The 1,139,007-nt window shown below is 34.7% G+C and overlaps 32 protein-coding genes, 2 long non-coding RNA genes and 2 pseudogenes across 59 annotated transcripts; 15 read left to right on the forward strand and 21 right to left on the reverse strand.

Annotated features, from left to right (window-relative positions):
* Positions 1 to 19,793: 19,793 nt before the first annotated feature.
* LOC123682569 (potassium/sodium hyperpolarization-activated cyclic nucleotide-gated channel 1-like) lies at positions 19,794 to 54,241 on the forward strand. Its single transcript, XM_045621277.1, has 7 exons — positions 19,794 to 20,193; positions 22,417 to 22,638; positions 24,854 to 25,022; positions 37,350 to 37,641; positions 41,027 to 41,232; positions 51,074 to 51,283; positions 53,937 to 54,241. The coding sequence occupies exons 1-7, from the start codon at positions 19,889 to 19,891 to the stop codon at positions 54,168 to 54,170; spliced, it is 1,638 nt and encodes a 545-aa protein (XP_045477233.1). The 5' UTR covers positions 19,794 to 19,888; the 3' UTR covers positions 54,171 to 54,241.
* Positions 44,250 to 48,015, reverse strand: LOC123682571. The gene is made up of 2 exons (XR_006747832.1): positions 47,542 to 48,015; positions 44,250 to 45,291 (listed from the first exon to the last, which is right to left on the reverse strand). It is a non-coding gene; the product is annotated as an uncharacterized LOC123682571 (long non-coding RNA).
* Positions 54,242 to 135,821: 81,580 nt separating the features above from the next.
* On the reverse strand, positions 135,822 to 202,776 carry LOC123682572 (glutathione hydrolase 1 proenzyme-like). Of its 4 annotated transcripts, none has more exons than XM_045621283.1 (11): positions 202,619 to 202,776; positions 190,295 to 190,379; positions 175,503 to 175,724; positions 144,728 to 144,948; positions 142,041 to 142,227; positions 141,332 to 141,529; positions 141,027 to 141,276; positions 139,877 to 140,067; positions 139,377 to 139,617; positions 137,137 to 137,250; positions 135,822 to 136,394 (listed from the first exon to the last, which is right to left on the reverse strand). In XM_045621283.1, exons 2-11 carry the CDS (start codon positions 190,345 to 190,347, stop codon positions 136,245 to 136,247), a joined length of 1,827 nt encoding a protein of 608 aa, XP_045477239.1. In that variant the 5' UTR covers positions 190,348 to 190,379; positions 202,619 to 202,776; the 3' UTR covers positions 135,822 to 136,244. The 4 variants fall into 4 exon arrangements, with proteins under 4 accessions (XP_045477239.1, XP_045477238.1, XP_045477237.1 ...); XM_045621282.1 differs by lacking the exon at positions 202,619 to 202,776 and adding an exon at positions 194,891 to 195,151; XM_045621281.1 differs by lacking the exons at positions 190,295 to 190,379; positions 202,619 to 202,776 and adding an exon at positions 185,488 to 185,879.
* Positions 202,777 to 206,119: 3,343 nt separating this feature from the next.
* On the reverse strand, positions 206,120 to 592,369 carry LOC123682573. The gene is made up of 7 exons (XM_045621284.1): positions 592,011 to 592,369; positions 516,438 to 516,481; positions 335,605 to 335,637; positions 258,109 to 258,320; positions 230,044 to 230,301; positions 211,432 to 211,641; positions 206,120 to 208,742 (listed from the first exon to the last, which is right to left on the reverse strand). Exons 4-7 carry the CDS (start codon positions 258,205 to 258,207, stop codon positions 207,408 to 207,410), a joined length of 1,902 nt encoding a protein of 633 aa, XP_045477240.1. The 5' UTR covers positions 258,208 to 258,320; positions 335,605 to 335,637; positions 516,438 to 516,481; positions 592,011 to 592,369; the 3' UTR covers positions 206,120 to 207,407.
* Positions 293,386 to 358,140, forward strand: LOC123682574. The gene is made up of 9 exons (XM_045621285.1): positions 293,386 to 293,761; positions 296,585 to 296,682; positions 303,830 to 304,015; positions 307,161 to 307,275; positions 315,239 to 315,299; positions 331,170 to 331,302; positions 352,362 to 352,644; positions 352,701 to 352,861; positions 357,932 to 358,140. Exons 1-9 carry the CDS (start codon positions 293,663 to 293,665, stop codon positions 358,131 to 358,133), a joined length of 1,338 nt encoding a protein of 445 aa, XP_045477241.1. The 5' UTR covers positions 293,386 to 293,662; the 3' UTR covers positions 358,134 to 358,140.
* LOC123682576 (procathepsin L-like) lies at positions 360,311 to 372,895 on the reverse strand. Its single transcript, XM_045621286.1, has 4 exons — positions 372,832 to 372,895; positions 372,621 to 372,748; positions 368,974 to 369,315; positions 360,311 to 360,904 (listed from the first exon to the last, which is right to left on the reverse strand). The coding sequence occupies exons 1-4, from the start codon at positions 372,878 to 372,880 to the stop codon at positions 360,341 to 360,343; spliced, it is 1,083 nt and encodes a 360-aa protein (XP_045477242.1). The 5' UTR covers positions 372,881 to 372,895; the 3' UTR covers positions 360,311 to 360,340.
* Positions 378,366 to 382,066, reverse strand: LOC123682578 (procathepsin L-like). 2 transcript variants are annotated; one of them, XM_045621288.1, is made up of 4 exons: positions 381,915 to 382,066; positions 381,732 to 381,855; positions 379,503 to 379,841; positions 378,366 to 379,016 (listed from the first exon to the last, which is right to left on the reverse strand). In XM_045621288.1, exons 2-4 carry the CDS (start codon positions 381,822 to 381,824, stop codon positions 378,459 to 378,461), a joined length of 990 nt encoding a protein of 329 aa, XP_045477244.1. In that variant the 5' UTR covers positions 381,825 to 381,855; positions 381,915 to 382,066; the 3' UTR covers positions 378,366 to 378,458. The 2 variants fall into 2 exon arrangements, with proteins under 2 accessions (XP_045477244.1, XP_045477245.1); XM_045621289.1 differs by having other exon boundaries at positions 381,732 to 381,871; positions 381,915 to 381,966.
* Positions 386,863 to 388,133, reverse strand: LOC123682579 (procathepsin L-like). The gene is made up of 3 exons (XM_045621290.1): positions 387,973 to 388,133; positions 387,562 to 387,897; positions 386,863 to 387,475 (listed from the first exon to the last, which is right to left on the reverse strand). The coding sequence occupies exons 1-3, from the start codon at positions 388,066 to 388,068 to the stop codon at positions 386,921 to 386,923; spliced, it is 987 nt and encodes a 328-aa protein (XP_045477246.1). The 5' UTR covers positions 388,069 to 388,133; the 3' UTR covers positions 386,863 to 386,920.
* On the reverse strand, positions 414,706 to 427,256 carry LOC123682580 (procathepsin L-like). Of its 3 annotated transcripts, none has more exons than XM_045621292.1 (3): positions 427,076 to 427,256; positions 417,779 to 418,117; positions 414,706 to 415,309 (listed from the first exon to the last, which is right to left on the reverse strand). In XM_045621292.1, the coding sequence occupies exons 1-3, from the start codon at positions 427,166 to 427,168 to the stop codon at positions 414,755 to 414,757; spliced, it is 987 nt and encodes a 328-aa protein (XP_045477248.1). In that variant the 5' UTR covers positions 427,169 to 427,256; the 3' UTR covers positions 414,706 to 414,754. The 3 variants fall into 3 exon arrangements, with proteins under 3 accessions (XP_045477248.1, XP_045477247.1, XP_045477249.1); XM_045621291.1 differs by lacking the exon at positions 427,076 to 427,256 and adding an exon at positions 418,242 to 418,407; XM_045621293.1 differs by lacking the exons at positions 414,706 to 415,309; positions 417,779 to 418,117 and adding exons at positions 422,092 to 422,695; positions 426,577 to 426,912 and having other exon boundaries at positions 427,076 to 427,242.
* LOC123682582 (procathepsin L-like) lies at positions 434,112 to 451,515 on the reverse strand. 2 transcript variants are annotated; one of them, XM_045621295.1, is made up of 4 exons: positions 451,304 to 451,515; positions 448,050 to 448,385; positions 444,981 to 445,550; positions 434,112 to 434,152 (listed from the first exon to the last, which is right to left on the reverse strand). In XM_045621295.1, exons 1-3 carry the CDS (start codon positions 451,385 to 451,387, stop codon positions 445,011 to 445,013), a joined length of 960 nt encoding a protein of 319 aa, XP_045477251.1. In that variant the 5' UTR covers positions 451,388 to 451,515; the 3' UTR covers positions 434,112 to 434,152; positions 444,981 to 445,010. The 2 variants fall into 2 exon arrangements, with proteins under 2 accessions (XP_045477251.1, XP_045477250.1); XM_045621294.1 differs by lacking the exon at positions 434,112 to 434,152 and having other exon boundaries at positions 444,934 to 445,550.
* On the reverse strand, positions 436,954 to 439,462 carry LOC123682577 (procathepsin L-like). The gene is made up of 3 exons (XM_045621287.1): positions 439,303 to 439,462; positions 438,857 to 439,192; positions 436,954 to 437,571 (listed from the first exon to the last, which is right to left on the reverse strand). Exons 1-3 carry the CDS (start codon positions 439,408 to 439,410, stop codon positions 437,017 to 437,019), a joined length of 999 nt encoding a protein of 332 aa, XP_045477243.1. The 5' UTR covers positions 439,411 to 439,462; the 3' UTR covers positions 436,954 to 437,016.
* On the reverse strand, positions 477,693 to 478,133 carry LOC123682583 (annotated as a pseudogene).
* Positions 569,966 to 574,090, forward strand: LOC123682403 (ATPase family protein 2 homolog). Its single transcript, XM_045621002.1, has 4 exons — positions 569,966 to 570,010; positions 570,125 to 570,413; positions 572,504 to 573,043; positions 573,134 to 574,090. The coding sequence occupies exons 1-4, from the start codon at positions 569,966 to 569,968 to the stop codon at positions 573,346 to 573,348; spliced, it is 1,089 nt and encodes a 362-aa protein (XP_045476958.1). The 3' UTR covers positions 573,349 to 574,090.
* LOC123682405 (putative cell division cycle ATPase) lies at positions 578,812 to 586,967 on the reverse strand. The gene is made up of 4 exons (XM_045621005.1): positions 586,807 to 586,967; positions 580,030 to 580,240; positions 579,740 to 579,930; positions 578,812 to 579,473 (listed from the first exon to the last, which is right to left on the reverse strand). Exons 1-4 carry the CDS (start codon positions 586,965 to 586,967, stop codon positions 579,032 to 579,034), a joined length of 1,005 nt encoding a protein of 334 aa, XP_045476961.1. The 3' UTR covers positions 578,812 to 579,031.
* An 8,336-nt stretch (positions 592,370 to 600,705) lies between the features above and the next one.
* On the reverse strand, positions 600,706 to 661,620 carry LOC123682584. Its single transcript, XM_045621297.1, has 10 exons — positions 661,518 to 661,620; positions 661,284 to 661,460; positions 651,082 to 651,235; positions 650,819 to 651,018; positions 647,341 to 647,597; positions 621,692 to 621,945; positions 620,155 to 620,289; positions 617,073 to 617,280; positions 602,962 to 603,136; positions 600,706 to 600,911 (listed from the first exon to the last, which is right to left on the reverse strand). Exons 1-10 carry the CDS (start codon positions 661,552 to 661,554, stop codon positions 600,883 to 600,885), a joined length of 1,626 nt encoding a protein of 541 aa, XP_045477253.1. The 5' UTR covers positions 661,555 to 661,620; the 3' UTR covers positions 600,706 to 600,882.
* Positions 624,441 to 630,710, forward strand: LOC123682585 (ervatamin-B-like). The gene is made up of 3 exons (XM_045621298.1): positions 624,441 to 624,617; positions 626,367 to 626,705; positions 630,096 to 630,710. Exons 1-3 carry the CDS (start codon positions 624,522 to 624,524, stop codon positions 630,657 to 630,659), a joined length of 999 nt encoding a protein of 332 aa, XP_045477254.1. The 5' UTR covers positions 624,441 to 624,521; the 3' UTR covers positions 630,660 to 630,710.
* On the forward strand, positions 634,077 to 642,447 carry LOC123682586 (procathepsin L-like). Its single transcript, XM_045621299.1, has 3 exons — positions 634,077 to 634,244; positions 636,961 to 637,296; positions 641,474 to 642,447. The coding sequence occupies exons 1-3, from the start codon at positions 634,158 to 634,160 to the stop codon at positions 642,032 to 642,034; spliced, it is 984 nt and encodes a 327-aa protein (XP_045477255.1). The 5' UTR covers positions 634,077 to 634,157; the 3' UTR covers positions 642,035 to 642,447.
* A 73,945-nt stretch (positions 661,621 to 735,565) lies between the features above and the next one.
* LOC123682410 (E3 ubiquitin-protein ligase trul-1-like) lies at positions 735,566 to 743,716 on the reverse strand. The gene is made up of 2 exons (XM_045621009.1): positions 743,712 to 743,716; positions 735,566 to 735,998 (listed from the first exon to the last, which is right to left on the reverse strand). The coding sequence occupies exons 1-2, from the start codon at positions 743,714 to 743,716 to the stop codon at positions 735,566 to 735,568; spliced, it is 438 nt and encodes a 145-aa protein (XP_045476965.1).
* On the forward strand, positions 743,492 to 748,299 carry LOC123682587 (tudor domain-containing protein 5-like). Its single transcript, XM_045621300.1, has 3 exons — positions 743,492 to 744,304; positions 744,680 to 745,013; positions 746,669 to 748,299. The coding sequence occupies exons 1-3, from the start codon at positions 744,237 to 744,239 to the stop codon at positions 747,680 to 747,682; spliced, it is 1,416 nt and encodes a 471-aa protein (XP_045477256.1). The 5' UTR covers positions 743,492 to 744,236; the 3' UTR covers positions 747,683 to 748,299.
* An 8,548-nt stretch (positions 748,300 to 756,847) lies between these two features.
* LOC123682588 lies at positions 756,848 to 758,490 on the reverse strand. Its single transcript, XR_006747834.1, has 2 exons — positions 758,220 to 758,490; positions 756,848 to 757,057 (listed from the first exon to the last, which is right to left on the reverse strand). It is a non-coding gene; the product is annotated as an uncharacterized LOC123682588 (long non-coding RNA).
* Positions 758,491 to 758,740: 250 nt separating this feature from the next.
* LOC123682411 lies at positions 758,741 to 762,553 on the forward strand. Its single transcript, XM_045621010.1, has 4 exons — positions 758,741 to 759,361; positions 759,645 to 759,929; positions 761,157 to 761,759; positions 762,386 to 762,553. The coding sequence occupies exons 1-4, from the start codon at positions 758,741 to 758,743 to the stop codon at positions 762,551 to 762,553; spliced, it is 1,677 nt and encodes a 558-aa protein (XP_045476966.1).
* Positions 762,554 to 766,895: 4,342 nt separating this feature from the next.
* Positions 766,896 to 910,853, reverse strand: LOC123682589. 6 transcript variants are annotated; one of them, XM_045621301.1, is made up of 8 exons: positions 910,705 to 910,853; positions 880,752 to 881,065; positions 820,785 to 820,814; positions 800,482 to 800,562; positions 773,804 to 777,765; positions 769,387 to 771,398; positions 767,505 to 767,606; positions 766,896 to 767,357 (listed from the first exon to the last, which is right to left on the reverse strand). In XM_045621301.1, the coding sequence occupies exons 1-8, from the start codon at positions 910,765 to 910,767 to the stop codon at positions 767,289 to 767,291; spliced, it is 6,633 nt and encodes a 2,210-aa protein (XP_045477257.1). In that variant the 5' UTR covers positions 910,768 to 910,853; the 3' UTR covers positions 766,896 to 767,288. The 6 variants fall into 6 exon arrangements, with proteins under 6 accessions (XP_045477257.1, XP_045477258.1, XP_045477262.1 ...); XM_045621302.1 differs by lacking the exon at positions 910,705 to 910,853 and adding an exon at positions 905,368 to 905,559; XM_045621306.1 differs by lacking the exon at positions 910,705 to 910,853 and adding an exon at positions 899,526 to 899,552.
* Positions 818,353 to 818,929, reverse strand: LOC123682592 (annotated as a pseudogene).
* On the forward strand, positions 862,306 to 863,025 carry LOC123682593 (peptidyl-prolyl cis-trans isomerase-like). Its single transcript, XM_045621312.1, has one exon. The coding sequence runs from the start codon at positions 862,383 to 862,385 to the stop codon at positions 862,890 to 862,892; it is 510 nt and encodes a 169-aa protein (XP_045477268.1). The 5' UTR covers positions 862,306 to 862,382; the 3' UTR covers positions 862,893 to 863,025.
* Positions 910,854 to 913,299: 2,446 nt separating the features above from the next.
* Positions 913,300 to 915,105, reverse strand: LOC123682591 (developmentally-regulated GTP-binding protein 2). Its single transcript, XM_045621311.1, has 6 exons — positions 914,826 to 915,105; positions 914,615 to 914,772; positions 914,376 to 914,538; positions 914,171 to 914,322; positions 913,851 to 914,116; positions 913,300 to 913,664 (listed from the first exon to the last, which is right to left on the reverse strand). Exons 1-6 carry the CDS (start codon positions 914,887 to 914,889, stop codon positions 913,376 to 913,378), a joined length of 1,092 nt encoding a protein of 363 aa, XP_045477267.1. The 5' UTR covers positions 914,890 to 915,105; the 3' UTR covers positions 913,300 to 913,375.
* Positions 915,106 to 915,164: 59 nt separating this feature from the next.
* On the forward strand, positions 915,165 to 929,286 carry LOC123682590 (eukaryotic translation initiation factor 3 subunit B). Of its 2 annotated transcripts, none has more exons than XM_045621308.1 (10): positions 915,165 to 915,325; positions 915,684 to 915,851; positions 918,463 to 918,657; positions 918,712 to 919,016; positions 920,980 to 921,209; positions 923,722 to 923,938; positions 924,002 to 924,238; positions 926,418 to 926,799; positions 928,658 to 928,960; positions 929,024 to 929,286. In XM_045621308.1, exons 2-10 carry the CDS (start codon positions 915,719 to 915,721, stop codon positions 929,116 to 929,118), a joined length of 2,097 nt encoding a protein of 698 aa, XP_045477264.1. In that variant the 5' UTR covers positions 915,165 to 915,325; positions 915,684 to 915,718; the 3' UTR covers positions 929,119 to 929,286. The 2 variants fall into 2 exon arrangements, with proteins under 2 accessions (XP_045477264.1, XP_045477266.1); XM_045621310.1 differs by lacking the exon at positions 915,165 to 915,325 and adding an exon at positions 915,479 to 915,584.
* Positions 929,287 to 961,163: 31,877 nt separating this feature from the next.
* On the forward strand, positions 961,164 to 1,040,881 carry LOC123682594 (protein piccolo-like). Of its 8 annotated transcripts, none has more exons than XM_045621316.1 (12): positions 961,164 to 961,307; positions 1,017,291 to 1,017,380; positions 1,026,465 to 1,026,713; positions 1,026,769 to 1,027,059; positions 1,027,116 to 1,027,318; positions 1,030,119 to 1,030,395; positions 1,030,917 to 1,031,287; positions 1,033,679 to 1,033,896; positions 1,034,528 to 1,034,677; positions 1,036,592 to 1,036,651; positions 1,037,552 to 1,037,692; positions 1,037,849 to 1,040,881. In XM_045621316.1, the coding sequence occupies exons 3-12, from the start codon at positions 1,026,471 to 1,026,473 to the stop codon at positions 1,040,812 to 1,040,814; spliced, it is 4,920 nt and encodes a 1,639-aa protein (XP_045477272.1). In that variant the 5' UTR covers positions 961,164 to 961,307; positions 1,017,291 to 1,017,380; positions 1,026,465 to 1,026,470; the 3' UTR covers positions 1,040,815 to 1,040,881. The 8 variants fall into 8 exon arrangements, with proteins under 8 accessions (XP_045477272.1, XP_045477274.1, XP_045477276.1 ...); XM_045621318.1 differs by lacking the exon at positions 961,164 to 961,307 and adding an exon at positions 1,011,379 to 1,011,494 and having other exon boundaries at positions 1,033,682 to 1,033,896; XM_045621320.1 differs by lacking the exons at positions 961,164 to 961,307; positions 1,034,528 to 1,034,677 and adding exons at positions 1,011,379 to 1,011,494; positions 1,035,795 to 1,035,923 and having other exon boundaries at positions 1,033,682 to 1,033,896.
* On the forward strand, positions 988,102 to 994,668 carry LOC123682595. The gene is made up of 3 exons (XM_045621322.1): positions 988,102 to 989,287; positions 989,350 to 989,545; positions 994,497 to 994,668. Exons 1-3 carry the CDS (start codon positions 988,279 to 988,281, stop codon positions 994,555 to 994,557), a joined length of 1,266 nt encoding a protein of 421 aa, XP_045477278.1. The 5' UTR covers positions 988,102 to 988,278; the 3' UTR covers positions 994,558 to 994,668.
* Positions 1,002,109 to 1,002,426, reverse strand: LOC123682414. Its single transcript, XM_045621015.1, has one exon. The coding sequence runs from the start codon at positions 1,002,424 to 1,002,426 to the stop codon at positions 1,002,109 to 1,002,111; it is 318 nt and encodes a 105-aa protein (XP_045476971.1).
* A 3,525-nt stretch (positions 1,040,882 to 1,044,406) lies between the features above and the next one.
* On the forward strand, positions 1,044,407 to 1,046,759 carry LOC123682597 (protein ANTAGONIST OF LIKE HETEROCHROMATIN PROTEIN 1-like). Its single transcript, XM_045621323.1, has 2 exons — positions 1,044,407 to 1,044,889; positions 1,045,876 to 1,046,759. Exons 1-2 carry the CDS (start codon positions 1,044,594 to 1,044,596, stop codon positions 1,046,498 to 1,046,500), a joined length of 921 nt encoding a protein of 306 aa, XP_045477279.1. The 5' UTR covers positions 1,044,407 to 1,044,593; the 3' UTR covers positions 1,046,501 to 1,046,759.
* Positions 1,046,760 to 1,048,244: 1,485 nt separating this feature from the next.
* Positions 1,048,245 to 1,072,302, reverse strand: LOC123682598 (mediator of RNA polymerase II transcription subunit 1). Of its 2 annotated transcripts, none has more exons than XM_045621324.1 (16): positions 1,072,140 to 1,072,302; positions 1,071,943 to 1,072,079; positions 1,071,751 to 1,071,884; positions 1,071,107 to 1,071,688; positions 1,070,824 to 1,071,055; positions 1,069,001 to 1,069,181; positions 1,066,323 to 1,066,904; positions 1,064,669 to 1,064,864; positions 1,064,292 to 1,064,527; positions 1,064,005 to 1,064,231; positions 1,063,685 to 1,063,949; positions 1,058,935 to 1,059,252; positions 1,056,931 to 1,057,236; positions 1,054,391 to 1,054,830; positions 1,051,394 to 1,051,655; positions 1,048,245 to 1,048,678 (listed from the first exon to the last, which is right to left on the reverse strand). In XM_045621324.1, exons 1-16 carry the CDS (start codon positions 1,072,156 to 1,072,158, stop codon positions 1,048,365 to 1,048,367), a joined length of 4,431 nt encoding a protein of 1,476 aa, XP_045477280.1. In that variant the 5' UTR covers positions 1,072,159 to 1,072,302; the 3' UTR covers positions 1,048,245 to 1,048,364. The 2 variants fall into 2 exon arrangements, with proteins under 2 accessions (XP_045477280.1, XP_045477281.1); XM_045621325.1 differs by having other exon boundaries at positions 1,048,245 to 1,049,009.
* Positions 1,072,303 to 1,088,143: 15,841 nt separating this feature from the next.
* On the forward strand, positions 1,088,144 to 1,093,998 carry LOC123682599 (keratin-associated protein 19-2-like). Its single transcript, XM_045621327.1, has 3 exons — positions 1,088,144 to 1,088,296; positions 1,092,186 to 1,092,447; positions 1,093,640 to 1,093,998. Exons 1-3 carry the CDS (start codon positions 1,088,285 to 1,088,287, stop codon positions 1,093,927 to 1,093,929), a joined length of 564 nt encoding a protein of 187 aa, XP_045477283.1. The 5' UTR covers positions 1,088,144 to 1,088,284; the 3' UTR covers positions 1,093,930 to 1,093,998.
* Positions 1,093,999 to 1,100,049: 6,051 nt separating this feature from the next.
* Positions 1,100,050 to 1,113,717, forward strand: LOC123682600. 3 transcript variants are annotated; one of them, XM_045621329.1, is made up of 6 exons: positions 1,100,052 to 1,100,236; positions 1,105,331 to 1,105,562; positions 1,105,615 to 1,105,902; positions 1,107,508 to 1,107,711; positions 1,110,059 to 1,110,310; positions 1,113,424 to 1,113,717. In XM_045621329.1, the coding sequence occupies exons 1-6, from the start codon at positions 1,100,222 to 1,100,224 to the stop codon at positions 1,113,489 to 1,113,491; spliced, it is 1,059 nt and encodes a 352-aa protein (XP_045477285.1). In that variant the 5' UTR covers positions 1,100,052 to 1,100,221; the 3' UTR covers positions 1,113,492 to 1,113,717. The 3 variants fall into 3 exon arrangements, with proteins under 3 accessions (XP_045477284.1, XP_045477286.1, XP_045477285.1); XM_045621328.1 differs by lacking the exon at positions 1,113,424 to 1,113,717 and having other exon boundaries at positions 1,100,050 to 1,100,236; positions 1,110,059 to 1,110,547; XM_045621330.1 differs by lacking the exons at positions 1,107,508 to 1,107,711; positions 1,113,424 to 1,113,717 and having other exon boundaries at positions 1,100,051 to 1,100,236; positions 1,110,059 to 1,110,547.
* Positions 1,113,718 to 1,115,148: 1,431 nt separating this feature from the next.
* On the reverse strand, positions 1,115,149 to 1,128,500 carry LOC123682417. The gene is made up of 7 exons (XM_045621017.1): positions 1,128,343 to 1,128,500; positions 1,128,070 to 1,128,280; positions 1,122,121 to 1,122,258; positions 1,120,916 to 1,122,049; positions 1,119,529 to 1,119,870; positions 1,117,260 to 1,117,670; positions 1,115,149 to 1,117,205 (listed from the first exon to the last, which is right to left on the reverse strand). Exons 1-7 carry the CDS (start codon positions 1,128,343 to 1,128,345, stop codon positions 1,115,149 to 1,115,151), a joined length of 4,296 nt encoding a protein of 1,431 aa, XP_045476973.1. The 5' UTR covers positions 1,128,346 to 1,128,500.
* A 365-nt stretch (positions 1,128,501 to 1,128,865) lies between these two features.
* On the reverse strand, positions 1,128,866 to 1,130,066 carry LOC123682601 (ADP-ribose pyrophosphatase, mitochondrial). The gene is made up of 4 exons (XM_045621331.1): positions 1,129,758 to 1,130,066; positions 1,129,467 to 1,129,698; positions 1,129,266 to 1,129,414; positions 1,128,866 to 1,129,203 (listed from the first exon to the last, which is right to left on the reverse strand). The coding sequence occupies exons 1-4, from the start codon at positions 1,129,945 to 1,129,947 to the stop codon at positions 1,128,917 to 1,128,919; spliced, it is 858 nt and encodes a 285-aa protein (XP_045477287.1). The 5' UTR covers positions 1,129,948 to 1,130,066; the 3' UTR covers positions 1,128,866 to 1,128,916.
* Positions 1,130,067 to 1,130,170: 104 nt separating this feature from the next.
* Positions 1,130,171 to 1,135,112, forward strand: LOC123682602. 3 transcript variants are annotated; one of them, XR_006747835.1, is made up of 6 exons: positions 1,130,171 to 1,130,437; positions 1,130,900 to 1,131,036; positions 1,131,641 to 1,131,873; positions 1,131,932 to 1,132,287; positions 1,132,348 to 1,132,430; positions 1,134,107 to 1,134,517. XR_006747835.1 is itself a non-coding variant. In XM_045621332.1 (5 exons), exons 1-4 carry the CDS (start codon positions 1,130,363 to 1,130,365, stop codon positions 1,132,279 to 1,132,281), a joined length of 795 nt encoding a protein of 264 aa, XP_045477288.1. In that variant the 5' UTR covers positions 1,130,172 to 1,130,362; the 3' UTR covers positions 1,132,282 to 1,132,287; positions 1,134,845 to 1,135,112. The 3 variants fall into 3 exon arrangements, 1 of the variants encoding a protein (XP_045477288.1); XR_006747836.1 differs by having other exon boundaries at positions 1,134,172 to 1,134,517; XM_045621332.1 differs by lacking the exons at positions 1,132,348 to 1,132,430; positions 1,134,107 to 1,134,517 and adding an exon at positions 1,134,845 to 1,135,112 and having other exon boundaries at positions 1,130,172 to 1,130,437.
* The last annotated feature ends 3,895 nt before the right edge of the window (positions 1,135,113 to 1,139,007 follow it).

Raw genomic sequence — 1,139,007 nt, forward strand, 5'->3', positions numbered from 1 at the left:
TGCAATGAAAATGTATATGCTTTTAATAATCATAGTTTGACAACTTATGAAATATCTGACAGTTTTGTAAAAACATTGGAAAGATTTATATTATGGGCAGAGATTGTAGTCTGTTTTTGGCATAAACAGAAGTTGTATTATCTGTAAATATTTCAGAGACAAAGATCAGTGTCTTAAATCCCACCATGCAAATTTTCGGCACAATATTCTGATTTGTTTTCCATAAACGCCTAATAGGTCATTGCAGTGAATCGCCCTGTATGTATCTTCCCCAGATTCCTAAAATTTAAAGTCGTTAGTCAAAACAAAGTTCATCGTAAATTATCTCAAAAACCCATGTTCCGGCAGAGATACGGTCGATTTTTCGCCTTTCATCGGGCTTCGACCTCGACGTTACCACGTCCTAAAGCCCATCATTCACCACCAGACCCCCCGCCGATAATCTAGTTACTCGGCACATTATCCCAACTAGGTTACAAGCGCGGACTCGAACATGTGCATCCATGTAAATCGACTTTCCTCATGAATATTCCCAACAAAGTCGCATCGAACGCAGACAAAAAAAATTCAATCAACAATCTGGCCTGTCGTATACTCCTACGCGCGGTGGCCGTACATCAACCGCGCACGGTACTCCTGGACTTTTAAGGTAACAGAAACCTATAAAGGCGAATGCAAATACGTCGAGAGTGTACGGTAGGATATGACATCAAACTTCAATATGAAATTTATGCGAGGCGGACTGACGTAATGTAATACCGTTCTGCTGATTTTATTTCTGCAGAGGATGGTTGGGTGACAACGTCTAGCTGATATTTCTAGACAATCGAAGAGTGCATCTTTGAATGCGAAGCGGAAGAAATGTGAATACGTTTATTCAGACCACGATTATATTAAGTAGAGGGTTTTTTTCAAACGTATAAAAAAACGTCATATTTTGACTGACAAGATCATCAAGAAGTTTTACATTTTTTACCTACGCCATTTCCTTCTGAAATTCGAGGCTTTATTGTAAGAAACTTGTTATACATTTATGATTCAAAGTAATGTCTATCGCTGGCTACTACTTTCTCCCATCTTTTCGGCAGCGTACGAATCTGCAATTTGCAATTTGTTACTTCTCAAATGACCGGTAAGTGCTGGTCAGCGAGGCCGTGTGCGACTGATCAAAACAAGTGATATTCCGAGGGAACAACACTTCGGGAATACGGCGAATAACGTTCCCAAGTATGTCTTGAACACTTTCCTACCAATGCTGTAAAATCACTATATCATGTCTCGGCTCAAACGCATTTATGGCGTTCGATAACGATCGCTTGTGATTGTTTCAGTCGGTTTTAATAAGTCATAATACACTACGCCGAGCTGATCAAACCAAATACTGAGCATGACCTTGGAACCGTGAATATTTGGTTTGGCTGTCGCCGGGATATTCCCATGATTTTCTGCGCTTGGGATTATCGTAATGAACCCATTTTTGGTCTCCAGTCACAATGGGATGCAGAAATCCTTTCCGTCTTTGCCTTGCAAGCAGATGTTCACGAGTAAACAAACGCCGTTCAACATCTCTCGCATCAACTCGTACGGCACCCAATTTCCTTGTTTCTGAAATATTCCTATGAGTTATGACTTTCAGGCTTTTTGAAATGGCTTGTTGCATCACTCCTAATGATCCTGCCAATTCTTGTAGCGTTCGACACGAGTCTTAATCAAGTAATGCCTCTAATTCTGTCTCTTCAATAAAATTATCTCTTCCACTGGTCTTTGACGTCAAAATCACTGTTCTTGAAGCATTGAAATCACTCTCGGCACGGTTTTCGCTAATAGTGGCCTCACCATAGGTATTTGATAGTATTCGATGAGCCTTTGCCGCAGTTTCTTCATATTGAAGCAGAAAATTAATATACTTTCTTCTCTGTCGAAGAGAAAAGTGTAATTAGCAATGATAACAACACTCACCGGCAAAAGATGAATTCCTTGGCATCGAAACAAACTCCAGAAAATTTTTCCAGAAATTACAAATTTCGGAAATGCAGCTAGTCAAATCCAATAAGTCATGAACGTATTGGATTTGACTAGCTGAATTTCGAAAATTTGTAATTTTAATCTGAATTGTTGACTTTCAATTTTAAAATTTGAGACCTAGAAATTTAGATGTGACTCTGGTTATTATGTTTCTGCCTGACTTTGCACTGTTAGGATCAGATTGATTTGCCCTGAAGATGGCCATGTGAATGGTGACTTTCTACCCGAAAATTAATTCTTTTTCAATCATTGTTGGTAAGAAATTATCAACAGTCACTTTCTCGTGTGCAATTATAAAAAAGCAGCTATGAATACGTGACTATATTTGTAGCGAAACAAGCAAACTCATATTTATCTCTGAAAATCAATTTTTCACGACCCATAGCTGCAAAATCGGAAAAGAGATGTACCAGCCCTAAATCGATGCAAATTGAGATATTTATACGTATCATCAAGAAATTAATGAATGTCTTCCTCTAGTCAAAGATCGACCTGCCTTGCCGTTTTGAACAAATGTATTCAATTCGTCCACAAATGCTTCGTTTTAAGAGGGAACACCACCTCGTGGTTGCTCAGAAACGAAATCAGAGATCTTTCTTCCAACAAATCGCTCAATTTTATTGGGTTTTCACATATTTCCTCTTACAAAAATCTACATGGAAGAATGTGAATATTTTTAATTTGCGAATGAAAAAAAAATGACTATTCGTTTTTCGCAAAGAAATTGATGATATGTAGTTTGACATAGCACTGAAATACAATTTTTCAAAATATTCGTGAAAAAAACTACAAAAAATCATCACAAAAGAGGTTAAAGTATAATTTCTTGAAAGTCGTCGTATAGTGCCGCCCTCTGCTTATTTGCTTCGAGAAAAGAAAGAAAATGAAGTGAATATGTGTACAACTTAGTACACCGTATAATAATAATAATAATAATAATCTTTATTGGTCCCTCTAGACACCTAAGTGTATGGGACAAGTCAAATACAATTATATATATATATACATTTCAATTTACATCAACTATATTGGGACAATCCTGGTGAAATAAAGTTTGGTCATCGCAGGAGCGTCAAAAAGGGGAATTAATGAATACCAAATTTTGACTGATAAGCGAAAAACCAAGTAATAGTAATCCCTCTTAAAAAAGCCACCCCGTATACATTTCATTAACGACAAGACAACATACACCTTTCAATCCATTCTCCTTTACAGTTTCCTATCAAGTATCAAGCGCCCATTGCGGGAGTGAATGCTTTTGTCATTTTCCTCATCCATTATATACAGCAATTTAAATTCGTGTAAAAATCAAGATGTACTGTTTCCAGTAAATTAAACCCGATTATAGAAATGCAATTTCCTATCTCCTTTTAAGATTGTACAGTTAATAATCTTACTTTCTTCGTAAGCCGACCGTAGTTCCTCAATCAAGTTGAGTTATTGTCTTCGAGAAGTGTTGTTCAAATTGGATTTTTCTCTTTTGACCGTTTACCCAATAACAGTATGACGATAAGCTGTGGACTTAAGATCTATGTAAATACATCGCAAGCAAAATCAATATTGGGTTTGACCAGAATAAAATGCGAGAGCTATTCATTTACTTGTTTTCTTAGCGAAATGTCACATATATGTTTCTAACGTTTCTCACAATTGATTGAAGATTATTTAATTATTTTCTTGTTTTCAGGGATTGACTACCTGAGTATGGAAATAAAAATGGAAATGAATATCCAACACTTCAATTTCAAATTACAAATGAAATATCAACAATTTCATATATATTCATGACATCGAAATGGATCATTCATTATTCCTTTACTGTACAGGGTGGGCAAATTTCGATGTTTTAGCACTACAACTTTTAAACTAGAGGAGATAGACAAAATCTGATATCCCATTCTCGATCTCTTTTTCTGAGAAACTAACAAGGGTAGTATTCATTTTTGGCCACCTTCTTTTGTTTTCAAGTTATAAGCGAAAATTGGAAAAATGGCGATATCGAAAAACATTTATATCTCCGCTAATACTGATGATATACCTCTTAAATTAAAACATTATACAGGCACTTTTTTACGTAGAATCCGGTGGCGTGCTTTTTTTTTCAAAAGGGTCTTTAATTACGAAGCTACAACCCAAAATTATGTTTTTCAAACGGAAACACTAAATTTCTGTGCCATTTTTTGAAAGCATAGTTTTTCTTGATTCCAAATATATATAACATCGTATGGTTTGTATTGATATAAATAATAGAAAATGGTCGAAAACCTTTTTTTATCTAAGAGTCCCAATATTGCTATGGTTTCAACTGTTGATGACCACAGAAAAATTGAGCTTTCTATAACAAGAACAGTGTCCTTCCGTTAATCTGATTATTTCTGTTTTTCAATAATTTCTACCAAATTCGAATCTAGATATGTTTTATAAATTTTTCATCTGAAAATTGATTTGGAAATATCGAAAAGATCCACCAGATCGAATGTTTCAATCGAAAGTGTTGCAATGAGATGGATGTATCAGAAGATTATTTTCATAGGTCTCCAGAATGAATACGCACCATTTTAAATAGAATATGAAACAAAGCTTTGTAATTAAAAACCCTTTTGAAAATACTAGCACGCCACTGGATTCTACGTAAAAAAGTGCCTGTATAATGTTTTAATTTCGGTCTCTAGCATCAGTATTAGCGGAGATATAAAATTTTTTCGATATCCTCATTTTTCCAATTTTCGCTTATAACTCGAAAACAAAAGAAGGTGGTCAAAAATGAATACTACCCTTGTCAGTTTCTCAGAAAAAGAGACCGAGAATAGGGTATCAGATTTTGTCTGTCATCTCAGGTTTAAAAGTTATAGTGCTAAAATATCGAAATTTGCCCACCCTGTACAGGTGGACCAAACTGGACAATTTCGAATGGGAAGTCCTTTTTCTATACCAGATAGACGAAAACTGATGTCCATGCCTGAGGGCCAATTTCCATGAGAAACTCATTGGCGAAGACCTCAACTGCAAAGCTATCACCGTTACATATTAACAATTTCTTCTTCGAAAATGTTTATTTTCGAAATGTTCAAAAATTTTCTTTAAAAATATTCTTTTAGAAATATTCTTTTCGAATTTTCCGCAAACTGATATTTCATGAGATTTTTTTTGAAATGAGACACCCCGTATATTTCTACATATTTCGATAGAGCAGAAAATAACCATTCAAAATATAGAATACTTGATGTTTTTCTGAAGTCATGTTCGAAGTCCTAACAGGTGGCCGGCTAAGTCGTCTGACCTAACGTCTATGGACTTAAACATTTGGGAAAGATTAAAAAATAAAATCTTCCTCATAGGCTTCCTTAATGCATGGATCAGATTCAGGCGACCTAGCCGACCACCTGTTGGGACCTTTTTCGAAGCGACCCATGTGAATATTTTGCCATGGCCGCCCAGATCCCCCGATCTTTCGCCCATAGAGCATGTTTAGGATATCATGGGTAGAAGGCTTGGAAATTTACCCCTGCCTCCTCGGACTTTGGCGGCTCTGAGACATGAAGTACAGGTAGCTTGGGGTGGTATCCCTCAAAAAGAAATTGAGCATCTTATTGCATCAATGCGTTGGGGAGTGTATAGATGGTCGCCGTGTTCAAACACATTATTAACAAAGGACCCCGCAGTTTTATATGGGAAATGGCTTTCCGTGAATTTGGCTGAATTGATGTCATTTACATATGATATGTGATTTGTTTCTCACAAATCTCGATAATCTGACAATGGGGTGCCAAGACATTATCCTCAGAATGTCTCGAAATTGATGATAGCATCTCACAGACAAACAAATCCGTGAAAATGTCTGCAGTTTTGATACAATATAGTACTATCCGGGTAGAATATAGAAGTCCAAGTGTTGGCAGCAAACTATGAATGGAACTTCCGATTTTTCGGAAATTTAATGTTCTTGCTGATAGTCAGCATGGTTTCATGAAAGATAGAAGTACCGAGACTGCTATATTTGAGTTGCTAAATTCTGTTCTTTTGGCACTTGAGAGTAATGAAGTTCCATTGGCTTTGATGTTCGATTTGACCAAGGCTTTTGATTCCATCGAGCATAGAACCTTATTGGCTAGACTGGAGTTATGTGGGATTAGGGATATCTCTTTGAAATTTGTTGAGAGCTACCTAAGCAGTCGACGTCAGAGGGTTGCCCTCGCTCTAGATGGTGCAGTCCACTTCTCTGGGGAACGATCTCTTACTAGGGGCGTTCCTCAGGGAAGTGTACTGGGCCCTTTGCTTTTTATTGTTTTTGTGAATTCCCTTTGTAATATTAAGACCTCTGCTAATTGTAAATCGATTCTTTATGCTGATGACAGCAATTTTTGATTATATCAGGTGATGTCGAGTCCTGTAGCAGGGCTGGAATGGATACGGTTTTGTCTATTGATAGATGGTGTAATGAAAGTGGTCTTATTCTAAATCATGGCAAGACTCAAGGTATTTTTTTTTATGACAGCCAGTCGGTGAAGAACTATTCTCCTTTTTTGTGTCATGGTAACGGTCAAATTAAATTAGAGGATTCTGTTAATTTTCTGGGAGTTGCTCTAGATAAACACCTGCGGTGGGATCATCAGGTGTCTAAGTTGGGAAAGTCTCTCAACTCTTCGGCGTACTTGATTTTCATGATCAGGGACAAGTTGGAGAGTGCTGTGGTGAGAGCTCTCTACTTTGCTAGTTTCCAGTCTGTGCTAGCATATGGAATTATTTTTTGGGGCAGTTCGTCTGGTGCCGATGAAATTTTTCTCATCCAGAAAAGAGTGATGAGAATAATGAATAGGTTGGGCTTTCGTGAGTCCTGTCGCGGAGTTTTCAGATCCAATGGAATCCAAACCGTCTTTGGTCTTTACATTTATCGCCTATTTATCTTCCTTAAGTTACGGAAAAACTATTTTTTGCAATATGTCAATAAAAATAACACTCGACAGGTTTATCCTTTCCTTCTTCCTATTCACAGTACTACTAGGTTTGAAAGGGGACCACTTTATATGGCCATGCGTTTATTTAATTTGCTTCCTAAGCAAATACAGGTTGTTGAAGATATAACCTTGTTTAGAAGGCGCATTTACAATTTTATTTTGGGTTGTGAACCTTATTCAGTTGATGAGTTTATTTCATTTTGTAGAAAATAAGCTCTTTTATGACTTGTCTCTATTTTATTCGTTTGCATTGATTTTGATGTTGTGAATAATTTTTGAGATTAATAAATATTATTGTTATTGTTATTGTTATTGTTAACCCACGAATTCTTGAAAATACTATTTTTTTAAATGAACTTTTTGAACTTCACACATACGAATGAATATTATCTAATAATATGATCGTTGGCATAATGAATCAGTAGATCAATCAAAAACAATATAATAATGAGAGCAACATTCATATTATTACATAGTATTCATTCGTTTGTGTGAAGTTCAAAAAGTTCATTAAAAAAAATAGTATTTTCAAGAATTCGTGGGTTAATATCGGAAGTTCCATTCATAGTTTGCTGCCAACACTTGGACTTCTATATTCTACCCGGATAGTACTATATTGTATCAAAACTGCAGATATTTTCACGGATTCGTTTGTCTGTGAGATGCTATCATCAATTTCAAGACATTCTGAGGCAAATGTCTTGGCACCCCATTGTCATATTATCGAGATTTGTGAGAAACAAATCACATATCATATGTAAATGACATCAATAGTGATCACAATTGTTATCCCTGAGGATATATGATTATGATTTTCCCATTTTCCCCCATTACAGCTCGCGGTGCCTGGTTATGAACATTTTGGCTAACATATTTGATATTATTGGACATCAGATATATGAGGATTCAGTTATTATGGTCCCTCTTAAAAAAATCTCACAATATGTCGTTTCTCGGTCATGTGAATTATTCTAGCGCCATCTTGTGGCATGAAAAGATGTATGGAAGATCTTGGATTTTTTATCTCATTTCATAGCCAGTGTATAAAATTATCGATGGCGGTGCCTAATATAACCAAGGAAGATCATTTCTCAGTCGGGTTCTGGCCGCCGAACATCCAAATTCCATCCCAACCAGAAATGAGAGCTCCCCGATTGATGAGCAAAAACCCCGAAAATTGCAAAAAATCCATATTCAAAGCTCCATATCTCGAAAACTGTCCATTGTTGAGCTTTGTGGCTTGGGACACTTCTGATCAGTTTATCAAGATCTACAACATATCAAAAATTCAGCCAAATTCACGGAAAGCCATTTCCCATATAAAACGTGCGGGGTCCTTTATTGAAAAAAATGGTTAACCCTTTTTTCTCCAGATTTCTATCATTCACTCCTTGCTAACCTATCTATGATTTATCAGAAGAAAAATTAACATTTAAACAGCTTCTTCTGGGTGTTGCAGTTTCTTCGACAGTTAGTATACATATCGAGTGATATAATACTAACATTTTGTGATCAAATTAGAAATAACAAAAGCTATATTTCATAGCAGTCGTGGAGAAAACAACATTCTCATACAAAGACAAATGATCTTTCCAAGAGGGGATATCTCTCGAGAAGAGATCAATGAGAGACCATAAACGATAATAACGATTTATTACAGTTCTACAGATAGCACAGTAATACAATTATGCCTCATTTATTATAACAAACCGATTGAAACTTCTGAAAATGGCGGCGATAGAATACCGATTCCATTGTTATCTGAATACTCCAACCCGTATGGAATAATAAATTTAATTAGCATGTGTGCCAACTTAACGCCATATGTTTATGGCGCAAATTGGAGAAAATTACCGCATTCGGTTCAGTTATGTAAAAAACCGCCTTGTTTAGTGTTGATAATCTGTAATTGTGAGGAGGTTCCATACAATTTCAATCAATGTTCTTGATTTATCACGAAATTGCTTCATGCTTTTGGATAGAAAAATTGCTTGGCTATTTGGCATGAGTGATTATGAGTATAACTGTTTGGTCGTTTCGGATTATATGCATATTAATATGCTATAATAGGCTAGATGGTATTAATGAAGAATTGTAATAGGGTTTCCCAGTAAGAGGCATCAGTCTATTTTGAAGCTTTTGAAATTTGACAAGTAAAAACTACGCATTTGCTAAAAATGAATGAATTAGTGGTGCAGTTTGGTGCAGTATTTGGCTTGGTGGTGTCATTGGACCTTACTTATTCGAAAATAAGGCTAGTGAATAGATTGTAATACCGAGATATGATTTTTTATGGTCAGTATTGGAAGATGTTGATGTGAACGAAAAGATCTTGTGATTTTACACCTTCAGCCTTTTTTTTCTGGTGCCACGTGAAAGATAAGGTCTATGTGAATGATCCACAACAGATTCAATACCTTAAAGAAGGAATTCTTGAAGTCATGGAATGATTCATGAAAAGGATATGGTGCTGCAACCGTAGCCGTGGCGGTCATTAGGCTGATATTGCTTTCCATCATTTATGAAATACTCTTTATAATGAAATGAACATTCATTGATTTTTCTCAAACTATACACTTTATTCATCAACAAAATTAAATCACTCATTTGTAAACTCTTCACTGATGTTCTTAGTGAATCATATCACTCTCAATAACATTTCATTCAATAAGTCCTGTGTCTAACTAGTAAAAACATAATTCGACTTTATTCGTCAATTTAGTCACTTTCGAGATTGATACATGTGCTCCTCTAACTTTTCAGTACCTTCAATGTACAGGATGGGCAAATTTCGATGTTTTAGCACTACAACTTTTAAACAAGAAGCGATAGACAAAGTCTGATACCTCATTCTCGTTCTCTTTTTCTGTGAAATTAACTAGACTAGTATTCATTCTTGACCACCTTCTTTTGTTTTCGAGTTATAAGAGAAAATGGGAAAATGGCCATAAGGAAAAATTTATATCTCCACTAATACGGAAGATAGAGCTCTGAAATTGAATATAATACAGGCACTTTTTCACGTAGAATCCAGTGGCGTGCTTGTATTTTCAACAAATTTTTATTTTTAATGAAGCTGTGGCCCAAAGTTATGTTTTTTCAAATAGGAACACTGAATTTCTGTGCCATTTTTAGAAAGCTTAATTTTTTCTGATTTCGAAAATATATATCATCGTATGGTATATAATAATAATAAGTTTATTCACCAAAAAAATGTTTTACATAGATAACAAAAGAATAGTTGAGATGTAAATAAACATTGAAATCCCACTAAAACTAAAGTTGGGCGTGGGTTTTGCACAGTTAAATTTACAGTATTTCTTATATATTATGTATATGATATCTACAATACTTGACATTTAACCTATTTTAGATACAACTACGAGAAAAAAAATCTAACAACAAACAAAATTTTTAAATAATTTGTGGATTTACATAATCGAGTTGACATTTTATATATTGATCCATACGATAGAACAACAACATAAACATCGAAAAAAGTCTGTTAGTCGATCAGAGATCGAAATAGATCTCTATTCAAGTTAAGCACGTAGTTTTTTAATTTTTTTTTCAACATGTAACGAGAGTTTATATTTATTATATTTATTTTTTGTTCAGAGGGCAGAAAATTGAAAATTTTTGGAATGAGGTAAGATATATTTCGTTGTCCGATTTTTGTACTACTCAGAGATGTTTTTACGTGATGTTCTTTTTTTTGCCTAGTGAAATGTTCATGATCAATATTATTCAATAAATATTTGTTTTTGTGTATATGTGTAAGTATGTTATAAAGAAATGTTTGTCTTACATCGCATATTTTTGCTAGTGAAAAAAGTAAATTGCTAGGGAAGGTTGGTTCTTTTCCATACATAATTTTCAGAATTCGTTTCTGTATCGTTTCTAACTTTCTTAAGTGAGCAGCAGCAACCCCTCCCCAGCTCAATATGGCATATTGAATACGAGATTCCACCAGAGCAAAGTAAATGATTCTCAACTGGTGAATGTTATATATATATCTATATAAATAATAGAAAATGGTCAAAAAGCCTTTTTTTTATTTGAGAGTCACGATATTTCTTTTTCTGGTTTCAACTGTTGATGAGCACAGAAAAATTGAGCTTTCTATAACAAGAGCAATGTCCTTCCATCAATCTGATTATTTCTATGTTTCAACCAATTTCCACAAATACAGAAATTTAGTGTTCCCATTTGAAGAAACTTTGAGCCATAGCTTTCCAATTAAAAACTCTTTTGAAAAGACCAGCACGCCACTGGATTCTACCTGAAGAAGTACCTGTATGATGTTTTAAATTGAGTTTTAGCAATTTTTGCTTATAACTCGAAAACAAATCTTGTTAGTTTCTCAGAAAAGGAGAATGATAATGGGATATCAGATTTCGGCTATATCCTCTGGTTTTAAAGGTCTAGAGCTAAAACATCAAAATTAGCCCACCCTGTACAAAGGTTTGTTTTTGTTTTTGAAATGGGCTTCAACCACCGCGATCAATTCTTCTGTAGAGCTAAATTTCTTTTCCTGAAATAGTCTTTTGAGGTCGGTAAAAAGCTAGTAAACGACAAAAAAAATTACAAATCTAATAGTAGAAAATATAAGAGATGAAGGAGTATGCTTTCAATCCACAATTACAACTATTAAAACAAAGTTGTGTAGAGAAATTTTTGTAAAATTTGGAAATATTAAGGGATATAATCTTGTAGAGGTGATTAGAAAATATCTTCAAATTATACTTTACGATTGTGACTATCCGCGATTCTTTGTTGGATATAGAACAGGAAAATGCAACAAGCTAGCTATTAGTATAAATATCACAGGTATTCCAAGTCTTATTGCCAAGTTACTCCATTTGCCCTATCCAAAGCAGATGATAGGGCAATGTTTTCGGCGGTCTTCAAACTCTCTTTCGGCTGATTCTGGAGCTGATATTTTAACCGTGAAAACACATGGTGGATAGATTTCTAATTCGGTTGCTGAAGGCGGTATTGTTACTTCTAGTGAAAATAAAAAGATAAAGGTTATGATAATTCTAGGTGCCAACAAAAATGTCTTCCTGACTGTGAGAGATATTACCTTAACATCTAAAGATTCTGAAGATATCAATCCAACAAGATTCAAGAGGACGTTTACACTGACAACATATCTAGGAATATGTTAGACATGTCTACATCTGGCATTAATTTATTTAACTGTAAGGATTTGTTTTTCAATGTTTTCAAAAAATGAGTTTCAATTTAATCGTGTGATAAACAACATATCAAGAAGCCTCGAAGACAATAGATATTGTACTGCAGTATTCCTGAATTAATCGCAAGCGTTCGACAAGGTTTGAAATTGAAAAGTCTTCTTCCTCAGCTATACTATTTAGTTGAATGTGCCAAGGCCTCAAATATCCAAATAATAGAGACTTCAATCCAAAATACTTCGATCGTTAACAGATGCAACATGGTAAGTTTTCAAATAGACCAAACATAATGATTTGAGAATCCCCTTTATTAATGTAGAAATATCAACAAAATCTGGAAGGGAATGAAAACAGCATCATATACCAACTAGCAGAAAACCCGTTCAACAGAAGGATACTACAGAAAACTTGACCAATTGATGTTTTGTGAATAACAAGTGTCAATATGTTTGATAACTTCTACATGTCATTTTAAATTCATCACATTTACTTATTCCTTGTGAAGAGTAGATTCTAAATTTCAATAATGGAATAAAAAAAATTAAATTATATTCCGGATTTTTTTTTCAATTGTCTACTATTAGTTTGATTTAATTGGATATCATTAACATACTATAGCGGTAATGAATCGAAAAAGTACTAACTACTACTAACGAAGGTCATAATAGTTGTATACAGGGTGGCCACTTTTTCAATGGGATTGTATTGGTAACTTTTAAACCATAAGAGTTAGAAGGTCGGTCAAATGAAGAAAAAGTTGCATGCATAGAAGCATTATCAAGCAGTTCAAACAAATCGAGATTATCAGGGCCGGTTATTGAGATATCATAAAAAAAGTAAATTCTGTCATTTTGATTTTTCTTTTTTTCCTACTTTATTTAAAATATTATCAAAAAATGTTACAAGAATTTTTTATTCGACAGTAAATTGTTCTCAATTTGACGTAATCAGATTTCGTATCCAACGTTTCGTGCTCTCTGGGCCACCCTCAACCTCATTTTTTTCAATACGGACCTGTATATTTTATGACACTTTTCGAAATAACTTTTAACGCTGAATTCAACGATATATCATACAATGTCATTCAAAGTTGATTTTCAGGTGATTTTGACACTTATCCAAATTTCTTTGGGTCGGATCTGTATTACATTTCGGTACCTTTAGTTTAATTAACAACAAGCAATACATTTCGATGAGAAAATCAACTTACTCATCTCGAACTAAATGGAACATATCAGAATCAAATCAAGAAACAAGTAATAATTACTTACATATTTCAATTCATAATAATTAAACGAATTATCATTTAATGAAAGAAAAATCGAATGATTATTCGAAAGTAAATGAAAATGAATGAAGTAAGTGTTCGAAATGTCCACCATTTTGTAAAATGCACTTAACAGTTCTGGAACCCATACTTCTTATACATTTGCTTATTTGGATAAGGGTCAAAATCACCTGAAAATCAACTTTGAATGACATTGTATGATATATCGTTGAATTCAGCGTTAAAAGTTATTTCGAAAAGTGTCATAAAATATGCAGGTCCGTATTGAGAATAATGAGGTTGAGGGTGGCCCAGAGAGCACGAAAGGTTGGATACGAAATCTGATTACGTCAAATTGAGAACAATTTACTGTCTAATGAAAAATTCTTGTAACATTTTTTGATAATATTTGAAATAAAGTGAGAAAAAAAGAAAAATCAAAATGACAGAATTTACTTTTCTTATGATATATCAATAACCGTCCTTGATAATCTCGATTTGTTTGAACTGCTTGATAATGCTTCTATGCATGCAACTTTTTCTCCATTTGACCGACCTTCTAACTCTTATGGTTTAAAAGTTACCAATACAATCCCATTGAAAAAGTGGCCACTCTGTAGATATAATATTTGACTTTCAAACCCTCCCAAAATACAGTCAACTGTTTCGATCTCGTCCATTCAATAATGAAATGTTGCATTCGAAGTCATAAACTAAGTGATTTTCAATTTCTCAAAAACCATTAGTTGAAAGAAAAATCGATAGAGTCCCGTAGAAAAGTTCACGTTCGGCGTTAAAGCTCATCATCCACCTTTTTCACCTCAGAAGCACACAATAGGCTAGGCACTGCATTATTTATACTAGTCCGAGACAACGCGTGAACATGCAGAAAATTATTCTGGTGGCCCTTATACGGCTGGTTGAACACACACTACGAATCTGGAGCACGTAGAAAAAGTATACACGTCCTGTATATATTTGAATTCCTGTTAGTCAGGAATTCCACTTTTTACTCCTACTAAATTCACACCCAATCTAACATTGAACTTTTTGAGTTCTAGCCATCATTCCTTATGAGAAATTTGTACTGCCGAATAAGGTCAGATCTTCTTAGTATGATTTTTTACTTGATGCTGGGTTATTTTCATTGAACATTGCATTATTGATCGCTTTTCCTCATGAATTTGACTTTAATGTGGAGTGATTGATAGTAGCGCTGCTTTTGTGATAGGAATAATACGAGGGATGTCTTGAGATATAGAAGTGCCAGTAAAATTTGACATTTTTATCACGAGTGTTATTTTCGTTGTTAAATATATTTGAATGTTTTATTTTGCGCTTTTTATTATCCACTGCTGATTTTCTCCACTAGGTCCAATTGTTTGATGAATGACGATGATACAAAAAAAATCAATGGCTGTGCTATATGCTTCTTCGTCCTTCGCTCCTAAAATAAGTCCTCTATATTACGCTGTTTTGGTCTTGTAAAATTATCTATTGTACAGCGTTTTTCAATAATAGGTTTCATTGTGATATTGAAAAAAAAATAGTATACTTTAAGAGAAATCAATGGATGTTGATTGATAATAATAATAATGAATGTCTTCATTTCACTCGAATTTCGAGGGGAAGTTCAACCGAATGTGCCCTACCACTTAACCCTTGTAGTCTACAAAAGATACATTTGAACATAAACGTAATAAAGTAAACAAAAATGAAAGTATATAATAACGGAATTAAAAGAATTTATAAAAATATTTATATAAGCGAACACATTCGCACTTTCACTCAAAAAATTATACTGATGATGCATCGAGGAGATTAGCTCTGATCTAGAACCTATTTTGATTTAACATTTTGAGCTCATTAGGAACACCATTGTGAAGTCTGTAGATATAGTAATTAAAACTTTTCTATTTCATTGTAAAGAAGAAGGTATACAATTAATGATGAAAAACGATAAAAGCCAAATAGTTCTAAGGTATGTTTAATGTTTGACTTCATTATACTGGGTTATCCATGTTGTCAGGACTTCACAGACCTGTGACATCCACCACAGCTACGGTTGCAGCACCATATTCATTTATGAATTCTTCCATATCCTTTTCGCACTATTGCAGTAGAACATTCGCTAAGTACGTTCATCTCTTTTGAATGTGTTTAATTTTTTTTAATAGGTAAAAGTGTGAGAAATACTTGTAGCTAAACTTTCACTTAATGAAGACGATTAATTATTATTATTATATAAAATTATTTACCCCGACTTTTGCCTATACGCGTAGGATTTCTCCTCGCCGTCGGCTTCTCACTCCTCGCAAAGAGGAACATTCACTCAATCCCAGATATTTAAAACATCAGAAGGGTAGAGCTCGGTCGTGTCCGGTCCTTTTGGTCCCCCTGGTTCTCGTCGAACTTCTTATTCTATTACACGCGATCCTTGGACCTGTCCTTCGCTTCCTAGGAATTTTCTCACCGTCCTTATAGTACCTAACAGAACAGCTTTTTGCATTATATTACATATATACTCACTAAGTCCTAGTTGCTTGATATTTCTCTTGAGATTGTTGGGTACTATTTCTGTTGTTGAGATGATATTTGGAATAGTTCTCGTTGATATCATTCCCCATTGGCGCTTTATCTGAAATTCGATGTCCCTATATTTATAAATTTTTTCGACCTCTTTTTGACGCATGTTGTTGTTATTTGGTATTGCTACGTTGATGAGTATTGCTGCCTTTTGATGTTTATCAACTAGCAATATATCTGGCCTGTAGTGAGGGATTGTTTTACCAGTCAACACTGTACGATCCCAGTACAGTTTATAGCGTTCGTTTTCCAGGATGGTTTCCGGTCGGTACTTGTAGTATGTCACTTTTTCAGAATGAATTAGTGTTAATTTAGTTGCCATTTCTTGGTGTAGTATCTTTCCTACTGCATCGTGTCTCTCTTTATATTCATTTCCTGCAAACATTTGACATCCTCCCGTGATATGTTGGATTGTCTCATTCGTTGGACACCCATAACGGCATCGATCGGCAGTAATAGTTCGATCCTTTATGATATGCTTGCAGTAGTTTCTTATTGAGATCACTTAATCTTGGATGGCTAAAAGAAATCCTTCCGTTTCTGGATACATCGCACCTGATGTGAGCCAATAGTTCGACGCTTCAATGTTGACATGATCCTGGTTCACCTCGTTGAAATGTCGTCCATGTAGGGGCTTTTCTCTCCATCTTTGCAGTTTTTCTTGGATTGTCTGGTGGTTGTATGACAATTGCTCCTTGTGCAGTTGTAAAGGTGTTGATTCGTCTGCTTCACACAGTACTTTGCAGATCTCTGACATGCCTGATTTGTCTTTGAAGTATGTTCGTAGGCATTCAATTTGCCCATGGGCAAGTTCCATGATGTCTAGCAGACCTTTGCCTCCTTCATTCCTCGGCAGTATCGTCCTCTCAATGCTACTTTTCGGATGGTGCTTGTGTGCTTTCGTCATCAAGGTTCTCATTTTGCGTTGCAGGTTTTCTTTATCTGTTTTGGTCCATGGAATGATACCGAAAGAGTATGTAAGAATTGAACATGCATTTGTATTGATAGCTCTCGTCATGTTCTTGCTGTTGAGGTTTGTTTTTAAAATTTTGTTGATTCTTCTAATGAACTCAGTTGTCAAGTCTTCTTATTATTATTATTATTATTATTTCAACGACCTAAACGGCGAAGATACTACGTTCCTGGTGATCGACCGGCTTGAGTTTTCGTGTTAACTGAACTTTAAAAACCTTGAGTACTGAGTCTTGTCCGATTGTGGAATACCTTATTTCCAATATCGACAAACTTGGGTTTTCGGCAACACTTCGAGCGACAGTAGCATTATTTTCGATTGTTCTTGTGCTACATACACGATTTAGATTCTTCATACTGTTAGCTTGTCGCAACAGCCAAAATTTGATCCATGTAAATACTTTTCCAAATTTTTCACAAGGTGATTTCGTTGAGAACAGAAAAAAGATATATTTTTTTGATCTTCAAGATGACGATCACATTATTTCAGTTCAAATTACTATTCACTTATTGAAAATCCGTTAGAAATTATTCAGCCCTTGATGAAGTGGGTAATATTATTCTTGATAAAATTTATTCATTATGCATTTAACAACTTCTGGTTGAATCCATACTTATTTCAAATGCCGCTTCTCCACATGTTGATTTAACGATCAAAAAATATAATTATTCTCATATAGCCGCGAAGTTAATCTTTTCAATATTTAAATTGAGATATAAATCTCAATTTTCGATTATCATAAAAGATTTTATATCCAGTAGCCATTAGTCATTGATGTTGTTAACTGTTTTTTCAGCTCTATCCTATTACGGTACAAACTAACGTAAAAAAAATGGTGTGAAATTTTGAACATCAGATTATGAAATGGTGAAAAGTTTAAGAGGTATTATGTTCATTGAATGACATTAACATTCATTAATTAGTTAATTCTAAATGTGATGAGACATTCAGTTACATGAATTTATGATCAGAGCTTCGCCGATCTACCGATCGGTCATAATTATAAATTATACCACGCCCTTATAAAAAAAAATTGTGTGCGCAATAAAAAGTGAAGAATAAAACACAAAAGAAAAAGGATATTTTTTAGTTTGTTCAAACCAATTGTAACGGTGTTTTTAATAGAACTTTTATCGTGGTGATTTGCTCGATCAAATCATTTATTTGTTTTTATTGTTTTCACGGAAGTTTTGGGGTTTTCTAACAAATTTTCTTCTTATAATTTTTCAATACTGATTATTTGATCGAATTGAAATTTTGCACGAAGCTTAATATTGTATGTTCAAACCCAAAATCTCAACTCCATTTTGTGGCCACGAAAATATAAGTTAATTTTTTTAATTTTCTTCTAAAATTGTCTATGTTTCCCGTTCGTCATCATCTAGATTATCAGTGAAGCTTATACACCTCTCTCTGATTTCGCTATTTTGGATCATAGAAACTAGAGGATTGGGGCTAAGATGCATAGAATCCCTGGTGTGTTTACTGATCCGATTTTGTTTCAGACTTTTTGAGAGACCCACCTGTTGCTTTGGTGTCCTGCTTCACCAGAGTTGTATAAGGTGGCGCTCTTCAAATTTTTCGAATTCCCGCTATCTGCCAGGTGCCGTTTGAAAAGGAAATACTGATTTTAGACACTGCAAACATTCACAATAAATTGCAATTCAGTTCATATCGAATTTTTATCAAATGAATGGAATATAATGACAGACCATAGAATATAAAATATTATTGTTCTATACTCAAAGTTCACGACAAGAGCGTAGAAATGGGGGGATACTGGGGGTAATTACACGGTGTTCCTAAATTGGAGATACAAATGAAAATGACAGATTTCCGGATCATTTTAAGAAAAAAAGTTCTGTAATATGAGTCCCCAAACATTTTGTTTTGAGATACATGTGTTAAAGTTTAAGTTTTTTCTCGAATAACCTTCCCTTCACAAGATATTTAATTTGAATTGGCCGGCCCGTTTAAAGTTTTCACCATGTGATATGCTCATTTTGAATGCAAATCTACAGGGTGATATTTTTTTGGAAGGATGCCTGCTTCCTTCCTCCAAAACTATATTTTGGTGAATGGCTGTTAGTTTAGAAAAATGTGGAAAAAACTCTGATCCAGTACTACACTTTTTGGTTTGTTATAGTTTTGTCGTATCTGCTATCGATTTCGAGAAAAAATCTCTAGTAATCCTCAGGAAAATCCAAATTATTATAAAGATCTTGCTAGTAAGCTCTAATGAATGCCTTATTATAAGTTTTGGTATTTATTTACTCAATCTGTAGCGAATATTAAAAAATATTTGATAAATTGTACGACACACTAGAAACAATCTGTTTATTGAAAGGAAAGCGTTTGTGTGCTCATATTCATGAAACTTTTTTTTCTCAAAATTATTCAAGTGATTTCTCATTTTCCTTCGTAACTCTAATTTGGGAACACCCAGTATAAGGTAAGAACAACCGAATTAGTAACAACAAAAATTATTTCGAGTAATTTAGTTCAAACTTCATTATCAAACTTTTGTTTTCTAACATTACAGATATGAATAGAAGTTGTCGTCAAAAATTTTTTTTTCGATTATCCCCCCCCAAAAAAAAAGATCTACGCCTTTGTTTCACGAGAGTCGAGAATTGAGAGAAATGTCAAATGCAAACGATGTATGCGCCATCTGAAACAGACCGCGATCCCTTGAAATCAAGTAGGTATAAATCTGAAAAATCTCCCGTTTTGTCTGAAAGTTTTACAGGTATAAATAGACACACCAGGTTTTCTATGCATCTCAATTGGGGCAAATCAGTCAGCCATGTAAAAACTCGACTTTATCAAATGTCAAACATAAGTCACCTTAACGCTTTCACGTGTTCCCTAGAAGTAAAGCAAGATGATAACTAGACAAAAAGTTCGTGCTGGTAGAGTAGCGAAAGATCGAAATGTTAGAATTGCCAGGGATTATCGGCCAATCGACAATCATGACTGCGCTTTGCCCTTGGCCGAAGATTATTTGTCCATGTACCTAAATGATGGATATTTCGTTCTTTTGAGAAGAAAATTGAAGCAACTATTTTTGATTTCCGAAAAACTCACCAGGACTAAGTTGGTATTTAGGTCCACTTTGAGAATTGGAATGGAGAAACAGAGACATCTGCGTTATTTTTATTGGACCATTCATCCATTCAGCAGTTTCAGGTGAAATATGAAATAATACTAATTTACTTTTTAATAAGATGACCAAAAGGCCTTTCGAACTTACTGTAGGTCACTCATATTAACATGATCACTGAATCGATGAGAAAATAGTATATTCTAAAACAAGTTGCAGAATGGGCTCCTATTCCAACACGAATGCGAAAAAGTGTTGGAATTACCTTCTGCAACGAGTATTAGACGATATTTTCTCTATTTCAGTCAAGCTTTGTAAAATATTGCCGAAATTCAATCAAAATTCAAATTATACATCCTAGTGACTTTTGTATTGTATCTTGGCAGTTGGTGTGACTGTAACGAAAATTGACAGATTACGCAATTTGAATTTGTATCGTACGTATCGAATTCAAATAATTTGAAATTACTCATTGAATTCATGAATTATGTTTGAAGAAATCGATTTAACACCCCCAAAATTAAGAGAAATTGAGAACAATGCTGCAAATCATTTCACTAAATTATACATTATATCAACATTTATTGACGTTTGTTGAAATTATGATAGGATTGAAAGGCAGTTGAGACAACCACAAAACGAAAAATATAACTGAAAACGATGCTGTATGTGCCCCAGGCATTTTATCGAATATCTCAATTTTTCTTTTTTGCCAATGATGCTCATACCTAATTCATTTGAAACATTGAAGTAGAAAGAGATCTGGTACTGGTAAAGTAAGTTGGATGAAAAAAGACTCAAATTCGAGCCTGGTACTTTCATCTCCAATTACCAGATATTATGTATTATGCGGTGGAGTAATAAACATAGATAGAGGGAGCATATGTCATTTTAAGTGAGCAAATTTTGTCCCCAACATGAACTATCAAATTCAATATGAAGTGCGCGAAAATGAAATCATATCAGTGATACGAAATTTCACTCATTTCGCGAGTTTCTCCACTAAGAACGGACTTCTTATGTCCCATAGTGAATCAAGGTTTCATATCAACTCAAAATATTTTGAGATGAATATCTAAATATATCAGAAATTCAGAAAACAAACTTCAAGCACGCCAAACGACGTGAAACAATGGTAGACCCTAGGAAAGCAAAAGTTGCCAAACCTTGGATTTCAGCAAGTAGATACAAAAAAAAATGAATATTCTACATACTATAAATTCGACAATTAAGAAAATTTGCATACTTAATTGAGAATCACTCAAAGAAATATATTTCATTCAATATAATATATGTACAGGGTGGGCAAATTTCGATGTTTTAGCACTACAACTTTTAAACCAGAGAAGAAAGACAAAATCTGATACCCGTTTCTTGGTCCTTTTTTCTGAGAAACTAACAAGGGCAGTATTCATTTTCGGCCATCTTCTTTTGTTTTTGAGTTATAAGCTAAAATTGAAAAAATGGCGATATCGAAAAATATTTATATCTCCGCTAATACTGATGATAGAGCCCTGAAATTAATACATCATACAGGCACTTTTTTACGTAGAATCCAGTGGCGTGCTCGTCTTTTCAAAAGGGTTTTTAACTACGACACTATGACCCAAAGTTATGTTTTTTCAAATGGGTACACTAGATTTCTGTGCCATTTTTTGAAAGCTCAATATATTCTGATTTCAAAAGTATATAACATCGTATGATTTGTACCAATATAAATAATAGAAAATGGTCAAAAACCCTTATTCATCTAAGAGTCTCAATATTTCTATGGTTTCAACTGTTGATGAACACAGAAAAATTGAGCTTCCTATAACAAGAGTAGTGTCCTTCCATCAATCTGATTATTTATATGTTTTTTACTAATTTCTACAAAATTTGAATAATATACATTCATAATAATATAGTGAAATTGTGGATTTGAAAATATATCACAATTCGACAATGTAATCTAACCATGTTGGGGATATGTAAAAATTGCGTATAGTCCCTGTATTTATGTTTATTACTCTATGATTGTTGTCAACTTGGCTGACGATTTTCCGTGTCCAAATTATGAAAGATACCCTTTGTTTTAACGCTACTACTGGTTAAAAGTTATAGTTGGATTTGGGCGAAAGTCGAAAGACCGTAGTTGACAGCTAAGTTCATATTGGCATATAAATTTTGTTGACTAGGGTTGTAAGTTCTCGCTGTATACATGCTTGTTGCTTGGACTTGTTCTTATTGAAAAAGAAATAAATCGAGCTCTCATGGGTAAATCATAATGATAAAAGTAAAAAATTCCTAGAATTGCACGTTTTTTTCAGATTTTACTGGGAGATTTTTATGGCTTTCATATTTTTAACAACAATGATTTACATGCCTTTGTACGGTATCAATGTCTTGAATCCAATGAAAAGAAGCTGGAGCAATACCTATTATCATCTTTTGAATGGAGTATGCATAATTGATATGGTAATCAATTGTTTTACTGGTTATCACGATAAGAATAAGGAGATAGTGGTGCTGAATTTGAAGCTAGTTCTAAGGTATGTTTAATGTTTGACTTCATTATACTGTGTTATCCGTGTAGTGTTCCAGACTTCATAGCCCTGTGGCATATATCAAACAGATCTGTCATTCAAAGCTTTATTAGTTTAGTTGAAGGCAAGGGCGTAGATCTCTTTTTTTCTTAGGGGGGTAATCGAAAAAAGTTTCTTGATGACATTGTTTACTCTATAATGTGAGAAAAAGAGGTTTGATAACGAAGTTTGAACCAAAATACTCTAAATATTTTTTTATTACCAATTCGATTGTTCTTATACTGGGTGTTCCTGAATTGGAATTACGAAGGAAAATGGAAGATTCCTTGGATAATTTCAAAAATAAAATGGCCCATAAACATAAGCCCGCAAACGCTTTGTTTTCGAGATACAGGGTGTTTCTTGTAGTCCTACTGCTTTTTTGTGATGCTTAACCAGTTTGTCGAATCTTTATTAATTTTCGCTACAGAGTTGGTAAATAAATACCAAATCTTATAATTCATGTATTTATCAAGGCGGGCGTTCAGTTCAAAGAATCCTTAAAAAGAATAAGTATCATGCCTACCACATTCAGCTGCACCAGGCGCCTACAGATAGTGATTTTGAAAACCGTCTGAATTTCTGTCACTGGGCAAGTTTTCAAATTGAACAGAACCCTACATTTTTTGAATTTGTTTTATTCAGTAATGAAGCAACCTTCCACAATTCCGGAGCTGTCAATAGGCACAATTTTCACTATTACTCTTTAGAAAATCCAAGAGTTATAAGGGAAATAGACAATCAACAACAAATGAATGTCTGGGGTGCAGTAATCGGCAATCATGCGATAGGCCCACATTTTTTCGAAGGAAATTTAGATAGAGCTGCATATTTGAATTTCATTCCGAACATTCTTCCCGGAATATTAGCAGTGTTACCTACGGAAATACGAAATGAGATATGGTTTCAGCATGATGGAGCACCCGTCCATTATTCTTTTTCTGTGAGGGATTTACTGGACCAACAGTTTCCAAATAGATGGATTGGTAGGGGCGGACCGACAAGATGGCCTGCTAGATCACCAGATCTCACCAAAATGGATTTTTTTTTTGGGGGAAACATAAAGGGAAACTTGTATGATGAAGTTCCAACAACAGCTTCCAATATGCGAGAGAGAATTGTGACTGCTTTCCGAAGCATTACTCCAGCCATGCTGATGAGGGTTAGTGGGTCATTCAACGATCGGATCGCTTTGTGTTCCAGAGAAGGCGGACGACACTTTGAAAATCTCTTAGATCATTAACACAATTTTTCTTTGTCTTTTTCAACGCCCGTTTGTTTTTATATCCAATATTTGAATAACATTTTCCGTTCTGATTTCCTTTTTTCGTGCCTGCAGGACGCAGGAGTGAAAATAGCCCTTTGATTACTTCTGAAAAAATGTAAGGTTTCAAACTGTGTACATCATCATGAAAAGAAATACAGGGTGATATATTTAAAAAACTCGAGAAGAAACAATTTTAAATTATTCATATTTGGACATTGATAACGGACACCCTGTATAAGAGAAGTTGATCATTTAGGAATGATGACCAGGCAAATTCTTAAGTTGAAAGAAATTCTGATCAAATTCATATTTCTAGCGCTTCTTAAAATCGGAAAGGGCTTTTACCGAACTTTTGTTTCGTCGAAAATTTTTTTCTGAATAAGATCCGTACCGTAAGATCCCTAATATTTTGCGTCATGAATAGAGGTATTGAAGAGCATTGAAAATATGCAAAAATATAAGGGGTGTTCCTTTTAAAAAATAACTCATTTGCTCGCTGGAAAGAAATTTAGCGCCAATGAAGAAATAATCGCCCAAACTGAGGCCTACTTTTAAACGACAAATCGTAGTACAAAAATGGTATCGACAAGTTGGAGGATCGCTATAATCGCTGTATCGCCCTCGAAAGCCACTATGTTGAATAATAAAATCGAATTTTGCCAAAAAAAATGTGTTTTACTACCGGGGATTTTCAATTGGCCTGTAATTCAAATCAAGGGAAAAATAATGGGGTCAAGCGATATACTTCATGAGAATCACGAACTTTGAAGTTGAAGTAATCCTATCTGAAACAATTCTTCTTCAGAAAAACAATTGTTTTCGATCGGTAAAACATTCTTACCGTTGTTGGTACACAATATACTATTACACGCATCAATATATTCTCACGAAACTGAACTGAGCGTTTCATTTCAGGCATTACTTTTTCGGCTATTTCATTTTTGATTTCATTGCCACCCTGCCATTGACGCATATCATTGCATTAGCCGGAAGATCATTCCATCAATGGTATTGGACCATTAATCGTTATGTGAGAGTGGTCAGACTTTTTACAGCAATCAAGTATCTGGATAACCTGATGGATGTAAGTTTCTATTATTGTTTCCTTAGAATTTTAAGCTTTTTCGTATGTGATATCATAAGGACATCTAATTTTTCCGAAAAAAATTAAAAAATAGAAGTTGGGAATACGATTGACTGAACTGAACTGACACTACGTGAAAATTAAAATTATTAGGCCTGATAGATTTGTAACGGGTGTTTTTTTTCGAGGTATATAACTTTAAGTTGGCATTACTGTTCAAGATGGCGACCGATTCAACAGCTGTCAAGTGATTTATTCTCAGTTTGGTTTGGCAGACTCACGCCTGAACAATGCTTGCAAATAGTGCAATTTCATTTCGAAAATAATGGTTCTGTGCGGAATACGTATCGCGCACTACGTCCATTTTATTTTGTTTAGCGATGAAGCGCACTTCTGGTTGAATGGCTACGTCAACAAAACAAAACTGCCGCATTTGGAGTGAAGCTAATCCTCAAATGCATGTCGAAACACCGTTACAACCAGAAAAACTGACTGTTTGGTGTGCTTTATGGGCTGGTGGAATCATTGGTCCGTACTTCTTCAAAAACGATGATGGCCAGAACGTTACAGTCAATGGTGATCGGTATAGAGCCATGATTACTAACTTTTTCATTCCTGAATTGAACAACCATGATGTCCAGGAGCTGTGGTTCCAACAATACGGCGCAACATGTCACAAAGCTCGTGTCACAATCGATTTATTGAAAGACACGTTTGGTGACCGCCTAATTTTACGTTTTGGATCTGTGAATTGGCCTCCAAGATCTTGTGATTAAACACCGCTAGACTACTTTCTGCGAGGCTATGTAAAGTCATTGGTCTATGCGGATAAGCCACAAACCCTTGACTATTGGAAGACAACATTCGCCGTGTAATTGCCGATATACGGCCACAAATGTTGGAAAAAGTCATCGAAAATTGGACGTCCAGATTAGACTACATCCGAGCCAGCCGTGGCGGTCATATGCCAGAAATCATATTAAAAATGTAATGCCATAAGATTATCTTGCGGATAAATAAAATTCATGTCAATCGAATAATCCATCGTTATTTTATTGCAATTTAAAGTTCTATAGTTCTAAAAAAAACATCCTTTACATAAAACCTCTTTCTGCAAAACATATCATTCCAATTTATTTTTCAAAAATTATTTTTTAAATTACTTAATTTCGGCTGTACAAATCGGCAACAGCTCCTAGTAGGATAGCGTCTATATGAACAACGAACACTAGTATATTATTTGCTCTTTGTCAAGATAACCAAATATTTTATTTTGTTTCGATTTTCATTTCAAGTTTATGCTCTTCTTTCCCTTTTCCTTGGCTCCTACCCTAAGCTAATGTAGTTATTTTTGTTCATCTAATCAGCAAAATCGATTTTATGTCTTTTTCTATACATTTATAATCTACCGTCCATGTTGCCTTGTGAACCAATACAAACGAATTACTTCAAATTTTAAATATGTATCTATTTGTTTCATTTAGGAAATTGACATTTTTTATTGTCATATAGAAGGTTTGAATATGACATTTTAACGATATTCCATAAAAAATACGCATTGTCACAAATGTTGTATGCCTTGAACAAAGAGGCAAATAAAAAGGATATAAATGGTATAAATATGCTTCTCAAATGAACCACTGAGAACTTAACTGTGGTACGGGTACCTAATCTGTAAGAACTCTTTTAGGGACCTGATAATATCTATAGCGGCATTCACAATGTCACGTTATTAAATAAGTGGTAACAAAATTTTCTATAGGCGTTGATCCAATATGAAGGAGTATCGTTTATCATTCATAATCCCGAAATAGGTGTCAAAATAATTACAGGAAAATGATTGATAGACCTCTGGATCAAATCTCAAGAGGGAACAATACTAATTGAATATGTTCATTCTGAGAATCAACGGAATGGCAATTGTAACCAATGCTTGATGTGAAAAATGAAATTCAAATGGTTCATCATCAATCATTCCCAATTCGAATAACAATGACTTCAAGCTCTTGAGGATAGTGTTGAGAATAAAGCCTCAATTGAATGATATATACATGTTGTGTATTTGCAATGAAACAACTCGGTTGAATTGAACGATTGGATGATACTTGAAATCACTTTTAACTTTAGCTGGTTTTATTTTTTCCCGTCTAGAGGTCACTGATGTGTCTTGGAATGATATTTTCCCAGAATCAATTACAGGAAAAATTATTGCCGTCAAGAAACTCCACGTATCCCTTGGTCATGGGAATTCAGTTGATTTTACGTATATTCGTCCTAAGTTCAATACAGTAAATATTTGTTATCCTACAAAAATGACTTGAAGAAGTTGTTCTGCAGGTATACCTGATGGTTTTATGATATTAACTGTGTCATAAAAGGGTATAATCGATAAAACAGGCAGATTTTGAAAATATTCAATATTTTGCATTTCACCAGAAATCAAGAATATCTAACTAGAGAAACAAAATTTGGGTACGGTTTAAAGCCAAGATCTACAGAGGTAAAAGGTAAAATTATGAAATCTGGAAAAAACAAATTGGCAACGTGAAAATCGAAATTCTAGTATTGATAAAAGGTATCAAACTTGAAAACAAACAACACGAGTATACCTACTGGAGAAATGTGAAAACAAAGAATGTAAACAAAATGTTCCTAAACATAATCAACGTTAGTAGATCGGTCAGTATATTTGAGAAGAACGGGAAGACAAAAAAAAAAGATGAATGGACAAAAAATGCACAGAATAAGAAGATGAATTCTAGTCTAAGTATATATAAAACCGCTTGCACATATACGTCAAACTTTAAACGTAAAATCACAGCCCAAACGGGACCATCTAGAGCAAAAATGACAAGAATAAGACCCCCCTCAAAATCGTCTGGAGATCCCGGGAAAAATCCCAAACCTTCGATTCTCCCCGCGGTTTTCGAGTATACGGGGTGTTTCGGATCATTTTGACATTTCAAGTCCCATATTTCTGTGGTATCTGTGGACAATTTGGCTGTCAGTGTCATGTTAATAATAAATATTCCATTTCGATATATGAAAGTTCTTGAAAAAGTTTGCAGTTTCCAAAATTGTTATTCAATATTTAAATAAATGCCGACAGATAAAATGCAAAGTCTACGGCGAATCAAAAATTCGATAGATATTTGTCAAAATTTGGAAATGAACATTTATATCATCGAATGCATTTTCCTCAATTCAGGTTTGTTTGAAGGGTTTGTATTATTTGGAATTAATTGGATGAATGTTACTTTATTTCAGGAATTTTTCGTTTATTTTCCACAATCTATAAAACTACATTTCCTTTCGTGAGAATTTGAATTTATTGCGACAGAAGATGGAACTACCAAAGAGAACAGAAGCTTCATTCATCAATTCAGTCTTGGATTGGAGTAAAAGTTATGCTACTATGAAACAGTATTAAACAGATAGAAAGACTCCTTATAGATAATTCACAATTGGCTTTATTACTGGAAAAAAAAGAGCCAAGTTAGTCAGATAACAGTCAAAAGTTTCCATGAGTTTTTTGAATATCTAAAATATACACTTTTACGACAGAGGAGTGCAAAAATATAAGTGACCCCGTTTTTGAAGAATTTGAGTGCAGTGCTGTTGAATTTATAATGAATAAGTCAACTCTTTCATACTAATAATTTCAACTATATACCTATACCCTGTTATATTATATTCCGCTCAACTGAAACATGTATTAATAAGCCTTGGAAATTAGAGACTCTCAAACTTATCACCTGATTTCTCAAAAAGGTTTCACCAAGATAAGATATTGTAGGTAATTGCTTATGAGGTAACATAGGCCATGGGTATTTGAAAGGCAAGTCTATTCATTATGTCTCTTTTTAGTTGGTTTATTATAGCTATACTGAATATTTCTAAAAATAACATTCACTTTAGATGTGAATTAATTAAATTTGGACTTATGCATCATATCATATATGACTATGAAATTGAGAAAGACATATTTTTCTAAATTCCATTATAAGTCTTTCGAATAGTACTTTGAAGATATTGATTTCAATGACGTATGGAATATATCAGTTGAAATACTAGTCAAAATGTTACGACAGAAATAAATTTTGAAGGATCATTCAGTATATGAAGAATTTAACATGGCAGTCACTTTCGAAATTGGTATCAATTTTCCAGCAATTCAATGAAGGTGAAATACTTTAAAAAGCAACTATTTATTGAAAATTTCCATGTCATGAATGAATGATCAAATTTTTATAAAAATGTTGATACCTACCTATTTGTTCACTAAAGTTTCCAATCTTTTAATCGTTATAGGAATAGGTGCTATATGGCCATTTCAAAAATGCTATCCTACTGATTTATTCATTGCTTTTCATTTTGGTAAGAATTAAATTATTCATTGATTCAGATCCAAAGTTAACATTTGAAAAAATCAAGTCAATGTAGTTATTGACCCATATGGGTCAATAGTATTGGCCGATACAATTTTAGTACCGATTTCAAATACTCAGTTCCTTTTGACTGAAGTAAAAATTGAACAATTATCTTTGTATCTTGAAATGAATTTTGCACTTTTCCAGTGTTCAACAATGAGATCATTATTGAATTGACTCAAGAAATTAACAGAGTATGCTATATCAGGACTAGTTAATACTGCTGAAGATATTAATAAACCTATTAATTTCTTATATGGTTCATCATTACAACTCTCTTTTGTTGAATCAAAATTCAATTTAGTTTTCACATGTTCACAATCAGACATGTTGAATTATTGCAATACATATTTGAAGAATATAATCGATAGCTTTACTACCTTTTCCATAATTTCTAGTAATATTCATCCCTAATCATTTTTTAGCTTCCCCTAATTTCTTTATCATAAAATTTTCTATCAGAAAATTCATTCAGAATTAACATTAGTTAAAACAAAAAAGTCATTCATGTACAATGCAACAATAGTAAGCCAGTTATTTTTTGATTTATGTAAATACTATGATCAATTGTTGATCTTTTGAAACTTTTATCTATCAAAATTTTATTTACTATATAGGACATAAATTGCCCTGTTTAATTCACTTCTGAGTAAAACCCAGAGCCACAAGTCTCGTTCTATAACATAGCATCAATACAATCTTCAGATACTAAAAAACTCCTTAGTTCGTCAGGAATTTCCAATAGGTCCTTCAAATTGTTCAATTATATTGTATTTCTTCACAAAATATGGAATAGAAGAATAATTTGCTGCTCAACTGAAAAATGTATTGATAAACCTTGGAAATGAGGGACTTCTTATAACCTGATTTCTCAGATATGGGTATCCGAAAGGTAGATCTATTATTCATTCTGCCTCTTTTCAGTTTGTTTATTACAGCTATACTGAATATTCCTAAAACAACATTTCACTGTAGGTCTTTTCATAGATCTTATCGAATGATTATGTAAATTCAATATTTGTCAAAACTGAAAATAAACATTGAATGCAGTTTCTTTATTTCAGGTAGTATTTCTATTGACTGATAATAACTCTCACATTTTGATTATGCATTTTTCCCAAATTTTTTAAATAAGAAAGAAATTGCCATTTCTAGAGAAATGAGAATTTCAGATTTCAAAATGTCTCATTTCTCCAAAAATGACTAATTACTACTTCAAATATATACACCCTATATAATAGTTGATCAAATATTGTGTATTTCTTTACAAATTAGTTAATAATTTGAAGCTTTAATCTCAATTTTCAGACTTGAATTGGTCCAACATCTCTAGATATTTCTAATTGATATTCCACAAATAAAAATCCTGTATAATTATCCATCCAAATCCTGTATAATAATCCATCTTCTGAAAAGAAAAACAGGTGAATGTTTACTATATAGAATTAATTTTGATAATGATTCAAAAGTGATGAAATTTTGCTTACTTTCTAATTTTGGGTATTAGATCACGAATCCGGTGACATAAATTCCTCAATCCTGCTGGTTTTTTTTTTTTTAATTTGTAAAATTGGCTTGATGAAGGTGAGGTTATCCACATTAATAGCTAGTTTTCTTGTATTTTATCAACTGATTCTCGTTAGAAATGATTAATTAATCACATTTCAAGCTTTTCCCTAAAAAAAAAATGGCTTTTTCTCGTCAAAAACTACTATTTTATTCATTGTTTACATCCGGTGGCGGCAATTATGTTCAATACGTAACGTCTGTCAAATGCCAAATAATCTGCAACGTTGCCAGTATGCCCAGATCTTCTTGATGGGATCGGTCTTTACTTGGTAGAAATTCATATTAATAAATTGTTTGAGATTATGACGTATTATAAAACTGTATGGAAACTCATAACATGACAAGTTTACAGGGTGGCCACTTTTTTAATGGGATTGTATTGGTAACTTTTAAACCATAAGAGTTAGAAAGTCGGTCAAATGGAAAAAAAGTTGCATGCATAGAAGCATTATTATTGAGATAAAAGAAAAGTAAATTATGTCATTTTGATTTTTCTTTTTTTCCCCCTTTATTTCAAATATCATCAAAAAATGTCACAGGAGTTTTTTATTCGACAGTAAATTATCCTCAATTTGACGTAATCAGATTTCGTTTCCAACGTTTCGTACTCTCTGGGACACCCTCAACCTCAATTTTTTCAATACGGACCTGCATATTTTATGACATTTTTCGAAATAACTTTTAACGCTGAATTCAACGATATATCATTCAAAGTAGATTTTCAGGTGATTTTGACCCTTATCCAATTTTCTTTGGGTCGGATCTGTATTACCTTTATTCAGTTTAATTGGCAACATGCAATATGCAATAAATTTCGATAAGAAAGTCAACTTACCCATCTTGAACTAAATGGAACATATTAGAATCAAAGCAAGAAACCAGTATACTGGTTTCTTGGTTCTTCTTTTATAATAATCATTTAAATATTTCAATTCATAATAATTAAACGAAAGTATCATTTAACGAAAGAAAAATCAGATGATTATTCGAAAGTAAATGAAAATTAATGAAGTAAGTGTTTGAAATGTCCACCATTTTGTAAAATAGGTACACTTTACGGTTCTGGAACCCATACTTCTTATACATTTGCTTGTTTGGTCTCCTTGAATACCTTTCGAAACATTCTCAATTTTCTCGCGAGGTATCACTATTGTTGTATTTGTCATTTGTTCCGTTGAAACAAATTACAGAATCGAACTTTATTTTGAGATCATTACGATATAATTTGTGCAAGGCTTGGTATTCAAATTTGAAATCATTGTATTCGCGTCTGTTGACTATTTTATTAACAGCAGTTTTTGAAAAATTCCATTCACTGGCCACAGTTCTCGATTTTTTTCTGGGTTCGATTGAATTTGGGTCAGAACATTGATATCGTTAATAAACTTATTTTTTCTTACATACACACCATTAAATTTGGATGAGGGTCAAAATCATCTGAAAATCAACTTTGAATGACATTGTGTGATATATCGTTGAATTCAGCGTTAAAAGTTATTTCGAAAAATGTCATAAAATATGCAGGTCCGTATTGAAAAAAATGAGGTTGAGGGTGTCCCAGAGAGTTCGAAACGCTGGATACGAAATCTGAATACGTCAAATTGAGGATAATTTACTGTCGAATAAAAAATTCATGTAACATTTTTTGATAATATTTTAAATAAAGTGGGAAAAAAAGAAAAATCAAAATGACATAATTTACTTTTTTTATGATATCTCAATAACCGGCCCTGATAATCTCGATTTGTTTGAACTGCTTTATAATGCTTCTATGCATGCAATTTTTTCTGCATTTGACCGACCTTCTAACTCTTATGGCTTAAAAGCTACCAATACAAACCCATTAAAAAAGTGGCCACCCTGTAGACTTGTCTTGTTTGGTTTCCGAAATAGTTATTTAGTAATCTTCCATTCAACTCTTTCTTAGTACCTATCCTCTCAATTAATTTTTACTTTAATCTTTAATAACAGTAATTAATGATTTTTCAATACTTTCAATCGGTTTGTCAATCAGAAATGCTTGACTGTGTAGAAATAGCGTATAAAGTTCTAATAAAGAGTCAAAAAAAATCGGTTACAGCTTTTAAGGCCTTTTTTTCAGCTAAGAAATTTTTTTTCAATGGCACCCATAGCTTCAGCAAGCGTTCAATAGCTAGAACTAGTGAAAGCCATCGAATTCTAGAATAAGAAAGAACATTGCTGTAAGTTGTTTCTGCATACTCACGAAAACCTTTCATATCGAAAAATATTTGAAAATTTTAAGACCAATAGAATGCACAGAAATTAAAATCATATCGGCGGAAGTGGAAGCAGTATTGTGAAGTCTATGCGCTGGACAACCGATAGTTTCATTGTCGAATTAAAAAAAAACTCGCCTTTATTTTACTTCGAAGTAAGTACCGCACTGACAGCGAAAATATTTTATATGGAAATATTAAGGTACTCTAAGGATTCAATATAAAATAAAGTGATTGCATAAGACTATTTTTTTGAACAATTTTAATAATTTTATTTTCAATCCTTCGGTTTCTGAAAAATAATGTTTGAGCAACGGAAACAGCATTTCAGATTTATGATTACTGGAATCCGTTGAGATTCCATGAAAACAAATTTTGTCTCACCTACACTATATAAGGAAATATGAATCTCATAACGGTCAAATTACTGACCGGGACAATTGAATAACTAACCGGGACACGGGGACTCAATGGTCCAAACCGGGACATGTCCCGGCGTACCGGGACGTATGGCAGCTAATCGTGAATAACTTTATGATGCAGATACAAATCGACTAACATGTCGATGGCGTTATGTTCACAAATACCTAAACTTATTGTGTGACATCTACGTTATATTTATTTCTACTACCACTTACCGTTACAGCCATCTATTGCAAAACGGCGCGCCGTTGCCGCGGCGGAAGCAAAGTTGTACGCCTTATATAAATATTCATATGAATATCTAAATATAAATATTTTTGAGAGGTTAGGCTTGATATCGGTGTAATATGGGATTTGGTCCCATAGAAAAACTCGAAGCCCAAAATGGCGAACCCCCTCAAAATTTAAGGCTAGGACCGCCCTTGATTTGTCATCATGAAAAGTTAGGATTTGCATCAAATATTTTCATGTGAGCAAGGGCGAAACGGTATATTCTAGGAAAAAAATCATATAGAATTCCAACCTAGAACCAGCATAGTATACCGAGTGAATCGTCTGAAATCAGCTAACGATACAAGGTTTCGGAAAAAAAGCTTTTATTTTCTAGCCGGATACCCAGTGAAGGATCTACCGGCATAGTGACGGGGTCCAAGGGGCGGAGCCCCTTCGGCGAGCAGAGCGAGTTATGAGATAAAATGAAATTATATTGTTTCTATCATTATTTTTCGTCGGCAAAGGGTTTTGAAAGAAGAGGTTTTATTTTGATAATAAAAAAAAGTATTTATATTTCAAGAGAAATCAATGTTTTATTTCATTGTAGAGACGAATGCCATTAATAATGGATAACGATATTTACTAAGAAACCACCAAGGCTACGGTTGCAGCAGCATATCTTTTTCAAGAAATTTTCCATGACCAATTCGCACTTTTGGGGCTGTATGTCATCGATAACTTCCCGAATTTCAGCTTCAAGGTCTTGTTTTTATTATATCGCATTGTCATGGATCTTATAGTTCACGTGACGCCAAAGAAAACAGTCTGAAGGTGTTAAATCTAAAGATCTCGGTGGCCAATAGTGATCACTTCTTTGAGAAATAACAGGGCCACGAAACTCTTTTCGGAAAATTGCGATTGTTTCATTTCTTGTGTGACTCGTAACGCCGCCTTGTTGGAAAAAAGACCTTCACATTTCTGACCATAAAAAATCATCACTAAAGATGATTTTTCGACGAAAATAGGGATCATTTTCATGCATTTCAAGAACGCAATCAGCGAAGATACGACGTTGTTGGTGATCGACCAGCTCTTGTTCTTGCCTCAATAGTGAAGACCGACGAGGATTCGACAAACCTGAGTTTTCGTCAACAGCACTCTATTCTCAGTTGTTCTTGAGCGACGCAAACGGTTTAGATTCTTCACATCACTAATTTGTCCCAACAGCTCAATATTCCCAATTGTCCCAAGTGTCTCAACACTTGGGACAATTGGGTATATATAATCAGAGCCTCAAATGCATTAATTCTGCTTATTAACGTAGACTCCAAAGTGAAAATGGGCTCATCACTGAAAATGTTTTCTCGAGAAAATCCATATCATTTTTATGCAATTCAAGGACCCAATCATTGAAGATACGTGTTGCTGGTAATCGACCGACTTGAGGTTTTGTGTTAACTGATTTTTAAAAGCCTTAGGAGGGGTTTATACCACGTGACTTCCTCGTGATCTGCCAAAGTTCAACTGCTCCTGTCTCTTCAGCGATTTTGAGATTTCACCACTTTTCAAGTCGAGTAAAGCAATTTCAAGCGTTCCTCTGATTTACCGTCTTTTCTACTACATGCAAGAATTCAAAATACGTTTTTAACTTTTTATTTCTAATTTCATGAAAACCGCATTTTCAGTTTTCGATAAAACTTTTTGTATATTATTGTTATGTCAAAATTCATTGAAAAAATGAATGTTTGTTAGAAGAGTAATGTCATGCATATATTTATTTTTCAAAAAAAAAAAAAATTAATTCCTTTTTTTATTTCGAAAAAAATTATAAAAAAGTACTTCCAATGACGAACTTTTTAAAATGAATAATAGTGAAAACCTAATATAAATCGATGTTGTTTAGCGTAAAAGAAAGCGTACTAATTTTAGAATTTATACCGACAGCTAAAATTTTGTCACCATTTTCACTGTCACCCATGTCACTATTACTGACCGATAAGTTGCTTCACGACGACCCAAAGGTGATTTTGTTATGCGAACTGTGACTACAACATTTTCCTACAACATTTTCACCATTTTTGTAGTGAATTTAAACAATTTCATTGCGTTGTTGAAGCGTGTATCGTTCCATTTTTGATAACGGCGTAATTTTCACTTGTCCAATGCCAAAAGAAAGTTTTGACAGCTGCCCAGATAACGAGTTATCTCATTGGAGAACCTTTTATATTGTCTATTATCTGTCGAAATGAGATCTTATTGGATAACCCTTCACTTAATTAATTCCTTCATTTATTGATGTTCATTAAATGTCTAAATCTGAGTGATGATTCGGTCGTCAATTACTTGTAATAATTGTACCAGTGATGTCTCAGGAACTCAGGTTAGAGCTCCTATATGAAAAGTAAAGTGCCAACTGAAATACTTCAACACATATGCAGGTATTCACTTTGGGATAAAAAATTATTGAACCGCCTCGTATGAAGTTGAAAAAAAGGCACTCCAATCATTTACCTCATTAGCCACAGATAATCGTTCCGTTTTAAAATGAGACACACATAATTTGAAACTTGATTATCCTTCAAGTATCAACGAAGTGACACATCTCAACGCATTTAAGGGGTATATTTTCAGTTTACTTTCATCATAGTCCGGGAGCCAGTAACAGATATACATGACCAAGTTCCTCTCAAACGGTAATTAGTAGAATGCATCAGGTAATAGTAATAAAAAGCCTCGTGAACGTCAGCTGCGACTCTGCTGGGGGGATAGCAGCGGCAGCCCCCCAAACACGAAGAAAAAAAAAATTCAGTCATTTCCTCTCAACTGAAAATTTGTCAAATTGTAGCTAACCCAATATGTAGACGAAAAAATACAATCAGCTGGCTATAGCATGGTGGATTATACGTCAGCTGGTGCCTCAAACATGAAAAAAAATATTTTCAATGACAGCTCTGACAGCGACTCTGATAATGAATCAGAGAGTGCCACACTCGCGAGAAAAGGACTTTCGCCACATGTTGCACAATAATATTTAGGTACTTCCACTCTCTGATTCAGTATCAGAGTCGCTGTCAGAGCTGTCATTGAAAATTTAATTTTTTTTTCATGTTTGAGGCACCAGCTGACGTATAATAAACTATGCTATAGCCAGCTGATTGTATTTTTTCGTCTAGATATTGGATTAGCTACAATTTGACAAATTTTCAGTTGGGAGGAAGTGACTGAATGTATTTTTTTTTTCTGCGTGTTTGGGGGGCTGTCGCCGCTCTCCCCCCAACCGAGTCGTAGCTGACGTTCACGAGGCTTTTTATTACTATTATCTGATGCATCTCACCAAGTATCTTTCGAGAGGAAATAATCAACCAAATTTGCACCTGACTCCCGGACTATCACCGAACTGCTTCGCGATAAGTTGAAAAAAAAACCACTTCACCCATTAACTTCATTAACCACAGATAATCAAGTTGGAGAACCATAAGAGGATACTCCTAAACCGGTTGATGGTTTTCACCATCTTCATCGAATATGCGACCTATTTCGCCTTCCTGAGCAAATTGTGGATAGTGAGCGGCCTGTATTTGTGGTCTCTCAACTACAGCATCTTCGTGAAATTGATGTACTGCAGTCTGAGGACGGTGTTCCTCATCAAACCGCACCATTACGGCCTGGAGACCACCAGGATCTTTATCATATTTCATCAGTTCATTCTGTTGCATTGCGGTAATTTGATGAACGCTTTTCTTCTGGGTAAGATGACCTACTTAAGTATTCTAAGGAATTATATAGTTTAATGAATTCCGGATGACTCAGTGACTCAATTATTATAGAGGGTGTTTCAAAATTTAGTATCAAGATTTCAGAGGCTTATTTATCAGGTCAAAATGAGACTTTTTTCCGATAACTTCATACCTCTTTCAGTTTTCGAGATATTAAAAATTAATGTTTGAATAAAGTTTGTTCAGTTTCTTATTTTTGAGTAATGTTCAGGAAATATCAATGAAATGCAAAGAATTACAAAAAATGAGTTTAATTTCCTCTATGACGATCGCAGTAGAAATTACAGCAGACAAAAAATTTATGATCAAAATAATAATTCATTTCATAAGTTAGAATTCACCAACGGCGTACTACAAGAAGATGTATGGGGAAAAAAGGACTTGAGCCTCGGCTTGACTCCTGAAATAATATCTTTCTGTAGCTTGTTACAATCACTCGGCATACTGGAACACTGGATGATTTGAACTCTAAAACGTAACCTTTATTTCGAATGTGATCTTGATATCTCAAAAACTGAAAGATTTATAAAGAAAAAAACTGAAAAAATCTTGAAACTATAACGCTCTGTAGTTCGATGACGAAGCTTTAGCGGCAAATGTTTATGAGAAAAAAGTCCTATTTCCGACCTGAAAAATACGCTACTGAAATCTTGATACTGAATTACGAAACACCCTGCAAAATTGTTCCCCCAAAAAAATAAATTCATTCACACAGAAATTCTTTAATGATATGCTAATAAATAGGGTAAGTCAAAAATGTGTACCGAGATTTCTGGAGATCAAGATCATAGTACATTGAAAAATAAGTATAGTTTGATGGACAAACTTATGACCTGAAATACATATTAAGGGAGATATATCCTTTCAACCTGAATATCTGAATGATAATTTTCATAATAGGTGGATAGGACGACGCATAGACACCAATATTTCATGGCCCACTCATTCACCTGACCTTTAGAGCCCGTTCACATGACGAGCGGTTTACGCGCGGTTTGAAACCGCGCGTTTACAAGTACATGAATTTTCTTCGAAGCGTACACATGCCTCCGCGCGTTTTTATGGACCGCGCGTAGAGCGCGGTTCTAGAGCTTGCCCGTAGTAACCGCGCGTTGGCGCGCGGTTTGAGATCATAGGTTTCTAATGTAACCGTTCAGATGACCGCGCGGGCACGAACTGATAGATGCCAGAGACGTATTTACGTATTTTCCTTCGATCCGTTCGGTCAGAAATATTTCAAAATGGAACCGGACGCTCCTAAATTATTCATAGATGAAATTGAGAATTTTCCTGTAATATGCGACATGACAAGTAGTGTATATTCAGATAAAAACTCAAGGAGACGGGCTTGGGAAGAACTCGTCATCATATCCTGTGAAGGAGATGCTAATGAAGAAAAAAAATGTATTATGTGACCACATAAAAATGATAATAGCTCTTTATATAGAAATCATGAGATACACGTAGAACATATACAAATGAAGAGAAATAGTATCAAAATAACATTCACCTACCACTTAACAGCAGAAATCTACTATACTAAGTATATGGTTCTAATTATAATTATTCAACAATAAATTAAATATTATATTCTTAAATGGTTTATAATTATTTATTTCTTTGATTTCATTATTATTATTATTATTGTTAGGCACTCTATTGAGAAACTTTAAACAACTGTATTCTAGCTGCTATTTGTGTTGAATTTAATTTACTTTTTTTTTTTCTGTCGAGCCACGTGTCCTGCCCACTGCCATTTCAATTCTGCAACACGCGCTATAATATCTACGACTCTAGTTCTTTGTCGGATTTCTTCATTCCTTTTTCTGACTCTGAGACTGACATTGAGCATAGTTCTTTCCATCGCTCTCTGCATCACCCTCAGCTGGTTTGCGGTCTTCTTAGTTATTGCCATAGTTTCCAGGCCATATGTCGCTACCGGTAATATGCAGGCATCGAAAACTTTCCTTTTAAGGTTTATGGGATGTCGTTATTCCTGAATATATATTTCATCTTTCCAAAAGTCATCCAAGTTAGCCTGATTCTTCTTTTTATCTCTGCTGTTTGATTTTCTTTGCCGATTCTTATTGAGTGTCTTAAATATTATATATTCTTCTACATTTTCAAGTTGTGTGCCGTCAATGTTTATGTGTTCTGTGGTGTTGTTGATAAGTTTGGTCTTCGAAACATTAATTTTCAAAACGACTTTATTCAGAGCATCAATGAGTTGTTTTAACATCTCGCTCAATTCCTGCATGTTGCTACTTATTAGGACGATGTCATCGGCAAAACGAAGATGATTTAAGTAGGATCAGTTTTAATTGATGAATAATAAAAACTATTCGATCTATAATCTATCAAAACTTAAAAACGTTTAATTCTCACCTAAATCTGATACTGAATCCAGATTCAAATCAAAATGTAGAATTCAAACTGAATACGGGCCGTTACGGCAACGCGCGGTCACCGCTTGGCAACCGCGTTCCATGTGAACGGTATCCAATTATCCACCGCTCATTCAACCGCGCGTAGACCGCTTGTCATGTGAACGTGCTCTTATCCATTAAAAATTGGAAATGAATATTTCGAAAACGGTTCAATTTTTTAAATTTCGATAACAGTACCTTTTTCGTTTGATTTTCTTCGCTCCATCGAATGCTTCTATTTTTTCACCAAAACGAATACAACGAAAGAACACTTTGCAATGTAACCCTGATGAAGCCGCTTAGACGGCGAAACAATTGTCGTAAATTATTGAAAACTGTGGAAAGTAGTAAGTGTTTACAATTATTTTTTACCAAATCAATATGATTCTCCACCAAGTAAGGACTGAATCAATTAAAAACGAAAGAAGTTGTCCCAAAAAAATCATGATTAACCCTCTAAAAACACCCTTTATAATAATATCATAAATGTAGAAGTGTAATAAAAAAATTGATTTTAAAACATACATTATTTATGCACTGAATTTCAATCTGGTAGTATTCGCCGTTTAGAAGTTATGCGGAGAATTTTTTTTAATTTTATCAACTTTGGAAGGATACATCTGCCTTAATATGTATTATGGGCAATAAGTTTATTCATCAAACTATACTTATTTTTCAATGTACTGTCCCCCCCAGAAAGCTCGGTTCACATTTTAGACTCACCCTACATAATTTGATCTCTTGGTATTACTTTGTCGGGCGCATGTTTTTTGCTTGAAAGAAAAAAAATTTACTTGATGGACAAGCTGCCGAAAGTATCATTGTATGGCATGGTAAAACCAAAATGCAATGAATACTTTAAGTATTTCAATATTCAGATGATTATCCATTTCCTCATTCAAACTGTTCTTTCATTCCATCCTTCAATAGCTATGATATTGAGAATATACAACAGAACGAGTATGGTGTTAAGAAAACATGAACATTTGGCCAGGCAGGTGAAGGAATACGCTAAGTTCAAGGAGCTCCCCGAATTCATGGATGAAATTCTCCTGCAATATGTTGATTTCAAATTTGGCAGACGTATCTACGATGAAGATCTCATTCTCAGTACTTTGACGCCGCACATGAAAGATGTGAGTTGACATTTTCAAATTCAAATTTATTCATTCCAAAATACATTATTGATCCATAAATATGAACATAAGAACTCATTACTTAAGCAAGCTTGTATGTCATAAAGTCCTCAATACCTAAATTAACAGAAAAAAAGAAAACCCGACACATAATTTCCCTAGTTACACTTTTCTTTACATAGGATTTAAAATAGTTCCTACATTTGCATAGTGTGTTTTGTTCCAAATTTTTTAGAAGCTAATAAGGTATTTCGAAAGTCTGTTTATTATACATATACATTATATTGAATGCTCGTCCACAAATTGAACGCTCTATTATTTGGTCACCATGTCTATATTTTTAGAATTTTTAGCCGGTAATGTTCTCAAGTTATAAAATTCCACTCTCTGATGACGAATCCTTCCCCAAATTCGATTCTGTCCGTCCGATCATATAGCCGATAACTTTCGAACGGAAGTACCTAGTAACTTTCGATCCTTTTTTGAATCTTCTTCAGGGCTGCAAGAATATTTAATACTTAGTCTTGGAGAAGTGTACAAGTTTAAGTATAATACAATTTTAAACTTATCGATGTACAAAGTTAATCGAATGAAACACAACAACAAACAAGTTACATGTACACGGATTAGAGAAAGACTGACATTCAGGTGGAATTTGCCTTTATAATATTTTTTTTTGTTTATATCGTATTTCTATTAATATTTTTTTTTAATTTTAAATATATTTTCTATTATTAATTTAACATTTGTGGCTGCTAGTTAAATTCTTACCAATTTGGTCATGTGTAATAAGATACGCCGGTGGATGTTTAGTTTCATTAGCGCACAAATAGTTCGAATTTGTTTACGTGTTTTGTTGATTAATTCGGGTTGTATGTCTCCGTGGTCAGTCAATATGATACTGATAAACGGAGTTCTCGCGTCCTCGGTTATTGAATCTTGAATTAGTAGTGGCTTTTTTGTTAGGTTTGTCATGATGATACTTTTTTACACAATTTCTCTTAATAGACCGTTATAAATATTACTCAACCCTTGTATGTCTGATCTGACATTTACTGTTATATTAATTATAATGATTAATGACGTCATTACTCGAAAGTAATTCACCCTGTATATTAGATTATTATTTTAATATACGATAAATTAAAATAAAAAATCGACGTGTCACTTACCGTTTTTGTTTGGATTTTCGCTTCATGGGCGGCTTTGCTCAATTCCCAGGGGTTGGTTTCGGGGATTGGGGCTGGTCTGTATTTGGGTTTCGGGGCGGCTGTGGCTCTGGAGCTCTTGGCATTTTTCTTTTCAATTATTGACTTGTAAATTGGGCAATCTACACTGTTGGCCGGATGACTGCCGTGGCAATTTATACACTTTGCCACGGTTGTAATCGGCTTTGTACAGTGCATCCCATTTTGAGTGAGACTGCCAGGCTTCTCGCTTGTTATTTAAGATAGAGCCTTGCGGTTTTCACGTTCCTGTCCTACTTTTTCGTGAAACTCAAGTTGGTCTGATCAGATTTTGCATAACTGTTTTCGTTCAAGAGATACAGGGTGATTTTGGAAATTGATACTTTTCGGACCTCTCCTTTATCTCCGAAGTTATTAGAAATAATGCTGAGGTAAAAACTACGTCTGAATCAGAATTCTGCGTAGAATCCAGTGGCGTACTCAATATTTTTTTCGGGGTATGGTTCTGAAGATTCACCATAAACCTATATTTTTTTTAAAGGAACACCCTATATATCATTACTTCGTTGAATTCGTTATTTTTTTCCCTTCAAAATGATGTATGATACGATGTAGGTAGGATGTTCAAAAATGTCAAAAAAACACTAAAACATCAAATAATAATGATTTTTTGTTAATGAGCAATGGATTTCCCATATGAAAAAAGGATCAATTGAATAATTTTTATTTGTGATTTTTATTTATAGTAGAGTGACCAAACAAAGATAATACACTCATCACTAACATGAAAAACAAAACGTAGGTACCTACCTAATAGCAACAAATGAATAATACAAGAATTCATAAACATTGCATAATATCTTACAGATTAAACTGTTCAAATTGCTGTCCATTTTACCTAATACATATAATATATTATACTACAGTAAAAACTCAACAGTCCCGAAGAACTCAGTGCATCAACAGAGGCAGTTTTCCAGGAGTTACAAAACCGCCCTTTTATAATATCAAATGCACTCAGGCGTATTGAAAAGTTTTGTCAATTATGTATTAGGGGAAAATGGACAGCAATTTGAACAGTTTAATCTGTAAGATATTGTGCAATGTTTATGAATTTTTGTGTTATTTATTTGTTGCTATTAGGTAGGTACATACGTTTTGTTTTTCATGTTAGTGATGAGTGTATTATCTTACTATTTTATAAATAAAAATCACGAATGAAAATTATCCAATTGATTCTTTTTTATATATGAAATCCGTTGCCCATTAACAAAAAAATCATCATTACTTGATGTTTTAGTGTTTTTTTAACATTTCTGAACATCCTACCTACATAGTATCATATATCATTTTGAAGGGCAAAAAATAACGAATTCAACGAAGTAATGATATAAAGGGTGTTCCATTAAAGAAAATATATGTTGAATCTTCAAAACCATACCCCGAAAAAAAAATTGAGTACGCCACTGGATTCTACGCAGATTTCTGATTCAGACGTAGTTTTTACCTCAGCATTATTTCTAATAACTTCGGAGATAAAGGAGGTGTCCGAAAAGTATCAATTTCCAAAATCGCTCTGTACCTCTTGAACAGAAACAGTTATGCAAAATCTGATTAGAGCAACTTGAGTTTCACGAAAAAGTAGGACAGAAACGTGAAAACCGCAAGGCTCTATCTTAAATAACAAGGGAGAAACCTGGCTGTCTCACCCAAAATGGGATAATAATAATAATAATAATAATAATAATAATAAACTTTATTGATCCTTCCTGACATTAAACAAATGTATAGGACAAGTCATATAAAAATAGTATACAATTTCATAGAGAGAAAAAAAACAAAAAAAAAAACAGATTCAAAGAATGGAGTCCCTAAGGAACTCTCCAACACTATAGTAGCATCCTTTAATCAATAGCAACTTTACTTCTCGCTTGAAAGACCTTCCATTCATTGATTTCAACCTACTAGGCAAACGGTTGTACAATTTAATGCCCATAAAGCTCGGTGAGGACTCATATTTAGCTGTACGATGTTTGGGGAAGGCTATGGTATCAGTATGGCGTGTTTCATACCCATGAAAGTCAGAGCATCTCTTGTATTTACTGATGTTAAGGTGGATATAATTGAGGCAATTAAAAATGTAAAGTACAAATGTAATGCACAGTACAGTTCATTGTTAAATGCGACTCGGCGCATTTTAGGCATTTTTCCGCCCTGTGGCAATTGGCGGTGGCGTGGCCCCACAACTGACATCTGTGGCACTGTATAATCTCCTTTTTGGTGGTGTATCGATTCCACCTTATTTTGGTATAACTTACCACTTTAATGTGGTGTTGCAGTCTTTTCAAGGTGGTGACTGAATTATCGGTCACCACCATATATGCAGGGGATTGGGTCGCCTTCATCTTAAGTATTTGAATGACTGGTACTTTCTGACTGATTAGATCGTCTTTGATCTCTTCCAGTTCTATATCCTGTTCCAGTCCCCTTAGCGTTAATGTATGGGTTTTCATGTGCTTCGGGGTATACGTGTGAAATTTTATTATCTTTTCCTGATCCTTTATATTGTCGCTGTAAAATTGTGGATAGTGGTGTCGTTCACACTATATTTCATGTAGAAATTTCCATCTACTTCTGACTTTATTTCTTTCACCTTCCTCGCATAGTTGGTGAAAACCCCAGGTAGGACAATTGGAGGTGGTTTTTTATTTGGACTAGGTTCGTCTTCGTCTTTTGTATTTTCGGGTAGATAGTTGAAACTATTTTTATCTCGACATGTTGAAGTGTCTTTCTTTTTAGTCTTTGGATGGTTAAATTTGGGGTTTTCAATGTCAGTTGTTCTCAGGAATATTCCTTAAAATGGTCCTTTTAGCTAAAAATAAATTTGTTCCATCATTTTTATGGAATAAAATACTAAATAGAGAAGAGATTTGCCAGAAAAGATGCATTAGTGACAGTAAATGTCAGTCAGATCAGACATACAAGGGTTGGGTAATATTGATAACGGCCAAACGGCCTATTGAGAGAAATTAAGTAAAAAAGTATCATCATGGCAAACCAAACAAAAAAGCCTCTACTAATTCAAGATTCAATAACCGAGGACGCGAGAACTCCGCTTATCAGTATCATATTGACTGGACACGGAGACATACAACCCGAATTAATCAACAAAACACGTAACCAAAGTCGAACTATTTGTGCTCTAATGAAACTAAACATCCACCGTATCCTACTACACCTGACCAAATTGGTAAGAATTGGACTAGCACCTACAAATATTAAATTAATAATAGAAAATATATTTAAAATAAAAAAAAATAATAGAAATAAGATATAAACAAAAAAAATTATTATAATGGCAAATTCCACCTGAATGTCAGTCTCTCTCTAATCCGTGTATGTAACTTGGTTGTTGTTGTGTTTCATTCGATTAAGTTTGTACCGGGTTTTTCACCATAATTTGACCTCCCTTTAACTTTGTTACTAGAAGAGGTACAAAAAAATGTTTTCTACAAAAGTTTCACGAAATCGACTAGTGTTTTTTAAAATGATTTCACTAAACGAAATATATACAGAGTGGGCAACATATTGATAGCAACTTCATTATATCGAATGGAACACCCTGTATATTTTTCTATATTTAACTAGGTCTTTTTTCCTTGATTTTCAATATATAACATATATTTGGCCTATCTTTCTTATTCTGAGTACCACAGAGTTTCAAATTTTAAGGATCACCTCGCAAGCCAAGTAATCTGTTTTCAATTGGAAGGCTGCGATAATTTAGAATGCCCCTATTTGAGTTATCTCAACGATATATAACATACGTTTGTCATTGATTACAACTATTCATCGAATATGCACTAAACAGAAGCGGAAAAATTTGAAATATTTTACGCTTTATGAGGAGAACAATAAAAATAAGAAAGCTACAAGGAGAGAATATATGGAGTTGCATTCAAATGATTCAATTCCAATTTATAGTGAAGAACGTATGTCATATCGTTGCCAACGAGATAACTCAAAAAAGGGAATTTTGAGTTATCGCAGCCTTCCACTTGAAAACTGATTGCAAGGTGGTTCTTGAAATTTGAAACTCTGTGGTACAATAAGAGAGATAGGCCAAACATATGTTATATATTCGAAATCAGGGAAAAGAGAGCTAGTCAAATATAGAAAAACATACAGGGTTTTCCATTTGAAAAAATGAAGTTGCTATCAATATGTTGCCCACTCTATATATATTTCGTTTTGTGAAATCATTTTAAAAAACACAAGTCGATTTTGTGAAACTTTTGTAGGCATTATTTTTTTGTACCTCTTTTATTAACAAAGTTAAAGGGGGGGTCAAATTATAGTGAGAAAGCCGGTACATCGAAAAGTTTAAAATTGTATTATACATAAACTTGTACACTTCTCCAAGACTAAGTATTGAATATTCTTGCAGCCCTGAAGAAGATCCAAAAAAGAATCGAAAAAGTGTGTATAATTCACCCCACAGTCCTGAAGCCAAGAAAATATTCCCTCAATTAAACAGTAAGGACAAGACTGATATGATAAGATATTTTAGTCCGTCCTCTAAAAAGATAATTTCTTCATTTCTGGAATTAGTTGAAATTGAAGATGGCACTACAACTGCCATAGTTAATGGCATTTAAGAAGAACTGTCAGCACTGAGTATTGACCTTGAAAAAATTAATTGGAATCGGTACAGATAATGCTTCAGTTATGACTGGAATTAACCACGAAGTGCATGCATTGTTAAGAGAAGTAACTTGGAATGAAAAATTAGTGTTGGTCCGTTGCGTTTGTCTTTCACTATAGCTGGCTTTGTCGCATGTTGCAGAAGAAACTCTGCCACGGAATATAGAATTTCTTGTGAGGGGAAACTTGCACGTGGTTCAGCTATTCTTCGAACAGAAGACTTTTTTTTATAAGAAATTATATGATACCAAACATATCAACAATTTCACGTCCTTCGCAATGTATATAATAAACAAGAATAATGGGAAGTAGTTCAACCAGTGAATTATATATTATAAGTATATTCAGACTTCTTCACAGCTAGAATACAAGAATAGACCATTACAGAATCTTTGAAAAACTGTAGGTGGTGACTCACCCTTAGTTAATTGTTGTCGGCTAACGATGTGATATAACACTTTGAACACACAGTGTATATATAAAATTTTGTCGATCATTCACATTTAAAATAATAAATTACAACAGACATCACATTTAAAATAATAAAATGGAAAATTTACATGTCAAATGTCAATTTCAACTTATGAGCTGATGTATGATGAAACAAAAACAATAAGAATACAGATTGAATGCGAAACGAGGTACACATGTTCATGTTTTTCTTTATCTCGGCTGGCCTCTATTCAATCGGTACAAATTCAAAATATTGAAATAAACAGAACTCAAATTTTGGGTATCAGTTCTGTCATTTACAGTGGGTTTAATATTTATATATTTCAATTATTCCTATAGTTGTTAAAATTTTTTTATCATTTTTCATGAAATCAATTGAATAAAGACCTTCATTATTATAATAATATTATATACCATCCCACTGATGCACCTTTTATAGTAACTATCCTCATAGTCCATGTCCAATATTCGAGCATTTTCAAAATAAAATGAGTGTAATTCTTTTATTCTAATTTTTTGAATTTGTACAGATTGAAGAGAGGCCAGCCGATATAAAGAATAACATGAACATGTGTACCTTGTTTCGCATTCAATCTGTATTGTTATTGTTATTGTGTCATCATTCATCTGCTTATAAGTTGATTTTGACATTTGTCATGTAAATTTTCCATTTCATATTTTTAAAAGTGATGTCTTTTTTAATTTATTATTTTAATTGTAAATGCTTGACAAAATTTTATTTATACACTGTGTGTTCAGTGTTTTATATACCACATCGTTAGCTGACAACAATTAACTAACGGTGAGTCACCACCTAAAGTTTTTCAAAGATTCTGTAATGGTCTATTATTGTATTCTAGCTGTGAAGAAGTCTGAATATACAGACGAAACGTCGCTCAGTTGAAAAGTTGTTTGTCACTGGCTGTCCCACTTCCCATTATCCTTGTTTGTTATACCAAACGGTGGCTGTGATCCACTGTCGATTCCGCAGATGTGCAATACCAGATGAATGTCAATTGAACCTGCCATCGGCCGCATTCTGGATCAATGGATTGAATTAAAATTGCTGTTTGAAGTTGCCAGACGTGATGAACATTACTACACAGTAGAAATGCAGAATTACCCACAGAATCGTTTATACTTATTGTACTTAAGGCCTACCTTGCAAAAAGTTCAAGCTGTCAACAAATTGTTTGAAAGCCATAATGTTTATCCAATAGAACTCCATAGAGATTTGATAGATTTGGTTCAATCCATGAGTCGCCACATTGTCAAACCAACGGCAAAGGTGGATATTTTAAGGAAAAATTCAGAAAGGTTTTTAGACCTTTTAACGTCTTACATGGAATACGCTTTCGAAACCGATTTGATTGGATATAATCTCCAGCCAGATGTCGTTAGTAAGTTAAAGCAATGATGCATTAATTCAACCCTCGCATTTGTAATGGAATCGCGTTTAAAGTTGTCACTTAATTTTGAGCTCCTTGAAAAAATGTCGATGTTTTCGGTAGAAGAAACCATGAAAGTAATAAAACCATCAATTGTTGAAATTGCTGAAGAATTCAAAGTGGACGCACCAAGAATTTAAAAGCTTATTTATCAATGGAGAAACATTGTCCATATAAAATTCCTTATCTTCCACGGAGGAGTTCTGGAATGAGGTTATGGAATACCCTTTTGCTGAGTTTGGTCAGTTTGCTATATCCATTTTAACATTGCCATATTTCAATGTAGATATTGAACGCGTATTTAGCCAAATGAATTCAGCAAACTACGAAATCGACTTACGGTGACAACCCTCAATGCTATTTTATATGTGCGATTTGGTTTAAAGAGGGCAGGAAAATGTTGTCACTCATAGACAGTTCCTGACAATGTTTTGCGCTGCATCGGTACAAAAGAAAGTTATGCCTCTGATTTCGAACCATCGACGTCAACAGATTATGAAGTTTACATCTTATTGAATATAATGTAGTAGACATTTATAGTATTAGTTTCAGAATGTAAAATATTAAATAACGGACTAAATTACTGACTTTTCTTTTATAGGCCTATCAAACCCTTATAATATATCAATGTCCTGGATCTATATAAGGTGAAATTTTGAATAATCAAAGCTGACAATATCTCTTCCCGAATACTTTTATCTATTAGTATGAAATATAAAGGGTGGAAAAAAGACAGACGTCAAAAAGAAAAAAAACAGGTCCCTCATGTCATGGGCTATTCGAATCACCCCCACGTATGTTATGCGATTTTTCACGGTTTTCGAGTTATGATTTTTTTTATGAACTTTGAAAATTTTCGACTTGACTATCTTAAAAAAGATATAAAAAAAGTAAAAGACTTCTCTGTGAATTTTTTTTTGTAAATTAATTCGCATGAACTGCACTTTTGTACATAAAATAACCAGTTTCGTAACTTTGATAAAAATTATGGAAATTTTGATCTCAAGTGAAAAAGTTACGTGAATTGGATTATGATCTAACTTTTCGAATCGAAATTAAAAATGTAAAAGGGCATATTCACGGTTTCTTAGTATGCCTAAAAACTGCGCTCAACATCAGTCAGCTCTTAGAATCATTAATAAAAATTGGTACTTAACATTCTACTTTTGCTAGAATTTTTGCAAAATTTCCATAATTTTTATCAAAGTTACGAAACTGGTTATTTTATGTACAAAAGTGCAGTTCATGCGAATTAATTTACAAAAAAAAATTCACAGAGAAGTCTTTTACTTTTTTTATATCTTTTTCAAGATAGTCAAGTCGAAAATGCTCAAAGTTCATAAAAAAAATCATAACTCGAAAACCGTGAAAAATCGCATAACATACATGGGGGTGATTCGAATAGCCCATGACACGAGGGACCTGTTTTTTTCTTTTTGACGTTAATCTCTTGGCCACCCTGTATAGCTCAATGATTTACTTGCTAAAATTATACGACAGTGTTTTCCCTATAAATTGGGTTAATTTTTATTCAGCTTGTTTATAATAAATATACATATATATAATATATTCAACACTCAAGTTGAATAGAAATGTCTTCAATTTATGGTGAATTTAGTGAACTCAAACAGTGGGAATCTTATTGGACAGTACTGCCAGGAAGTTCGGAACGCGGGACTATCTATTCTGTGATGCTGGTCCTCCAAACCATGGAGGCCCATCCAAACTCAAACACTCGCGGAAGGTCAGAACCAGAGATAAATATTATAGATAAAGAGGTTATATCCTATATGACCTCCAAATTTGTGACCTGTATATCTATGCATATATAAATGAAAAAAATAGAAATTTAAATTAACTGATATATAGTAATTCATAGATGGAGAAGAAAAAACAGTGGAAATATATAGCTTTCTTTCTAGCATGTTTTAAAAAAATTGCATATTTCTAGCATTTTTTGAACGCTACACTGCCTGGAGGGCCGGTATTTTTGGGACCCAGGAATGGGGCAGAGAATGCTTTTATTTCATCAACTGAATATTGTTTCAGGAATTGTTCTTCTTGTACAGCCAGAAATTGGTCGAAAACGTGGAACTCTTCAAGGATATGCCCACTTCGGCAATCAAGAGAATTGCGGTGAGATTGAAGCCGGAAATACTACTGCCTAACGACGTCATTATACAGGCAGGCTATGAGGGTTCCAGCATGTATTTCATCACTGCCGGAATCGTGGCTGTATATACCATCAATGGAAAAGAGGTAAATGTTCAATAATCCATTATGTTGTGAAGTACCTACTCATGGGCTGTCTGCCAACTTGGATCTCTGCGGTAGATGAAATGACCGTAAAGAAAAATTTGAGAGGAGCACTTGCGTGAAGTAGGAAGCGTTTGTTTATATTCCCATTTATACTTAAAACCTATCCCAAGTGAAGGGTTGTTTTTTAGAGCTATAGAACATTAAATTTTTTAAATTTTATTTATCCGCAAGATAATCTTGTGGCACTACATTTTAAATATGATTTCTGGCATATGACCGCCACGGCTGGCTCGGATGTAGTCCAATCTGGACGTCCAATTTACGATGACTTTTTCCAACATTTGTGGCCGTATATCGGCAATAACACGGCGAATGTTGTCTTCCAAATGGTCAAGGGTTTGTGGCTTATCCGCATAGACCAATGACTTTACATAGCCCCACAGAAAGTAGTCTAGCGGTGTTAAATCACAAGATCTTGGAGGCCAATTCACAGGTCCAAAACGTGAAATTAGGCGGTCACCAAACGTGTCTTTCAATAAATCGATTGCGGCACGAGCTGTGTGACTGTTGCGCCGTCTTGTTGGAACCACAGCTCCTGGACATCATGGTTGTTCAATTCAGGAAAGAAAATGTTAGTAATCTATACCGATCACCATTGACTGTAACGTTCTGGCCATCATCGTTTTTGAAGAATTACGGACCAATGATTCCACCAGCCTATAAAGCGCACCAAACAGTCAGTTTTTCTGGATGTAACGGTGTTTCGACATAAACTTGAGGATTAGCTTCAATCCAAATGCGGCAGTTTTGTTTGTTGACGTAGCCATTCAACCAGAAGTGCGCTTCATCGCTAAACAAAATAAAATGGACGTAGTGCGCGATACGTATTCCGCACAGAACCATTATTTTCGAAATGAAATTGCACTATTTGCAAGCGTTGTTCAGGCGTGAGTCTATTCATGATGAATTGCCAAACCAAACTGAGAATAAATCACTTGACAGCTGTTAAATCGGTCGCCATCTTGAACAGTAATGCCAACTTAAAATTATATACCTAGGAAAAAAATACCCGATATTTCCTGAATAGTTGCGCAGAGCTACTATACCCAGAATTAATCATGGGGTGGAATCTATTGGAGGCTCACTTTTAATTCAACGATTTTCCATGAGGTTTTGCATCGTTTCGATCGAATTATAAAAGATAATAACCCGATTACATGTAATACATATAGGGTTTTTAAATAAAAGATTTCGTTAAGCCCTATTCTGTAACTTCAAATCGAATAGAAATGGTATGGATCGAATAGAAATGGTATGGATCGAATAGTATGCCATCAACGATGGTCTATCGAATTTCCAGAAATAACATAACCAGAAAATTTTACTCGCAAAAATGCGATTATTTCGTTGCTTATCTTCCAATTCATGCAATAAAATACCATTAATCTAGCCCAGTGTAATCCATTCACCGTAACAGTTACACCAGCCTCATATCAGAATAAGTAAGGTCCAATCATAACATCAGCTCAAAAACCGCACCAAACAGTGACAACATAGTCCTTTTCAAGAGTCATACATGTATGTAACTGGTGTTTTTTTTGAGGTATATAACTTTAAGTTGGCATTTCTGTTCAAGATGGCGACCGATTTAACAGTTGTCAAGTGATTTATTCACAGTTTGGTTTGGCAATTCATCATGAATAGACTCACGCCTGAACAACGCTTGCAAATAGTGCAATTTTATTTAGAAAATAATGGTTATGTGCGGAATACGTATCGCGCACTTTTGTTTAGCGATGAAGCGCACTTCTGGTTGAATGGCTATGTCAACGAACAAAACTGCCGCATTTGGAGTGAAGTTAATCCTCAAGTGTATATCGAAACACCGTTACATCCAGAAAATCTGACTGTTTGGTGCGCTTTATGAACTGGTGGAATCATTGGTCCGTACTTCTTCAAAAACGATGATGGCCAGAACATTACAGTCAATGGTGATCGGTATAGAGCCAGGATTAGTAACTTTTTCATTCCTGAATTGAACAACCATGATGTCCAGGAGCTGTGGTTCCAACAAGACGGCGCAACATGTCACACAGCTCGTGCTACAATCGATTTATTGAAAGACACGTTTGGTGACCGCCTAATTTCACGTTTTGGACCTGTGAATTGGCCTCCAAGATCTTGTGATTTAACACCGCTAGACTACGGATAAGCCACAAACCCTTGACCATTTGGAAGACAACATTCGCCGTGTTATTGCCGATATACGGCCACAAATGTTGGAAAAAGTCATCGTAAATTGGACGTCCAGATTGGACTACATCCGAGCCAGCCGTGGCGGTCATATGCCAGAAATCATATTTAAAACGTAATGCCACAAGATTATCTTGCGGATAAATAAAATTCATGTCAATCGAATAATCCATCGTTGTTTTATTGCAATTTAAAGTTCTATAGCTCTAAAAAAAACACCCATTACATATGTACTCTAACGCTTCTCTAATTTTTCAATCCTTTTTCTGTAGAAAGGTCTTCATCAAATCGAGATTTCTTTCCTCGGAGCATTAAAGACCATCAACCATTGGGTGCCATATCTAGATAAAAAGCTTGTTTGAAGAACTCTCTTGACTTCAATCATTTTTTGTGCTTTCAGGTATGTCATCTCACAGATGGTGCCAATTTCGGAGAGATAGCACTACTGATGAACGAAACAAGAACTGCAAGCATTGTAGCTGCTGATTTCTGTGAACTTTTCAAGTTGAATAGGAAAGATTTTCAAGAGGCAATCGAACCATTTCCAGAGCTTAAGGAGAGGATGGTCCAGATAGCTAGGGAAAGATATACAACGATTTTAGCTTTTCCGACTGAAGATAACAGTGAAAATTAAATTGCTTTTTATTCGATAGGAAATATGTTGTTGGTATTGAGTTAAATTAATTAAATAAATAATTTATTTTTTCTGTTCGTTTGTCAGGAAGCTCAATTCAATAATGGAATATATTGGTTTTGGTTTAATCCATAATCAGTATGAATACTTATGAACATAGATATATCCATAAATGAACCCTTTTCAAGATACTACATATATGATTGAGTTTCAAGTATTTTAGAATGTAGGTACTACAGATGATGTTATAAGTTTTTGCCTCCTTTTTTACTTCACACATAATTAAACAAGTTACAAAAATACGTCTTTTATTGAATATTTATTATTTTTGAATCAGTATATCAGTAATACTTGAGTATTATCATCTGTATCAGGTTGGTAATTGGTATTGATGAAAGTAAAGTTTTGATGCGTTTTCTCCTTTTGCATATTATGATCCAAATTTTGTATTTCTATATTGCTGAATATTGACTACATATTTATATTGAATGAGTAATTTGGAGTTGAAAAACAATGAGAATTTACCTTCTATCGAAACGATAAAATATCATTCAGAAAAACATCGTCTGCTGAGTTTTAGTTGACCGCAGTGCGATCCGTTACTAAAATAATTGAGATGTTCCATATTCACTCTATGTAAATAACAACTATTAAAATTGTAGTAGAATAGATATCTGAACTGAAGTATCTGAACCGAACAGCGAATATGATTAATGATTTCACTAATAGTGTGAACGTCTTCACTCATTCACTAATAAACTACAATATTCAATGACACGCTTTGATAAACCGTCTTCCTGTCACGAAAATTTGCCTTTTCTTTGATCTTGCCGCTAATTGGAGACATCCCTTTACTGATTAGACCGTATTGAAACATGTGTTTGCGAACGCCGAATGTGATTTATTATTGTGTGAATACTTTCAATTGTAATCATAGATCAATGAGAAATGATAAACATAAATTAAGCAAAGTACGAAAGAAAACTACCAACCGCTTTAGATGGCGCTAAGGCTAAAAGTCAAGTCAACACTTCTATTCAGGTTGTTGATTGAATAATTCGATGTTTAAAAAACACATTGGGCAGTGTTGGCGGTCATCTAGGGCGCCAAAATTCAGAAATGAGGATGTTATTCAGTCAGGAACCAAACAAAGGAATACAGACAAATTTAACATGAAAAACCATCGAACCATTAGGTATTGTCGTGAGTAATATCATAAAGGCATTGAATATTTCAGAAAAAAAAAACGAAAAAACACGTTGCTAAGTAATACTTATTTCAACAAAATCATGACTGCTGGTGACAACAAAAATCCTAGTCGAAGTCAAAAATTTTTGCACTTGCGCAAATGCAGGATACTCACAACAGATCACAGAAATTAATTACCTACAGTTTAAGAGCCCGTTCACATGACGAGCGGTCTACGCGCGGTTGAATGAGCGGTTGATAATTGGATACCGTTCACATGGAACGCGGTTGCCAAGCGGTGACCGCGCGTTGCCGTTACGGCCCGTATTCAGTTTGAATTCTACATTTTGGTTTGAATCTGGATTCAGTATCAGATTTAGGTGAAAATTAAACTTTTTTAAGTTTTGATAGGTAATTATAGATCGAATAGTTTCTATTATTCATCAATTAAAACTGATCCTACTTAAATCATCTTCGAATTTGCCGATGACATCGTCCTAATAACTAGCAACATGCAGGAATTGAGCGAGATGTTGAAACAACTTATTGATGCTCTGAAAAAAGTCGGTTTGAAAATTAATGTTTCGAAGACCAAACTTATCAATAACATCACAGAACACATAAACATTGACGGCACACAACTTGAAAATGTAGAAGAATATATATATTTAAGACACTCAATAAGAATCGGCAAAGAAAAACAAACAGCAGAGATAAAAAGAAGAATCAGGCTAACTTGGATGGCTTTTGGAAAGATGAAATATATATTCAGGAATAACGACATCCCAATAAACCTTAAAAGGAAAGTTTTCGATGCCTGCATATTACCGGTAGCGACATATGGCCTGGAAACTATGGCAATAACTAAAAAGACCGCAAACCAGCTGAGGGTGATGCAGAGAGCGATGGAAAGAACTATGCTCAATGTCAGTCTCAGAGACAGAAAAAGGAATGAAGAAATCCGACAAAGAACTAGAGTCGTAGATATTATAGCGCGTGTTGCAGAATTGAAATGGCAGTGGGCAGGACACGTGGCTCGACAGAAAAAAAAAAGTAAATTAAATTCAACACAAATAGCAGCTAGAATACAGTTGTTTAAAGTTTTTCAATAGACTGCCTAATGAAATCAAAGAAATAAATAATTATAAACCATTTAAGAATATAATATTTAATTTATTGTTGAATAATTATAATAAGAACCATATACTTAGTATAGTAGATTTCTGGTGTTAAGTGGTAAGTGAATGTTATTTTGATACTATTTCCCTTCATTTGTATTTGTTCTACGTGTATCTCATGATTTCTAAATAAAGAGCTATTATCATTTTTATGTGGTCACATAATAAATTTTTTTTCTTCATTAGCATCTCCTTCACAGGATATGATGACGAGTTCTTCCCAAGCCCGTCTCCTTGAGTTTTTATCCGAATAAACACTACTTGTCATGTCGCATATTACAGGAAAATTCTCAATTTCATCTATGAATAATTTAGGAGCGTCCGGTTCCATTTTGAAATATTTCTGACCGAACAGATCGAAGGAAAATACGTAAATACGTCTCTGGCATCTATCAGCTCGTGCCCGCGCGGTCATCTGAACGGTTACATTAGAAACCTATGATCTCAAACCGCGCGCCAACGCGCGGTTACTACGGGCAAGCTCTAGAACCGCGCTCTACGCGCGGTCCATAAAACCGCGCGGAGGCATGTGTACGCTTCGAAGAAAATTCATGTACTTGTAAACGCGCGGTTTCAAACCGCGCGGAAACCGCTCGTCATGTGAACGGGCTCTTAGAGATATAAAGGTGAGTTGATGTTTTTTGAAAGGATACCGTTTATTTTTCAATGCAATTTTTAGCAGCACATTTGTCGAAAAGCATTCCTTTACTGGTTTTTCAAAAATACCACCCGTTTCAAATATATTGGGTTTTTTTACTTTAATTTTGAAATATTCGGGATTGGACCGGGATAGGAGGAGGCGAGGGGCTGGTGAGATTTTTCGGTTGGCGAAGAACCGTATACAGTTTTTGCCATATTGATCGCCAACGTAGGTGGTCCGGATACGGTACATGAAAGAAGAAAAAGAAGATCTTCTATGAGTTTCGTATAAACCATAAAAATTACTGAAAAAAATATTCTCGAATTTTTCGAAACTAAAAAATATTCCGCTATAGTGAAATATTTGAAGGCGTCATTTTTCAGAAACGCCCAGTTACTCGAGAACAAATCGAGATAGCTATAATCTACTTTCTGATATATCATTATTTCAGAAAAAGAGCTCGGGGATACTTGAAGATTTTTTCTCTGAGTGTTACAGTTCTCGAGATGCTCTCAGTGAGCATCGAATTTGGGACACCCTGTACAGGTTTGATGTTGTTGTTTTTTTGGTAATGAACTTGCCCTGTGTCATCATCAGAATTCCTCTAAGAAATGCCTTCAATTTTATTTATTTTTTTGCATTCTGCAGAGTTGACTTCTGCCAGAAGTCAACTCTCCTAGTCACCCTAGTCCTCTGCTTAGGGCGGTAAATTGGGTTTCTGCCTATAGAGTAGCAGTTTTGCTAGCAGTGGCACTGAATTCGGTTTCGAAAAAGAAGCGAAATTCCTGAAAATGCGACTATCCCCGCCCTGTCATTTCCTGCGAGGTCATCTCAACTGTTTTCAATTAGCCTCCGCTGCTTCATCACGTTCCGAAGGGTTCCCCCAAGTCACAACTCACTTCCTCGTCCAAGAATAACCACTCAATTTCTATGCCAGCCATATTGCGCACGTCATTCGGTAATTAAAAACTACCGGGTACAGCTACGCGGAATCTGACGGACATGACTCCAACCGGCCATATGTTACCCATTGACAAACGATCGTGGTCGACTTAAAAGGAGTTCAAAGAGACGGTATTTGAAGAAATGGGATACATTTTTCCTTCTCAAATGACGATCCCGTAATTATCACCGCTTCCTTTTTACGCTCAGATACGACAAACCGCAATTTGCCACTGGAAAATAATCATAAGACGTCCGTGAAATGAGAGTGGACAGTTATAAATAGGTAATTTACAAGAAAACACGGGAAACTTGTTGCTGTTGACACATGAATCGAGCGCAAGAACTATTTTCTCGGTAGGCTAAGTACTGTTATTTGTCAGAGACGCTCGAAGAAAGGATTAACTATATGTGCCATTGTTTAGAAAGCTATTTCGCTGCTATGATTTCTTTATAATTGCGTTGTTTGAAGTTGAAGTCGATCGGAAGGTGCCTATTTGTACTGCTCCGTGGTTTATTATATGGGAAAATAATTTTATGTCTTGTGGAGCTATTTACTTGACGGAAGTCTGGATGTAATTCAGTCGGATTTCACTGTTTTGCCGTCTTCTCATTTACGCAACGCTAATAATTGGACAAATCGAATGTCAAATGAATTTTCCTGATTGTAAGGTTTTAGAGAATTTTTCACAATTTTTTGACATATTGATGGAAGTTTAGAATGTCTGCCATTACAATCCCAAGAATAATAGGACCAGTAGTTTAATTCCTAGAAGGACTAACAAGAAACGATTAGTTGATGCTTTTTTTGTTTGGCTCTTCTTGTGAAAAGAGAAAAAATTGGATGCCAGATATTTTTTGGTGAGCAAGGAGAATCCTCATAGACGAAATACTTTTGCGAAGGGTTGAACAGTGTGGGTTTTCGTGTTTGAAAGAACACGACCAACCGCACTAAATCTAACCTGCTATTTTAAAAGTTCCGGGCACTATTACACTTTTGAGTCTTTTCTGTTTGTGAATCTCTCACGATTTCTGCTTGTGGGTTTGGTTTATACTTATTCCTTCCATAGTAGAGTTTATTTTGATATTTGACTTTTACTCAATTTCCGCTGCTTCGTATGATCTTACTCGACCTTTGGCTCTTTCGTGATACATTTGCATCCTTATTACATCTTCGACAGGGTTGGAATCAATCAGTCGTTTCCACTAGAGCACCTAGGGAGATTTTGGTGCTGCATACGACAACCTGAAGCCAACACCCCTCCTGTTCTCACCTAATACGTTCGATGTTAAGCGTCCCCCAAAACAAAATCCTGGCTGCGCCATTGGTCGTTTCAGTTAATTATTTGGATGATGGCTTTCTTTTTCAAAAATCTTCTCGTTCTTTCTCTCCAGGAAATTTGGGGCAGGTCCCCATTCTGAGTCTTTGTGGATTTGTTGGTTTCTTACGAACCATGGCATAACTATTGCAACGCCTAAAAGTTTATTTTCTCTAACTTGTATCTTCTTGTTATGGATCTTGACTGCATGGCCTCATGTTAGTGATATAAATTGTGGTCTTACAAGTGAATTGCTTATTCTTAGTTCACTTTGGTATACTGGTTCATTTGGCTCTTTTCTCCTTCAAGTGGGTAGAGTCTACTCGTTGCTGAGTTTATCCACTGAGTATTATATAATAGGGTTTCTCCATGTAAGACTATTATTAAGTGTTACATCTAGATACTTGACTTCTTTTTATCATTCATATATAACTTTATCCTAGATTGAGTTGAACTCTAGTCTCTTTTCTGTAGTAGAACAGCCTATCTACTTTCGCTGCTCATTTAATCTTCCTCTTGTAGACTAGTTCATCGTGCTAAACTCTGTCGAAGGCTCTCTCAACATCTAAAAGCACTAGTTCTGTGGCTTGTTCATGTAGAAATCCTTCAGTATTATATTCATTTCGAAATCTTAGTAGTTGCAGTACTGTAAAATGATCTCTCCTAACAGGCCAATTGAAAAGTCCCCGGTCTACCATAGTAAAACACATATTTTGGCAAAATTCGATTTCATTATTTAACAAAGTTGCCTAAGAAAGCGATACAGGTTATAGCGATCTTCCAACTTTTCAATACCATTTCTGTAATACGATTTGTCTTTCGCTTCAAAATAGGCCTAAGTTTCGGCGATTACTTCTTCATTGGCGTGAAATTCATTTCCAGCGAGCATTCTTTTGAGGTCTGAGAACAGAAAAAAGTCGCTTGGGGCCAGATCTGGCGAATACGGTGGATGTAGAAGCAATTCGAAGCATGCAATTTTGCCATTATTTTCATTGATTTGTGACACAGAAATGACACAGAAATGGGGCCGTTTTTCAACAATTTCATCTTTTAAATGATCCAATAATGCTATAGATAAATCGCTGTTGATGGTCTGGCCCTTTTGGAGGTTAGCAATGAATAATATACCTTGCGCATCCCAGAATGCTGATGCCATAACCCTGCCAGATGACTGTTGTTTTTCCTCGCTTTGGACTCGGTTCTTCGTGTGTAGTCCACTGAGTAGACCGTCGATTGGACTCCGGGGTGAAATAATGGAGCCATGTTTCATCCATTGTCACAGATCGACGTAAAAATTCAGCTTTCTCATCTACAAATATTCGTGAATGATATGATGTACACGTTCAGATGATATCTTCACAATGTCTGCTATCTCGATCAACTTCACTTTACGGTCATTCAAAATTAGTTTGTGAACTTTTTTGATTTTTTCTGCGGAGACAGACTCTTTTGGGTGTCCACTGCGTTCGCCGTCTTCGATGCTCATTTCACCACGTTTAAACTTAGCATACTAATCAATCATGGTTGATTTTCCTGATGCAGACCCCGGAAACTCTTCATCAAGTCAAGATTTTGCTTCAACTTTTTTTTCCTTTCAAAAATCAATATTTTATCAGCGCACGAAATTCTTTTTTTTTATATCTTTTTTCAAATAAAAAAGTAGCTACATTCACAACTCAATTTCTCAAGAACTAATGGTTGGACTGCTCTCAAATTTTGACACGTATCGTTTGAAGCTTGGTACTAACTAAAAATCATATGTATTTAATACTAGCACCGCCATCTGTGCATGAGACCGGAGACTTTTCAATAGGCCTAATAAATCTGAATTGATTGGATGTTATCAGATTATGTAATGATTTGCTGGCAATAAACTCATACTAATTTTGTGGAAATTAATTAATTCATGTCATTCGACTATTACTTGCTTAATAGAGTTGAAAATACTCTACCCATAGGTGTGCAACTAGACATATTTCATGAGATGTTTCAATTAACGCATTCACTACGCGCATCATATATTTCTACTACCTATTAACTCTAGAATCATTTTCCTATGTCCGTATCGTTTTCTTCTATTAATAAAAAAAAAAAACGATGATTGATTATAGATATAAACCAGAGATGTAGAAAATTTTCTTCTTTTCAATTTAAAATAAGATGGGATTAATGAAGAAAAACAACAGAAGAAGAAACATAAGATACTTTTCTTCAATATTGATAATTATAACTCTAGACATAGTTTACATATTTTACCATTCATTGCCATATTTTGAAAGGTCTTTTCCATATTTTCATTTCTTAAAGAATAAACTGCACCAAGGTATCCACCCTGAACATAACAGGTCTATAAACAAATAATGAACACCACACAGATGCAACAAGAAAACCATCAAACTACCATTACCCGGGATATTCCCTCTTCATCACTCCCTGTTCCCATGTGAGAAAGCTTGCTCTGCCAGACAACCAGACATCTAAATGCTAAATTCAGCAAATTATGCAGAAAAGAACACCACGAACCGAGATATAGATCTGCAAACCAGCCTGTTTTATGTAACTGCGTAAAGGTAAAGTAATACTTGGCATACATTAGCAATTTATACGTGAATATTATAATTCTTCTTGCACGCAGCACAAACATGAACTGAGCAAACGTACTGGAAAATTGATATCCCTGCCGTATTATCGAAGGCGTTTAGAAGCTTATCCTTACAGTCGGAGTGTAGATGATAAATAAGGAGCTTGGAGGTGAGTTATTGGGTTTGAGTTTAAGCCCGTATACCCACGTGAAAATGATATACATAATCGTTTTTTTTTGTCAATTATGCCATAGGGGGTACTGCAGCTTAAGGAAGATTTGAGATCTTTGCATTTTATCAGTTGACAGCAAATTGAAAGGCATATGCAGGTAGTTTTAATATCGAATTCAATAACTTATTTACATTGACTCCTTTTTGTCATCGACCACCGCGAGAGCTTTAGACTGCATAAGCAACTTCGCCGCTGGGTACTCCTTACCCCCCTTACATCTTATGGGTTGTGGTCCTTATACAGTGACTATCAAGTAGTTCACGGCCAAGGAATTTAGGGAAATAAAAGAACGGGATGAAAATACGTATTCAATTTATTTCAACCCACTAAAAGAGTTTGAAGAAGATGATGATTTGTCTAATCGATTCTTAGGGTCGCTGGACACTTGGGTCGTTGAGACTTAGTCGCAGGTAGTTTTTCGCCGGTCGTGAACAGATGTGAAAATCTTTAATCTTCTTGTTGTCGGTGCAAGTTGCACGTATGTTGTAGATGTAGTTTCTCGTAGTCTGGTCTGAACTCAATTGAATTATTCGGAACTTGGAACTTCATTCTCTTTTGCAGTCAGGCTATTAGCCTTTTACTGCTCAATCCCAATATAATTCACCTCTGGTGAGCTATTTTGGTCTGCTCTAGCAGGTGGCAATATGCCACTTCAGAAGGTTTGTGTAAGTAATCATTACCCAATCTCTGTGCCAGAAAGGGTTTGGCTCTAATACACACTTCCTAGGGAAGTGCCATCATCGGTCTTTTGTGTTTCCTAGGGGCTTTTTCATCATAGTCGCAAGCCTTCCTTATAAGAGGGTTTGCGTGATTTTTCATTTTATTGAAGGTCTTCAAGCTCAGATCTATTAGATGGTCGTCTAGGAATGGTGAATTATTCTCCCTGAAATGCAGAGTTTTATGGGCATTCAGGCTGTTTTCCATTCGACCGTTCGCAACGCCTTTCTACGGATCCCTAAGATGTGTGGCTTTGATCATTCCAAGTTTTTATACCGAGTTCTTCGGTTTTAGGATTTTCGTTCTCGGACGGAATATTTTCGAGGGAATCGATAGATTCCCTACAATCTTTTTTATTTAAATCATAACGAGCGAAGTGGAATATTATTTATTATTATTATTATTGGCTTGATATATCACTTTTAGGACCATAAATTCCATAAATAAAAAAAAAGCTTTGAATAATACATTATTCTTCCCATTTTATTAGAAAAAAAAATTGATATTTCACTCGAGATATGTTAGAGACACTTGTGAAAACAATATTTTCTTCCCAGTTCTGTAGATGTCAAACAATAAGCTCAAGTATTTTTTAAATTAACAACATCGAAATATTAACCGATTTGTGTCTGCATCATAAAGTTATTCCTGATTAAGCATGTCAGCTTACAAGCCAAATTCTCGTCATTTGAGGCAGGTTTCAGTTTTCTGCTTTGATATCATGAAATCTACGGCTGAGGCTCATCGAATGCCCTCAAATACCTATGGTGAAAGAACGTACCGAGAGTGGTTTCAACGCTTCAAAAACGGTGAGTCGAGAACCAGCATGGCGAAGAATGTTTTCAAAGATGCAGAATTGGAGGCATTACTTAATCAAGACTCATGTCGATGCAACAACAATTGATATAATCATTAGAAGTGACGCAATAAGAATTGACAGAATCATTGAGAGTGACACAACAAGCCATAACAAAATGCCTGAAAGTAATGGGAATGATTCAGAAGCAATCAAATTGTGTACCGTACCAGTTGAAGCCGAGAGATGTTGAACGGTGTTTGTCTGCTTGTCAACAGCTGCTTGCAAGGCAAAAACAGAAGGGATGTCTGGATCGGATTGTGAGACGAAAAATGGGTTCATTACAATAATCCCGAGCGCAGAATATCATGGGGATATCTTGGCCATGTTTCCACCTCGACGGCCAAACCGAATATTCACGGTTTCAAGGTCATGATCAATATTTGGTGGGAACAGTTTGGCGTAGTGTATTATGAGTTGTTAAAACCGACTGAAACAATAACAGGCGACCGCTATCAAAAGCAATTAATGCATTTGAGCCGAGCATTGAAAGACAAAAGGCCGCAATACAACGAGAGACATGATTACAGCATGACAACGATCGATGCATGTTGCCAAAGTGGTCAATACATACTTGACAACGTTGCAATGAAACGAATGAAATAACCACCGTTTTCTCCAGACGTTACTTCCTTGGAATATCACTTGTTTCGATCAATGGCACACGGCTTGGCTGAACAACATTTCCGGTCTTATGAAGAAGTGAAAAATTGGATCGATTCGCGGGATTCATACGCTGTTCGAAAGATGGGAGAATGTAGTGGCCTGCGATGGACAATACTTTGAATCATAAAAGAATAACCGGTTTTTCATAATGAAGCTTCGAATTTCGGAAAAAACGACGGAAGCAAAGTTGTACTCTTATACATATAATAAAATACAAATAATTAAAATATACATTGGTAACATGGATCCAAATATTCTAGTTAATTATTCTTCTTCTTCTTCATATAAGTTGTTTTCCTCTGCATATTTGTCCCAATTCTGAAGAAATCGGAGTTTGAGGATATACTTTCTAAGATCATCCCCTGGAGTCTTCATAGAATTAAGTTGCTTCTCAAATATTTCAGCTAGATTAAATAATCTATCATTCCTCTTTTCAATATAAGCTTTAATTTGCCTTGTCAACTGAGATTCGTAAATCTCGTTATCAATGTTATTATTCTCCAGCACTTGAGACATTTCTAATGAATATTTCATGGACATTCTCACAACCGAACTTCACAACTACTTTTTGCAATATAAGGTATCGACAACGATGTTGGCCCTTTCGAAAACTAAATGTTACTAACAAATTTTAGCTCGACCTCAACTTAAGTATACTCTTCTTCTTCTTTTTCTTCTTCTTCTCTAACCACTTATATGTGATTTAATGGGTTTTAAGTATACTCGTAATATCTGAAAGTGCTTATAATAATAGGTATTTAATAAACACGTTCAATGAGTTTAAGGGAAAACGTTTCTCTGATTTCCTACCTGCTTCACGATCCATACTTAATGTAGTTGTTATTACCGTTGGAGGATTCACAATGATTATCCATTAAAAACCAATTATGATCATGATAACACTACTTGGGCTGAATGCAGAAAAACTTCAGATAACGAAATCAATATGAATAACGAAGTAAAGATTGAATAATGTGGTGAAGAAAAAAACTTTCAACTGTATTTACTAAATATTTATAAAAACTGTAAATCATTCCATGAAAAAAAATCCAAATGAACTCTGATATATTTTTCCCAATTTTGAAAAAATTATATTCTGAATAAATCTATTTAGATATATCAAAAATTGAAGTTATTCTAATAATTTAAAATTGATATTATATAACCGTTATCCATTTCTATATATTCATTTGAAATTTATGATTTTCAATAATAAAGTGTTGCAATCGTTTGAGGAAAAAATTAACGACCTGAAATTTCGACTTTTGAAATTTGTAGAATCAAGAAACCCAGCAAATTTCACACATGTCTTTATCATTTGCTTCTTTTTCGGTGAATGAGTATTCGATGAAAATATTATAATTATAAATTATTATAATCAGCCATTAATAATACACCAAATAATTTGACGACAGTAAAAACTATAAAAATAATATTACTTCCCTTGTGATTCAATAGAATAGAATAGAATAGAATAGAATAGAATAGAATAGAATAGAATAGAATAGAATAGAATAGAATAGAGTTTATTTAGTACAAATACAAAATAAACTACAGAAATAAAGCTGTGAGTTATTCACCCTAAGGTAACAACTGTGTACAGCATTCAAATTATTATTTATTCCCTATTTTACGGTAACAAAAAAACTTAAAAACTAGCAACTATACATAATAAATGATAAATAAGTTCCAACTCTAAGTTATCCATGTCTCAGCCGGTATAGGTACGTCTCTTCATCAGTTTTATTTCGTCTTCATCAGTTACTCTTCCTTTTCGGATCTTTCCCCCCTGTCGCTTCTAGCGTGTATTTTTTCTCCTCATCTTTTCTCCCCTATTTTTTTCTCTCTTTTTAAGTGGAATTTATAATCTTATGTATCTCAGTTCGGTCTTGTTCAATCAGCCATCTCTTTAGTTCTTTGTTGAATTTATTTTTATTATTAATTTCTTTTATTTCTTTTGGTACGATCGGGTATAGTCTTGCAGCTATATATTCACTACATCTCTGTCCAATTCTTTTTTCTGCTCTGGGTCTCTCATAATTTTCGTTATCGTCTCCAGCTCTCGTAGGGTATTTGTGTTTTTTTTGTATGATGGAAATTTTATTTTGTTTGATATGCGAGATAATCCTTTGAGCAAAAATTTGTCTTATATCTAATACTTAAGCTAAACTGTATATACTGTCACTAGAGAATGTAATTTTTTTTTTGTACATTACTTTGAGGATATTTTTTTGAAGAACATCAATGATTCTCTTGTGTGTGTCAAAAACACCTCCCCATCCTATTATACCATACGAAAGCTGTGGCTGCACCAGCGACTCATAGAGCATCTGTAGATGTTTTGGAGAATTAACATAATTCGTTATATACTTGAATCTATATAGGATACCTCTAAGTTTTCTCGAAACATACGTTATGTGTTCATCCCACTTCAAATGTTCATCGATGACTACGCCAAGATACCTTGTTGAATGTGTTTTCGCTACATATAACTGGTCATCGAAATTCAAGTCTCCTAAATCTGGAATTCCCTTTTTATTTGAGGCGAAGGTTATATATTTGGTCTTACTGATATTTATCGTAAGTTTATTCAATCTAAACCATTTTGTTAGAGTCTCAAATTCTTGGCATACTTGTTTTTTCAGATTCTTCCATGTAACATCCTGAAAAAGTATCATGGTATCGTCTGCGAAACCGATAATTTCACCTTTGTTATTTACCCTGAAGAGACTGTTTACAATATGAACAGGAGAGGCCCAAGAACTGTACCCTGTGGTACTCCGAAATTTATTTGATTACTTTCACTATATTTTCCATTTAGGTGAACAATTTGTATTCTATCTGATAGATAGCTTCGTAGCAGATTTAATACTTTGCCGCGGAAACCATAATTTTCAAGCTTTTCTAGTAGACGATCATGACAGACAGTATCAAAAGCTTTTGCAAGATCGACAACTACCGCCAAAGTTGGAATTTTACGGTCAATATTTTTATATATGATGTCTGTGACTTTTTTTATGGCATTTTCTGTCGACATGCCTTTTCGAAAACCAAACTGATTATCTGATATAATCTTATGTTTATTTATAAATGTCTCCATACGAACTTTAATCAACTTTTCGAGGATCTTTCCCAGATTTGAAACTAAAGTTATCGGTCTATAGTTCTGCATGCGACTCCTGTCTCCTCCTTTATAGAGTGGTTTCACTACTCCTACTTTTAATATTTCTGGAAAACAGGCTTTTTCGAAGCAGTTATTCATTATATAAGTGAGAGGATTAGATATCTCCTGCCGAATCTCCTTCAAATGTTCTGCGCGTATTCCGTCATATCCAGCTGATTTTTTCGATTTCAAACTATTAATAATTTTTTTTATTTCTTCAGAATCAGTTGGAAAAAGAAAAAAAGACTTATCAAAATGTTCACTCTCCTCTGTGAAGTCAGCAGGAGCAATTATTTCATTTGCATAACTTTCCCCTAGTCGACTATAATAGTCATTGAACAGATCGCACATTTCTTGTCCGCTCTCTATGATTTCGTCATCGTCATTTTTTATGTGTTTTATGTTTGTATCCGGTTTTTCGTAATTGGTAATCCTTTTCACACAGTCCCATAAAGCCTTGGAGTCTTTTTCATTATTTTTTATGCACTTTTCAAAAAAATGTGATTTGGCTTCTTTTATGAGCCTGTGTAATTTATTTTTTAATTTAGAATACTCGCTCTTCAGTTGTGAATTGTTTGGTTCTCTTTTAACCCTATTAAACAATTTTTGTTTTTCTTCTATCACTTTCATGATACTTGGAGTAACATAATCCTTTCTGATCTGATTTTTCTTTTTCGCGGTGATCACGCTTGTGCATTTATCTATATACTCTTTCAAGATATTGATAAAGTTTTCCATCATTTTATTGACATCATCACAACCGTAAACCGTATTCCATTCCTCATTAATCAAAATATTTCTTAGTTTGTCGTAATTAATATATTTTTTAATACGTTCTTTTCCAATATGATGTTCTTTTAGTTTTCTATTTGCATATAATAATACAGGATAATGGTCGGTAATAAGATTGCGAAATATGATGCCACTAACATTCAAATTTTCTGGATGCATAATACCTTTCACAAAAAAATGATCTAAGCAGGATCGGCTGTCTGGCCGTGTGACATCGTTAATAAGTGATATGAATCCATATGTACACAATATATTTTTATATTCTTCCACAAGAAATTCATGTGATAATAAATTTATATTTATATCACCACTAATAATATGATCGGAGCAATGTTTCTGTTTTTCTAGATAAAGTGTTAATTGCTTATTAAATTCCATGATAGGATAATGTGGCGACTTATATATCGCAGTGAGTTTTAAGTTTTTCTCTTGACTCTGAATATTCAATTCCAATGCTGTTATCTTTCCCAGTGTGATATTTTTGTGATCAAAAACAAAACCTTCTTTGACGTATACAATTATCCCATCGTTCTTGTTATATTTACCCTCACTGTAAACATGGGCGTACCCCCTCATCTTAAATAGTTTTGGATCCTCTACTTTGTATGTCTCAGTTAGTATAACAATGTCAAAATCTGCAGGAAACATTTCGAGTAACAATCTGAATTCATCGAAATTTTTTTGTATGCTCCGTATGTTCATCGTTATAATCTTCAATTCACCAATTAAATTCATCTTATCTAGTTCCCTCATACCATCAATGTTGATAGTTTGATAGTCTTCATTTTGATAGGTTCTGATGAAATCATCCATAATTCAAACTTTGACGAATACCCACAAAAAAAGGAAAGAAAAACTCCTATGTAAACCCCAAATACAATAATTTAGATTATATAATTCAATACACATATATTGTTTATTATTTGTATATACATATATGATATATATATATATATATATATATTTTTTTTTTTTTTTTTTTACATAATGAAATTTCACTTATCCAATGTTGACTTCTGCCGAAGTTTCATCCCACTCGCACCTTCCTTTGAAGGTGGTTTCTTCCTATGTAAAAATCTTTTCTTATGCGTTGCCAATTGTGGTGTCATCAACTTAGCCAAACGTTCTTTCACACTACTTGTAGCTACCCCAGAAGCTGAATAACATTGTATTTTTGTAAATTTATTATGTAATATGCAAACTCAATTTCAGGTGAGGTAACATTTTTTGCAATAATTATACCTATATGATCAATGCACTTAACTATTTTTGGATTTAATTTTCTCTATTCTCCCAATAAATATAAGCGAACAAATTATCGAGTAAAAGAAAATCAAACGAAGCACATGAATCCTGTGTTGTTTTTCTGAATTAGCACGCCTTCATGGTTTCAATGAAAATTACTAGGTAAAAGTAATAACGCCTACAAACTAAAACATAAATATTAGAACTTCAAGTTTATCAAACATGTGAATATAATAAAATACAAATAATTAAAATATACATTGGTAACATGGATCCAAATATTCTAGTTAATTATTCTTCTTCTTCTTCTTCATATAAGTTGTTTTCCTCTGCATATTTGTCCCAATTCTGAAGAAATCGGAGTTTGAGGAAATACTTTCTAAGATCATCCCCTGGAGTCTTTATAGAATTGAGTTGCTTCTCAAATATTTCAGCTAGATTAAATAATCTATCATTCCTCTTTTCAATATGAGCTTTAATTTGCCTTGTCAACTGAGATTCGTAAATCTCGTTATCAATGTTATTATTCTCCAGCACTTGCGACATTTCTAATGAATATTTCATGGACATTCTCACAACCGAGCTTCACAACTACTTTTTGCAATATAAGGTATCGACAACGATGTTGGCCCTTTCGAAAACTAAATGTTACTAACAAATTTTAGCTCGACCTCAACTTAAGTATACTTTTCTTCTTCTTTTTCTTCTTCTTCTCTAACCACTTATCTCTTATTTAATGGGTTTTAAGTATACTCGTAATATCTGAAAGTACTTATAATAATAGGTATTTAATAAACACGTTCAATGGATTTAATGGAAAACGTATCTCTGATTCCCTACAATACAATAACATTGTATGTTTGTAAATTTATTTATAATATGCAAACTCAATTTCAGGTGAGGTAACATTTTTTGCAATAATTATACCTATATGATCAATGCACTTAACTATTTTTGGATTTAATTTTCTCTATTCTCCCAATAAATATAAGCGAACAAATTATCCAATAAAAGAAAATCTAACGAAGCACATGAATCCTGTGTTGTTTTTTTGAATTAGCACGCCTTCATGATTTCAATGAAATTTATTAGGTAAAAGTAATTACGCCTACAAACTAAAACAAAAATATTAGAACTTCAAGTTCATTAAACATGTAAATATAATAAAATACAAATAATTAAAATATACATTGGTAACATGGATCCAAATATTCTAGTTAATTATTCTTCTTCTTCTTCATATAAGTTGTTTTCCTCTGCATATTTGTCCCAATTCTGAAGAAATCGGAGTTTGAGGATATACTTTCTAAAATCATCCCCTGGAGTCTTTATAGAATTAAGTTGCTTCTCAAATATTTCAGCTAGATTAAATAATCTATCATTCCTCTTTTCAATATAAGCTTTAATTTGCCTTGTCAACTGAGATTCGTAAATCTCGTTATCAATGTTATTATTCTCCAGCACTTGCGACATTTCTAATGAATATTTCAAGGACATTCTCACAACCGAGCTTCACAACTACTTTCTGCAATATAAGGTATCGATAACGATGTTGGCCCTTTCGAAAACTAAATGTTACTAACAAATTTTAGCTCGACCTCAACTTAAGTATACTCTTCTTCTTTTTCTCTAACCACTTATCAGTGATTTATTGGGTTTTAAGTATACTCGTAATATCTGAAAGTACTTATAATAATAGGTATTTAATAAACACGTTCAATGAGTTTAATGGAAAACGTATCTCTGATTTCCTACCTGCTTCACGATCCATACTTAATGTAGTTATTATTACCGCTGGAGGATTCACAATGATTATCCATTAAAGACCAATTATGATCATGATAACACTAATTGGGCAGAATGCAGAAAAATTTCAGATAACGAAATCAATATGAATAACGAAGTAAAGATTGAATAATGTGGTGAAGAAAAAAACTTTCAACTGTATATACTAAAAATTTATATAAACTGTAAATCATTCCATGAAAAAAAAACCAAATGAACTCTGATATATTTTTCCCAATTTTGAAAAAATTAAATTCTGAATAAATCTATTTAGATATATCAAAAATTGAAGTTATTCGAATAATTTAAAATCTAAGTATATATAAAACCGCTTGCACATATACGTCAAACTTTAAACGTAAAATCACAGCCCAAACGGGACCATCTAGAGCAAAAATGACAAGAATAAGACCCCCCTCAAAATCGTCTGGAGATCCCGGGAAAAATCCCAAACCTTCGATTCTCCCCGCGATTTTCGAGTATACGGGGTGTTTCGGATCATTTTGACATTTCAAGTCCCATATTTCTGTGGTATCTGTGGACAATTTGGCTGTCAGTGTCATGTTAATAATAAATATTCCATTTCGATATATGAAAGTTCTTGAAAAAGTTTGCAGTTTCCAAAATTGTTATTCAATATTTAAATAAATGCCGACAGATAAAATGCAAAGTCTTCGGCTAATCGAAAATTCGATAGATATTTGTCAAAATTTGGAAATGAACATTGATATCATCGAATGCATTTTCAGTTCAGGTTTGTTTTAAGTGTTTGTATAATTCAATTTATTTCAGGAATTTTTCGTTTATTTTCCACAAACTATAAAACTTCATTCTCTTTCGTGAGAATTTGAATCTATTGCGACAGAAGATGGAACTACAAAAGAGAACAGAAGCTTCATCTGATCATGTATTAAACAGATAGAAAAACTCCTTATAGATAATTCACAATTGGCTTTATTACTGGAAAAAGAGCCAAGTTAGTCAGATGACATTCAAAAATTTCCATGTGTTTTTGGAATATCTAAAATATACACTTTTACGACAGAAGAGTGCAAAAATATAAATGATCAATCCGTTTTTGAAGAATTTGAGTGCAGTGCTGTTGAATTTATAATGAATAAGTCAAATCGTTGTGAAATCTTCAATACGAATAATTTCAACTATATATACTAGGATATACATATAAAAGATCAGTTGAAATACTAGTCAAAATGTTACGACAGAAATAAAATTTAAAGGATCATTCAGTATATGAAGAATTCCAACATGGCAGTTACTTTTGAAATTGGTATCACTTTTCCAGCAATCCAATGTAGGTATAAAATACTTTAAAAAGTAACTATTCTTTAAAACTTTCCATTTCATGAATGAATGATTAAACTCGTATAAACATGTAGTTACCTATTTCACTAAAGTTTTCAATCGTTATAGGAATAGTGGCAGTCATTTCAAATACTGAACACATCTTCTGACTGAAGTAAAACTTGAACAATGATCTTTTTTTACTTGCATCTTGAAATGAATTTTGCACTTTTTCAGTGTTCAATAATGAGATAATTATTAAATTGACTCAAGAGATTAACAGAGTATGCTTTATCAGGATTAGTTAGTACTGCTAAAGATGTTAATAAACCTATTAATTTCTTATATGGTTCATCATTACAACTCTCTTTTGTTGAATCAAATTTCAATTAAGTTTTCAAAGGAGTTTTCATATGTCTACAATTGGACATGTTGAATTATTGCAATACATATTTGAAGAATATAAACAATTACTATACTACCTTTTTCATAATTTCTAGTGATATTCATCCCTAAACATTTTTAGCTTTCCCTAAATTCTTTATGATAAAATTATCACTTAAATTTTCTATCAGATATATTCATTCAGAATTAACATTCGTTAAAACAAAAAAGTCATCCACGTACAATGCAACAACAGTTAGCAAGTTATTTTTTGATTTTATGTAAATACAATGCTCAATTATTGATCTTTTTTAACTAATATCTGTCAAAATTTCATTTACTATATATATTGTCCTGTTCAATTTACTTCTGAGTAAAACCTAGAGCTACAAGCTTGCTCTATAACGTTACGAACCATCACGATTAAGCTTTAATTCAGCTGTCCTCCACTGAATCAGAATTATCTAGTGAAATTTCTATATCATCCCTTATCTATGATAACTACATCTCGACTGGTATTAATGAAATTGTTACCTGTATCCCTTTGATCATTCACCAGAACCCACAAAAATCATTTTTGTCCATATACCTTCAAGAAATATGCAACAGAAGAGTATGCAAAATTCATCGATACAATTTTCAGATTCTAAAACCGCCTTAGTTCTTCAGGAATGTCCAATTGGTCTTTGAATATTATAAATTATGGAAAATAACCTACTATTAACCAAATTTTTAGATTCCAAAAGGTGTCCTTCCTTGTATTCTAAATATATACACCCTATATAATTGTTGATCGAATATTGTATTTCTTAATAAATTATGAAATAGAAGAATAATTTGTTGCTCAACTGAAAAAAGTATTGATGAACCGAAATGAGGGACTTCTTATAACCTGATTTCTCAAAGATGTTACACCAAAATATGATATTATTACGATTGCTTGTAAGGCAACATTAGCCATGGGTTTTTGAAAGGTAGATCTATTCATTCTGCCCCTTTTCAGTTTATTATAGCTATACTGAATATTCCTAAAATAAAATTTCACTGTAGGTCTTTTCATAGATCTTATCGAATGATTATGTAAATTCAATATTTGTCAAAACTGAAAATAAACATTGAATGCAGTTTCTTTTTCAGGTAGTATTTCTATTGACTGATAATAACTCTCACATTTTGATTATGCATTTTTCCCAAATTTTTTAAAGAAGAAAGAAATTGCCATTTCTAGAGAAATGAGAATTTCAGATTTCAAAATGTCTAATTACTACTTCAAATATATATACACCCTATATAATTGTTGATCAAATATTGTGTATTTCTTTACAAATTAGTTAATAATTTGAAGCTTTAATCTCAATTGTCAGACTTGAATTGGTCCAACATCTCTAGATACTTCTAATTGATATTCGACAAATAAATATCCTGTATAATTATCCATCCAAACGAAAATAATCCATCTTCTGAAAAGAAAAACAATGTTTACTATATAGAATTAATTTTAATAATGATTCAAAAGTGATGAAATTTTGCAGACTTACTTATTTTGGGTCTTAGATCACGAATACGCTGTCATAAATTCCTTAATCCAGCTAGTTTTTTTTTTTTTAATTGTGAAATTGGCCTAATGAAGGTGAGGTTATCCACATTAATAGCTAGTTTTCTTGTATTTTATTAACTGATTCTCGTTAGAAATGATTAATTAATCACATTTCAAGCTTTCCCTGAAATAAAAATGCCTTTTTTTCGTCAAAATCGATGGTTTTATCGATTGTTTATATATGGCGGCGGCCATCATGTTTGATACGTATTACGTAACGTCTGTCCATAGACCTAATATATATTAGGTCTATGCGTCTGTCAGATGCGAAATAATCTGCAACGTTGCCTGTATGCCAGATCTTCTTGATGGGATCGGTTTTTTACTTGGTGGAAATTCATATTAATAGATTGTTTGAGATTATGACGTATTATAAAACTGTATGGAAACTCATAATTTTCGCACAGCTAAATTTGGCAAATTTATTTTCGAAATGAATAAATGGTAGTTCATATGGTGTTATTCTGGTTTTTTCGATATTGGCATCGGATTCAGTTTAGTCCTCCTGAACATATACAGGGACATTGATGTTGACGAGGACGCTGTGATTACAAGGTTTTCAAAGGGTTCACAGACCAAATTAGATTTTGTGTTATACTTGCCAATTGTCTTCTTTTTTTTTCATATGGAACAATAGATTTACTATTTTTTTTTTTTAATTTCTACCTGAATGGCTAAAACCGTGATAAGTAAATATATTATAATATAACAAATACATAAGCGTACAAATTTTTTACCGAAATTTGAGGCTTTATTGTAAAACACTGGTTATACATTTATGATTCGAAATATTGCCCATCGCTGGTCACTATACTTTCTCACATCTTTCGGGCAGCGTACGAATTGAGAAAACTGGTCATCTTTTGAAGCGATCCACGAATCGATCCAAGTTTTTAATTCTTCATAAGATAGGAAGTGCTGGTCAGCCAGGCTGTGTGCTATTGATCGAAAGAAGTGATAGTCCGGGGGAGCAACGTCTGGAGAATACGTCGGGTGGGGTAGGAATTCCCACTTCAACTTTTTCAAGTATATCTTGACTTTCGCAACATGGAGTCGAGCATTGTCATGCAGTAAAATCCATTGATCTACTCTCTCGTCGTATTGCGGCGGTTTGTCTCTCAATGCTCGACACAAACGCATTGCGCATAATACACTACGCCGAGCTGGTCCCACCAAATACTGAGCATGACCTTAGAAGCATGGCCGGGATATCCACATGATTTTATGTGCTTGGGATTATCGTAATGAACCCGTTTTTCGTCTCCAGTCCCAATCCGATGCAGAAATTCCTTCCGTCTTTGCCTCGAAAGCAGCTGTTCACAAACAAACAAACTCCGTTCAAACACCTCCCGGCTTCAACTCGTACGGCACCCACTTTTCTTGTTTCTGAATCATTCCTATGACTTTCGGGCGTTTTGAAATGGCTTGTAGTCCTAATGATCCTGTCAATTATTGTTGCGTTTGAAATGAGTCTTGATCAAGTATTGCCTCCAATTCTGCATCTTCAAAAACCTTCTCTCTTCCACCGCGATGCTGGTCTTCGACATCAAAATCACCATTCTTGAAGCGTTGAAACCACTCTCGGCACGTTCTTTCACTAATAGCGGCCTCACCATAGGTATTTGAGAGCATTCGATGAGCCTCAGCCGCAGATTTATTCATATTTCAGTAGAAAATTAAAACCTCCCTCAAATGACGAGAATTTGACTCGCAAGCTGACATGGTTAATCGTGAATAACTTTATGATGCAGACACAAATCAACTAACATGTCGATGGCGTTATGTTCACAAATAACTAAACTCATTGTATGACATCTACGATATATTTGTTTCGACTACCACTTACCGTTACAGCCAGCTATTGCAAAACGGCAGGAGCAAAGTTGTACGCCTAAATCTAAAATTTCGGAATATGACATTGTTCAGCTAAAATATTTTCGAAGTTCAGACGCTTCCGGTTATATAAGAATTAAAAAAAATTTTTTCAAAACAAATTTTTTTTCATTTTATGTCTCAGATATTATCGAGATTTCCATTCTCAATTACTCTTTGCTAAAATTATTGTGTTAGTCCTAATAGTTTTCAAAATATCAAGGAAAAACCGTAAAAAAGAGAGAATTCCTTTAGTCACAATTACCTGAATTATTTTTACTGTGAATATCCTATGCCTATTTCAATTCACTTTCTCAAACTAAAATGATGTTGGAACATCGTGCATATCTTGAATTTGAGAAATATCATCACAGGGTGCCAAAAATTGTGAACAAAATTTGATCATAACTTTCGATTTTCAAATCAGAACCCTATTTTTTTGTGTCCAAACGTGATTATGCTCTCAAATTCAATAATTCAAGAGTTATTTGAGATTTTATGAATTTATGTTATACGTAGGGTCAATTTTATTCGATCTGTTTCCAGACAGACTAGCAATAATACTCTATGACCATAGAAATTTAAATATCTAATTACTTTACATGTGACAGGTATTTTCATTATCAAAGCTTCACTAATTTGATTTCACGAATTGAATTTCCGATATTCAAATGACAAAATTCTGGATATACTTTTCTCTAATTATGTGGCAAATCAGTTTTTTCCGGCACATTTTGTGGAACAAAATAGACTGGAACGGATTTATCTATTATTTGTCAAATTTGTGATACAGAAAACTATTCTACCAAATAACATTTTTCAATGCAAAAATCACTAATAGATATTTATGGAAATTTCCGTCAATTTCAATAAAAAGGCAGTGAATTCGGGAACATAATGTTTAAAACTCGTACAGAAGGCTTATTCTACCACTCGGTCATTTTGAACTCTTGGAGGAATATCAATAAGTTCTGCACTTGTATTATAAATATCTAATTCCATATTCACGATGAATGCATTAGAATTATTGGTAGAACTCATCAAATTTTAAATCAGAAATTTCCACATCTTCTTGAAAGGATGTTGCATACTTCATGAATATCCATTATACTGGATGGAGTACCTACTTTGAAGAAAAAACCTCTACCTACCAAATGAAATAAAATCATGCAGGACTCCTGTGTGCCAATTCTATTCATATGAAAAAGCGGTAGCATACATTTTATGAATTCAGGAAAAAATCAGAGTGGTGATGAAAAGGGAGTAACAGAAAGTTTGAAACATCCTTCCGAATTATCTTCTCGTCAATTGGTGGTAAATGTGGATATTTCTGATTGAATGCTCGACAAGTTCTCGAAACAATTCTGTTGCATTCACCGTGGATATGGAATAGATCCAGAATTTCATTATTTGAATAACGGGGATTCATATCGTCAAATTATAATCTACTAGATTCAATAATCATTTTTGAACACTACCCTTATTTTTACCGTAGAATTCAACGAAATCACAAAAAAATAGGGTTCTGATTTGAAAATCAAAAGTTATGATCAAATTTTGTTCACAATTTTTGGCACAATATTTGAAACACCCTGTGATGATATTTTTCAAATTCAAGATATGCACGATATTCCAACATCATTCTAGTTTGTGAAAGTGAATTGAGTATACGCATAGGATATTCACAGTGAAAATAATTCACGTGATAGTGACTATGGAAATTCTCTCTTTTTTACGGTTTTTTCTTAATATTTTGAAAACTATGAGAACTAACGCAATAATTTCAGCAGAGAGTAATTGAGAATGGAAATCTTGATAATATCTGAGACATAAAATGAAAAAAAATATTTTTTTCGAAGAATTTTTTTTTAATTCTTGTATAACCGGAAGTGCCAGAACTTCTAAAATATTTTAGCTGAATAGGGCATCATGAACAATGTCATATTCTGAACTTTCAGATTTCAAATCGGCCCCGTTCTCCAGAAACGTCTAATAGGCCTTCGAACTTGAAACACCCTGTATAAATATTCATATAAATATCTAAATATAAATATTTTTGAGAGGTTAAGCTCGATATCGGTGTAATCTGGGATTTGGTACCATTGAAAAACTCGAAACCCTTAACGGCGAACCCCCTCAAACTTAAGGCTAGGACCGCCCTTGATTTGTCGTCATGGAAAGTTATTTGCATCAAATATTTTCATGTGAGCAAGGGCGAAATGGTATGTTCTAGGAAAGAAGTCATATAGAATTCTACCCTAGAATCAGCATAGGATACCGAGTGAATCGTCTAAAATCAGCTAACGATACAAGGTTTCCGAAAAAAATCTTTTATTTTCTAGAGGGATACCCAGTGAAGGATCTACCGGCATAGTGACGGGGTCCAAGGGGCGGAGCCCCTTCGGCGAGCAGAGCGAGTCTAAGTATATATAAAACCGCTTGCACATTTACGTCAAACTTTAAACGTAAAATCACAGCCCAAACGGGACCATCTAGAGCAAAAATGACAAGAATAAGACCCCCCTCAAAATCGTCTGGAGATCCCGGGAAAAATCCCAAACCTTCGATTCTCCCCGCGGTTTTTGAGTATACGGGGTGTTTCGGATCATTTTGACATTTCAAGTCCCATATTTCTGTGGTATCTGTGGACAATTTGGCTGTCAGTGTCATGTTAATAATAAATATTCCATTTCGATATATGAAAGTTCTTGAAAAAGTTTGCAGTTTCCAAAATTGTTATTCAATGTTTAAATAAATGCCGACAGATAAAATGCAAAGTCTTCGGTGAATCGAAAATTCGATAGATATTTGTCAAAATTTGGAAATGAACATTGATATCATCATCGAATGCATTTTCCTCAACTCAGGTTCGTTTGAAGGGTTTGTATTATTTGGAATTAATTGGATGAATGTTACTTTATTTCAGGAATTTTTCGTTCATTTTCCACAAACTATAAAATTACATTCTCTTTCGTGAGAATTTGAATCTATTGCGACAGAAGATGGAACTACAAAAGAGAACAGAAGCTTCATTTGATCATGTATTAAACAGATAGAAAAACTCCTTATAGATAATTCACAATTGCCTTTATTACTGGAAAAAGAGCCAAGTTAGTCAGATGACATTCAAAAATTTCCATGTGTTTTTTGAATATCTAAAATATACACTTTTACGACTGAAGAGTGCAAAAATATAAGTGACCTATCAGTTTTTGAAGAATTTGAGTGCAGTGCTGTTGAATTTATAATGAATAAGTCAAATCTTTCATACTAATAATTTCAACTATATATACCCTGTTATATTATTTTCCGCTCAACTGTAACATGTATTAATAAGCCTTGGAAATTAGAGACTCTCAAACTTATAACCTGATTTCTCAAAAAGGTTTCACCAAGATAAGATATTGTAGGTAATTGCTTATGAGGTAACATAGGCCATGGGTATTTGAAAGGCAAGTCTATTCATTATGTATCTTTTTAGTTGGTTTATTATAGCTATACTGAATATTTCTAAAAATAACATTCACTTTAGATGTGAATTAATTAAATTTGGACTTATGCATCATATCATATATGACTATGAAATTGAGAAAGACATATTCTTCTAAATTCCATTATAAGTCTTTCGAATAGTACTTTGAAGATATTGATTTCAATGACGTATGGAATATATCAGTTGAAATACTAGTCAAAATGTTACGACAGAAATAAATTTTGAAGGATCATTCAGTATATGAAGAATTTTCACATGGCAGTCACTTACGAAATTGGTATAAATTTTCCAGCAATTCAATGAAGGTATAAAATACTTTGAAAAGCAACTATTCATTGAAAATTTCCATGTCATGAATGAATGATCAAATTTGTATAAAAATGTAGATACCTACCTATTTGTTAACTAAAGTTTCCAATCTTTTAATCGTTATAGGAATAGGTGCTATATGGCCATTTCAAAAATGCTATCCTACTGATTTATTCATTGCTTTTCATTTTGGTAAAAATTAAATTATTCATTGATTCAGATCCAAAGTTAACATTTGTAAAAATCAAGTCAGTGTAGTTATTCGAACCCACTAATATGGGTCAATAGTATTGGCTGATACAATTTTAGTACCGATTTCAAATACTCAGTTCCTTTTGACTGAAGTAAAAATTGAACAATGATCTTTGTATCTTGAAATGAGTTTTGCGCTTTTCCAGTGAGAGGGGAGAGGTATACGCTGTTGCAAACCATTATACAGGGGAAAATACAGGGTAAAAGAAGTATAGGAAGAAGACGCATCTCCTGGTTGAACAACCTAAGGCAGTGGTACAACAGTAGCTCTGTTGAATTGTTCAGATCCGCAACTTCAAGGGTAAAAATCGCCATGATGATAGCCAACCTTCTTAAAGGAGACGGCACATAAAAAAGAAGAAAGTGTTCAACAATGAGATAATTATTAAATTGACTCAAGAAATTAACAGAGTATGCTATATCAGGACTAGTTAATACTGCTGAAGATATTAATAAACCTATTAATTTCTTATATGGTTCATCATTACAACTCTCTTTTGTTGAATCAAAATTCAATTTAGTTTTCACATGTTCACAATCAGACATGTTGAATTATTGCAATACATATTTGAAGAATATAATCGATAGCTTTACTACCTTTTCCATAATTTCTAGTAATATTCATCCCTAATCATTTTTTAGCTTCCCCTAATTTCTTTATCATAAAATTTTCTATCAGAAAATTCATTCAGAATTAACATTAGTTAAAACAAAAAAGTCATCCATGTACAATGCAACAATAGTAAGCCAGTTATTTTTTGATTTATGTAAATACAATGATCAATTGTTGATCTTTTGAAACTTTTATCTATCAAAATTTTATTTACTATATAGGACATAAATTGCCCTGTTTAATTCACTTCTGAGTAAAACCCAGAGCCACAAGTCTCGTTCTATAACATAGCATCAATACAATCTTCAGATACTAAAAAACTCCTTAGTTCGTCAGGAATTTCCAATAGATCCTTCAAATTGTTGCAATTATATTGTATTTCTTCACAAAATATGGAATAGAAGAATAATTTGCTGCTCAACTGAAAAATGTATTGATAAACCTTGGAAATGAGGGACTACTTATAACCTGATTTCTCAGATATGGGTATCCGAAAGGTAGATCTATTATTCATTCTGCCTCTTTTCAGTTTGTTTATTACAGCTATACTGAATATTCCTAAAAGAAAAATCTCACTGTAGGTCTTTTCATAGATCTTATAGAACGATTATGTAAATTCAATATTTGTCAAAACTGAAAATAAACATTGAATGCAATTTCTTTATTTCAGGTAGTATTTCTATTAATGAGTCAATTGAATAAATGTAACTTCATTTTAGGGCCCACAAGTAAATATCCAATGGAATGATAGCCCTTAAAATATATCTATTATTCATTTTGAATTGACTTACAAGAATATCAATATTTTCATCGGCAAGACATAAAACGACAAATTTTCTTTTAAAGTTGAAATTCAGAGAAAAATATGCTAATAATTGTCTATTGTAACTATTAAATAAACAAAAAAAAGGACCATAAAAAGGATTACAATTTAACTAACAAACATAAACTTTTTTTGTCAATTTTTCCCACCCAATCATCAATTAAATTTGGACTTATGCATCATACATGTCTCTATAAAGAAGAAATGTGCTAATTCAAAATCTTAATGTTGGGATTATATTATTATTCAATATTCTCTAAAAATTTTTTACAAACCTATAAGCATGAATAACTTTCTTGAAAGACTGACGCTCACATTTTGATTATTCATTTCTCCCAAATTCTTCAAAGAAAGAAATTGCCATTTCTGGAAAAATGAGATCTGAGAATTTGGTTGATATCGGTTATTTTTTATTCATTATTAAAGAATACAATATACGATTTATATTTCAACAAAATTTTAAGACATGCGTGTGACTGACAATTATGATCATAGAGAAATCTTTGTTTATGGTTATGACTGCGTTCGGCAAATCCACACTAGGGATGGGCAAAGGTCAGAAAACTATCGATATCTATATATTGCATCGATATTTTCTGACACTATCGAAATGTATCGAAATATGTAAGAGTAAAATATCGATATATATCGCTGTGATATTTTGGTGTGAGAAAATTCTGTGGATTTGAATAAAGTTTTTCTATCATAGAGGATAATAATAAGATTCAGATGACAAGTTTCAGTGGAAAACGACATATTTAGTAGTTTGCTTCCATTTTTATGGAGTATTTTGTCCTCCTGAACATTTATAGGGACATTGATGTTGAGGAGGACGCTGTGATTACAAGGTTTTCAAAGGGTTCAAAGTTTTGAAGACCAAATTAGATTTTGTGATGTAGTTGCCAATTGTCCTATTTTTTTCATATTAAAAAATTTTATTTTTTTTTAAATTTCTACCTGAATGGTTAAAACCCTGATAAGTAAATAATGGTATTATAATACAACAAATACATAAGGGTACAACTTTTTTCGCGAAATTCGAGGCTTTATTGTAAAAAACTGGTTATACATTTATAATTCAAAGTATTGCCCATCGCTGGTCACTACTTTCTCCCATCTTTCGGACAGCGTACGAATGGAAAAAATTGGTCATCTTTTGAAGCGATCCACGAATCGATTCAAGTTTTTACTTCTTCATAAGATCGGAAGTGTTGGTCAGCCAGGCTGTGTGCTATTAATTGAAACAAGTGATAGTCCGTGGGAGCAACGTCTGGAGAATACGTCGGGTAGGGTTGTGGGGTAGGAATTCCCATTTTAACGTTTCCAAGTATATCTTGACTACTTTCGCAACATGGGGTCGAGCATTGTCATGCAGTAAAATCAATTCATCTTCTCTCGTTGTATTGCGACGGTTTGTTTTTCAATGCTCGGTACAAACGCATTAATTGCGTTCGATAACGATCGCCTGTGATTCTTTCAGTCATAATACACTACGCCGAGCTGGTCCCACCAAATACTGAGCATGACCTTAGAACCGTGAATATTCGGTTTGGCCGTCGATGTGGAAGCATCAGGATATCCTCATGATTTTATGCGCTTGGGATTATCGTAATGAATCCATTTTTCGTCTCCAGTCCCAATCCGATGCAGAAACCCCTTCCGTCTTTGTCTTGCAAGCAGCTGTTCACAAGTAAATAAACGTCGTTCAAACACCTCGCGGCTTTAACTCGTACCGCACCCAATTTCCTTGTTTCTGAGTCATTCCTATGACTTTCAGGCGTTTTGAAATGGCTTTTAGTGTCACTCCTATTGATCCTACAATTATTGTTGCGTTTGACATGAGTCTTGATCAATTATTGCCTCCAATTCTGCATCTTCAAAAAACTTCTCTCTTTCACCGCGATGCTGGTCTTCGACATCAAAATCACCATTCTTGAAGCGTTGAAACCACTCATCTATTTCTTTATTTATTTAATCAAACGGAACAAGCCATTTTACTGATGTACCAGAAAATAACTAAACCTAGACATAAACAATATCGTTGGTACGTTCTTCCACCAATATCGTTCTCACTATATATTTTAGTAGAAAATTGAAACCTCCCGCAAATGACGAGAATTTGGCTCGTAAGCTAACATGGTTGATCGTGAATAACTTTATGATGCAGATACAAATCGACTAACATGTCAATGGTGTTATGTTCACAAATACCTAAACTTATTGTATGACATCTACGATATATTTATTTCTACTACCACTTACCGTTACAGCCATCTATTGCAAAACGGCGGACGCAAAGTTGTACGCCTTATATAAATATTCATATGAATATCTAAATATAAATATTTTTGAGAGGTAAGGCTTGATATCGGTATAATCTGGGATTTGGTCCCATAGAAATACTCGAAGCTCATAACGGCGAACCCCCTCAAAATTTAAGGCTAGGACCGCCCTTGATTTGTCGTCATGGAAAGTTATTTGCATCAAATATTTTCATGTGAGCAAGGGCCAAACGGTATGTTCTAGGAAAAAAAAATCATATAGAATTCCACCCTAGAATCAGCATAGTATACCGAGTGAATCGTCTGAAATCAGCTAACGATACAAGGTTTCCGAAAAAAATCTTTTATTTTCTAGAGGGATACCCAGTGAAGGATCTACCGGCATAGTGACGGGGTCCAAGGGGCGGAGCCCCTTCGGCGAGCAGAGCGAGTCGATATTATATAACCGTTATCCATTTCTATATATTCATTTGAAATGTATGATTTTCAATAATAAAGTGTTGCAATCGTTTGAGGAAAAAATTAACGACCTGAAATTTCGACTTTTGAAATTTGTAGAATCAAGAAACCCAGCAAATTTCACACATGTCTTCATCATTTGCTTCTTTTTCGGTGAATGAGTATTCGATGAAAATATTATAATTATAAATTATTATAATCTGCCATTAATAATACACCAAATAATTTGACGACAGTAAAAACTATAAAAATAAAATTACTTCCCTTGTGATTCAATAACATTGTATTTTTGTAAATTTATTATGTAATATGCAAACTCAATTTCAGGTGAGGTAACATTTTTTGCAATAATTATACCTATATGCTCAATGCACTTAACTATTTTTGGATTTAATTTTCTCTATTCTCCCAATATATATAAGCGAACAAATTATCGAATAAAAGAAAATCTAACTAAGCACATGAATCCTGTGTTGTTTTTTCTGAATAAGCACGCCTTCATGGTTTCAATGAAATTTATAAGGTTAAAAGTATTTACGCCTACAAACTAAAACAAAAATATTAGAACTTCAAGTTTATTAAACAAGTAAATATAATAAAATACAATTAATTAAAATATACATTGGTAACATGGATCCAAATATTCTGGTTAATTATTCTTCTTCTTCTTCTTCATATAAGTTGTTTTCCTCTGTATATTTGTCCCAATTCTGAAGAAATCGGAGTTTGAGGATATACTTTCTAAGATCATCCCCTGGAGTCTTTATAGAATTGAGTTGCTTCTCAAATATTTCAGCTAGATTAAATAATCTATCATTCCTCTTTTCAATATAAGCTTTAATTTGCCTTGTCAACTGAGATTCGTAAATCTCGTTATCAATGTTATTATTCTCCAGCACTTGCGACATTTCTAATGAATATTTCATGGACATTCTCACAACCGAGCTTCACAACTACTTTTTGCAATATAAGGTATCGACAACAATGTTGGCCCTTTCGAAAACTAAATGTTACTAACAAATTTTAGCTCGACCTCAACTTAAGTATACTATTCTTCTTTTTCTTCTTTTTCTCTTACCACTTATCAGTGATTTATTGGGTTTTAAGTATACTCGTAATATCTGAAAGTACTTATAATAATAGGTATTTAATAAACACGTTCAATGAGTTTAACGGAAAACGTATCTCCGATTCCCTACAATACAATAACATTGTATGTTTGTAAATTTATTTATAATATGCAAACTCAATTTCAGGTGAGGTAACATTTTTTGCATTAATTATACCTATATGATCAATGCACTTAACTAGTTTTGGATTTAATTTTCTCTATTCTCCCAATAAATATAAGCGAACAAATTATCGAGTAAAAGAAAATCTAACAAAGCTCATGAATCCTGTGTTGTTTTTCTGAATTAGCACGCCTTCATGATTTCAATGAAATTTATTAGGTGAAAGTAATTACGCCTACAAACTAAAACAAAAATATTACAACTTCAAGTTTATTGAACATGTAAATATAATAAAATACAAATGATTAAAATATACATTGGTAACATGGATCCAAATATTCTAGTTAATTATTCTTCTTCTTCATATAAGTTGTTTTCCTCTGCATATTTGTCCCAATTCTGAAGAAATCGGAGTTTGAGGATATACTTTCTTAGATCATCCCCTGGAGTCTTTATAGAATTAAGTTGCTTCTCAAATATTTCAGCTAGATTAAATAATCTATCATTCCTCTTTTCAATATAAGCTTTAATTTGCCTTGTCAACTGAGATTCGTAAATCTCGTTATCAATGTTATTATTCTCCAGCACTTGCGACATTTCTAATGAATATTTCATGGACATTCTCACAACCGAGCTTCACAACTACTTTTTGCAATATAAGGTATCGACAACGATGTTGGCCCTTTCGAAAACTAAATGTTACTAACAAATTTTAGCTCGACCTCAACTTAAGTATACTCTTCTTCTTTTTCTCTAACCACTTATCAGTGATTTATTGGGTTTTAAGTATACTCGTAATATCTGAAAGTACTTATAATAATAGGTGTTTGTGCAAGAAACAGTTATGAAGTTCGAGCGACCGCGAAGTATCATAGGATTGCGCTTAAACGATGTCAACACTGATGGCTCTGCCCAGAACGCAAGAGACATATGAAAAATATAGTTTGATTGATTGACTTCGCTAGTTCGCCCAAAAATTGTGCTTGACATTTCTAAATATTAATTGACTTTTCGCATTTTTTTTCTTGATTTTTTAACGCTTTTGAAATACCCGCTTTATTCATCGCTTTGTCTTTTCGCCTACGCCTTTGTTAGTGTTTTTTCTACACCGCTTTAAACCCTGAAAGTTGGAGCTGATAACCCGCACCAAGGGCCCTGTGAAGAGCTGGGATTTGTACCAGAGACCATTTGTTCTTCAACCTGAAGCCCCATTTGGTAAGTCATCATTGTTGACCGCAATTATTATTTGCATTATTATCAAATATTTCGCTGTCGCTCCAACTATCCAACTACAAACGCACGCAGATATACAGTCCATTTTTCTCTCAAACAATACTGAGCTATCGGACGTAACAATAGGTATTTAATAAACACGTTCAATGAGTTTAATGGAAAACGTTTCTCTGATTTCCTACCTGCTTCACGATCCATACTTAATGTAGTTGTTATTACCGTTGGAGGATTTACAATGATAATCCATTAAAAACCAATTATGATCATGATAACACTAATTGGGCAGAATGCAGAAAAACATCAGATAACGAAATCAATATGAATAACGAAGTGAAGATTGAATAATGTGGTGAAGAAAAAAACTTTCCACTGTAAATACTAAAAATTTATAAAAACTGTAAATCATTCCATGAAAAAAAATCCGAATGAACTCTGATATATTTTTCTCAATTTTGAAAAAATTATATTCTGAATAAATCTATTTAGATATATCAAGAATTGAAGTTATTCTAATAATTTAAAATCGATATTATATAACCGTTATCCATTTCTATATATTCATTTGAAATTTATGATTTTCAATAATAAAGTGTTGCAATCGTTTGAGGAAAAAATTAACGACCTGAAATTTCGACTTTTGAAATTTGTAGAATCAAGAAACCCAGCAAATTTCACACATGTCTTCATCATTTGCTTCTTTTTCGGTGAATGAGTATTCGATGAAAATATTATAATTATAAATTATTATAATCTGCCATTAATAATACACCAAATAATTTGACGACAGTAAAAACTATAAAAATAATATTACTTTCCTTGTGATTCAATAATATTGTATTTTTGTAAATTTATTATGTAATATGCAAACTCAATTTCAGGTGAGGTTACATTTTTTGCAATAATTATACCTATATGATCAATGCACTTAACTATTTTTGGATTTAATTTTCTCTATTCTCCCAATAAATATAAGCGAACAAATTATCGAGTAAAAGAAAATCTAACAAAGCTCATGAATCCTGTGTTGTTTTTCTGAATTAGCACGCCTTCATGGTTTCAATGAAAATTACTAGGTAAAAGTAATAACGCCTACAAACTAAAACAAAAATATTAGAACTTCAAGTTTATTAAACATGTAAATATAATAAAATACAAATAATTAAAATATACATTGGTAACATGGATCCAAATATTCTAGTTAATTATTTTTCTTCTTCTTCTTCTTCTTCATATAAGTTGTTTTCCTCTGCATATTTGTCCCAATTCTGAAGAAATCGGAGTTTGAGGATATACTTTCTAAGATCATCCCCTGGAGTCTTTATAGAATTAAGTTGCTTCTCAAATATTTCAGCTAGATTAAATAATCTATCATTCCTCTTTTCAATATAAGCTTTAATTTGCCTTGTCAACTGAGATTCGTAAATCTCGTTATCATTGTTATTATTCTCCAGCACTTGCGACATTTCTAATGAATATTTCATGGACATTCTCACAACCGAGCTTCACAACTACTTTTTGCAATATAAGGTATCGACAACGATGTTGGCCCTTTCGAAAACTAAATGTTACTAACAAATTTTAGCTCGACCTCAACTTAAGTATACTCTTCTTCTTCTTTTTTTTCTTCTCTAACCACTTATCAGTTATTTAATGGGTTTTAAGTATACTCGTAATATCTGAAAGTGCTTATAATAATAGGTATTTAATAAACACGTTCAATGAGTTTAATGGAAAACGTATCTCTGATTTCCTACCTGCTTCACGATCCATACTTAATGTAGTTGTTATTAGCGTTGGAGGATTCACAATGATTATCCATTAAAAACCAATTATGATCATGATAACACTAATTGGGCAGAATGCAGAAAAACTTCAGATAACGAAATCAATATGAGTAACGAAGTAAAGATTGAATAATGTGGTGAAGAAAAAAACTTTCAACTGTATATACTAAACATTTATAAAAACTGTAAATCATTCCATGAAAAAAAATCCGAATGAACTCTGATATATTTTTCTCAATTTCGAAAAAATTATATTCTGAATAAATCTATTTAGATATATCAAAAATTGAAGTTATTCTAATAATTTAAAATCGATATTATATAACCGTTATCCATTTCAATATATTCATTTGAAATTTATGATTTTCAATAATAAAGTGTTGCAATCGTTTGAGGAAAAAATTAACGACCTGAAATTTCGACTTTTGAAATTTGTAGAATCAAGAAACCCAGCAAATTTCACACATGTCTTCATCATTTGCTTCTTTTTCGGTGAATGAGTATTCGATGAAAATATTATAATTATAAATTATTATAATCAGCCATTTATAATACACTAAATAATTTGACGACTGTAAAAACTATAAAAATTATATTACTTCCCTTGTAAATTATCCAATAAAAGAAAATCTAACGAAGCACATGAATCCTGTGTTGTTTTTCTGAATTAGCATGCCTTCATGATTTCAATTAAATTTATTAGGTGAAAGTAATTACGCCTACAAACTAAAACAAAAATATTAGAACTTCAAGTTTATTAAACATGTAAATATAATAAAATACAAATAATTAAAATATACATTGGTAACATGGATCCAAATATTCTAGTTAATTATTCTTCTTCTTCTTCATATAAGTTGTTTTCCTCTGCATATTTGTCCCAATTCTGAAGAAATCGGAGTTTGAGGATATACTTTTTAAGATCATCCCCTGGAGTCTTTATAGAATTAAGTTGCTTCTCAAATATTTCAGCTAGATTAAATAATCTATCATTCCTCTTTTCAATATAAGCTTTAATCTGCCTTGTCAACTGAGATTCGTAAATCTCGTTATCAATGTTATTATTCTCCAGCACTTGCGACATTTCTAATGAATATTTCATGGACATTCTCACAACCGAGCTTCACAACTACTTTTTGCAATATAAGGTATCGACAACGATGTTGGCCCTTTCGAAAACTAAATGTTACTAACAAATTTTAGCTCGACCTCAACTCAAGTATACTCTTCTTCTTCTTCTCTAACCACTTATCAGTGATTTGTTGTAAGGGTTTTAAGTTAACTCGTAATATCTGAAAGTGCTTATAATAATAGGTATTTAATAAACACGTTCAATGAGTTTAATGGAAAACGTATCTCTGATTTCCTACCTGCTTCACGATCCATACTTAATGTAGTTGTTATTACCGTTGGAGGATTCACAATGATAATCCATTAAAAACCAATTATGATCATGATAACACTAATTGGGCAGAATGCAGAAAAACATCAGATAACGAAATCAATATGAATAACGAAGTAAAGATTGAATAATGTGGTGAAGAAAAAAACTTTCCACTGTATATACTAAAAATTTATAAATAGTGTATATCATTCCATGAAAAAAAATCCGAATGAACTCTGATATATTTTTCTCAATTTTGAAAAAATTATATTCTGAATAAATCTATTTAGATATATCAAGAATTGAAGTTATTCTAATAATTTAAAATCGATATTATATAACCGTTATCCATTTCTATATATTCATTTGAAATTCATGATTTTAAATAATAAAGTGTTGCAATCGTTTGAGGAAAAAATTAACGACCTGAAATTTCGACTTTTGAAATTTGTAGAATCAAGAAACCCAGCAAATTTCACACATGTCTTCATCATTTGCTTCTTTTTCGGTGAATGAGTATTCGATGAAAATATTATAATTATAAATTATTATAATCTGCCATTAATAATACACCAAATAATTTGACGACAGTAAAAACTATAAAAATAATTTTACTTCCCTTGTGATTCAATAATATTGTATTTTTGTAAATTTATTATGTAATATGCAAACTCAATTTCAGGTGAGGTAACATTTTTTGCAATAATTATACCTATATGATCAATGCACTTAACTATTTTTGGATTTAATTTTCTCTATTCTCCCAATAAATATAAGCGAACAAATTATCGAGTAAAAGAAAATCTAACAAAGCTCATGAATCCTGTGTTGTTTTTCTGAATTAGCACGCCTTCATGGTTTCAATGAAAATTACTAGGTAAAAGTAATAACGCCTTCAAACTAAAACAAAAATATTAGAACTTCAAGTTTATTAAACATGTAAATATAATAAAATACAAATAATTAAAATATACATTGGTAACATGGATCCAAATATTCTAGTTAATTATTCTTCTTCTTCTTCATATAAGTTGTTTTCCTCTGCATATTTGTCCCAATTCTGAAGAAATCGGAGTTTGAGGATATACTTTCTAAGATCATCCCCTGGAGTCTTTATAGAATTAAGTTGCTTCTCAAATATTTCAGCTAGATTAAATAATCTATCATTCCTCTTTTCAATATAAGCTTTAATTTGCCTTGTCAACTGAGATTCGTAAATCTCGTTATCATTGTTATTATTCTCCAGCACTTGCGACATTTCTAATGAATATTTCATGGACATTCTCACAAGCGAGCTTCACAACTACTTTTTGCAATATAAGGTATCGACAACGATGTTGGCCCTTTCGAAAACTAAATGTTACTAACAAATTTTAGCTCGACCTCAACTTAAGTATACTCTTCTTCTTCTTTTTTTTCTTCTCTAACCACTTATCAGTTATTTAATGGGTTTTAAGTATACTCGTAATATCTGAAAGTGCTTATAATAATAGGTATTTAATAAACACGTTCAATGAGTATTTGCTCTTTCTCAAAAGAATATATATATATAATGGAAAACGTATCTCTGATTTCCTACCTGCTTCACGATCCATACTTAATGTAGTTGTTATTAGCGTTGGAGGATTCACAATGATTATCCATTAAAAACCAATTATGATCATGATAACACTAATTGGGCAGAATGCAGAAAAACTTCAGATAACGAAATCAATATGAGTAACGAAGTAAAGATTGAATAATGTGGTGAAGAAAAAACTTTCAACTGTATATACTAAAAATTTATAAAAACTGTAAATCATTCCATGAAAAAAAATCCGAATGAACTCTGATATATTTTTCTCAATTTCGAAAAAATTATATTCTGAATAAATCTATTTAGATATATCAAAAATTGAAGTTATTCTAATAATTTAAAATCGATATTATATAACCGTTATCCATTTCAATATATTCATTTGAAATTTATGATTTTCAATAATAAAGTGTTGCAATCGTTTGAGGAAAAAATTAACGACCTGAAATTTCGACTTTTGAAATTTGTAGAATCAAGAAACCCAGCAAATTTCACACATGTCTTCATCATTTGCTTCTTTTTCGGTGAATGAGTATTCGATGAAAATATTATAATTATAAATTATTATAATCTGCCATTAATAATAAACCAAATAATTCGACGACAGTAAAAACTATAAAAATAGTATTACTTCCCTTGTAAATTATCCAATAAAAGAAAATCAAACGAAGCACATGAATCCTGTGTTGTTTTTCTGAATTAGCACGCCTTCATGATTTCAATTAAATTTATTAGGTAAAAGTAATTACGCCTACAAACTAAAACAAAAATATTAGAACTTCAAGTTTATAAAACATGTAAATATAATAAAATACAAATAATTAAAATATACATTGGTAACATGGATCCAAATATTCTAGTTAATTATTCTTCTTCTTTTTCATATAAGTTGTTTTCCTCTGCATATTTGTCCCAATTCTGAAGAAATCGGAGTTTGAGGATATACTTTCTTAGATCATCCCCTGGAGTCTTTATAGAATTAAGTTGCTTCTCAAATATTTCAGCTAGATTAAATAATCTATCATTCCTCTTTTCAATATAAGCTTTAATCTGCCTTGTCAACTGAGATTCGTAAATCTCGTTATCAATGTTATTATTCTCCAGCACTTGCGACATTTCTAATGAATATTTCATGGACATTCTCACAACCGAGCTTCACAACTACTTTTTGCAATATAAGGTATCGACAACGATGTTGGCCCTTTCGAAAACTAAATGTTACTAACAAATTTTAGCTCGACCTCAACTCGATTATACTCTTCTTCTTCTTTTTCTTCTTCTCTAACCACTTATCAGTGATTTGTTGTAAGGGTTTTAAGTATACTCGTAATATCTGAAAGTGCTTATAATAATAGGTATTTAATAAACACGTTCAATGAGTTTAATGGAAAACGTTTCTCTGATTTCCTACCTGCTTCACGATCCATACTTAATGTAGTTGTTATTACCGTTGGAGGATTCACAATGATAATCCATTAAAAATCAATTATGATCATGATAACACTAATTGGGCAGAATGCAGAAAAACATCAGATTACGAAATCAATATGAATAACGAAGTAAAGATTGAATAATGTGGTGAAGAAAAAAACTTTCCACTGTATATACTAAAAATTTATAAATAGTGTATATCATTCCATGAAAAAAAATCCGAATGAACTCTGATATATTTTTCTCAATTTTGAAAAAATTATATTCTGAATAAATCTATTTAGATATATCAAAAATTGAAGTTATTCTAATAATTTAAAATCGATATTATATAACCGTTATCCCTTTCTATATATTCATTTGAAATTTATGATTTTCAATGATAAAGTGTTGCAATCGTTTGAGGAAAAAATTAACGACCTGAAATTTCGACTTTTGAAATTTGTAGAATCAAGAAACCCAGCAAATTTCACACATGTCTTCATCATTTGCTTCTTTTTCGGTGAATGAGTATTCGATGAAAATATTATAATTATAAATTATTATAATCTGCCATTAATAATACACCAAATAATTTGACGACAGTAAAAACTATAAAAATAATTTTACTTCCCTTGTGATTCAATAATATTGTATTTTTGTAAATTTATTATGTAATATGCAAACTCAATTTCAGGTGAGGTAACATTTTTTGCAATAATTATACCTATATGATCAATGCACTTAACTATTTTTGGATTTAATTTTCTCTATTCTTCCAATAAATATAAGCGAACAAATTATCGAGTAAAAGAAAATCTAACAAAGCTCATGAATCCTGTGTTGTTTTTCTGAATTAGCACGCCTTCATGGTTTCAATGAAAATTACTAGGTAAAAGTTATAACGCCTACAAACGAAAACAAAAATATTAGAACTTCAAGTTTATTAAACATGTAAATATAAATACAAATAATTAAAATATACATTGGTAACATGGATCCAAATATTCTAGTTAATTATTCTTCTTCTTCTTCTTCTTCATATAAGTTGTTTTCCTCTGCATATTTGTCCCAATTCTGAAGAAATCGGAGTTTGAGGATATACTTTCTAAGATCATCCCCTGGAGTCTTTATAGAATTAAGTTGCTTCTCAAATATTTCAGCTAGATTAAATAATCTATCATTCCTCTTTTCAATATAAGCTTTAATTTGCCTTGTCAACTGAGATTCGTAAATCTCGTTATCAATGTTATTATTCTCCAGCACTTGCGACATTTCTAATGAATATTTCATGGACATTCTCACAACCGAGCTTCACAACTACTTTTTGCAATATAAGGTATCGACAACGATGTTGGCCCTTTCGAAAACTAAATGTTACTAACAAATTTTAGCTCGACCTCAACTTAAGTATACTCTTCTTCTTTTTCTTCTTTTTCTCTTACCACTTATCAGTGATTTATTGGGTTTTAAGTATACTCGTAATATCTGAAAGTACTTATAATAATAGGTATTTAATAAACACGTTCAATGAGTTTAACGGAAAACGTATCTCCGATTCCCTACAATACAATAACATTGTATGTTTGTAAATTTATTTATAATATGCAAACTCAATTTCAGGTGAGGTAACATTTTTTGCATTAATTATACCTATATGATCAATGCACTTAACTATTTTTGGATTTAATTTTCTCTATTCTCCCAATAAATATAAGCGAACAAATTATCGAGTAAAAGAAAATCTAACAAAGCTCATGAATCCTGTGTTGTTTTTCTGAATTAGCACGCCTTCATGATTTCAATGAAATTTATTAGGTGAAAGTAATTACGCCTACAAACTAAAACAAAAATATTAGAACTTCAAGTTTATTGAACATGTAAATATAATAAAATACAAATGATTAAAATATACATTGGTAACATGGATCCAAATATTCCAGTTAATTATTCTTCTTCTTCTTCATATAAGTTGTTTTCCTCTGCATATTTGTCCCAATTCTGAAGAAATCGGAGTTTGAGGATATACTTTCTTAGATCATCCCCTGGAGTCTTTATAGAATTAAGTTGCTTCTCAAATATTTCAGCTAGATTAAATAATCTATCATTCCTCTTTTCAATATAAGCTTTAATTTGCCTTGTCAACTGAGATTCGTAAATCTCGTTATCAATGTTATTATTCTCCAGCACTTGCGACATTTCTAATGAATATTTCATGGACATTCTCACAACCGAGCTTCACAACTACTTTTTGCAATATAAGGTATCGACAACGATGTTGGCCCTTTCGAAAACTAAATGTTACTAACAAATTTTAGCTCGACCTCAACTTAAGTATACTCTTCTTCTTTTTCTCTAACCACTTATCAGTGATTTATTGGGTTTTAAGTATACTCGTAATATCTGAAAGTACTTATAATAATAGGTGTTTGTGCAAGAAACAGTTATGAAGTTCGAGCGACCGCGAAGTATCATAGGATTGCGCTTAAACGATGTCAACACTGATGGCTCTGCCCAGAACGCAAGAGACATATGAAAAATATAGTTTGATTGATTGACTTCGCTAGTTCGCCCAAAAATTGTGCTTGACATTTCTAAATATTAATTGACTTTTCGCATTTTTTTTCTTGATTTTTTAACGCTTTTGAAATACCCGCTTTATTCATCGCTTTGTCTTTTCGCCTACGCCTTTGTTAGTGTTTTTTCTACACCGCTTTAAACCCTGAAAGTTGGAGCTGATAACCCGCACCAAGGGTCCTGTGAAGAGCTGGGATTTGTACCAGAGACCATTTGTTCTTCAACCTGAAGCCCCATTTGGTAAGTCATCATTGTTGACCGCAATTATTATTTGCATTATTATCAAATATTTCGCTGTCGCTCCAACTATCCAACTACAAACGCACGCAGATATACAGTCCATTTTTCTCTCAAACAATACTGAGCTATCGGACGTAACAATAGGTATTTAATAAACACGTTCAATGAGTTTAATGGAAAACGTTTCTCTGATTTCCTACCTGCTTCACGATCCATACTTAATGTAGTTGTTATTACCGTTGGAGGATTCACAATGATAATCCATTAAAAACCAATTATGATCATGATAACACTAATTGGGCAGAATGCAGAAAAACATCAGATAACGAAATCAATATGAATAACGAAGTGAAGATTGAATAATGTGGTGAAGAAAAAAACTTTCCACTGTAAATACTAAAAATTTATAAAAACTGTAAATCATTCCATGAAAAAAAATCCGAATGAACTCTGATATATTTTTCTCAATTTTGAAAAAATTATATTCTGAATAAATCTATTTAGATATATCAAGAATTGAAGTTATTCTAATAATTTAAAATCGATATTATATAACCGTTATCCATTTCAATATATTCATTTGAAATTTATGATTTTCAATAATAAAGTGTTGCAATCGTTTGAGGAAAAAATTAACGACCTGAAATTTCGACTTTTGAAATTTGTAGAATCAAGAAACCCATCAAATTTCACACATGTCTTCATCATTTGCTTCTTTTTCGGTGAATGAGTATTCGATGAAAATATTATAATTATAAATTATTATAATCTGCCATTAATAATACACCAAATAATTTGACGACAGTAAAAACTATAAAAATAATATTACTTCCCTTGTGATTCAATAATATTGTATTTTTGTAAATTTATTATGTAATATGCAAACTCAATTTCAGGTGAGGTAACTTTTTTTGCAATAATTATACCTATATGATCAATGCACTCAACTATTTTTGGATTTAATTTTCTCTATTCTCCCAATAAATATAAGCGAACAAATTATCGAGTAAAAGAAAATCTAACAAAGCTCATGAATCCTGTGTTGTTTTTCTGAATTAGCACGCCTTCATGGTTTCAATGAAAATTACTAGGTAAAAGTAATAACGCCTACAAACTAAAACATAAATATTAGAACTTCAAGTTTATCAAACATGTGAATATAATAAAATACAAATAATTAAAATATACATTGGTAACATGGATCCAAATATTCTAGTTAATTATTCTTCTTCTTCTTCTTCATATAAGTTGTTTTCCTCTGCATATTTGTCCCAATTCTGAAGAAATCGGAGTTTGAGGAAATACTTTCTAAGATCATCCCCTGGAGTCTTTATAGAATTGAGTTGCTTCTCAAATATTTCAGCTAGATTAAATAATCTATCATTCCTCTTTTCAATATAAGCTTTAATTTGCCTTGTCAACTGAGATTCGTAAATCTCGTTATCAATGTTATTATTCTCCAGCACTTGCGACATTTCTAATGAATATTTCATGGACATTCTCACAACCGAGCTTCACAACTACTTTTTGCAATATAAGGTATCGACAACGATGTTGGCCCTTTCGAAAACTAAATGTTACTAACAAATTTTAGCTCGACCTCAACTTAAGTATACTCTTCTTCTTTTTCTCTAACCACTTATCAGTGATTTATTGGGTTTTAAGTATAGGGTAAGTCAGGGAGAGTTGGCCACAGTTTTTTTAAATGCAATTTAAAAAATATATATTTACCACATATAAATTAAATATGTTTATAAAAGTGTTAGAATATCAATGCACAAATGAAAACAAGATTTAAAAAGCAGAAATATATTATCATTTCTATAAAAAAAAATAATAAAGACAACAGCAGCTTTTGGCCATCTATCCCCAACTGCCGGGGTGAGATGACCTCTGGATTCCGGTATAGATGGCCGCTGTTGTATCTTGTCAAACATTGTTATTTCTGCCACATTTTTGACACATATTTATAAAATTTGTACAATTTTCATGCAGCCATCGCATGCAAATTATACATTTTATCCAATCTTCCACCTTTCTGGTACAATTATATGTTTCTCCGCAACCAACGCAGTCAGCATCGCTATCTTCTGCAGTATCTTCGTCTTCATTATCCATTTCAACATCCACATCTGATTCTGAACTCGATGACACATTTTTCCTAATCGCATTTTTTTTTGGTGCAACTTTCTTTGTACGTTTAGTATTAGTAATTTTTTTGGTAGGTTTCTTTCTTTTAAGCGCCTTTGCTTTGACTTCAGCAATATTTTCTGGTGACGTTAATATTGCTGCTAATTGTTTGGTTCGTTTTCTCAAACTAGGAGTCACAACTGGGATAGGGTTGATTGACTGAAGTAACTTTCCTGGAGTTATGTCATCCTTATCTGGACATGATGATACCAGCGGCGCTGCAAGCGGAGGTGGAGTAACGCAACGTGAAGTAGATGGCAGAGGTTGGTTTTCCACATTTTGATATGCTCGGTCACATAGCACAGATTTAATTTTGGAGGTTCCTGGTTCCTCACAATTTGTTGATTCTTGAGTTACTTTTCCAAGGGGGCTTGCAGATGGGTGGCTAACTCTACCAAATGTGAGGGTTAGATGGCCATCTAGATTTTTACAATTCATCTTATGGTAACTGTATTATTTTTAGGTTAAAACACAACTTTAACAATCACTCTACGTAGCCTGTATCAAATTATCAATAATATATAATGCATCATACTTACATCGTACAATTCAATTCGGCCCGATAAAATTTCACAGATCACTTATAATTTAATTTGAAAATAACTTCCTGCAATCAAACAGCAGGCAAGTTCTGACACATTCGTTAGATTGTTTAGGTGATAGAAGTACCCTGTAACAGTGTTGTGGCGCCCCCTAGACATCGATAGCAATGTTATTGGTCCATGGCCAACTCACCCGGCCGGCCAACTCACCCTGAATTACCCTACTCGTAATATCTGAAAGTACTTATAATAATAGGTATTTAATAAACACGTTCAATGAGTTTAATGCAAAACGTATCTCTGATTTCCTACCTGTTTCACGATCCATACTTAATGTAGTTGTTATTACCGCTGGAGGATTCACAATGATTATCCATTAAAGACCAATTATGATCATGATAACACTAATTGGGCAGAATGCAGAAAAATTTCAGATAACGAAATCAATATGAATAACGAAGTAAAGATTGAATAATGTGGTGAAGAAAAAAACTTTCCACTGTAAATACTAAAAATTTATAAAAACTGTAAATCATTCCATGAAAAAAAATCCGAATGAACTCTGATATATTTTTCTCAATTTTGAAAAAATTATATTCTGAATAAATCTATTTAGATATATCAAAAATTGAAGTTATTCTAATAATTTAAAATCGATATTATATAACCGTTATCCCTTTCTATATATTCATTTGAAATTTATGATTTTCAATAATAAAGTGTTGCAATCGATTGAGGAAAAAATTAACGACCTGAAATTTCGACTTTTGAAATTTGTAGAATCAAGAAACCCAGCAAATTTCACACATGTCTTCATCATTTGCTTCTTTTTCGGTGAATGAGTATTCGATGAAAATATTATAATTATAAATTATTATAATCTGCCATTAATAATACACCAAATAATTTTACGACAGTAAAAACTATAAAAATAATATTACTTCCCTTGTGATTCAATAATATTGTATTTTTGTAAATTTATTATGTAATATGCAAACTCAATTTCAGGTGAGGTAACATTTTTTGCAATAATTATACTTATACGCTCAATGCATTTAACTATTTTTGGATTTAATTTTCTCTATTCTCCCAATAAATATAAGCGAACAAATTATTATTATTATGTAGTAACTAGAATTTGACCAATTTCATCATCAATGAGTCGACCTTATCGTTTAAGACACGGGCGTAGCCAGGTTTCAGTTTCGGGCGGGGTTTTAACACAAGTGCGTATATAGAACCGTTATTCTAGCTCAATCGATTGTTGAAAATTGTCGTATTTTTCTGTCTCTTCAAAAACTCACATATTGAGGTAGTTTTCTTCGATTTTATATGTTTTTGGTATGCTGAATGTGTCTGAGATTAGCACCACAATTTCATGACAAAAAATTGCAAGAAAAACTTGAAAAAAACAGTTTTTGGTGAATTTTTGCATATATTTTGCATTAGTTTTTCGTGAATGACCTTTCCATATACAAACAAAGTATACAAATTTCTCTCATAAAGGTTTTTCGTCCGATCAACCGTTCTTGCACAAACGATAGTTGAAAATTTTATCTGTCTCCACAGAAACCCACTTTTCCACTCCAAAACTTTATCATTCATGACTTGTCTTCTGCCTTAAACTATAAAGCTTCACTTCAGAAAAAAAAGCATTTGCAAAATCACTTTTTGAAATTTAGTTTATTTCTTTAAATCGATTCTCATGAATATATTTAGGAAATGAATACCGTCGTAGTATTTATACAACAGAGTACTCAAATCAAATTTTTGTTTAGAAAGTTTATATGCAAAAAACCGGCAAAAAATTAAAATTTTCACCTTTTATTCCTTTTTTTTTCAATGTTTTATCATTGAATTTTGGTGGTAAACCTCAGATTCGAATTCTGTATCCCAGAAACAAAAAATTAAATCGAAGAAATCAAAACTACCGCAACAACTGGGTTTTAGCAGAGATTTTCAACTATCGTTTGAGCCAGGCTTATCAGACAAAATACTTGATAGAAGAAAAAACCAAAACCCTATAACTTTCCCTTGAGGGGCACAAATTGACTGGTGTACGTAGAAATAATTCAATTCAGATTTCAGATTATATCTGAATGAATTGAACCCCACTTCCCCTCGCTACGCCCGTGGTTTTAGACCATTAAAAAAAAAACAATTTTAGACAAATAGTGTTGAAGTGATAGATTCGGGGAACCACCGCTCAAAAAAAGCCCTCACAGTCAGTATTATTTCATATAGTACAGAGTGAAGAGCAACATTTTCTCCCCTCCGTGAAGAAGTTTCAGCTTCTCTCACTCTAGCCATCTTCCATCTCGATTCTGAACAACTTTGCAACCGGGCGCTTGAATACTTCGTTACTAGTTCTGACACTCACTACTCGAACTCGTCCATCAGGGCCTGGATAAAGTGTCTCTACTCTTCCTAACTTCCACTGTCTTCTTGGACAATTTTCTTCAACAATGATGACTATGTCATTGATATTCAGCTGCTTTCCGTCATTATTCCATTTTGTTCTTTTAGTTAAACTAGGCAGGTATTCTTTGGTCCACCGTTTCCAAAAACAATCGACTATTTTCTTTGATTTGGCCCACTCTTTCCTGAAGTCTTTCATTTTTAAAAAATCAGTGATATAATTAGATGATCCTAGTGAAAAATGATTTGGGGTCAGGGACTCTAAATCATTTGGGTCTGTTGAAACTTTTGTCAATGGTCTCGTATTTATGATATTTTCACACTCGGCAAATATTGTCAGCATAAGTTCATCTTTAAGAACTTGTCCATTCAAAATGGTGTAGAATGCTTTTTTAACGGACTGCACCATGCGTTCCCAGATACCACCCATATGTGGTGACGCTGGTGGCAAAAATTTCCAGTCGATACCTTCCTGTGTGAAGGTGTCAGTGATTCTTTCCTGATCAATATCTCCGAGTGCTCTCTTCAGCTCTTCTGCTGCACCCCGAAAATTCGTTCCATTGTCGGAATATATCTCTTTCGGCTGTCCTCTTCTAGCTATCATTCTCCGAATAGCTAAAATAGCTGAATCTGTGGTGAGTGAATGCGCTACCTCGAGGTGGACAGCTCTTATAGTGAGGAAGGTAAAAATCACTCCCCATCTCTTCTCTCTTCGTCGTCCTATGGAAACCAATAACGGTCCAAAATAGTCCATTCCTGTGAACGTGAATGGTCGGATATTTGGTGTCAAACGTGCTATAGGAAGCTGTCCCATTTTTGGAATAATTGGTTTGGATTTCGTGATTCTGCATTTCTGACATCTCTTGAACGCCGACTTCACCGCACTTCTTCCATCAATTATCCAGAAGCGTTGCCTTACATCGTTTAAAACGGCTTCCACTCCTTGATGAGCGAAATTTTCATGATAATTTTGGAGGAATAGTCGCGTGAATTGGTGTTTTGTGGGGAGTATTATGAGTTGATTGGCAGAAATTGACATCTCAGGAGCTAGGTTTGTCCGTCCACTCAGGAGCAATATTCCTCTTTCGTCAAGGATTGGTGAGAGGTTTTTCAGACGACTTTTGCTTGACAATGGTTTTCCTTTGGCTATACATCTTATGTCTTCCCCAAAACTCTCCTGCTGGCACCGTTTGATCCAAAGGGTTTCAGATTTTTGAATCTCGGAAACTTCCAACTGCCTAAGAAAAACTTTGTTGCTTCTTCTCAGTCTGTCCAGAAGAATATCTACGAATCTCAACATCCAAGCTGTAACGCGTATCAACCGAGTCCATTTTGAAAATCGGTTGATGTCAGGCAGATATGATTCTTCTTCTGTAGTAACTGCTGTTATTTCAATTTCTTCATATGGAAGATCTTCCAAACTCACCATATTCTTCTTGGGCCATAAGATTTCGTCCAATTCATACAAGAAATCAGGACCTTTAAACCAACTTGCTTAGGTCGTCTTATTGCCGTCGTCTTCGTTGTAGGTTCTGGTGGCAATATCGGTCATAACTTGCATTTCATAAACGTCCCATTGTCGATTCGTATCCCCATCTCGCCATAAAAACCTCTGGGAGCTTTGGTCTTCCTTTCTTACCATAACTTGATGGAACATTTCTCTGACATCACTGCAGAATCCAATTTTCCTTTGTCGAAATTTAATCAATACCTCCACCAATGATTGTGGCAAGTCTGGGCCAGATAGTAAATTATCATTCAGACTGGTTCCGTTCGATTTTGAGGCGGCATCAAAATAGTTTTTGACATAAGTTTTTTTTGAAGTAGTTTGTCAATTCAATTGTGAAGAATATTTGTCGAATTAAAGTTAAAGTTGAACACAACTACAGACATTATTTGATAAAAAGACGACGTAACAGTCAGAACAAGCAAAACCTCCAGAACATTTTTGGTTACCTAATAGTCAATCAATTATGAATACGATTCTCCTTGCGAGAACGTTCAACTTGACCCACCCTAAAAGAATCCTATAACAACAATCACACCCGAATTTCACACTCGATTGCTCCACAGGACATCCTACATCCCAGCCCACAACGACCTTGATGAACACCATAACCCAAAATTACATAACACAGATCAGTGGGCAGCGACCGCAGCGTCTTAATCATTGATTGAATCGGAAACCCAATCGATTATATCAAAATTGCGACTCTCCAAAAACCATAAACTCAGATGCCATCATCATCGTCCGATGGCGTTTGAACTACATGAATAATTCATTTGGAATGATTGTGTTTTCAATGGAGGACCCCGTGATTGGCGGTTCCGTATTGAAATAGATTATACTTAAATGCGGTGTTGCCATGTTGCTTCATTGAAAATATCACAGATTATGCTAAAGATTCCCCCAAATCATGATATTTTTCGAAAAATCGCCCAAATCACTGAACATAATTTATTCTAATTATAATTAATTTAAGATGTTTATGAAGGGAAAATTTCGTTCATTTCTTGAAAATTAATATACCTATTGCCACAATATTGGAAAGAATTCAAAATATTTTTTAGTCTCAATAGGAAACACCACCACGTGAAGAAATTAGAGATATTTCTTCTAATAAATCACCAATTTTTATGGGGTTTTCACATAATTTCCTCAAACGAAGTGAATATTTTTAATTTGGTTTCTATTTGTTTTTCGCAAAAAAATTGATGTTATGTATTTTGTATTCGGTATTTGAAATGAATAGATCATAGATGTCGTACAATAAGCTTAAGTATTCGTAAACAAAACGACATCGAAATATAAGTCGATTTATGTCTGCATTATAAAGTTATTCAGCTTACGGACTAAATTCTCGTCATTCGCGGGAGGTTTCAATTTTCTGCTTTAATATGAATAAATCTGCGGCCGAGGCTCATCGAATGCATTTAATTTCGGTGCTGTACGAGTTGAAGCTGAAAGATGTTGAACGGCGGATGTTTGCTTGTGAATAGCTACTTGCAAGGCAAAGACGGAAGGGATTTCTGCATCGCATTGTGACTGGAGACGAAAAATAGGTTCATTACGATAATCCCAAGTGCAGAAAATAATGGGGATATCCAGGCCATGCTTCCACGTCGACGACCAAACCGAATATTCACGGTTGCAAGGTCATGCTCAGTATTTGGTGGGACCAGCTCGGCGTTGTGTATTATGAGTTGTTAACAACAACTGAAACAATTACGGGCGATGGTTATCGAATGCATTTAATGCGTTTGAATCGAGCATTGAAAGAAAAACGGCCGCAATGCAACGAGAAACATGAAGTTATTTTAACAGCATGACAATTGACAATGCTCGACCCCATGTTGCGAAGGTGATCAAAACATATTTGAAAACTTTGAAATGGGAAATTCTACCCCACCCGCCGTATTCTCCAGACGTTGCTTGGACTATCAGTTGTTTCGATCAATGGCACAAGGACTGGTAGACCAGCACTTCCGGTAGAAAATTGGATCGATTCATAGATCGCTTCAAAAGATGACCAGTTTTCTCAACGCGGAATTCGTCCACTGCCCGAAAGATGGGAGAGAGTAGTGGCCAGTGATGGAAAATTCTTTGAATCATAAATGTATAACCAGTTTTTTACAATAAAACCTCGAATTCCGGAAAAAACGGCGAAAGCAAAGTTGCACGCCTATGTACAAAACACTGATAAATTTTTAAAATATTCGTGAAAAAAACCTAGCAAAAATCATTACAAAAAGTCTCAATATTTTTATGGTTTCAACTGTTAATATGAGCACAGAAAAATAGAGCTTCCTATACCAAGAGCAGTTTCCTTTCATTAATCCCATTATTTCTATGCTTTTTACTAATTTCTACAAAATTCGAATCTAGCTATATTTATAAATTTTATATTTCAAAGTGGATTAGGAAATAGGAAAGTTGACTAAAGAAAATGCTCTTTCTACACTTCTCTCTTTCTGAAAAATGGAGATAGAAGAACTAAAGCAAGCTTGAATACTTGTCCAAACCTTGGCACTTCTAGAACGTTTTTATTTTGAGAATCCTCTATCCTTAATTCTTCAAGTTTTTTTTCTATAGTAATGATGAAAGGCCTTCCTCCCACTACTGTCAAGAAAATCATCGTGTGCGTTATACGTTGAGAGAAAGAGGAATGAAGAGGAAAAACGTTCGATTTGAAAGTTCTTCATAATTTTGTTCGAGACTTGCTTATTTCCATTAATGAATAGTCCTACCTAATGAAGTTAAGCGAACAATTTGACATAGAAATAATATTCTAAATTGGAATATTTCTGCCCCAAAAATCCTCTATGATAAAACAGAAACCTCCAAACAATACCCCTGAAATATTGTCCCTGAATTTTCCAAGCGTCCAATAATTCCCCAAATTTGGGGGAAATGCCCCAACATGGCAACCCTGCTCCAACATTAAACAACACTTAGATGGATTAATGGACGGTTCCGCATGGTCAGGGTGTCGATAATGACAGGCTAGATTCGATTCGCATTTTGAGAAGTTAATTATGCGGAAAATTAGACCACCTGCAAGACGGTGACCTTTGACTTGGGGGAATTGGATAGAACCGTAATTGAGGAATTGGATGAGTTCCGACAGTTGTTTCTTCCAGTGGCGTAATTAATGAAATGACGGTGGTTATTGGCAGCTGAAGAATTATTTCCGAGGGAGTTAGATATTTAATACAGGGGTAGAGGAACTTTAATTAAACTAAGAACTAAACTTTAATGCAATAATCTTTCATTCATTGTTAAATATTATAATATTGCTACTAAAACTGTTGAATTCTAAGATATAAGAAATACTTTTCCATTTTATTTTCATTTCCCATTCATAAAAAAACGCAATCAATGAATGTTAACTTCATTGTGAAGAGTAAGGTATGCCATTAACGATGGAAAAAGATATCAGCCAAATGGCCACCACGGCTACGAGTTCAGCACCATTTTCTTTTCGTGAAATCTTTCATCACTAATCCGCACATTTGTGGCTCTATGTCCTCGCTATATTCACGAATTCTATCTTTTAGGTGTTGAATCGATTGGGGAGCATTGATAAAGAACTCATCTTCCAAGTGGCAACAAAGAAATGAATCTGAAGATATTGAATCACAAGATCACGATGGTCAATTGTGACCTCTTCGAGAAATAAACACGCCCAGAAAACTATTCTTGTAAAATTGCGATTGCTTAGAATGAACTTGGCTCACATCAATATCTTCCAATTCCAGCAAAAAATCATTAATGATTTCTCGATAACACAATCCATTTACCGTACCAGTAGCATTAGCCTCATTTCCGAATGGGTAAGGTTCAATTACAACACCGGCCCAAAAACTGTACAGGGTGGGCAAATTTCGATGTTTTAGCACTACAACTTTTGAACCAGAGGAAATAGACAAAATCTGATACCCACTTCTCGATCCCTTTTTCTGAGAAACTAACAAGGGTAGTATTCATTTTTGGCCACCTTCTTTTGTTTTCGAGTTATAAGCGAAAATTGGAAAAATGGCGATATCTAAAAACATTTATATCTCCGCTAATACTGATGATAGAGCTCTGAAATTAAAACATTATACAGGCACTTTTTTACGTAGAATCCAGTGGCGTGCTCGTATTTTCAAAAGGGTTTGTAATTACGAAGCTATAACCCAAAGTTATGTTTTTTCAAATGGGAACACTAGATTTTTGTGCCATTTTCTGAAAGCTTAATTTTTCCTGATTTCAAAAATATATAACATCGTATGATTCGTATCGAAATAAATAACAGAAAATGGTCAAAAACCTTTTTTGACTTAAGAGTCTCAATATTTCTATGGTTTCAACTGTTGGTGAGCCTTTCTATAACAAGAGCAGTGTCCTTCCGTCAATCTGATTATTTCTATGCTTTTCACTTAGTTCTACAAAATTCGAATCTATATTTATTTTATACAAATAGTTTCGAAAAGATAAACGAACTTGGAAAAAGTTTCCTAGGTAGCTTGAACACAGTTTCAAATATTCATCTATTGAAATATCGAGAAGAGGTGTCGACTGTGCATTGTGCAATTGTTGTCATTATAAGGTTAAATATTATTTCTTGTTTGTCCCTTCGTAATTAAAATGTTGAGTTCAATCATATATGCATTGTTTCATATGCTGTTTAAAATGGATTGGTACTTGTGCGTATTGATTCTGGAGACCTATGTAAATAATCTCCTGATACATGCATCTCAATACAAATCTTTCGATTGAAAAATTCGATCTTGTGGTTTCTTCGTTATTTCCAAATCAATTTTTAGATAAAAAATTCATAAAACATATCTAGATTCGAATTTTGTAGAAATAAGTGAAAAGCATAGAAATAATCAGATTGACGGAAGGACACTGCTCTTGTTATAGAAAGCTCAATTTTTCTGTGTTCATCAACAGTTGAAACCATAGAAATATTGAGACTCTTAGGTGAAAAGAGGTTTTTGGCCATTTTCTATTATTTATATTGATCCGAATCATACGATATTATATATTTTTGAAATCAGGAAAAATCAAGCTTTCAGAAAATGACACAAAAATCTAGTGTTCCCATTTGAAAAAACATAACTTTGGGTCATAGCTTCGTAATTAAAAACTCTTTTGGAAATACGAGCACGCCACTGGATTCTACGTAAAAAAGTGCCTGTATAATGTTTTAATTTCAGAGCTCTATCATCAGTATTAGCGGAGATATAAATGTTTTTAGATATCGCCATTTTTCCAATTTTCGCTTATAACTCGAAAACAAAAGAAGGTGGCCAAAAATGAATACTACCCTTGTTAGTTTCTCAGAAAAAGGGATCGAGAAGTGGTGTACACACGTTGAGGATGGATATGCTTTTCAACAATCATTCTTTGATTTTCCAAGCCACAAATGGAACAATTCCACTTATTAACGTTAACGTAGCCTTCGAGGTGAAAATGGGCCTCATCACTGAAGATGATTTCTCGATTATTTTGATGCATTTCAATTACCAAATTAGGGAAAATACGACGTTGTTAGTGATAGACCGACTTGAGTTCATTTGTTATTATTATTATTCACTGAATCGGGGTCGGTGCGGCTCTGTTAGCTTTTTGAGAACTTCGACAAATTGATCTGTTATTCTTAAGCCCATCTATTCATACAAATCCAGGGAGGCAGTGGATGCTGTTAACGAAATAGACGATATCCCTAGGAGCCTTGGCTATTACTTCGTGAAAATCCAGAACTGACTTTCTCAAATGAGTGATTCTTAGGTCAGTGAGCCCCGGGCATTTGCATACTATGTGTTCGGCTGTTTCTACCTCCACAAAGCCTGCAGATCTGCTGACTTACCCATGCGGTATAGAAGGTAAAGTTTTACCATTGCCCGAAGCTCAGCTCGTGGTTGCTTCAAGAGTCTCTTGGTTTAGGTCGGTGAAAGCACCACAAATTTTTTGCCTGAACAAGACCCGGAGTGGTCCTCCAGAGGATTTTTCTATTGTCCTACTTCCCATTGTTGGACTTGGATAGTCTTCTCCAAGTCCACAGAAGGCCTCAGGAACAACAGGTGGAGTTTATTTGTTAACTGAACATTCAAATCTTTAAAAACTGAGTCTTTAAGCAAAATACGGTATAATGTCGTTTGTGGAATGAGTAATTAACAAGATCGACGAGGATTCGACATACCTGGGTTTTCGTCAACACTACTGGCTACATCGGCAACATTCTCAGTGGATCTTGAGCGTCCGGACACGGTTTCGAATATTCACATTACTTACTTTTTCTAAAAGTTCCATTTTTTTTCACCATTTCCACTGTTTCCGACCGAAAAGGTGTTTCACGACGATTCGAAAGTGCTGAGTTTTGCGAACTGTGTCGCAAGATATACAGGGTGTCTCATTTAGAAGTTTCCAACCTCAATAACTCAACAACGAATCAGAATTTGTGAAAACACTCAGACAGGTCGACTTTTGATGACAGAGGGACATGATCAAGGATACAAAGCTTGTTTCTACTAGCAACCCTCTGGAGAGGGTTGCAACCCCATCAGGAATTCGAATAGAGAAAGTGGGTATTTTTATAGCACAAATGTATGCATGGATTAAAATTTGTATGAACCCACAGTTCGTGTTCTATGAAGTGAATATATTCACAAAGTTACAGGGTGTTTTTTATGGAATTATGGTACCGATGAAACTAAATAAAATAGAGATTGATCGTATAATTTCTATTGAAAGACAAATATTTTTAACAAACAGTATTAAATAAAATTATCGTCTATTTTATGTGAATGTGAATAAAGGGTTCTCCAACTTTTTGGATTGGCAACAATTATTTCGTGGCGAATTACTTAAACTCATTAAGGTTTCTCCTGTGGTGGTTGAAGGTTCTAATTCTTGAAAAACCCTTATGTAGTATGTTTTCGCAAATTGAAAACAACTGTTAAAATATGCGAGTAAAACAGTCGAAGAACCACCGTCTATTCTATATACACAACTAATAATGGTTATACCATCCAATTAGCCGCAAATGGTGTGATCCTCGAAGGTCAAGCAGCAACCCATAAAAGCTAATTTCAGAATTTGAATTACAAGTCTCGAGCAGACCACGAGTATTTATTTGTAGAAAAAAAAATGGTTAACTATTATCCCAGAAACTACCGACCATCGTTCCAACTCCTCTCATTGCAATTCAGTGAACGCCGTATACGATTCCAATAAATCCTAAAAAAACATTTCATATATTCCTTGCGAAATGGGGCGAACCAAAAGAGCTCACTCGGTTCGCGATTACCTAAAATGGCACTTATATCTCTCTTGTTTATCAGATTTTCAGATTTTGAACAGACGCTGCGTAACAGAGTTTACGATCTGGTTCGAGGAGGTGGAACAAGACCAGGGTATGTGGATCAATAAATTTGGTACGAAAGTAAGCTCTGTTCACGGAGTCTGTTACATTTCAAATTCAGTCGTAAATACAGTAGCGTATCTGCTAGATGCTGGCTTGGAGATAATGCTGTAATTTACATTCAGTAATTTATATGTGGAAGGGATATCGATTCGATTGGAAGTTTGTCTATAAAAAGAGGAGAAGAATTAAAAATGATGTGAATTCGTTTAAGAGGTTGGAATACTTTTGGCTTGCTCGTTATTTCGCGAACGTGGTAATTTTATTTAGAATGACAATGTTCAGAGATTTGAAATTTCAGGATTGAGTATTAGGTTCAGATGTGAAGGCTGTTTTTTTTAGAGCTATAGACCTTTAAATTGCAATAAAACAACGATGGATTATTCGATTGACATGAATTTTATTTATCCGCAAAATAATCTTGTGGCATTACATTTTAAATATGATTTCTGGCATATGACCGCCACGGCTGGCTCGGATGTAGTCCAATCTGGACGTCCAATTTTCGATGACTCTTTCCAACAGTTGTGACCGTATATCGGCAATAACACGGCGAATGTTGTCTTCCAAATGGTCAAGGGTTTGAGGCTTATCCGCATAGACCAATGACTTTACATAGCCCCACAGAAAGAAGTCTAGCATTGTTAAATCACAAGATCTCGGAGGCCAATTCACAGGTCCAAAACGTGAAATTAGGCGGTCACCAAACGTGTCTTTCAAAAAATCGATTGTGGCACGAGCTGTGTGACATGTTGAGCCGTCCATGATATCATGGTTGTTCAATTCAGGAATGAAAAAGTTAGTAATCATGGCTCTATACCGATCACCATTGACTGTAACGTTCTGGCCATCATCGTTTTTGAAAAAGTATGGACCAATGTTTCCACCAGCCCAAAAAGCGCACCAAACAGTAAGTTTTTCTGGATGTAACGGTGTTTCGGCCTACACTTGAGGATTAGCTTCACTCCAAATGCGGCAGTTTTGTTTGTTAACGTAGCCATTCAACCAGAAGTGCGCTTCATCGCTAAACAAAATTCGCTCATGCAAATCGGGAACAACGGCAATCTCATTTTAGGCCAAACTGTACTATTTGCAAGCATTGTTCAGGCATGAGTCTATTCATGATGAATTGCCAAACCAAACTGAGAATAAATCACTTAACAGCTGTTAAATTGGTCGCCATCTTGAACAGTTATGCCAATTTAAAGTTGTAAACCTCGACAAAAACACCCGTTACTACCTCACTGGATTCCTTACTGGCATTGCCACCTCAGGAAGCACCTCATGACAATAAGTCCAGTAACAAACAACCGGTGAAGATTCGACAGGCAAGAGGAAGAAACTCCATATGACCTCGTTATGAAATACCTCACCATCGCTAACCAAAAAATGCTTTCTATTTATAGGACAGAGGAAATAACCTCCTTGAAGTCATCCCAGAAACAGGAGTTCATTAGAACTCCTGAACTGGAGGGCGAGCTGTAGACTAGAACGCCTAATGGCGAGAACAGTTCGGATTGGGGCACAGTAGACAATAAGGTTGATGCGTTGCAACCCCTCTCGCATCTAAATCATTACTCTTGCTATTCCGTATCCTATCGATAATGTTGCGTTGCCGATCTGGCAAGTTCTTCTAAGGCCTTCGATTCATACCTCTATGCCATAGCAAATAGAAAATTTAGGGTGAATATCGACAGTACCAGGTCAACGATTAGAGAAATAGAAGCCGGAGTTCACCAAGGATCGGTGATAGGACCGCTGCTGTTTAACATATATATGGCAGACATACCGAAAATGAATAGATGCAAGATAGCCCAGTTTGCAGATGACACTGCCATATACTATCACAGTAGAATGCGGAAAACAATCACTAGGCAGCTACAGATAGACCTAGATACACTGATGGAATACTTCAAGAAATGGAGATTCAAAGTGAACACATCGAAAACAGTTGCAATCTACTTCGGAGGAACAACAGTAAAGAAAGAGAGAGCAGGAAACGTCAAAATAGAAAACCAGACGATAGAATGGAAAAAGGTAGCAAAATATCTGGGAGTAATACTGGATGAAAGAATGCATTTTAACAAACAGATAGAAGAAAACAGAAAAAAGACAAGGCAATTGCACGGCAGATTGTACCCATTGCTCAACCCTAGAAGTACCTAAACTTTCTTTAGAAAACAAGCTGAAGATAATAAAAATAGTGCTAGTACGAAGCATTACGTATGCAGGAGTTACCTGGTACAATACGAAGGACAAAAATAATGATCAGTTGCAAAGTACACTAAATTCAGTAATAAGAACAGCGGTTTGCGCCCCATGGTATATAACTAACCAACAAATCAGAGAAGAACTGAAAATTCAAACTATTGAAGAAATAGTCAATAAACAAAGAAAGAAGACAATAAAGACGCTGAAAGAGCACGAGAATAAGGAATTAAGAAAGATAATACAAATTAAAGTAAGAAAGACCGATAAGAGGAAATACCTCTTTCAAAGAACTAAATAGAAGAAAAAAGTGACATGAAGTAGGGAGGAAAGACTCCTGATCAGACAACAGCAGAAAATAGGAGAAATGAAATTATAGGCGAAGGGAATGTAAATTCCGGACCTTAAACAAAAAGAAGATCTGAGCTCTATGCCATAGAGTTATTCCGGTTATTCTTGGGCGCCTCTTCAATTCTTTTTCAAATACATTATCAGAAATGTTATTCAACAACTATTAGGTCAAAGATGTGACAACATCATGATGAATTGCCCATTTGATCTCAAAATAAAGAGGAAGACTTGGCTGCCTAACAATATTCCAGTAATCGAATCAACTTTCATTTATTATTCCAACGTTCCCAATATAGAACAACAGAAGACCGATGAAGAAATTATGTAGGTATCTGCTTAGCATCGGCAATATTTTCCCCATTAAAATCTACGCCGCGCATGCAAGCAACATCAGAAGAAGATTCAAATAGGGACCACACACAAATAATTAATTCATGCATTGTTCGAAGAAACGCACTGATACGCGCAGATATGAATAAAATGGCCGACTGATGTTGCTCGCTGCAGGGAGTCGATTGCGAAAAGAAAGGTTCACTTGTCGGCGGCCAAGTTTTATTTATTTTTAATGAGGAAAAAACGCCACGGCGCTTTTGTTTGCGGTGAAAAAGGTTTCGCTTCGTAGGAATGAAGCGATTTGATCTGCTTCTTCGGGAGTGATTCAGATGGACGGAGATGAGTAGGTCGCCGATGAATATAAATTTAGCTTTGGGAGGATGAACTCCTACAATGAATAGTTTTTTAGAATGGTTTCAATAACTCAATGTAGAGTAGATATGTGGAAGCTTTATTTTTGGCTATATATAGACTTGAATGTATTGTAGAAAATAATATTTGAAAATAAGCTATGAAAAAATCAAAGTGCAAATCGAAGTATAACGCCAATAATTAATTTACATCATGAGATTTTTATTATCATCTAGATTTAGGTGTACAACTTTGCTTCTGCCGTCTTGCAATAAATGACTATAGCATAAGTGGTAGTCGAAATAAATAGCTCGTAGTGTCATACAATAAGCTTAAGTATTTGTTGACATAATGCCATCGTGCGTTATCATAAAGTTATTCTCGATTAAACATGTCAGCTATAAGAGCCGAATTCTCGTCATTTGCGGGATGTTTCCATTTTCTGTTACAATATGAAGAAATTCAGAGCTGAGGCTCATCGAATGCTCTCAAATACATATGGTGATGCCGCTATTAGTAAAGAACGTGAAGTGGTTTCAACGCTTCAAGAACGGTGATTTTGACATCGAATACCAGCATGGCGGTGGAAAAGAGAAGGTTTTCGAAGATGCCGAATTGGGGGCATTACTGATCAAGAATCGTGTCAAATGCAACAAGAATTGGCAGGATCATTGGGAGTGACGTTACAAGGCATTTCAAAACGCCTGAAAGTCATGGAAATGATCCAGAAAGAAGGAAATTAAATTAGGTACTGTACGAATTGAAGCCGAGAGATGTTGAACGGCGTTTGTTTGCTTGTGAACAGCTGCTTGAGAGGCAAAGTTGGAAGGGATGTCTGCATTGCATTGCGACTGGAGACAAAAAATGGATTCATTTAGAATTGTCTGAATGAATTCATTTTTTCTGCGCATGGGGATATTCCGGCCATGCTTCCACGTCGACGGCCAAACCGTAATCAGTATTTGGTGGGGCCAGCTCAAAGTATTGTATTATGAGTTGTTAAAACCGATTTAAACAATCACAGGCGGCTATCGTTGTTGAACGCAATTAATGCATTTGAGCCGGGCATTGGAAGAAGAACGGCCGCAATACAACGAGATTGAGACATGATAAAGTGTTTTACAGTATGACAATGCTCGACCCCATGCTGCGATAGTGGTACTTGGAAACGTTGAAATGGGAAGTTCTACCCCACCCGCCGTATTCTCCATCTATCACTTGTTTCGATCAATGGCACACGGCTTGGCTGGCGCGGGATTCGTACTGTCTGATGAGTAAAAGAGAATTATCCTTGCGATCGCGAAATATCATAAGCTTGCGCGTAAACAATGTCAACACTGATGTATCGGTCTATAACACAAGATACATATGGATTCAATATAGATTTGATGATTGATTCGTACCTAGTTCGCAATCATTGTGCTTGACTTTTTCTAATTTTTTATTGACTTTCCGCTTTATTTTCTTAAATTTTTACGCGTTTTAATCATCCGCATTATTAATCGTTTTTGTCTTTTCGCCTTCACATTTTGTTAGTATTTTTTCAACACTGCTTTCAAAACTAAAAAGGTGGAGCTGATGACCCGCACCAAGGGTCAAAGGTGTGAAGTGCTGGTATTTGTATCAGAGACGATTTGTTCATCAACCTGATGCAATTTTCACATTGTTATTTTACAACATTTTCCAATATTTCGCTGTCGATCCAATTTCATACGATCACAGATACAGTCCATTTTCTCTTAAATTTTAAAGAGCGAAAGATGGGAGAAAATAGTGACCAGCGATGGACAATACTTAGAATCATAAATGTGAAACCATATTTTCACAACAAAACCACGAATTTCGAAGAAAAACGGCAGAAGCAAAGTTATACACTTTCATGTTGATCGCCAGATTTGTGATAAATATGGGTGACCAATTATTAAAAAAATTAAGTTGATAAGTCAAGATGCAGATGGACAGTACTACAGTACATTTTGAATCTTCTAAGTACAATCTCTGCTTAAAAAAAGCTTTTATATCATATACATTTTATAATGTAAATTTTGTGTTTTTGTGTACCTATAGTACAAGCACAGAATAATATATTAGGTGTATTTAAAAGAAATCCATTATAATGCTGACAGATAGGATCGCGTTTCACTGGATGGATGAGATTTCGTACTACAAAACCTTATGTGACAGTTTTGTGATTAGTTGACTCAATTAGGTTTGAGCGCTCGTCAATATTGGCCACTATCAAAGAGAAAATAGGCTATATTTAACAGTTTTTCTTCGATAAAGGCGAAAATGCAAGCCAGGTGGCTGAAAATTTAAAAAGGGTTTTTCCGGTTTCGTTCCGGTCATTTCGATATCAAAGATTCACCATGCACTGGAAAGCCAATGGTCGATTGATGGGATTAGCAGGAAATTATCTACTATGAGCTGCTCCTCTACGGCACAATTGTTAACTCGGAAATGTATTGTCAACAATTGGACCGTCTGAAGTCAGAAATCGCCCAGAAGTGGCCAGCTTTGGCCAATAGGAGAGGAATTGTGTTCCATCAGGAAACTGCCAGGCCAGACACATCGATAGTGCGTCGTCAGAAGCTTCGGAAGCTTGATGGTAGGATTTATGCAGCCACTTTTTAGTCCGGACCTAGCACTAACTGAGTACCATCTGCTCCTGTTCATGGCGAACAATTTTGCTGGTGAAAAATTCGCTTCAACAGAGGCTTGTGAGAATCGACTGTCTGAATTTTTACCAATAGGGACGAGGGCTTCTATGAGAGGCATACTGATATCACTTTCAAGATGGCAACAATTTATCGAACAAAGCGGCGCATATTTGACCCAAATCGGATCATTCTATGGAAACTAAGGAAATCAAAGCTTTGTTTGTTTGTGCAAATATAATAGATTTTTTTTACTACACCCTATAATTGGCAATATTATTTTTCAGCATTTCCATGATTATTTATATTGTACAGATTTTGGTTGAATAATATGAATACTTACATTCTTCACTTAAGCCTATCCGGAAAGATGGTAGTCATTTACATAGGTATATTTGTGCTCTTCGGAAGCAGGGCCAAATCATCTATGTAATTTATCCAATGGCACCATTCACCAGATCTTTGGACACATCGTAAAGAGCAACATGACTTTGGCTAAGACAAATATTTCTAGGTTAATCATTGCGTCTGATGAAAGATTTTTCCTTTCGTTTTGAACCCATATTGTGATGGTGCAAAATAAAACTATTTTGCAATCTTGGACCATTCGTCATATTGAAATCTGAATGAAATTGATTTATTTTTATTTCTTCTTAGTGAACTCTCTCATTTGATATCCTTATCGTTATATTTTTCCTTATCATAGTAGGTAGTGTACTAGTGCACAAAAATAACTAGTTTTTTCTCGTCCGCCATACTTCTACCCTCATTCATTGAAAGCTGAGCTATGCTTCTGAGAGCTTTCTCCTTTTCGTTTTCCTTCAAATGGGCACTACCCATAATAATCACTGCACACCACAGAATCCTGAAAAATATACAATTTATTTCCATCTTTCACCATTCCATATTCCATGGTTTCCGTGTGGTGTGAATTTATGTAATCGCCTCCTGAATTCTTGTATCTAATGATGTGAGAATAATATAATCCTAGAATAAAAAAACTTTAAAGGAGAATGTCGACGTTCGATCAAACCATTCGGATTAACATCGATCTTAAGTGGTTTTGAGAAAGTCCTGTTCAACGACTAATGAGAGGTAGGTTCTTATCAGTCTGAGTTTGAATGGAATTAATTAATTCTGATGATTATAACATTGACATTTGTATTTTCGACGCACATATCTTTCTTGACAAAACTTTTGATGTCTAATGAAATGATTTTTCGAAGGGCATACTTATAAAAACACAGAAGTTGTTCTTCATCTGAAGAAGTAATTGTTTTTCACACTGGAGATAATAATCTAATGAAGTTGTAATAACTACATACACTTCAATCCACAAAAACTGCATAAGTATTCGACGAACGTTCCGACTGACTTATAACCGTTATCAAGATTGTAAGAATAAGAGTGTGGTTACTACAACACTTCATTAAAAACACTAACAATTTCACGTTACTGTTCATTATTTCGTTCTACTTCTCACAATAAATGAAGTCAGTGCCAATGAGAAGGCGTAACATGTTCTTACTGAGATCCAAATACCTACTTTGTATTGAAAAAAGTTCCAAAGGAACTTCTTTGAGCGATCCATCCCTGGAAGATTTCTCCAGAGCAAGTCTCTTTCGGTTACCTCCTCCTCTTTGATGCATTTTCCTATATAAAAGGAAGGTTGCAGCCAATAGAAGGCCTTCGTGTGCACTTCATTGAACTACTCATTCGTTTACTTTGATTCCCTAATCCAAATCACAAAATCATTTTCGGCTAACTACGAAGTGCTAAGACAACGATATGAACAAAATTTTTGAGGCATTGTAGATACGTAACTAGGTTGCCTCAAATCACTGCATATCCAATAAATAATCAAAATTCTTCATTCTGAATCTATTGAAACGTGAATGAAGTATTCAATTCCATTCATACTCTAAAATGTAAACCATGAAATTTCCAGGAAAGTTGGAATATTCAAAATACTCAGCATTGAGAATTACACCCCAAAATAAGTTTTTGATTTTCATGATCAAAATAGTTATTTATGATAAATGGCAAAAGGCCTCGAGTTCAACTAGTAGTAGAATGAGCATTATGTAGGAGTTTATACATTATTATTACTTGGTTATCATCCATTGTTATCTTATAAATAAGAAAATATTGGGAATATTGGACACAATTTTATTCTATTGTTTAATTTGTAACAACGCCGACGTTTCGAAACAGTTCGTTTCTTTTTCAAGACTAAAAAATAAATAAATATATAATAGAATAAAATTGTGTCCAATATTTTCTTATTTATTTTATACATTATGTTCTCTAATTTACGGAAATTTTATTGAATTGATGGAATATTTGCATCAATATCGTTTAGTAATTTTTGCATTGAAAAATGTGGTTTGACAGAGCAGTTTTCTGTATTTCAAATTTGACAGATAATTGATAAATCCGTGGTAGGAGAGTTCCGAGTACCAACATATAATAATAAAATGTAACCAAGGAATCTGTACGAATCTGCGATATTCTCGCACGATTCAGTTCTACAGGATGTGGCAGAATGAAAGGAGTAGCCACAGATTTAGAGAAATGACTTCTTTGTAGATGACTTGATCGAAAAAGCTCAGCGGCAATATAATTACTATATAAACATCAAGCTGTTTTTGTTATTACTTGTTCATTTGTTTTTTTTGGCAGTTGTCGTTCAAACTACGATAATAATAATAAAGATTATTTGAGAACTTCAACAAATAAACATGATTTATCACAGAGGTAATATATACTGACAGAGTATATTAACCTGTACGTGATACTAAATTAATTTTACATTCTAAAACTGTTTTGCAAAGAAAGGAAACAAAATTTATAAAATCTGAAAAAAGTAAAAGTGAAAAATTGGATGCTTCGAACCCAGATACTACCATAAACCAGCATATGAAAGGACTCGAAATAAAGGAAGTCCCATTCGGTAGTCCATGCCAATGCCAGGATTTTGTTGTCTCTAATCGGGTAAGTTGGTTTAATATCGTCATCATAGGGTATAATTTTCGGGTGAGTTCATTTTTTGTTTATCACGTTGCTAATGATAGATCTGGTTTCACCATTAAGCCACATTTTTAAACGTTTCTTGAATGGTCTAATACTTTTTATTTCTTTTAGGTGTTCAGGGATTATGTTGAAAATTTTTGGGGCCAAGTAGGCATGGCTCTGTTCAACACTTTCACTACATCTTGGTGCTTGGTAAGTATGATCATTTTTCCTGGTTTCGTAATCATGTTGAGGTATTTTTACAGGTATCTTACCCAACTTGATGTCCATAATGAGTTTCAGAGCATATAATTGCATTACATCGTGTTCTTCTGCCAATTCAAATAGTTATTGACTAGAAAAAGTACGATTTTTTTATATATAATTTTTAGTATCCATTTCTGAATTGTTTCTGATCCTCTCAAGTGGCTCTGATAAGCTCCACCCCATCCAACTATTCCATAACTAATTTGTGATGCCACCAGAGCCTGGTAAAATATCTTTAAATATTTGATGTCGTTTATCAAATTGCGTAAGAGTTCAAACTTGGATAGCAATCCTCTTATTTTATTAGTTAAATTTTTGATAGGTTTGTCCCATTTCAGCTGCTGGACTATTGTGACTCCTAGGTATTTAATTTCTTTTGTTTCAGCTACCGAAGTGTTGCCATCAATTAGAAGGGTTCCCATGTTCGGGAGGCCAGGAGAATAGGAGGGAAAAACCATGTACTTTGTTTTAACGGCATTATGGTGAGTTTATTGTTTTTGAACCACTTGCTTATTTCCGCAAAATCACTTTCGGCTTTTTGCTTCAGTCCTTCCCATGTGTCGGCCTGATACTGAAAAACTGCATCGTCAGCAAAACATAAAGCATCATTAGATTCCGTCAGTTTAAGTAATCCATTTATATAAATAAGAAAGAGGACCGGCCCAAGGACCGTTCCTTGTGGACCACCGTATGTAACAGTTTCCTCCGAGCTCCTAATCCCTCCAACTTCCACACACATCTGTTTCCTGTTTGACAAATAACTTTTTAGGATACCATATATTGGTCCTCTAAACCCGTATTTTGTTATCTTTTCAAGTAGACGGGTATGACAGACCGTGTCAAACGCTTTACACAAGTCCACAAATATACACAGTGAATGAATTTTTTTGTCTAGATTTTCATATAGTTTCCCGGTTAATTTTCTGATAGCATCTTCTGTAGATTTTCCTTTAATAAATCCGACTTGTTTTTCATCAATTATTTTATACTTTCTCAGGAAATCTACCATATGATGGCTGTTCACTCTTCGTTGAGGTTAAAAGTGAGCAAAAGAATTGGAGGTAAAGAGAAACTGTTCAAATCCCTGTTTAAATTGAACTTGTTAGACGAATCTTCCTGCACATTTCACGTCAATCATCTCGGTAGTATACTTCTGAACTTGGCATCGATGGCCTTTCTGTAAGGCGTTTTTTGCGTCTTGAGCAAATGAGCAATTGTTCCACAATTGCAGCCTGCAGATAACGCTCAGTTGTTAACGAGTGTAGCAGCTTATTTACGTTTTAAGGGCATTGTAAATCAGCAAAGTACTAGAATATTTGAATTGCCAACTTCCGAGAACGCCTCCAAAAAGTGCATTCTTCATCATGGGTACCACAAGACAGTTGTAATTTTGCACAATAGATCTCAAATGGTTTGGGAATATAAACCACTATCAGGCAATAATTTTTTTTCAAAGAAAACATTCGAAAAATGCAATAATTTGGCGTAAGATGCTTTTTAAAGTCCTTTTGTTCATGCACATTTCACATAATTTTTTATTATACAGTTCTATGGTCTGTAACGGCGCAATAGACGGATGAATGAACAAGCGCCCAAAAATTCTTGACAACAAGTCAGTGCTTCCCTCCTTTATTTTGAACCCCATCTCTTTTCCTGAACGGTATCTTGATGTTTGTTCTGTTCTTGAGCACCCGAGAGAAAGCTTGCACCACAAGTGACTGCACAGTTCCAAACGAAATTATAGATTTTTCATCTTACAACCATAGATTTTTATGAGGTTTTCACATTTCACAATTTTTTAAAACAATAACCTACTTTGTAGGATAACAATGTTTTTAATTTGGGAATAAAAAAAAGTGTTGAGTTTTCGTTTTGCGAAAGAATTGATGCTATAGTCAATGTACAGAGCACTGATATATTTTAAAAATATTCGTGAAAAAAAAAACATTCGAAAAATCATTACAAAAAAGTAAAACTGAAATTTTGTGAAAAAAATCAATCGTCGTAAAGTGCTGCCCTCCACTTACATGCTTCTAAATAAAGAAGATGAATTGAATGTACAACTTCGTACACCGGTGGAGATCCCTTTTAATCGTCTCATCTATATTGGGAATCGAAAGAACACAAAAAAATAGCCGATATTTCGATCACAAAATATTCGATTGATTGACATTTAGTTCAAATATATAAAATGATCACTCTTGTGCTTAGGACAAATATTAGGAGTACCGAATTATCAGTCAGCGATCTCTAAGGGCACAGTTATCAAATTTTTTTAAATTTATATCGAATGATTTCATTTATGTTCATTTTATTTTTCGATTCTATTTAACAATTAGTACTTTGCTAGCGTAAGGCAATTTTGATACCTTGTTTAATTGCATTAATTGTATAACGCAATTCTTGGATATGAAATCGTATATTTTACATTACCTATGATGAATAAGAAGACGATGTCTAAGATTGTTGGGAAAAGCAGATAATAAATCTTTTCATATCGTACCCCCATTCACACTTGGTATAATATGTTACACAGCAATGAAACGAAGGAATGATAACAGGGAATGGTCAGAGGAATAAAATTCTGTGCCAAATGTTTTAGCACTGTGTGATCTCGATGGTCAATTGTAATCACCTGTACGAGAAATAACACGACCAGACAACAATTCCTTCAAAATTACAATTGTTTCGTTGCTTGTGTGGCACGTAGCGCCGTTTTGTTGAAAATAAACGTTGATCATATCAATATATTCCTATTAAAATCACAAAAAATCATTAATCATAGCTCGATAAGTTAGGTCCACCACCAGTCCAAAAACCGCACCAAACAGTGGCAACTTGAAGATGGAGGCTTTTCAACAAAGCCTCAAATACTGCAATTCTGCTTATTAACATAGCCTCCATGGTGAAAATTGGCCACATACCTGAAGATGATTTTTCGATGAAAATCCGGGGAATATTCATGCACGGTTATTATTATTATTATTTCCAGGAGGACCCAATCAGCGAAGACACTACGTTGCTGGTGATCGACCGAATTGAGTTCTTGTGTTAACTGAACTTTGAAATCCTTAAGACCTAAGTCTTCATGAAAAATATTGACCCACTAGCTCCAAATATTTCACCAGTTTCACTATTGCCGATCAAGAATTAATTGAGGTAAAAATTTTTATAGTAAACTTGAACAATGAGTTGTTGAAGCATGCATTGTTCCATTTTTACTAATGGAGTTGTCAAATGTCAAAAGATGACAGCTTCCCGAATAGAGGGCTATTCAAAATGAAACGTGGAAAACCCTTTTTTATTATACAGCAAGATCTAATTTAGGCACGTAACGTTCACCGTTTAATCAAAGAAGCAGAAATCTGTTTGAAATATTTAATGTCCCCAATTTGTTAATTTTCTAAATTTCATCTAAGTGGTGTGAGTAAAACACGAAATGTTGAAATCCTAGTTATTTAATATCTTCATAATGTTTACCTATCAGGGTAGGGGAGCAAGCACATACTTGAAATAAAATAAAAATATACTCGTTTTGTTTATATTAAAATGAAGCCTTTCATTAGAAAACCCTTTGTTACACATTTGATCTGATCTGGTGATCTGATTAGAGCAAAGCAATAAAGTCAAGATGCCCAACAAATTCAAAGTGAAAAAAAACAAAACGGTAACGGCAAACAATCTGAAATTTTACATTGAAGAATCGCAGCAGGTTTCGATTTAATGAGTATTTATATTTGAATGAATCTGTTAAACTAAACAACTTTCCTTCAAGTCTTTCCATCTGTCCTCACCCTTAGTTGAGCGTATGGTTCTCAGACTGCGAAATAGATACGTCATGTAGCTGACCACTAACAACTTGTTTACACCACGCCAGGGTCTTCAGCAACGATATAATATTTCATTTGAATGGCATTTGAACGGCAGATAATCCCGCACTTCTGGCGTCTCGAAAAAATTCCGTTTTCTCAGTTGTTGGTAATGAATAGGTTGCGGTTCGCGGAGCGGCAAAAGAAAAGCGATTGTTATGGCTTTGCTCTGGTAACAATAAAGAATCCTAGACGTTTCTTCTGTTGACACACGTTTCGCCCGGAATGGATTTCATCCCGTGTCTGCAGTGTCTGCAGAAAAAGTTGATGCACCAATAGATGATGTTACCCTGCATTTCCCGGGATTGCATTTACGGACTTGAATGCTCGAGATGAAAAAGAAACGCGTCGAATGGAACCATTCAATCTGTAAATTATTCAATATTGAGATGAGTGAAAGGAATGCAAGCAAAAAAAGAAAACAAAGGAAGCTGAAGGGTTTAAAAAGTGCCTTTTTTAAAATCCCGTTATATGGCAGCTGTCACTTTTTAAGCTGTCATCTTTTGACATTTGATAAGTAAAAACTACAGCATTGCTTAAAACGGAACGATACACTTCAACCACGCATTGAAATTGACTACAAAAATTATAAAAATTTTGCAGTCACAGTTCGCAAAACTAAAGCTCTTTTAGGTTGTCAAGAAGCACCTTCTCGCCTCGGGCAGTATTAGTGAAACTCAAAGCTGATCAGCAACGCATCACAGACAGAAGAAGCAACGCGTCGAATGGAACCTTTCAATCTGCAAATTATTCAATATTTACTATTGACAGGAGTTGAAATGAATACAAGCGAAAAAAGCGAAAGGCTTTTCTGTTCATAAGCTACTTACAAAAGCGTGTTGAAGGATGAGAAAAAAAAGTTCTATAAAAATAAAAAGGAATTGTGTTGACTATTTCCCTTGTCTCAATTTCCACTAACCAAAAAGGCTCAATTTTGAATTACAATTAGTTTTTAGGTGGGAAAACTGCATGACAGCTCTCGTCAGCAGTTTTTTATAGTTTATTCACGGCAAAACTTGACAGCTGGGCTCGCCAAAAATAATAATACCTTTGATAACAAGAAATGCAAAGTAATAATTCTTCAACAAAAAGCATTGGTGCTAATATAATTAGCACGATTGTTGACACCCTCACTCATGCTTTTTGTTAGAATAATACTTCGCAACATGTTTTTTTGATTTCTTTCGGAAAAATTTGAAGCCCATATGATATTACTTGAGATAATACTCTTATACCTACAGAGGTTCCCAATTAGAGGTTTCATTTTAAATAGCTCCCTATCCTGGTCATCTGTCACTTTTGAAGCTGTCATTTTTTGACATTTGACAAGTAAAAACTACAGCATTGCTAAAAATGGCACGATATGCACTTCAACCACGCATTGAAATTGACTAGGAAAATGTTGAAAATTTTGTAGTCACAGTTCGCAAAACTAAAGCACTTTTGGATCTTCAAGAAGCGCGTTCTCGACCAGTATCAGTAGAACTGTTGGAAAACTTCGACAATTGGGACAAGTTGGACAAATAGATTTCATCCTGTGAATGAGTGTCTGCAGAAAAAGTTGATACACCAATAGATGAAGCTTGGATGTTACCCTATATTTCCCGGATGCATTTACGGACTTGAATGCTTGGGATGAAAAAGAAACGCGTCGAATGGAACCATTCAATCTGCAAATTATTCAATATTGAGATGGGTTGAAGGAATGCAAGCAAAAAAGAAAACACAGGAAAATGCAGGTAGGCCATTGTTGTTCACAAGCTGAAGGGTTTTACAATAAGAAGTTCAATTCTGAATATCCCGCTATCTGGGCAGCTGTCACTTTTTTAACTGTCATCTTATGAAATGATATGATACACGCTTCAACAACACATGAAATTGTTAAGATTCTCTACAAAAATGGTGAAAATTTTGCAGTCACAGTTGGCAAAACTAAAGCACTTTGGGTCGTAATGAAGCTTCTTCAGGGTGTCATAGCGAAACTGATAGAAAAATTCGAGCTGTTGGAGCAAGTTAGTGATGTGAACAAACGAAACCGTGTGCATCGCTCAAGCAGAACTGATAATGTAACTGCTGTAGTCAAAGTGTTGTCGTAAACCCAGGTCTGTCGATTAACATTACACCATATTTCACACAAATACCTAGGTCTTGATGCAACGTCGTATCTTTACAGATTGGGGTCCTTAAGATTTTTCGCATTCAACGAAAAACCATCTTCAATGATGAGTCCCATTTTCACCTCATAAGCAAAATTGTCAAATTTGGGGCTAGTGGTGTAATTTGACCTTCATTATTCGAAAATAAGGCTAGTAGAGCTTTTTTAGAGCTATAGAACTTTAACTTGCAATAAAACAACTATGGATTATTCGATTGACATGAATTTTATTTATCCGCAAGATAATCTTGTGGCATTACATTTTAAATATGATTTCTGGCATATGACCACCACGGCTGGCTCGGATGTAGTCCAATCTGGACGTCCAATTTTCGATTACTTTTTCCAACATTTGTGGCCGTACATCGGCAGAAACACGGAGAATGTTGTCTTCCAAATGGTCAAGGGTTTGTGGCTTATCTGCATACACCAATGATTTTACATAGCCCCACAGAAAGTAGTCTAGCGGTCTTAAATCACAAGATCTTGGAGGCCAATTCACAGATTCAAAACGTGAAATAAGGCGATCACCAAACGTGTCTTTCACTAAATCGATTGTGGCACGAGCTGTGTGACATGTTGCGCCGTCCTGTTGGAAACACAGCTCCTGGACATCATGGTTGTTCAGTTCAGGAATGAAAAAGTTAGTAATCATGGCTCTATACCGATCACCATTGACTGTAACGTTCTGGCCATCATCGTTTTTGAAGAAGTACGGACCAATGATTCCACCAGCCCATAAAGCGCACCAAACAGTCAGTTTTTTTGGATGTAACGGTGTTTCGACATACACTTGAGGATAAGCTTCACTCCAAATGCGGCAGTTTTGTTTGTTGACGTAGCCATTCAACCAGAAGTGCGCTTCATCGTTAAACAAAATAAAATGGACCATTATTTTCGAAATGAAATTGCACTATTTGCAAGCGTTGTTCAGGCGTGAGTCTATTCATGATGCATTGCCAAACCAAACTGAAGATAAATCACTTGACAGCTGTTAAATCGGTTGCCATCTTGAACAGTAATGCCAACTTAAAGTTATATACCTCGAAAAAAAAACACGCGTTACAAGTGTTACGGTGAATGGATTGCGCTACCAAACTCTGATGTCTGATCAATTAATTTTATGGACGGAATTGGAAAATATTGATGTGCAATACTTTTGACGATGTTTGTATTCATCCAGACTTAACTCTATGTTACGAAATTTTAACTTGCATTTTTTGAAGCTAAGTTGCTAGGTGTTAACGATAGAAAAAATGAGTTTGACACTGGTGTTGCCATATGTGCGCCAGACGCGGGACTTGATAAGTGAGGTTTATTGAATTCAAGCAATGAGATTCTTGAGTAATTTCATAAGGAGAAAAAGTAGTTGCCGTTGCCATCATTATCTCCAAACCTATCAGCCGTTTGAAATATTATAGGGAGAAGGTATATTACTTCATTAAGATCCATTTATCAACTCGTTAGAGTTTAATAAGATGAAGGCGCAAATATACAACCTCCAATTACTAAGTTTAGATATCACAGCACTTATAAATTACTACCCCATAAACAGTAAACAGTTATAGCATAATCCTAGTGAAGGAGGTAAGTCAAATATTCGGAAATAAAGGCTGAAGATAAAATAGATATTTCACAACTACCTCCGACATGTTATTCAGCAACCAGGCTATATCTGGCTTCATGAAATTTGAAGAATCGTTATCTTGCTGCTTGCATACTCAATCGAGTCGACTTGTTCGAAGCATCTCTCTGAGAATATTTCAAAAACTCCCGACATCCAAGATCACAAACAGTTTATTCGATCTGTACGTAAAAAGAGCAGTAGAGATGAAGTGGAGAATTTCACAAAAGATGTTTCTATGCTATGACAGTTGAATATAAAGAGAGTTCCGATGAAGAATGTGGCTTCAAGAAGTTTTCTGGGAATTTCATATCATGGTTTTGGAACAATACGATTCTTGCAGTGACGGTTCAACGATGAATTTTATGAATGTTGTTTTTGAGCGTGTGATGAGTGTTAATTCGAGGAATACAAGCCAAGCAGCAACTTTTTCAGGTCTTGTTGAGTTTCGTAGAGCAGTTACATAATTGTACGTCCATAATATGCAAGAAACTTGGGATGTTACGAGTGAACAACAAAATTATAATTAAATGAGCAGTTGGTATGTGGATACGACGTACCAAGTGTTTATTCAATTTTGTTAGTAGTTACGTTAAGTTAAAGCCACTGGTACTTAATATCTTATGAATACTTTCCGAGTATAGTGTCATAGATAGGTAATCAAAATATCAGCAGAATATGAAGTGTTTAGTTGATTTTGATATGAAGTTACTCGTACATGGAGTGTAAATAACTAGTAGGTACCTATTAAAAACAAAATTCTTCATGCAGAGGGAATTGTCATTAGAAAATTAATTGCAGATTGGATTTTTCTTGAGAATGTTATTCAATTTAAATGTTATAAATAGTGGATGAAAATTACGAGATAATATCAACTTTTGTTATCGTTTTATTTGAAAACTCAAAATAATGCGAGGAAGATTTTTTATTTATAGGCTTTTCAGTTTGCTAATATCTCATTTTCAAGAATATTCAATCTTGTAAACTTCGTATTTTTCCATGGAAACAAAAATTCAATTCGAAATGGACGAATTTGAATGTCATTTTTCCACAATTCGTGTTCGGATAATGGAATATACAAGGTGATTCACCGTCATAGCCTATATACATCTGAAAATAAGAATGTAGCGCCAAGGTGGGCAAATGTAGATCTATAAATATTGACATTGTCCGAATTGATCATTCCACGTTACGTGACGTTACCCTTCTATTATTACAGTTCCAACAAAGTACTACAAATACTAATGTATTGAATATTTTTAGGAATACTACAGAAAGTCACATGTACATTTTCTATTTATTCATTAAGAGATAACTCAATTTACATAAGATGTTTCCAAAAATGAACTTATATAACTATGCTACTTAAAATAACTAATCATATTGAAACCTATTTATCCAATTATATTATGGCTGGACTAATAAAAATTCAATTGAATAATTTCATAAAATGTGATAGAGAAGTATCATCAGTATGCCCTGAAATAAAAATATATAGAATTTCATAGTACATTTCCAAATATTTCTGAGTAATTTTACCAATATTGGGTAAAGGTACTTTAGGTTTGAAGTTTGAAGATTTCAAAACGAAAAATTCAGTATGAGTTTTTGATTGTCTAGTATGAACAACATTTGCTGCATACTGCTGTATCTCATTATTTTTAAATAATCTAATTCTTTCAAAACATTTTGGCATGGGTAGCATTTCATAAATGTATATTTGGCACAATACTTGTGAAATGCCAAAAAAAAGAGATAATGTCCCATATGTATTATATGTATCACATTTCAATTTGGTTAGTACTAAAACAATACGCTGATTGTTGAACGATGTGATCTTTGATCACTGTTAACAGATTGTACTGCATCTACTATTGTACCTAATAGTTTTATATTATTGAGACCAGTAAAACTGTTTAGAGCCCTATCTGTTGTTATCAGGCCACACAAAGAAGACACTTCAGGAGTATTCACTTACACTTCAAAATCCTTGAAAGTTTTAGACCCATTTTAATCAGGCTGACCCTGAAGAAGCTGTAATAGACCTTGTGCAACTTCGATTTCATCTTGGGAAGTAGTTTGTACAGGGTGGGCAAATTTCGATGTTTTAGCACTACAACTTTTGAACCAGAGGAGATAGACAAAATCTGATACCCACTTCTCGATCTCTTTTTCTGAGAAACTAACAAGGGTAGTATTCATTTTTGGCCACCTTCTTTTGTTTTCGCGTTATAAGCGAAAATTGGAAAAATGGCGATATCGAAAAACATTTATATCTCCGCTAATACTGATGATAGAGCTCTGAAATTAAAACATTATACAGGCACTTTTTTACGTAGAATCCAGTTGCGTGCTCGTATTTCCAAAAGGGTTTTTAATTACGAAGCTATGACCCAAAGTTATGTTTTTTCAAATGGGAACACTAGATTTTTGTGTCATTTTCTGAAAGCTTGATTTTTCTTGATTTCAAAAATATATAACATCGTATGATTCGGATCAATATAAATAATAGAAAATCGCCAAAAACCTCTTTTCACCTAAAAGTCTCAATATTTCTATGGTTTCAATTGTTGATGAACACAGAAAAATTGAGCTTTCTATAACAAGAGCAGTGTCCTTCCGTCAATCTGATTATTTCTATGCTTTTCACTTATTTCTACAAAATTCGATTCTAGATATGTTTCATAAATTTTTTTATCTAAAAATTGATTTGGAAATAACGGAGAAACCACAAGATCGAATTTTTCAATCGAAAGAGTTGTATTGAGATGCATGTATCAGGAGATTATTTACATAGGTCTCCAGAATCAATACGCACAAGTACCAATCCATTTTAAACAGCATATGAAACAATGCATATATGATTGAACTCAACATTTTAATTACGAAGGGACAAACAAGAAATAATATTTAACCTAATAATGACAACAATTGCACAATGCACAGTCGACACCTCTTCTCGATATTTCAATAGATGAATATTTGAAACTGTGTTCAAGCTACCTAGGAAACTTTTTCCAAGTTCGTTTATCTTTTCGAAACTATTTGTATAAAATAAATATAGATTCGAATTTTGTAGAAATAAGTGAAAGCATAGAAATAATCAGATTGACGGAAGGACACTGCTCTTGTTATAGAAAGGCTCATCAACAGTTGAAACCATAGAAATATTGAGACTCTTAAGTAAAAAAAGGTTTTTGACCATTTTCTGTTATCTATTTTGATACGAATCATACGATGTTATATATTTTTGAAATCAGGAAAAATTAAGCTTTCAGAAAATGGCACAAAAATCTAGTGTTTCCATTTGAAAAAACATAACTTTGGGTCATAGCTTCGTAATTAAAAACCCTTTTGAAAGTACGAGCACGCCACTGGATTCTACGTAAAAAAATGCCTGTATAATGTTTTAATTTCAGAGCTCTATCATCAGTATTAGCGGAGATATAAATGTTTTTCGATATCGTCATTTTTCCAATTTTCGCTTATAACTCGAAAACAAAAGAAGGTGGCCAAAAATGAATACTACCCTTGTTAGTTTCTCAGAAAAAGAGATCGAGAAGTGGGTATCAGATTTTGTCTATCTCCTCTGGTTCAAAAGTTGTAGTGCTAAAACATCGAAATTTGCCCACCCTGTACATACAGCAGGTATGATTTCTTCAAAATAGCATTCTCCAGCAACAAGTTTTCTTTGTTGATACTTCTTTGTCTCAATCTTTCAGATCTACTACTAGAACATTCAGGTTCTTCCTTTGTGGTAGAAGATCCAACATGAAGATTTCTGGAAGGCACAGCAGTTTTTTTCAAAAACTTTGTGTAGAACTGGAATATGTAAACGGTTTTCCCCATAAATATAACCCAAAATTGCATGTGTAATCCGTGCTTATCTCGATAAAATGCAGGGAACATGGGTACTCTCATATTTCTTGTCACTAGTTTACCGATTTTAAGTTTCAGTTGCCGAGCTTTTTGTCGATCCATCAGCACTTTACTCCCCAATTTTCCTTCCACCGAAACACGATATTTATCACCAGTTTGAGGGAAAGCATGGAAATTGATATTTGTTTTTTTTTTCTAAGGAAGAACACTGAAGAACTGAACTATAGCGATTCGAACGACTCATAACCATTAAAATGATTTAGAAATATAGATATTTGTAGAATATCACACAAACACAAAGCAGAATGCAAGAACTATGTCAAGATTTTCAGCTACTCTGATTGTCACCAGGTGGCGTAGCGCTTATGTTGATTTGCCATAAGAAGTTTATGGAAAACTAATCATAATTTTGCGCTGAGAATTTTGATGTTGTGAACCACAACATCACAATTTGATAACACTTTAAGTATTCATTTTACCCTACTATGGGTACCAGGGCACTGTGGGGTGGAAGGAAATGAGAGAGTGGACGAGCTTGCAAAAAGTGCATCAAGGTTAAGACCTGCTGGACCTGAGCCTTTCTGTGGGATAGGAAAAGACCAATACAAAGCTGCGGTCCAGCTATGGGAGTTGAACAGTAGGACAATCCACTGGACTAACACTCCTAGACTTGCTTAGGCAAAGAAATTCGTGAAGATTTCACCTACTTACACCAGAAAACTCCTGAAGCTGTCACGAGCGGAGCTTCGGGTGATGGTGGGACTGCTGACGGGGCACTGTCGGTACAAACATCATTTGTACCGTATGGGTAAGTCAGCAGACGAGATTTGCAGGCTCTGTGGATCGGAAGTAGAAACGACTGAACACTTGATATGCAAGTGTCCAGAGCTGGCTGGCCTAAGAACCATTCACATGGGCAAGCCGGTCCTGGATACCAGAGAGGTAATGGCCAAGGCCCCTAGGGAGGTTGTCAATTTTATTAACGTCGTTGACGACCTCCCTGGGTTTCTGTGAATGAGTAGGGAAGTGAACAAAAGATCTGCATGGTCGCAGTTCCCGGAAGGCTTCCCGAAGCAAAACGACCCCAGTTCAAATAATAATAATGATAAGTATTCATTTTAGGTATAGGGTTTTTCTAAGTTACCCTCAATATTTTTATACGTAGAATCGACTGAAATAATAAAAAATAGAGTTCTAATTTGAAAATCTTGAGTTTTGATGAATTTGAGTTGTCCAAGTTCATGACCTTCTGATAAACACCCTGTATATTTTTGTTCCAAACCTTACACAGTCTTATAATACTACATATTTGCACAATCGAAAAAGAAAAAAATGTTTTCGAAAAAAGTTTTTTCTGCTGAAAAATTCAAAGAAATGTGAGTCCTCATCGCCACCATCTTTTCATAAGAATCCCATTAACTCATAAATCCTTGAGTTTTTAACCAAGATATGGCATATCGCTGAAACTGTCATCAAATAAGGTGCAATAATATACTGGGTATGCTATTTGAAATAGGGAAGTAGTAGACAGTCTGTTTCCGGTATGACCGGAAGTTGTAGAGATCTGAAAATATTTTAGGGAGAAAGATTATTACCTAGAACCCCTCCTAAAACCCCAATATGCAAATTTCCAGTAAGAAATTATGATTAGTTTTCCATAAACGTCTAATAGACCATCGCTGTGAATCACTATGTATAATCTAAACGGTTGAATTTAGAGCGGTGATGCAATTTGATCCCCATCACGAATTCTACAACAAATAAAAAATTTGAGCAAATTCACCGAAATCCAATTTCCCTTTGATGCGGTGCGTCGTTCTTTCCATATCTGAAGCTATTCTTGGAAAAAAAATCGAATCGGGTCGAAACAAAACAACTCTTTTTTTCTTCAACATACTCGTTCTTCCAGAGACCCATCATCAAAGATAATGCACAAAAATAGATCGCGGAAGTCAACAATCGCAGCCCACTACGACCTGAGCAACGAATCGTGACTTGTCCAGACTTTCATCTAATGAAGGGTTCCGTATAAACAAAGCACCTCATTTTTCTCCAGGTAGATTGTATCGGATAGTTTTGATTTATTCTGTCATGACAGTCTTTGGGTACAGGAACGAATAGCGTCATCATCAATTATAATAACGGTTCACCAGATTGTATAGCATAAATCGTATAGCCAGATGAAATTAAAAGATCGGATATCAGTCTGTGCAGATCAGTATCTGGCCTGTTGTTCGGATATGATTACATCGCGATGACAGATTAAATGGACTGGTGAAGTTTTGAGACCCTCCGTTAATCTTAACAACTAAGATATTTTTGTCGGAATATGTGGTTACTTCGATTGATACCGGTAGAAATTGATAGCCACCGTATTATTTTCATTTCGAATGTTTGATTTATTGGATTCTGCGATGCTGCGACCGAAAATTAGAAGCATGGCGCAAATTCAGTCAAACATTGAGGATTGCACAAAAAAATGTTGAAAAATTGAGGTGAAACTGTTTCACTCCATCAACGACAATCAGATTCAGTATGATATTCAAATAATGATCATGGTCGAACTTAAGCTTAGTATTTCCTTCATTCAGCATATCAAGCAAAATATAAATCGGTTTTTTAACGTTCTCCGATGTCTTCCGATACCCAGTCTCCATTCGACAAGGTCCTTCCATTGGCCTTCTTCCAGCCCTCTTTCCTGCATTTCCTTATCGATACCTTTCCTCCAACTTTTCCTTGGTCTTCCTCTAATTCTTCTTCCCGCGGATTCCTATTCTAATACACTGCGCAAAAAAATTAACGCACATTCTGAAAATCTCAATTTTAATGAAAGTTTACTCTACATTGGCTTCATAACTTATTTTTTATGTTCTCTCGGGAAGGTTTTGAACGAAACAAGACACATTAAATGGAAGAAAAATTCAGGATTTCACCGAATCTTATGTGAAAAGAGAGAAAAAAACAATTTTCAAAATACTGGAATGCTGATAAGTCATTTGATACTTGGTATTTCCACCCCTTGCGTTAATTACAGTTTGGCAACGACGGTTCATACTCAAAAGGAGTGATCTTAAAATGTTCTGATCTAAGCCTACCCAGATTTCTCTGAGTTGGATTCCTAAGTCATTAAGAGCAGCTGGATGATTTTCTGAACTTCTCAGCCTTCTATTGAGGTTGTCCCAAACTTGCTCAATCGAATTGAGATCTGGACTTCTTGCTGGCCATTCCATTCGAGAGACTTCAACCTCTTCGAGGTACTCCTGAACGATGCGCGCACGATTGGGTCTGGCATTATCGTCCATAAAAATGAAATTTTCACCAATGTATGAGGCAAATGGCACTACATGCTCTTCAAGAATGTTCCTTATATACCTATCAGCATTCATAGCTCCATTATCAACGACCACTAGTTCTGTGCGAGCAGTCAAATATATTCCACCCATACCATAATCGATCCTCCCCGAAACCAGTTGTATTCAGGAAATTGCACTGAGCATATCTTTCATGTGTACGTCTGTATACAAGGGGACGTCGATCACAATGGTAGAGGCAGAATCTAGACTCATCTGTGAAGAGAACACTTTTCCAATCAGCCTCTTCCCAATGGATATGCTCTCTCGCAAAATCCAAACGCGCCCTTCGATGGGCTGGGGTAAGAGCTGGGCCTCTTGCCGCGACACGAGGCCTCAAATCATATTCTTTGAGGCGATTTCTTATTGTCTGAGTGCTAATTTGCACCCCATGAGTTTGGTCAAGCTGAATTTGAAGGAGGCGAGCGGTTGCAAACCGTTGTCTCAACGAAGAAACTGTCAAGTAACGTTCTTGAATGGCAGTTGTTACCTGTGGTCTACCCTGTCCTGGTCTTCGGACATTCATACCTGTCTCCCTGAATCGCTGCAACATTCTGGACACACTTGTATGGGAAACTCCAAACCTTTCTGCAATTCTTGTGTATGTCCACCCTTCGTCTCGCAAAACTACCGCTTGGTCACATTCCTCTTGGGTCAAATTGCGTGTTTCGCGTTGCATAGCGATCGAGTGTAGAAAATCAAACGAAAGAAAAACTATTGATCACTAGAATTGATCGAGAACAACTGATTTCAGAATGGAGGCAATACATTCAAAATCTGATAATCCCATATTTTTTTATTCCTGCTGGGAAAAAACATCAGTATTGAAGAAAAACGTCGAAAGTGGATAACATATGCATGCATAATTCTGATGAAAATAATTATCATTGAGAACACCTTCAGTTGTGGAATAAATTTGAGATTTCCATAATGTGCGTTAATTTTTTTGCGCATTGTATTTGTTTTGGGAGTCTTTCTGGTATCATTCTTTAGACGATTTACAAAAGCGTAAAGAAAGGTTGATTCGTTAAAACAAATTCAAAGATGTTGAATTTGTAATTCGCCATTTTGTCAGACTCAGAATGGCGGAAGCGCTGGGTCTCTGTATTTTCATATCCCGCAGGTATTCCTGTCTACGGCACTGCTTTCCAAACTTCTTCTGATAAATGAAGAGAGCTCTTTAGCTGAGTACAACGTCAAGGTATAGGCTCCAAGAAAGCATAAGTTCAATATCGAAGTAGTTTCACTTTGATAAGAGTCACTAGGACATTCCAAAGTAGGATTGGTATAAGACGAACGATGTAATGAAGATTTGTGTAAATTCTATGTCAGCATTTTCTTTTCATCGAATCTTCGGAGTATTTTGAAGATCCAATGTGGTTGTCCAGGGAAAGTAACAAACGCAAAAATAAAACTTCGAATTTTTCATTAGAGAGAGAAATTATTTTACATATTAACAGTAATAAAATCGTATAAATATATTTACATTAAAACAGCAATCTTCACATCAAAGCATTGTCTCATAAATGTAAGTAGTATTCGCAAAATAATACATTCGGTTCAAGGAATATAAATACTGAATTGGAACGAAGCTTTCGAAAGCATTCTGGAAACATTGAGCATGGGGGATATTCGAGAAATATTCCACTATAGCGTAAAGTTTCACGGAAGAGGTGAAGAATGAAGGAAGCTACAGAATAAATAGAAGAAGAAACAAAGTATTGGTTTGAAACGATGAGCATCAATAGGAAGATGGGGTTGTAACATTTAGCACAATACAAATTCAGTTAGAGTCTTTGGCTTCCCTCTTGCTAAGAAGGTATCGTTTTGGTTCAGTTCAAGCCGAAAACTTCTCCACCCTTCCTGTAATCTGCATTTGCCACAATTTGTTGAGCTGTCTTCAGAAGGGCGCAAATTATTGAAGACGAACCCAAGGTCCTTTCTGTTTTATGACCTATTTTCTCCAGTCCTTCCACGATTTGCTGTGAAGAAAATATATAAATTAATGTTGATTTTTAGATAGTGTTAATTTGAATGAGGAATGTACCAATAAGATTCAAAAATTCCCTAATGAGGGGTTTCCAGCAAGAGGTTTCATCTTGAATAGCTCGCTATTTGGGAAGCTGTCACAGTTGAACAATCATCTTTTTACATTTGACAAGTAAAAACTAAGTCATTGCTAAAAATGAAACGATGCACACATCAACAAAGGAAAGAAATTTATAATATTCCCTAAATATGCCATCAACATAACCATTGTCAAACAGAAGACTATTTCGTAGGAATCATAATCGAAATTAACCCAAGGAGACTGAGTCATTGAGGGAGAGTAGCGATATACCGGTTTTACCCTTGTTAGGTATCATCAGTACCTTATAACTCAACCCAAGATGACGAACAAACGAAATAGCAGGCACCTTATTGAATGCTGGCAGACGCAAAGCAGTATGATTGCGAAGTGCCACCCAGCGGACAAAAACCTAACTACTTACTCCACGGGTACCTCGAAAATGTAAATTCCCACGCCAACGAGGAAAATATTCTGCTTTTCAGCCTAAGCGACGTACAGCGCGAAATATAATAAATAATATAAAAATGGCTGACACCTGCACTTGGTAATGAATGAAGAAAATAAAAAAGAAAAAAAAAGTACAATTTCAAGTGTGTAATATCATACGAAGAAACCTTTTATTGGAAAACCCTCTACATATCAATAATTCTCACCTGTAACACTCCATAATCGTATTGCACAACCATTGGATACAACTGATGATAAAATCGAGGAGCGTCAACAGCTTCTTTCAGATTTTGTCCAAACCATAAGGTTCTCATGATGACCTTAAATAAAAAAAATGGTATCAAATAAAAGATTCAGTAAAAAAATTGAGAATAAGCACTATAGACAATTCAAAGTAATCACTTCAAAATGCTCCATTCAATTTATTTGTTTTTCAGAAACTTAATATGAAAAATATTGGAAATCTTTTAGGAATTTTGTGTAAATCTTCAAGACAATGTATCAATGATTAGGTACAAATTATTCATAATAAAAAACAAATAATTGAATGAAGATGAAAACTGTGGTAAATTTCTTAATTTTAGTATATTCTATTGTTTCTTCTCATTAAATCTATTTACATTTTTCATTCGAAGTTGCAATTTATCCTAAATTTGATGGATAAAGTGAAGAAGTAACACTGACTCCACAGAATTAACATTCTTACTATAATTATCATTGAGTAAATATAACAGTAAGGTATTTCTAATACACATCACAAGACGTTGAAAAATCGATCGATTACAACACTGAACTGATTAGAAACACTATGAACGGAAAATAAAATTTCCTTAAAAGCTTGAAATATTTGTAATTTAAACTTAATTCTGTTGATGTTCTCGTAGAATTTGGTGGATGATATGAATCAAAACACCAAATTCTACGAGAACATTGATTACATCCACATCAACAGAACTAAGTATAAAATACAAATATTTCAAGCTTCAAGGAAATTTTATTTTTCGGTGTTCTGATTCATATCATGTAGAAATGAAGATCTTGATGGGGGCAACAATGAGAGATCGACAGATCAGCAAGTCAATTAGAGAAAGGTTAAGTGAACAGGATGTTGTCAAGTGGAGTAGGCAAAGAAGAAAGGAATGAAGAGACTATGTTGATAGGATGGTGTCAGATAGAATTGCATACATCTGCAAACATGAACGATCCAATGCAAAAAAAAACCTGGACGCCTACTGAACAGATGGGGACAAATTTCGGTTTTCCTCATCTACTGAATAGATGCCAAGGTCTATTATTATTATTATTATTATTATTTGAACTGGGGTCGTTTTGGTTCGGTAAGCCTTCCGGGAACTGCGACCATGCAGATCTTTTGTTCACTACCCTACTTATCATAGAAACCCAGGGAGGTCCTCAACGACGTTAATAAAATTGACAAACCTCCTTAGGGGCCTTGGCCGTTACCTCTCTGGTATCCAGGACCGGCTTACCCATGTGAATGGTTCTTAGGCCAGCCAGCTCCGGACACTTGCATAACAAGTGTTCGGCTGTTTCTGCTTCCGATCCACAGAGCCTGCAAATCTCGTCTGCTGACTTTCCCATACGGTACAAATGATGTTTGTACCGACAGTGCCCAGTCAGCAGTCCCACCATCACCCGAAGCTCTGCTCGCGACAGCTTCAGGAGCTTTTTGGCGTAGGTAGGTGAAATCTCCACGAATTTCTTTGCCTGAGCATGTCTAGGAGTCTTAGTCCAGTGGATTGTCCTACTGTTCAACTCCCATAGCTGGACCGCAGCTTTGTTTTGGTCTTTTCCTATCCCACAGAAAGGCTCAGGTCCAGAAGGTCTTAACCTTGATGCACTTTTCGCGAGTTCATCCGCTCTTTCATTTCCTTCAACCCCACTGTGCCCTGGTACCCATAGTAGAGTCACCTTATTTCCTCTGGCCAGTAGCTTTATGGTGTTACGGCACTCCCAAGTCAGCAAAGACCCCTGATAATACGGTTCCAGGGATCTCAGCGTGGTTTGGCTGTCCGTGGTGATGTAGATATGCGCCCCCTCGAGGTTCATTTTGAGACACTCCTGAGCGCATACATAAACAGCCATTATCTCGGTCTGTAGAATTGAGGGCTCACGCCCCAGGGCTTTAGAGATCCTCAGTTTAGGTCCATATATCCCAATGCCGGTGCCCTTCTCTGTTTTTGATCCATCTGTGATGCCAAGATCTAGCAAACAGGGAGAATTCCCTAGCTAAAGTAGGAAGAAGAAGAAGATTCATATCATTTATTCGAGAAAATAAGAAATTGACTCAATCCGTCTCTTCCTGAATAAATGAATTGAAATTATTGGATTTTAATAAAATCTGAATATTTCAAATTCTGTATACATAAATGGAAATTTCTCATGAGCCCGAATCTTGAATTTAATAACTGTTCTCCAAATTTACCTCAGCTACAGAGCTGGTTATTTTGCTTCCTCCAGATGCTCCAATAACAAGCTTCACATTATTGTTCTTGTCCACAATTATTGATGGGCTCATAGATGAAAATGGTCTCTTTCCAGGTTGCAAATTATTGTTGGGCGATCCAGGCAATCCGAAATAATTCTTGAAAAATGGAAATGAGAAGTCATCCATAACGCTGTTGAGTATAATACCAGTCCTATTGGAAGTATAGCCACAACCAAAACTAAAAAAAAATATATCGGAGTTGAATAACTTTCTTCTCTATGTCTCTATGGAAATTCAAATATTACTCTTTGCCGTGTATTTACTACCAATGTTTCTTTGGTGAATATCGTGACTGCAGTTCGTCGTTCTTGATTTTAAATATATAGTAAAAAATAATATTTGTGTCTAATTATGATCGAATAGAATAACAGCTCATAAAATCATTATTTGAGTCTATACATTTCTGTAGTGTGTTTATACAACTCTATTTTACTCACTAAATATTCACAGAGCTAGTGACAGAAACTGCATCTCCCTCTTCTGATATGACAGAAATGTGAGCTGTTCCATGCTCCTCTTTGTTGTATATTACTCCACCATAATATTTTGGATCGTTATTGGTGCTGTTGTCAATTATTTTTTCGTATATATTCCTAGCATAAGCAGCGTTTGTCAGATTGTTTATGAGCTAAAAATAACACATCAATAAATTAGAAAATAAAAACCTTGAAATAGAATCTTTAAATAGAATTTTTTTCAAAACTATCATTTCCAATAACACACAATGAAAAAAAAACAGACTATTTTTGATGTGCTGATTTCTGAAACACCATCAAAATTTTCTGTCAGTTCTAGTTTTTGAGATACATTTTGGTTAACACTAGTCAAAATCTTCTCATACTGGGTTAACGTGCTCCGGTCAATCTCATGATTTAAAGGCAGTAGGTCAAGCAATTTGTGTTGTTTTGAAAATGATAAACTTCATTATTGGACAACAAAATGGATAACACAATATACTTGTTTTTTATTCCTTTGAGAGAGCCGAGTTGAATATAAAGCTTGGATTATCAAAAGTTGTCTTGATTCAAGGAAAACAAGCTTTGATCACTAGAAGAAGAATAATACTTCCGTATTTGCAATGAGGCAAATGATGGTTGAAGATTTCATCAGGACATTAAAACTAAAAATGATGGCTGACTACTGTTGAAGGTTTTTTAGCGATATGTAACTAATGCATGTAACTTTGTAATAAATTATTCAATCCATGTATTTCTGTCAATAAAGACTTGCATACATTTGTCTTTCTTAACGACAGTAGTAATAGTTATTAAGTTTAATATCCACAAAAGTAGCAAATCTCAGAAACTAGATCTAATAAACAAAATCTTACTAAATCTATTCTGGATTTTGCACCCTAAAATTAACCAGAATTAGTTGAAAAATCACACTTATAAATAAAGCTCAAAATATTTCTTTTTTGTGAAAAATTAACAATGTTGCAACGTACTTCAAATATGGTTATTATGAATGTCTATGACATTATGTAACTGTGATACATGAATTGGTGAATTAGCTTTACTTTTTACTTGTTTGTTTTGAAACATAATCAAGTTCCTACAAATTAGGATATACTTATAGTATACTCACTGAACTAATATTGACAAAATCCATATCAGCAAGTTCAGTCCTTTTAGCGTAGGCATACTTGAGAGCTTCTATGATACGATGATATGTGAGAATCGTACTGTCATCATTTTTTATATCATTTGCTGTAAAATTATAGTTATTCAGTATGCCTAATATGAAGCCAAGAAGTACACCAGATCCAGGTGGTTTGATTGAATAAAAGGTATCGTCATCCCTCAAGCGAATGCTAACTGGTTCCATCCACTCTGCCCTGAAGATAATTGGGATTAATTTCACGATTTTGAAAGGTTTATGTGTGAACTTACGTATAAGAAGAAAGATCTTCCTTGCTGACTATACCTCCTATAGCTTGAATGTCTTCTACTACTATCTGCGCCAGAGATCCGTTGTAGAAAGCTAATGGCCCCTCAGCTGCTAGTATCTTCAAAGTTTCGCAAAACTTCTTCGGTATAACTTTGTCACCTGCTTTCTTGAATTTTCCATCTTCAGTCATGAACCATTCCCTATAAATATGTTTCTTGAGTTTAATTTTCGAATCGAAATCATGTTGACAAAATTGGTGCCAAAGTTTTAAGGGGGTTGAAAAGGATGAATCTTTATCTAAATTCAAACGAATACTTTTAGGCCTTTTCTTGAAGAGTTGAAAGAATGACATTTTGTGAGCATGTTTTACCAATGGAGTTGTGCAAACCAAACGTGACAGCCACCTACTAAATTCTTGAGATTCCAGTTCATTAGAACTGTGGAACTTGAGAGCGAGCTGCAGACTACAAGTGACGAGAACAGCTCTGATAAGGGGCACAATAGACCATAAGATCATGGTAGAATGAAACTCCACGAGGAAGACTTTTTGAAATATGAGAATTAGCCATGGCGTAACCTGTACAGGAAGCCTTGACGTCTTAAGAGTGATATATCAAGTTCTCCACGCTTCTAGATAATACGGGAGAGTGGTTTTCCCTTCTGCTTGGCCTACTTTTTTCAAACCTGAGCAATAAATTCCAAAATATTTACCTAAGGTTCGTGTCATTCGTGATATCATTCAATCTTAGAGACATTTCTTGGTGTCTGCTCATCTGGTATCCTTTTTCACATAATGCAATAGACGGTTCGACAAGCTTTGCGAAAGGAAGACGCCCAAATCGCTTATGGGCTTCATGGTATCCCATCAATTCCCCTGGGATACCTATGGAAAGAGGACCTGAAATCAAAACGACATTGGGTCAATGATTTTAGAATTTTGTTCAAAACAACATCTGTGCATATATTGAGTTGGTAATCTCAATTTATTATTCATACTTAATTGTTATTATTTGAATTAATTTTAAAAAAACCGATAATTAAAGAGTAAAACAAATAATCGTTATGATAAGCAATCTGATATGTGAAATGGGATTGTTATGACTAGGCTGTTGACAATACCACTAATGATATTTTGGAGAGCTAAATCATTCTATGCTTCATCAATCGACTAAAAAAGAGGTTCCCATGAATATATTTGTCTTCTTTGTGTAGTCTTCAATTCATTTTTGCGCTCATTTTGTCCACATTTATTTACCTACTTTTCGGATTTCGGGCGGAGTGTGGTTTTGAATGATTAAATACATCTCAATACTGAAGAATTCAAGCTTAAAATTGATTCAATTCGTCCTTTCGATGCATACATCACAATTCTCACAAAGAATATGCTAGCGTAGATTCAGGGTCTGAATATCTTGGTTGAATTAGTTATCATAGTTAGGATATCGATAGTAAGGTATATGCTTATGTTATTCTGTTTCTTCAATAATTGATAAATATCTATTTGATATAACTGAAATCAAGAAATCAGTTCTATTATGGTGGAAGGAATGCTCATTCGAAAGTTCATTGAAGAGAAAAAAAATTGAAAAAGTTTCAATAGGCAGCTCAGAATGTATCTGTCAGATTCAACTGAAATTTAATAAGCATTTGAAAACTCACGATGAAGAGAGTTATACGAAAATTGAGCCGGATATACTTTTTTTGTCTAGAAATATAATTTCAACTGACAAAATGTCAAAAACCTACTTGAATAACTCATAACTTGTTTTACCTTTTACCTTGCATTTGAGAATACGACAGGTAATTGAAAGGAAAAATTCTCTGGTAATAATCACAGAGATAACAATCTTAACAGGCTAAGTCATGCTCTCTTACTCTTCTGTGAAATGAATATGCAACTCTTCATTTACAATAGAAATACCAATTTTCGAGAATTTAATTTTATCTTTGAGGCGATGGAGACTAAATTCTTTATGATAACTTCGAATTATAAAGGACAATTGCCCCTCCATAAGAAATAATAATGATAAGTTCTGATCTGATCTCAAAACATCTCTCCGGAAACGGTTCGATTTGATTCAAAGTTTTGTTCTTAGATGTCATAGATACAGTCATACAGTCGAGTTTTGAAAAATTTCATACCAAAAAGACAACTTTGCATGCCCTTCTTCCATCATTCGGTTCAGACGGTATACCTAATGGAAAAGGAGGAAAGTCTAAGCTTCAAAGAAACGGGTGTTTTTTTCGAGGTATATAACTTTAGGTTGGCATTACTATTCAAGATGGCAACCGATTTAACAGCTGTTAAGTGATTTATTCTCAGTTTGGTTTGGCAATTCATCATGAATAGACTCACGCCTGAACAACGCTCGCAAATAGTGTAATTTCATTTCGAAAATAATGGTTCTGTGCGGAATACGTACCGCGCATTACGTCCATTTCATTTTGTTTTGCGATGAAGCGCACTTCTGATTGAATGGCTACATCAACAAACAAAACTGCTACATTTGAAGTTAAGCTAATCCTCAAGTGTATGTCGAAACACCGTTACATCCAGAAAAACTGACTGTTTGGTGCGCTTCATGGTGGAATCATTGATCCGTGCTTCTTCAAAAACGATGATGGCCAGAACGTTACAGTCAATGGTGATCGGTATAGAGCCATGATTACTAACTTTTTCATTCTTGAATTGAACAACCATGATGTCCAGGAGCTGTGGTTCCAACAAGACGGCCCAACATGTCACACAGCTCGTGCCACAATCGATTTATTGAAAGATACGTTTGGTGACCGCCTAATTTCACGTTTTGGACCTGTGAATTGGCCTCCAAGAGCTTGTGATTTAACACCGCTAGACTACTTTCTGTAAAGTTATTGCCGATATACGGCCACAAATGTTGGAAAAAGTCATCGAAAATTGGACGTCCAGATTGGACTACATCCGAGCCAGCCGTAGCGGTCATATGCCAGAAATCATATTTGAAATGTAATGCCACAAGATTATCTTGCGGATCAATAAAATTCATGTCAATCGAATGATCCATCGTTGTTTTATCGCAATTTAAAGTTCTATAGCTCTAAAAAAAAACACCCTTTACATACATGCCTTCTCCTTTCCTCGAAAAAATGTAATAAATGACGATGTGTTGTTATCATACCTAATTTCTCATCGCATGTCACATACCTGAGAGTTTCGAATTTACATTTGTGTTCAAAAAAATTAAGATGTTGAAGCAAATATCAACAAATGGAATTCCGTGAAAATATAACAACAATATTAATTTTAAAGAGCAAGCAAAGCTTACTTTTCATACTTTTTTGATGGAACTTTCAAATTCAACCATCAAATTTGGACGACCAGAATTGAGACATTGACTTTGGATAATAAAAAAACTCACCATGTTTCGAAATGTTCGGACTAGATCTAAACATCTCAGGATCGGCTTTTAGAGGTGCTTTTTCCCTTGCATTCAGTGTATATGCCTTGTTTTCCTTCTTACTGTAAATAGTCATGAAAAATCCGCCCCCAACTCCCATGCTCTGCATCGTGTATATTCCATTACAAATCATAGTAGCTATTGTAGCATCTATAGCACTTCCTCCATCCTGGAGGATATTTCTGTAAAAATCGAAAATATTTCCTTGAATGGCAGTTCAGTAGATTTATTTGAAATTGAAATTAAATGCTTTTTTGCACGAAGTCAGCAAAAATATTGTTACACTCCTAACCATAACAATTACCTACTGAAAAAAAGTTTTAGAATTTTTCGAATATCTCGAACAGAAACCAAGATATACCAAAATATTTTAAACAGTCAATTTTCAGAAACCCCATCTCGAGAACGAATAATGCTTTCAGTTATCTTATTATTTCGAAAAAAGAGATCGGGGGTCCTTGAAGTTTTTTCTTTAAGTCTTATATTTCTCGAGATGCTTTTGATTGGCATCAAATTTGAGACAACCTGTACAGGTATTTCACTTAAAAGAAAGAATTGCAGTAAATTTTTCAATGAAAATACATAATTGGCGAGAACTGATTATTTTTGACACGTGCTCTCCTAGTTTATCGGTGTATTCATTAAACATTCAGTATACATTCATTCTAGTCGCTTGGCAAAGTCAAATAGTCGATATACAGAGTTCATATCGAATTCAGCAGACATAAACATAATGATTTATCGACAGGTAATGTCCTATCACTAATAATATTATTGTTTACCAAAAACAAATTTGAATCAAAACACTCAGCAATTTCAACATATGTTTCTATTTCAGATAAGCATAATCATTATGCAAATATATTCGTAAGAATTTGAAACTCATTCAGAATTCGATTATATTTGCGAATGTCAACAAAAATGAAGACGTAGATTGAAGCAAATTTGATTATCCCGATGATTTATAACTGTGCATTCATTTCAAAAACAATGGAATGAAATATTCTGAAAGCCAGTAAGACATTTTCATATAATGCTGAAGGCTTGCATGTATACAGATACCTGTAAATATGTCTACCGCAGTTATAGGTGAAGACTTAAATCAAAAGATTGGAAATATCTTTCTGTCAAGCTAAAAAATCGGAAATTATCTTATACTGATGAGACTATTTTCTAATATTCAATATTGATATTTCTCGAAGATATTTAATAAACGGTTTTTTAATATGTGGTTTCATTTTGACGCCGGTAAGGTTAGCTCCCGGCCGGCCAGCTCCACGGGCACCATTCATTCCCCCACGGTCAAACACACTTTCGTCATTTTCGATATTTGAATTGAATTTCTAGATGCGTGAATGTAATAAATTTAGGTTAATCTTATAGAAAAATGAAAGATCTAGCGAGTAGTAATTTTTCGTTTACATAAGCTACATCTAGGGATCAATTTCAGGATGGAATTGAAGAATTTCATGCCGGCCGAAGAGATTTTCGTGATTTTTATATTTTCCGAATGAGCGGCCAAAGATGAAATTTAGTCCATGGTATGAAGGATTGAAAAAGCCATAAATATTTAAATTTTCGTTCACATTGGTTAACCCTATGGCCCCAGCTCCACGACCTGAATAGTCTGATATCGTGCCGGCCGGATAGTTTTTCGTGTTTTTTATTTTCTTCGAATATGCGGCCAAAGATAAAATTTAGTCCATGGTATGAAGGATTGAAAAAGCCATAAATATTGTTTTTTTGGTTCATAGTGGGTAACTCTAAAGGCCCAGCTCCACGACTTGAATTGTATGATGTCATGCCGACCGGATAGTTTTTCGTGTTTTTCATGTTTTTCGAATGAGCGGCCAAAAATGAAATTTAGTCCATGTTATGAAGGATTGAAAAAGCCATAAATATTGAAATTTTCGTTCACATTGGGTACCTCTAAAGGCCCAGCTCCACGACTTGAATTGTATGATATCATGCCGGCCGGGTAGTTTTTCGTGTTTTTCATGTTTTTCGAATGAGCGGCCAAAGATGAAATTTAGTCCATGTTATGGAGGATTGAAAAAGCCATAAGTATTGAAATTTTCATTCACATTGGTTACCCCTAAGGCCCCAGCTCGACGACATGAATTGAATGATATCATGCCAGCCGGATAATTTTTCGTGTTTTTCATGATTTCGAATATGCGGCCAAAGATAAAATTTAGTCCATGGTATGAAGGATTGAAAAAGCCATAAATAATGGTTTTCTGGTTCACATTGGTTACCCCTAAGGCCCCAGCTCCACGACATGAATTGTGAGATATCATGCCGGCCAGATAGTTTTTCATGTTTTTCGAATAAGCGGCCAAAGATGAAATTTAGTCCATGTTATGAAGGATTGAAAAAGCAATAACTATTGAAATTTTCGTTCACATTGCTTATCCCTATTGCCCCAGCTCCACGATCTGAATAGTCTGATATCGTGCCGGCCGGATAGTTTTTCGTGTTTTTCATGTTCTTCGAATAAGCGGCCAAAAATAAAATTTAGTCCATGTTATGAAGGATTTAAAAAGCCATAAATACTGAAATTTTTATTCACTTCGGTTACCCCTAAGGGCCCAGCTCCACGACCTGAATAGTATGATATCGTGCCGGCAGGATAGTTTTTCGTGTTTTTCATGTTCTTCGAATAAGCGGCCAAAGATGAGATTCAGTCCATGTTATGAAGGATGGAAAAAGCCATAAATATTGAAATTTTCATTCACTTTGGTCACACCTAAGGGCCCAGCCCCACGACCTGAATACTATGATATCGTGCCGGCCGGATAGTTTTTCGTGTTTTTATGTTTTTCGAATATGCGGCCAAAGATAAAATTTAGTCCATGGTATGGAGGATTGAAAAAGCCATATATATTGTTTTTTTGGTTCACATTGGGTACCTCTAAAAGCCCAGCTCCACGACTTGAATTGTATGATATCATGCCGGTCGGATAGTTTTTCATGTTTTTCGAATAAGCGGCCAAAAATGAAATTTAGTCCATGTTATGAAGGATTGAAAAAGCCATAAATATTGTTTTTTTCGTTCACACTGGGTACCTCTAAATGCCCAGCTCCACGACTTGAATTGTATGATATCATGCCGGCCGGATAGTTTTTCGTGTTTTTCATGTTCTTCGAATAAGCGGCCAAAGATGAAATTTAGTCCATGTTATGTAGGATTGAAAAAGCCATAAATATTGAAATTTTCGTTCACATTGGTTATCTCTAAAGGCCCAGCTCCACGACTTGAATTGTATGCTATCATGCCGGTGGGATAGTTTATCGTGTTTTTCATGTTTTTCGAATGAGCGGCCAAAGATGAAATTTAGTCCATGTTATGGAGGATTGAAAAAGCCATAAGTATTGAAATTTTCTTTCACATTGGTTACCCCTAAGGCCCCAGCTCGACGACATGAATTGTATGATATCATGCCAGCCGGATAGTTTTTCGTGTTTTTCATTATTTCGAATATGCGGCCAAAGATAAAATTTAGTCCATGGTATGAAGGATTGAAAAAGCCATAAATAATGGTTTTCTGGTTCACATTGGTTACCCCTAAGGCCCCAGCTCCACGACATGAATTGTGAGATATCATGCCGGCCAGATAGTTTTTCATGTTTTTCGAATAAGCGGCCAAAGATGAAATTTAGTCCATGTTATGAAGGATTGAAAAAGCAATAACTATTGAAATTTTCGTTCACATTGCTTAACCCTATTGCCCCAGCTCCACGATCTGAATAGTCTGATATCGTGCCGGCCGGATAGTTTTTCGTGTTTTTCATGTTCTTCGAATAAGCGGCCAAAAATAAAATTTAGTCCATGTTATGAAGGATTTAAAAAGCCATAAATACTGAAATTTTTATTCACTTCGGTTACCCCTAAGGGCCCAGCTCCACGACCTGAATAGTATGATATCGTGCCGGCCGGATAGTTTTTCGTGTTTTTCATGTTCTTCGAATGAGCGGCCAAAGATGAGATTCAGTCCATGTTATGAAGGATAGAAAAAGCCATAAATATTGAAATTTTCATTCACTTTGGTCACCCCTAAGGGCCCAGCCCCACGACCTGAATACTATGATATCGTGCCGGCCGGATAGTTTTTCGTGTTTTTATGTTTTTCGAATATGCGGCCAAAGATAAAATTTAGTCCATGGTATGGAGGATTGAAAAAGCCATAAATATTGTTTTTTTGGTTCACATTGGTTACCCCTAAGGCCCCAGCTCCACGACATGAATTGTAAGATATCATACCGGCCGGATAGTTTTTCATGTTTTTCATCTATTTCGGAAGAGCGGCCAAAGATGAAATTCAGTCCATGTTATGGAGAATTGAAAAAGCCATAAGTATTGAAATTTTCATTCACATTGGTTACCCCTAAGGCCCCAGCTCCACGACATGAATTGTAAGATATCGTGCCGGCCGGATATTTTTCGTGTTTTTTATGTTCTTCGAATAAGCGGCCAAAGATGAAATTTAGTCCATGTTATGTAGGATTGAAAAAGCCATAAATATTGAAATTTTCGTTCACATTGGTTATCTCTAAAGGCCCAGCTCCACGACTTGAATTGTATGCTATCATGCCGGTGGGATAGTTTATCGTGTTTTTCATGTTTTTCGAATGAGCGGCCAAAGATGAAATTTAGTCCATGTTATGAAGGATTGAAAAAGCCATAAATATTGAAATTTTCGTTCACATTGGTTATCTCTAAAGGCCCAGCTCCACGACTTGAATTGTATGCTATCATGCCGGTGGGATAGTTTATCGTGTTTTTCATGTTTTTCGAATGAGCGGCCAAAGATGAAATTTAGTCCATGTTATGAAGGATTGAAAAAGCCATAAATATTGAAATTTTCATTCACTTTGGTTACCCCAAACGGCCCAGCTCCAAAACCTGAATAGTACGATATCGTGCCGGCCGGATAGTTTTTCGTGTTTTTTATTTTCTTCGAATATGCGGCCAAAGATAAAATTCAGTCCATGGTATGAAGGATTGAATAAGCCATAAATATTGTTTTTTTGGTTCACAGTGGGTACCTCTAAAGGACCAGCTCCACGACTTGAATTGTATGATAGTACCAATGTGAACGAAAATTTCAATAGTTATAGCTTTTTCAATCCTTCATAACATGGACTTAATTTCATCTTTGGCCGCTTATTCGAAAAACATGAAAAACTATCCGGCCGGCATGATATCTTACAATTCATATCGTGGAGCTGGGGCCTTAGGGGTAACCAATGTGAACCAAAAAAACAATATTTATGGCTTTTTCAATCCTTCATACCATGGACTGAATTTTATCTTTGGCCGCATATTCGAAAAACATGAAAAACACGAAAAACTATCCGGCCGGCATGACCATCATACAATTCAAGTCGTGGAGCTGGGCCTTTAGAGGTACCCAATGTGAACCAAAAAAACAATATTTACGGCTTTTTTAATCCTTCATACCTTGGACTAAATTTCATCCTTGGCCACTTATTTGAAGAACATAAAAAACACGAAATACTATCCGGCCGGCACGATATCAGACTATTCAGGTCGTGGAGCTGGGCCTTTAGAGATACCCAATGTGAACCAAAAAAACAATATTAATGGCTTTTTCAATCCTTCATAACATGGACTAAATTTCATCTTTGGCCGCTCATTCGAAAAACATGAAAAACACGAAAAACTATCCGGCCGGCATGACATCATATAATTCAAGTCGTGGAGCTGGGCCTTTAGAGGTTCCCAATGTGAACCAAAAAAACAATATTTTTGGCTTTTTCAATCCTTCATACCTTGGACTAAATTTCATCTTTGGCCGCTTATTTCAAGAACATAAAAAACACGAAAAACTATCCGGCCGACACGATATCATACTATTCAGGGCGTGGGGCTGGGGCCATAGGGTTAACCAATGTGAACGAAAATTTCAATAGTTATGACTTTTTCAATCCTTCATAACATGGACTAAATTTCATCTTTGGCCGCTTATTCGAAAAACATGAAAAACATGAAATACTATCCGGCCGGCACGATATCAGACTATTCAGGTCGTGGAGCTGGGCCTTTAGAGATACTCAATGTGAACCAAAAAAACAATATTAATGGCTTTTTCAATCCTGCATAACATGGACTAAATTTCATCTTTGGCCGCTCATTCGAAAAACATGAAAAACACGAAAAACTATCCGGCCGGCATGACATCATATAATTCAAGTCGTGGAGCTGGGCCTTTAGAGGTTCCCAATGTGAACCAAAAAAACAATATTTTTGGCTTTTTCAATCCTTCATACCTTGGACTAAATTTCATCTTTGGCCGCTTATTTCAAGAACATAAAAAACACGAAAAACTATTCGGCCGACACGATATCATACTATTCAGGGCGTGGGGCTGGGGCCATAGGGTTAACCAATGTGAACGAAAATTTCAGTAGTTATGGCTCTTTCAATCCTTCATAACATGGACTTAATTTCATTTTTGGCCGCTTATTCGAAAAACATGAAAAACTATCCGGCCGGCATGATATCTTACAATTCATGTCGTGGAGCTGGGGCCTTAGGGGTAACCAATGTGAACCAAAAAAACAATATTTATGGCTTTTTCAATCCTTCATACCATGGACTGAAAATTATCTTTGGCCGCATATTCGAAAAACATGAAAAACACGAAAAACTATCCGGCCGGCATGGCATCATACAATTCAAGTCGTGGAGCTGGGCCTTTAGAGATACCCAATGTGAACCAAAAAAACAATATTAATGGCTTTTTCAATCCTTCATAACATGGACTAAATTTCATCTTTGGCCGCTTATTCGAAAAACATGAAAAACTATCCGGCCGGCATGATATCATACAATTCATGTCGTTAAGCTGGGGCCTTAGGGGTAACCTATGTGAAAGAAAATTTCAATACTTAAGGCTTTTTCAATCCTTCATACAATAGACTTGATTTCATCTTTGGCCGCTCATTCGAAAAACATGAAAAACACGAAAAACTATCCGGCCGGCATGGCATCATACAATTCAAGTCGTGGAGCTGGGCCATTAGAGATACCCAATGTGAACCAAAAAAACAATATTAATGGCTTTTTCAATCCTTCATAACATGGACTTAATTTCATCTTTGACCGCTTATTCGAAAAACATGAAAAACTATCCGGCCGGCATGGCATCATACAATTCAAGTCGTGGAGCTGGGCCTTTAGAGATACCCAATGTGAACCAAAAAAACAATATTAATGGCTTTTTCAATCCTTCATAACATGGACTAAATTTCATCTTTGGCCGCTTATTCGAAAAACATGAAAAACTATCCGGCCGGCATGATATCATACAATTCATGTCGTTAAGCTGGGGCCTTAGGGGTAACCTATGTGAAAGAAAATTTCAATACTTAAGGCTTTTTCAATCCTTCATACAATGGACTTGATTTCATCTTTGGCCGCTCATTCGAAAAACATGAAAAACACGAAAAACTATCCGGCCGGCATGATACCATACAATTCATGTCGTGGAGCTGCGGCCTTAGGGGTAACCAATGAAAATGAAAATTTCAATACGTATGGCTTTTTCAATCCTTCATAACCTGGACTAAATGTCATCTTTGGCCGCTCATTCGAAAAACATGAAAAACACGAAAAACTATCCGGCTGGCACGATATCAGACTATTCAGGTCGTGGAGCTGGGCCATAGGGTTAACCAATAAGAATAAAAATTTCAATACTTATGGCTTTTTCAATCCTTCATACCATGGACTTGATTTCATCTTTGGCCGCTTATTCGAAAAACATGAAAAACACGAAAAACTATCCGGCCGGCATGGCATCATACAATTCAAGTCGTGGAGCTGGGCCATTAGAGATACCCAATGTGAACCAAAAAAACAATATTAATGGCTTTTTCAATCCTTCATAACATGGACTTAATTTCATCTTTGACCGCTTATTCGAAAAACATGAAAAACTATCCGGCCGGCATGGCATCATACAATTCAAGTCGTGGAGCTGGGCCTTTAGAGATACCCAATGTGAACCAAAAAAACAATATTAATGGCTTTTTCAATCCTTCATAACATGGACTAAATTTCATCTTTGGCCGCTTATTCGAAAAACATGAAAAACTATCCGGCCGGCATGATATCATACAATTCATGTCGTTAAGCTGGGGCCTTAGGGGTAACCTATGTGAAAGAAAATTTCAATACTTAAGGCTTTTTCAATCCTTCATACAATGGACTTGATTTCATCTTTGGCCGCTCATTCGAAAAACATGAAAAACACGAAAAACTATCCGGCCGGCATGATACCATACAATTCATGTCGTGGAGCTGCGGCCTTAGGGGTAACCAATGAAAATGAAAATTTCAATACGTATGGCTTTTTCAATCCTTCATAACCTGGACTAAATGTCATCTTTGGCCGCTCATTCGAAAAACATGAAAAACACGAAAAACTATCCGGCTGGCACGATATCAGACTATTCAGGTCGTGGAGCTGGGCCATAGGGTTAACCAATAGAATAAAAATTTCAATACTTATGGCTTTTTCAATCCTTCATACCATGGACTTGATTTCATCTTTGGCCGCTTATTCGAAAAACATGAAAAACTATCCGGCCGGCATGATATCATACAATTCATGTCGTTAAGCTGGGGCCTTAGGGGTAACCTATGTGAAAGAAAATTTCAATACTTAAGGCTTTTTCAATCCTTCATACAATGGACTTGATTTCATCTTTGGCCGCTCATTCGAAAAACATGAAAAACACGAAAAACTATCCGGCCGGCATGATACCATACAATTCATGTCGTGGAGCTGCGGCCTTAGGGGTAACCAATGAAAATGAAAATTTCAATACGTATGGCTTTTTCAATCCTTCATAACCTGGACTAAATGTCATCTTTGGCCGCTTATTCGAAAAACATGAAAAACACGAAAAACTATCCGGCTGGCACGATATCAGACTATTCAGGTCGTGGAGCTGGGCCATAGGGTTAACCAATAAGAATAAAAATTTCAATACTTATGGCTTTTTCAATCCTTCATACCATGGACTTGATTTCATCTTTGGCCGCTTATTCGAAAAACATGAAAAACACGAAAAACTATCCGGCCGGCATGGCATCATACAATTCAAGTCGTGGAGCTGGGCCATTAGAGATACCCAATGTGAACCAAAAAAACAATATTAATGGCTTTTTCAATCCTTCATAACATGGACTTAATTTCATCTTTGACCGCTTATTCGAAAAACATGAAAAACTATCCGGCCGGCATGGCATCATACAATTCAAGTCGTGGAGCTGGGCCTTTAGAGATACCCAATGTGAACCAAAAAAACAATATTAATGGCTTTTTCAATCCTTCATAACATGGACTAAATTTCATCTTTGGCCGCTTATTCGAAAAACATGAAAAACTATCCGGCCGGCATGATATCATACAATTCATGTCGTTAAGCTGGGGCCTTAGGGGTAACCTATGTGAAAGAAAATTTCAATACTTAAGGCTTTTTCAATCCTTCATACAATGGACTTGATTTCATCTTTGGCCGCTCATTCGAAAAACATGAAAAACACGAAAAACTATCCGGCCGGCATGATACCATACAATTCATGTCGTGGAGCTGCGGCCTTAGGGGTAACCAATGAAAATGAAAATTTCAATACGTATGGCTTTTTCAATCCTTCATAACCTGGACTAAATGTCATCTTTGGCCGCTCATTCGAAAAACATGAAAAACACGAAAAACTATCCGGCTGGCACGATATCAGACTATTCAGGTCGTGGAGCTGGGCCATAGGGTTAACCAATAAGAATAAAAATTTCAATACTTATGGCTTTTTCAATCCTTCATACCATGGACTTGATTTCATCTTTGGCCGCTTATTCGAAAAACATGAAAAACACGAAAAACTATCCGGCCGGCATGATATCATTCAATTCATGTCGTGGAGCTGGGGCCTTAGGGGTAACCAATGTGAATGAAAATTTCAATACTTATGGCTTTTTCAATCCTTCATAACATGGACTAAATTTCATCTTTGGCCGCTTATTCGAAAAACATGAAAAACACGAAAAACTATCCGGCTGGCATGATATCATACAATTCATGTCGTGGAGCTACGGCCTTAGGGGTGACCAATGAGAATGAAAATTTTAATACTTATGGCTTTTTCAATTCTTCATAACATGGACTAAATTTCATCTTTGGCCGCTCATTCGAAAAACATGAAAAACACGAAAAACTATCCGGCGGCGCGATATCATACTATTCAGGTCGTGGAGCTGGGGCCTTAGGGGTACCCAATGTGAACGAAAATTTCAATATTTATGGCTTTTACAATCCTTCATACCATGGACCAAATTTTATTTTTGGCCGCATATTCGAAGAACATAAAAAACACGAAAGACTATCCGGCAGGCACGATATCAGACTATTCAGGTCGTAGAGCTGGGGCCATAGGGTTAACCAATGCGAACGAAAATTTCAATATTTTTGGCTTTTTCAATCCTTCATACCATGGACTAAATTTCATTTTTGGCCGCTCATTCGGAAAATATAAAAATTATGAAAATCTCTTCGGCCGGCATGAAATTCTTCAATTCCATCCTGAAATTGATCCCTATATGTAGCTTATGTAAACGAAAAATTACTACTCGCTAGATCTTTCATTTCTCTATAAGATAAACCTCAATTTATTACATTCACGCATCTAGAAATTCAATTCAAATATCGAAAATGACAAAAGTGTGTTTGACCGTGGTGGAATGAATGGTGCCCGTGGAGCTGGCCGGCCGGGAGCTAACCTTACCGGCGTTTCATTTTGCCCGCTATCTGGGCATCTGTCACCTAAGAAGCTGTCATTTTTTGACATTTGACAAGTGAAAACAACGCCAATACTAAAAATGATAACATTGATGAAAAAGATATACTTTTCAACGGCGCAATGAAATTGTGAAAATTTGCTACAAAAATGTTTAAAATTTTGCAGTCACAGTTCGCAAAGCTAAAGCATGAAGCTCTTTCACGGACGACTATAGTGAAACTGGTCGAAAATATTGAGCTGTTGGGAGAAGTAAGTGATGTCAAAAATCGAAACCGTGTGCGTAGTGTTAACGAGAACCCAGGTTTGTCGATACCTCGTCGATCTTGGGATTTATAATTTTTTATGACCAGAATTGAAAAATATTGATGTGGAACTATAGAAATATGTATTGATGTGGACTAGAACAAACCAATAGAAATCTTGAAGGAAAACTTTCATGGCTGTGTTTTTCCTCGAAGAACCACCAATTCGCTACTGAGATCTTCAGCCTTTTTTCTATAGGACCATGAGAAAGATGAGGCCTATGCCAATAATGCCTCACAATCTATTCAAGACCTCAAAGATGGAATTCGTAAATGTTATTAATGTTGTTAATGGAAAATTTCATGTAAATGATATGGTGCTGTAGTCACAGCCCTAGCAGCCATTTGGTTGACATCATTATCCATATCCATCATTAATGGCATACAATTTACAATGAAATAAACATCCATTAACTTCTCTCGAAAATATACTCGCTTTTTTTCACATTAAAATGAAACTTTACTTTTACTAGGTAATGGACTTATTATCTCACAGTTCTGTGTTAAAAAAAAAATCATTTGAATTTTTCCACTTCTTCCACCTGCTAAGTGAGCTAAGAGTCTTCATCTTACCTTATCCATTCATTAGAGATTTTTTGTTTGTTTAATTTCAATGGAAATCAAACTATGCAGTATGGAAAAGCCAAATGGTTCATTATCTTGGTTTCTGTATTTATTTATTGAAACTCCCAAAACACTTTAAATTTAAAATTTGAATTGTTATTCTTTCTCGTGAAAATGCGAACCCAACCTTGAACCCCTTCCGAAAGATAGAAATAACATCCAATTTGTCAAATGGGAAGTAGATATGCGCTTGTGAAACATATGAAATTTCCATTTTATTGCAAAAATCAAAATCGAAAAAAAATTAATCAAGTGACAAAAGAAATTTGGGCAATATCCAAAATTCAAAATGCAGCAAAAAAATTATGAATGTTGATGAAGTTGAAGTTCAAATTGTTCACCGCGAACACATTGGCAACAACTTAACCGCGACTAAAATTCTTCCAACATTATTCAACATCTCAGAAGTGATATGATGTTGAAAAAAAATTTTCATTTGAGGTTTTAAAAAAAAAACCTCATATGAACATATGTCCTAAACTTCCTTCTGAGATACAATACCACTTCAGATAATTCAATGAAATTTGTCATACATGTACTATGAATCAAGAGGCATTTTTTAATGTATCAATTTTTTTAAATTTCCACCAGTGGCGTGCGTACCTAATTTGACCTGCCTATTTTGGCAGACATTGATTATAATTATAAGACTGATATTTAATATCCATCCACGCACATCTTGTAGACCTTATTTTTGTGACAATGAGATATTAACAGTAGCGGGTATCTACTTGTTTAATAGTTTACTTCATACTAAAAAAAATGAAAAAATCTCACTAAGTTATCAAGTTACCATTCTTACCCAACAAGGAGCGGTGATATCCTAGTAATTCCTGGGCACAGAACATCAAAATACGAACAATCTCCCAACTATCAGGGGGTTGTTCTGTTCAATCATTTACCAGTCTCTATAAGAAGTAGAAATATGTACTACTTCAAAAAATTAGTTAAGAATCTGTTACTGAATAAATGTTACTACTCAGTAAGAGAATATTTAGAGGATAATGACTTAAAACTATACGAGTAACAGTCAATTGCAAATATTGTTTAGTTTAATCTTTTTGAATTTTCTTTCTTTTGCTTTATTATGACCTGTCCTATACTTGTTTGTCTTAAAGGATCAATAAATGTTATCTGACTTTTGCCTATACGCGTAGGATTTCTCCTCGCCGTCGGCTTCTCACTCCTCGCTAAGAGGAACATTCACTCAATCCCAGATATTTAAAATATCAGAAGGGCAGAGCTCGGTCGTGTCCGGTCCTTGTGGTCCCCCTGGTTCTCGTCGAACTTCTGGTCCTCTCACACGTGATCCTTGGACCTGTCCTTCGCTTCCTAGGAATTTTCTCACCGTCCTTGCAGTACCTAAAAGAACAGCTTTTTGCATTAGATTACATATATACTCACTAAGTCCTAGTTGCTTGATATTTCTCTTGAGATTTTTGGGTACTATTCCTGTTGTTGAGATGATAATTGGAATAGTTCTCGTTGATATCATTCCCCACTGGCGCTTTATCTGAAATTCGAGGTCCCTATATTTTGAAATTTTTTCGACCTCTTTTTGACGCATGTTGTTGTTATTAGGTATTGCTACGTCGATGAGTATAGCTGCCTTTTGATGTTTATCAACTAGCAATATATCTGGCCTGTTGTGGGGGACTGTTTTATCAGTCAAAACTGTACGATCCCAGTACAGTTTATAGCGTTTGTTTTCCAGGATGGTCTCCGGTCGGTACTTGTAGTATGGTACTTTTTCAGATTGAATTAGTGTTAATTTAGTTGCCATTTCTTGGTGTAATATCTTCCCTACTGCATCGTGTCTCTCTTTATATTCATTTCCTGCAAACATCTGACATCCACCCGTGATATGTTGTATTGTCTCATTTGTTGGACACCCATATCGGCATCGATCGTCGGTAATAGTTCGATCCTTTATGATATGCCTGCAGTAATTTCTAGTTGAGATCACTTGATCTTGGATGGCTAAAAGAAAACCTTCTGTTTCTGGGTACATTGCACCTGATGTGAGCCAATAGTTCGACGCTTCAATGTCGACATGATCCTGGTTCACCTCGTTGAAATGTCTTCCATGCAGGGGCTTCTCTCTCCATCTATCCAGTTTTTCTTGGTTTGTCTGGTGGTTGTATGAAAATTGCTCCTTGTGAAGTTGTAAAGGTGTAGATTCGTCTGCTTCACACAGTATTTTGTAGAACTCTGATGTACTTGCTTGATCTCTGAAGTATTCCCGTAGGCTTTCTATCTGCCCACTAGCAAGTTCCATGATGTCCGTAAGACCCCTGCCTCCTTTATTTCTCGGCAGTGTAGTCCTCTCAATGCTGCTTTTCGGATGGTGCTTGTTTGCTTTTGTCATCAACGTTCTCATTTTACGTTGCAAGTTTTCGATGTCTGTTTTGCTCCATGGAACTATACCGAATGAGTATGTTAGAATTGAACATGCATATGTGTTGATGGCTCTCGTCATGTTCCTGCTGTTGAGGTTTGTTTTTAAGATTTTTTTGGTTCTCCTAATGAACTCAGTCGTTAAGTCTTGCTTCATTCTTTGGTGGTTGATTCGTCGATTCTGTTTCATTCCAAGATATTTATAAAGATCATCCGACTTCATTGATTCTATTTGCTGTCCATTTGCGAGAGTGATCGGTTCATCTTGTATTCTTCCTCTCACTACGCTGAGAGTACGACATTTGTCCAATCCGAATTCCATACCTACATCTTTCGAAAAATGTTCCACTAGTTTGACCATAATTTCTAGGTGGTTCTTATTGCCTGTTATCAGTTTCAAATCATCCATGTACAGCAAATGATTAAGGGTGGTGGTATTATTATTTCCTTTAATGTTGAAACCCTTTTCAGTAGCGTTTAGCTGTTTAGAGAGTGGGTTCAGCGCCAAGCAGAACCATAAAGGGCTCAAGGAGTCACCTTGGAAAATTCCCTTCTTAATTGGAATCAGTTTGGTTTTTATGTTTGCCGTGGATAGCTCGATGTTCGTTTTCCAATTGTCCATTGCAAGCTTTAGAAAATTGGTTATAATTGGATCGATCTTGTATATCTCCAAAATTTTCTTCAGCCAGCCATGTGGAAGTGAGTCGAAAGCCTTCTTATAATCAAAATAAGTCATGAAAAGGTTATTATTATTATTATTATTATTATTGATGGTACGCCACGGATTTTTCCTGAAATGAAAATTATTTTTGAAATTCCCATTTCTTACCAAAGTTGATCACTTGGTTTTTCAATCCGATGCACGGTTTTCGCTTAAAAAAATAAAAACCGTTTCTCTGCATGATCATAACAACATCGTTGATACATACTTGACAATATCACCATGCAGGGACATACGTAGATTTTATTTTTTTTATGAAACCCGTGCGTCAGACTGAAAAAAGTCAAGAGATCAAATTTGCTCATAATATAATACATATTTCATTTTTTTTTATTTTTCAAAAATTTACCACCCTGTATCTCAGAAGGTTTTGGACATAGGTTCATATAAAATTTTTTTCTTAAAATGGGCCCAAGAATCAACCCCATAAATATTGACATTCAATCAAAAACACCCTGTATAAGTAATAAATTAAGAATTATTCAACCAAAATTCTTCGTTATCAGAATACGAACATGAATGAAATGATACTCATATAATTTTTGAAGTTATGACAATTTTTCTGTGAATTTCTCAGATAGAATAAAATCTTTTGCACATAATTTAGCCGAATAAGTATAAGAATGTGGAAAAAATACTTTTCATTTCGGTATTTCACTGAAGACAATTCATATGCAATTTTGTTCCTTCTGTGGAAGTAATGTACACTGTCAGTGAAATCTTTTGCACATAATTTAGCCGTATAATATAAGAATGTGGAAAAAATACTTTTCATTTCGGTATTTCACTGAAGACAATTCATATGCAATTTTGTTCCTTCTGTGGAAGTAATGTACACTGTCAGTGAAATCTTTTGCACATAATTTAGCCGTATAATATAAGAATGTGGAAAAAATACTTTTCATTTCGGTATTTCACTGAAGACAATTCATATGCAATTTTGTTCCTTCTGTGGAAGTAATGTACACTTTCAGTGAAATCTTTTGCACATAATTTAGCCGTATAAGTATAAGAATGTGGAAAAAATACTTTTCATTTCGGTATTTCACTGAAGACAATTCATATGCAATTTTGTTCCTTCTGTGGAAGTAATGTACACTGTCAGTGAAATCTTTTGCACATAATTTAGCCGTATAATATAAGAATGTGGAAAAAATACTTTTCATTTCGGTATTTCACTGAAGACAATTCATATGCAATTTTGTTCCTTCTGTGGAAGTAATGTACACTTTCAGTGAAATCTTTTGCACATAATTTAGCCGTATAAGTATAAGAATGTGGAAAAAATACTTTTCATTTCGGTATTTCACTGAAGACAATTCATATGCAATTTTGTTCCTTCTGTGGAAGTAATGTACACTGTCAGTGAAATCTTTTGCACATAATTTAGCCGTATAAGTATAAGAATGTGGAAAAAATACTTTTCATTTCGGTATTTCACTGAAGACAATTCATATGCAATTTTGTTCCTTCTGTGGAAGTAATGTACACTGTCAGTGAAATCTTTTGCACATAATTTAGCCGTATAATATAAGAATGTGGAAAAAATACTTTTCATTTCGGTATTTCACTGAAGACAATTCATATGCAATTTTGTTCCTTCTGTGGAAGTAATGTACACTGTCAGTGAAATCTTTTGCACATAATTTAGCCGTATAATATAAGAATGTGGAAAAAATACTTTTCATTTCGGTATTTCACTGAAGACAATTCATATGCAATTTTGTTCCTTCTGTGGAAGTAATGTACACTTTCAGTGAAATCTTTTGCACATAATTTAGCCGTATAAGTATAAGAATGTGGAAAAAATACTTTTCATTTCGGTATTTCACTGAAGACAATTCATATGCAATTTTGTTCCTTCTGTGGAAGTAATGTACACTGTCAGTGAAATCTTTTGCACATAATTTAGCCGTATAATATAAGAATGTGGAAAAAATACTTTTCATTTCGGTATTTCACTGAAGACAATTCATATGCAATTTTGTTCCTTCTGTGGAAGTAATGTACACTGTCAGTGAAATCTTTTGCACATAATTTAGCCGTATAAGTATAAGAATGTGGAAAAAATACTTTTCATTTCGGTATTTCACTGAAGACAATTCATATGCAATTTTGTTCCTTCTGTGGAAGTAATGTACACTGTCAGTGAAATCTTTTGCACATAATTTAGCCGTATAAGTATAAGAATGTGGAAAAAATACTTTTCATTTCGGTATTTCACTGAAGACAATTCATATGCAATTTTGTTCCTTCTGTGGAAGTAATGTACACTGTCAGTGAAATCTTTTGCACATAATTTAGCCGTATAAGTATAAGAATGTGGAAAAAATACTTTTCATTTCGGTATTTCACTGAAGACAATTCATATGCAATTTTGTTCCTTCTGTGGAAGTAATGTACACTGTCAGTGAAATCTTTTGCACATAATTTAGCCGTATAAGTATAAGAATGTGGAAAAAATACTTTTCATTTCGGTATTTCACTGAAGACAATTCATATGCAATTTTGTTCATTCTGTGGAAGTAATGTACACTGTCAGTGAAATCTTTTGCACATAATTTAGCCGTATAAGTATAAGAATGTGGAAAAAATACTTTTCATTTCGGTATTTCACTGAAGACAATTCATATGCAATTTTGTTCCTTCTGTGGAAGTAATGTACACTGTCAGTGAAATCTTTTGCACATAATTTAGCCGTATAAGTATAAGAATGTGGAAAAAATACTTTTCATTTCGGTATTTCACTGAAGACAATTCATATGCAATTTTGTTCCTTCTGTGGAAGTAATGTACACTGTCAGTGAAATCCTTCATTGTACTCATTTAAAATATTAATCCATGTGCATTTCAGTGGATTATGCAGGGATAATGTTTTATTGCCATCACAAAATGAGATATTTATTTATTGAGGTGAGCCATTAATAAATGATGAATATTATATGATTTCACATCTGATATGATTACCATTTCATATGCCTATTATCCCCCTCAGAGTTTCTTTTTAACTCCACTATCCACTATTTTTACTCCTGATGTCTCGTCTCATGAAGAGTAGAAATTATTTCCGACAAATCAGGTTCATTAAACGTTCACTATAACATTACTTGACCAGCTATTTTTGGAAATCTGCACGTAAACTTTCCCTTCTGAATGATAATATCGTCTCATAAAATTCATATGGTAAAACGGTAATTGAAATGAGGACTTCTTCCATGTTTTCATTCATTCTGTTGTTGAGGAAGAACATTCAGATCTGATTTAGTTTGTCATTGAAGGTGAAAAACTCAATAACAAATATATAATAAACCCATGATTATTTGAATAAGATTTGCAATGACTTAGTATAATAAGGTTAAATCCTCGGAAACTGTTTTAGCTAATCAACATTAAAAAAGATTAACAGAAACATGAATTTTTCATGTGAAACCGAGTGGTGAATTAGAATTAATTTTGAAGGCATATAAGATGTATTTATTTACTACCGAAATGCTCTATAAACTTCCGGTTCAAGAATAATGAACTTTTGGATTCGTTACAAAAGAAGTATTCAATATTTCTTTGCTAATTATACAGCGTGTCAAAAAAGTAACGCTACAAAGCCATAATAATCCAGTGAATATGTGTTTACTCACAAGAAAGTTTTGAGATAGCTTTGATTTTTTCGAATTTATAAATTTTTTGGGGGCTGAATACGAAAAATAGTAATTTACGTAACAAGTCCGGAAAATAGGGTTTTTTTGGACGAATAGACAAAATTCCAGGACTCGCTTACGCTCGTCCTGGAAGTCTGTGAGTCCAAAAAAACCATTTTCGGGCGTGTTGCGTACAATATTTTTTCGGCAACCGTGTAGAATAACACTATCGCTGCTGCTTTCCATATTTTATTGCGATTGCGATCAAAAAACATGCAAATTTTTGACAACTAATTTCATATGAACTGTCAGCCGTTATCTCGGTTGCTATGGATTCTATGATTCTTTTCCGGCCTAGTCCGGGAAGTACGTACTTTCCGGACTAGGCCGGGAAATGCTACTTTCTCAGAGAAAAAGCGTCCGGCAAGTGAGCACTTCCCGGACGGTTGCCGAAAAATTTTTTTTTGGCGGTTTTATGCATATAACTCGAAAAATATCAATTTTTCGTGAATGATCTTACTATACAAAATGGAGTAGTTATGATTCTTTCGATTTTAAATGTTTTTAAAATTTCGTGCAGTAATATTGGAAAAAATGCAAAAAAGGTAAAAAACATTAAATTTTTTCGGTTATTTTTTTGATATAACTAAAATACTAAAATACAAAAACAAAGTAAATGAAATTTTCACCAAATGTTTCCAATAAGGCCCAAACAATAAGTGATTTCATCATTCTCTACAAAACCCAAATTTTCCACTCTCAAACTTTATTATTAATGCCATATCTTCTACTCAATAATTTCCTCTTTCAATACAAACTAAATAGGTTTGAACTATTAAGCAATAATTTTCTTAGAAAAAAATATTTTCAAAATTTAGTTAATTTCTTTATATTGATTTCTATGAATTTATTAAGGAAATAATAGCGTCGTAGCTTCTATACTATACATATATTACTCAAATTAAAACTTTGGTCTTTTACGAAAAATCAATATTTTTGTAGTAGGTAGTATGGAAAAAACCATCAAAAAATGTATTTTTTCACCTTTTATTGATTTTTTTTCAATGTTCCGTCATGAATTTTGGTGGCAAACCTCAGAATCAGAGTCAGCACCCCAAAAACATATATAATCGAAGTAATCAAAATTACACCAAATAATAAATAATAATTCTTGTACGAAGAATTATCAAGGAAAATCCTGACAGCATTCGATTTTATCTTGAAAATATTGAAAAGCAAGTTACGCTATGCAATTTTTGATTTGATATTTTTCAACACCTCACCCCTTACCCCACAAAATTTTGTTCAAATGGGAATATGTATATGGATTGTGATATGTCAAATGAAAGTCAGGGGTTTCACTAAAAGAAAAATTGGTTATGCCGTAATCTTCTTGAAACATTAGGAAAATTATCAATTTGTTATTGAAGAGTACTACAATCAGGGCACAATACATGGATTGTGATAAAGGTTCGAGAATTTTCCTTAAAATTCTCACCAGAATTTAAAATTTTTTTTGGCAAGCTGTATTGGTTCAGGTAGAGAAGAACCTGAGACCCTAATGAAAATGTTGAGAGATGAGCTGTTAGGATTTTTTTTGCTTATTTAGGTCATAGTAAAATAGTATGATTTCGAAAATATATCTGTGAAATTCTGTAATTCAATTTGACTCAGTTGTATGTAGGGATTGAATAGGTAGATACAAGCAGAAAATCGTAATTGTTCATTAAAATGAAAATTTCAAGAGATGAGTTGCAAAGTTGAGTTCTTCTTTCATTGAAGGTAGATATAATAAAATGAACTACTTAAATTCCAACATTTTCAAAATTAAATCTGCATTGAAGTTAATATTCTCAAAAATAAATATATATTATTTTGTCGTTCTTGAATGATACAATAAATGACCAATTCAAATTCACTTCAGTTGAAATATTATGTTTTATGGGTATTTCAAATATCAAGAAAAGAAACCTTTCCTTTTTCGTTGGAACAATTCAGTAATTATTCCCTAAAATGAAACATCATTTATTCTGTCCAATCTTAGATTTTAAACATACCACAAAAAATCAAAGGCAAGTCATCGAGAAGATCCAAAAATATATTAATGTGATATTTCATCCATGCTTGAGGCGATTCAACATCAACATCAATGCCAAAAAAATTTATGACAAAATATTTTATTGGTTTGAATCTTCTCATTGAAATTTGAAGTGTTTGAGCTGTGAAGTTCCCAATCAAGATCGTTTAAAAAAAAAATATATCAATGCCAGATCATAACAAATCCAAATTTCATCAGGCCAGCAGTGTTCTCTCAAAACTTCGAGTAATATTGCAATGGGGGAAGACACGTCTATCCCATTTTTCGATGAAAAAATCTGGTTATTATGTATTTGGATTATTATTGAAAAATTTCTTCATATTAAACGAAATGATGGCATCAATAAAAAGAAATTTGGAAACTCTGTAACAAATTTTATTAATCGAATCGTGAAAAAAATTGGGGAACAACCATTGACATGAGCCGTCAAATAAATCCAAAAATATATAATTCAGTAGATCAAATCTAATGACCTCAATTTGGCGTACTCCAGTTAGTTTCATACCAGAAATTCAATTCAATTTATTCAGGAGATTATTATTGATCATTGTTTACTCTAGACTGAGAAGTTATATTCGATTAATCGATTTGAAGTCATTGAAACCTTCCGTTGGTACGCAGTAATGACGCATTCTGTTTGAACACAAAGATAACCTTGAGTGTGTTTATAAATAAACCTGAATACAAAACAGATCTCACCTTCACTCCCAGCCGCTCATCGCTACAACCTTGAAAGAACAAATAAAACAACCATCTTATCACATACTAGATTTATTCAGGAGAATTAAATATAATCCGTTTGTTAAACAGATCAAGAAAATAAAAAGCGTAACTTAACAATCTAGAATAGATCGAGAGAAAAAAAAGCCATATGAACGATAAATTTAAACAGTCTTTGTAGAGACCCACCATGTTAAAACATATGATGCAGAGGCCATGTTGTTGAGGCCTAGGCTGTCCTTCAACGGCTTTGTAATCATATCACAGTCCTTTGACTTGCATTTCGAACCTCACGTCCTTATCACAAAAAATATCGAGTAGGTCTTACTGCTTCGTGGTCCTCTTGTTGTGCTCGGTGTTGACGAGCTTGGTGAGGAGTTTTCTGGAGTGTCCACTGGGATCAAAATGGTTGGTGTGGACGGCAGCCTCTTTCTTTGATCTTTGCTTACCGCTGTGGCCGCAGAACATCTCCTTGTCGTAGGCAAAGTTGTAATGTTCGTATTCGTCGAAATGGCTCTCAGACATCTTGACAGCACACTGGAATTCTCTCTCAATTTAGACAGACGATTTTCAACTGATGCACAGCGCACTTTTTGACTTACTAGTTGTAGCTTCGGTTTCTGTGTAAACACTGAAGGTGCGCATCGATCGGTGGTCCTATTTATACCGTGATGTCGACGCCGACTCGATAACGGTAACATTTTGCGCGTTTGCTAGAATTTTCAGGTCTGGTCCGATCAGAACCGGCTGATAAGACGGTTTTCTTATCGAACTGGACTTCTTTTCTTGTTTGGCACTTTGTTTTTTTTACTCGGATTAATAATTTATGGACCTGGCGATCTGTATTTTGAATGTATCTAAGTGAAATAAGGAGGCCATCCGATTTCAATAGTAATGTGTTCTACTGGAATTTTCTAGAAATTACTATCGATATCATCGACTTCTATGGAATTGGATCGATTTGGAAAGGAATAAATTGCAAAAAAATGATGTTGATTGATTTTCGATGTTCCATCTACAGGGTGGCCACTTTTTCAATGGGTTTGTATTGGTAACTTTTAAACCATATGAGTTAGGAGGTCGGTCACATGGATAAAAAGTTGCATTCATAGGAGCATTGTCAAGCAGTTTGAACAAATCGAGATTATCAGGGCCGGTTATTGAGATATCATAGGAAAAGTAAATTCTGTCATTTTGATTTTTCTTTTTTTCCCACTTTATTTCAAATATTATCAAAAAATGTAATAGGAATTTTTTATTCGACAGTAAATTGTTCTCAATTTGACGTAATCAGATTTCGTATCCAACGTTTCGTGCTCTCTGGGCCACCCTCAACCTCATTTTTTTCAATACGGACCTGCATATTTTATGACACTTTTCGAAACAACTTTTAACGCTGAATTCAACGATATAACATACAATGTCATTCAAAGTTGATTTTCAGGTGATTTTGACCCTTATCCAAATTTCTTTGGGTCCCTGACGGCCCTGATAATCTCGATTATCTCGATTTGTTCGAACTGCTTGATAATGCTTCTATGCATGCAACTTTTTCTCCATTTGACCGACCTTCTAACTCTTATGGTTTAAAAATTACCAATACAATCCCATTGAAAAAGTGGCCACCCTGTATAACGGGTGTTTTTTTTCGAGGTATATAACTTTAAGTTGGCATTACTATTCAAGATGGCGACCGATTTAACAGCTGTTAAATATTGGAAAAAGTCATCGAAAATTGGACGTCCAGATTGGACTACATCCGAGCCAGCCGTGGCGGTCATATGCCAGAAATCATATTTAAAATGTAATGCCACAAGATTATCTTGCGGATAAATAAAATTCATGCCAATCGAATGATCCATCGTTGTTTTATTACAATTTAAAGCTCTATTGCTCTAAAAAAACACCCTTTACTAGCTGACAAAGAAACTGCAACACCTAGAAGGAGCTATTTAAATTCTGAATTTTTTTGGTGAAACATAGATAGTATAGCAAGGAGTAAATGATTAAAATTTGGAGAAAAAACAAAGGATTTACAATTTTTTGTTAATAATGTGTTTGTCCACCGTAATTATCTATACACCCCCCAACAAGTTTCGGCATTGATGCAATAAAACGTTCTATTTCTTCTTGAGGGATACTATCCCAAGCTACCTGTATTTCATGTCTCAGAGCCGCTAAAGTCCGTGGGGGCTGGGGTAAATTTCCAAGCCTTCTACTTATGATGTCTCCACATGCTCTATGGGCGAAAGATCGGGGTAACTGAGCGTCCATGGCAAAAGATTCACATGGGTCACTACGACAAAGCTTAAGCTAACTCTGGCAACATGAGGTGGTGCATTACCTTGCTGAAATATTGGATTCTCGAGCCGGTTAAGGTAAGGGAGAACATATGGCTCCACTCTTTCTTGAAGGTAACGCAACGCTGTCATGTTACCTCAAATGAAGACTAAAGTTGACCCACTTGCATATGCAATAGCACCCCATACTATAATGCCTACTGTCCAGTGTACATGACGCTCAACATCAAACTGAGGTTCACGTCTTTCTCCCCGACAAAAAGACGACCTGATGCCATTCCGCATGTTAATGTTGACGTTCTTTACACCACTGTAATCGTTGCCGGCGATGCTCAACCGTCACGGGTAACACAAGATGGGGTCGATAATGCTGCAGTCCAAAAGACCTTATCCGGTGGTAAACCTGTTCTCCCAACTATTCATCAGCCATAGATCGAACTGTCGCAAATCGGTCTCTAATGGCCATAAGTCTTAGCAACCGATCTTAAACTTCATTTGTGCCCCTTCGACGTCCGGTGCCTATTCTTCTTCAATTTTGGGCATTATCAAACCTCGCTTGACAACATATAGGTTCTCATATAAGTAGTTGGATTTCTGTTTGTACTGTTAGCGTTTACTCTCAATGACAACCCCGCCTCCCGTAGACCAATAATTTGACCTCTTTCAAATTCACTAATTATTATTATTATTATTAAACATAGATTAAAGTTTAGGCAATGCCTATAAACTCACAGAAAAATATTATTCTTTTTAAAGAAGAGAACAAGGAAAAAGTGCTTGAAGAGCGAAATATGATACAGATGATCTGGAGAGAAAAAGAGAAAAAAAAAACGATGGATTATTCGATTGACATGAATTTTATTTATCCGCAAGATAATCTTGTGGCATTAGATTTTGAATATGATTTCTGGCATATGATCGCCACGGCTGGCTTGGATGTAGTCCAATCTGGACGTCCAATTTTCGATTACTTTTTCCAACATTTGTGGCCGTATATCGGCAATAACACGGCGAATGTTGTCTTCCAAATGGTCAAGGGTTTGTGGCTTATCCGCATAGACCAATGACTTTACATAGCCCCACAGAAAGTAGTCTAGCGGTGTTAAATCACAAGATCTTGGAGGCCAATTCACAGGTCCACCAAACGTGTCTTTCAATAAATCGATTGTGGCACGAGATGTGTGACATGTTGCGCCGTCTTGTTGGAACCACAGCTCCTGGACATCATGGTTGTTAAATTCAGGAATGAAAAGGTTAGTAATCATGGCTCTATACCGATCACCATTTACTGTAACGTTCTAGCCATCATCGTTTTTGAAGAAGTACGGACCAATGATTCCACCAGCCCATAAAGCGCACCAAACAGTCAGTTTCTGGATGTAACGGTGTTTCGACATACACTTGAGGATTAGCTTCACTCCAAATGCGGCAATTTTGTTTGTTGACGTAGCCATTCAACCAGAAGTGCGCTTCATCGCTAATGGACGTATTGCGCGATACGTATTCCGCACAGAACCATTATTTTCGGAATGAAATTGCAGTATTTGCAAGCGTTGTTTAGGCGTGAGTCTATTCATGATGAATTGCCAAACCAAACTGAGAATAAGTCACTCGACAACTGTTAAATCGGTCACCATCTTGAACAGTAATGCCTACTTGAAGTTATATACCTCGAAAAAAAACACCCGTTAGTTCGTCAACGAGGATTCCTTCTGCCAAAAACAAAATCCCGGCAATATTTTATCCTTGGTCATATGAATAACTTCAAAAAGGGTATATTTATCGAACAAAATAACATTCATCCTATTCTATTCTAAATCATTGATCAAATTGTTTTGGTTTTCCACTGTTATTATATTGCTTAGATACTCAATAAAGCAAATCAATTTTTTCCGATATCTTTTCGTATCAATTGAATGGATATTTTCGTTGGAGGTTATCATTTCAAAATATTTACTTTACAAATCGAACGTTATTCTTTATCGGGGGGCTAAACTGCTTAGTTTTGTTTTTTCTCGATTGAACATATGATCCCATGAAAATTGCGAATGTAGGTTTCGAATGAGGCATACAAGAGATATGATTGAAGTGTAAATAAAAATATATTTCTGTTCCTCTGAACTTATTTGTTTACTTATTTATTTATTATGGAGTATTCAAATTTGAATCAGGTGTAAATATTTTAAAATAGATTTAATGAGGAAAAGGATAATTTCATATTTAAAACACATTAGTTCTGGTTTAGTTACAGAGATTATCAACCAAGGGACGTCCTCTTCTAATTCGGTATAAGTATTCACCCTTTCTCTCAGTCTTACCAAAGTTTCAATAACTAACTAAGCGATTTTTCTAAATGATGTTGAGTTGTCGATAAAGTATTCCAATGTCCGTATCAATTTTATGACCAGCAATGAAATGCAATTCATCTAAGTGGCTGATTTCCAGCATACAATTTTCAAAAGAGCGATTGCTTTCGTTACTGTGTGGCATGTTATCAGAAAAATTCAACAGTTTTGACGGAGATGTACCTTAAACTTTTGCATAATTTTTAGTGGGGCTTTAATTTATAGGCGAAGTGTATTTCGCTGTACCCCAGGGGTCCACATCAGGACCTTCACTGTTCATGGTATATGTTAATGAATTTCCTGATTATGTGCCTGATGCTGAAACGACTTTGTTGATGACACTGCCATTGCAGTTGGGTCCTTTGTTATAATTGAGTTGGGCAGTACCTCTGAGAGGGCTAAGACTGCAGCCTTGGTGTGGATTACTGCGAAAAGACTCAGTATGAATGATGAAAAAACACAGCGATTGACTTTGAGCTTGAGAAATAGAAGTCAGGACGACAGGATTCTACGCTCACTTGGACGGCTCATTATGGATGAACTGATGCCCACCCTTAGCAAGAATATTTTTGCTTTGAGGATGTTATTGCAGTTTTGAAGACTGTTTATCATGCATTGATTGAGCCCAGGCTGAAATATAGTGTGCTTGGCGTTGGTATGGGAAAATTGTGCCCTACGTGAAGATATCTTTAGATTGTAGAGACGGGCACATCTGGTTAGTGGATGGTCTTGGGTGCAAGCAATCATTTAGGAAACTGAGTACCTATACTGACCTCTCCTTCTATTTTAATGTTAGAAAATTTATTACATGTTCATAACAATTATGAAAGATATCGCCTACAATCTGATATTCACGACTACAACACACGAACAATTCGATTATTTATAAGAAAAGCCTGTGGAGGTCACAGCAGAGTTCAGACTACTGTGCAGCTTCTCTTTATAATCACGGGTGTTTTTTTTCGAGGTATATAACTTCAAGTTGGCATTACTGTTCAAGATGGCGACCGATTTGACTGCTGTCAAGTGATTTATTCTCAGTTTCTTAGTTTGGCAATTCATCATGAATAGACTCACGCCTGAACAACGCTTGCAAATAGTGCAATTTTATTTCGAAAATAATGGTTCTGTGCGGAATACGTATCGCGCACTACGTCCATTTTATTTTGTTTAGCGATGAAGCGCACTTCTGATTGAATGGCTACATCAACAAATAAAACTGCCGCATTTGGAGTGGAGCTCATCCTCAAGTGTATGTCGAAACACCGTTACATCCAGAAAAACTGACTGTTTGGTGCGATTTATGGGCTGGTGGAATCATTGGTCCGTATTTCTTCAAAAACGATGATGGCCAGAACGTAACAGTCAATGGTGATCGGTATAGAGCCATGATTACTAACTTTTTCATTCCTGAATTGAACAACCATGATGTCCAGGAGCTGTGGTTCCAACAAGACGGCGCAACATGTCACACAGCTCGTGCCACGTTTGGTGACCGCCTAATTTCACGTTTTGGACCTGTGAATTGGCCTCCAAGATCTTGTGATTTAACACCGCTAGACTACTTTCTGCGGGGCTATGTAAAGTCATTGGTCCATGCGGATAAGCCACAAACCCTTGATCATTTGGAAGACAACATTCGCCGTGTTATTGCCGATATACAGCCACAAATGTTGGAAAAAGTCATCGAAAATTGGACGTCCAGATTGGACTACATCCGAGCCAGCCGTGGCGGTCATATGCCAAAAATCATATTTAAAATGTAATGCCACAAGATTATCTTACGGATAAATAAAATTCATGTCAATCGAATAATCCATCGTTGTTTTATTGGAATTTAAAGTTCTATAGCTCTAAAAAAAACACTCTATAGATTGCTTGGTTGGAAGAGAAGATTTTCAGGGGTTGAGTTCAAAGCAAGGTTGAAAGCGATTTTGTTGGATAATGGTTTTTATTCATTGGATGAATTTTATAATTTCAAGATGTTGCAGAATTGAACTATTTCATTTTTAAATGCTCTTGATTCTTCAACATATTATTAGGTTGATATATTTATTATTTTATTAATACATTATGTATTTGTTCTGTCAGATAAACTGTATACTTTGACTTGTGTAAGCGATTACTGTTGCATTGACACTAATAAATCTCTCTCTCTCAAAATTATTATATTTTATTTTCGATTGCCAAATTGAATTTCATATAAGTATTCCAAGGATTGCCCAGAAAAATATTTTTCAGCAAAAATATATCGGCTCCAAAAAGAAATAAATCAAAAATCTGGAAAAATTTTGAGGACTTCCAACAAATGGGGTGAATTTTACATAAGCTAAAACCAAATCTTCTCCTTTAACAGTTCCTGACTCATTGCCGTAATCATAATCATAATCCATAATGCAACAAATTTGTTCATTGTTGTCTGTACGTGACCAATGTCGAAAACACTATTTGCTGATATGGTTATTACTACTATCTATTCTAATAATGGAATTGTGAACCACGTGTCATTGTTTTGTTACGCTACTAAAACACAATGCCTGTGTATAGATGGTAAACTTCTTTATAAATTGGTTTGAAGTTTGTATATGAATAACTCGGGTTGGTTCCAATTATTTCATTATAATTTTTGAAGGCAAGAAGTTTTTGAGTTAGTGTCTTGTACTCTTTTCATTATATGAATAACCCGATATGAAATACAATTTACAAGTTGGATCGAACACTGATTTTTAGTACGTAATACCGGGTGGTCACAAATATAGTTCTCCAAGGTCGAAATTGGCATCTGAATGAACGAGCGATCAAAAATTACCTGACTTCACGTCAGTGCTTTCCTCATTTTCTTTAGATAATAATACAGGGTGTCCCGAATTCGATACTCACTCAAAGCATATCTAGAACTATAAGGCTGAGAGAAATAATTTCTCTCGATTTCTATTTTCGAAATAATACATATAAGATATTAGAAGCAGATCATATAGATATCTCGATTCGTTTTCGAGTTACAAAATAGTTTCTGTGTAATTACTGTTTTGAATATTTGGCCTTATCTTGGTTTCCCTACTAGATTTCTCAAAAATTTTAATACTTTTTTCTTTGATTTTAAGGTTTATATGATAGTCAAAACAGGTAATAGGCATAAATTAACGTTTAAGAGATATAGAGGAGAGTTGTCGTTTTTTAAAGGAACACTACATTTTTCAACAGTTTTTCAGCCACAGATTTGTCAAAAAGGATCCCGTTACCAGTTTTTCAAATATGTCATCTGTTCCAAATCTATTGAGTTTTTCAATTTCATTCTTGAAATGGGACACCGTTTATATAAATATTCTTCATTTCTTTTGATTTATTCATAGATTTTATTCATTTTTCGTCTATTGTATGATTGCAATCAACGAATATAAAAGGTGTCCAATTCAAAAACACCAACTCTCCTTTATATCTTTAAACCATAAATAAAGGGTGTTTATTTTAGAGCTATATAATTTTAAATTGTAATAAAACAACGATGGATTATTCGATTGACATGAATTCTATTTATTCGCAAGATAATCTTGTGGCATTACATTTTAAATATGATTTCTGGCATATGACCGCCACGGCTGGCTCGGATGTAGTCCAATCTGGACGTCCAATTTTCGATGACTTTTTCCAATATTTGTGGCCGTATATCGGCAATAACACGGCGAATGTTGTCTTCCAAATGGTCAAGGGTTTGTGGCTTATCTGCACAGACCTATGACTTTACATAGCCCCACAGAAAGTAGTCTAGCGGTGTTAAATCACAAGATCTTGGAGGCCAATTCACAGGTCCCAAACATGAAATTAGGCGGTCACCAAACGTGTCTTTCAATAAATCGATTGTAGCACGAGCTGTGTGACATGTTGCGCCGTCTTGTTGGAACTACAGCTCCTGGACATCATGGTTGTTCAATTCAGGAATGAAAAAGTTAGTAATCATGGCTCTATACCGATCACCATTGACTGTAACGTTCTGGCCATCATCGTTTTTGAAGAAGTACGGACCAATGATTCCACCAGCCCATAAAGCGCACCAAACAGTCAGTTTTTCTGGATGTAACGGTGTTTCGACATACACTTGAGGATTAGGTTCACTGCAAATGCGGCAGTTTTGTTTGTTAACGTAGCCATTCAACCAGAAGTGCGCTTCTTCGCTGATGGACGTAGTGCGCGATACGTATTCCGCACGAACCATTATTTTCGAAATAAAATTGCACTATTTGCAAGCGTTGTTCAGGCGTGAGTCTATTCATGATGAATTGGCAAACCAAACTGAGAATAAATCACTTAACAGCTTTTAAATCGGTCGCCATTTCGAACAGTAATGCCAACTTAAAGTTATATACCTCGAAGAAAAAAACACCCGTTATTACTGAAAAGAAAACGTTTTTGAATTTTTCGAAATTCTCGAACAGAAACCAAGATATAGCGAAATATTTGAAATACTTAGTCGTTTTTCAGAAACGCCCTGTAACTCGAAAACGAAGCAAAATGTTTACGATGTGATTTCTGATATCTTATTATTTCGAAACAAAAGATCGGAGGTCCTTGAAGTTTTAAGTCTCATAGTTTTCGAAATGCTTTCAGTGCAGAGCATCAAATTTGGGACAGTCTGTACATATACCTACATATAGGAATACCTTTCCTCTTCGATTAACTGGGAAATCATTGGATTGAGTGAGTTTTATACTTATTATTATTATTATTTTTCTTCAAACAATAATATTGATTATTTCTTGACTTACTTTCCAATCTCGGCACAGGGCGGTCCATCTGCACAAACTGCTGCCTTGGTAAAGGTATGCTGTCTGCTAGCTGAAGGTGGCAGTGGTTTATGGGGGTTAGGTGGTATTAAATCATTCTTTCCATCTTTCTTCTTGAAAGCCCCTAAAGAATAGGCGACGACAAAGCCGACCACTAATACCACTACAACTCCTGCAACGATGTATGATGTCCTTATTCTGGGTCTGAAATAAAGAATTTAATCAGATCATATCTCATTTTTTATTGTCGTATAAAAAAAAGCAGAGGGTTCAAGCCCCAACTCGACGAAGAAACTTTCTGGTTGCAACCGTATTTTCTTATTCTCACAGGGTTGAAATTTCTGAAAGAAGAAATCTAGAAGATTCGGTGCAGAAAATATTGAAATCAAGCTAATTTTTTCAGTTTACCTAGAATGAATTCATTTGAGTCTATGCAGCTTTCGTAACTCATTAATGAAAAGACAAAACTTCTAAAAGTAGTTAACTTTATACATATAAATCAAACTCACATAGGTAGGTATTAAAATAATTCATACAATTGCATATTTGAAAAATCAAATTATTAGATCCTAAACTGAATAGGAAAATAATGGCCAAAACTTCCTTATTAAATGTCACACCCTGAAAAACTATAGGTTCAGATGTAGAAGAACCTGATAAAGATAGTTCCGAAATGAATTTTAATGTTCAATAAGATAAAGAAATACTGGCCTCAAATAAAAAAGTTTTTAGTTATCATGCCTTTTGTAGTTGAATATTAAATATGGTCACTTCGTATAATCCAGAATTGAAATTTTCTTTTCTGTATATGAGTAGCCTTTACGTCTATTCGAGGAAATAGATTGGCTAACTGATTTCATAATTAATTACCAATTGGAAATATTCCATATTTTCCATTTTTAACCATGTTCTCGTAAGTGGTATTAAGTATAAAGTGATCTGAACAAAAATTGAGCTTATCATTCCATTTTTGAATTCGTCTACAGGTTGTCACTTTGAAAACAGTGTAACTTTAATATATATATTTGTTTTCTAACACCCTGCAAACATAAAGATAATTTGAAATTGTGCTTCGGATTACCCTTTACTCATTACAAAAAAAAAGGTTCTTAAAATATCTTAATTCACTCCCTTGAAATGAGATTCGCGTCTGTGTTTGGCTACCTGGTATATCAGTTAACGTTATCAACGCTTGATATAAAGGAAGAATTTGAAGTTTTTAAGACCCTTTTCAAAAAATGAGAAGAAATATTGGTGGACAACAGAAGAACGTTTTACTAAATAGTGGACAAAAGATCAAACAGGCAGTAATTACAAATATCTGGATTTGAGTACACACAGAGTAGAGACTATCTGAAAGACCATTTTGTCATTTTGTGAGGAATGTTGAAATCGGATACTAAAAATATGTTTCATTCTAAAAGAGGCTACAAAATATCCCCTACCCTCAGTAGACACGGAAGCAAAATTTTTCGATAATCGCTATGTTTCTGGATAAAAAGAGTGTTAAGTTCGCCCAAATAATGCAGCCTAATAATGAAATTATTCAATTTCGACACAAAAAGTGCATACCAATCATAACATATAATACATTTCTTGAAGCATCAAAGAAAGCACTTTTGATTATAGTTTATACTCACAAAAAGTGCCTGTGAAAAATAACAATCGATTTTGAATACAAAAACAAGCAGAAGAAAAAGCATTATAGAAAATGACAGGTTCCCACATTTCCACCCCAACTCAAAGAAAAAAAAGAAGTCTACAATATGCCATATATTGTATTTTAGCTCCAACAGTTCTTGAAATGCTCTCACTAAACAACGAACTCTCCAAATAGGTGTTAACAAATTCTGTTGAAATAGGAAAAGAATTGCAGAAATTAACTTTGGTACATGCTTTTGAGGACACATGGGTAAACGGACAGATAGTCAGTTTTGAAATTTCGAAATTCGGAACCAAACAAGATAATGAAGCTTCACCTACCTCTGTAGATTCAAATGCAAAACTTTTCGCATATCCCAACTAGCAAGTTTCATGTAAAATTTTGAAAGCAATATTGCTCTGACACAACATATTGGTTGAAGCCATTACATTCCAATACATTGTCTATTGAAATAAAAAAAATACTTGATGTGATATTGAAAGTAGGCTTTTTAGTTAATGAACATGACTAGTTAGTGGTGATTGATAGTTCTTAATTGAAACTAGGGTACCGAATCTATCAAACACGACTAGTGAAAGTGAATAGACATGAAATCAGATGATATTGAGGAGTAGAAATAAAATTCTTGGATGTTATTGTTCATTACATTATGTTGAATAAGTATATCTTTATGTTCAATATTCAACCGACGAGAATCAAAAGATATCACAGGGTTTAATTAGTTCTACACTATTATTCCAATGAACTACTAAATTCACTCACCTAAAATTTGACAATAATTTAGTCCAATAATAAATCGACAAAAGCTTCATTTGGAATACGAGAGGATTCAAAAAAATATGAGGACACTTGCGTCACTGGCACTTCTTTTTTCTGCTATCTATCACGACTGAAGAAGAACTAAAATGACCAAGAGGAAGACTTATCGCAGTAACTTGATAAAAGGTCCAAAATTGATTGTAGGAAATGACAAACCCAAAGGTAATCACTGCAAATACTTCGTTTGTCTAACAGTAATGAGATTTTCTAGACAAGAATTATCAAGAAGAATTTTGGTGGAATAGCGTATTGACTTTGTGGTACTTATTATGAAATATTTTGCAAAATTTGGTGATAATATGAAATTCAGAGTTTATCTTCTGAGAGAAGGTATCAGTTTTCTTAAGCACATGGGTAAGAATAACTATTTGAAGATAATAACAAGTATCTATACAATTTTTATTCAATACAAAATACACCGAGTCCGTAAAGTATGGAACAAAGTCATTTTAGTTAAACAGAGCGTTTTGAAAAATAATCTTGAAACACGTCGATTTTTATTTCAATTTACCGTATTTTAATTTAATAATCTAATATACAGGGTGAATTACTTTCGAGTAATGACGTCACCGTAATTTTTTTTAATGGAACACTCCCATTTTGTCTCAATTTTCCGATTACTCCAGCTGAGCTGATTCCAAAAATGTATAACATGTTGATTCCAATTGGTACAAAAATACAATTGTTTTGTGTGTGCTCATAAAGTAACGCGTAACATTCTTTATTAGTTAAATTAACAATATCATCAAAAATACTTATTGTCTAGCGGCAATTGGTTTGAATGTAACACCCTGTTGTTCGTTAAATTTTTGGATCAATAAAAATGTATAAAAATAAGAAATAATTTCTTTCATATTCTGTCTGCTAGACTACAAGTACCGAAATTGTTTGGAAACAGCTCATTTTTATTAATCTAAAAATGTAACAAACTACAGGGTGTTACATTCAAACCAATTGCCGCTAGACAATAAGTAATTTTTATAATATTGTTAATTTAACTAATAAATAATGTTAGGCGTTACTTGATGAGTACACACAAAACTTTTGTTTTTTTGTCCATCATGTAACAATTGGAATCAACATGTGATACATTTTTTAAATCAGCTCAGCTAGAATAATCGGGAAATTGAGACAAAATGGGGGTGTTCCATTTAAAAAAAATGACGATGACGTCATTACTCGAAAGTAATTCACCCTGTATATTAGATTATTATTTTAAAATGCGGTAAATTGAGATAAAAATCGACATGTTTCAGGATTATTTCTTGAAATGGTCTGTTTAGCTAAAAATGAATTTGTTCCATACTTTACGGACACATTGTCTATGTATACACACGAAATTTAAACTCGATCGGAATATAAAGTTGCGTAGAGTGTATTTCGTGAAGAACGTTATCGTTTGAGACTAATTCCGGTTTAAAATTCGAAATTTAAAAACATTCTTACGAAATATAGTGCGTTTAAAAAAACATTGATATGAAGTGTGCACTATTATGAAACGTCACCTAACGATCAACCAATAGCAAATTACAATCCGAGAATGCAGTAGGCTTTCTCACTCATTCCAGATATTTCAAAATACCAGAAGTATCTGGTTTTTCGACTAGTGATTCCGCCAATTTTTGCCTGTCGCATCCTAGAAATGTTCTCATCGTCCTTGATGAATCTCAATGAACGTACCGCTTTCTGGATTATAAAGGGTTTTTCAATAAGATTACGATACGATTTGAAATGGTTATAATGGCAACGCTGTACCTTAGTTTTTGACAATTCTCATTTGTTCAATAAATTTTAGAAATTGTTAACCTGTTTTATCATTTTATAATACTGAGAGAAATTTAAGAAGATATCATAGACGACATTTTTTTTAGTTCATCGACTTACTATTCGCTGTTTGGTAGACTAATTTGAGAGTGAAACTGGTACCAAGTACGGCTTGGTACTGGTATCTAACTTTGTATGGTGTGCAAAATATTCACATTCAAATTTGACTACACTTCGATCGACTTTTGATTTGATTAAGTGAAGAATATTTTTCATGAATTCTTCTCTGAGTATTCACGAATGAGAGCACCCAGAATGAACCAAACTACTGGATTGTCTCTGCCGAAATCTACAGAGCCATCTCTTGAGAACCCAAGACAGTAGCAACGCTTTCTTAACTCGCCATCTACTAGTCGAATAACTGGTCTACATCTAATTAAATCATTCCATAAAGATATCTTCTTTTAGACCCAGTGTGATTATGTATTTACCCATTCAATTGCAATCATAAGTAATGAAAAAGGCATACAAAAAGTACATCCAGAAAATGAACCATATGGAGACATTCTAACCTCATTTAACATTTTCTCCTCAAATTTGAAAAAACTTGAGATATACAAGGATCACGAAGAAAATTACACAATTCAAGAAACTCATTATTCTGAAATTCATCCTTGATTTCGTATCATCTTATCGTTCGTATGAAAATCAACTTTAACAATGAGAGATGACCCAAAAGATCAGTTTTGCATAAACGATAAGAATAAATTCAAATATTAGTTTTATCATATTTCCTCACTTAATATTGCAATTTTCACGCATGGAAAGCTACGTTCATACTAATTAAATCATAAAACATTGCGAAATTCAGTTGTTTATTTAGCTCCTGTTATGATTGTTCACTCACTCTGTAACATGCTCCTCAAGCAGCTGACAAACTTTCCTCGATCTTTGTTCCGAACGTTTTTTCACGAAACTCTTAATCTTGCATTTCCGTCTCTTGAGCACACTGGAAACAGGTGGCGTAAAAAGACATTTCATGTCAACCATTTTCGAAGGGAACTTTCATCTTAACGCGAAAATCTGGGAAACTCCATGCCAAATGACGATGTTTCTGTCAATCGAATCGATGCGGGCCTTCTGATTTTGCGCAGGACGCGTTGGGAAATCCTTCGGGAAAATACAGGACGAGTAGGAGGAAAATCCAGTGGTTTGAAACGCAGTAATGATGATTCCAAGAAAAATTTTATTTTTCAAGAGAAACTTAAGTTTCTAATCATTACATAACCACATAATATCCAAAAGATATTAAGAATAAGATAATTAAGAAAATGAGGTTTTTTTTACCTTTATAATTATATTTCATCGAAAACTCTTACAGCAAAATTTTAAATTTGTTTTGCGAAATAAAATGATTATTATGACCATGTTAAATAATTGCAATAATCCTCACATGATGTTTTAACGAATAAGATAGTCCTAACCGCAATTTAACTGCACCAATGAAGTTCTCACAAAATTAACGATAAATGATAAATGACAACTAACTTGTTGAAGGAAGTTATGTATGTTAGCGTATCGTTAATGTGTGTTAGGCAGTAGGCACCTATATCTATAATGTGAAGCATAAAAGAACTTATAGCACGTACTCAAAGATTATGAAGTAACAAAAAGCGCTGTTATTACAACATTCGAATACAGTTGTTGCTTCTCTTTTTCACAGACTTTCGGAACAATCCGAGTAGAAAATGAAGAAAGCACTGACTTGGAATCAGGAAATTTTGACCGCTCGTCATTCTTGAAGACTGTATGAGGATTGATACAGGGTGTTTCACTGGGAAACAAACACTTCACAGGTGCATAGATAGCACCAAGGCGGTTCTGGAGATACCCCATTTATTGGGTCCTACTGTCTTCGTAGCCGAGATACAGGGTGTTTTATGATTTTTGCCGTTTCTTTGTGAAGCCATATCAATCGAATCACGCGGTATATTTTCTTCATATTTGGCAAATATGTTCCTGATTGAGAGCCCAAACATATCATGCAATAACCGCCTTGAAAATCCAGGTCCGGATTAACAAAAAATTATGAATCGTTTGAATCCTCGAAACAACACCCTGTACATCGGAATTTCGCGCAGACAGTTTTACTGCACAATTTTTCAACGTAATAGTGAAGTTTTTAAGAACTTGGATACCTGAAAGTGGTTTGAAGTGACTTTCAACAATGAATTATCAAAAATATTGAATCCATAATTATTTCAAGATTACTTTGTAATTCATTTTTACATTGGTTTTCCTTTTCATAGCTGTAAACCATTTCAGTTTTTATTTTTGAGTTACTCTCTCAGTCTCTCGTCGTTTCTCATTACTGCACAAATTTTCAACGAAAACGTGAATTTTTTTAAGAATTTGTTTTTCTGGAAGTGATTTGAAGTAACTTTTAGTGATTAATCTATGAGTTAGTTATTGAGATCATAGTCCTCTTTTGTTTGAAGTCTATTGTTTCTTTGAGCAGAGCTTTTCACTATTGCGAATAATCATGAAATTTCTTATTCAATCAAGTAGGTTGACAACCATCACTTTGACAGAAAACCATTGTTGTTTAGAATGATTCAGATTAATTAATTATTTTATTATTATATTTTTTTGTTCATAATTGTTTCAAAATATACGATATGAACCTAATGCAACTCAATTCTCAATAAATAGAAACTCAAATAGTATAGAGCTATAAAAAGGAAAACCAATGTAAAAATGAATTACAAAGTAATCTTGAAATAATTATGGATTCAATATTTTTGAAAATTCATTATTAAAAGTCACTTCAAACCACTTTCCTGTATCCAAGTTCTTGAAAACTTCACTTTTACGTTGAAAATTTGTGCAGCAAAACTGTCTGCGCGAAAATTTGAAGTACACGTCTCAGTTTAGTTTTTAGTGATGTTTCCGAATATAAAAACAGATTTTCAAAATTCCGATGTACAGGGTGTTGTTTCGAGGATTCAAACGATTCATAATTTTTTGTTAACACGGACCTAGATTTTCAAGGCGGTTATTGCATAATACGTTTGGGCACTCAATTAGGAACATATTTGCCAAATAGGAAGAAAATATATCGGGTGGTTCGTTTGATATGGCCTCAGAAAGAAACGGTTAAAATTCATAAAACACCCTGTATCTCGGCTACGAAGACCGTAACACCCAATAAATGGGGTATCTCCAGAACCGCCTTGGTGCCACCTATGCTCCTGTGAAGTATTTCCGTTTCCCAATGAAACACCCTGTGTACAGCGTGCCAAAGAAGTAACGTTACGCGTCAATAATTCTTGTACAAAGAATTATTAAGGAGAATCCTCGCATCCGCATACTCTTTTGTATGTTGAACGTATCATCCGCTTAGTGACGATATTTCATTAATTGATGCAGCGTCTAATTTCAGCATCACCGCTTCGATGGGTGGCCGTGAGGTTATAACCTAAAATGCCAAAATCCATTGATGTCAGATCATTAAAACGTGACGGCTGAATCTTATCAGTACACTCTCAAATTACTCTTCTTCAACAAGTCCGTCAATATTTCGCAAGCAGTACGGTAAGTCCTACCTTAACCACGTAGTAAAACACAATATCTTTCAGCGAAGAAATAAAAAAAACTGGTTTATCAGCAGCTGATAACGTTCCCCATTCACCGCTACCTCGATATCTGCGTCTTCTTCGAAGAAAACAAATTCGCCAAACCGCATTGCATCCAAAAGAGTGATACGTTTTGGATGCATTTCTGTCTCATGAATCATTTGTGCATTTTCCAAATGCGGTAGTTCTTTCTGATAATGAAACCATCGTGTTGAAAATAGACCACATGACATGAAAATGATTTTGTACACGAAGAGCGAGTAATCGACATGATGTACTTCTTATAGTTCAAGGATCCAATTGAAGCCATTGTTAAATCGTGTAACATTTTAACGAATGGTTTCACAAAACATTGTTCGACCGACGAAGTCGTTAATTGTAATCTATAGTAGATCCAAAAATGGAGTGGATTTGAATGAAGCTATCGTGACCATCTCAATTCTCAACACTTTCGTAAAGGCTCGCTCCTTCGTCGCTCGTTTTCGAATTTCGGATTCGTGTTAGAATAGAAGCCCATTCTGCAACTTGTTTTAGAATATACTCCCTTTTTCAGTGTCGTAATGAGTTCATTACAGTTCTAAAAACAGTGCTGTAATGAACTCATGAACAGCATCGTTTTCAGTTATATTTTTCGTTTTGTGGTTGTCTATATGAAATTTCAACAAACGTCAATATAATTTGGATATAACGGGTGTTTTTTTTCGAGGTATATAACTTCAAGTTGGCATTACTATTCAAGATGGCGACCGATTCAACAGCTGTCAAGTGATTTATTCTCAGTTTGGTTTGGCAATTCATCATGAATAGACTCACGCCTGAACAATGCTTGCAAATAGTGCAATTTTATTTCGAAAATAATGGTTATGTGCGGAATACGTATCGCGCACTACGTCCATTAGCGATGAAGCGCGCTTTTGGTTGAATGGCTACGTCAACAAACAAAACTGCCACATTTGGAGTGAAGTTAATCCTCAAGTGTATGTCGAAACACTGTTACATCCAGAAAAACTGACTGTTTGGTGTGCGTTATGGGCTGTGGAATCATTGGTCCGTACTTCTTCAAAAACGTTGATGGCCAGAACGTTACAGTCAATGGTGATCGATATAGAGCCATGATTACTAACTTTTTCATTCCTGAATTGAACAACCATGATGTCCAGGAGCTGTGGTTCCAACAAGACGGCGCAACATGTCTCACAGCTCGTGCCACAATCGATTTATTGAAAGACACGTTTGGTGGCCGCCTAATTTCACGTTTTGGACCTGTGAATTGGCCTCCAAGATCTTGTGATTTAACACCGCTAGACTACTTTCTGTGGGGCTATGTAAAGTCATTGATCTATGCGGATAAGCCACAAATCCTTGACCATTTGGAAGACATTATTCGCCGTGTTATTGCCGATATACGGCCACAAATGTTGGAAAAAGTCATCGAAAATTGGAAGTCCAGATTGGACTACATCCGAGCCGGCCGTGGCGGTCATATGCCAGAAATCATATTTAAAATGTAATGCCACAAGATTATCTTGCGGATAAATAAAATTCATGTCAATCGAATAATCCATCGTTGTTTTATTGCAATTTAAAGTTCTATAGCTCTAAAAAAATCACCCTTTACATAGTAAAATGATTTGCAACATTATTCGCAATTTCTTTTAATTCTAGTGGTGTTAAATCGATTTCGTCAGACCTAATCCACGAATTCAATGAGTAATTGTAAATATTTTCAAAATTCGAAACCTACGATTCATTGTCAAATCCTGAGATCTGTCAAGATACAATACAAAAGTCACTAGGATATATAATCTGAATTTTTTATATAATTTCGACAATATTTCACAAAAACTTACTGAAATAGAAAAAATATCGTCTAATACTCGTTGCAGCAGGCAATTCCAACACTGTGGCTTTTCGAATTTTGCATTCGTGTTGGAATAGGAGCCCATTCTGCGACTTGTTTCAGAATATACTATTATTCTTGAATGAGGTGTTCCTACCAGGTTAATAAAATATGCAATTTTAAATTTGTTTGTAGGTACAATAACAACAATTCGTCCCTTTTCCATAAAATTTTCTATGAATTTACCTATTCCGATTTCTAACCATCGGCTGGGTTTCCCCCAGAAATGCATCTCTCCTCTCTTTTGCACAGCAAGTCGACATAATTCTATCCAAAGTAAAACCACACACTCTGCACTTTTAACACTTCTACACAATTCGCAACTGCTCCGATACCATGAATCAATGGTAACTAGAATTTTTCGAATCCAACCTAATCATTATGACACACCATCGCACATTAATTATTAGGGATATCCAACATCATCATGACTCTGGAATTTTTCAGATCTGTTTAGAATACGCGGTCTATAATTTTTTAATAGAAACTCAATGTCAGAAAGCCGAAATTAAATGAGGTATAATTAGAAATATCTAGAGTTTGGACTATGTGCTAATTTTCACACAGATGTCTTCTTGGTATTAAAGACGGTGATGAAATCCACAGGAAGAGTTATTTCGTTCTATTGTGTTTCGTACTAATGAGTATTGCGAAATGGATTCGAAAAAAAATTGGTGGAAAATGCATTAAAAATATATTAGTGGTCGTTTCGCAAATATGAATGATTTTTTGATTGGGCAAAGTTGGAAAGAATGAAAGTTTAATATTGAAACACGGATAAGCTATTCATGACAATGTAGTACTACCTACCAAAATTTGTTAATGAGAATATCACATTTAAGCAGATTTTTGACCTTTCATTCGTCCTCCTACAGATCAGTGAACTGATTCCAGTCTAAACACTGTTGTATCTGAACAAGAACAAATAATATGCATTGAAATATAACATGAAGTTTTTTCGAAACATAATATGTAACACATTTTCATAATCATCACACTTAATAACGGCTTGGAGAATTCATTTTCAGAATGTTAAAAAATATAAACATATTGCAATTCTAAGAATTGAAAATAATAATTTTATAGCTTCTTGAGAAGGACGATAATCATTATTCCCACTAAAATTAATCGAGGGCAAATTTAACTTATTATTGAATAAAATTCTTTCAAAAATTCGATTACTCGTTGCTCATCTCAAATCATTTTCAACAAATATAAATTTTATAAATCTCGCAAAGATGAAGAACGAAAATTTCTCCATAAAATGAACTAATAATAATCATTTTACTTTCCTTTGAAATCGACACGTCAGTAAAAAATCGGACCCCTTTACGGTTTATAAGTTTATTATCGCTTTCAAGATTACTACTTTTATTGCACTACGAGCTCGTCTTTGTCCGAGGTTCATTATTTTCCTTTATCTATCTGCTTTCTCGGCACCTTCCCTTCACACGATATTTAACTCGAATTGGCATAGATATTCCAAAGAAACTTTGGTTCAGTACTACACTTTTTGGTTTGTTGGAGTTTTGTCGTCCCATTAGTATTTATGAAGTCTTGTTCTCGGTTAACTTGACTGCTTATGATGCACTGTTCTGCTTTTTGAATGCTTGTCAGATCAAAATGTGAGATAGTAGATCAATTTAAGCCACGTATTAGTGATATTGGTTGATTTTTGGAACTTGTGTCAGCATGCATGAATTAGCCTAATGTTTTGTCCTTCCAAGTGTGTAGTCACCTATTTTTTCACTGCTTTTGCTTACGCATGTTTGTAGAGAGTTCATGTATTGATTTTGCCCTTGTGGGTTGATATAGGTACCACCTAGACTCCTCAGCCCAAGGAATCAGCCCCAAACTACTGGAAGTTGAAACACCAAACACCTCTAACACAGATTTTGGGTACATAGCATAATTGCTGAGCCCAGCTCCTTCTCTGGCCCACGCCATTGGGCTTGCTGCCAAGAGAGGGGTATTTTGAAGAAAGAAGAAGAAGAAGAAGAAGTTTTGTCGTATCTGTAATCGATTTCGATTAAAGATTCAAACAGCTCTCTATAGTAATTCTCAGGAAAATTAAAATTATTAAAAAGATGCTGTGATAAATAAATTAATTATAAATTTGGTACTTATTTACCAACTCTGTTGCGAAGATTAATTAACACTCAGATCTAAGAATTTAAAAAGCACTGATAATATTCACTGATGAAGATTCGATAAACTGGTTAAGCACCACAAAAAAGTAGGACTACAAGAAACACTCTGTATCTCAAAAACAAAGCATTTGCGAGCTCATGTTTATGGATCATTTAATTTTTAAAATCATTCGAAGATTCTCCTTCGTAACTCCAATTCAGGAACACACAGTATAAGATAAGAACAATTGAATTGGTATTAAAAAAAATATTTAGAGTTAATAGTCGAAATAATGTTTCAAACTTCGTTATCAAACCTCTTTTTCTCACATTATAGATATGAGTCAACAATATCGTCAAAAATTTTTTTCGATTACCCCAACCCCGCCCAAGAAAAAAAGATCTACGCCCTTGATTTTCAACGATATTTTCAACCGAAACGAACGCCAAATATTTTTTCAACATTTTCATTATCAAAATTTCAAAACCTTCAAAATCCCCTTTGAAACGTATTCGGCTGTTCTAAACAGCAAATCTAGCCTAGTTACGCCATAAACTAAAACAATTTTTTTACCACATTTATACTTAAACATGCAAAACCTCTAAAATCCCCTTGAAAAGTATTTCGGCTGCAGTGTTTCATGTCGGCCACTCGGTATACATATGTTCCTAAATTGGAGGTACAGATGAAAATGAAAGATTCCTGATGGCTTAATTTTAAAAATAAAAAATTCTCTAAACATCCGGTCGAAAACCATTTGTTTTTGAGGTACATGGTGTTTTTATGATGATTATACCAGTTTATCGAATATTCATGAATCATAACTACATATCGGGAAAAGAAGCACCAAAACTAATAATTAATTTATTTTTCATATTCCCCGAGGATTTCGAAGTAATTATATGAAAATTTTTACGAAATCGGTAGCAGCTACGATAAATCACCAAAAAACCAGTAATTTCAGTATTAGATTAGATACAGTTTCTTTTTACATTTTTTCAAACTTATAGAGATCCACCAAAAAAAAAATCTAAAAAAAAAAACGGATACTGTTTCAAAAAATAGACCACCCTGTGTATTTTCAATTTAAATTGGCACATCACGTGATTTAAGCTCTAAATAGGTATGCCAAATTTCGGATGAATGTCTAGTGTTTTGCAGATGCCGTGAGAAAAAACTTGAAGAAAAAATCAAACTGTAACACCCTGTATCTCAAAAACAAAGCTTTTGCGGGCCAATGATTTTTGTCCTTGAAATAATCCGAGAAATCCCTCAATTTCGTTTGTATCTCAATTCAGGAACACCCTGCATGTTGTAATTGCTGAAATGGCTTTTTGAAGAAAATTGCTGTTGATAAAAAGTGATATACGTATCTCTACCTATAGCGTAGAATGCGACATTTAGGTAAGTACTCGATTGTTTATGAATAAGAACCGAGATAAGAACCAATGAAGAAAACGGTATCAATAAGTCCATATAAATGTTTGTTTTTAAAACCGTTGATCGCATTTTCAAAATTATTGTTTTTACGCGATAAAAAAATACTATCGAAATCAGGCGTCCAATTTGGACTACACCAACCTTTGGTCTATACAGGGTATTCCACCATTAGAGCTAGATTCTTAAATTGTTTGGAAAAACATAGGCTGTACCAGAAAAGTGTAAATAACCCAACATATATGTTGTTTCTTATGGAACATCCTGTTTTTTATTGAATTTTCTGATTGCATTCAATGAATGGACCCAAGTTGGTTCGAAGCTTCATATATGATAAAAATTTATCATTATTATTTTGAGATCTTTAAATTTTCTATAAATTGGTGTGTTATTATGGAAATTTCAAATCTGAAATGAATTAATTTCAATGGGATTATAACGATAATAACGTTTGAATAATTCATCAATTAATTGTCTCATTTTGAACACCCAGAAGGGACACAATGATTATCAAAAAGTCAGTACTTGCCTTCGTTCTTTTAGTGTTCAGTTCTAAAAATTCATTTCCAAGTTATTAGTTTTTATTTTTAAAACCCACCAATTCATGGAAAATCGAACATGTTTAAAGCATAAGAACTTTGAACAAACTCGGGTGCATTTATTCCATGCAATTTGAAAATTCATTAAAAAACAGGATATTCCATAAGAAAAGATATGTCAGGTAATTTACAATTAAAAAAAAAATTCGAAAATTTCAGCGTTTAACCGTAATAGTGTGTCGCGTCAATAGTGGTACACTCTGTATATTAAGACTTAATCAATTCTACTGAGAAAACAAACAAAAATGATTTAAGTTAAAGTAATACATATGTATAAACAAAAAGGAAACAAAGGTCCTAATATTTGCTAATCTTTTTGTTATCTTTTATTCACTTCAACTTATAACTACATATTTTGTTTGTTTTCACTGTAGCCTTGATGAAGTCTTAAGATATAGATAAAAATATGGTGTAGTCCAAATTAGACGGCTGATTTCATAGGTCCTAACCCTATAATCGGAACAGAAAGTAATTCAGAATTGAATTAACAAATTAACAAAAGTGCAACTGACGAATGAATGAACGATCGTTCAAAAGTCTCTTGCTTCACGTATATGTGCTTTTCTCATTTATTATTTTACAAACTTTTGATTTCTATGATCGTAAAAAAAAATTGAATAAATAAAGCGAATGTTATACAAATCATTTCAACTGTTCACAATATATTATAAAATCAATGAACACATTGATGTTTTCAGCAAGTGTATTTGATATTTAGTTTATCTTCCATTTACCAGAAATATGAGATTTTCATCAATTAAATCGAAGGGATTTGATATTATAGTTGTACTACCTGTAGTACATAAGAAATAACATTTTGTACTCACAATCTTCTTCTTCCAACGCTCCCATCGACAATGTTCAAAGAAGTTATGGTCATTCTTAGCACCAACCACTATAGCCAAGAGAGAACTGAAATCAATAAAACAAATGTTATGGACAATTGCCTTAATTGGTTGATTAGGCATTCAACTACTCTTAGGATTAAGTCTGGAAGGTAAGAACGATAGATCAATGATGTATAGTCGGTCTATAAATGTCTGAAAAATAATCAAATTAGGAGAAATATTCCACGCATTTCTCTACAACAACTTTTACTGAAACTATCGGAATTTATCGTTGATGCTTCATCGGTAAGATAATATATTTTGAAAAATACATGTGTTAGAATTACTTACTTCAGGTTAGGTATAGAAAATCTCAGTCAAAATTATTTTTCTTTCGAATGAAAAATTATTTATCGATATATCATTCCATAATTTGAGGTAATATTTGAACACGTTATGAAAATTGTGAAAACGTTCAGAGCTTTAGATTTTTTCTTTCCTATGACTTTTCGAGATTCAGAGTGTCAAAGTTGGAGAAAGACATTTCTTCAAAGTATTTTTTCTCGTTGGAAAATATTTTGAATGAAACACTTTTGCGTGACAAATATTGCCCACCCATAAGGTAATAATTTTGGAATGTTTTTTAATGAAAATTGTTGTAAGATACGGGGTGAGCCAAATGTTATCCAAATTGGAATTTGATTAGCTCAAAATTCACCTTGAAATTAAAAAAAAACGTACTTGAAATTTTCTAATTTTTTGTCATTACTCTTAGTTTGAGTACACTATTATAATGTCAAACAGTATTGGCTTTGCTATGATCGGTTTTTGAGATACACAGGGTAATATATTAAGAAGGGCAACCATTATTACAAAAGTTGCCACAAAGTATACAATGAAAATTTAATATAGACCAACGGTACATGTTGGCGTTTAGTTATTATTTTGTCATCGTTTAATGAATGTATAGTGTGTCTCAAATTCGATGCTAACTGAGAGCATCTCAAGAACTGTAAAACTTAGAGTATAAATATAACGGGTGATTTTTTTCGAGGTATATAACTTTAAGTTAGCATTACTGTTCAAGATAGCGACCGATTTAACAGCTGTCAAGTGATTTATTCTCAGTTTGGTTTGGCAATTAATCATGAATAGACTCACGCGAGAACAACGCTTGCAAATAGTGCAATTTTATTTCGAAAATAATGGTTATGTGCGGAATACGTATCGCGTACTTCGTCCATTTTATTTTGTTTAGCGATGAAGCGCACTTCTGGTTCAATGGCTACGTTAACAAACAAAACTGCCGCATTTGGAGTGAAGCTTATCCTCAAGTGTATGTCGAAACACCGTTCCATCCAGAAAAACTGACTGTTTGGTGCGCTTTATGGGCTGGTGGAATCATTGGTCTGTACTTCTTCAAAAACGATGATGGCCAGAACGTTACAGTCAATGGTGATCGGTATAGAGCCATGATTACTAACTTTTTCATTCCTGAATTGAACAACCATGATGTCCAGGAGCTGTGGTTCCAACAAGACGGCGCAACATGTCTCACAGCTCGTGCCACAATCGATTTATTGAAAGACACGTTTGGTGACCGCCTAATTTCGCGTTTTGGACCTGTGAATTGGCCTCCAAGATCTTGTGATTCAACACCGCTAGACTACTTTCTGTGGGGCTATGTGAAGTCATTGGTCTATGCAGAGCCATCACAAACCCTTGACCATTTGGAAGACTACATTCGCCGTGTTATTGCCGATATACGGCCACAAATGTTGGAAAAAGTCATCGAAAATTGGACGTCGTGATTGGACTACATCCGAGTCAACCCTAGCAGTCATATGCCAGAAATCATATTTAAAATGTAATGCCACAAGATTATCTTGCGGATAAATAAAATTCATGTCAATCGAATTATCCATCGTTGTTTCATTGCAATTTAAAGTTCTATAGCTCTAAAAAAAATACCCTCTATTATTGATTAATGCGAAGAAGCTATTTATGATTAATTTTGGATTCAAACCCCATCACTACTTTTCATATTGATATTCATTATGTACCTTTCCAATATAAAACTAGAAAAAAGAAATAAAGACCATATTGTAACAGTTTTAGTATTTTCAATCGATATCGAATTTTACACATTTCGAAACCTTATCTGGGAATTCAGCGGAACTGTGTTTTTATTGAGCAAAATAATCGAAAACATGGAAATGATGAATAATAAAAAAGATCAAAAATTGCGAATGAGCAATTCGGGAGGTATTCGCATAAAACGTTGCCGAAAGCAATATTTCAATTGGTAAAATTTATTACATTTTCAGACTAGCCGACTGAAATTATTCGGTGGAATTGAATAAATTAACATATTGATTTCAATTGCATTTTCATGTTAAGCTGAGTGCATCTCGTTTTTTAATTCATATGAAACCGAAGATTCAATTTTAATAATAGTGTTGTTATAATCAATGGAATGAATATCCATCGAAGGACTTACATTCTCTCAAAAGATATATGTAATTCAAATTGCATAAATACGATTGTAAATCAATCAAATGAAAAAAATAATTTCATCGAAGAAAAGACAGAAAAATTTTTCGATAAATGAAATAGAAGTAAATATTCGCAAGTAATATCCTAGGGGAATCTGATTTCTAAGAAATAAATCGAAATAACACGTTGCTAAGTAATATTTGTTAGTGTCAACAAAAATCCGAGTCGAAGACGAAGATTTTGGACTTGTAAAAATGCTTTTTTTTTCAATATTACTTTGCATTGTGTTTTTTCGATTTTTTTCACAGGAAAAATTGAATTCCCGAAAATATTTGACGAGACTATTTCATGAGACCATAATTACTTGTTTTCAAAGTTATTGTAATTGTTCATGACAATTGTTGTCTAGTTTTGCTGTATATCTCAAAGTAATAGACATAGATAGAGGAAGCATATGTCATTTTCAGTAAGCAAATTTTGTCCCCGACATAAACTAGCAAATTTGACACATGAAGCGCGCGGAAATGAAAACATATCAGTGATACGATATTTCACTCAATTCGCGAGTTTCTCTACAAAGAACGCACTTCTTATGTCCCATAGTGAATCAACGTTCCATATCAACTCAAAATGTATAATGTAGAATAACTGAATATTTCAGAAATTCAGTAAACAAATTTCAAGCGCGCCAAAAGACGTGAAACAATGGAGAGCAATAGTTACCAAACCTTGGATTTCAGCAGGTAGATACAGAAAATAATAAATATTCGGCATACTATAAATTCGACATTTAGAAAAAATATTGGATTCGAAATATTCAATTTTTCATATTTAATGAGAATCAAGCAAATAAATATATTTCATTCAATATAATATACATTCATAACGATATAGTAAAATTGTGGATTTGAAAATATATCACAATCCGATAAAGTCATCTAAGCATGTTGGGGACAAGTAAAAATTGCGTATACTTCCTCTATCTATGTTTATTAGTCTATGCCGCAGATAAACTCGGAAAAACTGTTTATAGGTTTCCCTTCTGGAAACCATTTTCCCAGATTACATTTTCATGTTAAGCTGAGTTCATATAGTTTTTCAATTCATTCAAAACCAAAGTTAAGTCTAATGGAAGTATTTTTATGCAATATTCATCGAAGAACTTATTTTCTTTCCTAAGATAATATTTTATCAAATTGCATGGAATCGATTGTAAATTAATCAAATGAAAACATAATTCCATCGAAGAAACAAACAAAAACATTTTTGCATCTATAGATGCGTTTTCATGTTAAGTTGAGTGCAATTAGGTCTAGGTTAAGAGTGTTTTTATATTCAAGGGAATATTCATCGAAAAATTTATTTTCACCCTGTACCAATTGGAATCAACATGTGATACATTTTTGGAATCAGCTCAACTAGAGAAATCGGAAAATTGAGACAAAATGGGGGTGTCCCTTTTAAAAAAAAAGACGGTGACGTCATTACTCGAAAGTAATTCAACCTGTATATTAGATTATTATTTCAAAATATGGTAAATTAGAATAAAAAATCGACGTGTTCAGGATTATTTCTTAAAATGGTCTGTTTAGCTAAAAATGAATTTGTTCCATACTTTACGGACACAGTGTATATCAAATTACATGGAATCGATTTCATATTAATTGAATGAAAAATAGTTTAATCGAAGTAACAAACGAAAAAATTTTTTGCATCTCAGTTGTATTTTCATGTTATGTTGAGTGCAATTATTTTTTAAGTTTAGTTTTCAATGGAATATTTATCGAAGAATTCAATTTCTCTCCGAGAATATAATGCAAAATGCATAAATGCGATTGCAAATTGGCTGAATGCATATAGTTTTTCAATTCTTTCAAATGAAGTAAATATTTTATTCCAGATCTCCTGAGAATGCAGTTCGGCAATAAGCTTTTTAAACCTTGGTTATATTCAACAATGATGAATCAAACTGTCATTCTTCCGCGTGTAAATTATCGGCAACACACATAGATAAGGGAGCACCACACATGCGGATTCTAAGCCTACTTATCACTCAAAAAAAACCATCACTCATTCTCAAAAACACATAAAACTACTCACTGTTACGCTCCTTCAACAGCACCGATTCACAAATATTACATGTTGAAACTTCATGATCGAAATGAATCCACGTCGTGGTGTGTTAAAGGAAGGTACTACTTCTGGGCACACCTGCAAAGGTAGTGGTCAGACCACCACGTGGAGGAGAGATCAAGTACTTATTGAGAAAGATTAGATCACCAGTAAGTACACACATACAGCGATTACTTTGGGTGCAACACCGAGGTTCACTCCTTGTCTCTGATATTGAAGGATTGAAAATTATAATTGTTATTGTATGTTAAGAGCTTGTCCACAATTCTTTGGGGAATTTTTGTTACGCAATCGTACGTAGAGCACGCAGTTATGTAAGTGCCAGAAATGTGGGATTAATCCCCCCACATTGTAATGAGTAATTGTGAAGGTATCGAGTGTCCCATGTTCGTTGTCTTCAGTGAGAGGATCTGAGAATCCCTTTGAGCTGGAAATAAATGAATGAAACATTTTCGGGCTCGATTTTTGAGGGAATTGATTTGGTGAAAACCGCAAATAAATTCAACTGTTTTCAAGCTATAAAAGAAAATTGTAAAATGGCCTGAAATGAAAAGTTCTCATAACTTTTTCATTGTGTTTTTTTTTAATGTAAACCATAACAATTTCTATAACACATAGAATCGCTTTGTCTCTCTTTTCAAGAATATATAACATATATAAATTTCTCATCAAACTATCAAAATCAACGAAAGTCTCAGTTTCACACGGCAAATCAACGAAATGCCTATCTATAATAATCTGTGAATTGATTAATGTGTTGTTCTGTAAATGTGACCAAAATAAAAAATCTAATGATGTTAAATCCGAAGACCTCGGTTGCCTCTAAAAATTTTAATTATCTGAATTTCACAGATTATTGTAGAAAGGATTTGACGTGTATATCTGAAACTTCTGTTTTTTATAATTTGAAAAGAAATTTATACAGGGTGTTTCAGATTGAGTCGGCACCATTGCTAACTCCGTTATTATTGATGCTACGATGTCGCTTAAATGGGCAAACTAGTAGCATTTTTAGTGGTCTTCTCGATGCCGAAAACAAACAAAAAATTGACAGTCGCGTTGTCAAAATTTTTCATAAAATGATATTTTTTTTAATGGAACACCCTATATTTTTTCATGCATTTCGATTCGTAATAACAATCTCAACAACAAAGCTCATTTGACTTTTTTTCGAAAAGGCGAAAATAAGACAGTTGTATTGATAATTTGAAACACCCTGTATATCATGTTATATATTTTTGAAAAGGGAAAAAACGATTCTATTTGTTATTGAAATCATTATGGTTTACAATAAAAAAAGAAATTTTCTATTATAACTTCCAAAATAATGTCATAAACAAATAAATGATCACACCAATGAATTCTTCTGAAAAAAGTGCCTATAGGATTTTTTTCGGTTCATGTTGATAGCAGCAATAAGAAGATATGAGAACATTTTATTTCTCGCCATTTTCCAATTTTCTTTTATGAAGCTATAGATTGAAAACGGTTGAATTTATGTGGTTGCGGTGTTCACCAAATCCTCTCAAAAATCGTGCCATTGATTTTTCCTAGCTCAAAGGAATTCTGAGATTTACTCATTAGAAAACGCATATGGGACACCCGGTACATCCGGGGTTCTATTGGAAATATTCAGAATTGTGTTAATAAGAAATTTCCAAGAGGGGTTATACGATTAAAAAAAAAATGGCAACAATGTGTATTATTTTTTGACATTTCTTATGTCATTTGTATTAAGTAGGAAATGATATATCAACGAAAAGGTACACTAAAATTCACTGATCCCATTGAAAAATTTCTGCTCTTCACGAATATTTACATCAAATTCCTATACTCCACTATACAGGGTTTTTTTTTCTTTTTTAAGGGTGTTGAATCTCAGCTTGTGAAAAGTCCCATATTTTTAATACGGACCTGATTTTTTCAATTAGTTTACAGATCAATCGAAGGATCTAACGGAGTGAATTGTGCGTTCAAAATATCAATGAAATATATTGGGTGGTTCAAAAGTTATAAGGAATTGAAAATATTGGTGAATTCATAAACCACCCTGTATGTCGGCTATGAGAAAGATTAGACCTATCATATATAGGTTTTTTGGACTGGTCTAGGGCAGCTCTATCACAGGTTAGCGTATGTACATTTGGCAATGAAACACCCTGTAGGTAGAAGGAACGGAAAGTAAACATTTGTACTCGATCCCGAATACAAGAGAGATGGAAGTTTAGTCTCACCAATCACAATCGAGCTATATCCGATTGTGAAAGTCCTTTCTTCATAACTTCACAATGGCTAAATTATTAAACTGAGAAAAACATTGACCCTTTTGAAACACGAAAGAACTTTCATGAATAAATCACATTGCAAACTATTTTTGAACATCAATTGATAATTTCGAAATTAATGAAATTATATTACGCTACTGCTATAGTGTCCCATCAGACAAGGAGTGACAAATGGCATCAAAACGAATGCATCGGTTACAAAGCGATTTCCGTTCCCCTTATTAATGTTCTAAGCTTTCTCCTATTCTATAAGATAAAATCTATAAACTGTATATTACCAATTGTCATTTGAATTTTGTGAATCATTTTTTCAGAAGCACCAATAAGTATATTAAAATATTAGGTATGTAACAATCACTAATAACTCATAATAGCTCTGTAAAAATTATGTATGTTTCATTCATTATTGAACATAAGGAAAATATCATTTCAACCCCTACCCAATTTATGATGAACCAATATTCCAATTTGATGAAACATTCAAAATATCATATATCTATTTCCATTAACAATTAAAATATAACTGAACCATTATTATTATCCATATCGAAGTTATAAGATTTCTCCAAATACCCTCCAATTTATGGAAAATTGAATTATCTCAAAAACGCTATGTTTTAAACATAAGACTTATTCCATGCAATTAGAAAATTCGATAAAAACCGGGATGTTCCATAAGAAAATCCTAATGTGTTGTTTGGTCATTTAAACTTTTTTTGAACATCCTGTATATTTCCAAACAACTTGAGAATGTAACTCTAATAAAACCTCATTATACTGGGTCGAAAAAAATTTCAGCGCTCAACCGTAATAGAGCTTCACGTCAATGGTGGAACATCCTGTATATCTTCAGCTATACCGTGAGCTAAGTTTACCGAAAGAATCTCTCTCACAATTTGTTTACTATTTGAAACAATACATAAATCTTTCTATTTAGAAGTAGAAAATTTAGGAACTGTTCAATTGGTATCTGAAAATTTTAAGCTACCTTTCAAGTGTGGATATCAGATGAAGAAGCACACAAAAGCTCCTGACGTCACGTCAGTGCTGTCTTCGAATTTTTCTGTATTGCTTCCACGCAATTAATACCAATTGCCAGGAAAACAACCATTCAGTTGAATGAGATAATCGTCAAACGATTTTTCAAACCAACAAATTTGTCTGATGAGTATTACAGGGTGATGCAACAGTAAACAATAATCAACAATAATAGTGATTACGATGAATCCTTGATGAAAGAGTGCCAAGTAATTACACATGACGAATGACAAAGGTATCAGACATCATTTAGCATCATCTATCATTTAGTTGCAGTGCAAAATTAAATATTTATTTTCCAGCAATAATTAGGTATACCTAACTGTACAGGGTGAGACTTCAAGCCATTCAGTCATAAAGGATAATACATTTTGTGGTTCCAAAATGTGAATAAGTAAAACACAGTACCATTCAGAATATCGATCAAATTTTATTTATATATAATAATTGGACTTTGCCATCTATTAAATGTGCTTCCTGCGATCTTTTACAGGACTCGATCCTTGCGAGTCTTCTGTGTCTCCAGTCACATGGCGACGCAGAAATCCCTTCCGTCCTTGCCTTGCCAGCAGCTGTTCACAAGCAAACAAACGGCGTTCAACATATCTCGGCTTCAACTCGTACAGCAACCAATTTCCTTGATTCTGAATCATTCCCATGACTTTCGGGCGTTTTGAAATGGCTTGTTGTGTCACTTCCAAAATCTTGCCAATTCTCGTTGCGTTTGACAATAGCCTTGTTTGAGTAATGCATCCAATTCTGCATCTTCGAAAACCTTCTGTCTTCTACCGCCATGCTGGTCTTCGACGTCAAAATCACTGTTCTTGAAGCGTTGAAACCACTTAAACAGAAAGTAGTCTAGCGGTGTTAAATCACAAGATCTTGAAGGCCAATTCACAGGTCCAAAACGTGAAATTAGGCGGTCACCAAACGTGTCTTTCAATAAATCGATTGTGGCACGAGCTGTGTGACATGTTGCGCCGTCTTGTTGGAACCACAGCTCCTGGACATCATGATTGTTCAATTCAGAAATGAAAAAGTTAGTAATCATGGCTCTATACCGATCACCATTGACTGTAACGTTCTGGCCATCATCGTTTTTGAAGAAGTACGGACCAATAATGCCACCAGCCCATAAAGCGCTCCAAACAGTCAGTTTTTCTGGACGTAACTGTGTTTCGACATACAATTGAGGATTAGCTTCACTCCAAATGCGGCAGTTTTGTTTGTTGACGTAGCCATTTAACCAGAAGTGCGCTTCATCGCTGAACAAAATAAAATGGACGTAGTGCGCGATACGTATTCCGCACAGAACCATTATTGTCGAAATGAAATTGCACTATTTTCAAGCGTTGTTCAGGCGTGAGTCTATTCATGATGAATTGCCGAACTGAACTGAGAATAAATCACTTGACAACTATTAAATCGGTCGTCATCTTGAACAGAAATGCCAACTTAAAGTTATATACCTCGAAAAAAAACACCCGTTATATTCACGTTACTATTGAACAATATCAACGTTGAAATTATTGAAATAAAAAAAACTATTTTTATATTGTTTCGTTTTTTTTTTGATGTAATCAATTGTCCGATGGAGTATGATTAAAAAAAAAATTCATACAAGGTTATCTAGTAGGTACCTACATACATTGATTATCGAATGTGGGTATGAATAATTACATGAATCATTTCTCTCATTCGAAATTCTATATTGATTAAGTGACTAATATTGTTTACAGATACAATTAAATAGTTTGTGAATATCATTATTGATTTCATGAAAACTATTCCAGTGTAAAAAGTTCAATGAAAAAAATAAATAATAATCAAAAATAATTTGCTTAATTCAGTCCTGATGAATGTGTAGTTCCAAAATGAAAAATATCAAAGGGGCGCTTAGCGGTGTTTGAAAAAGAAATTTCCTCTCCATAGATTTTCGATGAAATATTGTTATATGATTCAAGCTAATTCGCTACAATGCTATGTCTTCAACTGAAGCAAGGCCTACCATCCCAAAATTTGTAGATTTTGATGAAACAAGATAGTAGTACACTACTACTGTAAGATTTAATTATTCAATCGTTTTGGAAGAATGCAAAGAAAGGATCAACACATTATTCGAAAAAGTATATTGGATATTTAGTACTACATAAAAAATGAGAAGTATAGCAGAATCGCAAATAAGTTTTTTCAACAGAGTATTCAATAAGGTTTAAACACGTGCATTTATTTGAAAAATAGGCGTTTCACAAGATATAACATGAAGAATATGATTTTCAATATTCAAGACTGAGTTACTGTGTATTAACTAGAACTGAATATTGGCCGTTATTCTAGACTCAATCCTTGAAATTGAAAATCTATTGAGAGGGGTGTGTATTGTTTCAACGCTAGAGACCATCTATTTATATCAATTTTCATGAAGAGTTCGTCATTATTTAGTGTTATTTTTTTGGAATGGAAAAAAAATTAGATCACTTTCTTATTGAAGAATAAATTAATGCATGATATAACTTTCTGAACAAATATTTATTTATTATGAATATCCACAAAAAAATATTAAACTGCCGGAAGCTGAGAATCCGGCTTCTATAAAATTAAAAATAAAGTCGTAAAAACGTATTGGAATTCCTGCATGTGAGCAAGAAATGGGTGTCTTTTTTCGAGGTCTATAACTTTAAGTTGGCATTACTGTTCACGATGGCAACCGATTTAACAGCTGTCAAGTGATTTATTCTCAGTTTGGTTTGGCAATTCATAATGAATAGACTCACGCCTGAACAAGGCTTGCAAATAGTGCTATTTTATTTCGAAAATAATGGTTCTATGCGGAATACGTATCGCGCACTACGTCCATTTTATTTTGTTTAGCGATGAAGCGCACTTCTGGTCGAATGGCTACGTCAACAAACAAAACTGCCGCATTTGGAGTTAAGCTAATCCTCAAGTTTATGTCGAAACACCGTTACATCCAGAAAAACTGACTGTTTGGTGCGCTTTATGGGCTGGTGGAATCATTGGTGCGTATTTCTTCAAAAACGAAGATGGCCAGAACATTACAGTCAATGGTGATCGGTATAGAGTCATGATTACTAACTTTTTCATTCCTGAATTGAACAACCATAATGTTTAGGAGCTGTGGTTCCAACAAGACGGCGCAACATGTCACACAACTCGTTCCACAATCGATTAATTCAAAGACACGTTTGGTGACCGCCTAATTTCACGTTTTGGACCTGTGAATTGGCCTCCAAGATCTTGTGATTTAACACCGCTAGACTACTTTCTGTGGGGCTATGTGAAATCATTGGTCTATGCGGATAAGCCACAAACCCTTGACCATTTGGAAGACAACATTCGCCGTGTTATTGCCGATATACGGCCACAAATGTTGGAAAAAGTCATCGAAAATTGGACGTCCAGATTGGACTACATCCGAGCCAGCCGTGACGGTCATATGCCAGAAATCATATTCAAAATGTAATGCCACAAGATTATCTTACGGATAAATAAAATTCATGTCAATCGAATATTCCATCCTTGTTTTATTGCAATTTAAAGTTCTATAGCTCTAAAAAAACACTCATTAGTAGAAAAGAAAGGTAAATTAGAGGCACTTTTGATTTTTGACATTTCCAAATTGCTGAGGGGAGAGGAGTAGGTAGATTTTGGCAGATCACGAGAATGTTAGGTGGTATAAGCGCCCCTTAAAAAATTCAAGAGTTATTATACCTGTTCTCAATACTAATTCAAACGATCCAAACTGTCCTGCATTTGCATTGGAAGCATGTATAAGTTATTCGTGAACAACATTAGTGACAATTTTGTCTGGAATATTTAAAATTCATGGATTATTGGACATTGTTTTAGACTTAATTCTTGACATTTTCTTGAAAATCTATGTAATCGAAAAAGCGTTCAAGAGTTATACTTAATTGTTTGAAGTTTCTGATGAAATGCTCAAAGCGCCCTGTATCTCATAAAAATAGACTTAGGACAATTTTCAAAACTGATTCAGATAATCCAGATCGTCCTGCAGTCGAATTGAAAGCATGTTCCTATATTTATTAATATGAAACACCTAATACAGTATAAGGAACAATTGCTAGATTGACTTTGAGTCCAGTTAACAGAAACAAAACAAGTAGGTACAAAAGAATGAGATTGGATGAAATATGTATATTTTTTTTATCACTAATTGAAAAACTCCTCACTAATAAAACTTTGTTAAGAAGCAGGCAATACATGAATATGAAAATTCATCTATATCGACTCATGAAAACAATATTCATTCTGTCAATGCAATTAGGTTAACTTCTAAAAAATAGTTCATTCCTTACAAGATAAATTTTTGAATTAGATTTGGACTTACATATATTAAACCTATTCTGCTAAATACATCCAGCACACACGATACAATATGGAATTTTTTGCACCAATATTCCCCAACATCTCTAATGGATCATTGCAAGTTTGAGGAGCATTAAACGTTGAACACAATAGATTTTATTGCACCTATAACCTTCGAAACACCAAAGAAAAATGCATAGCAATACCATTACGATATCGGCTGATTAGAGGTTACCTGGTCGAATTCGGTGAGATGTTCCACACCTCGCTATGATGGATTAGGAAGTTGTTATTTTATTAATTGCATGAAGAATCGGATATTGGTTGATTGATAGTTTTGCTTCCGAGTCTATCGAAGAAGCTTTGTGATCACTTTCGGTATTTAAAAAATTTCCGTCCAAAATATGCATTTTATACTATTCTGAACAAATTTGGTCATGTGTCAGTGTCTGTCAGTCGGTCTATTTGTCTGGAATCCATTAGACCAGCTTTAAATTTTAAATTTTAAATTTGTTAAAAACGAGTATGTTTGGACTACGTCGAAAGTGATTCAATAGCGATTAGCAATTGAATGCCTAATCTTTCCTGAACAGTACAATCTTTTCAATAAACAGTGCACAAATGTTCATACACCATCATAAAATTTCAGGACCTATCTGGTGTTCCACAAGTCTTCCAATAATAAAAATAATAATAACAGAGGCTCACAACAGGCCAGATAAACTGCTAGTCGATAAACATCAAAAGACAGCAATACACATCGACGTAGCAATACCAAATAACAACAACATGCGTCAAAAAGAGGTCGAAAAAATTTCAGAATATAGGGACCTCGAATTTCAGATAAAGCATCAGTGGGGAATGATGATATCAACGAAAACTATTCCAATTATCATCTCAACAACTGGAATAGTGACCAAAAATCTCAAGAAGAATATCAAGCAACTGGGACTTAGTGAGTATATATGTAATATAATGCAAAAAGCTGTTCTTTTAGGTACTGCAAGGACGGTGAGAAAATTACTAGGAAGTGAAGAAATCTTTTTATGACACATTTTGACTATAAGAAGGCCTTCGACTCTATTCCACATGGGTGGCTGACAAAAATTTTGGAAATATACAAGATCGATCCAATTACAATAAACTTTCTGAAGTATGCAATGTGCAACTGGAGAACGAATATCGAACTCTCTACGGCGAATATAACTACTAAAGAGATTCCAATAAAAAGGGGAATTTTCCATGGAGATTCATTGAGTCCCTTATGGTTCTGCTTGGCGCTGAACCCTCTTTCTAAACAACTGAATGCTACTGAAAAAGGTTTCAATGTCAAAGGAAATAGAAATACTATTGCACTCAATCATTTGCTATACATGGATGACCTAAAACTTATAACAGGCAACAAAAACCACTTGCAAATTATGGTCAAACTGGTGGAAAATTTTTCGAAAGACGTAGGGATGGAATTCGGACTGGACAAGTGTCGTACTATTAGCGTAGTGCGAGGAAAAACCCAAGATGAACCTATCGCTCTTTCCAATGGACAGGAGATAGAAGCAATGAAATCGGACGATCTTTATGAATTCCTAGGAATTAAACAAAACCGACGAATAAACCATCAAAAAATGAAGGAAGACTTAACAACTGAGTTCATTAGGAGAATCAACAAAATTTTGAAAACAAACCTCAACAGCAAGAACATGACGAGAGCTATCAATACATATGCATGTTCAATTGTAACATACTCTTTCGGTATAATTCCATGGAGCAAAACAGATATAGAAAAACTGCAACGCAAAATGAGAACCTTGATGACAAAAGCACACAAGCACCATCCGAAAAGTAGCATTGAGAGGACGACACTGCCGGGGAGTAAAGGAAGCAGAGGTCTGCTAGACATCATGGAACTTGCCCATGATCAAATTGAATGCCTACGAACATACTTCAAAGACTAATCAGGCACGTCAGAGATCTACAAAGTACTGTGAAGCAGACGATTCAACACCTTCACAACTGCACAAGGAGCAATTGTCATTCAACCACCAGACAATCCAAGAAAAACTGCAAAGATGGAGAGAAAAGCCCCTACATGGACGACATTTCAACGAGGTGAACCAGGATCGTGTCGACATTGAAGCGTCGAACTATTGGCTCACATCAGGTGCGATGTATCCAGAAACGGAAGGATTTCTTTTAGCCATCCAAGATCACGTGATCTCAACAAGAAATAACTGCAAGCATATCATAAAGGCTAGAACTATTACTGACGATCGATATGGGTGTCCAACGAATGAGACAATGCAACATATCACGGGAGGATGTCAAATGTTTGCAGGAAATGAATATAAAGAGAGACACGATGCAGTAGGAAAGATACTACACCAAGAAATGGCAACCAAATTAACACTAATTCATTCTGAAAAAGTGCCATACTACAAGTACCGACCGGAAACCATCCTGGAAAACGAACGCTATAAACTGTACTGGGATCGTACAGTTTTGATTGATAAATCAGTCCCTCACAACAGGCCAGATATACTGCTTGTTGATAAACATCAAAAGGCAGCAATACTCATCGACGTAGCAATACCAAATAACAACAACATGCATCAAAAAGAGGTCGAAAAAATTTCAAAATATAGTGACCTCGAATTTCAGATAAAAGAACACAAACTCCTTTCATTGGGCGTTGTATAGATTAATGTACCAACAAGAAAGAGAGAAGGAATAAAATGAAAGAGAAACACGCTGGCTAAATCTTCATGGGCTGGATTATTTAACTCCGATACTGCCTACGAACTATCTGGATCTTACCAAGAATGTGCTATACTTCTCCACTTACATCTTTACAGGTCATAGATGCCTCAGGAAGCACCTCATAAGAATGAGTTTAGTTGGAAACTCCGAATTACCTGGTGGCCGAATGCCTCGTCATCGCTAGCCAACGCAAAAAATGCTTTAGACAAGATACTTGTAGAAGTAACGAAGTAACCTGAACTGAGAAGCATCAAGCATGCCTAAGGAGGCGTGGTAAACAATACATTTATGGATAAATTTACTCATAGAGCTTGCTTATTAAAACGTCACCCTTGAAAATTCTTCAGTTTTGGGTTAAGTCTATAGAGTGACTTAATTATACATGTTAATTTTCAATTCATTCCTTATTTTGTGTTCTCATAAAATTGAGAATATATACCTACACATTATTTCTCAGAAAGTTTTTTCACAAATATGTATTTTCCTTCGAAATAAAGCGCTATTTTCTAGACCATTTTCAAGTGTGTAGTGAATGGGGCGAAAAAGACTTGAACCCTGAAATGGCATGTACGGAATAACGGAAAGTCATGAACAGAATAATGAAACAAATCTTCAATCTCTGAGGATTGATAACGAAGCTTTTTTCGACATTTGTTCATGGAAAAAAAACATTTTACCCAAAAAAACATGCCTTCAAACTAAACTCTTGATACTGAATTCTGAAATACCCTACTTAGGTTCTTAATTCAGGGTTAAAAAATATTAATGCTTTTATCGACATTTATTACCAAAATCACATAATTTGACACTTTTCGTTAATGATGACATCATAATAATTTGCACTATCGGCATCTATACTAAGTAGAGTGAATGAAACTTAAACATATTTACAACTAATTCTGACTAGAATTGATTCAAATCAATCAAAAGAGTATCATTCATGACATAATTCTAAGTGCTAATTGCCATAGAAATTAGATAGCTGTAGCCCTAAACATTCATATAATTGAATAAATTAATACTGATTTTCAGGATATGTTGCATATCGCGTCCATTTTGATTGTAATATTTTTACCCTGTAGACATTGGTATTTCAACTCTTCGACATTATGTTCTGGCTATATTTCAGAATATACAGGGTGACCAACAGAAAACCGTTAGTAATTACTGGCAGATAGCAGATCACATCAGCAGAATAGGAATATTTTAGAAGTTGTATTGTGGAGAATTTTGAAATTTCAAAACATTTTCCCTTCATTTCTAATTGACCACCCTGTATATTGCTACTAGAATAATTCTGAGATATTTCGTCAAATGTCTTCCAACAAACCAGTTCCAAATCATGGAATGTTATTCATCTTATAACTAGTACATATAAATACATATCTTTACTTCCAACAATAAATCTATAGTTTGCAGATATCAACGAGTGGAACAATTTTTTTTTTTAATTTTCTATACACAATAGTGGACAGAAATTCTACAGAGTAAATCAGCTCCTATTAATACAACCCATTTTGGATTTATATATCGACTAATTCAACCCATATTTATACATTCAAGAGAATAGAATAAATGCTTTCGAAATAATCAACAATATAATTTTTGAACCTAAGAAATATTAATTTCGGCTATGTTTCAATTTATCTCATTACAGGTTTTGGTCAAAAATATGAAGATTTGAATCTTGCTATATTTTGTGCAGATTGTCAGAACACAATTCAGTTTCTAATAATTTCGAAATCGAATTCAGACGAACGAAAAATATTAATTTTCTGATTCGATAAGAAAATATGTTTATCCACCTTGTGTTATAATTCAATTTATAACTATCTAATTCACTTGAAGAAACAAAAATTCAGAGATATGTCAGTGAAATATATTTCAGATTGATGTATCTGATGGGCAATATACGAGAATACTCAAAGATTCTATTTTCAAGTGTGTGTGTTTTAACATAAAACAAATATTTATATACAGAAAATAATGCGTATCACATTGACAAAATCACATAGAAGAATAATAATTTAAGTTGGCTTAATAATAATGACTAGTTAAAGTACAATTTCCTGCGTAACGTTCACTATAGTTTGTTTGAGAATTTTTTTTCTTCGATTTTCTTCTTTCACGTATTTCTTCTGGAGAGGCCATGATAGAAGTAGATGCTCTTCATTTGGTTCAGGATCGAAATCGCTCTTCCTGTTATCTAAAGACATGAAGAGTTTGCCACTAGAAGTATCTGATGCATCGGATGAGTCACTATCTCTACCTGAAGAATAGCTGTTGTTCAAGAGAGGCTTGGTGGTTTGGTTGAATTTAGCACCGTCGAACTCTGAGTCTTCGTATTTGGTTTTAATCTGTCTCCACTTCTTCTCCAACACGCTCGAAGAAGATGTGGAATAGATTCTATTTATATTACCTTTAGCAGGAGAGTGTGGAATAGATTTCTCACTCTCCTCCGAGAAAGCTCTGGTGATGAGGATTCTGGGAGATCTTTTCGGAGTTGCATCCAAGACATTTTTCATAACAGCTGCCTTTTTAACACTTCTCTCTGGTTCACCCACAGTGAAGATTTTTTGCAGCAAATAATGAGCAGTAGAAGATCGAGTATTGGTGGTGTTTTTGTTCAACTTGATGACAATTTCTTCCTCAGTTATGACAGAAACGGGATCAGTATCTAGAGGAATTTGGAGAGTATTACAGCTCAGTGTCTGTTTGATTTTGTCCGGAACTTCTTCGGTTGTTGAAAGATTCAAGCTTGAGTTCGAGTAAGGTCTCCATGCAATATCGGAAGCGATTCGTTTGATTTTCGCCTTTTTAGGACTTGTCATGTTGTTTTGGACATCCAGAAATGCCTCGGATAGCCTTCTTTGCAATGAAGGCTTCGAGAAGAACCCAAGAGGGGTTAATGATGGCCTTCGAGATCCACAAGTAGATGGCGTTCTCGCTTGTATTTCTTGGTTTACTTCGCTTTTGGTCTGTTTCTTTCTCAAGTAATTCTGGAATGTTTTACGCAGAGTTTTATTCTTGACTCCATACAAGAAACCGTTGATTGGTATCGATGTAACTAGAAGAACTGTTGCTGCTGTATATAGGTAAGGATGTAACTCGATCTTCTCTTTGGTTCTTGGCAGCGTCCCAGATAGTGCCTGCCACACGACAAGGACGTAATAAGGAAAATACAGAATCAAAAATGAACCCAGTAACTGGAAAACAGCGTGAATTGCACTCTTTCCTTTGAACTTTGGTGGACCTCCGGAGTTTGGAGCTGTTACTGTTGGAACGAAAAACGGATTTCTCTGGTGTGTGATCGTCACTTGAGCTGATAATGTGACTTCATAAATTGCGGATGCAATTCGATGCCTGTGGTAGCGGGCAATCATCAGAATCTGGAATGAAATATTTTTATTTTATTCTCTGTTTGAAAAACCAAGCATGCAAAATTAAATCAAAATGACAAAAATTGCTAGAAATTATTTTTCCACTAGGAACTCGAGAAGAACCTTGAGAAGAAAAAGTAATTAGTTCAAAATAGAAGATTGATATTTGGTTTCAATATTAAGAACTCAATTAATGAATTAGTAGATAGGTACATCATGATATACTTTATTGGAAAGCTTTTAAAGCATAGATAATGAGTTTGTGGGTTCTACGCGAAGAGTCATCATCATTGAAAATGCTTTGATTGTAAAAGTTTTCCAATAAAAGGTTTCATTCTGATTTTAATAATACCAAATAGGTACTTAAATTATAAAAAAAATCAATGGATATTTTTCATTGTAAAGAGGAATGTATGCTATTAATAAAGAAGAACGATATCAGCCAAGCCAAATGGTTTCAGCACCATTTCCTTATCATGAAATTTTCCATTACCAATTAGCACCAATTTGCGACTCTGTGTCCTCGATAATTTCACCAATTCCATCTTTAACTTTTTGAATCGTTCTGCCGCATTGGCATTGCCTTTATCTTTTCCGTGGCCTCAAAGAAAAAAGTCTAAAGGTATTAAATCACAAGATTTTTGGGGCCTATTGTGATCATCTCTTCGAGAAATGACACGACCAGAAAATTTTTCATGCAAAATTGCAATTGTTTCGTTGTTTGTGTGGCATATAGCATCGTCTCACAAAATAAAAACATTGAGACCCATATCTTTATGCAAAATACGGTTCTTTATTTGGACGAGAAATCAACAAACCTTGATTTTCGTCAACACTGCGGACTACAGCTTCAGTATTCTCAGTTGTTTTTAGAGACGCACACGGTTACAATTCTGCACATCACAAACTTGTCCAACAGCTCAAATTTTGCACCCAGATCTCCTTTTGCCAGCTAAGAAGATGCTTCACGACGACCAGAAGTATTTCAGTTCTGAGAACTTCAACTGCAAAATTCTCATCATATTTGCAGTGAACTTCGTTGCTTGGTTGAAGCGTATATCGTTTCATTTTTAGTAATGACATAGTTTTTACTTGAGAAATGTCAAAAGATGACAGTTTCAAAAGTGACAGCTGCCCAGACAGAGGGCTGAACAAAATTAAACCTTTTATTGGAAAACCCTATGTGGGTGTTAAAAATTTTTTTTTTTTATAATACCTACACTATAATTGTGGAAATCAATTTTAGAATAGAATAATGTTCTTTCCGATTAGTTTTGAAAAGCTTATGTGAAATTTAATATACATAGGCGTACAATTTTGCTTCCGCCGTCTTTTTCTTTATTGTTAAAAACTGGTTACACTTTTATGATTCAAATTATTGTTCATCGCTAGCCACTACTTTCTCCCACCTTTCGGACAACGTACGAATCTCGCAGTGAAAAAACTTTTGAAGCGATCCTCGAATCGATCCAATTTTTTACTTCTTCATAAGACCAGAAGTGCTGGTCAGCCAGGCCGTATGCCATTTATCGAAACAAGTGATAGTCCGAGGGAGCAATGTCTGAAGAATACGACGGGTGGAGTAGGACTTCCCATTTCAACGTTTTCAAGCACTTTCGAAGCATTGTCATGCTGTAAAATTCCTTTATCATGTCTCCCGGTGTATTGCGGCCGTTTATTTCTCAATGCTCGGATAAAACGCATTAATTGCGTTCGATAATGATCGCCTGAGATTGTTTCAGTCGGTTTTAACAACTCATAATACACTACGCCGAGCTGATCCTATCAAGTACTGAGCATGACCTTGAAACCGTGAATATTCTGTTTGGCGGTCGACGTGGAAGCATGGCTGGGATATACCCATGATTTTCTGCAATAGGGATTATCGTAATGAAGCCACTCTTCGTCTTCAGTCACAATACGATGCAGAAATACCTTTTGTCTTTGCCTTGCAACCAGCTGTCCACAAGCAAAACAAAGGCTTCTCAACATCTCTGGGCTTCAACTCGTACGGCACCCAATTTCCTTGTTTTTGAATTATTCGCATTTTGAAAGAGCTTGTTGCGACACTCCCAATGATGCTGCCAATTGTTGCATATGACACGAGTATTGATCAAGTAATGCCTCCAATTCTGTATCTTCGAAAACCTTCTCTCTTTCACCACCATTCTGGTCTTCGACGTCAAAATCACCGTTCTTGAAGCGTTGGAACCATTCTCGGCACGTTCTTTCACCAATAGGTATTTGAGAACATTCGTTGAGCCTCAGCTGCAGATTTTTCATATCAAAGCAGAAAAAAACTTCCCGCAAATGACGAGAATTTGGCTTGTAAGCTGAGATGTTTAATCGAGAATAACTTCATGATGCAGACACAAATCGACTAATATTTCGATGGCGTTATGTTCACACAAACCTAAGCTTATTGTATGACATCTACGATTTATTTATTTCGACTACCACTCATCGCTAGTGTCATCTATTGCAAAATGGCGGAAGCAAAATTGTAATATTTATAATGGCTCTTCTTCTTCATCATCCCTGTCAGTTTTGTCCGTCATTGGCGATCACAATTGAGAATGTTTCTCAATGATAAGTTTGAGTCAAAATTTTTAGGTATTCCGTTGAAATATAAAATGTGGAAATATACATTTTCGTGTGAAAATTATAATGTACAAACTGCGATTTCAATATGATTTACCTTCAAGTTGCAACAAATGATGAGCGTGGCAGGAATAATTAGAGTAAAGATCGTGTAAATGGCAGAATACATAAGAACACCTTTTTCGTATTTGTAACCTGAAGAGCATGTTGTTAGACCCTCGATGTAGCCGTAGGGAACAATTTCCAACAGTGGTGGAACACATAGGGCCAAAGATACCATCCAACCAGCGCTGAGTCCGAAAAACACCTGAAACATATTATTTGAATTGAAATCTAATGTCCAAGTTGGAAGTTGAAATATTCTAATGAAAAGACTGAAGTTTCAATAAATACTATAAGGGAGGTTCTGTGTTTTTATTAGAATATTATTAATATATTTAAAATATGAGATTATTGAATTCGATTTAATTGTTGAATTGAATTATGTGAAATACAAAATTGTTCATATCAAAAGTACAAACGTGAGTCCAAAAAACACAATTGCTTTGATTTGTCGTGCTAATTCTGACAAATCGAAACTATAAAAAATTTCAGACATTTCTATTTTTACTGAAAATACTTAGCACATGTAATTAATATTTATACTGAAAATACATAGCATGTGATGAATATTTCAACTAAGTACCTACTCAGAACGTGTGATAAAAATTTTTGAAATAAAAAAAAAGCCTACTGAGAATATTATAGAACTATGTAATAAGTTTCCATTTGAAAAAAAAATAGCTATACTGAGTGTCCACCATTGACGCGAAGCTCCATTACGGTTAAGAACTGAAATTTTCAAAATTTTTTCGATACAGTACATTAGGTTCCATTAGAGCTACATGTTTGTAATAACACAGGTGTACCAAAAAAGTATAAACGGCCAAACATGCGTTTTTTCTCATAGGCCAAAACTTTTCGTATTGAATTTTCAGATTGCTTGGAATAAACTAACCCCAAGTATATTCGAAGTTTCATATGCTTAAAAGTTAGCGTTTTTAGGATATTTCGATTTTTATAAATCGAAGGGTTCTTGTTAAAAACTGATAACTTCAAATTGAATGAATTTATTCGAACGATATTTTGTAAGTGCTACTAGAAAAAAGGAGGTAAGTACTGACATTTTTATAATCATTGATGGGAACATTTATTCCATCCAATCTGAAAATTAAAAGAAAACAGAATGTTTGGTCATTCACACTTTTTTGGACGCCTATTACCGAACAATTTAAAAATGTAATGGAGCCCAAACATATTCTTTCGGAAAAATTTTAGAAAATGTCAGCTATTAATCGTAATAGGTTGAACGCACTGAATATTTTAACTGAAGTATTTGAGGCGAACTGATAATTTCTATGTATTTGGAGAACAATTATCGAAAATTACAGCGATAATTGCATTGTAACGGGTGTTTTTTTTCGAGGCATATAACTTTATGCTGTTCAAGATGGCAACCGATTTAACAGCTGTCAAGTGATTTATTCTCAGTTTGGTTTGGCAATTCATCATGAATAGACTCACGCCTGAACAACGCTTAAAAATAGTGCAATTTTATTTCGAAAATAATGGTTCTGTGCGGAATACGTATCGCGCACTGGCACTACGTCCATTTTATTTTGTTTAGCGATGAAGCGCACTTCTGGTTGAATGGCTACGTCAACAAACAAAACTGCCGCATTTGGAGTGAAGCTAATCCTCAAGTGTATGTCGAAACACCGTTACATCCAGAAAAACTGACTGTTTGGTGCGCTTTATGGGCTGGTGGAATCATTGGTCCGTACTTCTTCAAAAACGATGATGTTCAGAACGTTACAGTCAATGGTGATCGCTGAAGAGCCATGATTACTAACTTTTTCATACATGAATTGAACGACCATGATGTCCAGGAGCTGTGGTTCCAACAAGACGGTGCAACATGTCACACAGCTCGTGCCACAATTGATTTATTGAAAGACACGTTTGGTCACCGCCTAATTTCACATTTTGGACCTGTGAATTGGCCTCCAAGATCTTGTGATTTAACACCGCTAGACTACTTTCTGTGGGGCTATGTAAAGTCATTGGTCTATGCGGATAAGCCACAAACCCTTGACTATTTGGAAGACAACATTCGCCGTGTTAATGCCGACATACAGCCACAAATGTTGGAAAAAGTCATCGAAAATTGGACGTCCAGATTGGACTACATCCGAGCCAGCCGTGGCGGTCATATGCCAGAAATGATATTCAAAATGTAATGCCACAAGATTATCTTGCGGATAAATAAAATTCATGTCAATCGAATAATCCATCGTTGTTTAATTGCTATTTAAAGTTCTATAGCTCTAAAAAAAAACACCCTTTAGGAAGCAAAATAGCCCAGCGATAATTGCACTGTTCATAGATGTATATGTAGATGCATAGTTTTTTTTTATGCTCTTTCTCCAAAAATGAAAATGAACTCATGCAGTTTTTATGACAACACGCTGTCATGCAAAATTATCGGTAATTTTGATGCATTTGTGCAATTACTTACGAAAATTTCCCTTCAATAAGTAATGTTTTCATATCGTAGCGATACCATCAATGATGATTTGATGAAAATAGATAATTATATTTGTTCAAAACACGAAAATGAAGGATAATATCAATGTGCGGTTTTCAGTTTCTTTCATTTCTTGTGAACAGAGCTCGGAAATATGCCATCAATTTTTCTCAATGTGCAGATTCTTCATTTTTTATTGAAAGAGAAGAAATAATTCAATTTTCACTGATTATTCTGATATAATATCTACCTAGACCGAGAAAAAAATGAAGGTAATAAGCTGGTTATCGCCGAAGAAAGGATCGATTTCCTTAATTGAAAATAATTACCCTTAATTGAAAATAATTTCCACTTAGAGGCTGCCTAAGTATAAAACCCTGAAAGCTCAATATCCAAACCCAATTAATTTCAATTTTATTTTATGCAATGTCTCTGCAGTCTTCTAGTGAACTTTTCTATTCGACTATTTCGAATACTTGATGGAATCGGTTTGAACCCGATGTTTTTTATATAAAGCAGATGCATATATGGTTTTTCAGTTTCAAACAAAGAATAAACTCAAGGGTTATCCAATAAGGGTTTCGTTTTGATATTAAAAAAAAATATTTTAAAATTGATGTTTATTTCATTGTAAAGAAGAGGGTATGCCATTGTGATGGAAAACGATATGTGCCAAATATTTGACTCCGCTACGGATACAGCACATAATAAGAGCTTGATGAAATTTTATCCAAGCATTTCAGCTTGTTATGCAACACATGAAACAACTGGTCAATTCCTTCATTCAAGATTGAAGATTCATGTATTTTTCTGATAACGTGTCTCTGACAAACGTTTTGAGGGTGAGGTATTCAAAAAGTACCTATTCAATATTGGATTACCTACTTCATATGTGAATATGAGAAATATAGGTACCTAGTTTTGTATTAAAGAATAAATAATTTATATCTGACTAATTGGTAAAGGAATCAGAATGTAAATCTGTTTGTACTAGTTGGGAGAATAACTTCTTAAATTCTTAATGAATCACAAATGTTTCGTTTTCCATGCAGCAAATATTATTGATAAATAAAATGAAGGTTTCTATTCCTTACTCATTTCTGGTTGAAGTTGGTCTTGCTCCCGATAGATACCGCCACGAGGGTCGCAAGTCTTTTGGGTCCTTTCATTGTTCAGAAATGAAATACATACTATCTTAGGAGTCATTATTCGTTAAAGCACTTTTTGAAAATTATCAGTTGATCGGAATTTTCGTTTATGTATACAGGGTGAGTAAAAAATGTGTACCAAGCTTTCTGGGGGTTATAGTACATTGAAAAAAAAGGGAGTTTGATGAATAAACTTATGTCCCAAAATGCATATTGAGGGAGATATATCCTTCAAAGTTGAAAAAATTAACGAAATTTCCACACATAACTTCTAAACGGTGAATACCACAAGATTCGTCACATTCGTACATAAATGGTAGATATGTTGTTAAAATACATTTTTTATATTACACTTCTACATATCTGCGATATTGTTATAAAGGGTGTGTTTAGAGGGTGAGTCATGATTTTTTTGGAACAACTTCTATAATTATCCATAATCTCGCGATGGATGAATCTCTCGACATCATGTGACTACAAAAACTCAAATACCTACACTGATCAACAATTGCTAGGGATCACTTATGAACTTCTCTTCATTTTTAATGGATTCGGTCCTTACTTGGCGGAAATTCATTATAAATAAAATAAAACGAATTAATTTCCACTATATTAATATAATATAGTGGAAATTAATTCGTTTTATTTTATTTCTCTTCATTTGTATTTTGTTCGAGTTATCTCGTGAATATCTGTACATTATATGTTCTTTAAGGAAAAGGTAAGATGTTTTGAGTTGATTATATCAAAGTCTTTCTCACTTCATCGGCTCTTGTTCACAAAATCGATTATTATCTGTAGGCTGTTACAGGTGAAGTGAAAAGCAATGTGGTATTTGTTATTAAATCTGTTTTTTTCTCTCGTTCAAACACATAAGGTGAAAATAATTGAAGAAATGAGAACAATACCAGCTTATCAGTCATGCCGAGAAGACGTTTGGCTCCTGTGCAACTGGACCAAATCATACGGTGGATACAGGAAGGTTTGTCCCAGCGAGAAGTGTCCCGGCGGTTGAATGTTTCGCAAAATGTCGTGAGTCAGGCTTGGAATAGGTTCATCCAAAACGACTCAGTAGCTTATGTTCATGGGGGAGGTCGGCAGGGCAGTACAACAGCTGCCCAAGATCGTCTTTTGATCCTCAATGTTAGGAGAAATCCCACTTACCCGGCGTCGCGGCTCAATAGATCACTGAGAGTTGCAACAGGAGTTATAATTTCGAACCAGACTGTAAGACGACGACTACATGTTCGTGGTTTGAGAGCACGTAGGAGGGTACAACAACCCTGTTTGAATAGGAAACACCGGGTTCATCGACGGCAATGGGCTGAGGAGCACCGCAATTGGACACTTGAAGATTGGAGCCTATGTTTATTTACGGATGAGTCTAGATTTCGTTTGGTCAACTCCGATGAACGTATTCTTGCTTGGAGGGAAAGAGGTCGAAGGTATGCAGAACAGTTTATGGTACCCACAACAGCTTTTGGCGGAGGTTCTATATGTGTATGGGGAGGCATTTGTTTGAACCAACGCACAGAGTTGGTTGTTCTGCAGAACACCACCATGACCAGTCAGAGATATCACGATATGATTATTGAACCCATAATTGTTCCGTTTGCGGCTGCCGTGGGCGAGAATTTCATTTTAATTGACGATAATGCCCGTCCACGCCGTAGTCGTCTGGTTAATGAAGCGTTAGAAACTCATGCTATTGATAGGATGGACTGACCAGCTCGCTCTCCAGACATGAATTGCATCGAACATGTCTGGTCTGAGATGTCTAGACAATTGTCAACCTTAGAACAACCGATCAATAACCTGGAGGACCTTTCTAACGCTTTACGGGATATTTGGACGAATTTGCCCCAAAATTTTATAAATCGTTTGATCGAAAGTATGCCTCGTAGGGTAGAATGCTGTAGACGAGCTCGTGGGGGACCAACTAGGTACTAGCTTAACCGAAACTTCAGCCTTCTTGTGGTTTCATCATAAAATTTTTATGTTATTCAAACACAGAATTTTGAGTGTTCCTAATAAAGTCTTTTTTTCTCTCCAACTTTCCATTTTTTCATTCTTTTCTCAAGTGAACCATATTATCAACTGAAAATACTCTGATATCTGACTAAATTTATAATCTTGGAGCGAATATTTCAGAAATAAATTTAGAACAAGTAAGTGATCCCTATCAATTGTTGAGCAGTGTATTTGGCTTTATCTTGGTTTCTGTTCGAGATATTCAGAAATCAAAAAAATTTCTCCTCATAACTTCTAAACACATTTTTAAGGGTATTTTAAGAGGATGAGTCATACTTTTTTTTAAGACAACTTCTATTGTTGTATTCTTATTGGTAAATAGAAGCATTTGATGGAGCGAAGAAAATTAAATGAAGAAGGTACCTACTATTATCCAAATTAGGTGAATACAAAAAATTGAACCGTTTTCGAAATACACTGCTCAACAATTGATAGGGATCACTTACTTGTTCTAAATTTATTTCTGAAATATTCGCTCCAAGATTATAAATTTAGTCAGATATCAGAGTATTTTCAGTTGACAATATGGTTCACTTGAGAAAAGAATGAAAAAATGGAAAGTTGGAGAGAAAAAAAGACTTTATTAGGAACACTCAAAATTCTGTGTTTGAATAACATAAAAATTTCATGATGAAACCACAAGAAGGCTGAAGTTTCGGTTAAGCTAGTACCTAGTTGGTCCCCCACGAGCTCGTCTCAAGCATTCTACCCTACGAGGCATACTTTCGATCAAACGCTTTATAAAATTTTGCGGCAAATTCGTCCAAATATCCCGTAAAGCGTTAGAAAGGTCCTCCAGGTTATTGATCGGTTGTTCTAAGGTTGACAATTGCCTAGACATCTCAGACCAGACATGTTCGATGCAATTCATGTCTGGAGAGCGAGCTGGCCAGTCCATCCTATCAATAGTATGAGTTTCTAGCGCTTCATTAACCAGACGACTACGGTGTGGACGGGCATTATCGTCAATTAAAATGAAATTCTCGCCCACGGCAGCTGCAAACGGAACAATTATGGGTTCAATAATCATATCGTGATATCTCTGGCTGGTCATGGTGGTGTTCTGCAGAACAACCAACTCTGTGCGTTGGTTCAAACGAATGCATCCCCATACACAATTAGAACCTCCGCCAAAAGCTGTTGTGGGTACCATAAACTGTTCTGCATACCTTCGACCTCTTTCCCTCCAAGCAAGAATACGTCCATCGGAGTTGACCAAACGAAATCTAGACTCATCGGCTCCAATCTTCAAGTGTCCAATTGCGGTGCTCCTCAGCCCATTGCCGTCGATGAACCCGGTGTACCCTATTCAATCGGGGATGTTGTACCCTCCTACGTGCTCTCAAACCACGAACATGTAGTCGTCGTCTTACAGTCTGGTTCGAAATTAGAACTCCTGTTGCAACTCTCAGTGATCTATTGAGCCGCGACGCCGGGTAAGTGGGATTTCTCCTAGCATTGAGGATCAAAAGACGATCTTGGGCAGCTGTTGTACTGCCGACCTCCCCCATGAACATAAGCTACTGAGTCGTTTTGGATGAACCTATTCCAAGCCCGACTCACGACACTTTGCGAAACATTCAACCGCCGGGACACTTCTCGCTGGGACAAACCTTCCTGTATCCACCGTATGATTTGGTCCAGTTGCACAGGAGCCAAACGTCTTCTCGGCATGACTGATGAGCTGATATTGTTCTCATTTCTTCAATTATTGTCACCTTATGTGTTTGAACGAGAGAAAAAACAGATTTAATAACAAATACCACATTGCTTTTCACTCCACCTGTAACAGCCTACAGATAATAATCGATTTTGTGAACAAGAGCCGATGAAGTGAGGAAGACTTTGATATAATCAACTCAAAAAACATCTTACTTTTTCCTTAGAGAACATATAATGTACAGATATTCACGAGATAACTTGAAAAAAATACAAATGAAGAGAAGTTCATAAGTGATCCCTAGCAATTGTTGATCAGTGTATATGTACTTTGAGTTCTCGAGATGCTTTCAGTTAGCATCGAATTTGGTACCTCCTATACAGAGTAAAGTATTGAGGTATGCTACCACAAAATGTCCATGGTCGTGATGAGCAAATGATTTTGTGAGGGTTAATGTGTCAAGGAATTTTATTATAGGATGTAAATGTTCAAACACCATCACATATACGATCCCAAGTGGAAATGAATCATTTCAATACATTGAAGCTTTCATACAGTTGAACACTTTTGAACCACCTGTTACTGAAATTCCCAGTTGAAGTTCTTTATACCAATTCAATGAAAGTCTGTTCGTCTTACGTGAATCTCATTTTCAATTAATTCTTTTCAATTGTCTTCGTATTTTCCGTGATGATTTAATCGAACCCTTCGCTTCTTACTGCATAATGAAGTGTAAGCAGGTCATTACAATATACAAATGAACGAACATTTCATTCAAATCCCTCTTTTACGATTTCATCTTCTCCTACAATGCTAAGAAAGCTTGTGAATCCTTTTGTTACGCGTCCCTTTTGTGAACTCCCTTACATCTCTCCCGATCCTCCCAAAAATGCCCAAGCAACTTTTCAGCAAGACAAATAAATCTTCGAATTTCAATCGAGTTTACTCCACTTGAACTTTAAATTATTCCATTTGAAAACGATAGTCTTCCAGTCGAAAACAAAATGACTTCTCATCTCCATTTGATGTGTTTTTAATGGGAACTTCGCAGGCGAATGTCGAATGGCCCTCTCTTCGTTTAATGAAATGAATTTTGCTAGACGAAAACCCTATTAAAGGCAAATAGGCATCCATCAGGTCGATGAATGTGAGCCGCTTGATGCTAATTGATGCCGACAATGGAGCGAGCTAGATTGATTTTCCCCAAACTCATCATCGGAATGGGTTTGAAAAGATGAAGACGAACAACGGGTAGTTTTTCATTGTTGGCAACACTTTGTGAACGAAGTGTTTCGCGGTTCCTTTGTTGTTCGATTTGGGGCCTATATTCGATGAATGAGAACACTGATAAGAGAAAATCGTCAACTGGGCCATGGAAGTTGGTTTACTAACGTAAAATTCATTATAAATATTGGTTAATATATGATATTAACTATAATAGCATAATAATTTATGGCTAACAAACAATTCTTTAATCCCGAAAAGAGTACCCCCTCGAGCGGGACTCGAACCAGCAACCTCTGAATCACAAGTCAAGCGCTCCACCACTAAGCCACCGAGAAAGTTGAAACTATGAAGTTCGCAAGGGATAGAGAAAGTTAATATTGGAAGAGAACTCATCGTCGATATTTTATTGACTTCAGTATGATTCCGGTTTATGATACTTGTGACCAACCGAATGAGATCCCTAACCCTTGCGAACTACATAGTTTGTGAGGGATAGTACTAAAATTTGATTCCGGGAGAAGCGGTTCCTTGTATGCAGTTGGAACTTTCAACTTCCTCGGTGGCTAAGTGGTGAAGCACTGGACTTTTCGTCACAATGTCTACAATTTTAGAATTTTTCCCTATACGTGAATATAGAATAAAAAAACATGAGTAAAGTATATATGTGAAGTCGTAAGCTTTTGAGCGCTTCATCATCATTTCTGATATATGAAGTTTTGCTTTAGTATCTCTTACATTTTTTACAAGAAACCCATGGCCAAACTGTGGCGTACCCTTACTGAACCTTAGAAGCCTTAAGACCTAAGTCTTTGAGCAGAATATGGTGTAACGTTGTTTGTGGTAGGCCGAATTCCCAAGATCAACGAGGAATCGAAAAAATTCTTGTCGACAATACAGGCTACAGCAGTATAATTCTCAGTTATTCTTGAGCGACGCACACTGTTCCGATTCTTCACATCACTAACTCGTCCCAACAGCTCAAATTTTTCCACCGGTTTAACTTTTGAAGGCCGAAAACGTGTTTTACGACGACCCAAAAGTGCTTCATTTTTGCGAATTGTGATTGCAAAATTTTCACCATTGTTGTAATGAATTCAAACAAGTTCAATGATTTTTAGGGATGACGTAAATTTAACTCGTGAAAGAAGAATGTTCAAAAGTGTCCAGATAGTGGACTATTCAAAATGAAACTTCTAATTGGAAAATACTTCACATATAATGTTTTCATCGAAATTTCTTTGATTTTTTCAAATAGAAGGAGTACTTTCGAATTTAGTTTTATCAGGGGAGCAGAATTTATTTCGTTGATTAAAAAATATATCGTATGTAATATCATAAGGGTATCTAATTTTTCCGAAAAAAATCGAAAAAAGAAGTTGCTGAGTTATATTTTAACCTCGATTTTAACTGAAAGTATGAGTGCTGGTGGCAACAAAAATTCTAGTCGAAGACGGGGATTTTAGCACTTGCGAATGCTTTTTCTTGAAAAATGTCATTTTGCATTGCGTTTTTTCGCTTTTTTTCACATGAAAAATTGAATGCCCGAATGGTATTTGTCAAGTCAAGACTGTTTCATGCGATCTTGTTTTCACAGGTATTGTAATTTTTGGTGATATCAGCAGTCAAGTATTGCCTCGGGTTAACTCGAAAAAAGTGATGACAGTTGCTGTCATACAGTTTTCCCATTTAGAATAGTATATTATTTCACAAGGAGGAGAAGTGTCACTTTTCATGGCGAGCTTATGTTTCCCCGCCGAACGGAGTGAGGCGGGGAATTTAAGCGAGCCATGAAAAGTCACTTCAACTCCGAATGAAATATGCTATTTTTTTTTTCAAACGTTTTGTAATTCATACAATCAAATTCTGAACAAAATCGTACGAGAATATATTAGATTTGCACAGCTCTCATGGTTACATTTTATTATTTTATGTTGGTGTTGGTACTACGAACTCTCCCGTCAGCCGTCACGGATTTATCTGTCACTTCATCGTTTATTTTCATTTCTGCTCAGAAGTCAAGTCGTGAACAATAACAAATACAATATCTACTCTACACTATAGTAATATCGAAATTCCTGGAACTTGCCTAAATAGAAATATATCAAGTAGATCCTGTGTTATCTCGAACTTATCTAATAGTATAGAAGAAGTTGTTTCATAAAATGGAAGGTAGAATCAAGCAAAATTATTACATCTCGTATGGCTACTATTTACATTTATTTTGCAGAATTCTTGAACTCTCTAGGGTGAAAAGATTCGAAAATACTATTATGTGCAATCCACACATAAGTATTTATATATTTAATAACTGCATTGGATATCCAAAAGGATTGAAATAACTAGAAATATTTTTGATGAAGAATATTGTTTACAATGTTTTCTTTACGGATAAGTTATCGTAAAGCATTGATGAAATATATTGTAACATAACTAACCTAACAATTTTAGCAGATATATCATTAGTGTTCAGAATAAATGATTGAGAGAATTATAATTCTCATCAACAATATTAATGCACTTATATTTTTGATTACTAAAGAAGAATTACTGCAATTGTGCTAATATATGATTTTATGAAAATAAATGAGATTTGTTTTGATATATTCTATTCATTCTATAATAATTTGAAGATTGAATGAACTCTCAGTCCATATTTTTGAAAGTACAATTATTGAAAACTTTGATTGTTACATTAGAATGCATAATATATCCCTGCATTGAATGATAATCCAGGTATGAAGTGGTTAGGTATGTAGTACCTTTGTCAATTGTATTTATAATGAGAACGTTCAAAATTTGACTACTCGATGCAAGAATATAGGTAGCCAAAATTTCAGCAATATCCAGTTTTTTCTGTGCTGCAGTTCTACATAACTTTCAGCAACAGAAGAGCTCTTCCATCCTCCATGTCATTTCAAGGATATTATATTTTCTCCTTTATTTAGCAGGTGAGAGGTAGATAATTATTTATTGTTATACTGCTCAACTCGATTCTTCTGAATGCACCAGAATATCTGATAATTAATATTATCTGCAATTTTGTCCCAAAATTATGATCATGTCCTGCCAAAATTCAGATAAGATAAAAAGATAAGATGTGATAATATTGAGGATGATATACATATCTTGACATCGAGGAATTCAAAAATTTTTCTGTCTTCAAATTCTAAAACCTCAGATTTTTTTGGAATATATTTTCTTGACAAAGATTCTAATAAAGGTTGTCATTTCGAATTATTCGATTTCGAAAATCAATATTATGTTATCGGTTGAGTACCTATACAACAATACAACGAATGGGTTTTCTCTTCCACAAATTTGACCACATTGAGCCATCAACTTTTGAACATAATTCTAACCATCCATTACTATATGGTTTCAATTTTCATAATGCCACATTAATCAATTGTACAATATAACTTTGGTCAATAAAAATGACGTTTGAATTAGAATTATTCATTCTTGTCCTTAGTAACCAATTAATCATTTCCTTAGCAACCACTTTTCCCTCCGCCGGCGCCGGAGGGAATAGTAATTTACGTAACAAGTCCGGAAAATAGGGTTTTTTTGGACGAATAGACAAAATTCCAGGACTCGCTTACGCTCGTCCTGGAAGTCTGTGAGTCCAAAATAGTAATTTACGTAACAAGTCCGGAAAATAGGGTTTTTTTGGACGAATAGACAAAATTCCAGGACGAGCGTAAGCGAGTCCTGGAAGTCTGTGAGTCCAAAAAAACCATTTTCGGGCGTGTTGCGTACAATATTTTTTCGACAACTATGTAAAATAACACTATCGCTGCTGTTTTCCATATTTTATTGCGATTGCGATAAAAAAACATGCAAATTTTTGACAACTAATTTCATATGAACTGTCAGCCGTTATCTCGGTTGCTATGGATTCTATGATTCTTTTCCGGCCTAGTCCGGGAAGTACGTACTTTCCGGACTAGGCCGGGAAATGCTACTTTCTCAGAGAAAGAGCGTCCGGGAAGTGAGCACTTCCCGGACGGTTGCCGAAAAAAGTATTTTTCCCTCCGGCGGAGGAAAAGTAGATGATCCTGTCAGTCGAGAAAAGACGTTGTTATTGTACGTTTGAAAAAAAAATATTTTTAATTCAAAATTGAGCGTTTGTGATTGATTGGAGGAAATCAAAACGAGGGGAATAGTCAACTAAATTGATGAGAACACTTAATTTTTTAGTTTTCGTGAAAAAAATCACTATTCACGGCCAAAACTATGATGCCATATAAATTTCTGACTCTTGAGTGAATTGATGGATGTATTTTGAACAGTTTTCGTGGTTTATGATTGAAAGTATAAGAATAGATTTTCTTTTATCTCTCACTAGATCCATATTGTTCTTTTATTGTTGGATACATCGTTTGAGGTATTTTTGGAAGTTTAATTTGTTTACAAATAAAAGTATAAAATCTGTTCACCACTCGTTCGTCTATTAAAGATAATTGTTATTATTGTGTGGTAGGTATTTTTAGCAGGAATCAATGATCTTTTTTAGCAATCGTTCTGGATATTCTAGTCATATAGTCATAGTGTTAACGGCTGACCGAATTTAATTTGAAGATGGTTTCGTTATCAAGTCCAAATCATTATAAATAAAAGGTTCAAAAAGAAAAATTTTTTTCTATAGACTGGTTTTGAAACTATAGAGACCCCTGAAAACTCTCATTTGCTAAACAATACAAAACGTTATCCTGGATAATCCTTAATCATCACTGTTCTGAGTATTCAAGATTGAAAAATGTTTGCCTATTGAACTTTTTGTTTCGAATGACTTGGAATATAATATATCACAAATTCAGCCAATAGGGATAATACATAATATAATAAAATCAAATGAATTTAGGTTTTCCACCTTAAATACCGTTTTTAAAATACTAAAATAGCATTTTCATTATGTTAATTTTCGAATTGAACTCAATAAAATTGATTTAAATTGTGTTAATTCTTATCGACTACGAATAGCACGGGACCGCGAACGCCAATCAGGCCAATTTGACGTCATAGCACTGAAACGTTTAGAACAAAGACAAACTAATCTCATCTAGAACTAGTATATCTATGGTTTAGAACGTCAGATGATATAATCAAACTAAGATGTCTAAAAACCTGGTGAATGGACTGATTAGATTTTGTTTTGCCAATTTTGAGAATATATCAGGTGTGTGAATAAGTCTTTCCCGTTTTTTGTAAGAGATGGCGCCACCAATACTGTGCGAGTATTTAATGGTTACATATGTCATAATCAAAGCTTATTCATCTGTCAACAATTCCACACTAACACATTAGTTGAAATTTTTTCGCATCATAAATTTTTGAAATCGTGAAAATGTCGAAATTTGAGCCGAGTCGACGTCATTTGCAGGAAGTTTCACTTTATTGGTTCAATTTGAAGAAATCTGCTGCCGAGGCGCATCGGTTGCTTCTGGAAGCTTATGGAGAAGGTTGTGTCGATGATTCAAGTGTTCGCGGATGGTTTCGACGCTTCAAAAGTGGCGATTTCGACGTGGAAGACAAGGAGCGTTCCGGGCGGCCGCAAATCTTTGAAGATCAAGAATTGGCGACTTTGCTTGATGAAGATTCGTGTCAAACGCAAGAAGAACTTGCTGAAGCATTGGGGTTGACCGAACAACCATTTCCAAGCGTTTGAAAGCCATAGGAATGATCCAAAAGCAAGGAAATTGGGTGCCGTACGAACTGAAGCTGAGAGACGTCGAACGGCGTTTTTTCACTTGCGAACAGCTGCTTCAGCGACATAAAAGAAAGGGTTTTCTGCATCGTATCGTGACTGGCGATGAAAAGTGGATCCGTTACGATAATCCGAAGCGAAGAAAATCATGGGGACTACCCGGCCATGCATCATCATCGACGGCCAAGCCAAATATTCATGGCGCCAAGCTCATGCTCTGTATAGGGTGGGACCAGCTAGGTGTGGTTTACTATGAGCTTCTGAAACCGAATGAAAGGATCACAGGCGAGGTCTATCGACGACAATTGATGCGTTTGAGCCGCGCACTGCGAGAAAAACGGCCACAATACTCCGACAGGCACGACAAAGTTATTTTGCAACATGACAATGCTCGCCCACATGTTGCACAGCCGGTGAAACATTACTTAGAAACGCTCAAATGGGAAGTCCTACCCCACCCGCCGTATAGTCCAGACATTGCTCCGTCTGATTACCATCTCTTCAGATCGATGACGCATGGCCTGGCTGACCAGCACTTCCATTCCTACGAGGAAGCCAAAAAATGGGTGGATGACAGGATAGAGGCCAAACCGGTCGAATTTTTTCGCAACGGGATTCGTATGTTGCCAGAAAGATGGGGAAAAGTTGTAGCTAGCGATGGCCAATACTTTCAATAATTCATTTGTAACCATTTTTTCACAATAAAGGCTCAAAATTTGAAAAAAAACGGGAAAGACTAATTCACACACCTGATAAGTTAAGTTTCGTTATGCCAACTGTAGGTAGCGCTATTAATAATTGATTTGTGACATTTTGTACCTATGTATCTTTCATTTTAGTTGAGACCTGTGTGAGGAATTCTTGATTTTTTTCTATATTTCAAATATTTGAATTAATTAAACGTGTTGTGTTTTGTTTCACGACTTTGCACGATCATACTCGATTACACCTCGTTTTTGATTGACCAGGATCGGGTTTCAATTAATGTATGACATTGCGGCGCCGCCACGAAATAAAACTAATATTCTCAATTTGTTCGATTGTCATTGCATTCAAAAATTGACGAGTGCATACACCATGTTTTTTGACATCTTAAATCAAACCGACTTGACTATCAATATTAGCTGATATTAATTCAGTTTGACAGATGGTTAGCACATGGTGACCATAGATGAACTAGTTAGTTTGTATATGGTGGTGATTCTATTATGCAGTGACGTCACCATAATACCGCGACAAAATGCATCGTTTCAGCGAGAATTTTGAAAACTTTTTTATTTACGTATTTTTTATTGGTACTTTCTATATTTTTCCATGAAAATATTTTTTTTTTCGTGTTCATATAGGGCTTATCTACAAATTGAAAGCAATTTCAAAATATAGGCAACATCCCTATTCGACAGGTTGCCAATTTCCCTAATAAAGTGTGCGGTATCCTTTTAAGTTTATGCAAAACAATTTTTTTTTTCGAATGAGTAATTATCCGCTTCATTTGATGTGGATATTCTATGAAAGAGGAGGAGATAATTAATCACGGTATATAACTGGCTGTGGAAAGTGACTGTCAATTGAGATAACATCTATTGGTTTGATAGTTGTCCAAGTAACGTGTGAATTTAAGCTTCTATATACTAATGATGTAAAATAACCACAATAAAATTTGTCAAGTTTGATGGAATCTGAAATTTATATAAATTCCAGATTTCATACTTTTGACTTACGATGCGATGGAGTCCCAATTTGATGCACTTTCAACATATAGGTAAGTATAACGCTACCAGCCAAAGTCATAATCAAATTTGCTTCAGTGAGTGGCCTACTAGACTGTATTAGGGACATTGATTATTGAAACTTTCATTACATATTATCATCTGAGTCTGGCATCCACGAGTTCTTTTTTATATACATTCATAACTAGCTGACCCGGCAAACTTCGTACCGCCCTATAATCAAGAAATATCTGTTACCTTTTCATCTGAATTAAGTTAATTTCTTCATTAAGTTCGAGCAACACAATGCAGGGCTTCATTTTTAAACTTAAATGCCTTGCAATATTGACAAACAACGTTCATTGGTCCAATAGCAACGATATGCAGTGTACTGTAGTCGATTTCTTTGTTATAATTAAATGCAGCTCTATAGGGGTTCAACGCAACACTTCTATTTTGTTGGTTCCGGTTCCATCGATTCCGTTCAACTTCATTCCGCGTTTCACGTTGCTCATCAGCTTGACTTGCTCTTGTATTTCTTTGACTTGCAGCATTAGGAGTTCTGCGACTTAAGTTTGTACGTCTAATTGCCGGCATTTTTAGAAACGAAAATTCAACTGAAAATAACTATAGTACCTATTTTTTGTGAAAGTATGAAAATGGTCAAATGGTCAAAACTTTCCAACACTATATTAATTTGACAAACGTTGTTGAACAAACACTTCAGAAAAAACACACACTACAAATTATCCTGTAGAAACCAATGTGAAGAATACACTAAGTGGTAAATGAATTATGTAGGTAAGTATCTTGTCATTATAACTCCGACCACAGACCAACTCAACCTTTGGTTATGTACACAGTCACAACTTTGTGGAATTTCTCCTAATTTTTCCACCTGTATTACATATAATTCACACTCGCATTCCTCCTTATGTCAACATACAATTTTTATTTTTTTCTCAAAGACTTGAACAACCACTTAACATCCATGCCCTAAACACACACTACAAAATATCCTGTAGAAACCAATGTGAAGAATACACTAAGAAATGATAAATGAATTACGTAGGTATCTTGTTATTATAACTCCGACCACAGACCAACCCCGACCAATATTCATTCATTCATTCTTTCTCGCTTGTTGGGCTCAACCTTTGGTTATGTACACAGTCACAACTTTGTGGAATTTCTCCTAATTTTCCCAGATATATTACATATAATTCACACTCGCATTTATCCTTATGTCAACATACAACGTTTATTTTTTCTCAAAGACTTGAACTAAACATCCATGCCCTCAACGGGATTCGAACCCGGACTTTCGATGCCTCAGTCGAGATCTCTGTCGACCACGCCACCGAGGCGGCTCTGACCGATGTATTTGCAAAGAGTATATAAACATTATAAACTACGTTTCTTTGTTTCAATGTCAACTACGTTTCTTTGTTTCAATGTCAACTACGTGAATTATGCAACTTTCGTAATTTTTTCTCAAATAAGAACCTTCTCCTAATAATAACAAATACAACAAAAAAAGAATTAGTGAAATCGGTCCAGCCATTCACGCGTGATGCCATGAAAAAGGGAAAAAGGGATTCATTTATATATATATATATATATGAAATTTTTTATTCTGTCATGACAAATTAAAAATAATTCTTACCAAAAAAATCGAAGTGTATAATTAACAAATAAAAAAAAGGGTTAATCGTAGAGGGTTGAAAAATTGAGAGTATAATCAGATTTTTTTTTTAAGTCGACAGAATAAAAAAAAATTTTTGCCAAAAAATTAAAGTTAAAAATAGGGGTTGATCGTAGAGGGGTGAAAATTGAGAGTAATATGAGATTTTTCATTTAAAGTCATGATAGAATAAAAAAAAATTTTTGCCAAAAAATTAAAGCTTATAATTAACAAATATAAAATGAGGGTTGAACGTAGGGGGGTGAAAAATTGAGAGTCATATGAGATTTTTCATTATAAGTCATGACAAAATAAAAAAAAATTCTTGCAGAAAAAATTAAACTTTTTAATTACCAAATAAAAAATAAGGGTTGATCGTAGAGGGGTGAAAATTTAGGGTTGCATGTATTTTTGTATTATATATCTAAAAAAAATAAAAACAAAAAATTTTGTCTGAAAAATAAAAAAAAAAAATTAAGGGGTGGACCACCCCTAACATTTAGGGGGATGAAAAATAGATGTTGTCCGATTCTCCCCCCTGTCTAATATCCTCGCTAAGGATCACGAAAATCGGTCAAGCCGTTTCGGAGGAGTTCGATTACGCACCTCGTGACAGAAGAATTTTATATATTACCAAATAAAAAATAAGGGTTGATCGTAGAGGGGTGAAAATTTAGGGTGGCATGTATTTTTGTATGATGTATCATAAAAAAATAAAAACAAAAAATTTTGTCTGAAAAATAAAAAAAAAATTAAGGGGTGGACCACCCTTAACATTTAGGGGGATGAAAAATAGATGTTGTCCGATTCTCCCCCCTGACTAATATCCTCGCTAAGGATCACGAAAATCGGTCGAGCCGTTTCGGAGGAGTTCGATTACGCACCCCGTGACAGAAGAATTTTAGATTATGATGAATAATTTGTGAATGCTTTTTGATATTTATGGGCAATATGAAAGGCGTAATCAGAAAACTTACTTTTTTTTTGCTCACGATATGTCCATAATGTAAGGGTGAAGCGATGGCGTAATATCTGTCGCAGTTAAGTCCACATATTGTCCAGACCACCAGAGGATGCAACAGGGTGAAGAAAAACCCATAAAATTTACAGAAAGGTCCTGAACTGATCCAGTTGTCGACTGTAAAGCTTGGCACGGAGAAAATGAGGAAGAGCAAACCCAACACGATGTTAAGTATACCCAAATGAAGTAGCAGTATGTGATTGATGGAAGAAATCTGAAATGAAAATATGTGGTTAAGAGAGTTATAAATATTATTTATTGATATTGACGTTAGAAGTATTACATACTCAATAATATTAATGATAACTCAAATTCGACACAACTTTAAGCTAGTAACTACAATGATTGTTGATGATTCCTGATTCATCATTCTCAATGATGAAACTTTCGAATCACCATAGAAAAAATATTTCCCCGAAATTCAAGTTGTCGGAAATTCATATAATATTTGAAATGTAACTTCAAGTGCTACTAATATTTTATGTTTATTTTTTCAATGGTTTCTATCCCGACTCTTTTGAACCTCTGTGAAAGCTCTGAGAAGATTAGAGCTTATACAGGTTAGGAGAACCAAATGGGTTCTGTGTAGGCTTTGTTACTGTGTCCCATCGCCACTTCTGGCAGAGAATTATAAATTTTGCAATTGAAATGTTAAAATTCACTACAAAATGATGGAAATTTTGCAGTCACAATTCACAGTCCTCGTGGAACACCTTCTTGACAGGCAATAGTGAACCAAGTGAAAAATTTTGAGCTATTAGAACAAGTTAGTGATGTGAAGAATCGAAAGTGTTTGTGTCACTAAAAAACAACAGCGAATACTGCTACTGCAGCCCGTAGTGTTGGCGAAAACCCAGGTTGTCGATTCCTATGTCGGTCTTGGGAATGAGGCATTTGACTAACAATATTACACCTTATTTTACATATAGACTTAGGTCTTGAGGCTTCTAACGTTCAGTTAACACAAAAACTAAAGTCGGTCGATCATAAACAACGTTGGGTCTTCGCTGATTGGGGTCTTGAAATGCAACAAAATGATCCGGGGTTTTATCGAAAAATTATTTTCAGTGATGAGACCCATTTTTACCTCAAAGACTACTGTACTAAGCAGAATTGTCGCATTTGTGTCTGGGAAAGTTCAAGAATGATTTTTGGAATGCCTCACCATCCTCAACTGTTTATCACTGTTCGGTGCGGTTTTTGGGCTGGTGGTGTAATGAAAATGAGGCTGCTGCACAAGTTACACTGAATGGATTGCGCTACCGAGCTTTTTCATGACCCGAATTGGAATATATTGATGTGGACAATGTTTATTTCCATCAAGACGTCGCTACGTGATAAACAAGCAACGAAACAATGTTGCAAGAGAAGTTTTCTGGCCGAGTTTTTTCTCGATGAGGTGATCACACCGAGATCTTGTGATTTAACACTTTTAGACTTTCATTTTTTGGGGCTACATTAAAAATGAGGCCTATCCCAATGCTTCACAATCCATTTAGGATCTTAAAGATGGAATTCGTGAAATCGAGGACATATAGCCACAAATGTACAAATTGATCATGGCGCCCATTTGTCTGATATTTCTCCATTATTGTTAATGGTATACCTTCCTCTTCACATTCACAATGAAATAAACATCAATTGATTTCTCTTGAAATATACTTGTTTCTTTTAATATCAAACTGAAACTTCCTATTGAAAAAACCTTTATAACCATGTAACATCCTCTACTCTAGATATAACAAAAAGACTTGATTATGGCACTCCAATCAACTATGAATAATATCCAATTTTATATTTCATCTAGATAATGGAAATTCTGTTGGAAGAACAAAGAATAAGCATATAAAATTCGCGAAACACCCTTACGTTTACCTAGTTCCGAAGACTAGAAACAAAAATAACGAGGTGATAATAAAATCATAAGCTTTTGTATCCTTTTTATCTTAAATATATGTTGTGACGTTAAAATAATTTCCTTCTTGTAAAGTATCATTTAATTTTTCACTCTCTGAATATTTAACAGAACCATTACAGGATTGAATAATGTTACACATTTTTACTCTTGCCAACTAAACGACCACATTCACATGGTTGGATATAACATAAATTCATAGTTCAAAATAGAAGAGAGCACGGCACTCGACTGGAAAATCCATAATGAAAATAAATGAATGTGAAAATGAGCAGCTGGGGACGAGAAAAAAAAGGTGAAAGCCACCGCATATGGCAGACTGGCTCTAGATATTTTCCTGTCTGGCTCTGAATATAACTTGGATGGAGGATTGACTAGACATAAAAAGGGAAATCCTCTTAAGTGACCCTTCAAGAATTTCCAGTGGTGTCAAATCCATACTCGGAAAAGTGAAAAGCTCAAGTCGAGAAGCAAAATGCCCACAAAAGGGGTTATTGAAAATAGACTGGGCACAGAGGCATTGGATATCGATTCAGTGGACGAAGTTTCTTTTTTTTTTAATGTTGGCTGAGTTTTATAATTTGTTCCTACATAGTTTTAGTCAGTTCATCTATATAGTTCGGCTAGCTATAAAAAAAAAATAAATGATATTCATTCCAACTCCATCCACCAACATTGTTGAATGAGTTTCTAAGCAAATCGGAATTTTCAAGGTCACTGTTTGTATTATGGAATATTTATAATCAATTATTCAAATTGGGAATTCCTATTCCTGTTCCCGCATAACCGACAAAGATTCGTTATGATAAACTAAACTAACATTAATATCATTTCATTCTACACATCTCTATCATTAAATGATTTTACACTTGATTGAATGATCAAACTATCATAAGACAATGGCGCAACCAGGATTTTGTTTTGGGGGAAAAGGTTGGCTGAACATCGAACGGATTAGTAGGCGACAGTGGGGAAGGGAGGGAGATTTTTTGGCTATAGGTTGTAAAAAAAATTAAAATGAAATATGAAAAATTCATTCTATAGTTCCGATATTGAACTGTAGATTGAAGTTAATACTGAAGATAATAAAAATGGATAATTTCAAATTCGTATTAAGTTTTCTTTCAGATCTTCCTAGGATATCTTCTAATACATTCTCAATATCGAATCCAAATAAATCAATGCGTATGGAAAGTAATACTTTCGAAACGCTAGGAAAATTATATTCGAATAATATTTTCTATAATCGGTTTTCTAATATGAGGTTTTATTTCGATTCTTGAAATTGAGTTCTTGTTAAAAAACGAGTATTTTGTGAAAGAAATCAGAAGAAATGGTATTATTGATGGAAAATGAAATCAGCCAAATGGTCTCCATGAATGAAAATCTCATGGACCGATTCACTCTTTGGCGGCTGTATGTCCTCGATAACTTCACGAATTCCACCTTTGAGGTCGTGGATCAATTGTTCAGTATTGGTATATAGACCTTATCTATCTCGTGAACCCAAAGAATGTCTGAAGATGTTAAATCTCAAAATCTTGGTGGCCAATTGTGATCTTCTTTTCGCACCCGGTATCTTTTGTCTTGCAAAATTGCTATTATTTCATTGCTTGTTTGGCACATAGGTGCCGTCTTATTGCAAATGAAGGTTGTCCCTTACAAGCTTTTCCTATTTCGGTGTGGGATTGGACAAACCTGGGTTCACGTTGACACTACGGACCACAGTAGCTATTTTCTCAGTTTTTTCATTTCTTAACATATGCAGAGTCACTATTGCCTGCCAGAAGGTGTTTTACAACGACCCAAAAGTGCTTTAGTTTTGCATTACTGCAGAATTTTCTCTATTTTTGTAGTAAATTTTAACAATTTCAATGCGATGTTGTATCGTATATTGTTCCATTTTTAGTAGAGAAGCAGTTTTTACTTTGAAAATGTTAAAAGATGACAGCTTCAAAAGTGACAGCTCTTTCGAAATGAAAACTTTCTTCAGAAAACCTTTCAGTTTGAAATCAAAGAAAGTAACGGGTGTTTTTTTTCGAGGTATATAACTTTAAGTTAGCATTACTGCTCAAGATGACAACCGATTTAACAGCTGTCATGTGATTCATTTTCAGTTTGGATCGGCAATTCATCACGAATAGATGCCTGAACAACGCTTGCAAATAGTGCAATTTCATTTCGAAAATAATGGTTCTGTGCGGAATACGTATCGCGCACTACGTCCATTTTATTTTGTTTAGCGATGAAGTGCACTTCTGGTTGAATGGCTACGTCAACAAACAAAACTGCCGCATTTGGAGTGAAGCTAATCCTCAAGTGTATGTGGAAACACCGTTACATCCAGAAAAACTGACTATTTGGTGCGCTTTACTTTTTACTTACTTTTTCATTCCTGAATTGAACAACCATGATGTCCAGGAGCTGTGCTTCCAACAAGACGGCGCAACATGTCGCACAGCTCGTGCCACAATCGCTTTATTGAAAGACCTCCGTTTGGTGACCTCCTAATTTCACGTTTTGGACCTGTGAATTGGCCTCCAAGGTCTTGTGATTTAACACGGCTAGACTACTTTCTGTGGGGCTATGTGAAGTCATTGGTCTATGCGGATAAGCCACAAACCCTTGACCATTTGGAAGACAACATTCGCCGTGTTATTGCCGATATACGGCCACAAATGTTGGAAAAAGTAATCGAAAATTGGACGTCCAAATTGGACTACATCCGAGCTAGCCAGGTGATATGCCAGAAATCATATTTAAAATAAAATGCAACAAGATTATCTTGTGGATAAATAAAATTCATGTCAATCGAATAATACATCATTGTTTTATTGCAATTTAAAGTTCTATAGCTCTAAAAAAAAACCCCTTATAAAAAAATTGTGTGTTGAGTATCCTTGAACTCTACGTGTAGGTAGTACACAGCGAATTAAACTACTTTACTTTTTTAAAAGCAATTTATAATGTGGTAACTTGCCGTGGAGCGACCCTTAATAGACGGAACAACAATAATTGAAAAATTATTATCAACCACTGATGAGAGAATATGTTACGACTGTGGTCGTTTCCCAATAATCAAGTTGACGAAATTATCCCCTCTGGGTGTTATAACTCTAACGGCACTGGAGATAATTCAAGCTGACGTTGCAATTGTGTTTTCTATTTTTGCAATTGGGAGGGCTGAACAAATCCCGATTGAAATTCAGTTTTTGTTTCGTGGAAAATTGTATGAATCGATGCGGATGCCGCCAGCCATATGGAAGTGCGAACAACAGCTGCTGCATTTTTTGCCGTCTTTTGTTGCATGATTAATCCCGGTCGATAGAAACGGCAAAATGACTTATCTGGTGCAGCAGAAATAGCCATTTGTGGCTCGATAAACGATAAATCTCAACTGCCCAGAAGAATGAACCCGGGGGATGCCATTTTGCTATTGAATTTATTGGATTATTATCCCCCAAATGGGAAAAATATAACACTCGGAAAAAGGCCGTAGATAAACGTCAAAAATTGGGTCTATGTACGAAGTAGGTTTCATTTTTATTGAGAGAAAAGGTGTGAGAGGTATTCATAATGGTGAATGCCATATGAAATCTATAATATAACAAAAAAATATGGGAGTCACGTAAAAAATATAAAAGTCAAATGTTCCAATAAAATGATATTCATGAACAATATAAAAAAGCACCCAAGTCTTCATATGAAAAGTTTGACATTCATCATCATACCATGCAAACCTGTTAAAGGCCCAGTATGTACCTAATTATGTCCTTATATTACAAAAAAACAAATGAAATGATTCCCAAAGCGGGCTACCTATGTAGGTAAATGTGATGTAATCAAAATTATTCAATTCTAAAGATTACTTGATTCATTACATTCTTACTACGGCGATCTGTTTTGAGGTTTGAGTTCCAGCTTCTTTTTTAGTGCCTCTTCTAGTGGAGATTGGCGACAACCTTGCCATGCGGGCATTTATTTCTGTTCAGTCTCTTATACTCTTTATTGTATACTCGTTTTCCCCTTATTTCGCCATTTATAATGAACTGGAGAAATTGATACCGATCAATTCTCAACACGTGTCCGAATAAGTTAGTTTTCCGCCTCTTATTAGATGTTGATACCTCTTTCTAACTGCATTCACATTGTTTGATTTTGTGCACTTATTCTAAGCACCGGCCTTTTAGAACCATGTTGGTTGTTATATTCTCGGTGTTTCCATGACCTTTGTATTCTTTGGATTTATCAATATTCCAAATTCTCGTCCGCCTTCTCAGATAAAATAGCATCTATCATCTCCTGTAAGGATTCCTCACTGTCTGTAAATAGGAACGTGTCGTCAGCATATCATGTTGTTCAGTATTCAGTGCTGCTTTGAAAATTTCCTCAGAGAATATATGTAACAGGACAGGTGAGAGAAGCAATCCTGCCTGACTCCTTTCTGAATTTCAACATGAACTTGTTCATGTTCGATTCTGTTTTGATATTTGCTAGCTAGTTACAATCGAGGTGTCTGATATGATGATTTCATTTGTTGTCCTATTTGGCTTCAGAAATTCTAATAGATTTGTGTGTTCCACTCGATCAATGCGAAATGTAGATTTACCGGCAACGCGCATCTATCGAGAATGCAGATCTATGGGCAATGTGGATCTATGGGTAATGTGGATCTATGGGCATTGTAGATCTATGGGCAATGTAAATATATGAGCTTTATTAATCTACCTACAGGGTAAATCTAGAGGCAATATTGATCTACCTACAAGGTAGATCTATGAGCAACATTGATCTAACGTTAGTTATAATAATAATAATAATAATAATAATAATAATGCCGTTATGGGTGTCCAACGAATGAGACAATCCAACATATCACGGGAGGATGTCAAATGTTTGCAGGAAATGAATATAAAGAGAGACACGATGCAGTAGGAAAGATTCTACACCAAGAAATGGCAACTAAATTAACACTAATTCATTCTGAAAAAGTGCCATACTACAAATACCGACCGGAAACCATCCTGGAAAACGAACGCTATAAACTGTACTGGGATCGTACAGTTTTGACTGATAAAACAGTCCCTCACAACAGGCCAGATATATTGCTAGTTGATAAACATCAAAAGGCAGCAATACTCATCGACGTAGCAATACCCAATAACAACAACATGCGTCAAAAAGAGGTCGAAAAAATTTCAAAATATAGGGACCTCGAATTTCAGATAAAGCGCCAGTGGGGAATGATATCAACGAGAACTATTCCAATTATCATCTCAACAACAGGAATAGTACCCAAAAATCTCAAGAGAAATATCAAGCAACTAGGTCTTAGTGAGTATATATGTAATATAATGCAAAAAGCTGTTCTTTTAGGTACTGCAAGGACGGTGAGAAAATTCCTAGGAAGCGAAGGACAGGTCCAAGGATCACGTGTGAGAGGACCGGAAGTTCGACGAGAACCAGGGGGACCACAACGACCGGACACGACCGAGCTCTGCCCTTCTGATATTTTAAATATCTGGGATTGAGTGAATGTTCCTCTTAGCGAGGAGTGAGAAGCCGACGGCGAGGAGAAATCCTACGCGTATAGGCAAAAGTCGGATAATAATATAATTTAAATGGGTAGCGGTAGGAAATCCCTAGCGATTCACCTATCAGAAGAGTTGAATCGACTCCTGCCCACCGCAGATTCCAGGAGCTCCCTGACCCGGGAAGCTGTAACCTGTCGAAGGGTCCCTGTCCAGGGTAACGGACGAAGCCGTGTGGAAAGCAGCTCAAGAATTCTCCCACCGTAGCTCCGCGGATCGTAAAAAGCGATCAAAGGCCGTCTCCCCCACGACACGGAGGAACCCATGAATGATGGTGAATTTAAGGAATCGAAATATAGAGCCGCTGCCTGAGGTTCGTCAGGGCGTGTCTGGAGCCGGCGCTGGACATGACAGTATGCGGGACGTCGGTGACAGAGTGCTAAGGAGACGGGCGTCTGTCGATCAAAATGCTACGCCTCCACAATCTCAACATTCTAGGAGAAGAATAACACGAGTTTCTCCGACTGCTGAAGGTGCTGTGCAGGATCCCCAACCAGCACTCACCCAAGCAGGTCTACCAAGAAGACGCATGAAATGGACAAGTTCGATAAATGAAACGATCATGCGCATATACTATGAAGTAACTAATATGGAAGAGGATAAAATAGGCTACCGGCAAAAGCTGTTTGCAGAATTCCACAGAAACTATCCCGAACTTCAAGTTTCTGAACAAAGAGTAGCCGACCAATACCGGGTCATATTGAGAAATAAACTTGTACCCGATGAGAGACTTAACACAATAAAAAATGAAGTCCAACTGAGGCTACAGAATAGGAACCCCACTAACAACGAAGTGACAATTGAAGAAAACTACGATTGTGCTGAAAACCAACACAACATCAATGCACAAATTAATACTGAGGAACAAAACAGCGGAGATTTGGCACTAGCAAGAGATGAGCAATGGCGGAATATACAAACTGCGACTATGGAAAACCGAGAAGAAAGTCGAAGAGATCTATTAGAGCAATTATCTGTTACAATGAATAGATATTTTATAGAATTCGAGGGTACTGATCCTCTTAAACGACCAATTCTTCCTAGACTGAAGACATCGAAAAAACTCTCACATATTCTGCACATAATGAACAAAGAGATAATTCCACCGTTTTTTTCGAATGACCAAAACGTAGAGTCATTGCATCTTATTACCTACTGTGCAGCCTCTACAATATCAGCAGTGCTCGGTGTGAAGCCAAAACCTAGAAGTGAGCAACCAGCACAGAAAAAACAGCATAACAAACCACATTGGCAAAATAGGCTAGAAGCAAAAGTACATAGCCTCCGACAAGATATAGGACGGTTAACACAATTTGAAAAAGGTTCTCCGTCGATAAAACTACAGAAAATAGTGGATGCAATTATGGATCGCCATAGGCGACATGCAAACTACGACGCCAACAATGAAAGTGCTCAAGAAACTCTAGATACACTCAAACAAAAATTAAGTGTATACTCTGAACGACTGAGAAGATACAATGAGAGCTATAAACGAAAACATGACAATATGATTTTTGAAAACTCCGAAAAGAACTTTTATAGAATGCTTAATGAACAAACGTCAACTAAATTAGTGAGTCCTCCAAGCGCCGAAGATATGGAGAGTTTTTGGACCGATCAACTGTCAACACCAACTCCTTTTAACTCCAAAGCGCATTGGATAAGAAGAGAGGAGAAATCATGTGAGACCATAGAAAATATGCCACATAGTGTAATAACGTCTGAAGAACTACAGGAAATATTGAAGAACACTCACAATTGGAAATCTCCAGGCCCAGATGGAATTCACAACTTCTGGTTGAAGAAGTTTTGGTGTCTGCACGGCAGGCTAGTCGAATACATAAATAACATAATACATAATCCAACAGAAATGCCAACATTTTTAACAACAGGTATCACTTACCTAATACCGAAGGATTTTCAAAACACTATGGATCCATCAAAATATAGACCTATAACATGCCTACCAACAATATACAAAATCATCACATCATGTTTAGCATCTCGTATCTACAAACATTGCGAGAAAAATAAAATAATAACAACACAGCAGAAAGGATGTTCCAAGAATGCACAAGGATCGAAGGAACAGCTGGTAATAGATTCCATCATATGCAACCAAGCCTTCAAGAAACATAGAAACCTTTTCATGACTTATTTTGATTATAAGAAGGCTTTCGACTCACTTCCACATGGCTGGCTGAAGAAAATTTTGGAGATATACAAGATCGATCCAATTATAACCAATTTTCTAAAGCTTGCAATGGACAATTGGAAAACGAACATCGAGCTTTCCACGGCAAACATAAAAACCAAACTGATTCCAATTAAGAGGGGAATTTTCCAAGGTGACTCCATGAGCCCTTTATGGTTCTGCTTGGCGCTGAACCCACTCTCTAAACAGCTAAACGCTACTGAAAAGGGTTTCAACATTAAAGGAAATAATAATACTACCACCCTCAATCATTTGCTGTACATGGATGATTTGAAACTGATAACAGGCAATAAGAACCACCTAGAAATTATGGTCAAACTAGTGGAACATTTTTCGAAAGATGTAGGTATGGAATTCGGTTTGGACAAATGTCGTACTCTCAGCGTAGTGAGAGGAAGAATACAAGATGAACCGATCACTCTCGCAAATGGACAGCAAATAGAAGCAATGAAGTTGGATGATCTTTATAAATATCTTGGAATGAAACAGAATCGACGAATCAACCACCAAAGAATGAAGGAAGACTTAACGACTGAGTTCATTAGGAGAACCAAAAAAATCTTAAAAACAAACCTCAACAGCAGGAACATGACGAGAGCCATCAACACATATGCATGTTCAATTCTAACATACTCATTCGGTATAGTTCCATGGAGCAAAACAGACATCGAAAACTTGCAACGTAAAATGAGAACGTTGATGACAAAAGCAAACAAGCACCATCCGAAAAGCAGCATTGAGAGGACTACACTGCCGAGAAATAAAGGAGGCAGGGGTCTTACGGACATCATGGAACTTGCTAGTGGGCAGATAGAAAGCCTACGGGAATACTTCAGAGATCAAGCAAGTACATCAGAGTTCTACAAAATACTGTGTGAAGCAGACGAATCAACACCTTTACAACTTCACAAGGAGCAATTTTCATACAACCACCAGACAAACCAAGAAAAATTGGATAGATGGAGAGAGAAGCCCCTGCATGGAAGACATTTCAACGAGGTGAACCAGGATTATGTCGACATTGAAGCGTCGAACTATTGGCTCACATCAGGTGCAATGTACCCAGAAACAGAGGGTTTTCTTTTAGCCATCCAAGATCAAGTGATCTCAACTAGAAATTACTGCAGGCATATCATAAAGGATCGAACTATTACCGACGATCGATGCCGATATGGGTGTCCAACAAATGAGACAATACAACATATCACGGGTGGATGTCAGATGTTTGCAGGAAATGAATATAAAGAGAGACACGATGCAGTAGGAAAGATATTACACCAAGAAATGGCAACTAAATTAACACTAATTCAATCTGAAAAAGTACCATACTACAAGTACCGACCGGAGACCATCCTGGAAAACGAACGCTATAAACTGTACTGGGATCGTACAGTTTTGACTGATAAAACAGTCCCTCACAACAGGCCAGATATATTGCTAGTTGATAATTGTCATATGACTTTCGTAGCGTAAACACGGGACGAACTAGCTCCGCTAAATATATTTGTACTATAAGATTGAGCCGCTGCTCTGGAAAAATTCTTCATAATTTGTTTCGATATCTTTTGTAAATCTTTTTTGGAATTGAACATGGGAGGAACAAGAAAAAACCCATCGAATGAGACACCGTCGGATCTTACTGAAAGAATGACTAAAATTGAAGCAAAACTACAGCAAGGTCTCGAAAAATTACGCAAGGACTATATCGACCACAATGCAACAGGATCATCTAGCCCATCAGTTTTTGAGGAAAAATTGAAAAGCTTCGAATATGAAATCAGAGCTGAAATAAAGGGGATGAATGAAAATATACTACTTATTCAATCAAAAGTGAGTAAAAATGAACGTAACATAAATAAGATCATGCATGGAAATAACAACAAGAAACTCTTATTTCGTGGAATTCCTGAAAATAATGGAAGATTAGACATCAAGGAAGATTTGTTAAGTATGATTCATAAAAATCTGGGCGTAAATATCGATAAAAACGAAATCGCCTCCTGTTATCGCCTGAAAAGAAAGAACAACAAACAAGAAGAGAACAGACCATCACCTTTGATAGTTGACTTCGTCACCCAGTGGCGGCGTGATGAAATATTCTATAATAAAAGTCGACTCAAAGGGAAAAATATAATGGTGTGTGAAATGCTGTCAACTGAAAATTATAGTCTCCTTCTGAAAGTGAGAGAGAAATTCAAGAACAAATCATGGACCGATCGAGGAAGAATTCTAGTCTTTCATAACAACCGAAAGATCCAGATCGCCGATGAAAAGCAGCTAGAAGAGTTGGTGAATTGAGGGCGGAGCGGTATCTATGTGAGCGTATACTTTTCGTTTTCTCTATTGCTCATATTTTATATTAGGTTTTTTTTTTTTTTTTTTTTTGTAAAGCTCTCTCTCATTTCTAATAACTAGTCATTCAAGTTTTCGATTAATTCTGATAAATTTCTTTTAGTAGCACTCAGTGAGAAATCTTTGTGCCTCTTTCTCTGAATTTTTCTTTTTTTTTGTTTTACTCATCACTCTTTTATGAGTGTTTACTTTAAATTCTTATAATACACTCTGCTAACTCTATTCCCGATGAAAACTGCTCAAAATTTAAGAATAGGTCACATTAATATTAGATCTCTTACTCCAAACCTTTCTGACTTCGATCAATTCGTGAACTCTGAGAATTTTGATTTTATTGGCATATCTGAAACATGGCTTAATGATAATTCATTAGACACGAATGTAGGGGTTTATGGATATCACGGTATTTTCCAGAACAGAAAAAGTAGGGGAGGAGGAGTTGGCTTATTCATTAAACAAGGTTATAAATTCACGCGGATGGAAAATGAACTAACAAGTAATGAACACTTCGAGCAAATATGGATTAAGGTTCAGATGGGCAAGAGTGAATTCATTCTGGGATGTATTTATAAACCCCCTCATTACAGACAATCTGATTTTCTAGTTGAATTTGACGACATCTTATCATCCTTTGTACCTCTTTGTGATAGAATATGCTGCGTTGGCGATTTCAATATAGACTACATGGATTCCCTATCGAAGGAAGTTATGGAGTTCAATTCTGTGTTGGAATCGGCGAATCTTTCTCAGATAGTTCCACACCCCACTAGAATAACTACACAAAGTAGCTCCTTAATAGATCTTATTATAATCTCTAATAACATTAAGATATTCGAATGTGACACTTTGCCATTCCAGTTCTCGGATCATGAATTTATTTATTGTGAGGTAGAAATACCTAGTATAACTAAAGCTATTAAATATAAAGAAATCAGGAACTGGAGTGATATTAATATCAGCCAATTTGAACAAGACCTAAAATCTATCCCATGGCGGAATATATATGACATGAATGATATAGATAGGAAGGTTGATTTTATAACTGAGAGTTTGAATATTTTATTGGATCTACATGCACCAAAAAGAACAGTAAGACTAACTAAACGTAACAGGCAACCTTGGTTGAAGAACGTCATTAATCTGATAAAAATGCGTAATAAAGCGCTTAGTGAATATAAAAAATGCCGTTCTGATACTAATAGAGCTTATTACAAATCACTTAGGAACTTAACATCATCAACAATCAAAAAAGAAAAAAAAGCATTTCTCGATAATAAATTTTCAACATCTAATAACTTCTGGCATGATTTGAAATACTATTGTGGTGACAGCGAGGATAATCTTAAAACTATTCCAGAAAACCTAAAAAAACCTGACGAAATCAATCAATATTTCATCTCCTCAATCCCTCAAACCACAAGAAACTTAGATCAAACAATTGCATATTATTCAAGTAACAAGAGAGAAAATTTGACTTCTGTACTGAAATTCGAGACTGTAACGGAAATTGAGATCCTCAAAATTATCAGCCAAATCAAATCCAAGGCATGCGGTTTAGATGAAATAGGAATGTATACTATCCATCTATGCTGTCCTTTCATCCTTCCTTATTTGACTCATACTATTAATTTCTGCATCACAAAATCTATATATCCAAAATCATGGAAGAAAGCCCTTCTAATTCCGAAACCTAAGGTGAACATGCCCAATGAGTATAAAGATCTCAGACCTATCAGCATTCTCCCATGCCTATCTAAAATCCTAGAGAAGGTAATTAATGGACAACTTCTAAACTACATAACCTCAAATAACATACTACCAGAAACGCAATCTGGATTTCGTAAGGATCACAGCTGCTCTACTGCGCTATCTGATATCGTAGATGATATAGTTCGAGCAGCCGACAATAACCAGTATACCATGCTGGTGTTGTTGGATTACACTCGAGCTTTTGATACTTTGGATCGTTCAGTATTGTTAGCAATGCTCCACTATAATAATAATAATAATAATAATAATAATAATAATAATAATATTTTTATTGATCTCAAAAATTATTCACAACATCAAAATCAATGCAAACGAATAAAATAGAGACAAGTCATAAAAGAGCTTATTTTCTACAAAATGAAATAAACTCATCAACTGAATAAGGTTCACAATCCAAAATAAAATTGTAAATGCGCCTTCTAAACAAGGATATATCTTCAACAACCTGTAATTGCTTAGGAAGCAAATTAAATAAACGCATGGCCATATAAAGTGGTCCCCTTTCAAACCTAGCAGTACTGTGAATAGGAAGAAGGAAAGGATGAACTTGCCGAGTATTATTTTTATTGACATATGGCAAAAAATAGCTTTTCCGTAACTTGAGAAAGATAAATAGGCGATAAATATAAAGACCAAAGACGGTTTGAATTCCATTGGATCTGAAAACTCCGCGACAGGACGAGGGCGCAGTCCAGTTCTTCAGAAGCTACTTTGAGGGAACATCACAGAGGGTAATAATCGATAACACCGTATCGCAGGATCTGATAACCACAACCGGCGTAATGCAGGGCTCAATCTTAGGCCCCGCTTTATATGCCATTTATACCTCAGGGCAAAACTGCTGCTTTAAAAAATCAAAACTACATTATTACGCTGACGATACTCAAGTATACTTGTCATTCAACAGGGAAAATGCTCATGACACATGTGAAACAATGAATCGCGAACTCGCTGAATTGAGCAAGTACTCATTGGATCACAATTTATTTCTAAACCCAGAGAAGTGTTGTGTTATGTTGTTCGGTCCAAGGAGTCATTTTCAAGATATCAAGAAAATGATAAAAATAAAAATAGGAGATAATTTGCTGAAAATAGAAGACGCCAAACGAAATCTAGGACTTACATTGGATTCAAATTTAAGGTTCGATAAACATGTTTCCAGTTGTATTCAACGTGCTCGGTATAAACTAAGAACGATATACAATAATCGCCATTTCATCCCGGAAAAATTGAAGAAACTATTATGCGATTCTCTTGTTCTATCAACCTTCAACTACGCCGATGTTGTCTATGGCAATTGCCTCACTAGTGCTCAGAGACTGAGAATTCAGAGGGTTCAGAATTCATGTCTGCGCTTCATTTATGGTATCCGAAAATACGAAAGAATATCGCATAAATTAAAAGAGATTAGTTGGCTCAATATGGATTATCGCCGTAAATATCACGCTGCATGTTTTTATCATAAAATCCTGGTAAATAAAGTACCTAAATATCTCTACCGAAAAATAATCTACAGAAGTCATGTACACAATATAAATGTACGAAGTAGAGGTTTAATAACACCACCGGCGCATAGGACGACTTTTTTCCAGAGGTGTTTCACATACAACATCGCTTCTGTGTACAATGCCCTTCCTTCTCAACTAAAAATATTGAACCTGCAAAAATTCAAGTCCAGTATTTTTTCTCATTACCAACTTGAGCAGAATCGAATTTGAAGGACTGAATTGTGTATTTAAATAGTCCTAACCAAATGAAAGAGAGAGAGAGAGAGAGAGAGAGTTATTGTAAATATTATATATGTATAAATTTTCTAATGTAATTAGACGTCTTAGGTTGTTTTATACCAATGAAATTTGTTATATTTTGTTCAGGTTGAGTTGAACAGAAGATGTACTTAGGTGCATCACTGGACTCCGCCTATTCTCACATTTTTGAGGTTATTTTTTTCTTTGTAAAATTATTTGTATTGATCTTGTTTTGTGGGAATAAAGTCAATTATTATTATTATTATTATTATTATAAACATCAAAAGGCAGCTATACTCATCGACGTAGCAATACCTAATAACAACAACTTGCGTTAAAAAGAGGTCGAAAAAAATTTCAAAATATAGGGACCTCGAATTTCAGATAAAGCGCCAGTGGGGAATGATATCAACGAGAACTATTCCAATTATCATCTCAACAACAGGAATAGTACCCAAAAATCTCAAGAGAAATATCAAGCAACTAGGGCTTAGTGAGTATATATGTAATGTAATGCAAAAAGCTGTTCTTTTAGGTACTGCAAGGACGGTGAGAAAATTCCTAGGAAGCGAAGGACAGGTCCAAGGATCGCGTGTGAGAGGACCAGAAGTACGACGACAACCAGGGGGACCACAAGGACCGGACACGACCGAGCTCTACCCTTCTGATATTTTAAATATCTGGGATTGAGTGAATGTTCCTCTTAGCGAGGAGTGAGAAGCCGACGGCGAGGATAAATCCTACGCGTATAGGCAAAAGTCGGATATAATAATAATAATGAACTTTATTTAGCACTCGGCTATTGAAAACAATACAAATATGATCCACTAACTTAATTAAATTCTTCATAAATATAACTCATTGAACATTTTTTGAATTCTCTATAATTATTACAATATTTGATCTTTTCAGGTAGATTATTGAAGATAACTAATCCCCTGCTAAATGTGGATTTATTTATTGAAATTCGTTGAAATGTACCCAGCGCTTAATACCACACTGTTTTTTCAAATGAAAATGCTCTTCATTATATCCTACTCATAATCTTCATAATATTCTAATTTCGAAATGTTCACTTGATATCATTTATCTGTGGTACTTTTTGACGTAGGCCACTTTATTCGACAAATAACATGAATATTATGGTATGAATTAAATATCAAATCGCAAAATGGTTCAGAGTTTTTCTTTATTGAAATATCGAATAGTTTTCGTGTCTTCTGCATATTTACGGATCTCTCTACAGGTAGTCTGTATCTTGTTGCACCTAAAACGAATAGTTGCTTCGCATTTTGAAAACCCAGCCACCTGGCTGGCAGGGAACTTTCCACGCATACAGTTTCAAAAGAATAAGATTGTCCAACTCTGCTCAATATCTTCTGATTATATCATTTAAAGATAAGCTAAATCAAAGAAATCATCAAAATATTTGGACACGTTCATATTGACAAAATGAATTGAAGACCACGTCACGGGCAAAGAAAGAAACAAAATCATATAACCAGAGATGATCATATATTTTTTCTCAATTCGAATAAATTGCTATTTCTATTATCCATACTCAAAATAAGTCCATGACAGTGGTTCATTGTCATTTCTAACTTCACAATATTTTCAGCGATTTTCTTATTTAGTATCATATACCTAAACAGTGGCGTACCCAAACATAAGCCTTGGAGGGGGGATAAAGGAAAAAAAATCAAATTTTCCTTGTTTTGAAGAAGTTTTCCAAAGAATTTTGCTAACTCATTATAATATTGTGATATATAAGGTTGTTACATATAATGGATATTCCTCCTGGGGGTATAAATCCCCCTTATCCCCCCCTAGGATACGCCACTGTATCTAAACTGAACTGAATTTCTAAAGTTTACAGAAACACAAATTTACTCTTTGCTGGGCTTCATCGAGAGTAGAGATTTTATTAGGGGCAATAAATACCAAGCAGGCGGTTCTTCAAATTGAATGGGTGTGTCAGGTACAAATCTACCAAAAATTTTCGGGTAGCTCCATCTAGCGGAATTGCAGTTTCAGCGCAAAGTAGTCTACAACCTTAAGGAGTTTTTTTCAGCTGAAACAATCTCATCAATATTTATCGCTCATAATGATCTCCTCAGATGTCTGCAAACTGTTTAAAATCGAACTGTATCTCACTTCAGTCATATTGAAATTATTAAAATAGTTTGCAGACATCTGAGCAGATCATATGAGCGACAAATATTGATAAGAATTTTTCAGCTTGAAATATCCAGTCATTTCGGTATGCTTGAGACAGTTCAGACTATGTTTCTGTTATTGCACGTGGTCTTCATTTCATTTTCTCAAAATGAATGTTTCCAAACATTATGATGATTTCTTTGATTTGGCGTATATTTTATCGATATTATTATTTTTGAGTGGTCTATTCGCGTGGAAATTCGTACCATTATTCAGAAAGGTTTTCAAAATATGAACTTTTTAGACCATAATATCTATGAAATTTGTCGATAAAAGTGGCCTACGTTGAAAAGTACCACAGATGAATGATGACAAATGGGTAGCTCGAAATCTGTATTTCTTGGAGATTATGAGTAGATTTTGAAAAAACAGCTCTAGAGTGAAAAATAATTTAAGCTTATGCGCTGAGTACTGTCAAAATTGAATCATTCTCCTAGCCTAAAATTTCCAAGACTTATCGACCGATCGAGCACTATTGACTCACCCTGTATATTCCGTTGAACAATTTAACCAATATATTAATGTTGTTTCTATCAATTATTTTATCAGCCATTAATTTAAAAAATCAATTTGCATATTTATTTGTAGAAGATGTTGGAATTCGCAACAAAACACATGTTCGTCCTAAACTGATGTAACCATAAGTTAATAAATTCAGTAATTCAGTATATATTTTTTTCATATTTGATTACCTTTTTATGAAATTGGTATGTATCGTATACAGTTTGATTTGTGATGATGGCAATGAATAAGAGATATTTCATACCTACGCAGTCCATTTTCTCCTAGAAGTCCTAAAAGAATTTATTTGAACAATTGTTTTCAATTTAATCGAATTTCACCGATGATTTTTCATATCACATTAACAAGTGTTAGTCGTTGGCGCATTCGAATTTAAAATAATGGTTGATCCGCAGCATCCGTTTGCTTTACTCAATCATCTTAAAGAAAAGAAAAAAGGAATTTTCGAGCGTTTTATAAAGTCGAAACTCAGCAGAAGAATCTGAAACCTGAATTCAATTGAAGTAGTTCATTCTTCATTCATTTGAATGCAGTAGAGCACGTGAGTAGTGGATGCCTTATAAATATTTGAAGCCTTGATTATAACATTTATTTTATTATTAATAATAATAATAGATATATAATCTGATGTCTTGGGTATTTGATCTGTAAAATATGATCCCTACAGATCAAATACCCAATACATCAGATTATATAAATTAATGGGATAAATAAGTTTCCACAATTAATAATACTATATGTTTATTCATCCGAAAAATGTACAAAAGAAAATACACTTAATAAATATATGCTGGAACAACATTAAAATAAAGAATGTCCATATACAGCAATAAGAGTCACTCAAATGGCAATGGAAAAGAAAAAAAAATTCTGGTGCTGAGGGAATATTCCCTAAAATCTGCGCACTAATTTTGCGAGTGCAGCATTGAGGCAGCCTCATGAGCAAGATACGACTTCAGGTCCATAGATGTTGGATACTGTTATATCTGATTGATTATATCTGCAATTTTAGCTCTATCAGTTCCTCTCAAATAGTTCTCAACATACTTGCTGAATAGTATGCAGGAGTTCAATGTACAAAATTTAGATCTCAGTTCATCCGTCAGCAGATTGAAAATGCGAGGCATGATGTAGGTATATGTACGCTGTCCGATAGTTTTTTTAGTTCTCTGCGTCCGAACTCTTTGGTCTTCTATTCCACGTGTTGTATATCTGTGATCGAGATATATCAACGAATCCTTGTGTTTAAAGCAATGCATGAGTAAGGTGTGGTAGTAAATCCCTCTCATGTCCAGAACTGTTGCTTCTAAAAAAATTTTATCCGTCGAGTACAATCTTTCCTTACGTGATATTATTTTCAGAAAGTAATTCTGTATTACCTGAAAGTTCTTCGAATGTGTATCATATAAGCCACCCCAAGCCAGCATACCATACTGGAGGCGGGATTCTATGAGTGCATGATATAATATTTTCAAGTATTTTATCTCCAATATCCGGCTAAGGGAGCGGAATCGATAGAGAAATCTTCCCAACGTACCAACAGTATTACGGGAGTGGACATCCCATCTGAGATAATGTTCGATATATATGCCCAGATACTTTATGGATGTAACTTGAGAAATCCTGAAGGTTGCGTCTTCATCACATATCAAGAGGTTATCAAAAGTTGATAGGCTATTTGTGTGCGAAGTGCAAACGGTAAGTATTTAGTTTTTTCTTCATTAATTGTCAAATATCTATATTCAAAAGCTTTCAACACATATTTCATGTCTCTTTCAACTTGCAATTTTAAATTCTCCCATTTTAGGTCTTTATAAAGAATGGCTGTATCATCTGCAAAACATATAATTTTTCCCATATTGTTAACTCTTAGGATGTCATTCATATAGAGTGTGAATAAAACCGGCCCCAGTACCGTGCCCTGCGGCACTCCACATTGAATGTTCAATATATCACTAAACACGCCATCAACTTGTTCCATCTGTGATCTGTTTTTTAAATAAGTACTGAAGAGCTGAAAGGGTGCACCAATATTCTCCAAGACGCTCAGCATCTCGTCATGGTTCACCTTGTCAAACGCCTTTGAGAGGTCCAAGAATACACACAGCGCCACCTCATCAGCGTCCAAGATCTTATAAATCATATCGGACAGGTACGAAACAGCATCTGCAGTAGATTTCCCCTCACGAAATCCAAACTGAGAAGTCGATATGATCTCATACCTATATTCTATAATTTGATTTCAGTTTTCTTTTCCCTTTAACTCTTATTGAAGAAATAAAAATTTTCTTCACCTAAAATACTCTTTATAAAAAAGCGTGGAATTTTTCACACTAAATACTAATTCACCAATTCCCAACCCCTCGCTGTCGCTATGTAAAAAACACCAAAATAAATAAAAATTACACCGGAACATCAAAATCAGAAAAAGAACATAAAGTTATAAATACACAATGGAACAGGAAACAGAGCGCTGACTTTTATTTTTGCCGGGGCGGCAGAAACGATAGAGCGGACCTTGAACTACTGTCAAATACCCTATTAAGAGGAATAACCACCACGTGGTTTTTAGCGTATCAATCAAATTTTGTTATCCATTCATTTTCCATTAAACGCTCCCACGATGACCAAACTTTGTAAGGTGTACGAAGTTGTACAGGGTGGGCAAAGAAGCGAGGTAAGCGGCTATATCTCAGGATCCACTCATCGTAGAGAATTGCGGTAAAAAATTTTACCACTAAAGTAAACAAAAGAAAACACTGGAAATTATTTTGAAGTTCATACCTCCACCGCTAGGGGGCGTAATAGCTATCGTCGAGTAGAAAAATGCATTTTACTCGAAAAATTTTCATATTAAGTTGGAAAAAAAATATCATCACTGTAAACCTTGGAAAATTCTCTATCTGTTTGAATTGTCACTTTCGATTTTGCGACATCAAATAAGGGTGGGGGAAAGATAGAAATCTGACTGACTGAAATGTCTGTAACTTCAGTTTGGCTCAACATTTTTGAGCAAATTAGATCTTATTTGAGAGACAACATCTTGTTGATTAAGGAAAAAATATACTCATGATGAATTTGATTCAGCTGCTTCCGATAGAAGGCGCTGAGTCAGAAGTTCATTGTTTTTTTCATTTTTCTCTGAAATTTCAAATGTAATGATAGGATTTTCTTAACAGAAACAAAAATTTCATTGAATTTGCATGAAAAAACCTGCAGGACGCAAAGCGATAATTTCAGGCGTTCTGAAGTTATGGCCGAAAGAAGATATTCTTCAACTGATGCACTGCAAAACCAAATTGAGTCTTCAAGTTCTAACAGAAACAGAAATTACATTTGAAATTTCAGAGAAAAATGAAAAAAACAATGAACTTCTGACTCAGCGCCTTCTATCGGAAGCAGCTGAATGAAATTCATCATGAGTATATTTTTTCCTTAATCAACAAGATGTTGTCTCTCAAATAAGATCTAATTTGCTCAAAAATGTTGAGCCAAACTGAAGTTACAGACATTTCAGTCAGTCAGATTTCTATCTTTCCCCCACCCTTATTTGATGTCGCAAAATCGAAAGTGACAATTCGAACAGATAGAGAATTTTACAAGGTTTACAGTGATGATATTTTTTTTCCAACTTAATATGAAAATTTTTCGAGTAAAATGCATTTTTCTACTCGACGATAGCTATTACGCCCCCTAGCGGTAGAGGTATGAACTTCAAAATAATTTCCAGTGTTTTCTTTTGTTTACTTTAGTGGTAAAATTTTTTACCGCAAGTCTCTACGATGAGTGGTTCCTGAGATATAGTCGCTTACCTCGCCTATTTGCCCACCCTGTAAATTCATATTTTTTATTTTTTGAAGCGACTATGTAGAGGGCCGCACTGTATGACAACTTTGTCAAAATTATGATTTTACCTCTTTTGTAATGATTTTTGATAGTTTTTTTCACGAATATTTCGAAAATAAATCAGTGCTTTCTACAAAGTACATATCTCCAATTTTTTCGCGAAAAACGAAAATTTATCAGAATTTCTGTTTTTTCTTTCGCAAATTGAAGATATTCAATTTCTTCCATGTAGAAAATTGTTTAAATAAATTATGCAAAAAGCCCCTCAAAAATCGATGATTCGTAAGAAGAAATATCTCCAATTTCGTTTTGAACTGAGCTACCACGTGATGGCGTTCCCTCTTAACGACAGTTGTGACTTGAAGAAGGCCGTAACCTATAGATCCTCCATTGGCTGCAAGCTCTTCCCCGCAGGATTCAATTTCGTTAAAATAAACACTAAAGATTTCACGGCAGCACTCATGGGGAAATATATCGCTGTTTCATGATCTCATTTCGTCTCCTCGCACATTTTGTCATGGTGTAAATGGGACCGAATCTTGCTTCCCCTGGCAACGCTATTTTACGATAGTTTGTGTGTACAAAAGGGGAAAAGGTAGGAGTTCTCCTTGACATCTAGGATGGGAAATTTTGTCGATTACACATTTGTCATTGTTTGAACGTCATTCATCATTTTTTTGTTTAGGAGGTGCTGAAAGTTTCAGGTGATATCTCGAGTGTGCTGTTGCGACATTCTTCGTTGAAACTATCTCAAACTGCTGTTTCAGACTTGATGCTAGAGATGACAGAGTAGTATAGATAGGGATTCATCAAGTCAAGTAGCTTGATATTTCAACCAACTAATTGCCTTGAAAATCCAGCTCGTGATTAATTACATACTTGAACTAGACTTGATTTTAGATATTTATTGCTTGACTTGATATCAAGCTACTTGATATTACTTGAGCTTGATATGTACGAGTCGTACGGCATATATTTCTGCAAACTGGTAGGCGTTTGGACAAAATAATCCACTTCGAAGGATAAATATGTGAGTTTGAGATCGATCTCCTAAGTTTATTCAAGAAATCTTATGTAAATCGAGAAAATGAAATGGCTTTATGTTACGAAATAGGCAAATTTCTGACTGAACCATCTGCTGACAGTTATGAATAGGTATATTTTCGAATAGTGGCAGAGGTAAGATACTGTTTCTCCAAATATGATTGAAATGGTCAAAGATTTTTTATCAACGCCAGCTTCATTAGTTTCTGTTGAAAAGCAATTTTCCTGAGCTGATCTGACTGTTACAAAAACCCGCAATAGGCGGAAAATCGATAAGATTCCTCATGTGACTATCTTGGATGGAAAATGATGTGATTAAATTGTGCTTGAAGGTTTCTCAATATAACAAAACTGTTTTTTTCCATATTTTGTTCTATATTGATTTTATTTGAGTTTCCATTTTGAAATAATTAATATTTTTCGTTCTTGTTTACAATACATGGTTTCAGAGGTAAGAGATCGACAGTAACCGCCATGCTGGAACTTCTGGAAGCTATTATAGATGCGTGTAATGGCAACAAAGTTCTACAGTTGGAATGTATAGATATCAGCAAAGCATTCGTTAGTGTTCGTCATGAGGTATGTACTTCTGAACAAGCTTAGTTATTACGGGATTCGCGGATAACAGGTCACTTGCTGGAATGGTTTAGTGTCCGGGATGGAAATGGTTCCCACCGGAGTCCCACAGGGATCTATACTTGGGCCTCTACTGTTCCTGATATACATCAACAATTTATTTAGCAATATACGAAGTGATCAAATCTAATACCTAATGATGCACTGGTGGAACTCAAGTCAAAAGACTCTCTTGAGGACGCTGAAATATGGTTCAGTGCTAATGGGTTGCAGTTCGAGTTGCAGTTCAATAAAGAGGAAACACAAAGCATTATATTCATCAGCGGCAATGGTGGAAATTCCTCATTAGTCTATCTGGGCCTGGAGTTCCAGGAGTCACTGAGGTGAAAGAATCATATCGATACCGTTTATGCGAGGTTGTCAACAACAATTGTCATAATCAGAAGGATGAAGCAGGTCTCAAACCTGGAAGTGGCAAAACTACCCTATTACTCTGGTTTTTACAGTATTGCAACCTACGGTATAATTATCTGGGACCACTTAATTGAATCCCGAAGAGTTTTTATAAAACAGAAAAGAACCCTGAGAACTATATTAGGCCTGAACAATAAAACAAATTGACGAGAACACTTCAAGAAGGAACGAATATTAACGATACCGCCATGTTTCATATTCAGTTGCTTGAAACGCGTGCACCAGAATGCGGCCAAATATGTTACCAACTCAGACTTTCATGAATACGACATCAGAGGAAAAAACAATATCGTTGTGCCATACAACCGAATAAAGAAGGCACAGCTAGGCCCCAACCACGTAGCGGTTAAATTATATAATAAATTGACGTTGGACATCAAGAGCTCCACACCAGCTGTCAATGCAGGAAAATTTAAAAAACTTCAGAAAACGATTTATAGCGTGGATGAATTCCTATCCGATTGACTGTGATTGTTATCTCGTTATTATTCGTTTGTTCGTTTTTATTAACTTGTGGATATTCAATTTATATATGGTTATTTATTTGTTGATATTTGATTTATATATGCTTGTATATTTGGTGATATTTCTCTGGTGAATGTTTTTACACATGTCGTGTAAATAGAACTGTTGACAAGCCATGTAATTCTTGATGGCATTTTTAATATTGAAACTGTGAATTATGTTTATTTTATGATACTTTTCATCTTCTTCTTCTACTTATTTTAAGCCGGTGGCTTGTATTTTCCAATTATTCATGCCTCTTGGGAGATTGACGTCCACGAGTCCTTCCACCGTTTAGGCGGTCTTCTCAGCGGTCGACGTGTTCCTGGATTTCCATCCCTTACTATTCTGGCAATTCTTTCTTCATCCATCCTTTCCACATGAGCATTCCAAAATCTTCTTCTATTGCGTCCCCATCAAACTATATCTGGAACTTCACACTCGTTGCGGATGTCTTCATTTCTCTTTTTATCTCGTCATGTGAAGCCTAGGATGTTTCTGAGCACTTTCATTTCAGTAGTTCGCAGTGCATTCTTCATCACCTTGGTGTCGGCTTTCGTTTCTATTGCGTACGTCATCATTGGTCTCACAATAGTTTTATATATTCTGGATTGAGAATCTTTCCGCATGTGTTTGTTGTTCCATACAATGTCTCTAAGAGCACCCGATATCCTTGCCGCCTTGTTTGTTTGGTCTTTAATTTCTCTGGTTCTGTCCTGATTAGCTGTTATTTGCACGCCCAAGTAAGCAACCGACATCACCTGTTCAATTGGTCGATCCTCCAACACAAGTTTACATCTTATTGGTTCTTTTGAAGCCACGATACTTCTCATTCAATGAAATTCGCCAAATATCATCGTTGAAATCATTAAAAATCTCTCTTATTTTCTCGATGACTGTAGAATTCTTTGTCGGTGTTTGAACAGATTTTCTTAAACGGCTTTCAAAACTCCCCGAATCAATTATATTGATGAGATGTGGAAGATGAGCACAACTCCAAACAATAAGGCGATCACGCTGCCACAAGGCTGCACATGTACTATTTCGGAAAATGAAAGTGAACAAATCAACACATACTACTCCATATGATGATCAACGTGCATACTAAGATCTATTCGAAAAAACAGGTAAGACTATAAATTGCCTGCTGGCCCTGCTCCCTAATAAATTTCTGGGAATATGGAAAAACTCTTGAATATCAAAAATATTCTAGCCTATTCCAGTGAGTTGGAATATACTTTATCCAAATAAAAACAAAATACAAATGAGTAAAAATGCTCATTTTATCAATCCACCTACAGAACGCACTGCTCTATGTGAAACATATAAGAAAGATAACACAGGCCAACAAAATGAAAAAAAAAATTTGGTGCCAGAAATCTAACATCTGATTTTAGATGTTTTTAATGTGCTGATTCCAAAAATGCCACCAGATTTTTTCTATCAGCTCTAGTTTTTGAGATACACGTTACAGGTTAAATGATATAAACGATCTTATAAGAGACCTGAATCTCTCAAAGGAATCCGCTGAATTACTTGCATCCAGATTAAAAAAAAAAAATCTACTTTGTCGAGGTACTAATATTACAATTTATCGTAAAAGAGATAAGAATCTGCTGCCTTTCTTCACTCAGGAAAATGACTTGGTATTCTGTAACAATATAAAAGGGCTCTTAGAAAAAATGGGTTTGCCTGAATACACTCCAGATGATTGGCGCCTTTTTATTGACAGTTCAAAACGTAGTTTAAAATGTGTTCTTCTACATAACGGTAACAAATATGGCTCGATTCCTATTGGTCATTCTACTACCATGAAGGAAGAATATGAAACAATAGCATTAGTTTTGAGAAAAATTAAATACGAAGAACATCAGTGGTCATTTTGTGTTGATTTAAAAATGGTTAACTTCCTCCTTGGACAGCAGAGTGGTTATACAAAATATCCTTGTTTTTTGTGCCTTTGGGACAGCAGAGCTAAAAATGAGCACTGGGTTAACAAAAATTGGCCTTCAAGAGATGTCATGATTCAAGGAATACAAAACGTGATCAACGAACCTTTGGTTTCAAGAGAAAAAATCTTACTTCCGCCCTTGCATATCAAGCTAGGCCTAATGAAGCAATTTGTGAAGGCCTTAAATTGAGATGGAAATTGTTTTGGGTATTTGTCACGTAAATTTCCTGGCATTAGCACGGAAAAACTAAAAGCTGGTATATTTGATGGTCCTCAAATAAGGCAACTTGTTAAAGATCCACAATTCACCACATCAATGAACGAGACTGAATCTAACGCTTGGAGTTCATTTGTTCAAGTAGTACAAAATTTTCTTGGCAATCATACAGCAGAGAATTACGTAGAATTAGTGGAAACTATGCTTTCAAATTTTAATATTCTCGGCTGTAACATGAGTATAAAAGTTCACTACCTCCACAGCCACCTAGATCGTTTTCCAGAAAACTTAGGTGATTGTAGTGAAGAACAGGGGGAAAGATTCCACCAGGATATTAAAACTAAGGAAGATCGTTATCAAGGACGATGGGATAGCCACATGATGGCGGACTACTGCTGGAGCCTTCAGCGAGACTGCCCTAGTAAACTCCATTCTAGAAAATCGTATAAAAGAAAATTTTTATGTGCTTAGTGACTAATATAATTATGTAAATTAAGTTTTTGCAATAAATACTTAAATCCATGTGTCTTTGTTTTTTTTAACTGTCAATAGTAATATTATATATTATAACAGTTATAAGAAAAATCTCAAAAACTAGATCTGATAGACAAAATCTGAGAACTTTTTTACATTCTGCATCCAAAAATTACTCAGGAACAGTTAAAGAATCGCAGGCACCAAAATGTGTGTTGGCCTGTGTAATAAATAATTGATGCTGCAGCCAATGAAAGTAACCAAATCGGCATGCGGTTGATATTGAACTACATTAGCCAATAGAAAAACTAAATCTACACATCTCGGTTCCAGAAACGAATGTCTAATCCAAATTCCTAATACCTTATACCGGAGTTTAATTGAAAGAACTGTTAGGTAATAAATCCCTGGCTTCTTGAACCTTTGTAGAGCACGCTCATGTAAGTACCTATATTACAAAACCATAAACTGTATCTATTTTAATACTGAAATAAATATTAAAATGAATGCAAGTATTCACATCCTTCTGCACAAAACATTGAATAAAATGCATCCAATCAATGACAACTCAGATAGATATGCTATAAAAATATGAATTCACTTACCTGTCGAGTAATTATTATAGCCACAACAACTAAGCCATTGAGAACGGGTCCTGTTATAGAGATCAAAGTGAGTGGGACAGTGAGAAATAAAGATAGCATTCCTGCATGGGATTTCCATTCACCTTACATCTTCTTCACAGGAACAATACATCATCGTTGATATGTATGTTGATTATTTTCAGTATATCACTATGGATTCGTCATCCAGACTCCTGAAACAAAAATGAAAAATGAAATTACATCGATATAATTTGGAAGCAATTTGGGATTTTAATTGTTCATTCGAACTTGAATTTGAATTTGGGTACAACACATTTTCCTTCGATAGTGACATTAATAGTAAATAATATATGACCATAAGGTGAATACAACATGATAGAATATAAGTTAATTAGTTGGTAGAGGTCAAGGGTAATGAAAATCAATTACATAGATGAAATTCTGCCGACGTTTCGATTATATTTGAGTCATCCTCGGGGTCTGAAAGAACAATAAAAATTGATGTTACATAACACTCTCGAAACAAGATGAACCTAATTGACTTATTGACAATTATCAACATCTTAAAACTCAAAAATAAACAACACACAAAAAATATATGATGAATAAAAAAGGTGACGTACATCCGAGCGTACATCATCAGTTGACTCTTATCGTCCACTTAGAAAACATGTAAAATGCTTTCATCTTCAAATCGTGAGTAGAAAAATACAAGAATAGGTATATATGTTGGAAATATGAGATAAACTAAAATTTGATCAAACATGAAAAACCCTTACCGCAGGATGCAACTACATATTATCAATTCATAGATTTAAATTGTCCTTATTTATAGGACATATACAAATTAAACTCGCTAAAATTGCAATTAAGCCATTTTCCTTGAGCCTAACTATTATTAGGTATATTGAAAAAAGCAGCATTGAAATATTCGATATTAGATCTTTTGTTGACAGATTTTTTATTATGTTTGACTGAAATCATTTCACATTTCCTGCATTAATCTCTTTTTGAAATGTTGGTAATGTCCTATTTCTGTTGTTTGTTAAAAATCGAAAGAGTAAAGCTTCCACTCACGAGGCGTTTTTTGAGCGTTTGGAAGCAGGCGTTCAAATGGCTTGCGTCCGAATGGTAGCTGGTCTACACTGACTATCATCCCATGCGTCCATCGAAACCTGCCACTCAAGAGGTTGTTCTATTGAGTACCCGGGTCGGATTTCAGATGGTCACAGACAGCTGGCAATTTATCAGGTACCGTCGGAACTTCGTAGCATACCAATTTCTTGTGCAAAATGAAAGAATTTTTGATAGGTTTCATCGAAAAATATAGGCAGAAAACCTGTCGATGGAAAATAAAAAGTTCAGCATACGCAAACAGGAATATCAAAAATAAAGCCTATGGGGAACTAGTAGAATATTCCAAATTGTTCTGAAGTTCTTTCCTTCAGAACAATTTTTTGTGAACCACTGGTAGTTGAGAAAAATGTAATTAGAAATTCTGATCCAGTACTATATTTTTTGGTTTGTTGTAGTTTTGTATTGTTCTTTCAGAGTCCCTATAAGGATTTAAATATAATCGAAAAGTCAGCAGAATTTCATCTAGTTGATTTACTACACCCTCGACCTCTACCAATTAACTTATAATCCTTAACTGAAAATTTTGGAAACATGATAAAATAATCATATTTTTAAAAAGTAATCTGAAACTAGATGTAAAGGATGTCGTTATTTCACTGTCGAATAACAAGTTCTAAATCTTTTATTCATTACGTCTTCAAAACCACAAGGACAAAGCTCAATAACTCAGTGACAACAGATCCGACCGAGTTGCAATTTCATGTTTGTATGAAGAGTTTTCTGATATTCCAATATAGGACAAAAAAGTGAAAACTCATGTTGCTCGACCAAACAGTAATTTTACTTTCAGTTTCAATGATGAATGAGTTTGTGAAAAGTTTTAGACCACAACGCGGTGGAGTTTTTTTCGATTTCCATATTCTAATTATTTCGGCGTATCCATTCAAACTTGACGGAGTAGGCTGATTAAAGGGTATTCTAATAAAAAGTTTCATTATAATAATGAAAAAAAAATGTAGAAAATAAACCGTACCTACAATAAATGTACCTATTATTGAGTATTTGAAGTAGTTCTTCTCAAATGCTATTTTTTTTAAATGTGTTAAAAAATGCTTTTTGTGCGTGAGATAGCGAAAACGAATATTTAATAATGAGGTAGAGAATAATACTGTAAATTTCAAACTTCCATTGATTTATTTTTATGTCACAAAATAACTCAACACATAAAAATTTTAAGACAAGGTGTCCCAAATTCGAGAACTTCAAGGAAAAAAAGGAAAAAACTTCAAGGACCCCTGATCTCTTCTTTTTTAAATAATGAAAAAACAGAAAGTAGATAATAGGTACCTTGATTTGTTCTCAAGTTACAAGGCGTTTCTGAAAAATGGCTATATCGAATATTTCGCTATATCTTGGTTTCTGTTAGAGATATTCGAAAAATTCCTAAACGTTTTTTTCAGTAATTTTTATGATTTATATGACACTCATAACAGATTATGAAATAGTTGTTTATTATTATTTTCTCTAATTAATTGCATTTGTTGTTGAAATTAATGAAATATCTCCATAAATATCATTTAGTGATTTTTGCATTGAAAAATGTTGGTTGGCAGAACTGATTTCTTCAAGGCAAATTGATGAATTGACAGATAAAGCCGTGACGAAAAGTTCGGAGTACCAACATATAATAATAAAAAATATCCATGAAAACTGTGCGTTTCTGATATATTCTCGCACGATTTTGATCTACAAGATGTGGAAGAATGAACGGAATAACCACAGAATTAGAGAAATTAATTACTGTTTCAGATATATAGAGGAAAGTTGGTTTTTCTTAAATGGGACACCCTATATTTTTCAACGCAGGTTTTTAGCCGCAGATTTGTGGAAATCATTCCGTTTTGAAAATGTCATCTGTTTCAAAGTTTTACCAAGGTTACCAAGGAACGAGTTTTCTATTGTCATAAAATTGTCTCGTCTTTTATCAAACTCCTAGGGATATAACTTGAGCTTATTTTTTTAATGTCAAAATGTGATATCTGGTAATTTCAACCTCAGAGTAATAAAAAATGTTTATTACTTCATGGTTTCAACTGAAAGCCAATCATTTGGGAATTCACTCATAACCCTGCATCCCCATCGATAATATCTTTTTTACATTGGAACTTCAAAATTTTACTCTAAATTTGTCATTATTGAAAGTTTGAAGTGCTTCGAGGTTTATTGAAAAATGAACACAAACTGATTCAATGCTATCACCGAAGAGATTATCGAACATTAGGGTAAATTGTTGAAAAAAATTATGTTCTTCAACTCGTTTTTCAAATTTTATCACATAATTTTTTGTTTTCATCACTCAAACTTGTTTATTTGAGGCAACTCGTTTTTCAAATTTTATCACATAATTTTTTGGTTTCTTCAACTTGTTTTTCAAATTTTATCAAATAATTTTCTTTTTTCATCACTCAAACTTGTTTATTTGAGGCAACTCGTTTTTCAAATTTTATCAAATATTTTTTTGTTTTCATCACTCAAACTTGTTTATTTGAGGCGAGAACATTCAAACAATCCAAATTTAGATAAAATCACTCGTCCAAACGAACTCGTGATTTTATCAATCGGTTTGTTTTCATAATTCACCAAATAAACAAGTTCTCGTGGAAAGGAAAAAAAAATTGATAAGATTTGAAGCACTCGCGGTAATACATTTGAGAAATACAAGTTGTGAAATTAATAATTATGTTCTTTAGTACCTTTCTATAAATCTATAATCATGATCTAAAATTTTCCAAGAAATTTGTTTGGCTCGCGTTTGGGTTATGTTTATTCTAAAACGTATACATCTTGAAACGGACCAAAAAAATATGTTAATAGTGAACGATTTACATCATTAGAGATAATTAATCGAGCTGAATATGGAGATTTTCGATCATTTGCATCATGATTCTACTGATGAAGATATTCTCCATAAGAGTTCCAATCTCATTTTCTTCAGTTAAGCCTTTCCTCATTAATTTTCAACGTAAACAGAATAAAGAAAAACGAGGTAAAATCACCGACATGTTTTCACAACGACAAACGCCCGTTTATCCTTGCTAATACGTTGCTGTGGCTTTCGTCCTTTGCCATTGTCTTTGTTGAGTTGGATATGAATCATGAAACTCCTATTACCATCAGGCTTTGTCCAAATGAGAAGTATGTAATTTGTTTTGCGAAGAGTTTTCGATGAAAAGGGTTCCTAAAATGAGAACAACCCACTCATTACATTCTTGATGAGTCTCTTTGAGACGAACACCATTTTTTCCTAATTTGCAATTTGCCGCAGGATTATCAAATTTCGACAACAGTGATACGTTGCGCGATTCGAACTGACAATGTGGATAAAGACCGTGAAACCCACGTTTGAATTAAGCATATTACGTTTTACCTACGAAAAGTCTCATAAATCAGAAAAACAATTCGAATTTCATTTGCTACTTCAGTGAAATGCAGAGCGATGAATGTTTTGTTAAAAGTTAAGCATTCAATTCTATATATTTTGCGGAATATTTTGTGTTCTAAAGGGTGATTTTTTTGGAGCTACAGAACTTTAAATTCCAATAAAACAACGATGGATTATTCGATTGACATGAATTTTATTCATCCGCAAGATAATCTTGTGGCATTACATTTTAAATATGATTTCTGGCATATGACCGCCACGGCTGGCTCGGATGTAGTCCAATCTGGACGTCCAATTTTCGATGACTTTTTCCAACATTTGTGGCCGTATATCGGCAATAACACGGCAAATGTTGTCTTCCAAATGGTGAAGGGTTTGTGGCTTATCCGCATAGACCAATGACTTTACATAGCCCCACAGAAAGTAGTCTAGCGGTGTTGAATCACAAGATCTTGGAGGCCAATTCACAGGTCCAGAACGTGAAAATAGGCGGTCACCAAACGTGTCTTTCAATAAATCGATTGTGGCACGAGCTGTGTGATATGTTGCGCCGTCTTGTTGGAACCACAGCTTCTGGACTTCATGGTTGTTCAATTCAGGAATGAAGAAGTTAGTAATCATGGCTCTATACCGATCACCATTGACTGTAACGTTCTGGCCATCATCGTTTTGAAGAAGTACGGACCAATGATTCCACCAGTCCATAAAGCGCACCAAACAGTCAGTTTTTCTGGATGTAACGGTGTTTCGACATACACTTGAGGATTAGCTTCACTCCAATTGCTGCAGTTTTGTTTGTTGACGTAGCCATTCAACCAGAAGTGCGCTTCATCGCTAAACAAAATAAAATCGACGTAGTGTGCGATACGTATTCCGCACAGAACCATTATTTTCGAAATAAAATTGCACTATTTGCAAGAGTTGTTCCGGCGGGAGTCTATTCATGATGAATTGCCAAACCAAACAGAGAATAAATCACTTGACAGCTGTTAAATCGGTCGCCATATTGAACAGTAATGCCAACTTAAAGTTACCTCGAAAAAAAACACCCGTTATAAGATGGTAGCTTAGTACTATTGTAGGTAGGGATTCATCAAACCAAGTAGCTTGACATTTTAACCAACTACTTGACTTGAAAATCAAACTCGTGAAAAATTACATACTTGAGCTTGACTTGCCTTGATTCTAGATATTTATTGCTTGACTTGATATCAAGCTACTTGATATTACTTGAGCTTGTTATGCACGCATCGCACGGCATATATTTCTGCAATCTCGTGAGCGCTTAGACTAAATAAGGAGATTCCTCGAGCGCCGAGAGACTGGAGCATTCGCCAGTAGAACTTTATTAGTAGTTTTCCCACATTTCTATAAAATCTTTCGATATATTTTGGTAGTTTCAGAATTATTTTTTCAAACTTGGCCAAAGTGGCCAAACAAGGATTTTTTATCAACGCCAGCATCTTCAGCTCCTGTTGAAAGACAATTTTTCAGAGCTGCTCTTACAGTTAGAAAAACTCGCAATAGGTTAGGCGGCAAATCTATAAGATGCCTTATGTGTCTTAGATCTTGGATGGAAAATTATGAAATCTAACAAAGCCTGAAGGTTTGTCAATATTAAGAAACTCCATTTTTTTATTATTTTTTATTTTGTTTTGATTCATAGTGATTCATTTTATGTTTCTATTTCAAAAAAGTTGATATTTTTGGTTTTTTTTATACAATAGGTTTAATAAATGAGAGGGTTTTTCGCGTTTTTAGCTCGATATGATTCAGGTACTTGATGAATGAATACTTGACTTGACTTGAGATTGAAATAGCCAAGTAGCTTGAAAATCAAGCCAAGCCGTGAATCCCTAATTGTAGGTGAACTTTCGAATAAGTTACAATTTTTCGTTTATAATACAACTACAAAAGTAATTTCTATTCTTCCACGAGTTCAAAATTCAAATTCAAGCCTTTTGTACGAGTATTATACATACATAATTCCTTTATTAATGGAATATTTCCATAAATGTCGTTCAGTGATTTTTGCATTAGAGAAGATTAGAAGGCTGAACTGTTAACTATATCACAAATTTCACAGATAAAATAGATGAGGTCGTGACAGGAGAGTTCCGAGAGCAAACATGTAATAATCACTCCCATTCTATAATTTCAAATCGAATAGAGATGTTATGCATCGAATAGAAATGTACCATTCGAATCGAAATCGTTTCAAATTGGTATTCTGTAACTCAAGTTATATCAATTACGAATTATATTTGGCGATAGAAGAATAAATGGATTCAAAATAACAAATTTGGACGCTATAGAAGTGAAACACTCAGATAACGACACGATTCGTTCATTTCTATTCGAGGTACAGAATATGGCTGATTGAAATGTAACAATGAAATTTATGCGCAACTGATATGTTTTGTTCTATAAGATGTGGTAGAATGAACATAATCACCACGGTTTGATCAAGCATACTTCTAATCAATATTTTACGCAGCGTGCCACAACACTTAGTAAGTGGTAGTGAGGGTTTAAAATGAAAAAAAGTTGAACAGAAAGCTATAAAATTTAAAACCTTTCTGATAACATCAAATATCATCACGAGAGAATTAAAAACAGAACCGCATTAAAAAAGAATACATAACACATAAGTCCTTTCGTTTGCTATTTTTTTGAAAGAAGTGTACCATTGAAAGTAAAAATTTAAATTATGTATTTTTGCATGACAATAACGATATTTCTCTAAAAAGTGTGAAAAATATAGGTTGTGAAGTCTGAAGGAATAAAACCAATAATCTGAGTACCTACTACCCTGAAAATATTGAAAGTTTCACTGCATATTAAGAGAAGATACACTATAATTATCACAAAATATTTATTCTCATTCTAGATCAAAATATTTTTTCATATAGGTATACATCATTGAATTCTTCGACAATGCTTCAACGTTATTATTCTGAACATTGAATTTAACAAGGCTGGTACGGAAATGGATTGTTATAATACATAATATGTAATAATGAGTAGGTTGTTGATGCAGCCGTCAATTCCCTTGGTTTTTCCCATTTGAAAAGGATTCTCCGAAATAGAAGAATACTGAAAGACCAGAGAAAGATAGCAGGGAATCGGATTGAATCAATAATTAATGAACTGAGAAAACAGAAAAGGAAATGTTTTTGTTGAGCTTGTTTTCTGGAGCTCAATTCAATGTGTAGATGACTTCAATATCAATGAATCGAGATCGAGAGAAAACTTCTTTTTCCATTTGCTTTTAATGAAAAATAAACTTCTGAATCTTTTGTACTTTTGAATGCTCGTTTAAAACATCGTTTTAAACTATATTCCAGGAAAGTATAGAAGTAATTATACAGGATGTTGAAGAACAAAGCTTCGATATTTTGGGATCTGATTATAGACTTCAAAATAAATAAAAAATCTCATTTAACCATAGGTCTACAGATGAGCCGTTTTGAAGATTTAAGCGATTCTCTTCTTTCAAATTCTATAAGAGCGCAACCAAATACTTTTTTCGATTTATTTTTCAGATGTATTTTCTACTGAACTTACAATTGAAATGTTTTTCAGTCAGTTCAATGACAAAATCCCTCACATTATACTCTTGCTGTTTGGGAATATTCAGATCAAACATTTTCCAGTAGATGGATAGGACGAGGAGGCCCAATGCCATGGCCTGCTAGATCTCCCGATTTTAATCCTTTTAACTTTTGTATTTGAGTTTATTTGAAAAGTATAGTGTATGCAACGTCAGTGAATAAAACTCCGAAGAGTTGCAACATCGGATTGAACTAATGTCAAACGATCTGAACACAACCAGGTCTTTTCAAAATAATTCATTTAAACGACGATGTACAGGATGGGCAAATAAGCGAGGTAAGCGGCTGTCTCTCAGGATCCACTCATCGAAGAGACTTGCGGTAAAAATTTTTACCACTAAAGTGTACAAAAAAACACACTGGAAATTGTTTTGAAGTTCATACCTCTACCGCTAGGGGCGTAATATCTATCGTCGAGTGAAAAAATGAATTTTACTGGAAAATGTTTCATATAAAGTCGAAGAAAGAATACCATCACTGTAATCCTTGGAAAATTCTCTTTCTTTTTGATTTGTCACTTTCGAATTTACGATATCAAATAAGGATAGGGGAAAGGGAGAAATCTGACTGATTAAAATGCCTGTAACTTCAGTTTGGCTCAACATTTTTGAGCAAATTAGATCTCGTTTGAGAGATAACATCTTGTTGATTGAGGAAAAAATATACTCATGATAAATTTGTCTTTGCTGCTTTTGATAGGGGGCGCTAAGTCAGAATTTCATTGTTTTGTCCAAAAGCGTTTCAGGCGTTCTGAAGTTGTGGCCGAAAGAAGATATTCTTCAACTGATGCACTGAAAAACCATTGTGTCTTTAAGTTCTGACAGAAACAGAAATCCATAGCTATAAAAAGGAAAACCAAAATGAAAATGAATTACAATGTTATGTTGAAATAATTATGGATTCAATATTTTTGATAATTCATTGTTAAAAGTCACTTCAAACCACTTTCAGGTATCCAAGTTCTCAAAAACTTCACTTTTACTTTAAATATTCGTGCAGTAAAACTGTCTGCGCGAAAATTTTAAGTACATGTCTCAGTTTAGTTTTTAGTAGTGTTTCCGAATAATAGAACAGATTTTCAAAATTCCGATGTACAGGGTGTTGTTTCGAGGATTCAAATTATTCATAATTTTCTGTTAACTCGGACCTGGATTTTCGAAGCAATAATTGCATGATACGTTTGGGCTCTCAATAAGGAATATATTTTCCAAATATGAAGAAAATATACCGGGTGGTTCGTTTGATATGGCCTCAGAAGGAAACGGGCAAAATTCATAAAACACCCTGTATCTCGGCTACGACGACAGTTAGACCATATAAATGGGGTATCTCCAGAATTGCATTGGTACCACCTATGCACAGGTCAAGTATTTTCGTTTCCCAATGAAACACCCTGTATAGTGGAGTAGACCATTTGTTTATTCATACCAAATATAATTCAATTGAATAACCACTGATTGTGAGTGTAGACTGTAAAATTTAGTCACATTTCCAGAAAGCCATTTTCTGAAATACAGATTGTCATTGATGAAAAAAAATTTCCCTCTAGCCTGAAGTGATTCGTTTAATTAAAATTCAGAATAAATTTCAATGGGAACAGATGTGTATTCATTTTCCAAATTCATCGTCCAAATTTTTCATTTGAATTGATATAGCTTAATTTCCATTTTAGTCTATTGCAGCCCCGCCAGTGTTCGAAAATGAATATTACTGAAGATGAATTCTACCGCATCCATTATAAGAGGCCGGCCAAGGAGCAAGCAACCTGATTGAATGCCTTCGGCGAATCGGTAGAAGAGAAACTTAATCCCATTTGTTTCCGATTCGAAATAGGCAGGAAAGAATGGTCTTTCGGTGAATCGAGAGTTTTGTTTTTCATTTCTTCCGAACAGAGAGAGCATTTTGGAATTACTTCCAAGGTTTCTGTTTTTTATCGAATTATTCGATATGATAGGATGTGGTTTTTCCCTAAGTAGTAGCTTTGTTTGAAAGCCTGGATGTTTGCATTTGCAGCCCACCAGCAATAAGTGCTCCGATACTATATAATTTTTGACGTAAACGACATTCGTACCTTCTACTGATGATAATGACAATAACTAGAGCGTGGAAACTTCGGTGAAGATAGTTAATGAGCCGAATCAGCCCAATAGTTTAAGATTTACAGGGTGTAGGATGAGTGGAAGGTCATAGACTAGTGGTGAATGCAGGTCATCCAGACTTTCCAGAAAAGTAGTAGTATTGTACAGTCCTAAGACTGTTAGTTTCTGAGATACAGGTCGACTCAAAGAAATCATCCTAAATGACCAAGCAGCAGCCTAACCGGTCAATTGAAAAGTCCCCGTTCTACTATAGTAAAACATTTTTTTTTGTCGAAATTGGATTTTGTTATTCAACATAGTTGCCTTCGAGGGCGATACAGCGATTAAAGTGATCTTCTATCATAACTTTTCAATACCATTTTTGTAGTACGATTTGTCTTTCGCTTCAAAATAGGCCTCAGTTTCGGCGATTACTTCTTCATTAGCTCTGAATTTCTTTCCAGGGAGCATTTTTTTGAGGTCTTAGAACAGGAAAAAGTCGCTGATGGCCAGATCTGGCATATACGGTGAATGCAGAAGCGATTGGAAGCCCAATTCACGCAATTTTGCCATTGTTTTCATTGATTTGTGACACGGCGCATTGTCTTGATGAAACGGCACCTTTTTTTTCTTCAAATGGGGCCGTTTTTTAACGATTTCATTTTTAAACGATCCCATAACGCTATATCATATTCGCTGTTGATGGTCTGGCCCTTTTGGAGGTAATCAATGAATATTATACCCTGAATACTGATGTCATAACCTTGTCAGTTGTGTTGTTCCCCGCTTTGGATTAGGTTCATCGTGGTAGTCCACTCAGCTGACTGTCGGAGAGACTCCGGAGTGAAATGATGGAGCCATGTTTCATCCATCGTCACATATCCACGCAAAAATTGAAGTTTATTGCACTTAACGAGCTTCAAACACTGCTCAATATCATTAACACTATGTTGATTTTGATCGATTGTGAGCTCGCGCGGCTTCCATTTTGCACACAGCTTTCTCATGTACAGGGTGGGCAAATAAGCGAGGTAAGCGGCTATATCTCAGGATCCACTCATCGTAGAGACTTGCGGTAAAAATTTTTACCACTAAAGTGTAAAAAAGAGAACACACTGGATATTGTTTTGAAGTTCATACTTCTACCGCTAGGGGGCGTAATAGCTACCGTCGAGTAGAAAAATGAATTTTACTCGAAAATGTTTCATATGAAATTGAACAAAAAATATCATCACTGTTATCCTTGAAAAATTCTCTATCTTTTTGAATTGTCACTTTTGATTTTACGACATCAAATAAGGGAGGGTGAAAGGGAGAAATCTGACTGATTGAAACGCCTGTAACTTCAGTTTGGCTCAACATTTTTGAGCAAATTAGATCTCTTCTGAAATATAGTAACTTGTTGATTGAGGACAAAAAATAGTCATGATACATTTGTTTTTGCTGCTTTCGATAGGGGGCGCTAAGTCAGAAGTTCATTGATTTGTTCATTTTACTGCGAAATGTAATGATAGGATTTTTTAACAGAAACAGAAATTCCATCAAATTTGCATGAAAACACATGAAGGTCGCAAAGCGATAATTTCATGCGTTCTGAAGTTAGCGGAGGTAAGCAGCTATATCTCAGGATCCACTCATCGTAGAGACTTGGGGTAAAAAATTTTACCACTGAAGTATTAAAATTTTTTACCCCAAGTCTCTACGATGAGTGGATCCTGAGATATAGCCGCTTACCTCCCTTATTTGCCCACCCTGTACAGATATTCGTAAATGATATGATGTACACGTTCAGAAGGTATCTTCACAATGTCTGCTACCTCGATCAACTTCACTTTACGGTCATTCAAAATTATATTGTGAACTTTTTTGATTTTTTTGTCGGTGACAGCATCTTTTGGGCGTTCACTGCGTTCGCCGTCTTCGGTGCTCATTTCACCACGTTTAAACTTAGAATACCAATCAATGATGGTTGATTTTCCTGGTGTAGACCACGGAAACTCTTCATCAAGCCAATATTTTGCTTCAACAATATTTTTTTCTCGTTTTCGAGATACAAGGTGTCGAAATTGGAAAAAGGCATTTCTTTGAAATTACATTTCTCGAAGGGAAACTTCTTGAATGAAACAATTATGCGCGACAAAAATTGCTACCCATGAAGAAATACTTTCAGACTGGTTTCTAATGAAAATTTTTGTTGGATATGGGGCGAATAAATCTGATATTATTCGTAATGAAATTCAATTTGGTTCATAATTCACCCTGTACCTAATGGTATAAGTCGTCCGTAGAATTTTCCAATTTTTTGTCATAAGTCTTAGTTCGAGTACACTATTATAATGTCGAACACATGGCTTCACTATGATCAGTTTTTGGGATACACAGGGTGAAATATCAAGAGGGGCGACCGTTATTACAAAAATTGTCTAAAAGTTGTATCGACGAAAATTTCATACAGAGTAATGATAGCAGACACATTGGCGTTCACTTATATTTATTCATTAATATTATTGTACAATGAAAAACATTGTTGTACAGAGTGTCCCAAATTCGATGCTCTCTGAGAGCTTCTCAAGAACTAAAAAACAAACAAAAAAATCCACCACAAGTGCAAATACATTTTTCGCCTAAGTATTGAGAATATGCTTATTTAAGCATTCAATGTAGTGCATTGATGTTGACTTGTTTTGTAAGTAATCGATGTACAGAGGGTATTCTATTAGATGTAACATCAAAAATGTGAATACCAAGTGTGGCAGTATTGTCAACAGTTTTGTTCGATAATTGTAAGTATTATATAAGCGTACATTTATATTTGAAATAATTGTACAAAAATCTTACCACATGTACATCAAAAAAATATTTTTACTACAACTGCTATGGAAAGTAGCGTATTCTTCATAGCATACCTACTCAACTTCAAAACTATGTATTGCTCACACTGTGAGAAATATTATTCCACACGGCACTCTGCCCACACCTCGCTTGGTAGACCAATGAAATTGGGCTTTTGAGTCGTTTCTATGGAAACGCAAAAAATTAGCACATACTTTCAACGAAGGCCATTTTGATTTGAATCAAGTCCATAACTTGAATTATTGAAATTTGTGCAGTTGTAGAAAGAGTATAGTGTGCAACATGTGGAGAAAGTCTTTTTCTCGCTCGTTTGTTTCCACACTCGCAAGAAAAGTTGGACTTTCCCCACTTGTTTCACAATATACTGTTTCCTACAACTGCACAAATTTCAATAATTCAAGTAATGGACTTGATTCAAATCAAAATGGCCTTCGTTGATAGTATGTGCTGCTAATTTATTGTGTTTCCATAGAAACGACTCAAAATAGTTTTGAAATTGAGTAAGCTATGAAGAATACGCTACTTTTCATAGAAGTTGTAGAAAAGTATAGTGTGCAACATGTGAAGAAAGTCCTTTTTCTTTTGGACTTTCCCTACTGGTTGCACAATATTCTATTTTTAAGACTTGTCCTGCAATAGTTATTATCAGATTGGACTGAACATTGTCCTCGACTCCATCCAATTTTCGTGAGAATCATTAGAAGCATTCAAGAGTTTTACAGTTGAAAGATTTCAAAGAAATGCATAAACTATTTGTTCTCAAAATTTCAGAATTCACAAGATCAACATATTTTTCAATAATTGAAAATTCATCTAAAGACCGCTCAACAGCTCCTATATCGTAATCAGTGCTTTCCTGATTTTTTTATTCAGTTCACATAATTTGAAACGTATGAATGTATATTTCAAAGGCAAAACAAATATAATAAAAAATTCTTAGCACGTCGAATTTTCAATTCAAACTATGCCCTGAGTAGATGAGATTATGTTGGAGATCATCATAGTCGTTTTTAATGTTGGAGGTGGTAGTCAACAAATGAAGATTACGTACCACCAAAACTCATTTCAATCACCTGCAAAAGCTCGTTTTCTGTGTTCCTTGTACTTCTTCGGGGAATTCTCGAGTGTCTTCAAGGAATTATCTCAATTTCCTCTGAGTGCTCTGAAATCTTAACGTGGTATCTTGCATTTTTCATGCGATAGTGGAATTCTGATAATTGCACGAGGCCAAAGAAAGGGCATTTACAATTCTCTCTCGTCTCTTTCAAACTCCTTGGTTGAGGTTTATCCATTAACGAATCCTACAGATTTGGATCAGATGCGATTCGTAATCCTGGATTTAACCAGAGAATTCAATTGAATTGAGACAGAGGGAGAGATTTTGTTTCCGATTTCTCACAATAAGAATAATACGCTTCACATGCGTCAAACTGGTATGTCTTTGAGATGAAAGCAACCGACCCAAAGCTCAGAAACTAGATGTTCTAATTCATATGAATCTTTCGGTATGAAGAAATATATTATTTATTCGTATAGGGTGTTTTTCGAGGTATATAACTTCAAGTTGGCATTACTGTTCAAGATGGCGACCGATTCAACAGCTGTCGAGTGATTTATTCTCAGTTTGGTTTGGCAATTCATCTTGAATAGATTCACGCCTGAACAACGCTTGCAAATAGTGCAATTTTATTTCGAAAATAATGGTTCTGTGCGAAATACGTATCGCGCACTACGTCCATTTTATTTTGTTTAGCGATGAAGCGCTCTTCTGGTTGAATGGCTACGTCAACAAACAAAACTGCCGCATTTGGAGTGAAGCTAATCCTCAAGTGTATGTCGAAACACAGTTACATCCAGAAATACTGACTGTTTGGTGCGCTTTATGGTGGAATAATTGGTCCGTACTTCTTCAAAAACGATGATGGCCAGAACATTACAGTCAATGGTGATCGGTATAGAGCTATGAATACTAACTTTTTAAATCCTGAATTGAACAATCATGATGTCCAGGAGCTGTGGTTCCAACAAGACGGCGCAACATGTCACACAGCTCGTGCCACAATCGATTTATTGAAAGACACGTTTGGTGACCGCCTAATTTCACGTTTTGGACCTGTGAATTGGTCTCCAAGATCTTGTGATTTAACACCGCTAGACTACTTTCTGTGGCGGATAAGCCACAAACCATTGACCATTTGGAAGACAACATTCGCCGTGTTATTGCCGATATACGGCCACAAATGTTAAAAAAAGTCATCGAAAATTGGACTACATCCGAGCCAGCCGTGGCGGTCATATGCCAGAAATCATATTCAAAATGTTATTCCACAAAAATATCTTGCGGATAAATAAAATTCATGTCAATCGAATAATCCATGGTTGTTTTATTGCAATTTAAAGTTCTATAGCTCTAAAAAAAAAACACCCTTAATATTAATGAATCTCACTCACCAACCCTGAAAATTGAGTTGACACAACTCACAAGAAGTGAGAAATTTATCCAAAAAGCGGAACTAAGATCACCACTCTACCAAAAATTTTTCAGTGGATTGGAAAACCTTGAAATATATCAACACGTTGAAAATGTTGTTTACGTTTTTTCAAACTATAACTTTCTCTTATAATACAAGCGATAAGTGAAAATTTATGTGAGTACACAAATACCAAACTATTCATAATATAGACGCAGGTTTGAGGTCATATGAAAGAAAAAGTATATCTACACTAGCTCAGACATATATTGCCACCAATGAATACGGTAATTCTATTGTTTAATAACTGGGAAAATGGTAAGTTATGAATTATTTGGAATGAAGCGATTGTTCAACTTTGAAGGAATCTTCGCTACCACTTTTGAAAATGTCGTCTTCTGACAAACTACACTTTTACTACACGCTTCAACAGGCAATGAAATTGTTAACATTCACTACAAAAATGGTGGTGTGGTTAGACCTTACATTATTCAAAAATGAGGCTAATGCAACTGTAATGGTGAATGGATTGCGCTACCGAGAAGATATTGATGTGGACGACGTTAATTTTCAATAAGACGGTGCTACGTGCCCTAAAACCAACGAAACAATTGCAATTTTGATGAAAAGGTTATATGGTGGTACAATTTGGTTGATGTCGTTTTGACGTTTTCCATCGTTAATTGCATACCTTCCTAGTCAGAATGAAAGAAACACTCATTAATTTCCTCAGGTAGTAGGTTCCCTAGGTACCTTCTCGTTTTTTTAATATCAAAATAAAACCTTTTATTGGAAAACTGTAGACGAATTTGATTTCGAATAATAACAGAAATGAGAATCCCCAAGATTTTCAATTCATACTCTCGAAATCAAGAAGGCCACTGGTCAGGACCTTTTGAGTGTACAAAATTAATGTAGAAAAATGCAATTAGTGGTTTAACGATCAATCAGAGTTTGCTATTGTACATTTTGTGTTGCTATCAATATTGCAACACTGACAACAAAGTTTGGACTGATGTAGGATGCAACTGCGTTTGAAGTTTGAGTGGTTTTGCGTAACAAATCCGAATTCTGTTTGAGAATGCATGATAGCCATAGCCCATATGAGGGTTAAACAAAGACTTGTTGAAAAGTACATTTGTTGTTTGCATAGATTGAAAGTCGTCGGAGATAACCATTGATTGGTCCACACCGTGACAAAATAACCAAACTTTATAATCGAGTATAAAATATTGATTGTAGTAGGTATATTATTATTTTTTACTTTATTGTTTATATTCTTGGCAACTCTGTATTTATTTTTTTAAGCTTCCCTTATTTCGACGAAAATCCTGAGAATGGTCATTATAAATACACTTCCCCAACAAATTAACGCACCACCAATAAGTATGCTAAAGCATAATATACTATTAATATTATATTTTATATTTATATATTTTTTTTACAGGTTTTTTTTCTTCTGAAGGTTAGTATATGAACCATTAACCGTATGCGCATAAAATTCATAAAATTTGTAACAGTTTCATTATAACATTACAATTGATCTTACAGTTTAGGCTTATCGTTTGTCAATATTTCCATTTTTGATTCACTTCTTTATCTTTCATATAATGGATTGAGACGGTTTCCACTTGATGGAAATTCATTTAAATAAAAATCAAATGTTATTTTATTTCCACCATCAAAAGTGGACATGGAATAACTGTCATTTTATTTCTTCATCTTTCTTTTTACTCGAGAAACACAATTGTATAGCATGACATGATTTTATTGAATTTAAGCAGCATTGTCAGCACGTAAGCAGCAGGGTCTAGCTGAGTAGGTAGAGTATTGTCAAATACAAATGCTTGGTGTTAGTGCTATAGTCCTTAAGTATTTTTCGCAAATTCTTTTATTAACTAATATGCAAGTAAAAACTAAATCCTACACGGGCTCTCTGCAGACCTCAAAAGAATGCTTGCAGAAAAAAATTTGGCGAAAAAGTGATTGTCGAGCTGAAGCCGATTTCGAAAAGACGAATTTTTCAACAAAAAAGGTTTTGAAAAGTTGAAGGAGCATTGGAACACATATTTCAAACTTGAAGGTGACTATGATACAGTCGAATTTCTGAGAGAAAAGTTCTTTTGATAACCACACCGCATCTATATCAATGACGTAAGCAATTAGAAATTCATATCATAAGTGGGAAAATTGAAAATAAGAATTCACCTGTTCTATGATATTTATCGAAATTCAAAGGACTTTCCAACAAGAGTTCATTTAATGGTCACCTTCGAAAGTGGTTTCACGCCTAAGTACGCCACTGCCTTTGGCCTGCATATTTCAGAATGTGGTCTGTCTGAAATATGCAGATGTCACATAAATATTTCGTGCACGGGGTATCAGTAATTAGACATATATTTCCCAATTCAACGAGGTAATTTGAATAGAAAAGGACTTTTTATATTATTTATGGCAAGTTACTATTTTCAGACGATCGAGATGTTTCATGTCGAATTCTCAAACGTCTAATAGGTCACGGTATGCCTTTTCCCTTTCTGGGTGGATGTTTATGGAATAATAAATCATTTGGCTTCCTTCCAATGGAGAAACTTTGGATATAGAATCGTAAACTTCTCAGCGGAAATGTTTAACCAAACTTTTTATTCGACACAAAGAACGCAGTTTTGGTATTGTCTCATTTTTTGTTAATCTTTACGAACTTAGGAGATGCAAAAAGTTTTAGAGTTCGAGGAAGTAGGTAGATTCAGCATTCGAAATTCATTCCAATGCAAAAACGATTCTACTATTCAATTATTACTTTGAAAGAAACTTAACAACATAAGAGTAAGAATTTTTCAATTTGGACATTTTTCCAATAATAAACATTCAAAATTACGTTTGCTATTCCTTCAATTATCGTAGTAGATCAGGACTAGAAGCAACTTTTATTTAGAAAAATACAGAATAACATTTAGTTGAAATAGCTTGTCTTATACTATTATTCTATTATATTTTGTCATTCATCGGCTTCATCACATAATATTCGTGTTGATTTATTATGGTTATCCATTTGTTATTTTTTTTATTATAGAACGTATTTTTAGAATATCATATTATTTTAGATATCACGTACAGATTATAATATTATTACATATTTCTGCGACGAATTTGCTTTTTTACTGAAATAAACTTTATTATTATTATAAAGGTAAGAAAATTAATCATAAGTTGCCGAAGTATGTGTATGAGAAATAAAAGAATGTAGGAGAAGTAAAATACAGGGTGTTTGCTAAAGTAGTCTCAAATTTCTAGACATGTTTCCTAGATTAAAATTCAGGTCTAGTTTTTCCACAACATTTTTTAGAATTTGCTAGATTTTTTTTCATAGATACGGACAAATTCTCACATTTCAATTTTTTCATTGCTTATTTTTAAATTGGACGGTCAGAATATTCGACAAATCGTCACCGCTGATAAAGGCCAATGATTAATTATTTCTGAACTCTCGTTTCCTGAACTGATCATTCGATAATTTCGTCATGCAATGTCTACACCACCGAGATAAAGCAAAACTTAATGAATGTGAACATGGAAGTTCTACTAATTAAATTATTCATTTTGGATTACCTTTGCCATACCCAAGAATATCGAGGTTGAGTTTGCAGTAGGTTCTGCATATTATAAACTTAGAGGAGGTGCACTTTCTCATACATATGTGATCACGCTAAAAGCTAGCAGCCAGCGTCTATTCAAAGAATTCAGGAATAAACTTTCATACTGAAAAATGATCTGTTTTTTGATCATCGATATATTGCTTTCTTCGTTAATGATAGAAGGAGTTTTTTTTTGAATTTCAATAATCCAAATAGAAATTTAAGACCATCTTCAGAACTATTGGAAGGTTATACATTCTTACCATTTTTTCATTCATTCATTCATTTTTGATATCCTTCAGTTGAAAGTCACAGTTTGATTATATCATTCTAAAATAATAATTATATTGTATAATTTTTAATGAGTGATATTTCCTTCTTATCAATGTACTGACAGCTGTTAATGAAGTTATGTGGTCAATTATGATTCCAACATCAACAGAAGAAGAATCCAATAATTAATCACAGTATGGAAACTAGTGACATGCCAATGTTTTCGAAGACTGAATATGCAACTATCGCCAAAATTATTGGACCCCCTTCATAAACTGTAAATTTTTTTTATTATTTATCATGGATGGTTTTTTTGTACATTTAATCTTTATTTCTTTCATACGTGCTAGACATATAGATAAAATTAAAAAAACAATTTCCTCTAATTTTACATACCAATGTTTTAAAAATGGTTCATATCGTTGTAGCGTGTTCAAGTGATTATTGAGTTTTTCTTCTCTGTAATTATGCCTGGCAATATATTATCTGTGTTCAATATCAAGAATAGTGGCTTTGCATGATGAGAGTCTGTCAAATCATCAAATACCGGATAGACTAAGGATTCCCGTACTTCAGTTATCCTAATAGTGCCAGGAAGCGAACAGCTGTTCACTGGAGACGTGGAACTGGGCGTCATAGGATAACTTATACAAGTGAAGATCGGTATCTAACAGGAGATGTACGTTGGAATCGAACCATAATAGTCTCAGTAGTCTCATTTAAGAAGAATGTTTTGTCGGTTAATTTCTAGTAACAAACTAGGGTGGAGACTTGCTACAGCCAATTTGCGATCCAAGAGACAATTAACAAGATCCAGGTTACATCCCAGACACATAGCAGCTCGTCTATAGTTGGCACAAGAACACATCAGAGGCTTGCTGTTGGGTCAATGGTGAAATGTTCTTTTTTCGAACGCAATCAGAATTGGTTTGGTTCGTGGTCGATGACACAGATTATTGAGAGGTTCAGGGCAAAACGAAAGAATACCTTTTGCCAGACAAGCCGTTTCATACCAAAGAGGATCAGTAATGTTTTGGGGAGGCATAATGCATTGTCATCGTAAGCAGCTTATTCCTATTCTAGACACTATGACAGGGGACAGATATGTTCGAAACATTATTGAACCCATGATTCATCCTCTCCAACATAAAATTGGAGCCAATTTCACTTTTATGGATGACAATGCTAGACACCATCGCACGAGAAGAGAACATAATGCCCTGGACATAGCAAATATTCAAAGATTACCTTGGCTACCAAATTCGCCAGACATGAATCCCATTGAACACGTGAGGGATTTTGTTGAACGAGCAACCTCCAGCAGAATTAATCTTCCTAGCACTTTCTAGGAACTCACACTTGTCGCCCAAGAAGAATTGAACAACATACCAAGGGATACCATCAACTCCCTCATTGTTTCCATGCACAGGCGCATTAACACTTTACTACGGAACAGGGGAGGATATAAGGAATATTAATGCATTTAGCTCCCACACTATAGTGGTTTTCTCTTTCATTTCAGTTTCTGCTAATCATTGTATTGAATATGCACTATTTTTCGTTTGTAATTTTTTTCTTGTTCAATTAAGATTAAATTCATCCATTGATTGCATAAGTTACATAATCCAATTGAATGTACTTTGTAATACTCTTCGTGACTCATATTAATATAGTGTCTCATTTCGACAAGCATAAGAGGGTCCAAGAATTTTCGCAATGTGTGTATAATTCATGATCAACAGATTCTTAAGATTGTCGAATTTGCTTATGAAAGCTGGAACTAATTGAAATTCTTGAATTTTGAGATTCACATATACCTAACATTTCAGGTTTCATCGGAAAACATACACTTTGTTATAAAATTCCAAACGCTAAAGAAAAGATCATTTTATGCAACCATCCCCTGAATATTAGAATAAAGCAAAATAATGCTATCAAAGTTTCCCATTGAATTATGATCATTCCACAAAAAATCTCGTTCTAGTCTTAAAATATACATCCCCTTTTACTCTATCAAAACTCAATCTAGCAACCGAACGTGCCATATAGCCGAAGGAGAAAAACGACCAAAATTCATTCCGTTCGGATATTTGGGGAGAGGAATGGTTTCTTCCACCAAAGCGCGTGTTGGCTTCTAGCGAAAATTGCTCTAGGCATAATAAAACGTTCATTTAGATTGAATGAAACCAAAGGCGCACCTTTTTTTTTTCTGCATGGTGGTTACATTTAATCGAAAGGATCACTGCTTGTATACAGGGTATCCCAAATTCGATATCGAGAATCTAGGAGTTAGAGAAAAAATCTTCAAGGCTCCCGATCTCTTTTTTGGAATAATGAGATATTAAAAAGCAGATCATAGATATCTTTAGTCGTTCTCGAGTGGTAGGTGTTTCTGAAAAATTATTGTTTCAAATATTTCGCTATATCTTGGTTTCTATTCGAGATATCCGAAAAATTCCGAAAAGTTTTTTCAGTAATTTTTATAGTTTTTACGATACTCATAATAGATTATAGAAATTAATTACCGGTATAAAGATCGGTATCTTCATACCGGTATACCTTTTAGAGATATAGAGCTAAGTTGGTGTTTCTTACAGGGGCAACCTTATATATTTCATCGTAGTTTTCTTGTCCGCAAATTAGTCGAAAAGCATTCCATAACCAGTTTTTCAAAAATGTTAATAAAATGAATCAAATCTCGAAATAAATTGAAAATATCTTTATAATGCATCTCAGAAATGGAGTCGAAAAACTCAATATCTTCGAAATGGATGACATTTCTGAAAAATATGCTTTTCGACAAATCTGCTGCTAAAAAACTGCGGTAAAAAATATAGGATGTTCCATTTAAAATTGAAATTTTACAAATATCTCAAATAGAAACCAAGATACGTATAGTGAAATATTTGAATTAAGTTGTCATTTTTCAGAAACAACTTTAACTCGAGAACGAATCAAGATATCTATGTTCTGCTTTTTGATATCTTATTATTCAGAAAAAAGAGATTGAGTCCCTGAAGATTATTTCTCTAAGTCGTTTTCAAGATGCTTTTAGTGATCACCGAATTTGAGACACCCTGTACCTATTCGAGGTGAAAAAGATGTATACTACAACAAATTTTAGATTTTGTGGAAAACCTATATCTTGCTGAATAGAAATGATTTGAATCGTTGGATAAACAATATCTTCAAGCGGTAAGAATACAAGCAAGTGAGAGACTTTTCAATTAATTAAGGAGTTCCAAATTGAATCTTTTCTGGCTTTTTTTGTTTTGATTTATGGGAATTTAGGTAATTCTCAAAACTAAGAGTACCTATTGGGGAATTTATCGAGACTAATTAGGGGTACACAGTTTAGTGTACACTTCATTATTCAATCTCAGCTTTCTCAATTTCTAGTTGCTTTATCAGACAAATCAAAATCAAATCAAATCAAATATATTTTCAACCAATGGTCTGTACAAAATTTCATAATTATAATAAACTAAATTAGATTAAAATTTTCATGGACAGGCGAGAATCACCTAGGCAATGCCTGTTTTGTGTCCTTCTCACCCGTCTGTAATGGAGTGAAAATAATAGTAAAGACCTGTGCAAAAAACAAATAGTACTCCTTAGTGCACCCAAAAACATAGTAAACGGGATCATGAACAGCGATGAGGAGGAGACGAACAACAATAACAACATTAAAGAAAAACAAAAATTCAAATGGGAAGGTGAAAATAACATGTTCAACGGCAAATGCATACACACCACGACTTCATCTAGTAAATATCAAAGTCAGAACCATACTCGCCTATATATTCCTTAATTTCTCTCTTGAATTCTTCGATCCTACTAACATTTTTTAATCGAATTGGCAGTAGATTATATAATTTTGGCCCATGAAAAAACACAAACCTGTGTGTATGGCTTTTATGGAAAAGCGGTAATATAAGCTGTGAACTTTCAGCAAATCTAGTTTTTACTGTTGGAGGAGCTGTGATATAATTTTTTCTATTCGAAAACATCCACACAAGACAATGATACGTATACAAACATCTCAAACTAAACAGCCCGGTTTCCGAGTACAACTGAAAAGTCGGAAATCGCCTATCCCTTCTTGGAACAATCCTGATCAAGGTGTTTTGGGCCACTTGTAAGTGATACAAACTGTTACGAAAAGCGCCCCCCCATACGATAATGCAATATCTAATTATAGATTCTGCTAGCGACTTATATACCAGAAGTAAATTATCGCGAGAAAGGATATCTCTGAGAGTATAAAACCTATACATTAAGAGTCTCATCCTCTTCAAAACAAACTCCGCCTGGCTGTCCCATCTCAAATGCTGGTCAATTATCAGACCCAAGTACTTAACAGTGGAAGTCTTCTCAATTGAATTACACTGATACAATGAATTGCGAGTGCAGGTGGATTCATGTATTTTTAAAGTACCTACAGGCTGATCACTTGATAGGAGAGAAAATGCAACATATCTAGTCTTATCCCACATTCAAGCTCAAAAGATTATTGCTCAACCAAATATGCAGCTTTCGAAGATCCTCTTCAGCAGCGCGATAAACACTCTGCCAGTCCCTTCCCGTGACACAAAGTACTGTGTCATCAGCATAGCACACGATACTTCCATTTAAATTTCTTATTCTAGCTATATCGTTTATATACACCAGAAATAAGATGGGACCTAAGATAGTCCCCTGGGGTACTCCAATGTCCACCACCGAAGCAGCACTCCGATCTCGACCAACTTTCACCCTTTGAGTTCTGTCACACAGGTAACTTCGCATAAGTTTCAAAGCATGTCCTCGAATGCTGCATTTGAACAATTTAGCCAATAAGATGTCATGAGATACAGTGTCAAACATCTAGTAAATTCAAGCAAGCATTGAATCTTAAACCTCAAGATCTAAAATCTACTTCGAAGAGAGAACTAGTGGAAAAGAAAAGGTTAATTCACGATAATGTGAGTTTGGCTGTAATACCAATGTGCACTTTACAATTCAGAAAGAATGAAATTCATTAAAGTACTCTGAAAAAATCCTAATTGACACGAGGATATTCAAGCATTCCAAAATTCAAACGCTGATCCAGATATCATTGCTTGAACAAAATAATTCAGATATGATAAAAATGATAATAACTGTAATAACCTTACAATTAAAAGTGAACAGGGTAAATAATCAAATCAATAAATGATAATAACAATAAAACCTTCATTTAATCCCTTGAGACATTACATGGTGTATAGGACAGGTAAAAATAAGATAACTAACTATCAGGCGCGGATCCACGGGGGGGGAACTGGGGGAACGTTCCCCCCCCCCAAATGGCCCGGGCACCTCTTGAATTTTGCCGACCCTCTTAGAATTTGACATACTAAGGCTCGAATAATTACAAGATCAGCGAAAATTTCACTTTCAATACATTTTGTGGAAAACCATGAACGGCAAAAAAATGACGTCCCAAAATGGCGGAGGTGTCTGGGGTCCACATTTTCAGTATTTTGAGTATCTAAAAGTTGCCCCTCCAAAAGTGGGGCCTGGATCCGTGCCTGACAACTATAGAGTCACATAAATAGAAATCGTTTTTAAAAGGAGTTTCTTGATTTCTTTTTCGAACAATTTCTAACTCAAGGACTTCATGAATAGCATTCGAATTCAAGGGTCCTATGTTTAGGTAATGGAAAATTTTGTGTATTTCTAGTTACACATTTATGATGACCTGATACTTTAATCCATTTGTCTTCATTTTCCTTTGCAAGCATTTAAAAATGTATATACAGGGTATGATTGAGATTCCATTCCCAATAAAGACTTGCTCACAAGATTCCAACGTAGATATGAATGCTTCAAAAAATCAGCATATAAAAATACATTCAACGGCAGCAGGATTCCGATCCAATCACCAGATTTAGCAGTGGTATGGTAATGAACAAAATTCGGATCAATAGGGATGGAATAGTAACAGAAATGAACTAATAATTGCTACGACACTCGAGCGCCCAGATCCGGAAATTGTCAAAACTCATTTCTTTTAAGTAAAGCGGGATGCAGAAAAGCTGAGTTGAAATGCCTTGCGATAATTCGCATTCAGTTCCATCACATGATATCGATGAATAGGAAGAAACTGGGACAATTTTCGAGCAAAAGTATAATGGAATTGAAAACGAAGAGGATTGGGATAAGTTTGATAATCCCATTGAAGTTGATGCAGATGAAAATTCGATCCGTGACGTCTAGATCGATATCCAACTCGCAATGCCTGGGCCATCGGGAACAAAGCGAAGAAGTTGCGCAAAATTTATCGAAATTTGGAATTACATGCGGATTAAGCCTACAGAGGACATCACAATAAAAAATCACAACGTTTTTTCAAATCGAAACGCATATTAAAGTATACTTTGCGACGCCCATACGCCAAAACTATTGATTTTACATGAATTGTAGGAAATATTCTCAGTTAAATGAATCACAGGGTGTTCCTAAAAGTAGAGAGGGTACTGAAGAAAATGCGATATTCCATGATTAATTTCAAGAATAATAAGTCCCATAAACATGGGCCCCAAAAAAGCTTTGTTTTCGAGATACTTGCTACTTTTTTGTGATCATTATACAGGGTGTTTCATTGGGAAACGAGAATACTTCACAGGTGTAAAGGTGGCACCAAGGCGGTTCTGGAGATACCCCATTTATTGGGTCTTACTGTCTTCGCAACCGAGATACGGGGTGTTTTATGAATATTGCCCGTTTCTTTCTGAGGCCATATGAAACGAACCACTCGGTATGTTTTCTTCATATTTAGCAAATATGTTCCTAATTGAGAGCCCAAACGTATCATGCAATAACCGCCTTGAAAATCCAGGTCCGGGTTAACAAAAAATTATGAATCGTTTGAATCCTCGTAACAACACCCTGTATATCGGAATTTTGAAAATCTATTTTGATATTCGGAAACACCACTAAAAACTAAACTGAGACGTGTACTTCGAATTTTCGCGCAGACAGTTTTACTTCACACATTTTCAACGTCAAAGTTAAGTTTTTAAGAACTTGGATACCTGAAAGTGGTTTGAAGTGACTTTTAACAATGAATTTTCAAAAATATTGAATCCATAATTATTTCAAGATTACTTTGTAATTCGTTTTCATATTGGTTTTCCTTTTTATAGCTGTATACCATTTCAGTTTTTATTTTTGAGTTACTCTCTCAGTCTCTCGTCGTTTCTCATTACTGCACAAATTTTCAACGAAAACGTGAATTTTTAAGGATTTGTTTTGGCTGGGAGTGGTTTAAAGTAACTTGAATCATTGTTACATATTGAAGAACAAGCACCGAAACTAATAAATAATTTATACATCATAGCTTTCTAATTGGGTTTTTATGACAATTTGAATTTTCCGGATGATTTTGAGAAAATTGTTTGAAATTTTTGCTGAAATTGGTAGCAAATAATACGAACTACAAATAAACCAACAATTTTAGTATTGGAGTAATGTTTCATTTCACTTTTTTTTCAAACTATCAGTGGTCCAGCAAAAAGATAGTGCTGGAGGGAAAAAGTGTACACTGTTCCAAAAAATATATCACCCTGTAGATTTCGAATCGAAATTAGCATATCATGTGATCTATAGGTCCGAATTTGAATAATTTTGTCGAATTTCAGTTAAATATCTTGTGGTTTGCAGATGATACGGAAAAAAATTGAAAAAGAAACAAATGTTAACACCCTGTATCTCAAAAACAAAGTGTTTGCAGGATCATGCAGGACCATTTGTTTCTCAAAATTATCGGGAAATCTTTCATTTTTATTTTTATCTCTAATTTAGAGCATCCTGTATATATCCATTTTTATTATGAATAGAGTGGGAAAGAAGATGAAACCAAAAGACTGATTTTTGTACCATTTTTCAAGTTGAAGACGCGAGCGGTAAAGATACGAGGTGGCAAAGTTGAAATTCGGAAAATACCGCAAAATATAAAATAATCAATTTTCAAATCTTCCGTGAAACTTTTCAAGTGCAACTACTAAATGACTGGGCAAAGAGGATACGAGCATTATTAATTTTATTCCACTCTCCCTCAGAAAGCGATGAAATTTGTACATCTCGCGAACTATGTAACTGCCTATTTTAAGCACTGTGCAACGTAAAACTATGCGATTCACTTTACCGTTAACAGAAAGCACGATCATCAACCAATAATGTAGCATTTGTAAAGTAAATCGCACGGCAAATAACCAATAAGATGAAGCCTTCAGTAGTTGCCACGGAAACGAATTAATAACAGCCCGCGAAGCCGATAACCTTTGACGTTTCGAAATTTTGTCGCAATTTGCCACCAGATTTTGGATTTGACTAAGTATGAGAAAGTTGTATTCACAAGTACCACGAAAGACCATTGTTACACTAATGCAGGTACATTTATATTAAGTATTGTGTCGACAATTTCATGCTTTTTATGGCCACAGTCCTATTTCTGTATTTTCAACGGTGTGACGTTCTTATAAAATCAGTTAATCAGACATTTCAATATGTAGTTGCTTCTGAACTTTTTGCATCATGTTATACTTTAGAGGGAACAAACTATAGCGAATTCAACTCACTCAGTATTCTGATAGTTACAGAGAGGTATAATAGAAGTCATTCCAGAAGAGCAAATATATAGTTTCGCCTGGAGAGTTCCTTGGATTAGGCCGTATGAACCAGCAAACAACCGAGACAACCGTTTGAAGTTGAGTATTTGTTTCAGTCTGAAATCTCTTCCATGAAGGGTTTGTTGGCACACTCGACGATGTTTCATTAGGCACGATCTCAGTTATCTTGAATTTTTATTAGTGGGATCTTCACTTCAAGTTGAATAAAAATTATTTTTTCCCAGAATAATCCATATTGTAGAAAAATAATTCGAGAATATAAATAATACTCTTCATTTCATCATGAATAGTATATTCATAATGAGAACAAATTGATAATAATAAAGGGATTATTCAGCTCAAACATAATTAAAATAATTTCAGCATTAATATCTGGAAGAGTTTCAATTCGAACGAAATGTAGGCGGCAAGCCTTCAGCTAAGGTAGTTCATCATTTCATGAATTAAATGATTTTCATAATCTGCAGCCGTACTGAAGCAACAGCAGATTCCAAATAGAAATAAAAACGATATGAAAAATTTTTCTTCATGAATTTCAAGTTCGTAAAAAATTGAAACAAGTTGTTAGAAATCTTTCTTCGTCTAAAAATCAGGTATAGAACCTTCAAAAATATTGAATAAACAATAACGAAGATAAAGTTGATAAGAACAAGAAATTAGCATCTCGTTTGACAAACCCGGTATAGGAAACAGAAATTTTCGATATTCACCTTGAATCATTCATAGTTCTGGTTTCGCGACTTACACTATGTTTTATATTGTTATTCTGTATCCGAGTTCAACATTTATGCCGATCGAATTAGAAGTTTTGAAATTAACGCAATACAATTTCGAACTGCCATATTTACGGAACCTACCGTCAGAATTTACCCAACTTAAATGCGGCATTCGGAATACGAACCTATCATGAAAATTTCTAGGTCTATCCGTTCGAAAACTATCGCTGGTAAGATTCGAATTCAAGGACGTGGTCGTCATCAGTGGGTCAGGACTTCATGTTCATTTTAGGTTTGAAATTCGTGACATTGCGATAAAATAATCGTGCGATCGGACTAACAGTCTTAAAGATTGGACTCTCAGAGAGTAGACGCTACTCTATGCCTTTAAGCCATTATCTTTTCGAACAATTATTGAGTTAGTTACTAGTTTTTTACTCCAAATTGTCTTGAATCGATAAAATATGTTTAACGTTTGTTGCGTCAAGTAAATTTCACGCAAACTTTACGGGCAGTTGAATATTCAGAGATACGCATTTAGGTCGAAAAACCAACCCCAGCAGGTACAGCGAGGGCTAAAAATGGAACAAGAGTATCCTTGGCGCCACATTGGCGCTACATATGGTCATCCTGAAGTCACATCTTAGGGCAAGGAATGAAGACGTAGACTAATCAGGGACTTGGATTGCGCTTTGGTATGCAAAATCCAAAGCGACACTCAACATCCTCAGGAAATCGGAGGTACCATATTCAGTACGCTCGTAGCTGTTACCTTGTAAACACATAACTAGTACAGCCAAATTCAATATATTAATTAAGAAATCCGGTGTTTCATTATCCCAATTTAATAGAATTACAGTTGATCGATTCAACCAAAAACAACGTTCTTGATATTTATGGTTCTATTGTGTTGACTGTTTAAAAGTCTTTAGTAAGAACGAAAAGTTTTTCTGTGACAGAAAGGCTGAAATATTCAATTCAGGGTGACCCAAAGCTCCCGCCGATTGCGATATCGCAGCGTCAGCTCCAAGCGTATGCCAAGCTTTGCTTTTCCGACTTGGTTGCTTGCTAGGTTGCTCACAGTCTCCTCACTCATATTGCTTCGTCTCCTCCTCTGAAATGTGTGGAAATGTGTATTCAATCTTTGTGAGCCCGAAGGATGGCGCCGAACACTGCTCAAGACACTACTTGGTATATAAACCCAACTCATCTCTGGCTGTATCACCAACATCCCAACAGATTAGTCAGAGACTCTCTGGACTACGATGAATCTTCCACCAGATACAAGCACCCAAAGCTTGCTTTTCAAATCGAGTCTTTTGAAGAGCGTCAGTGAATGGTGGACTGTATCATTCAATTTCCCCAAAAAGACCGTTCACCCATGTATCCTTTCTAAAGCTGGCTCGAAAGGTGACAGGCAATCCCAACCCCCACAATTTAACCCACTCAGACCGGGATGAAGGAGTCTATGACTAGTGCATATTCCAAATTATTATACGAAAGTGAATTTAACGTCTGTGAGATAAATATAAGAAAATAGTTTTACGGCATGCAGACAAATTTTCCAGAATTGAAAATTTGTCTGCATGCCGTAAAACTATTTTCTCCAAATTATTATGTTTAGTTCGACCTCTCACAAGGTAGTTCGTCCATGAGGATCCTCCCTGCTTTAACAAATAAAAAACTGGCTGTATCACATTGCTATACAAACTGCTTAAGGCCTGTTTCTCCCTTTCCATGGTTCAACTCGTAGCCTCTTACCTGCATTTTTCAAGTTAAGAGCCAAAGTTGACGGAGTACTGTTTTCATGAGGTGCACTTTAAGTTGGAGTCCCGCAAGTTTATTTACTGTCATGGTTAATATTTGAATTATATGTATCTAACATGCCGAACATGGACAAAATCTTCATGGCATTTTACGCTGACGATATCGCCATTCTTTCCAGATTGTGGTATCCCGAAATGGCAACGAAGTACCCGTAAAAAGCAATGGAGACTTCAATCGAGGTTCGTTGGATGGAGAATCGTACTTAGCCCTGAGAGGCTGTTCTCTTCAGATTCAAAAGAAAAGATCATATAGACATATCATAATGTTCGATAAGAAAATCGAATCGTATCTAGGAGTGATACTTGACAAGAAGCTTCATTGGAAACAATACCTCACATCAATTATGAAGAATGAAAAAAAAACAGCGGCATCGTTGCAGAAGCTTCACTATAGAAGTAGCAAAATGTATCTGTCCAGCAAGATTCTTCTGTACAAGTTCATCATTCCATCGGTTATGATTTACGCATGCCTTGGGAATACATCGTTCAAGTCCCATCTGTAGAGACTTCAAGTCGAGCAGAATACGATCCAAAGACGAGAAGTAAATGCACCTTTGTTCGTTCATCAGCTACGTACGGATACATGAACATCTGCAAATATCATTCCTAGATGAACATTCAATACAGCTTAGTAAGAGGACCTTCATCAAAGGGAAAAATGACGCAAAAGCTCTTATGAGGAAGACTTGTTGCGACTACGATGAACAAGCGACGATGATGCTTCCTTAGAAAGAGCGAATAGCACAGAGACTGTGTAATTAGTTAAGTAGTTACACAAATACACCTACTAAAGCAGAACTCATTACTCTACCAAAGGTGAATCATACTGAGATGAAGCAGTAAAAGGCTAACGACCTAACATCAAAGGAGATTGCTCTAAAGGCAAGAGCATGCTTTACTAAGGATGTTTGGATCCTTATGAATAAAGGACCTTGCAGAAGGTGCCATCAGTGATCCTGGAATAAAATACCACAATTCCCAGAAGAGAGAGCGTTATGGATGGTTGGGAGCTTCTCGCCTGAGTTTTTTAAATGAAAAACTCAATGAATCATTGAAATATTTCTGATTGGCCTCATTTTGTTAAAAAAGTATTAATTCATTTCAGGGAAAACTAAAATGATCGTTTTATTCACAAGTTTAAGAGGGTTTACCACCACGTGGATTTCCACGTATCAAGTCAAACATTAGGTAGGTACTCATTCGTTTCTCCTCTGGCGCTCCTGCGGTGACCAAATTTTCGAAGGTCTACATTTACTTCATCTTCTTTCAGTTTAAGAAGCATATAAGTAGCGGGCAACACTGTACAGGTTGGGCAAATAAGCGAGGTAAGCGTAGAAACTTGCGGTAAAAATTTTTACCACTAACGTATACACTGGAAATTGTTTTGAAGTTCATACCTCTACCGCCAGGGAGCGTAATAGCTGTAGTCGAGTAGAAAAATTAAGTTTATTCGAAAAGGTCTTATATCAAGTTGGAGAAAAAATATCATCACTGTAATCCTTGGAAAAATTCTGAAACTTTTTGAATTGTCACTTTCGTTTTTTCGACATGAAATAAGGGTAGGGGAAAGGGAAAAATTTGACTGATAGAAATGTCTGTAACTTCAGTTTGGCTCAACATCCTGAGATATAATCGCTTACCTCTTATGGGCTTATTATACAACGGTCGATTATTTTTTTCACATTATTATAGTTTTTCCTGTTTTGTAATGATTCTTTGTAGGTTTTTTCACGGATATATCAGTGCTTTGTAAATTGAACATATAATCAATTCTTCAGATCAATTCTTTAGATCAATTCAATTTGAGCTACTGAGAGTAAATGATTCCAAAAGTTCATTGATGTTATGACTACAAATTTTAAGAGAATATTGTAGTTTCAATTAGCCATTAAAGAGTAAATTATGTTCGACATCATAAGGAAAAAAATTAATAGTTGAAATATTCAGAGAGAGTATAATCGCTCACAGTTTCAACCGACGAAATACGTACAATGTAGCCGCTATTGGCAATATTTTTGCATATTACCAATACTGTTGGTGATGGTTCACATGTTTGAATCGTTAAACGAGATTAAAATGTTTTATGTCAGTTTTGTCGTTTGTGTTCATGGAAGCCTATGAACGAAACTGTGCATATTTGCACGTATCTCATTCGGAAAATCAGGAATTATCTTTGCGTAAATTGTGATGACATAATTGGCAACATTATTTACGTGAAACGTAATCATTTGTTATCGAGCGCTTGTTCCCCAAAAAGAGCTGTATCATTTCGTCGCGATGTTTCAATTTTGAGCCGGTCTCAAATTATGAGGTTCGTTGAAGAATCCGTAGTTTAATTCAATCCTGTCCTTCCGTCAACACGATAACTTGCAAATGGAACAATTTACAAAATGGAATTATTCTGGATAGGTTTCTATATTGAAGACTGTGGATCTTTATTAGACTAGAGGATTCGTAAATTTGGGCGTTTCAAAAAATTATTGGTTGATAATTTCGGAACTACGAATTCGACTTCAACGAAGTTTCGCGCTTCAATATGAATTAACAATATAAAACTCAATGATTTGTCTGAGGACATTTGAACATTGTACAGGGTGTCTGAATGTCGATACTCACTGAGAACATCTCAAGAGCTATGAGAGTTGAAGAAAAAATAACTCTAAAAAGAGCATTTTGAGTTATCGCAGCCTTCCACTTGAAAACTTATTACTGAGAATGCCAGGTTGTTCTTGAAATTTGAAACTCTGTGGAAATCAAAATAAGAGAGATAGACCAAACATATGTTATATATTCGAAATCAGGGGAAAAAGAGCTAGTCAAATATAGAAAAATGTACCGGATGTTCCATTCGATAAAATGAAGTTGCAATCAATATGTTGCCCATTCTGTATATATTTCGTTTTGTGAAATCATTTAAAAAAACACTAGTCGATTTCGTGAAACTTTTGTAAAAGACATTTTTATGGACCTCTTTTAATAACAAAGAAAAGGGGGGTCAAATTATGGTGAAAAACCTGGTACAACATAATTGAATTTATCAACCAATATTTAATTGATAGACGATTCAAATGGGAAGTAATAATTTTACAAATGGAGTTTTGAAGAAGTTCCTCTTTTTCATTGGTTTTAAATCAGGATACACATCTCATTACACATTCTGTGAATTTTATCGTATTCGGAGTGAAGAATAAACAATTTCATCTTTCAACAAAACTGTGTAGGTATATAATTTATTGCTTTCCAGTTGAATCGTTTTCAATTTAATCTTCGTTATAGAATTCGGCTATATATTACAAGATGCCGATAGATAAATTATCATATTTCAAAAGTTTTATGACATTTCATGGACATCTAAAAAAATGTGTCTCAATTACCATAGGGATAAAAATTAGCTTTTGATTAGGAAACCTTAAAATGTAGGGATAGATATTTGACATTTTGTCTCAAAGTAATTTTCTTTTAATACGTTTTATGATGTTTTTGAGAAAGCGCACTTTTTAATTTCAGTATGTCTCGTTGAAGTCCGAAATTTTTAACAACCTTGTATGATTTAAGATGTATTTCATTAAACGAACATGACAGGATATTAGTAATCCATACCCGATTTTTCAGCTTCCTAGGATTCCAACTAGAGAAGTGATGAATTTTTAATTGAAGCTGTTTAGCACAAAAAAGAAGTATATCCATCAATTAGCTGAGAACATGTTAGAAATGAAGACAAGAAGTAAATACATAAATAATCAAGAAGCTATGGCAAATCGAAAAAAGTAATGATACACACTATACATTGTGTTATATCTGAAATATTGAAGTTGTTAGTACTTTTTGATATAAGCGGCAACACTGATAATATTTTAGATTTATAAATCAGTGTTTCATACCCAAGAAACCAAAATTTGAATAAAATCGTACTTCTTCTTCTCCTTAAAAGTCCAGGTTACCACCGACCGTGGCCACCCTGTACAACAAAAAACGAAGTGACTGAACAGTTATGTTCCTGACTGAATAAAGCTGAAATCAAAAACAAAACAGCTGAAATCGGTCGTAGGATTTAAGAAAGAATGAACTTCAAACCTCGTTGAGATTTTGTCCGTTGTCTTAATTTTGCCGGTGTGTATATTTTCGAGAATCATTTTCGGACCGCAAAGTTCATTCACCTCCACTTCGAAAACGAACAGTACCGCAAATTTTTCCCTCGATAGATTTCAAAGATTTCAATCGTGCCAAAAAATACATACTCACTCTCTTCAGACAGACAACCAACCATGATATACACACCAACAAAAATTTTCACAATGAATTTTACCAAACGTGTATCTTACTCATCGTAGCCAACTTTACCAAATCAGCGGGATTTCTTCTTTCCGTTTCGAAATATTTCGAAACAGACATACGAGCTCGCTCTATTTCGGCAAGTTTTCGTCCGTCGAGATCTCCTGAGAAATTTCGGAAGCAGTCCATCTGAGACAAGGTGGCAGACCCGATGATATAACCAGAAAGAGAGAAAGGAGTTAAAAGAAATCTGTTGCGGTTCCGCTGAGAGCGAAACCGAATGCCTTATCTAGAATGAGGCAATATAATGATCGAAATCGCATTATAATTCATCAATTCCAAGGTCCACCACGCGTCCACATCAGAAATTGGTTCAAAAATTCACTGCAGCGTAATCACTGTCAGTTAATGTTGCTGTCTCGACGTATAACAAACTTTCGTTCATTACTTCTGCTACCTTACCTGCTTCATAAGTTGGTTATTCCAAGTCGATAAGACGTTGAAATTACCATTAGACTACGATAATACTTTGGATCGTCACGTTTTTGTTTATCTTATCTCAGATGTATTCACAGTGCTACTCACTTGAGTTGTAATAGGTCTGTGTTTGTTATTTGTGTGTCTGTATAGTGAAGGTGTAGTAATGATTTTGAGGAATATCAACTTTGTTGACGAACTCAATGATGAGTTAAGAGATTTAATAGACGAGATTACTCCTCATTTTGAAGAAAGTTTGACAAGGGTAAGTGTATTTCTCTAATTCTGTGGTTATTCCGTTCATTCTTCCACATCTTGTAAACAAAATCGTGCGAGAATATATCAGAAACGCACAGTTTTCATGGTTATATTTTATTATTCTATGTTGGTTATCCGAACTTTCCGCCACGGCTTTATCTGTCAATTCATCAATTTGCCTTAAAGAAATCAGTTCTGCCAACCAACATTTTTCAATGCAAAAATCACTAAAATATATTTATGGGAATATTTCATTAATTTCGATGAAAATGCAATGAATTAGAGAAAATAATGTATAATACTCGTACAGAAGGCTCATTCTACCACTCGTTCATTCCAAAACTCGCCACTTCGTGGCTCGTTTTTGAATTTTGAACTAGTGGGAGAATATCAATGCCTTCTGCACTTGTATTATAAAAAACTATTCTCTATTTCAGTATCGTAATGAGATCATTACAGTTCTAAAAGCAGTGCTGTAATGAACTCATTACAGCATCGTTATCAAGTTATATTTTTCGTTTTGTGGTTGTCTCTACTGCCTTCCAATCCTATCGAATTTCAACAAACGTCAATAACTGTCAACATAATGTATAATTTGGATATAGTGAAATGCTTTGCAGCATTTCAATGTGTGACGATTTTGTCACACATAATTCAGGAATTTAATGCGTAATTTTAAATTATTTGAAAATTCAAAACGTACGATTCAAATTCAAATTCCGTAATCTGTCAATTTTCGTAACAGTCACACCAACTGCCAAGATACAATACAAAAGTCGCTAGGATGTATAATTTGAATTTTTCATTGAATTTCGACAATATATCACAAAGCTTGACTGAACTAGAGAAAATATCGTCTAATACTTGTTGCAGAAGGCAATTCCAACACTCATGCGTTCCAAAACTCACTCCTTCGTCGCTTGTTTTCGAATTTCGCATTCGTGTTGGAATAGGAGCCCATTCTGCAACTTGTTTTAGAATATACTATTATATTTTGAAGATTTGAATACATTCACATGAAGAAGTGTCTTACTCTTTCATACATCAAAAATCACTTTGTTTTCAAAGTAGGCTTCAACCTCGGTAATTACTTCTTTATTAAAGAGCCACATTTCTTTCTCTGCAGCATCTGTGCTCCACCGTTGGAACAGAGTCTGAATAACTCTAATCAAGTTATTGCTTTGCTTGCACAGTATTTTTTCCCATGAAAATATAGCTTTCTATCAATACATAAAACTTGTTCTTGTAAACTTTTTAAACAACAACAAATGTAGCCTCACTCAACCTTCAATATCTTGCTTCAGTCTTAACTCCTTGTTTCGAATTAATTTGAAGCTTGGTACTAACCAGTTGTAAAGTATGAATTGCAAATATTTGACCAAAATTAATTAATTAAAAGATATAATAATGACGACCAGTTGAAGTAAATACCTACAACAAACGTTTTCATAATTGGGTTATGAGTTAACATTGTTATATTATTTCGGAAGCGAGAAGCGACCTACTTTGAACGTAATACTTTACATTTGACTGAATCATACATATTATATTTTGTTTATACTTGACCCATTGCCGGTATAAGCAATCACTGAGGAAGAATACATTGGTAAAATATTGTAATTGGTCTGAGAAATTCATGGGATTACCTCTACCGGTCATAAAATAAGCAAAACGTCGAGTCAGGAGTTTGAGAATATATTTCTCATGTGTTAAAGTTCATGGTGTTCTTGATATTTAAATTTAATTTAACTGGTCACTTGTCAATTCATACAGTGAAAAAACCTGTATGGATATATAACTAAGTAAATGACCACTTGAAATGTTAATGGCTTCAATATGAAATGGTTCTAAGGTACATTCCAAGTCTACGAAAAATGTGTTTTATATTATTTGATCAAAACTTGAAAGCTTTGTTTCTGGAGCATTATCAATCATATTTGGCTTTAGAATTTTCTTAGAATATTTCTACAGAAACTCAAGTATTCTAAAGCGATTGTCGTTTTTTATTTTTAATAGGTATTTGCTGTAAAAAAATCTTGGGTTCATTATTTCAATCTGTTGACAATCATTTAAGTCATTCGACTGAGACAGTCTTCCTCTTTTTATCCTTCATTTCATTTCTTTCATATTCCATGAAAACTACATTTAATAGTCATTCAAAACTCTATCTTAAAAATTATACATGGAGTTGGAGTATTATATAACACAAATGAACTCTTCAATGAGACAAGGCAACTTAAATTTGAACAACTGTATATATATATATATGAGTGCATTCTAAGACAAATAAAGAAAAACGTTGAACCTGTGCAGCATAACTATGTCACAAGATATGCTTCAAACCATTCTATCCCGATTCCCAGATTATATGGCACGCATTTACAGCACAGTTTTCTATATAATGGCGCCAAATTCTATGATAGTTTGCCCATCCAGTTTAAAGTTAATTGTAATCCTCGACAAAAAGGTTATAAAAATAGATTGAAAGTTTATATAATGGAAAATCCTGAGAGATTTGTGAGAGTATTGACTTGCTAGTATTTTCAACTATGACTCACTCTTTATGTGTTTTTTTTTTTATTTTGTTACTGTTATTATTAATGGTCTTCTCCTGTATACACGTTTGGCAATAATTTTCATTTTTAGGTCTGTCTTTTGCACGCGATAATTATTCATTCAAATGCAACAGATTGTGAATACATACAAGCTTTGCTTAGGTCATTCACAATCTTGTTATTTTATTTTCATATTCTATTTGATGAGATGAATAAATTATTATTATTATTATTATGATATACAAACATGATTGTATTTGTCATTTTTTTTTCAGGCCTTCAAGAATGATACATTATCATATCACCGGCAAGAAAGGAAGGACTGTATTCATACATTGGACAATGTTGTTCATAACATAGGAGAGACAATTATGTAAGTTTTACTTGATTCATTCATTTATTCATCAATGTAAAACACGTTCCAAAAAAGATCTACCTTTCAATATTGAAGCTGAAGCAAATCTACGAATGTATAGTGGGTATGAAATGCATCCTATACCTACGTGTCATTTTTGGAAACAAAGTGTTCTGGAGAAGTCGTGGAGCCGTTTTCCTTAGAACACAAGTCACACAATGCAGTTAACGATGGTCTTGTGGAATATATACAATTTTGTCATAAAATATAATTTCCCGCAATAAGGAAAACATTTATTGAAGAAAAAATAATCGTAGAAAATATCACCAAAAATCCAATCAAAAATTTCCTCATTTTCTTTGTATTGAAATGTCACCAGAATCTAATGGTTCGTTTCTCAGATAACAACTGGAAAATATTGAGAAGAAAATATGCTTTTAGTTTCAAAGTTAACACAAGAACTCAAGCCGATCGAAAACTAGAAATAAAACGTTGTATCTTCGCTGATTGAGTCCTTGAAGTGCAGCAATTTTCATCGAAAAGTCATCTTCAATGAGGAGGCCAATTTTCACTCCGAAGGCTACGTTAATAAACAGAATTTTAGCATTTGAAGTTCGGAAAATACATGAATGATTGGTGAAAAACCTCAACGTGTCACTGTTTGGTGCGGTTTTTGGACTGGTGGTGTGATTGAACCATACATATTCGAAAATGCGGTTGGTACAACTTTTACGGTGAATGGATTACGCTAACGAAATTTGATTAGTGTTTTTTATGGTAGGAATTGAAAGATATTGATGTGGACGACGTTTATTTTCAACAAGACGGTGCTACATATCACTCAAGCAACTAAACATTCGCCATTTTGCAAGAAAAGTTTCCTGTCCGTGTTCTCGATGAGATGTGCCTGATTAGCCATCGAGATTTTGGGACATAAAACCTACAGACTCTTTCTTTGGGGACTACGTGAAAAATATGGTCCATTCCAATGTTCCACAATCTTTCTAGACTAGATGGCATTCGTGAAAATAAGGAGGACCTATACCCGCAAATGTGCGAATTCGTTATAGAAATTTTCATGAAAAAGATATGGTGCTGCAACCGTAACCGTGGAAGCCATTTGTCTGATATTGTTTTCCATCGTCAATGACATATCTTCCTCTTCACAATTGAAGAAACATCCATTGATTTCTATTAAAATATATCGGATATTTTTTATATAAAAATTACATTTCTTGTTGGAGAACCCTTTATTAGCTATAATTTCCTTAAAGGTCTTACGAACGTTGAATAAAAAATGTGAAACAAAAACATTGAATAAGTCCTACATTCAGATCTAAAATATATTCGTTCAAATGATGTAATAATATGTAGAAAGTGCATAGAGACAGAGGAATCGACTCCGATACGCTTGATGATTGCATCAGCTGATACAATAATATAGTTGACACAATATAGTTCTCAGTACTATTCTCCCATTATCCGCTTTATAATCACGTGACAAGAGGCTCAACCTTCTCTATTCAATGTTGGAGTCAATGCTCTGCACTGCACTATCGACGCTTTGCTCTCAATATACAGGTTGTTTCTTGTGTGTCGTACTTTTTGTGATGCTTATATCAGTTTATCAAATATTTATTAATCTCCCTACAGATTGGGTAAATAAATACCAAAACTTATAATTAATGCATGCATTAGAGATTACTAGCTGGATCTTAATGATAATTTGGATTTTCCTGAGGATTACTAGAGTTTTTCCTCGAAATCGATAGCAGATACGACAAAACCATAACAAACCAAAAAGTGTAGTAGTGTGGACCAGAGTTTCTTTTTCTACATTTTTCTAAACTAACAGCCATTCATCAAAATATAGTTTTGGAGGAAGGAAGCAGGCATCCTTCCAGAAAAAAATATCGCCCTGTAGATTTGCATTCAAAATTAGCATATCACATGGTGAAAACTTTAAACTGGAATATCTATGGCCAATTCAAATTAAATATCTTGTGAAGGGAAGGTTATACGAGAAAAAAACTTAAACTTTAATACAAGTATCTCAAAACAAAATGTTTGGGGAATCATATTATAGGACTTTTTATCCTAAAATGATCCGGAAATCTGTCATTTTCATTTGTATCTCCAATTTAGGAACACCGTGTAATTACCCCCAGTATCCCCCCATTTCTACGCTCTTGTCGTGAACTTTGAGTTTAGAACAATAATATTTTAATTGACAATTTGATATGAAATGAATTGTAATTTATTGTGAATGTTAGCAGTGTCTGAAATCAGTATTTCCTTTTTGAACGGCACCAGGCAGATAGCGGGAATTCGAAAAATTTTGAAGAGCGCCACCTAACAGAACTCTGGTTAAGCTGAACACCAAAGCAACATGTGGATCTCTCAAAAAGTCTTAAACAAAATCGAATCATTGCACATACCAGGTATTCTATGCATCTTAATTAGAACCAAACATATGGATCTAATTATCTAGTCTAACATAAATTCTAACCAAATAAAATGTCGTTTTCTTGTCAGGGTGGAACGAACACATCCTCCAGTAACTCCAAAGCTCTTCACCTCCTCTCTTCCTCAATTCAACCCACATCAAACACACTCACAAGTTCATTCTCATGCTTCTGTTTTCAATGTTAAACAAGAAGTTGCAGCCGATTTCACTGAATGTATCCAATTAGTTTGTCGAGAGGACACTTTATCGTATGAGTGACAGCTCGAGTGGTTTTGTTTTCTTGCGTATCACTTTCTTATGTCCCGTTTTCCACTAGGATTCTGAATTATTCTGAACAAATATTACGGCTTCGTGGCAAGAAGGGATTGCAGATGTCTCAGTTCTTTTTCGTATGGAAATACCGAGATTCAGAAGGTCTGGATGAACAGATCGCATGGGAGTATTGATTGTTCTAGTTTATTCGAACTGGTAGGGACTAAAACGCTTGTTTTGAATTCGAAATGGGATATGGCAGGATTTAGGTTTATGTGTATACAAGTATGATAAATTTAAAAGCGGGGTCTTATTGTATAAGAAAAATATAAGGGGTAGACCTCAGCTGCATGTGGAAATCGTGGATTGTTCGATCGATGTATATTCATAATTCTTTACGAATGAAAATATCATTAGATGGAGAAATCGACTCTGGTTTTTTTTTTCGATGTCTCAATTGAATTTTCTATATTTACGATAGAGCTATCAAAACAAAATTCTCCAGGAATCCTCAAATTGTTTCTGCTTTATTACTCTTTTCAATAAAATTTAGTGTTTCAACCCATCACGTTGTGGAATTTTCAGAATTCAAATAGGTATCGAATAGGACAAATGCGTCTGTTCGTCGTCCAATGAAATTTTTGGAAACTATAAGTGTTATTTTCTTATTCGCATGAAATTGGATCATTGATCGAATCCTATACCGCTATATTGAGAAAATAAAGTCATTAATATTATTATTATATCCCAGCTCGAGAACACAAACATGGAATTCATATGCAAAGCAAAAAAGAATCAAATTATGAAAAATTAATAAAGACCCATAATTTCAATTTTGAGTTTATATTAATCAGTGAACATCGGATTTGGGACACCTTGCAAAATCTTAGTAATGAAAAATTAATATTATAATAGTTCTTTCAACAATTAATTGTCCCAAATTTGAAGTTCAGTGAGTGAATCTCTTTTTGACTTAGAGAAAAAGTCTTCCAGGACTCCCGATCTCTTTTGTCGAAGTAATAAGATATCAGAAAGCTGATCGTAGATATCTTCTCGAGTTCTCGTTCTCGAGTTAATGAATGCTTTAAATATTTCGCTATATCTAGGTTGAAAACTTTCTTTCAGTAATTTCATGGTTTATTTCAGATAGGATATAGAGTAGCGTTGGTGTTTTGTAATTGGGACTCCCTGATGTATATGATAACAATTATACAATGTACACCAATTGAATTAAACCTCGAAACAAAGGAAAAATATTTTAAATAAGGTATCCCATTTCAAGAAACAAGACAAAAAACTCAATATCTTCGAAATGGACGACATTTTTGAATAACCGGTATCAGGAGGCTTTTCCAAAAATCTGCTACTAAAGACCTGCAGAAGCTAATTTGTAAAACACCAACTCCTTTCTATATCTCTAAAATGGTTATTAATTTCTATGATCTGTAAAGATCATGTAAACCAAAAAAATTTCTGACCAAAAACGTTTTTCGAATATCTCGAACGGAACCCAAGAGTCTTATATTTTTGAGATACTTTCATTGAGCATCGAATTTGGGACACCCTGTACTGAATACAATATTACCCGTTGGTTTTGCATGTATGAATTATGAATATTATCCTCTGAATACCAACAGTTTTTGGTCCAGTGGTTGAATAATTCAGCAAGAAATACCGAGAAAAAGTATATTGTTTATTTCATAACAATTATTTTTTGATATCCTTGAGATGAAAGGAAATACTCGCATTAACCGTAGTGAAAAATTTTTAGTGTTTTTGTAGACAGGTATGCAACAATCTATACAGGGTGATTCATTGGTAAATACTAAGGGTAGATAGGGGACACGGAGGCGAGTAGGAATAACCTATTTTTGAAAGGTCTATTTCTCTTTATAATTAAGATTGTTTTATTGATTTTGTCAATTTCATCAATTACCCATAATTTTCGAAACACCCTAACCATTTCCATGATATTTGGTACGTTTATTTTCTGCCAACAACTACTTCATACAGACATATCACAACAGATTATTTTTTTCATGTCCCGCCTAGGAAAAATTGATGAATATGATTCAACTCAAAAAAAAACAACAATTATTGAACTAGTTCATGTATAAATTATGATATGGCAATACTTTGTGAAAGAATTCGTTCCAGTCTTTCCCCTGCGGTTATTGAGTCCTATAAAATAATTTCGCGTTTCAATAACTTTTATCGTAATACGTAATTGCAATATCGTTATGAGAATTGGCGTTTTCGAAACATTTCATTGGTAATTGTTAAAAATTGATTCAATTCGTGATTATATGACAGTGTTGTTAGAACTTGGACATCATTATTGAACTGTTGATTGGAAAAAGTAGATATTAATTAGAATATCGGTCACTAATGAGATTAATAATCAAGTATGGTAATTCAATAAGCATTGCGCGTTTGGGATAAATTGTAATTTTTATATGATTCTTTCAGATAATCACGTCTCGAAAATGTTTGATCTCAACCATTTTGTAGTTCCGAAAATAAACGTAAATAAAACATACTGTCATTTAGAATATCGATCAGATTTTATTTCAAATACAGGGTGATTACTTGCGATGGCCTAATAGACATTTATGGAAAAATAATCATAATTTTACGCTAAAAATTTGCATATTGGGGTTTGAGACAATGATCTTTCTCCCTAAAATATTTTCAGATCTCTAAAATATACGGTTATACTGGATACATACAACTATTTCCTTATTTCAAATGGCACACATTAGGTAGCTTTTCTGATGGCAATTTCAGCAGTATGCCATACCTTGGTTAAAAACTCAGTGATTCATGAGTAAATACTATTCTTATGGAAAAAAATGGTGGTGACGAGGACTTACATTATTTCAATATAAAAAGTTTTTTCGGAAAAAACCCTTTTTCATTTTCGATATTGCAACTATGTAGACGGTTGCGATTTGGACCAAAAATATACAGGGTGCTTACCAAAAGATCATGAACTGCTTGGACAACTCAAAGGAAAAAACCTTTTTCATTTTCGATATTGCAACTATATACACGGTTGCAATTTGTACCAAAAATATACAGGGTGCTTACCAAAATATCATGAACTACTTGGACAACTCAAAGAGAGGGGGTTACGTAAGCAAACTCTATACCTAGAATAAATACTTCAAGAGTTATCATTCTTATGATCTATCATTAATTACTACAACATAAAACTCGGATGACCTACATATAAACGTAAATAAAAAAATCTTTATTGTATACATGAACCAAAATAACAAATGTATAAGAGTACGTATCGAGGAAGAATTTTGAATGAGGAAAAAACGTAAGGTCTAACTACATATGTGGAGTAGTCTGTGCATTGAGTGATAAACGTATATGTTATTTGTTATATTATATGTTTATTAATCAGCGTCTGTGGAATCCAGGAAAACACAGAAACTAAAATTCGATGTTTCGATAATTAAATTTGACATTTCATGAATTTTAATCAATTGTTTGATAGGATTGCTGAGAAATCCATTGACCAATAAAATTTTTAATTACATATATTTGATAACAATTCATGAAATGTCAAATTTAGTTATCAAAACATTGAGTTTTAGTTTCTTTCTGTGTTTTCCGGAAGTCACAGACTATTCCACACAGTTCAAAATTACGGTTTTTGCTGATTTATTGTTCTTCCTCGATTACTCTCAAAGTATTCATTTTAAGGATAGGGTTCGCTTCAGTAACCCCCTCATTTCAAACGTAGAATTGACTGAAATGATAAAAAATATAGGTTTTAACTTGAAAATCTTGAATTTGAGTTGTCCGAGTTCATGATCTTTATATAAACAACCTGTACATTTGTCGTTTCAATGACAAACAGTCTCATAATAGGTACATAATTTTGCTGACTGTTTCCAAATCCTGTTCATATAGTCTTATTGATTTTTTTGAAACTAATCGGAGAGTCATTTTTCTGATCAATCAAAAACGTGAATTATGATAACACAGATTGATTTTTGAAAAATGTGAAAATGTGTTCCTCCATCTGAAATTTGGAGCCAGATGTTTCTATATTGCTTCGGAACCTTCTCCAAGTACATAGCATAATTGCTCATTTTTTATTAACGAACAATCTCAGCCTCCGTCGACAACTTCGGCATCTTTACGAAGTATTTTTGCAGGGCAACTAGTAATTTGCAACCTTCATAATAGTCCCCTCAAAATACACTACCACCATCCAATCTCCTCGTCAACATTGTTAACTAAAAACCCCCCAAGATTGACTTACTATCCCATCTTTATACAACGCCATCAGCGCCAAACCCATTCAACCTACACTGATGTTGTTCCCCAAAATTGCATCTCTTCTCATCGAACTGCACCGACTTAATCGAATCATAAAGCAGTATGAAGCCAGGGGCGGCAGTTGCACTAACAGTCTCTCATTTTCAGCGAGCTGCGTAAATTGCAGCTACCCTGGGTGCCAGACTTCAGGATAAATCAATTAAGGGCGCATTTGGGGATGCTGTGTTTGGACGTCAGTCTGAATTTGGGATCGCTGACGATCGAAGGCGACTACGAGGCCAACAATGCGAGACTGCAGGAGTTCCTACCTGTTGCACACGAGGGAAAAGCCACGTGAGTGTTTTCAGAGTTCCGGCACGTAAACGTTTGAAGTTTCGATGGAAATTTGAGGACGTTAAACGAGTTTGAATTGTGTTGTTAACGCCTCGTTGCTTTTCACTCAATCGTTATTTGATAAAAGTCATTTTAGGTTAGGTATCAGTTTTCGTTATTGTTTCAGTTGAGGGTACGTTATTTATTCGGATGATCATTTTAGTGTTTGTTTATAATTGGATTATTTTTGTTTCATAAGCACTTATGTCTTGCATACTCCGCAAGAAAAATGTAGTTAGACAACGTGAAAACCACTTTGGATAGATCAACTAAAAGTAGAATTAACATGTTGGTTTTGAATTATTTCAAAGGAATGATACGATTAGTTATCAAATTATACAGTTAGTTTTCATTTTCCCTATCATTCAACTGACAACTGAAACGAATTGGAATGAAACTGAGTTTTTGAAAGAATTTATTTAATTTTTGATTGATAGTACATAGTGGGCCACGGTTGATGGTGTCCTGCACTCATGAATAACGAAACATACGATTTCATTGAAAATTTTGTTGGGTAGGAACCACTGCGTAAAACATAGCTTCAATTAATTATTCATTCCATACTTCGAAGTCTAGAAAACTGAAATTTCGGATTACTAATATTCCGAGCATCATTAAGGTCCCTAATCATATACAGGTTTGTTCAGTGTCTCCTTTCAAATGGAATGACATTTCATAAGATGTATAGAAAGACAATAAATTTCCCTTCGGATGATATAAGATGTTCTTATATTTGAATTGTGAAGTTTCCTGATTAAAAGCAAGTTTTCATTCCACAAAAAATTAATAATATAATAATAATAAATTGCCTTTATACATTATACATTAGTTTAAGGTGTCCATGAAAGTTATAGAGTTCCAGATAAAATTAGGAACCACTGCGTAAAACATAATGTTATAGAGTTCAACAATGTGTCACAAGCAATGCCGACTCTCAAATTATCATAATTCACATGTTCTATAACATTTCAAGAATATTCAAAACAAATCTAGCTATCTTAATATTGTCATTCGAATGAAAACTTGCTTTTTATTAGGAAACCTCACAATTTAGGTATCTAATTTTAATTATTTGTTTTAGAATTAGATACCTGAATTGTAAGGTTTCCTAATAAAAAGCAAGTTTTCATCCGAATGACAGTATTATATATGTTATATCGTCTAAAACGAAATTTCATTTTTATACAATAGGTACATCTCTTGATATGCAGGTCATTCCATTTGAAAATATGCACTTTTTATTATTTTGTATGTCTCGTTTGAACAACCCTCGAAGATTAGGGACGTATTTTATTACACTTAAATTATACACGCAATATTGTTAATTTGAAACCAAAATTTCAGCTTTTCTGGCTTCAATGTACTGAAGTGATAAATGTTCAATCAAAACTATGTTTTGAGTTTTCCAAAAAAAAAAAATGTAATCAATCAATTGCTCAAAAATTGCTAGAGATAAGGAAAAAGAAGTTAATACATAAATAATCAAGAAGCTACGGCAGACCGGAAAGCATAATAATATACAGGGTGTTCTATTTGAAATATCGAAGTTGTTACTACTAATGGATAACAGTGGCAACACCGCTGTGCTAAAAATATTTTAGATCGATAGAGCTGTGGTTCCCACCAAAGAAACCAAATTGTCAATAAAATCGATTTGTTCTCCGTGAAAGACCAGGGTATCTTCGACCATGGCCCACCCTGTATACTGTCATAGACTTCCAAATACCTAAACTTCTTTTTGAAATATTGTATGGAAACTTCGCAAAAATTAGTTCTTATTGAGCTGGGTGTTCAACTTATCTTGGTAACCCCAATTCTCTCGAAAACGGCCGAATATTTTTTAATTCTGTTAACGGCGTTTTGTAGAAGTCAATGTTGACTAGAGATGTGCGTAAAAGGAAATTGGGCTTATCAAGATAAACAAATCACCTTGAAGTGGTCAATCGGATTCGTTCAAGAACTTAATGACTCAATATTCTTCACCCATCATTTTTAAAGGGTTTTTTCACACCGAAACTAATTTTAAACCAACCCTATATCAATTTGATTTTCTTAAAGGGTTGCCAACTCACTTAAGAAGATGATTGTTGATCCACCCAGGAATTCTACAAAATGTCCTCCCATCACAGAACAGAATCTACTCGTTTTCCGTAAATAATTATTTACGGAAAACGCGTGAAGAGCATTAACTGCTTAACTTCTTGAACGAATCCGATTGACCATCTCAGGGTGATTTAGCTACGCTTTATGTGGGCCGCCCTGTATAACAGACATCTCTAATAATTTTTCTCTATTTCAGTATCGTAATGAGGTCATTACAGTTCTATAAACAGTGCTGTAATGAACTCATTACAGCATCGTTTTCAGTTATATTTTTCGTTTTGTGGTTGTCTCTTCTGCCTTTCAATCCTATCATAATTTCATCAAGCAACAAAAATCAAAATAATGTATAATTTGGATTTAGTGAAATGATTTGCAGCATTGTTCTCAATTTCTCTTAATTCTGGTGGTGTTAAATCGATTTCGTCAGAGATAATTCATGAATTCAATGAGTAATTTCAAATTATTTAATTTCGATACGTACGATTTAAATTCAAATTGTAACAGTCAAACCAACTGCCAAGATACAATACAAAAGTCACTAGGATGTATAATTGGCATTTTCAATTGAATTTCGACAATATTTCACAAATCTTGACTGAAATAGAGAAAATATCGTCTAATACTCGTTGCAGAAGGCAATTCCAACACCCTTGCGTTCGAAAACTCGCTCCTTCATCGCTCGTTTTCGAACTCCGCATTCGTGTTGGAATAGGAGCCCATTCTGCAACTTGTTTTAGAATATACTATTATTTAGATGTACTGTAAAAAGTCTAGAGTGAATTTATCACCTTTTCTAAATGTAAAAACAATCTGAAAATATTCTCAAATTGACACATCCGAGGTAATTTTCCGTTGAGCAAATAAAGGCCAGCTTCCCAGCAATCAAACAAAAGCGAATTAAACGGAATAAAATTCTAAAATTGCCGGCAGCCCCCCCTCAAGGGCTGCCAAATGACAAGCCATGAGCTTCTATTAAAATCGTGATTGTTGGCTTCTCTTTCAGCATTACCTTCAATAACATGGCGGCAAAGGGCAGAGTGGGGCTATTCATTAACGATGATTCTTTGTTGCCAGAGAATTACGACATAGTTTACGAGACCAGAAAAGTCGATATAAGGGTAAGTAGTAATATGTCTCTGATGGCTCTTGAAGCGTGGAGTTCGATTAGGAGTTAAGTGCTTCGTTTTGGTCCTTTTGGAGGAATTACGTGGAAAATAGGGTTGAAAATGAGTTAGAGAAATATTGCTTTCGGCAGGACAAGGATATTTCGGGGTTCAGAGAGTTTCTGAAGTTTTATGACGCAGTTGATGATGGCAGATGAAGATAATAGTTCAATAATTCGATAAAAAATAAAACAAGATAAAACTGGCCTGATGGAAGAAATTGTTCTGGTAGTATAGTTTTTCAGAGTTATATTAGGTGTACAACTTTGCTGCCGCCATTTTGCAATGTATGGCTGCAGCGATAAGAGGTAGTCGAAATAAATAGATCGTAGATGTCATAAAATATAAGCTTAGGTATTTGTGAACATAACGCCATCGAAATATTAGTCGATTTGTGTCTGCTTTATAAATTTATCCTCGATTAAAAATGTCAGCTAAAAAGTCAAATTATTATCGTCATTTGCGGGGGGTTTTGATTTTCTGCTTTGATATGAAGCAATCTGCGGCTGAGGCTCATTGAATGCTATCAAATACCAATGGTGGGGTCACTTTTAGTGAAAGAACGTGCCGAGAGTGGTTTTAACGCTTCAACAACGGTGATTTTGACGTCGAAGACAAGCATGGCTGTGGGACAGAAAAGGTTTTCAAAGTGCTGAATTGGAGGCATTACATGAAAAAGACTTGTGTCAAATGCAACAAGAATTGGCAGAATCATTGGGAGTGAAGCAACAAGCCATTTCAAAAAGCCTGAAAGTCATGGAAATTATTCAGAAACAAAGAAATTGGGTGCCGTACGAGTTGAAGCCGAGAGATGTTGAATGGCGTTTGATTGCTTGTGAACAGCTGCTTTAAAGGCAAAGACAGTAGCGATTTCTGCATCTTATTGTGACTGGAGACCAAAAATGGGTTCATTACGATAATCCCAAGCGCAGAAAAGCATTGAGATATCCCGGCCATGTTTTCATGTTGACGGCCAAACCGAATATTCAAGGTTCCATGGTCATGCTCAGTATTTGGGGGACCAGCTCGGCCTAGTGTATTATTAGTTGTTAAAACCAACTGAAACAATCACAAACGATCGTTACCGAACGCAATTCATGCGTTTGAGTCGAGCACTGGAGGACAAACGCCGCAATACGAGAGACATGATAAAATTATTTTATAGCATGACAATAATGTTTGACCCCATGTCACGAAAGTGGTCAAGACATACTTAAAAACGTTGAAATTGGAAGTCATACCACATCCACCGTATTCTCCAGACGTTGCTTTTTCGGAAGATCGCTTGATTCTTGGTTCTATAAATGGTACACAGCCTGGCTGGCGAGCACTTCCGGTCTTATGTAAAGTGAAAAATTGAATCAATTCATGGATTGCTTCAAAAAATGACCAGGGATTCTTTTCTTACGCTGCCCGAAAGATGGGAGAAAGTAATAGCCAGTGATGGACAATACTTTGAATCATAAATATAGAGCCAGTTTTTTGCAAGAAAACCTCGAATTTCGGAAAAAAAACGGCGGAAGCAAAGCCTATGTTTAATATAATTCATAAGAGGTATATTCTCCCAATTAGTGCACAGGGTGTCCTAACATTACCGTGACCTTCAAGAATAATCCATCTTCTGTAGTAAAGATTCGTCCTTGCTTTCGAAATAGGCCTTGAAAATCACTTCTTCATCAGAGTCAAATTTCTTCTACTAGATAGCTCCAAACAATGTTCGGAATCTATTATGCGTTGTTGTTTTTGATTAGCGGTGGGCAAGCGCGGCACCAATGGGAATGGAGCCCCACCTTTAAAATCTCGATTCACAAGAAATAACACATTTTCATTTGCGAGCAAACTTATTGAATTATGTTACGAAATAAAAATAAATAAAGGACTATAATGTAGAGCATGTAGTGTTTTGTTCACGTATACTTAAATAAAAGAAGTTTTTCAAGCTCTATGACAAAATTTGACAGATGATAGCTGCGAAACTCAAACTTTCGATGATTTTTATAGTTTCATAAGAAATTTATATATCATATCATTGAATTTTGGAAAGGAAAAAAATCGATTTTATTCGTTATAGACATTTTCATTGTTTACAAACAAAACAAAAACACAAGTTTTTCATAACTTCAAAAGTAATTTCAACCAACAAAAATGGTTATACCAATGGATTCTACTGAAATGAGCGCCTCAAGAATGTTTTTGTTACATTTTCACAGCAACAGTAATAAAGAAATTATGCGAACTTTTCATTTCACGCAATTTTCCAATTTGTTTTCTTATCTCAAACACATTCGACACCAAATTTGGAACACCCAACACATCAGAATATATCTTGATGAAGATAATTTCTTTTTGAAAACTTTGCCACCCTGTATCTCAAAAGGAGTCTCTGCTGATTTGGGAGTGCCGTAACACCATAAAGCAACTGGCCAGAGGAAATAAAGTGACTCTACTATGGGTAACTGGGCACTGCGGGGTTGAAGGAGATGAAAAAGCTGATGAACTTTCAAAAAGTGCATCAAGGTTAACACCTGCTGGACCTGAGCCTTTCTGTGGGATAGGAAAAGACCAATATAAAGCTGCGGTCCAGCAATGTGAGTTGAACAAAAGGATAATTCACTGCACTAACACTTCTGGACTTGTTCAGGCAAAGAAATTCGTGACAATATCACCTACCTACGCCAAAAAGCTCTTGAAGCTGTCACGAGCCGAGCTTCGGGTGATGGTCAGACTTCTGACGGGACACTGTCGGTACAAACATCATTTGTACCGTATGGGAAAGTCAGTAGACGAGATTTGCAGGCTCTGTGATCGGAAACAGAAACAGCCGAACACTTGATATGCAAGTGTCCGGAGCTGGCTGGCCAAAGAACCATTCACATGGGTAAGCCTGTCCTGGATACCAGAGAGGTAACGGCCAAGGTCCCTAAGGAGGTTGTCAATTTTATTAACGTAATTGACGACCTCCCTGGGTTTCTATGAATGAGTAGGGTAGAGAACAAAAGATCTGCATGGTCGCAGTTCCCGGAAGGCTTACCGAACCAAAACGACCCCAGTTCAAATAATAATAATAGTAATCTCGAAAGTAAGCATGTTGACGACATACGTTCATATGGAGATTTCTTTTAAAATGGCTCCAAGAATCCCCCCTCAAATATAGGGTGTCCCGGGAAGAATGCGACAAACGAATACCATGATTTAAAGTCATCAAGGATGACCCGTATCAAGAGGTTTTAATCGCCTGATTGCCTTCGTTTGGGATATACAGGGTGATGTTCATCTTATGAGTGAAATTTCACCGTTGAATAACTCTTTAACTAATCGACCGAATAATTTCAAATCTTGAAATTTCGTCACCCTTTCCTATCGCCTTCCTTCAATATTTCTGAATTCGAGTAAATCAGATGGGGACTAGGAAAATTTCAGACTTTTCCTATTTTCGTGAATATTGGATCACCCTGTACGTGAACATTATGATTTTTTTCCGTTTTCGGAACCACAAAGAATCGATTCATTACAAAAATTCTAAATCTCGACTTGGCACGGTCATACAGGGTGATCAATAAACATTTCATTATGAGTGAAATTTTTTTAGTTCAATAACTCTTCAACAAATCCACCGAAAAATTTCAATTTTTGAAGTTTTGTCGCCCTTTACTATCGCCTTCCTTCAGTATTTCTAAAATTGAGTAAATCAGATCCGGACTAGGAAAATTTAAGACCTTTTCTATTTTCTTGAATATTGAATCACCCTGTATGTTGATATCATGATTTTTTTTCGTTTTCGTAATCACAAAGAATTAATTTTTGTTGAAAAAATTTTGTTAGTCCGGATCTGATTTATTCGATTTCAGAAATATTGAAGGAAGGCGATAGGAAAGGGTGACAAAACCTCAAAATTTTATTTGAACTGTAAAATTTCACTCATAAGATGAACATCACCCTGTATATCCCCAACGAAGGCACTCAGGTGATTGAAACATCTTGATACGGGTCCTCCATGATGACCTTAATTTATGGTATTCGTTGGTCGCATTTTTCCCGGGACACCCTGTATAAGCACATCGTTATGGAACACCTTAAATATACCTTCTAGAATCATAGGTCATCCTGAGGAAATTTAATAATACCTACACCCGATCTATTGCACTGATTACCTACCCAAGCAATTCTATCGAATTATCTCATCTCTCAGGTGTCCCATCTGATCTAATACCTCCGCTGTTCGCAAATTCGATCAACAAGATTCAACCCCTAATTACTTTAGTGTGTAACCAACACAGGCAACTACTTGAATTCATCCGAAATCCAATCGACGGGGCCCATAAGCTGTGGCTTGAAATGGTGTATTTCCTTTGCAAGGGAGCAGGGTGTGCGACTGCCTCAACTTCCACTATCAATATCGGTAATGGGTTTGTTCGGAACTTTGTCTCTCGATTCGGTGTGTTATCTATGCAAATGCGTCAGGATGCCAACGGCGCAAGCATCTAGAAATATGCATGCATATTCGCGAACGGCATGCTATCAGGTGTGGATATCTGAATTGGGTCGCTTCTGGATCAGTTGCTTCCATTTGATATCGTTGTATAGATTCATTTAGAATTTGGGTATTCCAGGGTGTGATATCAAGAGTTTGATTTGTGGAATCAACATGAAAATATGTTTTGAAGGAAGACTTAGGAAGAAAATGAAATGTTGAGATGATTATTATGCGGAGTTTTCGAATACGACGTATCTATCATTTTAATGTTGAAAGACGAGTATATAAAAAGAAATCAATGAATGATTATTTATTTGTAAATAGAAAGTTATGCCAATTATGATACAAGCCAAATGGTCGCCACGGCTACGGTTGCAGCTCCATATACTTCTAATGAAGTTTTCCATGATGATTTCCTACATTTGCGGCTGTATACCTTCGTTAACTTCACTCATTCTATCTTTAAGAGGTCTTGAATTGATTGTGGAGCTTTGTCAAAAGCCTTATCTTCCAAGTGGCAAATTTTAGATTGTTTTGTTGCTTGTTGGACACATAATGTCGTCTTGTTGGAAATAAACATCGTTTTTCTACATTCATGCAAAAAGCAAAACTTTATTGAACTATATTTAATGGAAAAAGAAGTTCTTTATTGCACTAGTGCAATAAAGTTTTTATTGCACTCATCTGTCATTCTTCTTCAACGTGCTGTCATCATGACGAACATAAACGTTTTAACCCACTACATATTTATCAAACGACACGGCGGATGGAAATCGTCGGAGTAGCGGAGGGATACGTAGAGGAATCACATGCAAACAAACTCAGTGCTGCAAAACAAATATTTCAGCCTGAAGGAAATAACGATGTCCAGTTACCAAGTACTAGTACGTTTACAGCAGTAACATATCAAGAAGTGGATTTAAAAAGTACTTCACTACGAAATATTCATATTGAAAATTGCACCAATTGTTCATTCACTTCCAACATTGAGGGTAAAAATAAAGTTTGAGTTAAATTGTTCGTAACGTATTAGTTCCTGTTTCAAAGCAAATCGATATTAATAATAAAGTATTCAAGTTGCACTTTTCATTTTCCAAAACCTAGTGCCGCACCTCAATAAATCATTTTTTGCTTTTTGCATGAACGTAGAAAAAATGTTGTATGCAACTCGTGCAAAAATTGTTGATTGCACTCGACGTGTTGTCCAACTCGGCCTAACGGACTCATCGGACAATTTCACGTCGAGTGCAATAAACATTCACTTTTTGCACTTGTTGCATAAATAACTATTACATAATTAACTTCCAACTCCGGCCATGAAAAATTATTAATCTTAGCTGGTAGTGCAATTCATTCACCGTAACAATCGCACCAGCCTCACCAAACAGGGACACGTTAAGATTGAGAGGCTCTTAATGCTTATAAACGTAGCCTCTGAGGTGAAAATGGTACCCATCACAGAAGATGTTTTCTCGATTACAATCCGGATCATTTTGATGCATTTCAAGGACTCACTCAGCGAAGATGTGACGTTGCTGGTGATCTATCGGCTTAGTTCTTTTTTAACTGAATCAAGATCTTTGAGAATCTTTAAGAGTGAACACTACCACGTGATTTGCTCAGTTCAAAACGAAATTAAAGATATTTCTTCTCATAATTTCCCGTTTTTCACACAAAAATTCATGATATAATATGTACTTTGTACAAAGCACTGATATATTTTTAAAATATTCGTGGAAGAAAAAACTAACAAAAATCATTGAAAAAGGGGTAGAATTCTTTTTTTCGTGAAAGTCAGCATACAGTGCTGCCATCTACTTATTTGCTTCGATAGAATCAAGAAGATGAAGTGAATGTACAACTTCAAAAACCGTACAAAGTTTGGTCATCGCAGGAGCGCCAGAAGGGAAATGAATGGCTACCAAAATTTGACCGATAAGCGAAAAACCACGTGGTCGTAGTCACTCTTAAGACCTAAGCTTGTATGCAAAATACGTTGATATGTGCTTTTTTGGAATGCCTAAGATGTCCAAGATCGACTAGGAATCGAAAAACCTGGGTGTTCCTCAACTCTACCAGCTAAAGCACCATTATTATCAGTTGTTCTTGAGTGACGCACACGGTTTTCACTATTGAATGCCGTACGAGAAGGTGCTTCAGGAAGACCCAAAAGTGCCTTAGTTTTGCTAAGTTTTCAAAGCTTTTTTACTGATTTTTAACAATTTCAGTGCGTTGTTGAAACGAATGTAGTTCCATTTTCAGTAATAGCATAGTTTTCACATGTTTCGACATGTGTAAACGTTAGATGTGCAGCTGCAGATGAGTATTTGTGTTAAATTATGACAGCTGCTCATCTAAAGTGCTATTCAAAATGAAACCTCTCATTGAAAAACCCTTTACTAGAATCAAGCGTAAATTTTAATGACAATATCATACTAAAACGAAGTCATTACATGGACGCTTATAAATGAACCTGTAAATGTAAATGATAAAACATAACGTTTATTGGGCATGGAAGGTTATCGAATTATTTCGACTTGTGTTGATCATTACTTGATATCAGTTAATAATACACATTATGTCTTAATTTCAATCTTTTTTTCATTATTTACATAACGCCTCTCGTCATCTTGTAACTTCTTTATAGGTTGTCAAACATATTGCTCGAAAATTATAATAATACTCTATCTATATCACCATGTGTTATTTCATGATATTATTTGATGATATTATCAATGGCGATAGTTGAGACTTTCGATGGTATACTATAAGACCGTTTTCGAGAGCTCGTTCACTGAACAGATCGCTCTATCCTTTCGTCACAAGTCTGTAATTTTCTAATTTTGAGCCAGAAGTGGTTTCAAACGATGAGGTTCAGCTCCACTTATGATGAATCCGTTCTCAAATCCGATTCTGTGCTCCCATCAGGCCGGACACAAACACTTTCAAACGAAAATACCTAGGAACTTGAACTATCAGGAAAATGCAAAAAAACAGTAGTCACTTCATAAGAGAGAAGCAAAAATTTACTACTCAACACTAAATACATAATAAACAGAAAATTCTATAAATATCTTATAAAGCATAATAAACAACTTTATTCATAATTGTTAAGGAGTTTTTTAAGAACTTTCACGATTCCTTTAAATATCAGTTCAATAGATTTGTAAGTTCACCGTTTGGGTCGACCCAAATTTCATTTCAAAACAAACCAAGAACAGAAACAAATGTGAATGTGAGTAAATTCCAGCGAAATCAGCAATATATACGTAACATTACTCCTACTCGTCCACCACGCTTCAGTTCAATTTTAATAATGTACTTTATGTGTTTACAATCTGGGAAAATGAATGAAATATTCATATGATGAAATGCAAGCCACCAGAATATTCATAACCGCCTTGAAATATTTGTGGGTTTTATTCAACCTTTGTTCAATTGCAGGTGCAATATCAAACAAACAATGCCAGATGTGTGGAGACGGAGATCTCAAGAAATAATGTAGGTATGTTTTGAATGTTTATTGGTATGTAGGTATTAAAGTCTGATGCATGAATATGAATTTTACGGAAACAGGAAATTTAATCCACTAATTCATCAAAAGGAAGAGCGCTCAATTCGAAAATTCCGTGGAAAAACATAAAAGAACATAAACTGAAAGATAATCATATCCTTTGATGCGTTAAGGAAGCAGAGATTTATTTGTTATTCTCAATATTCGCATCAATTAAGTTAGAAATTATTATCATAGTTTTTTGCAGTAAAATTATTTTTCATGTTATGATAGCATTACATGTGAAGGTTTTTACTACTGTATTATTAGCATTCATAGATTGTAGAAGTTTCTCTAATTTTGTCCCAAATCCGTTCATTCTGCCATACCTTGAAACGAAAGTATGTGAGAATATTTCAAATTCACACAGATCTCATGCTTATATTTGTTATTAAACAGGGTGTTCCATCCCAGACGAGCCACCTTGTATATTTCTTATCTCATAGTGATTGGAAAAATTTCCGGAAACAAGTCGAATGATTTTGTTTGGGAGACATCTCTTGACGCATATTTGAGGTTTGAACGAGCAACCTCCTAAGAGGGGACACTTCAATCCCTCAAAATTTAATATGGAAGAGGGGTTGAGAGTAGGGCTGGGAATCATGAATGAATGATTTGAATATTCGAATAATCATTGAATAATTATTCGAATAATTCCATTTTGCATTATTCGAATAATCATGAGTATTCACTGAATAATCAATGACTACTTTTCTATTCATGAATAATCAGTGAATAGTCGAGTATTCACTGAATAGTTGAATAATCAATGACTACTTTTCTATTCACGAATAATCAGTGAATAGTCGAGTATTCACTGAATAGTTGAATAATCAATGACTACTTTTCGATTCATGAATAATCAGTGAATAGTTGAGTATTCACTGATTATTCAGTGAATAGTTTTCTATTCAGTGAGTAGTTAGATATTTATGAAGTTACGAATGAAAGTTTGAATGATCACTTGACTCACTATTCAGGATTGATTGAAACAAAGTTTTGTGATTCACTACGGACAAATCGTTTTATTAATATTAAAATTACTGGAATTTACATAATATTGAAATTGATAGATACAATTGAATTAAAATTATTATTCATAATAGTATTAGAAAAAGATATTCAGCCAAAGAAAAATTAATAAAATTTGGATTTCATCAATAAAAAAATTTAAAAATGGAATATAAGATTCTAACATATGAATTTACCAATAAAGAGTTCTAATAATAATAGTATAAGATTCTACATTCGTAAATGTAACCTTGCCTTCCTATTCCGTATGCATTGACATTTCTAGACATTGCTCTATTTCAGTGGTCAAATATTGTTTTATGTATTCTGAATTGCGAACCGACGAATCTTTATATTCTTTTAAATCTATGGTCTTAAAATGTACACACATCGACTGAGACTGAAGTTACATCCTTCCCTAACAAAACTGAATCAGAAAACAAAGTTTTTTGAAAATTCCGTATAATTGATCAGTATGTGTATTCTTGAAGAATTCAATGTTCTCAGAATCCGCTCGATCATTCTTTTTGTACCTTTAGACCTGTAAAGGGTCTATGTAGAATGTAGATTGTATTGTCCCAGCGAAGGTTTTACTGCGTCTATTTAAGGATCTATTGTATTTTGTACGTTGTCATGTGATAAAAAAATCTCTGTATTTACCAAACGACAATTTGATTATAAAAACGAGACCGTACTAATTTGAATGACAATTTATTTGTTTGGATTCCGAACACTGACAGGAGAACCAAAAATGGCGTTGTGTGACGTCACACTAATAGAGCCTATATGGCGAGAGGCAAAACACCAAAACGATTATACCACGTCGCAAAGGGTATATTCACTCATCAAAACGCTCGGTTTATTGGTTCATTAAAACATGAGTTTAATCACTAAATATTGACTAAATATTCATTGAATAATCACTGAATAATCATTGAACAATCACTGAATAATCATTGAATAATCACTGAATAATGATTGAATAATCACTGAATAATCATTGAATAATCACTGAATAATCATTGAATAATCAACGAATAGTTGAATATTCATGACTCCTCATGAATAATCAAGCATGAATATTTGTTTGAATGAATTATTCGAATAATCGAATAAATTTATGGATGAATATTCGAATACAAAAAGGCGAAAAAGTCCCAGCCCTAGTTGAGAGATACTTCATTTGAAAGGTCTTGGAAGCTTCTTTGCAACGGTGTATGAAAAACGTCTTCTAATGTTAAAATACACACAATATAATTGGCTGTTTTTTGAAAAAATTATACGTTATATTTCAATTCATAAAAATTCAGAATATCAATAAATGGAAATGAGAAAGTGAAGAATGACAATTGGTAAGGGTAGTGTAGGGTGTACACCACCTTTCTACTAGGTTCTTCAATGCAGATTCATTTTGATTCTGTGCGGAAATGGTTTGATCTATTATTCCAAGAGGGAATACCACCACGTGGTATTTAGTTTCATTTCGAAACGAAATGACAGATTCATCATCTGACAACCACCGATTTTTATGAAGTTTTCACCTAATTGTAGAGTGATAATATGTATTTTGAATTGGCAAATGAAAAAAATATTTTGGTTATACTTCTCGTTTTTAGCAGAAGAATTTATGATATGTTCAATGTACCTGGTTTTTCACCCTAATTTGACCCCCTTCTAACTTTGGTACTGAAAGAGGTAGAAAAAATTTTTTCTACAAAAATTTAACGAAATCGACTAATGTTTTTCAAAATGATTTCACAAAATGAAATAAAGGGTGTTTTTTTGGAGCTATAGAATTTTAAATTACAATAAAACAACGATGGATTATTCGATTGACATGAATTTTATTTATCCGCAAGATAATTTTGTGGCATTACATTTTAAATATGATTTCTTGCAAATGACCGCCACGGCTGGCTCGGATGTAGTCCAATCTGGACTTCCAATTTTCGATGACTTTTTCCAACATTTGTGGCCGTATATCGGCAATAACACGGCGAATGTTGTCTTCCAAATGGTCAGGGGTTGTGGCTTATCCGCATAGACCAATGACTTCACATAGCCCCACAGAAAGTAGTTTAGCGGTGTTAAATCACAAGATCTTGGAGGCCAATTCACAAGTCCAAAACGTGAAATTAGGCGGTCACCAAACGTGTCTTTCAATAAATCTGTGTGACACGTTGCGCCGTCTTGTTGGAACCACAGCTCCTGGACATCATGGTTGTTCAATTCGGGAATGAAAAATTTAGTAATCATGGCTCTATACCGATCACCATTGACTGTAACGTTCTGGCCAATATCGTTTTTGAAGAAATAGGGACCAATGATTCCACCAGCCCATAAAGTGCACCAAACAGTCAGTTTTTCTGGATGTAACGGTGTTTCGATATACACTTGAGGATTAGCTTCACTCCAAATGCGGCAGTTTTGTTTGTTGACATAGTCATTCAACCAGAAGTGCGCTTCATCGCTAAACAAAATAAAATGGACGTAGTGCGCGATACGTATTCCGCACAGAACCATTATTTTCGAAATTAAATTTCACTATTTGCAAGCGTTGTTCAGGCGTGAGTCTATTCGTTATGAATTGCCAAACCAAACTGAGAATAAATCACTTGACAGCTGTTAAATCGGTCGCCATCTTGAACAGTTATGCCAACTTAAAGTTATATACCTCGAAAAAAAACACCCGTTATATTTGACTTTCTCTTTTTCCCCTGACTACGAATATATAACATATGTTTGGTCTATCTTTCTTATTCTGAGCACCACAGAGTTTCTCCGTCTTTGGTGAAGCTCTGGAGGTTTTTCAGTGGACAGTAATGCAAGTTCTTTTTTTTTCAATATACTCTGAAAGGTGAGTGAATAATATAATCACACATCTCAGAATCGCAGTTGAACGAATTTGTTGAAGAACTACAACTGCTAACAAGCTACCACTAGACAACAGGGAAAAATTAAAAAAAAAATGTTTTTTTCGACCTCAGAAATCTTTTGTTGAAAATGAAATACACTCATCTGCTCCAACTACTGTGGACTTGAAGCTGAAAACGAATTACTCGACAAATTCTCAACGTAAAACGATACTGGCGAAATGGGGGCGGGCAAACAGAGAGAACTGAGGCATTAAAACATAAAGCCCTTATTGCCACTCATAGAGGAGTACGAGAGGATCTAGGTTTCCACGGAAATCCGCCCTTTGAACGGAAATTTCCAACCAGAAATTTCCGACGTGAATAGTTCGACCGAAAAACGAAGATCCAGTGACCGTCCATCATACCTGAAGAGGGGCAAGTTCCGTATTAATGGAAACACGGTCTGCGGCTTAGTTTTTCTACTGGTGTTTTCAAAGGACGGTGTTACTGGCATGCGGGCTGTTGTGGAGAAGGACAATAAGCATTGATACGGTTTGTCTTTTGGGTCATTTTCAATGGACTAGTTTAGTGATGTTGATAATACTATATTTGACACGATAGAATTAAAATATAGAGCAAAACTGATAAATCAGTGAAAAAATTTTGAAAATCCATCAATAAATGACTGAGAAATAGATTATTTAAATTTACGTATTTTAGCGCGGAACGTCTTTGGTCTCCGACTCGTCTGTGACGTCACGCCACTTGCTACACCATAAATTACAATGATAACACCATAAATTATAATGATCTTCACACACATATGAAGTAGTTTTAGGTCCAATTAAGTCACGCCTCATTAATTTGCACCACTTCTTCCTTTGATTCATGTCATTTGGTACATGAAAAAACAATTTATTGGGGTTTTAATTGTCGTGCTTGCACACATATGCACAATACAATATTTGTAGGATTTTTTTTCATTTCAGCCATCGTGTAACGAACAAAACACGACACGAACGGCACAAGTGATTGTACACCAATGAATTCGTAAGCACTCTGCGAATACCAGTCGCCTCGTGTAAGTGGCGTGACGTCACACTGCGTACTATGGAATTATTCTTCCAAACGCAACTTTAAAATCCCATAACTTTTTCATTTCTAGAGATATTTCAATGATTCTTCCACATTTTTGTTTCATTTTACTTAAATTTTTAGAATTAATCCTTAACAAAAAAATGAAAACTAGTTGATTTATGAACCTTGTAACCTCTTCGTTACAACTCAAAATGCCCGAGAACAGTCGTTTGTTTGAGTCGTGGTTCAGATCCCTGAATCTACCAAATGGAAGGGACAAAAACCCAGGTCGATCAAACACCTCTTATAATTACATAAGTATTTCACAATCCGAATCTTTAAAATATCTGGTACCAGAAAAATTTACATACAATATTTATAAAATGAAAATATATACAAGTGAATCCGAAATTTATAATTGTATAAAAAAAGAATGAAATTTTCTAAGATCCTAAATTACTTTCCTGAAGAGGTAAAAGTCCTAGCTCTATACTGAGCCAATCTTCCTCCACCGAAGTTGATAAGAACTTAGGTCTGGCAGTTCTTCAATTGTAAGGAGAGTAAATAATTTGACTTGTAAGTTGACAATCGACAATGATGGGCTGTCTTTAGACGAAGAACTCTCAATGTAATTATCCAACTTTCAACGTTTATCAAGAACCAATCAGGAATTCGGCAAAGAAAATATACCAAAAAAAACTGAAAATCAGAGAACAGAAATTAATAAGAAGCCAAATTAAGGTGATGGCTTTTCTGTTTCTGAAACAACCAAAGTTTACATAAAAGATATTAATACTCATGTACTTATTTTATCGCTTGAACAAAATGACTGCCAAATGAGATAAGAAACTAAAAGGATGATCTCGAGGCAATCATATGTAGATTGTTTCAGAAAAGATTTCTTTCAAAAATGTAACAAACGAAAAATGTAAAAAATAATAGATACGAAAAACATCCTCTACATAAAAGTTTTGTGAAAATATTCATAAACTGAGTTATAACTTATTATGCTTCATTTAAGATAAAAATTCACGATAGTTAAAACGAAGTTACATTTAAACATCAATAATAGGTATTAAAAAATATTTGATTATAATAAATTATATTTAAATAAAGAATAAAAATTTTCATTTCACGTAAAATGATGAAATGTTAAAATGGCGGATGCATTCCTTTATCAAATTAAATCTGAATATCAAAAATTTTCATATATATTACGTATACAACAATCAAATAATGACGATAAGAAAAATATACAACTTACCCCTTTTTTCGGGGTTTTATGAATGAACTAGAGAAAAACAATTATAACTATTTTGCAGCGATAATTATCGATATATGTACGTTCGAAGAAACTAGAAAAGAAAATGATATCATAATTTCGAAGTATCGAGTACATATGCACGAAGATACGCATTGGCGTACGCCCAGATTTCCATCAACTGTCTGACTCAGTTGAATATATAAAATTTGAAATGTAGCACGCTACACACTCCTCATTCCCCCCAAAAAAAAAGGTCTTTGCTCACAATGAGCTTTTTTTTATCCACAAAGTTAACTGAACGAGAAAATGATGGGCGCCAGTGATCCAGGGATCACAAGGTATATCAAGGAAATTGACTTCATAGAGACATAGAACTGCATCTGAAAAGACACAAAAGACTTAGTTACTTCAAAACAACAAAACAGTTACACCAAAGATTTATGCAATGCACATTAGATACTGTATAACTGCACGTTGATTCGAACAGAGGTGGAAGCATATAATAAAGGCTGAAAAGTAATTATACTAGAGCAGAAAAGATAAAGATAATTGCAATGGCCAAGACTACTTTCCATTACAAGAAGATAATTGCTCGTAGTACAAAGAGAGATAAATAAGAGATAAAGATAAATGAGAGATAGAAATAAAGATAAGTGCCTTAAATGCTTCAATTTATAATTTTTGTCTCAATTCAATCAATTCAATCGAATACTGAAAAGGAAAGGATAAGAGGAAAGGAGGAATGAAAAACGGCATTTGTTATTCCAGGCGATACAAACCAATACCTAATACTAACAAAACACAAAACATTCAGGTCATTCGGATTGAACATCTGAGAAATCAGTAGGATCATCTCCTCTACTTAAATCGGGCTTAATGTCCTTGATATAGAAATTCCCGAGGTCTCTACCAGACAAATCAACGAGATTGTAGACAAGCGAAGATATCACCCTATTCACAATACAGGGGACAAACCTTAGAGAATTTGAATTGAACTTAGCGCAAATCTCCTTCAAATCTGTTAAACTTTCTTTATTGCCTTCAACATTTTCTTTAAAAGAAAAAGGATCAGACAAGACAGTGAAACCATGATCCGAGGATTCTTGGGAAAGCAAGCCTCTCAAAATTTTACGTTTGTCATCCACTGATGACAGGATCTCAATACCTTTAATCGCAATCTCATAAGCGAGTTCATTCTGTTTTAGATAATTTGGGTTGAGAGACATTTTCCACGATAGAAAATTCAAAGAAATAAGATAAGGTAGAAAGGAGAAATTGAAAACTTAGTAAGAAAAAACAAACAAAAATAAATCCCGACTGAAAAATCAGATATAATTGCCGAGAGATGATCCCAAAAATAATAACCTGAACTATCCGGATCGAGGATAATGATCAACCCCGAATAAACAGTCACCCCCACCAGGCAAACTGAGAGATCTAGTGATCGAATGGCCAAAAAGACCTTAACGGCCCCACGTTGGGCGCCAAAATTATGTGTAACCTCTTCGTTACAACTCAAAATGCCCGAGAACAGTCGTTTGTTTGAGTCGTGGTTCAGATCCCTGAATCTACCAAATGGAAGGGACAAAAACCCAGGTCGATCAAACACCTCTTATAATTACATAAGTATTTCACAATCCGAATCTTTAAAATATCTGGTACCAGAAAAATTTACATACAATATTTATAAAATGAAAATATATACAAGTGAATCCGAAATTTATAATTGTATAAAAAAAGAATGAAATTTTCTAAGATCCTAAATTACTTTCCTGAAGAGGTAAAAGTCCTAGCTCTATACTGAGCCAATCTTCCTCCACCGAAGTTGATAAGAACTTAGGTCTGGCAGTTCTTCAATTGTAAGGAGAGTAAATAATTTGACTTGTAAGTTGACAATCGACAATGATGGGCTGTCTTTAGACGAAGAACTCTCAATGTAATTATCCAACTTTCAACGTTTATCAAGAACCAATCAGGAATTCGGCAAAGAAAATATACCAAAAAAAACTGAAAATCAGAGAACAGAAATTAATAAGAAGCCAAATTAAGGTGATGGCTTTTCTGTTTCTGAAACAACCAAAGTTTACATAAAAGATATTAATACTCATGTACTTATTTTATCGCTTGAACAAAATGACTGCCAAATGAGATAAGAAACTAAAAGGATGATCTCGAGGCAATCATATGTAGATTGTTTCAGAAAAGATTTCTTTCAAAAATGTAACAAACGAAAAATGTAAAAAATAATAGATACGAAAAACATCCTCTACATAAAAGTTTTGTGAAAATATTCATAAACTGAGTTATAACTTATTATGCTTCATTTAAGATAAAAATTCACGATAGTTAAAACGAAGTTACATTTAAACATCAATAATAGGTATTAAAAAATATTTGATTATAATAAATTATATTTAAATAAAGAATAAAAATTTTCATTTCACGTAAAATGATGAAATGTTAAAATGGCGGATGCATTCCTTTATCAAATTAAATCTGAATATCAAAAATTTTCATATATATTACGTATACAACAATCAAATAATGACGATAAGAAAAATATACAACTTACCCCTTTTTTCAGGGTTTTATGAATGAACTAGAGAAAAACAATTATAACTATTTTGCAGCGATAATTATCGATATATGTACGTTCGAAGAAACTAGAAAAGAAAATGATATCATAATTTCGAAGTATCGAGTACATATGCACGAAGATACGCATTGGCGTACGCCCAGATTTCCATCAACTGTCTGACTCAGTTGAATATATAAAATTTGAAATGTAGCACGCTACACACTCCTCATTCCCCCCAAAAAAAAAGGTCTTTGCTCACAATGAGCTTTTTTTTATCCACAAAGTTAACTGAACGAGAAAATGATGGGCGCCAGTGATCCAGGGATCACAAGGTATATCAAGGAAATTGACTTCATAGAGACATAGAACTGCATCTGAAAAGACACAAAAGACTTAGTTACTTCAAAACAACAAAACAGTTACACCAAAGATTTATGCAATGCACATTAGATACTGTATAACTGCACGTTGATTCGAACAGAGGTGGAAGCATATAATAAAGGCTGAAAAGTAATTATACTAGAGCAGAAAAGATAAAGATAATTGCAATGGCCAAGACTACTTTCCATTACAAGAAGATAATTGCTCGTAGTACAAAGAGAGATAAATAAGAGATAAAGATAAATGAGAGATAGAAATAAAGATAAGTGCCTTAAATGCTTCAATTTATAATTTTTGTCTCAATTCAATCAATTCAATCGAATACTGAAAAGGAAAGGATAAGAGGAAAGGAGGAATGAAAAACGGCATTTGTTATTCCAGGCGATACAAACCAATACCTAATACTAACAAAACACAAAACATTCAGGTCATTCGGATTGAACATCTGAGAAATCAGTAGGATCATCTCCTCTACTTAAATCGGGCTTAATGTCCTTGATATAGAAATTCCCGAGGTCTCTACCAGACAAATCAACGAGATTGTAGACAAGCGAAGATATCACCCTATTCACAATACAGGGGACAAACCTTAGAGAATTTGAATTGAACTTAGCGCAAATCTCCTTCAAATCTGTTAAACTTTCTTTATTGCCTTCAACATTTTCTTTAAAAGAAAAAGGATCAGACAAGACAGTGAAACCATGATCCGAGGATTCTTGGGAAAGCAAGCCTCTCAAAATTTTACGTTTGTCATCCACTGATGACAGGATCTCAATACCTTTAATCGCAATCTCATAAGCGAGTTCATTCTGTTTTAGATAATTTGGGTTGAGAGACATTTTCCACGATAGAAAATTCAAAGAAATAAGATAAGGTAGAAAGGAGAAATTGAAAACTTAGTAAGAAAAAACAAACAAAAATAAATCCCGACTGAAAAATCAGATATAATTGCCGAGAGATGATCCCAAAAATAATAACCTGAACTATCCGGATCGAGGATAATGATCAACCCCGAATAAACAGTCACCCCCACCAGGCAAACTGAGAGATCTAGTGATCGAATGGCCAAAAAGACCTTAACGGCCCCACGTTGGGCGCCAAAATTATGTGTAACCTCTTCGTTACAACTCAAAATGCCCGAGAACAGTCGTTTGTTTGAGTCGTGGTTCAGATCCCTGAATCTACCAAATGGAAGGGACAAAAACCCAGGTCGATCAAACACCTCTTATAATTACATAAGTATTTCACAATCCGAATCTTTAAAATATCTGGTACCAGAAAAATTTACATACAATATTTATAAAATGAAAATATATACAAGTGAATCCGAAATTTATAATTGTATAAAAAAAGAATGAAATTTTCTAAGATCCTAAATTACTTTCCTGAAGAGGTAAAAGTCCTAGCTCTATACTGAGCCAATCTTCCTCCACCGAAGTTGATAAGAACTTAGGTCTGGCAGTTCTTCAATTGTAAGGAGAGTAAATAATTTGACTTGTAAGTTGACAATCGACAATGATGGGCTGTCTTTAGACGAAGAACTCTCAATGTAATTATCCAACTTTCAACGTTTATCAAGAACCAATCAGGAATTCGGCAAAGAAAATATACCAAAAAAAACTGAAAATCAGAGAACAGAAATTAATAAGAAGCCAAATTAAGGTGATGGCTTTTCTGTTTCTGAAACAACCAAAGTTTACATAAAAGATATTAATACTCATGTACTTATTTTATCGCTTGAACAAAATGACTGCCAAATGAGATAAGAAACTAAAAGGATGATCTCGAGGCAATCATATGTAGATTGTTTCAGAAAAGATTTCTTTCAAAAATGTAACAAACGAAAAATGTAAAAAATAATAGATACGAAAAACATCCTCTACATAAAAGTTTTGTGAAAATATTCATAAACTGAGTTATAACTTATTATGCTTCATTTAAGATAAAAATTCACGATAGTTAAAACGAAGTTACATTTAAACATCAATAATAGGTATTAAAAAATATTTGATTATAATAAATTATATTTAAATAAAGAATAAAAATTTTCATTTCACGTAAAATGATGAAATGTTAAAATGGCGGATGCATTCCTTTATCAAATTAAATCTGAATATCAAAAATTTTCATATATATTACGTATACAACAATCAAATAATGACGATAAGAAAAATATACAACTTACCCCTTTTTTCAGGGTTTTATGAATGAACTAGAGAAAAACAATTATAACTATTTTGCAGCGATAATTATCGATATATGTACGTTCGAAGAAACTAGAAAAGAAAATGATATCATAATTTCGAAGTATCGAGTACATATGCACGAAGATACGCATTGGCGTACGCCCAGATTTCCATCAACTGTCTGACTCAGTTGAATATATAAAATTTGAAATGTAGCACGCTACAACCTTTGAAACGATAAAGGGAAAACGTTAGATAGCCATATCAATGAATAAGCATTAAGAGGGAATGCCACCACGTGTCTTTCCGCATATCTTTCAAATATTAGGTATCCATTCGTTTCTCCTCTGATACTCCTGCGATGACCATACTTTGCACGGTGTACGGAGTTGTACAATCACTTTATCTTCTTTCTTTTTAAGAAACTTATAAGAACAGGGCCTAACTGTATGACGTTCAATTATTTTTTTTCACGAAATTAAAGTTTCACCTCTTTCGTTATGATTTTTTGTAGTTTTCTTTTTCACGAATATAAGAAAATATATCAGTGCTTTGTACCGGGTTTTTCTCCATAATTTGAATCCCCCTTTAACTTTGTTACTGAAAGAGGTACCTACAAATAGTAAAATGTGTCCTACAAAAGTTTCACGAAATCGACTAATGTTTCTTAAAATGATTTCACAAAATGAAATATATACACAATGGGCAACATATTGATTGCAACTTCTGAAAATGTCATTGACATGAATTTTTAAGAATATTTCCCCCCTGTCAAAAATTCTATGTAAATGGAATGACATTATCGAGAATTACAGCGATAATTGCATTGTAGGAAGCGAAATAGCACTGCGATAATTGTTCTGTTCATAGATGCATAGTTTCTATGAATCTCGGACAGTTCGAATCTATGGCATATATGGAATCTATGTCACTTTGACAAGTTCACAGTTTATTCGGGAAATATTCCCCCGAATTACACCCGTGCATCAAAATGACCGGATAATTTCGCATTCCAGCGTGTTTTCTTTGAAAAACTGCATTCGGTCATTTTCATTTTTGGAGAAAGAGCCCTCCACTTTCGGTGTCGGCTCGAGTCCTTGTCGCGTTTCGTAGATGTAATTTGTAATTTAATAAGCCACCCTGTATTTTTAACGGTTTTCGATATGCCTGTAGTGTCCCTCAAAAAAGTTCTAAGCCTGTATATTAGTCGTAGATGAAATATTGAATATGATGTCTCAAAGTTTGAATCGGAAGACTTTGTTCTCGAATTCCATATAGGATGACAAAATTTCGTATCCTCGTATCCTCAAATTCCTCAGATCAAATAATCCAATAATGAAGAAATTGTCGACAATCTGGTGAACCCCGAATTAACAAAATTCCAATCAAAAATTCAGTTATGGAAGGAATTCAGATTGGTTAATCAAAAAATGCACCATACTAATACTACCAACCATCAACTGTCGGAAACTTTGATGTTGGCGCTCCTGGCGTCCAGGATTATCCTAATTTTTTTTTCATTTATCAGCTTAATGAACTGTCTTCCAGCTGAAACGTGGATTGTTCGAATGGACGAAGTTTGCATAACTCATGGTAAGCTGACAATTTGCAAGAGTTGACATTAATTTAGGCTTTTGTCGGCAAGAGAGACTGCCTGAACGTTTCTAGGGACGATAGGAATGCGATTAAAATTGGAACTGTCGAAATTGAAAAGATGTCGGTGGTTTTCTCACATAAACGAATTCCTTGCTCTATCTTAAGGAACCAGATGATGTACCCAGTGACATTCAGTGGCGGATTTATAGATTTGTAGACTATTCAACTCTTGTCGCCTCTGAATTTTGTTTCACAATCATATACACTGCGCAAAAAAATTAACGCACATTATGGAAATCTCAAATTTATTCTACAACTGAAGGCCTATGATATGTGAAAGAAGAAGAAGAAGAACTGAAGGTGTTCTCAATGATAATTATTTTTATCAGAATTATGCATGCATATGTTATCCACTTTCAACGTTTTTCTTCAATACAGGTGTTTTTTTCCCAGCAGGAATAAAAAAAGATGACATTATCAGATTTTGAATGTATTGGCTCCATTCTGAAATCAGTTGTTCTCGATCAATTCTAGTGATCAATAGTATTTCTTTCGTTTGATTTTTTACACTCGATCGCTATGCAACGCGAAACACGCAATTTGACCCAAGAGGAATGAGCCCAAGCGGTAGTTTTGCGAGATGAAGGGTGGACATACACAGGAATTGCAGAAAGGTTTAGAGCTTCCCATACAAGTGTGTCCACAATGTTGCAGCGATTCAGGGAGACAGTTATGAATGTCCGAAGACCAGGACAGGGTAGACCACGGGTAACAACTGCCATTCAAGAACGTTACTTGAGAGTTTCTTTGTTGAGACAACGGTTAGCAACCGCTCGCCTCCTTTAAAATCAGCTTGAGCAAACTCATGGGGTGCAAATTAGCACTCAGAGAATATGATTTAAGGCCTCGTGTCGCGTCAAGAGGCCCAGCTCTTACCCCAGCTCATCGAAGGGCGCGTTTGGATTTTGCGAGAGAGCATATCCATTGGGAAGAGGTTCTCTTCACAGATAAGTCTAGATTCTGCCTCTACCATTGTGATCGACGTTCCCTTGTATACAGACGTCCACATGAAAGATATGCTCAGTGCAATTTCCTGAATACTTCTGGTTTCGGGGGAGGATCGATTATGGTATGGGGTGGAATATCTTTGACTGCTCGCACAGACCTAGTGGTCGTTGATAATGGAGCTATGAATGCTGATAGGTATATAAGGAACATTCTTGAAGAGCATGTAGTGCCATTTGCCCTATACATTGGTGAAAATTTCATTTTTATGGACAATAAGGCCAGACCCCATCGTGCGCGCATCGTTCTGGAGTACTTTGAAGAGGTTGAAGTCTCTCGAATGGAATGGCCAGCAAGAAGTCCAGATCTCAATCCGATTGTGCAGGTTTGGGACAACCTCAATAAAAGGCTTAGAAAATCACTTAGGAATTCAACTCAGAGAAATCTGGAAAGGATTAGATCAGAACATTTTAAGATCACTCATTTTGAGTATGAACCATCGTTGCCGAGCTGTAATTAACGCAAGGGGTGGAAATACCAAGTATTAAATCACTTATCAGCATTCCAGTATTTTGAAAATTGTTCATTTCTCTTCTTTCACATAAGATTCGGTGAAATCCTGAATTTTTCTTCCATTTAATGTGTCTTGTTTCGTTCAAAACCTTCCCGAGCGAACATAAAAAATAAGTTATAAAGTCAATGTAGTGTTAACTTTCATTAAAATTGATATTTTCAGAATGTGCGTTAATTTTTTCGCGCAGTGCATTTTTTCGAGTTGTATCGCGAAGGATATTATTGCCCAAAATGTGCGGTTGAGTCATCGAAAATTACCTCACAAGGATCGAGTCTTGTAAGAGATCACGAGGAGGATACTTAAATGATGTATTCCAAATATAAGTACAAGATATTATATTATATTGAAATTAAAATTTGATCGACATTCCAAATTAAAATGTTGCATAACCTTTTATATGTTGTAAAAGTTGTTGGAAAGTTGTACCAACTTTCTGAAGGATTATGTCATCAGAACCATAGAACTATTTCTTAAACCCCTTTATTCAGCTATTCTCATGATATTTTTCTCATAAATCTTATGGATATAAATTATGTGTCAATAAAATCATTTCACTACGGAATTTCCATATTTCCTCTCCATGAAAAGCTTTCCAATATTACAAACCCCTCGAGTGCATACACAATAGCATTCTCATGTTATTCAACCCTTGCCTTGGATATCCATTGTCATTTAAACTTCTCATCTTTGACGCTTAGTTATAATAACCAGTAAGGTCTCCGTTCATTTCCTCTCACACGTTTTCATATTTCAGAAGAAACTCTAGGAATATCAATGTGGAGTCAGTTCACACAAATTCTGACCGAAAATATTACCTCACAAGGATCGAGTCCTGTAAGAGATCACGCGGAGGATGTATTCCAAATATAATGACAAGCTATTACATCGAAATTAAAATTTGATCGACATTCTAAATTAAAATGTTGCATAACCTTTTATATGTAAAATGACCACTCGAAAGTTGTACCAACTTTCTGAAGGATTGTGACATCAGAACCATAGAACTATTTCTGAAACCTCTATAATCAGCTATTCTTATGATATTTTTCCCATAAATCTTATGGATATAAATGATGTGTCAATAAAATCATTTCACTACGGAATTTCCATATTTCCTCTCCATGAAAAGCTTTCCAATATTACAAACCCCTCGAGTGCATACACAATAGCATTCTCATGTTATTCAACCCTTGCCTTGGATATCCATTGTCATTTAAACTTCTCATCTTTGACGCTTAGTTATAATAACCAGTAAGGTCTCCGTTCATTTCCTCTCACACGTTTTCATATTTCAGAAGAAACTCTAGGAATATCAATGTGGAGTCAGTTGACACAAATCCTGACCGAATTACTAAACAGACAGCTGAGAAGAGTGCTTTCTGAATTCGCCCTCAGTGACCTTTTCAGGGACAAGATGGACAATTTCAGGCAAGTAGCATGGTGAAGGGAACTTGTAGAGAAATACTTAATCTCAGGAACTGCAAGAGATGCCACTTATTTCCAGATAGCGGAAATGAAACGTATTCGAGCGGATCTCAGTAGTGGCGTATCATGGTTTGATACATAATTTATGCGGATATAGGTACAGGGTGTCCAAAATTCGATGCTCACTGAGAGCATATCGAGAGCTATCAGATTTAGAGAAAAGATCTACAAGAACCCACGATATCATTTTTCAAGATAATAACATATTAGAAAGTGGATCATAGATATCTTGATTCGATCTCGAGTCACAGGGCGTTTCTGAAAAATAATTGTTGCAAATATTTCGCTATACCTTGCATTCTCTTCTAGATATTCGAAAAATTCTATAACGTTTTTTTCAGTAATTTTTATGGTTTATGTGATATTCATAACAGATATCGAGTTTTTCGACTTCATTATTTAAGAAAGGCACCTTACATACAAATATTTTTCATTTATTTTGTGTCTTTTGTTGAACAGATTTGTGAAATATTTAAGATTCTCATGCATATTTCTACTTTTCTGTCGAAATGTGAATCAGATCTGAGAATCTTATCTGAGATGTCCAACAAACGTATTTCTCTATTTGAGTATCGTAATGAGTTCATTACAGTTCTAAAAACAGTGCTGTAATGAACTCAATACAGCATTGTTTTTAGTTAAATTTTTCGTTTTGTGGTTGTCTACACTGACTTCCGATCCTATCAAACACACGTCAGTAGTCAGTATAATACAATTCGGATGAGGTAAAATGATTTGTAACATTATTCACAATTTCTCACAATTCAAGTGGTGTTTAATCGATTTCGTCACACATAATTCACGATATATGCGTAAATGTGAATAATTTCCAAATTCGAATCGTACGATTCAAATTCAATTTCCGTAATCTGTCAATTTTCGTAACAGTCACACCAACTGCCAAGATACAATACAAAAGTCAGATAGAAAGATGTATAATCTGAATTTTTCATTGAATTCCGACCATATTTCAGAAAACTGGACTGAAATAGAGAAAATATCGTCTAATACTCGTTGCAGAAGACAATTCGAAAACGTACGCATTCTTGTTGGAATAGGAGCCCATTCTGAAACTTGTTTTAAAATATATTTTTAACGGACTTAGCCCTTGTTGGAAATTCATAATGAACAAAATAAAACGAAGTGATATTCTTGAAAGAATATCGAGAGGACTGTTCAAAAAACATTTTTCTTTGAGGGATGTCCGATATCCTTTTTATTTGTTTTTTTTTAAAGAATAATTTCCACAATTATTTTAATTTTAACTACAATTATTTCACCAAAAGTTTGGCTTCTTCAATTAACATTTCGACTGATACACAAAAAAAGCTTGTAGACCAAATTATACCAAGTGTTCCTGAATTGGAGGTACAAACGAAAATGACAGATACATCTGATCATTTCGAGAAAAAAAACAAAAATAAAATAAAAATACATGATTACGTGAACGATTTGTTTTTTCTTTCCATAGCACCTGCTCTTCACAAGATCTTCACTCAAATTTGGCACATATATGCAATTCAAAGTTTTCGTCATGTTATATGCTAATCATCATCATAAAGCTATTCTCGTCCACTGCTGAAAGAAAACCTCCCTTAACTATTTAGAATGCAAATCTACAGGCTGATAATTTTTCTGGAGCAATTCCCCGCTTTTTTCCTTCCAAACTTTTTTTGGTGAACCATTGGTAGTTTAACAAAATGTAAAGAAAAACTTAGGTCCCTTGCAACACTTTGTGGTGTCTCGTAGTTGTCATATCTGCTACCGATCTCGAGAAAATAAAAACAAAAGTTGTGTTGAATAAATTGATTTCAACTTTTAGTACTTATTTACTCAACTTAATGCCAAGATTGATTGAGATTCGATACACTGGTTTAATCTTCTCAATAAAACTACAAGAATCATCCTGTATCTGGAAAACGAAGTTTTTACGAGCCTTTGTTTATAAGACTCTTTTTCCTTAAAATAATCCATGGATTATCTCATTTTTCCTTTGTACCTCTAGGTTCGGAACACCCTATATAGGTAATACAATTTTGAATTAAGACTAGAAGATCATGTCCTTTTTAGTATTCGGGCTTTTTCGATCAACGTTTAAATTTCTGTCAACTATATGTATAAGTTGGTCTAGAGCCTCTGTATTGTATTAGTGGAAATGTAACCTAAAGAAGCCACATTGGTGGCAAAAATATTGTTGTAAGCATCAAAACATTTATGAAAATGATTTTCCTTATATTTTCGTATACTGTAAAATGAGTGGATCAGAAGAGAATATTCAGTTTTTTGCCAAAACACTTATCTGAGAAATTGGAGTTAGAATTTTTGAAAAGTAAATTCAAAGACCTTCAAAATGTGAGGTTACTCCTATTCAAATTATTAGGGTTGTAATGCTTTCTTGTTGAGGGACTGAGGGTTGTGTTCTCAAGACTAAAAATTTAATTCAAAATCTGCCCTATACGACTATTAAGGTACTTGGGTAAATTTCGGATATCAATGAGAAATATCGAAGTGGCTTGCAGGGGCGGATCCAGGCGATGTCTGAGGGGGGGGCCATAGAAACTCACGGCTCATATCGATTAGCAAAATAGCGGAATTTTTGTTGGTATCTATCGAGACACGTGTTTTTTTATAGAAAGGTGTATTTTAGTATATCATATCAAATTCAGTTTTCAAAATTTTTGTTGTACAAAACACAAGTTCAAACAATTTCATGAATATATGTAGATTTATTTCATGAGAAAACTAATGGCACAAGAAAGTATGAGGTATAGAAAAAAATTAATATTTTGCATAGAAATCAACATTTCAATTACCACAGTTAGAATGATCCGATTCCGGTCGAATATGCGCCGTTTTTTTCTTTAACGTGTTGCTATTTTGAAGGTTTGTTTATGTCCCTCATAGAAGCCCTAGTCGCTATCCGCAAAAAATTGAGACATTCGAATTTCACGAGCCTTTGTTGAAACAAATTTTTCACCAGCAAAATTGTTTGGCATGGACAGCAAGAGAGGTAATCACTTGGGCCAGGTCCGGACTATAAGGTGGATGCATAAGAACCTCTGGCGAGTCACTATCGATGTGTGTGACCTTACGTTGTCCATATGGAACACAATTCCTCTCCTATTGGTTGCTTCTGGGCGATTGCTTCCTTCAGGTCCGGACTATAAGGTGGATGCATAAGAACCTCTGGCGAGTCACTATCGATGTGTGTGGCCTTACGTTGTCCCTATGGAACACAATTCCTCTCCTATTGGTTGCTTCTGGGCGATTGCTTCCTTCAGAAGGTCCAAATGTTGACAGTACAGTTCCGAGTCAATATTTGTGCCTTAGGGGAGCAGCTTATGTAGATAATTCCCTGCCAAACCCACCAAATACATAGCAAAACCTTCCTGACCGTTTCCGACAGCTCACCGCTTTTTTACTAGGACCGTTTTCGTTTGACGTTGTCGGAAGTCATCCACTTTTCATCACCAGCCACCAACCGTTTCCAAAATAGGGTTATTCTGTTGCGATTCAGCAGCGATTCGCAGATGGAAATTCGGTCCAAGAAGTTTTTTGCGGTAACTCGTTTGGTACCCATACATCTAGCTTCTTCTTGAGACCAGCCTTATGCAAATGGTTCCAGACGGTTTTTTGTGCAATCTTTAACTCTTGAGCAATGGAAACAGGACCAGAAAATGTCCATGATTTTGTCGATATTTTCGTCAATTGGTCTCCAGCGCGTGATGCATCTTTGGCATAGAAATTACCGGAACGGAATCGACGAAACCAAAATTGCGCTTAATTGGCTATTACGGTATCAAGACCAAAAACACTATTTAAATTTTCAGCCGCTTGGCTCGCATTTTCGCCTTTATCGAAGAAAAACTCAAATATAACGTATTTCTTCCTTGTTATTTTGTCCATCTTCAACGCGCGCTTGAACTAAACTGAGTAAACTAATCACAAAACTGTCGCAAAAGATAATGTGGTACGAAATCTCATCTTTCTAACGCCATGTAGTGGAACCCGATCGGAGCTATGCATTGGAAAAAATATTAAAAACTAAATAAGTGCATTTTCTTCGATGATTCAGGATACACTTTTATATTCATAAAGTCCGCGAGGGGGGGGCCATGGCCCCCATGGCCCCCCCCCTGGATCCGCCCCTGGTGGCTTGTCTCATTTGTGATTCTGTATTTAGGTATGATTAATGTATTGTGATTGACCAAGAAATTTATATTGTATCATATGTTGAATACTCACATTTTAATCGCAGATATCGGCTTTCATCATAAACTGTAACAAAAATTCAGTATTAGAAATTTATTAATCGAAAAACCACAGCTTAATAAAATTCAGAGTTTATATTGATATTCCCAATGACAAACTAGAAAGAAAAATCTCCATACTCATATCAGGAGTTTTCAGCAAAAACTCAAGTAGACTACACAACCTCTCTACACAAACTGAAATATCTAGTTGCCTCCCAAAAGAATCCAATTCTCAACGCTATACACCAACGAACTGACACCAAATCAGACTGTCATTTCCCAGAGGATTCGTCTTGTAGGTATACCAATTATCCTGTTAAGAGGAACCCAGAGCAACACATCCTGCTGACACGCAGGATATTAAAAGCTATTTCTAGACCATCGTTATCCTCCTTTCTGGGAATCATAGCAGAAGAAAAAGAGATTTTCTGTCTCGAAAAAGAAAAACGTCTCAGGATTCAACGCAGGGGCAGCATTATTCAAATCGAGTTCATCAAAGTGAACTGAGATTAATGAAATTCTCCCCTCTTTTCCTTCGATGAAACAAATTCCTGCCGAAGAATTAAATTTCGTCTCATGGTGTGTGCTGATTTGAGTGAAGCTATTGTAAACGTTTTCCTTTCAATTATATTGATGGGGAGAGGAATATTGGTTTCTGGCCTGTCTTGCCCTTTTGTGAGGTGAATTCTTTAATCTTGAACGAAAATAGTGATGGGGAAGAACGGTCTTGGTTCCAGTGAGGTTGTATCTGATTAGACTCTGGAGGTGGAAACATTTCAATGGAATTGTTTGATGCTTCATCGTCCAATGGATCTTTTTGTATCGAAGAATTTCATTTGTGGAGAACGTTTGAATGAATTTCATTATTGACAGGTAATTTTTGTGTTGTATGAAATCACTTTTCGATGGAATGACGTATTTTCAATTCAGATTCGAGAAATGCACTGATGAAAAGCCTTTGAGGGCTTGTTCAGGAATTTATACAGACTGCGTTTTTGACTTGTGAAGGGTGTTTTTTTTCGAGGTATATAACTTTAAGTTAGCATTACCGTTCAAGATGGCGACCGATTTAACAGCTGTCAAGTGATTTATACTCAGTTTGGTTTGGCAATTAATGATGAATAGAATCACGCCTGAAAAACGCTTGCAAATAGTGCAATTTCATTTCGAACATAATGGTTCTGTGCGGAATACGTATCACGCACTACGTCCATTATATCGTCGACAAAATCCTCCATCAGAGCAGTTAATTTGATTAACCATGCAACGTTTTCGCACCACGTTTACTCTTATCGATAACTCGCATCGCCAGAGACGCCGTACGGTGCGTACAGAAGAAGCTATTGCTGCTGTAGAGCGTAGCATTGAGGAAGACCCGAATGAGTCTATCCGCCATCGAGCACAGGAATTCGATCTGTGTCCATCCACTTTATGGGAGATTTTGCGGAAGGATCTTGGTTAGCGTGCTTACAAAATCCAACTCGTGCAAGAATTGAAGCCAACCGATCATCAAGTAAGGCGTAGATTCGTCGAATGGGCTCAAAATGAGATTGCCGTTGTTCCCGATTTTCATAAGCGAATTTTGTTTAGCGATGAAGCGCACTTCTAGTTGAATGACTACGTCAACAAACAAAACTGCCGCATTTGGAGTGAAGCAAATCCTCAAGTGTATGTCGAAACACCATTACATCCAGAAGAACTGACTGTTTGGTGCGCTTTATGAGTTCAAAAACGATGATGGCCAGAACGTTACAGTCAATGGTGATCGGTATAGAGACATGATTACTAACTTTTTCATTCCTGAATTGAACAACCATGATGTCCAGGAGCTGTGGTTCCAACAAGACGGCGCAAAATGTCACATAGCTCGTGCCACAATCGATTTATTGAAAGACACGTTTGGTGACCGCCTAATTTCACGTTTTGGATCTGTGAATTGGCCTCCAAGATCTTGTGATTTAACACCGCTAGACTACTTTTTGTGGGGTTATGTAAAGTCATTGGTCTATGCGAATAAGCCACAAACCCTTGACCATTTGGAAAACAACATTCGCCGTGTTATTGCCGATATACGGCCACAAATGTTGGAAAAAGTCATCGAAAATTGGACGTCCAGATTGGATTACATCCGAGTCAGCCATGGCGGTCATATGCCAGAAATCATATTTAAAATGTAATGCAAGTTTATCTTGCGGATAAATAAAATTCATATCAATCGAATAATCCATCGCTGTTTTATTGCAATTTAAAGTTCTATAGCTCTAAAAAAAACACCCTTTACATATATTTTAACAGTATCTAAATTCTTGAGGTCAAGAGGAATCATTGTTGCCTCCAAAAGATGAAAATATTTAGCCATTCTAATTTTCAGAATGAGCTATGCCACCCCTAGAAACCTGGAAGTTTTTCAAGCTTGAGATATACCATTTTTACCGCGAAAATGAGCTACTATAGTAGAAAAACCTCATTTTTCATCCCAATCGATGAAAGAAGTATTATTTTTAATACAATAAATGAGTTGAAATATTGAATATTCTTCTCTTAATTTCATTTCATTTTCGATTGTAATAAATAATAACGATTTCAGCTCGCAAACCAACATATTCTCTCAGGATTCATATGCAATAATTTATTTTCGTTATAACCCATTAACTTCTCATTTTGATATAAATAAATGAATGATATTTGTCTGTGAACGTTCATACTTCGAATTATGCCGAGTTGACAAACAGAGAGCATCATAGCAGAAAACTGTAGTGACAAAAAATGTCCTTGCCAAAGGATCTAATTTTTTGAATTTTTACGTATATTATTTTTCTTACTCGAAACGGAGCACGAGAAACTATAAAAATAATTTTATTTTCCAAAATGATCAAATATTTATAACAACTTCCTTTTAAGATTGGGTTCTTCAAATTACTGGTATTTGGTTGTTTTTTTGGCCTTAGAAATCTTCTCTTGAGATATATGTGTACCAGTCAAAGACCCTGTGCATATGTATATAAGAGATGACATCTTTCATGATGTCATTGTTGTGAGTTATTTCATCTATAATTGGGGTTTTTTCTTAAAATAAGGCTGAACATTCGAGTGACTATTTGACATATAACGAGCGTTCATTTAAATACGTGATCAAGAGTGCTGTGGAGAAATTATAGTTGATTTTCTGTGATTAAAAGTAGCGCTTAGCTTGTACCATATCACTAACATTTGTACATACTTAAAATCTGGGTTCAAATATGGTACAAGCTAAGCGCTACTTGTAACCACAGAAAATCAACTATATAATTTCTCCACAGCACTCACTTGACCACGAATTTTAATGAACGCTCGTTACATACCTACAAACTGAATTCATTCCCTTGAGTTTTCTATGGTTCTAGTGGCGGAACCAACAAAAATATTTGTAGACAGCTGGAAATTGTTATTGTTCATCATCATACAGAATTTTAATTCGGTTTGATCTGGTTATTTTTTCTTCTATATTCACCCTGTATTTTCTGTTATTCTGACTACGCGACCAACAAGATATTTTGCATCAAACCTGAAACTGTTATTTTTCATCTGATTTCAATATCTCAACTCGATCAGATCTATAGTGACGCCGTCATCATGAAATTCGGAATTATGATTGGAATTGTTATTCGAAATGACAATTTCCTTCTCGATCTTTCAAATGATTACCTCAATAGAATCTACAGTTATGAATTTAACAGGAAGACACAATATTGAAGATCCATATTCACGGAACCCCTAGTCGAATTATAACCATTTACGGAGATAACCTAGTCTGTAAAGATCCGAACCTACCTTAAAAATTTCAAGTTTCAAGGTCTTTCCGTTCGGAAGTGTATTCGTTTGCACGAACAGAATTGAATTTGTGTATGGAATAATCATCAGACACAAAATTCGAAAATTTCAGACCTTGTGACGAAATGATAGTTATATGTTCAGGGAATGAGATTTCAAAAAACGGATATATGAAGAATGTTATAACAAATGCCTACTCACTTGAATTACAGAAACATTCTCGAATTTTACTCTTCACTTTCCATATTAAAAAACCATAAAATACAAAATCTAATAGTTCCCACGACTTTGAACCTTTCAGAATACAAACAACTACTCTCTCACTTCAGTTGATAGGTCATTGTGAATTGACAAAACCAATATATTCCTAAAAATAACGAAATTTATGCAGAGGACGTAACCAATATTTCTAGTTTGTAACTTGATCTTGATTTCTGATTTACATTTCGTTCTTGAAATCTCACTTGAGTGAGAAAGCATATTTTTCACTGAAAATATGACTCTTTATTCAATATGGGCTTATAGAAGTTTTTAATGATAATATGACTATTATGAATAAGTGTGGTTTTATCTTTAATTTTATGGTACCGCCACAGCTAGGAAAAAGCCTAGGCATTTTACCTAAAGGTATATTGTGTGACGTTTGCTGGGTGTCAATGTATGGAAATGTATGATGTCATAATATCGGAAATAAGATTTTGGAAGATCTGTGAGGTGTGAATACGTGGATGATTTTGATAGAAAATTTCTATGATCCTTTGTCCCCAATTCGTTATCTTTGGAACTACAGAGTGTTGAAATTTCGAGTGAAAAGGTTTTATTCATCGTTTTAACAAATTCATAAATATTTCAAAAAATTTGATGAACAACCTACCAGACTCAATGTTCATTTTGATCCTGTGATATTCGAATTAGAAAATCTCGAGGAAAATCTTCAAGAAAAATATTATACACGCCACTTGTTTTCCTCGAAATAAAAACTATTTTTGATGTCTTCATTTAAAATTTGGGGGATTATTTTGAATACTTCAATATAGATTTTGAATACTTTAATATGGTTGGAATATTATAAAATAATGTTATTCCTTAAAATAATCATGAATGCACTCGTGAGCCTTTGGGCGCTTGTTCATCCATACCTACACCTTTTGCGTTACTGTAGATACCACATATTCCAATATATATTTCTGATTCCAAGGGAGCAAATGGTGCATGAATGAAGAACGGTTAAAAGCTACTGAATTCTCATCAATGAGCCTGCAAACGCTTTTTTTTCGAGATACAGGGTGTTTCTTGTATAGTCATACTTTTTAGTGATGCTTATATTTATAAGTTTATCGAATCTTTATTAATCTACGCTACAGAATTTGTTGATGAGTAGGTACCATAAGTTATAATTAATTTATTCATTACAGCTTACTAACTGGATTTTATAATAATTTGAATTTTTCTGAGGGTTACCAGAGAGCTGTTTGAATTTTTTTCGAAATCGATAGCAGATACGACAAAACTACAACAAACCAAAGCGTGTTGTGCTAGATCAGTTTTTTTTTTCACATTTTTCTATAGAATCAGTGCTTCACCAGAAAATAGTTCTGGTGGAAAGAAGCAGGTACCCTTCCAGAAAAATATCACCCTGTAGATTCGCATACAAAATAAGCATATCACAAGATGAAAACTTTAAATCGGAAGATCTATGCCAAGTTGAATATCTTGTGAAGGGAATGTGTTATGAGAAAAAAAACTTTAACACCGATATCTCAAAACCAAAGAGTTTGCACATTCATGTTATGGGACTTTTTCCTCAAAATGATCCGAGAAATCTGTCATTTTCATTTGTACACATTAGGAACACCGTTTAGATATAATCAATTCAAAACTGATATCTGCACAATTAAATTGAAATTTGAATGAATCATAGTAAATTGTATAAAAGGGCCAGACAATTTTTCGATGCTAATTAGTTCAGTACTTCGATAACTACAGTATTGAAATTTTGTGACGAGAATGAAACAAAAAACCGAAAACAACAAGTAAGTGCATACCGATTACGAATGCAAAAATTACAGATGGCAAATAAGGGGCGCAACCGACAAAGCGGATAGATAAAGGAAAATAATAAACCTCGGACATGGATGTGCTCGTAGTGCAGTAAAAGTTTATTATCTTGAAAGCGATAATAAACTCATAAACCGTAAAAGGGTACGATTTTGTACTCCGTGTCGATTTAAGAGAAAAGTAAAATGATTATTGGTTCTTTTTATAAAAAAATTTTCGTTTTTCGTCTTTGCGAGAATTCTGAAATTTTATATTTTGGAAATATTGGGGGCGGATAATTACCAACCATATCTACGACCTTGCTGGAAACATTGAAAATATTGCTAGCCTCCCCTTGAATTTGCGTACTAAGCATAAAATAATCACCAAATAAATGACTATGAACAAAAAAATAGTATATGAAAATATAATCGATGAAAAAAAATTTTCGAAAATGGGGGGCGCTGTCTAAGATATTGCCACAGGCGCAATAGTACCTAGATACGGCTCTGTTGATATGTGCTTTCATACAAGGGCATAATATTGCGAGCTGTGGGAAAATAACTATTGAAAGCAATTCATGATCGCGAATGTCCCTACAAAAACTACTGAAATATTTATCATCAATCGCGCAATAGGTATAAATGAAACAGTTAATTTGATACGAGAGAATTTCAATTTCATGCTCCGAATGTCGTTGAGACTGTTTCTGCCAGAACATAAGCGCAATATTAGACAACGCGGATATATTCAAATAGGCTTCTTGAATATTCATTCCGAATAACAATATTATGCTATATTCTCTTCTCGCCAACACGAAGTGATTAAATTGTACGGTGTTATTGAAGCACCAGTCAATTATAAACGTTTGAACTTGGCAGCATCGTTTCGGTAACATTCGCTTTATGAATTAATTCAATTTCCATGTAATCAATCAAACGGAATACGTTAAATTCATTATTGGATTCGGTGTCCGATTGTCAATTTGCAAATAACATTTATTTTCTCCACTGTATCTATCATTCAGTGTTTTCCTGAAGGGTGTTTTTTTTTAGAGCTATAGAACTTTAAATTGCAATAAAATAACGATGTATTATTCGATTGACATGTATTTTATTTATCCGCAAGATAATCTTGTGGCATTACATTTTAAATATGATTTCTGGCATATGACTGCCACGGCTGGCTCGGATGTAGTCCAATCTGGACGTCCAATTTCCGATGACTTTTTCCAACATTTGTGGCCGTATATCGGCAATAACACGACGAATGTTGTCTTCTAAATGGTCAAGGGTTTGTGGCTTATCCGCATAGACCAATGACTTTATATAGCCCCACAGAAAGTAGTCTAGCGGTGTTAAATCACAAGATCTTGAAGGCCAATTCACAGGTCCGAAACGTGAAATTAGGCGGTCACCAAACGTGTCTTTCAATAAATCGATTGTGGCACGAGCTGTGTGACATGTTGCGCCGTCTTGTTGGAACCACAGCTCTTGGACATCATGGTTGCTCAAATCAGGAATGAAAAAATTAGCAATCATGGCTCTATACCGATCACCATTGACTGTAACGTTCTGGCCATCATCGTTTTTGAAGAAGTACGGACCAATGATTCCACCAGCCCATAGGCTGGTGGACTCCTCATAGGCTGTCACTATTTGAAAGATCTTTTAGTTTTTCCATTTATAAATTTTATAACAGATATATTTGTAATTCATTTGTAGATTTGTCTGTGTCATCTTTCAGAGCTAAAGTCAGGGATGTAGTTTATAGGGATCAGTGCGGGCTCAGTAATCAGTAATTCTCTCTTTTTTTTTTTTTGACACATATGACTCACTTATAATTAAATTTTGAAATCAGAAAGTTATTGAAATTTTTTCTTTGTGTTATGTCACTTTTTTTTTTCTTTTTCAATCATTATTGTCTCGAGATGTATAAAGCTTTTTTTCATATATTTTTCGTCAGGGTTTGAGTGGAAGAGCAGGGGTGTATGGCTTCATCACCATCTGAACTCCGCCCTGTGATTGATTTTTTCTGATGTTTTTTTTTTTTTGGAATTGTAATATTTTTTATTCTCTTCAATAAAGGCATTATTATTATCCCGACTTTTGCCTATACGCGTAGGATTTATCCTCGCCGTCGGCTTCTCACTCCTCGCTAAGAGGAACATTCACTCAATCCCAGATATTTAAAATATCAGAAGGGTAGAGCTCGGTCGTGTCCGGTCCTTGTGGTCCCCCTGGTTGTCGTCGAACTTCTGGTCCTCTTACACGCGATCCTTGGACCTGTCCTTCGCTTCCTAGGAATTTTCTCACCGTCCTTGCAGTACCTAAAAGAACAGCTTTTTGCATTACATTACATATATACTCACTAAGCCCTAGTTGCTTGATATTTCTCTTGAGATTTTTGGGTACTATTCCTGTTGTTGAGATGATAATTGGAATAGTTCTCGTTGATATCATTCCCCACTGGCGCTTTATCTGAAATTCGAGGTCCCTATATTTTGAAATTTTTTCGACCTCTTTTTGACGCAAGTTGTTGTTATTAGGTATTGCTACGTCGATGAGTATAGCTGCCTTTTGATGTTTATCAACTAGCAATATATCTGGCCTGTTGTGAGGGACTGTTTTATCAGTCAAAACTGTACGATCCCAGTACAGTTTATAGCGTTCGTTTTCCAGGATGGTCTCCGGTCGGTACTTGTAGTATGGTACTTTTTCAGATTGAATTAGTGTTAATTTAGTTGCCATTTCTTGGTGTAATATCTTTCCTACTGCATCGTGTCTCTCTTTATATTCATTTCCTGCAAACATCTGACATCCACCCGTGATATGCTGTATTGTCTCATTTGTTGGACACCCATATCGGCATCGATCGTCGGTAATAGTTCGATCCTTTATGATATGCCTGCAGTAATTTCTAGTTGAGATCACTTGATCTTGGATGGCTAAAAGAAAACCCTCTGTTTCTGGGTACATTGCACCTGATGTGAGCCAATAGTTCGACGCTTCAATGTCGACATGATCCTGGTTCACCTCGTTGAAATGTCTTCCATGCAGGGGCTTCTCTCTCCATCTATCCAATTTTTCTTGGTTTGTCTGGTGGTTGTATGAAAATTGCTCCTTGTGAAGTTGTAAAGGTGTTGATTCGTCTGCTTCACACAGTATTTTGTAGAACTCTGATGTACTTGCTTGATCTCTGAAGTATTCCCGTAGGCTTTCTATCTGCCCACTAGCAAGTTCCATGATGTCCGTAAGACCCCTGCCTCCTTTATTTCTCGGCAGTGTAGTCCTCTCAATGCTGCTTTTCGGATGGTGCTTGTTTGCTTTTGTCATCAACGTTCTCATTTTACGTTGCAAGTTTTCGATGTCTGTTTTGCTCCATGGAACTATACCGAATGAGTATGTTAGAATTGAACATGCATATGTGTTGATGGCTCTCGTCATGTTCCTGCTGTTGAGGTTTGTTTTTAAGATTTTTTTGGTTCTCCTAATGAACTCAGTCGTTAAGTCTTGCTTCATTCTTTGGTGGTTGATTCGTCGATTCTGTTTCATTCCAAGATATTTATAAAGATCATCCAACTTCATTGCTTCTATTTGCTGTCCATTTGCGAGAGTGATCGGTTCATCTTGAATTCTTCCTCTCACTACGCTGAGAGTACGACATTTGTCCAAACCGAATTCCATACCTACATCTTTCGAAAAATGTTCCACTAGTTTGACCATAATTTCTAGGTGGTTCTTATTGCCTGTTATCAGTTTCAAATCATCCATGTACAGCAAATGATTGAGGGTGGTAGTATTATTATTTCCTTTGATGTTGAAACCCTTTTCAGTAGCGTTTAGCTGTTTAGAGAGTGGGTTCAGCGCCAAGCAGAACCATAAAGGGCTCATGGAGTCACCTTGGAAAATTCCCCTCTTAATTGGAATCAGTTTGGTTTTTATGTTTGCCGTGGAAAGCTCGATGTTCGTTTTCCAATTGTCCATTGCAAGCTTCAGAAAATTGGTTATAATTGGATCGATCTTGTATATATCCAAAATTTTCTTCAGCCAGCCATGTGGAAGTGAGTCGAAAGCCTTCTTATAATCAAAATAAGTCATGAAAAGGTTTCTATGTTTCTTGAAGGCTTGGTTGCATATGATTTATTTAAACGACTTTTGCCTATACGCGTAGGATTTCTCCTCGCCGTCGGCTTCTCACTCCTCGCTAAGAGGAACATTCACTCAATCCCAGATATTTAAAATATCAGAAGGGCAGAGCTCGGTCGTGTCCGGTCGTTGTGGTCCCCCTGGTTCTCGTCGAACTTCTGGTCCTCTCACACGTGATCCTTGGACCTGTCCTTCGCTTCCTAGGAATTTTCTCACCGTCCTTGCAGTACCTAAAAGAACAGCTTTTTGCATTATATTACATATATACTCACTAAGACCTAGTTGCTTGATATTTCTCTTGAGATTTTTGGGTACTATTCCTGTTGTTGAGATGATAATTGGAATAGTTCTCGTTGATATCATTCCCCACTGGCGCTTTATCTGAAATTCGAGGTCCCTATATTTTGAAATTTTTTCGACCTCTTTTTGACGCATGTTGTTGTTATTGGGTATTGCTACGTCGATGAGTATTGCTGCCTTTTGATGTTTATCAACTAGCAATATATCTGGCCTGTTGTGAGGGACTGTTTTATCAGTCAAAACTGTACGATCCCAGTACAGTTTATAGCGTTCGTTTTCCAGGATGGTTTCCGGTCGGTATTTGTAGTATGGCACTTTTTCAGAATGAATTAGTGTTAATTTAGTTGCCACTTCTTGGTGTAGAATCTTTCCTACTGCATCGTGTCTCTCTTTATATTCATTTCCTGCAAACATTTGACATCCTCCCGTGATATGTTGGATTGTCTCATTCGTTGGACACCCATAACGGCATCGATCGTCAGTAATAGTTCGATCCTTTATGATATGCTTGCAGTAATTTCTTGTTGAGATCATTTGATCTTGGATGGCTAAAAGAAATCCTTCCGTTTCTGGATACATCGCACCTGATGTGAGCCAATAGTTCGACGCTTCAATGTCGACATGATCCTGGTTCACCTCGTTGAAATGTCGTCCATGTAGGGGCTTTTCTCTCCATCTTTGCATTTTTTCTTGGATTGTCTGGTGGTTGTATGACAATTGCTCTTTGTGCAGTTGCAAAGGTGTTGATTCGTCTGCTTCACACAGTACTTTGTAGATCTCTGACGTGCCTGATTTGTCTTTGAAGTATGTTCGTAGGCATTCAATTTGACCATTGGCAAGTTCCATGATGTCTAGCAGACCTCTGCCTCCTTTATTCCTCGGCAGTGTCGTCCTCTCAATGCTACTTTTCGGATGGTGCTTGTGTGCTTTCGTCATCAAGGTTCTCATTTTGCGTTGCAGGTTTTCCATATCTGTTTTGCTCCATGGAATGATACCGAAAGAGTATGTGAGAATTGAACATGCATATGTGTTGATGGCTCTCGTCATGTTCTTGCTGTTGAGGTTTGTTTTTAAAATTTTGTTGATTCTCCTAATGAACTCAGTTGTTAAGTCTTCCTTCATTCTTTGATGGTTTATTCGTCGGTTTTGTTTCATTCCTAAGTATTTATAAAGATCGTCCGATTTCATTGCTTCTATCTCCTGTCCATTGGAGAGAGCTATCGGTTCATCTTGGATTTTTCCACGCACTACGCTAATCGTACGACACTTGTCCAATCCGAATTTCATCCCCACGTCTTTCGAAAAATTTTCCACTAGTTTGACCATAATTTGCAAGTGGTTTTTGTTGCCTGTTATAAGTTTTAGGTCATCCATGTATAGCAAATGATTGAGTGCAATGGTATTTCTATTTCCTTTGACATTGAAACCTTTTTCAGTAGCATTCAGTTGTTTAGAAAGGGGGTTCAGCGCCAAGCAGAACCATAAGGGACTCAATGAATCTCCTTGGAAAATTCCCCTCTTTATTGGAATCTCTTTAGTAGTTATGTTCGCCGTAGAGAGTTCGATATTCGTTCTCCAGTTGCACATTGCATACTTCAGAAAGTTTATTGTAATTGGATCGATCTTGTATATTTCCAAAATTTTTGTCAGCCACCCATGTGGAATAGAGTCGAAGGCCTTCTTATAGTCAAAATATGTCATAAAAAGATTTCTGTGTTTTTTGAAGGCTTGGTTACATATGATGGAATCTATGATCAGCAGTTCCTTCGATCCTAGGGCATTCTTGGAACATCCTTTCTGCTGTGCTGTCATTATGTTATTTGTCTCGCAATGCTTGTAGATACGAGATGCTATACATGATGTGATGATTTTATATATTGTTGGTAGACATGTAATGGGTCTGTATTTCGATGGATCCGCTGTGTGTTGCAGATCCTTCGGTAGGAAATAAGTGGTCCCTGTTGTTAGAAATTTGGGCATTTCCGTTGGATTCCTCATAACCTCATTTATGGTTTCAACTAGCCTGCCGTGTATACACCAAAATTTCTTCAACCAAAAGTTGTGGATTCCATCTGGGCCGGGTGATTTCCAATTGTGTGCGTTTTTCAATATTTCATGGAATTCTTCTATAGAAACTGCGTTATGCGGCATGTGTTCTATTGTCTCACAGGATTTCTCTTCACTTCTTATCCAATCAGCCTGGGAGTTGTAGGGGGTTGGTGAAGCCAGTTGATCTGTCCAAAAATTCTCAATATCCTCGACGATTGGATAACTTCCTGGTGTTGCTGACATATTGTTGTTTAACATTCTATAGAATTTTCTTTCGGAGTTTTCAAAAATCATATTATCCTGTTTTCTTCTATAGCTCTCATTGTATCTTCTGAGTCTTTCGGAGTACACACTAAGTTTTTGTTTCAGTGTGTCTAAAATTTGTTGAGCATTTTCATTGTTTGGATCATATGTTGTATGTTGCCGGTGACGATCCATCATTATATTCACCATTTTTTGTAATTTTCTAGACGGCGAACCTTTTGCAAATTGGGTGAGCCTCCCAATATCTTGGCGGATGCTGTGCACTTTATTTTCTAGTCTTTTTTGCCAATGTGGTTTATTTTGTTGTTTTTCTCTGGCTGGTTGCTGACTTTTAGGTTTTGGCTTCACACCTAGCACTGTTGCTATTGAAAATGCTGCACAATATATGATGAGGTGTAATGATTCGAGATCATGGTAGTCAGAAAGATACTTTGGTATAATCTCCTTGTTGGTCATGACCAGAAGATGAGATAGTTTCTTGGATGTCCTCAATCTTGGTAGAATCGGTCGTCTCAATGGATCTGTGCCCTCAAAATCTATAACGCATCTATTCATTGTGGCAGATAATCGCTCCAGTAGTTCTCTTTGGTCTTCTTCTGGATTTTCGACGGGTGCATCATATATATTCCGTCGTTGAGCATCACTTATTGCTATCACATCTGCGTTGTTTTGTTCCTCAGTGTTCATTTGTGCATTGATGTTCTGTTGGTTTTCAGCACATTCGTAGTTTTCTTCAATTGTCCTTTCGTTGTTAGTGAGGTCTCTATTCTGTAGCCTCAGTTGGACTTCATTTTTTATGGTGTTAAGTCTCTCATCGGGTACAAGTTTATTTCTCAATATGACCCGGTATTGGTCGGCTACTCTTTGCTCAGAAACTTGGAGTTCGGGATAGTTTCTTTCGAATTCTGCAAATAATTTTTGCCGGTAGCCTATTTTATCCTCTTCCATATTAGTCACTTCATAGTATATGCGCATGATCGTTTCATTTATCGAACTTGTCCATTTCATGCGTCTTCTTGGTAGACCTGCTTGGGTGAGTGCTGGTTGGGGATCCTGCGCAGCACCTTCAGCGGTCGGAGAAACTCGTGTTATTCTTCTCCTAGAATGTTGAGATTGTGGAGGCGTAGCATTTTGTTCGACAGACGCCCGTCTCCTAAGCACTCTGTCACCGACGTCCCGCATACTGTCATGTCCAGCGCCGGCTCCAGACACGCCCTGACGAACCTCAGGCAGCGGCTCTATATTCCTATTCCTCAAATTCACCATCATTCATGGGTTCCCCCGTGTCGTGGGGGAGACTGCCTTTGATCGCTTTTTACGATCCGCAGAGCTACGGTGGGAGAATTCTTGAGCTGCTTTCCACACGGCTTCGTCCGTTACCCTGGACAGGGACCCTTCGACAGGTTTCAGCTTCCCGGGTCAGGGAGCTCCTGGAATCTGCGGTGGGCAGGAGTCGATTCAACTCTCCTGATAGGTGAATCGCTAGGAATTCACCTACCGCTACCCTTATTATTATTATTATTATTATTATTATTATAAAGCGCACCAAAAAGTCAGTTTTTCTGGATGTATCGGTGTTTCGACATACACTTGAGGATTAGCTTCACTCCAAATGCGGCAGTTTTGTTTGTTGACGTAGACATTCAACCAGAAGTGTGCTTCATCACTAAACAAAATAAAATGGACGTAGTGCGCGATACGTACAGAACCATTATTTTCGAAATAAAATTGCACTATTTGCAAGCGTTGTTCAGGCGTGAGTCTATTCATGATGAATTGCCAAACCAAACTGAGAATAAATCACTTGACAGCTGTTAAATCGGTCTCCATCTTGAACAGTAATGCCAACTTAAAGTTATATACCTCGAAAAGAAAACACCCGTTATAAGAGTTTTAAATTTGAATACCCCGCTGTCTGGGCATCTATCACTTTCGAAGTTGTTTTTTGACATTTGAAAAGTAAAAACTACACCATCATTAAAACCAAAACGATACACTCAAACATAGCGCTGAAATCGTTAAAATTCACTAAGAAAGTTCGCAAAACAAAAGCACTTTTGGGTCGTTATGGAGCACCTTCTCGGTTGGCAATAGTGAAATATTTCAAAATGTTGGGACAAGGTCTTCACGTTCATTTTCAACAAGACGGCGCTACGGGACACAATAGCGAAAAAACAATCACAATTTTGCAAGAAAAAAAGATGTTACCAATTGGCCACCCAAATCTTGTGATTCGACACCTTTAGATATTTTTTGAGGCCAAGTGAAAGATAAGGACTATGCGAATGATCCACAATCAATCCACGACCTCTTAAAGATGGAATTCGTGAAGTTATCGAGGACATACAGCCACAAATGTGCTAATTGTTAAAATATGGTGTTGCAAACGTAGTCCTGATGGCCATTTTGCTGATGTCGTTTTCCATCGGTTATGGCAAACCTGCCTCTTTATAATGAACTTATTATCTATTGATTAAGAATAATGTATTGTGCAAGTTTTCTGACGAGTGTGGAAAACACAGCACACACAAAAGTAAGAAAGAGGTTTTTGTCCACTATAATTTTCATATGTTGCTATGTTGCTCACTATAATTTTCATACAAATGCATACTTTTGAATAATACATGTAATGTACCTGATTTAATTCAAAATGCCTTCATAGAACTATCTATGCATTTCTTGTGTTTCCATAGAAACGACTTTTGAAAAGCAGAATTTTATTGGTCTATTAAGCGGGGTGTGGGCAAAGTGCCATGAGTAATAATATTCCTCACAATATGGGCAATACATATTTTCGAAATTCAGTTAGCTATGAAGATTACGCCACTTTTCTTAGCAGTTGTAGGAAAAATTTCATCAATCATCGAAGAAGGTTGTTGGATTCATAAAAATAATTAGAGAGGTCTGCAATGATTTGAGTGAAAACATTTACCAGAAAGAGGTTTAGTTCTCTTTCGATAGATATTTGAAATACAAGTGCAGAAGGCATTGATATTCTTCCTTCTTCTTCTTTCACGTATTGTAGGCCTTAGGCCTGTATTTTTCAACTCTCAGTTCTCCTGAGAATTCTACCACGAGTTCAAAAATAACAATCGAGCCACGAAATGCCAGGCAAGTTCTTTAATGAACGAGTGTTAGAATGAACCTCTGACACTCGAACAAATAATCGAATATTATACATTATTTTCTCTATTTCAGTATCGTAATGAGTTCATTACAATTCTGAAAACAGTATTGTTTTCAGTTATATTTCAATATTTCGTTTTGTGATTGTTTATACTGACTTCCAATCTTATCAAATTCCAACAAAAGTCAATAATTGTCAATATAATATAATTTGGATGTAGTTGAATGATTTGCAACATTATTCGCAATTCCTCTTAATTCTGGTGGTGTTAAATCGATTTGGTCAGATATAATTCACGAATTTAATGCGTAATTGTAAATTATTTCAAAATTCGAAACGTTCAATTCATATTCAAATTCCTTAATCTGTCAATTTTCGTAACAGTCACACCAACTGCCATGATACAATATAAAAGTCACTAGGATATATAATCTGAATTCTTCATTGAATTTCGACAATATTTCACACAACTTGACTGAAATAGAAAAAAATATCGTCCAATACTCATTGCAGAAGGCAATTCCAACACTAATGCGTTTCAAAACTCGCTCCTTCGTTGCTCGTTTTCGAATTTCACATTCGTGTTGGAATAGGAGCCCATTCTGCAACTTGTTTGTGAGAATTTACTATTCTCTAATTCACTGAATCTTTAATGCAATTAACGGAATATTTCCATAAATATCATTTAGTGATTTTTGCATTGAAAAATGTTAGTTGGCTGAACTATTTTCTGTACCACAAATTTAACACATAATAGATAATTCTGTGACAGGAGAAGGAGAGTTCAGAGAACCAACTTACATAATAATGAGATGTGTAAAACTGAGATATTCCGCACAATTTTGTTTGACAAAGTAAGGCAGAATGAACGGGTGAATGCCATAGAATTAGCCAAAGACTCTAACATCAGACAATTTTCCTTGATTCAGGTGGATTTTCCGGAGAAAAAAAGTACCAAATGGGGAAAGAAAATAATTCATTAAAACAAAATTTTCAAAATAATTTTTTTTCCAGGGAGAGAGAGAAAGAACTGATTCTGAAATCCAACCGGTTGGCCGACTGCCTCTTGTGCTCCACCAAAGATTTCATCGTTCACAATGAAAACCGTGAAGTTTTCACCCCAAATTACGATGTAATATTCAGAGGCAAACCGACCAGCATCAATTTGGGCAACGTAAGGACCTCCCATGGTGATTTGAAGGATTTATCGACACTCAACCGAAATAAATCATGGAGTTGCTTCGGCAACGAAAAGGAAATGATCTTCTTTGGGTCTTTTTCTCTGAAAGAATTCAAAGTGAGTGCAGCGGTTAATTCTTCCGTTTTCATTTGACTTAACATTTCGCATTTCAGCATACTTTCAGACTTTACGAAGCTGAGTACGATTCAACCAAAGTTTCTGGAAGTATCAGTATGAGTGTATACAAAAATGATATATTTTTCAGAGTTAAGTTTCTGAAGAATGAGTTCACATGTGATTATATTATGGACGATATGAAATTACAAGAAATAAGGTGAGTGATAGGAGCGAATCTAGTTGAATAAGGTTTGTTTTACCACATAATATAAAGAGTTTCCCAACAAGAACTTTGTTTTTTAATATGGTTACTCAGGAACCACTTGACAATTCGAGAATATCGTTTTCTGACTTATCTATAGTAAAAGCTTGGGCAATTGTCACAATGAATTCTTTTTCACTCGAAAATAGCATTATATTAATAAAATTCACTGCGAGATGGATCTGTTAAAGTTACATTCCGTGAAATTTGGGATATTTTCGGTCATCATAAACGTCTTTCTGAGACCAATATAAAAAATTTGCTCAATCAATTTGAGTCAACACGCATGAAACATAATACACTAAAGGAATAAATTAAAGGATCAAAATAAAATTCGAAATTTTTAGCGATTTTTTAAATGGCTGTATTTTCGATAACAACCGTCGTATCTCAATTTGAAAAAAACCTTTTTGAAGCTTGAAGTTTAGAGATCTCATGATGACAAAATTTTTCAAGCAACGTGTACCACTCAATCCTAATGAATACAGTGTCTAAAATTTCTGCGAAATTTTTTCAGTATTTATCTTTGGCCTACATACTCGGAAATTTTGTTTCCATTTTATCAGTATATGGATGAGATAACTTGTTCATTCAGCTTCAATAGCCTGTTTTCAAAATTTCGATACGAGCATTTTTCTCTGAAATATTGAACTTTCAATTGAAAAGAACCTTTTTGTCTTCAACCATCAATATCTCACCAATCAATGTTTGCACAGAAAATTAAAGGGATGTTTTGAAATCTTGAATGAATTATCTACACGAAGTATGGTATTTTTGGAAAAAACTTTCTTCGTTCTCTACATTTGAATTTGAAAAAATTGATAAAAAAGGGCTTTTGAAGGATTTTTGAATAAGCAAGCGCTGAATTGAAAATATCAAAAAAACCATCAATGTTGAGCATGGTTTTACACTTCAATATCTCCACTAGAATCCCAGAGAATTTCAATTCAATCCATTGAGCGGTTTTTTTGTTTCATTCGATCCAATTTTCAAAAAATTGAAGGATAACGATTATCGATTCCAATGTTCATAATCTCCAACAAAATGAAGAAATCATATTTTTGAGTTTTTTTTTCTGCATTTTTCTCAATAACAGAAAAAAATTCTCAAGTCTGTCGGCCAAAAATAAAAACTGAAAAAATTTCGCAGTAATTTCAGACACTGTATTCATTAGGATTGAGCGGTACACGTTGCTTGAAAAATTTTTTCATCATGAGATCTCTCAACTATAAACTTCAAGCTTCAAAAAACTTTTTTCAAATTGAGATACGACGATTGTTAAAGAATATTTGAAAAGCCACTAAAAATTTTGAATTTTTTTTTGATACTTTAATTTATTCCACTAGTATATATTATACGCTTACGCTCGTCCTGGAAGTCTATGAATCCAAAAAAACCATTTTCGGGCGTGTTGCGTACAATATTTTTTCGGCAACCGTGTAGAATAACACTATCGCTGCTGCTTTCCATATTTTATTGCGATTGCGAGCAAAAAACATGCAAATTGTTGACAATTAATTTCATATGAACTGTCAGCCGTTTTCTCGGTTGCTATGGTAATGATCAACTGCATTTAATTAAAATATACCTACCAAGATTTTCATATTCACAATGACACAAACGACGTGATTCTTTTCCGGCCTAGTCCGGGAAGTACGTACTTTCTTGAATAGGCCGGGAAATGCTACTTTCTGTGAGCACTTCTCGGACGGTTGTCGAAAAAATTCATATTTTCCGAGTAATATGCAAAAAAACACCAAACAAAGAGTTTTCCACTTTTTTTCTGCATTTTTTTTCAATATTTCGTCACGAAATTTTGGTGGAAAACCTCAGATTCGAAATATAAAACTATATTTCGATTTTTGTTGAATATTTCAATTTTCCTTCAATTTTCGAAATTCGTACTTTGTGTGTGTAATTTTTTTTTTCAATTCTGTGAATCTTAACAAATAATTGATGAGCTAAATCTGCTTCCCCTTAAAATTTGTCGCCGTAGGCTTCAGCCTACTCAGCCTTCTGGTAAATCTGCCACTGTTCTTTATTATTATTATTTCATTTCGAGAATTAACGATGAAGGTTTTTTATCCATTCAAGACTAGTCTGTATATTTCCATCAATATACGTACTCAGAGAAAACTATCGAAACCAAACTGTTTCTCATAAATAAAACTCGAATTTCCACCTCGAATCCACCGTCAACAGCTCTCAACTCATCTTTCCTCACTGATTAAGCCCGGAACACCATCCTTGCTCCATCGTTATTGCTATCGTGTGAAGTTTCAGAACGGAAAACTAATTAACTCCGAAGCATCAAGGTATTATTCCTGTAATCCTCGTAGTATGTGATGGTCAAAATCGAATCGAACCGAAGCCATTAAACGCTTCCACGGTGGTTTGTGCTTCGGTTTTGGGCTATTAGGGGGTACATTCACTCGATCTGGTGTCCAATTATACGAAACTATTCAATACGTTTATTATAGATGGCGCCCCGTATCGATAATATCAAATCAAAGATTCTCGTCGTTTTTGTATGTTGATGAATGAGGAATGAAGTTTTTTTTTCATACAGGGCGGTTCACAATGGAGCCCTGTATTTGCGAGGCTTATAACTTTTGATAGGAGAGTCAGTTTTATTTTTATCTGAATTTGAAGTCTCGCTATAGAAAAAATTCTTGCACACGATGAAAATAGTAAAGGGTGTTTTTTTTGGAGCTATAGAACTTTGAATTGCAATAAAACAACGATGGATTATTCGATTGACATGAATTTCGCATAGGCCAATGACTTTACTTAGCCCCACAGAAAGTAGTCTAGCGGTGTTAAATCACAAGATCTTGGAGGCCAATTCACAGGTCCAAAACGTGGAATTAGGCGGTCACCAAACGTGTCTTTCCATAAATCTATTGTGGCACGAGCTGTGTGACATGTTGCGCCGTCTTGTTGGAACCACAGCTCCTGGACATCATGGTTGTTCAATTCAGGAAAGAAAAAGTTAGTAATCGTGGCTCTATACCGATCACCATTGACTGTAACGTTCTGGCCATCATCGTTTTTGAAGAAGTACAGACCAATGATTCCACCAGCCCATAAAGCGCACCAAACGGTCAGTTTTTCTGGATGTAACGGTGTTTCGACATACACTTGAGGATTAGCTTCACTCCAAATGAGGCAGTTTTGTTTGTTGACGTAGCCATTCAACCAGAAGTGCGCTTCATCGCTAAACAAAATAAAATGGACGTAGTGCGCGATACGTATTCCGCAAAGAACCATTATTTTCGAAATGGAATTGCACTATTTGCAAGCGTTGTTCAGGCGTGAGTCTATTCATGATGAATTGCCAAACCAAACTGAGAATAAATCACTTGACAGCTGTTGAATCGGTCGCCATCTTGAACAGAAATGCCAACTTAAAGTTATATACCTCGAAAAAAAAACACCCGTTATATTGTGCAACAAGTGGGGAAAGTCCAACTTTTCTCGCGAGTGTGGAAGTTTCAGCCTGAAAGGCGAGTGCCGCAAACACACGTGCGAGAAAAGGACTTTCTCCACATGTTGCACACTATACTTTTCCTACAACTGCACAAATTTCAATAATTCAATTAATGGACTTGATTCAAATCAAAATGGCCTTCGTTGACAGTATGTGCTAATTTATTGCGTTTCCATTGAAACGACTCAAAAGTCCAATTTAATTGGTCCACCAAGCGAGGTGTGGCAAAGTGTCGTGAAAAATAATATTTAATATTTCCCACAGTATGAGCAATACATAGTTTTGAAATTGAGTAAGCTATGAAGAATACGCTACTTTTCATTGCAGTTGTAGTAATAATCACATTATCTTCTCGAGCGCAATCAGCGTCTCGACACTAAAAGACACTCTCAATGATTAAGTACAATATTCATCGTCTTATACAGGGTGTGCAAATTCTACACTACAACTTTCAAATCAGAGGAGAAAGACAAAGTATGATACCCCATTCTCGTTCTCTTTTAATGAGAATTCAACAAGAGTATAGTATTCATTTTTGGCCAACTTCTTTTGTTTTCGAATTATAAGCGAAAATTAGAAAATGGAATTTCTTCTCCGCTAACACTGATGATAGATGTCTACAATTAAAACATTATGTATGCACTTTTTATTCATAGAATCCATTGGCGTGCTCATCTTTTCAGCAGGATTTTCAATTTCGAAGCTATGAAACAAAGTTGTGTTGTTTAAAACACTAGATTTCTGGGGCATTTTTTGAAAGCTTAATTTTTACTGATTTCAGAATGTACAACATCAGATGGTTCGCATCAATAAATTGAAAATGGTCAAAAACCTTTTCTCATCTAAAAGTGCCAATATTTCTAGGGTTTCAACTGTTGATGAGCATAGAAAAAAAAATAGAGCTTCCTATAACAAGAGCAGTCTCTCCATGAATCTAAATTTTTATTTGAGTTTTACTAATTTCTACAAAATTCAAATCTAGATATATTTCATAAATTGTTATATTTCAAAATGGATTCGGAAATAATGAGAAGATCCATATGATCGACTATTTCAATCGATTTTTATTGGTCTTTCAGAATGAGTACACACGAGTACCAATCAGATAGCGTATGTTATAACTCTGATATGATTAAACTCAACAATTCAATTAGGAAAGGAACGAGAAAATAATTTCTAAAACCTAATAGTGATAATACAAATCATACGATGTTATATATTTTTGAAATGATTAAAATTAAGCTTTCAACAAATGGCACAGAATGAAGAACATAATCCTGCTCAAACGACGAGAAAGTCACTGGATGTTACATGAACAAATGCCTCTATAATGTTTCAATTTCAGAAGTCTATCATCAGTAGATATTAGCGGAGGTATAACTTTTTTTCGATAATGCCATTTCTCCAAGTTATATTGCTGAATCATCGAAATTTGACCACCCTCAGAATAAATATTTTTTATTGTATGCCACTTTTACTTTGAACGCTTCTAAATAAATATATGATGAGAATATTAATGAAACAATTCTTTTCAGAGACATTGATGTGGACATTTCAGGATTGGCATCTTTGGGATGGTTATACCCTAGAATAGTATCATGGACGATAGCGAACTGTAGACGTCACGGGAAAGTAGTTTTGGAAAAATATATTAAGGAAGCATTCGACTATGCCATCGAGGAAATTAATCGAGAAAATGAATGCTCGAAAACGATGAAAGTAATAAATAATAAATGAATTGAAAGCAAATGTAGTTTTATTGTCCTAAACCACAAACATTTCGACCAGTCGATTCCATACGATTTAAAAAAAATCTAATTTGCATTCATGATTTTCATCACAAACATAAAATGTGAGGTTTAATCAAGAGTTGATTGAAAAGAGCTGATTTATCGATATTATTATACTTATGACTATGCCAGATGTATCTTGTCATGTTCTAGTAACTGGTAATGTTTTGGCTGATAGTCTTTCAAACTTCCCTGATAATTCTTTGTTATGAATATAATACATATATGAAAATGAATTCCTTTCAACTTTTGAAATAAAAATAAAAAAGCACCACTGCAATTTTCGTAAAGAGCTTCCTTCCGAAGGAAGTATTATTGTAATATTTCTAATTTCTACTGATCATTCAAACGTTCTGGCAACTCCGCACATTTTTATCCCTCCTCTATGGCAAATGTTTGGCTCTATTCTTCAACTCGAATAGAAATGAACGAATCGGATCGAAATCTGAGAAATCGGAATGTTTCATTTCTTTCGCGTAATTCTAATCGAGTTACAGAATACAAATTCAGGTGTATTTCCATTCGATCCATACCATCTCTATTCGATTTGAAGTTACAGAATAGGGCTGAATTACAGATCACGAGAATGTCACGTGGTGATATTCTATCTAAATGTGTTTTTGAGTATAATATTATGGTTTGTCTTCCGTTCCAATTAAGTCATCACTCCACAGCAATTCAATCTTGTAATACTATCATCTGTTGAGAAGTTTATAATGCATAACGTATATTTCAAAACGCTTCATCAAGATCAGATAAATAGTACACTGTGAGAAATCCATTTTTTTTATTATTAATGAAGCACTTATTTGGAGGTTATTTATTCACCAAGATTACAGCAGATTTATATTTAATATATTCATTAATAGTTAAATTATGCATTCAAAAAAGTTTATTAATAGAGAATAAAATATTTGTTTACAAGGTATTTAATAATATTTAATATATAACGAACATTTGCTATTTATTAATAAACTCTCACAAGACTTCAATAACAAATCCATTCAGAATATAGGATTTATTAATAATTAACAAACTAACATAATTCTAGCGATCCAATCTGTGAAAAAGTTTAAGGACACATCCCTCAAAGAGAAGCGCATCTCCTTGAAGGATCTGTCATGACAACCAAAATAATTATCTAAGAAATACGTTAACCATTACTGAATTGAAATTTTATTTTTATTCAGCATGGATACATACGACATATAAATAAGGTTTATTAATTATTACTCAATGATATATTAACCTCAACTATATTTATTTCCTTCAAATGGATATTTCTTCAGCATTATTAATATTAGTTATGCGTAAATAAATGTACTAATAAATGTTGATTATTGGTGGGATTTCAAATAAATCATTTATTTCCATGAAACTAATATTGGTTTGTCCATATGTCCAATAAATGATTTATTAACTATAATGCATTTTCGATTATATCAAATAAACACTTCTCTCAGTGTAGTTGAAATATTAAGATGAAGGGTATTTCACGTATGTTTCCAAATTAGTGTTTTTTAAAAAAATACACAATTTTGTGCACTTTTTATGAACAGTTGCAGAGAAAAGTTTTGTATAAATTTCGTGAATTTTTCTATATGAATATTTAAAAAAAGGACACAATATTTATGTACTTCTTACGAACAATTGTAGAAGAAATGTATATAAATTTTGTGTACTTTGCTTTTGAGTTCTATTCATAATTATTACTGCTTTAGCGAGGCATTCTCACCCCTTTGAGCATCCGGTTGTTTCATCCCGAAATTACTGATCAAATCACTAGTTTGGCAATCAGTACCCTGGCAAAATACACCATCTATCTCCATGTTGGTGATTCTACATAGAACGGTTTATATTCCAAGCGAGTACAATGTTCCTAGAGATGCGTAGCCCATGATGCCATCTTTCGGGCTAGCAAAGAGTTATTACACTGCTCAAAAGGAAAAGGAGAATTTGATTTCAATAAATGATCTTCAAATTGAACCATTGATTGAACTTTTTTTGAAATATTCCACACAGAATCGTTCCGTCTAAGTTTTTGGTTGGTACCAAAATCTCACATGTTGTCACATCATTCCATACTTACTGTAGATTACACCCATAAAATGAAAAGCCATAGAGTTGAAGTAAAAAATTTATTATTGAATACATCTAAACTAAAATAGGGAAGGTAGCCATAGTTGCTATTCCACATCTGTTATTCTTATTCCTCACTATCCTGAAATATCCTTGTTCTCCCCAATCAGACCCAAAAACATTCTTAACAATGTAGTAGTCGATTCCATTCTCTGTACCATAACCAATAGCCAGAGCAGTATGCAATATTTTGTTGCTATCGCAAGACTCGTCATCGAATATTCCAGACTTATATCCCATCAAGTTTACGGTGAAATCCATACCGACTGAGATTGGACCAATGTTTGCGATTGCCTTCTGGAGAGCCTCTTCTGAACCATTGGTAACTTTCATGTATGTTTTCAATTGGGCAACACTCTTGCTTCTGTCGAATCTGCAGTCGAATGTTTCATGACCTACAGGAGGGTAGTCTAATTCTGTCTCAATCCCGTATTTTTTGACGTAGTCGTAGCAGTTGGTAACAAGTCCACCAGAGCACCCTAGATTGCCTTGCTCTCGGGTGCAATCCACGAAGTTTTGAACACTGAGGTTGGCCGATATGCCCTTTGCAATTTTCAGTTGTCCTTCGATAGCTTCAGCCTGTAATAAATTAATATTAGTGTTTGTTTTTGATTTATCAAGAAAACACTGGGTTATGTAATGGTCATATTGAAATTTAGAATGGAGTTCCCAACTGATGTCTGCATTCAAAAATAATAGTTCTTTCAAAGAAAATTCTCTGGAAAACAATTATGTGGAGGGCAATATATAGGGAATACACAATTTATCAACTTAAATGCTTCATTGAAAATATCCAATCCTCAGAATTTACAGGTGTTTTCGTTTAATAGATATCGTATTTACGGCCGGACGGACAGAATTGAATTCAACATTGAATTTTTCATCAATGTGTCGAACCTTATCGTGTGAGACTATTCCTGGCTAAAAATTCAAAAATTGTAGACATTATGGCGAAATCATATAGCGATTTGTCGCAGAACGAGAATTCAAAAACACCTTGAGCGATAATAAATGATGAAAGATAGGCTTGCGTCAATTGAATATACCTATAGGTAGTTCGAAATGGTATTTCATTGAAGCAAATCTCACGGCCGGTTTCTGAAAAACCAATCAACGTAAAAATCAACAGCTGTCAATTCTATGGTCAAGTGTCTTTTGGGTTGCTGAAAGTAAGGTTAACTCCATTTATTTGAATATTATGCCAGTTAACATAGTGGATAACAAATGGATTTGACAATCGATGACAAGTTGAATTTTTTTTTTTGTTGAACAAAGATTTGATCAGTCTTTCAGAAACCAAGAGTCAGAGTAATAAACATAGATAGAGGAGGTATATGTCATTTTCAGTAAGCAAATTTTGTCCCCAACATGAACTACACTGCGCAAAAAAATTACCGCACATTATGGATATTTCAAATTTATTCTACAACCGAAGGTGTTCTCAATGATAATTAGTTTTATCAGAATTATGCATGCATATGTAATCCACTTTCAACGTTTTTCTGCAATACAGATGTTTTTTCCCAGCAGGAATAAAAAAAGATGAGATTATCAGATTTTGAATATATTGGCTCCATTCTGAAATCAGTTGTTCTCGATCAATTCTAGTGATCAATAGTTTTTCTTTCGTTTGATTTTCTACACTCGATCTCTATGCAACGCGAAACACGCAATTTAACCCAAGAGGAATGTGCCCAAGCGGTAGTTTTGCGAGAAGAAGGGTGGACATACACAAGAATTGCAGAAAGGTTTGGAGTTTCCCATACAAGTGTGTCCAGAATGTTGCAGCGATTCAGGGAGACAGGTATGAATGTTCGAAGACCAGGACAGGGTAGACCACGGGTAACAACTGACATTCAAGAACGTAACTTGAGAGTTTCTTCGTTGAGACAACGATTTGCAACCGCTCGCCTCCTTCAAAATCAGCTTGAGCAAACTCATGGGGTGCAAATTAGCACTCAGACAATAAGAAATCGCCTCAGAGAACATGATTTAAGGCCTCGTGTCGCGGCAAGAGGCCCAGCTCTTACCCCAGCCCATCGAAGGGCGCGTTTGGATTTTGCGAGAGAGCATATCCATTGGGAAGAGGCTGATTGGGAAAGAGTTCTCTTCACAGATGAGTCTAGATTCAGCCTCTAACATTGTGATCGACGTTCCCTTGTATACAGACGTCCACATGAAAGATATGCTCAGTGCAATTTCCTGAATACTACTGGTTTCGGGGGAGGATCGATTATGGTATGGGGTGGAATATCTTTGACTGCTCGCACAGACCTAGTGGTCGTTGATAATGAAGCTATGAATGCTGATAGGTATATAACGAACATTCTTGAAGAGCATGTAGTGCCATTTGCCCCATACAATGGTGGAAATTTCATTTTTATGGACGATAATGCCAGATCTCAATCCGATTGAGCAGTTTGGGACAACCTCAATAGAAGGCTGAGAAGTTCAGAAAATCATCCAGCTACTCTTGATGACTTAGGAATCCAACTCAGAGAAATCTGGGAAGGATTAGATCACAACATTTTAAGATCACTCATTTCGACTATGAACCGAAGTTGCCGAGCTGTAATTAACGCAAGGGGTGGATATATCAAGTAGTAAATCACTTATCAGCTTTCCAGTATTTTGAAAATTGTTTATTTCTCTTCTTTCACATAAGATTCGGTGAAATCCTGAATTTTTCTTCCATTTAATGTGTCTTGTTTCGTTCAACTTCCCGAGAGAACATAAAAAATAAGTTATAAAGTCAATATAGACTTAACTTAATCTCATTAGATTAAGAATGTGCGTTCATTTTTTGGGCAGTGTATTGAATTTGATATGAAGCGTGTTGAAATGAAAACATATCAGTGATACGATATTTCACTCAATTCGCGAGTTTCTTCACAAAGAACGCACTTCTCATGTCCAATAGTGAATCAACGTTTCATATCAACTAAAAATATATTGAGTTATATACCTAAATATATCAGTAATTCAGAAAACAAACTTCAAGCGCGACAAACAACGTGAAACAACGGATGACACTAGGACAGCTATAGTTGCCAAACCTTGGATTTCAGCTGATAGATACAGAAGAAAATGAATATTTTGCATACTATAAATTCGACAATTAGAAAAAATATCGGATTTCAAATATTCAAATTTGTATATTTAATGGAGAATCACTCAAATTGAGATATTTCATTCAATATAATATACATTCATAATGCTATAGTAAAACTGTGGATTTGAAAATATATCACAATCCCACAACGTAATCTAACCATGTAAGGTACATGTAAAAATTGCAAATTATACTTCCTCTATCTATGTTTATTACTCTATGAAGCAAATCAATGAGAACATTAGGTGGATACACCTAATGATCTAGATATTGTATAGATAAGTCAATGAGTGCGTAGAATATCGTAAAGGTCTGAATGTCAATATAATTTCAACGGTTTCTAATGATACGATTCTATTCAAATTGCGTTTATCAATCAATCGTTTGTCAATTCTATATTGGAATTGATAATTGAAGCTAATTGTTTCGAAAATAATATTAATTCGTGTTTGAGACAATTCAAGTCTTGCATGAACAGGTTATTTCCGTTTATAAATTAGAGATGTCAATCAAGTGACTTGAACTCTGAATCAATTCCCCCGTACTCTGTAAATAGAAAAAAAAAAGAAAACTTTTCCACTTCAAATAATGGAACAATTTAACAAAGACCAATTCGATTCTAAACTCATCTATTCGCCATCAGTAGCTTGTGAACATCATCAGAGGGTTGGAAATACCCTTGCGAGATTAACTCAAACACGACAGATAACGAACTTTGTGATACGAAAATTTGTGTAGGCTCGGGAGTGGAAACAGACAAAGAGGAGAATTCTAATCACATTTCGTCTTGAGTCTGTACATTCCTAATTATTAGATTGTCTTAGTGAAGGTTTGTAAAAGTTGGATGAAATTGGGTAGATTTCAGAGATGAGTACTCACTACTCATAGGATTGTATTGCTGATGTTTTCGTTCATATAAGAGTAAACTAAAACGTTTGTAAACATGACAAATTTTAAATTCGTTTGTCACAAGACAATAAGACATTATTTACTAGGTATGTACAAAAAATCAAGATGAAGTGCGAAGTGCTGAATCATTGACATCATCATTGTCAGTTTTTCTTAATTATTATTATTATAAGTTTATTGAGCAAAATTAAAACATTTTTCAGAGTACAGTATCTTATATCAAACATATTTGAGTACAATTCAACCTAAATATGGATACAAAGGTAAATCAATAAACTATTCTTTACCTCGAAGGTGCGTAGGCACCTTGTTTGAGGCATCTACATTGAAATTATTTGTTCTACTCTTCATGTACACAATATATATACACTCAAATATCTAATAGACTATATACACAACATTTTATTAACACCACATTACAAGGCATCAGGAGCCCAATATGCAATTAATCCGCTGTTGTGACCAAGGTTCCCCCCAACATTTCAGGTATGGACATACGAGTTCTTAATATCCAACAAATTCGTAACTTCTTGAGAACTTAAGTTTCATTTAATTTTAATTTAATGTATTATAATTTTATAATTTAATTTAATGTATATATTTTTTGAATATCTTTTGTTATTCTCGGACAAAGACTTCATTGATGCTATGTTTGATTGATTACAAAAGAACAATTCTTAATGGTATCGACAGCGAACGAAAAAAAGTTATGTGTCATATGTTCCTCATCCTTTGTTACTAAAGGGTGTTTTTTTTCGAGGTATATAACTTTAATGTGGCATTACTATTCAAGATAGCGACCAATTTAATAGCTGTTAAGTGATTTATTCTCAGTTTGGTTTGGCAATTGATCATGAGTAGCGATGAAGCGCACTTCTGGTTGAATGGCTACGTCAACAAACAAAACTGCCGCATTCAGAGTGTAGCTAATCCTCAAGTATGTCGAAACACCGTTACATCCAGAAAAACTGACTGTTTGGTGCGCTTTATGGGCTGGTGGAATCATTGGTCCGTACTTCTTCAAAAAAGATGATGGCCAGAACGTTACAGTCAATGGTGATCGGTATAGAGCCATGATTACTAACTTTTTCATTCCTGAATTGAACAACCATGATGTCCAGGAGCTGTGGTTCCAACAAGACGACGCAACATGTCACACAGCTCGTGCCACAATCGATTTATTGAAAGACACGTTTGGTGACCGCCTAATTTCCCGTTTTGGACCTGTGAATTGGCCTCCAAGATCTTGTGATTTAACACTGCTAGACTACTTTCTGTGGGGCTATGTAAAGTCATTGGTCTATGCGGATAAGCCACAAACCCTTGACCATTTGGAAGACAACATTCGCCGTGTAATAGCCGATATACGGTCACAAATGTTGGGAAAAGTCATCGAAAATTGGACGTCCAGATTGGACTACATCCGAGCCAGCCGTGGCGGTCATATGCCAGAAATCATATTTAAAATGTAATGCCACAAGATTATCTTGCGGATAAAACAAAATTAAAATAAAACACCCTTTATAATAACAATTCTTCAAGAATTAAGGAATATTTTGCATGTTTGAGAAACCCGAAAAATAACAAATCCATCTTTGGTTGCCAACCTAGAGATGAAGATCACAGATTTAACATCGATGACAACGTTGAACTCTTGCACCATTGTGAATTTGGTCCTAGACAGGACATTTTAAAAGAGGTGGAAATTTATGAATAAACTTTCTTTCTAAACTTTCCCTATTAATATGAGTAGTAACCAGTATCATACGTTGATGCTTACAAACAATTTCAAAGATACTTATAGACTTCTTAAATAATATAATTAATTGAGGTGTGATTTTGGTGTTGTTTTGTTTATCCCTTCTTAACCTTTCGCTCAACTAACTGCATTAAATATAATGTGAAATGTAAAACATCCGCACTTATAAAGAAAAAGATACAGAACAACTCCTTTGTGGTTAGATCTGTCGTTGGATGTTGTCATGTGATTGACACTTGACACTTTTCTTTCCGGAATAATCTATTGAGCTGAAGGATTGATTGGACTTGAATTTTGAAAATTCTAAATATTTGCTCGTTTTTATGAGATCCTGCATTTTGTTGACCAATTTCTTATATCTTACTGGATGACACTTGTTGTTTGTTATATGATTCGTGGGACCAATTTGTAAGTTAAATAAATAATTTTTTTTATGTCTCTTTACGTTAAGATCAATATGACGGATTAGTGTCACATGAGAACAGTTTTATCCAGGCAACTTACTGGTTTTCATTTTTGTTTTTATAGTTGTTTTGTATTTTAGATCTTATGGTTTTTGAAAATGGCGAATGCCAAATTTTGTTAACCCTAGATGAATAAAATGAAGGTTATACATTTTAGAAGAGTTTGAAGACTATTTTTTTTTCTTATTTTCTCTTCATTTGATATCTCTTCGACATGGGATTCTACGAAGTTATTTATAAAGATGTTGAGGCGGTAACTTACAACAACAGTCACCCAAAATGGTTCGAAATGAATTTTATGAATGAAAATTTTTAGATCGAAGTGAAAATTTATTTATCACAAATCCTCCGAAAGAGTAAAAATCAAAACTGCCAAGAGTGAATTAGGAAAACGATGGAAAAGCGCGAACTATTTCGAAATTCCGATCGTACGTAAAATTCATGGTTCAATTCGAATTATATTTTTCGTCCGTAGATCTACAAATTACCAAATTATGTATGCCTATTATTGCAGTACCTACTTACTACAAACTAGGGTTGAAGTTTCTAGAGCACTTAGTGTAAACGTTGCGTGTCAAGCTTTGGGGAATTCATTAACCTATCACCCACAGTCTCGAACAGGTGTATCAATATTTGCTTTTTACGTGGGAATTAACAGATACCTGCTTCCGGTGTTCAAATTTCGTTGTCTAGTAGGGGGGGGGGGAGATCTTAGAATCTCTCATAGCTAGAAAAATTGAGAGGTACATTCTCGGGGCTCAATTTTTGAAAGAATTAATTGGGTGAAAACTGCAAACTTACAAGTTCTACTGTTTCCAAGCTATACAAGAAAATTGGAAAATGGCATAAAATGAAAAGTTCTCATGACTTGTTCATTATTGTATTATGAATCTTAAACATTTTGGAGACACTTTTTCAGTAGAATCCATTGGTGTTATTATTTGTTTTTTATTGCAATCAGTTTTGAAGTAATAATACAAACTTGTATTTCTTAATGTAAACCACAAAGATTTCTATACCAAATAGAATTCTTTCTTTTCCTTTTCCAAAAACACACGACAAATCAACCACGTGCCTATCTATGATAATCTGTGATCTTCAGATAATTGAAATATTCGGTGGGCAACAAGGTCTACAGATAAAACACTGTTTCTTTTTTGTTGGTCACATTTAAAGAACAACATTTTTGAATTTGAAAATGTTGGAAAAATCTAACGGTGTTGAATCCGAAGACTTTGGTGGACATCTTATATTCTAATTATCTGAAGTTCACAGATAATCGCAGATGGGCCCTTGCTTGATTTGCCTTGTGAAACTAAAACTATTTATGATTTTCAAAGTTTGATAAAAAAATTATATACAGGGTTAGAAATATTAAGAGGGTCGTTACAGGAATATCAAAAACCGTTAAAACTACAGGGTGACTTAAATTACAAAAAAGTTGCGTAAACATATCCAAAATATCTCTAATGGTTCCCAAAATATCTCGAAAAAACTAAAAATCGATATTTTCTCTTTTTCTGTATAACTCATTTGTTTTTAGATATAACTTCACGAACTTCGGTTTGTAGCCATAGAGCAATATAAAGATTCTGAAAATATCTTCATATTTTTTCTGGTTTCCATTGTTTCATAGACGCAATAGTCAATTTTTCTCATTATCGACTCCTTATTGGTCCTCCTTATGGGGTGATAATGAAAAAATGAACACACTCTACATAGCATACAACTGGCAATGTCTGAAGATATTCTACTTAATTTAAGGAAATTCCAGTGATGGTTTCACAAAACAAACTGTTAACAAAGTTATTTGACCATTCTGGCTACTCACACTCTACAAAAATATCGAATCTAGCTCACAAATTTGAACTCTTTTTTTATTTTTTCGTTTAAGAGGTAAGCTACAGCCAGAATTGTCAACTAACTTTGTAGACAGTTGTTATGTGAAACCATCACTCAAGTTTCTTTGAATTATGTGGATAAATTTCTACAGACATTGACAGTTGTACGCTATGTGGAGGGTTGCTATAAGCATGATTATGTGATTATTAATAGGACGGTGCTTATCAAACAGGATTAAGTTTTCTTTAAAACTCAAGTGATGATTTCACATAACAACTGAAAAAAAAGTACCTGCAAAATGTTCTTCTTCCATTTAATTTAAAAATTCAATTAATGTTTGTTGCACCTGGAATAAAGAAGTGTTTTCCTTTCATTCTGTTTCCTATTTTCTCTTATAGCTTGAAAACATTTGGACTTGAAAGGTTGACGTTTCCACCAAATTAATTCTCTCAAAAATCGAGCTCAAAAATGTGCCATAATTTTTTTCAGATCAATGGAATTCTGAGATCCTCTCATACGACACCAAGTTTAAGACACCCTGAACATCTCATTGTTTACTTACCGCACTTATGGCGTAGCATGGAGCACATATGCCTTCATCTCGTACATGACTCACTGCTCCTTTCTCCCTCCAATCAACAGATTCCAATGGTATCGTAGATTCATCTCCCGTATACTCCCCTCCATCGAAATGTTCATCCTCGTATTTTAACAAGCCTTCTTGCACGTAAATATTGAATTCTTCAGGTGTTAAATCGGAGAATTTATTCACTCCTTTGGTATAAGTCACTTTACCTTCGTCGAATAGTTTGTTGTGCTCGTAGAAGTGTTCAAGATTTTTCCTGAACACCATCTGTCTTTTGTAAAACTGAACGTTTGATCTGTACGATTTTTCGTACTTCTCCTGAAACAGTTTCACAATGAGGTCGATCGTACATTTTTGATGAATCAGTGAAAAAAATTACTGAAGGTCAAGAGGGATTACCACCACGTAGCTTTCCCAATATCAGTCAGACATTAGGAACTCATTCATTTCCTATTTGACGCTCCTGCGATGACCAAACTTTGTACGGTGTACAAAGTTGTACATTCACTTCATCTTACCCTGTACTACAACTACAACAGAAATTGTAGTTGTACCTCTTTTGTAATAATTTTTGGTAGGCTTTTTCACACGAATATTTGAAAAAAAATATCAGTCCTTTGTACAAAGTACATATCAGTTTGATTACGAAAAATCATTGAAATTATTTTTTCCTTCGCGAATTAAAAAGATTTCCTTTCTTCTATGTAGACTATTGTTCAAGGAAATTTTGTGCAAACCTCATAGAAATCGGTGATTTGTAAAAAGAAATATATCTAATTGCGTTTTGAACTAAGCAGCCACGTGGTGGTGTTCCCTCTTAAAATAGAATAAAAGAAAACATATCATGCAAATAATATGAGCGACAAAGAAGCTCTATAAATACACGGTGGGTTAAAATAAAAGGTCGTTTTGGGTTTTAGCTTGAAATTTTTTATACTATAATGAAAGCTGAAGGGTTTCTCAATGAGAAATTTCATTTTGAAGACCTCACTTGAAAATACGGCATTACTATAAATGGAACGATACACGCTTCAACAAAGCAGTTGAAATTGTTAAAATTCATTACAAAACTGTTGCTGTTTGCAAAACTAAAGCACTTTTGAATCATTGTGAAGGTCCTTTTTGATCGGCAATAATGAAACTGAAAGAATAATTTGAACTGTTGGGACAAATTAATGATGTGAAGAATCGAAACCGTGTGAGTCGCTCAAGAACAACTGAGAATATTGCTGCTGTAAAGGACCTCTCGCTCACTTTTTTCGGAATAATAATATATCAGAATTTATATCGTAAATATTTTGCTTCATTCTCGATTTACAGGGTTTTCCTGAAAAATCACTGTTTCAAATATTGCAGTTTGGGTTAGGGTTAGGGTTAGAACTATTTAGCGGGACACTACGGGGACATCGAAAACCATTAGAAATACAAGGTGGCTTGGTGATAGGATTTCCTTAACAGAAACAAAAATTCCATCAAATTTGCATGAAAAAACCTAAAGGTCGCAAAGCGATAATTTCAGGCGTTCTGAAGTTATGGCCGAAAGAAAATATTCTTCAACTGATGCACTGCGAAAAACCAAATTGTGTCTTTAAGTTCTAAGAGAAACAGAAATCCCATCAAATTTGTATGAAAAAACCAAAAGATCGCAAAGCGATAGCTTCAGGTGTTCAAAAGTTATGGAGGAAAAAACGATATTCTTCAACTGATGCACCGAAAAACTAAATTGTGTCTTCTTTCGGCCATAACTCCAGAACGCCTGGAGCTATCGCTTTGCGACCTTTTGGTTTTTTCATACAAATTTGATGGGATTTCTGTTTCTCTTAGAACTTAAAGACACAATTTGGTTTTTCGCAGTGCATCAGTTGAAGAATATCTTCTTTCGGCCATAACTTCAGAACGCCTGAAATTATCGCTTTGCGACCTTTAGGTTTTTTCATGCAAATTTGATGGAATTTTTGTTTCTGTTAAGGAAATCCTATCATTACCTTTGAAATTTCGGAGTAAAATGAACAAAACAATGAACTTCTGACTTAGCGCCCCCTACCGAAAGCAGCAAAAATAAATTTATCATGGCTATATTTTGTCCTCAATCAACAAGATATTATCTTTCAGATGAGATCTAATTTGCTCAAAAATGTTGAGTCAAACTGAAGTTACAGGCATTTCAATCAGTCAGATTTCTCCCTTTCACCTACCCTTATTTGATGTCGTAAAATCGAAAGTGATAATTCAAAAAGATAGAGAATTTTTCAAGGATTTCAATGATGAAATTTTTTCTACAACTTCATATGAAACATTTTCGAGTAAAATTCATTTTTCTACTCGGCGGTAGCTATTACGCCCCCTAGAGGTAGAGTTATGAACTTCAAAACAATTTCCAGTGTGTTCTCTTTGTCACTTTAGTGGTAACATTTTTTACCGCAAGTCTCTGCGATGAGTGAATGGTGAGATATAGCCGCTTACCTCGCTTATTTGCCCACCCAGTACATTGACGATGCTACACATAGGTGTAGGTATTGAAGCAAATAAAGTATTAATAATAGTAATAATAATATCTATGATCTTCTTTCTGGTACCTTATTACTTCGAAAAAAGAGATCGGGGGGTCCTATAGTTCTCCAGATGTTTTCAGTGAGCATCGAATTTGGGACACCCTGTACACTAAGACATGACATGGGTATTTCAGGTTTTTTTCTACAATAATTTTCATAGAAGTTATAACCGAAAACTAGGTTCCAACTGGCCTCTCCTCATATTTCTATACACTGTGTCCGTAAAGTATGGAATGAATTAATTTTCAGGTAAACAAACCATTTCAAGAAATAATCCTGAAACACGTCGATTTTTTATTTTAATTTGCCGTAATTTAAAATAATGATCTTATATACAGGATTAATTACTTTCGAGTAATGACGTCATTTTTTTAAATGGAACACCCCCAATTTGTCTCAATTTTCCGATAACTACAGCTGAGCTGATTCCAAAAATGTATCACATGTTGATTCCAATTGGTACAGGGAGGACAAAAATATAATAATTTTGTGTGTACTCATAAAGTAACGCATAACAATCTTTATTAGTTAAATTAACAATATTATCAAAAATACTTATTGTCTAGCGGCAATTGGTTTGAATGTAACACCCTGTAGTTACATTTCAAGGTTAATAAAAATGAACTGTTTCCAAACATGTTTGCTACTTGTGGTCTAGCAGACAGAATATGAAAGAAATTATTTCTTATCAATTAAAAAAAAAACATAGTCGTCTACTTTTTTGTGAAATGTCATTATTTGTTCATTGCCGCTGGACAATGAGTATTTTTGATAATACATATTGTTAATTTAACAAATAAAGAATGTTATGCGTTACTTTATGAGCACACACATTTAAAAGAAAATGGCGGTGACGTCATTACTGTATATTAGATTATTATTTTAAAATACGGTAAATTAAAATCAAAAATCGACGTGTTTCAGTATAATTTCTTAAAATGGTCTGGTTAGCGGAAAATTAATTTGTTCCATACTTTACGGACACATTGTATAAAATAAAACGACTTGATTCTCGAGGAATGTCTTGTTTTTTCTGTTCTTCAATGAATATCAAAAGAATTAATTTCTCACCAGAAATTTGATCCATTCTCCATACACAACTTCGTCAGGTAGAAATGCCCACGTTGAAGCAACGCAAACAGTAAAAACCAACAACAACTTCATCTTGATTGTGATTGAAATGATTCGATTCTCGAATACTGAAACAAATTATTTATGGATAAATCAGTTTTTTCATATCCGCGACGGAGATTCTTCAAGATCGTCATCTGCAAGTACTCACCTGATAGGCTGATTTCAATGTTATAGCGCGGTTGATAAAAAAAAGACATCTATATATTCGAGATTTTGCACCTTATCTGAATTCATGTTTGAGCCGATGTTGGTATTCCGATGAAAAACAAGTACTCCAGGTGATTTTCGGGAATCTAGGAGGCAATGACTTGAAAACATTGAGGTCTTGTAGATTTGAGGGGTTATATCATGTCAGATTTTCAGATTTTTATATATAGGGTGATTTGATATTCCAGTTTAGAATCACATGTTCTTATGAAGCTCTTCATATTTTCAATAATATTCATGTTGAAATAAAATCAGAGTTTCGGACCTCCATATCTGCTTCAAACTCTGATATTTAATTTATATCCACCCTGTTGGGTAATTCGATTTTATTCGGTGTTTCTCCAAATGAAAAAAACATTTTGATGATCAGGAATTTAAATTTAGATAAAAAGTGAAGAAGAAATAGCTCCATACTGAACTTTAATTCAATAAAATTGTGTTTTTTTAGAGCTATAGAACTTTAAATTGCAATAAAACAACGATGGATTATTCGATTGACATGAATTTTATTTATCCGCAAGATAATCTTGTGGCATTACATTTTAAATATGATTTCTGGCATATGACCGCCACGGCTGGCTCGGATGTAGTCCAATCTGGACGTCAAGGGTTTGTGGCTTATCCGCATAGACCAATGACTTTACATAGCCCCACAGAAAGTAGTCTAGCGGTGTTAAATCACAAGATCTTTGAGGCCAATTCACAGGTCCAAAACGTGAAATTAGGCGGTCACCAAACGTGTCTTTCAATAAATCGATTGTGGCACGAGCTGTGTGACATGTTGCGCCATCTTGTTGGAACCACAGCTCCTGGACATCATGGGTTTTTCAATTCAGGAATGGAAAAGTTAGTAATCATGACTCTATACCGATCACCATTGACTGTAACGTTCTGGCCATCATCGTTTGTGAAGAAGTACGGACCAATGATTCCACCAGCCCATAAAGCGCACCAAACAGTCAGTTTTTTTGGATGTAACGGTGTTTCGACATACACTTGAGGATTAGCTTCACTCCAAATGTGGCAGTTTTGTTTGTTGACGTAGCCATTCAACCAGAAGTGCGCTTCATCGCTAAACAAAATAAAATGGACGTAGTGCGCGATACGTATTCCGCACAGAACCATTATTTTCGAAATGAAATTGCACTTTTTGCAAGCGTTGTTCAGGCTGTGAGTCTATTCATGATGAATTGCCAAACCAAACCGAGAATAAATCATTCGACAGCTGTTGAATCGGTCGCCATTTTGAACAGTAATGCCAACTTAAAGTTATATACCTCGACAAAAAACACCCGATAGTATATCCATATGGTCAACATACATGACAAACAAGTTAATATAGGAGTCTGATGGTTCTGGTTTCCAAGAACTCTTTTTGAAAATCTGACAAAAATGTAAATAGTAAATACCACTGTAACATCAGCCATATAACAAGATCCTAGTCCACCAAAATCTAAAAAAAATTTGCAATCCAATCCGTGGCACTTTATCCCAAGAAAGGAATCCCAAGAAGTTGTAATCGAAGACTAAAATTTACAATCTAAAGAAAACAATTATATTAGGGCACCCTGTATCACCTCACAAATGAGTGAATAAACTGAAAACACGACCCACTAGACAAAAAACATGTTCGAGCTACTTCGAAAAACGATAATGTGAAACAGTCAAGATGGAAAATATTGATTTAGGAGCGAAACTACAAGATTTTTCGTTTTTGTCTCCAGGCGATACACTTATCAAGAGTTGTAATCTTGAGGTCAGGATGGTTCATTTCAATTCATTTCAGTGATTCAGAGATTATAAGAGTATCATTATAATACAGTCTCACACGTCCATATTCGGACATAGGCCTCCTCCAAACTTTTCGAACCATATATATCCTGGACTAGGATTACTTGAACCTTGTTTTGAAGTGAAACGATAGGAAACAATTACCAATTATCAAATAGCCAAAAGGTATCTATTTATGCAGATCAAATAGCAAATAGGAGAAAAATATTTTTATGAATTAGTTTCATGTTATTTAAATGTCACTGAACATTTTGTTATAAAAAGTGAGAAATTATGTTTCATAAGGATAGCATAATCAAGTTTCTCTATTTCAGTATCGTAATGAGTTCATTACAGTTCTAAAAACAGTGCTGTAATGAACTCATTACAGCATCGTTTTCAGTTACATTTTTCGTTTTGTGGTTTTCTATACTGACTTACAATCCTATCATATTTCAACAAACGTCAATAATTGTCAATGAAATATAATTTGGAGATAGTGAAATGATTTTCAACATTATTTGCAATTTCTCTTAATTCTGGTGGTGTTAAATCGATTTCGTCAGACATAATTCACGAATTTAATGCGTAAATGTAAATTATTTCAAAATCGAAACGTACGATTCATATTCAAATTGCGTAATCTGTCAATATTCGTAACAGTCACACCAACAGCCAAAATACAATACGAAAGTCACTAGGATATATAATCTGAATTTTTCATTGAATTTCGGCAATATTCTACAAAACTTGACTGAAATAGAGAAAATATCGTCTAATACTCGTTGCAGAAGGCAATTCCAACACTCATGCGTTCCAAAACTCGCTCCTTCGTCGCTCGTTTTCGAATTTCGCATTCGTGTTGGAATAGGAGCCCATTCTGCAACTTGTTTTAGAATATACTATTCATTTTGAATAATAGTACTTCATTGATACAAAAAAATCTTTAATAAAAATATACTGTTCCTAATAAATTATACAGGGTGATTCCGGAAGAGATCATCAGATTTTAGAGAAGTTTACACTAGTCAAGAAAGTTTCGAAAGAATGTTTGGTTCACAGTTGGGGGCCTCAATTGATGCTGTACCGGGTTTTTCACCATAATTTGACCCCCCTTTTAACTTTGTTACTAGAAGAGGTACAAAAAAATGTTTTCCACAAAAGTTTCACGAAATCGACTAGTGTTTTTTAAAATGATTTCACAAAACGAAATATATACAGGGTGAGCAACATATTGATAGCAACTCCATTTTTTCAAACGGAACACCCTGTATATTTTTCTATATTTGACTAGTTCTTTTTCCCCTGATTTCGAATATATAACATATGTTTGGCCTATTTCTCTTATTGTTCTCTTATTGCTATCAATATGTTGCCCACTCTGTATATATTTGGTTTTGTGAAATCATTTTGAAAAACATTAGTCGATTTCATGAAACTTTTGTAGAAAACATTTTTTCGTACCTCTTTTAGTAACAAAGTTAAATGGGGGTCAAATTATGGTGAAAAACCCGGTACGTACTGGGTGATTTGTCCAATTCGACAGATTCTACTTGATTTATTAATTTTGGTATGGCTGATTTAATTTCGATGAACTTTTCGTAAGTAATTGCACAAGTGCATCAAAATTACCGATAACTTTGCATGACAGCGTGTTGTCATAAAAACTGCATGAGTTCATTTTCATTTTTGAAAAATGAAAATGACCGAATGCAGTTTTTCAAAGAAAACACGCTGGAATGCGAAATTATCCGGTAATTTTGATGCACGAGTGTAATTCGAGGGAATATTTCCCGAATAAACTGTTACATTACTTGTCAAACTGATTTAGAATGGAATTGCCATAGATTCGAACTGTGTAAGATGCATAGAAACTATGCATCTATGAACAGAACAATTACCGCAGTGCAGTTTCGCGTCCTACAATGCAATTATCGCTGTAATTTTCGATAATTGTTCTCCAGATACATAGAATTTTTGACAGGAGGGAAATATTCGCTGTAATTTTCGATAATTGTTCTCCAGATACATAGAATTTTTGACAGGAGGGAAATATTCGCTGTAATTTTCGATAATTGTTCTCCATATACATAGAATTTTTGACAGGAGGGAAATATTCAGTGTATACTTACAATATGAATAAGTGTGTATATTTAATAATTTCAACACTTTATTCAAAATGGATTGTTTTTGTGATATATCCAAATTAATTTTGCAGGTTAAAAAACTACGTTTTACATTGCATTTCCAAAATTCTCTATCCGTTTCAGATTCTACAATTTATTGTTAAGGTGTTTTCAATTCAATTTAATTTTTTTGGCATAACTCAGATTTTCTGGAAAAAATCGTATATCTGCATATTTCGCATTAGAGCATAATTGTGGAATTATGTAATAGGCATATCAAATTATTCATTCAATATTCATATTATTTTCTTTGATATGATATTAACCAAAGGTCTTCAGTTCATGTTTTTATTCACGTGGATTTATTTGAATAAGAATTTTGAATTTCAAAGAACTTTTTTAGAACTCAGTAAACAACAGCAACTTTGGACGATCATCTCTTTTCCTGGTTTCTCTGAATGAATGTCGATAATTATCGCAGCGAAATTTATATAATTCTTTTCCTCTATCATATATTCGTAAAACCCTCCAAAAAGGTTTTTTTTCGGTACTTTTTCTTTACTGAATTCCTAATTGGTGTTCCTGATAAAAGCTGAAAGTTTGTGTATTATATTGAGAGTCCTTCGTCAAAAAACAGCTAAACATCATTGTCAATTGTCAGCCAACAAGAAGCAGTTTTTAACCTACTTACAATTGAAGAATTGCCGTGGGTTCGTGCCCCTCGTTGGGCGCCAAAATTATGTGTAACCTCTTTGTTACAACTCAAAATGCCTGAGAACAGTCGTTTGTTTGAGTCGTGGTTCAGATCTCTGAATTCACCAAATTGAAAGGACAAAAACCCGAGTCGATCAAACACCTCTTATATTCACACAAGTATTTCACAATCTGAATCTTTAAAATATCTGGTACCAGAAAAATTGACATACAATAGAAAAATTATATAAGTGAATCCGAAATTTATAAATTTACAAGAATAAAGAATGTTATCATTCAAATTCATAAATTACTTCCCTGAAGAGATAATAGTCCTAGCTCTATACTGAGCCAATCTTCCCCCACCAAAGTTGATAAGAACGTGTGACAGTTCTTCAATTGTAAGGAGAGTAAATACTGCTTCTTGTTGGCTGACAATTGACAATGATGTTGGGCTGTTTTTTGACGGAGGACTCTCAATATAATACACAAACTTTCAGCGTTCATCAGGGACACCAATTAGGAATTCAGTAAAGGAAAAGTACCAAAAAAACCCTTTTTGGAGGGTTTTACGAATAAATAATAAAGGAAAAGAATTATATGAATTTCGCTGCGATAATTATCGACATTCATTCAAAGAAACCAGGAAAGAAATGATATAACAGTTTCACTGTATCGGGTACATATGCACGAAGATACGCATTGGCGTACGCCCAAATTTTCATCAACTGTCTTGTTTCGTTGAATGAATTAAATTTGAAATGTAGCTTGCTACAGTTTACACATACCAAAAAGTATATTGTGAACCTTTTCGAGGAGGATTTCCTCGAACATTTTTGAATGTTTTTCATTTGAAAAATGATGTCATAGGCTACCAAAAATAGTCCTGGGCTAACATTATTATATTTCAGTCTATATAATCATAATAAAAAAATAAGTTCAAATATAACACTAATTACAATTCAAAAGAGAGTTGCATTCACATCAGCGGATACACAGCCATTGTCGCAATACCACATCTATTGTTCTTATTCCTTACAATTTTGAAATAACCATGGTCTCCCCAATCCTCACCCCAAGAATTCTTCACCAGGTAGTATTCTATACCGTTATCAACACCATAACCAACAACAACAACATAATGGTTCAATTCGTATGTTGTACAGAATTTGTCATCCAATATGCCATAATCGTAGCCTTGCAATTCGAAAGTTGCGTCCATTGCAACTGAAACAGGACCCATAGTAGCCACAGCTATTTGAAGGTCCCGTTCGGACCCCTCTTCAATTTCTACATATCCTTTAATCTTGGTCACAACTTTAGTTTTGTCATAATAGCAATGTCCGTCGTCATCTTGGTATGGGTAGTCTTTTTCACTCTCAATCCCGTATTTTTCCACGTATTCGTATGCCGTCGAAACAAGGCCACCTTCACAACCATAATTACCTTGATTCCAGGAACAATCGACCAATTGTTTCTCGCTGAAGGGAATCAACTTGCCTTTAAAAATTTTGTAGTTGCTCTCCAAACTCCCAATCTGAAAGTAACGGGTGTGAAATGATGGATGCATTCGAAAATGAAGTAAATCGAATTGTTCAATCTCAGAAGTTTGAAATAAAATCCTACTATAGATATATTTGGGAATACGCTCTATTAGTGTTGTCGTCACACACCGCCATTTTAGTTCTCCTGTCAGTGTTCGGAATCCAAACAAACAAATTTTCATTCGAATTAGTACGTTGTCGTTGAAGAAATTGGCTTATTTTGATGAATAAGATTATTCGAGGAACGATTTTACTATTAATTGATAGACAGAAGGCACGAGATTAATGCCAGTAAGTCTGTTTTTACTTGAACAATTTTGGGTTTTGCGATACGTATGAGCATTAACTAATCTAACGCTATTCACCTCCGATAACAGCATGTTTCATTCTTTAGTATCATCAAAAATGTGAATTTTTTCCCAAACCTCTCAGCCTTACCAAAAGAATATTTTTCATGAATAACCATAATCTATACTCACAGCACTGAACGCATAACATGATCCACAGAGTCCTTGATCCTTGACTTTAGTTACTGCGCCCTTTTCCACCCAATTTACATACGATGGAATTGTGACATTCTTATCAGTTGCTACAAGAGATCTCTTATTTCTCCCACGTTTTCCCTTCATACCTCTGTTAACAAATTCCATGAATTCTTCTTTCGTCATATCGGTGAATTTATTAACACCCTTTTTATAAGACACTTCTCCTCGTTCGTATAAGACATTGTGTATTTCGTATTCTCTCAAATTTTCTTCGAATATAGCCATCCTTTTTTTGTATTCAACTACAGATCTGTAGGATTTATCGTATTTGCTCTGCAATAAATGTGTCTTGAATTATTTTACTCAAAGTACTGATTCACATGCATTTTCTTAATGAATGTATCGATGAAGTTCATTTGTATTTATTTTTTCTTCCAATTGAGCAAATGGAGGGCGTAATATAAATCGAATTTTATGCTAATAATTTTGTTATGAAGAGTAAGTTATACAGGGTGATTCACCGAGATGGCCTATTAGAAATTAGAACCTATATTTTTTATTATTTCAGTCGATACTACGTCCAAAAATAGTGGGGGTTACTTACGCAAACCCTATACCTAAAATGAATACTTTAAGAGTTATGAAGGAAGAACTTTAAATGAGGAAAAACCGCTATTTATAATTGTGTGGAGTAGTCTGCGATTTCCGAAAAAAACAGAAAGAAACTAAAATTCGATGTTTTCATAACTAAATTATCATAAGAATATCAAGAATTGTAATGAATTATTCGTAATTGAAAATTGTATTGGTTTATGGATTTCTCAACAATCCCAACGAAAATTTAATTAAAATTCATGAAATGTAAAATTCAGTTATCCAAACATCGAATTTTAGTTTCTTTCTGTGTTTTCCGGAAGTAACAGACAATTATTTACACAGTTATAGATAGCTGTTTTTCCTCATTTGAAGTTCTTCCCCGATAACTCTTGAAGTATTCGTTTTGGGTATAGGGTTTGCTTAAGTAACCCCAACTATTTTTGTACGTAGAATCGACTGAAATAATAAAAAATATAGGTTCTAATTTGAAAATCTTGAATTTTGATGAATTTGAGTTGTCCAAGTTCATGATTCTCTTATGAACACCCTGTACATTTTTGGTCCAAGCCGAAAACAGTCTTATAATACTACATATTTGCGGAATCGAAAAAGAAAATTTGTTCGAAAAAAGCTGCTGAAATATTCAAAAAAATGTGAGTCCTCATCGTCACCTTTTTTTTTTCATAAGAATCCCAATAACTTATGAACCGTTGAATTTTCACCCAAGGTATAGCATATTGTCGAAATTGTCATCAAAAAAGCTATCTAATGATGCAATAATATACTGGGTGTGCCATTTGAAATAAAGAAGTAGTAGTCTGTTTCCGGTATAACCGGAAGTTTTAGAGATCTGAAAATAATATAGAGAGAAAGATCATTGTCTCAAACCCCAATATGCAAAATTTCAGCTCAAAATTATGATTAGTTTTCCATAAACGTCTAATAGGCCATCCCGGTGAATCACCCTGTATATTGCAACACCACTTATTCAATACAATTTTAACATAAAAATATTTTGTGTGAAATTTAAGGATCATTATTCTGCTTCCAAAAATTTACTCATTTCAAAATAAATTCAAACCTAAGTAAATTTATAAAAAAAATAAGATACCTATACTACCGGGTGTTGAAAAACAAAGTTTCAATATTTTGGGAGCTGATTAAATACGTCTCTAAATAAGTAAGAAATTTCATATGAACATGTGTCTTAGAGATATGAGCGATTTTCAGTTTACAAATTAACTACTAGCGCAAACAAATACGATATTAGATTTATTTATTTTACATATATTTTTTTATATCTTTTAGATGTCTCGTTTACTTTTTACTTATTTTGTGCTCTAGAATTGGCTCCCATGTAAAATATTCAGTAACTCTTAAGGATTTGAAAAGGCTAAATAAACAGGGTAATTTTTTTAAATGAAGAAGTTTATTATATTCCGGGAAAGGGGAAAATCTGACAACATAATATCGGTCAGATATTAAGATCCTTATTCCTTGCACACCAAAATCTGTAGAAATCGTACTGTCTATATTCAAAACTCTTTCCATATAATCCCAATAATTGTAAAATAATTAACTCACAAAAATCTTGCATGGAATCACAAAGAAAAACTGTTACCTCACCTGAAATCTTCTCCATTCCAAACCAAGATTCTGTTCATTATAAACTTGACCAATATGGACAGCAGAAAGAAATAATACACAGAGTATATTCATCGTAGTTGAATTTTCAACACAAATACGATAACTAAAAAAAATGTTAACTAAATACAATCGAAAAAATTTGATATTGAAATATAAACTCACTTATTCTGAATATCAAATTTGACTCGAATCAAGAGGTCAAAATTTGCAATGAAATCGAATGCAACCACTGGCGTATTCTCATTTTACCAAAAATATATACCTAAATTCCATTTCTCACAGAGCGATTAGTGATAGGATAAAAATTAATATCATAATCTCATGATAAATAGAATGTATCATCGGACAAATCCGAATAACTTTTTTTTTAATCCCTATATCAATTATAACTTATTTGATATCTATTGTTGTTTTATTTTAGCCCGTTTGTTGATTTTTTCAAATGGGTTAGAGGGTCAATGTTGAGGGAATTACGGTACGAGGTGAACACCTAAAGCACTTTGACCTTATATGTGAGGAAAAACGACGGGTAAATTTGCTGATTTCTTGTTCATGTTGTTCTTCGAAAATATCTGAAGAAGTGAGAATGTTATGAAAACTGTTATGAATCCATTCAAAGGGTTTTGCAATAAGAGGTTTAATTTTGAACACCCCATTATCTGAGCAGCTGTCACTTTTGAAGCTGTCATTTTTTGACATTCGACAAGTGAAAGAACGCCATTACTAAAAATGTTAATAACAACTCAAAATTTTGATGCTGTAGCCCGTAATAAGTGCAACTGTTACGGTAAATGGACTGAGCTACCAAACTGAAAGGCCAATTGAAAAGTCCCCGGTCTACCATAGTAAAACAATTTTTTTTTCGGCGAAATTCGATTTTATTATTCAACATAGTTGCCTTCGAGGGCGGTACATCGATTATAGCGATCTTCCAACTTTTCGATACCATTTTTGTAGTACCGTTTGTCTTTCGCTTCAAAATAGGCCTCAGTTTTGGCGATTACTTCTTCATTAGCGCTAAATTTCTTTCCAGTGAGCATTCTTTTGAGGTCTGAAAACAGAAAAAAGTCGCCGAGGGCTAGATCTGACGAATACGGTGGATGCAGAGGCAATTCGAAGCCCAATTCATGCAATTGTGGCATTGTTTATGAAACACCTTTTTTCTTCAAATGGAGTCGTTTTTTAACGATTTCATCCCTTAAACGACCATCACTTTCAGTTATACAACTGCACAAATTTAAATTATTCAAATAATGTACCTAATTCAATTCAAAAGGGCCTTGACAGAATCTGTTCATTTCTCGCGTTTCCAAAGGAACGGCTTCTCAAAAGCCAAATTTCATTGATCTACCAAGCGAGGTGTGGGAAAAGTGTCGTGAGGAATGATATTTCTCACAATATGAGCAATACATAGTTATGAAATTGAGTAAGCTATGAAGAATATGCTACTTTCCATACAACATTTACAAATTGATAAATGTTTTTCTTTGAATGTGACCAAAGGGAAAAATCTAACGGTGTTGCATCCGGAAACCTTGGTGGCTAACTAATATTTTAATCGACTGAAATTCACAGATTGTCATTGATATGTACTCGGTTGATTTGCCGTATGAAACTGAACTACCACACCACAGATGCTGGTTTGAAAAGTAAACTTTTTGTATTTTAGTTTTTAGCTCAATGAATAGAGTTCATCTATCGGATTTAGAGGTTTTTTTAATAAAAAAATGAATTAAAACAATTTTATTTAATAATATCTATTATCACACAAACAAACCATCCTTCACAATTATTTTTTAGAGATATGTTCTTTTAAAGTTGTCCGCGACTTCGGTTTGCAACGTCCATTCTGAAGTCCGATTTTCAATTACGCGTCTGAGTATTTCTAGTGAAATTTGGGCAATAACACGAGTAATATAGGCCTCCAATGCCTCAATTGTCACCGGCTTATCCATATATACTCTAAACTTTATATAGCCCCATAGGAAAAAGTCAAGGGGTGTGATATCACACGATCTAGCAGGCCAATTCGTTGGTCCAAAGCGTGAGATTATCCGTTCGCCGAATCATTCTCGCAGCGAAGGCATGCATGCATGCGCTGTATGGAAAGTGGCGCCAACTTGTTGAAACCAAATTTCGTCGAGACCACGGGCTTCAGTTTCTGACATCAAAATTTCTGTTATCATTGCGCGTTAACGGTCACCATTCCCAATAACATTCCGGCCGGCCTCTGTTTTAAGGATTTATGGATCGATTATTCCGCACCAAACACTTGTTTTTTCTGGATTACAACGAAATTTTCCAATTTTCCAATTTATAGCTTAAAAACAGTTGAACTTCTAAGGGAAAAAATAGGGACGTTGCCTATATTTTGAAATTGATTTTAATTTGTAGATAAGCCCAATATAAACACGAAAAAAATTTTTCATGGAAAAATATAGAAAGTACCAATAAAAAATACGTAAATGAAAAAAGTTTTCAAAATTCCCGCTGAAACGCTCCATTCTGTCATGTTATTATTGAGACGTCAATGCATAAAAGAGTCACCACCATAGACAAACTAACTAGTATATCTAGTATATCACCACGTGATAACGGTCTGTCAAACTGAACTAATATCAACTGATATTGACAGTCGAGTCGGTTTGATTATATCACCTGACGTTCAAAACTATAGATAAACTAGTTCTAGATAAGATTAGTTTGTCTAGGTTCTAAACGTTTCAGTGCTATGACGTCAAATTGCCCTGATTGGCGTTCGCAGTCACGTGCTAGTTAATAAGAATTAAGACAATTTAAATCAATTTCATCAAATTGTCCGACGAGGCCGTTAGGCCGAGTTGGACAACACGTCGAGTGCAGTAAACAATTTTTACACGAGTTGCATACAACATTTTTTCTAAGTTCATGCAAAAAGCAAAAAATGATTTATTGAGGTGCGGCACTAGGTGTAGGAAAATGAAAAGCGCAACTTGAATACTTTATTATTAATATCGATTTGCATTGAAACAGGAACTAATACGTTACGAACAATTTAACTCAAACTTTATTTTTACCCTCAATGTTGAAAGTGAATGAACAATTGGTGCAATTTTCAATATGAATATTTCGAAGTAAAGTACTTTTTAAATCCACTTCTTGATTAGTTACTGCTGTAAACGTACTAGTACTTGGTAACTGTACATCGTTATTTCCTTCAGGCTGAAATATTTGTTTGTCATGATGACAGCACGTTGAAGTAGATAACAGATGAGTGCAATAAAAACTTTATTGCACTAGTGCAATAAAGAACTTCTTTTTCCACTAAATACATATAGTTCAATAAAGTTTTGCTTTCTGCATGAATGTAGAAAAATGCTATTTTAGTATTTTACAAACGGCCTCCAAAGTGGAAAACCTACATTCATTTGATTTTATTAAATGACGCAATATCCCTATTCTCTCAAAAATCGAGCCCCGAAATGTGCCATTTATTTTTTTAACTCGAAGTGATTCTGAGATCCCATCACTAGAGACTACGAATTTGGCACACCCGATATATATTTAGCAACTCCTATATAAAGGGTGTTTTTTTGAGCTATAGAACTTTAAATTGCAATAAAACAACGATGGATTATTCGATTGACATGAATTTTATTTATTCGCAAGATAATCTTGTGGCATTACATTTCAAATATGATTTCTGGCATATGACCGCCACGGCTGGCTCGGATGTAGTCTAATCTGGACGTCCAATTTTCGATGACTTTTTTCAACATTTGTGGCCGTATATCGGCAATAACACGGCGAATGTTGTCTTCCAAATGGTCAAGGGTTTGTGGCTTATCCGCATAGACCAATGACTTTACATAGCCCCACAGAAAGTAGTCTAGCGGTGTTAAATCACAAGATCTTGGAGGGGCCAATTCACAGGTCCAAAACGTGAAATTAGGCGGTCACCAAACGTGTCTTTCAATAAATCGATAGTGGCACGAGCTGTGTGACATGTTGTGCCGTCTTATTGTTGGAACCACAGCTCCTGGACATCATGGTTGTTCAATTCAGGAAAGAAAAAGTTAGTAATCATTTCTCTATACCGGTCACCATTGATTGTAACGTTCTGGCCATCATCGTTTTTGAAGAAGTACAGCGCACCAAACAGTCAATTTTTCTGGATGTAACGGTGTTTCGACATACACTTGAGGATTAGCTTCACTCCAAATGCGGCAGTTTTGTTTGTTGACGTGGCAATTCAACCAGAAGTGCGCTTCATCGCTAAACAAAATTAAATGGACGTAGTGCGCGATACGTATTCCGCACAGAACCATTATTTTCGAAATAAAATTGGACTATTTGCAAGCGTTGTTCAGGCGTGAGTCTATTCATTATGAATTGCCCAACAAAACTGAGAATAAATCGCTTGACAGCTGTTGAAACGGTTTCCATCTTGAACAGTAATGCCAACGTAAAGTTATATACTTCGAAAAAAACACCAGTTACATCTCCTATATAAGTACAACATCTGAGGATTTTGTACTTTGCGCTGGAACTACCCTTCAGAGGATCCCTATACTTTCATAATGTTGTGATGTTTATACACAAGCGACGAATTGAAGTTATTGAGTCATTAGACCACACCTACCAAATGAGACAAAAGATTCAATTCCATATACAGGTGAATATCCCAAGGATCAAAGAAAAGTGTTTGACAGAGAAGTCATATTTATTTATGTGGGAAATTGATTCCGGAATTTCTTAAGAGGGATATGCGGGTCTGTACTTTGTTCTATATGGGTATGAAATAGAATAGTCAATCTTGAGTTTTTTTGAGTTGATTGTATGTGATTATATTCAATTCAGCAGTTGAGTAAATGAATTTTTTAACTGTGATAGCTTGAACCCCATGCACAACTGTGTGTCTATGGGTGATTAATGTTTATATGCTGATTTTATATTTTTGTTACAACTTTTATTTATATGGTTTTCAATATGTATCTTGGCTTTGTATTTTTAAATTGAGCAAATAAGCTCATATCATATTATTATATGTATACATATATCTTGTGTATATTAACTTTGGCGCTTTGTTTGAATGATCTGTTATTTATATTTGGAATGAAAGATATGGAGGTCATGCAAAAATAATCATTTATTCACTAGAAATATCAATTCAGGGATAAATTAAATCATTAAAGAACAGGGTAGGTAGCCATGGTTGCGATACCGCAACGGTTATTCTTGTTTCTGACCAATCTGAAGTATCCTTTTTCTCCCCATGAGGCTCCCCAAGAGTTCTTGACGATGTAGTATTCCTTACCATTTTCTATTCCCATACCAACAAGAAGAACACCATGGTTCAAAGACTCGCTACTGCAGGAGCCGTCGTCCAAAATTCCAGAGTCGTACAATTGGAGTTCGAAAGAAGCATCAATAGCAACAGAAATTGGTCCTATCTGTGCAACAGCTTCCTGAAGAGCGGGCTCGGATCCAGAATCAATGTTGACGTAGTTCGACATTTTGGTGACAACTTTAGAGGGATCAGCATTGCAATCTCCATCGTATTCTTGGTAAGGGTAGTCAGACTCACTTTCGATTCCGTTTTGCATAACGTAGTCGAAGGCTGAAGTCATCAAACCACCGTTGCATCCCATGTTACCTTGATCCCAAGAGCAGTCCATCAAGTTCTGCTCACTGAGAGAAACCAAATTTCCTTTCAATCCCAATTGTCCTTCGATAGATCCAGTCTGTAAGGAGAGACCAAACGTTAATACCACAATTTAATTCATAAAGTTTAGGTTAGGTGAGGTTAGATAAGTTAACGATTACTCACCGAACTGAAAGCCCAGCAAGATCCACACTGTCCTTGATCTTTTACTCCTGTTACAACATTATTGGTTCTCCAGTCAATAGATTCAGGAACGACAAATCCTTTGGTTCTGTTGAAGGGAAGGCCAACCACAGTTGGTTTGTTCTTCAAACCTTTGTTTACATATTGAAGAAATTCGTCTTTTGTCCAGTCGGCGAATTGGTTGATGCCTTTGGTGTAGGTTGTTTTGCCTTCCTCGAAAAGGGCATTGTGTTGTTCGATTTGGTTCAGATTGTTTCTGAAGATTGCCAAACGTTTCCTTGCTTCTACAGGTGACCTGTAGGATTTTCCATAAGTGGCCTGAAATATTAAATCATTAAAAAATTATTAAGAACATCATTTATTTTCTATTGTTTTGAAAAAAATTTAGCTCACCTGAAATTCACTCCATTTCCTAAGGACTTCATCATCTTGGACCGCATTGGCGAAGACCACAGCGGCCAAGAAGAAAAATGCTACCAAAACTTTCATTGCTCTCAATTTCACTGTCTCAACTAGAAGTGAATGAATGCAGTTTCGAAAATTTTGAAACAATATATAGTCCAAGATATTGCATCATTCCTAATCAATCTGATGGAGATTAAGGATCTAAGTGTGAAAATAATGGAAAAACCTATATCTATCTGATACGAAAATATGGGATTTATGATTCTATTGTTAATTCATCGTGGTTAATGCTACTTTGTTGATAATCGTAAAAAATATTCATCGATATCTACTTCCTTGCTAATTGTCTCTTCAAAAATCAAATAAACGATATCCTCAGACAGTAGGATGAGTATTTAGAATAGTCATTGTTATGTAATTTATAGTTTTATTTCGAATGCAATGAGGTATAGTTTTTGTCAAGACAGTACCTAAGGTAAATGTACCAATTATATCGACACAATAGTTTGTTCGTGAGAATTACAAATAGTTTTCGAACACAAAGGCAATTTTTATGTAGTTGCAATATACATTTTTTTCAATCTGTAAACCTTCAGTTTCAATAAACGGAAAAAAATAATAATGAAATAGTTAAATCAATTTCAATTGAATGAATGAAAACGCAAACCAGATGTCCCAATGTTCGACACTTGAAAAAAATGAGTAACCAATCGCCGACATGTAAGAGGAACAATGTTCGACACTGTGCCAAATTGAATTTGGGTATACGTGATATATTTATATTCAATATTATGGATGAAACACTATAAAAACATTTTAATTTATAATATATATGGAACAGTAAATATAACAAAAAATATGAATTCTTGAATAAACTTAAAAACCAAAAATAAACTTTGTTGAAAAATCTTATAACACATCTTTACTCTGTCGTGAAGTCGTCTGGTTTCAGGTGCTGGTATCTCAAATTCCTTTCTGAGTCTGGCTGATCTCAAAAGTATTATAATCGGCATATATCTCATATTTTTTATAATATAAAAAACTTAGAAACTTATTTTTTCGAGCATTATTCAAGTTTGGGTCTGACTATCGTATTATACGACATAATCATGATGTCCAAATTTTTAAAATCCCTGCAATGTCTCATTACAAATCCCAAACTACGGTAAGCCTTTGCTGGTATACTCTCGATGTGACCCTTGAAGGAGATTGAGTTATAATACTCTATGCCCAAATCTTTGATTTCATCAACTCTTTTAAGTTCTTCTCCATCCATGTTGATCCATCTATATGTTGATGCTAACCTTAACTGGAAGTCACACTGTGAATATTTGGTACCAAAAGTTAACTCTCAAAGCTATGTTCTGAGACAGCTGAAAACTGTTCTAACGGAGAAACAACTGATTCAGGTATATCATGCTAATGTTGATTCAAGACTGAGATATGGTGTCTGTTTCTGGGGTTGGTCGACACTCTGTGAGGACGTATTTGTGGCCCAGAAGAGGTGTATACGTTCTATTGCAGGTACACCGAAAACTACTAGTTGCAAAGACTATTTTAGAAAGTTTAAAATTTTGACTGTTCCGTCGTTGTTTTTGTATGAAATGTGTTTGTATGTTTTTACAAATCCCGATAAATTTAGGAGGAACTGTGATGTTCACAATTTCAATACCAGATATAGCTCGAACTTGAGAACCAACGTTTGTATGTCTAAAGTTGCATTTCGATCTCCCCATAATTTAGGCCCTCTAATATTTAATAATTTGCCAGATAATATTAAAACTTGTCAATCACTAAATGAGTTCAAAATCAAGTTAAAATCTTTTTTTATTGAGAATTGTTTTTATCGTGTGGACGAATATTTAAAAATTTTAATATGATATGTTATCTTGTTTTTATTTTTTTTGTATAATTTAGTATTGATGATATAAGTTTGGATTTGACTATTCCTATACAATTGTAAAATTGTCTTTGGAAATAAATGAATTGAATTGAATTGAATTGTTGTATCGGTGCTGTAACATTTCCTTTCTTAGACGACACATTTCGATTTATTGAAGGGTAAATTATTTTTGACACTCCATTGGTAAACGCGATCGATAACAGATTGAAGATTCAAGCAATCTTGTGCAGTGTCAACTCTCCTATAGATCTTTAAGTCGTCTGCAAACATTAAACATCTGGAATAACTCATATCTTGTGGTAAGTATAAATAATTAATAAAGAACAACAGTGGTCCCAAGTTTGACCCTTGTGACACTCCTTAATAGGCATAAAATTTTCCAGATGAAACACCCCCGTACTTTACTCTGAATATTCTGTGTTTCAGATAAGATGCAAAAAACTTGAGGATACATGCGTCTGCTCCACATTTGCTCAATTTTTCCAGCAAGATGTTATGATTCACACTCTCGAAAGCCTTTCTTAAATCAGAGCAAACTATGTCTGATTGTGTTATATTTAGTTGTTTTGTTCCCGCAATTATACATACAATTTCTTTATATTCTAAAAAATCATCGACATTCAGCCATTTCCAGTTCTTACTACTTCATGTCATAGCTTTTATAGTATATGCTTGTTCGGATTTGTCTGAAACAAGGAAAAGCAGATATCAGGAAAATATCCAGAATTATATTCAATAATCACTAATCATGTAGTCACTTATTGATTAGTTTCCGAAAAAGGCTGATTTTCTTTCGCAATCTCTCCCTTATTTATGGTTTACTCCAAGTTTCTAATTATCTCTTTTCTTTCTCTGCTCTGTCTCTTTTTTCTCAATTTTTTTTCTGTGATATTCCTGCCAGCTTGAGGAAGATACAACTGAAGACTGATTTCTGAAGAAGGACAGAACGAAGCTATCTTGAAAGGAGAGGCTATATTTCCTTCTCCATTTTTCTTTATTGAAACATGATGATGGTCTACTTGTTCTCTACTGTTACTTGGTTTCTTTTTGTTTCATATTTGAAGAATGTTTCATTTGGTTCACTATATTCATCATTCTTCCAGAAGAGCTTCTTTTGTGATGGGAAACTCATATTTGGCTACGTGAATCATCCACTTCACATATAATGATTCTTCTTCCATTTTAGTACGGTTTTGGGACCTATTTTCTGTCTATTGAAACCCTTCCAGCACCTGGGGAAAGCTGCAAAAGTAGGCATTCAATTTTTAACAGTGGAAACATCTTTCTTCATGACTTCTTGCATATACAGAAGCATTCTGGCCGTTTCGGAAATGTGTTTGTGACAAAAATTAATTATTACCGTCACAGCAATGTTCTGATTATCGACATTCCTGAAAGAATGGTTCATTAAATCAGCAAACTTAATCATAACCGAATATCGATTGATTATGGGGAATAATGTATTAGGTATTAAGTCACTCAAATATCTTATTTAGCTCATTATTAAATTTGGCCTAGCTTTCGGTCATTCACATGGCCATCTTCAGGGCAAATTAATCTGAACCTAACAATGAAAAGTTAGGCAGAACCATAACAATGAGAGTCACCTTTCAATAAAATTTCCTGGTCATATAATCAAAATATAAAAAATAGGTATAATCCACAATAAAATTACATATCTTTAAAGTACCTTAAAAGTACTTTTAAGGTAATTGAATTGTGGATTATACTTATTTTTTATATTTTGATTATATGACCAGGAAATTTTATTGAAAGGTGACTCTCATCGTTATGGTTCTGCCTAACTTTTCATTGTTAGGTTCAGATTAATTTGCCCATGAAGAGTGACTTTATACCTAATACATTATTACTTTGATCAATTCATATATTTTTTCATTTATTCATTAGAATTCAGTAGAGCACGTTAATTGTTCATTGCATTCCACTTATCCTAAATCATCTATTGGATTGAAAAAAATATTATTAATTATACTTTTATACATTTTTTCCTTCCTAAAATACTTTTTACGAAAAAGTGTGGAGTTTTTCACACTGAATCTTTGAAAACAAATTCAACAAACCAACTTACACCCCAAACTCACCACCCCCCTCCCCCCTCGCTCTTTTTGTATCTTTGCCGAGGAGGTAGGACCCCGATTATCCAATATTAATTTTTAGCATTCTGCAGAGTAAGCTTCTGTTAGGGCGGCAAAATGAGTCTCTGCCTAAGACGGCAGTTTGGCTAGCGACGGCCCTGCAACTATGTAAGACTTCTTCTATACAGTTTTCTCTAGGTGACATCAAATTTGATCTTGGAGAGTTTAAGTTTCGTTACGGAAAATCGGAGTAATCGTGTACTTGGATATTTTCAAGATATGTTAGTGATAGTGAAACAACCTCTATCTCCACGATAAGTTAGTACTCAATGAAAGATAATTGCGTTATCTCAAGTTTTAAATATCATGCAATGTGAGTGGATATTGCAGAATCATGGTTTTTGAGATATTTTTCGAGTTTACCAGGAAATGATTCAGATATGGATTCAAAAATACATATTCTTTCAACATTGCACTTATATCTAGACAGTTCATACGATACAATTTATAGACACTTCAAACTAGGTACTTTAAGAATTAATTCAATTATTTTAAATTAATTCACTCATTTAATAAAGAGTTTTCCAATAGGAGGTATAAGAGATATTGAAAAGAAGGGTATACAGGGTGGCCACTTTTTAATGGGATTGTATTGGTAACTTTTAAACCATAAGAGTTAGAAGGTCGGTCAAATGGAGAAAAAGTTGCATGCATATAAGCATTATCAAGCAGTTCAAACAAATCGAGATTATCAGGGCCGGTTATTGAGATATCATAAGAAAAGTAAATTATGTCATTTTGATTTTTCTTTTTTTCCCACTTTATTTCGAATATTATTATTTTACAGGAATTTCTTATTCGACAGTAAATTATCCTTAATTTGACGTAATCGGATTTCGTATCCAACGTTTCGTATTCTCTGGGCCACCCTCAATCTCATTTTTTTCAATACGGACCTGCATATTTTATGACATTTTTCGAAATAACTTTTAACGCTGAATTCAACGATATATCATACAATGTCATTCAAAATTGATTTTCAGGTGATTTTGACCCTCATCCTAATTTAATGGTGTGTATGTAAGAAAAAACAAATCTATTAACGATATCAATGTTCTGACTCAAATTCAATCGACCCCAGAAAAAAAAAATCGAGAACTGTGGCCAGTGAATGGAATTTTTCAAAAACTGCTGTTAATAAAATAGTCAAGAGACGCGAATACAATGATTTTTAAATTGAATACCAAGCCTTGCAAAAATTATATCGTAATGATCTCAAAATAGATTTCGATTCTGTAATTTGTTTCAAGGGAACAAATGACAAATACAACAATATTGATACATCGCGAGAAAACCAGTATACTGGTTTCTTGCTTTGATTCTAATATGTTCCATTTAGTTCAAGATGGGTAAGTTGATTTTCTTATCGAAATTTATTGCATTTTGCATGTTGTTAATTAAACTAAATGAAGGTAATACAGATCCGACCCAAAGAAAATTGGATAAGGGTCAAAATCACCTGAAAATCTACTTTGAATGACATTGTGTGATATATCGTTGAATTCAGCGTTAAAAGTTATTTCGAAAAATGTCATAAAATATGCAGGTCCGTATTGAAAAAAATGAGGTTGAGGGTGACCCAGAGAGTACGAAACGTTGGATACGAAATCTGATTATGTCAAATTGAGGATAATTTACTGTCGAATAAAAAATTCCTGTAACATTTTTTGATAATATTTGCAATAAAGTGGAAAAAAAAGAAAAATCAAAATGACATAATTTTCTTTTCTTATGATATCTCAATAACCGGCCCTGATAATCTCGATTTGTTTGAACTGCTTGTCAATGCTTTTATGCATGCAACTTTTTCTCCATTTGACCGACCTTCTAACTCTTATGGTTTAAAAGTTACCAATACAATCCCATTAAAAAAGTGGCCAGCCTGTATGTTCAGAGGAAGCATTGAATGTTTATTTCAATGTGAAGAGAAGGAAGGAATACGATATTATCCAAATAGTAGCCATGGCTTCGGTTGCAGCACCATATCCCTTTCACGAAAATGTTCATGACTAATTCGCATATTAGAGGTTATACGTACTCGATAACATCACAAATTCCATCCTTAAGGTCTTGAATTGATTGTGAAGGATTGGAATAGATATTATCATTCACGTGGTCCCAAATTCATGATGAATTGCCAAACCAAATTGAGAATAAATCACTTGACAGCTACCAAATCGGTCGCTTTCTTGAACAGTAACGCCATTTTAGAGTTATATACCTCGAAAAGAAACACCAGATACAACATTGCTGGTGATCGAACGGCTTAAGTCCTTATCTTAACTGAACTTTTTAATCTTCAAGACGTAACTCTTCATGAAAAATTCGGTGGAATATCGTTTGAGGAATGTTTAATTCCAAAGATCCAAGAGGAATTGACAAACCTTAGTTTCGTCGATTCTACGGTCTACAGCGGCAATATTGACAGTTTTTCTTGAGCGACGCACACGTTTTCGATTCTTCACATGACTAACATGCCCTAACATTCTCAATTTTTTTTTACTATTGAGGCCGAAATGGCGACCCAAAAGTACTTTCTCAAAAGTGGACGGTCATCTCATCGAACAAAATTGATATTATTGATTGAATTTCTTAGAGAAAAATTTGCTACAACTGATGGAGAACATACATTTGACATCTATCTATATTCGGGTGGGTTCTCAGGGTTGCAATTAAATTGCTTTCCTTGGGATAATCTAGAGCCTATGCCCTATATAGAATAGTTTATTGATTGTTGACATGATTATTGAGTTCAGTTTATGTGTAACGTTATATATATATATATATATATATATATATATGTTAAATTGATTTGTATTATAAAAAACTTGTTGTATGTGAATAATTTGAAATTGCTTAATTTAATTCGAAATGAAAAATTGCTTGAACTATTTGTACAAAATTCGATTGAAAATGAGAAGTTATAGGTATACCAATCAGAAAGTTATCAAAAGTGTATTCTCATCTGAGATAGTTCAATCACTCTATATCTCCGAAAAAGAAATTGATTTCTCGCTTATCACTTGGTGAAACATGATTTCAATATCAGTTGCGAATTGTGAAACGTATAGTCAAGTGTCTTATGTCTTTTCTTTCATTATTATTTAAGTTTTTATGTGCAAGATAGATCCTGAACATCAGTAAACTATGAATGAACAGTTAAGGGACACTCAGTATATAAAAAAATATTATAGTATTGACAACAATGCATCTCAATATTGTAGATATCCAATGCCAGAAACAGAGATGAATTCCCATTCTTTCAGTCACTATAGCAGTTGCCGTAATTTGAATAAATTCCTTTTTAATATCGCCTTAAGGAAAGAGAAATACATGTAGAATTATTTGAAATGATTCATTCTACAATATCTTCGTTTTAAGTTAGTATTTTGAAGGAAACGAGAGTGAAATCTTCTTATATTTTCTTATGATATTATGGTATGATCCTAACTCGACTATGTTGATCCTTGTAACATTTGACGAAACGACGATACAATGCAACAGCGATTTTGAAATTTCAAATATAAATAGGATTTGAACGTGAAATTGTTATCATAAAAAATCAAACATATCAACAATTTTTAGAATAGAAATGAATAAAAAAAACGATGCTCAAAAACATTTGCCCCTTGAGTTTCACAATTAACGAGATGATCATAAAAGTACGACTCAATATTTGAAAACATCATTAGTGTTATCGAGCAACGTCGAATATTTTCATTCTTAGCTCTTCTATACTCTCAAACCTCCCATTTGGATGCATAATAATTTTTTGAGTTAAGTGCCCTTACCAATAAAAGTAAAGTGGAGTTGAATTGTATGTATATTGAGGTTTGAGACAATGATCTTTCTCCCTAGAATATTTTCAGACCTCTACAACTTTTAGTTATACCGGAAACAGACTATTACTTTTTTGATTCCACAAAAAACCGCAATTTCTAACTGAGTCGAGTAGTCTGTGACAGTGATGAGGATCCATAAACCAATAGAATTTTCAATTATGAATTATTAATAACAATTCATGAATTGTCTTATTTAGTTATAGAAACATCGAATTTTAGTTTCAAGTAAAAAATATAGGTTGTAATCTGAATTTATTTCTTTTTAATGAATATGAGTTTTCCAAGTTCTTGATGTTCTGATAAACACCTTGTTCATTTTTGGCCCAAACTGCAAACAGTCTTATAATACTACATATTGGCAGAATTGAAAATGGAAAAGGTTTTTTCGAAAAAAAAATTTCTGCATAAATATCTAACGTCGTAACCATTTTTTTTATGAGAATCTCATCAATCCATGAACCGTTGAGTTCATGCCCAAGTTATATCATATTTCTGAAATTGCCATCAAATATACTATCTGATAATGCAATAATATAATGGATGTGCCATTTGAAAAAAGAGAGTTCCGGTATAACCGGAAGTTGTAGAGGTCTGTAAATATTTTAGGGAAAATATTCACATTTTCAGAACAAAATTATGATGAGTATTTCATAAACATCTGATAGGCCATCCCGGTGAATAATCTTGTACCTATAATAATAATGATAATCTTCATTTGGAAAAAAACAATACTCTTCATCCTTGAAATAATAATTTTTTATTTCTTCTAATTAATATCAATGGGGGGTTATTTACCCTAAAACACCCATTAATATTGATTAGAAGGAATATAAAATTGTAAGTAACAACAACAAAAATATACAAAAAAAAAGATTTTGCATTTTCAGAGTGTTGGCAAACCCCCCACATGAGTCAACTCTGGTTACGCCAAGGTACCATAGTAAAATGCCGGAACGAAGATATCTCAATTGAACCTACGCATTCACCATTCTGTACCAAACAGTGTTTCCTTTTCTGGCTTAGTTAATTGATAGTTTTTCATAGAAAATAGTATATAACATTACTAGCAAGGTAAGAGGGTTTTTACTGGCGAATGGAGGATATAATTGACGAGCCGCAGGCGAGTCAGTTACCTCCTTGAGCCTGTAAAACCCGTTACCTCGCGTGTATTGTTTTATATTTTATTTGTTTCTCATTTGTAAAAAGGTTAGATAAATTCCAAAAAAAACTAAATAATTTGTCTCAAGTGTCGTAAGCTATCATAGACATAAGTCTATGTAAGCTATGGAAGCGTTGCCATGAACATGTCTGTTTATTTTTCTTTACATTTGTTTTGGCGAAAACGAGAATGAATGTACCAAAAGAAATTATTGAGGCAGCCAGTAGTGTAGCTTCAAGTTTATTACCTGCAAAATCAGCTTCAAGGTACGAGCGAGAATACGACGACTTCAAAAAGTGGCAAAACAAAAATAGTGTGATTGGGGTAACTGAAGATGTTTTGTTGGTCTACTTGAATCAACTATCAGCTAGATTCAGCCCTAATACTTTATGGGGGAAATGGTCTATGCTGAAAAGCTGCTTGGAAATGAAAGAAAATGCACCTGTTCGCAGGTTTGTTTTCCTTTGAAAATTTATTGAAAAATATGACGTTTAGTTGTCATTTGCAGATTTCAAAAGGTAATAGCGTTTCTGAAACGAAAAAATGAGCGTTATACGCCAAAAAAGGCCAAGGTATTAAGTAAAGAAGAGGCTGAACAATTTCTTTTACATGCTCCTGATGACCAGTGGTTGCTGGCGAAAATTGTAACAATATTTGGGATTTTTGGATGTTGTCGATGTGACATACCGACTTGGAAAGTGCATTTCCCTTAATGCTGGCCAGCACACTATTGGTGGTATCCCAAAGCAAATAGCGAAATATTTAGGTTTGAAAGACCCAGAGTTATACACCGGCCACTCTTTCCGCAGAACTGGAGCCACTATGGTTGCGGATTCGGGTGGAGATATTTTAGCACTAAGGCGTGCAGGAGGGTGGAAGAGCACCGAAATTGAAATGAGTTATGTAGATGATTCGGTCAACAAAAAAATCGAAATGTCTAGCAAATTATTTGGTTGTACGAAGAGTACAAATGTTCTGCAGTCGTCGAGTTCAGCAGTTTCTGAGTCAACAGATGGTTCATCATCATCAGTATCAACTTTCATCATCAAAAATCTGTGTTACTGGAAATAACAATTGTACCATGATTTTCAACATATATGACGATAAAACAAAATTTTCTAATGTAAATAATACAACTAACTTGTAAAAATTTTGCAAGTCAACTGTCAGTTTTACAAGTTAGTGACTTGATAAAATAAACTTTCTTGATTAATATTGTGTTTTTGGAAACTGACGTTTACAAATGAGAAACAAATAAACGTATATTTTGATTACAATGAAGCTGAAAGAGTGTGGAATTAATGTTTCAAAGCACTTGAATTGAATTTCCACTTCGTAGTCTAAAGCTCGCCCGCAGTTCCTGAGTTCTGATGAACTGTAGTATCTAGAATGGTTTCAAGGAGTTTTTTCCTCATCCACTCAGAATCTGCACTAATAGTTTTCTTCTAGACTTAATTTTTTTGTTCAGTTAGTTCTACAGTATTTTCAAAATGATAACTTTAGATGTGCAAATTAATCGCTAAATCACAAATCATTTTGTTTTTATGAAGTATCTTCTCTGATATTCAAGATTTACATTGTTCATCCATAATCGATATATTCTGAGAGTGTCTAAGCGGTTTAATCTCAATAAGTGGCAATAAATGATCTCTAGTGCTTTGGATGCACATATTCATATGATGATATAGATATGCTAATCTATGTAATCATTCACGATTTTTATTGTGCTTCTATGCATTTCTACTCTACCTAATATGCAAGAATTGAAAGCTGGATGAATATACACGCTAGTGTGTAGTTATTTTTTTCATAGCTCCTGAGAGTCGGAATATAAAACATGAAAATATAAAAACATGATTTTGCACGAGTAGAGAAAGCTTTATCGTCAATTCTGGGATGAAAACAATTTTTATTTGTAATTTTAAAATTTTCTCTGCCAAAATGCATTTCAGGTCATGTTGAATAATAAAACTAAGACTTCAGTCATCAAAAAATACATCAGGAGTCTACAAAACATGATGTGAAGTAGACGAATCAACATCTTCATAACTGCAGAAAGACCTTATTTCATGCCTCCACCTGATAAAACAAGAAAAACTTGGGAAGGAGTCTCTGCATAGAAGACATTTCAATGATTTGAACCAGGTTCGTGTCAACATTGAAGCGTCGAACTATAGGCTCACATCAGGTGGAATAAATGTAGGATCCAGTTATTGTTCCCTGTAAATAATTGAGATGGCCAACAGGATGCTTGGAGACCTATTAGTTTCTTCAAGTGTCGAGGGCATGACAGTTTCAATGAATTTACAGGGAATGAATTTTTATTGTACATATAATGTAGAAAGGATGCGTTATTCTTCGAGGTGTCGAAGATATGTCATGGAGTTGTAAATCTTGAAGAAATTTACTGGGGGGTTGGGAAAGTTCGAAGACAACAGGGTTGTACCAGATGTGTCACATCTGGGTATCAGGTTCTAGTCCTTCGAGAATATTCGATTTACAGGAATCCGCGAAGATCTTTGTGGGCGGTACGGGAAAGCTCTTATTGGACTAGGGGATGGTACTTTCCCTAAGGGTGTGGTCAAGCCGGAAGGAGAGAAGGATATTCAGAGGGGACGGTATAAGTTGCGGTCAGGGGACGAAGTAAGTTCGAGTTGAGAGACAGTTCAAGTTAAGTCGAAGACGAGTAAAGTTCAAGTTCGGTCTAAGTCGAAGTAAGAGTAAGTTAAGTCGGTCAACTTAAGACGTAAGACGAAAAGACGGTTCGCGGACAAGATTAAGACGAGTCGCGAACGAATCAAAGACGAGACGATCGAAACTTGTAATAAGACAAAGACGTGAAATATCGAAGACGACTCGAGTAATTAACATTAGAGTTAAAGACGAAATTCAGTACCGTAGTGAGAAACTTGTAATTAAGACATAATTAGTATCTTCTCAGTACCGAGTTTGTACGGTATAATTGTGACTTTGTAAATAATCAAAAAGAGTTTATTTATAACAAATCCAACGAAGTCACGGAGAAAAAGACGAAAGGCCAGGTAATCGAATCATACCTCTAGACGATCGATTAACCAAGCCTACATATATTAAGAAACAGAAGGATTTCTCTTAGCCATCTAAGATTAACTTATCTCAACGAGAAAATGCCGTAAACATAGCATAAAGGATCCGAATACCAGTGACGATCGATGATGTTACGGGTATCCAATAAACGAAGCGATCCAACATGATCCAATCAGATCTACAGACTGTTGGAGAGTGTTGTGCAACTAATTGTATGACAATTAACATCAATAAATGTCAATACAGGACTATTTCGCGTTTTGAATTTCCTATAACAGTTGACTATTCCATTGTAGGTAGAACCATTGAGAGAGCATTTGTTGTCAAGGAGTTGGGTATTTCATAGGACAATGAGTATTCTTTCAGACCTCAAGTCCGTGCCATTTCTGAGGCATCTCTGAGGACTTTGAGATATCTCCTGAGAAGCCTACAGTACCTCTATGTCGCTCTTGTGAGACCAATGTTGGAGTTCTCATCCGTCGTTTGGTCACTCTACACATCCGTGGACAGCCTTCTTTGTGGGAGAGTACAATGAGAGAGAATGATTTCAGTGATAACTATTCCAATTATAATCTCAACAACTGAAATAGTAACCAAAAATTTCAAGAGAAATATCAACTAACTTGGACTTAGTGAATATATATCTAGAATAATGCAAAAAACTGTTTTTTTTTCAGATACAGCAAGGATAATGACAAAATTTCTAGACGCGACTGACCAAAAGACCAGCGGAATCACGAGATGAGGACCAGAAAGACGACGAGGACCAGAGAGGCCACAAGGACCCGACACCACCAGCTCTTAAAATATATGGAATTGAATGATATTCCTTCTAGCGGGGAGTGGGAAAGTTGACTGTGGGGAGAGAATTCTATCCTAAGATGAAAGGCCAAAGTCGGAGATTCTAAAAATACACTTTATTTCAGGATATGTAGGCTTATTCATAAACGTCAAAACAAATACGAGAAATCATCAACTTAAATAATCATTCCATGAGTATGGTTCTTGGTCAACACTAAGTATTCCCTATCATAAAAATAATCTCCCTTAAAACTCTATAAAATTACTTAAACTCTTATTGCTATTAGGCAGCTTATTCATTATTTATCATTGGGAATTTTGGTGGATGAGCCTATACATTATTTTTATTAGTGTTTCACAATTGGTAGGTTTCTGAAGAATGATTTTGCTTCTTGTCTACCTTTTATTAGTCTGCCGGACTCTATACACAAACTTTTTCAAAAGCCTCAACTTCAAGTCTTATGCGATTTCACCTAATGGAATTTGGTATGGTATACTGATAAGTGATTGGGATGTAGATGGTATGATATATGATATTAACGTACAGGGTGATCCAATATTCACGAAATCAGAAAAAGTCTAAAATTTTCAGGAATATTGAAGGAAGGTGATAGTAAAGGCTGACAAAAGTTACTCAGGCGATGGAAATCTTTTGATTTGAGTCCTTCATGATGACCTTCATTCATGGTTTCAGTTTGTCGCATTCTTCCCGGAATACCCTGTATGTGATTGCTCCAGAAGCCCCGAAACTAAATGCATGGTTTCATTTTTCGGAGTAATTTAGAACAAATTCTCTACATCCAGGCTTAAGAGGTTTGAATTAATTTGCATGACAAATGTATGATAGAGGTTTGTGAGAACATATCTATTGAGGAATTGACAATAGTGGGAAAGAAGCCATAGTAGCAATTCCACAAGGGTTATTTCTGTTCATTGACAATCTAAAGTAACCAGCTTCTCCCCAAGAAAAGCCCCATGAATTTTTGACGATGAAGTAAGATTGTCCATTATCACTTCCATAACCAATAGCAAGAACACCGTGGTTCAAAGATTGACAGCTACAAGTGTAGTCATTGAGAATACCACTACTGTACCTCTGGAGTGCTGATGTGGCGTGAATGGCAACGAAAATTGGACCTACGGTAGCAATTGCCTGTTGGAGTGATGAAACACTTCCAGAAGGAATGTTCACGTAACCAAATATTGTAACGATGACTCTTGAAGGATTTGCTTTGCAGTTCTGGTTCATTGCTCTATAAGGATAAGTTTCTTCACGTTCAATTCCTTTGTCTCGGATGAACTTAAAGGCAGCTGTCATCAGTCCTCCATTACAACCCTTGTTACCATAGGAAGCTGAGCAATCGATAAGATTTTGTTCACTGAGGGATATTGTTACCCGTTTTTTGCCGAGTTGAGCTTCAATGGCACCAGTCTTGAAAATGAAAACATGAATTAAAAAATAATGGAGAATAATTCTAGCTGAATAATTCATAACTTAACATAGGAAGAAAATGAAGTGGAATGAGAATTATGATTAATCTATTTGAGAAAAAAAAAATGAAATTAATGTTGCATTATTGAGATGAAAGGAACATAACTTAATAACGTAGCTATATATCCAAAGTCCTGGCACAAATTTCTTTATAAAATTTCAACAAAACATGGTTTTATGATAAATTTTCAGAAATTAATCAATATAATGATGAAGTTGTGAATGAAACTCTGTCCATAGCTTCGCTATAAAGTCTTGCTATCCCACCAGTAGATATCACGTACCAAACTAAAACTTTATCAGCAAATTTGGCCTTTTGCTTGAATTTCACAATGTCTGGACAATTTTCGATATTGTCGGTGTAAAATAAGTTGTTTACTTTTTTTTATTTTTTTTTACAATTTCTGAATTACTCAGAGTAATAGTATTGCATATGGCACAGGATCGAGAAGCATTAGCAATGGTGATCGCCAACGTCGGACAAAACTGACAAGGCACATAAAGAAGAAGAATAGTATTGTACAATAACTGGGTAAAGTTCAACTTTCCACACGAGTGTGTAAGTTTGCACAAGGGGTGGTGTTCATGGGGACATTCGTTAAAATGAAAAATCATTGAATGACTCTTCTTTTCAAAGCCGAGTCGACATTTCGAATTTGCAAAAATTTTTTATACAGTTGAAATGTTTTCCAAAACTTTTGAGACAAATCTGCGTTATTTTACATTATGGTTCATTAAGTAACATTGCGCAGGTTTCTAGGGCAGGTTTTTCTTTACAAAACCATTTTTTTCGAGAAAAGTCAACTAGCTTCAACTTGATTGCCTTCATCAGCGCTTCAAAATAGAATAACTAGATCAACGATATAATTTTCACGTTAGAATAAGATACTATAAAACAAAAACTTCTTTCAAAAGTAGCAAAAACAGATAGATTCGTAAGCAAGTAAGGGAATAGATTCGATATTATTATTTCATAGAACGAATAGTAATCACAAAGTTGTCAGGAATTCGAAATGATAACTATTGCCTCCAAGAGATATTGTTGAAATACTGTGAGATCTGAGAGATTTGAGAATTCGGATATATCATAATGTCGAATCTGTTTCCTTTCTTATGCATTTATCAGATTATGTTATTTTCGAAATAAGTTCTGGTATCGACGATTTGAAAATGAGAATTGTATTGTAGTTCTTGTTTTTTCATTTCAAAACACTGATGAAGGCTTTAAAATAAAGGGTTTAAATTAGTTGGCCCTTTTTCGAAAAAAATTGTCTCGAAAAAAACGTAGGAACCTATACAACTCAATATGTGCACATAGATCTTTTCATCATTCATTCGTGATATTATGGTTTCGCACTTTGTCATATTCCAAAGAATATCCCATTAGTAAAGAACTGAGGCAAGCACTAACGTCCTTTCTTTTTAAGGTTCTTTGTTTGAAATAAATAACTAAAGATAAAATAAAGAGTAGTATGGTCTGAAGATTCATTTCCTTGTGAGGTCATATTGTACTTGATTTTCACAGGATTTTAGGAAAGTGGGTTATCCAACTAATGCCAACGTTTCGCGGATATATTTCCACTTCTTCACGGCTACAAGAGAGAAATTTACGAAGATCAAATAATGTACAATCATTTCTTCAGTTAACATTAAATTATCAATTTCTTAAACTGCTTCGAAACAAATTCTAAACACACATATACAATAAAAGACGATAAAAATATATTGATCTAAATACATACTAAAATTCATAGATTCGATTTTTTTATTTTTTTTCATTTATCTTATTATGGAATTGACTAGAACACTACCAATTAAGGCGTAAAACCTTACCAAAGTTGAAACTTATATTTTCCACATAAAATATCTCAACATGAGCTTGTTGAGCAAATTGAAACAGAAATAAACATCAATTAGGAGAATTTTGTTGTGATCTTCCATAAAGCGATCATCCTCTACAAAACAAATTGTCACCATCAATGAGAGTGTCAAACTGATGTGTTTACTTTATTCTTAAACCAGTTCAACTACAGGTCGAGTCAGCAATATATTGTTAGAATGTAGGAATCCTGATTCACGGTGTTAAATATATGTTTTTGAAAAGATTCAAAATGTTGTTGTATCTTAGGCTCAAATTTTGTGTGTCCGTTCGGTAATTAAACCTTAGTGAAATGATATACATTAAACTGAATGAAACTGTTAATTGCCGAACGGACACACAAAATTTTGAGCTTAATATACAACAACATTTTGAATCTTTTCAAAAACATATATTTAACACCGTGAATCAGGATTCCTACATTCTAATAATATATTGCTGACTCGACCTGTAGTTGAACTGGTTTAAGAATAAAGTAAACACATCAGTTTGACACTCTCATTGATGGTGACAATTTGTTTTGTGGAGGATGATCGCTTTATGGAAGATCACAACAAAATTCTCCTAATTGATGTTTATTTCTGTTTCAATTTGCTCAACAAGCTCATGTTGAGATATTTTATGTGGAAAATATAAGTTTCAACTTTGGTAAGGTTTTACGCCTTAATTGGTAGTGTTCTAGTCAATTCCATAATAAGATAAATGAAAAAAAATAAAAAAATCGAATCTATGAATTTTAGTATGTATTTAGATCAATATATTTTTATCGTCTTTTATTGTATATGTGTGTTTAGAATTTGTTTCGAAGCAGTTTAAGAAATTGATAATTTAATGTTAACTGAAGAAATGATTGTACATTATTTATTCTTCGTAAATTTCTCTCTTGTAGCCCTGAAGAAGTGGAAATATATCCGCGAAACGTTGGCATTAGTTGGATTTAGTTTTGGATAACCCACTTTCCTAAAATCCTGTGAAAATCAAGTATAATAAAGAGTAGTATTGTCCTGAGAAATTGAAAGAATAATCTCAAGTTTTTTTGTCTCTGATAAGAAAAATATAATTTAAAATCAAATCAGAAAAATGATCTCGATTCAAATGAAAGTCATAAATTTTAAAGACTATAAATAATTCAGAAAAATGAGAAATTTACAAACACTTATTTTATTAAATTTGTAACTTCATGCATTTTTTTACTTCATTTCTAGTCAGAACAAGATATGGAGGAGTATTGGATGAACGAAAAGGATTAAAATTCAATTCGTAACTAAATGAACTCACAGCACTAAAAGACCATCCTGAACTACAATTTCCTTGATCTTTAACAGGAGTTACAATTTGAATTGTCCTCCAGTCGACTGAATCAGGGTAGGAAAAGCTTTTGCTGGCATTGAAGATGTCACCATCAAGGACTGGTTTCTTGATCAAACCTTTGTTCACGTATTGCAGGAATTCTTCTTCTGTCCAGTCTGTAAACTGGTTGATGCCTTCAGTATAATTTGATTTTCCTTGATCGTAAAGGGCATTGTGTGCTTCAATTTTCTCTAAATTGTCTTTGAATATTGCCAAACGTTTACGGGCTTCACTTGGAGATTTGTAGGATTTGCGGAATACCACCTGATAATAATTTTACAGGTAAGTTGAATTAGTATTTTATTACAGATGCAAACAATTTTATGATACGAGGGCGGTTTGATAAGTCAGTGACTTTTTGTTTAAAACAATTTTTTTTTTCGACAAAAAAACATACTATTTTTCGACATAATCACCTTTTAGCCCGATATATTTAGTCCAGGGTTTTTCCAATATTTTTATTACCTCCAAATGAAGAGGCTCTCAAAATAGGCGTTTGTTCAGGTAATGACTTCTTCATTCAATTCAAATCTCTTACCGCCCAGCCATTTCTTGGAGGTTTGGAAACAGAAAATAGTCGCAAGGGGCTAAATCTAGAGAATAAGCTGGACGAGGTAGCAGTTCGTAGCGCAATTCGTGGATTTTGGCCATCGTGATCAGACAAGTGTGCACACGTGCATTGTCTTGATGGAACATCACTTTCTTCTTCGCCAAATGCGGCCGTTTGTGCATCAAATCAACGTCGAACCTGTTCAAAAGCTTTGAATAATATTCGCCGTTGATCGTTTTACCTTTCTCGAAGTAATCAATGTGAATGACACCGCGTGCATCCCAAAAAAAAACTGTGGCCATGACCTTGTTGGCTGACAGACTCTGTTTTGCCTTCTTTGGTCCACGTTCACCCCCTGCAACCCTCTGTTTCGATTGTTCTTTGGTCTCTGGAGTGTTGTGATGAATCCATGTTTCGTCCACAATAACAAAACGGCGCAAAAACTCCTTCGGATTACGGCTGAACATCGCTAAACACTCTTTTGAAGTGGTCACACGATTGCGCTTATGGTCGAGTGTGGGCAATCGCGGCTCCCATCTCGCCGAGAGTTTTTTCATGTCCAAATATCCGTGTGAAATACACTGCGCAAAAGAATTAAGGCACATTATGGAAATCTCAAATTTATTCTACAACTGAAGGTGTTCTCAATGATAATTATTTTTATCAGAATTATGCATGCATATAACAATAACAATAACAATAACAATAAATTTATTTCAGAAATCTTGTACATAGAATCTGGTACAAAGAAAAGAAATACGTCAGTTAAAGAAAACAAAATCAAATATTCTTACAAAAAAAATCGAATTCTCTCATAGAATAGGGTTCACATTTAATAATAAGTGATTGAATCTCTCTTTTGAATAATTTAGGTTCCATATTATGAAATTTTCTAGGTAACAAATTAAACCATTTCAAACATATATAAGGTACATTAGACTCCGTTATACTCAGATGATGAGAAGGGTATAGGAAATGTGAGCTTTGTCTTGTTCTATTGATGTTTTTAAAATTCACAAAATAACTTGGATTCTTACATACAAATAATAAACATCTATATATATATATATACCTCTAACAGTCATCAGTTTATTCGATCTGAAGACACCTCGACAAGATTCTCTGAAAGATAGACTGAACATTATTCTTAAAGCTTGTTTCTGTAAAACAAATAATTCTTGAATTCCATTGGTACCTCCCCAAATAATTATTCCATAATTTATTATGGATATGAAGTTCGAAAAATACAAATTTTTCAATATAGAGATATCAACCTGAGATTTCAATACTCTCAACGTGTAATTAGCAGATCTTAGACGATTTGAGATATGTTCAATGTGTTGACTCCACTTCAAACCTCTATCCAGCCACACACCCAAAAACTTTACACAGTTATTGACCGAGATTTCTGAACTTCCTACATTTATCTTCTCTGGAATGGTCAAATTTGATCTGTGGTGAAAAAAACACATTCCGTTTTTTCGACATTCAACTTTAGCCGGTTCTCAGTGGACCACAATTCCATTTTCTGCATTTCTCTGTTAGAATCGCATATAAGTTGTCCAACATTTTTTGATTTTATAATTTTATTGGTATCATCCACATACATATATAAATTTTGAGAGCTCATATCATTATCTGGTAGGTCATTGACATAGATCACAAATAGCAGAGGTCCCAGTATGCTACCCTGAGGAACCCCATCTCGTGATACTTCCTCGCACGATTCAATCACTTCTGCTTCTATCTCCAAAGCAACACGTTGTCTACGATTTTCCAAATAACTCTTGATCAGGAGCAGTTGATTGTCTCTGATACCATAGCTTTCTAATTTATCCAAGAGAATTTCGTGCTTGACGCAATCAAAGGCTTTGGACAGGTCAAGAAAAAGCCCACATGTTGTTTCACCTCTCTCAAAACCCCCCACAATGCTCTCCACAAGCTCAAACATAGCTGTCTCCGTACTTCTGTTCTTGATGAATCCATGTTGTGATGTGTTGAAAATTCCAAATTTACTGAAAAACTTGACCATTCTATCTGCCAACAATTTTTCGAAGATCTTAGAAAAAGTTGACAAGTGATTGATAGGTCTATAATTTATTATTTCTTCTTGGTTGCCTTTTTTGAATAAAGGTTTAATTATAGAAACTTTTAGAGCATCCGGAAAAATTCCCACTGTAAAAGATCGGTTGATGATATAGCATAATGGTTCAACAATTATACTTGCAGATCTTTGGATTAGATTAAGTGGAATGCCATCACATCCAAAAGCTTTTTTATTTCTGATTCTATATATTGTTTTCATTATTTCCTCTGATGATATCTCGAACATAAAGAAGGACTTAGAAAATCTTTTGATTTTCTTGGAATGTTGAATATGTTATCCACTTTCAACGTTTTTCTTCAATACAGATGTTTTTTCCCAGCAGGAATAAAAAAAGATGAGATTATCAGATTTTGAATGTATTGGCTCCATTCTGAAATCAGTTGTTCTCGATCAATTCTAGTGATCAATAGTTTTTCTTTCGTTTGATTCTCTACACTCGATCGCTATGCAACGCGAAACAAGCAATTTGACCCAAGAGGAATGTGCCCAAGCGGTAGTTTTGCTAGAAGAAGGGTGGACATACACAAGAATTGCAGAAAGGTTTGGAGTTTCCCATACAAGTGTGTCCAGAATGTTGCAGCGATTCAGGGAGACAGGTATGAATGTCCGAAGACCAGGACAGGGTAGACCACGGGTAACAACTGCCATTCAAGAACGTCACTTGAGAGTTTCTTCGTTGAGACAACGGTTTGCAACCGCTCGCCTCCTTCAAAATCAGCTTGAGCAAACTCATGGGGTGCAATTTAGCACTCAGACAATAAGAAATCGCCTCAGAGAATATTATTTAAGGCCTCGTGTCGCGGCAAGAGGCCCAGCTCTTACTCCAGCCCATCGAAGGGCGCGTTTGGATTTTGCGAGAGAGCCAATCCATTGGAAAGAGTATGATGTACCCGTTCAGTTGAGATACTTACAGTATTAGCCAACCCACGCACTTTCATTCTCCGATCGTCCAATATCATTTCATGGATTTTATCGACGATTTCCGGGGTGATCACTTCTTTTGGGCGACCTGAACGTTCGGCGTCACTAGTACTGGTACGACCAAAACGGAACTCTGTAAAACCCTGTTTCACCATTGAAATTGATGGTGCCGAGTCCCCGTAACATTTATCAAGTCTTTCCTCAGTTTCAGTGATCAATTTTTCACGTAAAAAGTAATGCTTAATCAGCAGACGGAATTCACTTTTTTCCATTTTCTAAAAATTCACGAGGTGGTCTGCTTTGAACGGCTATAAAATAGCATGCACGTCGTAACTTGCAGAAAATTAGAATGTTGTCCACTGATAGATCACAGATGATGAACACACTGTTGCATTGAAAGTAACTGCGCGGGAAATTCAAAAAGTCACGGACTTATCAAAACGCCCTCGTATATTATATGGATTGAGCAAGTTTAGTTTCAATATTGAACTCAAATCATTGAAAAATAGATTGATTTACTCGCGTAGAACTTACTCACCTGGTAATTTTCCCATTCTTGCCGAACTTCTTCGTCACTTATGGGCTATGGCGTTAACACAACCAATGAAAACAACATAAATAAGAGCTAAAACCTTCATTTCAGCTAATTTCATGGAGGCTAAAATAAAACTAGTTGAAAAAAGTGAGGGAATTTTCAAATTTGAGGTGATGTTTACCGATTTCACTCTATATAGGCTGCTGATGAATATAATGGATTATTTCTAGTTATTACTGGTACCTGTGTGCAAAATGAGTCTTGAGGTAGTTACGGACATCAAAATGACCGTAAAAGAGGTTATCAAGAAACTCTTATCTGATGAATATTTTATCAACTATGCAAATTAACGAAGGTGACATCAAACCTACTCAAATTGGAAGCACGCGTGAATGAACAAGATAAGGCTGGGCACACACGGGGAGCTTGAAGGAGTCAAGGTAAACTGTCTAGTGAGCTACAGGTAATCATAATCATAATCTTCATTAATCCTTCAGACTGAGAACATTCAATATAGGACAAGTCATTAAACAATTATATTATAGGTGGTACACAATTAATTAAATTCACTATCATTCAAGTAATCATTAACATGATAATAACATTTATCCAGTAATATATTTCTCACGCTTTTTTTTAATGCAGAAATATTTTTCAGCTCTCCAATGGAGTTTGGTAGCTTATTGTATAGCAATATACCGAAGTAAGCTGGATTCTGTTCACAAATACTGAAATTATGCCTAGGTATACAAAATTTCTCACAATGCCGTGTGTAATAGTTACGATAATCGCTATTCCTCTGAAATTTATCCAAATTAGATTTAACAAATACAAGAGTTTCCAAAATATAAATACAGGGTACTGTGAGCAATCTATACTCAATAAATATGTTCCTACATGGAGTATATCTTGCTATTATGCATACAGCTCGCTTTTGAAGTTTAAACACTCTTAAACAAAGAGAGAAACATCCCCAGAATATTATACCATATTTTATTCTGGAATAAAAATGAGAACAAAAATAGGTCATTAATATATTCGCTTTAGTTAATTCCCTTAATCTATACAAAGCATATCAAGCAGATGCCAAGCTATTACATACAGTACTAGTATGGCTTTCCCATCCCAAGTTGTTCTCCCCCAAGAATTTAGTTCCTGAAACCTGCCGTATACTTTTACTATTAATTTTTATCAGAAATGATTCCATGCTGAGTTAAGTTCGAGGGGTAAAGTTGATAAATACCGTTTTTTTATGTTTATGTACAATCTATTATCTTTCAACCAATTAACGAATCCATCTTACATTTTTTGTGCATACATTATGAGTTCTTCTTTATTTTTATGGCTACATAGGTAGCTGATATCATCGACAAACATTTCAATCGAATTTCTCTCATCTATATCTGGTAGGTCATTTACAAATAGTAAAAACAATAGGGGTCCCAATACAGAACCCTGAGGAACACCAAACTGTATATTTTTTTCTTTAGATCTTACACCATCTATCTCTACTACCTGGGCTCTGTTGGTCAAGTAGGATCTCAGCAAACTATTCACTTGCCCTCTTAATCCATAGGCTATCAATTTTTCGAGAAGCAATGCATGATTGACCAGGTCGAAAGCTTTACCCAAGTCCATGATTATTCCTAGAGTTTTCATGTTTTTACCTACACTGTCATATAGTTTGCTCAAAAAGTCGTGAATGGCTGTAGTTGTTGATCTATTTTTCAGGAATCCATGTTGCGCACTGTGAAGGATATTGTTACTAGTCAGGAATTAAATAATTTTATCGAAAAGAATTATTTCAACTACTATCTTAAATATGACGGACAGTAGAGCTATAGGTCTAAAATTTTCAACTTTTTCTGTATCTCCCTTTTCGTAGATTGGAACAATTTTCGCCAATTCAAGAATCTCCGGAAATACACCTCGATCCAACATCAAATTTATGAGGTATGCCAATGGGTGGGCAATCAAATCTGCGCATCTTTTCAAAACTTCCGTATTTATGCCATCCACTCCAACGCTATTCGAATTTTTCGGATTCTTCAGTACATCCCTGACCATTTTATCATCTACTGGCGTAAGAAACATTGAATGAGTCAACCTTGAGGGCAAATCACAATTAGTAGATTCCTACGTATGTCCAGGGTGGATAAATTTCGAACTTTTAGCACTACATCTTTCAAATCAGAGGAGATAGACAAAATAAGATACCCCATTCTCGTTCCCTTCTTCTGAGAAACTAACAAGAGTAGTATTCATTTTTGGCCATCTTCTTTTATTTTCGAGTTAAAAGCGAAAATTGGAAAAATGGCCATATCAAAAAAAAATTATAACTCCGTTAATACTGATGATAGAGCTCTGGAGTATAATCCAGTGGTGTTTAAAATTTTAACTTAAATATGTTAAAGTATTAGCTGTACAACTTTGCCTCAGGCGTTTTGCAATAGATGGCATTAACGGTAAGTGGTAGTCTAAATTAATAGATCGTAGATGTCATACAATAAGCTTAGGTATTTGTAAACATAACGCCATCATAAGTCGTTTTGTATCTGCATCATGAAGTTATTCTCGATGGAACATGTCAGCTTACGGGCCGAATTTTCGTAATTTGCAGAGGCTCATCGAATGCTCTCAAATACTTATGGTGAGCCCGCAATCAGTGAAAGAAAGTGCTGAGAGTGGTTTCAAAGCTTCAACAACGGTGATTTAGACCACGAAGACCAGCTTATCGGTGGAAGAGAGAAGGTTTTCGAAGATGCAGAACTGAAGGCATTACTTGATCAAGACTAGTGTCAAATGCAAGAAGAATTGGCAGGATCGTTTCGAGTGAAGCAACAAGCAATTTCAAAATGCCTGAAAGACATTGAAAAGATTCAGAAACAAGAATTGGGTGCCGTACAAGGTGAAGCCGAGAGATGTTGAACAGCGTTTGTTTGCTTGTGAACCGCTGATTGAGACGTGAAGGCGGAAAGGATTTCTGCATCCCAAGCGCAGAAAATCATGGGGATATCCCGGCCATGCTTCCACGTCGTCGATAGCCAAACCGCACATTCATGGTTCTAAGGACCTGCTCAGTATTTGTTGGGACCAGCTCGGCATTATGAGTTGAAGAAACCGACTGAAACAATCACAGTCGATCATTATCGAAAGTGATTAATGCGTTTGAGCCGAAAATTGAAAGACCAACGGCCGCAATACAACGAGAGACATGATGAAGTGATTTTACAGCATGACAATGCTCCACCTCATTTTGCGAAAGTGGTCAAGATATACTTGGAAACGATGAAAATTAAAAAAGAAAAAGAAGTACGATATCCAAGTGTGTAAAATATCATACGATATTAATTATCTATATATATTTTGTTGATACATTAACCAGATAGAGAATTAATATCGTATGATATTTTACACACTTGGATATCGTACTTCTTTTTCTTCTTGTATTTTGATCATTCATCACCCAGTGCAGGTGTTAGCCAATTATATATTATTTATTATACACTGCGCAAAAAAATTAACACACATTACGGAAATCTCAAATTTATTCTACAACTGAAGGTGTTCTCAATGATAATTATTTTTATCAGAATTATGCATGCATATTTTATCCACTTTCAATGTTTTTCTTCAATACAGATGTTTTTTTCCCAGCAGGAATAAAAAAAGATGAGATTATCAGATTTTGAATGTATTGGCTCCATTCTGAAATCAGTTGTTTTCAATTCTAGTGATCAATAGTTTTTCTTTCGTTTGATTTTCTATACTCGATCTCTATGCAACGCGAAACACGCAATTTAACCCAAGAGGAATGTGAACAAGCGGTAGTTTTGCGAGAAGGAGGGTGGACATACACAAGAATTGTAGAGAGGTTTGAAGTTTTCCATACAAGTGTGTCCAGAATGTTGCAGCAATTCAGGGAGACAGGTATGAATGTCCGAAGACCAGGACAGGGTAGACCACGGGTAACAACTGCCACTCAAGAACGTTACTTGAGAGTTTCTTTGTTGAGACAATGGTTTGCAACCGCTCGCCTTCTTCAAAATCAGCTTGAGCAAACTCATGGGGTGCAAATTAGCACTCAGACAATAAGAAATCGCCTCAGAGAATATGATACCTTGAAGAGGTCGAAGTCTCTCGACTGAAATGGCCAGCAAGAAGTCCAGATCTCAATCCGATTGAGAAGGTTTGGGACAACCTCAATAGAAGGCTGAGAAGTTCAGAAAATCATCCAGCTACTCTTAATGAATCCAATTCAGAGAAATCTGGGAAGGATTAGTTCAGAACATTTTAAGATCACTCATTTTGAGTATGAACCGTTGTTGCCGAGCTGTAATTAATGCAAGGGGTGGAAATACCAAGTATTACTAAATCACTTATCAGCATTCCAGTATTTTAAAAATTGATTATTTCTTTTCTTTCACATTTCACATAAGATTCGGTGAAATATATCCTGAATTTTTCTTCCATTTAATGTGTCTTGTTTCGTTCAAAACCTTCCCGAGAGAACATAAAAAATAAGTTATAAAGTTAATGTAGAGTTAACTTTCATTAAAATTGAGATTTTCAGAATGTGCGTTAATTTTTTTGCGCAGTGTACTTGGAAACGTTGCAATGGTAAGTATTACCTCACCCGAATGCCGTATTCTCCAGACGTTTCTCCCACGGAATATCACTTGTTTCGATCAATGGCACACAGCCTGGCTGACCAGCACTTCCGGTCTTATGAAGAAGTAAAAAATTGGATCGCTTCAGAAGATGACCAATTCTTTTCAATGCGGGATTTGTACGCTGCCGAAAGATGGAAAAAAGTGGTGGCCAACGATTGACATTTCTTTGAATCATAAATGTTCAACGAGTTCTTTACAATAAAGCCTCGACTTTCTGAAAAACGGAGGAAGCAAAGTTCTTGGCCTATGTACTATGGATATTGGGAGGTTTACGAAAACATCATCAATCAAGGTATAATTGACTTTAATATATAATGTACATTATCAAGAAATAACCTACAATACTGGGTAAGAAGCCATAGAGGAAATTCCACATGGGTTATTTCTGCTCGTTGACAACCTGAAGTAACCTCCTTCTCCCCAAGAAAAGCCCCATGAATTTTTGACGATGAAGTAAGATTGTCCGTTATCACTTCCATAACCAACAGCAAGAACTCCGTGGTTCAAAGAATAGCTGCTACAAGAGGTGTCGTAGAAGATACCACCCCGGTATCTCTGCAGGTTTGCTGTGGCGTCAATGGCAACAGAAATTGGACCCACGCTACCAATTGCCTGTCGAAGAGTTGAATCACTTCCAGACGAAAGGTTCACAAAGCTAGAAATTCTAGCGACGATTCTTGAAGGATCCGCTTGACAGAATTCGTCTATTGCTCTATAAGGATAGTTTTGTTCACTTTGAATTCCATGGTCTCGGACGTAATTGAAGGCAGCTGTCATTAGACCTCCATTACAACCCTTGTTACCATAGGAAGCTGAGCAATCGATAAGATTTTGTTCGCTCAGGGGTATCAGTTGACCTCTTCTTCCGAGTTGACCTTCAATGGCACCAGTCTAGAAAATAAGAAACTATATTCAAAAAATGAAGAATAATTGTAGCTGTATATATATAATTTATAACTCATCAAAGGAAGAAAACGATGTACATGGTGTTCCAAATTTGATGATCACTGAAAGCTTCTCGAGAACAATAGTACTTGATATTCAAAAAATTCTAAAATGTTTTTTTTCACTAAATTTTATGGTTTATATGATACTCATAACAGATCATAAAAATCATCGAATTTTGGACTACGTGTACAGAAATTTATGAATAAATTCATGAATTTTTAAGAAACTGAAATGTTTCGCAGAGAATAGTGACTACTCAACGATTATTGATTTTTGAATCTTATTGGCCAAATCTTGAGTTAGCATCAGAAAACCCCTTATTATTTCCCAAACAAGAAACCAAAACTTCCCCAATAGAGATTAGATATTATGGATGGTGAAATTAAGTTTTAGTATAATTCTCTCTTCTCTCGATCTTCCCTCAAGAATTAATATATACAGAGTGGCCACTTTTTTCATGGGATTGTATTGGGACCTTTTGAACCATAAGAGTTAAAAGGTCGGTCAAATGGAGAAAAAGTTGCATGCATAGAAGCATTGTCGAGCAGTTCAAACAAATCAAGATTATCAGGGCCGGTTATTGAGATATCATGAGAAAAGTAAATTCTGTCATTCTCATTTCTCTTTTTTTCCAACTTTATTTAAAATATTATCAAAAAATGTTACAGGAATTTATTATTCGACAGTAAATTATCCTCAATTTGACGTAATCAGATTTCGTGTCCAACGTTTCGTACTCTCTGGGCCACCCTCAACCTCATTTTTTTCAATACTGACCTGCATATTTTATGACACTTTTCAAACTAACTTCTATCGCTGAATTCAACGAGATATCATACAATGTCATTCAAAGTTGATTTTCAGATGATTTTGACCCTTATCCAAATTTCTTGGTGTGTATGTGAGAAAAAACAAGTCTATCAACGATATCAATATTCTGACCCAAATTCAATTGAACCCAGAAAAAAAATCGAGAACTGTGGCCAGTGAATGCAATTTATCAAGAACTGCTGTTAATGAAATAGTCAAGAGACGTGAATACAATGATTTTAAATTTGAATACCAAGCCTTGCAAAAATTATATCGTAATGATCCCAAAATAAAGTTCGATTCTGTAATTTGTTTGAACGGAACAAATGACAAATACAACAATAGTGATTCCTCGCGAGAAGATTGAGAATGTATTGGAAGGTATTCAAGGAGACAAAATAAGCAAATGTATAAGAAGTATGGGTTCCAGAACTATAAAGTGCATTTTACAAAATGTTGGACATTTCGAACACTTACTTCATTAATTTTCATTTACTTTCGAATAATCATTTGATTTCTCTTTCATTATATGATAGTTTGGTTTAATTATTATGAATTGAAATATGAAAATACTTATTACTGGTTTCTTGCTTTGATTCTAATATGTTCCATTTAGTTCAAGATGAGTAAATAGATTTTTTTATCGATATGTAGGTATGTTGTTAATTAGACTAAAGGTACCTAAATGTACGTAATACAGATCCTACCCAAAGAAAATTGGATGAGGGTCAAAATCACCGGAAAATCAACTTTGAATGACATTATATGATATGTCGTTGAATTCAGCGTTAAAACTTATTTCGAAAAGTGTCATAAAATATGCAGGTTCATTTTGAAAAAAATGAGGTTGAGGGTGGCCCAGAAAGTACGAAACGTTGAATACGAAATCTGATTATATCAAATTGGGAATAATTTACTGTCGAATAAAAAATTCCTGTAACAGTTTTTGATAATATTTGAAATAAAGTAGAAAAAAAACAAAAATCAAAATGACAGAATTCACTTTTCTTATGATATCTCAATAACCGGCCCTGATAATATCGATTTATTTGAACTGCTTGATAATTCTTCTATGAAAGCAACTTTTTCTCCATTTGACCGACCTTGTAACTCTTATGGTTTAAAAGTTACCAATACAATCCCATTGAAAAAGTGTCCATTCTGTATAATAAATGAGAAGAAAACTCACTGCTATACTGTAGGTAGGCTCTGAAGCTATTTTGGAGACTACCTAATTTACCCACATATTTCAAATTGATACAATACAAATTTGAAAAGTTCACGAAAAAGAGTATGGGAACACTATATCAGATTCTACTGAAGTTCTCTATTCAATTCATGAAAATCTCTTAAAATGTATTCCGAAAAATGATTTCGAATAAATAATAAATCTGTTGAATCGAAATAGAAGTTAACGAAACAATTGAATTTTACCGAATTCCTCAAATTTAATCCTATTAATCTTAATATACTCGGGTAAGTGAAAAATTACAAGTAAAATATTTTTTCCGGAGGTAACCTTTTAGAGATACAGTAGTAGAAATAAGGGGTAATAGATAATCAAAAAGCATAGTAAGTAAATTCGTGAAAATGTGAACTCACAGCACTAAAAGACCAACATGATCCACACTGTCCTTGATTTTTAACATCAGTAACAATTCCTGATGTCGTCCTCCAGTCGACTGCTCCAACGTTGGAGAAACTTTCGCTTTCATTGAAAATGTCACCAACAATGACTGGTTTGTTGAGCAAACCTTTGTTCACGTATTGCATGAATTCTTCTTCAGTCCAATCAGTGAATTGGTTGATGCCCTCAGTATGAGTGGATTTACCTTGTACGTAAAGGGCATTGTGTGCTTCAATTTTTTCTAAATTGTCTTTGAATACTTCTAAACGTTTACGGGCTTCAATTGGAGATCTGTAGGATTTTCCAAATTGCACCTGATAATTCGAAAAGAAACTTATTTCATTACATCATTCAACACCCCCAATCTATTATAGACTATAGAGTTTTATTATATAGAGTTCTGTCTCAAAATCCAACTAGAAGCAATGTAGTACTCACCTGGTAATTTTCCCATTCTTGCCGAACTTCTTCGTCAGTGATGGCGTTAACACAACCAATAACAACAACACAAATAAGAACTAAAACCCTCATTTCAGCTAATCTGATGAACGCTTAATGAAAACTGGATGAATAAGTTGGAAAATTTTCCAAATTTGTGTTGTTGTTTACCGATCTCACTTTATATAAGATTCTAAGGATCAGATTATGTTTTTCCAGTCAGAAAGATTCCATTGAGCACTAATGCGATTACTGTCGATATCTCAATTTTTTATTTTCAGAGCACGAAATTCTTGCTTTTTGAAATCGATAGCGACCAAAGGGTAACAATTTTTTAAAGTGTATCTCAGAATTGAATGGATGATAATGGCTGAAAAAAAGCACATCGGATCGACTGTATTGATTGCATTCATGATTTCGGAGAAATATTGGACATTTCGAAATAGTGGTGAATTCCATGGATTTCGGTTCAGTTCTATTTTTAGATCGAATCCTTTGTTCAGCTTGATGGGTAGACATCTTGATTACATGTTTAACTTGTTTGAAAATGGGTATGAAATGACAAACAAGTATAGAGATTGAAAAAACATATGGCGACTTTATAAGATTATTGAGTGATCATAAAGAATGGTTGTCAATCTTGGCGAAACTAACACTAAAGACGAGAGGGAATCAAATTCAGAATAATTTTTTCAAATTCAACCACCCTTGTTCAAAAAGAGTATCGCTTTCTCCGCGTTCAATGCAATTATCAAAATATTTAAAGTTGATATTTTTATGGGAATGCACCCAGAAGAATATGTATTCATTCGAGGTTTGCTTCCCAATGAAAGATTGAACCAAGTTGTTTATCTTCATTTGATTTCAAAATTACAATAAGAAAGAAATATGTTGAATGCTAAATAAAAGTCCATTTTCTCAGGACCTCCAAATAAAATCCAATTAAACGAAAATACATTCATAAAGTATTATGTATCTATTCTCAAAAATAACAATATCAAAATAGTTATTTGTCTTACTAGGCAGTAAAGTAGTAGATAGGAATTCAGACAAGGCAGTCAATCTACTTTGCTGCCGAATTGATCATATAGTTTTTCTTCGATTGTTTGTAATGCGATCTGTAGGATATTATTATTAGGATAAATTATTATCTTTCACTTTTCATTGATAGTGATAAATTAAAACTTAATTCGACAGAAATCGCAATTGTTGGAATGGTTGGTTGCTATGGAAATGTATGTCCATAATAATTATAGTTTGACAATTTATGGAATATCTGACAGTTTTCTGGAAAAATATCGGATATATTCATATTAGGGACAGTGATAGCGACGTAGAAGTAGTTACTCTTCCAGAAATAAGGGAGGTGGCAAAAAATATTGATTGTCAGAAAATGTCGAATGTTTTATTTGCATTGAGAATAATCATTTTGCTGCATAGGCAGGAAAAGTAATACTTTGCTGATTGATATGTGTCTGCAAAATTAATATTTGCTATCAATCGGAGAAAAAATCATTAACCCTCAACTGGTGACACTCAAATATGTAAGTAACGTTATTGCCGTTATTGGTAACATGGAGTCTGTGAAAGTCCGCCATTTATTCAGGTCGTTTTAACCAAAAAACCAAATTTTCTTACGGATCAAAATCGAAATATAGATAATTCAACATTGTATTGATATATTTCTTCAATAAAGGTGTTCGAAGAAAGTATAAAAAACATTCTCTTTGGGGAGTCCAAACTCGAAAGTTCTCAACAAAAAAGATACATAATTTGAGCAGTATACAGGTTGATTCATCGGTTAATGGGCGGAAGCTAAGGGTAGAAAGAGGACGCAGAGGCGAGTCTGAATAACCTATATTTGAAGGGTATATCTCTTCTTATAATCCAGAAAAAATTTGTTTTATTGATTTTGTCAATTTCTTCAATAACCCATAACATTCGAACCATCCTATATATTTTTGTGTTTGGTACGTTTACTCTCTGAAACTACTACATCATACAGACATAGCAACTGAATCTTTTTTCCAGGTCCGGCCTAGGAGAAATTCATAAATGAGATTCAACCTTAAAGAAAACACTCTGTATATCTAAAATTCTTGAATTTGATAGGATGCGATTAATACTCGATAAATCTAGAAGTACTAGGAAAAGTTCAGAAGTGTCACCCACAAATCAACTCGACAAATTCGAATATTCGTACCGCATCTAAGCCTGGATCCTACTAATTTATTATCGATTGATAATAAATCGGTACTACCGATTATCGAACTATCAATCGATAATACATTAGTAGGATCCAGGCTTAAATGCATTTGCCGCGTTGGTTTGTGGGAGCTTTCATAGGCTTAGGACATGAAATCGGTAGAATAGTTTGCGAATTTTGCGAAATTAAAGAATTTCATACAGATGTTCATTCAGCGATGAAGCACAATTTACCAGAGATGGTATTGATGTTTTAAAAAAATCACATGTCTGCGCCGAAACAAATTATTTTGCTACAAAGCAAGGCCGTTTTCAATACAGGTTTTCATTTAATGTTTGGTGTGATGTTTATAATAATAGATTATACGTGTTACCGCCAGGACCGGCACAAGCAATTTTAGCGCCTGAAGCAAAACATTTTTCGGAGCCCCTGCTGAAAAAGTATCAATAAACCAACCCCCCCCCCCCCCAACAAAAACCATTACCTGCTCGATGATAATTCGCCATTTTTGATTTCTCCAGTGATTTTGCTAATCGTTTCCTTTCTAAAGTCGTTTCCACTGGGATTCTTGTTTTTCGGACATTTTTACCTACAATGAATTCCTATATTTCTTCGACGCCGATGAACAATGCGTAAGTAATAAATCTGATTCTCACATTCACAAAACACTGCGTACGATCGATGAAAGATTACCTATCACACCACAAGATACAAAGGGCGGTAAGGCATGCAAAGCTTCGAAAACTAAATGGGATTAAAAACATATGTTCCGCTGAAAAAATTCAGCATTTATCAGTAATTAGTTTCGAATTCAGAATCATAGGAATTTTGCATATGTTGAATGTGTAAACAAATTACACGTAATTCGAAGTGTTGTTTTTCGTCTTTGTGATATACATTCCATCTCTCATTCAATAAGGGTAATAGGCAATGCTACTTATATTGGTTAGGTTGCCATGTGTTATTTATTGAACAGGCGACTTAGTAATGACGGTTTGGAGATTTTTATTGCAGGGAATGTTGATAAACGCAGCAAAGCGGACCAACTTCATGTTATTTTTAAGAATCAAGACTATATTTTTTTAGAGATATGAGAAGAAGGCCACAAACTGGGCTAAATTGCCGCCCATCGAAAAGAGGCGCCTGAAACAGTCGCTCCACTGTTTCACCCCTAACGCCGGACCTGGTTAGCGCCCTATTTGAGTCGTGAAGTTTATTTTGATTCTCTTCAAAATATTTCACCTGTTTTGCTTGATGCAGCTGTTGATTTCGGAGGCCTGCAAGGAATGTCGACTTCAATCCTATAAATTATTTTGTTTGAGGTTACAAAATCAGAAGTTAACTCGACACGAATAAACGATAGAAGCAACTTCTTCAGAGAATGGAGAACGTTTGCAACAAATTGTGAAAAAATCAATAAATGATAAAAAATCAATAACTAATCTGATCAAATGAGCATAGATATGTATTGAGCAGAATGGTTGCCATTTTGAGCAATTTTCGCTAATTTTTTATCTGCTTCGAAGGCTTTTAAATAGGGGTTTTTCATCAAGATATTATTTTTTTAAAACTCATTTTAATTGCTTTTTCAATTTTGTAGAAAAATATTATGTGTATGTAGGTGGTTCACGAAATCATCATCAATCAAGGGATAATTGGCTTTAATATACAATATAAAATATCACAAAATGAACTACAATACTGGATAAGAAGCCATAGTGGCAATTCCACATGGGTTACTTCTTTTCATGGACAATCTGAAGTAACCAGCTTCTCCCCAAGTAGAGCCCCATGAATTTTTGATGATGTAGTATGATTGTCCGTTAGCATTTCCATAACCAACAGCAAGAACTCCGTGGTTCAAAGACTGGCTGCTACAAGAGTTGTCATTGAAGATACCACTCCTGTACCTCTGCAGGTTTGCTGTGGCGTCAATGGCAACAGAAATTGGACCCACTCTAGCGATTGCCAACTGGAGATCTACAACATTTCCATATGCAATGTTTACAAACCTAGAGACTCTTGTAACGATTTTTGAAGGATTCGCTTGACACCGTTCGTTTCTTGCTCTATAGGGATAGTTTTGTTCACTTTCAATTCCATGGTCCCGGACGTAGTTGAAGGCAGATGTCATCAGTCCTCCATTACAACCCTTGTTACCATAGGCAGTGGAGCAATCGACAAGATTTTGTTCGCTGAGGGATGTCAGTTTACGTCTTCTGCCGAGTTGACCTTCAATGGCACCAGTCTAGAAAAAAAACTCGTTAATAAATTGATTTTGATTTCTTACATTAAGTTAAAATCAGAAAAACACTTTGTAAAGGTTGTCTTTTTAGAGGTATATAACTTTAAGTTGGCATTACCGTTCAAGATGGCGACCGATTCAACAGCTTTTGAGTGATTCATTTTCAGTTTGGTTTGGCAATTTATCATGAATAGACTCACGCCTGAACAACGCTTGCAAACAGTGCAATTTCATTTCGGAAATAATGGTTCTGTGCGGAATACGTATCGCGCACTACGTCCATTTTATCGTCGACAAAATCGTCCATCAGAGCAGTTAATTCGATTAACCATGGAACGTTTTCGCACCACGTTTACTCTTATTGATATATCGCATCCCCAGAGACGCCGTACGGTGCGTAAAGAAGAAGCTAATGCTGCTGTAGAGCGTAGCATTGAGGAAGACCCGAATGAGTCTATCCGCCATCGAGCACAGGAATTGGATCTGTGTCCATCCACTTCATGGAAGATTTTGCGGAAGGACCTTGGCTTGCGTGCTTACAAAATCCAACTCGTGCAAAAATTGAAGCCAAACGATCATCAAGTAAGGCGTAGATTCGTCGAATGGTGCGGAATACGTATCGCGCACTACGTCCATTTTATTTTGTTTAGCGATGAAGCGCACTTCTGGTTGAATCGCTACGTCAACAAACAGAACAGCCTCATTTGGAGTGAAGCTAATCCTCAAGTGTAGGTCGAAACACCGTTACATCCAGAAAAACTGACTGTTTGGTGCGCTTTATGGGCTGGTGGAATCATTGGTCCGTACTTCTTCAAAAACGATGATGGCCAGAACGTTACAGTCAATGGTGATCGGTATAGAGTCATGATTACAATTTTTTCCATTCCTGAATTGAACAATCATGATGTCCAGGAGCTGTAGTTCCAACAAGACGGCGCAACATGTCACACAGCTCGTGCCACAATCGATTTATTGAAAGAAACGTTTGGTGACCGCCTAATTTCACGTTTTGGACCTGTGAATTGGCCTCCAAGATCTTGTGATTTAACACCGCCAGACTACTTTCTGAGGGGCTATGTAAAGTCATTGGTCTATGCGGTTAAGCCACAAACCCTTGACCATTTTGAAGACAACATTTGCCGTGTTATTGCCGATATACGGCCACAAATGTTGGAAAAAGTCATCGAAAATTGGACGTCCAGATTGGACTACATCCTAGCAAGCCATGGCGGTCATATGCCAGAAATCATATTTAAAATGTAATGCCACAAGATTATCTTGAGGATAAATAACATTTATGTCAATCGAATAATCCATCGTTGTTTTATCGCAATTTAAAGTTCTATAGCTCTGAAGAAAAACACCCTTTACTTCCTGAACATAAAACTAAATATTCCTCAATAGCGATATGTTATGGTAAATTAGAGTACTCAGTATAGTTCTTAAACATGTCCGCGATTATTTGATCCGGAAAAAGTTTTCTCCATCAATCTATAATATAATAGATATAATACTTGAAGAGAGAACTCACTTCTACTGTTTATGAGCTGTGTAAACTATCTTGACAACATAAATCTGAAAAGGTCACGAAAAACAATATGCGAACATTTTTATGATATTACGGAAGTAAACCTCCCTCAAGATGACGGATGTTAAAAAACGACGTTTCAATATTTTATGAACTATTCAAAGACCTCAAAATAAGTTTCATATAAACATGTGCTCCGAATAAGTCGATTTGGAGATATGAGCGATTTTCGATTTTAATTTTCCGAGTTATTTTTGACTTCTAGTATGTAGTAGATGTAATAGAATAAGGCATTTTAAATTCTGAAATTATAATTCTTCCTCAACAACACAGTGGGAGTAATGACTCAAATCGGATGTAAAATACTCAATAAAAGTACGTGAATGTCATATAAAAATCGAATGTTTTCTGCTAGCAAAACTAATGAACCAACTGAAAATATTTTAATTGTGATTTCAGAAAACAAGCCATCTGAAAGATGAAAATGAATCGAATATAGTATTTTGTTGCGCTAGTAATTCATTTGAAAACAGAAAATCACTTATATCTCCAAATTAGGATTTTGAACTAATTTCAGGTTAGTAATAAGCTCCCAAAATATTAAAACTTTGTGTTTTAACATCCGGAATATTCGGAAACAATTTTGAATAAAGGATAAATCTAGCCGGTTCAAAGTGAAAGGGAAGAAATAAGAAAAAGCGTAATTTACTGTATATCTCAAATTTCTCCCTATTCATAAGAAAATATGATTCGAATATCAATTATGAATATTATCTGGTAAGTGAAAAATTACAAGTATAAAAAGTTTTCCTCCAGAAGTGACATCTTAGAGACTTAGTAGTAGAAATAAGGGAGTATACAGGATGGCCACTTTTTCAATGGGATTGTATTGGTAACTTTTAAACCATAAGAGTTAGGAGGTTGGTCAAATGGAGAAAAAGTTGCATGCATAGAAGCATTATCAAGCAGTTCGAACAAATCGAAATTATCAGGGCCGGTTATTGAGATATCATAAGAAAAGTAAATTCTGTCATTTTGTTTTTTTTTCCCACTTTATTTCGAATATTATCAGAAAATGTTACAGGAATTTTTTTATTCGGCAGTAAATTGTTCTCAATTTGACGAAATCAGATTTCGTATACAACGTTTCGTGCTCTCTGGGCCACCCTCAACCTCATTTTTTTCAATACGGACCTGTATATTTCATGACACTTTTCGAAATAACTTTTGACGCTGAATTCAACGATATATCATACAATGTCATTCAAAGTTGATTTTCAGATGATTTTGACCTTTATCCAATTTTCTTTGGGTCGGATCTGTAGTGAATGCAATTCATCAAAAACTGCTCTAAATAAAATAGTCAAGAGACGCGAATACAATGATTTTAAATTTGAATACCAAGACTTGCAAAACTTATTTCGTAATGATATCAAAATAAAGTTCGATTTTGTAATTTGTTTCAACGGAACAAATGACAAATCCAACAATAGTAATTTCTCGCGAGATTGAGAATGTATTGGAATGTATTCAAGAAGACAAAATAAGCAAATGTATAAGAAGTATGGTTTCCGGAACCGTTAAGTGCATTTTACAAAATGTTGGACATTTCGAACACTTACTTCATTCATATTCATTTACTTTCGAATAATCATTCGATTTTTCTTTCATTAAATGATAATTCGTTTAATTTTTATGAATTGAAATATGTAAATAATTATTACTTGTTTCTTGATTTGATTCTGATATGTTCCATTTAGTTCAAGATGAGTAAGATGATTTTCTCATCGAAATGTATTGCATGTTGTTAATTAAACTAAAGGTACCTAAATGTAATACAGATCCGACCCAAAGAAATTTGGATAAGGGTCAAAAATCACCTGAAAATCAACTTTGAATGACATTATATGATATATCGTTGAATTCAGCGTTAAAAGTTATTTCGAAAAGTGTCATAAAATATACAGGTTCTTATTGAAAAAAAATGAGGTTGAGGGTGGCCCAGAGAGCACGAAACGTTGGATACGAAATCTGATTACGTCAAATTGAGAACAATTTACTGTCGAATAAAAAATTCCTCTAACATTTTCTGATAATATTTGAAATAAAGTGGGAAATAATGAAAAATCAAAATGACAGAATTTACTTTTCTTATGATATCTCAATAACCGGCCCTGATAATCTCGATTCGTTTGAACTGCTTGATAATGCTTCTATGCATGCAACTTTTTCTCCATTTGACCGACCTTCTAACTCTTATAGTTTAGAAGTTACCAATACAATCCCATTGAAAAAGTGGCCACCCTGTAGATAAAAGAAAAGCGTAATAAGTCAATTCGTGAAAATGTGAACTCACAGCACTAAAAGACCAGCATGATCCACACTGTCCTTGATTCTTCACGGGAGTAACAACTCCAGCTGACCTCCAGTCGATTGCTCCAACGTTGGAGAAGCTTTCGCTTGCATTGAAGATGTCACCAACAACGACTGGTCTGTTGAGCAAACCTTTGTTCACGTATTGCATGAATTCTTCTTCAGTCCAATCAGTGAATTGGTTGATGCCTTCAGTATGAGTCGCCTTTCCTTGTTCGTAAAGGGCGTTGTGTGCTTCAATTTTTTCTAAGTTAACTTTGAATGCTGCCAAACGTTTACGTGCTTCAATTGGAGATCTGTAGGATTTTCCATATTGCACCTGATAATTCGAAAAGAAACTTATTTTGTTACTTCATTCCACTCACACAATTTTATCAATTATTAATTATAATTAATTATAGACTGAGCAATTTTCGTCTCAAAATTCAACTAGAATCGATGAAAAACAAATTCATTGTTTTAATTGCGTAGAACTTTCTCACCTGGTAATTTTTCCATTCTTGCTGAACTTCTTCGTCACTGATGGCGTTGACGAAACCAATCACCACAACACAAATAAGAGCTGAAACCTTCATTTCGGCTAATCTGATCAACGCTAAATGAAAACTAATTGTCTCAGTTGGACAAATTTCAAAATTTAGGGTGATGTTTACCGATTTCACGTTATAAAGGTTTCTAAGGATCAGATTAGGTTTTTTCAGTCAGAAAGATTTCATTTTCATTTGAGAAATGCGATTACTTGATAACTAAATTAATTTATTTTTAGACACGAATTTTTCTCTTTGTAATCGATAACGACCAAACTGTAAAATTCTTTGAAATATATCTCTGAAATGAATGGATGATAATGGATGAAAAAAACACTTCGATTTCATTCATGATTTCCGAGAATTATTGGGCATTTCGAAATAGTGGGTTATTCTGTGAATTCCATGAATTTCTGTACAGTTCTATTTTCAGATCAATTTCTTCGGTCATCTTGATAAGTCGATATCTTGATTACGACTTGGAGTCAATGTAGGTATTCATCTTTAGATTTCGATTTGGTTTAATAGGGAGTTATGCATTTCACTTTTCATTAAAAATTGAAATTAGATAAGGAATTTTACATCGATGCTTCTAAAGATAAATACGAAGTTGCATCCTTATTAAAAGAAAACTCAATAACTCAGTATCCTTCAAACTTCCACCTACCTGCAGCATTCATACTGGTGATCTATTCGCTATTTAAAAGTTCCTATTCATCACCGACGCCAGGCCAACATATAGCAATATTCACAGACTCACTATCATCAATTCAGTCGATATCCAACATCTATTCTAATAACCCACTAATACAAAAAATTCAGGTAAGATGTCATATACTCAAAACCAACAAAGACATCTCTGAGACCATCATTTAGATACCATCTCATGTAGGTATACTACCACTAATACAAAAAATTCAGGTAAGATGCCTATACTCAAAACCAACAAAGACATCTCTGTAACCATCATTTGGATATCATCTCATGTAGGCATAGAAGGAAATGAAGCTGCTGACCAATCCGCGAATCTAGCACGATCCTCTGATCTTTTACCTCAAACTTTCAGATGCACTCAGACCTAAAGCCGATAATAAAGTTGAAATCCCTTCAAGACTAGCAAAACAAATGGAGTTTCAGCAATAACAAGCTATATACAATCCAGTCTGAAATCGATTCCCCGATAAAAATCAGTCTCAATAGAAAAGACAAAATAGTAAAGAGGAGATTAAGAATAGCATACACCAGGCTGACACGCGGCTACTTGATGTCATCAGAAGAAATTCCTATATACAGGGTGGCCACTTTTTCAATGGGATTGTATTGGTAACTTTTAAACCATAAGAGTTAGGAGGTCGGTCAAATGGAGGAAAAGTTGCATGTATAGAAGCATTATCAAGCAGTTCAAACAAATCGAGATTATCAGGGCCGGTTTTCGAGATATCATAAGAAAAGTAAATTATATCATTTTGAGTTTTCTTTTTTTCCCACTTTATTTCAAATATTATAAAAAAATGTTACAGGAATTTTTTATTCGACAGTAAATTATTCTCAATTTGACGTAATCAGATTTCGTATCCAACGTTTCGTACTCTCTGGGCCACCTTCAACCTTATTTTTTTCAATACGGACCTGCATATTTTATGACATTTTTCGAAATAACTTTTAACGCTAAATTCAACGATATATCATACAATGTCATTCAAAGTTGATTTTCAGGAGATTTTGACCCTCATCCAAAATTAAAGGTGTGTATGTAAGAAAAAACAAGTATATTAACGATATTGGCATGTGTGTTAAGCCTTAGCTGTTATAGTCGCTGATAATATCGCTCTGAAGAATTTCTTATTTAAGAGGGATATAGCTGGCGAGAAAAATTTCCGAAACCGTGTGTATACAATTGCATAGGTATTTCTCCTCATTTTTTATTTAAGTAATATCATATATTGCATTGCTATGTTGTTCTGTGGAGGATTGATTTCGATTGAAATAAGTCAATAACAAATTAGTGATACTGTCGACTACCACATTAATATTATCGATAATCTGATAAGATAACGTCAGACTGGTGAGCGACATCCTAAAGGATCCCATACACCTCTCAGATGGCGCCATCAGGTGACTCCAACGATCTGGTCGCAGAGTTGAACAAATACAAAAAAGATGTGCTAATATCCATTATATTGCACAGAAAAGTGCCAGAGGGTGTGATTGTGTCACCACAGGTAAAATTAGTTGTTGATCGACTCGACATGGACACGAACAATAGAGCTTCCGGGGGATTCGATGAGATCGCATGTTCTGATCGATTTAACCATGACGGAATAATAAATATGAAAAATGATTTAAAAATCGCAGAGTTAAAAATTCAACATTTGCAGCAGCTTTCAACCAATATGGACTCTATGATAAAGGATAAAGATTTGATCATCTCATTACTTCAATCAAATTCGAAGAATAAAAATAACAGAAAGCAAGTTAACATGGAATATGATGTTGTCAAGTCAAACCCATCAGTGTCCGAGATCAAAAAAAGTTTATTGGCTCATACTTCTCGTGATGAGGAAGCCTCTACTGCTAATGAATTCACAGCAGTAGGAACATCAGGGACAAGTCCAGATACAGATCTAAATCGACCAACTCAGAGTGAAGCACATGGTGCGAAAGGCAATTCTTCCCAGTCAAAACGTAAGAGCAATATCTTATGGGGTGAAAATGATGACGATCATTCCTCAGCTGAGGGCGATGGAGGTTCATTTGCTGCCGTGGCCAGGAGGCTTTGGCTTTACGTGGGTAGAGTGCAGCCCCTTGTAACTGCAGTGCAAATCGAATCATACCTGAAAAATAAATTCAAGTGCCAAAACTTTGTGGTAACGCAGTTACCTACACATGAAAATGCGCTCAGTAGATCATTCAGAGTGGGTGCAGACATCTCACTGAAAAATGTCCTGATGGATCCTAAAGCCTGGCCAAAGGGTGTAGCAATAAAGCCATTTCGTTTCTTTCGAGACAGATCGAAAAAACAGCAAACCAAATAATAGAAGCACCAATATAATCCATCAACTGAAGATTTGTCATGTGAATGTCCAGAGTCTGGCAAACAAGTTGGGACGAATGGAAGTGTTTTCAAGAGAGACCAACTGTGATTTTATGTGCGTTACTGAGCACTGGTGTAGTAGCGTCAATGTTAATCTCATGAATGTTCCTAAGTACAATATCCTTGCAAATTACACAAGAGAAGATGGTAGCCATGGTGGTTCATTAATTTATGGTAGAGCAGATTTGAGACACAATGTGCGTTCAATCGACTGCAGCAAGTATGCACTAAGCTATGTGTGTGAGGTATGTGCTATAAAGGTTTCTTTAGAGAAGTTCAGTTACTGTGTGATCTGTGTGTATCGATCTCCGTCGGCTGACTTTGATGTCTTTCTAAGCAAGGCGTTTGAACTTTTGTCCTATTGTAGTAGAATAAGTAATTGTTTATTTTTTTGTGGAGACTTTAATGTTAAATACCTGGACAATGGTCCTCAGAAACTTAAATTGTTGGAATTGTTTAGGTCGTTTCAACTGGGGGTCACAAATGTAAGTCCTACCAGAGTGTTCTTTGATAAAGCAGGTGCAAAACATGAGCAAAAGCTCGATTATTTGGTTTCCAATGCCGATTTGATAACATCTTCTATTCTTCAGCCCAATCTAGGAGATCACCTTGCCCAACTCTGTATCTTCAGAGTTGAAACACCCCATAAGCCTCTGTTCACCTCAAAGAGGATCAAAAGATTTGACACTAAGTTGGTTCGGGAAGATGTCGCGGGTGATGCATTTGAGGGAATTTATGACCTAACCAATGTTGATGAAATTTATAATGAGATCTTGAATATTATTATGCGCGCTGTCGAGTCGAATAGTTTCTACAGAGTAATAAATTTGAAATCGAAAACATGGATCACAAATGATATAATAGAAAATAGTAAAAAACTTAAAAATTTATTTTGGCTTAGTAAGAATACATCCAATTTCCTCATCTCTGAGCAGTATAGACAGTTTAAAAGACAGCACAACTATCTAGTTACTAAAGCTAAAGCGGAATTCTTTCAGAGGAAAATTTCGGGCAGTTCGAATAAACAAAAAGCCATCTGGCAGATAGTCAATTCCGAGTTAGGACGAACAAAACGTAAGTCTGAAATATGTTTAACAATTAACGATGCTGTCACCAAAGATAATGTTAAGGTAGCAGGAGCTTTTGGTGTCCATTTTTCTAGTGTGGCACACACAGCTCTTGAGAATAGATTCGGTAGTAACTTGTCTCGGCATTGTACGGTTTCAAAGAGGACCATCTCCGAAAGTTTCTTTGTTACGTATGTAGATTCAAGCGAAATAATCGATATAATTAAGAAAATGAAATTAAAGAATAGCTCTGGTACGGACGGAATGACTATAAAATTGATTAAATCGTTGTCCGCTGAATTGGCTTCCCCCATTCAATTTCTGGCGAATCAGATGTTTGTGACTGGAATGTTTCCTACAGGGCTTAAGAGGGGGCTGCTGATCCCCATACTCAAAAAAGATAGCCCTCTCAATCTTGACAATTATAGACCAATAGTTTTATTGAATGTTATAGATAAGGTAGTTGAACGACTGTTATTCGATAGAATGATGTCCTTTGTTGGTAGAAATTCTGTCATTTCTGAGTCACAGCATGGATTTTGTGTTGGCAGGTCTACTGAGAGTGCGGCTGCGTCCTTGTTTGAGAAGGTTTATATTGAGCTCGATGTCGGTAATCACGTAGCTGTTCTCTTTTTCGACCTGTCAAAAGCATTTGACATAATTAATCATGACTTTTTAATCGATAAGCTATATGCCTGTGGCTTCAGGGGAAATATACTGAAACTGATAGGATCATATTTGAATGACAGGAAGATTTGTGTAAGAGTTGGCCGGTATGTTTCGGAGGACTTCGACATCGATACAGGTGTCCCCCAGGGGTCGGTGCTGGGACCACTTCTGTTTTTAATTTTCATAAATGAAGTACCAGAAATAATAAAAAGCGGCAAGGTCACCATGTTTGCTGATGATATAGCAGTTGTGGTCTCGGCGGCGTCGCCTGGGGAGCTAGAACTTAAGCTGAGAACTGTAATGGGTGACTTCGATGCATGGTGCAGCAGTAATAATATCATATTGAACCTAAGTAAGACCGTTTGCCTGAATTTTAAGACTAGCTATATTAGGGAGGTAGAGTTGGGGAGCATCCATACTGCATCTGAAACGAAGTTCTTGGGAGTCAAGACGGATGAGTTCTTAAACTGGAAGCACCACGTGAATGATGTGTGCATAAAAATTAACTCTGGTTTCTTTGCTATTCACACAATGAAATGGACATCAAAGAGAGATGTACTCATGTCAATGTAGTATGCATTGATATACAGTAATATGAGTTATTTAACTATACTGTGGGGCAATAGTGTGGACGCGAATAGGGTGTTCGTGGGACAGAAGCGCATAATACGCTTGATATTTGACCTCAAACAAACTGACTCGTGCAGACCATTTTTTAAAAGATATAATATTCTCCCATTCCCTTGCATATATATTTACAGAATTTTACTACATGTGAAAAATAATATATCTTCCATGAAAGTAAATTCCTTTTGGCATCCATACGAGACGAGAAATGCAAACAGACTCTTGTTGGAGGGACACAGGCTGTCCATGTATGAGAGGTCACCCACATATGCGGGAGTAAAAATGTTCAACCGACTCCCGACGGAAATTGTTGACCTTGATATTAGGAAGTTCAAAATAGCTGTCCGAAGGATCCTTATAGCTAAATGTTATTATTCCGTAGAAGAATTTATGTGTGATAGATTTTAATTTGATTTTATGTATGACTGACGTGTACATCTGTTCTTGTAAACAGCTTAAGTACAAATATATTTTATTACTATTACTACTATTACTACTATCAATGTTCTGACCCTAATTCAATTGAACCCAGAAATAAAATCGAGAACTGAGGCCAGTCAATGGAATTTTTCAAAAACTGCTCTTAATAAAATAGTCAAGAGACGCGAATACAATGATTTTAAATTTGAATACCAAGCCTTGCAAAAATTATATCGTAATGCTCTCAAAATAAATTTCGATTCTGTAAATTGTTTCAACGGAACAAATGACAAATACAACAATAGTGATACCTCGCGAGAAAATTGAGAATGTTTTGGAAGGTATTCAAGGAGACCAAACAAGCAAATGTATAAGAAGTATATGGGTTCCAGAACCGTAAAGTGCATTTTACAAAATGGTGGACATTTCGAACACTTACTTCATTCATTTTTATTTACTTTCGAATAATCATTTGATTTTCCTTTCATTAAATGATACTTTCGTTTAATTATTATGAATTGAAATATTTGAATGATTATTATAAAAGAAGAACCAAGAAACCAGTATACTGGTTTCTTGCTTTGATTCTAATATGTTCCATTTAGTTCAAGATGGGTAAGTTGATTTTCTTATCGAAATTTATTGCATATTGCATGTTGTTAATTAAACTAAATGAAGGTAATACAGATCCGACCCGAAGAAAATTGGATAAGGGTCAAAATCACCTGAAAATCTACTTTGAATGACATTGTATGATATATCGTTGAATTCAGCGTTAAAAGTTATTTCGAAAAATGTCATAAAATAGGCAGGTCCGTATTGAAAAAAATGAGGTTGAGGGTGGTCCAGAGAGTACGAAACGTTGGATACAAAATCTGATTACGTCAAATTGAGGATAATTTACTGTCAAATAAAAAATTCCTGTGACAGTTTTTGATGATATTTGAAATGAAGTGGGAAAAAAAGAAAAATCAAAATGACATAATTTACTTTTCTTATGATATCTCGAAAACCGGCCCTGATAATCTCGATTTGTTTGAACTGTTTGATAATGCTTCTATGCATGCAACTTTTTCTCCATTTGACCGACCTTCTAACTCTTATGGTTTAAAAGTTACCAATACAATCCCATTGAAAAAGTGGCCACCCTGTATAACTGTGGAGAAACTCGTTTAACTGTAAAAAAAAAACCTTCTATCTAGCTGATGAACTCCGTAGTCGAATCGGATTTGAAAAATTATAAAGGAAAACCTCAGCTCAGCAATACAAACAAATAAAATTTCTGGAAGAATGCCAATTGTACAATCATAATATATGATCAATGTTACGTCGTTTCCTTTTCTGTAAATACTCATATTTTGTAAACATTTTCACCTGTAATACAAAGATGAATAGAATATTTTATATACCATGTGTCAATGGCCAATTGTCGAAATATGTTAATTCAAATAAAAAAAAATAGTAAGTTTAAATATAAATAGCATAAAATTAAGAATACACTTTGTCTTAAGCTTATAAAAATAATTAACAAGTAGTTTGAAATACCTCACATCGGTAGGTAGGATCTCAGCCATAATGTGGTAGGTTTTCAATTCTTTAAGGAACATATAATACTTTAAATTTATTTTAACGGAAAATGGGAAGACATGCTGGAGAATGTTATTGAGTAAGTTACATAAGGAAAAATTACATCAATTTCTAGATCTGTCATGCCTTGTAACTTTTATGTACCTGAAAGAATTCTATTGATATTTGTTATCACAACTACTTTGTCGATTTTATTTGAATTTTCTGACAAAAGTCATAAGATCTTTGAGAATTTTCTAAACAAACACTTCATTTCCTCCTTGAAGACAACAAAATGCTTGAGGATATAAGGCCATGAAATTATTTTAGAAAATTTGATTGCTATAGATTGAAGGATATGTTATTTCGTCACGATTACAAAAGGGTGTTGAATTATAGTTTATTTGAATCCTGTTATATGCCAATTTCACCTTACCTCTTAAACTAAAACTTTTCGTCCTAACCACATGAAATGAAACAAATCAGTTGGTGAACAGAGAACTTGGAAAAGGGATGTTGCCTATATTTTGAAATTGCTTTTAATTTGTAGATGAGCCCTATATAAACACGACAGAAAATATTTTCATGGAAAAATATAGAAAGTACCAATAAAAAATAGGTAAATAAAAAAGTTTTCAAAATATCCGCTGAAACGATCCATTCTGTCAAGGTATTTTGGTGACGTCACTGCATAAAAGAGTCACCACCATAGACAAACTAACTAGTTTATCTATGATCACAACGTGCTAACGGTCTATCAAACTGAACTAATATCAGCTGATATTTACTGCGTTCGGTATATGCCCACCGGTGCGTAGCGTGCGGTGTAAAGTGTAAACGGTTGATAGGTCACGTGACCACGGAGCAATAGGTGCGTTCTTGATTTGCCGAACGCTGACGGAGCTAACGGAGCTGATATCGAAGAATTTTTGAATGTGTTTTGTGAAAAGAAAAAAAGCAATTTCGTCGATTGAAATTATTGGAGACGGCCAGACTAGATTTAATTTGTCTCCTCGTGATATCAGGATGTATTCTACATAATTGTGTTCATCTTGAAAGTGTTGAAAGGAGATAATCCTGAGGATATTGTTGATGAACCACTTAATGAAAAAGTTGGAAATTTCGTAGACATCGAAAATATGTATCATCAATCAGGGAACCAATTAGAAGAGAGTAAAAGGAATTTTATAATCTATTCTTTGAAAATGGATGAAAGATTTCTTCGCTGAGATACAATTATGTATTTCGTAAAATAAACCTTTATTTTTAATAATAATATTATTTAATAATAATATTTGTTTCCTAAATGCCTTCAACATATACAAACATAAAAAAAAACTCTAAATATATAAAGAGATTTTGTATAATAAGCTTATAATTCATGAATATTGTATTTCCAAAATTCTCAGATTCGTGCATGATGTTCAAAGACAACCAATGCATGTATCTATTTTCAAACCAATCCTTAATTTCTAATTTTAAGTTTCAAAGCTTAATACGATCTACCGGATTTCAAGAGAAAATTAATATAATCAAAAAAGGCATCAATTGTAATATTTGTAATGCCCGGTTTAGTCTCCTCTTTAAAAATAAATTTATTTCTTATTGTGAAGCCTGCAATTTTCATTTGTATTGTCCTGAATATAAAACTTATTTGTGTTCACTATAACCTCTTGAAATAAAAATTCCTATCCCACAGAATTTGGCGTACTTCTTTTCTTCATTTTTATGTTAATATTATTGTAATATATGGTCCACAGTTCGCACCCTTTTCTCCGTCTACCTAGGCGGTGCGAAAGGTTATGCACCGGTGCATTAGGTTGACATTTACCGAACGCAGAAAAGTGCAGACGTTGCGAAAGGTGTGATTTGCCGAACGCTTAGGGAGCTTACGGTGGGAATTGTGCGAACGGTGTGACATATACCGAACGCAGTAATTGACGGTCAAGTCGGTTTGACTATATCTGACGTTCTAAACCATAGACAAACTAATCATATCTATATATAGTTTATCTATGGTTTAGAACGTCAGATGATATAATCAAACCGACTTGACTGTCAATATCAGCTGGTATTAGATCAGTTTGACAGACCGTTAGCATGTGGTGATAATATCATAGATAAACTAGTTAGTTTGTCTATGGATGTGACTTTTTTATGCAGTGACATTACCATAATACCGTGACAGAATGGAGCGTTTCAGCGGGAATTTTCCATGAAAATTTTTTTTTCTTGTTCATTGTGAATTGTGAAGATAGCAAAACTAATTGAACTTCTTGAATACCGAATAATGAATTGAGAGCAAAATAACTGATTGATAATTTTTTCAATTAACGGATAACTTCAAATAATTGTTTGGAAGTAATTGTAGAAATGATAGAAAAACAAAGTTTCAAACTAAAACAGAATTTCCTTTAATACCTATACATACTTCCAATAAAAAATATCACAATCTATAACACAGGGAAGGAAGCCATTGAGGCAATTCCACATGGGTTATATGTATTCATTCCCAACCTAAAGTATCCAGCTTCTCCCCAATTGGCTCCCCATGAGTTTTTGACGATATAGTAAGTTTCTCCATTTTCAGTTCCATATCCAACAGCAAGAACACCGTGGTTCAAAGATTGACTGTTGCAAGAGTAGTCGTTAAAAACACCCCCGCTATAGCTTTGTAAAGCGTTTGTAGCATCAATGGCAACAGAAACTGGACCGATCTCAGTAATTGCCTGTTGGAGAGCTGCATCGCTTCCAGAAGCAACGTTCATATAGCTTGAAAGTTTAGTGACAATTCTTGAAGAATCGGCTTGGCAATATGCACCCATAGCTATATAAGGATAGTCTTGTTCACTTTGGATTCCATTTTGAATAACGTAGCTGAAAGCTGCAGTCATAAGTCCTCCATTGCAACCATAATTTCCATAGGAAGTTGAGCAATCGATCAGATTCTGTTCGCTGAGGGATGTTAGGTAGCCATTCCTTCCAAGTTGTCCTTCGATGGCTCCAGTCTGAAATATTGAAACATTACTAAACAACGTAATGAAGAATTTAAAAATATTCTTTATCTCCAATTGAATTATTCGAGCTCATTCTGTAACTTCAAATCGAATAGAGATAGTATGGATCGAATAGATATCGAATAGAAATTTTCGTTATCTCCTATTGAATTATTCGAACCCAATCTGTAACTTCAAATCGAATAGAGATGGTATAAATCGAATAGGTATCGAATTTAAATTTTCATTATCTTCAATTGAATTATTCAACCCTAAAAATCACAAATGAAAATTATCCAATTGATCCATTTTCCATATGGGAAATCCATTGCTCATTAACAAAAAATCATCATTATTTGATGTTTTAGTGTTTGTTTGACATTTCTGAACATCCTTCCTTCATCGTATCATACATCATTTTGAAGGGAAAACAATAACGAATTCAACGAAGTAATGATATATCGGGTGTTCCATTAAAAAAAATATAGGTTTGTGTTGAATCATCAAAATCATACCCCGAAAAAAAAATTGAGTACGCCACTGGATTCTACGCAGAATTCTGATTCAGATGTAGTTTTTACCTCAGCATTATTCCTAATAACTTCGGAGATAAAGGAGGGGTCCGAAAAGTATCAATTTCCAAAATCGCCCTGTATCTCTTGAACGGAAACAGTTATGCAAAATCTGATTAGACCAACTTGAGTTTCACAAAAAAGTAGGACAGGAACGTGAAAATTGCAAGGCTCTATCTTAAATAACAAGCGAGAAACCTGGCTGTCTCACCCAAAATGGGATGCACTGTACAAAGATCGATTATTTTTTTCACGAAATTATAGTTTTAGCCCTGTTGTAATGATTTTTGGTAGTTTTTTTTTTCACAAATATTTGAAACATGTATGAGTGCTTTGTACATTTTACATATTATCAATTCTCTTTCAAAAAACGAAAAGTTACCAATTTTTCTTTTCGTTAGCATATAACAAATATTTACTTTCCACAATTAGATTATTGTTTATGAAAATAATGTGAGAACCCCATAAAAATCGGTAATTCGTAAAAAGAAATTTCTCTAATTTCGTTTTTATCTGACCAGCCATGAGGTGTAGTTCACTCTCAAAATCTGGAAATGAGGATAATTTTTATTTATTAAATTTTTGGGTTCTACATGATCTCAAAACTTATATTGTGAAGATTTCTTGCCCATTTGTATAGATTTCGATAGGTTATATTGGAAAAATTGAATAAAAATGAAAAATTAATGATAAAAAAAATGTGAAGTTGTAAAAAGTTTACTCACAGCACTAAAAGACCAGCATGATCCACACTGTCCTTGATTTTTAACAGGAGTAACAACTCCAGCTGACCTCCAGTCGACTGATCCAACGTTGGAGAAGCTTTTGCTTGCATTGTAGATTTCACCAACAATGACAGGTTTGTTGAGCACACCTTTGTTCACGTATTGCATGAATTCTTCCTTAGTCCAATCAGTGAATTGGTTGATGCCTTTAGTGTACGTAGATTTTCCTTGTTCGAAAAGGGCATTGTGTACTTCAATTTCCTCTAAATTTTCTTTGAATATTGCCAAACGTTTACGGGCTTCAACTGGTGATCGGTACGATTTTCCAAATTCCACCTGATGATAAAAAAACAAATTATATTTTCATTTCATTCCTTATGAAGTATAAAATCAAAATACAAGTAGAAGGGAGAATAAATTGATTGTTTTAATTGAGTAGTACTCACCTGGTAACTTTCCCATTTTTGCAGAACTTCTTCGTCGCTGATGGCGTTAACACAACCAATCACAACTAAACAAATAAGAGCTAAAACCTTCATTATAGCTATCCACATAAACTCGGATGAAAAACGTAAAATTTTTCGAATTTGACGTGTTGTTTACTGAATTCGCTTTATATACCTACCAAAATAACGTTAAGGATTAGATTGAGTACTTCTCAGTTTATAAGATTTCATTATGATTCTAATTTTCGATAAGAAAATCATTTTATTATTAGATTAATTTTTTCGATAGGTTGGTCCTTATGTATAGATAATGAAAATATTTTGGATTGATTTCATTATCACTTTTCTTATTTTGCATAAAAGTATAGGTATGGATTCATTAATGTTCATAATTTCTTGTAGATCATCTTCAGATCTAGGGGAATTTTTCACCTCAATTCAGATTGCCGCTCAAAATGAGTACGTATTTTGAATAGAGATGAAGATAGGTTTAATATTATTTTCCTTCTAGGCCTATGTCAAACCTGTAAGAAGTTCAATCTTGTGCGAATGAAGAGAACTGTGTAGATTTTACATCCAATGGTATTTTATGCACCAATATATTAATTTTGAATGAAAAAACATAGTTACTTGAACAGAGTGATTCCCGGCGATGGCCTTCTACACGTTTATGAAAATTAATGATAATTTGGTGCTGAAAATTTGCATCTTTGGGTTTGAGACAGTTATCTTTCTGCCTTGAATAATTTCAGATAACTTCCGGTTATACCGGAAACATACTACTGCTTTCCCCATTTCGAATAACACACTTAGTATACCTATTATTGCATAGCTTATTATTTGATGACAATTTGAGCAATATGCCACAACTTAGTTGTAAACTCAAAGGTTCATAAGTCAAAGAGGTTAATATTAAAAAAAAAATTGACGATGAGGACATTTTTATGATTACTGCTTCAGAAAAAAACCTTTTTCATTTTCGATTTTGTCAATACGTAGTATTATAACACTTTTTTGCGGTTTGGTCAAAGATTTACAGGGAGTTTGTTTTTGAGACTTGGACAAATCGAATTCATCAGAACTCACGATTTTGGAATTACAACAAATATGTTTAATTCTTTAAGTCAACTCTACGTTGAAGAAAAGGGATGGTTACTTAAGCAAACCCTATGCTCAAAAGGATAGGGTAAGTATGAGGAGCCTATTGGAGGAATTTGAATGTATTGGCTCCATTCTGAAATCAGTTCTTCTCGATCAATTCTAGTGATCAATAGTTTTTCTTTCGTTTGATTTTCTACTCTCGATCGCTATGCAAAGCAAAACACGCAATTTGACCCAAGAGGAATGTGCCCAAGCGGTAGTTTTGCGAGAAGAAGGGTGGACAAACACAAGAATTGCAGAAAGGTTTTGAGTTTCCCATATAAGTGTGTCCAGAATGTTGCAGCGATTCAGGGAGACAGGTATGAATGTCCGAAGACCAGGACAGGGTAGATCACGGGTAACAATTGCCATTCAAGAACGTTACTTGAGAGTTTCTTCGTTGAGACAACGGTTTGCAACCGCTCGCCCCCTTCAAAATCCGCTTGAGCCAACTCATGGGGTGCAAATAAGCACTCAGACAATAAGAAATCGCCTCAGAGAATATGATTTAAGGCCTCGTGTCGCGGCAAGAGGCCCAGCTCTTACCCCAGCCCATCGAAGGACGCGTTTGGATTTTGCGAGAGAGCATATCCATTGGGAAGAAGCTGATTGGGAAAGAGTTCTCTTCACAGATGAATCTAGATTCTGCCTCTACCATTGTGATCGACGTTCCCTTGTATACAGACGTCCACAGGAAATATATGCTTAGTGCAATTTCCTGAGTACTAATGGTTTCGGGGGAGGATCGATTATGGTATGGGGTGGAATATCTTTGACTGCTCGCACAGAACTACTGGTCGTTGATAATGGAGCTATGAATGCTGATAGGTATAAAAGGAACATTCTTGAAGAGCATGTAGTGCCATTTGCCCCATATATTGGTGAAAATATCATTTTTATGGACGATAATGCCAGACCCCATCGTGCGCGCATCGTTCAGGAGTACCTTGAAGAGGTTGAAGTCTCTCGAATGGAATGGCCAGCAAGAAGTCCAGATCTCAATCCGATTAAGCAGGTTTGGGACAACCTCAGTAGAAGGCTGAGAATTTCAGAAAATCATCAAGCTACTCTTAATGACTTAGGAATCCAACTCAGAGAAATCTGGGAAGGAATAGATCAGAACATTTTAAGATCACTCATTTTGAGTATGAACCGTCGTTGCCGAGCTGTAATTAACGCAAGCGGTGGAAACACCAAGTATTAAATCACTTATCAGCATGACAGCGAGGGTAGGTTCGGTCAATCGGTATACAGTTGAAGGAATGGTTAATTAATACTCTCCAGACTAATCAAAGGGTATTTATTTCTTACTGCACACTGTACTGATCACAGATGAAAACTCACATGATGTAATTCAAGAATGTGAGCATCAAATGAATGAATTACAGACTACTACTGAATAAGATCATTACTATTTTATGTATCTAGCGACATGATATATATTTACTATTTATATTGTATATTCACAACAACCTTGCGAGTTGATAAATACAACACGATCGACAAGGGTAAACATAGTAAATATATTTATATTTTAAGATGGTGTTTGGTTATACGGACCTTGTCGTCTCAAGTATGAAAATATACAGGTTCTTCATACTGATACATACTACAGTATTTTGAAAATTGTTTATTTCTCTTCTTTCGCATAAGATTCGGTGAAATCCTGAATTTTTCTTCCATTTAATGTGTCTTGTTCTGTTCAAAACCTTCCCGAGACAACATAAAAAATAAGTTATAAAGTCAATGTAGAGTTAACTTTCATTAAAATTGAGATTTTCAGAATGTCCGTTAATTTTTTTGCGCAGTGTAATGTAATGTAATGAGGGCATTGAATTTTAATGAACGTTCCTGCCATCGAAGAAATTATCTAATGATGCTGTAATATACTAGGTGTGCTATTATATAATTCTGAATGCCAATTGTATCTCTTGAACTTCAACGCCCAGTATCTCGAAAACGAAGCTACTCCGGAAAAATGTTCGTAGGATTTCTTTTTCTTAAAACGAATCACCTTCCGAAGTTTCGTACCATAGTTAGGAATCACCCTGAAATTTTATCTCGGCATATATACAATTTTTCAATCTAATCGTTTTACCAATAATTTTCGAGGTCAAGAGCTGCCACTCTTCCTGAATAGGTCGTTGAGAACGCAAGCCCTAGACCCACTTCTGAATGAAGAGGACGAACGCCAATGCTGGAAAACTTGCACTCCAAACTCAGCCGCAACTGGAAAGGGTTTCAGCTTTACACTTGCTACCGCTGTCCTGTCCTGGACCTAGGATATCCCAATAAGCACGAAATCGTGGTCTGGCCTGGAGTCTCCACAGTTTATTTCGATGTTCTCTCGGGATACCCTGACCAACACTTCGAACAGTTTGTTTGGAAACGTTAATTGATCCAATTATTATTTTCATGTGATTATTTTTATTCAACCGACGCACATAGGTCAATTTTAACCATCTACGAGGCCAAAATTGGATTTTAAAAACTAACGATAATCATTTAAAACAAATTAACGTCGATTAGAAAACATTCCAGGTAATCCTAAATCACTTAACCTTTGTTGAAACATTAATAAAAAAAACAATAATAGAGCATAAAGAATTGAAAAAAAAAATTTCATTTTTTACCCTCTCGGAGATACAAGGTGAGTTAGGAGGAACTGAGCAGGTATTCTCTGATTTTGTTCCTGAATCTGTGATCATTAAGTTGTTTCAATTCAGATATAACATTGTACCGGGTTTTTCACCATAATTTGACCTCCCCTTTAACTTTGTAACTAAAAGAGGTACCTACAAAAAAATGTTTCTCACAAAAGTTTCACGGAATCAACTAGTGTTTTTTAAAATGATTTCACAAAACAAAATATATATAGAGTGAGCAACATATTGATAGCAACTTCATTTTTTCAAATGGAACACCCTGTATATTTCTCTATATTTATTTAGCTCTTTTTCCCCTGATTTCAAATATATAACATATGTTTGGCCTATCTCTCTTATTCTGAGTACCACAGAGTTTCAAATTTTAAGAACCACCTGGCATGCTCAGTAATCAGTTTCAAGTGGTAGGCTGCGATAACTAAAAATGTCCTTTTTTGAGTTATCTCGTTGGCAACGATATGACATATAGTCAAATTGCCAACGAGATAACTCAAAAAAGGGCATTTTAAAAACCACCTGGCTTACTCAGTAATCAGTTTTCAAGTGGTAGGCTGCGATAACTCAAAATGCTCTTTTTTGAGTTATCTCGTTAGCAATTTGACTATATGTCATATCGTTGCCAACGAGATAACTCAAAAAATGGCATTTTGAGTTATCGCAGCCTACCACTTGAAAACTGAATACTGAGCAAGCCAGGTGGTTCTTAAAATTCGAAACTCTGTGGTACTCAGAATAAGAGAGATAGGCCAAACATATGTCATATATTCGAAATCAGGGGAAAAAGATCTAGTCAAATATAGAAAAATATACAGGGTGTTCCATTTGAAAAAATGAAGTTGCAATCAATATGTTGCCCACTCTGTATATATTTCGTTTTGTGAAATCACTTTAAAAAACACTAGTCGATTTCGTAAAACTTTTGTAGAAAACATTTTTTTGTACCTCTTTTAGTAACAAAGTTAAAGGGGGGGTCAAATTATGGTGAAAAACCCGGTACAATTTACAGATGTTGTATCTAAAACTCCTTTGAAATGTTGAGGTTCTATGATGAAGATATGTAAGCAAATTTCTATACCTGATATTAACATTGTGAACATCAGCTTTGTATAATTGTATTGCAACTTATTGAAGAGATAAGGTGGTCTTCTCTTCACAACTATTTTATGAAAAGTACAGAGAGCATGATAGTTCAAACGAAGTCTCATAGGAAGCCAATTCAACTCTACCAGCTTATAAGATACATGTTCAAATTTTTTAATCCCGAAGATAAATCTTATACAGTTGTTCTGTACCCGTTGAATTCGACCAAGAGAGTCCTGGTCCAAGCAAAAGCTATACACAGGGGAGCAGTAATTGAACTTTGATAATACCAGACTCTCACACAGAAGTTTTTTAGTATGGATAGGTAAATACGATCTATGCGGATATAAGATTCTTAACGCTCCATAGGCTCTACCAACGGTATTCTCTACATGCTCGCGAAACCTCAGCGACTCATCCATAATCAACCCCAAATTACGTGCACTATCAACGAAAGTAACAATATCATTCGCAACCACGATTTTGAGATTATCCTTAACGAGTTGTCTACTGTTTTTGGAGCCGAATGCAAGAGCAAATGATTTTTTTGCGTTTAAAGACAGGCCATGTCTCCTAGCAATGTCCCATAACCGATGTAAATCCTCGTTGATTCGGATGGTTGCATTATTTAGCTCATCAGTGAAGAAATCGATGAAGAGCTGAAAGTCGTGTTTAAATTTCTTAAAACTAATCACAAGTGATATCTAGCCTAGCCATATTTTTTCCCAGAACAAAAAAACAAATACAGGTGAAAAAACTATAATTATTGTTCTATAAAATTCGATATATACATCAAGACATATTTCTATAAATAGAATTGATTTAGAGCCTAGGAAACGAAGCCAGCGTCGCTACTGCGCATTGGTTGTTTTTATTCCTAGCTAATCTAAAGTAACCTTTTTCTCCCCACTGTTCACCCCATGAGTTCTTAATGATGTAATAGTCCTTGTTGTCTTCTTTTCCATAACCAATAATGAGTACCCAGTGTTTCATGGAATCGTTTCTACATAGATCGTCATCTAGAATTCCTCCCTTATATCTTTGCAGTTTTTCTGTAGCATCTATGCCGACAGATACAGCTCCACCCACAGCTATAGCTTCTTGAAGGGCTTTTTCATCCCCTGATGGTATTTTGATGATTCCGGAAATTCTTATACCCGAATCACTGAACCTGCACGAACCTTCTGTACCGATGAAAGGATAAGAATAATCAGTCATAATCCCTGTTCTAGAGACATAATAGAAGGCTTGATCTACTGATCCTCCCCTGCATCCATAATTAGCTGCACAGTCTATAATATTCTGTTCGCTGAGGTTAAGGATATTACCTCTCATTCCTAATTGGCACTCTATGGCTCCAACCTGCAATGTTATTGAAAATTGGTGACTTGGTGAGTTAACACTTTTTGGAGAGAGCGTTTCGTGTGTTTGTGTGTATATAGACTTATAATGGGTGTTTTTTTTCGAGGTATATAACTTTAAGTTGGCATTACTGTTCAAGATGGCGACCGATTTAACAACTGTCAAGTGATTTATTCTCAGTTTGGTTTGGCAATTCATCATGAATGGACTCAGGCCTGAACAATGCTTGCAAATAGTGCAATTTCATTTCGAAGATAATGGTTCTGTGCGGAATACTTATCGCGCACTACGTCCATTTTATTTTGTTTAGCGATAAAGTGCACTTCTGGTTGAATGGCTGCGTCAACAAACAAAACTGCCGCATTTGGAGTGAAGCTAATCCTGAAGTGTATGTCGAAACACCGTTACATCCAGAAAAACTGACTGTTTGGTGCGCTTTATGGGCTGGTGGAATCATTGGTCCGTACTGCTTCAAAAACGATGATGGCCAGAACGTTACAGTCAATGGTGATCGGTATAGAGCCATGATTACTAACTTTTTCATTCCTGAAATGAACAACCATGATGTCCAGGAGCTGTGGTTCCAACAAGACGGCGCAACATGTCACACAGCTCGTGCCACAATCGATTTATTGAAAGACACGTTTGGTGACCGCCTAATTTCACGTTTTGGACCTGTGAATTGGCCTCCAAGATCTTGTGATTTAACACCGCTAGACTACTTTGTGTGGGGCTATGTAAAGTCATTGGTCTATGCGGATAAGCCACAAACCCTTGACCATTTGGAAGACAACATTCGCCGTGTTATTGCCGATATGGGGCTACAAATGTTGGAAAAAGTCATCGAAAATTGGACGTCCAGATTGGACTACACCCGAGCCAGCCGTGGCGGTCATATGCCAGAAATCATATTTAAAATGTAATGCCACAAGATTATTTTGCGGATAAATAAAATTCATGTCAATCGAATAATCCATCGTTGTTTTATTGCAATTCAAAGTTCTATAGCTCTAAAAAACACCCTTTATAAAACATTCCACCCGACTATTTTGGTATGTAGGTATGAGTTTTTTCAGAATACGTCCAGACAGATCGATTATTATACAGGGTGTTCCTTAATTGAAGATATAAAAAAGATGACAGATTCCTCGGATCAATTCAAGAAAAAAAATCCTGTGAATATAGGCCCACAAACGCTTTGCTTTCGAAGATACAGGGTATTAAAAAAACCAATGATTTGTTTTTCAAGTTTGGTTCAGATAGCACCTTCACTTCCCAAGATATTCAACTCGAATTCGACATACATATTCCATTTTTTGGTTTTTGGTTTTGGTAATTCTGTTGGATCTGCTACAGTTTTCTAGAAAAAAACTCTCTAGTAAACCTCAGAAAAATCCGAATTATTGTAACGATCCAGGTAGAAAGCTGTGATGAATAAATTAATTATATGTTTTGGTACTTATGTACCAAATCTATAGCTAAGATCAATAAAGTTTCGGTAAATCGTCCCAATCAATTCTGTAATCATCACAAAAAAGTAGGACTACAAAAACAGCCTGTAACTTTAAAACGAAGCGTTTGCTGGCCCATTGTAATTGGATCTTGCATTATCAAAATGATTCAAGAAATTTTTCATTCTCATAAATATTGGAATACAACAATAGCACATACTTCGTATTTTTCATTAATAACAACAAAAACATTAACATTTTGTAAAGTATAAATTGCAACCAAAACACATACAATGTAATTCAAAAAACGAAGAAACATTCGAAGCAAGTGTTCAAACTCATTTATTATCTTATTATTTCTCGGTTTTTCAAAACAAAAAATTTATCTACTTATCATATGTGACGTTTGTACAAATATGGGTGGAGGCTTTTCATTTTCAGAAGGATAAATAAATAACGTAAACGAAGGCACTGAATATTAATGTTTTTGTTGTTATTAACACAAACATAAACATTATTATTTTGTTTTTCCAAAACAAGAAGACACAAAATATAAATGTTTTCCTCGATAACAACCAAAACATTAATATTTTGTGTCTTCTTTCTTTTTATTTGTTTGTACAAACTTCACATAAGAGAAGTAGATGAATTTTTTTGTTTTAAAAAACCGAGATATAATAAGAAAATAAATAATTTTGAACACTTGCTTTAAATGTTTCTTCGTTTTTTGAATTTGTTGCAATTCACACTTCACATAATGTTGATGTTTCTGTTGTTATTAATGAAAAATACCAAGTATGTACTATCGTTGTATTCCAAATAGAATGACAATATACTGTGGGTGCCACTTGAAAATAAAAAGTTAGGGGTAGCTACCACAGGGCTGTCAAATGTAAGAACTTTTTTATAAATCAATGGAAAGGTACTTTGATGTTATTCAAAGCAAACTTTTCATTTTTTAAATATCTTGTAAAATGAGCTAGATATTGCCTGTATAAGATAACTTGGGACACCCCGTATTATATGAACTTCGAAGCTAAATACTCACAGCACTGAAAGCCCAGCTACCTCCACACATCTCCTGGTTCTTCACAGAAGTTATAGCGTATCGATCTCTCCAATCCACATGTTCGGGAATTTGAAAATCCTTGGATTTTTTGAAGTATTCTCCATAAATTTTATCTCCCATTGAGAATCCCTTGTTCAAGTAGTGGAAGAATTCTGTTGTATTCCAATCCGAAAATTGATTTACACCTTCCATGTGGCTAGACTTTCCTTTTTCAAATAGAACGTTGTTCTCTTCTATTTTTTTCAAGTTTTCTTTGAATATAGAATATCGCTGGTCTTTTTCACTAGCTGATTCATAATTTTTGTCGTATTTTTTCTAAAAAATTCGGCAATATTGGATGTTTGAACGCTGCCATAATTCATAAAATATATATTTATTATGGTAATGAGTATGAATTATTATAGTATATCCAAAGTCACTTGGAGGAAGCCTGCATATTTCAATTATACAAGGGTTGTCCAAGTTTTCAGAAATTCCTTTGGAGTTTATGAAAATATTGCTATCAATACTCTCAAATAAACCTAATGTTCCGATTTGTTTGATCTTATTGGCTGAATATTTCCCCTCGTATTCCCCTTTCCACTTTGAGAGCGTTTTTGGTTACACTCATTGGCTGCATCTATCACTTCTTAATTACTTTCCAATAGTTCGCATAGACCAGTGTGGTCCATAGGGGTATTATTGAAATGCATTTTTACGTAGTTTTAGTTCGTTGTGTGACTGATGCTTTTAATGATTTCGACTATGATGTTTGGCACAATTCTATGGCTTATGTAAAAAAAGATGAATATGTCGCAATCAAATCTATTCCTCTGTTTACTTTCAAAGTCGGAATTCATATATGACGGGTTCTGAAGAGAATGATTTCTCATCCTAAATATCTTCATTCCACTGAAGGAAGAATTGATTAAAATGAGAAAAACCAACAAAATTTTCATTACATTTTCTGATTTCAGCAATGTCATTACTGATTTGAGAAATCATGTAGAAAAGGCATATGATGCTGAGGCTCTTAGTACGTCAAATTAGCAGCTACGTAGCCGGATCGAAAAATCAATCAAGTATTTTATAGAAAATAGAAATATTTCACCATTTCCTGCCATCAGTCAGAACAGTTTTAATAATAGGTTACATATATCTTTGAATACTTATTTTGATTCTGAATACGAAAAATTTAAGAGTTATATACTACTATAATAATAATAAATAAAATATACTAATATAATAATATAATACTACAACTTCTAACTGAGAGGAGTAGTCTAGGACTCGGTCTATGACTTCCGGAAAACATAGAAACTAAAATCGAAGTTTGGATAACTAAATTTGACATTTCATGAAATGTCATTAATTATTCGTAATTGAAAATTTTATTGGTTTATGGATTTTCAACCATCTTAACGAAAAATTCATTACAATTCGTGAAATTTCAACTTTTTAGTTTCTTTTTATGTTTTCTGGAAGTCATAGACTACTCCATTCAATGAGAAATTGCAGTTTTCCTTAGTTCAAGTTCTTCCTCGATAACTCTTTAAGTATAGGATTTTCTTGAGACCCCTCTCTTTTTATATCTACGTAAATTTGACTGAATGAATAAAAAATAAAGACTTTTCCAAAAAACTTTTCATGAGATATCTATAGGAATCTCTTTAACTTATGAACCGTTGAGCTTATACTCAAGTATTGCCATATTGCTGAAATTATCATCAACCAAGCTATCTGATAATGCAATAATATACTGGGTGTGCCGTTTGAAATAAGAAAGTAGTAATCTGTTTCCAATATAAAAAGAAATTGTTTAAATTTTCAGCACAAAATTATTATTAGTTTTCCATAAACAATAGGCCATCGCGGTGAATCACCCTGTACATCATTATCATTTAGCCTTCTGCTTCCACTGAGGGTCATATATTTCGCCTTACAATAACGAAGAAATAAAATTCAATTCGGCAACGTAGCTGCTAATTTGACGTAGAAAATTCGATGTCATTCATGGATCTCAAGGTCATGCACCTATTCTACCCTAGTTTGTCTTATCTTCAGACAGAACATTTCCGAATTCATCTCAAACATTTTCGTGCTCTTATAATTCTATGCAACGATCAGTTCATCATCGTTGATAACGTTCCTTGATAGTATATTACAGGTCGAGAATAAAGAATAATCAAATTATAACACCGTAGAAATACATAGAATCATTTTTGATGTAACAGCAAAAGCTACTCACGTCACAAATTTTCTGAAAGAATCGACATCTGAGTCCCATACATACGCAAAAATATTATTTTCAACTCAAGGCAAGGGTTTGAAAAGCTTATGGTTTATGACTGTTTTGCAATTATCTCTGGCCAAGGGTTTTTATAGACTAGTTCAAGTGACTTTGGATATACTATACACAGACAAGAATTTTTGTTGTTGAAATATTGAATAATTCCAATTGGCTTATTCATAATTCATAAAAGGACATCTAATATGGTTTTGATTGAATGAGAAATACAAAAGAAGTAAGAAATAGATGAATTATTTTGACCCAAATTATGTACCTACTGCCCAGGTTTCAGAAGTGAGTTCAACATTCCCAAGATCTTTAATTCAGTAATTCAATATAAGTTTTTTGTTCAATCAGAAATGGGTATACTTACATTTCTGAAAAAATAAAATACAAACTTCTCTCAATAATGGTTAGAAGGTACATAAATATGAATGCATTTCCAGTTTTCATATCCATCTTGATTCATGATTATTATCTAATTCAGCGGAAAATTATGGAAATATTCAATTTGTTATTCAATGTCATCGCTTCTTGTTATTATTTTCAATCAATGAAAGTAATTATTGTAACATCCTTTGTTCTATTCATATTAAAAATTTTTTTTTCGTTATTTCAATCAAGCTTATCCAAAAAAATCAGAGAAAATAGTAGAAAAAACAAAATTTTCAAGTGATAATGATTAATGTTCTTGTAATTGATTCGATCTGATTCAAAACAATAACGAATGTCAATGATATCTAATTTAAGGTTGAATGTTTCCACAATTGAGTCTGAATTGAATGATAATCATAATACAAGACAACAGAAATATGCAAAATAAGCCAATTGAATAATAGATAAAGCTTTTCCCAGAACCTAGATCAGATAGACGAAATATTTTTAGAGTAGGGGATTAAGAAATATCTGTTGAAAACTCGTAGGTATCAAAAAGAGCATTCATTTGTTTACGTTTTAGACGTACCTGGTATTCCATCCATTCCTTTTCGACATCTTTTGCTTGAACACTGATTATAAATATGGTACAACAAAGTAAAATACTCTTCATATTTAATTAATGCGAATATAACCAATGATTGGCAATAGTTGAGCTACTTTGTATTTATATTTTCACACTACCGCACGATCAGTAATAAATATAGTTCGTATTTTATTTGTACCAAAAAGATTACATCGACTGGGTCGATGTTTGGTGACATAGCAATTTGCAATGTTTGTTTTTTAGATAAACCATGATGAATTGGAGAATCATATTTCGAAATCGGGTAACATAATTGCATTTGAATGTTCTGTGGTTATTTTTATTGTCCTCATTTTCATTTCCATTAGCTATTGATTGAAATTTTTTTTTACATAATTTGAAGATGGCATTCTACTGAATAAAGTCGAAAGAATATCATAAAACAACCCTATAAAGCAAGCATTGAAGCTGACTGAAAAGCTATAACTTCCGTTTGAAAAAATGTGATTATTGTAGGTTTCAATCATGATGTGTCTCACGTATCACTCTATTTATGCTTTGGAAACTGTGGAATTCTTTCTCTAATTTTGTTGCTTATCCATTCATTCTGCCACATTTTGTAGAACTACATCGTGCGAGAATATCTCAGATTCGCACAGATTTCATAGTAATATTTTATTATATTCTGTTGGTACTCAGAACTCTACTGCCACGAATTTATATATTATCTGCCAAGTTGTCATAGGAAGAACAGTTCTCCCAACCCCATTTTTCAATGCAAAAATCACTAAACAATATTTATGGAAATATTCCATTAATTTCAATAAAAACCAGTGGATTAAAAAGAACTCGTTTTTGAATTTTGAACTTGTGGGAGCATATCAATGCTTGTGAAGGGTGTTTTTTTAGAGCTATAGAACTTTAAATTGCAATAAAACAACGATGGATTATTCGATTGACATGAATTTAATTTATCCGCAAGATAATCTGGTGTCATTACATTTTAAATGTGATTTCTGGCATATGACCGCCACGGCTGGCTCGGATGTAGTCCAATCTGGACGTGCAATTTTCGATGACTTTTTCCAACATTTGTGGCCGTATATCGGCAATAACACGGCGAATGTTGTATTCCAAATGGTCAAGGGTTTGTGGCTTATCCGCATAGACCAATGACTTTACATAGCCCCACAGAAAGTAGTCTAGCGGTGTTGAATCACAAGATTTTGGAGGCCAATTCACAGGACCAAAACGTGAAATTAGGCGGTCACCAAACGTGTCTTTCAATAAATCGATTGTGGCACGAGCTGTGTGACATGTTGCGCCGTCTTGTTGGAACCACAGCTCCTGGACATCATGGTTGTTCAATTCAGGAATGAAATAGTTAGTAATCATGGCTCTTTACCGATCAACATTGACTGTAACGTTCTGGCCATCATCGTTTTCGAAGAAGTACGGACCAATGATTCCACCAGCCCATAAAGCGCACCGAACAGTCAGTTCTTCTGGATGTAACGGTGTTTCGACATACACTTGAGGATTAGCTTCACTCCAAATGCGGCAGGTTTGTTTGTTGACGTAGCCATTCAACCAGAAGTGCGCTTCATCGCTAAACAAAATTCGCTTATGAAAATCGGGAACAACGGCAATCTCATTTTGGGCCATTCGACGTATCTACGCCTCACTTGATGATCGTTTTATGAATTGCCGAACCAAACTGAGAATAAATCACTTGACAGCTGCTAAATCGGTCGCCATCTTGAACAGTAATGCCAACTTAAAGTTATATACCTCGAAAAAAAACACCCTTTATAATATAAAGCTCCATGGAAACAATGAGCTAGGCCTACAGAATTCAAAATAATCAAAGAAAAATATATAGAATAGAGACACATTCAAAAGGATATTACATTCCGAAGAATTGCTTCAAACAGATATGATTCTCGAAGACATCAACATCATATCGAAAAAAGAAAGCAATAAATCGAAAAGATTTCGATCAGATTCGAATTCAATAGCTCTCGTTCTGGAGATCAGTCTAGGTCTAAATTCTTCATTATCATACAATCGAAAACTCTCCAGATAAGACATTTGCGTCAAAATGTGATGAGACAATCAATTTCATTTGAGGTAAGTACTGCTAATATCGTCGCTTAAATTAGGAATCATCGATGAAATATTATCTGATAATGAAAGTATACACAGGAGATTGAATCCATAGGTCACTAACTCAAGTGGCCAAGCCTATAAATATCTTTTCAGTTGTTTTCGAAAGAAATCGTCGATATTAATCAAAACAAGTTTTAAATTTTATATGTTTTCACTTCCAAAAATATTGTGTTAACAATTTGGGGATAACATTGTTTGGAACTTCATTACAGTTTGGAACTTCAAGTTCATCATCAGACACTGAAGATTCTACGTAGTTTTCATAAGAATTCATGTATCATGAATACAGAAAACAGAACGGTGATAACAAAACTAAAATAAAAGCTATAAAATATCGTACAGATGGATAATACATTTACATTTTTTACATTTATGAAAAATGTGTGAAATTTCAGGAATTATTCGAATACGTTGAATATTATAGAATAACACAGTTCAGTTTGTTCATTTATAATTTCGAAACTAGTTCTAATAACTAGTTTTTGATGTTCGGTGGATTCTTAATATAATGCTCCTCAAGAATTAGGGATATCGCATTCAATCGTCTTGAAAAGTATGTAATCTTCGAGAAAATCACTCTAAAATAATTTAAAACTCAATAACAACTTGAATCGATCCAATGAAAATCAGTATGAGACATTTCCTCAATCTGGTCGCCTTTTTTCTGGAGTTTGGTTCTTTGCATATGCTTCATGAATGTTCTTATTTTGAAATGGAGTCAGTTTATCAACGGCTTCGATTTGAAACGAGTTTTCTGAAAATGCCAAGCCGTGAATTAACAAACGCTGAGGCTAATAGGGCTATCGGAATGCTACAGGGTGGCCTAACTCAGGTTGTTGTAGCGAAAAGGCTCCAAGTCAGCCAAAGTGTGATATCTCGATTTTGGAATAGGTTCAGGGAGACAGGTCCGTGTAGGAAAGACCAAGGCTTGGTGGACGACGAAAACAATACCTGCTCAGTTTCATCACCGTTTCGGTGAGAAGAAACCCTACATCTACGTGTAGAATGCTACGGAATCTCTTCAAAATGCAGATGGGGTCCAAGTTTCCATCGAAACCATCAGACGACGTTTGAGAGAGGTGATGGTTCTAGACGTCCATTAAGAGGAGTTCCATTAACACCTGACCATAAGCGTCAAAGACTGGAATGGACAAGGCAACATATCAATTGGAACGATCATTGGCGTAGTGTCCCTTTTACTGATGAATCCAGATATGGACGATTCTCAGATTCTCGAAGAATAAGGGTATGGACAATCCCACGCATACCCCGTAATCGTCGATATGTCCAAGAAGTCCATCTATTCCGAGGTGATAGTGTTATGGTATGGGCCGGGATATGTTTCAACGGGCGCACATATCTACACATTTGTCCTGGAAATATGACCGCCTTGCGCCTGGGAATATTGACCGCTTTGCGACCTTCAGGTTTTTTCATGCAAATTTGATGGAACTTCTGTATCTGTTAAGAAAATCCTATCATTATCGTCCAATTAGTCTGGTTCCGATTGTGGCAAAGGTGTGCGAGAAGATCATCTTGAGTGGTGTCCTTGAGTTTGCAATTGGCGGTAACCTTATTCCCGAATGTCAACACGGCTTCCTTCCTGGTAGATCAGTCATTACTAACCTCCTTGAATGCGTAAACTCTTGGTCTGAGTCCCTTGATAAAGGCTGTCCAGTCGACATTGTTTATCTGGATTTTTCTCGGGCATTTGACCGTGTACCACATGATCTTCTCTTACATAAACTCGAACATCTTGGGGTCCGCGGCCGCCTGCTTTCTTGGATTGAAGCATTTCTTACCGATCGAACCTTCCAGGTTCGAGTCGATAAATCTCTCTCTTCGGCGAGACCTGTTGGAAGTGGAGTTCCACAGGGTTCTGTTTTGGGTCCACTACTTTTTCTCCTCTACATCTCTGATTTACCCAAGATCTTCAACTCTCAGTGTTCCCAATTTGCCGACGATACCAAATTATTCGGTAACCCCAACGTGGCAGCTCATCTGATTCAGGAAGATATGGAGAAATTGAACCATTGGTGCCAGGAGTGGAGGTTGCCTCTGAACTACGAGAAGTGTGTTGTTCTGCACTTGGGTGCTCGCAATCCCCGTCGTCAGTACTATATAAACAACAACCCCATCGCTACTTGTAGTAGTCATGCTGACCTTGGTGTAATTGTGTCAGAGAATCTAAGCTGGTCCGACCACATTCTTCAGGCGGTAAACAAGGCCAAAAGAACTTTATTTATGGTTCAGAAAGCTTTTGGTAGATGTGATCCCTCCACCTGTGCTATCCTTTACAAACTCTACGTGAGACCCATACTGGAGTTTGCTGGCCCTGTGTGGAGTCCTTCATTGAGTAGAGACTCGGCATTGTTGGAGAGCGTCCAGCGTCGGGCAACTCGTTTGCCCTACGGCATCTTACGTCCCAGTTATGGTGAAAGACTGTCCATCATGAATCTGTCCACGTTTGATGACAGGAGGCTGCGTGGTGATCTCATCATTACTTTTCGTGCTCTTCACAACTTTTTTGGAGTTGACCTCAGTGGTCTCTTCAAGTTGAACCTGGACGACCGTCTGCGAGGTCACGCTTTCAAGCTGAGGAAGGAAAGTTTCAAGACATCCCAAAGACAGTTCTTCATCACAAACCGCGTGTTTACCGTTTGGAACTCTTTACCTTCATCGGTGGTGAACTCAGTTTCTGTGAACTCTTTTAAAAACAACTATGACACCTGGTTTCGTCGCGAGTGAGTGCTACTTGTGGAGCTGTGAATTGCTTTTTCTTTTGTAATGAATTTTTTTTTGGTTTCGGTGTATTTTTTCATATATTTCAATTTTTGTGAGTTTATAGGCTTGGCCTCAACTCTTTACCTTGTAATAATAATAATAATAATAATTACATTTGAAATTTCGGAGTAAAATGAACAAAACAATGAACTCCTGAAGTTACAGGCGTTTCAATCAGTCAGATTTCTACCTTTCACCTACCCTTATTTGATGTCGTAAAATCGAAAGTGACAATTCAAAAAGATAGAAAATTTTCCAAGGATTACAGTGATGATATTTCTTCTTCGACTTCATATGAAACATTTTCGAGTAAAATTCATTTTTCTACTCGACGGTAGCTATTACACCCCCTAGCGGTAGATGTATGAACTTCAAAATAATTTCCAGTGTGTTCTCTTTTACACTTTTGTGGTAAAATTTTTTACCGCAAGTCTCTACGATGAGTGGACCCTGAGATATAGCTCCTTACCTCGCTCATTTGCCCACCCTGTACATGATAGCTGATTACTGCTGATGGAGTTTAAAGGGGACTGTATAAAAAAACATTCAAAAATGCCGCGGAAAAGAAGCTTTCGAAGTGTTGAGTGACTATTTGATTTCTTCAAAGTCTTATTTTGTTTGTAAGTACGACATAAAATTGCATTTTGTGAAAAAAAAAATTTCGTATCTACTTTTGTTTACTACACTTACGGATTTGAGTTGAAATAATGTAACTTATATTTCTCTAAAATTGTATATCTTACAAATTTGAGCTCCTAGGTAAAAATGAATACGTTATTTGAATTCAAGACATCAAATTGATATGGAATCAGCTCAAAAAACCCCGACACCAAAACAGCTGTTCCCCGTTGATTATTGAATAAATTTTATTGATTTCTATAAATGAAATGTCAAATCTACTACTGCTGAGATCAGATGGGATTAGCTTCAAGCAATACCAGTACTCCGTAGGCATGCTTACAGCATGAGGAATTTGATATGTAGGATTCCATTCTATAGACAATACTGAGTGTCTGCAAGGAATAGCAATAATGATCCACACACTTACCTTCTCTCTGAAAACTCACAAATAGTGATGAAAACACTTCATGACATAATGAATTGGTTCTAATATTTTACGATATGTGAATGTGAATATTCCTTACTATTTTGAGCTATGATATAGCTTTGTTTCTTACCAATATTTTCATCGAATTAACTCTTTCTTGATTATCCATGCATGAAGATTATTCTTCGATGACAAGAAGAGAAGCAGAAATTCCTAATAAGTTTCTAGTCGTTCAAATGTCGTTGATAAGATTGAAGTAACAAATCCTCGACTCAGCTTTCGAAATCCATTACAACAGAACTTTTCGTAGAAAGTTGCCATATAAGCTCCCAACTCTCAAGAATATATCCCAGATAATCGGATTTTACTGTTCAGGGGACAATTGCTGTATTTCAGTCTGATCCATCTGTTGATCGTTAAGACGAGATAGTTTAGATGTTTTCTAATGGAAAGCGTAGAACTCTCACTTTTTCCTGTTTGAAAACGTGAATATGTTTAATTGAATATCATAACGAAAAAACACCAGATGATGTGTTCGCTAAAAACTCAAATATTTCGAATATTCAAAAATCGTAATTATAAAAAGCTGAAAACTCCTGAAGAGAATACATTTTCACCTCATCTTGATAGATGTGTTTTTCGGTCTCATTTACTTGGTAATTTCAATATGTCTAGGGTTGCCTCTGACGCTTTTCTGTGTCGATGATTTATGATTTATGAAATACTTCGGCTAAATCTATTTTCTCTGCACTTTTACACTATCATAACAGATGACATAAAATTGACGGATATTGAACGATATAAAATTTATACTGAAAGTTTCCACTATACCTATATAGAAATAGAGAAGCAATCTAAGTAAAATTTTTGTCCCCTACTGAAATACAGGGTCACCCACTTTAAATGATCCACTGAAATAACTCCTTGGGAGGAGCCTTGACCAAAATCTTTCAAATGAAAGATTCTTAGTCTTGAGGGGAACATCGAACGCAGACATTCAATGTGACCTTGGAGTCTGGTTTCAAGGTCAACTCAAAGTGAAGTAAATTTTTTGAACAAATGAAGCATTTTTCTGTGGATATATGAAGTGTTTCATGTTCAAGCTGGTAATGATAAAATACTCATTCCTCATAAAATAATTTATTTCTTGTTTTATATACGCAAATGGTTCGCTTTTTAACTTTTTTTCCAACCATACACATATGTTGACACCGCGATAATAAAATGCATGCCAAATTATGGTATTTTAGATTTTCTCTAGATTTTTTTTCGTATTCATTCATTTCTCCTCAGTATATTTTTTTTCGTTAGTTGATGCTTTTATCAACCTTCTGAAGCTTTGGACAGAGGTAAGAATTGTGCATTGGTAATAATGGAGAAACTTTTGAACATCAAAATATATGAAAAGAGCTAATCATTCTATTTTGGTTTGCATATTTCAATTGTAAAATTTATTTTTGCTTTGCTAATTGTCCCCATGAGTACCCACTTCTTCAAATAGGCTTAGTAGATTGTGTGTAGTAGATTTTCATCATAACCGTCAAACACTTATTTTACATATTTCCCCAACGATTCATTTCATGGTAAAAATGAGAAACACAAAACAAAGAAAATTGTATATTCCTCATTTGAAAAACTACTCAACTTTGAAATGACCTTGAAATAAAACTACAAGGTCACATTGAGCGTCCGCATTCGCGTCTTCATGTCTTGTCTTTCTGAGGACTATGAAACTTTCATTTGAAGCATGTTTTGATCCAGGTTCTTAGCTCTTTATATGGTGTTATTTCAGTGGAACTTTCAAACTAGGACTTTTCGAATGAGGATTTCATAATAGGAGTGAAAGAAAAAAAATCACTTGCCTTGCCATCCGAAAGGTAGGATTCCTTTTCCTTAACGCTGGTACATACCTGAAAACAAAGTGGATTGAGTTAAAAGAAAATCAATTGCAAAATGTACATTGTTCCGAAATATCTTCAATTTTGTTGCATTATTCCCAATGAAAACATTAGAAATTGTTCGATGGAAAAACATTTCAACACTCTCAAAATCTTTCGCAGCTTACGTTTTGGAATGTGTAGAACAACAATCGATTGAAAAAATATGTTTGTCCACCAGAGCGTTTCTCAGATGCTACAAAATTGGCTTTAACAAAATTTTGCTTCATCCCATTGATAATCATGGCTCGAGAAAATGATTCTTGAACTTTACGGATTTCGTAATGAATGATTCAGGGTTCGAATTTCGCCAATGAATATTCATTGAATGGTTTATATGGAAAAAGAAAATGATAAGACTTAATTCAAAATTTGTATTGTTTATATCTTGATAATGTTCTTCTTTCTTCAACAGTTTCAGGTAATGGCAGAGTTTTGTTATGATCTCGTCCATCTAATTATCGAAAACATTACTTTCGAAAAAATATTGCGAGAAGAATGTGAATAGAATTTCCAATACCGATTAAAATAAAGATATACGAACATGATATCAGTAGAAATGTAGAGAAACAACGAGGAATTTCATAAATTTGCCTCAATTATTGTTTATATTGTGAGATTGAAGATTCGAGGACATGGGAAATGTTATTTTTTTTATTATTATTTTTTCCAGGAAAGGTTCGACGTAGTCTACGATATAGAACAGACGTGTGTCAGCACTCAGGTGCCTTAATAATATTTCTCCACCACTGCTATGAAATATAGCTCTTTTTATTTCGAATTTCATGAAAATATGTTAGTATTCCATTACTTGATATCTTATAATAATTTTACACCACCTGGTTTTCTAGGCATGTTGACTGAATTTCATTTCATCACTTGTTATGGAATGAATATTATACGAAACTACATATATAGCATAGAGAATAAAATCTATCTGTGATCCAAATAGATTGTTATATTAATTGTAGTTTTTGAAACGTCTTATTATTCATTTTTGAATTATATGATTCAGTATTCAGCATTCAAGGGAACAAAAATGGATTCATCAACGATTTAGAGCTGGAATTTCAAAATATTCCAACTGAAATTATTGAATCTGCTCATAAAATAACCGAAAGTTTACTAAATCGGAGGATATATGTATTAGATATATGAAATGGAAGTATTATTATAAAATATGTTTTGACATTGGAGATATGTTTTTGAGTGTCTATTGTTGTTTCTGAACCAAAAAAACTTATTCTTTTCATTTGTCTTCAACAGTTGTGGAGAAAGTATAGTATTTTAATCTAATGTTCGTAATTCCGGAGTGAGCGGGAATATCTCAGTTTCACACTGATTGCAAGGTTATATTTCTTTATTTTGTGCTGGTACTCTATTATCTATCAAATTTGTGATACAAAAAATAGCTCTGTCATCCAACATTTCTGAATGGAAAAAACACTGAACGATATTTATGGAAATATTATTGCATTAATTTCAATGACAATTCAGTTAATCAGAGAAAATAATGTATAATACTTGACAGAAGCATTATAGTGACACTCGTTCAAAACTCGCCACTTCGTGACTCGTTTTTGAATTCTTGAAAGAGTATTATTATTATTCACTACAAGGTTTTTGGGCATAGCAGAATATTTTTTTTTGAATGCGAAATGCAAGTAAATGATAATAAAAAAGCGATATTTTATGGCTATCGTGGAAGGAAGAAGTTTTGTACCAGTTTTATCCAAAAGGATCAGTAATTAGTGCAGAGGTTGACGTATAAAACATAAGTAGATATTTCTATTTGTAAAGATAAGATCATGAGTTTCGTATTATTTTCTATAATTGTCGACTTATCGGTTGGATCAATTGTCATCAAAAACAGTTTTGAAATATCGAGTCAATCCCATTTGATGATGCTCTTTCTAGTATCTATCACGACAATCGATTTCGAGTACATCTCCAGTTTTTAGAACTTTTTATTTTGATAACTTGATTAAGTTTTTCGGAAAAGTAGAATGCACCATTCTATGAAATGCAAAGAACAATATGAACTAATAGAGTTCATCGATTTCGAAATAATCAAACATATACGTCGCAAATGAAAGGTGTATTGAACTTATTGTTTACCGCTGATGATGTTCATAACAATATCCCATTGAATATTGAATAATATAATTAATATTTAATGATTAACGTTCTTGCACGCTTGATCCAGATGAACAGAGGGCTATCATTTTGGTTAAATCTCAGTTATTTTCGAATTTTAGGCCGAGATTGGTCTCCAACGAATAGGTTCAACTCAATGATGAAGATAATTCCCGAAAAAAATGTGCAAGACACTTGAAGGTAGGACCAGGGTACATCGTAGTTCACAGTTAAGTTCGCTCTTGAGTGAAATTGTTAGGGAGTTATATTTAGGTAAATGGTGTTTTTTTAGAGCTATAGATCTTTAAATTGCAATAAAACAACGATGGATTATTCGATTGACATGAATTTCATTTATTCGCAAGATAATCTTGTGGCATTACATTTTAAATATGATTTCTGCCATATGACCGCCACGGCTGGCTCGGATGTAGTCCAATCTGGACGTCCAATTTGCGATAACTTTTTCCAACATTTGTGGCCGTATATCGGCAATAACACAGCGAATGTTGTCTTCCAAATGGTCAAGGGTTTGTGGCTTATCCGCATAGACCAATGACTTTACATAGCCCCACAGAAGTTAATCTAGCGGTGTTAAATCACAAGATCTTGGAGGCTCATACACAGGTCCAAAACGTGAAATTAGGTGGTCACCAAATGTGTATTCCAATAAATCGATTGTGGCACGAGCTGTGTGACATGTTGCGCCGTCTTTTTGGAACCACAGCTCCTAGACATCATGGTTGTTCATTTCAGGAATGAAAAAGTTAGTAATCATGGCTCTATGCCGATCACCATTGACTGTAACGTTCTGGCCATCATCGTTTTTGAAGAAGTACGGACGAATGTCAGTTTTTTCTGGATGTAACGGTGTTTCGACATACACTTGAAGATTAGATTCACTCCAAATGCGGCAGTTTTGTTTGTTGACGTAGCCATTCAACCAGAAGTGCGCTTCATCGCTAAACAAAATGAAACGGACGTAGTGCGCGATACGTATTTCGCACAGAACCATTATTTTCGAAAAAAAATTGCACTATTAGCAAGAGTTGTTCAGGCGTGAGTCTATTCATCATGAATTGCCAAACCAAACTGAGAATAAATCACTTGTCAGCTGTTGAATCGGTCGAACAGTGATGCCAACTTAAAGTTATATACCTCGAAAAAAACACCCGTTACTTCTTTACTACACTTACGAATTTGAGTTGATAGAATTTGACTTATAATTCCTCTAAAATTGTATATCTTAAAAATTTGAGCTCCAAGGTAAAAATGAATACGTTATTTGAAATCAGGATATCAAATTGATATAAAAAATCGATCGAATGAATGTGTTTCACTTCGTTGAAAGATTTTTTTACGATCTTATCGTGCGAACTGGAGCAGCACGATTCATAATCGACGACTACGTTCCTTTGATGGACAGACAGATTGGAAATATGAAAACTTAAAAATCGGGAAATGGGAATATTTATGGACTTCCACTAATTGATGGTATGCTGAGAGGAAAGATGGAAAGAATCTATTTTATGGACGCTGACATTTTTCACGATGCAGACATGAATACTGAATAAGATTTTCTATGCATTTACAAATTACAGCTTCTCTATGTACCTTGATATTTTTCATTCGGATCGTCTTTGAAATAGCACTAATTAAGGGGCCATTTTTCATATTTCATTTTCTCAGTTAGAAAGATAAGTAATTTCTCCGCTGTTAGGCATCCACTAATTCAGAATACTCTTGTGATTATACTTTTGCGCACTTTTTTGAAATGGAAAATTTCAATTTTATCTATAAAGGGAGATTTGTAATTTTATACATATTACAACAAAAAAAGGCCACTCATCGTATTGAACTTACAAACTGATGTTACAAAGAACCAAAACAATTGTAATGAAAAAAAAAAACACTGTACATTTTACACTATATATTATGTACATAACCATACAGAGTAAGTTAGTATGCAACGCCCCAATTATCACCTAAACATATATATACAGGTTTGGAAAATTCACTCGGAACCATGGGATTTAGCGTACAAATTTCCAAGTCGCTCTGGCTCCAATAGAACAGTTGAAGAATCGAAACATGTGTACGGTTTATTTGATATGACCTCGCACTCATGTTTCGATTCTTCCACTGTTCCATTAGAGCCAGAGCGACTTGGAGATTTTTACGCTAAATCCCATGGTTCCGAGTGAATTTTCCAAACCTGTATACATATTTCCAATTCTCGCTTATAACTTGAAAACAAAATAAGGTGGCAAATAATGAATACTATTCATGTAAGTGCCTAAAAAAAATAAAACGAGAATGGGGTATCAGATTTTGTCTATCTCCATTAATTTGAAAGTTGTAGTCATTGTAGTTGTAGACATGCTAGTGCATTGTAGCTCTTTGCTACCCTGTTAAGAAGAAATATTAATATTATTGTTTCACCACTGACTAACCTAATTAACAAATGTATTAGGTCGGACACTTCCCAATTCCCTTAAGGTGGCTAAAATTGTACCATTGTATAAGAAAGGAAATGAGTAATCCACTGAAAATTACCGTCCGATATCATTGCTGCCTGTTTTTTCAAAGATATTTGAAAAGGTTATCTATAATCAGCTTGTGCATTACTTTGAAACTAACAATTTACTCTTTAACAACCAATATGGATTCAGAAAGAATAGAAAGACCTGCGATGCCATAATACGTTTTGTGAAGTATACCTTGAAATGTTTTGAGGATGGTAAATTTTCTTTCTCTACATTTCTGGATCTCAGCAGGGCGTTTGACCTGGTGTCATCCTCGGTCCTATTGAAAAAGTTGTCTAAATATGGACTTGATAATGCTGCATTAAGACTAATTCGTAGTTATTTTGAGAAGTGTTCACTGGTGGGCAGTGGTCTCGGGAGAGCTAGGTTGAGCAGGAGTGCCTCAGGAGTCGACTCTGGGACCTTTTTTCTTTATAGTGTTTATTAATGATCCCTCACATTTCCTTGGGTCTTATGAACACATACTATGGGCGGATGACTCCAGTTTTACGGTGGGAGGTCGTGATATCCATCATACGGAGGAGTTGGCATTGAAGGTGGAAATGATGGCAGTGGAGTGGTTTCAAATGTAACATTGATAAGACCGAAAAAATGCTCTTCACTTTGAGGCATTCGGATCATGCAATTAGGGGCACCTCATTAAAGTTTCTGGGAGTTCATTTGGACCCAACCCTAACTTGGAGCACACATATCGAAGCAGTTGTTAAAAAATTAGTAAAGAACACATTTTTGCTGCGTAATTTGGTTGACTCTGTTTCAGTGAGGATTTTGAAAACTGTATATCACTCACTGATAGAAACACATATGAGATATTGTGTTGTGTTATGGGGAAATGGCTCTAGTTGTGAGAGAGTATTTAGAATACAGAGAAGAGCCATTATGTTGGTTGCAGGATTGGGCTACAGGGAAGACTGTAGGAGGGCATTCATTGCACTGAATGTGATGACTTTCCCATCGTTGTACATTTATGAATGCTTAATATATGCACATGAAAACCATGACAGTAAATTAAAAAATAGTGTTTTTCATTCTTACAATACTAGGAAAAAGGATGACATAAGACCTGAATCACATCGTTTAGAGAAGACAGGGCGGAGCGTAGAATGTATGGCCTACAAAATGTTCAATTTAATGCCTGGGCATGTGAGAGACAAGCCATCACCAGTTTTCAAAAATATAATTCGGAAATATCTGAAGAGAAAAGCGTTCTTCAGTGTGGCTGAGTTTCTGTCGGATGATTTTGAATGTTGAAATATTTCACATATTATAGTTATATATGACTCTATGTATATTTGTGTTTTGACCTGTGAAATACAACATGAAATGTAAGTTGTAACTAGCACCAAATAAATATTATTATTATTATTATTATTAAAACATCGAAATTTGCCCAACCCGTACACTGCGCCAGACCCCGTACAAAACATGAAATTCGAAGCATTTTGAGAACTATTCATTTTAGGCACAACATTTCTCAACAAAAAATTGAGATAACACACTAGAATATTCAAGAGCCTGAAAATTCAGGGCATTTGAATAAATGGGCACTTTTTAAAGGTCATTTTCAAAAAATTGCAGTATCTTTCGGACTACCTTCAGAGTGATTCGCAGAAGACTTGAAAACATTTCGGGAATCCAATAAAAAAAAATAAAAAATCGTTCAAATATCACGAACCATTGATTCACATAATTTCAACAAAATGTGACATATTTTCGATATTTTCAAAATAATTTGCAGTGATTCCTAATTGTTTCACTCAGGATTAAATTAGCTGTGAATTATTTGAACTTTACCAAACTCCGATAGAAGTGCGTTTTATGTATACTACCGTATACATTCAACAATTAATAATATTATACTCCATTATAAATGGTCCTATGACGAAGTGAGCAAAATCTCTAACATCCACGTTTGTGCCTTTTCTCTAATTTTCTTTCGAAACCACCTCACATAGAATTGATCTCCCCTGAAAACGGTTGATGATCGAAAGAGGTAGATAATAATTCAACCCTTTATGACAAAAACATATCCTGTCTGTACAAAGATATTCGTATTCACTTATACGGGCTGTATATATAGGAGGAGATATGCATGGGAACGTTACGTGAATATCTGAAATTCAAATTGGACCAGAAAGATTGAGAGCATCGGTTTTATGTAGATTATTCTCGATGTATGAAAACAGCAACGTTTCCCGCTAGAATGATGAATTTTTTAACGAGGGATGTTTGGGGGTGTATTACCAAAGCCGAAGGACGTTACGTGAATAATTTCCTGTTCATGTGCTTGAATTAAAGGGAAATCAATGGACGAAATGGAAATGACGCTTTTCACTGATGATTACGACCACTTTTTTTTGGATTCCTATTGACAGATCGATTCGATTTACTATAAATGTAAATATAACAAAAAAAAACCGTTTCATCAGAATCAATCTATTCTAATCTAACATCTCTTCAATATTTGCTGTGATATTATTTAAAATTATATGAATATACTGTTCAAAATCACTTATGATGAATCGACATGAAATAATACATAATAAAATAATATACAGGTGCAGGGCCGACGTTAGGGGTGAAACAGTGAAGTGACTGTTTCAGGCGCTTCTTTTCGAGGGGAGGCAATTGAGCCCAGTTTGTGGCCGCCTTTTCATGTTTCAAAATTAAAAAGTTTTGATTCTTAAGAACAACATGAGGTTAGTCCGCTCCGCTGCGTTTATCAACATTCTCTGCAATAAAAATCTCCAAAATTCCTACGATTTTGCATTCGAAACTAATAACTGTTAAATGCCAAATATTTTCAGCGGAATACATGTTTTCAATACCATTCAGTTTTCGAAGCTTTGCATGCCTTACCGCCCTTTGAATCTTGTATTGTGATAGTTAATCATTCCATTTGAAAAAACTCGAATTTTTCATAATTTTACGATGTCTCGTTGAAGTCTGTGATTTTGAACAACCTTGCATTATAAGGTACAATTTTTATTACACGTAAATAATACACTGGATATCGGTAATCCATACCCAAAATTTGAGTTTTCTAGGATTCCAAATACCAAAGTGATGTAGTGATAAATGTTTAATTGAAGCTATGTTTTGCACAATTATAGAAATAAATCAATCAATTACTAGAAAATCGCTAGAGATAAAGACAAGAAAGTTAATACACAAAAAATCAAGAGGCTATGGAAAAGCGAAAAAAGTAATATTCATAGGTGAATGGGCGAAAGCTAAGAGTAGATAACAGGGGCGGATCCAGACAATATTTGAAGGGGGGGCCATAGAAAGTCACGGCTCATATAGGTTAGCAAAATAGCGGAAATTTTTGTTGGTTCCTACTGGGTCAAGTGTTTTTTTTATAGGAAGATGGATTTTAGTAAATCATATCATATTCAGTTTCCAAAATTGTTGTAGGACAAAAACAAGGAAAAATTTCACATATTCCATAAATATATGTGAATTTATTTCATAAGGAAACCCAGGCGCAAGAAAGTATAAGGTGTAGTAAAAAAAAACCATTATTATTGCATGAAGAACAAGGCTTATATTACCATAGTTAACACAGTTGTGCTTTAGCTTTAGGTGAACAGCTCTTGGTAGATAATTCCCTGCCAATCTCACTAAACACACAGCAAAATTTTCTTGGCCGTTTCCGAAGGCTCACCGCGTTTCGACCACAACCGTTTTTGCTTGACGTTGTCATAAATGATCCACTTTTCTTCACCAGGTACCAAGAGTTTCGAAAATAGTGCGATTTTGTTGCGATTCTCCAGTGATTCGCAGTGGAAATTCGGTCCATGCGGTTTTTTGGTTAGCTCATGTGATATCCATACATCTAGCATCTTCTTGAGATCAGCATCATGCAAATAGTGTTCCAAACGGTTTATTGTGGACTCTTAAGCTCTTGAGCAATCGAAACAGGACTCGACAATATCCATGCTTTTATCGATATTAAAAAAATATATATATATATATATATATTTATAAATACTATTTACATTTTCAGCTGCCTGAATCTTTATCTAAGAAAAACTATAAAATATAATGTATTTTCTTTTTGCTAGTGTCCATCATTGTGGCGCGCTCGAACTTAACTGAGTCAACTCTTCACAAAACTGTCAGAATGTTTTTGTAGTGCGAAATCTCATCTTTTTACGCCATATAGTGCAACCCGATCGGACTTGTACAACAAGTTACAGATAACTAAAGCCATCTATTGAACAAATAATGAATTCCTTTTTAGTACACCTATCAAATTAAGACATAATTGAAATGAAATCAAATTTATAAAAATCAAATCAAATACATACATAAAACATAAACAAATGAAAAATCTATTGTTAATATCTATGATAAAATATTAAAAATTTAATAACAACTTCTAGTCTAGTATTTTTTTGACTATCGTATCTTTCAACTTTAATACTGCTGCAAATGGTTCTATGGATGGATGCCAATACATTCAACCTGTCTTCAACCATTCTAGTTCATATCCAATCTTTCACCCTTGTGATTGCCCACGCATATTTTTCGATTTTTCAGGATACATTTTTATATTTATAAGGTCCGCGAGGGGGGGAACCGAAAAAAATAAGATTCAACTCAACAAACTTCGGTTTTCGTCCACACTACGGGTTACAACAGTAATATGTATCGTTTCTTTGTCAGTAATGACGTCGTTTTTACTAGTCAAATGTCAAAAGATGACAAATCCCAAAGTGATAGCTGTCCAGATAGCAGGCTGTTCAAAATGAAACTTCTTATTGGAAAACCCTCAACAATAATCATTGTGTTCTTGCCAAACTTTCAGGAGGATATTTTCATCACAACGAAGGAATTTTTTCGATAAACGAGGGGCACAGGGTTTTTTATATGCTACGTATTTACATTGTTTTGAAGGATTCCAGAAACTGCTACCCAAACATTATAAACCAGAGAATAATGTAGCCATTCGAATATTCTTATTAGATGAATATCTCACGTTCAAAAGAAACTATTCACGATGAATTGAGGAAAACGTTTGATATGAAGTTTAACGGATATAAAAAATGAGAAATCGCAGAAACTGCGGAAAAGAGGTCAATGTTCTGGCATGTATAATCCAACACATTGTTTCCTATCAGAATACTTTGGCCGGCGTCCAAACATTAAGAGAAAAAAAATTAAATTAATTGTTCTAAAGTGATGCGAGTAAAAGCACAATCATATTATTGGCAACAACTTTCGAGGTCACTAAAAATAATGTCTGTATTTTCAGTGTAACGAGCACGTTCATCGTATGGCTGTCAAAATCGGATGAATGTTTTGATGTTTCGATACTTTGATTTTCAACCTCAATTTGCTGTGTAGAATCTATGCCAATGGTTATATCATTAGGTGGTCATTGCTGCTTAGTCATGAGTATTTTCCATCGATATTCATTTATATTGTTTTCGCTGTTTCGCAGGTTGTAAACAAATTGAGCGTTCTAAAAGTGTTCAGTGAGGAGGATGATTGTGAGAAAATATCAGGACAGGCTAGAATGATTTATTTCAAGAGCCTTTAATTTTCCACTAAATTTCTATTGAAACATGATTCGGATTGTCAAGTAAGAAGAGGGCCGTGAACGCTTTCAGTTTGAAGTTTTATCCATCGATCTCGAATGTAGTGAAATGACAAAGTGCAGAAAATAGATGTCTTCGAAAGAAACCTGTTTTCTCTATAAAATAATTCATTGATTTTTAGGGGTAAAATTAAGGAAGAACACATTTGTAACGGGTGTTTTTTTTCGAGGTATATAACTTTAAGTTGGCATTACTGTTCAAGATGGCGACCGATTGAACAGCTGTCAAGTGATTTATTCTCAGTTTGGTTTGGCAATTCATCGGGAGTAGATCACGCCTGAACAACGTTTGCAAATAGTGCAATTTTATTTCGAAAATAATGGTTCTGTGCGGAATACGTATCGCGCACTACGTCCATTTTATTTTGTTTAGCGATGAAGCGCACTTCTGGTTGAATGACTACGTCAATAAAAAAAACTGCCGCATTTGGAGTGAAGCTAATTCTCAAGTGTATGTCGAAACACCGTTACATCCAGAAAAACTGACTGTTTGGTGCGCTTTATGGGCTGGTGGAATCATTGGTCCGTACTTCTTCAAAAATGATGATGGCCAGAAAGTTACAGTCAATGGTGATCGGTATAGAGCCATGATTACTAACTTTTTCATTCCTGAATTGAACAACCATGATGTCCAGGAGCTGTGGTTCCAACAAGACGGCGCAACATGTCACACAGCTCGTGCCACAATCGATTTATTGAAAGACACGTTTGGTGACCGCCTGATTTCACGTTTTGGACCTGTGAATTGGCCTCCAAGATCTTGTGATTTAACACCGCTAGACTACTTTCTGTGGGGCTATGTAAAGTCATTGGTCTATGCGGATAAGCCACAAACCCTTGACCATTTGGAAGACAACATTCGCCGTGTTATTACCGATATACGGCCACAAATGTTGGAAAAAGTCATCGAAAATTGGACGTCCAGATTGGAATACATCAGAACCAGCCGTGGTAGTCATATGCCAGAAGTCATATTTGAAATGTAATGCCACAAGATTATCTTGCGGATAAATCAAATTCATGTCAATCGAATAATTCATCGTTGTTTTATTGCAATTTAAAGTTCTATAGCTTTAAAAACACCCTTTACCACTCCGAATATTTGATAATGGATTGTGATATACAGGATGGGCCACGGTCGATGGTACCCTTAGTACTTTTACGCAGTATTTTATTTGAATTTTATTGAAAATTTGGTTTCTTGGATAGAAACCACTGCTATATCGATCTAAAATATTTTTAGCAATGCGCTTTGGCCGCTTATAAAAAATACTAACAACTTTGTTATTTCAAATACAACACCCGGTATATTATTACTTTCGTTTGATTTCCGAAACATCTCGATTATTTGTATATTGACTTCTTGTTTCTTATGTCTAGCGGTTTTCGAGCAATTGATTGATTTTTGAAAGCTAAAATTTCGGGTATGGATTATTCCTCAGAGTAATAAACATTGACACAGGGAGTATATGTCATTTTCAGTAAGCAGATTTTGTCCTCAACTTGAAATATCAAATTTGACATAAGGCGCGCGGAAATGAGAACGATATTCGCGATACGATATTCCACTCAATTCGCGAGTTTCTCCACAAAGAACACACTTCTTATGTCACATAGTGAATAGACGTTTTATATTAACTCAAAATACATATATTGAAATAAATACCTAACTACACTGCGTAAAAAAATTAACGCACATTATGGAAACCTCAAATTTATTCTACAACTGAAGGTGTTCTCAATGATAATTATTTTTATCAGAATTATACATGCATATGTTATCCACTTTCAACGTTTTTCTTCAATACAGATGTTTTTTCCCAGCAGGAATAAAAAAAGATGAGATTTTCAGATTTTGAATGTATTGGCTCCATTCTGAAATCAATTCTAGTGATCAATAGTTTTTCTTTCGTTTGATTTCCTACACTCGATCGCTATGCAACGCGAAAGACGCAATTCGACCCAAGAGGAATGTGCCCAAGCGGTAGTTTTGCGAGAAGAAGGGTGGACATACACAAGAATTGCAGAAAGGTTTGGAGTTTCCCATACAAGTGCGTCCAGAATGTCGCAGCGATTCAGGGAGACAGGTATGAATGTCCGAAGACCAGGACAGGGTAGACCACGGATAACAACTGCCATTCAAGAACGTTACTTGAGAGTTTCTTCGTTGAGACAACAGTTTGCAACCGCTCGCCTCCTTCAAAATCAGCTTGAGCAAACTCATGGGGTTCAAATTAGCACTCAGACAACAAGAAATCGCCTAAGAGAATATGATTTAAGACCTCGTGTCGCGGCAAGAGGCCCATCTCCTACTCCAGCCCATCGAAGGGCGCGTTTGGATTTTGCGAGAGAGCATATCCATTTGGAAGAGGCTGATTGGGAGAGAGTTCTCTTCACAGATGAGTCTAGATTCTGCCTCTACCATTGTGATCGACGTTCCCTTGTATACAGACTTCCTCATGAAAGATATGCTCAGTCCAATTTCCTGAATACAACTGGTTTCGGGGGAGGATCGATTATGGTATGGGGTGGAATATCTTTGACTGCTCGCACAGACCTAGTGGTCGTTTATAATGGAGCTATGAATGCTGATAGGTATATAAGGAACATTCTTGGAGAGCATGTAGTGTCATTTGTCCCATACGTTAGTGGCATCGTTCAGGAGTACCTTGAAGAGGTTGAAGTCTTTCGAATGGAATGGCCAGCAAGAAGTCTAGATCTCAATCCGATTGAGCAGGTTTGGGACAACCTCAATAGAAGGCTGAGAAGTTCAGAAAATCATCCAGCTACTCTTAATGACTTAGGAATCCAACTCAGAGAAATCTGGGAAGGATTAGATCATAACATTTTAAGATCACTCATTTTGAGTATGAACCGTAGTTGCCGAGCGTTAAGCAAGGGGTGGAAATACCAAGTATTAAATCACTTATCAGCATTCCAGTATTTTGAAAATTGTTTATTTCTCTTCTTTTACATAAGATTCGGTGAAATCCTGAAATTTTCTTCCATTCAATGTGTCTTGTTTCATCCAAAACCTTCCCGAGAGAACATAAAAAATAAGTTATAAAGTCAATTTAGAGTTAACTTTCATTAAAATTGAGATTTTCAGAATGTGCGTTAATTTTTTTGCGCAGTGTATATCAGAAATTCAGAAAACAAACTTCGAGCGCGCCAAACGATGTGAAACAACGGATGACACTAGGAGAGCAAAAGTTGCCAAACCTTGGATTTCAGCAGGTAGATACAGAAAATAATAAATATTCTGTTTATTATAAATTCGACAATTAGGAAAAATATAGGATTGCAAATATTCAAATTTGCATATTTAATTGGGAATCCCTCAAATAAATATATTTCATTCAATATAATACCTATACATTCATAATGTTATAGTAAAATTATGGATTTGAAAATATATCACAATCCGACAACGTAATCTAACCATGTAGGGAACATGAAAAAATTGTTTATTCTTTCTCTATCTATGTTTATTACTCTATGCCTACTGACAATTATCTGACAAGTTTATTTAAGCTTGTTTCTAAGCATAATTTTTTGTTTGAAAAAAAAACACACATAAATCGAAAAATTAAACTTTTGACACAACTTTTTCCTTTAATACTCAAAATCAAACATATGTTTCTATAATGAGTTTTAGTTGAAATTGCATAATCACTCATATGCCAAAGTTTTTCGGTGAGCCAATAAATCACCTCGTATTTCACATTGGCCTCTTATGAATCACGTTACTGAAAATTCGCGAAAGCATCAGCAACCCATACTGCCAATAAAAATTCCATATCAATCTTCAGCTTCAAGAAAACAATAAAATCGATCGCCCTCTTCGCTTTTAAGCTCACACAATCGCGCCACGATTATTGGTACTGGACACTAAATATAACACCTTACGTAACCCCTATCGGTCAATCAATATACTACTCGTTCTCAATGAACTCACTGCCAATATATCCAGACGATTATTTTGCTAGGGTCTGCTGCTCTCAGATATAAGAGTACTTATCGATTCAATATACTCCCATGTCATTGCCAACAATAATTTATAGCACAGCTCGAAGTTTTCGCAGAAAGGACCCCGCACATTTAGTTAGGGAAATGGCTTTTCTCTAATTCTGTGGTTATTCCGTTCATTCTTCCACATCTTGTAGAACAAAATCTTGCGAGAATATATCAGAAACGCACAGTTTTCATGGTTATATTTTATTATTCTATGTTGGTACTCCGAACTCTCCGCCACTGCTTTATCTGTCAATTCATCAATTTGCCCTAAAGAAATCAGTTCTGCCAACCAACATTTTTCAATGCAAAAATCACTAAAATATATTTATGGAAATATTTCATTAATTTCAATGAAAATGCAATGAATTAGAGAAAATAATGTATAATACTCGTACAGAAAGCTCATTCTACCACTCGTTCATTCCAAAACTCGCCACTTCGTGGCTCGTTTTTGAATTTTGAACTCGTGGAAGAATATCAATGCCTTCTGCACTTGTATTATAAATAACTATTCTCTAATTCTGTGGTTATTCCGTTCATTCTTCCACATCTTGTAGAACAAAATCGTGCGAGAATATGTCAGAAACGCACAGTTTTCATGGTTATATTTTATTATTCTATGTTGGCACTCCGAACTTTCCGCTACGGCTTTATCTGTCAATTCATGAAATTGCCTTAAAGAAATCAGTTCTGCCAACCAACATTTTTCAATGCAAAAATCACTAAATTATATTTATGGAAATATTTCATTAATTTTAATGAAAACGCAATGAATTAGAGAAAATAATGTATAATAATACAGAAGGCTCATTCTACCACTCGTTCATTCCAAAACTCGCCACTTCGTGGCTCGTTTTTGAATTTTGAACTCGTGGCAGAATACCAATGCCTTCTGCACTTGTATTATAAATAACTATTCGCACATTTGGCTGATCAAATGTCCTCATTGCACCACCATTCATATTCAACCATTTAGGTTATATAGGATGCTAAAAATAACTGACAGACAATAACTGAACTCAAATATTCATTCCTGTTATAAAAGCATATGCTAGGAGTGATTTCACATGTTTTCTGAAACTCCTGTGTTCCAAAACCTTCAGCCTAAGAGGCAGATGATAGAAAAGTTTAGCTCCGCTGTATGACGGAGACTGCTTATTTGAACGATTCCTAGGAAAACAAAGAGTTTCTTTATGTCCGGTAAGATATTCAGAACATTTTAACATTGAATTAAAATTTGTATGTAAATATAGCAGGGATTTCAAGATGTATATGCAAGGTACAGTTAGAATTCTATAATTGATAAATACGGGTCTACAGGACTCCCTTGGTTTAAGATTGAAAATGAGTCGAATTATTCTTTTTTATACTATTCTTTTATATACAGTGGATCAAAAAAGGAGTCCTTAACTAATAATTTCTTCGAAGTAATTATATCGAATATTTCATTCCTGTCAAAAATTCTATGTATATGGAGAACAATTATCGAAAATTACAGCGAAAATTTTCCTCCTGTCAAAAATTCTATGTATATGGAGAACAATTATCTAAAATTACAGCGAAAATTTCCCTCCTGTCGAAAATTCTATGTATATGGAGAACAATTATCGTAAATTACAGCGAATATTTCCCTCCTGTCAAAAATTCTATGTATATTTAGAACAATTATCGAAAATTACAGCGAATATTTCCCTCCTGTCAAAAATTCTATGTATATGGAGAACAATTATCGAAAATTACAGCAATAATTGCATTGTAGGAAGCGAAACAGCACTGCGGTAATTGTTCTGTTCATAGATGCATAGTTTCTATGCATCTTACACAGCTCGAATCTATGGCAATTCCATTCTATATCAGTTTGACAAGAAATGTAACAGTTTATTCGGGAAATATTCCCCCGAATTACACTCGTGCATCAAAATGACCGGATAATTTCGCATTCCAGCGTATTTTCTTTGAAAAACTGCATTCGGTCATTTTCATTTTTGGAGAATAAGCAAGAGAGAATTTCCAATTTTCTCTTATAGCTTGAAAACAGTCTAGGTTGCGGTTTTCACCAAAAGAATTCTCTCACTAGACATAGAATTTGGGGCACCCGATACTTTAATCAACTGTATGAACAATCGATTCGATTTATATTTTAAAAAATTTTCTCTACAATGGCCATTTGAAATATTTATTTTTAGAACCCTATATAATTGAAACGGTTGAATTCTGAGCGGTGATGCAATGAAGACATTTGATCAGCATCAAGAGTTCTACAACATAATATAAAAGATTCGAGTGGATTCACCCAAAGACAGTTTCCCTTTGATGCGGTGCGTGGGTCTTTATTTGTTCGGCACGCAGAACCCAACTGAGAAATGGTCTCCCTTTGTTATATTAGGTATCAATAATTTTTCATACACTACTTCATACTGGCTATGAAATGGAATACACATTCTAAGATTTTCCATACTTTCAACATGATAAAGCTTGAATAGTTCACATTTTCGAGAAACGACATAATATGAATATCTTTGAAGAGACACCATAATAACTAAATTCGAATATAACATCTGATGTCCAATAATATCAACTATGTGTTCCAAAATGAGCTGTAATAGGGGAAAATACGAAAATCATTATCATATCATGAGATAATTGTGATCACAACTGATCATTTACATGGGATTTATTTTTAACAAATCACGAAAATGTGACAAAGGAATGCTAAGACATGTTCCTCAGAGGGGCTCGAATTGGATGATAGCATCAAAGTTCGAATGCAACATTCATTAAAAAATATAGTCTTTTCAAGAATGGACTAGTTTTCATTTTTTTGTTAAGGATCAATTCTAAAAATTTAAGTAAAATGAAACAAAAATGTGGACGAATCATTGAAATATCTCTAGAAATGAAAAAGTTATGGGACTTTGAAGTTGCGTTTGGAAGACTAATTTCATAGTACGTGTAAGTGTCGTGACGTCACACACTAGACGACTGGTATTCGCAGAGTGCTTACGAATTCATTGGTGTACAATCACTTGTGCCGTTCGTGTCGTGTTTTGTTCGTTACACGATGGCTGAAATAACTTACTATATGCATACATATAAATTACTTTTTTCTCTTTTTACTTTAACTTCTCACATAAATATGTTTTGCCATTGATAGACTTCAACAACCAGTACTCAACTACAAAATGTTTATGGAACGTTTTTTAAATGAATCATCGTTATAAGTTGAACCATGATGAAGCAAACTCAAAAGTAGATACTTACTTGAAAAGTTTAACTCCTTTTATTTCTGCACTGACATAAGATGGATTTGAAGAAAAAAACTCCATCACTGCGAATATATCTATTTTAGGCAAATTGTCACTTTGTCCTTTCACGAAGCTTTCTTCCATTATGGTGACATAAAAACAAAACTCGAGTTAAAACTACACTGTACACTGTACAACTACAAACGGCGCGAGAGCCTTGGCGCGGCTAAGTATTTAAACATAATTTATGGTGTAGCGATCACAGGCAAGAGCCGTGACGTCACAGACCAAAGTTGTTCCGCGCTAAAATACGTAAATTTAAATAATCTATTTCTCAGTCATTTATTGATGGATTTTCAAAATTTTTTCACTGATTTATCAGTTTTGCTCTATATTTTAATTCTATCGTGTCGAATATAGTATTATCAACATCACTAAACTAGTCCATTCGGGGTTAAATATCGAAAGATCCATTCATAGTTTGCTTCCACCAACTGGACTTCTCATTTCTACATGGAAAGTTTTATGAGGTACCAAAGATGCAGACATTTTCAAGGATTCTTTTGTCTTCGAGATGCTGTCATCCATTTCGAGCCATTCGGAGAAAAATATCGTAGAACCCCATTGATAGATTATTGTGATAAGTAACAAACAAATCACATATAATATGTGAATTATATCAATAGTAACCAATTGTTATCTCTGATGACGTATGATTATAATTTTCCCATTTTCCCCCATTTCAGCTCACTGAGTTTCGTTATAATAAACATCTTGAAAAACATATTTGATATTATTTTACATCAGATGCTATGTGGACGATGCTATATTGATGGCCGAGAGCGAAGATGATCTAAAACGATTAAGTTTCATGTTAAGTAATAACCATTTAGATTGATGATGAATACAGCATCTCTAGATTGATGATGCATACAACATAGTCCTGATGCGATGTCCCATAGCTTTGGCAGGCAGATTTCTATTAAATTTAGCTCTTACTGCTTCACTTGTTCCATGGGGCCTAGTTACTTTTCCCCATATGGCCCTTAGATTTCACACATTTGGGTTTACCGGGAACACAGGCTTTGTACACATAAACGCATTTTTTACCAACATAAAACCAACTTAGCTGAAGTTCCTTCTATTTTAAGGAGAGCAGTATTTTCGTGTTGATTCCTCCTTACGTTTGTAATCAGTAAAGATGTCTTTAGCTTATAATCTACCATGCCTCTTCTTGATTCTTCTATTTTTACTACTGCTGTTTTTTCTTCAGCAGAAGCTTTTTCAGCTTTTTTCTCTACTTTGGGCGTTTTGGCCATTTCGAATTAGCTAGTGACAGGTTAGAAAGGGATTACTACTCGTATACCGATTCGAAACAACTGCTGAAAAATACAAAATGATAATATCATTAGAAAACACTGAATCGATGGTCATCATTCTCAAAAGAAGCTATTAGATGCAAACTAGCCGTCAGTGACAAACCTGTTGACCAAACTATGCGATATAATTACTTAGGAGTATGAGAGTTGAAAATCTAAATCTCAGGAGTCTGGATGAATGAAAATAACAAGACATTAGTCTTAAAATGAGAAGGTATAAAAAGAAGAAGAAGAAAGACATCAGATATATTCGGATTCAGTTATAAAGGGTGTTTTTTTTAGAGCTATAGAACTTTAAATTGCAATAAAACAACGATGTATTATTCGATTGACATGAATTGTATTTATCCGCAAGATAATCTTGTGGCATTACATTTTAAATATGAGCTCTGGCATATGACCGCCACGGCTGGCTCGGATGTAGTCCAATCTGGACGTCCAATTTTCGATGACTTTTTTCAACATTTGTGACCGTATATCGGCAAAAACACGGCGAATGTTGTCTTCCAAATGGTCAAGGGTTTGTGGCTTATCCTCATAAACCAATGATTTTACATAGCCCCACTGAAAGTAGTCTAGCGGTGTTAAATCACAAGATCTTGGAGGTCAATTCACGGCTCCAAAACGTGAAATTAGGCGGTCACCAAACGTGTCATTCAATAAATCGATTGTGGCACGAGCTGTGTGACATTTTGCGTCGTCTTGTTGGAACCACAGCTCCTGGACATCATGGTTGTTCAATTCGGGAATGAAAAAGTTAGTAATCATGGTTCTATACCGATCACCATTGACTGTAACGTTCTGGCCATCATCGTTTTTAAGGAAGTACGGACGAATGATACCACCAGCCCATAAAGCGCACTAAACAGTCAGTTTTTCTGGATGTAACGGTGTTTCGACATACACTTGATGATTAGCTTCACTCCAAATGCGGCAGTTTTGTTTGTTGACGTAACCATTCAACCAGAAGTGCGCTTCATCGCCAAACAAAAAAAAAATGGACGTAGTGCGCGATACGTATTCCGCACAGAACCATTATTTTCGAAATAAAATTGCACTATTTGCAAGCGTTGTTCAGGCCTGAGTCTATTCATGATGAATTGCCAAACCAAACTGAGGATAAATCACTCGACAGCTTTTGAATCGATCGCCATCTTGAACAGTAATGCCAACTTTAAGTTATATACCTACCTCAAAAAAAAAAAAAACACTCGTTAATAGACATTCTTCCAAAAATACCAAATATGTCGTTTGATTTATTCTAGCGTTACCCTGCATCATGAAAATATGTATAGAAGATCTTGAAATATGTATCTGATTTCATAGCCAGTGAGGAGCAATGTATGATTGATGGTGGTGCCTAATATAACTGAGGAATACCATTCCACAGTTGGTTTCAGGGCGCCGAACTACCAAATTCCATACCAACCATTAATAATAAGAGTTCTCCTATTGATAAATACATACCGCAAAAAATGGGAAAATAGTTATTTATAATACAAGTGCAGAAGGCATTGATATTCTTCCACGAGTTCAAAATTCAAAAACGTGCCACGAAGTGACGAGTTTTTGAATGAACGAGTGGTAGAATGAGCCTTCTGTACGAGTATTATACATTATTTTCTCTAATTCATTGCATTTTTATTGAAATTAATAAAATATTTCCATAAATATCATTTGGTGATTCTTGCATTGAAGAATGTTGGTTGGCAGAACTGATTTCTTTAAAGCAAATTGATGAATTGACAGATAAAGCCGTGGCGGAAAGTTCGGAGTACCAACATATAATAATAAAATATAATCATGAAAACTGTGCGTTTCTGATATATTCCCGCACGATTTTGTTCTACAAGATGTGGAAGAATGAACGGAATAACCACAGAATTAGAGAAAACCTATTTTTAAAGCTCTATACCTCGAAAAATGTCCATTTTCGAGCTTTGTGGTTATTGACATTTTTCATCACTTCATCTGCAACGTACCAAAATTAGAGCCAAATTCAAGGAAAGCCATTTCCCTGACTAAATGTGCCTGGTCCTTCACTGAAAGTCAAATCCTCATAAAAAGCTTGTCTGTTCATATTGCAGCATCCCCTTCTTCGGGATTCTATTAGAGTTGGTTATTATCGGCGAATTTTGAAGGCAATAAGTGACTCGATATCGAAAAGTGGAAATTGCCTTCATCCGACAGATGGGGCGAAATGTTCGGTTTGGTGTTGGGAGCACGAGCAATTGAAATTTCCTCCTATAATTGTTTGATCGAGGTGGAAAAGAACGTGAACGGACACGTTAACTTGATAATTTAGAAGTGGCATTCAAAGTTGGAATTAAGAATTGACAACTACAAAATGTATTAGTCCAGATCCCATGATAGCCAGACTTCAATTATTCTCTGAATTACAAAATGTGTCGTAGTATACAGAGTGGGTATTAAGTATTGAACGCCTCATTCATCACGGAAACGAATCGCAAGATTTTTATAAATTTTGGTGTAAAAGGATCTTGTAATATAGCCGATATTATGGTGGTATTCATATTGTCAGATCATTATTTCTTTCCGGAAAAATAATTAACTTGGGTATGTCAAGTGAATCACCCTATTCAGATGATATAAAACGTTAATTCAGCTAAATTGTAAGGTTTCCTAATTAAATTTGCTTCTAATTAGGTAATCTCACAATTTAGGTTATATCGTCTGAAAGGAAATTCAATTTTTTTTATACATCTTATGATATGCAGGTCATTCTATTAGAAAAAACGCATTTCTTATCTTTTTATTATGTCTTGTTAAACCTTTAATTTTGAACAAAACTGTATGAATAAGGGAGTATTTTATTACACGTAAATGACACACGGGATATTGGTAATGGTAATGCATATCCAAAATTTTAGTTTTCCATGATTCCAAATGCCGAAGTGATGAATGTTAATTAAATTTATGTTTTGCACAAAAATAAAAGAAAATCGATTACTCGAAAACCGCTAGAGATAGGGATCAGAGAGTTGATACATTAATAATCATGAAGCTACGGCGAACCAAAAAAAGTAATAATATACATAGTGTTCTATTTGAAATATCAAAGTTGTGAGTCCCTTTTCATATAGGGTGTTTTTTTTCGAGGTATATAACTTTAAGTTGGCATTACTGTTCAAGATGGCGACCGATTCAACAGCTGTTAAGTGATTTATCCTCAGTTTGGTTTGGCAATTCATAACGAATAAATTCACGCCTAAACAACGCTCGCAAATAGTGCAATTTTATCAGGGCCCCCGCAAGGGTCATCAACGCCCGCGTGCCGAACATATTTTGGCGCCCCTTAAAGGGGGAGGTGGAGAAAAGCGCTGCTGGGTAATCGGCAACTGTCATTGCCTTAAGAACCTTATGCTGTCAGTTGTTACATAATACATTTTTTAAATTTTTCATTATTTCATTTTAGCATTCGACTTAAAGCGCATTATGTTTTAATTTTGTTATGAAACTATAGATGTTTCAAAACTTAAGATTTATTCTTCTATAAATTATTCATAAAGGCATAAACATTGCTCTTTCTCACGAGCAGCCACTAGTTTTCCAGCTTCAGTAAGTTTTTCCTCGAAAACATTATCATCTCTATAATTTTTGAAATTATCAACTTCTTCAAATAGTTTTGGCACACTTTAATGTCAATTGCTACACTTTGCATCATTTTGCTTGAAATATTAATCTGGAATGAAGCATCATACCAAATTATTATACTACAAATGAATTTAAAAGATTAAATATCAAATCAATTCAAAAGATTGAATATTTAATAAAAGAGAACTTGCTTTATGTCTAGTTTCTATGTTGAAAGTATCATTTTCTGCTATTTCTAAAAGACTATCACATATTTGAATAAAATAAAACTTTAACATCAATTCTACTTGACCATTTAGTATCACTTAGGGGTTTTAGATGTAACTGAGAATCATGCTTTTTTAAAACATTCAAATTTTTTGTGGATGAAGAGAAAAATATATAAAGTTCTTGTACAATATTAAAAAAGTCCAATGTTTCATTTGAAACCTTAGCAGCATCATTTTCAGTTAAATTTAAGCTGTGTGCTGCACATGGCGCAAAAAATGCCCTAGGATTAGCATCGAGTATGCGTTTTTGTAAACCAATATGTTTGTTTTATTATTGTTATCATTATATATTCGCGCATATTTGCCCCATTATCAGACTCTCGACCTCTCATGACTTTAATTTCTAAATTTGATTTCTTTTTGTATCTGGTAGCCTAAATAATGGGTCATTCTTAAAGAATTTGAATGTGAGTTTTGCACTCGACTAATGTGCTCTCTCATCACAGGATCAAAAGACAAAATCATCTCAGACAGTTTTGAGAAAGTTCCCATTATCATATTCAAAAAGTATTTTAGAAAAACCTTGGAAAAGTTCCTAACCATTTCATAAAATTCAATTCGATCACAACAAAAAACGGTTAAACAAAACACAATTATACACAAAATACAAATTTTTTCAATTTTTAGTTAGGTATTAAAGTATTTAAATTCTTGACTCTTAAACTTGGCGAAATAAAAAATCTATTATTTGGATTACGCCGCCTCTCGCTGTTATAGCGCAGCAAGCAGATTTTGGTAGTTTCAGGAATTCTCCGTAACTTGTAGTATCTTTCCTACAGATGGTGTCGAAAGTGAATTTCAGTAATTCCTCTAGCTAAAGGCTATTTCATACCGATTGCGACGTTCGGAAACTTGCATAAATTGCAAGAAAGAAGTTGGAAAAAAAATCTTTTCAAAAACCTTAGTTCTTTCGGTTCTTCATTCGATCTATAAGTGGTTTTGGCGCCCCTTTAGAGTGGCGTCCGCGTGCGGTGCACGCGTTGCACGCGCGGTTGCGGGGGCCCTGAATTTTATTTCGAAAATAATGGTTCTGTGCAGAATACGTATCGCGGACTACGTCCATTTTATTTTGTTTAGCGATGAAGCGCACTTCTGGTTGAATGGCTACGTCAACAAACAAAACTGCCGCATTTGGAGTGAAGCTAATCCTCAAGTGTATGTCGAAACACCGTTATATCCAGAAAAAACTGACTGTTTGGTGCGCTTTATGGGTTGGTGGAATCATTGGTCCGTACTTCTTCAAAAACGATGATGGTCAGAACGTTACAGTCAATGGTGATCGGTGTAGAGCCATGATTACTAACTTTTTCATTCCTTAATTTGTGCTCGTGCCACAATCGATTTATTGAAAGACACGTTTGGTGACCGCCTAATTTCACGTTTCGGACCTGTGAATTGGCCTCCAAAATGATCTTGTGATTTGACACCGCTAGACTACTTTCTGTGGGGCTATGTAAAGTAATTGGTCTATGCGGATAAGCCACAAAACCTTGACCATTTGGAAGACAACATTCGCCGTGTTATTGCCGATATACGGTCAGAAATGTTGGAAAAAGTCATCGAAAATTGGACGTCCAGATTGGACTACATCCGAGCCAGCCGTGGCGGTCATATGCCAGAAATCATATTTAAAATGTAATGCCACAAGATTATCTTGCGGATTAATAAAATTCATGTAAATCGAATAATCCATCGTTGTTTTATTGCAATTTAAAGTTCTATAGCTCTAAAAAAACACCCTTTAAAACCTCTTGTGGGAAAACCCTTGATACATATAAATGGAAGACATCCATAATGAATCAATCGATGGTGAGAAAGACAGATACGGCAATAAAAATATTCAGTTATAATATCACAAGAGCATAGACAATATTGGATTATATACCGATTCACAAGACGTAGTTCGCGAAACATCAAGAGAGCGCAGCACGAGTGGTGTTTCGCGAACTACGTCGAGTGAAGAGGTTCGTATAATCGAAATATATTGTCTATGCTCGAGTGGTATTCGTTACGATTATATAACGAATAATTTCTTTAACTATAACCAAAGCACTGCATTTCGATAATTCAATGACATTTCACTGAGCTTGACTTTTATTTTTTGGCGAACGTCCAAGAATGTTACTATGGAAGTGATCACAATACGGCAGGAGGCGAAACACCAAAAGATTATACCACGTCGTCAAGTAGTATATTCACTTATCAATACGTCATAACTAAGGGAAAGTTACGGATTCTATTGGTTCATCAGAACATGAGTTGTATAATCTAGACTAGACTAACAAATTACATAATAACTGTATGGCATTCCAAGAAAAATAATATACGTATTTCTCTCCACAACTTTCCCTTCTACTGAAGTATCTTCTATTTATCTGGTATATTATTATTCATAAGCATCCGATAGTTGTTTGATATGAAAAACTATAATAAAACTCCCGCTTCCAGTCATAAATAGGAATACCTATACAGACCTATGAATAGCAGTTCAGATCTTCTGGCACCATTTCATTTTATGCATCCAGTTATAACCCCGCATTGAAAAGTCGTGGGGTGTGAAAATAACCTGTAGTGGTGGAAGAATCAAGGATTCCATGCATGAAAACGCCACTCAAAATTTGAATCAGGGATATAGAACTACAAAATTTGAAATAATTGCGTTAGATGTACCGGGTTTTTCACCATAATTTGACCCCCCCTCCAACTTTGTTACTAAAAGAGGAACAAAAAAATGTTTTTTACGAAGGTTTCACGAAATCGACTAGTATTTTTTTAAATTATTCCACAAAACGAAATATATACTGGGTGGGCAACATATTGATTGCAACTTCATTTTTTCAAATGGAACACCCTGTATATTTCTTTTTATTTGACTAGCTCTTTTTCCCCTAATTTCGAATATATAACATATGTTTGGCCTATCTCTCTTATTCTGAGTACCGCAGCGTTTCAAATTTTAAGAACCACCTGGCAAGCTAAGTAATCAGTTTTTAAGTGGTAGGCTGCGATAACTCAAAATGCCCTTTTTTGAGTTATCTCGTTGGCAATGATATGACATACATTTTTCACTATAAATCGGAATTGGATGATTTGAATGCAACTCATATATTCTCTCCTTGTAGCTTTCTTATTTTTATTGTTCTTCGCCTAAAGTGAAAATATTTCAAATTTTTCCGCTTCTGTGTATTGCCTATTCGATGAATAGTTTCATTCAATGACAAACGTATGTCATAAATCGTTGCCCACGAGATAACTCAAAAAAGTGCATTTTGAATTATCGCAGCCTTCCACTTGAAAACTGATAACTTAACTTGCCAGGAGGTTCTTAAACTTTGAAACGCTGCGGTACTCAGAATAAGGGAGATAGGCCACACATATGTTATATATTCGAAATCAGGGGAAAAAGAGCTAGTCAAATATAGATAAATATACAGGGTGTTCCATTTGAAAAAATGAAGTTGCAATCAATATGTTGCCCACCCTGTATATATTTCGTTTTGTGAAATAATTTGAAAAAACACTAGTCGATTTCGTGAATTTTTTGTGGAAAACATTTTTTTTGTACCTCTTTCAGTAATAAAGTTTAAGGGGGGGTCAAATTATGGTGAAAAACCCGGTACATTTCATTTATTTAAGTTTGATTTTCAAATTTGATTTAACTTATTACTGAATTTTGAACAGTGTGTTATATGTATCGAGTTAGAACGAAATTATATCAATAGGTAATAGGTAAGAGCATACTTAAAAGAGAGAATTATCAAGATAATAAACAATGACAATTATTTCTCCTCAACTACATAACAGATATTATACATAAATATACATCACTTCTAATTCGTTATGTTAACAAAGGAAAATATTATATTAACATAAAAAGAGCTCTATAAAAACCTTATAAAAAGCTCTCACTGACTATTTGTCAGAGAAAATTGGTGGACTCAATAAGAAATGTTGTCATACTCAAGTACTACAACATTTTTGTCTGGCTTTTTTCATGGCTTGTGGATGCCATAATTTTACCTGATAATTGCTGATGGTGCAAAATCCTTTTGTTTTTGTTCGGAATTCTCCGGCTTATTTATACAATAACAATTTTCCGAATGAGCTTCAATCTCGGCAATAACTTATCCATTAGAACCATATGTATTTCCCTGGAGCATTCTTTTGAGGTCTGCAAAAAGCCAGTAATCTCTGGTGGTCAGATCTGTAGAGAGTAACTCTTTAACTCTACTTCGCTCAAGAACAACTGAGAATATTGGTACTGAAGCCCGCAGTGTAGACGAAAACCCAGGATTGTCAATTCCTAGTCAATATTGGCATTCCACAAACGGAATTGCATGAGGACTCGGGTCCTTAAATGCTCCTGAAGTTCTGTTAAAACAATAACTCAAGTCGGCCTGTCACCAGCAACCTGCCACATAAGCAACGAACAAATCGCAATTTTGCGAAAAAAGTTTACGGGCTCTCGGTGAGTTGATCACCTTTGGCCACCAAGATCTTGTGATTTAACACCTTTAGACTTTCATGAAAAGGATATGGCTCTGCAACAGTAGACGTGGAGGCCATTTGGCTGGATATCGCTTTCCATCGTTAAATATCGCTTTCACAATGAAATAAACATCTATTGATATCTGTTAAAATCACAATAAAAGATTTTTTTGTAATATCATAATGAAACCTTCAATTGAAAAACTCTTTTCTTACTATATGACGTTCCGTCGTCTTCAATGATGCATGAAATGGGTTCAAAAGTTCAGGATGCCAAATCATTACTTTCCTCATTTTTGTTATTTCTTATGAATTTTACGTAGTTATAGTTATTGACAATTTGAGTGATATCTTCTTCATTTTCAAAGAAGTACAGGCCAATCCCTCTACCATACCAAATCACACACCATACAGTAACTGTTTGTGGATGTAATGGTCTACCTCAGTTACATGAGGATTTTCAATGCCCTATATAGGACAATTTTGCTTCTATACATAGCCACCTAGTGAAAATGTCCTTCGTCGCTGAAGCAAATTCGATGCGAAAAATCGTCATCCAAACGTTGTTCAAGGACCCAATAGGCATATGGTCTCCGCATTCCATGATCAGCTGGCTTTAGTTCTTATGTCAACTGAACCTTATGATGATGGTGATGCAAATTTAGATAAAATATGCCATAGCGTGCCGTAAGATAGGCCCAAATGTTGTGCCAGCCGAGGAAAGTATCTATTTGGATCTTCTTCAACACTTACACTTACAGCAGCAATATTTTCGGTCGATCGTGTATTTCCAGCTCGAATCTTATTCGTTATTGATAGTAAAACTTCTGAAACGTGAATCATAATACTTATGAGCGTTTTGGTATTTCCATAAAAGATTCATAACTAGCCATTCACCCTAAAGAGAGACTTCAGAGTAAGCAGTTTTCATGGCATTCTTTAAATTTCTCAATTTCCATAAATAGGTTTCCTTACTCTGATAATTGTTGAATATGCTTTTATCATCTATGGTTTATTGAATTTGTCCTGAATTTTCAGCCGCGACTTCTAAGGGGTGTTTTTTTTAGAGCTATAGAACTTTGCAATAAAACAACGATGGATTATTCGATTGACATGAATTTTATTTATCCGCAAGATAATCTTGTGGCATTACATTTCAAATATGATTTCTTGGATACGACCGCCACGGCTGGCTCGGATGTAGTCCAATCTGGACGTCCAATTTTCGATGACTTTTTACAACATTTGTGACCGTATATCGGCAATAACACGGCGAATGTTGTCTTCCAAATGGTCAAGGGTTTGTGGCTTATCCGCATAGACCAATGACTTCACATAGCCCCACAGAAAGTAGTCTAGCGGTGTTAAATCACAAGATCTTGGAGGCCAATTCACAGGTCCAAAACGTGAAATTAGGCGGTCACCAAACGTGTCTTTCAATAAATTGATTGTGGCACGAGCTGTGTGACATGTTGCGCCGTCTTGTTGGAACCACAGCTCCTGGACATCATGATTGTTCAATTCAGGAATGAAAAAGTTAGTAATCATGGCTCTACACCGATAACCATTGACTGTAACGTTCTGGCCATCATCGTTTTTGAAGAAGTACGGACCAATGAGATTCCACCAGCCCATAAAGCGCACCAAACAGTCAGTTTTTCTGGATGTAACGGTGTTTCGACATACACTTGAGGATTAGCTTCACTCCAACTGCGGCAGTTTTATTTGTTGACGTAGCCATTCAACCAGAAGTGCGCTTCATTTTGTCGACGATAAAATGGACGTAGTGCGCGATACGTATTCCGCACAGAACCATTATTTTCGAAATAAAATTGCACATGCAACGCTTGCAAATGCAAGCGTTGTTCAGGAGTAGATCTATTCGTGATGAATTGCCAAACCAAACTGAGAATAAATCACTTGACAGCTGTTAAATCGTTCGCTATCTTGAACAGAAATGCCAACTCAAAGTTATATACCTCGAAAAAAAACACCCGTTATTTGAAAACGTTAAAAGATACTTAGTACCTACACATCAAGTTGAATGCAACTTTTCTGATGATAAAACCAAAATTGCAACCCTCCAGTTTCAACGTTCACGTCTTTAATATCTCTGAAGTTCAAACTCACGTCAATATTTTTCGTGTTTTCACCGGAAAAACTCGGATGAGATGACACGCTAACTTGAATTTTTGTGATCCAATTGAATCAACTGCAGCTTTTATAGGAGAGCTGATTTAGTTTGAACTCATTTGCATTAATTCAATATTCCTGAATGCTTCGTTATGTAATTTAAGGGTATGAAAATAATTCCAGGGAAACATTGGCGAACATTTTCGAAGTTTTTCAATCCTCAGACCTGTCATTAGTTCCAACCTGTTCCTTATTAAATCGACCAAAGTTATGATGGCGTGTATAAATATCTACATGTTCTCTACAGGGTGACTCATTTTAAAAGATGAAAAAATTTTTCAAATGAAAATTATCTTGGAGCGTATAAATGAGGGGATTACCCACTCAAGATTTCCAAAACAGACAATTTCAGGATTCTAGCAAAGACGAAGAACGAATATTTTACTTTTCTTTGAAATCCACACGGTTGTAAAAAATTGGACCCTTTTACGGTTGATGAGTATGTTATCGCTTTCAAGATGATTACGTTCATTGCACTACGAGCACGTATAAGTCCAAGTTTAATTATATTCCTTCATCTATCCGCTTTGTCGGCATCGCATCTTGTTTGGCCATATGCGATTTGGGCAGTAGTCATCGATATACACTAACCCGTTGTTTTCGGTTTTTTTCTTTCATTATCGTCACAAAATTTTAATAGTGTAGTTATCAAAGAAATGAAGTGAGTTATTCGCATCGAAAAATTGCTGTGCGGTACAATTCAATGTATTTCATTCAAAGTTCAATTTCAATTTCAATTTCTGTTTTGAATTGACTATACAGGGTGTTCTTAAATTGGGGTACAAATGAAAATGACAGATTCAACATAAATTCGGCAAGGATTTTCCAACTTGAAGATTTCATCATGTGATATATTGATTTTTAAAGCAAATCTTCATTTATATATTATATTTTTCTGGAAGAGTGCCCGCTTTTTTCTTCCAGAACTTTTTTTTTGGTGGTCCACTGGTATTTCAGAAAAATGTGAAAATAAACTCTGGTCCAGTACTACACTTTTTGGCTTGTTGTAGTTTGGTCGTATCTACTACTGATTTCGAGAAAAATATTTCAAACAACTCACTAGTAATACTCAGGAAAATCCCAATTATTATAAAGATCCAGTAAGTAAGCTGTGAAGAATAAATTAATTATAAGTTTTGGTATTTATCTACCCAGTTCGATAAATTGACGTAATTATCGCAAAAAAGTAGGACTGCAAGAAACATTTTGTATCTCGAAAACAAAGTGTTTGCAGGTCCATGTTTATGAGACTTTTTATTGTCAAAATTATTCAAGGAATCTCTCATTTCCTTTCGTATCTCCAATTAAGGAACACCCTGTATGGAGGTTAGAACAATCTAATGGCTTATCAAGAAAATGCTACTATTCCGAGTAATTTGCTTCAAACTTCGTTATCAAACCCCTTTTTCTCACATTGAAGATATGAGTAAACGTAATTTTTTTTGGTGGATCCACAAGGTCCATGCTCTTGAGTTTTATTTCAAGGTCATTTAAGGGTTAAGTGGATTTTTTAAATGGGGAATATACATTTTTCTTCAATGTATGATGCTCCCACACTAAATGCTATGAATTATTAAGTTTTACATTTCACTGTTTGCTGAACGAACAAGAATAATCAGTGATCACGTGTTTCAAATGGGGGTGGCAACCTCGGTAGCAGCGTTCTGCTATGCATTTATTTCTCGATTTATTTATGCCCAAATAGGTTGTCAATTTCCTTCTCGCTTCCAAATGTGTGTAATCCGTTAAGTGAATTCTCCAATTAGCGGTAAAATCAATAGGGGTTGAAATAAATGTTTCATCTCATGTGGGTTTTTTGATCCTAACAAAAAAGATCGCAGTTCACGTTCGAGCAGTCTCATTAATATTTATTATTGGTAGTTGAGTTTTTGTGGTTTTACCTAATTAGCGCAATCATAAATCAGAGTTGTTTTATTTCTAGCAAAAATGAGCTATGATATTAAATTTTCCTTTAAATACATATTCATACTGATGAAATTATTCCAAAATGTTTTTCCTTATTATTATGTGATGTTTAGGCTTCTGCTGGTTCCAGTTCGAAAATCAACTATGATGTCATATTTTCTTTTAATTTCAGATATTCGGAGTAAGGTTGAAATTAGTCCAGAGATTTTAACAAGTGATACATTTTTGGAATCAGCTCAGCTAGAGTAATCGGAAAATTGAGACAAAATAGGGGTGTTCCATTTGAAAAAAATGACGGTGACGTCATAACTCGAAATTATTTCACCCTGTATATTAGTTTATTATTTTGAAATACGGTTAATTAAAATAAAAAATCGACATGTTTCAGGATTATTTCTTAAAATGGTTTGTTTAGCTGAAAATGAATTTGTTCCATACTTTACGGACACAGTGTATCATGAGGCAGTGTGTTTACTATTTTGCGGGAACATTTGTCCATATCCATATCCATGAGAAAGCTCGATATGAGTGCCGTGCTCGCTCAATGCTAATGAAAGCAACAACGCATCGTCGATTACGAACGCTGTTTGAAGCTTTTTAAGAAGAATGAACATAATTTTTGGGTCGATATGAGACAGTGGATGGAGGATGGATTCATCACTACATTTCTGAGTCAAAGAGAGCACTCGCTTAGTGGAAAGCTATCAGTGGAAGTCATCCAAAGCAACGTTATTTGATCGATGGAGAGCAGAAATTAAAAAATACTAGAGACACAATTCTCCTTGTCACAAATCGATGGGAACAATGGTCAAATTGAAGATATTGCAATTCCACCTGCCTAACCACCCAGCTCATTCTCCAGATCTGCTCCCGGGTGATTACTGGCTTTTTAAAAATCTTAAAAAAAGTTCCACGGAAAGAAATTTTACTCTAATGAGAAAGCAAATTGTTGAGGTTGAAGCCTATTCCGAAATCAAAGACGAATCATTCTACACATAAGTTATTGAAAAGTTAGAGGAGTGTTGCAGAACATAAACACATCGTCAAAACTTTTATTTATTTATTCACTTATCTACATAAAAACTGTGGTAAATAAGATTTTTTGACCCATCAAACTTACATGGGGAGTCAAAATACAAAGTACAAAAATATGTATAACACAAATTGTTACATTTCTTACAAACACACGTTGAAAAACAACTACACATTGAACGGAATTCAGACTAGGTCATCATCGAGGAATTCTTTGGCACTATAATAGGCTTTCTCCATCAACATCCCTCTGAGTCTTCTCCTCATATGTTCCCTCTTAAGCGTTTTTAGGTTGGAAGTTAGCTTATTATATAATTTAATAGCTAAGTGATTTACGTTCACTTGAGCAGTTTTCACCCTGTGATATGGTATTTTGAAATTATCACGATTTCGTGTTTCATATTCATGATGACAGTTGTTGCTCTCTATTATTTCTTGATGGTCGAAAATAAATAGTATGCAGGCAAGTATAAAAATACTCGGCAAGGTAAAAATGCCTTCCCTCGGGAACAATTCCCTACAGCTTTGTCGCCAATGCACCCCGCACAGCACCTTCAAAGCGATCTTCTGCTTTCTGAATATCCTGGACTCTCAGAGGAATCGCCCCAAAAGAGCACTCCAAAATTGAGAGCACTATGGAAGTGTGCAAAATAAGTCAATCTTGCAGCTTCGGGTCCCGCGAGCTGCCTGATTCTCCTTATAGTATAAGTTGCTCTCGATAGTCTCGGAATCGGCATATCAACATGAAGTGAGAAGCTCAGATTGGGCATCAATGTGACACCAAGAAGTTTCAAGGAGCAACCGGAAGACGATGGCTTGGTCTCGAAGAGGAGCCTCTGGGATTTATCAATGTTCATCATCAAACCATGACTTTGCATCCGCCATTGTTTTCTCATCTTTTGACCGCAATTCCTGATCTTCCACTCCTGAATTCAAATTATTGGTCCCCCTATCAACTCTGAACGTGTTGAATGTAACATGACAATTTTTTGTGTGTGGATTCTTCACTATCTTATCACTTGAATGAAAATAATAAACCAGCAAAATATATTTTATTGTTTCTTGGGTATAAGGGTTGTTCTGCTATTTTTCATATAATTAGGCACCTTTCTGACGATCAGCATAGAGTTGGGCACCATTTTTTGTATTGAAATTTGTTGCAGATGACGAAGGATAATTCCATCTGGACCAGCTGCACTAGGCTTGAGTGTTGCAATGGTTGCAGCTATCTTCTCTTCAGTTATTGGTTGGTATAAGGTGATCTCATTTGGTTCTTGTGCTGAGATCCACCGATCTGGTAATGACGAGGAAGAAAAATTTTTTTCGTATTCTTCCTTTGTCTCTTCACTTGAAGGTCTTATGGAGGATATGGCAGGATCTACGTCATCTATTATTTCAGTGGCTAGCTGTTTTTTATTTTCATTCCATTTTCTCTGGGTGGCGCGGAACTGTGCTGCTCTTTTTTTCCGTCTTGTAGAGGGTAAGACTACTTCTGTGTTCAACGTGACTGTCGATCTTCGCCTAATTCCGTACCTTCCAGCTATCATATTCGCATATTGATCTAATGCGACATCTTTCTTTTCGCCAGAACATATTTCAGCGGCAGATCTTCTGTCCTCTTCTTCCACCAAAAGAGGGGCAATGTCTAAGATGCATTGCAATACCTGATATTGCACTACTGGACGGAAGTTTTCGGGTAGGGGTGGTGGTGCAATTAATTCCTCCTCAACAATTTCTGGGTCAGCCTCTTCAATAATAGCATCCAACTCTCTTCGAAGTGATTGTGCTGCTTCTTCAGCACGCTTCCTTTCCTCTATCTCTCTGTATTGCCGATGTCTAATCATTGCATTGGTCCATTCTGCTGTTCTCCTTCTTTTTCTAATCGCCTCTTCAGATCTTCCAGAAAGCCCACTGAGATAGGCCTTGATGTTATCGCCTATGTATTCATATTCAGCAGCAGTGAGCTCTCTAACTTCATCTTCGGTCCAAGGCTTTCTCTCAATGCTTGCCGCTGTTTCGAGCTCCTCATTATATGACAGGGGGTGAGCTTGTCGCACGTGCTGTCACATTTCCATGAAGATAGAGAAATTTCGTTGGCATAATGGGCACTTTCTACAGTACAGTCTTTGATGTTGCGACAGGGCTTTGGCGTTCGCATAGATCTTGTTATTGCGGCATATGCAAAGTAAACCCGCAGGGGGTTGGGGGGACGGTAACATCTGGAATAGTATGCAATACTCAAATGCTTTTGTATATGGGGTATCTCCGTCCTCTTCCTTACTCTTCTCTAAGAAGCGTGATCTCTCTCGTGCTTTGCTAGTTCCGTTCAGGGGATTAGTTTTTCTTTATTCACAAGTTGAATTCTTGTGAACGGGTGCTCAGGAAGGTTAGAGCGCTGATGCATCGTTGCAGAAATTGGGGTATACATGTATTTATGACAATTATTACTTTCACTACTCCCAAAACTGCCGTGTTCTGCTCTTTAATCCATATATCGGCCACCTCAGGGCGGCCAAATGAAGTAGATCCTACAATCTGTGCTGCTCTTTTTTTTCGTCTTGTAGAGGGTAAGGCTACTTCTGTGTTCAACGTGACTGTTGTTCTTCGCCTGATTCCGTATCTTCCAGCTATCATATTCGCATATTGATCTAATGCGACATTTTCGCCAGAACATATCTCCGCGGCAAATCTTCTGTCTTCTTCCACCAAAAGACAGGCAATGTCTAAGATGTATTACATTACCTGATCTTGCACTACTGGACAGAAGTTTTCGTATAGGGGTGGTGGTGCAATTAATTTCTCCTCAACAATGTCTGGGTCAGCCCGTGCCTCCTCAATAATAGCATCCAACTCTCTTCGAAGTGATTGTGCTGCTTCTTCAGCACGCTCCCTTTCCTCTATCTCTCTGTATTGCCGATGTCTAATCATTGCATTGGTCCATTCTGCTGTTCTCCTTTTTCTTCTAATCGCCTCTTCAGATCTTCCAGAAAGCCCACTGAGATAGGCCGTGATGTTATTGCCTGTGTATTCATTTTCAGTTGCAGTGAGCTCTCTAACTTCATCTTCGGTCCAAGGCTCTCGCGTTGCTTGCCGCTGTTTCGAGCTCCTCATTATATGACTGGGGGTGAGCTTGTCGCAAGTGCTGTCGCATTCCCATGTAGGTAGAGAAATTTCGTTGGCATAATGGGCACTTTCTACAGTACAGTCTTTGATGTTGCGACAGGGCTTTGACGTTCGCATAGATCTTGTTATTGCGGCATATGCAGAGTATACCCGCAGGGGGTTGGGGGACGGTAACATCTGGAATAGTATGCAATACTCAAATACTTTTATATATGGGATATCTCCGTCCTCTTCCCTACTCTTCTCTAAGAAGCGTGATCTCTCTCGTGCTTTGCTAGTTCCGTTCAGAGGATTAGTTTTTCTTTATCCACAAGTTGAATTCGAGTGAACGGGTGCTCAGGAAGGTTAGAGCGCTGATGCATCGTTGCAGAAATTGGGGTATACATGAATTTATGACCATTATTACTTTCACTACTCCCAAAACTGCCGTGTTCTGCTCTTGAATTCATATATCGATCATCACAGGGCGGCCAAATGAAGTAGATCCTACAATATCATCACCGCCATGAGGTCTATGCCCCAGCAATCTTATTCCACTTTGTCCGGTCAAAATCCGACCAGCCGTTCAGAAGTTATCCACGTTGGCATCTGCGCAGGCGCGCACAGTTCTCAAAAGAAAGCCTAAGGCTTCAGCTCTAAAATGACACCAACAGCACTCGGATCGGATCAGTGGTTCCCAAGTTATTCAAGATCTCGTGTGCGCAAGCGCAGTTGGAAAACTCCTTATGAGCGTTCTGCGGGATTTTTTGAGTATCAGCTAAGCCACCAACTCAAAAGGATATTGCTGAGAGTCTTTATATTGATAATACTCTGGTCCTCCACATTCGGATAATCAGTTGATTTTGGCCATGATGAGCTTTTTTATGATAGGGACGATGATGTAATGCACTTTTGGGATCCACCACACCAACGACGAAGGAAAAAGGCCATATATGGATAACGCCTGCGCAGTCACTTATGGCACACGTTGTTAGAAGTCGCCCTTAACTGGAATTTTGAAAATCGGCCGTCTGGTTCGGCAGTTATTGTCACTTTTGTTCTTGTTCATTTTCTACGAATGCTAGTGTATGTAGAGTGACAAAATTTCTGCGGGGTCAGTATATAAGTCGCGATGTTTTGAAATCGACTTGGAGATCGAAGAAACTTCGTATCAACAATATCAGTTCTCTCGTTTTTCAAGATTATTTTAACGAGGAATATGATCTGAATTGAAAAATATACCTGTGTTTTATTTCATATCTCTGCTTCTACTTGATCAATATTGATGAAACCAAATTTGATGGATAGGCGATGGATCACCGATAAAATGTGTTTCAATTGAGGACTCAATGGGTGAAGTGTGAGTTACATGGATCACTAGGCTGTGGACAAGGTATAGATTTATAAAATAAAGTTGATCTACTGGCTTACTATCATAGGGCTCAGAAGTCAGAGTGTCAGACATTTACATTTGCATCGACTAGGTTAAAATCAGCTTCAATACATCTTCCTTCATATTAGAAATACCAAAATCTTGCATGATTTTAATGATGACTTTAGAAATGCCAAAATGAAATGATATAAATCCTTGTTGCTTTTATCTTTGCATCGCTATGGCTCATGATACGAGCTTTTAAACTCGGCTAACGCCTTGTAACCTAGCAGACTGATATCAATCGCATAATAATTTCGTTAGGATTGAATGGACTAGTTTAGTGATGTTGATAATACTATATTTGACACGATAGAATTAAAATATAGAGCCAAACTGATAAATCAGTGAAATAATTTTGAAAATCCATCAATAAATGACTGAGAAATAGATTATTTAAATTTACGTATTTTAGCGCGGAACGTCTTTGGTCTGTGACGTCACGGCACTTGCCAGTGATCGCTACACCATAAATTACGTTCAAATACCTAGCCGCGCCAAGGCTCTCGCGCCGTTTGTAGTTGTACAGTGTAGTTTGAACTCGAGTTTTGTTTTTATGTCACCATTATGGAAGAAGGCTTCGTGAATGGACAAAGTGACAATTTGCCTAAAATAGATATATTCGCAGTGATGGAGTTTTTTCTTCAAATCCATCTTATGTCAGTGCAGAAATAAAAGGAGTTAAACTTCTCAAGTAAGTATCTACTTTTGAGTTTGCTTCATCATGGTTCAACTTATAACGATGATTTATTTAAAAAACGTTTCATAAACAGTTTGCAGTTGAGTACTGGTTGTTGAAGTCTATCAATGGCAAAACATATTTATGTGAGGAGTAAAAAGAGAAAAAAGTAATTTATATATATATATATGTATATAGTAAGTTATTTCAGCCATCGTGTAACGAACAAAACACGACACGAACGGTACAAGTGATTGTACACCAATGAATTCGTAAGCACTCTGCGAATACCAGTCGTCTAGTGTTTGACGTCACGACACTTACACGTACTATGAAATTATTCTTCCAAGCGCAAATTCAAAGTCCCATAACTTTTTCATTTCTGGAGATATTTCAATGATTCTTCCACATTTTTGTTTCATTTTACTTAATTTTTAGAATTAATCCTAACAAAAAAATGAAAACTAGTCCATTGAGGACTCAATGGGTGAAGTGTGAGTTATATGGATCAGTAGGCTGTGGACAAGGTACAGATCTATAAAGAAATGTAGATCTAATGGCTTATTATCATAGGGCCTAGAGTGTCAGACATTTACATTTGCATCGACTAGGTTGAAATCATTTTCAATACATTTTCCTTTATATTAGAAATACCAAAATCTTGCATGATTTTAATGATTTTTGAAATGCCAAAATGAAATGACATAAAATCATGTTGCTCTTATCTTCGCATCGCTATGGCTCATGATACGATAAAGGTTTGAAACTCGACTGACGCTTTGTAACCTAGCAGACTGTTATAAATGACATAATAATCTCGTAATGAGTGAATTGTGAGTAACATTGATCAGTAGACTGTGGGTAAGGTACAGATCTATAAAAAAGAGGATTTGCTGGCTTTCTAGTTCCAACTAGCCTATGGCTTCAAGAGCCAATCATTTCCATTTGTAACGACTAGGTGAAGATCAGATTCAACACATTTTCCTCCATCACATTTGACCATACTTTGTCAACATTTTGATTCCACAAAGTAAGTACGTTTAGGAGTATCCTATAATAATGGAATTCGTCAACTAAAATGTAGTCAACACCTGCTAAACGTGGCGCTTTGCCATTTTCACCGATTCCATAGTCAGCGGAAACACCGTGATAAAACACAAATACCTTTGATATTGCTTCGGCGTTGTTTGTCGTGTTATTTTCGTACTCGATAAATCTATCTCCGCTGATACATCGTAAGGATAGATCAGGAAAAGGTGCCAATAAAATTACCCATTTCCACGGAATGCTCGAGTGATTTAATTGTTTACGTTGGAGGTGATTTTCAAGGCAAAGATCGGCTCTTTCGGTTGATCGATGAAGTGCATCAAAGGATCAACTTTGAAATCTTGTGAGAAAATTAATTTGTTTAGAGAGGAATTTATCTCATAGAAAATGAAGAGTTCGAATTCAAAATTGCTTTCTCTTTGAAGTATAAAATGAGTCAGTAGCGCTTTGTTTTCAAAATATTATTATTGTCCGTTTGAAAGAACAACTGGACATATTATTTGTTTCATCTAGAAATAATTCAGAATTCAGATATAGGTATTTTTATTCGTCTATTATTAACAACCCACAAAATAAGTCCAAAGCAGTATGGAACGTAATTAGAGAGGTTACAAATAAAAAATTGAAAATTTCATAACAAGCCTCCTTCGGGATGTACAGATAGCGATTTCAGCATGCAACAAATGGTGGAGAAATTGTATAAATTTGTTGTGAATATCTTGTCCATAATGTCCATATCCTTTCGTGAAACAAATGTTGTTGAAGCATTGAATTATAATTCAGTTGAACGAGTTACTAATTCATTTTGTTTATTCGAGCTGCAAGAATCCGAATTACTGGCTATTCTTAAGCCGATGAAAAACAAAAATTCTTCGGGACACGATGGATTGCCCATGAATGTGATCAAGCATTCTCAAACCCTTTTGCTTCATAATAAATAGTATAATACTTTTATAGAGGGAAGTTTTCCTGATGCACTTAAGATATCGTTAATCAAACCATGTCACATAAAGGGAGATGTAGATGATCTTTCAAATTATAGACCCATCAGTTTGAATGATATAAAACTTTGCAAAAATTTTCGAAAAAGTTTGGTCGAATCGCCTTCTGAAGTTCTTTTGTCTTTTGTCAATTTAATGTTTTATCTACCAAACAACATGGTTTTATGCAAGGAAGGGATACGGAAAGCTCGAAAGATATGGTATCAGAGGGGTTGCATTTAAACTGATTCAAAACTATCTGAATAATAGGAAACAGATGGTTGTAATATACAACGGTTATAAAAATTTCATTTCATCTGAGAGAGTGATGATCATGGGTGTACCGCAGGGAACAGTAATGGGTCCACTTCTGTTTATATCAATTATCTTCCTAATGTATTTCAATCTTACAAGTCAATTGAGCACCCTAGGCGTGAAATAACAATAAGAGAAACCATGGATACAATCCTATTTGCCTTTGACACGAATGTTTTGATATCTTGCCCAAGTAACCTCACAGTTGAGAACAACCTTTCGATTGCTATGTCAGAGTTCGAGAACTGGTGTACAAATAATTCTCTGTTTCTAAATGCGAGTAAAACTAACGTAATGATTTTGTCGAATGTTCGATCTAACCTGACTTATCCAGATAACATTTTGTTCAATAGTGATGAAATTCAGGTTAGCTCACAGACTAAATTATTAGGAGTTACAATAAACAAACATCTGAATTGTGAAATGCACTGGGACTCCCTCATAACTAGGCTTAACTCAGTAATATACATGTTAAAGGTGGTTAGGAATCAAGTTGAGCTAGATTGTCTGAAAGCTATATACTTTGCGAACTTCCAATCTTTGCTCTCGTATGGAATAATTTCTTGAGGAGATAGAACTCAGGCTAAGCGAATGTTCATAGCACCGATACTAGGTATAAGGACAATGAATCAGATGGCATATAGATCATCATGTCGGAATATTTTCAAAAAATGTAATATTGTGACCACAATAGGTAAAACATAACGTATACTGTATACAGAATTTTGTTATTTTTTCGTAAAAATAGATTTTATTTTCTTAACTGTGTGAATATAAATACTACCAGGAGGATGTATGAGTACATTTATCCCCCTCATAAATTGTCAGCTACTGAATATAGTACATTTTATTGCAGTATTAAAATTTATAATCATCTTCTTAGAAGAATAAGAGATATTTCTGATTTTACTTGTTCAAGAAAACTGTTTACGGTTTCTTCAATTTCAATTGACTGTGAACCATATTCGATATTAGAATTTGAAATATATTGTAAAAATAAAATTTAGAATATGTTTTTTATGGGTAGAATATCTTCTTTTCTGTTGTTGTATTATTTAATTGTTTTTTTCCCTAATTATGACCTGTTTTCATTTTGTTATTTATAGCAATTTTGAGAATAAATATCTATCCATCTATCTATCTATTATTATCTAGTAATTTTTTTCATTTCACTTGAAACTGTCAATTTAGAATTGAGATTCTCGAATCTGTGAGAAGAGCCTTAATAAATAATGAAAAAGAGTGTTTCCGACGTACAAAAGGAATTCATGATCGAATCTTAGTTCAGAAAAAGACAGAAGGTTGAAGGCGAATGAAAATATTCTATATATTATATGAATGTCTTATACGGAATTCAGAATTGAGTATCCAAATGTTCCCATTGGTTACAAATGTTCTCAAAGCACCGGTGCGTCAGTGTTTTCCGTGAAACCGGCAGCATGGAAAGAAGGAGTGGAAGTGATCGACAAACAAAAAGGATACCAGACTTGATTAATATGTTCGAAGATATCAATGAAGAAGCTTGAAGAACTTCTGTCAGAGTTCTATCCCAATTAACTAGTGTCTCTGTTGATCCATGTCTCAAGATATTGAAACAAGACATCAATTTATTTCCATACCGATTAACCTGCTACCAAAAGGTTCTAGATATTGATAATCCTCGTAAAATGACTTTTGTCACTCGTTCCTAAATGAATTCAGTAATAACCTCGCCAACATTTTTTTTTTTTTAATTTTTTTGAGTAAGCCTGGTTTCATCTTTCTGGGTATGTCAACTCGCAAATAATAAGTATGTGAAGAAGTGAAAATCCAGAAAAATTCTTTATTTTCATTCTCCAAAATTTGGAGTTAGGTATGCTTTGAGTCGGGGGCAAATTATTTGCCCAATTTTCTTCAATGGAAGATTGGCAGCAGACCGCTATAGGAAAGAAATTCTAGTATCTTTTGTTAGTGAATTGAATTTTGTGGAATTGAATTGAATTGTTGGAATTGAAAGCTTATTCCAACAAGATGGTGCAAGAACACATATAGCTACAGAAACTTGAGCCTTTTTGAGGAATGTTATTCAGTTTGAACACTGAGCATGAATTTCCTCCACGGTCTTGCGACCTCACATCTTATCATTTTTTTTTGTGGCTTCATTCGAACATTCGAAAAACAGTATTTTTCAATTACAAATTCAATTTAGTCCAACTGAAGAACCGAATGATCGAAAAGGTTGAAGAAATTAACAATTCACCCCATATATTGGATAATGTTAATAAAACTGACAATCTCCTTAGGGGGCCTTGGCCGTTACCTTTCTGGTATCCAGGACCGGCTTACCCATGTGAATGGTTCTTAGGCCAGCCAGCTCCGGACACTTGCATACCAAGTGTTCGGCTGTTTCTGCTTCCGATCCACAGAGCCTGCAAATCTCATCTGCTAAATTTCCTATACAAATTATGTTTGTACCGACAGTGCCCCGTCAGCAGTCCCACCATCACCTGAAGCTCGGCTCGCGACAGCTTCAGGAGATTTTTGGCGTAGGTAGGTGAAATCGTCACGAATTTCTTTGCCTGAACAAGTCTAGGAGTGTTAGTCCAGTGGATTGTCCTGCTGTTCAACTCCCATAGCTGGACCGCAGCTTTATAATGGTTATTCCTAGCCCACAGAAAGGCTCAGGTCCAGCAGGTTTTAACCTTGATGTTCTTTTTCCTAGTTTATCAGCTTTTTCAATTCCTTCAACCCCACAATGCCCTGGTACCTATAGTAGAGTCGCCTTATTTCCTCTGGCCAGTTGCTTCATGGTGTTACGGCACTCCCAAGTCAGCAGAGACCCCTGGCAACACGATTCCAGGGATCTCAGCGTGGTTTGGCTGTCCGTGGTGATGTAGATATGCGCCCCCTTGAGGTTCATTTTGAGACACTGCTGAGCGCATACATAAACAGCCATTACAGCGGTCTGTAGAATCGGGGGCTCATTCTCAGGGCTTTCCTCAGTTTAGGTCCATATATCCTAATGCCGGTGCCTTTCTCTGTTTTTGATCCATTTGTGAACCATATGGATGACTTTTTGTCCAGACGATTTACGAGACTTGGATAATGTATTCAATGCCAACACAGATTTTCAGCAGCTCCTTTAATTCAAATTATGTTTTTTTTCTCTGATTGATAGCAAATAATGATTTTGCAGACACATATCAATCAGCAATGTATTACTTTTCCTGTCAAGGCAACAAATTAACTATTTTCCGGCCTAGGCAGCAATCAATATTTTTTGCCACCTTCCTTATTTCTGGAGGAGTAGGTAGTCGCTATCACTGTCCATAATATAAATATATCCGACGTTTTTCCAAAGACCTGCCAGATATTTCATAAGTTGTCAAACTATAATTATTATGGACATATAGGAATCAAACATACCAACAACTGCGATTTCTATCAAATTTCGTTTCAATTTTTCACCACAGGAAATAAAAAAATATTGTAAGAATTTTAATCCATTTGCGAATACAATATCGTACATCTATCATTATAAACAATCTAAGACAAAATTTTATGTTCAACTCGACAGAAGTAGATTTACTACTATGGCTGAATTCCTAATCTCGCTACGTTTATCGAAATACTCTGGCACCCTCTAAGTTACTTTGGATATTCTATACTTGTAAAATCAAAACACTACAAACCTGAAAAAACTCTGAGCTTCTGAAAGATCTCAGATTGCATCGAAATATACAATGATTTAGAAGGAACGGTGTGTGGCAATACTGACCTTTATCTGATAACATCACGAATTCTGAGAAAAAACATCCATCTCAATCGCTCATCCCATAGAATAATCTAATAAATCTTACTGAGACCTTTAACCGATCTATCACGTTCTTCAAGACCATTAGGAACGTTAACAGGAGACGATTTGTGTCATGTGATGTATCTTAGGTAGGTCGTTAGACATCGGCATCAGGTTGATGCTACATTCCCATCAAAATCCGACAGAACACGTGTAGGAAACCCTTTAATTTCTCTCGTATTACTACGTTGGGAAGGATCAACTCGATTCCCTCGGGAGACACATCCGACTATCCATCAAGAGGCAAAAGAGCACGGAAGTAATCTTGCGATTATTATTAATTCAAGGCGTTTTCATATTCTTCCGTCAGTATTTAACATTAAACACTGAGCATGTTTCATGAATATGGATATGTCAGAAAATGGAGAAAATACTTCAACATGTATTCTTAATGATTTCAAGGTATGAAAGCAATACAAACAATGCCGTGCATAACCCAGAAACCACCTGGTTTTGATCAACCACGAAAAACGCTAAACATTATCAAAACTCAACATGGCAGCTGTGCATAATATCTACAAAAATAAGGCAAGCAATCATATCCTCTCTGTACTTTATTCAATATTTCCAAGCTTTGCGTATTGTACTGTAGAGAGTTCATAAGTTTGCTCTGGACAGCAACTTGATATCTGACAGTCACTAAGGATTCTAAGAGAGACGTTCATTGATCATTAATTTCCTGGCCTGCGTCGATGTTTAGACTGGTATGTTGAAGAGTAATATTTTCGTTGTTATCATTTATCTGAATTTTACTGAAATATTCTATTGAATTTTTTCCGAATTAGAACATCTTGAGTTACGGTGAAGACTGCTGCTTTGGTCGATAGCATTTCTTACTTCTCTTAGTTTCCAGTACAGATGGGAAGGTCAGATTCAGAGACCTAACATGTGAGTAGTGGCGTCCCTCAAGGTTTGGTGCTTAGGCCACTACTTTTTCTACCTTATATTAAGCCAATTGAAAAGTCCCCGGTCAGATGTTCATATCAGGGCCGCCGCCAGGAGCGGCATACCGGACATTTTGCCGGGGCGCCAAAATGTAGGGGCGCAAAATCAGTTAATAAAACAAGACTTTTTGTACCTTCAAGATCTACATTGTCTCTTTACTTTATTTATTTATTTATTTATTTATTTATATACGGACAAGCCATTTTACATATTAACAAATGATCCATGAAAAAAACTCACAATCAAGTGAAAAAACAAAATTAATGAAAATTATTAAGTGATCTGAAATAATTCTTCAGTTGAAATAATGATACATTGAAAAGATCAACCTCCACCGAATCAGCAGCCCTCAATGCTCTATCGAGAGGATTGTTCATTCCGTAATTGGTTCTACTAAATTTTATATTGAATTGTTCCCAGGTCCTGAAATTCCTTTGAGGAACGTTTAAATTTATCCTTTGAAGAAGGAAAGGGCTGTCTATGAAATTATGCAGAATTTTGTATATAAGCATAATATCAAAATTATGTCTTCTGGCTTCAAGAGATATAAGGCATAATTTTTCTCGAATCTCATCATAACGGATAGCATCAGAGGTTAATCCCCATTTGTATCCTATCCACTTCAAAAATTTGTTCTGTACCCTCTCAACGGCCTGTATATGTATCGCATAATGAGGTGACCATACTATACATGAATATTCTAAGATGCTCCTCACATAAGCTATATAAATTGTTTTTATGGAGGAGACACTAAAGTCCTGCATATGTCTTTTGATGAAGCCAAGCATTCTAAAAGCTCTCGATGTAATATGATTTATGTGCTCTATGAAACTCAAACCAGCATCTAGCAACACTCCAAGATCCCTCACCGTGTTGACCGATTTCAATAGACACGAGTCTACTGAATAATCGAATAAGATCGTCGAATTAGTCCGAAAAAATCGCATAATATGACATTTATTCACATTAATCTCCAACTGATTATGTACACACCATTTAATAACGTCTTCTATATCTCTCTGAAGTAACAAGCAATCATTCAGGGATCTTATAAGACGAAAGAGTTTCATGTCATCTGCGAACAGTAGAAAGTGACAGAATCTTATGACACTTTTTATGTCATTGATGAAACACAAAAATAAAATTGGAGACAAGGGTGATCCTTGTGGGACTCCTGAACTAACTTCAATACCCCCGGACAGAGTATCAGAAATCTTTATGAACTGTGTCAACCCAATCAAACGATCTGAAATCCACTCGAGTAAGGGTGGTCGAAAGCCTAATGCTTTGAGTTTAATAATAAGTAGCCAGTGAGGCAACCTATCAAAAGCCTTAGCAAAGTCTGTATAGACTGCATCGACCTGTGATCTCTCGCTAAACGCTGATAGGATCAAGTCTGTGAAATATAACAGATTTGTTACTTTGATTTGACTTTAGTCTAGATTTGACTTTAGTCTAATAAATAGAGCGTGATTTCAAATAGAAAAAATACAATTCCATATGAAATTGAAAAGATGATTGAAAGGAATAACAGAGGTTTCTTTGAAGAAAATTCTTAAAAATTAAGCAGAGCAGGGCGGCAAAATTTTATTTTTCCGAGGCTCTGAAATGTCTGGTGGCGGCCCTGGCTCAGATGACGGTGCTGGTATTGAATCTTTATGATTTTTAGTTAGTACAAACCTTCAAACGATACGTGTCAAAATTTGACAGCAGTCCGTTCATTAGTTTGTGAGATATTGCGTTGTGAGTGTAGCTAATTTTGTTATTTGAAAAAAGGTGGGAAAAAAAGAATTTCGTGTGCTGATGAAATATTGCTTTTTGAAGGGAAAAATCACAGTTGGCTTGATGAAGAGTTTCCGGGGTCTTCACCAAGAAAATCAACCATCATTGATTGATATGCTAAGTTTAAACGTGGTGAAATGAGCACCGAAGACGGCGAACGCAGTGGACGCCCAAAAGAGGCTGTCACCGACGAAAAAATCGATAAATTTCACAAAATAATTTTGAATGGCCGTGAAGTAAAGTTGATCGAGATAGCAGATATTGTGAAGATATCATCTGAATCTGTAAATCATATCATTCACGAATATTTATACATGAAAAAGCTGTGAGCAAAATGGGTGCAGCGCGAGCTCACAATCGATCATAAACAACAACGTGTTAATGATTTTGAGCAGTGTTTGAAGCTGTTCAAGTGCAATAAACCTGAATTTCTGCATCGATATGGGACAATGGATGAAATATGGCTCCATCATTTCACTCCGGAGTCCAATTGACAGTCAGCTGAGTGGACTGCACACGATATACCGAATCCAAAGCGAAGAAAAACACAACACTCAGCTTGCAAGGTTAAAGCATCAGTATTCTGGGATGCGCATGGTATAATATTCCTCCAAAAGGGCCAGACCATCAATAGCGATTATGATATAGCGTTATTAGATCGTTTAAAGGATGAAATCGTCAAAAAACGAGCCCATTTGAAGAAAAAAATAGTGCTGTTTCATCAAGACAATGCGCCGTATCACAAATCAATGAAAACAATGGCAAAATTGCATGAACTGGGCTTCGAATTGCTTCTGCATCCACCGTATTCTCCAGATCTGGCCCCCAGCGACTTTTTCCTGTTCTCCGACCTCAAAAGAATGCTCACTGGAAATTTAGCGCCGATGAAGAAGTAATCGCCGAAACTGAGGTCTATTCTGAAGCGAAAGACAAATCGTACTACAAAAATTGAGGTTACATGTAAGAGTAGCTTCAAGCCAAATGTCGCCTTGTTGAATCTAATTGAAAAATAAAGTCGTTCAAAAAAAAAAAAAAAAATGGTATCGAAAAGTTGGAAGATCGCTAAAAATCGCCTCGAATGCAACTATATTGAATAATAAAATCGAATTTTGCCAAAAAAATATGTTTTTTCTGTGACGGGAAAAAAATTTGACATTTTATCTCTGTTGACAGGTAACAAAATATGACTTTTCACGAAATTACTTTTTTCCCCGGGAAAAAAGTGAGTACTTTTTTCCCGGATATATATTTATCTATATATAGATAAAAGGATAATAATTATTCGACCACACTGTTGATGGCTTTTGTTGTTGTATCAGTTCCGAAAAATAAGCCAATAACACTGTCTCCGAGAAAGAACTGCATGTCTTTTTCATTTTCCATTCCATAAATCTTGAATACGCGGTTTCGTAAATTTTCCGCGATTTAGCTGGCAATAATTTTCGTGACGCTACTTACGCTGCTTCTATCAACTCCGGTGGAGTCAGAGAAAACTCGCAATCAGACATTTTTCAACTTTATATTATTTAACAAAGTAACTATTAAACAATTATTACTGAGTTCGCAATTTTTCAAACAAATCACAAAATCAAATTGACAGATATTTGATTACTTTGAAGTTTCCCCTTAGCAACGCAGGTCTAATTACAGCTTACTAGTTTAAATATTCAAATTTCATAACGATAACATTCTGACTTTAATATATTGTAATAATATGTTCTTTCACTATTAAATTGTCGTTTTTCCTGTCACAGAAAAAAATAGTGTATTATACACGGGAAAAATATTAGATTTTAGCTCTCGGTTTTAACCGGTTTAACCTCGAGCTAAAATCTAATACTTTTTTCCCTTGTATAATAAATAACTATTAACTATGGTACACGGGTACTTTTCAATTGGCCTGTTATGCCTGGCAATCATGACATCCAGGGAAAAGTCTAGCAAGCTATTCAACTCAAAAGAATACATATGTAAACTGAAAAAAGCGTTTTAGAATTCTTCGAATATCTCGATGAGGAACACCCTGTAACCTGTAACTCGAGAACGCAGCCAAACTTTTATGATCTGATTGCTGAAATCTTATTATTACGAAAAAATAAAGCGGGGTCCTTGAAAACTTCATAGTTCCTAATATGCTCTCAATCAGCATCGAATTTGGGACACCCCGTTCATTCATTCGACATTGTGTAAAAAAAAATAAAAATTCAAGAATTCAACACTAGTTTTTCCCTATTTGAACCAATAAAAATGATGTTATAATAGTCTTACCAATATTAACTGCTCTCTGCTTCCACACAGCACCGCTCTGTATATAAGGATGTAAGAGAACAGGGTAAAGGATTGAAATGGAACAGAATGGGATTTATACAATGCAAACTGTCCTTCTAATGAACTGTAATCTTAATATATTTAATATGTCCGTGAATGAAACCAAAACCGTTATATTAAACACCGAAAACTTTATACTACCAAACTTAAACTTTTCTTTTCGATAACCATACATCTAATTGATAATCTAACAAAACATAAGTCTCGATATTTCTAGAATACGCGACGTTGTCGAAACTAAACATCATAATAACTTAAAAAGGGCTAAAACACTAGATTATCACATTTCTAGTATTGTGTAGTTGAACCTCCGGAAGTGTTTAACAAAGGGCAAAGAACGCCAAACAAAAAATGAAACTAAGTGATTGAAATTATATGCACCATAAATTTTTATCATTATACGAACTGCGAACATTCCGTTTTTTCGCACCCCTCCAATCTCCTTTCACACCACCCCATCTGTAAGGGATACCGACTTGGAGAGCACAACTTGTAATACGGTCTGAAAACCCTTTCAACGACGTAATGATCGGGGGGTATACAACAAGTTGCCGTTGTCAGTTTTCTCGTTAGCTCCCCACGTTCCCAGAAATTCTTCCGCCTCAGATGCCGATTCAATTATTACCGTCATTTCACTGGGAGCAATCTAATAAGCTTAGGTCAATAAGACCGCTCGCAGAAAACAGAAAATATCACGGTTTTCGTGCTCGATCGCCGTGTGTTATCCGATGGGATACCCTTTTCAAGTTTCTGGCTGACAAATCGCTTTTCTGCGAGCTTCTCCCCAATCTTCCTGTCGGGAAAAGGATTTTCTGATTGGAATATGATATTTCACCATATTTCCAACTTTACTATATTGCTGTGAGTTGTGGCCGAGGTGGAGCTGGGACACAGAAACGAAGCTTAAAAAAACATACCTGCTTTTCCTTAATTACATAAGCTCTCAACTTCTTAGAGATCTCACAACAAATGAGCGATGATAGAAAACATAACTTTGTCATGGTCATGAAGAATTCGCACATATTATGGGCCGTATTCATAAAACTAAAGTACATCCTTGGTAGAAGTATAAGGTTTTGAATTGAAGAAAAAAGTAAGAGTATAACCTTTTCCTTTTTTTCGTATTCATAATGATAACCTCATACTTGCAAGAATATCCTCCAAGGATAAGTAAATGGTTGTTTGGGACCTGTGAATTGGCCTCCAAGATATTGTGATTTAACACCGCTTACTTTCTGTGGGGCTATGTAAAGTCATTGGTCTATGCGGATAAGCCACAAACCCTTGACCATTTGGAAGACAACATTCGCCGTGTTATTGCCGATATACGGCCACAAATGTTGGAAAAGGTCATCGAAAATTGGACGTCCAGATTGGACTACATCCGAGCCAGCCGTGGCGGTCATATGCCAGAAATCATATTTAAAATGTAATGCCATAAGATTGTCTTGCGGATAAATAAAACTCATGTCAATCGAATAATCCATCGTTGTTTTATTGCAATTTAAAGTTCTATAGCTCTAAAAAAACACCCTTTACATTGGATTCCCGCTTTTTCAGCGCTCGTTCACTGAATATATCGCTCTATCATTTCGTCACAATGTCTGTACTTTTTGAATTTTCAACCGGGATTGGTTTCAAATGATTCTGTCCGACTCAATAATGACGAATCTATACTCAAATTCTATTCTGTCAGTCCATCCATTCGTAAACAGGATAACTGCCTCACAAAAAGAGCTATAATCTTGAAATTTGCAGGGTAGGTTCAGACTTGAAAATATAACTATGATAGCTTCAGAAGTAATAGCTGCTGACTATTTAAAATAAAACCTCCTATTGGAAAGCTCTTCACTATCATAGTTATAATGATACTGGATGTGATTTCTCGAATACATGTTTTATGAGACCATAGTTTGTCGAGCCGATCAAAATTTAAAAGAATTATCAAAGCATAAACATAAAAAGATATTCCAATTTCGAGAAATACTTTTTTTATTTGATTTTTCGATTTCTCCCCAAAAAGTCATTGTTTTCTCAAGCTCGAAGGATAAATGCAATATAAAAACGATTTTTGAACCAAATTTTATGGCAATATCCTTTTAATCTCTATTGAAGAGGGTGAAATATGCTTCAATTGTAATCAATACTAATGAGAATTATAAAATATTATTTTTTGCAAGTGTCTCATGTACACATAATGAAGGGATACATGTCTTTATGAATGTTTGAAGCTCGAATATTAACTGTCGAAGAACCAGAAGAAATATCAATTCTGGAGAATTGTTGAAATTTTTTTCGACAGTAGATATTAATATATCCCCCATTTCAGTATGGCGAAATCGAGAGATAGGCGTAATGATTTTTTATTGTCGTTTTCTATACTACACATTACCCAACGATGAATATATTTATATTGGAATTTTATTTCAATGAAAGAAAGATGAATATGGATCTTCAAGAGATTTTCATATAGAAAACGTGTAGTATTGAATACCATTCAATAGCTACGAGTCTCGCCAAATATTATTGACAAAAAATTCAATTACTGATATGTTACCCCATCGAATATTCTCATCGTTACGAAGCGGTATTAGAAGAATATTCTCATGATTTTTTCATATTCAATATCATTTTAATATATCGTGTATCAAGTATATAGGATCGACATATGAGAATATATAGCGTGCGAAAAAAGTATGTGGGATCCAAATTCTTAACACCCGACTTAATGATACGCTACTGACTTTACGAAACGAGAACTACACGATCGACCCTAAAAGGTTGGACCATGCAGATTTATCGATATAGGGAGACGTAAGGGGAAGAGGTACTTGAGACTTAAGGACTGAGGTACGATACAGATGAACGAGGGTGGAATTCGACGTAAGAGAGGAGACGAACATAGTTAGGATTCGACGTTACAGATTAGACGGGAAAGGTTAAAGAATTCGACGTGATAGACGCATAGAATTCGACGTAAAATAGTAGACGCAGCGAGTAAGATAATTCGACGTTAGATATAGACGGATCAACGCTAATAATTCGATAATTAGACTATTAACAGTTAGACGGAATAAAATAGCTTCGATAGACAATAGACGAAAGTTCAGTGGCTGTACATTCAATTGACGTTGAATTGTACATAGTGTAAATAAACAATAGTTAAGTTCCGGCGGCCTTTTATATAAACCCCTAGACAACGATATAAAAACCCTACAAGTATAAGAATTGTTAAGGAAAATTCTCGCACCCGTCGATTTTTAATTTCAAAAGCAATTTATTCTGTGCTTTTTTGAGTTTGATATTTCTCACATCGTACGCCCCGCATCCCTCTACTTAATTTTTTCAAATGGGAATATATGGATTGTGATACATCAAATTTATTATTTCAAGAATAAGAACCTGACACCAACCAAAAATTGTTGATTTTCTAATAATAAAATAACTTAACAAATTATTTTTTCAATCATACTGCTCAATGTACAATCGTCGTTCCATTTGATGTATCACCATCCATATATTCCTATTTGGAAAAACCATTAGAGGGATGTGGAGCGTAAATTCAAAAAAGCATAGAGAGACCTTCTTTCGAAATAATAAATTCATGGATACATAGATTTCCCCTCAATGATAATTAGTAAAAGAATAATGGTCTGATTGCAGTTACTCTGTAATCACAAATTGTAAATTATTTCCTAACTTTTTAATAAAAAAAGGCACAATCAATTCTGTTTTTAGCCACATGGCTGAAAAGGTAATCAAATTACCTTTCATTTGATGTATCACAATCCATATATTCCCATTTGACAAAATTAAGTAGAGGGTTGCGAGAAGTAGGAGGTGAGAAATAGTGAATTAAAAAAAGCACAGGATAAATTGTTTCCGAAAATAAAAATCGACGTGTGCGTGGATTTTCCTTAATAACCATGGTTTTCATCGATTGGTGACAAGAAGTATTGTCTTGGCGAAAGAGAATTTCTTTTATATTTGAGGACGTTTTTTCTTAATTTTTGCATTCAATCGATCCAATAACTTTATGTTATATTTTTCTGGGAGTTATTGAAATGAGTCGGACTCGGAAATCAGTATTATTGGTGTAACGAAAATATTATTCCACCAAATGGATATGAAAAGTGTGTAATATTTTGCTTTCAATATATCAAGAAGTCCGATAAAATTTACGCCATTCAAAAAACAAAAATCTATCTCCACTGAGCCATTGTCCCTTACATCACTCTGTATATCATTGAAATATAAGATACCTGCATGGCAGTTCTTATACAGGGTGATTCATAGGGATGACCTATTAGACGTCCATGAAAAACTCATCATGAATTTGTGCTGCAAATTTGAATGTTGGAGTTCGACTAGTTCGAGACCCTAAAATATTTTCAGATCTCTACAACTTCCGGTTATACCGGAAACATACTACTACTTCCTTATTTCAAATGGCACACCCAGTATATTATTGCATCATTAGATAGCTTTTTTGACGACAATATTAATAGTAAAGGGTGTTTTTTTAGAGCTATAGAACTTTGAATTGCAATAAAACAACGATGGATTATTCGATTGACATTAATTTTATTTATCGGCAAGATAATCTTGTGGCATTACATTTTAAATATGATTTCTGGCATATGACCGCCACGGCTGGCTCGGATGTAGTCCAATCTGGACGTCCAATTTTCGATGACTTTTTCCAACATTTGTGGCCGTATATTGGCAATAACACGGCGAATGTTGTCTTCCAAATGGTCAAGGGTTTGTGGCTTATCCGCATAGACTAATGACTTCACATAGCCCCACAGAAAGTAGTCTAGCGGTGTTAAATCACAAGATCTTGGAAGCCAATTCACAGGTCCAAAACGTGGAATTAGGCGGTCACCAAACGTGTCTTTCAATAAATCGATTGTGGCACGAGCTGTGTGGCATGTTGCGCCGTCTTGTTGGAACCACAGCTCCTGGATATCATGGTTGTTCAATTCAGGAATGAAAAAGTTAGTAATCATGGCTCTATACCGATCACCATTGACTGAAACGTTCTGGCCATAATCGTTTTTGAAGAAGTACGGACCAATGATTCCACCAGCCCATAAAGCGCACCAAACAGTCAGTTTTTCTGGATGTAACGGTGTTTCGACATATACTTGAGGATTAGCTTCACTCCAATGCAGCAGTTTTGTTTGTTGACATAGCCATTCAACCAGAAGTGCGCTTCATCGCTAATGGACTTAGTGCGCGAAACGTATTCCGCACAGAATCAATATTTTCGCAATGAAATTTGTATTTGTAAGCGTTGTTAAGGCGTGAGTGTATTCATGATGAATTGCCAAACCAAACTGAGAATAAATCACTTGACAGCTGTTAAATCGGTCGTCATCTTGAACAGAAATGCCAACTTAAAGTTATATACCTCGAAAGAAAACACCCTATAGTAGTGATCTGAAAATGTTTTAGGGAGAAAGATCATTGCCTCAAACCCCAATATGCAAATTGCCAACTAAAAATTATGATTAGTTTTCCATAAACGTCTATTAGGCCATCCCGGTGAATCACCGAATCACCCTGTAGATTAACGGTTCACAAAAAACTTCCTAAGAATTCGGACGAAAATTCAGTTTCTTTCTTCATCGAAGCAACCTTTCTTCCTGATTGCTTTTCCGTCTCAGGTGAGTCACGCTACTCCAACTGAAATATTCATGGAGCTGGTTATGAATTTGGAAGAACGCCAAACATATGAAATATCCAATAAACTCCCGATCATGCAACCTCGTTAAATACTCGTATACAATTCATCAAAGATTAAACATGAGATGAAAAGAAATAAACGATAAGACGTTTATAAATAAACAAACAACGGAACATCTTGTTTCTCAAATCTAACCGGTGTGCCGAAGCGTATAACGAGATGGTTTTTTTTCGGATTTTACGCATGAATTCCACTCAAGTATGCTATGAAAACAGATTGAAGTATTTTTTTAAGATTTGTCCCATTTGTACATTATGGTTCTCGTCTAATGTTACGTTGTGGTTTTCTTTGATTGCGGAGAAGGTCGGAGGAATTCTTTGATTAAGAACAAGGTCTTCTTGAGATTTTATTGTTTACATTTATTTTTACGAACAGGGCCGGCCCGAGTAAAAATCCAGCACCTGCTGCGATGATGACGCAGAACTTTCTTCTTCCGATGAGGAATCTTGCAATAATGCGTAAAAAATTAAATTCTAGTGAATGAAGAATACTGAAATGTTTTAATATAATATTACACTAAGTGATTTTGAATGAAATAAAACAGCAAAATAAAACAAATACATATAAGTATATTCTAAAACAAGTTGCAGAATGGGTTCCTATTCCAACAAGAATGCGAAATTCGAAAACGAGCAACGAAGGTGCATGAGTGTTGGAATTGCCTTCTGCAACGAGTATAGAAAGATATTTTCTCTATTTCAGTCAAGTTTTGTGAAATATTGTCGAAATTCAATGAAAAATTCAGATTATATACCCTAGTGACATTTGTATTGTATCTTGGCAGTTGGTGTGACTGTTACCAAAATTGACAGATCAAGAAATTAGGATATAAATCGTACGTATCGAATTTTGAAATAATTTACAATTACGCATTAAATTCGTGGATTATGTCTGACAATGTCGATTTAACACCACCAGAGAAATTGCGGTTAATGTTGCAAATCATTTCACCATATCCAAATTATTATTATTATATTGACAATTATTGACGTTTGTTGAAATTTGATAGGATTGGAAGTCAGTATAGACAACCACAAAACGAAAAATATAACTGAAAACAATGCTGTAATGAGTTTTAGAACTGAATGAACTCATTACGATGCAGAAATAGAGTAACATACATAAGTTATAGTATATAGTAAAGATGAAAAATGCAACTTCTATATAAATTGTCGAAGACATCTTAATAAAAAAACAGGGTGTTTTCTATGTGTATGAAGTTTTTAGTTGTACAGGGTTTTCAGTAAGATGTTTTATTTCGGATAGCCCGATACCAGGGCAGCTGTCACTTTTGACATTTGACAAGTTCCTCAACTTGTCAAGAAGATGAGGATGAATTGAATTGTTCTTCTCCTTATTGATGAAGCAATCGTTACTTTAACCTGATGATACACGACCAGACATTGCTCTTGTAGTTAGTGTAGTTTCAAGAAAACTCGAAAATCCTTCCATTTCTGACTGCTCGAGAGTGGAAAAGTTGTTCCGATATTTGTGCAAGCTCTTATCCCGCAACTATTCACAATGGCAATCTTATGTTTCAAATAACCCCACAGAAAGTAATCGAGAAGAGTTAGAATTGAATTAAAATTTTCTCAAAAATTCAATTTTCATTACTTATTTTTGCTGTTAAACGAATAGAATCACACTAAACATGTTCCGAGATTGTTACGTAATATTGTTTTGAATTTAATTCCTAGTTTCAAAAGAATCCACAGTTTGATCATGCATACCTTAAATCAATATTTTACGTAGCGTGTTACAACACTCAGTAGGTGATGAGGATTTTAGAATGAAGAAAAGTTGAACAGAAAAGAATAAAATTCAAAATTCCAGCCTTAACATCAAATACATATTTTCACGAAAGAACTTAATACAGGACAGTATTTTGAATAACTAATTTAAAATTTTTCGTTTGCTATTTTTTTGAAAAGTGTCTATTCAAATATTTAGTTGAATTCATCACAATGAATTGTGTAACTTAAAGAAAAAACCCATTAATCTGAGTACCTACTGCGCTGGAAATATTAAAATTTCATGAAATGTTTTGAAGGGTTGTATGAAGTAAAAAAAATAAAAAGAACATCTAATAACTGGATTCGGACAGCGCAGGACAGAAGCGAGTGGAATAAAATGGGAGAGACCTATGTCCAACAATGGAAGCAAAGGGTTATATGATGATGAAGATGATGATGAAGTAAACACACAAATTTTAATGAAATCGGACTGCTGGTTTCCAAGTTATGGATATCAGAAATTTAGACTCATTTTCATGAATCACCCTGTATCTCCAAAATTAATAGTCTTAGGATACACAACAAGCTACTTTTCTCGAAGGACAGGATCACCTTAATTAACCAGGACTATGGCCAACCACTCATGTCACACAATGTATCTTAAAAATATTCATGTCAGACACCTATACTATGCAGTGCCGCAGTTTCAAAATGAATTGCAACTTTGGCGGTACTCAAAAATTGATACCGGGTGATTCAATTGATCTTCAATTGAATCCTTTATGCAGTTTTCGAAGAAGATTGTAAATATGGCTCACCTTATTGGTTGAGGACTTCCATCATGCCAGGTGAACTTCCAAAACTGAAAAAAAAATGAATTGAACGAATTGATTCAATAATTTTTTTTTGTTTACGAAAAAATCGACTCATCAGGTTAAAAGCAATTGATGATTATTTCATAGCATCATTCTGATAAACACATGCCACATATGGACAAAACTATAAAAAATTCAGATAACACCATACGATCTAGATGAAACTATAAATATTGTTTCTCTTTTTCATAATCCCTAGCACGGTCAATAAAAAAGTATTGTGGTTATTATTACAGTTGATAGCATTTCCATCCCAGTCTATAATTTGTTATTTTCGGTTTTACAATCACCCGTAATTCATGAAATCTCGTTTTCAATATTGTGTAATAAATATTTTTGTTCGGTACTATTAAATAAAGTTTTTATTACGGATGTATCTGCCCTGGTAATATGACATTCGCTAATCACATTCACCTTTCAATCGTGAATATTATATTGAGTATCAAGAACGATAGGCGTATTTCAACGATCATAGACAATTGCTTAGCTCAGAAGATGAGCGAAGCTACATTTGTATATGATTTATAAGTTGAATAATTCATTTTGAATCATAATGAAAGGTTCAATGTTGAATATGTAAATTCAGAGGAAATACAGGGTGGCGAAGAGATTGACGTCAAAAAGAAAAAAAACCGGTTCCTCGTATCATGGGCAATTCGAATCACCCCCATGTTTTTCACGGTTTTTTCACGGAAAAATCTTTGAAGGTTAATTCTAGTAAAAGTAGATTGTTAAGTACCATTTTTTATTAACTTTTTCACTTGAGACCAATATTTCCATAATTTTTCATCGAAGTAACGAAGCTGGTTATTTTATATATAAAAGTACAGTTCATGGAGATTAGGTTACAAAAAAAAATTGACAGGAAAGTCTTCTACTTTTTTTTTATATCTTTTTCAAAATGATCAAGTCAAAAATTCTCAAAGTTCATACAAAAATTCATAACTCGAAAACCGTGAAAAATCGCATAACATACATGGGGGTGATTCGAATAGCCCCTGACTGAAAATTTAAATTTTTTTGGTTCAACATAGATAGTATCGCAAGGAGTAAATGATTGAAATTTGGAGAAAATAATCGTGAATTTTTTTTCATATAAACAATTTTCGTTGCTTAAATATTATTATTATTTATTAACGGCAGCAGTAGACGGTTTACAGCGATGAGTAGTCGTTTTTTTGCCAGTTTTTTATATTTTGCAATGAACCAGCTGTTCGAGAAGACCAAAGTCGATGTTTAGATGTTGTTAAAATGCCAAGAGCACATGTACGCAGAATTTATAGCTAGTTAAGTGAATTTGAAAGAGGTCGAATTATTGGTATACTCGAGGCGGTGTTGTCATTTCGAAAAAATATTTTATATAACAATCCTAGCATTCCTCGGCTTCAGGAAGTCTTTTTGTAGGATGTGTTCAACCATAATTCTTGCTACAAAGGAATAGTAATTGCTTAATTGGAGGTGGCAATCAAATGCGAGTTTTATTATTATCTTTGAGGACCAACCTCCAAGAAATTCTTTCTATATTGAAGTTGACAACTGAAGCAATAAATGATGCTGGGTTTTATATAATGAACGAAAATCTGTTGGAGACATAATGGTATTTCCATTGAAAAACTTTGTCTCAATTGTTGGTATCTTTGGGGGCCTTGGAGCTACAGCCCCCCTAGTTGCGCTAGTTGGCACGTACTTGAAAATGGAGATAGTGTCACTCAAACTGTCAATTCTCATCGCTATAGCCAAATCATAACAAATTTTTTTTTGTCTGAAATTATGATATGGAATTTTGGCTTCATTGCGAAAATATTCCCAGGACGCGTAAATTCTCGTTTTGGCAATGTGAATTAGTCGCCAATATCTTGTGATTTATCGCCATTGCATTTTTTCCTGAGGTTCGTTGTTAAATAATTTAGGCGTGGGTAAAATCCCTGACTGACATCTCTGGCGTAGCAATCTGTAAACAAAAATAGGTTTGAATTACAAAAGATACTGCGAGTACTCCAGAAAGCTCTATCCATCAAGAACACATTTCACACTGCCCCTCGAACTTCTATGACATTCTTTATTTTGCGAAATGTAACATCTATTGATTTCATGCCCAAATTGGAATTTCTATAATAAATGAAGGTGTATACTTAATTGCATTCAGATGAACTTTCAGAAAATTAAGAAGCCACAGAAATTACATCGCTGCACTTGTTCCTGAAAAAAATTTTATGAACAAGTGTCGAGTATGATTGTTTAAATTAACGAAATACTGAGAGAGTAGGAATAAGAATATTTATATAATGAAAAGTCACTTCTGCAATATGAGGTTAGTTGCATCTTCTAAGAATAGGTTAATTGCTCTGACTGAAACTGATTACAGCAGACTTCAACTGCAATGATGGTTGACCTAGTTCTAAGAACTCATATTTGTGCATTCGAAATGCTGTTTGATAGGGTAAAATATTTCTTGGATGCCTAATATCAATGTCATGAAGTGCTTAGAATTGAATCCATTTTTTAGGATATTTAGTAGAAGTTATCGAAAAATTGCCTTTAATTCATTATTGAATTCAATTCAATTTATTCATCCTAATAATTATTTTTAGTTGATGAGAGAGCTATGTTTCTGTGAGTGAGGAAGATAATAATAAAAACAATCATTTATTTTCAGAATTTGTCTAAATATCAAAGAGAGAATAGGACAACAATTCTCAATTCAAAAGAGAAAAAAAGAAAAAATTCTGAATGAACTCAACATGCAGTATTCCTTGAAATCTGTTATAGAGTAAGGTACACAATACATAATCGATAAAGAAGGGTTTTATTGAAAATTTTGAAGTCCAATATATTTCTTACTATTTAAGTGAAGATTTTCACCTACGTCAAGAAATAAATTAATATGAATATTTTCACTGGATTTCAGGCAAAGATCATTAAACTAGTAGACAGTTCAGAAAGATGTAATTTCGAAAATGTTCACTGGGAGAAATCCATATTTTTTATCAATAAAGCACTTATTTGGAGGTTACTTATTCACAACTATTACAGCAGATTTATATTTGATATATTCATCAATAGTTATTATGCATTCAAAAAAGTTTATTAATAGAGAATAAAATATTTGTTTACAAGGTATTTGATAATATTCAATATGTTTCGGTGATAAATAATTTATATCTATGAACTTACGTTATCCCCACAAATAACATAAATTCAGTGTCAACAAATTTTCAACTGGTAGTTAAAGAACATTTGCTATTTATGAATAAACTCTTACAAGAATTCAATAATTTATTCACTCAGAATATAGGATTTATTAATAATTAATAAACTTACATAATTCTAGTGATCCAATCTGTGGAAAAGTTTAAGGACACATCCCTCAAAGAGAAGCGCATCTCCTTGAAGGATCTGTCCTTGAACTTTTTCTTTGATTTGAATTTCCTTTTTAAATATAAAATCTGTGTTACTATGGGCTTATTGAACGCCGCTAAGCACATCTGTACTGAATTTTGGGTTTAGATCGTTTGTACCTGATTAGTTATTACTGATGTTGGCAGAAGAGTGGTTTAGAGTGAACAGATGAAATCAAGATGACTAGGGTTCGAACCCGGATACCTTCAATATGAATTCTGAAATATTACCTAGTTTGGCAAACGTTTTTACACACACCTTAACAATCGGATGATAGAAACAACCAAAATAATTATCTAAAAAATTCGTTAACCATTACTGAATTGAAATCTTATTTTTATTCAGCATGGATACATATTAGGTACATATAAATAAGGTTTATTAATTAATACTTGTGGCGGCTTCTCATGAAGCTCCACATAGCAACAATAAAACACAGCTTTCGGTGGCCTAGAGGCTAAGAGTGTAGACTCACTCACCGAGATGCGACAAGTTTCCGGGTTCGAGTCCCGGCGGCTCCCGATAATAATAAATTCCCCAAGAGTCTGTGACACGGCACACACAAATACACCAAAGTTACACTGATGAGTCCGGTGTGTGTGCCAGGGACGAAACGCATAAGTAGGCATATGTGAAATGCCACATTGGTGACCCCGAAGTGATGGCGGAAAGCTGCGGCGTTTGAGCGCAGAGGCGACTCACTGCCCCGCTCAGCGTTACGGCTACTGGGGTGTCCATCGGACACTAGAGCCGATGGCACGCCGAGCCTCGTGTTTCCGTCGTCACAGCACGCAAGCCCGACGTGATGGGAATGGCCCTCTTAGCGATGTGTCCTGGAAAGCAGAAAGGTTGATGCGTAGCTCCCATATATCTGCAATTTCCAACGAAACTCTAGACGCCCATTCCCATGACGTGCAATACGTGCTCCTTGGTCTGCCGCGGTATAGCGGACCTGAATAGGCGGCATTCACCGTCCGCACGATGCCGCGAGGTGCAGCTCTGATTAGGCGGCAATCACCCGGCTGCACCGATGACCACGTAACACGCATAAGTTTCGTTCCTCCGTCACTGGGGAGGGAGTCATGTGGCGGCTTCTCATAAAGCTCCACATAGCAACAATAAAACACAGCTTTCGGTGGCCTAGAGGCTAAGAATGTAGACTCACTAACCGAGATGCGACAAGTTTCCGGGTTCGAGTCCCGGCGGCTCCCGATAATAATAAATTCCCCAAGCGTCTGTGACACGGCACACACAAATACACCAAAGTCACACTGATGAGTCCGGTGTGTGTGCCATGGACGAAACGCATAAGTAGGCATATGTGAAATGCCACATACTCAATAATATATTAACCTCAACTATATTTATTTCCTTCAAATGAATATTTCTTCAGCATTATTAATATAAGTATGCGTAAATAAATAAATTGTAATAATAAATTATGATTATTGATAGGATTTCAAATAAATTATTTATTTCCATGAAACTAATATTTGTTCGTCCATATATCCAATAAATGATTTATAAACTATAATGTATTTTCGATAATATCAAATAAATACTTCTCTCAGTGTTCGCAGAAATATAATTATTGAAAGAATAAAATGATAAGAACGAATGAAATTCCAAAATAACCTTCGATGTAGTTCATGTTAGACGGAAAGATTTAGCTCCAATTTCAGGGAGACTCCAGAGATGTCAGAAAAGTTTAATGAAAATTTCGTCGAGGTGGCTCCTAATTTCATTTCTCAACTACGAAAACCTGAAAGAAGCTTCTGGAATATTATACATATTTCAGTTACAATCATCCGAAATTTCTCCTACTTAGGTAGTTTAACTTGAGGATTACCTTGAACATCTTCAGATTTTTAATTTAGGAGAAGGTGTTTCGTCTAAATTACTTATGCAACCTCTGTGCAAATGAAATTAATCGAAATCTCACGAAACTCTTACAATGCATCAAAAGATGTCAGAAACGTTTTCGTAGACAATTGTTCTTAGAATGCAAAAATGGGTTCGGTCTGAATAGTGAAGAACTACATTCTAAAAATGTTGGATAACACAAATTACTCATCATCCCATTATTTTTCTATGCATATGTATTTGGTTTTGGTGAGGTAAAATAGAGCACATATGTATGAATCTTTATTGCCAAAGACAGACTAAGATTTTGTGGTCATTAAAAGTTTATTATTTGTCCCATTTATTTTTTTTTATGTTGTTTAATTATAAGCAATCAAATAATTGTACGGTAATATGAATTCACATCAATGTGAATTTTTGTTGTTTTCTTGTGTGTTGAATCACAATTGTGATCATTTCTTCGAAAAATAACACGATCTTGGAAAATTGAGCTTGCGTGGCACGTAGCGCCGTCTTGTTGAAAATAAACGTCGTCCACATCAATATCTTCCAAATCCGGCCACAAAAAAATCATTAATCTTAGCTCGGTAGCGCAATTTATTCACCGTACCAATTACAAATAAACGTCGTCCACATCAATATCTTCCAAATCCGGCCACAAAAAAATCATTAATCTTAGCTCGGTAGCGCAATTTATTCACCGTACCAATTACAAATAAACGTCGTCCACATCAATATCTTCCAAATCCGGCCACAAAAAAATCATTAATCTTAGCTCGGTAGCGCAATTTATTCACCGTACCAATTACAAACAAACGTCGTCCACATCAATATCTTCCAAATCCGGCCACAAAAAAATCATTAATCTTAGCTCGGTAGCGCAATTTATTCACCGTACCAATTACATCTCATTTTCGAATAAGTAAGGTTCAATCACACCACCAGCGCAAAAACTTCACCAACGAGTGACACGTTGAGGATGGAGAGGCTTTTCAACAATCATTCTTAAATTTTCCGAGCCCCAAATGTGACAATTGTGCTCCGATGATCATCATCATCGATGAGTGCTTTTTTGGACATAATCAGATGTTTTCGATAACCTCATATTTCTGAAATCTGATGTTTATTGGTATAAAAATCCTCGTGAGCGATTTGAACTTCATTGCGTTAAAATGTCGTCGAGTATAGCCGAGCATTCCGAATACGTCGCGCTAAGTAATAAACTACAAATTTTATGACTTGGTGGAAATTTAATTAGTCACCGGAAACAATTTTTTACTTCGAGCTGAATACGTTTCTTCCGGAAACCACTGAGACCTGAGATTCATGCGATTCATGAAATTATTATTTCGTTGCAATCCTAACCTAACAATAATTACCGAATACTTGAGTTTCTATTCCTAATTTATTTGAAAATAGTTTTGAAGTTTGAAGTTTCATAAACTGTCTTTAATATGTATTTCGAATTTCAGAGTTATCTGATGCTCAAAATAAAAAAAAATCTGTACTGAAGGCAGAAAAGTACAAAGCTATATTAAAATCAATGAATTATCTCTGAAGGTTATTACAAACCCTTCTTTCTTATTCCTATAAAAGGGAATAAGCTCTCAAACATTCCAGTTTCTTTCAGTTCTAACAATAGTTTTGATTTCATCGACACGATAAAATCACGATACGATACAAGCACGAGGATCGTAAATTTAATAATCGTAAAAATGAACGAGAATTCCTCGTCGAGTACGAGTAGGTTCTGCTTAGGAATAACGAATTCAAACGAAGACTCTCCGCAACGAAGATAGGGTGCAGAGTATTCAGCGATGCGAATATTTTCATACTCGGATGATATCGAGGATTGTAAACATCGGTTAACCGAATATTTCTATACAAGAATGCCCATCACTTTTTGGTTACAAAAATCCGAATCGAAGACCTGCAAGAATATTTTTTTGAATATCAGATACTTTTAGTGTTTTTTCGATTTTTTCACAGAAAAAATGACATGCACGAATGGTATTTGATAAGACTATTTCATGAGACTGTAGTTACTTTTTATCAAAGGTATTGTAATTTCTAGTGACAAAAGCTGTCTCACAGTTTCTCTAGAAACAATTTGCAATTCGAAATTGAGCTTTTGTGAGCGGTGGAAATTAAGAAGAGGGAATAATTGAATAATTATCAAAAATACTTATTGTCTAGCGGCAATTGGTTTGAATGTAACACCCTGTAGTTTGTTACATTTTTAGATCAATAAAAATGTATATAATATATAAAATATAAGAATAATTTCTTTCATATTCTGTCTGCTATACCACAAGTACCAAACATGTTTGTAAACGGCGCATTTTTATTAATCTATAAATGCAACAAATTACACGGTGTTACATTCAAACCAATTGCCGCTAGACAATAAGTATTTTTGATAATATTGTTAATTCAGCTAATAAAGAATGTTACGCGTTACTTTATGAGCACGGACAACACTATTGTATTTTTGTCCACCCATTGGAATCAACATGTGATACATTTTTAGAATCAGCTCAGCTAGAGTAATCGGAAAATTGAGACAAAATGGGGTGTTCCATCAGAAAAAAATGACGGTGACGTCATTACTCGAAAGTAAATCACCCTGAATATTAGATTATTATTTTAAAATACGGTAAATTAAAATAAAAAATCGACGTGTTTCAGGATTATTTCTTAAAATGGTCTGTTTACCTAAAATTGAATTTGTTCCATACTTTACGGACACAGTGTAGATTAGAGTCACAAGAAAACAATTTTTCAAGGGGAACTTCTAAGAACTACATTAACATATTTAGGCGAGAGCCCAATCATTCATCATTCCTGAATCCTTTTCGAAGGAAGACATTCCCAAGAGCACCATTCGAAACCCACTCCTTCCAATTATGCTCCTAATGGCGACTATTCAATTTCCTCTCCAATTTGTTGGCCAATTTATGCCAGGTTTGTAACTTGAATTTCTGCCTAATCGAGTAATATCTTACCGGAATTGTGTTTATGCATCAGGTAACCCCGAGGGTTTCAATCAAGCTTACATATCGTATTTCCTATCAATGGATCTTCTCGAATTGTTCATATTTGAATACTTATGGTACGCATTACCAATGAGTATTCGAAAGACGTATCGTTTGACGATTAAATTTTTGATGGTGTAAATAAAAAAAATAGATATCGAACATCGAAACAGGCTTTGAAGCGGTTGTTCATTGTTTCGGTAAGAAAAAATTTCATTAATTTTATTGATAAATTGGCAGAATGAAAGCAGGCAAAAGGCACCCAAGGTTATTCTGTTGAAAAAAGAAAAAACAGGATTTGAGTAGAAATATATTCTGAATGTTACACACCGGCAAAATTAGGAGAAAGGGAAAAATCTCAACGAAGTTTGTAGTTTATTTTCTCTTTAACCCTTTGGCCGATTTCAACAGATATTTTTTCAAATTATAGCTTGATTCGTTGAAAACATAACTGTTCCGATGTCGTGCTCAGTTACTTCGTTTTTTGTTATGCAGGGTGATTCACCGGGATGGCCTATTAGGCCTTTATGGAAAATATAATGTCAGCAATATGCCATACCTTGAGTAAAAACACAAGGTTTATGAGTTGATGAGATTCTCATGAAGAAAATGGTGGCGACGAAACATTGAATTTTAGTTACTTTCTGTGTTGTCACAGACTACTCCATACAGTTAGATATTGCGGTTTTTCATCATTTTAAGTTTTTTCTCGATAATTTTTAAAGTATTCATTTTAGGTATAGGATTTGTTGAAGTACATCACTCTTTTTATACGTAAAATTGAATGGAATGAAAAATTATAGATTCTAAATTGGAAATCTTGGATTTGAATGATTTGACTTGTCTAAGTTCATGATCTTCTGATAAACCCCCTGTACATTTTTGTTCCAAACCGCAAACAGTCTTATAACACTACGTATTTGCAGAATAGGAAATGACAAAGGTTTTTCTGAAAAAAATTTAAACTGCAATAATATTTTAAAAATGTGAATTTTCGTCGCCACCATTTTTTTCATGAGAATCCCATTAACTCATGAACCCTTGAGTTTTACTCAAGGTATGGCATATTACTAAAAATTGTGATCAAAAAAGCTATCTAATGATGCAATAATATACTTAGTGTGCTATTCGAAATAGAGAAGTAGTAGTCTGTTTAAAAAGTTTTAAAGGTCTGAAAATATTTTAAGGAGAAAGATCATTCTCTCAAACCCCAACTTGCAAATTTTCAGAACAAAATTATTATTAGTTTTTCAAAAACGGCCATCACGGTCACTCACCGTGTATATAGGAGTGAACAAAAAAAATTAAAAGTAAGGTTTTATTTAGAATATCCTGTGGAGTGAATCGTTGACAGACGAAAGTGTTAAAGAATACTCGAATGTTGTCTCATCTTCCTGAACATTTCGTCTTTTTATTATTCATGATATCTTAATTTTGACTTAATTTTGAAATATTGAAGAAGAAGTACATTGTATCAATGAAAAAAAGTTAATGATTGACCTTTTTTGATACAATAAACACATTTTCTTCAGTGTACTCAAACCATCTAAATGCTGTTATTTCACTCAAAATTAAAGATATCGCAATTACTAAATTGAAGAAAATGTGTAGCATATTCTTGCTAAGATCCAGATATTTAAGTCGGAATGATCTAACCAAGGAAGATTTTACCAGATGTTTCAATTACGGTTTTTTCCCTTCTCCCGAAATTCTATCTTGTAAGTAAAGGGTGTTTTTTAGAGCTATAGAACTTTAAATTGCAATAAAACAACGATAGATTATTCGATTGACATGAATTTTACTGATCCGCAAGATAATCTTGTGGCATAACATTTTGAATATGATTTCTGGCATATGACCGCCACGACTGGCTCGGATGTAGTCCAATTTTCGATGACTTTTTCAAACATTTGTGGCCGTATATCGGCAATAACACGGCGAATGTTGTCTTCCAAATGGTCAAGGGTTTGTGGCTTATCCGCATAGACCAATGACTCTACATAGCCCTACAGAAAGTAGTCTAGCAGTGTTAAATCACAAGATCTTGGAGGCCAATTCATTCCAAAACGTGAAATTAGGCGGTCATCAAACGAGTCTTTCAATAAATCGATTGTGGCACGAGCTGTGTGACATGTTGCGCCGTCTTGTTGGAACCACAGCTCCTGGACATCATGGTTGTTCAATTCAGGAATGAAAAAGTTAGTAATCATGGCTCTATACCGATCACCATTGACTATAACTTTCTGGCCATTATCATTTTTGAAGAAGTACGGACCAATGATTCCACCAGCCCGTAAAGCGCACCAAACAGTCAGTTTTTCTGGATGTAACGGTGTTTCGACATACACTTGAGGATTAGCTTCACTCCAAATGCGACAGTTTTGTTTGTTGACGTAGCCATTCAACCAGAAGTGCGCTTCATCGCTAAACAAAATAAAATGTACGTAGTACGCGATACGTATTCCGCACAGAACCATTATTTTCGAAATAAAATTGCACTATTTGCAAGCGTTGTTCAGGCGTGAGTCTATTCATGATTTAGTGCCAAACTAAACTGAGAATGAATCACTCGTCAGCTGTTGAATCATCCATCTTGAATAGTAATGCCAACTTAAAGTTATATACCTCGAAAAAAAACACCCATTACATTTACTTATACCATAAAAATGTTCTGGGCCTATACCCTATACCATATCGATGATATGTGAGCTCAATGCTCTGAATGCAGACTGACTGTCAGGATGTATTGCTAGGTATATCAAATTTATGATAGTTTCTGATCTTTCGATTGCACGTATTTCTGCCTGGAAGACACTTGGACTCTACTGAGGGATATAGAGGATAATTCAATTGAAAAAAAAGGTTTCAAAAATGCTTGCAGGATATCCTCCTTTTTCTTCACAAAAAGTTGAATACCCTACAATGAAACATGAATCCATGTTAGCAATCTAAAATTCACGGAATCCTATCAGAATTGCCAATTTTATATTGGGTCGAATAAAAATGTTAATTGTGTTCATAATTTGTTATAATTCTGTTAATGCAACTTTTAAATAGTTATAAAAGTTATTTGTATAGTCACATTATTCTCGAGACCCATATAGTATTCACCTAAGGACATAATGTACTCTATAATAATAAACTGGAGTAACATAAAAAATTACTGCTTCCAATCGATGCACGTGTCTCGTCTTGAACTCACCGATATTTTCCCATATAAAATGAACTGCAGTACTTGATTGACCCATTTGTTCGTTCAATAACTATGCATCCGGCAGAGCGATATCAGTCCCATCTGATAGAATGTGGTTGAAAGGGACACGGAAGAATATAATGATGATCTGAGTACGTTTTCGCCTCATTTACATTCTATTTGAGGAGGGTTTCTGCTTGCACTTTACGTACGTTTCCGATAAATTGATGGAATATCTGAATACCTATTCGTGGTTTTCAAGACCAACATAATATCAATGGTCTTCTGAGTTTTATTGTGTGTAACATTATCATAGCAATTTTTTTATGGAAATGATGATTTATAATGGTACGTTCAACTTCGAATTCAAATCCGAAAAAATTAAATTTTGAAATATTTATTTACAGCGTGACTTAAACTATGAAATGAAATGTGGGAATTAGTGGAATTGGTATACACTGAATCGTATGTAGCAAAAATATCATTCATACCTATACAGGCTTAATAGTGCTCCAACGGTCGATAACTTTTGAAAACTTTTGCTAGAAGAATGATTCAAATTTTGACGGAATCGACAGCACTCAGCGTCAAGTGATTTATTCTCAGTTTGATTTGGCAATTCACCATGAATAGACTCACGCTTGAACAACGCTTGCAAATAGTGCAAAATGAGATTGCCGTTGTTCCCGATTTTCATAAGCGAATTTTGTTTAGCGATGAAGCGCACTTCTGGTTGAATGGCTACGTCAACAAACAAAACTGCCGCATTTGGAGTGAAGCTGATCCTCAAGTGTATGTCGAAACACCGTTACATCCAGAAAAACTGACTGTTTGGTGCGCTTTATGGGCCGGTGGAATCATTGGTCCGTACTTCTTCAAAAACGATGATGGCCAAAACGTTACAGTCAATGGTGATCGGTATAGAGTCATGATTACTAACTTTTTCATTCCTGAATTGAACAACCAATGATGTCCAGGAGATGTGGTTCCAACAAGACGGCGCAACATGTCACACAGCTCGTGCCACAATCGGCACAAAGTTTTTAGGCCTATATGTTGATGCTAACCTTAACTGGAAGTCACACTGTGAATATTTGGTACCAAAAGTTAACTCTCAAAGCTATGTTCTGAGACAGCTGAAAACTGTTCTAACGGAGAAACAACTGATTCAGGTATATCATGCTAATGTTGATGCAAGACTGAGATATGGTGTCTGTTTCTGGGGTTGGTCGACACTCTGTGAGGACGTATTTGTGGCCCAGAAGAGGTGTATACGTTCTATTGCAAGTACACCGAAAACTACTAGTTGCAAAGTCTATTTTAGAAAGTTTAAAATTTTGACTGTTCCGTCGTTGTTTTTGTATGAAATGTGTTTGTATGTTTTTACAAATCCCGATAAATTTAGGAGGAACTGTGATGTTCACAATTTCAATACCAGATATAGCTCGAACTTGAGAACCAACGTTTGTATGTCTAAAGTTGCATTTCGATCTCCCCATAATTTAGGCCCTCTAATATTCAATAATTTGCCAGATAATATTAAAACTTGTCAATCACTAAATGAGTTCAAAATCAAGTTGAAATCTTTTTTTATTGAGAATTGTTTTTATCGTGTGGACGAATATTTAAAAATTTTAATATGATATGTTATCTTGTTTTTATTTTTTTTGTATAATTTAGTATTGATGATATAAGTTTGGATTTGACTATTCCTATACAGTTGTAAAATTGTCTTTGGAAATAAATGAATTGAATTGAATTGAATATACGGCCACAAATGTTGGAAAAAGTCATCGTAAATTGGACGTCCAGATTGGACTACATTCGAGCCAGCCGTGGCGGTCATATGCCAGAAATCATATTTAAAATGTAATTCCACAAGATTATCTTGCGGATAAATTAAATTCATGTCAATCGAATAATCCATCGTTGTTTTATTGCAATTTGAAGTTCTATAGCTCTAAAAAAAACACCCTTTACAAATCTTCTTCTCTGTTTTATTGTTTGTAACATTATCATAGCAATTTTAGAATGGAAATGATGATTCATAATGGTACGTTCAACTTCGAATTCAAAACCGAAAAAATTAAATTTTGAAATATTTATTTACAGAATGACTTAAACGTATGAAATGAAATATGAGAATTAGTGGAATTGGTATACACTGAATCGTATGTAGCAAAAATATCATTCATACCTATACAGGCTTTATAGTGCTCCAACGGTCGATAACTTTTGGAAACTTTTGCTGGAAGAATGATTCAAATTTTGACGTAATCGACAGCACTCAGCGCATATAAAGGGTGTTTTTTTTCGAAGTAAATAACTTAAAGTTGGCATTACTGTTCAAGATGGCAACCGATTTAACCGCTGTTAAAAGATTTATTCTCAGTTTGGTTTGGCAATTTATCATGAATAGACTCACGCCAGAACAACGCTTGCAAATAGTGCAATTTTATTTCGAAAATAATGGTTCTGTGCGGAATACGTATCGCGCACAACGTCCATTTTATTTTGTTTAGCGATGAAGCGTACTTCTGGTTGAATGGCTACGTCAACAAACAAAACTGCCGTATTTGGAGTGAAGCTAATCCTCAAGTGTATGTCGAAACATCGTTACATCCAGAAAAACTGACTGTTTGATGCGCTTTATGGACTGATGGAATCATTGGTCCGTACTTCTTCCAAAAACGATGATGGCCAGAACGTTACAGTCAATGGTGATCGGTATAGAGCCATGTTAACTAACTTTTTCATTCCTGAATTGAACAACCATGTTATTGCCGATATACGGCCACAAATTTTGGAAAAAGTCAACGAAAATTGGACGTCCAGATTGGACTACATCCGAGCCAGCCGTGGCGTTCATATGCCAGAAATCATATTCAAAATGTAATGCCACAAGATCATCTTGCGGATGAATTAAATTCATGTCAATCGAATAATCCATCGTTGTTTTATTGCAATATAAAGTTCTATAGCTCTAAAAAAAACACCCTTTACTTCAATTATTTTTGACTCTACAGGCTGGTCCAAGAGTGGTGAATCACGATACTAGCCTGTTTTTTTTTTCAAATAGGAATGCTCTTTTCATATCATACTCATGATTTGGGAATGAAGCATTCCCATTTAAAAATATTGGATGGTAACGTGTTCCGCCACTTTCGCCCCAGCCTGTAGAGTAAAAAATAATTTAAGCATATGCGCTGAGTACTGTCGATTTCTTCAAATTTTAAAACATTCTCTACCCCAAAATTTTCAAGAGTTTTCGACGGATCGAATAATAATAGATGGCTACAGCCATCTATTGCAAAATGGCGGAAGTAAAGTAGTACACCTATAATTTTGGAAATGTTTCGTTTTTCGTAAAATAATTGATGATATGGTTTTCCTACAAAGCACTGATGTAGTTTAAATGCTACAAAATTACTTTATATTTGTCCGTATTCAAAGATCACGAGAATGCCACTTGGTGGTGTTCCCTCTTAAGAGAAAATGAATAAATATGTATATAAAACAAATCATGCAAACCTAGCAATGACACGTGAGATTTCCAACGACCGAAGTCGAAATAATTGAAACTTCGTTCTCTAGTTCATGCATAATTCCTCCAACAACCCATGGCAAAGTGTTCGTAGCTATTTCTGGAGTTCAAATATTGACGAGGTAATTACGCAGAAGTCTTTAAAGATTCTCTCTCGCCCTCATAAATATGACCGTGCCAGATGCGGCGCCTCAGGGGTCGATTCACGCTCCGAAGAAGTAGGTATTCCTCACGGCTATTAGGCTGCATTCGAACGGTAGATCACTTGCGTAACCGTCTTCAATTAAGCTGGAGTGATCACGTGCGCGTTGCCCGTTGAGATTTCGACGGACGTCAATCCTAGATTGTGTCATATCTGTCCTTGAAGAAACCTGTTATTATTCGTTTATGCCTGATTTCAACCCTTAAGCGATGACGTGGGATTTCACCCCTGTGGAGAGGGAGGAGGAGTTTCTCAGACTCCTTCAAAATATTTTTTTTTGTTCATGGTGACGACATCCAGAATTACGTCTGTCATTCATTTATCTGTGAATAATTAATTAATCAAATCTTTCAAGTGCTTGCAGAAAAACATTGTTCCAAACTCTTGCGAAAGTATCTTTTCCACAGTGAACTGCTTGTTGGAGCAGTTGGAAAGGGATTAATATACAGGGTGTACACTCAACTTCAAGGGGAGATTATACAAGTGATTGGTAACAAAAAATGTCATATAATACATGGTCAAAATGTTGGCGGTTATTTTTAAATTTAACATTTCTTAATTTCACGGAATTCATCACTTTTTTTATAAAACCAATTATATCTTATTCATTCCAGCATATTCATCGAATTTGATCATTAAATTTGCCTTAATATGAGAAGTCATGAGTGGCAAAAGAGTTTTACTGACGAGTGTGGTGAGGTGGTGACGGTGGTGTTGCATTTTCCCTATTTAAACCAATAAAAAATGATGTTATAATAATCTTAATATAAACTGCTCTCTGCCTCCACACAGCACCGCACTGTATAAGGATGTAAAGGAACAGGGTATAAGATAAGGATTAAAATGGAACAAAATGGGACTTATACAATGCAAACTGACCTTCTAATGAACTGTAATCCTAATATATTTGAAATGTCCGTTAATTAAACCAAAACCGTTATATTAAACACCGAAAACTTTATACTAACAACCTTCAACTTTTCTTTCCGACAACCGATACATCTCATTGCTAATCTGACAAAACATACGTCTCGATTTCCCAGAATCCGCGAAAACTTAACATTATAATAATTCAAAAAGGGCTGAAAGAGGTGGTAATTAAAAATATTCTGAAGAAAGCAAAATAAGTCTTATCTCTCCAATTGTTATATAAATGAAAAAATATAAATGAGAATACGTTTTCTTTACAGTAAAAACTTCTCCATTTTGCAGGCTTTGGACGACATATCAAGTTTAGTGCTAGCTACTCTCCTTCTGCTGTAATATCATGGCTAACGTGATGACAATGGAAAAGACGGAAATACTCGAACCTAAGTTTTTATGCAAAATACGGTATAATGTCGTTTATGGAATGTCTAATTTCCAAGATCGTCAAATCTGGATTTTCGTCAACACCAAGGACTACACCAGCAATACTTCAATTGTTCCAAGAACTCAAATTTAGTTACCAGTTTCACCATTTTAGTAGTAAATTTTAACAATTTCAATGCATTATTGAAGCGTGTTCCGTTCCATTTTTAGTGATGGCGTAGTTTTTACTCGTCAAATGTTCAAATATGACTGCTGCCCAGAAGCAGCTGTCACATTTCCAATAAGAGCTTTTAGTTTGAACAACCCGTTATCTGTAGCGAGTTATTCAAAAAAAGAAACTCTCATTGGAAAACCCTTTATACTGGAAAATATCTCAAGAGAGAAAAGAACAATAGTCAGAGGAATACAGCTAGAAAAGTTTCAAACAGACGATGTTATGAGGTGAAAAAGAGGGAGAAGGCAATGGAACCAGCACATTAGCAAAATGAATCCAGACAGGATGGCCAAGATTGCAAGAGACAAGATACCTCACGGAAGAAGACCATTGGGACGCCCAGATAAAGATGGCTGTTCATCCCAGGAAACGAATACATGAAAAATAAACCGGCATCGAGCCTTTTACAAGAGAAAGAAAAAAAAAGTCGAATCTTTCAGGCATGCTTTCAATATTCTTAGATATATGCTTTTTCATTTTCTCAAGGAAATTCTTCCAAAAATTCATAGATGAGTAGTTGACTGTTCCATTTGTTGAAGACAACGGCGTATAAATGGGGGGTACTGCCCCCCCAAGATTTTCAAGATATAAAATTTCAGAAGTCTCGCAAAGACGAAGAACGAAAATTTCTCCATAAAATGAACCTATAATAATCAATTTACTTTTCTTTAAAATCGACATGTCAGTAAAAAATCGGACCCCTTTACGGTTTATGAGTTTATTATCGCTTTCAACATGAATAATTTTATTGCACTATACGAGCTCGTCTTTGTCCGAGGTTTATTATTCTCCTCTATTTATCCGCTTTCTCGGTATCGCCCCTCATTTGCCAGCTGTGATTTTGGCATTCGTGGTATACATACACTTGTTTTCGGTTTTTGTATCATTCTCGTCAAAAAATTTCAATATGTAGTTATCAAAGAACCGAACTGAGTAATTCGCATCGAAAAATTTTTTGGGCTGTGTTGTACAACTTCAACTTCAAACTACACTTTATTTATGAAGACATCTATTTTGGATTGACTATATCTACAGGTTGATCCTACAATGGAGTTACAAATGAAAGTGACAGATTTCTCGGATCATTTCAAGAAAAAAAAGTCCTATAACATGAATCCGCTAACGCTTTGTTTTTGAGATACAGGTGTTTAAGTTCAAGTTTTTCTCTCATAGTATTTTCCCTTCACAAGATATTTAACTTTAATTGGCATAGATATTTCAATTTAAAGTTTGTATCTCGAAAACAAAGAGTTTGCGGGCTCATTTTTATGGGCCGTTGCATTTGTAAAATTATCCAAGGAATCTCTCATTTTCTTTCGTAACTCAAAATCAAGAACATCCGGTATAAGATAAGAACAATCGAATTGGTAATAAAAAGAAATTATTTCTAGTAATTTGGTTCAAACTTCGTTATCAAACTTGTTTTTCTCACATTATAAATATGAGTAAACAATGTCGTCAAAAATGTTTTTTTCCATAACCCCCCCCTAAGAAAAAAAAAAAGATCTACGCCCTTGGTTGACGATATACAACACTCACGAAATTTTGATGAACATTTTTTCCACCAAAATAGGAAATTTTGAGTGCTCGTTCTTCGAATAGATCGCTTACAATATTTGTAATTTACAAATTTCAAGCCAGGATAGTCCCAAACGATGATATTTGACTTATGACGAATCTCTCCTAAATTCTTTCCGGCTTAAAATTCTGAAATTACAATCATCGTGACTACATAATACAGCGATCTGTCCGGTGAACATAATCTTGTCTAGTCTGAATAGGTATTATGTTTCAATCTTTACATTACTATGAATTTATCGCTTCTTCCTATCTCAATTCCGTTTAAGAAAGTGTTGAAACCTTGAATAGAAATCGTATGAATGGTAAATGAGAATGGGAACCAAATTTCACATTTAAGAATAGAGGAAGTAAGAACAAACACATCTTGTTTTTATTCGCTCTTGAGTAACTAAAGGAAACTACATTCATATTTAAAGTAGTTGAGAAATATATGAATGAACCCATGCGGAACACATTAAAATTCTTCATTGTCTATAATATATGAATGTCAAAAAAAATTTGAATAATGAGTATTAAAATGTTTTTGTCTCTTTGTTATCCTAATCGGAAATATTTCAGTTAAAAGTATAAAAACACTCTTCTTACCGATTTAAAGGCTGATTATGATGTGAATTCGAACTCTTGACAAAAAAATCATTCAGTTATCTCTTACAAAAAGTAAACCCACATACAAGATGCGAGAATAGTCACTTTCGATATTCAGATCCATTATACGATTCTAAAAGATAATATAAAAGGTTTCAGAGAAATCCAGTGTCGAGTTACAATTTACGACCCAGAAACTTATGAAGACGCTCACCGCAGTGTTTCATACGACGATTAGTTTATCGCGGTTTATCAACTTAATTTTTGGGATTAAGCCTGTTATGACCAAATGGTATGGCCACAACCCAAATAGAGGGTGTTTTTTTTTAGAGCTATAGAACTTAAAATTGCAATAAAACAACGATGGATTATGCGATTGACATGAATTTTATTGATCCGCAAGATAATCTTGTGGCATTACATTTTAAATATGATTTCTGGCATATGACCGCCACAGCTGGCTCGGATGTGGTCCGATCTGGACGTCCAATTTTCGATGACTTTTTCCAACATTTGTGTCCGTATATCGGCAATAACACGGCGAATGTTGTCTTCCAAATGGTCAAGGGTTTGCGGCTTATCCGCATAGACTAATGACTGTACAGAGTTGAACCAGAGGAGATAGACAAAATCTGATACCCACTTCTCGATCTCTTTTTCTGAGAAACTAACAAGGGTAGTATTCATTTTAGGCCACCTTCTTTTGTTTTAGAGTTATAAGCGAAAATTGGAAAAATGGCGATATCGAAAAACATTTATATCTCCGCTAAAACTGATGATAGAGCTCTGAAATTAAAACATTATACAGGCACTTTTTTACGTCGATTCCAGTGGCGTGCTCGTATTTCCAAAAGGGTTTTTAATTACGAAGCTATGACCCAAAGTTATGTTTTTTCAAATAGGAACACTAGATTTTTGTGTCATTTTCTGAAAGCTTGATTTTTCCCGATTTCAAAAATATATAACATCGTATGATTCGGATCAATATCAATAATAGAAAATCGCCAAAAACCTCTTTTCACCTAAGAGTCTCAATATTTCTATGGTTTCAACTGTTGATGAACACAGAAAAATTGAGCTTTCTATAACAAAAGCAGTGTCCTTCCGTCAATCTGATTATTTCTATGCTTTTCACTTATTTCTACAAAATTCGAATCTAGATATGTTTTATAAATTTTTTTATCTAAAAATTGATTTGGAAATAACGGAGAAACCACAAGATCGAATTTTTCAATCGAAAGAGTTGTATTGAGATGCATGTATCAGGAGATTATTTACATAGGTCTCCAGAATCAATACGCACAAGTACCAATCCATTTTAAACAGCATATGAAACAATGCATATATGATTGAACTCAACATTTCAATTACGAAGGGACAAACAAGAAATAATATTTAACCTAATAATGACAACAATTGCACAATGCACAGTCGACACCTCTTCTCGATATTTCAATAGATGAATATTTGAAACTGTGTTCAAGCTACCTAGGAAACTTTTTCCAAGTTCGTTTATCTTTTCGAAACTATTTGTATAAAATAAATATAGATTCGAATTTTGTAGAAATAAGTGAAAAGCATAGAAATAATCAGATTGACGGAAGGACACTGCTCTTGTTATAGAAAGGCTCATCAACAGTTGAAACCATAGAAATATTGAGACTCTTAGGTAAAAAAAGGTTTTTAACCATTTTCTGTTATCTATTTTGATACGAATCATACGATGTTATATATTTTTGAAATCAGGAAAAATTAAGCTTTCAGAAAATGGCACAAAAATCTAGTGTTCCCATTTGAAAAAACATAACTTTGGGTCATAGCTTCGTAATTAAAAACCCTTTTGAAAATACGAGCACGCCACTGGATTCTACGTGAAAAAGTGTCTGTATAATGTTGTAATTTCAGAGCTCTATCATTAGTATTAGCGGAGATATAAATGTTTTTCGATATCGCCATTTTTCCAATTTTCGCTTATAACTCGAAAACAAAAGAAGGTGGCCTAAAATAAATACTACCCTTGTTAGTTTCTCAGAAAAAGAGATCGAGAAATGGTTATCAGATTTTGTCTATCTCCTCTGGTTCAAAAGTTGTAGTGCTAAAACATCGAAATTTGCCCACCCTGTACATAGCCCCACAGAAAGTAGTCTAGCGGTGTTAAATCACAAGATCTTGGAGGCCGATTCACAGGACCAAAACGTGAAATTAGGCGGTCACCAAGCGTGTCTTTCAATAAATCGATTTTAGCACGAGCTGTGTGACATGTTGCGCCGTCTTGTTGGAACCACAGCTCCTGGACATCATGGTTGTTCAATTCAGGAATGAAAAAGTTAGTAATCATGGCTCTATACCGATCACCATTGACTGTAACGTTCTGGCCATCATCGTTTTTGAAGAAGTACGGACCAATGATTCCACCAGCGAATAAAGCGCACCAAACAGTCAGTTTTTCTGGATGTAACGGTGTTTCGACATACACTTGAGGATTAGCTCCACTCCAAATGCGGCAGTTTTGTTTGTTGACGTAGCCATTCAACCAGAAGTGCGCTTCATCGCTAAACAAAATTCGCTTATGAAAATCGGGATACGTATTCCGCACAGAACCATTATCTTCGAAATAAAATTGCACTATTTGCAAGCGTTGTTCAGGCGTATGTCTATACATGATGAATTGCCAAACCAAACTGAGAATAAATCACTTGACAGCTGTTAAATCGGTCGCCATCTTGAACAGAAATGCTAACTTAAAGTTATATACCTCGAAAAAAAACACCCGTTATAATAAAGCTATCCTGGATGAACGATGTAAGAAACTGAAAAGGGGAGATTTGAGGCACTAGATATGGTGATAGAGATAATTGTGTGGATAATTGTCAATTTTACAGTGACTTAAGGAAAATAATAAAAGTTGTTTTGAAATAATAATACCTCCTTATAGTAACGGACTACAAGCAAAATCTAAGCGACAATAAACTGTACGATGTGTTACAGGACGTCCTTCGTTTCGATAACACTGAACTTGGACTCGAGATTCTCCTATTGCCATTAATTGAATATGGCTATCCTGGGTCTTATTTTTTGTTGTGGCCATTCATTCCCTCGTCTACGACATTCTTGACCTTCTCCAGACCATGCTGGATGAAACCTTCACGTAATCCAATAATGCGACCTCTATCGAATACACTCAATTGAATAATTCGATACATCTCACGTTGTGATAATCTAGGCATAATCGCAACCCAAAATGAAACGATGAATGAAAACCAAAGAATTACAAATAAACAATACCAAAATCATCTTAATACACCAGATAATTTCGATTCTAACTAAAAGTATGAGGACAAACTTTAAATGTCTACTAGATTGGTTTGAATGAAATTTTAATCAATAACAACCTTCAACTAGTTCAACATTTCCGCCAAGTTTTGTCAAAAAATTCCAACGCCTCCTCTTGGTACTGTATTTCTTATGTCACAGAGTATGCGTGAAAGGATATCGAGGGGACTAAGGTTGTTAGCACTTTGCTTGAGGGATGTTCGATATTCTTTTTTTATGTCACAGAGTATATTAATTCTGCAATATAAAAGCTTTAAACACGAACCGTTTTTTTTGTCAATGAGATTTATCAATGAAAACCAATTAAACTCACTCTCCTATTGTATTTAATTTATGTATGAAATATAACTTCTTCCGAATCTGCTCAAAGCAGTTAAGGCTTACAACCTCTATCCAGAACACGTTCATAATGCATCTACAAAGCAAGTAACAAACATTTCCACATTCACATGACGAATGTTCATCCAAGAGGATAAACGCGCCCTGTGATTTGCAAATAACTCCCGAGGTGCTCGTTCTGTGTGAAACAACCCTAACGGAATCCAGAATTCTATATCATCTGTTGAGGCTGCTCCAAATTAAGCTTCCCTACTAATGAGAAAATGTGATTGAAACTTTCTTCAGAAACTAGAGAAGATTCGAAGCGTTTGAATTTTTGTGAAGATTAATATGATATACACACATCATCAAAAGTCTTGGCCCCGCCTCGGGCCCCGCTAGGTTTCTCAAGAAATGAACAAACTATGTACTGGGAATGGGCTGAATATTTTCCTCTTTTTCAAATGCAATATATTTGATAGAACATCTTTGTTTGTTACCTACTTTTTTATTTATGCATGATGAGACATAATAGGTAAAAATTTGAATTTATCGATTATTGATTCTTGATTAATTATAGTTATTCCACAACTGCATCCAAATTCAATGGTTCGTATGGCCACCTCTTCTTTCAATCAACTGCCCAATACGTTTCCAGGTATATCGTTCCATTCTTGAAGGGCTAAATTCAATTCCTGAAAAGTTGAAGGTTGGATATTGCCATACGTGCCCAATTGGATTCATGCCTGGTGAGTTTGCTGGCCAGTTCATTCTCTGGATATGTTCCCTAGAAGAATGTTTTGAATCCTTCGTGTGCGGTGTGGTGGGGCGTTATCATCCTGATAAATGAAATTATGGCCAAATTCGTTGAGAACAGGAACAATGATTGGTTCAATGGTGTTTTTTACGTAGATGGTACCAATCATTATTCGATATAAGAAGGGTACCGCGACCGCACATTGATAGGAGGGGAGTTGCAAGATTTCTGACGATGTGTGAAGGTACGACGTCTCAGTTGAATACTTCAATCAAATAAAAAAAATATGATAATAAAATGAATAACGCGACTACATACCCTTGAGTACCTATATTACAATACATACTTCACATTACTACTTTTGTCCCTTTTAAAGGGTGTTTTTTTTAGAGCTATACAACTTTAAATTGCAATTAAACAACAATGGATTGTTCGATTGACATGTGAATTTCATTTATCTACAAGATAATCTTGTGGCATTACATTTTAAATATGATTTCTGGCATATGACCGCCACGGCTGGCTCGGATGTAGTCCAATCTGGACGTCCAATTTTCGATGACTTTTTCCAACATTTGTGGCCGTATATCGGCATTAACACGACTAATGTTGTCTTCCAAATGGTCAAGGGTTTGTGGCTTATCCGAATAGATCAATGACTTTACATAACCCCACAGAAAGTAGTCTAGCGGTGTTAAATCACGAGATCTTGGAGGCCAATTCACAGGTCCAAAACGTGGAATTAGGCGGTCACCAAACGTGTCTCTCAATGAATCGATTGTGGCACGAGCTGTGTGACATGTTGCGCCGTCTTGTTGGAACCACAGCTCCTGGACATCATGGTTGTTCAATTCAGGAATGAAAAAATTAGTAATCATGGCTCTATACCAATCACCATTGACTGTAACGTTCTGGTCATCATCGTTTTTGAAGAAGTACGGACCAATGATTCCACCAGCCCATAAAGCGCACCAGTCAGTTTTTCTGGATGAAACGGTGTTTCGACATACACTTGAGGATTAGCTTTACTCCAAATGCGGCAGTTTTGTTTGTTGACGTAGCCATTCAACCAGAAGTGCGCTCAGGCCCGGTCTGGTCAGGTCGGCAGGTCGGCGATCGCCGAGGGCCCCGGCCCAAGGGGGCCCCCAGCTGAACCAAACTAAACTAAACAAATTTTTGACAATATGTTTTTTTGACAATTTTATTTCATTTAAACGTTTTAAAATGAACAACGAATAGACATTATGGGCAAGGTTCTGTATTGATATTTTTGTCAAAATCTTTTATTTGAACAAGTTGATAAAAACAATTCTTCGATAAAACGCAATATAATTTTGAGAGGCTTCCACGATAGCATTATTCATAACGTTATGGTAGACTCTACCCAAGATACAGGAAGCACTTATACAGGGTGTCCCGTAAAGACCACGTCAAACCGAGGGAGAATGTGGATCAAAGGATAACCCACCTGCTATGACAAAATTCCCATTATAAAAGTCTTACCGTTTTCGAGATATTTTTTTTTGGGAAATAATGAATTTTTGCCCCTTTCAATAGTTTTGTCCTTACAATTTTACACCTTTCTGGTTAATTTTTTCAGTAAAATATTGCTGAAGAATGATTTTAACGTTTACATTAAAAACATCCTCCGAACATTTTAAAGGGGGGCTATGAGAAATATTTTTATTGGAAATTTTGGTAGTGGATTATTTTGTTCATGAAGTTTAGCCCATCGTAGTGGAACCAAAATGTACCGAGCTACTGCTGCACATTACGTCAATAAATTGTCTCATTAATAGTGATTTCAAAAAGGTATCACACAAGTCATTTGCTATTCAAAAAAAAAAGATATTGCTGTTTTTATCCAAATGGGTACGTTTCTGACAAAATCAAGTTTGTCAATTCTGTTAAGAAATCTTCGATGTTGCATTACTTAGTGAACAATGGCAATTGTTTACGTTCGGAAATATTACTCGCATAATTATTCATCTCAACGAAATTCAATTTTGCCGGCAAATTTTGCGAAAATATCATGCAGATCCAGATTTTTTTAATAAGATCATTTGGAGCGACGAGTCTTCCTGTACTAAGGATGAGTACATGAATCCCCACAATTTGCATAGCTGGAAATATCATAAATCCACACGAGGTGAGAGAAGATAGATCACAATATCGATTTATGGAAAACGGTAAGACTTTTATAATGGGAATTTTGTCATAGCAGGTGTGTTATCCTTTGATCTACATTCTCCCTCGGTTTGACGTGGTCTTTATGGGACACCCTTTATACCAATTGGCTATTTTCGTACGTTATGTCATTCGATGAAAAGATTATGAAAGGCTTCTAGAAATTACTGTAGTTGACGACTCGAGTGGTCCTGCATTGTAAAAACGTGTAACTCCAGAATTAACCAAGTACGGAATTCTGGAATCAAATATCGTTTCATGTTCATGCGATGGAAAAAATAACATGAAAGAGTATTATAACGGTTTACAGACTCACCTTAAAAAGCTAAATGAAAATATGACGTATCTATCACGTCTTGAACCTAGTAGCTGATTCAGCAGTAAAGTTACTAGAGACAGAAAACTTGTTTGGATTGGTGGAAGAATCTGCAGTTTTTCTGAGTTCATCTTACAAGCTACTGACAGTATGGTAGAAAGAACCAAAAAACAACATACAAACTTTATAGACTGCAAAAGTCTCTAAGGCTCTATTTTCGATAATTGATGAAAGTGTGTTGAAGAAAACTGCCAAAGATAAATAATTGACGTAAGTAAACCGTATTGAAAAAACATGATGGTCAGTTTGATTGTAAATCCAGACATATGGCCAGAAATTTGGCAAATCAATGATCAAAAATTTAAAACTCATTTATTTCATTCGTTCTACATTTGGTTCTTGCTATAACTCATGGTTCAAAATATTTGCAAACTAAAACATTGAACTACGCTGTTGCTTGGAATTCATTTCAATCACTGCTCAAACTTATTACTGAAAAAAGAAATGATAAACATTTTGAAGTTGTATACACAAAAATAAAAGAGTATGCACCAAGAGTCTGCTATTAATTGTAAATCGGAAGAATATCGGAAGAATCGGAATATTGATGTGGAAATAAAATTGCATTTCACGGAAAGAAGAATTTCAAAGAAAAAACGGATGTCTGGGAGAAATCAAAAGATGATTCTCCTAGAATATCAACAAAAATAATTACAAGTCAGTATTTTTCGATGTGTTAGAACCAGCATTGAAGGAAGTTTTTGTCCAAATAGAGGAATTTTAGAGGACCTGTCTTGGTTACACCCAAGAAAGTTCAATGAAATAAGCTTGAAGATATTCCAACTGTAGTCCCCTTGTATTTCAAACCTGCAAAGTTTGAAGAAGTTGATTATTAACATAAATAATTTGCAATCAGTTCAAAAGTTTCACGAAAATCGAAAATACTCAAGATGAACAAATCCCAGGCGAAATGTTAATAAACAAAGCAGAAGGAAATTTAGATTACTGTCAAATTGATTCAGAACCTTAATCAGAAGAAGCAACTTTTCGTGGTCTACGTAATGACAGTAAAGCAATTGTCAAGTGTTCGTCATGCGTATTTTCAGTTCTTTTTGATTTCTCTGGATCGGGCTTATTCATTCACTTGTATGTATCTTATAAATACGATATTTTGTATACAGGTTATACCTGTGAAAGAGTGTTTTTTGAGTTGAAAATAATCAAGAATCGTCTTAGGTCTAGTTCAAGCCAAAACCTTATTTCTATCCTAGTTTTTATGAATATGGAAAGAGATTTATTTTCTGACTTGGACAAATATGACATAATTAATGTCATGGGCAGGAGTTGTGAAGAACTTACCAAAGACTGAAAGGATAGTTAGTAAAATCATTAATTACTCAACTAGCACTGTGCTAAGAATTTTTTTTGTATTTATATTGTTAACAACAGTATTCATTTTGACCTACTTTATATAATGATTTATTTTATACTTTTATTTCATTATTATTTTAGGCCCTATTTTACTTTTTAGTATCAATATACCTAGTTGTTACCTTAAAGTTCAGTTTATAATTGTACATTTTTTTGTCTTGTGTTTTTCATTTTTATGTTAGTAGTTACGTCATTGGTCTCTCATTGAACTCTCATTCTACTTCAATTATAACCACTTTCAAGGAGTACTGAATGCATAATCTTGTTCTTTCAATTAGAGGTACAATAATAAATTAATCTAAATTTGCTGCTGGAGGCAGAATACTTTGAGATTCATTCAAACCTCAACAACCATAATTTAAAATTATTCAAGAGCACGTTTTGGCTGCCGTGATAGGTTCTCGTTTTATTTCCTGAAGGGGGCCCCAAATCAGCATGTAGCCGAGGGCCCCCAGTGGAGCCAGACCGGGCCTGAGTGCGCTTCATCGCTAAACAAAATAAAATGGACGTAGTGCGCGATACGTATTCCGCACAGAACCATTATTTTCGAAATGAAATTGTACTATTTGCAAGCGTTGTTCAGGCGTGAGTCTATTTATGATGAATTGCCAAACCAAACTGAGAATAAATCACTTGACAACTGTTAAATCGGTCGCCATCTCAAACAGTAATGTCAACTTAAAGTTATATACCTCGAAAAAATACACCCGTTATAACATCCTGTATAATTCTAATTGAAATTATAACTCGTAAATACGGAAACTAGATTTGAATGAGCATATTCCAACTATTTCTAAGATTAAGGAATTGATTATACTTATGAAATAATTCATCTGGTATATTCTTCCCAGCTCAAAAATATATCAGAAACATTAAAATCCGCTTCTGTTTATGACTGGATCTAAATCACATGTAAATCTCAGTCTTGCATGAATTTTTATGATCACAATCCAGCAGATCAGCATACTAACATGAATAAAGTCTAGTCAATTGTGAATGATATGAAAACCACTTCTCGTCTTCCAACTCTCAGATTCCTCTCGACTGAAAGGAAATTCCAAGTTTTTCTTGGCCTCCATTGAAGTATCGGGTTTGATGTTAACGGCATTACACTCGCTTATTTTCAAATATTTGAAAGATGCAAGTGGTCCAGGGCCCGCTCTAGTATCCGGCAAATCGGCTTGTTGCCGGGGCGGCAAATATTGGAGGGTGGCAATTTTTACTATTTCTCAGAAAACCGAATTGCTAGAAGAATTTATTGGATAAGTTTTTTTGAATGCAACAAATTTCACAGATGATTTTTTATATCAAATTAACTGTCATTCTTGCCGACGATGCTCAACCGTCAGAGGTAACACAAGATGGGGTCGATAATGTCCATAGGACCTTATCCGGCGGTAAACCATTCGGACAGTTACAGGATGGTCTTGTTCTCCTAACCACTCATCAGCCAAAGATCGAGTTGTCGCAAATCGGTCTCTAATGACCATAAGTCTTAGACGTCAATCTTGAACTTCATTTGTGCCCCTTCGACGTCCGGTGTCTACTCTTCTTCGATTTTGGGCATTATCAAACCACGCTTGACAACATCTCATAACAGTAGTTGGATTTCTGTTCGTGCGTACGTTTAGCGATTTCTCGGAATGACAACCCCGCCTCCCGTAGACCAATAATTCGACCTCTTTCAAATTCAGATAGCTGGCGATAAATTCCGCGTACACGTGCTCTAGGCATTTTAACATCTGAACATCGACTTTGGATCTCCTCGAACAGCTGGTTTGTTGTAAAATTTGTGAAACTTGTAAAAAAACGACTACAATATTTTAGTAAAAAAAATTGTTTGCATTTTTTCCTCCAAATTCAATCATTTACTCCTTGCTATACTATCTATGTTTTACCAAAAAAAATTAAAATTTAAATAGCTCCTTCTGGGTGTTGCAGTTTCTTTGACAGTTAGTATACGTTCAAGAAATGGAATTTTAATCTTTTCTGTCCAACAATTTTTATTAATTTCTTTAGTCGTTCATTAATTGATATTTCTATTCTAATTTAATTTGAATCCATGAAAAATAATTACACTTAATACATATCTTTAGTTTTTCAACCCGAACCTGCATGGGCGCCGACCAATATTTTTGCTGGGGCGGCAGAAACACTAAAGCGGGACCTGAAGTCATCAGAAACTAATGAATTCGAGCGACCTGAGGAAATATAAAATTTTATCGGGCTGCAGGGCTTCCACGAAACTCAGTCGAGAATTCTATACAAACCTAAATAGGCAAAAAATCCAAGATTTCATGGCATTGCTGCTTCGATATTCTTTTGAAAATAGTGTGCCATTCGAAATGAAGATTAAATTAATTATACCGAATTATATATTTTATGAATTTTTAAACTAACGGGTGTTTTTTTTCGAGGTATATAACTTTAAGTTGGCACTACTGATCAAGATGACGACCGATTTAACAGCTTTCAAGTGATTTCATTCAGTTTTTGGCAATTCATCATGAATAGACTCACGCCTGAACAACACTTGCAAATAGTGCAATTTTTTTTCTAAAATAATGGTTCTGTGCGGAAAACGTATCGCGCACTACGTCCATTTTATTTTGTTTAGCGATGAAGCGCACTTCTGGTTGAATGGCTACGTCAACAAACAAAACTGCCGCATTTGGAGTGAAGCTAATCCTCAAGTGTATGTCGAAACACCGTTACATCCAGAAAAACTCACTGTTTGGTGCGCTTTATGGGCTGGTGGAGTCATTGGTCCGTACTCCTTCAAAAACGATGATGGCCAGAACGTTACAGTCAATGGTGATCATTAAAGAGTTATGATTACTAACTTTTTCATTCCTGAATTGAACAACCATGACGTCCAGGAGCTGTGGTTCGAACAAGACGGCGCAACATGTCACACAGCTCGTGCTACAATCGATTCATTGAAAGACACGCTTCGTGACCGCCTAATTTCACATATAAATCAAATAATTTGACACCTTTGTGTCTAATCCTTCACAATAATATATCTATATGATATATTTAGTTTATTTTTGTCTTGGAATATATTCCAATTCTAAAAATGACAAATTTAATAAATTTAATAATCAACCAAACTTAAATTTATTAAATTTGTCATTTTTAGAATTGGAATATATTCCAAGACAAAAATAAACTAAATATATCATATAGATATATTATTGTGAAGGATTAGACACAAAGGTGTCAAATTATTTGATTTATATTAAATAGCCTTCAACAAGTAGACTCATTCAACTTTTATAGCCTAATTTCACGTTTTGGACCTGTGAATTGGCCTCCAAGATCTTGTGATTTAACACCGCTAGACTACTTTCTGTGGGGCTTTGTAAAGTCATTGGTCTATGCGGATAAGCCTCAAACCCTTGACCATTTGGAAGACAACATTCGCCGTGTTATTGCCGATATACGGCCACAAATGTTGGAAAAAGTCATCGAAAATTGGACGTCCAGATTGGACTACATCCGAGCCAGATGTGGCGGTCGTATGCCAGAAATCATATTTAAAATGTAATCCCACAAGATTATCTTGCGGATGAATAAAATTCATATCAATCGAATAATCCATCGTTGTTTTATTGCAATTTAAAGTTCTATAGCTCTAAAAAACCACCCTTTATTATACAGGGTGCTCCACCATTGACGATCTATTAAAGTTAAATGCTGAAATTTTTGAAACACACAGTATACAGGGTGTACTGAAAATGTAAATGACAAAACATTTGCTTTGCTTATGGAACACAATGTTTTTTATTGGACCCATGTTTGTTCAAAGTTTCATTTCCTTAAAACTTACTGTTTGGGGATCTCAATTTCCTAATATTCATTATTGATTTTTTTTGTTTGTTCAAATTTTTATTGGCCAAATTAAATCATTTTTTTTCAGTTGATATTCGAAATTTATCATTTTTAATATATTTTTTTCATTTATTTTGTTAAATCAGCGTTTTTTCTACGTTTACAGTTACCATTTTTGAGATATTTCTATTTTTCATAAATTTAAGGGTCTTTGGAAAAACCTCCGACTCCGAAAATAATGAATTTATTTTAATGAGATTTTGAAAGTGGATCTCAGAAGAACGGAGGCAAGTGTTGAATTTTTGATAATCATTGGGAACTCTACTGTAAGACTCATTCAAACGTTAATATCTGGCTTATTACAAATAGCATACTCTATATTTAATTTTTTTTATTAGGTAGCAAATTTTAGTTTCTTCGACATATTCTCTACCTAATGTGATCATGAAATATAGGGGGTGCCATTTGGAATAAGATCAATATTAACATTTGAGTGTATCATCAATCGTCCCATTTTGAACACCCACTAGAGTTCTTAATGATTATCAAAAATTCAGTATTTACCTCCATCCTTCAAGTATTCACAGAAATATTCATTGATTTCAAAGTTATGATTATTCTTCAAAGACCTTCAAATTCATAAAAAAAAACGTTTGTTTTAAGCATAAAAAAATTGAAAAAACTTGAATAAATTTTTTCCATGCAATCTCAAAATTCAATAAAATCAAGGTGTTCCATAAGAGAATACATATTTTTGGTTATTTTCACTTTTTTGGTAGGTACAAATTCAGAATGTAGCTTTAATGGAACCTAATGATGCTGTGTAGAAAAAAAATTCTAAATTGACAGCGTTTAACCGTAAGAAAGCGTCGCGGCAATTGAGGAACACTCTGTATATCACCGAACTGAATTTGATTTGTTTTCCTTCCCAATTTTGAATTTTCTGGTATTAATTTTAAAATGGTTTCCACCATTCCTTTGGAAATGACAGAAACTTCGTAACTTGTTTCCCTGATTTTGTAGATACGAAGTTAGCACCTAAAACTAAGATCTTAAAGCCTACTCAAAACTTTATTCGGGAGTTCTTATAACTTCTAGTCCGGTATCCAACTTCTATCAATGAAAGGAAGGAAATGAATTCATGTCACTTCAATCGCCTTTATGAATGATGTGGTCAGAATTCTGAAGAACATCAATGTTAAGTAAACTTGTCATTATAGCCCTACCCTTAGGGGTACATTCACATTTTTTATCTTCATTCATCTCTTAATGGTATGTTGGCTTCTATTACTCTGGAGTTTTGGAAACTTGGATAGGTTGCACATTGAAAGAGGGAAGAGAGGATCCGAGTATAAAAGATCAGATTTTCAATAATCAGGTACGAGGTCAAATGATACATGCAAGTTCGTAATTTCATCTCTATTCCATCAAATATCCCTTTTTTGATCTCGATATTATTCATACTTTTGCTAATTTTAGAGAACTCTTCTGGATGTTCAAAATGAGACAATTCACTGATGACTTATTCAAAAGTTAATAATGGAAACATTCTAAATAGCACACCCTATAATTCTTTTTCTTTATTAGGTAGTTAATTTTCTTATCTTCGAAAAATTCTCTTACAAATGAATTGATGAAATATAGAGTGTGCCATTTGGAATACGCCTGATATTGAAGTTTGGATAAGTCATTAATGAATCGTTTCATTTTGAACACCCAGTGAGGTTGACAAAAGTTATCAAAGAGTCAATACAATCTTCCATTCTGCTGAGATTCATTTCAAAAAGATTAATTCATTTCGAAGTTATTAGGTTTTTGTAAAATCGAAATATCTCGAAAATGGTAAATATTAAGCATAAATAACTTTTGGTTCATTTATTCGATGGGATCTTAAAATTCTTTAAAAAACATTCATAAGAAAACAATATGCTGAAAAAGCATCAATAACAACATGATCTGCCTCATAACCACAAACTAACCAACCAACCAACCCAACCTCCAAAAAAAAAACAACAACTGCTCCGATGATAACACAGAAGTTTCTTCTTCCAATGAAGAATCTTGCAAAAGTGTGTAAAAAAAAATTAAATTCAAGTGAATGAATAATATTGAAATGTTTTGATATATGACGCATAAGTATTTCCAAGGTTTTTGAATAAAACAAAACAGCAAAACAGAACAAATACATAAACTAAACATAAGTAAAATATCGTAATTTACATAATCTATCGTACATAAAGAATTTAACTTCCATATAATGAGTGGAAGAGATCATAATTGAAGAAAAGAGCCCTGAAAAATTCAGCTAATCTATAATCTGCAAAATTGTAAGAATTTTCTATATATTGAATGTGTAAATATCAGCTTCCAAATAATTTGAAAGCTGAGATAGTGCTGTTTTTTGTCTTTGTGAAGTACATTACGATCTTATCCCTCTTTAAATGAGGATATCGGGGAATTATTCTCATATTGGTTGAGCTGCCATTATTTATTTATTATACAGGCGGCTTAGTAAAGGTGGTTTGGAGATTTTTATTGCAGGACAAACGTAGCGGAACAATCTTATCTAGTTTCTAAGAACATGAAATAAAATTGCACTATTCGCAAGCGTTGTTCAGGCGTGAGTCTATTCATGACGAATTGCCAAACCAAACTGAGAATAAATCACTTGACAGCTGTTAAATCGGTCGCCATCTTGAACAGAAATGCCAACTTAAAGCTATACACCTCGAAAAAAACACCCGTTATAAGTTTGCCGAATAAAATAGTTTACGCAACACTTCCAAAATCAATTTTTTTGAACCGCAGACTTATGTCTACACGTTCAAAAAACGGAGTTTTCCGGGCCTGTTACGTAAATTACTCTTTCAAATGAACTGCAAGCTATAATATTAATGGAGAACAATAAATCGAAAGTCCTGCAAAAGAAGTTTTCATCAGTGAAACATAAGTAATATCGTAACAAATTACTTCATTATAATTCCTTGATTAGTATGCCACGCTCGATTGATTGATAAAATTAAAAATGGTGGTAAAGTTCAAAGGCGTAGGGTTCACCTTGGAAGTTTTACGGTTGGGTGTTCAGCACTCAAGAATAAGCTTAGCCTTTCTCTCATTTTCAATTAACCCTATCGTTACGTTTGGAAATGAAGATAAGACACGATCCAATTTGCAAATAGGACAATCATTGGCCTATAAATGGAAATTTATGACGAACGTAAAATCTAGATAATTATTTTTCTTCGGGAGGTTTATTCACTGCTTAACGAATGCGGAAACTACACAAACCCTGGGTGGATGAACGTTGGGAATTTATTTATTGGTAACCTTTAATTGATTTACTTTTAGGTTGGAAAAGTAATCTGAGACTTTCACTACTAATTTTTCAGAAGAGTATGCCAACTGACTTCGGAAAAATTTTATTATGGATATCATGCTATGAGCTGTTTAAATATACAGGCTGGTTCAACGAAAACTTAACATCTCGATTTTCCGACTTTGAAATGAAAATGGTCTGATTCGAGGGGAAACAACTTTTTCGCTCTTCGCATCCTCGTTACATCAACCCCCCAACGGGGGTCACAATACCTTGATTTTAAGGATGAGAGATGAGTAGTTTTGTGATAATAATAAATGAATAATTAATTTTGAATATCATATCGAGTAATATCTAACCTTAAAATTTCGCTTCAAAATATTCATCCATAATGAAATTACAGCGAATATTCCCCTTCTGTCAAAAATTCTATGTGAATGGAATGCAACTATCGAAAATTACAGCGAATATTTCCCTCCTGTCAAAAATTCTTTGTTTATGGAGAACAATTATCGAAAATTACAGCGATAATTGCATTGTAGGATGCGAAACAACACTGCGATAATTGTTCTGTTCATAAATGCATAGTTTCTATGCATCTTACACAGTTCGAATCTATGGCAATTCCATTCTAAATCAGTTTGACAAGTAATGTAACAGTTTATTCGGGAAATATTCCCCCGAATTACATTCGTGCATCAAAATGACCGGATAATTTCGCATTCCAGCGTGTTTTCTTTGAAAAACTGCATTCGGTCATTTTCATTTTTGGCGAAAGAGCCCGACACCGAAAATGAAAATGAACTCATGCAGTTTTTATGACAACACGCTGTCATGCAAAATTATCGGTAATTTTGATGCACTTGTGCAATTACTTACGATAATTGCATTGTAGGAAGCGAAATAGCACTGCGATCATTATTCTGTTCATAGATGCATAGTTTCTATGAATCTTACACAGTTCGAATCTATGGCAATTCCATTCTAAATCAGTTTGACAGGTAATGTAACAGTTTATTCGGGAAATATTCCCCCGAATTACACTCGGGCATCAAAATGACCGGATAATTTCGCATTCCAGCGTGTTTTCTTTGAAAAACTGCATTCGGTCATTTTCATTTTTAGAGAAAGAGCCCTCCACCTTCGGTGTCGGGCTTCGTAGTTCGGTGTATAATCGAATATGGTCTGTGCTCTTGTGATATTATAACTGATTATATTTCCGGGATAAACAGTCAGGTGAAAATTTAGAGACTCTTTTTAATTCATTCGAGCGTTCGCTCTCTTTTATTAGCATCTTCAGGAATCTACAAACCTACAGTCGATAACTTTTCTCTACTCTATTAGGGATCATATTTCCTCATTTTCATCGTTTGGAGTCGAATTTCAATATGAAAATTTTCAAATTACCGAGCATTCAGTCTGGCCACGTTCGTATCGAACTGAAAAGTCAACAATGTTCACGAATGACATCGCTTATCGCAATCATCATATATACCACAAACTTTATCACCCATACCGTCGAAACGACCTACCTATCTCGAAATAATTTCACCAACTTCGAAGTTTATAGTCGCAGATGTGGCTCCATCATTGAAAATTGGAACTTGGAAAGTTGCAATTACAGTTATCCAAGAATTCGGCTATAAGCCGTATTCTTCCATTTGTTGCAGTGGCGTCTGCACAACAGCCCTGGAAACTAACTCGAGATCTGATAATGAAAGAGCGCAACAGATTCGGCAACTCTTTGTCAGGACTCGAATGAGTTCTCGGATGTTTCTCCAGATAAATGTACGAAAGGGCTGCAGAATTTCATTTCATGCGTCATTATCTCAGAATCTGAGAGGGCGGACTGTTTTGGGAAAAGTTATTGTGTTTAATGGAGAAGTTGATCTCGTGATAAGAGTCAGAGAGCTTTGACTTCTTAATGGGTTCGATTCAACAGGGTGAGTTTGTGAGTGTCGGATAGGGGTGGAAGTATGAAACCAATTATTGAACGGTGGTTGGAAGTTGGCGTGATGGGAGACGGGTATTTTAATTTATTCGTTTCATTGTTGTTTTTGCTTTAATAGTTTCTTATACTCGAGATCTAAGAACGTCAGTAGTAGTATAGTCTAATGAGCCCTGTTACACGTGATACTATGATAATAAGAATTTGAAAGTTATACATATTGCCAATAAACCACCATAAATTAGGCAAAGGTTTGAGATATTTTTGTCCAAACTACTTTTCCGAATTCATTTTGTTTTTTTTAGAATGACAGGTTAGGTTAGGTTAGTTAAAATGACAGGTTATTTTTTTTCTGAACGTTAGTATGTAAACCGTCTCCGCATAAAACCTCTATTTTACATATACTGGGTGTCGCAATTACAGCTCGTTTTTTTCTTCATAAGATTTGTAATACTCTGTAGAGTGTAACAGTTACATTATCAAGGCAAGATTTTCTCTTTTGATTCAATTCATTATCTTTCTTGATACTCGAGAAACACCATCAATCAGACATGATTTAATTGAATTCAATCAAAATTATTGGCACGGAAGTATAATATATCCAAAGTCTCTTGAAGGAAGCTGAATATTTCGATTATACAAGGGTTGCCCAAATTTTCAGAAATTCCTTGGGGGCCAGTGAATTTATTGCCTAACAATACTTCAGAATAAACAGCGGTATTTAGTGGATTGCGGTATCCACTTCAAAGGGATGTCTATAGCCAAGCTATTTTATGGACTAGTTCAAGTGACTCTGGATATACTATACCAGGGTGTATCGAGACATCCAGACTTAGTAGCAGACTATAGAAAAACAGACAGTACCATTAATTGTCGAATGCAAATGCTTAGTGTCTATTCGGTATTTTTTGACAATTCTTTCATCAACAAATATGCAACGGAAAACACTAAATCTTACACAAGAAGAATGTGCTCAAACACAACTCATGTGTTTGAAGAAGGCTGGAGTTAGCGAAGAATTGGTGAAAGATGTCATGTTAGTAACATAACCGTTTCATTTCTTTATGATCGCATAGAACTTGTGATCATTCATGAAAAACTTACAACTAAAAAATACATACTGCAGATTTTAAAACCACATGTACTGTCATTTGCGCCATATACACGGTGTCTCATTGAGAAACGGAAATACTTCACAGGTGCATAGGTGGCACCAAGGCAGTTCTGGAGATACCCCATTTATTGGGTCTTATTGTCTTCGTAGCCGAGATATAGGGTGTTTTATAAATTTTACCCGTTTTTTTCTGAGGCCACATCAAACGAACCACCCGGTATATTTTCTTCATATTTGGCAAATATGTTCCTAATTGAGAGTCCAAACGTATTATGCAATAACCGCCTTGAAAATCCAGATCCGGGATAACAAAAAATTATGAATCATTTGAATCCTCCTACCAACCCTGTACATCGGAATTTAAAAAATCTGTTTTATTCGGAAAACACTACTAAAAACTAAACTGAGACCTGTACTTCACATTTTCGCGCAGACAGTTTTACTGCACAAATTTTCAACGTAAAAGTGCAGTTTTTAAGAATTTGCATACCTGAAAGTGGTTTGAAGTGACTTTTAACAATGAATTTTCAAAAATATTGAATCCATAATTATTTCAAGATTACTTTGTAATTCATTTTACATTGGTCAATAGGCCGATTAGGGTGACCGTGGAAGGGATGAAGTGCTCTATTAACTTCTATGGACAGATTAATTTTTTTTCTAAGTTAATGTCAACAATTATAATGTCAAAATTTATACCCTATAGCTTACAGAATAAACCATATTATTATTATTATAATTAATTGAAGTGTTGTTGTGACGTTAAACAATTCATAATGAATTGCCAAACCCCCAGAGTAATAAACATAGATAGAGGGAGCATATGTCATTTTCATTGAACAAATTTTGTCCCCCAACATGAACTATCAAATTTGACATGAAGCGCGCGGAAATGACAACATATCTGTGAAACGATATTTCACTCAATTCGAGATTTTCATATTAACTCAAAATATATTGAAATAAATACCTAAATATATCAGAATTTCAGAAAATAAACTTCAAGCGCGTCAAACGACGTGAAGGAACCAATGACACTAGGAGAGCAAAAATCGTCAAACCTTGGATTTCTGCAGGTAGATACAATTATTAATATTCTGAAAAATATTCAGGAAAAATATCGGATTCCAAATATTCAAATCTGCGAATTTTTTGAGACTCACTCAAATAAATATATTTCATTCAATATAATATAGTAAAATTGAGTGCTTATTTAAAAACATTTCACAATCCGACAACGTAATCTAACCATGTTGGGGGCATGTAAAAATTGCGTATACTCCCTCTATCTATGTTTATTACTCTATGGCCAAACCTCATTGAACAGAATTAATGTCAACACAGTTTGACATTTTCAACTGTCAAACCCTAGACAACAACCATCGAAACTCATGCAGCACTTTCTAGCCCTGACAGAGACGAGGAATGAAGGTCGAGTCATCGTTATTTTATATTAGAGGATTCGTATTTCCTTTCATCTATCTAATCTTAATAGCTCATCTAAACCACAATAAAATTTTCCATACCTTTATGAATTGAATATTTAGAATCAGCATATTCTGGAGCTTTAACTGCGAAAACTTCTGCGGTTTTACTCCTTCGAAGTTTAGTGGAAATGATAAACCAAAATCTCAGTAATTTCATCCTACACAAACATACAAATAATGTTGGATGGCTTTCGGTTTGGGTGCGAGCCAAAGGCAATTCTATCGGAAATAGCCACGACCTATTGTCTTGGATATCCTGATAGCCGTAAACTTGATCTTTGAAGGTCGATCAGAATCAAATTTTTAGTGGTTTCTTCAAGCCGGACGTTCATTAAACTCTCCAATTAATTGTTTTGAAAGCCGATCAAATGGAGCGTTGCCAAATCTGAAGTGGTGCGATTTCAATTTATCGAATTTATTTTTATGTCCCTGCTCACTTACCCCCCATTTCGAATCATGATTGCATACTGGTTTTTTAATGCTCGTTCCGCGAATAGCTAGCGTTGTACAATTTTGTTCCATAGAGTAATAAACATGGATAGAGGGAGTATACATGTCCCCAACATGGTTAGATTACGTTGTCAGATTGTGATATATTTTCAAATCCACAATTTTATTTTATCGGCGTTATGAATGTATATTATATTCAATGAAATAGGTATATTTATTGGAGTGATTCACGATTAAATATGCAAATTCGAATATTTGGAATCCGATTTTTTTCCTAATTGTCGAATTCGTAATAAGCAGAATATTTATTATTTCCTGTATCTACCTGCTGAAATCCAAGGTTTGGCAACTTTTGCTCTCCTAGTGTCATCGGTTGTTTCACGTCGTTTGGCGCGCTTGAAGTTTGTTTTCTGACTTTCTGATATATTTAGGTATTTATTTCAATATATTTTAAGTTAATATGAAACGTTGATTCACTCTGGAACATAAGAAGTGCGTTCTTTGTGGAGAAACTCGCGAATTGAGTGAAAAATCGTATCACTGATCAGGGCCGACGTTAGGGGTGAAACAGTGAAGTGACTGTTTTAGGAGCATCTTCTCGAAGGGCGGAAATTTAGCCTAGTTTGTGGCCACCCTCTCATATTTCTGAAAAAATATAGTCTTGATTCTTAAAAACAACATGAAGTTGGTCCGCTTTGCTGCATTTATCAACATTCTCTGCAATAAAAATCTCCAAACCGTCTTTACTAAGCCGTATCTTTGATAAATAACACATGGCAACCCAACCAATATAAACAGCATTGCCTATTACCCTAATTGAATGAGGGATGCAATGTATTTCACAAAGACGAAAAACAACACTTCGAATTACGTGGAAGTTGTTCACACATTCAACATATGGAAAATTCCTACGATTGTGCATTCGAAACTAGTTACTGATGAATGTTAAATGTTTTTAATCCCATTTAGTTTTCGAAGCTTTGCATGCCTTACCGCCCTGTGTATCTTGTGGTGTGATAGGTAATCTTTCATCGATCGTACGCATCGATCGTGTCGTCTGAATGAATCAGATATATTACTTACGCATTGTTCATCGGCGTCGAAGAAATCCAGGAATTTATTTTAGGTAAAAATGTTCGAAAAAAAAAACAAACCCAGTGGAAACGACTTTAGAAAGAAACGAATAGCAAAATCGCTAGAGAAATCAAACATGGAGAATTATCATCGGAGCAGGTGATGTTTTTTGATGGAGGGAGGTGTTTATTAACATTTTTTTAGCAGGGGCGCCGCAAAATTCTTCAGGCGCCAAAATTGCTCGCGCGGGTCCTGTCATTGATATGTTCTCATTTCCGCTCGCTTCGTGTCAAATTTGATAGTTCATGTTGGGGACAAAATTTGCTTACTGAAAATGACATTTGCTCCCTATATTTACTACTCTGAGGTTGACACGATCACTCTTGAACTGAAAAACCTAGAAACTCGAAATTTTCAATGTGGGTTTGGATCTCAAATTCATTAGTAGTAGGTATACAGTGTGGTCCAACGATTCTCACCTCGATTTTTCGGCTTTGAAATGAAAATGTTGAAAACCACTCTTCTTCTTCTTCTACTTTACGAAAGCTTACTAGCTTGTTTCACCCATTTTCCTCCTCTCGTTCTTGAGATATTGAGGTCCAGCTGTCCTTCCACCTTTTTGGGGGTCTCCCTACAGGTCTTTTGGATGCTGGTCTTCCGTTTCTCGCGATTTTCGCTATTCTGTCGCTTGACATACGTGAGACATGTTCATTCCAGAACCTTCTTCTCGCGCGGGTCCATCTAACTACGTCCTCCGTCTGGCATTCTTTTCTGATCTCGTCGCTTCTTCTCTGGTCTCTCAATGTGTTTCCTGTGATTGCCCTCAAAACTCGCATCTCGTTTGTTCGTGCCATTCTTTTAGTTTCAGCTGTTTCTGCTCTTGTTTCCACCGCGTATGTCATTATGGGTCTGACACATGCTTTGTAAATTCTCACTTTACTGGTTGTTGTCATGCAATTGTTCTTCCAGATGATATTCCTTAGGGCCCCCGATATTCTGGCTGCCTTATTCATCTGATGTCTTACACTATCTTTTAAGCTTCCATATGGCGATATCGTTACGCCCAGATAGTTAAAGGAGAATACTTGTTCGATGATTTTGTTATTTATCTCCAGCTTACATCGGCGGGGTTCCCTGGCGATCACCATGCTCTTAGTTTTAGGGATTGATATTACCATATTGAGTTCTAGAGCCTCCCTGTAAAATGCCTGTATTAACCATTGCAGCCCGTCTTCACTATCTGCAAATAGTACTGCGTCATCTGCATAACACGAGATCTTCAATAGTTCGTTCCCCATTCTGTATCCTTGGTTCACCCTTCGTACTTTGTGTATTATCCTGTCCATTATCAGATTAAATAACAGTGGACTAAGACTATCTCCCTGTCTCACTCCTAGGTTGATCTTTACTTTATCGGTTGTGGTTGCTCTTGTCTTGACTGTGGTAGTGTTGCCTGTGTTTAGTTGTTTTATCGTCTCTACAATGTTTGGATGTATTCCTCTGTGCTTCAGTTCTTCCACCACATCCGTCAGTTGTATTCTGTCGAATGCCTTACTCAAGTCTATGAAGCACAAGTACGCAGGTTTGTCATATTCAATGGATTTCTCTATTACCTGTCTAACAACGAATACAGCGTCGACCGTGGAACGATTTTTGCGGAAGCCCTGTTGTTCTTCACATAGCTTGGTGTGTTGCAATATGTGTTGTCCCAGTATACGAGTGAACAGTTTCATGGAGGTGTTCAACAATGATATTCCTCTGTAGTTTGCTGGATCTGATGTTTTTCCCTTTTTGAATAAAGGTATTGTTATGCTCTCTTTCCATTCGTCTGGTATTACTGCGCTCCCTAGAATCTTATTGAATAGTTTGGTGAGCTGTTCAGCCAATCTTACTCCTCCTTGTTTCAACAGTTCATTAGGAATGTTGTCTGGACCGGGAGCTTTTCCGTTTTTGAGATGTTTCATCTCGTCCATCACTTCTTCTGTTGTAACCCGCTTGTCCTCTTCCAAGCTTATTGCATATTCTCGCCGCAGTTTTTGTCTCCTTTCTAGTGGCTGGTCATTATCCTGGGAGTGCAGATTTGTGAAGTACTCTTTCCATTTATCCGCGGTGATGTTATGTATTTGCACTGTCTCATTTACCTCTTTTTTCGCGGCTCTGAGCATCTTCCATATGCGTTTTTGAGTTCCATATAGGTCATTTTCCATCTCTCGACTAAAGTTCTCCCAGTGTTCTTTCTTTATCTCTCTAATTCTTTTATTGACTCTGTTCCTAATTTCAGTATACTTTAGAAAGTTTCTCGGCGTCTTGTTATTTATGTAGGTTAGATGTGCCTCCTTCTTTTCTTGTGCCAGATCTTTTACTTCCGATGTGAACCAGGGCTTCTCTCTCCGCTGATGTGAGGTTGCCCTGATTGTTCTCTTCCCCAGCGCTTCTTCGGCTGCTTCATTTATGTTCTTTAGGAGTATTTTCCACGCCTCGTTCACCGTATGTTGGTCACCGATTGTTGTTTCCTCTATTTTGTTTGTCAAACGTCTCCTATATAAGTCGAGTATGCTCTCTGTTTTTAGGGACTCGATGTTGAACTTTGTTACTGGATCGTGTTGTTTGTCCGCTTTTGTTGGTCTTCTCATTCCAGATATCACACCTAGCACCAAATTGTGGTCAGACCCTATGTTTGCCGATGTTAATGATCTAATATCTAACACTTGTTCTGGTACAATTGCTCTATTCGTAAGGATGTAGTCTATTGTAGAAGTTACACCCCTGCTCCCACGGAAAGTAATCTTATGTTGAGGTTTGTGACGAAAGTATGTGTTGTTGATTCTTAGCTCGTTGTAGGTGCAGAATTCGATGAGCATCTCTCCCCGGTCATTTATGATTTCTTCGTTGAATACGTTCTTAATTCCTGGAATTACCTCGTTACCCACTCTCCCGTTCATATCTCCCATGATAATAATTTGGTCTTGCTTGGGTATCTTGTCAACTGTTAATTGCAATTGCTCATAGAAGTCGAGGGCCTCCTGTGTTGGCCTTCCAGTATCCGGTGCATAAACTGATATTATGTGTGTGAAGTGGTTTTCCAGTTTCAGACTGATTTTTAGTATTCGATCGCTCCGATATTCGATGTCACTGATGATGTTCTGATATTTGTAATCTATGAGTACTCCCACTCCCGACGTCGCTCTAGTTTCTTTTGGCCTCCCGGAGTATATCAAGATGTAGTCGCCATACTGTTCGGTTCCTTTCCCTCTCTTCTTCGTCTCGGAGATTGCGCAGATGTCTATTTTCTTGTTTCGCAGTTCTAGAATGATTTCCTGGTCTCTTCCACTAAAAGATCTTACGTTCCAGCATCCTATCCTCAGTTGTGTCCTCTTCCTCTTCCTTCTCATCTTCGTGTTACCTCTCGTGTTCCTTACTCTCGCTTGGTCCGTCATCAGTAAATCCGTCGTGTTCCGAGGCTCGGTTTGGGTTCTGTGAGCAGTGTTTCTTTTGATTACGTAGGGTAGGTCGCTAGCCTCACCCTACAACCCTCCTCCTTTATCCGGGCTTGGGACCGGCAGTGGCAGCTATTGGGCTACTCAATCCACCCAACACCCACCACAGGCGGAGTTGAAAACCACTCGGACCCGTCAATTTCTGATTCGGGAAGAAACAACTTTTCCGATCTCCTAGTAACTTCAACCTCCCAACGGGGGTGAGTACAACCCCTAAATTTCAAATAGCGATGAGTGGTGTCATGATACCTGATTTTGAATATTCGCTTCGAAATTTCCATCCTAACGAAATGACAGATAAAATAGTGGAAAAGTACAACTCCTAAACATCTTTAAAATGTGTCGGATATGAATAATATTCTCGGGATAAATTCCACATTGCCCCTTTCACTATTTTAGCTATTATTTCATTTATCCAGGGATTTTTGAAGCGGAAATTGAGGGTCAGATAGTACTCGAAATGATCTTCAAAATTAGGTATCGCAACACCCCTCATCCCTATTCAAAATCAAGGGGTTTTGTTCCCCCATTAGGGTGTTGAAGTTATAGGGATAAAAGAGCCGGAAAAGTTGCCCCCTCGAATCAGAAATTGACGGATCCGAGCGATTTCCACATTTTCATTTGAAAGTCGGGAAAACGAGGTGTTACGTATTCGTTGGACCACCCGATATAAATAATTATATAAAATACACTGCGCAAAAAAATTAACGCACATTCTGAAAATCTCACTTTTAATGAAAGTTGACTCTACAATGACTTTATAACTTATTTTTTATGTTCTCTCGGGAAGGTTTTGAACGAAAAATGGAAGAAAAATTCAGGATTTCACCGAATTTTATGTGAAAGAAGAGAAATAAACAATTTTCAAAATACTGGAATGCTGATAAGTGATTTGATACTTGGTATTTCCATCTCTTGCGTTAATTACAACTCGGCAACGACGGTTCATACTCAAAATGAGTGATCTCAAAATGTTCTGATCTAATCCTTCCCAGATTTCTCTGAGTTGTATTCCTAAGTCATTAAGAGTAGCTGGATGATTTTCTGAACTTCTCAGCCTTCAATTGAGGTTGTCCCAAACCTGCTCAATCGGATTGAGATCTGGACTTCTTGCTGGCCATTCCATTCGAGAGACTTCAACCTCTTCAAGGTACTCCTGAACGATGCGCGCACGATGGGGTCTGGCATTATCGTCCATAAAAATGAAATTTTCACCAATGTATGGATCAAATGGCACTACATGCTCTTCAAGAATGTTCCTTATATACCTATCAGCATTCATAGCTCCATTATCAACGACCACTAGGTCTGTGCGAGCAGTCAAAGATATTCCACCCCATACCATAATCGATCCTCCCCGAAACCAGTAGTATTCAGGAAATTGCACTGAGCATATATTTCATGTAAACTTCTGTATACAAGGGAACGTCGATCACAATAGTAGAGGCAGAATCTAGACTCATCTGTGAAGAGAACTCTTTCCCAATCAGCCTCTTCCCAATGGATATGCTCTCTCGCAAAATTCAAACGCGCCCTTCGATAGGCTGGGGTAAGAGCTGGGCCTCTTGCCGCGGCACGAGGCCTCAAATCATATTCTCTGAGGCGATTTCTTATTGTCTGAGTGCTAATTTGCAGCCCATGTGTTTGCTCAAGCTGATTTTGAAGGAGGCGAGCTGTTGCAAACCGTTGTCTCAACGAAGAATCTCTCAAGTAACGTTCTTGAATGGCAGTTATTACCAGTGGTCTACCCTGTCCTGGTCTTCGGACATTCATACCTTTCTCCCCGAATCGCTGCAACATTCTGGACACACTTGTATGGGAAACTCCAAACCTTTCTGCAATTCTTGTGTATGTCCACCCTTCTTCTCGCAAAACTACCGCTTGGGCACATTCGTCTTGGGTCAAATTGCGCGTTTCGCGTTGCATAGCGATCGAGTGTAAAAAATCAAACGAAAGAAAAACTATTGATCACTAGAATTGATCGAGAACAACTGATTTCAGAATGGAGCCAATACATTCAAAATCTGATAATCTCATCTTTTTTTATTCCTGCTGGGAAAAAAACATCTGTATTGAAGAAAAACGTTGAAAGTGGATAACATATGCATGCATAATTCTGATAAAAATAATAATCATTGAGAACACCTTCAGTTGTAGAATAAATTTGAGATTTCCATAATGTGCGTTAATTTTTTTGCGCAGTGTACATATTTCAACCTTCATGCAACTAGGAATCATTCAGGAAGAATATCGAAAAATAATAGCCAATATTTCCGTGACAAGAGATGGTTCGAGTTTAGATTTTTATAGCAGATAAAAATAGACAGCATGGAGCTTTATGTAAATTTCTTGCTGATAGCATCATAGGAATCATTGAATTCAAACGGAAGGAGAATATGAACAAAATTAAATTTCTGTAACGAGTTTTTTGTTAAATATTATAAAAAACAATTGCAATCTGATACGGCAGCAGTTAGGTTAATAAAAGAGACTTACGCATCCTGGGAATTGTTCTTCCGAAAAAAGACAGAACAGGCCGTGTTGTGTGGCTTATTGCACCATCTTGTTGGAACCACATCTCATTCAATTCCATATCATTAATTTCAGGCAAAGAAAATATCGGTACCTAATCACTTTATATCACTTCAATAGTTAATTTTTTTTTTATAAAAGATTGAAATATGTTTCAAATGTGACGTTTCAATGAAACTTCATGAAATTCCCAATTCTCTCCTCATAATTTTCAAGCCAAAAATGTAGATATGGGTCCATGCAGATATTATCGTTCAATTCTTAGATTTCTAATGTCACTGAGTATATCTTCTGAACCCATCAAAGGAGAATCTTGGAATTTTATCGAAAACGAACATAAACATATGAAGGCACATCGATAGCTGTATGCTGTAGAATAATGGTTTCCAGTTTTCAACTCATGAAACTTATATCACCCTGCGATAAGAAGTTCCTCCACTTATGAATTCAATTCAGTTGAATTATTGATTCCCATTCAAACAAATGAGTATCCATTACCTTCGGAGTAGGTAGATAAAATTTGAGTCTATAACTAGAACAGAAATTAAATGAAGAAAAAATATGAATGGAAGTGTTAATATTTAGCTGCTTCGAACTGAGAAGTCATAAAATGAGAAAATAATCATATGTGTTCACTTAAATGAAATATTGTGTATCTAGTGCGAAAAAACGAAGATTTCTCACGAGTGCAGAAATTTAACGAGGCGAGTGAGAAGAGCAGGGCCGGCGCCAGTAATTTTGCCGCCTGAAACAAAGAATTTTTCGGCGCCCCTGCTGAAAAAACAGCAATAACAACATGACGTCACTTAGGGATTCACGGCTTGACTTGTTTTTCAAGTTTTACAAGTAATATCAAGTAGCTTGATATCAAGTCAAGCAATACATATCTCAAATCAAGTCAAGTTCAAGTATGTAATATTTTACGAGCTTAATTTTCAAGTCAAGTAGTCGGTTAAAATTTCAAGCTACTCAATGCCTCCCAACCCCTCCAAGAAAAAATACAAAACTTTCTTTATCCGATGGAGAATCTCTCAATCTTGTGTAAAAAAAATTGAGTTCTAGTTAATGAAGAATAATAAAGTGTTTCAATACATAATAAAATTACACCATATAGTTTCCAAACTATTATTCAGTCAGTTTAAAGTGCTTAGTTTTGACAGAAAATATCGAGAGTGCTCCACAGTAATCACAATGAGAAATTTGTCTCGTATTTTGCATTTCAAATGGAATTCCGTGTGCTGAAGCATTGAAACTATTTCATAAGACTCACGGTAAATCGACCACATCAAGAGCACGAGCGTATGAATTCCTAATACCTGTTGAGAGGAAACCAGAAATATGTCAGATTCCATTGAAAGTGAAGGTTGAGTTAACAGTTTCTTCTATGATCGCGTAGTGCACTCGTTATTCGTTCAAAATGAAAAAAAAATAAATAAAGAATATTATTTGAGCGTTATGAGGAAAAAAACCAGATATAAGGAAAATCTCACGTAGGTATTTGAAACACGAAAATCTCACAGAACTAACATAGTGAACAACTCAATAAATCCCATAGAAAACCACCGCTCCAAAATACTCGTTTTCAGTTAAATTCTCTGTATGCTTCTCAAAAATGTTTTGACGATTGAGTTTATCGTTAATGTACTTAAGTAGGTATATAATTTCAGATATAATAATAATGTAGTTCATGTTCGATCGATTGAAGATTGATACAATGAAAATTACAGAAATAAAAACTCTTCATCTAAAACACATATATACATATACAAATTCATTCAGAATTACACCCTCTAAAGTCTAAAGGGTAGAAAGACTGAAATGAAGAAGTGCTCACTTTGATTTTCTAGGGAATGTTATATGTTTGCACTTGTTAACATTCAAAGACAAGAAGTGCAGGAAACAAAATTCATAAAATCTGTCCGAATCATCTTGGAACTTCCGGGCATCATCTGAATTTCTCACTGCAAAATTCATTTCAAGGTCATCCGCGTAAAATTCGAAGTTTATGTGAAGAAAACATCTTCAGATATCATTGATAAATCAAATGAAAAGGAGTGGTGCTAAATGAGAACCCTGAGGCACTTCTGATTCAATCCTGTAAACCGACGTCAATGCATCATTTATACTATATTTAACTCATTGAAATCTATCACGCAGATATATAACTCAACTGATCCATATTTTGGCGATAGATTAATGAGAACTGATCTACCCCCTGCCGTCTTGTGCTGGTTGTCGAATGAAGAGAAAAAAATAATAATCACAATAGAGTCGAATAACTTGTCAAAGTGATGCAGAACAGAGATAGGTCCGAGGATAGGTCTATAGTTTGATACTGAATTCATTTTTCTAATTGTGTAAATAAAAGTAATTTCAGCAAGTTACACTCCTTATGGGAAACTCCAGTATGCAGTGATAGAAAATAATATAGAGTAGAGGGATAAGTGAAATTCTATTGAATTGTAATTCGATCAACATATTTTCATGAAAATATAATTGAAAAAAATTTTTCTAGTTGTGCACTAGATGGATGTAGCGGTAAATAGATCATAGATGTCATACAATAAGCTTATGTATTCATAAACATAACGCCATCGAAGTATTAGTCGATTTGTGTCTGCATCATAGAGTTATTATCGATTAAACATGAGAAGGTTTTCGAAGATGCAGAATTGAAGGCATTACTTGATCAAGACTCGTGTCAAACGCAACAAGAATTGGCAGGATCATTGGGAGTGACGCAACAAGCCATTTCAAAACGCCTGAAAGTCATGGAAATGATTCAGAAAGGAAATTGGGTGCCGTACGAGTTGGAGTTGAGAGATGTTGAACGGCGTTTGTTTGCTTGTGAATAGTTGAAATTAGTTTCATAACGATAATCTCAAGCGCAGAAAATCATGTGGATATCCCGGCTATGCTTACACGTCGACGGCCGAAATGAATATTCACGGTTCCTAGATCATACTAAGTATTTGGAGGGACCAGCTCGGCCTAGTGTATTATGAGTTGTTAAAACCGACTGAAACAATCACAGCACTTCCGGTCTTGTCTTATAAAGAAGTAAAAAATTGGATTGATTCGTGGATCTCTTCAAGAGATGACTAGTTTTTTCAATGCGGGATTCGTACGCTGCCCGAAAGATGGAAGAAAGTATTGGCCAACGATGGACAATACTTCGAATCATAATGTATTACCAGTTTTTCATAAAATAAACCTCGAATTTCGGAATAAAACGGCGGAAGCAAAATTGTACGCCTTTGAAATTTATGTTATCGATGCATAAAGGGAATTATAAAGAAAAAATCTTCCTTCGACTCCTCTTCATTTCTTCAGTTCTTAATGGTTGAATGCTTCATTTTCCACAAGAAAAGACCTTCGTGTTGTGGTGATAAGAAACAGCGTCCCAAGTAGGTTAACTAGGAGAATTATTCTATTTTTAGGAACCCCACTTGTTTCTGGACGTATTCCTGAAGGATCAATATTAATCGAGTGTACCTCAGACACTCATTCCTTATTTACATACACCGAATAGTTTTCGGTTGGCGATACATGCACGTGATACGTGATTCGTCCATATTTGAATTATAATTTAGGAATGCTTCAACATCAAACCTTTGATGGTCGTGAACCCCTAGCCTTGTTGATATCTAGGGGAAATATTCGAAACAGCACAAACATGGAGGTATACTGTAAAGGGAGAATGACATGCAGGCATGTGCTGTATCATCAGGACTATTTTTCTGTAGGAACATCAAAACACCCTTCGGCATACCAAATACAGATTCCAATTTTTTATGATATTCTTCCAAAATTATGTTTTTTGAGGACTTGTTCCCTTAGTAGACCGCTGTGTCATTTCGTTATGATGTTTTTTGACTTCAGGTATGATCATAGAGTCATAAACATAGATAGAGGGAGTATACGCAATTTTTACATGTCTCCAACATGGTTAGTTTACGTTGCTGGATTGTGATATACTTTCGAATTCACAATTTTACTATATCCTTATGAATGTATATTATATTGATTGAAATATATTTATTTGAGTGATTCTCAATTAAATATGCTAATTTGAATATTTGGAATCTGATATTTTTACTAATTGTCGAATTTATAATAAGCAGAATGTTTATTACTTTCTGTATGTTATCTACCTGCTGAATCCAAGGTTTAGCAACTTCTGCTCTCCTAGTGTCATCGGTTGTTTCACGTTGTTTGGCGCACTTGAAGTTTGTTTTCTGAAAATCTGATATATTTAGGTTATATATCTGATATATTTTTTGAGTTAATATGGTGTAGCGTTTAATTGCAGCACCAAATACAATGTGTTGTAATTTTGGTTGCCTACTGATGAATTTGATTCGAATTATATTCCTTTATTGTTTAGCACTTTTTTGTTAACATATGTGCCCGATACTGGAATTTTCTTTCAAGAAAAACGCACTTTCACTTTGTTACTTATGAATTTGGAAAGTAGAAGTCTCGTTGATTGTGAAAATCCAAAAATTTTGGGATAACGTTATTTTCCTTATTTCTCAAGAATATATTGAGCATTGGTTTCTTTGAAGAAGCAATATATTACCCGTATTAGGGGATTATCTAAGTACAAAGAACGAGTTTCTTTCTTCTAAGGCCGCCCAATAACCAAAGTGAGTGTAATTAATATTCTTTATGTATGATTTTCGTTCAATAACATCAAGAACAATTATCTACTGCATATTTTCGTTATTTTAGGGCCTTTTTTTGCCTCCAATTTTCCAACATCAATTTACGTTTTGAATAAAACATAAAATTCAAGTTCACCGACCATTGCGAAAATTGCCTAACACCCTGCAACAGTTAGATGGTTATATGCTGCGGATCTTTGGATTGTTCCTTCTTTCTTTAAGTTCTGGACACAGGATTTTGAATTGGTGAAGTTAATTTGAATAATACATTCAGCCCTGCTGATTCTCCGGTTGGTATGTACAGAATTGATTGCTGATTCCAGTTAGAAATATCCTGGTACAGGGAGAATTTAATTTTGTAGTTTTGAACTCATTCGTTTAACAAACAATGTCGTGGTCATATTTTGAAATTGCTAGAATAGATTATATTGTATGTTTTTCTTTCCTTTGAATTCAGATTGAAGGTATCAATTAATCCCATATGAGTGCAAACATTTTGTTACATTATCTTTAAGATTGTATTTGAAAAGTTTTCATTCGGTCGTCTGAATTAAGAGTAGGTATTTGATTTCTTTCCATAAATATAAAAGTATAGTGAATTCAAAAAGTTCATGTAAATTCAGCCATTATATAATCTTTTGTTATATATATATGAAGAAATTTGTGAGCTGATCTTGATCAAGTGAGGTAGCCTTTTTTTTGTTTTTTTTTTAAACCTATCGTTTACAATTTCAAGTTATCTCTGAGAATTTTAATGAAGATAGTATCTGAATTTTGACTGTCGGAATATAAGGGAACTGGAAGATCGATATTTTTTCTTTTCCTTGATTCATTTCATTATTATTTTTTTTTTCATATTTCTCTGTCACCAAACATACAGGGTGTTCTGATTTGTTTCCGACAAACTGAAACGGGTGATAGATCACATCATTTTAAGCAAAAAAGTTCCTATGAGCATGGGTCCGGAAATGCTTCGTTTCCGAGATACAGGGTGTTAAAGTTGAAAAAATAATTCGCGTTTTCTTAAGTATCTTTCGACTGATTCCAAATAATTGCATGAAAGTTGGTACATAGGGTTTTTTGAGGTGAGAAATTGAAATTTGTGGTGGATTTGGTTGTATTTTCTAGAGGGCGCCACTGGCAATCTTTTCGTCCCCTTTAAACCGTAGCAACTTTTCTGTGCTACCCTGTACGTCATTCTGGACTAAAAAAATCGATTCACCTGACTTTTCTAGTTAAAAAAGGTATAACTCATTTAAGTTGCTAGGGGCAACCGTTTCAGAGAAAAACGCATTTAAAGCCAAATCCATATTTTCGTAATCTTTAAAACATGTAGAAACAAATTTGTAATAATTTCAAATTAAATATTTTTTAGAAGTAACAATTTAGAACAAAACAAAATAACATAATAATTTTTAATTCTGTTGAATGCACAAATGACATCTTCGAATGATTGATTGTTTTACATCAATTGTTGCGGCAATAGATTTAAAATGGCTATACACAATGACAGATTTAAAGTGTATTAGGTTCAGATGTCATTAATTATAATTATAGTTAACTAAGTTAATAGATTATCAACAAATACAGGAATATGGTATTGGTTACCAAAGGCCCGAACGAAGCATACAAAGAAGAAATCATCTACAGAGAAATAGGATTTTACAGACCTTCGAAGAAAATGAAAACTCAGTATTCGTGAAGCATCCCAACAACGCAATATTTCAGGAAACAGAATATTCAGAACACTTAAAAACAACAATTACATAGCATACCACTTCTACTTATTAGTGGGCAATAGAAAATCCGCATGCATTTCGCCTTAGAAATTTTCAAAATGAATTTAAATTCAATATTTGAATAGGAATAATTTCATGGAAGGATTTCGAAGCAGTCAAAACATATTGAAGAAAACGCGAATTATTTTTTCAACTTTAACACCCCGTATCTCGGAAACGAAGCATTTCCGGACCCATGTTCATAGGAACTTTTTTGCTTAAAATGATGTGATCTATCACCCATTTCAGTTTGTCGGAAACAAATCAGAACACCCTGTTCATTCGGTTTTTACGTATTTAGCCGAAGCCATCTGCTCATATTTTCTTTCTGGAGATTCACTGAATGAAATACGTTGGCGCCCTTTAAAACATCGTGAACCCACGCCGTCTTCACTGACAGCTGACCGCGGAAATCATAGTAATCATAGTGAAACTCTTTTTTTTTTGCAAAAGAAATTTGAAATTTTTATTCTGTTAATTTTTTTTTAATCAGAAGCAGATTGCTATGAAGAAGGAATCACGACCTATACGGCCTTCACAGTCCCAAACAGTGAGTTTAGCCTCACGAAGTCGACGAAACACCTCCTCCAATATCTCAGGAACTTTTGATCACGAAATCAATATACCAGTGCCTAAACCAGCTGCAAGGTAAGAAATTCTTGAGAAAATATTAGAAATATATGAACATAACATCACCGAAGATGAATTGTTTGAAATATCTAAAGCTACCCGAGGATTTGTTGCAGAAGACTTGGTGAAACTTTGTTTAACAGCAAAATTCACAGTGAATTGCGATTCGAGGAGTGTTATGGACATTGGTGATTTGAAATTTGCTCTGAAGGATTTTACACCAAGTGGTACGAAGGATTTTCATGTAGAGATACCTAATGTAAAGTGGTCTGAAATAGGGGGCCAGGAAGAATTGAAAAACCTTTTGAAAAAGAATATCGAATATACAGGGTGAGTCTTTGACTTGTACATATATTTTAACCGAAGATTCTTGAGGTCAAAAGAAACACTTTTTTCATTTGCCATTTTTTCCGATTCGGCCCGGTTAAAAAGATATAGCCATTTTAAATTTTCATAATGAGCTAATTCACCCCTGAAAACCGGAACACTGAAGTTTTTGCAAGTATAAGATATACCATTTGAACCTTGGAAATAAGCTACTAAATTAGAAAAACCATTATAAACTCACTTTGAACATTCCATTTGTTGAAAAAAGTAGTATATTTATAATATAATAAATGAGTTATCTCTTTTTCATTGATGATAAAGATTAAATATTTTTCTCCTGATTTTCTATTTCATTTTCGTTAATCATAACGAATTGAGCTCGCTACCACCCATATTGGCTCAGCTCTGATATTCATAATTCATATCCATTCATTTATTATATCGCATTTATATTACTTATATCGTTTATTTCATTTCATGCCATTGAACCTAACATTCTAAAATAAATAATATTCATCTGTGAAAGTTCTAACACAGACTAGTAGTCTGTGGTTTTAAGTTTGAACCTCAAATTTCGAGTGTTGCAAATTTAAACAAAGTAGTTCGAATAATCTATGTTCTAACCTTAAATATTCATTTTCATTTCCTGTATTTACACTTTACACTGTTATGTGATATGATATTTGATATTATGTTCGCATAAAATGAAAATCATCGAAGATTTGAAGAAACCTAACAGAATATTGAAGTTCCATACATATTTTGAAGAAATTTAATAACAATTTCCAAAATAATTGTGTGGATACAAAATAAATAAGTGTGTATTCTGATAGAAAGCAATTCCTTTATGAAATGAAGCATTTGATTTGTTCCAACTATCTCATAAAAATATTGATCTGCATCAATATTTTTGAAGCCATCAGTGTGAAAATATGGAAATAAAGTTTTATGGCTCTGTAATCAATGAAAAATGTTAAACTCCACTTGTAATCAAATTTGTACTATAATATGTACCTACATTATAGCCAACCCTACTACTTGATTCATCTTGATTTTGCCATTGAAAATAAATGAGAAATATTCAATATAAATATCCACAATTTCTGTTGCCTGTTTCTTTCAACTCAACTATTTGTTTTCACATTAAAACAATTAGGGCACTCTTGGAAGTATGTCAATCATATGCTCTAGGATGAATTTATGGAATAGCAAAAGAATAAAAGTATTCAATCTCAATCAATTGAAAATTTGTCTAGTATGTACCTAGTACCGAAGAAGAATATAGTATTGTTCGATAGCAGCAGTCTTTAGTGGGATATTGATGGTTTTCATTATAATGGGACTATTTTGTGAAAACTTTTTTAAACATGGGCTTTATGGGAAATCTGGACTTTTCAAAATAGAATGTTGATTTAATGAAGTATCTTCTTATTATCAGAGCTGTGCCAAAGCTCAGTAATTTGTAATCAAATTGAGGAGTTGAGGTGAGCTTATTCAAATAACTTCATTTTCAATCTAAGTTGGCTAGTACTTCAATTCTAAAATCTGAGACATGAAATCATAGTAAATATTCATTTCTGTGGATATTTTTCCACAACAGAACAGAGTTGCATTTAGCCAAATTACCCAATTTTTTGAATTTCACAGATAATTTTTTTTTTTTTTTTACTTAAGATCAAGTTACTCGAAAACGGCGCTCTGTACAAGAAAATATGAGGAATACTTTTATTTTTCAAATTAGCCAAATATTCTTCAATGAACGTTCAAATTACCTTTGAGGGTTGAGTTCTTCGAATTTCTGGTATTTTTATGGGATGTAATGTTCATAATGAAGAAACTGAAAGATGTGTAGGGAATCTTGTAATCGGAAAAGATGTATCACATCGAGGAATAGCTATATTCCAAAAATCATTTCCTTCGGTAGAACCATTTACGAGATATAGCCGAAAATCAAATTTTTTTATCGATTTTCAACAGCCTGTATCTTTGTAACCGGGCCGAATCGGAAAAAATTATAAACGAAAAAAGTGTTTTTTTTGACTTCAGGAATCTTCGGTTAAAATATATGTACAAGTCAAAGACTCACCCTGTATATTACACCCTGAAATATATGAGAGATTCGGATTAGTACCCCCAAAAGGAGTGCTTATGCATGGTCCACCAGGTTGTTCCAAAAGAACTATAGCTAAAGCCCTGGCTACTGAAAGTGGTTTCAATTTTGTTTCAATCAAAGCTGCTGAATTATTGGACAAATATGTTGGTGAATCTGAAAAAGCTGTTAGAGATCTATTCAAGAGAGCAAGAAAAGTGTCACCTTCAGTTATATTCTTTGACGAAATCGATGCTATTGCTTGTACGAGAGCATCAGGATCGGGAGATTCGAATAAGGTTCAAGAAAGAGTTACAATGCAACTTTTTGCAGAAATTGATGGTGTTACACCTCTGAAGGGTGTGATCGTTCTAGCAGCCACCAATAGACGCGACAGACTTGACAAAGCTTTGTATAGAGATGGTAGATTGATGGCAGTATCAGTTCCACTACCAGATTATGAAACTCGAATGAAAATTTTCGAGTTGAAAATGCGCAAAATACCTGTAAAAAATATAGATATCAAAATGCTAGTTGATCATACTGAAAATTGTTCTGGGGCCAAAATTGAGGGACTCGAATGAAAATTTTCGAGTTGAAAATGCGCAAAACAACTGTAAAAAATACTGAATACTGAAAATTGTTCTGGGGCCAATATTGAGGGATTGTGCAATAAAGCTGCGTTTATAGCTCTAGGAGAGAATCCAGAATTTAAATGTGTAACTATGGAACATTTCAAGAAGGCATTAGGAACGGTGAGTCGAAGAAAATTAACATCTTCTTATAATGTATTTATTTTTATAAGAAATATGTTTTTAAGATTATTTCATGTTGATATTTGAAATCATTTTAGGATAAATATTAAATTTTAATTGTTTTTTAAAAAGAATTTAATTTTGTAGTTTTGAACTCATTCGTTTAACAAACAATTTCGTGGTCATATTTTGAAATTTCTAGAATAGATTATATTGTATGTTTTTCTTTCCTTTGAATTCCGATTGAAGATATCAATTAATCTCATATGAGTGCAAACATTTTGTTACATTCTCTTTAAGATTGTATTTGAAAAGTTTTCATTCGGTCGTCTGAATTAAGAGTAGGTATTTGATTTCTTTCCATAAATATAAAAGTATAGTGAATTCAAAAAGTTTATGTAAATTCAGCCATTATATAATCTATTGTTATATATATATATATGAAGAAATTTGTGAGCTGATCATGTTCAAGTGAGGCAGCCTTTTTTTTTTGTTTTTTTTTTTAAACCTATCGTTTACAATTTGAAGTTATCTCTGAGAATTTTAATGAAAATTGTATCTGAATTTTGACTGTCGGAATATAAGGGAACTGGAAGATTGATATTTTTTCTTTCCCTTGATTCATTTCATTATTATTTTTTTTTTATATTTCTCTTGCCACCAAACATACATTCGGTTTTTACGTATTTAGCCGAAGCCATCTGCTCATATTTTCTTTCTGGAGATTCACTGAATGAAATACGTTGGCGCCCTTTAAAACATCGTGAACCCACGCCGTCTTCACTGACAGCTGACCGCGGAAATCATAGTGAAGCTCTTTTTTTTTGCAAGAGAAAGGACCCCGCACGTTTAGTAGGGAAAATGGCTTTCCGTGAATTTGGCTGAATTTTTGATATGTTGTAGTTCTTGATGAACTGATCAGAAAAGTCCTCAGCCATAAAGCTCAAAAATGGACAGTTTTCGAGATATAGAGCTTTGAAAATGGATTTTTTGCAATTTTCGGGGTTTTTGCTCATCAATCAGGGAGCTCTCATTTCTGGTTTTTAAGGAATTTGGATGTTCGGCGGCCAGAACCCGACTGAGAAATGATCTTCCTTGGTTATATTAGGCACCGCCATCGATAATTTTTTATACACTGCTCCACATTGGCTATGAAATGAGATACAAAATCCAAGATCTTCCATACATCTTTCCATGCCACAAGATGACGCCAGAATAATTCACATGACCGAGAAACGACATATTGTGAGATTTTCTTAAGATTTTTTCAATAACTGAATCCTCATATATCTGATGTCCAATAATATCAAATATGTTAGCCGAAATGTTCATAACCAGGCATCGCGAGCTGTAATGGGGGAAAATGGGAAAATCATTATCATATATCCTCAGGGATAACAATTGTGATCACTATTGATGTCATTTACATATGATATGTGATTTGTTTCTAACAAATCTCGATAATCTGACAATGGGGTGCCAAGACATTTTCCTCAGAATGTCTCGAAATTGATGATAGCATCTCACAGACAAACGAATCCGTGAAAATATCTGCAGTTTTGATACAATATAGTACTATCCTGGTAGAATATAGAAATCCAAGTGTTGGAAGCAAACTATGAATGGAACTTCCGATATTAACCCACGAATTCTTGAAAATATTTTTTTTTTATATGAACTTTTTGAACTTCACAAATATAAATGAATACTATCTAATAATATGATCGTTGGCAAAATGAATGAGTAGATCAATCAAAAACAATATAATAATGAGAGTAACATTCATAATAATAATAACAATAATGATAATAAACAAAAAACTTTTAAAATTATATTAGCAATCGCAAGAAATCATTTAGAATATTATGAATCGAATCGGGGGCAAAATTGATGATTTGATAATATAAAACTATATCAACGAACGTAACACAATCACAAATCATCTCAAAAATAAGAATTAATTTTGCCCCCGATTCGATTCATAATATTCTAAATGATTTCTTGCGATTGCTAATATAGTTTCAAAAGTTTTTTTTTATTATCATTATTATTATTATTATTATGAATGTTACTCTCATTATTATATTGTTTTTGATTGATCTACTCATTCATTTTGCCAAAGATCATATTATTAGATAGTATTCATTTATATTTGTGAAGTTCAAAAAGTTCATAGAAAAAAAAAATATTTTCAAGAATTCGTGGGTTAATATCGGAAGTTCCATTCATAGTTTGCTTCCAACACTTGGACTTCTATATTCTACCCAGATAGTACTATATTGCATCAAAACTGCAGACATTTTCACGGATTCGTTTGTCTGTGAGATGCTATCATCAATTTCGAGACATTCTGAGGAAAATGTCTTGGCACCCCATTGTCAGATTATCGAGATTTGTTAGAAACAAATCACATATCATATGTAAATGACATCAATAGTGATCACAATTGTTATCCCTGAGGATATATGATAATGATTTTCCCATTTTCCCCCATTACAGCTCGCGATGCCTGGTTATGAACATTTCGGCTAACATATTTGATATTATTGGACATCAGATATATGAGGATTCAGTTATTGAAAAAATCTTAAGAAAATCTCACAATATGTCGTTTCTCGGTCATGTGAATTATTCTGGCGTCATCTTGTGGCATGGAAAGATGTATGGAAGATCTTGGATTTTGTATCTCATTTCATAGCGAATGTGGAGCAGTGTATAAAAAATTATCGATGGCGGTGCCTAATATAACCAAGGAAGATCATTTCTCAGTCGGGTTCTGGCCGCTGAACATCCAAATTCCTTAAAAACCAGAAATGAGAGCTCCCTGATTGATGAGCAAAAACCCCGAAAATTGCAAAAAATCCATTTTCAAAGCTCCATATCTCGAAAACTGTCCATTTTTGAGCTTTATGGCTGAGGACTTTTCTGATCAGTTCATCAAGAACTACAACATATCAAAAATTCAGCCAAATTCACGGAAAGCCATTTTCCCTACTAAACGTGCGGGGTCCTTTGAAATTTTTATTGTGTTATTTTTTTTTTAATCAGAAGCAGATTCCTATGAAGAAGGAATCACGACCCTATACGGCCTTCACAGTCCCAAACAGTGAGTTTAGCCTCACGAAGTCGAAGAAACACCTCCTCCAATATCCCCAGGTGCATCTCAAAGTCTGGTGTGATGACGACCACATCGTCCAAATAGAAAAAGACATAGGGCTCTAAGTCATTTCCAAGGGCCATGTCCATAAGTCTTTGCCAGCGTGGTTTGCTATTACGCAATCCAAATTGCATCCTCTTGAATTGGAAGAGTCTCTGTTTGGGACTGTGAAGTCCGTATAGGGTCGTGATTCCTTCTTCATAGGAATCTGCCAAAAGGCCGACTTTATATCCATAGAACTGATAAACTTAGCATTCCGCAATTTATCCAGGGTATTAGAAACGTATGGAAGTGGGCAACTGTCTCCTCTAGTGACCGCATTCACTTTCATGTAATCGACGCAGAATCTGTAGCTTCCGTCCTTCTTCCTAACCATAATAATCGGCGATGCCCACGGGCTGAATCTCCTTTCGACAATTCCCTGATTCAACATGTCATCCAGTTGTTCATCTATACACTTTAGAAGAACAGGAGATACAGGATAGTATCTCTGCTTGATCGGAGGTCCATCCACAATCATTCCATGTTCTATTTTGTCAGTGCAGCCTAACGTAGTTCCCATCAGCTTCAAATTCCTTTCAACCAACTCACTCAGTCGACTATTCTGGTCTTCAGTTAGAGCAGCATCAACCCCAGCAATCTCCACAGGATCAGACGAAAAGAACCACTCGTTGTTTCTTAAGTTGGGTACAATTCCCAAAAGTTTCCAAAAGTCGGCTCCCAGCAACATCAATTGTGGTGACTCTGAAATGATCAAGGCTTCTATAACAACTATTTTACCTCTTACTATCATCGGAATAGTACAACATCCAACACTTATAGCAGCGCAGCTTTCTCGGGGAATCACATCCTATTGCCTTGTGACTTGTCATGTTGAAATTATAGCAAATTACCGACTCATGGGGTCTCGAATTTCCACTGATTCCTTTCATATCCTCCCTAGCTCTCTCTGTATGCTCTTCAATTCGAACTTCCGCAAGATATTCCTCAACACCAGCATAAGCTAGGTCTAGTTCCAAGCAAAATTGAGATTTTCTAGGTGGGGGGGGGGGAATGACTCAACTGATTCCCTTCGTTCTTTCAATTGACGACAATAATTCTTCAATTCCGCATATGAACTTATGTTCAACAGTGCTAGCTGAGTTTGGAAAAATGGTGAAATGTTCCTCATCACAATTTTAACTTGTTGGTCTTCAGACGGAGGCGATCTCAAACGGCTAAATAACGATCTCATGATTGCTAAATAAATTCCAATTTGCTCATCCTTACCCTGAATTCGCCTACGTATTTCCTCAAATAGTTTTTCGTCATAATTGAATGGCTCGAACTCAATCTGAAGTTTTTCAACGAATGAATTCCAATCCATTATCGAATTCCTCACAGCTCTGTACCAAATCAAAGTTCCACCCTCGAATAGATCTATTGCTGAATGCAAAACCTCCCATTTAGATACCCCTCGAGCCTGGCACATCTCTTCCACTCGCTGTAAGAATGCATGCACTGACATTCCGTGTTTATCTCCAGAGAATTTCAAGCCCCATCTATATACTGGTACAGGTTTTAAATGACTAGGACTCGCACCAGCTACAGTCGATATAGCAGGGCGAGGAGTAGAAGCTAATACATTTCGTCCTCGTGTATCCACCAATGAAGAATCGTCAGCCGACGCAGCATTTCCTGTCTTGTCTTCAAGATAATCCAACAAACTAAGAATCTTCGCGAAAGATTCTCTCTTGTATGCTTCTTCCTCAGGTTTTGTCGGTTTTAAATGTTCCAGGCGAATCAGTGCATACCTTAACCGCGTTTCACTATTCCGATATCTTCTACTTTTGAGAGTTAGAGACTGAAAATCAGAAATACCCGCTTCCACTGTCGAAATTACCTCATCAATCGCAATTTTATCTTCTTCCAATGTGTAAGGGTATGTTGGATATGAAAGTGAAGCCCCTTCCTTTTCGAGTTTTCTAGCTCTAGACAAGTATTTACGCATTTGATCAACAGTTCCTGTGGGTAAACCCCTTATAGTGAGTAAATAGGCTAACTGAGCCTGATTCAACCTATTAATAACTAGCTCATCTCCCATATTCAAGGTCGAATTTAATCAAGAAAAGAAACCACCAAAGAAAAAAGAACAAATCCGAACAAATGAAACCCCAAGACAGATATGGCCCCACGTTGGGCGCCAAAAATGTATGTAGCATCACTCGGATTAAAAAAAAATTAACAGAATAAAAATTTAAAATTTCTTTTGCAAAAAAAAAGAGCTTCACTATGATTTCCGCGGTCAGCTGTCAGTGAAGACGGCGTGGGTTCACGATGTTTTAAAGGGCGCCAACGTGTTTGATACAGTGAATCTCCAGAAAGAAAATATGAGCAGATGGCAGATGTCGGAATCTAAGGGAACTGGAAGATTGATATTTTTTTTTCCTTGATTCATTTCATTATTATTTTTTTTATATTTCTCTTGTCACCAAACATACATTCGGTTTTAACGTATTTAGCCGAAGCCATCTGCTCATATTTTCTTTCTGGAGATTCACTGTATCAAACACGTTGGCGCCCTTTAAAACATCGTGAACCCACGCCGTCTTCACTGACAGCTGACCGCGGAAATCATAGAAATTTTGCTGTTAAACAAAGTTTCACCAAGTCTTCTCCAACAAATCCTCGGGTAGCTTTAGATATTTCAAACAATTCATCTTCGGTGATGTCATGTTCATATATTTCTGATATTTCCTCAAAAAGTTCTTTCCTTGCAGCTGGTTCAGGCACTGGTATATTGATTTCGTGATCAAAAGTTCCTGGTTTTCTCAATTCCGGAGCGACATTGCTGATATTATTTGTAATGCCAATTACGAATACCTTCACACCCCTGTTATTGTTCAATTTATCCAAATGAGTCAACAAGTCTTCTAGAAGAAACAATTTTTGCTCGACAGTTGATTTAGAGCATTTAGAACAGATTTGATCCAAGTTATCAAAAACCATTATGGTTGGAGCATTCGACAATGCTTCGAACATTTTCTTTAAAGATTCTCTGTTCCTGGATTTCCAACTAGTAAAACATTTGTAAATCTTTTTGCTTCTTTTGTTACTGTTAAGGCATTATCCATCCATTTTTTGATTTTATTCAATTGTTCAGTTAAACCTCCTACTTTAGAAGTAGTTTTTTGGTAGTTGACATTTTCTTCATGATTCTTGAATAAAACCCATTTTGTATTTTCAGTAACTTCATAAAAGGTATCAGAAAGATTTAAATTGTCAAAATTTGTAACTAAATCACTATTTTCTTATTTAACTTCTTTAATAGAGAATTTCAACAATCTTCCAAAATGAACTATGCTTATTTTATTCCCATTAGTCAAGATGGTACGTTTGAATATATAGCACAGCTCTTTTTCAATTTCTGAAGTGGTTTCAGTTGTTTTTGGGCTGCCTATTGATTTTAAAGTGATAACTAGGGCTTCTTTAGTGTCCTGTGTCAACTTTGTAACATATACAGTTGGATAGGCCTTAACATACTGAGATTCATCGACACATATGCTTGATTGTTTGAAACTAATATTTTGTGTTGCTCTTTCTCAAAAGAATATATATATATATATATAGGCCTTAACATCGCCAAAGTAAAGATCAAGTACTTTTTTGGTGAGATGAACTGAAGTCAAACTTTTTCCTGTTGTTGGCCTAACTCTCTTTACAATTGGAGCCAAATCATTTATTTTCAGAACAGTCCAACTTGAAATTGCTAAATCACAAATTTGCATACATGATTGACTCAAGAAAACAAATTGTGAGCTGATCTTGATCAAGTGAGGTACTCTTTTTTTTTTGTTTTTTTTTTAAACCTATCGTTTACAATTTGAATTTATCTCTGAGAATTTTAATGAAAATTGTATCTGAATTTTGACTGTCGGAATATAAGGGAACTGGAAGATTGATATTTTTTCTTTTCCTTGATTCATTTCATTATTATTTTTTTTTTATATTTCTCTTGTCACCAAACATACATTCGGTTTTTACGTATTTAGCCGAAGCCATCTGCTCATATTTTCTTTCTGGAGATTCACTGAATCAAATACGTTGGCGCCCTTTAAAACATCGTGAACCCACGCCGTCTTCACTGACAGCTGACCGCGGAAATCATAGTGAAGCTCTTTTTTTTTGCAAGAGAAATTTGAAATTTTTATTCTGTCAATTTTTTTTTAATCAGAGTGACGCTACAATGGAACGTTGATTCACTATGGGAGGGCGTTTTTAGTGTAAAAACTCGCGAATTGAGTGAAACATAGTATCACTGATATGTTTTCATTTCCAGGCGCTTCATGTCAAATTTGATAGTTGGGGATAAGATGCATAGAATACCTGGTGTGTTTACTGATTCGATTTTGTTTCAGACTTTTGAAGAGACCCACCTGTTGGTTTGGTGGTTGTGAGGTGGCGCTCTTTAAAATTTTTCGAAGAATTGGCCATAGATATTCCAGTTTAAAGTTTTCACCATGTGATATGCTAATTTTGAATGCAAATCTACAGGGTGATATATTTTCTGGAAAGATGCCTGCTTCCTTCCTCCAAAACTATATTTTGGTGAATGGCTGTTAGTTTAGAAAAATGTAGAAAAAAAACTCTGGTCCAGTACTACACTTTTTGGTTTGTTATAGTTTTGTCGTATCTGCTATCGATTTCTAAAAAAAATTTCTAGTAATCCTCAGGAAAATCCAAATTATTATAAAGATCCAGCTAGTAAGCTCTAATGAATACATTAATTTTAAGTTTTGGTATTTATTTACCTAATCTGTAGCGAAGATTAATAAATATTTGATAAACTGTACGACACACTAGAAACAACCTGTATATTGAAAGCAAAGCGTTTGTGGGCTCATATTCATGAAACTTTTTTTCTCAAAATTATCCAAGTAATTTCTCATTTTCCTTCGTAACTCTTATTTGAGAACACCCAGTATAAGGTAAGAACAACCGAATTAGTAACAACAAAAATTATTTCGAGTAATTTGGTTCAAAATTCATTATCGAACTTCTTTTTCTAACATTACAGATAAGAATAAAAGTTATCGTCAAAAAATTTTTTTTCGATTATCCCCCCCAAGAAAAAAAAGATCTACGCCCTTGGTTCACAAGAGTCGAGAATTGAGAGAAATGTCAAATGTGAACGATGTATGCGCCATCTGAAACAGACCGCGATCTCTCGAAATCAAGTAGGTATTAATCTGAAAAATCTCCCGTTTTGTCTGAAAGTTTTACAGGTATAAGTAGACACACCAGGTTTTCTATGCATCTTAGTTGGAGACAAAATTTGCTTACTGAAAATGACATATGCTACCTCTATCTATGTTTATTACTCTGAGGGTATGATCTGAAACATCTGATATTGATGACGAATCATTTATCAACTTATTTTCCTTTCGGTCTGATCCAGCTGTAATCTCTCAAACAGAAAATCTCGAAACTTGAAATTTTTGGGGTTCATTCACTAATGGAACAAATCTGTTAGGAAATTTTTGCTTTTCATAATTTTATACCAAATCGATCAAGATAAATTTTGCATGCAACTGTATAGGGTTTTTTCAATAAGAGGTTATAATAATAAGTTGCTTTGGTTTCTAGTTAGTGGAAGGGAAATTCATCTTGAAATGATCATTCTGGTTGATAATTGTATTGATACAATAGAATTTGCGATAAAGCACCAAAATGACACCTTAGTAAATCTGTCCGTTTGAACTTCAATTCGTTAACTCAATCAAGATTTGATTCTCTCCATATAAGCTCGAAAAAAGTTTGTTCTGGTCAAATTGCTAAGCAATCATTCTGTTCCATGCACATGGTAATATAATTTCATCCTATGGAAAAATAAACTGATAAATTTGATTCGTGTGAAATTTTCACTTATAGTTTTTAAGTGTTCACGCCAAGTGAACATTCTTTTTTTTCCAATTCAATTTTCTCAAAACTTTTCAATTTTTCAGTAATTAAATTTCGAATGAATTTAAATGCAGTATTTATCGCAATTTTAAAACAGCTGTGGTCTCTGCCGCTTAGCGCACATATTGTGATTTTCATTTCAGTATCATTCTTTACGTGTTATACGAAAGATTGATTGTTTCCATTCTGCTACCTAATAATAATAATTATTGTTTTCATAATTTACATACACAAATTTCGGAAAATATCGCATTTTCAACGCGGTGTTCGCTGTGTATATCAGAAATACAGTGTTTCTGTTCCATAAACATTAAATCAAAAGACTCCGTTGTCAAAAATAAAGTTGTCACCAGTGGCGTACTCTGTGACATTCCTAAGGATAAGTGGGGTCGAATTAATAATTTTCCAGCTTGTCAATCATAAAGGATCTACCACTTCTGGTTCAGTTTGTTGAGCTCAATCAATCTGCTTCTGGAAGCTGAGGACTGCTGCAAGATCCATAACTTAAGTTCACCACTTCTAGGTAAGAATATTATTTTATTATTACTTTGGTTTCACTTGTCCTTTTCGTTTTCGTACTGTGTTGGGATAAGATTTAACTCTAAATACAGTCCACTAAAATTTTCTTTGTAAATCCCCAACACTAAGTTATAAATAAAGATGTTAAAAACCTTTGCAGAACAATTCTTACCCCTGTAATTTTCACAAAGATTGTATGTGAAAAAATTTGAGAAATTCGTCTAAGTAGCTATAAGTACTAGGTACTTCAAATTGTGTAAATATGTATCATTAAGAAATGATAAAATATGACAAAATATTTTTCATTTTGAGGTCTTTTACATAACGTGATTTTAAAAATATAAAAAATCATCTAGACAGGTATGGTATGCTATGTTGAATGTCTTCTTGATTACCGAAGTTCAAGAAAACGACCTATTATTAATGAGCCTATTACACTCAATAATAATCTCTAAATGATCATCATATGAGGCTAACCATTCATGATATACGAGTATGTAATCAGATCAGGAATTAAAATCATTATGGGAATCGTGGCACTTTCGCTGTCATACGTAACTGTGAAATTATTGCCATTTGTTATTGTTGTTCTCTCGGTTGTTCTACAAGTATGTTCTCATTTACGTTTCCTTTATTTCATCAGTAAAGAGATCCATGGATTTTGTAACAACTATTTATCATAAAATCGGGAATAAAGGAATTCAAATAGGAGTTTAATTCAAAGTAGCTATTATATAGTTAGGTAAGTTAAATGTCTTAAATTACACATGGAAAATAGAATTTAGTGTGCTGAATTCAGAAAACAGAACTTTTCTACCAAGTTCAAATTAATGATTTCCAGCAAACGATATGAAAATCCAATGTACAGGCTGGGCAAATAAGCGAGGTAAGCGGCTATATCTCAAGATCCACTCATCGTAGAGACTTGCGGTGAAAAATTTCACCACTAAAGTAAACAAAAGAAAACACTGGAAATTATTTTGAAGTTCAAACCTCTACCGCTAGGGGGCGTAATACCTACCGTCGAGAAGAAAAATGCATTTTACTCGAAAAATTTTCATATTAAGTTGGAAAAAAAATATCATCACTGTAAACCTTGGAAAATTCTCTATCTGTTTGAATTGTCACTTTCGATTTTGTGACATCAAATAAGGGGGGGGGAAAGATAGAAATCTGACTGATTGATATGTCTGTAACTTCAGTTTGGCTCAACATTTTTGAGCAAATTAGATCTTATTTGAGAGACAACATCTTGTTGATTAAGGAAAAAATATACTCATGATGAATTTGATTCAGCTGCTTCCGATAGGGAGCGCTAAGTCAGAAGTTCATTTCATTTTTCTCTGAAATTTCAAATGTAATGATAGGATTTTCTTAACAGAAACAAAAATTTCATTGAATTCGCATGAGAAAACCTGAAGGTCGCAAAGCGATAATTTCAGGCGTTCTGAAGTTATGGCCGAAAGAAGATATTCTTCAACTGATGCACTGCGTAAAAACAAATTGAGTCTTCAAGTTCTAACAGAAACAGAAATCCCATCAAATTTGTATGAAAAAACCAAAAGGTCGCAAAGCGATAGCTTCAGGGGTTCTGGAGTTATGGACGAAAAAAGATATTCTTCAACTGATGCACTGAAAAACTAAATTGTGTCTTCTTTCGGCCATAACTCCAGAACGCCTGAAGCTATCGCTTTGCGACCTTTTGGTTTTTTCATACAAATTTGATGCGATTTCTGTTTCTGTTAGAACTTGAAGACTCAATTTGGTTTTTCGCAGTGCATCAGTTGAAGAATATCTTCTTTCGGCCATAACTTCAGAACGCCTGAAATTATCGCTTTGCGACCTTTAGGTTTTTTCATGCAATTCAATGAAATTTTTGTTTCTGTTAAGAAAATCCTATCAGCCTTGCGATTTTCACGTTCCTGTCCTACTTTTTCGTTAAACTCAAGTTGGTCTAATCAGATTGTGCATAACTGTTTCCGTTCAAGAGATACAGGGTGATTTTGGAAATTGATACTTTTCGGACCCCTTCTTTATCTCCGAAGTTATTAGAAATAATGCTGAGGTAGAAACTACGTCTGAATCAGAATTCTGCGTAGAATCCAGTGGCGTACTCAATTTTTTTTTTTGGGGTATGATTTTGAAGATTCAACACAAACTTATGTTTTTTTTAATGAAACACCATGTGTATCATTACTTCGTTGAATTCGTTATTTTTTTCCCTTCAAAATGATATATGACAATATGTAGGTAGGATGTTCAGAAATGTTAAAAAAACACTAAAACATCAAATAATGATGATTTTTCGCTAATGGGCAATGGATTTCCCATAGAAAAGAAGAATCAATAATGAAAACAATAATTTATAGCGATGACAGCTAGATCAGATTGGTTTTTTCCCTCCAATGCCTACTTGATAAAACAATGCTCCCAAATGCATAGCAGCCATAATAACAACAAGGATGTTTGTGTCATCAATGACCTACTACTTTTAAAAATCGAAAGTAATAATCCTCTTATTGAAACATAGAAAATTCATGGCCCATTTACAAAAAATCATCATTATTTGACGTTTTAGTGTTTTTTCAACATTTCTGAACATCCTACCTACATAGTATCATACATCATTTTGAAGGGAAAAAAATAACTAATTCAACGAAATAATGATATATAGGGTGTTCCATTAAAAAAAATATAGGTTTGTGTTGAATCTTCAAAACCATAACCCGAAAACAAATTTTGAGTACGCCACTGAATTCTACGCGGAATTCTGATTCAGACGTAGTTTTTACCTCAGCATTATTTCTAATAACTTCGGAGATAAATGAGGTGTCCGAAAAGTATCAATTTCCAAAATCACCCTTTATCTCTTGAACGGAAACAGTTATGCAAAATCTGATTAGACCAACTTGAGTTTCACGAAAAAGTAGGACAGGAACTTGAAAACCACAAGGCTCTATCTTAAATAACAAGCGAGGAACCTGGCTGTCTCACCCAAAATGGGATGCACTGTACATTAGTCGTTCATAAATTAAATAAATTCATAAATATCAATTTATTCATATCAGAACATATGTAGATCTCTGTTTAAGTATTCATTCATTCACATTCGAAAACGTTCGAGATGAGGTGGAAGAGTCTTCAACTGTGGTCAGGATCACTCAGTAGTAGGAACGATGATGAAAATCGTTTCACGAAGCGTTTTAGATTTCACTAAATTTCATGAAATGAAACTATCACTTATACAAGGTGTCCAAAAAGGGTATCAGGTATTTGTAACTTCGATAAAACAAAAACTAGTTAGAATTAAAAAAAAAATTATTGTTAATTATTACAGCATGAGTGGAAAATTATTTGGAAAAGATTATGTTATCTAAATGGTGACCGTTACGCTGCTGGCACTCTTTTAATCGGGAACGAAAATTAGCGATCACATGCTGACACATAGCTCTCGATATTGCTGCCATTTCTGACCTTATGTTTTGATTTAATTGGGTCAAATTCATTGGATTACTTTTAATGTACCCCCATGCAAAATAGTCAAGTGGACTAAGGTCGGGGCTTCTGGGAGGCCAGTTGATGTTACCCCTACGCGAAATGGGAATAATTCTTTAACAGCTACCATTGCTTGATTTGTTGTATGGCGAGTGGCCCCATCTTGTTGAAACCACGTTCTTGAATTATAACCTTGAAATTCCAGTAACTCTGGACTCAAAAAGTTTCGCAGCATATCGCAATAACGGTCACTATTTACATTGAGTGGTTGGCCTTGTCGATTTTCATGAAAATAAGGACCGTTTCTTCGTCGCGGACTGAACGAGGGCGTTCAAATTCTTGAATTTTTATCGTCGCACCTGTATTTTCGAACATTCGGATCCATTTTCTAATGAAGTCATCACTTGGTGCATGGCGTGTACGATATTCCTCACGATATAAACGTTGAGACTTGAGAAGCTACTATTGAATCACCGTTGCGATAATACTCTCGTACGCAAAAAGCGCGATGCGTTCCTGGGTACTGCTCCATCCACTTAAACTCCAAAAAATTGCGGACATCACGATCCCCTTCACAATCCCCCCCGTCACTCATTCTTAAATGCAGCGACAAAACAAATACCCGATACCCTCTTTGGACACCTTGTACAACTAAGAAACTTCATTTATTGATAAAACTAAAATAAATTATATGTATATGTAGGTGAATATGGGGGTAGGAAAATTGATCCAGGGAACTCCCTTATCCTTGTTTATCTTGACGAATAGAATATAAAACAACAAAGATATCACATCAAAGGCTATAAATATATCGAAAGATATAGATATAGATGAAATGAAATGTATAAGTTCACCTGAAATTATTACACAAAAAGTACGTATAGCAAAAAAAGGATCTTTTCAGATTAGAATCAGTGAACATCTAAAAAATTTCATTATAGAATAATTCACAATATTTTCATCAGCATAAGGGCATACGTGAAATCTCAATTTTTAAATTCCACATACTGAAAAGAGAAGTTATATCTTAACATCCCTAGGAGTCCTATAAATGTACACCATAAAATCGCAACAATTAAACGACCAAGTTAACAACTAGCCGCTTTAAAATATCTTTCTGATAACAATTAATTGCTGGAATTCCCAGGATCCCTTATTGATTGCATGTATCCAGCCTTATATTTACCTAAGTATATCATTTTGAAAATTTCAGTTCAAAATCAGTTCACTGAAATCTGAAAAGCTAATGTATAACGAAACAATTGTTTTCATATTATTGAAGAGTGGAATAAGAATAACTGTCATTCAAAAACAATGTTAATAATTTACAATAAATATTATTAAGCTCTAACCATAACTTATCAATATTTTTAATTAATCTGCAAACGATAATATTTATATTAGTGCATCTGTCCAATAAAACTTCATCGAAATTGATGTAATTTTATTAGTCCTAGTTGAATCAATTCAATTTCAACTCAAACGTAAATTCAAGGGAGATTGAATAGTTTCTAATAAAACTAGATTTATCAGAAACTTCAAGCTACGTATACTTAAACCGACAAAATGATAAGAAAATGCGGAAATCAATTTACTCATTAATCTGAAAATATATATCAATATGAAAATCTCAATGAAATATGGTTTTTCCGAATTTTAGTATACAGGGTGGCCACTTTTTCAATGGGATTGTATTGGTAACTTTCAAACCATAAGAATCAGAAGGTCGGTCAAATGGATAAAAAGTTGCATGCATAGAAGCATTATCAAGCAGTTCAAACAAATCGAGATTATCAGGGCCCGTTTTTGAGATATCATATAAAAAGTTAATTTTGTCATTTTGATTGTTCTCTTCTTCCCACTTTATTTCAAATATTATCAAAAAATGTTTCAGGAATTTTTTATTCGACAGTAAATTATCCTCAATTTGACGTAAACAGATTCCTTATCCAACGTTTCGTACTCCCTGGGCCACCCTCAACCTCATTATTTTCAATACGGACCTGCATATTTTATGACACTTTTCGAAATAACTTTCAACGCTGAATTCAACGATATATCATACGATGTCATTCAAAGTTGATTTTCAGGTGATTTTGACCCTTATCCAAATTTCTTTGTGTCGGATCTTTATTACATTCAGGTACTTCTAGTTTAATTAACAACATTCGATAAGAAAATCAACTAACTCATCTTGAATTGAATGAAACATATTAGAATCCAAGCAAGAAACAAGTAAATATTATTTACATATTTCAGTTCATACTAATTAAAAGGAACTATTATTTTATCAAAGAAAAATCAAATGATTATTCGGAAGTAACTATCTAAATGAAAATTAATGATATCTCAAAAATGAAATTTATGATACTACGAACCCGAGATTCTTCGCGAGAAGATTGAGAATGTATTGGAAGGTATTCAAGGAGATGAAATAAGCAAATGTATAAGAAGTATGGGTTCCATAACCTTAAAGTGCATTTTACAGAATAATGGGCATTTCGAACAATTACTTCATTAATTTTCAGTTACTTCCGATTAATCATTTGATTTTTCTTTGATTAAATGATAGTTCCGTTTAATTAGTATGAACTGAAATATGTAAATAATTTTTACTTGCTTTTTGCTTTGATTCTTATATGTTCCATTCAATTCAAGATGAGTTAGTTGATGTTCTTATCGAAATGTATTGCATGTTGTTAATTAAACTAAAAGTACCTAAATTTAATAAAGATCCGACACAAAGAAATTTGGATAAGGGTCAAAATCACCTGAAAATCAACTTTGAATGACATCGTATGATATATCGGTGAATTCAGCGTTAAAAGTTATTTCGAAAAGTGTCATAAAATATGCAGGTCCGTATTGAAAATAATGAGGTTGAGGGTGGCCCAGGGAGTACGAAACGTTGGATACGGAATCTGTTTACGTTAAATTGAGGATAATTTACTGTCGAATAAAAAATTCCTGAAACATTTTTGATAATATTTGAAATAAAGTGGAAAAAAAAAGAAAAATCAAAATGACAGAATTTACTTTTCTTATGATATCTCAATAACCGGCCCTGATAATCTCGATTTGTTCGAACTGCTTGACAATGCTCCTATGAATGCAACTTTTTCTCCATTTGACCGACCTTCTAACTCTTATGGTTTAAAAGTTACCAATACAATCCCATTGAAAAAGTGGCCACCCTGTATATCTTTCCAACATTTATGGCTTCATGACTCGGACAAACCGAAGAATTAAATCGAAACATGGTATCTATTCATCACATTCGAAATTAACGACATAAAGCAAAAAAAAATGTCTTCTCAGAAAGAGTAGGTAAACTTCGAAGTCGTGGTTAATTTCAAAAATTCAATTTGTGACCAAAAAATCTCTTATGCCTTTTTCTTCTTGTGGGGCGCCGTTTTTATACAAAAATATAACATTTTAACTTAACATCAATACATTTGAAAGAACTATGTAATATCAGATTATTCTAATATAAAATGAAAAAAGCCATACAGCAATATTTATCACAAATTGAACGAGGAATCCAAAAATGATATTCAGATTGAAATATTCCAATGGCGTACAATTGTTTTTTCAAGAATTTATTTTAAAAGGGAGTCCCAGAAGAATAAAGGAAAGTATCGACTTTTTGGTAATCATTGAGAACTCCACTGGGTATTCAAAATGGGACTATTTATGGATAACTCATACAAACGTCAATATAGGGCTTAAGCCAAATAGTACCTATTCTTTTTTACATTTTTTTTCTTTGAAAAATTTTCTATCAAATGATAAAATAAAATATAGGGTGTGCTATGAACATGGGGCCGCAAACATTTAGTTTCCGACATCTAGGGAGTTGAAGTTTTTTCTGATAGCACATTTCCTTCACAAAAGATATTCTACTCAAATCTGGCATAGATATTGTAATTATTCAAATAATTCGAATCTATAGAGTGACATTTTTTCTAGACCAGTGGCCGCTTCTTTAGTCTTTACTCCTTTGTTTGGTGGTTCATAAAATTGGTAGTTCATAAAAATGTAGAAAGAAGTTTTGCTACAGTACTATACTCTTCTAGTTTTGTCGTATGTACTATCGATTTCGAGAAAAAGAATTCTCCTCAGGAATATCCGAATATTTATAAGGAACCAGTTATTAAGCTGTGATGAATAAATTGATTATAATTTTCGGTATTTATTTATCCAATATGTCACGAAGATTAATTAGTATTCGATGAACCAGTATAATCATCACAAAAAGTAGGACTACTAGAAACACCCTGTATCCCGAAAACGAAGCACTTGCGGTTCCATGTTTATAGGACTTTTTTCTTCAAGAATTATCTCATTTTCTTTCTTACCTTCAATTTAGGAACGCCCTATATTTGTATATCGTTTGAAAAGCCTTCAAATTTTATTTTTTTTTATTGGAATATCAATTAAAAATGACTCATTTGAATATGAAAAATAACAAGTGAATCAAAAAGCGAATGCGTCTTGAATTATACAAAAAAAAACCTGGCTAAACTTCAAATTGGAGTATCTATTTGCCAAATTTGAGTTGAGTCTCTTTCCATAAGAAAGGTACCATGAGGAAAAAACTTGAGAAGGAATTTTAACACTATGTACTTAGAAAACAAAGTTTTTCTTTATCCTCATTTTAATTGGTCGTTTTTAAATGATCCTAGAAATTTGTAATTTTGATTGGTATTTCAGGAACACCCTGTACGGAATTTTTAATGTTACTGACATTTTAAACGAAAATTACTCATTCGAATTTGATAAATACCAAGTAAATCAAATAACGAATGCGTCTGAAATTATGCAAAAAAAAACCTAAATAACTCATATCACATATTAATAATAATAATAATAATCGTCTTTAGTAGGCGAAAAGTTAGCTTACGCTACTTACACTTCAACCCACAATATAACAATGCATTTCCTAGTAGCAACTCTTCAGGTTATAAATAAACAAAAAACATCCTTTTCGCAAACCTTGTTTGGAGTTTTTGTTTGGTATTGTTTAACATTTTCTCCTAGAAATCGGTAGAAAATACGAAAAAATTACAGAAAACCAAAAAAAGTAGTAGTGGACCAAAGTTTCTTTTTACATTTTTCTTAATTATCAATGTTCCACCAAAAAAAGTTCTGGAGGAAAAAAGTGTGCACTGTTACAGGAAGAATCTATCTGTAGATTTTCATTCGAAATTAGCAGAATGGCATAATAAAATCTTTGACAAATTTGAGTTGAATATCTCTCCAAGGGAAGGTTCTATGAAAGAAAAATCAAACTTCAAGACCTTGTATCTAGAAAACAAAGTTTTTTGGGCTCATGTTGATTGAACTTTTTTCTTAAAATAATCCTAGAAATATGTACAATATTTTCAATGTTTTTTATTGAAATTTTAATGAAAAAATAAATCATATGAATTTGAAAAATACTAAGTGTACAAAAAGCGAATGCGTCTAAAACTATGCAAAAAAAAAACGTAAATAACTCATATCGCATATCAAATGCATTCCCTAGTATCACAACTCTTCGCGTTATAAATAAACAAAAACGTCGTAAACCTTGCCCAATCCTTACCGGAATCAATTCCGCGCTCGACCAACTCTATAATCTCGTTGCCCAACTCACCTAAATATCCATTCGCACGTCCGAAGAATGCGCCCAATCACGCCGAACGTTCGCGCCGAGAAACGCGAAAAAACACGCTAGCGGAGAGACGTCCGAACAGAAAAGCAAGAGGTAGGTGCCTAGATTACCGACAAAGGCGAAACCGCGACGTCGACTGGCCCGCAGCAACTTGATTTCGGAAGTTTTGAACGCGGTGTCGACGACGTAACCGACGCCGGCCGCCGTAACGCAAGGCGTCGCGCATTCTCGCGCCGTTTCTTCGACGGATGGTCCCCCGTACGTTCTTCTTTGGATTAGCGTAGCGGCGTTATACTTGTTGAGCTTGGCTTAGGGTTTTTCGCGATGTTGCGTCTTGTTCAAGGTTGATTTACGAGGCTTGGTCAGGATATGGCCTACGTGATGTTGCAGGGTTTAAAGGATATGGTGTACAGAATGTTTTTGAGCGCAGGTTTCCGGAACAAATCGCTTTTTATTGTAATACTGCCGTCGTACAATCTGATTCCGTATCTAGAAAAAAATCGGATTTTGGGATTTTTGTCTCATTGGATTCGCGACAAGCTAGTTTACCTTTTTACTAAGCAAAATTGCCGATTAGTTGCTTAAGATATCAAAAACATAATCATTCATTTTGCCGTGTGTGAAAAAGTTGTCCTGAAGAAATATACCATACGTGCGTAATACCAAACACAAAAGCCGTATCTTCTTCTGCGTATTGTAGGCTATTATCTCGGAATTTGAGATACCCGAATATAAAATCGTGTAAACTTGTATTTTTACATCCTTAAAGTTGTCTTAAAACCTTTCTATGACAAGATGTCTGTCCCTATTAAAATACTGGGTGTTTCAATATTTGAAGTCAGGACTTCAGGATGTGACATCTCGTCCACAAATATTAGGTGTACCACTTTGCTTTCGTAGATGTCATAGAATAAGGTTAAGTATTTGTAAACATAACGCCATCGAAATATTAGTCGATTTTGGTCTGCATCTTAAAGTTATTATCAATTAAACATGTCAGCTTATGAGACAAATTCTCGTCATTTGCGAAAGATTTCAGTTTTCTGCTTTAATACGAAAAATTCTGCGGCTGAGGCTCTTCGAATTCTCTGAAATACCTATGGTAAGGCCGCTATTAGAGAAAGGAAGTGCCGAGAGTGGTTTCAACGCTTCAAGAACAGTGATTTCGACGTTGAAGAAAAGCATGACGTTGGAAAAGAGAAGGTTTTCGAAGATGCAAAATTGGAGGCTTTATTTGATCAAGACTCATGTCAAATTCAACAAGAATTGGCAGGATCGTTGGAAGAGAGAAGGTTTTCGAAGATGTAGAATTGGAGGCTTTATTTGATCAAGACTCATGTCATATTCAACAAGAATTGGCAGGATCATTAGAAGTGACGCAACAAGGTTTGAAAGTCATGGGAATGATTCAGAAACGAGGTCCCGTACGAGTTGAAGCCGACAGATGTTGAACGGCGTGTGTTTACTTGTGAACAGCTACTTGCAAGGCAAAGAAAGGAAGATTTTTGCATCGCATTGTGACTGGAGACGAAAAATGGGTTCATTACGATAATCCCAAGCGTAGAAATATAAGGGGATATACCGATCATGCTTCCACGTCAACGGCCAAACCGAATATTCACAATTCCAAGTTCATGCTCATTATTTGGTGGGACCAGCTCGGCGTAGTGTAGTATGAGTTCTTAAAACCAACTAAAACAGTCACAGACGATCGTTATCGAACGCAATTAATGCGTTTGAGCCGAGCATCGAAAAACGAACGTCCGAAATATAACGAAAGACATGATAAAGTGATTTTACAGCATGACAATGCTCGACCCCATATTGCAAAAGTGATCAAGACATACTTAGAAAAGTTGAATTGGGAAGAACTACCCCAACCGCCGTATTCTCGGACATTGCTCCCTCGGACTATCACTTGTTTCGATCAATGACACACGACCTGGCAGAACAGCACTTCCGGTCTTATGAAGAGGTAAAAAATTATATAATCGATCCAATTTTTTACTTGTTACTTACGTAACAAAATTGCGATTGTTTAGTAGCTTCTGTGACACATCTTGTTGAGAATATACGTCATCCAGATCAATATCTTTCAATTGCGGCTATAAAAAAATCATTAATCATAACTCGGTAGCACAATCTATTAGTAACAGTTACACCAGCCTCATTTGCGAATAAGTAAGGTCCAGTCACAACACCAGCCCAAAAACCGCACTAAACACTGACACGTTGAGTATAGAAAAGTTTATTAACGCTCATTTTTTAATTTCCAGAGCTCCAAATGCAACAATTCTGCTTATTAACGTAGCCTTCGAGGTGAAAATGGGCATCATCACTGAAGATGATTTTTCGTTGAAAATCCGTATCGTTTTGATTCATTTCAAAAATCTAATCAGGGAAGATACGATGTTGCTAGCGATCGACACCGACAGACTTGAGGTCTTGTGTTAACTGAACTTTAAAATCATTAAGACCTTTATGCAAAATACGCTGTAATATAATTTTCTCACAATTGCTATGGAAAGTAGCGTATTCTTCACAGCTTTCTCAATTTCAAAACTATGTATTGCTCATACTGTGGGAAATATTATTCCCCACAGCACTTTGCCCACACCTTGCTTGGTAGACCAATGAAATTGGGTTTTTGAGTCGTTTCTATGGAAACGCTATAAATTAGCACATACTGTCAACGAAGGTCATTTTGATTTGAATCAAGTCCATTACTTGAATTATTGAAATTTGTGAAGTTGTAGGAAAAGTATTGTATGCAACATGTGGAGAAAGTCCTTTTCTCGATCATGTGTTTCCACACTCGCGAGAAAAGTTAGACCTTTCCCAATTGTTGCACAATATACTATTGTGGAATGCCAAATTCCTAAGATCGACGAGGAATCCACAAACCTGGGTTTTCTTCAACACTACGGTTTACAGCAGCAATATTCTCAGTTCTTCAGGAGCCACACACATGGTTTGGATTCATCACTAACTTGTCCAAACAGCTGAAATTTTTCCATAAGTTTCACTACTGCTGGCCGACGACCCAAAATTTCAGTGCATTGTTGTAGCATATATCGTTTTATTTTTAGTAATGGTGTAGTTTTTCCTTGTCAAATATCAAAAGATGAAAGCTTCAAAAGTAGCAGCTGTCGAGATGTACAGATATTCAAAATGAAACCTCTTATTGAAAACCCTTTATTAACAGTATGTGTCCATGGCGGACCGGTTAACATCTTGGCTTGAATTGGGGTCCCAAGGATGTATATTTTTTCATTTACATAAAATATCTTGTTTCTAATCCATCACAACCTGTATCCAGCACCTTTGGATACTCATAGATACGATTTTTAGATAATTTCGATTATGGCGTATGACACTTAATTCAGTCAAATCAAAGTTTGTGATTTTCCACCACTGAATAAATCCAACATCTCCGACTGTGTATAAAAACGAAGTCAACGTCCATCCCTTCTCTTCAATGAAATATTTAGGTATAATCATCGTAAATGCCACAAAATTCACTAAAGCATTATGTCGACCTTTAATTGAATATGTAATTTATAGAGTTCCATCTATGAAAAATTATGAATGTGTCAGAGACAACAGCACTTAGGATCATCACAAGACTCAGAGATCCTAACAATATAATACATAATCTGCCAAATCAAATACTGTATTCAAGAACCAGGATGGAACCAATTTATTACGATTATAGATTTTGTATTCTCATCAGAAAGTTTTTCAATAAACTTAAATGATAAACTTGATGACATAGCTGAACTCTATTACAGTGAAGAACATTTCACAACGTCTATAAAATATCCTACACAGACCACATACCTTATTTAAAGCACTAGAAAACATATAATGTACTTTTTTTAATATTCATGCATATGCAATGTAAAAGGTTGAAGGAACTCTCTCTTCTTCCTCTCTTGTTTCTATTACTTGGATATGATATAAAATAGGAGGAAATAATAAATCGATATGTGAAATTAATAATTAGTAGCTAAGACGCCTCAGTTCTCAAAGAAACCACACATTCTCTATAGAACACAATGATATTTCAAATATGCTTTAATTAAAGGGTCGTTTCAAATCCAAACTCTATTATACTGATACATGTTTGGGATGTGGAAATTAAGGATTCGCTTCATTACATATCTGTCTGTGATACATAATAGTTCCATCAGTGATGTGACGGAACAACATCAATTCAGCGGAAGTATATGATATCAGTATTATAGTTTATGAAATTCTTCAACGGATTGAAGTTATGGATCTGTGTCGACAGCATGGAATACTAAATTTGATTTCGATTTTGTGACATTCTGAATGAATCATGACACATGAATTATCAACAGACAGATCTGAAATCGATAAAAGCACTTTGACCTACAGAAATACTGGAGTTAAAATTAAAACAAAAATGGAATAGTTTTTCACTTTCGTTTCGTTACAGTAAAACAGAATTTAGCAAAAATTGCTGTAATTTTCAAATTTAGACCAAAAATGGCGCCGAACGATTGCATTCGAGTCAATGATTAAGAATTCAAGGTCAAATCCAATTCTGTCCGGCCATATGCCTGCTGTGTGATAATTGTCGAACGGAATGTACTAGAGACTTGAAATTTCCAGGATTGGTTCAGAGTCGAAGTATTTCAATTTAGTGCCATTTAGGGTTATCCATTTTATGGTTACGAAAGTAAACATGAATAAAAGAAATATTTATTTAGAATATTGATCAAATTTTTATTTCAATACAATTGTTTGACCTTGCCATTATGTGTGGCAGACAACATCATTCGAATGTCCTTCACATGATCTCTTACAGTATTTGATCCTTGTGAGGTGGTTTTCGATGTCGGCGTTTTCGGAATTTCAGATCATCAATAGTCTGAGGATTATCGGCATGAACACAATTTTTTGCAATCTTCACATAACCCATCAAAAAAATCCAAAGGCGATAAATCACAAGATCTTGGCGGCCAATTCCGAAACGAGAAATTTGGCGTCCTAGGAATTTTTCTTTCAATTAAGTCAAAACAAGTACTGTTGTGTGGATTGGTGCACCATCTTGCAAATTTCATAAGTAAGCGAACAAGAAGTATGTTTCGTTTATTTTATTGAATATTCTCTCAGGTTTCCGAAAAATTGAATTAAATGGGTGATGGCAATGAGGAGTGAAGACTACAAAACTTCTGCCACAGCCGTAATATGTATTTATCACTTCAAAACACGGCTATTATATCAATCCCTATGGAACGAAAGTTTTGAAGAAAAAACTATACAATTCTGATATGATATTGAGAACATGTATGTTTTACTACAATAATAATGAATACTATACTACCTTTATAGATCCAGAGTTAATAAAGCCATATTCGAATCTCTCAATCAGATGTTCATCATAAATTTTTTATATTGATATTTATTATATGTTTTTCCATATGTGTTTTTTTATTTGATGATGAAAGTTAATATAATAAACCCTTGTATAAAATTTGCAGTACTTTTTTACACCAAGGAAGATGTATACTGGAAGGTAAGGCTGAAATGTCCTCCTTTGATAAGAAAAATATAGTATTTTCATCTCCAATAACGATCACTATTATCAAAAATACTTTTGCAATTTTTTCTGAAGATAACAGATCTAAAATTTTTGAAATTTCATAAATGTCCATTTGTAAGTGTTTCTTTTTACCACAAATTTTGAATTCCCTGAAAATCAGTTACACTTGTAGCTTCATTATATCGAATATAAATTTAATTATCTATAATCTTATTTATATGATGAACTGTCTGAACTCTGTAACAGAAAATTAAAAATATTTTCCTTCAGATAGGACTCGATGAAAAAAATTGAGATATCATGAAAATCTGTCCCAGGCAGTTCCTAAATGTGATTCATTCAGGAATCTAAATAATATTATCATCAGAATTCAATATTTTTCTTTAAAAAAAAAAAAATAACAACGAGTTATTCCCATATATAGCCATTTTTGGGTTTCAATGCTATTCTCATCCGAATAACTCAATAATATTTCTCTTATAAAAAATTAAAAACGCCTTATTCTCATAGCCATTTACTTATTTCAATACGATTTTAATCCGAATAACTATATATAAATAATATATTTCTCTTAAAGAAAAATAAAAAGAGCGTTATTCCCATAGCCAATTCGTATATTTTGCCATTAATTATTCCATCCTTCACAACACCTCTTTCTCTTCGATAGTCCGCAAAGCGTAGCGAGTAGAAGCCACGTGAGGGACAGTCATGTTATTATAAGTCTATGGTGTTCACATACTATTTGTACCAAGAAGCAAAGAGTCCCATCTACTCAAATTACTGTCAATGATACAATTTGAACTACCATTAACGGTACCTATCCGAGATCAAAGTTTCTGAATTTCGGTCTAGGTGCCATGTTCAATTAAAGTTTCCCCATTTTCTATCTTGCTATCGAAAGTTCAGCCTTCTTACAGCCGCACTTCCAAGATTTCCTCGGAAAACACGAGTTCGATATTTATTAGAACGGGTATTGATGTCCTCGGATATCCCTTCTCGCATATACCAATTCTCACGTACCTCCCGGTCCCGGTAATGTCTCAAACTAATAAATCACGGACTTTCTCGTTTGAATTCTCGAGGAATATCAGGGTAAATTATAGGAAAAATCGAACATAAAAAGTTGTACTGAATAAATAGTTGTATATTTGATTTATTCAAGGAACAAACGGTGTTGTACCTAACTGAAAACTCGATTTGAACAGTTCTTGAGATAACGACAAAACTGTAAAGTCGGCTTACCAATGGAATACCAATCCCTGGTGGTGTAAGAGCACTGGAACTAATGTGTTCGGGACTACAATATTCGGTCAATGAAAGGTTCAAAATATATCCAAACAATATCAGACATTAAATTTAAAATTTTTTTTAATGATTTCAGAGATATAATGTTTCCAAATTTACTTTTTGTTCGGTCAAAAAAAGTAGAGGGTAATATGGAATGGTTAATATGGAATAAAGCAACAGGTACAATCAAAGTGTTTCACTATAATGCAATTACCTTTAAATGATGAATAATATTAAAACAATTGTATTAGTCTAAGAGCCAGTGGACGGAAGATCACACATAATTTAGGAAAGCCTAAAATTTTCTCGGTGAGTCTGTTGTACCTTTCGACCATGATCCCACATCATGGTCAAAACCGCGCTTAGGTAGCCCACACAACATGGTTGGTAGGTTCAACAGACTCTCTGAGGAATTTTTTTTTTTTACTAGTGCATGCTTCGTGAGCCTATCCATTGCAGATTATGCACAACGTCCATCTTTTTATGTTTTAACTCATGAAAAAATGTTCTTTTCAAAAACCATGAGCTCATACTTGTTAGGTGTCGGCATTATATTATTTTAGTCTCAGATTTTCTTTCCATATGGGAAATTCCATATTATCGGCTTCTTGATTTTTGAATAAACTTAACACTATGTTTGTCATTGTTTTTACGGACAATATCGATTAAATTAGTCAAGATTTTTACTACCTTATAACTACAAAACTAACCGTGTTCTCAAACAGATTCGTTCCGAGAATTCCAAATGATTTTAAACTCGCACCATGCGCAAACTTTCAATTCATAAAAAAACATAACTTCACATTTTTCAGCTTTGTTCTGGTTTAGCGCTACTTTTTGTTTACAGCAGGACTCTACTGCTGTAAGGACTTCTCTGATAGCACAACTATTCAAGTGAAAGTCACCTGATTAAAAATTATTCGAAGTTCCATATCACGTGACTATTCCATATATTGATTTTACTCCATTATTTAAGTGAAGAGTAGACCTTAGAACATGCCATATAGTTAATAATAGGAGTAGATCGAAAATTTAAAATAACAGTACAAAAGATGTTTCGAAGAATTGTTTTCATAGGAGGTAGGTGAGATTCAGTTAACTATAAGGTGGAATTACAGTTCTCGATTCATTATAGTTTGTTCACTTTAAGGAACTGATAATTTATAGAATTATGGAGTAGTACAAAACCGTTTCTAACCTTAAGGGACACATGGTCACATGCGAATAAATAAATAAATAAAAATAAATTTATTCATTCGCGTGTGAACAAACCGGCCCTAAGAGGGATTACCAGGATGTGGCTTTCCGCGTGTCGGTCAAAGATTAGATACCCATTCATTTCCCCTCTGGCGCTCTCGTGATGACCAAACTTTGCACGGTGTACGAAGTTGTAAGTATACTTTATCTTTTTCCTCTTTATGAAGCATAAAAGTAGAGGGCATCACTGTACAACGGTCGAATATTTTTATCACGAAATTATAGTTTTTACTCATCTAGTACTCACTTAGTTCCTGATGACAGCGTTATTCGTACTTTTAACGATTATTAATTTGCCGGAACGGCTATAAACACCAGATAGATATTCTGTAGATCAAAGTGTAGAGTGTAGTTGATTATGATTGAAGACCTTAGTAGAATACGGAATTAACTTTGAACTCGAACTATTTAATATTAGTCAACATCTTATATCGAACATTTAAATTTCCTGATGTTATATTATTTCCATTTTTACATAGCTTCAGCTGGGCAAACGTTTGGACATGAATTTAAATGTTTATATTGATAAGTAAGCCATCTCCAGAATAATCAAAGATTCACTCGATATATATAAGATTTATTATTTAACATATACCACTTCACAGTGTATTGTTTTCTCAACCGATTTGAGAAAAGCTATAGAGACATCCTTTCCATGAATATTTTCTTGAAGAGAAGTTAAGTGGAGAAGTTAAGGTTCTTCATCTTCAACAACTGACCGAACATCATTTGACTTTTTCAGGCTGTGAAGGTTTTATTTTCATCCTCTGTAATGAATTCAAAGTATATTAGATAGAATTTATTATGTACTCATTAGGATATCTCTCAACGCTAAGTTTCACTGGATAGTTCCTAATTCATAAAATTTCAAGAATTTTACCGATATTTCTTCTGTTTATGAAACAACTCAAAGTCAAAAATACAGGGTGTCCCAAATTCGAGGCTCACTAAAAGCTACTCAAAAAAAAAATATCCTTCAAGGAAGACTTCTGACGTTCGAATTTTGATACTTTATGTCACAAAGGATTTTGATTTTGATGGAGAATTTCGTGTAACTTGAGAGATATTTTTATAGAATAGTTTTAATAGCGATCTGTTGATTGGAATCGGTTAATGTCAGATATTACATCGTGAACATTATCACTCGCATGAGTCCACATTCACAGAATCGTATTGAATTGAGGTATATTTGTGATTAAGAAGATGACTATTTTATTACATTACCAAATTTAATGTTTTTTAGTCATGATTAAGAACAACTCCATTGGTTTAAATGTTAATTCAAGATGATAAATGTCGGAAACGTCGACAAGGTTCAACTGGGCTTGATTCACCTCTCCCATAATAGTCCAATATAGCCATTATCTCACTAACATTAATAGAAATGGACAAAAAGAATCATCCCATTCTTCGAGGACACTCTATATCTTTTTTGGAAATATCTAATTGTTGCTAAAAAACTGCACTAAAAAATATAGGGTATTCCATTTGAAAATATCAACACTCCTCGCTATCCCTAAAACGGTAATTTATTTCCCACGGTCTATAATGACTATCATAAAGGGTGTTTTTTTTTAGAGCTATAGAAATTTAAATTGCAATAAAACAACGATGGATTATTCGATTCACATGAATTTTATTTATCCGCAAGATAATCTTGTGGCATTACATTTTAGATATGATTTCTGGCATATGACCGCCACGGCTGGCTCAGATGTAGTCCAATCTGGACGTCCAATTTTCGATGACTTTTTCCAACATTTGTGGCCGTATATCGGCAATAACACGGCGAATGTTGTCTTCCAAAAGGTCAAGGGTTTCTGGCTTATCCGCATAGACCAATGACTTTACATAGCCCCACAGAAAGTAATCTAGCGGTGTTAAATCACAAGATCTTGGAGGCCAATTCACAAGTCCAAAACGTGAAATTAGGCGGTCACCAAACGTGTCTTTCAATAAATCGATTGTGGCACGAGCTGTGTGACATGTTGCGCCGTCTTGTGGGAACCACAGCTCCTGGACATCATGGTTGTTCAATTCAGGAATGAAAAAGTTAGTAATCATGGCTCTATACCGATCACAATTGACTGTAACATTCTGGCCATCATCGTTTTTCGAAAAAGTACGGACCAATGATTCCACCAGCCCATAAAGCGCACCAAACAGTCAGTTTTTCTGAATGTAACGGTGTTTCGACATACACTTGAGGATTAGCTTCACTCCAAATGCGGCAGTTTTGTTTGTTGGCGTAGCCATTCAACCAGAAGTGCGCTTCATCGCTAAACAAAATAAAATGGACATAGTTTATGAAAATCGCGATACGTATTCCGCACAGAATCATTATTTTCGAAATGAAATTGCACTATTTGCAAGCGTTGTTCAGGCGTGAGTCTATTCATAATGAATTGGCAAATCAAACTGAGAGTAAATCACTTGACAGCAATTAAATCGGTCGTCATCTTGAACAGTAATGCCAACTTAAAGTTATATACCTCGAAAAAAAACACCCTTTATAAACCATGAATTTTTGAATACTTCGAAGAGAAACCAAGATATGATGAATTATCTGCTTTCTGATATCTTATTATTTCGAAAAAGAGATCGGGAAATCTTGAAGTCTTGTAGTTCTCGAGATGCTCTAAGTCAGCATCGAATTGGGAACAACCTGTACAATATTTAAATCCGGAAATATCTCCACGAGAAAGTTACCCACCCAATAAGCATTGCCGTAAAAATTTACCAGCCGTTAATAATGAAACAATCATATCGCCCTGTTGAAATAAAGCTCATTTCAGATCTCCCCCTGCGATAACTCACGTTTGAAACATTTCCAGAGTCCGTATCTAGCCTCCCAGTCTTCGAAAAACAGCTCCGGTTTGTCCCAGTGGACGTGGTGCTGATTGTATTCGTAGATTCTCTTCAGCGGAGGATTCAAGTGGGGTGCAAACTCTGCCCTGCGGTCGATGATTGTGTTTATATACTCGTAGAATACCTGAGAAAAGAATTCAATTTCAGGAAAATGTTCCAGAAGATTGATCTCGAGCGTATACATCGATTATTTTTCAGCTGCGAACAGTGGGATTTAGCTTAGTCTGTTTCCTTAGAAGTTTCAGATCGATTGTGAATTGGAGATGGATCTCCTTGGAGGGGGAAGGGAGATTCAGTTATTCCCCGATGGCAACATACTATACTCCACTTATATCCACTTACTGAATTTTATTGTTTTGCTACTCAAGCCAATACATGCGGTGAATGTAACACATGCAAAGAGAATTTTTTACAAGAGCTTGAGAACATTAATAGTAGGGAAAATGCAGACAAAATGACATACTGTTTTGTTTGTCAATCATATATTTTTAGGTATTGCAATAATACTCCCATTTTGGTGCTAAATACTAACTTTGGTTAATTGTTTTTGAGTGTTATAAGCTGAAAATTGAATTGAACTACAAAAATAAAAGAAATAAGAAATTATTTTGACTTCTAACAAAATCCATTTTGTCCGTATACTTAGGACGAAATGACATACTAGTGATAGACATAATGACAAACATAATCTTTGAATGCAAAATGAAGGTTTTGATTCATGAGACAGTAGCATACGATGTAAAGGGTATTTTTTTTAGAGCTATAAAACTTTAAATTGCAATAAAAAAACGATGGATCATTCGATTGACATGAATTTTATTTATCCGCAAGATAATCTTGTGGCATTACATTTTTAATATGATTTCTGGCATATGAACGCCACAGCTGGCTCGGATGTAGTCCAATCTGGACGTCCAATTTTCGATTACTTTTTCCAACATTTGTGACCGTATATCGGCAATAACACGGCGATTGTTGTCTTCCAAATGGTCAAGGGTTTGTGGCTTATCCGCATAGACCAATGACTTTACATAGCCCCACAGAAAGTAGTCTAGCGGTGTTAAATCACAAGATCTTGAAGGCCAATTCACAGGTCCAAAACGTGAAATTAGGCGGTCACCAAACGTGTCTTTCAATAAATCGATTGTGGCACGAGCTGTGTGACATGTTGCGCCGTCTTGTTGGAACCACTGCTCCTGGACATCATGGTTGTTCAATTCAGGAATGAAAAAGTTAGTAATCATGGCTCTATACCGATCACCATTGACTGTAACGTTCTGGTCATCATCGTTTTTGAAGAAGTACGGACCAATGATTCCACCAGCCCATAAAGCGCACCAAACAGTCAGTTTTTCTGGGTGTAACGGTGTTTCGACATACACTTGAGGATTAGCTTCACTTCAAATGCGGCAGTTTTGTCTGTTGACGTAGCCATTCAACCAGAAGTGCGCTTTATCGCTAAACAAAATAAAATGGACGTAGTGCGCGATACGTATTCCGCACAGAACCATTATTTTCGAACTGAAATTGCACTATTTGCAAGCGTTGTTCAAGCGTGAGTCTATTCATGATGAATTGCCAAACCAAACTGAGAGTAAATCATTTGACAGCTGTTAAATCGGTCGCGATCATGAGCAGTAATGCTAACTTAAAGTTATATACACTTCATGCAACGTAGCCACTGCTCACCTGGTATGAAACGAAAAAAAATGTCATTGCAATAAATGCAGGGACAGTCATCGACATCTTCATTTTGATTGTTAATTTGAAACGGTTCAGTGTCGAATTCTTCATTGTCAACGACAATTGCCCCCAGTACCCCCATTTCGACGCTCTTGTCTGAAGACTAAGTTGGAAAGTGCTCGACAAGTCATATTCTCCAGAAGCAACCACTTTTAGCTCCACATGATTTTCGAATATGTCGATATTCTGAGTAAACATGCTCGCCAACCGCAACAACAAAAATCGAATACATCATCAATAAAAGAGGTATTGTATCAAAAACGTCTTGTTTATTCAGATTCTCATCCGCCGCAGGTACCCTCGTAGTCGTCAGCTGCTGGAATACAAGCGTGGGCCACACAAGAGGAAAATTCAAATATTCAATAGCCAATAGCGGGTTCATCATCCATCATATTTTGTGGAGAGGGTTTTCACTCCCGACCAGATATCGGAGAAATGGTCGATAAACACAGGACTTCGAGAGGATACGCTCACAGGCGGATCTAGGAAGTTTTTCAGAAGGGAAGGGGGTCACCACTGCGGATCCGAGAGGACGGGGTCAAGCAAAAATCACAACTGAAGATTCGGTGACATTCATCCATAGTGTAATAAACATAGATAGATGGAGTATTCTCAATTTTTACGTGCCCCTCAAAGTAATAAACAATTTGTCCCCAACATGAACTATCAAATTTGACATGAAGCGCGCGGAAATAAAAACATATCAGTGATACGATATTTCACTCAATTCGCGAGTTTCTTCGCAAAGAACGCACTTCTTATGTCATAGTCAATGTACGTTTCATATTAACTCAAACTACATTGAAATAAATACCAAAATATATCAGAAATTCAGAAAACAAACTTCAGAAGCGCCAAACGACGTGAAACAACCGATGACAATAGGAGAGCAAAAGTTGCCAAACCTTGGATTTCAGCAGACAGATACAGAAAAAAATAAATATTCTGCTTACTATAAATTCGACAATTAGGAAAAATATTGGATTCCAAATATTCAAATTTGCATATTTAATCGGGAATCACTCAAATGAATTTATTTCATTCACTATAATATTGGAATAAGCATATAGAGAGAATGTCGGACAACAGACTGGTGAAAGGAGCAAAGCAGAACAAACCCACGGGGAAGAGAACCCAGGTAAGACCACCGAAACGTTGGAAAGAATGCTGGACGTCTACGTCGGAAGGGGCTGATTAGTTATTAACAGGCAGACGCCTACCTATATGAACTACCAGCTCATATAAGCAAGAAGAAGAAGAAGAAGAATATAATACACATTTATAATGATATATAGTAAAATTGAATATCGAAAGAGATAATATGAACCTTCAATAGTTTACTTCATGAAATAACTTTTTCAGACTATATTGAGAGTATACTATTCTATAAAATACATTTTGGAATATCTGTAGAAAATCCTTCAAGATGCAAAGGAACAGGAGTCGTAGTCTTCAAACGAAGAATATGAGGATCCTTTAAAATTCACTCGTTAGAAAACCTATGGATATTCTGAAACCGTTGTATGATCTTTTCATTGAATTTCCTAAAAGTTTTCAAGTATTCTGCAAATAACTGAATCACTGTTAAGGTGGTCTGAAAAACACTGCAAAGTTTGAAAAATGACCATTAAAAATTTTGAAATTTTTCAAAATTTGCAGTCTTCCGGACCACCTGCAGACTAACTTGTAAATTTACAGAAGATTTGAAAATCTTTTCGTGAATTCAGTATAAAATAAATCGTACAATTATATCGAATGGTTTTCAAGATATGATCTCTAGTTTATACCATTATATCGATGAAATTTGTCAAAAAAGGTACCATAGATCAATGATGACAAGTGGGGTATTTCGAAATCAGAACTTCATGGAGATAATGAATATGATCTAAAAATTAGGCATTCAATTTTGAAAAACAGGTTGTATCATGTTTCTTCAATTTCGGACCAGCCTGTAGTGTCAAAAATAATTCAAGCTTATGCGCTGAGTACCAGTGGCGTACCCAGACATATAAGCCTTGAGGAGGGATAAAGAAAAATAATTGTTCATTCGTTTCAGAACTCAGAATTTTCAGACACTTCTTGAGATTGATTTTCACCTGTCAGCTGTTGTATTCAAACGCAGAAAACTGGAAGAAAAATTGATTTATTTTATTATTATTATTTTAAGAAGCTTTCCATGATAGTTTGCTTACTTATAATAAGATGGTGATGTATAAGGTTGTGATTTATAATGGATATTCCTCCTGGGATATATCCCCCTCACCCCCCCTTGGGTACGCCACTGCTGAGTACTGTCGATACCGTCAAAATATGAACCATTCTAGCCTAAAATTTACAAGAGTAATCTACAGATCGAACACCATCAACCTGTTGTATGTTTGTCCAGTTGTGAGTTGATGATGAAACACCCTGTATGTACGACAGTTAGTGAACATTTCTGGCTGCGATGCACTTCCAAAGTATTCTATGAAATATCCCCCACTACCGTTGACAGCTAAAAGCCGATCCTGGGGAAGCATTTCATACATGGGGATCAAACAAGTCAGCGCAAAAGTAAGCCGGCGAAATTGCGGATCGAAGAAGGCGATTAAAATTTCGCCGAAAAGATCGTTTATAGAACTCGAATGCAACCCTTCACTTCCTCTGATATCGAATGGAGTAAATGAATACCGAGAAAAATCATCCATGAAATATTTCTTTTTCAGGAGCTGGTTTCTACAGGGTGTTCTATTATAAATTGGATAAACATATTTATTCGTGTTGATTACACGATACGACGTTGTATAATCGTTTTGGTGTTTTGCCACCTGCAATACTGGGATCATTTCCATTGTAACATTTTTGGACGTTCGCCAAAAAAAAATTGAGTCAAGCTCAGTGAAATGTCATTGAATCATCGAAATGCAGTTGTTTGGTTATATTTACTGAAATTATTCGTAATACACTGCGCAAAAAAATTAACGCACATTCTGAAAATCTCAATTAAATCGAAGAAGAATTCAGGATTTCACCGAATCTTATGTGAAAGAAGAGGAATAAACAATTTTCAAAATACTGGAATGCTGATAAGTGATTTAATACTTGGTATTTTCACCCCTTGCGTTAATTACAGCTTGGCAACGACGGTTCATAATCAAAATGAGTGATCTTAAAATGTTCTGATCTAATCCTTCCCAGATTTCTCTGCGTTAGATTCCTAAGTCTTTAAGAGTAGCTGGATGATTTTCTGAACTTCTCAGCCTTCTATTGAGGTTATCCCAAACCTGCTCAATCGGATTGAGATCTGGACTTCTTGCTGGCCATTCCATTCGAGAGACTTCAACCTCTTCAAGGTACTCCTGAACGATGCGCGCACGATGAGGTCTGGCATTATCGTCCATAAAAATGAAATTTTCACCAATGTATGGGGCGAATGGCACTACATTTATCAACGACCACTAGTTCTGTGTGAGCAGTCAAAGATATTCCACCCCATACCATAATCGATCCTCCCCCGAAACCAGTAGTATTCAGGAAATTGCACTGAGCATATCTTTCATGTGGACGTCTGTATACCAAGGAACGTCGATCACAATGGTAGAGGCAGAATCTAGACTCATCTGTGAAGAGAACTCTTTCCCAATCAGCCTCTTCCCAATGGATATGCTCTCTCGCAAAATCCAAACGCGCCCTTCGATGGGCTGTGGTAAGAGCTGGGCCTCTTGCCGCGACACGAGGCCTTAAATCATATTCTCTGAGGCGATTTCTTATTGTCTGAGTGCTAATTTGTACCCCATGAGTTTGCTCAAGCTGATTTTGAAGGAGGCGAGCGGTTGCAAACCGTTGTCTCAACGAAGAAACTCTCAAGTAACGTTCTTGAATGGCAGTTGTTACCCGTGGTCTACCCTGTCCTGGTCTTCGGACATTCATACCTGTCTCCCTGAATCGCTGCAACATTCTGGACACACTTGTATGGGAAACTCCAAACCTTTCTGCAATTCTTGTGTATGTCCACCCTTCTTCTCGCAAAACTACCGCTTGGGCACATTCCTCTTGGGTCAAATTGCGTGTTTCGCGTTGCATAGCGATCGAGTGTAGGAAATCAAACGAAAGAAAAACTATTGATCACTAGAATTGATCGAGAACAGCTGATTTCAGAGTGGAGTCAATACATTCAAAATCTGATAATCTCTTCTTTTTTTATTCCTGCTGGGAAAAAAACATCTGTATTCAAGAAAAACTTTGAAAGTTGATGACATATGCATGCATAATTCAGATAAAAATAATTATCCTTGAGAACACCTTCAGTTGTAGAATAAATTTGAGATTACCATAATGTGCGTTAATTTTTTTGCGCAGGGTATAATCGTAACGAACACCAACTTGAGCATAGACAATATATTTCGATTATACGACTCTCTTCACTCGACGTAGTTCGCGAAATACCACTCGAGTCTCGTGAAGTTTCGCGAGCTGCGTCTCGTGAATCGGTGTATAATCGAATATTGTCCATGCTCTTTTGATATTATAACTGATAATTTATCCAGGACTTCAATAGAAGGTGGTGAAGCAGGCCTTCAAACTACTTCACATTTTATTCAATTCAGAATATAAGAGTTAAGTTTGACTGTCCTGGGACCTCGCTCTATTGGAAATATCAAACAAAAATTCATCGATACCGACGGTTACCCATCCCTGACCTTTAAAATTGACATTTGGCCCTTTTCCTCAATGTGCCAGACCAAATCGAGGTATTTAAAGTTTAACAAGCACCACTGTTTGATGAAAAATGCAAGTCGCAGAGGCCTCGACCCTGGACAGAACATATATATCGCGTGCAGCTGATCGAACAATATTTCAACTACCCAGTCTGACCTTGGGTCCCATTACAAATGAATAAACCATATGTGGGGGCTGAAAACAGTCGATATCTCATTCTAGGAGATTTCATGCCGATGAACAGTGAATGAAGTACCTGACTAATTGACCCACACCGCGAATTATACAGGGTGATTCACCACGATGGCCGTATAGGGGTTCATGGAAAAAAATTTCGTCCTGAAAATTTGCATGTTGTAATTTGAGACGATGATCTTTCCCTAAAAAATTTGATCTTGATTGGTTACGTAGCTATCTCCATCAGAGAACTATGCGTGTTAAGGTTGGTTCCACTTATTCGACTAAATTTAAAATCGATTGTGGGGTTCCTCAGGCCTCCGTGCTGGGGCCACTATTGTTCTTATTGGTCATAAACGACTTGCCCATTCACTTGGCTCTATTTTTGCTGGTTCTCTTTGCCGATGGCACCTCCGTTGTGGTCTTGGCAGAGACTGCCGAGGAGCTTCGTTAAGCGTGCGAGACGATTATACGCCAGTTCGTTACTTGGTGCAGTCGAATAGAGTGATAGTGAATGTTAATAAAACAGTTAGCATTTACTTCGGTTTCAAAAATAATCCTGTTAACACTTTGGAAATTTATCTTTCGAACTTCTTGAGGAAATCTGATGTGAGCAGTAAATTCTTGGGTATATATATATTGATAAGAACCTTATCTGGTCCACGCGTATTGATATGCTTTGTAAAAAACTCAATAGCTCTTTTTTTGCCATCAGTAGAGTAAGACATATACTACCAAATAGCTGATTGATTCAGATCTATTATAGCACTGTTTATAATTTACTTTCCTACAACATTTTACTCTGGGGTACCTGTGACGACATCCATAGAGCTTTCATCGCTCCGAAACGCATCATTCGTCGAATTTTCAACCTATGTTCTCGTACACCCTGTAGGCCAACTCTTATCGCAAATAATATTTTCTCTCTGCCATGTATCTACATATTTAAATGTTTGTTGTATGCCAAAGAAAATGAAAAAAGGTGGACCAGATTGTCTCATATCCATGAATATGAAACTAGGAACCAAGATTATATACTTGTGCCTAAACACATAACTCAAAAGTTTGAGAAATCCCCAATGTACCACTGCATAAAAATGAATAATTCTCATATTACTTCTGCTTTCATACATACATACCACATCTTGTTATGGGGAGCTTCGATCGATGTGAACAGAATTTTTATAGGTAAAAAAAAATAATGCCTATGATTTTCAATGCCCACTTTCCTCCTGCAGACTGCTCTATTGAACATATCGCATCCTGACGGTTCCTTGTATTTATATACAGGGTGATTTACGAATGATTATACAGGCTTTCAGGGCAGATGCAGGACATTTTGGTGAGTCTGAATCAGTGCTCGAAACATGTCCTAACTATAGATATTATTTCAAGAGATACAGACTGTTTTATGTATTTCATCAAAAACTGTTTTATGTATTTCATCAGAAACTTTCAATCGGCATAACTTTTGAACGCCTGCATGAATCTTCATGAAAATTTGAGGGAATGAGTATAGGCCTATGCCTAATATTTGCACCTGATGACTTGTCGATATCGCAGGTCTGGACTGAGAAAATTATATTCTTTATTCTACATCCAGTTAAACACCTTGTACATCGAATTTTCGAAAAGTGAAATTTTCCGCAGAATCCAAAATGGATACTCCTTCAAACAAACTCATTTGAAATAATGGCACACTTCACATCGATATTTTATGAGCTATTGAATATCTGGAATTTTTGATTCATAGTAAACGCGAACCTGTGTTTTTCTGAATAATGCGTTAATTCATATTGAATGGACTTAATTTCTCAGTATCATGACTTGAGGTAGCATTTCTAATCTGTGGGGGCGCCACCTGAGGGGACGCGAGCATACTGAAGGAAAAAATTTTAGATATTAAAAAAATTAAAAACTAGCTGAAATCAGACAAACGCATACAAAAAGAAATACTTCTCGACATGTTATTTACATTTTCGTAAATGAATTATTTTATACCCCTTTCCCCATCCCATTTCGTATGTGTTTTGTTCTCGAAAATTTCCTCTTGGAATATTGCTTCCATCATTCAAGAGTCCTAGCAAATGCTCGATTGAAAATGTTAGATATGTCACTTCATTCAGCCTGTGTGGAAGAATAAATGGTCCAATAAGGCGATAATTGTAAATTCCACAACAAATATTTAGGAAAACGATGTTGTAAATTTTCACGAAGAAATATGAATAACAAAAAACCCAGCTCATGTGTTACCAATCATGATCTAACTGACGCTGAATATCTGAACTATAGGGATTATTATAATAATATATAAATTCTGACACCTATATTGGCAATATTTAATTATTTAATATTTCGCGGTTCCTCTTGAATGTCTGGAATAATACAAAATGGTGCAGGCGCCGGGAAAACTCCTACAACTATTTTTATTTTATTACGTTAAAAGTGAGATGCATAAAAAACCTGGTGTGTCTACTTATACCTGTAAAACTTTCAGACAAAACAGGAGATCTTTCAGATTTATACCTACTTGATTTCGAGAGATAGCGGTCTGTTTCAGATGGCACATACATCGTTTACATTTGACATTTCTCTCAATTCTCGACTCTCGTGAACCCAGGGCGTAGATCTCATTTTACTTGGAGGGGATAATCGAAAAAAAATTTTTTGACGACAACTTTCACTCATATCTATAATGTTAGAAAAAGAAGTTTGATAACGAAGTTTGAAACAAATTGCTCGAAATATTTTTTTTATTACTAATTTGGTTGTTCTTACCTCATACTGGGTGTTCTCAATTAGAGTTACGAAGGAAAATGAGAAATTACTTGAATAATTTTGAGAAAAAAAGTTTCATGAATATGAGCCCACAAACGCTATGCTTTCAATATACAGGTTGTTTCTAGTGTGTCGTACTTTTTGTGATGCTTACATCAGTTCATCAAATATTTATTGATCTTCGCTACAGATTGGGTAATTAAATACCAAAACTTATAATTAATTCATTCATTAGAATGGATCTTTATAATAATTTGGATTTTGCTGAGGATTACTAGAGATTTTTCTAGAAATCGATAGCAGATACGACAAAACTATAACAAACCAAAAAGTGTAGTACTGGACCAGAGTTTTTTTTCAAAATTTTTCTTAACTAACAGCTATTCACCAAAATATAGTTTTGGAGGAATGAAGCAGGCATCCTTCCAGAAAAAATATCACCATGTAGATTTGCATTCAATATTAGCATATCACATGGTGAAAACTTTAAACTGGAATATCTATGGCCAATTCAAATTAAATCTCTTGTGAAGGGAAGATTATACGAGAAAAAAACTTAAACTCACATGTATCTCAAAACAAAATGTTTGGGGACTCATGTTATAGGACTTTTTTTCTTAAAATAATCCGGAAATCTGTCGTTTTCTTTTGTATCTCCAATTTAGGAACACCGTGTAATTACCCCCAGTATCCCCCCAATTCTACGCTCTTGTCTTGAACTTTGCGTATAGAACAATAATATTTTATATTCCTTGGACTGTCATTATATTCCATTCATTTGACCAAAAATTCGATATGAACTGAATTGTAATTTATTGTGAATGTTTGCAGTGTCTAAAATCAGTATTTCCTTTTTAAACGGCACCAGGCAGATAGCGGGAATTCTAAAAATTTTGAATAGCGAAACCTTACAGAACTTTGGTTAAGCTGAACACCAAAGCAATAGGTGGATCTCTCAAAAAGTCTGAAATAAAAAGGAATCATTGCACACACCAGGTTTTCTATGCATCTTAGTTAAAAGCACATGTCTTCCAAATTGCCAACAAATGGCCGATAAGTTATGTGGTTATATAAAGAAGCGAAACCATGTGCTTCGCTCGAGAAAAACAGAGAATATTTCGGCTGTAACCCGTATTGTTGACGATAAAATAGGTTCGTTGATTCCTTCTCGATCTGGGGAATTAGCCATTCCACAAACGGCATTACATAATATTTTACATAAAGACTTAGCTTTTAAGGCTTTTAAACTTCAGTTCACATAAGATATTATGCCGGTTGATCACCAGCAACATCGTATTTTTGCCGATGGAGTCTTGAGAACAAATTCAATTGATGAGGCTCATCTACACCTCGGATGCTAACAGGCCAATTGAAAGTCCCCGGTCTACCATAGTAAAACACATTTTTTTAGCAAAATCCGATTTTATTATTCAACATAGTTGCCTTCGAGGGCGATACAGCGATTATAGCGATCTTTCAACTTTTCGATACCATTTTTATAGTACGATTTGTCTTTCACTTCAGAATAGGTCTCAGTTTCGGCCATTATTTCTTCATTGGCGCTAAATTTCTTTCCAGGGAGCATTCTTTTGAGGTCTGAGAACAGGAAAAACTCGCTTGGCGCCAGAACTGGAGAATACGTTGGATGCAGAAGCAATTCGCAGCCTAATTCATGCAATTTTGCCATTGTTCTCATTGATTTGTGACACGGAGCATTGTCTTGATGAAACAGCCCTTTTTTTCTTCAAATGGGGCCGTTTTTCAACGATTTCATCCTTCAAACGATCCAATAAGGCTATATAATAACCGCTGTTGATGATCTGGCCCTTTTGGAGGTAATATTATACCCTTTTGGAGGTAATATTATACCTAGCGTATCCCACAATACTGATGCCATAACCTTCCCAGCTGACTGTTGTGCTTTTCCTCGCTAGGGATTCGGTTCATCGTGTACAGTCCACTCAGCTGAATGTCGATTGGACTTTGGAGTGAAATTATGGAGCTATGTTTCATCCATTGTCACTTATCAACGCAAATATTCAGGTTTATTGCACTTAAACAGCTTCAAACACTGCTCAGAATCATTAACACGTTGTTGCTTTTGATCGATTGTGAGCTCGCGCGGCACGCTTTTTGCACACAGCTTTCTCATGTACAAATATGCGTGAATGATATGATGTACACGTTCAGATGATATCCTCACAATATCTGCAATCTCGGTCAACTTCACTTTACAGTCATGCAAAATTATTTTGTGACTTTTTTAGTTTTTTCGTCGGTGACAGCCTTTTTTGGGCGTCCACTGCGTTCGCCGTCTTCGGAGCTCATTTCACCTCGTTTGAACTTAGCATACCGATCAATGATGGTTAATTTTCCTGGTGCAGAACCTGGAAACTCTTCATCAAGCCACGATTTTGCTTCAACTGTATTTGTTCCCTTCTTAAAGCAATATTTTATCAACACGATCTTTTTTCAAATAACAAAAGTAGCTACACTCGCAACGCAATACCTCACAAACTAATGATCGGACTGCTGTCAAATTATGACACGTATCGTATGAAGGTTCGTACTAAGATGCATAAAAAACCTGGTGTGTCTACTTATACCTGTAAAACTTTCAGACAAAACGGAAGATTTTTCAGATTTATACCTACTTGATTTCGAGAGATCGCTGTCTGTTTCAGGTGGCGCATACATCATTTACATTTGACATTTCTCTCAATTCTCGACTCTTGTGAACCAAGGGCGTAGATCTATTTTCTCTTGGGGAGGGATAATCGAAAAAAAAATTTTTGACGACAACTTTTATCCATATCAGTAATGTTAGAAAAACAAGTTTGATAATGCAGTTTGAACCAAAGCACTCGAAATAATTTTTGTTGTTACTAATTCGGTTGTTCTTACCTCATACTGGGTGTTCTCAAATAAGAGTTACGAAGAAAAATGAGAAATTACTTGGATAATACTGGTTGTTTCTGGAGTGTCGTACAGTTTATCAAATATTTATTAATCTTCGCTACAGATTGGGTAAATAAATACCAAAACTTATAATTAATGCATTCATTAGAGCTTGCTATCTGGATCTTTATAATAATTTGGATTGTCCTGAGGATTACTAGAGATTTTTTCTCGAAATCGATAGCAAATACAACAAACTATAACAAACCAAAAAATGTAGTAGTGGACCAGAGTTTTTTTCTACATTTTCCTAAACTAACAGCCATTAACCAAAATATAGTTTTGGAGGAAGGAAGAAGGCACCCTTCCAGAAAAAAATTTCACTCTGTGGATTTGCATTCAAAATTAGCATATCAAATGGTGAAAACTGAAATATCTATGGCCAATTCAAATTGAATATTTTGTGAAGGGAAGATTATACGAGAAAAAAACTTAAACTTTAACACATGTATCTCAAAACAAAATGTTTGGGGACTCATGTTATAGGACTTTTTTTCTTAGAATAATCCGGAAATCTGTCATTTTCATTTGTATCTCCAATTTAGGAACACCGTGTAATTACCCCCAGTATCCCCCTATTTCTACACTCTTCTCGTGAACTTTGAGTATAGAACAATAATATTATATATTCTATGGTCTGTCATTATATTCCATTCATTTGATTGAAGATTTGAAATGAACTGAATTGTTATTTATTGTGAATGTTTGCAGTGTCTAAAATCAGTATTTCCTTTTCAAACGGCACCAGGCAGATGCGGGAATTCGAAAAATTTTAAAGAGCGCCACCTTACAGAACTCTGGTTAAGCTGAACACCAAAGCAACAGGTGGGTCTCTCAAAAAGTCTGAAACAAAATCGAATCAGTAAACACACCAGGTATTCTATGCATCTTAGTTGATACTAACTAAAAATCATCATATGGATTCAATACTAGCACCGCCATCTGTGCATCCGACCGGGGACTCTTCAATTTGCCTAATACGTTAATGAGCAGAATGGACGCACTTGGAGAAAATTGATTGTTGAAAAGCCTATCCATCCTCAACCCGTCCACGAAAATGATGCTTTTTCGGTAAATGTATTGCGCTACCAATGAATGGTTAATGATTTTTGTGGCTGGAATGAGAACATATTCTTGTTGACAACGGTTATTTTCAATAAGATGGCGCCACGTGCCACTCCAGCAGCAAAACAATCGCAATTCTGCAAGAAAAGTTATCTGACCACGTTCATTTTTTCTCTTTGAGCTCACGTGAAAGATAAGATCTATGCCAATGTTTCACAATCGATTCAAGACCGTAAAAATGCAATTTGAGAAGATATCGACGACAAAAAACCGCAAATGTGCAGAATGTGCTAATTGGTCATAGATAATTTCATATAAAGGATATGGTAGCTTTTTGGCTTATATCGTTTTCCATAAATGGCATACCTTCCTCTTAACAATGAATATATATTTTTAAATAGAAATTAACCTTCCTATTGAAATAGCCTTCATTATTTAGGGCAAAAGATCAATAGAAAGAAGAAACTCATGGTTAAAGAACTTGAGAGAATGGTACAATTGTAACAACTGCCAATTGTTTAGATCTGTAGTACGAGAATAGGCATAGCTTTGATGATAGCCAAACTTCGGAACGAAGACGGCACTTGAAGAAGAAGATATCTATGTAAGTATTTATCGCTCCGTAAAATGAAGAATCTTACCTTGGCATTGAATATATAGCAGACCAGGGACATTATAGCCATAACTGTAGCATGGAGGCGATGCGATTGGTTCATGTTGAAATTGTCATTATCGAATGTAGCCTCCTGAATAGCCATAGCCAGGCAAACACCAGCAGCTGCAGTGTATGCGCAGGGTATCTCTAGCATCAGTAAAGCAATCAAAGTGTAGGAACTCTCGAGGTTGATCCTAGAAAAAAAAATGTGAATACCTAGAACCTAGATCACCTTTAGGAGGTTTTTACATTGGAGGTGCAAACAATGATGGCAGATTCCTCGAATCATTTTGAGAAAATAAAATTTTATGAGCAGGGGCCGCAAACGCATCTTTCTAGATACAGGCTGTTCCATTTTTTTTTCAAGTCTTTTATCATAGCTACTTCCTTTCACAAGATATTCAACTTAAATTTGACACAGATATTCTAATTTGAAGTTTTCATGCAATATTCCCTTTTTTGTGGACCACTGGCAGTTTAGAAAGATGTTAAAAGAAACTTTGGTCCAATACTTGACTTTTTGGTTTCTTGTAGTTTTGTCATATCTGCTACCGATTTCGAGAAAAAAAATTCCAAACAATTCTCTAGGAATCCTCAGGGGAAATATTACAAAGATCCAGTTAGTAAGCTGTGATGAATAAATTAATTATACATTTTGGTACTTATTTACCTAATCTATAGCGAAGATTAATAAAGATTCGATAAATTGGTATAATCATCCCAAAAAGTAGCATTTGCATTTGCTTGCATGTTTATAGGACTTTTTCTTCAAATTATCTCCTTTCCATTGGATTTTTGATTTCCTTCAACTTCAAAATTCATTACAATAAAAACAAATGATGATTCTACTGAAAAAGTAATTGTCAAATGTTTTTGTTTCATGTTTATAATACCAGTGAAAACGAAGTTATAAGAACTTTTCATTTTCACGCCATTTTCCTATTTTCTCTTCACCAAATTAATAATCTGGATAATCCGAGCCCGAAAATGTGCCATTCATTTTTTCTAGCCCAACGGGATTCTGATATACCCTCACTAGACAACGAATTTGGGACACCCGATAGGTACTCTCGAACCGAATATAGGACAGACTATTATTTCCAAGATCCAACTATCTCGTTCCAGTTGATTTATGGATAATTTCTTTCTCTCAAATGAATATTCAACAGAAAATGGTGAATGAGCCGGTACCAAACCTGTGAATAGCTCTTTCCGTGATTTTTATTAGGTGTATCTGAGATGCATAGAAGACCTGGTGTGTCTATTATACCTGTAAAACTTTCGGAAAAAACGGGAGATTTTTCTGATTTATACCTACTTGATTTCGAAGGATCGCGTTTCTTTCAGATGGCGCATACATCGTTTACATTTGACATTTCTCTCAATTCTCGACTCTTGTGAACCAAGGGCGTAGATCTTTTTTTCTTGGGGGGGATAATCGAAAAAAACATTTTTGAACGACAACTTTACTCATATCTGTAATGTTAGAAAAAAAGTTTGATAACGGAATTTGAACCAAATTACTCGAAATAATTTTTTTTTTTACTAATTCGGTTATTCTTAGTCTTACCTTATACTGGGTGTTCTCAAATAAGAGAAGGAAAATGAGGAATTACTTGGATAATTTTGAGAAAAAAAATGTTTCATGAATATGAGCCCCCAAACGCTTTGCTTTCGATATACAGGTTGTTTCTAGTGTGTCATACTTTTTGTGATGCTTATATCAGTTTATCAAATATTTATTAATCTTCGCTACAAATTGGGTAAATAAATACCAAAACCTATGATTAATTCATTCATTAGAGCTTACTAGCTGTTTCTTTATAATAATTTGGATTTTCCTGAGGATTACTAGAAATTTTTTCTCGAAATCGATAGCAGATACGACAAAACTATAACAAACCAAAAAGTGTAGTACTGGACCAGAGTTTTTTTCTGCATTTTTCTAAACTAACAGCCATTTACCAAAATATAGTTTTGGAGAAAGTAAGCAGGCATCCTTCTAGAAAAAATATCACTTTGTAGATTTGCATTCAAAAGGAGCATATCACATGTTGAAAACTTTAAACTGGAATATCTATGGCCAATTCAAATTAAATATCTTGGAAGGGAAGGTTATACGAGAAAAAAACTTAAACTTTAACACATATGTATCTTAAAACAAAATGTTTGGGGACTCATGTTAGAGGACTTTTTTTCTTAAAATGATCCGGAAATCTGTCATTTTCATTTGTATCTCCAATGTAGGAACACCGTGTAATTACCCCAAGTATCCCCCCATGTCTAAGCTCTTGTCGTGAACTTTGAGTATAGAACAATAATATTTTATATTCTATGGTCTGTCATTATATTCCATTCATTTCAATAAAAATTCGATATGAACTGAATTGTAATTTATTGTGAATGTTTGCAGTGTCTAAAATCAGTATTTCCTTTTTAAACGGCACCTGGCAGATAGCGGGAATTCGAAAAATTTTGAAGAGCGCCACCTTACAGATCTCTGGTTAAGCTGAACATCAAAGCAACAGGTGAATCTCTCAAAAAGTCTGAAACAAAATCGAATCATTGCACACACCAGGTTTTCTGTACATCTTAGGTGTATCTTCAACTTTGCATCAGCCATTTTGCAATATATGGCTGTAGCTGTGTTCATAGGCATAGAATAATATGAACTGGGCGTTAGAGAGAGACCATTGATATCTGGGTATTTTGACAAGGATAGAATAGTTAATGGCAAAATATTAGTTTCGTAAATTGATTGTGAATGTTTTCTTGTGGAGATTGCAGATTTCTCAACGATTTACTAAGTGTTTGTAATGTTGTAATTGTTCTGCTTATTTTAGTACTAATAAACAATTTTAGGTTGGTAAGTCTGCTTCGTGTGCAGCTTATAACTTTGTTGTTAGATCCAAAAAAAGGTTGGACGTGATTGATTTTTTCAATCTGTGTCCATAACCATATAGTTTTGACTTCGGTTCGGACATTTGTTCTGGAAAAATTTATTACTTTCTTAATGCTTTTCTCATTCTTGTTAATGATCGTATTTCTATATAGCTGCAAAAACTTACTGTCTCATGCCATGTGTCATTATAGAAGTTAATAATGACGCATGAAAAGCTTCCCGATGCTTCTGGAAAAACTGCTTATCTTGTTCGTGATAGGTGTTCACCACAATATTGTATTTGGAGTTTTCATAAAATATCCTGAAAAAACAAGAGAAACAGTCATAAATAATATCTACAAACAACTCAAACCATCAAAGACAAGAACATTTGCCTAAACGTTGATCACAAATTTAAACATTGATTACTTTCTGATTTCTTAAGAGAAATCAGAGAGTAATCAATGTTGCCATGTGTTTTCACAGATATCTATTGAACTTTTCATTGTTAGGTTCAGATTAATTGTAAGTTCAGATTTAGATAACTAATGAATTTTTTTTTGGTATTGAATAGTCTTTCGTAATGTAAAAAATAGTTTCCAGTGCCCTGATGATGGCCATGTAAATGACCAAAAGCTAGGCCAAATTTAATAAAGAGCCAAATAAGATCTTCGAATGACTTCATACGTAATACATTATTCCTTTGATAAGGAGGAATTCTTCAGGTAATGCCGTAATATTGTAATTCAAATGAAATATCTATAGGTGGACAATTACATGGATCATTTAGTCAGCAAAGGCGTAATGTATGTAAGTAGTTATTGATGTAAATATTTATGATGTAAAATACAATTGAACTACGACAACTCGAACCATGATCTGTCATAGTCCATTATACATAAAATACAAGTTATCGAGACTTCTAGTTATTGAAACAAAAAATAGACTAACACATTTTCAACACATCTGTTAATGGAATCCTAATATTCATTATTTTCAGATCACAATCACTTTGTGGAATATAGCAAGGAACGAAACTGTACCAGTGTTGGTATACATTTCTGAACGTTATTCAGGTAGGACACATTGATTTAACATTTTTTGTATTTATTTTATTGGCTTCTTCGGAAATTCTTTTCAATTGTCCCCAACCTGACTATTTCTTCCCTAGTTGGAATCCAACATATTACAGTTAACACTACCTACCCAATTGATGTTGATTTCAGAAATGAAATAATTTTTTCGGAAAACATTACATAGGTGTAGATTTTCAATACGAAAAGGATCGCCGCACCACTCGACTGGATGATGATGAATTTGATTACCTAAGATTCAAAACAATGAATGTAATAATACTAGAGTTATAAGTAAAAACTGAACTTTTTGTGAAACTTCAACACCATGTATGAAACTTGTTAGGATTTATGTTTGTATGAAATTTTTTCCATAAAATTTTCACACCTGTCGCTCCTGAGTGCAGCTGAGGCCACCGCAACCGCGCTTAGCTAGCAGCCTACATCATGGTTGGTAGGAACAACTGACTCACTGGGAAAATTTTAGGCTTTCTTAAAATATGTGTGGTCTGCCGTCCACTGACCACTAGCTCTTAGACTATGTATACTTCCTAGCGGCGGCTCTGTTCATATGCCAAAATGTAACCAACAGACAGTCATCAGAATCAAAGCAATATTTTTGTATTTTTGGACAAGAAAATCAAATTATACCTTGGCGTGTCAACTTTCAATCTGTTATTGCAGCGGTCTATCAGATAGTGCATCACTCTGTTTCCCAGCAGGCTCTGCAGCATATTCTTCGAAGATATCAGTTTCAGCAGAGAGTCTATCACGTCGTTGGGTATGGATTCCTTATACAGTTTGGTGTGATAGTTCATCGCAGCGTACTCTAGCATACTGCCGATTTCCAGCAAAATAGATTCGTTGACATCTTCTTTCTGCACCCAGATCAGAAGCAGCCTTATCTAAATACAGTAGACATTTTCGTCAATACTTGTGAGAAATGTTTATTATTAATCTCATCTCATATATCTCCAAACTGTTCAATTAGTAGTTCTGTACAATTGGTACGAATGCTCAAAAGCTCCTGATATCAGGGCTTTAAATTTTTTTTTATGTTATGTTATACTCGATGTTATATAGGGTGATTTATTAGCTCACCGACATATATTTTGGGAACATACGTCCGATTTCAATTATATAAGCAACTAAATCGCTCCAACAGTTACATTCATATATTTTTCAGTGTAATAAAACACGCAAATCAGAATATATACCAACAATGACATACTGACAAGTGTAATCTGCTTGTTTCTAAGAATACTTTCCGTTATCAATGATATTATATGAATAGAAATGAATGAGACTTTTGAAACCATTTTTTTCCTCGAATAATTTGAATCGAACATATGTTCCCATAACGTTTTTTTGTTAAAATTACATGACCTTTCATATGAGAAAGTTTGACGGTGAGCTAATAAATCATCGTGTACCTATTTATGCGAAAAATCTCAACCTGATTGAATCTGTAATCACAGAAATATTGGGTATTTATTTTACATTTTTCTTGAATTCTCAGATATATATTTCCTTCTCATTTCTGCTTGAGTTTTCTAGTTCTGATGAAACTATCCACAAGCACAAAGCTTCAAATAGTTAATTTATTTATACAGGGTGATCTACGAAGGCTATTTGTTGAAATGAATAAAAGAAATATTCGAGATTAAATTTAAAATTTAATAGTTAAGCGCTGTTACGAAATAATTCTTGGAAAAAAAATCAGATTTTTTTGTCTTCCCCTTTCGGAAATGATAATTTTTTTTTTGTGGTACTCAATTTTTTCATTCATAATCAGATCACTTATTCAATTCTACATTGCTTCAATGTATCATTTGCGTATTTTTCCCAGAAAATTTGTTTTGCATGAAAATTTCTGATTTTCTAGCTTCTATCTATTAGAAGATGCTTATCTCCCGTTAATTGAAAATTCAATTGAACATACATCCATGGCAAAAGTTAGCCATGACATAACACCCAAAACTCAATTTCTTCAAATGAGAACCCGTTTTTTTTTTAAATGAGAACTCTTTTTTTATTGATCAGCTGAAAAATAGTGGATAGTGTTATAAAAACTACGGCTCTGAAATGCTTATTTCTCAAGATATTCTTCGAAGTCTAATTTTCTCTTATGGAATCTTCTCCTTCTTTTTTGCTCCATGGGTGACGGTGAAAAAATAAACAATTCAATAATGATAAGTTATAATTAACATTGGAATAAATTCCTATGTAAGAAAATATTGAGATTTTTTCAGATTTCAGACAAATTTTCTGCAAAAATATGCAGATGATACGTTAAAACAATGTAGAATTCAATGAGTAATGAATGAAAAAACTGGGTGATACATTTGATAAGTTTAATACATATAAATATTCCTACAAAATTAATTTTTAATACTTATTTTCTGTGAAACAAATAATAACAATAATAGATTATTAAAAATAAACATTAAACACATCAAACCCACAGTTTACATTTTCCGAGATGGTTACGTCATTTGGTTTTACATTTTATTTCTCATGACAAGAGAATTCACAGTTTGCTAATGCATACTACTAATTAATATTTTACGCGTTTTAAAATGATGAATAGTTGAGCAGAAAGCTATAAAATATTAAATCTCAGCGATAGAAATAAGAACAGGTATTTTGAAAAACACACATAATGCATTAATTCTTTGGTTTGCTGCTTTTTCGAAAAAATGTAACATTCAAAGTTGAAAATAATTACACCAAACTGAATTATGTATTTTTTCATGACAATAACGGCATTTCCCTAAAATTTGTGAAAAATATAGATTTCGAAGTGAAAAAAGACAATCATCTGAGTACTGCCTGAAAATATTGAAATCACATGAAACGTTTTGAAGGATTGTATAAAGTAAAAACAAACGACAAAATTCACACAAAATCGAACAGCTGATTTCCAAATTATTGATATCAGAATTTAGGCCACTTTTCATGAATCACACTGTATATCTCCGAAACTGACAGTCTTACGATGCACAACAAGCTACTTTTCTGAAAGTTCTGAATGACCTGCATTCACTACTGGACATTGGCCAACCACTCATGAAACACCCTGTATCTTCTCAAGTGCAGTTGGTGGTTCCCTTGTGGGTATTGAAAATTTTCAAATCGTTTTATACTCGTAGTTATAACATAGACGATAAAATATAGAGTTATTTTGATACAAAAAAGGAAGTAGCAACAGAATGACGTTTCTCCGCGTTGTCCAAACCCAGGAAGTTCAATTAGCTACGAAAATCTTTAATTATATAAATTTCTGCCACCTTCCTAAATATATCGATAAATAGGAAGACAATAACGCAATGTTCAAACGTACCAACTGAGATAAGTTTAAGTTAGTAATTATGTCCGATAGAAACGGATGAATTTCGTCATCGATTTCAATAGTACAATACTTATAAAATGATTTGTTAGTTTCCTCAGTTCACACTATGAAAAATTGTGGTGCTTTGATATGAATAAATTGGTTTTACTATTTACTCTCTTCCTGGAATATACTATAACGTTAGGTGATCGATATTATATTGAAGAAAAATGGAATCAGTTTCTGGTAAGTATTGTACAACTTATAATTAGTTATTTAACGGAACTTATTTTTCACCCTGAGTTTGTTTCAGTAGTGAAGTTGAGGGATTACTATGCCTTTTGGGCCATCTATCATTTCATAACAAATTGTGTATTTTTAGAGTTTTGAGCCGGGAGTTGTTTCAAACTATAAGATTTGACTCGCTTATGTCAGGATATGTTTATGTATGAAGTAAGGAACAAAATTCATACCTCCGTTATCGAATGTTTCAAATCAAAACACTAGGACAGGTCAATTTTAGTTTTCAATTAACCACCTAATGACATAAAAATCTTATTTATCATGCACGTCATTCATTTTTACAGAGTCACGTCATTATTATTTTTTCAATACCTACCTCAATTTTTTTTTGCTGATTTATTAGACTTATTCATTAGACACTCACCTCGAGTGATGGTGTGGAAAGATTGTTACGATGAGTAATTTTTTGCTTTTTTGAGAAAATAACACTTTTACTGTGGTCTGTGCGATTTAAAAATGAAACTCTCATGAAAGAATATATTCATTTAACCCAAAAAACAACAGAAATTTAGCGCAAATGTTCAAATTGGACTCCGTTAACCTTTTGGCATTGAGCGATACGAGTGTAATCACTTTGTACACTTCGCTCAAGGACTTCCGGAGTGATCTGCTCCACTTCAGCGCGAATTCTCAGTCGTAAGTTGTCTGAATTATTTGGCCTATTAAAATGAACCTTTGATTTTAAATGACTCCCCAAAACAAGTCTGAGGGTCAACTCTGTGAAACGCAGCAGCACGATATTTGAACTTTTTGCGGTTTGATTTATGTCTGTGTTGGCAGCATAATATCTTGACAAAACATTTCCTGGAGAGTGGATAGGACGTCGAGGACCTATTGAGTAGCCACCGCGTTCCACAGACTTGGTGCCCTCAGACTATTATTATAATTTAGAAGAAAAACGGCAAAACATTCGCGCTGAAGTTGAGATGATAAGGATAATTATAATACAATCCAAGAAAACTACAAAAATGGAGAGAGAAGCTCCTGCATGGAAGACATTTCAGCGAGGTGAACCAGTATCATGTCGACATTGAAGCCTCGAACTATTGGCTTACATTAGGAGCGATGTATCCAGAAACGGAAGGTTTTCTATTAGCTATCCAAGATCAAGTGATCTCAACGAGAAATTACTGCAGGCATATCATAAAGGATCGAACTATTACTGACGATCGATGCCGATATGGGTGTCTAAAGGTCAATTTTCATGAGAAACTCAGTGGCGAAAACTGTTACTCCATGGCTATCACCATTACATAGTTACAGGGTGTTTTTCGAAAGTGTTCATCTTCGTAATATTGCTGTTAACTTTTTTCTGTTGAAAATTTTTCATTCCTGTGAAAACCGTCTGATAGCAACTTTTTACGTAGAATTCAATGATGTTAATTGAATTTTCCACAAAATGATATTTCATGAGATATCGCTATAATTTTTTTTTTAATGGGACACAAACCGATAGAGCTGATATTATTTGATGTTCGATGTCTTAACATGTGGCCGACTAGGTCGCGCCTGGCCCAACGTCTATGGACTTTAACTCTTAGGGAAGATTAAAAGATATAATAATAGACGTTAGGTCAGGTGACCTAGCCGGCCACTTCCCTGTACACAGCAGAAATACACGTATAGACATTTGAAAATTGCATTGATTCTCTCCACTCTTCTCTCTCTACATAAAGTTCTTTCATCCAACAGAATATGAACAACAAGAAATACGAACCATGGGACTCGAAAAAACGTTTCGAAATATTCACTAAGAACATGCACATGATGGAAGCTCATAACAAACGGTTCCTTCGGGGAAGTGAATCGTTCAAGATGGACATAGGTCCTTTTTCGGACCAAACGGAGGAGGAGTTCATGTTGAAATTCGAAACTCACACCAGTCCTTTCAGAAGTTCCATGGAGCATGCGGAGTTCAATTCGTTCGTCGAGAACCATAACGAAAGGTTGCCGAATCAAGTAGACTACAGAAACAAGATGCAACCGGCTAAGGACCAGAAAAACTGCAAAGCGAGCTGGGCTTTCGCAGCTGTAAGTGCATTTCTCTAATTCTGTGGTTATTCCCTTCATTCTTCCACATCTTGTAGAACAAAATCGTGCGAGAATATATCAGAAACGCACAGTTTTCATGGTTATATTTTTTTATTATATGTTGGTACCCCGAACTTTCCGCCACGGCTTTATCTGTCAATTCATCAATTAGCCTTAAAGAAATCAGTTCTGCCAAACAACATTTTTCAATGCAAAAATCACTAAATGATATTTATGGAAATATTTCATTAATTTCAATAAAAATGCAATGAATTCGAGAATAGTTATTTATAATACAAGTGCAGAAGGCATTGATATTCTTCCACGAGTTCAAAATTCAAAAACGAGCCACGAAGTGGCGAGTTTTGGAATGAACGAGTGGTAGAATGAGCCTTCTGTACGAGTATTATACATTATTTTCTCTAATTCATTGCATTTTCATTGAAATTAATGAAATATTTCCATAAATATATTTTAGTGATTTTTGCATTGAAAAATGTTGGTTGGCAGAACTGATTTCTTTAAGGCAAATTGATGAATTGACAGACAAAGCCGTGGCGGAAAGTTCGGAGTACCAACATAGAATAATAAAATATAACCATGAAAACTGTGCGTTTCTGATATATTCTCGCACGATTTTGTTCTACAAGATGTGGAAGAATGAACGGAATAACCACAGAATTAGAGAAAATAATGTATAATACTCGTACAGACGGCTCATTGAACTTGTGGAAGAATATCAATACCTTGTGCACTTGTATTATAAATAACTATTTTAACTTCGGCGGTTGACATAAGGTAGGGAATAGAAATAGGAAATCGGGAAGGCCCAATTTTTGGGGGGGGGGGAGAAGTTTTAAATAAGAATTTTCCTGATCTTGTAATTATTTTAGCTTTAGTATGTCAACTTCTAAGGGGGTATGCTAAATTTTAGTGAGGAGGCATTCCATTTGGGGGAGGAACATCATTTAAACCATAACAATTTCTATAACAACTAAAATCGCTAAAATTTTCCCTTTTGAAAAATATACAGGGTGATTCCCGGGATGGCCTATTGAAGGTTTATGGAAAACTAATCATAATTTTGAGCTGAAAATTTGTATATTGGGGTTTGAGACAATGATCTTTCTCCCTAAAATATTTTGAGGTCTCTACAACTTCCGGTTATACCGGAAACAGACTACTACTTCCTTATTTCAAATGGCACAGCCAGTATATTATTGCATCATTAGATAGCTTTTTTGATGGCAATTTCGGCAATATGCCATACCTTTGGTAAAAATTCAACGGTTCATGAGTTATTGGAATTCTTATGAAAAAAATGGTGGCAATGAGGACTCATTGATTCTCCCAATGAACTCAGTCGTTAAGTCTTGCTTCATTCTTTGGTGGTTGTTTCGTTGGTTCTGTTTCATTCCAAGATATTTATAAAGATCATCCGACTTCATTGCTTCTATTTGCTGTCCATTTGCGAGAGTGATCGGTTCATCTTGTATTCTTCCTCTCACTACGCTATTATTATTATTATTATTATTTGAACTGGGGTCGTTTTGGTTCGGTAAGTCTTCCGGAAACTGCGATCATGCAGATCTTTTGTTCTCTCCCCTTCTCATTCATAGAAACCCAAGGAGGTCGTCAATGACTTCAATAAAACTGACAACCTCCTTACAGGCCTTGGCCATTACCTCTCTGGTATCCAGGACCGGCTTACCCATGTGAATGGTTCTTAGGCCAGCCAGCTCCGGGTACTTGCATACCATGTGTTCGGCTGTTTCTGCTTCCGATCTACAGAGCCTGCAAATCTCGTCTGATGACTTTCCCATACGGTACAAATAATTTTTGCACCGACAGTGCCCCGTCAGCAGTCCCACCATCACCCAAAGCTCGACTCGTGACAGCTTTAAGAGCTTTTTGGCGTAGGTAGGTGAAATCGTCAAGAATTTCTTTGCCTGAAGAAGTCTAGGAGTTTTATTCCAGTAGATCATCCTGTTGTTCAACTCCCATAAGAAAGGCTCAGGTCCAGCAGGTGTTAACCTTGATGCACTTTTTGCAAGTTGATCAGCTTTTTCATTTCCTTCAACCCCACAGTGCCCTGGTACCCATAGTAGAGTCACCTTATTTACTCTGGCCAGTTGCTTTATGGTGTCACGGCACTCCCAAGTCAGCAGAGACCCCTGGCAACACGATTCCAGGGGTCTCAGCGTGGTTTGACAGTCCGTGGTGATGTAGATATGCGCCCCCTTGAGGTTCATTTTGAGACACTCCTGAGCGCATACTTAAACAGCCATTATCTCGGTCTGTAGAATCGAGGGCTCACTTCCCAGGGCTTTAGAGATCCTCAGTTTAGGTCCATATATCCCAATGCCAGTGCCCTTCTCTGTTTTTAATCCATCTGTGAACCATATGGATGACTTTTTGTCCAAACAATTTACGAGACTTATTGCACTAGGACGGTCATTTATAACCGTTTCAAAATCGTAGGTGGTTGACATAACATCCAATGGTTTTGCGAGGAGATTTGAATCTAATTGATTCAGTATCCTTATATGTCCAACCCAGTTTCAATGAAGGAGCTTTCCATTAAGGTAAATTCTTATTGCTTCGAGCAGGCTACATTTCATCACATGTAGATATAAAGATGTAAGGGAGGCAAGTCTAGTATGACATCCAGCGTTGCTGTGGGAGCTGTGCGCATAGCTCCTGTGACACCAATGCACGCCAGCCTTTGTAGTTTCTGCAACCGGCTACGTGTGGTGACCTCCTCGGTTTTTGTCCACCATGCTAGAGATGCATAGGTGACAATAGGGCGTACCATCGCTGTGTATAACCACTGTACCATTTTCGGTTTCACTCCTCATGTCTTTCGAAAGAGTCTTTTGCATGCCCACATAGCCACCATGGCTCTGGAAAAAGTCTTATCTATATATTTCCCCCAGTTCAGTTTACTGTTCTGGATAACACCTAGGTATTTGCATTCACTAGAGAATTGCACAGTCTGACCATTTAGGACCAGAGCTCTGAGGTCGAGATTCCTTCTTCTAGTGAACGGAATTATTGATGTTTTCGAGGGGTTGACAGTAAGTCCCTCTTCCTCGCACCAGTTTTCAATAATTTTGAGAGTAAGTTGCATTCGGCTACTTAGTGAGCACCCATGCTTGCCTCTCAGAGTCACCACTATGTCATCGGCGTAAGCCTGGACGTTGAAGCAAGTTGTAAGTAACGATTGGCAATATTTGAATGGATGAATGATTTCATTTGTAACCATTTTTTCAAAATAAAGTTGTATTATCATCAAAAAAACAGTGGGAACTGCGTTACGAAATTGTTATAGTTTTGAAAATAATAAAATGAACCCATTTAATATCACGTTAATAAAATTTTTCTCCACAGGTTGCCGTAGTCGAAGGTATGTCGAAGCTGAGATTCAAACAGGACATATCCCTCAGCGAACAGAATCTGGTAGACTGCGCACTCGGCAACGAGTTCATGTCAAACGGCTGCGAGGGTGGCTCCCCCTGGGGAGCCCTGCTCTACATGAAGTTACACGGGATCGACACGTCGCAAAACTACCCTTACACCGGCGTTCACTCGAGGTGCAGGTCGATATCGAACTCGAGCGTGCACCTGAAATCCCCCCATCTGATGCATCTCAGCGAATACGACCTGATGAGGACAGTTGGCGCCACTGGTCCGGTCGCTACGACGATAGAGGTGACACCTACCCTCATGCACTACAAGAGTGGCATCGTCTTCGACCGCAAGTGCGTCGGCAAGACTACCAACCACGCCGTAACAATTGTCGGTTACGGTGTACAAGACGGTTTCCAATATTGGCTGGTGAGGAACTCGTGGGGTCACAATTGGGGAGATCAGGGTTACTTCAAGATGGCGCGAAACTATGGGAATAATTGTCAGATCGGTATATCGGCGTTTTTCGCGGATGTTTCTCAATGAATGAACCTAATGTGACGAAGCTGTTCATGAATAAATTAATCGAAATGTTTAGTCTCTTTTTCCCTATCACTTTCTCATCCCGTATTCATCTACTCCTGTACATTGGACTGTCTCAAAAATTTTCACTCCAATTCTTTCCAGGGACCGTCTTCTCGACAAGTGATGTTTCAAAACGTATACAAACTTTTCCAATGTCACACGTTTTGGTATTCTTGACTCGTGAACTTGAAAATGTACACGTTCTCAGTGCGAATGCTTTCTGCGAGCGCTTTTTGGCCTTCTCATTTAGATATTTACATATACAATCTATCTTTGTTCCAACAACTCATTTCGTCGGACGTTGTTGTGTTATTAAGTGAGGTTATGATGTTATGATGTTGTTATTTTTGGATCTATTGGATTATGTGGAACAAATGGATCAGCGGAGATATACACAGCGCGGAGACCCATTCAATGATTTGAGTGAGGATCAATTCGTTTGAATGTTTCTGGATATCCTCAAAGAACATGGAACACCTCTGGAAAATGAACCAGTGGAAGGAACTCCAAAATATTTATACAACAAAAAAAAGAGAGAAATCAAAATCCTCAAAGATAAAATGGGGTTCTGAAGCTGTCTACTCGAGCATAGGGTTCTTCATTGTACTTCGGAAACAGCAAGTAACATTGTCAATGCTTGTGTAGTGCTCCATAATATTTGCATTGAAAATACAATGTACCGGAACGATGGTACATCACAAGTTGATTTGGGAATATATATGACTTCCTCATCGATAGTAGAGATCGAGTAGAAGTGAATATGCAAAGGATAAATTCGGAATTGGCGGCCGATCGAAGATTCAGATGCATAATTTTATTCGCAATCATGAAGCCGAGTAATTTGAAAATTTGTTAAACAATTTATGAATATATAATATAATGATTCCCTTGATGTGAAATTTAACTTGTAAATTCTTAATGAATTATTACTATTTCGTTTGTTCCAATTAACATGAACACATTTTTATGAAAGTTTATGTAGAAAACATTCTAATAAATAACAAGTAAATAAACCAAATGCACAACATAAACATTTCTGCTGATAATATGAACATTTAATAAAAAAAATTAAGTCCCTTTATGTCTCTCAATATATACTTTTTCAAAAATATCTACCACTCGTTTTTGAAACGTGTAGGTACGTTAAAAAGATCACTTGTCAAGCATACGGACCCAGCCACCATTAGAGAAGAAAAATTGCTATCCCTTCTGCAATAGTAAAGAAGACCCAACTAGGTGCGAATCACAAATGTCTAAAACTGTATATCAAACATCCAGATCATTGAAAAAATTGAGTCCAGGTGTATTCAGTAATGGAGTAAAGGATTCGATGGCGTAGAAATGGGGGGTACTAGGGGTAATTACCCCCACCAAGATTCCCAAATTACCATGTCGCGAATTCTCGCAAAGACGACGAACGAACATTTTTCTATAAGATGAACCAATAATCATTTTACTTTTCTTCAAAATCCACACGGCAGTAAAAAATTTGACCCTTTTACGGTTTAGGAGTTTATTATCGCTTTCAAGATGAGTACTTTTATTTCACTACAGACACGTCTTTGTCCGAGGTTTATTATTTTCCTATCCGCTTTCTCGGCATCTCCCCTTATTTGCCATCTGTGATTTTTGCATCCGTCATCTGTATACACTTCCCCGTTGTTTTCGGTGTTTTGTATCATTCTCGTCACAAAATATCAATAGTGTAGTTATCGAAGAATTGAACTGACTAATTCGCATAGAAAAATTGTGTGGGATGTGTTGTACCATTTCTTGTTTCATTCAAATTGCAATTTGTTTGTGAAGACATCAATTTTGAATTGACTATATCTACACGGTTTTTCTTAATTGGAGGTACAAATGAAAATGATATATTTCTTGGATAATTTAAGAAAAAAAGTCTATAAAATGAGTCTCCAAACATTTTGTTTTTGAGATACAGATGTTAAAGTTTGAGTTTTTTTACTCATAGAACCTTCCCTTCACAAGATAATTAATTTGAATTGACCATAGGTATTCCAATTCTAGTTTTCATCATGTTATAGCCTATTTTTAGTGCAAATCCACAGGTTGATATTTTTTCTGGAAGGGTGTCGTATCTGCTATCGATTTCGATAAAAAATTCCAAACAGCTCTCTAGTAATCCTCAGAAAAATACAAAGTATTACAAAGATCCAGCTATTAAGCTGTTATGAATGAATTAATTATAAGTTTTGGTACCTATTTACCCACTCTGTAGCAAAGATTAATAAAGATTTGATAAACTGATATAAGCATTGCTAAAAAGTACGGCACACTAGAAACACACCGTATCTCGAAAACAAAGCGTTTGCGGGATTATATTCATGGGACTTTTTATTCCTCAAAATTATCCAAGAAATCTCTCATTTTCCTCCATAACTGTAATTCAGGAACAGGAATAAATATTTGATAAACTGATATAAGCATCACAAAAAGTACGACACACTAGAAACAACCTGTATATTGAAAGCAAAGCGTTTGTGTGCTCATATTCATGAAAATTTTTTCTCGAAAATTATTCAAGTATTTTCTCATTTTCCTTCGTAACTCTGATTTGAGAACACCCAGTATAAGGTAAGAACAAAAGAATTGGTAATAAAAAAATTATTTCGAGTAATTTGGTTCAAACTTCGTTATCAAACTTTCTTTTATCACATTACAGATATGAGTAAACGTTGTCGTCAAAGAAATTTATTCGATCTACCAAAAGATGAAAAAATTGAAGGCATTTCTTTGAAAGATTTTTGATATGAAATTAGTTTTCAACAATTTGCATACTTTTGTTATCGCAATCGCAATAAAATATGGAAAGCAGCAGCGGTAGTGTTATTCTACACGGTTGCAGAAAAAATATTATACGCAACACGCATGAAAATGGATTTTTTGGACTCACAGACTTGGAATTTTGTCTATTCGTCCAAGAAACCTATTTTCCGGATTTGTTACGTAAATTACTATTAGTCCTTTCCCTTCGCTCACTATAATGTTTTTACTGGTTAGGTCCGGTACATATTGAGTGAAGTGTTTAAAAGGACATTATAATAAATCACATATCATATAATATTATTATTTACATATGGACCTAAGGGTCATTGCTCTCCAATAGGCGCATGAATGAATTTCGTTTCAATTATAATGTGTGAAATATCTTTAAAATTGTTTACAAATTGGAAGTTAAGATAAAAAATGAAATAGTTTCTCTAATGATACTCGTAATAGAATAGTTCAAATTCAATATTGTATAATAATCATTTTCATATCAGATTAAAATAAAAATCATAAGGATGCTTTCTCTCGAGTTACGTATTGTAGAGATAGGTACAGGTGATAAGAAGCTATATCAAAAATCGATATCTGACAATACTGTTGATCCACTGAGCATAGTGAATACATTCACTTTTTACTTGTGATGATTCTGTGATTTCATATTTTGAAGACATGAAAACGGTTCTTCTTCTTTTTGTTGTATTTAGTTGTGAGGCACTCGAAGATATTGGTGTACATAAAGAATGGCTACGCTTCCAGGTATTTATTTTACTCGATAAAATTGAAAATAAAATTAGGTTGATTGAATGATTTGATCAAGCGAATCACCACGATGAAAGGTTTATAAAACCCACCATTAGAGCAAAAGTTCTAAAACGTTTTTTCTGTATTTTTTATAGCTTATATGATATTCATATCAGACCATGGAAATTAAATCTAATTTTAGGAGAGAGTTTGCGTTCATCAAATGGGACATCCTATATTTAAACGTAGTTTGTTGGCCGCAGATTTGTCGAAAAGCATCCCGTTATTCATCCCGGTGATTTTTCCTGGAAGAGTTACCGCTTTTTTCCTTCAAACTTTTTTTAGTTGACCAGTAATTTAAAAATATTTAGGAATAAATATTAGTTTTGGTGCTCATTTTCCCGATATGTGGCAATGATTCATGAAAATTCGATAAACTGGTATAATCATCACAAAAAAGTAGGACCACAAGAAACACCCTATATCTCGAAAAAAACTTGCGGACCCATGTTGATAGGACTTTTTTCTATTAGAATTAACCTAGAGATGTTTCATTTTTGTTTTCAACACATATTTAGAAACACCCTTTACATTTAGATACTTCCCTGAAATGGCACTGTCATATTTCGAATTTGAATGGGAGACTGCTATCTGTGTTGTATTCAATAAATGTATTGAAAAATCAAATATCATTCGATATCCTGATTCAATTTAAAAACAATTATTTAATTTACTTCGCAAATTTCGAATCCTTGATGTCCTACCGAATGATCTTCTGGGATAATTCGGCACTCACCCCTGGTTTCTCAATCAACGTAAAAATCAACTTAACAGCTGTCAATTCTATGGTCATGCGTCATTTGGGTTGCTGAAAGAAAAGGTTAACTCCATTTATTTGAACCACAGTATAGGAACTATACAGTAGTAACACTTCGAGGATTTTTTGTCCATGTCGGACACGCGCATTCCTCCTAGCGCAGCTTAGAGAAATTGAACCATATCATAGAAATCGTCGATTTGCACGTGAACCTAACCTTAAGTGTCAAGTTATTTACTCATTTTACCTTGTTCTGTTAACAAGTAAAGATTCGTTTGTTAATTTTGAATTTCCAAGATTTAATTTATTTATCGATTTATTTGAAATGGTGAATCAATGCAGCGTGTTCAATTGTCGAAAAAACAGTATTAATTCAAAAAACAAGATTTCTATTGATTATATCGATATATTTGTGTGATAAAACAAGATTTCTATTGATATATCTTTAAGCTATATGTATAAACGAAGAATATAATTTTTTTTTCATAATATGTTTTTCTTTAATTGTTCTCGAAAATTCTCTGACAAGTTAAAATTCCTCCGCTCAAGACCCTTCTCTTAAATTTTAGTAAAAAAACTAGGAGTAAACATGAGTGACAAAAACAACTTATTTGGCTACGTCAATATTTATAACTGACCTCTGAAAGAAGAAAATATTTTCAATTCAACTGATTTTTTGTCCTCATACCTTCAACCTTCGACATATCTAAACCGATTTCGGAACTTTTTTTGATAGGTATCAGCTAAGGTTAACCAAATTACAATAATAACCTACGACATTCAGTTCTACGTCAGATATTATTGTATGACACCGACCCTCAAGCCTTAATTGTACGTCATAACATGTTAATTTCCAGTACTTTCTTCATAAGAATATTTCTAAATCGGTTCTGCTTTTTTGTTGAAAAGCTTTTATGGTGAATTGGTATTTATAATATGGAATTATTATAGGAATGGAATTATAATATAATATAATATAATATATTTATTTACCATTTCAATTTTAAATATACAATAGTCTTTTAGTTAATGATAAACAATATATAGAATCCCTACAAAAGGATAAACCTGTGAAAAAAATTCATCAAATTATAGGTTCAAGTCAAATGTTAATAATGAAAGTTTCATTGATTTATTGAAAAGTATTTTAGAGGAAAAAATATACAATTTGAATGAGATAATTATGAAATACGTCCTTATTTCTAGTGTCACTATAATAAATATACTAACCATTGATACATGAAATTTAAAAATACTGAAAAAATGACTTCCAAAGCCACTCTCCTTATTGAAAATCTCAAGATTTCCACGAAAATTCTAATATACTTTTGAATTCCCGCTCAAATGAATGAAGATCTTAATGGCTTCCTCCTGCACTGGGAGGAATGCGCGAATTCTCGAGAGTGTTACTACTGTATAGTTCCTATACTGTGTTTGAACATTCTGCTAGTTAACACAGTGGCCAAATATTATACGTGAATTAAACTTGAATTGTACGTCAAGCGTCGTTTTGAGTTTCTGAAACGCATTTTAAGGCAAATTCAGGTTCGATAGCCTCGCACAGGGTCACCACATGTCATATAGATTAGTTTATGTTACACTGAACAATATTTCAGAAACCCAAATGGATCTGACAATCTGACATCTCTGTCAAATTGGATGGTGTTTTAGTTGAACAATGTCTTTCAGAAAACGGGGGTCAGAAGATGACTTTAAGGTCAATTCTAAGAAGAATATTTTAGATGGATATAGCGTATATCTACATCAATCCATAAAATTATTTTGTTTCAATTTCATCACTTATTCTATGTGTTAATCTTCTGAAATAAATTTTGGTTATTATTTTTTGTTTTTGAGAAGATCGAACTGTCTTCCATTTGAGTTCTCCCTTTAGGTTAATCAAACTTTTCGTAGGAACTGTTTGGAAAAAAATATACATCAACCAAGGCAAGAGATCAGAGATTTACGACGTTCAAAAATAACCTTAAAACAATAGCACATCACAATTCTTTGTATCGAGCTGGAAACACGACATACAGAATGGGTGTGAACCAATTTACCGATTGGAGTCCCGAAGAACACTCACTATACGTGAATAAATTCAAGGTTATGAATAACTCCAATGTAAAAGTAGTGTCATATCACGCTGTGAATGAAACAATTCCTGAATCCATCGACTGGAGACTACGAGGGGCAGTAACAGAAGTGAAGAACCAAGGTCATTGCGGATCCTGTTGGGCATTCAGTGCAGTAAGTATGATTTTCTATCATCTTAAAATTCTTAAATACACTGCGTACAAAAAATTAACGCACATTATGGAAATCTCAAATTTATTCTACAACTGAAAGTGTTCTCAATGAAAATTATTTTTAATCAGAATTATGCATGCATATGTTATCCCCTTTCAACGTTTTTTGAATTTGACCCAAGAGGAATGTGCCCAAGAGGAATGTGCCCAAGCGGTAGTTTTGCGAGAAGAAGGGTGTACATACACAAAAATTGCAGAAAGGTTTGGAGTTTCCCATACAAGTGTGTCCAGAATGTTGCAGCGATTCAGGGAGACAGGTATGAATGTCCGAAGACCAGGACAGGGTAGACCACGGGTAACAACTGCCATTCAAGAACGTTACTTGAGAGTGTCTTCGTTGAGACAACGGTTTGCAACCACTCGCCTCCTTCAAAATCAGCTTGAGCAAACTCATGGGGTGCAAATTAGCACTCAGACAATAAGAAATCGTCTCAGAAAATATGATTTAAGGCCTCGTGTCGCGGCAAGAGGCCCAGCTCTTACCCCAGCCAATCGAAGGGCGCCTTTGGATTTGGCGAGAGAGAATATCCATTGGGAAGAGGCTGATTGGGAAAGAGTTCTCTTCACAGATGAGTCTAGATTCTGCCTCTACCATTGTGATCGACGTTCCCTTGTATACAGACGTCCACATGAAAGATATGCTCAGTACAATTTCCTGAATACTACTGGTTTCGGGGGAGGATCGATTATGGTATGGGGTGTAATAACTTTGACTGCTCGCACAGACCTAGTGGTCGTTGATAATGGAGCTATGAATGCTGATAGGTATATAAGGAACATTCTTGAAGAGCATGTAGTGCCATTTGCCCCATACATTGGTGAAAATTTCATTTTAATGGACGATAATGCCAGACCCCATCGTGCGCGCATCGTTCAGGAGTACCTTGAAGAGGTTGAAGTCTCTCAAATGGAATGGCCAGCAAGAAGTCCAGATCTCAATCCGATTGAGCAGGTTTGGGACAACCTCAATAGAAGGCTGAGAAGTTCAGAAAAGCATCCAGCTACTCTTAATGACTTAGGAATCCAACTCAGAGAAATCTGGGAAGGATTAGATCAGAACATTTTAAGATCATTCATTTTGAGTATGAACCGGCGTTGCCGAGCTGTAATTAACGCAAGGGGTGGAAATACTAAGTATTAAATCACTTATCAGCATTCCAGTATTTTGAAAATTGTTTATTTCTTTTCTTTCACATAAGATTCGGTGAAATCCTGAATTTTTCTTCCATTCAATGTGTCTTGTTTCGTTCAAAACTGTCCCGAGAGAACATAAAAAATAACTTATAAAGTCAATGTAGAGTTAACTTTCATTAAAATTGAGATTTTCACAATGTGCGTTAATTTTTTTGCAAAGTGTATTTTCTTCTCACTTTAATAGGCCATTCAGAAGTTTGGTATTTGTATGAGTAAGAAGAAACAATTGTGATCTGTGTAGATCTTGTTACTGTGTCCTTACCCAAAGCGGTCAAACGTCACTTGACACTTGTTTTCGATTGGCCAAGTAAATGAACGATGAATCTTGTGTAGAAGTTTGAAATGAAGTCATCGAAATGAAAGTTTTCATCATTCTTTGAGTTATTGATAAAAATTGATATTTTGATCACCAATCAATATCAGTATTTTCTAGAAAAAACCGGCATGATGAATCTTATTTGTATCCTCGTTAATTAAATCTAATCTCATTTGTAACTGTAAAACTTCAACAAAAAAATCACAAAAAAAAGGTTGTTGAGGAGTCATAACTCATAATAAAGGGATTCAGGGGAACACACTTATACAATTTATTCGCACAACAAATATAAGAAATAATTTCTCTCTCAAATAAAGATCTATGATAATAATTAAAACGTCTTCTAAAATTAATTATTCTTTGTAGCAATAACCCTAATAAAAATAAAACTAATACCTAATTCAATTCAAGAATGCCTTATGCTTCCTCTCAAATGGAATTTTTTTTTTAATTATCATTTATTTCTGGACTAATTTGATCTCTTGATCTTACTTTATCCGGTGCATGGTTTTCATTTGAAAAATCAAAAATAGTTTTTACTTCAACGAAGAATTGCTATGAGTGTCATTGAGTTATTTTTGTATGGTAGCAGTTTAAATTTCTCAAATGAGAAATCTAACGACGAAAATGTATTTTTACAATTTCCATTCGTTTTTGAACCATTTTGGGCTCTTAATTCAATTTTATCCGATACGCCATCAATTTTCACGGAATTGTAAACCCATGACACTTTTAGCAATCCATCCCGGAAGTATAATGATTTTTTTTAAACAAAAACCGATTACTGGTTCAAAGTAAAATCAAGATACTATATCCAGAAATGAATGAGAATTTGAAAAATAATTTGGAAAAAGCAGTGTGTTTTTCTCCGAAAATATTCAATGCAAACTCCACTGGTAAAAATAAAAAAATTGTATCTTGATCTAGTAAAAACGTGTATCTACCAAATTTCATATAAATATCTGCAACAGCATCACTGATGTGGTGAAGTTCCCAGAAAAAAACTGGAACTGGAAGCCTAACCACTCTGTACCTCAAATTACCTCATAAGATTATTTTTCTTACTCCAAGAATTGCCACCTATTCAAGGTGGCAATTCTTGGAGTAAGAAAAAAAATCTTATGAGGATTCCTTAAGCATACTGTTATATTCAATAACAGTATGATTAAGGAATCCACTTGGCAGATCATTACCAGTACTCAACTTTAATTCAGTCATTTAGTAGTTCACCTCGGAATTCGAGATACTCAGCTTTAAACTTGTAAGAACATGTATTTGGACATTCTACAAGTTGCCTTGAAATCTAGACATGCTACTTAAGGTTCCCGCAAATTTTAAATCTAAGGTCAAAGGTCTCAAAAATCGTTTTTTTTTTGTACATTCTTTGCCTTCTCGTTTCCTATGAATTTTGCACTATCTATTATCATCATAAATATTGTAAACGATTTTATTCTCTAAAACTTTTGTTTGGAAAGTTTTCTATACGTTGAATCGTTTTCGAGATAGATGGCGAAGAGCGTGCGGTTAGAGCATCATTTAAGGTCAACCAGTAGTCCTGGTCAAACGCAGTATAAAGAGTAGGGCAAGCTTGTTACAATGCTTTAGGGCCAGTTTCATAAAAGAAAGTAAAGTCTCGTTTTCCGTTAGAAATATTCTTTATAAAATGACATGTTTTTCATAGTTAACGAACATTTACTATTTATGAATAAACGCTTACAAGACTTCAACAATTTATTCACTCAGAATATAGGATTTATGAATAATTAACAAGCTAACATAATCCTAGCGATCCAATCTGTGGAAAAGTTTAAGGACGCATCCCTCAAAGAGAAGCGCATCTCGTTGAAGGATCTGTCCTTGAACTTTTCATTTGATTTGAATTTCCTTTTTAAACATAAAATCTGTGTTACTATGGGCTTATTGAACGCCGCTTAGCACATCTCTACTGAATTTTGGGTTTAGATCGTTTGTGCCCGCTTAGTTATTATAGCAATGTTGGCAAACCAGTGGTTAGAGTGAACGGATTCAACAAAGATGACTAGGGTTCAAACCACGAATACTCTCAATATGAACTTTAAAAGAGAACCAAGTTTGACAAACGGTTCCTCTCAGAACCTAACAATCGGTGATAAGAACAACCAAATGACTATTAAACAAATACGTTTACCATTACTGAATTGAAATATCGATTTTCTTCAACATGGAATAATGTTTATTAATTATTACTCAATGATATATTAACCTCAACCATATTTATTTATTATAAATAAGTGAAGTGTAATAATAAATGATGATTATTGGTGGGATTTCAAATAAATTACTTATTTACATGAAACTTATATTTGTTTGTCCATATATCCAACAAATGATTTATTAACTATTATGCATTTTTGATAATATCAAATAAAGACTTTTCTCAGTGTAGAAGAGGAATTTGAAATACTACAGCGGTTGGAAGACGACTATGACGAAGAAGATAATAAAACTATAAGTTGTAGTTCTTGTAATTTTCATTGAATTTTTTCAATTTCCACAACCATAAATGTATTGATTGATCTGTCTAAGATGCTCGGACTATTTATAATCTACCGAAACTTCAATTCCGCAGGTGGGCGCCCTGGAAGGCCAAGCCAGCATCCGCCTAGGCAGAAGAGTCAGGCTGAGCGAGCAGAACCTCCTGGACTGCGCGGACGCCGACTACGGCAACCATGGCTGTAACGGCGGAGACAGCTACTCCGGCTTCATCTACGTCCAGAATTACGGCATCCAGTCCGGACAGACCTACCCCTACGTGGCCGCGCAGGGAAAATGCCGTCAAAAAACCGCCGAGCTATACGTGGAGGATTATTTCTTCCTGCCCAACTCGGAGGAGCAGCTGAAGACGGCCGTGGCGACCCTAGGTCCCATCGCCGTGGCCATCGAGTCCACCCAGGTGCTGCAGCACTACGCCGGAGGCATCTTCTTCGACCGGACCTGCACGGGCAGGTTGAATCACGGCGTGCTGGCCGTCGGTTACGGCGTGGAGGCGGGCCAGGAGTACTGGCTGATCAAGAACTCCTGGGGGTCGGCTTGGGGCGAACAGGGTTACTTCAGGCTGGCGAGGAATAGGTACAATAATTGCGGGATAGCCGATTACGCCAGTCGCGCAACTGTTCGTCCTGGGAATTGAATATTCGATAGTGTTTGCAGAGCCTTTGCTAGCCAAACTGCCACCCTAGGACGATAGCCAATTTGCCGCCCTAACAAAAGTCAATTCAGCCGAATGCAATATTTGTTGATTGGATTCTTGTGCCTAGGGATGGAAAATTGAAGGCATCTCTTAGAAAGATTTTGATAATACCAAAGGGGGAATATTCAATAACAAAAAACCAACAATTTTGAACCTGTGTAAAAATTTAAATTAATATCAGGATTGGTGAAAAAACAGAAAACCTTCGTGTTTTTCTTTCATATTATAATAATAATAATAATAATAATAAAATAATAAAATTTATTTCAAAGTATGTTTCACAACAATCTACAGATCAATCATGAGCATAAGATGAAATATCGTCATTCAAGTCTGGATCATCCATCAAAATATTCGCTTAGACAGTTCCATCTCGACCAGCAAATTCTTGACCTTCGTCTTGAATAGGCTCATAGATGAACATGTTTTCACATTATCTGGCAGTTTGTTAAAAAATCTTATACCTGCATAATTTGGATGCGTCTCTGTTATGTGTAATCTATGCTTGGGATAGCTAATGTTAACTTTTCTTGTATTATAACTGTGAAAAGAGCCAACTTCTGGGAACAAGTTTCTATTTTTGTAAATGTACATTATTGTCTCAAGAATGTACAGCCCATATATTGTTAATATCCTATTCTTCTTGAAGATACCTCTGCAACTTTGGGTACATTTCAATCCGAACATCGCTCTCATTACCCTCCTCTGGACTCTGAACAGTTCCAACATGTTGTAGTGGCTTCCCCATACAATAATACCAAATCTCATGAGGCTTTCGAAGTTGGCAAAATACATTATTTTCATTGATTCCTCATTCATATACTTTTGAATAACTCTCATGGAGTATGCCACTGAGTTAAGTTTTTTTCACAATTTTTCAATGTGTTCTGTCCATATTAGATTTTCTTGTATAGTGATCCCTAGAAATTGTGTGGAATTTTCTGGTTTTATGTCTTGACCTGATAGCGTAATACTGTTAGGAGTCTCAATCTGTTGCTGTTTCGTTCGAAACAGGATAACATTAGTTTTGTCAGTATTCATAATCAATCCATTATTTAAAAACCATTGTTCCAACTGTTGAAATAGACTGGAAGCTTCAGCTATCAGATCAGGATAGCTAGCATTTGCAACTAATATATTTTTGTCATCTGCATAACTTGTGATCTGGCATGCGCCTCTTGATCGTACAATTCCAATCACATCGTTCACAAACACAATAAATAGCAATGGCCCCAGTATGCTACCCTGCGGTACTCCTATATTATTCTCCTTGTTATCTGATTTGTTTACTTTTCCATCCTTGACAATTTTAGTTCTTTGAGTTCTCTCACTTAAGTATGATTTAATCCATTCCAAGGCATCTCCTCTGATCCCATACCTTTCCAGTTTATACAGTATATGGCGATGTTGGAGGCAGTCGAAAGCCTTTGACAGATCTAAGAACAATCCCAAAAGCAATTCGCCATCCTCAAAAGCCTGCATTATTCGATCAGTGAACTGTACTATAGCAGTTATCACAGATTTCCCTTGTATATACCCATGTTGATGACTGCTCAAGATGTTGCAAGATTTCATGAACTGTATCAACCTATCGAGCGGTAGAGTGACATTTTTTCCTAGTTCTCTGACCATAACTCTTTCGAAATCACCTCCTATCGTTTTTCCCAAAGGATCAAGTCCTATATCGCCTTTTTCGTAACCTAGCCTATAAGAGTATAATTGTGTTGGAGGTTATACAAGATATAATTCAGGATGGTGCGTATGAACGTGTTGAGCGATGCGCTCAAATCTATCAACAATGCTGAAAAGCGTGGAAAAATACAAGTTCTGATCAGGCCATGCTCCAAAGTTATCATTAGGTTCTTGACTGTAATGATGAACAAGGGTTACATTGGTGAATTCGAAATTGTAGATGATCACAGAAGTGGCAAAATCATCGTCAATTTAACCGGTAGATAAAACAAATGCGGAGTTATCTCGCCTAGATTCGATGTCCCAATCACACAAATTGAAAAATGGACCAACAATCTTTTACCCTCAAGACAGTTTGGATATGTTGTACTGACTACTAGCGGTGGCATCATGGACCACGAAGAGAAGAAACATCTTGGAAGCAAAATTCTTGGTTTCTTCTTTTAGTAATTTGTATCAAATAAATATATATGCTACCTAACTCTGATAATTCTTTCTCCCCATCACTCACAAAATCATTTGTTTGTTTACAAATACATATGTATTTGTATGTATGTAATTTTTTTTATTTTTCAACCTTTTTTCGGCATAGGGTATATCTTCGATATAAGGCACTTGGAGAAGATGACATTTATATACATACATATGTATATAAATGTCATCTTCTCCAAGTGCCTTATATCGTAGATATACCCTATGCCGAAAAAAGGTTGAAAAATAAAAAAAATTATAGAGCTTAATTTCATGTACTTTATTTTCAGTCCTCAAATCCTACAGTGAATTGGAAAAGTAAGAATATGATAACACTCACTTCGCATATACATTAGACGATTAGAGAATATAATAATTGATTGATCAACAATTTCTTTAGAATTATAAGATGGGGGTATTGGCCAAACGCAAGAAGAGTTTTTGTAGCATCATATTGGAAATTGGGAGAAGAATACGTTTAGCATGGGCAGCCTTCGGCAAACTGAGTTTCATTTTTAAGGACAAAAATATTCCTCTACACTTAAAAGTATATACAGGGTGGCCATTTGAAAACGAAACAGACGAGATTACAGACGAAATAAAGTTTTTCGATAGAAATGCTCGGACAGGTCGATTTCTGTTTCGAGGGGGACAACTTAAGATGTAGGTTACGGACGCATAACGCTTCAACCCTTGCTACTACAACCCTCACCCCCAAATTTTGAATGAGGAAGATGGGGTGAGTGATACCTCATTTGAAAGGTATTTTTATACTGATTTCAGCACAGTAATTGTTTTTTCATTTTATGCATTACTTCTCGAAATATTCTCAACTAAGTATTTGAAAATGAAGTGGTGTTTTCATGGCACTTGTAGTATTTTGTGAAAAATCGACATTTTGAGTTTCAAAACAACCATGACTGTGGCTTCCTTCCTAACTAACTAACGCATGAATATTTCGAAAACTAATGCATAAAATGAAAAAACAATTACTGTGCTGAAATCAGTAAAAAATACCTTTGAATTGAGGTATCACTCACCCCATCTTCCCCATTCAAAAATTGGGGGTGGGGGTTGTAGCAGCAAGGGTTGAAGCGCTATGCGTCCGTAACCTACATCTTAAGTTGTCCCCCTCGAAACAGAAATCGACCTGTCCGAGCATTTCTATCGAAAAACTTTATTTCGTCTGTTTCGTTTTCAAATGGCCACCCTGTATATTCAACATAATATTGAGAACCATACTGTTTCCTACAGTGTGGAAAACCTCACGTGTATGTCCCATATTCAAATCGGGCAAGGTTGCAGATGTCAGAAACTACAGGCCCATCACACTTATATCCGTGTTTTCAAAGTTATTTGAGATTGTGCTCTTCGATCTGATCTATTCACATATGCAGTTTATCAGGGTCCCAGCATGGCTTTATGCGGTCGAGGAGCGCGGTCTCGAATTTTTGCACCTTCACTCAGTACATTTCGGGCTCACTGGATAATCACAGGCAAATTGATGTAGTTTATGCTGATTTCAGCGAAGCTTTCGACAAAGTGTCCCAACAGCTCTTGAGAAAGTTGGCGAGATTTGGTATTTCTGTCGACCTTCTGTTCCACAGTTCCACAGGGTTCCAACCTGGGGCCACTACTGTTCCTCATATTCATCAAAGACGTTTGTAATATTTTAGTATTGTTAAGGCTTCTTTTCGCAGATGATCTTAAATTTTTAGGTAAGTTGTCAGTATAGCTGATTATGTCATCCTGCAGGACGATATCCGGCGCTTGTCTGAATGGTGTTCATTTAACAAATTACCCTTAAATATAGAGAAATGTAAAGTAATGAGTTACTTCAGAAAACTCTCACCTATTGAGTTCGACTATACAATTGAGAGTAAAACTTTAAAAAGGGTTGTTGAAACTGGAGACTTGGGCGTCTTGTTCGACCGCAAGCTGTCATTCAATCCTCATATCGAAAATATCATTTTCGGTGCCAATAAATGAAGGCAGAGTGTGGAGAGATGATCACACAAAGTAATTTTTTGGACACCTCGAGTGACAAAAAAAAAGCATAGGAAGGCCGAAGATGGATAGACGACATAGTCGATATAGCCGGCAAGCAATGGATGAGAACAGCAAAAGACAGAGAAGCATGGAAAAAACTGGAAAAAAAAACCTATGTCCGACACTGGATGGAAGAGGGCTGAAGAAGAAGGAGGAGTTATTCGCCAAAACATTTTCAAACGACTCCATGCGTTAGGAAATATTCAAAAACAGGAAACTTAGGTTCCTTATGAATTGAAGCCAAAGGAAGTTAAACGTCTATGCTTCAGCGGCAAAAAATAAAAGATTTCTTTATCGTATCATGACGGTTGAAGAAAAATGAATCTATTACAGCCTCAGAGTAATAAACATAGATATATGGAGCATATGTAATTTTCAGTAAGCAAATTTTGTCCCCAACAAGATCTATTAAATTTGACATGAAGCGCGCGGAAATGAAAATATATCAATGATACGATATTTCACTCAATTCACGAGTTTCTCCACCAACAACGCACTTCTTATGTGGGTGGTGTTATTTATTATGAGCTGTGGGAGCCGAGTGAATACATTACTAGGGAAAAGTATCGACGGTCACAATACGAGTAGAGGCACGATAAAGTGATTCTACAGCATGACAACGCTCGGCCTAAACTCGGCTTAACCCGTTTAAACCTATTTGCAAACGCTTAAATGGCACGTCCTGCACTCCTACATAACCCGCCTTATTCTCCAGATATGGCGATGTCAGATTATTACTTCAATCCAGTCGATGGCACATGATCTGGCTGATTAGCAGTTCAACTCATATGATGACATCAAAAAATGGCTTAATTCATGAACAGACTCAACAAATGAACACGTTTACAGTAACGGTATTCGAGTCCCACCAGAAAAATGGTAAAGAGTTGTAGCTAACAAATAGGCAATACTTCGAATGATGCATTCGTAACTATTTTTTCCCAATAAACTTGCATTTCATCGAAAAAACAGAGGGAACTTAGTTGAGCACCTTCTGTAAAGTGTATTTCATGACACCAAAAAAAATTACTCACGGCTATCATCAGATCGTGGTTATGCAGACTCTCTAACACATGCCTGAGGCACACTTCCAATCCCTTCTGTATGATAAGAATGTTATCTTCGTCTTCGGCGCCAGGTCCAATGCTGGAGAAAAACATCTTGAAGAGTTTCTCCAGAAGGGTTTCGTTAATACTGCGCCATTCGTAGTCTTCGAACATTTTATCGACGATTCGGAGCAATTCCCTAGCCTCTGTTATGTTATTAGCATTCGTGTATTCTTCACAAACACCTAGAGATGGAAAAGTGGTTATACTACAGATAGAAAATGCTGAATTTTTCTGGAAAACTGAACAGAAACATAATCATTCAATTCTCCTAGGTGCAAGTATCTCTTATCAGAAGGAATATAGTAATTTATTACACAAGGGAGAAAGGTATTAGCTTTTAGCTCAAAATTGTGTTGTCTTCTTCCAGCAGGAAGCTGAATTTAATAGATTTTCCTTGTATAATACACTATTTTTATTGTGACGCGAAAAACGAATTAATATTGAAAAATCACATTATTACAACATCGAAGTCAGAAGCTCATCTATGTGAAATATGATATTTCGAAATGTTAGCTTGTTGAACGACAATATATAGCTAAGAAAACCTTTGAAGTAAACAGTGTAAAAAGTATATCCAAAGACACTTGAAGGAAGCCAGAATATTTTAATTCACAGGGGAATATCAATTTGATGTCCTGAAGTCAAATAACATAGTCATTTTCACCTCTAGGAGCTCAAATTTTCAAGGTATACAATTTTAGAGAAATATATGCTAATATACATTGCGCAAAAGAATTAACGCACATTATGGAAATCTCAAATTTATTCTACAACTGAAGGTGTTCTCAATGATAATTATTTTTATCAGAATTATGCATGCATATGATATCCACTTTCAACGTTTTTCTTCGATACAGTTGTTTTTTCCCAGCAGGAATAAAAAAAGATGAGATTATCAGATTTTGAATGTATTGGCTCCATTCTGAAATCAGTTGTTCTCGATCAATTCTAGTGATCAATAGTTTTTCTTTCGTTTGATTTTCTACACTTGATCGCTATGCAACGCGAAACACGCAATTTCACCCAAGAGGAATGTGCCCAAGCGCTAGCTTTGCGAGAAGAAGGGTGGACACAACAATTGCAGAAAGGTTTGGAATTTCCCATACAAGTGTGTCCAGAATGTTGCAGCGATTCAGGGAGACAGATATGAATGTCCGAAGACCAGGACAGGGTAGACCACGGGTAACAACTGCCATTCAAGAACGTTACTTGAGAGTTTCTTCGTTGAGACAACGGTTTGCAACCGCTCGCCTCCTTCAAAATCAGCTTGAGCAAACTCATGGAGTGCAAATTAGCACTCAGACAATAATAAATCGCCTCATAGAATATGATATGTCTCCTGAATTTTCTGGAAAACGATCTAAGTGGCTGTGAAAATAGTGTATTTTAATACTCATATTGCACCCTCAGGATTCCAAACTATTATGTATCTTGTTACCATTTCAACATAGTTTTGAGCTTTAGGTTTGCCTAGAAAATTTTCTACAACTGCAACAAATGATGTCTAGCTTCTCGTTCTACTTGATTCATTGAATTTATGAAGGCAGGATCCTTAATTAATTGTCTTATTTGTGGGCCGTCACATATCCCTGCTTTTAGTTTTTTTTGTGCTCAACTGAGGCTCTTTTACCCCTAAATATGCAAAACATGACCCATTCTTATCAAGAGCCTTTACAAATTGCTTCATTAAGCCCAACTTTATATGTTACGGAGAAAGTATGATTTTTTTTCTTTTACTTACCTGGATTAGGGGATTAATAGGGTCAGTTCAGGTACCTGATAGGCAATGGTTCCACTACTTATAGATTTACCTGGAATTTACTCAATTACAGACTGACAATAAAACCATTGTACCTTCATTAATGAATATATGATAATTTTAGTACTCGGATAAATGGATATACTGAATGAAGCCCACATTGTTAGATAAGTTCATGTATCTAAAAAAGTAGAGCTGAAAAATTAATTGCACGAACAGATTGAGCGTCCCAAATATAGTTAAAATTAGCTCTAGAATTCCAGGTACCAAAAAAAATTCTGTTTGTTGACCTGTAATATAATGGGTGTTTTTTTCGAGGTATATAACTTTAAGTTGGCATTACTGTTCAAGATGGCGACCGATTTAACAGCTGTCAAAAGATTTATTCTCAGTTTGGTTTGGCAATTCATCATGCCTGAACAACGCTTGCAAATAGGGCAATTTTATTTTGAAAATAATGATTCTGTGCGGAATACGTATCGCGCACTACGTCCATTTTAGCGATGAAGCGCACTTCTGGTTGAATGGCTACGTCAACAAACAAAACTGCCGCATTTGGAGTGAAGTTCATCCTCTAATGTAAGTCGAAACACCGTTACATCCAGAAAAACTAAATGTTTGGTGCGCTTTATGGGGCTGGTGGAATCATTGGTCCGTACTTCTTCAAAAACGATGATGGCCAGAACGTTACAGTCAATGGATATCGGTATAGAGCCATGATTACTAACTTTTTCATTCCTGAATTGAACAACCATGATGTCCAGGAGCTGTGGTTTCAACAAGAAGGCGCAACATGTCACACAGCTAGTGTCACAATCGATTTATTGAAAGACACGTTTGGTGACCGGCTAATTTCACGTTTCGGACCTGTGAATTGGCCTCCAAGATCTTGTGATTTAACACCGCTAGACTTCTTTCTGTGGGGCTATGTAATGTCTATATGGATAAGCCACAAACCCTTGACCATTTGGAAGACAACTTTCGCCGTGTTATTGCCGATATACGGCCACAAATGTTGGAAAAAGTCATCGAAAATTGGACGTCCAGATTGGAACACATCCGAGCCAGCCGTGGCGGTCATATGCCAGAAATCATATTTAAGAGGTAATGCCACAAGATTATCTTGCGGATAAATAAAATTCATGTCAATCGAATAATCCATCGTTATTTTATTGCAATTTAAAGTTCTATAGCTCTTCTATAGCTAGGTTGTCCAGCGAAGATACGATTTAACTGGTGATCAACCGGCTTGAGTTCTTGTGTTAACTGAATTTTTGAATCCTTAAAACCTAAGTATTCAGTCAAACTACGAGGTTATGTCGTTTGTGAATTGCCTCAAACCCAAGGTCGACGAAAAATTGACAAACCTGGGTTCTCGTCCACTCTACGGGCTACAGCAGCAATATTCTTAGTTGTTCATGAGCGACGCACACGGTTTCGATTCATCACATCACTAATTTGTCACTACAACTGAAAATTTTCTATCAGTTCCACTATTGCCGGCCACCCGAAAGTGATTTGCGAACTGTAAAGGCTCATTTTCACTATGATAGTGACTATCGCGATAGACTGGTAATTCGTCATACATATCGGGTAAAATGAGTAATATCCTATGCATATGATCCATGACAAACAGGTACTTACTAAGCAGTTCATAAATAACGGCACTTCTGTCCGAAGTAAAGGCCAAAAATCTTGTTAACAAATCATGACTCATGAATTCATTCCCCCATAATTTTGCTTCTTTGAAAAACTTCACTATAGACTTCAGGATCAAATAGTCCATTTGCTGATAGGTTTGCACGAGTCGATCGAAAGTTTCCAGAGCTTCTTGGGACTGACGCCTGCAATTATAATTATATAATCAATATACCGAAAGATCCCAGTTTTTGAAGTGGAATACACACCATTTTCCAAAAGATAACAGGTTCTTACTCTGGCACAATCTGATTTGGAAATGATGTACACAGCTGAGGGTACACCAAACGATTTGAACGATATTCTGAAACGTTATATGTTCCTTGTTTGCCTTTTTCAATATTTTATTGATGATCTTCAGTCCTAAAATTCGTTCAGTATTAAGTTTTCCACAGACGGACTGTCCTCCTCAACCAAAACGTCCTAACTCGTGTGACTGTGTAATCTTATGAAAATTGGGATGATGGATTCAAATTCAAATTCATTTCCACAAGTTATACAAATATTAATATACAGGGTGTTTCATTGGGAAACGGAAATACTTCACTTTTACGTTGAAAATTTGTGCAGTAAAACTGTCTGCGCGAAAATTTGAAGTACACATCTCAGTTTAGTTTTATGTGGTGTTTCCGAATATTAAAACAGATTTTCAAAATTCCGATGTGCAGGGTGTTGTTCCGAGGATTCAAACGATTCACAATTTTTTGTTAACCCGGACCTGGATTTTCAAGGCGGTTATTGCATGATACGTTTGGGCTCTCAATTAGAAACATATTTGCCAAATATGAAGAAAATATACCGGGTGGTTCGTTTGATATGGCCTCAGAAAGAAACGGGCAAAATTCATAAAACACCCAGTATCTCGGCTACGAAGACAGGAAGACCCAATAAATGGGGTATCTCCAGAATCGCCTTGATGCTACCTATGCACCTGTGAGGTTTTTCCGTTTCCCAATGAAACACCCTGTATGGTGGAATTATAGTATAAGGAAAGGATAGTAAGCCAGTGTAGTGCTTTTTTCGATTTTGTTGATGTTGAGCGCCATCTAGTTGTACTCACGTTTTACTCGAATTTTACTGTAAAAAATTGGTACGTAAAGTGGAGCTCTCTGAAAAAATCGGTGTTATTTTGAAGAACTGAAATATTTGAAATTGAGTGGTCAGAAGATTTCTATATTTTTATATTTTTGCTGCTCTGTAATAAGCATTTACGCCAGTGGCGTGTATTTGTGTTAACTTAATAATAACATAAAAATTGTTGGCAATGTCATGCGACCCCTTTTCAACCACGCCACTGAATGAATTATCGTATTATTTCTGCGCCATCTATAGCTCATAATTCAGCGCTATTTATTATCGAGTTACTTCTCCAAATCCAAATCCAACTACAGTGCGACCCCTGGTGACTATTTCCTTGCCGTCAAACGGCGGTAGGCTTACTAACCTTTCCTTATACTATGGTAGAATATATCGTCTTGGCGATATTATACAGGATGTTCCTAAATTGAAGGTACCAAAAAATTGAGAGATTCCTTGGATATGAAATTGGGCATTCCCATCTAGAAAACAGGGTGGTATCGTGTTTCACCACTGTCTGACCAGCCTGTAGAATCAGAAATAATTTAAGCTTATACGTTGAGTACTGCCGATTCCGTCAAAATTTGAATCATTCTCCTAGCCCAAAATTTCCAAGAGCTATCGACTAATCGAGCACTATTGACTCACCCTGTAAATATGTGTTTCTGATCAATCTGCATATATCTAGATGCCTGAAATTTCGGAATAATTGATTACCAACTCGATTGTCAACGATGAAAGATTACTCGGCAGTTAGGAACATTCAATATACAGGGTGGGTCATAGCAAATTATGTCCTTCACAGAAAATTTTCTCGAAGTAATTATGTTTGATTCCAATTTTTTCGAAACATTTCCATAAATATGGGTTCAAAACACATCTGTTGAGAGATTTTGAACAATTTTCTCTGAAATATTTTTATTGATATGTATAAAATAAACAAATAATAGCATTTAATTTAATCTCAGAAAGAACATTTATCAGACAACATAAAATATTAACAAAAATTTCTATTGTTCGAGTGTCTAACAAACGTTCTTTTCGAAATGTTCAATTCAATTCCATCTGAGAGCATTAGAATACACTACGTCAATTTTTATTTTTTATACTTCAATTTATCACTTATGGGAAAATTTGAAAAAGTTATTTCTGTAGATTTTCGTGGTTAGTGTTTGTACTCTATTATCTGGAAAATGGTACAATCTATGAACAAAACTCAAGAAACCTTTTTTCAGTGAATCTCTGTTGATGAAATAATTTTCTCGAAAAAAGACAATGGTCTAGATTTTCAATAAGAAAAGTACCCCTATATCTAAGCCAATGGATAATTTTGGAATAAGGCACTAACCTAATTCGAAACATTACATTATCCAGACTTCAATTACTAAAAATCAAAACAAATAATGTAATAATACGAGTTGAAAAGTTATAAGAAAAAAACTGTTTTTTTTTTTAATTGAACACCCTATATCTCGAAAACAAAGCTTGTTAGGATATATTATGTTTATATGATCTTTTCCATAAAAATAGTTGTTTCATCCGACGCCAAAGTTATTGAACTAAAATCTGGACCACTTAGTCTCATTGAATCGAAAAATTGAGAAATACGTCATCATAAATGGTTGTTCTACAGAGCCCTCAGCTGCCAAAAACAATTTTCTTTGGTAAATAACAAAACATATGAATTCAATACGACTACAAAATCCGATGAATAGGTAGGTACTATTCTAATGAGTCGGGAAGGTGAAGTAGTTTTGAAGTATAAAATGAGAAATTATACTTGAAAATACACTGATCAACAATTGCTAGGGATCACTTATGAACTTCTCTTCATTTGTATTTTTTTCAAGTTATCTCGTGAATATCTGTACATTATATGTTCTCTAAGGAAAAAGTAAGATGTTTTGAGTTGATTATATCAAAGTCTTCCTCACTTCATCGGCTCTTGTTCACAAAATCGATTATTATCTGTAGACTGTTACAGGTGGAGTGAAAAGCAATGTGGTATTTGTTATTAAATCTGTTTTATTTTTCGTTCAAACACATAAGTTGACAATAATTGAAGAAATGATAACAATATCAGCTTATCAGTCATGCCGAGAAGACGTTTGGCTCCTGTGCAACTGGACCAAATCATACGGTGGATACAGGAAGGTTTGTCCCAGCGAGAAGTGTCCCGGCGGTTGAATGTTTCGCACAGTGTCGTGAGTCGGGCTTGGAATAGGTTCATCCAAAACGACTCAGTAGCTTATATTCATGGGGGAGGTCGGCAGCGCAGTACAACAGCTGCCCAAGATCGTCTTTTGATCCTCAATGCTAGGAGAAATCCCACTTACCCGGCGTCGCGGCTCAATAGATCACTGAGAGTTGCAACAGGAGTTCTAATTTCGAACCAGACTGTAAGACGACGACTACATGTTCGTGGTTTGAGAGCACGTAGGAGGGTACAACATCCCCGTTTGAATAGGGAACACCGGGTTCATCGACGACAATGGGCTGAGGAGCACCGCAATTGGACACTTGAAGATTGAAGCCGATGTTTATTTACGGATGATTCTAGATTTCGTTTGGTCAACTCCGATGGACGTATTCTTGCTTGGAGGGAAAGAGGTCGAAGGTATGCAGAACAGTTTATGGTACCCACAACAGCTTTTGGCGGAGGTTCTATATGTGTATGGGGAGGCATTTGTTTGAACCAACGCACAGAGTTGGTTGTTCTGCAGAACACCACCATGACCAGCCAGAGATATCACGAAATGATTATTGAACCCATAATTGTTCCGTTTGCGGCTGCCGTGGGCGAGAATTTCATTTTAATTGACGATAATGCCCGTCCACACCGTAGTCGTCTGGTTAATGAAGCGCTAGAAACTCATGCTATTGATATGATGGACTGGCCAGCTCGCTCTCCAGACATGAATTGCATCGAACATGTCTGGTCTGAGATGTCTAGACAATTGTCAACCTTAGAACAACCGATCAATAACCTGGAGGACCTTTCTAATGCTTTACGGGATATTTCGACGAATTTGCCCCAAAATTTTATAAATCGTTTGATCGAAAGTATGCCTCGTAGGGTATTCTACCCTACAAGGCTTCTTGTGGTTTCATCATAAAATTTTTATGTTATTCAAACACAGAATTTTGAGTGTTCCTAATAAAGTCTTTTTTTCTCTCCAACTTTCCATTTTTTCTCAAGTGAACCATATTATCAACTGAAAATACTCTGATATCTGACTAAATTTATAATCTTGGAGCGAATATTTCAGAAATAAATTTAGAACAAGTAAGTGATCCCTATCAATTGTTGAGCAGTGTATTTGATACATCAACAACACAATGATCACTTTATGACTGATTAACTCAAGAGTTATTTATAAAATATGAAGAAATAATAATTTAAAATCGGCTTTTATAGCCTAAAATAGTCAACTATGAGAAATATAAGAGAATCACTTATTAAATTAAAACCTTATGAGTAAGAATAACATTGGGGGTTGATTTGAATTGTCAAGACAAATGAAGTTTATTGGCATAGGTCAAAAGATCATGATATCAAGAGTTCACATAACATAAACTGATAGGACTAGTGTGTATGAAGTATGATAACTTGGGGTGTGAGAGCTGTGAAATAAAGCATATCATAGACGTAGCACGAAGCTCACGAAGGGTCTAGGGACATTACATTATTTCCTATAATGAATTAACTTTAAATTGCTATTGAACCAGATAAATTAGGCAAAGTAGGGCGGCGTAGTAGCATCCCCCAAAAATTGCTATGGAAAGCTTTACATGAAACCAACATCAATTTTAATATCATATTAGCCATTAAAAAATTGTATCAGTGCTCTTACTCTAAGGTTAAAATAAAAGGATCAACTTCTAAAGACTTCCTAACAACTAAAGGTATGAAACAAGGATGCTGTCTTTCACCCACCTTATTCAAAATATATTTAGAGCAAGCGTTAAAAATCTTGAAACGAAAACGCAGAGACATGGGTATTCCTTTAGCAAATAACAACTTGTTTACACTTTACGCTTTGCTGACGACCAGATAGTCATAGCGCGAGATTATGATGACGTGGAGTACATGGCTCGCAAATTAATCGAAGAATATAAGAAATGGGGTTAGGAAGTCAACATCGAGAAAACAAGATACATGAACATCGGAGGTACCCGGCAAGATCTTATATTAAATAATGGACAACAGATAAAATACTGCGACAATTATAAGTATTTAGGTTTAGAAATCTCAGATGATGGAGGATTAGACCAAGCTATCAGGAAGAGGAATACACTGGGAGGAAGAGCTATCACGCGACTCAACAGCATAATATGGGACCAACACATACCAAAGTCGAACAAGCACAGGATATACAATACAATAATAAAAAGTATTGCAACATATGGAAGTGAGGTATGGCAACTGAAAACATCAGCAGAAAGAAACCCTCGAAGCACCAGAAATGGATTTCTGGAGGCGTGCAGCAGGAAGATCAAGGTTGGAGAGATTCACGAACAACAGGATAAAGCTAGGTTGACATGGCTAGTGGATCACAGCTGTGGTTCAAGAATACATGGAAAACTACCCGTGTCAACGGAAGAAACGTGCGAATATTCACGAAATGAACGATTTATCCTAGTTGACACGGGTAGTGAAGCACAAGCGAGGTTAGTTATGTGTAGAGATTGACTCGTGTCAACGGAGGAGTTGTGAGACTATTCTCGAAACGGACGGTTTCGAAGGCGGCACGAACGTAAAATGGGATATCAAACATGTTAGATATTTAACGTGTTTCGTGGTCTTTGAGCGACCATAGTGGAAGAAGACAAGGGTTATTTTCGATCTTTTTTTACTCAGTTGTGCTGTACTAGGTTTGTGATACTTTGTAACTTTTTTTTGTTACATACTACTCTGAAACTATTTCCCAAAATATGTTTATTGGGTTTCAACGGATGAAATAAATTTTTAGTACATATACTAAATATCACAAAATTCAATTAAAAGCCAGGCCAGCACCGAAGTCATAAATTTTTTGTCTTTCACAGGAATACTCAAAAATTAGAAAAAAAATTCATCCCAGCACATCTGTATTTCGATTTTGTGCTGCACTTATGGAAAGTTGTGCCCTTGACATTTTCGTAAAAAAAAAATTGAAGAAAGTTAGTCGTGCACTTTCGTTTTTCTTCGGCCAAAATTGCTTCAGATACTTTTGCTACATTTGTGCAGTTGCCTTGTTGTGGTCAGATTTTCAGAAATAACTCTCTACTTTTTCTTCAAAGGATGGAAATCAGTAAATTGTTTGAAAATCTGACAGACATTAGTCAGCTGAAATATAAAGCCCAACTATACAGGGTGATTCTTTGCTTGTACATGCCCGATTCCATTCCATTTGCGAGATATAACTAAAAATTAAATTTTTTTATGGATTTCCAACAGCCCATATCTTTTCAACCGAGCCGATTCGGAAAAAATGGTAAAGGAAAAAGGTATTTCGTTTGACGTCAGAAATTGCGATCTGCAAATTTCGAATTTAATTCTACTGATAAGTTTATCGCACAATGAAATTCCACTCATAAGGCAATATTTATTGATCACCCTGTATGACAGTGCCAATAATGATTTTTGAATTTTCTCTATGAATTAATTATTTGTGGTTACGAATTCGAGATAAAAGCAAAAAGCACATACAGGGTGATCCAATATTTCCAAAAATAGAAGTCCGGATCTGATTTGTTCCCGATTTCAGAAAGATTGAAGGAAGGCGATAGTAGAGTGACTACACTCCATAATTTGAAATTATCCTGTCGATTAGTTAAAGAGTTATTGAACTATGAAATTTCACTTATAAGGTAAACATCACCCTGTATATAGCAAACGGCGATCTTGATACGAGTCCTTCATGATGACCTTCATTTATGCATCCATTTGTCGCATTCTTTCCGGGATACCCTGTCTATAGCCTAACTATAAAAAAATATTCTCAGACAAAAATTTTTGTGAAAATATTAACGGCAAGAGAAAACGAAAAAGCGAGATTCCTTGGATAAAAACAGTCCTATGAAAATAGACCCACAAACGTTTTGCGATTGATCAACAAAAATCACATGTTTAGAAATTCGGAATGAGATTTAATTCGGTCATAAACAACAGGCAGAAATACCGACAAAGTTAATTCCCATCAAAAAGGAGCCGCATCATAGTCATAAATATCTAGATTGACGCAGAAAGACATGTGCAGTCATCAGGGCTGGTCGGCATGCCTTTGTGCCGACGAAGAAACAACATAAATATGCCAAATAGGTTATGGCGATACGAATATACGTCGTTTCGTCGCCCGTGAATAAGGCGTAAAATCATTGAACGCAATGCACTACCCATGTCAACCTAGCTTAAAGGAAATTATGGGGGTTACTCATACAATAACGCAAGACATCAAGATCAATCAGCTCAGATGGTATGGACATGTGCGAAGAATGGAAGACCAACGCCTGCCAAAACAAATCCTTGATTGGACACCACAAGGAAGAAGGAAAAGAGGACGCCCTAGAAAGAGCTGGAGAGAAGAAGTTGACAGAGAGATAAGGGAGAGAGAATTAGATGAAGATCTGTAGATGGATAGGGAAGCTTGGAGAGTAGGCATCGGAAGAAGTCGGAGGACGATCTGACACCGATAGGTCTCGTAAAGACCACGTCAAACCTAGGGAGAATGTAGATCAAAGGATAACCCACCTGCTATGACAAAATTCCCATTATAAAAGACTTACCGTTTTCGGGATATTTTTTTTTGTTGAAAATAATTAATTTTTGCCCCTTTCAATAGTTCTGCCCTTACGGTTGGTACAATTTTACATCCTTCTGGTTAATATTTTCAGTAAAATATTGCTGAAAAATGATTTTAACGTCTACATTGAAAGCATCCTCCAAAAATTTTAAAGGGGGGCTATGAGAAATATTTTTATTGGAAATTTTGGTAGTGGATTATTTTGTTCATGAGGTTTAGCCCATCGTAGTGGAAAAAAAATGTACCAAGCTACTGCTGCACATTATACCAATAAATTGTCTATTTTATAGTGATATTAAAGAGGTCTCATACAAGTCATTTGTTATTCAAAGAAAAAAGATATGGCTGTTTGCATCCAAATGGGTACGTTTCTGACAAAATCAAGTTTGTCAATTCTGTTAAGAAATCTTCGATGTTGCATTACTTAGTGAACAATGGCAACTGTTTACGTGCGAAAATATTACTCGCAAAATTATTCACCTTAACGAAATTCAATTTTGCCGGCAAATTTTGGAAAACATCATGCAGATCCAGATTTTTTTAATAAGATCATTTGGAGCGACGAGTCTTCCTGTACCAAGGATAGGTACATGAATACCTAAATCCTCTGGACTTTTAATATTGGGGTTGCCTAAAAGACAAAGTATACGCAACACCCATACGTGATGAAGCCGAATTGCGGATGCGTTCTCTCAATTCGGCATCATCACGTATGGGTGTAGCGTATACTTTGTCTTTTCGGCAGCCCAATATTGAAAGTCCAGAGGATTTAGGTATTCATGTACCTATCCTTGGTACAGGAAGACTCGTCACTCCAAATAATAAAAGTCCATAGGATTTAGGTCAGGTGAACGAGGAGGCCACAAAATTTACCCTTCTCTTCCAGAGAAGGGGATAAGTTCTATGCAAATAAGCGGTAACTTCGAGTCAGTAATGGGCTGAGCATCCTTCATGTTGAAACCACAGACTACGTCGCAGCGCCAGTGGCACATCTTCCAATAAAATCGGCAGCTGGTTGGTTAAAAATTCCAAATAATAGTTTGCGTTCAGTGATGGCGGCAGTTCGATCGGGCCCAAAATTGCACCATTAAATATTTTAGTCCATAAATTGATCTTCAATCGATATTGTGATCTATCTTCTATCTCCTCGTGTGGATTTATGATATTCCACCTATGCAAATTGTTGAAGATTCATGTACCCATCCTTGGTATAGGAAGACTCGTCGCTCCAAATGATCTTATTAAAAAAATCTGGATCTGCATGATGTTTTCCAAAATTTGCCGGCAAAATTGAATTTCGTTGAGGTGAATAATTATGCGAGTAATATTTTCGCACGTTAACAATTGCCATTGTTCACTAAGTAATGCAACATCGAAGATTTCTTAACAGAATTGACAAACTTGATTTTGTTAGAAACGTACCCATTTGGATGCAAACAGCCATATCTTTTTTCTTTGAATAACAAATGACTTGTGTGAGACCTCTTTAAACTCACAATAAAATAGACAATTTATTGGTGTAATGTGCAGCAGTAGCTTGGTACATTTTTTTTCCACTACGATGGGCTAAACCTCATGAACAAAATAATCCACTACCAAAATTTCCAATAAAAATATTTCTCATAGCCCCCCTTCAAAATTTTCGGAGGATGCTTTCAATGTAGACGTTGAAATCATTTTTCAGCAATATTTTACTGAAAATATTAACCAGAAGGATGTAAAATTGTACCAACCGTAAAGGCAGAACTATTGAAAGGGGCCAAAATTAATTATTTTCAAAAAAAAAAATATCTCGAAAACGGTTAGTCTTTTATAATGGGAATTTTGTCATAGCAGGTGGGTTATCCTTTGATCTATATTCTCTCTAGGTTTGACGTGGTCTTTACGGGACCTATCGGTATCAGATCGTCCTCCGACTTCTTCCGATGCCTACTCTCCAAGCTTCCCTATCCATCTACAGATCTTCATCTAATTCTCTCTCCCTTATCTCTCTGTCAACTCCTTCTCTCCAGCTCTTTCTAGGGCGTCCTCTGTTCCTTCTTCCTTGTGGTGTCCAATCAAGGATTTGTTTTGGCAGGCGTTGGTCTTCCATTCTTCTATTTTACTGAAAAAATTAACCAGAAAGATGTAAAATTGTACCAACCGTAAGGGCAGAACTATTGAAAGGGGCAAAATTAATTATCTAAAAAAAAAAATATATACCTCGAAAACGGTAAGACTTTTATGATGGGAATTTTGACATAGCAGGTGGGTTATCCTTTGATCTACATTCTCCCACGGTTTGACGTGGTCTTTACGGTTCACCCTATATGTATGTATGTATAGGGCAGCGAAATTTTATTTTGCCGGAGAGGCAAAAGGTCTGGCTTCGGCCCTGAATCCAATTTCCCTCCGATGCGGTGCGTGGTCCTTCTGATTTAGAAGAACATTTTTTTCATCCCTACTCGGAAACAATAAGTTGGGGCGTTTCAACTGAGGAGGGCAATATTGGTGTTTTCTGGGCGAGAAGTGCGTCAATCTCAATTTTTGAACACAAACCACATACCTACCTTTCATTCGAGCAATATGTATCTTATAAGTGTCTGAGTTATGTGTCAAACATTCTTTATTCATCTGTACTATATAGGTGTGACAACGGGTTTCATCGAAAAGTTGACTTTTCTTGAATATACCAGAGGAAGAAAAAGCAAATCCTTTCTCTAGAGGAACGGGATTTGGTGTACTTGCTGCAATAAAAAATATTCAAATTTCATCAATTCTTTCAATAGAAGTACCATCATCACTTTGTTCTGTTGTCACAGTTTCTTTTTCAGATTCCATATCGATAGAAATATTCTACGGAATTATCTATTGACAATGTAAGAAATAATGACAACCAACTGTCAAATGACCATATTTTCTTCAGTGACACAAATAGGTTTATAATTTCAAATTATCAACGGCTGGTCGTATAAAGCAACTGAGGCCGGCCTCAAATAGAAATTGATGTGAAAATGTGAAATATTTCTCATTTTATTTATTGAAATATAAAACGATATTAACTGAAAATTCGATGTTTGTCCCTCACCGTACATTTCTAGATTTCTTTCACCGCAATGCTCCATCCTCAATCCTCAATCCTCAATCCTCAAGAGCGATATTCCAACCAAGCTGAAGAGAAAGGCTTTCAACATGTGTGTTCTACCCGGTCTAACCTACGGTGCAGAGACCTTAACCCTGACCAAAGCATCGGCAAGAAAACTGCAGAAAACGCAGCGCAGGATGGAACGATCGATGCTGGGAATAAGTCTAAGAGACAGAATTCGAAACGAGGAGATTCGCAGAAGGACGGGTGTGGATGATGTTTTGGAGAGAGTGACGAGAGCTAAATGGAGGTGGGCAGGACATGTTGCAAGATCTAACGACGGAAGATGGACGAGGAAAATTCTGGAATGGCGACCAAGAGCAGACAAGCGAAGCCGAGGCCGACCTCCAACGAGATGGACCGATGACTTGAAAAGAATCCACACCAACTGGATGGAAGCCGCACAGAATAGAGAAAGATGGAAATGCCTTGGGGAGGCCTATGTCCAGCAGTGGACGGTTTAGGGCTGAATGATGAATGCTCCATGTCCAACCAATACAGTTCATTTTCTAATATGTTACTAATTAAACATGGAAAATCAAAAATAAGTTGTAAGTACCACTCATAAAGGGTGTTTTTTTTTCGAGGTATACAACTTTAAGTACGCATTACTGTTCAAGATGACGACCGATTTTACAGCTGTTAAGCGATTTATTCTCAGTTTGGTTTGGCAATTCATCATGAATAGAATCAAGCCTGAACAACGCTTGCAAATAGTGCAATTTCATTTCGAAAATAATGGTTCTGTGCGGAATACGTATCGCGCACAACGTCTATTTTATTTTGTTTAGCGATGAAGCCACTTCTGGTTGAATGGCTACGTCAACAAACCAAACTGCTGCATTTGGAGTGAACCTAATCCTCAAGTGTATGTCGAAACACCGTTACATCCACAAAAACTGACTGTAGTATGGGCTGGTGGAATCATTGGTCCGTACTTCTTCAAAAACGATGATGGCCAGAACGTTACAGTCAATGGTGATCGGTATAGAGCCATGATTACTAACTTTTTCATTCCTGAATTGAACAAACATGATGTTCATGAGCTGTGATTCCAACAAGACGGCGCAACATGTCACACAGCTCGTGCCTCAATCGATTTATTGAAAGACACGTTTGGGACCGCCTAATTTCACGTTTTGGACCTGTGAATTGGCCTCCAAGATCTTGTGATTTAACACTGCTAGACAACTTTCTGTGGGGAAATGTAAAATTTTGGTCTATGCGGATAAGCCACAAACCCTTGACCATTTGGAAGACAACATTCGCCGTGTTATTGCCGATATACGGCCACAAATGTTGGAAAAAGTCATCGAAAATTGGACGTCCAGATTGGACTACATACGAGCCAGCCGTGGTGGTCGTATGCCAGAAATCATATTTAAAATGTAATGCCACAAGATTATCTTGCGGATAAATAAAATTCATGTCAATGGAATAATCCATCGTTGTTTTATTGCAATTTTAAGTTCTATAGCTCAAAAAAAAACACCCTTTAGAAAGATGAAGCCTTGAGTTCCCATTTTTTTGTAAGGAATTTCTTGCTGATTGTTTTTTTTTCGTGACCTTTATAGATATGCAGTATACTTTGTTTTGTGTTTCAATCCATGTAATGTATGTATTTAAGAATATTCCAGAGCCCTGATGATGATAACAAAAGTTATCGAAACTATCACCAACTACCTAATACCATGAACCCATTAATACATTAAACTTATGTTGGATTGAACCTTCTGTACGAACAGTACTTATACATTATTATTATACATTATCTATCTACTTATCGTCAACATATCTAAACCAATATGAGAAAAATTAAGCTATTGGGTTTCGTTGAATTCTCATTTCAAGATTATTCATAAAAATCTCGGCTAATAAAGGGGTAATAGGGTTTTCCATAATCAAATCTTTTACAAATTTGTAGATCTTGTTATTAGATTGGTAAGAATTTTGGTTGATACAAATTATGAGGTTTTCTAGAATATCTTACTTAATAATTATATAGCATTCATTAGTGTTCAATAAATCTCCCAATACCTCAATAGTCTCATTAGGTGGAATACTAGAGAAAAATTTTGTATATATATCGAATAAAATTAATTTAGCATCAGTTGATAATCTGATATTTATTGTTTCGGATTAGTTGTATTGAATATTTGATTGAATATTTCGGTTTGAATTCAATTAAGTTTTGGATGATTTCAATTAATTTTCTGGACTGTTTTGTCGAAGGAGCAGTTATTAATGAAACAACGAGTCTAATAGGATGATTATTTTTTGTAATTTGATTTAAGAATACATTTTTGGATGTTGAGGATTCATAAGGATTAGTTTATTTTTCGAAATATTCTGAAAATGGGATGAAACAGAGGTAAGAGAGCAGATTTTATTTGTTTCTGAAATTTTGATGTTAGTTTACAGTTAATAATTTGTAAATTATTAGTTTGTAGGAATGAATTTTATTTTTTTATATATTCTTGTTGGAGCTAAGCGACTATAGTATTGCTTTTATCAGCAAGAGTAAAATCAAATCAATATCTGTAATCTTCTTTTTTATTATAAGAGTAACGTTCTTGAATAATGTTTTATTATTATTATTATTATTGTTTCAATAAGAGAAGAGGTACAATACCTATAAACTCAAACTTAAAAAAATTAACATTCGGAAACTAAATACTCAAAACAAAAATTATGGTTTACAAGGAGAAAAAAAAGAATTATTAGGACTAGAATTATTTTATCTCCGTTTATTTTGGATCCAATATTATATGATTGAAATAATTCTTATTATTTGTGAGATACACTGTATAGCTTAAAACTCAGGAAAATACTTATATTTGTGATAAATTTGTATTTTAATAGTTATATTTCCTTGATTTTACACAAGCTTCTTCCATATTCTTTCATTATTGAGAACATAGTTGAAAGTATTATTCAGATATCAATCATTCCGCAATACGAATCACTGGTATAGTCATAATAATTTTCTTTAGAAATTTTTCGATATGGGGGTAAGGGTTTGTAATCAATGAAACGGATAAAAAAAATTTATATTATTTATTAATAAAAAACATTCGATAATAATATGTACAATGTCCTATATAACATATCAGGACGTTACAAACATTGCCCAATATGTACCAATATCATCCCAATATTCGTCTGGTACATCTGCCACATTTTCGGAGGAAGTCGATTCGATTATGTATTCCCCCAAGATATCTTCTTTGGGGACAGGGCTCCGGCAGTAAGGACAAGTCTCATTTTGACTTGCCCATTTAGAAATACATTCACGGTGAAAGGAATGTCTGCAGTTTGTTATGTATATTCCGTTTTTCAATGGCTCTAAACAAATTGTGCAGTCTCCTTCCACCAAATTTGTTCCAATTTCCTCCGAACATTGTGGACATCGCGAGATATTGGCCCCCTCCGTGCTCAGACATTTTTTGTGGACCTGATGCAAGCATTTCCCAACGAATACATCTGTTTCGTCAATTTCTTGACCACAAATAATGCATTTTTCAAGATTACTCGTATCCATTCTGAAAAAAACAAAATCATTAAGTTTTTATAACAATCATTAGGTAGAAGAAATTCTTTTTAAACACATTTTATCCAGGAAAGACGGCCATATTACGTCCAAAATTTGACAAATCACCTAATTCAATAAAATAAAATCAAGTTTAATTTACAGATGACTGATTACCTACTTATGCACTAGCTAAAAAATTATAATTTGATATATTTACCTTCCTTTCGATGTTATCTGAGCAATCGTCAAATATATATAGGTATATAAGGGCAATCAACTGTTCACGAAGAGAGATCTATTCAAACTAAGCTCAAAAGTTTTCGTTGTACACTTAAGTACATTCGAAAGTCTAATTGAGATACCTGAGTTCGAAAATCATTTCAGAATATAGGCGTTTTCTATTGGTTCCCTGCAATGACGCAGCCAATTTTTTGTTTAGGGTGGGGGCTGAACGAAATTGGCGACAAAGGGTTTGGAGGAGAGGGGGAATTGATGTCTGTTGATGCCTGGCGGTGTGGCTGTTGTTCATATAAATATTTAAATATTAAAATTCATGTTATAATTCGGAGATTGAACTGAAAAAAAATAAATTAGGTATTTTTTAAATTCGGTTTCATTTCAGATGTTCCTAGGATATTTAATACATTCTCAATGTTGCATTCAAAATCATAAAAAAAATTGTTTTGTGGAATGAATGCTGCCAATATCTTATTTCGCATTGTCTGTTGAAAGTAGAATAAGTTCATTTCGACGTGATAGTCGATACTGGTAATCAACAAAATAATTTGCTTCATATAGATATGTTAGTAAATAATATAAAGAATGTACCGAAAATGAATTAAATTTGATTCGGAATTCTCGAAATTTCCTTCTTCCAAATCTTGAATTGACATTCAAGCGTTATTTCGTTGGCTGTTTCTGAATTCATTTCCCATTAATGTGTTTTTTAAAATCAGTCGCAGAGTTATTACTCTGAAAAATCAAACACGTCAATGATGATAACACAGATTGATGTTTGTAAAATTTATTACAATTTCAAAAAAAATTTTTTTTTTTCCTTTATATGTGCTTGGCTACTAAGGCCATCTACACAGCGAACATTTCATATTTTTTTACTATATCAAACTCATAAACCTCCACCAGACATACACAACATCCATGACCTAGCCAGGATTCGAACCCGGTACCTTCGGCACCACAGCCAACTTCTCAGTCCACTGTACTACCGAAGTAGTCCAAAAAAATTTGAAGCCACATATTTTCATTGTTTCGGAATATTTTTCTTCTTCTTCTTCATCTTTTCGAAAGCGAAAGGTTTGTTCCACCTCTCACGTGACCTCTTAACATAGGAATGTTTTTCGAGTAGCATAATTGTGTATTTTTATGACCGAGCAATCCTAGCATTGCTCGGCAACTTCGTCATTTTTAAGAGAGTATTTTTGTAGCATATGTTAACCATGATACTTGAAGCAAAGAAAATGTAATAATTCTTTGTGTCGTGGTGTCCAACTACTCATCTACTACTTGGTGGCAACAGAATTCGAATTTTACAGTAATTTATGGGAAGAAGCCCCCAGATTTTCTGATGAAAATAATATCTCGAATATTAATTTCATATTATCATAAGTAGGTATTTTATAATTTGAATTATCGTCATTAACAATATATTAGTCATTATCTTATCATGCATCGAAGTTGTTACGTCTTCTACCAAAATAAAATAACAAATTCAGCCCAAACGTCTTAGGGGTTGTCCATTAATCACGTGATCTTTTTTTAGCATTTTTTAACCCCCTCCCCCATTAGTGATACGTAGTGAGGTTTGAGACCACCCCCCTCACCCATCTCAACATCACGTGTATTTTTAGTACATACAACGAATCTTAAAATTTTCTGAATATTATCTTAATTTAAATACAGGTATAAACTATAATCTTATTTTATTCTGAAATTAAGGACCATAATAAAAATGTCTACACCAGGTTGCAAGTTTTTTTTGATTGCCATAACAATAATAATAAACGAAGAGTGTAATCACAGGGAAAACATGTATTGTACTAGTACATGAATATATTTAATGTATATTGTCCTCGGACCACGGATTAGCGAGACATTCTTCAACGCTAACAACTGGATAAGCCGTGCCGCTTAATATTTGTTTAAAAATCGCGCGTAAAAAAAATACACGAAATATCTTACTACACCCCCCTCCCCCTTGTGTTATTTTCGTGATTTTTATCAAACCCCTCCCCCTCCTTTCAAGCCTCACGTGATTAATATATAATTATGTATAACTGTATTGTATTAAATGAAACGATTACCAACAATTGAAGAATTTCGGATGGGTACATATTTTAATTTCAAGAAGAATCAATAGACAAGTACTATTTATATTAATTGCCTGGTTCTGGTCCTTACTAATATTCATCAACATAGATCATTATGGTCATTAGCCATCTAATCTTTTATAAAGAAGATATTTTTCAAACATATTTATTCAAATAATTGATTAATTAATCCATTGAAAGTTCTGTATTCCTGAATTTTTGATTTATACCGCTATTAGATATAATTGTCTCTTGTAGTAGAATGTATATTTCAGTATGTATTTTTCAATGAAAAGACAACAAGTGTCATCAGCTACTAATCATCTCCAGTGGACTCAAATTTTGTTGATTATATAAAGAAAATTTTATCTCGAATATAAATTTCATATAATCATAGGTAGGAATTTCATAATTCGAGTTATCCTCATTGACAATATATAAGTCATTATCTTATCATTCATCGAAGTCGTTACGTCTTCTAACAAAATTAAATAACAATTTCAGCTCAAACGTCTTATGTACATCTCTATTGTAATAAATGAAACGTTTACTAACAATTGAAGAATTTCGGATGGGTACATATTTGAATTTCAACAAGAATCAATAGACAAATAGAATTTAATAATTAATCTATCTTATACACTCCTGATTTATCAGCTTTTGATATAGTGCCTTTGTTATTTTTGGGAAATTTAGCAAGATTTCACTTTGTTCTAAATGAATTTCTTATATTGAAGTTATTTTCAAGATATGTGGCAATTTTCTCAGAAATACCTTTGGTATATTTTATGTAAATATATTTGAAATTTTCTTCAATATGTGGGTATATCATTTTCAATGCTTTTTTCTGGTTTTTGTTTTGTTCATCAACAACTCATCAATCAATTTCACATAATCGTTATTGTTTACAGCAATTTGTTCGATTATATTGGGGTCTACATTATAATTTTTTTCCAAGGGAACGTTAAATAATCTATGGATCATTCTATTGAATGTTGATAATTTTTGTTGAAGGGGATGATTTGGTATGTTATGTATGATAACATCAGTTTGGTTTGTGGTAAACTGAAAATTCATGAAAATCATTCGATTTTATAATTGTCGAATCATGAAAATTAATTTTGTTGATAGTTTCCACTTCCATTGTGAACGTATTTGAAGAATGCAGGTTGTTGATGAAATTAAGGAATTTATTCAACTGTATTTGTGTACCTGTGAAACAGCACGTCAACATATTTAAACCAATATGAGAAAAATTAAGCTATTGGGTTTCGTTGAATTCTCATTTCAAAATTATTCATAAAAATCTCGGCTAATAAAGGGGTAATAGGGTTTTCCATAATCAAATCTTTTACAAATTTGTAGATCTTGTTGTTAGATTGATAATAATTTTGGCTGATACAAATTTTGAGGTTTTCTAGAATATCTTACTTAATAATTATATAGCATTTATTAGTGTTCAATAAATCTCTTAATAGCTCAATAGTCTCATTAGGTGGAATACTGGAGAAAAATTTTGTATGTATATCGAATATAGTTAATTTTGCATCAGTTGATAATCTGATATTTTTTGTTGAATTCAATTGAGTTTTGGATGATTTTAATTAATTTTCTGGACTGTTTTGTCGAAGGAGCAGTTATTAATGAAACAACGAGTCTAATAGGATGATTATTTTTTGTAATTTGATTTAAGAATACATTTTTGGATGTTGAGGATTCATAAGGATTAGTTTATTTTTCGAAATATTCTGAAAATGGGATGAAGCAGAGGTAAGAGAGCAGATTTTATTTGTTTCTGAAATTTTGATGTTAGTTTACAGTTAATAATTTGTAAATTATTAGTTTGTAGGAATGAATTTTATTTTTTTATATATTCTTGTTGGGGCTAAGCGACTATAGTATTGCTTTTATCAGCAAGAGTAAAATCAAATCAATATCTGTAATCTTCTTTTTTATTATAAGAGTAACGTTCTTGAATAATGTTTTATTATTATTATTATTATTGTTTCAATAAGAGAAGAGGTACAATACCTATAAACTCAAACTTAAAAAAATTAACGTTCGGAAACTAAATACTCAAAACAAAAATTATGGTTTACAAGGAGAAAAAAAAGAATTATTAGGACTAGAATTATTTTATCTCCGTTTATTTTGGATCCAATATTATACGATTGAAATAATTCTTATTATTTGTGAGATACACTGTATATCTTAAAACTCAGGAAAATACTTATATTTGTGATAAATTTGTATTTTAATAGTTATATTTCCTTGATTTTACACAAGCTTCTTCCATATTCTTTCATTATTGAGAACATAGTTGAAAGTATTATTCAGATATCAATCATTCCGCAATACGAATCACTGGTATAGTCATAATAATTTTCTTTAGAAATTTTTCGATATGGGGGTAAGGGTTTGTAATCAATGAAACGGATAAAAAAAATTTATATTATTTATTAATAAAAAACATTCGATAATAATATGTACAATGTCCTATATAACATATCAGGACGTTACAAACATTGCCCAATATGTACCAATATCATCCCAATATTCGTCTGGTACATCTGCCACATTTTCGGAGGAAGTCGAATCGATTATGTATTCCCCCAAGATATCTTCTTTGGGGACAGGGCTCCGGCAGTAAGGACAAGTCTCATTTTGACTTGCCCATTTAGAAATACATTCACGGTGAAAGGAATGTCTGCAGTTTGTTATGTATATTCCGTTTTTCAATGGCTCTAAACAAATTGTGCAGTCTCCTTCCACCAAATTTGTTCCAATTTCCTCCGAACATTGTGGACATCGCGAGATATTGGCCCCCTCCGTGCTCAGACATTTTTTGTGGACCTGATGCAAGCATTTCCCAACGAATACATCTGTTTCGTCAATTTCTTGACCACAAATAATGCATTTTTCAAGATTACTCGTATCCATTCTGAAAAAAACAAAATCATTAAGTTTTTATAACAATCATTAGGTAGAAGAAATTCTTTTTAAACACATTTTATCCAGGAACGACGGCCATATTACGTCCAAAATTTGACAAATCACATAATTCAATAAAATAAAATCAAGTTTAATTTACACATGACTGATTACCTACTTATGCACTAGCTAAAAAATTATAATTTGATATATTCACCTTCCTTTCGATGTTATCTGAGCAATCGTCAAATATATATAGGTATATAAGGGCAATCAACTGTTCACGAAGAGAGATCTATTCAAACTAAGCTCAAAAGTTTTCGTTGTACACTTAAGTACATTCGAAAGTCTAATTGAGATACCTGAGTTCGAAAATCATTTCAGAATATAGGCGTTTTCTATTGGTTCCCTGCAATGACGCAGCCAATTTTTTGTTTAGGGTGGGGGCTGAACGAAATTGGCGACAAAGGGTTTGGAGGAGAGGGGGAATTGATGTCTGTTGATGCCTGGCGGTGTGGCTGTTGTTCATATAAATATTTAAATATTAAAATTCATGTTATAATTCGGAGATTGAACTGAAAAAAAATAAATTAGGTATTTTTTAAATTCGGTTTCATTTCAGATGTTCCTAGGATATTTAATACATTTTCAATGTTGCATTCAAAATCATAAAAAAAAATTGTTTTGTGGAATGAATGCTGCCAATATCTTATTTCGCATTGTCTGTTGAAAGTAGAATAAGTTCATTTCGACGTGATAGTCGATACTGGTAATCAACAAAATAATTTGCTTCATATAGATATGTTAGTAAATAATATAAAGAATGTACCGAAAATGAATTAAATTTGATTCGGAATTCTCGAAATTTCCTTCTTCCAAATCTTGAATTGACATTCAAGCGTTATTTCGTTGGCTGTTTCTGAATTCATTTCCCATTAATGTGTTTTTTAAAATCAGTCGCAGAGTTATTACTCTGAAAAATCAAACACGTCAATGATGATAACACAGATTGATGTTTGTAAAATTTATTACAATTTCAAAAAAATTTTTTTTTTTTCCTTTATATGTGCTTGGCTACTAAGGCCATCTACACAGCGAACATTTCATATTTTTTTACTATATCAAACTCATAAACCTCCACCAGACATACACAACATCCATGACCTAGCCAGGATTCGAACCCGGTACCTTCGGCACCACAGCCAACTTCTCAGTCCACTGTACTACCGAAGTAGTCCAAAAAAATTTGAAGCCACATATTTTCATTGTTTCGGAATATTTTTCTTCTTCTTCTTCATCTTTTCGAAAGCGAAAGGTTTGTTCCACCTCTCACGTGACCTCTTAACATAGGAATGTTTTTCGAGTAGCATAATTGTGTATTTTTATGACCGAGCAATCCTAGCATTGCTCGGCAACTTCGTCATTTTTAAGAGAGTATTTTTGTAGCATATGTTAACCATGATACTTGAAGCAAAGAAAATGTAATAATTCTTTGTGTCGTGGTGTCCAACTACTCATCTACTACTTGGTGGCAACAGAATTCGAATTTTACAGTAATTTATGGGAAGAAGCCCCCAGATTTTCTGATGAAAATAATATCTCGAATATTAATTTCATATTATCATAAGTAGGTATTTTATAATTTGAATTATCGTCATTAACAATATATTAGTCATTATCTTATCATGCATCGAAGTTGTTACGTCTTCTACCAAAATAAAATAACAAATTCAGCCCAAACGTCTTAGGGGTTGTCCATTAATCACGTGATCTTTTTTTAGCATTTTTTAACCCCCTCCCCCATTAGTGATACGTAGTGAGGTTTGAGACCACCCCCCTCACCCATCTCAACATCACGTGTATTTTTAGTACCTACAACGAATCTTAAAATTTTCTGAATATTATCTTAATTTAAATACAGGTATAAACTATAATCTTATTTTATTCTGAAATTAAGGACCATAATAAAAATGTCTACACCAGGTTGCAAGTTTTTTTTGATTGCCATAACAATAATAATACACGAAGAGTGTAATCATAGGGAAAACATGTATTGTACTAGTACATGAATATATTTAATGTATATTGTCCTCGGACCACGGATTAGCGAGACATTCTTCAACGCTAACAACTGGATAAGCCGTGCCGCTTAATATTTGTTTAAAAATCGCGCGTAAAAAAAATACACGAAATATCTTACTACACCCCCCTCCCCCTTGTGTTATTTTCGTGATTTTTATCAAACCCCTCCCCCTCCTTTCAAGCCTCACGTGATTAATATATAATTATGTATAACTGTATTGTATTAAATGAAACGATTACCAACAATTGAAGAATTTCGGATGGGTACATATTTTAATTTCAAGAAGAATCAATAGACAAGTACTATTTATATTAATTGCCTGGTTCTGGTCCTTACTAATATTCATCAACATAGATCATTATGGTCATTAGCCATCTAATCTTTTATAAAGAAGATATTTTTCAAACATATTTATTCAAATAATTGATTAATTAATCCATTGAAAGTTCTGTATTCCTGAATTTTTGATTTATACCGCTATTAGATATAATTGTCTCTTGTAGTAGAATGTATATTTCAGTATGTATTTTTCAATGAAAAGACAACAAGTGTCATCAGCTACTAATCATCTCCAGTGGACTCAAATTTTGTTGATTATATAAAGAAAATTTTATCTCGAATATAAATTTCATATAATCATAGGTAGGAATTTCATAATTCGAGTTATCCTCATTGACAATATATAAGTCATTATCTTATCATTCATCGAAGTCGTTACGTCTTCTAACAAAATTAAATAACAATTTCAGCTCAAACGTCTTATGTACATCTCTATTGTAATAAATGAAACGTTTACTAACAATTGAAGAATTTCGGATGGGTACATATTTGAATTTCAACAAGAATCAATAGACAAATAGAATTTAATAATTAATCTATCTTATACACTCCTGATTTATCAGCTTTTGATATAGTGCCTTTGTTATTTTTGGGAAATTTAGCAAGATTTCACTTTGTTCTAAATGAATTTCTTATATTGAAGTTATTTTCAAGATATGTGGCAATTTTCTCAGAAATACCTTTGGTATATTTTATGTAAATATATTTGAAATTTTCTTCAATATGTGGGTATATCATTTTCAATGCTTTTTTCTGGTTTTTGTTTTGTTCATCAACAACTCATCAATCAATTTCACATAATCGTTATTGTTTACAGCAATTTGTTCGATTATATTGGGGTCTACATTATAATTTTTTTCCAAGGGAACGTTAAATAATCTATGGATCATTCTATTGAATGTTGATAATTTTTGTTGAAGGGGATGATTTGGTATGTTATGTATGATAACATCAGTTTGGTTTGTGGTAAACTGAAAATTCATGAAAATCATTCGATTTTATAATTGTCGAATCATGAAAATTAATTTTGTTGATAGTTTCCACTTCCATTGTGAACGTATTTGAAGAATGCAGGTTGTTGATGAAATTAAGGAATTTATTCAACTGTATTTGTGTACCTGTGAAACAGCACGTCAACATATTTAAACCAATATGAGAAAAATTAAGCTATTGGGTTTCGTTGAATTCTCATTTCAAAATTATTCATAAAAATCTCGGCTAATAAAGGGGTAATAGGGTTTTCCATAATCAAATCTTTTACAAATTTGTAGATCTTGTTGTTAGATTGATAATAATTTTGGCTGATACAAATTTTGAGGTTTTCTAGAATATCTTACTTAATAATTATATAGCATTTATTAGTGTTCAATAAATCTCTTAATAGCTCAATAGTCTCATTAGGTGGAATACTGGAGAAAAATTTTGTATGTATATCGAATATAGTTAATTTTGCATCAGTTGATAATCTGATATTTTTTGTTGAATTCAATTGAGTTTTGGATGATTTTAATTAATTTTCTGGACTGTTTTGTCGAAGGAGCAGTTATTAATGAAACAACGAGTCTAATAGGATGATTATTTTTTGTAATTTGATTTAAGAATACATTTTTGGATGTTGAGGATTCATAAGGATTAGTTTATTTTTCGAAATATTCTGAAAATGGGATGAAGCAGAGGTAAGAGAGCAGATTTTATTTGTTTCTGAAATTTTGATGTTAGTTTACAGTTAATAATTTGTAAATTATTAGTTTGTAGGAATGAATTTTATTTTTTTATATATTCTTGTTGGGGCTAAGCGACTATAGTATTGCTTTTATCAGCAAGAGTAAAATCAAATCAATATCTGTAATCTTCTTTTTTATTATAAGAGTAACGTTCTTGAATAATGTTTCATTATTATTATTATTATTGTTTCAATAAGAGAAGAGGTACAATACCTATAAACTCAAACTTAAAAAAATTAACGTTCGGAAACTAAATACTCAAAACAAAAATTATGGTTTACAAGGAGAAAAAAAAGAATTATTAGGACTAGAATTATTTTATCTCCGTTTATTTTGGATCCAATATTATACGATTGAAATAATTCTTATTATTTGTGAGATACACTGTATATCTTAAAACTCAGGAAAATACTTATATTTGTGATAAATTTGTATTTTAATAGTTATATTTCCTTGATTTTACACAAGCTTCTTCCATATTCTTTCATTATTGAGAACATAGTTGAAAGTATTATTCAGATATCAATCATTCCGCAATACGAATCACTGGTATAGTCATAATAATTTTCTTTAGAAATTTTTCGATATGGGGGTAAGGGTTTGTAATCAATGAAACGGATAAAAAAAATTTATATTATTTATTAATAAAAAACATTCGATAATAATATGTACAATGTCCTATATAACATATCAGGACGTTACAAACATTGCCCAATATGTACCAATATCATCCCAATATTCGTCTGGTACATCTGCCACATTTTCGGAGGAAGTCGAATCGATTATGTATTCCCCCAAGATATCTTCTTTGGGGACAGGGCTCCGGCAGTAAGGACAAGTCTCATTTTGACTTGCCCATTTAGAAATACATTCACGGTGAAAGGAATGTCTGCAGTTTGTTATGTATATTCCGTTTTTCAATGGCTCTAAACAAATTGTGCAGTCTCCTTCCACCAAATTTGTTCCAATTTCCTCCGAACATTGTGGACATCGCGAGATATTGGCCCCCTCCGTGCTCAGACATTTTTTGTGGACCTGATGCAAGCATTTCCCAACGAATACATCTGTTTCGTCAATTTCTTGACCACAAATAATGCATTTTTCAAGATTACTCGTATCCATTCTGAAAAAAACAAAATCATTAAGTTTTTATAACAATCATTAGGTAGAAGAAATTCTTTTTAAACACATTTTATCCAGGAAAGACGGCCATATTACGTCCAAAATTTGACAAATCACATAATTCAATAAAATAAAATCAAGTTTAATTTACACATGACTGATTACCTACTTATGCACTAGCTAAAAAATTATAATTTGATATATTCACCTTCCTTTCGATGTTATCTGAGCAATCGTCAAATATATATAGGTATATAAGGGCAATCAACTGTTCACGAAGAGAGATCTATTCAAACTAAGCTCAAAAGTTTTCGTTGTACACTTAAGTACATTCGAAAGTCTAATTGAGATACCTGAGTTCGAAAATCATTTCAGAATATAGGCGTTTTCTATTGGTTCCCTGCAATGACGCAGCCAATTTTTTGTTTAGGGTGGGGGCTGAACGAAATTGGCGACAAAGGGTTTGGAGGAGAGGGGGAATTGATGTCTGTTGATGCCTGGCGGTGTGGCTGTTGTTCATATAAATATTTAAATATTAAAATTCATGTTATAATTCGGAGATTGAACTGAAAAAAAATAAATTAGGTATTTTTTAAATTCGGTTTCATTTCAGATGTTCCTAGGATATTTAATACATTCTCAATGTTGCATTCAAAATCATAAAAAAAAATTGTTTTGTGGAATGAATGCTGCCAATATCTTATTTCGCATTGTCTGTTGAAAGTAGAATAAGTTCATTTCGACGTGATAGTCGATACTGGTAATCAACAAAATAATTTGCTTCATATAGATATGTTAGTAAATAATATAAAGAATGTACCGAAAATGAATTAAATTTGATTCGGAATTCTCGAAATTTCCTTCTTCCAAATCTTGAATTGACATTCAAGCGTTATTTCGTTGGCTGTTTCTGAATTCATTTCCCATTAATGTGTTTTTTAAAATCAGTCGCAGAGTTATTACTCTGAAAAATCAAACACGTCAATGATGATAACACAGATTGATGTTTGTAAAATTTATTACAATTTCAAAAAAATTTTTTTTTTTTTCCTTTATATGTGCTTGGCTACTAAGGCCATCTACACAGCGAACATTTCATATTTTTTTACTATATCAAACTCATAAACCTCCACCAGACATACACAACATCCATGACCTAGCCAGGATTCGAACCCGGTACCTTCGGCACCACAGCCAACTTCTCAGTCCACTGTACTACCGAAGTAGTCCAAAAAAATTTGAAGCCACATATTTTCATTGTTTCGGAATATTTTTCTTCTTCTTCTTCATCTTTTCGAAAGCGAAAGGTTTGTTCCACCTCTCACGTGACCTCTTAACATAGGAATGTTTTTCGAGTAGCATAATTGTGTATTTTTATGACCGAGCAATCCTAGCATTGCTCGGCAACTTCGTCATTTTTAAGAGAGTATTTTTGTAGCATATGTTAACCATGATACTTGAAGCAAAGAAAATGTAATAATTCTTTGTGTCGTGGTGTCCAACTACTCATCTACTACTTGGTGGCAACAGAATTCGAATTTTACAGTAATTTATGGGAAGAAGCCCCCAGATTTTCTGATGAAAATAATATCTCGAATATTAATTTCATATTATCATAAGTAGGTATTTTATAATTTGAATTATCGTCATTAACAATATATTAGTCATTATCTTATCATGCATCGAAGTTGTTACGTCTTCTACCAAAATAAAATAACAAATTCAGCCCAAACGTCTTAGGGGTTGTCCATTAATCACGTGATCTTTTTTTAGCATTTTTTAACCCCCTCCCCCATTAGTGATACGTAGTGAGGTTTGAGACCACCCCCCTCACCCATCTCAACATCACGTGTATTTTTAGTACCTACAACGAATCTTAAAATTTTCTGAATATTATCTTAATTTAAATACAGGTATAAACTATAATCTTATTTTATTCTGAAATTAAGGACCATAATAAAAATGTCTACACCAGGTTGCAAGTTTTTTTTGATTGCCATAACAATAATAATACACGAAGAGTGTAATCATAGGGAAAACATGTATTGTACTAGTACATGAATATATTTAATGTATATTGTCCTCGGACCACGGATTAGCGAGACATTCTTCAACGCTAACAACTGGATAAGCCGTGCCGCTTAATATTTGTTTAAAAATCGCGCGTAAAAAAAATACACGAAATATCTTACTACACCCCCCTCCCCCTTGTGTTATTTTCGTGATTTTTATCAAACCCCTCCCCCTCCTTTCAAGCCTCACGTGATTAATATATAATTATGTATAACTGTATTGTATTAAATGAAACGATTACCAACAATTGAAGAATTTCGGATGGGTACATATTTTAATTTCAAGAAGAATCAATAGACAAGTACTATTTATATTAATTGCCTGGTTCTGGTCCTTACTAATATTCATCAACATAGATCATTATGGTCATTAGCCATCTAATCTTTTATAAAGAAGATATTTTTCAAACATATTTATTCAAATAATTGATTAATTAATCCATTGAAAGTTCTGTATTCCTGAATTTTTGATTTATACCGCTATTAGATATAATTGTCTCTTGTAGTAGAATGTATATTTCAGTATGTATTTTTCAATGAAAAGACAACAAGTGTCATCAGCTACTAATCATCTCCAGTGGACTCAAATTTTGTTGATTATATAAAGAAAATTTTATCTCGAATATAAATTTCATATAATCATAGGTAGGAATTTCATAATTCGAGTTATCCTCATTGACAATATATAAGTCATTATCTTATCATTCATCGAAGTCGTTACGTCTTCTAACAAAATTAAATAACAATTTCAGCTCAAACGTCTTATGTACATCTCTATTGTAATAAATGAAACGTTTACTAACAATTGAAGAATTTCGGATGGGTACATATTTGAATTTCAACAAGAATCAATAGACAAATAGAATTTAATAATTAATCTATCTTATACACTCCTGATTTATCAGCTTTTGATATAGTGCCTTTGTTATTTTTGGGAAATTTAGCAAGATTTCACTTTGTTCTAAATGAATTTCTTATATTGAAGTTATTTTCAAGATATGTGGCAATTTTCTCAGAAATACCTTTGGTATATTTTATGTAAATATATTTGAAATTTTCTTCAATATGTGGGTATATCATTTTCAATGCTTTTTTCTGGTTTTTGTTTTGTTCATCAACAACTCATCAATCAATTTCACATAATCGTTATTGTTTACAGCAATTTGTTCGATTATATTGGGGTCTACATTATAATTTTTTTCCAAGGGAACGTTAAATAATCTATGGATCATTCTATTGAATGTTGATAATTTTTGTTGAAGGGGATGATTTGGTATGTTATGTATGATAACATCAGTTTGGTTTGTGGTAAACTGAAAATTCATGAAAATCATTCGATTTTATAATTGTCGAATCATGAAAATTAATTTTGTTGATAGTTTCCACTTCCATTGTGAACGTATTTGAAGAATGCAGGTTGTTGATGAAATTAAGGAATTTATTCAACTGTATTTGTGTACCTGTGAAACAGCACGTCAACATATTTAAACCAATATGAGAAAAATTAAGCTATTGGGTTTCGTTGAATTCTCATTTCAAAATTATTCATAAAAATCTCGGCTAATAAAGGGGTAATAGGGTTTTCCATAATCAAATCTTTTACAAATTTGTAGATCTTGTTGTTAGATTGATAATAATTTTGGCTGATACAAATTTTGAGGTTTTCTAGAATATCTTACTTAATAATTATATAGCATTTATTAGTGTTCAATAAATCTCTTAATAGCTCAATAGTCTCATTAGGTGGAATACTGGAGAAAAATTTTGTATGTATATCGAATATAGTTAATTTTGCATCAGTTGATAATCTGATATTTTTTGTTGAATTCAATTGAGTTTTGGATGATTTTAATTAATTTTCTGGACTGTTTTGTCGAAGGAGCAGTTATTAATGAAACAACGAGTCTAATAGGATGATTATTTTTTGTAATTTGATTTAAGAATACATTTTTGGATGTTGAGGATTCATAAGGATTAGTTTATTTTTCGAAATATTCTGAAAATGGGATGAAGCAGAGGTAAGAGAGCAGATTTTATTTGTTTCTGAAATTTTGATGTTAGTTTACAGTTAATAATTTGTAAATTATTAGTTTGTAGGAATGAATTTTATTTTTTTATATATTCTTGTTGGGGCTAAGCGACTATAGTATTGCTTTTATCAGCAAGAGTAAAATCAAATCAATATCTGTAATCTTCTTTTTTATTATAAGAGTAACGTTCTTGAATAATGTTTCATTATTATTATTATTATTGTTTCAATAAGAGAAGAGGTACAATACCTATAAACTCAAACTTAAAAAAATTAACGTTCGGAAACTAAATACTCAAAACAAAAATTATGGTTTACAAGGAGAAAAAAAAGAATTATTAGGACTAGAATTATTTTATCTCCGTTTATTTTGGATCCAATATTATACGATTGAAATAATTCTTATTATTTGTGAGATACACTGTATATCTTAAAACTCAGGAAAATACTTATATTTGTGATAAATTTGTATTTTAATAGTTATATTTCCTTGATTTTACACAAGCTTCTTCCATATTCTTTCATTATTGAGAACATAGTTGAAAGTATTATTCAGATATCAATCATTCCGCAATACGAATCACTGGTATAGTCATAATAATTTTCTTTAGAAATTTTTCGATATGGGGGTAAGGGTTTGTAATCAATGAAACGGATAAAAAAAATTTATATTATTTATTAATAAAAAACATTCGATAATAATATGTACAATGTCCTATATAACATATCAGGACGTTACAAACATTGCCCAATATGTACCAATATCATCCCAATATTCGTCTGGTACATCTGCCACATTTTCGGAGGAAGTCGAATCGATTATGTATTCCCCCAAGATATCTTCTTTGGGGACAGGGCTCCGGCAGTAAGGACAAGTCTCATTTTGACTTGCCCATTTAGAAATACATTCACGGTGAAAGGAATGTCTGCAGTTTGTTATGTATATTCCGTTTTTCAATGGCTCTAAACAAATTGTGCAGTCTCCTTCCACCAAATTTGTTCCAATTTCCTCCGAACATTGTGGACATCGCGAGATATTGGCCCCCTCCGTGCTCAGACATTTTTTGTGGACCTGATGCAAGCATTTCCCAACGAATACATCTGTTTCGTCAATTTCTTGACCACAAATAATGCATTTTTCAAGATTACTCGTATCCATTCTGAAAAAAACAAAATCATTAAGTTTTTATAACAATCATTAGGTAGAAGAAATTCTTTTTAAACACATTTTATCCAGGAAAGACGGCCATATTACGTCCAAAATTTGACAAATCACATAATTCAATAAAATAAAATCAAGTTTAATTTACACATGACTGATTACCTACTTATGCACTAGCTAAAAAATTATAATTTGATATATTCACCTTCCTTTCGATGTTATCTGAGCAATCGTCAAATATATATAGGTATATAAGGGCAATCAACTGTTCACGAAGAGAGATCTATTCAAACTAAGCTCAAAAGTTTTCGTTGTACACTTAAGTACATTCGAAAGTCTAATTGAGATACCTGAGTTCGAAAATCATTTCAGAATATAGGCGTTTTCTATTGGTTCCCTGCAATGACGCAGCCAATTTTTTGTTTAGGGTGGGGGCTGAACGAAATTGGCGACAAAGGGTTTGGAGGAGAGGGGGAATTGATGTCTGTTGATGCCTGGCGGTGTGGCTGTTGTTCATATAAATATTTAAATATTAAAATTCATGTTATAATTCGGAGATTGAACTGAAAAAAAATAAATTAGGTATTTTTTAAATTCGGTTTCATTTCAGATGTTCCTAGGATATTTAATACATTCTCAATGTTGCATTCAAAATCATAAAAAAAAATTGTTTTGTGGAATGAATGCTGCCAATATCTTATTTCGCATTGTCTGTTGAAAGTAGAATAAGTTCATTTCGACGTGATAGTCGATACTGGTAATCAACAAAATAATTTGCTTCATATAGATATGTTAGTAAATAATATAAAGAATGTACCGAAAATGAATTAAATTTGATTCGGAATTCTCGAAATTTCCTTCTTCCAAATCTTGAATTGACATTCAAGCGTTATTTCGTTGGCTGTTTCTGAATTCATTTCCCATTAATGTGTTTTTTAAAATCAGTCGCAGAGTTATTACTCTGAAAAATCAAACACGTCAATGATGATAACACAGATTGATGTTTGTAAAATTTATTACAATTTCAAAAAAATTTTTTTTTTTTTCCTTTATATGTGCTTGGCTACTAAGGCCATCTACACAGCGAACATTTCATATTTTTTTACTATATCAAACTCATAAACCTCCACCAGACATACACAACATCCATGACCTAGCCAGGATTCGAACCCGGTACCTTCGGCACCACAGCCAACTTCTCAGTCCACTGTACTACCGAAGTAGTCCAAAAAAATTTGAAGCCACATATTTTCATTGTTTCGGAATATTTTTCTTCTTCTTCTTCATCTTTTCGAAAGCGAAAGGTTTGTTCCACCTCTCACGTGACCTCTTAACATAGGAATGTTTTTCGAGTAGCATAATTGTGTATTTTTATGACCGAGCAATCCCAGCATTGCTCGGCAACTTCGTCATTTTTAAGAGAGTATTTTTGTAGCATATGTTAACCATGATACTTGAAGCAAAGAAAATGTAATAATTCTTTGTGTCGTGGTGTCCAACTACTCATCTACTACTTGGTGGCAACAGAATTCGAATTTTACAGTAATTTATGGGAAGAAGCCCCCAGATTTTCTGATGAAAATAATATCTCGAATATTAATTTCATATTATCATAAGTAGGTATTTTATAATTTGAATTATCGTCATTAACAATATATTAGTCATTATCTTATCATGCATCGAAGTTGTTACGTCTTCTACCAAAATAAAATAACAAATTCAGCCCAAACGTCTTAGGGGTTGTCCATTAATCACGTGATCTTTTTTTAGCATTTTTTAACCCCCTCCCCCATTAGTGATACGTAGTGAGGTTTGAGACCACCCCCCTCACCCATCTCAACATCACGTGTATTTTTAGTACCTACAACGAATCTTAAAATTTTCTGAATATTATCTTAATTTAAATACAGGTATAAACTATAATCTTATTTTATTCTGAAATTAAGGACCATAATAAAAATGTCTACACCAGGTTGCAAGTTTTTTTTGATTGCCATAACAATAATAATAAACGAAGAGTGTAATCATAGGGAAAACATGTATTGTACTAGTACTGTAACGAAGTGAAATTCGTTACTAGAATCACCCGGTATAATTTAGCACGGGTCAAGAATTCAATAATTATTTTACTAGAATCACCTAGTATAATTTACCCCAGGTTTAGAATTCAATAATTATTTTATTAGAATCACCCAGTATAATTTGCCCCAGGTTTAGAATTCCATCATTATTCTACCAGTCATATGAGTAGGTGAAAATAAAATTTTAATTGAGAGCAGTGAAGGTATTTTTCGTCCAATTCAGAAATTTTCATTTGGAATAATTTCTGATTTATTTATTTCATGAAAATATAACGATGCAATTTAAAATATCAGCCTATGTATAAAAACTTCCGTGCGACACCGCTACAGACGTTATCTCTTCAATATGTTCTTTTTTACATGTTGCCGTTTGTTTTTCATATTCACACCGCCGATTTTGAGACTCGAAATTTTCCCCTTCCAACCGAGATTACAAGTGAAGTATTTCGGAAAAGGAGAATTATTCTTGTCGGTGTCTTCGAAGTAGTAAGATATTTTTCCATTTATTCTTGCCGGTGTCTTCGAAGTATCAAGATATTTTCCGATTTACTCCTGTCGGCGTCTTCGAGCTATATATTTTCATAATTATTGAGCGGATTTTCTTGAGTAACAATTTAGAGTTTAATTTTTAGTTTGCAATTTTTGGACGTTTTAGTGCCGTATTTTATATTCGTGAATTTGACACTTAGCCCGTACACGAAAAGAATTTGAGTTCGTGTAGTGAAGTGGGAAATTCTTAGGATTGGTAAGAACCGTTTTATTCCTGTCTGTATTATCGGTGACTTTCCTGTGTTCCATCGATACTTTCCGAGTGTGATTTATTTGTAATTTATTTTATTTCTTAGATCTTTCTTTCTCAAGTGGAGTTTGTCTGTTCGGTTCCTTATTGCGAGCAACTCTTATTTGGAACTACCAGGCAAAACTCCTTATCTTGGGGAGAAGGGTCGTTTATTTCCGATCTCCGGATCACTGCGGTCTTTAAGGTTAATTACCCTGTCCGGTCCGACTCGAGTCGTTAATTGGTGGATGCGCCGAGGTATACCGTGAGTGAAATTTATTTCTTTGATCTTTCTTTCTCAAGTGGAGTTTGTCTGTTCGGTTCCTTATTGCGAGCAACTCTTATTTGGAACTACCAGGCAAAACTCCTTATCTTGAGGAGAGGGGTCGCTAATTTCCGATCTCTGGATCACCGTGGTCTTTTGGGCTAATTACCCTGTCCGGTCTGACTCGAGTCGTGAATTGGTGGATGCGCCGGAGTAAACCCTGAGCGAAATTTATTTCTTAGATCTTTCTTTCTCAGGTGGAGTTTGTCTGTCCGGTTCCTTATTGCGAGCAACTCTTATTTGGAACTACCAGGCAAAACTCCTTATCTTGAGGAGAGGGGTCGCTAATTTCCGATCTCCGGATCACAGCAGTGTTTTGGGCTAATTACCCTGTCCGGTCTGACTCGAGTCTAGAATTGGTGGATGCGCCAAAGTATACCCTGAGCGAAATTTATTTCTTAGATCTTTCTTTCTCAAGTGGAGTTTGTCTGTCCGGTTCCTTATTGCGAGCAACTCTTATTTGGAACTACCAGGCAGAACTCCTTATCTTGAGGAGAGGGGTCGCTAATTTCCGATCTCCGGATCACAGCAGTGTCTTGGGCTAATTACCCTGTCCGGTCTGACTCGAGTCGTGAATTGGTGGATGCGCCGAAGTATACCCTGAGTGAAATTTATTTCTTAGATCTTTCTTTCTCAAGTGGAGTTTGTCTGTCCGGTTCCTTATTGCGAGCGACTCTTATTTGGAACTACCAGGCATAACTCCTTATCTTGGGGAGAGGGGTCGCTTAATTCCGATCTCCGGATCACAGCAGCCTTTTCGGCGAATTACCCTGTCCGGTCTGACTCGAGTCTAGAATTGGTGGATGCGCCAAAGTATACCCCGAACGAAGTTTATTTCTCAGATTTATTTTGGTGGATGCGCCGACAAATACCCTGATTGAAATCTGTTTCTAAGACCCAACTTTCTCAAGTGGAATCCGTGTGTCGGGTCCCTTATTGCGAGCAACTCTTATTTGGGACCACCAGACGGAATTCCTTATCTTGTGGAGAGGGGTCGCGTATTTCCGATTCACTGACCACCGTGGTCATTTCGGTGAGTCACCCTGCCCAGTCTGACTTAATATCAATTTTTGGTGGATGCGCCGATACAAGACCTGATTCGAAGATATTGTTCAGGCTTGCTGTTTCTAATAAAGAGGTATCGAACCGGACCGTACGGAACACAGGATAGGTAGTCACATCTGACTTATTGGACTGCATTTCACACGCCAATCTGCATGCTTTCCACGCTTGTCCGCACTTAACCGTTTTTATCATCGCTCAAGTTGCTTGCTCACTGCTTACTCATTTCTGCTGCTTGATATACGCCACCTGCTCACCTCGCTTAGTTCTCGTTCCGTACCGTGTTGCATTGTAAATATTTGCTTTTGGTGTTTAGTAGCCTTTTGCATTATTGTATATATAGGATAGTATTGTATATAATTTGGTGTTGTACATAAGGGAACGGATATTGTTAAATATAGTGTGTTTCGTCAGGGTGTCTTTTATTTATCTCATAGACATTTACTGCCATTTAGCGAAATAAATCACCCCTTGTCAATCGCTCTTACCTTAGATTGAATCGAACCCTTCTCCAACTGTTTAAAAGCTACCCAGGGTCGATAATAGTGAGCGACGTAAGGAATTGCGACCTTATAAAACCTATCGCAATTGGCGCCCGAGGTAATATAGGAGAGAAATAGTAAACAATCATCAATCCGAAGAAAGTCGCCGTCACAAATTGGCGCCCGAGCAGGGACCTGATTTTTTTGCTATAGGACTGACAGAAGAGCCCTTTAGAGTATTTTTTGTGTAGAATATTTTTCAGAGGATAATGGAGGTGAACAGATTGAGAGCGGAAGAGTTGAGATGGGAGCTGGAGGCTCGTGGCCGTAGAGCCGGCAGAACCGTACAAGAAAACCGGAAGGAACTGAGGAAGGTGTTGGCACAGGATGTACAGTTCTGTCCCATGGAAAGAGACACCGAGAAAGAACTGAACGATGCCAGTCAAATCCTGAGAAGCTTGGTGGAACATGTTCAAGCTTTTGACGAGGAGAACACCGCGAATGAGGAGCCACGTATCAGGAGTAGACTCATACACCTACAGAACCGTCTCAGCCTGGTGAGACCGACTACGATGGAGGAACAGGCCAAGGCCGACGAGCTGTCTGAGTTATGGAAACAAACAGACGAGATGCTGGTGGATGCCGTGGTCTTGGCCAAAGCAAAAGTTGCCCGGAATGGGTTGAGGGATGTTTCGGAAAACCCTGAGCTGGGTGAAGCATCTCAACCGGAAAGAGAAGTAAGTCTTATCTTCTTCGAGGATTCTCCCATGGAAGACCAACAAACCACCGGTGCTGATAACGGAGGCACCTTCAAGGGAGACCAAACGCAGATTTTGCAGCAGGAAAATAGCGAGGGAGGTTTCTCATTGAATTTCTTCCGGCGGTTACACAACAGGGCTTGTGAAGCTGTCCGTCGACGATTAAACTTCACTAGTCCCTGGAGAACAGATGAAACTTCTGGACCGCTCATGCGAGGGAATAGGCCGGTGGTGGCTGAGTCGACTCGGAGAATTTCGTTCCCATTTTTGGTACCCGAGGATTCGAGAGATACCGAGGAGGATGTAGCCCACACGATGGGTACGGGAGGTCAAGCTGATCTAGGAAGATCAGATAGTTTGGAGCGAGGCAGAACAGGACAGGACAACAGGACTGGAATGGATAGATCATTTAACCAGCCAGCCGTACCTGTTTATAAGTGGAATATACAATTCGATGGATCCACCAGCGTTAATGCATTCCTGCAGGAGGTCGAACATCTAGCCGAATCTCGCAAGGTTACTCGACAGTACCTCTTCGAATCTATCTTCGAGTTACTACGGAAGGATGCCAGGGATTGGTATATTCCCAGGAGAGGTACATTCAGGGGTTGGGAAGACTTCAAGGAGCAACTGCGTGAAGCTTTCCTCCCCCTCGACTACGAGGAAACGCTTCTAGAGGAAATAAGGAAACGAACTCAGGGGGAGGACGAAAAGCTGTTGATGTTCGTCACAAGGATGCAGAACCTGTTCTTGAAGTTGACTACAAAGCGACCTCCTGAAGAAGAACAGGTGAATATGATCAGGAAGCGTCTGTTGCCGACCCTGCAGAAGGCACTGGCTTTTCAAGAGATCAACAATTATGCCCAGCTCTTGTCCAAAGGAAAGGTGTTTGAGTTGGTTCAGTGGCATGCGGACCAATACACTCCACCTCCAGCCCATAAAGGTCTAATCGATGATCCACACCTGGTATATGAAAGACCTCGCCGAAAACTTCCACAGACCTTGACCGTCGAGTCTCCACCGTCCAAGAGGCCGGAAGAAATGAAGCCACCGGAAAATGTACCAAAGTCGAAGCCTAGGACCCAAAAGGAAACACCAAACAGGGAGTCTGCATCAAGTAGAGTCAAACCTGGAGACCCACCACCCCGTGATGCGAAGGTCGTTCGGTTCGAAGACACCAGGCTCCGAGAACTTCAATGCTGGCGTTGTGGTAAGGTCGGACACTTGAGAAGGGAGTGTCAATCAACGCCGAGGCTGTTTTGTTCCCGATGTGGGAAGCAAGGCGTGATGTCCAGGGATTGCCGATGTTCGGAAAACTAGAGCGGAGCTGCCTCGCGGGGAAGAGACAGTTCCGTTCCATGGCATCCCCAATCAAGCAGTCAGCGTGCACGCAGGATAACCGGCCAATAGTCGCTGTCCACATCGGAAAACAGTCCGTGGCAGCCCTGCTAGACACTGGTGCGTCTGAGTCCTTTTTGAGCAAAAAGGCAGCAGAGGCATGCAGGAGGGTGGGAGTTTTTCCGTCGGAGATCGCAGATATGGTGGCCACAGTGGCCGACGGAAGTTCAATCACCGTGGAAAAGATGTACGAGCCCATAATACGGTTTGGGGAGGAGGAGATCAAATCTCGACTTCATTTGGTGCCCCATCTACCGATGGATCTGGTTTTAGGAATGGACCTGCTGGCTTCGCACGATTTTAAGATTGATTTCCGTACCTCGCAGTGCTTCCTCAAGGGCAAGTTGCTGAAGAGAGCCGTTTCGCCGATCTCCACGCCGTACAACTCGTCAATCAGTTCCTTGCACCGACAGGAAATACGAGTCGTTCAGAAGTTCCCGGAGAAGGAACTCGGAGGTTCCGAAGGAACAAGAATGGCCCAACCGAAGATTAAACCGAAAAAGCCTAGATACCGTCCGAGTAAGCCCAAGATGCAGAAAATCGAGGAACAGGTCTGTGTGGCCAAGAACACGACCCGATGTCCGTGGTACACCAAGAAATACCAGGAGGTCTTGAAGAATCCTGCGGAATTTCCAGATTACCGGATACAGGAGGGAAGGTTATACCGACATTTTTGGAGCGCCGACGACTTCACGGAAACGGAGATGGGAACACCGTGGAAACTGTGCATCCCGACCGAGGATCGGCAGTTGATACTACGGGAGAACCATGATGAGCCGGTGACTGGTCACTTGGGAATCGCAAAGACCATATCTCGAGTGGCCCAAAGCTACTATTGGCCTGGGATGTTCCGTGAAGCAGCCCAATACGTTCGAAGGTGCAAACAATGCCAGAGGTACAAGGTTTGCCAACAGAAACCCCCAGGGAAAATGCAACCGTACCACATCACCGAACCATGGCATACTGTCTGCACGGATCTAATAGGCCCATTACCTCGCTCCAAAAGGGGTAATAACTTCCTCGTGATGTTCCAGGACCGTTTCTCGAAGTGGATCGAATGCAAACCACTCCGGGCAGCCACGGGTAAAGGTGTGTTCCAGGCGTTCTACGAACTAGTGTTGCTGAAATTTGGATGTCCAAAGACCGTTATAAGCGACAATGGTTCTCAATACGACGGACGTCTATTTGGGGAAAATCTGAAGAGTTTGGGTATCCAACATAGGTTTGCTCCGGTCTATTCGCCGCAGTGCAATCCCGTAGAAAGAGCTAACCGGACCATCAAAACCATGATAGCACAATTCTGCGAGCAGAATCATCGTTCCTGGGATGAGCGAGTTGGAGAACTGGCTTTCGCGTTGAACTCTGCCAAACATGAGTCCACCGGATTCACACCGGCGTTCCTGAATTTCGGTCGGGAGGTCCACTCCCCAGAAATGAACCGTCGGACATCAGGAACCAAAGGTGACGCAGAGAAATCAACGGAGGAACCACAGGTCCAAGGGGTAGACCAATACGCAAATCGCATCAAGCGACTCCAAGAGACCCGGGAGTTTGTTAGACTCCAGCTGACTCGTGCATTCAACCAACAGAGTCGGTATTATAATCTCCGGAGGAGAGCGTGGTCGTGCCGGGTAGGTGACAAAGTTTTACGCCGGGAACATCCGTTGTCTTCGGCGGCAGAAGGCTTTGCATCTAAATTAGCGCCCAAATATTCTGGTCCATATACCGTTACCAAGGTCATATCTCCAGTGGTTTACGACTTGAAAAGCGGGTCGGGTAAATGCCTCCGTCATATGCACGTGAAAGATTTGAAACCGTTCCACGAGGATGAGCTAGGTGGAGAGCATGCCAATAAGGTGTAACCGTGTTAGCCGCTCGTTTTCTGAGAAGCCCCGATCTTTGGCGGTCACACCATCCGCCTCTTCTGTAGATGTGACCACAATGCGAATTTGGACTCCCAGAGTGTGAGGCCGTCCATCAAGATGTCCTTATGTTGGAGTCCGAAGTGGGTAGTCGTTGGTCGTGGGGGATCCATACGAATGGTCGCTAATCCTTTTATGTTTCAGAATAGAGATGTCTAAAGGTAGTAGGACCTATTCAATGTCAGGCTGGTGGATTCCATGTTAGAACGCCTAGACGAGCTGGTGGTAGAAGCATTCGACTACTGGCCAAGACTACGAGGGGGTAATGTCCAGGGAATACTTGTGCCCGAAAGAGTTCCCCCAAGATAGTCGAGTCCAAACGAGGCGACAAGAGGAGCCATCGCGAGCTGAAGAAAACCGCAATCAGCAGGCGAGGTCAGACCAGCCCAACCCCGAGTCCATTGGAATCCAATGCGAGCTGCTGCGAACCTCGACGAACCTCCATCGCTGGTCATTGAAGATTCATCCAGGGGTTATATTGGCCGTCTACCAATAGATTTCTGAACAACGAGGTAGCAGGTGGTCATAAAAAAAAAAACTTTCGTTTTTTTTTTTGGGGAAGTAAGGGGGGTGTGTAACGAAGTGAAATTCGTTACTAGAATCACCCGGTATAATTTAGCACGGGTCAAGAATTCAATAATTATTTTACTAGAATCACCTAGTATAATTTACCCCAGGTTTAGAATTCAATAATTATTTTATTAGAATCACCCAGTATAATTTGCCCCAGGTTTAGAATTCCATCATTATTCTACCAGTCATATGAGTAGGTGAAAATAAAATTTTAATTGAGAGCAGTGAAGGTATTTTTCGTCCAATTCAGAAATTTTCATTTGGAATAATTTCTGATTTATTTATTTCATGAAAATATAACGATGCAATTTAAAATATCAGCCTATGTATAAAAACTTCCGTGCGACACCGCTACAGACGTTATCTCTTCAATATGTTCTTTTTTACATGTTGCCGTTTGTTTTTCATATTCACACCGCCGATTTTGAGACTCGAAATTTTCCCCTTCCAACCGAGATTACAAGTGAAGTATTTCGGAAAAGGAGAATTATTCTTGTCGGTGTCTTCGAAGTAGTAAGATATTTTTCCATTTATTCTTGCCGGTGTCTTCGAAGTATCAAGATATTTTCCGATTTACTCCTGTCGGCGTCTTCGAGCTATATATTTTCATAATTATTGAGCGGATTTTCTTGAGTAACAATTTAGAGTTTAATTTTTAGTTTGCAATTTTTGGACGTTTTAGTGCCGTATTTTATATTCGTGAATTTGACACTTAGCCCGTACACGAAAAGAATTTGAGTTCGTGTAGTGAAGTGGGAAATTCTTAGGATTGGTAAGAACCGTTTTATTCCTGTCTGTATTATCGGTGACTTTCCTGTGTTCCATCGATACTTTCCGAGTGTGATTTATTTGTAATTTATTTTATTTCTTAGATCTTTCTTTCTCAAGTGGAGTTTGTCTGTTCGGTTCCTTATTGCGAGCAACTCTTATTTGGAACTACCAGGCAAAACTCCTTATCTTGGGGAGAAGGGTCGTTTATTTCCGATCTCCGGATCACTGCGGTCTTTAAGGTTAATTACCCTGTCCGGTCCGACTCGAGTCGTTAATTGGTGGATGCGCCGAGGTATACCGTGAGTGAAATTTATTTCTTTGATCTTTCTTTCTCAAGTGGAGTTTGTCTGTTCGGTTCCTTATTGCGAGCAACTCTTATTTGGAACTACCAGGCAAAACTCCTTATCTTGAGGAGAGGGGTCGCTAATTTCCGATCTCTGGATCACCGTGGTCTTTTGGGCTAATTACCCTGTCCGGTCTGACTCGAGTCGTGAATTGGTGGATGCGCCGGAGTAAACCCTGAGCGAAATTTATTTCTTAGATCTTTCTTTCTCAGGTGGAGTTTGTCTGTCCGGTTCCTTATTGCGAGCAACTCTTATTTGGAACTACCAGGCAAAACTCCTTATCTTGAGGAGAGGGGTCGCTAATTTCCGATCTCCGGATCACAGCAGTGTTTTGGGCTAATTACCCTGTCCGGTCTGACTCGAGTCTAGAATTGGTGGATGCGCCAAAGTATACCCTGAGCGAAATTTATTTCTTAGATCTTTCTTTCTCAAGTGGAGTTTGTCTGTCCGGTTCCTTATTGCGAGCAACTCTTATTTGGAACTACCAGGCAGAACTCCTTATCTTGAGGAGAGGGGTCGCTAATTTCCGATCTCCGGATCACAGCAGTGTCTTGGGCTAATTACCCTGTCCGGTCTGACTCGAGTCGTGAATTGGTGGATGCGCCGAAGTATACCCTGAGTGAAATTTATTTCTTAGATCTTTCTTTCTCAAGTGGAGTTTGTCTGTCCGGTTCCTTATTGCGAGCGACTCTTATTTGGAACTACCAGGCATAACTCCTTATCTTGGGGAGAGGGGTCGCTTAATTCCGATCTCCGGATCACAGCAGCCTTTTCGGCGAATTACCCTGTCCGGTCTGACTCGAGTCTAGAATTGGTGGATGCGCCAAAGTATACCCCGAACGAAGTTTATTTCTCAGATTTATTTTGGTGGATGCGCCGACAAATACCCTGATTGAAATCTGTTTCTAAGACCCAACTTTCTCAAGTGGAATCCGTGTGTCGGGTCCCTTATTGCGAGCAACTCTTATTTGGGACCACCAGACGGAATTCCTTATCTTGTGGAGAGGGGTCGCGTATTTCCGATTCACTGACCACCGTGGTCATTTCGGTGAGTCACCCTGCCCAGTCTGACTTAATATCAATTTTTGGTGGATGCGCCGATACAAGACCTGATTCGAAGATATTGTTCAGGCTTGCTGTTTCTAATAAAGAGGTATCGAACCGGACCGTACGGAACACAGGATAGGTAGTCACATCTGACTTATTGGACTGCATTTCACACGCCAATCTGCATGCTTTCCACGCTTGTCCGCACTTAACCGTTTTTATCATCGCTCAAGTTGCTTGCTCACTGCTTACTCATTTCTGCTGCTTGATATACGCCACCTGCTCACCTCGCTTAGTTCTCGTTCCGTACCGTGTTGCATTGTAAATATTTGCTTTTGGTGTTTAGTAGCCTTTTGCATTATTGTATATATAGGATAGTATTGTATATAATTTGGTGTTGTACATAAGGGAACGGATATTGTTAAATATAGTGTGTTTCGTCAGGGTGTCTTTTATTTATCTCATAGACATTTACTGCCATTTAGCGAAATAAATCACCCCTTGTCAATCGCTCTTACCTTAGATTGAATCGAACCCTTCTCCAACTGTTTAAAAGCTACCCAGGGTCGATAATAGTGAGCGACGTAAGGAATTGCGACCTTATAAAACCTATCGCAATTGGCGCCCGAGGTAATATAGGAGAGAAATAGTAAACAATCATCAATCCGAAGAAAGTCGCCGTCACAGTACATGAATATATTTAATGTATATTGTCCTCGGACCACGGATTAGCGAGACATTCTTCAACGCTAACAACTGGATAAGCCGTGCCGCTTAATATTTGTTTAAAAATCGCGCGTAAAAAAAATACACGAAATATCTTACTACACCCCCCTCCCCCTTGTGTTATTTTCGTGATTTTTATCAAACCCCTCCCCCTCCTTTCAAGCCTCACGTGATTAATATATAAGTATGTATAACTGTATTGTATTAAACGAAACGATTACCAACAATTGAAGAATTTCGGATGGGTACATATTTTAATTTCAAGAAGAATCAATAGACAAGTACTATTTATATTAATTGCCTGGTTCTGGTCCTTACTAATATTCATCAACATAGATCATTATGGTCATTAGCCATCTAATCTTTCATAAAGAAGATATTTTTCAAACATATTTATTCAAATAATTGATAAATTAATCCATTGAAAGTTCTGTATTCCTGAATTTTTGATTTATACCGCTATTAGATATAATTGTCTCTTGTAGTAGAATGTATATTTCAGTATGTATTTTTCAATGAAAAAACAACAAGTGTCATCAGCTACTAATCATCTCCAGTGGACTCAAATTTTGTTGATAATATAAAGAAAATTTTATCTCGAATATAAATTTCATATAATCATAGGTAGGAATTTCATAATTCGAGTTATCCTCATTGACAATATATAAGTCATTATCTTATCATTCATCGAAGTCGTTACGTCTTCTAACAAAATTAAATAACAATTTCAGCTCAAACGTCTTATGTACATCTCTATTGTAATAAATGAAACGTTTACTAACAATTGAAGAATTTCGGATGGGTACATATTTAAATTTCAACAAGAATCAATAGACAAATAGAATTTAATAATTAATCTATCTTATACACTCCTGATTTATCAGCTTTTGATATAGTGCCTTTGTTATTTTTGGGAAATTTAGCAAGATTTCACTTTGTTCTAAATGAATTTCTTATATTGAAGTTATTTTCAAGATATGTGGCAATTTTCTCAGAAATACCTTTGGTATATTTTATGTAAATATATTTGAAATTTTCTTCAATATGTGGGTATATCATTTTCAATGCTTTTTTCTGGTTTTTGTTTTGTTCATCAACAACTCATCAATCAATTTCACATAATCGTTATTGTTTACAGCAATTTGTTCGATTATATTGGGGTCTACATTATAATTTTTTTCCAAGGGAACGTTAAATAATCTATGGATCATTCTATTGAATGTTGATAATTTTTGTTGAAGGGGATGATTTGGTATGTTATGTATGATAACATCAGTTTGGTTTGTGGTAAACTGAAAATTCATGAAAATCATTCGATTTTATAATTGTCAAATCATGAAAATTAATTTTGTTGATAGTTTCCACTTCCATTGTGAACGTATTTGAAGAATGCAGGTTGTTGATGAAATTAAGGAATTTATTCAACTGTATTTGTGTACCTGTGAAACAGCACGTCAACATATCTAAACCAATATGAGAAAAATTAAGCTATTGGGTTTCGTTGAATTCTCATTTCAAAATTATTCATAAAAATCTCGGCTAATAAAGGGGTAATAGGGTTTTCCATAATCAAATCTTTTACAAATTTGTAGATCTAGTTGTAAGATTGATAATAATTTTGGCTGATACAAATTTTGAGGTTTTCTAGAATATCTTACTTAATAATTATATAGCATTTATTAGTGTTCAATAAATCTCTTAATAGCTCAATAGTCTCATTAGGTGGAATACTGGAGAAAAATTTTGTATGTATATCGAATATAGTTAATTTTGCATCAGTTGATAATCTGATATTTTTTGTTGAATTCAATTAAGTTTTGGATGATTTTAATTAATTTTCTGGACTGTTTTGTCGAAGGAGCAGTTATTAATGAAACAACGAGTCTAATAGGATGATTATTTTTTGTAATTTGATTTAAGAATACATTTTTGGATGTTGAGGATTCATAAGGATTAGTTTATTTTCCGAAATATTCTGAAAATGGGATGAAGCAGAGGTAAGAGAGCAGATTTTATTTGTTTCTGAAATTTTGATGTTAGTTTACAGTTAATAATTTGTAAATTATTAGTTTGTAGGAATGAATTTTATTTTTTTATATATTCTTGTTGGGGCTAAGCGACTATAGTATTGCTTTTATCAGCAAGAGTAAAATCAAATCAATATCTGTAATCTTCTTTTTTATTATAAGAGTAACGTTCTTGAATAATGTTTTATTATTATTATTATTATTGTTTCAATAAGAGAAGAGGTACAATACCTATAAACTCAAACTTAAAAAAATTAACGTTCGGAAACTAAATACTCAAAACAAAAATTATGGTTTACAAGGAGAAAAAAAAGAATTATTAGGACTAGAATTATTTTATCTCCGTTTATTTTGGATCCAATATTATACGATTGAAATAATTCTTATTATTTGTGAGATACACTGTATATCTTAAAACTCAGGAAAATACTTATATTTGTGATAAATTTGTATTTTAATAGTTATATTTCCTTGATTTTACAGAAGCTTCTTCCATATTCTTTCATTATTGAGAACATAGTTGAAAGTATTATTCAGATATCAATCATTCCGCAATACGAATCACTGGTATAGTCATAATAATTTTCTTTAGAAATTTTTCGATATGGGGGTAAGGGTTTGTAATCAATGAAACGGATAAAAAAAATTTATATTATTTATTAATAAAAAACATTCGATAATAATATGTACAATGTCCTATATAACATATCAGGACGTTACAAACATTGCCCAATATGTACCAATATCATCCCAATATTCGTCTGGTACATCTGCCACATTTTCGGAGGAAGTCGAATCGATTATGTATTCCCCCAAGATATCTTCTTTGGGGACAGGGCTCCGGCAGTAAGGACAAGTCTCATTTTGACTTGCCCATTTAGAAATACATTCACGGTGAAAGGAATGTCTGCAGTTTGTTATGTATATTCCGTTTTTCAATGGCTCTAAACAAATTGTGCAGTCTCCTTCCACCAAATTTGTTCCAATTTCCTCCGAACATTGTGGACATCGCGAGATATTGGCCCCCTCCGTGCTCAGACATTTTTTGTGGACCTGATGTAAGCATTTCCCAACGAATACATCTGTTTCGTCAATTTCTTGACCACAAATAATGCATTTTTCAAGATTACTCGTATCCATTCTGAAAAAAACAAAATCATTAAGTTTTTATAACAATCATTAGGTAGAAGAAATTCTTTTTAAACACATTTTATCCAGGAAAGACGGCCATATTACGTCCAAAATTTGACAAATCACATAATTCAATAAAATAAAATCAAGTTTAATTTACACATGACTGATTACCTACTTATGCACTAGCTAAAAAATTATAATTTGATATATTCACCTTCCTTTCGATGTTATCTGAGCAATCGTCAAATATATATAGGTATATAAGGGCAATCAACTGTTCACGAAGAGAGATCTATTCAAACTAAGCTCAAAAGTTTTCGTTGTACACTTAAGTACATTCGAAAGTCTAATTGAGATACCTGAGTTCGAAAATCATTTCAGAATATAGGCGTTTTCTATTGGTTCCCTGCAATGACGCAGCCAATTTTTTGTTTAGGGTGGGGGCTGAACGAAATTGGCGACAAAGGGTTTGGAGGAGAGGGGGAATTGATGTCTGTTGATGCCTGGCGGTGTGGCTGTTGTTCATATAAATATTTAAATATTAAAATTCATGTTATAATTCGGAGATTGAACTGAAAAAAAATAAATTAGGTATTTTTTAAATTCGGTTTCATTTCAGATGTTCCTAGGATATTTAATACATTCTCAATGTTGCATTCAAAATCATAAAAAAAAATTGTTTTGTGGAATGAATGCTGCCAATATCTTATTTCGCATTGTCTGTTGAAAGTAGAATAAGTTCATTTCGACGTGATAGTCGATACTGGTAATCAACAAAATAATTTGCTTCATATAGATATGTTAGTAAATAATATAAAGAATGTACCGAAAATGAATTAAATTTGATTCGGAATTCTCGAAATTTCCTTCTTCCAAATCTTGAATTGACATTCAAGCGTTATTTCGTTGGCTGTTTCTGAATTCATTTCCCATTAATGTGTTTTTTAAAATCAGTCGCAGAGTTATTACTCTGAAAAATCAAACACGTCAATGATGATAACACAGATTGATGTTTGTAAAATTTATTACAATTTCAAAAAAATTTTTTTTTTTTCCTTTATATGTGCTTGGCTACTAAGGCCATCTACACAGCGAACATTTCATATTTTTTTACTATATCAAACTCATAAACCTCCACCAGACATACACAACATCCATGACCTAGCCAGGATTCGAACCCGGTACCTTCGGCACCACAGCCAACTTCTCAGTCCATTGTACTACCGAAATAGTCCAAAAAAATTTGAAGCCACATATTTTCATTGTTTCGGAATATTTTTCTTCTTCTTCTTCATCTTTTCGAAAGCGAAAGGTTTGTTCCACCTCTCACGTGACCTCTTAACATAGGAATGTTTTTCGAGTAGCATAATTGTGTATTTTTATGACCGAGCAATCCCAGCATTGCTCGGCAACTTCGTCATTTTTAAGAGAGTATTTTTGTAGCATATGTTAACCATGATACTTGAAGCAAAGAAAATGTAATAATTCTTTGTGTCGTGGTGTCCAACTACTCATCTACTACTTGGTGGCAACAGAATTCGAATTTTACAGTAATTTATGGGAAGAAGCCCCCAGATTTTCTGATGAAAATAATATCTCGAATATTAATTTCATATTATCATAAGTAGGTATTTTATAATTTGAATTATCGTCATTAACAATATATTAGTCATTATCTTATCATGCATCGAAGTTGTTACGTCTTCTACCAAAATAAAATAACAAATTCAGCCCAAACGTCTTAGGGGTTGTCCATTAATCACGTGATCTTTTTTTAGCATTTTTTAACCCCCTCCCCCATTAGTGATACGTAGTGAGGTTTGAGACCACCCCCCTCACCCATCTCAACATCACGTGTATTTTTAGTACCTACAACGAATCTTAAAATTTTCTGAATATTATCTTAATTTAAATACAGGTATAAACTATAATCTTATTTTATTCTGAAATTAAGGACCATAATAAAAATGTCTACACCAGGTTGCAAGTTTTTTTTGATTGCCATAACAATAATAATAAACGAAGAGTGTAATCATAGGAAAAACATGTATTGTACTAGTACATGAATATATTTAATGTATATTGTCCTCGGACCACGGATTAGCGAGACATTCTTCAACGCTAACAACTGGATAAGCCGTGCCGCTTAATATTTGTTTAAAAATCGCGCGTAAAAAAAATACACGAAATATCTTACTACACCCCCCTCCCCCTTGTGTTATTTTCGTGATTTTTATCAAACCCCTCCCCCTCCTTTCAAGCCTCACGTGATTAATATATAATTATGTATAACTGTATTGTATTAAATGAAACGATTACCAACAATTGAAGAATTTCGGATGGGTACATATTTTAATTTCAAGAAGAATCAATAGACAAGTACTATTTATATTAATTGCCTGGTTCTGGTCCTTACTAATATTCATCAACATAGATCATTATGGTCATTAGCCATCTAATCTTTTATAAAGAAGATATTTTTCAAACATATTTATTCAAATAATTGATTAATTAATCCATTGAAAGTTCTGTATTCCTGAATTTTTGATTTATACCGCTATTAGATATAATTGTCTCTTGTAGTAGAATGTATATTTCAGTATGTATTTTTCAATGAAAAGACAACAAGTGTCATCAGCTACTAATCATCTCCAGTGGACTCAAATTTTGTTGATTATATAAAGAAAATTTTATCTCGAATATAAATTTCATATAATCATAGGTAGGAATTTCATAATTCGAGTTATCCTCATTGACAATATATAAGTCATTATCTTATCATTCATCGAAGTCGTTACGTCTTCTAACAAAATTAAATAACAATTTCAGCTCAAACGTCTTATGTACATCTCTATTGTAATAAATGAAACGTTTACTAACAATTGAAGAATTTCGGATGGGTACATATTTAAATTTCAACAAGAATCAATAGACAAATAGAATTTAATAATTAATCTATCTTATACACTCCTGATTTATCAGCTTTTGATATAGTGCCTTTGTTATTTTTGGGAAATTTAGCAAGATTTCACTTTGTTCTAAATGAATTTCTTATATTGAAGTTATTTTCAAGATATGTGGCAATTTTCTCAGAAATACCTTTGGTATATTTTATGTAAATATATTTGAAATTTTCTTCAATATGTGGGTATATCATTTTCAATGCTTTTTTCTGGTTTTTGTTTTGTTCATCAACAACTCATCAATCAATTTCACATAATCGTTATTGTTTACAGCAATTTGTTCGATTATATTGGGGTCTACATTATAATTTTTTTCCAAGGGAACGTTAAATAATCTATGGATCATTCTATTGAATGTTGATAATTTTTGTTGAAGGGGATGATTTGGTATGTTATGTATGATAACATCAGTTTGGTTTGTGGTAAACTGAAAATTCATGAAAATCATTCGATTTTATAATTGTCAAATCATGAAAATTAATTTTGTTGATAGTTTCCACTTCCATTGTGAACGTATTTGAAGAATGCAGGTTGTTGATGAAATTAAGGAATTTATTCAACTGTATTTGTGTACCTGTGAAACAGCACGTCAACATATCTAAACCAATATGAGAAAAATTAAGCTATTGGGTTTCGTTGAATTCTCATTTCAAAATTATTCATAAAAATCTCGGCTAATAAAGGGGTAATAGGGTTTTCCATAATCAAATCTTTTACAAATTCGTAGATCTTGTTGTTAGATTGATAATAATTTTGGCTGATACAAATTTTGAGGTTTTCTAGAATATCTTACTTAATAATTATATAGCATTTATTAGTGTTCAATAAATCTCTTAATAGCTCAATAGTCTCATTAGGTGGAATACTGGAGAAAAATTTTGTATGTATATCGAATATAGTTAATTTTGCATCAGTTGATAATCTGATATTTTTTGTTGAATTCAATTAAGTTTTGGATGATTTTAATTAATTTTCTGGACTGTTTTGTCGAAGGAGCAGTTATTAATGAAACAACGAGTCTAATAGGATGATTATTTTTTGTAATTTGATTTAAGAATACATTTTTGGATGTTGAGGATTCATAAGGATTAGTTTATTTTTCGAAATATTCTGAAAATGGGATGAAGCAGAGGTAAGAGAGCAGATTTTATTTGTTTCTGAAATTTTGATGTTAGTTTACAGTTAATAATTTGTAAATTATTAGTTTGTAGGAATGAATTTTATTTTTTTATATATTCTTGTTGGGGCTAAGCGACTATAGTATTGCTTTTATCAGCAAGAGTAAAATCAAATCAATATCTGTAATCTTCTTTTTTATTATAAGAGTAACGTTCTTGAATAATGTTTTATTATTATTATTATTATTGTTTCAATAAGAGAAGAGGTACAATACCTATAAACTCAAACTTAAAAAAATTAACGTTCGGAAACTAAATACTCAAAACAAAAATTATGGTTTACAAGGAGAAAAAAAAGAATTATTAGGACTAGAATTATTTTATCTCCGCTTATTTTGGATCCAATATTATACGATTGAAATAATTCTTATTATTTGTGAGATACACTGTATATCTTAAAACTCAGGAAAATACTTATATTTGTGATAAATTTGTATTTTAATAGTTATATTTCCTTGATTTTACAGAAGCTTCTTCCATATTCTTTCATTATTGAGAACATAGTTGAAAGTATTATTCAGATATCAATCATTCCGCAATACGAATCACTGGTATAGTCATAATAATTTTTTTTAGAAATTTTTCGATATGGGGGTAAGGGTTTGTAATCAATGAAACGGATAAAAACTTTTATAATATTTATTAATAAAAAACATTCGATAACAATATGTACAATGTCCTATATAACATATCAGGACGTTACAAACATTGCCCAATATGTACCAATATCATCCCAATATTCGTCTGGTACATCTGCCACATTTTCGGAGGAAGTCGAATCGATTATGTATTCCCCCAAGATATCTTCTTTGGGGACAGGGCTCCGGCAGTAAGGACAAGTCTCATTTTGACTTGCCCATTTAGAAATGCATTCACGGTGAAAGGAGTGTCTGCAGTTTGTTATGTATATTCCGTTTTTCAATGGCTCTAAACAAATTGTGCAGTCTTCTTCCACCAAATTTGTTCCAATTTCCTCCGAACATTGTGGACATCGCGAGATATTGGCCCCCTCCGTGCTCAGACAATTTTTGTGGACCTGATGCAAGCATTTCCCAACGAATACATCTGTTTCGTCAATTTCTTGACCACAAATAATGCATTTTTCAAGATTACTCGTATCCATTCTGAAAAAAACAAAATCATTAAAATTTTATAACAATCATTAGGTAGAAGAAATTCTTTTTAAACACATTTTATCCAGGAAAGACGGCCATATTACGTCCAAAATTTGACAAATCACATAATTCAATAAAATAAAATCAAGTTTACTTTACACATGACTGATTACCTACTTATGCACTAGCTAAAAAATTATAATTTGATATATTTACCTTCCTTTCGATGTTATCTGAGCAATCGTCAAATATATATAGGTATATAAGGGCAATCAACTGTTCACGAAGAGAGATCTATTCAAACTAAGCTCAAAAGTTTTCGTTGTACACTTAAGTACATTCGAAAGTCTAATTGAGATACCTGAGTTCGAAAATTATTTCAGAATATAGGCGTTTTCTATTGGTTCCCTGCAATGACGCAGCCAATTTTTTGTTTAGGGTGGGGGCTGAACGAAATTGGCGACAAAGGGTTTGGAGGAGAGGGGGAATTGATGTCTGTTGATGCCTGGCGGTGTGGCTGTTGTTCATATAAATATTTAAATATTAAAATTCATGTTATAATTCGGAGATTGAACTGAAAAAAAATAAATTAGGTATTTTTTAAATTCGGTTTCATTTCAGATGTTCCTAGGATATTTAATACATTCTCAATGTTGCATTCAAAATCATAAAAAAAAATTGTTTTGTGGAATGAATGCTGCCAATATCTAATTTCGCATTGTCTGTTGAAAGTAGAATAAGTTCATTTCGACGTGATAGTCGATACTGGTAATCAACAAAATAATTTGCTTCATATAGATATGTTAGTAAATAATATAAAGAATGTACCGAAAATGAATTAAATTTGATTCGGAATTCTCGAAATTTCCTTCTTCCAAATCTTGAATTGACATTCAAGCGTTATTTCGTTGGCTGTTTCTGAATTCATTTCCCATTAATGTGTTTTTTAAAATCAGTCGCAGAGTTATTACTCTGAAAAATCAAACACGTCAATGATGATAACACAGATTGATGTTTGTAAAATTTATTACAATTTCAAAAAAATTTTTTTTTTTCCTTTATATGTGCTTGGCTACTAAGGCCATCTACACAGCGAACATTTCATATTTTTTTACTATATCAAACTCATAAACCTCCACCAGACATACACAACATCCATGACCTAGCCAGGATTCGAACCCGGTACCTTCGGCACCACAGCCAACTTCTCAGTCCACTGTACTACCGAAGTAGTCCAAAAAAATTTGAAGCCACATATTTTCATTGTTTCGGAATATTTTTCTTCTTCTTCTTCATCTTTTCGAAAGCGAAAGGTTTGTTCCACCGCTCACGTGACCTCTTAACATAGGAATGTTTTTCGAGTAGCATAATTTTGTATTTTTATGACCAAGCAATCCTAGCATTGCTCGGCAACTTCGTCATTTTTAAGAGAGTATTTTTGTAGCATATGTTAACCATGATACTTGAAGCAAAGAAAATGTAATAATTCTTTGTGTCGTGGTGTCCAACTACTCATCTACTACTTGGTGGCAACAGAATTCGAATTTTACAGTAATTTATGGGAAGAAGCCCCCAGATTTTCTGATGAAAATAATATCTCGAATATTAATTTCATATTATCATAAGTAGGTATTTTATAATTTGAATTATCGTCATTAACAATATATTAGTCATTATCTTATCATGCATCGAAGTTGTTACGTCTTCTACCAAAATAAAATAACAAATTCAGCCCAAACGTCTTAGGGGTTGTCCATTAATCACGTGATCTTTTTTTAGCATTTTTTAACCCCCTCCCCCATTAGTGATACGTAGTGAGGTTTGAGACCACCCCCCTCACCCATCTCAACATCACGTGTATTTTTAGTACCTACAACGAATCTTAAAATTTTCTGAATATTATCTTAATTTAAATACAGGTATAAACTATAATCTTATTTTATTCTGAAATTAAGGACCATAATAAAAATGTCTACACCAGGTTGCAAGTTTTTTTTGATTGCCATAACAATAATAATAAACGAAGAGTGTAATCATAGGGAAAACATGTATTGTACTAGTATGATATATATATATATATATATATATATATATTTAATGTATATTGTCCTCGGACCACGGATTAGCGAGACATTCTTCAACGCTAACAACTGGATAAGCCGTGCCGCTAAATATTTGTTTAAAAATCGCGCGTAAAAAAAATACACGAAATATCTTACTACACCCCCCTCCCCCTTGTGTTATTTTCGTGATTTTTATCAAACCCCTCCCCCTCCTTTCAAGCCTCACGTGATTAATATATAAGTATGTATAACTGTATTGTATTAAACGAAACGATTACCAACAATTGAAGAATTTCGGATGGGTACATATTTTAATTTCAAGAAGAATCAATAGACAAGTACTATTTATATTAATTGCCTGGTTCTGGTCCTTACTAATATTCATCAACATAGATCATTATGGTCATTAGCCATCTAATCTTTTATAAAGAAGATATTTTTCAAACATATTTATTCAAATAATTGATTAATTAATCCATTGAAAGTTCTGTATTCCTGAATTTTTGATTTATACCGCTATTAGATATAATTGTCTCTTGTAGTAGAATGTATATTTCAGTATGTATTTTTCAATGAAAAGACAACAAGTGTCATCAGCTACTAATCATCTCCAGTGGACTCAAATTTTGTTGATAATATAAAGAAAATTTTATCTCGAATATAAATTTCATATAATCATATGTAGGAATTTCATAATTCGAGTTATCCTCATTGACAATATATAAGTTATTATCTTATCATTCATCGAAGTCGTTACGTCTTCTAACAAAATTAAATAACAATTTCAGCTCAAACGTCTTATGTACATCTCTATTGTAATAAATGAAACGTTTACTAACAATTGAAGAATTTCGGATGGGTATATATTTAAATTTCAACAAGAATCAATAGAGAAATAGAATTTAATAATTAATCTATCTTATACACTCCTGATTTATCAGCTTTTGATATAGTGCCTTTGTTATTTTTGGGAAATTTAGCAAGATTTCACTTTGTTCTATATGAATTTCTTATATTGAAGTTATTTTCAAGATATGTGGCAATTTTCTCAGAAATACCTTTGGTATATTTTATGTAAATATATTTGAAATTTTCTTCAATATGTGGGAATATCATTTTCAATGCTTTTTTCTGGTTTTTGTTTTGTTCATCAACAACTCATCAATCAATTTCACATAATCGTTATTGTTTACAGCAATTTGTTCGATTATATTGGGGTCTACATTATAATTTTTTTCCAAGGGAACGTTAAATAATCTATGGATCATTCTATTGAATGTTGATAATTTTTGTTGAAGGGGATGATTTGGTATGTTATGTATGATAACATCAGTTTGGTTTGTGGTAAACTGAAAATTCATGAAAATCATTCGATTTTATAATTGTCAAATCATGAAAATTAATTTTGTTGATAGTTCCCACTTCCATTGTGAACGTATTTGAAGAATGCAGGTTGTTGATGAAATTAAGGAATTTATTCAACTGTATTTGTGTACCTATGAAACAGCACGTCAACATATCTAAACCAATATGAGAAAAATTAAGCTATTGGGTTTCGTTGAATTCTCATTTCAAGATTATTCATAAAAATCTCGGCTAATAAAGGGGTAATAGGGTTTTCCATAATCAAATCTTTTACAAATTTGTAGATCTTGTTGTTAGATTGATAATAATTTTGGCTGATACAAATTTTGAGGTTTTCTAGAATATCTTACTTAATAATTATATAGCATTTATTAGTGTTCAATAAATCTCTTAATAGCTCAATAGTCTCATTAGGTGGAATACTGGAGAAAAATTTTGTATGTATATCGAATAAAGTTAATTTTGCATCAGTTGATAATCTGATATTTTTTGTTTTGGATTAGTTGTATTGAATATTTAATTGAATATTTCGGTTTGAATTCAATTAAGTTTTGGATGATTTCAATTAATTTTTTGGACTGTTTTGTCGAAGGAGCAGTTATTAATGAAACAACGGGTCTGATAAGATGATTATTTTTTGTAATTTGATTTAAGAATACATTTTTGGATGTTGAGGATTCATAAGGATTAGTTTATTTTTTGAAATATTCTGAAAATGGGATGAATCAGAGGTAAGAGAGCAGATTTTATTTGTTTCTGAAATTTTGATGTTAGTTTACAGTTAATAATTTGTGAATTATTGGTTTGTAGGAATGAATTTGATTTTTTTATATATTCTTGTTGGGGCTAAGCAACTATAGTATTGCTTTTATCAGCAAGAGTAAAATCAAATCATTATCTGTATTCTTCTTTTTTATTATAAGAGTAACGTTCTTAAATAATGTATTATTATTATTATTATTATTATGGACTTCATTTTATTATTATTATCCGACTTTTGCCTATACGCGTAGGATTTATCCTCGCCGTCGGCTTCTCACTCCTCGCTAAGAGGAACATTCACTCAATCCCAGATATTTAAAATATCAGAAGGGCAGAGCTCGGTCGTGTCCGGTCCTTGTGGTCCCCCTGGTTGTCGTCGAACTTCTGGTCCTCTTACACGCGATCCTTGGACCTGTCCTTCGCTTCCTAGGAATTTTCTCACCGTCCTTGCAGTACCTAAAAGAACAGCTTTTTGCATTATATTACATATATACTCACTAAGCCCTAGTTGCTTGATATTTCTCTTGAGATTTTTGGGTACTATTCCTGTTGTTGAGATGATAATTGGAATAGTTCTCGTTGATATCATTCCCCACTGGCGCTTTATCTGAAATTCGAGGTCCCTATATTTTGAAATTTTTTCGACCTCTTTTTGACGCAAGTTGTTGTTATTAGGTATTGCTACGTCGATGAGTATAGCTGCCTTTTGATGTTTATCAACTAGCAATATATCTGGCCTGTTGTGAGGGACTGTTTTATCAGTCAAAACTGTACGATCCCAGTACAGTTTATAGCGTTCGTTTTCCAGGATGGTCTCCGGTCGGTACTTGTAGTATGGTACTTTTTCAGATTGAATTAGTGTTAATTTAGTTGCCATTTCTTGGTGTAATATCTTTCCTACTGCATCGTGTCTCTCTTTATATTCATTTCCTGCAAACATCTGACATCCACCCGTGATATGTTGTATTGTCTCATTTGTTGGACACCCATATCGGCATCGATCGTCGGTAATAGTTCGATCCTTTATGATATGCCTGCAGTAATTTCTAGTTGAGATCACTTGATCTTGGATGGCTAAAAGAAAACCCTCTGTTTCTGGGTACATTGCACCTGATGTGAGCCAATAGTTCGACGCTTCAATGTCGACATGATCCTGGTTCACCTCGTTGAAATGTCTTCCATGCAGGGGCTTCTCTCTCCATCTATCCAATTTTTCTTGGTTTGTCTGGTGGTTGTATGAAAATTGCTCCTTGTGAAGTTGTAAAGGTGTTGATTCGTCTGCTTCACACAGTATTTTGTAGAACTCTGATGTACTTGCTTGATCTCTGAAGTATTCCCGTAGGCTTTCTATCTGCCCACTAGCAAGTTCCATGATGTCCGTAAGACCCCTGCCTCCTTTATTTCTCGGCAGTGTAGTCCTCTCAATGCTGCTTTTCGGATGGTGCTTGTTTGCTTTTGTCATCAACGTTCTCATTTTACGTTGCAAGTTTTCGATGTCTGTTTTGCTCCATGGAACTATACCGAATGAGTATGTTAGAATTGAACATGCATATGTGTTGATGGCTCTCGTCATGTTCCTGCTGTTGAGGTTTGTTTTTAAGATTTTTTTGGTTCTCCTAATGAACTCAGTCGTTAAGTCTTGCTTCATTCTTTGGTGGTTGATTCGTCGATTCTGTTTCATTCCAAGATATTTATAAAGATCATCCAACTTCATTGCTTCTATTTGCTGTCCATTTGCGAGAGTGATCGGTTCATCTTGTATTCTTCCTCTCACTACGCTGAGAGTACGACATTTGTCCAAACCGAATTCCATACCTACATCTTTCGAAAAATGTTCCACTAGTTTGACCATAATTTCTAGGTGGTTCTTATTGCTTATTATTATTATTATTATTATTATTATTGTTTCAATAAGAGTAGAGGTAAAATACCTATAAACTCAAACTTAAAAAAATTAACATTCGGAAACTAAATACTCAAAACAAAAATTATGGTTTACAATGAGAAAAGAAAGAATTATTAGGACTAGAATTATTTTATCTCCGTATATTTTGGATCCAATAATATATGATTGAAATAACTCTAATTATTTGTGAGATATACTGTTTATCTTATAACTAAGGAAAATACTTATATTTGTGATAAATTTGTATTTTACTAGTTATAATTCCTTGATTTTACACAAGCTTCTTCCATATTCTTTCATTATTGAGAACATAGTTGAAAGTATTATTCAGATATCAATCCTTCCGCAATACGAATCACTGGTATAATCATAATAATTTTCTTTAGAAATTTTTCGATATGGGGGTAAGGGTTTGTAATCAATGAAACGGATAAAAACTTTTATAATATTTATTAATAAAAAACATTCGATAACAATATGTACAATGTCCTATATAACATATCAGGACGTTACAAACATTGCCCAATATGTACCAATATCATCCCAATATTCGTCTGGTACATCTGCCACATTTTCGGAGGAAGTCGAATCGATTATGTATTCCCCCAAGATATCTTCTTTGGGGACAGGGCTCCGGCAGTAAGGACAAGTCTCATTTTGACTTGCCCATTTAGAAATACATTCACGTTGAAAGGAGTGTCTGCAGTTTGTTATGTATATTCCGTTTTTCAATGGCTCTAAACAAATTGTGCAGTCTTCTTCCACCAAATTTGTTCCAATTTCCTCCGAACATTGTGGACATCGCGAGATATTGGCCCCCTCCGTGCTCAGACAATTTTTGTGGACCTGATGCAAGCATTTCCCAACGAATACATCTGTTTCGTCAATTTCTTGACCACAAATAATGCATTTTTCAAGATTACTCGTATCCATTCTGAAAAAAACAAAATCATTAAGTTTTTATAACAATCATTAGGTAGAAGAAATTCTTTTTAAACACATTTTATCCAGGAAAGACGGCCATATTACGTCCAAAATTTGACAAATCACATAATTCAATAAAATAAAATCAAGTTTACTTTACACATGACTGATTACCTACTTATGCACTAGCTAAAAAATTATAATTTGATATATTTACCTTCCTTTCGATGTTATCTGAGCAATCGTCAAATATATATAGGTATATAAGGGCAATCAACTGTTCACGAAGAGAGATCTATTCAAACTAAGCTCAAAAGTTTTCGTTGTACACTTAAGTACATTCGAAAGTCTAATTGAGATACCTGAGTTCGAAAATTATTTCAGAATATAGGCGTTTTCTATTGGTTCCCTGCAATGACGCAGCCAATTTTTTGTTTTGGGTGGGGGCTGAACGAAATTGGCGACAAAGGGTTTGGAGGAGAGGGGGAATTGATGTCTGTTGATGCCTGGCGGTGTGGCTGTTGTTCATATAAATATTTAAATATTAAAATTCATGTTATAATTCGGAGATTGAACTGAAAAAAAATAAATTAGGTATTTTTTAAATTCGGTTTCATTTCAGATGTTCCTAGGATATTTAATACATTCTCAATGTTGCATTCAAAATCATAAAAAAAAATTGTTTTGTGGAATGAATGCTGCCAATATCTAATTTCGCATTGTCTGTTGAAAGTAGAATAAGTTCATTTCGACGTGATAGTCGATACTGGTAATCAACAAAATAATTTGCTTCATATAGATATGTTAGTAAATAATATAAAGAATGTACCGAAAATGAATTAAATGATTCGGAATTCTCGAAATTTCCTTCTTCCAAATCTTGAATTGACATTCAAGCGTTATTTCGTTGGCTGTTTCTGAATTCATTTCCCATTAATGTGTTTTTTAAAATCAGTCGCAGAGTTATTACTCTGAAAAATCAAACACGTCAATGATGATAACACAGATTGATGTTTGTAAAATTTATTACAATTTCAAAAAAAATTTTTTTTTTTTCCTTTATATGTGCTTGGCTACTAAGGCCATCTACACAGCGAACATTTCATATTTTTTTACTATATCAAACTCATAAACCTCCACCAGACATACACAACATCCATGACCTAGCCAGGATTCGAACCCGGTACCTTCGGCACCACAGCCAACTTCTCAGTCCACTGTACTACCGAGGTAGTCCAAAAAAATTTGAAGCCACATATTTTCATTGTTTCGGAATATTTTTCTTCTTCTTCTTCATCTTTTCGAAAGCGAAAGGTTTGTTCCACCTCTCACGTGACCTCTTAACATAGGAATGTTTTTCGAGTAGCATAATTGTGTATTTTTATGACCGAGCAATCCTAGCATTGCTCGGCAACTTCGTCATTTTTAAGAGAGTATTTTTGTAGCATATGTTAACCATGATACTTGAAGCAAAGAAAATGTAATAATTCTTTGTGTCGTGGTGTCCAACTACTCATCTACTACTTGGTGGCAACAGAATTCGAATTTTACAGTAATTTATGGGAAGAAGCCCCCAGATTTTCTGATGAAAATAATATCTCGAATATTAATTTCATATTATCATAAGTAGGTATTTTATAATTTGAATTATCGTCATTAACAATATATTATTCATTATCTTATCATGCATCGAAGTTGTTACGTCTTCTTCCAAAATAAAATAACAAATTCAGCCCAAACGTCTTAGGGGTTGTCCATTAATCACGTGATCTTTTTTTAGCATTTTTTAACTCCCTCCCCCATTAGTGATACGTAGTGAGGTTTGAGACCACCCCCCTCACCCTTCTCAACATCACGTGTATTTTTAGTACCTACAACGAATCTTAAAATTTTTTGAATATTATCTTAATTTAAATACAGGTATAAACTATAATCTTATTTTATTCTGAAATTAAGGACCATAATAAAAATGTCTACACCAGGTTGCAAGTTTTTTTTGATTGCCATAACAATAATAATAAACGAAGAGTGTAATCATAGGGAAAACATGTATTGTACTAGTACATGAATATATTTAATGTATATTGTCCTCGGACCACGAATAAGCAAGACATTCTTCAACGCTAACAACTGGATAAGCCATGCCGCTTAATATTTGTTTAAAAATCGCGCTTAAAAAAAATACACGAAATATCTTACTACACCCCCCTCCCCCTTGTGTTATTTTCATGATTTTTATCAAACCCCTCCCCCCCCCTTTCAAGCCTCACGTGATTAATATATAATTATGTATAACTGTATTGTATTAAATGAAACGATTACCAACAATTGAAGAATTTCGGATGGGTACATATTTTAATTTCAAGAAGAATCAATAGACAAGTACTATTTATATTAATTGCCTGGTTCTGGTCCTTACTAATATTCATCAACATAGATCATTATGGTCATTAGCCATCTAATCTTTTATAAAGAAGATATTTTTCAAACATATTTATTCAAATAATTGATTAATTAATCCATTGAAAGTTCTGTATTCCTGAATTTTTGATTTATACCGCTATTAGATATAATTGTCTCTTGTAGTAGAATGTATATTTCAGTATGTATTTTTCAATGAAAAGACAACAAGTGTCATCAGCTACTAATCATCTCCAGTGGACTCAAATTTTGTTGATAATATAAAGAAAATTTTATCTCGAATATAAATTTCATATAATCATAGGTAGGAATTTCATAATTCGAGTTATCCTCATTGACAATATATAAGTCATTATCTTATCATTCATCGAAGTCGTTACGTCTTCTAACAAAATTAAATAACAATTTCAGCTCAAACGTCTTATGTACATCTCTATTGTAATAAATGAAACGTTTACTAACAATTGAAGAATTTCGGATGGGTACATATTTAAATTTCAACAAGAATCAATAGACAAATAGAATTTAATAATTAATCTATCTTATACACTCCTGATTTATCAGCTTTTGATATAGTGCCTTTGTTATTTTTGGGAAATTTAGCAAGATTTCACTTTGTTCTAAATGAATTTCTTATATTGAAGTTATTTTCAAGATATGTGGCAATTTTCTCAGAAATACCTTTGGTATATTTTATGTAAATATATTTGAAATTTTCTTCAATATGTGGGTATATCATTTTCAATGCTTTTTTCTGGTTTTTGTTTTGTTCATCAACAACTCATCAATCAATTTCACATAATCGTTATTGTTTACAGCAATTTGTTCGATTATATTGGGGTCTACATTATAATTTTTTTCCAAGGGAACGTTAAATAATCTATGGATCATTCTATTGAATGTTGATAATTTTTGTTGAAGGGGATGATTTGGTATGTTATGTATGATAACATCAGTTTGGTTTGTGGTAAACTGAAAATTCATGAAAATCATTCGATTTTATAATTGTCAAATCATGAAAATTAATTTTGTTGATAGTTTCCACTTCCATTGTGAACGTATTTGAAGAATGCAGGTTGTTGATGAAATTAAGGAATTTATTCAACTGTATTTGTGTACCTGTGAAACAGCACGTCAACATATCTAAACCAATATGAGAAAAATTAAGCTATTGGGTTTCGTTGAATTCTCATTTCAAAATTATTCATAAAAATCTCGGCTAATAAAGGGGTAATAGGGTTTTCCATAATCAAATCTTTTACAAATTTGTAGATCTTGTTGTTAGATTGATAATAATTTTGGCTGATACAAATTTTGAGGTTTTCTAGAATATCTTACTTAATAATTATATAGCATTTATTAGTGTTCAATAAATCTCTTAATAGCTCAATAGTCTCATTAGGTGGAATACTGGAGAAAAATTTTGTATGTATATCGAATATAGTTAATTTTGCATCAGTTGATAATCTGATATTTTTTGTTGAATTCAATTAAGTTTTGGATGATTTTAATTAATTTTCTGGACTGTTTTGTCGAAGGAGCAGTTATTAATGAAACAACGAGTCTAATAGGATGATTATTTTTTGTAATTTGATTTAAGAATACATTTTTGGATGTTGAGGATTCATAAGGATTAGTTTATTTTTCGAAATATTCTGAAAATGGGATGAAGCAGAGGTAAGAGAGCAGATTTTATTTGTTTCTGAAATTTTGATGTTAGTTTACAGTTAATAATTTGTGAATTATTGGTTTGTAGGAATGAATTTGATTTTTTTATATATTCTTGTTGGGGCTAAGCAACTATAGTACTGCTTTTATCAGCGAGAGTAAAATCAAATCATAATCTGTAATCTTCTTTTTTATTATAAGAGTAACGTTCTAAAATAATGTTTTATTATTATTATTGTTTCAATAAGAGTAGAGGAACAATACCTATAAACTCAAACTTAAAAAAATTAACATTCGGAAACTAAATACTCAAAACAAAAATTATGGTTTACAATGAGAAAAAAAAGAATTATCAGGACTAGAATTATTTTATCTCCGTATATTTTGGATCCAATATTATATGATTGAAATAATTCTTATTATTTGTGAGATATACTGTTTATCTTAAAACTAAGGAAAATACTTATATTTGTGATAAATTTGTATTTTAATAGTTATAATTCCTTGATTTTACACAAGCTTCTTCCATATTCTTTCATTATTGAGAACATAGTTGAAAGTATTATTCAGATATCAATCCTTCCGCAATACGAATCACTGGTATAGTCATAATAATTTTTTTTAGAAATTTTTCGATATGGGGGTAAGGGTTTGTAATCAATGAAACGGATAAAAACTTTTATAATATTTATTAATAAAAAACATTCGATCATAATATGTACAATGTCCTATATAACATATCAGGACGTTACAAACATTGCCCAATATGTACCAATATCATCCCAATATTCGTCTGGTACATCTGCCACATTTTCGGAGGAAGTCGATTCGATTATGTATTCCCCAAAGATATCTTCTTTGGGGACAGGGCTCCGGCAGTAAGGACAAGTCTCATTTTGACTTGCCCATTTAGAAATACATTCACGGTGAAAGGAGTGTCTGCAGTTTGTTATGTATATTCCGTTTTTCAATGGCTCTAAACAAATTGTGCAGTCTCCTTCCACCAAATTTGTTCCAATTTCCTCCGAACATTGTGGACATAGCGAGATATTGGCCCCCTCCGTGCTCAGACATTTTTTGTGGACCTGATGTAAGCATTTCCCAACGAATACATCTGTTTCGTCAATTTCTTGACCACAAATAATGCATTTTTCAAGATTACTCGTATCCATTCTGAAAAAACAAAATCATTAACTTTTTATAACAATCATTAGGTAGAAGAAATTCTTTTTAAACACATTTTATCCAGGAAAGACGGCCATATCACGTCCAAAATTTTACAAATCACATAATTCAATAAAATAAAATCAAGTTTACTTTACAGATGACTGATTACCTACTTATGCACTAGCTAAAAAATTATAATTTGATATATTTACCTTCCTTTCGATGTTATCTGAGCAATCGTCAAATATATATAGGTATTTAAGGGCAATCAACTGTTCACGAAGAGAGATCTATTCAAACTAAGCTCAAAAGTTTTCGTTGTACACTTAAGTACATTCGAAAGTCTAATTGAGATACCTGAGTTCAAAAATTATTTCAGAATATAGACGTTTTCTATTGGATCCCTGCAATGACGCAGCCAATTTTTTGTTTTGGGTGGGGGCTGAACGAAATTGGCGACAAAGGGTTTTTAGGAGAGGGGGAATTGATGTCTGTTGATGCCTGGCTGTGGCTGTTGTTCATATAAATATTTAAATATTAAAATTCATGTTTTAATTCGGAGATTGAACTGAAAAAAAATGAATTAGGTATTTTTTAAATTCGGTTTCATTTCAGATGTTCCTAGGATATTTAATACATTCTCAATGTTGCATTCAAAATCATAAAAAAAAATTGTTTTGTGGAATGAATGCTGCCAATATCTAATTTCGCATTGTCTGTTGAAAGTAGAATAAGTTCATTTCGACGTGATAGTCGATACTGGTAATCAACAAAATAATTTGCTTCATATAGATATGTTAGTAAATATTTGCTCATCATATAAAGAATGTACCGAAAATGAATTAAATTTGATTCGGAATTCTCGAAATTTCCTTCTTCCAAATCTTGAATTGACATTCAAGCGTTATTTCGTTGGCTGTTTCTGAATTCATTTCCCATTAATGTGTTTTTTAAAATCAGTCGCAGAGTTATTACTCTGAAAAGTCAAACACGTCAATGATGATAACACAGATTGATGTTTGTAAAATTTATTACAATTTCAAAAAATTTTTTTTTCCTTTATATGTGCTTGGCTACTAAGGCCATCTACACAGCGAACATTTCATATTTTTTTACTATATCAAACTCATAAACCTCCACCAGACATACACAACATCCATGACCTAGCCAGGATTCGAACCCGGTACCTTCGGCACCACAGCCAACTTCTCAGTCCACTGTACTACCGAAGTAGTCCAAAAAAATTTGAAGCCACATATTTTCATTGTTTCGGAATATTTTTCTTCTTCTTCTTCATCTTTTCGAAAGCGAAAGGTTTGTTCCACCTCTCACGTGACCTCTTAACATAGGAATGTTTTTCGAGTAGCATAATTGTGTATTTTTATGACCGAGCAATCCTAGCATTGCTCGGCAACTTCGTCATTTTTAAGAGAGTATTTTTGTAGCATATGTTAACCATGATACTTGAAGCAAAGAAAATGTAATAATTCTTTGTGTCGTGGTGTCCAACTACTCATCTACTACTTGGTGGCAACAGAATTCGAATTTTACAGTAATTTATGGGAAGAAGCCCCCAGATTTTCTGACGAAAATAATATCTCGAATATTAATTTCATATTATCATAAGTAGGTATTTTATAATTTGAATTATAGTCATTAACAATATATTAGTCATTATCTTATCATGCATCGAAGTTGTTACGTCTTCTACCAAAATAAAATAACAAATTCAGCCCAAACGTCTTAGGGGTTGTCCATTAATCACGTGATCTTTTTTTAGCATTTTTTTAACCCCCTCCCCCATTAGTGATACGTAGTGAGGTTTGAGACCACCCCCCTCACCCTTCTCAACATCACGTGTATTTTTAGTACCTACAACGAATCTTAAAATTTTCTGAATATTATCTTAATTTAAATACAGGTATAAACTATAATCTTATTTTATTCTGAAATTAAGGACCATAATAAAAATGTCTACACCAGGTTGCAAGTTTTTTTTGATTGCCATAACAATAATAATAAACGAAGAGTGTAATCATAGGGAAAACATGTATTGTACTAGTACATGAATATATTTAATGTATATTGTCCTCGGACCACGAATTAGCAAGACATTCTTCAACGCTAACAACTGGATAAGCCGTGCCGCTTAATATTTGTTTAAAAATCGCGCGTAAAAAAAATACACGAAATATCTTACTACACCCCCCTCCCCCTTGTGTTATTTTCGTGATTTTTATCAAACCCCTCCCCCCCTTTCAAGCCTCACGTGATTAATATATAATTATGTATAACTGTATTGTATTAAATGAAACGATTACCAACAATTGAAGAATTTCGGATGGGTACATAAGTATTTTAATTTCAAGAAGAATCAATAGACAAGTACTATTTATATTAATTGCCTGGTTCTGGTCCTTACTAATATTCATCAACATAGATCATTATGGTCATTAGCCATTTAATTTTTTATAAAGAAGATATTTTTCAAACATATTTATGTAAAGGTTCAAATAATTGATTAATTAATCCATTGAAAGTTCTGTATTCCTGAATTTTTTTTTTTTTTTTTTTTTTATTTCGAATTAACGTGTCTCGACATCGAGGTCATTGACACGAGGTACAGTACACATTAACTTATTCTAAATATAAATCTAAGTATTCGAAGCTTAAAGAACTAAAATTTGAGAATATATCATACAAGTTCATATATTATTGTAAAGTTGACATTCTTTGAGGAATTTAAGAGCTAATTCAATTTGTTTTTGAGAATTGAGGATATTTCCAAGATTCTCTCTCAGCCCAAGTCGACGTCGGTCATTTCCGTAATATGGGCAGATGGATAGTAGGTGTTCAACAGTTAGACGAGTATTGTGACAGTGTTCGCATTAGGGTTGATTTTCTGAAGACATCAGATAGCTGTGAGTTAGCTTGGTGTGACCTATTCGAAGTCTTCTTACTACGGTTTTGTCTTTTCTGCCCAAACTAATTTGTGGTGAATTATGTATTTTGGGTTGTATCATATGCAGTCCAGTGCTAGCTCCTTCCCATTGGACTTGCCATTCCTGTAAGGATCTCAGCTTTATGGCATTTTTGAGGTCTGTATGAAGTTGGATTTGGGTCACAGGAAGTTCGGAAGTTCGTGCTTGATTTGCGGCCTGATCTGCAGCTTCGTTTCCTGTTATACCAATATGTGATGGGATCCAGATTATAGTGGTGGAAATATTCTCCTTCGCTTTAAGGGTATGGCATCGTTCTAGAATTTGCTGTACCAGAGGGTTCTTCGAGTAAATGTTGTCTATGGATTCAATTGAAGATAAAGAGTCTGTGAGTATTGCGAGCTTTTGACCTGGGATAAAAGAACTGCAAAGAGATTTATAAATTGCAAAGAGTTCACCAGTGTGGATGCTGCAGATGGATGGGAGTTTGTAGGACACTGGGGCAATCGATTTATTGATGATCGAGCATGCTATACCCTGCTCATCTTTGGAGGCGTCGGTGTATAGTTCTTCGTCAAACTTTTCATGCCCAAGTAGTTCAAATAAGTGTTGCTTAAGAATTGTTCCCAAAGTTTCTAGTTTGATGTGTCTATGCAGAGAGGTATTTAGCCTTGGGTGGTGTCTAGACCATGGGGTGTGTTTCGGGAACGTAATTGGGGATGTCAAGGTAACATCTATAGGCCTCAAGTTTTGCTTTGCGATTTGTGGAATTGAGAGCAAGGTCATGGGTTTCATAGTAGGCGGCTCTTGTGAAGTTTCAAGCAGGTGTCGCACTGGGTGATTCGGAAGAGCAGACACTTTCGATATGTAAGTAAGGAGAGTTTGCTGTCGACGAAAGTTGAGCGGAGGTTCTTGTGCTTCAACGTGTAAACTTATTGATGGGCTGGATCTGAATGCTCCAAGGGAGAGACGCATAGCAGTGTTGGGTATGCTGTTGAGCAATTTTAAATTTGATTTGCTAGATGTGGAATAAAGCATACTGCCGTAGTCAAGTCTTGAACGAATGAGTGATCTGTAGATTTTGAGTAGTATTTCTTCGTCACAGCCCCAGTGATGGTGAGACAATGTTCGTAGAATGTTCATGGTATTCATACAGGAGCCTTTGATTTTCTTGATATGAAGTGACCACGTTAGTTTCTGGTCAAATGTCATTCCGAGATAGTCTAGGTGATCAACGAGTTCTATGGGTGCATCGTATATCGTTAATTGTGGTAGGACTGTAGGTTGTCTTCTAGTAAACTTGATTAGTTTAGATTTAGAAGGAGAGAAATTGAATCCTATTGTCTTAGCCCATGTGGTGATGCTATTCAGAGCCCGTTGCAAAAGTTTACATGTACTTTTGGTACTTTTGCCCGAGCAGAAGAGAAGCAGGTCATCGGCGTATAAAATGAATTTGATTGGGGCCTCAATAACGGTGCAGATATCATTGATGGCTAGTATAATAATATAGTATAAAATAGCGTTGTGCTCAACACTGAGCCTTGCGGAATGCCGTTATGGGTGACAAAAGAGTCGGAGGACTTGCCATTTACTAACACCTTGAAACTTCTATCGGTCAGAAAGTTCTCCAGAAAACAGTAAACATTTCCGTCAAGTTTGATATCATGTAGTTTGTTCAAAATCGCTTCTCGACTTGTAGTGTCAAAGGCACTATCGATGTCTATTAATGCAGCTATAAGGTCTTGTTGGTTTGCAAATGCGTGAGCTATTTCTGTTTGAAGTATGACGAGGTTATCTGTTGTGCTGCGGTTTTGTCTGAAGCCTGATTGGGCGGGATGTAAGAGATTGCATTTTTCCAGATACCAAATCAGTCTCCTATTGACCATCTTCTCAAGAACTTTGCACAGTGTACAGGTCAATGAAATTGGTCGGAATACATTAGGAGTGGGTTTTGATTTGCCTGGTTTTTTAATTGGTATGATGTGTGATTGTTGCCACTGTTTGGGGAATTGATGACTTGTCCAGATATTATTGTACAATTTCAGTAGTTTTGGCAGTGTCTCATCCTTCAGTTTTTTTAGGAATATCATTGGAATTTCGTCCGGGCCTGCTGCAGTGTTCCTCATAGAGGAAAGGGCTAATTTAAGTTCTTGTAAGGTGAAGGGATGATTGATAGTCTTTTCAGTTTGTCCTATATTCATCGCTTGTTTCTTGGGGCGTTGTGGAATATCTTGATTAACTGTTTTTTCAAAATAATGTTTCGCCAACGTATTTGCTATGTCTTGACTCTTAGTGATGGGTTCGTCTTTCTCGTCAAGGATGGAAGGAATGTTGTAGGTTGTATTCTGACCTTTTATTTGTTTCATTTTGGTCCAAACTTGAGCAGGTGTTGTATTCGGAGAGATTGAAGATACAAAATTCATCCAAGATTTTCGTTTGCTTTCCTTAAGAATTCTTCTAGAGACTGCCTTGAGTTTTTTGAAATTTACCAAGTCTTCTTGATGTTGTGTTCTTCTGTAACGGTTCAGTGCACTTTTACATTGTTTTACGGCGAGTTTGCACGCTTCATTCCACCATGGGACTATCTTCTTGTTTGTTTTTATTGTGATTCGTCCGATATGTTTTTCCGCTGCTGAGATTAAGATGTTTGTGAATTGGTGGACAGCTTGATTTATGTTATTCATGAATTCTGCAGCTGTAACTTGAGAGTTCACCTCTTCCGCGTAGGAATCCCAGTCAGCACTGGTCATTCTCCACTTTATAACGTTATCTGAGGGGTTGGAAATGCTATCTGTTATAACAATGGGAAAATTTTCGCTATCATGTAGACTGTCCAGAGTGGTCCAGGAGAGATGAGTCGCTGTAGTAGGATCACACAAAGAGAGGTCAATAGATGAAAATTTCCCGGTTGATACATCGAAATATGTGTTTTCTCCCGTATTAAGTATGTTGAGGTCGAGATCTGATATCACATCTGCAACCACTCTTCCTTTACCAAATGTTGTTTCTGAGCCCCATGCCGTATTGTGAGCATTGAAGTCGCCTACCATGATGAAAGGGGTAGGCAATTGGTTCACGAGATCTGTTAGTTCGGAGTAAGAGAGGTTGTGATTCGGCGGAATATAAACGTTGCAAACAGTAATTTTTTTGGGACACCAGGTAGTGACGGCTACGGCTTCGAGAGGGGTATGTAGGTTGATTTCTCTGTGGTAAATTTCTGTTGAGATGAATATAGTTGCACCACCGCTAGCTCTGGTGTTTGTTCTTCTGATGAAGTGATGACCTGAATAGTTTTTTAGGTAAGGATTATGACTGGTTTTGAAATTCGTCTCTTGCAGGCATAGAATGTCAGGAAGAGTATCGGAGACAAGTTGTTGAATCCGTTCTAGTCGTGGGTAAAACCCTTTGCAATTCCATTGTATTAATTTGAAGGTGGATGGTTATTATTGTGTAGATATTTGGGAAGAACTGTCAGAAGGGTCGTCGTCTTCTGTAGTTATGTCAAGGCTATTGAGACTTTCAACTTCAATCTCTTCATCCTTAAGTTTTTCTTTGATTTTCTTTGAAATTCTGGTGATTCTGTTTTTGCTTGCTCTTTCTACGTATGGGTAAATATTATGTAGGTCCTGTAGTAGTGCTTTTACATTCGTTGTGAATTTTTCAGCTTCGTTATAGGGTGAAGGGCTTCCATAAGAATTTTCTAGAAACGCAATTAGGTTATCATAGGGTATATGGAAGGATTCTGGGTTTTCTTGATAAGCAGCTGAAATTGCAGTTTTGGTGGAGTCGCTCAGGGCGTGGTCCTCAGGTACCTCTATTTTGCGCTTCTTCCTGACTCTTTTGTTATCGGGAATCCTTTTCGTTGGAGTTTGTGGGGGCGGCATGTAATTCTCACTTACAGGGTCAGACCCGGTGGTAGGTTCTTGTTGACTGGTTTGATCACTAGATGACAGGATCTCTGAGAGTCCTCTCTTGGGAGCAGGAATCTCACCCGCTTGTGGTATCGTAGAGGACGGATGATGAGCTTGAACATAGTTTGTTGGGGCTTGTGTTTGTGGTTGGGTGTTATGTACTTGAACTGTTTGAGGGTTAGGGCAGGTTGATGCTACGTGGCCAGTTTGGCGGCAAATAAAGCACTCCATTTTGTCTGTTGAAAGGAAAATCCTATATTCATTACCGTCGTATTGGACTAAGGTGGATGTTTGTAGTTCGTAATTCTCGTTAGGGGGGAAAATATATACTTGTCTTCGGAAACTGAGTATATGGGAGTACTCATCTCCAGGTATACCAGCTTTCAAGAATGAAACGGGGGAAGCCAATTGTAGTCCGATGTCAGTTAAGACTTCTGTTACGAGATCGTGTGGGATGCATGGTGAAATATTCGAAATCACAATCCTCTTTGTTGGTGAAGCTAGCCTTCTTACATTCAAATTTGTGTCACCTATAGTCACAGTTGGGTGGGTTTTGATAAGTGAAACAGATATTTTTCGGTTGGATAATGTTACCTATAGCCTGGACGTAGTCGAATAGTTTCAGGTTGTCCTCCGCATGTAGCACTATAGCTTGTTCTCTTTTAGGAAAATTGATTTTTGGAATTGTTTTAGCAGCAGTTACGTAGGATTGGGAGCTCATTGTATGTTCAGTGTTTTTCGACATTGTTGTATTGTGTTCAGTAGGGTTCATGGATGCCATGCTTAACACCCTTGTACTCAAGAGTGTTCGGTTTGAAGTTTGTATTTAGGTGTTAACTATCAGCGTATATGTAGTTTTATATACATCATAATGTATTATTGGTTGCCTATTAATAGGCAGTGAATAATCCGTTTATACTATCAGCCGTGTGTATATGCTGACAGAATAAAGTGGGAAAAAACTCGTTTGTTTACAAACGAAGTCGGGGTAGAAAAAGTCTCTCAAATTTTTGATAAGTAACTCAAAGTGAGTATCACTTACGTATACTATTATAGCACACTCGTTGATAACCACTTATTTCGTAATTAGGTACATTCAATTGGTAGCCACCAAAGAACGATGCAAACACCGTGGGTGTAGACTCGCGAATCCTGAATTTTTGATTTATACCGCTATTAGATATAATTGTCCCTTGTAGTAGAATGTATATTTCAGTATGTATTTTTCAATGAAAAGACAACAAGTGTCATCAGCTACTAATCATCTCCAGTGGACTCAAATTTTGTTGATAATATAAAGAAAATTTTATCTCGAATATAAATTTCATATAATCATAAGTAGGAATTTCATAATTCGAGTTATCCTCATTGACAATATATAAGTCATTATCTTATCATTCATCGAAGTCGTTACGTCTTCTAACAAAATTAAATAACAATTTCCGCTCAAACGTCTTATGTACATCTCTATTGTAATAAATGAAACGTTTACTAACAATTGAAGAATTTCGGATGGGTACATATTTAAATTTCAACAAGAATCAATAGACAAATAGAATTTAATAATTAATCTATCTTATACACTCCTGATTTATCAGCTTCTGATATAGTGCCTTTGTTATTTTTGGGAAATTTAGCAAGATTTCACTTTGTTCTAAATGAATTTCTTATATTGAAGTTATTTTTAAGATATGTGGCAATTTTCTCAGAAATACCTTTGGTATATTTTATGTAAATATATTTGAAATTTTCTTCAATATGTGGGTATATCATTTTCAATGCTTTTTTCTGGTTTTTGTTTTGTTCATCAACAACTCATCAATCAATTTCACATAATCGTTATTGTTTACAGCAATTTGTTCGATTATATTGGGGTCTACATTATAATTTTTTTCCAAGGGAACGTTAAATAATCTATGGATCATTCTATTTTAATGTGTTTTTAAAATCAGTCGCAGAGTTATTACTCTGAAAAATCAAACACGTCAATGATGATAACACAGATTGATGTTTGTAAAATTTATTACAATTTCAAAAAATTTTTTTTTTTTTCCTTTATATGTGCTTGGCTACTAAGGCTATCTACACAGCGAACATTTCATATTTTTTTACTATATCAAACTCATAAACCTCCACCAGACATACACAACATCCATGACCTAGCCAGGATTCGAACCCGGTACCTTCGGCACCACAGCCAACTTCTCAGTTCACTGTACTACCGAGGTGGTCCAAAAAAATTTGAAGCCACATATTTTCATTGTTTCGGAATATTTTTCTTCTTATTCTTCATCTTTTCGAAAGCCAAAGGTTTGTTCCACCTCTCACGTGACCTCTTAACATAGTAATGTTTTTCGAGTAGCATAATTGTGTATTTTCATGACCGAGCAATCCTAGCATTGCTCGGCAACTTCGTCATTTTTAAGAGAGTATTTTTGTAGCATATGTTAACCATGATACTTGAAGCAAAGAAAATGTAATAATTCTTTGTGTCGTGGTGTCCAACTACTCATCTACTACTTGGTGGCAACAGAATTCGAATTTTACAGTAATTTATGGAAAGAAGCCCTCAGATTTTCTGATGAAAATAATATCTCGAATATTAATTTCATATTATCATAAGTAGGTATTTTATAATTTGAATTATCGTCATTAACAATATATAAGTCATTATCTTATCATGCATCGAAGTTGTTAAGTCTTCTACCAAAATAAAATAACAAATTCAGCCCAAACGTCTTAGGGGTTGTCCATCAATCACGTGATCTTTTTTTAGCATTCTTTAGCCCCCTCCCCCATTAGTGATACGTAGTGAGGTTTGAGACCACCCCCCTCACCCTTCTCAACATCACGTGTATTTTTAGTACCTACAACGAATCTTAAAATTTTCTGAATATTATCTTAATTTAAATACAGGTATAAACTATAATCTTATTTTATTCTGAAATTAAGGACCATAATAAAAATGTCTACACCAGGATGCAAGTTTTTTTTGATTGCCATAACAATAATAATAAACGAAGAGTGTAATCTTAGGGAAAACATTTATTGTACTAGTACATGAATATATTTAATGTATATTGTCCTCGGACCACGGATTAGCAAGACATTCTTCAACGCTAACAACTGGATAAGCCGTGCCGATTAATATTTGTTTAAAAATCGCGCGTAAAAAAAAATACACGAGATATCTTACTACACCCCCTCCCCCTTGTGTTATTTTCGTGATTTTTATCAAACCCCTCCCCCCCCTTTCAAGCCTCACGTGATTAATATATAATTATGTATAGCTGTATTGTATTAAATGAAACGATTACCAACAATTGAAGAATTTCGGATGGGTACATATTTTAATTTCAAGAAGAATCAATAGACAAGTACTATTTATATTAATTGCCTGGTTCTGGTCCTTACTAATATTCATCAACATAGATCATTATGGTCATTAGCCATCTAATCTTTTATAAAGAAGATATTTTTCAAACATATTTATTCAAATAATTGATTAATTAATCCATTGAAAGTTCTGTATTCCTGAATTTTTGATTTATACCGCTATTAGATATAATTGTCTCTTGTAGTAGAATGTATATTTCAGTATGTATTTTTCAATGAAAAGACAACAAGTGTCATCAGCTACTAATCATCTCCAGTGGACTCAAATTTTGTTGATAATATAAAGAAAATTTTATCTCGAATATAAATTTCATATAATCATAGGTAGGAATTTCATAATTCGAGTTATCCTCATTGACAATATATAAGTCATTATCTTATCATTCATCGAAGTCGTTACGTCTTCTAACAAAATTAAATAACAATTTCAGCTCAAACGTCTTATGTACATCTCTATTGTAATAAATGAAACGTTTACTAACAATTGAAGAATTTCGGATGGGTACATATTTAAATTTCAACAAGAATCAATAGACAAATAGAATTTAATAATTAATCTATCTTATACACTCCTGATTTATCAGCTTTTGATATAGTGCCTTTGTTATTTTTGGGAAATTTAGCAAGATTTCACTTTGTTCTAAATGAATTTCTTATATTGAAGTTATTTTCAAGATATGTGGCAATTTTCTCAGAAATACCTTTGGTATATTTTATGTAAATATATTTGAAATTTTCTTCAATATGTGGGTATATCATTTTCAATGCTTTTTTCTGGTTTTTGTTTTGTTCATCAACAACTCATCAATCAATTTCACATAATCGTTATTGTTTACAGCAATTTGTTCGATTATATTGGGGTCTACATTATAATTTTTTTCCAAGGGAACGTTAAATAATCTATGGATCATTCTATTGAATGTTGATAATTTTTGTTGAAGGGGATGATTTGGTATGTTATGTATGATAACATCAGTTTGGTTTGTGGTAAACTGAAAATTCATGAAAATCATTCGATTTTATAATTGTCAAATCATGAAAATTAATTTTGTTGATAGTTTCCACTTCCATTGTGAACGTATTTGAAGAATGCAGGTTGTTGATGAAATTAAGGAATTTATTCAACTGTATTTGTGTACCTGTGAAACAGCACGTCAACATATCTAAACCAATATGAGAAAAATTAAGCTATTGGGTTTCGTTGAATTCTCATTTCAAAATTATTCATAAAAATCTCGGCTAATAAAGGGGTAATAGGGTTTTCCATAATCAAATCTTTTACAAATTTGTAGATCTTGTTGTTAGATTGATAATAATTTTGGCTGATACAAATTTTGAGGTTTTCTAGAATATCTTACTTAATAATTATATAGCATTTATTAGTGTTCAATAAATCTCTTAATAGCTCAATAGTCTCATTAGGTGGAATACTGGAGAAAAATTTTGTATGTATATCGAATATAGTTAATTTTGCATCAGTTGATAATCTGATATTTTTTGTTGAATTCAATTAAGTTTTGGATGATTTTAATTAATTTTCTGGACTGTTTTGTCGAAGGAGCAGTTATTAATGAAACAACGAGTCTAATAGGATGATTATTTTTTGTAATTTGATTTAAGAATACATTTTTGGATGTTGAGGATTCATAAGGATTAGTTTATTTTTCGAAATATTCTGAAAATGGGATGAAGCAGAGGTAAGAGAGCAGATTTTATTTGTTTCTGAAATTTTGATGTTAGTTTACAGTTAATAATTTGTAAATTATTAGTTTGTAGGAATGAATTTTATTTTTTTATATATTCTTGTTGGGGCTAAGCGACTATAGTATTGCTTTTATCAGCAAGAGTAAAATCAAATCAATATCTGTAATCTTCTTTTTTATTATAAGAGTAACGTTCTTGAATAATGTTTTATTATTATTATTATTATTGTTTCAATAAGAGAAGAGGTACAATACCTATAAACTCAAACTTAAAAAAATTAACGTTCGGAAACTAAATACTCAAAACAAAAATTATGGTTTACAAGGAGAAAAATAAGAATTATTAGGACTAGAATTATTTTATCTCCGTTTATTTTGGATCCAATATTATACGATTGAAATAATTCTTATTATTTGTGAGATACACTGTATATCTTAAAACTCAGGAAAATACTTATATTTGTGATAAATTTGTATTTTAATAGTTATATTTCCTTGATTTTACACAAGCTTCTTCCATATTCTTTCATTATTGAGAACATAGTTGAAAGTATTATTCAGATATCAATCATTCCGCAATACGAATCACTGGTATAGTCATAATAATTTTCTTTAGAAATTTTTCGATATGGGGGTAAGGGTTTGTAATCAATGAAACGGATAAAAAAAATTTATATTATTTATTAATAAAAAACATTCGATAATAATATGTACAATGTCCTATATAACATATCAGGACGTTACAAACATTGCCCAATATGTACCAATATCATCCCAATATTCGTCTGGTACATCTGCCACATTTTCGGAGGAAGTCGAATCAATTATGCATTCCCCCAAGATATCTTCTTTGGGGACAGGGCTCCGGCAGTAAGGACAAGTCTCATTTTGACTTGCCCATTTAGAAATACATTCACGGTGAAAGGAATGTCTGCAGTTTGTTATGTATATTCCGTTTTTCAATGGCTCTAAACAAATTGTGCAGTCTCCTTCCACCAAATTTGTTCCAATTTCCTCCGAACATTGTGGACATCGCGAGATATTGGCCCCCTCCGTGCTCAGACATTTTTTGTGGACCTGATGCAAGCATTTCCCAACGAATACATCTGTTTCGTCAATTTCTTGACCACAAATAATGCATTTTTCAAGATTACTCGTATCCATTCTGAAAAAAACAAAATCATTAAGTTTTTATAACAATCATTAGGTAGAAGAAATTCTTTTTAAACACATTTTATCCAGGAAAGACGGCCATATTACGTCCAAAATTTGACAAATCACATAATTCAATAAAATAAAATCAAGTTTAATTTACACATGACTGATTACCTACTTATGCACTAGCTAAAAAATTATAATTTGATATATTCACCTTCCTTTCGATGTTATCTGAGCAATCGTCAAATATATATAGGTATATATCGATAATGGAATCGATAAGAAACAACTCCAGAAACAATCGAATAACCAAATCATCGAAAAAGTGAAGACAAGGTCAATAAGTGACAGGGAAAAGAAGAAACTTCCCAATTTGTCACACGTGAACTCTGCGCGGCTGCAGTGATGGGATTTTGTTGGGAGTCTGTTTTGTATGCCGTAGTTAAGCTGGAGGTTTGTGCATGATCAGGTGAGTCAAACTGTAACATGGATCCCTATATAAGAGACTTTGTTGTGGTTAAGTTGGATTCGTTCTCCTTGAGTGCTGGTGAAGAGGTCAAAAAAGTGTTAGAAGTCAATAATCCACATGATGATTTCAAGATCATTCATAATAACATTCGCAGTTTGTCAAATAACTTCGATGAATTTTTGATCACTCTAGATCAATTAGAAGTATCATTCGACTGTATTGTACTTACAGAGACGCGCATTATTCCTGATATTAAAGTCTTCAACATTCCTGGATACAAAACAATCTACAATTCTGGAAATTTAAATCAAAACGACGGAGTTGTAATGTTTGTGAAATCAGAGGCGTACGTGTCTCACACCACAATCAGTCTAAATGGAAGTTTCCTCCTGAGGGCCAAGATGAATGTACATGGCTCAGTTTTCAATGTAGATGGCATATATAGATCACCAGCTACAGACATTGATTCATTTGTTGACGAACTGAATACTGTTTTGGGTAGGGAGGATGAAACTTTTCACTATGGTATAGTTATTGGTGATATGAATATTGATTTGTTGGGTGCCTCTTGTGATACTGAATTTTATCTGAATACCATGAGTGAACACGGATATATTTCCGCGATAAATACACCTACAAGAGAACAAAAGAAATCTCGCACATGTATAGATCATATGTTTATAAAATCAAAATATCATAACTATGACTCAATCTTGCCAATTACGTACGAAACATCGATTACAGACCATTACACGATTTTGGCCCAAATAGTCCTTGAAAATAGTAAGAGTATAAAGGATGATAAAGTACGGTACTATAAACAAATAGATGAAAAAAGGTTCTTAGAAAATATAAAGGGGGAAAACTGGAATAGTATCTATCATTGCGACAATCTTGACTCTGCAACAGATGAATTAGTCAGGGTTATAAGGACTAACTTGGATGAGTGTACGAAATTTATAAGGATCAACAGTAAACAGAGAGCACGAAAAAAGTGGATGACCAAATCTCTCGTCAATTCTGTTAATAAGAAGAATAATATGTATCATAAAGTGAAAAGTGACCCAGAAAATACTGCCTTTTCTGAAGAATACAAAGAGTATAAGGGAAAACTGAGTAAACTCGTAAAGATCGCCAAGACTTCATACTATAGAAAACGCTTGGCAGAAGAAAGAAATGATTCTAGGGGGCTTTGGCGGACTGTGAATGAAATATTGACTAAAGATGAACCTTCACCAGTAAAATTGATAACGACAAAGAATAATGAACAGATCAATGAGAGTGTCGAAATAGCTAACAAATTTAATGAATACTTTATATCGGTAGGTGGAAGGCTGGCTGAGGATATTGATAGAAATTCAGATTACCAAGAAAGAAGAAGTTTGTGTGACCACTCAATCTTCCTATATCCTGCAACTGAAAGTGAATTGATAGAAATAATATCACAACTTAAAAATAAAAAAGCCCCTGGCATCGATAACATCAAAGCAGAAACCCTCAAACTTATTTCCAACTATATATCGAAACCACTCAATTACATAGTTAATAAATCGCTGGAAAAGGGGTATTTCCCCTCAGCATTTAAAACGGCTATGGTGATACCTATCCATAAAAGTGGAATGAAGACTGATGTCTCAAATTATAGGCCTATCGCCTTAATAACATGTCTGGCCAAAATATTGGAGAAGGTTATACAAAGGAGGTTGAATAAATTCCTGCAAAAGTACAATCTGATGTCAGAATCGCAGTATGGATTTAGAGAGAACATGTCGACTCAGGACCCGATAAGGATTTTGACGCAACATATATATCGATGCTTGGATGGGTCCAGGCCGTCGATTGGTGTTTTTATAGATCTGAGAAAGGCCTTTGATACCGTAGACCACGCTATATTATTGAAAACTCTAGAGGATGTGGGGATAAGAGGTATAGCACAAGATCTTTTCAAAAGCTATCTACTAAATAGGCGGCAAAGAGTGAAAATTGGTGACGGTGTGAGTGATGAAAAAACTATTGAATGTGGTGTACCTCAGGGAACGGTCCTAGGACCAATACTGTTTAATATTTACCTCAATAATCTCTTTTTATTAAATACCCACTCAAAAGTTATTAGTTTTGCCGATGATACAGTCATATTCTGCGAAGACGACGACTGGTTCCATTTAAAAAATAAGCTAGAGAACGACCTAAGCAAAATAAAGGAGTGGTTTGACTATAGATTGCTATCAATAAATTTTGAGAAAACCTCCTATTTACCATTCAGTAGTTATGATATATCCCTGCCAGATTATGACATAGAAATATCCGGAAATGCCGTCATCAAGCCTGTAAAAAAAGTAAAATACCTCGGCATTATTCTAGACAACCACTTAAGATGGGACCAACAAGTATTACATCTTGTAAAAAAGCTACGATGTATTCTGTACGGGTTCAAGACAGTGATCAGTATATTAAATAATGAACAAAAAATAATTTTGTACAAAAGTTTGGTAGAGTCTCACTTGAATTACGGCATAATTGGTTGGGGAGGAGTCTCTAAAACGCATCTGCGTTCCCTTGATGTAATTCAAAGACGTTTTTTGAGATGTATTCTGCAGAGGAGATACGACTATCCTAGCAACCTGCTATACTCGGAGACTAAAATATTTGACCCAAGACAACTATTCTTCATAAGTGTTGCTACAGTTCAATACAAGTACAAAAATGAATTAATCACCTACGATCACAACTATAAGACCCGCCATAAAGAAAGTATTGTAATACCAGTCATGCACAAGTCGGTCGGCCAAAGGAACTATAATTATTTGGGTCCCAAACTTTTTAGCAGTCTACCAGAAGAACTAAAATGTGAGCTCAACCTTAGAAAATTCAAGAATAAACTTGGATGTTATGTTCGACATGCTTCCCGTTCTGAAATGCACGAGATGATCGAGAACTGAAAGTGACTTGTTGTCACAAATGGGTTAAACAGTAATTTTGTGTTTTGTCGTCTTTTGTCTGCTTCGGCATATTTGTTTTTATCATGTGACAATTGTATGCTCGATCTATTTTAATGCTTTTATATTTATATTTTTTACTTTTGAAATTTTTGTTCATGTGGATCCTTTTGGATTTTTATATATTTGATCACACTATATGCTATATATTCTTACACACAAGCAGACGTGCTCTGCTTCGTAAGTATGCTCATTTATTCACCATTCCAAAAATGTAATTAATTCTAAATGTATACTTTAATTGAATAAATGATATTATTATTATATTATTATTATTATTATATAAGGGCAATCAACTGTTCACGAAGAGAGATCTATTCAAACTAAGCTCAAAAGTTTTCGTTGTACACTTAAGTACATTCGAAAGTCTAATTGAGATACCTGAGTTCGAAAATTATTTCAGAATATAGGCGTTTTCTATTGGTTCCCTGCAATGACGCAGCCAATTTTTTGTTTAGGGTGGGGGCTGAACGAAATTGGCGACGAAGGGTTTGGAGGAGAGGGGGAATTGATGTCTGTTGATGCCTGGCGGTGTGGCTGTTGTTCATATAAATATTTAAATATTAAAATTCATGTTATAATTCGGAGATTGAACTGAAAAAAAATAAATTAGGTATTTTTTAAATTCGGTTTCATTTCAGATGTTCCTAGGATATTTAATACATTCTCAATGTTGCATTCAAAATCATAAAAAAAAATTGTTTTGTGGAATGAATGCTGCCAATATCTTATTTCGCATTGTCTGTTGAAAGTAGAATAAGTTCATTTCGACGTGATAGTCGATACTGGTAATCAACAAAATAATTTGCTTCATATAGATATGTTAGTAAATAATATAAAGAATGTACCGAAAATGAATTAAATTTGATTCGGAATTCTCGAAATTTCCTTCTTCCAAATCTTGAATTGACATTCAAGCGTTATTTCGTTGGCTGTTTCTGAATTCATTTCCCATTAATGTGTTTTTTAAAATCAGTCGCAGAGTTATTACTCTGAAAAATCAAACACGTCAATGATGATAACACAGATTGATGTTTGTAAAATTTATTACAATTTCAAAAAAATTTTTTTTTTTCCTTTATATGTGCTTGGCTACTAAGGCCATCTACACAGCGAACATTTCATATTTTTTTACTATATCAAACTCATAAACCTCCACCAGACATACACAATATCCATGACCTAGCCAGGATTCGAACCCGGTACCTTCGGCACCACAGCCAACTTCTCAGTCCACTGTACTACCGAAGTAGTCCAAAAAAATTTGAAGCCACATATTTTCATTGTTTCGGAATATTTTTCTTCTTCTTCTTCATCTTTTCGAAAGCGAAAGTTTTGTTCCACCTCTCACGTGACCTCTTAACATAGGAATGTTTTTCGAGTAGCATAATTGTGTATTTTTATGACCGAGCAATCCTAGCATTGCTCGGCAACTTCGTCATTTTTAAGAGAGTATTTTTGTAGCATATGTTAACCATGATACTTGAAGCAAAGAAAATGTAATAATTCTTTGTGTCGTGGTGTCCAACTACTCATCTACTACTTGGTGGCAACATAATTCGAATTTTACAGTAATTTATGGGAAGAAGCCCCCAGATTTTCTGATGAAAATAATATCTCGAATATTAATTTCATATTATCATAAGTAGCTATTTTATAATTTGAATTATCGTCATTAACAATATATTAGTCATTATCTTATCATGCATCGAAGTTGCTACGTCTTCTACCAAAATAAAATAACAAATTCAGCCCAAACGTCTTAGGGGTTGTCCATTAATCACGTGATCTTTTTTTAGCATTTTTTAACCCCCTCCCCCATTAGTGATACGTAGTGAGGTTTGAGACCACCCCCCTCACCCATCTCAACATCACGTGTATTTTTAGTACCTACAACGAATCTTAAAATTTTCTGAATATTATCTTAATTTAAATACAGGTATAAACTATAATCTTATTTTATTCTGAAATTAAGGACCATAATAAAAATGTCTACACCAGGTTGCAAGTTTTTTTTGATTGCCATAACAATAATAATAAACGAAGAGTGTAATCATAGGAAAAACATGTATTGTACTAGTACATGAATATATTTAATGTATATTGTCCTCGGACCACGGATTAGCGAGACATTCTTCAACGCTAACAACTGGATAAGCCGTGCCGCTTAATATTTGTTTAAAAATCGCGCGTAAAAAAAATACACGAAATATCTTACTACACCCCCCTCCCCCTTGTGTTATTTTCGTGATTTTTATCAAACCCCTCCCCCTCCTTTCAAGCCTCACGTGATTAATATATAATTATGTATAACTGTATTGTATTAAATGAAACGATTACCAACAATTGAAGAATTTCGGATGGGTACATATTTTAATTTCAAGAAGAATCAATAGACAAGTACTATTTATATTAATTGCCTGGTTCTGGTCCTTACTAATATTCATCAACATAGATCATTATGGTCATTAGCCATCTAATCTTTTATAAAGAAGATATTTTTCAAACATATTTATTCAAATAATTGATTAATTAATCCATTGAAAGTTCTGTATTCCTGAATTTTTGATTTATACCGCTATTAGATATAATTGTCTCTTGTAGTAGAATGTATATTTCAGTATGTATTTTTCAATGAAAAGACAACAAGTGTCATCAGCTACTAATCATCTCCAGTGGACTCAAATTTTGTTGATAATATAAAGAAAATTTTATCTCGAATATAAATTTCATATAATCATAGGTAGGAATTTCATAATTCGAGTTATCCTCATTGACAATATATAAGTCATTATCTTATCATTCATCGAAGTCGTTACGTCTTCTAACAAAATTAAATAACAATTTCAGCTCAAACGTCTTATGTACATCTCTATTGTAATAAATGAAACGTTTACTAACAATTGAAGAATTTCGGATGGGTACATATTTAAATTTCAACAAGAATCAATAGACAAATAGAATTTAATAATTAATCTATCTTATACACTCCTGATTTATCAGCTTTTGATATAGTGCCTTTGTTATTTTTGGGAAATTTAGCAAGATTTCACTTTGTTCTAAATGAATTTCTTATATTGAAGTTATTTTCAAGATATGTGGCAATTTTCTCAGAAATACCTTTGGTATATTTTATGTAAATATATTTGAAATTTTCTTCAATATGTGGGTATATCATTTTCAATGCTTTTTTCTGGTTTTTGTTTTGTTCATCAACAACTCATCAATCAATTTCACATAATCGTTATTGTTTACAGCAATTTGTTCGATTATATTGGGGTCTACATTATAATTTTTTTCCAAGGGAACGTTAAATAATCTATGGATCATTCTATTGAATGTTGATAATTTTTGTTGAAGGGGATGATTTGGTATGTTATGTATGATAACATCAGTTTGGTTTGTGGTAAACTGAAAATTCATGAAAATCATTCGATTTTATAATTGTCAAATCATGAAAATTAATTTTGTTGATAGTTTCCACTTCCATTGTGAACGTATTTGAAGAATGCAGGTTGTTGATGAAATTAAGGAATTTATTCAACTGTATTTGTGTACCTGTGAAACAGCACGTCAACATATCTAAACCAATATGAGAAAAATTAAGCTATTGGGTTTCGTTGAATTCTCATTTCAAAATTATTCATAAAAATCTCGGCTAATAAAGGGGTAATAGGGTTTTCCATAATCAAATCTTTTACAAATTTGTAGATCTTGTTGTTAGATTGATAATAATTTTGGCTGATACAAATTTTGAGGTTTTCTAGAATATCTTACTTAATAATTATATAGCATTTATTAGTGTTCAATAAATCTCTTAATAGCTCAATAGTCTCATTAGGTGGAATACTGGAGAAAAATTTTGTATGTATATCGAATATAGTTAATTTTGCATCAGTTGATAATCTGATATTTTTTGTTGAATTCAATTAAGTTTTGGATGATTTTAATTAATTTTCTGGACTGTTTTGTCGAAGGAGCAGTTATTAATGAAACAACGAGTCTAATAGGATGATTATTTTTTGTAATTTGATTTAAGAATACATTTTTGGATGTTGAGGATTCATAAGGATTAGTTTATTTTTCGAAATATTCTGAAAATGGGATGAAGCAGAGGTAAGAGAGCAGATTTTATTTGTTTCTGAAATTTTGATGTTAGTTTACAGTTAATAATTTGTAAATTATTAGTTTGTAGGAATGAATTTTATTTTTTTATATATTCTTGTTGGGGCTAAGCGACTATAGTATTGCTTTTATCAGCAAGAGTAAAATCAAATCAATATCTGTAATCTTCTTTTTTATTATAAGAGTAACGTTCTTGAATAATGTTTTATTATTATTATTATTATTGTTTCAATAAGAGAAGAGGTACAATACCTATAAACTCAAACTTAAAAAAATTAACGTTCGGAAACTAAATACTCAAAACAAAAATTATGGTTTACAAGGAGAAAAAAAAGAATTATTAGGACTAGAATTATTTTATCTCCGTTTATTTTGGATCCAATATTATACGATTGAAATAATTCTTATTATTTGTGAGATACACTGTATATCTTAAAACTCAGGAAAATACTTATATTTGTGATAAATTTGTATTTTAATAGTTATATTTCCTTGATTTTACACAAGCTTCTTCCATATTCTTTCATTATTGAGAACATAGTTGAAAGTATTATTCAGATATCAATCATTCCGCAATACGAATCACTGGTATAGTCATAATAATTTTCTTTAGAAATTTTTCGATATGGGGGTAAGGGTTTGTAATCAATGAAACGGATAAAAAAAATTTATATTATTTATTAATAAAAAACATTCGATAATAATATGTACAATGTCCTATATAACATATCAGGACGTTACAAACATTGCCCAATATGTACCAATATCATCCCAATATTCGTCTGGTACATCTGCCACATTTTCGGAGGAAGTCGAATCAATTATGTATTCCCCCAAGATATCTTCTTTGGGGACAGGGCTCCGGCAGTAAGGACAAGTCTCATTTTGACTTGCCCATTTAGAAATACATTCACGGTGAAAGGAGTGTCTGCAGTTTGTTATGTATATTCCGTTTTTCAATGTCTCTAAACAAATTGTGCAGTCTCCTTCCACCAAATTTGTTCCAATTTCCTCCGAACATTGTGGACATCGCGAGATATTGGCCCCCTCCGTGCTCAGACATTTTTTGTGGACCTGATGTAAGCATTTCCCAACGAATACATCTGTTTCGTCAATTTCTTGACCACAAATAATGCATTTTTCGAGATTGCTCGTATCCATTCTGAAAAAAACAAAATCATTAACTTTTTATAACAATCATTAGGTAGAAGAAATTCTTTTTAAACACATTTTATCCAGGAAAGACGGCCATATCACGTCCAAAATTTTACAAATCACATAATTCAATAAAATAAAATCAAGTTTACTTTACAGATGACTGATTACCTACTTATGCACTAGCTAAAAAATTATAATTTGATATATTTACCTTCCTTTCGATGTTATCTGAGCAATCGTCAAATATATATAGGTATATAAGGGCAATCAACTGTTCACGAAGAGAGATCTATTCAAACTAAGCTCAAAAGTTTTCGTTGTACTTTCGAAAGTCTAATTAAGATACCTGAGTTCGAAAATTATTTCAGAATATAGACGTTTTCTATTGGTTCCCTGCAATGACGCAGCCAATATTTTGTTTTGGGTGGGGGCTGAACGAAATTGGCGACAAAGGGTTTGGAGGAGAGGGGGAATTGATGTCTGTTGATGCCTGGCGGTATGGCTGTTGTTCATATAAATATTTAAATATAAAAATTCATGTTATAATTCGGAGATTGAACTGAAAAAAAATAAATTAGGTATTTTTTAAATTCGGTTTCATTTCAGATGTTCCTAGGATATTTAATACATTCTCAATGTTGCATTCAAAATCATAAAAAAAAATTGTTTTGTGGAGTGAATGCTGCCAATATCTAATTTCGCATTGTCTGTTGAAAGTAGAATAAGTTCATTTCGACGTGATTATCGATACTGGTAATCAACAAAATAATTTGCTTCATATAGATATGTTAGTAAATAATTGCTCATGATATAAAGAATGTACCGAAAATGAATTAAATTTGATTCGGAATTCTCGAAATTTTCTTCTTCCAAATCTTGAATTGACATTCAAGCGTTATTTCGTTGGCTGTTTCTGAATTCATTTCCCATTAATGTGTTTTTTAAAATCAGTCGCAGAGTTATTACTCTGAAAAATCAAACACGTCAATGATGATAACACAGATTGATGTTTGTAAAATTTATTACAATTTCAAAAAAATTTGAAGCCACATATTTTCATTGTTTCGGAATATTTTTCTTCTTCTTCTTCATCTTTTCGAAAGCCAAAGGTTTGTTCCACCTCTCACGTGACCTCTTAACATAGTAATGTTTTTCGAGTAGCATAATTGTGTATTTTCATGACCGAGCAATCCTAGCATTGCTCGGCAACTTCGTCATTTTTAAGAGAGTATTTTTGTAGCATATGTTAACCATGATACTTGAAGCAAAGAAAATGTAATAATTCTTTGTGTCGTGGTGTCCAACTACTCATCTACTACTTGGTGGCAACAGAATTCGAATTTTGCAGTAATTTATGGGAAGAAGCCCCCAGATTTTCTGATGAAAATAATATCTCGAATATTAATTTCATATTATCATAAGTAGGTATTTTATAATTTGAATTATCGTCATTAACAATATATTAGTCATTATCTTATCATGCATCGAAGTTGTTACGTCTTCTAGCAAAATAAAATAACAAATTCAGCTCAAACGTCTTAGGGGTTGTCCATTAATCACGTGATCTTTTTTTAGCATTTTTTAACCCCCTCCCCCATTAGTGATACGTAGTGAGGTTTGAGACCACCCCCCTCACCCATCTCAACATCACGTGTATTTTTAGTACCTACAACGAATCTTAAAATTTTCTGAATATTATCTCAATTTGAATACAGGTATAAACTATAATCTTATTTTATTCTGAAATTAAGGACCATAATAAAAATGTCTACACCAGGTTGCAAGTTTTTTTTGATTGCCATAACAATAATAATAAACGAAGAGTGTAATCATAAGGAAAACATGTATTGTACTAGTACATGAATATATTTAATGTATATTGTCCTCGGACCACGGATTAGCAAGACATTCTTCAACGCTAACAACTGGATAAGCCGTGCCGCTTAATATTTGTTTAAAAATTGCGCGTAAAAAAAAATACACGAGATATCTTACTACACCCCCCTCCCCCTTGTGTTATTTTCGTGATTTTTATCAAACCCCTCCCCCCCTTTCAAGCCTCACGTGATTAATAGGCAACCCCTTATGTATAACTGTATTGTATTAAATGAAACGATTACCAACAATTGAAGAATTTCGGATGGGTACATATTTTAATTTCAAGAAGAATCAATAGACAAGTACTATTTATATTAATTGCCTGGTTCTGGTCCTTACTAATATTCATCAACATAGATCATTATGGTCATTAGCCATCTAATCTTTTATAAAGAAGATATTTTTCAAACATATTTATGTAAAGGTTCAAATAATTGATTAATTAATCCATTGAAATACAATGAGAGCAATTAACTTCTACCTGGCTATTCCGAATGGAACCTTTTATTAGAAAACCATTTGCATGTAAAATCTCATTTACAAATGTGAAATAGTCTGTCATTTTACGAAGGACATATTGTTAGAAAAACCTCTTTGAATTGGCAATCTGAACTGTTCACACTTTCCAAAAATCTCATTCAATACAATATTTTCTTTGTATTTTTGAAATGTTTTTCTTTCAAAAGAATACAATCAGTATAAATCTACGGGAGTTGATTCCCCAATATACTTATTAGTTGTAGTATTAGTTGTATATAAGATCAGTTGTATCGATCCTCTTCCATTGCGAATAAAATTAAAACGCGTACAAATTTTCAGAATTAAGTCTTGAGAAAAAAAAATTGAATAATATATTTGAGAATTACGAATGTGCACTGACATGGTATCAGGGGTTTTTGCGTGCTCGTTCATTAATGCGCGCGTGTAAACCACATACTGTATACAGGGTGTTCTATCATTGACGTAACGCTTTTTGACGGTTAAGCGCTGAAATCTTAGAATTTTGAATCGCCAAAGTATCATTAGCCTCCATCAAAGCTACTATATTAAATTGTTTGGAAATACACAGAGTTTACCAAAACAGTGTAAATGATTTTTCTTATGGAACATCCTGTTTTTTATCGAATTTTCAGATTGGATAATATAAGTTATCGGAAGTTTGTTCGAAGATTTATATGCTTAAAACTTACCGATTTTGAGATTTCTTGGAGGGTCTTTGGAAAAACTTGATAATTTCGAAATGTATGAATTAGAATTTCAGTTTAGTCAAAAAAATATTCAACTTAAGAAATTGTTCTCCAAGGTAGCGAATATTTCTGTATTCATCTTTGTTGATCGGAATATATGAATTACAAGCTTTGTAATTTCTGATTGGGTACTCATACACTGTGTCCGTAAAGTATGGAACAAATTCATTTTTAGCTGAACAGACCATTTTAAGAAATAATCCTGAAACACGTCGATTTTTTATTTTAATTTACCGTATATTGAAATAATAATCTAATATACTGGGTGACTTACTTTCAAGTAATGATGTCAACTTAATTTTTTTCAAATGGAACACCCCCATTTTTTCTCAATTTTCCGATTACTCTATAGCTGAACTGATTCCAAAAATGTATCACAATATGTTGATTCCAATTGGTACAGGGTGGACAAAAATAATAAATTAAATCTAAGCAATAATTGAAACATTCACGAATACCAAAAATATTGTAGTACTTAACTGTCATTGAACACCAATAAATAATCAAACAAATAATGACATTTCACGAAAAACAAGAGGACTATGTTTTTTTCAAATTGATAAAAAATAATTTCTTTCATGATATTCTGTCTGCTGGACCACAAGTACCAAACATGTTTGGAAACAGCTCATTATTATTGATCTAAAAAAGTAACAAACTACAGGGTGATACATTCAAACCAATTGCCGCTAGACAATAAGTATTTTTGATAATATTGATAATTAAACTAAAAAAGAAAGTTACGCGTTACTTTATGAGCACACAAAACTATTGTATTTTTGTCCACCCTGTACCAATTGGAATAAACATGTGATACATTTTTGGAATCAGCTCAGTTCGAGTAATCGAAAAATTGAGAGTTCCATTTGAAAAAATGACGGTGACGTCATTACTCGAAAGTAATTCACCCTGTATTAGATTATTATTTCAATATAGGGTAAATTAAAATAAAAAATCGTAGTGTTTCAGGATTATTTCTTAAAATGGTCTGTTTAGCTAAAAATGAATTTGTTCCATACTTTACGGACATAGTGTATGGGTATTGAAAAATATTACATATTTTATATTATGATGAATAAATTTGAAATGGTACTCTTCAGTACATTATTAGTTTTGCTACCACCTTTTATCTTGTCAAACGATAATATCGACATAAAATTGATAATTTATGTGACAACCTGCTGGGGATTCCCTAATGATGTATTGTGTAGAATATAAAGGATAATGGTATAACATCAGGGAGCTTCATTACCACAATCCAGATAATAATTATTGAAACTGAAGAATGGCATTGGTTTAACCTTAAAATCATTTTGGGCTAATTCTTTTCAAATGGGTTTCACCTCAAAGTAATAAACATAGGTAATCATACTCTGAGGGTTTCACAATCCTTAGAAGTTTTCTAGAAAGTTTTCGAAGAATCAATTGAAATTGGTAGTCATATCTACAAGAACAATTAGTTTATTAGTAAGAAAGTATTTAGCCCTTTTTATAAGAAAGTCACTGAGAAATGTGAGAGTACTAGGATAAGTGAGTTCATAGTAAAAAACCTACTTATTTTACGATGTTCTATCATCCCAATATTGGTTGACATTTCCTTATCACATTGTTTAATAAAAATACGAGTGAGATAGTGGATATGGATACATTTGATGAAATTTGCATGTTGCTTGGAAAAAAAATTCTTGGATCGACCAATTTCGGTTTAGGAGGAAAATGTCAGTATTAAACTCGTAAATTTAGCAATAAACCTAATTGATTGAATCCTCAGACTATTGACGATCTGAGAATCAACATACGTCGAGTTATTGGTGAGATATGTCTGCCAAAATGTGCCGGCGAGTATACGAAAATTACCTCACAAGGATCGAGTTCTGTAAGAGATCTCGCAGAGGATATTTAAATGTTGTTGTATTCAATACATAATGGCGAGGTCCAAGCATTATATTAAAATAAAAATTCGAATGATATTCTGAATGGGAATGTCTTCTAATTACATTTACTTTCGGAACCACAAAATGCATATCTCTTTATAATGACATGTAGAAATGGGGAAAATCGGACCTCACAAGTATACCTACGATTAATTTATTATTTTATAAGTTCTTTATTTTCCTCAAAATTATTCGAAATAGTGATTCTTTATAATTTGTTGAAAAAATAACTCATTTCTAAATTTTTGAATGATGTCATTACCAAGCTGGTGGAGACATTCAATTTTAAGATATTATTTTTATGTTTTCCCATGTGCCAATATATTCGGCCATGAAAGAGGAAATAATAAACAATATTATAGTAAAGATTTTTCCTATGTTTATATTGTATATATATTTTCTTAAGCACATTGCAACCATGATTGAAATGATTGGATTAACACATAAATGATTGAAACCGTATACATTGTTTCCGTAAAGTATGTAACAAATTCATTTTTAGTTAAACAGACCATTTTAAGGAATAATTCTGAAACACGTCGCTTTTTTATTTTAATTTACCGTATTTTGAAATAATAATCTAATACATACAGGGTGAATTACTTTCGAGTAATAACGTCACCGTCATTTTTTAAATGAAACACCCCTATTTTGTCTCAATTTTCCGATTACTCTAGCTGAGCTGATTCCAAAAATGTATCACATGTTGTTTCCAATTGGTACAGGGTGGACAAAAATACAATAGTTTTGTGTGTGCTCATAAAGTAACGCGTAACATTCTTTATTAGTTAAATTAACAATATTATCAAAAATACTCATTGTCTAGCGGCAATAAACAAATAATGACATTTCACAAAAATCTAGACAACTATATTTTTTTTAAATTGATAAAAAATAATTTCTTCCATATTCTGTCTGCTAGACCACAAGTACCAAACATGTTCGGAAACAGCTCATTTTTATTAATCTAAAATGTAACAAACTACAGGGTGTTGCATTCAAACCAATTGCCGCTTGACAATAAGTATTTTTGATAATATTGTTAATTTAACTAATAAAGAATGTTACGCGTTACTTTATGAGCACACACAAAACTATTGCATTTTTGTCCACTCTGTACCAATTGGAATCAACATGTGATACATTTTTGGAATCAGCTCAGCTAGAGTAATCGGAAAATTGAGACAAAATGGGGCTGTTCCATTTAAAAAATGACGGTGACGTCATTACTCGAAAGTAATTCAACCTGTATATTAGATTATTATTTTAAAATACGGTAAATTAAAATAAAATACCGACGTGTTTCAGGATTATTTCTCTGGGTTTTGAGCATGAGCAATTTTGAAACAAACGGTATCTCGCGTTCTAGTAGTCTGATCTGAATAAGTATGTTAGTTCTTCTTTCGGAATATCTTCAGATACCATTCGCAGAAAATTATCTTATCTTGTAACTAGATTCTCTCGCAAAGTAACTATCACAGCTATGTTAACTCAATATAAAAATATAATTGATATATAAAATTTCAAATGATATTTCAATCAGTATTCAAAAAACCAAAATTATCAATCCAAAAAAACTTACTGAAAACAAAAATCCTGTGTGGAATTCGTCGAAATTAAAAAAATAATTATTTATTACATTCTTGTGGTTATCCAGATTCCTCGGAAAGAGTAGACAATTCCTTCATCAAATATTTGCCGTCCTTCTATTTCTTCTGCTGAGTTTCGACTTTATAAAACGCTTGAACATTTTGTTTTTTTTTCAATGATTGAGAAGAACAATGATGCGGATGAACCATTATTTTGAATTAGAATGTAGCCACGGCCAACAATATTTGATTTGATATAAAAATTCGTTGAATTTAAAGAAATTTATTTAATACATTCTTCGAGGAATTTGGATTTCTCGGAAAAATTAGAAAATGCCGCCCTCCATTATTTGCCGCTCCGTCAACATCTCGGTTTGCAGGCCTTTAGAGCGGCTCTGTTATTCTTTATGGTAGAAAACGGATCTGCTATAAAAAATAGAGATTCCCATATAAAATTTCAAAGCTGACCCCCCTCCCCCAAGGTTGGAAGAAATTCGATGAAATGGTTGCACCATGGTTGCAGTTTTCAAGCATACAAAGAGACCGTGAATTAGCCTTTTTACATTTTCAATTTTCATTCCAAAAATTAGATCATAATCCAATTCACGTAACTTTTTCACTTGAGACGAACATTTCCATAATTGTTATCAAAGTTACGAAGTTGGTTATTTTATGTATAAATGTACAGTTCATAGAGATTTAGTTACAAAAAAAATTTCAAAGAAAAGTCTTATATGTTCTTTTTTTTTAAATCTTCTTCAAGATGGTCAAGTCGAAAATTCTCAAAGTTCATGAAAATGATTTTTTCTTGAACTTTGGGAATTTTTGACTTGACCATCTGAAAGAAGATATCAAAAAGTACAATACTGTTCTTTGAGATTTTTTTTATAACTAAATCTCCATGAACTGTACACAGTTCATAACTCGAAAACCGTGAAAAATCGCATAACATACATGACTCACATACATGACGTCTACGTCAGAGGTTTAACATTTTCCTTTATATCAACTTGTTAACCCTTATTTTGCCAATTGTGATTTTTGCATTTGTCATCCCTTATACACTCACCCCATGTTTTCGGTTGTTGTATCATTCTCGTCATGCAATTTCAATACTGCAGTTGTAAAAGAAGCGATTTTATTTCCCTTTCCAACTATTGTTTTTGAGTCATTAGTTTGTAGGCATGTTATACCTATTTGAGTTTTTTCTGTTTATTATGATCACAAATTTAGGTATTGAATGATTTTTACGGGCAAGAAATTTGTTGTTTTCAAAATGTTCCTTGTTGTGTATATACGTTCAAAAAGTATTCATTTTTGATAAAATAATTTATGCGTATCTGACGAAATCCCTAGAAAAAAAAAAAGATCTACGCCCTTGCAAAATGAACCCCATTAAGGAGAGTAGACGAATGTTCAACGATTTCTGAACAAAGTTACTTCGAAAAATGGAGGCCTCTGATTGGTCCACCCTATACAATGAGAGCAATTAACTTCTACCTGACTCTTAAACACCGGGTATAAATACAATTGTCCCATTCCGTAAAGTCAAGTGTAAGTGAGTAGGTACTATTGTGAAAGTTTATCAGCCAAAATGCAGAGATCTACGCTAAAAGCGGTTGTCAATCGCTCTACAAATCAGAGATCAAGGTCGAGATTCGAGTAAGTAAATTGAATTCTATTTGTCGTTTTTTGTTATTTTATCAAACTAAAGTTCATTTGAAATACCAGAATTGAAATTATAACAGAAATTTTGGAATTTTTGGTGCACTTGTGTGTTGTTAATATTTGAAGTAAAGTTGAGTGTTCTTTTTTCCCAAATAAGTAACTAATTTTCGAAAATTCATTCTGTTAGGCTAGATTAGGCATAAATTAATCTGAATGCTTATTTTGAATGGTTACAATTCAAAATCGAATTAAAAATTCTTTGTTTCTGTCGTACACCATTTTATTTGTATTCAAAAACTTTTCGCATAAAGTATAAGAAATATTTCGATATTATTTTGTAGAATTAATTTACATATATTATCTTTTCAGTGACTCATATCTCAATGCAGTATTAAGACATAATTCAGTAGCAAATATTGAATTTTCGGAATCCTCAGAGGAAAAGAGTTTCCAGAAGATGTATGGTTTCGATATTTCGTTAAAACCGGGACCTAACAACATTATGATCGATAGACTCTATAACCGTAGAAAATCGATTGAAACTACGAATAAGTGGTCAGAATCAGATTTTGAGGACATTAATATGTATCCTATAAAAAATTTTTTCCTGGACCAAGAACCTGAAAACGATAGACATTTGCTACCTGTTCGACAAGAAGAGAAACATGAATTCAACAATGATCTTAATGGTCACCATTCAGAGGTAACTATCATCAATTATTATTATCTTAAACTTTTCATTTAAAACAGATGTGTCATGAATTTCAAAACCCCATTATCTAAATTGCTATGTTTGTTTTTGTTATAACCTTACAGTGATTCAGTTTGAAAATTACTGCGATCCCCCTAATGATTCGATAGTTGGTAATTCTTGGAATTTCAAACTAGGGTTGTTTTGGACAATGCGATGCCGTATGACAATTGAATTCATAAATCGTTAATAGATCATAGAAATCAATTACCGTTTCAGAGATATAAAGGAGAGTTGGTGTTTTTGAATGGGACAGCCTTATACGACTCGATAACAATTGAAACAGTTGTTCTAATGAAAAATGATTATATATAATGTGTACCATGAAAATGGAGTCGAAAAACTAGATCTTTTCAAAACGGATGACATTTTTGAAAATGTCGATAACGGGATGGTTTTCGACAAAGCTTCGGTTAAAAAACTGTTTGAAAAATTTAGGGTGTCCAATTTAAGAAACACTGACTCTCCTCTATAACTATAAATACTGAAGATATCGTTCGTCTTGAAAATTATTTTTTATAAGAAATATGGAAGTTTTGCCCGTATCCAATGATAATAAAAAAGCGATTACACAATTTTTGATTAACTATTTGATTATTTGAAAATTTGCTCTTGAAATTAAGTTAATTATCTCTTTAACTTACTTAACGTTTCATTTCATTTCATTATCTCTTCAAAATTGACTTTGAAAATGTATTCTCAATCATTTATACTTAACCCTTTTTTAACTGTTTGTAATAAGTATTCGCAGTAATCTACCGTCCGGCATCTTGCGTTATCGAAATACTGCAAAGTTATTCATAAGAGTTGAATTATATGTTTATACAGAGTGTTTCAAAATTTACTATCAAGATTTCAGGGGTATATTTTTCAGGTCAAAACGAGACTTTTTTTCCATAAAGATGTGTACGCAAATGCGTCGTTACGTTACTGAGCGTTGAAGTTTCAAGATTTTTTATTTTTTTCTTCATAGCTCTTTCAGTTTTCGAGATATTAAGATTAAATTTGGAATATAGGTTCATTAGGTTTCTTTTTTTTAGGAAATGTTCGATGGAGCTTGTTATTTAGATCACAAACCAAATACGTAGAGTTTTGTGTTTTGATTGTGATACTAGTTTCCTACTTTTTGTTGAAAATTTTAATTGAATAAGGCGTATCATTTTTTAACGATCGCAGATGTGTGAAAATGACAACAGACAAAAAATTTATGAACAAAATAAAAAATTCATTTCAAATTTTAGAATCCACCAACGGCGTACTACAAAAATTTTATGGGGCGAAAAATGTCTTGACCCCTAAAAAATATCTCCCTGTAGCTGGTTACAATCAGTAACCAGGTTAAACCATAGTATAAGGAACATATACTATGGTTAAACATAACCTATATGCGGACAAATGTTTTTGGAAAAAAATCATATTTTGACCTGAAAAATACACCACTGAAATTTCTATACTAATTTTGAAACACCCAGTATAGTAGAAAATAATAAACTTTTGTGCAAAAGTTGCAATGTTTTCGCAATGACTTTTACACATTCCTTTTATATTTCAACAATTTGACTATGAAGTAATGTTTCTTGAAAAATGTTTAATATTTATTTTTGCAGATTGATCATGAAGAATACCATCATTGCGAACCTGTGATACCTGACAATATTGTTTGGCCAGGTCAAAAAATCGAGCCAATTCCAGTGAACAACCTATTTCGAGAAGGATCCACCGTATACAACGTTACTGTTGTGTCCATTGAGGATCCGTCGAAATTTTGGATTGCAATAAACTACCCTGAATTGGAGGAATCCTCAAAAGAGATGAAGAAATTCTACAGGGAAAATACAGCTGCATATGTCATTCCCGTTAATTTATTAATTAAAAACTTGTACTGTGTAGCTGAATTGGATGGAGTTTACTTTCGAGCAGTCATAGTCGATTGTAGAAAAGTTGCCAAAAAAGTAAAACTTTTCTTCATTGATTTTGGGATAGCACGAAAAGTAGACTGTGGGAAGATTTTCTTTATGAGGCAGTGTTATAGTGAACTCCCAGCTCAAGCTATCAGAACAAGACTTTCTGATGTTGAGCCTCCATACGAAGCTATGCAGTGGTCAGATGAAGCATGCCGAAATTTCATCAATTTAGCATTGCTTCAGGATTTCAAGGTGGAGATCGATGAAATCGACAGATTCCAAAACGTCATCAATGTAAGATTGATTAATCATCACGACGTACCAATGAAGATGATTCTGGTCAATGATGGACATGCGATTTACAAAAGAATGACGCAACCGAATTCGAGAATAAAAGTAAGCTGGTTTCATCATTTCCCAACATTCCAAGAGTTGGAAAGTTGCAGTGTTCTATGGCGCTTTGAAAGTCATAATTTTGAGAGCTCAGGGTTGACCACAGATTATTTGTATCCGCAATATTTCGAGAGGAAAAAGACCACAAAGCTTCTCAATAAAATTGAGGAGATGAACAAGCTAGCGTATGGGGATTTTAATGTTCCTAGCACGCCTACAAAAATTGAAGAAAGTATAAAGCGTTCGGTTAAGGAGGAAGAACAGGAAAAATTCACGGAGGAATTCCTTCGAAGAATGAAAATTCATTCGGAGAATGAACATTGAGAAGATTTGAATGTGAAATTCTGTCAGAGAATGATTCAATCAAGAATGAAAATATGTTTTGCATCCTCGAACTGAGTCTCACACAAGCATAATATATCATCTTGATTATCGAAATTTATTCGTTTTCCTCAACATAACACGTCATATGATGAAATAAAAAAAATGTTGAAAAACATATACATATCTTTTTTTTTATATATTTCATCCAAGAAATGATTGTTCTTTGATGAAATATTGTTGTACGATGTTATTTCCCACGAAATGTATTTTTGTTCTATATAATGTATCTGCATCATTTAACGTGTTATAGTGTTATATTTCAGTTCTGGCTATGACAGGTCTTATTATGTAGGAAATATTTGATGTAATTCCTTAATTTTCTAAACGTTTTCGGATATGTCTCAGTACATGACAGTAGTATAAAAGTTTCTCGTCATTGTAGTCATCATGATGACAATATTTAGTCGAAAAACTATACTACTGAAGAAGGAGATCTCCGAAACTTTTAGAAAATGAAGGACTTATACCAAATGTTTCCTATTTGATAAGACCTCTCATATCCTACCACCTCGTTTTTAATTTATTCTGTATTTATAACTATATATTTTTTATTTAAGTTTATTTATTTGATTTATGTTTATATACCTGCTAAAATAAATGTTATCTTAATTTTTAATAATTGCTTTATTTGTCCAATCGATAATCCCAAAAAAATAAGAAGTTGATTTTTTCTTATTGTCATGATATTCCTACTTTATGCATATTCTTCAGGGAAGAGATTTTTGTTGATATATTTTCTCGTAACTCAGAAATATTTCTCACACGATGAATTTCAATTCAGAAATTTTTGATTAGATACCTACTTCTTATTCATGCCAATTAATGAGAATGTTGGATGCGAATAAGTGTTGTATATACTATTGAAAATTATAGTCAGATAATTACAAAACTATTCTTAAAAGGTACGAATACACTCTTTTCTGAAGACCTGATATTCAATAATTAACGATTCATTTTATACGTTATTATTTGATAATTCAATATTTGGATTAAACAATAAAAAAAAACACCGAATACATTAGTATTCCAGTTCAAAAAAATGTTTAGTAAGCCAAAATATAGCTTTATATCATGAGTAGGTATCCTACTAGACATAAACTCATAAATTTTGACGATATGTAACCAAAAGACGGTTGGTCAAAGATGCTGGTTGTATTTGGCACCCAAAATGTTCGCTTTTCTACCTATGGAATATAGAACACTGAAAAATAGGTGATCGTAGTAATCGAAAAAGATCTTCATTCAGTAGGAAGGTACAATTGTGGCTACTGAATAGAGATACGGAGGTATTAAATGATTTGGAAATTCAGTGAGTGTTGGTGTTGATTTACTCACCTTATAATTCATATCCATGATGCCTAAACAGAGAATTATTAAGTGCCCTCAAGAATAGTGACAAATAGTTTCTCACGATTGAGACATTTTTACTCCCGAATTGGACAGAAATTAAGAACCAGATTTTTGACTGTTTCAACCCGATAATAGACTTTTGAATTTGCATACTGTTGTCACGACACGACGTTCAAGGAAAAGAATTTTTGTTTTTTTTTTCAGAACTAACAGGCGAACCTCTAATGAGTCTCTGTTCATCCTGTTTATTACAGTATTAAATAGAATATTATATTAGGTTGTGTTAGCGCAAAATTGTATAGAGTCATTCTTCCTATAATGGCTGGTAACGTATCTTTCAGTTTTTTCCTCTTTGATTCCTGGGATTTTTTGTCCTTCCTTCTTAGCTTCCTCCTTTAGGCATTCATATGTTTTCGGTTTTCCATTGGACAAATAATAGTCCACGCATTCTCTCTAGGTAGTGGAGCATCTTTGTATTTATGTTTTTGTAAGTTAGGGTTGTTCGGATTCTGGCACATCTTATACAGGGTGTTTCATTTTATACTGGGAGAATCATTTTTGTCTTATGATATATACCTCGTTTACAACGTGTACAACGTCATTTCTCACCAATATTCTATTTAGTGTGGTCAGTTACGTATAACCTTTGAAGTAACGATTTTTGGTCAAATCAGAGTATTTTTGAGTGCTCAATTCAGAAGAAGTAAACAACATTGAAAAAAAAATTCAAAATGGCGGAACTATAATCAAAACGCTGCCTTTTGAAAAATTCAATTACATTTCACTGAGTTTTTTTTTTTTGCGAACGTCCAATTACGTTATTATGGAAATGATTACAAAATGGCGGGAGGCGAATCACCAAAAGGATATATTCACTTATCAAAACGCCATAACCATGAGAAATTCACGGATTTCATTGGTTAATTAAAACATCAGTTTAATCACTGAATATTTAGTGAATATTCATTGATTGATTGAATTGGAGCTCCTGAATGTTTTCTTCCATACACAAAAATACCCATTTCATTAAATAGTTTCCATGCTAAGGAAATACGGGCTCTTTCACACAATTTATTTGGTAAAAAGATCACAATCAAAAGCCGTAAGTATGTAAAGTAATGCTTAATTTACAATATCTGTTTCAATATCCATTTTGAATTTTTTATTGAGAATTATAAAAATACTTCACTATAGATTGGTGGTGTTGGATCAGAGAAACAAGTAAATGATACTCTGTTCGTTCGACGACGTTTCGGAAAAATTTATTTCCATCCTCAGGGCTCTACAAAATTTACGGAAAACATCATTTGTAACATTGATGAAGGTGTTTACAAAAATAAAAGAAAAATGAGCATTAGTAAAAGTTATTGACTAGAAAATATCACAGGAAAGATGGTCTGGTATAATTTAGATATACAAAGAAACATTATATAATTCAAAATATTTTTAGTTTAAAATAATAAAAAAATAAAAAGTAATATACACATATATAGGTACAAACAAAGTACTTACAAGCTAGACAAATGTATCTTCCCAAAATCATCTCATCAAAATTCAAATCAATTCTCTAATATTTCACGTATAAAGAAATCATAATATATTAAAAAACGGGGACAAACAATGCGACCGATGCATAGACAGTACGCCGACAGACGGAGGTGAAATCAAAGAAACAGCGGACTCGAAACAAATTAGGGTAAAAAACTAAGATGTATATATGTGATAAGCTGAAGTAATGAAGTCGATAGGGGCTAGACATTTTTATTTTATTATTATTCATTCCGTAGTTGAATATTTCTTTTTAATAAGGAATAATAAAATCGGCTAAGTTGTTGGATGTCAGCTCTAGAATTTACTGAGTCATGGATACTTATTTGTAACATTTCAAAAATTCGCCGATTGCTCAAGTATGGCTCCCTATTTAATATTTTGACGTCTTCAAAATTAAAGTTGTGCTTTTCGTTCAGGCAATGTTCGGCCAAGGCTGTTTTAGGGTTGGAGATCGGCAAACGGACACACCTAATATGTTTCTGTATTTTGGATATCAGATATCGGCCCGTCTGGCCTATGTAAACTTTCTTGGTAGAAAGTACCGGGTTTTTCACCATAATTTGACCCTCCCTTTAACTTTCTTACTGAAAGAGGTATAAAAAAATGTTTCCTACAATAGTTTCACGAAATCGACTATTGTTTTTCAAAATGATTTCACAAAATGAAAAATATACAGGGTGAGCGATATATTGATTGCAACTTCATTTTTTCAAATGGAACACCCTGTATATATTTCTATATTTGACTATCTCTTTTTCTCCTGACTTCGAATATATAACATGTTTGGTATATCTCTCTTATTCTGAGTACCACAGAGTTTCAAATTTTAAGAACCAACTGGCATTCTCAGTAATCAGTTTTTAAGTGGTAGGCTGCGATGACTCAAAATGCCCTTTCCGAGTTATCTCGTTGGCAACGATATTCCATACCTTTTTCACTATAAAACCCCCCTCGAACTCTGTTACAAAAACAGATACATAAAAATATATCATACAAAAATCGGAAGATATCAAATAAATTTTTCGAAAATGGTTACGTCAATTGGAACGAATACAAGGTGAACATCATATTGAATGAAACTACATATTTTCAAATTGAACACCTTGTATATTTTTCCATATTTTGTTTGGTTATTATCTCCTCATCTCGAATATATATGCGTATTTATTTTCAGAGTTTTGAAATGAAAATGCGGAATGAAAAATATTTGAAATTATTCCGAAATTCTTTATATTCAAACAATTCACTTAAAAGCATTATTTTTTCAATGAATGCCTAACAATAACAATAACCAATAAAAAATAAAAAAAATAATAGTATGGAATAAATGATATCTGAACTAAAGTAATTGCTCGAAATGGCCACCTTCATTCAATACACATAGTTCGTATCGTTGTCTCAAGTTGTTCAGACTATTTGTGATGGCATTATTATGGTTCTGATTTAGATCAGAAATTAATGCCTCAATTTCGTTTTTAATCATCTCAACACTTTCATTATTATTGATGTAAATTTTTTCCTTCAAAAACGGCCATAAAAACGTTTCCAACGGTGTTAAATCGGGACTTTTTGGTGGCCATGGAATGGGTGCGCCATTACCAATCCAAAGATCAAATTGCCCACTTAAATGTTCTCGAACTTCCAAAATGCTATGCGGGGGCGCTCCGTCTTGTTGCCAAATTATTTGCTCCAATTCTTCAGCAGAAAACAGTTGCTCCAAAAGCTGAGCTACCTCTGGCAATATATTTTCTAAGTATGTCTCACGTGTCAATTTGTAGTCGAAAAATATAGGCCCCACAATTTTATCATAAACAATGCCACACCAAACGTTAACAGATTTTCTTCCGGATTTTCTGATATGAAAAGTTTTTCTTTGTCTTCGATTTTTGTTTTTCCAAGAATGTCTATTTTTTCTGTTGAATACGCCGGCAGTGGAAAACGATGATTCATCCGTCCACATTATAAATTTAAATAAATTAGGGTTTTCCTCCAGTCTTTGCAGCATATTTTGACAGTATTCTAATCATTTGCGCTTCTGGTCTTCTGTGAGGAGTTGTACTGGCAATAATTTGTATGGCCTATAATGGTGCTCTTTCAGTACCCTATAAATCCTGGAATAGCTTATTTCCAGGTCACGCGACTCTTCCTTCAATCCGTTTTCCGGACATTCTATAACAATTTTTATTAATTTGTGCGGTTAGTTTCGAATGAAATTTCAGCACTGACCAACAAATAATTAAAGTAACATTACCTTCAAAATAGAGCAATATGTCCAGTTTTTGATTTTCATTTCTTAAGATGCTACGCCTCTTTCTCTTAATTTTTTTCAAGTCTCTTATACGGTTGTAAAAATTAATGAATGTGTTTTCACTTGGAATTGGATAATTTGGATGCAACTCCATATATTCTCTCCTTGCAGCTTTTTTGTTTTTATTGTTTTTCACATAAAGTGGAAATATTTCAAATTTTTCCGCTTCTGTGTAGTGCATATTTGTTGAATAGTTTCATTCAATGACAAACGCATGTCATATGCCAACGAGATAACTCAAAAAAAGGCATTTTGAATTATCGCAGCCTACCGCTTAAAACTGATTACTGTGAAATCCAAGTGGTTCTTAAAATTTGAAACTCTGTGGTACTCAGAACAAGAGAGATAGGCCAAACATATGTTATATATTCGAAGTCAGAGGAAAAAGAGCTAGTCAAATATAGAAAAATATACAGGGTGTTCCATTCGAAAAAATGAAGTTGCAATCAATATATCGCTCACCCTGTATATTTTTCATTTTGTGAAATCATTTTAAAAAAACAATAGTCGATTTCGTGAAACTTTTGTAGGAAACATTTTTTTATACCTCTTTCAGTAAGAAAGTTAAAGGGGGGGTCAAATTATGGTGAAAAACCCGGTACATCTTAGGAAAAATGCCATTATTAGAAGCCAATTTCTTCGCAACAGGTTCCGGTACTAGGTCCTTGTTCAGCAGAATTTTGACGAATCTGTTGTTCTTGTTTTGGACGCGAACAGTGGGATCAGATTCCAATTTTTCATAGGTTTGCGAATCGTCAAGAAGTTCTGTACACTTTTTAAAATATTCATCCCTATTCATAATAACAGTGACGTTCCCTTTATCAGCTCTCAAAACAACTATATGATCTTTATTGTTCGAGAGGATAAAGGGAACGTCACTGTTTTTATGAATAGGGATGAATATTTTAAAAAGTGTACAGAACTTCTTGACGATTCGCAAACCTATGAAAAATTGGAATCTGATCCCACTGTTCGCGTCCAAAACAAGAACAACAGATTCGTCAAAATTCTGCTGAACAAGGACCTAGTACGGGAACCTGTTGCGAAGAAATTGGCTTCTAATAATTCAGCGCATCACATACATACATCTAAGTTTTTTACGCTAATTTGTTTCGAGTCCGCTGTTCCTTTGATTTCACCTCCTGTCGGCGTACTGTCTATGCATCGGTCGCATTGTTTGTCCCCGCTTTTTAATATATTATGATTTCTTTATACGTGAATTATTGGAGAATTGATTTGAATTTTGATGAGATGATTTTGGGAAGATACATTTATCTAGCTTGTAAGTACTTTGTTTGTATCTATATGTGTGTATATTACTTTTTATTTCAATTATTATCTTAAACTGAAAATGTTTTGTATTATATAATGTTTCTTTGTATATCTGAATTATACCAGACCATCTTTTCTGTGATATTTTCATGTCAATAACTTTTAGTTATGATCATCTTTCCTTTATTTTTGTAAACACCTTCATCAATGTTACAAATGATGTTTTCCGTAAAGTTTGTACAGCCCTGAGGATGGAAATAAATTTTTCCGAAACGTCGGCGAACTAACAGAGTATTATTTTCCTGTTTCTCTGATCCTACATCACCAATCTAAAGTGAAGTAAAATTTTTGGATCACCACTTCAAATCTTGTGAAATTATAAAAATATCTCATAAACTTGTAATCAAAGTAATAACATTTGAGATCCTGATTCATATGGAGTAACCTTGGAACAAGAAGTTTAGAACCAGCAAAGTGAGGTTAATATCATTTCTGGAGGGAAATCTATATTAAATTTTTTCTAACACAGGAGTGTTATGAAGATTTAACTTCGAATTTGAAATGAAACTATAATTAATGAAATTGAAATTAAATTAGGAACAGATACATCTTTTGGTATTTGTAATATTAATAATAAGCCCGTGTTTTAATGTCAATTGTGTGATCTAAATCAAATCTATTTTATATGTCTTTGAAATTAAATGGTGACCCATGTTTCTTGATTTCTCTAAATCATAGATTTCTCTAAATCGTAGATGGTTTTTAATGTCTGCCAATCATTGATATATTGTTTCATCTAAATAATCACATTAATATAAAAAAATAAGATTATAAAAGTTTAATGAGTCTACTTGATGAAGGCTATTTAATATAAATGAAATAATTTGACAACTATTGTTTGACAAATTTTGTTGATAATATAAAGAAAATTTGATCTCAAATATATAAATTTCATTTAATCATAGGTAGGAATTTCATAATTCGAGTTATCTTCATTGACAATATATAAGTCATTATATTATCATTCATGGAAGTCGTTACGTCTTCTAACAAAATAAAATAACAATTTCAGCTCAATCGTCTTATGTACACATTTAAATTTCAAGAAGAATCAATAGACAAATAGAATTTAATAATTAATCTATCTTATACACTCCTGATTTATCAGCTTTTGATATAGTTTCTTTGTTATTTTTGATAAATTTTGCAAGATTTCACTTCGTTCTAAATGAATTTCTTATATTGAAGTTTTTTCAAGATATGTGGCAATTTTCTCAGAAATACCTTTGGTATATTTTATGTAAATATATTTGAAATTTTCTTCAATATGTGGGTATATCATTTTCAATGCTTTTTTCTGGTTTTTGTTTGGTTCATCAACAACTCATCAATCAATTTCACATAATAGTTATTGTTTACAGCAATTTGCTCAATTATATTGAGGTCTACATTATTATTTTTATTTTATGGGAACGTTAAATAATCTATGGATTTTTCTATTGAATTTTGATAATATTTGTTGAATGGGATGATTCGGTATGTTATGTATGATTACATCAGTTTGGTTTGTGGTAAACTGAAAATTCATGAAAATCATTTGATTTTATAATTGTCAAATCATGAAAATTAATTTTGTTGATAGTTCCCACTTCCATTGTGAACGTATTTGAAGAATGCAGGTTGTTGATGAAATTAAGGAATTTATTCTACTGTATTTGTGTACCTGTGAAACAGCACGCGATATCGTCAACATATATAAACCAATATGAGAAAAATTAAGCAATTGGGTTTCGGTGAATTCTCATTTCAAGATTATTCCTGAAAATTACGGCTAATAAAGGGGTAATAGGGTTTCCCATAATCAAATATTTTACAAATTTGTAGATCTTGTTATTAGATTGATAATAATTTTGGTTGATACAAATTTTGAGCTTTTCTAGAATATCTTACTTAATTATTATATAGCATTAATTAGTGTTCAATAAATCTCTTAATAGCTCAATAGTCTCATTAGGTGGAATACTGGAGAAAAATTTTGTATGTATATCGAATAAAATTAATATTGCATCAGTTGATAATCTGATATTTTTTGGTTTGGATTAGATGCATTGAATTTTCAATTGAATATTTCGGTTTGAATTCAATAAAGTTTTGGATGATTCTAAGTAATTTTTTGGACTGTTTTGTCGAAGGAGCAGGTTCCACAAATAACAATCTAGAGGGGTCAGATCGGGGCTCATGGGTGGCCATCTCACTGGACCGTGTTTTTCAATCCACTTCATTCCAAACTGTTGATTCATTAATTGCTCTACATTCCGATTATTATGGGCAGCTATCCATTTGAAATCAAACATTTTGTCTGGTAGCCAGGGACATTAATTTGGTCTAATATGCCTGGTAGGTTCTCTATGATAATATTTTTGAATTCTTCAGGATTGAGCGATCTGGAAGAATTAGTGGACCAAAAAGTTCGCCCCTCATCAGTCCCAACCATAAGTTTACCCGTAACTCATGTTGGGAATGGGAAACAACAGTCGCATGTGGGTTTTCCCTTTTCCATAAATGGCTATTTCGAGTGGCAGTTGGACTTATTTGATTTAGTTATTTTATTCATTAAAAATAACTAGAATTTAATTCATTTATTCATGAAACATTGAGTTCAATAGAATTAAGTATTTCCATGAGAATTATTTCAATATCCAACCATAAGCAGCTCTGAAATAGAGCAAAGGAAAGTTTGAGTATTTTCATCTTTTTCATTGTCATCATGTTAGCCGTGATATCACAGCAAAAGGAAAGTAGCTTGCACAAAACTTGATATGTCGTTCGAAAGCCTGCAAAATGAAGAAGTTTTTACTGTAAAGAACATATTCTCATTTATAGTTTTTCATTCATAAAACGATTGGAAAGATTCTACCTATTTCGCTCTCTTCAGAATATTTATAATCACCCTTCCCCATACTCGTTTGTAAAACTCTTTTGACACTCATGACCTCTCATATTAAGGCCAATTCAATGCTCTTTCGCAATATATGAGCAAATTCGATGAGGACGCAGAAATGAATAAAATATAATTGGTTTTATGGAAAGAAGTGATAAATTCCGTGAAATCAAAAAATGTTAAATTGAAGAATAATCCCCAACATTTCGACCATGTGTTATATCACATCAATACATCAGAATTGCACAAGGAAAAGAGAGTTGTTGTATTTGAAATTAGTTGTTAAATTGATGCGTTTAGTTTCTGTAGTAAGCAGTGGCGTACCCAGACATAAGCTTTGGGAGGGAATAAAGAAAAAATATTCAAATTTTCCTTCTTTTGAAGAAGTTGTCCAAAGACATTTGCCTACTCATAATAAGATTCTCATATATAAGGTTATTACAGATAATGGATATTCCTCCTGGGGGGGATAAATCCCCCTTAGCCCTCCTTGGGTACGCCACTGGTAGAATGAATTTATTTTCACTCACAAACAGCAAATTATTTTATGTAACTATACCTGCGGCTTGTTTATGTCGCCTTTATAAATTTACAGGTTAGGTTCGAAAAAAAACATAATCTGAAAATGGGCGGTACATCTGAACTAAAGCTTTTCTACATTATCAATCTTCTCAATTGAGCAAAGATATCAAAGTAAAGTCCTTTCAAAAATGTTTCATTATAAAACCGAAAAACTTTCACGAGAACCAAAATCTCGTTCCCTGGCATAATAAAAAAAAAAACGACGAATACAATAAACAGTAGTATGGCTTAAGGAAGGACTCTAGATGGCGATTGTAGTTGATTCAAAAAACATAGTATCCCATATAACCCGATATATTCCATGATCTCCGGCTAATTTTATTTAAATCATAAAAAGAAAACAGTGATAAATATAAGTAAGAAAACAATAATAAACAACACAAGGAATATACTAAGTTCGTTCCACCAGTTTATATTCCTGCTGTCATCACTTTCTCAGCCGAACTAATAATAAAAGATTATGTTTCACTCACGTGACACTCTGCAAAGACGAAGATTTTTCTTATGGGTGTAGTCGAACAAAAAATCGTCAGGTACAAATCAATTTTTTCATCAAAAATAAACACCTATAAAACGTATATAAACAACAAGGCACATTTTACAAATAACAAAGAACTTTCTTCGCATGAATAAATACGCGAAATATTTGTGATCATAATAAACAAAAAAACAAACTCATGCCTACAAACTCATGACTGAAAAGCAATTGTTGCGAAATGGAAATAAAATCATTTACTAGTAATATAGTTTGTCCTTTGTGTTTATTATAATAAAAATTCTAAGCATCTCCTCTTCATATTCGCAAACCTTTCTATGACAGAATTAATATCGAGTTTAATTATGATGACAAATACGTTCATATGGCGAGCGAGAAGTAGCTGCATATTGACGAGCTCCGCAAATTATTTAAAATTCTGTTGTAAATCCAAAGTGAAAGGCTGAATTATTTCTACGTGATAATTAATTACATACTGATTATTACTGTTTCACCAAAATGGTTCTGACAAGGGATATACGAGAAGAAATAGAGTCCTCAGTTAGTCAGGCACTGAACAAGTGTATGAAAAACGACTCGTTTATCAAGACGATTGTAAACAAAGTGACAGAAGCCGTCATAAAAACTATAAACAATAAGTTGTTAAACCTAGAAGAAACTGTGCAAAAATTTCAGAGTATACAAAGTGAACTTAAATCAGATCTTGAAGAGAAAATAAACAAACTAGAAGATGAAATTCAGGAGGCAAAACTATGTAAACGAGGTATTGAGGCTGATATAGAGAGAATGGATCAGGAAAGTAGAAGACTGAATTTGAGAATTTTCGGTTTTGAAGAGAGAACAAAAGAGGATACCAAAAAGGAGTTAATTAAATTCCTGAATTCTAAAATGTCCACAACGTTGTCTGAAGAGGACATTGAATTTTGTTTCAGAATCGGAAAGAAGATCGCAAATAAAAATAGAGGAATTCTCATAAGATTATTCAAACACGATACCAAACAAGAGATTTATTCCAAGAAAAAATTACTGAAAGGTACTGGACTGGTCATAAGGGAAGATTTGACTAATATAAGGGTCGAAATACTTAACCGAGCCATTGAGAAGTTTGGTTTGAGGAATGTATGGACTTTAAATGGAAAAATATATATTAATGATGAAAAAAATAAAGTTCATGTTGTTAAAAATAAGAATGACTCATATTTAATTTTTGAGGGAGATTTTCACCCTAAATAAACATTTGTCTTTATCTGAACTGTAAATTATGACATGTTTTTTAGTTTCATTATGGATTGTTTATGTTAGTTGGGGCTCTCAAAATTTGGAATTGACGGTTATGTTGGACTGTCTGAATTTAGTTGATCGGGATGTTCAGGTTGACACTAGGTCATATGTAAATTTTCAGGAGTATATACAGGATGGAGCGAGCAGAGATGTGCAGGGTTTTAATATTGTCCATTTTAATATCCGTGGCTTGATGAAACATTATGATGAGCTTTTGATGCAGGTCCAAATGTCGGGAGATATATTTGATGTTATTGTTCTATCGGAAACAAGAAAAATTGCCGATGTGAGTACATTTTCTATTCCAAATTATACTTTGCATTACAATGAATCAGAAATCACTAAATGCGACGGGGTTGTGGTCTATATAAAAAACAATTTGACTGCGAATGTAACTATTACTCAGGTAAATGAATGTAAGTTTCTCAGGGTGATTCTGGCAAACAACTATCTCTCATATCACCATAAGATAGGAATAACTGCTTACTATAGGTCACCAGCAACCAATACAAAAAATTACATAAAAAATTTAGAATTATATCTAAACGGCTTGGAACACCAGAATCTCGAGATATACGTTGGAGATATAAACATAAATTTACTCCATTCTGATTCTGGTGATACTAATGATTATTTGAACGTTTTGAATTCGAATGGGTTCACATCATATATAAATAAGCCAACTAGAGTCACACAGAATAGTGTATCAATAATCGATCATATTTTCATTAAAATAAAAAAGTGTTTACTAGATAAGGTTTATATGGAACCGGCTGTTATTCACACTGATATGACTGATCATTTCACTACTTTTGTAAGTATAAATAAGAAAAATTCGGAAGAAACATGCGGCCTGAACGTCAAAAACAAAATTTCGACTAAAATCGATTATGAAAAACTTCTGCGGTTGATGAGCGGTGAAAATTGGGAAGACGTATTAATGAATCGTAATTCACAAGAATCGTGTAATCTATTTATGGAAAAACTAAATAACTATATCACTGGAAGTAGTAGCACTGAAATTCTGAAATCGAATAAATACAAAAAAATTAAGCCATGGATTACAACTGGTTTAATAAAATCAATAAATGAACGGAATAAACTTAAGGAAAAATTACGCAAAAATCATACGGTACAGCTGGAGATGGAATATAAATGTTATCGGAACAAACTTAACACTCTCATAAAACGTGTTAAATCTGATTATTATCAGAATGAAATAACCAAGGCTGATGGAAATTATAAAAAGGTTTGGAATATAATAAATGACGTCACAGGTAAACGAAAACGTAGTGCAATAGAAAATGTCTTATTAAATAATGGAAAAAACGTTATGGTTGGTGAAAATGAGGAAAAGGCAGACATTTTCAATAGGTATTTTGTTGAATTAGGTGTGAATATGGCTAAAAAGATTGAAAAAAGTACTTTACCTGAGAATTTCCAGGAAGAAAATCCGAATTATTCATCAATCTATTTAACACCAGTAACAACTAGCGAAATTATAATTCTCATCTCAAATTTGAAAAACAACTGTACTCCTGGACCCGACGGAATATCATCTAAAATTATTAAACTTATTCACAATTACATTGTTTCTCCCTTAGTACATATAATCAACCTGTGTTTTTCACAGGGTAAAATTCCTAGCCAATGGAAAGAGTCTCTTGTCACTCCGGTTTTCAAAACAGGAGATCAAAGTCAAATGTATAATTACCGGCCTATTTCTGTTATAAACAATTTCGCGAAATTATTTGAACAATCCCTCAAGAATAGAATGTCAAAATTTTTCGATAAACATGGTATAATTACTGACAGACAGTTTGGCTTCGTGAAAAACCTTAATACGGAGGATGCTTTACTTGACTTTTTAGAGAAACCGATAAGAGCTATGGATAACTCAAAAAAATGCCTCGCGGTGTTCCTTGATCTAGCCAAGGCCTTTGATACTATTCCACATAATAAACTACTTCAAAGAGTGGAGGGCTGCGGAATTCGAGGGATTGCCTTGGATCTCATCGGGGATTATCTGTCGGAGAGATCACAACGTGTTGCAATTAGACACGTGAAAAGTTCATATATGGTTGTAAAGGTTGGGGTACCACAGGGAACGGTCTTAGGACCACTGTTATTCCTTGTTTATATGAACAATATTACTAAAATAAAGAATTTAGGAGCCCATTTAGTCTGTTATGCTGATGACACAGCTCTAACTTTCTGTGCTGAAACCTGGGATGAGGTAAAAACCATGGCTGAATCTGGATTGAGAAAAATATATTTATGGTTGAACTACAATTTACTAACATTGAACTTAAATAAAACTAAATATATTACTTTCTCCCCATCAATTGTCGACCAGCCCTTGATTGAATTGAAACTACACTCGCCTCCCTGTAATACCCAATTATGTTCTTGCCCAAAGGTGGAAAAAACATCTTCCATAAGGTATCTTGGGGTTATGGTGGATCAACATTTAAGATGGACAGAACAAATCAGTCAGGTAACAAAGAGAATAAGATCATTAAGCCATACATTTTATATACTGAGAGACATTCTATCAAAAAAAATATACTTATATTATATAACAGCCTAGCGGAGTCAATAATCAGGTACTGTATTGTTGCTTGGGGGGGCGCATTTTACACTTCGCTGCAGACGTTACAGACGGCACAGAACACTCTTATCAAAGTAATGTTAAAAAAAGAAAGATTGTACTCGACAAGTTTACTTTACGATGAGTCTAAATTATTGAATATAAGAGCTATTTTCATAAATCAGTGTGTTATAAGGGTGTTTAAGAAAAATAAGAGTTTCAAGCAAAAAAGTACAGGAGTGACTAGATCAACACATAATTTGGTTTTTCAGGTTCAATTTTTCAAGAAGTCGGTCACCCAAAGATCATTTCTATATTTCTGTCCAAAATTGTTTAATGTCATTCCTACTGAACTGAAACAGAATAAAAGATTGAATGTCTTTAAATCAGAGCTCAGGAGTTTTATATTTGAGAATCCTGAGAGGTTTGCATTCGTATGATATAGATTTCTGGACTACCTGCATGTCCGGATGAGTCCTTACCTGCCGTCACTGCTTTCTCCATTTGTTTTGTTTTGTTTGTTTTTTCGATTTTCGTCTTATTGCCAATTGTTATTTTGTATGTACATTTCGAGGAACGTGAGGGAGTGCAATGGTAGAAACAGACATTTTGTCTAGGTACTGTTGCACATCTCTCGATGTTTTTGAATGTAATAAAAAAAACTGTAAAATTACTGTACTTTAAATGTGAGAATAAATTTTTGAAAAAATTTACCTATGGATGTATAAGAAGGCCAAGCCTGTCAATCTTTCCTGACCCATTGCAGGGGCGGATACAGGGAGGGGGGCCCGGAGGCCATGCCCCCCCCCTGGACCTTATAAATATAAAAATGTTTCCTGAAAAATCGAAAAATATGCATAGGCACTCACAAGGGTGAAAGAATGGATATCATCTAGAACATAGAACCATTTGCAGCAGTCTCAATGTTGAAGATACGATAGTCCAAAATAGGAGACTAAAATTTGCTATTAAATTTTTAATATTTGATCGTATGTTTTTATTTAATAGGTGTAGTAAAAAGGAATTCATTATTTTTCCAATACATGGCTTTAGTTCTTTGTATCTCGTGTTGTACAAGTCCGATCGGGTTATGAAGATGAGATTTCGCACTACAAAAACATTCTGACAGTTTTGTGATGAGTTGGCTCAGTTGAGTTTGATCATGCCACAAAGATGGACACTAGCAAAGAAAATACGCTATATGTATTTTATAGTTTTTCTTAGATAAAGACAAAAATACCAGCCAAGCGGCTGAAAATGTACATAGTGTTTTTGGACGTGATACTGTAACAGCCAATCACGTGCAATTTTGGTTTCGTCGATTCCGTTCCGGTAATTTCGATGTCAAAGATGCACCACGCACTGGAAGGCCTATCAGGGCCGCTGCCAGGAGGGGCATACTGGACATTTTGCCGGGGCGCCAAATTGTAGAGGCGGGAGTGTTATAGATAATAGAGGGTCATGCTTTTAAACAATGCAGGACGATAAATTTGACAAGGTGATTTTGAGTTGTAAATACGATTTCATATAAAATTGAAAAGATTGCTGAGAGGAATAATAGAGGCTCCATCAAATAAAATTCAGATAAATTAGCCAAAACAGGGCGGTGAAATTTTATTTCGCCGGGGAGCTAAAATGTCTGGCGGCGGCCCTGAGGCCAATTGTCGAAAATATTGATAAAAGCGTGGACATTGTCGAGTCCTGTTTTGATTGCTCAAGAGCTTAAGAGAGCACAATAAACCGTTTGGAACAGTATATTCATAAGGCTGTTCGCATGGACCGAATTTCCACTGCGACTCACTGCAAAATCGCAACAAAATCCTCCATTTTTTAAACGGTTGATACCTGGTGATGAAGAGTGGATCATTTATGACAACGTCAAGTAAAAACGGTCGTGGTGGAAACGCGGTGAGCCTTCGGAAACGGCGAGGAAGGTTTTGCTGTGTATTTAGTGAGATTGGCAGGGAATTATCTACGAAGAGCTGTTCCCCTAAGGCACAACTGTTAACTTTGAACTGTAGTTATGGAACGAAACAGCGCATGTTTGATCCAAATTGGACAATTTGGTAATTGAAGCCTTGTTCCTTATGCAAAAATAATGATTTTCTTTTTACTACACATTATACTTTCTTGCGCCTGAGTTTCTTTATGAAATCAATTTACATATATTTATGAAATATGTGAAATTATTTTTTATTTGTTTTTGTCCTACAAAAATTTTGAAAACTGAATTTGATATGATTTACTGAAATCTATCTTTCTATAAAAAACCACTTGATCTGGTAGGTACCAACAAGAAATTCCGCTATTTTGCTAACCTATATGAGCCGTGACTTTCTATGGCCACCGAGCGAACATCGTCTGGATCCGCCCCTGACCCATTGTTGATCTGAGCCAAGTTTTCAACCTCTTCAATGTGAATAAACTCCTCGCCACACTAATTGTCATTACAGAGATCAAATGAGGAGCAGACTTGCAAAACGCAGTTTGTCCAAAATTTCACTTTTTCAACCAAAGGTGTCGTTGCATTATTCATATGGATGGTAATCGTTTCATAAAATCCTGGACATTCAAATTGCATTATCACCTGCTTGAAATATACGATGAAAATCACTTATACATATTAAATGAATTAAGTCCCTCGACATTGTAAAAAAAAGCATTTATTATTATTATTTATCGTTATCTGGGCCTTGGCGAAAACTGGAACAACGATCCAGAGCTGGAATGCTTGAAGAGCACTGCGAATATGGAGGAAATTAATTTCATTTAAAAAGTATAAAAAACAAAATGCAATGTTTAGAAAGAACATATTTGTTTTATTTTTTCATAATCATTTACCAAAAAACCTGATTAGGTGACTATCAAATGCTGTTTGTCCACTTGAGACATGCTAATAGCATTGTGTCCAGTTCTATTTTTTAAATAATATGTATTATTTTCTCTTTTTCCAGACTATAAATTGAGTAATTACTCATGGTATTTTTTCTTGTTTTATGGTACAAATCGCAACTCGGTAACTAAGGCTTTTTTTGAGCATCAGTTTTTTGCCTTTCCTGAAAATTTACAATTTTGGACAAACAGCATTTTACAAGTCTGCTCCTCAAATATAATATAGTGCCAAATAAATATTCGGTTTATTGACTTGACTTATCGCAAGATTTCAGTTTAGTCAACGCTGTATTTGGCAGATTTTCAGTCTCACTAGTGCATTTTTTTATAACACAACTATAATTCAGTTTCCGGTTTAAACTAGAAACGATTCTATTTTTTAGAAATTTTTATATATAAATTCCGTTAAATTCTGCCAAAAACCAGAATCATATTTCCTTTCTAATTCTAAATATCTTTATTGGCAATTTCAGAAATGCCAATGAAAGTCACTTTGGCTTTCTTTATGTTCCGGATGAATATTTGAAGTGTTTTGACGACCACATTTGCTCTTATATGTGAAAAAAAGATGTTCGATAACGAAGTTTGAACCAAATTATTGTAAATGATATATCCTATATAATAGCCTTTTGCCTTTGTTAACAAACTGTTTTACAAACTTTTATGCAATTAAGAGTTTAATATAATACCAGATTTGCAATTTTGTTCAATCCAATCCGATTTTTTTATGCTTAGTGAGAGTAGTATCATTTTGAAGAAAAAAAGTCTATTTCGAAGTTAAAATATAACGACAGGTGGGAAATTTTTTCATTCTATTCACATCACCACCAATACCTACGTTTAGTGAAAATACATATTGATTGGTTTTGTTGTTTCTTTGAATCTATATTTATTTTCGATTACCTTGACGAAAAACAAAGAAAGCATATTTTTAAATCATTTGACATTTTCATTTAGCTTCACTTCAATCAGGTTTTCTGAAATGTAAACGTTTCTTCACTGTATTATTGGGGAAATAGTGAAGCCAAAAATCACTTTTTCAGGTGAACATTCAACAGATACATGTGAAAATTTATTAAAAATCGAAATAAGAGTTTCTTATTTGTTCCTGTGGCTAGATAATATTCAAATAATTGTATTTTTATTTAATTATGCCCATTAGAGATCTTTAAGATCCAAACCTACTCCAAGAATTTCAAGTTATTCCATTCGAAAGTTAAAGTGGTCACTACGGCTGGAAGGACATACTTTAATTTTACTGCAAATTTGTTATCAGTGAATGGAACTTATTCCTTGATCTTTGGAAGTTACTTCATCATGTGGCGTAAACTTCAATGGTGTAATAGGCGCATAAACGAATGAGCGATCAAAAACTGACACTTGATCAGTGATTTTCTCAGAATTTTATTGATTTTTTTGGCCCTAGATTGACATATCGATGTATAATCAATCAAGTTGATCAAATTATTATTTCATTGGGTAATATTAAAGACGAGATGTCGTTGCGTACAAAGGGGTATGCCATAGGTGAGGAATAGAAAATAAAATATTATGTAAGCTTGAAACATTGGAAATTTGGTATTGATTTTCAGAAAAGCGGCAGTTTTGTGATAATAAAACTTTTGGATTTTGTATGAATTATGAACGAATTTGTAACAAATAAATCTTTGAGAACTTTCAGCATATTAACGTGATATGGCTCCAACAGACTTTTTGTCCGTTCTTAAAACTCAAGTTTCACTTTGATACAAACGTTCTGAGTTGACACAAGACTTACATCAAAATTCGCATCGAATTGTACTGCAAAGGAGATAAAAAATGATTTTTGGTGTTTGGATCTTTAGTAGGTGCAAGAATATTATTTTAGAAGACCTTATTTAATAATAATCATAAATGTTAAATAAATCTTGTTCGCTATTTATTTAATGTTCATATAATCAGTTTCCACTATTTCTTTTGCATCATTAGAACTCGGGAGTTATACATGGAATTCACTCTTTCCATTACTGATGTATAATAATAACAATAATAGAACATAATCAACATAACTCTATTAACAGGTACAAAAATAGAAAGAACTATACTTAATTCGAATATCAAAATAATATCTTAGGAATTTCCAGCTCAATTCTCATTTTGACAATAAATATAGGTATTTACATTATGAAAAGAAAACAATATTTATGAAAAAACAACACAACAAATATAAAAATAACATATCAACTGAAATATATAAAATATTTTCACTTAAACTAACAGGGCATCATAAGTTTATCCACCAGTTTACTCTCCTGATGTCATCACTATCACAGAAGAACAAACTCTTTGATGATTTGGCCACCAATCTTTCAACTGAAAATAAAAAGAAAATTAATAACTTGTCATACGAACAATGAATTTGATTGAATAAGTGAAAATTGGGGAATAGAATGCATAATGAGGACAAAACAATTATATTAATTCTTCAACATAAATAATAAAATATTAAATTTAACTCACTTGACACTCGGTACTACAGTACATAACAGTACTGCAAGCACAGAGATATTCTGCAACTTTTCCACATACACATACTCGGTTCTCCAATATCAGCACTCCCTCCTGAAACCGAAAATAGTAGTATAAGACACAAATAGAAATATTTGACTAAAAGGGGTAAAAGCATATGATTTGGCTCAAACTAACTAGTTCATATTCAGGTTGTTAAGATGAAGAAGCAATGATCAGAAAATAATCTATTGTTAAATGACTTTTGGAAAAATTCAATGTTGACTAGAAAAAGTTGTTTTATCCAATGACATAAAAATTGAAAATTGTAACTATTTAAAATAGTTATTTATAACAACTGCAGAAGGTATCAATATTCTTTCACAAATTCAAAATTCATAAACGAGCCACGAAGTGGCGAGTTTTCAAATGGACGAGTGCTAGAATGATCCTTATATAACGGGTGTTTTTTTTTCGAGGTATATAACTTTAAGTTGGCATTACTGTTCAAGATGGCGACCGATTTAACAGCTGTCAAGTGATTTATTCTCAGTTTGGTTTGGCAATTCATCATGAATAGACTCACGCCTGAACAACGCTTGCAAAAAGTGTAATTTTATTTCGAAAATAATGGTTCTGTGCGGAATACGTATCGCGCACTACGTCCATTTTATTTTGTTTAGCGATGAAGCGCACTTCTGGTTGAATGGCTACGTCAACAAACAAAACTGCCGCATTTGGAGTGAAGCTTATCCTCAAATGTATGTCGAAACATCGTTACATCCAGAAAAACTCACTGTTTGGTGCGCTTTACCGGCTGGTGGAATCATTGGTCCGTACTTCTTCAAAAACGATGATGGCCAGAACGTTACAGTCAATGGTGATCGGTATAGAGCCACGATTACTAACTTTTTCATTCCTGAATTGAGCAACCATGATTTCCAGGAGCTGTGGTTCCAACTAGACGGCGCAACATGTCACACAGCTCGTGCCACAATCGATTTATTGAAAGGAACGTTTGGTGACCGCCTAATTTCACGTTTTGGACCTGCGAATTGGCCTCCAAGATCTTGTGATTTAACACCGCTAGACTACTTTCTGTGGGGCTATGTAAAGTCATTGGTCTAAGCGGATAAGCCACAAACCCTTGACCATTTGGAAGACAACATTCGCCGTGTTATTGCCGATATACGGCCACAAATGTTGGAAAAAGTCATCGAAAATTGGACGTCCAGATTGAACTACATCCGAGCCAGCCGTGGCGGTCATATGCCAGAAATCATATTTGAAATGTAATGCCACAAGACTATCTTGCGGATAAATAAAATTAATGTCAATCGAATAATCCACCGCTGTTTTATTGCAATTTAAAATTCTATAGCTCTAAAAAAAACACCCTTTACATGCACTATTTTCTCCAATTCGCTGAATTTTTATTGAATTAAAATTAATGTAATATATATTTCCATAAATATCATTTAGTGATTTTTGTATTTCCGGTCAGCCAAAACCCATCCAGGGTTGTAGAGCTACAGAAGAAGAAGAAGATTTTTGAATTGGAAAATGTGGGCAGAACAGATTTCTGTATGCCAAATGTGACAGATAACAGACAAATCCGTGAGAGTACCAACACATATTAATAAAATATAACCATGAAATCAGTGTGAATCTGAGATACGCATGAATGAGATCGTTTGAAGCTTGAAAGAATAAAAAAATCAATATCGTTAAATCTCGAGAACATGGCAGTCAATTGATGTCAATTGAGCAGAATCATTCTGCACAGTTCGAACTGTTAGAATGCATAACATGCAGAATCTTCTGTTTTGAATGCAAGTGATTGGTAATATACTTAACGATATGCCATAGTAGTCCTAGAAAAGTATTCACTTACACTGCGTATCTCATCCTGTGACTGAGCAGATTCGCACTCCTCGGAAGGTTCTTCCTTGATGATGGGTTCATCATCAAAATATGTCAAATCGATTATTTCTGAAGGGAAGTTCATGGTAATGGGTGAAACAAAAGGCTTTGTCTCGGTCTCTTCTGATGGAGTTGAGGGTCTAGATTGTTTCAGCTCCACGTTCTCAGAAGGTGGTTCCGGATTCGATTGAAGTGACATATCATTTGGATTTACGGCAAATGACATTGGAGGTGTGGGATTTGGAATACGTTCAGACTCAGGCGGAGTAGGGTATGGAATGACGATATGTTCAGGCTCCGGAGGCGTATGATATGGAATGTCAGAATTAGTTACTGGTGGTGTGGTACGAATGTCAGGATTGGTTGTTGGAGGTCGGGAATGTTGACTGTCATTTTTATGCGTTGAAGGTGAACAACATCTATTGTCAGGAGTGTATATTGCAGGTCTGGGTTGTCGCATGTCTACATTATACGCAGGAGGTGGTGGACGACTTTTTGCCGATGACACGTCTTGGTTGCCAACTACAGTAGTATTTGGAATGACAGAAAAACACACTCCTCCAGAACTGGCTGTTGGTTGTGTGACGCAACAAGTCACAGAATTGGAGACGACATTTTGTACAGCTGCAGACCCAAACCCGGCATTTAAAGTATGCGACTCATATACACCATTCTTGTTGATGATTTGCAGCGTGCTGGATGTGTTCTGTAGAATGTTCTGAAGAATATTCGGTGTATTTCTGGCGTTCGGATTAACAGTTATTTTATTCTTTTCGATGATTCTAAACGTAGGTGTGGGTTTCCTTCTTTTTCCTTCGGGTTCATCGCGGTTCTTATCCTGGCTGTTGGCGCGTTTCAGCACTGCACTTTGCGATGGAATAGAGTGTGATTGATATCCACTATAATTCGGGTTCAATTGGGTTGAGATGGTGACATTTACATCTCCGGTTTGGGCATTCTGTCCTAGTGAGTGTGATTGTATACCCAGAACACTCTGTCCTTGATATGACATTACATTCGGTGCATACAAAAGTTGTGTTTGCAAGTATGGTTGAGGAACAGTCATATTTCCATAAGATGCTTGTGGGTTTGAAATGGATCTCCGTAAGTTCCCACGTACCATAGAACTACCACCAGAGGTGTTTGAAGTTGACTTCTGTAATGTCCGACATACGTTTGTGATATTTTGAGGCTTATTCATTGTATTATCATTCGAGCCTGAATTTGGTCTTGAGACTCTGCTGTTGCTGACTGTGTTCATCGCATGCTGATTCATATCCTTAGTCATGGCACTATGCTGGCTATTCGTCATGACACTGTACTGGCTGTTCTTCAAGGCACTGTGCTGGCTGTTTGTAATGGCACTGTGCTGACTGTTTGTTGTGGCAATGTGCTGGCTGTTAGTCGTAGAACTGTGCTGGCTGTTCGTCATGGGACTGTTCTGGCTCTTCCTCATGGCACTGTGCTGGCTGTTCGTCATAGCACTGTACTGGCTGTTTGTTGTGGCAATGTGCTGGCTGTTCGTCATGGGACTGTTCTGGCTGTTCCTCATGGAACTGTGCTGGCTGTTCGTCATAGCACTGTACTGGCTGTTCTTCATGGCACTGTGCTGGCTGTTAGTCATGGCACTGTGCTGGCTGTTAGTCATGGCACTGTGCTGGCTGTTAGTCATGGCAATGTGCTGGCTGTTAATCGTGGGACTGTGCTGGCTGTTCCTCATGGCACTGGGCTGGATGTTGGTCATGGCACTATTCTGGTTGTTCTTCATGGCACTGTACTGGTTGTTCCTCATGCCAACTGCCGTCCTTACTGCATTCGATTCGTTAAAAATACATACATTTGGAGGTGGGGGATTCTTGATGGCTGTTTCTGTTGATCTTGAAGCCTTTTGTTTATTTTCTATTTGCCTATTATTTTGTAATATACGTATATAGTGGCAAATTTGACTCTTCAGAACTCCGTATTGACTCATTGTCATGTAACCTGGAAAATAATCGGAGATCAATGAAATAAAATGTACATCAAACGAAAAAAGTCTCAAGCAAATAGATGAGGGGTTTGTAAATGAAAGTTTTTTGTTAAAATTGTACCAATCTGCGAATTGTGTGCAGATTCCGAAAAATACGTTATTAGTTTTCCTTGCCGTACCATGCAAGCAAAGGAAGCATGTGAAAGGAAAAGCGATGAGAGGAAAACTCAGTTTTTCAGGATTTGTGAACTTATTCTCCTATTAACAGGCTTAAAGTCTGAAAAGATTTAACCTCAGTGTTTCAGAAGGGATTCAATTTTTCAATTATTTTATGAGCCATCAAGAATACATATATATGCAACTGCAAAATAAGAGGAACCTAACCTAACCTAACCTCAGTGTTTCATAAGGGATTCAATTTTTTAATTATTTCATTATGAGCCATCAAGAATACATATATATGCAACAGCAAAATTAGAGGAACGGATAATACCTCAACGAAGTTAGTAGTTTTTTTTTCTTTAACCCTTCGGCCGATTTTAGCATACAGATACAGAAAAAAACAGCTGAATAAGTGTTAATGCAGTGGTATGTTTGGTTATTTTTTTTATTTTGGAATGTTTTGAATGAAGGAATTCAGTTAGTGTTACGACTATTTTAAGAGTTAATTAATCGCCAAAAAAATCTTCTTAAATTCCTGTAACTTGGCGCTTATAATAAAATTACTGAGGTTCTTTGATTGATTTGACGAATTTTAACCTAGCCTTCCAACTCGAAATAAGGCTTCAGCCTTTCCCAGGGAAGCACGGACCTTAGTGAAATCAACTTCTTTCAAGAGGAGTTTATACTACGTGATATTTTCGTGATCTTCCAAAGTTACTATTCCTCTCAAACGTTCCTCTGATTTGCCATTCTTTCTACCATATTCAAAAATGCAAATACGTTTTTACGTCTCTATTTTAATTTTATAAGAATGAATATTCAGCTTTTCACAAGATTTTTTGTATAATAGTCTTATGTGAAAATTCATAAAAAACACGAAATGTTTTTTGCGTTGGTTATATCATGCATACATTTATTCTTCAATAAAAAAGTCATCTGATTTTTTCCCATCCCCGAAAAATTAATAAAAAAAGCACTTTCCGCCATGACGAACTATTTAAAATGAATAATAGTGAAAATCTCAAATGAATCGATAGTCTCTAGCGTAAAACATAGATTACATATTTTTTAACTCGTTGCTCAAACGGTATAGACAAAATACCGTGCTGAAATATATTCATCGACTTCAGTTTCATCTTGATATAGTGAATGACCAAGTCATCTAACTTACAAATAATGAAATGATAAAAACAAGAACGAGAAGCTGTTCAAAACAAGAGGCATAAATAAGAACGAGATCCAACAATTAAGTGTATATGATCATCCACAACATGAATAAAAGAGCTCCTTTTTACTATCTGGTATCAACTAGGTCAGTTTTATTGTTGTCATATTTCGTGGATTCTGTAACTGCATATCACTCATCACAAATGCTCTTAGATGTATTCCCCAGCTACAGAAAGGTCCGGCGTTCACAAACTGGCATACATGCTTGAAAGGTATGACCAACACATCTGACATCCATGCATGTCATTGATGATTCACACACAGACCAGACTTCTTGAATCTTGTGTGTCAAACATGTCAGCATGAATGAACGGTTAATGAAGAATAGTTTTTGATATTATTGGTTCAATTTCTAGTAGTCTTTTCAAGAGAACCTTATATGCACTATCTTCCATTGTTCTATTCATATAATCTTTTGATTTCGTTTGTCACAGGCATAGATCACTATGAATTCAAGCTTGTTGCTGCATGTTTGTCATTCTAGAACTGAGGCCAGTTCATGACAGCGTTTACGAAAAGAAATAAATTCCTTTTTTTATCTTACCGACTTTTTTCTCAAATGAGATGGTTTGATATTTCCTTGTATACGGTTTTCTCATCATCTCCTGTAGATGACTTCCTGAGATGATGTAAGCTATGGTTCAACTTAAAACTGCCAAGAAAATCGATGAATAGGTATGTTCCTTTTTAATTATGTCGTTTCCAAACTGTAAATAACCGAACAAGTGATGATATTCGCGTAGAAAGAGAATTCAACAATCGGTTATAATGACTACCTACAAACCAGTCAAAATTCTTATTTTTGACAGGTCGGGGATTAACGTCAGTTATTAATCAGAATACACTCCACAGAAACATATATTTTGAAAATAGAATAATAATAACAGAATTCAGTTCCAAAAATAAACTGATGGTATCACTTATAACTTGGAACAAATCTACATCGGGAATGTATGTTTCTGAAGGATATTCATATTGAAAGTCACCATCAGATTTTTTTTGGAACTACCAGAGAAAGAAGAAGACTTACCAAGATTTTGCTCAGTGTAATATTCATTTTCAACATTTTGCTTGAAATTCCTCAAAAATTCACACTTTTCATATTCCTCCTGGTGGACCATAATTAAATCCAACAAATATATGGTCATCAAAGGTTTCTTCTCCACATCTACGATCAATCTCTTCAAATATTCCATGAAGTACAACACGAAAGCATCTATTCGTTGAGGGTGTAGCCTTAAGGTTCTCAAACTACACAGAAGCATGTCTCCGTATATCATTTTGGTTCTACGTATAGTATAATTAAGATTACAGATATCAACTTCAACATTGTAATATTTATTCAGTGATTTCAGTTTGTCTCCAGTATCGCAGTATGATTTTTCCATCAACATATACTCTTTCATTAAATTGAAGGCATAGTCTAAAAAACTATGATTTATTTCCCTTTGGCTTTTACGATCTCTGGCATTGGACAGGTTATACATTTGAGGCAAGAGACGTCTTGTTGGCATGAAAGAACATCCAGCATTTGGGCAACTATTCACTGGATCTCCACTTACAACTGGGCAAGTTAGGGTTGGATGCTTTTCAATCTCAGGGACAACTGATGTTTCCTTGGTCATATCATTTGATTCTGATGATTTTTGTTGGTTCGCGCTTACACCACTGTCATTCGGACTGATAGGATTTATTGTTGAAACATTTGATTGATTGGTAACAACAGTAGCTTCAGGTTCATTCGATTGGATCGCTTCACTGTTTGGGCTCATTTGAATGACAGTTGGAATCATTACGTTTGGGGTCTCCGACCCATCGCCACTAGGATTCATAGAACATCCATAACTTTGTGGTCCAATACTAGAATTATCCTTACGTTCTATTGTAGAATTTTTACTGAGCATTTTCTTCAATTCTTCAATATTATTTAGTGTTTCTTCTACGTTTATATCAACAGTTTTGTCAACGGTCTGTGGTTCCAAGGATGGGATTACAGAAATTTCTGCAGGCGTTGTTGTTTTTGTGTTTACTACAGGTTCATTTGTTACGCTATCTGTTCTCTCTAAACTTTGCACATCGCGAAGTGCTTCATCGTTAACTTCTGTTTTGACCTCAATATGACCTTGGAGCATATCAAAATGGAAATCACAAGCCACTTCGTCCGCTTCTTTTTTAATTTCAGGGTTTTCGATAACTCTTACATCTAGAAGAATTTCATCTTCGTCATTCCCTAAAAGTTCACTGACTTCCCTAGAGAAAATATCATCATCAATATTCCTGTTTCCTTCACTTTGTGGTGAATCAAATTCACAATTGTCATCTTGAGCATTGATCTGTTCATCATTGTGCAAACCGCTGTTATTTTTAGGAGATGAATTTATAGATTCTTGGGATACTCCTAGATATTCTTCTGAACAGGCCGAAAGTTCATCAGTCTCATTGCTTTTCTGGAACAGCTCTGCCGCATTGTTCTCATCTTCAGGAGATATAAATTGGGTAGATATTCCTACAGGTTCTACTGTACAAACAGCACTAGTCTTTCCAATAGTACTCTTGGCCTTCTGGCAGCCCTCTACCACTTTCTGATCTTTAGGAGATGAATTTGAAGATTCATGGGATATTCCAAGAGGTTCTGAACTTCGTTCATTGTCTTTCTGGTGCAGCTCTACCACATTCTCTTGATTTATAGGAGATGAAATTATCAAATCGTTATGTATCAGCACAGATTCGACTGAACTATTAGCACTAGTTTGTTCATCAGTTGCATTGCCTTTCATCAGCAGCTCTGCTGAAATGTTTTGATCGTCAAGAGATGAAATTATCGATTCGTCCTGTATGTCCGAAGATCCTGTTGAACAGTCGGCTCTGGTCTGTTCATGAGTGGCATTGTTTTTCTGATTTTGATTCGAAGGATAAGTCATCGATTCGCTGTGTATGTTTAGAGATTGTGATGAACAGTCTTCAATGTTCTGTTTATCAGTTGCATTGCCTTTCTGGTGTAGCTGTACTTCATTGTTTTTAGGAGATGAAATGATCGATTCACTGCGTATGTTTGCAGGGCAGTCTTCACTATTCTGTTTATCAATCGTTTCTTGCGTTGGGATTATAGATTCATTCGGTAAGGCTGCGGATTCTGATGAACACTCAAGGACCCCGGGCCTAGGACTATAATCTTCATGAATAAGAGAACTGGTCTGTTTTTCAGTTCCAGTGTCTTTCTGTTTCATTTTAGACAGCGAAGAAATACTGACGTTGATATCCTCGATTGTTTCATCCAGAGCTTTTATCAAGCTGTCAGAACTATCAATTGAACCTTCTGGAATATGCAATGAATATTCCTTTTCGGCAGTATCGTCCCTCTCATCCAGGCATGGGGTTGAACTCCTTTCGGGGATCGGTGGTACGCAATTTTCTTCAGTTATATTGTATTCTGAATCGTCATCAACTATCATAGGAAGAGATTTGCCTTTTGGGACGATGGATGTACAAGCGATCGTCGAATGGTTGGAAGTGCTGTGAGATACCGTCGACTGCACTATATACGTAATGGTATTATGTGATGTGTTTTTGTCTATTTTTTTATCTTTGGTAGCTGTAGATTTCACAAGCTTTTTGCAAAACTTATCTTTGTTCTCCATTAGTCTTGGACGTTTGGGATTGACCTTCCCGACCGAAGATGATTTCTCCTTGTGAATATTTTTTTTTGTCGCTGTACCGTCAGAGGGAGATTCTGAAATTTTACGCTTTAATCCTGTACTTGAATGACGTTCAGAACTACTCTTTGAAGATACAGAAGCTACTTTATCTTTCTGTTTTCCAATATTTTCTTTGGTCTCTTTAATAGTGTGCAATTGATCAACTTTATCTTTTCCAGCAACAATTCTATGCTTAGAATTGACTTTAGTCGATGAAGATTTGACATGTTTTCGTACCTCTCCTTCAACTGTAGAAGTCTTATTTTCTTTAGTATGTTGCCTTCCTTGTGTTGAAGCGTCAATTTTTGATTCCGCTGGCTGTTCGTCTTCTTTCTTACTTTCCAAGTACGATTTCCTGGTGTCTATCAGAGATTCTATACTCAACTCGGAAAGTTCTTGAAATGAGTTATGTTCTTTCTGAATACGAACATGACAACAATATTTCTCCAAGTCCGGCTTATTGTATTTTTTCAATTCCACACGATTTTTGATGCAAACTAATTTCTTATCATTTATATGACCCCCTTTCTTCGAAATCTTCGGAGCAATATGATTCGCAGGTTTTTTGAAACTCACTTTCTTATTATTGCACTCTAACGATAATTTTGTTTTACAAAATTGTGGTAATTTCAGCTCGAGAGGGACTGATCTCGACATAGTGCCCATTGGCTGTCTACGTGGATCTACCAATTTTGTTGTGATATTTTCGTTTTGGTCGGAATTTTTATTGTCTGGATACACTTCAGAAGACCGGCTTCTTTTTTGCAACCGTGGATCTTTGCCTGTTGTAGTAGGCTTGATTAAGTCAGATGTTTGTACCGTATCGGTCTGTTTCGGAGGAACTGGAAGAGAATTTGTTAAAGTAGTGTTATTGCTGATGCTGCTGCTACTACTACTAGTACTGGTCGTTGGATTAACATCCTTATTTATTTTTGATGGTGTGCTATCTGGTTTGGGTTCATCACTTTTACTGTTTGAACTTTGTTCCTGTGAATTTGTCGAATCTAAATTATTAGAGCCCATCTCCTTTAACAGATTCTCTTCTTCCTCATCGGTCCCCAAGTCCATGCTGACACCAGAAGAATCAGAACCTTCCGATTTTTTGGATTCAGTCTCCTTATCTCGATTTTCAGCTTTATGATTGCTATCGGAGGAGCTTGTTGGTTGACTAGAGACATTTTTACCACACTCGCTCTCTGCTGTTCTTAGGTTTCGCAGTACTTTTCTATCTTGAAGAAATGGTGGTCTCTGACGAGATTTTCTGTGGATTTGGGGTTCAGGATCTCTTCTAGGGTACCTGTATAAAAACGTAACTTTTATAATTCAAAGATGAAACTAACAAAAACAATAGAATTCATGGTGAAGGTATATAACATTGAGAGAACCGAATATTTGAAAATTTTCATCAATCATCCTTGTTTTCAGATGATCAAGTGACCAGGAAAATGTGGACCATAACTCCTGTCCAGATATATCATTGAAAAATAATTCAATCGAAATGGTGAATAAAACGAGAACTGATCACTACAAAATATTCACTTTAATTATAATAATAAATTTCAATTTAGTATGCATTTATTGTTCATCTGTTCACCTTAGCTCGTAAGAAAAATATCATAAATCCAGATTGAAAATTCTTAATAAATATCCATCTGCAGGGTTGTAAACCGTGCTTATTCGTTCAAATTAAAACTCCAAAAAATTGTTCGAAACTAATGCTCAGGCTCGACGAAAAATATATGTTCACCTCACCATCATGTATGATGGTCGTATAACATCGAATTTCAGGGTTAAATACTTGACTTTTGAGCCAATTTCATGGAAAAGGATTCTGTCAATTCTGTGAAAATATCTGAACGACATACGGTGGACGTTTCATAAAGTGAAACTAAAAAATTTAGAAGTAGACGAATATTTTTCAACGACTACAAGAGGAAACACAACCACGTGACATTCTCGTGATGTCATAATTTGCCCAGAAGGATGAGGGAAAAAATAATATGCGGAGTTGCCAGAAAAATTTAATGATCAGTAAAATTTAGTAATATTACCTACATTAGTACCAATTCTCGTTGAAAGGAGTTTTATAAATTTTCACGAAATTAGATTTTTCCCTCTTTTGATTTTTAAGGGTTTTTTTTTTTTTGAAGAAAACTCGCCAGTTCTCTGCTGGGATACCAAATCATCTATTCTTTTTATATAAACGAAAAGTTACCAAAAGCATAAATTTTTTTCATTCGCGAATTGAAAATATTGAATTAATACAATGTAGATTATTGTTTAGAAATTATGCGATTTTTGAGAATAAATATCTCTAATTTTATTTTGAACTGAGCAGTCACGTGGTGGTGTTTCCTCTTAAAGAGCTCATTATTGAAAATAATTGAATTAAAATAGGGACGTTCTTCGGCGATAGGAGCATATTAACGAAGCGATCACATAGGTTCCTGTCATTTCTGAAGTATAAAATGTTTTCTCCTGCTTTGGTATATCGGGTGTCCCAAATTCGATGGCCTATTAGACGTTTCTGGAAAACTAATCATAATTTTGAGCTGAAAATTTGCATATTGGGGTTTGAGACAATGATCTTTCTCCCTAAAATATTTTCTGATCTCTACAACTTCCGGTTATACCGGAAACAGACTACAACTTCCTCATTTCAAATGGCACACCCAGTATATTATTGCATCATTAGATAGCTTTTTTGATGGCAATTTCGGCAATATGCCATACCTTGGGGTAAAATTCAACGGTCCATGAGTTATTGGGATTCTTATGAAAAAAAAAGGTGGCGATGAGGACTCACATTTTTTTTAATATTTCAGCAGAAAAAGATGCTTTCGAAAAAAATTTGGTTTGTTTATTTTACGCAAATACGTAGTATTATAAGACGGTTTTCGGCTTGGACCAAAAATGTACAGGGTGTTTAAAAGAGGATCATGAACTTGGACAACTCAAATTCATCAAAACTCAAGATTTTCAGATAAGAACCTATATTTTTTATTATTCCAGTCGATTCTACGTACAAAAATAGTGGGGGTTACTTCAGCAAACCCTATCCCTAAAATGAATACCTCAAGAGTTATCGGGGAAGAACTTCAAATGAGGAAAAACCGCTATTTATAATTGTGGTAATAACTGTCTGTTACTTCCATAAAACACAGAAAGAAAATAAAATTCGATGTTTCCATAACTAAATTTGACATATCAAGAATTGTAATGAATTATTCGTAATTGAAAATTGTATTGGTTTATGGATTTCTCAACAATACCAACGAAAAATTAATTAAAATTCATGAAATGTGAAATTCAGTTATCCAAACATCGAATTTTATTTTTTTTCTGTGTTTTACGGAAGAAACAGACAGTTATTCCCACAGTTATAAATAGCGGTTTTTCCTCATTTGAAGTTCTTCCCCCATAACTCTTGAAGTATTCATTTTAGGTATAGGGTCTTCTGAAGTAACCCCCACTATTTTTGAAAGTAGAATCGACTGAAATAATAAAAAATATAGGTTCTAATTTTAAAATCTTGAGTTTTGATGAATTTGAGTTGTCCAAGTTCATGATCCTCTTATAAACACCCTGTACATTTTTGGTCCAAGCCGAAAACAATCTTATAATACTACGTATTTGCGTAAACGAAACAAAACGAATTTTTTTCGAAAAAGGCTTTTTCTGCTGAAATATTCAAAAAAATGTGAGTCCCCATCGCCACCTTTTTTTTCATAAGAATCCCAATAACTCATGAACCGTTGAATTTTTACCCAAGGTATAGCATATTGCCGAAATTGCCATCAAAAAAGCTATCTAATGATGCAATAATATACTGGGTGTACCATTTGAAATAAGGAAGTAGTAGTCTGTTTCCGGTATAACCGGAAGCTGTAGAGATCTGAAAATATTTTAGGGAGAAAGATCATTGTCTCAAACCCTAATATGCAAATTTTCAGCTCAAAATTATGATTAGTTTTCCAGAAACGTCTAATAGGCCATCGAGTTTGGGACACCCGATATACAGGGAGTTTAAAGTTCGACGGCGTATTAGACGTTTCTGGAGAACGGGGCCGATTTGGAATCTGAAAATTCGGAATATGACATTGTTCATGATGCCCTATTCAGTTAAAATATTTTCGAAGTTCCGGCACTTCCGGTTATACAAGAATTGAAAAAAAATCTCAAAAAAATTTTTTTTTTCATTTTATGTCTAAGATATTATCAAGATTTCCATTTTCAATTACTCTTTTCTACAATTATTGCGTAAGTCCTTATAATTCTCAAAATATTAAGAAAAAAGAGAGAATTTCCATAGTCACTATTACGTGATTTATTTTTACTGTGAATATTCTATGCGTATACTCCATTCACTTTCTCAAACTAGAATGATGTTGGGATATCGTACATATCTTGAATTTGACAAATATCATCACAGGGTGTTTAAAATATTGTGCCAAAAATTGTGAACAAAATTTGATCGTAACTTTCGATTTTCAAATTAGAACCCTATTTTTTTGTTTTTTTCCTTGGATTCTACGGTGAAAGATAAGGGTAGTGTCCAAACATGATTGTGCTCTCAAATTCAATAATTCAAGAGTTAGAAAATAGACTGATTAGCCATTTGGTCTTTCCGGCAGAAACAATTCAAAGAGGCGGAAAACCGCGACAGATGGAGAGAACTTGGCGAGGTCTATGTCCAGGAGTGGACAGCTGGTGGCTGATGAAGAGGAAGAAAAAGAGAAAGCGGTATGCACAAAGAAATCGAATCAGGAGTTGAATCGAAAATGGCAGAAACATCAAACTCACAAACAATAATAATAACACGAAAAAACACGGGAATTTTACTACCATATTCTTGTTGTAGTTGGTTGGTTCTAAAAAATGGCAGTTATGTAGTTTTTGAGATACCTCCAATGATTTTTGAAGGCGAAAAATCAACAAATTTCAACACTGCCACTATTATACAAGGTGAGTCTTTTACTTGTACATATATTTTAACCCAAGATTCCTGAGGTCAAATGGAACACTTTTTACCTTTACCATTTTTTCCGATTCGGCCCGGTTAAAAAGATACAGGCTGTTGAAAATCGTTAAAAAAATATGATTTTCGGCTTTATCTCGTAAATGGTTGTATCGAAGGAAATGATTTTTGAAATATAGCTTTTTTTTGATGTGATACATCTTATCCGAACACAAGATTCCATACACATTCTTCTGTTTCTTTATTATGAACATTACATCCCATAAAATACCAGAAATTCGAAGAAACCAACTCTTAAGAGTATTTTGAACGTTCATTGAAGAATATTTGGCTAATTTGAAAAATAAAAGTATTCTTCATGTTTTCTCGTACAAAGCGCCGTTTTCGAATAACTTGATCTTAAAAAAAAAAAATTATCTGTGAAATTCAAAAAATTGGGTACTTTGGCTGAATGCAACTCTGTTCTGTTGTGGAAAAAAAACCACAGAAATGAATATCTACTATGATGTCATGTCTCAAATTTTAGAATTGAAGTACTAGCCAACTTAGTTTGAAAATGAAGTTGTAAAAGTGAATAAGCTCACCTCAACTCCTCGATTTGATTAAAAATTACTCAGCTTTGGCACAGCTCTGATAATAAGAAGATACTTCACTAAAATCAACATTCTTTTTCTGTCTGCGTTAGAACTTTCATAGATGAATATTATTTATTTGAGATTTTAAGGTTAAATGGCAATTCTTGTAAACAACGATATCATATAAATGAAATATAATGAATGAATGGATATGAGTATCAGAGCTAATATGGGTGGTAGCGAGCCAATACCTCCTAGGAGGTATTGAGCGAGCTCAATTCGTTATAATTATCGAAAATGAAATAGAAATCAAGCGAAGAATATTTGATCTTTAGCGTCAACGGAATTGGAATAACTCATTTATTTTATTATAAACACTACTTTGTTCAACAAATGGAATGTTAAACGTGAGTTTATGATGGTTTTTCTAATTTAGTAGTTTATTTCCAAGGTTCAAAAGGTATATCTTATGCTTGAGAAAACTTCAGTGTTCCGGTTTTCAGGGGTGAAATAGCTCATTTTGAAAATTTAAAATGGCTATATCTTTTTAACAGGGCCGAATCGGAAAAAATGGTAAATGAAAAAAGTATTTTTTTTTACCTCAGGAACCTTCGGTTAAAATATATGTACAAGTCAAAGACTCACCCTGTATATTTTTTTTATTACTTTCCCTTTTAAATTGTTTTCTAATAAGATGTTTCATTACGAATAGCGCTATCTGGGCAGCTGTCACTTTTGTTTGAAGCTGTCATCTTTTGACATTTGACAAATAAAAATTTCATTACTAAAAATGGAACGATACATGCGTCAACAACGCACTGACATTGTTAAAATTTACTACAAAAATGATGAATATTTAGCAGGCACTTTTGAGCCGTCGTGAAACTTTTTCTCGGCTGGCAATAAAAAATTGTGGTAATGGTGGAAAAATTTGAGCTGCTAGGACAATAGGCTAGGCATACCTTTCTTTTTGCAATGACATAAGCAGCAATGAATTTATGTCAAAATATAGTCGTTTATTTTCAAATATCAAAATGAAACCTCTTATTGGAAAACACTTTATGAGATGTAACTATATTTTTTGTCTGGACAAAATTATAGATTTATACTTATTCATCACAATATTTTCTATTCGTATGTACCTACTGTAGACATGAATATTCAACGCAGATAATATTATTTCAGAAGCATCACACAATTTATGCAGAACAGATTGAAATCAATCGAATTACCTTTTTTGAAAAGATCTATTTTCAATATTCTATTAAATAAGATTAAATAATTAACCACGGTACCAAATTTACCGTGTTTTCCATTGAAGTTTTGGAGTCGGCGAAAATAAACCAATATTATTGAAAATAATAAATCAGATCATGTGTTAGAAACTTGGCGTTATGTATTCATGATACACAAAAGGAACAATGATTAAAAAAACAAATTTTTCACTTTTTAGCCCGCCTATTTTGTCGAGTGAGAATTTTTGAAAGTTTCATTGGGGTTTTCAAACGTGAGCACAATTCCATCAAACTTTCTTTTTAGTGATATTAATTCCATGCTTCAGTTCACGTTTCATTCGATAACAAAATAATGAGGAATTTATTACACCGGGAAAAGAAATTTGTTTGAGAACATTTGAAGGGGTTTCAATGTAAAAAAAAAAACTAGTTATGTTTGAATTATAAAAATAGCAATCAATATTAATAATGTTTAAGTATACTTTACTATACACATTCCCGTATTGAAAAATAAATGCCAAATTGGATACTTTTGTAGAGGAAGTCCTATTTCTATACTAAATTGACGAAAACCGATGCCTTTCCCTGAGGGCTGATTTTCAAGAGAAACTCCTCAGCTATCACCGTTACCATAGTTACCGAAAGTTTTTCGAAGGTATTCATTTTCGATAAATAGCTGTAACTTTGTTCGGTTGAAATTTTTTCTTTCTTGAAACAAATTTTTACGAAGAATTTAATGGCACTAGTTGAATTTTCCGCAAACGAATATTCCATGAGATACCGCTATGAAAATTATTCCAAATGTTACACTCTTTGTATTTCTACATTTTTCGATAGAGCTTCAAGTATTTAATTTTCAAATTTTATCCATTGGATGATATTTGGAGAATGCGAAATGTCAAATATTCATTGCAACACTCAAGTTCTGTTTAATTCGCAACATAAAGAAAATTTGAAAATTCAATATCCCAAACCTGACCGAAAAATATCAAGTATGCTATATTTTTGGAATGGTTATTTTAAACTATCGAAATATGTAGAAACACAATATGAAGTGATTTTTGAAAAAAAAATTTTTATAACGGTTATAGCTATGGAATTCCGGTTTTCGCCAATGAGTTTCTCATGAAAATTGGCCCTCAGACACCGACATCAGTTTTCGTCTATATCTAGTATAGAAATATGAGTTTACCTCCGAAAGTGTCGAATTTGGCCCACCCTGTTCAATCTAGATGTACAGGGTGGCCATTTGAAAACGAAACAGACGAGATTACAGACGAAATAAAGTTTTTCGATAGAAATGCTCGGACAGGTCGATTTCTGTTTCGAGGGGGACAACTTAAGATGTAGGTTACGGACGCATAGCGCTTCAACCCTTGCGACTACAACCCTCACCCCCAAATTTTGAATAGGGAAGATGGGGTGAGTGATACCTCATTTGAAAGGTATTTTTATACTAATTTCAGCACAGTAATTGTTTTTTCATTTTATGCATTAGTTCTCGAAATATTCTTAACTAAGTATTTGAAAATGAAGTGGTGTTTTCATGGCACTTGTAGTGTTTTGTGAAAAATCGACATTTTGAGCTTCAAAACAACCATGACTGTGGCTTCCTTCCTAACTAACTAACGCATGAATATTTCGAGAACTAATGCATAAAATGAAAAAACAATTACTGTGCTGAAATCAGTATAAAAATACCTTTAAATTGAGGTATCACTCACCCCATCTTCCCTATTCAAAAATTGGGGGTGGGGGTTGTAGTAGCAAGGGTTGAAGCGCTATGCGTCCGTAACCTACATCTTAAGTTGTCCCCCTCGAAACAGAAATCGACCTGTCTGAGCATTTCTATCGAAAAACTTTATTTCGTCTGTAATCTCGTCTGTTTCGTTTTCAAATGGCCACCCTGTATGTAATTTAGTACACAATACATTTCCATCAAATGAAGGTCAACGCAATCCGATCAATTTATATTTCACACTATAGCTAGATGAACTTTTTCAGTCAATTTGTGTTCATCACAAGGGTCCCTTACGGGAAAGAATAGGGGTAGTTTTGATTTCTGCGATTTTGTATGTTTTTTGAGGGTCTGAATCCGAATCTGGAGCATACCATCAAATTTTCGTGAAAGAAAACTGAAAAAATGCAAAAAAAAGGTAAAAATATCCATTTTCGGCGTTTTTTTTTTGCATATAACTCGGAAAATATCCATTTTTCGTGAATTACCTTCCTATAAAAATATTTTAATTCGAGTACTCTATTGCATGAATACCATTACAATATCATTTCCACAATATATTCATTGAAATCCATATACAAAGAAATAAACGCAAACTCAAAAAGTGAAAATGCTTTTTTTCTAGACTCATGATGGCTTCATAGTTTAATCTGGATTGTATTGAAAGAAGAAATGATTGAGTAGAATATATGTTATTAATAATAAAGTTTTGGAGTAGAAAAAGTAGCTCTTTGTACAGGCAGATAATAGTTATTTATAATACAAGTGCAGAAGGCATTCGTATTCTTCCACGAGTTCAAAATTCAAAAACGAGCCACGAAGTGGCGAGTTTTGGAATGAACGAGTGGTAGAATGAGCATTCTGTACGAGTATTATACATTATTTTCTCTAATTCATTGCATTTTTATTGAAATCAATGAAATATTTCCATAAATATCATTTAATGATTTTTGCATTGAAAAATGTTGGTTGGCAGAACTGATTTCTTTAAGGCAATTTGATGAATTGACAGATAAAGCCGTGGCGGAAAGTTCGGAGTACCAACATATAATAATAAAATATAACCATGAAAACTGTGCGTTTCTGATATATTCTCGCACGATTTTGTTCTACAGGATGTGGAAGAATGAACGGAATAACCACAGAATTAGAGAAAATACGTTAATTTTTAATGGTTTATCGGACAAAAAACCTTAATGAGAGAAATTTGTATCGCAAGGTCATTCACGAATTGAGAATAAAAATTGATATATTAAGAGTTACATGCAAAACACTGCCAAAAATTGACATTTTTTTAAAATTTTACTGCATTTTTTCAAAATGTTCTATCACGAAATTTCGATTTCAAACCACAGATTCGGATTCATCAACCAGAAAAAACATATTATATTGAAGAAATCAATACAACTCCAAAACCTTTCCTGTAAAAAACACATATTGACTTGACTAAACAGACATATTATGTAGAATAAAGGCAGCTAAGCGTAATAATTATTAAATATCTTATAACAACATCTTCAAAATATAATTTTTTTTCCATTATCGGTTGGCAAAAATCACATAATATATAACTTAGCAATTGTAACTAGGCTTTGGATAAATATGCATTTGCATCATAATCAGAGCCGTATCTAGGGCGTGCCAAAGGTGGCACTTGCCACGGGCGCAAGGTCTGTAGGGACTCCCAAAAATATCCAAAAAAAAAAAAATTGGGGCACCAGGTGAAATAATTCGAAATATCACAATTCAGTTCTCATGTATACGCCTTGCAACGAGCGATGCCGAGAAACCTGGAAAAATTTTAAAAATTGCTAACCTTCCTTAGAATTTGCATACTAATCCTAAAATAATGACAAGATCAACAAAACTTTAATTTAAAGTAGGAAAAAATATAAATATGACTATGTTCAAAGGTGTTGCATTCAGATCAAGCTTGTCGGTATTTCTTCGACAAACACTACCATCTATTTTTGTGTGGAGTGCTGCTTCTTTTTTTATACAATTTCATAACAATCAGTTTTTTAGATCTTCACGAGTTATCTCTTAATATCTATATGAAATGTGTATTTCAATGGTTTCAATAAAAATATATATACAGGGTGTCTATGAATAGTTGCGAAAAACATTAGGGGGTGATTGCTTGTCAAAAAATAGGGTGAATCTTTTATATAATTTTTTTTCAGCCACTTACTGCTAATTACAGCCCCCAAAAGATGAATTCACAAAAATGAAATTAAGCTGACATTTTATGCGGGCGAGAAGGCATTTAAAAAAATTATTGGTGGTGTCCCTCTATGATTCCAAAGGGTGGAAAAAGCCACCCCTCAAACTTGTTCGCCTATTTTGATAGTTTACAATAAGAAAATTAATTTTGTATAGACTGGTCCATTCTCAACAACTAATGTCTCTTGTAATTTTTTGATAAAATTCACGTTTTTTGAGAATAAAACATATAATACGCCTGAATTGTGGAGGTTGGAATTATTTTCGACCCCAAATTTATCCAATAGGCAGATGTCAAATGGAATTTTTATTGGGTGGTACAAATATAAAATAAATGTAACAAAAAAAAACAACTATAAACTTTTCACAAATTAAAAGCTACTTTTCGCCAATTGAAAGCTACTTTTCGCCGCAATCTTTAGGGGGTTGTAACTAAGCAGGTGAAGGCTTAAAAAAAAGTTTATATGAAAGACCCATTCTATTTTATGACAAGGAATCGTTTCCTGAATTTTTTCGCAATTATTCATATACACCTTGTATAATATTGTGTTTTATTTTAAAACTTTAACGAAAATAAATGACTTAAATTATGAACAAAGAAATACTATAAGATAACATAATGGATGAAAACAAAAATCTTCTAAAATGGGGGGCGCTGTCTAATATATTGCCACAGGCTTAATGGTACCTAGTTACGGATCTGATTTGCATGACTGCATATTGCAAGTATTAATGCATATTTGAGACATTTTAAAGTTAAGGTAAATATTTAAGTTATTTTATGTTTCATCTGCACATTTTCGAGATTCCAAGAAAGTGTGATTTTAAACATGAACGGATACAATAGAACCGTACTTCGAAAATATATTTGACAAATCCCAAACAGCTTTTATGATACTTTATGACCTACCCAACCCCCTTAGAATGGAGTATTCAGAAAAAATATTCATCTCAATTGCTGACATTAAAAACATCTGGTAATAAAGATAGTTTACATTAAAAAATTTATTTTGAGCCGTCAGTTTGTCCGTTTGTTGTCCAATTTTAAAAAGCGATTATCATTAAATTCAATGTTACTTGTATTTCCAAGGTTATTATGAAATTGGGACTTGGAACCTAAGAGACTTTCTTTCGAAACAGCATACAAATTGGTGAAAAGGTTTTTGACACTAATAATGAAGAAAAAAGAAATGGAAACTATTAATCTTGACAAGATTGCAAACTTCACACTTTACAAATACAGGGTGTCCCGTAAAGACCACGTCAAACCGAGGAAGAATGTAGATCAAAGGATAACCCACCTGCTATGACAAAATTCCCATAATAAAAGTCTTACAGTTTTCGAGATATTTTTTTTTTTAAAATAATGAATTTTCGCCCCTTTCAATAGTTTTGCCCTTACGGTTGGTACAATTTTGCATCTTTCTGGTTAATTTTTTCAGTAAAATATTGCTGAAGAATGATTTTAACGTTTACATTTAAAACATCCTCCGAAAATTTTTAAGGGGGGCTATGACAAATATTTTTATTGGAAATTTTGGTAGTGGATTATTTTGTTCATGAAGTTTAGCCCATCGTAGTGGAAAAAAAATGTACCGAGCTACTGCTGCACATTACACCAAGAAATTGTCTATTTTATAGTGATTTCAAAGAGGTATCACACAAGTCATTTGTTATTCAAAGAAAAACGATATGGCTGTTTTTATCCAAATGGGTCCGTTTCTGACAAAATCAAGTTTGTCAATTCTGTTAAGAAATCTTCGATGTTGCATTACTTAGTGAACAATGGCAATTGTTTACGTGCGAAAATATTACTCGCATAATTATTCACCTCAACGAAATTCAATTTTGCCGGCAAATTTTGGAAAACATCATGCAGATCCAGATTTTTTTAATAAGATCATTTGGAGATCTTGAATCGATATTGTGATCCTCACCTCGTGTGGATTAATGATTTTCCAGCTATGCAAATTGTGGAGACTCATGTACCCATCTTCGGTACAGGAAGACTCGTCGCTCCAAATGATCTTATTAAAAAAATCTGGATCTGCATGATGTTTTCCAAAATTTGCCGGCAAAATTGAATTTCGTTGAGGTGAATAATTATGCGAGTAATATTTTCGCACGTAAACAATTGCCATTGTTCACTTAGTAATGCAACATCGAAGATTTCTTAACAGAATTGACAAACTCGATTTTGTCAGAAACGCACCCATTTGGATGAAAACGGCCATATCTTTTTTTTTTAATAACAAATGACTTGTGTGATACCTCTTTGAAATCACTATAAAATAGACAATTTATTGGTGTAATGTGCAGCAGTAGCTCGGTACATTTTTTTTCCACTACGATGGGCTAAACTTCATGAACAAAATAATCCACTACCAAAATTTCCAATAAAAATATTTCTCATTGCCCCCCTTTAAAATTTTCGGAGGATGTTTTCAATGTAAACGTTAAAATCATTCTTCAGCAATATTTTACTGAAAAAATTAACCAGAAAGATGCAAAATTGTACTAACCGTAAGGGCAAAACTATTGAAAGGGGCGAAAATTCATTATTTAAAAAAAAAAAATATCTCGAAAACTGTAAGACTTTTATCATTGGAATTTTGTCATAGCAGGTGGGTTATCCTTTGATCTACATTCTCCCTCGGTTTGACGTGGTCTTTACTGTATAACAATTATTGGTGGAATAAATCAAATAATAGTCGTTTTGCGAAAAAAAATTGGTTAATTTTAGATAAAACTTTTGGATGTCAATTCTTTTGGAATGTTTGCGTGATCTTTCAAAATGCGGAAATCTGCACTGCTATAGAGGATTGATCATTCGCTCCTTTTGTACCTTATGTGACCTAGAACGATGTTTCTCAGAAATCAAAAATATTTTTTTTAATAAAAGGCGTAATTTTTAATTTTGACGATCTATTAAATGTCATAGTGAATTTATTTTAAATAGATTAAAAAAAATACATTTTTAATGTTTTAGATGCATTTTCGCACTTATTTAATGCATATTTACCCAGCCAAGTCATAACAATTGAAAACTACATTAATCAATTTTATTTATAAAATTATTATTATGAGGAATCGATAAAAAAAATTGACTATATATCGTAATATAACACGATATCTCCCGAATTTCTCATTCAATAAAAAACTATTATCATAAGTAATTGCACAAGTGCATCAAAATTACCGATAATTTTGCATGACAGCGTGTTGTCATGAAAACTGCATGAGTTCATTTTCATTTTTGGAGAAAGACCCCTCCACCAAAAATGAAAATGACCGAATGCAGTTTTTCAAAGAAAACACGCTGGAATGCGAAATTATCTGGTAATTTTGATGCACGGGTGTAATTCGGGAGAATATTTCCCGAATAAACTGTTACATCACTTGTCAAACTGATGTAGAATGGAATTGCCATAGATTCGAACTGTGTAAGATGCTTAGAAACTATGCATCTATGAACAGAACAATTATCGCAGGGCTGTTTTGCTTCCTACAATGCAATTATCGCTGTAATTTTCGATAATTGTTCTCCATTTACATAGAAATTTTGACAGGAAGGAAATATTCATTTAAATTGCTTACCTCAATGTTCTGGATGATTGATCCCAAACTATATGATTTTTGAACTTCATAAGCAAATTTCTAAACAACTGATAACACCGCAAATGGTACGCTTGTGCCTCGTTCAAATCCCTTGGTATATTTGCACATTTTTCAAGCAGATTATTCTTTTCGAGAATTTCGAAAATTCTTTTACTTCTTTTTCGAACACAATCAGAAAAACTAATGAAATTTCCGCCCTTATTCGTGCAGAACGCACAAAAGGGTCTAGTCCTTTTTTGCGAACACTGAACTTCGAATGACACAACGCTCACTAAACAACTGTCAACTACGGAGTAGATACTAGGCACTAGGGATAGATATCCTAGAGATCATAAATAAACAGTTAACTGAACAACCATCATAGTATTAAAATTAAATGGCCTCTACAATCACTTTTACCTAGCTTCGTAAAATATGAGAGCACAGTGGTCAGATGATTTGTACAAACCGTAAATGAATATAGGTGATGATTGTGTGAAGGTATTTTCTCCACGGCTTATTTATATTCGAAAGAATAAAGAAATTGAAACTGTTAAACTTGAAGCAAATTTTAAACTTCGTCCATTATTTCTTCTTTCATCTATGAAAAAACTATATAAAGAGTATCTCAATGGAAAAATTATAATTATATTATATTATATTATATAATTATATATATTATATATGAAATAAAATGTTTCAGATATCTATAATATATATAATATATCAGATATCTATAATAGGAATCTAGTGTGATCTTTCTCGCTCTTTTAGAGAAATTATTCTTTTTCAGATCGAATATTTCGTGTTTTGAATAAATGGAATTTGTATTCGAGAGATTCAATGTCAACCGATTTTTGTATCTTATTTGATCCGAAGGTATTCTACAATTACTTGTGGTCGGCGGACAAACTCATTTTTGTTCGATTTTTGGATTATGCAGGGTGATTAAAAATTCAGTATCAAGATTTCAGGGACATATTTCCGTGTCAAAATAAGACAATTTCTTTCCATGAACATTTGTCCGCATATGAGTTTCAAGATTTTTTGAATGTATTTTCCTTCTTAGCTTTCAGTTTTTCAGATATTAAGATCAAATTTGAAATATAGGTTACGTTTTAGGGTTTACAATGTTTACATCATCCGCTATGCCGAATGATCGTAACAAGCTGCTACAGGGAGATATTTTTTCAGAAAAAATATTCATCTCAATTGCTGACATTAAAAACATCTGGTAATAAAGATAGTTTACATTAAAAAATTTATTTTGAGCCGTCAGTTTGTCCGTTTGTTGTCCAATTTCAAAAAGCGATTATCATTAAATTCAATATTACTTGTATTTCCAAGGTTATTATGAAATTGGAACTTGGAACCTAAGAGACTTTCTTTCGAAACAGCATACAAATTGTTGAAAAGGTTTTTGACACTAATAATGAAGAAAAAAGAAATGGAAACTATTAATCTTGACAAGATTGCAAACTTCACACTTTACATATATAACAATAATTGGTGGAATAAATCAAATAATAGTCGTTTTGCGAAAAAAAAATTGGTTAATTTTAGATAAAACTTTTAGATGTCAATTCTTTCGAAATGTTTGCAAGATCATTCAAAATGCGGAAATCTGCACTGCTATAGAGGATTGATCATTCGCTCCTTTTGTACCTTATGTGACCTAGAACGATGTTTCTCAGAAATCAAAAATATTTTTTTTAATAAAAGGCGTAATTTTTAATTTTGACGATCTATTACATGTCATAGTGAATTTATTATCTGTGAATTTATTTTAAATAGATTGAAAAAAATACATTTTTAATGTTTTAGATGCATTTCCGCACTTATTCAATGCATATTTACCCAGCCAAGTCATAACAATTGAAAACTACATTCATCAATTTTATTTATAACCTTATTCACTGAATTGTCTATAAGGAATCGATAAAAAAATTTGACTATATATCGTAATATAACACGATATCTCCCGAATTTCTCATTCAATAAAAAACTATTATCATAAGTAATTGCACAATAGCATCAAAATTACCGATAATTTTGCATGACAGCGTGTTGTCATAAAAACTGCACGAGTTCATTTTCATTTTTGGAGAAAGAGCCCTCCACCAAAAATGAAAATGACCGAATGCAGTTTTTCAAAGAAAACACGCTGGAATGCGAAATTATCCGGTCATTTTGATGCACGGGTGTAATTCGGGGGAATATTTCCCGAATAAACTGTTACATTACCTGTCAAACTGATGTAGAATGGAATTGCCATAGATTCGAACTGTGTAAGATGCGTAGAAACTATGCATCTATGAACAGTGCAATTATCGCAGGGCTGTTTTGCATCCTACAATGCAATTATCGCTGTAATTTTCGATAATTGTTCTCCATTTACATAGAAATTTTGACAGGAAGGAAATATTCATTTAAATTGCTTACCTCAATGTTCTGGATGGTTGATCCCAAACTATATGATTTTTGAACTTCATAAGCAAATTTCTAAACAACTGATAACACCGCAAATGGTACGCTTGTGCCTCGTTCAAATCCCTTGGTATATTTGCACATTTTTCAAGCAGATTATTCTTTTCGAGAATTTCAAAAATTCTTTTACTTCTTTTTCGAACACAATCAGAAAAACTAATTAAATTTCCGCCCTTATTCGTGCAGAACGCACAAAAGGGTCTAGTCCGCATTTTGCGAACACTGAACTTCGAATCACACAACGATCACTAAACAACTGTCAACTACGGAGTAGGTACTAGGCACTAGGGATAGATATCCTAGAGATCATAAATAAACAGTTAACTCAACAACCATCATAGTATTAAAATTAAATGGCCTCTAGAATCACTTTTACCTAGCTTCGAGCACGGTGGTCAGATAATTTGTACAAACCGTAAATGAATATAGGTGATGATTGTGTGTAAGTATTTTCTCCACGGCTTATTTATATTCGAAAGAAAGAAGGAATTGGAACTGTTAAACTCGAAACAAATTGCAAATTTTAAACTTTGTTCATTATTTCTTCTTTCATCTATGAAAAAATTATATAAAGAGTATTTCAATGGAAAAATTGAAATGAGTATATGAAATAAAATGTTTCTATAATATGAATTCATCAAATGTGATCTTTCTCGCTCTTTAAGAGAAACTATTTTTTTTCAGATTGAATATTTCGTTTTTTGAATAAATGGAATTTGTATTCGAGAGATTCAATGTCAACCGATTTTTGTATCTTATTTGATCCGAAGGTATTCTACAATTACTTGTGGTCGGCGGACAAACTCATTTTTGTTCGATTTTTGAATTATGCAGGGTGATTCAAAATTCAGTATCAAGATTTCAGGGACATATTTCCGAGTCAAAATAAGACAATTTCTTTCCATGAACATTTGTCCGCAAATAAGTTTCAAGATTTTTTGAATGTGTTTTCCTTCTTAGCTTTCAGTTTTTCAGATATCAAGATCAAATTTGAAATATAGGTTACGTTTTAGGGTTTACAATGTTTACATCATCCGCTATGCCAAATGATCGTAACAAGCTGCTACAGGGAGATATTTTTTCAGGATTCAAGCCCTTTTTCGCCTTATAAACTTTTTTGTACTACACCGCTGGTAGATTCTAACATATGAAATTAATGAATTCTATATTTTGTTCATATAGTTTGCCGTCTCCTGTAATATTTACGCCATCTTCGATCGTTATCGAGAAAGAAGTGAAATCATTTTTTTATAATTCGCTTCAATCGAAATTTTCAACTGAAGGTAGAAACCCATTATCACAATGAAAACAAAAAACCAAACTTATTTGGTTTGTGATCCGAATTACAAGCTTTTTTGAACATTAATTAAAAATGAGAAAACCCAACGAACCTATATTATAAATTTGATCTCAATATCTCAAACTAAAAGAACTATGTAGAAAAAACTAAAAAAAAAATTAAAACTAAAACGCGGTGTAGTTTGGTAACGATGCGTTCGCGGGCAAGTATTTAGTGAAAAAGTTTTATTTCGACCTAAAAATACGCTCCTGAAATACTGATACTGAATTTTGAATCAAATCAAACATTTTTTGAATCCATTAAACATATCAATAGGTAATGACGAATTGAACTCAATGTCTTCAATATTTTATATAGGTGCAAAGAAAATGTTTATGTTTAATAAACTATTATTATCAAAATAAAACAAAATAATTTCCACTGGATTATTTAATTGTTGGCAACAATTGTTTCGCCACACTGTGGTTTCATCAGGCTACATTTTTGACTGATGAGAGTACAGAGTTTTTCGGAAACTTAAAGAAGAACAAAAATTCAACATTGGCAGAAAAATATTCAATAGGGTATCATAAACTTTTAAGTTATATTGGACAGTTTGCCGCCTGGGATTTCCAAACTATCGGAAGAAATTCAATAAAGGAGATGAGTTTGCATCTATTTGTTCGTGCAAAAAAATATTTTGGCTATTATACCTGTTTATTTCTAGGGATTCTAAAAGTGACAATCTTATGTTCTTTTTTTCTGAATGGAGGATTCCAAAGTTGTGCTCTGGATGATTTAATGCTTGGTGCTGAAATGAAAGATACTATAGGTCTTATTATACTCTTTGATGAAACTTTATAAAGATAATAACACTAGAGTATATTTCATTTCAGCACCAAACATTAAATTATCCAGAGCTCTAATATCAATTATATTCCCAAATTATACTCATCTATAAAACTTCATAAAGATAATAACCCCATTAGACCTATTGCATCTTTTATTTCAGCATCAAACATTAAATTATCCAGAGCTCTAATATCAATTTTACAAAAAGAAACAAAATTTCATTCAGTATACTTGATAAGAAATAGTTGAATTGATTGAGAAAATAAATTCTAAATTTGTTTCTTTCGATGTACTGAACTTATTTTCTAGCATTCCCCTATTAGAAACCATTGAATTAGAATAATAAAAGAATTACTCATTAAAAATAATACCAATCCGATTAAGATGAATGATATTTTAAATTTCTTAGAAATATGCCTCTCCAGAGCACAACTTTGAAATCCTCCATTCAGAAAATAAGAGCATAAGATTGACACTTTTAGAATCCCTAGAAATAAACGGGTATAATAGCCAAAATATTCTTTTGAACGAACAAACAGATGTAAACTCATCTTCTTTATTGAATTTCTTCCGATAGTTTGGAAATCCCAGGCGGCAAACTGTCCAATATAACTTTGAAGTTTATGATACCCTATTGAATATTTTTGTGCCAATGTTGAATTTTTGTTCCTATAAGAAGTTTCCGAAAAACTCTGTACTCTTATCAGTCAAAAAGGTAGCCTGATGAAACCACAGTGTTGCAAAACAATTGTTGCCAACAATTAAATAATCCAGTGGAAATTATATTTTTTTTTTCAATAATAATAATAGTTTATTAAACATAAACATTTTATTTGCACCTATTTAAAATATTGAAGACATTGAGTACAATTCGTCATTAACTATTGATATGTTTAATGGATTCAAAAAATGTTTGATTAGATTCAAAATTCAGTATCAATATTTCAGGAGCGTATTTTTAGGTCAAAATGAGAGTTTTTTCCTGAATATGTGCCCTATTTTTGTTCCTATTTAAGTTTACGAAAAACTCTGTACTCTCACCAGTCAAAAATGTAGCCTGATGAAGCAACAGTGTTGCAAAACAATTGTTGCTAACAATCAAATAATCCAGTGGAAATTAGTTTGTTTTATTTTATTTATAATGAATCCATTATATATTAAATAGGTGTTGCTCGAACGTTATTACTTCCGTTCGATTTGTTAATGAATTGCTAATGGAATAATTATTTTTGGGATTACACATCGATTATGAAAATATTTTGCATTATGTCTATGTCATAATGATCGATTTTGACAGTGATAAAATCGTGATTGTGAGTTCATATTTTTTTTAAATAAAATATGTTATAGTATAGCTATAAAATGATTGTCTCAAAAAAGGGATGTAATTACACGGAGGAAGAAACAAATAAACCTTTGGATCTTTTTAAAAAAATATCGGAATTTATTTTGTTCATAATCGTTCCATAAGTTTTTTTCATTCCAATATATGTATAATATAACCTATTTTTTTCCCATCCGATAGAGATGAAAAACAGGACCAACCAGCCATGCTCGACATCGCCAAGAATATTTTTATCAATTTTTGCCGCTATACAATTTCAAAAAACGAAAAAGGGAGACTTCTCCCAATGAAATGCAGATTTCATAAACAGTTTCAGACGCAAAACTTGATTATTAAATTTTCAAAGAATAAGATTAAGAATAATATTCGATTAAAAACCAAAAACTAATCCTCACAAGACGAATTCCGAATCAAAATTTTCAAAATTACCCCCAAAATATAAGAGGTAAAAATAAAGCTTTAATCTGATGTAAAATAAAAAATTTTAGTAAAGCACGATCCCTACAAATCAAATATCCAATACATCAGATTATTCAAATTGATGAGATGAATAAGTTTCAACAAATAATAAAGCTTTTAGTTTACAATTTCATCAATATATGTCAAATCTCCGAGAAGTAATTTTTTTTTTTAATTTTGCCATACTTATTTATTTGGATCGTGTTCACAAGCCACGAGGAACAATGCTCTTTAATGCTTTGTCGCAAATACAAAGGAATCTGGGGTTATTCATATTCTTTCAATATGTAATAATAAACCCATTATTATTGTGTTGATACCTGTAACTTCAATCTTTGTGACTAAGGGGTTGGTGTAAGTTGATGAACAAAAGATTACACTGTAATTTTCGGAAGTTGATGGGGCAGAAGGTAGAGATTATACTGTAATAAATGCCAATTTGAGTTTCTCATTATTTTTGCATTAAGTTGTCAAATTTGAATTTCGTCCATTTTTCAAACAAACAATACAATTCAGGTCATAGTTGTTTGAAGCAGAACGGCGAACAATCAAAGTTGAAAAATGGTAGAAATGCCACGTGAATAAATAAAGGAAAAACGAAAAAAGGGGAGAAAAAAAAGCTAATTTATTGCACCCTTGAAGACCAAATATATAACTACTTGAAAGATTTTGTCTTCAAGGGTGCAATTGGTCACAATTGGTGTATGTACCAACGAGAACTCAAAAGCTACCTAGTCAGTTTATTCTGCATGAATTTTCAATGTAAAAAAAATTGCTAAAATCGGCCGTTCGTTTCCCTAATTTTGCCAATGTGTCATATAAATTAAGAATATACGCCATGGACGTCCAAATGCAACAATTTCTGAGAGTAATTGCATTTTAATATGCATGTCGTTCTTCTTCAGATTTCATTCAATTAGCAAAATAAATCCTATCAAAACGTCAATGTGTTTTGAAGTGCCATTATATATGACGTCGAGGTTATAGAAAATAAATTCCATCATTAATAAATAAATATAAAAATTAAGTCTTGATTGAATAAATACCCGATCAGCGTAGCAAACCTGTAGCAGGATTTTAAGACTATTGAATGTGCATAGGTCGCGAGAATCTATATAATTGTTTATTTGAAAAGTTCACTCTGAAGTGCAGCAGAGGAAGTGAGGTTATGAAAGGTGGGTGTATTGGTAAGTATAAAACCACATGCTGTGCTTGCTGGTTGCGTACAGACATACAGAGAAAAAAATAAATATCATTAACAAGTTTTTTCTACCGATTTGATTTGATCTTTTATCTTGAATTAGTATAAAATGTGATCTACAACCTCTTCGACAGATGATAGCTTTGCTCATTCTCCAACATTTTTTTTTGCCTATGAACATAGGTTCGATTCGTTTTCGCTTGTAGAATGTTTTTGTTTCATGTTCATAGAACCAGTAATGAAGAAATTATGAGAACTTTTCATTTCACGCCATTCTGCAATTTTCTCTGTGAGCTCGAAAACAGTTGAATTTATGAGATTGCGGTTTTCACCAAATTAATCATCTCAAATATCGAGCCTGAAAATTTGGGACAATGAATTTGGGATACCCGATACAAGCTTCATAGGCTAGCGATGCCCCCATTTGAGCTTTGGTAAAAATAATAGATTTATTTTGCTTGACGGTATCAACAACAATCATGGACATGAATGGACACTGCAAAATCCAATGATTTGATGCCAGTAGGTGGTTGAAATGATCATTTAAATGTAGATTTGTATGAGAATTTTTTGAGAAAAAACTTATTCCAATTCATTGATGATCTAGAGCTCAACATCGTTGGAAATATGTGTTATTAACATGATAGTGAACCACCACACAGAGAAAGACAAATAACGGGTGTTTTTTTCGAGGAATATAACTTTAAGTTGGCATTACTGTTCAAGAAGGCGACCGATTTCACAGCTGTCAAGTGATTTATTCTCAGTTTGGTTTGGCAATTCATAGTGAATAGACTCACGCATGAACAACGTTCGCAAATAGTGCAATTTTATTTCGAAAATAATGGTTCTGTGCGAAATACGTATCGCGCACTACGTCCATTTTATTTTGTTTAGCGATGAAGCGCACTTCTGGTTGAATGGCTACGTCAACAAACAAAAATGCCGCATTTGGAGTCAAGCTAATCCTCAAGTGTATGTCGAAACACCGTTACATCCAGAAAAACTGACTGGTGCGCTTTATGGGCTGGTGGAATCATTGGTCCGTACTTCTTCAAAAACGATGATGGCCAGAACGTTATTGTCAATGGTGATCGATATAGAGCCATGATTATTAACTTTTTCATTTCTGAATTGAACAACCATGATGTCTAGGAGCTGTGGTTCCAACAAGACGGCGCAACATGTCACACAGCTCGTGCCACAATCGATTTATTGAAAGACACGTTTGGTGACCGCCTAATTTCACGTTTTGGACCAGTGAATTGGCCTCCAAGACCTTGTGATTCACCACCGCAATACTACTTTCTGTGGGGCTATGTAAAGTCATTGGTCTATGCGGATAAGCCACAAACCCTTGGCCATTTGGAAGACAACATTCTCCGTGTTATTGCCGATATACGGCCACAAATGTTGGAAAAAATCATCGAAAATTGGATGTCCAGATTGGACTACATCCGAGCCAGCCGTGGCGGTCATATGCCAGAAATCATATTTAAAATGTAATACCACAAGATTATTTTGCGGATAAACAAAATTCATGTCAATCGAATAATCCATCGTTGTTTCATTGCAATTTAAAGTTCTATAGCTCTAAAAAAAAACACCCTCTAGTTGCTCAAATAAATGAAAATTTCTCGAATAAATCTATGGATCAAAGGAGACCAATACTATGGCCACTTCCATTAGATTTTTATTTATGGGGATATATGAAGCAGAATCATCCATAAAGAATTACATGAGAGAATTCAAGAAGAACCAAACCAAAAAAAAAGAATCGACTCAAATCTGAAAATTCGGTTCGTCAATGTGCATTCTCAATATTTTTCATCTTTAACCATCAAGTAATATCTAAGTTTCAAACATATTTCTGAAATACTTTTTTTCAATGCTTGTTTTTTTTTAAGAAAATGAATCGAGCCTATTTGAAAATGTTCAGAATAAGTGCAGTTATCATCAGTTCAAAGTATTTGTATTTGTAACCTTGTAAATGGTTATTCACACACCAGTATGGTTATCTACCCAAAAAAATATTTATACTCACGCAAGAAATCTCTCATTATGATAACTTCTCCTAAATTCCCTCTCTTGAAATTCAGTTTCCACGCGTCTGCGGTGGGAATTCCTAGAAAAGAAAAAGATGCATCATTAATCAAAGAAAAACTTACAATAGAAAAAAAATAAGTATGTCAGTATGGTGCTCTCGTTCAGTTGAATAACCATAAATCCTCCAATTGGGTATGAGGTTTCCAAAAAAATTAGTTAGTCTTTGTTTCAATTGTGATGTTTTTTATTCTCGCGCCAAGAGACGTCGAAAGATAGATTTATGTTTCTATCTGTTGGGAATTAAGGCGAATAATTCATTTGAAATCCGAATACCTCTCTTCGAGTCATAAATGTCATCCCAAAAAACCGATTAGTTTTAGATTCTGAAAGCGAAGGATGAGGACATTTTTTTTTTGACTCATGTGGTGTCCACTTGAAGGAAAAACCCTCGAACAATGAAATGCTTTTAACGTATAGGTCAATTTTAGCCGATCTATCGTGTCGACACAGACACCTTAAGGTTGTAGACTACTTTGCGCTGAAACTGCAATTCCGCTAGATGGAGCTACCCGAAAATTTTTGGTAGATTTGTACCTGACACACCCATTCAACTTGAAGAACCGCCTGTTTGGTATTTATTGCCCCTAATAAAATCTCAACTCTCGATGAAGCCCAGCAAAGAGTGTGTTTCTGTAAACTTTAGAAATTCAGTTCAGTTTAGATACAGTGGCGTATCCTAGGGGGGATAAGGGGGATATATACCCCCAGGAGGAATATCCATTATATGTAACAACCTTATATATCACAATCTTATTATGAGTTAGCAAAATTCTTTGGAAATCTTCTTCTAAAGAAGGAAAATTTGATTTTTTTTTCCTTTATTCCCCCTCCAAGGCTTATGTCTGGGTACGCCACTGTTTAGGTATATAATAATAAATAAGAAAATCGCTGAAAATATTGTGAAGTTAGAAATGAGAATGAACCACTGTCATGGACTCATTTTGAGTATGGATAATAGAAATTATATATTGGTTCAAGTGGAATTTGTTGCACATCTGGTAATTAGCTTTTGTACGGGTTGGGCAAATTTCGATGTTTTAGCACTACAACTTTTGAACCAGAGGAGATAGACAAAATCTGATACCCCATTCCCGGTCTCTTTTTCTGAGAAACTAACAAGGGTAGTATTCATTTTTGGCCACCTTCTTTTGTTTTAGAGTTATAAGCGAAAATTGAAAAATGGCGATATCGAAAAACATTTATATCTCCGCTAATACTGATGATAGAGCTCTTAAATTAAGATATTATACAGGAACTTTTTTACGTAGAATCCAGTGGCGTGCTTGTCTTTTCAAAAGGGTTTTTAATTACGAAGCTATGACCTAAAGTTATGTTTGTTCAAATGGGAACACTAGATTTCTGTGCCATTTTTTGAAAGCTTAATTTTTCCTGATTTCAAAAATATATAATATCGTATGATTCATATCAATATAAATATAGTATAACTTCAGTAGTCCGGGCAGATATCGTTCCGGTACCTGCCCGGATTATTGAGGCGTCCGGATTACTGGAGTGATTTTAATTTATGAAATAAAGCAACTTATAAATTATCAAAATAAGGTTTATTAATCATATCACAAAAAATATTATTTTCTCATAAAATAAAACAAAACTGAACAAAACTCCTGAGTACATGTAACACGTTATGTAAATATGTACATGTAGGTATTTATAATATTGTATACATATATATTATGTATGTATGCAAAATGAAATATCTTCTCCTTTTTTGAAAAATACATATCAATTTCAGTTTGAACCTTTTTGGATGCATCTATATCAATTGCCTTGTCTTTAAGCCTTTTCAAAAGCTATAAATCTTCAAGGGGAAGATTATTCTTCTCAGTCCACCTGATAGCTAGACTTTTCTGTGAGTGTAAGTGTCTTATGTGATCGTTTGACTGGAGCCATTGCGTCCGGCACGCTCAAAAACAAAGTGCAGAATGAAAGATGCTGCCGCCGCGCTGTTTCCAACCGGCATGTAACCGTTTTTCACATGTATAGACAGGAAAATGCTATTATTTTGCATAATGAATATATTCGCGCCCGTATTTTAGAGGCAAAAATTTCAAAATGCCTGAATCCCAGCAGTGTCCGGAATACTGGAGTGTCCGGGATAGCGACTGTCCGAACTATCGCAGTTGTACTGTAATAGAAAATTCGTTCATTTTTTCACATTTTTGGTCCTACAAACCCGAAACTAAAATAGTCCAACTGAACAAGACCCCTATTGAGCCAGATGAATTAGGCAATGCAGGGCGACGAAATTTTATTTTGCCGGTGCGCCAAATTGTCTGGCGGTGGCCATGTTGGTATATCGATTTCATCACTGATCAGCAGCAAGTTGACAAAAATATCTCTTCTTGGAAACAAAAATGTTTTTCAAGGCTCTCGAAATTTAAACTATTGTAATAAAATTTTTAATAGATCCACTAAAGTGTTTGATTGTCTCAGACTTTACTTGTCGGATCCACTAAAATCAGAAGGGTTTTCCTTCTTATTTATGGGATGAGGAATACCATTACCCTTAGAGAAAGTTAGTCAATGGAACCCTAATGGCTCTATCTTCCTTTGTTATTCAAGATCTTAACCAAGTTAATTTATTGCTTCTGTCGAGATTTTGTTGAGGTTGTCTTTCAAAGATTACCATAAAATTCGATTTTAATATAATGACTTCGTGCCCGAGGTGTGATAAACGTACTGAAAGACGTATAAACAAAACGCTGTAAATACTTATACATATATCGAATTAGGTAGGATATCAATTGAAATTTCAACAGAAAAATCGAAAAAATTTTGGATCAACGACCAATTCTCAATTCCAAAATTCCCATTCAAAATGGACCGGTGTGAAGTTATCCACATCCACAAGTACACTCCGTGCCAAAAGTAGAGTCCAAGCAAAACATGGTATATTTATGATTTTCAATATGAAAATGGATAGTAATTTATTATTTGACCCAAGCAATACTAACTTTGCATATTTTTTTCTATTATTGAACATTTTTTAGCAATTCAGAGGGTTGTTAATGTTGTTATAGGGGCCGATTCTAGTTAAAATTCCATAACTTTTTTGTTTGAAATAGTACCGTGTTCTGCTTTAAGTATGTGATGAACAGAGGAAAACTGAATCAAATGACATACCCCACATAGTTTGTCTCGAGGAGGGGGGAAATTTCGATTTTGGGGATATTTTCTAGATAAAAATTCATAACTTTTTTGTTCGAAATAGTACCGTGTCCTGCTCTTAGTATGTGATGAACAGAGGAAAACTGAATCAAATGATATACCCCACATAGTTTGTCAGGCCTCGGGGATGGAGGAAACTGCGGTTTTGGGGGTATTTTCTAGATAAAAATTCATAACATTTTTGTTCGAAATAGTACCGTGTCCTGCTCTTAGTATGTGATGAACACAGGAAAACTGAATCAAATGATATACCCCACATAATTTGTCAGGCCTCGGGGTGGGGGGAAACTGCGGTTTTGGGGGTATTTTCTAGATAAAAATTCATAACTTTTTTGTTTGAAATAGTACCGTGTTCTGCTTTTAGTATATGGTAAACAGAGGAAAACTGAATCAAATGACATACCCCACATAGTTTGTCAGGCCTCGGGGTGGGGGGGACACTGCGGTTTTGGGGGTATTTTCTAGATAAAAATTCATAACTTTTTTGTTTGAAATAGTACCGTGTTCTGCTTTTAGTATGTGGTAAACATAGGAACACTGAATCAAATGACATACCCCACATAGTTTGTCAGGCCTCGGGGTGGGGGGGACACTGCGGTTTTGGGGGTATTTTCTAGATAAAAATTCATAACTTTTTTGTTTGAAATAGTACCGTGTTCTGCTTTTAGTATGTGGTAAACAGAGAAAAACTGAATCAAATAACATACCCCACATAGTTTGTCAGGCCTCGGAGAAGGGGAAATTTCGATTTTGGGGGTATTTTCTAGATGAGAATTCATAACTTTTTTGTTTGAAATAGTACCGTGTTCTGCTTTTAGTATGTGGTAAACAGAGGAAAACTGAATCAAATAACATACCCCACATAGTTTGTCAGGCCTCGGAGGAGAAATTTCGATTTTGGGGGTATTTTCTAGATAAAAATTCATAACTTTTTTGTTTGAAATAGTACCGTGTCCTGCTTTTAGTATGTGGTAAACAGAGGAAAACTGAATCAAATAACATACCCCACATAGTTTGTCAGGCCTCGGAGAAGGGGGAAATTTCGATTTTGGGGGTATTTTCTAGATAAAAATTCATAACTTTTTTGTTTGAAATAGTACCGTGTTCTGCTTTTAGTATGTGGTAAACATAGGAAAACTGAATCAAATGACATACCCCACATAGTTTGTCAGGCCTCGGGGTGGGGGGGACACTGCGGTTTTGGGGGTATTTTCCAGATAAAAATTCATAACTTTTTTGTTTGAAATAGTACCGTGTTCTGCTTTTAGTATATGGTAAACAGAGGAAAACTGAATCAAATGACATACCCCACATAGTTTGTCAGGCCTCGGGGTGGGGGGGAAACTGCGGTTTTAGGGGTATTTTCTAGATAAAAATTCATAACTTTTTTGTTTGAAATAGTACCGTGTTCTGCTTTTAGTATGTGGTAAACAGAGGAAAACTTAATCAAATAACATACCCCACATAGTTTGTCAGGCCTCGGAGAAGGGGGAAATTTCGATTTTGGGGGTATTTTCTAGATGAAAATTCATAACTTTTTTGTTTGAAATAGTACCGTGTTCTGCTTTTAGTATATGGTAAACAGAGGAAAACTGAATCAAATGACATACCCCACATAGTTTGTCAGGCATCGGGGAGGGAGGGACACTGCGGTTTTGGGGGTATTTTCTAGATAAAAATTCATAACTTTTTTGTTTGAATTAGTAACCTGTTCTGCTTTTAGTATGTGATAAACAGAGGAATCTGAATCAAATGACATACCTCACATAGTTTGTCAGGCCTCGGGAAGGGGGGAAATTTCGATTTTGGGGGTATTTTCTAGATAAACATTCATAACTTTTTTGTTTGAATTAGTACCCTGTTCTGCTTTTAGTATGTGATAAACAGAAGAAAACTGAATCAAATGACATACCCCAGATAGTTTGTCAGACCTCGGGAAGGGGGGAAATTTCGATTTCGGGGGTATTTTCTAGTTAAAAATTCATAACTTTTTTGTTTGAATTAGTAACCTGTTCTGCTTTTAGTATGTGATAAACAGAGGAATCTGAATCAAATGAAATACCTCACATAGTTTGTCAGGCCTCGGGAAGGGGGGAAATTTCGATTTTGGGGGTATTTTCTAGATAAAAATTCATAACTTTTTTGTTTGAATTAGTACCCTGTTTTGCTTTTAGTATGTGATGAACAGAAGAAAACTGAATCAAATGACATACCCCAGATAGTTTATCAGGCCTCGGGAAGGGGGGAAATTTCGATTTTGGGGGTATTTTCTAGATAAAAACTCATAACTTTTTTGTTTGAATGAGTACCCTGTTCTGTTATTAGTATGTGATAAACAGAGGAAAAATGAATCAAATGATATACCCCACATAGTTTGTCAGGCCTCGGGGAAGGAGGATTTTCCGATTTTGGAGGTATTTTCTAGATAAAATTCATAACTTTTTTGTTTGAAATAGTACCGTGTTCTGCTTTTAGTATGTGGTAAACAGAGGAAAACTGAATCAAATAACATACCCCACATAGTTTGTCAGGCCTCGGAGAAGGGGGAAATTTCGATTTTGGGGGTATTTTCTAGATGAAAATTCATAACTTTTTTGTTTGAAATAGTACCGTGTTCTGCTTTTAGTATATGGTAAACAGAGGAAAACTGAATCAAATGACATACCCCACATAGTTTGTCAGGCATCGGGGAGGGAGGGACACTGCGGTTTTGGGGGTATTTTCTAGATAAAAATTCATAACTTTTTTGTTTGAATTAGTAACCTGTTCTGCTTTTAGTATGTGATAAACAGAGGAATCTGAATCAAATGACATACCTCACATAGTTTGTCAGGCCTCGGGAAGGGGGGAAATTTCGATTTTGGGGGTATTTTCTAGATAAACATTCATAACTTTTTTGTTTGAATTAGTACCCTGTTCTGCTTTTAGTATGTGATAAACAGAAGAAAACTGAATCAAATGACATACCCCAGATAGTTTGTCAGGCCTCGGGAAGGGGGGAAATTTCGATTTTGGGGGTATTTTCTAGTTAAAAATTCATAACTTTTTTGTTTGAATTAGTAACCTGTTCTGCTTTTAGTATGTGATAAACAGAGGAATCTGAATCAAATGACATACCTCACATAGTTTGTCAGGCCTCGGGAAGGGGGGAAATTTCGATTTTGGGGGTATTTTCTAGATAAAAATTCATAACTTTTTTGTTTGAATTAGTACCCTGTTCTGCTTTTAGTATGTGATAAACAGAAGAAAACTGAAGCAAATGACATACCCCAGATAGTTTGTCAGGCCTCGGGAAGGGGGGAAATTTCGATTTTGGGGGTATTTTCTAGATAAAAACTCATAACTTTTTTGTTTGAATGAGTACCCTGTTCTGTTATTAGTATGTGATAAACAGAGGAAAAATGAATCAAATGATATACCCCACATAGTTTGTCAGGCCTCGGGGAAGGAGGATTTTCCGATTTTGGAGGTATTTTCTAGATAAAATTCATAACTTTTTTGTTTGAAATAGTACCGTGTTCTGCTTTTAGTATGTGGTAAACAGAGGAAAAATGAATCAAATAACATACCCCACATAGTTTGTCAGGCCTCGGAGAAGGGGGAAATTTCGATTTTGGGGGTATTTTCTAGATGAAAATTCATAACTTTTTTGTTTGAAATAGTACCGTGTTCTGCTTTTAGTATGTGGTAAACAGAGGAAAACTGAATCAAATGACATACCCCACATAGTTTGTCATGCCTCGGGGAGGGAGGGACACTGCGGTTTTGGGGGTATTTTCTAGATAAAAATTCATAACTTTTTTGTTTGAATTAGTAACCTGTTCTGCTTTTAGTATGTGATAAACAGAGGAATCTGAATCAAATGACATACCTCACATAGTTTGTCAGGCCTCGGGAAGGGGGGAAATTTCGATTTTGGGGGTATTTTCTAGATAAAAATTCATAACTTTTTTGTTTGAATTAGTACCCTGTTCTGCTTTCAGTATGTGATAAACAGAAGAAAACTGAATCAAATGACATACCCCAGATAGTTTGTCAGGCCTCGGGAAGGGGGGAAATTTCGATTTTGGGGGTATTTTCTAGATAAAAACTCATAACTTTTTTGTTTGAATGAGTACCCTGTTCTGCTATTAGTATGTGATAAACAGAGGAAAAATGAATCAAATGACATAGCCCACATAGTTTGTCAGGCCTCGGGGAAGGAGGATTTTTCGATTTTGGAGGTATTTTCTAGATAAAATTCATAACTTTTTTGTTTGAAATAGTACCGTGTTCTGTTTTCAGTATGTGGTAAACAGAGAAAACAGAATCAAATGACATACTCCATATAGTTTGTCAGGCCTAAAGGAGGGGTGGAAATTGCGATTTCAGGGGTATTTCTTGTTGAAATCTCATAATTTTTTTTAATGAAGATTTGCTGGTTAATTGAAAAAAATTATATAATATATGGGTAGTAAATTCATATTCTCTTATATTGCAGAAATGAATGATCACAGATTTAAGGATTTTTTTCGATGAGGTCAAAATAAATGGAACTATTTCGTTCAACATTTTGAATATTTCAGGTGAAGAGACTTGATTTTCTTTCGAAGCACATTGTTTGACATAAGGCACAAGAAATGTCTTTCAAAAGATGACATTGGTCATCAAATTTTCATCCAAGAACTGTGTTACAACTATTTCAAATAACCACATCATCTTTACAAAAAATAAAGACACTACAGAAGATACGAATAATGATATTTTTAATTTTTTGCGATACTCTTCCAAATTTAAAGTTATTTAAAGTCATGAACCATTGGCGTACTATTCAACAAAATTAATCACTTAAACCCCACAGTTGTAAAGGTATGTGTCTATTTTATATGATGAAGAGAAGGTTTTTTCCAAATGATATAAGCCTGATTGTGGTCATACTCCCTCAAAAAAGATTGAAATTGCTCGAAATATTTGTTTGAATTTTTTTATAGATATCCACGAGGGAAAATACCAGTAAAATCGCATTCATTCCCTCCCCGAGTGTTGACAAACTATATGAACTATGTCATTTTAATTAGCTTTCATCCGTTTACCACATACTAGAAGCAGCAATCGGTAGTTCTTCATTCAAAAAAGTTATGGATTTTTATCTCGAAAATACCCCCAAAACTGCAGTGTTCCCCCCTCCCCGAGGCCTGACAAACTATGTGGGATATGTCATTAGATTCAGTTTTCCTCTGTTTACCACATACTAAAAGCAGAACACGGTACTATTTCAAACAATAAAGTTATGAATTTTTATCTAGAAAATACCCCAAAATCGAAATTTCCCCCCTCCCCGAGGCCTGACAAACTATGTGGGATATGTCATTAGATTTAGTTTTCCTCTGTTTACCACATACTAAAACCAGAACACAGTACTATTTCAAACAGAAAAGTTATGAATTTTTAACTAGAAAATACCCCCTAAATCGAAATTTCTCCCCTCCCCGAGGCCTGACAAACTATGTGGGGTATGTCATTAGATTCAGTTTTCCTCTGTTTACCACATACTAAAAGCAGAACACGGTACTATTTCAAACAAAAAAGTTATGAATTTTTATCTAGAAAATACCCCCAAAATAGAAAAATCCCTCCTCCTCGAGGCCTGACAAACTATATGGGGTATTTCATTTTATTCAGTTTTCCTCTGTTTACCATATACTAAAAGCAGAACACGGTACAATTTCAAACAAAAAGTTATGAATTTTTATCTAGAAAATACCCCCAAAATCGAAAAATCCCTCCTCCCCGAGGCCTGACAAACTATGTGGGGTATGTCATTTGATTCAGGTTTCCTCTGTTATCCACATACTAAAAGCAGAACACGGTACTATTTCAAACAAAAAAGTTATGAATTTTTATCTAGAAAATACCTCCAAACTCGAAATTTCCCCCCTCCCCGAGGCCTGACAAACTATGTGGGGTATGTCATTTGATTCAGTTTTCCTCTGTTTATCACATACTAAAAGCAGAACACGGTACTAATTCAAACAAAAAAGTTATGAATTTTTATCTAGAAAATACCCCCAAAACCGCAGTTTCCTCCTTCCCCGAGGCCTGAAAAACCATGTGGGGTATGTCATTAGATTCATTTTTCCTCTGTTCACCACAAACTAAAAGCAGAACACGGTACTATTTCAAACAAAAAAGTTATGAAATTTTATCTAGAAAATACCCCCAAAACCGCAGTTTCCTCCCTCCGCGAGGCCTGACAAACTATGTGGGTTATGCCATTTAATTCAGTTTTCCTCTGTTTACCACATACCGAAAGCAGAACACGGTACTAATTCAAACAAAAAAGTTATGAATTTTTATCTAGAAAATACCCCCAAAACCGCAGTTTCCCTCCCTCCCCGAGGCCTGACAAACTATGTGGGGTATGTCATTAGATTCAGTTTTCCTCTGTTTACCACATACTAAAAGCAGAGCACGGTACTAATTCAAACAAAAAAGTTATGAATTTTTATCTAGAAAATACCCCCAAAACCGCAGTTTCCTCCTTCCCCGAGGCCTGACAAACTATGTGGGGTATGTCATAAGATTCATTTTTCCTCTGTTTACCACATACTAAAAGCAGAACACAGTACTATTTCAAACAAAAAAGTTATGAAATTTTATCTAGAAAATACCCCCAAAACCGCAGTTTCCTCCCTCCGCGAGGCCTGACAAACTATGTGGGTTATGTCATTTAATTCAGTTTTCCTCTGTTTACCACATACCAAAAGCAGAACACGGTACTATTTCAAACAAAAAAGTTATGAATTTTTATCTAGAAAATACCCCCAAAATCTAAAAATCCCTCCTCCTCGAGGCCTGACAAACTATATGGGGTATTTCATTTTATTCAGTTTTCTTCTGTTTATCACATACTAAAAGCAGAACGCGGTACTATTTCAAACAAAAAAGTTATGAATTTTTATCTAGAAAATACCCCCAAAATCGAAATTTTCCCCCTCCCTGAGGCCTGACAAACTATGTGGGGTATGTCATTAGGTTCAGTTTTCCTCTGTTCACCACATACTAAAAGCAGAACATGGTACTAATTCAAACAAAAAAGTTAAGAATTTTTATCTAGAAAATACCCCCAAAATCGAAAAATCCCTCCTCCCCGAGGCCTGACAAACTATATGGGGTATGTCATTTTATTCAGTTTTCTTCTGTTTATCACATACTGAAAGCAGAACAGGGTACTAATTCAAACAAAAAAGTTATGAATTTTTATCTATAAAATACCCCCAAAATCGAAATTTTCCCCTTCCTCGAGGCCTGACAAACTATGTGGGGTATGTCATTAGATTCAGTTTTCCTCTGTTTACTACAAACTAAAAGCAGAACACGGTACTAATTCAAACAAAAAAGTTATGAATTTTTATCTAGAAAATACCCCCAAAACCGCAGTTTCCTCCTTCCCCGAGGCATGAAAAACCATGTGGGGTATGTCATTAGATTCAGTTTTTTTCTGTTTATCACATACTAAAAGCAGAACGCGGTACTAATTCAAACAAAAAAGTTATGAAATTTTATCTAGAAAATACCCCCAAAACCGCAGTTTCCTCTCTCCGCGAGGCCTGACAAACTATGTGGGTTATGCCATTTAATTCAGTTTTTCTCTGTTTACCACATACCGAAAGCAGAACACGGTACTATTTCAAACAAAAAAGTTATGAATTTTTATCTAGAAAATACCCCCAAAATCTAAAAATCCCTCCTCCTCGAGGCCTGACAAACTATATGGGGTATTTCATTTTATTCAGTTTTCTTCTGTTTATCACATACTAAAAGCAGAACGCGGTACTATTTCAAACAAAAAAGTTATGAATTTTTATCTAGAAAATACCCCAAAAATCGAAATTTTCCCCCTCCCCGAGGCCTGACAAACTATGTGAGTATATCATTTGATTCAGTTTTCCTCTGTTCACCATATACTAAAAGCAGAACACGGTACTATTTCAAACAAAAAAGTTATGAATTTTTATCTAGAAAATACCCCCAAAATCGAAAAATCCCTCCTCCCCGAGGCCTGACAAACTATGTGGGGTATGTCATTTGATTCAGGTTTCCTCTGTTTTCCACATACTAAAAGCAGAACACGGTACTATTTCAAACAAAAAAGTTATGAATTTTTATCTAGAAAATACCCCCAAAACCGCAGTTTCCTCCCTCCCCGAGGCCTGACAAACTAAGTGGGGTATGTCATTTGATTCAGGTTTCCTCTGTTTACCACATACTAAAAGCAGAACACGGTACTATTTCAAACAAAAAAGTTATGAAATTTTATCTAGAAAATACCCCCAAAACCGCAGTTTCCTCCCTCCCCGAGGCCTGACAAACTAAGTGGGGTATGTCATTTGATTCAGTTTTCCTCTGTTTACCACATACTAAAAGCAGAACACGGTACTAATTCAAGCAAAAAAGTTATGAATTTTTATCTAGAAAATACCCCCAAAACCGCAGATTCCTCCCTCCCCGAGGCCTGACAAACTAAGTGGGGTATGTCATTTGATTCAGTTTTCCTCTGTTCACCTTATACTAAAAGCAGAACACGGTACTATTTCAAACAAAAAAGTTATTAATTTTTATCTAGAAAATACCCCCAAAATCGAAATTTTCCCCCTCCCCGAGGCCTGACAAACTATGTGGGGTATATCATTTGATTCAGTTTTCCTCTGTTCACCATATACTAAAAGCAGAACACGGTACTATTTCAAACAAAAAAGTTATGAATTTTTATCTAGAAAATACCCCCAAAATCGAAAAATCCCTCCTCCCCGAGGCCTGACAAACTATGTGGGGTATGTCATTTGATTCAGGTTTCCTCTGTTTACCACATACTAAAAGCAGAACACGGTACTATTTCAAACAAAAAAGTTATGAAATTTTATCTAGAAAATACCCCCAAAACCGCAGTTTCCTCCCTCCCCGAGGCCTGACAAACTAAGTGGGGTATGTCATTTGATTCAGTTTTCCTCTGTTTACCACATACCAAAAGCAGAACGCGGTACTATTTCAAACAAAAAAGTTATGAATTTTTATCTAGAAAATACCCCCAAAATCGAAATTTTCCCCCTCCCCGAGGCCTGACAAACTATGTGGGGTATATCATTTGATTCAGTTTTCCTCTGTTCACCATATACTAAAAGCAGAACACGGTACTATTTCAAACAAAAAAGTGATGAATTTTTATCTAGAAAATACCCCCAAAATCGAAAAATCCCTCCTCCCCGAGGCCTGACAAACTATGTGGGGTATGTCATTTGATTCAGGTTTCCTCTGTTTTCCACATACTAAAAGCAGAACACGGTACTATTTCAAACAAAAAAGTTATGAATTTTTATCTAGAAAATACCCCCAAAACCGCAGTTTCCTCCCTCCCCGAGGCCTGACAAACTAAGTGGGGTATGTCATTTGATTCAGGTTTCCTCTGTTTTCCACATACTAAAAGCAGAACACGGTACTATTTCAAACAAAAAAGTTATGAATTTTTATCTAGAAAAAACCCCCAAAATCGAAAAATCCCTCCTCCCCGAGGCCTGACAAACTATGTGGGGTATGTCATTTGATTCAGGTTTCCTCTGTTTTCCACATACTAAAAGCAGAACACGGTACTATTTCAAACAAAAAAGTTATGAATTTTTATCTAGAAAAAACCCCCAAAATCGAAAAATCCCCCCTCCCCGAGGCCTGACAAACTATGTGGGGTATGTCATTTGATTCAGGTTTCCTCTGTTTTCCACATACTAAAAGCAGAACACGGTACTATTTCAAACAAAAAAGTTATGAATTTTTATCTAGAAAATACCCCCAAAATCGAAATTTTCCCCCTCCCCGAGGCCTGACAAACTATGTGGGGTATATCATTTGATTCAGTTTTCCTCTGTTCACCATATACTAAAAGCAGAACACGGTACTATTTCAAACAAAAAAGTTATGAATTTTTATCTAGAAAATACCCCCAAAATCGAAAAATCCCTCCTCCCCGAGGCCTGACAAACTATGTGGGGTATGTCATTTGATTCAGGTTTCCTCTGTTTTCCACATACTAAAAGCAGAACACGGTACTATTTCAAACAAAAAAGTTATGAATTTTTATCTAGAAAATACCCCCAAAATCGAAATTTTCCCCCTCCCCGAGGCCTGACAAACTATGTGGGGTATATCATTTGATTCAGTTTTCCTCTGTTCACCATATACTAAAAGCAGAACACGGTACTATTTCAAACAAAAAAGTTATGAATTTTTATCTAGAAAATACCCCCAAAATCGAAAAATCCCTCCTCCCCGAGGCCTGACAAACTATGTGGGGTATGTCATTTGATTCAGGTTTCCTCTGTTTTCCACATACTAAAAGCAGAACACGGTACTATTTCAAACAAAAAAGTTATGAATTTTTATCTAGAAAATACCCCCAAAACCGCAGTTTCCTCCCTCCCCGAGGCCTGACAAACTAAGTGGGGTATGTCATTTGATTCAGGTTTCCTCTGTTCACCATATACTAAAAGCAGAACACGGTACTATTTCAAACAAAAAAGTTATGAATTTTTATCTAGAAAATACCCCCAAAATCGAAAAATCCCTCCTCCCCGAGGCCTGACAAACTATGTGGGGTATGTCATTTGATTCAGGTTTCCTCTGTTTTCCACATACTAAAAGCAGAACACGGTACTATTTCAAACAAAAAAGTTATGAATTTTTATCTAGAAAATACCCCCAAAATCGAAATTTTCCCCCTCCCCGAGGCCTGACAAACTATGTGGGGTATATCATTTGATTCAGTTTTCCTCTGTTCACCATATACTAAAAGCAGAACACGGTACTATTTCAAACAAAAAAGTTATGAATTTTTATCTAGAAAATACCCCCAAAATCGAAAAATCCCTCCTCCCCGAGGCCTGACAAACTATGTGGGGTATGTCATTTGATTCAGGTTTCCTCTGTTTTCCACATACTAAAAGCAGAACACGGTACTATTTCAAACAAAAAAGTTATGAATTTTTATCTAGAAAATACCCCCAAAACCGCAGTTTCCTCCCTCCCCGAGGCCTGACAAACTAAGTGGGGTATGTCATTTGATTCAGGTTTCCTCTGTTTTCCACATACTAAAAGCAGAACACGGTACTATTTCAAACAAAAAAGTTATGAATTTTTATCTAGAAAAAACCCCCAAAATCGAAAAATCCCTCCTCCCCGAGGCCTGACAAACTATGTGGGGTATGTCATTTGATTCAGGTTTCCTCTGTTTTCCACATACTAAAAGCAGAACACGGTACTATTTCAAACAAAAAAGTTATGAATTTTTATCTAGAAAAAACCCCCAAAATCGAAAAATCCCTCCTCCCCGAGGCCTGACAAACTATGTGGGGTATGTCATTTGATTCAGGTTTCCTCTGTTTTCCACATACTAAAAGCAGAACACGGTACTATTTCAAACAAAAAAGTTATGAATTTTTATCTAGAAAATACCCCCAAAATCGAAAAATCCCTCCTCCCCGAGGCCTGACAAACTATGTGGGGTATGTCATTTGATTCAGGTTTCCTCTGTTTTCCACATACTAAAAGCAGAACACGGTACTATTTCAAACAAAAAAGTTATGAAATTTTATCTAGAAAATACCCCCAAAACCGCAGTTTCCTCCCTCCCCGAGGCCTGACAAACTAAGTGGGGTATGTCATTTGATTCAGGTTTCCTCTGTTTTCCACATACTAAAAGCAGAACACGGTACTATTTCAAACAAAAAAGTTATGAAATTTTATCTAGAAAATACCCCCAAAACCGCAGTTTCCTCCCTCCCCGAGGCCTGACAAACTAAGTGGGGTATGTCATTTGATTCAGGTTTCCTCTGTTTACCACATACTAAAAGCAGAACACGGTACCATTTCAAACAAAAAAGTTATGAAATTTTATCTAGAAAATACCCCCAAAACCGCAGTTTCCTCCCTCCCCGAGGCCTGACAAACTAAGTGGGGTATGTCATTTGATTCAGGTTTCCTCTGTTTACCACATACTAAAAGCAGAACACGGTACCATTTCAAACAAAAAAGTTATGAAATTTTATCTAGAAAATACCCCCAAAACCGCAGTTTCCTCCCTCCCCGAGGCCTGACAAACTAAGTGGGGTATGTCATTTGATTCAGTTTTCCTCTGTTCACCATATACTAAAAGCAGAACACGGTACTATTTCAAACAAAAAAGTTATGAATTTTTATCTAGAAAATACCCCCAAAATCGAAAAATCCCTCCTCCCCGAGGCCTGACAAACTATGTGGGGTATGTCATTTGATTCAGGTTTCCTCTGTTTTCCACATACTAAAAGCAGAACACGGTACTATTTCAAACAAAAAAGTTATGAATTTTTATCTAGAAAATACCCCCAAAATCGAAAAATCCCTCCTCCCCGAGGCCTGACAAACTATGTGGGGTATGTCATTTGATTCAGGTTTCCTCTGTTTTCCACATACTAAAAGCAGAACACGGTACTATTTCAAACAAAAAAGTTATGAAATTTTATCTAGAAAATACCCCCAAAACCGCAGTTTCCTCCCTCCCCGAGGCCTGACAAACTAAGTGGGGTATGTCATTTGATTCAGGTTTCCTCTGTTTACCACATACCAAAAGCAGAACACGGTACTAATTCAAGCAAAAAAGTTATGAAATTTTAACTAGAATCGGCCCCTATAACAACATTAACAACCCTCTGAATTGCTAAAAAATGTTCAATAATAGAAAAAAATATGCAAAGTTTGTATTGCTTGAGTCAAATTATAAATTACTATCCATTTTCATATTGAAAATCATAAATATACCATTATTTGCTTGGACCCTACTTTTGGCTCGGAGTGTACTTGTGGATGTGGATAACTTCACACCGGTACAATTACACTCCATTTGAGAACAGCCATGTTGGACTATCACTACAAGAAGAAACTGATAGATGTTTCATCAAGTACTTTACAAAAGTCGAATCTTCAACAAACTTCTGGATTGAGCTTCCGAACGGCTACTTGTTATAAAATTCAAAGCGCCTATGATTCTTTTGCTTTTCCAACGTGTTATCTTTGTGGAATTGGATTTTCTGCATCTCTGGAAATCCAAATACGGAAAACAGTAGAAAATGAACGCAGGCTGATCATCTCTAACAAGGAACCAAATTAAGAGAAATTGTGGGCCTCAAAACAAGCTCATGGTAGCCATTAGTCCTTAAAATGTTTCTTGGTCATTGTTGAATAAAAATTCAATAAATATATTTCTCTAATTCTGTGGTTATTCCGTTCATTCTTCCACATCTTGTAGAACAAAATCGTGCGAGAATATATCAGAAACGCACAGTTTTCATGGTTATATTTTATTATTCTATGTTGGCACTCCGAACTTTCCGCTACGGCTTTATCTGTCAATTCATCAAATTACCTTAAAGAAATCAGTTCTGCCAACCAACATTTTTCAATGCAAAAATCACTAAATTATATTTATGGAAATATTTCATTAATTTCAATGAAAATGCAATGAATTAGAGAAAATAATGTATAATACTCGTACAGAAGGCTCATTCTACCACTCGTTCATTCCAAAACTCGCCACTCTGTGGCTCGTTTTTGAATTTTGAACTCGTGGAAGAATATCAATGCCTTCTGCACTTGTATTATAAATAACTATTTTAAAATTCTTTTTCGCATTTTATCTTTAACACCCCCCTAATCGTGTAGATGTGCCCCAGAGATTGAGAAACGTTTTATGTAACAGAGTCTACACAGAAAACAACCGCTTCTTTTAAGTCAGACAAGCTCCAAGCTTCTGAGAGGTCTCACAGAGGTCTAGGAGAGTTGGAATAAAAAACATTGTTAGCCGCTTTCCGATATCCAGATGCAGTTCCATTCTTTATTCCATCCCGACTCTTATATGCCTCTGTGAGACCTCTTAGTAGCTTAGATTTTGTGGGGGTCAGGTTTTATAACTAAGTTCCATCACCACTTCAGGCACAGCACTGTTCATTTCTCCCCAAAATGGTGCCTAATGGACCAACCGCCTTCAGATGAATTCAACCTTGACTCTTTCAATTTTCATCATTCGATTTCGGCAAAAATTTTTTAGGGTGTTTCAAGTAATGAAACATTGTGACACAACCATCGGCAGATCAAGTCAAAACTTTCTTTTGGTTAGATGGATATGCAGGCAAGGTAGATCTGAGGGGTAGTCAGAAACCCAAAGGAAGATCTGAGGACTTCATCATTTTATCTTAACCATCTATGTGCCACTACTTTTTTGGGTTAGCTGGATTTGTAAGCGAAGTAGATAGAGTATGCTAGTAGATAGAGTATGCTAGTTAGATGACTTATCAGTTTAATTTTGGAATCTCTTCATGAAGTTTTCAGCCAACCTATGTTTTTTTCTCATATTTTTCAGTAATGTTGTTTCCGTCTCTCCAATTGTTCTCTTATGTTTAATCTTTATTACTCCATTTGTCGAAAGTATCGGTATTTGAAAAGCTACAAAGTTGCCCAATTGAATTGTTCATTTGGAATGTGCTTCCGAATGAATGAACGCTTTGGAAGGGTAGATTTTTTTTTTAAATTGTTTATTATTTTACATATTTTACAAATATGCCTATGGAAATTGAAAGATTTCTCGTCTTCCAGTCAACTTCTTATAGATGGAGGAGAAAGTATCAGCTTTGTGTTCTATGTTGGTTTGTTGATTCTTATCTAAATGAACTTTAATAAGCTGAGAACCATCCAACTTCACTCTTATCCTCTTGCCGATAATTTCAGCTGGATAAACTAAGTCATCCAAAATAGCATCATACACAGCAGTCAATGTGCGAGATCTTGGGCGCTTCTGCTTGCTCCTAGTCCTAGTTTAACGTGTGGGCTTATTTAAAATCTTGCGTTCACCAACGAAAACTACATGCCTACCACTGAATTTCTTCTCAAGAAATTCAGTCCTGACCAAGTCAGATTGCAATTTTTGGAACTGTTTTAGTTTGGGCATGGGCACATAGATGATGATTGACTTTTTATTGTTGCAATCTATTTCCTTAGCCTTAGTAATGTGGAGCTCCCTGAGTTCAGCTTTCAAATCAGAGCTCTGTTCCAATTCCAATAAAGCTTGAGCCACTTGGGACTCAAACTGATCGGGTTCAGCACCTTCAGCTTTAATTATTTTATTAGCCATCGTGACATCAAAGAGTGTACTGTTCATTTCAAATAATTCATCCGTGAAACAACTGTTTACATGTCAAATCGCTTAGTTGAGTACAACAATCTTCTTTGATGAAAAAAGGTTACTTCAATGTTTCAACGGTATTGCTCGAATAACTCTGACACGACTCAGATTTCACTTCACTAATGAACTATATGAACGCAGAAGATTACTATTAATAGAAGAAGGTTTTTTATGATGCTGCACAATAAGTTCAACTATCTAATACAGATTTTTTCAACGGAACACTGGATATTCTTTTTCTTATTGAGTGCTATGATAGCAGGACAATACCATGAAAATGAAATGTTTTCTTGTGAACTTGTTTCCTCCTTCTTCTTCCAATAAGTTATATCGATTCTTCTCATCGTTTATGGCATTAAATTCCAAATCTTCTATAATTTCAGGGCCTTATGCAATCTCTTAATCAAGATCGTCAATAGCGCGCAGCGTAACCGTTTTAACAATTACAGAATATCGTACTAAGCAGTTGATCTGTTGCAGGTGGTGACAATGTTGTTATTGGTTCCAGATTAGTATCCAACTCTGTCCTTGGGGTTCTAACTCATCACAACTATTATTATTATTATTCACTGAATCGAGGGGTAAATTGATTTTTTGTTCTTAACCCCACCTATTCGTACGAATCCAGGGAGGCTGTCGGTACTGTTAACGAAACCGACGACATCCTTAGGTGTCTTGACCATCACTTCTTGAATATCCCAAACTGACTTTCCATGTGAGTGGTTCTTAGGCCAGTCAGCCCCAGACATTTGCACACAAGCGTTTGGCTGTTTCTACCTCCTTTTCACAGAGTCTGCAAATCTCGTATGCTCACTTACCCAAACGTTACAAAAGGTATTTGCACTGACAGTGTTTTGTAAGCAGTCCCACCATTACCCAAGGCTTAGCTCATGGTAGCTTCAAGAGCTTCATGGTAGCACCACAAATTTCTTTACCTGAACAAGACTCGGTACCCATAGTAATGGTGGATTTATGCACCGCACCTAAGAACTAAGACTAAACCTAAGCACTAAGAACTCAGAATTGAACGTTAACAAATCAATGAGGGCGTTTATGCATGTTTCCTAAGAACTAACACTAGCAAGCCAACTGTTAACTAACAACTAAGGGCTCAGGTAAAATATAGAAGTGCGCGTGCGCCGCATAGAATTTCAATATTAACGAGTACCAGTTTCTATCATTTTATGTTCTTTATTCGTGTTTATCGATGAAAAGTATTAGGTGTATTTGAAAGAATTAAATTAAATTCTTTCACAATAAATATAAATGTCAAACATCAAAGTATAGAACAAATAGAAAGTAGTTCGAGCACGTGCGCATGCCTTAACTAAGAACTAACAAGATAGTGCATAAACGCCACTGAATTCTTAGGTTTAGTTCTTAGTTCATAGTTCTTAATCCTTAGTTCTTAGGTACGGTGCATAAATGCACCATAAAGTTTCTTCATTGCCTCTGGCCAGTTGCTTTATGGTATTACAACATTCCCATGTGAGTAGAGACCCCTGGCTATATGATTCCAGGGATCTCAGCGTGGCCTGGCTCTCCGTAGAAACTTGGTTAAAACCTTGCGCACGCCTTAGTGGTTATACTCTAGTTCGGATGTTTAGGACTGCGGAATTCTAGCAGCCTAATAGACACTCTTGAAAATCAAATATAGAATTCCAACTACCAACCGACCTGACATCCAGAACCCAAGTTGAATGAAGTTTCTTTTCTTCACGTAGATGGCAAAAATTTTATGGAATCTGATCGAGGCAACACTGCTAAATATTTACTTGCTTACTAGCAATAGACCTAATCGAAAGCTATCTTACCTGTCCCATGGAACGTCAAAATCACTTCCTCTAAAAAAGAAAAAAATTGGTTCGTATTTATATGCATAATATTAATAGTCATAGTTGATTTAGTCAATTGGCATATTCAAAATATAAATAATGAAATTCAGATATTATTTTTCAGTAAAATGAGTTCTTTATTAATATAATTCCCCGCATTCAGATTGCAATAATTAATTACATAATAGTGAGTAGTTATATCCCGAGTGATTGCCAAATAGTAGAATATTCTGTGGACTCCACAGAGTAAAGGGTGTTTTTTTGGAGCAATAGAACTTTAAATTGCAATAAAACAACGATGGATTATTCGATTGACATGAATTTTATTTATCCGCAAGATAATCTTGTGGCATTACATTTTAAATATGATTTCTGGCATATGACCGCCACGGCTGGCTCGGATGTAGTCCAATCTGGGCATCCAATTTTCGATGGCTTTTTCCAACATTTGTGGCCGTATATCGGCAATAACATGGCGAATGTTGTCTTCCAAATGGTCAAGGGGCTGTGGCTTATCCGCATAGACCAATGACTTTACATAGCCCCACAGAAAGTAGTCTAGCGGTGTTAAATCACAAGATCTTGGAGGCAAATTCACAGGTCCAAAACGTGAAATTAGGCGGTCACCAAACGTGTCTTTCAATAAATCGATTGTTGTACGAGCTGTGTGACATGTTGCGCCGTCTTGTTGGAACCACAGCTCCTGGACATCGTGGTTGTTCAATTCGGTAATGAAAAAGTTAGTAATCATGGCTCTATACCGATCCCCATTGAATGTAACGTTCTGGCCATCATCGTTTTTGAAGAAGTACGGACCAATGATTCCACCAGCCCATTGAGCGCACCAAACAGTCAGTTTTTCTGGATGTAACGGTGTTTCGACATACACTTGCGGATTAGTTTCACTCCAAATGCGGCAGTTTTGTTTGTTGACGTGGCCATTCAACCAGAAGTGCGCTTCATCGCTAAACAAAATAAAATGGACTTAGTGCGCGATACGTATTCCGCACAGAACCATTATTTTCGAAATAAAATTGCACTATTTGCAAGCGTTGTTCAGGCGTGAGTCTATTCTCGATGAATTGCCAAACCAAACTGAGAATAAATCACTTGACAGCTGTTAAATCGGTAGCCATCATGAACAGTAATGCCAACTCAAAGTTATATACCTCGAAAAAAAACACCCGTGTTAAGCCCATGTGAAGGACTTTTTTCCGAAAAAAAATTCACTCAATTTTAATTGTTCAAATACTAACTGTAAATTAAATAAATAAAATCATCACGCATGTTTTCGATGGTTTAAGCACTCGTGCAAATTGATATTCAAAAATAATGTTTCGTTGTTAAGTGATTTTTAGCATTTGCGTTAATATGATTGGTTGGAATTTTTAGAGGGGAATAGTCAACAATATTTTATGATTTATATGAAAAAATTGGTGAAATCTCATATTCATTTGATTCATAAGTTATGTTTTCAATAATTGAAATAGTCAATTGAGTGTTTTTCTGTGGACTGTGCGAGGTTTATTATTGAAAATGATAAATTTACACCAGAAGTCGAAAAGAGAGCAGAAAGAAAATAGTTGATGATAATATTTGAAATAATTTCATCATCATACCCTATATGAAACTCCTAATTTAATAATTAAGTTTACTTACTTCGGAAACTTTCTTCCTCGCTTTCTTCTTCGCTTTCTTCTTTTAACAGGCTCAAGTTTTCGCCAATACTTCTGATCTTCAACTGGATAAGACATAACAGCACACAAAAAACAACATTAACAAATAAAATTTGAAAATTTACAGAGGCAAGTTACTGCTTCGAGAAGACGTGGACAAAGAATCGCCGGAGATAAACTTTTTGCCTTATGTAGACAATTTCCAGGTACAAACTTGTCAACTTGAGATGCCCATAAATTTCAAGGTTGTTAAAATACGATTAGCTTGAAGTTTCACCCTAAAGATGTCATATCTAAGTATGACAGAACAGAAAGAATAAAAGAAAAAAAATTTTAATGCCTCAAATTCACTAAAGTCTTTGAGATACAGGTTGATTATTGGTGTCTGATGATAGTAGCCAAAATAAAGAAATAAATGTATCTTTAACGGTCGAAATAGAAATTACCTACTCAAAATTAGAATATAATTAGTCAAATATATACCTGGAATTCTACCTGATCTGATACATTTTACTGGGTAAACGACCCTGCCCTATTCCATTGTGAATAACTGAATTTAATGGAAACAGGAATTGCCTATGACCAATTAAATCAAGAATAATGTGTCTAGGCTTTGGGCGAGTTCGGAAAATCAGCGCTGTTGAATGCGCTGAAAGAGATGCGCATGTCAGCGCTGTAGCAGCAAAATGCTGGAGAAAGAGCGCTACATTTTATGCTGAGTTATAGATTTACGTTTAGTTTACGAACGCGTTTTCAACGAAATAATGGTTTCAATGTCTGTGAATTAATAAAGGGTGCTTTTTTTCAAGGTACATAACTTTAAGATGGCGACCGATTTAACAGCTCTCAAGTGATTTATTCTCAGTTTGGTTTGGCAATTCATCATGAATAGACTCACGCCTGAACAACGCTTGCAAATAGTGCAATTTTATTTCAAAAATAATGGTTCTGTGCGGAATACGTATCGCGCACTACGTCCATTATATTTTGTTTAGCAATGAAGCGCCCTTCTGGTTGAATGGCTACGTCAACAAACAAAACTGCCGCATTTGAAGTGAAGCTATACCTCAAGTGTATGTCGAAACACCGTTACATCCAGAAAAATTGACTGTTTGGTGCGCTTTATGGGCCGATGATGGCCAGAACGTTACAGTCAATGGTGATCGGTATAGAGCCATGATTACTAACTTTTTCATTCCTGAATTGAACAACCGATGTCCAGGAGCTGTGGTTCCAACAAGACGGCGCAACATGCCACACAGCTCGTGCCACAATTGATTTATTGAAAGACATGTTTGGTGACCGCCTAATTTCACGTTTTGGACCTGTGAATTGGCATCCAAGATATTGTGATTTAACACCGCTAGACTACTTTCTGTGGGACTATGTAGAGTCATTGGTCTATGCGGATAAGCCACAAACCCTTGACCATTTGGAAGACAACATTCGCCTTGTTATTGCCGATATACGGCCACAATTGTTGGAAAAAGTCATCGAAAATTGGACGTCCAGATTGGACTACATCCGAGCCAGCCCTGGCGGTCATATGCCAGAAATCATATTTAAAATGTAATGCTACAAGATTATCTTGCGGATAAATAAAATTCAGGTCAATCGATTGTTCTATAGCTCTAAAAGAACACTTTTTATAAGAAAACGAATTGTCTGCATGCCGTAATGTTATTTTCTTATGCAATTTCAACGACAGTTGAAATATTATTTAGAATATTATTTTCATATTCTATGTGAAAATCTTGGCAGGTATGATTTTAATAAATGCAGTTGATCATTACGAAGCAACAAAATAATGACTGATACTTATTCGACATGGAATCAGTTGATATTTTGATATTTAATATTTATCTCAATAAACTACGGAAAACATCAGCGATAGTAAGTTTGAAAATGCCTCACGAAATTTCCAATGCAGCAACTGCTGCTACAGCACAATCAAAAGGCCAAGGTCCATAAAGGAAAACGTTTGGTTTGTTCATGAAATGAATGGGTATGAAAAAATACAAAAAATTTACAGAGGATGTTTTTTGGCTTAGTTGGCACAAAAATCTGAGACTGTAAAATTCTCTACCCCGTAGAGTAGGGAAGCAGATAACGAAACATATACAGGGTGAGTCAAAAATGTGAACCGTGCTTTCTGGGGTGATAAAACATTGGAAAATTAGTATACCTAGTTCGATGAATAATTTTATGGGAAAAAATACAGATTAAAGGAGATATACATGAGCCGTTTATTTTGAAAGTGACCTAACTCCGTTTCTCAATTTTCTGCCGGTTACCTTGTTTACATGTACAACTTCATGTTATTTATCAGTGACGCACTTCAGATTGCTTATATTCAGAGAAAATAAGATACATTTTTTACACATAAGTTTTCCGAATTAATTGAACAACTGAGCCGTGTAGTTTGAAACGCAAAACTCTCAATATCTCGATTTGAAGATAAATGGAGTTAGGCCACTTTCAAAATAAGCGGCTCATATATTGAAATTCTATGCGGCGCAAGCGCACTTCTATATTTTACCTAAGCCCTTAGTTCCTAGTTAAAAGTTGGTCAACTTTCCAGTGCTGCCAACCCTACCTAAATTTAGGTAGATCTACCTAAATTCGAACTAATATACCTATCTCCCTTTTTTGAGCTCGATCTACTTTAATTCAGCTCCGCGCGAACTTTACGGTTTTAGACCAACGACAAATCGTTTTACCAGTAACGTGACTGTGAAAAAAATCTATTCCTCATTAACGCTCTCACATCTTAATTTTTACGCACGCCATTGGATACTAAGATCTCCGGAGATCAGCGGCAGAGTTTCAGAAACATACAGATGCAAAGAAAGGACCGAAATGGGTAATAAACTAATAAATAACGATGGCTGCGCCTCAATACGCACTTGCTTGATAGAAAAATAGCGATAGTAAATATGGTTGCATGTACGTAGAAAAAATAGATAGGTTCGTATTGCTCGCAGATTAATTGAATCGATCCTTATGCTTAAAAAAAGAAACAGAATAAAATAAGATCGTCGAAAGGAATGAGATGAAACCCTATGAATGCATTGAAGGCTGCCGTCGGGAAGCAATAAAATACCCTTTTGGGTGTTAAAATTATAAAAGTTTTTGGACAACAAGCGTTTTCTTGCAAATTATCCACATCTGTTGAAATGAAATATTTGAAAGACTATTTATTCTTTCGTGTTCAAGTTGTAAAGAGAACAACTTCCTTCAAAGCAGGCTGTTTTAGTAGAATTGCTGATTCGGGATATTGCGATTTTGACGAAACAGAAAAGGTGTCGTTTTGTATAGGTAAGTTTTTTGCTGAATTTATCGAAAATATGAGTGCCAGTGATAGTGGAGGCGAAGGAACAAGTCGTGGTCCATTACCGAAGAAAATAAAGTATTACCAGACCTATAAGAGTGATTGGGAAAAATTATCATTATTTTATATATATGTATTTAAATTTAAATTTTAAATTATTACATAAATATATTTCTTTGTTTTTCAATTTTTTTTATTAGGTAAATTCTTATATTTTTTTATTAATTCATCAATATTTATCATTAATAAAGTATAATTCTATGGACTCAGTTCTTTCAAAACTCCTAAAAAAAAGGAAAAAATAATCTACCTAAATTTGGCAACATCTACCTAAATTTCGAACTTCTACCTACCTTTATTTGAGCTCAGTGGGTTGGCAGCACTGCAACTTTCTAGTGCTAGTGTTAGTTCTTAGGTAAAGTGCAGTAACGCCTTCATTGATTTGTTAGCGTTCAATTATTAGTTCTTAGGTGTAGTGTAAGTTCTTAGGAATGGTGCATAAACCCACCATTATTTGCTGATAATGGTGGAAACATCACAAATATGAAGAAACGGTGGCTGGAAGTCTACCTATGTCGATGAAGGATATACAGGATGGCCATTTGAAAACGAAACAGACGAGATTACAGACGAAATAAAGTTTTTCGATAGAAATGCTCGGACAGGTCGATTTCTGTTTCGAGGGGGACAACTTAAGATGTAGGTTACGGACGCATAGCGCTTCAACTCTTGCTGCTACAACCCCCACCCCCAATTTTTGAATAGGGAAGATGGGGTGAGTGATACCTCAATTTAAAGGTATTTTTATACTGATTTCAGCACAGTAATTGTTTTTTCATTTTATGCATTAGTTCTCGAAATATTCATGCGTTAGTTAGTTAGGAAGGAAGCCACAGTCATGGTTGTTTTGAAGCTCAAAATGTCGATTTTTCACAAAACACTACAAGTGCCATGAAAACACCACTTCATTCTCAAATACTTAGTTGAGAATATTTCGAGAACTAATGCATAAAATGAAAAAACAATTACTGTGCTGAAATCAGTATAAAAATACCTTTAAATTGAGGTATCACTCATCCCATCTTCCCTATTCAAAATTTGGGGGTGAGGGTTGTAGTAGCAAGGGTTGAAGCGCTATGCGTCCGTAACCTACATCTTAAGTTGTCCCCCTCGAAACAGAAATCGACCTGTCCGAGCATTTCTATCGAAAAACTTTATTTCGTCTGTAATCTCGTCTGTTTCGTTTTCAAATGGCCACCCTGTATAGACAATTCACTCACAAATATCAAAATTGCAAAGACCAAAACAATCAATGTGTTAATTCACCTTGATCGATTCTCAACAAGAGACATTTAAATTTGTATGTATACAAGTTTTCGCAAGTGAGGTTGTGATATTATTTTATGTGAATCTTCATCGTTTTGAAGTATAAAAGCACTGGACTAAAACATCCATAAGCAGCCAAAGCTGTGGAAATCATCCTAATGTTTTAGTCATGTATGTGTCTTATACATTTTGAAAGAAAGCAGAGACCAAAAAAATGTCCAATCTCAAAAGTGACAGCAAATCTTCCCTCTACCTGCTAGGGTATGTTTGGAAACGATAACATGGTGATAAATTTTATGAAATTCCGAGAGAAATATGATATTCCAAAGGGAATGGAAAAACCAATGTATACTCTTTTTTGATTTATTATGGCAACAATGAGCCTGCGAGGGTTCAGCCATAAATTTTATTGCATTCAGTAGAAAAACAATTAGTGCGAGAAAGTTTAAAAGAACCAGATGTGGGCTATGATAGAACCCGGCATGGAAGCACATGTTTTGCAGGGAAAGAACAATGTGCTTAGATTGGCAATAAACTGTCACGGTACCCTCTGTTGAAGTTCTTGTTCTTAAAAGGAATGCATTGAATAGTTTAGAACTGAACGTGATGAAATTGATGTTTTGTGATAGATCCAGAAAGTGGGGTATTTCAAAGAAATTAAATGAAAAATAATACCCAACAGTTATTTTTCTAACAAGTGCGGGAAGTGATATTTGGGCAAGCTGTTAAGTGCGGGAATAGTTATTTATAATACAAGTGCAGAAGGCATTGATATTCTTCCACGAGTTCAAAATTCAAAAACGAGCCACGAAGTGGCAAGTTTTGGAATGAACGAGTGGTAGAATGAGCCTTCTGTACGAGTATTATAAATTATTTTCTCTAATTCATTGCATTTTCATTGAAATTTATGAAATACTTCCATAAATATATTTTAGTGATTTTTGCATTGAAAAATGTTGGTTGGCAGAACTGATTCCTTAAAGGCAAATTGATGAATTGACAGATAAAGCCGTGGCGGAAAGTTCGGAGTGCCAACATAGAATAATAAAATATAACCATGAAAACTGTGCGTTTCTGATATATTCTCGCACGATTTTGTTCTACAAGATGTGGAAGAATGAACGGAATAACCATAGAATTAGAGAAAGAACCTTCCGCAAGAGTTGGGAACAATATTTTTTCTACAAGCGCTTGAAATAATTTGAAACTCAAAGGATTTGATTAATTATTCACAGACACTTGAATGATAGACGTAATTCTGCATAGTTATCTCATTTATGACGTTGATTGTGCGTTCGGTGCATAGAGACATGACAAAATTCAATTTATTCTATAAAACTTGCATGCGAGAAAAATCCCTGCAGGCATATGCGTCGGACAATAATAAAAAATAACCCAAATGTAAAGGGTGTTTTTTTTAGAGCTATAGAACTTTAAATTGCAATAAAACAACGATGGATTATTCGATTGACATGAATTTTATTTATCCGCAAGATAATCTTGTGGCATTACATTTTAAATATGATTTCTGGCTTATGACCGCCACGGCTGGCTCGGATGTAGTCCAATCTGGACGTCCAATTTTCGATGACTTTTTCCAACATTTGTGGCCGTATATCGGCAATAACACGGCGAATGTTGTCTTCCAAATGGTCAAGGGTTTGTGGCTTATCCGCATAGACCAATGACTTTACATAGCCCCACAGAAAGTAGTCTAGCGGTGTTAAATCACAAGATCTTGGAGGCCAATTCACAGGCCCAAAACGTGAAATTAGGCGGTCACCAAACGTGTCTTTCAATAAATCGATTGTGGCACGAGCTGTGTGACATGTTGCGCCGTCTTGTTGGAACCGCAGCTCCTGGACATCACGGTTGTTCAATTCAGGAATGAAAATGTTAGTAATCATGGCTCTATACCGATTACCATTGACTGTAACGTTCTGGCCATCATTGTTTTTGAAGGAGTACAGACCAATGATTCCACCAGCCCATAAAGCGCACCAAACAGTCAGTTTTGCTGGATGTAACGGTGTTTCGACATACACTTGAGGATATGCTTCACTCCAAATGCGGCAGTTTTGTTTGTTGACGTAGCCATTCAACCAGAAGTGCGCTTCATCGCTAAACAAAATAAAATGGACGTAGTTCGCGATACGTACGCACAGAAACATTATTTTCGAAATAAAATTGCACTATTTGCAAGCGTTGTTCAGGCTTGAGTCTATTCATGATGAATTGCCAAACCAAACTGAGAAGAAATCACTTGACAGCTGTTAAATCGGTCGCCATCTCGAACAGTAATGCCAACTTAAAATTATATACCTCGAAAAAAAACACTCGTTATATAATTAAGTAAATTCTTGTAACCTTCACTCTGAAAATGACTTATTTTCACAAGTTTATAATTTGGGTATTCCCTAGTTTAAACCAAAAAGAAGACTGACTTCAGTCAGTGGCTTTAGTATTTGAAGGGTGTGAGATTTTGGAATGTTTACAAAATGAACGAAACAAGAATGTCACAATTTGTTACATAAGAGACGTTTTAGTTTATATTAAGGGATGGTATTTATTTTGGGATAAATAGTTGTCGATTCTGTATACATCCGGTACGAATTTGTTCTGTTTGGATTAACTTTGAGTGGTTTCTTTCTTAGCCGGGGTGTGTTTGATGTACTTATCATGAAATGTTTACTTGATTATCAATTTGGAGTTTTATGTGTTTATGTAAATTACATTTGGTTAAAACAACAGCACTTATTGGAAAAATTGAGAAAGGAAACAGCCTCAGTACGGTATAACGTTAGAAGGTACATGCATCTTCCACAAATTAAAAAAATTAAAAATCCTTTCATTGATTCAACAAGATATCCTCCGATCATAAGAGTAACGAGAGGGAGGGTATGTTATTAACCTCCCTCATTGATTAGAGGACATGCAAAAATTAGCAATTGAAAGGATTTGCTTTTTCGAAATGGAAGTAACCCCTATCCCATGAATCAATCCTAGTTACGTCAATGTATCTGATAAGTGGGTTGTTCAAATCATGAATTTTCAAACAGAAAAGAAATTGGATATGATTTGAAAATTTTTTCTTCAAAAGTTTTATGAAGATAAAGTGCGGTATGTGGTCATAATTGCATTTGGTTTATTATTCATCTTTACTTCATCTTAATGAAAAAAACACGAGAATACAATCGCAATAGTGATACCAAATAGACCTCCCCTCTCATTCCCCAAGGTTTATTTAGTTCCCGATATATGTTTATTTATTTGTGATTGACCTTCCTTCTTGTTATTTTATCTCATTATTTACATTAACAGATAATAATTTATATCCGGAATATATCGTATCCGATAATGATTCACAAACCAAATGCTTTGTTAAATCTAGCTATAAATAGTAAATACTGATCTACCTCATTATTTTTATTTTCATTTCTCCAATAAGTGTATATTCATTGAAGTGAAACATTGATAATAAATTATAACTTTTTTCATGAAGATTAATAACTGCACTAAAAAATATACGTAAGCAATTGCCATTGTTCATTTAGTAATGCAACATCGAAGATTTCTTAACAGAATTAACAAACTTGATTTTGTCAGAAACGTACCCATTTGGATAAAAACAGCCATATCTTTTTTCTTTGAATAACAAATGACTTGTGTGATAACTTTTTGAAATCACTATAAAAAAGACAGTTTATTGGTGAAATGTGCAGCAGTAGCTCGGTACATTTTGGTTCCACTACGATGGGTTAAACTTCATGAACAAAATAATCCACTACCAAAATTTCCAATAAAAATATTTCTCATGTAATGAGGAATGGTATTCTATATCATTCATAGTCGTATTACTTTATTGAGTAATGCATTTATATTTTATATTTTGACAATGATACTCTGTATCATTTAAGAATTGTATAACTTTATTGAGTTATTCCAACTATTTTTATATTCTGACATTGATGAGAAATGCTCTATACAATTTCGAAGTTATTACTTTATTGAGTAATGCCTTTATATTTTGACAATGATACTTTGTATCATTTAAGAATTGTATAACTATATTAAGTTATCTCTATTATTTTTATATTCTGACAATGATGAGAAATGATTTATATCATTTCGAAGTTGTACTTTTTATCGAATCCTGTGACGTGTGCAATACAATGAATTTTTGTAAAAGAGCATCAATAAATTATCTATCTATCTATCTATCTATCTATCTATCATAGCCCCCCTTTAAAATGTTCGGAGGATGTTTTCAATGTAAACGTTAAAATCATTCTTCAGCAATATTTTACTGAAAAAATTAAACAAAAAGGTGTAAAATTGTACCACCTGTGAGGACAAAACTATTGAAAGGGGCAAAAATTCATTATTTTCAAAAAAAAAAATATCTCGAAAACGGTAAGACTTTTATAATGGGAATTTTGTCATAGCAGGTGGGTTATCCATTGATCTAAATTCTCCCTTGGTTTGGCGTGGTCTTTACGTACTGTATTTATCAAAAAAGTTGACCTTGATTTCAAGGTCAAAGTTGAAACGAAATTTATTCATTTTCTTTCCCCCTTCCATGTTAAACTTTCATAGTGTGTCGCATGATCTTGAAACTAATCAAAATCTTATTATGAATGAGCAAACTTGATTGCTTGAGAAAATTGATACAGGTGAAACTTTAAGTTTTTCGCGTTTGAATTCAACATTTGACACTTCCACAGGTGGAAATCAATCTCAAAAGTTTCTGTAAAGGACATTGGAAACGAATAACCAATAACTATTTTTCCTCCTCAAGACTTATGTTTGGGTACGCCCCTCTATGAAAAAATATGTTGACACGAAACACCCTGTATTTCGAAAACAAAGCGTTTGCCGATACATGTTCTTAGGCCTTTTTTTTATGATCCAAGGAATCTCTCATTTTTCTTTGTACCTCCAAATTAGGAACACACTGTATTTCTACCCTCAGACAAATAGTAGGTATAGATATCTCGTGGAAATAAGTATGGCACTTTTATGGATGAAATATCTATTTTTTGTGTGGATATAAAAAATATAATAAACAAAAAGCAAGGTAGGTACATACGTCCAAAACATGAGGTCATCGATAGAAAATTCTGCGAAATAACTTCACAACACTTTGGCAATCTAGACACTTAACGTCACTCAGAGTAATATCTCAACGCCAACATAAAATCGTTCAATCAAAAATTCACACTGCGTCAATCTGAGCACTTTTTTCCCCGCGTATGTATCTCAAGACCTGCTACATTCGTAATATCTGTTACAATAACGGCTTACACGATTAACGTAACAAAACAACTGCTTAAAAGCTTAAGCTGCTTAAGTTACTTCATATTTGGTTAAAAAACCTGCACTTCATTGGCAAACCCCCTACCATTAAAGTGGAAGGGACTAGAAGTGTAAACAATACGTCCAACCGGCAACCAGGATCAATGTAGGTGTGAACTCGAGCTGCTAAGATCCGATTCCGAGAAAGCTCATTTGTTGGCTTTCGATTCGAGGGGACAATGGGACATGACGATTGATTTACACCGCGAAACTGATAACAGATTAAAACTTATATTATCTCAATACTCAATCTATAGTTTGTAGACCAATCATTCAAAATGGGATGGAGAATTTAGTGGACAGCTTTTATAATAGCAAGATAAACATTCTTTATGAATAACACTGCAACAAATAATAGTATATTATTCAACGAGCGGTAATGTAGGTCATAACTCACGCAGATGAAGTATGCAGCACGAGCCGCAGGCGAGTGCTGTAATTCATCCAGTGAGTTATGACCATTACCGCAAGTTGAATACAATACTTTATCTACGACTATATCAATAAATACTAAGAAAAAAATACAGACTTAGAATACCTATAGACAGAAGGAACGGGAAATAAACATATGTGCTCGATCCCGACTACAAGAGAGATGGAAACTTAGTGTCACCAATCACAATCGAACTAGCTTCGGATAGCTCGAATCCAGTACAGAGTACAGAAATAGAACTATATTGAAAACCCTTAATAGTTGCCTATGAAAATGCATTAAACTATACCAAAAAACATTCCCCGTAAACGACGACTTAATGACCTTACTACTACAAACTCTTTTATATTTTTTTCGGGCAAGTAATTCTGTATGGTTACATTAGCTGTTTGTGTTTTGGAAATGTATACCTATATAATATTTCATCTTCACTATCTGAATTAATCGTTTTCAGCGAAACATTCACAATAATTAGATATCAACTTAATTTGAAAACGTCAAAATTATTAAAGTGACATTTCCTCGGACATTCCTCCCCTCAATAACAATAATGGAATGTTCCCTTTCGGCCAATCGAATAGAAGCAGAGAAGTATAGAAGCACAGATTCAAATTTTCCGATTTATTATAGTGAGTTATAGTAGTGAGTTATTATAACTCACGATGTTTGTCAATAGATACTATTAATTCCTCAAAAGCAGTTAAATAATGAATATATAATTCAATAGGAGTAGATAAAAGTATATTATTCAACGAGCGGTAATGTAGGTCATAACTCACGCAGATGAAGTTTGCAGCACGAGCCGCAAGCGAGTGCTGTAATTCATCACTCTCTATGACTTCCAGAAAACATAAAAAGAAACTAAAAAGTCGAAATTTCATCAATTGTAATAAATTATTCGTTAAGATGGTTGAAAATCCATAAACCAATAAATTTTCAATTACTAATAATTAATGACATTTCATGAAATGTCAAATTTAGTTATCCAAATTTCGATTTTAGTTTCTATGTTTTCCGGAAGTCATAGACTACTCCACTCAGTTAGAAATTGTAGTACTTGCTCAGTTCAAGTTTTTCCTCGATAACTCTTAAATTTTTCGTATTCAGAATCAGAATAAATATTCAAAGATATATGTAACCTATTATTAAAACTGTTCTGACTGATGGCAGGGAATCGTGAAATATTTCTATTTTCTATAAAATACTTGATTTTTCGATCTGGGTACGTAGCTGCTAATTTGACGTACTAAGAGCCTCAACATCATATGCCTTTTCTACATGATTTCTCAAACCAGTAATAACATTGCTAAAATCAGAAAATGTAATGAAAATTTTGTTGGTTAATCTCATTTTAATCAATTCTTCCTTCAGTGGAATGAAGATACCTATTTAGAATGCGAAATCATTTTCTTCAGAACCCGTCATATATCAATTCTGACTTCGAAAGTAAATGGAGGAATAGATTTGATTGCAAAATATTCACCTTTTTTTACATAAGCCATAGAATTTTGCCAAACATCAAAGTCGAAATCATTAAAAGCATCAGTCACACAACAAACTAAAACTACGTAAAAATGCATTTCAATAATACCCTTATGGACCACACTGGTCTACGCGAATTATTAGAAAGTAATTAAGAAGTGATAGATGCAGCCAATGAGTGTAACCAAAAACGCCCTCAAAGTGGAAAGGGGAATACGAGGGGAAATATTCAGCCAATAAGAATAATCTAATCGGGACATTCTTGTTTCCAAGACGATTTGCCAAATACCGGGGTTTATTTGAGAGTATTGATAGCAATATTTTCATAAATTCTAAAGGAATTTCTGGAAACTTGGACAACCCTTGTATAATTGAAATATTCAGGCTTCCTCCAAGTGACTTTGGATATACTATATCAGATTTTGTCTATTTCCTCTGGTTTAAAAGTTGTAGTGCCGAAACATCGAAATTTGCCCACCCTGTACATATTCTTTTTGCCGACTTACGAGAGATCGACCACATTGGGAATCCCTGCTGTTAACAAATTGCTATAATATACATACTGATTTATATTGCCACCCCAATTAGGTACCTACCTAGGTAGTAGTTGGACACCATGAAATACTAAGAAATATTATTATTTCTTTGTATCATGTATCATTGTTGAACACGTTCTGCAAATACGAAGTTGTCGATTGTATGCAATTATTCAATTAAGCTACTCAGAAAAACTTTCCAAACAATATAAGCATCTACCTCGGTATCCCAATTTTTTTTCAATAAATTCAAGGACAATGAGTCGAAGAAATAGTCCTTTTTGCAAACAGGAAATTTTATTCAAACAATCACTCACGAATTTGAAGAGACATGTTCAAAACAAATATTCGATGAATAAAATTCTTTCAAATTCGAATCATATTGCGAATAATGATGAAATTGAACAATATCTGCAAAATTCTACGGCTCCTAGTTCAAGTATTTCATGTTTGAAATCTGATTCAAAATATAAAAGGTATTAACAATAACAATAACAATAATTTATTTGATCCTTTCAGACATTTTTTACAATTTATAGGACAAGTCTTATCAGTGGACAAATACTAAAAATTATCATCTGTCATGTACTCTTGTATACTGTAGTATGCTTTTTCCATGAGTACAGACTTGATTTTTTTCCCAAACTTAACATTATCAAAAGTTTTGACATTCGATGGTAATTTGTTATACATCTTGATACATTGATAATAAGGACAGTTTTGATATTTAGAGGTTTCATGTTTAGGGATGGATAATACCTCTTGACTTCTAGTTGGGTAGTTATGAAAACTACTCAACCTTACAAATTTATTTGTATTTTCTCTGACATACTGAAGGCATCTATATATATACAAACTGGGCACTGTCAAAATTCCATGTCTTACAAAAAAAGGTCTACAAGATTCACGTTGCCCCACATTGAATATCAATCTCATTATACGCTTTTGTGAAATGAGCAGTCTGTGGCTAGCCGAGGAACCACCCCAAAGTAAGATATTATAATTAATATGGCTGTACACAAGACTGTAATAAACTTCAATAATGTTCTGCAGAGGTAACAACATTTTTATTTTACGAATGGCATAATATGCTGAATTGAGTTTTCTTGCAACTGTGTTTGTATGAGATTCCCACTTCAGGTCTTCATCCAAATATACACCCAAAAACTTAACTTCATTTTTGGGTGTGATTTCATTTTTTCCAAATGGAATACTGAATTTTGTTCTGGAATTACTTTTCTTATTGAAGAAAATACACTCTGTTTTTTCAAGGTTAAGAAGAAGTGCATTCGACCTACACCATACATTGAATTCTCCCAGAAAAAAACTACATTTGTTTAGGAGCTCCTCAGGAGTCCCCGCTGTGACGACCATAGAGGTATCGTCAGCAAAAATTGTAATGGAATCTACTGCAACATGTGAGGGTAAATCATTCATGAATAACATGAATAATAATGGTCCCAGCACAGACCCCTGAGGAACCCCCAAACTAGTACCCACCTCTTGAGAGCATGAGTCCTGTACCTTAACCTTAATAAGTTTATCAGCTAAATAACTTTCAAGCCACTTGAGAAATAGGCCTCTAAATCTTATATTGTACAATTTGCTCAGAATGAAATCGAATATAAGGCAGTCGAAAGCACGGGACAAATCAAAGAAGAGTCCCACAACCAGCATACCCCGATCAAGCGAGCGATAAACACACTCAACAAACGAGAGCACAGCCGACTGGGTGGACCTCCCCGACCTGAATCCATGCTGACAATCCGCTATCCTTTTATACTTATTCAAATATTTCATCATCCTACTAAAAACAATCTTTTCTATAATTTTGGAAAAGGAACTCAATATTGAGATGGGTCTATAGTTCATTATCTCAAGTGGATCATTTCTCTTAAAGATAGGAACTACTATTGCAACTTTCAGTAATTCGGGAAAAACACCGCAAGAAACTGAAAGATTGACCAGGTGAGACAAAGGTTTGCCGAGAGCTTCAGCCATTACTTTTATTAATTTTACAGATATTTGATCAGCACCAGAACTTACTCTATTTTTCAATGATCTTATAATATCCACTATCTCTGTTTCTACTATTGGCATAAAGAAGAAAGTATTATCCTCTATTTGAGATGAAGTACATGATTGAGATATTGCATTACCATAATGATTATGTAAACTAATATTATTTATAGTTGAAAAGTACTCAACAAATGCTTCCGCCATCGCCTTAGAATCGTGGCAAAGAATACCATTTATTCTGAGCTTTGTAAGAGCATCTGTATTCGTCAATCTTCCAGTCTCACGATTTACAAGATTCCATACCGTTTTATTTTTATTAGATGAATTATTAATTAGTTTTTGATAATATTCGAATTTAGGTTGTTTCAAAAGATAATTGTATGAGGTTTTCATTTTTTTGTACTTATCTAAAGTAGCCTCTGAAGGAAGGTTAGTGCACAACCAATGAAGATCCTTCAATTCACGACTTGCCATCTTTACATTTGGTGTAATCCATCCATGAGATAGTTTTGGATGGGTTACAGATTTCCTCAACGGGCAACATTCATCAATAAGGCCGCTAATCACCTCAACGAAACACTCAAAAGCACTATTAATGTCTGCACACCTATACACCTCTTCAAAATTTGCGTCAACAGCCATTCTTGAGAGTCGAATCAGGTTATTTTTCGAGCAATCTCGATACGAATGAGATTTTTTGTTGGATTTGTTACCTGTGCGTGGCTCCCTCATCCAAAATTTCAACAAGAGAGCTTTATGGTCGCTGAAATGAGTCTCCAGTATTTCATTCTCCAGCTCACCATGATTTGAGTTTGTTATAATATAATCTATTTGTGATGTTGTAGTTTTACCCTTAAGGTTCGTAAACACACGTGTAGGTCCCCCCGAAGCTACCTTGAGCTTGTAGGAGTCTAACAAATCCAAAAGAAGTTGCTTCTGTAGAGAACTCTTTCTAAAATCCAAATTTAGATCACCGCACACGAATGTAATGTCTTTTTCATTATTGCATCTTGCCAAAACGTAGGAAAATTGTTTCAGGAACAGTTCAAAGTTTCCTGAAGGTGGTCTATAGACACTTACAACTGTAAAATTTGTTGATTGGAAATACATCCTCACAGCGCAGAACTCGCACTGTAACTCGACTGATAAGTCCGTAACTTTGAGTTCCTTTGATTCTATATCAGATTTTGTGTAAATCATTGTTCCACCATGTTTGTGTTCTTGTCGACAAAAAGAAGCAGCCTGCTTATAGCCCAAAATCGTAGCAGTAGGCAGACTGTCAAGACTACACCAATGTTCAACTAAGCTGACTATATCTGGAGATCTTGAACTTAGGAATACTTCCAGATTTTCAATTTTATTGGATACACACTGTATATTAAATTGCATTATGGTTAGCAGTTTGCTCGCAATATCATTATCATTCTCACATGTGCTTACTAACGTTTTGCCTTTTTCGCTGTACTGAAATGAAAAAAATTGTGAATGCTGGCATACTTAGGCCAATTTTCAGCCTTTAGTGCCTCGTCATATTCTGATAAAGGAACAACAACCTTGAAGGAGGCATAACTTTGAGGATATCTGAATGAATTTTTTTTCAAGGAACTTTTGCATATCATCCTGAGTGGTACTTGGGCTCAAGTTTGATACATGAAGAATTTTTGATTTTTCAACACCCTGTACGATTGAATCACCAGTGAAATTACCAACAACTAAAGCTGGTCTGGACCTCTTTTTTGTTGTTTTTTTGTTGTTAACTATTTTCCATTCAGAGTCAGGATTTTTTTGTATGCCTTTGTGGTTTACTATTTTAGCATCCTGATTTCTCAGTTCGCTATCCGACTTAAGTGAATCCTGTGCAGACTTGACCGCCCGGTTAACGTCTTCAGAGGTTATCTTTTTGTTTACCATCTTAACTGGAGGATACTCACTGTTATGATCTGAAATTTCTATTCCTTTGGTTTGTTTACTTTTCGGATTTGTTGTTACTGGATCAATGACAGTTTGTTTAGTTTTATTATCATTCGAGTTTTGCGGGATTACATCTGTGGCCGCGATAATTTTTTTACAACGATCATGGTTTGACTCGTCAACTCTGATGTTTACATTTTTATATCTGGAATTTAATTGTGCTTCCTGACTCGAAATAATAGATTTTTGTAGTTCAACTGTGTATTCCAATTCCGAAAGTAATTTTTGCATCAAAGTTTTCTCTCTTGTGAGACATTGAATTTCCTTAGCAAGAATTTTCTCACTTTCATTGTCTTTTGACACGGAGTTCCGTAGTGATGATTTCATATCAACAATGCATGGGTTGCATACCCAAATGATGTTTTCATTTTCCAACAAAGTTTTATACCACGTATCCTTCAAAGAGACGCACATTAAATGATACTTTTTCTTGCATCTTTCACACGTTGAAAACTTAGCATTCACGATAAAATTATCGGAACATTTGAAACATACATCCGCTTCGCTCGACATCTTGAACGATCAAGATGTCTGGAAAATTAATGTGCAGTGTATCAATTTGAAAATATACCAATCTTAAATCTCAGATCCCATGCATAGTCGGAAAAAATGCGAAAAAGTTTAAATTTTGGTACGTAGGGAAACATTTCATACCTTTGGTTCCAATCAATTTGTATTAACCAAATTTTAAATGGGAAGGGTGACACCTTGTTTTAAAGGTATTTCGTCATCTTCCGTCTTAACCTTTTTTGTTAGTACTTTCAAAAAAAAAAAAGAGTAGAATACTCACGATAGCAAGAGTTGCAATGAAACATGAAAATAATGAATTGATTGGACCATCCTCATAAATTGTCCCCCCAAGACCCAAAGTTCACATGTTTTTGCATATTTTCTGATTTTGCTGAATATCCTTTCTGGACAAAAATTATTAACAGCATTGAAATTAGAGATTAGAAGCAATTTTCATAAAAGGCCAACTTAAAAATTTTCATTGAATATTAAGTTTTCAGATCCCAGATGAAATGTTCGATAATAATATTATAGTTTATTTAGGTTGAAAAAAAAAGCAGAAATAAACATTATTCGCCGAGGCGTAAGCCTGCAACCGATCGACAATTTGCCAAATATACAGGGTGATTCACCGCGATGGTCTATTAGACGTTTGTGGAAAACTAATCATGAGTTTGTGCTAAAAATTTGCATGTTGGGGTTTGAGACAATGATCTTTCTCCCTGAAATATTTTCAAATCTCTACAACTTCCGTTTATACCGGAAACAGAGTACTACTTCCTTATTTCAAATGGCACATCCAGTAGATCATTGCATCATTAGTTAGCTTTTTTGATAAAAATACGCCATATACAATATGCAGCAATATGCCATACCTTGGGTGAAAACTCAACGGTTCAGAAGTTGATGAGATTCTTATGAAAAAAATGGTAGCGACGAGGACTCAATTTTTTTTTTTTAATATTTCTGCAGTAAAAGTTTCTTTCGAAAAAATCTTTATTATTTTCGATTCTGCAAATACGTAGTATTATAAACCTGTTCGCGGTTTGAACGAAAAATGAACATGGTGTTTATCAGAAGATCATGAACTTGGACAACTCAAATTCATCAAAAATCAAAATTTTCAAATAAGAACCTATATTTGTTATTATTTCAGTCGATTCTACGCATAGAAAAGTGAGAAATACTTAAACAAACCCTATACCTAAAATGAATACTTCAAGAGTTATTGAGGAAGATTTTCAAATGAGAAAAAAACGCAATTTCTGTGTAAAGTAGTCTGTGACATCCGGAAAACACAGAATGAATCTAAAATTCGATGTTTCGATAACTGAATTTGACATTCCAAGAGTTGTAATGAATTATTTGTAATTGTAAATTGTCTTGTTTCATGGTTTTTTCAACAATCCCAGCAAAAATTAGTTATAATTCATGAAATGTAAAATTTAGTATTCCAAACATCGAATTTCAGTTTCTTTCTGTGTTTTTCAGAAATCACAAGAGTTCTCCACACAGTTAGAAATTGCGATTTTTTCTCATTTAAAAATCTTTCTCGATAAATCTTAAAGTATTAATCTTAGGTATAGGTTTTGCTAAGTAACCTACACTCTTTTTGTATGTAGAATCGACTGAAATAATAAAAAATATAGGTCCTAATTCGAAAATCTTGAGTTTTGATTAATTTGAGTTGTCCAAGTTCATGATTTTCTGATAAACACCCTGTACATGTTTTGTCCAAACGGCGAACAGATTCATAATACTACGTATTTACAGAATCGAAAATAATAAAGGTTTTTTCGGAAAAAAAAAAATTTCTGCAGAAATATCAAAAAAAAAAAATGGGTCTCCGTCACCACAATTTTTGTCATAAGAATCCCAATAACTCATGAATCATTGAGTTTTTGGTAACGTTTGGCACATTTCTGAAATTATCATAAAAAAACCTATCTAATAATGCAATAATACACTGAGTGTGCCATTTGAAATAAGAAAGTATTAGTATATTTTCTGTAAAAACCGGAACTTATAGAGATCTGAAAATATTTTAGGGAGAAAGATCATTGTCTCGAACCCCAACATGCAAATTTTCAACACAAAGTTATGATTAGTTTTCCATAAATATCTAATAGGCCATCGCGGTGAATCATCTTGTATTTACTTTTTATTTGAAATGAACTATTTTTCAACTCGTATATTATTCAAAATACTTAGTTAATCAACATAATTGTATTTGATTTCAGTAAATCAATAAAACTAAGTGAAACTAAACAGAAAGTTCTATTTCTTTCAGAGTCCTATTGAAGGATTGCTAGAAAACATTTTCTTCTCGTTTTTTTTTTCGGCTTATAATTCTGCATAAAAAAATTTTGGCTCATCCCAAATGAAATTGGCGCTGTCCTAGGTCCAACACTGGGTTTGTCTGCTGCAAGACACATTATTTATCTGTTAAGATTTGCCCCAAGTTCAGGCCATTTTTGTATACACTACACTTATATTGGGTAACCCATTTCAAAAGATCCACTGAAATAACTCCTTGGGAAAAGTCCTGATTAAAAAACGTTTTAAATCATTCTTGGTCAGGGGACATCAAATGCTGACATTTAATGTGACCTTGGAGTTCGATTTCAAGGTCAAGTAAATTTTTTTGTAGAAAATAAATATTTTCTTTTGCAGAATATCATTCTTCATAACAAAAACTAGAAAAATTTCGTTTCTTTTATTTTTGCCATAAAATGAAACGTTGTGGTGATGTGAGGTGTTTTATGCTTACAATGGTAATGATGAAAATCTTTTACGCATAAACTATTGATTATATTTGAAGAAATGAATATTCACAATTATATGGATAACAATGCAATTCGGCATGCGCTGAGATTTTATTATCACGGTGTCAACTCATGTGTGTATGAACATATTGAAAAATAAAAACCTGATTATTAGTGAAAAAATAGTGAAAAACAAAGGAGACAAAATGTTTTTAGTTTCTCAGGAAGAGTAATATTCTGCAAAAAATAATTATATTCCCTATTCAAATAACCTACTTGACCTTGATATAAAAAAAAGGTCGCATTAGATGTTCCCCTGAAGACTTAAAAACTTTTATTAGAAACATTTTTGGATTCAGGCTCTTCCCAAGGAGTTTCAGTTTCGGTTTCAGTGAGCCTTTTGAAATGATAACCCTCACACCTCACACGTCAAATAAGATATATGCCTGACAGTGAAATGGCGTCAAGTAGTTGAATGTTCGCCAGTAGGTCTCATACATTATCTATGTCAATGTGACTTGTCAATTAACAGACCCTTCAAACTTGAAGGGATGTATGTAGTCGTAAACTTCACACGTAAGATTCCACTTTTCAACTGTAGAACTTTGAGATATTAGGAAGGTATTGATTTACAATCTCCCTGAAAATGCCTACCGCATTTCATGAAACGAGGCATCTAATTAAAATCGAAATTTGAATTCTGTATGTATTCTGAATAAAATCAACATCACTTGATTCTGGAGCCACCATTTTCAAATTTCTAAATTCGAATCTCCGACCAAAATGCCCCCACATAACAATTTCGAACAAAATTGGAATATAATTACAGAATTCTTCCGCCATTTTGCAGCCGCCAGCTTGAATTTTCAATTTTGACAAATTAATCATAATCTCTGACCCTGAGAACACCGAGATACCAATTTTGAATTGAATCGGACTATAATGTCGAAAATTTAAACCAAAACCAAAGAAACCATAAAATTATTATCTGTCCCGTACTTCGGTGATGTAATGCCCGCCACTCACGAAGCGTTTCTTCTAGCGTTTGGTAGCAAGCATCGAAGAGATTCCAGTCGGGCAGTCAAGTTCATACTCTGATTTACAGTCGTACGGCCGTGTCCCGAGCTGTCTGACTGGAATCTCTTCGACGCTTGCTACCAAACGCTAGAAGAAATGCTTCGTGAGTGGCGGGCATAAGTGAAAAAGTAGCTGATTGTCTTACTAAATTAAACCTGAATATTGCCCACCGACCAATAAATAAAATGTAATTATTATTATTCAATGCAAAAGATTCATTCATAACCCCCATTGTTTGAAAGAAACTGGAAAAAACTGTTAGTAATAATTAAAAAAAAAACTATGAAAAATTGAAACATTTTGCTTTTTCAAAGTGGGGGTAACTCCCCCACTCGATTCAACTTCAAGTAACGCCACTGCAACTTAATATATGAAATAAATAACATACATACATAAGAGTGATATTATTTTCGTTCTGAAATATAAAAGGTGTGCTTTATTATTTCAGTTGTCAACGAATTTTAGTTTCTTTCTGTGTTTTCCGGAAGTCAGACCACTCCACACAGTTAGAAATTACGATCTTTTCTCATTTGAAGTTCATATTAAGTACAGGATTTGCTTGAGTAACTCCTCCCCTTTTTATATGTAGAATTGACTAAAATAATGAAAAATGTAGATTCTAATTTGAAAATCCTGAGTTTTGATGAATTTGAGTTTTCTAACTTCATAATCTCCTGATAAACACCCTGTATATTTTTGGTCCAAACCACCAGTCTTATAATACTACGTATTTGCAGAATCGAAAATGAAAAAAATAGTAATTTTTCGGCAACCGTCCGGGAAGTGCTCACTTCCCGGACGCTTTTTCTCTGAGAAAGTATCATTTCCCGGCCTAGTCCGGAAAGTACGTACTTCCTGGACTAGGCCGGAAAAGAATCATAGAATCCATAGCAACCGACATAACGCCTGACAGTTCATATGAAATTAGTTGAAAAATTTGCATGTTTTTTGATCGCAATCGCAATAAAATATGGAAAGCAGCAGCGATAGTGTTATTTTACATGGTTGCCGAAAAAATATTGTACGCAACACGCCCGAAAATGGTTTTTTTGGACTCACAGACTTCCAGGACTCGCTTACGCTCGTCCTGGAATTTTGTCTATTCGTCCAAAAAAACCCTATTTTCCGGACTTGTTACGTAAATTACTATTTTCGGCAACCGTCCGGGAAGTGCTCACTTCCCGGACGCTTTTTCTCTGAGATGGATTCTTTGATTCTTTTCCGGCCTAGTCCGGGAAGTACGTACTTTCCGGACTAGGCCGGGAAATGCAACTTTCTCAGAGAAAAAGCGTCCGTGGTCGCCTTCTTTTTTTAGAATCCCATTAACTCAAGAACCGTTGAATTTATACCCAAGGTATGGCATATTGCTGAAATTGACATAAAAATATCTGATGATAGTGAAAGTAGTGGTCTGTTTCCGGCACAACCGGAAGTTGTATTACTCTATATCTATCATGATTCGCTTGATGTTCCATTTTTGTTTGTTTAAACGCTAAATATTGAATCATTTAATTGAAAAAGGAATATGACGTTTTGAAAAGTGTATTTGTAAGACAATCAATTAGGATCACAGATAGAACATGGAAGTTACATTCGTAATATCTATTCCAAAACAGGAGAATTATTCACTACTGAAAATTTTGAATCTGTCAGGACTCGAACCCGTGACTCTCACGATGAAAAACTGGATTGATAATCACCAAGATGTCGGCGCGATAGATATTAAGAGTAAAAATATCCATTTGATGTTTTCTTCTATGATTACCCATTCAGTTTGAGACTGAAAAATAATGGAAACCTTTGTTTCCAAGGAATTGTGCTTCACATATATTATAATTCTTCTCGAATATACCTGCATGATGTGATGAAGAAATGTTGTGTACTCCACCAGAAATGAGAGAGGCTGCAAGAAATACTACATTGAATCTATTGCCGGAAACATAAAAAAATCTCTACCTTACAGGATTTAATAATTTCATGGACTGGAAAGCAGCAAATAAAATCAACTCATTTTCGGAGTCAGTTTTACTGACATATTTTTTGAAAATATCTGCTAAATCTAAATCAATTTGACACCATTATTCCGTGATTAAAAGTACTCTCGATATAAATAAAGACATCGATATCAAAAATTATAAAAAACTGCGTTCACTTCTAACAGTGCCGTATCTAGGGCGTGGAAAAGGTGGCATTTGCCACGGGCGCAAGGTCTGCAGGGGCGCCCAAAAATATCAAGAGAAAAAATATTGGAGCACCAGACATAATAATTCGAAAGATCACAACTCGGTTTTCATGTATACGCCTCGCAACGAGCAATGCCGAGGAATCTCGAAACCCAGGACGAAGATTTTTTTTTTCTTTGTAGGAGGAGGGGGGTGTTCTCCAAAAAAAAAATTTTTTTTTTCAACAACGTTTACTCATATCTGTAATGTGAGAAAAAGAGGTTTGATGACGAAGTTGGAACTTGAAAACTCAAAATATTTTTTTTTATTACCCATTCGATTGTTCTCACCTTATACTGGGTTTTCCTAAAACGGAGTTACGAAGGAAAATATTCCTTGGATAATTTTAAGAAAAAAAAGTCCCATAAACATGACCCCGCCAACGCTTTGTTTTCGAGATACAGGGTGTTTCTCGTATAGTCATACATTTTAGTGATGCTTATATTCAATAGTTTATCGAATCTTTATTAATCTTCGCTACAGAATTTGTTGATAAGTACCATAAGTTATAACTAATTTATACATCACAGCTTACTAACTGGATTTTTATAATAATTTGGATTTTCCCGAGGATTACCAGAGAGCTGTTGTTTTTTCGAAATCGATAGCAGATACGACAAAACTACAACAAACCAAAAACTGTTGTACTAGGCCAGAGTTTCTTCTCACATTTTTCTATAGAACCAGTGCTTCACCAAAAAATAGTTCTGGTGGAAAGAAGCAGGTACCCTTCCAGAAAAAATATCACCCTGTAGATTTGCATTCAAAATTAGCATATTACATGATGAAAACTTCAAATTGGAATATCTATGGCTAATTACAATTAATTATCTTGTGAAGGGAAGGTTCTCTAAGAAAAAAAACTCGAACTTTAACACCTTTATCTCAAAAACAAAGTGTTTGGGGACTCATGTTATAGGACTTTTTTCTTGAAATGATCCGAGAAATCTGTCATTTTCATTTGTACCTCTAATTTAGGAACACCGTATAGATATAGTCAATTCAAAACTAATGTCTTCACAAATATATTGCAATTTGAATGAAACACAATAAATTGTACAACATATCCGAGACAATTTTTCTATGCGAATTACTCAATTCAGATCTTTGCTGCTAACTACATTATTGAAATTCTGTAACGAGAATGACACCTAGAAAAAACCGAAAACAACTGGTAAAAGTATACCGATGAGGAATGCGAAAATCACAGCTGGCAAATAAGGGACTGACAAAGCGGACAGATAAAGGAAAATAATAAACCTCGGAGACGTGCTCATATTGCAATAAAAGTAATCGTAAAAGCGATAATAAATTCATAAACCGTAAGCCCCGGTGCACACATCCGACATTTGCAGTTGCGACACCGTTGCGGTGTCGTACGCTAGTGTGCATGCTCCCATTTGATTCTTTGTATCACAGCCCGCCTGATGGCAGTTACGACGTCGCAACGGCACGGCGGGTAGTGTGCATGCTCCCATTTGATTCTTTGTACCACAGGCCGCAAGTACGACACAGCAACGGTGTCGTAACTGCCAAAGTCGTATGTGTGCACCGGGGCTAAAAGGGTCCGATTTTTTACAGGCGTGTGGATTCCAAAGAGAGGTAAAATGATTATTGGTTCATTTTATGGAAAAAATCTCGTTCTTCGTCTTTGCGAGAATTCGAATTTTGAAAATCTTGAGGGAGTATTTACCCCCCCATTTCTACGCCCTTGGATTTTTCCCTGATTTGTAAAAAATAAAGGGTGTTTTTTTTCGAGGTATATAGTTGGCATTACTGTTCAAGCTGGCGACCGCTTTAACAGCTGTCAAGTGATTTATTCTCAGTTTGATTTGGCAATTCATCAAACGATTATCAAGTAAGGCGTAGATTCGTTGAATGGGCCCAAAATGAGATTGCCGTTGTTCCCGATTTTCATAAGCGAATTTTGTTTAGCGATGAAGCGCACTTCTGGTTGAAAGGCTACGTCAACAAACAAAACTGCCGCATTTGGAGTGAAGCTAATCCTCAAGTGTATGTCGAAACACCGTTACATCCAGAAAAACTGACTGTTTGTTGCGCTTTATGGGCTGGTGGAATCATTGGTCCGTACTTCTTCGAAAACGATTATGGCCAGAATGTTACAGTCAATGGTGATCGGTATAGAGCCATGATTACTAACTTTTTCATTCCTGAATTGAACAACCATGATGTCCAGGAGCTGTGGTTCCAACAAGACGGCGCAACATGTCACACAGCTCGTGCCACAATCGATTTATTAAAAAGACACGTTTGGTGACCGCCTGATTTCACGTTTTGGACCTGTGAATTGGCCTCCAAGATCTTGTGATTTAACACCACTAGACTACTTTCTGTGGGACTATGTAAAGTCATTGGTCTATGCGGATAAGCCACAAACCCTTAACCATTTGGAAGACAACATTCGCCGTGTTATTGCCGATATACGGCCACAAATGTTGGAAAACGTCATCGAAAATTGGACGTCCAGATTGGACTACATCCGAGCCAGCCGTGGCGGTCATATGCCAGAAATCATATTTAAAATGTAATGCCACAAGATTATCTTGCGGATAAATAAAATTCATGTCAATCGAATAATCCATCGTTGTTTATTGCAATTTAAAGTTCTATAGCTCTAAAAAAAAACACCCTTTACATCGAACTCCGTCCAGCACATGTAACTTCTCAAATATTCCTTCTGAATTAGCAAAATGACAAATGCATTGCTCTTCACAAAGAATAGGTATAAATGAATCTACGAAAATAGGAAGGTAATTATCTAATTTTCTGAAGCTGCCAAGTGCAATTAATATTCAGGACATAGCTTCTGCAGATCATCTGCATTCATATTCGTCAATGCTGTTGGAGACATAACACTGAAGCAACAGGGGGGTGAAAAATGCACGACTGTTGCAGATGGTCACGTTGACAAATCAATTAAGAACAAATCAGATACAGCTCATAAAATATCGGGGTAAAAAACATCTAAATTCCCAATTAGTCCAGAAGACAAATACAAGAAAGGTGCGTTAATGAAACTTCTAGAGGATGTTCGGGGGTGTAGTGGGATGACTCTGTCAAGTTATCCAACACAAGGACCCTGTGCTAACTTGAGGAGGGCCGAAGACTTTTTTCAGTTTTTTGCTCATAGCCTCTAAACTAAGTAGTTTCCGACCAAAAAGTTCATTTTTAAAGGACCCCGCACGGTTCTTATGGAAAATGGGTCCCAGTCGAATTGGCTGAAAATTTAGTATAACGTAGCTTATGAAGTCCTGATCAAATGTCTCCATGGGCACAACAAGTTCTACTGTACAGGGTGGGCAAATTTCGATGTTTTAGCACTACAACTTTTAAACCAGAGGTGATAGACGAAATCTGATACCCTACTCTCGGTCTCTTTTTCTGAGAAACTAACAAGGGTAGTATTCATTCTAGGCCACCGTCTTTTGTTTTCGAGTTATAAGCGAAAATTGGAAAAATGGCGATATCGAAAAACATTTATATCTCCACTAATACTGATGATAGAGCTCTGAAATTAAGATATTATAGAAGCACTTTTTTACGTAGAATCCAGTGGCGTGCTAGTCTTTTTAAAAGGGTCTTTGATTACGAAGCTATGACCCAAAGTTATGTTTTTTCAAATGGGAATACTAGATTTCTGTGCCATTTTTTGAAAGCTTAATTTTTCCTGATTTCAAAAATATATAACATCGTATGGTTTGTATTAATATAAATAATAGAAAATGGTCGAAAACCTTTTTTATCTGAGAGTCCCAATATTTCTATGGTTTCAACTGTTGATAAGCACATAAAAATTGAGCTCTCTATAACAAGAGCAGTGTCCTTCCGTCAATCTGATTATTTATTTGATTTAAATAATTTCTACAAAGTTCGAATCTAGATATGTTTAAAAAAATTTTCATCTAAAAATTGATTTGGAAATAACGAAAAAATCCACAAGATCGAATGTTTCAATCGAATGAGTTGTAATGAGATGGATGTATCAGAAGATTATTTTCATAGGTCTCCAGAGACCAGAATGCATATTATGAAACAACGTATATATGATTGAACTCAACAATATATATACCTAATAATGACAACAATGCACAGTCGACACATCTTCTCGATATTTCGCAGCGAATTCAATAGATGAATATTTGAAACTGTGTTCAAGCAACCTAGGAAATTTTCTCCCAGCTCATTTATATTTTCGAAACTATTTTTATAAAATATATCTAGATTCGAATTTTGTAGAAATGAGTAAACCTCATAAAAATAATCAGATTGACGGAAGGACACTGCTCTTGTTATAGAAAGCTCAATTTTTCTGTGCTCATCAACATGAAACCATAGAAATATTGAGACTCTTAGGTAAAAAAGAGTTTTTGACCATTTTCTATTATTTATTTTAATACAAACCATACGATGTTATATATTTTTGGAATCAGGAAAAATTAAGCTTTCAAAAAATGGCACATAAATATTGTGTTCCCATTTGAAAAAACATAAGTTTGGGTCATAGCTTCGTAATTAAAAACCCTTTTGAAAAGACGAACACGCCACTGGATTCTACGTAAAAAAGTGCCTGTATAATGTTTTAATTTCAGAGCTCTAGCATCAGTATTAGCGGAGATATAAATGTTTTTCGATATTGCCATTTTTCCAATTTTTGCTTATAACTCGAAAACAAAAGAAGGTGGCCAAAAATAAATACTAGGTACCATTGTTAGTTTCTCAGAAAAAGAGACCGAGAATAGGGTATCAGATTTTGTCTATCACCTCTGGTTTAGAAGGTGTAGTGCTAAAACATCGAAATTTGCCCACCCTGTACAGTTTTTGAGATACATGGTGTCAAACATACAAAGAGAGGGTTGTTACTTACCTTTAGAAAATCAATAATGTGGCGATTTTTTTGTTACAAAAAGTTGAAGATAATAATTACAATCTCAATATTGTCGACACGAGTTGTAATAAGAAGTTATAAGACTCCGTATACAGGGTTATTAATAATTACATAATTTTTATGTAATTCTTTAAACAAACTCAGTCTAACGCAAAAGCTCGTAGACTTGCAGAATAAGTAAAAAACATTTGATTTTAATATTGGGTGATCTGAGGTTACTATTATACGGGGTCTTCCACTTTTTTAGTTGTAGTATGTACCGGCGATGAAGATCTTCATTATCTGTCGAATATGGGGCTTTATTTCGGAAGAGAGAGAGATCTTGTCATTCTCACAAATATATAACAAAAAATCTGACGAGACAAAACTACGAAAGTAGTTTTGTGGTAGTGATATTGAATTTGAATGTTTATACACACATAAAAGATAAGAGATCGTTATTATTCCAGTTGTAAATCAGGTGCTCCAAAGTGTCGGTACGTTCCACATAACTCTAATATCAGATGCAAGCCATCAACAAATAATAGAATCCGTACATAATCATAATTACAATGTCTTAACAGACATGGTGAGAATAGTATATTCTAAAACAAGTTGCAGAATGGGCTCCTATTCCAACACGAATGCGAAATTCGAAAACGAGCGACGAATGAGCGAGTTTTGGAACGCATGAGTGTTGGAATTGCCTTCTGCAACGAGTATTAGACGATATTTTCTCTATTTCAGTCAAGTTTCGTGAAGTATTGTCGAAATTCAATGAAAAATTCAAATTATACATCCTAGTGACTTTTGTATTGTGTCTTGGGCAGTTGGTGTGACTGTTACGAAAATTGACAGATTACGGAATTTCAATATGAATTGTATGTTTCGAATTTAGACATAATTTACAATTACCCATTGAATTCTTGAATTATGTCTGACGAAATCGATTTAACACTACCAGAATTAAGAGAATTTGCAAATAATGTAGCAAATTATTTCACTATATCCCCAAATTATATTATATTGACAATAATTATTGACGTTTGTCGAAATTTGATAGGATTGGAAGTCAGCATAGGCAACCACACGAAAAATATATCTGAAAACGATGCTGTAATGAATTCATTACAGCACTGTTTTTAGAACTGTAATGGACTCATTACGATAATGAAATAGAGAAATATTTTTAATGCAGTAGTCTCCCATTTGATTGCTGCATCATCATGCGGTCGACCAGGATCTGTACAAGATGCAACAAATAGACAAGAGGCACAGAATATTGATCATATTATAACTAGTTTTCCACTTTTATGTTTAATTTTTCTATATGTTCCTGAAAAAAATTAAATAACTACAACTGAAAAAGTGGAAGACCCCGTATAATAGTAACCTCAGATCACCCAATATTAAAATCAAATGTTTTTTACTTATTCTGCAAGTCTACGAGCTTTTGCGTTTGACTGAGTTTGTTTAAAGAATTACATAAAAATTATGTAATTATTAATAACCCTGTATACGGAGTGTTATAACTTCTTATTACAACTCGTGTCGACAATATTGAGATTGTAATTATTATCTTCAACTTTTTGTAACAAAAAAAATCGCCACATTATTGATTTTCTAAAGGTAAGTAACAACCCTCTCTCTGCATTTTTGACACCCTGTATCTCAAAAACTGTACATCAGATCTTGTTGTGCCCATGGAGACATTTGATCAGGATTTCATAAACTACATTATACTAAATTTTCAGCCAATTCGACTGGGACCCATTTTCGATAAGAACCGTGCAGAGTTCTTTGTAGAGCATTAAATTCTTTACAATTTTGTATTCACAAACTTTTTCGTGAACCTAATATCAATTGAGATACAGTCGATCAAAATTATAGTCCAGTAGACAAGGCAAAAAAGTGGGGACTGCTGGAAAAAATTCCAAACTCAATAAAACTTCTACAGATTGTTCGAGGGTGTTTTGGGATGACTCTGTCGAGTTATCCAACATGAGGAGGACCATGTGCTAACTTGAGAAGCGCCGAAGAACCCCAACATTTTCGGACTTTTTTCGGTTATATTCAATTATTATTTTCAATCAAATACTGCTTATTATTTATTGATTTTACCCAGTTGATCTGATTATTAAGGTTCAAAATAATTATGGATTGATAGCACAGGCCAACACACATTTTGGTGCCTGCGATTTTTTAACTGTTCCTGAGTAATTTTTGGATGGAGAATGTAAAAAAGTTCTCAGATTTTGTCTATCAGATCTAGTTTTTGAGATTTTTTAAAAAATTGTGTATATAATTTACGTTATAACTGTTATAATATATAATATTACTATTGACAGTTAAAAAAAACAAAGACACATGGATTTAAGTATTTATTGCAAAAACTTAATTTACATAATTACATAAGTCACTAATCACATAAAAATTTTCTTTTATACAATTTTCTAGAATGGAGTTTACTAGGGCAGTCTCGCTGAAGGCTCCAGCAGTAGTCCGCCATCATGTGACTATCCCATCGTCCTTGATAACGATCTTCCATAGTTTTAATATCCTGGTGGAATCTTTCCCCCTGTTCTTCACTACCAATCACCTAAGTTTTCTGGAAAACGATCTAGGTGGCTGTGGAGGTAGTGAACTTTTATACTCATGTTACAGCCGAGAATATTAAAATTTGAAAGCATAGTTTCCACTAATTCTACGTAATTCTCTGCTTTATGATTGCCAAGAAAATTTTGTACTAGTTGAACAAATGAATTCCAAGCGTTAGATTCAGTCTCGTTCATTGATGTGGTGAATTGTGGATCTTTAACAAGTTGCCTTATTTGAGGACCATCAAATATACCAGCTTTTAGTTTTGCCGTGCTAATGCCAGGAAATTTACGTGACAAATACCCAAAACAATTTCCATCTCGATTTAAGGCCTTCACAAATTGCTTCATTAGGCCTAGTTTGACATGCAAGGGCGGAAGTAAGATTTTTTCTCTTGAAACCAAAGGTTCGTTGATCACGTTTTGTATTCCTTGAATCATGACATCTCTTGAAGGCCAATTTTTGTTAACCCAGTGCTCATTTTTAGCTCTGCTGTCCCAAAGGCACAAAAAACAAGGATATTTTGTATAACCACTCTGCTGTCCAAGGAGGAAGTTAACCATTTTTAAATCAACACAAAATGACCACTGACGTTCTTCGTATTTAATTTTTCTCAGAACTGATGCTATTGTTTCATATTCTTCCTTCATGGTAGTAGAATGACCAATAGGAATTCAGCCATATTTATTACCGTTATGTAAAAGAACACATTTTAAACTACGTTTTGAACTGTCAATAAAAAGGCGCCAATCATCTGGAGTGTTTATCAGAAAAAAATATATCATTTAACCTGTAACGTGTATCTCAAAAACTAGAGCTGATAGAAAAAATCTGGTGGCATTTTTGGAATCAGCACATTAAAAACATCTAAAATCAGATGTTAGATTTCTGGCACCAAATTTTTTTTTTTATTTTATTGGCCTGTGTAGGAATTCACAATAAGGTAGATAACATGCCACGATAACATTGAAATATCTACTCTACACATAAACATAGGATTTTAGTCAAAGCTACCTCCCCCTCCACCTCCCTATGTTTCAATATGTATACAGGGTGAGTCTTTGACTTGTACATATATTTTAACAGAAGATTCCTGAGGTCAAAACAAACACTTTTTTCGTTTATAGTTTTTTCCGATTCGGCCCGGTTACAAAGATACAGGCTGTTGAAAATCGATAAAAAAAAATGTGATTTTCGGCTATATCTCGTAAATGGTTCTATCGAAGGAAATGATTTTTGGAATATAGCTTTTCCTTGTTGTGATACATCTTCTCCGAACACACGATACCCTACACCTCTTTCAGTTTCTTCATTATGAACATTACATCACATAAAAATACCAGAAATTCGAAGAACCCAACTTTTAAAAGTATTTTGAACATTCATTGAAGAATATTTGGCTAATTTGAAAAATACAAGTATTCTTCATAGTTTCTCGTGCAAAGCTCCGTTTTCGAGTAACTTGAACTTAAAAAAAAAATTATCTGTGAAATTCAAAAATTTGGGTACTTTGGCACAATGCAACTCTGTTCTGATGTGGAAAAAACCACAGAAATAAATATTAACTATGATGTCATGTCTCAGATTTTAGAATTGAGGTACTAACCAACTTAGTTTGAAAATGAAGTTATTTGAATAAGCTCACCTCAACTGCTCGATTTGATAACAAATTACTGAGCTTTGGCACAGCTCTGATAATAAGAAGATACTTTATTAAAATCAACACCCTGTATATTGATTAGTAAATACTATAATTACCATAGAACGGCTGGTAATTGTTAGTTAGAGGGTCGAAACCTTTGTTTTTTGCCAATTTTCGACATTTTGAAAAAATTCCTCTAATTTTGATTGGCTGCATCTCGGTTGATACAACGTTTAGAAAAAAGTTTCTAGAAACAAAATTATAAGGAATTCAATTATCTACAACTTTGAAAATGAACGTTTTGATCGAAAACTAATTAAGTTAAAAGTTATAAGCAAAAAACCGAAAATAGTCTGAAAATGTTGAGGTTCTTCGGTACTCCTCGAGTTAGCACAGCCTCCTTATGTTGGATAACTTGACAGAGTCAACAACACCCTCGAACAACCTGCAGAAGTTTCATCAAGTTCGGAATTTTTTCCATCAGACCCCACTTTTTTGCTTTGTCTACTGGACAATTATTTTGATCGGCTGCATCTCAATTGATATTGGGTTTACTAAAAATTTTTGAAAACAAAATTGTAGAGAATTCAATGCTCGTTCTGGTAGAAAACTCATTAGGTTAGAAATAATGAGGAAAAAACCGAAAAAACTCCTCAAGTTAGTACAGGGTCCTCGTGTTGGATAACTTGCCAGAACCATCCCACAGCACCCCCAAACAACCTGTAGAAGTTTCATTAAGTTCGGATTTTTTTCCAGGTAAAATGTACTGGGTTTTTCACTATAATTTGACCCCTCCTTCAACTTTGGTAATAAAAGAGGTACAAAAAAATGTTTTCTACATAAGTTTCACGAAATCGACTAGTGTTTTTCAAAATGATTTCACAAAACGAAACATATATAGAGTGGGCAACATATTGATTGCAACTTCATTTTTTCAAATGGAACACCCTGTATATTTTTCTGTATTTGACTAGCTCTTTTTCCCCTGATTTCGATTATATAACTTATGTTTGACCTATCTCTCATATTCTGAGTACCACAGAGTTTCAAATTTTAACAACCACCTGGCAGGCTAAGTAATCAGTTTTCACGTGGAAGGCTGCGATAACTCAAAATGCCCTTTTTTGAGTTATCTCGTTGGCAACGATATGACTTACGTTTTTCACTATAAATTCAAATCCATATATTTTCTCCTTATAGCTTTCTTATTTTTATTGTTCTCCACATAAAGCGAAAATATTTCAAATTTTTCCGATTCTTGGTAGTGCATATTCGACGAATAGTTTTATTCAATGACAAACATATGTTATGTATCGTTGCCAACGAGATAACTCAAATAAGGGCATTCTGAATTATCGCAGCCTTCCAATTGAAAACAGATTACTTAGCTTGCCAGGTTGGTCTTGAAATTTGAAACTCTGTGGTACTCAGAATAAGAAAGATAGGCCAAATATATGTTATATATTCGAAATAAGGGGAAAAAGAGCTAGTCAATTATAGAAAAATATACAGGGTGTTCCAATTGAAAAAATGAAATTGCAATCAATATGTTGCCCACTCTGTAAATATTTCGTTTTGTGAAATCATTTCAAAAAATACTAGTCGATTTCGTGAAACTTTTGTATAAAACATTTTTTTGTACCTCTTCTAGTAACACAGTTAAAGGGGGGTCAAATTATGGTGAAAAACCTGGTACATATCTACTGGACTAAATTGAAAATATCATCAATCAAACAAGTACAAGAGGACATTGATTTGTCTACAAATTCAACGCTTTCGTTCAATTTTAAAAACTGTTCCGTTAGTATTGATATAAATAAATAAATATAGATATATGAAAGTATGGAATGTAATCGGATAGATGTCCAAGTGAATATATCCCCCTTTCCCCCCTTGGGTACGCCACTGGACAACATATAATTTTCTATTCTCACATAATAACTATTATTCATATGGGTGAATTGCGCTAACTTCACCCTCGTTAATAGTGATTATATGAAAATGAATTTATTCCATACATTTGCCCATACCGTATATGTAAACTGAACCGAACAGTTCATAATGAAGTATCGACTATCGCATCCTACGCAACGAGCTTCCGAGGAATCCAATCCATTTTTTTTTTCAGAAATATTCATAGATATGATGCCTGAAACTCGATATATCATGATTGGTGCGCAAGGTCTTGTTAACGCTAGCTGTACTTTGTTGTTAGTCAGCGTCGGAGTTAACTGATAAGTGAGAAGGGGTGAATTATATTTAAGTATTGAAATGGATAAAGAAATATTGATACCTTAAATATTCATTCGACCTGCAATATTTTACTGCTGCACTTACATGTACAGGGTGGGCAAATTTCGATGTTTCAGCACTACAACTTTTAAACCAGAGGAGATAAACAAAATCTGATACTTCATTCTCGATCTCTTTTTCTGAGAAACTTACAAGGGTAATATCCATTTTTGGCCATCTTCTTTCGTTTTCGAGTTATTAGCGAAAATTGGAAAAATGGTGATATCGAAAAACATTTATATCTCCGCTAATACTGATGATAGAGCTCTGAAATTAAGATATTATACAGCCACTTTTTTACGTAGAATCCAGTGGCGTGCTTGTCTTTTCAAAAGGGTATTTAATTACGAAGCTATGACCCAAAGTTATGTTTTTTGAAATGGGAACACTAGATTTCTGTGCCATTTTTTGAAAGCTTAATTTCAAAAATATATAACATCGTATGGTAAATAAATACAGAAAATGGTCAAAAACTTTTTTTATCTAAGAGTCCCAATATTTCTATGGTTTCAACTGTTGATGAGCACAGAAAAATTGAGCTTTCTATAATAAGAGCAGTGTCCTTCTGTCAATCTGATTATTTTTATGCTTTTTACTCATTTCTACAAAATTCGAATATAGATATATTTTACAAAAATAGGTTCAAAAATAGATATAAATGAACTCGGATAAATTTTCCTAGGTTGCTTGAACACAGTTTTCAATATTCATCTATTGAGTTCGGTGCGAAATATCGAGAAAATGTGTCGACTATGCATTGCGCAATTGCTGTCATTATTAGGTTAAATATTATTTCTTGTTTGTTCCCTTCGTGAATCGTAATTATGTTGTTGAGTTCAATCATATATGCATTATTTCTTATGATATTTGAAATGGATTAGTACTTATGCGTATTCATTCTGGAGACCTATGAAAATAATCTTCTGATACATCCATCTCATTACAACTCTTTCGATTGAAACATTCGATCTTGTGGATCTTTTCGTTATTTCCAAATCAAATTTTAGATAAAAAATTTATAAAACATTTCTAGATTCGAATTTTGTAGAAATTTGTGAAAAGCATAGAAATAATCAGATTGACAGAAGGACACTGCTCTTGTTATTGCTCTATTTTGCTGTGCTCATCGACAGTTGAAACCATAGAAATATTGGGATTCTTAGATAAAAAAATGGTTTTTGACCATTTTCTATTATTTATTTTGATACAAACCATACGAAGTTATATATTTTTGAAATCAGGAAAAATTAAGCTTTCAAAAAATGGCCCAGAAATCTAGTGTTCCCATTTAAAAAAACATAACTTTGGGTTATATGTTCTTGATTAAAAACCCCTTCGAAAAGACCAGAATGCCACTGGATTTTACGTAAAAAAGTGCCTGTATAATGTTTTCATTTCAGAGCTTCATCATCAGTATTAGCGTAGATATAAATGTTTTTCGATATCGCCATTTTTCCAATTTTTGCTTATAACTCGAAAACAAAAGAAGGTGGCCAAAAATGAATACTACCCTTGTTATTTTCTCAGAAAAAGAGATCGGGAATGGGGTATCAAATTTTGTCTATCTCCTCTGGGTTGAAAGTTGTAGTGCTAAAACATCGAAATTTGCCCACCCTGTACATCGCAATCACTATCAGAAAAGAGATTTCAAATTATCCACTATCGAGGCCACTACTTCCTATTTCCAACACCCTCCTACGACTATGAATACATAATATTTCTTACTTGAATTCTTACAACCGCTTTCAGAGATGCCCCCTCAGAGGATGCCCCACTATGTGATCTCTGCTTGATGCGATTCTTCACAATATTCTCACCCTTTCACAATACCTTAAGAATCAAATTCCTTTTCTTCTGAAAGACTGCTTGAGAATGTAACGGTTGAATTTTGCAGATTCTGCTCAATTTCTTCATTATTCACAATGAGATTCGAATTTGGAAGAATTTTTTTCATCGGATTTTTGTTTTGGAGATGTCCCTACATGATGATTTAAATGAAATTGCCTGTTTGCAAATATCACATTTTGAAAGTTGTAGATAAGTGTGCATATGTTTTTGTATTTAAGCTATAAGGAGATTTCAAGTCGAGTTAAATATTAATGTTTGACAAGATTATAAATCTTGTCAAACATAGCAAACCAGGTCGAGGGGTAGGATAGGTGCAAAACAAGCCACTTGCGCCCCCTCTCAATGTGGTATCTTTTGCTATTGATCACATTTGTGTATACATAAATAAATAAATACTTCAGTGTAATTACCCCCAAGATTTCCAAAATATAAAATTTCAGAATTCTCTCAAAGACGAAAAGCAACAATTTTCCCATAAAACGAACTAATAATCATTTTACTTCGCTATGAAATCGACAAATCAGTAAAAAATCGGACCCTTTTACGAGTCTTATGAGTTTATTATCGCTTTCAAGATGAATACTTTCATTGCTCTATGTCCGAGTTTTATTATTTTCCTTTATTCATCCGCTTTGTCGGCATCGCATCTTGTTTTGCCATCTGTAATTTTTGCATTCGTCATCGGTATACACTTATCCGTTGTTTTCGATTTTTTGTATCATTCTCATCACAAAATTTCAATACTGGAGTTATCGAAAAACTGAACCATAGTTATTCGCATCGAGAATTGTCTGTTTTGTGTTCTAAAATTGAATGTGTTTCATTCAAATTGCAATTTACTTGTGAAGACATCAGTTTTGAGTCGACTATTGTTCCTGAATTGGATATTGTATTAACGAAAATGACAGATTTATCGGATCATTTCAAGAAAAAGAAGTCCAACAAACGCTTTGTTTTCGAGATAGAGGGGGGTGAAGATTTGATTTTAGTTTTTTTTTTCTCATAGCACCTTCACTTCTACTTGAATTTGGCATAGATATTCCAATTCGAATTTTTCATCATGTGATATGCTAATTTTTTCTGGAAGAGTACCCGCTTCTTTTCTCCAGAACTTTCTTTTGTAAACCACAGGTATTCTGGAAAATGTTAAAGAAACTCTGGTCTAGTACTATACACTTTTTGGTGTCTTATAGTTTTCTTGTATCTAGCTGGTAGCGATTTCGTGAAAAAATTTCAAACAGCTCTCTAGTAATCCTCAGGAAAATCAAAATTATTATAAAGATTCAGTTGGTAGGCTGTGACGAATAAATTAATTATTTTGGTGCTTATTTACCTAATATGTAGAAAAGATTTATAAAGATTCGATACACTGGTATAAGCATCACAAAAAGGTAGGACTGCAAGAATCGTGTATCTCGAAAACAAACTGTTAATAGGACATTTTATTCTTCAAATTATCCAAGGATTCTCTCATTTTCCTTCTAACCTTCAATTTAGGAACATCCTGTATAAGGCAAGGACAATCGAATCGGTAATGAAAAAAATGCTATTATTTCGAGTAATCAAACCTCTTGTAATGAATGTGAATAACAATTCACAATTAAAACAAGCTCATTGAAAGGATATTCAACAAATTCCCGTTTCTCAGTCTCTCAAGTAGGGTGAACACAAACGAAGTCGTTGTCACCCCTTAAGGCTATAAGGCACTAATCTCAACATCCTGGATTGAGATAAACACCCCAGGGTGGTCAACACATATCGGTATCCGACGAAAAAAAAAACGAAGCTCCAATTTCATAGAAACTAACAGGAAGGCAAAGTGATAAAATTTGGTCATAAAAATCAAGAAAGGACGAAAAGGCCTAAAATTCAGAACATAAACATTAGTTTTTATTCGAAGATACCACAAGCGGTACGTTTAAAAATGGTTCCTGATTTCAGGGGGGCTTAACGGTACAACCCCATGACAATAGTACATAAGATGGGGTGGAACCAACAATTCGGGTACATAAAGGCAATCCCTCTGATTGCTCAAAAAGAAAAAAAAAACACTAAGGAACAATTTGGTAGAAGGAGAGTACGATTTTAGACTATAAAAACAACACTTTTCGGTTACAGTGGTCAGATAATAATAATGTGTTTTTATTAAGTAAATATTACATTTCAGTAACATTACACAATAAACGTCAATTTGGAATCGTTAACCTAGAAATTCTTTGATATTATATGGTTCAAGTTCTAATAAAAAATTGAAAACATTTTTCTTGAATTCTCTCAAATTTTGGCTAAGTTTAGCAGACCTGGGTATTGTAGAATTTTATAGCACTATAAAATGCTCCCTTTTCTGTCAGCGTTAGTCTGTGCTTGGGGAAATCATAATCCAGCGTTCTGGTGTTTCTAACTGTTTGAGGAAGGTATGCTTCAAACAAATGTCTAGACTTAGATAAACTGGCGGAATACTTCGAGAAATGGAGATCCGAAGTGAATACGGCGAAAACAGTTGCAATCTAAAGGGTTTTTTTTTAGAGCTATAGAACTTTAAATTGCAATAAAACAACGATGGATTATTCGATTGACATGAATTTTATTTATCCGCAAGATAATCTTGTGGCATTACATTTTAAATATGATTTCTGACATATGACCGCCACGGCTGGCTCGGATGTAGTCCAATCGGGACGTCCAATTTTCGATGATTTTTTCCAACATTTGTGGCCGTATATCGGCAATAACACGGCGAATGTTGTCTTCCAAATGGTCAAGGGTTTGTGGCTTATCCGCATAGGCCAATGAGTTTACATAGCCCCACAAAAAGTAGTACGCGGTGTTAAATCACAAGATCCTGGAGGCCAATTCACAGGCCAAATACGTGAAATTAGGCGGTCATCAAAAGTGTCTTTCAATAAATCGATTGTGGCACGAGCTGTGTGACATGTTGCGCCGTCTTGTTGGAACCATTCGACGAATCTACGCCTTACTTGATGATCGTTTGGCTTCAATTCTTGCACAAGTTGGATTTTGTAATCACGCAAACCGAGATCCTTCCGCAAAATCTTCCATAAAGTGGATGGACACAGATCCAATTCCTGTGCTCGATGGCGGATAGACTCATTCGGATCTTCCTCAATGCTACGCTCTACAGCAGCAATAGGTTCTTCTGTACGGCGTCTCTGGGGATGCGAGTTAACGTGGTGCGAAAACGTTCCATGGTTAATCGAATTAACTGCTCTGATGGACGATTTTGTCGACGATAAAATGGACGTAGTGCGCGATACGTATTCCGCACAGAACCATTATTTTCGAAATGAAATTGCACTATTTGCAAGCATTGTTCAGGCGTGAGTCTATTCATGATGAATTGCCAGACCAAACTGAGAATAAATCACTTGACAGCTTTTAAATCGGTCGCCATCTTGAACAGTAAAGCCAGCTTAAAGTTATATACCTCGTAAGCAAACACCCTATATAAGTAGACACACCAGGTTTTCTATGCATCTCAATCTATGCATCCCTTTAATCCAGAACGCAACGATCAATTTTCCCTTCTGTCAGTGAGAAACGTCACTCACACAAAAAACCGCACCGAACCGAAAAAAAACCGACTCAACCATGTCCAAGGCCAAGAACCCCCAGGTGTTTTTCGACGTGAAGATCGGCAACAAGGACATGGGCCGCATAGTGATGGAACTCCGAGCCGACGTGGTGCCCAAGACGGCGGAGAACTTCCGCAGCCTCTGCACCCACAAGAACGGCTACGGCTACCGCAACTCCACCTTCCACAGGGTGATACCGCACTTCATGTGCCAAGGGGGCGACTTCACCAGGGGCGACGGCACGGGCGGCAAGTCCATCTTCGGCCAGGAGTTCCGCGACGAGAACTTCAAGCTGAAGCACGAGGGACCGGGCACGCTGTCCATGGCGAACGCCGGGCCTAACACCAACGGATCGCAGTTCTTCATCTGCACGGAGAAGACCAGCTGGCTGGACGGGAAGCACGTCGTCTTCGGCAAGGTGGTGAGCGGGATGGACGTGGTGAAGAAGATGGAACAGTGCGGTTCGCAGAACGGGAAGCCGTCGGATACCATAACCATTGCCGATTGCGGAGAGATCACCGCATGATTCGGTTCGTTACTGCTTGAAGTGTTGCATCGATTTGTTCCGAGTTTGTGTAGGTTTTGATAGATATTTTTATGTGTATGTTAATATATTACTTTTGTTGTGCAGATGTCGAATAGATGTATTTATTTTTTAATTTTGTTGCCTGTACTCCCTTTTCTTTTCATAAGACAAAAACTGCACAGATCTTGTTCAATTTTGGACAGCGCTGCAGCCAGACATTTTGGCGTCCCGCTTTGCCCAATTTATCTGAATTTTCTTTGAAGGAGTCTTTGTTATTCCTTTCATCCAAGGACGTTTTATCGATTCCATAACAAGAAGCCCTAAATTATTTGAAAGAACGAGACAGTTCTTAAGGGTGCATTATAGTATAGTCCGGAAGCCAGTAACAGATATACATGACCAAGTTCCTCTCAAATGGTAATTAGTAGAATGCATCAGATAATAGTAATAAAAAGCCTCGTGAAAGTCAGCTACGACTTGGGCTGCCGCCGTTCTCCCCCAAACACGAAGAAAAAAAAATACATTCAGTAATTTCCTCCCAACTGGAAATTTGTCAAATTGTAGCTAACCCAATATCTAGACGGAAAAATACAATCAGCTGGCTATAGCATGGTGGATTATACGTCAGCTGGTGCCTCAAACATGAAAAAAAATTATTTTCAATGACAGCTCTGACAGCGACTCTTATAATGAATCAACCATACCTTACTATTTTCTATGTAACACTGGCGTGCGATGCTTCGATCTTCATAAATAATGAGAATAATTAAAGATACATTATTTCAGCTGATTATACTGCTGTGATAAATAAAAAAATCAGCTAGCAGTAAGTCAAGGGAAACCTGGTCAGCTAGTGCATTCAAATGGGCAATAGATCCGCTTAACTTCTACGTAATAACTTTCAAAGTATCAGCTGACGGTTTTTCCACCAAGATGCAGCCAGCTGACATATATATTTATCCATAGTTGCATATAAGCTATCATCCGGTAAATTTTTGTTTGAGAGGAAATCATTGAAAATATAATTTTTTTTTCATGTTTGAGGCACCAGCTGACGTATAATACACTATGCTGTAGCCATCTGATTGTATTTTTTCGTCTAGATATTGGGTTAGGTACAATTTGACAAATTTTCAGTTGGGAGGAAATGACTGAATGTATTTTTTTTTCTTCGTGTTTGGGGGGCTGCCGCCGCTCTCCTCCCCAGCCGAGTCGGAGCTGACGTTCACGAGGCTTTTTATTACTATTATCTGATACATCCCACCAAGTATCTCTCGAAAGGAAATAATCAACCAAATTTGCACCTGGCTCCCGGACTAGTATAGTATATCCAACTAGTCCATAAAATCGTTTGGCCATAGATGTTCCTTTGAAGTGAAGACCGCGATTCGCTGAATACCAGGGTTTATTTGAAAGTATTGTTAGGCAATAAATTCACTGGCCCCAAAAGAATTTCTGGAAACTTAGACAACTTAGATCGAAATAGTCAGCTTCCTCCAAGTGACTTTGGATATACTTTACCTATTTGTATTTGTTGTAGTTGAGAGCGTCTATCAAGGGCGGTCCTAGCCTTAAATTTTGGGAGGTCGCCCTTATAGGCTTCGAGTTTTTTTATGGGACCAATTATGTAAATCAGTATCAAGTCCTAACCTCTCAAAAATATTTATACATTTATATAAGATGTACAACTTTGCTTCCGCCGTTTTGCTATAGATGGCTTTAGTGTTAAGTGGTAGTCGAAATGAATAGATCGTTAATGTCATATTATAAGCTCAGGTATTTGTAAACATAACACCATCGAAATATTAGTTGATTTGTATGTGCATCATATAGTTATTTATAATACAAGTGCAGAAGGCATTGATATTCTTCCACGAGATCAAAATTCAACGAAGTGGCGAGTTTTGGAATGAACGAGTGGTAGAATGAGCCTTCTGTACGAGTATTATACATTATTTTCTCTAATTCATTGCATTTTCATTGAAATTAATGAAATATTTCCATAAATATCATTTAGTGATTTTTGCATTGAAAAAGGTTGGTTGGCAGAACTGATTTCTTTAAGGCAATTTGATGAATTGACAGATAAAGCCGTAGCGGAAAGTTCGGAGTGCCAACATAGAATAATAAAATATAACCATGAAAACTGTGCGTTTCTGATATATTCTCGCACGTTCTACAAGATGTGGAAGAATGAACGGAATAACCACAGAATTAGAGAAAAGCTATTCTCGATTAAACATGTCAGCTTACGAGCCAAATTCTTGTCATTCGCAGAAGGTTTTAATTTTCTGCTTTAGTATGAAAAAATCTGCGGCTGAGGCTTATCGAATGCTCTCAAACACCTATGGTGAGGCCGCTTTTAGTGAAAAAATGTGCCGAGAGTCGTTTCAACGGCAATTTTGACGTCGAAGACTAGCATGACGATGGAAGAAAGAAGGTTTTCGAAGATGCAGAATTGGAGGCATTACTTGATCAAGACTCGTGTCAAACGCAACAAGAATTGGCAGGATAATTGGAAGTGACGCAACAAGCCATTTCAAAATGCCTGAAAGTCATGGAAATGATGCAGAAACAAGAAAATTGGGTCCCGTACGAGTTGAAGCCGAGAGATGTTTAACGGCGTTTGTTTGCTGCTTGTAAGGCAAAGACGAAAAAGATTTCTGCATCGCATTATGACTGGAGACGAAAAACTATCAGGCGCTCGTTATCGAACGCAAATAATGCGTTGGAGCCGAGCATTGAAAGGCAAACGGCCGCAATACAACGAGAGACATGAGTGATTTTACAGTGCTCGTACCCATGTTGCGAAAGTGATCAAGTTGAAATGGAAAGTCCTACCCCAACCACCGTATTCTCCAGACGTTGCTCCCTTGGACTATGACTTAATGAATGTATAAGTTTTTTACAATAAAGCCTCGAATTTCGGAAAACAACGGCGGAAGCAAAGTTGTACGCCTATGTATTATAATATATTCATTTACTTATCAGGGTTTGAATCATTCAGGTGGAAATTTATATAAAAATTGAATAGTATATCGATTGTTTAATATGAAAAAAAAGGAAGACAATTGACAACTACAACACAAAATCTAATTTTGTCTTTGAACCCTTTGAAAGCCTTGTAATCACAGCGTCCTCGTCAACATCAATGTCCCTGTGAATGTTCAGGAGGACTAAACCAAATCTGACGCAAATCTCGGAAAAACTCCTAGAAAAATTTGCCCAAACAACAAAAAAGGGTTATATCATATAATCATCAAACATTCAAACGAACCGGTCGAGCCAAGTGCCGACAGTAATAGTTACAGTCGACAGTAATTACTTCTGCAATTTCAGTTTTGAAACACGAAACATATAATGCCTGTTCTTTTTCCTATTCAAATCTCGGAAAAAACTTCAGATAGAAAAAATTACAAAAATATGCCCTTTCTGGTCTACCAATAACAGCAACAACAAAGGCTAATGACCAAAGCAGTCGATGCCTTTAAGTGAAAAGAAAAAAAAAACAACAACAACAAGGGTAATAAAATCATAAAACATTCAAACGTGCCGACAGTAACAGCTGAAATTACATCTGCAATTTCAGTTGAAACACGTTCTTTAGGGATGAGGATTGTCAACCTATTGCTACGAACTATTTATGATACCCTTATGTGTATTCTTATCTATTTTGAAGATGGGAACTCTTTCAGATATTAATTCTTCGAAATTATTTCATTTTCAAATTTATACCGTTACACGTTTGTGTACCAATTAGATAATTTTTGTACACTTCGACGGAAAATATATGAATTTTGTAATTTACAACTAATATTGTTATTAATTCGTACCTTGTCTGCTTGAAACACATATTAAGGGTCAGGTGGATCCATTTTGGGGGGGGGGGTCATGACCCCCCTGACTCCCCCCCTGGGACTACGCTTGGCGCCTATTAGATATCAATTCGAAATTGGCACTTGGTAATTTTTTCGTTTTACTGCAAAGAGTGGTATGTTCACTATGAAAACAAACATTTTGGTGTCAAAACGTATATGTCTTTGCGCCCCTGCAATTTGGCGCCCCGGCAAAATGTAGGTCCTGATTCTGGATCAACATATGAATTGTGGTGATTAGAGATTCAAGCCAAGTAGCTTGACATTTAAACCAAGCACTTTGACTTGAAAATCAAGCTCGTGAAAAATTACATACTTGAGCTTGACTTGATTTTAGATATTTATTGCTTCACTTGATATCAAGCTACTTGATATTACTTGAGCTTGATATGCACGCGTCGCACGGCATATATTTCTGCAATCTCGTGCCCGCTTAGACTAAATAAGGGGATTCCTCGAGCGCGGAGAGAAAGAAGCAACCAGTGTGACTTTATCAGTAGTTTCCTCACATTTCTATGAAATCTATTGATAGATTTTGGTAGTTTCACAAAAAAATTTCAGAACTTGGCCAAAATGGCCAAGGACTTTTTATAAACTCCAGCATCATCAGACAATTCTCCAGAGCTGCTCTTACAGTTACAAAAACCCGCAATAAGTTAGGCGACAAATTTTTAGATGCCCCATGTGTCCTGGATGGAAAATTATGAAATCAAACAAAGCCTGGAGGTTTCTCAATATTAATAAACACAATTTGTAATTTTTCCATTTCAAAAAAGTTGATATTTTCGGTCCTTTTATCCAATAAGTTTGATAAGTAAAAGTGTTTTTTGCAAGGTTCCTTCTCATTTCATCATTTTTTAATTTTTTATTGATGTGACACTGTACAGGGTGGGCAAATTTCGATGTTTTAGCACTACAACTTTTGAACCAGAGGAGATAGCCAAAATCTGATACCCACTTCTCGATCTCTTTTTCTGAGAAACTAACAAGGGTAGTATTCATTTTTGGCCACCTTCTTTTGTTTTCGAGTTATAAGCGAAAATTGGAAAAATGGCGAAATCGAAAAACAGTTATATCTCCGCTAATACTCATGATAGAGCTCTGAAATTAAAACATTATACAGGCACTTTTTTACGTAGAGTCCAGTGGCGTGCTCGTATTTTCAAAAGGGTTTTTAATTACGAAGCTATGACCCAAAGTTATGTTTTTTTAAATGGGAACACTAAATTTTTGTGCCATTTTCTGAAAGCTTAATTTTTCCTGATTTCAAAAATATATAACATCGTATGGTTCGGATCAATATAAATAATAGAAAATGGCCAAAAACCTCTTTTCACCTAAGAGTCTCAATATTTCTATGGTTTCAACTGTTGATGAACACAGAAAAATTGAGCTTTCTATAACAAGAGCAGTGTCCTTCCGTCAATCTGATTATTTCTATGCTTTTCACTTATTTCTACAAAATTCGAATCTAGATATGTTTTATAAATTTTTTATCTAAAAATTGATTTGGAAATAACGGAGAAACCACAAGATCGAATTTTTCGATCGAAAGAGTTGTAATGAGGTGCATGTATCAGGAGATTATTTACATAGGTCTCCAGAATCAATACGCACGTACCAATCCATTTTAAACAGCATAAGAAACAATGCATATCTGATTGAACTCAACATTTTAATTACGAAGGGACAAACAAGAAATAATATTTTACCTAATAATGACAACAATTGCACAATGCACAGTCGACACCTCTTCTCGATATTTCAATAGATGAATATTTGAAACTGTGTTCAAGCTACCTAGGAACCTTTTTCCAAGTTCGTTTATCTTTTCGAAACTATTTGTATAAAATGAATATAGATTCGAATTTTGTAGAAATAAGTGAAAAGCATAGAAATAATCAGATTGACGGAAGGACACTGCTCTTGTTATAGGAAGGCCCATCAACAGTTGAAACCATAGAAATATTGAGACTCTTAAGGAAAAAAAGGTTTTTGACCATTTTCTGTTATTCATTTTGATACGAATCATACGATGTTATATATTTTTGAAATCAGGAAAAATTAAGCTTTCAGAAAATGGCACAAAAATCTAGTGTTCTCATTTAAAAAAACATAACTTTGGGTCATAACTTCGTAATTAAAAACCCTTTTGAAAATACGAGCACGCCACTGGATTCTACGTAAAAAAGTGCCTGTATAATGTTTTAATTTCAGAGCTCTATCATCAGTATTAGCGGAGATATAAATGTTTTTCGATATCGCCATTTTTCAAATTTTCGCTTATAACTCGAAAACAAAAGAAGGTGGCCAAAAATGAATACTACCCTTGTTAGTTTCTCAGAAAAAGAGATCGAGAAGTGGGTATCAGATTTTGTCTATCTCCTCTGGTTCAAAAGTTGTAGTGCTAAAACATCGAAATTTGCCCACCCTGTACAATTAAACTGCTAAAAATCAAGTAGCTTGATATGATTCAAGTACCTACTTGATAAATAAATACTTGACTTAACTTGAGATTGAAAAGTAGCTTGAATTCAAGCCAAGCCGTGAATCCTGAGTGGAAATTACACTTTTTATTCGTGTAGGTGAGAAAAATTTTCTGTAGGTTTCATCAGGTGAGAGAGATTTTGCATCATGGTTCATGAATACAAACTACGCCATTACTAACAATCGTTGCAATTTTGCAAGAAAAGTTTCCTGGCCTTGGTGATCACAATTGGCCACCGAGATCTTGTGATTTGACAACTCAAGACTTATTTGAAAGATAAGGTCTATGCCGATATTGTCAATACTCCACAATCGATTCAAGACATCATCAAAGATGGTACTCGTGAAGTTATCGAGGACATACAGCCGCAAATGTGCGAATTGTTCATGGAAATTTTCCTAAAAAGGATATGGTGCTGCAACCGTAGCCGTGGCAGTTATAAGCCTGATAATGTTTCCTCTCGTTAATGGTACACCTTCCTCTTTACAATGAAATTAACATCCATTGATTTCACTTAAAAGATACTCTTTCTTTAAACATCAAAATGGAACCTATTTTTGGAAAACCCTTCAACTGTAACTGGATACCTTCACTAAATTCCATCAAACTCTGATGAGAATTGTAAATTTGAGGTTGGCACAAAGATGTTCGGACACACAAACAGACAGACATGGAATCAAAATCGTTCAGTATGAAACAGAAGCAGAAGTTTCGAAACCGGAGTACCAAAAGTGATCACAATTCTTTCTCTACCTTCGATAGGCTCCTAATCAAAATTATTATCATCAAATGAAGAAATAATGAAGTTGTCGTTTTCACATTCTTCACCTTGATCATGCATTAGAGTCTAACTGTAGAGGTAAAGGGGAATCTTTGCGATTACTATTGAAATAAGAATAATTTTCAGCCTCCCAATTCAATATTTCATCAAGCAAAATAAATTTCACACATTCCGGAACAACTCTAATTTCCTCTCTGTCTTCCGGTCTATGTCCGTAAAGTTTTGTAACAGTTTTCATTTCTACATTCATTCAATTTTATGAAATTTGATTAGGGTATCCGAAGCTTAGAAAGCATGATTTAAATTTCAGTACTTATGCATACTCAATCATGACCTTTTCGATTTTCATGAAATTTGGGTCGTAAATAGTTACATTTTAACTTTCACACCCCTCCTTCATCTAAAACAGGAGACAAAAAATAATTGTACCCCAAGATGGAAAAGCATTTCTCCCTGTGAATTGTAAATAGTCCATTTCCATCAATACCTCTGAAGCAACAAAGTTATTGATGACAATCTATAACTATTTACAGATTTTAGAAATAAGACGCACCTCAAACACGTCATAGATCAGAAGAAGAAAAGTCTCATAAACACGAAACTTCTAACCACTCTATCCATCAAATATAATTCAATTATGAATATCTCCCATAGGTGAGGATAATTTTTCCGATCAATTGCATAAAACCAAACAAATTGCATCAAATCATACTTCAACAGACAAAAGGATGACGATGAATATTGCATCTTTCACTTTGAAAGAGTAGAACGAAGTTGAAACTCTCCATACAAAAAAAAAAGACCCATTATTACCAACTAGATCCCAACAACCACTTAAATAACTTCAAATAAAAACAATATTGTTTCCTAACGAACAGGTGTTTTCTCTTGTTAAATCTATTCAAATCGTTAAAAAATTTCTGGCATCAAATTCTTCTTGTTCAACAATACCTGGCATATTTTGCAATAAGTATCAGTAACAATGTGAAACAATCATTGATACCTATTAAGTTCCTATTCAAAAGAAAATTGTTTGGTTTCAGGGAACCGTCCAGCCTTCGATTTTGGCAGAGCTTAGAGAATACCTGAAGTGGTGTTGGGCCACAGTAACGAAGCTTACGAAAAACACAACCTGTTTCTCACAAGAAATCTGAGCTTCTGAAAAGTATCAGAGGCCTAGAAAGTTAGGGATAAACTAAAATTGAATTGTGATTTTTTCTCTGGACCTAATTATTATCATTATGTATCTCCGTAATTGAGAGCGAAATAAAAATGTATCATATTAACAATGATTTTCCTTGAAATTGTATAAGTAATCCATTAGTGGAACAACCATGCATATAAAGAGTCTTTGATAGAATAACCTACTTCATTTTTTAATAATCCACCCAACAAAATTGTGACAACAATCATTTCACATTAGAAAATCTCGACTTTAAATTTTTCAAATCCTGTATACATTCATTGGAGGAGTTGGAGAATTTTCCATCTAATAATAAATTTGACCATCATATTAGTCAATACGTCCATATTCGAATATATATCATACAAATCAGAACATTTTTGGAAAAAAAAAAATTATGTAATTTTTTCCTGAATAGACATATTTCAGAGATGATCACTCAAGTATGCATAATAATATCAAGCTATCACATAGAATAAAAAACTGTCAAGGTACCTACCTACCTAGATTTCGAGGGAAAATTGTTAAATATGTGCAAAAAATATAGACATCAGTACTTGGTTTTTTTCAGTTTGTGAATAAACTATTCAACATTCACATCAACTCTCGATATTAGCGGTGTTTATTCCTTTTAAAATCATCATATAAAAAAATATCATTAACAATTTATTATAGGAAATGCAACTGTTTTGACATTACCAAACCGTTATATTCAATATTAAATATCTTCAAATTTCAACGCCATTTTGGTAATCTTCATTTAACTGAATCACAAAAATGATATAATATAACATAAAATAATAACCTCTGCATTTACCTCAATTTCTTTGCTGAACAAAGTTCTAGTTAGGGCTACATTCAAGCTAATATTTGTGTGGTTAAATCATATTACTACGCCATTTAAACAGATAGAAAAGATAAGTAGTACCTACACAAAATGACAAAACAATAAGAAATATCAAAGTACCTACTACAAATTTATAACTCAAATTATGTACTCACCAATACTCAGTCCAATAATCTACATTTCTTGACATGTGAGGATAGAAACTTCCAAAATTAGGATAATAGATCAATTGATTAGGATCTTGAAATCGACGAGAGGCGGTAAAGTCAGAGCACTGCATATTCAGGGAACACTACCATGACTATTGAATTCGAGGAAAATCGAACGATGTGAAAAAAATAGAAGGGTCCAACATCTGTGGCGATAAAAACTAATGACGATAAACGATACTAGCAGGTAGAGCACATGGTTCACATGTAAACAAGAGCAACTGAAGACTTATGCGTAACTGAAGGACTAGCAGAATAATTAAACGATTGCTTCAACCGTCTGCGGTTCGCGGAAATTTTGAATGAAGCATGCGTAGACTGACCCAATATTTTCGTGCAACTTCTAAGCATGCGCAATCTTTAAGCATTATTGTTGATTTCTTCGCACCTAAAAATTAAATGAACAGGTTGGGCAATTTTCGATGTTTTAATACTTCAACTTTTATACCAGATGAGATAGACAAACTCCGATAGCCCATTCTCGATCTCTTTTTCTGATAAACTATAAAGATAATTATTCATTTTTGGCCACCTTCTTTTATTTTCGAGTTGTAAGCGAAAATTGGAAAAATAGCGATATCGGAAAAAATGTATATCTTCGCTAATACTGATGATAGAGCTCTGAAATCAAAACATTACAAGTACTTTTTTACGTAGTATCCAGTGGCGTGCTCATCTTTTCAGCAGGATTTTAAATTATTGAGCTATGAACCAAAGTAATGTTTTTTTAAATGGGAGCTCTTGATTTCTGTGTCATTTTTTGAAAATTTAATTTTTCCTGATTTCAAAAATATATCGGGTGTCCCAAGGTGAGTGGCCTATTAGATTATTATGGAAACTATTGATGGTAAAGATTTCAAATTTTGTGGATAGATATTTGGCCATGTAAGGTACATTTTTAAAATAATTTCACATTTCCAGTGTTGCCGGATGTACGACAATTTGGCAACAACTTTGTTATTTTGAATGGGACATCCGGTATTTCTATTTTTTTTATGATACTCCATAAAATATTAAATCTATTCACTCTTACTTTTCTTCCCTAACTTTAACGGTTTTTGAGTTATTAATTATTTTTAGAAATTTTAGATCAAATTGGCGTATTACGAAAATGACTCTAGTTCGCTCAATATTTGAGATTCAAGTCAGAAATTTTGCAAGTCGTTAGATATTGATCTGATCTGTGTCACTGCTTTTGAATTATGGTTGTCAATAATACAGGACGGACCAAAAAAAATCATCATTTGCCAAGTTCCAAAATTGTGAAAAAGTATATTTTTTCAAATTAGACACCTAGTCTATTTTTCAATTTTTGGAATCAGGACAACACACTCTACAATTTTTCTATTCTCGTCCCTATACCTATCTCAACTGGATTCCGAGTTATATGCGTTATATGTGTTTATCTTTCTTGAGCCATTATTTATAGAAAAACCTCGGAACAAAACACCTGTTAGGCAATAATTGTTTATTTTGACATTTATGGATTGAACTGATTCATTGATATATCGATCTATGAACGACATAGACAAAATAACAATACAAAAGAAATTAACACTTATTGAATCAATGTGAAATCTAATAAACGCATATAACTCGGAATCCAGTTGAGATAGGTATAGGGACGTGAATAGAAAAATTGTAGAGTGTGTTGTCCTGATTCCAAAAATTGAAAAATAAACTAGGTGTCTAATTTGAAAAAATATACTTTTTCACAATTTTGGAACTTGGCAAATGATGATTTTTTTTGTTCCGTCCTGTATTATTGACAACCATAATTCAAAAGCAGTTACACAGATCAGATCAATATCTAACGACTTGCAAAATTTCAGACTTAAATCTCAAATATTGAGCGAACTAGAGTCATTTACGTAATACGCCAATTTGATTTAAAATTTCGAAAAATAATTAATAACTCATAAACCGTTAAAGATAGGGATGGAAAAGCAAGAGTGAATAGATTCAATATTTTATGGAGTATCATAAAAAAAATAGAAATACCGGATGTCCCATTTAAAATAACAAAGTTGTTGCCAAATTGTCGTACATCCGGCAACACTGCAAATGTGAAATTATTTTAAAATTGTACCTTACATGGCCAAATATCTATCCACAAAATTTGAAATCTTTACCATCAATAGTTTCCATAATAATCTAATAGGCCACTCACCTTGGGACACCCGATATAACATCGTGTGGTTTGTATCAATATGAAAAATAGAAAATGGTCAAAACCTTTCTTTATCTAATAGTTTCAATATTTCCATGTTTTCGACTGTTGATGAGCACAAAAAAATAGAGCATCCCATAACGAGTGCAGTGTCCTTCCGTTAATTTGAATCTTCCTATGATTTTTACCAATTTCTAAAAAAATCGAATATCGGTATATTTTATGTTTTTTTTATTTCGAAATGGATTCTTAAATAACAAACAGATTTTAATGAGATGGATGCATCAGATGATTATTCTTATAGGATATAGTAATCAATTTCGAATAACATATGAAATAAACGCCTTCATGATTAAACTCAACAATTTAATTAGGAAAAGAACATAACAAAAAATATTATTTAACCTAATAGTGATAACAAGTGGTCAGTAATAAATTTGAATGAGAATGAAGTTTTTAAGGAGGTGCTAAAATCGTTCATTTATACTTTCGTAGCTATTTTTATGAAGAATGTTCTAAATATGTCCCAAGAAAAAAAATCTAAGGGTGACAAATCAGGTGAACGAGCCGGCTATCTTATGGCCCCTTGGTTTCCTATCAATTTATAGCCGAAATTGTTTGATAATATTTCACTGATATTCCTACTGTTGTGAGGAGGGGCACCATCTTGCTGGAAAAAATATTTCCTTTCTCGATAAGAGGTAAATTATCTAAATAATGATTGATCTTCTGATGCATCCATCTCATTACAATCAATTCGATATTTTCGTATCCGTTTTGAAATAAAAAATTTATAAAATATGTATATCTAGAATCAAATCTTGTTAAAATTAGTAAAAAGCATAAAAATAATTAGATTGAAGGAAGGACGCTGCTATTGTTATAAGAAGCTCTATTTTTCTGTGCTCATCAACAGTTTAAACCATAGAAATAAAAAAAGTTTTTGACCATTTTCTATTATTTATATTGCTACAAACCATATGATGTTATATATTTTTGAAATCAGAAAAAAATAAGATATCAAAAATGGCACAGAAATCTAGTGTTCTTATTCAAAAAAACATAACTTTGTTTCATAGCACTGGATTCTGCTCAAAAAAAAGCCTGTATAATGTTATAATTTCAGAGCTCTATCATCAGTATTAGCGGAGATATGAATTTTTTTCGATATCGACATCTTTCCAATTTTCTTATATATGTAACTCGAAAACAAAAGAAGGTTGCCAAAAATTAATACTATTCTTGTTAGTTTCTCAGAAAAAGAGAACGAGAATGGGTTATCAACTCTGGTTTAAAAGTTGTAGTAGGTACTTAAACATTGAAATTTGCCCACCCTTTACTGATCCAAATCGTAAATTATCGCAATTCAGCAATTAATGAAGAGAATGATAAATTATTGGGTGAAAGTAAACAGCTATATTCTTTAAAATGGAAACCTGGAATATGTTTTCTGATTTCAAAGATATATGTGTTATGTGGCAGATATTTTTGGGAAAACTGGAGATTTTATACCAGTCGTGTTTTCTTAGGCCTTAGGAATAGAGAAAGTTTTTCTGTGATTCTCTTTAAATCATTATACATTTCCAATGGCTTCCAGTAACAACTGTCAAATCAGTCAATTATATGTTTGATCCCATTGATATTCTTATTTTCCACGTATCAAAATACACTTAAGAGGTAGATGGTTCATTGTGAAAATAACAAAAAATTGGATAGGAATGAGGTTTATTCTTCCTAAGCAATAATTTTACATAGCGAAGGATCTATATTTCCAGCAATATCCAGAAAGAAAACAACCGAATTACTTGTAGAATATTTCAAATAACGACCCACTCTACATTGGAGGTCCTCCGCATTCCAGACATAGAAGCTAAAAATCCTTATTATTGCATGATACGTTTGGGCTCTCAATTAGGAACATATTTGCCAAATATGAAGATTTGATATGACCCCAGAAAGAAACGGGCAAAATTCATAAAACACCCTGTATTTCCACCCAATAAATGGAGTATCTCCAGAACCGCCTTGGTGCCACCTATGCACCTGTGAAGTATTTCCGTTTCCCAATGAAACACCCTGTATATTGTTAGGTGATTCTTGCATCGAAAAACGTTGATCTTCTGTATCACAAATTCGACAGGTAAATCCCTCACAGTATATTTTGTTCTACAAGATATGGCAGAATGAACGAGTTTGCCAAAGAATTGGAGAAAATAATGTTCTAATACTTTTCATTCGATTGTTGGATTCCACTCATATTAAAACGTTAACTGAATATCTCACAGGTTTAGATTGTTATTCCTGGATGGATCCCAGAAGTATAATCTTGAAAATAATATCGTGCAGAAAAGGTCAAGTGACCGACTATAAATCTGCACCTAATGTATTGAATTTCAGGCACTCATATGCCTCGCCGCCAAGTGTCCCTTTTGTAAAAGCCTACTTTAATCTCAACTCATAAACATGTCGATAGAGAAAAAATATCACATCAGCAGATCGTTCTATCAGTCTTCACCCAGGTTCTTGAAATAAGAATGTGAATTGTCCAACTCCAAACAGTACAATTTGAATGACAGTAATTGATTCTATCTCAACAATTTGCCATCGGCAAACATAAACAACCTGAATTATACCAATTGAATTATTGACATTTTTAAAACACTATGGTTTATTACTTCCTCTTTCAATACTTGAATTGATAGCATGGAAATAACAATGAAAAAAACTTTTGATGGATTTCCAATGGCGGGATTCGAATCCGGAATCATCCAATCCCGCAAATCCGCGGAATTGAAATTGTCAATCCCGCGGATCAGCAAGACTGCGGGATTGTTAACGACATATACATATATTCTTTGTACTCCACCTATTAAACATGCTCATAAGAAAGTATTATGCTACTAAAAACATACGACAGTACAAAAGTGTTTATTTCATTGCAAAAGCTGACAATTTTTGCCGCGAAAAAATTCGATAAATCTGACACAAGATACAAAGATCGGGAGGGCATGCAAAGCTTCGAAAACTACCTAATTGGGATTAAAAACATGTGTTCCGTTGAAAACATTTGGCATTTAACAGATACTAGTTCTGAATGCAAAATCGTAGGAATTTTCCATAATATTGAATGTGTAAACAACTTCCACATAATTCGAAGCAAAGATAGTGTTGTTTTTTGTCTTTGTGAAATACATTCATCCCTCTTTCAATTAGGGTGATAGGCAATGCTGTTTATATTGGTTGGGTTGCCATCTGTTATTTATTGAACTTAGTAAAGACTGTTTGGAGATGTTTATTGCAGGGAATATTGATAAACGCTGCGGAGCGGACCAATCTCATGTTGTTTTTAAGAATCAAGACTATATTTTTTTAGAAATATGAAAAGGTGGCCACAAACTGGGCGAATTTGCCGCCCTCGAATAGAGGCGTAATTTATGAGTGGTTTATGGCTTTCTGGGACGTTTCAAAAGACGTCTGCGCTTTTATTGTCTAATATGCAGTTTTAATATTGAATCCCGCATATCCCGCATGGAAAATCCCGCAATTTCGATCCCGCCGAATTTCAGCGGGATCCAGCATTTGCGGGATTGGATTCCCTACTCCGAAACTATTGAACCTAAATTTTGCAATAAACAATATTGTAGGTACTTAGTATCATAAAGAGTTAATTCTCCTAGAATCATTTATTCTTGTATTGTATGCGTATTGTATAAAAAGCGATAATAAAATCTCACCGCATGCCGAATTTTTAAATTGTTACGACTAAAGACAGATCTATTGGTGCATAATTTTTCTCATTCATTTATTTCTCCTTATTATTTTTTCTCCTTCATTCAAAAACCTTCTGAAGCTTTGAAGAGAGGATAAAACTTTGCATTGCAAATAAATGGGGAGAACCTTTTGAACATTTAGGTGGAGTGTGCTTTCAATTCAATTTTTATGGGTATCTTTCAATTGAAACATGTATTTTTGATATCTTATTCACCTGTTCAGTAGATTTAAGTTTGTAGAGAGAAATTTTTTCATTTTAACCATTTCCACTTCATATCCCAACAATGATTTATTTTATCGCAAACACGAAAATGATAAAAAATTTCTAGTTTTAAACGAAAAATTAATATTTCCTATTCAAAAATAAGGTAACATGAAATTTCTGCATACGATGTCGTATGTTCTCGCTCGAGTGAAAAGTTGGACTTTCCCCACTTGTTGCACAATATACTATTCTCTATTTCAGTATCGTAATGAGTCCATTACACTTCTAAAAACAGTGCGGTGTTGAACTCATTACAGCGTCGTTTTCAGATAGATTTTTCGTTTTGTGGTTGTCTATACAAACGTCAATAAATGTCGATACGATATAATATAATTTGGATATAATGAAATGATTTGCAACATTATTCGCAAATTCTCTTAATTTTAGTTATGTTATATAGATTTAGTCAGAAATAATTCACGAATTCAATGCGTAATTGTAAATTATTTCAAAATTTGAAACGTACGAGTCATATACAAATTCCGTATTCTGTCAATTTTCGTCAGTCATACCAACTGCCAAGATACAATACAAAAGTCACTAGGATATATAATCTGAATTTCCATTGAATTTCGACAATATTTCACAAAACTCGTCTGAAATAAAGAGAATATCGTCTAATACTCGTTGCAGAAGGCAATTCCAACACACTCATGCGTTCGAAAACGAGCACATTCATGTTGGAATAGGAGCCCATTCTGCAACTTGTTTTAGAATATACCATTACCGCAAATGTCAACGATGCGAGGTAAGCGGCTATATCTCAGGATCCACTCATCGTAGAGACTTGCGGTAAAAATTTTTACCACTAAAGTATACAAGAAAACACACTGGAAATTGTTTTGAAGTTCATACCTCTACCGCTAGGGGACATAATAGCTATCGTCGAGTAGAAAAATGAATTTTACTCGAAAATGTTTCATATGATGTTGAAGAAAAAATATCATCACTATAATCCTTGGAAAATTCTCTATATTTTTGAATTGTCACTTTTGATTTTAAGACATCAAATAAGGGTTAGTGAAAGGGAGAAATCTGACTGATTGAAGTGCCTGTAACTTCAGTTTGTCTCAATATTTTTGAGCAAATTAGATCTCGTTTAAGAGATGATATCTTGTTGATTGAGGACAAAATATACTCATGATAAATTTGTTTTTGCTGCTTTCGGTAGGGGGCGCTAAGTCAGAAGTTCATTGTTTTGTTCATTTTACTCCGAAATTTCAAACGTAATGATAAGATTTTCTTAACAGAAACAGAAATTCCATCAAATTTGCATGGAACAACTTGAAGGTCGCAAAGCAATAGTTTCGGGCGTTCTGAAGTCATTGCCGAAAGAAGATATTCTTCAACTGATGCACTGCGAAAAACCAAATCGTGTCTTTAGGTTCTGACAAAAACAGAAATCCCATCAAATTTGTATGAAAAAACCAGAAGGTCGCAAAGCGATAGCTTCGGGCGTTCTGGAGTTATGGCCGAAAGAAGACACAATTTAGTTTTTCAGTGCATCAGTTGAAGAATATCTTTTTTCGGTCATAACTCCAGAACGCCTAAAGCTATCGCTTTGCGACCTGCAGGTTTTTTTCATGCAAATTTGATGGAATTTATGTTTGTGTTAAGAAAATCCTATCATTACGTTTGAAATTTCGGAGTAAAATGAACAAAACAATGAACTTCTGACTTAGCGCCCCCTATCGAAAACAGCAAAAACAAATTTATCGTGAGTATATTTTGACCTCAATGAACAAGATATTATCTTTCTGACGAGATCTAATTCGCTTAAAAATATTGAGACAAACTGAAGTTACAGGCATTTCAATCAGTCCGATTTAGCCCTTTCACCTACCCTTATTTGATGTCGTAAAATCGAAAGTGACAATTCAAAAATATAGAGAATTTTCCAAGGATTACAGTGATGATATTTTTTCTTCAACTTCATATGAAACATTTTCGAGTAAAATTCATTTTTCTACTCGACGATAGCTTTCACGCCCCCTAGCGGTACAGGTATGAACTTCAAAACAATTTCCTGTGTGTTTTCTTGTACACTTCAATGGTAAAAATTTTTACCGCAAGTCTCTACGATGGGTGGATCCTGAGATATAGCCGCTTACCTCGCTTATTTGCCCACCCTGAACATCGAATGGGAGGTTTAATGTCCTCAATGTTATGTATCGTAACTTTCGTAACGTATATGAGATGATTTCGTGCTTGCTGGGTAATACAATAAATACAAAAATGAAACTGAATACGAGCACAATATATATACTCACGGTCCATAATGAAACGAATGTTCTGCGTGTGTCCTACGATAACTAGGCTCATCCATCGGAGATCTGGGTCTGATCGCTGGAGGGATGTCCCTGTTGTAGTTGCGAGGTACGAATGTCCCTCGACCTCTATGATGAGAATTGTGACTTCTCGCGGATTCGCCGCCTATTCGATTCGTCGGTGTCCCTCGACCTCGAGAAATCCGTGAATCGTGACATCTCTCGGATTCACCGTCTATGCGAGTCATGGAATTCGAATGGTGCGATTCGGGATGCCTCTGTCTTCCCAGATGGAAAAACTGACGGCAATATGACGCCTGGAAGAAAGGATTCACTTGTTCAGATATTTGAGCATTAATTAATGGGGACCACAGACGAGCAACTTAGTTGCCAACTTGTCAAGTTGGCGACTCAGTTGCTCGTCTGTGGGCTGGTTGTAAGATGTCTAAAAACCAGGTGTATGAACTGATTAGCTTTTGTTTTGCCAATTTTGAGAATATTAGTTAAGCTTCGTTATGTAAACTGTAGGTAGCGCTATCAACAAATTAAGATTCTTGTTGTTTATTATTTACGAGGTTTGTGCCATTATGTACCTATATGTATATCTTTCATTATAGTTATGATCTATGGACGTAATTCTTGTAATTGAAATACCAATAAACTCTCTCTCTCTCTCTCTCTCTCTCTCTCTATTACAAATATTTGAATTCATTCCAGTAAACGTTTCGTGTTTTGTTTTACGACTTTGCACGATCATACTCGATTACACATCGCTTTTGATTGGTCAGTATCGGGTTTTAATTAATGTATCCAATCAAAATCAACGGAAATGATAAGTATGACATTGCGGCGCCGCCACGATCTAAAACTAATATTTTCAATTTGGTCGAATGTCATTGCATTCAAAATTTGACGAGTGCATTCACCATGTTTTTAGACATCTTAGCTGGTTGTTATTCCAAGTTGACAACTAGTTTGCTACGAGGTTGCAGCGTCTGTGGAGTTGTCCGCAATAAGATGCATAGAAAACCTGGTGTGTCTACTTATACCTGTAAAACTTTCAGACAAAACGGGAGATTTTTCAGATTTATACCTACTTGATTTCGAGGGATCGCGGTCTGTTTCAGATGGCGCATACATCGTTTACATTTGACATTTCTCTCAATTCTCGACTCTTGTGAACCAAGGGCGTAGTTTTTTTTTTTGGTGGGGGATAATTGAAAAAAAAATTTTGACGACAACTTTTATTCATATCTGTTATGTTAGAAGAAGAAGTTTTATAACGAAGTTTGAACCAAATTACTCGAAATATTTTTTTTTATTACTAATTCGGTTGTTCTTACCTTATACTCTGGGTGTTCTCAAATTAGAGTTACGAAGGAAAATGAGAAATTACTTGGATAATTTCGAGAAAAAAAAGTTTCATGAATATGAGCCCATAAACGCTTTGCTTTCAATATACAGGTTGTTTCTAGTGTGTCGTACAGTTTATCAAATATTTATCAATCTTCGCTACAGATTGGGTAAATAAATACCAAAACTTATAATTAATGCATTCATTAGAGCTTACTAGCTCGATCTTTATAATAATTTGGATTTTCCTGAGGATTACTGGAGATTTTTTCTCGAAATCGATAGCAGATACGACAAAACTATAACAAACCAAAAAGTGTAGTACCGGACCAGAGTTTTTTCTTCATTTTTCTAAACTAACAGCCATTCACCAAAATATAGTTTTGAAGGAAAGAAGCAGGCATTCTTCCAGAAAAATATCACCCTGTAGATTTGCATTCAAAATTAGCATATCACATGGTGAAAACTTTAAACTGGAATATCTATGGCCAATTCAAATTAAATATCTTGTGAAGGGAAGGTTATACGAGAAAAAAAACTTAAACTTTAACACATGTATCTCAAAACAAAATATTGTAGGACTTTTTTTCTTAAAATGATCCGGAAATCTATCATTTTCATTTGAATATCAATTTAGGAACACCGTGTAATTACCCCCAGTATCCCCCCATTTCTACGCTCTTGTCGTGAACTTTGAGTATAGAACAATAATATTTTATATTCTATGGTCTGTCATTATATTCCATTCATTTGAGTAAATATTCAATATGAACTGAATTGTCATTTATTGTGAATGTTTGCATTGTCTAAAATCAGTATTTCCTTTTTAAACGGCACCTGGCAGATAGCGGGAATTCGAAAATGTTTGAAGAGCGCCCCCTTACAGAACTCTGGTGAAGCAGACACCAAAGCAACATGTGGGTCTCTCAAAAAGTCTGAAACCAAATTGAATCAGTAAACACACCAGGCATTCTATGCATCTTAACTAAAACTAAGTTGCAGCGTCTGTGGAGTAGTCCGCAACTAGGTTGACAACATACGTTGGATTTGTGGATGTGTAGAGGGAAGATACCTTTAGAGCTAGGTTACATGGCTAGTGGATCACAGCTGTGGTTCAAGAATACTTGGAAAACAACCCGTGTCAACAGAAGAGTCGAGAGAATATTCACGAAATGAACGATTTAGTTTAGTGATTTATTGGTGTTCAATGACAGTTTAGTACTACAATATTTTTGGTATTCGTGAATGTTTTAATTATTGCTTAGTGTTGCATTTTCCCTATATTTGAACCAATAAAATGATGTTATAAATTGTCTTACCAACACAAACTGCTCTCTTGCTTCCACCCAGCACCGCACTGTATAAGGATGTAAGGGAACAGGGTACAAGGATTGAAATGGAACAAAATGGGACTTATACAATGCAAACTGACCTTCTAATGAACTGTAATCCTAATATATTTAAAATGTTCATGAATTAAACCGAAACCGTTATATTAAACACCGAAAACTTTATATTACCAAACCTTAACTTTTCTTTCCGACAACCGATACATCTAACTTTAATCTAACAAAAACATACTTCTCGATTTCCCAGAATCCGCAACGTTGCCAAAACTGAACATCATAATAATCAAAAAGGGCTAAAACACTTAGATTTAATTTATCATTTTTGTCCACCCTGTACCAATTGGAATTAACATGTGATACATTTTTGGAATCAGCTAGAGTAATCGGAAAATTGAGACAAAATGGGGGTGTTCCATTTAAAAAAAAGATGACGTTGACGTCATTAGGTACTCGAAAGTAATTCAGTCTGTATAGTTGATTATTATTTCAAAATACGGTAAATTAAAATAAAAAAATGACGTAATTCAGGATTATTTCCTAAAATGAATTTGTTCCACACTTTACGGACGGTGTATATATTTTGATCTAATAAGTTTATTATGAAAAACAGACCAGTATATTGGTGAGAACAATTTTATATTATACATTTAAAAAGTTTGTGGAATGGTGAATAAGACCTATCGAAACATTCGAAGAATTTAAATCAGGAATTGTTCCCAAAAATTTATAAACTCCTGTAAATATTGGCAACCATACCTATTACATATATGAAACAGGAAAGATACCTACTGTTCCTTCTTTAAACGCCTCAAAACATATTTAAAAACTCCACAATTCACGAGAGAGAGTGATGAAAATTAGATATCGAAAACGAGAAGGTTGAAAAATCTATATAATCAATATAATTTTGTGATATGGATCAGACTAAATATATTTCATGATTCCAATTCCAAAAATCCCTTCTTCATATTCGCAAACCTATCACAGAATCAATATCGAGTTTAATTTCCCTGTGGATGTGCAATGAGGCCAATCCTGCCAATATTTCCTGACCCTATACGCTCTATTAGTGTGACGTCACACACCGCCATTTTTGATTCTCCTGTTCGGAAATCGGAATCCAAACAAATAAATTGTCACTCAAATTAGTACGGTGTCGTTGAAGGAATTGGCTTAATTTCATAAATAAGACTATTTGAGGAACGATTTCAGTATTAATTGATAGACAGAGGAACGAGGTTAATACCAGTGAGTTTGAATCCTGCATCATTCCCCAGATTTTGTAAAAAGCCGTGTTTATTAGTTGAACTTCAAGTTCGAACTTACTGGCATTAATCTCGTGCCTTCTGTCTATCAATTAATAGTAAAATCGTTCCATAAATAATCTTATTTATCAAAATAAGCCAATTTCTTCAACGACAACGTACTGATTTGAATGACAATTTGTTTGTTTGGATTCCGAACACTGACAGGAGAACTAAAATGTCGGTGTGTGACGTCATCACTAAAAGAGCGTATTGTTGATCTGAGTCAAGTTTTCAAAATCTTCAACGTCAAAATCTCCTGTCAGAGCTTGCCAAACTTACAGGCATTACAGAGATCAAATATAGTATCAAGTAAAGCTTTGGATACATTGACTTATCGCAAAATTTTATGCCATCAATGCTGTACCTGGCAGATTTTCAGTCTCAATGATGCATTTTTCATACCAAAACTCTAATTCTGTTTCGATTAAACTTAGAAACGATACTATTTTTTTTGGAATTTCAATACAAATTCCTTTGAACCCTGCCTAAAATCATAATAATATTTCCTTTCAAATTCAATGACTATGGAAAACCTGGGGTAAGTGTATCTTCTTCTTCTTTATGTGCCGTCTAAGGTTGGCTATCATCATGGCGATTTTTACCCTTGAAGTTGCGGATCTGAACAATTCAACAGAGCTACTGTTGTACCACTGCCTTAGGTTGTTCAACCAGGAGATGCGTCTTCTTCCTATACTTCTTTTACCCTGTATTTTCCCCTGTATAAGTAAGTGTATACCGCTGACAAATTCAAAAACACAGATGGCTAAAGAAGAGGTGACAAAGCGGATAGATAAAGAAACATAATAAACCTCGGACATAGACGAGCTCGTAGTGCAATAATAAGTATAATCATCTTGAAAGCGATAATAAACTCGTGAACCGTAAAAGGTCCCATTTTTTACTACCCTGCCGGTTTCAAAGGGAAGTAACGCGTGTTTTTTTTTCGAGGTATATAACTTTAAGTTGGCATTACTGTTCAACATGGCGACCGGTTTAACAGCTGTCAAGTGATTTATTCTCAATTTGGTTTGGCAATTCATCATGAATAGACTCACGCCTGAACAACGCTTGCAAATAGTGTAATTTTATTTCGAATATAATGGTTCTGTGCGGAATACGTATCGCGCACTACGTCCATTTTATTTTGTTTAGCGATGAAGCGCACTTCTGGTTGAATGGCTACGTCAACAAAACAAAACTGCCGCATTTGGAGTGAAGCTTATCCTCAAATGTATGTCGAAACATCGTTACATCCAGAAAAACTGACTGTTTGGTGCGCTTTACCGGCTGGTGGACTCATTGGTCCATACTTCTTCAAAAACGATGATGGCCAGAACGTTACAGTCAATGGTGATCGGTATAGAGCCATGATTACTAACTTTTTCATTCCTGAATTGAACAACTATGATGTCCAGGAGCTGTGGTTCCAACAAGACGGCGCAATATGTCACACAGCTCGTGCCACAATCGATTTATTGAAAGACACGTTTGGTGTCCGCCTAATTTCACGTTTTGGACCTGTGAATTGGCCTCCAAGATCTTGTGATTTAACACCGCTAGACTAGTTTCTGTGGGGCTATGTAAAGTCATTGGTCTATTCGGATAAGCCACAAACCCTTGACCATTTGGAAAACAACATGCGCCGTGTTATTGCCGATATACGGCCACAAATGTTGGAAAAAGTCATCGAAAATTGGACGTCCAGATTGGACTACATCCGAGCCAGCCGTGGCGGTCATATGCCAGAAATCATATTTAAAATGTAATGCCACAAGATTATCTTGCGGATAAATAAAATTCATGCCAATCGAATAATCCATCGTTGTTTTATTGCAATTTAAAGTTCTATAGCTCTAAAAAAAACACCCTTCAGAATGATTTTTGGCTCATTTTAATGTATGAATAATTTTCATTTTTCGTCTTGGCGAGAATTCTGAAATTTTATATTTCAGATGTCTTGGAGGTAATTACCACCAGTACCCCCCTCATGTCCAAGCCTTTGCATTTAAATGTCCTCCGCGTGATAACTTGCAGGACTCGATCCTTGTGAAGTAATTTTCGATGACTAACCGGCAAATTTTTGGCAATATCTCATCAATAACTTGATGGATGTTGGTTTTCAGATCGTCAATGGTTTGAGGATTATCGACGTTAACACTTATTTTCGCATAACTCCACAAAGGCTTTGAATCACAAGATGTTGTTGGTCAATTCACATAATCGTAACGAGAAATTACGCATCCTGGGAATTTTTCTTGCAATAAAGTCAAAACGTGTCGTGTTGTGTAGCTTATAGCACCATCTTGCTGGAACCACATATCTTCCAATTCCATATCATTAAAACATCTATAATCTTTTTGGTTATAACGATGAGAATTAGTGGTTTCAGTGACACCTTCTTCATTTTCAAAGAAGTACGGGCCAATCTTTTCACCAGACCAAATTGCATACTATAGAGTGACTTTTTGTTGATTTAATGGCCTCTGAGCAGTTACATGAGGATTATACGACAATTTGGCTTGTTTAAATAGACATCGAGGGAAAATGTGCTTCGTCGTTGAAGAAAATTCGATGTGATAAATTATCATCGAAACGTTGTGTTAAAACACCCAATCGGCATATGTTCTACGACTTCCATGGTCAAATGGTTCTTGTGTCCACTAAACCTTATAAAATGGAGATGCAAATCAAGATACAAAAAAAAAACCATAACGTGCCGTAAGAAAGGCCCAAATGTTATGCGCACCGTCTACTGGATAAATCTGGATCTTCTTCAACACTTTCACATTTACTTACAGCAGCAATATTTTCGTTAGCGCGTGCATTTCGATGATGTAAGGGCCTTAAGTCATCAGTAACAAATTTAGTATCGATTTTGTTCACTGTCTTACTAATGGTCTAGTTTAGTGATGTTGATAATACTATATTTGGCACGATAGAATTAAAATATAGAGCAAAACTGATAAATCAGTGAAAAAATTTTGAAAATCCATCAATAAATGACTGAGAAATAGATCATTTAAATTTACGTATTTTAGCGCGGAACGTCTTTGGTCTGTGACGTCACGGCTCTTGCCTGTGATCGCTACACCATAAATTACGTTTAAATACTTAGCCTCGCCAAGGCTCTCGCGCCGTTTGTAGTTGTACAGTGTAGTTTTAACTCAAGTTTTGTTTTTATGTCACCATAATGGAAGAAGGCTTCGTCAAAGGACAAAGTGACAATTTGCCTAAAATAGATATATTCGCAGTGATGAAGTTTTTTTCTTCAAATCCATCTTATGTCAGTGCAGAAATAAAAGGAGTTAAACTTTTCAAGTAAGTATCTACTTTTGAGTTTGCTTCATCATGGTTCAACTTATAACGATGATTTATTTGAAAAACGTTTCATAAACAGTTTGTAGTTGAGTACTGGTTGTTGAAGTCTATCAATGGCAAAACATATTTATCTGAGGAGTAAAAAGTAAAAAAAAAAAAGTAATTTATATGTATGTATATAGTAAGTTATTTCAGCCATCGTGTAACGAACAAAACACGACATGAATGGCACAAGTGATTGTACACCAATGAATTCGTAAGCACTCTGCGAATACCAGTCGTCTAGTGTGTGACGTCACGACACTTACACGTACTATGAAATTATTCTTCCAAGCGCAACTTCAAAGTCCCATAACTTTTTCATTTCTAGAGATATTTCAATGATTCTTCCACATTTTTGTTTCATTTTACTTAAATTTTTAGAATTAATCCTTAACAAAAAAATGAAAACTAGTCCATTGTAGTTGGACGATTATGTCGATCATAAATTGCCCGTAATGCACGAAACATACTTACAACAGAATCATTATTTTTGTAGTTTTCACTATTCTCACACGTTCAACAGTAGATAAACGATCCGCTCCATATTGTTAAATGGCTTCTATAAAACATATGATGCTTCCGATGACAGTTCCGTTTGACATATGTCATTGAAACAGGCAGTGGCGTACCCAAAGAGGGATAAGAAGGACATATCCCCCAAGAGGAATATTCATTATCTATATCCATTCAGTTTGAGGTGGATGACGTGAAATTTTTCTATTATAATCTCAAGAAGCTGTAACTATTACGATGGAAAATAATATATCTTGCATGAAAACCATACGTCAACATGCTAAAACACATTTAGACTCGATCTTCAATAAGGCTCAAAAAAAAAACAGGTTTTATTAAATTTTCTTGTATATTTCAGGCTCTTGTCTAGAGAATTGGAACCGTTATCAAGGCGAAAATTTTCATGCCAAATAGGGGTAATCCTATCATGTTGCATGTTTCAGAAACATGTTGACTACTTTAAGGTTACCATTTACATTCCATTCATTTATTATTTTATCAGATTTCCAAACAATAAACAAATTTGGAGGGCTTTATGTATCTGCTGACAGGAGAAAAAACAACTGATTTCGACGAGTCTGACATACTTTTAGATTTGTATATACCGTTGTATCCAGAGATATTTCCAAAACTGAAACTGAATTGTGGCACAATTATCAAATCAAAAGCAATGATCAAGCTCTATCTCATCTGGAATTTTGTAATCAACGATCTTATCCTTATGTGCAAAAGTTATCACTAATACTTTGTACAGGGTGGGCAAATAAGCGAGGTAAGCGGCTATATCTCAGGAACCACTCATCGTTGAGACTTGCGGTAAAAAATTTTACCACTAAAGTAAACAAAAGAAAACATTGCAAATTGTTTTGAAGTTCATACCTCCACCGCTAGGGGGCGTAATAGCTATCGTCGAGTAGAAAAATGCATTTTAATCGAAAAATTTCCATATTAAGTTGGAAAAAAAATATCATCACTGTAAACCTTGGAAAATTCTCTATCTGTTTGAATTGTCACTTTCGATTTTGCGACATCAAATAAGGGTGGGGGAAAGATAGAAATCTGACTGATTGAAATGTCTGTAACTTCAGTTTGGCTCAACATTTTCGAGCAAATTAGATCTTATTTGAGAGACAACATCTTGTTGATTAAGGAAAAAATATACTCATGATGAATTTGATTCAGCTGCTTTCGATAGGGAGCGCTAAGTCAGAAGTTCATTGTTTTGTTCATTTTTCTCTGAAATTTCAGATGTAATGATAGGATTTTCTTAACAGAAACAAAAATTTCATTGAATTTGCATGAAAAAACCTAAAGGTCGCAAAGCGATAATTTCAGGCGTTCTGAAGTTATGGCCGAAAGAATATATTCTTCAACTGATGCACAGCGAAAAACCAAATTGAGTCTTCAAGTTCTAACAGAAACAGAAATCCCATCAAATTTGTATGAAAAAACCAAAAGGTCGCAAAGCGATAGCTTCAGGGGTTCTCTAGTTATGAACGTAAAAAGATATTCTTCAACTGATGCACTGAAAAACTAAATTGTGTCTTCTTTCGGCCATAACTCCAGAACGCCTGAAGCTATCGCTTTGCGACCTTTCGGTTTTTTCATACAAATTTGATAGGATTTCTGTTTCTGTTAGAACTTGAAGACTCAATTCGGTTTTTCGCAGTGCATCAGTTGAAGAATATCTTCTTTCGGCCATAAATTCAGAACGCCTGAAATTATCGCTTTGCAACCTTCAGGTTTTTTCATGCAAATTCAATGAAATTTTTGTTTCTGTTAAAAAAATCCTATCATTACATTTGAAATTTCAGAGAAAAGTGAACAAATCAATGAACTTCTGACTTAGCGCTCCCTATCGGAAGCAGCTGAATCTAATTCATCATGAGTATATTTTTTCCTTAATCAACAAGATGTTGTCTCTCAAATAAGATCTAATTTGCTCAAAAATGTTGAGCCAAACTGAAGTTACAGGCGTTTCAATCAGTCAGATTTCTCCCTTTCACCTACCCTTATTTGATGTCGTAAAATCGAAAAGGACAATTTAAAAAGATAGAGAATTTTCCAAGGTTTACAGTGATGATATTTTTTTTCCAACTTAATATGAAAATTTTTCGGTAAAATGCATTTTTCTACTCGACGTTAGCTATTACGCCCCCTAACGGTGGAGGTATGAACTTCAAAACAATTTCCAGTGTTTTCTTTTGTTTACTTTAGTCGTAAAATTTTTTACCGCAAGTCTCTACGATGAGTGGATCCTGAGATATAGCCGCTTACCTCGCTTATTTGCCTACCCTGTACAATACCAGTTTCCACAGCAGGTTCTGAATGCCACACTCCTGAAATTGTCTAAAAAAACCCGATTCGAATCTCCGCAAAAATCCCAAAAATATTTTCGCTTTCTCGTCTACCAATAAAAAGGAATAAGTCATAAAACGTGTCGACAGCCGTATTTACTTCTCAAATTTCAGTTGAAACACGAAACATATGTCTGTTCTTTAAGGATTAGGATTGTAAACCTATAACTGAGCTATTCATTCATTTTTATTGTACCTTCATTGGATTATTGTTATGTATCTTGAAGATGGAATCTGGTCCAGATGACAATTCTTCTGAAATTATCTGTTTTTGTTTAAGCCCTTACACATTTAGATACGTACAAATTTGGGTACTTTTTGTGCAATTTAAAGGAAAACGTGTGAATTGCATTTCTACTTTAAAAAGCAATTTGTTTATTATTGTATTTGTTTGGAATGTGCCTTTGGTTTTTGGGGTGGACTTATTTATATTTTTTTAGCATTTCTGTTTTTTTCTTGTGAATGTATATTCTAAAGCTGTGAGAAACTTTAGAATTAAAAATATACGTAAAAACATTGAAAAGGTTCCATAAATCCCAAATTGAATTATTAGTCACATTCAGTTTTTGCCGACTAATTAATTCAGGGATAACAACCAAAAAAGAAGGATTTTTCTGTCAGAAAGTGAGAAGGGGAAAGTGACAGTTGTTGAAGGCAGCTTTGGTTTCGAAAACATTCAAGATTTTATGTAATGAAAGAAGAAGTGATGCACCTGGATCATCCAAAAAATAAAAACGAAATCGAAGATCCAATAATAATGGGCTCAAGATTCTCAATAATCGAATTCCTTTGGGAGAATACAGATGTCAGATGTATTATCAAGTTACTAATACAGGATCAAGTAATTCAGATATAGAGAATTTTCCAGGAATCTCCCATTTGAAGTTATCAATGTTTTCAACGATATCAACCTCTTTTTGGCACCTTCTACTGCCCAATAAAGGAAAAATTTTTGAGTAAATATTCTATTCAGTCTACCTAAGTAGAATAATTTGACTTGCTCTTCAAAACAACTGTTTTTACAAGAAAAAACTACCCAAAGCTGACTATTGGCTTCCATTTTCTCAACATGGCTTGTAGTCGAACAAAATCAGCGACGAAAGAATGGACGACTTCCGCCAAACTTATCGGAGAGTTGAAGACCATAATGAAATATTATCCTCCCATATATTTTTGGAGCCAAATCAGCTTTCAACCAAGAGTAAATGCAAGAGTATCTGCATTAGCTGCATCCTTAACAAATAAATATGAATTTGCCCCAAGTTTATTCATACAACTCGTTCATTTATAACGTTTTCTGGCATATTTTTTTAATGACTGTTATAAGTTAAAACTTCTTTGCTCCTTTTCTTTATTTTTGTTATTTTATGTAGAATTATTTCATTTTATGTAGAATTATTTTATTTTATGTAGAATTATTTTATTTTGTGATACCTTATTTTTTCCTTTTACGAACATTTTGGAAATGTGGTTTTGGTTTTTGCAACTGCTGAATGTTGTTTTTTCATTAATTATCAATATGATAATGGAAAAAAATTATTTTTTCAATTATTTTCATGAACAGATAATGTTGACTATATTTTCATCTTCATTTTGGTTCCATACCAAGCTATATTATTTTGGGATATGAGAATTTTTATATCCAATTCTATCTCCGCTAAAAATATTGAAAATAAAATCAATTTTGATATTTCCAATGTCATAAATAATGAAATTTCAATAGTGGCAATAATAACGGGTGTTTTTTTTCGAGGTATATAACTTTAAGTTGGCATTTCTGTTCAAGATGGCGACCGATTTAACAGCTGTCAAGTGACTTATTCTCAGTTTGGTTTGGCAATTCATCATAGGGATGGGCAAGGAACAGAAAACTATCGATATATATTGTATCGATATTTTCTGACACTATCGAAATGTATCGAAATATGTTAGAATAAAAATATCGATATATCGATATTTATCGATATATATCGCTGTAATATTTTAGTGTGGGAAAATTTTGTTGAATTAATAAAGTTTTTCTATCATAGAGGAGAATAATAAGATTCAGATGACGGGATTCAGTTGAAAAGATATATTTAGTAGTTTTCATTATTTCGTATTATGATTTCGACCACACGAAACATATTTTGATCTACTTCCATTAGTCGAAAATCCAGATTATTTTCGGTATGCACAATTTCTGTTTTGCGATTTACATTTCGATATTTAGGTTTTTCAGAGTTTCAAATTCGATATTTTCAATATGTCGCATTATGATTCATCGTGATCAGATTCAGTTGAAAACACATTTAGTAGTTTGCTTCCATTTTTATAAAATATTTTCAAAATGAAGTAGGTACTTTCTACATATCGAAAATACTCGATATTTATTTGAAAGTGTCAAATTCGATATTTTTTAATCTTTTGCATTATGATTTTGACCACACGAAACATATTATGCTCTAATTCCATTAGACGAAAATCCAGTTTCATCGTGACCAGATTCAGTTGAAAACATCATATTTAGTAGTTTTGCCATCTTTCAATATGTAGAATTTCAAAACTGAAAATGCTTCTTATTGTATGGGTTAATATGGGGTAGGTAAAAGGCAAGGTCTATAGATTACACTAAATCTATAGACCTTGGGTAAAAGGGATCTTGGAAATTCCAGCAATAACCAATAAATGGTTCAGGACGTTTATGTACAGAAAGGAAGGTATTTAACAACAGCCGTTAAATTTTATTACAATTTTATTGTCTTTTTTTCTTGAGCTTTCAGCAAGATCGAGACATAACTTTTTATTTTCGATGAGTAGAATTTCAAAACTGCTACATATATCGAAAAAATTCGATATTTATTTTATAGTCCGCTAAATCAGGATTTTCGACTATTGGAACTAAAGTATAATATATTTCGTGAGGTCGAAATCATAATGCGAAATATAAAAAAATATCGAATTTGATACTCTGAAATCTATATAAATATATCGATTATATCGGTTGCAAAAATATCGGCAGTCGATAGTATCGAATTAGGAAATACCGACGATATTTACCGAAAATTTTCTGGAAAAATATCGATATTTCGATATATCGATATTTATTGCCCATCCCTAATTCATCATAAATAGACTCACGTCTGAACAACGCTTGCAAATAGTGCAATTTTATTTCGAAAATAATGGTTCTGTGCGGAATACGTATCGCGCACTACGTCCATTTTATTTTGTTCAAAGATGAAGCGCACTTCTGGTTGAAAGGCTACGTCAATAAACAAAACTGCCGCATTTGGAGTGAAGCTAATCCTCAAGTGTATGTCGAAACACCGTTACATCCAGAAAAACTGACTGTTTGGTGCACTTTATGGGCTGGTGGAATCATTGGTCCGTACTTCTTCAAAAACGATGATGGCCAGAACGTTACAGTCAATGGTGATCGGTATAGAGCCATGATTACTAACTTTTTCATTCCTGAATTGAACAACCATGATGTCCAGGAGCTGTAGTGTCAACAAGACGGCGCAATATGTCACACATAGCTCGTGCCACAATCGATTTATTGAAAGACACGTTTGGTGACCGCCTGATTTCACGTTTTGGACCAGTAAATTGGCCTTCAAGATCTTGTGATTTAACACCGCTAGACTACTTTCTGTGGGGCTATGTAAAGTCATTGGTCTATGCGGATAAGCCACAAACCCTTGACCATTTGGAAGACAACATTCGCCGTGTTATTGCCGATATACGGCCACAAATGTTGGAAAAAGTCATCGAAAATTGGACGTCCAGATTGGACTACATCCGAGGCAGCCGTGGCGGTCATATGTCAGAAATCATGTTTAAAATGTAATGCCACAAGATTATCTTGCGGATAAATAAAATTCATGTCAATCGAATAATCCATCGTTGTTTTATTGCAATTCAAAGTTCTATAGCTCCAAAAAAACACCCTTTATAGGCAGGTAAAGAAAGTGACACATACTAGCCGAAAAGTGACATTTGCTAGCTGGGAAAGTATTAAGTATGTAATGATTCCGACTTAATATGTGTACGGACGGCGAGATGGACGGAAAGAAATGAATTTAAGGACGCAGTCGTGTCAGTGAGTCAAACCTTATCGTTTATCACCACCGTTTCTGCCTCAAAATTGGAAAATAACAGACATTGTTATTACATTATTGTATGAAGAATGAGCGCGCGAATGCAAAATGGTGAATGCGCCAGTTTTGCGTATTCAAAAACATTTCTTAGAAGCTTACATATTCACAGGGCCGTGGTGAAAGTGAGAGATTGGAGGCGTTAAAATCCACAATCTTTTCATTTCTACTATAGTGGTGAATTAAAACAAAATTCGATAAAAATCGCAATTGTTGGAATAGTTGGTTGCTATGGAAACGTAGGTTTCCATGATAATTACAGTTTGACAACTTATGGAATTTCTGACAGTATTGTGAAAAAATATCTTTATATTTATATTATGGACAGTGATAGTGACTTAGAAGTACGTACTGCTCCAGAAATAAGGATGGTGGCAAAACATATTGAGTTGAATTTGATGCCGGAGAAGTCTCGATGAAACATGAAGGATTTTAAAAACGATTTATGGATTATTGAAAGACATTTTCGAGAATGTATTACTAGCTCATTTTGCTGGATTATCTAAAACAAGAAGAGTTCTACACTCTGGTCAGGTCTGTATATTCCATGCGGAAGGCAACTATGAATGTTGAAAAAGACGTAGATATGGGAAGATATTTGAAGTTGTGGGCTCATTTAAAACGGTCATCCGTAGGCTACAAGGCAAAGAAGTTTGAAGTTTTCGAAAAACAAGTTATTACCTTCATACTGGAGGCTCTAGATGATGAATATTTTATTAGCAAAAGTAAGTTTTAAAAGAGATAATTGGGGAGAAAATGCTAAAGTTACTCACTGCACAGAGATTTTTTTTCCGATAAAAACACATGAAAGTTCACAAATATGTAAATTTGAACCTCTCAACATTGGATCATTACTTTGAATAATCTCAACAATACTCATCATTTCTTCTTATTGACCATCGTGATAAATTTCAAATATTGTAATCTGCAGAATGTTATATTAGTGATAACAGAACATATTAGCAATTATTAAGATAAACATTCAGATTAGGTATCAATTGTGTATCTTATTATGCTCAAGTATAGTATATCCCGATCATGATTGTGAACTCTCGTTAGTCGTAAAGCTAGTAGAAGTAGAGAAGTTTGTGAGAATATACAATGTATTCTAATAAGATGTTTCACTTTGAATTGTCCGCTATCTAGACAACTCTGTCACTTTTGAAGTTCTCATCTTTTGACATTTGACTAGTAAGAACTACGCCATTATTAGAAATGGAAAGGCACGCGCTTCAACAACGCATTGAAATTGTTAAAATTCAATACAAAAATGGTGAATAATTTGCAGTCACAGTTCAAAAAACTGAAGGGTCGTCGTGAAGCCACTTCTCGGACGACAATAGTGAAACTGGTGAAAAATTTCAAGCTGTTGGGACGAATTAGTGGAGTGAAGAATCGAAACCGTGTGCGTCGTTATATATTGATGCTGAATAGGCCCGCAGTGTTGAAGAAAATCTAGGTTTGTCGATTTCTCGTCGATTGCAACATCAAATTCTTTCCACGCCTGCTATAGAATTAGTGATCTCAAAATGTTCGCTTTCTATCACTTGAAATAGTATAATAAAACTTCGTTTCCTATGCATTTTGACAGTGTTTCATTACATCAATTGATAAGAAATAATGTATCTGAAATTTCTTACTAACAGAGAAAACTATTTGTGATCTGAATCCAATAAGAGACAAATAAATTCATTAGAATAGTTATTTATTATGTAACATTGATTAGATTTTAATGTTTCAAGGGGTTTGTAAATTGATCGAGGAAATCAATATCTCTCAATATTCGAGGTTTATACCAGGTTATTACTAGGTTAATCCACAAATTTAAATTTCAAATTCATTTGATTTTTTCATAGTGGACGTACATATTTCAATTTTCTATGGGAAGCTCTATGGAAAAACTGCTAAACTTCAAATGTGAATATTGGATATATGGAAGAAATTTGTTAAATCTCAGAAAAACACAGAAGAAAGAGTACAAAAAGTGCATGGCAGACAAGGGTGATTCTAGCCTTTCAGGGTTTCAAGTATTTTGATGGGACCAATTACAAGTCCCAGATTACACCGATATCAAGTCCTAACATCTCAAAAATATGTATATTTATACAATATTTCTATCCTCCGTTTTGCAATAGATGGCTGTAGCGGTAAGTGATATTCGAAATAAATAGATCTTAAATGTCATACATTAAGCGAAGGGATTTGTAAACATAATGCCATCGAAATATTATTCGATTTCTGTCTGCATCATAAAGTTATTCTCGATTAAACATGTCAAATTACGAGCCATATTCTCGTCATTTGCTGGAGGTTTTAATTTTCTGCTTTGATATGAAGAAATATGCTGCTGAGGTTCATTGAATGCTCTCAAATACCTATGGTGAGGCCCCTATTAGTGAAAGAACGTGCCGAGAGTGGTTTCAACGCTTCAAGAAGGGTAAATTTGACGTCGAAGACCAGTATGGCATGTCGGTGGAAGAGAGAATATTTTCGAAGATGCAGAATTGGAATCAAGACTCGTGTCAAACGCAACAAGAATTGGGATCATTAGGAGTGACGCAACAGACCATTCAAAAACGCCTTAAAGTCATGAACGGCGTTTGTTTGCTTGTGAGCAGCTGCTTGCAATACAAGGACGAAAGAGATTTCTGCATCGCATTATGATTGAAGACGACAAATGGGTTCATTACGATAATCCTAAGCGCAGAATATCATGGGGATATCCCTGCCATGCGTCCACGTCGAGGCCAAACAGAATATTCCCGGTTCCAAGGATATGCTTATTATTTGGTGGGACCAGCTCGGTGTTGTGTATTATGATTTTTTAAAACCGATTGGAACAATCACAGCCGATCTTTATCACGCAATTAATGCATTTGAGCCGAGCATTGAAAGACAAACGGCCTGAATACAACGAGAGATATGATAAAGCATGACAATGCTCGACCCCATATTGCGAAAGTGGTCAAGACATATATACTTGGAAACGTTGAAATGGGAAATCCTACCCTACCCACCGTATTCTCCAGACGTTGCTTCCTCGGACTATCACTTGTTTCGATCAATGGCACACGGCCTGGCTGACCAGCACTTCCGGTCTTATCAAGAAGTAAAAAATTAGATCGATTCGTGGTACGCTTCAAAGGATGACCAGTTTTTTCAACGCGGGATTCGTACACTGCCCGAAGGATGGGAGAAAGTAGTGACCAGCAATGGACATTACTCTGAATCAAAAATCTATAACCAGCTTTCAACAATAGTGTCTCAAATTTCGGGAACAAAACAGCGGAAACAAAGTTGTACGCCTATGTATAAAAATCTATATACTTATTAGGGTTTTAACCATTCAGGTAGCAATTAATAAACTAATTATAAAGATGACTAAAGTAAATACGATGCAAATCTCGGAAAAAACAGATAGAAAAAACCCAGAAAAATTTGCCCAAACAACAAAAAGGGTAATGAATTCATCAAACATTCAAACGAGCCGACAGTAACAGTTACAGTTCAGTTGAAACACGAAACATATTATGCATGTTCTTTTTCCTACTCAGATCTCGGAAAAAATTTCAGATAGAAAAAATTCCAGAAAAATTTGCCCTTTCTGGTCTACCAATAACAGCAACAACAAGAGTAATAAAATCATCAAACATTCAAACGTGCCGACAGTACAACTACAGGTATAGCCGAAATTATATAAGCAATTTCAGTTGAAACACGTTCTTTAGGGATGAGGATTTGTATTCTTATCTATTTTGAAGAAGGGAACTCGTTCAGATATCAATTCTTGGAGATAATTTGTTCATATTTATGCTGTTACACGTGTGTGTACCAATTGGATAATTTTTGTATACTTCGACGGAAATGATGTGATTTTGTAATTGACAACTAACGTACCTTGTCTGCTTGAAACGCATAAGTGTTAGGTGGTTTCATTTTGGGGGGGGGGGGGATGTCATATCCCCCTTGACCCCTCCCCTCCTGTGACCGCGCTTGATGGCAGAAAACTGTGTGAAATTTATTAATGAGATTGTACAGCTCGGATAATTCACCAATCCCTCTGAAACATATTCTCCTAGTTCTTTATAGACCAAATAGTAAAGAGATGATAAATAAGAATATGAAATTACTATAAGTTGAATATCAGGCAAAAAAGTTCTGGCTGGAGAAGATGATCTAAAATGGATTTTCATTCAAAAATCCAATATCTTGTTGAACAGGAGGAGAACAATTGGGAGAAATAGTATATTACATACCGAGTGAGGAAGTGATCTATTACAGCTGAGCGGCAAGATATGCTGCAGACGCGAGGCTGGAATGATTTTTCCCGAAGTTTGTTTACTATTTTACTCATAATTTTTCACTTCAGTAATCAGGTTTTGAAAGAATTATTACTTACATTGAATTTCATTATGACATTACAAATTGTTTTCAAGCAACTTGTCAGTTCGTTGCTATAGGCAACATAAGGTTAGTTGATTCAACCATAGATTGGATATGACAAAATGGTTTTGATCATAGAGAAGATAGGTGACAATGGTGGCATTAACATGTACAGGTAAGGAAAGTGACATATGCTAGCCGGAAAAGTGACACTTGCTAGCCGGAAAAGTGACATTTGCTAACCGGGAAAGTATGAAGTAAGAAATAATGATTCGCTTCCCGACTGCTTTGAAGGTTAGAAACCCATAGTTAACCTACAGATTGTGAGTAAAAGTAATAAGTTCCATACTCAAAAGATGCTTTCAAACGGGTGGAATCAATCTGATTAGAGTATATTCGGCATGTTGAGTAATCACACACGATGAAACTGAAACAGGCTAAGAAGGAAGGATAGTCTGCAATTAAATTAACACACTGATTTTGAATCACATAATTCCGGAGTTTTTATAGCTAGATGATCTACAATAAAGTAATTAAGAAAGCAATTATCCAACCAATATGGAATTATTACGGAAAGATATGTAGAGACCATTATTTTCCACAAATATCCAACAAAATTGAAAATTAACTGAATTCACAGGACTTTGTATTGAGTTTACTCAATAGCCAGTTCAATGGGTGAAGTCGTATTTTCAAGGCAGAAAGCAGCTTGTTCAGATCAGGACAGATGACCAGGAAGCAAGATCAAAGATGAGAACAATAAAAATGGGGATTCCACAGGGAAGTATAGCTGGACCCTTGTTTTTCATTATATATTTGAATGATCTTTTTCTCGAAGAACATTGGAAACATGAAAATATAAATGTTGTAAACTAAGCAGATGACACAAATATATTAGCAGTTGAACATCAGTGGCCAGAATTGAAGCAGATCTCACTCCAAACACTGCAATTGACTGAATCATGGTTCCTAAATAACAAATTGATAATGAATAAGGACAAAACTAAAGTAATTCTTTTCCACCCTACTAATTCAAGAATAGAAAACCCAGACACAATCTTTTTAGGAAAAAAATTTACCATGTCAGAATCAACCAAATTCCTGGGAGTATATATAGATCAACATCTTGATTGGAAAGAGCATATTCAAAGATTAGAGAATAACTTGGAATCATCCATTTACTGCCTCAGAATTATGACCAAATATTTGAATAGTAACATACTTAAAATTTTATACTATTCAACTATAGAAGCAAAACTACGATATGGAATTATGTTTTATGGATCAGGAAATATAACATCATTATTCAAGATACAAAAAAAAGCCATAAGACTACTATGTAAAACCAGTTATAGGCAGTCCTGCAGAGGTCTCTTCAAAGAAAATGGGATTCTCACATTATATGGCATATACATCCAGCAATGCCTCATTTTTATGTTAAAAATAAACATCTATTTGAAGAATATGAAAATAAGAAGGCATACTATGAAACTATGAATTTTAAGTACCTATATCCCGGGCATGATCTTACTACTTCGCAGAAGCAGGCTAGATATAGAACATTAAAGTTATTCAACTCACTACCGACCAGTATTCAAAAAATAGACAACATCAAAAATTTCAAGAAGGAAGTCTTCAAGTTTCTGCTTGAAATGTAACCATACTCAATGGATGATTTTTGTTGCATATGAATTTATTTTTATTTTCATTGACACTGTACCAATTCATTTGATCAATTATATATTGTAACAGGGTGATTTGGAATAAAGATGGTTATTATTTTTGTTATTATTACTCGAGATGAACTTGAGAAAAGGGTGTTCCAATGGGAATGATACAATTTGAAATGGTATAATATCCCTAGACTCCTCGCAGGCTACGCCTATGCACAGCACTAGGCACCCCAAAAGTTATCATACTTTATACACACTAGTCTTATCATGCCTATAGAAATGTAAGTAAATGTTATGTGCACTTCATTTGTCTAGACAACTCAAATCAATCTACAATATTAGTCATAAACAGTTCAATTTTATTTTAAACTTTGATCTGTCTGTCATAGTTGACTATTTTATATGTATTCTTTGAAAACTATAAAAGCCGACAATTTAAAACCATGATCGTTCAGGTTGTAACATTTAAAAAAAAACCGATTAATCAATTAATTCCACAATTTTCAATAATGTAAGTATCTTTCTCTATTTCAGTATCGTAATGAGTTCATTACAGTTCTAAAAACAGTGATGTAATGAACTCATTACAGCATCGTTTTCAGTTATCTTTTTCGTTTTGTGGTTGTCTATACTGACTTCCAATCCTATCAATTTTCAACGAACGTCAATAATTGTCAAAATGATATAATTTGGATATAGTGAAATGATCTGCAACATTATTCGTAATTTCTCTTAATTCCTGTGGTGATAAATCGATTTCGTCAGACATAATTAACGAATTTAATGCGTATTTGTCAATTATTTCAAAATTCGAAACATACGATTCAAATTCATATTCCGTAATCTGTCAATTTTCGTAACAGTCACACCAACTACCAAGATACAATACAAATGTCACTTGGATGTGTAATATGCATTTTTCATTGAATTTCGACAATATTTCACAAAACTTGACTGAAATAGAGAAAATATCGTCTAATACTCGTTGCAAAAGGCCATTCCAACACTCATGCGTTCGAAAACTCGCTCCTTCGTCGCTCGTTTTCGAATTTCGCATTCGTGTTGTAATAGGAGCCCATTCTGCAACTTGTTTTAGAATATACTATTTTATTATTGAAATAGTTATTTGAAGAATTGTATTGAATTACAGCAAAAAAATTCAGAAAGGATCAATGTTCTCCTCCAGGGGAGGGGGGCAGCTGGCCCCCCTGCATCTCACTGGGTACGCTCATGAATTGGCCTTATCCGACTAGGGTTTTCCGTAGTTGGTAGTCCGAAATTTTGTTTTCCTGATATTTTCAAAACCATCGATTTTTATGAAATATCACGTTTAGATGTGAAATAACAATTCCAAGCTTCATGCAAAGTTTCATGTTGATCTCATAAAAAGAATAAGAAAAAATTGTTGGAATTTTGAGCATAGGTTTAAAAAAAAATTTAAGATTCTACCAAATTCTACTGTAGAAAAATGAGCCAAAGTGAATATTGCATGAAAATTATAAAACAATAAAAGAAGCTCGATAAATCATTGGCTTTTAGTATTTGCACTATTCACGCAAGAAGAGTAAGAATTTTCATTGTTGATTGAGTAGATATTTTTTACACATTGGAATTTTTTAGGTGCATCAAAATTTTGAGCAATAAAGAATTATCATACTAAAATAAATAAACGTGTTCCCATGGGCGCCCGCAGAAATTTTTCTCAGGGGGGGCAAAATGAAAATTATTGAAAAACGATAAATGAAAATAATGAAATAAATGAAAATAAATAATGAAAAATGAGACAATCAAAATCTCAGGGGGGGCCATGGCCCCCCCTGGCCCCCCCTGCGGGCGCCCATGCGTGTTCCTATTCACCCTGTATAAATAGTAGTAATGTAATTGACAGACCTTCAAATTGAGGTGTCACTAGACATTCTTTCCCATAAAAAAAAATTGATTACTACATCATACCATACATACCAATGACATATTCCCTTTTGTATAAATATCAAAAATCAGAGTCAGAAATATGAACCGGCCTTTTTGAGTATAATTGACAAAATTGTTTTTGTTTGAAAAAATGAATGTATTCCATACATTTTCACCATATCTACTGTATAAATACTTTTTTCATATATAATTAACAACAGAGAATCTTGAATAATCATATCACCACGAGATCTTCATTATGATTTCGTATTCATTGAAAATCAAGGAGGCCAACACAATTTACATTTTGTACAGGGTGTCCCAAATTTGAGGTTCACTGGAAGCATCTCGGAAAATATAAGATTTAGAGAAAAAAATCTTCAAGGACGCTCGATTTCTTTTTTCGAAATACATAATATGAATTCAGATCGTCAATGTCCTGATTCTTTCTCGAGTTACAGAGCATTTCTGAAAAATGAATGTTTCAAATATTTCGCTATATCTTGATTCCTGTTCAAGATATTCGAAAATATCGTTTTCCCGTTTTAGAAATGTAGCAAAGAATTGGTGTTTTTTGAATGGAGCCTATATATGACTTGATTACAATTAAACAATTATATAAGTTAAAAGTCGAAAAATTCAATATCTTTAAAACGGATGACATTTTTGAAAAACCGGTAACAGAATGCTTTTTGTCAAACCTGCGGCTAAAAATACTGCGTTGAAAAATATAGGGTGACTCATTCAAAAAACAACTCTCCTACATATCCCTAAAACGGTGATTAATTTCTATGATCTGTTATGGGTATCAAATAAACCATAAAATTACTGAAAAAATATTTTAGAATTTTTTGAATATCTCGAACAGAAATCAAGATATACGAAAACAATTATTTTTCAGAAACGGCCCTGTAACTCGAGAACGAAGCAAGATATTTAAGAACTGATATCTGATATCATAGTATTCGGAAAAATAGATCGAAGAATGAAGATTTTTTCTCTAAGTCTAATAGTTCTCGAGATGCTCTCGATGAGCATCGAATTGGGGACACCCTGTAGGTACATGTATTATTTTTCAGAAAACTAAACGACTCGGCCTCATTATGTGCTTCTTTCTTTGAATATTGATCCATATACAGTAAAAAATTCTATCTGGGAACAATTTTTTATGATGAATGGAAATTATAGATTTAAGAGAGACCACTAAAAAAATGCAGAAATATTGGAGGATTTGGTTTCAAACACAAGAATGATATATTTGTGTCCATTATTACAGATAGAATTCACTATAACAGAAATGTTCAACATTCAACGCAAACAGCTATAATCTTCTGTCATTTCTTTAGATACCAGAAAAACACGTATATGTTTAAGAAATCTAACATCAACATTCGTATCTTTCAAAAAGTAAGCATTGCATGGACCTTGTATTTAATATTACAGATGGTACCCTATTCGAAAATATACCTATGTAAGAATTAATAAGTTCCCATATGACTAGAAGAAATGACAAATGAGAATGGTCAAAGAAAATATAATAGAAGAAATTGCAAGTATTTCACCATTTCTTATTATAATGATTCTGGTAGGAAATATGTATATTGAAAAACTAATTACAAATGATCAATCTCTCCAATTCACAGGTTTCAGAAAGCATATATCAATAATCATAATAGAGCAGTTCTAGCAAGTTCAACTAACAAGACATAGGTAATATTAGATTAGATTAGATATCTTTGAAGAATATAATTCGAAGTGTATGAACCCACTAAAATTTACCGAGTTCACTTCTCAAAATTTGTAGATTTCAAGAATTAATTGTGGAAAAAGCCATGTTTCCGCCGTACAGAGTAATTCTCAAAAATCGTTGATTCCGATTCCTGAAATCTACCGAAAAATTTATAAATTTATCAAACTAACGTATGTTGACGCCGGACAAAGATTTTTTTCAGCAAAAGGCATTACACCTGATGATTTCATATTTACGAACTATTGAATATTATTACCAACATCTAAACGTTGCAGTGTGAATAAATAATCATCTCACCCCATTCAATAAATTTAGATATTCTTTGATATTGAAAAAAACAGAAGAATATTATACCATTCTGTAAAATTCACAGCTTCTTATAGTTCTTGGATTTTTTTTCGTTTATGAAATATGTATTCAATTTAAACAGTTTATTCCAATTGAGATAGGATACTTTCTTAACAAAACTATGCCATAACAACGTTGGTAGTTGACTAGGATTAGATAATTTTAAGAATACTCACAGCTTGAGAGGTGTCAGCTCCACTTAAAATATAGGATAAAAATATCTCTTTCACACTCATTAGAACGAATGTAGAATTTATATATTATACTAAATATAATAATATTCTATAAAACTATATTACACTGAATATAATAATATTTTTTCACTGGGTGTAACTCTTCCCTTAAGTGGTTAAACAACTACTGCCTGAGGTGATTATAAAAACCCTGGTTAATTTTTTCAGCACATGTCAAAAACATGTGTATGTTGTTTTGTTATCAAACTACTTCAAATATGTTATTAATTTAGGCTTATTGTCAAGGAGTAACTTCTACGTTCTATGAATTCTTTGTCCCTCTACGAATAAAAATTGATCTACTTGATACATACGAAAATATCCAACTGGATTGTTTTATGTGAGACGTCTTTATGGAGTTTTTGACCTATTTTCCAATAAGAATATATCACCTGATTTTTTAACTAAGGAGGCATTTTCATTATTATGAATAAAAAATACCATAAATGACGCTTAAAGAAGTTATTTCTAAAATAAATCATGATGAAAATGAAAAGACAAAAATAACAAATTATTCCAATTTTGAAGAAGAAATAAAAGAAGTAAAATTAAAAAATTATAGAAATTATGAAGTAATTATAGAGAGATTTGTTCGCTGAACAAGCGTTCAAAAGTGGAATTGTTATAATATGCTAAAATATAGAGTTTTGCGATAAGATTTTGAATTTTGAATAGCCTGCTATCTGGATAGCTGTCAGTTTTGAAGCTGTCATTTTTTGACATTTGACAAGTAAAATTAAGCCATTACTCAAAATAAACGATACACGACTATGATGGATAGAATCCCTGGTGTGTGTACTGATTTGATTTTGTTTCAGACTTTTTGAAATATTACAGCTGTTGCTTACAAGAGTTCTGTAAGGTGGCTCACTTCAGAATTGTTCGAATTCCCGCTATCTGTCTGGCGCCGTTTGAAAATGAAGTAATGATTTGAGACACGGAAACTTTCACAATAAATTACAAATCAGTTCATATCGAATTTTTAATGAAATTAATGGAATATAATGACAGACGGCTATTAGCCTATTCAGAATATAGAAGATTGTCACCAGCATACAATTAAAAATATTATTATTCTATACTCAAAAGTCACGAGAGTCGAGAAATGTCAAATATAAACGCTGTATGCGCCATCTGAAACAGATGCGATCTCTCGAAATCAAGTAGGTATAAATCTGAAAAATCTCCCGTTTTGTCTGAAAGTTTTACAGGTATAAGTGAACTAACACCAGGTTTTCTATGAATCTTAGGCAGGACTAACTAATTTTTGAAAAACTCCAAAATATAGGCGTCGACTATAAGGACATCCAAATGGTAGTTTGGCTGGTCCCGAGATCTGGTGGAGTCTCATCAGTTAGGCAATCCAGCGATCTCTACCTAAGATACATCCTCTCACACCATCGTGGAGAGGTAATAATAATAATAATAATAATATAATAAGTCCTTTATTTCCAACAGGGTTGACCCCCAATTACAGGAAAACACAACTTCAATAACATTATTTTAACAATATAACAATCATTACGAATGGCAATGTACATAATCATAAAAAAAAAGAGAGATACACCAACCCCACCCAAGATCAGCTCACAGAGCTGTGAAAATAATAGGCCTCCACGATGGACCGAGGAGAATCGTAATGTATGTCACATATACTTGCGAGCGAGTTGAACAACTTACATGAATAACAAATTGGTGATCTACGACTCGAATTTGTTCTCCCCGCTCCACAGTAGAACACCTCCTCACTCCTGGAACCCAAACGGGGAACCAGAAATGGCAAACTAGACAAAATCTCCGAACAATCAATTCCGCCATTAACTATTTTATAAAGAAACATCAATGCACACACGTTCACCCTATCTACAATGGACTGTGCACAGAATCTTGAAAGTAATAATTGTGAGGTGGCTCTGCTGCAACGCGGCGACCCCTATAAATCCGCCGGGGCCAACGCAAAGTGTGTCGCGACACCCCTAACGTCATCTCTTGAGCAGAGATAATCACTACAGTAGCTAATCTGTACTGGGAGCAATCAGCTAGGTTGAAAAATGGTTACTCGTTTACAGAAGCATAGAAATTAGGAAGGGGGTACGGCAGGGATGTGTCCCATCCCCTCTGCTTTTTAATATTTATTCGGAGAAAGTGTTAAAAAAGCTTTGGATGAGGAAGTTGGAGGCATCAGGATGAATGGAGAGAATAATATCAGATATGCCGATGACACGGTAGTGCTTGCTGGTAGTTTGGACGAGTTACGTTATATCATAGAAAGGGTCCAAAGAGTAAGTGAGGAGAGTGGACTTTGCCTACTTCTTCTTCTTCTTCCTCTTTTATAAGGCACATTGCCTGTTTAATTCCGGTTTCCTTATGTATTTGTTTCCTAGGATGTAGATTGCCAGCTGTCTTATCATCGTTTTGGTGGGCGTCTTAATGGTCTTCTTCCATGAGGTATGTTATCTCCTGTAATATTCGCCATCCTGTCTGGACTTCAGTCTATGTGCTGGTTCCATTGTCTTCTTCTCCCCCTTACCCACCTCACAACATCATCTGTTTGGCTCCTCTGCCTAACGTTTAGTATACAGGGTGTTTCCTAAACATGCGGCAAAAATTCAGGGGGTTGTTCCTTGGAGTATTCTAAGAATATTTTGTCCTTTGATGATTTTTGAAAAACCTATTTGTTTCGAAGATATAGGGGAAACAAAATTTCAGATAATAACATTTTATTATGAAAAATTACATGAAAATTCAACTCAACCTACAAAAACTGTTGAAAATGACCACCTCTAGCCAGCATACAAGCATCCAATCTTCTCCTCATTGACTGCCGAACCCTTTCAAAAACACCAGGATCATTTCTTATTAAGTTACACCCAGCAATGATCCGATTTCGCAAGTCTTCCACATTTTCTACTGGAGTGGCATAAACTAATGATTTTAAAAAAAACTGGCCGTTTTTAGTAATTGGAATGTTGTTAAACAAATTTAAAAATAAATTGTACCTACTTAGTAAACACAGTGCGGTACGCATTTTTATTTAAACTATTATTAATTTTAAAAATATGAAAAAAGTTGTTCGCCCTGTATCTTCGAAACAAAGAGGTTTTTCAAAAATCATCCAAGGACAAAACATGCTTAAAATAGTCCAAGGAACAACCCCCTGAATTTTTGCCGCATGTTTAGGAAACACCCTGTATATCCTGCGATTGGCCTCAAAGTCTTCATCTCGTTTGTTCTTAAAATTTCCTTTGTCACTGATGTTTCAGCTCTTGTTTTCGCGCCATATGTCATATTTGGTCTTATACATGTTTTGTATATCCTTGACTCACAATCTGTATTTTACATTGGATATTACAGATGTCCTGAGATGGCAGCGACTTTGTTGGTCTGTTTCTTCACTTCATCCTCCAGAAAACCTGAGCTTGTGAATTTGTATCCAATGACATTTTGTTCAATTATGCTTTTTTCCATTATAAACTCATTCGTGAAATTCATTGAAATCAAAAAAATGTATACATATATTTAATTCATTCATCTTTAAGCCTCGGTTTCAGGTTCTTCTGGCTTTATAAAAAAACTTGAACATTCATTTGTTCTTAAAGATTATCGTGCAAAACAATCGGATTATGCAGATGAACCATTATTTTGAATTCGAATACGCCCAGTCCTACACTAGTTAATTTAATAATTATGTGGTACAAAATAATTAAACTTCTTATATTTCGTAAGAAGGATAAGTTGAAAATGGTGAAATGGAATCGTTTCTCGTATGCATTCCATTCTGAAGAATCAACATTTTGATCGGAGAATTGAAAAGAACAATAATCCAGAAACCGCCCCAAGTGGCAATAATATTCGGCAACGTTTAGCAAAGTGAACGCCGACAAGCCTGATGAGTGCATGTGATTTTTTTCAGAGTCAGTAACACGTAAACATCACTATGAGTGGATTACGCGACATCTGGATATTGATGAGTGTAATGCATAATGCGGCACCTTTGATGGTTTTCGACGTTAAGGCCCGGTGCACACATCCGACTTTTGCAGTTACGACACCGTTGCTGTGTCGTACTTGCGGCCTGTGGTACAAAGAATCAAATGGGAGCATGCACACTACCCGCCGTGCAGTTGCGACGTCGTAACTGCCAGCATACGGTCGTTTTTTGGTAGCATGTCCCTCTAGGCCGCAACCGTGCCGCAGTCGTACATGCGATCTCTCAGTACTCTATTCCAAATTGGCCTGCGCACACATACGACGTTTGTCGTGAGTTCGCACAATGGCAGAGAGGGAATTGGATATTGAGCTCTTCATTGAAGTGAATTGATCCGGCTCCGCAACCACGACGGTGTCGTATGTAGTGTGCATTGAATAGGTACGACACCGCAACGGGTGTCGTAACTGCAAAAGTCGGATGTGTGCACCGGGCCTAAGTGAATTTGTCGGTATTCCTTCCTGTTGTTGCTGACCGAATTAATGCTCATTCGGTACTTTGAGTTTCTACACATGTGAATTTTATTGATCAAGCTTGGAATGCTGACCTTGAATTTTTCCGCCCTAGGTGACCTAGCGACGGCCCTGCGGATAGACTCTGGTAAAGATGGTATTCATTATATCAAACCAAAATCAATACAATTTTAGGCAAAATATTGTCATGGTACTGCTTAAAGAAGGAAGTTGCCAATTTTTATATACTGGGCTTGCACTGTACACAAAATCACTTGAAGATCTCCTTGTTGATGACATAGACTGTAGTAAATTAACTGCTAAACTAGCATGCAATCTTGAAGCATTGAATGAAATTAATAGGTTGATAAACGATAAATGAAGAATAGGTATAGAATAAATAAATAGTAAAAATAATTTTTGAAAATAAGCTTTTATTTCAATGTTTTAAAAAAGTGAAAATGAAGTTAAAATCGAAGAAAATCCATCAAATTTTGTGGCGAGATTTGTTTCACGCAGGGATTGTACCTACAAGACACGAAAAGCAGTTTAGTACTGTCGATATTGACTTAACCACTTGGTTTATTGGTTCATTCTCCTAATGAATATTCATTAATATTTCTCAAAATCAAATCTCGCAACAAGCTTTTATATCATATAATTTTGTTAATACAAATAAATGAATTGATGAATTTACTTTGATTGTAACTTTATTTCTCTCTTTTAGAAGATTGGAATGAAAGCTTATTTTCAAAAATGATTTTTCACTATATTTTTATTTCTTATATTCCAAATTATATTTTATATTTCAAATAATGAATTCAAATATGTAAATCCTACCTTACTCCTGTTGTATGTAAAGACCGCCGATGGAATCTGTATGTTATTTTCGAAGCAAGCCATAACACCGATATCTGTTTATATTTAAGACCGGCACTACTATTCTATCACCAGAGTGACATCGTTGATAAAACTCGAATAAAGCAAAAGAAACGATAAATCTCGACGAACAATCGGAAATATGCAGAATAACCACTTCCACCTTTAATATCTCCATACAAAACCGTCGAATAAGCGAGTTTAAATATGAAGAATTGCATAATGATCGTAGGAACTAAACAAAAACATATCACATTCTTTTTCGCGCTACGTCTCAAAGGAATGAAACCTCATCGTTTTCAAGTCGCCTTAACATAAATATTTTCTGAAAGAACTTCCTATTGGAGATCCTTTTGAAATAGGGTTGAAATAGCATTGGTTTATTACTTTAAGTATCTCATAAGTAGGTTACATTTCCTCTGCTAATACTGAGATTCATCGACACATATGCTTGATTGTTTGAAATTTATATTATGTATTGCTCTTTCTCAAAAGAATATATATATATCATACAGAGTAGCCACTTTTTCAATGGCATTGTATTGGTAACTTTTTTGAACCATAAGAGTTAGAAGGTCGGTCAAATGGAGAAAAAGTTGCATGCATAGAAGCATTATCAAGCAGTTCAAACAAATCGAGATTATCAGGGCCGGTCATTGAGATATCATGAGAAAAGTAAATTCTGTCATTTTGATTTTTCTTTTCTTCCCACTTTATTTCGAATATTATTAAAAAATGTTACAGGAATTTTTTATTCGACAGTAAATTATCCTCAATTTGACGTAATCAGATTTCGTATCCAATGTTTCGTACTCTCTGGGCCACCCTCAACCTCATTTTTTTCAATTCGGACCTGTATATTTTATGACACTTTTTGAAATAACTTTTAACGCTGAATTCAACGATATGTCATACAATGTCATTCAAAGTTGATTTTCAGGTGATTATCCAAATTTACTGGTGTGTATGTAAGAAAAAACAAGTCTTTCAACGATATCAATGTTCTGATCCAAATTCAATTGAACCCAGAAAAAAAATCGAGAACGGTGGGCAGTGAATGGAATTTATCAAAAACTGCTGTTAAAAAAATAGTCAAGAGACGCGAATACAATGATTTTAAATTTGAATACCAAGCCAAGAGCAAAGGAAGGTTGATTCGGCAATAGAAATGCAAATGAATGAATTTTTAATTCACCATTCTGTAAGAGTAGGACTCAGAATGGCGAATGCGCCTAGAGTCCTATAATTATGGGTCTGCTTTGTTTTCGAGATACAGGGTATTAAAGTTTGATTTTTGTTTCAAGTTTTTTTCTCATAGCACCTTCCCTTCACAAGATATTTAACTTAAATTTGGCTTAAAATTTGAAGTTGTCATTATGTGATATGCAGATTTTGATTATGCAAACCTACAAGGTGATATTTTTTCTGGAACAGCACCCGCTTCTTTCCTCCAGAACTTTTTTGGTGAATCACTGGTGGTTTAAATAAATGTACAAAGAAAATTTGGTGCAGTACAACACTTTGATTTATTTAGTTTTGTAGTAATAATAATTGTATCCAAATTATTATAAAGATTCAGTTAGTAAGGTGTGATGAACGAATTAATTATAAGATTTAGTACTCATTTAGCCAATCTGTAGCAAAGATTAATAAAGATTCAAAAAACTGGTAGGTATAATCATCCCCACAAGAACTACAAGAAACACCCTATATCTCGAAAACAAAGTGTTTTCGGGCCCATGTTTATAGGACTTTTTTTCTTAAAATTAATCAAGGAATCTTCCATTTTTCTATGTATCGCCACTTCAGGAACATGCTAATACTAAGATTTTATCTATACATGCTTTATTGTTTGAAGGTAATAATTTTTTGTATTGCTCTATCTCAAAAAAAAAAAAAAAATATATATATATATATATAGAGGAACCAATCGCGGTCCCGAGGGGGCTCATGACCCCCCCCCAAAAATGGAACCACCTTATATTTAATATGTGTTTCAAGCAGACAAGGTACGACTACAAAATGGTCCCATAAAAAATTTAAAGCCCCTCAAATTTAAGGCTAGGGCCGCCCTTGATAGGAACAATCTGTTTTGAGTTTCCATAATACCATTTACTTGTTATTCTTATAACAGACCATGGAACGCTCTGAGAAAAGAGTTTTATCATTAAATTTCTTGTTGAATCAATTCTATTTTAACGTAATGATAGTTACTGGGGCCTTGTTTAATGAATTTGTGACGGACCATTGATGGTATAGTTATGCCACTTACAGAATTTGCTTAATATATGCAAATATAGAATTTCAAGGTCCTCAATATCTCACATTATTCTTATCCTATCTGGAACTTTTTTATCATGTAATTTATGTTACAGCAATTGGGAACTTTTCTTACATACTAAAATTTAACTGAAAGGTGTAAGAGCAGTATAAAATGTTTAAGTAGAATTTTTCCTTCAAACAATTTCAAAGGTACATTATTCGATACAATAAAGAAAAATTTCAGGATTAAATTGCAACTATAAATGGGTTTCAGAAATCTGTGTAAATCCAAAATGATTATTTTCATTTTATTTCAACTTATATTTTATAAAAATATCATAAAATCGATTGCCTAAGAAGCTAGATTACATTATTTTTTAACTATTTGAATTACATCTTCATCATGCATCGTATGTGAAGCTCCTACCCTCTGAGGAGAATACTTTGTGCTTGTTCCCCAAACAAGAGCATATTTGAAATCTTGAGCCAAAGTACGATGAATGGAATGGCATACATGTTCCACAGTAACGCCTTTACGTAAGATCAATCCATCAGAAAAATCAGGTGGTTGACCAGGTTTCTTGGTGTAGACACGGATAAGGTTCAAGTACTCCCAAAGTGTCAGCAGAAGATAATCAAGATTTAGTTTCATATTACAACTGAAAAATATCCCAAATGCAAAGTAAGACACTTATCTATATTTCTTCAAAATAATCTGATCTCTACTCTTTTCACAACTGCTTAGGCCTGAAGCCCAATTCTTATTAGGGGTTATGTGAGGAATTGTAAATTATATAGAAAGGAATCAAATGAATGCTTAATCCAGAAATTTCCAAAATACTTACCTAACAACAACACTATTAGGTGTTCGAGCAATTCTATCCACTTCTTCAATTGAAATCTGATCAATTTTGTTATAGACATATAAACATGGGAGGTAAACACGATTAGCACAAATAACATCAATTAATTCATCTGCAGAGCAATCTTCCCTGAATAGAACTTCTGCATTGAACATTTTGTATTCGTGTAAAATCATTTGCACCAATTTTTCATCCACTTTAGTCAATGGGCAAGTTGAATTGAAAGAAAGCCCTCCCCCTTTTTTAAGCTATTAAAAATAGGTTTACTTCAGATGAGAAATGATGATTATTTGTTATTTTACCTTAAAGTAAATATTTGGTTTTCTTTTATTCAACCTAATACCAACACTTTCTAATTCTTTTTCCAATAGTTCCCTATGTACATCTTTTTTGGTAGCATCAAGCATCATAAGAACTAAATCTGCAGTTCTAGCAACTGCTATTACTTGTCTTCCTACAACAACAAATATTACCAACATTCTGTTCAATTTCTCAATATTCAATTACCTCTTCCTTTTCCTTGAGCAGCTCCTTCAATAATACCTGGTAAATCTAGAAGTTGAATATTTGCTCCATTGTAATCTATTACACCGGGTATACATGTCAATGTTGTGAATTCATAGGAAGCAGCCTCGCTTTCAGTCTTAGTCAATGTTGATAGTAGAGTAGACTAAGAAAAATTTTTATTGTTTAATTTAATTCAACCCTATATTAAGAGAAAAAGAAAAATGTTGAAATGAACATACTTTTCCCACAGATGGAAATCCTATCAAGGCAACTCTTGCATCACCACTTTTCAGTACATCGAATCCTTCACCTTTCTCAGACTTTTTAGAAGGTTCTAACAGTTGAGATCGGTACTTGGCTAATTTTGCCTTTAACAGCCCCAAATGGTATTCAGTTGCTGAAATTTTATATCTTCAAACATGAATCTTTTTCATTATATTACCTACAAACCTTTATTTTTCTGAGTCCTGGAAATTTCCCTTTCAATTTCCGCAATTTTCTCTAAAATTCCCATGATTATTTTTTATTAAATTATAGGTTATGGAAAATCTGCGAAATCTGTCGGTATTCCGAATGTCTGATAGAACTATGGTCCTCAATCTATTTCTTGACTACTTAGAAATAGACCCTAATATTGAATACCATTTATAAATAATATTTTATTCAATTGAATATAGGCAAATGCAGAAAAAAAAGAAAGAAACTGAAGTGGCATATTACATTTATCTTTAATTTATGTCTTCAATAAAGATTTGCAGTTATTTGTACTCGATAACTAAAAAAATTGACATTTTCAAAACGTCAATGAGCTGTACATGGAATCCTTCTCTATGACCGTTACCTTAAACGCCAATTTGTTAGAAGTTAAGGGTGGAATGTTATTTATTGTTATCCATAGTAATTAAATGAATTATCACAGTAAACAAATTAGAAATCAAATAACGTTAAAGGTGAGTCTAACGGTATTCTCGAAAATCCCTGATAAATATAAAATACACAGTATTACTGGCATGCTTTCATCGCTCCTAACCTTATTGTTGCATTTTTCTTTTGACCATCCGAAATAAATGGCTGTTTAAAACATTCCGAACGAAAAATATTGTCAACGCGTGTGTTTAAACTTCCTATATCGTTTAACTCAATTCATCAGAAAGATTAAGATAGAAAGTTGCTTGAACAGATGTTGATACTAATAGGGCACTTTCTTCGGTAAAAAATACAAATTAATCTATTTTATCTTATAAGTTTGGGTACTATGTATGTTCTGATATATCTTTGTAGTCCAATAACATGATATTTATTTCATAGATAGATAAGTTGTGATTGAACACTAATTTCCTAAAATGGCGAAAAAGAAATCAGAAGAGAAAAGTCAACAGCAGAATGGGGATGCTAAAAATGAGAAGGAAGTCAATTTTGACGAAGAACCCAATTTCAGCGATCCAGAAGGATATGTTGATTCCATAACTGATGAAGGTGAGCCCTCTATCCAACTCGTTAATGTGTTGTTGCATTTCTTTCACTGAGCGCTAATAGTTTAAAGATTTCAAAAATAAAAGCTTTATGACATATCTCATTCAAAGCGTTATTTTATTGAATGAACAGACACACAGTTTCTACCGCTTCAATATATGTATTGAAGATCATTAACATAAGGTGTTATTTCAATTCATATTGTCAATTTCAAAATATTCATTTTGTATATTGCAATATGAAAATTCGAATATAACACACTAATCAATATGCAAAGCAACGATTGATATTATTTAAGGTGGGGGTTTCATTGCATTTATCGAAGAGTCAAATAGAATATTTCAAATCTTAAATAAAACACCTATAAACTAAAACATTTATTGAATCTCATATAGATTCGAAATTTGGAGCTTTGGGTCACTAGACCAGTATTTTTACCATGCTCAAAATTGTTGAGAGGGGCTTTAAAATTTTATATTTCTAATATTTCCAATATTTCTTAAACTTGAGCAAAATTTTACAAAGCAGAATGTTTTATTGTTTCCTCTTAACTCAATGAATATTTTTAATCATTAGTTTGGACCAGGATTCCTTTTGTTAGTAATATATCTGAATGACAATATCTTTCTTCATTTTAATTTGAGTTCAATGAAATCCTAAATGTTACTCCAAATTGACCTTAATCTAATTGTGTAAACTACTGAGATCCGTGCGGTGGTTTCTAAGAGAGTGTAAAGATAGAGAGGACATATAAAAATTTCAATAATAATTCTGCTATTTTTTATATCACTTTTTTCTTAATGACTTCTCCAAGTTTTTCACAAATATACAGGGTGAGTCCATAGCGCCTGATCTGTAGATAACTCTTGGAAATTTTGGGCTAAGAGAATTTACGGATCACTATACATGTGGTCCCGAAGACACTGCAATTTTTAATAAAATATTATTTATTTATATTAATAAGTCCATTTATTCAAGTGGCATGGCCTGAATTTTTTCTACCTGTTGGATACCCTAATGAATAGTTTTCATTTTTTGTTGAGACACGTTGTCCCTAAAAATGCTTTGCAGTTGTTTCGTTTTCTACAGGTATAAAATTACTCCACTCTACGTAATACCTACTAATTATATCAATTACAGATAAGCCAAACCAAAGAAATCATCAAAATATTTGTACAAAATGAAATGGAGACCAAAGTGGACAAACAGAAACATAGTCTGTATTCTCTTAAGGAGTTTGAAAGGTCTCATCAATATTTATCGCTTAGACGTCTTAAATGATTTTTAATGATTTCAATATAATTAAAATGTAATGCAGCTTGATTTGAAGAAAGTTTGCAGACATCTGAGCAGATCATAAAGGCGATAAATATTGATGAGTCTTTTTCCTCTGCAAATATGCAGTCATTTTGAACTTGAGAGAGTTCAAACTATGTTTCAGTTTTTTCACGTGGTCTCCAATTCATTTTGTAAAATTCAATGTTTCCAAAAATTTTGATGATTTTTTGATTTGGGTTATTTTTAATTGATATTATTAGTAGGTATTAAGTAGAGTTCAATTGACCATATTCACCGTCGCCATATGGTGTGCGACAATACCAACTACCCAGTGTTCCCAACGGAGAAATATTGAGTTTACTAGAAAAATTCCACAATATAAAGTTTATAATTGTGGTTTATGTGTAAATTCCGGAGTATCTTTTCTGGCTGCTACGCCAGATTGGCTTGTTTGGGACATTATTCGCAAAAATTTCACCTTTTGGAAATGAAAACATTAGTGAAAGGTAGTTTTATATACAAATTAACTGTGGCCGAGTGTATAAATGAAGGCTTCGCTCTATTTTTGGAAATAGACAGTGGAAGAATTATGTCTATGGCTGATAGTATTTTTGATATAAGCGGTATTTTTCTAGTAAACTCAATATTTCTCCGTTGGGAACACTGGGTAGTTGGTATTGTCGCACAACAATATGGCGACGGTGAATATGGTCAATAATCTTATACTCTTGAAACTGTAGGCATGGAAAGGATACAGCCAGTATGCCAAATGCGAACTATTTGGAAAAGTATTCATTTTAGGCACATGTCTCAACAAAAAATAAAGACTACTGACTAGGTTATCCGATAGGCAAAAAATTGAGCTCATGCTGTTTGTGCAATTTTTTTTTATTTCAGTGTCTTTCGGACCACCTGTATATTGCAGGAGACTTGAAAACTTTTCCGGAATTGAATAAAAAAAATCATACAATTATCTCGAACGGTTTACAAGATATGATCTGTTGTACAATCCATTATATCCATGAAATTTGTCAAAAAAAGTGACCTATGTCAAAAAGTACCACAGATGATGACAGGTTGACGATTTCATCATGGTGGTATCATGTTTCAGCCCTTTCGGACCAGCCTGTAGAGTAAAAAATAATTTAAGCTTATGTGCTGATTACTGTCGACTTTGTCAAAATTTGAATCATTCTTCTATCCTAAAATATATAAAATTATTGGACCGATCGATCACTATTGACTCATCCTGTACAAATAATCTTTAAAATTATTATCTAAAGATCTGTAAGGGAATTTTTTCGAATTGATTCAATTGAACATATCACCCTTCCAGAATTACTAGGAGATATTTTGGAACAAAAACCAAAAGAAACCGATGGTGTGGAGAGTGTTATTGTCGTGGATGGTGTTCCCCAAATTGGTCCTGAACGTTTGGAAAAACTCAAGTCTGTTATCAACAAGACTTTTGCTAAGATTGGTAATATTGTTAACGAATATTATCCGGTTACCGAACAAGGCCATACTAAAGGTAGTAGATAATATATGACGGAGTGATTTGATACTATAATGAACATTTTCCAAGGTTACATTTTCTTGGAGTACGTCTCTCCCCAACATGCAGCTGAAGCCGTCAAGGTGATGAACAACTATAAGTTGGACAAGCAGCACACTTTCCAAGTGAATTTGTTCACTGATTTCTGCAAGTACGAGCAGATACCCGATGAATGGTCTCCGCCAGAGCCACGTCCATATCAAGGACAAAGCGATTTGTATCAGTTCTTATTGGAACCCGATGCATATGATCAGTTTGGCGTTGTGACCCAAGACAATACTGTTCAGATTTGGCAGAACACTCAGCCCGAACCAACATTGGTGGAGGAAAGAACGGTAAGTCTGAAATTTGCCTTATAAGGTTGGTTTTTGCAGCTGTAAGAAACAAGTGGTGGGTGTAGAACCACAAGCCACCATCTTCACATACAGGGTGATTCACCGGGATGGCCTATTAGACGTTTATGGTAAACTAATCATAGTTTTGAGCTGCATATTGGGGTTTGAGACAATGATCTTTCTCCCTAAAATATTTTCAGATCTCTACAACTTCCGGTTATACCGGAAACAGACTACTACTTCCTTATTTCAAATGGCACACCCAGTATATTATTGCATCATTAGATAGCTTTTTTGATGGCAATTTTTCAGTGCATGAGTTGAAGAATATCTTTTTTCGGACATAACTCCAGAACGCCTGAAGCTATCGCTTTGCGACCTTTTGGGTTTTTCATAAAAATTTGATGGGATGTCTGTTTCATACAAATTTGATGAGATTTCTGTTTTTGTCAGAACCTTAAGACACAATTTGGTTTTTCGCAGTGCATCAGTAGAAGAATATCTTCTTTCGGCCATAACTCTAGAACGCCTGAAACTATCGCTTTGCGACCTTCAGGTTTTTTCATACAAATTTGATGGCACTTCTGTTTCTGTTAAGAAAATCCTAACATTACATTTGAAATTTCGGAGTAAAATGAACAAAACAATGAACTTCTGACTTAACGCCCCCTATCGAAAGCAGCAAAAATAAATTTATCATGAGTATATTTTGTCCTCAATCAACAAGATATTATTTCTTAGACGAGATCTAATTTGCTCAAAAATGTTGAGCCAAACTGAAGTTACAGGCATTTCAATCAGTCAGATTTCTCCCTTTCACCTACCCTTATTTGAGGTCGTAAAATCGAAAGTGACAATTCAAAAAGATAGAGAATTTTCCGAGGATTACGGTGATGATTTTTTTTCTTCAACTTTATATGAAACATTTTCGGGTGAAATTCATTTTTCTACTCGGCGATAGCTATTATGTCCCCTAGCGGTAGAGGTATGAACTTCAAAACAATTTCCAGTTTGTTTTCTTGTATACTTAGTGGTAAAAATTGATGAGTGGATCCTGAGATATAGCCGTTTACCTCGCTTATTTGCCCACCCTGTACAAGTCAAAGACTCGTTATGTTTATACCTTCATGATTAATATATTTGGTGGCCTCCAAGTTCTCCGGATTTAACACCGTTAGATTTTTTCATCATTTCAACATTTTCATTTTGATAAATGTTGTTCTTTAAATGTGACTAGGAGAAAAAATGTAACGATGTTATCTCCGGAGAACTTGCTGGCCATCAAATATTTCAATTATATGAAGTTCATAGATTATTATACAGGGTGATTCACCAGGGTGGCCTATTAGACGTTTATGGAAAACTAATCATAGTTTTGAGCTGAAAATTTGCATATTAGGGTTTGAGACAATGATCTTTCGCCCTTAAATATTTTCAAATCTCTACAACTTCCGGTTATACCGGAAACAGACTACTATTTCCTTATTTCAAATAGCACACCCAGTATATTATTGCATCATTAGATAGCTTTTTTTATGAAAATTTCGGCAATATGCCATACCTTGGGTAAAATCTTAACGGTTCTTGAGTTAATAAGATTCTTATGATAAAAATGGTGGCGATGAGGTCTCACATTTTTTTTTTAATTTTTCAGCAGAAAAACTTTTTTCGAAAGAATTTTTTTTTTGATTCTGCGAATATTATAACTTGAAAACAGTTGAATTCATTAGGTTGCAGTTTTTACCAAAATAATTCTCTCAAAAATCTAGCTCGAAAATGTGCTATTCATTTTTTTTTTCTAGCTCAAAAGGGTTCTAAGATCCCCTCACTAGACAACGAATTTGGGACACCTGATTCAGTTTTGAAAATGAGTCAAGTTTTAATATAAATGAAGGTTAAAGATATTACTCATTCTCCTCACTTTATATCTTTTTTCCGATGATAATATAACTATATTTTGCAGAACTGTACCCAAGTGCTGATCAAATGGTCACCATTAGGAACATTTTTGTCTACCTTCCACCAGCGCGGTATTGCTCTCTGGGCTGGACCGAATTTGACACAGTACAAAAGGTTTTTACATGATGGAGTCCAATTTATCGATTTTTCTCCATGCGAAAAATATCTTATTACTTGTTCTACTATGCCAATGGACCATCAGGATAATAACAGAATTATTATTTGGGATATAAGGTAAGGGAACGTTAATCAATGGAATAATTCATTAACAACAATGGTACTGGGTGATTATTATAAGTGACCGTAAAAAAGTAGGCTTTGGATTGTTTGCCACTCACTACTCATTATCTCTAGGCTTGATAGTTCTATGACTAATAACTATAACATAGAATTTTGAACTGACAGCCATCTTTAGTTTGTTGTCAATTTTTATTGAAATTTATAGAATTTAAGATATTCCCTAAAAAATATTTGCGGACTTATCTGACATTACTTCGTAACATAAAGGACGCTTTCACATCTGTTCATATAACTTCTTTCTTATTACTGATTTAAGGTCAGGACAAAAAGATTTTTATTATTATTATATTATTATTTATGTGCAATATCCAAAAAATGTTTTAAATGCACTATTTATTTCAATCAATTAGTTCACTATTGTTCCATTTCGATATTAATTTTATTTCATTAAGATTCATATATCGGGTGTCCCAAGGTGAGTGGCCTATTAGATTATAATGGAAACTATTGATGGTAAAGATTTCAAATTTTGTAGATAGATATTTGGCCATATAAGGTACATTTTTAAAATACATTCACATTTCCAGTGTTGCCGGATGAACGACAATTTGGCAACAACTTTGTTATTTTGAATGGGACATCCGGTATTTCTATTTTTTTTATGATACTCCATAAAATATTAAATCTATTCACTCTTATTTTTTCATCCCTATCTTCAACGGTTTTTGAGTTATTAATTATTTTTCGAAATTTTAGATCAAATTGGCGTATTAAGAAAATGACTCTAGTTCGCTCAATATTTGAGATTTAAGTCAGAAATTTTGCAAGTCGTTAGATATTGATCTGATCTGTGTCACTGCATTTGAATTATGGTCGTCAATAATACAGGACGGACCAAAAAAAATCATCATTTGCCAAGTTACAAAATTGTAAAAAGTCTTTTTTTTCAAATTAGACACCTAGTATATTTTTCAATTTTTGGAATCAGTACAACACACTCTACAATTTTTCTATTCACGTCCCTATACCTATCTCAACTGGACTCCGAGTTATATGCGTTTATTAGAACTCACATTGATTCAATAAGCGTTAATTTCTTTTGTATTGTTATTTTCTCTATGTCGTTCATAGATCGATATATCAATGAATCAGTTCAATCCATAAATGTCAAAATAAACAATTATTGCCTAACAGGTGTTTTGTTCCGAGGTTTTTCTATAAATAATGGCTCAAGAAAGATATATACATATAACGCATATAACTCGGAATCCAGTTGAGATAGGTATAGGGACGTGAAAAGGAAAATTGTAGAGTGTGTTGTACTGATTCCAAAAATTGAAAAATATACTAGGTGTCTAATTTGAAAAAATAGACTTTTTTACAATTTTGTAACTTGGCAAATGATGATTGTTTTTGGTCCGTCCTGTATTATTGACGACCATAATTCAGAAGCAGTGACACAGATCAGATCAATATCTAACGACTCGCAAAATTTCTGACTTAAATCTCAAATATTGAGCGAACTAGAGACACTTTCGTAATACGCCAATTTGATCTAAAATTTCGAAAAATAATTAATAACTCAAAAACCGTTAAAGATAGGGATGAAAAAGTAAGAGTGAATAGATTTAATATTTTATGGAGTATCATAAAAAAAATAGAAATACCGGATGTCCCATTCAAAATAACAAAGTTGTTGCCAAATTGTCGTACATCCGGCAACACTGGAAATGTGAAATTATTTTAAAAATATACCTTACATGGCCAAATATCTATCCACAAAATTTGAAATCTTTACCATCAATAGTTTCCATAATAATCTAATAGGCCACTCACCTTGGGACACCCGATATAGTAGGGTGTTTTTTTTTCGAGGTATATAACTTTAAGTTGGCATTACTGTTCAAGATGGCGACCGATTTAACAGCTGTCAAGTGATTTATTCTCAGTTTGGTTTGGCAATTCATCATGAATAGACTCACGCCTGAACAACGCTTGCAAATATTGCAATTTTATTTCTAAAATAATGGTTCTGTGCGAAATACGTATCGCGCACTACGTCCATTTTATTTAGCGATGAAGCGCACTTCTGGTTAAATGGCTACGTCAACAAACAAAACTGCCGCATTTGGAATGAAGCTAATCCTCAAGTATATGTCGAAACACCGTTACATCCAGAAAAACTGACCGTTTCGTGCGCTTTATGGGCTGGTGGAATCATTGGTCCGTACTTCTTCAAAAACGATGATGGCCAGAACGTTACAGTCAATGGTGATCAGTGTAGAGCCATGATTACTAACTTTTTCATTCCTGAATTGAACAACCATGATGTCCAGGAGCTGTGGTTCCAACAAGACGGATAAATAAAATTCATGTCAATCGAATAATCCATCGTTCTATAGCTCTAAAAAAAAACACCCTTTACAAAGTCAAATCAGATCCCGGTTTATTGGTTGAGTAACGATTTCTCATCATTAATCGAGTCATGTTTTCTTTCGTCTTTCAGGACCGGACTGGAGAAGAGATCTTTCAATCCTGAGGGTTCTTCCACTTGGCCAATCTTCAAATGGTCGCATGACGATCGTTACTTTGGTCGCATCGTTAACGATGTTTTATCCATTTACGAAACACCCTCCTTTGGTTTATTAGATAAGAAATCTATCAAAAACCCTGGAATTCGCGATTTCAGCTGGTCTCCCACCGATAACATCCTCGCATATTGGGTAAGTCTCCTAATTTGAGTTTATATTTGATTCATTATAACATTTTTTTAAATCTGATTTCAGGTTGCTGAAGATAACAATGTCCCAGCCAGTGTAACCCTTCTCCAGATACCAGAAAGAATCGATATCCGTAAGAAAAATCTGTTCAATGTTGCCGATTGCAAGATCCATTGGCAGAAAGGTGGTGATTACCTTTGTGTTAAAGTCGATCGTTACACTAAGGTGAAGAAGGAGAGGAACGACACCAAGTATTCCGGAACGTATTGCAATTTCGAAATCTTCCATATGAAGGAAAAAGAGGTCAGTGAAGCACACTAATATGATACAAAGGGTTGTCCAACAAGAAGTTTCATTTTGAAATGACCGCTACAGCTAAAGTTGCAGAATCATATGCGGTTGTATGTCCTCGATGACTTCACAAATTCATCCATTTTTAAGGTCTTGAATCGATTTTAGAGCTTTGGCATAAAGCTTATCTTTCACCTGGTCTCAAAGAAAAAAGTTTAGAGGTGTTGAATCACAAAATCTCGGTGGTCCATTTTGATCACCTCTTTGAGAAATAACAAGGCCAGGGAACTTTTCTTGCAAAATTGTTTGGTTGATTGTTTGCCACGTAGCGCTGTCTTGTTGGAAATAAACATCGATCACATCAATATCTCACAATTCCAGCCATAAAAAATTATAGCTCGATAGCGCAATCCATTCACCGCAACAGTTGCACCAGCCTCGTTTTCTAACAATCATTTTTGGATTTTACTAGCTCCAAATGCTACAATTCTGCTCAGAAAGTTAGAATCCCAGTTGAAATTAAGTTCCTTGGTGAGGATGATTTTTTGATGAAAATCCTGACAATTTTGATGCATCTCAAGGTCCCAATCAGCGAATTAAGATACGACATTGCTGGTGATCAATCCACTTGAGCTCTTCTATTAACAAATTTAACTTTAGAAGCTTTAAGACCTAAGTCAGTAATATCCGGTGTATCTCTGCCGACTTGGGAGTGCCGTAACACCATAAAGCAACTGGCCAGAGGAAATAAGGTGACTACTATGGGTGCCAGGGTACTGTGGGGTTGAAGGAAATGAAAGAGCTGATGAACTTGCAAAAAGTGCATCCAGATTAACACCTGCTGGACCTGAGCCTTTCTGTGGGATAGGAAAAGACCAATACAAAGCTGCGGTCCAGCTATGGGAGTTGAACCGTAGGACAATCCACTGGACTAACACTCCTAGACTTGCTCAGGCAAAGAAATTCGTGAAGATTTCACCTACCTACGCCAAAAAGCTCCTGAAGCTGTCGCGAGCCGAGCTTCGGGTGATGGTGGGACTGCTGACGGGGCACTATCGGTACAAACATCATTTGTACCGTATGGGGAAGTCAGCAGACGAGATTTGCAGGCTCTGTGGATCGGAAGCAGAAACAGCCGAACACTTGGTATGCAAGTGTCCAGAGCTGGCTGGCCTAAGAACCATTCACATGGGTAAGCCGGTCCTGGATACCAGAGAGGTAACGGCCAAGGCTCCTAAGGAGGTTGTCAATTTTATTAACGTCATTGACGACCTCCCTGGGTTTCTATGAATGAGTAGGGTAGAGAACAAAAGATTTGCATGGTCGCAGTTCCCGGAAGGGTTACCGAACCAAAACGACCCCAGTTCAAATAATAATAATAATATGCGGTGTAATGTCGTTTGTGGAATGCCTAATTCCCAAGATCGACGAGGAATCGACAAACCTGGGTTTTCGTCAAGACTACAGGCTACAGCAGTAATATTCTCAGTTGTTATTCGAGCGACGCCCACGGTTTCGATTTTTCACATCACTAACCAGTCCCAACAGCTCAAATTTTTCCACCAGTTTCACTATTGTCAGCCGAAAAAGTGCTTCATGACTGCAAAATTTTTACCATTTTGCAGTGAATTATAACAATTTCAATGTGTTCTTGAAGCGTGTATCGTTCCATTTTTAGAAATGACGCAGTTTCTACTTGTCAAACGTCTAAAAATGACAGATTCAAATGTGGCAGCTGCCCAGATAGTGGACTGTTCAAAATGAAAAATCTTACTGGAAAATCCTTCATTAATTTTTCAAATCAGTCAAATTTTATTTGAAGAAAATACAGAAGGAAAAAGAAGTACAATTTCAAGTATATAATAATATCATACGATATTAATTATCTATCTGGTTAATGTATCAGCAAAAATGCCATCAACATAACCATTGTCAAACAAGATTTCCACGATACTACGTAGGAATCATAATCGAAAGTAACCCAAGGAGAATGCATGTCATCGAGGGAGAGTAGCGATATACCGGTTTCACCCTTGTTAGGGATCATCAGTACCGCAAAACTCAACCCAAGATGACAAACAAACGAAATAGTGGACACCTTATTGCCTATTTCTTTTTGTATTTTCTTCATTCATTACCAAGTATCAGCCATTTTATTTATCAAATTTTATTTCTTCATTTTTCGTTTCAGATCCCCGTTGACAGTGTGGAGAACAAAGAGCCGATACAGGCGTTTGCGTGGGAACCAATCGGCAACAAGTTTGGCGTCATTCACGGTGAAAATCCCAACATCAACGTTTCCTTCTACGAGGTACGCGCGGGTCAGGCGCCCGTCTTGCTGAAAAAGTTCGAGAAACGCGCGTGTAACCACCTCTTCTGGTCTCCACGTGGTCAATTCGTCGTTTTAGCCGGCCTAGGTGCCAACGGTGGAGGATCCTTGGAGTTCGTAGATACGCACGACTTCTTGGTTATGAATACGACGGATCACTTCCAAATGTCAGATGTCGAATGGGATCCCACCGGTAGATACGTGGTCACAGGAGTGTCCCATTGGAAAACAAAAGTCGATACTGGTAAGATTCATATCGGTTATTAATTTCTCTAAATTTGCGGCAAATCCGGTCGTTCTGCCATATCTTGTGAACAAAATCGTACAGATTTCATGGTTATAATTCATTATTATTATGTTGACATTGAACGCTCCTGTCACGGTTTTAATCTGTCAAATCTGTAATACAGGAAACAGTTCTGCCAACCAATATTTTTCAATACAAAAATCACTAAAAGCTTTTTCACTTTGAAAATTTATAGTCTTTTCTAATACGCTCTATTAGTGATGACGTCATACACCGCCATTTCAGTTTTCCTGTCAGTGTTCGGAATGCAAACAAACAAATTGTCATTGGAATTAATACATTGTCATTGAAGAAATTGGCTTATTTTGATAAATCAGATTATATAAGGAACGATTTTACTATTAATTGATAGACAGAAGGAACGAGATTAATGCCAGTAAGTTCGAACTTGAAGTTCAACTAATAAACACGGCTTTATACAATATATGGGGAATGATACAGGATTCAAACTTACTGGTATTAACCTTGTTCCTTCTGTCTATCAATTAATACTGAAATCTTTCCTCAAATACTCTTATTTATGACAATAAGCCAATTCCTTCGACACCGTACTAATTTGAATGACAATTTATTTGTTTGGATTCCGAACACTGACAGGAGAACCAAAAATGGCGGTGTGTGACGTCACACTAATAGAGCGTATATCTCAACTATAACTCTAATGATGAATTTAATAGATACAGTCCTTACTTGGTGGAAATTCATATTGTTTTGTTTAAAAATTGATAAGTGTTTATATTTATTTTTTACCAAATCCAATGATGAATTTCAAAATTTTTTCATTATTATGGAATTACCATTTTTTAAAGAGCGTTCATTTAAATTCATGGTCAAGCGCGCTGTGGAGAGATGCAAGTTGATTTTCTGTGACAATTAGTAGTGCTTAGCTTGTACCATATCACTAACATTTTGTTTACAATACTTCGAATCTGGGAAGAATATGGTACAAGCTAAGTGCTACTCACAATCACAGAAAATCAACCTCTAATTTCTCCACAGCACTCTTGACCACGAATTCAAATGAACGCTTGTTATTTTTGCATTAGAATTGAAGTGATACAAAACAAAAATATAAATTTTTTTTAAACAAACCAGTGAATTTATTTCAAACTGTCATATGAAGGTTTTTTCCAAAAATTGAAAGAATCGATCAAGCAGTTTACGCACAGAATCAAAATGAATCGTCACTGAAGAACATAGTGAGAAAGGTAGTGCAGAAAATGTTTAGAAAAGATGAGGCAACATCTGAGTGTTCATGAACAATCTTGGCTGTCAACAATTCACTCCACAGGGTGTTTCGAATTTACTTATTCTTCACTTTTTTGTTCACCATCGTATATACAAAAAAAACGAAGGAACTGATGACGGCATCAAACATTTATGTTTCCAAGGAATCTTGCTACAATTAAAAAAGAAATGCTAAAATAGGCCAAAGCCTTCAAGAGAAAATGCATACAAACTTCTTGAGATTTTGTCTGGTCCCCTAGTTTTTCTGGTGTGTATATTTATGCTAGTTTAAAATATCCAATGTGATCTCAATAAACATCACTGAATAAATCTATAAGATTTGCAAAATCTGTAAAATAACCTATTGTGAATAAAATGCTCAAAATTTATGAAGCTGTTTCATCACAAAATAGGAAAGAATTCTCTGATATTTGTCATTAGAAATTATACTTGGATGTCACATCTGCATCGACTGTAACTTCAATATTTTTGTTATTTAAAAGTTTGTTGAGTTAGTAATGTTCAATTCACATAGAGAAAAATTCTGAGAATATTTATTATTTGCTAGGTTATTGGATATGGTCATTCCAAGGCAAGATCTTGAGGAGAGTTAACATAGAAAAGTTTGGCTTACTCTTATGGAGGCCCCGCCCTCAAAGTCTGTTGACTGAGGAAAAACAGAAGGAAATTAAGAAGAATTTGAAGCGTTATTACGCTCAGTTTGAAAGCAAAGATCGTATGAGACAATCTAAGGCTAGCAAGGAACTTATTGAAAAACGTGCCTCTCTTATGGACAAATGGACTAACTACAGAGAAGAACGTGTTAGATACTACATGGAAGGCAAAGCACATCGTCTATCTCTTAGAAATAGTAAGTTTATCGAATGAAAAAGGTAGCATCTAGTTTCTTAATTTAACAATTTCGTTTTTGCAGATATTGACACTGATGAATTAGATGCAGATTCTGACAATGTTGAGGAGGAAGTTGTGGAATTTTTCATAAAGGAAGAAGTAACGGTATTGGAGTAAATATTAAGAGGAAGAACGTTTGTTCCTGCCATTTGTGTCATCAGTGGGTCAAGTGGTGGGGATATTTTAAAATCAGACTTCACATACTCCTTAGTGTTTGAAATTTGATTCCAGATTCTCTTATTATATTTATATCATAGTACCAATAAATTTCATCTGGTCATCGAAGTTTTTTTTTTTTAATCATTAACAACTGTGTTGGAGCCCCCATATGTGTGATTTGAATGTTTATTTAATTGATATTATTCGATAAGAACAATTTTTTACCAGAAAGAATTATTTTCTTCACTTACTTTGTTCTATATAACCTAAAATTCACTTGAACACATTTATCTTTTCCCTTCTTATAGGGAAGTGATGAAAACTAGGACCAGTAGAAATGGGGATTTTGAGAACTTAAAATTTTCACAGCTATTCCAAAAGATCCACTGAAATAACTCCTTGGGAAGAGTCTGGATCCAAAAATGTTTCAAATGAAAGTTACTTAGTCTTCAGGAGAAATTGAGTGTAGACATTCAATGTGACTACGGTGTTTCATTTCAAGGTCAAATGGATTTTTTTAATAGGAAATAGATATACAGGGTGTTTCAAGTTCAACTGCCTATTAGCCGATTCTGTCCTACTTAAAATCTGAAAATTCCGAATATGACATTTTTAATGATGCCCTATTCAGCTAAAATATTTTCGAAGCTCCGGCACTTCCGGTTATAGAAGAATTTTATTTGAAATCACAGATTTATTTCCATAAATATCGTTTAGTGATTTTTGCGTTGGAAAATGTTGGTTGGCAGAACAGTTTTCTGTATCACAAATTTAACAGATAATAGATAAATCCGTTCTATTCTATTTTGTTCCACAAGATGTGCCAGAAAGAACGGATTTGCCACAGAATAAGAGCACGTTCACATGACAAGCGCTGAACGCGCGTTGAATGAGCGCTGGATAATTGGATACTGTTCACTTGGTGCGCGCTTGCCAAGCGCTGAACGCGCGTTGCCGCATCCGCCCATATTCAGTTTGTATTCTACATTTTGGTTTGAATCTTGATTCAGTGTCAGAATTAGGTGAAAATTAAACTTTTTTAAGTTTTGATAGGTAATTATAGATCAAATAGTTTCTATTATTCATCAATTAAAATTGAAGAACTGGCTTTTTACTGAGCCGTATTTGAACTACAATTGAAAACATGTATTTCAGTAACAAAACATTCATTTTATGAAAATAGAACTAGAGTAACTTTTTCAAGTTACAAAGTAGTATATCTTTCAAGACAGCAATTCCAGCATCCGTTGCCAACTTCGTCGACTTTAGGACGCTCAACAAGGATAGATACCTTATAAAGAGTGTTTTTTTTTAGAGCTGTAGAACTTTAAATTGCAATAAAACAACGATGGATTATTCGATTGACATGAATTTTATTTATCCGCAAGATAATCTTGTGGCATTACATTTTAAATATGATTTCTGGCATATGACCGCCACGGCTGGCTCGGATGTTGTCCAATCTGGACGTCCAATTTTCGATTACTTTTTCCAACATTTGTGGCCGTAAATACCTTGAAAAAAAACACCCATTACAAAGGAATAATAATATTTCTTTGTATCGTAGTGTTCAACTATTGAATTAATACCTGATAGGTGGTGGAGAAAATCCCCTGGATCCCTAGGGAAGTCAATGATTTTTTCACAGTTCATTCAAATCGCTGAAAGTAATCTACATTCGAAATGTCGTTATGCTCCGACGCGTATTTTCGGAGATACGATTTTTCGAAGATTAAGGGTTGAAAAAACTACCCCTGGATCCCAAGGGAAGTCAATGATTTTTTCACAGTTTATTCACATCGCTAATAGTAATCTACATGCCAAATATGGTTATGCTCCAACACGTACTTCCGGAGATACGAATTTTTCAAATTAGACAGATGATAATTTGAATAAAAACGTTGCTAAAATATCCCGAGGTTTATAGAAAATCAATATTTCCTCCAAAGGATACTCTGAATAGTCTGAATACTATACGGAACCCACTTCCTAAATTTATATCAAATCTAGTGAATATTTCCAGAAAAAAAAATAGTTTTTTTGCCGCACGCCACTGGTCACCGCCTTCGGGCGTTTCCGTCAAACGATCTGCTAAGTTCACACCGGTTTATTTTCAAACGGACGCAAAATTACTTTAAATGTAGAAAAATTATTTATCTACTATTTATGCATAAAAATGAATGTTTTTTCCTTCCATTTCAAAATATCTAAAAAAAAATATAACACAAGGACAATATCACATAATTTTCCAAATTATAAATTAAATTCAACACAAAAAGCAGCTTGAATAATACAGTTGTTTAAAGTTCTTCAATAGACTACCTAATGAAATCAAAGAAATAAATTATTGTAAACCATTTAATAAAAAGATACTCGCTCTGCTCGCCGAAGGGGCTCCGCCCCTTGGACCCCGTCACTATGCCGGTAGATCCTTCACTGGGTATCCCTCTAGGAAATGAAAGATTTTTTTCGGAAACCTTGTATTGTTAGCTGATTTTAGACGATTCACTCGGTATCCTATGCTGATTCTAGGGTAGAATTCTATATGACTTCTTTCCTAGAACACACCATTTCGCCCTTGCTCACATGAAAATATATATATATATATAATCTTTATCCCATTTGTTACCTTTCGGTGTATGGGTGTCATTATCTACATTTTCTATCTTAACAATAACTTAAAATAATTCTAATTTGATTCAATAAATTTCTTCCATTCTGTCCTATTTGATGTCATCATCTCAGCTTCCCTGACGCTTTTCCCTCTCTTTTTTATTTCCTCTTCTATCATATCCTCCCATGTTTGTTGCGGTCTTCCCCTTTTTGCCTTTTTCTCGACTTTTGCCTCCCATATTTGTTTGATTGGTCTCTCCTCTTCCATACGATGTAAGTGTCCCCACCATCCCAACTGCCTCTCACCCACAAACCTTTCCAATGATTTTATCCCCAATTCACCTCTTATGTCCTCATTTCTCCTTCTGTCCATCCTTGTAACCCCCTTCACTCCTCTCAAAAATTTCATTTCCACTGCCTGTAGTTTACTCCTCATTCTCTTTGTTGTGTTCCAAGTTTCACATCCGTACGATAGAACCGGTCTGAATATCGACTTGAACACGGTCATTTTAGTTTTCTCTTCGACTTCAGTTCTTCTTAGGAATTTCTTATTAATTGCGTGGTATAATCTTCCGGCTTTTTCAATTCTCTCGTTAATCTCCCTTTCTTGGCTTCCCGTATTTTCTATGTTCACTCCTAAATATCTGAAACATTCCACCTTTTCAACTTCCTCTCCCTCAATTTCCAATCTCCAATCATCCTCCCGTTCATCGTTCACTTCACATGAAAATATTTGATTTCTATTTTCAATTACTGTCTGCTAATATTATTGCGTTAGTTCTCATAGTTTTCAAAATATTAAGAAAAAACCGTAAAAAAGAGAGAATTTCCATAGTCACTATCACGTGAATTATTTTCACTGTGAATATCCTATGCGTATACTCAATTCACTTTCACAAACTAGAATGATGTTGGAATATCGTGCATATCTTGAATTTGAAAAATATCATCACAGGGTGTTTCAAATATTGTGCCAAAAATTGTGAACAAAATTTGATCATAACTTTCGATTTTCAAATCAGAACCCTATTTTTTTTGTGATTTCGTTGAATTCTACGGTAAAAATAAGGGTAGTGTTCAAACATGATTATGCTCTCAAATTCAATAATTCAAGAGTTATTCCAGATTTTATGAATTTATGTTATACGTAGGGTCAATTTCATTCAATCTGTTTCTAGAGTGCGTTTCAAATATTCAATTATTTCAAAGTGACAGGTGTACTCATTATTGAATCTAGTAGATTATAATTTGACGATATGAATCCCCGTTATTCAAATAATGAAATTCTGGATCTATTCCATATCCACGGTGAATGTAACAGAATTGTTTCGAGAACTTGTCGAGCATTCAATCAGAAATATCCACATTTATCACCAATTGACGAGAAGATAATTCGGAAGGATGTTTCAAACTTTCTGTTACTCCCTTTTCATCACCACGCTGATTTTTTCCTGAATTCATAAAATGTATTCTACCGCTTTTTCATATCAATAGAATTGGCACACAGGAGTCCTGCATGATTTTATTTCATTTGGTAGGTAGAGGTTTTTTTCTTCTAGGTAGGTACTCCATCCAGTATAATGGATATTCATGAAGTATGCAACATCCTTTCAAGAAGATGAGGAAATTTCTTATTCAAAATTTGATGAGTTCTACCAATAATTCTAATGCATTCATCGTGAATATGGAATAAGATATTTATAATACAAGTGCAGAACTTATTGTTATTCTTCCAAGAGTTCAAAATGACCGAGTGGTAGAATGAGCCTTCTGTACGAGTTTTAAACATTATGTTCCCGAATTCACTGCCTTTTTATTGAAATTGACGGAAATTTCCATAAATATCTATTAGTGATTTTTGCATTGAAAAATGTTGGTTGGTAGAACAGTTTCCTTGCCACATAATTAGAGAAAAGTATATCCAGAATTTTGTCATTTGAATATCGGAAATTCAATTCGTGAAATCAAATTAGTGAAGCTTTGATAATGAAAATACCTGTCACATGTAAAGTAATTAGATATTTAAATTTCTATGGTCATAGAGTATTATTGCTAGTCTGTCTGGAAACAGTTCGAATAAAATTGACCCTACGTATAACATAAATTCATAAAATCTCAAATAACTCTTGAATTATTGAATTTGAGAGCATAATCACGTTTGGACACTACCCTTATTTTTTACCGTAGAATCCAGCGAAATCACAAAAAAATAGGGTTCTGATTTGAAAATCGAAAGTTATGATCAAATTTTGTTTACAATTTTTGGCACCCTGTGATGATATTTCTCAAATTCAAGATATGCACGATGTTCCAACATCATTTTAGTTTGAGAAAGTGAATTGACATAGGCATAGGATATTCACAGTAAAAATAATTCAGGTAATTGTGACTAAGGAAATTCTCTCTTTTTTACGGTTTTTCCTTGATATTTTGAAAACTATGAGGACTAACACAATAATTTTAGCAAAGAGTAATTGAGAATGGAAATCTCGATAATATCTGAGACATAAAATGAAGAAAAAGTTTGTTTTGAAAAAAATTTTTTTAATTCTTATATAACCGGAAGCGCCTGAACTTCGAAAATATTTTAGCTGAACAATGTCATATTCCGAAATATTAGATTTAGGCGTACAACTTTGCTCCTGCCGTTGGGCAATAGCTGGCTGTAACGGTAAGTGATAGTCGAAATAAATATATCGTAGATGTCATACAATGAGTTTAGTTATTTGTGAACATAACGCCATCGACATGTTAGTCGATTTGTGTCTGCATCATAAAGTTATTCACGATTATCCATGTCAGCTTACGAGTCAAATTCTCGTCATTTGAGGGAGGTTTTAATTTTCTACTGAAATATGAATAAATCTGCGGCTGAGGCTCATCGAATGCTCTCAAATACCTATGGTGAGGCCGCTATTAGTGAAAGAACGTGCCGAGAGTGGTTTCAACGCTTCAAGAATGGTGATTTTGATGTCGAAGACCAGCATCGCGGTGGAAGAGAGAAGGTTTTTGAAGATGCAGAATTGGAGGCAATACTTGATCAAGACTCATTTCAAACGCAACAATAATTGACAGGATCATTAAGCCTACAAGCCATTTCAAAACGCCTGAAAGTCATAGGAATGATTCAGAAACAAGAAAAGTGGGTGCCGTACGAGTTGAAGCCGGGAGGTGTTTGAACGGAGTTTGTTTGTTTGTGAACAGCTGCTTTCGAGGCAAAGACGGAAGGAATTTCTGCATCGGATTGGGACTGGAGACGAAAAACGGGTTCATTACGATAGTCCCAAGCACATAAGATCATGTGGATATCCCGGCCATGCTTCCACGTCGACGGCTAAACCGAATATTCTCGGTTCTAAGGTCATGCTCAGTATTTGGTGGGGCCAGCTCGGTGTAGTGTATTATGAGTTGTTAAAACCGACTGAAACGATCACAGGCGATCGTTATCGAACGCAATCAATGCGTTTGTGTCGAGCATTGAGAGACAAACCGCCGCAATACGACGAGAGAGTAGATGAATGGATTCTATTGCATGACAATGCTCGACTCCATGTTGCGAAAGTCAAGATATACTTGAAAGAGTTGAAATGGGAATTCCTACCCCACCTGACGTATTCTCCAGACGTTGCTTCCTCGGATTATCACTTGTTTCGATCAATAGCACACAGCCTGGCTGACCAGCACTTCCTATCTTATGAAGAATTAAAAACTTGGATCGATTCGTGGATCGCTTCAAAAGATGACCAGTTTTTTCAATTCGTACGCTGCCCGAAAGATGTGAGAAAGTATAGTGACCAGCGATGGGCAATATTTCGAATCATAAATGTATAACCAGTGTTTTACAATAAAGCCTCAAATTTCGGTAAAAAAATGTGTACGCTTATGTATTTGTTATATTATAATATATTTATTTACTTATCACGGTTTTAGCCATTCAGGTAGAAATTAAAAAAAAAAATAGTAAATCTATTGTTTCATATGAAAAAAAAAGAAGACAATTGGCAAGTATAACACAAAATCTAATTTGGTCTGTGAACCCCTTGAAAACCTTGTAATCACAGCGTCCTCGTCATCATCAATGTCCCTGTATATGTTCAGGAGGACTATACTGAATTCGATGTCAATATCGAAAAAACCAGAATAACACCATATGAACTACCATTTATTCATTTCGAAAATAAACTTGCCGAATTTTCTGCTCGAATAGCTGTGCGAAAATTATGAGTTTCCATACAGTTTTATAATACGTCATAATCTCAAACAATCTATTAATATGAATTTCCACCAAGTAAAAAACCGATCCCATCAAGAAGATCTGGCATACAGGCAACGTTGCAGATTATTTCGCATCTGAGTCCAGCGTTGCCGTTCGTACGATAATTATCGTTTTGTACGATAATTTGCTGATCGGTACTATGTACGATACCGCATGTACGATAATAGCGTTTTGTACGATCATTTCAGTGTACCTATCATTTGAGTTGAAATTTCCATAGATACTAAAAATATAATGAAACTGAGTATGGCCAGATTTAGTAGAAATTTTCTTTTTTAGTAGATTTTTCGCATTTTCATGAAGTTTTTAGTAGGAAGAAATCATTTGGTAGATTTTAGTAGTTTTAAAAAATCTAACCGAAACGGTTGGGAAAGTCTAGACTTTAGAATGTTCCGATGAATCAATTCATAGTTCATTGGGGTTCTACGTTCTACGTGGATCTAGAAGAACGAACCTACTTAAACATAATAAAATCATAAAATTTCTTTTCTGGCTGTCGGTTGAAAATAAATACAAAGAATCATGGAATATCCGAAGGGTAGGTGCCTCATTAAAAACAGATGGTGTTCAAACTTCAGTTGAAAATATACCATTATCTCATATTTGGTATTCTATTTAGTGAAAAAAAATTGTTTGTAACAGGTATTTCATTGACATATTTGAGTGGCTGAATATTTCAGATTTGAATATATTCATTTCACACAACAAAATCGTTTTTTTGATGACCCTTATTTCATAGAGAATTTTTACGAAAATATTTCTTCGTATTTCCAATCAATTCAAGTATTTAGATTCATATTATTTTATAATATGTGGATATGGGATCAAATGTTCAATTGTTGAAAGCACATAACAAAGACCATCAAAAATATACTGCTATTTCAATTGAAAAGGGCGTATCTGCAAAAAAGCACACTAGAGATATTTAATTGAATTAATATGAAAAAGAAATACATGACAATGCATGTTAAATAAATTCATTAATTTTAATTCAGAAAGACTATTGAAGTCAAATATAATTATCAAAATAAATTTGTTACTTGAAATCGTACTTACAAACTTCAACCCTAAGTATATGTATAGGTATCATTAAATAATAGGATCCTTGAATTATTTCCGAAAAACGTATTTTTCATTAGTATTTCAGATTCAATTTCGAAACGTATCTGGTACCTCGAACACCCATATTCAAAGAATTTTGTATTTGGGTATTGTTTATTCGGTTTCCTTTACATCTTTGTCGACGATTGCATGTTTTTTGCAATATTCTAAGTTATTTGGGAAAAGAACTTGTATGAAAATGAGTAATTTTCAACAAAAAAAAAAACACAAAAATAACAGAAACAATTTTCACGATGTTATAAGTAAAATTCGATCCATTCTTTCACGATTTCCTTAAAAAATTTCTTGTTTTATTTTCGAATCTGTACGCATCTCTACTATCTATCCTATTCATAAAGTAAAATTTAACCATAAGAGACATTAGAATAAGGTGTATTCTGAATAAAGTGAAAATACCGACAATCTGTGAATAGGAAAATACAGGTTCTCTGATCTTGTCTGATAATTAATTAATTATTCATTAACCGTTTTGTCTAAATAAAAAATATATTACTTAATCGATACATTGCTTGTTTTTTCATCCTTTTCCACAAATTGTCATATTCTCGCAAAAATTTCCTTTATTTCGAATGTGTACGATAAAATCAGTGGGATACGATAATATGTACGATAAAATACGATGATTTTAAACACGCGGTAGGATATTTTAGGCTTGTCGACCTGGCAACGCTGCATCTGACAGACTTCACGTATTAAACGTGATGGCCGCCGCCATATATAAACAATGGATAAAACCATCGATTTTGACGAAAAAAAGGCATTTTTATTTCAGGGAAAGCTTGAAATGTGATTAATTAATCATTTCTTACGAGAATCAGTTAATAAAATACAAGAAAACTAGCTATTAATGTGGATAACCTCACCTTCATTAGGCCAATTTCCCAAATAAAAAAAAAACTAGCTGGATTAAGGAATTTATGAAAGGGGATTCGTGATCTAAGATCCAAAATAAGTAAGTCTGCAAAATTTCATCACTTTTGAATCATTATTAAAATTAATTCTATATAGTAAACATTGTTTTTCTTTTCAGAAGATGGATTATTTTCGTTTGGATGAATAATTATACAGGATATTTATTTGTCGAATATCAATTAGAAGTATCTAGAGATGTTGGACCAATTCAAGTCTGAAAATTGAGATTAAAGCTTCAAATTATTAACTAATTTGTAAAGAAATACACAATATTTGATCAACAATTATATAGGGTGTATATATATTTGAAGTAGTAATTAGACATTTTGAAATCTGAAATTCTCATTTCTCTAGAAATGGCAATTCCTTTCTTCTTTGAAAAATTTGGGAAAAATGCATAATCAAAATGTGAGAGTTATTATCAGTCAATAGAAATACTACCTGAAAAAGAAACTGCATTCAATGTTTATTTTCAGTTTTGACAAATATTGAATTTACATAATCATTCGATAAGATCTATGAAAAGACCTACAGTGAAATTTTGTTTTAGGAATATTCAGTATAGCTATAATAAACTAAAAAAGGGCAGAATGAATAGATCTACCTTTCAAAAACCCATGGCTAATGTTGCCTTACAAGCAATCGTAATCATATCAGTAACATCTTTGAGAAATCAGGTTATTAGAATTCCCTCATTTCCGAGGTTCATCAATACTTTTTCAGTTGAGCAACAAATTATTCTTCTATTTCATAATTTATTAAGAAATACAAGGAAGGACACCTTTTGAAATCTAAAAATTTGGTTAATAGTAGGTTATTTTCCATAATTTATAATATTGAAAGACCAATTGGACATTCCTGAAGAACTAAGACGTTTTTAGAATCTGAAAATTGTATCGATGAATTTTGCATACTTTTCTGTTCCATATTTCTTGAAGGTATATGGACAAAAATGATTTTTGTGGGTTCTGGTGAATGATCAAAGGGATACAGGTAACAATTTCATTAATACCAGTCGAGATGTAGTTATCATAGATAAAAGATGATATAGAAATTTCACTAGATAATTCTGATTCAGTGGAGGAAAGCTGAATTAAAGCTTAATCGTGATGGTTCGTTACGTTATAGAGCAAGCTTGTAGCTCTGGGTTTCACTCAGAAGTAAATTGAACAGGGAAATATATATAGTAAATGAAATTTTGACAGATATTAGTTAAAAAAGATCAACAATTGAGCATTGTATTTACATAAAATCAAAAAATAACTTGCTAACTGTTGTTGCATTGTACGTGGTTGACTTTTTTGTTTTAACAAATGTTAATTCTGAATGAATATATCTGATAGAAAATTTAAGTGGTAATTTCATCATAAAGAATTCAGGGAAAGCTAAAAATGTTTAGGGATGAATATCACTAGAAATTATGAAAAAGGTAGTATAGTAATTGTTTATATTCTTCAAGTATGTATTGCAATAATTCAGCATGTCTAATTGTAAACATATGAAAACTCCTTTGAAAACTTAATTGAAATTTGATTCAACAAAAGAGAGTTGTAATGATGAACCATATAAGAAATTAATAGGTTTATTAACGTCTTTAGCAGTATTAACTAATCCTGATAAAGCATACTCTGTTAATCTCTTGAGTCAATTTAATAATTATCTCATTATTGAACACTGAAAAAGTGCAAAATTCATTTCAAGATGCAAGTATAAAGTATTTTATACCTACATTGAATTGCTGGAAAATTTATACCAATTTCGAAAGTAACTGCCATGTCAAAATTCTTCATATACTGAATGATCCTTCAAATTTTATTTCTGTTGTAACATTTTGACTAGTAATTCAAGTGAAAAATTTGAACTGATTTTATATATGTATATAGTATAGCTATAAATGAACAACCTGAAAAGAGACAGAATGAATAGACTTGCCTTTCGAATACCCATGGCTTATGTTACCTCATAAGCAAATTTAATATCTAGGTAGAACCTTTTTGAGAAATCAGGTTATAAGTTTGAGAGTCTCTTAATTTCCAAGGTTTCAGTTGAACGACAAATAATATTATGATAATATAACAGGGTATATATGGTTGAAATTATTCGTATGAAAGATTTCACAACGATTTGATTTCTTCATTATAAATTCAACAGCACTGCACTCAAATTCTTCAAAAACTGATAGGTAACTTATATTTTTGCACTCTTCAGTCGTAAAAGTGTATATTTTAGATATTCCAAAAACACATGGAAATTTTTGAATGTCATCTGACTAACTTGGCTCTTTTTCCAGTAATAAAGCCAATTGTGAATTATCTATAAGGAGTTTTTCTATCTGTTTAATACATGATCAGATGAAGCTTCTGTTCTCTTTTGTAGTTCCATCTTCTGTCGCAATAGATTCAAATTCTCACGAAAGAGAATGTAGTTTTATAGTTTGTGGAAAATAAACGAAAAATTCCTGAAATAAAGTAACATTCATATCCAATTGAATGATACAAACACTTAAAACAAACCTGAATTGAGGAAAATGCATTCGATGATATCAATGTTCATTTCCAAATTTTGACAAATATCTATCGAATTTTCGATTCGCCGAAAACTTTGCATTTTATCTGTCGGCATTTATTTAAATATTGAATAACAATTTTGGAAACTGCAAACTTTTTCAAGAACTTTCATATATCGAAATGGAATATTTATTATTAACATGACACTGACAGCCAAATTGTCCACAGATACCACAGAAATATGGGACTTGAAATGTCAAAATGATCCGAAACACCCCGTATACTCGAAAACCGCGGGGAGAATCGAAGGTTTGGGATTTTTCCCGGGATCTCCAGACGATTTTGAGGGGGGTCTTATTCTTGTCATTTTTGCTCTAGATGGTCCCGTTTGGGCTGTGATTTTACGTTTAAAGTTTGACGTATATGTGCAAGCGGTTTTATATATACTTAGACTCGCTCTGCTCGCCGAAGGGGCTCCGCCCCTTGGACCCCGTCACTATGCCGGTAGATCCTTCACTGGGTATCCCTCTAGAAAATAAAAGATTTTTTTCGGAAACCTTGTATCGTTAGCTGATTTCAGACGATTCACTCGGTATACTATGCTGATTCTAGGGTGGAATTCTGTATGATTTTTTTTCCTAGAACATACCGTTTGGCCCTTGTTCACATGAAAATATTTGATGCGAATAACTTTCCATGACGACAAATCAAGGGCGGTCCTAGCCTTAAATTTTGAGGGGGTTCGCCGTTATGGGCTTCGAGTATTTCTATGGGACCAAATCCCAGATTATACCGATATCAAGCCTTACCTCTCAAAAATATTTATATTTAGATATTCATATGAATATTTATATAAGGCGTACAACTTTGCGTCTGCCGTTTTGCAATAGATGGCTGTAACGGTAAGTGGTAGTAGAATAGTTATTTATAATACAAGTGCAGAAGGCATTGATATTCTTCCACGAGTTCAAAATTCAAAAACGAGCCACGAAGTGGCGAGTTTTTGAATGAACGAGTGGTAGAATGAGCCTTCTGTTCGAGTATTATATATTATTTTCTCTAATTCATTGCATTCTTATTGAAATTAATGAAATATTTCCATAAATATCATTTAGTGATGTTTGGCTTGAAAAATGTTGGTTGGCAGAACTGATTTTTTTAAGGCAAATTGATGAATTGGCGGATAAAGCCGTGGCGGAAAGTTCGGAGTACCAACATATAATAATGAAATATAACCATGAAAACTGTGCTTTTCTGATATATTCTCGCACGATTTTGTTCCACAAGATGTGGAAGAATGAACGGAGTAACCACAGAATTAAAGAAATAAATATATCGTAGATGTCATACAATAAGTTTAGGTATTTGTGAACATAACGCCATTGACATGTTAGTCGATTTGTGTCTGCATCATAAAGTTATTCACGACTAACCATGTTAGCTTACGAGCCAAATTCTCGTCATTTGCGGGAGGTTTCAATTTTCTACTAAAATATGAAAAAATCCGCGGCTGAGGTTCATCGAATGCTTTCAAATACCTATAGTGAGAACGATATTGGTGGAAGAACGTACCAACGATATTGTTTATGTCTAGGTTTAGTTATTTTCTGGTACATCTGTAAAATGGCTTGTTCCGTTTGATTAAATAAATAAAGAAATAGATGAGTGGTTTCAACGGTTCAAGAATGGTGATTTTGATTTCGAAGACCAGAATCGCGGTGGAAGAGAGAAGTTTTTTGAAGATGCAGAATTGGAGGCAATAATTGATCAAGATTCATGTCAAACGCAACAATAATTGTAGGATCAATAGGAGTGACACTAAAAGCCATTTCAAAACGCCTGAAAGTCATAGGAATGACTCAGAAACAAGGAAATTGGGTGCGGTACGAGTTGAAGCCGCGAGGTGTTTGAACGACATTTATTTACTTGTGAACAGCTGCTTGCAAGACAAAGACGGAAGGGGTTTCTGCATCGGATTGGGACTGGAGACGAAAAATGGGTTCATTACGATAATCCCAAGCGCATGAAATCATGAGGATATCCTGACAATGCTTCCACATCGACGGCCAAACCAAATATTCACGGTTCTAAGGTCATGCTCAGTATTTGGTGGGACCAGCTCGGCGTAGTGTATTATGACTGAAAGAATCACAGGCGATCGTTATCGAACGCAATTAATGCGTTTCTACCGAGCATTGAAAGATAAACCGCCGCAATACAACGAGAGAGAAGATGAATTGATTTTACTGCATGACAATGCTCGACCCCATGTTGCGAAAGTAATCAAGATATACTTGGAAACGTTAAAATGGGAATTCCTACCCCACAACCCTACCCGACGTATTCTCCAGACGTTGCTCCCACGGACTATCACTTGTTTCAATCAATAGCACATGGCCTGGCTGAACAACACTTCCGATCTTATGAAGAAGTAAAAACTTGGATCGATTCGTGGATCGCTTCAAAAGATGACCAGTTTTTTCAATTCGTACGCTGTCCGAAAGATGGGAGAAAGTAGTGACCAGCGATGGGCAATACTTTGAATTATAAATGTATAACCAGTTTTTTACAATAGAGCCTCGAATTTCGCAAAAAAAGTTTTACCCTTATGTATTTGTTGTATTATAATACCATTATTTACTTATCAGGGTTTCAACCATTCAGGTAGAAATTAAAAAAAAAATAGATTGTTTAATATGAAAAAAAGAAGACAATTGGCAACTACATCACAAAATCTAATTTGGTCTTCAAAACTTTGAACCCTTTGAGAACCTTGTAATCACAGCGTCCTCGTCAACATCAATGTCCCTATGAATGTTCAGGAGGACAAAATACTCCATAAAAATGGAAGCAAACTACTAAATATGTCGTTTTCCACTGAATCTTATTATTATCCTCTATGATAGAAAAACTTTATTCAAATCAACAGAATTTTCTCACACCAAAATATCACAGCGGTATATATCGATATTTTACTCTTACATATTTCGATACATTTCGATAGTGTCAGAAAATATCGATACAATATATAGATATCGATAGTTTTCTGACCTTTGCCCATCCCTAGTGTGGATTTGCCGAACGCAGTCATAACCATAAACAAAGATTTCTCTATGACCATAATTGTCAGTCAAACTCAGACGCATGTCTTAAAATTTTGTTCGAATATAAATCGTATATTGTATTCTTTAATAATGAATAAAAAATAATCGATATCAACCAAATTCTCAGATCTCATTTTTCCAGAAATGGCAATTTCTTTCTTTGAAGAATTTGGGAGAAATGAATAATCAAAATGTGAGCGTCAGTCTTTCAAGAAAGTTATTCATGCTTATAGGTTTGTAAAAAATTTTTAGAGAATATTGAATAATAATATAATCCCAACATTAAGATTTTAAATTAGCACATTTCTTCTTTATAGAGACATGTATGATGCATAAGTCCAAATTTAATTGATGATTGGGTGGGAAAAATTGACAAAAAAAGTTTATGTTTGTTAGTTAAGTTGTAATCCTTTTTATGGTCCTTTTTTTTGTTTATTTAATAGTTACAATAGACAATTATTAGCATATTTTTCTCTGAATTTCAACTTTGAAAGAAAATTTGTCATTTTATGTCTTGCCGATGAAAATATTGATATTCTTGTAAGTCAATTCAAAATGAATGATAGATATATTTTAAGGGCTATCATTCCATTGGATATTTACTTGTGAGCCCTAAAATGAAGTTACATTTATTCAATTGACTCATTAATAGAAATACTACCTGAAATAAAGAAATTGCATTCAATGTTTATTTTCAGTTTTGACAAATATTGAATTTACATAATCGTTCGATAAGATCTATGAAAAGACCTACAGTGAGATTTTTGTTTTAGGAATATTCAGTATAGCTGTAATAAACAAACTGAAAAGAGGCAGAATGAATAATAGATCTACCTTTCGGATACCCATATCTGAGAAATCAGGTTATAAGAAGTCCCTCATTTCCAAGGTTTATCAATACATTTTTCAGTTGAGCAGCAAATTATTCTTCTATTCCATATTTTGTGAAGAAATACAATATAATTGCAACAATTTGAAGGACCTATTGGAAATTCCTGACGAACTAAGGAGTTTTTTAGTATCTGAAGATTGTATTGATGCTATGTTATAGAACGAGACTTGTGGCTCTGGGTTTTACTCAGAAGTGAATTAAACAGGGCAATTTATGTCCTATATAGTAAATAAAATTTTGATAGATATAAGTTTCAAAAGATCAACAACTGATCATAGTATTTACATAAATCAAAAAATAACTGGCTTACTATTGTTGCATTGTACGTGGATGACTTTTTTGTTTTAACTAATGTTAATTCTGAATGAATTTTCTGATAGAAAATTTTATGATAAAGAAATTAGGGGAAGCTAAAAAATGATTAGGGATGAATATTACTAGAAATTATGGAAAAGGTAGTAACGCTATCGATTATATTCTTCAAATATGTATTGCAATAATTCAACATGTCTGATTGTGAACATGTGAAAACTGAATGGAATTTTAATTCAACAAAAGAGAGTTGTAATGATGAACCATATAAGAAATTAATAGGTTTATTAACATCTTTAGCAGTATTAACTAGTCCTGATATAGCATACTCTGTTAATTTCTTGAGTCAATTTAATAATTATCTCATTGTTGAACACTAGAAAAGTGCAAAACTCATTTCAAGATACAAAGATCATTGTTCAATTTTTACTTCAGTCAAAAGGAACTGAGTATTTGAAATCAGTACTAAAATTGTATCGGCCAATACTATTGACCCATATTAGAGGGTCCGATATCTACACTGACTTGATTTTTTCAAATGTTAACTTTGGATCTGAATCAATGAATAATTTAATTTCTACCAAAATGAAAAGCAATGAATAAATCAGTAGGATACAAATAGGTATCTACATTTTTATACAAATTTGATCATTCATTCATGACATGGAAATTTTCAATAAATAGTCTGCTTTTTAAAGTATTTTATACCTTCATTGAATTGCTGGAAAATTGATACCAATTTCGAAAGTGACTGCCATTTTAAAATTTTTCATATACTGAATGATCCTTCAAAATTTATTTCTGTCGTAACATTTTGACTAGTATTTCAACTGATATATTCCATACGTTATTGAAATCAATATCTTCAAAGTACTATTCAAAAGACTTATAATGGAATTTAGAAGAATATATCTTTCTCAATTTCATAGTCATATATGATATGATGCAGGAACAAAAGATCTGCATGGTCGCAGTTCCCGGAAGGCTCACCGAAGCAAAACGACCCCAGTTCAAATAATAATAATAATAATGATATGATGCATAAGTCCAAATTTAATTAATTCACATCTAAAGTGAATGTTATTTTTAGAAATATTCAGTATAGCTATAATAAACCAACTAAAAAGAGACATAATGAATAGATTTGCCTTTCAAATACCCATGGCCTATGTTACCTCATAAGCAATTACCTATAATATCTTATCTTGGTGAAACCTTTTTGAGAAATCAGGTTATAAGTTTGAGAGTCTCTAATTTCAAAGGTTTATTAATACATGTTTCAGTTGAGCGGAAAATAATATAACAGGGTATATATAGTTGCAATTATTAGTATGAAAGATTTGACTTATTCATTATAAATTCAACAGCACTGCACTCAAATTCTTCAAAAACGGAGTGGTCACTTATATTTTTGCACTCCTCTGTCGTAAAAGTGTATATTTTAGATATTCAAAAAACACATGAAAACTTTTGAATGTTATCTGACTAACTTGGCTCTTTTTTTCCAGTAATAACGCCAATTGTGAATTATCTATAAGGAGTTTTTCTATCTGTTTAATACTGTTTCATAGTAGCACAACTTTTACTCCAATCCAAGACTGAATTGATGAATGAAGCTTCTGTTCTCTTTGGTAGTTCCATCTTCTGTCGCAATAAATTCAAATTTTCACGAAAGGGAATGTAGTTTTATAGTTTGTGGAAAATAAACGAAAAATTCCTGAAATAAAGTAACATTCATCCAATTAATTCCAAATAATACAAACACTTAAAACAAACCTGAATTGAGGAAAATGCATTCGATGATATCAATGTTCATTTCCAAATTTTGACAAATATCTATCGAATTTTCGATTCGCCGAAGACTTTGCATTTTATCTGTCGGCATTTATTTAAATATTGAATAACAATTTTGGAAACTGCAAACTTTTTCAGGAACTTTCATATATCGAAATGGAATATTTATTATTAACATGACACTGACAGCCAAATTGTCCACAGATACCACAGAAATATGGGACTCGAAATGTCAAAATGATCCGAAACACCCCGTATACTCGAAAACCGCGGGGAGAATCGAAGGTTTGGGATTTTTCCCGGGATCTCCAGACGATTTTGAGGGGGGTCTTATTCTTGTCATTTTTGCTCTAGATGGTCCCGTTTGGGCTGTGATTTTACGTTTAAAGTTTGACGTATATGTGCAAGCGGTTTTATATATACTTAGACTCGCTCTGCTCGCCGAAGGGGCTCCGCCCCTTGGACCCCGTCACTATGCCGGTAGATCCTTCACTGGGTATCCCTCTAGAAAATAAAATATTTTTTTCGGAAACCTTGTATCGTTAGCAGATTTTAGACGATTCACTCGGTATCCTATGCTGATTCTAGGGTAGAATTCTATATGACTTCTTTCCTAGAACATACCATTTCGCCCTTGCTCACATGAAAATATTTGATGCAAATAACTTTCCATGACGACAAATCAAGGGCGGTCCTAGCCTTAAGTTTGAGGGGGTTCGCCGTTAAGGGTTTCGAGTTTTTCTATGGTACCAAATCCCAGATTACACCGATATCGAGCTTAACCTCTCAAAAATATTTATATTTAGATATTTATATGAATATTTATACAGGGTGTTTCAAGTTCGAAGGCCTATTAGACGTTTCTGGAGAACGGGGCCGATTTGAAATCTGAAAATTCAGAATATGACATTGTTCATGATGCCCTATTCAGCTAAAATATTTTAGAAGTTCTGGCACTTCCGGTTATACAAGAAAGATTTCCATTCTCAATTACTCTCTGCTAAAATTATTGCGTTAGTTCTCATAGTTTTCAAAATATTAAGAAAAAACCGTAAAAAAGAGAGAATTTCCATAGTCACTATCACGTGAATTATTTTCACTGTGAATATCCTATTCGTATACTCAATTCACTTTCACAAACTAGAATGATGTTGGAATATCGTGCATATCTTGAATTTGAAAAATATCATCACAGGGTGTTTCAAATATTGTGCCAAAAATTGTGAACAAAATTTGATCATAACTTTCGATTTTCAAATCAGAACCCTATTTTTTTTGTGATTTCGTTGAATTCTACGGTAAAAATAAGGGTAGTGTTCAAACATAATTATGCTCTCAAATTCAAATAATTGACAGGATCATTAGGACTACAAGCCATTTCGAAACGCCTGAAAGTCATAGGAATGATTCAGAAACAAGAAAAGTGGGTGCCGTACGAGTTGAAGCCGGGAGGTGTTTGAACGGAATTTGTTTGTTTGTGAACAGCTGCTTTCGAGGCAAAGACGGAAGGAATTTCTGCATCGGATTGGGACTGGAGACGAAAAACGGGTTCATTACGATAATCCCAAGCACTTAAAATCATGTGGATATCCCGGCCTTGCTTCCACCTCGACTGCTAAACCGAATATTCTCGGTTCTAAGGTCATGCTCAGTATTTGGTGGGAACAGCTCGGCGTAGTGTATTATGAGTTGTTAACTGAAACGATCACAGGCGATCGTTATCGAACGCAATCAATGCGTTTGTGTCGAGCATTGAGAGACAAACCGCCGCAATACGACGAGAGAGTAGATGAATGGATTTTACTGCATGACAATGCTCGACTCCATGTTGCGAAAGTCAAGATATACTTGAAAAAGTTGAAATGGGAATTCCTACCCCACCCGACGTATTCTCCAGACGTTGCTCCCTCGGACTATCACTTGTTTCGATCAATAGCACACAGCCTGGCTGACCAGCACTTCCTATCTTATGAAGAATTAAAAACTTGGATCGATTCGTGGATCGCTTCAAAAGATGACCAGTTTTTTCAATTCGTACGCTGCCCGAAAGATGTGAGAAAGTATAGTGACCAGCGATGGGCAGTATTTCGAATCATAAATGTATAACCAGTGTTTTACAATAAAGCCTCAAATTTCGGTAAAAAAATTTGTACGCTTATGTATTTGTTATATTATAATATATTTATTTACTTATCACGGTTTTAGCCATTCAGGTAGAAATTAAAAAAAAAAATAGTAAATCTATTGTTTCATATGAAAAAAAAAAGAAGACAATTGGCAAGTATAACACAAAATCTAATTTGGTCTGTGAACCCTTTGAAAACCTTGTAATCACAGCGTCCTCGTCAACATCAATGTCCCTGTATATGTTCAGGAGGACTAAACTGAATCCGATGCCAATATCGAAAAATCCAGAATAACACCATATGAACTACCATTTATTCATTTCGAAAATAAATTTGCCGAATTTTCTGCTCGAATAGCTGTGCGAAAATTATGAGTTTCCATACAGTTTTATAATACGTCATAATCTCAAACAATCTATTAATATGAATTTCCACCAAGTAAAAAACCGATCCCATCAAGAAGATCTGGCATACAGGCAACGTCGCAGATTATTTCGCATCTGACCATAGACCTAATATCCGTATTAGGATATTAGGTCTATGCATCATTGCATCTGACAAACGTTACGTATTAAACATGATGGCCGCCGCCATATATAAACAATCGATAAAACCATCGATTTTGACGAAAAAAAGGCATTTTTATGTCAGGGAAAGCTTGAAATGTGATTAATTAATCATTTCTAACGAGAATCAGTTGATAAAATACAAGAAAACTAGCTATTAATGTGGATAACCTCACCTTCATTAGGCCAATTTCACAATTAAAAAAAAAAATCACAATAAAAAAAAAAAAACTAGCTGGATTAAGGAATTTATGACAGCGGATTCGTGATCTAAGACCCAAAATAAGTAAGTCTGCAAAATTTCATCACTTTTGAATCATTATTAAAATTAATTCTATATAGTAAACATTGTTTTTCTTTTCAGAAGATGGATTATTTTCGTTTGTATGGCTAATTATACAGGATACTTATTTGTCGAATATCAATTAGAAGTATCTAGAGATGTTGGACCAATTCAAGTCTGAAAATTGAGATTAAAACTTCAAATTATTAACTAATTTGTAAAGAAATACACAATATTTGATCAACAATTATATAAGGTGTATATATATTTGAAGTAGTAATTAGACATTTTGAAATCTGAAATTCTCATTTCTCTAGAAATGGCAATTTCTTTCTTCTTTAAAAAATTTGGGAAAAATGCATAATCAAAGTGTGAGAGTTATTATCAGTGAATAGAAATACCACCTGAAATAAAGAAACTGCATTCAATGTTTATTTTCAGTTTTGACAAATATTGAATTTACATAATCATTCGATAAGATCTATGAAAAGACCTACAGTGAAATTTTGTTTTAGGAATATTCAGTATAGCTATAATGAACTGAAAAGAGGCAGAATGAATAGATCTACCTTTCAAAAACCCATGGCTTATGTTGCCTTACAAGCAATCATATTATTTAGGTGTAACATCTTTGAGAAATCAGGTTATAAGAAGTCCCTCATTTCCAAGTTCATCAATACTTTTTCAGTTGAGCAACAAATTATTCTTCTATTCCATAATTTATTAAGGAATACAATATATGATCAACAATTATATAGGGTGTATATATTTAGAATATAAGGAAGGACACTTTTTGAAATCTAAAAATTTGGTTAATAGTAGGTTATTTTCAATAATTTATAATATCGAAAGATCAATTGGACATTCCTGAAGAACTAAGGCGTTTTTAGAATCTGATTATTGTATCGATGAATTTTGCATACTTTTCTGTTGTATATTTCTTGAAGGTATAGGGACAAAAATGATTTTTATGGGTTCTGGTGAATGATCAAAGGGATACAGGTAACAATTTCATTAATACCAGTCGAGATGTAGTTATCATAGATAAGGTATGATATAGAAATTTCACTAGATAATTCTGATTTAGTGGAGGACATCTGAATGATGGTTCGCTACGTTATAGAGTAAGCTTGTAGCTCTGGGTTTTACTCAGAAGTAAATTGAACAGGGCAATATATATAGTAAATAAAATTTTGATAGATATTAGTTAAAAAAGATCAACAATTGAGCATTGTATCTACATAAAATCAAAAAATAACTTGCTAACTGTTGTTGCATTGTACATGGATGACTTTTTCGTTTTAACTAATGTTAATTCTGAATGAATATAATATCTGATAGAAAATTCAAATGATAATTTTATCATAAAGAATTTATGGAAAGCTAAAAAATGTTTAGGGCTGAATATCACTCCTTTGAAAACTCAATTGAAATTTGATTCAACAAAAGAGAGTTGTAATGATGAACCATATAAGAAATTAATAGGTTTATTAACGTCTTTAGCAGTATTAACTAATCCTGATAATGTTAATTTCTTGAGTCAATTTAATAATTATCTCATTATTGAACACTGAAAAAGTGCAAAATTCATTTCAAGTTGCAAGTAAAAAAAGGTCATTGTTCAAGTTTTACTTCAGTCAGAAGATGTGTTCAGTATTTGAAATGACTGCCTCGGTACTAAAATTGTATCAGCCAATACTATATACCCATGTTAGTGGGTTGATTTTTTTCAAATGTTAACTTTGGATCTGAATCAATTAATAATTTAATTTTTACCAAAAGCAATGAATAAATCAGTAGGATAGCATTTTCGAACTGGCCATAGAGCAACTATTCCTATAACGATTGAAAACTTTAGTGAAATAGGTATCTACATGTTTAATCATTCATTCATGAAATGGAAAGTTTTGATGAATAGTTACTTTTTAAAGTATTTTATACCTACATTGAATTGCTCGAAAATTGATACCAATTTCAAAAGTAACTGCCATGTTGAAATTCTTCATATACTGAATGATCCTTTAAATTTTATTTCTGTCGTAACATTTTGACTAGTAATTCAACTGATTTTTTATATGTATATCCTAGTATAGCTTTAATAAACAAACTAAAAAGAGACAGAATGAATAGACTTGCCTTTCAAATACCCATGGCTTATGTTACCTCATAAGAAATTTTAATTTCTTATCTTGGTGGAACCTTTTTGAGAAATCAGGTAAAAAGTTTGAGTCTCTAATTTCCAAGGTTTATTAATACATGTTTCAGTTGAGCAGCAAATAATATAATAGATAATATATAGTTGAAATTATTCGTATGGAAGATTTCACAACGACTTGACTTATTCATTATAAATTCAACAGCACTGCACTCAAATTCTTCAAAAACGGATGGGTCATTTATATTTTTGCACTCTCCTGTCGTAAAAGTGTATATTTCAGATATTCAAAAAACACATGGAAATTTTTGAATGTCATCTGACTAACTTGGCTCTTTTTCCAGTAATAAAGCCAATTGTGAATTATCTATAAGGAGTTTTTCTATCTGTTTAATACATGATCAGATGAAACTTCTGTTCTCTTTTGTAGTTCCATCTTCTGTCGCAATAGATTCAAATTCTCACGAAAGAGAATGTAGTTTTATAGTTTGTGGAAAATAAACGAAAAATTCCTGAAATAAAGTAACATTCATCCAATTGAATCAATAATTATACAAACCCTTCAAACGAACCTGAACTGAAAATGCATTCGATGATATCAATATTCATTTCCAAATTTTGACAAATATCTATCGAATTTTCGATTCGCCGAAGACTTTGCATTTTATCTGTCGGCATTTATTTAAATATTGAATAACAATTTTGGAAACTGCAAACTTTTTCAAGAACTTTCATATATCGAAATGGAATATTTATTATTAACATGACACTGACAGCCAAATTGTCCACAGATACCACAGAAATATGGGACTCGAAATGTCAAAATGATCCGAAACACCCCGTATACTCGAAAACCGCGGGGAGAATCGAAGGTTTGGGATTTTTCCCGGGATCTCCAGACGATTTTGAGGGGGGTCTTATTCTTGTCATTTTTGCTCTAGATGGTCCCGTTTGGGCTGTGATTTTACGTTTAAAGTTTGACGTATATGTGCAAGCGGTTTTATATATACTTAGATTTATTATATGTGCTGTAACCTATGAGAAATATCAATGATGATGAAAAAAAAAATTTTTTTTTCTTCTATTTTTCTTTCAAAAACTTCTCTTTTCCAATTCGAGAAATGGTATAATTTATTATAAAATGATATTGAATATGAAAAATGAATTATTATGTTAAGAGACGATTAAATATCAATCTTTGGGGTAATTATGTATTTGAGCTTCTGATGTTAGTATAATGGATGATAATAAATTTATTTCGTTTGGTGGAATGTCCTCCGAGATATTAGGCATAATACTTTCAATAGTGATATCTATAGGATTGCGGTGATGTTATTGTTGCTTCCATAAGTCCAATCTGATAATTTGTTTTTTTTTTTGTATTCAGGCATAATATTGCACATAAAATTCATCTAGTTCTTTTCTATCAACTCCTGTCTAGATCTAGGATCTTTATTTTTAATAATATGTTGTTTTGTTTTGTTTACTAGAATTTTGAGTTCGTGTTATTTGTTTCTTTTTATCCGCAATGGATGTGTTATTGTTATTTGGGCGAATGTAGCTTTTGTAATGGTAGGGTTGAAGGGGGGTAAATGAATTTTGTTCATTCGGTAGTAAAAGGAAATTTTTGTTATTTTCGTTGATCAATTGATGATTAGAATTATTCTTGTTTTTGAGTAATAAATCTGCTTCAAAATATGTGTACTTAAAGACTGCCATCAAATCTTTGATTTTCTTTTGACATTCGGTTCTTTGAATTCACATTGAGAATCATCATGATTATTAATTCCCACATTTTGTACATCTCGAGTGCGTATTACATAGTTTGGCACTGTGACCGTATCTTAAACAATTGAAGCATTGTACTACCGGGCTTACATATTGCTGAACTTCTAGAAATGTTATGGTATAAAATAATATTTGTTGGGATATTAGATTTTCTTGAAGTGAGAACGCACGATCTTGAATTAACATAAATAAATTTTTTCTGATTATAATCAAAAACTTTTCTTTTAAGTCTCCTAACTTTCAATATTTCCCATTCAGAGATCGCATTTTCTAAGATTTCCTCCTCATCGATACTTACATCTATATCTTTTATTACCCCCATTGAAATTATATATGTGGGTGGAATATATATTTCCCATTCATCAAAATTTGCTCCTTTTGCGAAAGTACATAAGCATCTTTATAGTTTGAAAATTCTATACCAATTTTATTTCTACCTTTTCTTTTTATATTTATAATTTTTAAATTGAAGTTATCATTTTCCTAAAGAAATTTACCTAATTTTAAAGGATGCAAATTACCTATGTTTCCTTTCTTTCCCTCAACGTAAACAGAAAAGGGACCTTCATCTCTTGGTAGATAAGAAAAAACTTGTTTTTCTCTAGCAGGTTGTTTGTTATTGTTTTTTATATATGAGATGTTCTGTGAAAGAGTTTGTATTTCATTAATCATTTCAAAATTTATTAATTTCTAATTCCGCAACCTTCGCCCGAGAAAATTCATTATTACCCAGATCATTTAATGTATTTATGGCTTTGGGTGTTAAATTTTTTGGAACCCGGGAATCTCCCGGTCCCGTGCTGTAGATGTTCATTTTGGCTGTCTGTATGAGATGGTTAGTATGAAACACTCACCATACACCTAAAGGAAATATCACAAACACTTAGGAGAATTACGTTCACTTTTAACAAAGGTTTAGGGAATATACGGAATATAACCTCCCCAATCAAAGTCAGGAACGCGAATCTTCATATTGATTTATATGCACAGATTAATTTTTACTTTTTGGCTAGTCTGCTTGGAAACAGATGGAATGTAATTGACTCTACGTATAACATAAACTCATAAAATCTCGTGTAACTCTTGAATTATTGAATTTGGGAGCATAATCATGTTTGGACACTACCCTTATTTTTTATCGTAGAATCCAACGAAATCATAAAAAAATAGGGTTCTAATTTGAAAATCGAAAGTTATGATCAAATTTTGTTCACAATTTTTGGCACAATATTTAAAACACCCTGTGATGATATTTCTCAAGTTCAAGATATGCACGATGTTTCTACATCATTCTAGTTCGAGAAAGTGAATCGAGTATGCGCATAGGATATTCACAGTAAAAATAAAAAGTAAAAAGGAAAACCAAAGTAAACTAACGATTTCATGTGACCCCAGACATAAAAAAAAGTCTGTGCAGTAATGAGAAACGACGAGAGAATAACTCAGAAATAAAAACTGAAATGGTATACAGCTATAAAAAGGAAAAACAATGTAAAAATGAATTACAAAGTAACCTTGAAATAATTATGGATTCAATATTTTTGATAATTCATTGTTACAAGTCACTTCAAACCACTTTCAGGTATCCAAATTCTTTAAAACTTCACTTTTACGTTCAAAATTTGTGCAGTAAAACTGTCTGCGCGAAAATTTGAAGTACACGTCTCAGTTTATTTTTTAGTGTTTTCGAATATTAAAATAGATTTTCAAAATTCCGATGTACCGAGGATTTAAGCGATTCATAATTTTTTATTAACCCGGACCTGGATTTTTAAGGCGGTTATTGCATGATACGTTTGGGCTCTCAATTAGGAACATCTTTGAATATGAAGAAAATATATCGGGTGGTTCGTTTGATATGGCCTCAGAAAGAAACGGGCGAAATTCATAAAACACCCTGTATCTCGGCTACGAAGACAGTAAGACCCAATAAATGGGGTATCTCCAGAACCGCCTTTGTGCCACCTATGCACCTGTGAAGTATTTCCGTTTCCCAATGAAACGCCCTGTATAATATCCATTTTAAAACGTTAAACAATTCTTAGTTCTGATAGATCGACCTTTCAATTCCTCGCGCACTTTGGTAGTGAGTTCTGGCAGCAAAACTAGGAACTGTTCGCTGTTTGTCTAGTCTACTGCAATATTATTCAGTGATTGACGGCATTCGTAGACTGACAAATTGAAGGCTAACTATACATGCGTTAATTGTGTCAATACCCGTCGATTTAGCTGTCTGCCAATCAATAAGAAGACAACCGTATTTACTGATGTGAATTGTGCAGCAGAACTTATTTTAGTTTATGTCAATTATTTCTGATTGAAGTTCGATTATTTTAAATTGTTTGCAGATACAACGCGTAGATGTCTTCAATTATATATGACCAAAAAACTGTGTAACAAAATCATAAAACCCGGTCTTTTCAAATTGGTGTTGTGTGTAAGCATTCAACTCTGTCAAAGTTGCGACTTTCGTCATTTTTAACATTGGGGGGATGTTCAAAGTGCAATTTATTTGAGGAGACACCAGCTTTGAATTGACTTTACAGGGTGTTGCTAAATTGGAGATACAAACGAATATAACAGATTATTCGTAACATAAAGAAATAAAGTCGTATAACATGGGTTCGCACCTTCCGTTCACAATATATTCAACTTAAATGTGGCATATATAGGGTGTTTTTTTCGAGGTATATAACTTTAAGTTGGCATTACTGTTCAAGATGGCGACCGATTTAACAGCTGTCAAATGATTAATTCTTAGTTTGGTTTGGCAATTCATCATGAATAGACCCACGCCTGAACAACGCTTGCAAATAGTGCAATTTTATTTCGAAAATAATGGTTCTGTGCGGAATACGTATCGCGCACTACGTCCATTTTTTTTTGTTTAGCGATGAAGCGCACTTCTGGTTGAATGGCTACGTCAACAAACAAAACTGCCGCATTTGGAGTGAAGCTAATCCTCAAATGTATGTCGAAACACCGTTACATCCAGAAAAATTGACTGTTTGGTGCGCTTTATGGGCTGGTGGAATCATTGGTCCGTACTTCTTCAAAAACGATGATGGCCAGAACGTTACAGTCAATGGTGATCGGTATAGAGCCATGATTACCAACTTTTTCATTCCTGAATTCAACAAACATGATGTCCAGGAGCTGTGGTTCCAACAAGACGGCGCAACATGTCACACAGCTCGTGCCACAATCGATTTATTGAAAGACACGTTTGGTGACCGCCTAATTTCACGTTTTGGACCTGTGAATTGGCCTCCAAGATCTTAATACCGCTAGATTACTTTCTGTGGGGTTATTTATAGTCATTGGTCTATGCGGATAAGCCACAAACCCTTGACCATTTGGAAGACAACATTCGCCGTGTTATTGCCGATATACGGCCACAAATGTTGGAAAAAGTAATCGAAAATTGGACGTCCAGATTGGACTACATCCGAGCCAGCCGTGGCGGTCATATGACAGAAATCATATTTAAAATGTAATGCCACAAGATTATCTTGTGGATAAATAAAATTCATGTCAATCGAATAATCCATCGTTGTTGTATTGCAATTTAAAGTTCTATAGCTCTAAATAAAACACCCTTTATAAGAAAACAAAGCGTTTGCGGGCCCAGATGTATAGGACATTTTAGTCTTCAAATTATTCAAGGAATCTCTCATTTTTTTTCGTACTTCCAATTTAGTAACACCCTGTATGAGGTAAGAACAATCGAATCGGTAATCAAAAAATGCTATTATTTCGGGTACTTTTTGGTTAAAACTTCGTTATAAAACCATTCTCGTTCACATTACAGATATGAGTAAATGTTGTCGTCAAAAATTTTTTTTCGATCATTATTTTTTATGATAGGAATTGAAAGCTATTGATTTGCATGACGTTTATTCTCAACGAGCCACAAAAGCAATGAAACTATCGCAATTTTAGAAGAATGGTCAGGGGCGTCGCCAGACATTTTAGCGCCCCGGCAAAATAAAATTTCACCGCCATTGCTTTGGCTGATTTCAATGAATTTTCTTTAAAGGAGCCTCTTTTATTCCTCTGAGGCTTCTTTTCAATTTCATATGAAATTGTATTTTTTTACTTTAAATCACCTTGTCAAATTTATCGAATGACGTTTTGTCTTTTTCATTGAAAAACGTCCAGCATCTTTTAAAAATACGACACTCTATTCATAAGTCTACCTACCTATAGTAAGAAGACGATGTAGTTCTTAAAGGTGCGAAAAGTTTTGACTTTGCGCCCCTCCAATTTGGCGCCCCGGCAAAATGTCGGGTATGCCGCTCCTGGCGGCCCTGAGAACAGTTTCCTGCTCGTGTGACCACAATATCCAAAAAAGTTGGAGCTGATATCCTCCATCAAGGGTCTTGTGAAGAGCTGGGATTTGTACCAGAAACGTTTTGTTCTTCAACCTGACGAATTTCAAAGAAGCTCGCCCCATTTGGTAAGTAATCACTCATGACCGCAATTTTACATTATTGTCAAATATCTCGCTGTCGCTCCACCTTCATATGCAAGCAAATACAGTTTTCATTTTCTCTACAATACTACTGGGTCATCAGAAGTAACATTTCCTGTACGTGTCATTTCTCGAAGAGGTGATCACAATTGGCCACCGGGATCTTGTGATGCAACATCTTTAGATTTCTTTCTTTGGGGCCACGTGAAAGATAAGGTCTACGTCAATGATCCACAATTGATTCGAGACCTCAAAGATGGAATTGGTGAAGATATCGAGGACCAGCTAGTAATATATGTTGTCATATAAATTCAAGATCTGACTATTTTAAAATTTTAAGTTTTTAGGTCTTTTTTCTGTTCAAAAGATATGTAATATTATTAAAAATATTAAATATTATTCCATCATCAGTGAGTTTGTATCCTTTCCACCAATTCGCACATTTTTGGCTGTATGTCCTCGATAACGAATTCCATCTTCAAAGTTTTGAATCGATTGTGGAGCATTGTCATATAGATCTTACCTTTCACGTGGTCCCAAAGAAAAGAATCTAAAGGTGTTAAAACACAAGATCTAGATGCCCAATTGTTAAACTTGATTCTTCTTTGAATTTCAAGGTCCATTTGGAAAATTTGCGTACGAAAGTCAAGTCGAGGAATAATATTCTTCAAAAATTAGCTGGTTCTTCATGGGGTGCCAGCATTCTTCCTACGGCAGTTTTGGCCTTGGGTTTTTCTGCTGCTGAATACTGTTGTTCTATCTAGTTCAATAGTGCTCATGTTCATGAAATCGATGCACAGCCTAACGTTTCTATGAGAATTATCAGTGGAACTATTAGATCTCTACATCTTTACATTGGTGCTATCACATATAATATGTACGTCCGCCTTATATTCGTAGACAGGTTGCAGTCAAGAAATCTTGGGATAAATTTAATTTCTACCTGAACTTATTTCCAATTGTATCTTATCTCCCATATACCAGAACTACCAGATTGAAGCCATGCAAACCTTTATGGATTGATACTTTCCTTTAATTGGATGAAAGTGACAAGGAAATTTGGAGTTCTTGTAATGACTTCAACAAAAGTCTAATCGTTGATCCTACAGAGAAAGTTTCAGGTTTCAATCTACCATTGAATATTTGTCCAATTCATAAATTTCATGGTGGTTTCAAAGCTATCCATTCAGTTTCAGATTTTTTTTAGAATGGGTCGCTAACTTTAAATCAATATAATGGAAACTAAACTGCTCCACATGAGTTAGGGATATTGACTTAAATTGCAAAAAAATATAGTTTAAATGAGATTTTTGTGATGAAAATTCATATTAATATGTTTTCAAGTTGCAGGAATAAAATTAATTTTAGCCTATAGGCCCGCAGCGTATACAGAGTGGTTAGAAAAAATTGAGTAAAATGACGAAATTTCATTCTCAGAGAATTCAAGCATTTTGAGACTATCAATACAATGTATGGCCTCCACGGGCATCAATAACAGCTTGACATCTTCTTTGCATAGTGCACACGAGGTTGTTGAATATTTCTTGAGGATTTCTTGGTTCCATAGACGGGGCAGAAGCTCTCTCAGATCATTTAAGGATTCTGGGGTAGGTTGATGATTATCTAATCTTCTTTGGAGCATATCCTAGTTTGTTCTATGCAATTCAGATCTGGTGAGTGCGGAGGTATTGGTAAATGTGGATAGCTCCTCGCGCGTATTCTCAACTATGGCTGCACGGTGCGGTCTAGCGTTATCGTCTAGAAATTGAAAAGTTTCACCAATAGCAGCGTGAAAACAACATTATCAATGACATGCTCCTTATAGTGGAAGGCGGTCATATTCCCAGGACAAATGTGTAGATATGTGCGCCCGTTGAAACATATCCCGGCCCATACCATAACACTACCCCCTCGGAATGGATGGACTTCTTGGACATAGCGACGATTACGGGGTATGCGTGGGATTGTCCATACTCTTATTCGTCGAGAATCTGAAAATCGTCTACATCTGGATTCATCAGTGAAAAGGACACTACGCCAATGATCGTTCCAATATGTTGCCTTGCCCATTCCAGTCTTTGACGCTTATGGTCACGTGTTAATGGAACTCCTCTTAATGGACGTCTAGAACCTAGATTCACCTCTACCAAATGGCGTCTATTGTTTTCGATGAAAACTTGTACCTCATCTGCATTTTGAAGAGTATTCCGTAGCATTCTACACGTAGATGTAGGGTTTCTTCTCGCCGAAACGGTGCTCAAACGATCCTGAGCAGGTGTTATTTTTCGTCGACCACCAAGCCTTGGCCTTTCCAACACGGAACCTGTCTCCCTGAACCTATTCCAAAGTCGAGATATCCACTTTGGCTGACTTGGAGCCTTTCCGCTACAACAACCTGAGTTAGGCCACCCTGTAGCATTCCGATAGCCTTATTAGCCTTAGCGTTTGTTAATTTACGTCTTGGCATTTTCAGAAAACTCGTTTCAAATCGAAGCCGTTGATAAACTGACTCCATTTCAAAATAAGAACATTCATGAAGCGTATGCAAAGAACAAAACTTCAGAAAAAAGGCGACCAGATTGACAAAATGTCTCATACTGATTTTTATTGGATCGATTCAAGTTGTTATTGAGTTTTAAATGATTTTACAGAGATTTTCTCGAAGATTACATACTTTTCAAAACGATTGATTACGATATCCCTAACTCTTGTGGAGCAGAACCTATATTACATTTATTATTTCTTTCTGGTCATATATTTTCTTTCTGAATGGAAATTGAAAGAGGACTCCCAAAGCTGATGTCATCGATGTCTACATGCGGTCTAGCACTTCCACTCTGAACGTAGGTAGGAGCCAACCAGAGAAGATGTTCGAGAAAAAAAATTTGTTTTTCGAGAAAGCAAAACCTTGCTAACATCGATCAGGTTGGACAACATATTCCAAGTCGGATAGGCTAGACGTTGCTCTCTGGAAATTGATAAGTAGCGTAACGTCTAAAAAAAAATCATAAAATCCCATTGGCTCCATGCCCAATATTATCGTACAGAGGCAATGCACCGTCCCAGCCTCTGATTAGTCTTCTCTTCTAATTTCGACCGTTTCATAGCAGAACACCACGCGGTTTCCGATGCTAATTTTTTTTATATCGGTTTAGTGTTCGCGATTTTTTCCATAAAAGCGGAAAGTTGGTTGGAATAAGAATATTCACCAGTTTTTATGGGGGTAAGTTTTAGTTTTGTAATATTAAGAAATCTGAGTTTTTGCTTGTTGAAAACTGACAATTTTTGAATCTTAATCGATTAAATGTGAAAATGTATCGGAGATAGTTCTGGATTTATTGAAGGTCAAGCGGCGATCTTTCAGCTGTTTCACGTTGTGATGATTTTTTTATAGCCTGTACCTATCTCTGTTTGAAAAAATAAATCTCAAGCTGACCCAGTTAACATCAGTTTTATCACAAAGCATAGGTAAAGGCATTTGGATTTTCATACTGATATGTTATCAATCATGTATCTGAATATTTTTGGTGAATTTTCAGCTTGTTTTTTTGAAGTACCAATCAAAATATCGTTCTCATTTCAATCATGCAGAAGTTGAAAAGTAATTCTATCCAAAATATTTTTATTACGCCAATTTGAAAATAGATCATTTACCTACATCAGAAGCAGCTACTTCTGAGTATTCTTATTCATTTTTATTCTTAAATATTTGAAGAAATGAAGAATTAGAGGAAATTTGCGAACTCATTCATTAATTGTTGGATAATATTCCAGTAAATATTATTGATATTCAATGAACTCAACCTTATAAGTAGAATATTTACCAGTTTATGGAGGTTAGTTTCAGTTTTGTCATAATAATTAAAAAAAATTGAGTTTTTGCTTGCTGAAAATTACGATTTTCGAATCTTGATCGATTCAATGAGAAAATGTATATGAGATAGGTCTGGATATATTGAAGGTCAAGCGGCGATATTTCCGATGTTCCACGTGGAGATGATTTTTTATAGCCTGAACCTATCTCTGTTTAAAAAAAATAAATAAAATCAAGTTGACCACATTTATACCTATCACAGCTGTTTTGCAAAAAATACGTATATCCACCTACATGTACCTAAGCAAAAAGGCATTCGAATTTCTATACCACGTGCACTTGTCATAATATTTATTTGAGTATCTTTGGTGAATTTCATGGAAAGATTATTTATGTCTTTTGAAAATATAAATCAAAATTTCCTATTAATTTCATTCATGTAAAAGTTGAAAAATAATTCTAACCAAAATATCTCTAGTTGAATTGTTCCTTTTCCTTATCTTTACACCAATTCGAAAATGGAAACATTTGCAATAGCAGCTAATTTTATAATAACTTCAGAGTGTTCTTATTTGTTTTGAAGAATTTCGTTTTTGACCCGAAAATTTCAAGAAAGGGAAAATTAGAGAGAATTTGAGAACTGATTAATTAATTTCTGCTAATAGTCCAGTAATTATTGTCGATACCTAATAATTTCAATTCTGAACTAACAATACCTAATCTTCACTTTTTTTCCATTAGTGCGTTTCCGGAAGAATAGTAGTGCATAAAACTTACAATCCTACACTGTGACGAAGTGATTGATCAACTATTGTTTTGTATGATTGAATAAATTGAGGAGAAAATTTGTTCTGACATATTTGCAGTTTGTTTTTTATTGTTGAGGGAAAATTTTTCACGAATCATTTTTCAAAACTTCCTGAAAAGTGATGAAGTATAGAAAGGAAAATTCATGGACATGAATTGAAAACAATTTAATAATAACTTTTTCGTAATCCATGAGAAACTATAAATACCCATTGGAACATTGCTGGTGAAAACCTCGATGAAAACTTTTTCCATTATGAGATTTTTTGACTTTGTAGCATATGAAATAAATAAGTTTGCTTCTTCAATAAATCTGCATTCGTATAATTTCTTCATCTATCGATACCATATGGCTGAACTTGAAAATTTATTTGCGGCTTTGACTGAGGTGCGAATAACCTTGAACCCAAAATATATTATCTTTTAAAATCTCGATAACTTTTTGGAGGTATTCAGTTCTCACATTTTCAGGCCATTCACTTATTTTTTAGAATATCCAAACTGTAAAGCTATTGAGGAAAAACTGAATACGCACAAGAAGATTTATTTATCACAGGTTTTATTTCTTTTAATATTAAACAGCGCTTTCAATGTTCACTGAATAGATAACAATTGTTTGATGCACAATAACTTCTTTCGATCTCTGAAATCAGTAAGATCTGTGGAGAGAGAAAAAACGTAATTTGAAATTAGACGAAGTTAATCGAATATTCGAGACTTTTTTGTCGCTTATTTGGCAGAACTGTCCCCTCTGCTTATACTTATCCAGATTTTGGATATGCAATTAGTTAACAACGCTTCATTTTTTTAGTTCAACGCATCTGTTATTGATGGATAAAAACATATACTAACATGGGCGCCCGCAGGGGGGAGGGCAGGGGGGGCCATGGCCCCCCCTGAGATTTTGATTGCCTCATTTTTCAGCACAACTCTCTCAATATTATTTTCTCAATCCAAAGGGCAAGGAAAAATGGAAAATGATGGATTTACAACAATTTTCCGGTTTTCAATGGAATTAGTATACATATACATATTGAGCAGATTCAGCTGAAGATTACTTCGCATATTCAGATCATTTGATTTCTGCCCTTGAAACGAGATTCTCGAAAGAACATGTAATGCTTTTTTCTTTGTTCAATTTTTTGCCAAAGAATTCGAAATTACTAGATATTGAATCTTTTTTTTTGCATAGCCCTTCCCCCTCTTATGAATATAAATACAGAAATAGAAAAAAACGGAATACTGATGTCGCCTATACAATCATGGACGTTTTTCAATAATTTTCATTTTGCCCCCCCTGAGAAAAATTTCTGCGGGCGCCCATGTATACTAATTACGTATTCTAAAACATACGTATTTTTTAGCCTTCGTTTTTTGCAACTAAAATCATAATATTTTTTCAATATTAATGAAAGAAAAGAATAGTTATCCCTTCAAACATCTAACAATTTTTGGTGTGAAAGATTATTTAATGTTTCAACCACTGATGTCTTTATGGGATATATTATTATATACACCTTTCCGTTCTTTCAAAATGAAAATCATTTTTGATATACTTCATTATTTTTGATGCTATTTTGGGCACTTGTTCATATATACAGGGTGTTCCAAATTTAGTCGGTACCATTGCCAACTCCGTTATTATTGATGCTATGATGTCGGTTAAATGGGCAAACTGGTAGCATTTTTAGTGGCCTTCTCGATGCCGAAAACAAAACAAAAATTGACAGTCGCGTTGTCATGATATTTCATAAAATGATATTTTTTTTCAATGGAACACTCATATTTTTCATGCATTTCGTAATAACATTCTCAACAACAAAGCTCATTTCACTTTTTTTCGTAAAGTTGAAAAAAAGACAGTTTTATTAATAGGAAACATTCATAACAAACGGATTTGATAAAGCGCTATAAAATATCGGGTAAATGTTCAAAAACACCGCCTTCTTATTGAACACATATTTGCGCCCTTCTATTGACACTATTGATTCACAAAATGAATTCGGCTAGTGGAATGGCTTTAAGATGGAAATTTATCGTTTTGTCTATTAATACCGAATAGCTTAGTGGTGTCAATTAAGTGGTGCTACATGATGATCACGGGCTTCACGAGTTCACATCACAGTGCAATTCTTTCTTTTTACTGTCTGATTTTGCTATTAGTAACAAAATATTGTCATTCGTATAAGTACACAAAATGGGTGTTTGGACAATCATGAGGTTTTATTCGCCAAAACAAAGAAATTTTTTGTACTAGAGAAAGAAATAAATATTTCCAAATAAGTCGCTCATTGTTGGGAATGTTATAACGAATCGATATACACGAACAAATATAGGGTGTTTCATTGAAAAAAATATCTTTTTATGAAATATTAGTACAACGCGATTGTCAATTTTTTGTTGGTTTTCGGCCTCGAGAAGGCCACTAAAAATGTTACCAGTTTGCCCATTTAACCGACATCATAGCATCAATAATAACGGAGTTGGCAATGGTACCGACTAAATTTGGAACACCCTGTATATATGAACAAGTGCCCAAAATAGCATCAAAAATAATGAAGTATATCAAAAATGATTTTCATTTTGAAAGAACGGAAAGGTGTATATAATAATATATCCCATAAAGACATCAGTGGTTGAAACATTAAATAATCTTTCACACCAAAAATTGTTAGATGTTTGAAGGGATAACTATTCTTTTCTTTCATTAATATTGAAAAAATATTATGATTTTAGTTGCAAAAAACGAAGGCTAAAAAATACGTATGTTTTAGAATACGTAATTAGTATATGTTTTTATCCATCAATAACAGATGAGTTGAACTAAAAAAATGAAGCGTTGTTAACTAATTGCATATCCAAAATCTGGATAAGTATAAGCAGAGGGGACAGTTCTGCCAAATAAGCGACAAAAAAGTCTCGAATATTCGATTAACTTCGTCTAATTTTAAATTACGTTTTTTCTCTCTCCACAGATCTTACTGATTTCAGAGATCGAAAGAAGTTATTGTGCATCAAACAATTGTTATCTATCCAGTGAACATTGAAAGCGCTGTTTAATATTAAAAGAAATAAAACCTGTGATAAATAAATCTTCTTGTGCGTATTCAGTTTTTCCTCAATAGCTTACAGTTTGGAAATTGTAGCATCCTGAAAATACGCTTTAAAAATATGACTGACGTAGGAAATATTTTGTTTCGATTATTTCGTATGAATGATCCTAAATGTTGTCATGTCCAGATGTGCGAAATAATATTTTTATGTATATGAACGTAGATGGATATATTTAGATAATAATTCAATTCACGTTGATCGTCTAATAATTTTCCATTGAATTTAAAAAGAGAAACTGATCTATTGACGTAAATCGAAAAATAAAATATCAAATATCTGACCGTCAAAATAGTTTTTTTTTAATGAAACTATCACAGATATTCGCAAGTTCATATGGAACAGGTTACTACTTTATTGCTTTGACCTCTGCAGGTGTGATTTTTTTTACTGGAAATCATAAAAATAATACGCATACGAGAAACAGATTTGAGTTAAGAATTTTCATGAGTATTATCATAAGGGCATATGATTTTTTAGAAAGAAAAACGAAAAAACACGTTGATAAGTAATATTTCAACAAGAAGCATGAGTTGCACCTGCACGAATGCATTATGTTACAAAATATTACTTTGTATTGGGTTTTTTCGATTTTCTTCACAGGAAAAATTAAATGCCCGAGTGGTATTTGACAAGATTATATCATGAAACCATATAATAAGTTGTTATAAAAGGAATTGTAATTTTTTGTAACAACAGCTGTCAAGTTTTTCCGCGGGTAAAACAAGAAAAAAAGTCAGGTGAAAACAAGGTTTTTTCCTTGTAGCATGTGCCTTGCATCATTTTAGAGACAGGGTGTCAAAGTAATAAGGAAAGCACTTCCATTCCATTTCCGACAGAAAATTGGAAAAATTCAGACATTGTGACGAAAGGTTAGAGTGATCTGTTCAGGCAACGAGTGCTAAAACAGTTCAACAGGAAACAGTAGTTAATGTTACACTATCGTAGAAAAGACAATATTTATTATTTATGTCTTGGGTGGTAAGTGCTGGCCTAAATATCACTTTCCGCGCTAGTTAAAAAAATAGTTATGAACGTTACGAATCATTCAAATATGAACGTTTTGCGTCCTGAACTTAACTTCAGTTCTGATATAGTTATTTCTGTAATTCTGTGGTTATTCCGTTCATTCTTCCACATCTTGTAGAACAAAATCGTGCGAGAATATATCAGAAACGCACAGTTTTCATGGTTATATTTTATTATTCTATGGTGGTACTCCGAACTTTCCGCCACGGCTTTATCTGTAAATTCATCAATTTGCCTTAAGAAAATCAGTTCTGCCAATCAACATTTTTCAATGCAAAAATCACTAAAATATATTTATGGAAATATTTCATTAATTTCAATGAGAATGCAATGAATTAGAGAAAATAATGTATAATACTCGTACAGAAGGCTCATTCTACCACTCGTTCATTCCAAAACTCGCCACTTCGTGGCTCGTTTTTGAATTTTGAACTCGTGGAAGAATATCAATGCCTTCTGCACTTGTATTATAAATAACTATTATAATACAAGTGCAGAAATCATGTGTATTCTTTCTCGAATTCAAAATTTAACTCTCATTTAGAAATGAATGAGTGCATTGAAAATGTTGGTTGGCAGAACTGTTTTCTTATCACAAATTTGACAGATAATATATAAATCCGTGGCAGGAGAGTCTCTAGCTAGTACCAACATATAATAATAAAATGCAACCATGAAATCAGTGTGAAACAGATATTCCAGCACGATTTGCCACAGAATTAGATAAACTGTTATCCTATATGTCAATATTAGAAAAAATAATGTTCACTGGTTGTTTTCGATATACATAACAGCTTACGATCTTCCGGTTTCTAAAAGAGTCTTACTACCCAATTATAAACGCGGAGTTTTCAGAGCGTGAAAAAAATGGAGCGAGTTCAAGGATTTTTGCACGATCGATATACTCTCCCACAAAGAAAAAACAACAAATTAAGTTAATCGTGCATAAAAACGGCACGAATATAAACATCGCATTAACCAACAATTAAATTAATAAATCCCTTCTGAATCGATCCCATGCGAAATAGAATGGAGAGGAAGATCGTTTGTAAAAATAGGCTAGTGTAAATTCGATGGTCTATTTCCATTCAATTCCGATCTAGTGAGCGGTTTGTTTGATAGTTGCGATTTTTTTTTTTGGCATCAAGGATCATTGGACCTCAGCGACCGGCCGAGCTTCTAAAAAAAGTTTTATACTCGTTGTCGGAGGGTACCTGACCTTCCATGCGATGTAAACGAACTTCGGATTTTCCGCTGTCAAAATAATTCGATGTTGTTCTCGCAGCAGTCGAGTGACTAATTGAAATGACAGACGTTCCGCTTCAAGTTACAAGGTGCGCCACAAATATTACGAAAAACAACTGTCTATTTTGAAAAGGGAAACTTTGTAATAAAAAATGTATGTGTGTACGTGAAGTATTGTGTGAAGTAACATAGGATCAATAAAGTGCCGGCTTCAGGTCATTTTTGGCCCTAGCCACAGAAAATCTACACTACTCTTTGCTTCTCTCTGGGTCGGCGCGAGTAATTTTGGCATAACATTCTTTGGTGCCTCTGCTGAAAAAAAAAACAACAACAAAAAAAACACCACCCAAAAAAACATGATCCGATGATAATACAGAACTTCCTTCCTCCGGTGAAGAATCTTGCAATTTTGTGTCAAAAAAATTAATAATAATAATAAGCAGCATTGAGAATAAAGGAGGCAGGGGTCTAACGGACATCATGGAACTTGCTTATTGGCAGATAGACAGCCTACGGAAATACTTCAGAGATCAAGCAAGAACATCAGAGTTCTACAAAATACTGTGTGAAGCAGACGAATCAACACCTTTATAACTTCACAAGGAGCAATTTTCATACAACCACCAGACAAACCAAGAAAAAGTGCAAAGATGGAGAGAGAAGCCCCTGCATGGAAGACATTTCAACGAGGTGAACCAGGACAATCCAACATATCACGGGAGGATGTCAAATGTTTGCAGGAGATTAATATAAAGAGAGACACTATCCAGAAGGACAGATACTACACCAAAAATTAGCAACCATATTAAAACTAATTCATTCTGAAAAAATGCCATATTACAAGTACCGACCGGAGACCATCCTGGAAAACGAACGCTGTAAGCTGTGGTGGCATCCTACGGTTTTGACTGGTAGAACAGTCCCTTACAACAGACCAGATATATTACTAGTCGATAAACATCAAAAGACAGTATTACTCATCGATGTAGCAATACCAAATAACAACAGCACGAGTCAAAAGGAGGTCGAAAAAATTTCAAAATATAGGGACCTCCAATTCAGATAAAGCGTCAGTGGGGAATGATATCAACGAAAACTATTCCAATTATCATCTCAACAACTGGAATAGGACCCAAAAATCTCAAGAGGATTATCAAGCAACTAGGACCTAGAGAGTATATGTATATGTATTATAATGCAAAAAGAAACTATCAGGAATGTCAGGCTGTAATTGAAGCATTGAGTTCAAATGTCATCACTTCTAAAATGGAATTGAACTGCCGAAGAAAACTCAACGAAATATGCAAGAATAACAAAGTCTGGTTTGACTCTACTATGGGTACCAGGGCACTGTGGGGTTGAAGGAAATGAAAGAGCTGATGAACTTGCAAAAAGTGCATCAAGGTTAAGACCTGCTGGACCTGAGCCTTTCTGTGGGATAGGGAAAGACCAATATAAAGCTCCAGTCCAGCTATGGGAGTTGAACAGCAGGACAATCCACTGAACTAACACTCCTAGACTTGTTCAGGCAAAGAAATTCGTGAAGATTTCACCTACCTACGTCAAAAAGCTCCTGGAGCTGTCGCGAGCCGAGCTTCGGGTGATGGTGGGACTGCTGACGGGGCACTGTCGGTACAAACATCATTTGTACCGTATGGGAAAGTCAGCAGACGAGATTTGCAGGCTCTCTCGGAAGCAGAAACCGCCGAACACTTGATATGCAAGTGTCCGGAGCTGGCTGGCCTAAGAACCATTCACATGGGTAAGCCGGTTCTGGATACCGGAGAGGTAACGGCCAAGGCCCCTAAGGAGGTTGTCAATTTTATTAAAGTCGTTGACGACCTCCCTGGGTTTCTATAAATGAGTAGGGTAGTGAACAAAAGATCTGCAGGGTCGCAGTTCCCGGAAGGCTTACCGAACCAAAACGACCCCAGTTCAAATAATAATAATAATAACAAAGTCTAGTTGATCTGGATTCCAAATCTCTCGGGAATTAAAGGAAATGAAGAGGTCAACACAATTGTCAGAAAATGAGCACTAGCTCCTTTCACAGGCCATGTGGCATGGATAAAAGTATCTAGAAAAAAGAGTTTCAGTAGAAGGAAAAAACCCAAGAAGAAACACTCTGGCGGAATCTTCCAGGGTTGGATTATTCCAAAAAAACTTTCTTTGAAACTTTGATACTGCGATATCTAAGAAGTATCTAGATTTTAGCAAGAATATGCTGCACCTCCTCACTTTTTTTGTGTCATGCGAAAGATAAGGTCTATGCCAATGTTGCACGATCGATTGAAGACCTTGCAGATGGAAATTATTGGAGGAAATACAACCGCAAATGTGCAAATTGGTCACGGAAAAATTCATGAAAAGAATATGCAATTGTTAATGACATAGCTTCCGCTTGAACATGAAATGAACATGCATTGATTTCTCTTGAAATATATTCGGTTTTTTTCAATATCAAAATGAATCCTCTTATCGATAACCCTAAATGACTAACTTCTGAGATTTAAAGGGATAACCTAATCTCGAAAATAACCGATCTCAAAACCGTTCTTCGTTCTCCAAAGGTCAAATACACTCACCGGCAAAAACACTCGGTCACCTAAAATTTTGCTGAAGTTTGTTGTCCTAGAACGTTCGTAATTTTTCATAGATTTCAATTGTTTTCACGCCAAATTTGGTATTAAAACAAACCCCAGAAAAGTTTTTCGAAAATGTTGAGAGCTTATTTATACAGGGTGAAAACAAAACAAGTATTTGTAGTCCAATTTCTTAACACCCTGTGGAAGTATGGCGAATTTGTAGAGTTTACGCTTAGTTTATACAAAAATCATTCTTTTCACCATCTTTCAATTTTTATTTCACCTTGATATCTTGATTTCTTTTGAAGATACATATTTTCATAAAAACCTGGAATTGTTTTAGGAAAAAATTTAATTGCTAATGTTTTAATATTCAACAGACATTCGACACAAAAGAAAACAGTTTTCAATATTCCGTATGATCATCTCTAGCGGAAATAACTGCTCGCAATCGTAGAGACATCTAATTGGTAAGACGAATAATGCGATCTTGATGAATTGCGTCATATTCAGATTGCAACGCAAAACGCAGCTCGTCAAGTGTTTCGGGTATTATAGGATGATGACAAATGTTACTTTGAATCTCATCCCTGAGATGGTCAATCGGATTCAGATCCGGGCTATGTGCAGGCCATTCTAATCGTTGGATATCAACCTCATCGAAATATTGGTTAACAATATTTGCTACATGCGGTCTTGCATTAAAATGAAGTCATTTCCAACAAATGGGACATAGGGAACTACAGCTTCCTGAGATCGTCCTATATGTAAGTTTGAGTATTTAGAGTTTAATAATTTAATAGTTCGGTACTTGCTGTTCTTGATATACCAGCCTGTTCCTTAATAGAGCTTGGTGTGTTTATAAAATTCCAGGCTTTTATTTGAATACGTGTATCTACAAGATAAATCAAGATATCAAGGTGTAATGAGAACTGAAAGATGGCAAAAAGACTTCCAGGGACCATGAGCGTGAAATCTACGCATTTCTCGAACTGCACAGGGTGTTGAAAAATTGAACTACAAATACAGGTTTTTTTTTACCCTGTATAAATATGCTATCAACATTCTCGGAAAACTTTTCTGGAGTTTGTTTAATACCAAAGAATTTATCTTTAATTTGGTGTAAAAACAATTTAAGTCGATAAAAAATTACGAAAGTTTTTGGATAACGAACTTCAGTGTTTTTGCCGGTGAAGTCCAGTAAAAAATTCAATTCAAAGCCATTTCGACTGTTATTTATAAAATTTCTATTTTTAATTTTTTTCGATGCAACTGTTGAAATTTCACGGACAACTCTGGACAGATCACAAAGATCACAGAAAACAATAAAACAAATCATGGAAAAGCAAATTAGCTGAGGCTCTAACATTGGAGAAGGTGTAGCTATAACAATTTCTCGTTCTAATCTGTCCCAGCTTGTCCATATATTTCAATTAGCAACAGTTTATCGGCTGATAAAAGAAAAACGCTAACATACATTTTGTTCTTCTCCTACATAGTTTTCCACATCGCCTTGAAATATAAAATATATTTGACGTAAAATTGGCGAACCGGTCGTTTCATGGCTTGCCAAGACAAGACATCCCGACGCTATTAATATTAAATCCTTCAATTTATAACTTTTTATAGTAAATACTGTATTCGTTTCATACACTGACGTTACGTTTGATTATGTCATGATTTTTCCCGTGAAAAAAAATCATTCACACCATCTTGAACTCACCGATCTGTAATAGGGTCATTCATGTTCGTTACTTCCTATCACCGTACGAAAATAGTAACATTTCGAATCAAAATAGCAGGCCGCGAGAAAATTGGCATAGGCAATGGCCTCGAACGAGAATTGTTATGGTATCTACTTGAAGATCGGATTGGTGTTGTTCAACTTTTTGTGTACAGGTTGATTTTACTTTTCTTTGTTACTTCCTGCACGAATTCTATTATGTTCTATTTGAGTTGGTATATTTGAATTTTATTATTTAGTTTGTAGAGTATCCGTGGTCTGGGAGGGCAGAAATAAAAACCATATCATTATTTAGTCGTAATTATTCGTTTGCTATTAAAATTTTGCTGGATTTCTATTAAGTTTTATGTTCATCAGTTATATACATAGGCGTACAACCTTGTTTCCGCCGTTTCTTTCCGAAATCCGGGGCATTAATGTAAAAAACTGTTTATAAATTTATGACTCAAAGTATTGTCCACCTCTGTGGTGGGCAGTGCTGCCAACCCACTGAGCTCAAATAAAGGTAGATAGAGGTTCAAAATTTAGGTAGATGTTGCCAAATTTAGGTAGATTATTTTTTCCTTCTTTTTAGGAGTTTTGAAAGAACTGAATCCATAGAATTATACTTTATCAATGATAAATATTGATGAATTAAAAAAAAATATAAGAATTTACATAATAAAAAAAATTTATTCATGTAATAATTTAAAATTTAAATATATATAAAATAATGATAATTTTTCGCAATCACTCTTATAGGTCTGGTTGCTTTTCTTCGGTAATGGACCACGACTTGTTTCTTCGCCTCCACTATCACTGGCACTCATAGTTTCGATAAATTCAGCAAAAAACTTACCTATACAAAACGACACCTTTTCTGTTTCGTCAAAATCGCAATATCTCGATTCAGCAATTCTACTAAAACAGCCTACTTTAAAGAAAGTTGTTTTCTTCACTACTTGAACACGAAAGAATAAATAGTCTTTCAAATATTTCATTTCAACAGATGTGGATAATTTGCAAGAAAACGCTTGTTGTCCAAAAACTTTTATTATTTTAACACCCAAAAGGGTCTTTTATTGCTTCCCGACGGCAGCCTCCGATGCATTCAGACGGTCTCATCTCATTCCTTTCGACGATCTTACTTTATTCATAGAACAAGTATGTATACTTACTCTATGACTTTATTCTGTTTTTTTTTAAGCATTAGGATCGATTCAATTAATCTACGAGCAATACGAACCTATCTATTATTCCTACGTACATGCAACCATATTTACTATCGCTATTTTTCTATCAAGCAAGTGCGTATTGAGGCGCAGCCATCGTTATTTATTAGTTTCTTACCCATTTCGGTCCTTTCTTTGCATTTGTATGTTTCTGAAACTCCGCCGCTGATCTCCGGAGAACTTTGTATCCAATGGCGTGCGTAAAAATTACGATGTGAGAGCGTTAATAAGGAATAAATTTTTTTCATAGTCACGTTACTGGTAAAACGGTTTGTCGTTGATCTAAAACCGTAAAGTAAGCGCGGAGCTGAATTAAGGTAGATCGAGCTCAAAAAAGGTAGATAGGTAGATTAGTTCGAATTTAGGTAGATCTACCTAAATTTAGGTAGGGTTGGCAGCACTGGTGGTGGGATTCTGTAACGGCAAAGCGAAGCGAAAACGTGACGAAACGACAGTTTTGCTCGGTTCGGTATTCTGTAAAGGGATTCGGCAATAGTCGTGTTTGCCGAAGCAAAGAACGACCTCATGACGATAACGAAACATTTTAGGGTTCGTTGTCATTACGAAAAGTCCGACGACGTTTTTGATTGGTTTACTTTTACCACGTGACCAAGTCTTAAGCGTCATATTATGACACTTGAATGATTTCGATTTCGAGGTTATAATTTTGAATGTTTTGCTTCACAATATCACAATTCTTAATATTAAGTTTGAAATTCATTCTATTAATTATTGAAAAATTTCCTTTCTCCTCTTTGGTATTGATTCTCCATATGAGTCTTGATTAACGATTGGCGCCATATAAAGGAGTCATGACAACTTCCAGGAAATCGAGCATTGGCATTCAATATTGAAAGATCAGAATTGCAAATCAACTGCACATTAATTGAGTGATATCCTTTTCTGTTCAAAAAGGAATGCTCTTCTTCTGATGGCTTCAAGATTTTTATGTGTGTAAAGTCGATTGCTCCAATTATTCCTGGTATTCCACATTTTTCAAAAAATTTCCTTTTATTTTGGGTCTTCTCAGAATCATTAGGGAATTTAATTCTTCCTTGGAATACATGGTTAATCAATTTAGTCACTTCACTAACACAACGACTGACCATGGGTTGACTTACTGCTAGCAAATATTCTTGTCCAAAAGTTGGTAATTTCCACTGGCAAAAAATCTCAGAGTTATCAATATTCGCTGTTCAAATGGCGTTCTCGTGTTCCTTCAATAATTATCCATAAATGGTTTCAATTCATCGAATAGAACGTGAACTAAATGTTTCGACAAACGGAAAACGTCTATGAATCTCTCATCCGTTAAGTTAAATGGATCACTTCTATCTCGAAGAAATCTATTCTCCTCTCTTGTAAGAGTTAGACGAACTCTTCTTGAGATTTCCTCGTCGATGATCAGAATCATTGAAAACATGATGAATATTTCTTTATACCTATACACACTATTAGTTGACTCCCCGAACTTATTTTGTAGTATGGGTAGGTTTTGTAACTGGAATAAGAATGAAGGTTTTGAATAATAATCCATTGAACGAGGTTCCATTTCGAATTTCTTCCAGTGCTCAAATAAGACTTTTTGTAATACTCAATATTTGCATTCAGGTGCTGTATTCAATTAGCTAATTCATTCTTAATGATAAACTAAACAGTTTAAAATGGTATGAAACCCTTTGTTAAGTAACTTCCAATGAGAGTCATAAATCAAAATATAATTTCTGACAATACTCAAGTTAAATACTGTGGATTATTCAAAGGACATTACAGCTAGAGTCCATAAAAGGGACTCTTATCTCATTGCTCTTATTAGAGATTATCTCAGGTACCTCATATGTCAAAACCTGCAGAATCCTACAGTAGCTCAAATATCTACTTATTTGCAACGTTGCCAATGTTCCTTCGTGTAAAGTCGGTAAGCTCCGACAACGAAACTAAAAGCGTAAAGATGACGAAACGATAAAGAAAAAGACGCTTACAGAATACCGCATTCGCTCCGCTTAGCTTCGCTTCGTAACGTTATCGCTTTCGTTTGCTATGATAACGAAAGTTACAGAATCCTACCCCTGGCCACTATTTTCTATCATCTTTCAGGCAGCGTACGCATCCCGCGTTGAAAAAACTGGTCATCTCTCAAAGCGACCCACGAATCGATTCAATTATTTACGTCTTCATAAGACTGGAAGTGCTTGTCCATTGCCGTGTGCCTTTGATCGATACAAATGATAGTCCGAGCGAGCAACGTCCAACGTTTCTCTCGTTGTATTTCGGCTGTTTGTCTTTTAATGCTTGTCTCAAACGCATTAATTGCATTCGATAACGATCGCAATCATTGTTTCAGTCAGTTTTAACAACTCATAATACACTACATACTGAGCATGACCTCGGATCTGTGGATATTCGGTTTGGCTGTCGACATGGAAGCATGGCCGGGATATCCTCATGATTTTCTGCGCTCGGGATTATCGTAATGAACTCATTTTTCTTCTCCAATCACAATGCCACGCTGAAATCCCTTCCGTCTTTGCCTTCAAATCAGCTGTACACAAGCAAACAAATGCCGTTCTACATCTCTCGACTTCAACTCGTACGGCACCCAATTTCCTTGTTTCTGAATCATTCCCATGACGTTTTGAAATGGCTTGTTGCGTCACTCCTAATGATCCATTTATTATTGCGTTTGACACAAGTCTTAATCAAGTAATGCCTCCAATTCTGCACCTTCGAAAACCTTCACTACCTAATAGTAGCCTCACCATAATTATTCGAGAGTATTAGATGAGCCTCATCCGCATATTTCTTCATATTAAATCAGAAAATTGAAACAACCCGCAAATGACGAGAATTTGGCTCGTAATCTGACATGTTCAATCGAGAATAACTTCATGATACAAACTTAAATTCACTAATATTTCGATGGCATTATGTTTACAAATATCTAAGCTTATTGTATGACATCTACGATATATTTATTTCAACTACCACTACCACAATCTATTGCAAAATGGCGGAAGCAAATTTTTACACCTAATATTTATTCTGAATTAATCTTCAAAAAAATTCTACACACGGAAATAACTTTGATAAGAAACAAACAAAATATTAAATTCTCAAATATATTTCTTATCGTTGAGGAATTTTATCAACAAAAAATCAATGAAAATAAAGAGTTCAGTTATCAGTAGGAGGTTTAATTTTGCTTTTGAAAAAATTGAGTATATTTAATAGATGGATATTAGGTGATCTGCGGTTGTATCACCATATCTTTTTCATGAAAATTTCCGTGACCAATTCACATATTTTCGTATTGTATGTCCTCGATAACTTCACAAATCCTTAAGGTCTTGAATCGATTGTGAAGCATCTGCATAGACCTCATCTTCCACGTTGCCTCAAAGAAAAGAGTTTAAAGGTGTAAGGTCTAGTCACATCACTTACCCAAAAATGAAAAGAGATGTTCTATCCGATGCCAAAGTTACTGCACTAACATCTGGAGTCTGGACCACCCTGTATATCAGGTCCAAACATATACAAGGTTTCACTATCATCAACATATTGAGTAAACCAGAAACAAATATATTTCTTGATCAAGTAAAAGGAGAGAAACAGGTGTTCAATAAATTTTCAGAGTACGATCCTGTCGATTTAATATTATGGTGGACGCGTTAACACTGAAAGAATCTGTTCGAATTCGTGTGTATGTTCAACAGACAACTAATAATGTGCATACATGCTCATGGTATGGGGTCTTTCGTAAAATATTTAGGGTGCATTTTCGGATGTGCTATCAGTTTTGAGTTTATTAACCTGATGGCAGTTTGTGTTGTCAATAGTGCCTTGTTTGTATCTGTAAATATTTTTTTTTCAGGTTTTTGTTGAATGACTATAGAAATTGAAATTAAACCTGGAAAGGTTGTTGCCTTTTTCTTTTTTAGTTTGGGCAACCAAACCACTGAAACTACTGGGTATAGTTCATTTTTGCGCGCATGTTTCATGGGAATAGCAGGCTATAATTTTTTCCATATGTTTTTAATTTTGGTGCTAAGAGTGAACTCAAATGATTAAACATACAAATTTATCAAGAATTCAGGATAAATTATGTCCGGCTGCCGTGTACAAGATAACTCTTAAACGGAATGTGCTAGAGACTTGAAATTTTCAATTTGAAAGTCTTTCCAATTAGAGGTTTCATTTTTAATGACCAGCAATCTGGATACCTGTCACTTTAGAAACTGTCATCTTTTGACATTTGACAAGAGAAACCTCCACCTTTACCAGAAATGGAACGATACAAGCTCCAACAACGGATTGAAACACAACAAAAATGCTGAAAATTTTGCAACCACTGTTTACAAAAATAAAGCACTTTTGGGCCATCGTGAAGCACCTTCTCGGCCTACAATTATGGAATAAGAGAAAAGAGCTGTTGGGACGAGTTTGTAATGTGAAAAATCAAAACTGTGTGCATCGCCCAAGAACAACTGAGAATATTGCTGCTGTAGTTTGTAGTGCTGAAAACCCAGGTTTGTCGACTCCTCGTCGATGTTGAAAATTAGGCATTCCACAAATGACATTACCCCAGAATTTGAAGATATTGATGTGGACGACGTTTATTTTCAACGAGACGGCGCTACGTGCCACACAAGCAACGAAACAATCGCAATTTGGCAAGAAACATAATAAAGAAGTTATGAGAACTTTTCACGCAGCAATTTTCCAATTTTCTCTTACAACTTGTACACAGTAGAATTTATGAGGTTGCGGTTTTCACCAAATTAATTCTCTCAAAAATCGAGCTTGAAAATGTGGCATTCATTTTTTTCTAGCTCAAGATCTGAGATCCCCTGACTAGACAACCAATTTGGGGACACATCATCAAAACGCGTGTTTTTTTTTGAGGTATATAACTTTAAGTTGGCATTACTGTTCAAGATGGCGACCGATTTAATATCTGTCAAGTAATTCATTCTCAGTTTGGTTTGGCAATTCATCATGAATAGACTCACGTCTGAACAACGCTTGCAAATTGTGCAATTTTATTTCGAAAATAATGGTTCTGTGCAGAATACGTATAGCGCACTACGTCCATTTAGCGATGAAACGACTTCTGGTTAAATGGCTACGTCAACAAACAAAACTGCCGCATTTGGAGTGAAGCTTATCCTCAAGTGTATTTCGAAACACCGTTACATCCAGAAAAACTGACTGTTTGGTGCGCTTTATGGGCTGGTGGAATCATTGGTCCATACTTCTTCAAAAACGATGATGGCCAGAACGTTACAGGCAATGGTGATCGGTATAGAGCCATGATTATTAACTTTTTCATTCCTGAATTGAACAACCATGATGTCCAGGAGCTGTGGTTCCAACAAGACGGCGCAACATGTCACACAATACGTGCCACAATCGATTTATTGAAAGACACGTTTGGTGACCGCCTAATTTCACGTTTTGGACCTGTGAATTGGCCTCCAAGATCTTGTGATTTAACACCGCTAAACTACTTTCTGTGGGGCTATGTAAAGTCATTGATCTATGCGGATAAGCCACAAACCCTTGACCATTTGGAAGACAACATTTTCCGTGTTATTGCCGATATACGGACGGCCACAAATGTTGGAAAAAGTCATCGAAAATTGGACGTCCAGATTGGACTACATCCGAGCCAGCCGTGGCGGTCATATGCCAAAAATCATATTTAAAATGTAATGCCACAAGATTATCTTGCGGATAAATAAAATTCATGTCAATGGAATAATCCATCGTTGTTTTATTGCAATTTAAAGTTCTATAGCTCTATAAAAAATACCCATTACTTATTATAAAATAACAATTTTAAGCTTAAATCTATTTCATGTTGATCGCCTCAACAAAAATAGAGGAAAGTCAAGGATAATGTCGAAACAAATATTTCGGTAACAACATAGATCAAAATTTTGTTTGTATTTCACTATTGAAAATAATCCCCAGAATGCTCATGCCAAATTTTGAGAGGATTTTATTGTCTGAACCCCTGATCAAGATAAATTAACCGGTAGTAATAATATAATAACGAATCACATCATGGGCGAACGAACGAAGAGCTCAAAAGCTCTTGATGCCATGTATGTGCTTTTTCGATTTTTTTTTATAATGCTTTCCAGAAATATTCCATTTCAAAATTTGCCATTTATACACTACAACTCAAGTATGGAATTTGGAACTTCATTCTCTTTAGCAGTCAGGCTATTAGCCTTTTACTGCTCAATCTCAATATAACTCACCTCTGGTGAGCTATTTTGATCTGCTCTAGCAGGTGGCAATATGCCACTTCAGAAGGTTTGTGTAAGTAATCATGACACAATCTCTGTGTCAGTAAGAGTTTGGCTTTAACACACACTTCCTATGGAAGTGCCATCTTAGGTCTTTTGTGTTTCCTAGGGGCTTTTTCATCATAGTCGCAAGCCTTCCTTATAAGAGGGTTTGCGTGATTTTTCATTTTATTGAAGGTCTTCACGCTCAGATCTATTAGATGGTCGTCTAGAAATGGTATTTGTAGATCTTCATGTATCCGTACGTTGCTGACAAACCATGGTGCATTTACGGCTCGTCTCAGGATCGTATTCTGCACGACTTGAAGTTTATGCAGATGCGTCTTTGCGGCGTATCCCCAAGCCGGACATGCGTAAGACATGACAGGCCGAATGGTGGACTTATAGAGAAGAAGCTTGTTGGAAAGAGACATTTTGCTGCTTTTGCAAAGTAGCGGTTGCAACGCTGCCGCTGCTGTCTTTCCCTTCGTCACAGCTGATGTGACGTGTTGTTTCCAAGTAAGCTTCTTGTCAAGTATCACTCCCAAATACTTGGCCTCGTCTTTCCATTCGATCCTCCTACCGAACATTACGACATGTCCTATGGGATCTTTTTTTTTTCGACTGAAAAGAACGGCTTCTCTCTTCTCAGGGTTTACTTCGATTCCCCATCGAGCAAACCAAGATTGAAGTCTATAGATGGCTTCCTGTAGAATTGTAGATACTTCGTTGCCATTTTGGGACACCATGAACTGGCAAGAATGGCGGTGTCGTCAGCGTACAGTGACATGGAGGTTTTCACCGTTTTTGGCATGTCGGATACATATATTGTAAACAATATTGGAGACAGCAGAGATCCTTGCGGAACTCCGGCTGAAAGAGACCTCCGCAAGCAGTTTGTATAGCAGTCCTTTATCAAACGCTTTGGCCACATCCAAGAACACAGCCCCTGACTTGTTTGCGGTTATATCCATCCGTGATTTGTTCCACTACTCGGAGCACTTGTTGCACAGTGGAGTGTTGGCTTTGAAAACCGAACTGTTCCAACTGTATAATCTTCTTCTCTTCTGTTATTGTCTTCAGTCTTTTCAGAATGACCGCTTCCGTAATCTTCCCTATGCGCGAGAGAAGATTGATAGGACGGTAGTTCTGCGGAAATTTAGCATCCTTACTGGCCTTGTGGATTGAAACCACGTTCGCTTTCTTCCATTCCTTCGGAAAGTACCTCAGTCGTAGCGTAGCATTGACTATATTCGTCAGTGCTACTAAGGCTTTTCGAGGGAGGTTTCGCAACGTCAAGTTATGGATGCCGTCCAGTCCTGGTGCCGTTTTCATTTTACTCGACATAATAGTGTTCTGGATTTACTGAACGGTTGCGAAACCAATAGCTTCCGTTGATTCCTTTTTCAAGTCTTTTCTCACTTTGCGGTTGACGTCCTCGATGTGGTCTAAATCCGCATAGTTGTAAGTACAACTGCATTGGCTTTCGAGGTTATCCGCGAAAGCTTCAGCCTTTTCTTCTGGACTGTATACCATTCCTTGTAAACCGTGAATCGGTGGGGTTGGTTTTCTATCTGAGCGCAGTACTTTGGCCATCCGCCAAACACTGTTGTCTTCTGTGGAAAGAGAGATTAGTTTCTCTTCCCAACGATCATCCCGGACCTTTCTGAGAGCCCCCTTGACTCGAGCGTTGAGCTGATTGAACACTCGACGGTCATCAGGGCTGAGTGTGTTCTGAGCTCTACGCCTCGCTCTATGCTTCTCCCTGATAAGCTCCTTGATATCTTCTGGGACTCAAGTATGAGTTTTAAAATGACTCCTTCGTTCGTCATAATTTCCACAAATCATGACGCGCAATTATGATGCCCTTATAATATTACGTACGATTAACATACAAATGAAAAATAATATGTAGAATTATGATTCGAAAGTGTAACAATCCTACCTAATCAACATTTTTTGCTTATAAATTCTAATAAATGAATTAAATAACAATTTTGAATGATGGTAACAAATAAGTACACTCAAAAAGCTAACTTGTATGCGTGAAAGTATAATAGTAGGTATACCACATCTAGGTTAATGGTTGTTAAAGACAGATAAGACAACTATAAAACGATATAACATAATATATAAAACGCGTGAGAAGCTGAATTAATGTATTGTGGGTACAAGTTCATTATGATCCACATAATTCATTTTGGTTTTCACGTAGGTTTAATACATACCTACTTTTCTTCATTACGTGTAAGTAATAAATCACCGAAGGTCATACCTATTGTTACCGGAAATTCTTTTAAGATTACAAATATTTTGGAAAGTATTCCTTGTCAAACCACTCATAATACAGAGGAAGAGGAAAATGTTCTCCATACAATTGGATCTTTAATGATCATAGGTGGGAATAATATTTCCAAACCTCTTGGGTTTAGAATGAAAATATCTAATTTTAAAATAATATATAAGTTTTTGGATTCGGAACTAACGTTTCATTAGTTTCAATATTATCGAATTATGTATTGTAAAAATATTCCGTAATGATGTACAGGGTGATTCATTGAGATAGCCTATTACACGTTTATGGAAAAATAAACATAATTTTCTGCTAAAAATTTGCATATGGGGGTTTGAGACAATGATCTTTCTCCCTAGAATATTTTAGACCTCTTTAACTTCCGGTTATACCGGAAACAGACTACTATCTTTCTCATTTTGAATGGCGCACCCAATATATTATTGCAACCTTTAATAGCTTATTTTATGACAATTTCAGTAATTTGCCATAACTTGGCTAGAAACCCAACGGTTCTTGTTTGCCCCAAGGACTCACGTTTTTTTGAATATTTCCGCAGAAAAAGTTTTATTTTCGATTATGCCAATATGTAGTATTATAATACTGTTTGTTTCCAAAACTGTACGAGGTGTTTATTAGAAAATCATAAACTTGGACAAATCAAATTAATCAAAACTCAAGATTTTCAAATTGCTACCTGTATTTTTTATTCTGTCAGTCGGTGCTATGTGTGAAAAGAGGGGAGGTTACCTCAAATGACAACTTTTAGAGTTATGGAGCAAAAATATGAACTAAGGAAAAACCGCTATTTATTACTGAGTGAAGCAGTCTGTGACTTCCGGAAAACATGGAATGAAACTAAAATTCGATGTTTCGATAACTTAATTCTACATTTTTCATGAATTATAATCATTTATTCGTAATTGAACATTTTATTGGTTTCTGAATTCTCGACATTCCATACGAACAATTAATTACAATTAGTGAAATGTTGAATTTAGTTATCAGAATTTTAGTTTCTTTATATGTTTTCCGGAAGTCACAGACTATTCCCCTCATTTAGTTCATGTTTTTTCCTCGATAACTCAAGTTTTGGGTATAGGGTTTGCTTGAGTTAACCCCCCCTTTTTTATACGTAGAATAGATTGAAACAATAAAATTATTGGTTGAAATTTGAAAATCTTGAATTTTGATGAATTTGAGCTGTCCAAGTTCATGATCTTCTCATAAACACTACATTTACATTTTTGGTTCAACCAATTTAAAATGAAAAAAGTCAAAAAAATTTGAGTCCACGTCGTAACCATTTTTTTTATAAGAATCTCATGTGGGTACTACACATAAATTAATAAAATAAAAATGAATAACTCATAAACTGTTCGTCTTATACCCAAGTTAAGGCATGCATATTACTGAAATTGTCATCAATTAAACTCATGCAATAATATACTGGGTGGATCATTTAAAATGAGAAAATAGTAATTAATTAGTTGAAGAGGTCTGGAATTATTTTAGGGAGAAAGATTATTGTCTCAAACTCAAATATACAAATTTTTAGCACAAAATTATGATTGGTTTTCCATAAACCTTTATAGGCTATCGCGGTGAATCGCCTTGTTTATTGCTTATTTAAAAATTATCCCATTTAGCTCTATACAACAACCGGTATAAAATATTTTCAACACGTATAAGGATAATCAGCACAGCTTGTTAGCAAATATGATGGGTCTTTCAACGTGACTGATCAAATTTGATGTGGCTATTGAAATAACATTTTTGTTTATATGGAGAAAAATTAAAATTTCGTTAACGAAAAAATGTCGAAAAAGGGCACCTGACTTGAATAACTAGCTCCTAAAATCAGATCCTGAAAATCGGCAGTATAAAAAATTCACAACGCTAAAAAAACTGCACACAAATCACCTTCCTAACTTTCGAAACCCAATACCATCGCGTTGTATAAGATGATAAAGGACCGGTATCTCAGTTTCTCAACGGTCCCCATAATTTGCAACGCGAGAGAAAAGAAGACAGTCGCACGCTATCAATCCGCATAATTAATGAAATCATAATATTGATTTACTGGGTTTTCCTTTCCTTACACGATCTTTCTCCACACCATCCTGCCAGAGATCTAGAAAGTAAAATCTGGATGACATCATTCATCACCAGACGACTATCTAGACAAAAGTAAAATTATTACATAAGGTTATTTTGTAGAGGATCGATTGAGGGCAGAAATTAAAAAGAAACGATGAAAACCATGCAAGGGTGTAGATCTTTTTTATTCTTGGGGGGAATTTTTTTCTTTTGACGACTTCTCATATTTGTAATGTGAGAAAAAGAGGTTTGATAACGAAGTTTGAACCAAATTCCTCTAAAAAATAGCTATTTTCGGCAACCGTCCGGGAAGTGCTCACTTCCCGGACGCTTTTTCTCTGAGAAAGTAGCATTTTCCGGCCTAGTCCGGAAAGTACGTACTTCCCGGACTAGGCCGGAAAAGAATCACGTCGTTCGTGTCATTGTGAATATGAAAATCTTGGTAGGGATATTTTTAATAAATGCAGTTGATCATTACCATAGCAACCGAGATAACGGCTGACAGTTCATCATATGAAATTAGTTGTCAAAAATTCGCATGTTTTTTGACCGCAATCGCAATAAAATATGGAAAGCAGCAGCGATAGTGTTATTCTACACGGTTGCCGAAAAAATATTGTACGCAACACGCCCGAAAATGGTTTTTTTTGGATTCACCGAATTTTGTCTATTCGTCCAAAAAAACCCTATTTTCCGGACTTGTTACGTGAATTACTATTTTAATTACCGATTCGATTGTTCATACCTTATACACAGTGTTCCTAAATTGGAGGTACGAAGAAATTGAGAGATCCCATGGATAATTTAAAGAATAAAACCCCCCATGAATATGGGCTCGCAAACGCTTTTTTTTAGAGGTAGAGGGTGTCTCTTGTAGTCCTTCTTTCTGTGGCAGATACGACAAAACTATAAGAAACCAAAAAGCGTAGTAGGTACTAGACCAGAGTTTTTTTTTTCATTTTTCTAAACTACCAGTAATCCAACAGGAAAAAGTTCTTCAATTGCAATTTTTTGTCAAGCTATCCATTTTGAATCGACTATACAGGATGTTACTAAATTGGTGGTACAAATGAAAAAGATAGATCCTCGTATCATTTCAAGAAAAAAGTCCTGTAACATTTTTTGTGATTCCCTCCATTTAATTAATGATTTAACTGAAGGGAAGAACCTATTATTACAATGAAGAAAAAACACTACGTAATTCGTTTTGCAATTTAAATAACCATAGTTTTCTTAAGACCTAAAAAAATCTTGAAACTTAAATGCTGTGTAGTTCGGTAATGAAGCATTTGCGGACACATATTTATGTCTCATTTTAACCAGAAAAATACACCCCTGAAATCTGATACTTGAAATATAAGGTGTTCCATTTAAAACACACCAACTCTCCTCCATATCTCTAAAACAGTAATCATTTTTTATGATATGTTATGAGTATCAAATAGGAAAACCATAAAAATTACTGAAAAAAATGTTTTCGAACTTTTCAAACAGAAATCAAGATATACATATCGAAATATTTGAAACAGTCATTTTTCAGAAACACCCTGTAACTCGAGAACGAATCTACTATACCTATCTAGGAGGAAATGTTTTAGTACTAAAACTTTTAAATCAGAGGAGATAGACAAAATCTCCATTCTCGTTCTCTTTTTCTGAGAAATAATGCTGTATATTTTCGAAATAAGTAAAATTTAAGCTGTCAAAAAATGCCATGGAAATCTAATGTTCCCATTTGAAAAACATAACTTTGGTACATAGCGGCATAATTAAAAATTCTGCTGAAAAAAAGAGCGCGCCACTGGATTCTACGTAAAGAAGTGTCTGTATAATGTTTTAATTTCGGAGCTCTATCATCAGTATTAGCGGACATATACATTTTTTCGATATCGTCATTTTTCCAATTTTCGCTTATAACTCGAAAACGAAAGAATGACCACCTTCTTTTGTTTTCGAGTTATAAGCGAAAACAAAACTCGAAAACAAAAGAATGACCACCTTCTTTTGTTTTCGAGTTATAAGCGAAAATGAATTCTACTCTTGTTTGTTTCTCAAAAAAAGAGAACGAGAATAGGGTATATCACCTCTGATTTAAAAGTTGTAGTGCTAAAACAGAATCTAATAACCTATTCTTGTTCTCTTATTCTGATAAATTAACAAGAGTAGGTAGTATTCATTTTTGGCCACCTCCTTTTGTTTTCGAGTTATAAGCAAAAATTGGAAAAATGGCGATATGGAAAAAAAATTATATCTCCGCTAATACTGATGAAAAAGCTCTGAAATTGAAACATTATATAGGCACTACTTCACGTAGAACTAGGGTTGCCAGATGTATATGAGGAAAAAACCGGACAAATTCTTATTTTTTATTATTTCATATTACAAATTACAAAATATAACGAAAAATTACGAAAAACTACTTCTATATATACTTAGCATTTGACGAGACTGCTTTCAACAAAGATTTATTGCTTGACATAGCATCCTTAAATTCCGTGCAACTAGCATTCATATTGACATAAACACACAATTCATATTTTACAGTGTTTACATCGAGACGATTTCTTTCGTCAGTCCATAGATTTCCCATAACATTGACATGCGCAATATCTATCTACGTAACTACAAACAATACTGTTGGTTGTCACGCGGTTGCGCTAGATATTGCGCGGTCGCGCCAGATATTGCGCGAAATTTAAAAACCGGACAATCTTCTGTCCGGTTTACCCAAATTTTTTCGAACGGACAAACATGAAAAAAACCGGACTGTCCGGTCGAAAACCGGACATCTGGCAACCCTACGTAGAACCCAGTGGAGCGCTCGTCTTTCTTTAATTACGAGGCTATGACTCAAAGTAAGGTTTTTTTTTAATGGGAACCTTAGATTTCTGTGCCATTTTTTGAAATCTTAATTTTTACTGATTTCAAAAATATACAACATTGTATGGTTTGTATCAATATAAATGATATAAAATGGTCAAGAACCACAAAATTTCTACGGTTTCAACTATTGATAAACAAGAAGGAAGCTCTATTTTTCTGTGCTTATCAATAGTTGGAACCAAAGAAATATTGAGACTCTTAGATTCAAAAAGGTTTTTGGACATGTTCTATTATTTATAGTGATATATAACCATACGATGTTGTAGGTATATTTTTGAAATCAGTAAAAATACAAAAAATGACACAGAAATCTGTTCTCATTTATTTTGAGTCATAGTTTCAGAATTAAAAATCCTGATAGAAAGACGATCACGTCACTGGATTCTACGTAAAAAAGTGCCTGTATAATGTTTTAATTTCAGAGCTCTATCATCAGAGAGTATTAGCAGAGATATAAATGTTTTTCGATATCGTCATTTTTCCAATTTTCGCTTATAACTCGAAAACAATAGGAGTTGGCCACAAAAGAATACTATTCTTATTTGTTTCTTAAAAAAAGAGAATGAGATTGGGGTATCAGATTTTGTCTAACTCTTCTGATTTAAAAGTTGTAATACTAAAACTTCGAAATTTGCCCACCCTTCAATAATAAATGCGAAATTAATTAATATCTCACTGACAACAGTTCGCATAGAGATTTTCCTTGTCGATATAAAATAACAATTTCAAGCTTCGCGCAAAGTTTCGTACTAATCGCAGCCACACTAAAAAAGACAGTCGCACGCTATCAATCCACATAATTAATCAATTCTCAATATCAATATACCGGGTTTTTGTTGTTCCTCAATCTTTCTCCACCCTACCCGACATCTCGAGAAAGTAAAAACCGAATGACATCATCCATCACCAGACGCACCAAATACCTGCAGCAGTCGTTGTTGTCTGGTTACCCAGCCGCCTGCTGACTCGTTTACCGCCGCTCTGCGCTCACACAGTGACTCAGTAAGTTCGCCCGCGCGGGACATCACAGTCGGCTATCGGAATTCCAGCCATATCGAGCCGAAAAACGCACCGCGAACATGTCCACCCTAACCAGACGTTCCAGCGGGAACAGGGTCCCCGATTACAAGGACTACATGACCTTCGTGAGTGCCTACAGGAACGGGAAGAGAGATCCGGAAGCTGGGGATGATCAGACCTTCATCTTACCAACGAACGATTCCAAGAAGATGGTACCTGAGGTATCAGGCTTCAGCGCCGGGAAGGTCTGCGATTCCTACTCGTCTTTTTTGGAGAAGACCAAGACCAAGAAGTTCAGTTCAGTGAAACCTCCCTCAGTTATTTTGACACCAAACGAACCAGCTAACAAACAAACAGTGAAAGTGAAAACTGAAATATTTTTAGAAATTAACAACGAAGAAACTCCTAAAAAACTTGAATTTACGGTGGTGGATAAAAATGTGGAGTGCACCGACGAAGATACCATCGCGTCAGGACAAGTTGAGGCTAGGAAGAAAATGTTCGAAGGTAGGACACAACAAGAAAATAAAATTCCAACAGTCACCAACGGAAACCAACAAAAAAACAAAATACTCACCCTAAAACGAAAACTAGAATCAAACAATGCCAAACCAACAGAAACCAATCCCACAGTTGCACCAATAGAAACAATCAACAAAATACATTCAAAAACAGAAAACCCAACCCAAACAACAGTGACCGATGGAGTTCAAGCTCAAGAAATCCTCAACTTCCACTTGATAGAGAAAAGAAACAACGAACAACAAGCAGATGTAAGTAGCAAAGATCGACTAATAGACCAACTCAACGAAGCACTCAAATTCAAAACGTCTCTAACGTTAGAGACCGATATAAAAAAAGAAACCGAAGATACAAAAGTTGAGCTAACAACAGAAAACATTTGTGTGAAAAATATCCCCAAGGAATTCTCTTCAATCCCACCTCCACCTCCGCCAATGCCCAACGGTTTGAGAAAAACGCCTCCAACGTACAGAATGAATAAGGAGAACAACGACAACAGAGAAAAAAACAATAAAAGTCCACCCTTCAATGCAAACAACGAAACAGGTAAGCGAGATTTTTCAAATCGAAGGTTGAATTTATTCTGAAACTTGTAATTCTAATTTTAGATACCGAGATTTCTAAGAAGAACCAGAAGTCGTCTACGCTGGAAAGGACGAACCCCCTAGTGCGAAAACTTGCATATGGTGCGATGCTTGATATGTACGGGGCGTACCATGAAAAGGCTAACAGTTACGTATCTACGTTACCCAGACAGCACGTGAGGAAGGATAATGGACTTCAGAAAATCATCGACAGTATTGCGTGAGTAGAGCATTTTTTGAAGATATACTCGAATAAAACCTCTCGGCAATATGAAGAAAACCTTGTTAATTTCTGTTAATAATTTTTTAAATTATTTTAACTTAACTTTAATGAATTCCCTGTTTTATAGCGAAATTTTTCGAAACTCATGAAAATATCCCATGAATATTTTGCCAAATTTTTTCTTTTCTTAATTTTTTCGCCTTCCAAATTCGAAGATTTAGTTTAACTTAAAGAATCAATGTCTCAAGGATTTTCTTCCTGAACGATTCCAGAGAATGACTATTGCAAATGATTAACTCAAAACATCATAGGTAGAATTCGAGAGAAACGCTGAAGCTAAGTTAGGAGCTTTTACTCTTTATCAATGCTCAACTGAAAGAATATGTGAGTTTAATAAAAAGATCATCTATTCCGATACTGATTCAGAACAAAGCTGCTTGGCTACCTAAAAAAATATTTTTTCACATAGAATACTCGAATTTCTGGATAATATTTTTATCGACTTCCTTTATACAAATACAGAATTTCAGTTGAATCTATTGCATAGTTTCTGGGGTATAGAAAATTACGTAAAAATAAAATTTTACTTCTATAACGAAGCGATCATCATGAAAGCCACATCAAATATTTTATTAAGAATTATATTGTTAAATTTTCAACGAATCGTATTTTTTGGTTCGTAAAGGGTGTTTTTTTTAGAGCTATAGAACTTTCAATTCCAATAAAACAACGATGGTTTATTCGATTGACATGAATTTTATTTATCCTCAAGATAATCTTGTGGCATTACATTTTAAATATGATTTCTGGTATAAGACCGCCACGGCTGGCTCGGATGTAGTCCAATCTGGACGTCCAATTTTCGATGATTTTTTACAACATTTGTGGCCGTATATCGGCAATAACACAGCGAATGTTGACTTCCAAATGGTCAAGGGTTTGTGGCTTATCCGCATAGACCAATGACTTCACATAGCCCCACAGAAAGTAGTCTAGCGGTGTTAAATCACAAGATCTTGGAGGCCAATTCACAGGTCCAAAACGTGAGATTAGACGGTCACCAAACGTGTCTTTCAATAAATCGATTGTGGCACGAGCTGTGTGACATGTTGCGCCGTCTTGTTGGAACCACAGCTCCTGGACATCATGGTTGTTCAATTCAGGAATAAAAAAGTTAGTAATCATGGCTCTATACCGATCACCATTGACTGTAACGTTCTGGCCATCGTCATTTTTGAAGAAGTACGGACCAATGATTCCACCAGCCCATAAAGCGCACCAAACAGTCAGTTTTTCTGGGTGTTTCGACATACACTTGAGGATTAGCTTCACTCCTAATGCGGCAGTTTTGTTTGTTGACGTAGCCATTCAACCAGAAGTGCGCTTCATCGCTAATGGACGTAGTGCGCAATACGTATTCCGCACAGAACCATTATTTTCGAAATAAAATTGCACTATTTGCAAGCGTTGTTCAGGCGTGAGTCTATTCGTGATGAATTGCCAAACCAAACTGAGAATAAATCACTTGACAGCTGTTAAATCGGTCTCCATCTTGAACAGTAATGCCAACTTGAAGTTATATACCTCGAAAAAAAACACCCGTTATAACAAAAATTGCAGAAAAGCTATACTTCAGATATAATTGGGCAAAATAAAACATCATTAAATTACACAGACATATTCTCACTATCTTTAAGCAGAATTGAATTTGATTACGGATTCTTGAACATTGGCTTGAATTGATTGCGGATTCTTGAACATTGGCTTGAATCTGACTGCTTGACACCATTTACAACTGAAAATTGAGCAAAAATAAGTCACACACCACTTTTTTTCTCGTTAGTACCAAGCTTCGAAAGATGAGAGTCAAAATTGACAGAATTGAATCTGAATCGATATATTGATTTGTTGTTGAGTCAAAAAATGAATAAAAACGAGTTTCGTGTTTTGACAATGCTCCTTGAAGTTGCATGATGATTTTTGCATCGTTGGCGATGAAGAGAGCACATATCACAATGATAAATTTATTTCAAATTTTTGTCTCCTTATCTGTCCAAGCTAATTTCCAAATCGACCACATGCAGATAATTGTGGTTTTCATAGTTTGGTGCTAAAAACAACATTTAAACCGGATCGAAGTGAAATAGTTAACGTCATATCAAGATAGTATTCCACTCTGGTTAATCGACTCAAACTAGTGTTGAAAGAATAGTGCATCTTATTCACGAATTTTTTCTGGGTCTAAAAACTATACTTTTTTCAAAATTGTACGTCAACCTCATGTTTTTCAATTCCAATAGAAAATAACACAGTGCAGAATTATCATTTTCATGACAACAAACCTTTTGATATCATCATTTAATTTCTTCTTAAAAAATGCGCCACTTTTCTATTACTGCAATAAATTAGGTAGGTAACAATGAGACTTCAGAAATTAAGCTCAAAATTCGAAAATAAACATAACATTTATACCATAATAGAACTCAATTCGAATTAAGGAATTTCGTACAGCTGATCACATCCATTTTCAAATATTAGGTTATAATTTATAATGACGAACACTTAAACACCATAATCAGTTGAAATTCGCTGTAATAGGATTTATTGATTTTATAATGGACTTCTGTGCTAAAATAAAGATTTCAAGGTTAGGAAGACATTCACAAACAGACAATGTAATAATTTAATAATTAAATATTTTCAAGCTTTTTGAAATTCATTCTGAAGTGGAATTTTTTCGATTCAAATTATGGTCAGACTAGAGTTTTATAATGACAATTTGCATATGAGTTGCTTGTTTAGCAATGAACCAAACGAGGCTTAAAATTTTGGCATGAGACCTGCATATAAACAAGCCATAAATTTTAAATATGTGACTTCCGTGTTGAATTTGAATATGAACTGCAATATTGAGTATGTATATCGTACCAAATTATATTTTTGAATATTCAGTTGGATAGATCAACGTTGTGTTTACGTTTAGAGAGACTGACGTTCTGCTATATTATTTTCGAAAATAAACTTTTGGAATCGATCAAGGAAATTAATAATAAGTATTTTCGATAATATTGTTAATTTAACTAATAAAGAATATTACTCGTTACTTTATGAGCACACACAAAACTATTGTATTTTTGTCCACCCTGCACCCATTGGAATCAACATGTGATACATTTTTGGAATCAGCTCAGCTAAAGTAATCGGAAAATTGAGACAAAATGGGGGTGTCCCATTTGAAAAAATGACAGTGACGTAATTTCTCGTAAGTAATTCACCCTGTACATTAGATTATTATTTTAAAATACGGTAAATTAAAATAAAAAATCGACGTGTTTCAGGATTATTTTTTAAAATGGTCTAAAATGAATTTGTTCCATACTTTACGGACACAGTTTATAATAATCTTTAGATAATTAATATATTCGGTGGCCACCAAGGTTTCCGGATGTAACATCGTGAGATTTTTTACTTTGGTCACATTTAAAGACAGCATTTATCAATTTAAAAATGTTGGAAAAATCTAACGGTGTCAAATCCGGAGACCTTGATGGCCACTGAATATATTAATTATCTGAAGTTCATAGATTATTATAGATAGGCACTTGGTGGATGTGTCGAGTGAAATTAAAACTTTTGATGATTTTTATAGTTTGATAAGAAATTTATATACATACATAACATTCACCCAAGAAGTCCCGGGCCTAAAACGTTAAAAAACATTTTTTCTTTAAAATTTGATTTTATTCTTCAACACCTTCCAGAGTGATACAAGAACTCCAAAGCTAACTTTTCAATACTTTTTCTGTAGAAAAATTTATCTTTGCTTTCGAAAAATATAGTCGAACATTTTCTAAATTTTTCTGCAAGTTCCATTCACTCACTTGTTAAGAACCATAATCGATTTTATTGTAGAATAAAATGTCTCAAATTTTCCGAATAATCATTCGATTTTAGTATATATTTCCTCCAATAATTCCATGAAAATATAATGATCATTCCAATTTGCTGAGATCAATCAGAAAATCAGTTCCAAATCAAAATGAGTCATTGACAACGATCGAATCGTTTTTTTATACAATATTTAATTTTTCATCAATTTTATAGTGAACTTTCAATCAGATTTCAACTTGTTATTGATTGAGTGATTTAGCCTATCGAGTAATTATTATTTCATATCGAAATTTATGTGATCAAACACCTCAATAATGTTTTCACAACATCGCTTATCTGTCAGTTCTCTTGAATGAATATATAGAATCACCATTCCATTTTGTCTACCTAGAGCTTTTGTATAACTATCGGATGTGTAGCCATATCTATCTCCTCTGATAAATTCCAAGTAGATGTGTATTCCTGGAAACCTGCTATAAACCTTGAATATCCTTTTTTATTGCAAGCTAATATTCATAGACATGACCGGAGTGGATTGAACGGAGTTGGTCATAACATATCATCGCTTTATCGAACGATAACAAACAAAATCGAGATGGCATAATCGAAATTATGGCACGTACAAATCGAATTTAGGATGGCATTGTGTTCCCATTACGATTTTCGTTCACGATTATTGGAAATTTTTACAAAATATTCAGGTCATGAAACTCCCAATCGTTTATATTTAATCCGTGTATATTCCGTTTGGAATCAACTTGTTTGAAGGTTTTGATACTGATAATCCATTTATGATGGCGAATAATATTCTGAATATTTCCATTCGTATTCTACTTGTTTTGATTTTCAGTTTCGTCAAGAAAAATATTTTCCACAATTACAATAAACACATTAATATATTCCGAATGAATTCATGTATAATTTATTATTTATCAATTCAATTCTGACTCAGAGATAAACTTATCTAATAGTATGATGATTCAATGATGGAAATAGATTTCAATGTTTATCATGTAACATGTTCTCTAATGTTGCTAAATTATGCGTTTTTTTGTAGGGCCCAGGGAGGTCTAGACAAATTGAGTGGAAGAAGTAATCCCAAAGCAGAAAACGAGTGAAAATAAGAATAGTCATATTTCAAGATACTCTAGATATTATTAATTTTAACCTTAATTATAAGTTAACATGTATGTGAATTTGTTTTTATCAATTAAATAATTTTTATATATTTCTTTCTTTTTATCTTCCATTTGTTCATTCTATATTATTACAGTGACGTAAAGGTTAGAATGTCTACCCCTGAAAAAAAAAGCAATAAGAGGGAATAAAAAACATGGTAAATAAAAAAAGTAACTCGAAATATATCAGGTTATTGAGAACTGAAGTCGAATCTAGGTCTTTTTATTGGGCATTCCAAACTTTTTATAGTAATTTTGAAATAGCAGACAGAGGATTCCAACACGATTTCCAGTACGTAAATAAGCTTGTTTTTTCTTGATTAATTTGAACACATTACATTGAATAAATGAAATCACTGTATACCTACACTTTCAAATATCGTTTATTTTTACTTTGAAAATCTCAATTTAGGTATATACTATGCACTAAATTAGCTAACTGTGTGATAAAATGAAATATCATTTGTGCGAAATGCATATCAGGTTGACCACAAAGGTTTTCATGTAGACAGACTTCAATACAATAAGACAGCAAAATATATCTATTTCCTAACAAAACTTCGATACAGGATGTTCCTAAATTGTACAAGTACAAAGACAAATGAGATCCATGGATAATTTCAATGAATACGGGCCCGCAAAAGCTTTATTTTTGTGATACAGGGTGTTTCTTGTAGTCCTACTTTTTTATGTTTATCGAATCTTAATTAATATATGATGAAATTAGGTAAATAAATACCAGAACTTATAAGTACTTCATTCATCACAGCATACTACCTGGATCTTTATAATAATTTGGATTTTCCTGAGGATTACTATAGTGAATTGTTTGACATTTTTTCTCGAAATCTGTAGCAGATTCGACAAAACCAAAAATTGTAGTACTGGACAAGAATTTCTTTTTACGTTCTTATCAATTACCAATGTACCACCAAAACATAGTTCTGGAAGAAAGAATAGAACACTGTTCAAGGAAGAATATCACCCTGTAGATTCGCATTCAAAACTAACATATTACATGATGGAACCTTCAAATTGGATTATTTATGCCAAATTTAAGTTAAATATTATGTGAAAGGAAGGTGATATGAGAAAAAAAATCAGATCAAGAAAATCGGAAAAACATTCAAAAATTCAGCATTCGCAAACTGTATGGTCTTGGGATTTGGTCTTGTTTTATTTAATTACTAGTTTTTCTGCTCTACCTTAGAGTTCGTGAATCGGGTAAGGTTGGTCAAATTGATATAGCAATTAGTTACCAATTTTTGTGCCAAATTTCGTGCGAAAATCTGTTATAGTTTCTGAGAAAAATTCTTGTAGCATAGACTTGATATCTTTCGCTTTTCTTAATATTACTTCAAAACGTAAACTCAGAAAATTTCAGGACAGAAGGGTTGAACATTATGTCCTGGTCAATTCCGTTATTGGTAGTGATAAACAAACATTTTCTGCTGTAACTATAATCACATCCAATATTTATTTTATGGATATGATAGTATGTCAATAAGTTTCTAGGAATCTGAATTCGATTCCTTCATTTTTAGTTCTTAAAATTCACGGATTAGTTCTCGTGCTAGGAGGTCGATATGGCCATTGTCTGAAGAATATCCTTTCTTTATGCAAGGATACAGTCTAGCCACCGATTTTATTAACAAATTTCATGCAAATATCTCTTGCAGTTTCCAAGAAATGCTTTAGACGGTAAACAGGAATTTTAACATTCAATTTCTGACTTCTACACATTTGAAAAATGTATCAAGAAAAAATATTTATAATTCACAGATTGCTCTGATGAATATACGTTTTTTGCGCCCTCGTTTCTTTGCACCTGTCTGTTCTACAGAATGTTAGTATTCTGTGTTGCTGTGACAACATCATAAAACTTTGATGAAATATTCATACCCAATTTAATTTGTTTATCTTATGAAAGGAAAGTGTTATGAAAAAAAACTCGAAAAATATCAAACTTAAACACCCTCTATCTCTTTAACAAAGAATTTGCAGCCCATGTTTATAGGACTTTGTTACTAAAATGATCTGAGGAATCTAACATTTTCGTTTATAAAGGGTGTTTTTTTCGAGGTATATAACTTTAAGTTGGCATTACTGTGCAAGAATTGAAGCCAAACGATCATCAAGTAAGGCGTAGATTCGTCGAATGGGCCCAAAATGAGATTGCCGTTGTTCCCAATTTTCATAAGCGAATTTTGTTTAGCGATGAAGCGCACTTCTGTTTGAATGGCTACGTCAACAAACAGAACTGCCGCATTTGGAGTGAGGCTAATCCTCAAGTGAATGTCGAAACACCGTTACATCCAGAAAAACTGACTGTTTGGTGCGCTTTATAGGCTGGTGGAATCATTGGTCCGTACTTCTTCAAAAACGATGATGGCCAGAACGTTAAAGTCAATGGTGATCGGTTTAGAGCCATGATTACTAACTTTTTCATTCCTGAATTGAACAACCATGATGTCCAGGAGCTGTGGTTCCAACAAGACGGCGCAAAATGTCACACAGCTCGTGTCACAATCGATTCATTGAAAGATACGTTTGGTGACCGCCTAATTTCACGTTTTGGACCTGTGAATTGGCCTCCAAGATCTTGTGATTTAACACCGCTAGACTACTTTCAGTGTGGCTATGTAAAGTCATTGGTCTATGCGGATAAGCCACAAACCCTTGACCATTTGGAAGACAACATTCGCCGTGTTATTGCCGATATACGACCATGTTGGAAAAAGTCATCGAAAATTGGACGTCCAGATTGGACTACATCAGAGCCAGCCGTGGCAGTCATATGCCAGAAATCATATTTAAAATGTAATGCCACAATATTATCTTGCGGATAAATAAAATTCCTGTCAATCGAATAATCTATCGTTGATTTATTGCAATTTAAAGTTCTATAGCTCTAAAAAAAACACCCTTTACCTCCAATTTCGGATCGCTCTGTATACAGGATGTTTCACCATTGACGCGACGGTTCAAGCTCTGAAATTTTTTATTTTTTCTTCGAGACTAGAGTTTTTGAATTCTTCTAAACTACCAGAGGTTCACCAAAAAATAGTTCTGGAGGAAAGGAGCAGGCACCCTTCCAGTAAAAAATATCACCCTGTAGATTTGTATTCAAAATTAGCATATAACTTGATGAAACTTTAAATTGGAATATCTATGCAAATTCAAATTGAATACCTTGCGATGGAAAGGTGCTATGAGAAAAAACTTGAACTTAAACACCTGTATCTCAAAAATAAAGCGTTTGAGGACTCATGATATATGACTTTTTTCTGAAAATGATTCGAGAAATCTGTCATTTTCATTTGTACCTCCAATTTATAGTAACACCGTGTAGGTATAGTCAATTCAATATTTTATTCAATTTGAACATGAACTACAGCTAAGTGAATTCAATATGCTATACATTTGAGTACCTAGTAATGTTCAGCTGCTTCCTTCTTCCTTGCTTCTTCCCATTTAGCTACATTTCCAGGAGAGTTTGTTAGTTTCTTAAGTTTGTAAAATACTGGTAAACAGACAACAACTGAAATAACGTAGAACTTCCAGTACGTTTGATTTTGGAAATAGAATTTGAATGGAAATTGGGCAATCTGTGCGGCTGTTGTCTACCCACAGGTTGGTCAGCCATTTCTGCAACTTTTCGCCCAAATAATCTATACTTCTTATTATACATTCAAAACTGTTATCTTCACAAATAAATTGCAATTCGAATGAAATACAATAAATTGTACAACACAGCCCAGAGAATTTTTCGATGGGAATTACTCAGTTCAGTTCTTTGATAACAACAGTATTGAAATTTTGCGATGAGAATGATACGAAAACAACGGGTAAGTGTAAACCGATGACGAATTCAAAAATCACAGTTGGCAAAACAAGGGACGACACGGCAAAGCGGATAGATAAAGGAAAATAATAAACCTCGGACATAGACAGTGCTCGTAGTGCAATAAAAGTAATCATCTTGAAAGCGATAATAAACTCATAAACCGTAAAAGGGTCCGATTTTTTACTGCCGTATCTATTTCAAAGGGAAGTAAAATGATTATTCGTTCATTTTATGGAAAAACTTTCGTTCTTCGTCTTTGAGAGAATTCTGAAATTTTATATTCTGGAAATCTTGAGGGGGTAATTACCCCAGTATGGTAGCTTATAACGGGTGTATTCGCGGTATATAACTTTAAGTTGGCATTACTGTTCGAGATGGCGACCGATTCAACAGCTGTCAAGTGATTTCTTCTCAGTTTGGTTTGGCAATTCATCATGAATAGACTCACGCCTGAACAACGCTTGAAAATAGTGCAATTTTATTTCGAAAATAATGGTTCTGTGCGGAATACGTATCGCTCACTACGTCCATTTTATTTTGTTTAGCGATGAAGCGCACTACTGGTTGAATGGCTACGTCAACAAACAAAACTGCCGCATTTGGAGTGAAGATAATCCTCAAGTGTATGTCGAAATACCGTTACATCCAGAAAAACTGACTGTTTGGTGCGCTTTATGGGCTGGTGGAATCATTGGTCCGTACTTCTTCAAAAACGATGATGGCCAGAACGTTACCGTCAATGGTGATCGCTATAGAGCCATGATTACTAACTTTTCATTCCTGAATTGAACAACCATGATGTCCAGGAGCTGTGGTTCCAACAAGACGGCGCAACATGTCACACAGCTCGTGATACAATCGATTTATTGAAAGAGACGTTTGGTGACTGCCTAATTTCACGTTTTGGACCTGAGAATTGGCCTCCAAGATCTTGTGATTTAACACCGCTAGACTACTTTCTGTGGGGCTATGTAAAGTCATTGGTCTATGCGAATAAGCCACAAACCCTTGATCATTTGGAAGACAACATTCGCCGTGTTATTGCCGATATCATAGCCACAAATGTTGGAAAAAGTCATCGAAAATTGGACGTCCAGATTGGACTACATCCGAGCCAGCCGTGGCGGTCATATGCCAGAAATCATATTTAAAATGTAATGCCACAAGATTATCTTGCGGATAAATAAAATTTTATTGTTTTATTTCAATTTAAAGTTCTAGAGCTCTAAAAAAACACCCTTTATATACTGCAAATTCAAGCAGAATGAGGAAAAGGATTTTGGAAGTTGTTTAAACATTCCAGTGAATATTGAATGATAACTAAACCAAAGCTCAAAAAGCTTCTAACCCGGCGTCAGTGTTTTATTTCAATCTGTGATATTCTGAGAAATAATAAGAAACGATAAACAAATCTGTTGAATTCACAGTTTTTCCTCACAAATGAAATCGATAACTACTTTCCGTTCCAAGAAAACATAAATCAATGTTAAAAATGATTCAACTTCCGAATTCATCACTTATTTTATTGACTTTTTACAGAAACGATCTGACCGCATTGAGCAGTTGACTCATAATAATGTGCATCACTCAAGTGCAAACTCTCCTCTGAGCTTAATCCGAGAAGAAATTCATCTTATTGAACAACACCCATCTTTCACTCGCATATTTCAATCTGGTTTCTCGGAATCCTCTCATATCCATTCAGTCTGAAACTGGGGATCAAAGAGTCGCTTTCAGATAGCAAGTGAAGATTCCATTTCCGAGAGCAGTTAAGAATCTATTTAAAATGGGCAGCGAATTATAACCTTGCCTAGAACAAGTTGTTCGACTTTGAAAATCGACCAATCCTATGACTCATAACACCGCCTTGAGTATTATTGGCGTCACAACTATCAGTAATATAAGTGTTCATTGATATTCATTATCGGTAAACTTGGGGGACTGACTAAGAGAATTCGAGCCTCATCGAAATTTCCACGGCGAATCGAGAAAATGACTCAGAGAAACCCCAACCTTACGTAACGATCATATGGGACTTTCACCGAAAGACGTTGGAGAAAAACAAACATTATGTTGACATGTTATGTGATATATCGGAGATAAACCTGTTTTTGATTAATATGTGATTATATTGAATAATGAATTAGGAAATGAGTAAAATCATTTGAATAATGGGCATCTTCCTTCTTGATTCAACAAGTTGATCTTGAAAGTTTCGAAGAATTATGAAATATTTATGTAACTTTTTTTACACTTTTTAAGCTGTCCTTTTTCGACATTTGATAAATAAAAACTACGCCATTCCTCAAAATAAAACGATACATGGTTCAACGCATTAAAATTGTTAAAATCCACTACAAAATGATGAAAATTTTGTAGTTACAGTTCGCAAAACTAAATCACTTTTGGGTCGTCGTGAAGCACACGTCGGGGGACAGGCTAGCGGTGTGATGAACTGAAAACGTGTGCGTCGCTCACGAACAACTTGTAAATTGAAAATTGTAGTGTTGACGAAAACCCTGCACTGAGGGAAGTGTTTATTTGATATTATCGAAACTGCATTATAGTTAATAAATCATTTATTGGATATATGGACAAACAAATATTAGTTTCATGGAAATAAATAATTCATTTGAAATCCCACCAATAATCATCATTTATTATTACACTTCATTTATTTACGCATAACTATTATTAATTATGCTGAAGAAATATCCATTTGAATGAAATAAATACGGTTGAGGTTAATATATCATTGAGTAATAATTAATAAATCTTATTTATATGTAATATGTATTCATGCTGAATGAAAAAAATATTTCAATTCAGTAATGGTTAACGTATTTTAGATAATTATTTTGGTTGTTTCTATTATCCGATTGTTAGGGTCTGAGAAGAACCGTTTGCCAAATTAGGTATTAACAAAAAATCATCATTATTTGATGTTTTAGTGTTTTTTTAACATTTCTGAACATCCTACCTACATAGTGTCATAAATCATTTTGAAGGGAAAAAATAACGAATTCAACGAAGTAATGCTACACATGGTGTTCCATTAAAAAAAACATAAGTTTGTGTTGAATCTTCAAAAACATACCCCGAAAAAAAATATTGAGTACGCCACTGTATTCTACGCAGAATTCTGATTCGGACGTAGTTTTTACCTCAGCATTATTTCTATTAACTTTGGAGATAAAGAAGGGGTCCGAAAAGTATCAATTTCCAAAATCACCCTGTATCTTTTGAACAGAAACAGTTATGCAAAATCTGATTAGACCAACTTGAGTTTCACGAAAAAGTAGGACAGGAACGTGAAAACCGCAAGGCTCTATCTTAAATAACAAGCGAGAAACCTGACTGTCTCACCCAAAATGGGATGCACTGTACTGCTTCAAAAAGCTGAAAATGAAAGCAATGGAATGGGATAGTCACTCATAAATCTATTAACCCTATTTCAAATACATAAATAAGTAAACTGAAAAAGAAAGACATACAAATTTTGAAGCAGTTTCTGAAATGAATTTTATTGTGTACATTTGTAATTTTGTTACATATAGCTTAAAGAAACACTTAAATTAGTACAATCTTGTCGCCAAGAATGGAAGGACAACACTGGCCACCGCCAAGAAGCTGAAGGTGACTGGTCATGCTGAATTACACAAGTCTGATGTGCAGGTTTCACAAGAGGTAGTTTTTTCTGCGGGGGCATCAAGGCATTCGTATTTTTTGCCAGCTGGTATAAGGGCACACTTGCGGACCACTCTGGTTCCACCTGCTGGGAGTTGGATTACTTGTTTCAGGCACGTTTTTTGGATATCTGGAATTGCATTTCCGCACTCTTGAGAATTCCATTTGGACTTATCGTCTCCAGTGCACCCCAATGGGCACACGTAACATTTTATTGCATCAGCGGTAACTGCCAACAGAGCCAAAACAGCGAAAGCACACAAGAATTTGGCCATTTTTGAATTAATTGTTGATTTTAAAATAGGAAACTGCGTCTTCTTTTGATTCACAGTTACTGCCTCATACCTCATACGAAGTAAAATAAATACATACAATAATCTTCCACTTGTTCCTTATCATGATGTCTGATGTCAGAATTGACTTCCCCACTGAATCATAAACCTCATTTCCTCCATTGTTATCTATAAAGTATCAGAACAACCTACCTAATATGCATGAAATAGAATATGTTTTGTAGTTGAATTTTATAATTTATTTATCATTTGATTTGAGTCTTTCTTTTTCTAATTTGATCTCCTGGCAAATTTTGACTTCAAATTCCTAATTCTTCCAATTATTTCTGTTTTCAAATAAGGTTTTTCCTGATCTTCTATCTTGTTATATAATTGAGATAATATTATTATTGTAGATGAGCAGTTCACACCACTAATAAAAAATAAACTTTAAGTAGGAAAACGTTTTTATTTTCACAAACTTAACTGTTTATTTTCTGATGATCACAATGATTTGAGAAATAATCCAATCAAATATTTCCACTAAGTATCTACGTTCGGATTGAAGTAGAATTCAAGAATTCCATACCATATCATTTTCGTCCAAATTCTTACCCTTAATTGAAGAAAACCATTTTTATCCTTCATTTTTGAAAATTCCTTCAGGATTTGAGTGATAGTCTGAAATTCTAAGTTTATTACAAAAAATAAAAACGTAACATTTTTTCTCCTGAAAATGTATAATTTTCGAAAAATTCATTGTCAATGGTAGCTATTCACAATACAAATAGAGATCTTCGTATTTTACGGTTTTAGACATCTTCTATTTCGTTTTTCATTCGGAGGTTTCGTTGTGATTCTTATGGATCTGTTGAAATTTTCAGAGACGAAATTTCAGATCAAAAACCAGATGGTTCATTGTTTTCTTTCTTGAAGAATGTCTCTAAGATCTGTATCATCTTGAGTGAATTTCAAATTCAGATGAGAACGTGCAGAAGAACAAGATATCCTGCCAGTCAACTTTTTAAGAGGATTTGCATTTTAAGTTGATCAGAAAGTAGGTGTAGCCCTAAAGAGCATTATTGACTGCCACCTACACGTCTAACAAGAGTCAATCTATATTGAGCATATAAATTTAAAATCAATTCAAATTTTGTTCAATTTTAATAAATTCCGAAATACTTTTGAAACTCCTAATTTTCCTGCATTTTCGGCGATGTCACAATTTTTTTTTGGTGAGAAGGACTAGTTGAACAAAAAAAATTTTTTTCTTATAGCAGATATACAAAAAAAACCCCAAAATTTCGGAAAATCTTGGATATCTCGTAAAAAGTGTATAGAGACCAAGAAGGAGCAACTAATTACCTTTCGAATCTCACATGGCTTGCTCGACAATTGCTACACCTGCAGTTTATTCACAACTCAAAAAGTGCAAAAATTGAGGTAAATTCGGAAACCATTAATCCGATTCCCATCAGTTCAAATGGATTTTGGGGAAAAAACGCATTTTGTGTCAACTTCCACCTCAATGTCTTCAAAAAGATGTTTGTTCACAAGAAAGCATTACACACGCACTGACATACACAAGACAATTATTTTTTTACTGATTACGAATATACGTCCTCTGAAACGGATTTCGAGACTTTTTCCCAAGTAAATATTTGTAATTCGAGAGAGGCCTTCAACAATCTCAAAAGACCTTTTTGACGCTTGTCAATAAGAGCACAAAAGCTACTCATTTCACATAATACCTCGTAGATTTTCTAAACCTTATTTTTGGAATAGTTTGTTGAAGGAAAAATACTTACTACTTCTTGCAGGTTTTGTCCTCAGGATGAAGCAGACATAAAAACATTTTCAGTTCAGTTTTCCGAAATATTCTGATTCTTATACCATTTACTCGACGCTCTGAAATTTTCGAATTTTTTTGGACAGAGTATCATTAGGCTCCATTAGAGTTACATTTAAAATGAGACTATTCATTGGTTGAGTTATTCAAACGTTAATATCGGGCTCATTCCAAATGACACACTCTATATAGAATTTTTCTAAAATAATAAAATTTGCTACCACATGAAGAATAAAATACATGGTATGCCCCATTTGGAATAAGTCCGATATCAACGATTGAATAAGTCGTCAATGAATAATCTTATTTTGAACAACCAGTAGAGATTTCAATATTTATCAAAGAGTCAATTCTTACCTCCGTTCTTCTAGTATTCACTTTCAATATGTCATTTGAATAAATTTATTCCTTTCGAAGTTATTAGGTTTCTCCAAAGACCCTTCTATTTATGAAAAATCAAAATATCCAAAAACTTTTTTTTTAAGCGTATGAAATTTCGATCAAAATTGGGTTCATTCATTCCATGCAATCCAAAAATTCAATAAAAAAACCAGGTGATCCATCAGAAGAAAATATGTTTGGTCCACTTTTTTGGTACACACTGTGTATTTCCAAACAAATTGACAATGTAGCTCTGATGGAGCCTATACTACCTAATACTAGTGCGTCGACAAAAATTCGAAAATTTCTGCGCTTTACCGTAATATTAGAACTTCAATGGTGGAACACTCTGTATAATTATATGATTGTTTTTCCAATTCGATACCTCTATATTTCCATGCTCACTTCAATTCACATGCATAATTATATAATTAATAATACCTGATGAGAATTACAAGGAACAACATTCGTTTGAAGGCTAATTTTAAGTTCGAAAACAATTATATTCTGTTATCGTTAGAATACGAGTTAATATGGTAATAGTACTTAAAAAATAAAGACGAGCTTGAATTCCATTACTTCCGTGTAAAAATGCATCGTCAAGGCGGTGCTATTATTTCAAGTGTTTACCTTTAGTTACCTTGTGCAAGTTTACTTTGTTTTGTATTGTTAGGAAGTTCCCATGTCATTGATAAAAATTCAAATTGATATTCGATAGGATAATATACTTCAGGGGCACCGTAAGGTAACGTAAACCGAGAAAATGTCGATGAAAAAACATCTCTATATCCTTTCTCTACAAGTAAAAAATGAGAGGAAGAAATTTGACCAAGTGTTAATAGGGCCATCTAGTGTTTAGATCCATCAACAGAAAATGCGAATTTTCTAACTGCACCAATTTATTGTTCTGACAACCAATATTTAATTATGGTTTCAAAGGTGGAGATATATTAGATGTCCTGGCAATGAATATGACGATGAATTTGCTAAAGAGACATCAAGGGTAACCAATTCTATTGAAATATCTTGTGAAGGGAAGGTGCTATGAGAAAAAAATTTGAACTTTAACACCGGTGTCTCAAGAACAAAGCGTTTGCGGATTCATGTTATAGAACTTCTTCTTGTGATGATCCGAGAAATATGTCATTTTCATTTGTACCTTCAATTTAGGAACACCGTTTAGATATAATCGATTCAAAACTGATGCACAAATAAATTGCAATTTGAATGAAACACAATAAATTGTACAACACAGCCCAGACAATTTTTCGATGCGAATTACTCAGTTCAGTTCTTTGATAAATACAGTATTGAAATTTTGTGACAAGAATAATACAAAAAACCGAAAACAACAGGTAAGTAAATACCGATGACGAACACAAAAATCACATCTGGCAAATAAAGCGAATGGATGAAGAAAAATAATAAGCGTCGGACATGGACGTGCTCGTTGTGCAAAAAAAGTATCTTGAAAGCGGCCGTAAAAGGGTCCGATTTTTTACTGCCGTATCGATTTCAAAGAGAAGTAAAATGATTATTGGTTAATTTCTTTGCGAGAATTCTGAAATTTTATATTTTGGAAATTTGGGGGAGCGGTAATTACCTCCAGTACCCCCACATTTCTTCGACCTTGAGAGAGTATTTGGCCCTATTCTATAACTCGAATACAAACGATTGAATCGGATCATAATCTGAGAAATCGAAATGTTTTTCTCTAATTCTGTGGTTATTCCGTTCATTCTTCCACATCTTGTAGAACAAAATCGTGCGAGAATATATCAGAAACGCACAGTTTTCATGGTTATATTTTATTATTCTATGTTGGCACTCCGAACTTTCCGCCACGGCTTTATCTGTCAATTCATCAATTTGCCTTAAAGAAATCAGTTCTGCCAACCAACATTTTTCAATGCAAAAATCACTAAAATATATTTATGGAAATTTTTCATTAATTTCAATGAAAATGCAATGAATTAGAGAAAATAATGTATAATACTCGTACAGAAGGCTCATTCTACCACTCGTTCATTCCAAAACTCGCCACTTCGTGGCTCGTTTTTGAATTTTGAACTCGTGGAAGAATATCAATGCCTTCTGCACTTGTATTATAAATAACTATACTTCTATCGCTTCCAAATTTGGTACTCTGTATCCATTACCTAATTCTTCTATCACCAAATGTAATTCGTAATGGATTTCTATAGTAATTTGAGTTACAGAATACCTCTTCGAAATGAGTCCGGTACATTTCTATTCGATCTATACCATCTTGTAACAAATTTTTACGTAGAATTCAATGGCTTCAGATAATTAATTTTGCGCAAACTGATATTTTATGAGATATAGCTCTGTTTTTTTTCTCAAATGAAACACCCCTTATATATCTACATATTTCGAAAGAGCTCAATATGACCATTCAAAAATATAGTATACCTATTTCTTCTAATTCTTCTGAATTAAGTTCGAGTCGAGAGATTTTCAAATTTTATCTCTTGGATAGGTAGGTTTTGGAGGATGCGATATTAAATTAAATCATGGAAATGTTAGTTGTCAAGTTGAAGTTCTGTTCAGTTCGCAAATCAGATAAAATCAGAAAATTCAATATCTCAAACACGACCTAAGGAAAATATTAAGTATGCTATATTTCTGCAATGGTAATTTTAAGCTCTATCGAAATATATAGAAATATACGGGGTGTCCCATTAAAAAAAATCTACAACGATAAAATATCAGTTTGCGCAAAATTCAATTAACGTCATTGAATTCTATGTAAAAAGTTGCTGCCAAGAATGTATTTACAGAAATGAAAAATTTTTAACAGAAGAGTTACAGCATTATTTTGAAAATAGACATTTTTGAAGAACACCTGGTAACTATGTGATAGCTATGGAGTTGGATTTTTCAAAAATGAGTTTCTCATGAAAATTGGCCTTAGACGCCGACATCAGTTTTCGTCAGTCTAGTACAGAAATAGGACTTCCCCTTCAAAAGTGTCCGATTTGGCCAACCCATAGAGTAATAAACATAGATAGAGGGAGTATACGCAATTTTTACATGTCTCCAACATGGTTAGATTACGTTGTCGGATTGTGATATATTTTCAAATCCACAATTTTACTATACCTATCATAATATATTTATTTGGGTGATTCCCGATTAAATATGCAAATTTGAATATTTGGAATCCAATATTTTTCCTAATCGTCAAATTTATAATAAGCAGAATAATTATTATTTTTTGTATATCTACCAGCTGAATCCAAGGTTTGGCAACTTTTGCTCTTCTAGTGTCATCCGCTGTTTCACGTCGTTTGGCGTGATTGAAGTTTGTTTTCTGAATTTCTGATAGATTTAGGTATTCATCTCAATGTATTTTGAGTTGATATGAAACGTTGAATCACTATGGGACATACGAAGTGCGTTCTTTGTGGAGAAACTCGCGAATTGAGTGAAATATCGTATCACTGATATGTTTCCATTTCCGCGCGCTTCATGCCAAATTTGATAGTTCATGTGGAGGACAAAATTTGCTAACTGAAAACTGATGGAATACTTCAAGAAATGGAGATTCAAAGTGAACACATCGAAAACAGTTGCAATCTACTTCGGAGGAACAACAGTAAAGAAAGAGAAAGCAGGAAACGTCAAAAAGGAAAAACCAGACGATAGAATAGAAAAAGGAAGCAAAATATCTGGAAGTACTGGATGAAAGAATGAATTTCAACAAACAGATAGAAGAAAACAGAAAAAAGACAAGGCAATTGCACGGCAGATTGTACCCATTGTTCAACCCTAGAAGTAAACTTTCTTTAGAAAACAAGCTGAAGATAATAAAAATATTGCTAATACCAAGCATAACGTATGCAGGAGTTACCCGGAACAATACGAAGGACAATAATAATGATCAGTTGCAAAGTACACTAAATTCAGTAATAAGAACAGCGGTTGGCGCCCTATGGTATATAACTAACCAACAAATCAGAGAAGAACTGAAAATTGAAACTATTGAAGAAATAGTCAATAAACAAAGAAAGAAGACAATAGAGACACTGAAAGAGCACGAGAATAAGGAATTAAGAAAGATAATACAAATTAAAGTAAGAAAGACCGATAAGAGGAAAAACCTCTTCCAAAGAACTAAATAGAAGAAAAAAGGGAGGAAAGCCTCCCGATCAGACAACAGCAGAAAATAGGAGAAATGAAATTAGAGGCGAAGGGAATGTAAATTCCGGACCTTAAACAAAAAGAAGATCTGAGCTAACTGAAAATGACACATGCACTTTATCTATGTTTATTACTCGGACCCTATACCAACTTTATGGTATGAGTCCGGTGAAATTTGTAGATTACAAATGAGACAGACAATCAGGAAAAGTGTGCAAATAACCAAAACTAGCTAATTTAAGAACACACTTCTGAGCGAAATAGTTCTAATTCCACAAGGAGTGATAGTTAAATGTTCATGGTCGTTGTCAAATTTTTGAATAAAAAAGGTTTTCCAATGAGATATTTCATTTTGTATAGCCCGCTATCTGGTTATCTGTCAATTTTGAACCTGTCACTTTTTGACATTTGAGTGGTAAAAACTACGCTCTCACTAAAAGCGATACACGCTTCAATAACGCAACGATATTTTTAAAATTCTCTACAAAAATGTTGAAACTTTTGCAGTCACAGTTCGCAAAACTAAAGTACTTTTTCGTGAATCACCTTCTCGACCGACAACAGTGAAGCTGGTGTAAACATTTGAGCTCTTCGTGAAAGTTGAGATATGAAGAACAATAGAGAATATTGCTGCTGTATCCCACAGTGTTGAAGAAAAGCCAGGTTTGTCAATTCGTCATCGAACTAGAGAAGTAGGCTTTTCACAAACGACATTACACGTATTTTGTATAAAAACTTAGGTCTTAAGTTTTTGAAAGTTGAATCAACACAAGAACCCAAGCTGATCTACCACCAGCAACGTCAAATCTTCGCGGATTGGGTCCTTGAAATGCATCAAAATGATCGATGATTTTCAAGGGCAAATGATCTTCAATGAGGAGGTCCATGATAACCTTGGAGGCTACATTAATAAATAGAATTGTCGCATTTAGAGATTGAAAATTTCAAGAATGATTGTTGAAAACCCTCACCATCCTCAGTGTGCCACTGTTTTTGATGTGATTTTCGGGCAAATGGTGTGATTGAACCTTACTCATTCAAAAATGAGGCTGGTGCAACTGTAACGGTAAATGAATTGCGCTACCCAGTTATGATTTATGATTTTTTATAGCCGGAATTGGAAGATATCGATGTAGACTACGTTTATTCTCAACCAGATTGCGTTACGTTGCAAGAAAAGTTTCCTGGCTGAAGAAGTGATCACAATAGGACACCAAGATCTTGTGATTTAACACCTTTAGATTTTTTTTGGGGCTACGTGAAATATAAGGCCTATGTCAAAGCTCCACAATCGATTCAAGACTATGAAGATGGAATTCGTGAAGTTATCGAGGACATACAGTGCAAATGTGTAAATTGGTCATTGAAAATTTCATTAAAAGGATATGATGTTGCAACAGTAGCCGTGGCAACCATTTGGCTGATATCGTTTTCCATTGTTGAAAGGGATTCATCTGGCCAAGAAGCTTGACATTTTAACCAACTACTTGACTTAAAAATCAAGCTCGTGAAAAATTACATACTTGAGCTTCACTTGATTTTGGACATTTATTGCTTGTCTTGATATCAAGCTACTTGATCATACTTGAGCTTGATATGCACGCGTCGCACGGAATATATTTCTTCAATATCGTAAGCGCTTAGACTAAATAAGAGGATTCCTCAAGCGTCAAGAGACTGAAGCATTTGTCAGTGTGAATTGATTAGTAGCAGCTTCCTCACATTTCCATGAAATCTATTGGTAGATTTTGGTAGTTTCAGAAATATCTTTCAAACTTGTCCAAAATGGCCAAGGATTTTTTATCAACGCCAGCATTTTCAGCTCCTGTTGAAAGACAATTTTCCAGAGCTGCTCCTACAGTTACATGAACCCGTAATAGGTTAGGCGACAAATCTATAAGATGCCTCATGTGTCTTAGATCCTAGATAGAAAATTATAAAATCAGAAAAAGACTAGAGATTTCTCAATATTAAGAAATTTTATTTTTTGATCATTTTTTATTTTGTTATGATTTATATTGATTTAATTCATGTTTCTATTTAAAAAACTTGATATTTTCGGTTCTTTTATACAATAAGTTTAATAGGTAAAATTGCAAGGTTCCTTCTCATTTCATCATTTTTTTATTGATGTGACACTACACAAAAAACTGCTAAAAATCAAGTAGCTTGATATGATTCAAGTACTTGATAAATTCATCATTTATGCATCATCCATACTAGCAAAAAATTGTTAAAAGAATACTTGACTTGAGATTGAAATTGACTTGAGCTTGACTTGAAATCAAGTCAAGCCAAGTAGCTTGAAAATCAAGCCAAGTCGTGAATCCCTAATTGTTGATAGCAAACCTTCGGCTTTACAATGAAATGAACATCCATTGATTTCTCGTAAAGTATACTCGATATTTTTTAATATCAAAATGAAACCTCTTTTTGGAAAACCCTTTACAAATCAGCACATCACCAACTTGTTGCACACTTACTTTCTTCATTCCAATGGTCTGTTGTGACGTAAGGCCGAAACTCCAGATGCAAGATTATCCATTTTTAGCCACGATTATCATATAGATCGGGTAGCATCGGCATCGCGAAACGCTTACTCAGCGTCTCCGAGTGGCGTCGACGTCCCGACGCTATACGCCATCTTGAAGTGAAGTGTTTGGCATTGGCGCAACAAGTGAGTATACTCTTATCTTCCGGTATTTATTTATCAGCTTGAACAGGTGGATCGATATCTAGAGCGATAATCAATTCTATTCTTGTGTCTATCTTTTTATAATTGTCTAATAATAATAGTAAAAATTGAATTTATATTTTTCAACTTTTAAATATTCAAAAATTAGTAACGATTTAATAATCGAGTGGTGATTACATCTCTCAAAATAATATTCATTAATTAATGCAGACACTCGAATGCAATTGTGTTTCCTCAACTTTGTCGAGCTTGATTTGCTTTATTACAAAATGAGCAAAATCTAGAACAATATTACTCAATCATACAGATATTCTCGACCCACGCTCATCCAATGCAATTTCACAACAAATGCGGAGCTTCTTCTAAGAATGCCATTGAATTCATTAGGATTAAATTTAAATGTGCTCAATTGTGCATACGTAGATTTTTTTTTCAACTTGTATGAAAAAATCTGGATGAGTATGATTGAATGAGTCACTGCGGTCAAGTTTGGCAGCTCGAACAATAACTGCGTTCTCGAAACGATTCGAAGCGTCGTTCACACTAGAGAAGTCGTTTGAATACTTTGTAATTTCTCCTGTGAAAGATGCAGCATTCGCAATTGAATATATTTCAGCCTAAAATTAGATAGGAAGTGAAAGGAGAAATATTTATATGACGATTATTTTCGTGTGAAAATTTTTATGTCTCCTCACGATTTGGTGGAGAATTGAGGGTTTCATATTCAGAACAGTCATTCATCGTAGAAATCACTCTATCTAGTTCAATTAATTTGTGCTCATAAGGACCCCTCTCGGGAAAATTTTGGGGTAGTTTTGATTTCTTAGATTTTACATGTTTTTTTTTGGTGCTGAATCCAGATCTGAGGTTTGCCACCAACATTTCTTGACGGAACTTCAAAAATAATGCAAAAGTTAAAAGTTCATTTTTTGGCGGTTGCATATAACTCGGAAAATATCAACTTCAAAAAACACCCAAATGTTCATGCCAAACTTTGAGAAGATCGCAACATCTGAAACCCTTATCTAGACAACAATGATGTTGGAATAAATGCCATCTCATATACATTCATTATAATTATACAATGATTTTTGTAAATTTGATGTTGAGTAAATTGAGAAAATGAATAAATAAATACATTTGGAAGTAATTAGGTTTTTCCATAGGGCCTCCAATTTATGAAATATCTTAAAATGGTAAATTTTAAGCATGTGAATCTCCGAGCAATTCAATAAAAACAGGGCGATCAATAAGAAAAAGCATATGTTTGGTTATTGACATATTTTGGTAACATATTTCGAAACTAATTAAGATTATAGCTCTAATGGAGCCTAATGATACTAGGTCGAAAAAAAATCAAAAACGTCAGCGTTTAACCCTAATAGAACATTGCGTCAATGGTGGAACACACTGTATATCTTTATACAGTTCGGTGGTCTCTAATAATGGTGCATGAATGAGCGTTCAAAAGCTGGTATGAAGACTACTTTCTGTGGGGCTATGTGAAATAATTGGTCTATGCGGATAAGCCACAAACCCTTGACCATTTGGAAGACAACATTCGCCGTGTTATTGCCGATATACGGCCACAAATGTTGGAAAAAGTCATCGAAAATTGGACGTCCAGATTGGACTACATCCGAGCCAGCCGTGGCGGTCATATGCCAGAAATCATATTTAGAATGTAATGCCACAAGATTATCTTGCGGATAAATAAAATTCATGTCAATCGAAGAATCCATCGTTTTATTGCAATTTGGGAAGCTATCTGCGTGAAAACCTAGTCCTGGTAAATATATGTGGAATGAATATTCTTTTTCCTTGCTTTGTAATTTGACCCTCGATAACCTTTCCACATATGAGAATAGAAATCTTGATAATATCTAAGACATAAAATGAAAAAAAAATTTTTTTTTTAAAACATTTTTTTCATTTCTTATACTAATAACTGGAAGTGCCGGAGCTTCGAAAATATTTAGCTGAATTGAGCATCATGAACTATGTCATATTCCGAATTTTCAGATCTCGAATAGGCCCCGTTCTCCAGAAACGTAATAGGCTGTCGAACTTGAAACCCCCTGCATATAAGAAAGAGTATTCACACTGCGACAGGTTTAATTGCTTTCACTGATTATCCTTATGAATTCAAACAAAAAGTTCATCGTTAGTCAAATTGGCTAGAGAAATAATTTGATTCAACTTTCAAATAGTAGTTATAGTAGACCGGAAATGATCTTCCTTTCGATGATTAGTAGAAATTGAAATGCATGTGCATCATATCAGAAAGTAGATGATCAAATTAGTCCAATAATGGTTTATTACGAGAAATTCTGCAGATTTGAGTAGGTACAAAAACGTTTATGATTTAGATTCTAATCCATACTTTCATCAATTAATGGTGTATAACAACTGATTTTTGTAACAAATATCATGCAAATTTTCCTGTGACTGTATATGAAGGGTGTTTTTTTCAGAGCTATAGAACTTCAAATTGCAATAAAACAACGATGGATTATTCGATTGACTGAATTTCATTTATCCGCAAGATAATCTTGTGGCATTACATTTCAAATATGATTTCTGGCATATGACCACCACGGCTGGCTCGGATGTAGTCCAATCTGGACGTCTAATTTTCGATTACTTTTTCCAACATTTGTGGCCGTATATCGGCAATAACACGGCGAATGTTGTTTTCCAATGGTCAAGGGTTTGTGGCTTATCCGCATAGACCAATGACTTTACATAGCCCCACAGAAAGTAGTCTAGCGGTATTAAATCACAAGATCTTGGAGGCCAATTCACAGGTCCGAAACGTGAAATTAGGCGGTCACCAAACGTGTCTTTCAATAAATCGATTGTGGCACGAGCTGTGTGACATGTTGCGCCTTCTTGCTGGAACCACAGCTCCTGGACATCATGGTTGTTCATTCAGGAATGAAATGTTAGTAATCATGGCTCTATACCGATCACCATTGACTGTAACGTTCTGGCCATCATCGTTTTTGAATAAGTACGGACCAATGATTCCACCAGCCCATAAAGCGCACCAAACAGTCAGTTTTTCTGGATGTAACGGTGTTTCGACATACACTTGAGGATTAGCTTCACTCCAAATGCGGCAGTTTTGTTTGTTGACGTAGCCATTCAACCAGAAGTGCGCTTCATCGCTAAACAAAATAAAATGGATGTAGTGCGCGATACGTATTCCGCACAGAACCATTATTTTCGGAATAAAATTGCACTATTTGCAAGCGTTGTTCAGGAGTCAGTCTATTCATGATGAATTGCCAAACCAAACTGAGAAAAAATCACTTGACAGCTGTTAAATCGGTCGCCATCTTGAACAGTAATACCAACTTAAAGTTATATACCTCGAAAAAAAAACACCCGTTATAACCAGCTTTTTACAATAAAGCCTCGAATTTCGGGAAAAAAAGGCGGAAGCAAAATTCTACGCCTATGTATATTTACTAGTATTGCAAAAGTGCTAAAATATGGAATGTTATTTTGTTGTTCGTTGTTGTTTTTTCAGAAAGTAAATTTTATTTTATCTTTGTTTTTCTATTAACCTTATTACAGGCCCATTAGGTTGAGGTTACAAACATGTGAATACAAATAATGATCAAAATTTGAATTTTCCCGCTCATTTCGAGTTTTCATTACAATTGTCTCGAATCCAGTACAATTTAATGTCATTTTTTATAGTACCCAAATTTTGACAAGCGAATCAAACCTGCTGTTATATAAGAGAACCCAACAAAGGAGTTATAGGGAATATTTCTCTCCTGTCAAAAATTCTATGTATATGGAGAACAATTATCGAAAATTCCAGCGAATATTTCCCTCCTGTCAAAAATTCTATGTATATGGAGAACAATTATCGAAAATTACAGCGATAATTGCATTGTAGGAAGCGAAACTGCACTGCGATAATTGTTCTGTTCATAGATGCATAGTTTCTATGCATCTTACACAGTTCGAATCTATGGCAATTCCATTCTACATTAGTTTGACAAGTGATGTAACAGTTTATTCGGGAAATATTCCCCCGAATTACACTCGTGCATCAAAATGACCGGATAATTTCGCATTCCAGCGTATTTTCTTTGAAAAACTGCATGCGGTCATTTTCATTTTTGGAGAAAGAGCCCTCTACCTTCGGTGTCGGGCTCTTTTTCCAAAAATGAAAATGAACTCATGCAGTTTTTATGACAACACGCTGTCATGCAAAATTATCGGCAATTTTGATGCACTTGTGCAATTACTTACGATAATCACTCTCAATGTTCAAAGGAATCATTAGTAAAATCTTATCGTAAGAAAGCGACAGTCACAAAAACCTCTACAGCGTCGATTTCGATAGCCAGTATTCATTTTCAACTTGGATTCCAATGTCAATAAAAACAATCCCTTATCGGGAAAATCACTTTCATCCGTTTTCACCTGCGAAATCAATCAAAAGTCCGTTGATCTCCGTCCGTTTTCGAACCCGTGGACATCGCTTGTTTAAAAGCCTGTTTCCAGATGAAACCGATCAATTGTCCTCATGGAATATAGTGACATTGGTTCTGCCATAAAAGACGATAGAAAATAAAACGAGATTTCTCGTGGTCCGACCGACCATGATGTAGTTCTAGGTGACCATAAGCATGTTGATTCTAAATGGTTAATGCGATTGCCGTTTTCGAACTTGAATTTTACTTCTTGTAGGTACCAGCAGCTCAGATTATAACGATAATTTAGAGAGTAGTGTTGGGTTATTGTTGTTGGTTCGTTTTCAGATTCTTTGTTTGCTTGTTGTAGATGTGTAATAAAAGGTAATCTCTCATATTCTGCTTTTATTTTCCATTTGAGAATATTGTTTTGACACCCTGTAAAGTCCTCTTACCTGCTTGAGTTTGTAATTCTGTTAAACTGTTGAATAACATTGGGAAACTAACTAGTGCTTAAGTACTAAGTAAATATTAATAATTTCTTCGTTTTTCCAAAAAGATTTTTCACAACTTTCGTTTTATTCATCGAATGTCCTTGAGGTGTTGGAATGCCAAAGGTATAGAAAGATGGAAGTGGTTTCTTTCAGAATGTTTTGGGTTCAGCAACTTTTTGCTCCATAAATGATTCTTCGAATCGTGCATCAGGTTATTCATCTCGGTAGATCGATGCTGTATAGTATATGATTATTGTTCCAAAAAGAAGATTTGAACCATATTTTTTCAATTAGATTTTTGTTTTCGCGCATGCCAAAATTGTGTAAAAATTGAGAAAGGCTTTCATTCCATATTTCCCAGGAAATAATGAATCAAACGTATAGTATGAAACATTATGTCGCGGTGTTTGAAATTAATATCATTTTTGGTATTATTTTTGATTTCACGGTTTTATTCTTGGAATGAATTTGTTTTGAATTTTATTTCATTTGCTAGATTCTCAAGCTGAAGATTTGAATTTCTTCTAAATTACTTTGTTTCGGAGATAATCTCATCATTTTGGTTTATATCTTTCAATAATAAATCTAAAAAAATGATGATTCCAAAATTCCAATATATGAACTTCACTCAAATGTGTTCAAGGTTTCAAAATAACCAAATGCAGTGAAGATGGATATATAGCTTTTATCTGTAATATAGAAATGAGCTTATCTCCACCACATTCATCATTATTTTCTATAAGAATATATTTTATTGTAGGTATTAAAGTAAATATCATAAAAATACATAATAACTTTCAAATAAACTCATCACTATTTCATTAATGAGTATTTTATTTTTTTTCCAGTCAGCTGCAGTTCAGGCTCCCAGTACCGCTTTTGGAGAAAACAATTCTGCTATTTTAGAAACTTGATTAGAAGAAGAGTTAAGCAAATTTGTAAGTATTTGAAGATATTTAACTAGAAATACAATAGCAATATTGTTCATATCAAATAGAGCATTCGAAATTTGATGCATAGAAGAACTGAATCATACTGATCTTAACAGAATTAGATATCTATGTTTCAATCAAAATTTCAATGTATGTATTCACTTGTTTTTAAACAGACTCTCATTTATTATTCGTATAGAATATTTAATGAACATTCTAAATTTAATATCAACATATTCGATATTCTACAATTCAGAAACCATTTGGAACTGAATTAGAAAATGTTTTTTTCTGCTATAAATCTCGGCTTGCAAAATTGATGGATTAGCTAAAATTCTTTTTCAACATTTTTGTTGCGACACCTAACTAGGATATTATTATTATTACCAATTCGCATATTTGCGGCTGTATATCCTCTATAACTTCATGAATTCCATATTCAAGTTCTAAAATCGACTGTGGACCATTGACATAGGCCTTATATTTTGCGTGACCCCAAAGAGAAAAGTCTAGAGGTGTTAAAACACAAAATCTTGATGGCCAATTCTGAGCCCCAAATGCGACAATTCTGCTTATCAACTTAGCCATCGAGATGAAAATGGGCCTCATCAATGAAAATGATTTTGATGCATTTCAAGGACCCAATCAGCGATGATACGACGTTGCTGGTGATCGACCGACTTGAGTTCTTGTGTTAACTGAACTTAAGAAGTATTAAAAAGCCCTTGCTTAAAGGAATAACTAAACTAAGTCTTCATGCAAAATCAGCAAAATACGGTGAACATCGAATTTGGGACACCCTGTCGATGCATTTTATTGTTCAATGACTCCATAGCTTGGCTGTTTATGGTGTCATCCTGTGAGGACAGAGTGTCGATGTTGGTCGAGTTCTTCTTCAGCAAAAGAAAGCAGTGAGGGCCATTTTCGGAATGAGGAGTACAGACAGCTGTAGAGAGGTTTTCAAAAATGAAAGGATTTTGACCATACCAGGAGCTTTCATACTAGCATGTGTTAATTACGTTCATCAAAATCAGAACAAATTCCCTAAGAACGCCTCTTTTCATGAATACAACACAAGAGACAAAAATCACTATTCCATTCCATCATGAAGAATTAAGAAAACCCAACAAGGCCCCAATCACACTTGTCTGAAATTGTACAACAGACTACCAGAAGAAACCGAGTTCGGTTGCTTTCAGTAGGATAGTAAAATGTCACCTCTTAGAAAAAACGATCTATAGGTTGAGCGAGTTTTTGGATGGATGATATATGTTTTTTTTAAGTACCTATGTTTTACTTGATATTGTTTATGTCCCATATACATAATAATTGTTTTCAGTCTACGAGTGTTTTTATATGAGTATTTATGTGTTATATTGTACTTTTATATATAGTCCAATAGACAAAGCAAAAAAAGTGGGGTCTACTGGCAAAAATTCCGAACCTAATGAAACTTCTACAGGTAGTTCAGGGGTGCTGTAGATGACTCTGTCAAGGCCCGTGAAAGATACTATCATTGTGATGGATCACTTTTCAATATTGCTCAAAGGATAAGCCACAAAATCCAGTGACCCGCTTACGTGAAACACCCTGTACAATAGGCATCGTAGACCCTGTTACCATAGGTTATTTGCAATTATCTGGATATCCTCTACCCGCAGTACGCTTAACTTTGGAACACTCTGTATAAAGGTAAACAGTATTTTGTTGAATGAACATTCAAATGATGGCAAGTACTCGTAAGTGCTTTCTCGAATTTTTTCTTTATTTCAAATTATTTATCGAGTCTGACTCATAGCGTTTAGTTAATCTTGATGTGGATTTCATGTAACAAAATAAACGGAGTAAACAAATTAGTTTACAATTCGATGAAAACTTTCAAGTGTTGATTCAATACCAATATTGTACAAGTTATATGTATTGACCCTCCAAATGGGAATATCCAAGTTTTTGTTGAGCACATTAAACACCGTACAGACCTACATCTGCCAACCTGTTACCAAGATTCACGATTTTGATGTGTTCATGTTAATAAATTACCAGACTAACTTTCACGTAATTGATGTTCTCGGTAGAAGAAGCAGTTTTTTTATTCTTCTGAGAAATAAGGGTATTATGGTGTATATCATGTGAAGATACGAATTCATTTTAGGTACATGTGAACAAGTTTTATGGTTACAAGTGCATTGCGAGTTGTTTACCTTAATTTTCTGCATTTCGATTAAATTTGTTTGTTTGATTTTATCACTTCTTCGCTTCGACTGACGAAGGAACAAAAATGATGTTTGATCACTTATTCTCTTGAAGTATTTTCACTGATTCATCTAGATCAGGTTCGAAGGACCAAAAATTTCATGATCCGGCTCGAAGAACCAAAAAATGTTTGATTTTACACTTTTTTGCTTCGGCTGACGAAGGACCAAAATTGATGTTTGATCACTTTTTTGCTCGAAGTATTTTCACTGATTCATCCGGATCCGTCTCGAAGGACCATAAAATGAAATGGAAGAATAAACGATTCAATAACGCACTGAAATTGTTAAAATTCACAACCAAAATGTTGAAAAATTTGCAAGCCCAGTTCTCAAAACTAAAGCACTTTTGGGTCGTCGTGAAGGACCTTCTCGGCAAGCAAAAGTGGATTTAGTGAAAAATTTGAGCTATTGTGACATATAAGTTATGTAAATAATTAAAACCGTGAGACTTAGGACCAGTATCTTAAAAGAAAAAAGTCTCATTTTCCGTGAGAAGTTTCCTTCACAAATGAAACGTTTGTCATAAACAAATTGTGAGGTTAGAAAAAGGTTTAAAGTGTTCTTCCTCATAAAGTCCCTTTAGGGCAAGGCAGGGATTCTTTTCTTCACGCATGTTCTATGACTACAAAACATAACCTCATTCTGTTGTGTCATTTCCATCACATGTTTTCCTCTACCACACAAACTTTTTTGTTGGAATAATCTTATTTGAAATTAAGGGCCTTCATTTCCTTTCACTTTAAACACAAAATGTCCATTCAATTTCAATTTCAATTCAACAAAATTTCAATTTTTTTGAAATATTACCAAATGCAAACAATAAATTACTAGTTCTCAGAGAAGCCAACCCTAGGAAATTTAACATTCACTAATAAAAGAAACCTTTCTCTAAATGACGGTTGGAAGTCAAGAAACCGGAGCCACTTTCAAGCTCCAATAAAGGTGACTTTCTAATGAAACGATCCTTATCAAGGGGAGTCTTTTCGGATGGATTATGAAACTGGTCCTTAAGTCTTAAGGCTTTTAAAATTCAGTTAACACAAGAACTCAAATCAATCGATCATCAGCAACGTCGTATCTTTGCTGATTTGACCCTTGAAAATTATTTTCATCGAAAAAACATCTTCAGTGATAAGGCCCATTTTATCCTTCAGGCTACATTAATGAGTAGAATTGTCGCATTTGGGGCTCGGAAAATTCAAGAAAGATTGTCGAGAAGTCTCTCTATCCTCAACGTGTCACTTTTTGGTGCAGTTTTTGGGCTGATGGTGTGATTGGACTTACTTATTCGTCTTATGTGTCTGGTGGAAGCGTTACAGTGAATGAATTGCACTATCGAGCTTTGATTAATCATTTTTTATCTCCGGAAGATATTGGTGTGGACAATATTTATTTTCAACAAGACGGCACTACGTGCAAAACAAGCAACGCCAACGACCAAATGCAATTTTGTAAGAAAAGTTTCCTGGCCGTGTAATTTCTCGAAGAGATGATCACGATTGACCACTGAGATCTTGTGATTCAACATCTTCAGGCTTTTTTCTTTGGTACCACGTGAAAGAAGAGGTCTATACCAATGATCCACAATCGATTGAAGACAGAATTTTTCAATGAAAGGATATGGTGGTTGATGTCATAACTTCCTCTTGACAAAGAAATAAGCATTCAATGATTTCTCCTAGAATACAACGGGTGTTTTTTTTCGAGGTATATAACTTTAAGTTGGCATTACTGTTCGAGATGGCGACCGATTTAACAGTGATTTATTCTCAGTTTGGTTTGGCAATTCATCATGAATAGACTCACGCCTGAACAACGCTTGCAATTAGTGCAATTTCATTTCGAAAATAATGGTTCTGTGCGGAATACGTATCGCGCACTACGTCCATTTTATTTTGTTTAGCGATGAAGCGCACTCCGGTTGAATGGCTACGTCAACAAACAAAACTGCCGCATTTGGAGTGAAGCTTATCCTCAAGTGTATGTCGAAACACTGTTACATCCAGAAAAAATGACTGTTTGGTGCGCTTTATGGGGTGGTGGAATCATTGGTTCGTACTTCTTCAAAAACGATGATGGCCAGAACGTTACAGTCAATGGTGATCGGTATAGAGCCATGATTACTAACTTTTTCATTCCTGAATTGAACAACCATGATGTCCAGGAGCTGTGGTTTCAACAAGACGGCGCAAAATGTCACACAGCTCGTGCCACAATCGATTTATTGAAAGATACGTTTGATGACAGCCTAATTTCACGTTTTGGACCAGTGAATTGGCCTCCAAGATCTTGTGATTTAACACCGCTAGACTACTTTCTGTGGGACTATGTAAAGTCATTGGTCTATGCGGATAAGCCACAAAGCCTTAACCATTTGGAAGACAACATTCGCCGTGTTATTGCCGATATACGGCCACAAATGTTGGAAAAAGTCATCGAAAATTGGACGTCCAGATTGGACTACATCTGAGTCAGCCGCGGCGGTCATATGCCAGAAATCATATTTGAAATGTAATGCCACAGGATTATCTTGCGGATAAATAAAATTCATGTCAATCGAATAATCCATCGTTATTTTATTGCAATTTAAAGTTTTATAGCTCTAAAAAAACACCCTTTAGTAGTTTTTTTTTTCAAAATCAAAATGAAACCTCTCATTGATAACCCCTGATTTGAAAACTCTTGAATTTTCATTCTCATGACCAAAACCATATATCAAAATCTCCAGATTTTTTTGACCTCGTAACTTACATTCTGAAAGTCCTAGAAACTATTAACACCTAATAAATCATTTCTCTTGCGTCAAAATATCCTTTACCGAATGGAAAGAACGCAAGAGATAAGCATTCGAAACGGGGCGTACAAAGGCAGTAAACACAAGAAAAATCAATTTTAACCCGCGATTAAAATCTGTCGGTTATGTGGGTAGGTAGAGTTTGAACCGGTTATTAACAACAAGCACGGAAAAATGCAGACTACCAAGAAATGATACACGCATCAAGAATTCGTATCAATATTGCTGTTCGCCCGTGGTTAACACCCGCGGAAATGGCTACGCACATTGCATTCCGATGATGCAATGTGGGACACATTCTTATTTTGTGGTGTTCAGCGGAAATTCAATGCATTGGGAGAATGACTTCTTATGACGCCCATTCAATTTTCCCATCTGAATAGATGTGAAAATAGAATTATCGAATGATAATCTGGTTGGTAAGTACCGGGTGTTTTTTAGCTGCATGGGAAGTTAGGGAATAATAAACATAGATAGAGGGTGTATACGCAATTTTTACATGCCCCCAACATGGTTAAATCACGTTGTTGGATTGTGATATATTCTCAAATCCACAATTTTACTATATCGTACAAAATAACAGGTGTTTTTTTCGAGTTATATAACTTTAAGTTGGCATTACTGTTCAAGATGGCTACCGATTTAACAGCTGTCAAGTGAGTTAATCTCAGTTTGGTTTGACAATTCATCATGAATAGACTCACACCTGAACAACGTTTTCAAATAGTGCAATTTTATTTCGAAAATAATGGTTCTGTGCGGAATACGTATCGCGCACTACGTCCATTTCATTTTGTTTAGCGATGAAGCGCACTTCTGGTTGAATGGCTACGTCAACAAACAAAACTGCCGCATTTGGAGTGAAGCTAATCCTCAACTGACTGTTTGGTGCGCTTTATGGGCTGGTGGAATCATTGGTCCGTACTTCTTCAAAAACGATGATGGACAGAACGTTACAGTCAATGGTGATCGGTATAGAGCCATGATTACTAACTTCTTCATTCCTGAATTGAACAAACATGATGTCCAGGAGCTGTGGTTCCAACAAGACGGCGCAACATGTCACACAGCTCGTGCCACAATCGATTTATTGAAAGACACGTTTGGTGACCGCCTAATTTTACGTTTTGGACCTGTGAATTGGCCTCCAAGATCTTGTGATTTAACACCGCTAGACTACTTTCTGTGGGACTATGTAAAGTCATTGGTCTATGCGAATAAACTACAAACCCTTGACCATTTGGAAGACAACATTCGCGTGTTATTGCCGATATACGGCCACAAATGTTGGAAAAAGTCATCGAAAATTGGACGTCCAGATTGGACTACATCCGAGCCAGCCGTGGCGGTCATATGCCAGAAATCATATTTAAAATGTAATGCCACAAGATTATATTGCGGATAAATAAAATTCATGTCAATCGAATAATCCATCGTTGTTTTATTTCAATTTAAAGTTCTATAGCTCTAAAAAAAACACCCTTCACAATATTTTGTCGTACTTACAAACAAAAAAAAACATTGATGAAATCAACACTTTGAAAGCTTCTTTTCCACGACATGTTTTTTTGAACATTTTTTTTTTATACTCCAGCAGTAATCTACCATTATGTGCATGTCCCATCTGCCTTGGTAGCGATCCTCCATAACTTTAATATCTTGGTGAATTCTTTCACCTTGTTCCTCATCTCCTACATTTTCAGGAAAACGGTATAAAGAGTGTATTTCAATACTCATATTGCACCTTGAGGATTTGAAACTATTAAGCATCTTGTTAGTTTTGAGCCTTATGTTTGCCTAGAAAATTTTCTACATCTGCAAAAAATGCTGTCCAAGTTTCTCGTTCAACTGAATTCATTGAATTTATGGAGGCCTTAATTAATTGTCTTATTTATGGGCCGCCAAATATCGCTGCTTTGAGTTTTTCTGAGCTCAACTGATGCATTTTTACCCCTATATATGCAAAATATGATCCATTCTAATCAAGAGCCTTTACAAATTGCTTCATTAAGCTCAATTTCATATGTAACGTAGGAAGTATGATTTTTTTCTTTTACTTAACCGAGTTAGGTTATTAAAAGGATCAGTTCAGGCACCTGATAGGCAATGGTTTCACTATTTATAGATTTACCTGGAATTTACTCAATTACAGACTGACAATGAAACCATTGTACCTAGATTAATTAATATATAATAATTTAAGAACTCTCATTGATGAATATACTGAATGAAACACACATTGGTAGATAAGTTGATGTATCTAAAAAAGTAGAGCTGATAGATAAAAACTTATTGCATGTACAAGCGTCCCAAATATAGTTAAAATCAGCTCTAAAATCCTAGGCACAAAAAAAGATTTTGTTGCCGTTGTTATCATTTGAAGATCTCAAGATCTTAAAGAAACACCCATTGCAATAATACCTCTCAAAATATTGAAGAACTCTACGGTTTTTCTGTAATTCAGCTCTGTTCTCTGCTAGCTAGTTTTCTCTCAGGCAGATCTCTTCATGTGGTTGTCGATGGAGTTTAATCTGACTCTCTAATCATAAATGCTGGTGTTCCGCAGGGATCAATTCTAGCACCAACACTATTTCTACTTCACATCAATGATCTGTTGGGAGCAACTTCATGTCCAGTACACAGTTTTGCGGATGATAGTACCCTCCATACCGCCTTCTCTTCCAGGGCTCTAATACCAGCCCGCCAAATCAGTAACGAACGAGGAAGAAATGTTAATAACATGAATATGGACTTGGCAGTAATTCTTGAACGGGGAGCCAATAACTTGGTGGATTTCAATGCAGACAAAACACAAGCATGTCTTGTCTCTAGAAAGGCCGATCTCAGTATGCCCAACATAAGCTTGTCAGGAGTAACTATACCTTTGAAGTCATCCATCTCGATGCTTGGTATTACTATCTGCTTGGTATTACTATCAACCTTTCTTGGGAAGATCACGTGAGATCAATTGCCAAAAGTGCATCCCAAAAACTTGGTTTTCTGTTTCGTGCTAGGAGCTATTTCACTTCCAGTCAGCTACTTATGATTTATAAGGCACATATCCGACCTGTCCTGGAATACTGTTCCCATGTTTGGAGTGCGGCACCTAAGTGTATTCTGAAACTGCTGGATTCTGTCCAAAAAAGGGCAATTCGTTTCGTCGGTGATGCCTCGCTTACAAACTCGCTCATTACTTTGGAACACCGTAGAAAAGTTAGCGATCTGTCTCTATTTTATAGATATTTTCATGGGCGATGCTCTTCTGAAATATCAACAATCGTTCCTCCTTTGACAGTTTCTTCGAGGTTAACCCGTCAAGTTCAGTCTTCACACCCCTTTGTGGTCGCGTTGGAGGCCTGCAGAACATCTCTTTTCAAAGACTCGTTCATATAATAGTGAATATTCTACAAAGATTTGCTTGTTTTGCTGAATTGGTGAGCTATTCGATTTAAGTTAGTGGCTTATGTTCGAACATATTTTTCTTTCTTTTTTTTATCTTGTTTCTAGTTCAATTACAGAGGGTTAGGTGGAAGAATAGACGTGGGGTCTCGGGACTTTTAGTAGGTTTTATTTTCAAGTTATAATACCTGAGGCAGCGCGAACTGAATGTCGCCCTCAATTCTGTTGCATTTTTTGTAGCATAATTTATTATTATCCAATGAACAGCAAGGCTCTGGAACACATTGCCTAGGGAGGTGTTCCCCGAGGCATATAACCTTCATAAATTCAAAAAAAACACCAATTCCTACCTTCTTTCCCTTGGTTCTCACGATGTTCTCTGAACATTACAAGATATCTCCTTTCGTGGGAACCAGAACATAAAAAAAATTATATCTTAGACTCCAGTCGCCACTGCTCGGATACAATAAATTCCGATGCATTTGCGAACATTACCGTGTTTCAATAAATTGAAAACAATTTCAAACTCAATGGTCATCTGAATAAATATTATGTTGGATAAAGGAAAAATGTCTTTCATACTTATTTCCAATTGTAAGTTTCTATTATAAAAAAAGATCTTGAAGATCTACTAATTTTCAGACAAAAATGGAACCTCCACCATGTATTCAAAACGCCATGATGACCAAAGACAAGAAACCTTTTACATACACACCTGGGGGCTTGAATCTGAACGAAATCAAATCTCCACGTATGGCGAGGAGGATAGAAAGGAACGCTGCCTACGAAGGTGTTGGATCAACCCCGACCCAGCAAAATAGGCCGCAAGTAGCTCCAGGATATTTGCCGCCATCTGCGTTAGCTGCAATGCAACCCCAAATGCACGTGCAGGTGACAAAAATGTAGAATCTCTGGTAGTCTGTATTTCTCAACATATCCATTCCAGGTGTTTCCTTCGGGTCCTCCACCACCTCCGCCTATGAGTAATATGAGGGGAGGAGCACCACCTCCACCACCCCCGATGAGCAACATACCTCCACCCCCTCCACCACCCACTCAACCCTTACCAACACAGAAAGTTAGAACGGCTGATCACCAAACAGTCGAACGTCCAGATATGACCAAAATCATCCCCGAAAACCCAATGGGCTTGCTGAAAAAGACCGGTGGTCCCAAAATTAGAAACACGCTCCTAGATGAAATGTATAGGAACCCAGGAAGTACGGGAGCTCAGCAAGTATGTAGAAAATCGCTTGAAATTATGATCAATTTATAACGAAAACTTTTATTCAGCAACCACAGCCACAACAAGTAAGATCCCCGCAACCACAACAAGTGAGAACTCCGCCGCAAGTATGGTCTCCACAACCGCAACAAGTAAGGTCTCCTCCAATTGATAACGCACCATATCAACCACAAATGGCTCAGAGAAGTATACCAGAACCACCACAACAAGCTTGGTCTCCTCCTATAGTAGAAAGGAAGGAATCACCAAAGTGAGTTAAAATCCTTTGAAACTATCCATTTCTCATAAGAATCACAAATATGCATATAGTGTGTCACAGCTGGCTCCATGTTTCAAAAAATTGTGGTGGCAAAAAGGCGGTTACAGAGAGGTGTGGTTGATCTCTTTCAAAGTCCTCATCATGTCATGGTTGAGAGAGCACCAAGTTCCTTTTGTCGTATCTTTTTTTGAAAAGGATCATTCGTAACCTGAACCTTCTAAACGCGGTAGATCGGTAGATGTAGAATTGAGGTAGGTCTCATTGCACAGCGAACTTATGATCTATTGTGCTCCCATTAGAGCTGATCTCGCCAAAAGTCTTCGTACTCTACAGTTCGCTCTCCAGTTCCAGAGTTCTGATAAACTCTTGTTTCTAGGATGGCTTCAAGGATCTTACTTACTCACCTCAACAAGTCTCTTGGCCAAAGCATTTTTTTTCTTGGAGCAACGATGGTGAGGATTTTCGTCAACAGGTGATCTGGATTTTCTTCTTCCTCCTCGCACAATCTGCTCTCGTCGTTTTCTGATAGACTCATCTTCATGAGGTGGCAATGCCCTGTGAGAAGGTGCAGTATATCCATATACTTCTTGGATCTCGCAGTGTCAAAGTTTCGAAGAGACCTTTTGGAATGATCCAAACCATGAAGATTCCTCCAGAATCTTTCGTTTCTTTTTACTTTTCCTGAGACTCTTTTTTTTAGGACATTTACCTATATTTTACGCCAATGAAAGGAGTGCTGCTCTTCTGGCCAGCGTTCAGGCCTCTTTATTTCCTTTAATTTCCCCCTCTTAATAAACCTAGACTAAACAGACCTTGTTATTTTTCTTGTCTATTTCCTAGAGTTTTGTTCGGCACTCAATAGTTAGAATCGATTAAATATCCTGTATAATCCATCGTAGTGAGTGTTCTGAACGGAAAACATTTCATCATGTGTGCAAAACCTCAGAAGAACTGATTATGGTATGAATGGGAAAAGAAAGTGTCTTTCACCTCCAGAAAACATTACTAGACTGATGTTTTACTTTTAGATTTTCAGGCTCTGTAGTGTGTTGGATTTGGCTAACATACCTCAATATTAGTTCATTACCGAGCATGATTGTTCAGGAATTGTCTCCAATATCTGGGGTTGCCAGGAGATCTTTCAACAACTCTTTCAACTACGATTTGCTGGACGAGCGATGAAGCTAACTTCTATCGCTAGGGGCGTATTAATAAGCAAAATGACCTATATTGGACAACAGATTATCATCAAGAGTTTCACCATGGACCCTCTTGATAGTCCCAATGTCATAGTTTGCTGTACTGCCTCGACTATATGTATCTTTGGGACTTAGAGTGAGATCAGTACTGTAACACGCTAGAGAATCTTTTTACCTAAAAAACAACAAGGAAATCAGAGAGAGCATTATTCCAGTAAGATGGTGTTTAAGAATACACATTATATCATTCATTCGTTTTCCTCCAGGAGATAGAATAGAATAGAATAGAATAGAAATTTATTAATTGTAAAAATGCTACAAATATAACAAGTTGATATATACTACAGCAAAGTACAACAAGTCAAGAAGAAAGCATGATTCTCACAGCTCCGGTTGATAATTTCTACACCATGTATGAAATTCAGCCAAATTATAGGGTTCGCTGTTTATAATGAATCTTTTCAATATTCTCTTGAAACGTTTAAGTTTTCTGGATTTCAGCATATCTGAAGGAAGTGAGTTCAATAGCTTGATACACATGAAATGCACACCCTTTTGTGATAATGTAAGGGAGTGAAGCGGATAATGATAAGGGTAGAGTCGTCGGGTGTTATTTTGATTTTCAAACTCCTCAAAGAATTTGGGATGATCCAGAATGAAACATATGCACTTGTACACATACATTCCAGGCAATGTCATTAGCCCTGCCTCCTTAAAGTGCCCTCTGCAGGATTCTCGAAAACCAAGCCCCAGCAGTACCCGTAGTGCTTGCTTTTGAGCAATGAATATTCTATCGATCAGTGATGAGCCTCCCCAGAAAATTATTCCATACGTGAGAAGCGATTCGATTTGGGAGCAGTATATTATTCTCAGGATGTTGGCATCAATTTGAAATTTCAGAACCCTCAAGCTGTAAATAGAGGAGTTCAACTTCTTAATTAAAATGCGACTGTGTTCTTTCCATTTGAGGTTCTCATCAAGATGTATACCCAGAAATCTTGTGGTATTCTCCAACATTACAGTCTGCCCTCTGCACTCAAAGCTGTTTGGGAAAAGTAAATTATTTCTATCTGTACGGAAGGCTACACACTCCGTCTTAGTCATGTTCAGCTGCAAACTATTCTGTTCACACCACTTCTTCGTCTGAGTTAAAGCGTTCTGTGCTCCATAAATGAGGTTACTGATTTTATGTGATCTAATCATTATGTTTGTGTCGTCAGCATACAATACTGATTCCCAAGAGTGCTCCCTGAGGACCTCTGGCAAGTCATTTATGTAAAGGACGAAAAGAAGCGGTCCAAGAATACTTCCCTGAGGTACGCCTCTCGCTATCTTCTTCACAGTGGAGTTGTATTCCCTACCATCCATACATATAGCAACCTGTTGCGTTCTATTCTGCAAATAGTTAAGGATGAGATGTTTCTTGGTCAGCCAATATCCTTGCATATTTTATACCACTACACTTTTGAAAGGCCCCTTTGAATGTGGGAGCTAGCCAGGACACCCCTACATGGTCATTCTTTACATTTATGTTCTCAATTATAATGACTCTTATTGGTAACTCGGTATTTTGCATTTAATTGAATTTTCAGAAATACAAATCAACAACCTGTTTTCCCGCAACAACCCGAAAGAAATGTGAACGTAGGTTGCATCTATATCCCACCAATCAAGGCTCAACAGAATAAGAATCTGACAAATGCTCCCCCATCTCCTCAATCTCCTAAAGTACAGACTTCCGGTACTCCTACTTTGAAGGAAGCTCCGAAGCCCTGGCAACAAAAACAGCAAGTTAGACAGGAGGAAGCCCCACAATGGGCCAAAAAGGAGCCACCAAGTTACCCCACCACTCCTATGTCTCCAGAACAGGTAATCTCAAAGATGGCTATGAAGTGTTGACCAATGGTCGGTTGTTCTGTAGGGAAAAACTCTACTACTACTCTACGCATCTCGGACTAGGAAAGTAGTACTTTTCCGAATTCATTTGCGTGAGCAAATTTACACTTTTCCACACCCTGTGCGGATACATGTACAGGGTGATTCACTTATCTTGGTAACTCCAATTTTCTAGAAAATGGCCGAATTATAATATAATAATGTATAAAACGCTACAGAAGGCTCGTTCTAACACTCGTTCGTTCGAGAACTCGCCAATTGGTGAATCGTTTTTGAATTTTGAACTGGTGGAAGAATATCAATGTCTTCTGCACTTGTACTCGTATTATAAATAACTACTAGTGTTTAGGACGATCGACCAACCATACGCTATGTAGCATGTATGTAACACTGTAACGAAGTCTACACAGAACTTCTATTTCCAACAATCTCTAAGCGGTCTAAACGGAGAATCATTAACCAACAAACTTCAAAACAATTTTATATTATTCCAGCATACCCCTCAAAGTGCCCCAAGTCAACAACAACAACGCCCCAGGTGGCCTCAGAGTAATTCAGCAGCTCCAAACGTTCAACAGCAAAGAAATCCAGAGCCAAGAACTTCCCAACCTCAACCTCAACAATACCAGCATGTAGGTCCTGAAGAAGGTTCAGTCTATACTCAAAGAGTTCTGCAACCCTTGATTGATCCAAGTAGTCATCCCAACGCCGTCTTTGTTACTCAGCCAATTGTCCTTCAACATCCTGGAGCTAATTACGGTCCTCCTGTCATAAACAGAAAGGAAACTATACCTGTTAAACTAGAGGCAGGTGCGAGAACCATACCTATCCAGATTGAAGGCAGGGAAACTCCTACTCAAAACAGGTAAAGCGATAAGTAAACACAAACAGTAATTATATGAAAAAGAATACTCAAAGTAGATGAAGGGTTTTGCAATGAGAAGTTTCATTTTTTAACAGCCCGCTATCTGATATGGGTTGCTCACACTTTTACAGCTGTTATCTTTTGAAATTTGACAAGTAAAACTACACTGCGCAAAAAAATTAACGCACATTCTGAAAATCTCAATTTTAATGAAAGTTAACTCTACATTGATTTTATAACTTATTTCTTATGTTCTCTCGGGAAGGTTTTGAACGAAACAAGACACATTAAATGGAAGAAAAATTCAGGATTTCACCGAATCTTATGTGAAAGAAGAGAAATAAACAATTTTCAAAATCCTGGAATGCTGATAAGTCATTTAATACTTGGTATTTCCACCCCTTGCGTTAATTACAGCTCGGCAACGACGGTTCATACTCAAAATGAGTGATCTTAAAATGTTCTGATCTAATCCTTCCCAAATTTCTCTGAATTGTATTCCTAAGTCATTAAGAGTAGCTGGATGATTTTCTGAACTTCTCAGCCTTCTATTGAGGTTGTCCCAAACCTGCTCAATCGGATTGAGATCTGGACTTCTTGCTGGCCATTCCATTCGAGAGACTTCAACCTCTTCATGGTACTTCTGAACGATGCGCGCACGATGGGGTCTGGCATTATCGTCCATAAAAATGAAATTTTCACCAATGTATGGGGCAAATGGCACTACATGCTCTTCAAGAATGTTCCTTATATACCTATCAGCATTCATAGCTCCATTACCAACGACTACTAAGTCTGTGCGAGCAGTCAAAGATATTCCACCACATACCATAATCGATCCTCCCCGAAACCAGTAGTATTCAGGAAATTGCACTGAGCATATCTTTCATGTGGACGTCTGTATACAATGGAACGTCGATCACAATGGTAGAGGTAGAATCTAGACTCATCTGTGAAGAGAACACTTTCCCAATGGATATGCTCTCTCGCAAAATCCAAACGCGCCCTTCGATGGGCTGGGGTAAGAGCTGGGCCTCTTGCCGCGACACGAGGCCTTGAATCATATTCTCTGAGGCGATTTCTTATTGTCTGAGTGCTAATTTGCACCCCAAGAGTTTGCTCAAGCTGATTTTGAAGGAGGCAAGCGGTTGCAAACCGTTGTCTCAACGAAGAAACTTTCAAGTGACGTTGTTACCCGTGGTCTACCCTGTCCTGGTCTTCGGACATTCATACCTGTCTCCCTGAATCGCTGCAACATTCTGGACACACTTGTATGGGAAACTCCGAACCTTTCTGCAATTCTTGTGTATGTCCACCCTTCTTCTCGCAAAACTACCGCTTGGGCACATTCCTCTTGGGTCAAATTGCGTGTTTCGCGTTGCATAGCAATCGAGTGTAGAAAATCAAACGAAAGAAAAACTATTGATCACTAGAATTGATCGAGAACAACTGATTTCAGAATGGAGCCAATACATTCAAAATCTGATAATCTCATCTTTTTTTATTCCTGCTGGGAAAAAACATCTGTATTGAATAAAAACATTGAAAGTGGACAACATATGCATGCATAATTCTGATAAAAATAATTATCATTGAGAACACCTTCAGTTGTAGAATAAATCTGAGATTTCCATAATGTGCGTTAATTTTTTTGCGCAGTGTATTACTAAACAACGCATTGAAATTGTTAAAATTCTCTATAAAAATGGCGAAACGGTCACAGTTCAGGAAACTAATGCACTTTTGGGTAGTCTTGAAGCACCTTTTCGGTCGGCAATATTGGAACTGTTGGAAACATTTGATCTGTTAGTGATGTCAAGAAACAAAACCGTTTTTGTTACTCAGAGAATATTGCTTGCTGTGATTAATGATTTTTTATGGCCGGAATTGAAAGATATTTTTGTGGACGACGTTTATTTTCAACAAGGTGCCATACAAGCAATGGAAAATTCGCAATTTTTCAAAATAATTTTCCTGGCCGTGTTATTTCTTGAAGAGGTGATCATAATTGGCCAACGAGATCTTGTGATTTAACACGTTTAGAATTTTTTCATTGGTTGATTCGTTGATTTTTCCTATTTTTTTTATATATATTTCGGCATCGACTGCTAGTGCTAGGGCATTAGCCGAACTCTTTTATTAATATCAAAATGAAAGCTTTTATTGAGAAACCCTTTACCCATAATGGAAAAAAAAATTCTTGTTGATAGGGGCAACATAATCATAGAAAATTCGAGCAGAATATCGAAAACATTATTGAGATGAGCACGTTCATTCATGCACAGTTCTGCACCCTTGAACCCCACATATATGCCATTATGGCATATACAATAATGTGGTCTCCAAGGGCGCAATTGGGAAGTAGTGTTTTTCTAATTTTTTTTTTCGAAGAAGTTTAAGCCGTCAGCAGAGTTGGTCCAGTAACCCCAGCCAGTCGGGATCATTCAGGGTGATCCAGAAAATAACCGGCACCGATGGAGACGAGGAAGACCACTTCAACGGGGCTACAGAACATGCAGCACGTTATCCTCAACAATATCCCGCTGAACAAATGCGGAAAATGCAGCTCAACGACTCCGATCAGCAACTGCTCAACAGATTCAAACAAGGTAAATGGTGCTCCGATAGTAAACGAACCCTTCATAGTAGATGGGCACCCCTGATTCAATATCAGTTTCTTATGCAAACTCATGGGGAAATCTAAAGCCGATTTGACCAAATTGGAACATTTTGAATTTTTCTAAATTCCTTTCAAGGCTATCCCAGTTTCTGCAGCAGCTTTTGATGCTGATGATCTCATTATAGCAGCTCTAGCTGCTGATGCAATAACAACATCAATAAAACGAGAGCTACAGCAAAGACTGTAATAATAATTGCAGCAACAGCTGTAGCAGTTGTTGTTACTGTAGCAATAACAACAGCGATATAAACAAGAGCAGCAACAGCCAAAGCTACTACAAGAATTGCGGCAACAGCTGTAGCAACTATTACTGCTTCAGCAATAACAACAGCAATGAAAACGAAAGCAGCAAAAGCTGCAATAACAATTGCTGCAACAGCTGTGACAACTGTTGTTGCTGCAGCAATAAAAACGAGAGCAGTAGCAACTGTAACTGCTGCAGCAACCCGGATGATCTTGACCTTATATTTCCCCATAAAGATTTACATGGGTTTGCACCAGAAACTGACGTTGAACCAGTGCTGCTAATCGACAATTCATGTCTTGATATTTTTGTGTAGCCGAAAATAGTCAGTATCATCAGTATCATTACAAAACAAGGGAGATGACGAAGCCGAATTTGGTTGTAGAAATGTTTTTTGACGAGGAGAACCCACGGTATAGAGGAGGACATATTCCTTCCAGAGTATTCAGGATCTTAGATCAAAGCGGTAATTTTTTCTCTATTTCCTGGTGGTGGAAGGTACAGGGGATTTTAACAAAAAATAACAAAGGTGTCTCGAAAGAGTATATACGTTAAAAAACAATTTAAAAAAAAAGATATAATAAATTGTCGAAAAAATGTTGATTACGAAAGTACACTATTTCAGAAATTATTTCTTCAATAATATGTCTACTCTTGCTTTCACGGCACTCAAGTAATTAATTTGAGATTTCAACTGAACAATGTTATCAATCAATTAGTGGTCGAGGATGCACAAAAAATTCTCCTACCAATAATTAACTCTTAAGACGAAAGAATACCGCAGAATATTTTTCGAAAAATGATTTTGCATTGTTTCGATGATGCCATAGTTAAAAGTTTTATTGTACAGATTATTACCAAAGAAATGCGGAAATTTTTAGGGGTATATCTTTGTGAGAAATTGAAGGGAACCTCTCAAACAAAAGCTCTTGAGACTTTCCTTGAACAGCTACACACGTTTCCAAAAATGAAAAAAAAATTTTTCTTGAAATTGCAGCAAAGTTAAAGAAATGACATTTTTTTTGGCATGTTTCATCATTTTTTCAATGAAAAAGCTACCTATGAATATTTTTTTTAAATTATTGTGATCTTCAAAAGAAGTGAAACATGAAACCCCTATTGAATATTTCACCAGAACTTTTTAACGAATCAATTGCTCAATTTGAAAATATATGTATTTTGAAAATAACGATTAAATAACAATTTTATCAACTCTTGTGTCCGTTAAAGCAATTTTTCTCTTATAAAAAATAAAATACCACATTGTGTATGAACGGATCTTCTCTAAATGGAATAGAAAAAATCTGGAAGGTGGCTAACACATTTTTTAATTGGTAGAACATGATCAAAAAATACACCAAAATAATAATTAATAAATTGTAATGGGAACTCTCTGGAGTATTCAGATCCAGTGAGATTTCGCCTATTTCTGGAATAATTCATATATAATTTTGAAAAAGTCTCAAGACTTTAAAAAAATTTATATATATTTTTCTACACATTTCTCTCTTTTTTATTCTTCATTTATCATTATAATGTCGGATGAAAATATTCTGAATCAGTTTGAATTGGGCATTCCTCAGATGTGGACACAGAAAAATATCTACACGGTGAATCAACTGAGCCGCGTTACAAAGGTGGTACTATTCCTTCCAAGGCTTTTAGACTACTACGAAATATGACTGATGAACCAAATCAGAGCTTAAAAAACGGTACTGGGTTTGCTGCATGATCATTACTCAATATGTTTAACCACTTTGATAACTTCAGTGACGTAAATGTGAAAAAAAGAATAGGACTGGAAAAGAATAACAGAAACATTATTTACCTACACTTTATGTATATGCAATCATTACAACAAAACACTTTATTTAACGTGATTTGACGAGTTATTCGGTTCAAATAATAATGGATTACCCCTATATATTTCCATCGAATCATTCTTCATTAAAAAATGAGTTTCATCTTTCATATTAATTTCCACAATTTTCGTCAATATTACTGAATAAACGACAAATCGAATGAAAATAAGACATAGGTGCTTGAAAACTCTGTTTCATTCTGTGTCGTTGGCAATATGGATTTTCATGAAAATTTCAGTTTGATGTACAGGGTATTATGTATTTCTCATAATATATAACACCCTGTGCAGTTATTCGTGAAATACACTGTAGATAAGCGCAAGTAATCAATTGAACCAGTTACTCATCAAATCACTATTCAAACGCCGTTTCCCCCACTCCAGCTCTATTATTTTATAAAATCATCTTTCATTTAACACTTTTTCTGTCAGTCTTATTCACTTAATTTCATTAAGGAAATACCGGTGTTTCAAACAATTTCTGGCATTTTCATTCTATAAATTTCTTATATTTTACAGTTCCGAATGATGATGGTCATAATAAACCCCAAGTGAGGACTATTCCAATACAAATAGAAGGTCAGTACATTGAAAGGAATGAATTGAAGATTTAAATCTTCCATTTCAATATACCATAATGAGAATCTTTAATTTAATGAGAATCGAAAATTAATCTATCACATGAATATATTTAGAAAAATAATACTATAAAAACATACTACGTGACATAGAAACCCCAACATCCAGTGATTATTTATTTTCAAAAACTTAGTGGTCCCCGCCAAATACACCATCCATCTCTGTAGGATAGCGTGGTGGCTTTGCTGTAGAACAGTTGAGTTAAAGACATTCAAGAAAAAGTGGAACCTCATTCAATTTCATATCTTAGGAGTCCCCAAAACCCAACTTTTCAACAGAATAATGCCCAACCACATGTGGCAAGAGTAAAGTTGAACTACTTTCAGCATGCCTAAATTAATTTACTACAATTGTCATCCAACTCTGGATTTGGCCTCATTTAAACACTTGTGGCACATGATCGGTAGAAGACTCGACAATTGACCACAGTTTAAACTCTGGCTGCACACCAACACGATATTGAGGAAGCCTGCAGTGAAATACCCCAGGAGAATATTGATCACGATCAGAAGTAGGCCTAGACATGTTTTGTTTCTTTCAGAATTGTGATTTTACTTTTTTTCTTATGGGTCTATAAGTTAACCTCAACCTCAACACCATGGCTCATCAATACATTATTAGGCATACACTATTTATCTTCAAGAGATTGATTTGAAATTTAATATTGTATTCATTTGCCTACTACGACCCTTATAATATTTGTAAACATTTTTACTAGATGTTCTGGTTTTTATGTGACTAAGTTTAATATTAGTCAGGTAATCTTTAAGATTTAAGTTAGAAAGATATTCGTATCCACTCCTATCACTAAGAAAAAATAAATATCCCATTGAATTGTAGGAAATGGAGGACCAAAGACACCAAACTACGTACCACCAAGTCAGCAAGTTCCCGCAGAGGAACCGAAGAAGTACACGGGAAGTTCAATTCCTTCGAGATCTTTCAGGATGCTGCAAGCCATGACTGCACCTGATTCTTGCGGTTAGTTTAGGTTCCCTTGAATTTCATTGCGTTCAAACCCTCTTTCACATTAACAACATAAGAAGATGTACATCCTCTGTAAATACATCATTCTTTGTTAGGAAAACAACATCGATTCGATATTATCAAATTCCCAATTTTTCGTTTTATTTCTAGCCAATGTCAAAGAAGCTAACGAAACGAACGAAAACTACGACTTTCCATATCAAGGAAACAATTGGGCTTTTCCCCCCGCTTACGCCATGTACAACCCACAACCCTACTGGCCTCCATATTACTCTCCCACCCCTTACAAACTCCCACACGCCGAGCACAGCAACTCAGATCCGGAATTGAACAGAGCTAGCGCTTGCAAAACACCTCAACCTTATTTCGGTTACCCACCATTCACGCCAACAAGAGAAATCGAGCAAAAATCAAGAACCCCGTCTTCTTTCTCGCGATGTTCCTCCAGTACCGAACTGGAGAATATCAATTGGAGACAAACGCCAGTTCCATTTCCGATGTATCCAAGTCCAACAACACCAGTACCAGGAAGAAGAACTCCAAAGAGAACTTCAACAGACTCAGAAACTGATTCTAAGACGTGTACTCCGGTACCATACTGGTACGGATATCCACCTCCAGAAGGCCACGAAAAAATGGAAAACGCACCACCAGAATGCAACTACAACTACTACCCTCCTTACCCGCCTTTCTACGACCCTTATTTCCCCTATTATTATTACGGGTATCCTCCTCCAATGTTTTCTCCTCTCCCATTCATGCGACCAGGAAGTGAACCAGAAGACCTTAACGGTTACTCCTCAATGGACGAAATGTCCTATTACACCCAGAAAAACAGAAGCCAAGGTGCCACAAATCCTAAGGTTTCAAATAACACGCCAGAAATTGTGGTGACTCCTACCCCTGACAATATACAAAAAGAGCTTTCAAGTTCAGAATCTGACACAGATACTGAAACTAACGATGTTGTACAAGAACCAACTCCAAATTGTGGCAAGCTCCAAACCATCAGATCTGTCAAGGATATCAACGTGTACAAGCAATCAGACGACGAGTCAGAAGTCTCGGAAGCAGAAGATGAGTCGGATGCTTCTTCAAATTCAAGTGTTTACGAAGAAGAAAGAGAAGAAGAAGTCGTACCTCACCAACTGAGTGTCATATTCGAAGTCAGTGAAATGACGGACACTTCCAGACAAGCAAGAGAATCTAGCGTATTTAGCGACTGTACAACTGTTGAAGGAATGAGAAGTGACGATGAGGATGACGAGGATGCCACTGGTAAACAATGGATTTCTGATAACTTAATGGAAATAGCTTCGAGAATACAGAGCAGGATAAATGCTAGGATAGAACTTGACGACTCTGAAGTTTATGCCAGTTTCACGATGAAAACACCGTCCCCAAAAAGAGAAATAGTTTCAAAGCAACATGAAACAACAACGAATGTAGATGAGCAACCCAAAATCAGTACACCAAATATATCTCCAGAAATAGAAGAAGAAGAACATAATGAAGAAAATCACAGTGAAGGCCAAAACAATCATATGGACGTAACGAAATGTGAGGAAGATATAGATGAAGAGAAAGTAGAAAAGCCCAAAGAAAACAATCAAACAAATGGAGATGTAGAAGAAAACATTTCAAAAGAATCTTCTGATAGTGAAGATTGGTGGGGTGTTATAGGAAAAAATGAAGATGATTTCCCTATAAGAAAATCCAATTCGTATTATAGAGATTCAGACAATATTGAACCAGCTGTTGATGAAGTTATTGAGGAACTAGAAACATCTGACGCTAATGCCGAGAAAAGTGATACAACAAATAACTTGGAAGTAACGAACAGTAAAACTGAAGGACCAGAACTAAATGACTACGAAAATGATACCATCAATGAAGAAGAATGCAGAGAATCAACTGTTCCAAAATTAGAAATAACCCCAGACTACTCATATGAAGAAACATTATATCCAGAAGAAATACAAGAAGAAACAAAGGAGGAAATAAAAGAGGAGATTGAAGAAGTGCAAAGTTATGAAGATGAAGTCTTCTATGAGGTAGAACCCAAAGAAACTATAGTCCCGAAGTTCGAGATAACCTCCGCTCACTCTAGCCATAGTAGTGAAAGCTCGAGGAAAGTTTCTTCAAGGGAATCTGACGATTCTTCCGACAGCGAAGAAAGCGATTCCAGTGAAGATGAAGAAACTAAACATGACGTGAACAACAACGAACAAAACGAGGAAGAGGAAACGATTGTTATACCATCGATAAAAGACAGGATAAAAGCATTGCAGGAATGCGTTGCAGTAAAGAAGAAATTCACGAAGATAGAAGAAGAGATAACGATTAGAGTTAAGAGTCAAGTGGAAGCAATTGATAGCGGAGAACCGAACAAGAGCAAGCCGGTATCTGCGAAAAGTAGCGTCAAGTCTTTCGATGAAATATCAGAGGAAGATTCTGGAGTTACAGATCTAAGCAAGCAGTATTCCGACAACGAAGAATTTCCTGAGTTGCGGAAAATGAGTAAATACCAGCGGGCATCCACGCATTCTAGATTGTTCCAGCTGTTGCAAGAAGAATGCGAGAATGAAGAAGAGGAGGTGACTGTGGAAAATAGAAAAACACAGTTGAGCCTACCTTTAAGTACGGACGCTAGTGATAAGTTGGCCGAGGAATTGGTGCACAGTATGTTGAAACAGAAGAAGGGGCAGATTTTCAGGAACATGTCGGTTGAAAAATTGCACGCAGCTGCCAAGAAGGTTCTTCAAGAGGACGGAGACAGCTGTGATACACCATCGGAAGGCTTCAGTGATTACTTGTCGCCTCTAAGAAATGACACGGGTAACTCAACGCCTCAAGAGTTCTACGGCCACTACAATGAATACGTTCAGTATTATGACTCTTGGGCACAGGCAGCAGCTCTCCAAGAGAACGAGATCATCCAGTCCAAAACCTTCAGGATGCTGCAAGATGCTGGACAGAAGACTAACGCTTTTTCTGGCACCCTGGCCAAATGCCCACGTGTTCTGAGCGGCAAAAATGTTCATTCCGATCTGAAGAAGCTGGTGGAGAGTCCCGAAGAAGCTTCCTCTATCGACAATCCCGATCCTAAATCTTGACCAAAACCCACAACGGAAGGTGGAATTTTATTTGATTTCCAATTGGTGGATCCACGATTTCAATGAGGTATCCCAAGATGCGGTTTTTTTCCGATCGTTTCAAACCGCTGAATCGATCGCAGTTTTTTTTTTGTTGCTATAACCGAGCTTTTGCACTTTCGAAAATGATGAAACGATTCTCAACAAGTGTCTATTGTATATTTTATAATAAAAACTATGGGGAAAGTTAATTCTATGAAAACTGATTGGTACAAAAAAAAAATTGACATGGAAGTTTGAGAGAATTATACCTGAGATTTGAGAATGATAAATGGATAATTGAACAGTATCCAAATAACAAAATACCACTGAATTCACAAAGAAATTCATTATTTTCCTCTGTAATTCCAAAAATACACTGAACCAAACATTCACATACATAAATAACTTCACATATTTTTTTCCTGATGGATTCCAAAAGTTTATTATTGGATAAATGAACCAGAATTGAGTGGGAAATGTGTTTTTCAAAAATTGCATAAAACCTCCATCTCAAATTGTCTTTCAACCACCTTTATTTTATCGAATGAAATGAATCTAATATTTCTTTCATTAATTTCTACTATATGAACTCAAACTCAGCTTAATTCAATGATCATAATATTTCTTCTCCAAAACCTCATAGTAATAAACATAGATAGAGGAAACATATGTCATTTTCAGTAAGTAACTTTGTCCCCAACATGAACTATCAAAATTGACAAGATGAAAACATATCAGTGATACGATATTCACTCAATTCGCGAGTTTCTCCACAAAGAACGCACTTCTTGTGTCCCATAGTGAATCAACGTTTCAAAATAACTCAAATTTTTTTGAAATAAATACCTAAATATATCAGAAATTCAGAAAACGAAATTCAAGCGCACCAATCGACGTGAAACAACCAATGACACTAGGAGAGCAAAAGTTGCCAAACCTTGGATTTAGCCGGTAGATACAGAAAATAATAAATATTCTGCTTATTATAAATTCGACAATTAGAGAAACTATCGGATTCCAAATATTCAACTTTGCATATTCGATTGAGAATCAGTCAAATAAATATATTTCATTCAATATAATATAATATACAGGGTGGCCATTTGAAAACGAAACAGACGAGATTACAGAGGAAATAAAGTTTTTCGATAGAAATGCTCGGACAGGTCGATTTCTGTTTCGAAGGGGACAACTTAAGATGTAGGTTACGGACGCATAGCGCTTCAACCCTTGCTGCTACAAACCCCCCCCCCCCAATTTTTGAATAGGGAAGATGGGGTGAGTGATACCTCAATTTAAAGGTATTTTTATACTGATTTCAGCACAGTAATTGTTTTTTCATTTTATGCATTAGTTCTCGAAATATTCATGCGTTAGTTAGTTAGGAAGGAAGCCACAGTCATGGTTGTTTTGAAGCTCAAAATGTCGATTTTTCACAAAACACATAAGTGCCATGAAAACACCACTTCATTTTCAAATACTTAGTTAAGAATATTTCGAGAACTAATGCATAAAATGAAAAAACAATTACTGTGCTGAAATCAGTATAAAAATACCTTTCAAATGAGGTATCACTCACCCCATCTTCCCTATTCAAAATTTGGGGGTGAGGGTTGTAATAGCAAGGGTTGAAGCGCTATGCGTCCGTAACCTACATCTTAAGTTGTCCCCCTCGAAACAGAAATCGACCTGTCCGAGCATTTCTATCGAAAAACTTTATTTCGTCTGTAATCTCGTCTGTTTCGTTTTCAAATGGCCACCCTGTACATTCATAACGATATAGTAAAATTGTGGATTTGAAAATATATCACAATCCGACAACGTAATCTAACCATGTTGAGGACATGTAAAAATTGCGTATACTCCCTCTATCTATGTTTATTACTCCAATGTCCAAAACCAATCATATCAACTTTAGAAAAAAAAATGAGAATAGCCGCATCATCATCTATAGCAAGTTTTTAAATAAGTTCATTCTCTATGTATATTTTATTGAGACACTTGTTGCAAATCGGATTTCATACAAGTAGAAATCTCAAATAGTAAACTCCACCTTTCTTGAATCATTTATTCCCAACTTACTCAGTCACTACGGAGCATTTCGAATATATTAATTATTACGATTTTAATCCATTTAATCCATGATTAACATTAACATATTGTTTAAATCTAGTGACATAACTCAATAAACACTATTAATCAAAGGTGTAGTTTGCTTAGAGATTGTTTGAAGGTACTTTACCTTGGGATTTGATTAGGCACTAATTAATTATCTTTCAGTTCTTGTTTCATTTCATCTATTAGTTTTTCTCATGCACACTTATTCTACTATCTGTTTGGACAACAAAGCAGTGTGTGCATGTCTCAAATCACTAAAAACTATTAAAACAGAGATTGATGCCGTACCTTTTAGTTATCACTAAACATGAATTACATTACCTATTTTAATCTTATATTTGATTTCATTTCATTTTAAGTAGGTAGATTTTTCAATTAACAGAATTATATATTTGTTGTTTCTCAACTTTGTATTCTTCTAGGTCCAGGTCATTCTGATTTTTGAAGAAAGACGGAAGAAAACCGAATATTAGCGACGTTTCGACGTGGAAATGATCGTTAATAAACATATTTATATAGGCCTCAAGAATTTTTTGAGTAACTTGTTTTGCGAGCTTGTTCATTGAAAGGCATTTTTCTAGCATAATTGTAACAATAATTTTTCAATACATGTTCGATTAGTCAAAGCAAGGAATGTTTGTACACTGAGAAATATTTTCAATTTTTATTAGCACAGTTTTGTATATTTTGATTATTTTTGCTTGTGTTGATTTCTAAGATATTATATAATTGTTATCATTATGACAATGAAACATATATGTATTTTTCAATAAATATGTTGAAACTGTAGGCAGTAGTAAAGGGATTATAATGCCTGTACCCTTACTTTACTGAAGTTATTTTCATTACTGGCTAGACTTATTCAGAAATAAAATGAGAAAGGACTTTTCCAGATCACAAAGCTTGCCTTTAGGGGTTGTTCCTAAATTGGATGTCCAATTGAAAATGACAGATTCCTCGGATCGTTTCAAGAAAAAAAGTCCTATAAACATGGACCTGAAAACGTCTTGTTTTCAATATATTAATAGTTATTTATGCAACAAGTGCAAAAAGTGAATGTTGTATGCAACTCGTGCAAAAATTGTTTATTGCACGAGTTGCATACAACATTTTTTCTATGTTCATGCAAAAAGCAAGAAATGATTTATTGAGGTGCGGCACTAGGTGTAGGAAAATGAAAAGCGCAACTTGAATACTTTATTATTAATATCGATTTGCATTGAAACAGGAACTAAAACGTTACGAACAATTTAACTTGAACTTTATTTTTACCCTCAATGTTGAAAGTGAATGAACAATTGGTGACAGCACGTTGAAGTAGAATGACAGATGAGTGCAATAAAAACTTTATTGCACTAGTACAATAAAGAACTTCTTTTTCCACTAAATATAGTTCAATAAAGTTTTGCTTTTTGCATGAATGTAGAAAAAAGGTATTAGGCCCGGTGCACACATCCGACTTTTGCAGTTACGACACCCGTTGCGGTGTCGTACCTATTCAATGCACACTACATACGACACCGGCGTGGTTGCGGAGTCGGATCAATTCACTAGTTCACACTGCCAGTGTGTGTGTGTGCGCGATCGGCGCTCGATATTATTATATAATATAATATATAATTATATATAGTTATATTATAATGGACGACCATCGCAAAAAAATTGTTTTTGCTTACCTTGTTTACAAGAAGTATATTTGTAAACAAAACAGGCGTTATTGGGTACACCCCTACACGGACTTGAGACTTCTCAGGGGTAGATTTCATACTTCTTTCGGAGCTTTAAGAGAAAACCCTGATAAGTTCTATAACTACTACAGAATGTCTGTGAAATCATTTGACGAGCTTGCAGCGAAAATAACACCAAAAATCAGATCTCAAGACACATGGATGAGACTTTCCATTCCACCATTGGAAATGCTAGCTGTAACTTTGAGGTAAGTGAAGAAGGAAATTATTTTTTTAACTGCATTTATTTATCACAAATATAAACATTATTCTTTATAACAAAAATATAATTTTAATAAAAATATTATTATTTACAAAAATATAAAACTTAAACTTTGAGTATTATTTTTAAGGAAATAAATCTATACTCTCATCTTGATCTTGGCTTGTACCATCGTTTGGAGACTTTATATTAACAATGGAAAAATCTGATGAAGATAAGGAAGCAACTGGGCGGAGTTCTGTCATTTGTTGAGGGAAAGGTGTTTGAGGTGGAATTATTGTTAGGTAATTAGTGGATGTGGACTGGGGTGGCAATGGGTAGGATTGAGAAGATCTCAAGTTTTGGGAAGAGGGAAAAATAGATTGATGGAGATAAGGGTTAGGTGGATACGTGTGAGATGGAAAATTGGGTTGATGTATGTTCCTCATTCGTTGGATTATTTTTAATACTTCACAGCGAAATTCAATTTTTTGGTCCTCGTCAAATTTTCTGATTGAAGGAAGGACACTTTCGAAAAACGATCTGTCCGGATCAGGTTCTGAACCTGGAGGTGGCGTAGGCATAGGCTTCGTCATGAAATCTATCAACGCGGACTCCACGTTTCTTTTACGTTTCAGTGAACTCCTTTGATCGTATTTTGGACGATCTGACCCCTCTGATTCCACCGTTTCTTCACATTGATTTTCATCTTCTTGGGCTAAGCTAGACTGGGTTTCAGTTGAGGCCCCACTAGATCCAAGGAAGGATAACTGCCTAGTATAAATATATTTTTTGTTTACGTCAGCTGCCTGTCCAGACTTGGTGCTTCTTTTTGTATTTCTGGAATAACTGTCTCTTATATTCCTCCACTTTTTAATCAATTTGTTGCCTGAAAAAAAAATTAATATATGTATAATAGATATGAAAATAAGCAAATTTTTTTTTTAACATGTTGAATAATTTATGTGAGTATATTTTCCTTTTTTGTTGCAGATACTTGGGTAGTGGATGCGATCAGATTGATCTACATTTGACATACAGATTAGGGCATACAACAATCGGAAAAATTTTAAGAAAAGTTTGCATGGCTATTTGGGAATGTTTACTACCAGAATCCTTTCCCGAGTTTACGGAAGAACGGTGGAAAACGGTTGCTGATGGTTTTCAACAATACTGCCAGTTTCCAAATTGCTTGGGAGCTATTGACGGGAAGCATGTCAGACTTAGAAAACCAAAAATGAGCGGGTCTCTCTTTTATAATTATAAGCATTTTTTTTCCATTGTTTTATTGGCAATTGCAGATTCAAATTACAACTTCATATACATCGATGTTGGAGATTTTGGAAAGGAATCTGACAGCACTATATTTCAACGGTCTTCTTTCAACAGAAAGCTCGAAGAAAATACATTGAATATTCCAAGACCACAACCTCTACCAGGTACTGCAACAAGGATGCCATATACTTTTATTGGCGATGAGGCTTTTTCCCTCTCACCAAATAGTATGAGGCCATTCAGCGGCAAAGTTTTGTCAGAAAAAAAAAGGATATTCAATTATAGATTGTCACGTGCCCGAAGAAATGTCGAAAGTACTTTTGGAATACTATCTAATAAATAGAAAATTTTCCAGAAACCTATAAATGTTAATTTAGATTTGGCCATTCTTCTTATCAAAACTTGCTGTTCCCTTCATAATTTTGTAAGAGTTAGAGATGGAATCAATATTCATGAAGCATTGAGTGTGGAAGGTATCATTGATATCGTCCAACGTAACCATACACAAAGAGGACCGAATCAAGCAATTCAAGCTAGAAATGAGCTAGCAGATTATTTTGTATCTGAGGTTGGCAGTGTTCCTTGGAAAAACAAATATATTCAAGTTATTTGACTTTTTTCACATAATATTTTCATACTATGCTAGTTAAAACCAATATTATATTACCGATACATTTTGAAAATATACATGAATTGTACTTACAAATTTCGTTTCTATCCCTGTCATCCTTCTGTTCAAAATCATCGCTGAACAAACAACAGATAGTTGTCCATGCTGCTCTCTTCTTTGTCCTATCATGGTAATTTTCATCACCATTCCATATTTCTGGATATTTCTTAATTTCTTCAATGAATAGCTCAATATCCAATTCCCTCTCCGCCATTTTATGCGAACTCACGACAAACGTCGTATGTGTGCGCGGGCCAATTTGGAATAGAGTACTGAGAGATCGCATCTACGACTGCGGCACAGTTGCGGCCTAGAGGGACATGCTACCAAAAAACGACCGTAGGCTGGCAGTTACGACGTCGCAACAGCACGGCGGGTAGTGTGCATGCTCCCATTTGATTCTTTGTACCACAGGCCGCAAGTACGACACGACGACGGTGTCGTAACTACAAAAATCGGATGTGTGCACCGGGCCTTAAAGTTCGATATTTTTCAAGTTTTTTCTCATAGCACCTTCCTTCAAAAGATATTCAACTTAAATTTGGCATAGATGTTCTAATTTAAGTTTTTCATCATGTGATGTGCTAATTTTGAATGCAAATCTACAGAGTGATAGTTTTCTGGAATAGTGCCCGCTTCTTTCCCCCAGAACTTTTTTGGTGCACCAGAGGCAGTTCAAAAAATGTAAAAAGAAATTTAGTACTAGACTTTTTTGTTTCATGTAGTTCTGTCGCATCTGCTACCAATTACTAGAATAAAAATTGCAAACAATTATCTAGTAATACTCGGGAAAATCCAAATTATTATAAAGATCCAGTCAGTAAGCTGTGATGACATAAATTAATTATAAGTTTAGGTACTTATTTACCCAATCTGTAGCGAAGATTAATGAATATTCGATAAACTGTTACATATATTCATCACAAAAAAGTATGACTACAAGAAACACCCTGTTTCTAGAAAACAAAGTATTTGCGTTGATACGACTTTTTTTTAATTATCCAAAAAATCTCTTTTCTTTGTACCTCAAATTTAGGAACACCTGTATATCTCACTATGGATCACCCTGTATAATCCAAAATGAAAAAATGACCAATCAAAGGTATAAGCCATTTTTTTTGTATATTCCTCAAAAATCATTTTTAATATTTATCTAGGCACAAATTTCAAAGAATTTGCCTCTTCATAAAAACACATATTTTCCTTCATGAAACTGCGGAAAAACTTATATCAACACTTCTTGCTGCCAGATGTAAGTAGCCTCGACTCAATTCAAACAATTATACTACGACATCAAGACAAAAGCAGTTTCAAAGAAGAAACAAAAGTTAAGTTCTGCACTTTGTTCAAGAAAAAGTCCTTTTTTTTGCAAATATTGTTTTACCAATCCAAAGGTGTTACTGAAGAAAAAATCGAATTGAATAAATAATCAATATTTTTATTCATTAAACTATTTAAGTCAATCATATTATATACAAATTTGATTTGATAATATACAGATCGCATGATTAACCTAAAAAGTGGCACAATCAATGCATTATTTCCCCAAACCCACATATGTCTCATCCCCCAACTCGTCATCTACCAATCGTGGAGAGATTGCTCTTGGACTGGGGTGGGGAGCAGGAGATTTAACTATGTGCACACTGACAGAAGGCGATGAAGGATAGGGAGCTGTAGTTGTTTTACTACCGTCACTCCCTTTGCTGAAATCCAACAACATATCGCAGTCTGTCATGTTGCCTACTTTCTTAGTCTCCCTCTTGTCTCGTGGAGTATCAGGTGCGACGAATTTAGCCAAATCCATTGCAGATTTCATCGAAAGACTTAGAGGTTGGTCCGTGGACGAGACTAAAAATCGAAAACGTTTTCTACTTTCAGCAGAAGGAAAAGACAGTATCAGTAAACATATAAAAGAATAGAGCGAAAGTACAGATTGGCAGGTATCTTGGAACCCTGTAAATTATTTACATAAATCACTTGGTAAGTCTTGTTTTACAGTCGAATAAAAACTGCAACAAAGCATCTATAGCCATCCACAGATATGCACACAGCATCTTTAAACAGTTTTTGAGCCCCCTTTAATCGTCTTGTAATTTTGCATTTTTTGGTATGTGAAACCCATAGAAAAGGCACAATTTTCTACAGATGAAGAGCCTGGGAAGAAAGTTGCGCTTCCATCCTAGAAAAAAAAATGTAAGGACTGATTCGATAGCTGTCTGAATGCATCAATAGCTTTGTTCTCGGGTTCAACACCGACCAATTCTGGTTAGGTATACTTAACTGTTTGTAGTGATTTATTTCGGATTTGTGGTTTCAGAGGACAAATATTACAGCCAGATGGATTGATTTCTTCAATTTGATCTTTTGGTAACCGATATTCAAGATATGGTAAAATGTAACCGTCTTATCATATTAAAATTTTTGTGAGGAGTTTCAGATAAGCCTAGGTTACAATTGGTTGTGGCACCATGCTTTTTCTCCTCGCTGCTAAAAAGTCAGCATTCCATAGTATGTTGTTTTTTGGTAACGCTATTACCTATATTCGTCAGATTTTGATCAAATTTATTAGGTATTTTTAAGGATGTTCAGATGGATGAAATTTTCCAATCGCATTTCGCAAAACTAAGGCACTTTTTGTCGTCCTTCTCGGCTTTCAATTGTGAAACTGGTGGAAAAATGTGAGCTCTTAGGAGAAGTTAGTGATGTGAAGAATAAAAATTGTGTGCGTCGCTCAAGAACAACTAAGAAAATCGCTGTTGTAACCTGTAGTGTTGTTGAAAACCCTGGTTTGTCGATTCCTCGTTGATCTTGGAATTGGACATTTCACAAATGACATAACACCGGAATTGGAAGATATTGATGTGGACGACGTTATTCGCAAAAAGACGGCGCTACGTGCCACACAAGCAGACAATAGCAATAAAAGATTTCAGGTCGTGTTATTTCTCGAAGAGATTATAAAAATCGGCCACTAAGATTTTGTGATTCAACACCTTTAGAATTTTTTTTTGGTTCAAATGAAAGGTAAGGTCTCTGCCAAAGCTCCACAATCGATTCAAAACTTTAAAGATGAAGTTCTTGACGTAATCGAGTAAGAAAATGTGCAAATTGGTCATGGAAAAATTAATAAAAAGGATATGGTGCTGCAACTGTAGTCGTGGTGACCATTTGGCTGATATCGTTTTCCATTGTTAATGTCATACCTTTCTCTTTACAATGAAATAAAAATCCATAGATTACTCTTAAAATATACTCTTTTTGTAATATTAAAATGAAACCTCTTATTGTAAAACCCTCTAAGGGGTTCCATAGGAATTTCAGCTCTGTCGACTATAATGCTGCGCGTTGCACATGTATAAATTATAAATTTTAGACAGATAACACTGTTAAAAGACCGAAATTGGGGTAGAATAGAGAGCTTATTTTAGGAGCGAAGAGCAAGGAAGCATATTGCCACACTCATTAACAGAGTAGTTTTTCCGTGCCACCTCATTCTAAAGATTTAAATCACACTGACAATATGTGAGCTATGGTGGTAAGTCTGTTCACTTAGCATGCTCTTCAAACTTGGGCAACGATAATCCACGAAGTTCAATTTGCTTGGAACAAGATATCACAAGTATACACTGAAAACCTGATTTTGTTAATGTGCAACTACTCCAGGGTGACTATCTTTTTATTATATTTTTTCCGATTATTTACCACTAAAATTTCTTACAAAAATTATCTTTGATTCTTTATATAACATTATCAAAAAATCAACCTGGAAAAATTATTCCTTCTGGGTGTAACACTTCTAATTTCACTAATTATATGTTCATCAAATGAATGTGAACATTTTAGATTTAAACGAAAATCTTTATTATGATATACTCTTTGTCCAACTGTAGGTTTCACTAGACTGTGTTATCAGTTTAAAATCTACGGTTAAGCCAGAAATTGAATTGAACAAGGAAATTACTTGATCTTGAAATCGCCACGATTTTTTTTTTTTGAAACTCACATTGTGTATATACAATTTTGGAATTGAGTCAAACTGTGTAGTGTTATTTATGTTAAAAAACATAAGAAATATTCTGAACAGGTCTTCCTCATGTTGAATTAATACTATCCAACGAGCTTTCTGAAGTACATATGATGGAGTAACACAATAACCTTACACTGAAAATCTTTGTAAGAAATAATAATTTACCATTAGCACAAATCGAGGTTCTTTGTATCTCAAAAAGTTCAAAAGTATTTATTACCTCAACAAAAATACCTCATCAATACTCTTTTCAGAAGACACATGCAAAAATTCATGAACTGGTTCGGAATCAGACACGTTAACAAAGCTAATAATCATGTAATTAGTAACGAAATCAAAACTCTAATGATTCAATGACAGGACTCACCAAGTTACTGGAGAATTGCTCTCCAAATTGGAAAATATAAAATTGTCATAAAAAAGTTTGAAGAATGAAGAAAGTCGAGTTAGATATTGTGAAGATTGAAAAGAATGATTTAAATTGGAAAGTTTACACTATTGAATGATGAAATTGATTTAACCACTAGATCACTTACATCCGGTTCCATAAGTCTTATTGGAAACTGAGTTTGAAATGGGGTAGGAAATTGCAAGAGGGTCCCTTCGGCCATTTTCGTCCTCCTCGTCCTTCCTGTTCATCATGGATGGGTTCTGTGTAATACTGTTCCTCATTTTGCTTTCCATCGATTCCAGAATCTTGTTATTTGGAATGGCCAGTGGATACTTGGAGTCACCTTTTGGCATGAGATCATAAATTTTCGAATCTGACGGACTGCGACTTAGGTTGTTAGGGTTTTCCTGCAGAAATACAGTTTATTTATATAAAAGACTAAAATTGAAATCTATCAACAAAAACAAAATGTAATTGTATAAAAACAAAAGAAACTCCATTCATTGAAAAAAAAGTTCAACAATAAAAACATAACTGAAAAAAAATTTTTTTTGTACAATACTCATTCCAGTTTCGTTTCCAATATTCCATAACATGGAGATTTACTCGATATACAGGGTGTTTCATTGGGAAACAGAAATACTACAGAGGTGCATAGGTGGCACCAAGGCGGTTCTGGAGATACCCCATTTATTGGGTCTTACTGTCTTCGTAGCCAAGATACAGGGTGTTTTATGAATTTTGCCCGTTTCTTTCAGAGGCCATATCAAACGATATGGTAAATTTTCTTCATATTTGGCAAATATGTTCCTAATTGATAGCTCAAACGTATCATGCAATAACCGCCCTGAAAATCCAGGTCCGGGTTAACAAAAAATTATGAATCGTTTGAATTTTCGAAAAAACACCCTGTACATCGGAATTTTGAAAATCTGTTTCAATATTCGGAAAAACCACTAAAAACTCAACTGAAACGTGTACTTCAAATTTTCGCGCAGAAAGTTTTACTGCACAAATTTTCAACGTGAAAGTGAAGTTTTTGAGAACTTGGATACCTGAAAGTGGTTTAACGTGACTTTTAACAATGAATTATCAGAAATATTGAATCCATTATTATTTCAACATTACTTTGTAATTCATTTTTACATTGTTTTTCCTTTTTATAGCTGTATACCATTTCAGTTTTTATTTTTGAGTTATTCTCTCGTCGTTTCTCATTACTGCACAATTTTTTTTTTATGTCTGGGGTCACATGAAATCGTTAGTTTTTTCCTCAGAAATCAATACTCGGGATCAGCTAATCAGAAAAATAGAAGAGGCTAGCCAGAAAATGAAAAATAATCCAAATGTGATTCGGAAAGCAGTTCGAGATATTCTGAAACGAACAAAAAATGTTTAGATCAAATGGAGGACATTTCGAGCCGTTTTTGTAGTTATTCATCTAATTATTTTGTTATTATGTTTTTTGTTTATAATAGTTTCAAAACATACGATGTCAACCTAATCCAACTCAATTCTCAATAAATAGAAACTGAAATAGTATACAGCTATAAAAAGGAAAACCAATGTAAAATTGAATTACAGAGTAATGTTGAAATAATTATATTATTATTATTATATTTTTGATAATTCATTGTTTAAAGTAACTTCAAACCACTTTCAGGTATCCAAGTTCTCAAAAACTTCACTTTCACGTTGAAAATTTGTGCAGTAAAACTGTCTGCGCGAAAATTTGAAGTACACGTCTCAGTTTAGTTTTTAGTGGTGTTTCCGAATATTAAAACAGATTTTCAAAATTCCGTTGTTTCGAAGATTCAAACGATTCATAATTTTTTGTTAACCCGGACCTGGGTTTTCAAGGCGGTTATTGCATGATACGTTTGGAGCTATCAATTAGGAACATATTTGGCAAATATGAAGAAAATTTCCCGTTTGGTTCGTTTGATATGGCCTCTGAAAGAAACGGGCAAATTTCATAAAAAACCCTGTATCTCGGCTACGAAGACATTAAGACCCAATAAATGGAGTATCTCCAGAACCGCCTTGGTGCCACCTATGCACCTCTGAAGTATTTCCAATTCCCAATGAAACACTCTGTATATATGACCGCTCCAGTTTAAGAAGTACATATGAACTTTTTTACCATTTTATCAATAACAGACTGCAGGTCTACTAAATATTGTGTGAAGCAGACAAATCAACACCTTCACAACTGCACTAGGAGCAAAATTAATATAAAGAGATACTGAAGGGAAGACCACTAAGAATTGCACCACCAGTGCCATACCACTTTTTTCTCGTTAATATCAAGCTTCAAAAGATGAAAAGAAAAAGAAGTACAATTTCCAATAGTGTAATAATATCATACGATATTAATTATCTATCTGGTTAATGTATCAGCAAAATGCCATCAACATAACCATTGTCAGACAGAAGACTTCCACGCTATTACGTAGGAATCACAATCGAAAGTAACCCAAGGAGAATGCATGTCATCGAGGGAGAATAGCGATATACCGGTTTCACCCTTATTAGGGATCATCAGTACCGCATAACTCTACCCAAGATGACAAACAAACGAAATAGCAGGCAGATGCTTGTCAAAATTTCGGAACATAGATTTAAGTCTGGATCGAGATATTGAACTTTTGACTGTTGATGAATAAAGTTGAATTTTTAAGACAAAATGGTTTGGCCTAATTCAAATTTGACGATTTCATTTCATCCTTTAGAAATTGGCTTGGTTTGGTTAATAAAACAATATGCAATAATATCCTGCAAAGTTCACAGTTTTTCAAACTTGAACACAAATTCAAAACGTGAGAATATTTAGACAAGCAATTGTTATTCATTATATTGATTTGATGATAAAACTTGGAAAAAATTGAGTCAGGCAACAATGCAGGAAAGCGTTTAATGGCGTCATTCTATTGCTAAAATGATTATACCAAAGATATCTATGATCTGCTTTTTGGTAACTTATTATTTCGAAAAAAGAGATCGGGGTCCTTAAAGACCTTTTAACAAGATTCTTTCAGTGAGCATCGAATTAGGGACATCCTGTATATGGAATATGGATGTCTACAGAATCCATGTCTATCTTTATAGACCGATCTCAAAATATAAATGAAGTTGGAATTACCTTGGAACAAGATTTCTTGTCATCCATCTGAGTCGACCCCATCCTAGCGGAAAGCTTCGGAATCTGAAAATTTTTATCCAGCTGCTTCACCAAACCTTCCATCTTCAGAGAAGAATTGTACTTGAAAGCCGTATCAGGCTCATCTTTTGGGGTGGGACTTGATTTTCCCCTCTCCTTGGAAGAAAACACCGACTTTTCCGAACTGCTCTTGCCCAATTTCGATACCCTGTCTTTAGTTTGACCGCTAGCACTGGCTTTTGATGATTTGTTGCTGGAAGACATGGAAGAAGTTATCGAGGAAGATTTTGGACTGGAGAGGGTTAGTTTAGGCGAGTTTTTGGAAGAGGTAGGCATGGAAGATGTGGAAAGCGAGGATGTTGTTTTATGATTCTGTAGCTGCTGCTGCTGAGGCTTCTTGGATGCAGGACCACTGTTAACGCCTGAAAAATTAAGATGAGATGCGTATTTGACAAAAATGTTTTATAATTTCCAAGTTCTCTGGAAAATAATAATTCTTAGAAATTTTTATAAAATGTCGTGATCTAGTACAATTAAAGAGATAGTTGAATAACAAAGATCTAGTGGTCTTGGCAGATTCCAAAAACCTTTATTTAAATCAAGTAAAGTTCTAATAATATAAAATAAAAAGTTATCCAATTTGTGGTTCCCGAGTAAACGTAATTAAAACACACTTTGCATCAGTCAGGGATTCCGTCTCTTCGAATTTTTTCACTGTCATAACAATTATACGCTCAGATGGACACCAATCTGGAATCTTGGAATCTGCCAAGACCACTAGATCTTTGTTATTTTACTATCTCTTGAATTGTACTAGATCCCGACATTTTATAAAATTTTCTTGTAATGTACGAAACATACTACAGAATCATTACTTTTATAGTAGGTTTTCACAAGTTCAGCAGTAGGTAAACGAACGACATTGTTAAATGGCATAACATAAGATTTTGATGCATAGAATACCTGGTGTGTTTACTGATTCGATTTTGTTTCAGACTTTTTGAGAGACTCAACTGTTGCTTTGGTGTTCTGCTTCACCAGAGTTCTGTAAGGGGGAGCTCTTCAAAAATTTTCGAATTCCCGCTGTCTACCTGGTGCCGTTTAAAAAGGAAATACTAATTTTAGACACTGCAAAAATTCACAATAAATTACAATTCAGTTCATATCGAATTTTTAATCAAATGAATGGAATATAATGATTTACCATAGAATATAAAGTTCACTACAAGAGCGTAGAAATGGGGGGATACAGGGGGTAATTACACGGTGTTCTAACTTGGAGATACAAATGAAAATGACAGATTTCCGGATCATTTTGAGAAAAAAAGTCCTATAACATGAGTCCCTAAACATTTTGTTTTGAGATTCATCTGTTAAAATTTAAGTTTTTTTTCTCCTATAACCTTCCCTTCACAAGATATTTAATTTGAATTGGCCATATATATTCCAGTTTAAAGTTTTCACCATGTGATATGCTAATTTTGAATGCAAATCTACAGGGTGATATTTTTTCTGGAAGGATGCCTGCTTCCTTCCCCAAAACTATATTTTGGTGAATGGCTGTTAGTTTAGAAAAATGTAGAAAAATCTCTGGTCCAGTACTACACTTTTTGGTTTGTTATAGTTTTGTCGTATCTGCTATCGATTTCGAGAATAAATCTCTAGTAATCCTCAGGAAAATCCAAATTATTATGAAGATCCAGCTAGTAAGCTCAAATGAATGAATTAATTATAAGTTTTGGTATTTATTTACCCAATCTGTAGCGAAGATTAATAAATATTTGATAAACTGAATAAGCATCACAATAAGTACGACACACTAGAAACAACCTGTATATTGAAAGCAAAGCGTTTGAGGGCTCATATTCATGAAACTTTTTTTTCTCAAAATTATCCAAGTAATTTCTCATATTCCTTCGTAACTCTAATTTGAGAACACCCAGTATAAGGTAAAAACAACTGAATTAGTAATAAAAAAATTATTTTGAGTAATGTGGTTCAAACTTCGTTATCAAACTTCTTTTTCTAACAGTACAGATATGAGTAAAAGTTGTCGTCAGAATTTTTTTTTTTCGATTATCCCCCCCCAAGAAAAAAAAGATCTACGCCCTTGGTTCACAAGAGTCGAGAATTGAGAGAAATGTCAAATGTAAACGATGTATGCGCCATCTGAAACAGACCGCGATCTCTCGAAATCAAGTAGGTATAAATCTGAAAAATCACCCGTTTTGTCTGAAAGTTTTACAGGTATAAGTAGACACACCACGTTTTCTATGCATCTTAATAAGACGCTCCGGATGACAGTTCTGTTTGACATATGTCATTGAAACAGATGTGAGATTCGGACCAAGACATAACTCAGTATAATGTTCAAAGTTCATAATTCTATTACACTTTTCATAATATGATTTCCAAAATTTGACCCCTACTTTTCATTACCTAATTTCAAATCTTCATTATTGGAAATAACTAGCCTAAAAATACACCCAAGAGAATAGTCTCAAAGCTTTCACAAAACTAACCTGGTTTCAATCCTGTATGAACTTTGGGAGGACCAGTTTTGGTGCCAGTACTCTTGACTGCATCTTTGGTACGGGTCTTGTTAATAGTCAACTTTATACCGTCCGAACTAGGCTTAACCATATATTCCGAATTCTTCGGATCTCCTGATTTAGTCGTTGTACTTTTGGAATCCCCGGATTTAGAAACTTGACTACTACTTGTACTTCTGTCCCTTTCTATTCTGTTATTCATCTTTCCTGAGAGATCTGTACCTGTCTCACAATGCTGTGCAGATTTCAACTTATCCACTATGGCTGACAACGTACCTGAAAGATTATTTAAGGACTTATTAAAAATTTTATATGAATAAAAAAAATATTTAATATGAATTAACTCTATCGATTATGTTAAAGATTTACGTAATTCGTGAACATACAGGGTGTCCCAAACTCGATGGCCTATTAGACGTTTCTGGAAAGCTAATCATAATTTTGAGCTGAAAATTTGCATATTGGGGTTTGAGACAATGATCTTTCTCCCTAAAATATTTTCAGATCTCTACAACTTCCGGTTATACCGGAAACAGACTACTACTTCCTTATTTCAAATGGCACACCCAGTATATTATTGCATCATTAGATAGCTTTTTTTATGGCAATTTCGGCAATATGCCATACCTTGGGTAAAAATTCAACGGTTCATGAGTTATTGGGATTCTTATGAAAAAAAAGGTGGCGATGAGGACTCACATTTTTTTGAATATTTCAGCAGAAAAAGGCTTTTTCGAAAAAAATTTATCTTGTTTCGATTACGCAAATACGTAGTATTATAAGACTGTTTTCGGCTTGGACCAAAAATGTACAGAGTGTTTATAAGAGGATCATGAACTTGGACAACTCAAATTCATCAAAACTCAAGATTTTCAATTTAGAACCTATATTTTTTATTATTTCAGTCGATTCTACGTACAAAAATAGTGGGGGTTACTTCAGCAAACCCTATACCTAAAATGAATACTTCAAGAGTTATCGGGGAAGAACTTCAAATGAGGAAAAACCGCTATTTATAAATGTGAGAATAACTGTCTGTTACTTCCGTATAAACACAGAAAGAAAATAAAATTCGATGTTTTCATAACTAAATTTGACAGATCAAGAATTGTAATGAATTATTCGTGATTGAAAATTGTATTGGTTTATGGATTTCTCAACAATACCAACGAAAAATTAATTAAAATTCATGAAATGTAAAATTTAGTTATCCAAACATCGAATTTTATTTTCTTTCTGTGTTTTATGGAAGTAACAGACAGTTATTCCCACATTTATAAATAGCGGTTTTTCCTCATTTGAAGTTCTTCCCCGATAACTCTTGAAGTATTCATTTTAGGTATAGGGTTTGCTGAAGTAACCCCCACTATTTTTGTACGTGGAATCGACTGAAATAATAAAAAATATAGGTTCTAATTTGAAAATCTTGAGTTTTGATGAATTTGAGTTGTCCAAGTTCATGATCCTCTTATAAACACCCTGTACATTTTTGGTCCAAGCCGAAAACAGTCTTATAATACTACGTATTTGCGTAATCGAAACAAAACAAATTTTTTTCGAAAAAGGCTTTTTCTGCTGAAATATTCAAAAAAATGTGAGTCCTCAACGCCACCTTTTTTTTCATAAGAATCCCAATAACTCATGAACCGTTGAATTTTTACCATCAAAAAAGCTATCTAATGATGCAATAATATACTGGGTGTGCCATTTGAAATAAGGAAGTAGTAGTCTGTTTCCGGTATTACCGGAAGTTGTAGAGATCTGAAAATATTTTAGGGAGAAAGATCATTGTCTCAAATCCCAATATGCAAATTTTCAGCTCAAAATTATGATTAGTTTTCCAGAACCGTCTAATAGGCCATCGAGTTTGGGACACCATGTATATCAGTGCTACTAACTTAAAAGTTTTCAGTTCAGTCATTCCTCTGCATGCAACCAAACTATAGATAAAATTCTAGAATGATATTACTTTACCTTTTCTTCTTGCCTGGTTTAGGTTACTACTAGAATCAGAAACGGCCCCTGGAGATATCTGATTCTCCGCAGATGTTATCATGTCTGAATTAAAATTCGAATCTGTCGGTTTGATTTTCGAAGACGATTTGTTTTTGGAACTACTGCTAGTGGACTGAAAAGTCGACGATTGTTTTTTGTCCTTATCTCTCGACGATTCTTTTGGACCGGATTTTGTTTTTGATTCGGATTTACTGTTTGGCGAGTTTGTGGCACTTTTCAAGGTCGACATGCTGGGTTTTCCAGAACCACTAGCTGACGGATGTTTAGGTGAGGCACCTTGAAGTAAAATAACATTTTTTAGGCTCAAAGTTCACTAGGACAATAGATGGGTCTACTAAAATCTCCTCGAAGTAAATATACAGGCTTATAAAAAACAAGTGTTTTCTTTCAATGGCTAAGTGGGGAAGCTCTGAGGCTTGATAGACAGTCGCTCTCCAACCGCGGGATGGGTTGTAAGGTTATATCGGTTGAAAATGAACACGACAATTCTAATTCATTCAACAAGGAATAAAATGGTCGTAACTCATCTCGCAGTAGAAGAGCGAATTACACTGCGCAAAAAAATTAACGCACATTATGGAAATCTCAAATTTATTCTACAACTGAAGGTGTTCTCAATGATAATTATTTTTATCAGAATTATGCATGCATATGTTATCCACTTTCAACGTTTTTCTTCAATACAGATGTTTTTTCCCAGCAGGAATAAAAAAGGTGAGATTATCAGATTTTGAATGTATTGGCCCCTGAAATCAGTTGTTCTCGATCAATTCTAGTGATCAATAGTTTTTCTTTCGTTTGATTTTCTACACTCGATCGCTATGCAATGCGAAACACGCAATTTGACCCAAGAGAAATGTGCCCAAGCGGTAGTTTTACGAGAAGAAGGGTGGACATACACAAGAATTGCAGGAAGGAGTATGGAGTTTCCCATACAAGTGTGTCCAGAATGTTGCAGCGATTCAGGGAGACAGGTATGAATGTCCGAAGACCAGGACAGGGAAGACCACGGGTAACAACTGCCATTCAAGAACGTTACTTGAGAGTTTCTTCGTTGAGACAACGGTTTGCAACCGCTCGCCTCCTTCAAAATCAGCTTGAGCAAACTCATGGGGTAAGAAATCGCCTCAGAGAATATGATTTAAGGCCTCGTGTCGCGGCAAGAGGCCCAGCTCTTACCCCAGCCCATCGAAGGGCGCGTTTGGATTTTCCGAGAGAGCATATCCATTGGGAAGAGGCTGATTGGGAAAGAGTTCTCTTCACAGATGAGTCTAGATTCTGCCTCTACCATTGTGATCGACGTTCCCTTGTATACAGACGTTCACATGAAAGATATGCTCAGTGCAATTTCCTGAATACTACTGGTTTCGGGGGACGATCGATTATGGTATGGGGTGGAATATCTTTGACTGCTCGCACAGACCTAGTGGTCGTTGATAATGGAGCTATGAATGCTGATAGGTATATAAGGAACATTCTTGAAGAGCATGTAGTGCCATTTGCCCCATACATTGGTGAAAATTTCATTTTTATGGACGATAATGCCAGACCCCATCGTGCGCGCATTGTTCAGGAGTACCTTGAAGAGGTTGAAGTCTCTCGAATGGAATGGCATGCAAGAAGTCCAGATCTCAATCCGATTGAGCAGGTTTGGGACAACCTCAATAGAAGGCTGAGAAGTTCAGAAAATCATCCAGCTACTCTTAATGACTTAGGAATCAAACTCAGAGAAATCTGGGAAGGATTAGATCAGAACATTTTAAGATCACTCATTTTGAGTATGAACCGTCGTTGCCGAGCTGTAATTAACGCAAGGGGTGGAAATACCAAGTATTAAATCACTTATCAGCATTCCAGTATTTTGAAAATTGTTTATTTCTCTTCTTTCACATAAGATTCGGTGAAATCCTGAATTTTTCTTCCATTTAATGTGTCTTGTTTCGTTCAAAACCTTCCCGAGAGAACATAAAAAATAAGTTATAAAGTCAATGTAGAGTTAACTTTCATTAAAATTAAGATTTTCAGAATGTGCGTTAATTTTTTTGCGCAGTGTATTCGAGCCGCAGCTCTAGAGCAGGCCGCTACGATGACCATCCCCACTTAACCATTGAAAGAGTTTATTCGATATTGTATCACGCAGATGTTTTGATGTTACTCTGTTCCACTGGACCATGAGTATTCTCTGGAATGACGTTGAATATTCTATATTTCCTAATGTATTTACCAAACCTGTATAAGTAAACCATTCAAGTACGCGCAACGAGTTCTTTCAACGTTGCAAGTGCTTTAGGGACTCGTGAGCCATGCTTAATTTTTATGATATCTTATCATCAGCACATCAATAACAATGCTGTAAATGGATTTGAGATCAGTATAATGTTCCTTCCAATTGTTGTTGACAAGCTCATTTCGCAGTTCATATAATTTATAAATTTCAAAATTGTAGTGAATCAATAAAAACTCTGATGCAATATTTTGAAGTTAGCCGTGGATAATGCATTAAAATTGATACCAAACAAAACTCTTCAGAGAGGATGAAAAATTAATTTTACAAATATAGAAGAGACAGCCTCGAAATCAGAAGTTGGACTTGTTTTTGTTACTAGTAACTTATACAGGGTGTCCCGCAAAGACCACGTCAAACCGAGGGAGAATGTAGATCGAAGGATAACCCACCTGCTATGACAAAATTCCCATTATAAAAGTCTTACCGTTTTCGAGATATTTTTTTTTTGGAAAATAATGAATTTTTGCCCCTTTCAATAGTTTTGTCCTCACGGTTGGTACAATTTTACACCTTTTTGGTTCATTTTTTCAGTGACATATTGCTGAAGAATGATTTTAACATTTACATTAAAAACATCCTCCGAACATTTTAAAGAGGGGCTGTGAGAAATATTTTTATTGGAAATTTTGGTAGTGGATTTTTTTGTTCATGAAGTTTAGCCCATCGTAGTGTAACCAAAATGTACCGAGCTACTGCTGCACATAACACCAATAAATTGTCTATTCTATAGTGATTTCAAAAAGGTATCACACAAGTCATTTGTTATTCATAGAAAAAATACATGGCTGTTTTTATCCAAATGGGTACGTTTCTGACAAAATCAAGTTTGTCAATTCTGTTAAGAAATCTTCGATGTTGCATTACTTAGTGAACAATGGCAATTGTTTACGTGCGAAAATATTACTGGCATAATTATTCACCTCAACGAAATTCAATTTTGCCGGCAAATTTTGCGAAAACATCATGCAGATCCAGATTTTTTCAATAAGATCATTTGGAGCGACGAGTCTTCCTTTACCAAGGATGGGTGTATAAATCTCCACAATTTGCATAGTTGGAATATCATAAATCCACACGAGGTGAGAGAAGATAGATCACAATATCGATTCAAGGTCAATTTATGCACTGGACTATTTAATGGTGAAATTTTGGACCCGATCGAACTGCCGCCCTCACTGAACGCAAACAATTATTTGGAATTTTTAACCGGTCAGCTGTCCATTTTATTGGAAGATGTGCCACTGGCGCTGCGACGTAGTCTGCGGTTTCAACGTGATGGATGCCCAGAACATAACGGACTCGAAATTGCCGCACATTTGAATAGAACTTATCCCCACCGGTGGTTTGGAAGAGGAGATGAAATTTTGTGGCCTCCTCGTTCACCTGACCTAAATCCTATGGACTTTTATTATTGGGGCTGCCTAATAGACAAAGTATACGCAACACCCATAAGTAATGAAGCCGAATTGAGAGAACGCATACGCAATTCGGCTTCATCACGTATGGGTGTTGCGTATACTTTGTCTTTTAGGCAGCCCCAATATTAAAAGTCCAGAGGATTTAGGTCTTCATGTACCCATCTTTGGTACAGGAAGACTCGTCGCTCCAAATGATCTTATTAAAAAAATTTGGATCTGCATGATGTTTTCGCAAAATTGAATTTCGTTGAGGTGAATAATTATGCCAGTAATATTTTCGCACGTAAACAATTGCCATTGTTCACTAAGTAATGCAACATCGAAGATTTCTTAACAGAATTGACCAACTTGATTTTGTCAGAAACGTACTCATTTGGATAAAAACAGCAATAACAAATAACTTGTGTGATACCTTTTTGAAATCACTATCAAACAGACAATTTATTGGTGTTATGTGCAGCAGTAGCTCGGTACATTTTGGTTACACTACGATGGGCTAAACTTCATGAACAAAACAATCCACTACCAAAATTTCCAATAAAAATATTTCTCATAGCCCCCCTTTAAAATGTTCGGAGGATGTTTTTGATGTAAACGTTGAAATCCTTCTTCAGCAATATTTTACTGAAAAAATTTACCAAAAAGGTGTAAAATTGTACCAACCGTAAGGACAAAACTATTGAAAGGGGCAAAAATTCATTATTTTCAAAAAAAAAAAAAATATCTCGAAAACGGTAAGACTTTTATAATGGGAATTTTGCCATAGCAGGTGGGTTATCCTTTGATCTACATTCTCCCTCGGTTTGACGTGGTCTTTACGGGACACCCTGTATTGTATAGTCATAGTATAACGAATATTCTTTATACTATTGTATGTATTTCAATTTTGAGATTTTGCATGCTTTTTTGTTTATAGAACAGGAATAATGAAGCAGATAAGATAAAAAAAAAGTAATACTGAAATAATCAACTGAAAATCTTTTATGTATTTATCAGCACTTACCATGGTTTTTGGGACTGGAGATTCCTAAACTATGTTTTGGACTACTTGGAATATGAGCGGGACTGTGTTTCGGACTGTGATGACCCTTCAGACTTTGTTTCGCCAAACTAGGACTCAATTTTCCACTAATACTTCTGTGAGTAGGTGATGCAGAATACTTCAAGATCCCCGGAGACGAAGGGGTGCTAAGGGAAGGAGGAGGAGACTCCGATGGCTTAATACTGACTGAAACAGGCTTCGAAAGTGGATCCTGCTTGTGCGGAATCTGTAATAATCGACTCAATTTAGGAAATAATTTTCTTTTTGAATGCATCGATTACCTTCTCTGGAGGTCCCATGGGACTTTCATCCCTTTTTCGTTTTCTTTTTTTTTCCATTCGACTCTTATCGTCCGATTTACTTTTGCTACTTTTTCTTTCTTTATATTTATCTTCTGATGAAGACTTTTGGGGAAGTGGAGTGATTGTTATTGTGCTCGGTATTAAGGATGAAGGAGAAGGACTCATAGATGATAGTTCAACAGACGCACGTCTCTCAGAAATACCACCTGTGGTGAGAAATGCAAAGAAAATTATTGGAGAAAAACTGTTTGGAAATGGCCACTTACCTTGAATATAAGAGGGGCTGGCAGTGTTTGTTATTGGCGTAATGCTTACATTGGAAGGTACTAAGTTTTTGTCATTTAAATCGGATAACATATCCATAGGAGACTTGACTTCAGAATTCTGTCTAACTTTCTCATTCATTTCTTCCTCCATATCGTCACGGTCTGAATCCACATTCTTATCCATACCTCCTAATTCAGAAGAGTCCATAGCAGACAATTCTAAATCAGATTGAAATCTGCTCCAAAAACATCAAAAATATTTCAATAAAAATATGAGAACTTCCAAAAAATTATATAAGTATATGATATAAAAAGTCTGCAACCATAAATAATACTTCAAATAATAAGAAGTAGCAAAAGAAAAAAAGAAAACATACCCCAAGGAGGCTGAATTTGAATTCGCCAAGTCTGTGGCATCCTGATGGGAAAGAAATGTACTCCCTGAGGTTGAATCACTGCTGTTAGAGCTCTCTAATAGAACATCTTCTTCTCCCGTCTTCCGGCTCTTGGACCTCCAGGAATCCTCACCACTCCTGGATCGCTTCTGTCCTCTTTTGGTATTCTTTTCGTTACCTAAAAATGAAGAAAATGAGGAAGAGATTTTTTGACAACTAAATATTCTCTCAAGAATGTAGTGATAACCGATTTTACTCGTCTGATATTCAATTTATTTACAGAGCTCTCTTTTGACAGTTTATCTCAAGTGTATTTCACAATTTTCACAACGAATAAAATGATAAAACAAAAACCGAAAGAAGATATTCTTCAACTGATGCACTGAATAACCAAAGTGTGTCTTTAGGTTCAGACAGAAACAGAAATCCCAAGAAATTTGTATAAAAAAACCAGAAGATCGCAAAGCGATAGCTTCAGGCGTTCTGGAGTTATGGCCGAAAGAAGACACAATTTGGTTTTCCAGTGCATCAGTTGAAGTATATCTTTTTTCGGTCATAACTCCAGAACGCCTGAAGCTACCGCTTTGCGATCTTTTGGTTATTTCATACAAATTTGATGGAATTTCTGTTTCTGTCAGAACTTAAAGACACAATTTGGTTTTTCAGTGCATCAATTGAACAATATCTTCTTTCAGCCATAACTTCAGAACGCCAGAAGATATCGCTTTGCGACCTTTAGGTTTTTTCATGCAAATTTGATAGAATTTTTGTTTCTGTTGAGAAAATTCTATCATTACATTTGAAATTTCGGAGTAAATGAACAAAACAATGAACTTCTGACTTAGCGCCCCCTATCGAAAGCAGCAAAAACAAATTTATCATCAGTATATTTTATCCTCAATCAACAAGATATTTTCTCTCAGAGGATATCTAATTTGCTCATAAATGTTGAGCCAAACTGAAGTTACAGATCAGTCAGATTTCTCCCTTTCCCCCACCCTTATAAGATGTCGTAAAATCGAAACTGATAATTCAAAAACATAAAGAATTTTTCAAGGATTACAGTGATGTTATTTTTTCTTCAACTTTATTTAAAATATTTTCAAGAAAATTCATTTTTCTACTCGACGATAGCTATTACGCCCCCAAACAGTAGAGGTAGGAACTTCAAAACAATTTCCAGTGTGTTTTCTTGAACACATTAGTGATAAAAATTTTTACCGCAAGTTTCTAACAATGAGTGGATCCTGAGATATAGCCGCTTACCTCGCTTATTTGCTCACTCTGTACATTATTTTTTATATTTGGACCTAATAAATTTCTCGTGAACAGGCTTTAACAGAACCAAAAATTCAAAATTTTACAAAACTACCCGCAAGCTGAGGTCCTAAAAATTTTTCAAGTTTTTCTTCATCTGAACAATCTACATTAATTAATTCATAGAGAGAAGTTTTCGAGCATGAACGAGATAATTGAAAGAAATCAGCTTTAGAAGAACATAATGAGGAAATGAAAAAAGAGGTGAGGTGCTTCAAAGGAATGATAGAAGCAACTACCCTACTTCTCGAAGTCTAAAAACGCCACTGGTTAGAAGAAAAAAAAACAACTTTTGAGCTGAAAAAACGGATTCACTCACCTGGGGCTCCCAGCAGTTCAAGCACCCCCTCAGAAGACGGGAAATTCTGAAAATTCGGATTAGACATGATACTTTCGTTCAAGAACATCTCTCTTTGCATCACATTGGAGGTCTGGGTGTGACAAAGCTCCTGTTTCACTCTGTTACCGCCACCACCGTCCAAGCCTTCGAATTCCGGAAGATTACTACCCCCAGGTCCTCCTACGCCTCCTTTGGGACCACTACCACCTCCTGGGTCGCAGGAGTCGAGGGGTAAACTAAAATTTTCATGTCCATTGTTTCCGAGTCCAAAGTGGTTCCTCCTAACAAGGGATTGCCTCTCCCAGAATTTGATGATGGCCCGTATCATCACGGGAATAGAGAAGCTTTTGTTAAGTACTTGGGAAACCAACTCTGAGGCCGTATCTGGAGCTGTAGGTGGCGGTGGAGTACCTGGTGTATGTATCTTGCAAGTTAACCTAGAAATGTCTGACAGGTCCATCTCCGCAGTTGCCATACTTTCTTCTGTCGGATGTTCTAGGGAAATAGATATGTGTGTCCAAGAGAGAGCAGTTATTTCCAACATGAAAACGTTCTCGAACGCTGTGAAAAAGAGACATGATTGATAGCACTTGAATAATGAGTTATATATATAAATGGTTTGAACTGTGATCGAATTTGATATAAAAAAATGTTGAAAAAATTCTAAAAAACATGCCATTGATATATTTCAGGAACAGCCTTGAACAACAACATTAAAAAATAAGTTGAAACTATCAGTAGAATTAAAATTATAGTCAACAGAATACAAGAACAGTTGAAACATCACAACAGTTAAAATACATTATTTTATGATGAAATTAGTTAAAATATTCCAAAAACCAAAATTAACTGTACAGGGTGGACCAAATTGGACACTTCTGAATGGAAAGTACTATTTCTATACTAGAGAGAGACTGATGTTGGTGTCTTAGGGCCAATTTTCATGAGAAACTCATTGGAAAAAATCGCAACTGCATAGCGTCAGTTACATAGTTCCAGGATATTTCTAGAAAATGTTCATTTTTGAAATATTGCTATAACTATTTTTCTTTTGAAAACTTGTAATTTCTGTAAAAAACCATCTGAAACCAATTTTTTACATAGAATTTAATGACTTTAATTGAATTTTCCTCAAATTGATATTTCATGGGATATCGCTATGATTTTTTTTTTAATGGGACATATACAGGATGTTTCATTTTATACCAGACAAACCTATATAGTCATGTAGATGACACCGGGAGAATCATTTTTGACTTATGACATATACCTCGTTTTCGAAGCATAAGCGAGATACAGGGTGTGCAACATCATTTCTGACCAATATTCTATTGAATGTAGTCAGTTATATATGTATAACCTTTGAAGTTACAATTTTGGTCAAATCATAGTATTTTTGAGTATTCCATTCAGAAGAGGTAAAGAACCTTGACAAAAAAAATTCAAAATGGCGGAAAACCTGCAACGTATGAAATTTTTTTCCTTGGTGGTCAAATTGAATTTCATTTACCTTTTCTGAATGGAGCACTCAAAAATACTATGATTTGACCAAAAATTGTAACTTCAAAGGTTAAACATAACTGACCACATACAATAGAATATTGGTCACACCCTGTATCTCGCTTATGCTTCGAAAACAAGGTATATGTCATAAGTCAAAAATTATTCTCCCGGTGCCATCTACATGACTATATAGGTTTGTCCGGTATATAATGAAACACCCTGTATATATTTCTACATATTTCGATAAAGCTGAAAATTACCATTTCAAAAATATAGCATACTTGGTGTTTTTCTGATGTCATGTTCGATGCCCCAACAGATGGCCAGCTAGGTCGCCTGACCTAACATCTTATATTATATCTTTTAATATTCCATAAAAGTAGAAGCCCATAGAATTTAGGTCAGGTGATTTAGCTTGCCACCTGTTTGTATTTCGAACATGAATTCAGAAAAATATATATATACGTTATTTTTAACAGATATATGAAACAGAATTCTATGCAAGAACGGTCTGGAACTTGTCTAAAGTTAAAACAAAATTTATTTTTTCAATTATGAAAGAATTCAAAAAGCTAAAAAGTAACTTAACATGTTACCAACAATTTGAATTATCCATTGGGCACTTCATAATTATAAAATGGTTATTTATAATACAAATGCAGAAGGCATTGATATTCTACGAGTTCAGAATTTAAAAACTCGCCACTTTTTGTTTTTTTTTTTATGAACAAATGTTAGAAGAGCTTTCTGTATGAATATTATACATTATTTTGTCTAATTCACCAAATTTTTAGTGAAATTAATGGAATATTTCCATACATGTAGTAATTTTGAGATATTGGTAGATATTTTTTTTTTTATCTTGTAAACTGAAAAGGTTAAGAGTTTAAGAGTAGCTTCAGCTAATCTTCGCCTTTTCGGGGCAAATGTATGTACATTTGTTGAATAAAGTCAGTTTATTATTATTATTGATAGGCAGGGGAGTTCTGAGTACCAACATATAATTATGAAATATAACCATGAAATCTGTGTGATATTCTCACACAATTTCGTTCTATAAAATGTGGTAGAATGAACGGATTTGCCACAGAATAAGAGAAAATAGTTGTTCCACCTATTCCAATGTATCAAGAAAATAACAATAGATTACTTACTCTGGTGGCTTTTAGGTCTGACACAACTTGAGATGAGAGTATTGAAGAGAGCCTGCTGTCTTAAGAGTACCAAAATCTGAGCTACCTTAGTTGGATGAGTAAAAGGAATACTATTGACAAGAATCCCTTCTACATTTTTGTTATCCGTCATGAAATAACAGTGGTTCTGATCTGGCAAGTTCTACAAAATAAAAAAGATAATTAATTTAACTAGTTAATAATTCTATATCTACTTAGAGATGTACAGGGTGGGCAAATAAGCGAGGTAAGCGGCTATATCTCAGGATCCACTCATCGTAGAGACTTGCGGTAAAAAATTTTACCACTAAAGTGATAAAGAGAACACACTGGAAATTGTTTTGAAGTTCATACCTCTACCGCTAGGGGGCGTAATAGCTATCATCGAGTAGAAAAATGATTTTTACTCGAAAATGTTTCATATGAAGTTGAAGAAATATTATCATCACTGTAATCCTTGGAAAATTCTCTATCTTTTTGAATTGTCAATTCCGATTTTACGACATCAAATAAGGGTAGGTGAAAGGGAGAAATCTGACTTATTGAAACGCCTGTAACTTCAGTTTGGCTCAACATTTTTGAGCAAATTAGATCTCGTCTGAAAGATAATATCTTGTTGATTGAGGACAAAATATAGTCATGATAAATTTGTTTTTGCTGCTTTCGGTAGGGGGAGCTAAGTCAGAAGTTCATTGTTTTGTTCATTTTACTCCGAAATTTCAAATGTAATGATAGGATTTTCTCAACAGAAACAGAAATTCCATCAAATTTGCATGAAAAAACCTCAAGGTCGCGAAGCGATAATTTCAGGCGTTCTGAAGTTATGGCCGAAAGAAGATATTCTTCAACTGATGCACTGCGAAATACCAAATTGTGTCTTTAAGATCTAAGAGAAACAGAAATCCCATCAAATTTGTATGAAAAAACCAAAAGGTCGCAAAGCGATAGCTTCAGGTGTTCTGGAGGAAAAAAGATATTCTTCAACTGATGCACTGAAAAACTAAATTGTGCCTTCTTTCGGCCATAACTCCAGAACGCCTGAAGCAATCGCTCTGCGAGCTTTTGGTTTTTTCATACAAATTTGATGGGATTTCTGTTTCTCTTAGAACTTAAAGACACAATTTGGTTTTTCGCAGTGCATCAGTTGAATTATATCTTCTTTCGGACATAACTTCAGAACGCCTGAAATTATCGCTTTGCGACCTTCAGGTTTTTTCATGGAACTTTGATGGAATTTCTGTTTCTGTTAAGGAAATCCTATCATTTCATTTGAAATTTCGGAGTAAAATGAACAAAACAATGAACTTCTGACTTAGCGCCCCCTACCGAAAGCAGCAAAAACAAATTTATCATGACTATATTTTGTCCTCAATCAACAAGATATTATCTTTCAGACGAGATCTAATTTGCTCAAAAATGTTGAGACAAACTGAAGTTACAGGCATTTCAATCAGTCAGATTTCTCCCTTTCATCTACTCTTATTTGATGTCGTAAAATCGAAAGTGGCAATTCAAAAAGATAGAGAATTTTCCAAGGATTACAGTGATGATATTTTTTCTTCAACTTCATATGAAACATTTTCGAGTAAAATTCATTTTTCTACTCGACGGTAGCTATTACGCCCCCTAGCGGTAGAGGTATGAACTTCAAAACAATTTCCAGTGTGTTCTCTTTATCACTTTAGTTGTAAAATTTTTCATCGCAAGTCTCTACGATGAGTGGATCCTGAGATATAGCCGCTTACCTCGCTTATTTGCCCTCCCTGTACAAAACTAGTGAAAAATAAAGTAAAAATTCAACTCACCACAAAAAGCCCTCTATTATTTTCTGACCTCATCTTGCCATTACTACTTTGACAAACAATCAAGTCTAAAAGAGGTCTCCTATTAGAAAAATCAAGCCACTCAAGCTCTGTGACCACTTGGAGCTGCCTAGCTAAGGCTACGCACATAGGCAATGGTTTATTCAACTTAAGAACGAAAGTTGCCGGAATAACAGAACTGTTCTGCCCACTCAGAGGAGCAAATGAAGGGGTACTGGAATATTTAGGATCAATTTATTGAAATTAACATTCAGCTGATATTTACCTTTTACCATTCATAGTTCTACTAACAGTGATTAGAGTAGTTGTCTGTAATTTATGGGCAACTGAACCTTCCATACAAACTGAAACACTGTACCCCAAGTTTTTACTAGATATCAGTTCCACACTTATTGGTTCTAATTCTCCCTTGCTAATGTTAATTAGGTCATAAGGTGAAATAAAATAAGTCAACTTCATAGGATGGCCACCTTTCCTTTTTTCCAAGATACCAACAGGGGACTTATATATTAAATTAAAAGGCTCCTTCATGAAAGACTGTAGTTGAGCTAGAGTGCTTAAATCTGATTCTAAAGATTGCAAAGCTGTGAAAGCTTTACTCTTAACTTTTTTCTCCGCGTTTAGCTGGTAAATTGAAGCAAACCCTTCTAACTGTGCAGTGAAATCTTGGAAATCTCCTCTTGATAAACAGCTAACTAATTCTGCACAGCTTTGTTGCTCATTTTTACCTTCATGATGTACTTTAACATCCTGCACTATACCTGAAGTGTCCAATAAAATTTCTAAATAAAACATATCAGAAGATATAAAAAGTTGAACGTCTGATGGTCCAACCACAAATTTCAATCTGTAATATGAATAATATTCATGAAAAATTACAGGTAATGTAAGCACATAGTAAAAACATACCCTAGTTGTCTAGTTAAACTTTCTAATCTTTCAACCATACTTTGTAATGAAGTAACTTTCATCGAATATTGTAAGGTATCCAAACATTTTTGATGTTGACTTTTTTCGACACTATCTACAGCATATCTTTTATCCTGGAATAAATTTTAATTCAAACATCATGAATATATATTCCTAAATTAGGATATTTACCAGCATAGTCATTCTAACACTTTTAGAAATCTCAGGTAATGTCTTGTATTGTGCTGCTTTAGATCTTAATTTTTCCATAAGTATTTCAAGTTGCCAATCTTTACTTTTCTCCGGTTCCTGTGCCATAGCAGCACCTCCTAAAATAAAAAATTCAAATTGATAACTGCATATATAGGGCATCAATTTTCAAACCATACCATTAGGCACCCGATTCATGTTTACGATCGAATGATTATTTTTCTCGAACTAAATCAAGATAAAAATTAAATATAAAAAAATTCATTTAAGAATTTAACTAACTAATGGAAATTTGTCGGACATCGTACATTGATGTTGATATACATAAGGCGAGCAGCTGTCAGCTACACATGTCAATCTTATGCACACAGAAAAAACGAAATATCATAGACTAGGTTTTATTTTTTTTTCACTAAGTGCTATGACACTTTTGAGAATTTATAAATTTAAATTTACCGTTTTGATATAAGCAAATGTTTTGAGTCCTTTCAATAGAATCTTCATTTGTGCTCGATCCCGAATACAAGAGAGATGGAAGTTTAGTGTCACCAATCACAATCGAGCTAGCCGATTATGTGTGCGAGCCATAGGCGTGGAGAATACTGATTTGATTGTTGAATGCTATATCAGGAAACCTTTTTTCATAACTTCACAACAGCTAAATCATTAGCTGAGAAAAACATTGACCCTTTTGAAACACGAAAGAACTTTTATGAATAAATCACATTGTAAACTATTTTTGAGCATGAATTGATAATTTCGAAATTAATCAAATTATGTTACGCTACTGCTATAGTGTCTCGTAAGACAAGGAGGAATGTTGGCATCAAAACTAATGCATCAGTTACAAGGCGATTTCCGTTCCTCTTATTAATGTTCAAAGGACAATACTGATTCATACTCAAGGTTAAACTAACCTCACTTTTTTTTCGCTGAATTTCCAGTTTTGATTTTCGCCTTTAAGAAACAGTTTTGTCGTCTTCAGGAACAATAAAAGAATACCAATACTAATTCAATCTTAAGATCGAATACAGATGAAAGATATGCTCAGTGCAATTTCCGGAATACTACTGGTTTCGGGGGAGGATCGATTATGGTATGGGGTGAAATATCTTTGACTGCTCGCACAGACCTAGAGTTCGTTGATAATGGAGCTATGAATGCTGATAGGTATATAAGGAACATTCTTGAAGAGCATGTAGTGCCATTTGCCCCATACATTGTTGAAAATTTCATTTTTATGGACGATAATGCCATACCCCATCGTGCGCGCATCGTTCAGGAGTATCTTGAAGAGGTTGAAGTCTCTCAAATGGAATGGCTAGCAAGAAGTCCAGATCTCAATCCGATTGAGCAGGATTGAGACAACATCAATAGAAGGCTGAGAAGTTCAGAAAATCATCCAGCTAGGATGACTTAGGAATCCAACTCAGAGAAATCTGGGAAGGATTAGATCACAACATTTTAAGAGCACTCATTTTGAGTATGAACCGTCGTTGCCGAGCTGTAATTAACGCAAGGGGTGGAAATACCAAGTATTAAATCACTTATCAGCATTCCAGTATTTTGAAAATTGTTTATTTCTCTTCTTTCACATAAGATTCGGTGAAATCCTGAATTTTTCTTCCATTTAATGTGTTTTGTTTCGTTCAAAACCTTCCCGAGAGAACATAAAAAATAAGTTATAAAGTCAATGTAGAATTAACTTTCATTAAAATTGAGATTTTCAGAATGTGCGTTAATTTTTTTGCGCAGTGTACATTCTCAAATAATTCTTTGACTGGATAATTAATTTTGTTTATTACCTGAGAAATCCTGAATTCCTCGAAGAACGAACTGTCAATGAAAGAGCCATATAAATTTTAATTGTAAGTATATTCATTATTATGAACTGAACGCAAATTAAATAATTTCAATCAAAGTTTACAAGGCGACCAGCAAAATTGTCAAAGTTGAAATGTTATGAAATACGTGAATTCCAAAAAGAAAGGTAACAAAACAGTCTGTTAAAGAGTGAGATATATATGTAATGGTAACATAGTGATTTCTCAGGGTCGATTTCTCCACGTTGGGCAAACAAAACGATAAATCAAAATGGTTGGTTTTTCCATTTCCAACATATTTATCAACACTTATGTCTCAATCGAACCTCCAAATCGGATTTATGGGTTTTTAATGATCAGCAAATAAGAAAATTATAAAAATCATCTTTTGGTTTTGAAAAAACAATCGCTTAGCAGCTTAGTAGGTTGGGATCAAAATTAATAAAACATACCGAGCATTAGAAAAGGCGTTCGTTCATGCGCCAATTGAGCAAGTGGAGACTACATATATACAGTTATGTGGGGGCCAATTGGCCCCTGACTTCACGTCAGTGAAGAAATAAGAAAAAATCGATAAAGGAACTAACTTGATGTCAGGAGATCCTAGTAGGCCACTCAATATGTCCTGGGCATGGCGTATAATACTATAGTATAAGGATTCCTTATACTATGATAATACTACCTCAAAAGATGCGTGTCAAAATTTTGGAACATACAGGGTGGTCCAGATTTTAGTGCAATAACTTTGGCATCGGATAGAACAACACTTTTCATTGAAAAAAATCTTATAAACATATATCCTTACAAGCTTAGTTTTCGAGATACCTACAAGGTATTTAAGTTTGAAAAAAGACAGTTTTTACTTATAACTCTAGTATTATTACATTCATTGTTTTATTTTGTAGGTATTGGAGTCTTGTCATTGATGTAATGTTTATAATTAGGTAAGTATCTCCTGCCAAACTTATCCAGTGGCATAGATATAGGGGTGAGATGATCCTTTTCTGAGCAATAGATTTATATTTTATATTTTGACAATGATACTATGTATCATTTAAGAATTGTATAACTTTATTGAGTTATTTCTACTCTTTTTATATTCTCACAATGATGAGAAATGCTTTATACCATTTCGAAGTTTTTGTATTTTTTATTGAATCATGTGACGTGTGCAATACAATGAATTTTTGTGAAGGAGCATCAATAAATTATCTATCTATCTATATCCACAAAAATCTACAAAAATTAATTTATTCAAAAAGTTTCCCATTAGTGATGAATTAAAGTACAAAAATTTACATAGTATATTATAACACTGTCAGATGGCATTTAATTGAATTATTGAACATTTCTGAAAGACACTCAAACAATAAAAAAAATGTTGTGAAATTTTTTTATTGTTCAAGGGTCTGATGATTTTTTTTTTTTGTAATGTTCAATTAAATGCTATTTGAAATTGTTATAATACATTATATATTATATATATATATATATATAATACATAATATATTAATATTTTTGTACTTTCATTTATCACTAATAGGAAAATTCGAAAAATTAATTTTTGTGGCCATAGTATTTGCTTTGTACTCGATAAGGTAACTCGAAAATGGTACATTCTTTGAAAAATTAAAAAAAAACCTTTTTTTTAATGAAGCCCTATTGATTTCAGAAATGAAACAATATTTTCGAAAAAAGACAGGGCTGTTGATTTTCAATAAGAAAAGGATATTCGCACCCCTATATCTACGCCACTGGATAAGTTTGGCAAGAGACTCTTTACCTAATTCGAAACATAACATTATCAAGACTTCAATACCTAAAAATTGAACAATGAATGTAATAATACTAGAGTTATAAGTAAAAAATTGATTTTTGTTCAAAATTTAACACCCTGTATCTCAAAAACGAAGATTGTTAGGATATATGTTTATAGAAATTCTTTTTCATGAAAAGTGTTGTTCTATCCGACGCCACTAAAATCTGGACCACCTGTATAGTTGAGTCAGAATCGAAGTTGAGTCTGAATCGAGATATTGAAGGTTATGTGACGCTACATTTGTTGTTGTTTGGAAAATGGATAGAAACGAGTTTCGTGTATTGAAAAAACACCGTTTATTGGTGTGAGAAATTACTGTGCAGGCAAAGCAATTTCTTATCAAACTATTAAAATCATGAAAAGTTTCAGTTTCACACGACAAATTGACCAAGTGCCCTAGTGCCCATCTATGATAATAATCTGTGAACTTCAGATAATTAAAATATTCGGTGGTCACCAAGATTTTGAACAACACTTTTGAATTGATAAATGTTGTTCTGTAATTAAGACCAAAAGAAAAAATCTATCGGTCTTAAATCCGGAGTCCTACGCTACTCATTAAATAGTCTGATTTGTAAGACCTGTTGATAACGAAATAATTTTTGCACGAACTTTGAAATATTTATATTCCGTTCGAGAGTTATTGTATTTACGGCCGGACGGACAGCATTAAATTTGTGGACGGAATTATCATCAGTTGCTTTGTTACCATTTCCTGTTCGAAATAACAGACATCGTAACGAAATTATTGAGCGACCAGTTCAAAATGATGGAGCATCCTCTCAATATTTCGAAGACAGAGACTGAGTTTTCTATAAAAGAATATAGAATATTAATTTTTTTACAGGTTTGTAATATATTTGAATGCCTCGGAGGCAGTTTTGCTACTGATTAGATATCTGAAATAACCCTTTTTAATTACTATTATACAGATCTTCAGATTTCATTATCAACCTCTCGCATTTTTTCATATTCATAATAATTCCTCAGCTAAATAGATACCTACTTGTTTCAACATAAAGGAAGTTCTATCTATGTATATCTACCAAGGGTATAAAAAATTTCGATCTACATACATGGTAATTAATAGGTATAGCATTCATGTTGAAGCTATAATTTGAAATGGTCTTTACTTTGAAATTATGAGAAATTATCACCAGTCAGTACTTAAATGAATCGTTTATTACATTGAAACCGGGAAGAATCCATTTTCATAATAATCCTAAACTATTATTAAGATCAATTCTACGAAACTGCAACTGTGCGACTTCATTCGACGTTTTACTCATAGATCACATATTCTCAAAACAGTCTCAACGATTCACGTAGAATACAGGATCTTGAACTATTTTTTAGTACCGAAACCCTTCGTGTTTGTCATTTTTTGACATTCGATAAGTCAAAACTATATCATTATTTAAAATGAAACGATACGCGCTTCAACAACGCGTTGAAATTGTTAAAATTCCCTACAACAATGGTGAAATTTTGCAGACATAATTTGCAAAAATAACGCAATTTTAGGTAGTCGTGAAAAAATTCGAGCTGTAGGAAAAAGTTAATGATGTGAAGAATCGAAACTATTTGCGTCACTGAAAAACAACTGGGAATATTGCCGCTGTAGCCTGTATAGTGTTGACGAAAACCCAGGTTTGTCGATTCCTCGTCGATCTTGAGAATAAGACAATCCAATGATTTTTTTGTGGCCGGAATTGGAAGATATTGACGTGGAAGACGTTTATTTTCAACAAGACGGCGCTACGTGCCAGACAAGCAACGAAACAGTCGTAATTTCGCAAAAAAAGTCTTCTGGCCGTGTATTTGCTCGGAAAAATGATCATAATTGACCACCGAGATCTTGTGATTTAACACCTTCAGCCTTTTTTCTTTGGGGCCATGTGATAGAGTATATCTATGCCAATGCTTGGCAATCGATTCAAGACCTTAAAAATGGATTGGTGAAGTTATCAAGGACATACAGCCACAAATGTGCGAATTGGCCATGGAAAATTTTATGAAAAGTATACGGTGCTGCAACCCTAGCCGTGGCGGCCATTTGGCTGATATTGTTAATGGAATACCTCCCTCTTTACAATCCAACATTCATTGATTTCTCCTTAAATATACTCGTTTTTTTTAATATCGAAATGAAACCTCTATTGGAAAATTCTTTAGTTCAGAAAATGACATTTTTACAATTAAATAAACTTTTTTCGGCAACCGTCCGGGAAGTGCTCACTCCCGGCCTAGTCCGGAAAGTACGTACTTCCCGGACTAGGCCGGAAAAGAATCATAGAATCCATAGCAACCGAGATAACGGCTGACAGTTCATATGAAATTAGTTGTCAAAAATTTGCATGTTTTTTGATCCCAATCGTAATAAAATATGGAAAGCAGCAGCGATAGTGTTATTTTACATGGTTGCCGAAAAAATATTGTACGCAACACGCCCGAAAATGGTTTTTTTGGACTCACAGACTTCCAGGACTCGCTTACGCTCGTCCTGGAATTTTGTCTATTCGTCCAAAAAAAACCTATTTTCCGGACTTGTTACGTAAATTACTATTTTCGGCAACCGTCCGGGAAGTGCTCACTTTTCGGACGCTTTTTCTCTGAGAAAGTAGCATTTCCCGGCCTAGTCCGGAAAGTACGTACTTCCCGGACTAGGCGGGAAAAGAATCATAGAATCCATAGCAACCGAGATAACGGCTGACAGTTCATATGAAATTAGTTGTCAAAAATTTGCATGTTTTTTTTATCGCAATCGCAATAAAATATGGAAAGCAGCAGCCATAGTGTTATTTTACATGGTTGCCGAAAAAATATTGTACGCAACACGCCCGAAAATGTTTTTTTTTGGACTCACAGACTTCCAGGACTCGCTTACGCTCGTCCTGGAATTTTGTCTATTCGTCCAAAAAAACCCTATTTTCCGGACTTGTTACGTAAATTGCTATTTCTAGAAATTTAGACCTGAAAATTACAAGTCTGATAATCGATGCCTGTTGAAGTTATTATCATTTTTTCGCATTTGTCACAAGAATGCTTAGGAAATGAATTTGACTTTAACTAAGTAGTTCTGGTTTTTTGTAGGGTCGCCACTCATTCTATTACCTTTATGTTATAGAATGGGAGCAATAAAAATATCAAACCTCAAAACCTCTCAATACCAAATTCCGTATTAACCTAAGTATTTCGAAAGTAATTTAAAAAAAACGAATATAAAAATGAAAATTTAACACCTTGTAGGTATCTTGGAAACGAAGCGTTTCCGGACATATATCTAACTGGACAATTCATATTAGAATATTGTGAGGATTCACCTCCTGAAGTTTGTCAAAGTACTTTTGAATCACTTTTGAAAATTTTAAGGACAGGTTCGAATCTCGAAAGTTCGTTCATCGGCATAATCCGAACAGGGATTCCGTGTATATGACCGTTCGAAATGTTGTTTCTATGTTAATTCTTAAGAGACTAAAATAATGTAAAATTTTTAGCTCCGTGTAATATTTGTTATCGCTTAAAAAGAACCATAGAAAATTCAAGCAGAATTACGAAAAAAATGAGCAAACCACTGACCCCAAATCAGAAGCTTTTGAGTGATGGTTCATTCATATCATGCGTAGAACATCAATGGAGTATTCACAGTGGCGTACCCAGACATAAGCCTTGGGGGGGGATAAAGAAAAAAAAATTTCAATTTTTCCTTTTTTTGAAGAAGTTTTCCAAAGAATTTTGCTTACTCATAATAAGATTGTGATATATAAGGTTGTTACATATAATGGATATTCCTTCTGGGGGGGATATATCCCCCTTATCCCCCCCCCCTTGGATACGCCACTGGCTCTCTAAGGACTTAATCAGCGCATTAATGACGAGCGCTCAAAAGTTTCTGACTTCAATTGAGAGAGAGAGAAACTTATTTCTTTCTGGATAGAAAATTTTCGATGAAATTTAATATACCTATAACAATAATTTGAATATTTTATTTTTTCAGTTAACTGAACAAATTGAATCGGTAGGAATTCTGAGTAAAATATTTCGTCTGTAACAAACTTGGGGGAATCCTTTAGCTATTCTGAAAAAAGACGATCTCAACAAGGAATATGAAGTATCCTATTATAATACCTCTCGATTGTATTCTATTGAAACTCTTCAGAATTTTAATAGTATCTACATGCAAGAATATTTCAACAAATTCGCTAACTCTGATGCCAAACACGTAGAGATACTAAACTGAGAAGATACTGTTTATTGTCTAACTCTCTTGATATTTTTATATTTTTCGTTCAAAGTACCTAGTAATCTATTTGAAATCGTGTTCTAGAACACTATTCTCACAAAATGGTCCAACATTTCCTTTACCTCACTTAATATTTCAACCCATCGAACAAAAATAATCTCGAAATAAATATTATTTTATTGGGTTTGATACAGTGGCGGCTCCAGGATTTCTTCAAAGGGGGGCGCACAGTACCGAATTCACATTTAAGTTATATAGAAGCGGATTCAGGGGCGTGTGCCTCCTTCGCCCCCTGGATACTCTACTGGTTTGATCTACTTATCAAATACTCATATTCAAGATCATTTTTCCATTATAATGAAATTTTAAGAAAAGCTTGACTTGTTGTCAAGAACTTTTGAGCTCTTGTTCATTCAAGTATACATTGATGACCACAGAACTGCTGAGGTATATGTATTATATGAGATGTGATTTAGTATGATGTTATTGTTGTCGGTTATTTTATCTAGACGAAGAGTTCTGTGTTTTGCGTTGTGTTGTGTCAGATCTTTCCTTGTTCCGAAAAATAATGAACTTTTGCCTTTTGAAATCCTTCAGAAATTCTGAATATTTGTCATGTTACGTGCCCTTGGTTTTGAAGACCACCAATTTTACTTACTTTTGAATAAATATTCATCTTACAGTTTTTGAAATCGTTGCTCTACGAATAATTCGATCTGATATCCAATATTCTCAAACCTTGAAAGGAAGGAACAGATTTTTAAATTTTTTCACGTGCTTTTCAACTAAAATCACTGCCTCAATTCTATTGTTCCTAATTTTTACATCAGGAATGAATGATCTAGATATCATTTACCTTTCTCCTATCCATTTTCTTGGATTCAACAATTCATCGCGTTATGAAATTACAACTTGGAAAAATGTTGTAACTATTTGCTTTAAAAATCATAAAGATTGCAATTCGTGTCTCTATATCTATACAGAAAGGTTCAGTTTGAGAGTTGGAAAATCCAGGAGGTGATAGAGAAATCGAAAAATAATATGAATTGTTTATAGCCGAGGAATGATAGACAACGTTTAAGTTTGACTTGAAAAAATAATAATTATTAATTTTTGTCGAATAGCTTGAGATATTCGAATTTTGTTAGGCCTCCAAAGTAGTAAGTTTTATAATGGAAACTATTTTTTGTTTTACCAGTGCTAGTCCTAAAGTGCCAAATTGAAAAAAAAAAGATTCGCCTTGAAAAATAAGACTATTCTAATATTTCTTTTCCCAAATGTCGTTCGTTGCAGAGATACGATTGAATATGAAAAATCAAAAGTAATTTTTATTCATTACTTCCACAGTTTCCGAAATTTTTCAATTAAATTTGAAAGAATGTTTGTGTCTAATAGATGCTTCATTTCGAAAAAAAATCACATTTTCAGTTGCCACCAATGGCGTACAAGTAGGGCATCATTGTCTCTTTTCTCCTCTATTGTTTTCGCCACTGGTAAATTCCCCATTCAATTTTGTGTTGAAATATATCGGGTGTCCCAAGGTGAGTGGCCTATTAGATTATTATGGAAACTATTGATGGTAAAGATTTCAAATTATGTGGATAGATATTTGGCCATGTAAGGTACATTTTTGAAATAATTTCACATTTCCAGTGTTGCCGGATGTACGACAATTCGGCAACAACTTTGTTATTTTAAATGGGACATCAGGTATTTCTATTTTTTTTATGATACTCCATAACATATTAAATCTATTCACTCCTACTTTTCCATCCCTATCTTTAACGGTTTTCGAGTTATTAATTATTTTTCGAAATTTTAGATCAAATTGGCGTATTACAAAAATGACTCTTTTTCGCTCAATATTTGGGATTTAAGTCAGAAATTTTGCAAGTCGCTAGATATTGATCTGATCTGTGTCACTGCTTTTGAATTATGGTTGTCAATAATACAGGACGGACCAAAAAAATCATCATTTGCCAAGTTACAAAATTGTGAAAAAGTCTATTTTTTCAAATTAGACACCTAGTATATTTTTCAATTTTTGGAATCAGTACAACACACTCTACAATTTTTCTATTCACGTCCCTATACCTATCTCAACTGGAGTCCGAATTATATGCGTTATATGTGTATATCTTTCTTGAGCCATTATTTATAGAAAAACCTCGGAACAAAATACCTGTTAGGCAATAATTGTTTATTTCGACACTTATGGATTGAACTGATTCATTGATTTATCCATCTATGAACGACATAGAGAAAATAACAATACAAAAGAAATTAACTTATTGAATCAATGTGAAATCTAATAAACGCATATAACTCGGAATCCAGTTGAGATAGGTATAGGGACGTGAATAGAAAAATTGTAGAGTGTGTTGTACTGATTCCAAAAATTGAAAAATATACTAGGTGTCCAATTTGAAAAAATAGACTTTTTTACAATTTTGTAACTTGGAAAATGATGATTTTTTTTGGTCCGTCCTGTATTATTGACAACCATAATTCAAAAGCAGTGACACAGATCAGATCAATATCTAACGACTTGCAAAATTTCTGACTTAAATCTCAAATATTGAGCGAACTAGAGTCATTTTCATAATACGCCAATTTGATCTAAAATTTCGAAAAATAATTAATAACCCAAAAACCGTTGAAGATAGGGATGGAAAAGTAATAGTGAATAGATTTAATATTTTATGGAGTATCATAAAAAAAATAGAAATACCGGATGTCCCATTTAAAATAACAAAGTTGTTGCCAAATTGTCGTACATCCGGCAACACTGGAAATGTGAAATTATTTCAAAAATGTACCTTACATGGCCAAATATCTATTCACAAAATTTGAAATCTTTACCATCAATAGTTTCCATAATAATCTAATAGGCCACTCACCTTGGGACACCCGATATACTTGCTTGAATCCGGAAAAACTAACCATTTTCAAGATAATTGCATACTATAATGAATACCTAATTTGTTCGACAGAAATTAATTTTACAATCCCAATTGGAGAATAATGAGAATAATAATTAGAAAAGACAATTGATAAGAATACAACAAATTCCAAATAGAATGGAATGACTTCTTGTATTTTCTGGAGTTCATTTTGAAATCTCCTTCATTTCTGCCTCCCAAATATTCCGAAATCTCGAGCCTCGACATACTAAGTGTTAGATCCAGTGGGGGTAAAGGGGTTATTATCAATTACAAGTGTATTTACGATTGTTTCTTAGCATACTTTCTTGTTATAATAATATCAATTGAATTAAACTTTTGAAGCCACTTGTTTCCATGAAAACTCGAAATCGGACATATGTTCCCCTATCGTTTTTTTCTTAAAATCACATGAACTTTCATATGGAAAAGTTTGTCGGTGAACTAATGAATTACCCTGTATAACGCATTCTGACTGATTTTTTTTTAATGACTTTGATATGCGGAATTTTCTCAACTTGTTTTAATTATTTTTGTTGTATAATGTTGACTTATTTTATTTTGTGAGAAAAAAAAATATTTTCTCAACTATTTTCATGTTGAGCAAAAATCGTTGACTGTAAATTTATTTTCATTTCATTTTGCTGACATACCAAACTATATTATTTATTTTTATTATTTCTTATGTCTTTTCGATTTAAAAAGAAACTCTGGTTCAGTACTTCACTTTCTGGTTTTATTGTAATTTTGTCGTATTTGCAAAAGATTTCGAGAAAAAAATTCAAACAGCTCTCTATAGTATTTCTCAGGAAAATACAATATTATAAGGATACAGTTAGGTAGCTGTGATAAATTAATCAATTATAAATTTTGGTACTTATTTACTAACTCTATAGCGAAGATTAATAAAGATTCGATAAACTTGTTGAGCATCACAAAAAAGTATGACTACAAGAAACACCCTGTACCTCGAAAACAAAATTATCTAAGGAATCTCTCATTTTCCTTCGTAACATCCAGTAGGTATAAGATAATAACAATCGAATTGGTAATTAAATAAAATATTTCGAGTAATTTGGTTCAAACTTCGTTATCAAACCTCTTTCTCTCACATTATAGATATGAGTAAACAATGTCGTCAAAAAATTTTGTTTCGATTAACCCCCCCCCCCAAGAAAAAAAAAATTACGCCCTTGTTTTGACAGATGAAATTACACACATATTCAACTATTGTTTGAGCCAGAATGGTTTATAGGACAAAAAACCTTAATGAATGAAATTTGTAGGAAATTTTATTCACTTTGTTTTTGTATGAAAAGGTCATTCACGAAAAATTGATATTTTCCGAATTACCTATATAAAAAAACCGCCAAAAAATGAAATTTTTTCTTTCAATTTCAAGATATGAATAAACAATGTCGTCAAAGAATTTTGTTTCGATTACCCCCCCAAGAAAAAAAAAATCTACGCCCTTGTTTTGTAGAGACAGATGAAATTACACACATTTTCAACTATAGTTTGAGCCAGAACGGTTTATCGGACAAAAAAAACTTAATGAATGAAATTTGTAGGAAATTTTATTTACTGTTTTTTTGTATGGAAAGGTCATTCACGAAAAATTGATATTTTCCAAATTACCTATATCCAAAAAACCACCAAAAATGTAATTTTTTCTTTGAATGTCTTTCAATATAACGTCACGAAATTTTGGTGGCAGACCTTAGAAAAAATTAAAATTACCCCAAAACTTTCCTGTGAAAAACATATTGACTGGACTAAAAAGTAAACTACGAAATTCTTACACGCAAATATGAATTATTATACGTGAGCGGAATTATCGGAATAACCCTCAACTTCAACGTCTAGAATTTGAACAGACAAGGTTATCGAATATTAAAAAAAAATATATTTCCGAAGGATTCCGTCGATTCCCGCATTTGAATAAAAGAAAAATATCGAATAAAAATCCTTCGCGCATGAGTTCTATCGGCGCGGTTTTTCCTCATTATTTTTACGTGCCTCGGAAATTAGATCCGACCAAAAAGCGTTAATTAGTTAGATGAATTTCGTAATGAACGTGACAGTTCCTTCCATTCATTCCTTCATTCACGGTTGGTTCAAATGGGCGTGAAGAAACCAGTTGACAGGCAGCAAACATTGTTATCTGCATGTTTGAGCTATTGCGAAGAGGATGTTGACTGTATACTTTTTCACTTTCAGACCTTCGATTAGCCATCGAAAGAAATTTCTTGTCATCATTTTGGAGCGTTTGGCTTGTGGGTGTTGGTAGATCGTAAATATATTGACCTGATAATCTTGAGCTGTTAGATTTGCGAAAATTATGATTTTCGTCGATAATTTCGCCTTGAGGAATAGGATCATCCAATTGGAAAATTAATGCAAATTTTAATCAATTGGAGCTATTTCCCAAAGCAAATGAGATATTCACCATGGATTCTCCAGTTTTAACATTTGGGAAAGGAGATACTCTATAGGGAAAGTGGCCTCCTGTCAAATTGGCTGAATTTTTTGATATTTTATTATTTTACTACAAAGAATGGCATTTTCACCAAGAAAACAGTTTTGGTCGAAAAAAAAAAGTCTTGTTTCATTAACTGACTGCGCTCCTAAAATTTGGCGCCCCGGCAAAATGTCCGGTTTGCCGGTCCTGGCGGCGGACCTGATCACTGTTATGAGTAATCAAGATGTGAACAGTCATTAATATGGGATACTGAAAAAAAGCATTGTTTTTTGGTGTTGGTACATTTGGTCATTTATACAGTGTGTTCCAGCCTCGGTTCCAGCTACTTACAATTTTTTAAGTTCAATTATTCGAAAATGGTTACAATTCGCCTTAGCCATCTACAATAAAAAATGTTTATGAATTCTATTTTACACCTTATTCTACATCATATTCGGAAAAATATACCTAGTGTTCTTTCCAAAAGAACCTGGTAAAGTGCTTATAATGTAAAATTGGGCTTTAACCTGCCTATTCGAATTTATATTCATGTAATGACTTACGTTCTCGAGGTCAAAAGAAACACTTTTTTTATTTTACTTTTTTTTTTACTTTTTTTCCGATTGGATTTTTTCTTCCTCACTCAGTATAGCGGGCATTTTGGAGTTGACCGGACTTTGATGGAATTTTATGTCGGAAAAGATTCATCATATTAATAAAAAAATTATATTCCGGAAATAATTTCCTACGATTAACTTCGATATAATTAAAAATTACATTTTTATGAATTTTCAACAGCCTGTTTCTTTTCAATCGAGCTGAATGGGAAAAAAGTGTTTCCTCTGACCTCAGGAATCTTCGATTGAAATGTATGTACAAGTATAGTATAAGGAAAGGATTCCTTATACTATGGTACAAGTCAAAGACTTTGAGCTTTGTGCATAATTTTTTGTTGATTGCTTCATCAGCATCAAAGAAAATTGAAGTATAATGAAAAAACAAATATTTCCCAGTAATAGATCCGTATTGCGGTTAATATTAGTGAACCATCCTTGTTGTATCTTTTATTTCTTGTCATTCTTGCAATAACCGAAAAAACTCAAAAGAGATCAGTCATCTCCTCGAAAGATATTCTGGATCAGAAAAACTACAATATTTTTTCCGCGTGTAGATCTATATAAAGCTGAATTTTGGGGATAACCCATTTTATCGATGAATTTTATACAGGGTGGTCCAGATTTTAGTTCAATAACTTCGACACCGGATAGTCCATTTTTTTTCATGAAAAAAAATGTTCGTACATAAATTAAATTAAATATTTTTTGAAAAAAAAGACAGTGGTGTAGATTTTCCATAGGAAAAGGATCATTGTACCCCTTTATCTAAGCGACTGGATAATTTCAGCAGAAGACTCTTACCTTAATTCGAAACATTACATTATCTAGACTTCAATATCAACAAATTAAAATTATGAAAGTAATAATAGTAGATTTATAAGTGAAAAACTAATTTTTTTGTCAAACTTTAACACCCTGTATCTCTAAAACGAAGCTTGTTAGGATATTTATATGTTAATATGAACTTTTTTTCATGAAAAAAGTTATTCTATCCGACACCAAATGTATTGAAGTAAAATCTGAACCACCCTGTATTATCTATACAATATTTCAGAGGAATCAAATGAATAGATCCCAAGATTTTGAAATTTTGCAGATTTTTTTTTTCGATACCAAATAAAGATAATATGATATTCACGAAATTATTTGTGCAAATTCATTTTACTTTTTGTAACTGATTTCTGAATATCAGTTTGACCGGTGAAAAAATGTTCAAAATGTTAAGTACTTCTAAGTTATTTCTTATAGAATCATTGGTTTTTGTACTCCGTATGAGCATATTCAAAAATAAATTTTGTTTGTTTTCTGAATTATTTTCCAACCGCGATAATAAAATCTCAACTCATGGCGAATTTTGAGATTGTTACCACTGCAAAAAGATGTACCTAACTACTGGTACATATTTAATTAATTATGAATTTCAGATTGTGATTGTAATTTTAGATAATTTTCTTTTTATTTTTTCTTATTCATTTATTTTTCCTCAATATTTTTCTCGTTATTCATGCTTCTATCAATCTTACGAATTATCTGCTTCTCGATGAGTAGGTACTCACTTCTTCAAATATGCTGAGAAGTTTGTGTGTAGAAGATTTTCATCTTAACCATTCTAACATAAAACTCTTCATATCTCCACAACGATTCATTTTGGCAAAAACAAAAAAGACAAAATGTTCCTACTTTTCCACGAAGAATGTGATTCTGCAGTGAAAATTGTTTGTTCCCCATTCGAAAAATATACTCGATCTCCAAATCAAAGTCCAAGGTCAAATCAAATGTCTGCATTCGATGTGCCCCAGAAAACATTTGAAAAATTTTTAGATACAGGCTCTGTCCAAGGAGATATTTCAGAGGATCTTTTAAAATGGGCCAACCTGTATACTGTGCTTGAATTATTTATGCTCCCTAGGACGCTATCAAGACGAAATTTGACTTGTTATGACTAGTTATGAAAATATTTTTTTTTTATATATTTTCTGAACTTTTATGGTTTTGATAATCTTATCAGCTAGGAGTTAAGATATGCTCTTTTATAGGTACACAGTTGTGTGATCTCCAAGGGTGCAAATGTCGCCTGAAGTACAAGCGCTCCTGATTTTTTGACTTTAAATTTTGAAAGAGCCAATTTAATTCACTTAAATATATTAATTAGTTAAAAATATCGGTGGCATCTTCCTCAAATAATAAATCAAAGAGATATTTCAAATACTTTTATGTTTCAATAGTTCAAAAGGTTAAGAGCCAATGGGCGTGACTATTCACTTTTTAGCGAGACAAAAATCAGCGTACTTGATCTTCTTTAGTGGGAGACGTACGACAAGGCCACCAAGAATCGTAGAAAATATAAAACTGGCGACTGTCTTACTAAGAAATCAAAGTTGATTACAGTTTCAGATCAAGTTCAGCTTTTCCCACGATCATGAATTGTGCCGTAAGTACCTGCATTTTATATATAAACAACAATGGGAAGAGTTCCTATTATGATGAATTATTCACTAAGAACAAAGTTTGGCGGTCTCTAACTGAATATAATATCCTGCATCGGCGATTCAAGAATTGGGTTTTTTTGAATTTATAAATTTTCAATTTAGGCATTCAGCCATAAAAACATCAAATTATTTCATAGAAGTGCCTAAGTAATTTCAAGTTAGTATAGGGTTTTTATGAATGATTGTAGCTTGTAACATCCTTTGAAATGTTCTTTGCCGCTTTTCAGTGGACATGGCAATTATTCCATTTGATTGAATTCCGAATCATAAATTGAGTATAAATTTTCACTTAAATTTTGGGAAATATCTGAATCCAAACCCGCAATAACTTTCTCAAAAAAGTCAATCACTATGTTACAATAATTTATGAAGACCTTATATCAATAAGGGAAATATTGCGATTCAAAAATTAATTGACAAAATTTCGGTGAAGTCGGAGAACCTTATTCATTAAATGCCTCTGAAATTTCCACACTTTTCATTTTGAATTGTGTTGAATCGAATCACTAATTTTTCTCTAGCGTTTCATACCTAGATACTATTTTTATATAAAAAAGTGAAATTTCATAGAAACGTTTTCAAGTTTCAAAACTCTTATCTATAGTTGTCTGTAAAAACTGACATGTTTGATTTTTAATTCTTATAAAATAAAGTTACTTTCTTTGTAGAGTAGTCTTGCCAATATCATTCGACAGGAAAATTTTCTAGGTTTTACTAATTATTGTTATTGCTAATTGGCAATTTCGATTTTCGAAAAATCATTTCGTTTTGAGTTAGATTCTGAGCCTGGTGTTGGAATTTTCCAAAAAAAAAAAAAGAAATGTTCCGATCCTCACGCAATTTCGTTTTACACCATCTAAAATAAATTTCGTAAGAATTGGTATTTTTTCAGTTATTGAGAACACAAGAAAACAGATATCTGAGAGTTATAACTCTGGAGCCATTGAACTCAATCGAAATATTTAAAATTTCAAATTTCCAGCGAATTCCAAGTAGTAATCGTGTACCGGGTTTTTCACCATAATTTGACCCCCCTTTAACTAAGTTATCAGTTTTCAAGTGGAAGGCTGCGACAATTCGAAAAAGCCTTTTTTGGAGTTATCTCGTTGGCAACGATATATGACATACGTTTGTCATCGAATATGCACTACACAGAACCGGAAAAATTTGAAATATTTTCACTTTATGTGAAGATCAATAAAAATAAGAAATCTACAAGGAGAGAATATATGGAGTAGCATCCAAATCATCCAATTCCTATTTATAGTGGAAAACGTATGTCATATCGTTGCCAACGAGACAACTCAAAAAAGAGCATTTTGAGTTATCGCAGCCTACCACTTGAAAACTGATTACTGAGCATGCCAGGTGTTTCTTAAAATTTGAAACTCTGTGGTACTCAGAATACGAGAGATAGACCAAACATATGTGATATATTCGAAATCAGGGGAAAAAGAGCAAGTCGAATATAGAAAAATATACAGGGTGTTCCATTTGAAAAAATGAAGTTGCAATCAATAAGTTGTCCACTCTGTATATATTCCGTTTTGTGAAATCATTTTGAACAACACTAGTCGATTTCGTGAAACTTTTGTAGAAAACATTTTTTTGTACCCCTTGTAGTAACAAAAGTAAAGGGGGGGGGTCAAATTATGGTGAAAAACCCGGTACATAGATTAGGGCTGGACAGAATGGATTTTGACCTCCAATTCTTCATCAGTGTGTCTAACCATTCATTGAATCTATCAGCTCAAAATTCTAAAATTAAACACATTTGGGCTGTTCCCCTGCAATAAGCGTTCAGAAGGATTTGGACATTTTGTTTTAATATTACTTTCAACTACAAAATGATTTCGACTTTCCTAAGAAAATCATAAAACAAATACCTATCACTCTGCGGAGTATGCAACGAAGTGCAAATACTTAATACATATTTACACCGCAAAGTCTATAGTTATAAGGTTATTATTTCGTATCTTCAATGTCATCAATGAAATATTTTAACAAACAGAGCTGAGAGATAAATTCATTTTTAGAAAAAATAAACCAAAATGCCGAATTCGCATATGGATATACAACCTCCGTAGACAATAATATATAATGATATCGTAAAAACATGTATTCGCAAGTATAAATTGTTTTTACACCCAATTAATAAAGACAAACAACAAAAAACAAACAAAGAAAACATTTTAACGGACACGTTAAATTTATTATCGACCCAGATACAAATGAAATATTGTAAATAAACAATGATGAATCATGGAAAGGACAAACCTATTAAATGCAACATGACATCTCTTGTCTTGAGCCAATGTTACTCAAATTATCCATTGAAATGAATCATAGGGAATATTTACATATACATATTTCATATTCAGTGCTTCCTAATGATAATAAGTGGACTAATTAGTTTCAGTATAATGAGGCATTCATAGTGTGAAATGAGATTTATTTCAGTGCTTAGAGGAGAGTTATTGCGCAATTTTATTGTTTTGTTTCATTATTTTCAATAACAAATAATAATCGTTCAATAAAACAGTTTTGAACCACCCTTAAACATCTTTTCATCTCTAGTAACTAGTTGAGTTTATTTCTTGGAATATTTAACAGTTTTCGTCAATTTTCGAAATTTGGGGTGTATTTTCTCTTAATTTTCTTCAGAATCAATACAATATTTTTTCAATATTAACTTTTATTTCAGTCATCGTCTTCGCAAGATCACACACAAATTTTATCTGGCGAAATTTTTGATTTGGTTCATTGCATTGACAATTTTGCAAATAATAGTGGCAGTTAATTTCATAAAAAAAAAATCAATATGGAATAATATTTGGCTAGGATATTTCACAAGATCGAATGAAATCACATAGCTAAAGATAGCTAGATAGATGAATTACAGAGTAATGTTGAAATGATTATGGATTCAATATTTTGGATAATTCATTGTTATAAGTCATTTCAAACCACTTTCAGGTATCCAAGTTCTTAAAAACTTCACTTTTACGTTGAAAATTTGTGCAGTAAAACTGTCTGCGCGGAAATTTGAAGTACATGTCTCAGTTGACATAGTGGTGTTTCCGAATATTAAAACAGATTTTCAAAATTTCGATGTACAGGGTGTTGTTTCGAGGATTCAAACGATTCATAATTATTTGTTAACCCGGACCTGGATTTTCAAGGCGGTTATTGCAATTAGGAACATATTTGCCAAATATGAAGAAAATATACCGGGTGGTTCGTTTTATATGGCCTCAGAAAGAAACGGGCAATATTCATAAAACACCCTGTATCTCGGCTACGAAGACAGTAAGACCCAATAATTAGGGTATCTCCAGAACCGCCTTGGTGCCACCTATGCACCTGTGAAGTATTTCCGTTTCCCAATGAAACACCCTGTACCTATAGTTACTTATGCATAAAACAGAACATTTCCTGTCTCTTATCCGTAGTTCATACCTAGTAAACATTTAATTATTTATAGAATTAAGTACAAAATTCAGTTGATATTATTATAAGGCACAAATATTAGGAAAGGTTCAAAATATATCTTGATATTATTATTTAACGGAAAAATAGCTTGAAAGTGTTGCTTCTGACCGTAGAGACATGTAGATTTTCACCATTTTAGTATCAACAGAGGTAGCGAATGGACACAGTAACAAAGCCTACATGGAGCACATCCGTTCCTCTATCTCGCGTAAGCTTAAACACCAAAGAGATTCTATTATACTGAATCTTGAAAAAGAAGCTGCAACAAAGAAATCAACAAATTTTCAAAGCTTTTCTGTCATTTTCAACAGAATATAATTCTCATATTTTCCCTTTCAGGTATTCCTTTTAGCATGTTCTATGTTGATCGTAGCCAACGCAGCTCCAAAAGCTGGTGGTTATGGTCTTGTAGGAGGAGGTAGTGGTTACTATGGTGGCGGCTACAGACCAAACTATTACGGTACAGGTTATAGGGGTTACGGAGGTTACGGTGGCTACGGAGGTTTTCCCAGTTATTCAGGAAACGGAGGAAGTTACAGACCTGGGTATGGAGGATACAGACCTGGATATGGCGGCTACAGCGGTTACGGAGGAAGTCCAAGTATGTATACCGGTTTGGAAAAGCATTGAAATCTTGAATGAAGAACAATGAGCTTAATTACCACAAAATTATTAACCTAATAATACAGTCCAGGCACAATGCCGCTTAATCAAATAAATCTATATAGAAGAAAGGTTTTCTCAATATAAATATTACAAATCATGACACCCTACCTTTGCTTTTGATATATGCAGTTGTCCAGATATACAATTATTTCACATCAATAACTTGTCCCAACTGCTCAAATTCTGCATCAGTTAACTATTGCCGACAGAGAAGGTAAACTACGACCCAAAAGTAAATTTTAACAATTTCAATGTATTGTTGAAACGTGTATCATCCATCCTTAGTATTGCTGTAGATTTTGCTTGTCAAATGTCAAACGATGACAGCTTTAAAAGCTGCTCCAATACGCTCTATTTTTGGTTCTCCTGTCAATGTTCGGAATCCAAACAAATAAATTGTCATTCAAATTAGTACGGTGTCGTTGAAGAAATTGGCTTATTTTGATACATAAGAGTATTTGAGGAACGATTTCAGTATTAATTGATAGACAGAAGGAACGAGGTTAATACCAGTAAGTTTGAATCCTCTATCATTCCCCAGATTTTGTAAAAAGCCGTGTTTATTAGTTGAACTTCAAGTTCGAACTTACTGGCATTAATCTCGTGCCTTCTGTCTATCAATTAATAGTAAAATCGTTCCTTAAATAATCTTATTTATCAAAATAAGCCAATTTCTTCAACGACAACGTACTAATTTGAATGACAATATGTTGGTTTGGATTCCGAACACTGACAGGAGAACTTAAATGGCGGTGTGTGACGTCATCACTAACAGAGCGTATAGCGGGCTATCTAAAATGAAATCTCTTGTTGGAAAACCTCTTACTAGGCTGTAGATAAATCTCCAATGTAGGTACTTGTTATTTATATTTTATCTCTGGTCAATTTTGTTTTCTCTGTTTACCTATAAAGAAGTCAGAGTGTAGAGAAATAAAGACGTATTATTATATCATAATTTCATGGAAATTCAGTTTATTAATTTTATTTTATGAATTTCCATCAAGTTGGAAGCGTTAGGCTAATGACCATAGCAGTCAATGCCTTCATTCAAAGTAAAAAAAAAAAAAAATTGGAAGCGAACCCAACTTGAGACCAGAAAATCTTTTTCATAAAAAATTGTTTTTTAGGTTATGGTTTAGGAGGATATGACAGCTACGACTACGGTAGCAGTGGTCTTGGAGGTTATGGTGGATATGGCTCTTCTAGCTTGGGAGGTTATGGTGGTTATGGATCTTCTGGTCTAGGAGGCTACGGAGGTTATGGTTCTTCTGGACTTGGAGGCTATGGAGGATATGGATCTTCTGGACTTGGAGGATATGGAGGCTACGGATCTTCTGGACTTGGAGGTTATGGAGGATATAGACCTGGCTATGGAACAAACTTCTTGGGCTCTTCGTCTGGCCACTATAAACGATAATATGATTGTGATTCTCATAGGATTTAATGTGTAATTTATTTTTATCTGTAAATAAAATAATGAAACGAATATTAGTAGTATGAATCGGGATATGTTGAAGAAATGAGGTCCGACAAAATTTTCTCAGAGTGCCTACCAATTCTAGGATTATCACCAAAAACATTTCACCTATACTTGTGTGTTATAGGAATAATCCACTTTAAGTAGTGTAGTAAATATGATTCCAATGTCATATAGTTTTTATTCTATTCTACTGAATAAAATATAAAATTGATATATCAAAAATAAAAACATATCTGAAATATCAAAGACAGAGAAGCCGCCCCTAAAATCAAACAACAGTATGGTGACATTCATCAAAAAGATTGCCGATCAATAAATAATAATAATGAAAAAATATTGTAATTAATGAATTGTAATGAAAAAAACTTTTAGAAAAAGAAAGAATTTAGGATAATTATAAGTATGGTGTTTGACAACAGTTATCTTCTCATTTTTCTTCTTATTTTAGATTTAATTGGAATTTTTTCATTGCATATAGAGTCTATGTTAGTTAAAATAATATTGGCTATTTAGAACTCATGTTCTTCGATCTTGAACAGACAAAAAGAACCACATTGAAGTTGTGGTTCTTCTTGCATGTTTAAGATCGAAACATTCGATTTGGAGTACGAGATTTGGATGCTTGTATCTAGTGAAAGATTCGTGGTAGTTGAGAGATTCTCGTCAAATCGATTTGGGTGTTTTTCCGCTGTCCCATGAGTTTTGAGAGAGATTTCATGAAGAAATTTCTTCAACTATTTGGTAGGTTCACCTCACGATGTAGTTTAATGAATTATAATGGAAACAGTTGTTATCCTGGATTACTTCTTACCTGAATAATCATACCTATTCAGTTTAGGTGGGCGATACTTTTTCGTCAACAAGACCATCTGTTAGCGGGGTACCTCAGGCATCCGTGTTGGGACCTCTTTTATTTTTACTCTATTTGTCTGATTTGCGTCTCTATTTATCAATCACCGCAGCTTTCTTTGCTGATGATGGGAAGGTGTATCGGGTGTCCCAAATTTGTTGTTTAGTGAGCAAGGCCGGCGTTAGGCGTGAAACAGTGAAGCGACTGTTTCAAGCGCCTCTTCTCGAAGGACTGCAATTTAGCCCAGTTTCTGGCCGCCCTTTTATATTTCTGAAAAATTATAGTCTTGATTCTTAAAAACAATATGAGGTTGGTCCGCTTTGCTGCCTCAAAAATCTCCAAACCGTCTTTACTAAGGCGCCTGTTCAATAAATAACACTTCGAACCCAACCAATATAAATATTGCCTATTACCCTAATTGAATTAGGATTGGAATGTATTTCACAAAGACGATAAACAACACTTCGAATTAAGTGGAAGTTGTTTACACATTCAACATATGGAAAATTCCTTATATTCTGCATTCGAAACTAGTTACTGATAAATGCTAAATGTTTTGCATGCCTTACCTCCCTTTGTATCTTGTGATGTGATAGGTAATCTTTCATTGAGCGTACGCAGTCTCTTGTGAATATGAGAATCAGATATATTACTTACGCATTGTTCATCGGCGTCGAAGAAATCCAGGAATTTATTGTAGGTAAAAATGTCTGAAAAAAAAGAAACGTATAAACGACTTTAGAAAGAATCGATTAGCAAAAACGCTAGAGAAATCAAAAATGGCGAATTATCATCGGGGCTGGTGATTTTTTTGTTGGGGGGAGGTGTGTATATCGATACTTTTTCAGCAGGGGCGCCAAAAAATTCTTTGCTTCAGGCGCCAAAATTGCTCGCACCGGCCCTGATAGTGAGGGGATCTCAGAATCCCTTTGAGCTAGAAAAAATGAATGGTTCATTTTTGGTGAAAACCTTAACCTAAGAAATTCAACTGTTTTCAAGCTATAAGAGAAAATTTGAAAATGGCGTCAAATAAAAAGTTCTCATAACTTCTTCATTAATGTAAACATAGAACAAAAATGTTCTACTGGTAGAATCCATTGGTGTAATAATTTGTTTTTTTATCGCAATTAGTTTTGAAGGTATAATACAAAATGGTGTTTTTTTTATTGTAAACCATATAAATATCTATAACAATTGAAATGCTTAATTTTTCACTTTTCAAAAATATATAACATGATACATATATAAATTTCTCATCAAACTATAAAAATCATCAAAAGTTTCAGTTTCACACGGAAATACAACCAAGTGTCAATCTACAGGGTGATTCACCGGGATGGTCTATTAGACGTTTATGGAAAACTAAGTTCCTATCCATGATAATCTGCGAACTTCATATAATTGAAATATTCGGTGGCAGCCAAGGTCTCCGGATTTGACACCGTTAGATTTTTTCAATAATTCAACATTTTCAAATTGATAAATGAGACCAAAAGAAAAAATCTAATGGTACCTATTAAATCTGAAGACCTTGGTGGCCACCGAATGTTTTAATTATCTGAAGATCATGGATTATCAAAGATAAGCACTTAGTTCATTTTCCGTGTGCGTACCATCTTTTTACCGTTGTTGTCGATGGAGCAGAATATGAATAAAATTCAACAAGCAATTGCTTTACTCAAACATTATTTTTTCCCATCAAAAAATGGTGTTTTATCATCAGCTACATAAAAATCGTTTTTCTCCATTTTTCAAACAACAACAAATGTAACCTTTAATATCTCGATCCAGACTAAACTCTATGTTCTGAAATTTTGATACGCATCCATGCACTATAACGAGAAAAAAGTAATATACTGATATAATTTTGGCGGTGCCATCTGTGCACTAGGCCCGTATTTATGGACTACGGAGACGTGGTAAAGGGTGTTTTTTTTTAGAGCTATAGAACTTTAAATTGCAATAAAACAACGATGGATTATTCGATTGACATGAATTTCATTTATCCGCAAGATAATCTTGTGACATTACATTTTTAATATGATTTCTGGCATATGACCGCCACGGCTGGCTCGGATGTAGTCCAATCTGGACGTCCAATTTTCGATGACTTTTTCCAACATTTGTGGCCGTATATCGGCAATAACACGGCGAATGTTGTCTTCCAAATGGTCAAGGGTTTGTGGCTTATCCGCATAGACCAATGACTTTACATAGCCCCACAGAAAGTAGTCTAGCGGTGTTAAATCACAAGATTTTGGAGGCCAATTCACAGGTCCAAAACGTGAAATTAGGCGATCACCGAACGTGTCTTTCAATAAATCGATTGTGGCACGAGCTGTGTGACATGTTGCGCCGTCTTGTTGGAACCACAGCTCCTGGACATCATGGTTGTTCAATTCAGGAATGAAAAAGTTAGTAATCATGGCTCTATACCGATGACCATCGACTGTTACGTTCTAGCCATCATCGTTTCTGAAAAAATACGGACCAACGATTCCAGCAGCCCATAAAGCGCACCAAACAGTCAGTTTTTCTGGATGTAATGGTGTTTCGACATACACTTGAGGATTAGCTTCACTCCACATGCGGCAGTTTTGTTTGTTGACGTAGCCATTCAACCAGAAGTGCGCTTCATAACTAAACAAGATTCGCTTATGAAAATCGGGAACAACGGCAATCTCATTTTGGGCCCATTCGACGAATCTACGCCTTACTTGATGATCGCTTGGCTTCAATTCTTGCACGAGTTGGATTTTGTTAGCACACAAACCAAGATTCTTCCGCAAAATCTTCCATAAAGTGGATGGACACAGATTTAATTCCTGTGCTCGATGGCGGATAGACTCATTCGGGTCTTCCTCAATGCTACGCTCTACAGCAGCAATAGCTTCTTCTGAACGCACCGTACGGCGTCTCTGGGGATGCGAGTTATCAATAAGAGTAAACGTGGTGCGAAAACGTTCCATGGTTAATCGAATTACAGCTCGGATAGACGATTTTGTCGACGATAAAATGGTCGTAGTGCGCGATACGTATTCCGCACAGAACTATTATTTTCGAAATACAATTGCACTATTTGCTAGCGTTGTTCAGGCGTGAGTCTATTCATGTTGAATTGCCAAACCAAACTGAGAATAAATCACTTGACAGCTGTCAAATCGGTTGCCATCTTGAACAGTAATGCCAACTTAAAGTTATATACCTCGAAAAAAAACACCCGTTATGAACAAATCTTCTATAATATTACTGTTGCCTACTCTCCAATTACAAGACAAAAATCAATCATTGTGTTGAATAAATGATGAATATCCAATTTAAATTTCTGGCAAGCCCCGGTACATAATATGAACCAATTTTTCCCACGTTCCCTAGAATTCAATGAAAATTCATTTTGCGAAAGTGAAAGTGAGCTAGACAAGTTCAAGAAGTAGGACACTCCTACGAGAACTTTTGGCATCATCCCACAAGCTTTTCCTAATTTGCACACAAAGAGTTGCGATTATCTAACATTCGGTAATATTGCTACAAATAATAATAAATAGATCTCGTATTGAAGAGCATTTACAGTAAATGTATTGTATTCGTGTTGGAAGATGTCGAGTAAGATGCCATTTTATGAAAACCAATATCGTATATTCACTATGATATGAGATAATTTTTTTTGACTTGTAGGTCATGTAACGGGTGTTTTTTTTTGAGGTATATAACTTTAAGTTGGCATTACTGTTTAAGATGGGGACCGATTTAACAGCTGTCAAGTGATTCATTCTCAGTTTGGTTTGGCAATTCATCATGAATAGACTCACGCCTAAACAACGCTTGCAAATAGTGCAATTTTATTTCGAAAATAATGGTTCTGTGCGGAATACGTATCGCGCACTACGTCCATTTTATTTTGTTTAGCGATGGAGCGCACTTCTGGTTGAATGGCTATGTCAACTAACAATACTGCCGCATTTGGAGTGAAGCTAATCCTCAAGTGTATGTCGAAACACCGTTACATTCAGAAAAACTGACGGTTGGTGCGCTTTATGGGCTGGTGGAATCATTGGTCCGTACTTCTTCAAAAACGATGATGGCCAGAACGTTACAGTCAATGGTGATCGGTATAGAGCCATGATTACTAACTTTTTCATTCCTGAATTGAACAAACATGATGTCCAGGAGCTGTGGTTCCAACAAGACGGCGCAACATGTCACACAGCTTGTGCCACAATCGATTTATTGAAAGACACGTTTGATGAACGCCTAATTTCACGTTTTGGACCTGTGAATTGGCCTCCAAGATCTTGTGATTTAACACCGCTAGAATACTTTCTGTAGGGCTATGTAAAGTCATTGGTCTATTCGGATAAGCCACAAACTCTTGACCATTTGGAAGACAACATTCGCCGTGTTATTGCCGATATACGGCCACAAATGTTGGAAAAAGTCATCGAAAATTGGACGTCCAGATTGGACTACATCCGAGCCAGCCGTGGCGGTCATATGCCAGAAATCATATTTAAAATGTAATGCCACAAGATTATCTTGCGGAGAAATAAAATTCATGTCAATTGAATAATCCATCGTTGTTTTATTGCAATCTAAAGTTCTATAGCTCTAAAAGAAACACCCTTTAGATACGTGATTTTTTGCACACGCTTGTTTCAGTGTATCTTTTGAACCGAAAATTGACTCACTTATGAAGAATTAATGATGAAAATGGAGTATTATTTCAGTCGAATCTCCGAAAACAAGATAATTTTTGAAAACAGGAAGAAACACTGACGTGAAGTCAGAAACGGTTGAGTGTTCCTTCATTCATAGGCAAATTATGTCCTTGGAAATCACATAATTGACGCATGAATGATCGAGAACTCAAAAGCTACTGATGCACGTTCTTTTCTCTGAATTCTCTCAAAGAGTTCGAATTACTGCATATCTTAGCTGAAAAAGACTGCATAATGAAATAGAACTGTTGTTGGTGGTTTCGATCATGATGAGGTGAAAATTTAGTGACGATATTCAGAAATAATTGCTTTCAACTGAAAGTAATCGAACCTAATATTTGTATCCACTTGACGATATGCCATCTTTTTATTTTATATCTGTCAATTAAAATACTAACGATAGCGAAAATGATGATATACTTCATTCCACATAGGTAAACAAAAACGGGTAAAACATTATAAAAATTACATAATTGATATATAGACTCCTGAGATTACTCTCACTATATAGAGTGGGTCGAATCGAAGAATCGTCGCAAGATCTCTTTCTCCAGCAAATTTCAGTTCAATTTCAACTCTCTATCTACTCAAATATTTTTTCTCCACCCACCTCGAAAGTAACTTGAAAATTTCGCGAATTTGTGAATCTAATGAAATTGTGATCATGAAGTTCGAATTGGTATGTCCTTATTTTTTAAACATTCAGTCAATTTTATGTATTCAAATTCACGAATTATATAATAATATTAATCACGAATTCATTATTAAGTATCCAATTAAATTTCGGAAGGTTCAATTTTGAATGGATAAGTTTCTATTTCCTTTATTATTCTATTGTTAAATTCGAATAAATTTGGGTGAAGTGTGCAAGGATGTAATGCAAATAAGCATGAAACTAATAATGATATCGTGAAATTAAATTTGATTCAGAGTTCATTGAAAAAGACATCGTTTGCTAATTGAAGGGAAATAAGTTATTCAAAAGTTCATAATTCAAAGGAAAAAAATACTGACATGGAGTTAGGAACTCTTGCGCAATTGTCGGCATCTATATACATATTCAGAATCAGCTCGGATATATTGAATTAAGAAAAGCACATAAACCAGTCAAATCAAATAATTCCAGGTAATAGTAGACAAAGGGTTTTCCAATAAAAGGTTTCATTTTGAATAGCCCGCTACTGGACAACTGTCACTTTTGAAGCTGTCATCTTTTGATATTTGACAAGTCAAAGCTATCCATTACTAAAATTGGAACGATATACGCTCCAACAATGCATTGAAATTGGTAAAATTCACTAGAAAAACGATGGAAATTCTGCAGTCATAGTTAGCAAAACTAAAACAATTTTGGGTCGTCGTGAAATATCTTCTTGGCAGCAATAGCAATAGTAGAACTGGTGGAAAAATTTGTTAGTTAGTTATGTGAAAAATCGGAACCGCGTGCGTAGCTCAAGACAACTAAGAATATGGCTGCTATAGCCCATAGTGTTGACAAAAACCAGTAATTGGGCATTCCACAAACGACATTACACTGTATTTAGGATAAAAAATTAGGTCTTCAGGCTTTTAAAAGTTAAGTTAACACAAGAACTCAAGCCTGTCGATCACCTGCAACGTCATATCTTAGATGATTGGATTGGGTCCTTGAAATGCATAAAAATGATTCAGATTTTCATCGAAAAATCATCTTGATTGATGAGACATATTTTCACCTCGAAGACTACGTTATTATTAACATAATAATTGTCGTATATGAGGCTCGGATAATCTAAGACAGATTGTTGGAAAGCCTCTACAACCTAGACGTATCGCTGTTTGGTTTTTGGTGAGATTTTTGAGGTGATGGTGTGATTGAACCTTACTTATTCGAAAATGAGGCTGATGCAACTGTTACAATGAATGGATTGTTGCAGCGAGCTAAGAAAAATAAATTTTTATGATCGGAGATTGATATGGACGACGTTTATTCTCAACGAGATGGCGCTACGTGCCACACAAGCAACGAAACAGTCGCAATTTTGTAAGAAAAGATCTATGCCAATCTCGTCAAATAAGTTTTCTAGGGCATACAACCGCAAATGTTCGATTTGGTCATGGAAATTTTCATTTAAAGGATATGGTGCTTCAACAGTAGGTAGAGTTGGAGGTCTTTTGGCTGATATCGTTTTCCATCGTTTCCTCTTTACGATAAACATCCATTGGTTTCTCTAAAAATATAATATATTGTTTATTATCAAAATTACACCTCTTATTCGAGAATCCTTTATGATTTTTTCATGAAAAGGCTGAGACAGGTCAATTTTCATACAAAAAACATCTTGCGATTGTGAAAATTCATGGGTGTAGGTACTCAAAAACCTTAATTGGCAATAGGGGTCAAGTGACACATACTTTTGAAGGTTTTGCAATTCTATTTATGAATATACTAAAGATATTATGTTGAGCGTCCGTATCGATGTAAGAAAATCATCATTGGAAGGATATTGAAAGTGATGGATGAAAAACATTGAGTAGCCGAAATTCTATAAGAATCCTTAGGTAGTATTTAGTTGTTGGAATTGTTTACCATTTGGCGCAGCGTTCTCAGCCAATTTTCATACAGCACCCTCTCTCAGGGATTGCTGTGGTTCAACCCGGGACAACTGATGAAATTGTCAGTATGGCAACTCAGTGGTCTCTGCCATATACACCACTCATCTTCAACTTAAACTTGTTTTCGTTTTATTTGATAAGGGCTATCATTTATGTATAAGTAACAAAATGGCCATGTATTCAGATGACCCAACCGAATATAACTTCCAAACTTCCCTCTATTTCAATATGAAATATAGTTAATATTTTGGAATACTCAAGTTATAATGTTCATTTCTAACACTTGGCAAAAATGATTGAACTTGATGAAAACTTGTTTCACGATGAACCAAAAGGCGTTCATACATAATAGTTATAAGTTTATGTAATTGAAAAAAATCTGATGATATGGAAAATATGCAACTTCGATAAACATCAATATTAGGTAAAACTTTTGACGTATAGTTTGTTATAGATTTATCGTTTTCTTTTAAAAATTGATCCAAAAAAGGACAATGGCATTGTGTTGAAGTATCAAGTCATGCTAAATTTAGCTTGTCACATCCTTTGAAGTTTTGAATTCAGATTTGTGTTTAGAATAGTGAATATATTGCAAACAAAAATCTACGTGCAAAATTCAATGAAAAAATGACTTGAGTACGATTAGTACGAATTTTAACAAGCGAACATAAGCTCCAGACTTCATGTCAGTACTTTTCTTATTAGCATCATTTTCAGCTGGTCTCTCAAAAAAATTGATGCTTCCAATATAAGTGCAACCAAGATAATAACAGACAATTCGAAATGAAACCTTTAATTGGACAGTTATTTACATGACGTTCATTTTCATCAAAAATTCAATGTTAATCTGATCTTGCTCATAAATGATATTTATTGAATTCTGGACATAGGAAAACAAAATATAATTACGAAAAAACCAGAATTTTGTTAAGTTAGAATTGTAATCTTCAATATAATGTTTTCCATGTTCTGTTGGTCCTTGGTAGTCGAGCTATTAGCATTTTTATCGAAATAGGTTGAAATGCACTTAAACATTATTAGTTGTGTCTAATGGAATATATATTTCTGAACGCGAATAACAAGGTAGATTACACCAACATAAATGTATTGATTCAACTACTGATTTAATTAATCCAAAATACGAGGCAATGATAGAAAGATTAGAAAGTAAAAAAAATTACAGTTTTCACTCTTCTTTTGGATATAGTGCTTCTTATTTCCAATTTGATCACAACATGTTAGTATTCCATAATTTGCTATGTAATAATACCTACTGCAACTGGTTTCATAAGCATTTTGACTGAATTCCATTCCATCGCTTGTTATGGAATCAATATCAGGAAATTATATCGATTATATAAAAAATAAAGTCTATCTGTGTTCCGAATTGATTCTCATATTTATTACAGTTTTCAAAACGTTATATTCATTTTTGAATTACATGATTCAATATTTAGCCACAAATTTAACAAAAATGAATGCATCAAGGGAATGAGATCTGGAATTTAAAAATACTCTATATAGGTATTACCTGAAATTAGTGAATCTGTTTTTTTCAAAGTATATAACTTTAAGTTGGCATTTCTGTTCAAGATGACGACCGATTTAACAGCTGTCAAGTGATTTATTCTCAGTTTGGTTTGGCAATTCATCATGAATAGACTCACACCTGAACAACGCTTGAAAATAGTGCAATTTTATTTCGGAAATAATGGTTCTGTGTGGAATACGTATCGCGCACTACCTCCATTAGCGATGAAGCGCGCTTCTGGTTGAATGGCTACGTCAACAAAACAAAACTGCCGCATTTGGAGTGAAGCTAATCCTCAAGTGTATGTCGAAACACCGTTACATCCAGAAAACTGACTGTTGGTGCGCTTTATGGGCTGGTGGAATCATTGGTCCGTACTTGTTCAAAAACGATGATGGCCAGAACTTTACAGTCAATGGTGATCGGTATAGAGCCATGATTACTAACTTTTTCATTCCTGAATTGAAAAACCATGATTTCCAGGAGCTGTGTTCCAACAAGACGGCGCAACATGTCACACAGCTCGTGCCACAATCGATTTATTGCAAGACACGTTTGGTGACCGCCTAATTTCACGTTTTGGACCTGTGAATTGGCCTCAAAGATCTTGTGATTTAACACCGCTAGACTACTTTCTGTGGGGCTATGTAAAGTCATTGGTCTATGCGGATAAGCCACAAACCCTTGACCATTTGGAAGACAACATTCGCCGTGTTATTGCCGATATACGGCCACAAATGTTGGAAAAAGTCATCGAAAATTGGACGTCCAGATTGGACTACATCCGAGCCAGCCGTGGCGGTCATATGCCAGAAATCATATTTAAAATGTAATGCCACAAGATTATCTTGCGGATAAATAAAATTCATGTCAATCGAATAATCCATCATTGTTTTATTGCATTTTGAAGTTCTATAGCTCTAAAAAAAACACCCTTTACAATAACCGAAAGATTACTACCTCAGAAACCAAAGGATATTATATGAAAAATATTATACCCATTTTTTGGGCTAGGAAGAAGCAAAGAAGACAGATGTTCCCTGGGAAAACTCATTTCTGGAATATTTTCATGATTTGAAGTAGAAGTTTCCGAAGGATAAATTGAAAATTCTTTGCCAAATCGGTTGAACATAGCAATATATACGTTGATCTCTTCAATAACTGGCTCTAGTCCTATATTTAACATCCCTGAACTGAACCACAAAAAACTACGCATACAAACATAATTTCATCTGCTGAAAAACATCTTATGATAAAGAATTCTTCACCAAATATCTTCACTCCTGTTTTCAATTTCAATAATTGTCAAAATAAAATAAATATATTATGTGTCATTATGAAATAGGTTTTGACGTTTGAGATGTTCTTGAGTTTCTATTGTTGTTCCTCAATAAAATTAAACGTATTCTTTTTATGTTATTTCAACAGTCGTGAAGACATTTATAGTGTTACTCTGCTCTGCTAGAATATGCTATTTCCAACTGCACAAATAACTATTCGAAGAATTTGTTCAATTCTGATTTTTTAACATATCTTCTACTTAACTAGAGTAGTAAATTTCTATCTTATTCTTCATTTTGCAACAAAATAGATTAGAATAATATACCTTTATAAAATACAATAAATCCATTTTTTATCGATTTAAAGCTTTTGGCAAAGATAGTTCTCGTTACCTTTTGTGTTGATATGGTACAATCCCAATACTTCGATGATAGTCCTGAAGAACGTCGAAGAGGTGGTAACAGACGAAGACCTTGCATTTTCAAAACCAAGAAAAAAGGAAATCAAGAAGGGCGAACATTTTTCGACTGGAATTTTCAGCAATACGACATAAGCTACACCAACAACTACAACATAGACTGTACTGGAGGCTCAGGAGGTTTGTTACTCAGGATAGTCTCAGTGAAAAAATAATAATTCTTCTCTTTAAGGAGGTAGTAACAACCATCCAGGTTTGTTAAGTTCCCATTTTCAAGGAGGTCAGAGCCAGCATCCAGGCATTCTTGGATCCCATTTTCAAGGAGGCCCGAGCCAACACCAAGGCCTTCTTGGATCTCATTTTCAAGGAGGTGGACTGTTCGGGTCTCACAATCAGAATAGTGGAGGAAGTTTGTTAGGATCTCTATTCAATAAACCTCAAGGAGGTTTGATTAATAATATTCCAGGAATTTCACAGATTGGAAATGGGATAAGCCAAACGCAGTCACAAACACAAGCAGGTAATGTCTTATATGGATAAGTCTCAAGCCACCTTCAAAACAACAGACATCGGCAGATATCGTAAAATTGTTATCCCAAAATACACTGCGCAAAAAAATTAACGCACATTATGAAAATCTCAAATTTATTCTACAATTGAAGGTGTTCTCAATGATAATTATTTTTATCAGAATTATGCATGCATATGTTATCCACTTTCAATTTTTTTCTTCAATACAGATGTTTTTTTCCCAGCAGGAATAAAAAAGATGAGATTATCAGATTTTGAATGTATTGGCTCCATTCTGAAATCAGTTGTTCTCGATCAATTCTAGTGATCAATAGTTTTTCTCTCATTCGATTTTCTACACTCGATCGCTATGCAACGCGAAACACGCAATTTGACCCAAGAGGAATGTGCCCAAGCGGTAGTTTTGCGAGAAGAAGGGTGGACATACAAAAGAATTGCAGAAAGGTTTGGAGTTTCCCATACAAGTGTGTCCAGAATGTTGCAGCAATTCAGGGAGACAGGTATGAATGTCCGAAGACCAGGACAGGGTAGACCACGAGTACTGCCATTCAAGAACGTTACTTGAGAGTTTCTTCGTTGAGACAACGGTTTGCAACCACCCGCCTCCTTCAAAATCAGCTTGGGCAAACTCATGGGGTGCAAATTAGCACTCAGACAATAAGAAATCGCCTCAGAGAATATGATTTAAGGCCTCGTGTCGCGGCAAGAGGCCCAGCTCTTACCCCAGCCCATCGAAGGGCGCGTTTGGATTTTTTAAGATCACTCATTTTGAGTATGAACCGTCGTTGCCGAGCTGTAATTAACGCAAGGGGTGGAAATACCAAGTATTCAATCACTTATCAGCATTCTAGTATTTTGAAAATTATTTATTTCTCTTCTTTCACATAAGATTCGGAGAAATCCTGAATTTTTCTTCCATTTAATGTGTCTTGTTTGGTTCAAAACCTTCCCGAGAGAACATAAAAAATAAGTTATAAAGTCAATGTAGAGTTAACTTTCATTGAAATTGAAATTGAAATTTTCAGAATGTGCGTTAATTTTTTTGCGCAGTGTATGTTTTCATTTCCGCGCGCTTCATATCAAATTTGATAGTTCATGTTGGGGACAAAATTTGCTTACTGAAAATGACATATTATGCTCCGTCTATCTATTTTTATTAATCTGAGGTTCCGACGCTTCAAAAACCATGTGAACTACTCGATAGTTACTATCGTGATATAAATAAATAAATAATAATAAACAGCTTTATTTTTCCACAGGTAAAAACCCAATTACAGAAAAATTTACAAAATGAAGTTTTGATCAAGAAATGAAAAATAAACGATCATTATCTTCTACAGCTGAGAAATCTCTGTTTTACAATGTTTTTGTGATAGTGCTAGATTACCTACTATCGCACTTATCATGATAGTACTATCGTGATAGGTACTATCACCGTGAAAATGAGCTTTTAAAATATTAATTTTTCTAATTTCACTATTTTTGTTCAAACACTGAAAATTTACAGAATTTTCTTGGTATCTGCTGATGTCTCTCATTTTCTTTCTTCTCGTAAAAAATAATGTTTTATTCTTGTTCCCATATTTGTCAATAGTAAGCGACGAATCTTCGTTCAATCCTTCGGGATTCCTAAATCCTAACAGACCAATACTCAGTGGCGTCGGTGCTCTTATTGGAAATATACCACATAATCCAGTGGCACAAGGAATAGGGAGTATCGGAGAGGGAATAGGATCCATTCTTCAATTAATCCCTCAGACTGTGCAGAGCTTCACTTCCAGTCAAAGTTCAAGTGGTGGTGCGTGAAGGAAACCACTAGAAAAAAATAACACTTAACAATCTAAAACCTGAAAAAAAATTCATTTGAATGCAGTACCATAATATTGATGCTGACCTAGTTGCGCTTCTTTAATATATCATTTCCCATTTAACTAACAGTTAAACAGCTGCAAAAACAGCTTGTCAGAGATATCAGAATTGAAATAAATATGATATTTATTACTATTTGTATATAGGCGTACAACTTCGCTTCCACCGGTTTTTTTTTTAAATTCTAGGCTTTATTGCAAAAAACTGGTATTATAAATTTATGATTCAAAATATTGTCCATCGCTGGCCATTACTTTCTCCCACCTTTCGGGCAGCGTACAAATCTCGCGTTGAAAAAAATGGTCATCTTTTGAAGCGATCCATGAATCGTTCCAATTTTTTACTTCTTCAATCAACTTGAATCATTTATCTCGTTGTATTGCGGCCGTTTGTCATTCAATGCTCGGTTCAAACGCATTTTTGCGTTCGATAACGATCGCCTGTGATTTTTTTAGTCGATTTTAACAGCTCATAATAGTCATAATACACTACGCCGTACTGGTCCCACCAAATACTGAGCATGACCTTGAATCCTTGAATATTCGGTGATTTTCTGCGCTTGGAATTATTGTAATGAACCCATTTTTCGTCTCCAGTGACAATACGATGCAGAAATCTCTTCCGTCTTTGCCTTGCAAGCAGCTGTTCAAGAGCAAACAAACGGCGTACAACATATTTCGGCTTCAACTCGTACGGCACTCAATTCCCTTTTTTCTGAATAATTCCCATGACTTTCAGGCCTTTTGAAATGGCTTGTTGAGTCACTCCCAATGATCCTGCTGATTTTTGTTGCGTTTGACACGATTCTTGATCAAGTTATGCCTTCAATTCTGCTCCTTCGAAAACCTTCTCTCTTCCACCGCCATGCTGGTCTTCGACGTCAAAAGCATCGTTCTTGAAGCGTTGAAACCATTTTCAGCACGTTCTTTCACTAATGGCTGTTCCATGATTGGTATTTGAGAGCATTCAATGAGCCTCAACCGCAGATTTCTTCATATCAAAGCAGAAAATTAAAACCTCCAGCAAATGACGAGAATTTGGCTCAAAAGCTGACATTTTTAATCGAGATTAACTTCAAGATGCAGACACCAAGCGAATAGTATTTAGATGGCGTTATGTTTATAAATACCTCAGCATATTGTATGACATCTACCATCTACTTATCTCAACTACCACTTACCCCTATAGCCATCTATTGCAAAACGGCGGAGGCAAAGTTGTTCACTAAGTATGCTGATAAACGATGATAAGAGCGATTTTTCAATCTCCGACCGGTGAATTTCTTTGTGCCGAACTACATTTGTGCGTCGCACAGTGGCGACGCTAGAGGGTGGGGCAGGGGCGCTCGTTTCCTCCCCCCTTCTAAAATTTGACATACTAAGGCTGAAATAATCGCAAGATTAGCAGAAGGATAATTTTAGCGTATTATTTCGATTTACTTTGGCCCCCCAAAAAAACTCCGGCTCCCTCTTGGCCCTCCCTGTTTCTGAAACCTGGAGTCGCGTGTCTTCCTATCGCTAGGTACGGCCATGGGATAAAGAATGGAGATTTTTCCTTTGGTGACATTGAAGAATAATATTTAACACTTTGAAAATGCTTAAATGATGTAAAAATCTAAAGGTGTTAAATCCGAAGACCTTGGTGGCCACCGAATATATTAATTAACTGAAGTTCACAGATTATCATAGATAGACACGTCGTTGATTGCCTTATAAAACTGAAACTTTCGATGATATTTATGGTTTGATGAAAAATTTATAAATCACATTTTATATTTTTAAAAAGGAAAAAAAAACGATTCCATTTGTCATAGAAATTTTTATGGTTCACATTCAAAAAGAACAGAAACTTGTATCATAATTTTAAAACGGATTCAAAAACAAATTATGAAAACAATGGATTCTCCTGCGAAAAGTTCTTGAAGAATTTTTTTGTTTCATGTGTATAGCAACAGTAATAAAGGAGTTATGAGAACTTTACATTTCACGTCGTTTTCCAATTTTCTTTTATAGCTTGAAAACAGTTGAATTTATGAGGTTGCGGTTTTCACCTAATGAATTCTATCAAAAATCGAGCCCGAAAATGTATTTTTTTTTTCTAACTCAAAGAAATTTTGATACACCCTCACTAGAGGTTTGGGACACCCGCAACAGTAATTGCCTAACCATTATCACAGATTAATCTATGCCATAACTCAACAATTTTAATCACCATACATCAACTTCAATTCTTCTTCTTCTTTCCCAACCATATGGACTAAACCTAATTTTCCACAGGATTCTTTCCACAGGGAATCTTCAGCAGCTTCGGTAACTTCTTCAACAGACCTTCGTCACAAGGTTACCCATCTCAAGGTTCCTCTTCGCAAAGTTCTCCATTCCCAAGCCAAAACGTACCCCAAGTGACGACCCCTAGCGACCCTGACGATATAATTTACAACGACGAAACCGTCACACCTGTTAACACTAATTATGATCCCGTTCCAGATGCCTACAACAACGCAGGGAGGCCAGGAAGACCTAGACCGGGTCAGTATCTAGTTGCAACAAACCCAAACTTGGGATCTTACGTTTTCGACGTTTCGTTTCTAAACCCATCGAACATCTTCAGACAAATAGGAGAGGGATTCAATGAACTGATCGTAGAACCGCTAAGTGATATTTTTAGTGCCTGATTGTTATTTCGTATCTACAACCAAAATCACGACTCAGTTGGTTTTGTCGACACGGGAATATTTGGTAAATTTTTTAGATATTTTTTCGATTTGCTATAGTTCTGGTTTTATGCGATTAACAAAGAATTTTGTATGAGGCTATCATTTTACATCCAAATGCAAATATTCGGCTGTTGACTTTCCGGGAACTGCAACTAAATTGATCTTTTGTTCTCAACCCTACCTATTCATACAAACCCAGGATGGCCGTCGATACGGTGAACGAAACCGACGACATCCTTAGAAGCCTTGGCTATTACTTCGTGAGTATCCAGAACTGACTTTCCCATGTGGCTATTCTTAGGCCAGTCAGCCCTGGTTATTTGCACACTACGTGTTCGGCTGTTTCTACGTCCGATCCATAGAGCCTGCAGATCTCATCTGCTGACTTACCCATGCGGTACAAAATGTATTTGCACCAACAGTCCTGTCAGCAGTCCCATCATTACCTGAAGCTCAGCTCGTGGTAGCTTCAAGAGCTACCTGTTATAGGTCGGTGAAAGCACCACAAATTTCGTTTCCTGAGCAAGGCCCAGAGTGATCCTCTAGAGGGCTTTTCTATTGTCCCACTCCCATTGTTGGACCGCTGCCCTATATTGGTCTTTTCCAAGACACAGAAGGTGTTAACCTTGATGCCCTTTCTGCAACTTCATCGGCTTTTCCGTTTCCTTCAAAACCACAATGCCACGGTACCCATAGAAGAGTTACTTTATTGCCTCTGGCCAGTTGCCTTATGATATTACGGCATGTCAGTAGAAACCACTAACTACATGATTTCAGGTATCTCAGCGAGGCTAGACTGTCCGTAGTGATGTGAATATGCGCCCCTTTGAGGTTTATTTTGAGACACTCTTGGGTGCAAGTATAGACAGCTAGCGTCTCGGTTTGCAAGATACCCCAATAGCTTTGCCTCTCTCTGATTTTGATCTATCGGTATACCAAACGATTTACGAAGTTCATTGCACTGAGGCGGTTGTATTGTGTTGGATTTGTTCTTATTAAAAACACAGTTACATCAATGATCGTTTCAAAGGGTACTTCTCATGGATAAGTCAGCAGATTAGGTTTACAGGCTCTGTACGTAACGGAGGTAGAAACAGCTGCTCACATGCGTGCAAATACCGCGGTTGACTAGCCTAAGATCCACTTATATTGGAAAGTCAGTCCTGGATACTCAGGATGTAACACCAAAGGCTCCTAAGGATGTTGTTGGTTTCGCTAAAGTATCAACGTCCTCTTTGCTTCGGATGAATAGGTAGGGTTAAGAACAAAAGATCTATATGTGCGCAGTTCCCGGAAGGCTGACCGAGCCGCAACAATCCCGTTTCAAATAATAATATCGTTTGAGACAATTCCTGGATCAAAATTCGTAAATTACAGACATTGTGATGATAGAGAGATCGGGAGAACGAATTTTCGAATAGGAAACATATACACAGGCGTACAACTTTGCTTCGGTCGTTTTTTTCCGAAATTCGAGGCTTTATTGTAAAAAAAATTTCTAATTCTTTATAAGACCGAAAATTCTGGTAAGCCAGGCCGTGTGCCATTGATCGGAACAAATGATAGTCTGGAGAATACGGAGGGTGGTGTAGGACTTTCCATTTCAACGTTTCCAAGTATGTTTTGACCACTTTCGCAACATGGGGTCTATCATTGTCATGCTGTAAAATCACTTTATCATGTCGCTCGTTGTATTGCGGCCGTTTGTCTTTCAATGCTCGGTTCAAACGCATTAATTGCGTTCGATAAAAATCGCCTGTGAATGTTTCAGTAAGTTTTAACAACTCATAATACACTACGCCGAGCTGGTCCCACCAAATACTGAGCATGAACTTGGAACCGTGAATATTCGGTTTGGCCGTCGACGTGGAAGCATGATCGCGATATCCCCATGGTTTCTGCGCTTGGAATTATCGTAATGAACCCATTTTTCGTCTTCAGTTACAATACGATGCAAAAATCCCTTCCGTCTTTGCCTTGCAAACAGCTAGTCACAAGCAAACAAACGCTAGAAAGTTGCCAATTCTTGTTGTGTTTGACACGAGTTTTGATCGAGTGATGCCTCCAATTCTGCATCTTCGAAAACCTTCTCTCTTCCACCGCCATGCTGGTCTTCGACGTCAAAATCACCGTTTTTGACGTGTTGAAACCAATCTCGGCACATTCTTTCACAAATAGCGACCTCGCCTTATTTATATGAGAGCATTCGATGAGCCTCAGCCGCAGATTTCTTCATATTGAAGCAGAAAATTAAAACCTCTCGCAAATGACGAGAATTTGGCTCGTAAGCTGACATGTTTAATCGAGAATAACTTTTTGATGCAGACACAAATCGACTAATATTTTGATTAGGTTATGTTTCCAAATACCTAAGCTTATTGCATGACATCTTTTATCTATTTATTTCGACTACCACTTACCGCTTCAGCGATACTTACCGCTTCAGCGATCTATTGCAAAACGGCGGAAGCAAAGTTGTCCACCTAATATTGAAAGTTGAAATAGATAAAGAAGTTCTGACCTCTAGTTTGTGTTCACAATATTGAATTAACTCAATTATATGTATTAAGGCAAAAATCAAGTCTCGCGAGGAAATTTATATTGTAAAATCATAATTTAAAGACCTAATACGGTACATTAGATTTTTGAATATACCTATTCTGTATATCGGTAAAGCGATTATTTTTCGGCCAATAATAATATTGGGTATTCTTCTCTAATAATACCTGACCTTTCAAAATTTGAAATAGTTTCCACAAAAAACATATAATGTTTCATCCTTATATTGGTTGACAGACGTACAGACAATACCTTGTAGATACGATTTTCATAGACTAATATTTGTCTATTCTCTTGAAAGAAATATATTGCTATGTCAGAATTCATCCTCTAAAAAATAATTAGATTTTCTTATTTCCTTTTCAGGTATATATTACAACCAAAATAGTTATTACAACAAATTATCCCCTTATTCAAAGAAGAGAGGCTACTGAACCAGCCATCTGTAAATAATTTCTCTGAGTGGTGAGAAAGACTCGAGGATACACTACAAACTGTCACCATGTATTCTTCTTCTGTTCTCTAATGGGAATAATTGGAAAATGTGACGTTACTTCCGAAAACATAATTGAATGATCATTTACAGTGGCTCATTATTTGTGACGCTGCCAATTACCTATTATTATTGTTAATGATTCCAATAAAAATGTATTTATTATACCTGAGAATTTTATTCATTGTTTGATGGAGTATATGAGATATCTAACCTTGTCGATGCAGAAGAGTTGAATATACGAAAAAGACAGTTTATGCAAGCATATTATTTAGTCTGAAAAAAAGTTTCCTTGTACAGAATGTTCGAAATTAGATGCTCACTGAAATCATCTCGAGATCACAAATTTCTTTTTTCGAAATCATAATGAGATATCAGAAAGCAGATCATATACAATGGGTCCGTAAAGTATGGAGCAAATTCATTTTTAGCTAAACAGACCATTTTAAGAAATAATCCTGAACACGTCGATTTTTGATTTAAATTCACCGTATTTTAAAATAATTATCTAATATACAGGGTGAATTACTTTCGAGTAATGACGTCACCTTTATTTTTTTTAATGGAACACTCCTATTTTGTCTCAATTTTCTGATTACTCTAGCTGAGCTGATTCCAAAAATGTATCACATGTTGACTCCAATTGGTACAGGGTGAACAAAAATACAATAATTTTGTGTGTGCTCAAATTAACGCGTAACATTCTTTATTAGTTAAATTAATAATATTATCAAAAATACTTATTGTCAGTGTATATCTTGATTCGTTCTAGAGTTACTGGATGTCTTTGAAAAATGAGGATTTCGAATATTGCGCTATATCTTGGTTTCTGTTCGAGATCTTCGGAAAATTCTAAAACGTTTTTTTTAGTAATTTTTATGGTCCATATGATACTAATGGCAGATCATAGAAATTAATTACTGTTTTAGAGTTATAGAGAAGAGTTCGTGTTTTTTTAAATGAGACACCCTATAAATGACTCGATTACAATTATACAATAGACACAAAATGATTTAAATCTCAAGTTAAATGAAAAAAAAATCATGAATACATATATGGTGTCCCACCAAAAGAATTAAATCGAAAAATTCAATGTCTTTGAAAAAGATGACATTTTTGAAACACCGGTTAGGGGATACTTCCGATTAATCTGTGGCTAAATAACTGCGCTGAAAAATATAGGATGTTCCATTTAAAAAACGCCAAGTCTCCTCTTTATCTCTGAAACGGTAATTGATTTCTATTACATGTTATGAGTATCATATAAACCATAAAATTCACTGAAAAAATGTTTTACAATTTCTCGAATATCTCGAACAGAAATCAAGTACAGCGAAATCTTTAACTAATTTTTCAGAACTAATCAAGATATCTATGATATGCTTTCTGATATCTTAAGAGATCGGAGGTCCTTGAAGATTTTTTCTCTAAGTGTTATAATTCTTGAGATGCTTTCAGTGAGCCATCGAATTTCGGACGTAAATAACTGCAATTTCATAGATAATATATGTACCCTTTCAAAGAAATTATGGAAAAAATTATAACGAAATTATTTATTAAAATACAAAAATCAACTAACTAATTACACATGTCATCACTTAGTTGTCATAGAATAAAAGTTGTTCTTCATTAGAATCGAATAGACTTCCACCCTCGCTTCCACCACCTTCTGGCTGGTTATTAAATTCATCGTAATATTTCTTGATGGTTTCATCACTTCCTAAACCCATAAAGGGCTTCTTAAGAGTGTCACTCATATACATTGATGTTCTTCCTTCTCCAACACCGTTCCTATTTACCTCCTGCTCAAATTCTTCAGCTTCTTCTCTACTTCGATAAAAAGGATATCTATACAATTCGCCGTTATAAGAAACTGGACCATGGGAACTCTCAGATATGCAAACACATATAACAACATTTTGTTGCTCATATTGATCATCATACGGATAACCTCTATTGTATTGTGGTATGTTCTCGTTTGTTGGTTTTTTGTAACATCTTTTAATTTTACAATTCTCTTTATTTGAAACAGTTGAGATCATTTTTTTCAAAAGGTCTGATTGTGGAATGATATACAATTGTTCTTCAATTGGCATTTCAAATCCTTCATGATTGTCAGAGATATCACCGGATCTAGAATGTTTCACACGGTTTTCTTCGGCATTCAACATTTGTTGTTTTGTCTGGTTTTCTTTCTTCAAAAATTCATCTAACGTTTTTTTCACCGATTTTGTAGTTCTAAGTGGCATCATGAGGACAGGTGAATTATATTGATCATCGTTGTTGTTATTCTCTACATTGTATTCATTTTCTTCATTACTAGTGAAAGGATAATTCAATCCAACTACTTCCTCTTCATCAGCATTGCCATCCAAATTTTCCTCGTAGAAAGACATATCTGAATTAGAAACAGTTGTTGTTGGTGAATTTGGCTCAGTTACATTGTTAATCTCGTCATCTTCTTTATTTTCATCTTCGTATCCATAAACTTCATCGATGTTTGAGTTGGGAGCAACTGCCATAAAAGGTTTCATCAAATCTGGAGCTAAATTCAAACCAACTGTTTCTTCGTGATCAGTACTTCTTTTTTTCCTATTCAGATCCTTATGTTGTCGATCTGGAGCATCTAAAATTGACAACAAACTTCTAGATGCAAAGACAGGAACGTTTTCTTCTCTGTTCTCCTCGGATTTCAACTCATTAGACGATTCTTCAGCTGATGGATCTTCAATCAATTCAAGAACATTATCAATTTTCCAAGAATTTTTTCCCTTCTCGTTATTCGAAGAATCAGATAGAGCAACGTCATTCAAGACATATTCATCAACCTTCCTCATAGCTTCTTCCTCGTTCTTATCAAGTCCTTTGAATTCAGGAGTAATATTTGGTTTAGTTGTATCTGTAACTTGATCCTTATTCTCAACAATATCTTCGTTTGTCCTACTTAGTATAGCAGGAGTGGAATCTTCATCATCACCAAACCTCGACTGTAAAACAATCTTAGGTCTCTTCGTAAATTTCACATTCTTTCTCTTATTCGAATAATTTTTTTGTATTGTGTTAGTCTTGATATAATTCTTATTATAACCGTCTTTCTTATTCTCATCTTGTAATAAATCCATAGTTATATTTTTTATTGTTTCTTCCAAAATTGATTGTGTTATATTAGGTAGAATATCAGAAGAATAAATAATATTTGACGATCCTAATGTAGATTCAGTATTCTGCTTGTCTTTTTTCTTCAGGTTTGCATTAATTTCATAATTAACTTTTTCATTTTTGTTCATATCATTGAGGGAAACTATTGCTGCAGATTGGTTTGCATCTGTTTTGAATATATTATAAAGGAACTTATCGATTATTTCATTCTCTTCTTCTTTTGTAAATTGTTTTATTTCGTTTTTGTTTGCTTTAATGTTGGACTTATCACTTCGAGTTAAAGACTGAGATAAAATATCAGAATCATTTTCTATTTTGTTACGTTCTTTTAATTGTTGTATTCCGTATTTTATTTTATTCTTAGTTTTGTCTAAGTTCTTCGTAATATCATTTTTTCTTTTTTGCATATTTTCTTTGACTACCCTATTAGTTGAAACAATTTTGTCGTGGATGCTTCCAAGATTTTTGGCGGATTTTCCTTTCGTCTGTTCGTTATCTATGAAAAAGAATATTCAATGCATAATTTTCATTAAAAGAATGGTTTACTCACCTCCCCTGAAATTTGGAAGTCTTCTACCATTAACAGATTTCACATCCCCTATTGGTGGTATGTAAATACCCCTTGTCTCTCCCTCTCCTGGCATCTTAACCACAATTTTTTCCAGATCTATATGATCTTTCTTAGACTTCGTAAGACCAATGGCGTCCAGAATATGACCCATAGAAACGAAATCCGGATGAGTCTTTTGAGCACCTATTATAGGATCTTTGACGTCCAAAACTTTTGGGCTAATTATAATCGCTTTTTTCAATGGAGCATTCTTGTTTGCCTTGAATCTACTAGTCAATACTGGAGCTTTGGCGTATGGAAGTAGGACCCTTGGAACTGTATTTTTGGTTGTGTGAAAAATTTTTCTCGCATCATGGGCAATGTTACTGATGTGGTTCAGAGTGTTCTGACCTGAAATAGATGATTTTGGGGCATATTACTTCGTCCTATATACAACATACAATAAAGAAATTAATAGGTATCATGGTTTTTTGACTTGACGATATTAATCAAGCATATAGTACGATGAAAATTTTGCAGTGTTTTTCAGAATGGAAATAATATTCGAACAATAGGTATTCAAATAAAAATGTTTTTCTTTAAAATTACATTTTGTTCACTTTACAGATCTACTGAAATAAGTCCTTGTGAAAATCCTGAATCAAAAAATTACAACAAATGAAAGCATAGTGACTCTGTTTGCCCGATAGGTGGCGTTATATGTGTCGCATCACACCCTAGTGCGGCTCCGGCTTTATGAAGGCCGCCACGTTGCAGAAGAGTCACCTCTCCACGATGAAGGGAGAGGGTGTCTTGGGCAGAGATCGCTGGATTGCCCAACTGAAGAGTCCACCAGCGATCTCGGGACAAAACACCGCAATCTCTAGAGCGAGGGCGCACCTAAGTTGTTTGCTTAGAGAAAGACTCGTCAAAAAAGTTCAGATATTCAATGAGACCTTGGAGTTTGGTTTCAAGGTTAAGTGAATATTTTAAATGAGAAATATATTAGGTGTACAACTTTGCATCAGCCGTTTTGCAAAAGATGCTGTAGTGGTAAGTTGTAGTCGAAATAAATAGATCGTATACGTCATACAATTAGCTTAGACATTTTTAACTATAACGCCATCGAAATATTAGTCGATATGTGTCTGCATCATAAAAATATTTTCGATTAAACATCTCAGCTTACGAGCAAAATTCTTACTTACAGGAGGTTTTAATTTTCTGGTTTCATTTGAAGAAATCTGCATCGAACGCTCTCTAATACCTATGGTGAGGCTCGTGGTGAGGCCGCTATTAGTGTGAGAACATGCCGAGAGTGATTTCAACGCTTAGAGAACGGTGTTTTTAACGTCGAAGGTCAACATGGCGGTGAGAGAGAGAAGGTTTTCGAAGATGCAGAATTGGAGGCATTACTTGATCAAGACTCGTGTCAAACGCAACAAGAATAGGCAAGATCATTGGGAGTGACGCAACAGGCCATTTCAAAACGCCCGAAAGTCATGGGAATGATTCAGAAACAAGGAAATTGAGTGCCGTACGAGTTGAAGTCGAGAGATGTTGAACGGCGTTTGTTTGCTTGTGAACAGCTGCTTTTAAGGCAAAGACGGAAGGGCTTTCTGCATAGCATTGTGACTGAAGACAAAAAAATGGGTTCATTACAATAATCCCAAGCATATAAAATCATGGGGGTATGCCGGCCATGCTTCCAAGTCCTCTTCACGATGCCAAAATCATGCTCAGTATTTGGTGGGACAATTCGGCGTATTGTATTATAAGTTGTTAAAACCGACTGAAACAATCACAGGCGATCGTTATCGAACGCAATTAAGCTGAGACTAGAATTGAAGAGCAACCGTCCGCAATAGAACGAGATACTTGATGAAATGATTTTACAGCATGACAATGCTCGACCCCATGTTGCGAATGTGGTCAATACATACTAGGAAACGTTGAAATGGGAACCCCACTCATCGTATTCTCCAGATGTTGCTTCCTCAGACGATCACTTGTGTCGATCAATGACACACGTCCTGGCTGACCAGCACTTCCGGTCTTATGAAGAAGTTAAATATTGGATCTATTCCTGGATCGCTTCAAAAGATGACCAGTTTTTTCAACGCGGCTTTCGTAAGCTTCCGAAAGAAAGTAGTGGCCAGTGATAGAGAATATTTTGAATCATAAATTTATAACCAGGTTTTTACAATAAAGCCTCGAATTTCGGAAAAAACGGCGGAAGCAAAGTTGTACGCCTATGTATTCGACATACTTGATCTTACGCTGTCCCTTATTGCTCCTCCCACCCTAGCAAATGTTTCAACAATTCCATATGGATCACTTGGATAAGCCTCTTCGTAGTTCTCATCGGTGTCTCCATTTCTAAAACCAGAACGTGATAAGATTTTCGGATTGATGGCACTCACCACATCGTCTCCTTCTTCCTCTATTTCTTCAGGGTTGATATTCTTTATTTCATAATTTGATGGTATCACTAGGTTCTGAGGGGGAATTTTCATTGCTGAGAGAACGGCATTTTTGGTTGATCCCATAAATTGTCTCACGTGGTATAACGGCGATCTTTCGTCTTCGAAAGCATTTCTTGTTATGGTTCCTGAAACAGTAACAGAATAAAATAAGGGAAGTATAGGGTGTTTTTTTCGAGGTATATAACTTTAAGTTGGCATTACTGTTCAAGATGGCAAACTATTTAACAGCTGTCAAGTGATTTATTCTCAGTTTGGTTTGGCAATTCATCATGAATAGACTCACGCCTGAACAACGCTTACAAATAGTGCAATTTTATTTTCATTCATTATAATGGTTCTGTGCGGAATCCGTATCGCGCACTACGTCCATTTTATTTTGTTTAACGATGAAGCGCACTTCTGGTTCAATGGCTACATCAACAAACAAAACTGCCGCATTTGGAGTGAAGCTAATCCTCAAGTGTATGTCGAAACACCGTTACATCAAGAAAAACTGACTATTTGGTGCGCTTTATGGGCTGGTGGAATCATTGGTCCGTACTTCTTCAAAAACGATGATGGCCAGAACGTTACAGTCAATGGTGATCGGTATAGAGCCATGATTACTAACTTTTTCATTTCTGAATTAAACAATCATAATGTCCAAGAGCTGTGGTTCCAACAAGACGGCGCAACATGTCACACAGCTCGTGCCACAATCGATTTATTGAAAGACACGTTTGGTGACCGCCTAATTTCACGTTTTGGACCTGTGAATTGGCCTCCAAGATCTTGTGATTTAACACCGCTAGACTACTTTCTGTGGGGCTATGTAAAGTCATTGATCTATGCGGATAAGCCACAAACCCTTAACCATTTGGAAGACAACATTCGCCGTGTTATTGCCGATATACGGCCACAAATGTTGGAAAAAGTCATCGAAAATTGGACGTCCAGATTGGACTACATCCGAGCCAGCCGTGACGGTCATATGCCAGAAATCATATTTGAAATGTAATGCCACAAGATTATCTTGCGGATAAATAAAATTCATGTTAATAGAATATTCCATCGTTGTTTTATTGCAATTTAAAGTTCTATAGCTCTAAATTTTCTATACATGCCAAAACGTAAGCATAAAAATTTCAGGGACGTTAAATTCATTTCTTCGTTAGATTCGAATATGCTCACCTACATTATCCAATGTTTTTCGAACATCCAGCCTTGCATCAGGATTGTTCAATAACTTCGTAATCGTAGCTGATCTCTTCTCCCTCTTCTTCAATTCAGCAGAATCCTTGTACCCCCTGAACTGAAAATTACCGATAATGCTGTCCAGAACATCTGCAAATAGTAACTCTCTTTTATCAGTAATTTTTTTACGATAATCATCGACCATGTCTCTATATCCGAACAAAGTATCATTCAGCTTGGAGTTCATTTCCTTCAATTTCAAACTGGATATGTTGAAGTTCATGGAATTGTCGGAAAGAACGTTCATGTTGATCAACTTTGGTGATCGTCTGTTTCTCGTGTTTCTCCTTCTATAACAGTGACAACGATTGTTAGAAGGAATCTGGATTATGTTTCCTATGTAAGGATCATTTGGAGCTTCATCGGTAGTTTCTGATCCGCGTGGTGCTTGGTGTTCCTGCTCTTCATACTCTGAAAACTGATACGAAGGAAGTTCATCATGAGGCTGATCAACTGTTGACATCTCTGCATGCTTCGCATAACCAGAAGTTTCTGGCCTTGTATGATAGTAAGACCTCTCGTCTAATACCTCCAGAATTTTGTTCATCCCTGAGTCGTATACTACAGGCCTTATGAGATCTTCAGAGAGCTGAGAGTTTTCTGGCTTAACATGCCAATGAATCTCTTCTTCAGGCGGCATGCTTATACCTACCACCTGATCATCTGATAGAGAACCAAGATGTTCTGCTTCCAAACCAACACCTTCATTATGGGATGAAATAAAATTTTGGGATGTACCAGAATGGATGAAAGTATTACTATGTCCGTTTATATTTACTATCTTGGGGTTTGCAGACTCCCAGGAATGAACCAATTTACCAGGTGAGTCAAAGTGGTGATTGTTCTGGTTGGAAAATTGTATGTTTTGGTGATGGATGGCTTGATTTTGCTGGTGGAAGTTTTGATTGTATGTCGTCTGATGTGAATTTTGATGGGAACTTTCGGACCATTGGTTTGAATTTAAGATCAGTGGTCGTGTAGCTGCTTCCATGCCATGGTCATTAACAACAACATACTGATGGTTGTTTGGAGGGTGAATAGATTGAGGTCGATGAGAAAATTCATAGTTAACTGTAAAAAAAATATTATTATTTTATTATTGAACGAGAAAGAAAACCTGAAATATTTCTTATTACTCGTACCTGGATGAACTACGACTGGTGTTTCATGGAGATGAGTTCCATGGGTAAAGGTATGAGTATGTGAGTGACTGTGAAACAAGGGTCCCTTATGTTTCCATTTATGCAAGGTTGGATCGGCATACCTTGATGTATCTCCTTCTGTAATTTTTAATTTGCCATATGAAAATCACTATTTTTGGTTTTTGTGAGTATTTATAAATTTAATGATTCCTTTATGTTCGGGGGCAATATAAAAGTGGCCCAGCTAGGTTCCATAGAGCCGGTGTGAATAGAAAAATTCGAGAAAAGCACTAACTTGGCACTTTTGATTGCTCATTTATACCTAAGTAAAGGATTTTTCCTTAAGGGGTTTTATCCTCAGAAGCCCGCTATCTGGGCAGCTGCCACTTCTGAAGCTGCCATCTTTTGACATTTTACAATTAAAAACTAAGGGAAATGGAACAACACACGCTTCAACAACGCATTCAAATTATTTAAATCAATTACAAAAATGATGAAAATATTGTAAAGCACCTTCTCGGCTGGTAACAGTGAAAATGGTGAAAACATTGGATAAAAGTTAGTGATGTGAGGCACCGAAACCATGTGCGTCGCTCAAAAAAAGGCAGAATAAATGGATTTGTCGTATAATTAAAGAAATTACCATTTTAATATTCTCCATAAGTTTTCTCAGTTTCTGGAGACGCGATCAACAGAATTTTAAACAAATCTGGGAAATATTATTGTATCGGGTGTCCCAAATTCCGATCTTAGAATCCCTCTGAGCTAAAAAAAAAGGATGGCACATTTTCGGGCATTTTTCGATTTTTGAGAGTGAATTTGGTGTAAACCGCAACCTCATAAATTCAACTGTTTTCAAGCTATAAGACAAAATTGGTTAATGGCATGAAATGAAAAGTTCTAATACCTTCTTTATTGTTAGTGATATTAATATAAAACAAAAACATCCAACAGGGACTTTTTTCAGTAGAATCCAATGGTATAATAATTTATTTTTATTTGCCTTCGTTTTGAAGTTATAATATACCAACTTATGTTTTCTTAAATATAAACCATAATAAATACTATAACAAATAAAATCGCTTATTTTTTCCCTTTTCAAAAATGATTTATAAATATCTTATCAATCTATAAAAATCTTCAAAAGTTTCAGTTCCACACGGCAAATCAACTATGTGCATTTCTATAATAATCTGTGAACTTCAGATAATTAAAATATTCCGTGGCAACTAAGGTCTCCGGATTTGACATCGTTAGATTTTTTCTTTGATCACATTCAAAACAGAACATTTATCAATTTGAAAATGTTGAAAAAATTTTACGGTGGTAAATCCGGAGACCTTGGTGGCCATCAAATATGTTAATTATCTGAAGTTCACAGATTATTTTATATAGGCACTTGGTTGATTTGTAGTGTGAAACTGAAACTTTTGATCATTTTTATAGTTTGATAAGAAATTTATATATCACATTATATTTTTGAAAAGGAAAAAATTAAAGCGATTTGATTTGGTAAAGAAATTGTTATGGATTACATTTGAAAAAACAAGTTTGAATTATAACTTCAAAAGTAATGTCAGTAAAAAATGAATTATTACACCGAAAAAATACCTGTAAGACTTTTTTTCATGGTAATAGTATCACTAATAAAGAAGTTTTAAGAACTTTTTATTTCACGTCGTTTTCCAATTTTCTCTTATAGCTTGAAAACAGTTGAATATATCATGTTGCGGTTTTCACCAAATGAATTCTATCAAAAATCGAGCCCGAAAATTTGCAACCCCGTAGCCATCACCATAGTATAAGGAATGATTATGTTTATACAACAGTATAGGAACTATACTGTGCTTATACTATGCTGTCACCGTTACATAGAACCTGATGTTCGAAAATGAACATTTTTGAAATATTGCTATAACTTTTCTTGTGTTGAAAATTTCTGTAGAACCATTTTTTCGTCAACTTCTCACTCAGAATTCAATGAAGTTAATTGAATTTTCCACAAACTGATATTTTATGAGTTATCGCTAGGAAACAATAAGGGCGTAGATCTTTTTTTTTTCTTGGAGGGCGATGGTAATCGAAAAAATTTTAGTTGACGACTACGTCTACTCATACCTGTAATGTGAGGAAAAGAAGTTTGAAAACGAAGTTTGAACCAAATTACTCGAAATCATGGGCGCCCGCAGGGGGGGCCAGGGGGGGCCATGGCCCCCCCTGAGATTTTGATTACCTCATTTTTCAGCACAACACCCTCAATATTACTTTCTCAATCCAAAGGGCAAGGAAAAGAGGAAAGTAATGGATTCATAACAAATTTCCAGTTTTCAATGGAATTACTATAAATACATCCATAATATACTATATACATATCCATAATCGGCAGAGGTATTCTTTTAATTGAAAACTTTTTTAGACGCGTTGAGCACTTCTTGGGTGAAGAAAAATCGTGGAACCGAACGCAATCCATGCGTGTCAATTTAAAAAAAAAACCATCTTATATATATATACTCTCCTATTGTCTTCAATAGATAAAGGTAAGAAAAAAAGTATTGGAGAAAATAGAAAAAAAAAATTACAGATTATAAAAACAATAGTTTTTCACGGAACTCAAGATATGCCTATACGAGAGAGCAACAAGAACTCTGGAAATTTAAGTGATCTTTTGAAATTCAGAGTAGACGTTGGAGATAAAGATTTAGAGATCCATTCATTCAACGCAGCTGGTTTGAATTTGGACAAACTTGTAGCACAAGGTTATGATGGAGGCTAAACAATGGCTGGTGAAATTCTCAGGGTTCAAAATATCATAAGAGACAAGTACAAGAAAGCAATTTATTTCCGTTGTGCCTCCACTAGGTTGAATTTAGTAATAAATGACATCAGTAAAATAACTGAGATTCGTAATAGCATTGGCACCGTTAATGACATTATAGTCTTTTTTCGAGAGAGTACCTTAAGAAGAAATCTGATTCCAAATATTCCTTTGTTTTGTGAAACTGTTTGGTCAGCTAAATATAAATCTTTGCGGGTTTCCGCTGAACACTTCAATAATATATTCAAAACTCTAGAGAACTGCTATCAAATCTGGAGAAATCTCAATAAATTCTTCATCAACAAAAAGAGCTGCTCAGTTATGGGCTGCAATAAACTCTTTCACTTTTGTGATTTGTTTAATGGTAGCAAGTAAATATTAAAATATATTGGAACCAATAGCAAATACACTACGATGTGTTTCTATTAATTTTGTAGATTTTCACCGTCATATAAATTTTATTATAGAAATATGTGGAAAACATCGCTCAGATGATGCATGCTTCACAGAAATTTTTTCCAAAGCATCAACTATTGCTCAGAGTCTCAATATAGAGATTGGAAAACCACGAATTTGCGGTAGACAAATATACAGATCTAATTATGAAGCAGATTCAGCTGAAGATTACTTCGAAAAATCTATATTCATCCCATATTTAGATCATTTGATTTCAGCCCTTGAAACGAGATTCTCGAAAGAACATGTAATGCTTTTTTCTTTCTTCAATTTTTTGCCAAAGAATTCAAAATTACTAGATATTGAAAATTTCGCATCTAAGGTCGGCAATATGTATAACATTGAAAATTTAGAAAGTGAATTGAACATTTGGAATGAGTATTTATCTAAATCACAAATGGATGAAAACATAAAAATTGAAGATCTTATCGGACAATGTAAATTTTCTCCAGCTATCGAAGAATGTCTTATTATTCTCCTTACATTTCCATGTACTACTCGTGCTATAGAGGGTAGTTTCAGCGCAAAATTAAATTTTAGATCAGAATAAAATATGCCTACTCTGTTGTATAGCGATTAAGTATTTTGTCTTCAGAATTAATATTGTTTTTTGCAATTTATGATTTGTTAATTTTTATAATATACTTGTTTGTTGTTTTTACATTCTGGAGCAATTATGTGCTATTTTGAATCATATTTTAGTATCATGTTTTAAACTCCATTGTTTGCGTCATTCACTGTATATTGCAAGATTTATTATTATTCTTTTATTATTTTTATGAACAAAGTTTTATCGAGCATATATGTATATATTTTTTATTTCGTTATTACTCGTTGTTTTTTCTTTATTTGTCAGCAATTATAATCATTATTTCATTTCGTTCTCCATATTTTTATATTTATTTTTTTGTAAATTGTACCATTGAATGTGACTCTTTTTGAAAAGAGTTACCGTATTATTTTACATCACCCTATGTTGATGTTTAAAAGAATGTTGAAGTGGAAAACTTCATAATTTTTATTTTGCACAGTCCTCCCCCACTTATGAATATAAATACAGAAATAGAAAGAAACGGAATACTAATATCTCTTACGACAATCATGAACGCCTTATCAATTTTCAATAATTTTCATTTTTTGCCCCCCCTGAGAAAAATTTCTGCGGGCGCCCATGCTCGAAATAATAGCATTTTTTTGTTTACCGATTCGATTGTTCATACCTTATACAAGTTGTTCCTGAATTGGAGGTACAATGGAAAATGAGAGATTGCTTAGATAATTTAAAAAAAAAATAAACATATACCCGCAAACGCTTTGTTTTCGAGATACAGGATGTTTCTTGTAGTGATTTTTTTCGTGATGCTCATATCAGTTTATCGAATTTTTTTTAATCTGCGATACAGATTGGGTAAATAAGTACCAAAATTTATAATAATTCATCCATCACAGCTTATCAACTAATTTTTTATAATAAGTTGGATTTTCCTGAGGATAACTAGAGAGGTGTTTGAATTTTTTTCTCGAAATCAATAGCATATACGAGAAAATTAAAAAATCAAAAAGTATAGTACTGGATCAGAGTTCCTTTTTACATTTTTTCTAAACTACCAGTAATTCACAAAAAAAAAATTCTGGAGGAAAGAAGCGGGCACTCCTCTAGAAAAAATATTATCCTGTAGATTTGCATTTAGAATTAGCATATCACATGATGAAAACTTTGAATTGAAATATTATGCGAAATTTAAGTTAATTATCTTGTGAAGGGAAGGTGCTATGAGAAAAAAACTTGAAAAAATCTCTGTTAACACCCTGTATCTCGAAAACAAAGCGTTTGCGGGCCCATGTTCTTAGGACTTTTTTTCTTAAAATGATCCGAGGAATCTGTCATTTTCGTTTGTACCTCCAATTTAGGAACAACCTGTGTAGTCAATCAAAAACTGATGCCTTCACAAATGAATTGCAAGTTGAATAAAACCTACACATTGAATTTCTCGATGCGAATAACTCAGTTCAGATATTTGATAACTGCAGTATTTAAATTTTGTTACAAGAATAATACAAAAAACCGAAAACAACGGGTAAGTTTATACCGAATGAAGAATATGCAAAACAAGGGGCGACGCCGACAAAGCGAATAGATATTTTATTTTATTCCGAAGCCTACTTATCTAAAGATAAAATTTGAAATGTCTCGAATGTGGCAGAAAAGTATCAAGTATGCTATATTTCTCAAATGGTAATTTTAAGCTCTTTCGAAATATGTAGGAATATAAGGTGTGTCCCATTTGAAAAAAAATTTTTTAGCAATATCTCAAAAAATATCAGTTTGCGGAAAATTCAATTAACGTCATTGGGTTTTACGTAAAAAGTTGCGGAAAGGATGTTTTTACGAGAGAGAAAAATTTTCAAAAGAAGAGAAGCAATATTTCGAAAATGAACATTTTCGAAAAACACCCGGTAACTGTGTAACAGTGATAGCTGTGGAGATGCGATTTTCGCCAATGACATTAGTTTTCGTCTATCTAGTATAGAAATACCTATAGGACATATTCCTTTCAAAAATATCCAATTTGGCCCATCCTGTACAATAGACAAGAATTTTTCTAAGAGATATATTATTAGGTATTAGCTTGATTGTATATAATGAACAATGAAGTTGACTAGAATTCTAAACTCACCATTTTCTCCACCTACAATCTCGGGAATTCTCTCTTCAAGGAAATTATCCGCTGAAGATAAATCATCTAGAGCATTGTCAGCAATGGTATCAATACCCATAAAATCATCCTCTATGTTATCTGTTTGTACACTATCACCAACATCTGAATTATCGAATTGGGCACTCACTTCAATAATTATGAATAAAAATAATTTAACAATTATAAAGTTCTGCAAAAAAATTCACAAATTCCTATTCAGTTTGAAATTTCGTGAAATATATTTTTTCTTACCATAATTTCAATTTATTAAGATACCATAATTCACTGTATATAAATAATTTGAACTGTTGAGGACCCAACTGGAAAAAGGTAGATATAATTTGAGCAAGTCAGCAATATTCTGTAATTATGTAATAAATAGATCCAAACATAATTGTTATTATAATCCACTTTACATGAACCTAATTGTAAACAAAAATAAGCTGCATATTCAATAAAAGTTTTATTCAGAGTTTTTTTAATATTTTCTAATCTTCAATATGAATTATGCCATTATCGATTATCTTCACATTCATCTCAAGGAACTATTGGTGTAATCAATAAATTTCTACACAATTTTTGAAAAGTTGTCTTTTTTTTGTGTGGTATCATCTAAAAAATATTCTTTATTTTTAGATTTCGGAATATTCAATAGATTAACCTATCAAAGAGGTAAAAAAAAACAATATTTTTCAAGAAAATGTATCTCTTTCAAATCAAACTTCTCTTCTAAAATCCAAAAAATTTCAAGGTAGTTTTTTTTAATAAATACAAGTTTGCCAATATTCCATTTATTCAGTTCTTTTAAAGTACTTAATATATTTGTTCACCAGTGAGCATTATTTAATTTAGCAACTGTTTCAATGAAACTAGAATGACTAGCGTACAACTCCAGGTTTCGATCAATATCAATCCAACGAACATTTTTTGCATCGTCTCCTGCCTTCAGATTGAATTTTCCAGCAGATTCCCCAGAATCATCATGAAAATTCATGGCTGTGGTCTCCATCCATGCATTATCAGTATTTCTAGGGTCATCCACATAACCTCTATAAATTTCTTTACCATGTTTGAAGAAATCAGTTATGATAAGTTCATTTCTCAAAGCTTCTTCTGAAAAATATTGAAAATATCAAATTGCTTTCTCAGAAATCAGTTTATTTTTAATTGACAACCTTTATCAGTATCTAATACGCTGAATGCTTCCTCCAAAAATTCCCTCTTGAGTGTTTCACTAACGTTTTCCCCTGGATCAACCATTCCACCTGGAATGGCCCATTCATTGCAATCTCTTCTTTGAATTGCACAAAATTGTAGTATAGGCCTTAAAAATATTATATTTAGAAATAAACTACATATAGAAAAATATAACCTACAAGGAACTTGAAGAATGAACCTGTTTGGCCCCTCCAGAAACTTTCCATCTAGTCACTATTGGATCTGCAGCATGGTTAGGGCCCCATCTACCTAACACACCCCTTCCTTTCAATCCAGTTCGTCCTTCTGGGTTCAATGGTCTCTTCTCCTCAACACGATATGTTCCCATAAAACTTGCCCTATTAACTTTTCCATCGATACAGTTATAATTAGGACTGAATTGTGGATCATCTATAAAAATTATATGATATGCATCTTAATGAACAAATACAAAATGATTCTCAATTTACCTACATGTGGATCAGCCCATGGCTTGTTTTTGATAGTTGGAGATTCAAATTCGGGAGGGTCATAGGAAATATTTACATTCCAGGATACATGTTCATCTGGTATCAATAGTCTTTTCAGATTTCCAAAAGGATACATTGCAGATCTACATTTTTTATGTACCATTTTTGCAACAGATCTCGAAACAGTCATATATTTATCTTAAAATAATTAGAAAATTAGAGGTGAAAGATTCTCGCGAATTACTAAAAAACTCGAGCAAAACCGAGGGAATCCCCTGTGCCTGGTTTCTTTTCTTTTGAACTGTACAGAACAGAACCATAGATTAATTTAAGACCATAGATATAATATCAATAAAATACATAGACCTAATATCAATATTAGGTCTAAGATAAAATATAGGCTCTATGGTCAGTTGAAATGTCAAGTGTCAATCAGTATTTTCAAATTCAGATTCTTTGAAATTGAAAATTTTTCTCTTTTTTATTTTTAATCTTTCATTGTTCATTGTTTTTATTATAGTTTCGTTTTTCAGATCTTGTTATTTTAGTTTAGATACTAGTCCAGTAGTTAGTTCCAAATAGTGTGTAAGAATACTTTTCGTGAAATGGGACAATTTTGTATTTTGTGTGGACAATCTAGAAATGCAGATTCGAACATTCACCTGTATTCAGTTCCAAAGGTAAATACAAATTATCTTGTAATAATAAATGCTATCATTAGTATCAACCTAAACTATAATCCAACCCATATTTTGAATAGTCCTTATCATAGTTGATAGGGTTGCAAAGTATATCATTTTTACCAAATATAATGGATTGTTGAAAGGGTTTACCAAACGAGAAATACATGTCTAATATAAACCTAATGAACAAACAAGAAGAAATGTCGTGAAACACTTCCACCACCTAAAGTTATGTTGAAACTGAAGTCTATACTAATTGAGTAAATGAACAATTTTTAAAATCCCACCTCTAGTGACACACACAGATATAGATAAATATTCGAGTATGTTTTTAATCCAGTGTCTGATAATCGGATAGTAAATGTAGAATTCCAAGTGAGAGTACAAGCTAACAAAAGGTTTTACTTGTTCTCAATGAAATATTTTCCATGGTAGTTGATACAAACCATCAATTTCTAGGATGAGAAAAAACGGAAGCAATGGATGGATGCTGTTGGGAAAAACCTTCGTGTTGGTACATCCGTTTGCTCAAAGCATTTCCCAATCCACTCCATTGGACGTATCAAATTATTGAAGGGGGCCATACCAGCAAACATGTGAGTATTCACTGTATTCAGTATTATTGAATTTAGAATTTGGGGGATATATTATTAATTTAAGTTTGTAATAGAAACTTCAATTCAGCTAATAGCTGACCTGTGCATATAGCTGATATCTGTATCTATCAAGCCACTTATGAGCATTTAAATTACATATGTAATACGTGTCCATAGTTTTCCACAATGAAGTTTGCAGTTGTAATAATAAACTGGGATAATGACTGAGATTTGTAGTTGGAAAAACTTTCTAAGGCAACTAGTCGATTTTGAAACGTTTCAGAAGCATGTACATAGCTAGATGTCCTACAACATTTGCAAATTTCAAAATGTTAATTGGTGTCAGATGGATTCAAAACTCTATCAACCATCTACTTCATTCTTTTTTTTAGTCCTTAGGATCCTTCAATTGAAAGATTGCTTATTTTTGCGTTGAAATAACTCTATTATTGTTTTATTTTTTCAAATGGTGAATGAATTTTTGGGAAACTATTCTGAGTATAATGTGTAGAAGAGATATTCTGACCCCCATTATCGAAATGAAAATATACCAAAAAAAACTTCGGCCTAGCTGTAGTTTATTTATAAATTTTGAAATTTCTAGGCATATTAACCAAGCATCAGAAAATAATAAAACAGATGAAAATACTTTGAATTCGGAAAATGAAGCTTGGGCAAGGATTACTGATAACTTTAATAGCCAAAGATTTTCATCGGGAAGTGCCAAACGCAAATTCTTGGATGATCCACTCATGGATTACGTAGATGTCGATGATCCAAATTCAGATAAAGAGGGGGATTGTTCTTGGGATAATACAGCTGTGTATGAATCAAGAGGTAATGTATTGAAGTTGAATAAAATTGTCTATATTAATTTATTATATTATTGTTTTAGCTGGTATATGCACAAATGAACCAGAAATAATTGTTATTAAGGAGGAAATTGAACCAAAAGGCAGAAAAAGGAAAAGTGAAGAAGAGAATAATGAGCAAAATATTATCACTAAATTAAAGTTAGAAAATCAGCATAGACAGCAGGATATGCAGGCTGTGAAGATGAGAACGGCTGAAATTGATAAGAAAACTGCTGATATTAAGAAGAGAACTGCTGAAATCAAGAAGAGAACTGCTGATTTAGAGCATAAACTGGCAGTGCTCAAAGTTAAAGAACAGCTGAAAAAGATGTACCCAGGAATGGAGTACAGTCATATGGATGTGGAAGAACTTGATATAAGCAGTTTATAAAAACAGGTAATTGAATTTTCATAAAAAAAAACTTCATCTCCTTATCATGGTAATCCTGCCGAATAGGTATATGACCTTGGGACCCTCGAAAGACGTCCGATTTTGTACGTCAAATGGGCAGCTACGTTGCCAGATGAAGAATTAATCAGGTATTTGAAGTATATCATAGAAATATTTTACGATTTCGCGCCATCGGTAACCTATACAGGGTGGCCACTTTTTCAATGGGATTGTATTGGTAACTTTCAAACCATAAGAGTTAGAAGGTCGGTCAAACGGAGAAAAAGTTGCATTCATAGGAGCATATTCAAGCAGTTCAAACAAATCGAGATTATCAGGGCCGGTTATTGAGATATCATAGGAAAAGTAAATTCTGTCATTTTGATTTTTCTTTTTTTCCCACTTCATTTCAAATATTATCAAAAAATATTTCAGGAATTTTTTATTCGACAGTAAATTATCCTCAATTTGACGTAATCAGATTTCGTATCCAACGTTTCGTACTCCCTGGGCCACCCTCAACCTCATTATTTTCAATACGGACCTGCATTTTTTATGACACTTTTCGAAATAACTTTTGAAGCTGAATTCAACGATATATCATACGATGTCATTCAAAGTTGATTTTCAGGTGATTTTGTCCTTTATCCAAATTTCTTTGGGTCGGATCTGTATTACATTTAGGTACTTTTAGTTTAATTAACAACACGCAATACATTTCGATAAGAAAATCAACTAACTCATCTTGAACTAAATGGATCATATTAGAATCAAAGCAAGAAACAAGTAAAAATTATTAACATATTTCAGTTCATACTAATTAAACGGAACTATCATTTAATAAAAGATAATTCCAATTTTTATTCGAAAGTAACTACCTGAATGAAAATTAATGATATCTCAAAAATAAAATTTATGATACTACGAACCCGAGATTCTTCGCGAGAAGATTGAGAATGTATCGGAAGGTATTCAAGGGGACGAAATTAGCAAATGTATAAGAAGTATGGGTTCCAGAACCTTAAAGTGCATTTTACAAAATGATGGGCATTTCGAACAATTACTTCATTAATTTTCATTTACTTCCGAATAATCATTTAATTTTTCTTTGATTAAATGATAGTTCCGTTTAATTAGTATGAACTGAAATATGTAAATAATTTTTACTTGTTTCTTGCTTTGGTTCTAATATGTTCCATTTAGTTCAAGATGAGTTAGTTGATTTTCTTATCGAAATGTATTGCATGTTGTTAATTAAACTAAAAGTACCTGAATGTAATACAGATCCGACCCAAAGAAATTTGGATAAAGGTCAAAACCACCTGAAAATCAACTTTGAATGACATCGTATGATATATCGTTGAATTCAGCTTCAAAAGTTATTTCGAAAAGTGTCATAAAAAATGCAGGTCCGTATTGAAAATAATGAGGTTGAGGGTGGCCCAGGGAGTACGAAACGTTGGATACGAAATCTGATTACGTCAAATTGAGGATAATTTACTGCCGAATAAAAAATTTCTGAAACATTTTTTGATAATATTTGAAATAAAGTGGGAAAAAAAGAAAAATCAAAATGACAGAATTTACTTTTCCTATGATATCTCAATAACCGGCCCTGATAATCTCGATTTGTTTGAACTGCTTGACAATGCTCCTATGAATGCAACTTTTTCTCCATTTGACCGACCTTCTAACTCTTATGGTTTAAAAGTTACCAATACAATCCCATTGAAAAAGTGGCCACCCTGTATATTATCTTGAAAGTTTGAATCTTAGTTTGAATTCGAGTGTTACTGATACAATTAGAAATTACATTTTATTGTAGTAAAGTGCGTGTAGTGAACTGATTTACTTGTGGAAGTGATTCAATCATATAATTTCTAAACATAGCATGAAAATATGGAATTGTTGATGTAAGGACTATTCGATGGGCACTAAAAGATTTTTCCTCTACCAAAAAAATTTTTAAGTAGATATAATTCGAGATTATTATTTCAATACCGAACCTTCAAGACGACATCACACAAACGTCCCTGTCTTCTAATCTCCTCCATGCAGGGAAAAGCAGAAAGAAATAAATCGTTTCATTGAAAAATCAAATTTTGATTTTTCATGGTAATGAAGTACCTAAATTGGAATGTTTGGCCCCTCTTCACAATCCATCATTTTTTCCCCAGAAAAACTTTTTCAATGTATCCAAACTATCTGCTGTGTCTAAATAAAATATATTTTTTAATTTGTATTGTTTTAATAAACAAACATATCAATGTCCATTGTGGCCTCTGGCCAACTGTCAGTTGAAGTAAGTAGGAATCCCCAATTAAACTTTATTTCTATGATACTAAACGCTCTTTACAATCTGGCAACATAGCTGGCATTTTGACATAACAGATTCGAGAGTCTCAAGGTCATATACCTATTCGGCAGGATTACCCAGAAGAAACTTATTATATCAGTTAAAATTCATATTCAGAAGTTTGAATTTGCATGTACTGCAACAACAATTCTTGTCCAACTATGTCCAACTTGTCCACATTGTAATTTTGCTCTGAAATTGTTGAAGGCTCAAGGACTGGAGTCGAAAAAATACTCTGCCATAGATATCCATTATCTGCAACCAGCAGAATTGGAATCTGTTGCTCATGGAACCGAGTTTGAACAGCACTTCGGTTGAAGATGACACTGTCATGAGTTGAACAATATCGTGAATTTCCGAATGAGATACACATACAACCTGAAAAAAAGAAAAAACTATATTTGTCTTATTAACATAAATGACGTATTTGTGTTATGTAATTGTATTTGACATTTGTAATATATAATACATTTTAGAAGGAGCCGTTTCTGTTTCATAAAACTTCACCTCACCTCAACCAAGATTATAAAATACAACGTGGACGTTGTGGCTCCTCACTCAATGTACATTGGGAAAATGTCTATGTGGTTTGGTCGGTTTCCAGACAGCTTGAAGATCGGCAAAGTTATTCTGGTTTGCAACAAAGGCAGTCCTGAGGATCTCAATAGTTATAGGCCCATCATGCCTTCATTTACTATTGGAAAATTAATTGAGAAATGTTTGTGCAATAGGAAGATAATTTTTTTTTGAAACATGAAACAATAATTCCTCATCAGTTTGGCTTTTTGCCTGAGTGATCCACTGAGTTGGCAACAATACATTTTTTGTCTTTTATATACATATATACAGGGTGTTTCATTGGGAAACGGAAATACTTCACAGGTGCATAGGTGGCACCAAGGCGGTTCTGGAGATACCCCACTTATTGGGTCTTACTGTCTTCGTAGCCGAAATATAGGGTGTTTTATGAATTTTGCCAGTTTCTTTCTGGGGCCATATAAAATGAACCACCCGGTATATTTTCTTCATATTTGGCAAATATGTTCCTAATTTAGAGCCCAAACGTATCATGCAAAAACTGCCTTGAAAATCCAGGTCCGGGTTAACAAAAAAATATGAATCGTTTGAATCCTCGAAACAACACTCTGTACATCGGAATTTTGAAAATCTGTTTTAATATTCGGAAGCACCACTAAAAACTGAACTGAGACGTGTACTTCAAATTTTCGCGCAGACAGTTTTACTGCACAAATTTTCAACGTGAAAGTGAAGTTTTTGAGAACTTGGGTACCTGAAAGTGGTTCGAAGTGACTTTTGAATCAACATTATTATTCCACCCGTCCAATCAGGGTATAAAGAGAATCATAGTTGCACCACTGCTCTCTTGCACATAACTGATGACATATTCAGAGCCACAGATCAGGGCAAATCATCTGGATTATTCTAAGGCTTTCGATAATCTCAATTACCAGATGTTCGAAGCCATATCGTTTCACATTGGTCTCTCCAAGGAGGCAGTTTTTCATAACAACAAACTATCCAATTTTTTGAATATTTTTGAGGGTGTACCACAGTGTTCAATTTTGGGACCAATTTTGTTCATCATTTATGTCTCCCAATTCATAAGATTTGTCATTTCTTGCTCAGCACACTATTACGCAGATGATGGACAATTTTATATATCGTTTTACCCTGATGAAATCAATCAGGCTGTTGCTGCATTAAACTATGATTTGAGCACAATTCTCGAAATATCTAAAAAACATTGTTTGCAGCTCAACGCTAAAAAAGCTCTTGCTATGGTTTTCAGAAGAAAAATTGACAGATTGAGGTTTGAGGCTTGTAGCGGGTTGGTGACGGTCGGAAACGAGCATATAAAGTTCTCTAAGAAGGTTAAAAACCTGGGTGTGTGGATTGATCAGGATTTGAGATTCACTGATCATGTTACTCCCTGCTTAAAAAAAGCATATGGTGTGCTGAGATTGATCTATCAAAACCGTGAATTTTTGAAGGCTGATCTTAGAAAACTACTATGCGATTCATTCGTTCTATCACATTTAAATTATGCTGATGCTGTCTACAATCCTTGCTCGAATGCCTACGATAAATAGAGGATACAAAAATTGCAAAATTCATGCCTACGTCTTATTTTTGGTATGAGGAAATATGAAAGAATCAGTTACACACTTCGCATCGTCAACTGGCTTAACATGAAGAATAGAAGACTTTTACACTCTATTGCTTTGTTCATGAAAATTATTAACACATTTGACGCCATTCATTTTAGTGAATTATATTAAACGTTCATTTTCATATAACATAGCGCAATGTGTTAACGCCCTACCAATGAATGTCAGAGCTATTACTAATGAACGCCTTTTCAGAATTTCACTATTCAACTTGTTGTTTGATGAACAGATGGTTTTTACAAGGTAAATTTGATTTTTTTTATATGGTAGATTTATGAAAGTATATATATTTTTCTTCTTTCATTTGCATACCTACAAATGATATTTATTTGTTTTCTTTTTTGAATAGTAAGATTTTTATGTTTGTTTTTGGGCGGATTCTGGCATCGGTAATACCTATTGTGGATCACAGGTTAGATTGAACAGGGCACTTATTGAGTAAACTGAATCTCGCCTTTTCCTACCTTGCTTTCTTGTAATAAAATATTATTTTGTGAACTCTAACTGGAGGAATGAAGACCTTCCCCGACTTTTGCCTATACGCGTAGGATTTCTCCTCGCCGTCGGCTTCTCACTCCTCGCTAAGAGGAACATTCACTCAATCCCAGATATTTAAAATATCAGAAGGGTAGAGCTCGGTCGTGTACGGTCCTTGTGGTCCCCCTGGTTCTCGTCGAATTTCTGGTCCTCTTACACGTGATCCTTGGACCTGTCCTTCGCTTCCTAGGAACAGCTTTTTGCATTAGATTACTTAAATACTCACTAAGTCCCAGTTGCTTCATATTCCTCTTGAGATTTTTGGGCACTATTTCGTTGATATCATTCCCCACTGACGCTTTATCTGAAATTCGAGGTCCCTATATTTTGAAATTTTTTCAACCTCTTTTTGACGCATGTTGTTTATATTTGGTATTGCAACGTCGATGAGTATTGCTGTCTTCTGATGTTTATCGACTAGCAGTATATCTGGCCTATTGTGAACGACTGTTTTATCAGTCAAAATTGTACGATCCCAGTACAGTTCATAACGTTTGTTTTCCAGGATGGTTTCCGGTTGGTACTTGTAGTATGGTACTTTTTCAGAATGAATTAGTGTTAATTTGGTTGCCATTTCTTGGTGTAGTATCTTTCCTACTGCATCCGTGCCGCTCTTTATATTCATTTCCTGCAAACATTCGACATCCTCCCGTGATATGTTGGATTGTCTCATTCGTTGGACACCCATAACGGCATCGATCGTCAGTAATAGTTCGATACTTTATGATATGATTGAAGTAATTTCTCGTTGAGATCACTTGGTCTTGGATGGCTAAAAGAAATCCTTCCGTTTCTGGATACATCGCACCTGATGTGAGCCAATAGTTCGAAGCTTCAATGTCGACATGATCCTGGTTCACCTCGTTGAAATGTCGTCCATGTAGGGGCTTTTCTCTCCATCTTTGCAGTTTTTCTTGGATTGTCTGGTGATTGTATGACAATTGCCCCTTGTGCAGTTGTAAAGGTGTTGATTCGTCTGCTTGACATAGTACTTTGTAGACCTCTGACGTGCCTGATTTGTCTTTGAAGTATGTTCGTAGGGATTCAATTTGCCCATAGGCAAGTTTTCCATGATTTCTAGCAGACCTCTGCCTCCTTTATTCCTCGGCAGTGTCGTCCTCTCAATGCTACTTTTCGGATGATGCTTGTGTGCTTTTGTCATCAAGATTCTCATTTTGCGTTGCATTATAACTGGCTGGATAATAACCAGGCTGATTGGATAAGAAGTGAAGAGAAATCCTGTGAAAAAAAAGAACACATGCCGCATAACGCAGTTTCAATAGAAGAATTCCATGAAATATTGAAAAACACACACAATTGGAAATCACCCGGCCCAGATGGAATCCACAACTTTGGGTTGAAAAAATTTTGGTGTATTCACGGCAGGCTAGTTGAAACCATAAATGGTGTTATAAGTAATCCAACGGAAATGCCCAAATTTTTAACAACAGGGGTCACTTACCTCCTACCGAAGGATCTGCAACACACAGCGGATCCATCAAAATACAGACCAATTACATGCCTACCAACAATATATAAAATCATCACATCATGTTTAGCATCTCGTATCTACAAACATTGCGAGACAAATAACATAATGACAACACAGCAGAAAGGATGTTCCAAGAATGCACTAGGATCGAA

This window comes from Harmonia axyridis, chromosome 6 (assembly GCF_914767665.1).
Source record: "Harmonia axyridis chromosome 6, icHarAxyr1.1, whole genome shotgun sequence".
In the NCBI taxonomy this organism is placed as follows: domain Eukaryota; kingdom Metazoa; phylum Arthropoda; class Insecta; order Coleoptera; family Coccinellidae; genus Harmonia; species Harmonia axyridis.

Bases quoted from the DNA above. Each gene is read 5' to 3' on its own strand.
- LOC123682569 (XM_045621277.1), top strand. From the start codon at position 19,889: ATGATAACTAGACAAAAAGTTCGTGCTGGTAGAGTAGCGAAAGATCGA. The intron at 37,642-41,026 runs GTAAGATGACCT...ATCCTTCAATAG, and splicing joins GATGAACGCTTTTCTTCTGG to CTATGATATTGAGAATATAC. The intron at 51,284-53,936 runs GTAAATGTTCAA...TTGTGCTTTCAG, and splicing joins ATACCATCAATGGAAAAGAG to GTATGTCATCTCACAGATGG.
- LOC123682572 (XM_045621280.1), bottom strand. From the start codon at position 180,816: ATGGTTGACATGAAATGTCTTTTTACGCCACCTGTTTCCAGTGTGCTC. The intron at 142,228-144,727 runs GTGAGTTTTTTT...TTTTGATTTCAG, and splicing joins TCCGAACATTTCGAAACATG to GTCCTCTTTCCATAGGTATC. The intron at 139,618-139,876 runs GTGAGTAAAATA...ATTTTTTTTTAG, and splicing joins ACTAGCTCTGTGAATATTTA to TTTTGGTTGTGGCTATACTT.
- LOC123682573 (XM_045621284.1), bottom strand. From the start codon at position 258,207: ATGCTATCTTTATTTCTCACTGTCCCACTCACTTTGATCTCTATAACA. The intron at 211,642-230,043 runs GTAAGTTTTCTG...AATATGTTTCAG, and splicing joins ATATCGTGAGCAAAAAAAAA to GTGTTTTTCGGACTCAGCGC. The intron at 208,743-211,431 runs GTAAATCATATT...ATTTCATTCCAG, and splicing joins TCATTTGTTGCAACTTGAAG to ATTCTGATGATTGCCCGCTA.
- LOC123682574 (XM_045621285.1), top strand. From the start codon at position 293,663: ATGATTTTGAGGAATATCAACTTTGTTGACGAACTCAATGATGAGTTA. The intron at 307,276-315,238 runs GTAAGTAGTAAT...GTTCAATTGCAG, and splicing joins CCAGAAAAGTCGATATAAGG to GTGCAATATCAAACAAACAA. The intron at 315,300-331,169 runs GTATGTTTTGAA...TTCATATTTCAG, and splicing joins GATCTCAAGAAATAATGTAG to AAGAAACTCTAGGAATATCA.
- LOC123682576 (XM_045621286.1), bottom strand. From the start codon at position 372,880: ATGTCTTTTTTTTATCAACCGCGCTATAACATTGAAATCAGCCTATCA. The intron at 372,749-372,831 runs GTGAGTACTTGC...AATTTGTTTCAG, and splicing joins CATTGAAATCAGCCTATCAG to TATTCGAGAATCGAATCATT. The intron at 360,905-368,973 runs GTAAGTAAACAA...AATTTATTACAG, and splicing joins CATGCTACGCCATAAGTGCG to GCTGAAGCTATCGAAGGACA.
- LOC123682578 (XM_045621288.1), bottom strand. From the start codon at position 381,824: ATGAATATACTCTGTGTATTATTTCTTTCTGCTGTCCATATTGGTCAA. The intron at 379,842-381,731 runs GTGAGGTAACAG...CATTTATTGCAG, and splicing joins TGGAATGGAGAAGATTTCAG to AGCAAATACGATAAATCCTA. The intron at 379,017-379,502 runs GTGAGTATAGAT...CGTTACTTTCAG, and splicing joins CATGTTATGCGTTCAGTGCT to ATTGGGAGTTTGGAGAGCAA.
- LOC123682579 (XM_045621290.1), bottom strand. From the start codon at position 388,068: ATGAAAGTTTTGGTAGCATTTTTCTTCTTGGCCGCTGTGGTCTTCGCC. The intron at 387,898-387,972 runs GTGAGCTAAATT...TTAATATTTCAG, and splicing joins GGAAATGGAGTGAATTTCAG to GCCACTTATGGAAAATCCTA. The intron at 387,476-387,561 runs GTGAGTAATCGT...CTCTCCTTACAG, and splicing joins CTTGCTGGGCTTTCAGTTCG to ACTGGATCTATCGAAGGACA.
- LOC123682580 (XM_045621292.1), bottom strand. From the start codon at position 427,168: ATGAAGGTTTCAGCTCTTATTTGTGTTGTGGTGATTGGTTTCGTCAAC. The intron at 418,118-427,075 runs GTGAGAAAGTTC...TCGAATTATCAG, and splicing joins AAGAATGGAAAAATTACCAG to GTGCAATTTGGAAAATCCTA. The intron at 415,310-417,778 runs GTGAGTTCACAT...CTTATTTTCTAG, and splicing joins CATGTTGGTCTTTTAGTGCT to ACTGGTGCCATTGAAGGTCA.
- LOC123682577 (XM_045621287.1), bottom strand. From the start codon at position 439,410: ATGTGGATAGCTATAATGAAGGTTTTAGCTCTTATTTGTTTAGTTGTG. The intron at 439,193-439,302 runs GTGAGTACTACT...TTTTATCATCAG, and splicing joins AAAAATGGGAAAGTTACCAG to GTGGAATTTGGAAAATCGTA. The intron at 437,572-438,856 runs GTGAGTAAACTT...TCAATATTTCAG, and splicing joins CATGCTGGTCTTTTAGTGCT to ACTGGAGCCATCGAAGGACA.
- LOC123682582 (XM_045621295.1), bottom strand. From the start codon at position 451,387: ATGAAGAGTATTTTACTTTGTTGTACCATATTTATAATCAGTGTTCAA. The intron at 448,386-451,303 runs GTACGTCTAAAA...CGAATTTTTTAG, and splicing joins AGGAATGGATGGAATACCAG to AAAAAATACGACAAAAATTA. The intron at 445,551-448,049 runs GTGAGTATTTAG...ATAACATTGCAG, and splicing joins GTAGCTGGGCTTTCAGTGCT to GTTGGAGCCATAGAGTGCCA.
- LOC123682403 (XM_045621002.1), top strand. From the start codon at position 569,966: ATGAAGAAGGAATCACGACCTATACGGCCTTCACAGTCCCAAACA. The intron at 570,011-570,124 runs GTGAGTTTAGCC...GAAATTCTTGAG, and splicing joins GGCCTTCACAGTCCCAAACA to AAAATATTAGAAATATATGA. The intron at 573,044-573,133 runs ATCATACTGAAA...TGTAAAAAATAC, and splicing joins AGATATCAAAATGCTAGTTG to TGAATACTGAAAATTGTTCT.
- LOC123682405 (XM_045621005.1), bottom strand. From the start codon at position 586,967: ATGAGTGACGGGGGGGATTGTGAAGGGGATCGTGATGTCCGCAATTTT. The intron at 580,241-586,806 runs GTGAGGAATATC...CAAAAAAAAAAG, and splicing joins CAAGTCTCAACGTTTATATC to AGTACCTCACTTGATCAAGA. The intron at 579,474-579,739 runs GTTGAAATTCTC...ATGTTTTACTAG, and splicing joins ATAGTTCATTTTGGAAGATT to TTGGAAATCCAGGAACAGAG.
- LOC123682585 (XM_045621298.1), top strand. From the start codon at position 624,522: ATGAATAAATTGGTTTTACTATTTACTCTCTTCCTGGAATATACTATA. The intron at 624,618-626,366 runs GTAAGTATTGTA...TTCATCCAACAG, and splicing joins AAAAATGGAATCAGTTTCTG to AATATGAACAACAAGAAATA. The intron at 626,706-630,095 runs GTAAGTGCATTT...TTTTCTCCACAG, and splicing joins CGAGCTGGGCTTTCGCAGCT to GTTGCCGTAGTCGAAGGTAT.
- LOC123682586 (XM_045621299.1), top strand. From the start codon at position 634,158: ATGAAAACGGTTCTTCTTCTTTTTGTTGTATTTAGTTGTGAGGCACTC. The intron at 634,245-636,960 runs GTATTTATTTTA...AACTTTTCGTAG, and splicing joins AAGAATGGCTACGCTTCCAG to GAACTGTTTGGAAAAAAATA. The intron at 637,297-641,473 runs GTAAGTATGATT...TCAATTCCGCAG, and splicing joins CCTGTTGGGCATTCAGTGCA to GTGGGCGCCCTGGAAGGCCA.
- LOC123682584 (XM_045621297.1), bottom strand. From the start codon at position 661,554: ATGGAATCTGAAAAAGAAACTGTGACAACAGAACAAA. The intron at 620,290-621,691 runs GTATAATTTGAT...TTGTTTTTTCAG, and splicing joins TTGAAAGTTGACACGCCAAG to GATATTTTATGAAAACTCCA. The intron at 600,912-602,961 runs GTGAGTTATCGC...AATTCATTACAG, and splicing joins ACTCTGGAAATGTTTCAAAC to AGGATGAAAATAAAACCTTC.
- LOC123682587 (XM_045621300.1), top strand. From the start codon at position 744,237: ATGCAGAGATCTACGCTAAAAGCGGTTGTCAATCGCTCTACAAATCAG. The intron at 744,305-744,679 runs GTAAGTAAATTG...TTATCTTTTCAG, and splicing joins AGATCAAGGTCGAGATTCGA to TGACTCATATCTCAATGCAG. The intron at 745,014-746,668 runs GTAACTATCATC...TTATTTTTGCAG, and splicing joins TTAATGGTCACCATTCAGAG to ATTGATCATGAAGAATACCA.
- LOC123682411 (XM_045621010.1), top strand. From the start codon at position 758,741: ATGGTTCTGACAAGGGATATACGAGAAGAAATAGAGTCCTCAGTTAGT. The intron at 759,362-759,644 runs GTATGGACTTTA...GTAAATTTTCAG, and splicing joins AGAAGTTTGGTTTGAGGAAT to GAGTATATACAGGATGGAGC. The intron at 761,760-762,385 runs GTAAAAACCATG...TTGGTTTTTCAG, and splicing joins GTGCTGAAACCTGGGATGAG to GTTCAATTTTTCAAGAAGTC.
- LOC123682593 (XM_045621312.1), top strand. From the start codon at position 862,383: ATGTCCAAGGCCAAGAACCCCCAGGTGTTTTTCGACGTGAAGATCGGC.
- LOC123682589 (XM_045621301.1), bottom strand. From the start codon at position 910,767: ATGGCTTGCTTCGAAAATAACATACAGATTCCATCGGCGGTCTTTACA. The intron at 767,607-769,386 runs GTAAGTGAATAC...TTTCGGTTTCAG, and splicing joins CACAGGATGAGATACGCAGT to GAGGGAGTGCTGATATTGGA. The intron at 767,358-767,504 runs GTGAGTTAAATT...TTTTATTTTCAG, and splicing joins ACTGTAGTACCGAGTGTCAA to TTGAAAGATTGGTGGCCAAA.
- LOC123682591 (XM_045621311.1), bottom strand. From the start codon at position 914,889: ATGGGAATTTTAGAGAAAATTGCGGAAATTGAAAGGGAAATTTCCAGG. The intron at 914,539-914,614 runs GTATGTTCATTT...AATTTTTCTTAG, and splicing joins GATTTCCATCTGTGGGAAAA to TCTACTCTACTATCAACATT. The intron at 914,117-914,170 runs GTAAAATAACAA...TATTTTTAATAG, and splicing joins AACCAAATATTTACTTTAAG to CTTAAAAAAGGGGGAGGGCT.
- LOC123682590 (XM_045621308.1), top strand. From the start codon at position 915,719: ATGGCGAAAAAGAAATCAGAAGAGAAAAGTCAACAGCAGAATGGGGAT. The intron at 923,939-924,001 runs GTAAGTCTCCTA...ATCTGATTTCAG, and splicing joins ATAACATCCTCGCATATTGG to GTTGCTGAAGATAACAATGT. The intron at 924,239-926,417 runs GTCAGTGAAGCA...TTTTCGTTTCAG, and splicing joins TCCATATGAAGGAAAAAGAG to ATCCCCGTTGACAGTGTGGA.
- LOC123682595 (XM_045621322.1), top strand. From the start codon at position 988,279: ATGTCCACCCTAACCAGACGTTCCAGCGGGAACAGGGTCCCCGATTAC. The intron at 989,288-989,349 runs GTAAGCGAGATT...TTCTAATTTTAG, and splicing joins CAATGCAAACAACGAAACAG to ATACCGAGATTTCTAAGAAG. The intron at 989,546-994,496 runs GTGAGTAGAGCA...GTTTTTTTGTAG, and splicing joins AAAATCATCGACAGTATTGC to GGCCCAGGGAGGTCTAGACA.
- LOC123682414 (XM_045621015.1), bottom strand. From the start codon at position 1,002,426: ATGGCCAAATTCTTGTGTGCTTTCGCTGTTTTGGCTCTGTTGGCAGTT.
- LOC123682594 (XM_045621316.1), top strand. From the start codon at position 1,026,471: ATGGAACCTCCACCATGTATTCAAAACGCCATGATGACCAAAGACAAG. The intron at 1,031,288-1,033,678 runs GTAAAGCGATAA...TTTTTTTCGAAG, and splicing joins GAAACTCCTACTCAAAACAG to AAGTTTAAGCCGTCAGCAGA. The intron at 1,036,652-1,037,551 runs GTCAGTACATTG...ATTGAATTGTAG, and splicing joins TATTCCAATACAAATAGAAG to GAAATGGAGGACCAAAGACA.
- LOC123682597 (XM_045621323.1), top strand. From the start codon at position 1,044,594: ATGGACGACCATCGCAAAAAAATTGTTTTTGCTTACCTTGTTTACAAG. The intron at 1,044,890-1,045,875 runs GTAAGTGAAGAA...TTTTTGTTGCAG, and splicing joins ATGCTAGCTGTAACTTTGAG to ATACTTGGGTAGTGGATGCG.
- LOC123682598 (XM_045621324.1), bottom strand. The intron at 1,063,950-1,064,004 runs GTAATCGATGCA...CGATTATTACAG, and splicing joins CCATGGGACCTCCAGAGAAG to ATTCCGCACAAGCAGGATCC. The intron at 1,057,237-1,058,934 runs GTAAAGTAATAT...ATAATCTTTCAG, and splicing joins AAACCAGGCAAGAAGAAAAG to GTACGTTGTCAGCCATAGTG.
- LOC123682599 (XM_045621327.1), top strand. The intron at 1,092,448-1,093,639 runs GTATGTATACCG...ATTGTTTTTTAG, and splicing joins CGGTTACGGAGGAAGTCCAA to GTTATGGTTTAGGAGGATAT.
- LOC123682600 (XM_045621328.1), top strand. The intron at 1,105,563-1,105,614 runs GTTTGTTACTCA...CTTCTCTTTAAG, and splicing joins CTGTACTGGAGGCTCAGGAG to GAGGTAGTAACAACCATCCA. The intron at 1,107,712-1,110,058 runs GTGCGTGAAGGA...AATTTTCCACAG, and splicing joins CAGTCAAAGTTCAAGTGGTG to GATTCTTTCCACAGGGAATC.
- LOC123682417 (XM_045621017.1), bottom strand. The intron at 1,122,050-1,122,120 runs GTACGAGTAATA...TTTTTTTTACAG, and splicing joins ACCAGTCGTAGTTCATCCAG to TTAACTATGAATTTTCTCAT. The intron at 1,117,206-1,117,259 runs GTGAGTAAACCA...TCTTTTTCATAG, and splicing joins ACTTCCAAATTTCAGGGGAG to ATAACGAACAGACGAAAGGA.
- LOC123682601 (XM_045621331.1), bottom strand. From the start codon at position 1,129,947: ATGACTGTTTCGAGATCTGTTGCAAAAATGGTACATAAAAAATGTAGA. The intron at 1,129,699-1,129,757 runs GTAAATTGAGAA...TAATTTTTATAG, and splicing joins ATGGGCTGATCCACATGTAG to ATGATCCACAATTCAGTCCT. The intron at 1,129,415-1,129,466 runs GTAGGTTATATT...AATATTTTTAAG, and splicing joins GTTCATTCTTCAAGTTCCTT to GCCTATACTACAATTTTGTG.
- LOC123682602 (XM_045621332.1), top strand. From the start codon at position 1,130,363: ATGGGACAATTTTGTATTTTGTGTGGACAATCTAGAAATGCAGATTCG. The intron at 1,131,037-1,131,640 runs GTGAGTATTCAC...TGAAATTTCTAG, and splicing joins GGGGCCATACCAGCAAACAT to GCATATTAACCAAGCATCAG. The intron at 1,131,874-1,131,931 runs GTAATGTATTGA...TTATTGTTTTAG, and splicing joins AGCTGTGTATGAATCAAGAG to CTGGTATATGCACAAATGAA.